A 1153433-nucleotide genomic window follows, 5' to 3' on the forward strand; every position below is an offset into this window, starting at 1 on the left:
TATCAATACCATCACCACAGATAAGTTCTGGTTGAAAATAGGAAAAAGTGGAGTTATCTTTTCTCAAAAAACACAAATCATTGGCCATTAATATCGACCTAGACCAGGGTATGTTGGAGTTGGCCACTACCACTCAGGAGAGTAGGCTGTGTGCATCTCTTTCCAACTCCAACACCATAAATAGTTACGTCAGTTTGGTAGCTTAAAGATCTCAGCAAACACTTGGAATGGGGTCTTAAAGAAAATGTCCCCCAGAGTGGGATTGCCAACATAGCATGGCATGTAGCTTCTGGTCTAACACATGATTCTGAAAGAAAAGAAATGTAAACATAACGTGAAATACGGTGAATAATGCAATGACCTTAGGATTGTCAAGATTAGAAGACAATAGGGAGATTAAGGAGGCCATCTTCTTGTCTAAACAATTAAAATAGATATTGGAAAAACCATAAAGTATGAGATATAAGAAAAAAATACAAAAATAAATGGATCAATCTAAATTGCATTAAACAGTGGCATAATGTTAAACAATGTGTTTTAGTTGTTTGTGGTACTGGTTCAAACACATTTGGTCTCAGGACTCCTTCACAGCCTTAAAATTTTTGAATAACTCAAAGAACATTTATTTATATGATTATTTCCATTGTTTATCATATTCAAAATGAAAAGACACAAATTTTAAACTTGTTTGTGTATTAAGTTGCTTATGAATAACGGCAATAAGCCCATTGCATGTTAATATACTACTTCTGAGGAATAATTATATTTTCCAAGACAAATAAAATGTAATGAGAAGAGTTAGCTCTAGTAACAGTAGGATCCTCCTATTTGGTTCTGCCTGCCTTCTATTGCTATATGTTTTGGTGGAAGTATATGAAGAAAATCAGGCCATACAGAAATAACTACTAGTTGGAAGAGAGAAAAGTATTAACTTTTTCAGATGATTGTGAATATTTTTCTTGATTTTACACCAAAACTTGATAAGTAACCTTTTCAGATGATTATGAATATATTTTTTGATTCTACACAAAAATTGGGATAGTTTTAGTTTCAACCTAGCAACTAATCTTTAATAAACCATATCAATGAACTTTTTGTATTGTTACATTAAAATCTATTAGGTTATATTCTAGGTTAAATGATTCTTTTTGGTCATTTGGAAAAATTGTTTCACTGAGTTATGCAGAGCTTCCAAAGATTGACATGTTTTATGATGCACTATACAAAAACCATTCTTTTTTAATTTAAAAAGACATGAATATTTATTTAATCCCTCTATGCACAGAGTTTCTAAGTTTAAATTTCTTTTGAATTTTTATTTTAGGGTCAGCGGTACATAGGTAGGTTTGTTATATGGGTAAATTGCATGTCATTGGGGTTTGATGTACAGATTATTTTGTCACCCAGGTAACAAGCATAGTACTTGATAGGTAGTTTTTCAATCCTCGCCCTCCTCCCACCCTCCACCGTCAGGTCCCAGTGTCTGTTTTTCCCTTTGATTCTATGTGTACTCAATGTTCAGTTCCCACTTAGTAGTGAGAACATGTGGTATTTGGTTTTCTGTTCCTGTGTTCACTTAGGATACTATCGTCCAGTTCTGTCTATGTTGCTGCAAAGGGCATGATCTCATTCTTTTTTATGCTGCATAGTATTCCATGGTGCATATGTACCACATTTGCTTTATCCAGTCTACAATTTATGGACATTTGGGCTGATTCCATATCTTTGTTATTGTGATAGTGCTGCAAGGAACAATATGAGTGCATGTGTCTTTATGGTAGAATGATTTATTTTGCTGAGGTTGGGGGGTGGTGGCTTACATACTCAAAATGGGATTGCTGGGTCAAATCGTAATTCTGTTTTATGTTCTTTCAGAAATTGCCACACTGGTTTCCATAATGGCTCAACTAATTTACGTTCCCACCAGCAGCATATAAGTATTCCCTTTTCTATACAACCCCTCCAGCACATATTTTTTTTTTTTTACTTTTTAATAACAGCCTTTCTGACTGGTTGAGGTGGTATTTTTTTTTTTTCTGTTTTTGAGATGGAGTTTTGCTCTGTCACTCAGGCTGGAGTGTAGTGCATGATCTCGGCTCACTGCAGCCTCCACCTCCTGGGTTCAAGTGATTCTCCTCCTTATCTTCCCAAGTAGCTGGGACTACAAGGCACATGCCACCACGCCTGGCCAATTTTTGTATTTTTTTGGTGGAGATGGGGTTTTACTATGTTTCCCAGGCTGGTCTGGAACTTCTGGCCTCGAGTGATATGCCTATCATGGCTCCCCAGGTTGCTGGGATTACAGGCGTGAGTCACCATGCCCATCCAAGGTGGTATCTCATTGTGGTTTTGATTTGGATTTCTTTAATGGTTAGTGATAAGCATTTTTTTCATATGCTTGTTGGCCACATGTATGTCTTCTTTTGAAAAGCATCTGTTGTCCTCTTAACTTTTTTCAGTGGGGTTGATTGTTTTTTGCTTGTGAATTTGTTCAAGTTTCTTATAAGTTTTGGTTATTAGACCTTTGTCAGATGTATAGTCTGCAAATATTTTTCCCATTTTGTAGGTTGTCTGTTACTCTGTTGATAATTTCTTCTGCTGTACAGAAGCTCTTTAGTTTAATTAGGTCCCATTTGCCAATTTTTGCTTTTGTTGCAATTGCTTTTGGCATCATTGTCATGAAATCTTTTTCCATTCCTATTTCCAGAATGGTATTTCCTAGGTTATCTTCCATGGTTTTTTAGTTTATTATTTTACATTTAAATCTGTAATCCATCTTGAGTTGATTTTTCATATGGTATAAGGGTGGGGTCCAGTTTCAATCTTCTGCATATGGCAAGCCAGTTAACCCAGCACCATTTATGGAATAGGGAATCCTTTCCCCATTGCTTGTTTTTGTCAGCTTTGTTGAAGACCAGATGGTTGTAGGTGTGCAGCATTATTTCTGGATTCTCTATTCTGTCCCACTAGTCTATGTGTTTGCTTTTGTGGCATACCATGTGGCTTGGGTTACTGTAGCCTTGTAATATAGTTTGAAATTGGGTAACATGATGCATTCTTCTCTGCTCTTTTTGCTTAGGATTGCCTTGGTTACTCAGGCCTTTTTTTTGGTTCCATGTGAATTTTAAATTAGTTTTTTTCTAATTCTATAAAGAATGTCATTATATATCCCATGTGAATGGGATTGCATTTTTGAATTGGCTCCCAACTTGGATGCTGTTGTTGCATGGGAATGCTACTAATTTTTGTACATTGATTTTGTATCCCAAAATTTTACTGAAGTTGTTTATCAGCTCAAGGAGCTTTGGACATTTCTATATTATATAGAAATAGCATTGAATTTATAAATTGCCTTTGGTAAATGGCCATTTTAACAATATTGATTCCTCCTGTCCATGAGCATGGCATATTTTTCTATTTGTTTGTGTCATCCCTGATTTCTTTGAGTAGTGTTTTGTAATTCTAATTGTAGAGATCTTTCAATTCCCTGGATAACTGTATTCCTTGGTGTTATTCTTTTTATGGTTATTGTGAATGGGATTGCATTTTTGATGTGGCTGCCAACTTGGATGCTGTTGGTGCGTGGGAATGCTACTGATTTTTGTACATTGATTTTGTATACTAAAACTTTGCTGAAGTTATTTATCAGCTCAAGGAGCTTTTGGGTGGAGACTATGGGATTTTCCAGGTATAGAATCGTATTGTCTGAAAACAGGGATAGTTTGACTTCCTCTCTTACTGCTTGGATGTGTCTTATTTCTTTCTCTTGCCGGGTTTTCCAGTACTATGTTGACTAGGAGTGGTGAAAATGGGCATCTTGTATTTTTCTGATTTGCAAGGAGAATGCTTTCAACTGCTCCCCATTCAGTATGATGTTGGCTGTGCATTTGTTATATATATGTCTTATTATTTTGAGGCAGATTCCTCCAATGCCTAGTTTTTTGAGGATTTTTTAACATAAAGGGATGTTGAATTTTATCAAAAGCCTTTTCTGCATGTAACAAAATAATCATGTGGTTTTTGTTTTCAATTCTGTTTATGTAATGAATCACATTTGTTCATTTGCATGTGTTGAAACCACCTTGCATCCCAGAGATAAAGCCTACTTGGTCATGGTGGATTAGCTTTTTGATGTGCTGCTCAATTTGGTTTGCTAATATTTTACTGAAGATTTTTGCATCTATGTTCATCAAGGTACTGGCCTGACCTGTTATTATTGTTGTTATTGTGTCTCTGCCAGGGTTTTGGTATCAGGATGATGGTGGCCTCATAGAATGACTTAGGGAGGACTCCCTCTGCTCAGTGTTTGGAATAGCTTTAATAGGAATAATACTTGCTCTTCTTTATACAAGTGGTTGAATTCAACTGTGAGTTCATCTCGTTCTGGGCTTTTTTGGCTAGTAGGCTTTTTATTACTGATTCAAATTCAAATTTTGAACTTATGATTTGTTCAGGGATTCAATTTATTCCTGGTTTACTCTTGGGAGGTTGTATGTGTCCAGGAATCTATCCATTTATCCTACATTTTTTCATTTGTATGTATAGAGGTATTTGTAGCAGTCTCTGAGAGTTTTTTTGTTGTTATGGGGTAAGTGGTAACATCCCGTTTGTCATTTCTGATTGACTTTATTCGTATCTGCCCTCTTTTTTCATTATTAGTCTAGCAAGTAGTCTGTCTATCCTATTAATTTCTTCAGAAAACCAACAACTCCTGGATTCATTCATCATTTGCATGAGTTTTATGTCTCATTTTTCCTTCAGTTCTGCTTTGATTTTGGTTATTTCTTGTCTTCAACTAGCTTTGGGGTTGGTTTGCTCTTGTTTCTCTAGTTCTTCTATTTGTGATGTTAGGTTGCTGATTTGAAATTGTTCCAACTTTTTGATGTTGATGTTTAGTGCTATAAATTTCCCTCTTGTCACCTTAGCTGTGTCCCAGATTCTGGTATGTTATATCTTTGTTCTCATTAGTTTCAAAGAATTTCTTGATTTCTGCCTTGATTTCATTATTTACCAAAAAGTTATTCTGGGTCAGGTTGTTTAATTTCTGTGTAATTGTAGGTTTTCAGGGACTTTCTTAGTACTGATTCCTATTTTTATTGCACTGTGCTCCAAGAGTGTGGTTAGTATGATTTCAAGTTTTTAAGTGTTTGTTTGGAGATTGTTTTATTTCCAATTGTCTGGTCACTTTTAGAGTGTGTGCCATGTGCTGATGCAAAGAATGTATATTCTCTTGTCTGTGGGTGGAATGTTTTGTAGATGTCTATTAGGTCTATTTTGTCAAGCATTGAGTTCATGTCTTGTATATTTATGTTAGCTTTCTGCCTCAATGATCGTCTTATATTGCTATTGGGGTGTTAAAGTCTTCCAATATTATTGCATAGTTATCTAAATCTCTTCATAGGTCACTAGAACTTGCTTTATGAATCTGGGTGCTCCTGTGTTTGGTACATATAATTTAGGATAGTTAGGTCTTCTTGTTGAATTGAGCCCTTAACCATTAAGTAATGCACTTCCTTGTTCCATTTTTTTAAAAATCTTTGTTGGTTTAAAGTCTGTTTTATCTGAAATTAGAATAGCAACCCCTGGTTTTTTTTTTTGGTTTCTCATTTGCTTGGTAAATTTTTCCCCATTCCTTTATTTTGAGTCTTTTGGTATCACCACATGTGAGATGGGTCTCTTGAAGACAACAAACCATTTAGTCTTGCTCCTTTACCTAACTTGCCAATCTACACCTTTCAATTTTAAGGGATATTTAGCCCATTTACATTCAAGGTTAGTATTGACATGTGCAAATTTCTTCCTGTTATCATTTTGTTAGTGGGTTATTATGCAGATATTTTTGTGTGGTTTCTTTATATTGTCATTGACCTATGTACTTGTGTGTTTTTGTCGTGGCTTGTAACTGTCTTTCCTTTCCATGTTTAGCCCTCCCTTCAGGACCTCTTGTAAGGCAAATCTCGTGACAGCGAAATCCGTTCGCATTTACTTGCCTGAAAAACATCTTATTTCTTCTTCACTTATGAAGCTTACTTTGGCTGGATACAAAATTCTTGGTCAGAAATTCTTCTCTTCAAGAATGCTGGATATAGGCTCCTAACCTCTTCTGGCTTATAGAATTTCTGCTGTAAGGCCCACTGTTAGCCTGATGGGGTTCCCTTTGTAGGTGACCTGCCCCTTCTCTCTAGCTGCTTTTAACATTTTTTATTTCATTTTCACCTTGAAGAATCTGATGACTATGTGTCCTGGAGGTGGTCTTCTTGTTTCACAGGGGTTTTTTTTGCACTTCCTGAATTTGAATGTTGGCCTATTTAGTAAGGTTGGGGAAATTTTCATGAATGATATCCTGAAATATGTTTTCCAAGTTGTTTGCTTTCTCTTCCTGTCTTTCAGGAATGCCAATGAGTCATAAATTGGGTCTCTTTAAATAATCCTATATTGTTCAAAAGTTTTGTTCATTCAACTTTATTATTTTTTTTCTTTATTTGATCTTCACTGTGTTATTTCAGAAAACAGGTTTGGAGCTCTGAGATGCTTTCCTCAGCTTGGTCAATTCTGCTGTTAATACTTGCAACCGTATTCTGAAATTCTTGAAGTAAGTTTTTCATCTTTATCAGTTCAGTTTGTTTTTTTCTGAAAATGACCATTTCATCTTTCATCTTCTGTATCGTTTATTGTATTCTTTATAATCCATGGATTGGATTTCAACTGTCTCTTAATTGTTGATGATCTTCATTCCTTTCTATCTTCTGAATTCTATTTCTGTCATTTTAGCTATTTCAGCCTGATTAAGAAAAATTGTTGGGGAACTTGTGTGGTCATTTAGAGGTAAGGAGACACTCTTGCCTTTTGAGTTGCCAGAGTTCTTGCACTGATTCTTTTACATCTGTATAGGCTGATGTTCCTTCAACTCTTGAAGTTGCTGTCCTTTGGACATTTGTTTGTTTGTTTCACTTGCTTTTATCTTCTTTGATGTCCTTAGGGGTTTGATTGTCGCATAAGATGGGTTCAGTTGACTGGCTTCACTTCTGGTAGATTTTTTTTTTGGAGGGCAAGGGTCAGATCAACACTCCTGGGCTATATGCTTTAACTTGGGGGCCTGTTATCTGGCCCCCAGCTTTCTTCTCTGGCCCACTGAGGTTGGGAACCTGCTGTGCTGGAGAGGCCAAGGTTTTCCTGGATCACTCGCCACAACACTCTAAAGGAAAGTGTTAGCCAAAGCAATTCACTGGGCAGTGGCAGTGGGGTTCATGCTCGTTTGCACATGCCAGCAGCAGTGGCAGCGTTACAGGATGAGCTCTTGTCACCTGGGGCCACTGGTGGGCCTAGGGCTGCCTCCATCCATGTGGGCATTGGCAGTGGCAGCAACCAAGGTGCAGGATGGAGGAGGGAGACAGAGCTACTGGGGTCCATGCGCATTCACTCCTGCAGTGGTGGCAGTGCAGGGGCATGGTGCTGGCCACCTTTGTGTGTGCATTAAACCAGCGATGATAGCAGCATCGGGCAGGGGGCAGAGCTACTAGTGGCCATGTGTGCATTCACACTGGTGGCAATGGCAGTGCAGGGGTGGCGGCGGGGGTGCCAATGTCCATGCTAGAAAAATCACATTTTTTTAATCACTCTGGATCTCACCAAAAAATCAATAAGAATGGGAAAGAAGTCAAGCTTATGGTGACAAATAGAAGTTTTTCACAATTCTAATTTTTACTCCAAAATTCAAATACATTCATTGGCAAAGACATTCTAAGTTGTCTTCTTTGAAGTGATAGGCTCACTTCATTCTTCTTGAGAAAATGCCTACCAAATACCCAAGTCTCAAAAACCATAGTTTGTCAGTTTTTCTTTCAGGAAAATATGGAGTTTAGCCAAAAAAGAACCTAATTCAGCTTACAGCACAGTGTTTTTCTTCAAGATGTTCTGGGAACTTTGGTGTCTGGTACAAGTGCTTTAAGCCTTCCTCACCTCCATTTTCTCATACAGAATATTCAAAAGGCATGTACTAAAGGGTCAATATTTAATAAAATTAATGATAGTTACTGATTTATCAAGGACATCCGTAAGTGAAATTGAGATTTTTTTTTTTTTTTTGCTTTACTGAGAGTGCATAGTGGTGAAAAATTCAATGACTACCAATAAAGTTTGCTGCCAACAGCTTTATTTATGCTGAGGTGTTAACAGTTTTATTCATTATAGTTTTGCACCATCAGTGCAAGTTCCAACACAATAAAAAAGGCAAACAATATTGTCATATTATTGTAAAAATACTTTTGTCCTCATGTACCACCTGAAATAGTCTTGGGACCCCAGAGACCTGCAGCTGCAGTTAGGAGTCCACTGCTTCACACTAGTGCACCAGCACAGGATTTTGTTTTAGAATAGGAGCATAATAATATTGCATTATATATGTTTATACTTTTTTATAGTATTTTGTAGTTTAGTAATGCTCTTCACAGATATTTTCTTACATTAATCACAGTATAATAGCATAAAGTTCCCATCCAATTTTTCTAGTAAATAAAAACAATAATGAAGAAAGCGAAATAAAGTGTCCAGAAATACAGATAGAATATATGTAGAGAGTGTCTCTCCTGCCATGTCAGACAGAAGGCTGTAAAACAGCAATAATATTTTCCCTGAATATCTCCATTGTGAATGTTAGGACACTTCTGGAAGCTTTCATTGCCTTTCCTTTCTGTTATTTAATAAAACACTCCTTGCTAGTATTTTGTTGAAAATTTTTGCATCAATGTTCATCAAGATTATTGGCCTGTAGTTTTCTTTTTTTGATGTGTCTTTGTCTGGTTTTGATATCAGGATTATACTAGTAGCCTCACAGAGCGAGTTTGGAAGTATTCTCTTCTCTATTTTTCTTAATAGTGTAAGCAGGATTGATATTAGTTGTTCTTTAACAACAACTGAATTTGGTAAAATTCAGCAGTGAAGCTATTGGGTCCTGGGCTTTCCTTTGCGGAGAGACTTTTTATTACAACTTTGATCTCTTTACTTGTTATTGGTCTGTTCAGGTTTTGCATATCCTCATGGTTCAAACTTGGTAGGTTACATGTGTCTCGGAATTTTTCCATTTCTTCTAGATTTTCCAGTTTATTGTCATACAGTTGCTCCAAGTAATCTCTAATGATCCTTTGATGCTGTATCAGTTGTAATGTCTCCTTTCTAATTTCTGATCTTATATGTTTGGGTCTTTTCTCTTTCTTAGTCTGGCTAAAGGGTTATCAAATTTTTAATCTTTTTTTTAAACAACTTTTTGTTTCATTGACCTTTTGTGTTGTTTCCTGTATTTCAATTTCATTTATTTATGCACTGATCTTTATTATTTATTTTCTTCTTCTGTTTTTGGGTGTGATTTGTTCTTGCTTTTCTAGGTCTTTAAGATGAATCATTATGTTGTTTATTTGAAGTTTTCTTACTTTTTTGATGTAGGCGCTTATAGCTATAAACTTCCTTGGCTGGGTGCAGTGGCTCACACCTGTTATTCCAACACTTTGGGAAGCTGAGGTAGGTGTATTGCTTGAGCCCAGGAGCTTGATACCAGCCTGAGCAACATGGCAAAACCCTGTCTCTAAAAACTACAAAAAATTTAGCTGTACATGGTGGAGCATGCCTATCATTCCAGCCACTTGGGAGATTGAGATAGGAGGATAGCTTGAGCCCAGGATGTTGAGGCTGCAGTGAGCCACGATTAAACCATTGCAGTCCAGCCTAGGTGACAGCAAGAACCTGTCTCAACAAACAAACAAAAATCTGTTTTTGCTATATTTCATAGGTTTTAGTATGTTGTGTTTCTATTATTATTTATTTCAAGAAAGTTTTCAAGTTTCTCCTTAATTTCTTCCTTGACCAACTGGTTATTCAGGAGTATATTTTAAATTTCCATTTGTTTGTATAGTTTCCAAAATTTCTGTTATTGCTGATTTCTCGTATTATTTTGTTTTGGTCAGAGAAGTTACTTGACAGAATTTCATTATTTTTGAATTGTTTAAGGCTTGGTTTTGGGGCCTAACATATGGTCTATCATTGACAATGAGTCATATGCTGAGGAAAGGAATATGTGTTCTGCAGCCATTGGTTGAAACGTTTTGTAAATATCTATTAGGTCCATTTGGTCTTAGTGTAGATTAAGTGTGGTGTTTTTGTTGACTTCCTGTCTGGTGGATCTGTCCAGTGCTGAAAGTGTGGTGCTGAAGTCTCCAGCTCTTTTTATGATGGGGTCTCTCTCTCTCTCTCTCACTAGCTCTAATATTTGTTTTATATATCTGGGTGCTGCAGTGTTGGATGCATATATATTTACAAGCATTATATCCGTTTGCTGAATTGATTTTTTATCATTATATAGTAAACTATTTTGTCTTTTCCTAAAGTTTTTGTCTTGAAATCTATTTTGCCTGATATAAGTATAGAAACTCCTGCTCTTTCTGGGTTTCCATGTCATGGAATATTTTTTCCATCCTTTTCTTACCAGTGTATGCATATTTTTATATGTGAAGTGTGTTTCTTGTAGGCAACAGATTATTGGGTCTGGGTTTTTTTTTCTATTCAGCCAGTCTATGTCTTTTAATTGGAGAGTTCAGTCTATTTACATTCAATGTTATTATTAATAAGGTAGGACCTACACCTACAATTTTGTCATTTGTTTTCTGGTTATTTTGTGGTCTTCTCTTCTTTCTTGTCTTCATTTTAAAGATGGTAATTTTCTCTGATGGTATGTTTTAATTTCTTGCTTGTTACTTCTTGTGTATTCATTGGATGTTTTTTCATTTGAATTAACCATGAAGCTTGCAAATAATATTTTATAACCCACTATTTTAAACTCATGACAACATAACACTGATTGCATAAACAAAGAAACAAGCAAAGAGACAACTTATAAAAACTCTACACTTGAACTCCAACTTTTTAAACTTTTTGTTGTTTCTATTCATATCTGATTGTACTACGTCTTGAAAAGTTGTTGTAGTTATTTTTTTGATTGGTTCATCTTTTAGTCTTTCTGCATAACATATGAGCAGTTTACATACCACAATTTCAATGTTATAACATTCTTTGTTTTTCTGTGTTTACAGTTAACAGTGAATTTTGTATTTTCAGATGATTTCTTATTGCTCATTAACATCCCTTTTTTCAGACTGAATAACTCCATTTAGCATTTCTTGTAGGACATGTGTGGTATTAATAAAATCCCTCAGCTTTTGTTTGGGCAAATCTTTATTTCTCCTTCATGTTTGAAGTATATTTTGATTAAATAGGCTATTTTAGGGTAAGGTTTTCCCTTCAGCATTTTAAATATGTCATGCCACTCTTTCACAGCCTGAAAATTCCCACTGAAAAGTTTTCTGTTAGACATATTGGAGCTCCATTATATGTTATTTGTTTTTTTACTCTTGTTAAAAAATCAACGATCCTTTCTTTAACTTTGACCTTTGGAAGATTAATAATTAAAGGCCTTGAAATAGTCTTCTTTGGGTGTAGTCTGATTGGTGTCCAATCAACTTCCTTGTACTGGAATACTGATATCTTCTTCTAGGTTTGGGAAGTTCTGCTGTTATCCTTTTGAGTAAACTTCCTACCCCTATCTCTCTACCTTCTCCTTAAGTCCAACAACTCTAAGGTTTACTCCTTTGAGGCTATTTTCTATATCTTGTAGGCATACTTCTTTCTTTTTCATTTTTTTAACTTTTATTTCCTCTGACTGTGTTATTTTCAAATATCTTGTTCTTAAGCTCACTAATTATTTCTTCTTTTTAATTCATTCTGCTGTTAAAGGACTCTGATGCATTCTTCAGTATTCCAATTGCATTTTTCAGCTCCAGAAATTCTGCTTGATTCTTTCTTTTTAGTGTTTTCAATCTCTTTGCTACATTTCTCTGATAGAATTCGGAATTCCTTCTCTATGGTATCTCGAATTTCATTACGTTTTCTTAACATAGCTATTTTGAATTCTCTTTCTGAAAGGTCACTTATCTCTGTCTGTCTTGGATTGTCTCTCATGCTTTATTAAGTTCATTTGCTAAGAACATGTTTTCCTGGATGGTGTTGATGCTAATACATGTTCTTCAGTGTCTGGGTATTGAAGAGTTAGGTATTTATTTTAGTCTTTGCAATCTGAGCTTGTTTGTACCCCTCCTTCTTGGGAAAGCTTTTCAGGTATTCACAGTTACTTGGGTGCTGTGATCTAAGTTTTTGGGCACGGCATTCTTATCTGTATTAGGTAGGCACCCCAAACCCAGTACCGATGTGTCTCTTGCAGACTCAAAGAAGTCTCACCATGGCAGCCTTTAATAAGATCTAGAAGAATTCTCTGGATTACCAGTTAGAGACTTGTCTTCTCTTCCCTTACTTTCTTTCAAATAAATGGAGACTCTCTCTCTCTCTCTCTCCTTCTCTGTCTCTGTCTCTCACTCTGTCTCTCTCCTGAGCTGCCTGAAACTTAGGGAGGAATGCCACAAGTACCCCTGTGGCTACCATCACTGTGACTCCACTGAGTCAGACCTGAAGCTATTACAGTACTGAATCTTACCCAAAGCCCACTGTATCTACTACCTGGCTACTGCCTGTGTTCTCTCAAAGCCCTATGGCTTAAAAATCAGTAGGTCCTTCTACGAAGGGCAGTGAGTTTTCCTGGGCCACAGGCAAGTTCAGAGATGCTGTCTGGGAGCCAGGACCTATAGTAAGAAACCTTAGGTACCTACTTGGTGTTCTATTCTACTGCAGCTTAGCTGGTACCCAAACCACAAGATGAATTTCTTCCCACTCTTTCCTTCCCTTTCCACAGGGAGAGGAGCTTCTGCCCATGGTCACCCCCACAACAGACACATGAGAGTATTGCCATGGTATCACTGATGTTCACTTAAGGCCAAAAGACTCTTCAGTCAGCTTGTGGTGAATGCTGCCAGACTTGGTACTTACCCCTCAGGGCAGTGGGCTCCTCTCTGGCCCAGGATGGGTCCAGAAAGACAGAATAGTAGTTTTGAGTCAGTCTACCAATCCACAATTTTGCCTACCACAGATTTGGTCTTCATTTTATGCAAATCTATATCTCTTCCCTCCCCACTCCCAACAGCCTACTCTCTAGCCACTTAGATACCAAGATATTTGCTAGTCACTTCTTTTGCCAAAACAATACTTCCAGTTATTTCTTGGCTGCTTCACATATGTCTTCACAGATAAAATCACAATAAACCAAAAAAATGGCCAAATAACTATGTTTAACCAACTCTAGGAAAATTTTCACACTGTTTACCTCATAATGACATAAAATTCTGACAACATAATTTGACATCATATATTCAGTTAATTTTTCTTGCATATATGTAGGGCAAAAATATCGTAAAAATTCAAAACTTTTCTCAAATCAGCTAGGAAAATCGACAGTAAGTGAAGATGTGACGTTTATCCTAACTTCATGCAAGATCAGAGACTACTCTAGCCTGAGAGGCAAAATCAGGGAGGGAACTCAATGTTATCTAATTTGGACTTTGGTAAGTTATGCAGCCAAGAGTTTCCAAGGGAATATCTCTGTTATGATCCTTTAGGGATCTTCTCACAGGGTGGTTCTCAAGTGTTGGCTGGTTTCATGTATATGCTTCTAGTATAAAGACTAATACATATTAAAAATAAGAGGGTGAATTCTCCCTGTTGAAAAGAAGGGAAGAGGTTTTCCTTTCCCCCTTTTTCTTAGAGTTTTTACTCTTTAAAACTTTGTAAGTACTTTATTCTCTCTTTGAAATGTATATAAATCCTTTAGGAAACCAGATAGGCCTTTTGTCAGTACTATGGCCTAGAAATGTCTTTCTTAGGGACCTCAGAGTCAATTATTTGAAATGCAAACATCAAGGAAGATAGAACCCCCATCTTCCAATCACTGTGGGAGAGCAGAAACCTAACTTTGAGGGTACCTTGGTCCAAAACATGAAACTATCTCCTGTAATGAAAGTATGTGAAGTTTGTTTTTCCTCTGGATAAAGCCAAACAGCTAACACAGATGGTTACTCCAATTATGTGTTAAAGTTTTTATAAATTATTTTTGACAAATGCTGTCAAGTCCTCTTACATGAGGATGAGTTGTTATCTATTTTAAAAACATGTGTATAATGCGTTATATGTGTTTGGCTATTTCAAAGGGAAAGATTTCCTTCTGTTTTTGCATTTTAGTGGATTACCTGTGCAGAACATACTGGCTTAATGCTTATTCAATAATAAGAGTGCTTCCTATCACCACCTTTGTCAAGAAGATTTCCAAGTTAGGAGAAGATATTGTTTTTAATTATATTTCCCCAGCTATCTTCCTCCTCTACCAGTTTCTTCAAGACTTTCTGGTATCAACACTAATAAGTATTTAGTGTTTTCAGGTTTGGTCCAAAATTGCTCAAAATCAAGTCTTAAAAATATCACGTTCTCAACTACATTTTATTGCTTTTGCCATGTCAATTTCCCTGCTACTAGTATGCAAATATGAGGTCCTTGAGAAGTTCTGCTTTCAGTGAGAATGTATTTGGAAAGGCCATCTATGAAATCACATCTTATCTATACTCCTGAGTTAGAAGGTTTTAAACCTCCTTAATTTTAGGTATAAAAAGAATACCTTCTGAAGTTCTCTAATTATTGCCTTACAGAGATTTCTGTTTTAAGAGGTAAACATTAATTCCTAATCTTGGGTTGAATTTTAACTGATTGCTGACCTTTACTCTACTAATGGTAATATTGATAGGAACAATTTAACTTATTAATGAATAGAAACAAGGTACAGGCATTACAAATAAGAGTCACAGTCAATGGAATATGGATTTATAGGAATCAAGGGCAATTTTAGTCACAGCCCTTTTTACCTCCTGAAAGGCATCCTTTTTATCAGTCTTGTAGTTGTACTTGTCATACAAAATGTGTAGTCATTAAGATATATTCTAAAGATATTATTGTTGAGATCTAGTCATAGAAATTACATTATACAGCGACGTTAGAGCCTGAGAGAGGATAAGATAGTTAAACAAAAAAGCTCACTGCAGTGTGTGAAAAAGTGTTTTGAAGGTCATTTGCACTTAAAGTTTGCTTCTCCACTATACAACTTAAAGTTTTAAAACATGCAGCAATAGAGGAATGAGAGTCTGCTTATGACCTTAGACAGTTTATTAGTGCCAGTAGTTCATCTTAGTTTTCATGTAATACTCATCATATTCTGGTCAAGAAGAAGGATTTTGTGTATCTCTGTGATTACTGCCACAAGATCGTCAGTTTGGAGAAAACAAGTAGTTGTCTCTGTTAAATACCTCAGCCGTGCAGAAAACACATTTTTCTCAAAATCTTAAAAAGCACTAATCAGCTACTTCTTCTCTCTAGCTTTAATAAGCATGGCAATTCATTTAAGTTCAATTTAATGGGCATTTTATTAAGCATCTACCACATGCTTTCATGAAGTGTTCTGAATACTATAAAGGTAGTAGAAGGTAATGTTTCTGTCCTTCAAAAACCTTAATATTCAAACAGAATTAGAACAAACTGGACAGAAATCCAGAAATAATTTTTCAACTTTTCTTGGTTTTTAAAATAATGATTTATGTTAGTTCCTCCAGGTGGGGCCAGCTTTATATGGCCCACATTTACATAATAGCTTTCCTTTTGCTTCTTTTGTTGTTGTAAGTCATTGTTTGTCTATAGCATTTTATGGTTCTCTGGTGAGTACCTCCCTCCTTTATATAAAATGAAGGTGATCTGGTATCTTCCAAAGCATAAATGTAAAGTTGAGGATAGTATCAATATCCGAGAGAATGAAAAAACAGAACTACAAGACAGAAGCAAGAAATATCCACTCCTGCCTCTGTTGCTCTGTTTATTAAGGACAGGGGAGGCTGTGGAGCTGGAGATAGGGCATTATTGTGTAAAATATTTCAGTATTGAATAGTGGCTCTCAGTTGGCCCTGACAGTTTTCCTTTCTAGGTCAGGCTTGTCTCTCATAAATATTATGTAGACGAAAAAAAGGTCCCATTCTTAATGGCCAAAGCAATCCTCAGCAAAAGGAACAAAGATGGAAATATCGTATTACCTGACTTCAAATTATACTACAGAGCTTAGTAACCAAAATAGCATGGTGCTGGCATTAAAATAGACATGCAGACCAATGTAACAGAATAAAGAAATAAATTTACACATTTACAGTCAAACCCAGAAATAAATTCACAGATACACAATAAATTCATTTTCAACAAAGGTGCCAAGAACACACATTAAGGGAAGTGACAGTCTTTTCAACAAATGGTGCTAGGAAAACTGGATATCCAAATCCAAAAGAATGAAACTAGACCCCTATGTCTCACCGTATACAAATATAAAATAAAATGGATTAACGACTTAAATGTAAGACCTGAAACCATGAAACTATGAGAAGAAAACATTGGGGAAATGCTTAGGACATTGATGTGGCAAATGATTTCTTGAGTAAGACAGCAAAAGCACAGGCAATCAAAGCAAAAATGGACAAATGGGATTACATCAAGGTATAAAGCTTCTGCACAACAAAGAAAACAATCAACAAACTGGAAAGACAACCTACAAAATGACAGAAAATATTTAGAAAGTATTCAACTGACAAGTGATAAAAACCAGGATATAAAAGGAACTCAAACAACTCAATAGCAAAAAAACAAATAATTTAATTTGTAAATGGGCAAAAGGTCTAAATAGATGCTTTTCAAAAGAAGGCATACAAATAGCCAACAGGAATATGCAAAAATGCTCAACATCACTAATAATCAGAGAAATGCAAATCAATCCACAATGAGATATTATTTTACCCCAGTTAAGATGCCCTTTATCAAAAAATAATGAATGTTGGTGAGGATGTAAAGAAAGGAGAATGCTTGCACCCTGTTGGTTGGAATGTAAATGTGGGAGACTATTTTATAAAATGTTTATACACATTTTTATAACACAGGGAAAACAGTATGAAGATTCAAAGAAAACAGTATGAAGTTTCCTCAGAAAACTAAAAGTAGAACTATTTTATGATTCAGAAATCTCACTGCTGGGTATATACCCAAAAGCAAGGAAATCAGTATATTGAAGCGATATCTACACTCTCATGTTTATTGCAGCGCTATACACAATAGCTAAAATATTTGAAATAAATCTGTGTCCATCAACAGATGTATGGGTAAAGAAAATGTGTTTGTGTGTGTGTGTGTGTGTGTGTGTGCGTGCATGTGTGTGTATGCAACGGAATATTATGCAGCCATAGAAAAAAAATCCAGTCATTCACAATTCCATGGATGGAACTGAAGGATGTTTCATTGTAAAATAAGCCAGACATAGAAAGACAAATATCTCATGTTCTCACTAACATGTGGGAGCTAAAAAACTTGATCTCATGGAGGTGAGAATAGAATGATGGTTACCAGAGGCTGAGAAGTGCAGTGGGGGAGGCAAGGATAAAGAGAGGTTGGCTAATGTGTACAAAAATTACAGTTAGATAGTAGGAGTGAGAACTAGTGTTCTGTAGCACAATAGGAATGATTATAGTTAACAATAATGCATAATGTATTTTAAAATAACTGAAGGAATGCATTTGGAATGTTCCCAACACAAACAAATGATTAATGTTTAAAGTGTTGGATATCCCAATTACCCTGATTTGATCATCACACATTCTTTCTTGTATCAAAATATCACATGTACCCCATAAACATTTGTAATTATTATGTAATCATAATGTAGTCACCACACATAATGAATACCTTCCCAAGGTTAGTTTGACCTACGCCCAGGAATGAAAAAGAAGAGCTTAAAGGTTAGAAGCAAGATGGAATATGTTAGGTCTGATCTCTTTCACTGTCATAATTTCCTCAGTTATAAATTTTGCAAAGGTGGTTTCCATAACTTTTTAAAAAACGTTCTCTTTTTTTTTTTGAGCCAATCAAACTATGTTTCCAATAATTTATTCAGGGATCTCAGGGCCGCAGATCCAAGGGAAGTAAATGGGTGCTGACACTCACTTCTTAGAGTATGCATCAAAGATGTCCTAAACTAAGAGTAATGGCAATGTAAAAGAAAAATTACATCAAACCAGCTCAAACCAAAACAGTCAAGAAAGACTTTCTTTAAGACTAATGCAATAGGGAAGAAAGACTGAACCCAACTCTACTGAAACAAAAGTCAGCAAGATTTTTAAATGCTGGAATGAGCTAATGGGACATTACTAGAGGACTTCAGGGAGAAGGCTGGGGAATGTGGTTTGGCCATCTGTGTTTGCTAGTTACCTCTTATTGAAATTAGATCCTACTCTACCATACAGACTGAGAGACAAGGATGCTATCTCTTTCAATGATTACTTTTCAAAAGGATGGATCCCATGTTCTTGAGAAAGATATTTCTGGGTTGTGGAAGATTTATATCTCAAAGGGGAAAAAAAAAGAATTTACAGCTGCAAGTTTTCTAAAGTAAATGTCCTAAGAAAAGGGAGGCCAAGGGCCTATATTCAAGAAGGTCCTAGATTTAAAGTTTAGTCAAGGTGAGGGGGAACATTAAGGCTGTCTTGGTCACAAAGATAAATGTAAAATACATCTTAGACTGTTTAGGTGGTTGAAGCAGTATTGCTTCAGCCTATTCATTTGAGACCAGCCTCAGCAACAAGGCAAGACCCTGTCTCTACAAAAAAGTAAAAATAAAAAATTAGCCAGGCATGGTGGTGTGCACCTGTGGTCTTAGCTACTCTGGAGGCTGAGGCAGAAGGATCACTTGAGCCTGGGAGTTTGAGCCTGCAATGAGAGGTGTTCGTGCCACTGCACTCTAGCTTGGGCAACAGAGACCTTGTCTTAAAACAAAACAAACAAACAACAAGAAGGATTTTTTTCTTTCTCTCCCTCCTTTCTCCATTCTTCTTCTTCCTCTCTCCCTCCTTCTCTTCCCTGCTCCTCCCTAACACAATACTCTCTCTTTCTCTTTCTCTTTTTCTACCTCTTTCTTTCTTCATCTTTTCTTTTTTAATCTATGAAGCCAAGCCTTAGTACATCTAATACATTAATATAGTAGCCTTTTTGGATGTGAGGGTGATCTAGCTGTGTTCACCAGGGTTGATTCAGAATTCAAATTTTTTTATCTATTCAGAATTTTTTTCCATGTTTTCTTCCATCATTTGGTAGTTTCATGTCTTAAATATAAGTCTTTAACTCATCTTGAGTTAATTTTTGTATATATAGAGAGATACAGGTCCAATGTCATTCTTCTGCATGTGGCTATCCAATTTTCCAAGCACTATTTATTGAATAAAGTGTCCTCTCTTCAGTGTATATTTTTGTTGATTTTATCAAATATGAGTTGGCTGTATATTTGTGGCTTTATTTCTGGGTTCTCTAATCTGTTCCATTGATTTATGTGTCTGTTTTTATGCCAGTACTTTGTTGTTTTGGCTACTATAGCCTTGGATGATAATTTGAAGACAAGTAATGCGATGGCTTCCACTTCGTTCTTTTTGTTTAAGATTTCTTTGGCTGCTCAGGCTCTCTTTAAGTTCCATATGAATTTTAGGATGTTTTTTTCTAACTGTGAATAATGACATTGCTGAGAGGGTGTGTTAAGACAGCAGATAAGAGACAGGGCTAATATGCGGCTCTGACTGGGATGAACAGAACAGCATGTGGAGACTCACAGTATGAACTTTTGTCCAAGAACCACAGTAGGAACATACCAAGAAAACAGAAAAAAATCACAGATCCTTTGAATGCTACTGCAAATTCTACAAGGCAGGTGAAAAACCGTGACTTCCCAAAATGTGAGAGTGGGAAACCTGACTTTGAACATACATCTCAACTGGAGAATCTGAAAATCCACATCACAGGAGGAGGATTTTTACCTTACCTAGATCTTACATGGATTTAGGGAGCTGTGTGAAATATAAAAGTAGAAGCAGCAGTGGGAAGTGCCTTACAGGCACTCCCAGTCTCCAGCTCAAGCCCAGGGAAGTCATCCCTGACTATCTCTCACAGGGGCCCTCAGGGAAGGCAGCAAGGGTAACTAGAAAGGGGATCAGAGGGCAAAAGAATCTTCCAACTGAAATTAGTAACAATTTTGACTGAGCATGAATTTTCTTGAGCAGAATCTGGGAAGAAAATGGGAACTACTGCAGATATAAGCATAGGAGTTGCTGCTGACAGAGTGGGCATATGGGGAAGTGTGAGGTCCAAAAGCCATGCTTGCTTTCTTGGAAGGGAAGCTCATGGCATGGGGCAGGGTCTGAGTGGGGCACTGTGGGAGTGAGACCAGCCTCAACAACTGCATGGGAGCTGGGTGAGGACTCTCGCTACTGGCTATCCCTCACTTCCCTGGCACAGCAAAGGCAGCCAAAATCCCCTCTGGAACATAACTCCATTGGTCTGAGAACCGCCCTCCCATCCCCCACAGTGGCAACAATAAGCCCTGCCCAAGGAGAGTCTGAGCCCAGACCCTCCTAATCTTGACCCCAGCTGATGGTATTTTTCTACCCGCCCTTGTAGCCAAACACAAAAGATAGAATCTCTTAGGGGCTTTATGGCCCTGCCCATCACCTGAGAAGCTAAAATACTTACACTGGAAAAATTAGAGCAAGCTTAGATCCCCCTATTTCTGCTGCAGCTGGTGCTCTCTTTAAAATGCCACCTCCCAACTCAGGCCATTACAGCAACTCATGACAGACTAACCCTGATCCCAGAAAAGAGAAATCAACAGCTAATTCCACTGCCTGCAACATCCTGGCTAACCAGAGGTCCATGCAACAACTTCACAGCTAGTATAACCAGCATTCAAGGAAGCCAGCACACTAAACATATCTACAACCAAAGACTTCCACAGAGTCCACGGCACTCTCCTAGCACCTCCACCAGAGCAGGTGCTGGTATCTACAGCTAGGAGACCTGAAGACAGATCTCATCACAGAACTCTTCACAGACATTCTGCAGATCAGCCCAGAGCCTGGTAGCCTGGCTGGGTGACTAGATTCAAAAGAACAATAACAATCATTGTAGTCTGGCTCCTGGGAAGTCCCATCCCTAGGGGAAAGAAGAGAACACCATGCCAAGGAATTACCCCATGAGACAAAAGAATATGAACAGCAGGCCTTGAGTTCCAGACCTTTCCACTGAAATAGTCTACCAAAATGAAAAGGAACTAGAAAAGTAATTCTGGTAATATGACAAAACAGGGTTTTACAGCACACCCAAAAGATCACACTAGATCTTCAGCAATGATCCCAAACCAAGAAGAAATCTGTGTAGTTCTAGATAAAGAATTCAGAAAGTTGATTAATAAGGTACTCAAGCAGATCCCAGAGAAAGGTGAAATCCAACTTAATGAAATTTAAAAATCAATACAGGATATGGATGAAAATTCTCCAGAAAAATAGAAAAGAAAAACAATAACAACTTCCAGAAATGAAAGACACATTCAGCGAAATACAAATTACAGTGCAAAGTTTTAGCAATAGACTAGAACAAGTAGAAGAAAGAAATTCAGAGCTCAAAGACAAGGTTTTTAAATTAAGCCAGTCAGACAAAAACAGAGAAGAAAGAATTTTAAAAAACAAAGCCTCCAAGAAATTTTGGATTATGTTAAATGGCCAAACCTAAGAATAACTGTTGTTCCTGAAAAAGAAGAGAAATCTTAAAGTTTGAAAAACTTATTTGAGGGAATGATTGAGGAAAACTTCTTTGACCTTGTAAGAAATCTAGACATCATCTAAATACAAGAAGCTCAAAGAACACCTGGCAAATTCATCGGAAAAAGATCATCACCCAGGCACATAGTCATCAAGTTATCTAAAGTCAAGATGAAGGAAATAATTTAAGAGCTGTGAGACAAAAGTATCAGATAACCTATAAAGGAAAACGTATCAGATAAACAGCAGATTTCTCTGCAGAAACCTTACAACTCAGAAGGGATTGGGGTCCCATCTTTAGCTTCCTGAAACAAAATAATTGTCAGCCAAGACTTTTGTATCCAGAAAAACTAAGCTTCATAAACAAAGGAGAGATAAAGTCTTTTTCAGACAAACAAATGCTGAAGAGTTCACCACTACCAAAAGCATACAAGAACTGGTAACAGGAGTTCTATATCTTGATACAAAACCTTAAAATACACCAAAATAGAACCTTCTTAAAGCATATGTCTCACAGGGCCTATAAAATAATAACACAGTGAAAAAAAACAAGGTATTAAGGCAACAACTAGCATGATGAACACAACAGTACCTCACATCTCAATACAAACATTGAATATAAATGGCCTAAATGAGCCACTTAAAAGATACAGAATGGCAGAATAGATAAAAATCCATCAACCAAGTACCTGCTGTCTCCAAGAGACTCACCTAACATATAATGACTCACATAAACTTATGGTAAAGGGGTGGAAAAAGATATTCCCTGCAAATGGAAACCTAAAGCATGCAGAAGTAGCTATTCTTATATCAGACAAAACAGACTTTAAAGCAACAACTGTAAAAAAGATAAAAAGGGACATTATATAATGATAAAAGGATTAGTTCAACAGGAAAATATCACAATCTAAATATATATGCACCTAATACTGGAGGTCTCAGATTAATAAAACAATTACTACTAGACCTAATAAATGAAATAAATGGCAGTGCAATAATAATAGGGGACTTTGATATTCCACTGACAGCCATAGTTCATCTAGACAGAAAGTCAATAAAGAAACAATGAACTGAAACTATACCCTAGAAAAAAATGGACTTAACAGACGTTTACAGAACATTTGACCCTACAACTGCAAAATACACATTCTTTTCTTCAGTACAGGGAACATTCTCCAAGATACACCATATAATAGGTCACAAGACAAGTCTCAATAAATTTAAGAAAATTGAAATTATATCAAGTATCCTCTCAGACCACAGTGGAATAAAACTGGAAATTAACCCCAAAAGGAACTCTCAAAATATACAAATACATGCAAAACCTCTGGGAGACAGCATACATTGTACAAAAGCAGTACTAAGAAGAAAGTTAATAATATTACATTCTTACATCAAAAAGCTGAAAGAGTGTAAATAGATAGTGTAAGGTCACATCTCAAGGAATTAGAGAAACAAAAAGAAACCAAACCCAAATCAGCAGAAGAAAAAATTTAACAAAGATAAATTCAGAATTAAATGACATTGAAACAACAAAAAATACAAAAGATAAATGAAACAAAAAGCTGGTTCTTTGAGAAGATATACCAAATTGATAGATCATCAGAAATATTAACCAAGCAAAGAAGAGAGAAGATCCAAATAAGCTCAATTAGAAATGAAATGGGAGATATTAAAACTGATATCACAGAAATACAAACGGATTGTCCAAGGCTACTACAAACACCTTTATGAGCACAAACTAGAAAATCTAGAAGATGCAGATAAATTCCTGGAAATATCCAACTCTCCTAGATTAAATAAGGAAGAAATAAAAAAATCTGAACAAACCTATAACAAGTAGCGAGATTGAATCAGTAATAAAAACAATTGCCAACAAATAAAAGTTCAGGACCAGATGAATGCACAGCTAAATTCAATGAGACATTCAAAGAAGAATCAGTACCAATCTTACTGAAATTATTTCAAAAGATAAAGAGGGAATCTCCCCTGAATAATTCTATAAAGCCAGTATCACCCAAATACAAAACCAGGAAAAGACATAACAAACAAACAAACAAAACTACATATCAATATCCCTGATGAATAAAGATGCAAAAATCCTCAGAAAAATACTAGCTAACCAAATCCAAAAGCATATCAAAAAGATAATACACCAAGATCAAGTCAGTTTCATAACAGGGATGCAGCGATGGTTTAACATATGCAAGTCAATAAATGTGATAGACCACATAAACAGAATTAAAAGTAAAAGTCATGATCATTTTAATAGATACAGAAAAAGCATATGACAAAATCCAGTATACCTTTATGATTAAAGCCCTCAGCAAAATTGGCACAGAAGGGACATACCTCAAGGTAATAAAAGCCATCTATGAAAAACCCACAGCCAATATTACACTAAACAGGGAAAACTTGAAAGCATTCCCCTTGAAAACTGGAACAAGACAAGGATGCCCACTTTCACCACTTCTATTCAACATAGTACTGGAAGTCCTAGCCAGAGTAATCAGACAAAAAAAAGAAATAAAGGGCATTCAAATTGGTAAAGACAAAGTCAAACTGTCACTGTTTGCTGTTTATATGATTGTATACCTAGAAAACCCTAAAGACTCATCCAAAAAGCTCCTAGATCTGATAAATAAATTCAGTAAAGTTTCAGGATACAAAATCAATGTACACAAGTCAGTAGCACTGCTATACACCAACAATGATGAAGCTGAGAAACAAATCAAGAACTCAATCCCTTTTACAACAGCTGCAAAAAAATAAAATACTTAGGAATATACTTTACTAAGGAAGTAAAAGATCTCTACAAGGAAAACTACGAAACACCCCTGAAAGAAAGCATAAATGACACAAACAAATGGAAACACATTTCATGCTCATGGATGGGTAAAATCAATATTATGAAAATGACCATACTGCCAAAAGCAATACACAGATTCACTGCAATACCATCAAAGTATGCCCATCATCATTCTTCACAGAACTAGAAAAAAAAGAAACAACTTAAAATTGATATGGAACCATAAAAGAGCCAGGCTGGGCATGGTGGCTCACACCTGTAATCCCAACACTTTTGGAGGCCAAGGCAGGCGGATCACCTGAGTTCAGGAGTTTGAGATCAGCCTAACCAACATGGAGAAACCCTGTCTCTACTAAAAATACAAAATTAGCCTGCTGTGGTGATGCGTGCCTGCAATCCCAGCTACTGGGGAAGCTGAGGCAGGAGAATTACTTGAACTCAGGAGGTGGAGGTTGCAGTGAGCTGAGATTGTGCCACTGCACTCCAGCCTGGGCAACAAAAGCGAAACTCTGTCTCAGAAAAAAAAAAGAAAAAGTAAAAGAGCCTGCATAGCCAAAGCAAGACTAAGCAAAAAGAACAAACCTGGAAGTATCACATTACTCAACTTCTAACTATACTACAAGGCTATAGTTTACAAAACAGAACAGTGCTGGTGTTAAAAAAGACACATAGACCAATGGAACACAATAGAGAACCCAGAAATGATGCCAAATACTTACAGCCAACTGATCTTTGACAAAGTAAACAAAAACATAAAGTGGGTAAAGGACACCCTATTCAACAAATGGTGCTGGGATAATTAGCAAGCCATATGTAAAAAAATGAAACTGTATTACTCCTACTGTTAACCCAACACAGGCATGCCCATAAGGAAAGGTTAAAAAAAGTAAAAGGAACTCGGCAAATCTTACCCCGCCTGTTTACCAAAAACATCACCTCTAGCATTACCAGTATTAGAGGCACCTCCTGCCCAGTGACATATGTTTAACGGCCGTGGTACCCTAACCGTGCAAAGGTAGCATGATCACTTGTTCCTTAAATAGGGACTTGTATGAATGGCTTGACGAGGGTTCAGCTGTCTCTTACTTTCAACCAGTGCAACTGACCTGCCCGTGAAGAGGCGGACATAATACAACAAGACGAGAAGACCCTATGGAGCTTCAATTTACTAATGCAAACAACACCCAATAAGCCCACAGGCTCTAACCTACCAAACCTGCATTAAAAATTTCGGCTGGGGCGACCTCGGAGTATAACCCAACCTCCGAGCAACATATGCTGAGACTTCACCAGTCAAAACGAGTTACCGTGTACAATTGATCCAATAATTTGACCAATGGAACAAGTTACCCTAGGGGCGTGGTGGCTCATGCCTGTAATCCCAGTGGTTTGAGAGGCTGAGGCAGGTGGATACCTGAGATCAGGAGTTTGGGACCAGCCTGGCCAACATGGTGGGTGTTGGCCCATCTCTACTAAAAATACAAAAATTAGCTGGGTGTGGTGGCAGGGACCCGTAATCCCAGCTGCTTTGGAGGCTGAGGCGAGATAATTGCTTGAACTCAGAAATGGAGGTTGCAGTGACCAGAGATCATGCCATTGCACTCCAGCCTGGGCAACAAGGGCGATATACCGTCTCAAAAAAAGAGAAAAGAATGAAACTGGATCCTCATCTCTCACCCTATACAAATGTCAACTCAAGATTGATGAAAAACTTTAAGATCTGAAACTATAAAAATTCTAAAAGATAACATTGGAAAAACTCCTCTAGACATTGGCTTATGCAAAGAGTTCATGACCAAGAACCCAAAAGCAATACAACAAAAACAAAAATAGATGGCACCTAATTAAACTAAAAAGCTTCTGCAAAGAAAAAGAAATAATCAGCAGAGTAAACAGACAGCCCACAGAGTGGGAGAAAACATTTGCAAACTATGCATCTGACAAAAGACTAATGTCCAGACTCTACAAGGAACTCAAACAAATCAGCAAGAAAAACACAAATAATCCCATCAAAAAGTGGGCAAAGGACATGAATAGACAATTCTCAAAAGAAGATATACAAATAGCCAAGAAACATATGAAAAAATGCTAAACATCTCTAATTATCAGGGAAATGCAAATCAATGAGATACCACCTTACTCCTGCAAGAATAGCCATAATTTAAAAATCAAAAACTAATAGATGTTGGCACGTAAGTGGTAAAAAGCAAACACTTTTACACTGCTGGTGAGAATGTACACTAGTACAACCACTATGGAAAACAGTATAGAAATTCCTTAAAGAACTAAAAGTAGAACTACCACTTCATCCAGAAGTCTCACTACTGGGTATCTACCCAGAAGAAAAGAAGTCATTATATGAAAAAGGCCTTGCACACATGTTTACAGCAGTACAATTCACAATTGCAAAAATATGGAACCAGCCTAAATGCCCAGCAACCGATGAGTGGATAAATAAAATGTGGTATATATACACCATAGAATACTACTCAGATATAAAAAGGAACAAAATAATGGCATCTGCAGCAACCTGGATGGAGTTGAAGACCATTATTCTAAATGAAGTAACTCAGGTAAAAAAGACGAAATATCGTATGTTCTCACTTATAATTGGGAGCTAAGCTATGAGGACACAAAGGCATAAGAATGATATAATGAACTTTGGCGACTTAGAGGGAAGGGTGGGAGAGGGGTGAGGGATAAAATACTACACATTAGGTACCGTGTACACTGCTCAGGTGATGGGTGCACCAAAATATTGGAAATTACCACTAAAGCCCTTATCCATGTAACCAGAAACCACTTGTTCCCCCAAAACAAAACAAAACAAAAATAAATAAATAAGTGACACTGGTATTTTGATAGGGATTGCATTGAATCTGGAAATTGCCTTGGGCAGTATGATCATTTTAATAATATTGATTCTTCCAATCTATGAGTGTGAAATGTTGGTTCATTTTTTTGTGTTATCTAAAATTTATTTTATCAGTGTTTTGTAGTGTTCCTTGTATAGATCCTTCACCCCCTTGATTAAGTGTATGCCTAGGTATATATATTTTTTGTAGCTACTGTAAATGGGATTGACTTCCTGATTTGTTTCTCAGCTTGATTGTTATTGGTGCATAGAAATGCTACAGATTTTGTATGCTGAAACTTTACTGAATTCATTAATCAAATCTAGGAGCCTTGTGGAGGAGTGTTTAGGCTTTTCTAAGTATAAGATCATATCATCAGCAGAGAATTAACTTCTTTTTCAATTTGGATGCCTTTTATTTCTTTCTTTTGCCTGATGTAATTAAAAGATGTTTTGTTCACAAATTTATTTAGGCATAATTAACACATTTATTCAAAATTTTGAGCTTTTGAGAAATAGCTTTATTGAGATGTAGCTGACACAAAATAAACTGTACATAAACTGTATGCTTCGATAAATTTTAACTCAAGACTATCCCTGTTACACCATTATTTACATCACGATAGGGAACAAAGTCTAAAAATTTCATCATCCTCTTTTGTAATCCCATGAAGTACTTATTTAGCAACCTCCCACATAAAACATAAAAATATGTTTTGTTTTTATTTTCATGCAGTTAAAATACTGTCTAATTTCACCTTTGGAGAAACTTAGCTTGACTACTCTGTTTCCTATTTCTCAGGATCACTGTACATTGTTGCCTGATTCTAGTGTTCAGAAAAGTGTTGATTTATAGATCATGTCTAGTTTTTCAGATGGGAGGATAAGTCCAGTCTCTTTTATTGTATTGTGGGTAGAATCTTATGTAATTAAATTTAACAGTCTTTCCTCTTATGATACCTGGTAGTTGTGTTTTATTTAGCAAGGTCTCTAACACTCAGTTTTTGTTTTTTTGGTTTTTTTTTTAACCATCAAGTTTTCTTTTAGTACTTTTTGGTTTGTCTTTCTGAAATTTATTTGGAGTAAAATATGAAGTGTAGAGCCAGGATCACTACTCTTCACTTTACAAATGCTGCAGGTTGGTGTACCTAGCCCCAGCTACCCCATTCAAACCACCTTCTTCCACGCCTGTGTAAGGTTGCACAAAGTACTTGAGATCTCAGCCTGAACTGAAGGAGGAAACACAGATTCATAGCAGCAATTTTGTGAACATGAGGGAAAGGCCTACACCGTGTCACAGACATTCACAATGCTATTTTAGGGTCACTGATCCAATACCAGCAAATTGCACCCTCTCCAATCTCAGACTTTTGATATGGAAAAAAGAAAATATTAATATGTTGCTTAGAGGACTTTGAACGTTTATATATGATGATATGAATATTTTTGGTAAATCATATATTTTAAGGCTTCTTTTCCAAATTATGACTTTTCAGCAAAAATATACCGTGTGGATTAACAATAGTAAAATAAGAAATATACTAATAACTGAAATGCTCTTTATACAATATATGTTTTTCATAGAATTAGGAACAGAGTATAGAAATAGTATTCTTATAGTAAAATATTTATTTTTAACATTTTATTGTAACTGTTCTGGGGCAGCTAAAATACTACAGTCATTTTGTTTTTATTATCCTAACATGTCGAACATGAGAGCTGTAAACATTTTAGTTACGGAATGAGAGCATTTTCCTCCCAATTTTTAATTCAATGATGATTTCACAAAAGTTAAACTTGACAGCAAAATTAATATCATCAAACATTATAAGTAAATACTTGAGAACTATTTATTTTTAAAAGTCTCTCTTCATTAATAGAACTTCACTCATTATTTTTCTGATACATAAAGAAATCTCATGTCTTGAAGGTAGAAGACACTGGACTGACTCCCAGAAAAAAGGCTGAATGTTAAACGTCCTCAGCTTGGTTAAAGCACTCAGAGCAAGAGAAGGTGGCAGGGCTGAAGGGTTGTGGGATGAATAGTGGGGAGATCAGGTCACTTTAAACAGCAAACACCGCAATTACTTTTGCACCAACCTAATAGCTCATTACTGGCACATTGCATCAACATTTTGTCAGGTGTTTGTGATATTAGGTGCTTATTTTCACTTAAGAATTCAGAGTGATCTTTCCGCAAAACAGTACAGTAGTCAAAAGTGTGTGTGAGAGAGATTTTAGCAACAATTATGTGTCATGATTGCATTTGGAATTGAAAAGACAGTGTAGCTGTAAAATCCTGGACTTTTATAGAATGAATTTTGCAAGTCTCTAGTTTATTAGGTCAGCTGCTTCTATCTCCACAGCAGTAAAGCTTTCAGTCAGGTAAAATGTTCCAGATATCATTGCCCTCGTATTTTACAGTTCATCTTAAAGTGCTTTTATCTGCCAGTAAAAATTTGCCTTATAAAAACCAAATTGGAGTCATCAAATAAGAAGTGTGCCTGCCCCATTGCGTTCGTGTCATAGTCATAGTGATAAGATATTTTTAATGTGATAAAGTTATCTTTTTACAGATTTGTCGGTAGTAAAGTGATTATAGTCGGATGCTTGGACAGTGAAACTATCTTCACCAATTAAATAAAGCAGATTCCAATTTACCGAGGGCAATGAGAAGAGGATTTTCTTTTTCTTTCCTCATTGTCTTCTTTAAAGAAGACAAATGTTAACATTTGGCTAGCACTTTCCTTTCGCCTCTAATATCTTATACTTTCCATGGGATTTACATGTTAGTGGTAATTTCCTCTCTTGGCCCAGGAGGAAGGTTGGTAATAGTTTTATCCCTATTCAAACAAACACAAAGTGTGACAGCTTGTCACAAACTATTAATTGTTTTTAGCCCCTGCAGCAGAAAGAGAGGGAGGTGGGCTCCAGTGTTAAGTTTAAATGCAGAACAAGCACATGCGTAGGCTCAGGATTACCGGTAGTATAGAGAACACATTAGCTATTGATAGAAACCTCCCTCCTTTGCTTTACTGTCCTCAGAACTTCTTTCAGGCTCTTAATTCTGTGCCCAGCTCAGTTCTGCTCACAGAACTCTGACCTCGGCTAAACTTCTCTTTGGTAATGAAGAATAAACTATTTGGACTCCGTGTCTGGAAATGCTGGTATCTTCTTCCTATACAAATTATTAATACCATATTACAACTATCAGTAAATATGTGTGGTTGAAATAGAGATACTGGGGAATCAAAGCAAACTCCTTAGAAAGGTTGCCACAGCCTGAAGCTGAAAGACTGACCTCACAATTCCCATTTTGTTTTGTTTCGAGTCTCTATTTACTTTGTTTTCCACATGCTTTAGGTTGATCATTGTTTACTCAGCAATGCAGAAGAGAGAGAGTGATAGGAAGAAATTACCATGGCAAATCATGATGGACTGATGACAGCTAGTGACCGAATGTTATTTGAAACAAACTGCAAAGTTGGCAGGGTAAAAATTTATATAAGAAAATGCAAAATTTGTGTAATTAATCCCTGAGTTATGAGAATTTGGCTTAACCCTGAGAATTTCTCTTGAATAGGGACATTGGGTGATCTTCTATTAATCCCCTAAGCATGACTCCAAAGATTGAAAATGTGAAAGGCAGGCTGGGTGTGGTGGCTCATGCCTGTAATCCCAGTACTTTGGGACGCCGAGGTGGGTGGATCACCTGAGGTTGGGAGTTTGAGACCACCCTGACCAACATGGAGAAACCCCGTCTCTACTAAAATTAGAAAATTAGCCAGGTGTGGTGGCACATGCCTGTAATCCCAGCTACTTGGGAGGCTGAGGCAGGAGAATCACTTGAACCCGGGAGGTGGAGGTTGAGGTGAGCTCAGAACATGCCATCGCACTCCAGCCTGGGCAACAAGAGCGAAACTCCATCTCAAAGAAAATGAGAAAGCCTTCTTCTTGATGAATGAAAACAGAGATCTTACAGCCACAAAAGAGAAGATCGATGGGTCAAACTTTTCTTAGCTATGATTGAAGTAAACTTTGACAACTAATCACTTTTTATTTTATTTAAGAATTCCCAGCCACCAGTAAAAGTAAGAGGTGAAGCCAGCTGGGCTTCTGGCATGGGTTGGGACTTGGAGAACTTTTGTGTCTAGCTAAAGGATTATAAATGCACCACTCATTGCTCTGTGTCTAGCTAAGGGATTGTAAACGCACCAATCAGCACTCTGTAAAATGGACCAATCAGCACTCTGTAAAATGGACCAATCAGCACTCTGTAAAATAGACCAATCAGCAGGATGAGGGCAGGGCCAAATAAGGGAATACAGGCTGCCCTCAGCGGTTACCAACTGGGGTCCCCTTCCATGCTGTGGAAGTTTTGTTCTTTCACTCTTCACAATAAATCTTGCTACTGCTTACTCTTTGGGTCTGCTGCTCACTCTCTGGGTCTGCTCTATCTTTATGAGCTGTAATACTCAGGGTGAGAGTCTGTGGCTTCATTCCTGAGGTCAGAGAGACCACGAACCCACTGGGAGGAACAAACAACTCCAGACACCAGACCATGAACCCACCGGGAGGAAAAAATAACTCTGGACACACCACCTTTAAGAGCTGTAACACTCGCTGTGAAGGTCTGCGGCTTCACTCCTGAAGTCAGCGAGACCAGGGACCCACCGGTCCGGACACATCTGAACATCTGAAGGAACAAACTCTAGACGCACCATCTTTAAGAGCTGTAACACTCACCACGAGGGTCCATGGCTTCCTTCTTGAAGTCAGCAAGACCAAGAAGCCACCAGCAGGAATTAATTCCGGACACAAAAGTACAAACCTGACTTATAAGGCATATAATAAAAAATATAATACTGTGAACTAATTTAGTACAAATAATGAAACATAATATAGAAGGTAGGCACTTTAAACCTACGTTATCAGGTTGGGTCTTAAAAAGAGGGAGAAGGGACATCAAGCATTTAGAAATCAATAGGAATTCCCCTTTTCTACTCATCCCCAATACAAACTCTCTGCTTCACTCAGGCTGTAGAACATGTTCTTTCCAAACCATAGGTAGATTTTGCCATGCAAATGTGCCATGCAAAAGTGCATTGCCATGCAAATGTGCATTGCCATGCACAATGTGCATCGTGTCCTCAAAATGGGATGCTTGTGTTCTTTTTTTCTGTGATTTGGTGGTTTAATTCTTCTGAGAAACCTCAATATCTACTAACAAATTTTTTCTTTTGAGTTATTTTATTTAATCTGTGTTTCGGACCACAGAAATTAAAAATGTTAAGCAATATATGGCTAAATATATAAAAAACAGCAAAAATGGCAAAATTAATGTCAAATTTGAATTAAAAGCATAAAGCATCCAGGACAAGTAGTGAAGACATAAAACTTGTGAAATAATGTATGAAATAAATATAGTTAAAAATATAAGACAACTATAGTATTATAAGGAAAAATAGAAAGAAATAAATTGACTTCAGAAATCTGAAAACATCACTGTTTTTGAGACAGCCCAAGGAAACCGAAAGGGATATATAGTATTAAAATGGAGAATCTGAATAACACTAAAGAGGCTTGTTAAAGAGATATGCGGATAGCTTTATACCCAAGATCAAAAAGAGTATATGAAATGCTCATGAATCTTCAAAAATTTACCCTTTAAAAACTTACAAGAAAAATTAGAAATTATAGCAACCATGTTCTCTAATTTTAAATCTAGACATAAGTAACAAGGGTGTAAAGGGAAAATGTTTCTAAACTTAGAGATTTTTTAAAAAGAAATAAAAAGGAATCTTAGTTTTCAAAAAAGATAATATCACAACTTCTAATTATTTAAGTAATAAAAAGCAAGTGAACCCCTTTTGGAATAGTAGTAAAGTTATGATCTAAAAAGTTTTTATATTAAAAGTAAAAGTGAAAATAGGGTGGTAATATGTGAGCTAAGCATTTAACTTAAATAATTAGACAAAAGTAATAAACCAAGCATAAGAACAATAAATAGAGGAAAATAAGAAGCAGTAAATAGTTATTTAGACTGAACAATGAAAAATAATTTTGCTTTAGAAAATGATACAAGCAAAAAAGCCTAGCAGGCCCATAGAAGAGAAGAAATTTAAAACAATAATATACAAGTAGATACAGATGTTAAAAATAAAAGTATATACTTCCAGAAAACTATAAAAATTCCTAAATTTTATCAGAATAAAGTATAATGCCAGAATAGACTATTAAGCAGATGACTAAAATAGTGTTCAAAATATCACTAATAAAGTGATTCAGAGAAGAGGTGGTTTTAATAGATAAATTTCTTCAAAGTATAAAGAACAAAATTTCTATATCATACAAAATGTTCCAGAACTTAAAAAAGATGGGAAAACAGCTTCTTTTTACAATTTTATAAAGCTAGCATAACATTCATGACCCAACAAAGATAAATCTTCATATTCCTTATGGTAGTTATTATGTAACTTTTTTTTTACAGCTTTTTGTTTTAGAAGCACAGAGATAAATTTAAAGCTTTAAGATATATATGGTTGCAGATTTGTAATAAAACTTTTCTTGGTCCTGTTTTTCTCTAGACCTCATTTTATATTTTACTGTATAATTTATTTTATGCATTCTTGTATAATTATAATTTTGTATGTATTCTTGCTATGTCTTTTCAAATCTTTTCATAATGAAAATTGGACAAAAGTAATTACTTTCTTCAAAAAACCATTTTATGTAAAACAAATTTTAAGCCCACAGAAAAACACTGGAATAGTAATGTAAACTTCCTATGTTTTTGATCTATATTCACTGATTGTTAACATGTAGCCACATTTTCAGTCTCTTTCGCTCTCATAGGAAAATAGGATGCATATCAAGAATAAGAACTTTTCTACCATTCTACAAAATTCTGTCATGCCCTTTTTCAATGAACTGATATCTCTGAGAAGTATTATCTGATTTGTATCACCACTGGTTAATTTTACTTATTCTGGAATTTCACTGAGCCAAACAGTATCCACCTTTTTTGTTTCTAGCTTATTTCATTCAGCAAAATATTTTTGAGATTCATCTATATTGTTGCATATATAAATTGTTTGTTTCTCTTTATTGCTGAGTAGAACACTATTTTGTAAAATAACACAGCTTATTTATTCTTTGATGGACCTCTGGGATGTTTACAGTTTGGGGCCAATATGAATAAAGCTATTATGAATTCAACAAGATTCTTTTTATATGGATATCATTTATTTAAGAGATCTTTATTTACCTCAATGAATTACTTTGACATCATTGTTAAAGTTATTTGACCATATATGTGTAAGTCTAATTTTCACTCTATTTTGTTCCATTGGCCTATTTGTTCATCCTTTGCCACACTTACTTGACTATTGTAGGTTTATAGCAAATCTGGAGTCAGGTAGAGTAAGTTTTTCAATTTTGTTCTTCTTGTTCTAGATTATTTAGGCTATTCTAGTTCCTTTTTTTAAAAAAAATAAAATTTTAAATTAGCTTTTAAATTTCTAGAAAGAATCTTGCTAATATTTTTATTGAACCTGTACTGAATATATGGATCAATTTGTGGAAAATTAATTCCTTAACAGTATTGAGTCTTCCAACCCATAAACACAGTGTATCTCTCATTTAGTCCTTTTTAAGTGAACTATAAAATGTTTCATAGTTTTTAATGTAGCTATCTTATATATATATATATCTTTTATTATATTTTTGCATAACTGTTTAATGTTTTGAATGCTATTGTAGATGGCATTTTTAAATTTCACGTTCAAATTTTTCATTGCTAGTATACATAAATACAACTGATATTTATATTCTTTGTATCCTGTGTCATTCCTATATTTAGTTATTAGCTTTAGTACTTTTCTCATAGATGTGCTTAGAACTTTCCAAATAACATTATCATGTTGTCTGCATGTCAAAGATAAAGACAGTCTTAGTACTTCTTTTCCAATCTGCATGTCTGTTCCTATCTTTTCTTGTCCCATCGCACCAGCACTAGCTCTAGCACAATGTTAAATAGAAGTGATGAAAGTATACAACCTTGTTTTGTTCCTGATCTTAAAAAGAAAGCGTTTAATATTTCACTGTTAAATATTACATTAGCTCTAAGTTTTTCATGGATGCTCAAATAGCTTGAGGGAGTTTTATTTCTTGTTTGTGGAGTTTTTAATATAAATGGGTAGTTATCAAAAACATCTATTTGTATTATTATATGACCTTTCTTCTTCAATCTGCTAAAGTGATTAACTATATTGGCTGATTTGCATATGGTAAACTAATCTTGCATTTGTAGAATAAACCCCATTTAGTAAAACGTTTATCATTTTTTGTATATTGATGAATTTAATTTGCTACTTTTAAGGATTTAGGCATCTACAATTTTAGGGATATTAAAAGGATGACTTAACAAACTAACAAGAGATTCAAGATCATTAGAATAAAAATATGGTAGCAATGTGAGTGCATACTTCTTGTTTAGTCATCCTACAAAATACCTCCTCTAGGCTTATTTATTGACCCTTAGTGAACAGAATCTGAAGTAGAGATTGGGAATATTCAGTGGTATCAGAAATCACAATATAACAACTTTAGAGTTTTGCATGTTTTTTTCATGAAAATAAACAAAAAAATTTTAAATCATAATTTTTGAAAGCATAAAATTTGCTTTATAGCGGATTTTATAATCCTGTTGATAATTTTCTTTTTCATATTGACACTTGAGATTTTTTCTATGTAGCTGTGTAAATTTATACCAAAATTGTACATTTTCTTTGAAACTATTCTTGTATTCCTTTCATGGAAAAATAGGTAATATGATGTAGAAATTATGTGATTTTGTGGAGCTTAGAAAAGAGCTGCAGCAAAACAACTTGAATGCAATGTTATTTTACACATAACTAATCATTTTTACTGAAAACCCATTGTGGATTTGTGCCTAGGACCATCTTTCATTCAGTGCATGAAAGAGTGATAAAAAAAATGTTCAGTAAAACTAGAGAAACCATCAGACAGAGCTGTGGTTTTTAAAAAGTCCTCAAAAAAAGGACCATAAAATAGAGAAAAATGGTACTTCATCATTTGTAAGCCTTCATCCAGTGATGAAAGCATTTTACAGTGTTCCAAAACTCATGCAATAATAATTCAGTGGTACTGACTACTGTCTCAATCATGACAAGGAAATACAAGGAAAGTTTGACTAAAATTATAATTATAGTACACGCTAACTATAGCTTTTGAGAAGCCATTTCACCTTTCTGAACCTCTTTCCTATTCTCTAAGATAAGAGGCTTAGAAAATATGATTTGCAAGATCTTTTCTGGACATCAGATGTACCACAACACTTTATAATAACTAATAATCATTGTGATGACTCTGAAGCATTATAAAGTCCTGAAATGTGCTTGAGTCATCAAAGAGGTTATGGTAAAAATTTTTATTTTGAACATTTACTGTTTTTGCCCACTCAGCATCTATTCTATCTCTTGGGAACAGCACTTAAATATTTCTTTGATATTCATTCTTACCTCACATAGTTCATTGCTTCAGGTTGATACCAAGGGCTCAAGCTTATAATAATTGGTATAATTCAATTTCTCTGATTTCAATAGTTCACTGGGTATCTAACTGATATCCAATTCATTCAATTAGACTCAACCCCAGATCTCTTATTTAGAAATTAGAGAACAATTAACTTCTGTGCTTATCATGAATGAGAAAACATGGTAATCTGAGAGCTATTGGTAGCCGTCTCCAGGCTATGAAGGGGAAGTTTGTTGATGGTGGAGCCAACACTGAGATAACACTGAAAAACAAAGAACCAGAATTTAGGTCACAGTCACTTTGTTTGAACTTCTAAATCAAGCCTTGCCATAAGACACCAGAACCTTTGGATTTTTTAGTTACTTAAATCCTTTATTTGCTAAGCCAGTTTGCTTTGGGTATTTGTTACTCACAATAAAAAAGATCCTGCTGATATTAATTAGGAAAATGCTTTGATTTAAGATACAGCTACACAAGCTTCAAGGAGCATGTGTCTCCTGATATGTATATTTGTCCCAATATCAGAACATTGCCCCTTTAGTGGTGAGTTCTGTTTCTTTTCAGTGCAATTTCCCACTCTGCTTCTTTATGAAACAGATTGATTTTTGGGAAGAATATCTTCCACGTTTTCCACCTCACTTCTGGGACCAGTTTTCACTTTCTCTAAGGGAACTCCCTAGCTCTCTCTAAGTGGCTCTAATAATGCCTGTAATGACAGTGTCCAAGACTTTTGTGTTAACTCAGGCCAATCAAAGAATCCAACATTCTTGGCAAGGTGACTAGTACAAGACCGGACATAGGACTCTATAGAGGAATTAGAATTTTTCTTGCTATCAATCTATGACATTTGGAAAGAGAAAGGTTTTTTTCTACTTGAGGTTCTAGTCTGGGAGGATTTGAGTTTAGGGATCCAGCGGCCATGTTCCCAGTCACTTGAAAGAAAATATATATGCAAAAAGAAAGAATAAAGCCAGCCCAGAAAAAAAAGAAAGCAGGAATGAGGGAGACGGAGGGCCCTGAAGATAGCATTCAAGACCAATATTCTCTACATGCCTGAAGCCAGCTTCATCCTTGAATTTCTCTGTTCTTCAGTTTGTTACATTCCCTTTTGAGGTTAATCTAATATAAATAGGGTTTTTGCATTTCTCAAGTCCTGACTAATAATACATGAGAAAACTTGTTCAAATTTCTTTGTGCATAAAGATACCTTCTGACTAATTTAGCTGCACACCCGTTCATTTCACTTTCTCCTTGCCATTTTTATTCTCTTTTCAGCATTTGATGCTGTCATGAGTTGGGAAAACTCAGAGCGCTGCCTACTCCCCCACCAACACTCTGTGCTGCTTATCACTCTCCTGATAGCAAGCCTCCTAATGAGGAAGCAGCCACAGCTGGCTTTTTGAATCACAGCTTGGGCCTTATATCAACTAGACTTAGCAGATACTTCTTTCGGAGCTGCCAATTCAAATATACTAGCATGCGTATGAATTGTGTTGTAACTGAAATCTCACCATCATTTTCCTAACCATGTGTCCAGGGACAGTCAGCTGGTGCTAGGGAGACTATGAAGAGACAGCTTTTTTTAATCTCTCTCTCTCTGCAAACAGGTTTCAGGGGGCAGAACCTACTGTGAGAGCACATTTCCAGACCAACAGGAACATCTGCACTCGCCTCGTGTAATACTAGCTTAGTATTGCATTTTACCCTTATTTTTGTGGTATTTCAATAGAAAACCTACATTTTTCACTTTCAGACATTCAGAAATAACACTAAAGTTGGCATGGATGTCCCAGTCTTCCTCCATGTGGAGTCAGTCTAATACAATACTAGCACTGTACTAGTACTAGTTTTGGCCCCAGAGTTGAGGCCAAAAAAAATGATATTTTTGATTTGACAGATTGTGGTTCTTTATGCTATAAGAACAATGGATTGGTTAACTTTCAGAATGTCATTGGTTACAGAACATATCTTTACACTAAACTGTCTCTGTCTTTCTCCGATTTCATCTTTCTCTCAATACCCTTACACTGTCCCATACATACACATCATTTCAAATGACTAGTCTCTCCCTTCCAGAGATTGATGTTACTATCTAATTATAGATGCTTAGAAAACTAACGGTAGACATCTTTCCCATGTATGCATTCAAATCTGTGCTTAAGAAACTGCATTTTCAGGCAATGGACTGCTTCATCTTTTGTCACCAATTTCTAGTTCATTTAATTGACAGATATTTATGAAGTGCATATTCTAAGCCAGACACCGTGGCAAGCAAGAAAAGGCCACATGCTACCATCATCAAACTAGTTGATAAAAGATGAGTTGGGAGCCCTTAGTTCCATTTCCATTTAGTTAAATGTCCATTTATTAGGGTTTTTAATGGATTATCCTAATTATGATTCATATAACTACTGCTTGTTCACTTTGTAAATTTATAAAGCTGCATGCAAATATGAGTGATTAATTGTGTAAATACCTCTAAAAGCAACAGTAAGATAAAGAGGACATTCATTGCAGCTGCTGCTGTCTGTTTTGTATTCATTTCTCTCTCCCTTCCTCTACCTTCTCTTCTTTTGAGGTTGCAGAAATCTAAGAAAAATTAAAGTTTCTTTAACCTCCATTATGGTGACTATGATTATTGTTGCATTGCCTGAGAATGTGAGAGTGATACTTTGTGGATCACATGATTTAAATTGGTAAAATTCACAATTATACTCAGATATAGTATTTTATTAAAAAGTGGAATCCTAGCACTTTGCAAGGCTGAGGTGGGAGGGTTGTTTGAGACTGGGAGTTTGAGATCAACCTGGGCAACATAGTGAGACCCTTGTCTCTACAAAAAAACAAAACCAAAATTAGCTGGACATGGTGGCACATGCCCGCGGTCCCAGTGGCTTGGGAGACTGAGGTGGTAAGATCACTTAAGCTCGGGAGGTCACGGTTGCAGTGAGCCATGACTGTGCCACTGTACTCCAGCATGGCTGACAGGGCAAGACCCTGTCTCAAAAAAAAAGACTTGGAACCAACCCAAATGGTCATCAATAATAGACTCGATAAAGAAAATGTGGCACATATACACCATGGAATACAATGCAGCCATAAAAATAATGAGTTCATGTCCTTCACAGGAACATGGATGAAGCTGGAAACCATCATCCTCAGCAAACTAACGCAGGAACAGAAAACCAAACACTGCATGTTCTCACTCATAAGTGGGAGTTGAACAATGAGAACACATGGACACAAGGAGGGTAACATCACACACTAGGGCCTGCCAGGGGGTGGGGGTAGGGGGGCAAAGGGAAGGAGAGCATTAGAACAAATACCTAATGCATGCAGGGCATAAAATATAGATGATAGGTTGATAGGTGCAGCAAACCACCATGGCACATGTATACCTATGTAACAAACCTGCATGTTCAGCACATGTATCTCAGAACTTAAAGCAAAATAAAATAAAATAGAATAGGTATCAAGATTTTATAGATATCAAGTTAATTTCATGATTGCAGTTAGATGGTTCAGATATTTCTAGCTTTGACCTTTTAGATTCTCAGAAATAATGAAAGTCACTAGGGACACCTTTTGGGAGACAGCTTGCCTATTCAGGACAACACCTAAATGTCTTCCTATAGTTAAGAGTAAGTATGTATTTTAGCAACTAAGTTTAAATAAGGCTTTTTTATTGTTTGAGTAACTTTTTCTAAGTTCAGGTAACATTTTCTTTACTTACTGTACAAGTTTCTCAGGATAATTTGACCTGAAAACATTATGAACTAGCTACATCACTCAAACATATTCAGAAAACCCCTTCTTACTATTTGGATATAATTTGAGCAAACTGTGGGCTGGATAGGAACAAGTTAAGGGTGCAAGGACTCCCAGTCCCACCAGTGGATGATTTTCTGTTTCTATGTCTTCCTTGCCCCAAGTATTTGGTAATAGAAGAAGAGAAATTCATTTCCAAAAAGAGATGTTTGTGGATGTTGGAAAATAATCTTTGTAGTGATATTTCACTTGGAGTTTTATTTCCATTACAGAGGACTATAAGTAATCTCTCCCACATTCCCTATGAGGGTTATAGTCAGTCCCATTCACCAGCAGAGGAAGGAGGCAACCTTATGATATCTTTCCAAATTCCCAAATGTTCAACTGCTCAAAAACAGTCCCCCCACGGTAACAGAAAAACCTACCACTGAATGGGACTCTTGGATGCGGTTAAGTTTCATATATCCAAGAGGCATCTGCTGATAAACAAAATAGCAGCCAAATAGAAACAAATATTAGATGAGGAAGCTCAATAGTTTATCCTATTTAATATGTGTTATTACCCATTTTTTTTTTGCATTCCTGGATTAGTCATTCTGCTCAACAGGCCACGGGGACTGGGATCTTGAAAAATAAGTTGCAATAATGGAAAAAGATGGGGACTATTAAAAGTATGGAGCACTTTTATGATGCAGAATTTCTTGGTATTGAGTTTGCACTCCAGAAAGCTACAAATACTAAAAATTCATTCACTACCAGACACATGGAGATGTCTTGGGTATTGTCTCTTAGATACATAACAGCTCTGCGGTCTCCCAAGAGACCATCAAGGTGACATTGACCTTGGTGCATCCAAAGTCTTATCTGAGAAAATAAATTCTGCAAATTACTCTGAGATAAAATATTTTTGGAGTCAAATAAGTTTATCTATATATCATATACCACTATTAAAGACTCAAACATGATATATATAACATGTTATGGGATCTAAGAAGATATAAATTAAATAATCCTGTTTAACATTTGTTTCTCACAGTAGGACTTCTCTTCTTTGAAACATTTAATATCCTGTGGGTTTACTTTGGGAAATAGGACTCATGTGAATTTACTTTCTGGTCTTTTGTCAATATTTATAAAGTATAGTCTATAAGCCAAACTACGTTTTTATGATGAGGGGACTGAGCTAACAATATGACATAGTTATTCAATGAAAAATCTGGAATTCATACTCTGGATATTTGGTGCCAAAGTCCAGACTTTTGATGATTACATATCCAAGGTCTAATTTTCAACATTAAATTTTAAGAAACTTAATTCTATTCATAGTCATGGGATGCTTCATCTTTAGGCTTAGAGGAACATGAGACAAAATCCACAGATGAATGTTTCAAACCAGAATGAGTACTTTATAATTTACAATAAGAAATTGCCACCATACAGAGTAGGACATTCAAAGAGCATCATTTACATTTTTTCTATAGGTAGAGACATATGGGAAGCCAGAACACATTTAAAATGTTGCAGGATGAGAATGAAATCACAACAATTAGATCACTGTTTCTCATACTGTGCTTCAGGGACTTGCACTTGTGGGGAAATAATGTGCCTTGGAATTCCTTCATCATTGGCAGAGTGTCAAGTTTTCCCATAAAATTATCATCAGTAGCAGGGAGATTGCACCACAGTGAAAAACTGAGAATATGTGCCTACTCACTTTCCCTTCTAAAAGCCAATGAAAATATATAACAGTTAATTTATTCAATTAATAAATCCATAAGTATGGAGAAGCTATATAGAATGTCATTAGAAAACCAAAACCATTATGAAATTTCCAAAATATAAAAAGCAAACATAAATGGATAAATGAAAAGTAAAACCATAGGAAAACAAAATACAAAACATGATCTGAATACTTCTGAGGTAGTGATATTTCCTGTTGGAGAGAACATGGGGCATTGGTCAGGATGATTTCACTGGTGAGCTGCATCTCGTGCACCTAGAGTAACTAAACTCTAGTAACTCCCTCTTTTCCCTTACTTGATCAAGCAGTGGTTTGTGTGTCCCTTGGTCACAAGATGAAGCAGGAAGCCAGATCAGGGTCCACAGAACAGAATTGTAAAATCAAGACAAGATGCCAGGGAGTTATTGATTTCCAAGAAAGACAAAGTTGCCTCTACCCATAAAACAATTTAAGTTACATCCCAAATTTACCACAGCCCTGCTCTTTCTTTTTCAGTAAACATCAGGGGCAAGCAGTAATCATCAAAGCAGGGAAGGGGTCAAGGTAAAACTTTCCCTTTGCCTTCTGAAAGTTTGCTGAAAATCAATTGACAAAGAGCAGATTAAAAGGAGAAAAGGGGCCAGGTGTGGTGGCTGACAGCTATAACCCCAGTGCTTTGGGAAGCCAAGGCAAGAGAGGGTCATGTGAGCCAAGAAATTCAAGAACAGCCTGGGTAACACAGAGAGACCCCCATCTTTACAAACAACAGAAAAAACTAGCCCAGTGTGGTGGCTCAGGTCTGTAGTCCCAGTGACTCTGGAGGCTGAGGTGGGAGGATGGCTTGAGCCCAGGAGATTGAGGCTGCAGCGAGTCATGATTGTGTCACTGCACTCCAGCCTGGGTGACAGAGCAAGATCCTGCCAAAAAAAAAAAAAAAAAGGAGGAAAGAGAAGAAAAGAGCTATAGATTTTTAAAGTGCACAGGTGTGCATGGAAGTCATACAAAATATGAAAATTCAAAGAAAAGGCCAGATGGTTTATCCTTTTATATCATCTTGAGGTTACAGTAAAAATAAGGGCCTGAACCATGGCAAAACAGGTTATGGGAGAGAAAGAGAAACAAAGGTAAGGCCAGCAAAGATAGTCTTGTTATGCAGATGAAGCCTCACAGGTAGCAGACCTCAGAAAGAATAGATGGAAGCCTGTGGTGGAGTTCATCTTTCCTAGATCTCGATAAAGGAGCAGGCCTGAGAGAAACTTGGTAGTTTATTTCACTGAAGTAGATTTTTCTCAACAAATGCAAATATTCTCCATAAAAGGCAGCTTTTCAAGGCTATTCCTGTCTGCAGGCTCTCTGAATAGCTAACTCAAAATATTTCAAAGAAGTATATTTTGGGGTGAAATATTTTTGTTTTTTTTTAGTCCCCCAGCTGAAAGTTTATTTTCAGAAAGTTTCATATATTAAGTTGGGATTGGTGGCTATAGAGAGAATTGGCTTAGAGATTGTGAGATAAGAGATCGGCGAAGAAAAACAAAAGCGTGGATTAGGACCAGCAGCCAAATCTTCTTGAATCAAACTCAGTCTTGAGAACATGAGAATCTGTCAGGTCAGTTAAATAGTTGAGTCTCATTCCAAGAGTTAAACACTTGAGTCCCATTCCAGGAGGTGGCATTGCAGATGAAAACGCAAAGCTAGGCATCTATATATGATTTATGCAAACAGATCTTTAAGGGGAATTTCTATAGAAATAGAAGAAGAAGAAAAAAGATTCATGTCTAGAGTAGTCTATAAAGTAGTTTTTCTAGAGTCTCTGAAGCATCTTTAGTTGGATTGGGCAGGCAGTGGCAAACTGACAGATGTTCTTAGGTTGTAATTTCAGTCAAGTGTTCTAGTAAACTTTCTGCATAATTCATAAGTCAATAGGCGTGAAGGCTGCTTATAAGTTGCTATAATAATTTCTCCCAACATTTATGTCAAGTTGTCTAGTTTCAGTTTGTAGGGCTTTAAGAGAAGCAGTTTTAATCTCTACTGATTTTAAGTCAGAAGGGTAGGAGAAAAGTTGGAAATGTTAATCTGGAGAGTCACAGCCAGATACTGGAGGAAACTAAAAATTTAGGATTTAGTCTAGATTTCAGATAAATAATAAAATCTCATTTAAAAAAGCCACAATGAGCTGGAATCTCATTACAAATGTACTATAGGTTTTTTTTTTTTTTTGACACATAGTTTTTCTCTCCTTAGTCTCTCACTTCTACTTCTACCAAAGATAAATTATAGTAAGACTAATTTATTTGCAAAATAAATTTTAGTCTTATTATACTTGTCCTGATTATTTGTATAAAGTGCAGCAAGAATAGTACTTGTCATATAGATTATTTTTAAGTTAGCTTTACAGGAACTTTTTCATAAGGACTTTTGAATTAGACTTTGGAAAACTTCTAAAGGCTTAGGAGCCAAACCAAAGACAGTGTCTGTAATATCTGTATGAATTGGGTGAATTCTTCTTAAGGTCCTCAAAATATCTTGAGTTTCCTGGGCCTGTCACATCTTTACTTACTGCAAGGTCAGAAACTATGTAAAGGAACTATATAGACAAAGTATCAGGTTAATCTTTCTCCAAGTCTATTGGCTTTATAAAGTCAAGCTGAACACCTCAAAGCAGCCTGGTCACATTTGAAAATATGACATTCCAGTCAAAGCTTTGGTAAAATAACAGTATCTCCAATTGTGACTTGTAATAAAAGAAAAAAGATCTTTATTGAGCTCATACAAATATGTATACTGCCATAAAATAAGAATAATCCCAAACAATTTACAATTCTGGAGGGATTAGGTAGTGAAAAAGGTAAACATTTCAATTTTACTCACAAAAGTATGATTCATCCAATTCCTGTAAGCTACAAATTGCATAAAACAAAAAGGTTTTCTTAACTCTAGAAAAGAAAACATTAAAAAATGAGCAACAGTTTAAACAAAAAAATATATAAAAATCATTTCAATTATTCATCAGTTCAGTCCCACATATTTAATTCTTATTGTGCTTGATGCTGGGTTGGTAATTTTATGAGTCCAGTTTTCTAATTGGAGTTTTCAAAATTCTTACCTAGTCCAATTGTATGATCTTAAAGTTGTCAGAAACCTGTATTTCAGGGTACTTTTTGTAGTCTTTTCCATAAACTTCCTTGAAGACACAATACTTTAGCATTTGCAAAAAGTTTTTAGGAAAAAAAGCATCAGAAGAAAGCAATTTACTGCAGACAAAAGGCTTAAAATGGCCATGGTTAGAGATGCAATTGACAAATTCCTTTAGTTATTTTCTGTGGCCTACAATTTAATATATCAGATTTTTAAGAATCTCATACAATTTTGGAACACATTTATGCAAATATAATGCAAAGAAGATTCAACATTATTACTTTTTGGACAATGCTTCCCATATAACTTAACATATCAAATAAATATATTTACTATCTCTTTTTCAGATGCCTCAGGGGCTGTCTGTAACATCCCAAAGTAAGTTTGAGGTCAAAAAGACTTAATTTTGATTTGTGAAATTTGATTTTGAGAAGCCTGTCAAATATGTCAAAGGCTTAAAATGCTTGACCAAAATAGGATCACAAATCACTGTAAAATAACAGTCATTCATTTAGCCACAGTGATAATGAAAAGGTTTCAGAAAGCAAAAATCTTCACCAAGAGAAGAGACTCAGTTCCCAAATAATCAAAAGACATAACAAAATCAGCATCACACATACAGTCTCTGTTTCCTTTTCTCTCTCCCCACTGTTTTTTGAGTTTACTCAAAGGATGTACCAAAATCTTTTACTATTTCTTTTTAATACTTTATACAATTCTTATTAAAAATCAAATTCTAGTTTTTCATTAGTGACTTTTGCTATTAAGCCTCAACCTAAAAACTCTTACAATAAAGCAATCCCATTGCTAGGTATATATAAAAAGAAAGGAAATTAGTGTCTCAAAGAAATATCTTCAGGCCCATGTTTATCGCAATACTACTCACAACAACCAAGATTTAGAAACAACCTAAGTGTCCATTAAGAGATGAACGAAGATTTAATGTTAATGAATATTTAGTCACACAAAATTTAGAAATTCCCTTTCCCTAACTTTCTGTATCCATTTCCCCAACTTTTCAAAGTAGAAATCTATGTCATTTTTTTCTTCACTGAGAAACAAAACTATTTTTTTAACAAACACACATCTTCATGCCTTTATAACTTTCCTCAACAAAAGCATATCTTGCTTCTCTCATACACTTTGCATATAAAATTATTTCTCTTATTTTAATACTCTTAATTACATATAATAATTTAAATTTTGACTTTTGGTAGCTCTAATTTCTAGTGAAAACCTAGAAAGTAATTTTGAGCTGTTTCATATTTTCAGATGAAATGCATTTCATAATTTTTTATAAAAATGTTTTCTCAATTTTTCATTAACAGATCTAAGTTTAGCTTTATGGTATAAAAAGATGTCAAAGTATATAAACAAACATATTAATAATAATGTTTTAGTATTTAACTTACAAATGACTCAGACATTTTATGATTATTACTTAATTTAACATAACATGACTTTAATATTTTAAATTACTGAAAATAATTTTGAAACTGTGACAGAGGTACCCTCCCAAATATTTTTTCTAGTCATCTTAGGTTTCAAGTACCCACAAGGCATCATCGAGGATGGCTGTGAAAGGCAGGGCCCACCTGGGTTCTGAATTCACACACCAGGTGTGGAGCTCAGAACAGAAGACAGAGCTGTGAAGATGGCAGCTGGTGGCCCAGGTGCTGTAGACACACCTCACCATGGCCACCTGTCCAGATCTCAGAATCCAGAGGCTCAAAAACAAAGACATAAGCTCACAGCAAGATGTGTGCAAGGCTTCAGGAGAGCCCAGCAGCCAGCCCTTACAGCTTCAGCTTATGAAAAAACGAAACAAATATAAAAAACATTACAGAAGCAACAGATTCATGATCTTAAGACTGCTAACAGGGGAAGCCAAAATCTGATCAATAGTCCCATGCAAAAAATTTTAAATTATTTTTAGTACTGAAAATTCTAAAGACATTTTATTTTACCAACAATTTTTAAATTAGCTCTATTTACCAAAGATTATCTCAAATTATATAGAAATATCATGTATATTTAATACATATAGACATGTAGTCGTATAGCTACTCAGACAGAAGCCAATCTTCTAGGTTTGGATAAGATTCTTTACTTGCCAGCTTCCAAAGAGTGTTTCTTTCCTCATCTAGACCATAACTATTCTGATGACCTGTTTTATTGCTCTAAGTAGTTGTTAACTAGGCAACCCTACATTTGTACTTCTTTTTTTTAATTTAATTTAATTTATTTATTTATTTTTCAAATGGAGTCTTGCACTGTCACCAGGCTGGAGTACAGTGGCGCGATGTCGGCTCACTGCAAATTCTACCTCCCAGGTTCAAGTGAGTCTTCTGCCTCAGCCTCCTGAGTAGCTGGGACTACAGGTGCATGCCACCACGCCTGGCTAATTTTTGTATTTTTAGTAGAGACGGAGTTACCCCATGTTGGCCACGACGGTCTCAATCTCTTGACCTCGTGATCCGCCTGTCTCAACCTCCCAAAGTGCTGGAATTACAGGTGTGAGCCACCGTGCCCGGCCACATTTGTACTTCTAAAGGGATGACTCTTAGGTGAAACAAAGTAGAAATTTATATCTCAAAGACACAGAACTTAGATCTAAATATCATTCTTTTGCCAAGAAAAAGAACGGCATAGGTAAAGGCCTAGTTAAGGCATGATAGTCAGGAAAAGTATCTTAAACAAAAGTAAGATAGTTTTTTATGTAAACGTTTAAGTCAATATCTTTCTCATGTAAAAATTTCTGGTGGTTTATGTACAGAGGAGGAAGATGCCATTTCAAATAAAGATTTTCTTTTTAGGTGTAAATTTCTTTTACAAAGAGTTTAAAAATAGCCAAATGCCAGAAAGTTGTACTTTGGGGACCAGTTTAGTTGGGAGGTGACTTTAATTTAGATTCTGTGTCTTAATTGGATATGCAATTTAAGGCGGAGCCCATTAATGAATAAAGCTAAACCAACTCCTGACCCCTAGGGCTCTGTGAGGTGAACAAGGGACCCAAGAAATGGCCAGTGGCACCTTGATTGTGTTCCTCAAGAGGTCTCACAGTCACTGGAAGTCTCTTTTAGACCCTTTATGTGATAACTAGAACTCTCATATTTGTTCTTACTAATTCTTATCCATTAACCATTGAATGGAGAAAATAGGGGTCTGCAGGGTAACTTATCAGTGATTAAAGGAAACTGGATGGGAGATTGAAGGTGGCAGAATGGGGGGTAGAAGTAAATGAAAGAGGAGCCAGTCTGGGGAGATCTTAAGCTTTCCAAAAGGACTAATGGAATTTTGCACCTTTTATATATATATATACCAAAATTATTGCCACCGGGAAAAGAAGTGAACTAAAGGAACTAAACATTTAAGAAGGGGTTTCAGTTGCCAAAAACACACAAACAAAGAAACATGGGGAAATAGGATCTAAAGGAAAACATAGAAGTTTTTTTTGTGTTTTTTTTTAATGGCCTAATACCAGCTTTTAATTAAGCTGACTTTTGACTCTTTTAAAACAAAATTAAATATCTAAGGAGCAAATATTTTGTACTCTGAGCAGCCAGCCTTTCACTGGAGCAGAGGGAATGGGGGTGCTGGCTGTGGGAGCAGTGTCTCCCCCACCTCCACCCACCCCACTCCCTGCCACAAGGCCCTGCTGACTGTGAGGAGTCTGCCTTGCCTGCTCACTAATTCAGTTCCCAGTGGCAGTGGTAGCCATGTCTGTCAGGCTCAATATAGGACACAAGATAAATTGGGGAAAAAGTTGCTATCATACTCTAGATATAAACCAAAGTTTTAAACCAGAGGTATACCTAAACAAATGACTGAAAGCCAAAACAAGCATATGTGAGACTGATAACATAAGGCCCTTTATGGCTTTAACCAATGCCTTTCCCAAGATTCAGACCGTTCCCGATGACAGCTCAAAGAAAGGAAATTTTCATTAGCTAAATGAGGTACATCCCACATTTCTGTCCAGTTGTATTCTATAGGGTCTCAGATTCTCAGATGACTGTCTACTCACATATACTCCATTACCAGTGTGCCCCATAGACAGAAGATTAAAAGAGAAAGTCAGTAAGACAGGAGATCAAAAACTTTTTCCTGGGGGTAGAAAGAACTGCAAATTGGTACCCCAAATAGTCAAGAGTTATACAAATATACATCCAAAGCAAGTAATTCAAACTAACTTTTATAAACGTTTCTCTCCTGACCCAACGGAATCTACTTAAGAATTTATTGTAGAAGTTTACATTTCAAAGTGGTAAACTTTACATCTCTCCCTGGTTCCTTGACCTAGAATCAAAGCTAGGCTGTAGCAGTGAGAGCCAAATTCTAAACTCTAGAATAAAGGGTAGAGTGTCCTTTTTTCTTTTTTCTTTTCTTTTTTTTTTTTTTTTGCACATCAGGGTATTCAAAACAGGCAGTTGAGCATTGAGTGTACAAAGAATTTAAATTGTGTTTTTGTTTTTCTGCTTGTTTTTGTTTCTTTTGAGACAGAGCCTCAAACTGTCACCCAGGCTGAAGTGCAATGGCATGATCTTGGCTCACTGCAACCTCCACCTCCCAGGTTTAAGCAATTCTCCTGTCTCAGCCTCCTGAGTAGCTGGCATTACAGGTGCCTGCCACCACATCCAGCTAATTTTTTGTATTTTTTAGTAGAGATGAGGTTTCACCATGTTGGCCAGGCTGGTCTCGAACTCCTGACCTCGTGATTCACCTGCCTCGGCCTCCCAAAGTGCTGGGATAAACTTTGTTGTAAATCTGATTTATATGCTCTTTTTGATATTGCCAAGGGAGTTTCTGAGGCTGTATTCCAATAAAACAGCTGTTTAAGATGAGAGCTCTCTAAAAAGTATTCTTTCATATATAGTCAGCTTATTTGTTTCATAAGTGATTCAAGCCAATGAGCCTGTTTTCATACAAAGTCCCAGAGGTAACTTTTAAGATTTTGAATACCATGGACATGAGTGGATTTTTAAAAGTGGGTGCAGAAGATGCAGCCCCCCCAAAAAATTTTCTCAAAAATTCACTCCAAGAAATAAGCTAAGATAGTGAGACACTCTTGTTGCCACAGATGGTTAAGGATAGTGTTTGCACATATGGTGCCTTCAGTATTCCATGAATTTATGGAGGGTTGGCAGTCATAGAACCATTAAATCTGACACCCAGTAGGCCCTCCTAGGATTGAACTTTCCCAGGATTAGCCAGGCAACAAGGGTTGAGACAACAAAAACCTTTCATGGATGGGATTTCTTATAAAGACAAACTCCTGTGAGAACTTAGCCCATTCGGAAGACAGAAGGTGCTGCTTAATATCTGATGGCTCTGTTCCCAGTCCTTTCACACTGGCCACTGGAAAGAACCTGAAAATCAGGTCCCCCAAACGGCAGAGACCAGTAAAGAGTGCTGCCACTTGGTCACAAGCCAAGCTATCAGGAATGTAGAACAAGATGAGAATGACTCTACGACAAATGACACAGAAAGAGACAAAGGAAAAAATAAAGACTATTTCTGGAAGGAAAAGATTCAGACAGTATGAAGATTCATATCAAAAAATTACATGACAGTTGCTACACTTAAGGCTAGTCTGCTTAAATGCTTTTCACTTGTTAATCTTAAATTTGGAAAAAGAAAAAGAGACAAATAGTGATTTATTTATTTATTTATTTTGTACCATTCCTTGATGGGATTCCACAGGCTAACACCTGGGAATATGAGTGGTAAGTGTCAGGCCTCTGAACCCAAGCTAAGCCATCATATCCCTTGTGACCTACATGTATACATCCAGATAGCCTGAAGTAACTGAAAAATCACAAAAGAAGTGAAAATGGCCTGTTCCTGCCTTAACTGATGACAGTTCACCACAAAAGAAGTGAAAATGGCCAGTCCCTGCCTTAAGTGATGACACTACCATGTGAAATTCCTTCTCCTGGCTCATCCTGGCTCATCCTGGCTCAAAAGCTTCCCAACTGAGCACCTTGTGAACCCCGCCCCTGACAGCCAGAGAACAACCCCCTTTGACTGTAATTTTCCACTACCCACCCAAATCTTATAAAACAGCCCCACCCCTATCTCCCTTCACTGAGTCTCTTTTTGGACTCAGCCCGCCTGCACCCGGGTGATTAAAAAGCTTTATTGCTCACACAAAGCCTGTTTGGTGGTCTCTTCACATGGACGCAAGTGAAATTTGGTGCCTAACACCCGGGTCAGAGGGACTTCTTCAGGAGATCAGCCCCCTGCCCTCACCCTCACTCCATGAAGAGATCCATCTATGACTTCTGGTCCTTAGACTAACCAGCCCAAGGAACATCTCACCAATTTTAAATAGGATAAGCGGCCTCTCTTTACTCTCTTCTCCAACCTCTCTCACTATCCCACAACCTCTTTCTCCTTTCAATCTTGGCAACATCTTTCGATCTCTCCCTTCTCTTAATTTCAGTTCCTTTCCTTTTCTGGTAGAGACAAAGGAGATGCATTTTATCTGTGGACCCAAAACTCCAGCGCCAGTCATGGACTCAGGAAGACAGTCTTCCCTTGGTGTTTAATCACCGCAGGGACGTCTGCCTGATTATTCACCCACATTTCATTGGTGTTTGATCACTGCAGGGATGCCTGCCTTGGTCATTCACCCACATTCCCTCAGTGGCAAGTCAATTGTGGGGATGCCTGCTTTGGCTGCTCACCCACATTGCAGCCCAGGGCTGCTCACCCAACCCCTTCTCTCCGTTTCTCTACCCTCTCTTCTCTCCACTTTCCTGGGGGGCAAGCATCCCCCAACCCTTTTCCACTTTCCTGGGGGGCAGGCAGCCCCCACCCCTTCTCTCCATGTCTCTACCCTCTCTTTTCTCTGGACTTGCCTCCTTCACTATAGGCAAACTTCCACCCTCCATTCCTCTTTCTTCTCCCTTAGCCTGTGTTCTCAAGAACTTAAAACCTCTTCAACTCACATCTGACTTAAAATCTAAGCATCTTATTTTCTTCTGCAACACCACTTGACCCCAATACAAACTTGACAGTGGTTCCAAATAGCCAGATAATGGCACTTTCAATTTTTCCATACTACAAGAACTTGATAATTCTTGTCATAAAATAGGCAAACGGTCTGAGGTGCCTGACGTCCAGGTATTATTTTACACATCGGTACCTCCCTAGTCTCTGTTCCCAATGCAATTCATCCCAAATTCTCCTTCTTTCCCTCCCACCTGTCCCCTCAGTCCTAACCCCAAGTGTTGCTGAGTCTTTCCAATCTTCCTTTTCTACAGACCCATCTCACCTCTCCCCTCCTCCCCAGGCTGCTCCTAGCCAGGTCCTATTTTTCCTCAACTTCTGCTCCCCCACCCTATAATCCTTTTGTCACCTCCCCTCCTCACACCTGGTCCAGCTTACAGTTTCATTCCGTGACTAGCCCTCCCCCACCTGCCCAGCAATTCCCTCTTAAAAAGGTGGCTGGAGCTAAAGGCATAGTCAAGGTTAATGCTCCTTTTTCTTTATCCGACCTCTCCCAAATCAGTTAGCATTTAGGCTCTTTTTCATCAAATATAAAAACCTAGCCCAGTTCATGGCTCATTTGGCAGCAACCCTGAGATGCTTTACAGCCCTAGACCCTAAAAGGTCAAAAGGCCGTCTTATTCTCAATATGCATTTTATTACCCAGTCTGCTCCCAATATTAAACAAAGCTCCAAAAATTAAATTCTGGCCCTCAAACCCCACAACAGGACTTAATTAACCTAGCCTTCAAGATGTACAGTAATAGAGTAGAGGCACCCAAGTAGCAATGTATTTCTGAGCTGCAGTTCCTTGCCTCCACTGTGAGACAAACCCCAGCCAAATCTCCAGGACACAAGAACTTCCAAAGGCCTGAACCGCAGTGGCCAGGCATTCCTCCAGGACCGCCTACCCCAGGATCTTGCTACGAGTGCCAGAAATCTGGCTGCTGGGCCAAGGAATGCCTGCAGCCCAGGATTCCTCCTAAGCCATGTCCCATCTGTGCAGGATCCCATGGATAATTGGACTGTTCAACTCACCTGGCAGCCACTCCCAGAGCCCCTGGAACTCTGGCCCAAGTCTCTCTGACTGACTCCTTCCCAGATCTTCTCAGTTTAGTGGCTGAACACTGGCACTGCCTGATCGCCTCAGAAGCCCCCTACACCATCACTGACGCCAAGCTTCAGGTAACTCTCACAGTGGAGGGTAAGTCCGTACCCTTCTTAATCAATACAGAGGCTACCCACTCCACATTACCTTCTTTTCAAGGGCCTGTTTCCTTTGCCTCCATAACTGTTGTGGGTATTGACGGCCAGGCTTCTAAGCCTCTTAAAACTCCCCAACTCTGGTGCCAACTTAGACAATACTCTTTTAAGCACTCCTTTTTAGTTATCCCCACCTGCCCAGCTCCCTTATTAGGTCAAGACATTTTAACTAAATTGTCTGCTTCCCTGACTATTCCTAGGCTACAGCCACACGTCGTTGCCACCTTTCCCCCCAGTTCAAAGCCTCCTTCACATCCTTTCCTTGTGTTTCCCCACCTTAATCCACAAGTATAGGACACCTCTACTTCCTCCTTGGCAACAGATGATGCACCCCTTACCATCCCATTAAAACCTAATCACCCTTACCCCGCTCAATGCCAATATCCCATCCCACAGCATGCTTTAAAAGGATTGAAGCCTGTTATCACTTGCCTGTTACAGCATGGCCTTTTAAAGCCTATAAACTCTCCTTACAATTCCATTTTACCTGTCCTAAAACCAGACAGGCCTTACAGGTTAGTTCAGGATCTGTGCTTTATCAACCAAATTGTCTTGCCTATCCACCATGTGGTGCCAAACCCATATACTCTCCTATCCTCAATACCTCCCTCCACAACCCATTATTCTGTTCTGGATCTCAAACATGCTTTCTTTACTATTCCTTTGCATCCTTCATCCCAGCCTCTCTTTGCTTTCACTTGGACTGACCCTGACACCCATCAGGCTCAGCAAATTACCTGGGCTGTACTGCTGCAAGGCTTCACAGACAGCCCCCATTATTTCAGTCAAGCCAGAGTTCTCACACAAGAGCCAGGACCATGACCTGTAGCCTTTTTATCCAAACAACGTGACCTTACTGTTTTAGCCTAGCCTCATGTCTGTCTGCAATGACTGCCGCTGCCTTAATACTTTTAGAGGCCCTCAAAATCACAAACTATGCTCAACTCACTCTCTACAGTTCTCATAACTTCCAAAATCTATTTTCTTCCTCCCACCTGATGAATATACTTTCTGCTCCCCAGCTCCTTCAGCTATACTCACTCTTTGTTGAGCCTCCCACAATTAACATTGTTCCTGGCTGGACTTCAATCCAGCCTCCCACATTATTCCAGATACCACACCTGACCACCATGACTGTATCTCTCTGATCCACCATTTCCCCATATTTCCTTCTTTCCTGTTTCTCACCCTGATCACATTTGGTTTATTGATGGCAGTTCCACCAGGCCTAATCACCACTCACCAGCAAAGGCAGGCTATGCTGTAGTATCTTCCACACCTATCATTGAGGCTACCGCTCTGCCCCCTCCACTACCTCTCAACCAGCCAAACTCCTTTCCTTAACTCAAGCCCTTGCTGTTGCAAAAGGACTATGCATCAATATTTATATGACTCTAAATAAATATGCTTTCCATATCCTGCACAGCCATGCTGTTATAGGGGCTGAAAGAAATTTCCTCACTATACAAGGGTCATCTATCATTAATGCCTCTTTAATAAAAACTCTTCTCAAGGCCGCTTTACTTCCAAAGGAAGCTGGAGTCATTCACTGCAAGGGTCATCAAAAGGCATCAGATCCCATTGCTCAGGACAATGCTTATGCTGATAACGTAGCTAAAAAAAGCAACTAGTATTCCAACTTTTATCCCTCATGGCAGTTTTTCTCCTTCTCATCTGGCCACTCCCACCTACTCCACCACTGAAACTTCCACCTATCAATCTCTTCCCACACAAGGCAAATGGTTCTTGGACCAAAGAAAATATCTTCCAGCCTCACAGGCCCATTCTATTCTGTTGTCATTTCATAACCTCTTCCATGTAGGTTACAAGCCGCTAGCCTGTCTCTTAGAACCTCTCATTTCCTTTCCATTGTGGAAATCTATCCTCAAGGAAATCACTTCTCAGTGTTCCATCTGCTAGTCTACTACTCTTCAGGGATTGTTCAGGCCCCCTCTTTTCCCTACACATCAAGCTTGGGGATTTGCCCCTGCCCAGGACTGGTGAATTGACTTTACTCACATGCCCCGAGTCAGGAAACTAAAATAACTCTTGGTCTGGGTAGACACTTTCACTGGATGTGTAGAGGCCTATCACACAGGGTCTGAAAAGTCCACCATGGTAATTTCTTCCCTTCTGTAAGACATAATTCCTTGGTCTGGCCTGGCCTTCCCACCTCTATACAGTCCAATAATGGACTGACCTTTATTAGTCAAATCACCCAAGCAGTTTCTCAGGCTCTTGGCATTCAGTGGAACCTTCATACTCCTTACCATCCTCAATCTTCAGAAAAGGTAGAATGGACTAATGGTCTTTTAAAAACACACCTCATCAAGCTCAGCCACCAACTTAAAAAGGACTGGACAATACTTTTACCACTTGCCCTTCTGCGAATTCGGGCCTGTCCTCGGGATGCTACAAGGTACGGCCCATTTAAGTTCCTGTATGGATGCTCCTTTTTATTAGGCCCCAGTCTCATTCCAGACACCAGACCAACTTGGACTGCACCCCACAAAACTTGTCATCCCTACTGTCTTCTGTCTAGTCATACTCCTATTCACCATTCTCAACTATTCATAAATGCCCTGCTCTTGTTTACACTGCCGGTTTACACTGCTTCTCCAAGCCATAGCTTAGTACCATACCATAGCTCATATCTCCTGGTGCTATCCCCAAACCGCCACTCTTAACTCCTAAAGTAAATAAATAATCTTTGCTGGCAGGGTATGCTGAACCTCTTTGGGCACTCTCTAATTGGATGTCCTGGGTCCTCCCAATTCTTAGTCCTTTAATACATATTTTTCTCCTTGTCTTATTCCGTTTAGTTTTTTAATTCATACAAAACCATATCCAGGCCATCACCAATAATTCTAAATGACAAATGTTTCTTCTAACAACCCCATAATATCACCCCTTACCACAAAATCTTCCTTCAGCTTAATCTCTCCCACTCTAGGTTCCCACGCTGCCCCAATCCCACTCAAAGCAGCTCTGAGAAACATCACCTATTATCTCTCCATACCATCTGCAAAAATTTTCACCACCCCAACACTTTACCACTATTTCATTTTATTTTTCTTATTAATATAAGAAGACAAGAATGTCAGGCCTCTGAGCCCAAGCTAAGCCATCATATCCCCTGTAACTTCCATGTATACATCCAGATGGCCTGAAGTAACTGAAGAATCACAAAAGAAGTGAAAGTGGCCTGTTCCTGCCTTAACTGATGACATTCCACCACAAAAGAAGTGAAAATGGCCGGTCCCTGCCTTAAATGATGACATTACCTTGTGAAATTCCTTCTCCTGGCTCATCCTTGCTCAAAAGCTCCCTGACTGAGCACCTTGTGAACCCCGCCCCTGACAGCCAGAGAACAACCCCCTTTGACTGTAATTTTCCACTACCCATCCAAATCTTATAAAAAGGCCCCACCCCTATCTCCCTTCGCTGAGTCTCTTTTCGGACTCAGCCTGCCTGCACCCAGGTGATTAAAAAGCTTTATTGCTCACACAAAGCCTGTTTGGTGGTCTGTTCACATGGACACAAGTGAAAGTAAGAAATTCTTACCCTTCTGCTGACTTGTCAGGTCCAGTGTTCCCTTGACTTCGGCTTCCAGAAGAGCAGAGTGGGTTTGGTTACCTTGCTCACAGTGCGAAAAATGAACGGGCCAAGAGAAATCTTCCCCTTTGCCCTTCCCCTTCAAAGTTTTGCTGAAAATTAAAACTGACAAAAGGCAGGAGAAACAGGAGAAAAGGCATAAAAAATTTTTAAATGTGCAGAAGTATGCGTGGAAGTCATAAAAAATATGAAAATTCCAAGAAAGGGCCAGATAATAGATCCTTTTATATCATCTTGAGGTTATGGTAAGAATGGGGGCTTAGAGCGTGGCAAGACAGGTTATAGGAAAGAGAAAGAAAGAAAGGTATGGCTAGCAAAGTAGGTCTTGTTATGCAGATGTAACCTCACAGGTAGCAGCCCTCAGAAAGAATAGTTGGAAGACTGGCTGAGTGATCTTTCCTAGATCTGGATATTGAGGAGGGCTTCAGAGAAGGCCTGGCAGTTTGTTTTTCTCTACAGGTGCAAATATCTTCCACAAAAAGCAGCTTTTCAGGTTTATTTCTATCTGCAGGCCCTCTAAATAGATATCTCAAACATGTCAATAAAGTATATTATGGGGTTTAATATTTTTGGTTTCCTTTAGTGGTCAAGGGTTATCTGATTTAAATGTGATCAAATAGTCAAGAATCACTGAATGCATGGAGGAAATTAAAACCATAAAATAGAGTTATCAAATAAAACATAAGTCAAATAACACCTGACAAAATAGAGTAATATAGAAAATAGGAGAAAACTTCAGGATACGCATGATTAATTTTTTTTTGGAAAAAGTTAGTTACAACAGACTATTATAATCATAAAAAAGGACAAAGTAGAGATTTTGGACATTGAAAGTTTGTTGAAATAAAGAAAAACAGAGGGAAGAGATGTGAAATAATCACAACTAAAGACCGTATCTGTGAGCTGAGAGAATAGCTAACATTTTCCCTAAAATTTCCATTAAAAATTAAAAATAATATAATACATAACATGCTAATACTGCACAATTTAATAAACACACAGAAGAGGGGAGCAAAAATTAGTTCAGATATAAAATAATTAAATATAAACATCAAGAGAAAAAACTAGTTGATTTTAAAAAACAATAAAATAGATAAGCCTCTGAAATAATTTTTTAAAAGAGGAATATAAAAATAAATTACATTAGACTTGAGGTAGAAGCATGCATATGAGTTCCAAGCAAAAAAAAAAAAAAAAAGATGTGTGAGAAATTCCGTACAACTCTTTGCCAAAGATTTAAAAAATCTAGAAAAAATGGATGATTTTTAAAAAAATTAACACTTACTGAAATTAACTCAAGAAGATGTAGAAATTATGAATAGCCCAAAAATCATTAAAGAAATTTCTTTTCTTTTTTTGAGGCAGAGTCTTGCTCTGTTGCCCAGGCTGGAGTGCAGTGGTGTGATCTTGGGTCACTGCAACCTCCACCTCCTGGGCTTAAGCAATTCTCCTGCCTCAGCCTCCCTGGTAGCTGGGATTACAGCTGTGCACCACCACCCCTGGCTATTTTTTGTATTTTTAGTAGAGATGGGGTTTCACCATGTTGGCCAGGCTGGTCTCAAACTCCTGACCTCAAGTGATCCGCCCACCTTGGCCTCCCAAAGTGCTGGGATTACAGGTGTGAGCCACCATGCTCGGCCTAGAAATTTCTTTAATGTAGCTAATGATTTACTTCAAAATTGATCTTTAAACTCAATGCAATTCCTCCCTAAATCCCAACAAGGTGTTTCAATGCAACTTGACAAACTGATTTGAAGTCCACATTGGAAGACAAGAATTCTAAGAATAGCCCAGATACTTTTTATGAAGGACAATGAAGAGAATACTGAATTATGAAATATCAAAGCATATTATAGCTATATCAATCTAACATTTCTGCTTGTTTTATATATATATACATATATACACATATATACACACATACACACATACTCAACTCTCTCCCTTTATATGTGTGTATATATATGTGTATATATATACATATGTGTGTGTGTGTGTACACCTATAAAGGGAGAAGAAGAAGCAATTCTATGGATATGTATGAAAATTTTGTTTAAGATGGTATTTAATTTTTTTTCTTTTTTTCTTTTTTAATTAGGTATAATTAAGTTCTGGGATAAATGTGCAGAATGTGCAGGTTTGTTACACAGGTATACACGTGCCATGGTGGTTTGCTGCACTCATCAACCCATCATCTACATTAAGTATCCCTCCTAATGTTATCCCTCCCCTTATCCCCCAACCCCCAACAGGCCCCAGTGTGTGATGTCCCCCTCTCTGTGTCCATGTGTTCTCATTGTTCAACTCCCACTTATGAGTGAGAACATGCAGTGTTTGGTTTTTTGTTCCTGTGTTAGTTTGCTGAGGATGATGGTTTCCAGTTTCATCCATGTCCCTGAAAAGGACATGAACTCATCCTTATTTATGGCTGCATGGTATTCCATGGTGTATATGTGCCACATTTTCTTTATCCAGTCTATTATTGATGAGCATTTGGGTTGGTTCCAAGTCTTTGCTATTGTGAATAGTGCTGCAGTAAACATATGTGTGCATGTGTCTTTATAGTAGAATGATTTATAATCCTTTGGGTATATACCCAGTAATGGGACTGCTGGGTCAGATGGTATATCTGGTTCTCGATCCTGGAGGAATTGCCACACTGTCTTCCACAATGGCTGAACTAATTTACACTCCCATCAACAGTGTGAAAGTGTTCCTATTTCTCCACATCCTCTCCAGCATCTGTAATCCCAGCACTTTGGGAGGCCAAGGCAGGTGGATCACTTGAGGTCAGGAGTTCGAGACCAGCCTAGCCAGCATGGTGAAACCCCATTTCTACCAAAAATACAAAAAATAAGCTGGGCATGGTGGTGCACACCTGTAATTTCAGCTACTCAGGAGGCTGAGGCAGAGAATCGCTTAAACCCGGGAGGTGGATGTTGCAGTGAGCCGAGATCGCGCCACTGCACTCCAGCTTGGGCAACAACAGCGAAACTCTTGTCTCAAAAACGGCAATGATGACAACAAAAACATTAAAGTTATTTCAAAAAGAGTAACTATAATGATGTATAATCTATTTACCATTTTTATGTAGCTATTTATAATGTTGGTGAATCCCTTTCCAAGATTGCTTCTAGTGGATATAATTTTCACATTGTCACAATTATATTTCATTTCAAGGATTTAACATTTTTACATTATGTAGACTACGGGCTTCATAGCTATAATTTGTAAAATTTGTATGCTATTCTACCATTTTCTAAAATCAGCTAGTCACTGGTTTTTAGGTAAGTTTTAGACCCTGGTCAATGGAACTAGAAAAGGGTTAATGAATTAGCTTCTTTTGAGTTAGCTTTAGCTATTCTAAGTAGAAGTCATATAAATAATCCTTAAAAGCTAGGAGAAAGCTGGTAAATTTCCAAGCAGTCAATTCTAGCAGTGAGAGGAGAGTGAATATGTTTTAAAATAGTTTTTCTCAGAATATATCCTGAGGAATACTAATCTTCCACGATGTTTCAGTTTAAAAATTTTGAAAACAGGCTGGGCGCGGTGGCTCACGCCTAAAATCCCAGCATTTTGGGAGGCCAAGGCGGGAGGATCACGAGGTCAGGAGATAGATACCATCCTGGTTAACACGGTGAAACCCCGTCTCTGCTAAAAATACAAAAAAAAATTAGCTGGGCGTGGTGGTTGGTGCCTGTAGTCCCAGCTACTCGGGAGGCTGAGGCAGGAGAATGGCGTGAACCTAGGAGGTGGAGCTTGCAGTGAGCCAAGATCACGCCAGTCCACTCCAGCATGGGTGGCAGAACGAGACTCTGTCTCAATATATATATTACAAAAAAAAAAAAAATTGAAAACAAAACTTTTGAAAAAACTCTGGCTACTATATTTTCCTATTTGGAAATCACATTCGCAAATTATAATTCAATCTAGGGGAAAAATCATACCTATTTAGCATGGTTTTAAAAGAGATTTGCTTCATATATTTAAAACTTGCATTTGTTTTACATTGCTGTATAACAAATTATCTGAAAATTTAGCAACTTAAAATCATAAAAAATTATAATCTCACTTTTTTTGGGATAAGGAATTTGGGAGCCTTTTATCTGGGTGTTTGTGGGTCAGAATCTCTTATGGCTTTGCAACTAAGACAATGGCTGAGGCTGTAGTCACCTAAAAGCTTAACTGGTCCTATAGGGTCTGCTACCAGGATGGCACACACACTTGTTGGCTGCAGGTCTTAGTTCCTCACCATGTGGACCTCTGCTTAGTGTTACTCAAGTATTCTCATGACACAGTAGTTGTCTCTCCCTATAGCAAGCAATCCAAGAGAGAGAACAAGAAGGAAACCACAATGTCCCTCTTCCTTAATTTCCCCAATGCCTTCTAAGACAGTGTTTTTAAAAGCTAAACATTGTCCAAAACAGGTAGCTACAACCCTTATTCAAAGGAGGGGACTTAGGTCTCACACGTTGAGAAGTACCAAATAATTTGTGAACACATTTTAAATCCACTACTACAGTCACGGAATCCACTCTTATCACTTAATAATACCTATTCACATGCTAAGGACCATTTTGGAAATACTTGGTTGTTGGGTTTTAATACTGAAGAAGGCCTCTATGATATCTTTCTGATGGAGAAAATGGCAGGAATTGGCTGGCTATATATTCATATCTAGATGGAAACTGCATCTTGCATCTCTTTGGGAAAAATATTTTATAAATAATGCATAAGTGGGTTACTTATGACACTTTTTCAAAGACAATGTAGTTAAATACAACTCAAAACAATCAATGACATGTAAACCCTGTATAAAATCAAGCAATTGGGACAGGACATTTGTTAGATATCTTGGACTTCTCTAATATTCACTAATTCTTTCATATATTCATTTACCAATCTGTTCTTGAGAACTTTACATTCACCCGGGCTATTGCATATACTGGTATACAAAGCCTAGTGAAAAAAGTACCCAATCACCTTGTGAAAAGCATCATAGTTTTATAGAAAGAGACACATATGGAGCCATTTGCAAAGAAAAGGCTAAAGTAAATACTCTTACAGGGGTAAGACTAAGAGTTTGTGAGCAAAAGGATAGGATAAGTAAGTATGCCTGGAGAATATCTACAATGAAACCTTAAATTTAAGTTTTATCTCCTCTGCTACCTCTGTTGTAACTTGTAAATCTTAGCATTTTAAGCCTTCATTAGAAGTAGCAATCTAATGTGTGAGTCGTTTATGTACATGGTGGAATTCATCTAGTTAGTGAGTCCTATATACACTCATTTGATTCTTTGTTCAAAATTTCAGCTTTTATTTTAGATACAGGGAGTACTTTCTTAGTGAGTCCTATATACACTCATTTGATTCTTTGTTCAAAATTTCAACTTTTATTTTGAACTTTCGTTACATGGGTATATTGCACCCAGGTACTGAGCATAGTACCCAATAGGTAGTTTTTCAACCCACCTTCCTCTCTATTCCTCCCTCTCTAGTAGTCTGCCATACCCAGTGTTTCCACGTTTATGTCCATGTGAGTTCAGTGTTTAGCTCCCAATTATAAGTGAGAACATGCAGTATTCTAGAAAGCATTATTCAGGAACAATTTACCACATCAACCATATAGGAGAGAGCTAATAGAATCAGGTCATATCAAGTATGTGCTTGTATACATGTGCATATATAAATTATATACTTGAACATATATAACTTCTGTCTTGTCATGGCCATATGCAAAAAGTAAAGTACTAGAAAAAATCTTTAAATATCCTGAAAATTTCCTATGTAATTTTGTTTCAAATTTTGCTACAGTGAAAGCATATATGTTCAGTATCTCTACAAACTCTCTCATTTGTTCTCCTTTATGAGGCTAATGAGGACACTTTTTCTAGATCCTCAGAATTGCATATTATTTGTCACTTTTTAGCACTGAACATGGAAAGCTCAGATAACAGGTCTTTTTATAAAACTGTGGTTGAAAGAAGATCATAAAGTCTAAGATTTATGGCAATCTTTTTGGAAGGGAAAGTGGTTTGTTAGAATAAATATAGACCTTATGGTCATTTCCCAACCAGCTCAATATTGCTGTCTATGTGGCACTGTTATTTAAACTCCTTATGTCACAGTTTTCTTAACTTTAAAATGGTTATAGTCATGTCTACTCTCAGTGTTGTTGCAGAAGGGCAAATAAGACAATGCTTCTAAATGCTTACCATAGTGCCAGGCACAAAAGAGTTAATAAATGATAGTGGCATTATCTATTATTTATTGAGCAACTATTTTGTCCCAGACACTGTGCCAAACACTTTACATATATCATTTCAAAAATTCTATTAATTTATAGACAAGAATATTGAGAAAAGTTTAGAACCTTGCCCAAGTCATCAACCAATAGTAAAGCATTTTTATGGACCTAAATATTACAGCTGCGCACCACCACACCTCTTCTCCATAGACAAAGTAGTCTAAAACTGTTCAAAATGCAGCCTTTTTTTTTTTTTTTCTTTGAGACGGAGTCTGGCTCTGTCACCCAGGCTGGAGTGCAGTGGCGCGATCTCGGCGCCTCCCGGGTTCACGCCATTCTCCTGCCTCAGCCTCCCGAGTAGCTGGGACTACAGGTGCCCGCCAAAACTCCCGGCTAATTTTTTGTATTTTTAGTAGAGACGGGGTTTCACCATATTAGCCAGGATGGTCTCCATCTCCTGACCTCGTGATCCTCCCGCCTTGGCCTCCCAAAGTGCTGGGATTACAGGCGTGAGCCACTGCACCCGGCCAAAATGTGGCTTTTTACGTATTTGTTTATTGTTTCTTTTTACTGTTTCCTCCTATAGAATACAAGGGTCAGGAGACCAAGAACCTTGTGTGGCATATTTCCTGCGATAACTTCTGCTCCTAAAATGGTACCTGGCACTTACTAGTTGCTCAGTAAATATTTCCTGGATGCTTAAGTGAATGAATGTCTACATGTAATACATAATTTAACAATCATTTTTTGTCAAATCTTGATAATATCGTAGAATGCTTGAGGCCTTAGGAATCAACCTAGTCTGTTACCCTTATTTTACACATGTCACCAGCAGCCCCGACAGATGACATTTGTTGTGTAAAATCACATCCTAATTATTATAGGATGGGAAATTAGGTCTCATATCTGTCCGGCTAAGGCATTTCTGCATCCGCATTTCTTTTTTTCTTACGCCCACTCCCTACTATTATCTTTCTGCAGTCATTACAATCTTGCTTTATTTGGCTATAAGAAGCTCTCAGTGACTTTTTTTAGTGTATGTAACTTTAAATAAAGACATTTCTTGATCCAGGGTATTAATTCTACTGAATAATGCAAATTTGTGTCTCAAAGAATTAGAGGAAAGCTGTTACTGTTCATACTAACCAATTGTAAATAGGAGATGTTTGGCATTCTACAGCAATCTGTAGTATAAATTCTTCCCTTGAACCTACAAATAAATAAACAAACAACAGCAACATTGGGACATTTTTACTCAAGTAGTTTCCCAGATGATATTTTCTGACCGTCTCTCTGTTTCCTAGATTAACTGGCCTACTGCATAACTAAATCATCCTCCAGACCAAAAATAATAAAGACAATTTATAGTTCAACTTATTTTGATTCAAGTCAAAATTATTTTAACCCAGAAATGGTGCTTGACACTTTAAAGCACATTATTTTATTCACTCTTTAACAGCACCAGTAGCTTCATTTTGAACTTGAGAGAATGAGGTTCCCAAATAGTGAGAACCTCACTACTTACAGTCACATATTAAGTAATAAAGTCAGGATTTGAAGCTAGTTTGCTGAGGTTGTCTATTAAACATGTTGTGGCCTTACTCTCCTTCCTGCAATCTCCCAAGGTTATGGGTATGATGGGTGGGAATCAGAGAGGTATCATGTGCATTCTGGTAGTAACATAAATAGTCACGCTGACTCAGCTGTCAGTTCACCTGCCATGATGATTATCAGAATGGATCTACAATCTTTTAATATTTTAAAAAAAAATCCTTTGCTAGGGATAATAATACTTCCAAAGATTTCCTAGTGTGACAACCTCAGTTCACTACAAAATAATATAATTTTATCTTTATTTCCTCTGATTAAATTTAATTGTTTTGTCTGTATAACAGTAGTTTCATCTGTTCAGTGATTTTCTATTCAATCTTTTAGAGTGGGACTTAAATTATCTTGACCATTAATGACATTCTGGTCTACATCCAGATAAAAGGAATGGTGAAATGGAGTTCAGTTAGTCCACTGACATTTTTATTCTAGATAGAGGCATCATCATGAACAACAGATTCTTTTACTTTTTTCACAGAGTGTGGGGAAGTTTTTGCTGTATTTTATTTAAAAATTGTGAACTGGGGATTTTTCATCCATATTAAGAGCGCAGGTTCTGAATGCGGTATGACCTTGGTTTGGCTCTTGGCCCTGCAACATAAGAGCTCTATGACTTAAGCAAGTGAACCTCAAGGAACTGCAGTTTTTTGATCTTCAAATAGGAATAAAAATCATCATAATATATTTCACATGTTCAATATCAAGATTAAATGAGTTACTACAGGCTGGGCATGGTGGCTCATGCCTGTAATCCCAGCACGTTGGGAGGCTGAGGTGCGTGGATCATCTGAGGTCAGGAGTTTGAGACCAGCCTGGCCAACAGGTCGAAACCCCTTTCTACTAAAAATACAAAAATTAGCTGGGTGTGGTGGTGCATGACTGTAATCCCAGCTACTCGGGAGGCTGAGGCAGGAGAATCACCTGAATCCAGGAGGCAGATGTTGCGGTGAGCCGAGATCACACCACTGCACTCCAGCCTGGGTGACAGAGCAAGACTCCATCTCCAAAAAAAAAAAAAAAAAAAAGGAAAAAAGAAAAAAAACAAGAAGAAGAAATGAGTTACTACAGATAATGCTCTTAAAATAGTGCCTGGCTGTTTGTAAGCATTAAATAAATATTATTATTTGGTTCAACTCTACTTAGCAAAGTGCTGAAACTTTTCTGTTCTTTGCTCACTTTATTTGAGATGTTGTGAGTGGATATAGTTCAAAATTTAACAATACAAAAAATCAGAACTAAAAATAAATGAAGAAACAAGTAGTAGTGTTATTTCTTTTTTATACTCTGTCCACTCTCATCCCTAAAATCAGCTAACCTCTTCTTTTTCCTTGGAAATACCTGAATTCCTTGATGTTATTGATGAATGGTACAGATTGCATATCCCTAATTTGAAAATGTAAAATCCAAAGTGTTCCAAATTTGAAACATTTTGAGTGCCAACATGACGTTCAAAAGACATGCTCACTGAAACATTTTGGATTTTGAATTTTCAGAGTAGGGATGCTCAAGTGGTAAGTATATATATTGCAAATATTCAAAAATCTGAAAAATAAATTGACATCCAAAACACTTCTAGGCCAAGCATTTTGGATAAGCAATACTCAACCTACATCCTACATGCATTATCTACCAGAAGAAAAATTAGAGATATGGCCCAAGTCTAGCTTAGGCATTTGTAGTATCATTTGGATAAATTCAAAGTTGACCAATCCATAAAAGTCTATGAAAAGGATATTAGGGCTGTTCCAAGTATATTATAAATGATACCAGTCATTTTTTCTTCAAAATGTCACTATTTCTGTTAAAAGACAGAATCCTGAGTTAGACAGATTATAGTTCTGTATCAAAATGGCATTTCCTTTCTGAAAGGAACTAACTATAGACAAACGTTTATGTTCCTGTGTCTCCTGAACTAGCAGCATCATTGAATGGGCTGAGTGAGAATGAGAGTTTAGGTGTAAAATGTTGGTGACTCAAAAGTGTAACCAAACTTCCTATTTCTTTTAAAATACACTATTAGCCTCCCCTATCTGAAGGCTTTCTGGAAGACTAGGACATATAATTACACCGTAATGTTAGTGCAATAGTTATTCTTGTCCTCAATGACTATATGTGTGGAGTTGAGGGTAAAATAATTGGGCAGTGGTTAGCTGGAAAAATGAAATGGGATGACCCTATGCTAAGATGCTAAGAATGTTATAACAAAATTTTAGTTTTACAATGAAAGAATATACATATATATATATATATATAATGCTATTGCTTTCTAAACCATTAATAGCATAAATTTTTTAAATAATATTTGTAGTTGATCAAGTGATTTAATTAATTTGATTGATTGATTAGGGTAGATTCTTGGCATCTGCAAAGGTCAAATATGAATGATAAACTTACATGTATTGCACATGTAGTGTTGCCTGTTACTTTATTTCTTTTTGCTTGACCCCAACAACCCTTTTGAGAGGTGTATTAATGAGAAGACTAAGACTCAAAGGGGTCAAGTGGCTTGCAAAGTCAATTTAGCTGGTTAATACAAAGCATGTAATAGACCCAGCTCCCCGATTCTCCAGTTCAGCATTCCTCCTTGACTTCCCAGTTTAAGTGGAGAAAATTTGAAAATATTCAAGAAAATCCTCATTTGGAATATCATATTTGAACTTGCTAAAACTATCAGTTAAGATGACTACTTTAATTCTCAGGGACAACTTACTTTATTGAGTACTTTTTTTTTCTGTATTCTTTTTTCTGTATGTGAAACATTGGAATGAGATCACAAATAAAACTAAGTTCCAGTTGAGGCCACTTTCAGAACAAGAGAAATGAGGATGTAGATGCAGATGCAAAGCAATTAAGTATTTTCACCAGACATAATTGGACTATTGGGATTTAAAAATATAACTGATCTACTTTGATATATGTAATTGTTGTTTTTTACCTTAAATTTAGAAGCATTAAACTAGTTCCATATCACATTTTAAACTGTTCTGTCGCTATAGGTCTCTACACCTAGAATTTAAAGACTGATTCATAAAAAATCCTTTCATTTTAGACTTCTAAATGATCAGAATGGCTATCTGCATGCACTCTGGGTAACAATTTTGAAGGATAACTATGCTTTGATCTAGATTATCAGTCTCATTGTCCTAGTTATCTATCATCTTATTTTGATTATCTTCTTTCTAAAGTACTATCTATTATTAAAATAATGACGTGATTATTTTGTTGCAGCAGTGCTTTATAACATTTATAACATTCTAATATCTTGTAAACCAGATTTATTTTGACATGTTAGGCAGTGAGGGTATGTGATTAGAATTAAATATTAAAATACAAATTAAGAAGAATGTTAATTTATTTTATTCTGAAAGCTTATTAACTGAACAAGACTCTGATTTTTTTTATCTATTTTGAGTATCTAATGTCAGCAATAGCATGTTCATAGCATACCTCATTAACTAAAGTAATTTAACAAAGAATTGTGTCCAAATGAATGCTAATAGCTTATAGAAGCACAAATAAAATTGAATTTATGTGAAGTATTTGCCTATGTTGAGACACTAGGTAATTAATTTCTACACATTCCCTAGAAATAATTAGAGAATTTCATCAAGTTTTACTTAACCTTTGGATTTTCAAGAATACTATATAACATAAATTTTTTTTTAAAGCAATAAATCCTTTTTTCCCTAAATTGCTATTTTTCCAAGGAAATTTGCACTATTTTAGAATAATTTGCCATTTATTTCTTTAGCCTATCTTTGCATTGTTTTCCACATTGATACAAATTTTTAAAATATAGAAGGAATTTGAACCTAAATAGAAAGTCAAAATAATAAGCAATGTTGTTGTTGTTGTTTTCTAGCAATGATAACACTTTTGAAGGCAAATCAGTCTGAATGCCTGAATCAATTAATCAACAAATAGAGACTCTACCTTTTGTGGGGCACTATTTTGAGTCCAATTCTGTACCAAGCACTGTGTCTTTGGGAAATGGCTGTCTTTTCATGATGATCTAGTTACCTAGAAGTTCCAGAATTCAGTCTACCACTATACATGGAACATTCTTTAGGCCGCATGCATGACATGACCAATTTTAGATTGATTATAAAGGATGGTTTTTACAGACATTTTTAACATATTTTAACTTTCACATTACATTTTCCTGTTAGACAATTACTAGCCTTTACTTATTTATGTATTTGTCTATTTATTTTAACTTTTATTTTAAGTTCAGGGGTACAAGTGTAGGTTTGTTATCTAAGTATAATTGTGTCATGGGGGTTCGTTGTACAGATTATTTCATTTATCTCCCAGGTATTACACCTTGTACCTGTTAGTTATTTTTCTTGTTCCTCTCCCTCTTCACACCCATCACACTCTGATAGGCCCAGTTGTGCATTGTTCCTTTCCGTCTGTACATGTGTTCTCATCATTTAGCTCCCATTTCTAAGTGAGAACATGCAGTATCTGGTTTTCTGTTACTGTGATAGTTTGCTAAGAATAATGGCCTCCAGCTCCATCCATGTGCCTGCAAAGGAAGCTAATTAGCCTTTCAGTTGGAGCTCTTTTACAGGGCATCTGCTGATATCCATAGATCCGATCTTAATTGTTTTCCCATGTATAGCTCTTTCTCAAATGCCTTATTTATTTATATTTATCGTGTCTTGGGTTATTTTCTTATTAGAATGTAAGCGCTATGAGGGCAGAGTTTTTTGTCTATTTTGAGTTATGGTATATTCATTCCTCAGCAGCACATTGAACAAAACATTTTCCCTGTCTTTGTGGAACTAGGCCATTTTAAAAAATAATATTGAAGAGTAAGTGAGCTAAGTTTGGTGAAATTGAATATAAAAAAGTTTAATTAAAAAAATTTTTTTTCAATAGCTTTTGGGATACAAGTGGTTTTTGTTATATGGATGAATTATATAGTGGCGAATTCTGAGATTTTAGTACACCCATCACCCGAGTAGTGTACATCGTACCTAATGTGTAGTTTTTTATCCCTAACTCCCTCCCCACCCTCCCTCTTCTGAGTCTCTAAAGTCCATTGTATCACTCTGTATGCCTCCGTGTACTCATAGCTTAGCTTCCACTTATAGGTGAGAACATACAGTTTTTGATTTTCCATTCCTATGTTATTTCACTTAGAATAATGGCCTCTAGCTCCATCCAAGTTACTGGAAAATACATTATGTTTGTTTGTTTGTTTGTTTGTTTTTTGAGATGAAGTTTCACTCTTGTTGCCCAGGCTGGAGTGCAATGGTGCAATCTCAACTCACTGCAACCTCTACCTCCCGGATTCTAGTGATTCTCCTGCCTCAACCTCCCAAGTAGCTGGGATTATAGGCATGTGCCACCATGCCTGACTAATTTTGTATTTTTAGTAGAGACAGGGTTTCTCCATGTTTGTCAGACTGGTCTCGAACTCCTGACCTCAGGAGATCCACCTGCCTCAGCCTCCCAAAGTGCTGGGATTACAGGCATGAGTCGCTGCGTCCGGCCTATTTTTTTTTAATGGCTGAGTAGTATTCCATGATGTGTATATACCACGCTTTCTTCATCCACTCAGTTGATCGGTACTTAGATTGTTCTCACATATTTGCAATTGTGAATTGTGCTTCTATAAACATATATATGCAAGTATCTTTTTCATATAATGAGAAAATGTCTAAATTTTAATCAAAGTCTGTTATTATGCATTAAGACCTTCAGTCTGTAATCTTTCATTTCGATTACTTGTGTAAGGGTTGTTGTGAGGATAAAAATATAGTTATGGATCAGTTAGAAAAATGCTTACCGCATAATAATTTTTCCATTGCTGTTGGCTATTTCCCCTCAAAACTCCACGTGTAGTTTTTATTTGCCTAAATCAGTTTTAATTAAAAATTATGTTTTAAAAATATGCAATATAAAATGAATCAAAAAATAAAACTATAAGCATTCAGAAGCTTAAATCCACTTTCTTAATTCCTTTTCACTGACTTTGGTAATCATTAAAAAAAAAATTCTTAATCTACCAGTGACCCTTTAAGCAAATAGACTCAAGGAGCCTATTTCACTAGTGGTATTATTGATTCTTTTAATTGAGATTTTACATATTTATATATTATGTACTTAAAGCAGTATCTATTCTTTCCAAAGTTCCTTTGCTGAGCCAGAGAGTATAGTTAGTAATTACAGTGTTTTATTGAAGAGTCAGCATGGCTTCTGGATCCAGACTAACTTGAATTAAAGTTCTATCTCTGCAGCTTACAAGATGTATTGTTCTGTGAAGTTACTCAATGTTGCTAAGTTAAATTTCACCATTGCAAAAGGGAAACAATAACATTTACAGAGATTAAGTGAAATGTGGTAGCCATGGAGTTGTGACCCTTAGATCTTCCTTCAGGAGAAACTGCTGCAAAGAGAGCAGTTGGGAAGAGCCTCCATCTGCTGCTTCTTCCCACTCAGCATTCACCTAGAGGCTACTATTACTCTAGGCTACTCCCAGCTGATAGCTGAAATCAGAAGGGACTTATAGCTGGGCTACTCCTGCCCAATGCAGGAGTTTGCTGATTGGCAATCTTTGCTTTGGGATCTCCACAGTGAAAGCTAAAATTATTATTTAAAGCTCCTGCTACCCATTCTTCCTTCCTTGCCTCACTCCATTCATATATGTTAGATCTGCATTGCAATCTGAAGTCTCCTTCTCTATTCCTACCCCTCTCTTTTATCCCTAATATGTATCTCCAATAATTCTCTTGCACTTCTGCCTCTCCCTTGGAATCTGCTTCTCATAGGACTCAAAGTGACCCCGTTAATATAGAAGCAGTTCGAGAAAGGATGCAATATGATGGGGCTGGGGACTACATTGCTTACTGCCCAGCTGGCATGAAGGACACCGGCCTGAGTAGAATGTAGGGTACAGAAAATCCGTGGCAGAAGATGGAGGCCTAATTACTGAAAAGGCATCCACTGATAACCTAGAAAACCATCCCGGTGGAGGGGAATCCCCTTGCCAGTACAATAATCCAGTCATTTGAAATATATAAGGAAGAACAATGCCTACACAGATGGTGGAGTCATACATTTATTACTAACTTGTATTGACTCCTGTAAAGGGAAAATTAGAAATGAAAACTAATTGTGGATAGCAAGTAGTTAATAGATAGACATGAAACCAGAGAACTTTTTGGTAGCTTAGAAAGAGCCCCTTATCTCATTCAGTGAAAGAGCTGACACAGCTGAGTAGCAGGCTAAAGGTCCCACAGTTAATAGCTCTCAATTAAGAGCTCCGGAGACATGTAAATACACAGCCAAATGAGGTCTGTTCCAATAAGGGAAAATCTGGCCCACTGAAACATTGGATGGGACATCTGGGTGGATGGTCTGAAATATTTTTATACTTGTGGTGAACACACTCTAAAGTAACCCCCAATGATCCACGTTCTTGTATAATTCCTTCTCTTTTAGTGTGGGCAGGACCTCTGACTTGCTTCTAATCATAACAGAACATGGCAAAAGTGGTAAGATGTTACTCCTGTGGGTATGTTTCATTTATGTAAGACTCACATTTTAACAGATTGGAAAGAGAGCTTCTCTTGCTAGCCTTGAAGAAGCAAATAGCCATCAATGAACTGACCACAGAGGGGATCCCATGAGAAGGTATTTAGATATTCTTTAGCACCTGAAAAAAGCTTCACCATAGAGATAGTAAGAAGCTTCGACCTCAGTTATACAGCCAGAAGTATATAATTCATCACAGCCTGAATGAGCTTGGAAGTAGATGTTTTTCCCCAGCAACATTTTAATTGTAGCCTTGTGAGAACCTGGGCAGAGGATCTAGCTAAGCTCTACACTTTTGACCTACAGGAACTTTAAGATAATAAATGTGCATTAAGTTGCTAAGCTTGTTGTAATTTATTACACAGAAATAAAAACTAATGTAGCTTGGTAAATTCCTTTAAACCTTAACTGCTTGCAAAGGTGTTCACATCTCTCTATTAAGGGCTTCCCCTATGTGTGAGGACACTATGAAGTTCTATCCTCTGTAAGGCAACAGACACCCCTTCAGGAGTTGCCTCATCTCCCCTTTTTGGCTATTGGGTCAATAACCGGCATTAAATCTCAGCATAACCTGGCTAGAAACATGCTGAACCTGACAGTGGAGGAAAGAGATTATATCCAAAGGAACTGCAAAAATTCATTAACATGTACCAGATAGATTCAAGAGAGTGCCGATAAGATGGATTTTATGATTGCTTGATCAAGTAAGCCAGAATGTAAGTCTGAATATGCAAAGATGTCTTCATTGACTGGGGTGTCTTTTATTGGAACAAAAGATTTAACACTACAGCAAAGACCATAGGGGATAATGCAAACTCAGCGTTAGAGGGGCAGTTAGAAGCCTGGGGAAAGTGATGGCCCATTCTAAACAAAGTGGAAATGCCTGAGTTTCCCCGGCAGGAAGTGAACATGCTTGAATGGCTGTAAGACCCGAAAACCAAACAGAGGATTGTATTGCATGGAAGAGCCCAGAATACACACCATTCATTGAGGTCAAGAATGAGAATATGATAGGGGCATCTGCATCACCGAGAACGTCAGTGGTAGCTCTCCTCTGCAAGCCAGGGCTGATGGTCAGATAAGTGTTCACAGAACTGGCTTTGTTAATAGCAAAGGGAATAATGGGACCTAAAGAAACAGCCAATTTGGAGGTGTTTGATTGCCTGAAGCTGGGGGAATCACAGTTACTATAATGACTGGCAGGATTGGAAGGGCAGCCACGAGGACTTGACTTGCAAGAAATTATGAGGATGCTTATGGCATCTCTAGGATAAAATTAGATGGACAGCCAATGAGGGGGCTGTTTTACATTTACAAACAGAAGAAGGCAAACATGAAAGAACATGAGTCTAAAGGCAGTTGCCCTTATTAAAAGTCATGATCCCTTGCTCAATTCCTGAATCCGAACAAATTTTCTGGTATAACGCCTATTGAATAAGAGATATGGGTTCCAGGAGGAAGGATGCTGTAACAATGCAGCAAGAACAGACTGTAAAGGTTCCTCTAGTTCTGTGGCAAATCCTACAGTGCTGGAAATGTCAGTGGTGGGTAAGTATGCAGTATGGTATTTATAAGCCTTAGTGGGAACATTATAACACAGGTCTCTGGAGTTCTGGAGCCATCTGTGGCAGAAGAATATATGCCTTCTGAGAAACAGCTCCTGCTGTGTTGCTGAGCCCTGATAGAGACATATTGTTGTCCATGGTGTAATAGGCAGCCTTCCACTCAGTGTTACTTATTATAAACTGGATTCTGTTGGACCCAGAAATCATAAAGTTGAATGGGTCCATTAGCATTCCATTTATTTTAAGATGGAAATAATACATCATGGATTAAGCCTGAGCAGAATCAGAGGGCAGGAGTATGAAACATAAGCAGGTAGCCCTTTTAGGGTTCATGTTACCCATCACAATTGCTTCAGTGCCTGTGCTCCAGCTTGCACACATGGCCTGATAGAGGATGTCCCCTATGACCTACTGAAGAAGGGAAAATAGCCTGTCTAGCTTATGAATAGGTCAGTTTGATATGTGGGAGTGAACTGAAAATTGGTAGTGGTTGCATTACAGTCACATTCAGGGATGGCTTTAAAACACAGTGGAGAGAGAAACTTTTCCTAATGGGTGGAGCTGCAAGTTAGTCACCTGGTTATCTACTTTGTAGGAAAGGAAGAGTGTCATGAGGTGAAAACATATACAAATTCTTGGCCAGAAGCCAATGGCCTAACATTGGAAAAGAAAAAGTTTAGAACACTAAAGACAAGGAGGTCTGGGGTAGAAGTATGTGGAAAGACATATGGGAGATGATACAAAGTTTGAAGAATTTTGTATCATATGTCAACGGCAAGAAATTTCCTACTACAGCAGAAGTCCTGAATAACCAAGCAGACAAAACGATTTGGCCAATGACTTCAGAAAGCCTTTTTCATCGACCCTCCAGAGATGGCATGATGGGCAGATGAACAGCCTAGTCACAGTGGCCTAGATGGGGCTATACACTGGCTCTGTGGCCACTTACTTAACCAAGGCTTATCCAGCTATTGGCACCTCTGAATGGTCAACCTTCCAACAACAAACACCAAGTGGACACTTGTTGACAATTCAAGTACATTGGTGTTGTTCCTTTCTAGAAGAACCAGGAGATCACCCTCACAGGGATAGAAATACTTTTATTAAGAGTAGGGGTAATACTTATGGCTTTGAGTTTTCTTTCCACAGACTTAAATCAGCACCATTTGCCTACTAAAATGTTGATCCACAGACATGGAATCTGTAACATAACATCCAACAAGAGGAACTACTTCATTACAAGTATGGTACAAAATTGGGCTACTGATTGAATTACATACCACAACACCCAGAGGCAGCTGGTGTCCCATAATGCTGGAAGACACTTCTATGGCACCGCTGGAGTGACACCTTGACGGCAATGCTGGGCAAGGGTGGGTTGGTATACTTTAGGACACGATATATACCCTAAGTCAGAGGTCTAAATAGGAAGGCTATATGGACCCAAGAACCAAGGGCTGGAGAAAAAATGGCACCCTAACCATCTGCCATTACTCCTAATGACCCACTTGGAGGTCCTAGTCTGCAAAAGGGGCAAACTCTTGCCAAGGAAAACAGCAGAGATTCTGTTAAACTACAAGATAGAGCTGCTCCTGGGCGTGTTAAACTTTGTATCCAGAAGACAGCAGGAGAGAAGAGAAGTCATCATCCTGGCAGAAGAAATTGAACCTGGTCTCCCGAATGAGGTGTTTGCTTTTACCGTAAGGGGAGAGATGTATGCGTGTGGAATCCAGGTGATCTACTTTGATGCCTTGTGGGATTCTCTTGTTCAATTTTAATGGTTAATTGACATGTGCAGCAATCCTAGTTTGAGAAAAGTATGATTACCTGGGCTGACCTATCAGGAATGAGTATCCAGGTCATGTCACCAGGTAAACGAGCAGGACCTCTGCGACTAACTACAGAGATGGGGTTGTAATTTGTCTTCCTAACTTTCCTCTTTTAGAATTTCTCTCAGGGAGAGTGGCCCACAGGAATGAGGGAATACTTCCTGAAAATGTGTGCAGAGACTCTGAGGCATTCGAGATGGACTGTGGTGGCCATGGAAGTGTACCACGCAGATATCTCCTTCAAGAGAATCTGATGCAAGAATAGTTGGCAAATAGCTTCTAGTTGCTACATTTTTGGATGCATCACAGTGTTCATGTAAAGTTCATGCTCTTCCTGGGCTGTCCCTAGCCCAGGAATACCCTGAGGACAGCAGAGCGACTAGGGCCAGGCAATTCCTGCCTGACACAGCACTAAGCTGAGAGCCCATCTTTGCTTTCAGATTGTACTGTTCACCCTACCCAAGCTCTCCTTTTTTCTTTTCTGCTTTCACAGATGTCAGACTTGCATCAGAAACTGGAGGCTTTTCCTGCTCCTGCTCCTCTTTTTAATTCTCTGCAGTTATTTCTCCCAGTAATCACTTACACATCTAATTCCGTCTTGGAATCTGCTTTTCACAGGATTCAAACTGACACATCAGATAAGCCTATGAAAGTTCTCATTGTGATTAAAACTAAGCACTCTAATATGTGATAGAAATGGTTTATTTCTTAAACAACTTTCTAATAACTCCTAACTATGGAATTGTGAATAATTTGCATGCATATACATTTTGATTATGTGAGCAAATGGATATAATATTGCATTTATTAATTTGAAATAACAGGCATGTTCATCTATATTTGCCACATGTCCATAATCTATTAATGAAGTATAGAGAAGCAAAATTCCAATATAGTGTATTATAATTTGTCATACAGTATATTCCTCTTCTACTTATAGACATACTTTAAAGGAAGTCATATTCCTTCTGGAATCCAGCTCTGATCATTCAAAGGTTGAACAATAAATAGCCTAAATAGCAATATATATTTTATATAGTTTTTAATTGTGCGACTGTTGCAGAAAAAGATAAAAAAACATATTTTTAATTTGGATAAAATCCTCTTCAGAGGTAGATACATGTGAGTATTGTTGCAGGTACAGAGGGTAGGCTGGTTGGTCTTCTGTTGTTTCTTAGCTGAAAACTGCAGTATTCTGTGACATTGAATTAAAATGAGAACATGCCAAATAGGGTAATTACAGCTAAGTTTCCACTGGTATGCAATGCAGAAAATACAGTGAGCATTAATATTTTTGACCTCATTACTTTTGCATTTGTCTAACAAGAAAGAAGTATTTAAGTCACTGCTATGTTAACTTTGGACTTATATATTTTTTGAAATCACTCTTTTTTTAGAGATTGTTTTATTTGCTCATAAAAGATATATATTCTAGACATTTGGTTAAGAAAGGAGATGCAAAAAGAGTTATTTCTATTCAAGATGAAATTTGTGTCAGGCTAAAAGTTGATTTATTTAGAAAAATATGCTGTCTATGTTCGGGTGGCTTTTCCTATGCATACTGTCTTGTCAAGGACTCTGCCCTCAACTGCAGCACTTGCTGAGTAGCTATGAAAAATGAATTATATATCATGTGACCTTTTACTTTGTGGCTGAAGGCACATCTCTAGTCTTCATTTCTCTCTCTCTTCAGTTTGTTTTTGGAGTTTCATCTGCCTGCTGGAGTTTCCACCTGAAAGAGCTAATAGTTACCTCAAATTCATTCTGTTGTGTAGTAAAGAATTTGGCTGGTTTTTGTCTTTGGTCCTTGGGTGGAAGCCTCCAAACCCTTGGATTTCCCACGTGATAGGAGTGTTTGTTATTTATGGTTTATTAGCATAAACACCTGAGTTTATGCTAATGAGATGATTCATGGAGAACCTCTAGATAGTTTATGCTGATTAGATGAGTAAAGATTGGGGCTGGCCATGCCAGAAAGTCCTATCATGTGATTACAGGGTTGGGGCTTTGAGCCATGTGATCTTGGCCTGACTTCTGGCTTAGAAGAAGAAGGAGGCTGAATTTTGAGTTCAACTTTATGGCCAATGAATCAATCAGTCATGCCTATATAATGAAGCCCCAATAAAAACTCGATACAATGAAGCTCAGTTCAGTTTTCTGGTTGGTGATACACATTGATGTGCCAAGTGGGTGATGCATTGTGGGGACATGGATGATTCATGTTTGGAAGCCTCTCAGATCTTGCCCTATGCATTTCTTTATTTGGTTGGTCCTGATTTTCATCCCTTCTAACAAAACTGTAATTCTGAATTTTCTGAAGTATTAATATAATTTCTTGAACTCTGTAAGTTGTTCTAGTGAATTTTCAAACCTGAGGGGTTAGTGAGAACCTCAAAAAACATAGCCGGTTGGTCCCAAGTATGGGTGGCCTGGGAACTCTAGACCTTGTGACTGGAGTCTCAAGTGAGGGCAGTCTTGTGGGGTCTGTGCCCTTAACCTGTGTAATTTGACCTAACTTGGTTTGTTAGTATCTGAAGTGCATTGCATATTCTTTAGATCCTGAAGCATAATCCTTTCCCAGAGCCAACAAGCTTACCTGCTGAACTTTGTTTCTCTTCCCACATTGTCAGCCATTCAGTCTAATTTCTTCCCATAAACCTCTTACGTGCTTTGGCTTCAGTTCATGTCCACTGGTACATGTGTAGCCTTTTTTTTTTTTTTTTTTTTTTACCTGGGCTGTTTCAATACTACTTAAACTGGCTTATCTTCACGGTAATCTATTCTGTATTTCCCAGTGAAGTTCATCTTCCTCACACTCTCTTCAAACTCAAATATCTTTTTCAGAGATGTCTAGCTAGTACCCACTGCAACGTCTCTCAAGTAGCAGGCACACATGTATATGTTGAATAAATGTCTCCCTGTTGTCCAAACTCCGCAGCTGCAGGGGAACCTGCAATTGTCTCCTACGTACCTCTTCAACCTTATCTTCTCTTCCTTCTGTAAATGAATCCTGTGTTCCAAACCAATTACTTTACTCATTACTTTGCTTACTCTCAAACACTATGGATCCATCCCCTCTCCACTGACCAAACAGTGCCTGTCAAAAAGGCTCTGTCTCCCTTTGTAGTAAGTTCCATCTCTGCTGTGTGTCTTTTTACAGTTCTCCATTCCTTAGGGATAGCTCTCACTTCTGAATTTTTGTAGCCCTTATTGTATGCATACTTCCATACTGTATGTGTTGTGTTGTATGTGGTTATCAATTGGCTACTAGTCTAAACCACACAGGATTCGGGTTATTTTCTATTATTGCAGGTTATTTTGTAAAACTATACCATGGACTTATGAAAACAGGCAAATATAACTTTTTGTGATCTCAAGGACATATGTAATAGATGCATACATTTTTCAGTTTTGCTGTAAGAGTTTCTCTTATTTTGTCTAATTAGTACAGTCAAGTCTGATCTGTAAAAACAATGAAGGTGAGAAAAATATTTTAGCTACTAATTCTTAATATATTCTAATCAACCCAATAATTTAAATGTCCTTGAAATTGTAGAGATAGCATTGTCCATATTGTCCTGCTGATAGCCACAATTACAGAGAAATTCATTTGCTGATATTCATTTGCTGTTCTTCATTAGGGCATGTGTGATTTTTCACTTACTTGTTCTAATCTAAACTTTTCTTACTTGAATGCCCAGATAACAAAGGCTCACTTCTCCCACCATAGAACCAAGCAAAATTGCACCTTTAAGTATAATAAGGTGACCCCCTCTCTTTCTCAACATAGAAAGAATCATGTCCCAAACATCATTTAAGCAATATAACATTTTCAGGCAGCTTTGCATCTATAATTTGGCATATATTCTTACACTACCATATGCCCATATATAACTGAAGACTAAATATTAGCATTCAATTTTTTCATTTTGTGGTAAAGAGAAGAAAAATAAGACTTCAGTCTCGCTAGTCAAAAAAGATACACGATTCAGCATTCACTTAATAGAAAGAGCATACCTTGTGCAGAAATGGCCCCGGTTTGAGAAAACACAACTTTTTAAAGAAAGATAAAGTCCTATAAGTGACTGCAGGGAATTCACTAAGCTTTTTGGGCAAATGGGCTCTGCAGCATTAGGTCTATATTTGCTTTAAAGAGGTTTATACATTCTGAACCTGACTGATCAATAATAATACTATTGAAAAACTATAATGTTATAAAGCTGAATTTTAAAGTGTAGAACACCTAATCTGTGAATAGAGATGAATGTGTTTGAAAATAAAGATGAAGTGAATAGTGAAAATTTACTTTTCTGCAAAGCTTTCTCTGATAAATTTCAAATTTCTTTGTAAGAGTCCACATTACTTTTACTTACTGTCAATGAAAATACATTTTTACAGATCTTGCTTTGTCAAATATAATCTTGTAGTTCTTCTATATTCCTACACCTGAGCTAATGATTTCTCTCAAATAGTACTATCAACCATTTACAGGTTTGTGGGTCAATACGCATTTTAAAATGTCCAGTAGGAAATCTTTAAATTAATTTCTATCAATTCAAAGGGATAGCAAAACTATGTGCTGATATAATAGTCTATAAAATGACATGGTGACTGAAAAGTTCAATTATTTTTACTATCTTACTCTTGCCTCTTGAGTTAGTTAAGCTTTATATTGAGCTAATGAGAAATGAGACTAGTAGAAAGAAATACAAAAAAAGTACATATTTTAAACACTTGTTTATTATCTATTTTTACAGATGTGTGATAAGGTTTGGTAACTGAAGACTATCTTTGGATCAAAGTTGACTTCGGGAGTGAGCCAATGAACATTTTTTGTAGGTAGTGCAAAAGCAAAGGTGAATGGCTGCATTTTGGTGAAGGCCCCCAGCAGCAAGGTGAATGGCTGCATTTTGGTGAAGGCCCCCAGCAGCAACCACTGAAGGTTTTAATGTCTTCCATGATGAACAGGATTGTATTTGGAGGAAAGTATCTGCAACCAAACCAGACATACATGGATTCAGAAAGGCTTCCTAGGAAATGTCTCATATGCAATCAAGCATTGTTATGGCAACAGTGAGTTGTATGCTTACAGAACAGAAATTCCCAAATGACGCCTGAAACAAAGAGGTGTAGAATAGCTACCAAAAAAGTGAGGTTTCCTAGGAGTCCTCAGACATTGAGCCAGAGAAGAGACTGGCCTGGAAACAGTGGCAAGAGTATTGAGCAGGGGACAGATTTCATCACATTGCAAGGGAGGGGAGCTTGGGCTCTAAACATGGGGGACATAAACTGTCCCAAAGATGACATTTTGGAGTTTGGTGTATATTTTTAGTGCTGAGTTGAATAGTGAACTCTTATATCAGGATTCTGCATACGCTATTTGTCTCTTTGTATTCTGCGGTTTTTTTAGACTCTTCAGTGAGAGGCAGGATTGCTTTGGAAACAAATTGCTTTGTCTCAGCTTGGGTTCTCAAGTAACACTTCGTCTTTCTTTGAAGAATATCTGATCTTTTCCAAGGAAGTTAAATTTGATCCAAATTTTGGAAGTGGGAAGAAACATAAAGAAAGATAAAAGGGAAAGGCAGCCATTTACTTAGAAGAGACATATCACTAAGTTTTTGGCATCAGGATCAGCAACACGATACTTATTCAGAACATGCCATCATTTTAAACAAACAGTTTATGAGCACTGCTTACATGCTAATATAATGTTAGATATTGGAGCTATAAAGACAAATAGTTTCCTTCTGCCCTAAGGAAACTTATATCTTTATAGGGGACACAGATGAATAAGCCAAAAAAAAAAAAAAAAAGAAGACAATACAGTGTGTTACATTTTCTGGTGGTAAGTTTGCTGGAGGTACTTTGGGAGGGGCATACCTAACCCACTTCAGGAGCAAGGGGGAAGGGTTAGAAAATATTTTCAAGGAAGTAGTGGCTGAATTAAGTCTAAATATCAAATATGTCTTTGTGAGTGTTTGTGTAAAGGGCTATCTGTTGAATTGTGACAAGTAATTATAGCAGTGGTATTCAGAGATGAGTTGGTATTGTGTCTTGAATGTCAACCAGAGAATTCTGACTTGATAGAAATAGGAGATCATTTAAATTTTTAAGCTGGGAGCAACAATAAGGCAGCAATTCTTCTAAAGCTTTCTGTCCATAGATCAATCAGATGGAAAGGGGGTTGGAAATGGAGACGTAAGTTAGTTATTTTGTTAAACAACTTGAGTGTAGGGCAATGGAAACCTGAATCTAGGAGGGTGGTTATGGGGAAAACACAAATCGTCTGAATGTGAGTCTGGATTCTGAGTTTGTCTCCAGTGGCTTTTCCTTAGGAATGGTCATTTCATCAAAACCAGAGGAGAGAAGAAAACTATAAATCAATCCGCAAGAGCATCCAACTGATAACTGGTTCAAAGACTATCTGTGAAACTCTTTTGTGATGTAAATATAGATTTTGAAAGAGACATGAGAATAAACATAAACAGAGAAGAAGGTAAAAGTTGGTTTCTAGATGAAGGTACTAGTGTCCACTTACATGCCCTTTATCCTTTTGTTTAACATTGCTTCTGCTACTGTTTTTTCATCATTATGAAAATTTCTTAAAAGAAGATAGGACTATGTGAAAGGATTGGCACCAAGTATTATGAGTATGGCCAATAGAAACTTGTAGTCAAAATAAATTTTGATATACCTAAATGTTATTTGGATACCAAATGATCTTTAGAAGAAAGTGATATGTGATACTTTAGAAGAAAGTCCTAGTATGAGAATTTAGTAAACTCAAATAATTTATCATGATAAATATCAGTGCAGTAAAGGAGGAAGAAAACACTTAAGGAGACTTTATACTTCATGCATTGTACTAGGCGTTTTACTAGAATAAAAATACTTCATGAATTAGAATGTGCACAGATCATATTTTATTATCTTGGTTGAGAAATTTAGTAGAATACATTAGTTCATCCTAACAAATAAGATTAAAGCATAAACAATTTTGAAAAATAATTTAGAAATCAAAAAGTAAAAGTTCATATGAAATTTAAAACTTTTAGGCAATTGATTGTGAATGGCATATTCTTGATTGCATATATTTTCTACTTTTGTTTATATGTAATTCTGTTGTTACCTATGCTTTAGGTCAATCCCTATGAAGATGGTTAATTTTCATTGCTCTGTTGGTTGAAGCTACTTCTTCTGGCAGGGTCACTGCACATTTTCTCAGGGGTGGTTCACCTCAAATTCATCGCTGCCACACGGAAATTAACAAAGCAGATATCCTACAGATCTCAGGTCACAATAATAGTTTTCCCATACATGAAGGGCAGTGTGCAATTACCCAAATATAAATGAAAATTAATATTCTCTTTGCTTAAAAATTCTAATTTATCTCTCAGTTACCTCTTTTGAAGTATTCATGTTTTGAGGTTGAAAAAAGAACTGAGTAAAAGCCTACTTATAACAAAATAAATTACCCTTTGATATCCAGTGCAGCAACCTAGTATTTGAGAAAAACAGAACTCCACAAAGGCTTACTATATTCAGAATTTGACAAAGTGTGACCCATTTACAGAAGCAGAAAATGCACCACAGGTATTTTAGTGTTTCTTATTTTTCTTCCAAAAGCAGATAAATTGTATTTACCAGCCAAATAAAAGAACTGTTTCCAAACTTACTTGTTTAGAGAAAAATAGAGAAATGGAGGGGGGGGAATACAATAATTTTGACTCAGAAAGATACTCTCAAAATATGCAATGTGGAGGGCTTCAAAAGATCTCATAAGAATGTCAAAATATGGGAAGTATTTGATGAACTTATTTTAAAAATAATTGTTGCTATAGATCCCTACAGGCCCTTTACACACTGTGAGGATATTGAACAATTTACAGATGCCACATGTTCACACTGCCACTTTTATAGGTAATTTCTAAGATTATTGTCAGAATTTTAAATATACTGGAAAAAGAAAAAACAACATTAAAATACAAAATCTGCAATCTGGCTTAGGTATTCTCCTAAGTGCTCATATCTACAGTAGCACTTTTTCTATTTTTCTGCATGTGCCATTTTAATTTTTTCTGCTTTATGAGAACATCAACTCCTTAAAAATGGGGAACTCTGTCTTGCACATCCTCATGTGCCCAGTCCCTTGTACTGCACTTAACACATAATAGATGTATCCACACATGTTTGCCAAATATAAGAATGAGCAAACAAACAATGGAGCCCAAGGGCAATTCTTTATTAAAAGAGTATATATTACTATATAGATTGAGATACCTTTATATTACTCAAGTGTTGAAAATAGTTCCATATGTTCACTGATGTTTAAGTCTTCCAGAAGTCCTCTCAAAAAGGACTTACATAATACTCATTTGTATCATTTAAGTTTTATAAAGTACCAAAATAGCATGCCATTGTAATTAATACTGTAATTAATATTACTTTAAAAATTCTAAGTGGTGAACATTATGTTGATAAACTGGGACAATGACAGAGATGTCATTTATTAACCACATTTTTAGATTTCACACTGAGCTATGTATGCTTTAAGTCTAAGTCAGAGTTGGGACTAAAATTGTTTTTGTTTTTTATTTAGTTCAATATAAACTTAAAATTATATAGAAGGATTTAAAAAGGCTTTCAAATGCAGTTCCTTTATTTGTCAATAATCACTCCCAGTGGCCTGGTCAGACAGATCAGATGTGGCTAGAATGACTTGTGTCCACAATGCTGCAGATCAAATTAAAAAAAAAAAGTTGGAAATGGCTTTTGGGACCCTTGGAAACCACTTCCAATCTAAAGCCACAAGGACAGAAATAATCAATAATGGTAGACATTTGGTTTCATTCATTTCTTTTAATGAACATGCTCACAACTCACTAAAAGCATTCTTACTGGACTGGGATGGATTTCAATTCTCTGGTGACTGACAAAAATAGAGCCTTTGACGAAACCTGTGGTGTTGCATTGCTCTCCATTGTCTTTCCCTGTCCTAATAGACACTGGTGTTGTTTAACTCCGAAAATTACCATCTTGGTAGAGACTGACAAACAGTTGATCTGTAACTATTAGCTAAATTTTCCCCATGATTTTTGATTCAATTTATTTTAGGAAAGCATCTATAAACTGCAGAGCAGTTTCAAATATGTAAAATCTGTAAACGCAGGCATAAAGGTCTCAAGAAAAAATGGGCTCAGAGCTGATTTAATCAGTGTATTAATATTCAATAGGATAATTTCCATTTCTGTAGTCACTGCCCTAGTTCAAGTAAGCATTAATTTGTATCTAATAAAGTGTCATTAATACTGTGGATACTTAAAATTGCTTTTGATAAATGAACAACATCTGGCTTATTGCAGAAGCCTCTTAACTTGTCTTACTTTATTTAAGTTCCTTCCAATTATTACCTATTTTATAGCTAACTGCCAAAAAAAGAAGCTTTCTTGTAATTTTCCACCATGGGTAATTTCTTGCTTATGAAACTAGTTTTCTTTTTTTAACAAAATCAAAATTCCTGTGCTTGAGATGAAATTTTCTCCATCAATTTCCTAGGTTTTCATTTCTTACTATCCAATTAATCTCATTACTTCATTGCATCAGCATTTTTCAAAAAGTACATTTTAATTTTTTGATGACAACTAAATGTAGTCATCATTTTAAAAATGCAGTTTAAGAATTTCTAAAATAAGTATACCAGCCCATTGGTAAACAAAGAATAGAAGGTCTCTATGATTTCAGAAAATGACCTTTTCTCATATCCAAGTCACAATGACTTGGGCAAGAATGGGAGAAGAAGTGAAGATAAAAGGGAAGTGATGACTGGTCTGTCTCTGTCAGTTGCTTCTTTTTCTCCCTAATTTTAAAACCATAATGTCTGCACATGAGAGGATTTAGTGTTCAAAGGGATAATACATCTTTTTAGAGGGAATGAACAGTATAGTTACTGATCAAGTGTAAATTTACTTAAGTGCACATTTAGGTGCTTCTCAGGGGTTCTAGTATTACGGTTGCACATCACCTGAAATTGAATTTTGTCCTGCCCTAATGTTTCATGTTGCAAAGGGGGAAATGAAGATAAACTGAAATGAATGAATAAATCTAGGCTTTTTAATAATTATTTTTCTTCAACAAGATAATTCAACTTAAATCTCAAGGCCTGGAACAGAAAAGGTGTTCCTTACATACCTACTATCCATGTTGAGGTTCCCATCACACAAACAAACTTTCAAATCTTGTCAAATAAAAATCATTATTAAAAAGCCTATATTCATAGTTTCTAGGTCACTGGAGATTTATTATTGAGAATGATATCATCTTTTCCTTTACCATTCTAATTCATCAGTTACAACTTTTCACTTTATGGAGTCGCAGAGAATCTGAGTACATCTCCCAAACAGGTCTAGCATCAGGTATCAACTGTATTACAAGAAATCAAGCTCAACAACAATTTCCAAGATCAAACATAGAAGAAAATTATAGAGTTAACTTTTTCACTTGTCTTCCTTTCTTATCCTATGCTGGGAAATACATATTCCACAATATTCCCTAGTTTCTTTCAAATTATGTTTTTAATGGAATCCCACACCTAAAATGAACTTTTTTGTATGGTCAAATCATTCTTCCCAGAACTGCCATTATAACATTTTGAAAATGATGCTTTATTAATTTCATTTACATGTTCAAATGACATCTGCAAAATGAGAAACATCCTCTTTACTTTACTTTCAAGAACCTCTATAATTTGATTTCTATTTACTGTATCAGGTTTTATTTACTAATCGCCTCTAAAACATTGAATTCTATGACTCCTGAACATAATTTAAACTTATTAATTTGTCTCCCCATCTGGAGTTTAGCCACCTTCTCTGTTCTTGAAATGCTCTCCTCTTCTCAACCTATTCATATTAGTCCTCATACCTTTATGGACTTTCCTTGATTCCTCAAATGGAAATTGTTCTCATTAACAAAATGTATATAGGACTTTCCATCTAATCTTGTGACTCAATACTGCATGTGATTTTGCACTCAGCTCCCAGGGGACATTTGGCAATGTCTGGAGACAGTTTTGGTTGTCACAACTGGGCAGATGCTATTGGCATCTAATGGATAGAGGTCAGAGATGCTGCTAAATATTCCACAATATATACGATGGCTCTCCACCACTAAGAAGTATCTGATTCAAAATGTCAGTAGTGTTGCTGTTGAAAAATCCTAACCTAATTCAATTTTACACCTCTATTTCAAACCTGCCTATAATTTTACTTCTATATGTATGTGCTAATCATCTGTAGTAGAATACAAGCCTTTGAAATACTAGGACCACATCTCATGCACAATTTTATTTCTTCAAAAGGCCTAGCACAAAGGCTGGTATATGCATGGACACTCAAAAATATTAAAAAACCTATGTGACATAGAATATCTAGATCACTATTTGTTGAATAAACATACAAGAAGAAGACACTAACCAATAAAGCTACATTAAGTTCAACATATACTTTTTTCTTTTTTTATTTATTATTATTATACTTTAAGTTGTAGGGTACATGTGCACAATGTGCAGGTTAGTTACATATGTATACATGTGCCATGCTGGTGTGCTGTACCCACTAACTCGTCATCTAGCATTAGGTATATCTCCCAATGCTATCCCACCCCCGTCCCCCCACCCCACAAGAGTACCCAGAGTGTGATGTTCCCCTTCCTGTGGCCGTGTGTTCTCACTGTTCAATTCCCACGTATGAGTGAGAATATGCGGTGTTTGTTTTTTTGTTCTTGCGATAGTTTGCTGAGAATGATGGTTTCCAGTTTCATCCATGTCCCTACAAACGACATGAACTCATCATTTTTTATGGCTGCATAGTATTCCATGGTGCATATGTGCCACATTTTCTTAATCCAGTCTACCATTGTTGGACATTTGGGTTGGTTCCAAGTCTTTGCTATTGTGAATAATGCCACAATAAACATACATGTGCATGTGTCTCTATAGCAGCATGATTTATAGTCCTTTGGGTATATACCCAGTAATGGGATGGCTGGGTCAAATGGTATTTCTAGTTCTAGATCCCTGAGGAATTGCCACACTGACTTCCACAATGCTTGAACTAGTTTACAGTCCCACCAACAGTGTAAAAGTGTTCCTATTTCTCCAAATCCTCTCCAGCACCTGTTGTTTCCTGACTTTTTAATGATCGCCATTCTAACTGGTGTGAGATGGTATCTCATTGTGGTTTTGATTTGCATTTCTCTGATGGCCAGTGATGGTGAGCATTTTTTCATGTGTTTTTTGGCTGCATAAATATCTTCTTTTGAGAAGTGTCTGTTCATGTCCTTCGCCCACTTTTTGATGGGGCTGTTTGTTTTTTTCTTGTAAATTTGTTTGAGTTCATTGTAGATTCTGGATATTAGCCCTTTGTCAGATGAGTAGTTTGCAAAAATTTTCTCCCATTTTGTAGGTTGTCTGTTCACTCTGATGGTAGTTTATTTTGCTGTGCAGAAGCTCTTTAGTTTAATTAGATCCCATTTGTCAGTTTTGGCTTTGGTTGCCATTACTGCCCAAGGTAATTTACAGATTCAATGTCTTCCCCATCAAGCTACCAATGACTTTCTTCACAGAATTGGAGAAAGCTACTTTAAAGTTCATATGGAACCAAAAAAGAGCCCGCATCACCAAGTCAATCCTAAGCCAAAAGAACAAAGCTGGAGGCATCACGCTACCTGACTTCAAACTATACTAAAAGGCTACAGTAACCAAAACAGCATGGTACTGGTATCAAAACAGAGATATAGATCAATGGAACAGAACAGAGCCCTCAGAAATAATGCCACATATCTACAACTATCTGATCTTTGACAAATCTGAGAAAAACAAGCAATGGGGAAAGGATTCCCTATTTCATAAATGGTGCTGGTAAAACTGGCTAGCCATACATAGAAAGCTGAAACTGGATCCCTTCCTTACACCTTATACAAAAATCAATTCAAGATGGATTAAAGACTTAAACGTTAGACCTAAAACCATAAAAACCCTAGAAGAAAACCTAGGCATTACCATTCAGGACATAGGCATGGGCAAGGACTTCATGTCTAAAACACCAAAAGTTCAACATATACTTTCTTTGATGACTTTGGTAATTCAGCTGTCATTTGAAGATCTTTTAACAGTAAAAATCAATTAGCATTATTCTGGTAAAGAGAGAATTTATAGTTCAACATATATAATTATAGCTGAGAAGCAGAAAAATATTATAAACTTCACCATATTTTTATAATAGATGAAAAGTTTGGAGTTTGAGGTTTGCAGAGCTAATGTATCTATCTTTAATAGAGTTATCTTCTGTCTCTCCTATGTTAAACGTGTCGAGTTGTTGTTGTTGTCTTAATGTGCTACAAACAACTAATCCTTGCTTTATGAAGGTCTATCAGCTGCTATACAGTAGGTGCTGGTTAAATCAGCTCCAATTTGTTTGCATTCCTCTAAGTGGAGCATCTAGCTGTTGGGCAAAATAAAACATTAAATTATCTTGCGAATTTGCTGTAAATATTTGAAAATAATTGCTATTGGAATACATAAACAGTTTTTTAAGTTCCCTTATGAAATGAGCTGATGCATTTTGCTTACTAATTAAATATCTATGTTTACATAATGTCCTACAGTCTCCCATATATGGAAAAATGAATATAGCTTAGTGGCTGCCTGCTCTAAAGGACACTGTTCAAGCTTTTTAGCTTGCCATTCAATATCCTGCCAAAGCTGTCCTCTACTTATCTTTTAGGCATATCTCTTTCATAAATATTCTGCTTCTGCTGAATTATTTTACTTATAATTTCTTGAATATATTTCTTACTTTCCTCACCTCTAATATTTATGTCTTTTTCCCTCTTAAAATCTATAGAATGAACATTTTTCTATCACAGATTGAGCTTTCTCTTTTTACCCTTCTCCCAATCCAACCTCCTCTTGAATTGGTGGTCACTGTAACTCATCCATCTCACATGCTAACTCTTCCAAAATGGCCACCCCTCATCTTCCAAACCATACTTCTGCTTTTGAAATGATAGTCCCTATACTACTTAAGTTCTGCTGTCATGTTGTTGTCATTTTATTTGTGCATTTTTATTTTTCCTTTTCCTCAGATGGTAAAGTCTTGGGGGTAGGGACCATGATTTACAGACATCTTTGAATCACACTCAGCACCTAGTAGTACACTGTCCTGTACATAGTAATTGTTCATTATACAGTAGTTAAATAAATGTTGAATGAGTTATGACAGTTATGATATTGCTTTAGAATTAGAAAATGGTGTGACAACCTGGTTATAAAACATAAAATAAAGTGTTTTTCTGATAAATAAAAGTCCAGAAAAAAGAAGAGGGGACTGTTATAGATATAATAACCAAATAATCAAACCATAATATGTACAGACATAGTAACCAAAAGTGATGTGTGGACCTTGTTTGGATTTTGATTTGAGCAAACTTACTGTAAAGGGCATTTTTGGCACAATTGGTGAAATGCGTAATGGATGATACTAACAATCTGTGGTATGAGAAAGGCATGCTCATTATGTCAAAATAATTATCAGTTAGAGATGCATACTGAATAATTTTCAAATAACAAGTTTGATATTTGCTTTAAAATATTAGATAAAAAGTATGAGGAATAATAAAAAAACTTGGCAGCATTTGTCATAATATTGATAATCATTGAAGCAGAGTAAAGGGTACATGGTATACATTATACTATACCTCTGTAGTTTAGTGTAGGTCTAAATATTTCCATAAAAAGTTTAAATATACATAAAGTAAAATGCCGTAGAATAATCTTTCAGTCATTCATATAGTAGGAAAGTAATTATTCAGTTATTTAAGACACTGACTATAAGAGATTCTATGACTTGAATAAATTTTCATTTCACAGTGTGTAACCCAACACCTAAGACCAATTCAAATACAAAAACATTCCACTGGTCGCTTAATATCCTACTCTTTTGTATACCACACAAGGCTATTGAATGCTTAGTGAGTCTGGATTTTCACTGTTCTCTAAGGACCCATCATTGTTACTCACAACTGTCTGGCTTAAGAAGGTTGGAGTCAACACAATAGATAGTTGCTGACCCAAAAGGATTTACTCTCTTATCCTGAGAATGACCAACAGCCCTCTAAAAGGCAGAGCACTTCTTTTTCTTTGCTAGCTGAACTGGATCCATTCATCCTCCATGTCACAGAAGAAAAACGATGTGATGAAAACCTTTCTTGAATAGACATACCAGAGATCAGGTAACAAATTTTGGACGTGGCCAAGTAGCAAACAGTAAAGAAAGATGGCATTCAAAGGCAGAAAACAGATGAATTGGTGATTTCAACTTCAGACTTACAAAGTCTTTCAGTTTTGTTGCCACTTTCTTAGACAAACTCCTCTTTATTACTCCTTCAATTGATCTGAAACCTCTACTTGGTTATCTGTTAGTATGCTCAAAACCACCCCCACAAAAGCATAAAATCTAAGTTATATTCTTGTGTATGCTATGGGAACACTACCTCCAAAGAAGTGCTCTGCCTTCCCAATTTTCAATCACCATTAAGCTCTTCCCTCCATTGTCAGAGATGCACCTCCATTTTCCTATGGATTACTTCAGTAGCTTCTGTATTGGTCTCTTGCTTCCAATATTTTCTCTCTGCAACATACACTAAGGGGTGCTTTTAGGTTAGGCTTCCTAAAATACAGCAGTTAGCATGCCACTCTCGTATTCAAAAGCTTTCACTGGCTCACCATTGCCTATTAAATAAAGCACATTTCTGTTCACTCAGTATTTCAGACCTCACAAATCTGTCTGAAGTCTACACTCTAATCTTGACTTTCTTTAAGCAACTTGAAACTGTAAACCAACTGAACTAATTGCAGGTCCCTGAAAATACTCTGTACTTTTGGGTCTCCATTCTTTCTTCCTATTAAAGCATCTCTTTTTAAACATTTCCACTCAAGTTACCCTCCAATTCTTCATTTCATCATCCCTTAGCATGTAACCTTGTCAGAATTAGCCTCTTACTCTGTAAGAATCTATAGCTTTTCATGTGTATCTTTCTTAGCTATTTCTCTCACTGGTATTATAACATGTTATGAGCTTCATTTCTCTGGTCAACCATAAGCTCTTTGAAAACACAACTGATCTGTTTCATCTTTGTATCCCTAGTCTCTGGCATAGTGGTCTGTACTTACAATATGTTTAGTAGACCTTGGTTAAAGGGCTGATAGAAAGAATATTAAAAGTTCTATGCAAAGATAGAGATAGAGGCCAAGCCATGCTTTCACAAATTGAAACATCATGATATTTAAATTCTAGTTATGAAATAAATTATTATCATTCAATTAGGGCAGTGCTCGAAATTGGATTAAGTACATTCTTTGTTTTGTCACATTTAGTCCTCTCAATTCTACAGTTTTAGAGATGTGGGAACTGAGATTTGGAGAGATGAGGTAGTTTGTTTGTATGCGGCCTGAGATTCCCTTTCTAATTATACTATTAACACGTCTACGGAGCTCTAGAGTTCTGATGACATACCATGAGGGACACCTCAAACTAAAACAGAAAATAATCCCAGTTCCTATTCCCTACTTCTGTAACAAAAAAATTTATGTTTTCTTTGTTTTGTATAGTGAAATTTTTTATTTTTTATTTTTTATTTGTACCTTAAATACCTGGAAGATAGGGCATTCACTTTTTTATTTGCCATTATATCACCTATTACCTTTGTCTTATACCTGATAATTTGACATATTTAAATCATTTACTTGAACGCACTGAAATACATAACTCTTCACTTAATGTTCTAAGAATAACTTTTAGGCCAGGCGCTGTGGCTCACACCTATAATCCCAGCACTTTCGGAGTCCAAGGCAGGCGGATTGCTTGAGCCCAGGAGTTCAAGACAAGCCTGGGCAACAAGCTGAAACTCTGTCTCTATATTAAAAAAAAAAAAAAAAGGTTAGCCGGGCATGGTGGAGTGCGCCTGTGGTCCCAGCTACTGGGGAGGCTGAGGTGGGAGGATGGCTTGAGCCTGGGAGCAGAGGTTGCAGTGAGCTGAGATCATACCAATGTACTCCAGCCTGGGTGACAGAGTGAGACTCCACATCAAAAAAAAAAAAAGAATAATAAATTTTAAATAAAAATTATAAGTTGCATTTGATTCCACAAAGCAGGCATGTCATGAGCCTATGTGCCTACATAAATAATGCCATCATGTTCCAACAAATATGTTCTAATCCACTTTTGGAACTGTTCTAAGAATCAATATACGTCTCATAAGAAAATACATTTTATTACTTTATAGTCTAAATTCCTACTTGTCTCAAATAGTTTTGGTTCTTTAAAGAAATGTTTTCCACCCTGAAAGGATAAAACCATTGTGAAAATACTTAAAATGTGGTTTTTAAATCCAGTGCCAAAAATGACATTTAAAAATTATTTGGGAGATGCATGGCTCACAAAGGTGGCCACTTAAAAGAGAGCTTGAGTGTGTAAATACTGATATGTGTGCATGTATACATATATATTCTGATATGTATGTTCTAATATGTATATACATATACACACACCGTATATTTTTATTTCCCTAGTTATAGCTTATATCAGAAATATCAAGCAAATTCTGTATATAAAAATTTCAAAAAGATTTGAAACGAAAAATTTCTTCTGGGAATGAGAAAGGAAATTTTTTATGATAAAATTTAGCAAGCTTTTATGTTAAAAACTCTCAATAAACTAGGTATTGAATGAATATGCCTCAGAATAACAAGAGCCATCTATGACAAACCCACAGCTGACATCATACAGAATGGGCAAAAGCTGGAAGCATTCCCTTTGAAAACAGGCATAAGACAAGGATGCACTCTCTCACCACTCCTATTCAACACAGTATTGGAAACCCTGGCCAGAGCAATCAGGCAAGAGAAAGAAACAAAGGGCATCCAAATAGGAGAGGAAGTCAAACTATCCCTGTTTGCAGACAACATAATTCTACCTCTAGAAAGCCCTATAACTTCAGCCCCAAATCTCCTTGATCTGAAAAACAACTTCAGCAAAGTTTCAGGATATGAAATCAATGTACAAAAATCAATTCCTATACACCCTAACAGCAGCCATGCCAAAGCCAAATCAAGAACACAATCCCATTCATAATAGCCACAAAAGGAATAAAATACCTAGGAATACAGCCCACTAGGAAGGTGAAAGATCTCTGCAATGAGAATTACAAAACACTGCTCAAAGAAATCAGAAATGACACAAACAAATGAAAAACCATTCCATGCTCACGGATAGGAAGAATCAATATCATTAAAATGGTCATACTGCCAAAAGCAATTTACAGATTCAATGCTATTCCTATCAAACTACCAATGAGATTCTTCACACAACTAGTAACATTATTTTAAAATTTATATGGAACCAAAATAGAGCCCAAATAGTCAAGGCAATCATAAGCAAAAAGAACAAAGCTGGAGGCATCAAGTTACTTGACTTCAAACTATATTATAGGGCTATAGTAACCAAAACAGCATGGTTCTGGTATGAAAGCAGACACATAGACCAATGGCACAGAATAGAGAGACCAGAAATAAGGCCACACACCTACAACCATCTATTCTTTGATAAAGCCAACAAAAACAAGCAATGGGGAAAGGACTCCTGATTCAAAAATGGTGCTGGGATAACTGGCTAGCCATATGCAGATGATTGAAACTGGACCCCTTTCTTACATCATATTAAAAATAATCAACTAACAAGGGATTAAAGACTTAAATGTAAAACCCTGAATTATAAAATCCCTGGAAGACAACTTAGGCAATATCATTGTGGACATAGAAATTGGCAAACATTTCATGAAAAAGACCCTAAAAGCAATAGTAATAAAAGCAAGAATTGACAAATGGAATCTAATTAAACTTAAGAGCTTCTGTACAGCAAAACAAACTATCAACAGAGTAAACACAACCTACAGAATGGGAGAAAGTATTTACAAATTGTGCATCTGACAAAGGTCTAATATCCAGAAATTATAAGGAATTTTAAGCAAATATATAAGAAACAAAAACAACCCCTTTAAAAAGTAGGCAAAAGACATGAACAGACACTTTTCTAAAGAAGACATACATGTGGCCAACAAGCATATGAAGAAAAGCTCAGTATCACTAATCATTAGAGAAGTGCAAATCAAAAAAATAAAGAGATACCATCTTATACTAGTCAGGATGGCTATTATTAAAAAGTCAAAAAATAACAGGTGCTGGCAAGGTTGTGGAGAAAAGGGAATACTTATATACTACTTCTGGGAGTGTAAATTAGTTCAACCACTGTGGAAAGCAGTGAAGCAGTGTGGTGATTCCTTGAAGAGCTAAAAACAGAATTACTATTCAACCCAGCAATATCATTACTGGGTATATACTCAAAAGAATAAAAATTATTCTACCATAAAGACGCATGCATGCCAACATTCTTTGCAGCACTATTCGCAATAGCAAAGACATGGAATCAACCTAAATGCCCATCAATGAAAAACTGAATAAAGAAAATGTGGAACATATACATCATGGAATACTATGCAGCCATAAAAAATGAGATCCTGTCCTATGAAGGAACATGGATGGAACTGGAGGCCACCATACTTAGCAAACTAATGCAGAAACAGAAAATGAAATATCACATGTTCTCACTTATAAGTGGTAGCTAAATAATGACAACATATGGACACATAGAATGGGAAAAGCACACATTGGGGTCTATCAGAGGGTGGGGGTTGGGAGAAGGAAGAGGATCAGAAAACTAACTATTGGGTACTAGGCTTAGCAACTGAGTGATTTAAAAAAAATCTGTACAACAAACTCTTGTGAGATGAATGTACCTACATAAGAAACCTGGACATGTACACTTGAACTTAAAAAAAAAATTTAAAAAATAAAAACATAAAACAACAACAAAATACTTTGGCAGCCAAAAAAAAAAAAGGTATTTGAGTAGTCCTTGGAGCTTTGAAATAGCAGATGGATAACCTATGGATACTTCAGGTTAATATTTTCAAAGTGTTTCCTTGAATGCTATCCCCAAAAGATGTAACTGTGTGTGGAAGTTGGTGGAGAAGAAATTGGTAGTTAAATGTGTTGGTCAGATACATCTCTGAAAGACCTAAGGAGCATAATAACACATTAAAGGCTTAGAGACATTTGTCAAGAAAGAAATCTTTAACATCATGTTTCCAATACCTTTGATAATGAATCACTTTTTAAAAATATAACCTTTAATAACATCCTCAATATCTACCTTAAGTAGAACCATAACAGTTAGGCTGATGATTGTGATGGTGGTATGGATGGTGGTATGGCAGCATCACTCACATTCCTTTTAGTAAACACATATATTTTTGTTTCTTGAACAGTTTCCTGTGCTTGTATCCATCTTATCATTTACCAGTTGTATAACTGTGGCAAGTTATTTAATCTCTGAGTCTCAGTCCTTTAATTTGTAAAATCGAGATAACCTAACACCTATTCATAAGGTTTTAAAGGATTAAACGAGTCAGTCCATATAAAGTACTTAGAACTGTGTTCAATCACTCTATGGTGTGATCTTGGACAACTCCCGTGGCTCAGCTAGAAAACATTAATACTTCCACATAATGGCAATCTTTCCTTCTGGCAGTTTTTAGTTATAGGAATGTTATGTAAATGAGCACACACTGCTATAAACAGAGGTATTGTTTTCTACAATGAACACTGAGCTTCCAGAGTAACAAGTCTCTTAACCCAGTTTATGTCCAGATCCCTTGGCTCCCAGATCCAGAGGAGTAGGCAGATGCTTTCAGGGCCATATTTTATAGTATATGTCTTTTCCTCCAAGGACAACTACTTTCTTTTCTTCTGTGTTGCTTTTTGTCAGTTAAAAAAATACAGAAACATCATTATTTGGGGTATGCAAAAAATAGCATTTGGTAATTATGGAGACACATGTCAATACATGTTATTCATTTGTCCATTATTAAGAAAATGATTATCCTGGTTTCTTGAACTTATAAAGTTGTCAAGAACATAGCCTTTGTAATTTGGCTTTCACATATGTTCAGAAAAGTCCTTGGAGTTCCTCAGTTCCCGTATCATCTTTACCTCCCAGAAAAACATATTTCACTCACCTATGTTTGCAACCAGAAAAGTTTATTATATATTTGAGCTCTTTTGTATCTAACTTTTTATTAGCAAAGAACAAGCAGAAAATGAATACATATGCTACAATTTTATTTATTTATTTATTTTTTGAGACTGAGTCTCGCTCAGTCACCCAGGCTGGAGTGCAGTGGCGTGATCTTGGCTCTTGGCTCACTGCAACTTTCTCCTCCAGGGTTCAAGTAATTCTCCCTTCTCAGCTTCCCAAGTAGCTGGGATTACAGGCACCCACCACCATGCCCGGCTAATTTTTGTATGTTTGTAGAGATGGGGTTTCACCATATTGGCCAGACTGGTCTTGAACTCCTGACCTCAGGTGATCCACCCGCCTCGGCCTCCCAAAGTGCTGGGATGACAGGTGTGAGCCACTGTGCCTGGCCCATATGGTAAAAATTTAAATATGCAATTGATCTTTATCGTCTTTACAACCTTTACTCTTATGAGTCTGAGGATAAAATAAGATCAATGAAAAATGATGGTGAAAGTATTTTATATATGGTAAATCATTCTGAAAATATGTTTACTGAGAGCAATAATAACAACTTAGTGTGTGAGGGTTTTCATACTTAGGTTTATAATACTACTTGTTTTATATTTCAAAGGAGGGACCAACCTTAGTATTTTCAAAAACAGATATCGACAAGTCAATAAAACATGGTGTTTATGTAAGCTAATGTGTAATTATCTATAATTATCTATAATTGTAGATAATTATATAACATGATACAGAACTCCAATGTTTGTTAACCATTCCTCCCTGCCATAGATATGAATCCTCTTCAGTTATTAGTTGTGATGCACAGGATTAAAAAATAGATTATAAGATGCACTTAGTTTCTAAATTCTGAAATCAGGTGCTTCTCATAATCAATATTCAAAAAATTGCTGATTATATTTTATACAAAAAGTTTTCATTTAATGTATGACATGTATTGCAACCAACTTTGTTTCATAGCTAAAGAAGTAGAGGATATTGTACCATCATTTTTCCAGAGATCTTTTGTGGGTATGTTTGTATCACTCAATTAGCCTCCATGATCTTTTATGCATTCCAGCTATTTATTTTTGCTATGAAGTACTTATTAACTCTTATTCTACCTTAATCAGTAAATGCCATGATGTAGAGGTCACAGACTTCACAATATTAGTCAGTTTTGGTTTTCAATGGCCAAATTATGAACTATGAACAAGTATCTTGGTAAAAAATAGGTGGAAACAATGACCTAAGTTGTAACATGCTTGGACCAACCTTGCTCCCTTAAATAAAAGTAAAAAAATAACAGCACTGATATCACAAAGGGGGGTTCTAATTAGGAATAGAAAATCATCTCAGATTCAGATCTTATGTAAGTTGACCTAAAATCCTATTTTTTCTTTTATTTTACATTTAAGAAATCAAAACCAAATTAATATAATAATATTATAAGATTAAATTTAAACTAGCCCTCAATTATGCCATCTTGAGTTTTTATGGAACTAGGTGCCTTGCTAATTGCCTGAGATATTTTTATATTATTTCATTTTCTCCCTATATTATTCCTGTGGTACAATACATGTGAGTTCAATATCCTAATGTCTTTGTTTAGATAAGTCTAGAATCTAACTTCACATTGAGAAGAAAGAATGGATAGTAATACCATCATCATGAAAATGAAAAGTATCCTAACCTTCCCCAGTCATTGGAAGTCCTCTATCACTGCATTATCATCATGAGCCTTTTCCACAGCTATTCTAATATGTTCCGATTGCCCATTCATTCAGAAAATATTTATTTTTCCCTGTGTGTCAGGTGCTGTGCTAGATTCCTGGAATTTAGAGATGAACACACGTTCTGCCTCCAAGGACAGCACCATATGAAGACAGACAATCAGAGACTTTCAATAATATATGGCAAAGCAATTATATAGAAAAGTCATAGAAACAGAAAACAAGGCGGTCATTCTAAGCATCCTGATTGGGGAGGGAAGGAGACAGTTTTATCTCAAAGAAGCCAACGTGTGGCCTGAGTAAAATATAAATAGAAATTGATCAAGTGGTAATATTTGTATATTTTTCCTTTTTACTGGATCTCAAATTTTATAACACGTCAGATTTAGTGGGGCCCTCCTACCTTATTTTTAGGCACTCTTCCTGAAGTAGTATCATTGATTCTTTTGGCCTTAACTTCATCTCTATGCTAAATATTTCCATCCCTATGCTAATTATTTCCATCCAGATAGATATCTTTCTGAGCTTTTGTAGGGCATTTTGTGGTTGATCAAGGGGAAAAAAATAAAGGTGGCAGTAGCTTTACTGGGGGCTGCTTTGACAGTTTCTCACGTGGAGGAAGTCCTTCACAGCAGGAGTCTGTCTAGTAGCTAAGGGTCAGGGTCACCACTCAGAAGGGAAGGAGTGCAAGGGAACTCCTAGGAGAGAGGGGGCTTATGTGTTAAGGCAATGTTGCTCAGTGGCATGGTGGGGAGTCTGTGTCAAAGAGCTCCAAAAGGCGGTAGTGGCTTGGGTCTTTATGACCCATGGGATTTAGCTACTGCTAGCAGATGTGGGGTGAAGTTTTGTGGGATATGCAAAACAGCCAGATTTTAAATGGCTAAAAATATGTTTATGTAGCCTATTTTAAAAATAAATGCATGTGTAAACATTTGATTTAATCCCCTGGTGGGCTTTTGGGCTAGTGGGTGTCAGCCTATATTGAGGAAGTAACAACCTGGGGGCCAATACGCAGAGGCCATCTTTGGCTCATTTATATAACAACTTCATATCAGTATAAATCAGTATAATCAAATGCTTATTTATCATTTCCACTGGGGTGTCACATAAATATCATAAAATTAAACTAATGAAGATAGAACTAGTACTTCAACAATTTTTCCTTCTTAGTAAATAGAACTATCATGTAAGACTTGAGGCAGAAACTTAAGGATCATACATAATTCCTCCATTTACAATCCAAACCATCACAAAATTCTGTCATTTCTACCTCCTAATTGTCTCTCATCTCTAGTTATTGATAGCTACATAACCAACACTCAAGGCTAAGCTACATATATCTCTTGTTTGGATTACTCTAATGTTCTGCTAGATTGTCTTCTTATTTTAGTCATATCTCCTTTCCATAGGTTCTTCATACAGCAACCAGGGTTATCTTTTGAAACATGTAGAGATCATGCTAGCTCTTTGCTTACGTACCTTGTAACAGTGCCCTGTTCCACCCTGAGAATATCCAAATTAGAAAAACCCTGCATCTTCAGACCTGCAATTCTCCCTCCAAGCCCCAGTTGCTCACCAGTGTCCAGCTACAGGCTCAATGACTCATGCATGTTCTTTTCCATAGCAGGGCCTCTGCACTGCTATTCTTTCTGCCTGCATTATGCAGCTCTTCCAGCAATTTGAGTGACTGGTTCCTTTTCTTCCTTCAGGTGTTGCTTAAATGTCACTTCCTCAGAGATGCCTTATGTAATTGGCCTAACACTTCCCTCAACCTCCCCACCTCTCATCCCCATTATTTTCTCTCCTGCTTTCCATTTATTTCTGGCATAACAATGATTTCAGTTTGTAACTTAAATATTATGTGTTTTGTTTATCGCTCCAAACTCTCTCTATACTCTAGGCTTCATGCAAGCAGATTCTTTGTCTGTCATGCCTTGTTCACTGCTTTTTTTAAAAAACATTTTTTTTTCTTTTAATCAGGTGTCTAGTGCAGTGCTGGAACACAGTAGAATCTAACTAAATATTTGTTAATTGAAATGCAAACATAAATTCATAAAAAATAAGTGAATAAGCACAGTCAGATGGGAAAGGTCTCTCTTTTTAAGGGTTAACGATGTTAATATCTTATGCTGTACAGTCCAATACATGAAAAACTTAATGCCTTTTTTTTTAAATTAGGCCAAGGATCTAAACAACTATGGGGACTATGAATAGCCCTTGAATGAACACATTTGAAAATCATAGAGTTAAACCAATTAAAATTCCTTAGCAAGGCTGGGGTACTAAAAAGTACATTGTAATCAGTTGTTCTCCAAATTTTGTAGACCAAAGAAGATAAAATAAGAGTAATTATCATCATTAGGTGTCTAGAAGATGTATGAGGAAAAGTTTTCTATTGGGGGTAAGAATTAAAAAGAAAAACTTTATTAACAGGACATAACAATATCTGAGAATCCTGACTTTCTACCGTGCTGTTTTACATTTCTGAGGCATCTCTGGCTATGTTCCCTTTTCCTTCTTACTATTTCCAATGTGTACATTCTCTCTGTTTTCCTTGCTTAGTCTTAATGGAAATTCAACCATTCTGTATTAGAAGTAAAGCTGTCTTAATGTGGAGATGGTGACAGAAAAAATAATACAAATAATAAGAATATGATTGATAAACATTTATTGAGTGTTTCCTATGTGCTAGACATTATTCTAAGGGCTTTAGGTGCTCTAACTGGTTTAATGCTAAAACAAAGCCTATGACTTAGGGACAGGGTGAGCATTCCTTATTTGAAATGCATGGGAGCAGAGGTGTTTTGGATTTCAATTTTTTTTAGATTTTGGAATATTTGCTATAATAGATACTTGCTACATAATGAGCTATCCTGGGGATGGAACCCAAGTCTAAATATGAAATTTATTTATGTTTTATGTACATCTTATATACATAGCCTGAAAGTAATTTTATTTTCCTCTCGGGGATGCTGAATAAACTATGTGTTTTGCACCTACATTTTGACTGCAACTAGTCACATGAGGTCAGGTGTGAAATTTTCCTCTTGTGGCATTATATGGTGCTCAAAAAGTTTCAGATTTTGTAGAATTTTGGACTTTGGATTAGGTCTGCTTGGCCTGAATTATTATGATGTTCATTTTACAAATGAAAAAACAGAGGCAAAGTAAGATTACATATCTTGTCCACAATCTCACAGCTAGAAAATTGTGGAACCAGGACTTGAAACCAAGCCTTCTGGCTCACAATCCTTGTCATTAATCACCACAGTCAATACTTACTCCTGTAATTATGTTCCACTCTTGTTGTTTAGTCATCAGAATTTTTTATTTAGGAGGAATAAGTGCATATACTATAAGTATGTTCTAAAGATATCCAGATTGTACTGGTAAAGAAGTGCGAGGTTGTAACAGTAGATATAGGAATGCCCAATTAGTTTTTTTGCTATACTACTTGGAAGTCATTAGCTTTTTAATTGTAATATTCATAGATTTTATTTGTGGGTAGCACCAACAGTGGACAGCAGAGATTTTCTTGACTTCCCCTTTCCCTTCTCCAGGTAAAAACAAACTGAGAAATCTGGGAGCCCCTTTCTAGGATAAGACATATTATAAACCTATGAAATTTTGGAGTGGAGAGAAGAAAATTGGCTCTTTTGTTTTTCCCTGTTCCTAGTTCTCTCCTCTCTATGCTTTTTGTTCAGTAAAACTTAAGATCTGATATAATTAATAATTGGAAAGAAATCTTCACTGTCGTAGATACATTCATTCACCTTTTATTTATTTAACAAATATTTATGATACCTACTTCTGTTAGGCTCTGTGTCAGGCTTGGATCTGTAGTGGTGAGGTGAGTTGAGATGAAGAAAATCAGTGGAGAAAAAAAGAGGATGAAAACATGAAACAAACACAGATGTACGCTCATAGGTATGATGTGATTTTTGTATGTATTACTTATACATATACATGCATCTACTTTATATTTACTATATATTTTACATATTTATATATAATTTAAACTTATTCACTTTATGTGCTTATTCTATACATATTTTACATGTGTATATAGTTACAAATTATCACAAATGCTATGAAGGAAATGAACAGGTTATTTGACAGATAACAAATTATTAATGATGGGAACTACTAGAAGGGCAATAGTGAGTCCCTGGAAAGAGCCAGGTTAGGGATATTACTTGATTCAATGAAAAGTGGCAAAGGGGACTTGAACTCCCTGTGCTTCATAGCCTAGCTCCCAGAATCCCTGGTCTGGAATAAAGGAACCACCCAGAGCTGTGTCCTGTGTGGGTGACCAAAATGCCCATGGATGTAGTCACGGGCACAGAGTGAGCACATCAGTGTGCTCATTTTCAAGGAACTAAACATACCAGCACAGATTGGTGAAATCTAGAAGACATTTAGTTTACAAGCCTCTGTTGTGAACATGCTGTGAGGAGATATAAAAGAAAAAGTACCTTCGACTGCAAAGCTCTGAGTCTAATTGGGTAGAATAAACAGATGCATGAGAAATGACACCGGAGGCAATGGACCAAAATGTGCAAAGAGAGCTATTATAAATGGAATAAACAGAGCATGGCTGAGCTCATCCTTTTTGAAGGAAATGAGTTAGAGACATGGCATTTACTTAATTGATGGTGGAGTCAGTGAGAATATATTTAGATGGACACTGAAAATAACAGCTTAAATTTAGGAAGACAAACACAGAGAGAGGATGCAATTTCTAGTGAAAAATAAGGTAAACAAGAGTTTACCTTATTTTCAAGAGTTGAAAAGCTTTGTTCTAAACTTGTTAAAGTGCCTCTGTTCCTCTGAAGTGCCTGTTTACCTTATGTATCAATGATGTTCAACAAAGATATAACTTCTGTGGACAGGGTATAAACACTAGGCATCTTCTGAAATAACAAGTCTGTTACATGTTTGTTAGTAAATATTCCTAGTTCTAAAAATATTTAAAAATAAAAACCTAATACTAAAATTTGTCCAGCATGAGAGGCCTTGGAACTTTCAGTGTTGTTCAGAATGAGCTTAACAAACACTATTTGAATGATTTCTAGGTGCCAAGGAAGTTAGCGGACACTAGGAATGCAAAGATAAAACAGTCCTTCCTTTATGGAACTTCAAGTCTAATGTGAAACTGAGAGACAGAGAGAGAGAGACAGAGAGACGTAAATATACCATTTCATAAAACGCTCTATGGAGGCACAAACTGAGGCTACAAATCAATGCTTCCCAGACAGTGACTGGGAGAGTTCAGAGAATACTACTGCAAGGATAGTTACTTGGCTTAGAATTTATAACACAGCAAAAGAAAGTAAAATAAAAAAGATCATTTGGGGAAGAAGGAGCAGTGTAATAGGATGGGTATACAGAAAAATGGTGAAAAAATTTATAAAATACTATTTTTAGAAACTCAGCAAGATCGCATGTTTCAACATTCAAAGTCCAAAATAAGTTTAACGAATTCATGGAACACACAACCCTAGTTTGGCAGCTTTGGATTAAGAATATATTTACAGGATTAATTTAAGCTTTTAAGATACGAAGTTGCTTTGTGGCCCAAATTTCCTTCCTCAAAAAAAAAGCATAAGGAATAGAATTTTAGAATGATAATAACTAACAGGTCCATACTTCAGTCCTGCTATTCTCATATGTGGAAATAGATCTGGAGACCCTGTCATTCTTTGTGAGTTACTAGAAAGGGCGCTAACATTTGATAGACCAACCACCTATAAATCAGTTCCTTGCAGTGAATTTGAGGGATGTGGCCTGAAGAAGGTTAATAATTGGGTACAATTTTTGAGTGTCTTGTGACACTAATGTTAGCAGAAACATAGAAAAATACTTTCTGCCAACATCTCAGGAATATAGTGCAGACTCAAGGTAGAATCATCATTTAACTAGAGGAGGAGAGCTGTAAAGGGAACCATGATTGCTAGTGTTCATGAACCAGAAATCTCTGGAATCTTCAGGATGGATACGGGAGAGAGAACAGCACTTCTGTTGTTTGCTCAAGAATCCAGTATGGGCAAGTGGCCTGTGTCAGACCTTGGGTCAATCAGGGTTCAATTAGGAAAATAGGGTTCAGTTGAAGTAGTTAAAGGAGTATAATGCAGGGGCTTAGTTAAAGCAAGAAATGGGTAATGAAAGAGACAAAAAACCAATGGAGAAAAGGCTCACTTCTTGTCTCTTTCATTACCCATTTCTTCTCTGAGTTGCTCAACTCAGAAATTAGTAACAGGAGCAAGTCGTAACTAACCCTAAGCTGGAGGGACACAGGACAGGACAAGAAGATGCTTCTATAACTAACACAGGAGCCTTGGATTACCTGCTGGGAACTGGAACTGTGGCAAACTTGAGTCGTGAGAGGCAAAATGGGGAAAAGATACAGCTGCTGCTGGGGAAGGCGCAGGAGGCAAAGTGAATGTTGGGAAAATAACCTGACTTCTACCTTTTTCTCAATCTCATAGGCTCCTGCCAGGGTACTTACCCCCAAATCCTCATTGGCAGAAGCCAGTTGCAAGCTAGCTGAGACAGCTTTCTGGGAAATGAAACCTCAGGGGTCAGATCTCCCTCCTGCTAACTGAGCCAGAGAAAGGGCAAAAAGTGGACTCAAAGGCAAACATGCCCAGAAACAACACAAAACCCAATAAGGAGAGTTTAGGTTATAGAAATCCCAGGACTATCCTGTGGAATAGGAAGGTCTGTATTCCAAAGACTAGGCTCTTAGAACGTTTAAATACACACACACACACACACACACACACACACACACACACATATATTTGTTTGTTTCTTGAGATGGAGTTTTGCACTGTCGCCCAGGCTGGAGTGCAGTGGTGCAATCTTGGCTCCCTGCAACCTCCACCTCCTAGTTTAAGTGATACTCCTGCCTCAGCCTCCCAAGTAGCTGGGGTTACAGGTATGCACCACCACATCCAGCTAATTTTTTGTATTTTTAGTAGAGGCAGGGTTTCACCATGTTGGTCAGGCTGGTCTCGAACTCCTGACCTCAGGTGATCCGTCAGCCTTGGTCTCCCAAAGTGTTGGGATTACAGGCATGAGCCAATGTGCCTTGCCTAAATACGTATTTTTAAGACATATATTTTTTCTGCTTTATGTGACCAGAAGGTCAATGGGAAAAGGGAACGTGTCCATGCACAACCAAAAAATTACTTTTAATTTGGCTAGAAATGCTCATCACAGAAGACAAACTGATTTATTTTTCTCTAAAAGAAATTGCAATGTTAATATCCTATTTTATAAAACTTAGCCAACATGTAAGACTTTTTATTTGTTGAAGTAGTCCATTTCACACATCAGAAAATCCTTGAATTGTCAAAGAAAGGCTTACTTGCCTAAATAACTATGTTGGCCTGACACTGAGATGTGGCGTTCGTTTGAAGTTTTTGTACATTTAGTGGCCGGAGGTATTTTGATAAACGCCATTGCCTCAAAGTATTCAGTAGGAAGTTTGGGCACCATCTGTGTTTGTTTCTGTAGGAGCAGTAACTGCCTAGAGAGAAATCTGATGCTCATTTCAGAGATGCAGTATAAACAAAATTCAAGATGATGCATTTAACATAATTATTCCACCTTTCATTTACACAGTGCTTTATGCATTTCAAAGAGATTTGATGTAATTTCATTTAACGAATCTTTACAAAACTTGTGGAAATTGACTATGGGCTTCTGAGATATAAAAGCTCAACAAGGAAAATAACACTGAATTTAGGCAGTCTTTTAAGAGAAGATTGTAAAAACCATATAGCCTCATCTCTTGTTGCTACTAATAGAATATACTTATTGAGAACCTTCTCTGGCAGGCACTTTTTTGAGTGCATCATAGATATTAACTCATTCATCATCAGAAAAATCCTGTGAAGTTCTCATTTTAAGGATAAGAAGACAAAAGGACAGAGAGGTTAAGTGACAACTAATAAAAGATTTGAGCCTAGGCAGTCTAACAAAATACTGTGTCTCTTAAGCAGTGTCGTCTTTAAATATTTACTCAGCAAGTAACATCCCTAATTACAGAGACATATATTTATATTGCGTCTCTTTTTACTTCTAAAATGTGCATGTAACTCAGTGGTGTGCTGGTAAACTGGCTCTCTGCAAAATAATTAAAAAGTCCAGATTTGTAACATTCCCCAATTTCTATGGTATAAGTAGACACACCAGGGTCTACTTCAAGCTACCAAAATGAAGTCATTGAACTTTAGTTGAGAAGAGATGCACACGTTTGGATCCTATGAGCTTGTATGCACCGGTGCCAGCACATCACTGACTGATTAAAATTACGGTTGTATTCAAGATGACGTATATACCATGCACGTGATGGCCTACTTTTGAAACATTCCTAAACCAGAAATTCATTAGATTTTCAGCTGTTTTATGCCACCCAATATGAATTAAACTGTTTTAGATATGTTCTTATTCAATCACTGCTTATAAAGAATTATGTAATCATGTTTATTTTGGATTTGTTTTCTCCTGAGGAAAAACAGACTTGTCTAGGGTGAAGCAATCACAAGGCACCTGGAGAAAGGAGTGGGGAAGCCGAAAAAGTGCAACTACTCAAAAGATGGCCCATAGAGAGAGTAGATTACAGGAATCCTGTCCTGTAACAACAGCTTCTGCCCAAGCTCCATCCTCTGGATCTTACCTGCCCCTTTCCTAATACCAAAGTAAGTGGCTGTCATCATTATCAAAGTAGTCTCACACTGAAAATGTTTTTACACATGGATGTCCACAGCTAAGCATTGTAAGATGCCCTCGACTTTTACCCTTATTTTCAAAAGTAGAACAATGAAAATCAAAGCTTTCTATCATCAAGTCACCGTACTTTTTTCCCATCTGTGTTTTGTTTTCATTCTTTCTTCTTATTATTTTCACCCTATGAAACTGTTTCCAAAAGTACTGTAAAATTCCACTGGGAACATATGAACATCTGACATCGTTTCCACAACAACAACCAAAAAGCAAAAGAACCCTGGCTTGACTGGTGCTGGAAAGACATATGCAACATAAGCAAAATAGTTTTTGTGATCTTTTTACTGTGCCTTTAAAGCTCCATTAACACCCCAAACCAAAACAGTGACAAAACAAACGTGTCCTACAAAAAAAGTTGGTTAGCAGATAGAGCTTGGGAAAGCTTTGGAAGCCTTTCTCCTGATCATCGGCAGGTTTGGTGACTTCAGTGCTCCCTGTGGAAGGACTGATCTGAGAAGAGTGGTTTACCAGCTGCTGTGGGCATAAACTTAGAACGAGAACTCTCCTGCTGTTAAAAAGGAACTCTCCTGCAACTCTCATATGCCTTTTCCACCTCTCTTTCCTTCCCTTGTCTTTTTCTTTTGGAAAGAAAAAACCTAAAAGCTTTCTCCTATAAGCTAATGATTGTGAGTCTTTGTCAGAACATTGGTTCTGGGTCAAGAAACAAATAGATGAACAAACCAAAACTTTCATAGCAAAAGTTCTTAAGCCTTCAAATGGACACCAGTGAAATTTGCCCCACAAGGTGGAATAAATAAAGCAAATAAGTCCAAATGTCTAATTCATTCAACAAACAAATATATATTTTGCATAGGCTAGTCCACTATGCTAAATATCTAAGAATTCAAATTTGAATAAAACATAAATCCTGCCCTTTGGTAGTTTGCAGCCTAAGTTGCATTTATTAGCTGTGATTAGATTTCCTTATTATTGATATTGATATTAATATAAATACTATAATATACAAGTTTTCAGGCAAGCTTTCAAACCTGATTTTCATATAGCCATATCACAGATATATTAGAAAATAATTGAACATTTCCAGGTATTTATTGTTTTATTTACTATTCCAGCCCAATCCAATTAGGAATCTGAAATGCAGATAAAAACCTTAAAGATTAAATTTTATTTTGGGCTAAATAAGAAAAAGAAATAAATGTTTCTTTTACTTTCTGTCCACATCTGACCTTCCATTCAAATCCTATCTCTTCTATAAAGCCATGTTTTTATATGCCAGCCAAAATTAACTTTTAAAATCTGCATAATTAAATTATCAATATGTTACACATATATTTTAATCCACTGGTTGTTATCCATAGTACACCTCAAAATCACCTGTGGAATTTTAAAAACGCACATTTCCAGGTTCTAACCTCAAAACTTACTTAGTCAATGCAGTAGGGTCCTGACATCTGTAGTTTTAAAACACACCATGCATGATGCTGATATGCATATGCAGTTAAGAACCACTGTTCAAATTACACTATAAAATTTGGCATTTTAAAATGGTACACAATCCACATTTGTGGATTTATATTCTTGTATTCCCAAGTGAATTGCAATCATCTTTTGCATATAGGCACAGATTTACATTAACCTTGTTCTTTGCAGTATACAGAACTTACTCTGCACTAGTAAAAATTTCCACACTTTTTATTTGAAAATATGACAAGGAATTTCAACAATCTCTATACAACACTATTATATCTGTTTTTATATTGATATTCTTTATACAGTCGTGGAACAAATTTGATTATCAGCAAATGTTATTTATTCATGTTTAATACTGCTTTTCAGAAAAGTTCCTAAATTATGGTAATCTATAGAGAGTTTCAGAGATAGATGATCTCTCTAGCATAGTGGAGTTAAACTTACATTGGTTCAAATCCAAATTATCTTCTTTTTTGGCCTATGGTAAGGAGAAAAATAGAAGAAAATATGTTTACAAAAATATGTAAAGTGCATGCCCTTATTAAGCACTCAATGCACAATAGTTAATATAAACATGAGGTGCTGAGTAAGTCCCTTTGTCCCCAAGAATTTTTCCTTGCATCCAGATTCCATGTCTTATATCCTGATAATCAAGTACTCCTAGAGACAGCTAGGGATAAGAATGTCAGAGCTGGAGAGGCCTGCTGAAACGAGTTAATGCCCAAAGCTTCATTTGTAACCTATGAACCAATGTGCGGCTAATAGTTAAAGCAATCATATACATTCATGGGGTTCAAATGTTCTGCCTTGCACTGCTGTTTTTAGGGTCAGTGACATAATAAAGGGAAAGTCCCAATCTTGCATAAACTAGTCACTCAACAAATCACAGTTATTTTTATTAATATAGTAAAATTAATATCCTGAACTAAAACCCAAATGAATTTTAGTTCACTTCGGTGTTCTTTTCTTGCATCTTAAAATCCACAGTCCTTATAAAAATATAGTTATAACATCTAGGAAGAATAGTAAATGAGAACTATTGATAATCTTTGAGTGTATTAAAAAAAACAAAGCTAATTCTATCAGCCAGCAAAGAAGAAGATAGCATAACCATCTTCTGGCACACGATGTTATAAAGTCAGACCTTTGTCTGGATTAAGGTTGGGCCCATTATGTGAGCAGGCCATGCTGTTTAACCTTTTTAACTCTTTGTTTCTTCTAATGTAAAATGGGGGAAATAAAATACTTGCCTCATTGGGTTATTATGAAGAATTCATTATACATGAAAGCACTCAAAGTCTCTGACAAATAGCAAGCTTCCAATAAGGTTATTGGTTATTATTGTTGACATGTTATTATTATTTATAGATAAGACTACCATAATTTCTCATCCCTACTGGGACACATCTGAGAGTAAAATGTAGTGCTAATGATTATGACCCTAAAACAACAGGCGTAAACCAGGACGTATGGTCACTTTATACACAGTGTAGTTCGTAACTGACAGTGAATTCCAAAGAGAGTGTTATATTGTACAGGAGAATTTACGTGGAACTCTGAAAAGAGTTTGGAGAGATGTTAAGTATGGATCAGATTCAAGATGGTCATAAAGATAAGATACTGTTTTCTTCCAAACTCCTCTGAGACAAAATAGGAGGCACAATGTTTCTGTAGTATGCATAACTGTTCTCAACTCTTCCCTAAGGTATTTCTGAATATCAGGTCCTGGGAAATGTACTTTCATTAAAAAAATTACTTAAGTTCTTTTAAGAAAAAATTCCTGAAATATATCTTACACAATTTCCTATCTCATTAAGCAAATGTAAGTGTAATTTATACTCCCCAGATAGTTATTTTAAAATACAAGAATATACAAGGAAGAAAACAGAAATGTATCTTCCAAATCATCTGTATCTCTGATCAGCCATACATTTATTTCTCCTTTTGTTTCAGAACAAATTAGAATTAAAGGAAAGAACAAATAATTATAGTACTATTCTACTGGGTTCTGTTCTACCCTACTCCATTCCATCCCATTACAAAGATTTATTGGAAGTCCCTATATCTTGGCCTTCTCCAGTGAAATTGAACTTCTCCTCTAATAAAAAAAGGTGATACTTGGCAGGATGAGTACAGTAATACTTTAGGCAAAGGCTCGATAAAGAGCCATCATGTATGGTGGATGACATTTCTTCTCCACAGAAACTTTTTGTCCCCCATCCTCCTTATTGTGAAAAACAGTGTGAACATTCATCACATTATCTGAATAAAATATATTTCGTTATTAGGTGATTATTGCTTTTGTTTTTCTTTGTAATACGGGAATTTATAACCTCATGTTCTGATGAATAAGACACACAGAAATTGTGTGCATATGAAAGTCGCCACATTACCACTATGCTGCTACAATGTAGAATAAAACTAAAAGAGTTTCTCACTTGTTTGACATTAATTTAATGTCTCCACTTAGCTTCCATCTGATGCAAACAGCTACTTTATCCATTTAAACATATATGTTTGGGTCCATAATGAAGTGTTCTGTACCTGTCTTATAAGCAGAGTTCATAAATGAAATCACAAATGGATGAAGGGACTCACCTCCATTGTTAAAAACATTAAACCTCCAAACAGCCAATCTTGGGTTTATTCCAGCTTTTCGTTTTTCTATCGTACATCTTCACCTACAGTCCCAGATGAGCAGAACAGCTTTAAGCATTGTGCAATTACACATACAGGCATCTATAAGGCATTCTCATATTGGATGTCAATCAGTCTCATGGCAAATTTAATAACAGTAGCAGTTGTCAAGCATACCCAAAATAAACTAAATTATCCATCCAACCTTTTGTATTTAAGTGCTTTTTATATTATGTGTTTTAGAAAAACACTTTCACTTTCAGCAGCATCCTATCTATGATCAGTCTCTCCTGAGGGGTTTTTTAAAATAAGATTGAATGATTCACAATTGCTTCACAGAGAAAAAAATACCTAGGAATCCAACTTACAAGGGACATGAAGGACCTCTTCAAGGAGAACTACAAACCACTGCTCAATGAAATAAAAGAGGATGCAAACAAATGGAAGAACGTTCCATGCTCATGGGTAGGAAGAATCAATATCGTGAAAATGGCCATACTTCCTAAGGTAATTTGTAGATTCAATGCCACCCCGATCAAGCTACCAATGACTTTCTTCACAGAATTGGGAAAAACTACTTTAAAGTTCATATGGAACCAAGAAAGAGCCTGCATTGCCAAGTCAATCCTAAGCCAAAAGAACAAAGCTGGAGGCATCACGCTACCTGACTTCAAACTATACTACAAGGCTACAGTAACCAAAACAGCATGGTACTGGTACCAAAACAGAGATATATACAAATGGAACAGAATAGAGCCCTCAGAAATAATACTGCATAACTACAATTATCAGATCTTTGACAAACCTGAGAAAAACAAGCAATGGGGAAAGGATTCCCTGTTTAATAAATGGTGCTGGGAAAACTGTCTAGCCATATGTAGAAAGGTGAAACTGGACCCCTTCCTTACACCTTATACAAAAATTAATTCGAGATGGATTAAAGACTTACATGTTAGACCTAAAACCATAAAAACCCTAGAAGAAAACCTAGGCAATACCATTCAGGACATAGGCATGGGCAAGGACTTCATGTCTAAAACACCAAAAGCAATGGCAACAAAAGCCAAAATGGACAAATGGGATCTAATTAAACTAAAGAGCTTCTGCACAGCAACAGAATATACCATCAGAGTGAACAGGCAACCTACAAAATGGGAGAAAATTTTTGCAATCTACTCATCCGACAAAGGGCTAATATCCAGAATCTACAATGAACTCCAACAAATTTACAAGAAAAAAAAAAAGAACCCCATCAAAAAGTGGGCGAAGGATATGAACAGACACTTCTCAAAAGAAGACATTTATGCAGCCAAAAAACACATGAAAAAATGCTCACCATCACTGGCCATCAGAGAAATGCAAATCCAAACCACAATGAGATACCATCTCACACCAGTTAGAATGGCGATCATTAAAAAGTCAGGAATCAACAGGTGCTGGAGAGGATGTGGAGAAATAGGAATACTTTTACACTGTTGATGGGACTGTAAACTAGTTCACCCATTGTGGAAGTCAGTGTGGCGATTCCTCAGGGATCTAGAACTAGAAATACCATTTGACCCAGCCATCCCATTTCTGGGTATATACCCAAAGGATTATAAATCAGGCTGCTATAAAGACACATGCACACGTATGTTTATAGCGGCACTATTCACAATAGCAAAGACTTGGAACGAACCTAAATGTCCAACAATGATAGACTGGATTAAGAAAATATGGCACAAAGACACCATGGAATACTATGCAGCCATAAAAAATGATGAGTTCATGTCGTTTGTAGGGACATGGATGAAACTGGAAACCATCATTCTCAGCAAACTATCGCAAGGACAAAAAACCAAATGCCGCATGTTCTCACTCATAGGTGGGAATTGAACAAGGAGAACAGGTGGACACAGGAAGGGGAACATCACACACCAGGGCCTGTTGTGGGGTGGGGGGAGGGGGGAGGGATAGTATTAGGAGATATACCTAATGCTAAATGACGAGTTAATGGATGCAGCACACCAACATGGCACATGTATACATATGTATCAAACCTGCACATTGTGCACATGTACCCTAAAACTTAAAGTATAATAACAATAAAATTAAATTAAAAAAATAAAAATAAAAATAAAATAAGATTGAAGATAATGACAAACATTAGTCATTACCATTAGCATAAGGCATGAGACACAGTATATATATATATATATGCAGCTGGGACATGGCAGTAGAAATATGACTACCTATGACTTGGGCAAGCTTCTGACTACCGCTGACCATTATTTTGTAAAGTGAAACTGGTTAAGTCTGGTAGCAGTATCCTTATTGGCACGTGTATCATAAGCATAAGACCTTATTGTTTTCCACCACATGGTATGGAGCTTAATGTCCTCTATTAACTGAAAACAAACAGTTATACTGCTTAATGACTGTTCAATTAATGTTTATGTGCTACTTTTACACCCTGAATTATTTGATGAATAAACTTTAAGATGTCACTTCAAAACTAAGTTTAATGAAACCTCAACTACTATTAAAAATTCCTGGGATTCTTATAGTATCTCACATTATCAGTTAGGGAGTAAAGAGCATACATCAATATTCAAAAATCTACACTCGTGTAAAAATGAAAGAAAAATCAAAAGTTTGGAAAGAATTGATGTATGTGGCTTGACTCTTGCTGCCTTGTAATTGAAGATCAAAACAGGGTTAAAATAGAAATAACCAGGTCAAACCAGTCAAAGGTGAAACTTGGTTTATTATACCAGAAAGGCTTAACCTTTGTATTTCAATTGTTTTCTGAACTTGTAACACCACACTTACTGATCTTTCTACTTTTCTTATATAAAAGCTAGCATTTTAAAAGTACAAGCATATTAGATATTTTAAATCAACACCCTTCCTTGGGTAGAAGTTTTATAAAATGACTGAAAATATAGTATCAATGGAAGGTTGACATTTTTGAATTTATGAGAAAAAATGACTTCTGAATTTTGTAGCATTTTGGATATAGCAGTATTATGTTTATCCATTGTTATTCATTCTAATATATCCAAATACTGGGAAAATTAGTTAACAATACCCCTTGTTGTCCCAAATTTAGTTGGGAATCATCTGACATAGGAAAAAAACAACAACAAGAACTGAGGAAAAGACAGTGCCCATTTCCTTTTGGAAAACAGGCATCCTTTAACATCATTCATGGTATTTGCAAATCCTGATGTATACATATTTTAACAGAACTGTAGCCATCTTCTCCTTCCTGTACTGTGGTTTTACAGATCAACATTAGGTTCATAAACACGGACAAATTAGATGCAAGTTTAAGAGATGTCAAACCTTCTTGACAACTTCCTGCTAAGAACACAACTGGAAAATGACAAATTTATCATATACCTGATGGGTAAAAGTTAAAATTGACTGCTTTTGATTACAAGGCAATGAGTTTTTCATTCTTTAGTATATTTTGCATTTCTTAAACACTGTTTCACTGAAATATATTTGGTTAAATTGATTTGAATTTGATTAGTTTAGCACTATAGTTTTAATATCTGTAATAAATAAAGGTGTGTCTATGGTGTTACAGCACATTAAAAATATTTTGGCTGAGCAATTAACTTACTTCTAATTTTTAAATATATACCTATTGGATATTAACACAATTTATTTGTAATTTAACAGATATACTTTTTCTAATTCTACATATTGTTAGCTAATATAATTCTTGCTCTAATTCATGTCTAGTCTATTTCTGATGTTACATAAAAATTTGTGTTTGGTATGCATTTCATAAAGGAGTTAAATTATAAATTCTAATTTTACTTCCAATTAAAAATAAATATAGTATGTTTCTCCAGTTATTTTATAGCTAATTTTCATATGTGAAAAATTAAAATAGAAGAAAATATTTTAGGAAATAGAGTATTGGAAATACGGTTTAGGTATTATCATGTTAATATAGGACATAAATCACTGGTTTTAAATGTTGCCAGAACTATTAGGAAATATTTAAGTGTTTTACTACAATATAAGGGTATATTTTTAAGTGTAAGAGGAGTTGCATCACTTATAAGTAATGCTTGCATTCTCAGAAAAACCAGGGAGAAGAAAGAGTTAACAGGCTGTTGGCTAATTCTGGCAAATGTCCTATTTGAATAGATGATCAGTTCAATAGATAATACTTATTTCTAAACTTTACTGCCTTAATGTAGAAAAAAATAAACTTTCAAAACTGTGTAATCAATAAAATTAGAAGGTGGGTAAGTATATGATATAGAAAATAGAAAAATTACATAAATAATGTTCTATTAAAGTCTGAAATACAATCTTATTCATTTATGTAAGTAAGTGCTGGTAAAATCTGAATATCTTTTGAAGGAAAAAAAATCTAGAATTAAATGTATTACAAAACTGATGTTCTGTGTAATATAAAGAATACTTTATTTTAATTTTTAATTATAAAGATTATTCACAGTTTTTACTCTAATAGTTTAATTTTGAAATTTAATTCCATCATAATGAATAGTTATCAACAAATTAATAGATGGTGCTTAGTTCTGAAATTTCTATTCTCAAGTTATATTTTCACATTTTATACATTGAAAATAATTTTAAAAAACTATTATACTTAGGAACCAATAGTCTGACAAGTTGAATAGTTATATTTTGATGTTGCCTATGATTTTATTAAGATCAAAACTATTAGTCATATATACAAATCACCTGAGAAGTGAGATATGTGTTATTTCTGTTACTTGATAAGTCTATGAATTGACTCAATGCAGCTGTAAAACATTAATGCTATCATAGCATTATTTTGAGAAAGAAGGTATACTTCTATTGCAACAAAATAAATCCTACTTGGAAAATAAATACAATAGAGCACTTATGTCTTCACATTTCTAAAAACATATCCAGAGAATAAAATAATGCCTAAATATTTACCAAATATCATTATCAAATAATTTAGCTTTATAAATAAATACACATTCTGGAAACATTCTCTAGCATGTAAAATATTATTATAGTATTTTTGCTGTGGACATTGTAGACATACTTGAAGTTATTTTTCGTTTACATTGTGTTTCTAGACCCTTCCCTCTATGTTGCAGGATGAGAATAGGTCGTGGGGGAAATTTTATTACAAAATATATATATTTGTTTCACAATTTGCAACTTAGGGGCCACTTCCTAATACAAAAGTGCATTTCCTGATTCTTGCAGTTAACCAGAAATCTGTCTGCTTCTGAGTACACCAGACCCTGAAGTGTACAGCACAGTGGAACTATCTGACCACAGGAATGAAAATTCAGAAACTTGTGTCGAATTTGAAAATAGAGTAAGCCTAAGACTTGGAAATATGTTGCTTTTATATTGAAAAAGCTTTTTTTTCTTCTTAAACAATATAATACAGCAAATTAATTGTAAAACACTAAACTCTCTAATGATTTGCCATGTATTGCTTCAACAGTGGGTTTGTGACAAATAGGTATTTCTGGGTCCTTGCAATGCACTTTAGCAATAAAGGTGGACAGAGATAAATTAGATCAAATAGTAGAATCCTCCAGATGGCTACACTTTCATGGAAGAAGCCCAAGTCTCTGAACTGCTAAATGAAATTGTTTAGTAAATTAAATTAAGATCAACTGCTGACCTGTTTAATTTAGACACAAACCTTCTGGTTTTTTTTTTTTTTTTTCTCAAAAGCAGGATTCTTGGTTGAAAATTAGAAAACTTCTGTGAATGTTCCAGCTTTTGCAAACCAAACAAAAATTAGACCTTTAAACTCATTTAAAAACGTCAATTATCTAATAGCCGCAAAGTACTTTTTTTTTTAAGATGGAAGGACAAATGTAAGGAAGTATATAAAAATAATGACAAAAGTTATGTTAATTTTTATCTAGTGGTAGAATAACAACTATATTCTCTTTTTTTAAATGAAGTTCTTGTAATAGTAGATCCTAAAGAAATGAAATCACAATTCTGATATTTTAAATATAAATTAGAATGTTTCCATTTATTTATTACTGTTTCACATTTTTAATTAATTTCAATTCTATTCTTCCCCAGCTAAAGTTTTATGCAATTTATCAAAAATCATAAACAGTACATAAGAAGTATTTTAAGACCAGAAAAGATGGAAGCATATTGATATTTATTCATTTAATTAAATTTGAAAAATGTCTCTCTTCAATTTGGACCAATATACTAGTTAAGAAAAAAACCATTAAGCCTTTTCCTAAGAGGGCTCCAATTTTTGCATCAGAAAGGTAAAGCCTGGCTGCTTTTCTGCAAAATATTTCTTCGTCATCTTTAAACCAAGATACTGCAGTTGATGTCATTTTTCCTTATGTGACAGCTAGCAATATATTTAGCACAGCAGACTATTTGGCATTCACTGAATATTTTTTAACTAAATTGTCATGAGGCTACTTTATTCTGAACCTACTTCATTTAGTCACAGGCTATCATTACTAGCGTTATTTGCAGGGTGAAGTGTTTTCTTGGGTGATACAATGAAATGGTAGAATTAGTGATGGAAAATTATGTGGATTCAATAAATCATTTGAATATTACTTAAAATATTCAAATATCTTGGAATTAAATCCTGAGAAAATTAGTGGTTATCTCCTACTTCTGAGGAATCAAACAAACTCATCACTAAGTTTTACCTATGAGTAATTAACTTTTTAAAATACTCTATGCTAGATATTTCCTATTAATCTAAATATAACAAATAAAAAATACATTTTTATCGAGAACTTTATATTGTTAAGGCTTGCAAGAGGGTCTATTTTTTACCTCACAATATATAGTATTATATACCAAAATACAGAACTCTTAAAATGTAGGTTCAAAAACACTGTCTCTCAAACATCAATATATTTATAAAATAGTGTGGTAAAATGACTTTGGTATACCTTTGGCATGCATAGATTTAGTACTCTTATTTTTTAATATCTCTGGACAAATCTTAAGGTGCATGATATGCAGTATTTATAATTTTCTAAAAATACAAATTTTATTTAACAGACAAGTGAGAGGCTGGTATAAATTTTTATTCTTTACCTAACACTGGACACAGACATTTTCCAAAATGATAAAAGAAAAATCTGCTGGTGGAAGTAAAAGGAAAGTGTGTAATGGTCTAAGAAAGTAATTATTCTGAGACAGAAAAAAGAAGCTCCAGATGTATTCAGGAGTTGAATGTTCTTTTTTCGCTGTAAAGGGAATGCATATTTTAAATATCTAACGTTATCGCTTTATGTGATAAACAGTACAAGATGGCAATTTATGAGAATTATTAGATCTCAGGACATTACATTCCCTAAAGGATGTAAGGAGAGGTGTATCTTTTGTTTTTCACATTACTATCTGTGTAATCTCAGCACTTCTAATGGATATCAGCTTTTAAGCTACATTCTTTTTCTTTCCAAATCTTTTTCCTTGTTTTTATATTCACCTTCACTTTGGTATCCTATTACTAAGTATAATAAGGTATAAAATATATTTTAGTAGTGGGTATCATCAGATTGGAAAAGAGATAAATGGAAATCTCCATTTTATTTTTGCAGTCACACAGACTGGGACAAATCAATACAATACAGCATGTTGTTAGTAAACAAATAAGTAACCATGACTATTTTTCTAGAGGGACAATTTCCCATTTATTTTCATTTTTCATTGAGATTTTATGTTATTATATTGTTTAGGATATCTCAACCTCCACAAAGGCTAAATTCTATACTTAGATACACATAGCTTCCATTTAATCAATGGTAAGTAGGCAAATATAGACAGGCATAATATACATGATGATTAGGGTTACTGTACAGGACTCAATATCTTGAGCCAATATCAACTTTATACTTAGGGTTGTTGAGAAAATAAATGAAATAATTCTCAAAAACACAACAGTCTTGACACGTAGTATGCACTTAATTATTTAAAATGTCTTTTTCTTCAGATTATTATTATTATTGAAACAATTGTTAGTCTCACTTTCATTTTTACCCCTGACTCTTTCATTGTAAACAATATATATGCAACATCATTGTAAGGATTCTTATATATAAACATACCTTATAGTACCTATTATAAATACATCCAATATATATTTGCTTATAAATATAATGATGATTTCTTAACTGTTCTAAAGGCTACATTAGCTAAATATTTTATAGAGAACATTATAAAAATGTTTAAGGTGTTTAAATGTTAAATATATTTAAACATATTAATATGTTTATAGACTTAATTTTTATTTACACATTTGATATATGTCTTGGATATTTTAAAGTAAAAATGTTAGCCCAAGAAAAAATAAATAACTTGGGGAAGATATTGACTAAACTTGGGAGAATATACACAAACCTGCATGATTTTAATTAACATAGCTCATAATTCTATGAGTATGTACTATTATTATCACCATTTTACCTATAAGAAATTTAAGCTTGAAAAGATAAAGATATTTTGCTCACACTCTAGAGTGTGTACTATGGATTAGTTCCATAATACATGATACAACTTTAATCATCCCCGCATACAGAAATCAACCTATTGGAAATGGGTATTAGCTTATTTTTCACTAAGAAACAAAATTCAGCTCACTTCTGAAAATTGAAATTGCATATATTTACACACCAGAATCCAACTTCAAATAAATAAATAACAAACAGCTGAAGAATGGAGGAGGAAATGAAGGAAAGAAAGACAAAGAAATAGAAAAGAACTATAAACCAATCTATTAACAGCTATCTCTGAGGAGCAGGATTATACATTTCTTATTTTTAAATTACATATTTACTTTACATACTATTTTTGTTTACCTTGAGAATGGACTACTTTGTAATCATAGATGACAATGTAAAAAAAAAAAGAAGCCCTCCAAAAATACTAATTTCCCATTAATTCTGTCAAGTCCTAAGACAATCATTATTTGTACCTGAATTACTCACTAGAAACAAAAAAATCTTTAAAAAGTTATGCCAATTTGTGCTTCATTAAAGGTTATCAGGTGATAAAAGGATTCCAGAGAAGTTTCTCTGATGAAATGTGATATTACTTATTTTACAAATTATTGCCTTACAAGAAAGCATAAAGCAGCATATCTAAATAAATTCCAAATAATTATTTACTGGTCAATAAATTAATTTATACTCATAAACCCCTAACAGGAAAGTTAAAAGACACAGTTTAAAAATTCAACATTAATTTCATTTTAAACAATATCTTTAAGCAACATATAATTATAATTTTCCCTGTTTAAAGACATTTAAAACTGCCTTCATTCCAGTCACAGACTTTATTTAATGATCTTTGTAAATTCCATAAATAAGTGTTCATTTCTAATTTTAAAGTTTATACTTTGAAAAAATTATAGAAGTTGGACAAATCAGAGATGTTTGCTCATCTAGTTCATCCTCTTATACTTTATAGATAAGAAATCAAAATTTTATGAACAGAGATTACATATTAATGCTAACAGTTGTTATTTTTCCATTTTCATTAAATATATTTCTCTTTCCTTTTATAATTTCTGGTTTACAATGGACACGTATTGGTTTCATAATTAACTCAATAAACATTTCTCATTGGAGGAGCTCTGTTGAATAGATTGGACATTGCACTCTCCCACATAGCTGTCAATTGCCTTTCTCTTTGTCTTCTCATTTCCCCATATGGTATTGCGAAAATGACATAAGATACTGAGAAGATAGGAGCATGATGACATTACAGTAGTTGAAAAATTTCATCATGTCTAAAAAAGTAGACTGTGAATTTAGAGGATACGAAATATGGTGTACCATTGTGAGACAGAGGACAATGAGACAGAGGAGAGGGAAAACAGTAGAACGTTTTTCTACTGATGTAAGTCATCCTGAGAGGCATCAAGATGATAGAAAACCTGTGAGATCAAGCATCTCCAATTTTCTCCTGGAAATAGATCCTTCACTATACTCCATGGTGAAGTATGAAGCATCGTGGAACAGGAACTTAAGATTAGTGTTCAGTAACTAGTTGCCAATTTTTAAGTTGGTTCATTCTGTATTTTTTTGGGTTTGGGTATAAAGAAAGATAGGCCAGCTGTTGTTAGGGCAACCGGTAGTATATGAATCAGACAACTATTTCTCCTGTTTTCTCAATTTCTCTCATAATAAAGTGTAAGAGACTGAGAAAACAACATATCAAGTAGAGTGACTTTCTCCAATGCACACTGTAAATATTCTTTTGAATAACAATTAATAATTTCTACATAAAGAGACTAAGAAACTAATTTTAATGATGGTTTTGGAAAACTGGTGTCTGTTACCAAAAACAGCTATCTTATTGTTACCTCAGATATTTAATTGGAAACTAGAATTTGACTAGAATTTTGCCAAATGTTACACATTATATCGACAACAGGAAATGCCTTTTAAAAATATTTAACACTGAATGGTATCTTCACTCGGGTTCTTAACACATGACTGCATGGCTTCTACAAGTATATTTCTAGTTTGAAATTGACCCTTATTCTTTTTTTTAAAATTTATTTATTTATTATTATTATACTTTAAGTTTTAGGGTACCTGTGCACAATGTGCAGGTTAGTTACATATGTAAACATGTGCCATGCTGGTGTGCTGCACCCACTAACTCGTCATCTAGCATTAGGTATATCTCCCAATGCTATCCCTCCCCCCTCCCCCCACCCCACAACAGTCCCCAGAGTGTGATGTTCCCCTTCCTGTGTCCATGTGTTCTCATTGTTCAATTCCCACCTATGAGTGAGAATATGCGGTGTTTGGTTTTTTGTTCTTGCGATAGTTTACTGAGAATGATGATTTCCAATTTCATCCATGTCCCTACAAAGGACATGAACTCATCATTTTTTATGGCTGCATAGTATTCCATGGTGTATATGTGCCACATTTTCTTAATTCAGTCTATCATTGTCAGACATTTTGGTTGGTTCCAAGTCTTTGCTATTGTGAATAATGCCGCAATAAACATACGTGTGCATGTGTCTTTATAGCAGCATGATTTATAGTCCCTTGGGTATATACCCAGAAATGGGATGGCTGGGTCAAATGGTATTTCTAGTTCTAGATCCCTGAGGAATCGCCACACTGACTTCCACAAGTAGTTTACAGTCCCACCAACAGTGTAAAAGTGTTCCTATTTCTCCACATCCTCTCCAGCACCTGTTGTTTCCTGACTTTTTAATGATCGCCATTCTAACTGGTGTGAGATGGTATCTCATTGTGGTTTTGATTTGCATTTCTCTGATGGCCAGTGATGGTGAGCATTTTTTCATGTGTTTTTTGGCTGCATAAGTGTCTTCTTTTGAGAAGTGTCTGTTCATGTCCTTTGCCCACTTTTTGATGGGGTTGTTTGTTTTTTTCTTGTAAATTTGTTTGAGTTCATTGTAGATTCTGGATATTAGCCCTTTGTCAGATGAGTAGGTTGCGAAAATTTTCTCCCATTTTGTAGGTTGCCTGTTCACTCTGATGGTAGTTTCTTTTGCTGTGCAGAAGCTCTTTAGTTTAATTAGATCCCATTTGTCCATTTTGGCTTTTGTTGCCATTGCTTTTGGTGTTTTAGACATGAAGTCCTTGCCCATGCCTATGTCCTGAATGGTAATGCCTAGGTTTTCTTCTAGGGTTTTTATGGTTTTAGGTCTAACGTTTAAGTCTTTAATCCATCTTGAATTGATTTTTGTATAAGGTGTAAGGAAGGGATCCAGTTTCAGCTTTCTACATATGGATAGCCAGTTTTCCCAGCACCATTTATTAAATAGCGAATCCTTTCCCCATTGCTTGTTTTTCTCAGGTTTGTCAAAGATCAGATAGTTGTAGATATGTGGCGTTATTTCTGAGGGCTCTGTTCTGTTCCATTGATCTATATCTCTGTTTTGGTACCAGTACCATGCTGTTTTGGTTACTGTAGCCTTGCAGTATAGTTTGAAGTCAGGTAGTGAGATGCCTCCCACTATGACAAACCCACAGTCAATATCATACTGAATGGGCAAAAACTAGAAGCATTCCCTTTGAAAACTGGCACAAGACAGGGATGTCCTCTCTCACCACTCCTATTCAACATAGTGTTGGAAGTTCTGGCCAGGGCAATTAGGCAGGAGAAGGAAATAAATGGTATTCAATTAGGAAAAGAGGAAGTCAAATTGTCCCTGTTTGCAGATGACATGATTGTATATCCAGAAAACCCCATTGTCTCAGCCCAAAATCTCCTTAAGCTGATAAGCAACTTCAGCAAAGTCTCAGGATACAAAATCAATGTGCAAAAATCAGAAGCATTCTTATACACCAACAACAGACAAACAGAGAGCCAAATCATGAGTGAACTCCCATTCACAATTGCTTCAAAGAGAATAAAATACCTAGGAATCCAACTTACAAGGGATGTGAAGGACCTCTTCAAGGAGAGCTACAAACCACTGCTCAAGGAAATAAAAGAGGATACAAACAAATGGAAGAACATGCCATGCTCATGGGTAGGAAGAATCAATATCGTGAAAACGGCCATACTGCCCAAGGTAATTTACAGATTCAATGCCATCCCCATCAAACTACCAATGACTTTCTTCATAGAATTGGAAAAAACTACTTTAAAGTTCATATGGAACCAAAAAAGAGCCCGCATCGCCAAGTCAATCCCGAGCGAGAAGGCCCTTATTCTTTAAAGCAGAGTTTTGATCTACAGATTGACGAATAAAAGCTTGAAGTTGCTTTCATGCTTATTTAATCATGTGAGTGGTTTTCTTAAATGTGAAAATGGAATTTAGATTATAAATGAATTCATTTGTTCCACCAATGACTGTAGTCATGCTTTGTGGCAAGTGTGGAATACTTTCAACTATGTTTTTCTATGATGAAATCAGAATGATGAATGGGGAAAGATCAAAGTAAAATGACTGACTTCAAGTTAAGATGTTTTGTCATATCATTTTTTACATCAATATTCTTCATATTGCTGCAGAACAGAAATTATGTCAAGGCTACCTGGAATTCTGTCTCCTCTTTTTGATCAAATTTATTCAGAGTTAGAAAACTCCATAGTATTTTGGAAAATGTGTGGGTTATCAAACTTTGTTTTAAATTTTGTCTTTGCTATACATCTTAGCAGTGTGACACTACTTCCTCTTCTGTAAAATGAGTTTAATTATACTTCATTTGCATTCTTGTTCAAAGAATTACAGATGCTTCAAGTAAGTTTTTATGTGAAAATTCTAGTAACTTGCCCAGCATATATGCTCAAAAACCAGAGGATTCCACTATCATTATTGTTATTAATGCTATATACCCTTATATCAATCATAAATCATGTAATCAACTTTAACAACTACTATACAATTCAGTATTTTCAATCATTTACTTACTACATGATTTTTTTGCAGTAAAAGTTAAACATTTTTTTAGCAATAGGCCTTTTGATGCTGAAACTTAATATTTGGTACTCAGCCAGCTCAGATTACTGATCATTGTTCTCTCTTCCCTTTAGAAACAAGACAAAACAACCGTACAAACTTCGGTATTACATGAACGAAAATATAGAGAGAATGATATAAGGAGTAACATTTAAAAATTTTATTTATTGTTATGTAATAGAGTACATATTTTTGGGGTACAGGTGATAATCTAATACGTTCGTATAATTTGTAAAGATCAAATCAGTGTAACTGGGATGTCCACCACCTTAAATATTTGTCTCTATTTATGCAAGAAATGTTTGAATTAATCTCTTCCAGCCATTTTGAAATGTATGATAGATTATTATGAACCACAGAGACCCTACTGATCTATCAAACACTAGGTCTTATTTCTTCTAACTATATATTTTTACTCGTTAGTCAACCTTAAAAAGTTACATTTTAAAAAAGCATTGTAGCTTTTAAAATACTAGTCTATATATTTTCATGTAAAGACCTAAAAGAACAAGAGTAATCTTTTAATAACATAGTTTTAATAATAATTTCCTTTCAAAGAATTCTTGATAACCTTTCATATGTCATTTTGTGACAACTTTATTTAAAAACTGTTAGCGCTTCAACTGTTATTAAGCTAAATGGTCACAGTTCCATTAATACTGTATATTAGAAGTGAAAATTATCTAAATATACACTAAATATTATCTAAATATTACGTAGTGACCTCAGGGCACTATAAGACCTCAGGGAACCACTATTCAGTTTCCTAAATGGCATCAAATTGATTCTGATTTAATCATATTTGAGTTCAGTAATACTTTTTGTTGCCCAGATATTAGTAGGCACAAATAATTTATTCTTAATTTTATTATTACTAAAATACTTTGTTTAGTTAGTCTGATTGTCTAGTTTTTAGCTAATCTGATTTGTTTATTTAATTTGATTTTTCAGTGAGGTTTCCAGTTGTTATGGGATCATCTAACCAAGAGTTAGAGCATTATCTGAAAATATACATAGACCACGCATACAGATAACTTTAAAATATGCTTAGGCTGCACTATTATCTAAAAACCTTAAAATGCCATGCAAGTTTGTATCACTTGCATGAGGTGGATGTCAGACATGATGTTCGACAACTTTGGGAGCCATCACGTTGAAGATCATGAGGGCAGACATGATGCCATGAACCCATATGGGACCAGCATTGTTTTCTGATACTGACAAGAGAAGGCATCCTCTGTTCGTGCATATGTTTGCCAGTTAGGACTACTTGCTGATGGTTTTTGTTCAAGTAAAAGTTGCCACTAAAAGGATACTAACTTAAAGAAATTATCATTCTCTGTCTTTGGAGAAGCCTAGCATATTCATTTATGATTATTTTAAGAGTGAGGCAAGTTATGATTTGCCTATAAATGTCTCTGCTATATATAATTATATTTTTCTAAACCTTAACTTGATTTCAAACTTAAGTCTCCATTCTGCTGAGTGGAGAAAAATCATCCCAGCCAATTCAGATTAATTTTGATCAGAAGTTCCTCTGTCAGGGATTTATTTTTCCCCTTCTCTTTTTCCTGGCTTGGATTTAAGTTCTGGAGGCACTGGTGGCAGGGAGCAGCTGATCTTCTCACCTTTCCATGTTATTGTGTCCACTGACAACATCTGCATCCTGGCCAGCACTGGTCTATGTTGAAGCTACTGCATCCTCTCTGCCTTCCTGTGAAAGCAATTGTGTGTGCAGTTTTCTCTGCCAGACTTGCTTCACTCTTGCCAGTGCAGTGAAACATCCTATAGATACTTCTACAGGATTGCACCTCACACAGAGTGGTGTGGACAACTCTGTGAGGCTTGCTGCCTCCCAGACTCCCCTTTAGTCAGAGGTCCTCTCTGTGTTCCAAACCCATCTGAGGCTTTTATTGGATAAGTGACACAGTGTATAGAACCCATATTAAAGGCCATGCTAATATTTTAGATATTGCTGCCTCTTGAGCTCTCTTCTGAGCCTGAACAACCTTTATCTTGCAGACATATGTAGGTAGGTAGTAGAAGTCTTTTATATCTACTGTTTAATGCGTAAACTTTATGTTCAAAGTAAGTCAGGCTTATGTTACTCAAAATGAAGTTATCTGAAAATCAAAATTCCCTTTCTTGCAAATCATTGTTTTTGTACTTAAAAATAATGTTCTCTTTTCTTGTTCAACACTAATTTTTCTGCTGTGATAACCCTGCCCTGAGTTAATGCATATGAAGATCTAGTCTGAATGGTGAGAGAGTCATAGGTTTATAAGACCACAACAACAATCAAATAATTACAGTGAATAAAAAGTCATATTGATTAATACATCAAAAGAATAACAACCTATAGCTGGTTGTTCTTTCATTGCTTTATCAGATCAAGCCCACTGTTTGAAATGGATAAAAGAGAATAATGAGCAGGATGTCTGGGTGAGAGATTCTTTTTCCTCTTGCTTTACAAAAATAGTGACAATTTTTATACTCAAATATATATGAAATGTTACTGATAAATAAAATTTCAGAATTTAACTGTAATTTTTGATGTGCAATCTTGCAGAGAAAAGAACTTTAGTTGAAGCAATACAGTATTAAATAATCGTTTTAAGAGTTTGAATTTTAGAAAAGCTGTCTCAGGTGAAGAGGCAGTTAGTAATGATAAAATTGACTAAATGTGAGGTTTATCTTGTCTTACGGGGGTAGTTTTCTTAGGAACAGCACTCATTCTTTACTTCATACCTGTAATAGCTTCTTCTTCCTTTTCCTTATAAAATTTGAACAATTCAACACAGCACTTAGTGACAACTGGGACCTGACTTGAACCCACAGTATTTTCAGGCTTTGCCTTTTCTCTGTGTACTTTCGTAAGTCTGCCCCTCAGGGCCCACTGGGCTTCTGCTTTCCTCTCAAACACATTCAATTTTTCCAGCTGCACAAACTGAGACAGCCTATTCCCCTCACCAGGAGGTGTTGCCTTCCTCACAGCAAATGAGCTACTCCTTTCCTTCCACTCCACCTCATATCTCTCTCAGTCTCTGTCACTGCCCCCTTTTCCCCTACCATAAGGAATCTCCAGGCTCTCTCATAGCTCTCCTACAGCCGATCATTAAAGTTAACATATATTATGGATATTTATGTAGTAAAAACAGGACTAGACACAGAAGATTAAAACTTGGGGTTTAAAACCCTGCTTTAAACATCAGACCAAGTCGATCATTAAAGTTAACATATATTATGGATATTTATGTAGTAAAAACAGAACTAGACACAGAAGATTAAAACTTGGGGTTTAAAACCCTGTGTTAAACATCATACTAAGTCATTTCAGTTCTTTGAGCATCAGCTCAGCCTGTGGATTTCATAACTGTCCCTGCACTCTTTTCAGTTGAAGTTTATTGGCTAAAGTTTTCAACTTCTCGTGTACAGAAACCGTCTCAATTTCAAACAGCGATTTTACTCCGTAACTATCTGCTAAATAAAATAGAATGCTGGATGAGAAGCAAAAAGCTTACTGATCAGTCTAATGGGATAACTGGGGAAAATAATGGTAATGTTTAGTTATTTTATTTTATTCTTATTGACAAGGGATAGGTAAGGAGTTGGTCAGGGACTACCCTGTCCCTTCCCTTTATTTTAGCCAATGATTGTGAGTTCCTTCTCCTATAACCAAGCGTTACTGCGCTTTCTTTGTAAAACTAAGGAGAGGTAGAATATAGTAGTTCATAGCAAAGAAAAAGGCAGAAGATTAACTACTAATTCACAATTCACTTGACAAGAAATTCACAAAGTCTTGCCAGGTAAATACTAAATCATGCCACTTTATTTCAAAGAGGATAAAAAATACTTCAATTTCTTGACAACAACCTAAGCCTTTTCAGTAGTTCAACAAGTGGCATTAGGTGTTCTAGCTCATCACTATAGCTTCACGTTTTATCATGTGTTCATGCTGATGAGATTATCTATTTCAAATAAGACAAAAAATAAGCTTACCTCCATCCTTCTTAGCAAATCACATCGGTTATTCAATTATGTGTTCTTTGTTTGTGGGTACCTGAAATAATGAGAAGGAATAGAAAAAGAAAATTAAATATAACTCAACAGCATTTTGTAAAAGGCAAATATTTACAATTTTAATTGATGACAGACACACACTTCATAATACGATTAGCATGCAACTCCAGCTGCAAAAACTCAACAGCAATATGCCTAAGCTGGTTAGCAGCAAAAAAGTAAACCAATCACATCGACAAAAAGCCACCATAAACAAAAAAACTGTATTTAAAAGATTAACAGTTTTGGCATTCATCCCTACCATCAAGTCTTTCACTTTCTTTTTTTCCATCAAAATTTAGCTTACATTTGAAGTTAGCAAGAGTTGCATTACTATTATTGTTAATTTTAGTTCTGTTTATTGCCTTGAGGGTTATATAATGTCAAATAATTTTGGTGCCTCTAGTTAATGTTAATTAGTTGTTTTAATAGCCTATAGACCTATTTGTTATATTTTTGTAGGTTTACTTTTTTAACTATCAGGAACTTAATAACTGAGAATATTTAACATTACTGTTGCATAGGCAAAATTACAGAGTTACTATTAGTGTTACCTGTTTAACGTTTAGTCATCCTTTGAGTCCTGCGACATATTTCCTTAATAATCATCAGCCATCAAGTCTGATAGTCTCAAAAGAAATATCAGCCCTCTAAACTGCCTTCTAGGGCGGTGATATTTAGCACTGAAAATTACAAATAAAGTTTTTGAGGTTGAATAGCAACAACTGGCCAGTGACACTGATGATTTGTTTGTCAAAACAAATTGTTATAAACTACGCAAATGAAGTCCACGCACTCCTTTGAGTGAAAACAATAAAGTGAATCTACGCAATGCTTACATGTTGGATGGGATATTTAATGTGCGGGGAAACTCAAAGGTTGAAGAACTAGGCATTTAGACAGTGGTAAGTGGTAATCTTACCTCTTTATACTCCATTACTCTTTCTCACGAGAGACATGCTAATGCAAACAAGTCAATCAGAATTTGTGTTTAGCAAGATAAAGCTTAGAGGATAGTTTAAAATCCATTTATTATTCTAAATCCATTTTTTTCCATTAACATGTTATACATTAGTGTTTACTAACCATGATTCATGTAACAGTTTAGTTTGTTAACTTTTAAATTATTTAACAACCATAAGTTATTAATACATTTTTAAGTATTACACAAATATCTTAAAACAGACTTGGGTTCATTTTTGTAATTTTTAAATAGAAAACATTTTAGGCATCTCTTGAAGAAGAAATAAAGCAGGCATTTAAAGCTAGAAAACAAGTAATTCCAAATTTAATTTTTACAAAAGTTTTCAGCTTTATTGACAAATTATGGCAAACATATTTGACAAATTGTGGTTTCCTATTTAGAGAAGCTTACACATGGAACTTTATGTGTGTTTTTTTTTCTTTTTTAACAAATACAGGTTAAAACACTGAACAAATTCAGTTAGCTACATACATAACAGTAGCTGCTTGTTTTCAACCCCATTAAAACAGCATTTAAAATTAAATTTACAAACTTAATATCAAACATCTTTGTCTAACTAACAGATATTAAAAGACAGGTTAAAACATCTTATCTACAACTTTATTATCAGCTAGTTCAAAAATCATATTACAGTCTTTTAGCAACCCTAAACAAAGTTTCTGCTAGTTGGTTGAGACTCAAAATCTGTTAACAGATTCATGCGTTTCCTCAAAAAAAAAAAAAAAAAGAAAGAAAAAAAAAGATTACACACAACAATGAAAAACAACCAAGAGAATATCATCTTACTGAAAGGTTTATAGACTATGCTTGCTAATGTCTTTTTCAGTCTGTTTTGTAAAATAATACTAGTGTCAATGTCACGCCAACAGTACAGAGGGAAATACTAGAAATATATGGGAGTAATCATGAGCAGTTATCCCTAGAATAGAAACAAACAAACAAAAAAGGACTATTACTTGTCTTGTTGCTGTTTATGTGGAGACCACAGGCTATGAATTGTCTTTGAGGTGAGGTCACAGGTGGGAAGGACCTTCAATATCTACCATAGGGGTGTTCCCTGTATCCCCCTCTGGCTGACCTCTGCGGTGGTGCCTTCAAGCTAGAGCGGGTTGTGGCCCATTCTTCTGGTGCTGTGAAAAAGAGAAAGATAGTAACACACACATGACTTCACAGTTACCAAAAATAGTCATTTAAGACACAATAGTTGACCGAGAAAAAGAAAACAAAAGATCTCAACACCGAACGCTAAAGCCTATTTTTTTCCACATCGTGAGACCATCAAAAAAGTGTGTGTATATAAATGTGTACTGTGTATTTATTATGTGTTAGATTTAAATGCCACAAAATAGAAAGAGGAGTATCAATGTAAACCCCTGCCCATAAAATCTTTTTACATAGAATTCTTAAAAATAAATAAATAAATCGGATATAGGAAACCAGTAGTCCTTAGCCCTTGAATAACTTGAGAATCACCTGGAAATATTAAACAATCAAAATAAAAGATAACTAACACCTCCTCTCTGTCCCCCAAATCTACTGATTAGAAAACTCTATGGGCTGGGACCTACGGTTTGGTATTTTTCAAATACTCCCCAGATGATAGTTATATGGTCCAGGGTTGAGATCCATTGTGCTAAACTGTATAGAGAAAGTGAGAGACAAGCAGAATATAGAGTAGAAAAAACCGTAAGCAGCAAAATCAGTAAACAAAACAAAACACAAAGATATCAGTTTTTCCAAGTAAACAACTCAGTAAATAAAGAAGTATTAGTACACCAGGAAAACTCCATTTACCTGCTAATTTTGGCTAGGTTCCAAAACATTGAGGGTAGTAGAAATCTATTATTCCAAAAAAAGCAAGAAACAAGTAACCAAGCTTTTGAGTACTGTGGAAAATAGCTATTGTAAAATCTGTGTCCCCAGAAAAGAAATGCAATTCTTCTTTAAAATAACTCAATGTTGGCTTTATGGTGACATTTGATGTGATTCCAGCAACTAGGTTATTTTGGTCTCTCAATCAGAATTTAGTTCCTCACCAAGAGCAGATTTCATGCATGGGTGTGTAAAAGGAGGTGCCGACAAAGGAAAGAAGGTTACTAGAGACACATAGATATTGATAATTGATATATAAAATAATGGAAATATTAACTGGGAAACAATTGCAGATTGAGGGCAACTAATGTACGGCATTTGCCCCTAGATAGTTCCTCTGATCATAAGAATTGCTTGAGAAAGACTACTAGAAAAGCATAAAAAATTTCAATTGTACTCATTATAATATAGAGCAAATGAAAACAATCTACTATGTAGAAAAATGATCAAAAGTTTATCATTGTTGGGAAAAATGGCACTTAAGTGGACAAATATTAGTTTTTTGAGAATATTCTCACCAGGGCATTATTATTACAACTGATACCTGATAATAAGTAAAAAATTATATCTCTTTCACTATTTAGTATTTTATAGGATATAAAATAGGAGTAAGAAAGAAATGAATATAACAAATGTTGCCATTGCTCAAAATACAGGTTTACTTGGATCAGAGATTGGCATACTCTGGCCTGTGAACCAAATTTGGCCAGCTGATTGTTTTATAAATAGTTTTACTGGAACGCAGGCATGCTATTTATTTACATATTGTCTATTGCTGCTTTCACGATACAAAGGAAAAGTTGAGTAACTGTGATAGAGATTATACTGCTTGAAAAGCCTAAAATATTTATACTCTGGGCTTTTACAGAAAAGGTTTACAGATCCATGCTCTAGACCATGTTGTTTTTGGTGGGAAAATGCAGATGTTGGTCTTTCTGATGTAATCTTTTGAGGGCAAGAATTTATCCCCAAACCATTTGACTTTATCAACATAAAAATGAAAAGAATTCCATGTATTTGCTTGATTGGAACTAAATAAAACTGTTTTTGGTGTACTCAAAGGGAAAACACATTCAGTGTGTGCAAGCTTGAAAGTACCTTCTTAGCCTTCTGTAAAATGAATATTTACACCACGTTTATGAGATAATCCAGGCTATATCATTGTTTTTGTCCTCTGATGGTAAAATGTATCCCAATTTATCATGGTTTTTAACAAAAAGAATGTACTACTTTTTGCTCCAATTATTCCAGAGTGTTAGAAATCCCTGGGTTTCACTCTACAGGATTTAAGAGCTGAGATAATAGAGGCTTCAAGTTTTCCCAGGAAATAGAAGTCCCAGGTCCTTTTTTAGATTCTGAATGTTCCTGAAAAACAGCTAAACAATCATGAGCGGAGTGACAGAATACTTGTCACATACACTCCCAGATTTTTTCAGAATTTTAAATTGACATAAACCTAGGGACTTGCTACAGAGGACATAAGTGTTTAATAACTACTCATCAACTTGGCTTCAGTTGACTTTTTCTAAATCTCTAGGGCAGTTAATTGATGAGCTAAAACTCTTCATTTCCTAAATGTTAGCCAACATTAGAATAGGGACTGTTGCTATTCACTGTTGTTTCCCAAGTGCCTGGGAGAAATTCAATGCCTAGTTAGGGCTGAATGCAGTGAAAGGTTACATGAAAGAAAGGATGGATGAATGAACAAGGGAACTATGCAGAAAGTTCCAGTGATAATTCAAAAAACAGAAACAGTTGAGCTAAAGAAATTTAACATTTATTTAAAAAACTCTTTAATTAGAAATCTTATATATTTGTTATAGAGCTAAAAATCAGACTTCTTACTCAAAAGGGTTATCTAAGTATCAAAAATATTTCACGATTGAATTCAATGAAGTAATCGTAGTGCGATCTCATTATTAAAAAGTACAAAAATATCATATTTCATGGCACAAATATGTGCTCTTTTATAACGCTCTGCTTCTATGTGAATTAATACTATGCTCTTTCCTCCTTGCTCAAGGCTAGGAAAATGGAAATTATTGTTAGTTCATGATACTTGTACCTGGAAAAGTAAATTGCCAGCCAAAGTGATTTCCTATCCAAGCAAAAGTAAGTTTCTAATTTTCCAAGATTCCATACCATTAGCAGAGGAAATTAAGGACTTATTTCACTTAATTCAGACCTTGCTTCCATTGTTTACATGTTCTTGGTAACAATAGCAAAGAGAGATCAGGAAAAGTATTATTTTTATTTGTGTCCATCTTTATCTTTCCTAATATCAGAATGTTTATATATAGTTACACATTTACAATTGCCACATGATAATGCACGCCAGTTTTTCTTAGTGAAAATATGTTCTTTGGATTGAGACTGGAGAGTACTGAACCAATGAACGTTTTTCCAGTGCCACCATATAGTGTGTCATTGAACTTTATATGGTTGGCCAAGCCCCTCATTGCTCACCAGTGATATTTAGGCCTCTGGATTTCTTCACTGCAAGTACCACATATAGAAGGGATTCTAACCTGAGTCCCATGGAACCTTGAGCATGGGAGAGGCCCAAACATAGGGAGATACAAATCATGACTGGGTTCCTCATGATGGGAGTTTCTCTGAAATTTGAAGTTATAAAGACCCACGAATGAACTTAGAATTTATCTGTCCTCTTGGGTCTCTTAGTAGACAAGCAGATTCTAAATATTTTAAGCCTTCCTACGAATTTTAGAGTCCTGTTTTTTTCTAGTCCCATGGTGTGGTCTAAGATGTCATTTAAAAAACTCATTGCATCCAGTGAAATTTAGAAATTTCTTTATCCTTTAGGGAAATGATAAAAGAAGTAAGATTCTCTCAATATCAGGATCATTGTCACGTGAGAAGCACTGGCTAGGCTATGAATTAATCCAATAACAAATTCCTCCTCAAAAAAGGTACCAAATAACTATACGCCAAATTGAAATTGTGGAATGGGTTACATAATTGTGAATCTGAAAATAGCAAATCAGGATATGAGAAACAGAAGTTAAGTGACTTGATCCAATTGCCACCCTTTTTTGGCTTCCAATTCAGGCTTTAAAGTATCATATATTATAAGAAATATTAGATAAATTTATATTTATTATATGAATAATAAAGCACCACTAAATACATTTTTTATTTATTGAAGATCTCCTATATGCCAGTCACTATACTATGTCCTGCATATAAGGACAGTTTAAGGGGCCCGTAAAAGACACAGGAAAAAACTAACCTGAAATTTCATAGGTTATAACACAATTTTAATTGATGTTTTAAGAAAATGCTGGGGAAAGCACAGGGAAGGGAGGTCTAACTTTCATCATTCAGTTGAACTTGCATTGAACTCTAACATTTAATCATCTCAAAGAAGAGATTTTCTGAGCAAATATACTTAGTAAGAACACAGGTGCTGTTTAACTTATCTAAGAGAATTCACTTTCTTTAAAGACTTTCCTGTGTTAATTATTTTGTATTATCTGGCCTTGTTTCTAAACTGGACTCTAAGATCTATGAAAGGAGAAATCGTCTGCAGTGGTAGACACTGAATAAGAGCAAATAAGAATATTTGTAAGCTGCATATAAATAAATGGTGCTGCTAAATAAAAAAGGGGTTTCAAACCAATTATGCAAAATAAGTAAAATAGAACTTTTCAGAAAGGCATTATTAGCAATTAGGTTGTCATGTTGCATGTATACAGTATATGTCAATATTTCTTTCAAAAGTTCTATCTGTTTTTTATTAACTTAGGCTGCTATTTTACCCAGCGAATCAGGTTTTACAGACTGCCTAGAGTGCATCTCTATTTCATGGTAGTCAGCGTCACTGAGGAACATTTGACTGTGATAGAAGAATGTAAATTACCTAGGTAACTCCTGTGCATTAAATATTACTGTGACTTCAAAAGTTTCTGTATCTCAAATACTGTGCGAAATGAGGCCTATTAAGTGCTATGCATTTGTCAATGTGTTCTTATTTCTGCAGTGGGACCAGGTACCTTGGGGAGCATTCACAGTGGGAAAGAAAAATCTGGATGATTTTTAAAGTTGCAAAACTGTGTTCTCTGATAGTTCCAGAGATACTGAGGTAGTTGGGGAAAACATGAAGCATAGGAACGAGGGGTCAATTCAGGAAAAGTTGACATTATTTAAGTATCTGGAAAGCAAACTTTTAATGTTTATCTTTCAGGAAGTAGTTTTAAAATGCCACCTAAGAGGAAATTAATTTTAGAGATCAGTTCAGAAAGGATAAAGGAGATCATGGAGCGTACTGAGTGCAGTCATGATACTCTTATTTTGCTATCTTAGATAGCTATTTGTCTGTATATCTGAAATATGGAAAAGAATCTAAAAAGAAGCTTGTTAAACCCACAGCAAAACGAAGGAAGCTCATGCGATTTTTGGTACACTGTAAATCAATATGCAAAAATCACAACTAAAGTAGGAAACCCAAGTTAGTCTCTACCATTACAAACCGCTAGTGTTTTTGCTTTGCAAATCATATAATGGCATTACGACATGGTTGATTAAAATTCATCCTGGCTTTGAGCCACTCAGTTTGTTCATCTCAGCTAAGTTTCTGATGTTTCTAAGGAGTATTATTCTATTTGAAAGCACCTGTCAAATATATGTTTGTTGTTTTGAGGTTATTTAATCCCAAAGAATATGTTAGTTTAGATGTTTTGCTATTGTTGCAACTCACTATTATGATAGCATCCATTTTATTTACTTAATGTTTAAACACCTATCATATTTTAAAAAACTCTATCACAACTTTGAAGGGCCTATCACAGTGCTAGGTGTTTTGTGTATATTATTAGCAAATATCACAATTTTCCTACAAGGTAGCTGTTGACACTACCTTCTTTTTAAAGATGAGGAAACTATGACTCAGAAAGTTTAGTTGTTGGGAAAATACAGAATTTTTGTCTCTAAATGTCTCACTATCTATTCGCCAACCCTTTCTCTTTTTCCTCTTTTTTTCCCCCTATAAAACAAGACTTAATTTATTTTGCTTCCCTTAAATTATATAATTAGTATTAATTATATAATAATTAGTGTTGATTCCAACAACAATTAATTAGCCAAAAAAATGAGATTTACTGTAGTTTTAATTTTGTTAGCAAGAATGTGGGCCACTTCAACTGAATTTGTGAAGGTGCAAATCCAAAGTGGAATACAGAGTTCTCTGCACTGCTCTGAGCATTTTAAAATATTAATGGAAATTTGCAACTCAATGGCTCAACCATTTCAACTGTACAACATGTATTCCCACTATTTGTAATTATATAGTTTATTATTTTAAGATGCAGAGGGTAACAGAAGAGGGAGAAATATGGGTGGCCAGCATCTCTTTTCACAGATGAACACGGTGCATTATGTTCCAAGAAAAAGGGTTGCTAACTTTGAGTTCACCATCATTTATCCTCTCAGAAAATTCAGTCAGCTTCTGGGAAGCATTTACAACTTTTATCACTGTTTCAAATTTTTAATTAGATGTCCTCTGTTAGAAAAAATGTATCACTTGGAATAATCCATTTAGAGAGTAACAAAGGACTTAGCCTTTCTGTGAACTCCATTCTCAACCCTAAAATCTTACCATGCACATGGCAGGCACTCAGTAATAATTTACTGAATAAATTAATTATATTTAAATATTTTGCATCTTCGTTTTAGACCCATAGGCTTCCCTCAGATGGATGCCTTCACTTTTGAACGGTAGTTCCCAGAGTCTTACAGATGATCTGCATTTGCATTACTATTCTGCCTTTTTCTTGTTGAAAGATTCCTTTCTGCAATCTTAAAACCATTTTTTTAACTTTTCTGTATTTTTATATTATTGTGCTTAATATCTCCAATTTACTTTATGTATATACCTAATTTCCATATTATAACCTGGTTTCACAATTTTATCTTCTGTGCCTAAGCTTAGTTGGTTTGAATTACTGCTGTATTCTAATTGTGAACTCAAGGAAGGTTAAAAAAAATTCCTGACAAACTTCAGGCTGTGCCAAGAACAATATTCCAGGTAGTTTTGCATGTAATGCATAATTTTTACCAGCTTCTGTTTTCCCAGGTGAGGCCACTGTGATTTGCAATATTAGAAAGAATCCCCATAATTCAAACTCCTTGGTGGTAGTGGTGGTGTTTTCAAATTGCCTATTCAGTGCTATTCCCTGTCCTCTACATTATTGTATTTAATAAATTGACTCAATCTGTACCATTTTATTTCTAATTATCATCCATTAATAATTGAAAATTATATATGTCATTAAAATTTAAACATATTTTATGCTTGACTCTGCTGTATAGTATCCTGCATCTGTAGAATAATACAGGCCAGTGATTCTTAACATTTTTAAATAAGTGTGTGTCTATCTTATTGCTATGGAGTTAATAACTCATTTAAATAAAAAGGAGACACAGAAGCTAGCTAGAGAAAGGATTTTCAAAATGGAACATACAGAAAAAATGGTGAATGATAATTTGGCACAATGTAGAAGGTTATCTGACTAAAGTCTAAAACGTACTTTCATTATTGTCAAATAAAATGCTGAATCATTCAAAAGACTGCGGAATTCAGCTAGAGGCTTTTTGAAATGCACATCAGGAGTTTGTAATATGAGGAATAACAGAAGGGAGAATAAAAATGGTGATATAAAGTAATATGGTATAATTCTCTTCTCAAAGAATTCCAATACTCCCTTTAACTCAGTGAAGAAGGTAGGCTTGGTGACAGAGCTTCAAAGACAGAGATTAAATTTGTAGCTACCTGATTGTCTTACTTCCCCTACATTCTTCATTTTTCTACCTAAGAGCAGAAATGAGCCATAGTTATAGCAATTAGAGAAAATCAGGTTTTCAGCTCTACAAATGTTAATCTTTCTGTATGACCTACTCTAAGTGCAAGTGCCTGTGTTTATACCACAGTGTGCCTTTCCCTGCTTTTCCAGGTTGATAAATTGGCTCCCACCACTTGTGAAAGACCTTAGATAGTCTTTGTCCCTGGTTACTGGGAGGTAAGCTCTAAATCCTAAAATTTCCCAAGTGTTTGGATTGTCTTTGTTATTCATGGTGAGCCCCTTCAACCACACCTTATGTTTATACTAAGGAGATGATTCAAGATGGCAATGGTCATGCCGGGAAGACTAACCATAATATTAGAGTTTGGGCTTTGGCCTATGTGATATCAGCCCAACCTGAGGAGTGGAGAAGGCTGGATATTGATATGATTTAATCTATCATGTCTATACAATGAAACCATAATAAAATGTCTGGGCATTGAGACTCCTGTGAGCTTCCCTGGTTAGCAATACTTTTATCTATTATTACATAGTGATGTGCCAGGAGGATAATGTGACCCAGCAGCTGTCAGAACCTTCATGTTTGGGATCCTCTCAGACTGTGCTCTTGTCATATGTGTCTCTCTCTTTGACTGGTTTTGATTTCTACCCTTTTGCGATGATAAAACTATAATTGTAAGTATAGCACTTTCCTTTTTCCTTTGAGTTGTTCTGAAAAATTATTAAACTTGATAAGACCGTGGGAACCCCCGAATTTGTAGCCAGCCGGTCAGAAGTAAGAATAGCCTGGAGTCCCCCAAACTTGTGAGTGATGTATGAAGTAGAATTTTGTGAAAATTTTGTGGAAAACTGTGCCCTTAGTTTGTGAAGTTTGGCCTATCTATGGGCATCCCCTTTGTCTCTTTGCTTGCTCTCTCCAATCTTCTCAGAAGTGTAAATCTTAGCTCTTGGCCCGTGATTGAACCTATCTGTGCCAGAACTTCTGGATACCAAAAGCCTCTTGAGTTATCTGCCTATTACCTGCTGCTGCACTCCCCTGAGCATGAGGGAGCTTCTACTGGGATCTTCCTGGACAATCGCAAACTTCAGAGAGACTGATCTAACTATTTTAGTTGTTGTCTTTGTTCGTTTATTTTCTGGCATCTCTTGTTACCCATTGAACTAAAGGTTTGATAAGGTACCAGTATGGTTAAGTCATTTGTTCAATACAAGAAGACGCCGATTGTGAGTCATATATACATGTATATATACAGATATACATAGATACATATATATTTGCAATGTTGGGAAGAATCCCTGTAATTCAAACTCCTTGATGGTGGTGATAGTTTTTTAAAATGCCTATTCTGTTTTAGTCCAGAGCATTTAACAATATTCTAGTCCAAAATACTTAGCAAATATGCCGTCATTCAATAAATTATGATGCTTGATAAATCAAGTGTAGCACATTTATTTTAGACCAACGTATTTTGTCTTTTTTTCTTTTATCCATGCTCTCTTTTAATACACATAAAAATCTCCCAAATTCTGGAAATTCTGTAATGATTTCCTAAGGTGGCATATCCCTGGATATATTTTTTTGCTTAGCTGGCATACTTCCAAGTGGGCAAAATTTTTCACCATGTTCATATTTTGCATTCTGTACTTTGTGCTTTATAAACAATTCATTTTTCATATATTCTAAATATAAATCTATATCCTATTGAATATACTTTCTTGTACATGATCTGTTCATCCCAAGAGTTCGACAATAAGTCACTCAACTCTCCCCTCCCTCTTAGCCAAAATGATTGTGCCATTAACTCAGCAGAAAAGGAAGTGATTAAAAAAATAAAAAACACCTTTCCTATGGCTTATTTTACTGTTTCAACAAGAGAGTTGTTAAACGCATGTGGACTATAATTTTTTGTTGACTCTATCTGTTGGGTAAATTTTTTTAAAAAGTCAAGGTTGAGATTTAACTGTTCAACACACAATTGTTCAAAAAGGTAGTTACTTGTGTTTATTACTACTTAAACTTACAGTTTTTATAAACTGGACTTAAAATATCAGGTTCTCTAACACAATGTTTGATTACAAAATACCCAGTGTTATAAAAGGAGCCTGCATATAAGTTATGTATCACCTTCAAAAATGCAAATGACTGGCACAGTTTGGCCATTCATCCTTTCAGTAGTCATGAGAAGCAGATACTGATAGGAAAAAATAAAAGGGCTTCAAGTACAATTTGGTCTTATTACTGTAAGAGAAATTATAAAGATAATTATCAAAAAATGGATATTACTAATTAAGATCATAGGATCCTTCGAATGTGCCCCCATGCATGTGGCTATCTAAAACTTATTCTCAACCTTAGCTTACAATAGAACCACCTATGAAGCTTTTAGATAATTCTGATGGCTAGTTCTCATCTCCAAAGGTTGTGATAGATCCAGTCTGGTGTGGAAGCTGAACGTTCGTATTTTTTTCAAAGCTCAAAAGGTGATCCTAAAATGTGTAATCATGCTTCATAATCTCTGAAACACTCAATAGCAGATTTCATTCTCACCTAAAACTGTTGGATTAAGGAGTGCATTATTCAAAACAAAATTGAAACTGTAAATACTCTGAACCTAAAATAAGCAATACAAGCATTGATGTAGTGGTGCACTGCTCTTTTTAATTGTTTCTTGCCTAGGCAACATGCTCTGCACTTATTACCAAGGCTAATTGGATTAGATATCAATCTAATGGCAACCCCTGAAATAGCAAAAAGAGAAAGCTAATTTTAAAATTAATTTCACAAATGAATTTTAAAATACTTTAGAAGCATTATTTCACTAGGCCTTCTTCCTTTTAATTACAAATAAAGTTTAAAAATCTATATGAAAAGTAAAGCACAGTCATATTTTCCCCATAACCTATTATGTAACAACTTTAATACAATAAATCTCAGAAAAAATAAATTATTTGCATATATTATTTTTAAATGACTGATAAATTATTGCCAATATTAAGAAATCTCATTTCCATTTGTAAGTCAATTTTCCCAAATATATATTCTATTTACTATTAAAAATAGACAGTCTTTGTTCTTGAATTAAATGGCTGCCACAACTGCCAGTTAACTTCATTTTCCTTCGCTGTTTTCACAGATTAATCAATGCAGGCCTTATTTTCACACAGGGAAAATAATCATTCCAGCTCCTCAACACAAAATGAATACATTTGTGTTCCACAATTGACTTGAAGTGAGGCACTCAAATGCCCTAGAATATGGGACAAAATTTCTTTTTGCTTTCATTCATTTCAAGATAGTGTATTAATATTATCCTCCTTGCTTCCACACAGCTGTCATCTAAAATGCCACTGAAGAATGGATGCATAATTAGCTCTTTAGCTCATACATTAAATACATTTTAATAAATAGCTCTTTTCTCAGAGAAGAGAATATTGCCGTCCATTCTTAGCTATCAGTCTCAGAGAGAACTTAGAGAGTATTTCTTATGTGAAGCATTGCTTAGCCAAGCTAATGTAGGCACTGTATTTAAAATGCAGCCTTAGTGAATTATAAGCCATTCTGACTCATCTGAAACAATTATAGTGATTCTGATAAATTAAGAAATATTTTTGAAATGCAGAAACTGATTTGGAATTCCTGTAAGTCAAATATTCATGCTCCAAAAACAAATTCAAGTGATGAGAAATGTAATATTTAAATGTTAATAGTAACCAATTGAAAATTAATTAAATATTTAATAAATACCAATGCATTAAACATTAATATTTATAAGATAATTATATGTTAATAAAAGTCATTTATAATTTTAATATTTAGATGTTATATTTACATTATAATGAGCAAGATAGTTTAATATTTAATATTAAATTATTTGCAAAGATCCTGAATAATTTAACTGTGATAAAACCTAAAATAATACATTATTTTCTCAAAGTCAATATATTTATTATTTCAGTGATAAAATATAGGCCCCAAGGAGACAAATACAATTTCAGTTTTCATACACAAAACATAATGTATGAAGATTTAGAATGAAGTGTCCCACTGAAGGACTGAATTTTTATTTCTTCTGGCTTATTTCAAATCATTTCTAGAGGAAGTCTAAATGAGAAGCTCCATCTCTGAGTCTTTGGAATGCAGAACCCTGTCATTCGGGAGAGCATTCCTTCTTCCTCTCCCAGTGCCTTCACTTGTCCCCACAGTTCTTCCTGCCAATGTGAGCTGCAGAGGAAGGTGCTTGGGACAACTGACTCTGAGACTCCTCACATAACTCTCCAACTCTAGGGGGTTGCCAGGAAACTAAAAATTGAGGCTATTAGTTTTGTAAAAATACAGACATTCCATTGGAATTTAGTATCAGTGTCTACGATACAACCACAATGTAACACAGGGGAGTTACTGATTCAGCATGAAAGTGAATGAATAACTGGAGATACGAGATTTATATTTTGGAATAACTATTATTGATTTAAAAGATTGTGTACCATTGACTAAAGATAAATTATAAATAGATAATAGTTAATATGTAAAGTATGGACAATTAATAAAAATAATCAATTGATATTTGACTTGTGTGGGTCCTCAAATCACTGCTCTTCATCTGTATTTACATTTTATCATCGGCCTATTTGGATATTTTATTATAAGCAACTTATCACCAACTACCTAATACCTAATATCCTACTACATGATATCTAATACCACAATCTGAGTGCACATAACGCATATTAATTTAATTGGGCTGCAAGGTTATGGTGCTGAGCTCTTACTATTCTCTGTCCTCTTACTTTGTCCTTGCTCTATTGCCTGTGTAGGATATGAGAGCAAGAAGATTCTCAAAATTCAAATCTCATGACCATATGAATCTAGAGCAAGTACTTTAGTTTTTGGTTGTGCAAAAAGAGGAATGAAATTTAGTTAGTAAAATAGGTAAATACAAGTTATTAGGTAAAAATTGCTGCCAAATTAATATCTTCCTAATTCTGTTCAGACAGTCAAATCCCTTTCTACATTTTCCTTATTACTTTATTATGAAGAATTTATTGACTACTTTCTATGTGCAGAAAATTTCTTGTTGGTAAGTGGTAATTTGGCCCAGAATGAAATTTAGTGCTTATGAGCAGTTAGTTCTCCTAAAGTAAAATGCATTACTTCTCTCTAGACTTTGCAACAGCAGGAGAACCAGACTACAAAGAAAGTACAATATATGATTCGGGATTATAGAGGTGAGCCCTGGCCCTCCAGACCTTAGCCCTTGCATCTCCATTAAAAGGCTTGAGAAGCAAGAGTTTGTATTTAAACACGTTTTCCAGTGGCATTACGTGGCATTGACATTTCAAAATGTAAATAATTCCGAAATAGAAATCTCATCTCTTATCACCAGTGATCCTGCCAGATATCATCAAATTTATCCTTTCCATTGATCTCAGTGCATGTAATTCTGTGAAGCTCATGAGCATGATTTTCCTCAAATTGATGTATCAAGTGTAAAAAGTGATTGTATTTTGCAAGTAAAAGTTTGATTTTTCAAAAAATGACTACTTACAAATAATAATATGCCTTCTCATCAGAACATAAGCTTCAAGAGATTGTTCACTACAACATCTCTAAGATTGAGATCAATGGCTTACATGTGTTAGCCATTAAGTAAATACTTGTTAAGTGAGTAATGTTCTCTGAACGTGTATAAAATTATTACTTAAAATGGTTTAAAATCTGGTGCAAACTTTTATATGTAGTTGTAAGTTTCTCAACACTAAATAGCAGAAACCAAGGAGGGACAATGTCCACCCCGTACATCACCATGTTCTCAGAGACTAGTGATACCTATATGCAAATTTTCAATGAATTAAAGAAAGGCCCAGTTTGTGTCTTATTCATTGATCATCCTGTGTAACCAATTGTACAAGGCATGCGGCCTCATTCCTATATGATTAAGAATGTGCTTGGACAATAGAAATATACTTATTTTTGTGTTAAACTCAAAGAGTGCTGCAGGGGCAGGTGTGGATGCTCTAAAATGCTAGGCAATCTTACACCTCAGCCTGGCTGGCCCCTGGTGTGGCTTTGGAGACAGCCTGGGATTTGGATGCTAGTGTTTTTATTAAATACCATCTAATGCCTTTGACCCCTTCCTTCCAGTGAGTGGAAATTATATAAGGAACAAAATTATAGCTGTACTTCCTATGGCAGCTTACCAACTGTGAGCCAGAACTGTGCAGACTTGTTCATCACTTGTATTTCTGTGAAATAATTTCTGAAATTATGTTAATTTGTTTTGGAAAATAGTTCTGTCTCCTATAACAGCAAAATATTAGGTTAATTTGATTAGTGCTAGAGAAACTTAGATTTGGGAGAGAGTAAGCCTGGTGCTCATTTTGGATTAATTATTTACTTTTTTATCCTGAAAAATAGTATAAAATATCTCCTTCCCCTTAAAATAGTGAAATAGCAAGTGATAGCATTTTGAGTAATCCTAATTTAGGAAGGACGATTTAGGATTTAGGAAGGAAGCTGAACGCCTTTCCTTTAAACAAACTCAGGTTTAAAGTACCACATCCTGTTCTTTTTACCAAGTCTACTGAACCCTGCTCCCACCTCCTGACAAAACAAACAAACAAACAAACAAATCCCCAAATAATCAGACACACTTGAATTCACATTCTTGTTCTGTCACTGGCAAATTGTTGAACTGAGGCAAGGTACTTAATGCTCTCAGTCTTAGTTTCTCACCTGAAAAATGCAGATGACAATATAAGTGTGCATCCCAAAGTCTTATCTGTTTCCCATCCTTCTCTAGAGGATTCTAATGGAGGTTAGAGTAAACAAATAGATAGATGTATAATTTCTATAAGGATTACTTCTGCAATTGCTAATCCTCATTATAAAATGCTTAGTACAGAGCCATAATAGGTACTCCATGTGTGGTAGCAGCAATTAATAGTATTTCAACCACCAATGAGAATATAAGAACAGAAATTGAGCTTCATAGCCATACTCTCACATTGACTTCACCTTTGTTGTTCAGTTTCCTCATAAAAATGGAGATAAAAATACTTAATATTTCAATTTACTTTAAAGAAATAAATACAAAATATCTGTAACTAATCAGCCCATGGTTAGCAATAATTGTGGTGGTGGCTTATTTTTCTCCTCCTATTTCTGGGCTTGGCCTTGTGTTAGTCAGTTTATGACTGGTTTTAAGGAAGATACTCTTCTTCCTTTCCCCTCAGCATCAGGACGTGCCCTTCGCCAGCCTGATGCAGCATCATATGAAACCCCAAACACAGCAACAGCCATTGTCTCCTTTTCTCTTCCCCACAGAGAGGAATAAAGTGAACATGGTATTATTTAATTTATTTATTTTTGTTAGAGACTGGGTCTCACTATGTTGCCTAGGCTGGAGTGCAGTGGCTATTCGCAGGCATGATCATTGCACAATCATGGCTTCAAACTTTTGGGCTGAGGCAATCCTCCTGTCTCAGCCTCTGGAGTAGCTAGGACTACAGTCATGCACCAATGCCAACCAGCCTTGGTATCATTTTAATACAAATTCAAGACTATAAATATTTAAATTAGTAACATTTTTCAAGGTGGTCAGCTAGTGATGCCATATATGTATTTTATTTTATTTTATTTTATTATTTATTTATTTATTTATTTATTTATTTATTTATTTTTGAGACTGAGTCTCGCTCTGTTGCCAGGCTGGAGTGTGGTGGCACGATCTCGGCTCACTGCAACCTCCAACTCCCTGGTTCAAGCTATTCTCTTGCCTCAGCCTCCCGAGTAGCTGAGATTACAGGCATGCACCACAATGCCCAGCTAATTTGTTTTGTATTTTTGGTAGAGACGGGGTTTCACCATGTTGGCCAAGATGGTCTCACTCTCCTGATCTCGTGATCCGCCCGCCTCAGCCTCCCAAAGTGCCAGGATTACAGGGGTGAACCACCACGCCCGGCCACATATGTATTTTAAAGAATCGCAAACTATGTCTCAAACATGATGTACTGTATTGATATATCATAGAAATTCAATAGATCTTAACTGAGTAAAATTATGATTAATTTTAAGTGGCATTTTAATTAAGGAATATATTTTTTAAATAAATTGATTTTATAGACTGACATCCTTATTGACTATCAATTTTTATGAGCCAAGCATTATTTGGTTATGCATGCTAGAAAAATAACCTGAGAGTTATTTTATAATAACAATTTCTGCCCTTAAAGTTTGTAAATATTTTAAATGTATGTTACTCTGATGATCTTTTGACAGCAGAAAAGACACAATATTGTTGCCAAATCAATGAGTCAGACAATGAACACAGTTAAACATACAAGACACTATTCAGAATGATCACTGTTGCTGTTGAAAATGATTTATGATTGTGATTAATTGCTTTTAAAATTTTGATCAAAATTGATCTGTCTAATTTTCTGGTACTAGCTGTGTAAGTCAAATCTCACCCTGGAATTACATGAATCAATTTAGTCTAGACTTCTGGAAAAACTAGGGGGAGAAAGATGGAAATAATATTTGAATTGTCGGTGACTGATGGATGTTCCGATTTCACAGTTTTAGTAAAGAAAAGGTCTTACCGTAGCTGTCATAGGCATCCTCACTTACTCCATGACCGTAGTCATAGTATTCAGGCACACTGCAACAAATTTAGACAGCAATCAATGTTTCTATAACCAGGAAATTCAACCCAGAAACTCATATGGAATTTGAAGGCAAAATGTGTGCTGCGGTAATATTCCAGGAACTTCAAGGCATAAAACACAATCCTAAATAAATCTTCAGTAAGAAAAACACAGGTTATTGACAAGGAGTGCTATGATTTTTTTTAATGCCATCTCAGTATTTCTTTCTCTCTATTCACCAATTTGATAAATCAAATTTCCCCTAAAACACAAGTATAACACTTCAAAATCTGTCAAGAGAGTTATAAAAGGCCTATTTCCAAGAAAAAGTGCTCTCTAAGATGACAATCTGGTCAATCATGTATAGCCTTTAATTCTGTTATCTTAAGAAATATGCATCATTTTTTCACTTTGAAACACTAAACTATATTTATAATCCCCTTTATCCCTTTTACATCATGTCTGTGCACTCCCCAAATATATAAGCTATTTTGTTTCACTCGATATTTTGCTAGATGCTTCCATATTTCAATAACTGTCAAAGGTGTTCTTCCTCCATTTCTTACTCAAAGGAAACTCTCTCTCTGACTCACTCTGCTACCCCTTTACAATTGTCCTCACTGTTTCCTGCTGCATCCACTTCCCCCTTTAAGGCATAATGCCTACTAGCATTCCAAAGTCTTACGTGTTTCTTATCCGTAAAAAGCTCTGCCTCATCCACATAATTCCTTCTAGCAACTATCCCATTTCTTGAAAAGAAGTGACTCTACTCACTCTTTTCACTGACTCTTCTCCATAGGCATTTGAAGACACTCAATCAGGCTGTCGTTCCACTGCTCCACTGAAACAGCTCTTGACAAGATCTTAACATTTTCACATTCAATGGTCAAGACTTAGTGTTCATTTTACTTTAGCACCATTTAACACAGTTGATTATTTCATGATTCTGCAAACATTTCACTTGCTTCAGAGATCTCCTCTTTCATGGGTCTTCAAGTGCACTTCATTTCTTCATTTTTCCCTATGGTTACCTTCTCATTTTTCCAATCACTTATTCCTGGAGACCACTAGGGCTCAGTTGAATATTTCTCTTTTCTATTCATACTTACTCCCTAGGCAGTCTCATCTGGTCCTAATGTTCTATCTAATAGCAAATTCACTTCGAATTGCAAAATATATCCAGAATCTGAACATGTCTAAACATATCCACAGCTATCACTGAGTTAAAGTTATTACTATCTCTCATTTAAATGAGTATGCTATCCTTCTAAGTGGTTTCTAGGCCCTGATTGCTCTGTTTCTATTATCTATGTAGCAGTCAAAGTCATTCTTATAGAAGTAAGTTAGATTATATTAGCTCCCTATTCAAATTCATAAATAGCTTCCCCATAGTCTTTAGGAGAAAAATAAAAAATTCTTATTTTCCTACACCATTTGTCCCCCCTTGTATTTCTCAGACCTCATGCTCTAACACTTTCTCCTTGCTCACTCACCCTACTCAGGGGCATGGGCTCCTAGATGTTCTCTGAACATTACAAACACTTTACTGCCTCAGGGCTTTTTCATTTGCTGTTTCTCCTACCTCAAACAGGCTTTCTCTAAATGTCCAATTGTCCCTTTTCTCATTCTTTCAGAGCTCACTCAAATGTCACTTATGAAAGATTTCCCTGATCAATCTATTTAGACCAGGGCCCACCTACCTTGCTTTGCTCACCTTAGCATTCATTGATCATCACCATACATATTATATAAACAAACACACAAACACCCGTTTGCTTATTTATTTATTGGCTGTTCCCCTCTTCTAGAATATAAACTTCTTGGTATACAAAATTGGTCTTTCATTTATTTTATTTATTCATTTGCTGTCGTTGTTCCAAGCAGATTTTCTAGAACAAAGTTTGGCACATAAGAGCTACTCAATGAATATTTATAGGACAATAGAATAAATTACTCATAGGAAGCCCAGACACCATTTAATTGAGAAGCCTAATAAAACCACGTCACAATTTAAAAAAATAACATGCAAAAGAGAAATTTAATTTAATTTAATTATTATTGGGCTAAGTCATGTATTTTTAATCTTACTGAGGGATCTATAAATATTGATGATACATTATATTTTCCTTCAAATACACTTCTTGGCTTAAAGTTAGATGTCAAGCATTGCCCCCCTTTATAAATCTTAATTTATAAGTTACCTCAAGGTCAGTAATTCATTTTAAGTATATAAAAGTGTATCAAGACAATGGCTGAATATGAAAAACCAAATCATATAAGGGCTGAGGGTAGGGGATAGATGCCAAAGGGTTAGGATGGAAGAAACGACAGAAGGGCCTAAAATTAGATGTTCTCTGAATGTGGTTATTATTATCCCACAAAGCAATTCCATAGGTCTCATTATTTTAAGTACTTTTGATTTTATTGATAGTAAAGAAAGAGAAGCAGAAAAAGAAAAGAAAAGTCTATATATCAGAGATAAAAAGAGGGGCAGAGAGAACTTTGGTCATCCTTACCTTCCTTGGAGGCAATTTATAATGCATAAACTTCAACATAAGTGTAAAGAAGCCGAAAAAATGATTGCCTAGCTCAGCCCTCACTGCCCAACATGTTTACATTCAAACTGTCTAAAAAATTATGGTAATGTGTTCTCTCCATCCTTCGAATGACTTGAGATTGTAGAAGGCTAATGGCATTGGCTGGAATCTGGACGCGTATCTCTTCTTTCACATACTTGACATGATAAAAATGATGCAACCCAACTCAGAGTCCTCATATAGGGGTAGCAAATTCCTGAGAGTTGTTAAATTGATTCCTTAAATGATTAAGAGGTGGAGTTCATGAGAAAATAATTTAACAAGCAGCAGTCCCACTTACAGCAGCATAGAGGAAAATGCTGGCATTAAGGGAAGCTTCTCCTTCCCTTGTCATCATCAATACATTTTCTGTGAGTAAGCCCCTGATCATGTTCCCCAAAGTGTGCTATGTAGCACTATAACAGCATCGAGTGGCATTAATATGTTTCTCACTTCTTATTTTAATTGATTAAGATAAGAGAGAGAAAAAGAACAGTAGTGGGAGAGAATATGATAAAGAAGCACAGTTATTGTCTATCATAAGTGACACATACACAGCAAGAGGGAATTTTAACTTTCAGAACTCTAAGCAAGGGAGAACAGAACATACTAGATATTTGTAAAATAATGGAAGATAATGGAAAATGATGTATAATAATCAAAATGGACTCTGTCACAGTCTATACCTTAGATTATTAAAATATAACTTCTCATTTCTTCCATAGATAAATGTTTACTTGGACAAATGGCTGCACTAATAGTGAATACACCCTTTCAGCTAGATGTGCCACCCTTTCAGCAAGATGTGCCCTCGTGACTAAGTTAGGACACATGGGATGTGTGCAGAGATGGGAGTGTAAATCAAGATCCTTTCCCATTTAAGAATAATCTCCTCATCCTGGGCTTGTGCACATTTACCTTCTCAGTTGGTAGAAGGCATTCAAAGTGATGATCTAGTATCTGCAATGCAAATAAAGACAATGCCTTAAGAAGCCATGAGTTGCAACACAGGAGGTACCTCTGCCTCTAAAAGATCACATGGAGCAGACTTATTTTACACTACTGCTTGCCTCAGGGATTGTTGAGAGAAAAATACATTTTAAAAATATTATTTGAGTCACTGAATTTTGAGCCTCTGTTACAACAGAGTAGATGAATACAGAAATAACTATGTAGAAATGTGGAATTACCATTTATATCCCAAACTATAGGGTATTATCTTAGTGGGAGGGTGGTGGGTGCAAACAAAAAAATACTTTAGGGTGAAAAACTGATGACCCTTGTTATGCCATTGCCAGTGACAACTTGGAAAGCAGGCTATGGGCCTGGATATACTTTGCTCGAGAAAAATGTTGAACAAAGCCCAACTATTGGTCATCCTTGCTACTTTTTAGAAAGGTTTACAAATTATAAGAGCTCAAATAAGAATGGTCATTTTACAGGATGAAACAAAAGTGAACAGAACTTTACTAAGAGTGGCTTTTTCTGATTTCTGTGTTAGTCCTATAATTTAAATTGATAGAAGGTTCAAAAATTTGAGGCTTAACATGATACAGTGAAGTTAGTTACTTCTCTATTTCAATAGCAAGAGATAATATACAGTGCTCAAAGATGTCCTCACATCTTTCCATTGGACTTTGCTACCATATATGACCCCTAGAACAATCCTTAGGCTTCCAAACATACACCAGAAGAAAGCATGCTGCAAAAATTGTAAAGTTCCCAAGGAGGGCATACTCTACTTTACTGGATTAAGATACGGCCATGGATAAGTCCATTTATCCACTGGGATAAAGAAGACCCTTCCAGGGTATCTGGCTTAACTCCCAGAAAAGAGAACTGAGGTTGCCAGATGCGCTTATCAAAAAGACAAAACAAAACAAAACAAAACATTTCACTTCTGTTTCTAGGTGCCTTTACCTCTTGGCAGGATTTTGTAACTGTTATTGCCCACTAAGTCTTATGTGTTTTCTTCTGTTTTTCTAATGATAGTTTCTATTGCAGTTATTCTGTTCCCCTTTGACCATTTTACATTGTGTGTTTTGTATGGGTTGGAAGGTTGAGAATAAGAAAGATAATCTAACATTTTTCAGGTTGCCAAATTGTAAAGAACTACATCAATACTTAATGTGGAGATGTGCATATTTTCTAGAGGTCCTGGATTTTGGACTGGTTGCAGTAATTGGAATGAAACTTAGATTTTCTTTGTTGGGAAGAAAGTAGGTATTTTTTTTTTAACAGAAAGAAAGATAATCACTCACTTGTGGATGACTAGCACATTGGGCTATAGAAGACTTCTTGTTGTTCCCCTCTACAACCAATCTGTCCCTTATTCCATAAGAGATACTGATCAGCTCAAGACTACATTTTCTAGTCTCCTTTACCTTTGAGTGTCTATGTGCTGAGTGATGTTACTAATTTTTTATGACTTGTTTATCCTCTATTTCCTTTCAGTTTTCATGTAACTGGCTGGAAATGGCAATGGCTAGAGTCACTTTGGACTCATGTTAATGATGGCTTCTCACTAGCCTGGATCAGTGAATGATGCCATGGAGCAGAGCCCACCTACCTGCCCTAGCCTATTATGTAGGAGAGATAAACTTTTCTCTTGTTTGAGCCACTGAATTGTGAGACATCCTTATTGTGGAAGCTTAGTCCATATCCCAAATAATATAGTTGGCAATTAATACAATCCCCTGAAGACTAACAGACATTCAGTAACATTTGTCGAATGAATGAATAAATGTTTTAATTTTAAAGATTGAAATTAGAGATCATTGTATTTGAACATGAATAATCTTAGAACATTTTAAAGGAAATTTGTTTATAGAACTTTGTGTATGCTTTAGCGGGATGTCCACTTATACTGACAGCAATTGGAACAGTAAAAAAACAACTCATTTCTTTTCTGATAAAAATAAAATTCAAATAAAAAGTAATATATTAATCTGCTATTGGCTCCTGCCTCCTTCACTCCACTTATTTACGTATTAATCTATTTCATTATTTTTAGTGTCTAAGGTCTAGAAGTCAAAAAGCCAAAATCGTGTGTAGAATTTTACTAATAATTAGATATATTTTGAGTCAATGCAGCTAACATTATATATCTTGATTTTAAGTATGTGCCACTTCCTAGAAAAATTATACCTGCTATAACCACCAAAGTAATTAAGTTCCAAATCACTGATAATTGCCGTAATTTTAATTAACACCTCTATAATTGTAACAATGTGTTTAGAAACCTTAATCACTATATTTCTAGAATATAAAATAGAATAATGAATTAAAAATTAAATAACCAGGTTGTATTTATATAAAATCCATTTGTCTACATTTATTCCTATTTCAACATGATTAAAGAACATGATAAATGAAACAAATGTAATAAAAATAGCAGCTTTCTGAAATAATGAAAAGTATAGAGCCAAATTTTGCCAGTCAATGTCACATATTTTAAAAATTCATTTTATTATTTTATTGCATATATTTATGGTTTAAACACGAACTTTTGATATACATGGTGAAATGGTTACTATAATCAAGCCAATTAACTTATATTAAAAATATTATGAAATAACAATATGAAAATCACATGTGAGGGATATATATCTAACTATTTTTAGCATTTAAGGGGGTATTCTTAAATTTTGTTCTCATTAGCATTTACACTGAAACCTTATTATACTGTGCATTTATACTGTATTGATAGAGATATTAGTCAAGCAAAGATAAATCTTCAGCCAGGTCCCCATCCTCAAATTGCAAATTGATAGTGCCTTTATTTTTATATCCACTTATGTGTCTATCAAATCCTTCTATTAAGCTTCCTAAAGCTCCAAGAAAGTGCTATTTAAAAAACATTAAAACTATTGTGTAGATGAATGAGTATAACACACATGTAGATATGTCAACTCTCACCACCAACCAGAACTCCCTCTTAATGTCATTCATGGTATTCACTAAACACTGATAGATTGAAGGAATGGGAAACCTTTCACCAAACAGCTCAAGACTCCACAGCTTCCATCCACATCTCAGTACTGTTGTATTATCTGCTAATTCTGATGGTTATCCTGAATCTTCCCTTGGAGGAGAACATCTATGATTCCCAGTGCTGAAGGTGAAGTTAACCAACAGTTCAACTTTATGCCTATGGTGAGAAACCTATACCTATGGAATGCTTATGTTGGAAAACCTATTTGCAGGTAGGTTTTAAAGATGATTTTCATTTGTCTATTCCTTCTAGACAAAGTCCTACATTCCCATAGAAACTAGCTGCATGTGTCTTTCCCACCTTCACCTATCCCAACACATTCTTTCATTTTCATTATCCCTAACTATACAAAGTAATAATATAACAACCATAAAACAAAAACAAATGCCTAGTAGCTACATACACATACATTCAGTCTGTTTTGTAAAACACTAAACAACAAATAAATGGGGCTGAAAAAGGCTTCATGGAAATTACAGTCTAATAGAAAAACCATTAAACAAGTGTTAAAGAGTCATTCATTCATTCTTTTTGTTGTTGTTGTTTTTCATCGTATATGGAAACCCTAAAAATAAGTAGAAATTTCCTGGGTAAGATGGAATGAAGAAGCCTTATGGTAGGGGGTCAGCACCAACCAAGTCCCAGAGGCAAGAAAATGTGTGCCATTAGCAGCTACTTCGCTGGAGTGACCGCGTATCAGTATTAGGGAGAGAGGGGCTCAATATTCAATCTTGAGACATATACAGGGACCAAATCTTGAAGGACCTTGTCTTAACATGGTAAGCAGTTTGGATTTTATATTAGGAGCCATTGAAGACAATGAAGGATTTAAGAGGGAAGCATGATTATATTTTGGCTTAAACAGGTCACTCTGTGGGCAGTGTCTTTCCTTTTTGATGCCGTATCATCAACACCTGGCACATTATTCAACACATAGTAGGTGCTCTACAAATATTTATTGTGTAAATAAATGTATAAGCAAATCATTGTAGTATGAATAATTTTCACAATTGATCTCTGCTTTGTGTTTTCACACCTATATTTCCTTTATATCCATGAACTTGTGCTTTTTTGTTAAATTAAAACGTGAGAAAATTGACATATTAAGATAAATGATTTGTGAACACAATTTATAATATCTCAGGTCATTAGATGCTACATTTAGGATCCATAATTAAAACTGCTAAATGTAGTTTTTATACAACTTTGCAGGATAATTCTGGGCTAACTTCACTCATCAACTCAAAAGCATTTTGAAAGGTTTGTAAAATCTGATATTTTGGAGGCCCAAACTCAAATGCATAGATTATTAAGAAGCAGGATTTGCTTAATTCTCTTTTTGCCAAAATTTTAATAACATCCGCAGTGAAAGACAGAACCTATATCCATTATATGCTAATTCCTAATTGATTTAAATCTTTCTGACTCCCTACCCCTCTACCAACTGATTTCTGAATTTTAAAATAAGAGGGGGCCTTAAACAACAAATTAAGTACTCTGTATCTTTAACATTCTTCTACTTCTTCTCCCCTCCAAGAAACAAAAATAACCATAAAAATATATATATTTAATGGTTCTCTGGCACTTGGCACACACCAAACACTGCTAAGAGCTTTACATAACCTTTCTTATTTAATTGCCACAATTTTTGAGTGATAGTATTAGCCCAAGACCAGAAAAGAAAATTTATTTTTACCTAATTAAGTTACTTGTCCTAAACTAATCCAGCTTTGCAATTCATCCAGTCCATAATACGCATCCAAAATAGTCACTCTCATTTGTATTTGCATAATACCAGACTCAAAAAATGGGTAACTATTTACAGTATGATCTTGAGCTGATTGAGATTAGGAATATTAGATGAGCTGTGAGCTCCCCTCTACATTTAACTGTCCTGCTCTTCCTTCTCAGAAAAATCTCAGCTACCATTAAGAACAAGGGCCTGCCCCAAGCACACATGCTTCTCAACACCCTCTCAATCCCTTTCAATTTTTTCCTTTTCCTCCTCTGGGAAGCTTTCTCAGATACCCAAAAACCCTACAATGCCTACAATGCTATACACCTCCTATAAATAACATGGTATTGTTGAAAATCCATCTTTATATGTGCTATTATTTGCTTATCTGTCTTCCCTACTAAAATGTGATTTTCATGAGGTCAGGGCTATTTGCATCATCATTGTATTCCCAGGGAGCAACCCAGTGCCTGACACATAGTAAACGGAATATTGGCCAAATGAATAAACTGAAGTATTGGAACTTCTGTGCTTTATATTCATTCCAACTCTAAACAGCTACCTCCTAACCTGCAATCCTCATCCAACAACTCACTGCATCACCATTGATCACCACCCAGCCCTCCCTGGGTACTCTCCCTTTCACTACACTCTCTACTTCGGGACCCTCATGTGATCTTATGCCACTGATCAATCACCTTAGCATTCAGTTCTATCTGGAACAAGCTACATAATTTCCTTTACCACTTTCCTTGACTCTTCCACGACTTCAATAAAAGTCAACTGTCTGACTATATTTAAGAAATGAGTGGGAGAACCTAAAGGTTTTGAGAAGTTTGTATCTAGAAAAGTAGACTTGGTTATTAGACAGCTCCTAAGTGATAAGGAAAAGATGCTACTCAGAGAGGATAAGACATGGGCTGAGAGATTTAGATAAGAAGACTGGAAACTATGCCAGGTAATGAGGCTTGGGTTTAAGGTATGGAAATTTGAGATCATTCTCTTTTACTACTTCTCATGGGATTGAGGACCAAAGCCTTTGCCTTCTATTTACCTAGACAATTGTGATCACATAAAAATCATTACATAATTCAACAAGTATTTAGAGTACCAGTACTATTCTGGGAATACGAAGTGGAAAAGATATATTAACATACCACTTAGATATGTTAGAATAAAATATACAAATGTTGCAAGGTATGCATGAACAGAATAATATTGTGAATGTTTTCAACCTACTTTATCTCAGTTTATGTGACAAAATTTATTTATAACCTATTATGTGCCAGACATTATTCAAAGTGTTAGGAAATACACAGTGAACAAAATAGGCAAAGATTATTTGCCCTCATGGAGTTCACAAGTAAAATGCTACACAAGTAAAAAAAAAAAAAAAAGCAGTTATAAGTGCTAAGGAGAAAAGACTAAATCTGGAAGGGGGAACATTAAGTTTTGGGATAAAGGTAAAATTATAGTTAAAGTAGTTGGGAAAGTCTTTACCAATGACATTACACTGAAAAAAGACCTGAAGGAGTTAAAGGAGTAATCTTTGGAAATTCAGAGGAAGAGCATTCTAGGAAAAAAGAATAGAAAACATAAAGGCATTGAGGGAGAGGTGTACTTAGGATATTCAAGGAATGGCAAGAGCCAGAGTGTCAGGTCAGAGGAAGCAAGAGAGAGTTGCAGATGAGGTGGGGGATCAAGGATTCTACTCCATGTCCACCCCTAAGTGCAGTCTTTCCCAAAGTTGTATCGTGAACTCACTTGGCTGTCTATCTTCTTCATCTTTGCCATCAGGTCCATTCCTAAGCCTTCATTGACCACAAACTCTGTAAGTTCTATAAAGAAATTTCCAATATAAAAATAGCAGTTGTAACATTAACATCAAAGTGGCATGACTGTTTAAAAATATTGGGTTTAATTCTGTTAAGGTTAAAAATATACATTTTCCATTCAAATGCTAAAAGCCAATTATTTTAGTTAAATGCAAAATTACAGTGATTTTGGAAAACATTAGTTTATTTGAAAGTAACAACATTCAAGCAAGCTTGAATTTTGATAACTAAATTAAATAAATGAGTGGTAGTCTCTGAATCCAGTCATGATTAACACTATCAATACTACAAGTTAGTATTAATACTAATACTGTAAGTAGATAGAAGTGAACTTATATACTATTTATCGGCTGCTGTTAATTTCAAGGGATGAGAAATGAAATGCTCTGAGTCATTAAAATAGATAGGTATAACAAACAAGTATGATACATCCAGTCATAATGGAAAACCATGGGAAAGATAATATATTCTATACGTAACTGCTATTATGAGTTAATTCCTATAGAGTTAAAAATTCTTAAACAATCTCTTTTTATAATAAAATCACAGGTGCCAATATCATTGTAATGGACAAGATATTTAAATATAAAAAATGTATAGCTTATTTAGCCAGCATTTGGTGTACATATTTTAGACAGTTAATTTTTCATTCAAGATTTTTTCCATTTAGAAATTGGCCTTTAATCTGAGGACTGCAAGAGAATTAAAACATACAAGTTAATCTCTCTGATATTAGAAATTAGTGCTCACATGTGTGATTATTTGCTTTGCTGAGAATTCAGTTTCCTTACATTCACATTGGTATGAAAATAAACCACATCAACCCTTTAAACTCCCTAAATAACTTTTATTTTACACATTTTAAGTATAGGAATATTAACATATATTCAAAGAAGCAAAAATATCTCAACAATTTTTACTCAAAAATTGAAAAATTGATCATTTTGTGTACTAAAAAATATTAAATAAAATATATTGTCTTTTTGCATGTATATGTTTCAATCCAAATGCAAATACATCTCTCTGTGCTCAAATATCACTGGCTCTCACAGACTAACAAAGCAAAGATCATGGGTTTTATTAGCATATTTCTAAAGTATCTTTGAAATTCCATTAAGATTGAATAACTTTCAAATATTTTTGAAATTTTATTACTATATTATTTACTTATTCAATGCATTCAATGAATAATGTTACATGGAAAGCCTTGTGCTACAGGACAGTCATGTTTGTGTATAAATGTAACATAACTTTTTGTCTTCCAAAATTAACGAGTACACTAAATACATTAAACATAAATAGATATATAGGTATATTGATAGATAGATAGTAAACAGTATAACTTCCTGCAGTTATTTTTCGACTGGTTTGTTTTGAGAAAGTCAAAGATGTAAATCTCCCACTCACAGCCAACTTGTTGTGAGACAAGAAAAGACCATAGTCTCATGATGGAGAATAGTGAAGTCTCCATTCTGGGATCCACTTGGAATACAATCAGTACTTTTTCTAAAAATTATATACAGAATCCAAAAACAGTATTTGAAATTAAAATTGAGAATTGCTGTGTGTCATTTTGGACAAATCATTTAATCTCACCAACTCCCAGTTTCCTGATCTTTAATATGGGCAATAGTGATGTCTACTTGAAGTATCAATGAGATAACCTGTGATAGGGCTGTTTTAAGTGTCTAGTACATATCAGGTGCTCAATAACTATTAATAATTGGTATTTGTCAACTCAGTAAACATATAGAAGCAATGCTTCTCTTTTTAGTATTCATAAAGGTTGCAGCACTGGAGAGATTTCGTCTTCTTGAAATATTCTGAAACATGAAATAACCATATATGCCCTCTTAAGTTTTAGTTGATGGTATTTAATGTTCACAGGATGAAATATAGGCTGATTATTCATGAGGACAGTGACATATTTGCTCTACTCATAGATTAAGAATCAAGATATATGATCTATATAAGGCATCTAGTGTAGAATTATGATCAGCTTTGCAATGATTCCTTTTATAAAAAATGGGTATTTTGCCTCATTTGAGGCAACTTCATACCTCAAATAAGAAGGAAATATATTTATATATGCTTTTGCTTTTTGAATATAACAATGTGCATACAATTCTGCAAATTATCTCCCTTTATAAACACTCTTCAATGTCTTCTTTTCAGTTTAGCTTTTATTTTTTGCTTACTTTGACCCTTTATTACATGAATGAGGGGTGAGCAATTTTATAACAAAACACTAATCTTTTGTTTTATTGTGTAGAATTATTATTAGAACATAGCAAAAATTTTCTATAAATAATGCTTTCCACTGACTAATTAGGCTCAGTGGTACATGACATTATTAAATGAACTGTTACACGCTTTTGGTACAAGTATATAGAAGCTATTGAACCCTAGTTTGAAATGGACATAATTTTAACTATATCACGTATTTCTTTGGCTGTCACAATTCCTGAGTTGTCAGTAGGATTTCAGTGCTGTAAACATCAGTATAATCTCTAGTTACTTCAACACTTTAATCTAGTTGACTTTGCTACTGAATTCATTGGTGCAAGCTGCACTACAGCTGTGTGTTAATAGTGATTTATATTCTTCCTCATTCAAGTCCCAAATGGAATCTCACCTGTGTTTGCATGATGTTCCAAAATCACTTGTTACTTATTAAGTAAAAGGTTATTTTCATGCATCAGACTTTAGAAATTTAAATGACCAGAGTCTGGGGAAAGAATATGTGAGTTGACAACAATGATTTCATGTTGACAGTTTTTCTTTGTGTAAGAAAAAAAAAAAGTCACATTCACCCAGAAACTCTTGGCATGTACGTACCTAAAGTCAGGTGAAGTTTTTACTGTTTTGTGATTAGAAGCATTATAAAGCCTGCTTACTACAAAACATCAGTAATAATGCCAAATTACTGCAAAGAGAAAGGAAATCAGAATTCTATTTGTCTTTGTTTACCATCACTGCGGCATACTTTGAACTCAATTTTAATTATGTATTTTCATGTCTTCCTTTTTTCTCAGACTGTGAGTGATTATTCCTTAGCATCGAGCACAAGTCCATTTTCTATGTTTTAATTCTACCCAGCCTCTCCCCTGTCACTTCCCTCTTAATATACTCCGTATCAAGACATGGTGGAGTGTCTCTTAAAGACCCCAGTTTTTTTATGACTCTATGTCCCTAACTATGGTAATCTTTTTCTACATGGAACTCCTTCTACTTGTTCATCCAGGAAGGTATTCATCATCCTCCTGAGATTCAGCTCAGTGGTCAGCTTTGTGTTATGTATTTACCCACCCTCCTAGGCAAGATTCACCCTTTTTCACTTGTCTTGTGTAAGACTCTGCTCACACTTTCAGGTAGATCAGCTCTCATTGTACCTGAGCTCTTTTTTTTTTTTTTTTAAATCTTGATCTCATTCTTTATCACAGTGGTTTTTAACATCTAGTATGCATAAGCATTATAAGGATGCTGTGCGAAAAATGCAGTCCTCTGAGCCCCATTCTTCAGATTTTGATGCAACTGGACTCAGCAGGGGCTCAGAAATCTGGAGTTTCATTTACAGTGTCCCTGATGCAGAAGCCTGAGATCATACTTTTTAAAAACCTATAGTAACTGTGAATTAATCAAAGCCTGAGCAATACCTTATTTGTTTCTGCATACATAAGTCAAGAATAGTGATATTCAATAAATATTTGTCAAATAAATGAATGAGTAATTTAAAAATACTAAATAATTTCTATGTGAATCATTTGTAAGCTGACTGACAGTACAGACACACAGATTTGTGGCTATGTTTACAACTGTCCTTATGGAACTTTAACTAGTGGTCAATGTCAATTTAAGGGTTGCTACTAAACTTAATTCTTGGTATTCTTTTTTCCTAAAATTTTTCCTGAATAGTACTTGAATAAAAGTGATAAATATAAGATGTGTTAGGAAGTATAACTAGTATCCTGTTTTAAGAATTTATATTCAAAAGATAGTTCAAAACCAGCAATAAGAAGCTTAAACAACAAGGTGAAATGTCACAGAGATAAATGTGCATTTCTAGGTTCAGGTTAAAAAAATCAATTGTGAAAACTCAAGATAATGTTAGAACTCGTTTGACAACAGTTAATTTAGAAATAACCTAAGTTTTCAGCTGGTAACAAGTTTAATAAAACACAATAATATGACATAGCCACTTAAGAAAACCACAACTTCAGATTATGTTGAAGGACTTTTGAAGAAAGAAACACAGGATGTAATAGTGCCATTTCTTTGTGCCAGTCAACTCTCATCTGATATATCTCAAGATCACTGAGCCCAACTTTAAGATGAACACTAGGACCACTGGAATGGTTTCAGAAGAAAACATTTAAGATATTTGGTGAAATGGGAATTATGATATACCAAGAATAGTTGAAGGAAATCAGGTCTATGGGCAATTATTCTTGATACCAGTTTGTTACTGGTATAGTAATGCTGCATAACAAACAACTACAAAATATCAACATCATACAACAATAAGAAATTACTTAGTTCATGTGCTTTTGGTTTCGCTGGAAGTTGGCTGATCTAGGCTGGGCTTCCTGTACTCTGTTCTAGCTATGCACAGAGCTGGGCTTGGCACTCCTGAGGTCTGAGCTCCTCATGTGTTCATTCTGAAGCCAAGACTAAGAGAAAATCAGGCACGTGGGGGAGCTCTCTTCATGGCAATGGCAAGAAGACAAGCAGAAACACATAAACCTCCTAAGACCTAGGTTACCTAGAGGTGACTTTACTGTATCACTTGAGGCAATATACATTACAGCAAAAAGTCAGAAAAACATACTCTGCCACTTTATTGAGAGGTACTGAAAAATCACACAGCAAAGGTCATGAAAGTAGGGAGGGGTGAAGAACTGTAGCCAAGAATACTCTACCACATTCTGGGTTGGATATTGACAGAGGGATATTTTCTTCTTTAAGCAAGGCTGACATGTGGATGCAAAAACAACCTAGATTCATTTATGTGTAGGTTTACATGACACATTAGAGACCAATGTATGCAAATGGAGATTACAAGGAGGTAGATGTTGTTTCAGTTTTAGAGTTTCCCAATAAGCTGAGGTGTTTAAAAAATAGAATGAAGTATTTGGGAAGCAATATGATATTAGGTCAGAGAGTTCATCTTTGGAATTGGACTGAAACCAGTTTAAAGTTTGGACCTTTTACTTATTAAGCTATAAAGTCCTGAACATTGCAAACATTTTGAATCCTAGTTTCTTTATCTGTAACATGAGGATAAAATTATCTACTTCATTAGATAATGTTTACACAGTACTTAATACAGGCATCTGGCACATAGCAAATGCTTAGTATTGTAGCTATTATTATTAGTAGTAGTAACGTTCTACCTTTAGAAATGGTTGTGCCCCCCGCCTAGCCTTTTACACTTCTCTTTTGCTTCTTTCATATGTCTCCTATAATTTAATAGTACTGAATATTATGTAACTCAAGTCCACAATTATTTATCCTCAAATTCCAAATCCAAAAGCTATAAAACCAAAAGTTACTTCTTAAATAGGGTGTCTGAAAGAATTAAGCAACAAAATTCTGACCTAAAGTGATAAAAAGCTATTTATAATGATTTATATCTTGCTTAGTATAGTTCTTCATATATTCAATACAATAATATTAATATATATTTTTGGCCCAGATGTCACAAGTAGTGATATGCAATATACAAAATACACATTGTATTGTCTTTCTAAAATACAAAAAATTCTGAATATGAAACATCTGGTGTACAGCATTGCAACTGGAGGATTGTGAACCTATACTTTAATGTACCATATTTGTTAACCATTCTATTTCTAGCACCTAGCAAAATAGCAAACCCTTAATAAACATGAACTTAATAATACATCAAAAGATGTTGAAGAAATTTGAAATTCTAATTATAAAAAATAAATAATATCTGTATCTTCTTTTGACTCTATCCTATATTTTTCCCAGATAAATTTGATTTTTCTTTTCTGAGGTTCTCCAAAGATATAAAGTGTGTTGTTATTAGTCTTCAAATTCTATGATTTAAGACCACAAAGATCTATCTTTTTCCATGTGGACTGCGGTGTTAGAAGAGAAATATCTTCCTCATCTATATCCTTGTAGTACAATTTGAAGTCAGGTGATCTGATAGCTTTAGCTTTTTGTTTTTTTTTTCCTTAGGATTGCTTTGGCTTTTCAGGCTCTTTTTTTGATTCCATATGAATCTCAAGCATATAGTAAGCAAACAGCATGGTACTTGTATACAATATATACATAGATCAATGAAACAGAATGTAGAACCCAGATATAAAACCACATATTTACAGCCATCTGATCACTGGCAAAACTGACAACAATATAGACTGGGGAAAGAACACACCTTCTTCAATAAAGGATGTTAGAAAAAATGGATGGCCATACACAGAAGAATGAAACTAGATCCCTATCTTTTACCATGTACAAAAGTCAACTCAAGGTGTATTAAAGTCTTAAATGTAAGACCTGAAACTATAAAAGCACTAGAAAAAAACTTAGGAAAAACTCTTCTACGCTTTGGTCTAAGCAAATAATTCATGACTAAGACCACAAAAGCACAGGTAACAAAAACAAAAATAGACAAACGGGGCTACATTAAATTAGAAAGCTTCTGCACAGCAAAATAAATAATTAATAGAGTGAGCAGACAACCTACAGAATGGGAGAAAATATTTTAAAACTATTCATTTAACAAAGGACTAATATCCAGAATCTACAAGGAATCTAAACAACTCAACATAACAACAACAACAACAATAAAAAACCCCAAATAATCCCATTAAAAAGTAAGCAAACACATAGACATTTTTTCAAAAGAAGACATAAAAATGACCAACATCAACATTACCAATCATTAGAGAAATGCAAATTAAAACCACAATAAGATACCATGTCACATCAGTCCAAATGGCTGTTATTAAAAAGTCAAAAATAGCAGATGTTGGCAAGGATGTGGAGAAAAGGAAACGTTTATAAATTGCTGGTGGAAATGTAAATTAGTACAACCTATATGGAAACCAGTATGTAGATTTCTCAAAGAACTAAAAATAGAACTACCATTTGATACAGTGGTCCCGCTACTGAGTAACTACCCAAAGGAAAATAAATCATTTTATATATATGTATAAAAAATACCTGCACTCATATGTTTATCACAGCACTATTCACTATAGCAAAGATATGTAATCAACCTAAGTGTCAATCAGTGATGACTGCATAAAGAAAACACAGTATATGTACACACTGGAATACTACTCATCCATAAAAAAGAATGAAATCATGTATTTTGCAACAACATGGATGGAACTGGAGGCTACTATCTTAAGTTAAATAACTTAAACACAGAAAGACAAATACTGCATTTCTCCTTATAAGTAGAGCTAAATAATATGTACACATGGATGTAGAGTGTGGAATGGCAGACAATGGAGACTCAGAAGAGTGGGGAAACCAGATGGTAAGTGGATGATGAGAAATTACTTAATAGGTCCAATGTACAATATGTGGGTGATGGTTACCCTAAAAGCCCTGACTTCAATCTATGCATAGAACAAATTACAACTATGCATAGAACAAATCTATGCATAGAACAAATTACAACTGTACCCCATAAATTTATACAACAAATATAAAAACATCTCTCTTCTCTCACTACCAATGTGCAAGTGCAAAATAACAAGACCTGGAGGCTGTTTTTTTAACATGCAAATTGACTAAGAAACCAAAGAAAATAACGAAAGCATAGAAATGTTGCTCAAAAAAGGGATGGAATGGCAACCAATGGAGAATTTATTGAGCTCAGATAACTACATTGGCCTGGTGAAGAAAAAAGATGATTTTTTCCAAACATGAATTTGGTCTTGCTAAATTCTAGGTTTGATGATAACCTAAAACTCTATCCCAATACCACTTTTTTTCTTTTTTCTTAGTGGTGTATTTAGGCTTTCTTGTTTCCTTCCTATCGCCTCAGCTATATGCCCCAACACTTTCAAATATCTGATCTGCCTGAAGAAAATGTAATTCTTTAGTAATGAATCATATTCTAATTTCTTTGTCTTTGCAAGTGATGAGGTCCTTGCCTAAGTTTTACTTAACATTACAATCTCAGCCTGGCATCAGCTCTTCTGGGAAACCTTGTAATACTTTCTCTTCACCCTCTATCTATGTGACCTCCCATGCTCCCTCATGTCCTCTAACACATCCTCCCAGCACAGTACTTATCACATGCTATGTGTTTATTTGAGTGTCTCTCTTCTTCTCTAATTGTTTACAAATAGTCCTCTGTATTTTAGTATGTCCTTCCTACTGCGCCTTTGGAAGAATTTCCTGTATACTGAGTTTTTTTTTCTCTATCTTGATTATTTTGTGTTGGACAGAATTTAGAAAATCAGGACCATAGCCATCTATAGATATATTTGAATCCTTAAACTGTTTAATTTCTTTAAATTAGTTGCCAGTATCTAAAAATCAGAGTATTGCACAGAAAAACTGACGTAGCAGGTTATATTTTTTTAAAATGGCTACAACATTTTTTTTTCCATTCTCGAACCATGCTGTCACCCACTGACAGGTAAAGACTATTATCCCTTCTCTTGAATCTGGCTGGACTTGTGAGGTGCTTGTAACTACCAGAATGAGGCTAAGTCATAAAAAGTAATGCAACTTCTCTTTTGCTTTTTGGGATACTCATATCTGGTACCCTGAGCTGCCATGCTATGAGGAAGCCTAAGTGACATGGAGAGGACTGTATGGGTGTTCCATACAGCAGTGCTAATTAAGGGACAAGCTGACAGCCAGCATCAACTGCTATGTATAATATGAGAAGAATCCCCAGGTGATTTCACATCCCAGCCATTGAGTCACCCTTGGCTTCTAAGCCTTTGCAGCTGCGGCCCCAGACATAGTGGAGCAGAAACAAGCCACCCTTGTTGTATTTGTTAAGACTCCAGATGTACAAAAAAATTCCTGAGCATAGTAAAAATGGTTGTTCTATACTATTAGGTTTTGGGGTGGTTTCTTAATGCAGGAATAGTAACTGGAAAACCTAGACTTCCAGCTCTTCTTGGGGAGGAAAAGATAACAAGCATTACTGACCTCCATTTTTTTTTAAAAACCTAGGCTACATGGCCACAATATCCTAATGTTGAAAAAACGATAGTCGCTTTAGATAGGGCACATACATTCCAGTCTGCCACAGTCTCTACCACTCCTTACTGCATACTTTGACAGTCGTATACATTCATAAACATTCCTGATTCCTTAAATATGTTATTCATATGTTAAACTTTTTTTTGTGTGTGTGAAGCTAGGCTTCTCTTCACCTACAATGAAACCAGAATTTCGCCTTAGGTTCTTTCTGTCCTTAATGCTGGGCTTTTTGCAACACATCAGGTTCTTTCAGAATTTAGGATGATCTAATGCTTCCTATTTTTGAAGCACTGATTGTGTATGGTTTACCCAATACCTCCTTGTTTCCTCCTGAGGAGTGTTTCCAATTCTAAATTAACCTGGTGAGGAGAAATGACTGACATGTTGACATGCCTTGATCTCAATAAAAGATTAAGCAGGTTTCAGTTACTATCTAAAACACTTCCTTAGGTTTTCTTGAGAGACTTGTCATTCATGTGAGTAGAGAAAATGGTTTTTCTAACTCTTCTTATTAGAGTTTCATAAAAAGTATTTTAATGGTATATTTTTAAATACAGATTGACTATTTAAACTACTTAGGCAAGTAGTTTAGTTATTATCAAAATTAACCTTAAATTAATTAAAAAATCAACAAATACAATGTATACATACTGATAATTTGAGGAAACACATTGTTTCTTTCCTAAAACTAACAGTGGTTCTCTGAAGTGCCTAAAATAAATACGTCAAATAAGAACTAAAAAAGAGAGAGAGAGAGAAAAAAAAACAGTGTTTATTGAGAGCTGAATTCTCATCCTGTGATGGTAAATTCAAACAATATCAAACCTACTGTTTATGCATGCAGAGGTCTGTAGATGGCAGGAAAATACAATTAAATTGTAGAATAACTGTGGGAAAGTAATTAAATCCAATAACCTTCTGTAAATTCAATCTCATAATAGACTATAGCATTGAGACATTAGAGAATTAAATTACAAAATGAGGGCGAGTGACTTTATAGTGAATAGTGCCACTTAAATGAATAGGACAAGCTTAATATTATAACTTTTATTAAGTTACTGGATAACTGCCGTGTTTCACACTTTAGTTTTCATTAGAGGGATTTCTGTAGACTCAGTATCAAATATAAGGGCTTACATTAAACATATAGCCTAAAAACAGTAAATAATTTCTTCTTTTTTTCTTGCTCAGAAGTATCTTTTGGTCAGAACTTTTTGCAAAGCGTGCAGATAGCTCCCTATTTTCTTATATTAAATGCATATCCTCTCTGGCCTTTTGAGGTACATAACAGACGTCTGAATTGATTTAGGTTTTCAGGTAGTAGTATCTGTTGGTCTTTATGTCTAACGCTGTGGAGTTGGCAGATATGGGTTCAAATCCAACATTTACTATTTAAATATATTATACTTGGAAAAATCACTTAACATTTCTAAAATTTAAATTTTCTCTACATAAAATGAAGAAAAAAAATACCTGCTTCATATGTTGTTGCAGAGATTAAATGAGATAAAACACCTCCAAACACTTAGCGTAGCAGCTAGCACAAAATGATTGTTAGCTATTATAAACTGATAGCTCCAAGTAGCCTTTGAGCAAAAAAAGCAGTGGCTCCCATCCTATAGGCTCTGACCCTTGAGTAGCTAAGAAGTTTGTGAGAGGGGTTTGATAACCTATTTTTCCACCAAATGTAGATATGTATATTCACTGTATATTCTTTCTTTTGCTTTCTCATAAGTAAAATATACATCGTATTTAAAAGAATTACTGTTTCCATAACAATTTCATATCATTATTTATATGTTCAAGCAACTGGCACTAATATGTACAATTACTACTTATTGAAGTGTGATAAAAATTTTAGATGTTGTGCTGGATCTTTTCAATTTGCTGTCCCACTTTCTTTCTTGCCTCCATCCTGTTCTCTCCCTAGAGGATGACTAATGGCAACACCGTCTATTGGATCGGTTTTCCTCTGCTTCCTGATGGGTCCATCCAGTGGGAATAATGGTAGGAGACTGGCAGGAGAAAGGAGAGTGAGATCAGGGTACAAACTCCCTGTACTTTCTCCTGTAGGATGGCCGTGGTTGCCATTCTGAAGTAGAGGTCTCAGTTCCTGTCACGTGGCCTCTCCCACAGCTTTCTCTGTTTCCCTTTCATTTCTATTTTTGGTAGTAGAGCACCTCACCTTATGGATACTATCTTCAGGGGACTAAATTGTCCCTTGTGGTACTCGTCCACTGAAAATAGTTCCCTGGTTAAACTCTCCACAAATTATCCTAATTTAGGAGTCTAATTCCCCGCCCCCACACTGTTTCAGCCCTGATAACTACAAATATTCAAAAAGGGTTTTCATTCTAGAACACTTTATAATAATGCCTTATATTTCCGAGGGAGGTATCTATCTACATCTATATCTATGTCTAATCTACATCTGTATCTATACATCTTTGCTCTCCTAGTACATTCTCCACAGAAGGGAGGCTTCTTTTCCTAGGTTGTGTGAGTTCCTCACCTGATTCATTATTTAAGAAAAGCAAAGACTTCCATTTTAATATTTTGCCTATTATACCAATCTACAGTTAAAATTTTACATTGGAAGATTATAAATTTTTAACATTTCACATCCAAATTAAATTACTGTTAGAATCAAAGATCTGAATTGGTCTTTTGGCTTTTATTTGCAATATTGCCACTTGTATCTAAGTAAATGAAAACCACTTTTTTTCTACTTGTATAATTTGGTTTGGTAGAGCTGTTTTTTTTTTTTTTTTAATTTGGACATTGGGAAATGTTGACAAAATCTTGTGAATTTCCATGATTTCAGAAGGTTGATCTTTGAAAATGTTAATGTCTTTGAGGAGCATGTAAAAAAAAAGTTATCACAACATGAACAGAATTTAAATGTTTGGTCCAACTAAAGGTGTTAATCCCAGGATGTAACTTGTCTTAAGTCAAATCTTCAAGTATGTGAGTTCCCCTGGAAACTGTAACACTAGCCCTGCAATTTGAAGCTTGCATAATCAACTCATCAATTTATTTCTTTACTTTTTCTCCTCATAGACACAGGGTAAGAGAAAAAGATGATGGTCAGAGACCCCTTATATCATTGTCATGTTTACCAGTCATTAATGTCATTCAGTTAAGCTGCCTCCTGAGGACTCTTTTTAATTAATTAATTAATTATTATTATACTTTAAGTTTTAGGGTACATGTGCATAATGTGCAGGTTAGTTACATATGTATACATGTGCCATGTTGGTGCGCTGCACCCACTAACTCGTCATCTCGCATTAGGTACATCTCCCAATGCTATGCCTCCCGCCTCTCCCCACCCCACAACAGTCCCCAGAGTGTGATGTTCCCCTTCCTGTGTCCATGTGTTCTCATTGTTCAATTCCCACCTATGAGTGAGAATATGCGGTGTTTGGTTTTTTGTTCTTGTGATAGTTTACTGAGAATGATGGTTTCCAATTTCATCCATGTCCCTACAAAGGACATGAACTCATCATTTTTATGGCTGCATAGTATTCCATGGTGTATATGTGCCACGTTTTCTTAATCCAGTCTATCATTGTTGGACATTTGGGTTGGTTCCAAGTCTTTGCTATTGTGAATAATGCTGCAATAAACATACGTGTGCATGTGTCTTTATAGCAGCATGATTTAGAGTCCTTTGGGTATATAACCAGTAATGGGATGGCTGGGTCAAATGGTATTTCTAGTTCTAGATCCCTGAGGAATCGCCACACTGACTTCCACAATGGGTGAACTAGTTTACAGTCCCATCAACAATGTAAAAGTGTTCCTATTTCTCCACATCCTCTCCAGCACCTGTTGTTTCCTGACTTTTTAATGATTGCCATTCTAACTGGTGTGAGATGGTATCTCATTGTGGTTTTGATTTGCATTTCTCTGATGGCCAGTGATGGTGAGTATTTTTTCATGTGTTTTTTGGCTGCATAAATGTCTTCTTTTGAGAAGTGTCTGTTCATGTCCTTCGCCCACTTTTTGATGGGGTTGTTTGTCTTTTTCTTGTAAATTTGTTTGAGTTCATTGTAGATTCTGGATATTAGCCCTTTGTCAGATGAGTAGGTTGTGAAAATTTTCTCCCATTTTACAGGTTGCCTGTTCGCTCTGATGGTAGTTTCTTTTGCTGTGCAGAAGCTCTTTAGTTTAATTAGATCCCACTTGTCCATTTTGGCTTTTGTTGCCATTGCTTTTGGTTTTTTAGACATGAAGTCCTTGCCCATGCCTATGTCCTGAATGGTAATGCCTAGGTTTTCTTCTAGGGTTTTTATGGTTTGAGGTCTAACGTTTAAGTCTTTAATCCATCTTGAATTGATTTTTGTATAAGGTGTAAGGAAGGGATCCAGTTTCAGCTTTCTACATATGGCTAGCCAGTTTTCCCAGCACCGTTTATGAAATAGGGAATCCTTTCCCCTTTGCTTGTTTTTCTCAGGTTTGTCAAAGATCAGATAGTTGTAGATATGTGGCGTTATTTCTGAGGGCTCTGTTCTGTTCCATTGATCTATATCTCTGTTTTGGTACCAGTACCATGCTGTTTTGGTTACTGTAGCCTTGTATATAGTTTGAAGTCAGGTAGTGTGATGCCTCCAGCTTTGTTCTTTTGGCTCTGGATTGACTTGGTGACCCGGGCTCTTTTTTGGTTCCAAATGAACTTTAAAGTAGTTTTTTCCAGTTCTGTGAAGAAAGGCATTGGTAGCTTGATGGGGGTGGCATTGAATCTGTAAATTACCTTGGGCAGCATGGCCATTTTCATGATATTGATTCTTCCTACCCACGAGCATGGAATGTTCTTCCATTTCTTTGTATCCTCTTTTATTTCATTGAGCAGTGGTTTGTAGTTCTCCTTGAAGAGGTCCTTCACATCCCTTGTAAGTTGGATTCCTAGGTATTTTATTCTCTTTGAAGCAATTGTGAATGGGAGTTCACTCATGATTTGGCTCTCTGTTTGTCTGTTGTTGGTGTATAAGAATGCTTGTGATTTTTGTACATTGATTTTGTATCCTGAGACTTTGCTGAAGTTGCTTATCAGCTTAAGGAGATTTTGGGCTGAGACAATGGGGTTTTCTACCTATACAATCATGTCATCTGCAAACAGGGACAATTTGACTTCCTCTTTTCCTAATTGAATACCCTTTATTTCCTTCTCCTGCCTAATTGCCCTGGCCAGAACTTCCAACACTATGTTGAATAGGAGTGGTGAGAGAGGACATCCCTGTCTTGTGCCAGTTTTCAAAGGGAATGCTTCCAGTTTTTGCCCATTCAGTATGATATTGGCTGTGGGTTTGTCATAGATAGCTCTTGTTATTTTGAGATACGTCCCATCAATACCTAATTTATTGAGAGTTTTTAGCCTGAAGGGTTGTTGAATTTTGTCAAAGGCCTTTTCTGCATCTATTGAGATAATCATGTTGTTTTTGTCTTTGGTTCTGTTTATATGCTGGATTATGTTTATTGATTTGCATGTGTTGAACCAGCCTTGCATCCCAGGGATGAAGCCCACTTGATCATGGTGGATAAGCTTTTTGATGTGCTGCTGGATTCGGTTTGCTAGTATTTTATTGAGGATTTTTGCATCAATGTTCATCAAGGATATTGGTCTAAAATTCTCTTTTTTGGTTGTGTCTCTGCCCGGCTTTGGTATCAGGATGATGCTGGCTGGTGAAACACCTTTTCTGATTCATTTGAAATTTTCCTGAACTAACAATACCTTGCAAAATAACTGGGGATTAATTAAAATTGTTATAGCTGCTGAACTTCAGGTGAAACTTTGTAGGGTTGTTACCTTGTGAACCTCCTCTAGATTCTCTACTGAGGATGATATAATTATTCCATTTAGGCATCTGCCAGATTCTATTTTATAATCTCACAAATTCTGTGTTCACTTATGCTAACTAATCAGTTAAAGACCATTTTCTCTAAAGATTTTTATCTTTTATCTTAGTTCTACTAAGTCACACATATTCTGCTGTTTTATTTTCACAATTCAAAATCAGTATTTCTTCTGATTTAGACTGTGACAGTGCTCAAATAATATTAATATTGTTTGTAAATGCTGGAGGATGATTCTAATTATATATTTCTATTTTTTTTTTTTTGAGACTGAGTCTCGCTCTGTCACCCAGGCTGGAGTACAGTGGAGCGATCTTGGCTTACTGTAATCTCCGCCTCCCGGGTTCACGCCATTCTCCTGCCTCAGCCTCCTGAGTAGCTGGGACTACAAGCGCCCACCACCATGCCTGGCTAATTTTTTGTACTTTTAGTAGAGACGGGGTTTCACCATGTTAGCCAGGATGGTCTCGATCTCCTCACCTCATGATCTGCTGGCCTTGGCCTCCCAAAGTGCTGGAATTACAGGCATGAGCTACAGCGAGGAAGAAGCAGAGGAAGAAGCAGGCTGCCATCTTTGATGTTTTGCAGCTTTCACTGGTGATACCTTCAGGTATGGGAAAAACTGACGCAACTAGGGTCTGAAGCAGACCCCAAGCAAACCGCAGCAGGACTATACACAAGTGGCCTGACCATAAAAAACAAACAAACAAACCAACAAGCAAACAAACAGAAAACAACAATAACATCAACAAAAAGAACCCACAAGAACCCCATTCAAAGGTTTGCAACCTCAAAGATCAAAGGTAGATAAGGCCACAAAGATGAGAAAGAATCAATGCTAAAATGCTGAAAACTCAAAAAGCCAGAGAGCCTCTTCTCCAAATGACCACAACACCTCCCCAAGGAGGTCAAAGAACTGTGCTGAGGCTGAAATGGCTGAATTGACACAAGTAGACTTCAGAAGGTACGTAATAACAAACTTTGCTAAGCTAAAGGAACAAGCTGTAAACCAATTGCAAAGAAGCTAAGAATTTTAATAAAACAATACACAAGCTGCACTGCACTCCAGCCTGGCAACAGAGAAAGACTCCATCTCAAAAACAAACAAACAAATAAACAAAAAAACAACAATACCGAAGCTGATAGGCAGAATAGCCAGTTTAGAGAGGAACATGACTGACCTGATGGAGCTGAAAAACTCAATACGAGAATGTCACAATGCAATCACAAGTATCAATAGCTGAATAGACTGAGTGGATGAAAGACAGAGCTTGAAGACTATCTTTTGAAATTAGATAGGCATACAAGAATAGAGATAAAAGAATGAAAAAGAATGAACAATACCTCTGATTAATATGGGATTATTTAAAGAGAGCAGACCTATGACTGATTGGGGTACCTGAAAGAGAGGGAGAATGGAACGAATTTGTAAACTGGAATATCATCCAGAAGAACTTCCCCAACCTAGCAACACAGGCCAATATTCAAATTCAGGAAATGTAGAGAACCCCAGTAAGATACTCCACGAGAAGATCAACCCCAAGGCACATAATCATCAGATTTTCCAAGGTTGAAGTGAAAGAAAAGTAATTTAAGGGCAAGCCAGAGAGAAAGACCAGGTCACCTGCAAAGCAAAGCCTATCAGACTGGTGGAGAACCTCTCAGTGGAAACCCTATAAGCCAGGAGAGATTGGGGGCCAATATTCAATATTGTTAAATAAAGGACTTCTAATCCAGAATTTCATATCTGACCAAACTAAGCTTCATAAGTGATGGAGAAATAAGATCATTTTCAGACAAGCAAATGTGGAGGGAATTTGTCACCACCAGGCCTATATCACAAGAGCTCCTTAAAAATAGACCAAATATGGAAAGAAAAAACCATTACCAGCCACTGTAAAAACACACTGAAGTACAGACCAGCGATACTATGAAGCAACCATGTGAACAGTCTGCAAAATAATCAGCTAGCATCATGATGAAAGGATCAAATTTACATATAACAATACTAACTTTAAAGGTAAATGGACTCATTGCCCCAATTAAAAGATACACAATGGCAAGCTGGATAAAGAGCCTAGACCCATAGGTATGTTGTCTTCAAGAGACCTATCTCATGTGCAAAGACACACATAGGCTCAAAATAAAGGGATGGAGGAGAATTTACCAAGCAAATGGAAAACAAAAAAGCGGGGTTTTAATCCTAGTTTGTGACAAAATAGACTTTAAACCAACAAAGATCAAAATGGACAAAGAAAGGCGATACATAATGGTAAAGGGTTAAACTCAACAAGAAGAGCTAACTATCATAAATATATATGCACCCAATACAGGAACATCCAGATTCATAAAACAAGTTCTTAGAGACCTACAAGGAGACTTAGGACTCCCATACAATAGTAGTGGGAGACTTTAACATTGCACTGACAATATTAGACAGATCATCTAAACAGAAAATTAACAAAGTTATTCAGGACCTGAACTCAGCTCTGTATCAAGTGGACCTGATAGACATATACAGAAATCTCCACCCCAAAACAAGCGCATATACATTCTTGTCATCGTGACATGGCACTTATTCTAAAATTGAGCACATAATCAAGTAAAACATTCCTCAGCAAATGCAAAAGAACTGAAATCATAACAGTGTCTCAGACCACAGTGCAATCAAATTTGATCTCAAGACTAAGAAATTCACTAAAAATCACACAACTACATGGAAATTGAACAACTGATCCTGAATGACTTTTGGGTAAATAAGGCAGAAATTAAGAAGTTTTTTGAAACTAATGAGAACAAAGAGACAATGTACCAGAAACTCTGGGACACAGCTAAAGTAGTGTTAAGAGGGAAATTTATAGTAATAAATGCCCATATGTAAAAGCTAGAAATATCTCAAGTTAACAACCTAACATCTCAACTAAAAGAACTAGAGAACCAAGAGCAAACAAACCCCAAAGCTAGTAGGAGACAGGAATAACCCAGATCAAAGTGGAACTAATGGAGATAGAGACATGAAAAGCCTTTCAGAAAACAATGAATCCAGGAACTGGTTTTTTTAAACCATTAAAAAAATAGATCAACTGCTATCTAGCCTAATAAAGAAGAAAAGAGAAAAGAATCAAATAAACACAATCAGAAATGATAAGGGGGATATCACCACTGACCCCACAGAAATACAAACGACAGTCAGAGAATACTATAAACACCTCTATGCACATAAACTAGACAATCTATAAGAAATGCATAAATTCCTGGACACCTATGCCTTCATAAGACTAAGCCAGGAAGAAATTTTATGCCTGAATAGACCAATAACGAGTTCTGAAATTGAGGCAGTAATAAATAGCCCACCAACCAAAAATATCTCAGGACCAGAATCTCAGATAGATTCACAGCTGAATTCTACCAGAGGTACAAAGATGAGCTAGTAGTGTACTGAAAGTATTCCAAAAAACTGAAAAGGAGGGACTCCTTCTAAACTCATTCTATGAGGCTGGCATCATCGTGATGCCAAAACCTGGCAGAGATACAAGAAACAAAGAAAACTTCAGGCCAATATCCCTGCTGAACATCAATGCAACAATCCTCAATAAAATACTGGAAAACTGAATCCAGCAGCACATCAAAAAACTTATTTAACATGATCCAGTTGGCTTCATCCCCAGGATGCAAGGTTGGTTCAACATACAGATATCAATAAATTTGGTTCATCACATAAACAGAACTAATAGATGCAGAAAAGGCCTTCAATAAAATTCAACATCCCTTCATTTTGAAAACTCTCAATAAACGAGATACTAAAGGAACATACCTCAAAATAATATGAGTCAGATATAACAAACTCACAGCTAATATCATACTAAATGGGCAAATGCTGGAAGCATTCCCCTTACAAGACAAGAATGCCGTCTCTCACAACTCTTATTCAACTTGGTACTGGAAGTTCTGGCCAGGGCAATCAGGCAAGAGAAAGAAACAAGGCATATTAAAATAGGGAGAGAAGAAGTCGAACTCTCTTTATTTGCAGATGACATAATCCTATATCCAGAAAACTCACCATCTCAGCCAAAAAGCTTCTTAATCTAATAAGCAACTTCAGCAAAGCCTCAGGATACAAAATCAGTGTGCAAAAATTGCTAGCATTCCTATACACGAACAATAGACAAGCAAAGAGCCAAATCATGAATAAACTCCCATTGATCACTGCCACAAAAAGAATAAAATATCTAGAAATCCAGCTACCAAGGGAAGTGACGGATCTCTTCAAGGAGAACTACAAACCGCTGCTCAAGGAAATCAGAGAGGAAGCAATAAATGGAAAAACATTCCATGCTTATGGATAGGAAGAATCAATATCATGAAAATGACCACAGTGCCCAAAGTAATTTATAGATTCAATGCTATTCCCATTAAACTACCATTGACATTCTTCACAGAATTAGAAAAAATATTTTAAAATTCATATGGAACCAAAAAAGAGCCTGAATAGCCAAGAGAATCCTAAGCAAAGGGAACAAAGCTGGAGACATCACGCTACCTGAATTCAAGCTATACTACAAGTCTACAGTAACCAAAACAGCACAATACTGGTACAAAAACAAACATATAGAACAATGGAACAGAATAAAGAACTCAGAAATAAGACCACACACCTACAACCATCTGATCTTCTGATCTTCAACAAACCTGACAAAAACAAGCAACGGGGAAAGGGTTACCTACTTAATAAATGGTTCTGGTAGAACTATCTAGCCATATGGAGAAAATTGAAACTGGACCCCTTCCTTACACCATATACAAAAATTAACTCAAGATAAATTAAATGCTTAAATGTAAAATCCAAACTATAAAAACTCTAGAAGAAGAGCTAGGCAATACTATTTAGGACATAGACACAGGCAAAGATTTCATGCTGAAAATGCCAAAAGCAATTGCAACAATGGCAAAAATTTACAAATGGAATCTAACTAAAGAGCTTCTTCTGCACAGCAAAAGAAAGTATCATCAGAACGAACAGATAATCTACAGAATGGAAGAAAAATTTTGCAACCTATCCATCTGTCAAAGTTCTAATATCCAGAGTCTACAAGGACCTTAAACAAATTTACAGGAAACAAACAACCCCATTAAACACTGGGCAAAGGACCTGAACAGATACTTCTCGAAAGAATACATATATGTGACTAACAAACATGAAAAAAGCTTAACATTACTGATCATTAGAGAAAAATCAAAACCAAAATGAGATAACATCTCACACCAGTCAAAATTTCTATTATTAAAAAGTCAAAAAACATGCTCGTGAAGTTGCAGGCAAAAAGAAGCACTTTTACACTGTTGGTGGGAGCTTAAATTAGTTAAACTATTGTGGAAGACAGTGGATTGATTTCTCAAATACTGAGAAGCAGAAATACCCTTTGACCCAGCAATCCTATTACTGGGTATATACCCAAAGTAATATAAATCATTTTATTATAAAGATACATGCATACATATGTTCACTGAAGCACTATTCACAATAGCAAAGACATGGAATCAACCTAAACCTAAATACCCAACAATGATAGACTGGATATAGAAAATGTGGTACATATACATCATGGAATACTATGCAGCCATAAAAAGGAATGAGATTCTGTTCTTTGTAGGGACATGGATGAAATTGGAAGCCATTATCCTCAGCAAACTAATGCAGGAACAGAAAACCAAAAACCACATGTTCTCATTTATTAACGGGGAGCTAAATGATGAGAACACAGGGACACACGGGGGAGCAAGACACACTGGGGCCTCTTGGAGGGGGGTTGTGGAGGGAGGGAGGGCATCAGGAAGAATAGCTAATGGATGCTGGGCTTAATACCTAGGTGATGGGATAATCTGTGCAGCAAACCAGCATGGCACTTGTTTACCTATGTAATACACCTGAACATCCTGCACATGGACTCCTGAATTTAAAATAAAAGTTGAAGAAAAAAAAAGATTAGTTACAAAGATATTAATCACATATTTGTTTAGAGTTATGAAAAATTGAAAATAACTTAAACATTTAACTGTACTGGAATGATTAAATTGTGCTCAAATCATACAATGAAACAATGTACAGCCATTAAAGATTATGTTGTAGACATTCATTTATTAACATAGATAGATGTTCTTATGTGCTGGAGAGTTAAAATTAAATTTCAAAACAGTTTGCAGTATATGATTTCAAATGTAGGTAGATGTATTAACACACATGAAAGATAGATAAAAAGATGATACATTGATAAATAGATACTCCAAAAATGTTCACAACAGCTGTTTCTGGGTGCCTGTATTTATCTTCTTCTTTTTTACTATATCTTCTTTTTAAAAAAACTTTTAAGTTCAGGGATACAAGTTAAGGTTTGTTATTAAATTAGTTCAGCCATTGTGGAAGACAATGTAATGATTCTTCAAAGACCTAAAGCCATAAATACCATTCTACCCAACAATCCCATTATTGGGCATATACCAAAAGGAATATAAATCATTCTGTTATAAAGACACATGCACTTGTATGTTTATTGCAGCACTAGTCACAGTAGCAAAGACGTGGAATCAACCTAAATGCCCATCACTGATAGACAGGATAAAGAAAATGTGGTAGATATACACCATGGAATACTAGGCAGCCATAAAAAAGAATGAGATCATGTCCTTTGTAGGCACATGGATGGAGCTGGGGGCCATTATCCTTAGCAAACTAACACAGGAACAGAAAACAAAATACCACATATTCCCACTTATAAGTGGGAGCTAAATGATGAGAACACATGGGCACATAGAGGGGAACAACACACACTGGGGCCTTTTGGCCTTCAGGAGGAGGGAGAGGATCAGGAAAAAGAACTGATGGTATGAGGCTTAATACCTGGGTGATGAAATAATCTGTACAACAAACCGCCATGACAGATGAATGTTTTCATTTCACTTGGGTAAATACCGAAGAGAAGAACTGCTGGGTCATATGGTAAATGTAGGTCAACTTTATAAGCAACTGCCTAATTGTTTTCCAAAGTGGTTTACAGTTTTACATCCCTATCAGCAATATATGAGCATTGCAGTTGCTCCACATCCTCACTAACATTTATTTGATAATTCAATCTGTTTAATATTAGCCATTCCACAATCTGTGTACTAGTATCTAATTGTGGTTTTAATTTCAATTTTCCTAATGAATAATGATGTTGAACATATTTTTAGACTCTTATTTGCAATTTGTATATCTTCTTTGGTGAAATGTCAGTTCAAATTTTTTTGCCCATTTTTAAAAGGCAGGTTATTTATCTGATTCTAAAGTTTTAGCAGTTTTTGCATATTTTGGATACAATCAAAGACATTCTTTAGAAATATATGTTTTGCTAATATTGCTTCACAGTTTGTAGCTTACCATTTTATTTAATAACAGTGTCTTTTAGAGAACAAAATTTAATTTTGATAAAATACAATTGATTAAAAAATAATCTAAAGGCAGGCATTGAACACCTTATCTAATAAGAACTCTAGTGTGTATCTATTTCTATTAGAAATTGGCATGATACTAAAAAATTATTTTTCACAGTTTTCTGAAAAAAATAGTTTACTAATTAGTGCATGTACTCATTTTCATTTATTTTTTCAACAAATCTTTACTGAGAACCTCTAGTGTTTCAGAAACTATACTAGTATTGAGGATAAAATTTTGACCAAAATAGGCATTTTATCATTATTGTAATATAGACATTGGTATCACTGCAACTAATTTCATCACCTACTTTCTTTGTCCCTCTGGCTTAACAGTAAAGTATCAGAGAAGCACATAAATATTCTGTCAGTATTCTCTTTGAGGAATGAGGCTCTTATTTTGTATCCCCATGGTGTAGAACATATTAGGCTCGACATTCACATACTCAACAATTATCCCTTCAGTGCATACCCCATGAAAGACCTTGTACCTAGTATTGTGAGAGAGATGAGGCTGTATTAGAAAAGGATTTGGAACAAATAACGAAAATGACAGGGGACATGTACACAAATAATCCCAACGTAAGGCAGAGAAATAAATGCTATAGAAAAGTAAATATATGGTGCTATTGGAATTCAGGGCAGAAACAGATTATTCCCCAAAACACAATAAAGAAAAGACTTTTTAGAAGAGTTGGCTTTTGAGCTGGGGCTGGAAGGATGGGAAGAATTTAGCTATAAAAATTGAGTGGATAGGAAAGGAGACAGGGAAGGCAGCAGAAGTGTGTAGAAAATGTCCCTTTACATATAAGTTATACTTTATTAAAGCAAGTTTTATTCTAAAATTATTGTATACAGCCATTATATATATGCATGTATGTGTGTGTGTGTTCAACAATTCTAACATTCATTTTTCAGATATTCAAAGCTAAATTATCTTAACCTCATATTTTTCTTCTTGTTTCTTAGGGTCAGTTAAGCCCACTTAAATCTCACCAGAAGAGAGAAAGTCCCTCATTTTCAGAAAATTATTCCAAAATTTCTTCTATTTAATTGTAGCTCTACAGAGCTGCATCAAGGAATTATTTTAGTCTATTCTAATTGTGTTTGTCGAGTGTAGTAACTACACTTTCTATCAAGGGTTTCTGAAACTAGTTATGGAACTTTGTTATCACCATTTTTATGTGCTAATGTATAATGATAAACTAACAATTTGATTGAAAATATTAGCAGACAGTCTAAATATGTAGCCAATTTGCATATAATACTCGGTTCAGTATCTGTAATGTGATGCAAAACTTACCCTAAGCCTAAATAACTGTGTTGTTTTCCAATATGTAATTGGGACAATTAAGATATTACAGCAAAAGCTCTTGGCTCATGATGGCTTCTCTATTTAGCTTACTACAAATTAACCAATTATTCAGTGTCAGCGATGGTCATTTCTACAGTGATAACTTAAGTCATACTTAGTTTTAAAGATATCAGTTCACACTCATCTTATTTCTAATTGCCCACAGTATTCCCTCTAAATAAAATTTATCTTCAATACTTTTACTGTGTTGTCACTCAGGCCACGGAAAATCCAAACTTCCACAATACATGTAGATTTATTCTAATCTATAATGACCTTTAAGTTGTTTTCTTCTTTGCCACTTCTCCTCACTCAAATATTACTTAAGTCCTAAAGGAGGTTTATTGCCAATAAAGTTGGTCAAGAAATGATCAATGCTATAATGATTTTGCAACAGTAAGTTCCATTGGCTTCTGTCAATCACATAAATGGGAAACTCACTTAACTCATAGATCCCCCTGTATTTTCCTGTGAAATTTGTAACACTTTTAAGAAAAAAAAAGTGGGTGATTGAATTTTCTAAAAATGCATTTGTTTTACACCTATTTTCTTCATAGTTAACAAAAATAAAAATCACACTCAAAATGTTACATTATTATATTGCTTCTTCTTACAAGGTGTTCTAGAGAAGGTAAAACTATGGTAACAAAAAACAGATAGTTGGTTTCCAGAGCCTGAGGATGAGGGAGAAGTTAACTACAAAGGGCCATGAAGAAGCATTTTTGGATGGTGAAAATGCTCTATATCTTAATTTCGGTGGTCATTACACAGTAGTTTGCATCTGCCAAACATATACAGCTGTATTCTAAATGGGTAAATTTCATCATATATAAATAACATCTCAATAAATCTGACTTTGAAGACATAAAAAATCATTTATATCACAAATTTTGGGTCAATCTAACGAGATATATTCAACAATCAATATGAGACCTATCAAGAAAGCAAAGGAATTCTTGATTCCCTAAGATGTTTCAGGAATTTCCCTCTTTCCAGAGTACCAATGACATTTTATTATCTTTTACAAATAAATGTGATATTTTAGGGAAAAAAAAAGCTACATTGAACAAGTGCCTTACTTTTATTATTGTCTTTTAAAAAAATCTAAAAATAACATTTAGTTAAATACAAGCTTATTTAACGAGTTGACTGGTTGCCATAATCATCTAGTCTTAGAATGACACACTACTATTTCTTTGCTTGCAGTTGCAAGGTTATTATAGTTTAACTCTCACAGTCTGGTAAGCAACTTTATAATTCAGAGAGATAATGGAGAAAAAACACTACTAGAAATTCTCACATGATATAATTGACATTCAGATTCAAGAAACAAAATTGATTAGAGATAATCCTGAGAAGGCTGCTTTAGATAGCAAATGCCTTACCTTTGTGTTTGGGTCGCATAGCTGTTATCATAAGTCTCATAGGTCTGGTCATCATATTCACCCCCGTAGCCATCATCATAACCCTGAGACAAAAAATGGTAGAAACACCTGTTAGTCAATTTGATTAACTTTGATCTGTTTTCAGTTAGCACAATTTTATACAATGTGATCTTGGTTTAGATTTCATGTTGGGTAAGTAACCATATATCACATTTTACTAGATTAATGATTCTCACATAAACTTAAATAATATTTCATGGATCTGGTATCAATGTTTATTAAACAGCGTATCATTGAAGCAGCAATGCCTACTGTAAGACTTATTTAGAATTTTCATCAATAATAATGACTACTGAAGAAATTCAAAATAAGTTTTTCTATTTGGGTATACAAGAACAACTGTGCTAACCTTATGGTGGTGTTAACATGTTTGTTACTATCCCACTGGGAATTTTTTCTTCTCCTTTTAATAATCATAATAAAGATAGAAACTATAAACTACAGGATCCTTAAATTGTAGTCAACTTTCAGTAAAAATTATGGAGTCATTACTGATTAAATAAATAAATAAAAGAAAAAAAGAGGGAAGAAAAAAGGAAAGAAGGAGTGAAATAAAGACTTTGTGGCCGGGCCTGGCAGCTCATGCCTGTAATCCCAGCACTTTGTGTGGCCAAGGTGGGCAGATCAGCTGAGGTCAGGAGTTCGAGACCAGCCTGGCCAACGTGGCGAAACCCCATCTCTACTAAAAACTACAAAAAAATTTAGCCAGGCATGGTGGTGTGCACCTGTAATCCCAGCTGCTCAAGAGGCTGAGGCAGGGGGAATCACTTGAACCTGGGAGGCAGAGGTTGCAATGAGCTGAGATTGTGCCATTGCACTCCAGCCTGGGCAACAAGCATGAAACTCCATCTCAAAAAAGAAAAAAAGAAAGACTTTGTGTACATTATATGATTTTTAAATCTCATAAGTAAAATAATTATGTGTGATGAGACTTATTACTCAAGTAAATTACACTAACAAAGCTAACGCAGATTTGTCATAGCAGCATGTTCAAACAAGCTAGTAATTATACACTCCAGTTATCAATCACTCTGAATGATTTAGTTTTGTTTCTGTTTGTGGTCATTAATTTTAAACACTAGCCATCCATCTCGATTATTCCCTACTTCTGGAAAAACCTTCAGGTTTTCTGTGCCTGGCGCTGGCACATCTCTTTCCCTGGAATACACTTCCACCCTACCCTAGCACTTCATAAATTCTTTTCAGTCTGGAGGCTTACAAATCTCTCTTTATCTTGTTCAGGAGTTTCAGTAGAAAATACCTACATGTGAAATCTTTGACATTAGTCTTGACTAACACTTTTAAGCCCATTTAATAAAAAGACTAATATATTTATCAACTTAAGAAACTTCTAAAAATTTTATTTCCTTATTTCTTCATTTTCATGTGGTCTTACCATCATATAATGCTATTATTTACATACGAAGCTTTCTGAATCTAACTTCCATCTCTTGTCATTTTTCATTATATTTTTGCTCTGCAGTATGAAATAGTTTCTTTATTTGTTCCTGGAATACCCTAATTAGTTGCTATTGAGTTAAATTTTGTTCAATGTTCTAAAGTTAATTTTAGTATTTATAAAACAATTACATGCAGATTATTTAGAAATAATACAAACAAGCTTATGTCCCCAAAATAGTAGTTCCTTGTCTTGTTCTCCTTTAACCTTCAGCTCTCTTTCAGTATTTTCATCTATTATTTTAGTATTTATTTTTGTGTTATTAAGTAATATAGCTAAGTTATTGTTGTTGGATTTATAAATTTTGTCATTTTCTATTGGCTGTCCATTCAGGTTGTTAAATTTAGTTCTATTATTTCCCTTACTTATCTTCCCAATATAGTTTCATCATAATTTTTCATTAGTCAATATTAATATTATTGAGTGAGAATACATAATTGTATCCTCTTATGACATAAATCATTTAATATAATTCTGTTTTTATTCTCATACACCTTTTCCTTTCTTCCGACGTTAATAATTGTTCATTCATCTTATTATTTTCTTGGTTTTCCAAATATTTAGAAATGTCTTCATCAATTGTCCAAATGGTCATATTAAACTAGCAGTAATATTTCTAAGATTCAAAGACATCAGCTCATCCATAATGTTTTTATGTGTAACATGGAGACTATCACCTGAAGAACTGTGTCATTGTGCTCTGGTCCACATTGATGAATTTCTAGGCCTGAAGGCCAAGGTGTTTTCCTAAGGCCTCTTTCACCATTGTTGGTAGTGAATTTCCTTTGGCCAGATTCCATCTTTTCCTTGCTTTAATTTCTTGCTGAAACATCTCTTTCAATAACCTCTATTAAGAGATATTTTGGAGAAAAATATTTTGATTCTTTCTTGCTTAGCTTTACACTGCCCCCCTACTCACTGTAGCTTTTATTTTCATTTTTTTGGTGATAAATTTAAATTATACAAAAGTTGGAACAAGATGTTACTGGAAACTCATCTACCCTTCACCTAGATTCAACAATTATTGACATTTTGTCTCATTTGTGTTATCTTATATATACATTTTTTAAGAAACCATTTGCAAATTAGTTCCAGAAACATGATATTTTATCCCTAAATACTTCAGCTTCTATCTCCTGAGTGTAGGGACATTCTTCTACATAAATGTATTATTATTACTCCTTAAAAATCACAATAAATTCACATTACTGTAAAGTCCCCAGTTAAATTTCTACAATTGTCCCAAGCATTTATGAATTTTGTAGCTATTTTAATCTTGCATAGCTATTTTTTAAAAATCAGAACCCAATAAAGAATTTTGAATTGCATTTGATGATTATATCTGTTTAGTGTTTTTAGAGCTAGCATAGTTCCCCAACCTTTTATTGCTTCCCAAAATATTAACTTTTTTGAGTGGTCCAAACCAACTGTTTTGTACACCATCCCACATTCTGCATTTGTCTGATTATTCTCATAATTACATTCAGATTTAATATTTTTGAAAGAATGTTACATATGTGATATTGTATTGTACATGTATGTTACTGGAAATTTTTAAATTGTCTCATACTTAATTGGTTGGGTAGAGAAGTCTAGGCTGAAAAAATGACTTTTAATCAGAATTTTGAGAGCTTTGGTACAATATTTTTACTATTCCATGTTAAAGTTGAGAATTCCTATTACTTACATGTGACCTAGATTTGTTTTGTCTCTTTTTTTATTTCTTCTGGATGCTTTTACAGTTTTTATCTCTGCTGTTCTGAAATTACAGAATGCAATGCCTTTGTGTGTGTGTTTCTTTTCATTCATTGTGTTGGGTGCTCAGTGAGCTCTTTCAATCTAGAGGCTTATATTCTTCAGTTGTGGAAAATGTCTCTCCATTTTTTTTCTTTCTTTCTTTCTTTTTTTTTTTTATAACCCTTACTAGTGAGATTGAGTCTTCTCGGTTGGCACAGTAAATTTACTTTTTTGTCCTATATGATATATCTTATTCTTTTTACTTTACTTCACACACACACACACACACACACACACACACGCTAACAACTGTTAGGATGTGGAGTGGATGTTTTGTGTTCTCAGGTATAGTTTAAGCATCCCATTCTTAGCCCAAGGTCTCATCTCCTTTGTGGTGGGACAAGGGTTAATACCATAATTGGAGCTTTCTGGAGCTGCAAGATTCAGGGCAGTCCAGCACTCTATCTTGAGGATCTGCCTGGTCAGTTATGAGGACATCCACAGGTGCTCCAAGGGGTGCAAACTTCTTTTTAGGAATCGGGCTTTTGGTCCTTCACCAAGATTATAAAAATATGGCTTTACTCACCTTTATTTCTTATGCAGGACTCAAGATCTCTAGCTTCCAACAGGAGGCAAGGCAGTTTTAATTTGTTTGTTTTGTTTCACTTTATTTTTGTGTTTCTGTTTCTGAGCAGGGAGGTACAAGAACCAGGGATGGGAGTAGGTACTTGTCTTCAGGGCTCCAGGGCTCCTGAAATCCCTATGTTTCCCCCATTTCCATCTGTTGAAATGCTACTGATTCCTCAAGGTCATTTTACATAATATCATCTTTAGAAATCTTTTCCTCCTTCTAACAACCATATATTAACCCTTAGTTCCCCGAATTCCAATAGCATGTTTTCTCTCATTGTTCTTAAAATACCTAAACATATACTATATTTCTTTTTCTATAATTTTCTCTCTTTTTAGAATTTAAGTTTCCGAAAAGCAAGGACTATATCATAGTTTATCACCTTTTTGATGTATTGTAGTACTTAGCATAGTTTATCCCATAGAATAGTCATTTAACAAATATATATTGAATTGTCTAATTAGCCAAAGAGACTACTCTTATCCACTGTCTAGATATGGATTAACACAAATTAATCACAGCTAAAAGATAAACGTTTCAAATGATAAATATATAGAGCTATTATCTCTATTTATGAAGAATATCTTTACTATTTGGCCCAGGAAGATTGTTTCATTTTACTCCCTCACTTACTCTTTTATTTCTTTAAATGTTACACAGAAAATCCCCAGAGTAGATGGAAATCTGTCCTGCTAACCTAAACTTTCATAAAGCATATAGTGCAATGTTCCCCACATAGCTGTACTTACTGTAAAAGGGACAGTAAATGGGCATATTTTTCCAATACTTGATATATTTTTAAAACCATCTTTTTATTAAGAAATACGTATACACATAAATATTTGTAAATATATATGTATGTATGTAAACGTATAGTACTACAAAACAGTAAACTATCATTAGACAACCGTCACAAAATGAAAAGCATAACAACGTTTAAGATGTCAACACTGCATCCTAAATGTTAAAAACAGAGTGTAAGTTATTCATTGGTATATCCTTATTGCATAAATCAGATCGTTTTCCTAATGCCAGCACTAAGGAAGTAGTAGGTGGATTTCTGAAGAAGTGAGAAAAAAGCAAGAGTGTTCTAGCAGCTAGGGTAGGGAGAGACAACCGCAGAGCCATAAAAGGCATGGACTCCGGCTTTATTCTGTCTGCATTCAAATCCTGAATTCTAATAAGATTCCCAGATGTGGAAACTCATAAGACGTAGGGAAGAGTAAAGGTAGAACATGGAATGTTTTACATAATACAGTTTTTATTAAGACCAATAAAGTTGTAGAAAAAGAAAACCATAGTTCCAGGAAACCATATTTACGTGGTTTTTTTAAGTAAAAATATGCATTATGCTGATGATGGTCTAAGATAAATCACTAAAATAGACATGCTCCCTAAAAAGCCAGTCAGTATCTGCCTGAGATTTAAGGTGAATATGAATATTGAATTAAGAAATCAAAACATAAAAGATCAAAAATTCTGAAATGATACTTTTTCCGTTTTTGCTTCATTGTTTTTGCTGTTTGAAGACATTACTATCTTATCATGTCCTGGCTTATTAGTATATTTCTACTAAAAAATACTACTTTATTACTTAAGTTATCAGAGTCCCAACGCAGAATTTCCTCAAGTACAAAGAGCACATCCGATGTGTCCAGTAAAAGAAAACCTTCTAAATAAATTAACAATTTTAACTTTACTTTCTTCTAGCTGTAGACAGATGATTTGATATCCCCCACAAAAAAGAAAATACTCAAGGAAATATGATTCATTCCTCCCTGGAACATGGTCATGAAAAATATCTCTTCTAAGATGTCTTTCTATCTGTGAAGTTATAAATTCTTTAGTTTTCTATTCTTTGAGTCAAATGAGACAAGTCCTTATAGGATCCTTGTGAAACACAATCTTGGCTTCTTTCTGAGTCTTTGCTAAGTCCTCTACAATATACTTAAGGCACAATGTGAAGTGTGGGTCTAAAATGAAGGCCTGAGCTCTAATGAAAGAAGGCAATTTCTTTGTAGCTTGCTATGAATTATAGACCACTTCACGCATTTGGGTATTGGGCAAAGCAACATACAGGACAAATACATGTGTGTTACCATAAACATATAAATGAGCCCTTTTCAAATCTACCCTGGAAAATGCATTTTTTGTCTTTAATATGCCTACTAATTTCTCAAATTAATGAGGTCATTGACTTAAACGCTTATTATTGAACTATGATTTCTATTCCAATTTTAGGTTGTCAAATCTAACTAATACTGGCTCTGCATATGAGCTTAAAATAATAGTAATTCATCAGATGTTATATTAACCACTGAATTACCTATTATCCAGGCATTAAACACAAGAGAAGATTCAGACATAAGTCCTATCTTTAAGAAGTTCTTATCCAGTGTAGTTCTGGTAAATGCTTAATAATTGCCTCTCCAAAAAATTGTATGCACGTGTTTCTATGCACATATACATACAAATTCATTAAACCTTTTACTGACATAAAGCATATGATTTATAACTAAAATATAGAATTTATTATACATTATATAAACATATAACTTCAGTGTGACTTGCAAAATTTTTTGCAAAATCCACTATAACTTTTTATAATTGCATTGCCACAATAGAATCCCAATAAATCACAGCACAGATAAATGCTTGTTTATTATCTGATTCAGCAATGATGTCAATGTTATTGATAAACATGTATGGCTCTGACATGACTGTTATTTGACATTTTTATTTATGTTGACCAGTAAAATGAAAGTGAAATCTCAAATATGTATGTCAGAATTTTACTTGTTTCTTAATGATAGGAGCAACTTTGCTCTGAATTAGACAATGGTTTTGACATACTGGAAGAATATTTCCTCAATTTCGTGTTCCATTTACAATGTAAAGGTTATAGGAATAATACACTTTTAAATAAATAAAATGCTCTGAATTAGACAATGGTTTTGATATGCTGGAAGAATATTTCCTCAATTTTGTGTTCCATTTACAATGTTAAGGCTATAGGTATAACTAACTTTTAAATAAAATCTGCATTATTAACATTTTCTCCATAGCTTTCTTACATTTAGATAAGGAATAAAACAAAACGTCAAGTCCTGGATTTTAGCATTTGCCAATATCTGTAGTGTAAAAGCTCTTATTACAGCTGATTTTAAGCTATCACCACATTAGCATTGAAAACAGACTTGGGAAGAGGTGAACATTAGCACACCATTATATGTTATTTCCACCAAACAAATACACTAGACATAAATAACCAAAAGAGCACAGATTCTAACATAATACATACTGATGAGTCTGTAAATGTTTATCTTCAATATAATCTATTTCATTTAAAGTTGTGTAATTCAATTTTTAATAATGACTGTGTTTAACAATCAATTTACAAAATTCCTAAAAATTTTACAAATCTTGTGAGCCAGTATGAGTCACCTCTGCTCTTGGTTACTAGAAGATATCAACAAATGTATATGCAATTGAGATACCAAAGAAAGCACTCCAAGAGTATGTAACAGGTGCTATGGAAGCACACTGGAGGAATGGCTAAATAGGTCTGAGGATTTCAAGGAGAATTTCCCCGAAAAGTTGTTGTTTGAGATTGGTATTTCAGGATAAATAAATGTTTTTCAGATGGATAAGCAGGTAAAATGAGAGCATTCCTTTTCCAGGTGCACCAAGTGTGAATGCATGGCATTATGAAACTAAATTGTGTTTTGTGAGCTGCTAGTAGCTAGATCTAACTAAAGCACAAAATGTCTATGAAACAGTAGGGAGTTGGACCAAGGAGCAGAAAGGGTCAGGTCTGAATTGTTTTCTGTAACATGGTAAAGGGTTTATCTATATCTAGTAGGCAAAGAAGCCATTGAAGGGTTCCAGGTGGTAGAATGACAAATTTAGATCAACATTTTATATGTTTTGACTCAAAAATAAAAATTACCAGGGCTTTGTAGAGTAGGCTCCATTTTCCCACTATTTTCTTGAACATGTTATCATAGTTACTGTAAAGTCCCTGAATGATAACTCTAACATCTGAATTACCCATGACTATTTTTTTCCTCTTAGTTTTTATTGTTATTGTTTTTAACATGTCTTATGGGTTTTCATTGAACTATTGATATAGTGTAAGGAAATTTGTGAAAGCGTTGGCTGATGGTATTTTCTTCCAAAAAGCATTAAGTGTTTTCTTGTCAGGTCATTAGGATAGCAACAGGTAACCATGATACGATTAAGAGTTGGTTTCAGGCACCCGGATATATGAGTTTGAAGCTTAGACAGTTTGAGCTAGAGATATGGCTCTAGTAGTCATCAACATATGCATGGCAACCATAATAACCACCATTGTCCACTGAGAAGACAAACTTAATTTACAGAAAGCTCTACGTGAACACAATGTTCCAAGCACTACTTCCCCTCTAGGAAATGAGGGCACAAGGTCAGCTGTAATAAATATATTTTGTACAGAAAGACCCCATTTAAAAAAAATCAGCCTTGAATTTACCCAAAATATATTATTTCTTGAAAGGCCTTATTAAATCCCCATGCCAATGTTTTTTGTTTTTGTTTAACAGAGACCTGTGAAAATTTCTGGCTCTACTCTTACATGCATTACTACCCCATAGACACAGAATCAAAAAGTTCTAAAAAGAAAAAAAAAATGGAATGGTAAACAGAATATGTTAAATTACCTCTAGATAGAGCTTTTCTAATCAGTACTAGTTTATGGAGCCTAAGATATTTGAAGATTGCTTGCAACTCAGAAAAGGGAATCATCACATAAAAATAGTTTAGAAACATCTCACCACATATTTTGGGAAATAAATATGTTTTGAAACTATTTGATTACATCACTGACAGTTCAGATAATTTTAAAAAATAATTTCAACTTTTATTCTAGATTAAGGGGGTACATGTTGACGTTTGTTACATGAGTATACTGCATTTTGCTGCGGTTTGGGGTATAAACAGTCCTATCACCCAGGTAGTGAGTATAGGACTCAATAGGTAGTTTTTCTTTACCTATTTAAAAAGTCAAGTAGGACCACAGGAAATTGCCATTTTTGTAAGTCAAAAATTGTCAGATGTTGGCAATTTCCTAAGTTCAACCTAACATTAATATTAGAAACTGTGAAATTGACATGTTTTTGTCAACTAAAGAGAACAGAAGTGTCTTGTGATACCAGTAAGTTATTGCAGCTTCTAGAAGAAAATCATTTAGAAATTTAAATGATATGAAATGTCATTCTGACTCTGTTATATACCCACATTTTCTGTGAAGACTTTAAAAATTAACAAGTCTTTGTGACAGATTTAGCATCTGTTCATTATTTTCATTTGGATTTTATTTTCTATAAAAGGTCAGCAGGTATTACAATAAAATACATAAATTAAGGGAAATAATGTGGAATATTCTTATGCAATTGAGAGAAAAATAAAGTGAAGAGAGCAATAATAATCAAGAACCATAAAATATTCTATAATTAAGTAATTTAATTATGAGGGTCAAGATAGTAAATTGTCACCAAAAACTAAAATGCTAGGCACAAAAGCGATTTGCAAATGCTGCCCTTTAATATTATTGAATATAATTAACAGGTCAGATAGGAACTTAACATTTAACTTACTTTATGAAGTGTGGTTAATTCTTAAAAACGTGTCCCTGTCTTAGCTTATTTAAACCATAAGATGCATAGAATGTCTACTTCATATATGATCTCTTGTTACTACAAAAGCACTTCATGGTAATAATCAAAAATTTAAAACATAAAATATTACTAAAACAAAAACTAACTGTACAATGCCAATATTTTGATAGTTACAATTTCTTTAGGATATAAATTATTAATGCTTGTGTATTCTCTTGACTATAGGTTACTTATAATTTTCCACATATTTTTTCTTTAAAATGTTACATTTTATCTGTGGTATTGTTACATTCTCTCTCTGATATTGAATAGATGAATTTCTGATAAAATAAGAAATATTTTAATAGTCTCTCCCATCTCCTTTTTCCCACTGAAAGCATGACTAGATTGCTGGCTTGGGATAATATGGCAATGGTTACTCCCCACTATGCAGCTTTTGTTACTGATGCAACATGGGAAGTCATTATGTATTCAAAACCATATGAGATCATAAAGGTACACATCCTCAGTGAGGTCATTAAACCTAACAGTTTAGCTCTGCAATTAGGCAATATACTTAAATCTTTGGAGTTTTCTATAGAAATCAGTAAATCAGTCTCTAATAAAAGGAAGCTATTCTGTACCTTCCTTTCCTATGTAGATTGTAGCTGCTAAACAATTTTCCCTTATATATGTACACTCAATATAAAGGCTGGAACTGCATATTTCTGAAATCTAGATTCTCTGGAAATTAAAAGCTCTCAAGGAACTATAAGACATTCTCTGCCAGCCATGCATATGCAACACAGTATTCTACATTAACAAATTAATCTCTGGGGAGGCTAATGCTAACTTTTCAATCAGCCCAGTAAAATCAAATAACAAACCTCAAGAGACATACGTGGAAGTTGTATATATTTAAAAATAAAATTAATAATATACAATTCAAGTGAACACCATTCATAAACATATATAACAAGCATGCATTGGGAGACCAGTAAAAGCCAGTATGTGACACACTTACATACACAGTTACTTTGTTAAAAACCAAAATCAAGCCTATATGGCATGTTCTGTATCTTTACACTTACTTAACAGATTAGGAAAATGAGAAATAATTTCAGGAGACCACAGCCCACGAGGAAGTGTCTTGGCTACAGTGTAAACTCAGTTATCTGGCACTGTCTAGTATTTACTCTCTAGTTGCTTTACTAAAGGCCTAATATCATTAATGGCAAAATACAATTCTCATGACTTTTTAAATAATTTCGTTAAGTTTACAATAGTAACACAAACACAATTTGGGATTTTACCTGTTAAAACATGTACTGAAGAAAAATGAAAAAAATTGGGGTTAATAATTTTGTATTATATTTGTAAAAATCAGTGTTTTATCCTTATTTTATTTTTTTAATTTTATTATTATTCTACTTTAAGTTTTAGGGTACATGTGCACAACGTGCAGGTTTGTTACATATGTATACATGTGCCATGTTGGTGTGCTGCACCCATTAACTCTTCATTTAGCATTAAGTATATCTCTCAATGCTATCCCTCCCCCTCCCCCCACCCCACAACAGTCCCTGGTGTGTGATGTTCCCCTTCCTGTGTCCATGTGTTCTCATTGTTCAATTCCCACCTATGAGTGAGAACATGCAGTGTTTGGTTTTTTGTCCTTGCGATAGTTTGCTGAGAATGATGGTTTCCAGTTTCATCCATGTCCCTACAAAGGACATGAACTCACCATTTTTTATGGCTGCATAGTATTCCATGGTGTATATGTGCCACATTTTCTTCATCCAGTCTATTGTTGTTGGACATTTAGGTTGGATCCAAGTCTTTGCTATTGTGAATAGTGCCACTATAAGCAGTTTTATGAGAATATAAAATGTAAAGAACTATGCATATCTGAGATTTTAATATACCTTAAGTTAATAAGCTAGTCTATTATTGTGTCATGGATGCTGGCAGAAGACATAACTCTTGGGTCAAAAACAAGGACTTTATTACACACCATAAATTAAAAGCCAGGCCTTCATATTGGCTTGCCCTACATCCCACAGGGCAATGCAAGTGGGTCCAGGTTAGATGCCTGTACACTAAGTGGGTTATATTGCAGGGTAGGAACAGTGAGCTCATGGAATGTAAAGTAAGTGGAAGCAAACCTGTACTCTTACTTTGGGGATAGATGCTATCCATTCTTTATGTTACTAGCTGCAAGCGCAGTCCTGATAAATCATCCAAGTAAAGAGTAATTAGGGCCTTGTATTCTTGGCATAACCAGCCAGAAAGCACAAGGATGCTCAGGATCCATAGCAAATTGTGTCTCCTACCAAGAGATGAGCAAAACACATGAAAACTGGGAGTCCTTCAAAAGTGATTTGCTGTATTGAGGAGGGAAGGGCAGATGGTTATACTGTTTCCTTGTTTATTTGATATCTCCAGCAAATGACAATATGTGCCTTTACTTTTGTCTCTTCAGCTTTATCCTTTTTATCCTTTATCCTTTTTATTCTGGATTCCTTTGTCTTCTAGAGTTCTATATAACATTTTACCCAAGGGGAGTACAAGCCAGTAATCTTTTCTTATTAGGAGAAACAAACCTTGTCAATTGTCAAATATTGTGAGATACTGTCTCCTAACAAACATGGCTATTTTAGTAAGACTACCCAGTTCCTACAGAATATTAACATTTACTACCGAAACTTTCAAATCTGTTTTCCTTTTTTTGGGAAGAATGACTGAACATTAATTTCAATAGTTTTACAAGTTTCAAAGCTCATCTAACTACTTTTGGTGATGAACACTATTTAATGTGATTTAGGTTTCCAAGTAGGTGACTCTTAATTATGAACAGCTGCATTTCCTGTTTAAAAAGGAAGCAATATAGTAAACAAAAGTACATCTTAAACTCTGGATTAAAAAATAATACAACTTGGCGCTTGGTGGGGACAAAAGAAAATTTGGCTATTTAGAGACTGCTTCTAGGCTATAATTAAGAGGAGATATCCTGAAACATTTTAGTAATTTTTCTCTAGTATGATAAGAAAGGATGTTAACTTTGTATTTTTTGAAAATATTCAGTTGTCAGTAGGTTTCCTTCTACTCCCATTTTTTAAAATGCTTTTTAACACCTTAGAAATCAGGTAGCAATCTGTTCAACCCAGTTAATGAACAGAACTATGACTAATGAAACTGGAGTTTAGAGTAATGAAGTGCTAGTTTGCTAATGGATCTATTTTAAATGTGTTAATGCTTTATGTACTTTGTAGGCATCCTTGCTGCTTCAGGATAGAACCCAAAGCAAATGCTGTAAAGTCAGTGGCATAAGTCTCTAACGCCTTCTAATACACTCACCAGAAAGAGACAGATAAAATTGTTAATGCTGTCATGACTAAGAACAAGATCAAGTTTTAGAAGCCAACTTGTGTTTTTCACTTCTAAGTACCAAAAGGTTAAAGATGAATAAAAGGGCATAGATATATCTTACTATATTTCTAATCATAGAAATCCAGCGGACTGGCCACACAAGAGGAGAGTTGTTGTTTCTAAAAGGGTCTTTTTCACGGCCAATTATTTATATAGTGCCTTGACGTTGCTGCTGTGTGTAAAATAAAATAAAATAAAATATTTTATTTTATTTTATTTTATTTTATTTGCTCACACCTTTAAGTGGGGTTAAAAATACTTGATATTTGTGTTCTCCTTAACTATATTGTCCTTAAGAATAAAGAGTGCGTGTCTTACATTTCTTTAGAACTTGCCCCATTTCTGTTGTCCCACTAGTCACTGAGACTTAGTACTTAACGTTTTTTTCCCAAAAAGATTCTATTTTATTTTATTTTATTTTATTTTAGTTTAGTTTAGTTTTATTTCACTTTAAGTTCCGGGATACATGTGCAGTATGTGAAGGTTTGTTACATTGGTATACATGTGCCATGGTGGTTTCCTGTTCCAATCAACCAGAAAGAGACAGATAAAATTGTTAATGCTGTCATGACTAAGAACAGGATCAAGTTTCAGAAGAGAAGTTTAGAAGACGTCATCTAAGGTTTAAGCCTCCCATGCATGCATTAAGTATTTGTCCTAATGCTCTCCCTCCCCTTGCCCCCCATTCCCGACAGGCCACCGTGTGTGATGTTTCCCTCCCTGTGTCCATGTGGTCTCACTGTTCAACTCCCACTAATGAGTGAGAACATGCTGTGTTTGGTTTTCTGTTCCTATGTTAGTTTGCTGAAGATGATGGTTTCCAGCTTCATCCATGTCCCTGCAAAGGACATGAACTCATTCTTTTTTATGGCTGCATAGTATTCTATGGTGTATACGTGTCACATTTTCTTTATCCAGTCTTTCATTGATGGGCATTTGAGTTGTTCCATGATTTTGCTATTGTAAATAGTGCTTCAATAAACATACATGGGTATGTGTCTCTATAGAAGAATTTATATTCCTTTGGGTATATACCCAGTAACGGGATTGCTGGGTCAAATAGTATTTCTCAATGGTATTTCTCAAATGATATTACTCAAGATGGATTAAATACTTAAATGTAAAACCCCAAACCATAAAAACCCTAGAAGAAAACCTAGGCCATGCCATTCAGGACATAGGCATGGGTAAAGACTTCATGACTAAAACACCAAAAGCAATGGCAACAAAATCCAAAACAGACAAATGGGATCCAGTTAAACTAAAGAGCTTCTGCACAGCAAAAGAAACTACCATCAGAGTGAACAGGCAACCTACAGAATGGGAGAAAATTTTTGCAATCTACCCATCTGACAAAAGTTTAATATCCAGAATCTACAAGGAACTTAAACAAATGTAAAAGAAAAAAAAAAGAAAAAAAAACCCATCTAAAAGTGGACGAAGGATATGAACAGACATTTTTAAGAAGAAGACATTTATGTGGCCAACAAACATATGAAAAAAAAGCTCATCATTTCTTTGTGTTTTATATTGCTATTTTAGGACATGAGAAACCAAAGCTTAAAATGTTGTTGGCATCATCATAGCTGATCTGATTCAAATTATCTAATTCAACTGGTGTTAGACAGAGAATGAATCAGGAAAACAAAAACAAAAACAGCATAAGAAATCAACATCCCATAATGATTCCTGCCAAACTTCTTGGTGTTATGTTGGTTGTTCAAAAGGAATTTTGTAGCTTTTAAACAAGAGCATGATGACATGATGCACCTATTTAATATTTTTAAGTTTTTGCCCCCAAAATACTTCAGTTCTGATCTTTAGTAATATTTTTTCAATTAGAAAGAATTTAAGAACCAATCACTTACATTGATAAATGTAAAGCAATTTTTACACATTATTTCACACAATTATCACTTTCTAGTAAATTATGCATGACAAATGCATATCAAAATGAAGTAATTAATTTTCTATAAGCCAGTTAAGTAATCTTCATTTCCATGGTGGCTATTTTTCTATCATATGGTACCAAATGTTACAAAAATTCCTTTGTTATCCTGAAAGGAAGGCATTTTTAATTGTTTTGGTATTCTTATCATTAGAAATATATTAACAATTCCCTTGTAGTCATCTTTAACCTCTGGTATATAAGAGTAAAAAGCATGAGTTACCTTCTAAAATTTAATCCTGTTCTTAGTCATGACAGAATTACCAATTTTATTTTCCCAGAATGTTGTTTTCTATTTAGCAGTGCTGGTTAACAGATAAAATGTAAATGTTCAGGTTGTTATTAATAAAAAAGTATTTTGATATTATTTGAATAGGGAGGGGCCTCACTGCTAACTTAGGTTTAGTTCTGATCCTTAATATTCTTTTTTGAGACAGAGTCTCACACTGTTGCCTGAGCTGCAGTGCAGTGGCATGATCTCAGCTCACTGCAACCTCTGCCTCTCGGGTTCAAGCGATTCTCCTGCTCAGTCTCCCAAGTAGCTGCGATTACAGGCACCTGCCACCATGCCCAGCTAATTATTTGTATTTTTAGTAGAGACGGGGTTTCACTATGTTGGAAAGGCTGGCCTCAAACTCCTGACCTCATGATCCACCTGCCTTGGCCTCACGGAGTGCTAGGATTACAGGCGTGAGCCACCACACCCAGACTTAATATTCAAGTTTTTAAATTACTCTCTCCTACTCTGGTAAGGGTATTTATTTACTTATTCATGTATTTATTTATTTTTGATACCTCAGATTTTGCTTAGGGCTGATGACTTAGGGCTACCCTGGATACCAGCAGTCCTGGAAGCCCACCATGTGAGCAGGAAGAGGCCCTCTATCAATATTGCAAACTCACCAGGTCTATATTAAGTTTCACATAAGATGTCTTTGAATAATTGCATCTGAAAAGGTTTCAAATATGTTGGTATACAACATTCTGCTGTATTAATAAACGTTTTTATATATTCTATTGTAACTACCAAATGTAAGTTATATGGGCTAAACATATCAGTTTGCCATACAGAGACCAAAATTTTCATCAAAGGACAATTCAAATTGCTGTATTATTCTATTAACTATTTATTTTCTGGGTAGTGATTCATTTCTTTCCAAATTTCGCATTGTGTTTGTTTATAATGTTAAAACTCCTGTTATGTATCACACTTGGAGACTTCATATATGCTAGTATAGTGCTGTCCAATAGCTCTTTCTGTGCTAATGGAAATTCTCTATGCCCTGTGCTATCCAATATGATATTCACTAGTCAGTGTGGTTAATGGGCACTTAAATGTAGCTAGTGTGACCAAGGAACTGAATTTTAAATTTTATTTAATTTTAATTTATTTAATTTTCAATATTTCTTTTTCTTTTCTTTCTTTTTTTTTTTTTTTTTTTTTTGAGACGGAGTCTCACTCTGTCGCCCAGGCTGGAGTGCAGTGGCACAATCTCGGCTCACTGCAAAATCCGCCTCCCAGGTTCACACCATTGTCCTGCCTCAGCCTCCCGAGTAGCTGGGACTACAGGCGCCCGCCACCATGCCCGGCTAATTTTTTTTGTATTTTTAGTAGAGATGGGGTTCCGCCGTGTTAGCCAGGATGATCTCGATCTCCTGACCTTGTGATCCACACGCCTCGGCCTCCTAAAGTGCTGGGATTACAGGCGTGAGCCACCGCGCCCCGCCTTTCAATTTAAGTAGGTACAGGTGGCTACATGTGGCTACTGGTAACCATATTGGACATAGAATAACTAGTAAATAGCTGTCTATGAAAATAGCTGATCAGAAATTTTTAAAATATGTTTTCTTCTTTAGTTCAAACTTTACTGTAGAAGCATAAAAAGCCAAAGCACTTAGATTTATAAATGATGTCAGTTTGAGAGCAAAATTATACTTTTTGAATCTGCTCTTCATTTCTCATTCATCTTTTCCTGTCCTGTTGTTTAAATTATCCTTGATTTTCTCTTTTGTGATTTTAAATGATTCAGTTTTTCAATAAATGAGATGAACTAGTAGCTTGGATGACATTTTCTATATGATTCACTTCTTTGGTAACACTGAAAAATAAAACGAAGAAAACATTAATGACATCATAATCTCTGAGAGTTCTGGGGAACGTTTCAATATGCAGACACCGAACAATATCTAAGAGCAATCAGCGTGGGGACATGAAAAATACTTCTTGACTCTGCACATATCCTTCTTATAAACATTTTAAAGAATTAACAAAACGGAAAAATCAGATCCATATGTCCACGTCTTTGATGATTAAAAGACTGTTATTTTAGAGAAGAATCTTGTGTTGTCAGTTAGTCTATATTTGTTATTGTTTTCTTATAAACTAGTAGAATGACCTCTAAATTTTATGCTTAAGGAGGGTTTCAGCACTCATAAAAATAATAATGAGGAGTTATTTTTAAGAATATAAAGGATCACTGTGTGAAAAAGAGTAAAAGATATCAGATATATCTTACATGTTATCTAATTTTTAAAAGCCACAACACCAACAAGATAACATTCTTAACATAAGGAATATCTTAAATATAGAAAGAAGAAAACAGAGATTGACAAAAGCATCAAAAGAGACAAAAGGTCATTCTTTTAAAAGTCTCTGATATACTTAAATCTGAGGAAGGCTCATGAATACAGGCTTCCTTTAACTCCAGTGAAAAATGGAAATTGACATGAAATGAGCAGAATAATTGTGATCGTGCTTATACAAAGACTGGTAAAGTGGGAAACAAGAGGAATAAGCCAGGCCAGCCTATGGGGTTCAGGCTGTTTCTAACTGGATTTCTGTTCAATCTTGATTAAGACTTTTAGCTATGCAGCTTGTAGTGGGTTTCATCTTTCTGAAATTCTGCTGTTCTTATATTTACTGCATTATGTCTGGATTCTTACGTACCAGCACCATCAGTTTCGCCTGTTCAATCTGCTAACCCACCAATGGTGCTTGGCTCACTACTTCTACCACATTTCTTGGGAAAGTAACCAACCAAGTGCCTTTAGACAAAACCGTCTTCTGATTCTAGGTCTCTATATCTTGTTTTCAACTTTCTTTATTTCCCTTTTTCACATTTTGCTTATTTACCAGGGAGTAACTGCCTTTCTTCTTCTCATTTATGACCAGAGAAAAAAGTAAAAAAAAAAAACATCTAGGAGGCAATACATCATCACGGGAGTAGTCAAATTTGACAAACGTTACAGTTCCTTCCAACATGGAATTTCTATGTTTCTAGTTTTATTTTGAGTAGCCTGCATAGAAAGTGTTAATATATCTCTATTAAGAATAAGGTAAATGATGACAAAAATTATCACGATTGCTATTATTATCATATACGACTAAAAATACAAATATATAATTTTATATTACTTTATGTCATAATATAGTAAAAGAACTTTGATTGATATATTTTAAGACCTGTACTAAATACTTGCATAAATTATTCCATTTATTGTTAAGAAGCTGCTACTTATACCCATTTTATAACTGAGGATAACCTTGTATGATTTCTAAAGTAAAATTGTGACAGTCTAAAGGAACAGTGGCTCAATTTCTGATGTTCTTGACTATACCCTACATTTTCCATCATACTTTTTCAAAATTTATACACAGTTTTCTAACTGCTGCAATTACTAATGGCTTCTAAATATTGATTCCTACATAAGGGATAATATCTTCACATTTGTAATCATCTGAGTTCCAGGGGCTACTGATAATCTGCTAATCTGGCAAAGGGGTTCATCCGTGGCAGAAACAGTAAGAATTGTGTATGAGATAAACTTCCTCAGGGGTCACACACAGAACAATGTGCCCTATTGCAGGAGTGCACTTTACAATGTAAAACATAAGAAGAATGTGCAGAGAAAAGGGGACAAGGCCATCTGCTACATGACACAAGTCTGAACTGTCCATGCTGCAATTCATCCTGAGTCCTTCACATTTCCACTTAAAAAAATAACACCTAAATGTTGTGTAGTGCTGTATTTTGTCTGGAAAAGTAGGAAGGAGCTGCTATTTTAATTTTAGGGATTAACCAAATTGGCACAGTCTGATTGAAGGAATGGCCTGTTAGTAGAAAGAAGCTAGAGAAAGTATTAATTTCCTAGAGCTGCCATCAGAAAATACCATAAACTGGGTGTTTTAAACAACATTCATTCATTTTCTCACAGTTCTAGAGGTTACAAGTCCAAGATGAAGGTGTCAAAGGTGTCACACACCTTGTTTGATTTCTTCTGAGACCTCTCTCCTCAGCTTGCAAATGGCTGCCTTCTCATTGTGTCATCACTTGCTCTTTCCTCTGTGTACACACTTCTCTGTGTGTGTGTGTGTGTCATAATCTCCTCTTCTTAGAAGGACACAAATCATATTCAATTAGGGTCCTGCCTAATGACCCCATTTTATATTAATCATCTCTTTAAAGGCCCTGTCTCGAAAACAGTAACATTCTGAGGTACCAGGTATTAAAGCCTCAACATATGAATTTGTGGGAGGAAGACACAATTCCACCCATAAGGAAGTGAGGCATCGTAAATCACAGGAAGGGGTGGAAAGGCACTGAGAATCATAGGCCTGGAGGTGGGGTTTGGGCCAAGTCTAGTCAGATTTCCATGAGTAAGTCCTATGCAACATTTAGATGACATCTGGACTGTTCTGCAAGATAAGGATGACTTTTTCTATTTCAAAGGTGAGAAGAATAAGGCTCACAGAGTTTAGCAACATGCTCAAGATCTCACAGATTCATAAATAGCAGTCACAGGAATTGACCTAGCTTTATCTGACTCTAAACGCTAGTCTCTTTCCATTAAATCATGTTGCTAAATCTGCTTTTCTCTAAGCTCAAACATACAAAATGATTATAGCTAAAATACAATTAGGTATTCTATTCAATCGTATTATTCTTAAATTTGCATTCCATTAGCTTCTTCTAGTATTTTAATTTTCATTATAGACTTTAACAAGCTAAAAACCTAATTATTTCACTTGACATGTATGTTTTGAGTCCCTGAAATGTGCCAGGCACTATTCTAGTGATTGTGGTATACAAAAAAAAAAAAAAAAGAACAAAAATATCCATGCTCATTGAGGTCATATTCTAGTTGGTGGTTTAAGATGAAGACAGAGAATAAACAAAAAGATTAAACTGAATATATATTATACTATATGGAAATAAATACTATAGAAAAAATGAAGCGCATTATTTGAGGTGAGGGGTCGGTATGTAAGTTGTAATTAATGTAGTCAGAGCAGGCTTTCCTGAGAGGCTGAATACACTGTTTGAATGAGAGGATATGTTCTGGATTAATAGAATAATAATAATTTTAAAAGCAGACTTGCAGAATTCTATGGGAACCCAAGCTCTTAGTTACCTTTCATTGGGTATTTTATTCATAAGCATTTTATTCCTCACTCTATTTGTATCACACAACCAGCTAGAATTACACTGGACATAATAATTCACATAATGGAAGGGAAGGCAGCACTAGGAACACAATAAACTCATCATTCGTGTTGCTCTTTCTTTCTCTCTCCCTCTCATTTTCCTCTCTCTCTCCTCATTCTCCATGTATCATCCCTCTTTGTCTTTCAGCCACCTCCACTCAGCAGAAAACACAGCCATCTCTGTAGCTGCTTTGCAGTCACATTATTCAGTGGCCAACCAATGAGAGAAGAAAGCTTCTTCCTCGATCTCAGTTTTCAAACTGACAAAGGAGGACCCTAATTAGCTTACGTCACAGGACTTGACCGGTGGTGGTACCCCCACCCCCCCAAACCATATGAGCATTTCTCAGATAAAAGAGGGTGATATTCTGGACAGATAAAAGTAACTGTTTAGTAGAATGATCATAAACATCTTTCTTTAAGCAGAGAGAGAATTGCAATTCATAGTCAGCTCTGCTGAGTTAATAAATAGGATCTTTTGTGGATCTTTTGCTCATATGTGTGTAGTGTTCGAATTTTTATTTTCTTCCTTGGGGCTATATGGAAAAGGAAGAAAGCATGAGGATAAGAGGAAAAGTGGGGATATGGCAGCCAATCCTATAACCCTTCAACTCTGCTACCCACATCTACAATTAATGTGTGTTGTAAAGTCGTGTGGTAGACTAATAATGGCATGAATGGTTATGTCCACATCTCCAACCCAGGAATCCCTAAATGTTACCTTATTTGTAAAAGGGTTTTTGCAGGTATAATTCAGAATCTTGAGATGAGGAGATTAACCTGTACTATCCAGGTAGGCTTTAACTACCATCAGAAGTGTCTTATAAGAGGGAAGCAGAGGGAGATAAGACATGTGGAAAAAAGATGGAGATAGAAATTGGAGTGTGATGCAGCCACAGCCAAGAAATGCTGACAGCCACCAGAAGCTGGAAGAAACAAGGAAGGATTCTCCCCCAGATCCTCCAGAGGGAACAAGTTCTCATGACACCTTTATTTTGGACTTCTGGCCTCCGGAACTGCGAGAGAATAGATTTTTGTGGTTTTAAGCCATCAAATGTGTGGTAGTTTGTTACAGCAGCATTAGGTAACTAATACAGATTTGGATGAGTAAAAAATACAGCTGGAGTTCTCGGCAAGCTGAGACGTTAAAAGCTGTCTATGTTAAAACAAAACAATTAAGCTAAGGGGTCTAGTGAGGGACCACAAAAAAATGGAGCAATGACCTGACCCATTATTCATGAGTGGGGCCAGAGAACATTACAGGATTGAGAGCTCACCAATCTTCAGTCGTATGTGTGCTGCAGACTTAACACTCAATAAGTGAGCAAGTGAGCCTACTATTACATCCCCAAAGTTCTGTTGTCTCTAAACTGAGGTACAAGTTTGAGAATCAGGGGTTACAAACCTGGACAACAAATCTGTCACACAGAGACAGGATTTCATGAGTTTATAAAAGTGACTGTCTTTAAGGATATGAACTATGTTTTATGCTTTTTTTTTTTGGTTTCAGTCTTTCCCTTGATTCTCCACCTTACATAGGACTTTGCTCATGGTTTTTTACAAATCTTTATAATTGATTATTGTAAAAAGATTCAGTATAGTGTGTGGAGGCTACTTACTTCCTGTGGACTGGATGTAAATCAAGAGATGGATGCAACAGAAAAAGTGAAAAAAAGATAGGAGTGCATAGAGAAATCAATAACCAAGATGCATACATTTAGGGATATCTTTCTTAAATTATAACTTTGAAGGTTAGTGTAAGGTGCTGCTCTGCTAAAATGAAAATAATAGCAATGATTTGCAGCCTTCAGAGTTAGTGGATAGAACACTTTCAACATCAGGTATTTCCTCCAGCAATTTTCATTGCAATTTTGATGTAAATACCAAATTTATAATAGAATCTAGTATAACATAATATTTATTTGAGCTAAAAGTATATACTTATCTATTTTACATCTAATAAATCAATATTTCAAGGGATTTTGCAAAGGTTACTTTCAGGCAGTTTCTTCTCTGAACAGTTTGACATGTATTGGTTTATGTTATCCTCCATGCAGGATATTATTTTTGAGTTCAAGAATGTGTGAAAATAGAGCATCTTTAGGGATTACCTATAAAGTATTTTTAAAAGAATTATTAAATAGAATATCTTGATATTTTATCTGGGCCCCATCCCAACATTATGACTGAATTGATCTGTTTTAGCTACTGAGCATTGGTAAGTTCTTAAAGTTCTTCAAGTTATAGAGATAAATAACTAGTTTGGGGAACCACTGCCTTAGAGCCTTATTAGTCCTGGACTATGAAGGAAACCTCCTAATGAGGCTAAAAGTTCATCAAAACTAGTCTGCAGAAAAACAAAGCTTATCAGAAAATTGAACTGCCATGTTCAGAACCTAAGCAGCTCCTGAGGTCATCAACTTGAATATGTGTATAAAATTCAGGAGATTGGCCAGGCACAGTGGCTCATGCCTATAATCCCAGCACTTTAGGAGGCTGAGATGGGCGGGTCATGGGTTCAGGAGTTCGAGACCAGCCTGGCCAACATGGTGAAACCCCATCTCTACTAAAGATACAAAAAATTAGCTGGGTGTGGTGGTGTGTGCCTGTAATCCCAGCTACTTGGGAGGAAGTAGCTTGAACCTGGGAGGCAGAGGTTGCAGTGAGCTGAGATAAGGCCATTGCACTCCAGCCTGGGCAACAGGGCAAGACTCTGTCTCAAAAAAAAAAAAAAAATCATTAGATTATTTTGAAAAATATACTATAATAATTAATTGAATGGAGTGAGGGTCCAATAAAGACTTACTGGGCCAGTAGGTGGAGTTAGAGTCCACCAGTGCTGTGATTTGAAAACTACTTGTTCTGAGGTCTTTCACTTTTCAGTGATTAAGCAACATCTTCCAGTTCATGTATTGCTTTTAGGGAAAGTAGTGGGTATTGGTAAGAGTGACATATAATATTATTGTGCTCATATATCAACATTATTATTGACTAGCATATTACAGTGGCTTCTGGCAGGGAAAGTTTATGCAGTGACACATTTTCTAAACCAGACATATTGTTTGACAAGTCTAATAGACTCACAGATATAATAATTGAATTAGAAACTAATTTTTTATTCATGCATATTTATGGATGCTTACTATATGTAAAGTTCATTATTAATTTTATTTAATTAATTAATTTTTTTTTGAGATGGAATCCCGCTCTGTTGCCCAGGCTTGAGTACAGTGGCACGATCTTGGCTCACTGCAACCACCAGCTCCCAGGTTCAATCAATCGATTCTCCTGCCTCAGCCTCCCGAGTAGCTGGGTTTCAGGCTTCTGCCACTACACTTGGGTAAGTTTTGCGTGTTTAGTAGAGAGGGGGTTTCGCCATGTTGACCAGGCTGGTCTCGAACTCTTGACCTCAAGTGATCCGCCAGCCTCGGCCTCCCAAAGTGCTGGGATTACAGGCATGAGCCACCATGCCCAGCCTCATTATGAATTTTAGTGTTTCAGAGTTCACATATGAGTAATCTTGGACACCATTCATTCTCAACTTGTGGAACTCTTTAGGAAATAAACAGCAGTGCATTTTGCTAAATGGTTAGACTTGAAAACAAAATAGTTTAACTTAACAGTAATTTCACAGACATTTTTCAAGTGTACAATTTGACATAGGTGCAAACTAGTGTGTAGACACAGGTAAGCACCAGTGAAACTATCACCACAATCAAGATGATGTACATATTAAGCATTCCCAAATGTTTTCTCTTGCTATTTTGTAATTCCTCTCTCCCTTCCCTCTGCACTCTAGCCTCTTTCCTCAGGCAACAAATGATCTGCTTTGCTACTACAGATTAGTTTGATTTTTCTAGAATTTTATGTAAATGCAACAACACAGAATGCACATTTTTTACAGTTACCTGCTTTAACTCAACGTAATTATTTGGAGCTTCCTCTGCATTTTGATTTTTATCCAAGTCTATTTTATATTGCTCAGTAGCAGTTTATGGTATGAGTTTGTTTATCCTTTAATCTGCCCCAAGTCAACTTGAAAAAATATGTATATTGTGCTGCTGCTTGGTGAAGTGTTCTATAATTGTCAATTAGGGCAGAGTTGGTAGTATTGTTCAAGTTTTCCATATCTTTGCTGATTTTCTGTATACCTGCTCTCTGTTATTAAGAGAGGTTTTGAAACTCTTACTATATTTTTTGATTTATCAGTTTCTCACTGCAATTCTATTAGTTTTGCTTAAAGTATTTAAAGATTTTACCTTCTCCCCAGTAATGTGTAGGGGTTCCAGTTTTGTCACATACTCCCCGTCAACTTACTTTTTGATTGGTGTTAGAACAGTAGGTATACTTTTTTGCATCCTTTATAATTAACTTATTATATCTTTAAGTTTAAAATGTGTTTTTTGTAGGCTGCATAAAGTTTGGCCTTTTAAAATTATTCAAAGTGACAATCTATGGGTTTTAACTGGAGTACTTAAAATCATTTTCATTTTGTGTGATTGTTGACAATGGTTTAAAACTATCATCTCGCTATTTGTTCCCGATTTGTCCCATTTGTTTGTTCTTCCCTTTTTCCTCTTTTTCTGACTTCTTTTGGAGTAACTCAATATTTTTGTGATTCAGTTTTATCTTCTTTATTGTCTATTTTTCCTTTTCAGTTTTGCCTCTAATAATTATTAGGTGGAACCAAAGCAGTTCTCAGTTTAGGGCTCATTGTTTCTTACTACTTAGTAAGATCTTTTTATATACTCTACACAATGTCCCATTAATAATGAAAGGTGTTTTCCAGTATGACAATTGAGACATTATTCCCAGTCCTGTGCGAATGCTGGACACAATTACCTCTGATATTTTAGGCAGTCATTTTCCCCCGAACTCAGTTATTTATTCCCATACAGGTACTGATCAATATTCTGCAGATATCTGGAATTCTCTCCTTGTGCATCTCTCTCCTGTCTAGTACTCTTACAATCTTTAGCTGCCTTGGTTTCCTTGAACTCTCACTTCTCTGTTCTCAATTCAGGAAGTTTCCCAAGCTTTACCTGGGTTCCTCCTCACTATGTCATAGACTGGAAACTTCTGCAAAGCATAAACTGGGGAAATTGTAGGGCTTATCTTATTTGTTTCCTGTCTCTCAGAGATCACTGTTCTTCCCTATCAGATGTCCAATATCATGAAACACTTGTTTCATATATTTTGTATGTTTTTTGTTGTTTTAGGTCAAAATGTGAGTCTAGTTCATGTTAACTACATATGACCAAAAGCACGTGCCATCTAACCTTTATTCTGCTTGTAAGTATAGCTTTGTATCCCTATCTTCCACTAGATCATGAATGTTTGACAAATAGGTTCTTTGTCAATTTCCATCTTTATTTCTGTCCCCATGGCTTATACAGTATTTTATATGCATTAAGTACTTAGTAAATGTTTGTGGAATTTGAATAAACAAAACTTCAAGTTGGGATTTGTTCAGTGTTGTACTTGGTAGTTTACATAACTTAAAAACATGAAAAGTTAGACTCTGTCTCCCAACCTCATTTTATAATTGTGCCAAATATGGCCCACAAGAGTACATAACTTTTCCAAAATTAGAGTCCAACATAAAATATACTCATGCTGTATGATTTTAAGCAAAATCCTAATCAACCTATGGTTTGGTTTTCATATCTATAAAACGAAAATAATAATACCAGCTCTAACTAAATGATTGCTGTAATAGCAATTGTTATGTAAATATATATTTAGGGTATAGGAGACATGTACATTATTGAATCAACATACTCTCACAGATGCTTGAAGCCATTCAGTTGGTTCACAAATAATGTGTCATATTTACCACACTGCAAATAAAATTTCTCATTTTTATGGTAAATGGTGGAAATACATGGACAATACTATAATGTGCCATGATACCATAAAATTACAAAGAATTTATGTGGCATAGTGTTCTCTTAGCAGCCATCTAAAATATTAATGGAAACAATGATTTTACATATAGAATGTTTGATGTTCAAAGGACTTCAAGCCTTTTAAAGCATTTAATGGAAAAAAGCATAAATGAACAGTCACTATTTCTTTGTTCAAAAGAGAAAATAAAACATTCTTAACTAGACATCTGCTTGTATATACAGGTTAGCAATATTGGTAACTATGAGAGATACTGATCCATGACTCATCTAACAACGTACACCAAAGGTATTTATATTTCCATATAGTCGTATTTATGGTTTTGCATTTTTTGTCTATTTTTTGTGATCCTTTATGTGCTTCTTAAAAACTTGAAAGTTAAAATGCAATGCCCATTCCCTTTGTACAATACATTTCTAAACGCATTTAAGAAAGCAGTTTTAATAGTAATTTAAACTTTATTACATCTCATAATTTAAAACATTATGAAGATACTATTAAAATAGACTTACTGATTTTAATTATTTTTGAAGGGTTTTTTTTAGATATAGGAATTTTGTTTAATCTGTTAGGTTTCAGGGGTACCCCCAAAGTTAACCAGCTCTCTTTGAAGATGCGGTCAAACTCACTAAGCCATATGCTTCCAATAGGTAACTTATTCCTTAGCTAAACACTAAACTATTTGGGAGAATGTTTGATCTCTTTCATTTCCCTTGTTAGCACGATTCAGCCTCAAGTCATGCTAAACAGGCAGGCCCTCTGATACAATGATGAGCATCATAATAGTAGTAGGATTTGGCTAATCAACAAAAATTAAATGAACACTAGCAGCCTAAAGGAGCCAGAATGTGTGAAAAGGATTGTTTCTTTCAGCTTTAATTAACTTTTGTCTTTGCCCAGAACATGCTGTATTTTAAGCCTGGCCAGACTTTCTTAAAGGTCTGAGCCTTTGGGCAGGCACTAAATGGAAAACTTGACTTACTGTAAACAAATTCAGCTTTCTTGTATTTGTTTGCTTACTCACAAAATAATATTGAAAAAAATAACATGCATTTACATTAAATACTTTTTCCTTAATGTTGAACCTCATCTAAAAAGATGAGTTATTTAAAATGAATGCTGTATTATTTTTAAGGGGTAATTCAATTATACATTGTGCTAAACATCCTGAAGACATTTTAGGGAAGATAAACTCAATAAATTTGTGATTGTTTTTCTAAAAGCATTTGTATTGTTCTCATAGAGAAGGTCTGCAAACAAGTATAGAAACAAAAGAACAAGGCCCCAAATTGTTATTGATACTAGTAAACCAATTAGAGCTTTAGAGAGGATGATTTCTAAAAGAAAAGCCATTACTGGGCTGGATGCAGTGGCTCATGCCTGCAATCCCAGCACTTTGGGAGGCCATGGCAGGTGGATCGCTTGAGCACAGGAGTTCAACTTCAGCCTGGGCAACATGACAAAACCTCAACTCTACAAAAAATACAAAAACTAGCTGGGTGTGGTGGCATGTGCCTGTAGTCCCAGCTACTTGGGAGGCTGGTGAGAGGATCACCCGAACCTAGGGAGGTGGAGGCTGCAGTGAGCCTGGATCATGACAATGCACTCCAGCCTGGGCAACAGAGTGAGAACCTGTCTCAAGCAGAAAAAAGGAAAAAAAGAAAAAAAAAAGAAAAGCCATTAGCAATGGAATAGAAAATTATACATCTTAGAAATATTTTATGACATTCCTGGTTTTAGCTTATTTGAAATGAAAACACCGAATCACAGAAATTGATAGAAAACCAATAATTTGGCAAAGCACCTTCACATTAAGCATACAATTTAAATATGTTGGCAGGCATAATACAAATAGGTTTATTCAATGACACATTTGGAAATGTCATGAAGAAATGCTTGAACAGTTTTGAAACATTCTTCTATAGTTGAGAGGCAAAGATTACTGCTTTTTGTATTACATGTTGTTTATTATTAGTATAAAGCTATTTTTAGTGGTAAGATTCAGGCAAATAGGGTTGAAAGGTATTGAAAATGAAATTTGCAGCAGCTTTGCCTTCCGAATATCTTCCCCAGCTACATTTTCGTGGATGAGCTTCATATGCTATAGGGAATAGCTATTTCTGTTGTCTTTTAGGTAAGGTTTTCCAGAGAAATTGTCTTTAAGCTTAAAATGTGTGGTCAGTGAAGAGATGTAATGCCTGTCTGATGCAAATCAGGATGCAGATCAAAGAAAGGTGTTGTCAGTCATAGAGGCTGGCCTCTTTTGGAATTAATCAGGTGTCTGGGTTTCAATTTAACTGACACTTTTGACTAACATGTAAATGTTTTAGAAAACAAGTACATGTCTGCTAAGGTATTCCTATAAACACCTATTGATTTTGTACCAGCAACACACAGTATTTGTTTATATTTTCTATTATAATAATATGCTGGTGATATCAGCTTATAAAATTCTAGTGGTTCATTTTAATCTAGGAGATTTAGACACACCAACTAATATGTTCCTGAATATTTACAAAATGGAATTGCAGATCATTGCATTAAGGTATCTGGTACTATTTTTTCTGAGGACCAACACCACAAATGTCAAATAAATATCACCTAGCACAGGTTCTTTAAACCTACTAATGGAAATTATTTCAAATATATACATATGTACTAAATGGAACTGCCATTATAATATGATGCAGTAGAGAACTACAGAATTTGAGATCAGATTAACCCTTATTTGAATTTTGGCTTTAACACTATTCCATTTTGTAAAATAGTGATACTAATACAAACATTGTATTTGGGGTGGTGGAGAAGATTTTGAGTTAATTTGCACAACTAAATTAGGATGCCCTGACACCGTAAAATTGCATAGGATCTAATTCATTCTTTTCAGGTTTAAAAAATCATTTTCTGTAATATCTGTTATTACTAACAAAAATATCAGTTCAGCTATAATAAATAATGAAAATATAAATCAAAATATTATGTATTTCCCTTGGTCTAAAGGGTAATAAGAATGAAAATTCTTGGTGTTTTTCATTGCAAATGAGCAATATTTAGATACTAATACAAAATGATTTAAACTAGCAAAAGGGATAATTCTTATTTGGTTATATTTCATACACTTCAATGACCAGTTTAGCATAAGTCAAGGACACAGTATTCTATGAGAATAAAATAAATTGAGAATTTGGGGAAATCCCCTAGAAAGATAAAATCCTGCACAACTTTTCCATAATTGATTCTCAGATATGAGTCTGGATAAACTGGATACTTTTTCCTCCCCAGTTTTTTGACCTGGGAAGAGTCTACTGAGGACTTGCATATCCCAAACAGAACAGGGATGGATTGTAGCCAGTAATATAGTTTGGATATTTGAGCCTTCGAAACACATGTTAAAATTTCATCCACAATGTTGGAGATAGGTTCTAATGGGAGGTGTTTGAGTCATGGGGGCAGATTCCTCATGAATGGCTTGGTGCTGTGCTCGTGGTAATGAGTGAGTTCTTGCTCTATAAGTTCCCACTAGAGCTAGTTGTTTGAATCTGGCACCTCCCTCTCCTCTCTCTTGTCTATCTGTCTTTCCAAGTCATCTCTGCACATGCTGGCTACTCTACACCTTGTACCGTGATTGGAAGCAGCCTGAGGCTTTCACCAGATGCTCAGTTTTCTAGCCAGCAGAATTGTCAACCAAATAACTTTTCCTTTATAAATAACCTTAGCAACACAAATGAGCTAAGACAGTCAGTAACGGCATGGTTTCACACATATAGAAGCTCACATTCAATGTCAATATCCCAGAAAAACAATCAGCATTGAAAGTCTCTCAAACAGGTTGCAACAAAGGCTATTTCACAACCAGAAGGTTCTACTGAAATTTTATTTACCCATCTCTTTCTCAAAGCCGTTGCTTTTTTTTTTGCCTTCCCCCGACTCAATCAAGCCAGCAGCAGGAATGAGGGGTAGAGAGAAGGCAGTTCTTCTGCCTGTTTCTTGGCTTTTACTTTCACTTCCTCACTCCCTGTTCTGCCTTTGGGATCTATTCTGTCTATTCTTCAATGAGCTTCATGACCTTGCTAACCTATGTTAATATAACCTCCTTCCAATTGCCCAATTCCCATCATATGTGATCTCAGTTAGAACAAGGGAAAGCCCAGGAGCTGAGCAGAGAAACCAAAGAAATCTGCCAGACGTGGGGAGTGGAAAAGAGTCTTGGAGACTCCGACAGTAAGGGTGTTTGTTTGATCACTAGAGTGTTCTTCCACCTTGGGGATTTGAAACGGGCTTTATAAATATCATGGAATAAATAAATAATTGGATAAACAAATGTTTATACATTAGGATTCTGATTCCCAATGCTGTTGTAACTCTAACTTGTATACTGTGGAGGCAGTATACGTATGCTTCTCAGATTTTATTGTGAAGAATTTGGAACATCGTCTGAACATAGATGGAAGGGGCAGGGCTAAAATGAGAGGCCAAATGTTCCTGAGACTTTGTGCTGAGCAGCAGTAAATGTGAATTTCCGACCAAGTTCTAAAACGAATGGAGAGCATTAGGAATCAAATAGAGATCATTAGGAGCCCTTTTAGAGTTGAAAATGGGCAAGTGTCCAGAATAAAACCTTTACAGGTATCATATTTTATACAATGAAAGTACATGAGGAATACCAATAATAATAGAGAACTGCAAGTTTTTAAAATTAGAGGCGACACCTTGCCACTTTAGACTTATGTGGAATCCTTAAGTCATTTTATGATTGTCCTTCCACAATGACCAATTGTGAATTTCTCTGCACAACTGGGCTGATAAAAACTATCTTTTTAAAAAATTTTATTTTATTTTATTTTAAGTTCCAGGATCCATGTGCAGGACGTGCAGGTTTGTTACATAGGCAAATGTGTGCCATGGTGGTTTGCTGCACCTACCAACACCCATCACCTAGTTATTAAGCCCCGCATGCATTAGCTGTTTATCCTGATGCTTTCCCACCCCCTACACTCCCCTTGACAGTTTCCAGTGTGTGTTCTTCCCCTCCCTGTGTCCATGTGTTCTCATTGTTCAGTTCCCACTTACAAGTGAGAACATGTGGTGTTTGGTGGTTTTCTGTTCCTGTGTTAATTTGCTGAAGACAATGGCTTCCAGCTCCATCCATGTCCCTGCAAAAACATGAGCTCATTCATTTTTATGAGTGCATAGTATTCTATGGTGTATATGTACCATACAGTCTATCATTGATGGGCATTTGGGTTGATTCCATATCCTTGCTATTGTGAATAGTGTTGCAGTGAACATATGTATATATGCATCTTTATAATAGAACGATTATATTCCTTTGGGTATATACCCAGTAATGGGATTGCTGGGTAAAACGGTATTTTCTAGTTATAGGTATCTGAGGAATCATCACACTCTCTTCCACAATGGTTGAACTATTAGGTTGGTGCAAAATACTGAAGTTTTACCATTACTTTTAATAATTTACATTTCCACCAATAGTGTAAAAGCATTCCTATTTATCCACAACCTTGCCAGCATCTGTTGTTTCTTGACATTTTAATAATTGCCATTCTGACTTGTATGAGATGGTATCTCATTGTGGTTTCGATTTGCATTTCTCTAATGATCAGTGATATCGAGCTTTTTTTTCATATGTTTGTTGGCTGTATATATGTCTTCTTTTGAGAAGTGTGTATTCATGTCCTTTGCACACTTTTCAATAGAGTTGTTTGTTTTTTTTCTTGTAAATTTGTTTAAGTTCCTTGTAGATTCTGGATATTAGACCTTTGGCAGATAGATAGATTGCAAAACTGTTCTTCCTTTCTGTAGGTTGTCTGTTCACTCTGATGATACTTTCTTTTGCTGTGTAGAAGCTGATAAAGACTATCTGTTGGTTCATGTTAGCAGGTCACATTTCAGGTGTTCATTGTTGTACTTTTTAAAAAAAATCAAAAACTTAATAGTCACATTAAATTAAATTTTCTAAAAATTAGATTACATTTACATTGAAATCAAGATTAATAATAATAGAACTATTCTTCAATCGAACTTCAAATTACGAAAGTCACTTCTCAGTTGTCAACAGAAGGGTACAGAGAATTTTAAATGGTGAACTCATTGGTTTTAAAATGTGGTTCAACTTAAAGGGAATTTAGAAGTAACTGGCCAGGCATGGTAGCATTTCTATAATCCCAGCATTTCTATAATCCCAGCATTTTGGAAGGCTGAGGTTGTAGGATTGCTTGAGGCCAGGAGTTTGAGACCAGCCTGGGCAAAATAGGGAGACTAGCTCAACACAAAAAAAGTTAAAATTAGCTGAATGTGGTGATGTATACCTCTAGTACTAGCTACTCAGGAGACAGATGGAAGGATAGCTTGAGCCCAGGAGTTTGAGGTTACAATGAGCTCTGATTGTGTCACTGCACTCCAACGTGGGCAACAAAGCAAGACCTGGTAAAAAATAAATAATAAAACATAAATAAGTAAATAAGCAAATAAATAAAGGATCCTACATTCTTTTTTTGTTTTTAATTTTTATGGGTACATAATAGGCATGTATATTTATGGGATATGGATCTTAGAGAAAAGACTGTTGGTTTTTCCCTGTTCAGAATGATACTAGCTGTGGATCTGTTATATATGGCCTTTATCGTGTTGAGGTATGTTCCTTCTATACCCACTTTTTTTGAGGGTTTTTTTAAATCATAAAGCATTGTTAAATTTTATCAAATGCTTTTTCAGCATCAATTGAAAAGATCATATAGTTTTTGTCCTTCATTCTGTTCACATAATGTATCACATTGATTGATTTGCATATGTTGAATCATCTTTGCAATCCCACTGAGTCATGATGAATGATCTTTTTAGTATGTCTTTGAATTCAGTTTGCTAGTATTTTACTGGGGATATTTGCAGCAATGTTCATCAGGTTTATTGGCCTGTAGTTTTCTTTTTTTTAGATGTTCCTTTGTCTAGTTTTAGTATCAGGGTAATACTTGCCTCATAGGATGAATTTGGAAGTCTTCCGTCCTCTATTTTTCTGAATAATTTGAGAGGATTGGTGTTAGTTCTTCTTTAAATGTTTGGTAAAATTCAGCAGTGAAGCCATTGTGTTCAGGCTTTTTTTTTTGCTGGAAGACTTTTCATTATAGCTTCAATCTCATTACTGGTTATTGGTCTGGTCAGGTTTTAAATTTCTTCATGATTCAATCTCGGTAGGTTTTTATGTCCAGTAATTTATACATTTCTTCTAGGTTTTTCAATTAATTCACATATAGTTGCTCATAGTAGTTTCTAATAATCCTTTGAATTTCTGCTGTGTCAGTTGTAATGTGTCCTTTTTCACCTCTGATTTTATTTATTTGGGTCTTCTCTCTTTTTACTTAGTCTTGGTAAAGGTTTGCCAATTTTATCTTTTCCAAAAAACCACATTTTTGTTTCACTGATACTTTGTATTTTTTTGTTTAAATTTCATTTATTTCTCCTCTGATCTTTATTATTTCTTCTACTAATTTTGGTTTGGTTTGCTCTTGCTTTTTTAGTTCTTTAAGATGCATTGTGAGGGTGCTTATTTGAAGTTTTTCTACTTTTTTGATGTAGGCATATATAGCTATGAACTTCCCTCTTAGTACTTCTTTTGCTGTATCTCATAGGTTTTGGCATGTTATATTTCCATTTTCATTTGTTTTGAGAAATTTTTAAATTTTCTTCCTAATTTCTTCATTGAACCACCGGTCATTTAGAAGTATATTGTTTAATTTCCATGTGGATTTAAAAGTTCCTCTTGTTACCAATTTTGAGTTTTATTACATTGCGGTCAGAGATGATACTAGAATGATTTAATTTTATTTGAAATTTTTAAAACTTGTTTTGTGTCCTAATATATGGCCTGTCTTTAATCAATGTGCTGAGGAGAAGAATGTGTATCCTGCAGCCATTGGACGAAATGTTCTGTAAATACCTATTAGGGCTATTGGGTCTATGGTGCAGATTAAGTCCATTGTTTCTTTACTGATTTTCTGTCTGAATGATCTGTCCAATGCTGAAAATAGGGTGTTGAATTCTGTAGCTATTATTGTTTTGGAGTCTATCACTCACTTTAGTTCTCATAGTATTTGCTTTATATATCTGGGTGCTCCAATGTTGGGTACATATATATTTATAATTGTTATATACTCTTGATGAGTTGACCACTTTATCATTATATAATGATCTCCTTTGTCTTTTATAGTTATTGTCTTGAAATCTATTTCATTTAGCTATTAGTATAGCTAGCTACTCCTCCTCTTTTTTGGATTCCATTTGCATAGAATACTTTTTTCTATCCCTTTATTTTCAGTCTGTGTGTGTCTTCATAGTTAAAGTGTGTTTCATGTAGGCAACATATCATTTGGTCTTGTTTTTATTTAATCCATTCTGCCACTCTGTGTCTTTTGATTAGAGTTTAGTGCATTTACATTCAATATTATTATTGATAAGTAAGGATTTACTCCTAATTTGTTTTTGGTTTTCTTTTTTTGTCATCTTTTCCTCCCTCCCTTTCACCCACCTTCCTATTTTCCCTCCTTCCTTTGTTTTTGTGAAGGTGATTTTCTCTGGTAGTATATTTTAATTTCTTGCTTTTCATTTTTTGTGTATCTGCTATGTGCTTTTCCACTGAGGTTACCATGAGGCTTGTGAATAACATCTTATAACCAATTATTTTAAACTGATGACAACTTAACACTGATTTCATAAACAAACAAGCAAAGAGAAAACTAATAATAACTCTACAGTTTAATTTTATCCCCTACTTTTAAAGTTTTTATTGTTTCTATTTATATCTTATTGTACTGTCTGTGTCTTGAGAAGTTGTTTTTATTTTTTATAGGTTCACCTTTTAATCTTTCTATTCAAGATATGAATTATTTATACACCACACTTATGATGTTATAATATTCTGTGTTTTTCTGTGTACTTACTATTACCCAAGAGTTTTGTATCTTCAGATGGGTTTTTATTGGTAAAGTCCTTTTCTTTCAGATTGAAGAACTTCCTTTAGCATTTCTTACAGGCCAGGTCTGGAAAAGTCTTTATTTTTCCTTCTTGTTTGAAGCATATTTTTACTGGCTATCCTATTCTAGGATAAAAGTATTCTTCCTTCCGTACTTTAAATATGTCATGCTACTTTCTCCTGGCCTGTAAGGTTTCCACTGAAAAGTCCAGTGGAAACCTTATGTCAAAAGCCAGACGTATTGGAGATCCTTTGCATGTTGTGTCTGTATTTTCTCTCAGTGCTTAGGATCTTTCTTTATCCTTGATCTTTGGGAGTTTGATTTTTAAGTGTCTTGAGATAGTCTCCTTTGGGTTATATCTGCCTGGTGTTCTGTCACCTTCTTGTCCTTAAATATTGATATCTTTCTCCAGGTTTAGAAATTCTCTGTTATTATCCCTTTGAATATACTTACTACACCCATCCCTTTCTCAACCTCATTTTAAAGGCCAGTATCTCTTAGATTTGCATTTTTGTGGCTGTTTTCTAGATCTTGTATGTATGCTTCACTCTTTTTTATTCCTTTTTCTCCTGGCTCCTTGATTGTGTATTTTAAAATAGTCTGTCTTCAGGTTCACTAATTCTTTCTTCTGCTTGGTCAGTTATGCTGATAGGAGACTCTGATGCATTTTTCAGTATGTCAATTGCATTTTTAGCTCCTCCACATGGCTGTTGCCAGGGTTTGGGGTAGCTGTGGTGTCAACAATTCAAGACAGTCTTTCCTACCCTTTTCACTGCCCTTGATTTGATGTTGCAACGAGGAACTCTGATCATTTACCTGATTTTTTGGTCTTATAAAAGTGCTTTTTTGTGTAAATGGTTGTTCAATTTGGTGTTCCTGCATAGAGAACAATTGCTGGAGTGTTCTATTCAGTCACTTGGTTTTGTCACCTCTCCCTACCTTCTTATTGATTCAAAGTCTATCTGTATCATTTTCCTCTGCATGTGAAAGAATTATATTGCCAGTCCTTTTTGATTTCCAGCCTTTATTCAATGTCTTTAGTATATTTTATTTATAATGAAATTAAAATGCTCAGATAAAGAGAATGGTCTTTTAAACCATTTTTACAGTTTAATATGTTGCATGTTAGGCTGACGTTAAATGAAAGTCACCTAAAATATTTATGATTAAAAAATTCCACTGGGAGGGAGGAGCCAAGATGGCCAAATAGGAACAGCTCCGGTCTACGGATCCCAGCGTGAGCAACACAGAAGACGGGTGATTTCGGCATTTCCAACTGAGGTACCGGGTTCATCTCACTGGGGAGTGCCAGACAGTAGGTGCAGGACAGTGGGTGCAGCGCACTGTGCACGAGCTGAAGCAGGACGAGGCATCACCTCACCTGGGAAGCACAAGGGGTCAGGGAATTCCCTTTCCTAGTCAAAGAAAGCGGTGACAGATGGCACCTGGAAAATCGGGTCACTCCCACCCTAATACTGCGCTTTTCCAGCGGGCTTAAAAAATGGCACACCAGGAGATTATATCCCGCACATGGCTCAGAGGGTCCTACTGGCTTGGAGGGTCCTACTCCCATGGAGTCTCGCTCATTGCTAGCACAGCAGTCCAAGATCAAACTGCAAGGCAGCAGCGAGGCTGGGGGAGGGGCGCCCACCATTACCGAGTTACTTGTTTGATTAGGTAAACAAAGCGGCCAGGAAGCTGGAACTGGGTGGAGCCCACCACAGCTCAAGGAGGCCTGCCTGCCTCTGTAGGCTCCACCTCTGGGGGCAGGGCACAGACAAACAAAAAGACAGCAGTAACCTCTGCAGACTTAAATGTCCCTCTCTGACAGCTTTGAAGAGAGTAGTGGTTCTCCCAGCACACAGCTTGAGATCTGAGAATGGGCAGACTGACTCCTCAAGTGGGTCCCTGACCCCCGAGTAGCCTAACTGGGAGGCAACCCCCAGTAGGGGTGGACTGACACCTCACACGGCCGTGTACTCCTCTGAGACAAAACTTCCAGAGGAACGATCAGGCAGCAGCATCTGCGGTTCACCAATATCCGCTGTTCTGCAGCCACCGCTGCTGATACCCAGGCAAAAAGGGTCTGGAGTGGACCTCTGGCAAACTCCAACAGAACTGCAGCTGAGGGTCCTGTCTGTTAGAAGGAAAACTAACAAATAGAAAGGACATCCACACCCAAAACCCATTTGTACGTCACTATCATCAAAGACCAAAGGTAGATAAAACCACAAAGATGGGAAAAAAACAGAACAGAAAAACTGGAAACTCTAAAAATCAGAGTGCCTCTCCTCCGCCAAAGGAACGCAGCTCTTCACCAGCAATGGAACAAAGCTGGATGGGGAATGACTTTGCCGAGTTGAGAGAAGAAGGCTTCAGATGATCAAACTACTCCGAGCTACAGGAGGAAATTCAAACCAATGGCAAAGAAGTTAAAAGCTTTGAAAAAAAATTAGACGAATGGATAACTAGAATAACCAATGCAGAGAATTACTTAAAGGACCTGATGGAGCTGAAAACCAAGGCACAAGAGCTACGTGACGAATGCAGAAGCCTTAGTAGACGATGCGATCAACTGGAAGAAAGGGTATCAGTGATGGAAGACGAAATGAATGAAATGAAGTGAGAAGAGAAGTTTAGGGGAAAAAGAATAAAAAGAAATGAACAAAGCCTCCAAGAAATATGGGACTATGTGAAAAGACCAAATCTACATCTTATTGGTGTACCTGAAAGTGACAGGGAGAATGGAACCAAGTTGGAAACCACTCTGCAGGATGTTATCCGGGAGAACTTCCCCAATCTAGCAAGGCAGGCCAACATTCAAATTCAGGAAATACAGAGAACGCCACAAAGATACTCCTCGAGAAGAGCAACTCCAAGACACATAATTCTCAGATTCACCAAAGTTGAAATGAAGGAAAAAATGTTAAGGGCAGCCAGAGAGAAAGGTCGGGTTACCCACAAAGGGAAGCCCATCAGACTAACAGCGGATCTTTTGGCAGAAACTCTACAAGCCAGAAGAGAGTGGGGGCCAATATTCAACATTCTTAAAGAAAAGAATTTTCCACCCAGATTTTCATATCCAGCCAAACTAAGCTTCATAAGTGAAGGAGAAATAAAATACTTTAGACAAGCAAATGCTGAGAGATTTTGTCACCACCAGGCCTGCCCTAAAAGAGCTCCTGAAGGAAGCACTAAACATGGAAAGGAACAACTGGTACCAGCCACTGCAAAAACATGCCAAATCGTAAAGACCACCAAGGCTAGGAAGAAAGTGCATCAATTAATGAGCAAAATAACCAGCTAACATCATAATGACAGGATCAAATTCACACATAACAATATTAACTTTAAATGTAAATGGCTAAATGCTCCAATTAAAAGACACAGACTGGCAAATTGGATAAAGAGTCAAGACCCATCAGTGTGCTGTACTCAGGAAACCCATCTCACATGCAGAGACACACATAGGCTCAAAATAAAGGGATGGAGGGAGATCGACCAAGCAAATGGAAGACAAAAAAAGGCAGGCGTTGCAATCCTAGTCTCTGATAAAGCGGACTTTAAACCACCAAAGATCAAAAGAGACAAAGAAGGCCACTACATAATGGTAAAGGGATCAATTCAACAAGAAGAGCTAACTATCCTAAATATATATGCACCCAATACAGGAGCACCCAGATTCATAAAGCAAGTCTTTAGTGACCTACAAAGAGACTTAGACTCACACACAATAATAATGAGAGACTTTAACACCCCACTGTCAATATTAGACAGATCAACGGAACAGAAAGTTAACAAGGATAACCAGGAATTACACTCAGATCTGCACCGAGCGGACCTAATAGACATCTACAGAACTCTCCACCCCAAATCAATAGAATATACATTCTTTTCAGCACCACACCACACATACTCCAAAATTGACCACATAGTGGGAAGTAAAGCACTCTTCAGCAAATGTAAAAGAAAATAAATTATAACAAACTGTATCTCAGACCACAGTGCAATCAAACTAGAACTCACTCAAAACTGCTCAACCACATGGAAACTGAACAACCTGCTCCTGAATGACTACTGGGTAAATAATGAAATGAAGGCAGAAATAAAGGATGTTCTTTGAAACCGACGAGAACAAAGACACAACACTGAACACCTTGAACACACTGAAAGCATTGTGTAGAGGGAAATTTATAGCACGAAATATCCACAACAGAAAGCAGGAAAGATCTAAAATTGACACTCTAACATCACAATTAAAAGAACTAGAAAAGCAAGAGCAAACACATTCAAAAGCTACCAGAAGGCAAGAAATAACTAAGATCAGAGCAGAACTGAAGGAAATAGAGACACAAAAAACCCTTCAAAAAATTAATGAATCCAGGAGCTGCTTTTTTGAAAAGATCAACAAAATTGATAGACCGCTAGCAAGACCAGTAAAGAAGAAAAGAGAGAAGAATCACATAGACGCAATAAAAAATGACAAAGGGGATATCACCACCGATCCCACAGAAATACAAACTACCATCAGAGAATACTGTAAACACTTATACACAAATAAACGAGAAAATCTAGAAGAAATGGATAAATTCCTTGACACATACATCCTCTCAAGACTAAACCAGGAAGAAGTTGATTCTTTTTTATTTTATTTTATTTTATTATACTTTAAGTTTTAGGGTACATGTGCACAATGTGCAGATTAGTTACATATGTATACATGTGCCACGATGGTGTGCTGCACCCATTAACTCGTCATCTAGCATTAGGTATATCTCCTAAAGCTATCCCTCCCCCCTACCCCAACTCCACAACAGTCCCCAGAGTGTGATGTTCCCCTTCCTGTGTCCATGTGTTCTAATTGTTCAATTCCCACCTATGAGTGAGAATATGCGGTGTTTGGTTTTTTGTTCTTGCAATAGTTTACTGAGAATGATGATTTCCAATTTCATCCATGTCCCTACAAAGGACCTGAACTCATCATTTTTTATGGCTGCATAGTATTCCATGGTGTATATGTGCCATATTTTCTTCATCCAGTCTATCATTGTTGGACATCTGGGTTGGTTCCAAGTCTTTGCTATTGTGAATAGTGCCGCAATAAACATACATGTGCATGTGTCTTTATAGCAGCATGATTTATAGTCCTTTGGGTATATACCCAGTAATGGGATGGCTGGGTCAAATGGTATTTCTAGTTCTAGATCCCTGAGGAATCGCCACACTGACTTCCACAATGGTTGAACTAGTTTACAGTCCCACCAACAGTGTAAAAGTCTTCCTATTTCTCCACATCCTCTCCAGCACCTGTTGTTTCCTGACTTTTTAATGATCGCCATTCTAACTGGTGTGAGATGGTATCTCATTGTGGTTTTGATTTGCATTTCTCTGATGGCCAGTGATGGTGAGCATTTTTTCATGTGTTTTTTGGCTGCATAAGTGTCTTCTTTTGAGAAGTGTCTGTTCATGTCCTTTGCCCACTTTTTGATGGGGTTGTTTGTTTTTTTCTTGTAAATTTGTTTGAGTTCATTGTAGATTCTGGACATTAGCCCTTTGTCAGACGAGTAGGTTGCGAAAATTTTCTCCCATTTTGTAGGTTGCCTGTTCACTCTGATGGTAGTTTCTTTTGCTGTGCAGAAGCTCTTTAGTTTAATTAGATCCCATTTGTCAATTTTGGCTTCTGTTGCCATTGCTTTTGGTGTTGTAGACATGAAGTCCTTGCCCATGCCTATGTCCTGAATGGTAATGCCTAGGTTTTCTTCTAGGGTGTTTATGGTTTTAGGTCTAACATGTAAGTCTCTGATCCATCTTGAATTAATTTTTGTATAAGGTGTAAGGAAGGGATCCAGTTTCAGCTTTCTACATATGGCTAGCCAGTTTTCCCAGCACCATTTATGAAATAGGGAATCCTTTCCCCATTGCTTGTTTTTCTCAGGTTTGTCAAAGATCAGATAGTTGTAGATATGCAGCATTATTTCTGAGGGCTCTGTTCTGTTCCATTGATCTGTATCTCTGTTTTGGTACCAGTACCATGCTGTTTTGGTTACTGTAGCCTTGTAGTATAGTTTGAAGTCAGGTAGCATGATGCCTCCAGCTTTGTTCTTTTGGCTTAGGATTGACTTGGCGATGCAGGCTCTTTTTTGGTTCCATATGAACTTTAAAGTAGTTTTTTTCCAATTCTGTGAAGAAAGTCATTGGTAGCTTGATGGGGATGGCACTGAATCTATAAATTACTTTGGGCAGTATGGCCATTTTCACGATATTGATTCTTCCTACCCATGAGCATGGAATGTTCTTCCATCTGTTTGTATCCTCTTTTATTTCATTGAGCAGTAGTTTGTAGTTCTCCTTGAAGAGGTCCAATCATGTCCCTGTTTGCCGATGACATGACTGTATATCTAGAAAACTGCATTATCTCAGCCCAAAATCTCCTTAAGCTGATAAGCAACTTCAGCAAAGTCTCAGGATACAAAATCAATGTACAAAAATCACAAGCATTCTTATATACCAATAACAGACAAACAGAGAGCCAAATCAGGAGTGAACTCCCATTCACAATTGCTTCAAAGAGAATAAAATACCTAGGAATCCAACTTACAAGGGACGAGAAGTTGAATCTCTGAATAGACCAATAACAGGCTCTGAAATTGAGGCAATAATCAATAGCTTACCAACCAAAAAGTCGAGGACCAGATGGATTCACAGCCGAATTCTCCCAGAGGTACAAAGAGTAGCTGTTAGCATTCCTTCTGAAACTATTCCAATCAATAGAAAAAGAGGGAATCCTCCCTAACTCATTTTATGAAGCCAGCATCATCCTGATACCAAAGCCTGGCAGAGACACAACCAAAAAAGAGAATTTTATACCAATATCCCTGATGAACATCGATGCAAAAATCCTCAATAAAATACTAGCAAACTGAATCCAGCAGCACATCAAAAGGCTCATCCACCATGATCAAGTGGGCTTCAACCCTGGGATGCAAGGCTGGTTCAACATATGCAAATCAATAAATGTAATCCAACATATAAACAGAACCAAAGACAAAAATCACATGATTATCTCAAGAGATGCAGAAAAGACCTTTGACAAAATTCAACAACCCTTCATGCTAAAAGCTCTCAATAAATTAGGTATGGATGGGACGTATCTCAAAATAAGAAGAGCTATCTATGACAAACCCACAGCCAATATCATACTGAATGGGCAAAAACTGGAAGCATTCCCTTTGAAAATGGGCACAAGACAGGGATGCCCTCTCTCACCACTTGTACTGAACATAGTATTGGAATTTCTGGCCAGGGCAATCAAGCAGCAGAAGGAAATAAAGGGTATTCAATTAGGAAAAAAGGAAGTCAAATTGTCCCTGTTTGCAGATGAAATGATTGTATATCTAGAAAACCCCATCGTCTCAGCCCAAAATCTCCTCAAACTGATAAGCAACTTCAGCAAAGTCTCAGGATACAAAAATCAATGTACAAAAATCACAAGCATTCTTATACAGCAATAACAGACAAACAGAGAGCCAAATCATGAGTGAACTCCCATTCACAATTGCTTCAAAGAGAATAAAATAACTAGGAATCCAACTTACAAGGGACGTGAAGGACCTCTTCAAGGAGAACTACAAACCATTGCTCAACGAAATAAAAGAGGATACAAACAAATGGAAGAACATTCCATGCTCATGGGTAGGAAGAATCAATATTGCGAAAATGGCCATACTGCCCAAGGTAATTTACAGATTCAATGCCATCCCCATCAAGCTACCAATGACTTTCTTCACAGAACTGGAAAAAACTACTTTAAATTTCATATGGAACCAAAATGAGCCCGTGTCGGCAAGTCAATCCTGAGTCAAAAGAACAAAGCCGGAGGCAACAGGCTACCTGACTTCAAATATACTACAAGGCCACAGTAACCAAAACAGCATGGTACTGGTACCAAAACAGAGATATAGATCAATGGAACAGAACAGAACCCTCAGAAATAATGCTGCATATCTACAACTATCTGATCTTTGACAAACCTGAGAAAAACAAGTAATGGGGAAAGGATTCCCTATTTAATAAATGGTGCTGGGAAAACTGGCTAGCCATATGTAGAAAGCTGAAACTGGATCCCTTCCTTACACCTTATACAAAAATTAATTCAAGATGGATCAAAGACTTACATGTTAGACCTAAAACCATAAACACCCTAGAAGAAAACCTAGGCATTATCATTCAGGACATAGGCATGGGCAAGGACTTCATGTCTACAACACCAAAAGCAATGGCAACAGAAGCCAAAATTGACAAATGGGATCTAATTAAACTAAAGAGCTTCTGCACAGCAAAAGAAACTACCATCAGAGTGAACAGGCAACCTACAAAATGGGAGAAAATTTTCACAACCTACTCATCTGACAAAGGGCTAATATCCAGAATCTACCATGAACTTCAACAAATTTACAAGAAAAAAACAAACAACCCTATCAAAAAGTGGGCGAAAGACATGAACAGACACTTCTCAAAAGAAGACATTTATGCAGCAAAAGACCACATGAAAAAATGCTCATCATCACTGGCCATCAGAGAAATGCAAATCAAAACCACAATGAGATACCTTCTCACACCAGTTAGAATGGTGATCATTAAAAAGTCAGGAAACAACAGGTGCTGGAGAGGATGTGAAGAAATAGGAACAGTTTTACACTGTTGGTGGGACTGTAAACTACTTCAACCATCGTGGAAGTCAGTGTGGCGATTTCTCAGGGATATAGAACTAGAAATACCATTAAACCCAGCCATCCCATTACTGGGTATATACCCAAAGGACTATAAATCATGCTGCTATAAAGTCACATGCACACGTATGTTTATAGTGGCACTATTCACAATAGGAAAGACTTGGATCCAACCTAAATGTCCAAAAACGATAGAATGGATGAAGAAAATGTGGCACATATACACCATGGAATACTATGCAGCCATAAAAAATGATGAGTTCATGTCCTTTGTAGGGACATGGACGAAACTGGAAACCATCATTCTCAGCAAACTATCAGAAGGACAAAAAACCAAACACCGCATGTTCTCACTCATAGGTGGGAACTGAACAATGAGAACACATGGACACAGGAAGGGGAACATCACACACCAGGGACTGTTGGGGGGTGGGAGAAGGGGGGACGCGTAGCATTAGGAGATACACCTAATGCTAAATGATGAGTTAATGGGTGCAGCACACCAACATGGCACATGTATACATATGTAACAAACCTGCACGTTGTGCACATGTACCCCAAAACTTAAAGTATAATAATAATAAAATTTAAAAAAAATTCCACTGGGTCTAACAAAATACAAATTTACAGTTTTTATTTTTAGAAGAGGGCTTGAATTAAGGAGGAAAACAGTGCAGTTTGCCATGCTGTGCTGTCAACTCATTGATGAAGACTCAGCAATGCTAGAGGAGGTTATCAACACAGAGAAAGAGTAATGAACTTATTTTGCTTCTCCCTTGCAAATAAACATGAAGACAGAGAATGCCAAAACTTCTGGAAAAAAATTTAAAACTCATTCTATTCCTCATTTGGGAAAGTACAGAGTAGAATTTTCAAGTGACACAACAATGGAAGCCTCCAGAGAGTTCCATGATTAGAGAGGAAAAATAATTACATAGGACATTAGGACATTGATGTTCTCTGGTGATAGAAATCTTAAAGGAAATACCCTCCTTAGTTTGGGAAAGAGCATAAAAACACATTCTTGATATCTTTCAAAAATTCCAGCACTCTTATCTTAAGGGTATAAAATAAAAATATCACATAGCTGTAAAAACGAAGATTAAGATTTTATTTATTTATTTGCTTTCTTTTTTAACTTTAATTTTAGGTTCGAGGTACATGTGAAGGTTTGTTGTAAAGGTAAACTTGTGTCACAGGAGTTTGTCCTATGAATTATTTCACTACCCAGGTATTAAGCCTAGTACCCAATAGTAATTTTTTCTGCCCCTCTCCCTCCTCCCACCCTCTACCTTCAAATAGTGTCTGTTGTTCCCTTCATTGTGTTCATGACCACTCCTATTCAACAGAGTATTGGAAGTCCTAGCCAGAGCAATCAGGCAAGAAAAATATTTTAATCTTATATCAGCCTTTGTACCGTGTAATAAAAATAATTTATCAAAGTTATCTTTGAAACAATGAGCAAATACTAAAATAGATTAGAAAAATCTCCAAGAGTCATGAGGATTCGTTTAACTCCGTGGATGAACAGAGCCTCTGTCACTAAGACATTTGGGTCAAGGTGGCACTGCCTTTTATGCCTGGGACTGTGCAAGACACATTCTCTTTCTTGATCTCAGTTATAAATCTTTATCATAACTCATTGAAACAACTATTTTTCATCCAAATTACAGTTGCAGAAACTTATAGAGGTGATAATTTACCCAAAAAACATAAAACTGGCTTATCTCACAAGAAATTCAGGTACCATGTAACCTTCCAAACAGAAAGGCATAGTAAACATGACTTACAGAGTATAATATTAGAAAATAAAATGGGCAGTTAAAAGAAAAAGATAAAAAGACAAATTCTAAGGGTACAGGTGCCACGTGATGCCATAATGGACAGTTTTCTAAAGTTACACAAAGCACAGATGATTCCTCTTTCCTGGGACATAGTGCCACCATGCCGCAAGTTGCTTTTTTGCATCTTCTTTTGCTCTTCCATCAGTCCTAAATGACATATGCCAAACCCTTAATGCCAAGAGGCAGTAGATTATATTTTTAATCTCTTTGCTCCACCAGTTTAAATGATAAAATGCCAGAAAGAATGGACTAGCTATTGACTGGAAGCCTAACCATGTGGTCTTGATTTCAGACGCTTAGCAATTTGATTCTTCTTGCTTCTGTAGCCTTATCTTCCACTGCTTTGCTCACTGACAATTTACTACTCATTGCCTGCCTAACTGGGAAATGGGCATCAGACCTATTTCCACACTGACGTTTCCTTTCTATTTTGCTCATTGCCAAAATGTACTCAAGTTTCTAATTGCTTTAAGGAAAGAACTGGGGGCATTTAGTTTACTTGGTGATTTGGGATATTGGTAGACATTTAAACCAAATATCCTCCCATCATGCCATACATTAACAATAGTAAGATACAACTTCCTCTATTCAGAAATATTACATTAAATATATAAATGTAGTATACCAATTTTTTTTATTTTAATGTCACAAAAAATATTTATATAGTCTTTCTTGGATCCACTTCCTAACATCTGAAGTCCCTTAACTCAGAAATATCCTCCCATTGGGGCCATAAAAAATAACCCATGGAGTTTCTATGGTATGACAGAATATAATAGTGAAAGACAGATTTTTGTTTTAATAAATGTAGTAATAATGTAAGGATGAAAATAGTATGGGAACCACTGGATTAAGAAAGCTGATTTTTAGATGAGGGTGTGGTTCAAAAAAACTTTTAATTAACATCACAAGAAGAAAAAAGTATGGTAACCTGTAGAATATAGTGGCAAATAATATACTTTCCTTAAATAGATTAAATTGGAAAAGAAGTTAAAGAATGACTGAGAACAATATTTGATCAGAAAATGTACAAAATGCTTTATTTTTTGAACCACCCAACCAAAAAATAAACTCAATTAGAAAATATGGCACTGCAGAAATGACGTCTGTTATAATTAAATTTTATATTAATACTACTACCAACTAATATTCAATGAGTGTGACGTTTCAGGCATCGTGCTACATTTTTTACCTTAACAATTTCCATTTGTTCTGCTTATAACCCCAGGAGGTAGGGACTATTCATCCCCATTTTAAAAATGATAAAATAAGGCATAAATTCCAATACCACATAGATAGAATGCATCCAAGCTGGCAATCAAATTCAAGTCTGTCTGACTCTGAAGCTTAGCATTCATGGATGGAACCCAATTTCAAAATACTGAAAAAAGAAAAACTTACTATATTGTAGCAATTTATTTCCTCTCCTGAGCTAAATTTCAGTACACTACTGTTTTGTGCATCTTATAAAAACAGACATGTGAGAAGTATTTTGAAGTACACGGTGTACCCTCAGTATATTTTTCTCCATGAAATTGAGAATTTCTTTTAACCAATAACTTAAGAATAGAGGTCTGAATAATTACATTCAGTTATACTTAAACTATTCTTTTTAATTTAAAAATTTAAAAAAATATACCCTCAGAATCAAACTATAAAACACTTGTTGAAGGCCAGATGCGGTGGCTCATGCCTGTAATCCCAGCACTTTGGGAAACCAAAGCAGGTGGTTCACTTGAGCTCAGGAATTCAGACCAGCCTGGGCAACATGGTGAAACCCCATCTCTACTAAAAACACAAAAAATAGCCAGGTGTGGTGGCGTGTGCCTGTAGTCCCAGCTACTTGGGAGGCTGAGGTGGGAGGACGGCTTGAGCCTTGGAGGCAGAGGTTGCAAATCACACCAGTACACTTCAGCCTGGGAGGGAGAGTTTGCAAATCACACCAGTACACTTCAGCCTGGGCGACAGAGCCAGACTCTTTCTGGAAGAGTCAAAAAATAAAATAAAATATAATAAAATAAGCAAAACAAACAGCAAAAAACACTTGCTGGTTATTTGGGAGAATATTCAACACTGTATTCTACCACATGTGACTAACATTTTACTTACTGAAATCACTGAAGCTATCCATGATCATTTTTACCCCCAAAACAAATCTAGCTGTGGCTTTCTAATAATTTCTTTGTAACACACATTCATTTAAATTTAATTATGGATCTTCTTTCTGAAACCTAGATTGTAGCTGTTTGACAAAATAGTAAACCATTTATAATAAATATAAACCTCTTGCTACCCACTGTTGCCTATGTGAAAAGCAAACTGCCTGTCATCAGGGTGTCTGCCCTTGTGAGTGTTTCTTGGGCAGGCCTATCTGAAACCAGTTTGTGTTTTCTCAGTAGCATCTTTATGCATATGAGGCACCCCATTTAGCAGGTGTACAGGTCTTTCCTTATATATCAGTTTAATTTGTTATAAAAGAAAATGGCCTTATGGCTTTGAGGTGTCTGATAAAGTTCTTAAAGTGACAATCATGTAAGCCACAAGCCAATATTTTAAAACAGAACATCCCAAATATATTTTCTAAATTTGAGGAAAATATGTCTAATCATTTTTACATAATGCAATTACACAAAGGCAGAAATTTCATTTGATTTACATTCTAGTATCCCTTGCATTTTATCTCCAAATGCCACAATTATATTAATCATTTTAAGACAGATGTGATTATAATTTAGCATCCCAATAACTCTCAACTCCATATTTATATGTAATGGTTTTCCAAAATAACTGATAAAGTTAAAACTGGTAAAATGTGAATAATATTCATAATATAAATGAAATTTCCTCTTAAAAAATCAACTTTAAGAAATCTAATCTTAAAAACCCAGGCTAACCCTTTTCTAGAAATTTGTTTTCGAAAATCACATTGTGTAGACAACTCCATGCCATAAATAAGATCTATGATCCAAGAGAAGCAAAAAAGAACAAAATAAATAAATGAGTAAAACTAGCATTTCCCCATTAGAAATCTGCAAGCTTTTGCTTTTCCCAAACCTTCATTTTTTATAACCTTTTCTCCCTGTTTATTTCATTGATGTATTTTATCTTTACAAATTTATGGGATACACATGCAATTTTCTTGCATGCATAGTTTGTGTAGTGGTCAAGTCAGGGCTTTTAGGATATCCATCACCCAAATAGAATAATGTACATTATAACCATTAACTAATTTTTCATCATCCACTCCTTCCCTCCTGAAAATTTTGGAACTGGAGGGTAGACGTTATCGATAAATCTCCAGGGAGATAGAGAAGAAACCTTTTATGATTTGACTTTGTCCCCCTCACTCTGAAAACTTTTGCATGACAGAAAGAGAAATGAATTGTGTCTAGGGAATGGAAACATGATACTGAGCACCTATAATGATGCTTCTATGCCAAATTAAGAATTTTGGACAAACGTTGGGAAGCGGACACCTTTGAGGAACTCCAGGTAGGGAATTTTGGAAGTGTTTTTTGGTTTGTTTCTTGGCTTTTGGGGGGTGGGTTTAGAGATGAAGATCCAGTCTCTGTCATATATTAGCAAATCAGTCTGGCAACTAATTGTGTTGATTGGCTGGGGATATTCGGGCTGTTTCGTTAGGTACTGTGTGGGCAATGATCTGAATTTCCTTTATTTGTTTTTCTTTTTTTCCAGGAGAAGGTTTTAATGAATAGATGAGGCAGCAGTTATTTAAATTCTTGTTTTATCAGGATTCAGATTTGAACCTCTGTCATCAGGTGGGATGCCAAGGCCAAGTTATGTCACTTCATGGGTTTAAGATCAACCAACTCATTCGAGTTGCTAGTTTTATGCTCCTGATAAAGACTATGAAATACCATTTTTGAAGGGCTCAAATATAGCCTTTTGCACCAGGAACTCTTAGTTTATTTTTGCAGTTCGAGTGGAATTACGTGGAAGTTTAATATGATTTATATAAACACAGACAAATCTAAATCTCAATAAACAATCACAGATGAATTAAAGTACTTTCTTCTATTCAAAAGATTTCTATAGATTTCCAGTATGGTCACATTCGTGCTCAAGATTGTGTATTATTCAGCTATTATTGCATAGCAAAGACCATAAAATTTTAATAGCATATAACAATAAGTATGCATTTTTTATACCTGTGTATAAAGGTTGTATATATATATATATATACACACACACACACATATATACATATACATATACATATATATCTGTATGTGTATATATGGTCGGTCTGATCTAGGTTGGGCATGGCTGGACTTACTTCAAACTGACGGTTGGGTCCACATGTCTCTCATTATTCTTGAAATAGATGGCTACTCAGGCCATATTCTTCTTATGGCAATGGCAGAAACAGAGTGGGACACAAGAACATTCCATGTCTTTTCTTAGTTTATACTGCATTACATTGGCCAAAGTGATTTACATGGCCCGGTCCATAGTCAAGGGGTGAGGATGTATACTGCGCACCATGAGGCCATGCCAAGTTATGGATGTGTAACATTATTACAGGGGAATGAATAATTGAGTACAGTACTTGAAACTACCACACTTTCAAGAGAAAATAATTTTTTAATGAAATGCAAATCACTTTCTTAGAAACAATAAAGATATTCAGCTTTCATCTATATATAATTTATTTGTAATCAGTTACTTCCTATCATTCATTTCCTATACATTCTCACAGACCGCTCCTTCTCCTAGAATGTCTTGCTCTTTCTTCTTAGCCTGATACATCTTTACTCATCCTTTAAGCTCAGCATACGTATCACTTTCTATAAGAGGTACAAGTCCTCTAGCCCAGCGCTTTCCATGTTGCATTGTCATGATCTATTTGTCAGTCTCCGCAGAAGGCTGAGAGCTCCTTTGAATATTTTGTTCCTAGCACTGCATCTAGCATGTAGCAAGCACTCATTATATATTTACTGAAGAAAGAAAATACATAAAAGCAAAAGAAGTAAGATAAAAAAGACATAGCTCCTGCCTTCAAAATTCATGCTCTGTGCTCTAAAAATACATTGTCTCAATGGTTTTATACAGTGAATTTGAATTATAAAATCAAATCGATTTTCTTGCTGAAATAAACTTATATAATTAAGAAGATTATCCATGAAAAAATTTAGAACCCCACCATCTCTTTAGAAAAAGGTGAAATGTATTTATTTTCTAAAACTAATTAAATTTTTATTTTATATAAAATTACAATATGTATAGGAGATTAATAATAGTAGTCATTACCTATATGAGCTTGGGCTTTGTTGTTCATCATATGTAAACTACTGACTGTTGTATTAGGAGAAAAATACAGCATTTAATTATGTGAATGGTTGTTAAAGATTACTTGATAATATCAGGCATCATTCTTTTAAATTATAAAGTGTGAATCACTGAAGCAATTGGATTACAGCATTCATTTCTTATTAAAGAAGCATGAAAACAAACCTTAGAATGACTCTGTCAAGTAAGTTTTCTTTAATTCAGTTAAAAAATAAACCCTAAAATTAAATCTAACAATAAGTATAGGCTTCCCAGCTAGAAATATTTTTTAAAATAGTTTTCCAAGCCTGAATTACTTTAATATTTGGATTCAGAGATTTATTAAAATATGTTACTTAATTTGAAAACACATGTATATTCCTAAAAATTTTTAGTATTTTAGGAATCGTAGACTCATGTTCTGAGGTATAGCTTCTCATTAAGCATATGAAAAGTATTTATTACTCTAATTATTATAGTAATTGGATAAGTTTAAAAAATTATCTACTTCATTTAATGACTTTGTCAAGAGGTGCACTTTGTCATTCAATAATTATTCTATGAAGATGATTTCAATTATTTTGAAATGGTAAACTAAAAATTTCTATACAAATGTAATATGAGAAATAACTCACAACATGAGTAAGAGTGCTTTGTTTCAGAATAGAATTTTTCTCATTGCATACCAATTTTGTTTTTGAATCAGTTTAATCTGGAAATTTATATGGTATGAAATACATCTTCCAAATAATAACTGGTGTGAATATCTGATACAATTAAATGTATAAATATAAACTGTTTCACCTTAACACTCTGCATATAATTTCTGGTGAATACATTAGGTGGAACCACACGAATTGACAATATCTACTGAAATTTTTACCTACAAATGATAATTTCACATGGTTCAACTTAATTAAAAATGTTTTCTAAAAAAATTCTAAATCTACATGTATCCATACAGTAATGTTAGTGTTTCATTTTTTATTGTTACCAATATTAGGATTTTTAAGTTGGTACAAATTTTACAAGCTTTTAAAAATATATGTATGCACTGGGCACAATGGCTCACTCCTGTAATACTAGCACTTTGGGAAGCCAAGGTGAGCAGTTTGCTTCAGCCAAGGAGTTTGAAACTAGCCTGGGCAACATGGCAAAACTCTGTCTCTACAAAAAATACAAAAATTTGCAGGGCATGGTGGTGCATGTCTGTAGTCCCTGCTACTCAAGAGGCTGAAATGGGAGGATCACCTGAGCCTGGGAAGATGGAGGCTGCAATGAGTCATAATCGTGACACTATACTCCAGCCTGGGCGAGAGAGTGAGACCTTGTCCTAAAAAAACAAACAAACAAACAAACAACAACAACAACAAAAAACAGGCAATCAAAGAAAACAAAAAAGAGGGAAGAGTGCAAACATGCTACTCAGAATCTAATACTTAGAGAAATGCTAATTTATAAAATAAGATACCACTTTTTTGGCCTGTCATCTCAACAAAAATGGCCAATAACCATTATTATTCACAATGTAGGAAAAGTAATATTCCTATTTTTTGTAAGAGTATAAATTTGTATAAATATTTTGAAGAGTAATTGGACAACAGTTATCAAAATTTAGTATGTACATACCTTATTACCTAGTAATATATTTTTAGGACTTTATTTCACAAATATGCTACTAAGGTGAAGTGCAATTTGACCCTTTTTTGAAAAATAAAATGTGTGTTTGTGTATATGCATATGAAAATTGGAAAGACATAAAAACTGTTAAAAATAACTGTCTATGATGGGATTGGATAGTGAGAGGATTCTCTTTTTTAAATCATATGTTCCAACCACAATAGAAAGATGAAGAAGTATTGGGATTACGTATATTTTACATTTTTTTCTGTATGTTTTAAAAAATTGTCTATACTTAAAATGTATTGCTTTAGAATATATTTTTTAAAAGTTATCCATCTCTCACCTCCAGATGGAAAAAAGAGAAAACAAAAGTATATACATTTTTTGCTTACGTAATAATAGCAATAGTGTGAAATGAGCTTTCATTGTCAAATGTGGTGAAACTATGCTTATTTTTTTCTTCCAATTGTATTCGGTTTAACTTATTCAGGCAAATATAGTCACTAATTACTTATATCTGTTTTTCTGCTGACTATATCCTTGGCTAATATCAAATCAAGACATATAGACACACAGGCACAGAGTCTTTCTCATTCTCTCTCTTTCTCATTCATACACACACACACATAGTTCCCTGATACCTCATGTAATCAGTACCAAGCACTCCTGTAAGGCAGTTTGAAAAGTGTAAACAATGCTAGACTTTAAATTGAACTTTTATTTAGTTTCTATAATCCAATAATGAAAGAGGGAGAGGGAGAGAGAGAGAGAACAGAGGAAAAAGGAAAATGGAGTGCAAAGTGGAAAAATTTGCTATTAAATTAATCAAACCGCATCTTCTGAAAAATATTCCATATCCCCCAAACATATTAGCTTATTTAAGTGAATCTCTTATGAAACAAACAGTCTTTTTCATGATTAGGGGTCATATTTAATCACTGAATATAACATTTTATTTGCTTAATAAGCAATTTGGATGAAATTAACACATGTTCATTGGAGAAATTTGTAAAATACTTTTGAAAATTAAAATATCCATAATTTTGTCAAGAGAGTGCTAGAAAAGCAAAGATCAAACAATCTGCTAAAGGAAACAAAGCTAAATTTATTTATGATTCTAAATAAAAAATTAAAACAAAGTATCTATGGAATCTGAAGTGATGAACTGAGTAATCTTGAGGTGGGTCTTGCAAGCAAGGGAATTAGGTGGGATCAGGCAGATTTTATGACCTAATAATTCTAGATTGGTGGGTAGAAAAAGGTGAAGATCTTAAACTCTGCTTTTATGAGTAAGCAGTTAGTCGTGGTAAGTAAACTTTTTAGTTGGTTCAAGGAGCAGGTGCAGTAGTTTAGATCTTTTTGCTGGTTTTCAGTATTGCCCAGCAAATACTCACACCCATGTACATGAGGAATATGTGCTTTGTCATAGAATTGTTTGGCACAGGGATAGGAAATTATTTTGAGCTTATTTTAATCCCATAATCCAAAAAGAATCCCAATAACAATTTAAAAAATGCTTCATTTCCCATAATTTCCTTCACATAAATATCTTTGTATATTTTATATAATTGTCAGTATTATATTTTATATTTTATAATGTAGTTTATAATATTATTATATAATTATATATAAATATGTATATTAAGCAAGTTATTTTCTTTATTAAATATTCTGAAAAGTATGCTATTTTGGTGCATAGAGTAACGGTGTTGTTAGAAATGTCCAATGATTTATTTTACCAGGTCTCTTTTATTAGATACTTAGTTTGTTTTCAACATTTGGCTATTATAAAAAATGCTGTAATGAACATCTGCGCACATAAATCTTTGACCTTATCGCTTATTATCTCTTTAGTACACATTTTTAGAAATAAAATTAACTGCCAAAGGGTGTCCATCTCTATTTAATATAAAACTGCGTGAAATTATGTATGACTTCACTATGATCACAGTTTCAACTTTCTTGTAATTTTTGAGGATATTATATGACAGATACTATTCTACAATGTGAATAATTTACACATTTTATCTCTTGCGGTTTTTCATCACAAATAAAAACCATGGAGTAATTTTCTTTAGAACCTGATTACTCAGCCTTACCTATGCCTTTTATTAAACAAATGTCAAAGGTTTCATATTAGGCACTTCATCCTTCCTCATTAATTTTTTTGTTGGTTTTGTTTTGGCTTTTTTACTTTGTAAATTGCTCTGACCCATTATGAATCTAAAAAGCCCTGGCATTCTTCACTAATATCAAGGTCTTAACCTGTGTTCCAGCCCAATGACAATTTGAGTAATTGCATATTTCCTGGTTTCTTCCAATCAGATTCATTTGGAAAAGTTATTACCTTCTTTCTTGGAAATGACAGTGTAATGGTCCTTTTATAGATGAGTTTTTATAAGCAGACTGCATTTTAACAGTAAAAGTTTATCATAATCTCAGCTCAGCTCAGGAAACTTACAAAATAAGTCTGTTCCCTAAAACTGTACACCTCTAAAGTTACTTTATGCATAGTTCTGAATAACAACACATAGGTGTGCACCACATAATATATCATTGTTAGAGACATTCTAATGCATTAACTAAGTACTATATTTTAGTGAAATTGAATTCATACATTTGTTGGGAATAATTTTTTAAGTGCATCCTAAATCAGTGTTGGCCAACAATTTGAGTAGTTTTCTATTTACAAATATGGACAAAATAATGGTCTCATATGTTGTTACAAAATAAAATATTGCATTAGATATATTGGCAAAGAAAACCTTAGTCAGTTACTTTCATGATCTGAAATACTATTGTGTTTTAGACTTTGGCCTATTTCCATGACTAATGAAAGAAATATTGGGGAAGAAAAATTATTGAAGACTTTTACCATTTCTAGCTTTTAAATAAGGTTTCAGTGGTGATTATTTCTACACTTAGTGTCATTTCAAACAAATCATTTGCTTAACAACATTGTATTCTAATAAGAGAGAGAGAATAGGTTTTCTTCCAGCTGGGGTTCTAATGTTGCTTTATTTTATCATGCAAAATATGTATCAGAACAATTTGTTGTTATACATTTGACATGTAATTGTGAGATATTTATGTAGTATCTCACACATATTCCTATTTGGTTTTTGAAAAAGAGTTTCACATATTTTATGTGAATGTAATATTCCCCTTATTCTTAAAGATAGATACCACATATCTAATTAAGCAAAACTCTATTACAGAGTAAATTCAGATAGGCTAATTTTATTTAAACGGAAAACTCCCAAGTTTTCTGATTTTCTTTTTTATACTAGAATGCTGATTATAGGAGAATAATTTTCAATTACAAGTTTTACTGAAACCAAATTGAAGTTTATAAAGAATATGCCATTCCTAGGAAGTAAAATGTTCATAGATTATATTTATAAATATTATATATCATGATGCCTGAAAAAAATCTATACAAAATTTTGCATTAAATTTTTAAAATGTATTTAACCCAAGATACATATAAAAATAGTGAAGATAAATTAGAGATACAATAGGCTGAAAGTGTTAATAGTAAGATTTCCAAACTGAAAATTCTAGTGTTTTAATCATCAATTTATCACTTAGTTACTTGGCAAGTTCTTTACCTCTCTATGCCTCAGTTTTCTCATCTGCAAAATCGTCGTAAAAAAACGAGTAGCTATCTTGTAATTTATATAAAATAGAATAGTGGTTGGCATCTAATAATCTTCAAAATATTAATACGACATTAGTACTACCTTACTTTGAAAAGTTATATATCCACTTATTAGTTAATATTTGCAGAAAACCCAATATTAGCAGAGCAGCATTTAATAGACATTAGCAATTTGAAAAGACAAATTGAAAAAGCAAAACTTGAGTATTTAAAATAGAAAGTAAAGTAGTAGGAGAAAAGTATTGGCATAGCAAGAAACTAAATGAAGTTATTAGAATAATTGGTAGTAAAAGCAAAAATCAATATTATGTAATAGATTTAATAAATATGAAAGAATAAAGAAATTTAAAAAGTGAAATTGCTAAGCACACAAGCATGGAAAGAAAAAAACGTATAGTATTAGTGTTTCAAAAAGAATTATTTGTATAGGCAAGTAACATGTTTGGAAGACCTATGTATAGAGATTAGCCTCAAGAAAACGCCACCAAATAAATTGGAGACCTTGTGAGGTATGCGTTTCAACATTTTGTTTTTGACACACAAAAAACAGGCTTTGGGGTGGCTCTTATAGGAAAGGCCCTGGTTTGTCATAATTTATTTACTCCTAAATGACTTGTGAATAGAAGAATAATTTTCAAGTTATTTCTTTGGGTCTAGAGTTTCAGACTTTGGTTAGTAAATAAAATAACTTTAATGGATGCATGGCCACATGTATACTGGTAACCAGTGAAAAGCTGTTGAAGTACATTTATCTCACCTAATCCTCACAAAAATCCAGTGAAGGCACCACTATGCTTACTTTATTGTCAGGGAAATAAAGTAAGGCTCAATCATTAATTAGGAATTGCAAAATTCCATGAGATTATTATTATAATGCTAATTGAAATTCTTGTGAAATAATGTTTTATAAAGATGCAGTATAAATGATTATCTATTATTTATGTTGGTTTTGGTGCTAGTGAATTGACTCAGGCATATAACCCCCTGTAAAATCAAAGACATTTTATATCCAGAGCAAGATTATAGATTGTACTGACCAAAATGAAAAACGTGTTTTCCGTTTAGGGGTGCTTTTCAGAAGATGTCTTTATAAGAAATAAAATACATATCTGTGTAAAAGTAAAATACTAGAAGGATTTCCTCATTGGGTGCTCACCAGAGTGCTCTTCTAATTTTTTCTCTACTTGTTTGGAAGAATTTGTCCTTTTATTTCAACAAGATTTTTAATCTGTTAGATTTGAAAGATGCTTAAGTGAATGCAATTTAAAGCAGAAATTGCTAAAGAAGTTAATCAAAGCTTTCACAGTACACCTTACTTGGGACTTAAAAAAAAAAAAAAAAAACAGCAGAGGCAGACAACAGCAGCCTGAACCAACAAGAATAATTCTTTAATGGCAATTCAACTTAACAAGCTCTTTACCTGGATGGTTTCACACAGTCCTCAGAATAACTAAGTTAAAGAAAAATCACTTACTTTTTTAATCTGTCCTTGGGATGAGGTTATTTATGGATTTTAAAACTAAATTATCTTGTGTTCTTGGGATAAATCTAACTTTTACATGATATATTTTCTTTTTAAAATTATTGTTATTCATTGTTTAGGAATTTTTGCATCTGTGCTTATGCACAGTAGCATTCAGTAATTTACCTTTCATGCACTGCTCCTCAGGTTTTGACATCCAATTTATGTAGCTTCAGTGAAATGAACCCTTGAATGGTTTACCCCTTTTCTATATTCTGGAATAGTTTGTGTAAACATTGGCATTTATTATTTGAATGTATAACATAACACATCAGTGAAGTCATTATGGTCTAGAATTTTCTCAGTAGAAAAGACAGGTTATGATTTGCAACATCTCTTTAATAGCTATAGGGTCACTTGAATTTTTAGTTCTTTAGCCAATTTTGTCATGTTATATTATTCCGGAAATTTGTTCATTTAATCTAAATTTTCATATTTATTGGAATGAAGTTCCTTATAATATATTCATTATTTTAATGTTCATAGTTTGATCTCCTTAGCAAATTTTATTAATCTGTGAGTTTTCCCTTTTTATATTATTTAAATCAGAGGTTTGCGAAATTTATTGCCATTATTTAAATGATCAACTTCCGGCTCTGTTTTTTTCCCCTGCCTCACTCTGGAATGTTTCTATTTCATCGTTTTCATTATTCTTTTTTTCTTCTACTGTTTTCTTTGGGACTGATTTTCTTTTCTTCATCTTTCTTTCAAAAAAAATATTTGTTTGGCTCCTTAAATTTTAGCCTATCTTCTTTACTAATATGTGCTAAGTTTATGTCCAAGTATTGCTTTAACTACATTCTCAAGTTTTAACGTGTAAGATTTTTATTATCATTGAATTATAAATATTTTTACCATAGCCATTTGAATTTCTCCCTCAAAGCATTAGTTATATACAAGCTGTTTCTTATTTCTTTAGAGATTAAATAAATTGAGATCAAAAATTATATTTTAAAGTTTTTTGAAATAAGATGTATTTGTTTTAGAGTCTTTTTATGATAAATTATCCTAAATGAACGCATGCGCTTGAAAAGAATGTGATTCTGCAGTTGCTGGATGCAGATCAAAAATAAAAATGAAAATCATTACAACTTATAGGTGTACTGAAATTTTTATCATTATGAAGTTACCCTCTGTCTCTAGCAGGGCTTTTTTTGGCCTTACTCTCATACTGCTCAGATATTAACATAACTGGTTGTGTTTTCTTTTTAAAAATTTCCCGATATATACATATTTGATATAAATATCTCCTATTACTTTATAATATTTGCCTTTTAATTTAGTCCATTTATAATTATTATAATTGCTGATATATTTGAATTTAATTCCTACCATCTTATCTTGTTTTTTTGATTTGTCCTTCATGGCCTGTGTGTTTCTTTCCTCTTTCTTAAATCTGCCAAATATTTTTTTTCTTCTCTTTTAATGTTTTGCTTCCTGCTAGTTTAGAAATTACACTCTGTTTCTATTCCTTGTCTCTCTAGCTTACTGAAATCTTAATTTGGCAATTAAATTTTAATTAGCATACTTAATTCATCAAAGTCTGAAGTCTAAAGTTGAAATCTGTACCTACTTCGTAAAAAATAAGACATTACAACATTAGAACATTGTAATTCCATCCACCGCTCCTATCCTTTGATGCATATGCTGCTGGTTTATATATTAACTTATATTCATATTTATTTCTATGTTATTTTTAATCACATATTAGTTTTTCCTACACAATCAAATTTATTTGTCTTCTTAAAGCATATGTCAATCCTCTTATTTATTCTTGAAATTCATAATTTCCACTTGATATCACTTTTCTTTTACATCATTTCAAAATTTTCTTTATGAGCATCTGTTGGTAGATATACCAATTAGTTTTTCTTTACTAATTTGGCTCTTATTTTGAAAACACTGAGTTTGAAATTGTATGTGGTATACATAGAGTATATCGTTGTAGAGTGATAGTTTTCTTTTACTTTTGGCACTTTGAAAATATCATTCCTATCACCTTACTTTCATTGTTGCTGCTGAAAAGTCACAATGACAACTGCGAATTAGAAAACACACCAAAAAAACTTTCAAGGGCCTCTTCTTCAAATCTGTAAGTTAGCTAGGAGTTGTAAAAATATACATTAATTTAATATAGTATATTTTGAATGAAGAAATATAGCATGTTCCTGAATAGAAAGACTCGGTATCAGAGAGATGTCAGCCTTTCCCAAATTAATTTGTGAATACAATGCAACTTTAATTAAAATTCTAAAAGGTTTGTGGTTTGTGTGTACCTGTGTGTATCCATACCAAAATTCAGAGACAAGTATGAAGAGCCAAGAGGGGCCAAGAAAACAGTTAAAAAGATTAAGACCAGTAATGCAGGGTTTCCTCCACTCAATATCAAGATATTACAAAGCTTCGATGATTAATATCTTTAATTTTACTTAGAGATAAACACAAAAGAAGAGAATGCTCAGAAACAGATTCATGCCTACATGGGAACTTGCTGTGCAACAGTGTGTAGATATTAGAAACCAGTGGTGAAGCAATGTGCTACTTAGTAAATATGTTGGGACAGTAAACTTATTGCTGAAAAAAAGGAAAATCTGAAACCCACTTCACAATATTTATAAATAGATTTCAGATAAAAATCTAAATCCAAAAAGTAAAATGTACAAACCGAACAAGTAAATGTAGGAATATATATGTCATTGTGTAGGGTCAGTTTTTATCTGTTGATACACAATATGTGTACATGTTTATAGGGTATATGTGATATAAATAAGACACAAATATCTCAATTATTAAGGAATACTATGTTTATGGATGCCTGTAGATGCAGTAAAAGAATAAAAATATAAACAGGAACTTATCAACTTAGGTAAACTAGTTACTTCTAAGGAGGGAAATCAGGATAAAGAGATGTGAAAAAGAAGTTTCAACAAAACTGTAATGTTTTATTGTTTCAAAATAAATCAACTAAATACTGAAAATTTTTAATATTAAGTAAATGTATTTGGGGAGTCTATGGGGGTATGTTATATTATTCTGCATATCTTTCAATATGTTAATAATATTTCATAATTTAAAAAAGTTAATTCAGAAATATAAACCTGCTCTGCAAATTGCACCAGATGCCACAAACCAAATCAAACACTTATTTTTTTAATGGTTATGTGCAGACAGTATTTTTGTTCCTAGTGCACACACACTGATTTCTCCAGATGCTACCTCATAAAAAAAGATGATAATCATCACCAAATGTAGTGTTATCTTTGAATTATAGGGGTGTTAATGCCATATATTATGATAAGGACAGTTCAGATGGCAATGGGCTATGGCAATTTACCTACATGATGACAATTTCAGTACTGTGTTATGATTCAAATTCAGCACACTACCAAGATAGGAACAAACATTTAGTATTTATTTGCACAAAAAGGTGTTAAATATATAGAATGCTAAAACAAGATTATAAAAGAATAATAATTAAGTTCTAGAGAGTTTTGGTACTACTAAGACAAACTGAAATCTTTATAGTACAACATTAATAAAAGCTCAATTTACTGAGCCCTCATTATGATAGACAGTCAAGAATTCTATATACATGATCTCATTTGATTTTCACAACAATCCTGGGAAGTACAATATTACACATTCCACCGATGGGGAAGCCAAGACTTAAGTGTTCTAATACATGTAAGACATCACCATAGGTGGCAGAATCCAGCAAATGCAGCCCAGCCTATCTCCAAATCATTGGCCATGAGGAACAACTTTATTATTATCAAATAACTAGTTTTTGTTTTCTATGGCATGTTAGCCAGCTGTATTTTAAGCTACCGAAGCATTTGTACATTTTAGTGGTGGACAATTTTTACCTAGTGCAAAATTTTAAAAGTAATAGGTTTTTGCCTGACTGGATGAGAATTAACTAATAGATCAAACATTTTCTTAGTTAATATTTTTTCTCTAAAAATATTTGAAATTTCATCAAATGCCATAAAAAACAACATGGAATCAGAATAGTGGAAGCTCTGCAAATTAGGAGACCATTGACAATTTGAAATACGGGCAAGATTACACCATACAGTACCAACCAAAGTGGTTCTTAACAAATTTTAGAAAGTTATAGGCACAAATACATGTTGCTGTGTTTTTTTAACATAGTATATCCCTCAGGAATGCTTACTCAGTGAATTTTGGTAAATCTGACAAATTCTGCTAGAAATTGAGAAAAATATATTCAGGCCGGGCGCGGTGGCTCACTCCTGTAATCTCAGCACTTTGGAAGGCCAAGGCAGGAGGATCACTTGAGGTCAGGGGTTCGAGACCAACCTGGCCAACATGGTGAAACCCTGTGTCTACTAAAAATACAAAAATTAGCTGGGCATGGTGGTGGATACCTGTAATCCTAGATACTTGGGAGGCTGAGGAAAGAGAATCACTTGAACCCGGGAGGTGGAGGTTGCAGTGAGCCGAGATCTTGCCACTGCACTCCAGCCTGGCGACTGGCAACAGAGCGAGACTCCGTCTCAAAAAAAAAAAAAAAAAAAGAAAAACATATTTTAGTTTTTCTACACTACTTTCTAATTATACACATAGGTCTCAACTATATAACAGCAATGTTGAATTCAAAGTACTGAAAGTCACACTATTAAGAAATGTTGACTTAAAGAGAATGAATTATTGCGTATGGCTTACAATTCAGTAAAAACCCAACACAAAAAGCACTAAAAGGGAGGCATGTCAACTTATACACAAGATTAAATCTCCTGCTGTAAAACATTTCTCAGCCAATAACTTGATGGGGACTCTATACACTAAGAGCTGTATTTGTCATACACAAGTGCTTGCACATCTTAAAAAAAAACTGCTTTAGTTGAGGCAGGCATATTGAAGCCACTGATATAAATTATATTTTAAAAAAATCAGTGCTCACTAATGTAAGAAGAAAAGGATGGTTTTGATGCCACTTTTGCTCTAGTTTTATTTCTCTTCCTTTAATTTCATGGCAGGTTTTACTTGCCACAATTTTCTTATGTGTGTATGCCTGCTCCAGATCAATGCAACTTATAATTTGTTCTTCCCCTGAAAATCATTTTTACATTTTGCCTCTTTCTTCTTGTTGCAGAGTATATATTTGAGCAACAGATAATATGCTATATTCATTGGCTTGTTTACTTTGCTCCAGTTCAATAATCTTAATTTTCAGTACACTTGATTACTTTTTTTGCTGAAATAATAAGAGTTATATTTTTACTATCTTAGGATTCTCCAAAGTTAGGGTGTTTAAAAAAAAAGTGAAGAAAAAAAGAACAAAGAACAAGTGATAAAGTCCAGTAGTTAAGATCATGAGGATGGAATAAAACAGAATGGGTGTGAGTCTCAGTTTTGTCGTCACTTTTAACTGAGTAATCTGACCCCAATCAATTGTGTTTCCTCATTTGTAAAATGAAAATATGATTCAATCATTCTCTAAGATTAAATAGGATTTAAATTCCATTTTCTAGATAATAGAAAATAACTAGTCTTTTGTAGTTTCACTTATTGATTGAAATCATCATGATTTGGCTTCATTATTATTTTTATGTAAATGTAAGAAAAATAAATAAGCTTGAAACATGTTATTTAACTCTTTTCTTTCAATGTAAATAATTGGGAGTTGGCTTTCTTGACAGATCCTGAAGATTATATAATAATGAAAGATTATGTAATTAGCATATAATTATAAAAATATGTAATAATTTTAATAAGTGCCCTATAGCATTCAACATATATCTTTCAGTGATGTACTTATTTAAAAATATTAACAGAATATTCATTATCTGCCAAGCATGATTCACATTATGAGAATTTGGTATTAATTTCAGAAGGCATATTCTTACATTTACAAACCTCGCTTTTGAGTCTATTTTTCTTAAAGGGTACATTAAAAACTATTAGTAAATGATTTTATACAAATAAATAAAATATTATGTAATTGGAAAAGTAATATAGTGCATAATGACAAAAGAATCTACACAAATGCTTAAGAAATTTGAAAAAAGTATTTAATACCTAGCATGGGTATAATCTTGGTTATGTACAAAACACCCTTTACACTTAAAATGTATGACTATTTCTGAAAGGGGCTATATACTTGATTCTGACAGACGTTTAAAACATGCGATTTTACCCCACGTTGTATGCCACAGCAATGGTTCGTAGGAAAAGATGGTTGCATTTGAAAATATATCATGTAGTATGAAGACTGCCCAGTAACTAATGAGAGTTATTTATAACTCTGTAAAATCCTGATAGTGCACTTGAATTTCCAAGTTATCTGTATTTTATGTTTCCATTTAAAATATACAGAACAAATATCACTTCAATTTTCTAAATAATATAAGTGATAATACAGAATAAAACGAAGTAGTCTGGTCTTTATAGAAATAAGCTTCTGGTTTAATACAGCATTTTCAGATGTATTCTTAAATAATTTCCTTGCAAATAAAGAAAAAAAATAAAAAAATACTAAATACCCCTGAGGAACCTAGCTGAACATATATTTTTGACCACAAAAAGGAGGAAAGCAGAGGTTCTGTTTCACATAGCAGTTAGGGGCAGTAAAAAAGAAATTGAGTGAAGGGGAAATGCTTGTTGAAGATGATGCCAAAAACAATGCTATGATTTCCCACCTTTGCAATAATGGCATTCTAATGGCATATTTGAGATGTATCTTATTTCAATTAATTTTCATCACAAGCCAGTAAGGTAGGTATTTATATCTCCATCTTTACACCAAAGATCACAGAGAGCCTTTAACTGGCAAGAGGTGAGAGAAGCATAAGTATGTGTGGCTACAAGAAAAAATGATAACTGATTGTCAAGATTCAATCATTTTCATCCCAAAAACATTTTTAAAGCACTTAGCAAGTACCAGGCCTCTGCAAAATATGTAAGTGCTTTTCCCCTTCTACTGCTGGCCTCTGAACTGTCAGAGCCTCCCTGGGAAATGTCACATGCCAAGTTCCACTTTCACTGGTTATACCCCACATGCATTAACCCAACACACCTCACTGTAACATAATGCTCCTAAGAAAGAACAAAACAAAATAACCTGATAACTGATACTGTGTCAGTATGGTGTTGTGTGTGTGTGTGTGTGTGTGTGTGTGTGTGTATGTATATATATCGTATATAATTTATATATTATATTGAATATATTTTTTCAGATAAAAATACATGAATTTGTAGAGGGGACTTCAGTCATTTTATTTTCCTTTTCTCAACTTTTATTTTAGGTCCAGGAGGTATATGTGTAGTTTTGTTAGATGGATAAGTTGCATGTCATTGGGGTTTAGTATACAAATGATTTTGTCACCCAGGTAATGAGCATAGTACCCAATAGGTAGTTTTTCAACCCTCACCCTCCTCCCACCTTCTCCTCTCAAGTCAGCCTGGATATCTATTGTTACCATCTTTGTGTCCATGTATTCTTGTTGTTTAGCACTCACTTATAACTGAGAACATGTGCTATTTGGTTTTCTGTTCTGCGTTAATTTGCAGTCTTTTGATTCACAGGAGAAATATCTCATGCCACAGTTAGTGAAAATATCTTCATGAAGAGTGGTCATTTTGATGCACTCATATCATACTATTAGCCTATGTTTGTAGTCCATTCTGCATATGAGTAGAAACATTAAAATGCAGAATCAAAGAACCTTCTGCAAGGTGAATTATTTCACTTCCATGCTCAAAAGCCTGAAGGTCCCTTAATCTGTGTTCATACTGACAAAGCAGCAAAAAGAATATGAGACCACATTCTTTACCAATAAAATTGTTTAAAGCTATGTACACCATTAGAGAAGAGTAATTAGTCACGGTCAGTTTGGTTAAAGAATACTATGGTCAGTTGATAAGTATGAAACATAAATGTTTTGCAGTACAAATGCATTTTATGCTCTCTACTACAGTAATCTATAAAAGATGATTTTAATGACATCAGAATTATTTCTAAATGTAAATGTTATTCTACTTCGCCACCACAATCATCATAAATGCAAATAATTATCTTTTTCTTCTTATTACACTCATATTTTGGGTAAGAAGGCATTTTAGCTTATTTATTATTTAAAAGATAAAATTGGAAACCACATTTTTTATGTTTTCCAGTGCTTTTACTCTCGAAAGTAGTCTTCCTTTTTAAAAAATGCAACATATTTTTATAGTCATACATACCTTTAGTATATATAAGGCAAAAAAGCTGTTCAATATATTTAATACTTTAAGTAAATAGTTATATATTTATAATGGTAAGTTGTTAAAATTCACTAGAAATGAAAGGAAAATTAAAAGAACTGATGATGATGACAATGATGAAGACAGCCTTGAATTTTGTAGATATTTGATATCCATCTAAAAAGGAGCCAAAGGAACAGGTGAAAAACTAGTCTGGCCTTGAAGCATCTTCCATAAGGCTTGCTATTCTTTTACTGGGCTATGAGGCATCAGTCGTGAATTACAGTACAGTAAGCTTTTAATGCTGCAGTTCTTTGTCCCCAGGTATCTGTTACAAAACATTATGCTTTTTTAAAAAACAAAAAAAGCATTAAATAGGCAGTCAGAGATGTAAGTAGGCAGAGATATAAGCTACATAAGCGCCTTTTTCTTTTCATAATTTTGAATAACTCGAGGGCTTTTCATTGCAGATTCCTACTGCTCTGACCTATAAAAATGTATTCTTATTACTAAGAATAATAGTTTTTTCTTTTTGCATAGTTTTTTCTTTTTTACATAGTTCTTTTTCTTTTTTACATAGTTCATGATTTTGTTAATAATGTATATCTGAAATAAAATAATCAGGAAATATTACCATCATTATGACATCTTAATGAAATAAAGTAATGTCTTAGAGTTTCTAATAGAAATCAAAATATTTTAAAACACATAATCACAGATCTTCCCCTTTTGGAAAATTACTTTTCAGTTGGTTTCCTTCCAACTAGAGTTCCGCAAATAAATCCTTCCCACATAAAACCAAAACCTGCCATCAAAACTACCCTGACCCTTATTCTCTCCATAGTGTTATATATATATAATGTTATATTCATTCAGGGTTAGAATGTATTAAGATAGTGCTTAGAAGACAAAAAAACAGTTGGATAGACAGTAAAGAGGAGATTGAAGGATAATCCTTAATTTATTCATCCTTCTATATCCACATTCTTCCACTGTCAAGACTATACTAATTCCACTGTGGTTCAATAAACCTATGAAAACATTAGTTTTAAGTATTATGTATAAAAGTGATGAAGTAGTAAGTTATGTGTATTCATCAAAACACATGATATCTAAGTTATATATATGCTAGTATTCATATATACACATTATATGTGTGTATAAGTGTATATACACACATTTTTAAGTAACAAGATTTATTCTATAATATGCCTATAAGAATTATTGCTACAGCATTTTGTATACATGGTAAAATTTAATTCTGAATTGTAATACCACCACTTGGACTTGTTCTAGTGTCTAGGAGTTTCCCTAACCTTTAAGCTAAGAATCATAGTTCTTGGTCCCTAATTAATCTGGGTGTAAAACTTTTTCAGAGGGAATGATTAAGAACTAAATTTTATATTTTTGTTATTCAAATCCTATATGGATAAAACTTCACATTGCTACATAGTGTATTGTTAGAATAGAAAGTCAGGTGGTCCAGTCTAAAAATATATTTGAATGGCAGTTCCTGTCATCATTAATATGAGGAGCTTTAGTGAGGTGATCATAAATGCTCCTGTCTGCATTTGTGTCTTGGTTCTCCCAGTTCTTCCACACAAACTGCAAAGCAAAAATATTTCTTGTGTCTCAGAGTTATCATGTCCAAAATTAACCTGGATCTACACTAGGGCATAGTTGTGTAGTACAACAGTTCATTTACTTTCTTTTATATATACTAATGGGGGGAAATCTTAACTCTGATGTCTTGTTTTTAGGATCTTCCCGACTCTGGACTTTTTTCAACTTAACAGCTGAATCTACGTCCTTCTCCAGATATGGGGTCTATTCTACTTGCAGGCAGGGGACATAGCCTTCATGTGTCCACCCTTATTTCTGACCTAAGAATTGCATTCCCATATCCTGCTATGGAAGTTTATTTTTAACTTGTTCTACCTTTGCTGGAATCTATTTGTTAGTTTCCTCTCTTTTTAGGATTGGGACAACATCTTGTTCTTGTCAGTCTCTCGCACCTGGACAGCTTCCAAACACCTATGACTAAGGCCCTCCTTCCTAATGTAGACTGCTTTCATGGGTATCTAAATATTATCAGTTCCTAGATGCTGTGTTGCCATAGCCCAGTCGCCTGCCTGGCAGGACATCCTGGGTGCATATACTGGATTTCTTTTAGGCCAAATACATGCCTGCATTTGCACCTGTCTAAGGATGATAACAGGAGCAATAACAACAGTTATTATAATTTCTACCCAAATTCTAATTCATCAACATATTTTGTATATTACACTACATCAATAGTTTTCATTCTTTGCTTTAGTTTTCGGTAACATAATATATGAAAACATATATTTTCTCACATTTCCACTGATTTTTTTTATTTAACAAATAATTCCAGAGCACTTTTATTTTGCCAGGACATATCCTAGGAATTATAGACATTTATTTCTATCCTTAAGGAGTCTAAATACTACTTGGAGAACAGAATATAGTGAAATAAAATGGTGCTAAAAGCATACAAGAATTCCCTAATTAAGGAAAAAAGAAAAGTAGTATGAGTTAGAGCTTTCTAGAGAAGGTGCTTGCACTTAAGCTGAGCATTAATGATTAAGTAAAATTTAAGAAAATGTGCATTGGATTTGTATCTGCTTCCATATATCTCTACTTAAACTGATAATTTATAGGAATTACATTTGATAAAGAAAGAACACCAATGAATACCTCATTTGTCTTATTCAATTTTGTTGCATTTCAGCCAAAGCAGACTGAAGGTGCCACTGCTCCCTATCTTCTATTGATGATGGTAATTATAATGACATTGGTGATGATGATGATAGCAAACAAAAACTTCCTGAGTGTTTATATATTCCAGGAGGTTTGTTACAATGGCTTTATAGCCTTATGATCTTTGTCCCATTTCATTCTCATAATAGGGATAATATTAAGACAGCCCTCAATATTTCTGGCCATTTCTGGACATAAAACTTCTCTTAGTTATTCAATCAAATACTAATCTTGCTACTGCTGTGAAAGGATTTTACAGATGTAATTAAGACCTCAATTCAGTTGATCTTAAGATAGAGGATTATCTAGGTAGGTCTGAACTAATCATATGAATCCTTTAAATCTGGGTCAGAGACACTGGAGTCAGACAGATCCAGAGCATGGGAAGGATCAATGCATTATTGGTGGCTTTAAAGATGGAAAGGGTCACATGAGAAGAAAATAGGTAGACTGTAGGATTTGAGAGCGACCCCTGGCTGACAACCAGCAAGGAAATGGAAAGTCAGGGGGCCTTAGAATCAACTGAACTGAGAAAATGAATTCATGACCACATGAGCTTGAAAGGGGATGCTGAGCTCCTGCCCACAGCCTGGCTGACACTTTGATTTTAGGCTTGTGAAACCCTAAACAGAAAAATCAGTTAAGTCTGACTGGACTTCTGACTTATAGAAATGTGTGATAATAAGTCAACATTATTTTGATCTACTGACTGTGGTAATTTGTCATGCAACAATAGAAAACTGATGTAATGCTCTCAATCATATAAATTGGTAACATTATTTTAAATAAGGAAAGTGAATCTTAAGGGCTTTTGTTCATATTTACCATATATCAGTAGGGCTGCCAATGCAAAACACAGCACTATTGTGAAGATAATGTTTTCATATTATGGCAGTTTTACTTTTGATGTTAGAACTAAGGACTCTTGCCTCCTAATCTGTACACAATAAGTTATATATTATTTTCTCCTAAATTCTAGTTTCAAACAAAGACACAGAAGCTTGAAATGGCTCCCATGTCCCTAAGTACCTAAGGCAATAGTTAGAAAATGCTCCCAATTTCATTAGGGTTAAGGTAGGGAGTTACAAATTTCTTTTCTTCAGTATTTTCCTTATAATTTTACACATTTCTCTGGGTACAGTTTGCGGCCTCAGGCCTCACAAATGCTTTGTTTTCATCTACTTGTCGGCAAATCTCTCATCTTAGCTAAGGCCTGAAAGGGTCACAGAGGAGAAACTTAAGGAGCACTACATTCATGTCTCCATCCTTCCCATCCCAGAATGAAACAGCCATGAGTAAAAGAGGTAGCACAGTTAATGGCTCTCCACATCCTAATAAAGAGCAGATAGAAAGATTTAAGGCAATTATCTTGAAAATTTATGGGGATAAAAGCAGGAAAATAAGGAAGGTTTATTGGCCTAAGCATTTTGACAACCACATGGATTTAGTTTAAATCTTGACTTTGTTTTCACAGATTCAAAATGTATTTTCTGAGTCACAGACTAAATCATGATGCCTTGCTTCCTCCTACTCCTCATAATCCATTCTTTAGTAGTTGTTTGAGTAACTGTGAATTGGGAACAAAACAATTTGTCAATTGGTTTCAGACTCAAAGACACAATTACTTTGCAGGCAGCACTGTTGCCTATGGAAACAATGATTATTAAGAAGTGTAAGAATCAAGGTGATTCCCAGCACACTTTTCAGAGAGGGACTGAATGGTTATGGGCATCCTTTGAAGAAAAGGTATTAAAAGCCTACTGACCCTGCAGCTGTGTGTTGAAAAAATTACGTATTACTGAGAAGCACATGAACTCTTATATATTTGTATACTTTCAAGCTTCATAATAATACCAGCCAACACTAAATTGTACTTATTATATGTCAGGAATTGTTCATGGCATTTTTACACATATTATCTCATTTAATCTTCAAAATAACACTATTGGGCAGTGTATTAGTCCATTCTCACACCCTGGAGACATTTTCCCCATTGTCTTGGTGATTAACATTTGGATCCTCATTACTTATGCCATGAAGAAATGCTCAAGACTGGGTAATTTATGAAGAAAAAGGTTTAACTCACAGTTCTGCATGACTGTGGAGGCCTCAGGAAACTTACAATCATGGCAAATGGCACTTCTTCACAGGGTGGCAGGAGAGAGAAGTGCAGAGTGAAGTGGTGAAAATCCTCTTATAAAACCAACAGATCTTGTGCGAACTAAGTCACCATCACAAGAACAGCATAGGGGTATCAGGTCCATGATCTAATCACCTCCCATGAGGTCCCTACCCCAACATATGGAGATTACAATTTAAGATGAGATTTGAGTGGGTACAGAGAGCCAGACCATATCATTGTGCCCCTTGCCCCTCCCAAGTCTCATCTTCCTCACATTTCCAAATACAATTATGCCTTCCCAATAGCCCCCCCAAAGTCATAACTCATTTCAAGATTAACCCAAAAGTCCAAGTCTATAGTCTCATTTCAGACAAGGCAAGTCCCTGCCACCTACGAGTCTGCAAAATCAAAAGCAAGTTAGTTACTTCCTAGGGAATGGGGGAAATGGCCAAAACGAAGGGACTACAGGCCCCTTGCAAGTCTGAAATCCAACAAGGCAGTAATTAAATCTTAAAGCTCCAAAATAATCTCTTTTGACTTCATGTCTCACATCCAGATCACGATGATGCAAGAGGTGGGCTCCCATGGCCTTGGACAGCCCCACCCCTGTGGCTTTGCAGGGTACAACCCCCCTCCCAGCTGTGTTCATGGGCTGGCGTTGAATGTCTGTGGATTTTCTAGGCACATGATGCAAGCTATTGGTGGATCTACCATTCTGGGGTCCTGAGGACAGTGGCCTTCTTCTCACGGCACCACTAAGCAATGTACCAGTGGGGGCCCCAACCCCAGCTCTCCCTTCTGCACTGCCTTAGCAGAGGTTCTACATGAGGGCTCTGCCCTGGCAGCAAACTTCTGCCTGGATATCCAAGCATTTCCATACATCCTCTGAAATGTAGGTGGACTTTCCCAAACCTTAATTCTTGATTTCTGTGGACCTGCAGTCCCCACACATGTAAGCTTCCAAAGCTTATGGCTTGCACCTTCTGAAGCAACAGTCTGACCTGTACGTTGGCCCCTTTTAGCCATGGCTGGGATGCAGGGTACCAAGTCCTAAGACTGCACAAAGAAGCAAGACCCTGGGCCTGGCCCACTAAACCATTTGTTTCCTCTTAGGCCTCTGGGCCTGTGATGGGAAGAACTGCCACGAAGGCCTCTGACATGCCCTGGAGACATTTTCCCTATTGTCTTGGTGATTAACATTTGGCTCCTCATCCCGTGTACAAATTTCTGAAGCTGCCTTAAATTTCTCCTCAGAAAATGGATTTTTCTTTTCTATTGCATCATCAGGCTGCACATTTTCCAAACTTTTATGCTTTGCTTCCCTTTTAAACGTTAGTTCCAATTCCAAACCATCTCTTTGTGAATACATAAAACTGAATGCTTTTAACAGCACCCCGGTCACTTCCTGAATGCTTTGCTGCTTAGAAATTTTTTCCACCAGATACCCTAAATCTTCTCTCTAAAGTTCAAAGCTCCATAGATCATTAGGGCAGGGACAAAATGCCACCAATTTCTGCTAAAGCATAGCTAGAATCACGTTTATTCCAGTCCCCAAGTTCCTCATCTCCATCTGAGACCACCTCAGCCTAAATTTCATTGTTCATATCACTATCAGCATTTTTGGTCAAAGCCATTCAATAAGTCACCAGGAAGTTCCAAACTTTCCCACATCTTCCTGTCTTTTTCTGAGACCTACCAACGGTTCCAACCTCTGCCTGTTACTCAGTTCCAAAGTCACTTCCACATTTCCAGATATCTTTATAGCAGCACCCTACTCTATGCGGTACCAATTTACTGTATTAGTCTGTCTTCATGCTGACATGAAGGAACACCTAAGACTGGGTAATTTATATAGAAAGAGACTTAATTGACTCACAGTTCTGCACGATTGGGGAGGCCTCAGGAAATTTATAATCATGGCAGTAGGCACCTCTTCACAGGGGAGCAGGAGAGAGAAGTGCAGAGTGAAGGGGGCTAAAGTTCCTTATAAAACCATCAGATCTCAAGAGAACTCACACACCATCATGAGAACAACATGTGGGAACAACCTCTATGATCTGATCACCTCCTATGAGGTTCCTCGCCCAACATGTGGGGATTACAATTCAGATTACAATTAGAGATGAGATTTGGGTACGGACACAGAGCCATACCATATCAGGTAGTAAACACTATATTGCCGTTTCAGAGAGAAGAACATAGAGGCAGTATGGATAAATAATTTGTACACAGTCACACAAGTAATTAGTGGTAGAGGTGGGATATGAACCCAGGAAGATAGGCTCCAGAGTCTATGGTCTATTCACTGATGCTGTGGCAAATTTTATTTTTCAAAGATATTTACAACAATATTTCATATCCAACTCATTTTTCTTACAATGTGATCAGGACACATTTCCTCAAGAAGTGTGGTCTACATTCTCCTTTTTCTTAAATATGATAAGGTCTGGGATGAAGCTGGAAATGACATTGAAACTTTCAAGCCTAGATCATAAAAGATGATACAGCCTTCACCTGCTTCTCTGTTGGGGTACTCATACTTGCAGCCTGAGCTGCCATAAAAGCAGCCTGATATCCTTGGGACCACCATGGCATGAAAAAGCCCAAAGCAGCCCATAGGAAAGGGCTACGTAGTGAGGTCCTGAGAATACATAAAAATGGAGAGATGCCCAGGAAGCTACCAGTTGCTACAGAATCCCCACTATTTCAGCACCAGTCACAATTTGACTTCAACCACGTGAAGGATTTGAATCAAAATTGCTTTGCCAAGCCATTCCCAAATGCAAATGGATGATTTGAACACCCATTATATAGGAGATAAGTGGACTTCGTTTAAAATGAAGCAATATAATTACTTTTTTAAAATGTGTTTTAATTATGTTATTATATTGGTATATGGGTCTGATTTCCCAAATAGAAATATTCTTATTATGATATTATCACATTTGAATTTTAAATGTTGATGTAATCTAGTTACTAGTTTTGTTTTGCCTTCTATTATTTCAAAAAAAAAAGCCTAATTTCTATAGATACCGGCTAAATTTTACAAGTTCTAACTTATTTTTCAATTTTTAATTTTTATTTTGTAATTAAATAAAAATTGTATATATTAATGATGTACAACATAAAGTTTTGATACATGTATATATACATTGTGTAGTAGCTAAATTAAGCTTATATTTTGCTCACTGTCTTTAATTATGTCAAATCATTTTTTTTTAGGATGAAAAGTCCACATTACTGCAAAATATCCCCTTCTTGTGATGAAACATGTTCTACTTTGTGAGTAAGAAGCCACAGAAGACATACAGATGGCCAATAAGCATAGGAAATAATGCTCAAGATCTCTGATCATTAGCGAAATGCAAATCAAAACCACAGTGAGATACCATCTCACATAAGTCAGAATGGCTATTACTAAAAAGTCAAAAAATAATAGAGGCAGGTGAGGTTGTGGAGAAAGGGAATGCTTATACACTGCTGGTGGGAGTACAAATTAGTTAAGCCATTGTGGAAAGCAGTGTGGCAATTCCTCAAGGAACTTAAGGAATTACCATTTGGCCCAGCAATCTCATTATTGGGTATATACCCAAAGGAATATAAATCATTATACCATAAAGACGTATGCACATGTATGTTCATTGTAGCACTACTCACAATAGCAAAGACATGGACTCAACCTAAATGTCCATTAATGGTGGACTGGATAAGAAAATGTGGTACATATACATCATGGAATACTATGCATCCATAAAAAGAATGAGATCATGTCCTTTGTGGCAACATAGATGGAGCTGGGCGCTATTATCCTAAGCAGAACTAATTCAGAAACAGAAATCCAAATACCACATGTGTCCCACAAGTGGGAGACAAACAACAAAAACACATGGACACTAGGAGGGGAACAACAGACACTAGGGCCTCCTTGAAGGTTGAGGGTGGGAGGAGGGAGAGGATCAGAAAAAATATAGCTATTGGATATTATACTTATTAACTGGGTGACTAAATTATCTGTACACTAAACCCTCATGGCACACAGTTTATCTATGTAACAAAGCTGCACATGTACCCCTGAACCTAAAAGTTAAAGTAAAAATAATAATAATAAAGAAACCATATGGCAGTATGTAACCTGACTCTGTTACATACTCAGTGTGTTACATACGGAGATTGTAACAATCCAGCCATAAGACTCACACTGGATAACAATATTAAATCAAGTGTCATGTTACGGAGAGATCTGAAGAACAAATTAAATACTTTTTCAGTCACTTAAAGCAACTGCTTGGATGTTCACCCAGTAAGCTCCATCTTATTGCTCAATGGGCATCTTATTTGAGAAGTAATGTTTCCACTGGCAAACCTATTTACTTATTTAAGCTTTATTTAAAATGATTTTAAATATATAAAGTCAAGTAATATGTGGGGGTGTAAGCTCAACCACTACTAGTAGTTTAAATCTATGAAACTGATTAATCTTAAATATTTGAAAGTAGAATTCATTTTCAAGGGACAATCACATTCAGTACCCAGTTCCTATGTATGTCCACTAGAGAGATGTAGAAATTGATACTAATCCATTAATATGAAGTTGGAGTATTCAAATGTGCCCTAAAAGAAAACATAAAACTTATGTTTTATATGTTAGGTTATAAACATGAAACTATATCCAGAATTCTAGTTCTAGTTCCATTAAATACATTTATTACTAGAAGTCAGTGTAATTACAATGAAACTGAGTTTTAGCATTAGGTTTCTGAAGAAGTATTGACCAAGGGTAAATGTGATTTCTCAGTGAGATGATCAATTTTCTCCTAAATATAACTCTAAAATGGCTACTGCCAGAGTCATATCTTTGGAGTGTGTGCTCATTAAGGATAAAACATCAAAAAATAGATAAGTGAGAAATGCATGTTTTAGGTTAGATTTGGATTACAGTCTTCATTTCTGTATTTCAATGACTGCAATTGTAACTAAATGAAAAATTGAACATTTTAGGATTTGAAATGAGATAAAGATTATAGGAATGTGAAAAATATATCTGTATTGATATTTCATGTATCTTTACTTTTTTAAAAAATTAAATTCAAATTTTCTTTTTTTCTTTCTTGATTTTTACATGAATTAAAACAAAATACAAATAATTCTATAAAAGGAATAAAGGGAAGAAAAAAGTAGAACGTTAAATGAAATTCAATTAAATTTGGCATAAAATGTGTTTAGAAAATTTGTTAAATGCAGTATCTATTTCTTTATTTCCACGATTGAAATAAAAATTGTCTATAATAATGATTTTCTGAATATGTATTCCTTATCTACGTTTTAGCCAGTGAACTCCACTGGGAAAAAAAAAGAAGGTAAACTGTCATGCAATGGTATCACATCTAAGCACTAGCCTCTTTTTACTATATTTGCAGAAGTCAAATTTACTAACACCAGTCTAATGTTTTGTAGTCCCTTCATGTAGATGGCAGCAGAGCAGGCATAATACATCAATAGAACAAATTGTCAGACCAGTAATGTGGCTTCTGTTGTTCTGCTTCTCATTAAAGGCAATGGCAATAGAAGAAAAGCTATTACTGCAACCAGAATTCTTAATGAGTTTTGCTACCAATTAGTTTACAGCCCAAGTACATGCTTTGACATTTGGTTAGCTAGAAACTTGGGCAACTTTTCATGCAAAAGGATATTACTGCACACAAGCCTGAAATGCTTAGCTATTGTAATATCTGAGCTGTTATTAGAACAGGTCTCTACAAAATACCTTAAGAAAAAAATTGACCTTCATACTCCTGCCTTCTTCTGAGCTGATGTCAAATCAATAAAAGAAAACTAAAGCCAATGTTTTATTGATACTTGAACTAATGTGGTTTGTAAAATCTTTTTATTAAGCTTTGCAAACCAATGTCAGGTTAAACTGCTGTGCCCAGAAAATGTCAACCTCAAAAACTTATCCGACAAATGTGATGGAGCTTCTTAGACACATTCTGATCAAGACCCTACCTGACAACCTCTTCTTTTCAATCACTTCAAGGCTATGAATAAATATTGCAGTTTTCATACTGTAGCAAGGATTTAGCTGTATAAATCATGCGGGAAATTCTACAGCACCAGTCACTGAATATTTTTAGTTTCATCATTGTGAAGATTCATAATGTAAAGACAATTTTTGTAAAGTATAAGAGAAAAATATATCGCTTTTAGCAGTATCTCAAGAAAATTGATGTTGAAAAGAATATTACAGGAGCAAGGATTGAGAAACTGGAGGTCCCACAGGGTCTTAAATAAGGTAGACTATGATAGATAAGATCCAGAATCACTGAATTGGACACTTGTAGGAGGCAAATGGCTTTGAGTTACAGCATTCTCCAGCCGTACCTCGGTTTCTTAGTGTGACTGGGATACCAGCCGGTGGGTCACCAGTGAGTGTCCTGCAATGGCCTCTGTATGGTAATATTGATCACTCCAGAATACTGAGAGCAAGGTCAGGTTACTAACTAGCCCAGCAGCCTTTAAACTATGCCCTGAAGGGACATGATCAAAGTGACATTGCTGAGGTCAGGTCCAAGGTGGATGTGTGGTGTTGAGAGACGACCAATTCAATAGCAGGCCAGAATGGAGTGGCAGAGCAATCATACTTACAGGGCCTTGTTGTATGTATATAAGCCTTGGGCTTCCTACACCTCTTCTCACCTGCCTAGCCAGTGTTAATTTCTCCAGAGCAGCATTTTCCAGCCATCAGGTCACAACATACTTGTATATTCTAATAAATAATAAATGCTTTGTTATTATAATGAAGCATACAAATTTGTAAATAATGTAAAAATTTAATAAAAATGTATATTAGAATAAAAAAAGAATACTAATACTACCATACATAAGAGACTTTGGATAGATTATCAAATACATACTGCTTATTACACATTTAAAAAGAAAATAAAGACAGCAAAAATACTGACTTCAGGTACAAAACTCTTCTAGAATATTTAGAGAGGGACTAATAATTGAATAAAATAAGCTACATCTTTAATAAATAAGAATAGAGTAAAATAATGCACTGTGATCTAAAGATCAATGAATGAGTGGGCTCTTTGGGGGGTACAAAGGAAAGGGAGATTTAGGACTAATGTGTTTTTTAAATGCATTTTTGTTCTTACTCCCTAGTTCTATTCCTCCCCATGGAAAACCATTTTATTTTATTATTATTTTTTAAGTTTGAATTTCCATTTTTATTTTAGATTCAGGGAGGTACATACTCATGTTTGTTACAGGGGTATATTGTATGATACTGAGACTTGGGCTTCTATTTATCCTGTCACTCAAGATAGTGAACATAGTACCCAATAGTAAGTGTTTCAGCCCTTTCCCCCTCCTTCCCTTTTTTGGAGTCTCCAATGTCTATTGTTTCCATCTTTATGCCCTTATATAATCAAGATTTAGCTTTCACTTATAAGTGAGGACATGTGATATTTGGTTTTCTGTTTTTGCATTAATTCGCTTAGGATAATGACCTCCAGATGCATTTATGTTGCTGCAAAAAACATGGTCCTTTTTATGACCACATAGCATTCCATGATGTATGTGTACCACATTTACTTTATCCAGTCCACCACTGATGGGCACCTAGGTTTATTCCATGTCTTTGCTATTGTGAATAGTGCTGCGATGAACATCCAAATCCATGTGTCTTTCCGGTAGAATGATTTATTTTCCTTTGGGTATATATCCAGTAATAGAATTGCTGGGCCCAATGGTACTTCTATTTTTAGTTCTTTGAGAAAACTGCTTTCCACAGTGGCTGAACTAATTTTCATTCTTACCAACAGTATATAAGTGTTCCTTTTGCTCTGCAGCTTTGCCAACATCTGTTATTTTTGACTTTCTAATAGCCAGTCTGACCGTGTGAGTGAACCAACATGTTTCTTGATATCTCAGCTTCAATATCATTTGCTCAATCTTGTTCCTCTCTTCTTGATTTTTTTTATTCCCAAGATTAAACACACTTAACATTTTTATAGTTGGCTTTTATATATTACCAAATCTGATACCTAAATGTCACAAAATTCCTTCTTTTACTCCTTTGAGACTTATAGTCAGCCCACGATAAAATCTGATGTTTCTTCATGTACAATTCGGTTTACACTTATTCCAGTTCCAGTGTGATTTAATCAAAAGTTGTCTAGTTTCTAGAAGAAAATGCCTATAGCACAGACTTTATATCTTTTCCATTAAAATTATCTTCTTTAATTATTATTGTAAAAAGTTAATGAAGTTCATATCTTTATCTTATAGCATATGGAAAAGATCTTTGTATCTTTCAGGATTCTGTATACATTTTCTTTTTATTCTATGTTGATACTATTGGGTGTCCTGCTAATTTTAAAATTTACCTTCCTTTATAACCACAGTGACTAATTTCACTTACCTTCACCATCCTTCTCTTATCTACTTCCAACCATCGAGACAAGACAGCCTTTCAGCACTCTTTAAAATAACCCATATGATTTTGCATTCTCCAGATAATTAAACCTTGAAATGTTCATTAATAAAAAGTGTACTATACCTCTTTAACTTCCCAGTACTGTGAAGAGTGCTTGTCACATGGTAGGTGCTCAATAAATGTGTGATAAATAATAACTCCAAAGACAATGCTTATTAAATGCCAGACCTTTCATGAGGAGCTTTACGTGAATCATCTGATTTAATCTTTCCAACAACCCAGGAGGAAACTAAAACTTATAAATATTAAATAAGTGAACCAAAGTCAAAGGTAAGTAAAATAATTAGTATAAATGCATCATATATTATAATGAAAAATAAGAACCATTAATCAGCTAGTTTATAACTTTTAATGGCTAATACCTTTGAATTTCATACTAAGGAAACTGTAACATCAGAAAGATTCATAATACATTTCACACAGTCAACTTTGGCAATAAAAGGACAAAATATAAAACAAACCACTACTCTGTAAAACAGAATAAATACATATTTAATGTGGTAACATTCCTTACAAGGAAACAAAAACAAAAAATATTGATAATAAACCATAGTCTGAGAGTCGAGATATATTCATTTATATATTTTTCTAATACCTTTGGCCTCAGTACATTTTCACATTTGTACCTTGGCCTCAGCGTATTTTCACATTTATACGTATATAGTTGTCTTTTCACATGTATGTTAAGATCATGATAATTTAAGTTACTTGAAGACACTTATTATTTTATTTTGGAAGCCTCTCAAAATCTAACATAGTTTGCAACAAATAAAAAGATTTTGCTTCTACCATTATATGTAATGTGCAAAGTAAATGTGTATATGTAAATTATATGTATTATCAAAATGTAATGGAAAAGAAAATGAAAGTAACAATTTTAAGAAAATCAAATATAAGAACATATACAGGAATTAGAATGGAAAAAGTATTCTGGTATTATGAAAATGACATACAGGAGGAAAATAAAGATGATCCAAGATGAGAAAGTTAGGGTTGGTTCAGTTAATGAGGCATAGACTACTCTGATGGAAGACCATCTTTTTTGCTGTAATGTGACAATACTGTGTTCAGAATTATTCTTGATATTATACTACTAAAGGCCATTGGAACCCAACTATATAGTTTGTTAAACTAGGTTTAATAGCATGCTACTGCAAGGAGACCACATCACCAGGGAGACCACTGAATTGGTAGGGATCAGGCAGGATTTGCAAACCTAGGAATTTCTGGAACCACATTAATCTGTGAGGAGTTACTATTGTCTGTGGTTTTGAGATGGTGTATATAGATTTAAGTAAGCTAATATTAGAAGAGTATGCGTTTAGATAGTTTTTGCATGTCATTTGCAGGATAGTCATGCATGTCATTACTTGGTATAGTTCATCTGTTTTATAAATTATAGTACAGTCTTGCATAGTGTAGTTTCCATTTGAATTCTCAGCTCCCTGCTCAGTTCTACTAGCAGAATTGCTTTTACTTTATCAATATTAATATAGTGAAATCCCATAAGAGTTAAATGAAATTAACTCATTGTCTGGAATAAACTAGATAGTGGTTAATTATAACAAAGAAAAATTATTTTTCCTCCTTGGTGACCTTCCAGTGCATAGAAGTAGTAGTATGACACACTAGGCACTTTGCCTCCATTATTGCTCCCTGCTTTTACTTACCTCTTATTATTGTTCAGAATCCTGATGAACAACTCAGTCCCACTCCCACCTCCATGCCAGTAAAAAAAGTTTCGTCCTGGGTTAAGTCTGGTTGAACTCCAATTAGATTAATGAAATAAAGCAACAAATTTATTCATTTATTTATGAAGCTGTGACTGAAAATTTATACTAGCTGACTTTTAAGTCCACTCAAATGAGTGATTCTATGATTCTTTGAATCCTGTAGCAAACAGATATCAAGTGAATTCTTCAGGATGGAATGGTGTTTACTTATTGAATAAGCATCAGAACTTTGAGCTGCTGCTCTCTTCTATTTTAGTATTATGTTATAATTCATTATGACTGAAATTAAAATAAACGAACACACCCCAATCTAAGAGCTAATTAGTTACATTAAAAACTATATGTGGCCAGGAGCGGTGGCTCGCGCCTGAATCCCAGTTTGGGAGGCCGAGGAGGGTGGATCATGAGGTCAGGAGATCGAGACCATCCTGGCTAACATGGTGAAATCCTGTTTCTACTAAAAACACAAAAATAAGCTTGGTGTGGTGCTGCGTGCCTGTAATCCCAGCTACTTGGGATGCTGAGGCAGGTGAGTCGCTTGAACCAGGGAGTTGGAGGTTGCAGTAAGCTGAGATCGCACCATGGCACTCCAGCCTGGTGACAGACTGAGACTCCATCTCAAAAAACAAAAACAAACAAACAAAAAACTATACATAGGGTTAATATGGTTTCACTTTACCCAAAGTTTAGAATTGTATGGGTTTTTTGGGGTTCAAATGAGTGTGGTCAGGGGTGGGCATAAATAACACAGTGAAAATACAGTAGTCTCCCCTTATCTGCTGGGGGTATGATCCAAGATCCCCAGCAGATGTCTGAACCTGTGGATAGTACTGAACGCTATTTATACAGTTGTTCCTCAGCATCTTTTGGGGATTGGTTTAAGGACTCTGCAGGTTAACTAAACTTGAGCACAAAAGCTCAAGTTCCTTATATAAAATGGTAAAGTATTTGTATATAACCTACACACATCCTCTTGTAAACTTTAAAACATCTCTGGATTACTTGTAATACCAACTATAATGTAAATGCTAGGTAAATAGTAGTTATACTGCATTGTTTAGGAAATAACGACAATAGTCTGTACACATTTAGTACAGGCACAACCACTCATTTTTTTTTTCAAATATTTTCCACCCCAGGTTGGTTGAATCCATGGATGCAAAACCCATGGATACAGGGGGAAAACCTAACTTTTTTTTTTCCTTTACAGTAGCAAGCATGTGGCATATACAGCATGTATATGCTAGACGAAGGGATGACTCATGTCCCAGGAGGAACAGAGTGGGAAGGAATCACACTACTTGGAATGACATACAATTTAAAACTTAACAAATTTTGTATTTCTGAAATTTTCCATTTAATATTCTCAGACCACGGTTGACAGCAGGAAACTGAAACTGCAGTAAGCAAAACCACAAATAAGAAGGAACTACGATAATATTTTAGCTTTCCAAATGCCATTTTTTACCCACAAGTACAAAGTATGTACTTTATGGTTTTAGGAAAAGTAACGAGTTCTTGCCAAACTATTCACATATTTAAAATGATCTGGTGACTTTGCATTTACAAGAGGTTGGTTGGGATTATCTCTAGGATCAATGGCAATGAACAAGAGGGAAAGTATGTTCCACAGAGCATATAATTCCATGACCTTGGATGTATGGCCTCTGTGAACACTTCTATCCCTGAAGTAATTATTGAGGAAGAAAATATTTTTGTCCTTGCTTTTAATGAAATCTGTAGAATTAATATACTCAACCAAGCAAATGATCCTGGACACTGCTTTCACTTTGAGTGGCTTCTTTATTCTCGATCAGGTTTTATATAACTAGTCTCTGGTACTTACCATAATACCATATGTTGATAATAACCTTTGCATTGAAAAGTCCTGATAAATGTATTTTTAAAATATGTGCTGCTATAATGCATATTTATATTAAAGCTGAATCAATAAACACAATATTTTATTATGGGAAGGATTTTCAACCATGCTGCTTAGCTTAACAGAGCACTCATAAATACCAAAAGTTCCTTAGTAAGCCCAAACTCACTCTACCAAATCTAAAAGCACACTGTTTTGAGATGGAATAGTATCCCTTAGACTTCTAACTATTTGTTAAAACAATAACTAAATTTGAGTTAAATAATTACACATAGTGCTTACAATGTATAAAATACTTCCACAAAAAAGTTGTTATTGGTTAAATTGTGTCCCCAAAAAGATATGTTTTAAATACTAACCCCGGAAAACTGTGAACATGACCTTATTTGAAAATAGGGTCTTTTTAGATATAGTCAAATTTGGAGGCAGATCAAATTTAGATATAATCAAATTTGGATCCATGGGATTAGCATGGATCCTAATCCCATATGGCTGGTGTCTTAATATGAAGAAGGAAGATGCCCGTGTGAAGACAGAGACATACAGAGAGAATACATGTGTAGACAGAGGAAGAAACTGGAGTAATGCAGCTGCAAGCCAAGGAATGCCAAAAACTGATGGCCAACAGTAGAAGTCAGGGAGAGGCAAGGAAAGATTTTACCCTGCGTCTTAAAAGGAGCATGACCCTGCTGACATATTGGACTTCTAGCCTCCAGAACTATGAGAAAAATAAATGTCTTTTGTTTTAACTCACCCAGTTTGTCGTACTTCGTTATCACGATGCTATGAAACAAATGCAAGTGTTATCTGTTTTGAAAATCCAGTTTTGCAAAGACAGACTCATTTATTCTTAAAGAATAAATCTACTAAAATGTAGAATGCCATATTACGTAATGAAACAAAATTAACTCACCATATTCATTCAAGGTGACATTTAGAACTCTCCCACATACATTTTATATTAATATTTTAGTGTGAAAAATATTCCTCTTAAATCTATGAGTGTTGTCCTAATTTAAACCATACACTTTTACAATTTATGCAGTAGCTAGAAGTTAGTCATTTCCATCTTTAGCATTTCTACTTGAGACAACTTACCTGGTGAGATTTTGCTACCGTATTAAAAAACAAGGAAAGTGGTAATGATGGCTGAAACATTAAGGAGAGGTACAGAGGTATGAGTTCTATATTTGTGGATAATATTCAGGTTTTCTAAAAAAACTTTCCACAAAGCAATCACATTTCTCTAGTTTTTCTACAAAGAATGTAAATGCTGCCCCCGAATGATGACTCAATTCCAAAATGATGATTCCATTTCTTGAGAATTACATTTGAAAGTACATTACTGATGATGGTGTTCAAGTTTTTTAAAAAAGCACTTATTGTGGAAAATGGTAAGATGAAAATCACCACTTTATGATTTTCTTGTGTCCGTGTAGGAGCCCAGAACTATCCCAATACATATTAACTTTCTTTATTTAGTCCTCCATTTATCACTTATGGTGTCAAAATATCACATTAATTTCATTGCTGTACCATAGAAGAATGGCAATTATAGAAATACTAAGCACTATATAAAAATACTCACAGTGTGCTACATATCCAATGGTATATTAGACTTTTTTTTTCCTTTGCTATAAGAAAAATCTAAATATCTCTTTCTAAAGAAAGTAAAATGCATTAGATTTGAAAAATACAATGCTATGTTTTACACAGTCTGTTTAAATACCTTCGGTTTTGGAGAGAATTTTTAGTTCATAAACTTTTGTTTTTATGAACCATTATGGCTTTGGATATTTATTAGTTATTAGCCATATTAGTGCCAACTTAAAGCTGTGGTTTTGTACACAATGCCCTGAAATTTCACCCTATTAACCTCTACATAGACTTACAAGTCATTGGTGCATAATAAGTATAGCTTCCACTTAATGAAGCTAGATCTTTATATTTTTAACACTCATTTGGAAAACCAATTAACTCTGGTTCTATTGAACAAATTGAACAGGAAATAAATCAAGTGTTGAAACATTGGTGACAGGCCAGACTTTCTGTAATTAGGGTGCTGATATGCCTAAGGCTGTCCATGTGGAGTTCTGTATTTTGATCGACAACTCCCATAGATTAAAGCCATTAAATATTTTTAGCACATTGTCCACATCTCCCGTCTTAAAACCCAGAGGCTTGAATCACAGGGAAAAATCCCTAAAAGTGCCACAAATTTACATAGGAATTTCACTTATTATTTCATATTCAACTTGCCAAGATAATATCTACTATGATAAGTAAGATGCAACTCTACTGTTCTTCACATCAGTTCCATTCAGAAAGGATATTTTGCTGCCTTCCTTTTTAAAAAAAGACCTTTCAATTGTTAAAATCAGAATATTGGGCAGAGAAAACCTCTCTAAGTAAAAAAAAAAAAAAAAATGGATAGTAGGCAATGCAGAGACAGGGGAAGAGAAAAGGATACAAAAAAGACGTTAGGGACTCAAGAAGTTATTGAAATTTAATATAATATACTAAGATGAATAGAAGAAATAATGATTAAAAAGAGAAGTGGAAGCGCCAATGCTAAAAAATTGGGAGTGTTAATTCTGCACTGTCTCTGACAGACTTAAGGAAGTAGTATCCAGGAAATGAAGGATCCTGGTCTCTGCATACTGGGTTTGGGCTAGAGTGAATTCATATGGTTTTACCAGTACCTAGAAGAAATGCACTTCAAGATCATGTTGTTGTTCCACGTTCACCACACATTTTTGACACTGGACAATGGAATGACAAAAAGGTCATTGAAAATGTGTGCCTCTTTTTGTAAATGGTGAAATTAATATTTTATTATACTCATCCGTTTCCTGTAGGTTTGGTTACTGTAAGCCATTTTCCCAGAATCTGCTAAGTCCTGAAGGATAGTAAAACTGGATTTCCAGATCCCCAAAGTGAATAAAACAAGCATAAAAATTATACCACCCAGTTTTATCTCCCCCTAACAATGTTTTTCCTTGTTACTTTGAGCGATATTTTTCCCTCAGAATAATGTCCTCAAAATCTGATTATTAGGTCAAAGAAAATATACATTCCTATGTATGTTACTAGGAATTGTGTTTTGGAGCCCAAAAGGTTCGGGAAAATCTATAATACCCTCAGTAGTTAGTTTAGTGAATAATTGAATTAACTACTTTCTCTAATTTCTCTTTTTTTCTCTTAATTTTTTCCAATATATTTTTCTTCTAAAAATGCTTATTTTAGCTATAATATCTTAATGCATTTTAACGATCTTGAGGAAATGAATATTCAGATGAGGCCAAATGAAGGGTTAAGAGAATAAGGGATTCAGGAAATAATTTTTACACCAAGTTTTAATTGATAATTTAAATAAAAACATTTCAAATATTAATTTCTCAAAATATTTTCAAATATAATGTAACTTAAGGAAATAAAACAAAATGTTGGAGCTTACTTTGTCCCTACTGTGACTTTCTTCCCCTCTTTCTTTCCTGAGAGACATACACAATTCTCAAGTTGATACATATCTTATCTGTCCATTCTTAATGCTGTATACAGATATATCTATAAACAATATCAATATTGTGTTTTCGGCATTTTGTTGCTTGTTTTATTGATTAGTAACTGAGGGCACTGTTCTTTCTGAGATAAAATGAGGTCCACAAACAATTTTGTTCTTCCCAAATAGGGCCTTACATTAAATTTGATTCGTTTATAAATATTGTTTACCATATTAGAGAAAGCAAAGTTTCCATTTCCTAGCACTTAGGTGAAGACATACAGAAAAATAAACAAATGAACATGATAATTGATGATGTTAAGAGATTTGAAAGAAATAGGCAGGCAGATGAGGCAAGATAAGTCTGAACAGCTGACTTCTAACTGAAACCAACTGATAAGAATAAAATGGCCAAGCCAAGAGCTGGGAACAAGCAGTCTGATTAAAGGAACTAGCAGGTGCCAAAGTCCCAAATAATGAACAACAGTGAAGTTCACAACAATAAAAAGCATTGTCAAACACCCTGTGAAGTGTGTAGCATTTTATCCTTTATTTTCAGGTAAGGTACAGGAAGGTTCATTAACTCATGCAAACTAGAAAGTGGTAAAGCCAAGATGCAAGCCTGGGCAGTCTGTTTCAAGAACCTTGCTCTCAGTATGCACAAAGCCACTTGTCTGAGCCAGAAAGAAAGTTAATGGAGATGCTAGCAAGTAGCTTTGGTCAGTTGTGAAAAGAGTTGTGGTTAACTTTTTCAAATTACCACGTGATGACATTGAAGATCCATTAGATGACACTAGAAGACTTTCATGAGATTCTAGTTGAGGGATGATGATGGCTCAGATCAGACCACACCATGGATGGGGACATTCAGGATGTGTTTTGTAAGTGTAACCAAAATCACTTCCTGATGGATTTGATTTGGGAGGTGAGAAAATAGAGAAACATAGGATGAAATATAAGATTTTGGGCTTGAGCAGTGGGTGAATAGAGATACTATAGAGAAGATGAAGAATTTTCAAGAAAACGTAGGTTTGACAGGGCCTGAGGTTATAGAACCGAAATTATATTTTGGCTATTTTAAGCAGTTAGTCAGATTAACAAATTCAGATCTTAGGGAGAGTTTACTTCTGGAAAATCAATTTAGAATTGATGAAATATAAACTAATTAGAGGGTCAAACCAATCCCTGCTTCCTGTCAGGAATAATTTTTTCTCATAGGTGCTTTCTGGAAGTCACATTTGTATTCCTGTTTTAATGTAAATTTTCAGACTACAGACATACAAAATCCATTTATGCAGAAGGGATCTCATTTGCTGGCAGATTTCTTATGGTCTTCTCCATGCATGTGGGACACATTTAGTCAAACTATTTATTAGGTCTGTGGTTTTTAATAACAGGTTATTTTGGAGATAAATTGAATAGTAGTAAACAACAGATAATAGAGAGAATCAATGTGCTACCTGGATAGCCATATATGTGTGGCACCCTTTCCTTTTATGTTTCTTACATCTACTCTAATGGGGCTGACTAAATTCCTACTGACTGTGTGAGGAGAATTTCACTCAGAATTGGGAAATCTGTATCGAATGACTATGTAAGCTGAATGAATTGAGATTTAAACCTGTTTGTCTATTATTTTTTCCCTTGGTTCCATAAGATTAAGCATTATTAGAGATATCTATGTTTCCTCATCAATTAAACAACTGCACCCCTCAGTAACCTGAATACTTGACTTTCAACTCTCTCTTACTTTAGAGGTTTTCAAAATGTAGCTTGTGGACCACCTCTGTTAGAATCTACTGGGGTGCTATTTAAACAATATAAAAATCTGGGTCCTACTAGCAAGACATCTTAAATCAGGAAGTGTAGATTAGGGTTTGCAACATTGCATTTTAGTAAACTTTCAAGATAATTTTTATATTTGCCAAAATTTAAGGATTGCTTTAATGTCCTCTGTAGAACTTGTTTAATTGCATTGCATCATTAGTGGACACAGGATATGAGTGAGGACTCAGCTGGATCTATGTGGAAACATTTTAATGCTAATGCACAGGTATCAATGACTTAAAATGCTGAGAGCGTATAAAAGGTAAGATGACACTTCTAAGATCAACTATCTGAATTGAAGATGAAAGTTTTGTTGGCAAGCAGACTCTTTCTATCTTTCCTTGGCTATGTTCCCACTATGCATCTGCAGGTTGCTAGAGTGATGAGTGTTGGAGACTCATTTTACTGCTGCAATAAAGTTTTTTTTTCCACTTATAAGCCTTGGAAACTATTAATTTATTTTAGCTCGGTTTTAGATGTCCTATGGATTGCTTCCATTTTTAGTGGGTGTCACATTGCTAAGATTTTTTTTTCCATTAGAGACCAATGACTAGTATTTCTGTTAGAGTAAGAATTCAACATAGTACAGATTATATAGGTGTCTGAAGTTGTTTAAGGCTTGAACCTGCTAGTATGCACACTCCAGATAAAAATGTCTTCATTTATGTAGTCAGAAGACATAGTTGACCCATTGTGTCAAATTTTCTAAAGAATTTTCATAAATTCCCTTGAATGTGTTTATTTGAGATTCTTCCATTTTCTCTTTTCTTAAAATACTCTCAGAAACAAAATTACCTGATTCATTTCAATGACTTCCATAGCCATCTCTAGGGATAAACGCCAGGTGTATGGTTCCAAACCAACTTTTTCTGATGAACTTTAGACCTGTATTGCCCACTGCCAATTAGTTATCTTTTCTAGGCTAACCTATAGCTACCTCCAAATCAGTCTATCCAAAACTAAGTTCATCTTCTTTTCCCAAATTGTTTCTTCATCCTACTGTAGACTATCCCAGCAAATGAAGTCGACATTTACCCAGTTTCCCAGGTCAAGAAGACTGAACACTCTAACCTCCTCCCTTTCTATATCCAGTTAATCACTGAGTCCTGTTAACTTTATTCTCTAAATATTTCATGAATCTCTTGACTTTCCTCAACCCCAGTACCTTCGGCCTTGTATTAGATCGCCATTTTCTGTCATCTTCATCAGTGCTTCAATGTTCTAATGTGGTTTCCTTTTCAATCTTCTACTCTTCTCACTAATTCTCCACAAAACTCAGGTCTCATTCTAGCAAACTTAAAAATCTTCTCATGGTTTTCCATGATTCTTAGGATAAAGTCTAACTTCTTAAATCACCCTGAAATTTTTCTTATTTATTTATGTGGCCCTAGCTTAACTCTCCAGCTAACCTATTTCTATTCCCTACTCTATGCTTTTGTGTTCAGTTCTCTGCACTATGTCAGCAATGTAGTCTTACAAACAAGCTCAATCCTTCTCAGACTCTATCTTCATTCTCTAAGCTGTGACATGGGCTATAACCTCAACTAAATACTCTCTCACATCCCCTCAGAAGAGATCAGTGTCTCTTTTCTCTGTACCCATGATAAGTCATATTATTTCTATTACAATCCTTGAAACAGTGTATCATAATTAGCTCTCTAATTTGTAACTCTATATTCCACCAGTTGGTCATCTCCATAAGGACAGGCACCATTCCTATGTGGGTAGTTTTTATTTTTACTATTAAATCTCCAGTGTCTGACACAATGCCTAGGTTAACATATATATATGCTAAATGATGCATGATGGGGTCATTCTAGCTGATAGGTGTTGGTTGCTGGGTTTTACTGAGTTAAAGTAAATTCTATGTTTCTGACTAGACTCAGTTGCAAAGGGGCCATGAGAATGCTTTAATATTTCACCACAACCAAGGAAGGAGGGTTGGGGAGACATACATAACACATTGCTGACATCTCTTAGTTCTCACTAAAGGTTTTCCTCAGATCATCAGTGAGGAAACATTCAGTTTATATTGGAACCCTATAAAAAGTTGTATATAATTTTTGATATTAAGCTAAAACTAAATACATTTTCTGATAAAGCATGTGCATTCAGTCTTTTGCAGAATATCATTGCTATTCTTTATACAAATTTTATGTAAAGAAGTCCTCTCTTTATATAAAGAGATTGCAGAGATTGGGAAGAATTTATCTGATGGTTAAAGACACAGTCTAATGTGCCAAGTGAGCAAATTCAGAAACAGAATATTTCTTCCAGGATATTGTCTTAGTATGTGATATTTCTCTCAGAACATGATACTCGTTATAACAAATCAGTTCATTTTATGATTATCCTCATCAGTGAGGTAATTTCTTCAAAATGGTTTTCCATTATCTATTGCTTTTCCTGAATGTTGGGATGTATTGACGAATTGTTGCTTCCTTGTAACATACATTTTATCTTCTGAGTATGTCGATTTAAGATGACCTTGTAACCTGAAGTATAGGTTGTTCAAATTTACAGTTTTCAAAAATGTGTGGCTACTCAAAATTTGCAGATTATAAAATTAAAACTGAGAAATCAAAAACCAGTAAAACATGTATGTGAGTCTCTTAATGAAGAAATAATGTCTGAAATAACATGCTCCAAAATGTGAGATCCAAGTTAAATCATGTAGAAATATTAACAATCAATTCTTTTTTAATTTGGTGACACAAAAACCAAACAGAAAATATTTACTTTTATCTTCAGAGTTTTCCCAAAAGAAAATTTTTTAATTTTAATAATACAAGATATGCATGACTTTAAAAGTTCAAAGAGTATTGTCAGAGCACTAAGCAGTTGTGTTTACAATAAACAAAGCTCTGAATCTGGTAAAGCTTATGCTCCAATTTTTATTCATCTTGTCTAGTCAAATGATATGGTTTGGCTCTGTTCCCACCCAAATCTCATGTCAAACTGTGATCCTGAGTGTTGGAGGGCCTGGTGGGAGGTGAATGGATCACGAAGGTGTTTTTCTAATGGTTTTGAACCATCCCCCTTGTGCTGTCTCGTGATAGAGTTCTCACAAAATCGGGTTGTTTGAAAGCGTGTAGCACTCCCCCTTCATGCTCTCTCTCTCTCCTGCTGCCATGTGAAGATGTGCTTGCTTCCCCTCAGCCTTCTGCCATGATTGTAAGTTTCCTAAGGCCTCCCAGCCATGCTTCTTGTTAAGCCTGTGGAACTGTGAGTCAATTAACCCTCTTTTCTTCATAAACTACCGAGTCTCGGGTAGTTGTTTATAGCAGTGTAATGGACTAAGACATCAACATCTGTTGAAAGTGCAGGATTCTACTTTGCCCTAAAATTGGAACACGGAAAAACATGCATTTTAGAATTTCCACTTTCAAATGCCTCAGGAAATTTAAGATACTTTGAAAATTTCATATAACATACATAACTAGGGAGGCTTTAAGTTTTATTAATATGATATTAAATCATTTCTGTTTGTTATAGATAACAGTATAATGTGGTCAAATTCAGTTGTTAAATAGATTGTCTGCAAATACCTGCTTATGTACAATATTTAAATATTTACCAGAAATCTAAGCTTCCTAAAAATCAAATTTACTACACATTTTAAAAATAAGAGTAGTACATTAATCATAGTCATGTCATTCAAATGGCTAATTGTCCACATTGCCAAATATTCACCAGTATTAAAACTGGGAAAATTCCTATGCTATAGGTTATTAAAATCTATCGTTTCACAATTCTTATCTGGAAAATTTTCAGAGATAAAAACCTTTTTATCACAAAGTTAATCTTCATTTTAATATTTATGTTATTTTAGTTGAAATCAAGGAGGAAATTATTTCATTAGACAAAAGCATGTAGAAAAAGAATATATAGTCTGAAAATGAAACTAATTTATGCTAAAACAGTATTTCTATAAAATGTCACTGCAGCCTTTAAAAATTATGTTTTTCAAAGAATTGTCATCTGACGAAGTGCACATTTTCTTTCTTGTGAAATGAAATGAATTATCAATTTAAAATAGTGTTTCCATAGGCAAAACATACTCTGAGTCTTTGGGATTGATGGTGTAAATGCTGAATTTGCTCATATAAATAGCTGCCATAATTCTGCATCTAATCATGCTTAATCCTCTAATATACCTCTAAATTTCTAGCTCTGACAAATACCACACCAACCTATGTGTACTTACACCAAAATTATCCTGAATATTTTTTGTAGTTAGTCTGATTTTGAGTAGAAAATGCATTTCTTCTTTAAAGGTCTTACAAGTAAATGAACGCAGTTAAGAGGGTTGTAAAAATTCATCTAAGAAAAATCATTCCCTTTGATCTGTTGACATAGTGACCGTTTAAAATTTATATGTGCTTGTGGTCATGCAACAAGTCCCCCATAAGGGTGTGGCACATTATAATGGCTAGGAACACAGATACTGCAGCCCAAGAATCTGGGTTCAGATGGTAGCTCCACCACCTATTGTCTATGTAGACTAGGGAAAGTGACTTCACCTCTTTGAGTCTTGTTGTCCTCGTGTACTCAATGGGGATGATGAGAATAGAACCTAGTTCACATCACTGTGAGGATTAAATTAAATAAGTCAATATTTAAAAAATTTTTAGAGCAGTACCTGCCACATACTAAGCACTGTAAAACTGATGGTTAAATAACTTTGTAAGAAGCAGTGCTAGATTCGGATGCCACCACTTGGATGATTTCTCTGTCTTGGAGAGACAGGACATTCTTAACCTGACAACATAGATGTAAAAATACTTCTGGGTTGCAAATAATCAAAGAAGGAGTTTTCCAAATATTTTATTTTTACCCTAAATTATTTTTTGTCCTTGGACCTGGTCTTCTTGTAAAGAACTGTGGCATTTTTTAGGGGTTTTATGGGCATATTTTAGGTTTTGCTTCCCATAGTTAAAATTTGTCTCATCCACTCTTCTCTGTACACCAGGAGACCTCTCTAGACTCCTCTGTTAAGAGACCCAAGCTCTCTTAACACCTGGCTTTCTCCTATGTTAAGCCAGGAGCAGGCACTGGCAAGAAATCAGAGGAAAAAAAAGGAAAAAGATGAAGATGTATATCTCCCACTGCCACATCTGCTCTTTTCTGATGGGCCAAGGTTTGACAGTGGCTCCTGTCTGATAGCCACTCTCTCATGGTGGCTGCTTTTACAGATTTCTTAACATTGCCTCCTGCTTGCCCTTTCAGAGAAGGGGTTTTAAAGCTTCCTGCTGTTACTGGCTTCTGGCTACTTCACCATCCCTAGTTGAAATGGACCCTTTGTTGAGCTCTTTTCATTTACCCCAGTGAGTGTGTCATCTGGTCGATGCTAGCAACCTGCCCCATAAAGGTAGTATTCGTTAATTAGTTATAAATTTGACCTTTTTGGCCTCTAAAGAAACTCACGTTGAGTGTTTAAAATAATAGGATGATTCACTATTTGCTATCTGCCCTTGAAACAATTATTTGTATAAAATGCAGTGGCTCTTTGGGAGACATTTCTACTCACAAACCCTTACCATAAAATTTGGCAAGTTTTTTGAAAGCAGAGTACTTTCATAATTTTTTTAGTGTGAGTTACAGAACCCAAAGCAATATTAAAGGTGAACACATCCTAACACGACATAGCTAGCTAGAAGATGCCAAGGCCTGTGTTCTTTTCCTCAATTATTCGATATCTATCAGAACATAATTTTAGCAAGGAAATAATTGAGACTATATAAAATTATATCAACTGTTTACTTCATTAGAAAATATAGGACAGCCATGTCAATGATTATTTCAATCACCTCGTGCTGGAAGTATATACTTTTTGGGGTTTCAGGGAAGCATATTTAGAACAAACAAATGTAAGTTATAGTTTCACCCATTAGGTAATAAACATCATTAGGTCATTCTTTCAATAGCTCTGCACTAGACGACTTGCAAAGCCCAGGATTCACCGTGGTGCTCAAAATGCACAAAGTCCCTCTCTTCCTCTAGGTTACAGTTGGGAGGAGGATGTTAACACAGGCTGCCTGTGATCCCCCGACTAACTTTGTAGAAGTAGGGATGTGAGTGTTGCTCTTTGGGGAAGGAGAAGAAGTCAGAACTTCATTTATTTTCTTATCCGCTGGACCTCCAGGTAAGCTGACACATGATGCCTGTTAGGAGGAAACAATTTTCTATATTGAAAATGCTAGGCAGGATGTTCCTGCTAAAAGATTCATTATAATCAATAAATCTAGTATCTGTGGATTTTTAAGACATAGTTCCTTGAACAATAAAAGTAACTTGGACAGCTCTCTGGGGTATATATTTGTCCACTCGGATTGCCTTAACAAAACACCACAGACTGGGTGGATTAAACAACAGAAATTAATTTTCTCACAGTTCTGGAGACTGGTAGTCCGAGATCAGAGTACCAGTGTGGTCTGACTCTGGTGAGGACTCTCTTTCTGGCCTGCAGATAATACCCTCTTGCCATGTTCTCACATGGCTAACAGAAAGAGACAGCAGGCTCTCTAGTGTCTCTTCTTATAAAGGCACTAATCCCATCATGAAGACCTCACCCTCACAACCTCATTTAAACCCAGTTATCTTCCACAGGCCTTATTCTCAAATACCATCACATTGGAGGATAGGAGTTCAGCATATGAATTTGTGGATTGTGGGAAGGGCACGATTAGGTCCACAGTAGGTATAAAGTGGAGATATTGCACAATTTAAAACCTCCCTGTTCTGTGAGGTAACCTTGTGGACCTCACCTACAGACATCACTGATCATTCTGGCACTGACATGCATGTCTGATGTGAGAAAGAAGGAGCTGGGAGACATCTATGATGTTCAGACCTCTCTGTCCTTTGCCCAAGCCTTCTGGATTTCCTGAATCCTTTATATTCTTAACAGATATTCATGCTGGGTACAATCTCTGATCAATGGATTCAATGTGACAGTCTGATCCTGCATATTAGCTCAACCATCTCATGAGGCTTCAATGCACAAATAAGCACAGAGATCACATCTGTTTACCAATTTTGATAAAGTCTATAAAGAAAGGGTGCTGGTATCTTAAGAGGGTATAAAAGAAGGATTTCTGAGAAGGTAACTTCAGGAGTAAGGCCTGAAAGGTTCCAATTAGCAAAGAGAGCTACAGGTTACAGCTGCGGGTGAAGGGTTATAAGTGCCCTTTCATTATTCCTTGTATGGTTAATTTTTATCAATTATCTTTCATTTCATTATTAACCCAGCACTTGATAAAACATCAAGAGTTTATCATAACCAGTGAGTAAGTCATTAAAAGATATTATTCTTTAAATCTTAGCTCAAAGGTCCTTTCCTCTGTATACCTTTTGGGTATCCCTCAGACTGCTGAGAGGTAACTATTTCTGCATTTCAGCAAGTCCCCTCATTCTTCTCTGCCCCTTGCCCTGTTCTTTGATGTGCTTCTTAAAATATTTACCACACTAAACATTTATCACAAGATTTTACACTGATCATCATAAGACCTTTGATGGCAGATACAATATTTTATTTATCTTTGTATATTTTTGCTATTTTTCATTTGTCTTTTATTTATCTTTGTATACATGACACATAGTTGATGCTTCACATTAGTTTGTCAAATTAACAAATGAATCTTAAGTTGTGTTGAAAGCATTTCTCTTCATTAGTATACAGTGGGTTAGGATTATTAATTTACTCTGGAAACCACTAAGTACAAGCAAAACGATTCTTTAAAAATTTATGCAGTCTTTAACTCCAGAGAGTTATATAGAGGTATTTTCTATTCAAACTAATTTTCTAATATTTATTAATATAACACAGATGTTCATTTTAGTGTGTATATAGCTGACATTGTGTGCATGTGTGTGTGTAGTTGGGATTGAGAATTTTGTTGTAGTTGTTGTTGTTGAGACGCAGTCTCGCTCTGTCGCCCAGGTTGGAGTTCAGTGGTGCAATCTCGGCTCACTGCAACCTCTGCCTCCCAGGTTAAAGTAATTCTCCTGCCTCAGCTTCCCGAGTAGCTGGGACTACAGGCGCCCACTGCCACGCTCAGCTAAATTTTTTTGTATTTTAGTAGAGACGGGGTTTCACCGTGTTGCCCAGGCTTGTGACTAACTCCTGAACTCAGGCAATCCACCTGCCTTGGCCTCCCAAAGTGCTGGGATTACAAGCATGAGCCACTGTGCCCTATTGGATTGAGAATTTTAAGGAGATTGCTTTGTTATTGGCTTAGAAAAATAAACTGAATTGAGCAAAAGATTAGCCCAAGAAGCTTAGATGGTAAAAAAAAAAACCTAGTAAAAGATAATACAGTAAACTTATTAAAACTATTTATCAGCAGGTCAATTAAGCACTGTGGGAAACACAGATATTTATACAGTCACATTACAGGTAAGGCAAGAAGTAAAGCAGAAAATGGTGTCCATAAACTCATGTGTCAAATCATTTTCATGCAAGCTAATAGTGATATATCAATGTAAAACCGGAGTCATACATAGTATAAATCTTTGGTGCAGTAACAGTAGTCAGGACAAAGACTGGACCCATAGTCTGGGACCCAGAGAGGACACATCAGAGTGAGAGAACAAAAGGTGTCATGGACAGATTACTCCAACTGCAAAGCAACATGCAGATAGGAGACACATTTAAAAACCCACTTTTTCCATCTTCCCCCATATGCCTGCTCATACATGCTTCAGAAAAATTTCAAGGGAATTAACTATTTACTATTCCTATTCAAGTTGTCTACTACTCTGAATCTATTTTAAGTTAAAAAAATAGATAATTGCATGCTGAATATAGATGATAGTCTGAGAGCCTGAAGGAAAAGAAATATAAAATATAATATGAAACCACAATTTCCATGTCCTCTCTAATTAAATTCTCCAAGCAGACAATACTGGAAAGTGGAGGATATATTGATATGGGTAGAGCTTATTCTCAGGGTAAAGGAATGTGGACTCACACTCAGCCTAGCGAAGTTTTGAGTGGTTTGTTTTTGTTGTCTTTTCCTGTTTGGGGTAAGTCTGGAGTGAATTTCAAGAATGATAAATTGACAGCTATACATTCAGGAGTTATTGTTAGAGGTCTTCTCTGATACCTATCTAAGTCTTCTCTAAATGTGTCCTTATACAACTCACTGTGTAAGAAAGAAAATTGGAAAATATAATTGGTAAACCATAGAACATTTTGGAAACCTGTCTTCAACTTTCCCTAATGTGATAAAGAGAGATGAATGTTGAATATTCCACTGATTATTGAATTCTGCAATTCTGCATTCATCATACAGAATTTAGTTTTGAAGCTTTTAATTCCCATTTCTTTCTCTTCTAGTTGACAACGAGGCTGGCAGTCCAACCTTTTCTCATTAGCCTGTCTGCTTTAACTTGGCACTTGTGTCTTTGGTTTCCCATTTGAGGTCTAATGTCATGGCCTGGGTACAGGTTAAGGCTAGCTTACCATTCTACCTTTGAGCCAAATGGTAAAGTGGAAGTTGGAATACATGCTTGAGCTTATTGGTAATAACATACTGTAAAGCTTGCTATTAGTCATGATAATAAAGTAAACATGATATTAGTGATGTAGATAATTTAGACATCTGTAACATTTCATTCTGCGAAATGTAAAATGATGATGATAGACTATTATTTTATATATCATTAGGGGAAAAATGTTCCTAAATAAATTTTTGTTCTAAAAGTGTACTTCTTTTTCAGATATATTAAGACATAAAAAAAGTCCGAAAATTTGAGAGAAACTGTAATTAAATCAGATGTACTTCTCTTAACATACTTAAAAATGCACTGAACATAATAACAGGTCAGAGGATCAGTGCTTTTCTTCTTTTTGAAGTTGGTAAATCTTTGTGATTAGCATTGAGGCTCCTTAAGCCTTTTTAAGACATGTTCAGTAATTTCTATACCAAAGGAACTCAGAGCTTTAAAGGACATTTCAAATGACTGGCTTATTGTTAATGTCTTATTACATTATAGACTAAAAAACCACAAATGATAGAAAGGTTACATATCTATTTACCCCTAAAGCATTACCAGTTGTCCAACTCCTGAAGATAAGAAAAATGTGTGTGTGGTGTGTGTGTGTGTGGCATTTTAGCATTAAGTTTATAATGTACCCTTACTTTTACTTAATAAAATATATTTCTATCAATATTATTATTATTTCTGTGATTCCTTCATCTATACCATGACTTAAAGGGTCGTTTGAAAGGTATTCTGATTGAGTCAATATTTATAACGTTATTTTCCTGAGAAAAATTGAATTCTGAGCAAATGACTAATACATGAACCTTCATAGTATAACCCAATTAAAAACTGAGAGATGTCTGTATCTTTATGAATGTAATTAATATGCTCAGTGCACATAAAATGTACATAATATGATCAATAGATTTATCTAAAATTTCTCAAATATCTTCTTAAATATCATGGTGAAAATACAATTATATTAAGAAAACAATTCCTTTTTGGCAAAGAAAATGAAATTATCTATTCAAAATATGCCAATATAGAATAACTTAAGGAACAATTTAATTATAGAATAATTTTCACAAAAATGTCCAAAGGCAATTTTAACTGTAGTAAACTGTGAGCATATTCTGAGCATAATTAGGGATAAGTCATTATATGAGGTGAAGATATTTGTACACTAATAAAAAAGGAAAGTATTTTTCCTGGTGTGGTGGATCATGCCTGTAATCCCAGAATTTTGGGAGACCAAGGTGGGAGGACTGATTGAGTCCAGGAGTTTGAGACGAGCCTGGGCAACAAAGTGAGACTCCCATCTCTACAATAAGTTTGCCAAGTGTGCTGGCACACATCTGTGGTCCCAGCTACACAGGAGGCTGAGGCAGGAGGATCACCTGAGTCCAGCAGGTTGAGGTTGCAGTGAGGCACGTTTGGCCTACTGCATTCCAGCCTGGGCAATAGAGCAAGACACTACCTCAAAAGAAACAACAAAAAAAGGAAAGTATTGAATGGTCTAAATTATTTTTAAATATCACAATAAATATATGTTTAAGGATTGACTTTAGAAACAAGGCCACCTAATCATGGTTTGGAGTATGGCCTATATACCCTCCTCTTATCTATAGGTCTCTTCTCTCTTGTCTTGTGTGTGTCTGAAAAGCTTCAAGTAACTTCAAAAGTGCGAATAATTTGATAAGGTAAATAAAAGCTGCAACCTGACATCAGGAAATTTGAATTCAGCTGCCATTTCTGCCTTGGGAAAGTGCTGGCTTTATTTTCCTCAAAGGAAATGATGTAAATACTTAACTAAAATGATTGCTGGGAGGGACATGACAAAAAAAAAACTATCTGTAAGATTCTACTTTAAACTGAGAAGTGTCATGTTAGGCAACTAGCACTTTGTTTGTTAGGTCTTAAAGACAACTGGCTGATTACCAAACTCCTTAAGAACAGTCCAAATGGAGAAAGATACAATGATTGAAGACCAGTCATGATATGGCTGCTGATGTCCTGTGGTGTATCTGGAACCTAAGATACCTGTGAGATGGCAGTCTCAAGTCTTTTTGTGTCCAAATGGCTTGTGTGATTGAACCATGACTTTTTTGGTTTTAAGTCTACAGCAAAAAAATATAATTTATAAATGTTTTTGAAGAGTATATTTAGGGTTCATACTTTTATCTTCATAAGCTTAATACCTTGATTAAAATTAATTTTTTATCAAAACCTTAATAGAATACAAATACCTTCTGGACTTGGCATATGTAATTTGTGCTGATCCTTACTTATATGCACAAGTCATAATTTAGCAATTTAGTTGTGTTACAACTTTTCTATAAAACAGCATGACTTTTTTCATATTCCAATGGATTTACCAGAATAGGTGCTTAAAAGACAAAATGGTCAGGCTCTTTACCTTAGCTATCTCAGTGTATCTATGAAATTATAGTTTGTGGAGCTATTATTGGCATTGGTATGAATGATGTCTATAGCACAGAGACATAACAATTTGTTAGTAATGCTTTCTGGCCTGAGTGACATTTTTCACATTACCTACATTCTTTGTCCTGGAGTCTTTTCAAAGCTCTTGCTGTTGATTAAATTCTAGGCCAGACAATTGCTAACATCTCCCAAATGTAATATTTTTGAAATAGCTTTGAAACTGCTATTTCATTCACACATTCTGGAAGAGTTTCTTTTCCTATATAATACCATATGTTCAGCTTCTATCATATATTCCCAGTTCAAAAAACCTTCTGTCTTATGATGTGTCACATCAATCAACAAGGTGTTTATTTGGAAGACATTTGGTCGTGAGCTATAACATTCCTTCCAGATACAAATTAAATGAAACCCCAGCATATAGTTCTCCATCATTCATCATTCGAGGTAGTTAGACAAGACAGGCTTTAATGACTTGAAAAGCTCTTCCAAGGGCAAATGCATTTCCAGATATTTTGGTGTGAAAAATACTATGGTTACACTGAACTTGTGCCCAGATTCTCTTTTGTAAAATATATTTCTGGAATTCTTTAAGAAAACTTATTGAAAGAACATAATATCCCTGAGCAATTCTCACAATTTCTTTAAAATTTCTTTAAAATTTAAAATTTTCTCTCTCTGTTTGCCTCTCTTCTTCCTCTACCCTTCATTTGAATCTTTTTCAAAGGATTGTGCCACAAGTGTTTCTATGCAACAGCCAGAATTAGACTGAAGGCTACATATGGATACAAAAGAGAAATGGACAAACATTTGATAAATACTGATGACTTGATTTATGTCTGTTGGTAGATTTTTCTAAATGGAAAATCATTTTACTTCCACTTTCTGTGCAAACATAGCCTTCACCTATAATTCCATTAATCTCAGGAGTATTTGTTTTACTCTTTAAACCATACATATTATTTCTGTGTATATTACTAAACATTAATATCTCCAAAAAATTCTCTCAGGGTAGAATTAATCAAATAAAGAGAGCTATTTGGAGGTGCCAAATGAATACTTGGCACCTAATTTTTGGAACCCAAAGACACAAAAGGCATTTTCCTTACTTTCTTCAATATTGTTATTTAAAAACAAAAATATGTATTTAATCAGCATATGAAATATAAAATACAATGAAACTACATAATGAAGTCAACATGTAAATGTAATCACTTAGCATTGTAAAACTAATTAACAGCAGATAAGATGAGTTCTTTCACCTTTGATAGCTCTGATTCTGGTTTAATTTTCTTTATCATAATTGAAGTAAAGAATACTCTCAAAAGCTAATTCCTTTTGGTTTAAGGGCATCTATTGTGTTTGCATTTTTTACATTTGTTCCTCTGGAAGCAAATGCAAAGATGTCACTATGCCAAAGTCCTTAGCTGATGGGAATCCCAAAATAGAGACTTGGTTACCTTCTCTGGGTTGTTTGTATGGTTCATCATTTAATTCTTCTCATTACAAAGGGTGCACTAAAAATAAGTCTCCTTTTCTAAGACAGTAACATAAAATCAATAAATCTTAATGCATAGGAGTCTTTTGTAAAATGGATAATTTAATAGAGAAAGTACAAGTCTATGTGTACTTACAATTTTCGGTCAAGCTTACTTAATACAGATTTATTTTAAAATTTGGTGTCGTAAATTTCTTGAATACAAATATATGATTTATGGTTTGTTGATAGAAATGTTATGTTACTTAATTCATGTTTATCCTTTCTTTCAAACATTAAATTCCCACAATGAGAAAAGCAAAGGGATGAAAAGTACATTTGTCAGGGTTTCTAACTGGATATTTTTCTGCCAGAATGATACCTTTACTTATCACAGATTTTACTTTCATCAGGTTTTTAAGTTTGCCAATTTCATTAGGAAAGTGAGAAAAGCTGGGGGTTTATTATTTGAATTTTGGAGCTTTTAACCTTGCAGAGATGCAGCCAAAATCCACCGCTGACATTTTAACTAACGCAGATGGAGATGACAACTTCAGACTAGTATTAGTTGAAGAAAGTTCCTGAAAATCACCCTTCTCGTGCCTATGTGGCAATTCTAAATGAAATGTTTCTTATTAATGTATCTTAACTGCAATGGCAATGAGGCATGAAAAGAGTATATGAGTAAGTGTCAGAGGGTCTTTTACTAATCAGTTGTGTTGTGTGATCCCTGGATACAGCTCATTAATCATAGCGTTTCATTTCTCTCTTCCGTAGTACAGAGATATTGCCATCAGCTACAGCCATTTCACAGTGCCACTGCCAAGATCTACTGAGATAATGGATATGAAATAGCTTTGAACAGTGCAGGGTACTACAGAAAGACAAGGACTTATTATTTTAACACAAATTGTACATGATGCTTTCCCAAACCCTTGAGGAATTTGGCTTATGGCCTTACAATATAATATTTCATTGACATCATTTCCAGATTCAAAAATATAAATATGCTGCATCGGTGCAGCTAATGTTGATGTGTGTGTGTGTGTGTGTGTGTGTGTGTGTGTGTGTGTGCATGAGAGAGAAAGATTGAGAAAGACAGAGAGAGACTTCTAAGACAAATTTCAACAGAAGCAGTTAAGGTACTAAGAAAATTAATAATATGCTGTAATCTTACTAATGAATTACCTAACCAGTGTTGAAAATCTGATGACCATCATTTATTTCCTCAACGCTCATGCACATATAGGACATTTGCTGTTTATGCTACTATTTTTAAACTAGAGGATATTTCCCGGGATAACAAACATTGTGAACAGCTTAATACACTGTCTATGTCAATCTGTTCTCCTTAAATTTTGAAGCGACAAAATGAGGTTCAAGAGAGATTAAGTACTATACTCAAAGTCATCTGACTTAGGAGGAGTAGAGCTGAAGTGGCAATACCCTCTAATTTTAATCTAGTTTTATTTTCACTATCTACCACATGGAATCAGAACTGTCTTGGAGATTTATGCATCTGAACAATAATATTTAGAACATCATCTCATCTTTGCCACCACTTTGTTCAACACAAAATGGCTATTCAAACTACTCTGGAACCCTGTCTTGTCAACCAATGCAGGAATCTTAGTTAATGTATTCCATAAACACACCCAGGTTTCCCTTAAGCACAGACTCCATGTAAGACAAGTTTCATACTTTTTCATTGTGAAAGATGCAGGTACTATTGGATGGATCTGAAGAGTTGGCAAAATGACAGGAAGATCAGGCAGGCTGCCTGTTTTTAACTTTATGAAATTTTTCATGTTTTATTATCTATCTACTCAGATAAAATTAGGTGGGACACATTTTTAATGCTTCCAATAAATAAGAAAAATGTGCCTGCAGCATGAAAAATCCTTTGACTGCCTTGTGTTATTTGCAACAGATGAATCTAATTTGTATTCAGACATCAGTGCTATAACTAACTAGAGAAATAAAATGGATGTCTATGATCTCTCTTCAATTATTTAGTAAGGATGAAGTGTCAATTGGCTAAAAGTAATAACACCATGGCTGTACTTAGTGTTACACCTATTAGGTAGAAATTCAAGATGGGATATACACACATACACGCATATATACAACAGATTAATAACACAGAAGTTTAAGCAATCCAAAGTCATCATATTACTTTTGGAGGCCAAAGTATTTATACTTCAATTAGTTGGTGTTGACAAGAGGCTTACAACTCTATCATATTATGCAGATAGAATGCTATTTTTTAAAACAGTTAAATATTGGAAAATAAATTGGTGGAAATATGAAAATTTATCTATTGTGCAGTACTGGCAGAATTCATTTATCTGTGACAGAGTCCTTCTAAACCAGGGATCTAGGGGGTCATAAAAAGATCTTAAATGTATGATAAGGAAACTATGGAAACCTTAGGTGTGGAGCACCATTTTGGGTTTAACCCTAAATGATGTTAGGCTGATACTCTTGTAACTTCTAAAAAGCAGGAAGAAAATATAATTCACAAATCAGGACGTATCTCATTCTATCTATCTAATACTTAAGACAAAGCATTACTATTTGAGTGTCACATAAGTATTCAAAGTGTTCATTACTGTTTCATGTTTCAGTAGCTACTGAAATAATCCTGAATATGAATGATTTTGCATGCTTTTCTCCATCTGTTATCACACAACTTGGTCTCTGAAGACCATATCTTCCTTAGGCACCAACAGCTAGACATGAGTCAGCTATTGTTTTACTGGAGGAGAGTGTCACAATAAAACTTCAAATTGAAGGTAAGAAGAGATTTACACTATGAAGTAAATAAGCAGCAAGCTTTATTGTAAGACAATATTCAAACATTTACTTCCAGAGGCAATAATGCTGCCTTACTTTCCCTTTCCTCTAATGTCATAATTATGGGTCATAATGGGTGGAAATAGGTGATGAATGACCACACTGGCAAAAGTAGCACCTGACTCAAACACTACAAGCATCAAAAAATGTAGGGCCAGTTACCACTTTTGTTGTCGTCTGGTAGGAACAAACAATTAACAGCATACAGCAGACTACTGCCTTATGTACAGCAATATTCATTCCAACCAACTTCTGTGAACAACCCTCATTTAACAACTCAGGAGACCTATATAACACCTGCATACCATCCAAACCAGAAATATGGTCAAAGAACCTGGACAACTATGAGAGCAAGAACCTGTGCACCTATGACAGCAGTATGGTAGATGCTCTATCAGCTGATCAAAGAAGAAAAATATATAACTGAGAATTATCTTGAATCTTAGCAGTTGACAAAAAGATCCTCTTCTAGTGCTGATATGAGAGTCAGAAAGAATCTAAACACAGCAAACTTTTCTTCAGGACTAATAAAATAGAAAGGAAGACATTCTGGAAAAAGGAAGGGCACTAATTTAATCAAATTCTTTCTACTTTGCTGTGGATTTTTCCATAAGGATTAATCAAAGATTATCTTGGTGCAGTGTTTATATGGAATACTTCTCACATATATAGGTTACAAGTATTGTGAAGTTAAAATTTGGGAATGCAAGTCCATTTTATTTAAAAAGCTTGTGTTGTTAAACATATTTTGTAAATATCAATTTTTGAGATGTTCAAATTAAAACATCATTAATTAAGTTACATTTATATTTGAGTAATGCCTAAGGCCAAAGATATAAGAAAATTAAAGAAAGCATACTATCACATCACTGAGCCATATCAAAATGAAGAACACGCTAATGTTTATATTATACTTATTTCTTGAATCCTGGGAATATTTCTTCCATGTACAATTTATCTCAAAATATTAATATACACTATTGTAATAATACAATAATAAAAACACCTTATTGTCTCTTCTAAGAAATCAAAGCTCCTTAACTTATTTTGCCTTCTTCAACCTATACATAGTCTTGAATTCAGGAATGATATAAAAGAGACACTAGAGCTCAGAAGGAATCTGTGATTTATCCAGGCTTCAGCGAAGGATAATAAATATAAACATACCTGAATCCATCTATTTTGCCCCAGCCCCAATACCACCACAGCAAGCCAACCTGCTATCATCCTTCACATGGACTAAATACAATGGATTTCTAACCGGACTGTATTTCTGTACTCGCTTACCTTCAATTCACTTTCTATGCCAAAATTAGGGTGATCTTCTACAATCCAAATGCATTCATACATTCGCTTGTTTTGCAGGTTTAAAGTTTTTCCCTTGCATGAGATTGAGAAGTTACTCAATATGAGCTAAAAGTTGCTGAATAATCCATCCCTGTCTACCTCTCCAGGGTCATTACTCACCACTCTCCTCCAGTATCACAATGCTCCAGAAACTCTTTGCTCACCTCAGGGATTTCGCAGATACCTTTCCTTTGGCTGGAATGCACTTCCCTCTGCTACAACTGGATAATTTTTCACATCTTCTAGATCTCATTTTATAGAGATGGGGTGGGGGAAACCACAGAAACTTCTTAATCCAAAAGAAGCGTCTGTGTCTCCAATCTTAAATAATTGTTCATCTTATATTATTTCATTGCAATATCTACTTTTCTTACATAGAAAGTTGATTATAATTTGTAATTACGTATTTATTTCTGATTATTTGTATCATTTCTCTGTCTCCCCACCCCTCTCCATTGCTGTTTCTATTACTTTCCATTAAATACTCTGTGCCTTACAAGGATATGACCAGTAGCTAACCAGCAAGTAATAGATATTTGTAACAGGGTGAAAAAACGACTGAGGAAATGGATTGGTAGATAAATGGATAGAGTTAAGGCTAATATCCAAATAGGCAAATGTGTTTAATAGTCAACTGTAAAGGATTCATTGTTGGTTAGGTTCAAACATAACTTGGCTATTTATTTTCTGGGTGACTTTGGACAAGTTAATAAACTCTCTTACTCTTCTAATCTACTTTATGTTTTTGGCTTTACCATAATAGTAAAATTGCAATGATTTGGGGGATAATATCATCAGCAAAAAAAGATACAAAGTGAAGAGAATGTAGGGAAAACTGTGATATTAACAAGTTATCGAAAGTGGGTGAAAGATCAAGAACACAGGTGTTTTGATATCCTTAGAAAGAATGAAGCAGAAACGCTGCCTGAAAAGAGAAAGAATATTGTATGGATATTGAAAGAAAGAAGCAGGAACAGGTAAGAAAGAAATATGAAGGAGAAAATAGCAAGTATTTCCTCTTCTTTTCAGTTCATGACTGATGGCTTCTAGTTTTGTGATTCCCTTCCCCATTAGAATGAATATTTATGTTAGAATGAAAATAGTGCATATTATTTATGCACTAATGATTAAGCAAAGTGTTTTCAGTAAAATAATCTATCCAGTTTTTTGTTACCTTTTATAATAATATTTGTCTTCAATTATTACTAGAACAAAAATGTTTTGCATGAGTAAAAGGAAAGGTCACATTCAAAGCAGTTCTACATCATTTTCAATTCAAATGGGTAGACACTTGAATAAGAATGTACCAGGATTCACACTGTAAACTGATATTAAAATTGCATGCATTAAAATATATAAGTTTGCCAATGTCAAACTAGTAGCAATGGATCTTTTTTGACATCATTATAAATAATAACTTTTGCATCACAAAGCAGGTAATATAAAAATGACTGTGGTTGCTTGCAACATCTCAGTTCATATATTCCAAGATTCAGCATATAACTTAGCACCTTTAGAAAACAGCAATTGTTCTGTTGATAATCAATATAATATAAATAATGACTAAAGCTACTTTAAGTTCTCTGGACAAGTGCTTCCTAAAAACAACACCTCCTTAAATAATCAAATAAAAGTAAGTGGGGGAAATCTGAAGCTTAAAATCCTCCACAACCAAGATGCCACCAGATAATAAGAGTAGCTGATTCTAACTAGCCTATCTAAGCTGACTTTCTAAAGACAAGGGCAACTATTGGTGTCTACTGAGAGAGAGGGACAGTGACATTTCTCATTCAAGTGGCATGTGTGATGGCACATGCTAATGCTGGCATAACTGGTGACTTCTGCTCCAGCTGCATTCTATGGTGAATCCTCAATGTTGCATCCCAACTGAGCTCATTAAGTTCAGAAATTTGAGCCAAGAAGAAACAAAATTCTTATCGTGTTTTTACATGGGAGTAGAAAAAAAAGAGCTCACCAATTCTGTCTAAGCTCTCATGTTTCATTCCCGAAACAAGCAGAAATTAATCTTCATAAATGGAAATGGAGACATGCAGCCCAAGTAACAGGCCTCAGTGACCACTGGAGGCCAACTGTTTCATGTGTTTTTATTATATTCTGGAATTAAATTTGAGAGTTACAGTTTTTATCAAAATTAACCCTAATTTGTAGTCTATAGTGGCCCTTACAACATTTAAGTTTTATAATCAAGGCATTTTAGCTCTGCTAATACTAATAAAAAGAAAATACAGCTTTCTTATTTTTAAGGTAAATTAAGTATCTAACAAGCTGTAACTGGAATCAGTCAGTCTCAGTTTAAATATTCATTTTCAACTTACTCTTCTTTACTGCTACTTAAATACTTTGAAAACAGGTAATAAATGCACTAAGCATTGTTTTGCATGGTCCTAAACTCTTTGAGGGCAGGCTCTATGTCTTTAAATTTACCTCCTTTCCTAGAATTGTGCTTTCCATATGGGAAATTTTGGGTACATACTTCTTGAATACATTTATAATATAAAATAATTCAACTTGAATACATTTATAACATAAAATAATTATTTTAAATAATTATGTTTAAAATAAAGTGATGAAGTAGAAATAGAAAGTAAACAAGATGCAGAAGATTAATTTGGCTTTACAAAGATTAAAGTTACTCTCTGATTTTAATAATGACCTCATTAATAAATATTTATTAGATCCTTACTAATGACATGGTCTTAGTCTTGGTACTGTGCATTAGACTCGTGTTATTTCCATATACTTTGTTAAAACAGGATTGACTACATCTTCCTAAATGAGTCCCACAATTGCATCTTCCTGGGCACAGTATGAATCATTTACAACACTTAGCATTGAAAAGCACAGTTGATGTGGTGGCATTTATTATAAAGCATACCCATTTGAAGCAGTAATTGTTCTGCTACCAGGGCACAACCCTTTATAACATCCCTTAAAGAGGTTTTTTACGAAGATGGAACTTTAATTTTTTCAGTAGCTACCAAATGCAATGCTTGAGTACCTTTCCTCATTTGTGTTTTTTTATCATGAATCACTACCTAGAGGCAATCATTAGCTAATTTGCTGATTTATGGTTGCAGTTTATGAGCTTTAAACAATGCTAAACCACTTTTGTTCCTTCCTCAGTGAACTGACAGATGAAGAATGTCTGTCCTTTATATTCTTAGCTGTGTAAAGTAAATGCACGTCACTCTATGTGTTCTTGGCTTCTATGACATCTGAAATTGCTGCCTTATTACTTTCCTGCTGGATCTTAACTGAAAGCAATGTTTACCTAGCTACCCAATCTGAAAGCTGCTAAGGTTCTTTGTGCTGCCACCTATGACAAAACAAGGTCAGAACATCAGTTTAGTATGGGAATCTAATAGCTATTACTTATGCAGTATTCTAGTGACATACATACTGAAGAGCAAAATTGGTTGCTGCTGTGTAGGCTGACAGGGCCTGGCATCCTGGCTGTGTGAGACATGTTTTCATTATTCAGTGAGCCACAAACATACATTCAAAACTTGTTTTGAATAATGACAGTCTATATTACCTTTGCATGTGTGATCCAAATTTTATACTAAAGAGAGGAAAGATCTTGAATGCTTCCTGGGGCTGACCTGCTAGCTGTGTCATAATTATCTAAAAAGCTGAAAAGGCCACAGTGTGAAATAGCATTAGTATGCTTCTAAATTTTCTGGCCAAATACACACACCAGATAGACAATAACAAGTGCTGGCAAGGATATGGAGTAATTGGAACCTTCATACATTGCTATTGAGAATATGAAATGGTGCAGCTGCTTTATGAAAAACAATCAGGCAGTTTCTCAAATACTTAAGCAATTCCACTCCTAGGCATATACCTAGAGAATTAACAACACATGTCCACGCAAAAACTTGTACACAAATGTTCATAACAGCATTATTCATAGCAGCCAAAAAGTGAAAATAACCCAAATGTCCATTAACTGATGAATGCATAAACAAAATGTGGTATATCTGTAATCTATACAGATAATCTATAACTTATCTCTATAGATACATACAGTCTATACAGATAGATAATCTATCTGTATAGATTACAGATGGATAATCTATCTGTATAGATTACAGATGGATAGATCATCTATCTGTATAGATTACAGATAGATAGATAGATCATCTATCTGTATAGATTACAGATAGATAGATCATCTATCTGTATAGATTACAGATAGATAGATCATCTATCTGTATAGATTACAGATAGATAGATCATCTATCTGTATAGATTACAGATAGATAGATAGATCATCTATCTGTATAGATTACAGATAGATAGATAGATCATCTATCTGTATAGATTACAGATAGATAGATAGATCATCTATCTGTATAGATTACAGATAGATAGATAGATCATCTATCTGTATAGATTACAGATAGATGATAGATCATCTATCTGTATAGATTACAGATAGATAGATAGATCATCTATCTGTATAGATTACAGATAGATAGATAGATCATCTATCTGTATAGATTACAGATAGATAGATAGATCATCTATCTGTATAGATTACAGATAGATAGATAGATCATCTATCTGTATAGATTACAGATAGATAGATAGATCATCTATCTGTATAGATTACAGATAGATAGATAGATCATCTATCTGTATAGATTACAGATAGATAGATAGATCATCTATCTGTATAGATTACAGATAGATAGATAGATCATCTATCTGTATAGATTACAGATAGATAGATAGATCATCTATCTGTATAGATTACAGATAGATAGATAGATCATCTATCTGTATAGATTACAGATAGATAGATAGATCATCTATCTGTATAGATTACAGATAGATAGATAGATCATCTATCTGTATAGATTACAGATAGATAGATAGATCATCTATCTGTATAGATTACAGATAGATAGATAGATCATCTATCTGTATAGATTACAGATAGATAGATAGATCATCTATCTGTATAGATTACAGATAGATAGATAGATCATCTATCTGTATAGATTACAGATAGATAGATAGATCATCTATCTGTATAGATTACAGATAGATAGATAGATCATCTATCTGTATAGATTACAGATAGATAGATCATCTATCTGTATAGATTACAGATAGATAGATCATCTATCTGTATAGATTACAGATAGATAGATCATCTATCTGTATAGATTACAGATAGATAGATCATCTATCTGTATAGATTACAGATAGATAGATCATCTATCTGTATAGATTACAGATAGATAGATCATCTATCTGTATAGATTACAGATAGATAGATCATCTATCTGTATAGATTACAGATAGATAGATCATCTATCTGTATAGATTACAGATAGATAGATCATCTATCTGTATAGATTACAGATAGATCATCTATCTGTATAGATTACAGATAGATCATCTATCTGTACAGATTACAGATATACCACATTTTATATTGTTCAGCCATAAAAAACAACAAAGTTCTGATACATGTTAAAAAATTCATGAGCCTTGAAAAAATTATTCTGAGTGAAAGAAGCCAGATACAGAGCCACAAATTATACAATTCCATTTATATGAAATGTCCAGAATAGGCAGATTCACAAAGACAGAAAGTAGATGGCTAGGGATTGGGGGGGGTGGAGGAGGAATGGGACGTGACTGCTAATGGGTACAGGGTATCTTTTCGAAGTGATAAAAATGCTCTGGAATTAGATTTTGGTGATGGTTGCACAACTTTGTGAATATATTAAAATTTACCAATTTTTTTAGAATGACAATTGGCACGGTATACGAATTATATCTATTTTATTATTATTATTATTATTATTATTATTATTATTATATTTTGAGACAATCTCACTCCCTCACCCAGTAGAGTGCAGTGGGGTGATCTCAGCTCACTGCAACCTCTGCTCCAGGGTTCAAGCCATTCTCCTTGAACTACTCTCAGCCTCCCGAGTAGCTGGGATTACAGCCATGTACCCCCACACCTGGCTAATTTTTGTATATTTTTAGTAGAGATGGGGTTGCCATGTTGGCCAGGCTGGTCTCAAACCCCCGACCTCAAGTGATCCACCCACCTCAGCCTCCCAAAGTGCTGGGATTACAGGCGTGAGCCACTGCACCCAGCCTATTATACTATTATTGATATCTTCATGTGCTATGCATCTTTGTATTAGTAATTGTTAGGCCTTTATTTTTTTTCTTTTCACATGCATATAGAAAACTTATTTGGATTAATTTCTTTTAAGAAGCACTTAAATTATATTAACCGCTATTGTGCATTTTTATCAAACAGCCCAAGATTTAGTTTTTAATATATGTTTCTAATTATCATTTGATCTATTATATTTGATATTTCTCACCTCTTTCTATCGAATGAACCCTTAATTCTCTTTGATTTTCTTTAATATGCTTAAGTGTCAATCTTTTCTGTTTCAGATAATGAGAATTACTCCATTGCTCATATTCACATAGGTTTAAAATCTGAGCTGTTTTAAAATTTATCCTATTGCCTTTAGGGTACAGGGATGAAGGAGAAGGATGTTGTTTCTACTTTCTAATTCTGTTTCTAGAAGACTACTGGAAATAAAGTTCTACCTCCCAGGCAAAAATAAATATACTTTAAAGGCCTCAAATTACCATATTTCTCAAAATCTATCATTACCTTTCCCTGGGACTATAAAAATAAGCTATTAACTGGCATCATCCAACCTCTGTTCTGACCTCTCTAATTTATCCTACACTTTAAATCTTCACTAAAGTACATTGTATTATATTTCTCTCCTCGAAAACTTTCAGCAAATACTGCTTTCCTATTAAAATTAGTATAATTTTCAGCATATTTCAGCTTTTCTGATCTTCCCATCCCATATTTTACTAATTCCTGCATCTATCTTATAAATCAGATGAACAGGTTCTTTATTTTTCCCATTCCCACACATTCTTATAATGATCCTTGTGATAACCTACTGCCTGGAATGACCTCACTTCTAGTACCTTTGTTGATATTTTATGTTTCTTATGGCTCATGAAAAATCACAGGTAATACAAAATCTCATAAAAGCAAAAACTTTGTCTTATTCCCTAGTTAACTCCAATGACCAGAAGAGTGCCTGGCACAAAGTAGAAATTAAATCAATCAATCAATATTAATTTATAGTTAAATGAAGGAGCTAATAGCATTCATATATTCTTGATACTCCTGTTCACTGTCCTTCTTCTGAAATCATGTAAAGCTAGCTTTTTGTTATATTCTGCTGTACATTTTAGTTATTTGACTATCTTTATTTATTTTCCTTGTAATTGTTCATTTCTTATTTCCTGAATTTTGTAATACTGCACCTTAAACTTGATCTCTGTTCAGTTAATATTGGCTGAATTAAATTAATCAACAGATGCCAATATGCTCACTTTGGAAATTCTATCTGCTTTATATTGTTTTTGCTGCAGGCTGATTTACATAAATATTACATGCTTAGAAGGAAAAAAACTACTTGACAAGATAAACTCTAGGTATTTTAATTATTCAGTTTTTACTTAAAATGGTAGATTTCATGACATATTTTGTTTCGGAATTATTGAATCATATAGAATGTGCCTTTTAAAAATAAACATGATTGACATATGAGTTCACACTTGTAAAAATAATTCAAAAACGTGTAGCTTTTGAAGCCAAACATATGTAAGTATTTATCCATTTTGCCAATACTCAGTGATAGCAGAGGTCCTTACTACCCAGTTCTGATTCAAAATGAGGGATAAAGTTCCTTGTTTTTTTTTTTTTTTTTTTTTTTTTTTTGAGATGGAGTCTTGCTCTGTCGCTCAGGCTGGAGTGCAGTGGCATGATCTTGGCTCACTGCAACTTCCGCCTCCCGGGTTCGAGCAATTCTCCTGCCTCAGCCTCCCGAGTAGCTGGGACTACAGGCGCATGCCACTACGCCCACCTAATTTTTGTATTCTTAGTAGAGACGGGGTTTCACCCATGTTGGCCAGGATGGTCTCGATCTCTTGACCTTGTGTCGGCCCGCCTTGGCCTCCCAAAATGCTGGGATTACAGGCGTGAGCCTCTGCACGCCACCCAATGAGGGATACAGTTCTTCATGTCACCTTTGAGATCAGAGTTGATGCCAATGGAATTTTAAAACACTTCTCACTAAACTACTACTGGTTGGTTAAGTCGTTGGTGGTGAACGTAGAGAGAATAAATCTGAGAAAGCCTCTCTATACACCATTCTTTCCAAAGAACGGTAGTGTTTCATAGATGCAGCACACCTCTCGTTTCTTTACTACAATTGTAACTATCATTTCCAGGTGATATTGTTTGGAAACTCGTCCCTACCCAAATCTCATCCTGAATGTTGGAAGTGGTGTTTGGTGGGAGGTGACTGGATCATGGGAGCAGATTTCTCATGAACTGTTCAGCTCCATTCTCTAGGTGCTGTCCTCGTGATAGTGAGTTTTCATGAGATCTGGTCATTTAAAAGTGTGTGGCACCTCTCTCTCTCCTCTTTTGCTCTTGCTTTCACCATGTGAAGTCCCTGCTCCCACTTGGCCTTCCGCCCTGAGTAAAAGCTCCCTGAGGATTCCCCAAGAGCAGATGATCCTATGCTTCACCTGTACAGCCTGCAGAACTGTGAGCCACTTAAACCCCTTTTCTTATACATTTCCCAGTCTCAGGTATTTCTTTATAGCAATGTGAGAATAGACTAATACACTAGGCAAGAGTAAAATAGACTAAATTATAGACTACTGATTAAATTGCATGCTCCATAGGGAATATTCTATATGTAAATGTATAAGTAAATCTATCATATAATAGAAAATCTAACCACAGTTGCTACCTTTACCCCAAAGTGGCTATAAATTCCATAAAATGAGTCACATAGACGTGTTTCATTCATGTATTACTACTTTCCTGATCGGTTACCTAGGGCATGGGTGGTGTCTATGTGTTGAGAATAAGCTCAGAAAAGTCTGCCCTGAGCTGTATTTTGCTATCCAACTCATCCTATTTGAAAATATTTCCATTGAGAAAGAAGAGTTAAAATTTTAAAACTACTACTAATAAATGATTTGCAAATACAAATTTCTCTATCCACTAAGAAATCTTGTAATGATTATATATATTTATAACTCATTTTTCTCAAAAATAGCAGACTTTCCTTGTAACTGTTAAATAATTGCACAAGGTAAGAACTCCAAAAAAGAAATACTGTGGAATTTGGTAGTTCTAAATATGATATAGCCCTTGTAAGTACATACATATATATATATATATATATATATATATATATATATATATATATATACGTATGTATGTATACCTGATAAGCATAGGATATTGTTGATTAATTTGTTGCTTAAAAAGTGTAACACATCTTAAAAATTACATTTACAATAATTTTTCCTTCAATAACTTTTAGAAAAAAAGATGCTATTTTGTTCTAGTAATATGATAGCTATCAAATTTGTGTTAGTGTTGTGGAGAAAGAGTGAAAGTAAATTACAACTGTCATAGTTTTTCTTGAGAAATGTACCTTGATTTCAAACATTTATTAAGAAAAATTTTATTTTATTTAAAGTATATTTGAACACTTTATACAAACCTAGATGAAGAAGTGGTTCTAACTTTATCTTCTATTTTGTAAGTTTTCACCATGTTTTTCCTAACGTTTATTTTTTATAGGGTAAGGACAAATACAATGAAAAATAAGAGACTAAATTCTCACTGTTGAAAATAAGGGAAGAGATTTCTTTCTTCTCCATTTTCTCAGAGACTTTACTTTAGAAAACTTATATTTGTAAATACTTTATCCACTCTTTGAAATGTCCCAAAATCCTTCTGAAGACTAAGTAGGCCTATTGTCAGCTTTATGACCTAGGACTGTCTTTCTCAGGCACTTGGGAGCTAACTTTTGTGGGCATTTCGCTCTAAGTTGCAGAACTGCCTTGTCATAAAGATATGAGAAGTTTGTTTTCATCTGGTTTAGTCAATTAGCTACCACACATAGTCAACCCAATTACCATGTAAAGTTAGGGTGAGCTATGTATGTGTGACAAACAGTCCTCAAGTTCTCTTACTTGAGGACTAGCTATTGTTTATGTTTGAAAACATGTACGTAACAGGATGTATCTGCTTAGCTATATAAAACAGGGAGTGTTCTTTCTGTCTTTGTAATCTCCTAGTGGATTGCCTGTGATCTGCATCATATTTTGGTTTAGTGATCATTCAATAATAAAAGTGTTTTCTTTCTCTACTTCCTTCATGGAGAGGGTTTCCGGATTGGGAGAATATTTTATTTTTAACGATATTTCTTCAATAATCTGTAAGTTACTAACATATATAGGTATGTTACTTCAGAGCAATGAATGTAAATCAATCAATTACATTTTAGAGGTCAGAATATATTTAATAAAGACATTAAAATGATTGTTTCTGCTTAATGTTATGAGCTAATTCTATTGTTACTAAACTGAAAAGTCACTGCCCTTCCATAATTGGTATTTGTTAGATACTTTTGCATTTCTCTTCTACTTGGGTTACTGACTGGCAGCACACTCCTAATAATCACTACCTCTGGCCAATCGTCTGTTACCATACTAGCTCCTGCAGTTCAGTTTAGTAAATAATTGCTTGAGTATCATAATTGCCATGCTATATTCAGGTACTTGGGGTACAAGTCAAGGCAAGATAGTATTTTGGGGAAGTGGTTTCAGGAAACTGTCTTTTTAACAAGTCTTTTAATTCTGATGCAGGTAGCCTGTAGCCCACATTTTATGAAACACCATTTATGAAATTGACTACCTTACCTCTATTTCATTCCACATTCAAAATCCTAGAGCTTGAAATATCTGTAGAAAAGTGCTTATGTAAGTGAACAAGCAGGTCGCAATGTTGCATGTCCAACACTAAGATGTATAACACTCCCCCATCTAGAAATGCAGATAGAAGGAAATGCTCCAAAGGTTACATTGTGAGAGAAATGGAGGTATTTATATATATATATATACTTTTTTTAACTCAATTCCAGGCTTTTTTCATATGTCCTATCTGTTCTTCAATGCACTATATCTCAACTGATCTCTCTGAAGTACTTTCCTGGTCACTGAAACCTTAAATCACTGGCCTACCTCGAAATACTGCAATCACATATTTATATTTCTTTTATGATATTTACCATAATAATTTGTATACTTTTTTATTTCCTTTTTAAACTGTAAGCTATTTAAAGACAGGGTAAATTTTTAATTTATATTTTAACCCATGATAAGTTGAAAAGCAGACAACTTTGAATAGTTAAATAAATGTATCTTTACATAAACTTTACATAAACTTGAATTTAAGCATTTCGTTGCCAGAAAAATTATCCAAATCTTTGAAAGAAAGCAAAAGTATGGGCAACACTATCATTACATATCACACAGGGCAACAACTACCCAAAGTTTTTCTAGAGATGTATGTGGTTCATTTCACTGTTTTCTCCTGAGTTTGCTTGTTAACAGCAGATTTTCTTCAGTAGAGATGCTAATATTTCCTGCCTAGTGGAACAGATAACTACAAAGATTGATAGCTTGTTAGAAATTAACCAGTTTGTATCTTATCCTAATATTTCTTGTTAAATTGACTATAAATAGCCTAGCTTCTTAAATGTTGCTTGAACTGATCATAATATCACTGGTTCTCTAATTAATTAATTAGTTAAATAGAATTCTTGACACAGGTTCCTGTGATATTTGTCTGAGAGTAATGATTTCACCTCTTCAGAAATTATTCCTTCACATGAATATTTTCCTTATTAACAGAACAATTTATATTTCCAAATATCACTTAGAAGTTGCTTACATGTACTAAAAGTCATGCTATTTTGAAACATCTACATTATTAAATAGAAAAAATAAAGTACTTAACTTAAGTCCTATTCCAATCAAAAATCTCTTTAATGAGTTCTAAAATAGGAAATTTAACATTTTTCTTTGGTTTATCAATATGAACCTGTTTTAAATATTAACTTTTCAGTGGCCTGACGAGTAATGTACTTCAGAGAAACAAAGTTTTTTTTTTCCTAAAATAAATCTTTCCCAAAGACCCAGAAGGAGCTTTCAATGAGATTCATAAAAAGCTATTAATATGAATCATAGACCATGATTAAGCCTCTTTCGAATTTTATAGCAGCTAAAGATCTCTTAAGATCCCCTTGTGGTTCAAGGTTCATTAGAACTAATCTTAACCTTATGGTAGAAACAGAAAATAGCACGTTGCCCAGCTGTCCTGTGGATGAATCCTGTGGCTTACTGAATAGGATGGAAGTGCTAGTATCCAAAACTATTTTAATTTAAATTAATTTACTAGCATCTCAATTAACTTAATCTGTCTGAACTTTGATAAACAAAAATATTTTTAGATAATAAGACTGGCACCCACAAATGCTTTCTAAAATCCAAGCTCCTCAGAGTAGTTAATTAGTCCTTGTTACTCAAAGATGTGGGTTAACTCTAAGCCTTTACACTTGTTAACCCTCCATCTTTGGATTACCTTTCAGAGCTTCAATCTCCTACAAGGTAGAATGGAGATTTCAAATCTCTATTTTAATGTTGGGAGGACAGACTGAGAAAACTAATATTATTTATATTAGTTTTTTGGACTAGGTAAATGCCTAGTCCAAGACCTGGTAACACAAATCAGACTTCTAATATATCTCAGCTATCATTGAACAAACTCCTTTGGCATCTGCTTTTTGACTAGCCCTAAGCCAATCCTAACTAATTGTAGATGCCTAGTGCTTGGGAAAAAAAATAGTCATTTTTATTGTACCGTAGGGAAATACATTTGCATTTATTATAAGCAAATAATTAGCAAGGAGAAAGTTACTCTTGGAAAATCAGTGAATCCCAGCCTTAAGGCTACTGCTGATATTTCCAACTTCATCTAATCATGTGATGTTGCTATAGTATCTGAAGAGCCTATTTAAAATAACTCACTTATAACTGTATCAATCACACTTCAGAAAAGGTCAATCATGAAGGTCATTTGACACAAAATTTATGTAAAACACACAGAGAATTTTTTCCAATAAAATTTAGTTATTGTAATTTCAGGCACTAGTTTGATTTCAAACTGTCAGCTACCTAGGATCAAGCTCATGTCAATCCAGCTGAGATAACTGTTGAGGGGAGGCTGAGGCAATACCTTTGAAGGGGACAGTCATGAGATCTAGGGGTGGGGTTGGCCTAAGAGAACCAACAGGGCAACACAGGCCCTTTAGAAGTTCAATCATTCTCCCAAATAATTGCTGTCACAAGTCACTACAACCAAAGGGATTTTGTTATATCCTCCAGGCTTGTTCTAGTTGGGAGAAAGTTGCAGATTACTTGTCTAAGAAATAGAAAACGTTCCCTGAATGACTACCTCACCCGGTACCCTTGCCTCAGCATGGTTGAGGACCTCAGGGTCTTCCTCCTGAACTGTAGCAGCAGCCTCACAGTTGGTCACTCATCTCCATTTTTTCATTATAGACTCTGCCTTCTACAAAGTTGTTAGGATGAACTATCCCCAAATAATTACAATTATTTCACTTTCTTGCCTAAAAGCCTCTGTTGAAAAAATGAGAAAAAAATATATATATACACACACACACATATATATGTATATATGTGTGTGTATATATAGGTGTATATATATGTGTGTGTATATGTGTGTGTATGTGTATATATATGTGTATATATATATCTCCTACTTACTTTAATACAACATAAATTCAGGCTTTTGGCATCTGTATGTTGTTTGGGACTGAACTGTGTACCAAAAAATTCATATGTTGAATTCCTAACCCCCAGTACCTTACAATGTGACTGTATCTGGAGACGCGGCTTTTAAAGAGGTAATTAAGGTAACATGAGGTCATATGGATGGGCCCTACTCCATTACGACTGGTATCATCATAAGAAAAGGAAATCGGGACACAGACAATACATAGACTGAGAGGCAACTAAGCTAAGGACACAGCAGGAAGATGGCCAGCTACAAGTCAAAGAAAAAGGCCTTAAAAGAAATCAAATCTGCTGACAACTTAGTCTTGGACTTCTAGCTTCCACAACTGTAAGAAAATAAATGTCTGTTGTTTATAGCACCCATTCTATAGCGTTTCGTTATGGCAACCTAGTGAACTATAATGCAGATGTGTTAAAAAAGATATTCAATATGTTTTATTATTTATATGCTACTGCATCAGTGACTTAGAATACAGTGAGAGATAGGTGAAGGATATCAATATGCAATTTACAGAATAACTGAAATCACGATATAAGTTTAAGAAAATGTGCATATTCTGAATTAAACAAATGTAAACCAGGCTGGGTGCAGTGGCTCATGGCTGTAATCCCAGCACTTTGGGAGGCCGAGGCAGGCAGATCACCTGAGTTCAGGAGTTCAAGACCAGCCTGGCCAACATGGTGAAACCGCATCTCTACTAAAATTACAAAAATTAGCTGAGCATAGTAGCGGATGCCTGTAATCCCAGCTACTCGGGAGGCTGAGGAAGGAGAATCACTTGAACCTGGGAGGCAAAGGTCACAGTGAGCTGAGATCACGCCACTGTACTCCAGCCTCGGCAATGGAACAAAACTCCGTCCAAAAATAAATAAATAAATAAAATAAAATGAAGTAAACCAGAATAACATTGACTTTATCATTTATCAAATAAAGATTTTTTCACGCCTGTAATCCCAGCACATTGGGAAGCCAAGGCGGGCAGATTACAAGGTCAAGAGATCGAGACAATCCTGGCCAACATGGTGAAACCCCATCTCTACTAAAAATACAAAAATTAGCTGGGTGTGGTGGCTTATGCCTGTAGTCCCAGCTACTCAGGAGGCTGAGGCAGGAGAATCATTTGAACCCGGGAGGCAGAGGCTGCAGTGAGACGAGATCGCACCACTGCACTCCAGCCTGGTGACGGAGCGAGACTCTGTCTCAAAAAAAAAAAAAAAAAAAAAAAAAAGATTTCCCCCCTTTAATTATTCTGCTAATACCCAGTGTGATTAAAGGAGGCCAAATCCATTACTGTTGACAGTCTTATTTGTTACAGCCTTTATGGAAAGGATTTATAAGGCTATCTTTATTTTTAAGAGAATTTTGTAAACAGATTTAACAAAAACATAAACTATACAATGGCTTAGTAATTCCACTTTTCTTAAATAATTTATTAAAATAATCTTAAAAATTGAGTGTGTGTGTGTATATGTGTATGTAGCGAGTTCTGTTTACTTTTCTTTATTGAAATATTATTTACAATGAAAAATCAAAAACCGCCTACATATATAACAATAGTATATTAAAGATCTTAACTCTACCCACCATACCTAACCATTTAAGCTAGAACAATCTTCTAAAAGGCTATGGCCCTGTTTCCTCCATCTTCACACAACCGCACACATATTTTTGGGATACTGATCTGTTGCCATTGGATCTTGCCCCTGAGCTCTGAGCTTCTGGCTATGAACACAGATTCTTTTGTCTTTGGCCTTTACATATTTGGCATCTGGTACCAATATTTTCCTTGACCTTGGATTCAGCCCTACTCTATGGATTCAGCTTTCCTGTTCTCTGCTTCTTGGGCATTATGTGTTTCAGTGAGTTTTTGCTTAAGCTACAACTCTCTAGAGTCTATCTCCAAATCTACTCACTGAGCTGGTTATTAACGCTATTTTCAGTTCCCTATTTCACATTATATAGCTATTAAATGTATTTACCACATAATTTAACAATTTATAGCCATTGAAATTTTTATTAAGCCTGCATCATACTGTAGAAAAATGATTATAATAAAAAGTTGCATAAACATAATTACAGTTATGTGATCAAAAACCTAGGCATAAAAAAAAGACTAGAAGGAAATGTACTAAAATCTTAATGAGGACTTTTGTCTCCTCCAACCTTGCATCCTGCTGACATTGTGGAATCTCCTGAATGTAAAAATGGATTGAAAAGGAAAGGTTGCTTAAGCCAGCATTTGCCATTTGACATGTCATCTGAAGCAAGAATAACAACATTTTATAATTGCTAGATACTGTCTCTGTATCCACTAGGATTAGGTTCAGGGGCAGAAAACATAAATACCCAAATAAAGGTAAGTTGAACAAGATGAAATCGTATTGCTCTTTCACATAAAAAATCAAGGTGGATGGTTTTTGGACTGATGCAGTTTTTCATACATCAGCTCCTTCTATTTGTTGCTCTATCCTGCATGACTTTGATATTAAGGTCTGTGAAAGTAGCATCTGTTTTTCATGCTGGCTGAAGGAAAAGAGAACAAGAGATAACCTTTCATACTGTCTTAAGAATGTTTTTTAGAAACTGCCACAGAATATTTTACATTGGCCAGACCTTGGTCACATGTCTCTATTTACCTAGCTGCAAGGGAGTCTGGGACATCTAGTCTCTATTTGGGATTTCCTTGGCCACAGTTATATATCTGTTTGTATGAAAAATAAAGAACAAAGTTAATAAAGAGAAAACTCACCATTTCTGGAACTCTCTAAAGAATTCTGAAAATTTTGAAAAATAGTTGTAGAATTCAAGTCCTGGAATTTTGTTTGCTCCATGGCAATTTCATCATAATACTTGAAATTTTTTTCTGTCTCTTTGTTTTAACATCTTTGACTTGTATAATCTTGATTTTTAAGTTTCTTATTTCATATTTTTGCTTAGTTCTATCTTTAATGTATGCCTTTTATAACTTAACTATTGCATTTGCTCATAATAGAGCAAAAATTTTTATATATTCAGTTATTAAAATAACTAAATATATATATACTCAGCTTAAAATTGCATGTAGATACTTTTTCTGATAATATTCTAATGATTACCTTGCCAATATTCTTGAACCATTAACTGGCATGATACCTTAATACTCTGAAATCATTACAAAATGTTTTAAAAAGGCACAGTTTGAGCAAACTTGAGCTTTATGAAACAAAATTATAATTTCCTTCTTGTAACTCATCTATATCTCACTCACTATTTTACGCCTACAACTTGTTTTAATCAAAACTTGATCTTTATCATTTTAAGAACTTCAGGCCTAAGATGATTACATAGTGAAATACCAAAGTTATTTACAGAATAGATTGCTTTTGAAGATGAACCAGAATAAAGTGAGGTATGAGAATATTTACAGAGGAAATAAAATTTGTCTTGATAATGAAAAAGGTAAAATACATTCACCAAGTCCTTGAAGACCATAATTATCTTAGAGAAAGTTGAATGAATTGATGCATATGGTGCCTTTTGGATTTAATAGTGCAAGAGACCTTCTTGAAAGACCATATATCTTCTGTGCTGCATATGCCATGCATGGCTCCCCATATTAACTAACCTGTATTCACACGTAGGACTGTCAAAAGTCCCCAAAGCAATGACAATGAATTTAACCTCCCCTAATGTTCAAAGTATATAAGAATAAAAAATATTTTCTATTTATTAACCAGTCTGAATGAACTGAAACCTCAATTTTTCCATACAATGACTGTCTCAATTTTTGGGGGAAGGAGTGTTGTCCTTTTATTGACACCATAGGTAGGCATTACTAGGAGACATGCCATATCCTTTGTAAATAAAGATTAATTCTGTAAGTAGCTCTGTACTCTAAATTTTAAACATCATAATGCTGTTAGGATATGAAGATCATTTGATTTTTGTAAATTTTTAGGAACAATTATTATGTCAAAAATACATAGACTTTTGAAACTGTATTTTAGTACAAATCCCAGCTCTGACCATTACTAGTTGTTTTCTTCTGGTAATTTACTTATGTGCCTTAGCTTTTCCATCTGCAAAATGGTAATGATAATAATAGGTGCCTCCTAGGTTTCTTTGAGAATGAACTAATTTTAGATGTGTGTGTATATGTATATATATATGCATACTAGACCCTCACGATATATTAGAACTACATCTCTTTGGTACATCTTATTTCAACCCAGCTGAAATTCATGATTCTAGGCACACTGCAAGGTTCAACATCAAGTATGTGCCTGGTGTTTTGTTTTGTTTTGTTTTATTTTGTTGTTTTTCCCTGAAGTCTAAGACACTCAAGTCCACATAGACATAACCCAGAGGTTCCAGGGTACTCAATGTCCTGGGGAACAGCATTCTATAGATAAATGTCCCAGTGTCTCTTTCCTTTGGCAGGGCAGTTCTGAAGCGCTTTCAACATGGTTCCTTAGCGAGTGAGAATAAGCTCCTCTTTCCCAAATAGTAGCTGGCTCATTAGCACACCCTCCATTGCATTTTTCCCTTTCTCTCACTCAGCCCACTCCTTCTGTTTTGGTTATTGGGATCTCCTCTTAATAAACTACTTGCACTCAAATCTTTGCTTCAGGCTCTGCTTTTGTCATAATAAAAATGGACAGATATTACCATAATTATGTCCTATTTGAGTCACATCTGTGATTTTCATCCAACACTTCCTAGTCTCACTGTCTTTTCCTTTTTTGTCGTTATGTATAGTTTTCATACAGTGTTTTCCCATCTCCCAGATATTTGATGTTAAAATTTCACTATGTGCTTTCATACTCCATTTAGCATTTTAATTTGTTTATTCCTCCTCTTTCCTGCCCCTTGTATTACACTGTGTCAACACTGGAATCCTTGTCTTGTGGCTTCACACTTTAGTGTCTAAGCTTCACTGCTACTGTAATGGAGAACAAGTAACATTGATTTGCCTGAAACCTGCTGGCTATTGTATTACCCTGATAACAACAGAAACAAAGCCTCCTTTATTTTTACTTCTATGCAATAGTCACTTATGTATTTTTACTCAGAGCAGATGGTGGAGTCTGAAGAAATTTCCCCAAATCTTCATAAACTGTTTAAATGTCTCCTGTTTTTACTTTACTTGAAAATAGAAGAAAACTATTGGATATGATAAAAATAAAAATGCTTGGATTATGATTGCTTCTTTTTTTTTTTTAAAAAAAAGAGAATTGTGAAGTATTTCTTATTTTCAAGATAAGTTTTATTTTGCAGAGTTTCTTTTGCCTTTAGGTTTTGGAAGAAGATTTAGAAAGTAGATGTAGAAGGTCTGTTTCCAGGTTACTGAGTTGGTATGTTGTTTTGTAAAACCGTCATAGCCTGTCCTCTTCTTTCCCCTAGGTGTACAGGTGCATTTTCATGCTAAACTCCAACTGTAGTGGCTTTTAAGACTGGCAGGCACTTAAAGAGGTCAAGGCATATCCCTTGGATTGCTGGAGGTAGAGTGGGGCCAGATATATGCAGTAGTTTTGTTAATCCTTTCATTTTACTTATAGTACTGGTAGAACATATTGGGAAAAAAACAGTTTCTCTGTCCAGAAAATGAGAACAGTTATGAGATTGAAGACTCTGTCTGGCCTTCCTCACATATTGTGCTGAAGTGGATAGCACCAATGTGAAGAATGGATTTTAAAAAAAGGATTCTTGTTTTAGGGCACACTTCATCTGATAATCATATATTAATAGTAATTCCAGTAATGATAATAGTGCCAAATAGACTTTTATTAAGTAACTAGCCTTCCTGGAGGTCCTTTTCTTTTCTTTTTAAGATTCATGGATTTCAGTAATTTTATGAACTACATATTTCATCAGTAAATGAGAAAATTTTTTGTTGAATAAATCCTGGATATAATTGCATATAACTAAAATATTTCAAAATATAACTTTCACTACAAAAGTTGACAGGATGATTAAACATCTCTCTTAAATTTCCATGACTTTCTAATGATGTTCCTTTTTTATATCAATCATCCACTTAACTATAACCATGGCTTAAAAATAGTCTCAAATGATCAACCATATTCATGATAAGAAATGGGCATGTATGGTGGAGGAAATTTTTTTTTTTCAAATCAAGGCTGGCATACAGACATTTTCTTCTCTTGACTCTTCAAAATAATATTCTCTGGGTTCTGATATAACTTATAATCAATGTTTCCATGGATAATGGAAAATGTGATTATTTACTTCATATTTAAAAAATAAAATTTTCATAACACTTTTAAGAAAAAGCCATGTTAGCAACATACGGATTTTGTTGCCAGAGTGAACCCCAGCAAGTTATATACACAGAGCTTCCCCTTGTAGCTTTTGGAATTGATTGAACAGTATGATCTCATAAACCTCAAGCAGGGCAATGCCGATGGGACTATAAATCATTTGTGGCAACTCCTGCTCTCTGCAATACCTTGAAATTACTGGTATCCAATAACCTCCTTTATTAAAACATAGAGTGCAACATGATGGGGATTTTTCAGATATTAAGTGATATGTATGACTTTTATATATAGGACAAATCTATTCAACTTGCCATATGATTTAAAATTTATATTATAATACGTCTATTATGGCACACTGTGTTATATAACACATATGTTATATTTGCATAACATCTAAGAAATGTTATAGGTCAAGTAACATGGACTCACTGTGAAGAATAAAATGCATTCAAGATTGACATCATGGTATAGATTTATATTAGTCAAAGTGTCAAGCAGCTTGACTTATTTGGTTGATTTTTCTACCTTTGATACAACCAAATGAGCACCTCAGAAGCATTTATTCCTGTTACCCATTTTACATTCTCTTTAATGTCTTTTGTATCTAAGAGACTTAATATTTTAATTTTAAGAATCTCTCATGCAATTTAAGAAAAAAAATTACATAACGTAATTCAACATTTTTCTGTATTATGCAAAAAGGGTAAATTTACTCTTGAAGAGATATAATACTAGATATGTAACCTTATTACTCCATTTTCTGTTTTTACCAAGTAAGCAAATTAAAATCTGGCATAAGTTTTTTTATTTCTCAATATTAGTTTTTTTCTGTATAGTACCATTAACACCTCCCCCATAATTTTAAATTTTAACTGAAAATGTTTTTGACCCTTGTAAAGATGTAACATGAAATTTTGTGAAAAGACATGTACTTACACTAATTTATTGCAATATAAGATCATCTCTTACTTTACAAACAACAATAGCTTCCTATTTTACTGTATCAATTTTCCGGCATAGCCAGGGTCATACAAATCCTCCTAAAGGTTGAAATTTTGCTTAACTTTTACTGAAGTCTATAAGTAAATCAAATTTTCCACTATTTATTGCCTGTAACTAAGGAAACCAGTAGGTTTAAAAAATTGAATTAAATTTTTATATTCAAAGATGTATCTTCTCCAAGATACTAACTTTACAATGTAATATATAATAGCTAGTTTGTACATAACAGTCGTATATTGGCCAGATTATCGGGAAACCTATTCAAGTAATATAAATTATTTGATTTAATATTCAACTTATTGTATAGTTGTATATATATTGCAATTCATAAATTTAAAATTACTTCTACACATGGATAAAGACTGGAAAATATGGAACAAACAGAAGTTGTTCTCAACAACACTATTGATGAGAAATTCGGTGAAAGCTCTTTTACATTGTGTTGGACTTTAAAATGAGGAACAAAATACTATATTGAAATACATACATTTAAAACTATATAAGCACTATTTTAAAATATATGTATATTTAAAATTATATAGGTGGGCAGATATAAAGGAATTCCTCAAGAGCTTCAAATGATTACAAGGTGTGATTCTGGAAAGTATGTTAATGACTCCAAGTTTTTCCTCAGAGTCTCTACTTACCCATGCTGCCAACTGTTTAATTTTTAGCAGGCTGCATATACACTTCGGGCAGGAGATGTACACATTAGCACAAGAAAGGTAAAAATCATGTAAAAAATCCCACAAAATGTTAAAATCACTTTTAGGGTGACACATTAGTGGGTAAATAGGAAATATATTGTTTAAGAGATAAACACGATGAAAATAATTTCCTGTAAGTGTCTTATCTCTACGTCAAATTAAAAAAAAGTCTCCCATTTATATGGGGTTTGGGCATATATTCATAATACTAATTGATCCAAATCCCTGCAAATAAAACAGTTGCTTACAGGCTCTTTGGCAATGCTCCCAGAAGCCTGGGAGATATAAGTGTGTATATCTTTGCACTTTAAACCCAGGTCTCAATGGAGTTCCAAGGGTTCTCAGCTGGCACTTCATTAATCACACAAGAGAATACGTCATCATGAATATGAATCAACATAAACATGCAAGTGTGTGTATCAAAATGACAGAAGTGATATATGTATATTTAACATATGTATATAAATAGAAAAGGGCAATTGAGAAAACACGAGGCAATAAAATTTGACCGAACTGGAATATAGAAGTTTTAGAAGCTGAAGATATAATAATTATAACAAGGAATTCAAATATCATATTAAAAGAAGTAAATTGCAAGAAAGATTTGAAAGATTATACAGAAGCCTGAGAATGAGAGGAATATGGGACATTATTTGAGACATAGAGAAGAGTGTATGAAAGTTCAGTGTATCATAACCAATGTTTGAGAATAAAATCAGATGGATTGAGAAAAGGGAATTTTTGAAATTACAAGAGCTCCTAGAATGGATAAAAAATGCTAACCCACAGATCTAGTCAATCTTAAAATCCAAAGTAGAATAAGTAAAAATAAATCCATACTTAGACACCTCATGGTAAAAATAGTAGGACATCAAAGATGAAGTTTAAAAGCAACCAGAGAGACAAAAATTCCCCACAAGAAGAGATAGACTCATGGTTAATGTCTTTTTTTGTGTGTGTGTCATGGGTGTTGGTTGTACAAATTATTTCATCGCCCAGGTATTAAGCCTAGTATTCATTAGTTATTTTTCCTGATCCTATTCCTCCTCCCACCCTCTGCCCCCCGATAGCCTCCAGTGTGTGTTGTTTCCCTCGATGTGTCCATGTGCTCTCATTATTTAGCTCCCACTTATAAGTGAGAACGTGTTGTATTTGTTTTTCTGTTCCTGCATTAGTTTGCCAAGGATAATAGTCTCCAGCTGCATCATGTCCCTGCAAAGGACATGATCTTGTTCTTTTTTATGGCTGCATAATATTCCATGGTGTATATGTACCACATTTTCTTATCCACTCTATCATTGATGGGTATTTAGGTTGATTACATATCTTTGCTATTGTGAATAATGCTGCAGTGGACATATGTATGCACGTGTCTTTAAAATAGAATGGTTTCTCTTCCTTTGGGTATATATCCAGTAATGAAATTGCTGGGTCGAATGGTATTTTATCCCTAAGTCTTTGAGTAATTGCCACACTGTCTTTCACAATGGTTGAACTAATTTACTCTCCCACCAAAAGTGTAAAAGCATTATTTTTTTCTCCACAATCTCGACAGCATCTGTTCTTTTTTGACCTTTTAATAATAGACATTCTGGCTGGTGTGAGATGGTATCTCATTATGGTTTTGATTTGCATTTCTCTAATGATCAGTGATGTTGAGCTCTTTTTCATATGTTTGTTGTCTGCATGTATGTCTTGAGAAGTGCACATATTCAGGTCCTTTGCCCACTTTTTAATGAGGTTGTTTTTTTCTTTTAAATTAGTTTGAGTTCCTTATAGATGCTGGATATTAGACCTTTGCTGGATGCATAGATTGCAAAATTTTTCTCCCATTCTGTAGATTATCTGCTTACTCTATTCATAGCTTCTTTTGCTGTGCAGAAGCTCTTTAGTTTAATTAGATCCCACTGGTCAATTATTTGCTTTTGTTGCAGTTGCTTTTGGTGTCTTTGTTATGAAATCTTTGCCTGTGCCTATGTCCTGAATGGTAATGCCTGGGTTTTCTTCCAGGGTTTTTATAGTTTGGGTTTTACATTGAAGTCCTTAATCCACCTTGAGACAATTTTTGTATATGGTGTAAGAAAGGGGTCCAGTTTCAATTTTCTGCATATGGCTAGCCAGTTTTCCCAATACCATTTATTAAATACGGAGTCCTTTCCCCATTGCTCCTTTTGGTCAGGTTTGTCAAAGATATAATGGTTGTAGATGTACAGTCTTATTTCTGCGTTCTCTATTCTGTTCCATTGGTCTATGTGTCTTTTTTTGTACCAGTACCATGCTGTTTCAATTACTTGTAGCCATGTAGTATAAATCCAGGTAGCACGATGCCTCCAGTTTTTTTTTTTTCTTAGGATTGCCTTGGCTATTCAGGCTCTTTTGGAGTTCCATATGAATTTTAAAATAGACTTTTCTAATTCTGTAAAGGATGTCAATGCTAGTTTAATGGGACTAGCACTGAATCCACAAATTTCTTTGGGAAGTATAATCATTTTCACGATAGTGATCCTTCCTATCCATGAGCTTGGAATCTTTTTCCATTTGTTTGTGTCATCTCTGATTTCTTTGAGCAGTGGTTTGTAGTTCTCCTTGAAGAAGTCCTTCACTTCCCTTGTTTGCTGTATTCCTAGGTATTTTATTCTTTTTGTGGCACCTGTGAATGGGAGTTCATTAATGATTTGGTTCTCTGCTTGTCTATTGTTGGTGTATAGGAATGCTTGTGATTCATGCACATTGATTTTATATACTGAGATTTTGCTAAATTTGCTTATCAACTTAAGAAGTTGTAGGACTCAGATAGCTGGGATGGGATTTTGTAGATAAAGGAAACCTTTGCAACCAAAGGTAGTTTGTAAGCAAAGATAGTTTGACTTCCTCTTTTCCTATTGTCATCTGCAAGCAAAGATAGATCGACTTCCTCTAATCTTATCATCATCTTCCAGGAAAGATAGTTTGACTTCCTCTCTTCCTATTTGTATACCCTCTATTTCTTTCTCTTTCCTCAATTCCCTGGCCAGAACTTCCAATACTATGTAGAATAGGAGTGGTGACAGAGGGCATGCTTGTCTTGTGCAGGTTTTCAAGAGGAATGCTTCCAGCTTTTGCCCATTCAGTATGATATCAGTTGTGGGTTTGTCATATATGGCTCTTCTTACTTTGAGGTATGTTACTTCAATACCTAGTTAATTGAGAACGCTTAACATAAAGTGATGTTTAATTTTACCGAAGGCCTTTTCTATATCTATTGAGACAGTCCTGGGGTTTTTGTCTTTAGTTCTGTTTATGTGATGAATCATGTTTCTTTATTTGCATATGCTTAACCAACCTTGCGTCCTGAAGATGAAGCTTACTTGATCATGGTAAATAAGCTTTTTTGATATACCGCTGAATTCAGTTTGCCAGCATCTTATTGAGCATTTTGGCATTGATGTTCATCAATGATATCGGTCTCAAGTTTTCCTTTTGGTGATATCTCTGCCAGATTTTGGTATCAGGATGATGCTGGCCTCACAGAATGGGTTAGGGAGGAATCTCTCCTCTTCAATTTTTTTGGAATAGTTTTAGTAGGACTTGTACCAGCTCTTCTTTGTCCCTCTGGTAATATTCATCTGGTAAGCTATTTATCACTGCCTCAATTTCAAAACTCATTATTGGTCTATTCAGAGATTCAATTTCTTCCTGATTCAGTCTTGGGAGGGTGTATGTCTCCTATTTATCCATTTTTTTCCTAGATTTTGTTATTTATATGTATAGAGGTGTTACAATATTCTCTGATGGTTGTTTGCATTCCTATGGGGTCAGTGATAATATCCCCCTTATCATTTCTGGTTCTTTTTATTTGAATCTTCTCTCTTTTCTTCTTTATTAGTCCAGCTAGTGGTCTTTTTCCTTATTTTTTCAAAAAACCAACTCCCACATTTGTTGAGCTTTTGAAGGGTTTTTTTTTTTTTTTTTTTGTCTTTCAATCTCCTTCAGTTCAGCTCTGATCTTGGTTATTTCTTTTTTCTGTCAGTGTTAGGGTGCCTTTGCACTTGGTTCTCTAGTTTTTTTAGTTGTGATGTTAGATTATTAACTTGAGATATTTCTTTTTTTTTTTTTTTTTTTTTTTTTTTTGAGACGGAGTCTGGCTCTGTCGCCCAGGCTGGAGTGCAGTGGCGCAATCTCAGCTCACTGCAAGCTCCGCCTCCCAGGTTCACGCCATTCTCCTGCCTCAGCCTCCCGAGTAGCTGGGACTACAGGCGCCCGCCACCACGCCCAGCTATTTTTTTGTATTTTTAGTAGAGACGGGGTTTCACCATGTTAGCCAGGATGGTCTCGATCTCCTGACCTCGTGATCCGCCCGCCTCGGCCTCCCAAAGTGCTGGGATTACAGGCGTGAGCCACCGCGCCCGGCCAACTTGAGATATTTCTAGCTTTTTGATGTGAGCATGTAGTACTATAAATTTCCTTCTTAACACTGCTTTTGCTGTTTCCCAGAGAATCTGGTATGTTGTATCTTTGTTCTCATTAGTTTCAAAGAACTTCTTGATTTCTGCCTTAATTTCATTATTTACCCAAAAGTCATTCAGGAGCAGGTTGTTCATGTAGTTACATGGTTTTGAGTGAATATCTTAATCTTGAGCTATAATTTGATTGTACTGTGATCCAAGAGACTGTTTCTAACTATTTTAGTTCTTCTGCATTTGCTGGGGAGTGTTTTACTTCAGATTATGTGGTCAATTTTAGAGTACGTGCCAATTGGCAATGAGAAGAATATATATTCTGTTGTTTCTGGGTGGAGAATTCTATAGATATCTATCAGATCCACTTGCTCCAGAGCTGAGTTCAGGTCCTGAATATCTTTGCTAATGTTCAGACTCAATGATCTGTCTAACATTGTTAGTGGGATGTTAAAGTCTCCAACTATTATTGTGTGGTAGTCTAAGTCTCTTTGTAGGTCTCTAAGAATTTGCTTTATGAATGTGGGTGCTCCTGTGTTGGGTGAGTGCATATATATTTAAGATAGTTGGGTTTTTTTGTTGAATTGAACTCCTTACTGTTATGTAATTCCCTTCTTTGTCTCCTTTGATCTTTGTTGATTTAAACTTTGTTTTATCAGAAACTGGGATTGCAATCCCTCTTTTTTCCTGTTTGCCATTTTTTCTCCTTCCCTTTATTTTGAGACTATGTGTTTCTTTGAATGTGAGATGGGTCTCTTGAAGACAGCATACTGACAGGTCTTGGTTCTTTATCCAGCTTGCCACTCTGTGTCTTTTAATTGGGGCACTTAGCCCATTTACATTTAAGGTTAGTATTGTTATGTGTGGATTTGATCCTGTCAACATGATGCAAGGTGGTTATTTTTCAGACTTGTTCATATGGTGGCTTCATAGTGTCACTGGTCTGTATACTTCAGCATGTTTTTGTAGTGGCTGGTAATTATTTTTCCATTCCTTTCTTCAGGATCTCTTGTAAGGAAGGTCTTGTGGCAATGGATTCCCTCAGCATTTGCTTATCTGAAAAGGATCTTATTCCTCCTTTACTTATGAGGCTTAATTTGGCTGGATATAAAATTTGGAGCTGAAATTTCTTTTCTTCAAGAATTTTGAACTTTAGCCTCAATCTCTTCTGTCTTTTAGGATTTCCTTGAGACGTCTGCTGTTAGTCTGATAAGCTTCCCTTTGCAGGTGACCTGGCCTTTCTCTCTGGCTGCCCTTAACATTTTTTCTGTCATTTCAACTTTGGAGAATCTGATGATGATGTGTCTTGGGGATGATCTTCTCATGGAGTATCCTACTGGGGTTCTCTGCATTTCCTGAATTTGAATGCTGTCCTGTCTAGCCAGTTTGGGAAAGTTCTTCTGGATGATATTCTGAAGTATGTTTTCCATTCTCCAATTGCTTCCATTCTTGATTGATGTCTCTTTCAGGTACACCAATCAGTTGTAGATTTGGTCTCTTTATATAATCCCTTATTTCTAAGAGGTTTTGTTCATTCCTTTTCATTCTTTTTAACTGTTCTTTTCTGCCTGTCTTATTTCAGACAGTCTTCAAGCTCTGAGATTCTTTCCTCTGCTGGGTCTCTTCTGCTATTAATACTTGTGACTGCATTGTGAAGTTCTTGTAGTGTGTTTTTCAGCTCTGTCAGGTCAGTTATGTTCCTCTTTATACTCACTGTTTTGGCTATCAGTACCTGCATTGTTTTATCATGATTCTTAGCATCCTTGCATTGGGTTACAAGGTGCTCCTTTGGCTCAGCAAAGTACATTTTTATTCACATTCTGAAGCCTACTATATTAGTCTCTTTTCATGCTTCTGAAAAAGATATACTAGAGACTGGAAAGAAAAAGAAGTTTTAATGGACTCACAGTTCCATGTGGCTGGGGAGGCCTCACAATCATGGTGGAAGACAAGGAGGAGTAAGTCATGTCTTACATGGATAGCAGCAGGCAAAAAGGGAAAGCTTGAGCTGGGGAACTCCTCATTATAAAAACCATCAGATCTCATGAAACGTACTCACTGTCACAAAAACAGCATGGGAAAGACCTCCCACCATGATTCAATTACTTCCCACTGGGTTCTTCCCACAACATGTGGGAATTCAAGATGGAGTCTTGGTGAGGCACAGCCAAACCACATCATTCCACCCCTCGTCCCACCCAAATCTCATGTCCTCACATTTCAAAACCAATCATGCCTTCCTAACAGTCCCCCAAAGTCTTAATTCATTTCAGCATTAACTCAAAAGTCCACAGTCCAAAGTCTCATCTGAGACAAGGCAAGTCTCTTCCATCTATGAGCCTGTAAAATCAAAAGCAAGTTAGTTACTTCCTAGATACGATGGGGTACAGCACTGGGTAAATACAGCCATTACAAATGGGATAAATTGGCCAAAACAAAGGGGCTACAGGCCCCATGCAAGTCCAAAATCTGGTGGGGTAGTCTAATCTTAAAGCTCCAAAATGATCTCCTTTGACTCTATGTCTCATATCCAGGTCACACTGATGCAAGAGGTGGGCTCCCACAGCCTTGAGCAGCTCCAACCCTGTGGCTTTGCAAGGTAAAGCCTTCCTCCCAGCTGCTTTCACTACCTGGCGTTGTGTGTCTCCAGTTTCCAGGTGCACATTACAAGCTATTGGTGGATCTACTATTCTGGGCTCTGGAGAATGGTGGCCCTCTTCTCACAGCTCCTGGTGGCCCTCTTCTCACAGCTCCACTAGGCAATGTCCCTGTAGGGACTCTGTGTGGGGGCTCCAACCCCACATTTCCCTTCCACATTGCCTTAGCAGAGGTTCTCATGAGAGTCTGCCCCTAAGGCAAATTTCTACCTGGACATTCAGGAGTTTCCATACATCCTGTGAAATCTAGGTGGAGGCTCCCAAGCCCCAATTCTTGACAAATGTGCACCAGCAGTCTCAACACCACGTGGAAGCTGCCAAAGTTTGAGGCTTGCACACTCTGAGGCCACGGTCCGAGCTCTATGTCGGCCCCTTTCAGCCATGGTTGGAGCAGCTCGGATGCAGGGCACCAAGTCCCTAGGCTGCACACAACATGGGGACACTGGGCCTCTGGGCCTGTGATGGAAGGGGCTGCTATGAAGACCTCTGACATGCTCTGGAGATATTTTTTCACATTGTCTTGGTGATTAACATTTGGCTCCTCACTACTTATGTAAATTTCTGCAGCCAGCTTAAATTTCTCTTCAGAAAACGGGATTTTCTTTTCTATCACATTATCAGGTTGCAACTTTTGTGAATTTCTGTGCTCTGCTTCTCTTATAAATCTGAATGCCTTTAACAGCACCAAAGTCACATCTTGAATGCTTTGCTGCTTAGAAATTTCTTCTGCCAAATGCCCTAAATCATCTCTCTCAAGTTCAAAGTTCCACAAATATTTAGGGCAGGGGCAAAATGCTGCCAGTCTCTTTGCTAAAACATAACAAGAGTCACCTTTGCTCCAGTTTCCAACAAGTTCCTAATTTCCATCTGAGATAATCTCAAACTGGACTTTATTGTTGATATCGCTATCAGCATTTTGGACAAAGCTATTCAACAAGTCTCTAGAAAGTTCCAAACTTTCCCACATTTTCCTATCTTCTTCTGAGCCCTCCAAACTGTTCCAACCACTGCCAGTTACCCAGTTCCAAAGTCACTTCCACATTTTCGGGTATCTTTTCAGCAGTGCCGCACTCTACTGGTACCGATTTACTGTATTAGTCCATTTTCAATGTGCTGATAAAGAGGTACCTAAGACTGGGACGAAAAATAGGTTTAATGGATTCACACTTCCACGTGCCAGGGGAGGCTTCACAATCATGGCCAAACGCAAGGAGGAACAAGTCACGTCTTACATGTATGGCAGCAGGCAAAAAGAGAGAGCTTGTGCAGGTGAACTAAAGCCATGAGATCTCGTGAAACTTACTATGATGAGAACAGCATGAAAAAGCCATGCCCCCATGATTCAATTACCTCCCACCATGTGCCTTCCACAACATGTGGGAATTCAAGATGAGATTTCGGTGGGGACACAGCCAAACCCTATCACTTACTTCTGTCATTTCAGCTGTCTCAGCCTCAGCCCAGTTCTGAACTCTTGCTAGGGAGGTGTGGTCATTTGGAGGGAAGGCGGCACTATGACTTTTTGAGTTTTCAGTGGTTTTTCACTAATCCTTTCTCATCTTTGTGGGCTTATCTGCCTTCCATCTTTGATGTTGCTGATCTTTGGATGGGGTTTTTTGTTTGCTTGTTTGCTTGTTTTTGTGTTGTTTGTTTGGCTTTTAACAGTCTGTCCACTCTTCCATAGGGCTGCTGCCGTTTGCTGGCCATCTGCTCTAGACCTTAGTCACCGCAGCTTTTCCAGTACTTGGAGGTATCACTGGTGAAGGCTGTCAAACAGCCAAGATGGCCGCCTGCCCCATCCTCTGGGAGCTCCATCCCAGGGGGTTACTGACTGGTTGCCAGCCCAAACGTACCTGTAGGAGGTGGCTGGGGACCCCAGTTGGGGTTGGGAGTTCTCCCTAGTCAGGAGAAATGAGATCAGGGACCAGCTTAAAGAAGTAGCCTGGCTGAGTTCTAGCAGAGCAGCTGTGCTATGTTGGGGGATCCCTTCAGCCCTGATCAGCTTGGACTCTCCAAGGCCTGCAGGCTGGACCAGCTGAGATGCCCAAACAGCAAATGTGGCAGCCCACCCCGACCCCCAAGCACTCTAGGGAGAAATTAGAACTCTGTAGGAGGCGTAACTCAAGCAGGGGTGGCTGGGAGGACCCACCCAGGGAGGAAGAATAGAATAGGGTCCCATTTAAAGCAGTCTGGCCACACCTCAATAAAGCAGCCAAGCCATGATGGGGAACTGCCTCCACCTGCATCATCTTGGACTCTAAAGCCCACATGCTGGAATGACCAATTCACCCAAACAGCAAAAGTGGTAGACCTCCCCTCCCTGCCAGGCACTCCATCCCAGGGAGAAATAAGAACTCTGTCAGCCTAGAGTACCAGCGACGGTGGCTGTAGGCTCCAGTTGGGAGATCCCAGCCAGTGAGGAGGAATGAATCAGGGTCCTGCTTAATGTCCCAGGGAGAAATAAGAACTCTGTCCATAGAATACGGGCAAGGGTGGCTGGAGGCCCCAGCTGGGAGGTCCTGCCCAGTGAGGAGGAATGGATCGGGGTCCCACTTAAAGAAGCAGTCTAGCTGCATTTTGGTAAAGCAGCTGCACTTTGCTGGGGGCAGGGGTCGGGGGAAGGTCCCTTTCTCATCCAGGCCATTTGGACTCTCCAAAGCCTGCAGCCTGTTTGGCTGAATCCTTTAAACAGTAAAGGTGGCAGCCCACCCCTCCCCCACCAAGAAGTTGGGTCCAGTCTCAGGTAAGCCACAGGCTGAGGCTGCTCAGACCACTGCATTCAGCCCCCTTCCAAGGGGTATTATGGACCTCCGGGCTTGCCTGAGTTGCAGTTGCCTTTGCCGGGGATCCTCGGACTGGTGCATGTAAAGGTCCTGGGTCTCTGTGCTTGCTGAGCCGCTGCTCTGCTGAGACTCCACATAGCTCTGTATGTTGGACCCAAAGCACTGGTGGAGTGGGTTCAGGAGGGGATCTCCTGATCCAAGGGTTGCAAGAATCCACGGGAGAAGCTTGGTTTCCCCGGGGGAGTTGCACATTCACTCACTGCTTCCCTTGGCTGGGGATGGGGGTTCCCTTGCGTCCACATTACTCCTGGGAAGCCCATCACCCTGCCCTGCTTTTCTTCATACTCCATGGGTCAAGTTGTTTTCCTGATCAATCTCAATGTGAGTACCTGGGCATTTCAGTTGAAGGTGCTGTGTTTACTCAGCCCTTTCATCCCCCTCTGTGTATGCCATGCACTGTAGCTGCTTCTTCACACAATTTTCTATTGTTTTTGTTAATTTCTTAATAGCAATGTTAGAAGCAAGTGGAATATCATCAATATAGTGAGAGAAAATATTTGATGACATAGAATTATATAACCAGTGATAGTATATTTAGCAACAAGGCAAAATAAAAATATTTTACGTAAATAAAAACTGAGAGACTATTAACAGACTGACAAAATGAACTTCTAAATAATGTACGTTAGGCAGAAGAAAATTTATCCAAAGAAGGTTTGCAAGCAAGAAGACATGATGAAATAAGAAAATAGAGAACAGGTTGCTGGCAAGATGGTAAAATAGGAACAGCTCCGGTCTGCAGCTCCCAGCGAGATCGATGCAGAAGACGGTGATTTCTGCATTTCCAACTGAGGTACCTGGTTCATCTCATTGGGCTAGACAGTGGGTGCAGCTCATGGAGGGTGAGCCGAAGTAGGGTGGGGTGTCACCTTACTTGGAAAGCACAAGGGATTGGGGAATTCTCTCCCCTACCCAATGGAAGCCATGAGGACTGAGCCTGAGGAACCGTGGACGCTGGCCCAGATACTGTGCTTTTCCCACGGTCTTCACAACCTGCAGACCAGGAGATTCCCTCCAGTGCCTATGCCACCAGGGCCTTGGGTTTCAAGCAAAAAACTGGGCAGCCATTCGGGTAGACACCGAACTAGCTGCAGGAGTGTTTGTTTTTTCTTGTTTCGTTTTTTTTTTTTTCCCCATACTACAGTGGTGCCCGGAATGCCAGTGAGACAGAAGCGTTCCCTCCCCAGGAAAGGGGTGGGGCTGAAGCCAGGGAGCCAAGTGGTCTGGCTCAGCGGTTCCCACCTCCACGGAGCCCAGCAAGCTAAGATCCACTGGCTTGAAATTCTCGCTGCCAGCACAGAAGCAGTCTGAGATGGACCTGGGATGCTCGAGCTTGGTGGCGGTGGGGAGCGGGGTGGGCATTTGCCATTGCTGAGGCTTGAGGAGGTGGTTTTACTCTCACAGTGTAAACAGCCACTGGGAAGTTCGAACGGGACGGAGCCCACGCAGCTCAGTAAGGCCGCTGTGGCCAGACTGCCTTTCTAGATTTCTCCTCTCTGGTCAGGGCATCTCTGAAAAAAAGGCAGCAGCCTCATTCAGGGACTTATAGATAAAACACCCATCTGCCTGGGACAGAGCATCTGGGGGAAGGAGCGGCTGTGGGTGCAGCTTCAGCAGACTTAAACCTCCCTGCCTGACAGCTCTGAAGAGAGCAGTGGACCTCCCAGCACAGTGTCAGACTGCCTCCTCAAGTGGGTCTCTGACCCCCACGTATCCTGACTAGGAGACACCTCCCAGGAGGGGCTGATAGACACCTCGTACAGGAGATCTCTGGCGGGCATCTGGCAGGTGCCCCTCTGGGACAAAGCTCCCAGAGGAAAGAACAGGCAGCAATCTTTGCTGTTCTGCAGCCTCTGCTGGTGATACCCAGGGAAACAGGGTCTGGAGTGGACCTCCAGCAAACTCCAGCAGACATGCAGCAGAGGGGCCTGACTATTAGAAGAAAAACTAACAAACAGAAAGAAATAGCACATACACTCAGAGACCCCAACCAAAAGTCACCAACATCAAAGACCAAAGGTAGATAAATTCACAAAGATGTGGAGAAACCAGCGCAAAAAGGCTGAAAATTCCAAAAACCAGAATGCCTCTTCTCCTCCAAAGGATCACAACTCCTCTCCAGCAAGAGAACAAAACTGGACGGAGAATGAGTTTGACGCACTAACAGAAGTAGGCTTCAGAAGGTGGGTAATAACAAATTCCTCTGAGCTAAAGGAGCATGTTCTAACCCAATGCAAGGAAGCTAAGAACCTTGAAAAAAGGCTAGATGAATTGCTAACTAGAATAACCAGTTTAGAGAAGAACATAAATGACCTGATGGAGCTGAAAAACCAGCATGAGGACTTCGTCAAGCATACACAAGTATCCATAGCTGGATTGATCAAGTGGAAGAAAGGATATCAGAGATTGAAGATCAACTTAATAAAATAAAGCGTGAAGACAAGATTAGAGAAAAAAACAATGAAAAGGAATAAACAAAGCCTCCAAGAAATATGGGATTATGTGAAAAGACTCAATCTATGTTTGATTGGTGTACCTGAAAGTGATGGGGAGAATGGAACTAAGTTGGAAAACACCCTTCAGGATATTATCCAGGAGAACTTCCCCAACCTAGCAAGACAGAATAACATTCAAATTCAGGAAATACAGAGAACACCACAAAGATACTCCTTAAGAAGAGCAGCCACAAGACACATCATCAGATTCACCAAGGTTGAAATGAAGGAAAAACTGTTAAGGGCAGCCAGAGAGAAAGTTCGAGGTACCTTCAAAGGGAAACTCATCAGACTAACGGCAGATCTCTCGGCAGAATCTCTACAAGCCAGAAGAGAGTGGGGGCCAATATTCAACATTTCTAAAGAAAAGAATTTTCAACCCAGAATTTCATATCCAGCCAAACTAAGCTTCATAAGCGAAGGAGAAATAAAATCCTTTACAGAAAAGCAAATGAGGAGAGATTTTGTCACCACCAGGCCTGCCTTACAAGAGCTACTGAAAGAAGCACCGCATGTTCTCACTCATAATTGGGAACTGAACCGTGAGTACACATGGACACAGGGATGGGAACATCACACACTAGGGCCTGTCAGGGGGTGGGGGGTAGGGGAGAGATAGCATTAGGAGAAATACCTAATGTAGGTGATGGGTTGATGGGTGCAGCAAACCACCATGGTGCGTGTATGCCTGTGTAACAAAACTGCACGTTCTGCACATATACCCCAGAACTTAAAGTATAATAAAAAAAGAAAGAAAATAGAAAACAAATGGGTAAATCTAAAGCCAAAATGTCATATAAAACAATAAATTCAATATCTATATTTAGGAATAAATTGAAAAACTCCTAAATAACAGTATACAATTTGAGAGAGACATTAGAATTAAAGCAATCTTAGTTCCCTGTGTTATTCAGGAAGCAGTTAAAAAAACTGGTAAATTGTATATTTTGTTAAGTATAATGCATGTGAATCCAAATTTGTAAGCCTAAAGAATCTTCGGATCATTAGAAAATATAATAAATTTTAGAAATATTTCTGGATATAATATAAACACATAAGAAAAATAAGAAATATTTCTGGATATGACATGAATATCCAAAATTTAAGTTGCTATACAATACATATAAACAGAATAATGACATTGATAATTTTTAAAAAGTTATAAGGTATTAAAGTAACATAAATATAGGACACCTAGGCCTAAAAGATGTGAAAGGTATGTAGAAATATATTAAACTTTATTGACAGTAATTAAAGAAGAGCTAAGTAAATAGAGATATAGGCCATGAACAAGACAAATAACTCGATATCATAAAGACGTTAATTCTTTCCCAAATAATATATCAATTCTATTTTTATGTGGGAAAACAAGACCAAGGTAAGCTAAGATGGTACCAAAGAGAAAAATGAACCAAGACATGTTGTGTGACCAGTGCCAAGATTCAATTAAAAAGATACGAAAATTAAGTTGGTGTTATATTGGCTTATAGAAAGAAAAACAGAGACCAGACAACTTGGAATCTGATCTGCACATCTATAAAACTGCTCTATATGAGATGGTTTTGCACATTTATAGGTGAAAGAATAGACTAAATACATTGCACTGATAAAACTGGTTATCCATGAAGGGGGAAAAATGAAACCTAAATATCTTCACATACCATGTGTAAAATCTGTTCCTGCTGAATTAACCTGGAGGAGAAACAATATCATTTTAAAAAGATAACATAGGAGAAGATTTTTATGACCTTGGAATAGAAAAGAATTTCTTACATAAGACATAAAAATCATGGTCTATTAAAAGAAAACTTAAATATTCTACCACATTTAAATAATAACCTCTATTCACCAAACATCACAAAAGAGAGTGAAAAGATAGAACCACAAATCAGTGGATGATTTTTTAAAAATATATAAATGGCAAATAGTATCCAGAATATATAAAGAACTCTTACAAATAAATGCAAAAACAATAGAAAAACAGGCATAGTTATGCAAGCATTTCCAAAAAATGGAAGTAGCAACACCCAATAAATTTATGAAAATATAACAAATTTCATTAGTAATAATAAAAATGTTAATTAAAACAATAATAACATTTTATTTCATACTTGATTAGTTGGCAAAACGTGGAGAACTAAGGACAGTAATAACATACTAGGTAATTTAGTATATCTGCCTAGAAGAACAATTTATCTCAAACAGTTGAACATTCTCATTCTTTATGACCTAGCACCAGGAAGCAAGCACAAGAAGCTCATGTTGTTCATAAAAGCAAAAAAAGAAAAAAAAAAAAAAAGAGAAACTATCCAAATGTTTATATACAACAAAGTGGGTTTTTAAAATTCTGATATTTTCATTAGTGAAAATGAATAAGCTATGCTACATGCATCAATATGAATAAACCTTAAAACTTAAAATATGCATAGTATGAGTCTTCTTTTTAAGTTTAGAAAGAAATAAACTAAACAAATTAATCATTAAGAGATACATATGTGCAATAAGAGAAAAGCAAGGTGATAATTAAAATCAATTCAGGTCAATATATCTGAGGAGAATAATGGGGGATATGATTGGACAAAGATGCATGGGGGCATTCAGACTTGTTTTGTTTTCTAATCTGTGTACTTTATGAATATTTTATGAATATTATTTTTAAACTACACATTAATGGTATGAACTCTCTATATATAATTCTTCACATTACTAAAAATAGTGAAAGCTACTGTTTAGCTAATGGGATTAATATATTTTTATTTTTTGATAATTGCCTTTGATTATATAATTTTTTATATGAAATGCTAGAGGAATTTATTCGTTTGAAGACTTTTTTCAAATAAGAAATAGTAACTAACATTTATTACACATATACATAAAAATAGCTTTAATAGTATATGTCTTCACCAAAAATAAATGCTGAGAATTAATTTTTTAATGAAATCTAATATTTGACACCTTTTTCAAAAAGCACCTCACTTAGAACATTTGTCAACATAGTATAAGAATTCACGCTGATTAAACAGAATAGCTAGCAGAACAAGCACAAAACTAGTCTCTAATGTGTATCAGGAATTAATGTTGTTTAGCCCCCTCCTTTCTAAATGTGTCTACTTTTTCCCCCCTTCTTCACCACCAGTAATCACTACTACACATACACTTTATTTTCCCTATCAGTAACTAGTCAGTATTTGCTTGGATGCTTCTTTTCGTATATCCACAGCAATGTTGACCCTGGTAAAGAAAGCTGTTTCTTAAAGAATGCAGAGCTCAACATAGGTAATGAGAAAAGCACCTATCTAAATGTGTCTGAAAGAGCCTCATAATGAGAGTCAAACAAATCTGAACAGCCAAGTCTGAACAACCAAGGAAACTGAGTAGAGGTTAGCTTAGAAGCATGTGGCACAATCCCCTCCTCTATACACCCATCCCGGTGTCAGTACAGGAGTCTAGTCAGAACTGATGCCATGATGTAAAGTCCTCCTGGTATTTCTTAAAACTGTCCAACTCCTGGCAGAGATTCCACATCTCTTTAGAACTGGCTATCTAGCTGATAAAAGTCAGTCATTTAATTGATTTTTTTGATTGAGCACTTATTTGCAAAACAATATAGAAAATAAATGAGAATAAACACTAGCATGTCCTCGGTAAGGCCTACCATCTAGCAGAAGAGACAGGCAAGTATGTAACTACTACATTAAAGGCTGACTGGGCTAAGCATTGCTTTTTAAGGTGTTAGCTAAGGAATGGTAATGTGAATTTTGATTTGGGGACCTGATAGGTTGAATAGATCCCATCACAGGTAAATGTGTGAGTGTGTGTGTGTGGGCATGGTGGGGGCAGGGAGAGAGAGAGTGGTGTTGAAAAGCAGAAAGAATTCCATGCAGAGTAAAATCAGGGAGGTGCGGAAACCCATATAATGCTCTGTGCACAGTAAATAGAACAGGCCGAAGCCAGGCTTATAGAGTCAGGATGTGGTGGAAGATGGAGCAAGAAGCCAAGCTTGTCCATAAAAGTCCAGTTCCAGGGTAAACAAAAAGGCCCTATAAGTATGTCACACATGCCAATAAGTGAAATCCTTTCAATCTGCTTTACTCAGACCCTACTCTTGCCTAAAGATGACACTTTTCAGAAGTTATACAACCTACACTGTCAGGACTGATTCAGGCTTAACTCTGAGAAATAGGTTCCATTACATCTATATAACTGTTTGTCCTTCACAGACCAAAGGAAGCCTTGAAACAAGGAACTTTCCACTTTTCCACAAAGTATTGTATCTATCCTTCTATTGAATTGTGTCATGACTACAACACATGTCATTAAAATCAACCTTCTAACAGGCACCAAATACAAATAAGACTTTTCACCTTTTGCTGCTAATGTGATAATTATTTTATTCTCCATGTCCATAATAGTTAATTTTACAGCTATTTCTGAAGTCAAACTAGCAGATTTGGTTATAACTGTCCAACTTTAAATGTTATAATTATCCTCATATTTACTTATTAAATTATTATTTTATATTCTTTTTTGTCATTTTCTGTATGACTTGGGTTTTTGTTTTCCTGCTGACCTGTGAAGTTGGAGTAATCTTAAAAGATTCAGGTATATTCCTCTCATATTTAAAACAATGTCATAGAAAAAGACATTATTTATTTATTTATTTGTAAATGTGGAGTATCCTGGAGCAGAAATAGTTGACAAATAAATGACCAACTTAAAAGATTAGGTTTTGCAGCATCTTGCAATTTTTCACTTTATGGCCTCCAAACCATTACCTTGAAATTCAGTTGTTCCCTCTATGCCTTACTGATTGCTGAAGTCTCTAAGTGGCCTTAATGTCAAATCTAAGGTGCTAAATTTTATAACAAGATCAATTTCCACAACATTTTTACTGCCAAATACATTTTTAAAGGATGCATTAAATTTGAGTCTGTCAAAAGCATGATGGCTAACAGGTTCTTTCAGAAGAAAACAAGTAGTGCACTTGTGTGAATAATTATCTGACAGTAGCTTACAATACTAGATTATTACAAATGGCAGACACCTAGCACTACCAGTGAGGTGACACAGAAGAATTCATCATCAGAAGTAGGTAGCTTTATAGAATATTGGTACTAGTGTACCTACGTTCTTCTAAAAAAATATGAGGATCCAAGCTCATTTATCATTTAGCAAGACACTCATCTGCCTGGTGCCTTCATCACCTAGACTTCTGAAGCTCTGCTGAAAATGAGATTGTTTTTTCCTTTAATGGCATTCAGTTGTTGCAGTGAGCAATTTGGCAATGTGCTGCATCACTTATGTATCTTTAAATTAAAAGGACGGGAGGAGCTTGAAATCAAAAATAACTATATGCAAACTGCCATCTCTGAGAATTGATAGAGTAAATTTGACATGGTTTTATGTAATGTTTCGTCTCACCTCTGTGTCATGCAGCCCCTATGAGAAAAGGAAATAAGTGGCCTTGGGTAATTTAACCGACTTAAAATTCCAGGGACTTCTTTTTGCCATCATTGCCGAAATCCTTTCCTTGTAAATTTGATTCTGATATCTGTCATGAGACCCAAATACAATAGGTGGTATACATTAGACTGGGAGTTGGCAAACTATGACCCATGGACTAAATCCAGCCTTGCCACCTGTTTTCATAAATAAAGTTTTACTGGAATATAATCACTCTATTCATTTGCATATTGTGTATGGCCACTTTTGTGCCACAATGTCAGAGTTGAGTAGTCATGATAGAGACTACATTGCCCACAGAGCTTAAAATATTTACTATCTGGCCTTTTATTTATAGGCAAAGATTGTTGACCCCTGCATTGGACCTCCAGTCTCACATACACTCTAAATTTTCTTGTTCGGATCTGGCTAAAAGACCCAAAGGAATAGAAAGAAAATTAGGAAGCCAGAGGACATAGAAATGCCTAGAAAATACATTAGAAAAAAGATAATTACACACTTCCTATAGAGTGTCTTTTAAATGCTTTACTGGGAGCAGAAAGAAAATTCAGTGGAGGATTTATGGAAAAGGAAGACGATGTTTCTTAGTAATCAGAAAGTTTTTTTGTTTTGTTTTGTTTTGTTTTATTTTGTTTTTCCCTCTCCCTTTCCCACATTGCTTCCCTCCTTTAACTCTGAGTTTATATTCTCAGGGGGTTACAGCACACACAAACCTACACTGCTCCCCTGAGGAGCTGCAGAGGCTCTGCAAACAAAGAAGTAATTTCTGACAAATAATAAAGATACAAACTACTTTTAAAAAAACTATTATGCAACCGGAGCAAGGGCTAAAATTGCCTTTGACAGATGGGCACCTCTAAAAAAATGGTGTAAAAAACCTCTGTGTTTCAGTGATATTATATTTAAAACATCTCTTTAGAAAATGGTTCAAGCATTTGGCTAAAAAATCTGTAGTCATTACATGATTATCTTACATTATTTTACTTGTAGTGAAAATATAGATATTATTTTTCTTTTCTAAATCTTTTTTAAAAATCTTATGAAGATTGTTTTTTCATAAAAATTATCTAAAATGTTTAATAGTTGAAGATTTTATCATTATGTGGATGAATTAAAAATGATTTATAGTAAAAAGAAATATGATAAAATTAATATTGAATAGCATTCCATTTTTAGATTATCTAAAATGTCTTATGTAATGAGAAAAATTTTGGAATTATTTCCAGAGCTTGGTCCAATTAATTTACTACATGTTCCATAGTGTTTCCCATAGTTCCCTCTTTTCTATTCCATTCTTATTTAGGTCATTACATAACTTCCAATGACGCTTCCTCTCTGCTTGTCTACCTGCTCCAGTCCCTGCTGCCCTGCATAGCCACATTAATCTTCATGAAGTACAGCTTTTCTCAGATATCTCAGAAACATTGAACAACCCTCCACTAATAACCAACTTAATTATTAAGTTTTCTTCTAGGCAATTCTTTTTCACAATTCATTGTACTACTTTTCCCCTAACTTATTTTTCAAGCTTTTTCTCCCAACAAGACTTTGTTTTTATTTGTTCACTTACAGTCCAGGTAGATTGACCAAGTGGTTCCTTGAAGTATTTTGCTTATTTCTTTTCCTTTGGTATTATCTGTAGCTGACTGTCTAAATGACACTTTTGTTGGTTCCCCAGGGATAGCAGAGCAGCATGAACTAGAGCTAGACCGCTGGTTTTGAACTTGCTGTTCTGCTGCTGGTTGCCCAGATGATATTGGTTGAATTATTCAATTTCTCTGGACGTAAGCTTTCATATCTAGCACAGGAATAATACTTACACAGATGCCAAGAAAATAACTTGAGTCTATATGTATACAGCACTTAGACAAGCACCTGCCATGTGTTAAACACTACATTGTTATAGCTTAGAGGCTATGAGCACCACTTTTCAAATCAAACCTATGACCACTGGCTCTGCCACTTACTGGCTAAGCAACTTTGAGCATATTACTTAACCTCTTCAAATCTGTTTGTAAAATGGGCATAATACCAATAAAAATATGGTTGCTGTAAAATTAAGTGCTGAAGGTAAAGAATTTTGCCTAGTTTGTAGATCATAATAACTCCTCAATTATATTAGTTGCTTCTATTATAATTTTCATTATTCCCATTGTTTTGTGTTACTACTATTAATATTCTAGACTTCTAAAGAACTTGACTATACATCTAATTGCCCTAGTCTTTTCTATCCTGACTACTATAAAGTTGAAGATTATTGGTTGCTGCCCTTCTGCCAAATTCCTATGTACTTACTATATCAAATAGAAAGCAGTATATACCTACTTAGTTCTTCAGGCTTTCTGAGTAGAAGCAAGGCTAATAAAAAACCTTACAGATATATTTAGTTTAATGGGATTTCCAGCTGGTAGTACTTCACACCCACTTTATGAGGTAAGTCAAGAAAATATCAGCATATATCTAACAACAAAGTCTGGAGTTCACTCTCACAAATTATATTCTGCCCTGTATCTGTAAGCTTTGTTTTTGTCCAGCTATCTTACCTGTTTCCTTTTTAAAGCCATGGACTCTGCCTTTTACATCTTTACATGCTGTTAGCTTTGAAGACAGACCTGTCTGGCTCTGTTTTCAGGCCTATGTCTGATATATCTATCTAATTATTAGACCCTAAAACTCCTTAATTAAAAAAACAAGAATTATGCCTCTTAACTTTTATTATTGTGATATTAAATACACAAAGCCCTAACATATAATAGACATCTAATAAAGGTGACCACCTTTTTTATCCTTCATTGCCTCTGCCTGTGGAAATTAGCATAATATAGAATGGAGAGTTCATAAACATTAAAGTAAATATAGTCAAATAGCTCAGTATCCTTTAACATACTAACATCTTAAAGTTGCTGCTAACTCTATGTACTATATAAATTTAGGACTTTTGTCTCTTGTTCATCTATTTTAAATTATTTTTGTCGAAATCTTATTTGAAAATGAAAAACATTAGTTAATAGTAAGTTCATCTTTATCTTCTCATAATATTTATCTCATAACATTATATATCTTTATCTTCTCATAGTATTATATATTTATATATGTAAAAATTTGAAATGTTAGCCTTTAGGTAACAGGAAGAGATTGATGTTTTTAAACAAATAAGTGATAAGATAAATTTAGCATTGTAGGAAAATAAATCTGATTTAATATTTGAGACAAAGCAAAGAAAGAATCAAAATATAATTTTTAGATTTTTTGAGGCTCAACTAAGTTGAAGTAGGCAAATCAGGAGGAATTCTAAATTGGGATTGTTTGATGAAATCAGGTTCAGATGCATAGCATAAGAAGAGAGGTACTACGAATGGAAAAGTACACACAAAATTGAAGACTCTCAAACAGATAAGACAATAGAGACAGTCAAGATTTAAGATAGTTTTGGAGATGAAAGCTGAAATTGTGGTGTTATAATAGCTCTGTAAAAACTTATAATAGAAAAAATTACAAAATATAGCTGGAGGAAAATTGTTAATTTGGGAGCAAATTTTAATGGAGGAGATTGCATTCTGGAAGGGAGAGGATTTGGTAGATTTACTTTAGGGGTAATATCTGCTGCCTAAGTGACATATGAAACAATCATATTCTGTCTACATCTTAAGTGTATATTTTATGTAAAAGAAAATCTCAAACAAAATCTAGATAGGAAATGAAATATATTTGTGCTTCATTATATTTACAGATCTATGTGTGTAATTCTGTTCTGTACCAGATATTTTGCTTAAAACATTTTAATTTATTTGGAACAGAAAACAGACCCATTTTTTAAAGATATGGTTTCAAACATATAAGGGATCAGTTCCTGCTTAATGAGTAAGGAGCTACTTTTTAACCAACTAAATCCCCAGAAGTATCTCCTAAAATCTTTTCCTGCCTCCCAGTGTGTTTTCTGTCTTACAGTAAACTATACTCCTGTCTTCTCAACTATAACTTCTTACTTTTGGGTGAAGTCTTAGAAAGAAGTGACAGAATACATGGAGGAAAGAATATTCTTACATGATTTCTATCAATCTTGTTTCCAATAAGAAACTACTCTGATAAATAAAGGAAAACTAGGGGTCCTTCATTTTGTTTATGCTGCTGACAAACATTTGCTTCCTTAGGAGTGTCATTAACTAAAAAATAAAAGGCAGAGGATGTGGCAGGGATTGTGTGCAGCTTCTAGATGGCCATTAAGTTTCAGAGGAGGAAAGATAAGAGGAGAAATTTGGGCCACAGAAACCTCGTGGGTAAATGTACTTGACATAAGGGCTCAAACATTCTCATATATCATGCTCTCAGCTTACTCCCTGTAATTTTAGAAAATCCTGAACCTCAGATCCACATGGGTGCCAGATGACTGACCTGGAAGGCCCATGTTTAAGTGCATTTGTGCCTTTTCTTCTCTCCTTGTAATATCCATTGGAAAAAGAGTTGTAGGGAAAGTCAGCAAATCTATGATTGGCATTGCCGGTGGTGTGACTTTAGTCAGTTACTCTCCTAACCTTAATTTCTCCAACATTAAATTAAAATAATGAACTTGAAAAGACCTTTTTTTAATATTCAAAATGCATGATAGTCTTTTGCATTCAGGAGATTCTATATAAATTCTAGAGAGAGGTAGTGAGGTCCATTAGATTATGTTCAACTCTCTTTACAGATGTGGGACACACTGAAAGACCAAGGAAGAGACAGAAAATTCAACATCTTGACAGGCAGAGTACAGGGATTTCTGAAGTCACAAATGGCATCAGCACTAACTGTGACCACAAGATATTCTGGTGCAGTGCAACCATCTGGCTTAGACATCTGCTTCAAGGACTTCAATAAGGAATCCTCCTAATCTCTAATTTAGTTGACTTAATTTGTCTAGTTGGGAACACCTGTAATGCTGAATTTCTACAATTCACCATTATGGAAGTGTTACAATATTAATAGTCAGTATGGCTCAGGCACCAACAAATTGAATCGGAGGTCTGACAACAACGGGTGCTCTGTACCTGTGCAGAACAGAAAAATATATTGGCTGGGGCACCAGTTACTATTTTGGTTGGTTATTTATTATTCTGCAAAGGCATATATTGTAGCTATATTATTTAATCCAAAAATATTGCAGTATAAATGACCTCCAGAAATTACAACATGGGCTAAATTACAACACAGGGTATCAGCTTTTATTTTCAAATAGTTTACAACATCCAGTACTACTGCACAAGAGGAAGAAAGTGAGAACATTAGAAGCAAAATATCTCTTGTTCTCTTTGATACACAATCTCTGTGATTCTTAACATGTGAGATGTTCTCCCCCCATACCAAGAATAGAAAAAAGTAGGAAAGGTTTCAGGCTTATCTGTAGATGTTGAGAAGAAGAAAGAAAAGATCACTTGAAATAACAAATTACTCATCCCCCAGCAACCTGAACCTTCTATCTGGCACTCACACCAGTTGTATCTGCACCTCTCCAACTCTGTTAGTATCCATGACGGTGTAAAATAAAAACTCACTTTATATGGATGTTTATAAGTCAGAGGTACTGTTAAAGAATGCATGTCAACATGTGAAGAAAGATGAAAAAATAAAAAGCCCATCAGGATATTCTCTATTTGGTTTCTAAGCAATGCAGCCTATTCTCTATTTGGTTTCTAAGAAATACGAGGCAGAAGGAATAAACAAGGGTCCTTTCTGTGTCCTTCCTCTACCAAATTGATCAACAACATGGTTTTATATAAAGGAAAAGTGTGATTTTCCATCTTCAACAATGAAGAGAAATAGTCTTAACTCAAATCTTGAGATTATTACAAGTTATTGCAAAGAACATCTACAGCTTCCCTAGTAAAAGCCTTTGGATCATAAGATATTATAGAAAATAATCACAAAGATCTGTTTCTGATAGAAGGATTTAGCAGCCTCTATTTTCCACTAAATAGGGAATCCATAACAGAAAAGGCCCAAAATGTGGAAAAGATCTCAATCCTCATTAACCATTCCTATAAGGCTTTCTGCAAAGCCAGAGACAATCTTACTAAGTAGGCAATTTGTATTTACATTTTCCTTGCCAGAAAATTATAAGGGTGGTGCTGTCAAAACACAGTAATTAATGATTTTCAACCAACGAAATCCAAAGTGAATTTTAGGATTCTTAGATATGATTTGTAACCCAATATAGGGTGTTAATTTTTCAGTGGGAGTATAATTGTCAAAACTATAATGAACTCAGAAGGAAAAACATGATTTAAAATTATTAATTTGTACCCAGCATAGCTTTTTAGGAATATACCCATAGAAATAAATCAAGGCTCAAATCACTTTCATTTTTAATCCTTAGGCCATGTGTATGATCAAAAGATAGAAAATAATATAGCCTAAAATATACAAATAATGTTTCAAAAAAAAGATAGAACTCCCTGAGGCTGAGATGGCAGTTTGTCATTTTTGGCACTGCTGTCCTCCCCGTGTCTACAGCACAAATTGCATAAAGATCATGGCATTTTTTACTCTAACAGAGCCTAGAGGAAACTTTAAAATACTTTATGATATAATACTTTACAGCAGCTAGAAGCCATCTCAAAATGGCACAGAGAAAAACCTATTTTCATCCTTGTAAGTGTTACAAAAGACATTAGTCATCATGTTAATTATAAAGTACAGGTTTGGATATAATTCTGAGTATGTAGCCAATAGAAGAATCTGCATCTTTTCTAAAATGACTTAAAATTTAAACATAATGCTAGAAGAAGGATGGCTTATTCAAACTTCAACTGCAGAAGAGGAATATACACAATTTTAAAAGGTGACATCTTACATAACTATGGGAAATAAATGTAATATTTTAACAGTATTTACATACCCCTACCTTTTTCCATTCTATGAATAGTTGAACCATAATAGTATTATGTCCGTCCTATAGTTTCACAATACATTTCATTAACCTTGCATGTTTTGGTTATTTTAAATATTAGTTACATTTCAAGAAACAAAACTCTGCAATGCATCCTGGTAAATTAGTCTCTAAAAAATGGGGACTAGAGCATGAAACTCAAACAAGAATGTTTAATGGAATACAAATATCCAGTCTAAAAACTCTAACAAAATCTGCTTTTTTTGGGTGAAGGCTCTTGGCTATTACACAAAAAGCCACACATGGCTCCCCTCAAAATGCATTACAGATCAGGCTAATAATCTTTCCTTGCACAAAAATGGCACAAAAATTGATTTCAATTATCATTTAATACCTGTTTCCCTCTCCTGTCAAAAAATGTTCCATACACATGAAACTGAGGGTTGGCAGCCTGAACTCATTTATGGAACTTTTAAGGACTATTGATTTACCAGTGAATTTTCTAGTTCTCTCATTGTTACTGGAAGGATGCCTCAGAGTCTGAATTAGATGATAGGATAGGCTGGAATGCCGATAGGCTTACTTAAGGCTGATGAAAAGAGAAACTTCTCAAAAATTTGTCAAAATGCTTTTTATACATTAGGTTAGCATGATTGATTATGGAGTCAAAATTTCTCATGTTGTGCTGAACTGAATTTTAATTATATCTCTTCTTGCTTTGTTGTGTCCCGATACACCTCCTTGATGTCTGGGTGTTAACCCTTAGAGAAAATATGAAGTAATTTAAAAATAAATTAAACGTATGTCTTTAGAAACTGGAAACTGTTTTGTCTACCTGAAGTGTCTTTGTTTTTCTTTTTTATCTGCTTTTTTAAAAAGCTACACCAACATATGAGTTACAAGAGAGTGCTTATATAAGCAGATTTTTATGTTGTCAGTGTGTCTCCACAGGGTGAAATGTTCTGACAGACACTTCCAGAAGTTGTGTGCCTTTACCTGCACATAACAGTAACCTTTGTTACGGTTACACTATGTAACCTTTGTTAAAAGGACAGCATTTCCACAAGGAAATTAACAGCACTAACTTGGTTCTAGCTAAGCACAGAACAGACTTTTAGTACCAGCAAGAAACTAAGGTTACACAGTCAGTTTTTTCTTTAAACAATCTCTCCCTGCTCTGTCCCCCCATAGAGATGTGTATTTTCCTATAAATGTTGCCATTATTTTCCTCTTCAGGGTGGGATGCAATGTTTGTGGGGCCTCAAAATTACATAATTTTGCATTCCCTCTTTAAGAAAAGATTTAAAAAATTATGTATCCATAGTTGGCAGTAAAGTGAATATTTATTTTGAATGAGAAAAGCAATAACAAACAACTGTAAATTTTCTAAACCTGAAAACACTATCAACATCACAAAATCCAGAAAACAATATAGAATTTCTGTTTTATTAGTCAACAAATCCCTATGCTTTTTGGAGGTCTACGTTTTGATCAACTTCTAATATGACAATGATTTTGACAATATTTTCTATAGACAGGAAACAAAATTAAGGATTTTTCTCTAGCTGGTTGATAGAAACAAAAAGAGTTGTTATGGATAGTTTTAAAAAGTGCATTTCTGTTTCACAACTCATTGCTGGTTATGTTATAGCCATTTTCATTGTTCTGATATTTGGGGAAACTTCCGTCAAGTCTCTGTCATAGCTGAGCTGAATGATATGAAAGAGTTTTCCACAGAGCATATTCTGGCCCAATACAATTCAAACTTTATTTCTCCTCCATTAACCACATCCTTCCCATATCAGTGTTGTAGTTTACAATGGAATAGCAGTAAAACCTCTATCTGTGAATACTTGTGTCACAACACTATGTGAGATGGTAGGAGTATTCCTGGAAATATTTCTACAACAGAACAGTAGCAATATCTAAATAATGCAAACAAAATATTCCTCTAAACCCAAACTAAATGAATTTCTAACTAACTATTCTTCACAGATAGTCATGCCCACTCTACCACCATTTGACCCAAAGGGCAGTGTGACAGGTGAGGATGTCACCTGGGGATTGCAGATAAAATACCTTACTTTTGCAACAAAGAGAGATGACCATGTAAACACATTTATAATCCCCTCCCACAGCCATGGAGGGAGCTTCTTTAGCATCAAAGTCACTCCTTCACTGTCCACCCCTCCCCACTATGGCCTTCCTTCCTGTGCCTCTTCCTTTACCCATTCCTGTGTACAAACATAACTTTGAGTGAGGCCTGCTTGCTTTTTCTTACTCCTCCCAAATGCATTTGCCATCAAACCCTATTGTTTTTACCTTCAGCTTTACCTTTGGCCTGAATACCTCCAATCCCATCCCTGTTGTCATAGCTAGGGCCACATCTCAGTCAGTCTCACTATTGTTAATTCCCTAAATCTTCTCCTTCCTTCATCCTCTTCTTTAATCCACCCTAGACAACTGAGAATTATAAAATTCCCCAAAACCTCAGGTTGCCTTCTGCTGTGAAATCTTCAGGTGGCATTTTATTATAAGTGAAGTTACAACCTCAGCCTTGAGGGTATATGTAACTCTTCTCTACTTTTCTCTCCATTATTTCCCTGCTATCTTAAACTCTATTTCACCAAATTGTTCTTCCAGATTCTTTAGACTTGCTTTGAAAGTTTCCTTTTCTTGTCTTTGCTTTTACCATCCCTTCTGCATGGAGTTTTCTCCCTCTTCTCTCTGCTTCTAAATGTTATAACTATTATCCTGGTCTCCTTGCAGTCGTTTTTCTTACCCTCTTAGAGGTTTTCTAAAACAGCCATATAGCCATCGGTGATAATTCCCTTTCCTGGAGCATGCATAGTTTCTATTTGGTACTTATTATATGCTGTGTTCTACTGTCATTATATATATATTTATATATATGTTTGTGTGCATATGTATAACCTTTTCCCCCAAATATCATAAGTAAGTTCAATTCAAAGCACTTTACTTAGAACTGAAAAGATAAAGCAAATTTAAGAAACACTGCCTTTAGGATGTATAAAATCTTGTAAGTGAGATAATAGCAAATGACTTCTAATAGAGGGTAGAGTAAGATAAGAGCCCTATATAGCAAATACATATATGTTAATTGTTGGACTAATGCTATCTCTCCCACTAGATGGCATCCTTTTTAGAGAAGAGACAGTTTCTCTTTAACTACAGTTTTTATATTTCCATCACTTAGTTTCTGGAGGTATTGAGTTCTCTGTAGTTGGAGGTCTTCATGCAGGTATAAATACTGGGCGATGTCCTAAGTATTGCTGAGGGGACTAATAAACACTGGCTAGTGGTCTAGATGGGAGTATGAAGTACAAATGATCTGTGTGAAACTGTGTGAGTTCTTTGTGAGATAAGTACTCTACAGGATACCTTATGGTTCTTTACCGAGAGGAAACACAATGTATCAGATAGAGAATCTGTAGGGACAGAAAAGTGGATGCAATTCTCAGTTCCAAGCTTCAGTTTCTTTACCTACTAAAATAGTAAAATCTAAAACTAGTTGATAGTATTATCCTGAGATTAAGTGAGTTAACAGACAGTGACTGGAACCTAGGAGGTATTCAAAAGTGTTAGTTTTAATTTATTCTCTTTTAACATATTATCCACTGGTAGAGCTGATAATGCTTAATATTTTGTCCTATGGGAGTTGTCATTGAAATATTATTTTTGATTCTCCAAATCTACTTCAATCATGAAGATGGATCTGTAAAATGTAAATTTACTCGTCTTAGCAGAAGGTCAATGAAGAAAAGCTTTAAAATATTTAAAGTCTGGGTTACGATGTGTAACAAACTAAAATTCAAAATTTTTTTAAGACTCAGCTAACACTAATGATGGTTTTAAACAGCATTCTCAATTACAGTAAGCTGTTTCTTGTCAGGCCAGCTGCAAGGAGTGGATTTGATTACCTAAATACATTCCATGTGGTCAGAAATTTAATGCTGAGGCTCAGCAGGGGAGAAAGAAGTCTGAAGAGTGAATTGACTCATAGAGTGATTTATAATAAAAGGAAGGTTTTCTAAGAAATTTTATCTGAAAGTTAAGAACTCCTTTGAGATTTTCACCATCAACTCAACATGGTGCTATTATTTTGTTATTGAAACACTTAAACTTTTGTTTTTCTTACCCCTTGCAGAGGAATCAATAGTCTAAAATTAGAGCAGAGAGTAGCAGCTCTTGAGCGCTAATCTGGGTTGGGCACTAAGGATTTCAAAGATTGCAGCCAGCAGCCTATCAGCCACATATTAAACCTTACTCATTAAATTGTTTTTAGAAACAAAAATAATGAAAATATAATACAAGACAGGTTTTCATAAAATATGCTATTAACAGTTTTTCAAAAATATATCTATATACTTTTTACTATTATCAATCGTATGTTCTCCTAGATACGTTTTGGGATGTCTGCCAAGCTCATAATACATTTTCCTCTCTAAAAATTAGTGTCTCCCCATATTGTCCTTGGGGCTGGGTCCCCAATAACTATGTTTATATTGTGCAAACTTCTCCCCTTTCCTACCCTTGCCATTGGTGGCTGATGAGTGGTAGATCCCAGACCTAATTTCAGTTGGCTTCTTCCCTATGGTTAGAGGTGACTGATTAGTGCTAGACACCTGACAACCCTGGCTGAATGCCATTTTCCCACCTGGGGATATGGCACAGAACTGAGAGGCTAGTATCTGTTGGTGACTAGAGCTGAACATAAAAACATGGCAGCCCTGGGTGGAGGTATTTTACTATATGTAAGTCACATTTTCAGAGAAGCCAAAAAAAAATCCAGTATGTAGATAAAACGGAAAGGAAACACATATGCAGAGAAAACAGAGATGAGATAGGAAGAGAGATTCCTTACAGTTTTCTAATTCCCTTTTTTTTTTTTTTTTTTGAGACGAGTCTCTCTCTGTCACCCAGGCTGGAGTGCAGTGGCGCGATCTCGGTTTCCTGCAAGCTCCGCCTCCCGGGTTCAAGTGATTCTCCTGCCTCAGCCTCCCGAGTAGCTGGAACTACAGGCGCCCGCCACCATGCCTGGCTAACTTTTCGTATTTTTAGTAGAGATGGGGTTTCACCGTGTTAACCAGGATGGTCTCGATCTCCTGACTTCGTGATCCACCCACCCCGGCCTCCCAAAGTGCTGGGATTGCAGGCATGAGCCACCGCGCCTGGCTGGTACAGACCTTTCTTAAGCCCAGATAGCATTCCTGGCATTCCTATGGCAGGATTTTATGAACCTATATTCATATGACACTTCCCCCAGAGCCAGCTTTTTAAAAATTTTACTAAATGAAGTTCAAAGCGCTTCTGCTTTTTGCAATCAATAATGCCTAAGTAACTCACAAAAAATAGATTATTAATATCTATGACTTCAAAGCATCCATAACTTATCACAAGCAAAAATTAAGGAATATTATATATGATAAAATTTTATGTAATAGTTACCTTTTATTAACAACAATATTCTAGGTATTTATGCATACTTATAAGTGCTTATGAATATTTATTTTTAATCTTCAATAGAGTCTTGAGAGGCTGAAACGATTATTCCCATTATATATAAGAGATCCAAACCTCAAAGTGTTTGTAAAATTACACAGGTAGTGTCACAGTTAGAATTCAGATCTTGAGATGCTGCTGTCTGTTTTGAAATGCCACATCCTGTCCACCCAGTGACACTCAGGAATCTCAAACTGAACCTTCAACTTCCCTCGTGATATATTCATTTCAACAAACAGTGTCTCAATTTAACCCAGTCGTTCAGTCTAATCACCTTTACTTCATAAACACCTTCCTTTACTCCTCTCTCTTTCACACATCCACATATTTTCCATCATCAAATCTTAACAGATGATTTTTGCAGTACACTTAGAATTGAACCTCCTCTCATCCCCTCCATCATCCTGTCATGGGGTGGGTGGGGGGGCACTGCAACCAGTTAACAGTCTCCTTGTTTCCACTTTTGTGCCTACCTCCACCCACATGTTCTATTATCCATGATGTAGGCAGATTAAACCTTTCAAAACACAAATCTAATCATGCCACTTTCCTCCTCTGCATGCTCCAACAGCACCATGAATTGGCCTGTCCACTGCCCCAATGTTATTTGCTACCTCTCCCTCACACATTCTGCTCCAGCTTTAATGTCCTCCTTGCTGATCCCCAAATATTTCAAACAGGTTCCACTTCAGGGCATTTATGCTTGCAGTTTCCTCTACCAGGGATATTGTTTACAGAAGCAGCCAATTGGCCAAGACCCTCAATTCATTTAAGCATTTGCTCAAACGTCTCCACTTCAGAGAGACCTTCCCTAACTGCCCATTTTCTGGAAGTGGGCTCTCCTCACCTCTCTCCGGAGCACTTATCTCTACCTCACTAATTTTTATTCATTTGTTTACATATGTTTGTTTTCTGTCTCTTCCCACTAAAATATAAGCTTTATGAAAGCAGACATTTGGTTTGATTTGTTCACAGATATGTCTCCAGGACCTTCAGAACACACCTAAAATAAGATGGAGGCTCAGTGAGTGACTGATTGAATAAATAAAAGCAAGTGGGTACTTTAAAATCTAAGTAATAATTTCATATTACCTAATATTTATTATTTTACTATTTTCTGTTATTTTTCTAAGGAACATACTCACCTCTTAAATTTTCCCATTTAGAATATAACCCTTTTCACCCACATTTCCACAAACTCTTTAGGCTTTTGTTGATTACTCTTGACTCATATTCTACTGATGTATTCACTATAAATTGGAACACACATGAGAGGCTAAAATTGTTTTGCCAGTCTTCTCTTTCACAGTCCCAAACATGCTGTGTAAATTCTTCTATTAATAACAATGCTAACTACTATTACCTGAAAAGTTTTTCTCTCTTCTTAATTTTTAAAAACTGATCTGTTTAAGCCTCTATTTGGAGGACAAAAACACCATAGTGCCAACGTACATAAAGATTGTTGAGCTACACAGTTCCCCAAAGATAAAAAGTGATCCTACCACCCTTGTTGTGGATTTTTAATTCATTTAAACAAGTCCTTATTTTTCACATACTATGTCTCTGGCAAGAAATGGCAGAAGCAGGGCTAGTCCCTGAGTTTTTTTGACCCTTGTGGGTTTGTTTGCAGAGTAGAATATGATTTCTGTTTCTGGTTTTGCAATTTTAAGATGGTCTAAGGTTTTAAATATTGATACTTGATGTAGTGAAGATACTTAGATGAACACATTTCATCTGTTCAAGTAGAAGTGGATTTTTACACTTAGTAACACTATTCCTAAAATGAATACATGCTAAAAATTAATATACTCTTAGGAATAGCTATAAACTATGTTCACTTTATAGTTAAATTTTGATTATTAACCAGTCCATATGTTTTGAGTGCCCAGTATGTGACAGTAACTATATTTGAAGAGTTTACGTTTAAATGAGCAATAATTTACATAAGACATTGAAGAGGACAGCATGTTTATGGATAGTTGAATGAAACAAATACCTAGATCAGGAGACGGACATGCTGGAGAGGTTAAAGGCAAAATAAATCTTTTTCATAGTACAATGATCTGGCTTGCATCAGTTAAATTTAATATTTACAGAAGACCATGGTGGATAAGCTTTTTGATGTGCTGCTGGATTCCATTTGCCAGTATTTTATTGAGGATTTTTGCATCGATGTTCGTCAGGGATATTGGTCTAAAATTCTCTTTTTTGTTGTGTCTCTGCCAGGCTTTGGTATCACGATGATGCTGGCCTCATAAAATGAGTTAGGGAGGATTCCCTCTTTTTCTACTGACTGGAATAGTTTCAGAAGGAATGGTACCAGCTCCTCCTTGTACCTCTGGTAAAATTCGGCTGTGAATCTGTCTGGTCCTGGACTTTTTTTGGGATGCAAGACTGGTTCAACATAAGCAAATCAATAAACATAACCCAGCATATAAACAGAACCAACGACAAAAACCACATGATTATCTCAATAGTTGCAGAAAAGGCCTGTGAAAAAATTCAACAACACTTTACGCTAAAAACTCTCAATAAATTAGGTATTGATGGGATATATCTCAAAATAATAAGACCTATCTATGACAAAACCACAGCCAATATCATACTGAATGGGCAAAAACTGGAAGTATTCCCTTTGAAAACTGGCACAAGACAGGGATGCCCTCTCTCACCACTCCTATTCAACATAGTGTTGGAAGTTCTGGCCAGGGCAGTCAGGAAGGAGAAGGAAATAAAGGGTATTCAATTAGGAAAAAAGGAAGTCAAATTGTCCCTGTTTGCAGATGACATGATTATCGAGAAAACCCCATTGTCTCAGCCCAAAATCTCCTTAAGCTAATAAGTAACTTCAGCAAAGTCTCAAGATACAAAATCAATGTGCAAAAATCACAAGCATTCGTATACATGAATAACACAAACAGAGAGCCAAATCATGAGTGAACTCCCATTCACAATTGCTTCAAAGAGAATAAAATACCTAGGAATCCAACTTACAAGGGATGTGAAGGACCTCTTCAAGGAGAACTACAAAACACTGCTCAATGAAATAAAAGAGGATACAAACAAATGGAAGAACATTCCATGCTCATGGGTAGGAAGACTCAATATCGTGAAAATGGCCATACTGTCCAAGGTAATTTATAGATTCAATGCCATCCCCATCAAGCTACCAATGACTTTCTTCACGGAATTGGAAAAAACTACTTTAAAGTTCATATGGAACCAAAAAAGAGCCCGCATTGTCAAGTCAATCCTAAGCCAAAAGAACAAAGCTGGATGCATCATGCTACCTGACTTCAAACTATACTACAAGGCTACAGTAACCCAAACAGCATGGTACTGGTACCAAAACAGAGATACAGACCAATGGAACAGAACAGAGTCCTCAGAAATAATGCCACATATCTACAACTATCTGATCTTTGACAAACCTGACAAAAACAAGCAATGGGTAAAGGATTCCCTATTTAATAAATGGTGCCGGGAAAACTGGCTAGCCATATGTAGAAAGCTGAAACTGGATCCCTTCCTTACACCTTATACAAAAATTAATTCGAGATGGATTAAAGACTTAAATGTTAGACCTAATACCATAAAAACCCTAGAAGAAAACCTAGGCAATACCATTCAGGACATAGGCATGGGCAAGGACTTCATGTCTAAAACACCAAAAGCAATAGCAACAAAAGACAAAATTGACAAATGGGATCTAATTAAACTAAAGAGCTTCTGAACAGCAAAAGAAACTACCATCAGAGTGAACAGGCAACCTACAGAATGGGAGAAAAATTTCACAACCTACTCATCTGACAATGGGCTAATATCCAGAATCTACAATGAACTCAAACAAATTTAGAAGAAAAAAACAACCCCATCAACAAGTGGGCAAAGGATATGAACAGACACTTCTCAAAAGAAGACATTTATGCAGCCAAAAGACACATGAAAAAATGCTCATCATCATTGGCCATCAAGGAAGTGCAAATCAAAACCACAATGAGATACCGTCTCACACCAGTTAGAATGGCGATCATTAAAAAGTCAGGAAACAACAGGTGCTGGAGAGGATGTGGAGAAATAGGAACACTTTTACACTGTTGGTGCGACTGAAAACTAGTTCAACCATTGTGTAAGTCGGTGTGGCCATTCCTCAGGGATCTAGAACTAGAAATACCATTTGACCCAGGCATCCCATTACTGGGTATATACCCAAAGGTTTATAAATTATGCTGCTATAAAGACACATGCACACGTATGTTTATTGCGACACTATTCACAATAGCAAAGACTTGGAACCAACCCAAATGTCCATCAATGATAGACTGGATTAAGAAAATGTGGCCCATATACACCATAGAATACTATGCAGCCATAAAAAATGATGAGTTCATGTCTTTTGTAGGGACATGGATGAAGCTGGAAACCATCATTCTCAGCAAACTATCGCAAAGACAAAAAACCAAACACTGCACGTTCTCACTCATAGGTGGGAATTGAACAATGGGAACACATGGACACAGGAAGGGGAACATCACACACTGGGACCTGTTGTGGGGTGAGGGGAGAGGGGAGGGATAGCATTAGGAGATATACCTAATGTAAATGATGAGTTAATGGGTGCAGCACACCAACATGGCATATGTAAACGTATGTAACAAACCTGCACGTTGTGCACATGTACCCTAAAACTTAAAGTATAATAATAAAAAAAAACATTTACAGAAGACTTCCTATTGTTACACTATTAGTAAATTTTCCCTTTTTACATATTTCACAATCTAGTCGGAGAAATGGACACAAGGACCACAATGTAATTAGTGGAATACTGACAATCAGAACTAAAGGTTAAAAGATGTTTAGATACATAAGATGACCAAAAGATACAGTAGATAGGAAGGGAGGGGGATGCTTGGAAACACTGCATTTTGTCTATTCATTGTATATTTTTTTGAATTTTTTATGCCAATCCACATCTTTAATATGGTGAAAGAAAGAGTCAGGATATATAAATGAAAGACCAGCCACACGGTCTTACAATACTCCCAAAGTTTATAATATAATCATATTATATTTGTTAAATATTTCTGAGTTTTATGCTAATCTTTATGAAGTTCCAGAAATCTCTGAATACATGGCAATTCACCTTTTGTTTATAATTATTTCTCATTTGAAATCTGATCAAACTTCCTAAGGATAAGTTTGGTTCTTAAAATACAAGCTCTTTAACTAGCATCTTTAACTAGCATCACTAACAGTGATGACACCTATAAAATGAAACCTTTTCTCAAAATGCTCTCATTTAAATGCACTGCTTAAATTCTGTTGTAAATGACATTCGTTTCTGCAACAAACATTACCTGCTATATTCACGGTATATGAACGGTTTGAGACGTAGCTTGTTAACTAATCAATTTAACTCATCCTTACAACTTATTTCTTAAGAGTACTTACATATTCTTCATAAGCTTCATGGGCTGGAGGAGGAGGTGCCCTGTATCCTGGCACTGTTGGTGCCCCCCGGGCTCGAGGGGTAGGGACACCTCTTGCTACAGGTGGCACTGGAAGCGCTCCACGGGTTACAGTGCTTCCCCGAGGGGTGAGAACACCTCGTCCAGGTGGTGGGGGAGGAGGAATGGCACCCCCACGGCCCCTAAGAGAAACAAGTCATGTATAGATGAGAAACAGGTGATGAGAGAAAAGGGCCTGTCACAGAAAAAGTTTTCATCTCACAGCCTCCATACAATGAAATAATTCTCTCTCTCTCTCTGTGTGTGTGTGTGTATGCGTTTAATAGAAATTATATAAGATATAAAGTGTGTTGATATCTATAGAAGACAATAATTGTAAACACTGACTATGATTAGTTCTTATAAAAACCATGTAAAATACTTTGTTATTGTCTTTTATATAACTAAAAACCCAAAGCCAGAAAAAAAAAAACCCAAACAAAAACCCACTCTGAATATAACCCCATTAAATTCCAAATTCTCGAAGAACACAAAAATCAGAGCATCGTCTGATATATGACTCACTGGACCATCTCTGAAACTGAGTGGTTTCAGATGTCTGCATCTCCTCTATGCTGGGGATTACAGATAGTGATGGACAATGCTGTCGTTTACCAAAAAAAAAAAAAAAGGTGGCTGCACTTAAATAAAATGTGGAAATCTAACCATAATGATATCATTCTGTTTATTATAGCTGCTTAAGTTTGAGATCACTTGAAATCACAACTCTTTGTCACTGATTTATCATCATGCCTGTAACCCCCTGAACTGGTGCAGTCCCTGACAGAATATATTTTCTTAAGATAACTATGGTGTTAGAGGAATACTTTAGTATCTGTAATAAAAATAATAGACTGAATACTCTGTATTGCAGTTCTTGATACAAAATTAACTTGCACTAAAAGTGTAAGATCAAATGGTTGTGGCCAATTTTTATGGCATTTTGAAGCCTTTAGAATGGTTGAGTGTTTGTCTGAAGTCTTTGGGCAAAAGAACAGTTATTTCACTTTTTATTTTGTCTGAAAGGGTGGCCTCTAGATAGCACTGCTTTCAGTGGGAACACTAAAGCTCTGGGAAAAACAATGATGATCATTGAGATGTCAACAATCACAGCATTTGGCTTTAGGCACATATGGGGACATAGGTTATGCTGTCTGCTATGAATAGCAGTCGGATGGCTCTTTCTTGCTTAAAATAAAAGTGAGCATTTATAAGTGAAGGGTACGAATGCTGGTAAAGCCTTTAAAATTTTTAAATAGATTACAGAGCTGATGAATAGAGAAATGATCAGAGAACTTATTGTGAGTCTAATGTATAAAGAATACTCTCCCAGATTGGGAGAAGGTGAAACACAAAGACCCAGAGGCCCAGTGCTGCCTGCAAGTACAACATGGCTGAGAGTACAGTATTCTGTATTACCACGATAATACATAAAGGGATGTAAAAACCAATTTTGCCTTCACTGCTCCTCCAAGCACATTTCTGTTTCCTCATAAGCAAGATGAGCATATGTCCAGGTTTTATAACTGTTGTCCTAGCTTCCCGTTCAGTTTAGCATTTTAACACTCTCAAAAATATCCATGTGTGGGCAATAAATTTTATGGTCACCCTACTCTATTCACGAGCCTTCGCTATACCCTTGAATAGTCATGGGTAAGTATTATAACTACCTAGGCTTAAGATAGATATTTTTTTCTAATGAGTAAAATGCAGATTTCTAAATTTGTAGTACTTCCTTCTGCTCTAATATTATATGATGCTCATATCAAATCTAATTTTCCATTTTCTTCCTTCATCAACTGACTACTAGACACAGCCCTAGCAAACCCGTCTCCTGAAACTGACTCATTACCTCTTATCCACTATGTTCTTTCCCTGGAATATTAACCTCATTGTTCTCTCCTCCAATTTAATTCAAATCACTTTTTTTAGGATACTGCCCCTGGCTAAAACCACACCACAGTATCCTGTCGTTTATTTGTCTGACTTGCTGAAAGAACATTTTCTGTTTAATTCTTTACTTCCTCTACATTCCTGAACTGAATGTTATCAGTCTAGTTCTTGCTTTCACCCCTCTGTTGAAAATGCTCTTGGCTGAGATCACCAGTAGCCTACTGATTTCCATCCACTAGATTTCTTTACAGTCTCCATGCCACAGCACCTTTCTACTATTTTTAAGATTGTGGACTATTATCTGGAAAATGTTTCTTTGGACTTTTATGACTCTGCTTTTCTCTACTTTTCCTCATTCCTCCTTATTCGTTATCCTCCTTCTCTGGCTTCTATTCCTGGACCCACTTTGGAATCTGGATGTCCCCAGTTTCTATCCTCGATCTCATGGTTGCACCCTGCAATCCCTACCTCTGATGATGGCTATAATCTGTTTTCTTCCTAACATAATGCCATATCTTGGCTTGTGTTCCTTATATCAGCAGTTTCTTAACTTGCCTGCATGTTAAAGTTACTTGAGGATCTTTTGAAAATTCCAAATTCCAGGCCATACCCTAGGCCGATTAAACCACAATCTCTGGAGACAGGGAGCTCCCAGTGATTCCAAAATACAGGCCAATTTGGGAACCACTGCCTTAAATGAATACTCCAATTTAAGCATCTTGACAAGCTTGTCATGTGGGCAGTTCTAAGCTATTTTAAAAATACATTGAGATATTAAGGCATGGAGAACAAGTCACCTGCCCAAGGTCACACCAGCAATCCACAGAGCTCAGATTATTTACAAGAATAATTATATTCTTCATTTAATTTGATCCTTCACCTACTCTTAGTTAATGATATCATCAATTTCTCACCAGGCTAGACACCAAAAATGTGTCTTTCTCTTGGGGAACTCTTCTTCTCCAACATTTAATTGGCATTAATTCATATAAATGTTAATCTCTAATCTGGCCCTATCCCTGTCTACTCCAAATGCTGCTCATTTTTATCTGCCTTGGATGATGGACTTGTTTTCTCATTGGCTCCCCTGCCATAAGACGGTTTCTCTGTCTCTGTCTCTGTCTCTCTCTCTCTCTCTCTCAATCACTGTAAGTCTTCTGCATCAACCACAGTGATAATTGAGTAGTCTTTCGCATAAACAAATATGACTACTCTCCTCTTTAACAAACTCTATTAGTTCTATGTATTCGTTCTCAATGTGGTAAACAAAAGCTTTCAAAATTTACCCCTGATGTTTCGTTTTTCAGTGACTGCACTCACTGAAACATATAGTGGTGATGTGTGTTAGAGATGTCATATATTTTCATTCATCAATTATGCAAAATAAATTATTATTACAATATATAGATGTAATGCTTTGTTCTCTGGTATACATTATTACTGGAAAATTAGAGTTATCATAGATAGGATTATTGAAATGTAAATTGTTTTAATTAAATACATTTTAAACAAATTATAGAACTTAAAAATATTCCAGACATCATCTTTTTGAATATAAGTGTAATTAAATAACTTCATAAAGTAATAATTTCATAACTTAATTCAAATTAGCAACTGTTAACTCATGTTATGCAAAGTTCTCTTATTAGTAAGATTTTCTATTTTGTAAAGCTATTTTCTTATTCATTTTAAATTGTAGATACAGTTCATCATATTGTTTCAAACAGAAGACAACAAAATTCTGTTTCATTTCCTTTCGCTAATGCTAGCACCACTAATGATATCAGTACAGCATTGGAAGTGAAATTTAATTTTTAATGCTAATTTTATTTTCTTTTTATGTATATAGTATCAGATCTGTATGTTATATGGGATTAAATAGTGAAATCTTTCAATCAAATTTTTCTTCTAAGAAGATATATTAAAATCCAGACCATAAAGCACTAGCCTATTTTCAATTATTTAAATGGATTAAAATCTTAGAATAAGGTTTCTCTGAAATTAAAATCTTATATAGTCCACTCAAAAATGCCAGCTGCAAAATTCTACTAAGGGATATCCATAACAAAGCAAAATCTATTACTATGATGATTTCATAAAATCAAATGCAGATAAATTTATTGTTTTAATGCCCCCCCCCATTTTAAGGCATACAAAATAGAAAAGTGTGTGCCCTCTCTAGGCATCCTAAATTTATACTTACGTTGAACCACATAAAGCTGTAAAATTGGCATTTGTTGAACTACAAAAGTTGCAATTTCATATGATTTAACTTATGATTAAATCCATTAAAGATGACTAGCAATGATGTCTTTTTTACCTCATCAAGATGAGATTAGAAATGTACACGGTTTTATAAAACACTCATCCCATAAAAAAGTACAGTATTGTATTATGTCATATTAATTCTTAGCATAAACAAATGATCTTGAACAGCATTAGAGAGCTTATTTTTGATTTTTTAAAGATAAAATATAAATAAGCTCTAGAACACATTCAGAAGTTTTGCTTTTAGTGAAATAGAATTTCCAGAATTACCGCATTTTACCTCTGGTAAATAGTATTCCTTGATATTTTATTTGAGAATTTATCATTCTTAACTTTTTTTTTCTGACCAGTGAGAAACATTTTGAGATATTTTTGATTTAAGTGTTACAAAGATATTTTGATTTAAGTGTTACAAACAATGGCTATGTTGATAGTGGTTGAAAGTATTTGAGGTATAATTTAAGTAAAAAAACTGAACCTGAAAAGTATCTTAGCATATCTTAAGATAATTTTTATGTAATATATGAAATAATATTTAGATCTCTGTCCTTTAGAGATTTAAAAGCCAATTATAACAAGATGAAGAGAATGATTAAATCACATAGTTGTTCTGTGAAGGCTATGAGTATTTTTTACATTAACTCTTTTCAAACCAATGCCTTCTATTAAAAGCTTGAACAATTCAGAATCCTGCAAAACAAATTCTAATACAAAAAGATACCAATTTCTTTGCAAAGTAAGCAAAATCAAATAAAATCCTCTCTGATCACCAAGAAGAGCCATAAATACCCTCTGAACTTTAAATATCCTTACCATCAGCCATGCAAGAAGTGTTCTGGCTTTCTGGGCTGATGGCATATATGTTATCTGTATCTATCTCTGTATCTCTATCTAACTACTTCCTTATCTGGGAAGACTATATCAATTCAAGAACCATTTAAAGCACAGAAAAAGTTTATAGTTTTCTCTTCATACAAGGGTATCTTGGTTTGAAGAGGTGAATAGTTGTATCATGTGTGTGTTCTAATCCTGAGGATAGAACAGTAAAGTAGAAAATCTCCGGTTTGCTGCCTTATTTTCTAGGGGTAGTTGTTAAAAGTATAAAATGTGAATTCTGGAGTCAGACTGTCTACATGACCCCAGGTAAATTTCATACACCTTTCTCTACTTCAATTTCTCACCTGCAGATGCTATTTATCTCCTAGTATGGGGGATTTGGTGACTTAACATGTGTAAAGCTCTTCTGTGCCTGATAAGCTTTCATCGTTATTGCTTTTGCTGTGGTGGCAGTGATTGTGGCTGATGTTGTTGTTTACTGCTAGTGATAATCATGACATAAAGCAGGACAAAAAAAGGCCTGCCATCATCCTTAATTTATTTAAAGTAAGAATGAATGTACCTTGAAGGAGCTGTGGGAGCTATTCTGATCCCTCTGCCTCTAATACCTCTGCCACGACCAGAGTCCTCTGAGCCATTTAAGTAAGATAATTCACGTAGTTGTTCCTGACGAATTTCATCATTGTAGTCCTGGAGAAAAAACATGATGTGATGAGTTAAAAACGGGACATGCCGTTCCCAGAGTTGGAAAAAAAAAAAAGAAACAAAACAAAACGCAATAGGAAATAATTTTTTTCATTTGTTTCCTGGAACCTTATATGCAAAAATATAAAATGATATTAAAAAGTGTATATACTTTAAGTTCCTATTTTTATATAGAGAAATTGAAATTGCTTCTTTTATCAAGAAAGTACTCAGCAGGACATCACATTAGATTTGCTGAGATATCACATGATGTGTTAGCTGGAAAAGGGAAGATAGCAACATAAAACGAGAACTTGGAATGTGATAAAGTTATGATTGTTAATATGACGATTACTACAAAATAACTTCATTTGAATGAATGTGTCTAGACTACGAATGACTACATGATATTCAAATAGCTTCTGATGCATAAACAAAAAAGGGCAATCCCAAGGGCTCAGAGTAGATACTGAGCATGTATTACAACCATAAAGAAGTATGATAGTATGTCCCTGCTTCAGACAACAAGCAGCTGCAGAATCCAACTAAACAGCTTGATGTGAAATATTTATTTATTTTCATTATTTATTTATTTACTTTTTTGAGACACAGTCTCTGTCGCCCACGCTGGAGTACAGTGGCATGATCTTGGCTCACTGCCGCCTCTGCCTCCTGGGTTAAAGCAATTCTCCTGTCTCAGCCTCCGGAGTAGCTGGAATTACAGGCACACCACCATGCCCGGCTAATTTTTGTATTTTTGTTAGAGACAGGGTTTCGCCATGTTGGCTGGTCTCGAACTCCTGGTCTCAAGTGATCCACCCACCCGGGCCTCCCAAAGTGCTGGGATTACAGGCATGAGCCATCCTGTCTGGCCACAGTGTGAAATATTTAAACACAACAAATTTTCTATGAGTTCCAGTATTAGGCTAAGGGAAAGTGAGAGCCAGAGAAAAAGGTAAATTTCACAATAACAACCAGAGATTCAGTCAAAGTCAAAGGGACTTTTTCTTTATCAGGGTGGAAATACACCAGCCAATTCAAGAGGAACCAAGAGTGGAGCTGAATCATTAAAGGTAAATGCTACCTTCAAAAAACAAGTGCCAGTATCACCTGTTTCTCTTTTTGCTAATCAATACACACACACACACACACACTCACACACCCCTGGTTGAATAGCACAAAATTGAGTAATTGGTTATTTGTGCCAAATGGCCAATCTGATCAATTATTATTCTGGAAACATAGTTTAAGTGAAATCAATCTAGTGGCTCTTCTAGTAGTGAAGAGAGGGGTCCAGGAGTTAACACCATATTTGTAGAGGTTTGGCTAACAGATATGATGTTTGAGGCCTAGCAGTGAGACTAAAAATTAAGAGTATCATCTGCACCAAATGATATAAATGTAGCTCTGCATATGTGTGGTATTGATGAAGACTGTGTAGGGTCACCCACACACCTCTGTCTAGAAAATGGCAGGGAAGCATTCAGCCCACAAGGATTTCTTTGGCACAGCTTTACCTCATGCTCTAGAAACTGCCTAGATTACAAGGAAAAAGCCCTAAAGCATTTCACTTAATTTTATTTTTAGCATGTTGCTTTCATGTTTATATTCTTCAGCACCTGATTATAGTGATAATAGCCTCAACACAGCTGACAAAAGAGACATAGAGTAGAAAATTATAGTTTCTAACAAGCCATATATTATTCAATTTCTACCTCCTAATTTTCTCATTCAAACAAGTAAACTTAAGAATAAATATGTCTATTATTTTATTAGAATCAGGAAATATAATGAATTGCCACTACTGAGTGAACTGACCAGGTACTATCAAAATGAAACATTAATCCCATAATTTTGCAATGTAATGTTTACCAGTTTCAAAGGGGATCTTTGCAGCTTCTTCTCTGAGGAAAACACATGGATACTCGGGGTGCTTATGAGTTGTAGGAAGAGATGGACTGTCATTGTTGGCAAGACTGAGGGTTAGAATAAACATTTTTAACAAATTGCAATTGAATTCAACATATATAGAAGTGTACCTTAAAGCATAAATATTTTTTACACCGGAATCAGAAAATATAAGAATGTAGATGTGATCTTATCCATTTTATAATAATAAAGAAGATGAAGAAGAAGAATGAGGAATAGGAGGAAAAGGATGAAGTCAAGGAGGCTGGGGAAGAGAGAGAGGAAGGGCAACATATTAATCAGATGGTGTCACAGACTAAGCCAATTTGTTCAGGATTCCCTGCATCCATATCCTTAGATAGTTTCCACCACACTGACTCTGGGATTTGCCATGTGATTTGCCTTAGCTAAAACATCATGAAAAGAAGCAGAGATTAGAAAAGTGCTTGTGTATTGGAGCTCTCCTTTTCTTCTTACTGGAAACCCTTATGCCACCTGGTGAAGAAGGCTAGGCTAGCTTTCTGAAGGATGAGAGGTAACGTGAAGAAAGGCTCCAGTCATCCCTGCTCTCCCTGCCATCATGTCCGAGCACCCAAACATAACAGTGAGGATTGAATCTCCAGATATCCTAAGTCATCCTGTCCCAGTCAAGCTGGTGCAGTCAGAAAAATCACCTGGCCAACCCCAGAATCTGGAGAAATAGATAATAAATCGCTGCTTTATGCTAGTAAGTATTGCGGTGGTTTGTTTTGTGCAAAAGCTAACAAATACAGAGGGGACCCGTCAGCATGGTACATGAGAGATATACTTCAGGAGCATACTTCAGCAGCCTCTCTCCAACCCTGCCTACAGGGGGAGTTCTTGGGTCCATGTGTGATCTGAATGTTTCTTGGAGCAGGTGTAGCCTTAGTTGGAGGTGAATATATCCGAATGTCATATCTGGTGTCGCTACAGTTTGAATTGCCCATTTAAATCTTTGCTCAGAGTCCATGCTCACCAATTCAACTGCATTGGAGTTCAGCTCCTAGACAGAAATCTACTAACATGGAGGGAATTTCTTATTCTTATTAATATGAATATTTGACACTGCAGGTTAATTAGTAGTGTAAGCAAAGCAACTAATATAATGTAACCAAATTTCTTATGAGCTTAGCTAGAGGGCTATACTTTGAGAAATAAATCACCTGTCAGAGTTGTGGTGGTCAAGAGAATACAGACCAGCAACTACAGATGTAATTGACCAAAGACTTCAGTTGCTGTGCTCTAAAATCCTATTGCTTCCAAGGCTATGCTACCCAAAAGCTTCTCCCAGCTGATAACCAAATGTAGTTAAATGCTAACATAGATCCATTCCTGGCCACACAGGATTCCTCTAACTATGCCTCCAGGGATTCCTTAATAGCACCGCTGAACTTACCTTATAACTTCACTGCACCAGGGCAATCCATAAGGATTCCACTGCTCTTTCCTCGAGGTCAGACATTGTAGGGTGAGGGGTCTCCAGCCTTCCTTGGCTCCTTCTTTTGTTGTCACAAGAAGATTTTCCTAACATAACTCTTATATGTTTAATCCCATTATTACATCTGCTTCTTGGAGGACCCAAACTAATATATGGACTGCTGATAAAATCAAGTTCCTAAGATCACAAGGCTGAGAGCTTTGGTAAATCCATTTATGATAATGATAGTTGAGCCTATCCCATTCAACATACTTTATACTATGTACGATTAAATTGGACTGCTTGTTACTCTTACTTTAAAGTGGTTAGAGAATGGTTAAACATGAAACTGATTACTGACGACCAAAAAGGGTAGTAATGAGTATTTTTAAGAAAATAAATTGTATGTTGCCCAATTTTTTCAATACTTTACTTAATAAGAAAATAACAAAGACTCATGAAGATGGGCAAACACAAACCATATTTTGAGCCAGAGATTGGAACAAATTGGCTGACACAGAGAAATTGTGGCAATAATGAAAAGAATAGTGCGTTCATGTGTGTAGTAGGGTATGAGAGAGAGAGAATATGGGCAATCACAGGCCATGTAAGAGTGCTCTAGTAGAAAATATATGGTATGAATGGGAAAGGTAGAAACAAATGAAGTTTCTAGGTGCAGAAATAGCTAGACGTATAATGACTCATTAGCCAGAGAAAAAGAGGAATGAAAAAAAAATTGAAGGTGGAGCATTCATATTTGATTCGAATAACCTTACATTTAAAATGTCAGAGAGACCTTCAGGCTTATCTTAGAAATTCAGATCTGGGTTAAAGGAGTACATTTGAGTGTCAACTACACATACTTGTGATAACTGAAGGATGAAGACTGTAAGAAAACAGTAAAATTATGTATAGAGACAGAACTTTTCTAATCATAATTTTAATGCAAATTTATATCACAGAAAATAGTTGATTTATCATTTGCAATATCTTTATCATTACATGTTAAATTACCCAGATTTTTAATAAATTCTGGTTTTCCTGATTAGACAATCAAAACATATGTGCCACATTATTTATAGCAATGAGGCACCTAAATGCTTAAAAATATATATGGAACAAAACTTTTCTTTTCTTTTTTTTTTTTTTGAGATGGAGTCTCACTCTATCACCCAGGCTGGAGTGCAGTGGCATGATCTCGGCTCACTGCAACCTCTGCTGCCCGGGTTCAAGCGATTATCCTGCTTCAGCCTCCTGAGTATCTGGGATTACCGGTGCCCACCACCACGCCTGGCTAATTTTTGTATTTTTAGTAGAGACGGGGTTCCACCATCTTGGCCAGGCTGGTCTTGAACTCCTGACCTGGTGATCCACCCGCCTCGGTCTCCCAAAGTGCTGGGAATATAGGCGTGAACCACCGCGCCTGGTGGAAAACATTTTTTAAAATGTCCAAATCTAGGGATAGTTGAACTCTTAAATACTGTCTAGACTGAACATATTCTGTGCATTATAATTTTTGCTATTAAAATTTTTATCTTCAATTATTATGGGTATATAATATGTATATATTTTTATAGAGTAAATGTGATGTTTTGATATAGGTATATGATTTGTAATAATCACATCAGGATAATTGGGGTATCTATCACCTCAAGCATCTGTCATTTCTTTGTGTTAGCAACATTCCAGTTCCACTGTTTTAGTGATTTTAAATTATACAATAAATTATCGTTGACTATATTCACTTCATTGTGCTACCAAATACTAGATCTTACTCATTCTATCTAACTATATTTTTGCACCCATTAACCATCCCAACTTTCCCCCCTCCTTCCCACTATTCTTCCTGGTCTCTGGTAACCATCATTCTACTCTATCTCCATGAGTTCAATTGTTTTAATTTTTAGCTCTCACATATGAGTGAGGACATGTAAAATTTGTATTTCTGTGCCAGGCTTATTTTGCTTAACCTGACGACAGTTTCCATCTACGTTGTTGCAAATGACAGGATTTTATTCTTTTTATGGCAGAATAATATTCCATCCTGTATACCAACCACATTTTCTTTTTTCATTCATCCATTGATGGATGCTTAGGCTGATTCCAAACATTGGCTATTGAGAAGGGTGCTGCGATAAACATGGGCATGCAGATATCTCTTTGATATACTGGTTTGCTTTTTTTTTTTTCTTTTGGATATGTATACCTAACAGTGGAACTGCTAGATCATATGGCAGTTCTATTTTTAGTGTTTTGAGGAACCTCCATACTGTTCTCCATAGTGCTGGTACAAATTTACATTCCCACCAACCAGTGTATGAGGGTTTCCCTTTATCCAATTCCTTGCCAGCATTGCTTGTCTTTTGGAGAAAAGCCATTTTGACTGGGGTGAGTTGATATCTCATTGCAGTTTTGATTTGCATTTCTCTGATGATTAATAATGTTGAGCATTTTTTTCACATACCTGTTGACAATTTGTATGTCTTCTTTTGAGAAATGTTTATTCAGATCTTTTGACCATTTTAAACTCAGATTATCTGCTTTTTTCCTATTGAGTTGTTTGAGCTCCTTATATATTCTGGTTATTAATCCCTTATCAGATAGGTAATTTGCAAATATTTTCTTCCATTCTGTGTATTGTCTCTTCACTTTGTTGATTGTTTCATTTGCTGTGCAGAAGCCTTTTAGCTTTCTGTGATCTCATTTATCCATTTTTGTTTTAGTTGCCTGTGCTTTTTGAAGTATTACTCAAGAAATCTTTCCCCAAACCGATGTCATAGACAGTTTCCTCAATGTTTTCTTTCAGTAGTTTCATAGTTTGAGGTCTTACATTTAAGTCTTCTATCTATTTTGATTTTATTTTTGTATATGGTTAGAGATAGGAGTCCAGATTCATTCTTCCTTATATGGTTATCCAGTTTTCCCAGCAACATTTATTAAAGAGACTGTCTTTTCCCTAATGTATGTTCTTGGTACCTTTGTCCAAAATGAGTTCTTGTGCATTGTTTTTAGAACATATACAATTTTCTAAACCCTCAAAGTTTTATATTATAGTGCTTTTTTCCAGTCCTTTCTTAAGCATTAAGTCTAACTTTGAATTAATCTTCATTCATTAGTACAGGAGTCTAGCTGAAACTAGAACATCCTGTTGATGTTTATTTGTTGCATGTGTTGCTGATGCTTCAGTTATATAAAACTTTACAGACTTGAGTAAACAAATTATTCCAAGTTTAGCTTGGAAACATTATCATCAGAAATATACTACATATTAGTTCACTTGAATAGTATTGAGTTCTAAGATTTGGGAGTCATACAACACATATGAATGAGTGGTTATAGTTTTATAGCATTTATAAATTTTATGCTCAACTTGCTAACATAGATATTCATTAAAAAGTAAAAATATGAGTTCATAAATGGTAATGAGATAATTTATACTTACATAATATTATTTTAGTATTGTTTTATTACTTTAGTATTAAAACATCCTGGAGAGATAAAGAGTTAGAGATAGACAAATAATTACCTAAGTATGTGAATAAGGACAAAAGAGACAAAGGAAGGTAAAGCTATGGCAATTTAGAATGAATGGAAAAATTAATTTTTAGTGGAAAATTTAATTTCCAGTCATTAAAAATCAATACATAGGCTGGGTGTGGTGGCTCACACTTGTAATCCCAGCACTTTGGGAGGCCGAGGCGGGCAGATCACAAGGTCAGGAGATCGAGACCATCCTGGCTAATACGGCGAAACGCAGTCTCTACTAAAAATACAAAAAATTAGCCGGGCATGGTGGTGAGCGCCTGTAGTTCCAGCTACTTGGGAGGCTGAGGCAGGAGAATGGCATGAACCCGGCAGGCAGAGCTTGCGGTGAGCTGAGATAGCGCCACTGCAGTCCGACCTGGGCAAAAGAGTGAGATTCCATCTCAAAAAAAAAAAAAAAAATCAATACATAATAAAAGAAAAATTGACATATGTATTTCATTTTTCTGGAAAACTAGAATAGTACAAAATTTGAATAATCCCTAGGCCTACCCGTATTATGAAGATAATGCTCCACTTGTCAAAAAAATGTAAGTTATATCTAGGGATAAACCTTAATGGTATGTTAGATAGAATTACAAATTACTGGGATTCCACACTTCAAATAGTAAAGAATGCTTTACTGTTTTGGCATATACCTGCAGTAAATAAAATATCCACACTCAAAGAAAATTCCTCTTCCAAGATGAATTATAAAGTAGCTTTAAAAATGATCATTAGTTTAATCTATGGCTTTGATTTCAGACAGAAAAGACTAAAATTAGAGTGAACCTTTAAAGAATCTACTGGGGCTTAAATAGCACATGCGTATCATATATAGATTTTTTTTTTGAGATGGGGTCTCTCTCTGTTGCCCAGGCTGGAGTGCAGGAGCATGATCTCAGCTCACTACAAACTCCACCTCCTAGGCTCAAGAGATTCTCCCACCCTAGTCTCCTGAGTAGCTGGGACCACAGGTGCAGGCCACCATGCCCAGCTAATTTTTTTGTATTTTTGGTACAGACAGGGTTTTGCCATGTTGCCCAGGCTGGTGTCGCACTCCTGAGCTCAAGTGATCCGCCCGTCTCAGCCTCCCAAAATGCTGGGATTACAGGTATGAGCCACCATGCCTGGTCTCATAGATATTTTTTATAATTGATCTGGATTTTATATTTATTTTCCTGTAATGTCCAAATAATTTGCTTTTTTGCTACCAAAATAAATTTTAAAACCTTGTTATTTGAAGTAATAGCAAAGATATTCACAATAATTTTACATGTTCCTTTTGTCCAAGGTAAGGCCAATTCCCCCTATGAAATAATTTCCATGAAATTCATGAGTGCTCCTTTTTGCCTCTCTGACAAGGCCCTCCCACCGTGACACCATATGGTGTAAACAGTATACACAAAAGCTCAGAGCAGACAGATGTTTGGATGTTCCCAGAAAGGACTTATGCTCATAGTCTGCATATTTAATGTATATGCATAATTTCCCAGTTACGTACACTCATGTCCATCTGTTATGATGGCATTTTGCCCAAATACAAATTGGGAAGATTATTTCACTTGCATATGGATGCCAGGTAATGACAGGTGTAGACAGGCTACCTGGTGGTGCAGTGAGGGACCATTTTCCTGCCAAATTCCTTCTTCTGAGGATACAATGGACGCTGGTGCTGCACATTTAAAACTGTGTTTATAGCCACTGGTAACATGTGAACATATACTCAGCTCTGGCAATGCCAAGACTTTCAGAAATCATCGGAAATGATATGTAGGGAAATGATATGTAGTCTTTAGCCTTTCTGGGCCATGACAAAGAGAACTGGAATTTTCTCAGCTCCTACAAATAGATTAGGGCACTTTTACCGGAATAGTAAAGAAGGTGTGGGAAGTGTTGGGTCCTGCCCAATATCAGACTTGCAACTAAGTTGGAATGGGTAGGAAGCTATTTCAGAAAACAACTAGCGCTGTGGTGGATGTTATTTAGCAAAACAGAACACGCTATTAAATAACATCTCTTAGCCAACACAGGGTGAGTTTTAATCAGCCCAGGCTCAGAACCAGAAAAAACGCATTATTAAAATGTAGTCAAAGAGCAGTCAATGAAGATTTATTAAGCATCTGCTTGGTGCATGGCTCTGTATAAGTTTTGTATAAAGGCTTTATAAAACTTATTCATCAAGGAAGATTGGATATCACAAAGTCAAAATGTTGTTGGCTTTGTATCTTAAATGGTGAGTGACTGTAAATGTCTGTACCTAAACAATGTTTTATCTTATTTTCCCATTACTAAGGTCACATTGCCCATTACTCATCATCAGAGAATAAGATAGTATCAATACAGATAGTATGTAGACATTTTGCAGGAAGGTTGGAAAGGCTTATTTTCTATCTTGTTTTATTTGATTTTATTTAACTTTGGCCACACAAGGTTTTAAGGCCTCAGACCTTGTGAATGAGCAACAAAAAACTTATGTATTTGGTGTTATGCTTTTACCCATCCTACCCTAGAAAATCAATCACTCTTCAGGTTAAATTCAGGATAGTAGATAAATGTTTAGATAATATTAAATGACAGACTTGACTTGTAATTCTGAAAGTAACAAGTTCCATTTGTCTAGGTAAAGTCAAAACAACTACTTTTTTCAATAAATGTTCTTGGCAAATTATTGTACACATGATATACGAGCTCTATTTCATTTAAAGTCAAAATAGGTGTTGATTTAATACTTCAGCAAGTTATCCACCTTCATTTAAAAGTATATAAAATGAACTCTTGGTTAACACAGAATTGATAGGTCTCAGTATGATCTCTTGGGCCCAAATTCTTAACCAGGAAACTATAATGATAAAGAAACACTGAGAGAAAAGTGTACGCATTTTATGCATAAAAGAGGTTGATAGGATATAGGTCCTGTGGGTGATATTTTACCAATAACCTAGGAATTCTAGGCCTTCCTCTGGACGTGGAAAATTTATATATTCAAGACAGGGATGCATTTAACCTGTTAGATGTTTTTAAGTTCCTGAAGGAGTTTTGCTAAATAAATCATCCTTTTATGTAGTCAGTGCATTTCTGAGGAGCAAATAAGTAGCAGCCACTAATGTAGGTTCTGGGGAGACAGTGGAGGAAAGTTCTGATCCAGGGGAGTTAAAGTGCATGTAGATGACTAGATCCCTACACTTGTTCATGTAATGTAATGGTAAACAACAATTAAAGAACATTTCAATAAAATAGTATGCAAGGATCGAAGCCTTCTTTAATACTCTCTGAATCAGTGCATGCTCAATTCAACTTTGATCCTTTTTGTTGGTTTAAAATATTTAAATTATTTACAATATTATACCAATTATTTAGTGGCTGCTGCTTTTTGTTTTATTTTTAAAGTGTTAAATTCTACATTTTTGTTTTAGAAAGAAGGACATTTGCTATATTTCTTCATGAGAAAATCCCTCCTAGAAATTCTCCTATATTTTTCCCCAAATTAAAATGCTGTGATTATTCCTTCTAGCTGTATTTTTGACAAGCTACTCTGTCATAGTAACTTTCTTGAAGCTCTTTGTAAAGAGTATACAATATTGCCTTGCATGCCACTTCACAAAAATTGTCCTTTCATTTGGCTTGCAGTTTCTAGCTATCCCAAATTCAATCTTGAAAAAAAAAAACACCCTACATACTATTCATACTATTCTTTCGGAATATTTAATCATATTAGAATAGGATAGTCCTTAAAAACAATTATTGCGCCACTTTTTCTAACCAACATAAAGCAACAACAATTGTCAGATGAGGAAAGTGAATCTAACACAGAAAATTAGCAAAGCCAAGCAAGAGGGAGAGAGAGCAGACAAGGGTTAAGAATGTTAAGTGAAGCACTCTAGCTGATAAATACTTACAAAATAAAGGAGAAAATGATGAAAAACTTTATTTCCATTGTCAGTAACTGAAGAAATGAACTTGTAAAATGTAATACAGTACAATACAGTGAAAAAGTATTTGGAAAAAAAATACATCAAAAAGATGTGTCAAAATATGATGTCAAAGTTCCCCCCAAAAAAGATAAATTAGAATTACATAATGAAAAGAACACAGATTTATATTTAGAAGACCTAGGTATATGTCATTTATTCTTTTCCTTGCTTCCATTGGTTCTGCCTCAATAGGAAACATCTGTTGAATTGTTCAGCTGGGCTTCTTGTCCTCAATTACCTGAGTCCTTTCAATGGTTGTAAATTGTATTTGCCTGTGTTTGAGGTAAATTCACTCAGCTTCCAAATGTGTCTTGCGTTCAAGCCTTTCTAGCAGGGGCAAATCTAAATAGGGAAGACCTGGGTTCTTTGCTCTAGTGGGCCCATGACAGAGCAACTGGTACAACTAGGTTCTCCTCTGAAGGGTGACGTGACATCTCTCTGCTCTCAGGCTTTCCCCAAGATCTGCTAATTCCACAGCCCATCTATATAGCTCTCTGCAAGAGCACTACAGTCAGCTGAATCAGGCAGCCCATTTTCTGTCCTCTGCAAAATAGACATACATAGCAAGTGGTCAGACTCAATCCTATTCTGTATGTTACAGAAAGGATTTACTGCAAAGAAGTTACAAGATATTCTTAGCAATCATGGGAATGATTGTTGTTTTCTAAGGCTCCTTTCAGTTCTTGGATCTCTTCCGTCTCCAACGCCGTATCTCAAAGAGCAACCACAATGCCTGCTCTCTTGGAATCACTCTCAATATGAGGTACTTTAAAACCATTAAGCCAAACTGCTAAGCTGTTTGTGTCTATCAAGTGCCTTCATCACAGACATGGGAGAAGACCATGGTATCAAGAGTCAGAATGCAAGTCATAAATTTTCCCCAACCCCTTTCCTTATTCATTTTTAAAATTCATTCTTCAAACTCTGATTAGGAGAAGGTAACCATTTAGTTGTATAAGGCCATTTATATACTCTATGATTAATGTACACTTTGGTTCTTTTTCATCCAATAAGAGAAATGATAGGATCTCAAGAAGTGGAGATCAGCTAAAGGAAATTCAGTTTCAATCAATATCTGGATACTACCCACAATGCTCCTGTCCTTTGCCTGAGGTGGGATTTTTATATTGTTCTAAGATGTGGAGTACTGGAACAAGCTCATACTGCTCAGCACTGGGGGCAGAAAACTGGGTTTCTGTTGAACTTGTGCAAACATAACCAGGCATGCATTCCAAAGGGCAGGAAGGGAGCATTTGGGATTCCTTTATTGCCTTCCTCAGTGAAGAAATATATTATTATTAAATATATGAATATTATATATAGTAAATAAAACAAATATGCTTGCTTATTTATATATACGTTCTAGGTGATAAAAATACAGTAAAAAATCCCACATTGAGCTTACATTCTAATGTGGGGAAAGACTGAAAAAAAGGAATAAGTAATCTTAGTTCAGAGAGTAATACTGTGAAAAAAAGAAACAGAGCAACAGGATTGAGAGACTGGGGAGGCTGGTTTAGATGGGAAGTCAGCAGTGCCCTACTCAAAGAGGTAATATATGAACTGAGACCCAAATGAAAAGGAGTCTGTCATGTGTGGATCTGGTTCACTAGTCTTCCAGGTAAATGGAATGCAAAGGACAGGAAGGAGCTGAGCATCTTTGAGGAACAGGGAGAATGCCAGTGCATATGTATCAAAGATTTAGTGAGCAAGGGTGTAAATGATATTAGGTCAGACAAGTAGGTAGGCTCTGTATCATGGTGGTGCTTCTGGACTTTATTGTAAGTATAACAGAAGGCCTAAGGAATATTTAAGATGGACAGTGAAATAACCAGTTTTTATCTCAAAGAGAGTATTCTGGCTGCCATGAGGCAAATGGATTAAAGTAGGACTAGACTGGAAACAAGGAGAGAGGGGCTAAGACACCATTATAAGCAATACACGCATTAGGCACTGCAGTCGTCTTTACCAGTACCATTATAAGTGGTGGAGAGAAAGAGCCATTAGATCATTGCTGATGGATTAGATATGGCAAATAATGAAAAAAAAATGAACTTAAATCTGTCTTCCAAATTTTTGGTTTGTGCAACTGATTGAATTGTAGTGCCATCATTGAGACGGAAAAGTTACTGAATGTGGGCTTCCCTCTTCTCTATCTCTAATTTTAGATAGGGAAGCAAATCATTCTTAGCAAACTATTGCAAGGACAAAAAACCAAACACTGCATGTTCTCACTCATAGGTGGGAATTGAACAATGAGAACACATGGACGCAGGAAGGGGAACATCACACACCGGGGTCTGTCGTGGGGTAGGGGGAGGGGGGAGGGATAGCATTAGGAGATATACCTAATGTAAATGACGAGTTAATGGGTGCAGCACACCAACATGGCACATGTATACATATGTAAGAAACCTGCACGTTGTGCACATGTACCCTAAAATTTAAAGTATAATAATAATAATTTTTAAAAAGCATTTCTAAACAAAGAGACTTCTTAAATTGGGAATATTTCAGTGTGATGTGATTTCTGTCTTCTGTAGATAGCCTGTCTTCTGAGTAGACTGGAAAATCATAAATAATCTTGCTTAGGAAAAAATTAAAAAGACAAAATACATAGTCTGTTAATCATAAAAAGGAAATAAATATGTTTACATGAAGACATCCAATGATCAAAAATAGAGTTGAGAACTTGTCAGTTAAGAGATGAAAAAGAGCAATCCAGGTAGATGTCCATGTGTGAAGTCACGAAGCCATGACAGAAAAGTAATGGAGTTAGAAGATAGTTGTGACAATAGTCACAATAATAATAATCCAATTCAAAATAATAACCCAGTTTTCCTAAGCATTATGTCAGGAGTGGACAGTAGAAGGGTGTGTAGATGGAAGCCAGGCTGGAAGATTGGAGCCTTGTGTTCTTAAGGTAATGACTCCTCACAAGAAGGCATATCACCACAATGGCCTTTGGAAGGATCACTCTTAGGAACGTGGATGAGGAACTGGAGTTGGAGGGATGTCAAACAGTTCTACAGAAACCCAATTACTACAGAAGACTCTTATAACAATCCAGACAAAAGGCAATGGAAGTTGGAATAAGGGCAGAATTCAAGTTTTGCTATTAACTAGTTTTGTCCCTGTGAACAAGTCATATCTGTCCTGATTTCTGTATGTGGAAAATAGGAAGGTGGTCATAATGACTCAACTAAGTATTTCTCAAGGTGTCTCCATAAGATCTTCTCATGAAGGAGCTTTTTGTGATAGCAAGAGGAAGGCAGGCTACTGAATTTTTATTGTCCTATAGTAGAATCAAAATACAAATGATTAGGGTGCTATGTACACCTGGAAATGTGGCCAAATGCCTATTTATATAATAATTTATTCATAAAACTCCTACTCAAATAACAATTTGCTTTCCACACCATCTCATTTTATGCACTTCTTTGCTACAAAGTCAGTGAGGGAAACAGAAAAGAATATTTTTAAAAACGAGATTTAAAAACACTATCAACAAACCCTCTCGAGGAGAAAGATAATGTTACAAAAAGAGTTTTATGCTTTGGTTTGTTGTATCAGCTTTAATGTTGATATAGACTATGAATTGAGATTGAAGTCTTAGGACTTTAGTGGTAGCAAAGGGCTTTTGTGGTATTAAACACCTCAATTTTACTCAGGCATTTAGCAAACCACAAAAGCCATTAATTGGCTGTCTTCTGCACTGTCGTGGATATTGCTTCCAAAGCATCAGTAAGTACAGAGCAGATCTGTGATCTCTTCCCTTTCTCACCATACAGATACTTTATAAATTAAATATACATACCCCGATTCTTATTTTGTAATGGTCAAAGACATTTTCCAAGAGATTTGATTTCCATAGGTTTCCGAAACACTTAATTCTAAACTTAATTCTCCAGATGCCTGCAAATCAGCCATCTGAGGCTTAGAATTCAGTTTGACAGGTTTTCATATGGCCTTGCTCTGAAAAGCTAAAAGATATTTGTAAAATGTTGTTGGTCTACAGACCTGTATTGTTTTAAGTTATTGAATTTTATACAGGCAAAGCTGTACATGTAAAGACAGAGAATTCTATTCTCAAAAAATTACTCTTGCTATTCCTTTGAATTATTTGCAACACAACTGGAGTTTTGGGACTCCACCCAAACTTTCCAGATATCTCAACCTTTGTTTTATCCATATTTAGAATGTAACTGTGGTATATTTTTATATATATATAAGTCAATATTAGAAAAATTGTCAAGTTCTGCCTCAGTATTACAAAGGAACTTTTATATTTATCATTGCTATCAATGCAAACACTAACTTAGTTAAAAAAGTGAAAAATGATGCAGGATGAATTTTTATCTGGATTTCAAGAGAATGAGAAGACAAGCCACAGACTTGGAAAAATATATCTGCAGAAGACATATCTGATCAAGGACTGTCATCCCAAATATACAAAAAACTCATTACAAATCAACAAGAAGAAAACAAACAACTTAAAAGTGAGCAGATCTAAACGTACACTTCATCAAAGATGTACAGATGTACAGAATTTAGTGAGCAAGGGTGAAAGTGGTATTAGGTCAGACAAGTAGGTCAGGCAAGTAAGTGTATGAAAAGATGCTCAAAATCATATGTCATTAGGGAATTTCAAATTAAAACAGTGAGATACCACTATGTACTTATTAGAATATGGAAAATCCAGAACACTGACACCACCAAATGCTGGTGAGGATGTGGAGAAACAGGATTTTTTTTTTTTTTTTTTTTGCTGGTGGGGATTCAAAATGATATTGAAACTTAGAACCACAGTTTGACAGTTTCTTAGAGAACTAAACATATTCTTACCATGTGATCCAGCAATTGTGCTCCTTGTTATCTATCCAAACGAGTTGAAAACTTACATGCGCACAGTAACCTGCACACAAATGTTTATAGGCAGCTTGATTCATAATTGCCAAAACTTGGAAGCAACCAAGATGTCCTTCAGTAGGTGAATGGACAAGTAAACTGTGTGCATCTAGAAAATGAAATGTTAATTCAGCAATAAAAATAAATGAGTTTGTATGAAGCCATGGAAAAAATGGAAAAAGTTTAAATGTATATTTAAAGCTTAAATGTACTTAAATGTATATTAAAAGCTTAAATGTATATATCAAGTGAAAGAATTCCATCTGAAAGGTTACATACCATATGATTCAAAATATATGACATTCTAGAAAAAGCAAAATTATGGAGACAATAATGCATCAGTGATTGACAGGGGTTAGGGGAAGGATGGAACGAATAGGTGGAGCACAGAAAATTTCAGGTAATGAAACTATTCTATATGATACTATAATTGCAGATAGATGTCATGCCTTTGCCCAAACCCAAAGAATGTACAACATTCACAGTAAGCCCTAATGTAAACTATGAACTTTGAGAGACAATGATGTGTCAATGTATTTCACTGATATTGTAACAACTATACCACTGTGGTGCAGGTTGTTGATGGTAGGGAAGACTGAGGGAAAAGGGGTATGTAAGAGATCTCTTTACCTTCCTGTCAATTTTGCTGTGAGTGTGAAACTACTCTAAAAATAAAAGATCAATTAATTTGTTTTGATTGATAAGAATATGATTTCAATAGCATGATGTTATGAAATATCGACCATTTCATCAAGTTGAAACAGCCTATTCAAGATTTAAAAAGTCATATTGCTAAATAAGTACTTTTTCCCTCTTCTTTAGGGATAGGAAGATACTGAAGCCTCCTCCATATACATTTCTGATCTCCAAAGAGCCCTAAGTGCATCTAAACAGACCAAAGTCATCTTTATGGCGCCCCAGCGAATGATGAAGCATTGGAGGATTATTACCGCATTTATGGACTCAGAGGTTAAATGATAAATGTGAGTCAAATCACAAGCAGGGATTATGTGGTAGAAAACACTTTCAATGCCTGGCATTTCTCATCTTTATACCATTTAAGTTACTCCTTTTTTAATTTTCTTCTTGTTCTGACATTTTGCCAGCTGAGACCTATTCAAAATGAAGAACGCCGAAATCAAGAGCTCATAGATGCCTAAATCAGAGTTTTAAGTCCATTACTCTGCATACATTATAAGGGACTATGCTATTGGCTGAATTATGTCCCCCTCCCAAATTCAAATGTTAACTAACCACTCATGTGATATTATTTGGAGGTGGGGCCTTTGAGAGGAAACCAGGTTTGGATGTTGTTAGGAAGGGGACCCTCATGATGGGATTATTGCCCTTATAAGGAGATACACCAAAACATACTCTCTCTTTCCCTCTCTCTCTCCACCATGTAAAATCACAGTGAAAAGGTGGCCATCTGCAAGCTAGGAAGAGATCCCTCACCAGAACCCAACTATCTTGGACCTCCAACCTTCAGAACTGTGTGTTGTTTAAGCCACCCAGTCTATAGTGTTCCGTTAGGACAGCCTGAGCTAAGGCAGGCTGTATGGGTGCTATTCTGAATCAATGTGCTCTTTCTGAGAAAAGAAGAGGTAATCAAAGAATATAATATTGCCTTTGCTGTGAAACTGGTATTATTGCTGCTACTGTTGGTGCTGGTGGTGGTGTATGTGTGTGTTTGACAGGCATGTAAAATGTGTGCATTTTAGTTGTCTAATGAATTGAGACTAAGTAAGCAAATTACATAGATAAATTAGATAAGCTGCTTTTTAGGCCTGAACACAGGAATTCTGAGCTCTAGTTTAGAGTCTATGTGGCATTATGGAAATCAGGTTTCTTCTCTCTACAACCTGTTTTTTAAATTTCTAAATAGAGTTAAATAAAACTTGACCCCACTTCTGGAGATTTGAAGACAATTCAACTATATGGCGAGCATCTAGGTAACCACATACCATCCTCATACATGTTCATTTACATTTATGTGTGTCTATTTAGAACACACTTATGGGAACAAGACTGTATGAAATTAGAAAGGAAATAAAAACTGAGGGTAAGGATTAGATGAATAGATATGTCAAATACACAGCAGAATGGGTTTATATAAAATATGTGATTGTATATGTGAGTAAAATTTTTTAAAGAAATACAAAAGGAAGACATCTGAAGAATCCAAAAAAGGGTTAGCAAAGCAGTAGAAATATGGCTAAGGGCATGAGAAAAATGGGGTTGAGTAGCTCACATTATAGCAAAATGGGCAATAAATAACAGCATAGTCATTTGTAGGCACATTGGAAATCGACTGTGCAGAGCTTGATGAGGTCTAAATTCTACAGTGTGATTAGATAAAACCGTAATGTCACAATCATTTTTGTAAACCAGCTAGCTCAGAAGACCATTTTTTTCCTCAATTCTAATATATTGACTACTTTTTTGTATAACTTCTATTTGTAGAAACATGACTACAACATGATCTTTCATTTAGTGTCTTCCTTCTAACAGGTATTATTTTCTTTAATTTCTTCATTTTAAATTATTTCTGGCCATGTTCACTGTGATGTAAAATCTTAAAAAACCTGAAGAACAACAACAACAACAACAAAAAACCCACCAAACCATCACAGCTTTCAAATTTTGAAAACCATTGGTTGGTATACATAAGCAATAATAAAAGAAGATCTGCTCTGTCTTTTTGGGAAGATGTAGTATCTACTATTCTACACATGGTACTCTTAACACTAAATGTTTCAAAGGCACATGGGGTAAAAATATCACTTTAGTACTCTTTTTTCCTCTTTTATGATTCTACGAATGGTTTGAGAAAATCTATTTTTATGGATTTTGAGTTGGAACCAAAATCAATTGAAGATATATGACCCCAAGAGCTTAAAGTAGATAAAACGCATGACTATAGCATTACTATACAGTGGTAAAATTTACATTGCTTAATTTCATGATAAAATTTATTTGTGTCATGCCAATTTTCAGAAATTAAATTTTAAAACTGTGAGCTAAAATTATGTATATTAGATTCTGGAGAGGCTGTTTCATGCAGCAATTATGAATATCACTGTGTGGCCCCATTGCCTGGGTGAGAGACATTGACACTTTGTGGCTTACCGTGAAATGCTAGTCATTCTGGGGCCTAAATTTACATATCATAAAATAGATCAATAATAGTAATAAGCAATATAATATGGATGTTAGAAGGATTAAACATGTAAATTGCTCAAAATGGTATCTAGCACATACTGAGCACCTGATAAATGTTAGTTCTTATGCTCCCCAGGGGGATTATAGAATTGCCTACTCTCCTATACCACCTATTTGAAACAATAAGGTAAGTCTGTTACATCTACCTTACCTTATTTCTTTAAAGAATTTTAGTTAAAAAATAAATCATGAAGTGCTAAGTATATGTGAATGCACTTTTTAAGTTGTAGAGAATCTTTGGACTACAACAAATTATGAAATGTAAAAAATGTTTTTTGGCTATTTATCCTTGGAAGATTAAGGCCTAGGGTGAGAATATTTTTACAGGCAAATAGTTGAGTCAGAAGCTATTCTTGACTGAGTAGTTGGAAAGGATTCAGTCCTAAAAAAGTGCAGTCAGAGTACATTTAGACATAGTGATTTTAGTATCACTGGTATGAAATGAAGGTCTAAGGAAGACCAATAAAACAAAATACTGACTCAAGTGAAGATTTTGTAGAAATATAGATGGAAAGAGGGCAAAGTAAAAGGCTTATAATAAATTAGGAGACTCAAGCAAGTCCCTCCATAAAGGCAAAAATTAATAAAATGGCAACGTAAGTGAAAATAGCTATTCAGGGAAAGGAGGCAGGTGGGTTACATATTTCAAAACCAGTTTAAATGAAAAAGAAAACTAAAAGGTAAAGAAAAGTTTGAAAGAACAGAAATGCTCAAGAAAAAACTTTTAAATTCAATTCACTTAGGAGAGATGTATAAACAAAGATAATGTAAATTATGAATTTATTAGTGAAAACTGGTAATCTCATCTTAAATTGCATGGTAATATCCTCGGGCAATGAGCCATACAAGTCAAAGATACAGGACATGTCAAAACATTTTAAATGCTCCTGTCATTTCCACTGTCTTGTTTTCAGAATAAATGCTAAATTGTACCAATCAGCAAGTGTTCTTATATTATTCATCTATTGAGTAAATTTCTCTTGCTATTCTAGATGAACAGGAGATTATATTAACTCCCAAATTTCATTATGCACACGTTAAAGCAGCCCTCTTTATTGATATTTTTTCAATATGAGGGTGAATATTTTAGCAAATTATATTGGACTCTGGTTGGCAACTTTCCTGGAATTTTTAAATTGTTATTACATTTTTTAAAAAAATTGTGAAAGCAATACCTGCTCAGTATAGGAAGTAATGTGAGTCAAATATAAATTCTTTTAGAAGTTAATATTATCTTTTCATGACACATCTCCAACACACTCTTTTACTGAACAATACATCATGACCATTGCTCCGAGCCAATGAGACAGAACTCATTCTTTTTAGTAGCTAATTAGTTTTCCACAGCATACCTGTAGTTCACTAATACATTCAATTATTTATTTATGGATGTTTTAGAGTTTTCCACCGTTTTGCCACTATAATTCTATGATTATCATTCTATTACATGGTTCCTTTATATCCTGAGATTAGATTCTCTAAAAAGGAATTATTGTGTTGAATGATGTGTTACTACTTTTAAATTTTAATGCACATTGCCAGACTTTCTATAATGATCATATTATACGACTATCAACAGAATATTAAGGTGCTTCTTTCCTCAAACATAAAGATGCTTTCTTTAGAATGGCAAGCCATCATTTTTTTCTTTGACATCCATATCATTAAAAAAGTATATCTCATAGTAAATATCATTTTATATGTATTAGCCATTTGGATTTTCTCCTTTTTGAATTGCTTATCTATATTGAAATATTTATAATTTCTAAAAATCTATTTGTAGAGACTTATGCTTCCAGTCAAGATGGAGTAACTTGGACCACATTTATCTTCCCCTCTGAGTCAAGCAAAAAAGTGGGCAAAATATATTTTTAAAAAATTTCAAAGCAATGGACATCAGGCAACTAAGGCTAGTGATCCCTGAAGTATGGGGAACAACTGTGGTAAGCCCTATGTCTTACTGCCTTGAAAAAGTCTCCAAATTATGGCACAGAGAGGAATAATCTAGGCAGAGTCCAGCAGACTCCCTGAGTTGTAGAGACACTGTTGACAGTCAAGGGAGACCAGGGTGATTAGACTTCCAGAAAGAACAACAAAGAGCTGCAAAAACAGACAACACTGGAGATCTGAAGAGGATCTTTTTTGGAGTATTCAACAATTCAGTGCCTGTGTAGGAGGAAGCTATGTAGGGCTAGGAAAAGAACCACCAGAAAAGACTAGAAGGAACAGTTCACTGCACTCACAGGGAACCAGGAGTGGAGGAGGACCAACTAGACTAGAAATGCCATAATTCACATGGATATCAGGTAGGCTGCTCAGAAAGATCTTGCATCAGTGATAGGGAATAATTATCTCTATGAGGGTGAATAATTATCTCTATATTAAACAGCTCTTCAGTCTTGCCTTTAAAAAGTTATAAAAGCAAGACCTAATAGAGCCCAACAATTTGCAAGTAACTTAATGGCATTCCAGAATAAAGTTTGAGAATATTTATAGAAATAAATATGTTTAGCACTTAATATGGCAAGATGCACAAGGTGGTAATCAATTCAGAATCACCAGGCATGCGAAGAAGCAGTAAAATATGATACATAACGAGGATAAAAATCAGCACATGTAAATTGACCCAGAATTGATACAAATGTTAAAATTAGCTGTCAAAGACATTAAAACAGTTATGATAAAATGTATTTCACATAATGAAACCGTTAAGTAGACACTGATGACAAGCAGTCTAAATTGAATTTCTGAAGATAAAAGCCATAAGGTTGAGATAAAAAATAAACTAGGTGAGATTATGACAGTTTAGACACTGCAGAAAAGATTAATAAATGTAAAGATGTAGCAACAGAAACTATCCAAAATGAACACTAGAGATAAATAAGAATTACTAAAAAAAATAAAAAGAGAAGACACAAACTACTAGCATTAGAAATGTGAGAGGTAATATCACCGCAGATTATGCAGATATTAAAAGTATAGTAATGGACTATTATAACTATGCCAATAAATTCAACAATTTAAAGGAATTAGAAAAATTTTTGGAAGGCAAAAACTTCCAAAGTGCACTTAAGAAGATATATGTAGTGGATACTTCAAATAATACTTTGTCTATTAAAGATATGTAAGGCCATATGGGCTTTATCCCAGGAATGCAAGATTGGTTTAATATTTAAAAATCAATCAGCGTAATTTATCATAATGACAAATTAAAAATGAAAAACCATATAATAATCTCAATAGATGTGGGAAAAACATTTAACAAAATCCAATATTCATTCCTGACCACAAAAACTCAGCTAAACAGAAGTATACGAGATCTTGCTCAATTCAATAACAATCATTATGAAAAACCAACAAATATCATAGCAGTGTGAAAGACTGAATCATTCCTCTGAGATTAGGGAAAAGGCAAGTCTGCTCTCACCACTTCTAGTCAACATTGCACTGGAGGTTCTGGCTAATTGAACAAGGCAAGAAAAGGATAAAAGCCATTCAAATTAGAAAGAAGTTAAACTGCATTGGGATATGGCATTGGTTTATGTAAATCATTTAATGGAATCTTTAAAAAGTAAATAGAAGCCATTACTAAATAAATTCATCAATGAAAAATAATACAAAAAAGATACAGAAAAAACTGTATTTTATTTACTAGCAATGAACAATTAGGAGTTGAAATTACAAAATCATACCCTTTGTAGTAAAAAATTACATAAATTAGATATAATCTGGCAACAACATTAAAGACTTCTACACTGAAAATTAGAAAATCTTGCTGAGAAAAATTCAAGAAGACTAAATAAAAAGAGACGTACACTATGTTCATGGGATGAAGGAAGGATTCAATATTGATAAATTATCAATTCTCCTGAAATTGATTTACCCATTTAATTCAACCTAATCTATGGGGCCTTCCTGCAACAGTAAGTGGGCCATGGTAATAGCTAGGAGGAAGACATTTTTTTACCAAGGGCCATAAGAAAATTTTAGGGGGGATGGAGAGATTCATTATTTTGACAGTAGTGACTGTTTCACAGATGCATACATCAAAACATTAAATTATCTCTTTTAAAGGCTAAAATTTCTAATCAGGTTACAATAAGTCAAATTAAAAAATTAATTTTAGGTACTTCTTTTTATCATGAATATTAATCTTTAAACTGTGATGAACACTATAATTTTTAAAAGTCTAACAGTAGTCTTTTGATTTTATTCATTGTATCTTTTATTGTTTATTTTTATCATTGTATAGATAATATGTCTCATCAGATACATTTATCTAGTACTTTACTTATATAATCTGCAATTCCTTGATTACATTACAATACTGGCAAAAACTAAGGTCATATAAATATTTTCTTATATTCTATTTAATATTTAGTATTTTAAACTTCATTCAATTTAGAATTTATTCATTTATTAATTTATTATTTCCAAATAAATATGTTTTAATTGTTATACATGGATTGTTATTGCTAGTAGTTGTACAAAATACATGATAAGCTAACACTTGTAACTTCATAGTTAAGAGAGCCCACTCTCTTTGGCTCTACGTTTGTAATTGGGTAGGGTGGTCGGACATTCATAGGTTGAATTAATTAAAGCCAAAGGCATAATATGGGCTTGCATTTAAAACTGCTAATACTAATGTTAAGCCATTTAATTATTTCACATTAATGACCATCTTTTTTATACTGTGGTGCCTCAAATAGCATGTAATCTTGTAATTGAATTGGTTCATATTAATACTTGCAAAATTAGCTTTCTAGAAGAGTGATCACTAAGATTTCCAACAAAAGGTAGAAGAGTTAAATGGATGCTCTATTTCAAGGTATGTACTGTCTGCTGCAGTTGGAAAAATGTGTTCAATCCCTACTCAGTAGTGATTATATTATCCAATTTACATTGCTATATGTACAATCCTCACTTTCTGAAATAAAAAAGTAAGATTCAGATTTACCAACATAGAGATGTAGAGATGTTAAGGAATAAATAACTAATCCACTGGATCTCTCACAGTTCCAAAGGTAAATAAGGTGTTATATTTTCATCAAGCAATTTATACTTTGGTCAGGCACAGTGGCTCACACCTCTAATTCCAGCACTTTGGGAGGCCAAGGTGGGAGAATTGCTTGAGACCAGGAGTTCAAGGCCAGCCTCGGCAACGTAGTGAGACCTTGTCTCTAACAAAATTTTTAAAAAGCCAGGCATAGTGGTGTGCACCTGTACACCTGTAGTCCCAGCTTCTAGGGAGGCTGAAGTGGGAGGATCAATTAAGCCTGGGAGGTTGAGGCGGCAGTGAGCCTTGATTGGACCACTGCACTCTAGCCTGGGCAACAGAGTAAGGCCCTCTCTCTCAAAAAACAAAAAAAAAAAAAAAGAAAGAAATTTGTAGTTTTGTGGGGCAATGAAAAAATTTCTAATAAAGATTAACATGTAAGTATTACATAGAACTTTTATTGAAGGTAGTTCCCAGTGTTGTGCTGTAATAGTAAAAGATGGTTAGCACACTGCATTATGGAACATTTATTGAGTACTTATTAGGTACTAAGCATTTTGTTTTGCATGTTTTAAATCTCCAGTGTCCATATGTCTATAATGTAGGTAGTAATATTATTGACATTTTAATAATGAGGAAGCCGACATTGAGATAAAATGTATGTCTATCAAGTAGTATTATTATGAAAACTTAAGTATTTATACAGAAATAATTATAGTGTTTTAATGTTATATAAAAGTACTGTGGGTTTATAGAAGAAAGTCCGAGGGCATGGAGGAGCCATAGTAGAGAAAACGTAGGTAGAATCTGGGTGACAGAAAAGAGGCAAATCATGATAGGAGAAACCATATGTGTAAAGGGACAATGTATTTTTTAAATAACTGTGCAGGAAGTATTACTTTTAGATGAGTGGTGTATAGGACTGGGTGAGCTTAGAAGGGAAACGGAATTAGCTTGGAAAGGTAGTTTGGAAGCTGACTGTGAAAGTAAGATTCTTTGGAGTTTGAAATGAAACCTATGCAGGCAAATGGATTACAAAGGCTTTTTATCTAGAGTGCTTTTGAAAGACACGAATTGAAAAGGAGTAGAATTGTCTCCTAAACTACTGACTTTATATAACATGCTAGAAGATGGAAAACAAAAACGGACCAATTCAGAGTGCAATTTTGGAGATATTAAACAAGGAAAGAATGGCACTCCTAGGCAGGTGTTCAAGTCCAAATCATAGCACTCAAGGGACTGCAGCAAACTGGAATAGGTTGGGCCAGTAATCATCTTTAAGGGTGTTAGTGAGCAGCAGGGATTTAGGATTATTGGTAACATATATTCTTGGTATCAAGTAGCACTGGGTTAGGTATTGAGTCTGTAGGTTTGAAACTCAGGAGATAATTTGAAACAAGAGTTATTGGTGTCATTCGCAAGTTGGTGAGAGTGACAGCCAGTAGAGCAGAGGATATCATCCAGAAACGAAAACTTCAAAGAGAAAGAGACAGATGAGCCACAGACTAAACACCGTTTTCCTGGATTTCTTAGTTAGGTTTTTTTTTTCAAGCTGTTCTCTTATATGTGTGCAAAATGAAAAACTTTGGGGAAGATTTCAAATAAATCTCTAGCATCCTGATGTTATTCACCACTTCCATTATCCTTAACGATCATCTAGTGCTTATCCAGGAGCAGGGTCTGATTGACCCTATGTCACTCAGAAGAAACTGCCTAAGATTAGGATTATGGACAGTTTTAGGTTACTAACTTTGTCAAGGAATAGCTGGGTAAATAGGAAAATTTCCTTAACTTTTCAGAGGCAAGAGTAACAACAACAACAATAATAATATAATATTATTCAGCTTTTAAGGTCCTTAGGAGAATAAATGATAATAAATGGAAAGTACAACTTTGGCACATAATAGATTTACAGATTTATTTTCAAAAAACATATGGTATAAATATTATAAGCTAAATATTGGTAATATTATTATGAACAAGTAACTATTTTTACTCTCAAGCAGCATAAAATCTAAATGACAAATTATCCTATAAGACATATAGTCATGTCAATGTTAGTCATCAAAATTTCAGAAGTACTCTCAATTAGGTACTGACAAATTCAAAAAAGTGGTGCTTGGTACCCAAAGTGTTGTTATAGAAACCTTTTACATAGTCTGCAAGTCAACTATCTTGAGGCTATCGCTCATTTAAATATATATAAAACAACATTCTGCAATCTTGAAAATACAATTTCCTTAACTGTATAAAGTAAAGAACTGATTGCCCAAACTCCCCAATCTATCGCTTGAACACCCTAAAAATTTAGTAGCCCAAGGGAGTCTTGTAATCACATTCATAATCAATCACTTGGAAAACACAGGTTGACTCAATTCACAATATATCGATGAAAGTATGCTGTAATGCATAATACCATATAATGCCCGTCTGTTGCATAGAAAATGGGAAAACACAAAGATGACAAATTTATTTTAATTCTTACAGCTGAGATTTTCAATCAGCTATAAAATTGAGGCATGTGATAGTTATCTATCTACAAATTAAGTAGGCTATGAAAGCAGATAATTATTGGAATCTGTTATGCAGATACAGAGATTGATACAGTGACCTCACTGAGCTCTGCCCAATCTTGGATACTGCTTACACAGTATCTTTGAAAGATATGAAGTATCTTTGAAAGATATGAAGTATTTTTCTGGTGGTCAGAGGAAATACCCGCTGGGTTCTACTTACTGCTTGCATTGACAAGTCATACAAATCATGTTCTTGTGTTTACCTTATTATGTAAAATGCTGAGAATTTTCACAGGAGAAATGAAGTTTCCTACAGAAAACAATGTGATTGTTATCAACTCACATTTTGATTGCCTATTCAAATGCAGCATATAATGCAACAATTCTTGTTGACTTCTGTATTCAAATTTATGCTTGCTTAGTAATTGTAGTCCCTGGAACTTATTTGGTGTAAACTGCTAAGCAAAGCTGAATGAATTCAAGAGGAAATAATTCCTTATTCCTTCTTCTTATTTACAACTTTCCAATCCTCAGAGGAGAAAAACACTATTTTCATGATAAAATTATAAAATCACTGTGTGGAAATAGGTTAGTAAAGAGGAATTATGAGTCTATTATTGGTATAATTCTCATTCTATTGATGCATGAGTATTTTAAGTACTAAATTATTCATATTGTTATTCACAATGATCAAATATCATACAATTACTTCATTTTATTTACTCTGACTCTACTCACAATACATTTTTTCTGCATATTTTAAGATGATATAATCATAACAAATATTCATTTTAACAGAGTGGCACTGTATGCAATGGATTTAAAAAAGGATTACATGCAAGCCATTACATTTTAGCAATATAGATAGAACAATTATATAGGACATATATGTTTTCTTAGGTTTTATCACGCTTGCGTTTTCTACCTATATGTTTAAAGAAAAGATAATTTATGATATATCCCATATTTATGGCTGAAAATTAGATTTTATGATGCTTTAGAAACATATTATAAAACTAGGATTGTTTGTCATACTATAAAATTTATTTTCTTTCTGATTCCCTTTTCCATTGTTATCATTATTTTTTAAGACTACTGGCAGCTCTTTGGTAGCGAAATTTGAAAGCGAAGAGTAATACTTATTACGCAATATCATATTTTAACAGTTACATAAAAATTACAAGTCTGCTACAAGCAAATTTCCTTCCTCTAAAGATGGCTGCCAAAAAACATCCAAATTGGGCAAGGAAGTACAATACCAATCTATGGGAAAGTGGAATGTAATGTAGGTTTGCTCCTGTGTGGTTGTAAAAGTCACCAGAAAACAATGGGAAGAAGTGCTGAAGTGGGAAGCCATAAAGCAAATATGGGGTTGTGTAATCTTTTAATTTCAAGTAATTACCAGAAAAAATAACTTTGGAAAAATATTCTAATTTTACTGATAGTTGTACTATAGTAGTAAACTCTTCATACTGATTTTTCATAGTTGTCTTTTAACAGGTGTGATAGAGGCCAAAATTAAAAGTGAACATCAGTTTTTCAACCTGCACGAATTTGGCTTAAGGAACATTTTATTACAGTAACTAATTTTCATTACTTAGTCATCGTAATAGCAATGTAATGTGAGTCTGCCCAAAGCCCATTCCACCACCTGTATACCTGTTATTTAGTAAGACCCCCCTCAGTCATTCACATTAAACTTGCTGGGAAATAGGAGGAAAATCCAGAGATATTAAGAAGATTCTGGCAGTTTGAAACATATCACAAAGAGAGATAAAATTGCTTACTCAAAATGCACTAGTTTTTTCACTAGTTTAGTATGACCCGCTGATGTTATTAAGTTCCTGAATAGTATCCTGCAATATAACAAAAAACACACTGCAAATCTGGATTCCATTATAAGCAGAAAACTAAAAAGCTAAAAAGAGATATTATTTTCCTTCAACAAATGTTAATCTACATTTCCTACAGATATATATTATATTCAAAATTGTTAGATGAAGTTGTTTGATTTAACATAAACGTGTCATCTCTGGGTTGCCTCAGTCTCCTCATCCATTAAATACATAATCACAACTATTTTATTTCTTAACCTCCCTCCTTCCTATGGTCTGAATGTGCCTGCCAAAATTCATATGTTAAAACTCCATTGCCAATGTGATAGTATTAAGATGTAAGGCCTTAAAGAGGTGATTAAGTCATGAGGGCAGAGCCTTCATGGATAAAATTAGGGCCCTCATAAAAGGGCTGAGGGAGTGGGTTCATTGCCTTCCACCCTTTCTGCCAGTTAAGGACACAGTATTCAGACCCTGCAGAGGATGATGGAACAAGATGCCATGTTGGAAGCAGAGAGCTGACTCTACCAGACAACAAACCTGCAGGCACCTTGATATTAAACTCCCCAGACTCCAGGACAATGAGAAATAAATTTTTCTTCTTTATAAATTACTGAGTCTGTGGTATTTTGTTATAGCAGCACAAATGGAGTAAATTAACACCTTCTTCAAATCAAACATCTTATGACTTACGATTTCTATTTGTAAAGACAATGAAACAGAAGTGTTAAGAAAGAACTAGTTCTCATAATTGGCAATTCTTATATGAAATGCTCAAGGGGAATAACTTCTAGTTATCACTGTGTGCCAAGTGTGGACTTTCTGAATGTATTGGGAAGTGATAACGGACTCTATACCGCCCCTAAAAAAAAAAAAAAAAGGCTAGTCTAGTTACTCGGGAGGCTGAGGCAGGAGAATTGCTTGAACCCGGGAGGTGGAGGCTGCAGTGAGCCAAGATGGCGCCACTGCACTCCAGCCTGGGTGACAGAGTGAGACCCCATCTCAAAAAAAAGAAAAAGAAAGAAAGACGGCTAATCAATGTAAGTCAACATAAGTCAAATGAAAATTAATAAAGAGACTCATAATAAATACAAATAAAAGATGAGTTTACTTAAGCAACTTAGTTCATGAGTTGCCTGGAGGAAGCTAAGTATCAGGCTTTAGTAGAGTTCTGTTTCATTTAAATGTTAAACCTAATACCACATTTTTTACTCAAAGAAGGATTATTCAAATTTAACACACTGCAATTTTTCTACTCAGGTGGATAGAAATATTCTGCTGACAATTTTTGTTTCAAATAAGCAACTCTTCTGCATATGTAATAAAATACCACCTAATTTTATATAATAATGTGAATCAACAAAAAATTCAATCATATTACACATATACAATAAAATATTTTTATATTCATCCTTATAATGAAAAAAATACTTATATTTTGTTAAAAATATAAGAAGTTTCATCCAAAATACTACTTACGCATCTTCACTGAAAATCACTATAAGAAAATAGGGCTTGATTCCTTACATACTACATGAAAGGAGCTAAATAAAATTGATTTAGAGTATATGTTCATAAATCCGTAACCCTCTGAAGGTCATTTACTGAAATATTCAGGTAGCTAAACTTTTTATAAAGGTTGGAAATTTTATAAAAGATGAAAGTATAATATTACCCAAAAGAAACTAAAGAAACCTGAAATGTTGGACTTAAAAACTATATAAAATATTAAAGATGTTAAGAATATATACATACACACATATATATGTGCTAAAGATATATATATACATAATCCTTAACACTTGATAACATATCACATATATAAAAATATACAATATTCAAAGAAGAATTTAAGTGGTTTTATATGCTCATTTATTAGTAATAAAGCTTTAAATATAATTTTTATGCTTTTGAGAGTATTGCAAACTAGCCAATTTTTAAAAATTGACAGATTAAAATTGCATGCTTTTACTGTGTACAACATGATGTTTTGAAGTACAGTTACCCTTGAACAACACAGGTTTGAACTGCTCAGGTCTACTTATATGCAGATTTTTTTTAAAGAAAAGTTGCACTGAGTGTGTCTGCCTATCCTGCCTCCTCTTCCACCTCCTCCACCTCTTCTGCCTCTGCCATCCCTGAAACAGCAAGACCAACCCATCCTTTCCTCCTCCTCCTCCTCCTCAGCTTACTCAACATGAAGACAACAAGGATAAAGATTTTTATAATGATCCACTTCCACTTAATAGTAAATACATTTTCTCTTTCCTCTGATTTTCTTAATAACGTTTTGTTTTCACTAGCTTACTTTATTGTAAGAATACAATATATAATATGTATAAAATTTTAAAAATGTGTTAATTGACATTTTTGTGTTTATGTTATTGGTAAGGCTTCCAGCTAATAGTAGGCTATTTGTAGTTAAGTTTTTGGAGAGTCAAAGTTATACATTGATTTTCGACTGTGCAGGAGGTCAGCACCCCTAAGCCTCTATGTTGTTTAAGGGTCAACTATACATATACATTGTGGAATGGTTAAATCTAGCTAATTAACTAATATGTTATTTTACATAGTTATAATTTTTGTAATGAAAGAATGTAACATTCATGTTATATGTTTTTCAAGAATACATCATCATTATAGTCACCTGGCGGTACAACACATCTCTTGAAATTTATTCCTCCTATCTAATTGTAATTATGTATTTTTTGACCAACATCTCTCTCTCCACTAACCACTCCAGCCTCTCGTAACCATCATTCTACTCTCTATTTCCGTGAGATCAACATTTTTAGATTCCACGTAAGAGTGAAGTCATACAGGCCGGGCACAGTGCCTCACGCCTGTAATCCCAGCACTTGAGGAGGCCGAGGCAGGCGGATCACGAGGTCAGGAGATCCAGACCATCCTGGCTAATACGGTGAAACCCCATCTCTCTAAAAATACAAAAAAAGTAGCCGGGCGTGGTGGTGGGCACCTGTATTCCCAGCTACTCGGGAGGCAGGAGAATGGTGTGAACCCGGCAGGCGGAGTTTGCAGTGAGCCAAGATCATGCCACTGCACTCCAGCCTGGGCGACAGAGCAAGACTCTGTCTCAAGAAAAAAATAAAAAATAAGAGTGAAGTCATACAGTATTTGTCTTTCTGTACTTGGCTTCTTTCCATTAAAATACTGTCCTACAGGTTCATCCATGTTGTTGCAAATGGTAGGATTTCATTCTTTTTATGTATGAATTGTATTTCATTGTGTATATAGATCACATTTTTTAACCCATTCATCTATTGACAGACACTGTATTAATCTGTTCTTGCAGCACTATAAAGAAATACCGGAAACTGGGCAATTTATAAAGAAAAGAGATTTAATTGGCTCACGTTTTCACAGGCTGTACAGAAAGCATGGGTGGGGAGGCCTCAGGAAATTTCAGTCATGGCAGAAGGCAAAGGGGAAGCAGGCACATCCTACACGGCTGGAGGAGGAGGAAGAGACAGAAGGAAGGTGGTGCTACACACTTTTAAACAACCAGAACTCCTGAGAACTCACTGTCACGAGAACAGTCAGGGGGATATCTGCCCCTTTGTTCCAATCACCTCCCATGAAGTCCCTCCTCCAACACTGAGGATTACAATTCGACACGAGATTTCAGTGAGAAAACAAATCCAAGTCATATGAGACACATAGGTTGATTCTATATCTTGGCAATTGTGACTAGTGCTGCAAAAAACATAGGAGTGCAGACATCTCTTTGACATACTGATTTCAATTCCTCTGAATATACGTTATGCACTGCTTAACCATGGGGATACATTCTGAGAACTATGTCATTAGGTGGTTTCATCACTATCCAAACATTATGGAAGGGATTTACACAAACCTAGATGGTATAGCCTACCACACACATAGGCTTATATGGTATAGCCTATTGCTCATAGGCTCTAAACCTGTTCAGCATGTCATTGTATTGAAAACGGTAGGCAACTGCAACACAATGGTAAGTATTTGTGTATCTAATCAGAAAGGCATAGTAAAAATACAGTATTATAATTTTATGAGACCACCGTGTATATGCAATCTATAATTGAATGAAATATTGTTATGCAGTATATTGCCATATAACCAATAATATGGATTGCTGGATCATTTGGTAGTTCTATTTTTAAGTTTTTAAGGACCTTCCATATTATTTGCCATAAGGACTGTACTAATTTACATTTCTACCAACAGTGTATAAGGGTTCCATTTTCTCCATATCCTCATCAAAACTGGCTTTCTTTCATAATTTTTTGATAATGCACACATGGACATTCTAACTGGGGCGATGTGATTTGTGGTTTTGATTTGCATTAGTGATGTTGAACCTTTCTTTCATGTACTTGTTTGCCATTTGTATATCTTCTTTTGAGAAATGTCTGTTCAGGTCTTTTGCCCATTTTTTAATGTGAGTTATTTGTCGGGTTTTTTTTTTTTTTTTTGCAGTTGAATTGTGGTTTCTTGTATATTTTGGATATTAACCCCTTGTCAGATATATACTTTGCAAATGTTTTCTTTTTCTTCTGTAGCTTGTCTCTTTACTCTGTTGTTTCCCTTGCTGTGCAGAAACTTTTTGGTTAGATGTAATTCCATTTGTCTGTTTTTGCTTTTATTGCTTGTGCTTTTGAGGTCTTATCCAAAAAATCCTTGCCCAGACTAATGTCATGAAGCATTTCCCCTAGGAGACTAGCTAATTTTTAAATCTAACAGAAAAGTGAGATATCACACTGATACAAGCTGTAATAGAGTATATGCATTGTCAGTCTAGGATACTTATAAACATATCCAATAAATAACATCTATTCAAAGAAGTAGATTATCTTTTCACTATGAATTGTACAATCCAGTGCAACATAAACTTGTATTTATTTAATTTAGTTTTGATATTAATAGGTCAATTTTCTTGACTAACAGAAAAATAGTTAAGAATGTCATAATTTACTATATTAGAAACTAAAAGAAATAAACTTCATGTTGTGATTGTATTATTATTACTTTAGTGGAAGGAAGAATGCACTCAGAATCCCAAATTGGGGTAACAGGAACTTGCAGTTTAAGAATTCTTGCAGAGGCTGGGCGCGGTGGCTCACCCCTGTAATCCCAGCACTTTGGGAGGCCGAGGCGGGTGGATCACGAGGTCAGGAGATCGAGACCATCCTGGCTAACACGGTGAAACCCCGTGTCTACTAAAAATACAAAAAAAAATTAGCCGGGCGTGGTAGTGGGCGCCTGTAGTCCCAGCTACTCGGGAGGCTGAGGCAGGAGAATGGCGTGAACCCGGGAGGTGGAACTTGCAGTGAGCCGAGATCGTGCCACTGCACTCCAGCCTGGGTGACAAAGCAAGACTCTGTCTCAAAAAAAAAAAAAAAAAAAAAAAAGGATTCTTGCAGAGTTACTGGAAAAACAATTCAGGAGATTGAGGATTTACAGGGATGTAAAAACAGACACCTAGACAATTAGGAAAAGCATAGAAGACTGAGTAAACCCATGGGATTTCTTTAGAGAAACTGGAGTGATCTCAAGAGCTTCATCATTGCTACTAAGTATTGCTTCTAACAACTTTGTCTCTCACAATAAGTTTCTTCCATTCTCTCTCACAATTGCCTTGCCATTTGAGGTGCTCTGAATTTTTAGAGTTCTAGCAAGAAAGGAAGAAGAATTGGGGGTGAAGGGGAGTCAAACTTGTATGAACCCTCTTTCTATTTCTAAAACCTCTAATTTTTTGCTAAGGAAATTTAGGTAGATTCTTGAGGGTTGGAATTTCTATACCGACATTTAAAAGAGGGAGTAGAGGGCATGAGGTAGTAAATGTTCCCTAAGAGATAGCATCCCTGGAATGTAGGAAAGTATCAGTGAATTTTGAATGAAAGATGTTTAAAGCTCATTTATCCTTCTTTTTCCCCTGACCATTGCCAGTATCACCTCTGTCAAGTCTGTCCTGGACTAACAACAGGACAAGAGAAAGAGAAATAATGGCTAAGGGACATCCAGCTAGCAAAGGGATGAATCAGTGGAACTCAGCATGACTGGTGGTGAAAGAAAGCCCACGTTATTCTTCAGGGATCATCCATGAACAATACTTTGCATTGCAGAGGTCAGAACACGCATGAATGCTTAACATTTTATTACCTAAACAATTACAGTCACAGTTAATTATCTGAGGTTTTACAATACTATCAGAGAAATTATGCACATTACTCTTCAAATGGGAAACAAATTACCCTAAGTGACATTGCTTTGCTCAGTGCTGCTAAATCTTCAGTATTATTTATATTCTGCACAGTGTATTAGGATTGAATGAGGGTTGTGAGACAATTTAGTGCTATCTACTCATTTTAAAGTTAGTCAAATATGAGAAACAGTAAGATAAAACCCACTTATTTAAGGTCAAAGATGGAGATAAATTGCATGGTTCTGCACCACATCTTTATTTTGGGAAACAAAATTTAACTTCAGAGACCATCAGAGAATGACAATCTCATCATATTGATTTCATCATAGTTTATACAATAATAATGTTAAAATGGAAATTTCTAGTTCTTCAATATCATTTTATGTCCTCCTTTTCCAGATGTAAATTGAATGTCCATCTTTCTAATTCATGATTTTAAATTTTAAATCTATCTCTATTCTATCATCTGTCTATGTACCCAGAAACAAGAAACCATGTATACTCTGAAATCTTTTTGCAATGTGCCTTTTCAGTTTTTAGTCAAAACTGTTCTTAAAGCTCTATCTATATTGACACATATAAATATGGTATGTACATACATTTTACCTTTTATTCTTTGCTTCCTCTCCAGTTCTATTTTGTACCTTCCACTAGATTGATCACATTTTCTTTCTTCTTTTATTCCATGTAATAATTTGGGAAATACATGTTTTGTTTTATACTTTAAACAGGCAAACTGGCTTCAAAATATTCCAACAATATATTACATTAATATTTTTATTCTGCCCCATAGGGGACTGCTCCACATTCTCTCTCCTCCTGAATAGGCTTGTACTTTACTTAGAACTGTCATCCATTTTTATTTTTCATTTAGTGTTATCCTGTATGTCCCTCTACATTGCTTTAACCATACTCCTATATATTCTCATTATTCTTTTTAAGTTAGATTTTTTTTATATTTGAATATTGTGTTTTCTCAATTTGGGACTCATCTTTATTTTACATTACATTATTTTATCTTATGTTGGTTTCCTTCGGGCTTCAGCTTATCTTGTCCAGTTCTTTCAGTGAAGTTTTGTAGTTGATAAACTCTTGTTTATAGGTTTGAAAAATATAATTATTGTTCTCTAACTTGAATGACAATTTAGTTTGATATTGAACTGAAAGTCAATAATTATTTCCTGTCAGTGCTTTGGAAATAGTATTCGTCTATCTTCTTCACTAAGTTTTGCTGATGAGAAATTCACTGGTGAGAAATTTGTCAGTAATTTATATTTATTTGTAAATCTTTTTTCTCTAAAAGGTTAAAAAACTTCATTTTTTTGTTGTTCTACAGTATAATACACATGTATCTAATTTATCCATTTGAAGACTGTAAATTATTTTTAGGACTTACTGTGTTTATAGTTTTGAAAATTTTTTATAAAATATGTTTTCAAACAATACATTTGCCCCATTTTCTTGATTCTCTCCCTGACTTCCTACTGGACATGTATAGGACCATCTTATTCCTTCCTTCATGATTTTCTCTTCATCTCATGGTGTTGCATTCTGGTCATCTTCTCAGATCCATTTTTTGGCATATGAATATTATTCTAAATTGTGTCTGGTTCACCTTTACCCATCCCATTGAGTTTTTTATTTCAATTAGTTTTTTATTTTCTAAAATTTACATTTGGGTTTTCTGCAAAGCATCCTTTTTCTTTTTCTCTTATACTGTCCTGTCTTGTCTTGCAAATCTTATTTCTTCTTTCATTTATTCAACCATATCAGATATTATTTTAAAATTTATTTAAATTCTTCTTGTACATAGAAGATACTTCTACTACTCTTCTAGTTGTTATTTCTAACTACTACACAACGTCACTAGGCTTCCTATTTCCTCATGTGTTTTGTAATATTTTATTGTTGACTTATCTTTGGTCTGATGTGTCTTATGTTTATTGAACTTCTTGGGGGATTTTGTTAATTTCTTCTTTGAAAACTTCTACTATATGAGTATCGGGCAGGAATTTAGGTAACACACCTATTTGTGTTATAAGGCTGAAAATCACAGTCATTTCATTTGATTCTGTACTTACAGCCTTGCGCCAGCAGGCTGAAGTTTTTCATTAGGACCTCCTTTATCCTATAATTAGATTTATAAAGGAAGATCAGGATTAGTAACTCTTAGATACAAGAAGCCTATGGTCTTTATTCTGACCTCTAAACAGAATTAAACTCTATCCTTTAAGGCTTATATAGGGACAGCTTTATACCCATGAGTTACATGGGTCCACTCCTAGGCACTGCTGTAAATTTCCTCTTAATTTCTGGCACGTGAAGATTTCATTGTCTTACTTTCCATTTTTATTACCTCAAATTTTTCAGTCTAGTATTTGTATGTGAATTGGGTAATAGGAGTTGTTTCTTAGGTCCATGTCAGCTAATTTCACCATCTTAACCAGAAGCTCCAGGACACCTTCTACAGCCCCAAGCAATCAATACAAACCACTAATCATTTATTGTCTACCTTTTGGGTTTACAGCACTGGAGTCTAGGCATAAATATAAATATAAATATAAGTCTCAATATCACTCTTCAAGGGGTTTACAATCTGTTGGTGGTCTAAATGAGATAAAACAGTTTTCAAAAATATAAAATGTGCTAACATAAGATCAGTGTGTATTCAGGAGAGCTGCAAATGACAACAACAACATAAAAAGGTTTCATGGAATAGTTAGAAATCTTAACTTGCTAGAAAAACGTATAGATTTAGGAAAGTCATAGAGTTAGGAAGTGTTTCCAGTTAAAAGAAACAGGATATGCTATAAAAATGAGGATGAGCGAAGTATTTTGAGACAATCATGATTATATCACTGGCCTTGAGCAGGTCAACCACATTGGAGAGTAAATTCTAAAGTACTTTATTTTTCAGATTTTTGAACTTTGTTTATTGAGAATATTTTATGTAAGAATGTTATAGGGTGAAATAATTGCTCTGAGAAGGGTACTCTCGTAGTGTTCTACATCATGGCATGAGAGAACTGTGAAAGGAAGGCATGGCAGTAACTCAGTTCTAAAAGGATGAAGGATCAGACTAGTAGATTGCTAAGGGGAGTGGAAAACAAAGGAAAACCAACAGAGGCAGTTTAATGTATTTACATCCCCTTTTGTCCACAAAAGGTTTGGTGTCTCTTTGAGAAAATACGGAAGGAAAAAAATGGAAATAGTAAGAGGGGATTCTATAAAGAGAAAAAAGCAAAATTGTTGATCTCATGGTTCTATGGTTTCTGGCTGGCAGTGCAAATATAAAGATGTTGCACCAAGTGTCCTCCTCAAGGGCAGTACATTTTTTTTTCTAGAAAAACATTCTGAAAAGAGCTCTCCTATTCATATTCATCAGTGGTTCTTCAGTGGAGGCTATTTGCCTCTTTAGAGATATTTATCATCATTCAGAGACATTTTTGATTGTCACACTGGTAGGAGGAGGGTGTGCTACTGGTACCTAATGGCTAGAGGTAAAAGATGCTGCTAACATAGCCTACAGTGCACTGGGTGGACCCCACAACAAAGAATTATCTGGCCTGAAATGTTAATTATGCCGAAGTTGTGAAATCTAATACACATCAATGTAATGGACTTTGCTCTCACAGCTGTTTTCTTAAGGAAATAAAATACATGCTTAACGTAGTTATTATGTATAGACACATTCATGTATTAGTCGATTTGGGACATTAAACAATCCACTGTAACCTGCTCTATTTTTACCATTGTACTTATCAACATCACAATTTCTTACTCTTATTTCAAATTAGAAATTAATTATTTTTATGCTTATTTTTAATTTTCTGCTTACCCCCTGTAATTCCTCAAATGTAGGCTCCATTGGCCCAAGGATCTTTGAAAGTTTTTTTCACAGCTATTTTGCATCACTAGTGCTTGTCAGCAGTAGAATTTTAGTGAATACTTTTTCTATAAATGAACAATGGGTTAAAAAAAACAGATTTATTGTTACCTAATGTCATAGAACTTTGGAAATTAAGGAACTTGGATGAAGAAGAAGTAGGTATGACTGTAAATTATCCTCCTTACACATTATTTCCTGCTTTTACATTTATAAATGAAGCTGAATTTTAGACTCCAAGAACAGCCTTTCTTTGAAGAATCAGCATGATAGAATTATTCAATGTGGATTATAAAAATCTGGAAAGAAACCAAAGGAATACTGGTTCATTAGACATTGAAAGGAAGACAACAGCGGTTGAAGACTATGGAGATGTAAAATTATAGATTTCCTATCAATCAATTCAGAAGTATTCTAATACTTTTCCTAGTATACACATTACAGCAGAATGTTTTGTTCTTCTGATATTCAATTCATAAAATAAATCTACTCTTTTTTTCTTGTTACTTTTTCTAAACCCATATTATTAGCCATAAATGATGCTGCTCATGATGATATTAAGTAAAAAGAGAAACATAAGAATTCATTATTGGGAAAACTCCATTCACATATTCAAATGTATAAGCTTTTAAGATAAATAATGTTAATTTTATTATTTATCAAAGATAAAGATAACTACTAATTAAAATATATTTAATGGAACAACAAAATGTTTGATATCAGAAATATATAAATTGCAGTTGAAAGGTCTTTGAAAATAGTGTAGTGGTAAATAAAAGTTCAAAAAAAAAATGAATATATTGCCCACATGAAAAACCTATATGGAACAAGGAGATCAGCTGGAAGCCAAGAGACACTTCCCAATATGTGGAAAAGGTAAGTCAGTTGTCCATATTCCCACCATGGACTCCTGCAATCCTAGCCATGGAAGAGCACTGCGATCCTCAATCCTCGCCGGCCCTACAACTAACATAGGGAACTTCCAGGAGATTGTGCAATGGAACTGCTCCAGGGAGTGGAGGGTGGTTGTGCTGGGTCCCACATGCTCCATGAGACTTGGCCTCAAGCTATCTTCCCAACTTGACCTCTCAAAGTGCTTAAATTACAGGTGTGAGTCACCACTCCTGGTCAGAATTCAAATTATTGATTCTAAAGAAGCTCAATCAGCTATAGCAAGGTACCATTTTAGAGCCCCGCACCCAATGGACTGCACACTGTCCTGGAGCCCAGTGATGCCAGGTCTGAGATGCAAGATAAGAGTGGCTTCTACTTCCAAGGTAGCAACCTGAAGCTTAGGTACAAGTGATCATGGGCTAACATACCAGGGGCTGAGATGTGATCCAAGCATGGACTACTGCTGTTGAGGCTTAGGCATGAGCAAACTGCCAGTTGCTGCAGCAGGGCCTGAGGCTTGAGCACTGCCAGGGCTGAGTCGTGAGTATGGGGCATCTCCTCACCTGCTGGCCTAGGATGTTCAACACCGAAAACAGCACTGCCTTTCCCATTTGCAGGGAAGCAGTTAGGCTGTTGCCACCCTCTCCCAAACATTTCACCAGTGGCTGGGGGTTGTCCTCCTGCCTACCATGGCTGGCATCTTCATTTACAATTGGGGGCCTGAGAACAAGTCCGCCCAGCTTGGCTTTGCCATAGCCCTGTGCCAGGGCATGCAGCCTGGGGACAAGGGGATTGCCGAGACGAGTCAATAATCATTGGCATCTGAACCTTCTCCAGGGGGACCTGAGGTTGGGCATACACACCATAGCTGGCACCTACCTTCATGTGCTACCTGTTGGCATGGAGACTGGCCTGCACATCACATTACAGTCACCACCAACACCAGCACACAGCACTCAGAATTCAGAGGGCTATCCTGCCACTGACAATGACATTGCTAATTCCATGTCACTTGGCTGGGGCCCCAAGAACCTGCTCACCCACCCGCTATATTACTGCCATTATTAGCATCTGAGTAAGCCACCCAGAGGCCTAAGAATAGGCCAAACTGGACCCATTAACACCAGTGCCAGCATATACTACCCTGCAGCCCAAAGACAGACATGCTTAACCCACCACCTCCACCACTAGGGCCTGAAGACTGATCTAACCTGGTGCTGCAGTCCGCAGGAAAACTTTACCACAGCCTCCACCAATAACTGCTCCCTAAGCCACCAAGAAAATCAGAGACCGTGGATGCTGTTCACAGCTGAAGGAATGATACAGAGACTACATTACTGCATGGACACAGAATCAAAGCCAAAGTGTCCTACATAACCAACACCGTAGATACATCTTTAGGAAAAAGTGTTCTGCTATTAAAGCAAATTTAAAAACTGGAAGAAGCAACTGTTACACCAGATGTGCAGATGTCAACATAAGCATAAAGAAAACATAAAAAAGCAAGGGAACATGGCACCTCCAACGAACATAATAATACTCCAGCAAAAGATCCTAATGAAAAAGAAATTCAAAAAATTCCAGAAAAAGAATCCAAATTATTATTATTATTGTATTATTATTATTATTGGGACTTGTTCTGTGACCCAGGCTGGAGTGCAGTTGGTATGTAATAGCATGCTGTTGCCTTGAACTCCTGGGCTCAATCCTTCCACCTCAGCCTCCTGAGTAGCTAGGACTATAAGCACACCACTACAGCTACCTAATTAAAAAAAAAAAAAAATGTAGAGACAGAGTCTTGGTATGTTGCCCAGACATGTCTTGAACTCTTGGCCTCAAGTGATCCTCTCCTGCCTCAGCCTCCCAAAGTGCTGATAATATAGGTGTGAGCCATCACACTTGGCCAGAATTAAAATTACAGATTCTAGATATGCTCAATTATATATAAGACAATCTTGAGAATTAATACAAAGAAATCAGAAAAATAACTTTAGATATGAATGAGAAATTTACCAAAAAGATAAATATCATAAAAAGAACAAAACAAAAATTCTGCAACTGAAGAATGAAATGAATGAAAAAAAATACTTTCAAAAACTTCAATAATACACTAGATCAAGCAGAAAATGAATGCAAACTTGAAGACAGATCTTTTGAAATAACCCAACGAGGCAAAAATAAAGAATAAAAAAGAAAAAGCAAAGGCTTCATAACATATGGGACACCATGAAGCAACCCAATATTTGAATTATCAAAGTCCCAGAATGCAACGAGAGAACAAAAGGGAAAGAAAACCTATTTAACAAAATAATACATGAAGCATTTCCAAGTCTAGCGAGAAATTTAGAAATCCATATACAGGAGGCTCTGAGATCCCCAGAAATGTATAAAGAGGTCCTCTCTACAGCATCTTGAAGTCAAACTGCTTAAAGTCAAAAACAAAGAGAGAATTATAAAAACAGAAGGATAAAAGCATTTAGTTACCTATAAGGAAACCCCAATCAGACTAACTGGATTTCTCAGCAGAAACCTTATAGGCCATGAGAGAATGGGAAGATATGTTGGAAAGAAGGAAAGAAAAAGAGAAAGAAAGAGGAGAGAGAGAGAGAGGGAGGGAGGGGGAGGAAGGGAAGAAAGAAAGAAAGAGAGAGAGAGAGAGAAAGGAAGGAAGGAAGGAAGGAAAGAAGGAAGGGAGGGAAAGGAAGGAAGGAAAGAAAAGAAAAAAGGAAAGAAAGAAAGGAAGAAAGAAAGAAAAGAAAAAAGAAAGAAAGAAAACCTGATAGCCAAGGATAATATATCCAGCAAAATTATCCTCCATAAATTAATGAGAAATAATCTTTCCCAGGGAATTCTTCATCATAAAGCAGACCTAGCAAAAATGCTTAAGGGAGTCCTACACGTGGAGGAAAACAAACAATGTTTACCATCATGGAAGCATATGAAAGTATGGTAAAGCAAACAGACAAATGCCAAAGAGAATGGACTCAAATGACACCACTAAAAAAACCACCAAACCAAAGTGATAGACAATGAAAAGAAAAAAAGGAACAAAGACTATATGAAACAGCCAGAAAACAATGAGCAATATGACAGAAACCTCACATATCAATAACCTTGAATGTAAATGAATTAAATTCTCCACTTAAAAGATACAGACTGGCATTATAAAGTTATAAAACTACTGAAGAAAACACAGGGAAAGCACCTCAGAACACTGATCTAAGTAAAGATTTTATGGCTAAGAGCTCAATAGCACAGATAACCGAAACAAAAATAGGCAAATAGGACTATGTTATACAAAACATCTTCTGCACAGAAAAGGAAACAATAAATAGTGAAGAGAAAACTTATTGAATGGTAGAAAATATTTGCAAACTATGCATCCAATAAGGGACTAATATCCAGACTATGCAAGGAATGCAAACAACTCAACTATTAAAAAGAACCACACAAATAATCTTACAAAAAATGGGCTAAGGACAAGCATAGATATTTCTCAAAAGAAGATATAGTGATGACAAAGAGGTATATAAAAAATGCTCAGTATCAGTAATCATCAGGGAAATGCAAATGAAAACCACAATGAGGTATCAACTCATCCCTGTTAGAATGGCTATTATGAAAAAGACAAAAAACAAACAAACCCACGAATGCTGGTGAGGTTGTGGAGAAGAGGAAACACTTATACACTACTGGTAGGAATGTAAATTAGTACAACCACTACGGAAAACACTGTGGAGATTTCTCAAAACAAAAATTAGAACTACCATACAATCAAGCAATCCCACTATTGGGTATCCAAAGGAAAAGGAATCATTATATCAAAGGGATATCTGAACTTGAACGTTTATTGTAGCACTATTCACAATAGCAAAGATGAAATCAACCTAAGTGTCCATCAGTGAACAGACGGATAAAGAAAATGTACACACACAATGGAATACTATTAGTCCATATAAAAGAATGAAATCATTTCATTTGTAGCAACATATATTGAACTGGAGGTTATTATGTTAAGTGAAGTAATCAGGGCACAGAAGGATAAATACTACATTTGCATGCATATGTGCAAGGTAAAAAAAAAAAAAGATCTCTCAGAGACAATAGAATGATAGATACCACACGTGGGGAAGGGTGTGAAGGTCAGAGGGGGAAGTGAAGAGATGGTAGTGAATAGGTACAAACTTACAGTTAGAAGAAATGCGTTCTAATATTTGATAGCAGATCAGGGTGAGTAGCAGTAAGCAACAATATATTAACATATTACAAAGTACCTAGAAGAGAGGACTTGAAATGTTGCCAACACATAGAAATGATTAATAGCTAATATGATGGATACCCCAATTACCCTGACTTGATCATTACACAGTCTTGTATGTAAAAAATACTCACATGGACCCTATAAATATGTAAAATATTATGTATCAGTAAAAAACATATGAGGCTGGGAGCAGTGGCTCACGCCTGTAATCCCAGCACTTTGGGAGGCAGAGGCAGGCGGATCACCTGAGATCAGGAGCTCAAGACCAGCCTGGCCAACATGAGGAAACCCCATCTCTACTAAAAATGCAAAAATAAGCCGGGTGTGGTGACACTTGCCTGTAATCCCAGCTACTCGAGAGGCTGAGGTAGGAGAATGTCTCCAATCTGGGAGGCGGAGGTTGCAGTAAGCCAAGATCGTGCCACTGCACTCCAGTACGGGAGACAGAGTGAGACTCTGTCTCAAAAAAAAAAAACAAACATATATATATACACACACACACACGTGTGTATATATATATATACGTTTTATATATATACATGTATATATATATACGTTTTATATACATACATGTATATATATACGTTTTATATATACATGTATATATATATGTTATATATATATACGTATATATACACACAGACTTGTCTTGATAAAGTTTATTTTTAATAGTAAGATTTTATTAATGATTAAACATTTAAAAAACTCTCATTTAACATCTCAATAATTTAACACCATATTTTTAAGATGAGTAAGTTTCACGAAAATAAAACAGGATTACCTTATTTAGATCATTTGTGAAAATTTTCATAAACAGTATTTTTAAAAAGATATAATTATGCCCTAATATTTATTGTACTAAACATTTTGCTAAGCATAGCCAGAGGCAGAATTTATTACTTCTCCATCTGTATCAGTTTCTCCATTACTACAAGCTTTATTTATATTTCATAGCAAGATACAAACGGCACAACTTAAACCACATCTGTATTTTTTACTGAATTTAATATTCAAACACATATAGGAATATTTTAATATAACATTTTATTTAGAAACTTTTTTGCAATGTTTTCTACTCCATTCCCTGAAAATCAGATTTTTATGGATTTAATTTTATACATCTTTCCTCGATTTCAATTTTTTTCTACTATTTTTATACAAAACTAAGCCAAAAACACCTTTCAAAGTAAATAGAAATGTCTTAGATATAAATAAATATAATTGAGACCGTCAAGCAAAAACCCATGAAAAAAAAATGACAGGATTCCTAAAATAGTAACATCGATACATAAAGTCCATTTATGTCCATTAATAGCAAATACTTATTCATACAAGAATGATTTTCCACTTAGAAAAAAACACTAAAATTGCACACAAAATGCCACAGTCCAGGTAAATAAAGAACTAGTAAGTCTTGCATTATGAATCACATAAATATTTTATCATTGTGTTTGCTTATGTGTGTGTGCACACTCAAACTCAGAGAAAGAGATTGAAAGAGAGAGTAATGAGAGATAATGCAGGCATCATCTCTTTTACACAAGTACATCATCCTCCTACACAAGAACTGGGAAATAAACTGCATAGGCATAAGATGCAATTCAGAAATCTTAAAGACCAGATAATCAATGCCCTCCTCTACATCTGAAACAACTGGACATTATAAACATATTTGTGTACTACTCTCTCCTCTTATTACTTCTTAGGTACACAATGAATTAATCACTCAGGTTAGATTCTTTTAGCAATATCATAATGAAAGAATAGCATGTATTTAACAATGCACCAAAACCACCTCTTAAAAATTACATTTTGCCCTCTTTCAAGTTTAAAGATAGAATGGCATAAAGCCTTAGGTCATCCATGCTGCTGTCTTGCTTGGCACTAGACCTGTGTACAGGAGAGTGCTCTTTTACAATTGTTTTTAAATAGTGCAGAATATTGTCCTAAAGTCAAGCCTCACCTAAAATGTTTCAAACCTACTTTTTAAGTTAAAAAGTGTCCTGTATCAGTCAAATCCGGGCAAGAACAAAAACTTACCTCAGATGACTCATATGAACATATTTTAATGGAGGGGCTATTTGAAGAAGTGTGGGCTAGAGAGGATAAGCCATCCTGAATCTAACAAAATGGCAAGCTATGACCATCGCTGGTACTGAGGAGATGAGGGTAGGAAATAGCTGTTAGAGCGCTAGCATTATGGAGGAGGAAGTGCCAATGGAAGTTAGTCCTAAGGAGATGTTGTAGCTACTGCCAAGGATGTTGATCTGAAGCAAAGAGAACAAATGCATGAAATATCCAGATCTCTCTCTTTCTTCTGACTATCTGCTATTGCCTTTCACTGGCCCAACTCAGGTACTCCACCTAAATCAGCAGGCTAGGAAATAAAGGCGTACAAGATTCAGCGGTCGTCCTCCCTTGTTTTATAGAAGAAAAGAAAGAAAAGGATCTTGGGTGGGCAAATGGATAAAAATCCAACAGAAATATCATCTTTTAAAATTGTATTCTTGTTTCACTCTAGAATCATATATTCAACCAATTAAAGAGATCAAGAATTAAGAAGATCTTAAGCATCTATCTAAAACTATATGTCAATTTTGTCTTTTACATCTTATCCATTGACATTAGACAGCTGACAATCATCCATTTCCTACCTATAACCACTATTATAAGACATCTGCAAAATGGAGGTTAGTGCTCATCAGTCAGTTAATGTGAATTGGCAATGGAGAAGCTCAACAGAACACAACAGTCCATAATAATAATTTGGAAAAGACTGCACAAGATGATCCAATTTCACTATTAAAGATGCTGCCCAATTCATTACTCAACTCCAGGGCACAGAAAATGACAAGCATTTTCATAGATCCAGTTCCTGACACAGTATGAACAAATATTAAAAGCCCACTAAATATTTGTAGGATTAAGTTCTGTAGTATGAAGTAGAGATATTGTTAATGAAGAAGTGAGTTGTTTAGTGAAGAGGAGAAAAACAGAAGTGGAAAGGCTAAGGGAAAATGCAGTATCAGGTTTTGCAGCCAAGAATCCTTGACAGAGGAATTGAAAATTTTATTCTAGGACAGTGTGGGTCCTAGTGGATCACAAAATAAACTTAGTGGGTTTTGAAAAGGGTTTTAAATAAAGACATACAAGAAAAAAAAGTAGTGTGAATTTTCAGCACACAATGCAAGTAGTAGGAATATGCATAGTGAAACGTTTGCTTCATATTTACATGCATGAATATACTGAGTCATAATGTGAAATGCATGTCTTATTATGCTCTCATTTCAAAATCTTTGAAAACCACTGGCACATGGAAGTTAGGCACCTCCTTGATTTCAGTTAGGAACAAAAACCAGAGGCATGACAAAACACACACACACAAAATAATAATCATAATCATAATCATAATCATAATAAAACAGAGGAATGACAAATCATGAGAACATGAAGTTCAGGAGAGCTGAAGAAAGATAACATAAATATCATAAGAGTACATAAAGGGAAGGCAATTTGCTAATAATTCACCTAAGGAAAATATATGAGAAAGCAAAGCCTATGAAGCCTGGCATTTTAAATTTTATACTGCAAAGCAGATACTTGGAAAGAAACCATTCCGAGAAAGCAAATGACAATAAGAAATACAAATTATAGAAAATTCAAGCAACTATGAAGCAAAATCAGAACATTTGTACAGATAAATCATGAATGTAGCTAAGTAAGTGGCTTTTTAGTCTAACTTTTCATTTGCTTTAATATTTGTTCATTATTTTATCTGTGTGATTTATGTAATTGCATTTTTAAGCTATAATAATTGCATTGAAAATGATTTAAAATCCACAGTTTTCTTTTTTAGCTGAAGAAAAACTTAGTCAATGTTTAAAATACATACTTTTGCCATTGGGTAGTCATTTCTTTAAATTACAGCAATGATACCCTGATAATTTAAGAATCGAAAGAATGAGTTTGGCATATCCAACCATCTATGCACCTCTGAGCAAGTTACCTAAATTCTCTGTCACCCAATTTCCTTTCTTATAAAATGAGATTGTAATTCTTGCCATAAAGCAACATTGTGAGGGTTAAGTTAAAAATAATTGTGTTGATAAGCAGTATATTCTCACATTATTATTATTATTGTTATTATTTTAGAGATGAGGTCTTGCCATGTTGCCCAGGCTGGTCTTGAACTCCTGGCCTCAAGTGATCCTCCACCTCAGCCTCCCATGTAGCTGGAACTATACGCACATGCCTCTTCACCTAGCTTATACCTCATATATTCCAAACCCTTACAAATCAGTGGCTTTGGTGATAGTGTTGACGGTGAGAATAACAATGTAATAAAGGCTTTATGCCCCACTTTTCAGATTTCCACGTGTGAGTATTTATGTGAGCGGAATACTTCAGTTCTCTCCATCCACCCATGGGAGCTACCTGCAACTTAGCCGATATACAAGAAGAAACTCAACTATTCAGCTCAATCTCTTCTTCCTTCCCTCTTTTGGGAGCTAACCTTCCTCCAAAAGATGGTTCTCATCTTCCCCATGCTATAAACATCCAGGACCAGGCGCCTTGGAAGAGGCTGTGATTGTCATCCTGCCCCACTGAATAGAGGTAATTCTGTTTAAGTGGGGGTGAGAATAATTAACCTCTTTTGACTGAATATTTAAAGCTACTCAATTTATCTTAAATGAACCTGGTATTATTTTGACTTGTGACTTGATTCTCAATCTGCTTTGAACTCAGAAGGAAAAGATAGGGAGGTTTATTAGCCTCCTGCATTCTAAAGTCATGGTGACTAATACTTCTATACTTGTTTTACTACATGTTGCATGCTTTTTATGGTGAACAAACAGAATGACCTTCCCTTATTAGAGACATTGTCTCAAGAGAGATGAAATCAGTCTTATCTTCAGCTATAGGACATATTTCACAATTATATGGTTTTACATATATGCTATAACTTAAAGGATATCCATCTCTGTTTACAGGAACAATATACTATTTTTTCAAAAAGTTTTGCCCCCAAATTCCTGTTACCTCTTACACTGGAAAATACGTCAGTAATGTCTTTTTATACATGACATACTAGAAATTTTATCTAAATCCATTAAATTTACTATCCATTGTAATTTTATTTATAGATTTATGTTTATAGATAGTATTGTTTTTGTGTATTTGTATAAAAGTATCTGGACAAAATTTTTAAAGAATAATGCATATCAACAGCAATTTATTTATATTATCAGGAATAAATATTTTATAGATCTAAATATATCTTCCTAAATACAAAAACACCCATAAATTATTTTATCTCCCATTCTTTTACCTCATGTTTTAAACTGGAAATAGAAATTGGCAATATTAGCTATCACTAGTTCAATTGTTGAAAATGAAATTTTTTACTGAGTCAGTAAAAAGTTTATTAGCACAATATTCAAAATCAAAATGTGGTGTTTCATTACAGCTGATAGTTCTGAAAGCTGGTTGTTGTTATTTCTTTCAAAAAAGCCTAATAACAGAATCAACAGGAAGGTGGGGGATTGCATGACTAAAAATTCCTGTATGTTTGGGAATAGCACTCTTTGGCAAGTTTATTGGGTGACAGCTGATATACTGTAGGAAAAGACTCTCTGTGTGAAAATGCTATTTTGTTGCATCTTAATTTTCTTTCCTTGGATACAGTACAGCTCCAAGACTTGAATGGCTTGCTATTTAACAGTAAGTGCTGATGTTGAAAATTCAATATATTACTTTGGTGTAAATGATCATAGAGTAATCACTACTGATATCACCAACTTCCTTCTGAACAGATGCTAGGAAATGAATTTCCTCAATTAAGATAGTAGAATGTTGAAATGCTCACTAAAAGTTAACATTCCAGATGTTCCAAGACTTTTAATTCCAGATTTTTTTTTTCAAATAGATAGAGCTTCCTTATGTTTCCCTGATCAATCAATGATGTTGATATGCTTCTGGATTCTGTGTTAATATACTTCATTTTGAGGGCTATGAAAATGTATATTTTCCATGTAATTCTCTTATCTTGATGTATTTATTTCAACTATGCTAGTTTTGAAGTTATTGTCTTCCCTGGAGTTGGATTATTTGTCTTTACAAGACTTACAATGTGTAAAATGAGGTATCTCCTGAGGACTTTAAGTGATATTTTCTTGAAGCTGATTTTCCTTAAGGTGAGGCTGAATGCCAAGTCAGAGAAGGAGAAGAATCTGAGTTCCACTGCCATATCTTTTGTGTGGTTGTATTTCTTTATGTATACATATTAATAAACTTAAATATGAAATTTACTAAATTCTGTGATGTTTAGAGTAAATGAGAATCTCACTACTAGTATTTTCACAATTAGGAAATGTATGTAGAAATTTGGGATGATGGAAGTAACAAATATCTCAGGCATACATAAATGCTGAGAGCTAAGCTGTATGACTTTTATATTTTTCCTTCCAGAGAAGCATGAGGCATGAGATGGAATGGAGATTGGCTGCAAATTTCATGTTATATCTGTTCTGTTCTATGCAGAAATAGATAGAACATTCTATGATTCTATAAATACTTTCAATATTTCAAAAATGGGTAAGAATGAGTAAGAAAGAAACTTTGTGTGATGTCAATGAACCTGTATAAGGGGCAGATTTGTCACACCAAGACAATTACTAGAGAAAAGGTGTCTTTGCTGCTCTAAAAAGGCAGACTTGAGATTGACAAATGGCTCCATGTGCAAACAGGAAGTAAATTCTCTTTGGAGAAGAAATTCTTCATGTGACTGTAAAGTGGTGCTAAAATATATTGGGCATGGGAAAGTAACTGGACAATTTATACTTATCAATCTACCAATCATTTTAAATTGACATTCAACAAGTACATTTTAATTTTTAAAAACTTTATCTACTAGAATTGTACCAGAAATTCTAGTATCATTGCTACCTTCATTATCATAAACATTTCTTAAGATGCTTAAGATTATGCCTCCTAACATACGGTCAATAATTTAAGGCATTTGTATAACACCTTGGCATGCTAACATGTGTGATTGCTTATGCAGTTCCTTTAAATCTATTAGCCACACAGTAAAGGTACTTTAACGAATTCAAAGACAGAATTAGAAAAATCAGTGTACAGTGTAAATTACTGAAAACTTATAGGAGCCACTGATCTTGGGTTAGTGGCCATAAAGTGACCTTGACGGAGCCATTTATGGCCATGGTTAAGGTGCATAATTTAACCTCAAGTGACATCAGTGTCTCCATAAGCAATCCCTCATTCTCTTGTTGAGATTTTTTTTTTAGTTGGCATGCTGTCAGACAAGTTCAAAGGACACATTAGAGAGGTTCTGTAGTTACAATTTTTTCAGTTTAAATTCAGTTAAACATTATCTGTACAATCAAAGAAAGCCACTCCTTAGACCAAGAGCTAAACTGTTGATCAGAATTCTGAAATTATACTAAAAAGTTTGCACTGGAGAATAATGATGTAACCTCCATCAGTGACACTGTATTTATTTGATGATAATGACTAAGGCAAAATTTGTAAGATTGCATAAATATTTTCCAATTCATTTTTATTTACAACTAAGCATAAGCATACATAGCAGAACACTTTGTTCCATTTTTTACTTTCAAGAAATTATATAAAACTAATTGTTTTTAAAGGGTGGGTTAGGAGAACTTTTCAGTTAAAAAATACATTGAAAAGGCAGACTTGGAGCTACACAGGTCAGAAGCATCACAATAAGGACAATTTAGCTAGGGACAATGGCTTTAGTGTCAATACACCACTGACACATTGAACACTGGAATCACAAAACATTTTTGGATCTTCCACCTAATCTTTTTTCTATAATCTTGTCATGATAATTTTTTAGTTTCCCAGTTTGGACATTTAGAACTTTTCACTGAGTGCACTGAACATAAATTCAAAACTAATAAGTACCATATAGATGTGTTTTTATTAGGTTAGTGCAAAAGTAATTGTTGGTTTTTTGCAATCATTTTCAATGGCCAAAACTGCAATTACATTTGCCCAAACCTAATATAAGCTCATGGATTATCCTATGACTCACATCCATCTTCCCTTACTCCACTCACGGTAGCTTCAAGCCAAGTACAATTTTCCACCTGGATATCATTACATACTTGAAATAGAACTATGAAGATTGTATGATTATCATAGCCTAATGTGTCAAGTGCATTACACATGATCTCAAAATGTTGCCATGACTTGCAACTGCCATTAATAAAGTTAAACAAAATAAATGGGTAAAACGGTTTAGTATTCCTACTAATCATTTTACCACACTTCAACTCACAACACACATTATCTGTGTGTATATTCTATTGTCTTCTCCATTCACATTCTGTCTTGGGGAGCTCTGTTGCTGTAATATGGTTTCTTTGTATATTCTGAATCATATGCCTTAGAACTTACTCTTTTTGTTATATTTGTAAAAATTTTAAATATATTAATTATACTTATTCAAAGTTAAAATAACTCAGAGTTAAAAAAAAACTGTTCATATTTGACCCAACTTAGAGAATTCCCCAAAATGTTACGTACTTTATTTATAATGAAATCCTATATTTATCTAGTATTTTCAAATCACTTTCTTATATATTAGGTAACTGGAGATTTATAATGACCCAGTGAAAAGTAGAGAAGCAATTATCATTTCCGTTTTAAATATGAAGAAATTCTGTCTTAAATGATGCCATCCAAGACTTTATACATTCTAACCCCAAACGATCTTGTGTGAGTTTTCAAAAACTTACAAGAGTTGTAAAAATTATAGTTAGTCCTTGATAAGCACTAGATAAATAAGGATTGGAATGGCCAGTATTTTTGAAAATTCCCCCATCTCTGCTTGTTACATGCAGTGATATACGTGCTGACTCAGAACCATCTAAACTGAAAAAGATAAATTGAAATTTAGGAAAATCGCTACATTTTTTTAAATTGTGTAAGAAAAACTCTTATTATGCCATCTCCACTTTGACAGAAAGTGCAGAATTTTACTTTATATTGCTAGCATTTTGACATAGCTGCTCCCTTCAGCCACAGACTGAAAAAGCAGGCTACTAGAACAATTAAGTATAGCTCTCTGAAACAAAGTTGTAAAAATATAAAAACTGAAGATCTCTTTTCATGTTCATGAAATTCATTTTTCTGCACGAAAATAAAAAGCACATGACCCCCCCATGCTCTAGAAATCAAAACAATTTGCTGACACTGTTAGAGAGAGATAGTGCCACGAACTCTCTGCCTACTTAGACGATACAAGTGCAGCTTGAGAGAGAACAAATTTAAAGGCTGACTCAGAAAGAGTGAGGGGAAGGGCATGGGCCCCAGGCAAATAAACCTAAGCAAGATATCACAGTTAACTTTGCAGCTAGCAGAGAGAAGAGAAAGCTGTAAGTAACTTAAAGAAGACCTATGACAAGTTTCTAGACTGAAAAAAAGAGACCAGGAAAGGAAACAGATGGTGATACAAACATGACAAGTGAATAAACAAGATATCAGGACAATGTTGCCACAAAATCAAGGTCTGTCAAATAGTAACAGAGAAATATTCTGGCAGAGGGAGGCTCCACAGGCATCTCAGAGTGCCACAAGGCATAACACTGAGAAATATGCTTCAGTAGTATGTCATTGTTTCCAGAAGCACCTGCCAAGGTCTGGGACTGTCTTGGTTTTTTCTACAGTCTGATAACTCAGTCAGTAGGGATGTGTGTGAATCTGTGTGTCTCTGTGTGTATGCCTGCATAGAAATGTGTGTGTCTATATATAAACATACATATACATATACATACATATATATACATATATGTATAGATAGATATACATATGTATGTATACATATATACTTACGTATGTATGTATACGTATGTGTATATACACATACGTATGTATGTATGCATAATATATGTATATATACAAACACGTATGTATGCATAATATATATGTATATATACACATACGTAGGTATGCATAATATATATGTATATATACACATACGTATGTATGTGTGCATTATATATGTATATATACACATACGTATGTATGCATAATATATATGTATACATACACATACGTATGTATGTATGCACAATATATATGTATATATACACATACGTATGTATATATATGTATATATACACATACGTATGTGTATATATGTATATATACACATACGTATGTGTATATATGTATATATACACATACGTATGTATACATATATGTAAGTATACACATACGTATGTATACATATATGTAAGTATACACATACGTATGTATACATATATGTAAGTATACACATACGTATGTGTATACATATATATGTAAGTATACACATACGTATGTGTATACATATATATGTGAGTATACACATACGTATGTGTATACATATATATGTGAGTATACACATACGTATGTCTATACATATATGTGTATGCATACATACGTATGTATACATATATGTGTATGCATACACACACGTATGTATACATATGTGTATGCATACACACGTATGTATACATATGTGTATGCATACACACACGTATGTATACATATGTGTATGCATACACACACGTATGTATACATATATGTATACACATACGTATGTATACATATATGTATACACATACGTATATATGTATGTATACACATGTGTATGTATACATATATATGTATGTATACACATGCGTATGTATGTATACATGTATATGTATATATACACATGCGTATGTATGCATACACATACGTGTATGTATGTATACATATGTGTATATACACATACGTATGTATGTATACATATATGTATACATATATACACATACGTATGTATGTATACATACATGTATACATATATACACATACGTATGTATGTATACATACATGTATACATATATACACATACGTATGTATGTATACATATGTATACATATATACACATACGTATGTATGTATACATACATGTATACATATATACACATACGTATGTATACATACATGTATACATATATACACATACGCATGTATGTATACATACATGTATACATATATACACATACGTATGTATACATACATGTATACATATATACACATACGTATGTATGTATACATACATGTATACATATATACACATACGCATGCATGTATACATACATGTATACATATATACACATACGTATGTATACATACATGTATACATATATACACATACGCATGTATGTATACATACATGTATACATATATACACATACGCATGCATGTATACATACATGTATACATATATACACATACGTATGCATGTATACATACATGTATACATATATACACATACGTATGCATGTATACATACATGTATACATATATACACATACGTATGTATGTATACATACATGTATACATATATACACACACAGGGAGAGAGGCAGACAGAGAGAATATAACCACTGGCATTTACTAAGTATTTTTAAGTGCCAATCATGTATTTCAATGCTCAGAAAGATCCTATGAGGTCAGCACTATAATTATCTCATTTTCTTCTTATTCAATTATAGATTATGAAGCTGAGACACAAAAAAGTTAACTTTGCCCATAGCTACATCTAGTAAGCAAAGGAGCAAGAATTTGAATGCAAGAAGTCTAGCTATAGATTTCATACGTATTGAGATCATCCTGGCCAACATGGTGAAACCCCATCTCTACTAAAAATACAAAAATTAGCTGGGCATGGTGGTGTGCGTCTGTAATCCCAGCTTTTCGGGGAGGCTGAGGCAGGAGAATCACTTGAACCCGGGAGGCAGAGGTTACAGTAAGCCGAGATTGCACCACTGCACTCCAGCCTGGCAACAGAGCAAGACTCCTTGTCAAAAAAATACAAAAACAAAAAAACAGACCCTCTTAATTTATGTTCAAAGCATAGCACACCAGTATATGTAATTATTTTCCAGCATATTTAATTCTGATTCTTGTGAACCAATGTTATTGACTTGGTTTTACTGTGCACCATCAACTAGTACACTTAAAAGACATCATAGGGGGTAAAACTGATAAACATCTCATGATTCACTGACAAAATTGAAGACAAAACATTTTTTTCTCTTTGATTTCATGAGACACAGTTGTAGTGCTTCATTAGGTCATCTCAAACACCTTCAGCCAGTACATCTTTTTTTACTTCTCCAGGATACTAACCATTACAGCCACTGTCAGAGCCACAGTGAGCACTCAGGAAACAAATCACAGAACATCACCAATCTCCCTTCCCTCCCTCTTCACCTATACACAGAGAAAAGCCCACCAGGGGTTAATCAGTCTAGTGTTTAAAAAATGAGACCAGGTAAATTCTCCATTCTCTGCACACCCCTATATTCTTGGCCACTGAACAAAGTTAAACTCGACCAATCTTTCTGGCTTCTCCACATACCAAGTTATGTGACCCAGACCCAAAACACAAAAAGTATCTGTGCCTTAAACACATTTTAAAATGCAAAGAAATAATATCTCATTTGATTTTTTTAAGGTCTGAGTTAAGTCGCTTAGAATAGCACCTTATGCATAGCAAACATTCCATAGTTATTGGTTTTCATCATCATCATCATCATCATCATCATCATCATCATCATCATCATCATCTGTTGTGGGAAGTCAGGGACCCCGAATGGAGGAACCAGCTGAAGCCATGGCAGAAGAACATAAATTGTGAAGATTTCATGAACATTTATTAGTTCCCCAAATTAATACTTTTATAATTGCTTACACCTGTCTTTACTGCAATCTCTGAACATAAATTGTGAAGATTTCATGGACACTTATCACTTCCCCAATCAATACCCTTGTGATTTCCTATGCCTGTCTCTACTTTAATCTCTTAATCCTGTCATCTTCGTAAGCTGAGGAGGATGTATGTCGCCTCAAGACCCTGTGATGATTGTGTTAACTGCACAAATTCTAGAGCATGTGTGTTTGAACAATATGAAATCTGGGCACCTTGATAAAAGAACAGGATAACAGCAATGTTCAGGGAACAAGGGAGATAACCTTAAACTCTTGACTGCTGGTGAGCCGGGTGGAACAGAGCCATATTTCTCTTCTTTCAAAAGTAAATGGGACAAATATTGCTGATTTCTTTTTCTCAGCAAGGAACATCCCTGAGAAAGAGAATGCGTACCTGAGGGGAGGTCTCTAAAATGGCCGCTTTGGGGGCAGCTGTCTTTTACGGTCATAGCTGTGGGATGAAATAAGCCCTGGTCTCCTGTAGTGCTCCCAGGCTTATTAGGACGAGGAAATTCCTGCCTAATAATTTTTGGTCAGACTGGTTGTCTGCTCTCAAACCCTGTCTCCTGATAAGATGTTATCAATGACAATGTGTGCCTGAAACTTCATTAGCAATTCTAATTTTGCCCCAGTCCTATGGTCCTGTGATCTCACCCTGCCTCCATTTACCTTGTGATATCTTATTACCTTGTGAGACATGTGATCTCTGTGACCCACACCCTATTCATACACTCCCTCCCCTTTTGAAAATCACTAATAAAAACTTGCTGGTTTTACTGCTCAGGGAGCATCATGGAACCTGCTGACATGTGATGTTTCCCCCGGACAACCAGCTTTAAAATTTCTCTCTTTTGTACTCTGTCCCTTTATTTCTCAGACTGGCCAACACTTAGGGAAAATAGAAAAGAACCGACATGAAATATCAGGGGTGAATTTTGCCCAATAATAATCATTATTATAATTCACTTTTATCCCCTATTCTCAATCATAAAGTTCTGATTGACCTAGTCTCTAATCCAGCAACTGATTTCTCTATTGACATCAAAACCATTTCCCTCTGTTCTCTGTACTCCCATTCTATCGTTTAACAGAAGACACACAGAACAATATCCCTTCTATTCTTAATTTCTTTGTGGACACAATTTCCATTTTCTTAACTGAAGCCTGGCTTCTTTGCAGTCCGGTTAGTACATGCTGTTTCTGCATATCCTGTATCCGTCAGGGTCAAGAAGAAGAAGAGTAGGTTCCCCTCTCCTCATCAATGTTGCTTCCACATAATTACTTTCCTGTTTTGGGGATAAAAATGCCCACACCCTTGAAGAGAAAGCCATTTGGCCACCCTTCATGCTGTTGTCTGTAAGCTGCCTGGATGTAATTTCATTCATTTGTGATTGTAAAATTTGGTTTATTCTAACAAACTATTCATTGATATAATAATTTTCCTCTCACCAACAGTGATATTTCTCTGTATTCCACTTCAGTGATCCATTGTAATCATCATACCCTTGAATTTGCATCACTCGGAATTGTTTCAATTCTTAAATATTTACTTTTGAACACCAGGAGCCTTGTTTACAGAATTGTGCCAACTCTGTCTTAAATATTCTTACTTTACAGAACCTGATCTTACATAAAATACTCTATTTCACCTAATGTCTTATTTTTTGCTGTAGCCCTCCTGTCTTCTGTCTTTATTCTCTGCTCTGTTGAGCTTTGACCCTTCGATCTATAACTCAGTCTATGCCCTTGACAATGCCTTCAGTTCTCTGGGCTCCTCATTCCTACATCAAACCAGCCTGACATAAACCCACTCTGAGTCAATCCAAATCTCTGTTGCTTAGTATCCATACTTACATTGCTGTGGGCAGTGAGAGGGACAGACAATGCTGCAGAACAATGCACTTCAGTATCAGTGGTGCCACTACAACCTCAACTGGTGTCACTTCAACAATGTCTGTTCTTCAAATGTTTTCGTGTTTGCCTAGTTTCTTCTATTGTCCACAATGTTTAAACGTTTTACACATCTTTCCCGGTTTCCAGCCCAGTTTCTCTGCCTTCACAGTCAGCAGATAACACTGCCTTCTACTTCACAGGGAGTTATTGGATGAGATTGTTAAGAATAGAAAATACTGATTTAGGTTAAAAATATAAGGGCATACTCTTAGTTACCACATCACTTGCCACCTGTATTTTCAGACTGCCTATTGAGAAGAATATTTAAAGCTATCAGTAGTTTCTTTGAAGTTTGAATCTTAGATGTCATGAAATTTCATTTAAGGCAAATGGGAAACATTGACTTGTGAAACTTCTTGAATTTAAATTTTATGGATACATCAGACACAAGTAAATCAAGTCTGGTAGCTCTTAATAAAGTCAGAGAAGAAATTAAATGGAACAACACACATGTTTCAGCCAGATTTCTTTTGGCATTAACAGGCAGTAAAATGATCCACCACACACTGCCAAGCTGCAGAATTTTGCAGACCAGTTCTGAAATGTAGTATGCAGTTTGTGGCAACCATCTGCTGAAATCTCTTTACTTCCTGTCATTCGGCTCACATGAAATTAAAATATTGATAGAAACAATTTCTGCAGGGAAATTGGAAAAGTTAATAGGTAAGTCAATTAAGGGTTTCATGAGATTATATAGTCTTGTTTCTTGATACTTCTACTATTCTTAATTATATAACAAGACTAAGAATAGAATATAAAATGCAATAGAAAGTAGACTCTGCCAAGTACAAGCAAAATATGTACTTTTGGGTTAAGTTATGGGTTACGTAAAATGCAATACAATATTAGATTCACAACAAAGTTAAGTCTGCATTCAATGGCAGCCATATTCATAGAAAATGTCTAATAACAAAGTAAATCTTAGCTCTACAATAAGATATTAAATATGCTTAAATGCTTCTGTTAGAAATTCTTGGCTCCCTGCCTCTGTGCTCCTAAATTCTAGCTAGGTATATGTTTTTCCTTTTCAATGGACTCAAGGCTTGGTTCTGATTTCATTTAGAAAAATAAATAATTAAGAATCTTCTGTTTCAGAAAACATTGCATCACTATCAAGACTAGTCCATGAAATGTAAAGTTTAGAATTTGTGCTTAATATCTTGTCCCTTCTCGCCAAATATTTCCCTGTACTTTTCAGGCACTTTGCTTGGCTTCACGGCTCTCTGTGATGATCCCCAGGGCTCAGAAAGTACTCACCTTAAAACCCCCTATTAATGTATTTTCTGTTTGAGCTAATCTGCACCATACAACCTGCTTCTCGACCTGGGCTTATAGTACCTATTCTCTTGTCCTTAATCTAGTAATCGGTCTCTTTCTACTGATATTGAGACAAGTAGCAAAAACTGCCCAATTCTAAGAAAGATTTATTTTAAAAAAATCATGAGCCCTGAACCTTTTGGAGCAGTTACAAATAAGAGTGTTAAATATTTTTCTAATGTATATTTTTAAAGCAACATAGGAAAAAATTGCATCTAACTGGTGCAAGGGGAATTTTACACTCAACTAACCAATTATTAACTATCACAATTATGTATGACCGCAATACTGTGGTGAAATAAAGTGAAATATTTCAGAAGCAATAAACATATTGATCCTTAGATCAATAAAAACATGACTAGCTTATAGGGACGGGTTTTATAACACAAGCACAAAAGTCCATATTTGTAACATTTCAACGAAAAGCAGAATGCCTCCATTAACAAAGCTCGAAATTCAGTAACAGATAAATTATTCTAAGCATTTTAACAAATTTCCTGCATGAAAATGACCAATTTTTCTTCCTATACATAAATTTATTTTTGATAGACATTATGTACATTTGAGAGCAAATTTTGAGATTAAAGGCTTAATCTTCATGAGGTAAAGAGTAGAAGAATTCCAATAAGGTATCTCGTTCTGGGTAAGATGAAATGAGCACACTCTGCAATGTTTTACCCACTGAGTGCATGAAGCAGTTATTTGAAGATACTAAAAAGTAAAGAGCATCATGAAGACTGGGGAGTAGAAATCAGAATTTATAATACAATTGAAGTAGTGTTCAGTTTATCACTTTCTTCCCTGCCTTTTTTCCCTGGCCCAGACTGAAGTCAGTCCACAGCTTAGAAGTGAGACTTGTATGGACAAAGAGAAACTTGAGAGAAATTTTCCTTATGAGATCCCAAGAAAGTGAGCATTATATATACTATGTTGCAACAATAGCCTTACAATAAACTTTCATTCATTGATTAAGCCAACAATTATTCACTGAGTGCTTACTATGGCCAGGGATTTTTCTTATCTCTAATGATAGTCAATGAATAAAACATCCAATAAAAAAATGGATTGTACATTCTAGTAGGGGAGAATGTAATAGATAATAAACAACAGCAATAATTAAGCTTCTTGTAAGGTGGTTTAGAAGGTGATGAGTGTGAAAGAAGGAAAGAAGGGAAGAAAGAAAAAGAAAAGAGAAAGAAGAAAGAAACAGAGAAAGAAAGAAAGAGATGAAGAAAGGAAGGAAGGAAGGAAAGAAGGAAGGAAGGAAAGAGACAGTACTACAGGGCAAGGGGAATGAGGAGTGCTGGCAGGGGGAGCAAGATGTTTTAAGTAGGGTTGTTGGAAAGGCCTTATTGGAAAGAATGACATTTGAACAAAGATTTGAAAAGGCTGAAGTGCTGAAATGGAGACTTGTGGGGAGGCTTTCACACTGAGGGTTCGCTCAAAGACCCTAAGGAGAGAGCAAGCCTGACTTGCGCATGGGTACAGTGAAAAGGTTAGAGTGACCAGAGGGAAAAAAGGGAAGACCATGGCACATGAGGTCAAAGAGAAGTTGCTGGGTGGGCAAAATCATACAGGGCCTTGAAGGCCATTATAAATTCTATAGCTTTCACTCAGCATGAAGCAGAGAGCCAGTGTGGGGCTTTAAGAACAGGACTGACATGATCTGGATTACAGTTTAAATGGGATCATTCTGGCAGCTGTGTTTAAAATAGACTATGTAGGTACCATATAATAAATACAATAGCATATTTTATGTGGAGGGAGATATATATATATATAATAGAGAACCAACCAGAACCTGTGTTCCATGAAAAATACTCTAGGAAAGGTAATGCATGAATGAATTCATGCTCTAAAGGCAAGTATATCTTACAGGCAATCTTCAATAAACACTATTTCTCACAAGTAAGCTTTGATAGAAATTGGGCAGCTGAGTGGGTTTATAATCTCTGGCAGAAGCTGAATGGAAGTTCTATTGTGTTGCTAATCAAAAGTATAATGATACGCTTTGAAAGTTCATGGATAGGTTCTAAAAAGCTGGTCTCCCTAGGCTCCTGCTTCAGTAGAAAGAAACATGACTTCTCCTCTTGATCGGCTTGTGATGAAGCAATAACTGTGGGCACAACCAATAATATTCTCAAAAACGTGCTGCTCTAACACACGAACAAAATAGTATGTGTGGCCTGTAGATCTGTGCTCCATTTCAGTAGTTACGAATCTATGGGCTGCACACTCTAAGTGATTGTATTTTTTGTGTGTGGGAGGGGTCAAAGTTTTGCAAAGGTATTTTTTTAATACTAAATTTGGATGTGACCTTTCAACTAATACAAAGTACAACTACTACACTGTAGAAGATCCACTAACTTTTTCAACATTAAACTTGTAAAATTTGGGGAGTTCTTTTTATAGTTAGAAGATGCTTACGATCAATAAATTAGGATAAATAAATCTGGAGGATAACTGTCAAAAATGATCATTTTCATTATCAATTTTCATCTTCGCTTTCTGACAAAAATTAGATAGTCATGACTATAGTCTAGGCCAGGCCACTCCTAGGGGTGACAATAAAATATCATGTGAATTTTATACAAATCAGATTTAGAACCTTTGTTCCATCAACTGTCAATGTGGGATTTTGGCTCTGGAAGCTCAGATTTTCAGTTAATAAAAAGGGAAACACATTTACACTTTATGTGATAGCAAATGTGTGAATAGGTCTTTGTTGGTGAGCATGTATGATTAAAAGGAAATGAGTCTCAATGCTAAATATTTGTGCTGGCCATTCTGTTTTTATTTCTCACACTGACAGCAGCAGACTTATTCACTACCAAACACCACATAAGCTGGTTGCTATTTAATAGTGAAATAAAACATGGCAGTAAACATGATTGCAGGGAGTTAAGGGTACCATCACAAATATATGCAAAGCAAATAATATTCCAATATCAGTTTTGTTACCTGCGGCTATGTTCTAGACATGAGATAAACTCCTGGTTTAATGTAATTATAAATTATGGTATTTAGTGATATGGAATATGATACAAAAACATGAACAATTACATTTTAGCAGTCTAAGAAAATATCTGAGGATCCAGAAATTTCAGAATGAGGGAAATGCTACTGTTTTAAGAACTAACTCACTTTACAAAAGCTGAAATATTGCTCTAATATAACAATCTCTAAAGTATGTTGAGATGAAATTAGATAACTTCCTGAACAAGGACTACTTGGCCAAATAAATATGCAAACATTGGATTGAAAAAGTTTAGCTTCTTCACTGCAGCACTCCTCAGAGTCTTTAAATGGTAATTAGGGATGTGACTCTATGAAAGGGGAACACTGAAGAAAGCATTTTGTAAACTTAATTGAGTACAGGGGCCCTCTCACTCTTTCTTTTCCAATAGACCACTCTGTGAAATAAGTGTTCCACGTAATATTTTGGGAAATGATGTCCTAACCCAATCTAAATTAAGGAAAGTTCCCTAATACAATCTAATTGGGACACATAGCCTGCAGGATTTTACAAGGGTTTCTCCTCATCCCTCACATTTTGATGTGCAATCCTGTATGTGGGCCTGATAAATCCAAGTGAAAGGTTTCTTCTCGATAACTAAAGGAGATAACTTCTGTGATCTATAAATTAGAATAATTTCTTACCAAATATTAAAACGTAAGCTGAGGAAAATATTGTTTCTTCCTTTACACCTAAAGTTTAAAGGAGCTTTTCCATAACAAAAAGACAACTTTTAAGATTCTCATCTTGTGCCCAAAGGAATAACCAGTTTTAATTCTGTTTTCCAGTTGACTTTATGAAGGGTAATGTCATCTAAAGACATGTACTTCTTTTCCTCTGAATATATCACAGTACAAAATATCAGACCTCCTTGCACTGAGGCTTGTTACCACAAGTTCACTTACAGAAAAAAATCGAGCATGAAGCCAAGATTTATCACTTACAGTTTGTTGTATCAATTGGTGCTATAGAGGAATAATGCTGCTTTTTAGGGGCCCACACATATATATGTTGTAGAAGAATTTCTGGCTAATGAAAAAATTCAGTTAAACATTTTTAGCCTGTTCACATTGTAAGAGGTTATGTTCATCAATCAATATTTATTGAGAATGACGGCACAAGCAATCGCATCAGGTAGCATGGGGCTTATAAAGTATAATCCAGCTTTGATTTCTGACTTCAGGGAGCTGAATTTCATTAGGGAGAGAAGAGAGACACATTTGCAAATAGCATATTCACTGTCAACTTATATGCCTACCCAGCATATTAGATGTCCACTAGTGTATTTACACATCGAATTTTTAATTTATGAAAGCAAATTGACTATTTCTAAAAAATAAGCTTTTTTCTCCTTGAAATTAAAAGCCTGTTATTGCTTGTGATTTGATTTTTGAATTATTTTAAAGTAACACTTGATGAATTTAATTAGCTAATGTGATTTACAGATACTGAGTTATCTAAAAAAATAAATTGAGGAATCATTGTCTTGGTCTGGATTTCAAGTGATTCTGACATTTGAGTTGTAACATAAATAACAGATGAAGGAGCCAAACAGCAGTGGCAGAAATGTGCTTCAAAGGAAAAGCACTTAAACAGATTTCCACACAGGTGTTTAGGCAAAAATACAGTCTGCCAACAGGATAAAAAATACTTTAGTCAGATATCTGTACATTTTGTTCTACACATGGGTAAACATCTGTATACCCAGAAATATTTAGATATTTTAATGTTTCACTTTATATTTCAGTATACTTGTATATTCATGAATATTCATGTATGTTACACAGAATTTGTTAATCTTTGCACTTGGGTGAATGTAAACGAAGTTCTGTTGCTTTTTGGAAAAGAGGAGTTTGATGTTGGCTTTCTAGGGCTGAGATGTAAAAATTAAAAGGGAAATGCTAAATTCCAGTGACAAGAGTCCAGAGAGTTTCCACTCTGCTCTGGGAGGGCTTATGGTTTGCCACGTGCCAGGGGCCAATTTCAGGGCACTTGAAACATCTGCTCCTCCTACTTACAAATCAATCATAGCCTTTATGGGTCTGGAAGCTTCAAAGTCTTGGAAAGAGGCAAGAGGTCCCAGTCTAGACTGCTGTAGGTATGGCCAACCGCTAGGACTGGGAAGGAGACCAGATATTAGGCATCCTGCTCATTCCTGATCTCTAAGTATTTACCAGATGACAAAAGTCAAGTGGGGTTTGGAGAAATGTGTAGTTTTTGGGTTAACATTATTCCCTACAGTTTCTTCTTTTTATCTCTAAAAACTGCATGATCAGTGGAGGCAAATGGGGATTAAAAAGCAAGAGAGGGTAGATATTTTCCAGATTGGTTGAGGGTCAGGTAGTGAAAAATCTGATATTCTAAGAAGAGTCACTCTGGTTACCAATATATGTTAGTATTTCTTTTGTTATAATATTGTACAGTTATTTTTAATTTCCAAAGAATCAGAAATAAATAATATATATGATGTATAAATATGGAGATTCTGGACTATGGTAAAGTTGTCCTACTTTAGAGGATAAGTTAAGGCATTTTCTTGCAGAGGAGAGTAGAGAGCAATGGGAGTACTGATATTTTGATGAATAATGTTTAGAAAGTCACTTAAATTGGAAGGAGACGTTTGAGTGACTGCAATCAGTTAATTTAAAATATAATAGACATTCCACAGTCAAGTTTCCTCACCTTTGTGCATATTCTTTATAATGAGCTACATTTCCTGATTTTATTACTTGGATAAGAAGTTTAGGGTCAGTCAGCAATAGACAGAAAAGCCTCCTATTATTCACAGTGTACCTCCTCTCATTCTTGCTCCTGCAGACCAACTGTTATGATTGATATCAGGGGAAAATAAATCTCTGGATGCAATACATTCTAACTGTACTATAATTGACATAGAATTTGTTTCACGCTTAAAATGAAATCTGAAAATGAGAATTACACTGAAAGGTAATGAATTACAGTTTGGTAGTAAAATTATCTCATCGCAAGATAAAACATTCATTTAAGAAGATAACTGTAAGAAAATGTACTTTTCTATTACAACTATCTTCGGGTAGTTTGAGGCAAAATGATCTGTACTTTTCAATATAGATCATATAATTTTCTAATATGAAATAAATTTAGCATTTTAATGCAATTTTAGTTATGCATTTTAATATTTCTTTCTCCCATACTATGACTGTGATGCTTCTAGTGTACGTCTCCTTCATCTTTGATCCATGAATGTGAATTCCCTGGACCTCTGTTGTCCAGGGGACATGAAAATTTGCATGTGCATTTTTCTGGGCAGAGAATCCAGAGGTTTCTTCTCATTTTGAAAGTGATCTCTAAGTGATCAGTGATCTACTTGACCACGGAAAATACAAATTACACAATATCTTAAGAAGCCAAAATCCAGCAGCCCAATTCTTCATGCTGTCACTAGTCACATGGCATTCCACAGCACCCCAAAACTATTCTAACTTCTGACTGTAACTTTATTGTTGTTATTATTATTTTTTGGAATACAGGTTTTGAGAGTCTTAAGCTTCCATAAAACCACTAGGATCAGGTTAGCTTCCTGGCTCCGACATTTCTTTTTATTTTCCTTCTTTTTTTCTGCCTCTCCCTATCATGCACTTAAAGAAAACCTCTCCTTAAACAGTACAATAGTCAGAAATGCTCATTCATTCATATATTTATAATCCTAAAAATGAAGCTAATTTAAACTAAAAACATTTAGTCGATTTATTTTAAAATTCCTAATTATGTTTAATAAATGAATGGGATAGTTTTATACACTGAGATCTACAAAAATTATGTATATTTTTAACTCAGATAAATTTAAAAAAATAGAATTATGGCAGTTTCCTTTATAATTTTAAAATTATCTTGTTCATTTAAAGTCATACAAATATAACAAGACACATGAAATTACAATTGTGTGTCATGTTTAAATGATTAGATTGGAGTAGGATTTCTTTCCACTATGTTTACAAAAAAAAAAAAAAGGATAAATGAGCCCACTGAAATTTCAGACTTAAAAGAAAGGAAATAAAACAAAGTAAAAAAGTGAAATACTTTATAACAGTAAATCATAGTATATCTGTGAAATTTGAGAGAAAAGACAGTAATTTATTTGAAAGTGCTTTGAAATGTAAGCCATTTTACAAGCTGTATGCTGTGAAGATAGATAGACAGATAGATAGACAGATAGATGGATAGATTGATAGATTGATATAGATATAGATAGATATGAATGAAAATAAGAAGCAGCAGGGTGGGCTGTAGCTGAAAGGAGAGTTATAAAGGGTCAGTGGGGAAAGGGGAGGGCAAGAGCTATTATAGCAAACCCAGATTCAGAGGAGTCCCAAACCACGAGTGAGTAGAAGCTCTGAAGTCAAGAAAGCAGAGTGGAGGTAAGCAAGTCGGTTGGGAAGAGGCTGAAAGTGAATAAGCACACAGAGAGAGGTGGATTATTTTAATGTTGAAGTTATTTATTAGATTTCCTACACTGTCTAGGACTCACAGTTCTCTGTGAGGCTCTACATTATTATTTTGCCTGCTCTTAAAATTTCCATGAGAATCTCCCTTCTCTCTCTCTCTCTCTGGCCTTTTCTCTCTCTCTCAATACATACATACATACATACACACACATACACACAAACATACACACACATACACACATATATATATACACATGCATACACACACACACATATATATATATATACACACACACATGCACACACACAAATACTGAAAATATACCCCCTCTCTCTGCACTCCTCACAGTGCATGGCATAGTAGTTAAATCTATAACTTTATTACTCAGAGAAGAGGATCTTTAAGCTTTAGAATGTTACTGTAATTTAAATAGTATTTTCTTTTATTCCTGAGAATAACCAATGATATATACACATTACCATGCCAGTCCCTCTTTTGCTGCTGAAGTCTAGTTTCTAAATATATTTCAGTACATTGCACTATTAGCCATTCTTACTAACTGTGAGAATGACCACATTATAATGTAAAAAGGCATCATCTTGCTTCTAGATGTCAGAGAGTATTCCTGAAAATGTTTGGCAATGCATAATTCCAACATATGATATGTTCATGCCCCTACACCTACCACAGTTCTGTCACATACTCCTTGCCTATGTTTAAAACAACCGTGAAGTGATTTCACGAATGGGTGTAATATGTTTCTGCCATGAAAATAAGAAAGTGAAAACAAGAGGTCCCCAAATAGAACAGCCTTATGAATATATTATTGAATTAATGAGTATCTAAGAATGTGCAGGAAAAATTGCACCTGTGTTACCACTAAAAGCAATATTGGCAAGTGCTTGCTGAATGGTAATAAGTCCAGAGTTGTCTATGTAACCATAAATAGGCATTATATGATTCTCTAAATACAGAGAAGCCTAATACTAATTACACAAACCATGCCACCTGCAAGTTACTTATTTCGTGCCCTTCAATACAGCATGAGAAAACTTACAGCATCTGGGCCTGCATATTTTGATAATATCCTTGATGAGGAGGCATCTGATCAGGCCCTTTTTTGTTGCCTGACCTCGGGTAGTTTAAGTAACCATGCTGGCCTTTAGTATCCTCACTGGTAAAATGAGGCTTAGATTCCACCTGTGGTTTTCAAATAACCCTCTTTGGAGCTCTATGGCTTCTGAGAATTCTTTAGAGGACTGATAAAAATAAAAGAAAGAAAAAAATAATGAATTTCAAGTATTTTCTTCCAAACGTTAATATTTATATTGCCTTAGAAACCTGTTAATTGTTTTGAGCTTAAGTATCCCTTCCAGTTCTATAATTATAGAAACGAATCCACATAGGTATTGAGATAAAAGCTTTTAAATATAAGATCTTTTCTGTAATAAAGTGAACTGGGCTTAATGCAAGGGTAGCAAGTTTATCTAAATAAAGAATTTTTGGATAACAGATTATTGTTGCTCATAGAACTTAAGGTTGATAATGTAATTCTTATAAGAAGTGACCTGTGTTTTGCCACATTTTGGTGAGGACATCATCTAGGTTCTAGAGAAAAGATTACTCTCCTTGTATCACTAACATGCACAGTTACTAGCAAACTGTTAATCATAACAATCCAGTACACTCTCTAAACAAAGAATATTATAAAATATGTTTTATGCAGTGGGTTTCTTTTGTTGTAAAAATGTGTCTGGTCTAAAAAGATGTCCGTACTTTGCATGAGGACTAGTTTTAACTGAAATCTTATCCTAACTATAACTTGTCTATGTATGGGTTTAAGGAGAGTAGTCATATACCCTTTATTTGTAAAACGTTTCTTTTTTCACTTATAAAATCATTTTCCTCTGATTCTGAAACCTATCCTGGCTTATAAAGTGTCTTTCTAAAGCTTCAAATTCTTCAAATAAGAAGTAGATTAGGAATAAAAAGAAAAGAACAGAAGAGGATTAAAATGTAATTTATGTTGGAAAAATGCAATAATTTCATCAGATGGCATTTTCAATCCCTTCAGTATGCTATGGGTAACAGAAAAGACCAGTGAAATTGGGTGAAATTATTATATGAATTTGTGTATTCAAATTTTATTCTGACTTAAATCAAGATAAATACTAGTTGGAGGCCGTAGAATTCTAAATGAGAGGTGTGTTTCAAAAAAAAACATATAAAATCTCTTAAAATTTTAAGATGTTATTATTCTTGGTATAACAGAGCAACTAAAGTTTCCATATTATAGAAGCCAAGCCCTAAAATTCTAAAGTTCAGAACAGGGAAAACGAAGAAAGGGAATGAAAGACATCTGAGAAATAGTAGCAATATAAAAGGAAACAGGTTTTGGAAAGTTACAATTGACTCATTTATGTAGATAGAAATAGCATAAGTGATTGTCTTCTCTCTATATATGTGTGTATCTATATATAATATCATGCAATCTTGGTGATTAATTAAAAATGGTGCTCTTACCACCATCATCATATATCAATAATTCATTATTGAACTCCCATGTTACTTGATTGGGTCATTTAAAGAAAAGTTTCTTGTTTGCATGAATAAAGTAAAGAGCTGATTAGTTAAAAAAAACTGCATATTTTCAGACTCTTTCAAATGCATTTAAAAAAAATCCCATCATTTTATTTCAAGCATGGGCTGATGAGAAAAGAGCAACACCCGAGCATATCTTGGTAAAATGCTTGAATTCTAAGTATAAGGTGAAATACAGCTCTCATTCAAAAAGACCAAGTTAAGTACATAGAAGAAAGCTCACATGCAACACTGGATGCAGGAAGATGGTAACCTAGCATTTAGAGATTACTGAGAGAGAACACTTCACTGTGAGAACTCTGAACACATCGAAGAGTCCACTGAGCTAAAAGGAAGAAAGTCATTTGAGGATTTGCAACAATTCTACTGGTCTATCATTCACATATCCCATCAGGGGAAAATATTTGAAATTAAGACTCAAACCAACAAGGCCAACCAGATTATTACAGGACCAGTGTTAACGCCTCTCTTGCTCTATGTTCACATCACCTACCAGTCTCATTCTCCATGACCTTTTCACAAAGCTCTAGGAGCACTAAAAGCTGGAGACTGTACAAGGAGATGAATGAGTATAACATGCCCTCTTCCCACTGCTACTCCCCAAGCTGTAAATTTGTTCTAAACCTGTGGGAAGAGAAGAGTTTTGTATTAGATTTGAAATGGCAATTATAAATTGGAAATAAGTGGGCTTCTTAAAACCTCAAATGCCTAAATTGAGACTGTTCTTATAGAAGAAGGAGTAGAAAACTATGTTATTTGTTCAAGCTGAAATTAAGAATAAGAAGGGGAGAATGACAGTTGTTAAGAAAAATAAAGCCAAGTCCTATTTGTATCACATTGAGTACAGACCATCCAGTAAGCCATTTGTACTTGTATTTTAAGGCATTGTTACATATGCATCCTTACATACACTATGTAGAAAGACTGGCGTGGAATGAATGGAAAAGGGAACAACAATAACAACAAAAATATTAAAGATGAGATAGAAGTTATATTTTTGGTACAATAGGGATTCTCTGAAGTTTCCTGGCTATCTAGTTTAAATACCATCTGGAAGAATCAATACATTTTTCACTGTAGCTTGCTGAGTTTCAAAGTAGTAAAATGAGATCAGTTAATCAAGGAAGGGCAATTCAAAAAAAATGTTTTACGTTATTTAGCTCTTTAAAAAGTAAGAATTAGTTGCTAGAAGTTGAAGATACATTTCAGAAATACACAATTTTGTGAAAAAATCAGTTTTAAAATATGCTATACTCTGGAGGTGTTTCTTGGTGTATTTTAAAATGTTCACTGTGAAATAGAATCTTTGGCTGTGGGTCATCAATATTTTCAAGAGGCTAATCGAACTCTCTTTCTCTCTCTCTTCCTCTCCCCCTTCCACTTTCTCTCTTTTTCTCTGTCTCAGTAGATAAATTACCCTTGTTTGTACGGTGGTGGTCTTTGTCAGCAATTGATTTTCGTTGACCCTAGGAATATCACTTTCTGTTTGATCAGTGTTTCCTGCTCTATTGTTGCCACCATCCTTCCTTAAACACATTACTATCCAATCTGGTTTCCCATTTCCAGTAGCTCTCAAATAAGTCTTTATAATCTTTATCTTTTACATTTTAGAAATAGTTTTCTGGTTCTTAAATTCTACTAGGTCAGTGGCTCATGTACCATACATTGCTAGAATTGTGCCTGGCATATATTTGGTGTCCAGAAATATTTGTTGTGTTAATTAGTATGATCTATTCACCTATTTCCAATTCTTTTCTCAGATAAAAATCATAAACCTTATTTAACAGATTCTGATTACTGAGCACCTTTTCTGCTCAATCTCCAGTAATCATGAGTCTTTTTGAGTCGCATTCATCTAAAAGCTATTTGCAGGTCAGTGTTGACATATGATTATTATGCCAACTGCTTCTTTTATCTGTCTTCCAAGTTATGTCAATCAATTAGCAATGATACAGTAGTCCTGGATTTCAATAATAATAATCATGATTCTTACTATTATTCTATTCTAAGAACTAATACGAATTTTAGTTTTGTTCTAAGTTGAAAGCCTGTATTATCGATTACAACTTATCAGATAAGAAGAAATACTCCATAGATGATTACAGATGTCTTCCAAGAAAATCAGACTATTATCATAGTGCTATAGCACTATAGCAATACAGGAAATATTTCTGAGCAAGTAATAATTACATAAATACATGTGGCTTTGTGCTTACTGCCATTAGCTACCACACTATTAGAATATGGTTAGTTACAAGAAAGAAAAGGGAATTAATTGGTTTTGAGATAGCAATATGAGGGAACTCTTGACAACATTTGAACCACCACAACAATGAAGGAATGAAATCTGGTTATGGATTCTGCTTCCCTCTCTGCATTGAACTTTGTTTTTAAATTCTGTAACCAATCATTCTCTTGCTTGTAGGATATTATTGCTATAAATGTTGAACTCCTGCCTCAGCCAGTCAAAATGTATCTGCCATCTCTCACCTTTTAGGTCTTGCCATTTATCAGTTACTTTTGCTGGCTGGTGGGGTTTAGTTGAATACATTGTTTTCCCTATATATTCACCTGCATAAAAGACTGATCAGCTGGGTGTGGTGGCTGATACCTGTCATCTCAGCATTTTGGGAGGCTGAGGCTGGTGGGTCATCTGAGGTCAGGAGTTCAAGACCAGACTAGCCCACATAGCAAAAGCCCACCTCTACTAAAAATACAGAAATTAGCTGTGCGTGGTGGCATGCACCTGTAATCCCAGCTAAGGCAGGAGAATCACTTGAACCTGGGAGGAGGAGGTTGCAGTGAGCTGAGATCGCGCCACTGCATTCCAGCCTGGGTGAGAGAGTGAGACTCTGTCTCAAAAAGAAAAATAAAAAATAGACTGATCAAATTTTCACTTTTTCTCAAATTATAGCATCAATTTCAGGGACACATTTTTGTATTTATCATCTTCTAAAACTTTATAACTTTTTTTTAGTGTACGAAAGTTTAGATGTATCTACTGGACTGAAAATCCTGCTTCCCTTTTCTATTTTTCCTTACATTTACTTACTTCCCAGTATGGCTGCTGTTAGTAATCAGTGGCATTTTCCAATTTCAGAACTAGGATTACAGTGTTTGAAGAAGGGAGGCAAGAATATCCTCCATTTGCTTTTGCCATAAAGAAGAAAAAGGTTTTACTTTTCCTCCATAGTCAGGCTCTTGGTAGGTTTCCCAGATGTGTTACCAGTATCTCAAACTTGAAATGAGATAACACACCCTAATTCCCCCATTTCAAGAATCACAGCTGTCACTAAGACACACATCCAACTAATGCAGGAAAGAAAGAACCTGGAATGATCTATATTTTTTCTCTCTTAAATTGACTTAAACTCTTATATATGAGTCTAGTAACAGATACACACACACACACACGTTTACATAAGTATAAAAGTTATATATATATTTCCTTTAAATTATATAGACCTCTAGTGATACTCATTAAAGACTTAAGCCTGGCATGGCAAAATTTTTCAAGTTCTGTCAACTCTGCTAATATTGTAACACTGTGTAGCATGCTGTGATGGGAAGATTCTGGGCCATGATGGGCCAAGGTAGAAAAGAGAATCACAATCTCTTAACTATGTCAATAGGATAGTTATCGGAAGACGTAAAAAAGCAATCTATTTGTTATCCATGACCTAATCAAATTATCTGTGCAAAAACTCCTCCTTTCATCTTTTTAATGAAAGAATATATAAACACACAATGAGCAGAATTTCATGGAACACTTCATAATTTCTAATTATGAGACAATGTACTATGTTTCAGTCATGAGTTAATAATTAAGCATTAGTAAAACTTATTAATTCAATTGAATTGAAGGTGAGAATAAGCCAATTTAGGAAAATAAAACAGTGTTATCATTTTGAAGTAACATACTGAGAAGGATTAGAAATAGGAAAGTTGTATTCATGGTCCTAGGTAGTACTATTCACAAACTATGGTGTAAATGTTACCCCCTAGAGTTGCACAAGACACAACTCTCACAACCGTATGTGGCAATCCTGGTGGCTGAACTATGAAAGAAAGAAATAGTATAAAATACAATAGTGGCAATACTTGCTTACCTCTTTATAGAATATAAAGAGAGGAGTGCATCAACATTATTGAAGCATATATTAGTTTAGGATTTTATATCCTGTTTCTCGTTACTCATCAAATAATTTATTTTACAATTCTAACCTGTATTTTTAAGATAAATAATCAAATATAATGAAAACTTTAATACTTCACATCCCAAAAGTACTAGAGATTTAAAATTAGCCATGTTCAAATTAAAGGTGTTTTATTGACCCTTGACACTCCACTTGTTTTGAAAAGACTATAGTGTGTCTGGGCGTGGTGGCTCACATCTGTAATCCCAGCACTTTGGGAGGCTGAGGTGGGTGGATCATGAGGTCAGGATTTCGAGACCAGCCTGACCAATGTGGTGAAACCCCATCTCTACTAAAAATACAAAAATTAGCTGGGCATGGTGACATGTGCCTGTAATCTCAGCTACTCGGGAGGCTGAGGCAGGAGAACCGCTTGAACCCAGGAGGTGGAGGTTGCAGTGAGCCGAGATCGTTCCATTGCACTCCAGCCTGGGCGACAGAGCAAGATTCCATCTTAAAAAATAAATAAATAAATAAATAAATAAATAAATAAATAAAAGACTACAGTGTGTGAATGGAGACCAACAGGATGGAAATTTTCCCCAGGGCAATAATAATTCTTTTGTCTTCAGCAATCCACTTAAAATGCTGAAAGTGGGTTGTTAACAAACATCCTAAAGCGTTCAGACAGCTCACAAGGAGTTCTATGTTCTAAAGTTGGTTATCTTAGACAATTACAACCCTTGGACATATAGCAGGTTGAGTAAATTCTGGATAACATACAAGAGGTAGAAGAAGGTAAAAAGTCCTACCATGGAAAATTAATCCCTTTCGCAGAAGAACAAGATGTCAGTGGAATTCCAGAGTCTTGCCCTATATAAGCCTTCTTTGTTGTTCTAGCATGCCTCTTACTGCCTAGAATTCTTCATCTACAATGTTTGCAAATGTTAATGTATAGAAACTTTAGCATTTCTGTGGGCTTTAATATCAAATATCAAAAGAACCTTAGATCACCAAGTCATTTCATAGAATAAAAAAAATTGGCAGTTCATTTTTGCCCCTTGCGGTTCTCCCATTCTTTGCTTTCTGCTGATGCAAGCAAGGCAAATGGGATAAATTTATGACTTTCATTGATGGGAAAATTTACTAATAAAACATTGAGATACATATCAGAATAGCCCTCATGACATTCATATTCTAGCATAGAAATCAAAGATAAGCAAGATGCACACACACACACACACACACACACACACAGATATAAAACATCTGAAGGTGATAGGAGCTATGCGGAAAATAAATAAGTGAAAAGGACTAGGATATAATGGAACAATGAATTATAATGTTAAATAGAGTGGTTAGTGATACTATGTTCAAAATATAGTAAGACTGCATGATAGAAGGTAAAGGGGGCAGCTACTTTAGATTGTGTGGTTGGGGAAGAGTTTTCTACAAAGCTAACATTTAAGCTGACAGCTGGATGCTAAGGAAACAGCCATGTCAACACTTTGGAGAATAATCTTCAAAGGTGCTTAATGAGCAGTGAGCCTGGACCGTTGAATGAACAAAAAGCAGCATGTCTGAAGTGCCATGAATAAGAAGTTAGACATACAAGATGAAATCATAGAGGTAGGCATGGCCAGGTCACACCAGCCATGGTAATATTTTCAATCTTCATCTGAGTCTGTATATATGGTGCATCTTGACTGTGGGGTATTAGTCCCCGAATTTTACCTGGATAGCTATTTTATCCCCTGCATCACTCCTCATGCCTATAGGCAGCCATTCCATCATTCCATCAGTCAAACTATCAAGTAAATATTTATTGTGCTAGGCACGATGCTAAGATGGGGCTACAGTGTTGGCCAAAAGAGATACTGCCAGCCAGCCCTATCCTCACACAGTATATATTTCAGTGGAGAGTATATAAATGAAATAATTACAAGAATCATTATGTCTAGGAAGTGAGCAAGCGAGATGTATTACTGACATTTCTAATAAAGGAGTGTTAACTTAGCCTACAGAGTAGGATATATATATATATATATATATATATACATACATACATATGTGTGTATATACATATCAATTAATAACTATGCAGAAAATCATCCCTAGATATTTCTATTTTCTACAATATATTTAAACCATCCATTAATATTCTGCGTTATAATTTTCTAAGTCCTTTCATATGCATTACCCCATTTAATATTCATCATAACTGTGATAGAGGCTGGTCAATGATAATTATCTTCATTTTAAAGATGAATAAACTGAAGCTTTGAGAATTTAAATGACTTGAAGTCATGTAGTATGTTAGTAATGTACAGTCCTAGTCTCATTTCTATACTATGTATGCTACCAGAGGTCTGGTCTGAACTAAATACAGTAAAATTCCTTACTCAATACAGCACTAGGCATTTAGTTTGGAGGCAAAAGGAAAATAAAACATAGCATCCTCATTCTTAATAAATATGAGATCTAGTTAGGGAGATGTTCAGATGAGCATCAGATGATAAATTGTGCAGAAATTCAGTGTGCATATGAAGTTAAGGAATAATCAGAATGGTCTGCAATTATTCTATAACCTTGCCTTGACAGAAATTAATTTTTAAACTGGACATATAAATAGATTATGTGACTAGATCTTGATGCTTTTAAATTCTTGAAATTCTCTGGTTTTTTCTTTTCCCATTCTTAAAATCACTGCCAATCAATGAACCTTACCCACCATTTCCTCTTAGTTTATTGCTTATTTAGAAATGTGCAGTTTCTTCATTGTGCAGATCTATCTTAGCTGTGTGCTTTCTCTGTTGAAGACTCTGCCAGACACTCCAGAAAACTGTACTCAGCATTCTCTTCTAATTATCTTATTCCCAGCTCCAAGCCTGATGCCAAGATTTCTATTTGAATGACTTCTTCCTAGAACGCTAAATTGTCAATCTTTAGGAAAGCTTCATTCATTTAACCTGCCTCTATTTCTTAGAAAATCGGTAGAGAATTCTACTCAGTATGCCACCCTGAATTTGTTGCCCTACTAAATAAACATTCTCTGTTGCCCTCACATGGTAGAGTGAGTTTATTTTTCCAATTTTTGTTTAAAGTCAACAGATGTCTGGCTTTACTAATATTGATTATTTTATATTATGTTTTATTATGAGGCAACACCTGGCATGCCATCACATGAAAATACATTGGATATGTTTAAATGATATCATTGTCTTATTTCAAATTATTACATATCTGATCTCTTTCCCTTTCCACTATACCAGGAAATAATTTCCCTATTAATTGTAAATTGAAAATGATAAACTTTCAAGTGATTAAGATGCAATAAAAAAGTATACAACTTCAATTATATATTTCTGTTTATAAACATGTCTTTTTCTTCATGACTATGAACCGATGCATGGCATGACACCAGCATGACAAACATTGCTGTGAAACCATCACTATATGGCAACATGCCAGGTCCTGTGTTAAGTGGTTTTTGTATCCTATTTTATTTTAGCTTTGTATCGACCTGTGGATAGATCATTGGTTTGCAATATGAGTTTCCTTTTAAAAAGTCAGTGAAGATCAAAGGTGCATTTTAAAATAGAAGCTGATAAGAAACATCTTTGTAAAAAATGAAAGACACTTACAGGAACCAGGAATTTTTTAATCTCTTCCAATGCATGACTCATACGTGAATAAGCTTCCCCAGGTGGAGCAAACACTTCAATTAGTACATGAAGCTCATCACTCAAGTGGGCATATTTGGCTTCCCCACTCTTCCTTAGTTCTTCTTCCTGTGAAAAAGGTTATTTTTAAAAATACAAATCCACTCATTTTACATTGATTTAACATTTACTGAGAATATGACAAAGGGGTATAATTTAAGCAAATTTTCCATAAGTAGAAAGAAACCCTTTGAGAAATAAAAATCTGCTACAAGCCATTTAAATATTTTAAAATCATTTTTGAGTGTTCGAATGATTTTAAAAACTGGCATAATTATCATCTACAACAGATTTTAATCAGCTAAATGAAAATGCTAAACCCCTGAAAATAAGTCACAGAATTGCCATTAACACTGTAGTCTACATGACTACATTCTGGAAGGGAAGAATTGTTTTGTGCTTGATGTTTAGCATTTTGCAGATAGTAAGTGGAAGATTATCACTGTGTTCTTTAAGAAAACTAGAACTTTCTAGCCACTTTTTGAGAAGTTAGGAAGGTTACTTGATTGTGATAAAAAGTAGGGTAACTATACAAGTCAAGGCTTATTTCCAAGTCTATGTTCTCACCAGCCCAGATTATCAGCAAGCCTCATACCCACAGCTTTTCTATCGCTTGCTGCCTTTATTTATTTATTTTGTCAACAGGGGAATATTAAAGGGTGGTTGTGTAACATTTTGCTGGCATTGATTCTGCATGGGCTACGTAACTTCTGGTTAACCAATAATACTAGGTTGGTGCAAAAGCAATTGCCATTAATTGCTTTTAATGGCATTATTTTTAATGGCAAAAACCATAATTGCTTTTGCACCAACCTAATACATTTCTATTGGAAGAGACTTTTCCTAGTATTGTGCCCAAGCCATTATTGAAACCTGGTTAATTCAGTGCAGGTGTACAGCAAATCAATATGTGATCCATATATTTTGTTAATGTATACTAAGTATTTTATACATATCATCTCTAATCAAAATCATTTTGTACATATTCACATGTTTCAGATTATGAAACTGTGGTTAGAATACTTAAATAGCTTCAGCCAATTCGGATCCAGACCCAGTTCATTTTGCAAGCAGATTTGCATTTTTTAGAATTTCAAGATGTAAAATGTGGTGGAAAAGTTAACAGAAATAACATTAATTATGTCTTATCTTTCTTGTCCCTCACAGAAACAACCGGCAGTTACTTCACTAAATTTCAAAAAATAAAACTAAACATGTAATTCTTGGTTTTATGTAGAGATTAGAGACATGACATGAATAGACCTTACCTGGATTTAAAAAAGAACAAATTTGCTGTTGATGTCATGTGAGTTAACTGTATAACCCATGTTAATGTGAGTGTTTACTTGATTAGAAATGCTCATTGTTTTAAAAGATGAAGGATCCATGAAAGAGATGGGAAGGCATCCCCGTGTTCCTGTATATATACCCTTCACCTACTCAAATCCTTCTGATAATAGCACCTTGCAGCCTGGAAATCCACTCTTCACTTCTCTAAGGATACTTTCAAACTCTACCTAGGACTTTTCAACTTGAGAGCTTTTCTTAGTGCCCAATTATCAGTTTGGGGAGGAGAGGCAACACTAGACTGAATGAAAATACACTCATGAGGTATAGTAAAGATTTCTTTTGTCTTTGGGTCCTGCTAAGGTGCAAGCTGCTTGTTCATTCTGGGGCCAGCTGGTTCGGGCATACATGCTGAAATAATTAAATCAGAGATTTCTTGACACTGTCCCTTTCTATTACTTCCTATGTTGATTCCCATTCAGTTATTTTTGTGTTACCCTCTCCTTACACCTAGAATTTCCTAGGGAACTGAAATAATTTTCAACTCTATTAAGGAAAATAATATGGTCATTGAGTGACATTTCCTAGAGTGACATGACTAGCTCATTATGGAGCTCAATAAAATAAAGAAAACAGCAGTTAATTGACCCTACTCTCCTTGGAAGATACAGTGGTGATCATCATTTGCTACTTGGGATGACCCTTCGGAATCACATCTTCCATAAGCAGTGTATCCAATAATTTTATAAACCCATACTGCTCTTTGTAGGAAGATTATTGTGCAGGAAAGTGTTCAAAGTTGTCAAGTTAAGAATAGTAGATACCTGCTTTTTGTATTTTTATGAAGAATATATCATAAATTGTTCATAATCTAATGTGGAACACATATTCCTCCTTTGTTCTACTCCAGGTGCTGGTATTTTGCCCTTCTAGATCCTCCTGTGAGGCATCACACCATCACCACCACCCCCAGAAATAACTCCTGAAAGTTTAGAATGTTAGTGGGAAATAACTCTTATATTGCATTGATATGAAAAATTGTAGAAGTTTTATAGAAAATAAGTCTTATGTTGCCTGGTCAAAGCTGGCTACATTTGAATGGGTTTCTTTATAAAAGTTTGTTTTAATAGACTTGTGATCTGAGGGATCAAAATTGATGCCCATTTATCAAACAAGATGGGCCTAAGGCTAAGGAAACAAAAGTTACTTAGGAGTCCAGTGTTCAGGACCCAGATGGCATGGCAAATTTCCAAATTCCTACCACTATAAGGAAAACTACACCTTAGCTAAACTTCTTAACAATAGAGCTCTCAGGCTGATTTACAACCCAAACCACCACAACTCTGCAGGACAGAGGACTGACCTTACAAATATTCTTTTCTGATTAGCTATTGCAGAACTTAAGCCAGTTTCAGCCAGCTTATAGGGACTGCACACAAACTGTCTTTGTGTACTACAGTTCACCTTTTGACATAAAGAGCTGAATTCCATGTCATTTCAATGCTAAAACCTCACCTCAGAGTGAACATGGGATGTATGTTATACACATGTTTACCCACTGGGCATGCCCTCTCATAAATATGGATAGCTTTTCCCCCAAAATATGCTGAATATGTATAATACAGGCCCTGTGAGGCATAAGACCTAACCTGTCATTCCCTTTAAATAAAGAGCACCTTAGATCCACACTGGAGAGTTTCTCTTCTCAATTTGCAAGTTAATGCCAATAAAGCTCTCCTTTCTACTATTTAGCCATCCTGGTGGTCTTTCAAATGACAAAATATATATCAAAAGATTACTGATTCAAAACTAGAGTTTGGTTTTTCTCTGTTAAAACAACAGTTTTCTTGGATTACTGGTCTGCCCTTAATAAGAAATTATAAAACCTTTTCTTTACCTGTTAAGTAATCTGCCTAGAAAACATTCTGTGTCTTATCAGAATAATTTCCTATGCTTTATGTTAACATTTATCACATCTTTAATTATTTATGAGAACCAAGTCCTCTCACTTAAAAAAAAACCTGAGATTTTTTTTTTAATTTGTTTGTTTGTTGTTGCTGTTTTCCTCTCTGCAAATATGTTACCTCGTATATTTACTTTTGAAATCTTGTATTGTCACTTAAGTAAGTGGATAACTAAAGTATTGTTTCACCGTGACCTGTGATCCTATTTAATGCAGTGTTCAATCTTTTGATATTTTTGACAATTTGCAAAAATCAAATTCTAAATGAAGTCTGCTTGACCCCAAACCAACTTAGATTTTTCAGAGAGCCCTGGAAAATCTCTAAGGATTCATGTTCTCTCACTTTGTAAAAAGAGAGATGTTAAACTAATTAGGTTCATTTGATATGTTAAAATGTATGGGAAGCATTGTCAAACAAGAAGAGATACTTAAATTTCCTTATATTTCTATGGGTAGATTTTATTGTTTCAGAAATTTTAGGAAGTTCCTAGGAATTGGTCAATAACCTTGATCTCCCTGATATGTCCTGGTATAATGTAGTCAGTCATAATTCTATGATTTAAATTTCATAAATTAAATATTGTATTCCACAGAAACCACCAAAATCCTTTGTCAACTGTGTTATAATGAATTCACATCAGATATTTAACATAGCCATTTTAAGCTTTTTGTCATTCATAGGTAGTTACTATTAATACCAAACTAAGAAGCAAATGCTCCACTCAGATGTGGCTGATGACAACAGTGTCAAATTCTTGTGAATCATGTAATTTACCCTAGGTAATGTGATGAAGAAATAAAGTCACTGCAAATATATATATATATATCTTACTCTGATGCTTTCCTGAAAGCTCTTGGAAGCAGCTACTGGATAGCATGCTTTGTCTTTACAAAAAGGGATTCCCTCTGAGACCCACGGAAATGACTATAACAGGTACTCTGGGATGCAACCTTCTGATGTCATTATTTAAATACTTTGAAGAAAAGGGGCCCGGGCGCGGTGGCTCACGCCTGTAATCCCAGCACTTTGGGAGGCCAAGGCGGGCGGATCACGAGGTCAGGAGATCAAGACCATCCTGGCTAACACAGTGAAACCCCGTCTCTACTAAAAATACAAAAATTAGCCGGGCGTGGTGGCGCATGCCTGTAATCCCAGCTACGCCGGAGGCTGAGGCGAGAGAATGGCATGAACCCAGAAGGTGGAGCTTGCAGTGAGCCGAGATGGTGCCACTGCACTCCAGCCTGGGCGACGAGCCAAACTCTGTCTCAAAAAAAAAAAAAAGAACATACCACAAGACTGATTAAGGATTTTCAGAACTATAGTGGAGACACTGAGGAGTTCATAAGACCCCTCATAAAGTTAAGTAGCACAAGAAGTAATTATATTGGCCTCAGTAGACTAAGAAAGGGTGATTATAATTTGTTATGGCCTTTGTTTGAAACAGTACTGGTTCTTTAATGTCCTGTTTTCTGAATTTAAGGAACTCTTTTCTCTTTTCTCAAGCTATTTATACTTCATACCATTTGAATTGATGATACTTTTATAAACAGAAATGAAATATTTATCTTTTTCTCTTTGTGTAATTCCTTCAGAATTGGGAAACTCTTATTGAGTATTCTTATTTTCATGGCAATTCAGTTGCATAAGTCCAATAGGAATGGGAATCTGTTCTCAAAAAAAAAAATTGGAAACTCATTATATAACCATAGTTTGGACTGGAATGTCATATTTGAGAATTATGTGCATCAAAACAGATGTGGTCAGGCAATTTTGAGTAAATAAAGTTTTTTTCCCTTTTTTTTTCCTTTTTTTTTTTTTTTTTTTTTTTTTTTTTTTTTTTTTTATAGTGACTAAGTCTCACTATGTTGCCCAGGCTGGTCTCAGACTCCTGGGCTCAAGTGATCCCCTAACTTTGGCCTCCCAGAGTGCTGGGATTATAAGCCTGAGCTACCACACATGGCCGTAACTAAGACTGACTTTATGGAGCCACTGCTTACAAAGGCCTCTTGGGAAAACTGGCCTGATACCTAGATTACAGGGTTTCTAGCCTTTAAGATAAGTAACAAAGGTCACTTCTGGGTGGGCTTAGGATACTTGGGATAGTCTGGGGACCTCGAGAAGAGAGGAATTCACCAAAATTTATAGGTACTGCAGGTGAAGTCGGGTGGTTGGTTCTTGGCTTGGTTTCATAGCATTGAGAAGGCTTTTAAAAGTCCAATCTGAGATTGCTTATGTTAATAAAAAACTCCAGCAGAGGAAACTTAAAAAGATCCATGTGGTCAGTTATCATTATTGCTTCACTTAGGTTATAATCAAGCCAAATCAAATGTAATCAGGACTTGTTTTGCAAACAAGAATAATTTTCCTTTGATTATCATTGATTAAAAATGAGGTGTACTGTAAAGACAAGGTTTATGTTTCAATGGAAAACCATAAACCACTCTTACGGGTTATTAGATTCTAATCTTTATTGTTTTTTAGCTACTTGCATCTCTTTGTAAACTGGGTCCTACCATCTTCTTAATTTTGTCATCAATTAACAGTTCCACTTTTTCTACCACCCTCCTCACTTGGAATCACTGAGAACTAAAACTGCTACTTTCCCAAAATCCTGTAACAAAAGCTTTCTGACTTCACATAAACACCAAAAGATTTATTGCTGAAACAGTTTGGGCGACTCAAAAATTTCACCAGAACACTTGCACCTTCCATGCTGTGCTCCAGAAAATAACCATGACTACAGCCATACCACTTCTGTTCTCACTTAAGATACTTAGAGCTCAACATCAAGAACTCTTCTCAGTGGGCTACACTATAAAGTTAAAAACTGGATTTATCCTGTGCTTCAATCATTAATCTGTTTCTGTTTCCCTTTTACAGATATCATATTTTATAATTTTTAACCTGAAATTTCTCCCCAGAGCAATCAACCTAGCTTTTTTTGTGAAATTTCTAGGGAAGTTTCAGATGGGAAAAATGTGGAGACCCATTTGGAGCCCCAGGGTTCACACAAATGTTATTTTAAAGTGAAAACAGTTGAGCTAAAGAAGCAGAAAAAAAATACGTTATTTAATCCATAATCTTACTAAAACAGAGATTTACCAAAGTCAGCTACCACAACCCCTGACTCTGGAGTGGTCTCCAGTCAGGGAGGCTCTGGCCTTAGGCACTAGGACATTCCAAAATATTGTGTAAACAAGGCTTATCAGAACCATCCATTCATTAAAATCTGAAAACTTCCCTTCCCTAAAGTTTGGTATATAAACTTTATCTCTGGCTATTCAGTGAACTACTCAGTACTGAGCAACTGCCACATGCCTGTGTAAGTAAATTTTGTCTTTTCCTCTGTTAATCTATTGTCTGTTAACTTGCAAGCCTCCAACTGGACCCAAGTTAGAATAGGAAGTGTTTCTGCCAACATTAAATATGCATATTCAGTTATAATTCATTTTAAGATAAATTACGCAATTAAAGTATGTACCACATTACATATTTGTTCTGCAATTATAAGCACAAACACAGGCTATGTAAATAAACAAACAATAGAAGGTTGTAATCCAAAAGACTATTGTGGTGCTCATAAGAAAATCAGGATAAGTAACCTTTTTGACAATAGCCTCTCCCACCTAGTCCCTCCTGTGGCTTGTTACCTTACTGGATAATGGTATGGGCAGTTGCATAGGTTCTAATTAGGATATTTCAACTTTAGGAGAATCAATAGCTGTATAAATATAATGCTTACTCTTTTTTGCCCTGAAATCAACCTTATGAATCTTTACAGTCTAAAGAGAAAGGTCCTAAAGACTGGAAACTTTTTAGTAATATGGGTTAGCCTCAACTGCCATGATTTTAAAGACCGAAATATTTTATTTATTTATTTATTTTACTTCTCTCTGTGTATTAAAACAAATATTTCAAAACTCAAATTTCAATATTTCAAATATCAACCTTTTCTGTAGAGATTCTTATATAGCCCAGGGTCCAGCAAGAGCCTTGACCAGAAGTTAAAAGCTGCCTTAGAACTACTAACTGTGGGAAACTGCAGCAAGTAGTTTGCTCTTGTGGCTCCCAGTTACTTCGTACGCAAAAGAAGAGGAGGTAACCCAAGAAGAAATTTTCAAATGTTGTTATAGGGAGTCACAGGGTTTCCAGAAGACACTTCAGGGACCACCTTGGATCAAAATGATGATCCTCTCCTATGCATTCAATGACATCAGCTCAAGTTGGACCTCGTTATATGTAAAAATTTCAGGTGAGACGATAATGTTCTGCAAGTCCAATAAACCAAAAACAACAGGCAACATTAGACATGATGATGTCTCAGGTTTCTCACAGCTTCAGTAGTTTATGACTTAGCATGTGACTTCCCTTCACGGGCATCCTGATACTGAGAACTTCAGTATTAGAAAATACTACGATCCAAATACAGTGTCTTCTATGATACATGACCAGCAAAATTAAAAATAAATGACCGCTTTTATGTTATTATTTAAGCATCTACAATAAAGACTTTCCTGCATATTTTATGTACATATGTAAATTTAATGTTTATAGAACCATAGAAACATTGGGTGGATTTTGGAAGCACTAGAGTATAGTGGTTTAAAAAAAAATGAATTTTGGAGTCAGATAAATCTAGATTTGAATTAATAGCTCTGATATTTATTATCTGTGATGTTTGAAGAAAGTTGTTTAATTTTTAAGCTTTAGCTTCTTAATCTGTAAAACAGGGAGACTGCGGACCTCTCATGAAAAGATGAAATGAGGTAACATACATAAATTGCAAGTACAGTGCCTGGCATACTATAAACACTCAAATAAGGTTAAAGTTTTTCTCTCAGAGAAGCTAAGTAACTTGGTTGTGGTTATTCAGTTAGTAAGGGGTTTGAAAATGGTCTGCCCTATGCCAAAGCCACACTTTTATGTTAATGAATGTTTATTCTGTACATTAAATTCACTTGAAATAATATAATTACAAAAGTTTCCAAATTAAATTTAAATAAAATTAAATGTTACTTTGGTATAAGGAAGAGTGTATCAGTTTGATATTGGTTTAGTTAAGTTAATTTAAATGTATAACTTTAAGGAAATATATACTTGAAAATTATTCTAAACCAAAAAGCTCAAGTGTTTTAGAAAGATAAGGAAAAATAAACATCACTATATTTCTTAGTCTGGTCAGGCTGCTACTGCAAAATACCATAAACTGAGTGGCTTAATCAACAGACATTTATTTTTCATAGTTCTGAAGGCTGGGAAATCAAAATCAACATGCCGGCAGATTCCGTTCCTGGTGAGAGCTCTTTTCCTGGCTTGCAGAAAGGTCACCTTATTTTTGTATCCTCCCACACATGGCAGAAGAGAGAGGGCTCTGGCACCTCTTCTTACAAGGGTACTAATCCCACCATGGGGGACTCCACCCTTATGATCTCATCTAAACTTAATTACCCCCAAAGGCCCCACTTACAAATACCATCACATCAGGGATCAAGGATTCAACATATGAATTTTGAGGGACACAAACATTTAGTCCACAGAATCATGTGTACTTTCTTGAATTTGTACCTTTCAAATAAACTGCAAGGTTATTATCCACAATATGTTACATGGATCACATAACATGGACCACATATCATGGCAATTAACAGTACAGTTTCTATTTCATGATGGCCAGAATTAAAAATTCCAGCTTTTCCACTTAACACTGTGTAAACTTGGGCAAGTGACTCCACTATTTCAGCCTTCGAATTCCTCACCTATAAAATGTGGGTAGTTATAACAGTAGTAACACAAGACCAAATCCAATATTACTCTTACTAAACAGTATTATAGGAAGTATCTTAGTTTTAATACAATATGCTAAAATATATATGAACCAAAAGAGTTAAACTTCTAAAATCCCAATTAATTTCACAGGAGTAGCTCTTCCAATGACAGGAATAAACCAAATAATAAAAAAGTTGAAAACACATGATATACTGTATAACCAAGTTTTATACTTTTATTTTTGCTTCAGCAATTATTATTGTCATATTTTACCTCAGAGTTATAATTTACTAAAGTGCTTTTTGCAGGCTTTTTCTTCTTGATGCCCCAGGGAACTTTCTTTTAACATAAATCTTCTTCAAAATAAATAAATCTATTGTCTGCACAGCTTTTACCATCAAGAAATTCAAATAAACACATATTTATTATTTATACCTTAGCCTGAATGGGATTGTTCTGAATCCCCAATTTAAAGACATTTTTAAATGGGCATATGTGGAAATTCTTTCATGACAGAACAAATTAGTTGCCCCAAATTTACACACACAAAGGGTTTTTGTACAAATGGATGCATATAAGTGCATGATAGAGAAGCAATAGCTAGATCCTAAAGAGCACCTCAAACTCTTGTCACTTCACTTCCAAATGTCTGCTCTCTTTGAATTAAATGTGGCAAGAATTCTTCCAGGATCAGGCCATCCATACTCCAAATGGTCATCTATGAGAAGGGAAATCTTTTCACAATCGCACATCCATACAATACTCACTAGATTCATGAAGGGCACAGAAAGTACTACAAGCATCAAAAGAACCAAGGGTGATATTTTAAAAAGTAGCCCAGGATTCTGAACACAGAGATGTGGTTAGTGCCAAACACAAGTGATTAGTGCCAAACCCAAGTTTACTTATGTTGAGTTTGTAGTCTGTGGGTTTACTAGAGAATAGGAACCTTAAATCATATACTCTAGTCTATATCAAGGATGGTTAATTCCTCAAATAATAAAAGGGTGTTGTCCAAACAGTGAAAGAGTGTCTTGATATAGTAAGAACAGCTGTTTAATCAAGGAAAAGAAGGCAATTAATCTTGACCAAATGGAATCTACAGAAAAGTTGATAGGTTTTCACTCTGAATTAACATATGAGAGACTTGTTTTCCTACGTTTCAGTTGCCTATTAATTAGTGTACTCACAAATACTTGTTTCATGGAACAGGGCAATATGGGACTACACTTATCTCAATGAGCTTCTCTTATCTTTTCTTTCTCAATTCCAACTGGATACAAATGGGCTTCCTTAGGGTTCAGTAGAAGAAACTGGTCTAAGACTACAGAGGTGCTTGGAAAACAGTGTTGGAATCTAATGACAAGACATAGAAAATGGGGAGTAGGTGCTGGGAAGAAACTGGCACTCAGAGATCTCTGGACTCGCAGAGGAAGTGCATGTAAGTGTACTAGTTCTCCCTGACCTCAAAAGCTGAGAAGAAACCAAGAAACGGGTTGAGTACCCTTCGCCTTTGAGATTGGGAAAAATCAGAAAAACCGAAGAGCAAAGGTACCAGGGCATCACAGGCCCACAAGGGTGAGAATCACTTTGGTTTCCACTATTTGAAGGATTCTAACACTACTGCATTTCAACAACCATATCTACACTAACAAATAAAAACAGCAACCAATACTAGCAGTCATAAAGAGGAAAATCGGAAAGAACATTTGAACACATGCCATTTGAACACATGTCAATTGAATTGCTGGAAAAAAGATGAACGCTTGAATAAAAACATTTTTAAAAGAAGTTGAGGAGATGAAATTCAGACACATAATGTATGGTGTTAAAAGACATGATTTACCATGTACAGACAAACACAAATTAAAAATCAGAGGCTAGATTCTCCCTGTTGAAAATAGATTTCCCCACTCTCCTTTTTCTCAGAGCATTTATGTTAGAAAACTTGTAATTACAAGTGCTTTCTCCTCCCTTTGAAATGTATATAAATCCTTTTGGAGACTAAATAGGCCTTTTGTCAGGTTTATGACCTAGTAATATCTTTCCCAAGGGCTCAGGAAATCATCTCTTTAAAATGTAAACATCATTGGAGATAGCATCCCTGTCTCCCAGTTTCTGTCAAAGGATAGGAGCCTAACTTTGTGGATGTCTTGTTCCAAGTTGCAAAACTACTTCCTGTCATAAAGACACAAGAAGTTTGTTTGTTTTTCCTTTGGATAAAGCCTATTAGCGAATTCAGATGCTCACCCCAATTGCCAGGTAAGGTTAGGATGAATTATGTTTGACAAATGATGCTGTCACATTCTCTTACTTGGGCCTACTTATTGTTTTCCTTGAAAACACATATGTAATGGGTTGTATCTGCTTGGCTATAAAAAAGTGTGAGATTTCTTTCTGTCTTTGCAATCTCTTAGTAGATTGCCTGTGATGTGCATCACATTCAGGTTTAATGCTCATTCACTAATAAAAGTGTTCACTTTCTCTGGAAAGAGGAGAGTTTTTCTGGGTTGGGAGAAGATTTTTGTTTTTAATTGTATTTCCTCATCACCCATTGAAACAAATGGTAACAGATGCTGTTGATACTCTGCTCATATCCCTCTGCCTTACTATCTCCATGCAATCAGCATTGATTTGTCTTTTTGCCTGAGGGCTTGCTCTGGCCTGTGGATAGCTCCACCCTAGCATAGAACAGGGAAGAAATCTGCTTTCCAAGTCTCAACTAGTGACTGGGGTGGGGTTGGGGAGGAATTGGTGTATAAATAGGCAAGGTTGTTCAACCCTTGCATGTGCTAACTTGTATGTTCTTTCTCAGAGTTCTGTGGTGGAATAAGCACCAGTTGCCCACAGTTTTAACTTGCTTGAGAATGCACCCTCTCTGGGTTCCATTCATTTTCTTATTTTACTTCCTCGTGCCTCTACCTGGACCACCAGAGATCTTCCAAACGCACCTCACATAAGTAAATTTTGCCACAGCCCCTCTGCTGGGGGAACTCAATCCAAGGTAATTCAGTAGATTAAATTAAGAAGAAGATAGCTGAAATCAGATTTTTTGTCCAGAAAGTTTAAATGCAAAATAAAGCCATGAATTAACAAAGATGATGAAGGAAACATTAGGGAAGTGGAGGGTAGACCCAGGAAAGTTAATATGGCAATAATAATTTTTTAAAAATCTACTTATATAAATTCTACAAAGAGAGATAAGAAATAACAAAAATGAATAATGAATGTGCTGATTACAATGGCTTATTTAATTCCACACTTAATTGGAAAGACTTACAGGGTATATCACACTAAAATCTCTGAACATGAAGTAAAACAAAAACAAACAAGAGCTCATACAAGCTTCTAGAAGTAGAACTACAAAGAAAAAATTCAATTGGCAATGAACTTCTCATCTATGAAAATTTGAATTTAGAAATAAGAAGAATAACATCTTCTGAACAGCAAGCTCTGTGCTGAGTACTTCACACACATAATTTTATTTTGTACTTCAGAAACAGTACCTAGCATTGGATAATCTTTCTTTTTTTTCTTTTTGAGACTTGGTCTGTCACCCTGTCACCAGGCTGGAGTGCGGTGGTGCGATCTCGGCTCACTGCAATCTCTGCCTCCTGGGTTCATGTGATTCTCCTGCCTCAACCTCCTGGGTAGCTGGGACTACAGGCACGCACCACCATGCCCAGTTAATTTTTTGTATTTTAGTACAGACAGGGTTTCACCATGTTGGCCAGGATGGTCTCAATCTCCTGACCTTGTGATCCATCCGCCTTGGCCTCCCAAAATGCTGGGATTACAGGCATGAGCCACCGCACCCAGCCTGATAATCCTTTTTTAGCATGGAGAACTACATGACTCCTGAGTTCCCAGGGCCGTGGATGATTATAGTATAATAAGGCGATGTGTCATCATTTTGACTTTTCCACTATAAAATATGATATTCTTCCAGGAAATACAATGTTTAGACCACCTGGAATTAAGTCCATTAAAAAATTTTCACTAATGCAAACAGAAAAAGCCTATTTCTAAGAAGTCTCAATAGCCTAAAATTAGTGAGAAATTAAAACGCTCTGAGTATATGCCAAATAAAGTAATAAGCAAATCAAAAGCTGTTTGTCAAGAACATCTTTGTAGATAGTATTTTGAAATCACTTTATGTAGCACGCTGAGTCTTAGGGTAGTTGGGTCCTGTTTTCTATTTCAAGAAGAGGAATCCTCATGAAGAAAAGGGTTAATGAAGTCTGAGACAGGCATGCTTTGAGTTTGGAATAGGGCCCAGGAAGAAAGATGCATTGAAAAGAAACCTACGAAACCAATTAAGAAATGAAGTGAGCTGGGCAAGAGGATCTCAATAAAGTAATCTTCCCCCAGTAGATATTGCCAGAATCACTTCTGAGCCTTATGATGTTGAAAGGGTGAGTCGTCACTGCCAACCAATAATGGAAAAGCAAACACAAGTGAGTCTCAGTTGGCAGGGAGCAATAGGCCAAATGCCTCTTTTTGAAATAAATTTTCAAGGTGGAATATCAGTTTCCTGGAGGACATCTTGTTTGTGGAGGAGCCAGCAGCAGGATGCCAAGACAGCTCTGACCCCAGGGCTCTGAATGGAGTGACTAAGCCAGAGAGGGGAAAACAAGAACAACACAATGAAAGACTACAAAGGCTGCTGAAGAAGGTCTTGCAGAATTGTACAGATGTTGCCCACTGGGAAGGCAGTGGTTGCAGACTGATCAATATGGCCCTACACAATGTCATATGGAATGTTTTACTTTGGACAGATGCATTATGCTGTTTATCAGGCAAACGGACTGAGAAGTAAGCACCATTAGGACCTATAAAGTGGCTAACCACTTACTAGAATATAGCTGGTATCAGTGTGAAAGGGCATCCAAATTTACAGCATGTACTCAAAGTCAATGAATGCCAGGGGCAGAAAATATATACTGTTGCTACTTTTAGCTTTTGAAAATCAAACTTGATCATATTAGTTCCTGCTTACAAGTCTTGGCTAACATCTTGTTTACCTAAACTTCAACAACTTTATCCTGGCATTTCAGACTTTTTAAATTTGACACTGGTTTAGCTTACCTGTTCCATCTTCTGCCATCTCCTTTGTGAACACTATTTTTCAATCATAATAAAATACGTTTCTTTGAAATTATCAACCTCTTTTAAACCTCTATGCACATTTCTTCTTCTTGCAAGGTTCAGATTGAATATATTTAGCTAGACTCCACAGACTCAGCAATGCAGAAGTGATTGCTCCATAGTATCTTCCATGTAATATCTTCTAAATGATATTAGTTCTTAAATATTTGGTATTATGTTACTAATATCAATTGTATCCTGCCTCAGAATATTTGGCTCCATGGGTCCATGGAGTATGTTTTTCTGTAGGGGTCTGACGTGTGTGTGTGTGTGTGTGTGTGTGCGCGCGCACGCGCGCGCTTATATGTGTAACCAGAGTGGGAACAGTATAGTTAACTGAGGCTTTTAAAATCATATATAAATGGTTAAGAACATGTATAATCTCTATACATATTTGTATTAATCATTTTAATCAAAGAAACAGCTTTCTGTTACCTGGAAAACAAGTATTTTCCAGGGGGAATGAAGGACACAGAAATTTGACCTCTTAAATATTGCAATGTCTTATCAAATGATCTTTTTCCCTTTCTATCCTTTATTTTTGTAAACTTAATGAATGCTTTACCAATACTGGAAAGTACACTCCTAGCACCAGAGATGCCTGCGAACCTGTAAGAGACAGCGTATATGGGAGGAAAGGTGTACTGGTGCCCTTCTGTAACTAAGCTTCAAGCGCAGTGGCTTACCAGGAAACTGATATGATATTGAGGCTGCTACAAAATTTCTCTTGGGCCCCGAAAAGCCCCTTTGCAGAATGTCTTCTCAAAGTCTGCAAAATTGATGTTTTTGGGAAAAATGTAAAGGCAGAGTATGGGAGGAAGAGCAAAGGCCTGGATATAGGCTCCCCATAATACTTCATACTTGTTGGCACACATCTTATTTCATGTGGCCCAGAAAATATGTTTGCCAGGAGAGAAACTTTTCCCTACTAGCCGTGACAGATGTTTTCTTCATAGTATCACCGAAAACCTTTCATCACCACCTACCTATATTTACATAGGGCTTGGACTCGCTCTTTCTTTACTCCAGGGCAGCAAGCATATTGAGATGCTACATAAACAGAAAGAAAAATAATAGCTTAAAATAAAAAGTATTTGTCCTATAGAACTGATAATTATAGAAGAGATGCAAAAATATTAATAGAGTCTGCAAAGTTTTAATCCAATGTCTTCTGAGCATATCCCCCTCCCCACCACTGCTAGCCTCAAAAGCCAGCTTGCCTACAGCTATGGCAGTCAACAGTAATGAACATATCTGGAGAAATAAGATCATGGACAGGAGGGCTACAACTGCCCTCTACTCCTTCAGCCCCATAAAATCATATATAGTTTTTTTTGATGTGAGCTTATATATTTAGCTGCTTGCTCCTGGTGCTAACATTGCTATAGCTCTGAAAAGAAAAACGAATGTATATTGGCTATCCACAATGTCCTACAACAACACTAGGGATTTTCTCACCTACGAAGTTATTTAAACCTTGTAATAGGTTAATGTTATCTGCATTTTGATTCTTAAGGAAACAAAAGATTTTTTGACTATACCAGACTAAACTTTAGGAAATTGACTGACTCAAATGTTCAGCTCAATGATAACTGTCAAACTCACACGTGATAATCATATTTTACCTCATATAACAAAATAGAAAGTAAAGTCAAGCCTGAGGCTGGATTCTGATCTACAGGGTATTTTGCTGTTTACCTTGCTGCCTGCTGCTCAAGGAACTGACTGGCAGGAATGCAGCTGTTATTGGTACACAGGAAACTCCCCTTAGTGAGCTAAATTTAAGGTGCCAAATAAATTACAATTTTCCTAATCTCAATGGTCTCAGGAATTCTAATAAAGCCTTAATTCTCAGGGAGGATTTCTGCAAGGAGGCATAATCCAAGGATATGGTCACTTCAGTCTTATAGATTCAAAGACTCCCTTTGACCAGAATAGGCATTGGGATAGAACTCACCTCTAAAAGAATGTCTTTCAAGACCAGCATGAATTGACAGCAGATTACTTTTATTCCAGAGTCAGCCTGGTAAGAAGAAACTAATCATTTTCTTAAGAATCCTCTACCATTCCCCTTTTGAGACTGCCTACATCTGCCTGAAAAATAAGGATCTGGAAAGATGGCCTTGATGGTTTTGCTCTAAACAGTCACTAACATAATGTTAATGTATTAATGTAATAAATATTTAAAATTCACCTTCTTGTGAAGACTCTGTGTTATGAGTTTTGGGGGGTGGTCTCTGACCTGAGAGAGCTCATTGTTTATACATAGAGAGATAAGGCAACTACACATAATAAATTCGGGTATGAGATAAAGGTCAGAAGAAAAGTTATGGGAAGTTTATTCATGGGCTTATATACTCATTCAGCAAAGTTTACTGAGTAAGGATGCAAAATATTTATTGTAAGTGCAATAAAAGAAACAAAAGGAGTGGGAAGATCCTGGTAAAATGGTGTACTATTTGGACAGAGTGCGTGTGGGGTCTTCGTGGTGAGTAATGAGAAGGTGCTCACCTCCAAGGACCCCAGGGGCAAGTGGGTGAAGCAGTATTGCAGGCACAGAGGAGAAGGGAAAATATTCTAAGGGAGGCAGGAAAAAAATGGGCATGTCTGAGGAATAGAAAGAAAGCCCGTGTGGCTTGAGCATAGAGAATAGAATAGAAAATGGAAGCAAATAAGGTTTGAAGTAGAAGATGTAGACAACTATATAGGGCTTTGTAAGGCCACAATAAAGGGTTCATTTTTCCTGCTTTTGAACCCTTTATCATGGCCTACAAAGCACTATATTATGTATAATATATAGGGTATCTATGTGTTGCTTATTAGGGGAGATGGGGACCTTGATCCTGAATTTTGCACACGTAGCTAAGTGTATCACAAAAGGTACAATTAATTGAGAAGAGTTGAATGGTAAGAAGTGTTCAATTGTCAAGTGATAAAATTGCTAATATATCAAAATTTTAGAAAAACAAGACTTTATCCTAGAAGTGACTATTTTTGCTTTACTTTTTAACATATTTAATGTCCACTTTTCTAACATACAAAGTATGATAGAAGAGGTATTGGCTCAGCTAGGCTTTGAAGAATGTCTGGGATTTAAAAATGAGCAGGGAGCAAGGAGCAAGTCAAGAAGAAGGAACATCAAGAATGTAATCTCACCTGCCTGTTTGCTTTGGGAAGGCCAGGGTTATAACACTGTTTTTGTCCAATAATTAATGGTACTTCCTTTCACTCTCAGAAGCCACTCAAAAGGCAGGCATGCAAGGGGTCCACGTGATCTCACGTGCAAAAGTCAGGGTGAGTCTGAATGTGGGGACTCTGTAGTTATAACTGAGGGATTGGACTTTAGTTATTTTAACTGAGAGTGGGGAAGGATATTGAAGATATATGAGGAGGGTAATTAGCACTATGTTTCAGAGAAAAAAAAATCAGCTAGTAGTTTATAAAATGTATCTGTCCACTTTTAAGTTGATTCACCATGCTTCTCCCCACCAATTATCTATGTGTAAATAGATGCCTTAAATTTATGTCTTTTAAGTATTATCTTACAAGGATCTTTACCAGTTACTTAATTTTAAATGAAAAATTACTGTTTGTGAAAAATACATTTGTCTAGACTTCCATCAATGCATGCTAGCTTGAGAAACTTATAGATCATCTAATAACACTGGTGAAATAGGAAAAGAGACAAAGAAATTGAACACAAGTATAACTATTTCTGGATCTATGACCTCATGACTGGCTATGTGAACTGTCCTTCGAAGACAGCTTTTAAAAGCAATATCATCATATTTAATCTGTCTACAGGGCAAGTGTTAAAAATGTTTTAATACTTTATAAAAGGGTATCTGTGACTTGGAATGAAATCTCCAATTAGAGCATCACACAGAGTTTCAAAAAGTATTTACATAAAAATAATTTACATGAAAATGAAAATGATGTGCTAAGGAAAGCTTTTAAATGACTCAGAGATTAGCCAAATGAGATACTGATGTCAAGAGTTTGAAGACATTAAATACAAGAGACAAACAGAAAAATAAAACACTATTTAAATCTCTCTCTATCCAATTTAGTTAATATCGTTAAGTGGATATTTGCTATTATATCTATATTCCTACATGTCTTGATAATTAAGTTTGCTAAATGTTTTTTTCTGGGCCTTTTTATTGGCAAATTGGGTATTCACTTTGCATTTTGGATTATGTTATATCAAGGAATGGTTAGTAGAGGGCAAAATGGAAATGTTCCTCCTCTGAAAAGGCAACTTTCTCCAGTTCAGGCACTCTGATTTATCATCATTTTCTCTAAATTGAATTAAGCCCAATTGAACTTTTTACTTTAACCTATTGCTCTTTTTGAGTCACATATAACTTTAATATATTTTTATTGTGATAGCCTTTTAAATATTAAATAAACATACACACTCTCTTTTACCCCTCCTCCCCCCCACCCCCCCGAGATAGAGTCTTGCTCTGTCACCCAGGCTGGAGTGCAGTGGCATGATCTCGGCTCACTGCAACCTCTGCGCCCGAGTTTAAGCAATTCTCCTGCCTCAGCCTCTGGAGTAGCTGTGATTACAAGCGTCTGCCACTATACCTGGCTAATTTTTGTATTTTTAGGAGAGACGGGGTTTCACCATGTTGGCCAGGCTGGTCTCGAACTCCTGACCTCGTGATCCGCCCACCTTGGCCTCCCAAAGTGCTGGGATTACAGGCATGAGCCGCCATGCCCCGCCCATCCACACATATTTTTAAACTAAAACATTTTCCATTATTTGTTTTCTGTGTTAAAGCATGTTTTGCACTTTTCACCATCCTGGACTCTCTAATTCTGATAAATTCTAGATTGTTAATATTCTTCTTAAAGTGTAGCTTTTAGCTGCCTACAAGTTTAAATATATTATTTTGTCACAGGAAAGAGAAAATAACTATCACCCTATTGATTCTGAGTGTAAAGGTACATAAATACTTGATAAGATAGGATTGCCCCACACTTGACTCCTCTTTGACTTATAGTCAATGGAGACCTCTAGGATTATGTCACATGTATTGCTGGATGCTCGTAAGTAGTACCACTGATATTCTGAAATTAGCTGTTAAAATTTTTAATTGAAATAACTAAATGCAACCCATTATTCAAGTTTATCTATACCAGTTTTTCCCAAACATCCCTCTCCAGGTCCCTTCTCTTGCAAATTTGGTAAGGATGTGATTGTCATTGCCATCTAAGCCTACTGATAAAATGACCTTACCTAAATTTAGGACCTTCTTCTAATTTAACACCAATCCATGTAAATGAGCACTTTTCGGGTTTAACCAGCTATGAATCCTCCTAATCCTCAATAAAGCCCTTGAGGATATAGTGAGCAGCATCATATATACTGACTCTGGAGAATGTTCTCTCAAGGCCTTGTTCCCTACTAACTCCCAGCCCATGTTATTTTCCTAAGCTCCATGACATTCTGTTGCCATTCTCCAAAGATCAATGACACGATTCTATAAGAAATGTACAGTACTACAGAAGAGAGAAATAACTACTGAACATTCAGAAAGAGTTAGATATTCCAAAATATGACTAAGAAAAATACTTAGAACAAAGAAATTGGAGCCTAAAATCAACTGGAATTAATCGGCCTGGTTTACTAATGTTCTCTAAAGTTTGGAGATACAGCAATTGTAATTAATTTTAAACCTGAATTATAGGTATAAATTAACATTACATAATTTACTTATTGTGCACACAGTGGTACTGGAAATGAAATACATTTACTTTTAAACACATTTAGTTAAATTAAGAACCTGAATGAGGGAGACTTACTGAAAACTTCAGAGTAGTCTCAAAAGCCATGAGTAAAATAAAAAATCTTTAATGCAGTTTAATTAAGGCAATTTTAAAGAGTGAGAAGACATTGAATTAATTCACTGAACAACTATTTCAATCAACCATCTTGTAATCATACTTCATTGACAACATTTTACTCATACTATAATAAGTTGCTATTTCTTACACCCCTGAAAAATTCAGTCAAAGGTGTCTGGAAGACATTTGATTCCCTCTAGCAAAATGAGATTTTCATTTTGTCATAATATCTACATTTTGGTTTTAATTAATACTCAATTTCTACCTTATGAACAAAACGAAATGGGCCAAACATGCCAAATTTGATGGGATTTCTTTCCCAGAATGGAAAACATGTTTTCTTCTTTATCTTTATTTTTGGAGGTCACTTTAAACCAAAATACGTAGATACAAGTTCCAGAAAACATTGTTTTATTCTTTCTTTCTGGCATATCTTTTTAGTATATTTTTTGTGTCTGTTTTCTCCTTTGTCCTTCTGCTTTCCAAATTCATGCCAATAATTAAAAAGGTCACCTTGGCTAGAAATAAAAGGAAATAAAAACTTTGATCCATTTGAAGTAATCTGCAAAACTCCACGACAAAATGGCTTTCTGCTTCTCTTGACCTTTCCTGCTTCAAACATTGACCTTGAAGTCATACAAAATACTGCCTGTTCATCTAAGTATAACTTTATCCTGTATATAAACATATACATATCACACATATACACAAATATATGTACACATATATTTCAAACTATATTTAATAAGCTTTAGGCTTAGCCATATTTCTAAAATTTGTGTTTTCTTTGCCTACATTTTCTCATTTATTTTGTTTTGAGACTTGTTATCTTTATGTACTTACAAGCTGACTAAAATTCTTTCTTGCATTAAGGCAAACTATAAGTCAATTTGAAAATATTCAGTAATTGGGAGGAAAGAAACAAAACTACACTTATAAATTGACCTAACAAATGACCTGACTCATTTACATTAGGGTAAAAATCTGTTCACCAATTTCCAACCTCCAACCCAGATAAAAGCATCCTCGAGTGATTTTATTTAAATGCCCAGAGAAATGCTAACTTTTCTTTCTGTATTAGCAAACAAGCATTCCTGTAAATAAAAATTCTAATCAAGGTTTGCATAGTTACTGAAATGGATATTTATTATGTTATGTACGTATGGAAAACAATTTCTATAAATTCGTACCTGATCAAGCATCACTATCATGAGTAATAACGCTGATATAACTTAAAGTTGTTTTCAGTATACTTCTTTCCTTTATATACTGTGGCACATGTTTTTGGGTATACCAAAAACACATCCTTTGGATGTGTTATGGCACATACCTTTGGATTTTGTGGATCCAAAGCTATGATCCTTCTTAAATTTCAAAAATAGTTTCTACAGTGCTTAAAAGCACAAATATTTTTAATATCCAACAATTTGAATAAATTTCACTCTACCAACTTAAATCAGATAAAAAATTATTAGACCAGGTGAGTTTTGGTAATACTAGCACAAAATGAATTTTAAAGCCAGAGAAAAGCTGTTAAATTATGAAAAGGCATCTTTGTCTTTTATAGTTTTTTCTTCCATCAAACTCACTGTAATGAGTTTGAGTTTTTATTTGATAAAAAACATTGTATTAATAACATAAAATACATTAGAGCATCATTATTAAAATCAGAAACAAAATTAAAGTTAGAATATTAGATATCTTATGGTGAAAATCAGTGCACATTAAAGTTATTTTCCCACTACTATAACAGCAAAACAAAAACTATTATACTGTATTCTCATCTTAAGATCCTTAACTTAATTACATCTGCAAGTCTCTGTTATCATATCAGATAATGTCTTTACAGTTTCCAGGATTAGGATGATATGGACATCTTTAGGGGGCCCTCATACAGACTACCACAACTGTGTGTGTGTGTGTGTGTGTGTGTGTGTGTATGCACATGCACACATGTGTTTGCTGGATCATGACATAAAACGTGCTTCCTATAGTGAGTTCTGGTTTAAAAAGATCTGAAATACTCATTTAGATCCAGTGATAGGCAGATATGCAGAAGAACTTATACCATTTCCCAGGTTATACTGCCTGGTAAATGTCATTAATTGATCTCAATTTTTTTTCCTGCTAAACTCAAATGTAACCTCAGAATCCTTCTCAACACAGAGTCTAACAAAATATTAGTTGATTGGATTTGGAATGTAAGTTTTTTCACTTTTTACTGTCTCTCCTAATTGCATTATTGTTGAAAGAATAAGCAACAATGAGATCTACAATTAAACTGAAAATTTGATATTTGTCAAACAAGCGATAGGAAAGTGAGAAAAAAATATCAAATTAAGCACCTTAAAGATTCGTGAGAGTTAAATCAGTGTTCTTGTAAGTGGTCAATGTAGGCTTTACAGATGTCCAGTAAAAGGGTGTAGGGAATCAGAGAAAAAGATGTCGGAGGTTTCAGCTCTGGGAAGACTCACTGCAGAAAGTGGCACTTGGCAAGATTTACACAGGTGGGCAGGAAGGTAGAGCACTTCAGCAGAGAGGCAGTCTCATGAGGTTCTTCCAGAGTAGCTGTGCTGCATGACCTCAGTCAGCATCACATGTTCAAAATATTTTGAATTTTCAAACAATTCAAAATTGGAAAAGTATGGTCCTTCGGTAGCAAAAATAAAAACAAAGTTGGCTATTATGAAAAACTAGTACTATTAAATCAGTCAAAAATTTAGCAGAAATATGTTTAGTTGACATACAAATAGTTCAAAAGAAAAATTAAGAACAGGAAGGTGCTGTTAAAGTAACACAAAGTGACTTTGACAAGAGTCACCATTTGTGCTTGAGTAATAATGTGTGGTGTTTGAGAAGCAGCCCTTCCTGGCCTCATTCAGACATTATTGGAATAGCTTCTTGTGTTCTGGTCACCTTACTTGAGGATAATTTAAATAATTAGTGAAATGTAAAACAGATAAGCAATTTAAGAGCAAAGTCCTTAAAGAATATGCAAATTAGGTTTTAGCCTAATTAGTGGAGTTAATGGGTCAGTAGTCTCAGGGTTAAATTTTAAAAACCATCAACTATACAGAGTTTCATCAAACAAAGAAGGTAACACACTACTATCTATGAATAGAATATTAAGTAAGTTTATTTTGTGGGTGTATGACGTAAAATTGAAATCCTTACATTCATTCTTTTTTTTTTTTTTTACATATTGGTGCTCTTCTTACTGTGATACTACATTAAAACATGGAATATATTGGAAAAATGAAAAATATTTTTCAAAATAACAGATACTTTTAAGAAGAATCGGATAAAATTGCTAACTTGAAACTGCCCAGGGTGGAAAAAAATTACAGAAAACCAAGACAACAAAGTGATACTTACCATGTCCATATTCTTAATTACATTATTATTTTAACAGCTGGTAAATATATTCACTTTTCAATGTTAATGCAAGTCATTCATAGACTCTGCTGGTATTACTTCTAGAATTTGTTGAATATGAACAGACTAATTTGGTCTTTCCATGAAATACCACACAGAGAGTCTGTGCAAACATTAATGATACATACAGAAGTTGAACTAAAATGACACTCAGGTGAACAAATCTCAGAGGTGAAAATTACTGAATTTTTGTTTCAATTTTCTTTGTGCTTACTACTGACACATCTATTTCATCTTTAGGTTAAAAAGAAGAGGATTATCTTGCATGGCTTTTACTGAAAGAAGGTTATTTGAGAAATTATTTTCAAGAAGCAAGTGAACTTGCAAAGTAGATCAAAGGGAAAATTAAATTTTAGCGTTATGACACTGTACTCACTTTAGCTGAAGCATACAAAGTGTAATGTTCCCTGATATCTGTAAAGCTTTTACTGAATAGTTAGAGCACCTTTTTTGATTACCTTGAGTAATCAGAAAGTGCACACATTTGAAACCATTCAATTTTGACATTTTAAGCTTCCTTTATGGGCATTAAGAAGCATACTCACCACAGTGATTAAAAAAAAAAATACACCAAAGGTGTTTGATATTCATGGGTTTCTAAAATTTCCTATTACTAAGAATAAATCATGAATGAAGTAAGATGATAATATTGGATAAGTGCTTTTCTCAGTACATTGCTATTGCTTGAAATAATTAATAAAATAAAAATGAAGGTTTATTTATTTATTATATATCTGTGCATCAGCTAGTATTGGGATACTTTTCTGATAAAAATATATTTTCAAATATGTTCATTAAACATCATAAATAACTGTCTTTTCTATCATTTTTGCTATCTGTAACAATTTCTATATTAATAATAGTTATAAAATTATTGAATTTTCTCTTTTATACACACATCTCTCTAAATAACAGCATTTAACCTTTTAAATACTATATTACTCTTTTTAAAAATAAATTGTTTATCTGAAAATTTCAATCATAATGTAGAATAGAGCAATGTAAAAATCATTATAATTATTTTAAAATGTCAGTGACTCAATAAAAATTACAAAGAAGGTAATATAAATGGCATTATCATAAAAGTCTCATCTATTGCATGTTCTTTTTCTATAATTACATTTTAGTCACAAATGTCATAACACACAGACAAAATATAGTATAGGTTAAATTTCTTATAATTTAATTTTCTTAATTATTTTCATTATTGTTATATCCTGTATGTTAAGTTAAAATATGAGACTCTATAACACAATTTTAAAATAATAACATGCAATTTAGAAAACTGAGACAATTAAAATTTCATAATTCTTCCATTTTATCAAACCATTCTGAGGATTTGGTAATACTATTAATTCATATGTAAAAATTTCATAGTTAAACCTAATGTATATAAAATCTAATCCCTTTTCTTTTTGGCAAAATTATACATTTTTTTCCAACTGATTATCTAACTCATTTTTCTTTGCAGATAAACATACTTCCAATTCAGACAATATTCCTTATCTTTCTTAATAACACTGTCTCCAAGTCATGGGTTTCTATATATGTAAAATATAGAATCGCTTGAGTTCAGGACTTCAAGACCAGCCTGGGTAATACAGTGAGCTCTCATTTCTATAAAAAATTAAAAAATTAGGCAGGCATGGTGGCACTAGCCTATAGTCCCAGCTGAGGTGGGAGGATGACTTGAGCCTGGGAGGTCAAGGCTGCAGTGAGCTACTATTACACCACTGTACTTCAGCCTGGGTGACAAAGTGAGACCCTGTCTTTCAAAAAAGTAAAGTAAAATAAAATAAAATAACATTTGTACCCACATAGATGGATATTATATTTTAGGACAAAATCATTTATTCAACTAAAATGTAATTCTTGTTAGCTAAACTCTCAAGTTATTTCTTGAGAGGAGAACATCTTTCAACTTCATGATTGAGCAACAAGAAGAGCTAACTATCCTAAATATGTATGCACCCAATATAGGAGCACCCAGATTCATAAAGCAAGTCCTTAGAGACCCACAAAGAGACTTAGACTCCACACAATAATAATGAGAGACTTTAAAACTCCACTGTCAATATTAGACAGATCAAAGAGACAGAAGGTTAAAAAGGATATCCAGGACTTGAACTCAGCTCTGCACCAAGCAGACCTAATAGACATCTACAGAACTCTCTACCCAAAATCAACAGAATATACATTCTTCTCAGCACCACATCACACTTATTCCAAAATGGACCACACAGTTGGAAGTAAAGCACTCCTCAGCAAATGTAAAAGATCAGAAATCACAACAAACTCTCTCTCAGACCACAGTGCAATCAAATTAGAACTCAGGATTAAAACCGCACAACTACATGGAAACCAAACAACTTGCTCCTGAATGACTACTGGGTAAATAATGAAATGAAGGCAGAAATAAAGATGTTCTTTGAAACCAATGAGAACAAAGACACAACGTACCAGAATCTCTGGGACACATTTAAAGCAGTATGTAGAGGGAAATTTATAGCACTAAATGCCCACAAGGTAAAGCAGGAAAGATCTAAAATTGACACCCTAACATCAGAATTAAAGGAACTAGAGAAGCAAGAGCAAACGAATTCAAAAGCCAGCATAAGGCAAGAAATAATTAAGATTAGAGCAGAACTGAAGGAAATAGAGACACGAAAAACCCTTCAAAAAATCCACGAATCCAGGAGCTGTTTTTTTTTTTGAAAGATCAACAAAATAGACCGCTAGCAAGACTAGTAAAGAAGAAAAGAGAGAGGAATCAAATAGACGCAACAAAAAATGATAAAAGGGATATCACCACCCATCCCACAGAAATACAAACTACCATCAGATAATACTATAAACACCTCTTCGCAAATAAGCTAGAAAATCTAGAAGAAATGGATAAATTCCTGGACACATACACCCTCCTAATACACCTTCCTAAACCAGGAAGACATTGAATCCCTGAATAGACCAATAACAGACTTTAAAATTGAGGCAATAATTAATAGTCTTCCAACCAAAAAAACTCCAGGACCAGACAGATTCACAGCCGAATTCTACCAGAGGTACAAAGAGGAGCTGGTACCATTCCTTTTGAAACTGTTCCAATCAATAGAAAAAGAGAGAATCCTCCCTAACTCATTTTATGAGGCCAGCATCATACTGATACCAAAGCCTGGCAGAGACACAACAACAAAAAAAGAGAATTTTAGACCAATATCCCTGATGAACATTGATGCAAAAATCCTCAATAAAATACTGGCAAACCGAATCTGGCAACACATCAAAAAGCTTATCCACCAAGATCAAGTTGGCCTCATCCCTGGGATGAAAGGCTGGTTCAACATACACAAATCAATAAACGTAATCCATCACATAAACAGAACCAAAGACAAAAACCACATGATTTTCTCAACAGATGCAGAAAAGGCCTTCGACAAAATTCAACAGCTGTTCATGCTAAAAAGTCTCAATAAAGTAGGTATTGATGGAACTTCATGATTGAGAATCCTAGTTGTCTTTTCCTTTAATTTAAACAAAGGCTAAACACTTCATTTTTAAAGTTCATTTAAGAGATCTGAAGTTCTGATTACAATCTCTTGATGTTCTTGGTGTATATATCATATTAATGGTCATTAATCAGTAGAGTTATGTCTGCCACAACAGTAAGTGATTTTTCAATCCACTCCTCTTCCTCATCAGCAAAATAACACTTGCAAACTACTTACTTCAAAGGAAAAATTCAGATACATAACTGATTTTATTTATAACTAAAATATAACTGACATGAAAAGATGTTATTATTAACCTTGTTATTTTTTGTTGTTTGCTATTTCTATTCCTGTCATCATTATCTTGAAGCCACTGCAATACTCTCCAATTAAAAAAAATTATTTGTACTATAAGAAAATCAAATCAAATTATTTAAATATGCTTTAATAATAGAAAAGATTAGGTATTTCAGAGAGCTATCTCCTAGAATATGAATTTCCCTTGTAGAAATTACAACAAGCACAACTTTCAGTACATTTATAGACTTACAAAAGAGAAAGGAAAGTCTTTAGGGACCAAAAATCAAATTCATTTAAATAATAGTAACACTAAAAAAATAAGCTTTTGCAAGTGAGTATGAAAAAAAAATCAAATAGTATAAAAACTGAAGTCTTTAGAACTTGAAATTGTCAATAAAGAATATAAAATAACAATATATTTATAAAGTTCTAACTGTAAATCATGCAAATAAAAAACCTATAGTTATGAAATAAAAAATAAAAAATGATAAAGCAGATATCAAAACCACTAAATAGAGCTTGCTGAAATGAAAATAGCAAAACCAGTAAAATATATAAAATTCAATAGATTAACCAATCTTGAGATAATACACAGTTAAGCGATTACTAACATTGAAGAAATTATACCAAATGCAACACAGATACAAGGAGATGAAAAATTTGAAAGCAATATTAAGAAATGGAATATGCAATAAGACTGTTTAACATATTTTCCATAGCAGCCTCCAATGTAGAAAACAGAATTGAGAAAACAAAATATTCTATGGGCTGAGAATCTCTAAAAAATGAGTCAAGAATCAGAATAAATCTCGTGCAGGATAAATTTGTAATATTTCACTCTAGACAATACAGTAATGCAACTGTAAAACAGCAAAGAAAACCTCTAAAAAGGATAGACTATGCATGAACTACAGAGACTGACACAGACTTCTTAAAGGCAACAATGGAAGACAAAAAGAAATGTAGTAATAAATTTGAAATTCTGAGAGTAAAACACTGCCAATCTAAAGTTATATATGCAAAAATGAATCTTGTAAGACAAAGAGCAAGACAAACATTTTCAGGTAAATAAAACTAAATGTCATTTTCTCCAAAGAAATTGCTAAAAAAGTATTTCAAGAAGGAATAAATCAAATAAAAATGAAGGTCAGAGCTGAAGGTAGAATGAGCAAAGAAATTCATAAGCACAGTGATACATCTAATCAAAGACTATATAAAAATAACAATAACAACTAAACATGGCTTAGAACACACACACAGCTAAAATACTGAAAATCATAACATTTAGATTCAGCTAACAATAATAAAGTATCTTCAATTCTTCTATTGCTCATGGGTGAAATAAAAATACTGATCCGCTTTATCCTATACAAGGCCATAGTAAACGTTTTAAAGGTAACTAATAAAGTATAATATAGAATGTATAACTTTCAAACATATATACAGAAAAATTAAACAGTAAATTTCCATTAATTTAAAAGAAGACAAAACAAGAAAAAATAATAAAGCAAATTATAGATATCAAAGGATGATAGTGGAATCATCAAAATATATCAATAAATATAAATAAAATAAAGCCCCAAAGTATAAGGCAGGAGTTATTAGATAAATTTTTTAAAATTCAGCTTACTGTTCTGAAATTCAAATGTACTGAAAGTTAAAAAAATTTCAGGTCATGACAGGCAATATTAACCAAAATAAAACTTGTACGTATGTGTTTGTGTACATACATCTACGTATAAGACAAACTGGACATTGCTTCTGTGATCAGACAGGCTACCTTTCATGTTTCTGCTCCCATTATAACCACAAGGGTTGGGAAGGCTCATCAAACAAAAAGCTAAAGAAAAACAAATATTTCCCAATCCAGTTGTACTTTTTCAAAAATTAAGCCTCTTCCATTTCTCCAGAGTCTTCCATTAAGCAGAAGTTCCATCTTCTGCTTAACCTTTATTACTTTTCAACACCTTTAAATATGTCTTCTGTTTAAACAGTTTGTTGTCCAGTAAAGGTCCAGTTCTGAGGACCTTTACTCTGCCATGATTATTCAAAGTGGCTGTGAGAGATTACTTTGTTGGTTACAGCTCTTTTACATTTTGATGTTTTGGTTTTTTTTTGTCATACATAAGCTTTAACTGTTTTTTATAAAATGCATGAATTTACTTCTCTGCCTAATTGGGTATATGAAAACTGATGTCACAGACCACATTTTTATTTATGCTTAATTATCATGCAAACTTTAATCTGTTGAATTAATTATTGCTTCTTAAAAAAGTAAGTGAAACTAAATGTATAATTAATATTCTGAAGAAAACCATTAAAACACACAGCTTTGAAGGTAAGGAATAAATATATACCACACATACGCCTCTTTAGGGAATATCAACTAAAATTCACAAGAAGAAATTTAGTGGCTGAAAAATAGATGTATAGTCAACGAGGAGGCTTTTCACAAAGTCAATTCTTCAGTACCATAAGTCAAAAAAACCCCAAACCTGCTGCTTTATGTCTTCATATCTATGATATATTTATAAAGGCATATTTGATGCTGTAGAAACAATAAACTAGAACACATACGTTGTGCATCTCTACTGTAAAATGGCAAAATATGGTAGAGAGAACCTGCAAAAGTATAGAAAATACCAAGTACAAATTGATTTCTGAGTATACAAGATGAAGATACAAAATGATATACAAAATGAATTTCATATGTTAAAAAATGCCAAGCATTGACTGTATGTAGAAATGGAGCTTCACAAATTAAAAAGCAGAAAAGGTAACATATTCCTGATTAAAACACCACACAATTTTACTGTTGGCTGAATCACAAAAGTTCTCATTAAGGAAGAAATAATGCTTGCATTCAGGGTCAGTTAAGCAAATAAAATGCAGATTTGCAGCTGGATATAACCTGCCTCAGTACGGTATTTTTAAAAAGTACCAAGTGCTTAGGGTTTTGTCACATGAGAGGAATTTTTTTTTAAACCTAAACAAAAGACTCTCTTCTCCTAGTCATGTGACAGTCAGTAATTTATCTTATATGTTTTATTCTAATGTCCTTATGAAAATGAGGACAGTAATAATAAACGTCTCATTGAAATTTTGTGAGGAATAAAATATATATGTACATAACTTTTAGAATAATGCTCAATAGTTAACTATGATGGCTATGATTATCCTTATTACAAGTCTACAGATTTGAAGTATAATCAATACAGGATTTCACTCCTAAGTGGTATATACAAGCTAATTTTGGGGATGGAATTATGAAACAGTGATCCCCTTGATATGATTTGGCTCTGTGTCCCCATGCACATCTCATCTTTTAGCTCCCATAATTCCCACGTGTTGTGGGAGGAACCCCATGGGAGATGATCGAACTATGGGGGCGGGTCTTTCCCATGCTGTTCTCATGATATTGAATGGGCCTCACAAGATCTGGTGGTTTTAAAAAGAGAAGTTGCTCTGCACAAGTTCTCTCTTTGCCTGCTGCCATCTGTGTAAGATGTGACTTGCTCCTCCTTGCCTTCCAACATGATTGTGAGGCCTCCCCAGCCATGTGGAACTGTAAGTCCAATAAACTTCTCTTTTTTGTAAATTGCCCAGTCTCAGGTATGTCTTTATCAGTAGTGTGAAAATGGGCTAATAGAGTAAATTGGTGCCAGTAGAGTGGGGTACAGCTGAAAAGATACCTGAAAATGTGGAAGTGACTTTGGAAATGGGTAACAGGCAGAGGCTGGAACAGGTTGAAGGGTTCAGAGGAAGAAAGGAAAATGTGGGAGAGTTTGGAACTCCCTAGAGACTTGTTGAATGGCTTTGACCAAAATGCTGATAAAAATATGGACAATGAAATCCAGTCTGAGGTGGTCTCAGATGGAGATGAGGAACTTGTTGGGAACTGGAGTAAAGGTGACTCTCGTTATGTTTTAGCAAAGAGACTGGTGGCATTTTGCCCCTGCCCTAGAGATCTGTGGAACTTTGAACTTGAGAGAAATGATTTAGGGTATCAGTTGGAAGAAATTTCTAATCAGCAAAGCATTCAAGAGGTGAGTTGGGTACTGTTAAAGGCATTCAATTTCAAAAGAGAAACAGAGCATAAAAGTTTGGAATAGTTGGAGCTTGGCAATGTGATAGAAAAGAAAATCCCATTTTCTGAGGAGAAATCCAAGCCCACTGCAGAAATTGCACAAGTAATGAGGAGCCGAATGTTAATCACCAAGACAATGAGGAAAATGTCTCCAGGGCATGTCTGAGATCTTCATGGCAGCCGCTCCCATCACAGGCCCAGAGGCCTAGGAGGAAAAGTGGTTTTGTGGGCCAGGCCCAGGGTCCCCATGCTGTGTGCAGTCAAGGGACTTGTTGCCCTGTGTCCCTGCCACTCCAGCTGTGGCTGAAAGGGGTCAACGTAGAGCTCAGGTCATGGCTTCAAAAGGTGCAACCCTCAAGCTTTGGCAGCTTCCATGTGGTGTTGGGCCTGCAAGTGCACGGAAGTCAAGGAATGAGATTTGGGAACCTCCACCATTTCAGGAGATGTATGAAAACGCAGGATATCCAGGCAGGAGTTTGCTGTAGGGGCAGGGTCCTTATGTAGAAGTTCTACTAGGGCACTGCAGAAGGGAAGCAGGGTGTTGGAGCCCTCATACAGAGTCCTCACTGGGGTACTGCCTAGTGGAGCTATGAGAACAGGGCCACCGTCCTCCAGATCCCAGAATGGTAGGTCCATTGACAGCTTGTACCATGAGCCTGGAAAAGTGGTAGACACTCAATGCCAGCCCAAGAAGGCAGCCTGGAGGGAGGTTGTACCCTGCAAAGCCACAAGGACGGAGCTGACCAAGACTACAGGAACCTATCTCTTGCAACAGCGTGACCTGGATGTGAGACATGAAGTGAGTCAAAGGAAATCATTTAGGAGCTTAAAGATTTGACTACCCTGCTGGATTTTAGACTTGCATGAAGCCTGTAGCGCCTTTGTTTTGGCCAATTTCTCCCATTTGGAATGCCTGCTCCCCCATTGTATCTATTAAGTAACTAACTTGCTTTTGATTTTACAGGCTCATAGGTGGAAGGGACTTGCTTTGTCTTGGATGAGACTTTGGACTGTGGAATTTTGAGTTAATGCTGAAAAGAGTTGAGACTGTGGGGGACTGTTGGGAAGGCATGATTGGTTTTCAAATGTGAGGACATGAGATTTGGAAGGGACCAGGGGTGGAATAATATGGTCTGGCTCTGTGTCCCCACCCAAATCTCATCTTATAGCTCCCATAATTGCGATGTGTTGTGGGAGGGACCCAGTGGGAGATGACTGAATTATGGGAGTGGGTCTTTCCCAGGCTGTTCTTGTGATAATAAATGGGTCTGATGGTTTTAAAAATGGGAGTTGCCATGCACAAACTCTCTTTGCCTGCTGCCATCCACATAAGATGTGATTTGCTCCTCCTTGCCTTCCACCATGATTGCAATAGTTTAAAAAAACCTCATCTGTTAAATACTTTAATGAAAACTGCCTTTTTAAACTGTTAATTACCCAATTCCTATCCAAAATGTTTACTTTTTAAAAATTCACCTTTCTAAAAATAATGAAGAAAAACCTATCAGCAAATAAAATTAGGGCCTAAACATTCCACCTCCTGTATTAAAAAAATAAACATTTGTCCCTCTTATTTCAGAGATCTTTACTTTAAAGTGTTCTGTTTTGTTTTTTTATTCCTGCACAGATCTTCACTTTGTGGTTTCTAACCAAGAGGTTATTATTAAATAATAGTGAGGCTTATAATGTCAGGAACATTTTGATGACTTATATATATGTCTAAAAATGTACAATCAGGTTGATGTGAAAGAAATTATTAGAATCCATCTTAAGGTTTTGCCTTCCATTCAGAATTACACATGCTAAAACTCAAGGAGCACCTAGAATTTGGAATGAATGAGGTAGAAATGAGTTCTATCATTTCTCTGATAGTGTTGACAAAACCTGTCATGAAAAAGTCAAGTAAAAGTATTTACAAATGTAAATTATACTGTGAATCAACATTAGAAAGCAATAACACATTGCACACGAAAATAAAAACCGAAAGTAAACAATGATGTAGAAGTGTGAAAAATATTCACATTACAATGAATGAAATATGGCAATACAGGTAAATTCCATAACTCAATACTGCCTAAATAACATGATTTGTGGAAAATCATTTCATTAATAGTACTAGGACAATATTTGTCTCCTTTGAAAAACTAGTATGTTTTCTCCATATTAAACTCAAGATTTATGTCAAATGCATTAGACGGTATCTACTTTCACACTGGGATCAATGACAGTGATACCATTAATACTCTTGGCTAGCCCATTTGCTCCTTCCTTATTTCTAAGGTCTTGATTTCTTATTTTTATTGGTAGTTTTTTTATGATTTTTGTGATTAATTTTGGTAACAGACCTCTGAAAGCATTTGTAGGAATTCTTGACACATACTAAGTGCTCAATGTAAGCTATGTATCATTATTACTATTTTAGTTTTTTACTCACGTTCACTTTATTATAAATTTTCTCAAATGTACTATAGGAAAACAAGTTCAACAAACAGGTTAAAGGTGTTAAAACTGTTTTTAAGAGTAGCACAGATTTTAAGGGATTTAGGAACAGATTTAGGGGCATATTTACATACACAAGAAAAAAGTGGTAGGGTTATTTACACAAAGTAAGCAAATAAAAAATGACATCTTACAAATATTTCTTGATTTGAACCCAGGTACTGACTTCTCCTCAGATCTTTACTCATATAACAATCCCCTTCTTGACGAGTCCATGTGGATGTCAGCAAGACAGCTAAAACTAAACTTTACCAGTACAAACCTACCTGACAGCAATTGTTCATGTTTCCTCCAGAGTCCAAGAGTAATCTTGATTATTCACTCTTCCTCATTAACTATACCACAGCTATCAGTAAGCCCTGCAGATTCTGATCTCAAAACACATTCCAAAATCATGCACTTCTCTCTTTTTTAGAGTTCTAGGCTTCTACTCCAAGTCACTAGCACATCTTCCTTGTCCACTGTAGCAATTTCCTAACAAGTTACCCTGTATCCGCTCTTATTCATCCACAATCCTTTTCCACTAAACAGGAGAAAGCTGTGTTTTTAAAATATAAATAGAATTCACTTCAAGTCCTTTCTATTTCACTTGGAGTAAAATCCAAACGCTTCTTTCTGGCTTAAATGCCCTATTTTATCTAGATATCACTGACCTCATCTTGTGACACTTTTCTACTTATCCTTTATATTCAAGGAAACTTAGTTAAAGTCCTCCAAACACACCAAGCAAGTGCCTTCCTTTTGGTCTTTGCATTCACTCTTCCCACCACCTAGAGTGTACTTCTGACCCTCACATGGCTGGCTTTTTGTGATTCAGCTTAGTACCTCAGCTTCATTGCCACTATCTCAGAGAGGTCTTTCTTGACTACTCTAACTACATCAGCCAACCAGGCATTCCTATCACACGGAAGCATTTTAGTTACATACATAGCACTACTCACAACCTGAGGCATTTTCCTGTTTGCTTGCTTATCTATTTTCTTTCACTTCCACTGTACTCCCAAATAGAATTTAAGTTTAGTGAAAGCAGAGATGTTTGTCTTGTTCAGGCAATATCTCCAGCAACTAGGAAATGAACATATGGTGTTGTGGAAGAAGGATTGGGAACTGCAGTGACACTGAGAGGAGGATCACGTCATGCATTGTGCTCCTAGAAATTGAATAACTTCTTCACTGTAAAAATATAGTCTGGTTGCAAAATTAAAAGGAGGACTTTGATTTCTTTGGAATTCAAATGAGATCCTATGGAGCCCATGTTAATTGACAAGATTTCTAAGAAACTTTAATCAGTTGGAAAGTTATGAGCATTTTATTCATACTTCTAGATAGCAGTATGGAAAGCTATAAGGCACAAACCAAAGCTAGAAAATATGATGTGTACCTATTTATAAACATGAATAGAATTTATTGAAAAATTATTCCTAAATTTGAGTCCATTTGAAAAATAATAAATGATAAGGTACTTAAATTATTTCAAATAGACCTTAAATGTATCAATTAAAATTTACTGATATAAGTTGATCAAACTGAAATGGAAACAAAATTTTATTTTACATCTTCAACATTTTGGCCTCTTTCATTTAAAATAATAGAATTTTATTATTTGATAATAATTTTAGCAAAATTTTAATAATTATAATATCAAAAATGTGTTTAGTACAATGTAAAATCATAGCAAAATCAATTTTATTTAAATTACTACTATTACATTATTATTATAAAAATGAGTCAAGTTGAGGATTATTATGAACTAACAGTCAGACACTGTTCTATGTGCTTTTGGAAACGCTATGTTAGCCATGCCTTTAAAGGCATCCGTCCTTACAGTAACTCAGTGAGGTTATTGCTATCCTTTGGCAGTGCGTTGCCTCACACCAGACACCATTCCCACAGTATCACCATAATGTTAATACCTCTGTGTTTCTGGAACCCGATGACATAAACACTTCAGTAAAGATCACTGATGTGGCAAATCGCAGAACGGTTTAAATAGCAGAATTAAGTCAAAGAGGTGCTAGCAACCACAGGAAGGAAAGAGATGTTCCCTACTCCACAGTTCTGTACCATGTTCGTTTCCTAGGTTACAAAGCAGTTATGTGTGACGAGAGTGTCACTACAGAGTTTTGATTGACAGGTCTGAAAACTAAGTGGATTGTTGCAGAGAGTATGAATGACACTGATTAATATTTCTAAGAAAATACTGTTAAAACATGAGATTAAATGTGTGGTGTATGTACTAATTGCAAACATATTTTAATAAAATAAGTATTAGTTATTCTCCAACTAATTCTTAGGTGGTATATCTACTCTCAATGAGTTCTTCTAAATTTTTTCAGTCTACAATATATTAGTTTCAAATGTCTTTGATAAGAATCAATTACATTTAAATTTTCTTTCTTATAGTTTCTCATAAATAAAGGATAAATGTTCTGGAAGATCTTGCTTTATGTCCTCTTAGGGATAAAAAAGTGTTTTCTTTCTGGTTTTTAAAACCCAATCTTTTGATTGAGGATTTAGTTTATCAAAGGACTCCCACAATTTGTCAAAATGCTGGTTCAAAATTGTTTATGAATAAGTAAGTAACAGGTAAGTTTCCTGAAAGTATAAACATAACAAATTGCTGTCTCTGATTTCTTTTGAACACTGTATGACCCTACTGGCTAGCTACAGTACAAGTGTCAGAATAAATGAGAAAAAATAATTCAATTCATATAGTAATGAAAGACCTAAAATTATTATTTAAGCAACATGAAATCCAAATAATTTTACCAACAAAATAAAGATTAACTGAATAATTTCTCTTAAATAATATTCAACACTTAATTTAGATTCTAGAGTTATATCTTTCCTAAATGGAACATCCTGTATCTTACTTCTGTCTAGTCATACAGCACGTGCAATATTTTCATGGGAATGTTACTATTTTTGACAACTTGTCATATATTTGATAAATTACATTACATAAGAAAATAATTACATGATATAAGAAAATAATAAGAATGTGGTTTCTTTTAGGAAGATTCTTAATACACAAAGATATATCTGCAAATATATTTTCCTAGCTTTGGTTTTCTTATGTGGATTTTTTTACCTTGGCAAACCATACATAGAAGGTATTCAAGGAAAGGCTAGAAACATTTATGAGGACAAATCATAATCAGTAAATGAGATTAGGGTTGGTTGTCTGAATGTTAATGCAACAAGGGACACACTGCAAAGTAACTGTTATCTCTTTTTTCACCTTTGAAATTTACATAATTGAATCATCATTATATCACTGGTTCAATGATATTTTAAGGTAGTATACTCATAGATTAATACACACATAAAGTACATATGACATTACAGAGTTAGAGGAATTTTCTATTTATAAATTTGATTTTCACAGATAAAGACACTGAAGTCTAATAATGTTAAAAGTTTTATTAAAGGTCATATTGTTTGAAAGAGCTAGAGCCCAGCCCAGAACCCATGTCCTGCTGCACTTGGCTTTATAAGATGTAAGGGAAAAGTGGTGGAGATGCAGGTGCATGGTTTCTGACTGCTGCAGTATTTTCACACCCTGCCACTCTTTACCTTAGGCAGTACTATGTAGTCTATATTCCTCTAGTAAAAACATCTTAACCAAAAATGGTCTAGTTCATGATCAGCCCTCCATCTAAAAGTCCCCTGATCCTTCTTTTAGCACACTGACAATTTCCAGAGCTCCAGACAAAAACCGAAAAGCTTTGTTTCTACTCACTAACTCCACCTCTAGTTTCATGGTTAGATACTCAGAGATACACAAAGCAGTCTGCAGAGATGGCAAAAACAACAGTTCCATATAGATATAAAATGTTTGAAAAGACAAAGGGTTTACATTTTCCAGTCCTACTGATGAAAGCCAGAATTATTATCCACAGATCAGAAAATTAGATGGATTTCATGTTATTTCTGCATTTCTCTTACGAAAGTACAATTAGTATTCCCTCTTGAATGACAAAGGTTAAATTGTTTGAAGATTTTCCTTCCTGCTCTGATAATTTCAATAATTTTATTCCAGTGTCAGCAAAGAGAGATGGTACCATTTATACTTATAGTCATTAGCCTTCCTTCTGAACCCTCAAGCTGGTTCATTCAGGTTTAGACTTTCAAGTATGTTTCTAAATCAATCATTAATTAGACCCAGAAAAAAAGAACACAAATTATGAAAACTAAATAGTCCTTCTCAAAAAGGCTCTTTCCTTTTTCTTTCACTTTTTTTGCCATGGATATTTTAGTTTTTAGTGGTTCTATAAGCTTATACTTGGGAATTTCACCTTTAGACCCCAGGATATATTTAATAGTAGAATGAGGTAGGATCCAAATAAACCAATCTCAAAAGTTTCATCACATGTAATAATTTTTAGAAATAATTTGTGAGACTGAATTGCTTGTATCCTTATCTAGTGTAGAAAATTTACTTCTAGTCATACTAGCAGAAATACAAGAACATTCAGTATATAACTGACTATACAACAAGTGTTCCAAAAGTACTTGATAACTGTTGACTTTGATAAAAGTTTAGTAAAATATTTGGGTGAGAAGGAAATAAGGAAACATATACATATATGTATATATATATAGTGTGGATATACACATATATACTATAAATATCTATTTATACATTTAGATGTATAAGTATATTTATAAAAATATAAGAATATTTGTATATAAATACATTTATATAATATGTAGTACACATAGGTATAGTATATATACTTGGATATGAATATTATATATAATCTTATTTTATATATAGTCTGATCGAGAGTGACATTTAAAGTATTTAAGATCTGGTACAGATGGGTAATAATCAATTAGCATTGTGTACAGACCTAACATCCCTGGATACTGAGCAATCCAAAGAGATGCTGGTCATAAACAGTGGCCATAACTGAGCTTCCATTAAATGTCAGCCATGCTATAACATTACTTCTTCAAAGGTAGGCTGTCCCATCTCAGTATTATATAAAGTCAGTAAACCCTTTGTTTCTCTTATTTAAATTTTACCATTTAAAAGAATGCAATACACACTAAAAAAATATTCAGCAAATCAAAACGAAATAATCAAGTGAAAAGAAATGCCCTGTATTGGTAGAATCAATCTGTTTTTCTTTTTTTATTAAATAAATTTTTTCTCTCATCTCTTCTCACTTCCTCATCGCTGGTTTTGTTTTATAAGGTATATCAAATGAACCAAACAAACACAAAAACACAAAACTCAATAATATATACTACGTTCTTTCTTCCTAATCTTCAGATTGATGGACCACACCTATAGGAGGCTGTGCCTAGGGTCACATGACATGGTGTTTTCAGTAGCACTCTGGTATCATTGTAGGAAGGTAAAAATTGCTTTAGACAGGAATTGATTAAATGACATGATGGAATATTTAGACTTGCCACCAGAACATGATAAAATCCTATAAGAGGAGTAATAAAAGAAACATGTATCATAAAATAGTAATGACAAACACAAAACTTCATCAGTGGAATATGATCTGAAATAATTATTATCTTTTTAAAAATCAATCCTCAAATTGCAAACTAATAGGGTTGTTATATGAGAAAAAAAAATAATGCTACCCATTTATTGTCTTTGAACTGACTCTTCAAAACTCTGAAAAAGAAACTTATCCTATGAAAAACTCTTAAAAAATGTTGTATTCTGATGAGATGACACCTACTACTATCTTCATGAGTGGCATAAATTCAAGAACAAAATGAGATGATCTTTTTTCCCCATTTTACCAAAAGAAAAACCCATAGAAATTAGTATTCAAATTTTCAATACTGTAGTGTTCAGAGATCTAGAGCTAAACTGCTCTAAACTTAATTTAGAACTGTAATTTTGGATAACAATTTAGATTGTAATATTTTTCATTCTAAAGTATAAGTAAGTGGCAAAATAGCACACACATCCCAAGTGTAAGGATGTTCAATTATTTTTTTTTTTTTTTTTTTTTTTTTTTTTTTTTTTGAGACGGAGTCTCGCTCTGTCGCCCAGGCTGGAGTGCAGTGGCGCGATCTCGGCTCACTGCAAGCTCCGCCTCCTGGGTTCACGCCATTCTCCTGCCTCAGCCTCCCGCGTAGCTGGGACTACAGGCGCCCGCCACCACGCCCGGCTAATTTTTTGTATTTTTTTAGTAGAGACGGGGTTTCACTGTGTTAGCCAGGATGGTCTCGATCTCCTGACCTCGTGATCCGCCCGCCTCGGCCTCCCAAAGTGCTGGGATTACAGTTCAATTATTACTTTGATTTGAATTACATAATTGTGGAGAACAAAGAGCAATTTTTAATACATCAATTTGCTTCTGATAAATGTGATATAAAAAATTTATTCTCCACTGCAAGTTACCGAAGACACATGATTCCATTAATCATGTGCCATTAGAACTTATTAGGATTTACATTTTTAGAATTAATAAGTATTAGTAGTATAAATAAGTACTACTAAAATTAGTACTTATAATGGTAATAAAACAACAATAGCTAACATTTAACATACATATTACCATTACCATTTCTGCTATAAATATTACTACCTTTTTTTTGAGACGGAGTCTTGCTCCGTCTCAAAATATACAAATATAAAAATATACAAATATTCTTATATTTACGTAAATATACATCTAAATGTATAAATAGGTATTTATAGTATATATGTGTATATCCACACTATATATATATATATATATATATATGTGTGTGTGTGTGTGTGTATATGTTTCCTTATTTCCTTCTAACCCAAATATTTTTTATCAAAGTCATCAGTTATCAAAACCAGGCTGGATTGTAGTGGCGCGAACTCACCGCAAGCTCCGCCTCCCAGTTTCACGCCATTCTCCTGTCTCAGCCTCCGGAGTAGCTGGGACTACAGGCGCCTGCCACCACGCCCGGCTAATTTTTGTATTTTTAGTAGAGACGGGGTTTCACCGTATTAGCCAGGATGATCTCGATCTCCTGACCTCGTGATCCGCCCGCCTTGGCCTCCCAAAGTGCTGGGATTACAGGCGTGAGCCACCGCGCCCGGCCCAATATTACTAAAAAGGAGCAAGCCGAACTATCCCAGGATACCAACAGAAGACTCATGGACATAAGACTGAGTAGACAAGAGAAAAATCTGTTATTAATTTGAGATTACTTTAAGACTTTCTCATTACAAAAATATTTTTATATCATTTACCGATTTTCCCATTAAATAGTACAGATTTTAAAAAGATTGAAATTCACTCACTTTGCTATTATCTAATAATTGTTTTAATAATATACTTTGTTAGGCTGCTGAGTTATATTCTGACCATGTGCACATAATTTTTCTAATGTTATTAGTTATACATATATTCTTTTTTAAAATTGAAAAGAATTTTATCTCTGACACTAGTGAACTTTAAAATGAAGACACAATAAGCTAATTTATGTTAAATAGATAGTAACAAATAATCCATTATAAGGTGAATCACATTTTAGTCGTTGAAGGCACTGATCTGAAATAGCATCTATTTTCATTGTAATAACTCTGATGTTTCTGGTGGAACTGAGCACTAGAATTTTAGTTAGGTTTATTTTTAGAATAAGTACTAATAAAATTAGTATTAGTAGTATTAGTAAGTACTAATAAAATTAAGTATAATGTTAACTGCAGGTTTTGCATAAATGCTCTTACAAGTTTGCAGAAGCTTACATCTATTCCAATTCTACTGAGAATATTTTTATTAAAAATGGTTTTTGGATTTTACCAAGTACTTTTCATGAATCAATTGAGATTATCATATAGTTTTTATTTTTCTTTTTCTATGTTTTTTATAATGTCCTTTTCTGATTTTGGTATCAGGGCAATGCTGGCATCATAGAATGAACTGGGAAATAATTCCTTCCTCTTTAATATTCTGGTATATCTTGTGTAGAATTGGTATTATATCTTCCTTAATTGGCTGGTAGAATTCATCACTGAAGACATTTGGCATGGAGTTTTTTTGCGGAAGGCTTCTTAGTACAAAATATAATTTTTTGGTAAAGGGATGTCAGACTATTTCTTCTTAAATAAACTTTGATAGTTCAAATATTTTTTTAAACATTTTTTATTTCATATAATCTGTAGAAGGTACTGACATAAAGCTGCTCATAAATTTACTTGCTTTTCTTTTTATATCTGTTAAATCCATGGTAATGTCATCTTTCTCATTCTTGATATTGAGAATTTATTTTTCTCTTTTTTTTCCTTGATTAATCTAGCTGCAGGTTTATCAATTTTGTTAATTTTCTCCAAGAACAAGAATTTTTATTCACCATTATTTTTGTTTTGTATTTTATTTATGTTCAATCTGATCTTTATTATTTATTTTCTTTTATTTATTTTATACTTAATTTGGTCTTCTTTTCCTAATTTTAAGGTGGAAGTTGAGGTCATCGATTTTACATTTCTTCTTACATAAAGTATATGTTTAATGCTATGAAGTTCCACCTAAATTTGATTTAGTGGCATTTCTTGTATTCTGATATATGTTCATATTCATTCAGTTAAAATAATGCCTATAGTCCTTTTCTTCTTAAACTTATGGATTATTTAGAAGTGTACTATTTAATTGCCAAATATTTGGGAATTTTTCCAGAGGTATTATTTTTCCAGAGGTATTATTTCCAGAGGTAATGTATTTATTTGCTTATTGATTCCTAATTTATGTGGTCAAACAATATCCTTTTAACACTTCCATCCTTATTAATTTATTGATAGCTGTTTTATCACCCAGAATGTGGTATATTAAATGTTCTATGTGCACTTGAGAAAAGAAAGTATATTCTGCTATTGTTTGGAGTGTGGGGTATTGTCTATAAATGTCAATTAACTCAGTTTGGTTGAAAATATTGTTCAACTCTTCTCTATCCTTAATGATTGTCTACATGATCTATAATTTGCTGATGGCAGGCATTTCTCAACTATAACTGTGGATATGTCTATTTCTTAATGCACTTCTGACAGTTTTTGCTTTACGTACTTTGTGGCTGTCTTTATGTGCATAAACTTTACAATTTTTATATTTTATTTATCAACTGACCCCTTAACATTTAAAAGACCACCTTTAACCTTGATACTATTCTTTTATCTGAAATCTAAGTTATCTGATATAAATATGGTCACCTCAGCTTCCTGTTGATTGGTGTTATCAAATCTTTTCCCATGTTTTCACTTTTAACTATTTGTTAAATTTCAAGTGTGCATCTCAGAGGCTTAAAACAGAACTTGATCCAGCTATCCCATTACTGGATATACACCCAAAATAATACAAACCGTTGTATCATAAAGACAAATGCATGCGTATGTGCATTGCAGCACTATTCACAATAGCAAAGACATGGAATCAACCTAAATGTTCATCAATGGTAGACTGTATAAAGAAACTATGGTACATATAAACCATGAAATATTATGCACCCATGGAAAAGAATGAGATCATGTCCTTTTCAGGAAAATGGATGGAGCTGGAGGCCATTATCCTTAGCAAAACGACAAGAACAGAAATCCAAATACTGCCTATTCCCACTTATTATTAAATCCAAATATCACATATTCCCACTTAGTGGCAGCTAAATGATGAGAACACATGGACACATAGAGGAGAACAAAAGACATTGGGGTCTAAAAGAGGATGGAGGGTGGGAGGAGGGAGAGATTCTGAATTTTTCTGAAAAATAACGAATGGGTAATAGGCTTAATACCTGAGTGACAAAACAATATGTACAACAAATTCCCATGACACAGGTTTACCTATATAACAAACCTGAACATGTACCCTTGGACTTAAAAGTTAAAAAAATAGAAATAAAAATGTGTGTTTCTTGCAGTATCATACAGTTAGATCTTGTGTGTGTTTTTATCCATTCTGACAGTCCTCTTTTTACACTTGTAAGTTCTTCTGATCATTTTACATATATAAGTTCTTTTGGCCATACTGTCAGAGTCTATGTCCTGGTGACATAGTAGAATCTCATTTCTGGAAGGTAATGAAACCCATGGACCAGTGTTTATGTTATCTAGTTATTCTTAATTATATTCTTAAGATAAAGTGTGTCACTATGTTTTGCCCAGGAAAATCAAAGATCTTTTGATACCATTTTGAAATTTGGATTTCTGAATAAAATGATATAAATATTAAAGGATAATCTTTCACTTTTGCAAACTAATTCTTTAAAAGGACAAATTGCCTCACACATTTTTCTCCTAACTTTAGAGACTAATTAATTGTAAGAAAATTTGATGTCTTTTTTCAAAATTTAAAGAGAATCTACGGGTAAATATGCTTTGTGAAAAAAGGTTTTTTTGTGTATATATATATATATATATACACACACACACTATATACATATACACAATATATATACACACACTATATATATTATATATACACACACTATATATATATACACACACAAACACTATATATATATATATATTCTATAGGGGAGAACAAAGTTTTCCATATGCTAGATCAAGTATTAGGAAAGCTCTTGATAATTGTTAGGATTTAACCTTGAAAGTAGATTATCCCTCGGGGTTGGAAAACAAATTTTTCCTTATGAAGTAAAAATGTTTAATTAAAAGTAAAAAATGTTTCCTTATGAATTAAAAATGTTTAAATAAAGTAAAAATGTTAAAAGTAAAAATGTTTAATGTTATGAAGTAAAAATGTAATTTATGAAGTAAAAATGTGTAGCCAATTGCATTGGGAATTTATCATATCATGAAGCATCCTGAGGTTTCCCAAAGGCTGTAGGCCTGTATGAGTTAACCAACCTGTCTGTGTATCAAAATGGTAAAACTGGAGAATGTGTTTTCTGTGTTTCAATTTCTCAGTAACCACAGGTTAACATACTGTATTGGCCATCTTACTAGGAGAAGAAATTCTGGGCAAATTATTTGTGTGCTATATCCTAAAAAGACAACTAAGTTTATAATGACAATTGAGATAATTGTTTATATGTTGCTTAATTTTTATTTCCAACTTTTCATTAGAATTCTTTTCTATTGTTCATTTCATCCTGATGAAATTCATGAGCTCCCTCTTTGGGCTATTATCTCAGTTTTTAGTTTCAAACTTACCATAAAAAACATTCAAAGTCCAATAGAATTTCAACTTCAAGAAATTTCTGAATTCTCATTTCATCAATGTAATCATCCCATATCATGTGCATAGTATATATTTTTCTCTTACGAGTTAATATTTTGTTTATTGCAATAGTCAAATTCTTTAATTTTTGTTGTTTTCCTGTTAATTTGCCGTGTCACAAAGCAGTAAAAACATGTTAAGAGCTCTCAGGAAACTGGCAGCAGCTTTCAAATTGAAGTAGCAAGAAGCTATCATGTTCAAAATTAAGATAAAAGAAAGACATTAAACTTTTAAAAGCTTGAACAAAAGGGCAGGCTTGTATGACCTTGGAAATATTGAAAGATGTTTAGCTTAAAACGTGAAAAAGAAAAAACGCAATACCTTAAAAAACAAGTGTTTTAATCTCATCAAAACCTAGGAGGTCAAAGTAAGATTAAGATAATTTACTTTTAAAATTATATACTAATCCATATGTAAGAATGATCCATAAAAACAGCTTATTAAAATGTGTGTCAGATTTTTAAACAATATTAATTTACCAAGGAGATCTGTCTACCTCAAGAAACAACCTGAGTATGTGCTTATATATCTTTGTGATTCATTACAAAATAACAAGGCCAGATGCTGGGCACTTACAGTAGGTTCCATGGTCAAATGGACTTCATTAATGTTGGTTTTCATCATAGATATTCTCTAAAGCATTGTAATTCATCATACAGACAATTTTGCTTTCTAGCCCTCATTTTTCATACTAAATTAACATTTTCTCTTTTCTAGTTTCTTGTTTAGCTAAGAGAAAATAACCCCAAACAATAATTTATGTGGAAAGAAATATTTTTATCAAAAATAATTTTGTGACTATTGTTTTTTAAATGCCTAAATAAGTAATATCCAACGTTCTTAGAGATTAAAGATAAATTGTATTTAATGTAATACATTAATTTCTAATATAAAAAACAAAAACATAAAAGAAAACAAAGTTATGGTTTTCATAACACTTTGCATCCTCATGTGAACTAAATTTTCAGTCAGCAAATTATATGTAATATGAAAGAATTTAGAGTAAGACTGTAACCATAAATTTGAGAATATTTACAGAATCATTATTCCTAAAATTACTTAGATATGCAAATAATTTACTATGTAAAATATAAATATTGCTAAAAAAACAAAGCAAGAGGCTTTTTTCACCTAGTAATACATATTATTTAAAACTATACCATTTTTTAAACATCTATAGTTATTTGCATCATCATGGAATTATATCATTGTTTTCTAAGATTTTTGACCAAGAGTCTCTACCAAAATAATTTGTTAAACATTCAATCCCAATATAAAAAAAATATGTTAAATATGTATACAATAGGAGTTAATATATTATTATAAGATATCTTAATATCTTTCTCATAAAAATTACCAATAGAATTTATAATATTTTTTCTTCTCCACTCATTCATCATCTTGAATAAATCTAAGGCCTGTATACCTAACTGAATATTACTGTAATAACTAAATAATGATTTGTGACTGTAATATTCAAAATAATTTAATCGAAATTTAGAGATAAAAAGAGAATGAGAATGATAAAATGAATATGATTTAATCATTTATTCACACTATTTTTAAAACATTCACTTGGAAAACATGCATTTCAAAATTTTTTTGTAACATTATTTTCCATTCTATTGTCAGGCATGTGCATAGTAACTGAAGCACACACTACAAAATTTTCTTTAAACATATATATTTTTGAAAACCATAAATTACTAAAGTTTTGTCATATCTCACCCTATTTAAAGTGATAACTTTTAAATTAAAATAATTCACCATGGATACATTTAAAAGCAAAATATTGTGATAGTAATTTATGAAAATAAAATAATTTTATTGACTTATCAAACTTTCTAAAAGAGATCATTAATCTTTTATGGTGTTATTACAAACAAAATAATTTTGTTTAGTTATCTAAATTCTGTTTATCATTGTCTTGAATTGTTTGTCAAGGAATCTAATTTATCTGGGCTCTAAAAAGTTGCTGCTTTGACCTTTTATTTTTTCATCATTCTATTTCATTGTAATCTGTAATTTAATGAAAATTCTGTCTCTATTATAGCATTACAGGATTTCTTGTAACAGTAACCTATTAAAGTATATTAAAAGTATTTATCATGGTCCTCATGAGTAACAATAATACAACAAATAGAAATCTGGGATATACAATCAGTACAAATAATTTAGAAGAATCTGCCTCCATTTATCAACATATAAAACAGTCAAAACAATAACCATTAAACTGAAGAGTAAAATTAAAACTTATTTTTATAAAAATCAATGAAGTATTGAAATTACTAAATATGTCTATATCTAGAAATCACAAAAAATCACTCTAACGAATAGCAAATTTCTTTAAATTCTCAAATTAGTATACTTAATGAAACTGAAATTTAATTTTGATAGATTTTTATCCCTTTTCCAGCCAAAGAGACAGTCTGAATTTGTCATATTATTTTTGTAAAAATATTATGTTAATGGTGATTTACATTGTATTGTCTTAGAACATAAATTTGCAATTTTTCATGTTTCCTTCATCACTATTTTTTCAAAATTTATACCATCACTTCCTTACTACATTCTTTTTCCTAATTTTTTAAGGGGAAAAACTTTAAAGATACTGGTGTCTTTCTACCTCTGAAAGAAATATCTTATTTTTTAAATTAGAATATACACTATTAACGTATTTTCATATAAAAATATTCTTCTACATATGTACATTTTAAAAAAGTGTATCTCTATTTCAGTATGTATTTATAAAGGATAAAATTTTTTTAAATAATACAAGACCTCAATACCATTATCACACATAATAATTTACAATAATCTTTTTGCTTCAACAAATAACAAGTTTGTATTGATTTTTCCAATTTTTTTTATACTTTTTTTGGTAGTATCAGGGTTGAAATTTGGTGCACGCACTGGGGATGGTTTATAAGTTTCTTAAGACTCTTAATTTTTATGTTGGTCCTCCATACCATTTATTTTCTCACATATCTTTTCCTCGTAGAAGACACCCAGACATTTTTTCCTGTGGTGTCATGACAGTCCAGCTTTTGCTTATTATTTCACTGTTGCATTGTTAACATATTCCTTCTCCTTTAGATATAAACTTTAATTATATCTAAAGGCTCGATTAAAATCAGATTCAACTTTTTAAAAAGTATTTCTCATAAGTGGCATTGTATGTTTCTCTCATAGAATGAAAAATATTTGTGTTTCAATTCAATGAATTTATTAATTCATTTACATGGATTATTATTAGTATTCAAATTATTGATATTCAAATTGTCCAGTCTTTTTTAACAGAAGGAGTTACTTCAAGTTGTTTCCTGAGAACTATAGGGTTAATTCTATTCTTAACTTCTATTATGATGAGGTATTTCAAGCTGTAAGTGTCCATTTACTTACTTATATTAATATTTATACTTCTCTTTTCTTATATAAATGACAGAATTCTATAACACTTTCCCCACTTGGCAATATGCAATGGAGGTGACTCAGTAAGCCTATTACACTCGATCTCTGTAGTGAATTGCTCATAAAAAAACCATGAGAACAGTATACAATATTCCCTTAGTTCTTGCATGTTACTGATCATATGAGGATTTTCTTTTCTTTCTTCCTTCCTTAATTAATTAATTATTTTATTTTATTTTTTATTATTATTTATTTATTTATTTATTTTGGAGAAAAGGTCTCATTCTGTTGTCAAGGCTGGATTGCAGAGGCACAATAATGGCACACGTTAGCCTCAACCTCCCGGGCTCAAGCAGTCCTCCTACCTCAGCCTCCCAAGTAACTGGGACCACAGGCATGCACCACCATGCTTGGCTAACTTTTTTTTTTTCAGAGATCAGATCTCATTATGATTATGTTGCCCCAGCTGGTCTTGAAATCCACCTGCCTCAGCCTTTTAAATTACTGGGATTACAGGTGTGAGCCCCCATGCCCAGTGTTTTTCTGCATAAAAGTTAGTATGATTGAATAAAAAGTTACTGGTTCACATTATCTTTTCTTAAGCATATTTTAAAAGCTATTTGCATAACTCTGGCAAAAGCCATTGGTGAGGTAGCCCGATTTTGCCTGCATGCATACATCCTCTTTTTTCAGCCTAATTTTTTTTATTAGTGTGTCTAATACTTTTTGGCCAGTATACCTAGATACATGGTGAATACTTTGGATGTAGTTTCAAGTTTTGAATTTTGTCCAGGAAAATTTTATTCCGATTATGGCTTTTAATTCTTATTCCTTTTTTTTTTTCATTTTGAGAACTCTTATTGTACATGTGGAGAATGTCTTTGCTTTATTTTAGACTCATCTCTGGAACTTAAGAAATAACTATTCACTTGAGAAATAAGCAGCCCACTAACTACCTTTGTTTCGACTGTAGTTTGAAGGAAGTGAGGGAATAAAGCTGGACTGTAGTGGTCTTTGTGGGGAGAATGTGTTGAGAAACATTATCATTATAAAGTTCATAAAACCATAGCAAAAAATGTAACCTTTATTTTCTTAGTGCCAATTGCATTTAATATTTAAAAATTAAGTAATCAGGAAAATATAAAGACAAATATGTAGGACTGTGATATAGTAAAAAATATATATTTGATCTTCTTCCCTGTCCCTGGTTTCTAGCATGGAGCTCTTAGAAACCTCAGAATTTTTTAAGTGGTAAAAGCAATAAAGGTGAAAGGAATATCTTTTGTTATTCATAAGACATCCCATCTCTTTTCTTCACACCTGAGTTTATGTTAATGAGGTGACTTTTGGAAAGCCCCTAAGGATGAGGGGCTGATTGCCAGGGTAATTTATCATGTGATTAGAGGGTTGGCTCTTCCAGCCTTACTCCCCTAACCTCCTAGGAGTGGGAGGGGCAAGGGTTTAAAGAATGACTTAATCATACATTGTCAATGATTTAATAAATCACACTTACAAAATGCAGCCGCCATAATAACCCCAAAGGACAAAGTTTGGAGAGCATTCATGCTGTTGAACACATAGAGGTGGTGGGAGGGTGCCGTGCCTAGAGAGGGCATGGAAGCTCTATGCCTCTTCCCCATAACTTGCCCTATTCATTTCTTCCATCTTGCTGTTCCTGAGATTTACCCTTTTATAGCAAACCAATAATCTAGTTAAGTAAATTGTTTTCCTGAGTTCTGTGAGCCAGTCTAGCAAATTAACAAACCTGAGGAAGTCGTTGTAGGAATCTCCAGTTTGTAGCTAAGTCAGTCACAAATTGTAGGTAACACGGGGACTTAGGGGACTTACCACTTCTGACTAGCCTCTGAAGTGAGGGGGGCACTTCTGTGGGATTGAGCCCTTAACCTGTGAGATCTATACTAACTTCAGGCAGTTAGTATCAGAACTGAGTTGAATTGCAGGACATCCTGCCAGTGTCAGAGAATCAGCTGGTACTGGGAAAAAAATCCACACATCTGCAGTCAGAAATGAAGTCTTGAGAATAGTAGCAGAGTATAGAAGAAATGAGTGTTTTTTTCTTTTAAAATGCAATGTATATTTTATTTGTAAAAACACTATAGAAAACTATAGATTTCATAAAATATTGAGCTTAGCAGGATAAAATCTGGATAAGACTTAAGATTCCTATTAATTCTTTTTGTTCACTGTGTTTTGATGAAAATACTTGAGAATTCAATATATTAAAACATCATCTGTATGTATTTTGGCAGATTTAATCCTGTGTTGATCGTCTGGTTAACCTGAAAATGAGCTACTTGTTTCATATGGATTTTTGTGATTATACATGGTAAATGTAATATTCTTATGGCCAGTATATAATTAGATATGAAACGTGAAATCTATATTTACTCTAAAGACACTGGTTTCCATATATACTTACATTCTCCATATATCTTTAGAAAAACTTTACAGTCTTGTGTTTTTTAAATCATATTTGCTTTTTATACAGGAACATGTTTGTGTGCATGTGGATATGTGTGTGAACTATCACGACTAGCAAAACTCATTGGCAATTTGTTTTCTTAAAGACATTAGCAAATAACCTGATTAAATAAAGTTATGCTCAACTTTCAACTAGTCAATTTCACAGAAAGTGAAAATTTACTTGTCAACCCATGTGAGAATTCACAGGACCTCTTTGTCTTACTGTATGAAAAACATGTCTTCAAAATAACTAAAATTAAGAAGTGATAATTTTTTTTTCTTCTGCCTTGAAGTAACTGTCTCCATCGTACAACTGGAATTCAGTTCAATTATTCAGGGAAACAATAACAATAGTAATATGTTTATGAGCACATGTATCTGGCAAATTACATTCTTCAAACCGAGTTAGAAAAGACTTGGAAAAGTTAACTGTAGTTATGAATTACATTATAATTTACCTAAGTATAGGTAATGGTATTTATATTTTAAATTTTTATATAACAATTATCTAAACATAATTTTTAATAGCATATACTTTAACAATGTTAAATTAACAAAAATTCATGGCAAAATGTTAGTAACAGTTGCAAGAAAATGTTAGGAATACAGTAACAAAATTTATTTTTCAACATTAATAGGACATGTACTGCTTGACATTTGGATGGGGACTTTTTTTAACATGAATTATGTATAGTTGAACAAAACCTTCAAACAGCTTTTAAGATATGCTCAATTTATCTAACATTCTTCTTATGAAACTGTTTCATAAAATGTATCAAATATTTTTTAACAGAATAAGCTAAATCTAGCATCTATTATAATGTGCAAGATATTTATGAATAAGTAACATTATCAGGAAACATAGCTAGGTTTACGAATTCATTTTTAATTCCTATGCAATAGGCCACGGAGACAAACATTCTCCAGATTAATAATCCAAGCATATCTATTCTCCATTACATAAAATAGCTGAGTGATTCATCTGCATTCAGTACCGGAAATACAGCACAAAGGAGAAACAGATCAGAAATATAAGCTTCAAAGATAAAAAAACAGAAAGGAGTGCGGCATGTTAGAAGACCTGTAGATTTTCCTAATGAATCCATCTCCAAGATTTCTACAAGTGAAGCACTTATATAAGACATTCAATGAATGGATTTTAATGCCTTAGATAAAATTCTATTAATATTATATATAGATATTGCATTTTTGTTTATATTAAGTGAATGTGCACATGTAGATATAAGTTCCTTTACTAAGAAATAAAATTCTAAGTGAGAAAAAAACAGATCATCTGAAATAAGCCCTTGATTTTCTATTAGAGGAAAAGACCATTGAGAGTTCCAACAAAAGACAATACACTGAACTTAATGACTAGAATTTAATTTTACAGTACAGTAGAAAATGTAAGCGAAAGCAGAACTTTTCTGGAACAGCCACAAGAGATTCACCAATAAAATGTCAGAGATGAGAAATAGGAAATCTGCTTTAACATCAGATGTGAGGGAGGAGATGAAGATTTCTAATATCACCACTCTGGTGTACTAGTAATAAGACAAGAATCTTGCAGCATCTGTTCAAAGTCTGATATAATTCTTTGGTGAGTACTCCCTTAGAACAATATAATTTTCTAAAGTATCAGCCCTAGAGGGTGCAATTCTACAGAGAAGGTTAAATTTTCCTCTTGGTTATAGAGTTTGAAAATGCCACAGCTAATTACATGAAAATATTAGACATTTCATGAATCAATTTGGTAAAACTGTCTAAATTGATGCAGATGACTTCATTTTTCTAACAAATCTAGTCTCTCTTACTAGGGAATGAGAATCTCAAGTTAATTTCTGAATATTGGTACCTTCACTTAGGGTACTCCTGAAAAAAATATTTTCCAAACCTTAATTTAGAAATGATTATTTGCAGAATGAAAAATGAATAATTAAGAAGAGTCTTTCCTAGAACTAATAGATGTTACTAACGTCAAGCAAACCAAACCAAAAATCAGAGTAAATATTTAGCTGAAACATTAGTACTTTCTAACTTTCTAAAAAATTCATAGTCTTGTGATAAATACATTAAAATAATAAAGATTATATAAATGTCCTTGTTCTTTAACTTTTGATGAATAATTCCCAAATACTCTACTGTGAAAACATATGTCCACACAAAGACATATATAAATCGTCATAGTAGCCTTATTTATAATAGCCCAAATTGGAAACAACCTAAATTACCATCAATAGGAGAATGAGTAAATAAATGGTGGTATAGGCACATGAAGGAGAAATTCTCAGTGACATAAAACAATGAACTACTGACATACACAACAACAGGGATGACCCTCAAAAGCATTATGTTAAATGAAAAAAGCATAGACAAGTCAATATATGCCTACTTATGCAATACTAGAAAAAGGATAGAAGATGGCAACAGAAAGCAGATTAGAGCTCACCAGGGACCAGGGGTGGAGGGAGGCTCAAATAATTTTTTTTGGCCAGACAGGGACCTGCTGCCTTAAAGGGAAGGTGCCAGTCTTGGCATGATTAATCACCCGCTAACTAAAGAGCCCCTGAGCCCGGAATAACCAGCAATGATACTCAGACACAATGTCAAGAAAATTGGGTAGGATTCTGAGAATTGCTGGTTTCAGGAGAGACTCAGTACATTCCCAGTTGTGGCAGCTATGGGGCAATTCTTCCACTTAAAAAAAGTGCAGTGAAAAGTAAGGTAGAATTTGTCCTGTACCTTAGGTGGGCCACAGTGAAATACAGCACCAAGTGAATTCCTGAGATCCCCAATTCCAGGACTTGAATCTTAACATGGCATTTCTCAACCTTCCCTGGGCCAGAAAAAAAAGCCTAAGTGTGAGTCCCAGGCCAGGAAGCATTCACCACAAGCTGAATGAATGCCTTGGGCCTTAAGGAAATATATCAATGGTAGTCTGACAGTACACACCATGAGCCAGTGGTGGCAGTGGCCATGGGTAAGGGTCCTCTGCCTTTGGAAAGAAGGGAGAAGAGTAAGAAGAAATGTGTCTTGTGGGTTGAGTGTCAGCTCAGCCACAGTACAAGAGAACACCAGGTAGACTTATAAGGTTTTTGACTCTAGTGCCAGGCTACCAGTTGATACTTCTGCACCCACTTGGGGCCTGGGGGTCATCACCACCCAGAAGGGAAGGACACAGACCTGGTGAGCTTTGCCACCTGCTGATTATAGAACCCCAGAGCCTTGAACAAACATAGGCAGTAGCCAAAAAGTGGTTATAGAAGGCCATAGGCAAGATCTAGCACCTTGCTGGCTTCAGGTTTGACCCAAAATAGTCATAGTGGTGGTAGCCACAGGAGTGCTTGCGTTACTCCAACCCCAGCTTTAGGTGGCTTAGAAGAGAGACAGAGATTCTGCATGTTTGGGAGAAAGTAAAGGAAGAGAACAAGAGTCTCTGCCAGGTAATCCAGAGAATTCCCCTGGATCTGGTCCAAGACCCTTGTGATGGTTAATACTGAGTGTCAACTTGATTGGATTGAAGGATAAAAAGTATTAATCCTCTAGGTGTGACTGTTAGGGTGCTGCCAAAGGAGATTAACATTTGAGTCGGGGGGGGAAAGGCAGACACACTGTTAATCTGGGTAGGCAAAATCTAATCAGCTGCCAGCACAGCTAGACTATAAGCAGGCAGAAAAATGTGAAAAGAGAGATTGGCCTAGTCTCCTAGACTGTATCTTTCTCCCATGCTGGATGCTTCCTGCCCTCGTACATTGGACTTGAAGTTCTTCAGTTTCAGAACTCGGACTGGCTCTCCTTGCTCCTCAGCCTGCTGATGGCCTATTGAGGGACCCTGTGATCGTGTGAGTTAATACTTAATAAACTCCCATATATATTCATATATATATATATATATATATATATATTTCATTAATTCTGTTCGTCTAGAGAACCCTGACAAATAAAACCGTCAAGATGGTACCTCTATGAGTCTGCAAGAACCACAGTATTATAGGGCTTGGGGTACCCACAAAAGCAGAAACAACTTATATCACAAAGTCCAAGTCTTTTCAAATATCTGGAAAGCATTCTCAAGAAGGACAGGTACAAACCACCCCATACAGTTAAGACTATAATATATACCTAACTCTTCAATTCCCAGACACCAAAGAATATCTACTATCATTAACACCATCTAGGAAATGTGACCTCACCAAATGAACTAAATAAGGAACCAAAGATCAATCCTGGAGAAATAGAGATATGTGACCTTTCAGACAGAGAATTCAAAATAGCAGTGTGGAGGAAACTCAATGAAATTCAGGATAACACAGAAAAGGAATTCAGAATTCTATTAGACTAATTTAACAAGAGATTGAAATAATGAAAATGAATCAAGCAGAATTCTGGAGTTGAAAAATGCAACTGGCATACTAAAGAATACGTCAGTCTTCTAATAGCAAAATAGATCAAGCAGAAGAAATAATTAGTGAGCTTGAGCACAGGTTATTTGAAAATACCCAAACAGAGGAGACAAAAGAAAAGAGAATAAAAACAAACAACCACAACCATAGGTTCTAGAAAATATCTTCAAAAAGGCAAAATGTTATTGGTCTTAAGAGGAGGTAGAGAAAGCGATAAGGGTATAGTTTATTCAAAAGCCTTATAACAGAGAATTTTCCAAACCTAGAGAAAGATATCAATACTCAAGTACAAGAAGCTTATATAACACCAAACAGATTTAACCAAAAGAAGACTACCTGAAGGCATTTAATAATTAAACTCCCAAAGATCAAGAATAAAGTAAAGCTACTAAAGCAGCAAGATAAAAGAAACAACGTACAATGGAGCTCAAATACATCTGGCAGCAGACTTTTCAGTGGGAATCATACAGGCCAGAAGAGACTAGCTTAACATATTTGAAGTGCTGAAGAGAAAACACTTTTACCCTATAATAGTATATCTGGATATATATATATATGTATAAAAAATTTGGACATTTATATATGCAATATATATATGCATATATATATATATATATATATATATATGCAAACATGAAGGAGAAATAACAACTTTCCAACACAAACAAAAGTAAGGCTGACACAGGAGAACTGCTTGAACCCATCATCAAGAGAGCAGAAATAATTTAAATTGAAATGAAGAAAATTATATGAAATATCCATGAAATAAGTTGGTTTTTCGAAAAGTTAAAAAAATTGACAAACCTTTAGCCAGAATAATTAAGGAAATATATATATGTATATATTTAGAAAGAGAGAGAGAGAGAGAGGGTCCAAATAAATAAAATCAGAGATGAAAAAGGAGACATTACAACTGATACCACAGAAATTCAAAGGATCATTTGTGGCTATTAAGAGCAACTATATGCTAATATACTGGAAAATCTAGAAGAAATGAACAAATTCCTAGACACAAATAACCTACCAACAATGAACCAGGAAGAAATCCCAAACCTAAAAAGACCAACAACAAGTAATGAGATCAAAGCCATAATAAAAAGTCTCTCCATAAAAATTAAATAAATAAAAAAGACCAGAACCCGATGGCTTTTACTGCTGAATTCTGCCAAACTCTTAAAGAACTAGCAGCAATCCTATTGAAAGTATTCCAACAAATAGAGGAGAAAGGAATACTAACAGACTCATTCTATAAGCCCAGTACCCTGATACCAAAACCAAAGACGCACCAAAAGAAGAAAACCACAGGATAATATCTCTGATGAATATTGATACAAAAATCCTCAACAAAATACTAGCAAACCAAATTCAACAACACATTAAAAAGATCATTCATCATGCAAGGATGGTTCAACACATGCAAATCAATCAACATGATGCATCACTTCAACAGAATGAAGGACAAAAACCATATAATCATTTCATTTGATGCTTAAAATGCATTTGATAATATTCAACATTCCTTCATGATAAAAACACTCAAAAATTGTGTATAGAAGAAACATATCTCAACATAATATAAGCCATGACAGACCCATGGCTGGTATCATTCTGAACAGAAAAAAAAAAAAAAAAAAAACCTTTCCCCTCAAATCAGGAAGATGACAAGAATGCCCACTTTCACCATTGTTACTGAACATAGTACTGCAGGAAAAAAAATCTAATAATCTGATTAAAACTGTCCAAAAGATCAGAATATGTATTTCTCAAAAGAACATATGTAAATAGCAAACAAATATATGAAAAGGTGTCCACATCATTGATCATCAGAGTAATGCAAATTAAAACTACAATGAGATATCATTTGACCCCAATTAAAATGGCTTATATTCAGTAGTTGGGCAATAATTAATAAATAATAGCAAGGATGTGGAGAAAAGGGAAGCTTTGTACACCTTTGGTAGAAATGTAAATCAGTACAACCATTATGTATAACAGTTTGGAGGTTCTTCAAACAAGTAAAAATAGAGCTACTACATGATTCAGCAATCCCACTGCTGGGTACATACCCTAACAAAAAGGAATCAGTATATCAAAGACATATCTGCACTTCTATGTTAGATACAGCATGGCTCACAATAGCCAAGAATTCAAAGCAACCTAAGTGTCCACCACCAGAGGAATGGATAAAGAAAATGTGGTACTTATACACAATGGAGTACTATTCAGCCACAAAAAAATGAATGAGATTCTGTCACTTGTAACAACATGGATGGAAATTGAGGTGATTATGCCAAGTGAAATAAGCCAGTATAGAAAGACAAATATTGTATGTTGTCACTTATTTGTGGGGTCTAAAAATGAAAACAACTGAACTCATGGAGACAGAAAGTAGAATGATGGTCATCAGAAGCTGGGAAGGGGTTAGTGGCTGTGGGGAAAGGTAGGCATGGTTAATGGGTACAAAGCAAATAGAAAGAATGAATAAGACCTAGTATTTGATAGCACAACAGGGTGAATATAGTCAATAATAAACTAATTGTACATTTAAACATAACTAAAAGAGTATTATTGGATTGTTTGTAATACAAAGGATAAATGCCTTAGGGGATGGATACCCCATTTTACATGATGTGATTATTACACATTGCATCCCTGTATCAAAACATCTTATGTACCCCATAAATATATACACCTATGTGCCCAGAACAATTAAAGTAAAAACATTTCTAAAAATGTAACAGTGTGGCTCTGGTCATTTTAATAAAACTAATGGTCAAAGAGGGAACATTTGCACTAAGTTGGCACTTTTGGTTTACAACTTAATAATTTATAGCAATGTGACAAAAATTCTTCATTAGATGTGCAGTTAAATATACTTTGATCAACTTTCTAACCTACAAAACTATATAGGGAAACTCTCTCCTCCTAAAAAGAATATTCCAGGCTCTAGACATGAAGATTTCCCAGAAGAGCGCATGTTGCTCCAAGTCGTCTCCTAAGGGTGGGGCTAGAGTTGCAGAGAAGTGGTGATCTAGTTTCTCTGCTTGTACCTCACTATTTGCAGAGAGCTGTCAAATCAAAGTATGTAAACTGTTGACTTAGGCACCCTGAGTACAGGGTGCACATCATCTGTGGCAAACAGAAGAGAGGACGGATAGCAACATTTTGTAAATAAGTCATATCTAAACCACTCAACTTTATAGAGACCATATTATAATGAACCAGTCAACTCAATCTTCTATGTCCTATAAGTAATTTTACAATACTTAAAGTAATTTAGAAAGGGAACAATAGATACAGGGCCTATTTGAGGGTGGAGGGTTGGAGGATGGTGAAGATCAAAAAACTACTTATCGGACACTATGTTCATTACCTGTCTAACAAAATAATCTGTACACCAGACTCCCATAACACGCACGATTTACCCATGTAGCAAATCTGCACTTTTATTCTCTAAGCCTAAAATTATAAGAAAAAAAAAGTAATTTGGATCCGTTTTCTACTTATTTAACTTAGGCTGCAATGGTTAAAGAAACATCAAGAGAAGGCTTGGAAAAGTGTATTTCTTCCAATGTTTTGGGTTAATCTACTAGTGAAAGCAAGCTGATTTCATAAAATGACCTTCATGTTTATGTTTTGGAGTTTTTCACACCCAATAGTTAAATATGTCCTAGTAATTGCCCAGTAATCTCAGGCAAATTACTGTTTCATGGGCAACAATATATTACAGCTATACAAATGAAAGAATTAAACTAGTATCTTTGGGTTTTCTGCCAGCTTTAAGATTGCATAAACTAATTTACTATGAGTATTATGACATAAAAGTACAGAGGTTATTCCTCAGACCAGATGAAGGAAACTTAACACAACCCCACAGTTATCCTCATAATATTCTGAAACTAAATGTTGCCCAAGTTTAATTCTTATGCCCCAGATTATTATGTTAAAGCTATAGAGTTGCCAACAAAGCATACTCTTGCCTTACTCATATTATAAAATCTTTCTTAAATGATAATAATAATCATCATAATACAAGTTTCTACAAAGTTTCTTTAGATTATTAGTATTAAATAAAATGTGGATAAGACTTTGAAACCTAAAAACTGTAATCCTGAAAATATTAACTCAGCAAAGGTAGGATATGTCTGTTTTTTAATGGCTTGCCATCTTATACTGCATCATTTATATTCCTGTATAGGTAGGAGTGACTGTTGTCTTAAAGGACTCGATTTGAGTGAATCTGATATTGATGGTGTTGCTGAGAAAACAAAAATCTCTCACGCATTCAAGAAAATAAAAATGAGAGTCATTTGGTGTTTCAAATTCTGAAAAAAAATTATTCTGATAATTATTTAGCTTAAAATTTTTAGGTGAAAAAAAAGAAAATGAAGACTGGGAAAAAATATTCCATAAGAGTTTAATGATAGAAATAAAATACTGCAAAACACCCAAAAACGAAGAGAAAACAGTAAGCCCACTATTGAGGAATAGGAAGCAGCAAATAGAGGGCATTACAAGCTTGGAAATGTAAACATCACAGCTTCTGGAAATGTTCCAAATTCTTTAAATTAAGGCTCACATTTTGTTTGCCTTTTTTTAAAACCCTATAGTGATGCTAAAATTGTAGATGCTAGCAATTACATACCTATAGCTAAAGGATTCCTTATCTGGAAAAAAACATATGCAAGAATACTGGCATAACACATTACTGTCCATCTCAAAACTCTGACCTCAAAAAGCAAAGAAATTTAATGTTAGTATTTTCAAAATTAAAACAAGATGCTAAGTTTGCACAAAAATATGCAAAGAGTAAACTACTTTGCATATAATATTTTAAAAGGAAATCTATTCATAATGGGTGTTAGTGATTTCTAATATTTAGATATTAAGCAAAAATACATAAATGTGTTTCCTTTATTGGCATTTGGTATGCTTGTTTCTATGACTGGCTTAACTGCCACAATGGAACAACTCAGAGGCACTATTCACATGAAATGTCTCGTGATCAGCATCCCTGGAAGTGCATAAAACACTGTCCTGCTGCAAAAAAAATCAAGTGGTGCAATCGCTGTGCTTACATCAAAATATGTAAATTTTTATTTGTATCCCTGGCATTTCATTTTCCTCAGTGTTTTTGACTTCACTCTTGGTGAACCCATACACCCAGAAAACAATTAAAAGTAAACTCTGCAGTGTTGTTATTCATTAGATTGAGAAGCTGCTGATTTTTTTTTTTTTTCTTTTTTGGTCTTTCTTTGAGCTCCGTTTAGTGTCATTAACTAAAGCCAGAAAACAGTTTTCTACTGTTTAACAATGATTGTGAAGAGCCCAAATAAATTTTCAAGCATTCATGACAACTCTATTCAACTAAGGAATGATTCAGATATTTATGACTGATAAAAATAGATTACTATTCAACTTTTGAATGACTTGTGAATTTAAAAAACTGGTAAGAAAATAGATCACTGTCAAATAAACATCACTGCAACTAATGAAATTCAGAATCTAAATTAGTGCTGATGATGCACTTGAGTTAAGTGCAGAATTTTTCTCCTTAACATTCCCACTCTGGGCCCATTATCCTCTTAACTGTACCTCCAAATTCCCCAAGCTATGCTAGAACAAGTTGTCTAAGTTTCTCTTTAAAAAACATGGCTTATATTGGGGTCATTTCAACTATTAAAATAAACACTTAACAGGATCTTTCTAAAACCATACAAATAATAACAACAACAACCTTTGCATCAAAGATTTTTCTAAGAGATTAAATATCCTTATTATTTTGCTTTTTCAATAACCATTCCCACAGGGCTTGACATTAAAATTACCCATTAATTAATAATGTATTATATGTTACAACAAGCAAAATAAAGCTATTTAAGTAAATTTTCTAATATTCAATTATATTAGAACAGTAACTTATTAATATGGGTCTTTGCTTTGGTTACTGAATTTGTAGGCAAAGCAAAGATAGAATCCAGTATAAAAAAAATTAAGCAAATCTTTATATTTTAAAAAGTAAAATACGCAACACAGAACTTGAGAAATTATACACGCTCTAGATTTGTTTGCTATACAACTATGGGTGTTTTATGTGTTGATCAGTGCTTTCTATTAAATAAAATAACATGTACATATCTATATAGATACACAGGCAAACACACACACACACGCAAACACACACACCCTTCTAGAAATTATCAGTCTGTATTAATCGCCATTAGAGGACAGCAGAAATACATACATATAGAATTTCATACAATTTTGAATTTCATTCTAAATTCATATATATGTATGTATGGAGAGAGAGATTATCCGCTAAATAATATGTATGTGGTACTAAATATATATTAATAGTATACAAATATATATTTCTAAACTTAATTGCCTTTGGATTCTCTCATTTTTCTCTAATATAACAATCTGGTTAAAATAAATCATGTAATGGGCACATATATTCCCAGTAATCTTGGTCTAGGTATTGCACAGACTGATCTCATATCTAAATTCTTCCTTTAATAAAATGTAAGAAACGACTAATGATGTAACAAACTCAGTTAATAGTCTCCCCACAAAAATACCATATTGAACATTTTGTTGATCAAGATAAATCTTCAACAATCTAAAATGTTCAAAAGGAGGAACTAAGAAATAAAAACTCTTCCAGTCTTGGTCTGAGGCAGTACTTTCTGTGTAGTGCCATTTACTTTCCCTTTTGGGATCCATCTAGCATCCCTAGTAAAATGCTAGAACACTTGCTTTGTCAAGTTGTAGTAAAATTAAGAAGACTTACAGAGAAACTGGAATCACCTGCCCAATTAACCTTGAGTCTTGTGACATTAAATCAGATATTCAAAGGCAGAAAGACTTTAAACAAGCTTTATGACTAACCTAATGCTTTTTAAACTCGAGCTTTCTATTTTTGATGTCTAGTATCTCATAAAACGTCTCTACCAAGAAGAAATGTTTGAATTGCCTCTCTTGGCAGCCTTTTCTTTGACAAGTTTTAAATAAAATGTTGACATGTGCTTCAATTATTTGACGGTGGGAGAGGCAAATTCAAAATAAGTTGTAAATACAATACAATACAAAACAGAACAAAACTAAACTAAAAACAAACACCCAACACACACACGCATGCACGCACATGCACACACACCCGTCTAGAAATGATCAATCTGCGCTTATCGCCATGAGAAGGCAGCAGAAATGCAAAAAGAGAATATAATTTTACATATAAAGTAGTAATAATGTGTTCCAGTTATTTATTGTTGCATAACTAACCATGGTACATTTAGTGGTCTAAAATAATGATTTTAATATTATTATCATATACATGGTTTCTGTGGGTCAGAAATTTAGGTAGTGTACCATGAATACAGCTTGCATCTCTGCTCCAGGATTTTTTGGGCCATAGATAGGAAGACTTGAGCAGCTGATCACTCAAATGGCTAAGGACTGGAATAATTTGGTGAATTCTTTACTCGCATGTGTAAAGCCTGCACTAAGATGACTCAAAGGCTGGACTAAAGTAGGACTGGCCACTGGCACTTATACATGGCCTTTCGATGTAATTTTGGCTTTCTTCACAGTAAGCAGCACCAGGATTTTCAGAATCCTTTCAAGGCAGCTTTAAACTCCAAGACATAGCGTTTCTGCAAATGAGAAAGAAGGTACACAGCTTCTTCCAATGTAGCCCCCAAAATCACGAACCAACATTACTCTGCATTCTATTGGTTACAAGCAAGTCACTGAAACTATCCAGATTCAAGGGGAAGAGAATTGGACCCTATTCATCTCTCTCTAAAATAAATGTCAAATAATTTGCAGCCATTTTCAAAAGTTCCACAGAATGTGAAATTTAAAATATTGTCCAGATATATAACCTGGCCCCTTTCCATATTGGTTATATTGCATTTGTACTTTTACTATAATATTTTTAGGCCAAGCACGGTGGCTCACACTTGTAATCCCAGCACTTTCCGAGGCTGAAGCGGGCAGATCACCCGAGGTCAGGAGTTCAAAACCAGTCTGGCCAACATGGTGAAACTCTGTCTCTATTAAATATACAAAAATTAGCAGGGCATGGTGGCGGGCGCCTGTAATCCCAGCTACTTGGAAGTCTGAGGCAGGAGAATCACTTGAACCCAGGAGGTGAAGGTTGTAGTGAGCCGAGACTGCACCACTGCACTCTAGCCTGGGCAGCAAGAATGAGACTCCTTCTCAATAAAAAAAGAAAAAAAAAATTTCAGATCAGCAGAAAAGCTTATGACCTAAAATAATAGACCATCCTCAGTGGTAGAAAAGAACTACATCATTATAATTCTGGCTTATAAATTGTAAAATGTCTAAAAATTTCTATTTTCATACATTCTTTTTTAATAGCTTAGTAAACAAAAATGTCTTACAATATGGTGGGAGAGACCCTGATTCTGTGATTCTCTCATTTCACTCTTCTAGGGAAATAAGGGTACAGTACAAATAATGAGTCACAAGTGATATTGAGGACAAGTTACTATACAAGTAGCATTAATAAAACGTTTTCTGTATATAAAACTTGGTTTATGGCTGTGTCATTAGGTCCCTGAAAGTTTCCAAGGAGCAGGTCTTAATTACAAAAATTAAAAGGAATTTGTCTAGATGTGAATAAAATCAGATGAGAGGAAATCAATGATTTAAGATAATATATAACTTTGATTCAAAATTCATAAAACATTACTACCCCATATCCTGTCATTGAAGCTTATGAAGAAATTGAGCCCAGATAACTTTATGGCTTTTTTTCTTTCTAAGGTCACAAGCACACTACACTGAATGATAAATTATTCATACAGCAAAAGATGAAGATGCTAATTTGAGAAATTGTCTCACAAATATGATGATATACTTCACTCTTCAAATCAAACCTAATTAATTATTTGGTCATGTATATTCCAAATATAACACATACTGAAATAATCTATTGGTTAAACATTGCAACATAAGTTTCATTGTATTCCCACAAATATATATATTTTAACACAATGTTTCTTATCACAAGAGCTATGGTTCAGGCAGGACCTTTCAGTCTGTTACTCCTACTCTAAAATTCAAATCAGAGAAACAGGAAAGTTGAATGAATCAAACATAAATAAAATTCCACTTATCTATATTTTATAATACTCTGCTTATGTTTCACAAACACAAATGATATTTAAAAGCAAGTTATTATGCTGATTCCTTTAACTCTGCTGGAAGTCAAAATGAGTTAGGCATTCTTTCCTTCAGAAGGCCAGTCGAGAAAGAAATGTTGTTGATCTACTGTGCAGTTCATTAGAGGCACAGCTAAAATGAAAGTCAGGGTGTCTGGGCTCTTGATTTTGTAGGATTATAAACTGCTTTGGTGTTCAAGATATTAAGGAGTTGAAACAGGAGTCTATGTAACCAGTCACAGCCTGACTGACAAGCAATGAGCATGACTTCACCCCTTCAGGATTTGAGAGACTATCATGCTGTTTGATGTTAGGCAGAGCCCAGAAGCCAGATGAGAGATGGCTGGTGCTAAGTTCACACCCATATTGCCCACTAGGCAGCCACATCTCTTTGAAGGTTTTTTGTTGATTTTACTGTTGATGAAAATCAATTTGCCATGAAATCAGAAAGAATTTACTAAAGTAGTCATCACCAAATGCAGAAGAAATATTCTAGAATAGAAACTGCACATTATTACTGCATCAAAGACAGAAAGGCTTGCCTTGAGAAGTATTACACATTTTTCAAATAAAAATCCACCAAACAGCACTGTGCTTTTAACATATAATCATGAGACTGCTTTAATACCCCATTTCGTAATTTCAGCCAAGCTTATTAACAGAAATGCCAAAATACCTTTCATTACAACATAATTTGTTCACATGTCCATTTGTGATTTCCATTTAAGGACAATAGGTGAGTCTAAGAAATTTGCTTTCAAGCTCTCCTATTTTCCTCACTCTTGTCTGGATGTGTTCAGCTATTGTCTGATTTTCTCTAACCCCTCTAACCTTTTTTCTTAGAGACAATATGTTTATTTGTCACAGTTTTCAGAAATAAGCTTGTAGAACCACTGCTTCCTCTGTTCTCCCTCACCAGTCTTTGCCATCAACACCCCCCAAAATAGCAACACTCTATCTGAAGCTACAGTAAGTTACCCTGAACATTGCTCAGAAGCAACTACCAGTGAAACCAGCAGCTGTGTGGTTGTTTAGAACCAGCTGGCCATATGGTATATGAAGGACTTAGACTTTAAACAACTTTCTAAACTGCTAGTTAATTTCCTGAGGTATTTTGAAATATTGCATACATGCTGTATATTTTCCTTTCTAGATTTCTCTAAGAATACTTTTTCTTCTCACAATTTAAAATGTAGCTTCTGTGCAAGCATTCCTGGCTGGTCTTAAGTAAGATGTGAGTTCACATATTGTGGGATCTGACCAATATGAGAAAGAAATCATGACTATATGGTAGGATTTGGCTACTGGTATTACCTTGAATATTATTATATTTTACTTTGTTTTCGTTTTCTTTTTCTGCTTACAGAGTTATCGGCTACGTATAACTAAACAAAAAGTAATGTTTCCCCAACACGAGATAACACAAAGAAAAACATTAAACTTGAATCTTCTTATTAGATACCACTAGAATTATTTTATATATGATGCAGTTAACTTTATAATGGTCTAGAAACATATCTTAATACTTCGTATTTTCTTATGTAAGGATTAAGAAGTATTATTAGATCCACAAAAACAAAACGAAATGAGTTTGTCATTCTATCTACCTACTAATCCGAATGACTTGTTATTTTCTTAACTTTTTAAAAAAAATATTACACTGGTCAATATGTTTAATTAAGTATCAAGCTTTGTGACTCATATCTAATACTTTTTATATAGCATAATATTGAATCTATTCTTGAAGTAATAGTAGATATGGAATAAATATTTTTGATTTTTTTCCCTGACTTACACAACCAAATATCTTCTTTTATCATGAAGTAAAGATCAAGTTTAAGACATACTTTGTATGTCTTATGTCCAGCCTCCAGTCTCCCCCTTAAGTGCTCACCGTGGCTCACATCTATAATCCCAGCACTTTGGCAGGCTGAGGCAGGAGGATCACTTGAATCCAGGAGTTCAGGACCAGCCTGGACAACAAAAGGAGACTCCATCTCTACAAAAATTTTTAAAATTAACCAGGTGTGGTGGCGTTCACCTGTAGTCCCAGATACTTGGGAGGCTGAGGTGGAAATATCACTCGAGCCCTGAGCCCAACGGTGGGTCAAAGCTGCAGTGAGCTGTGATCGCACCACAATAGTACCACTGCAGTCCAGCCTGGGCAACAGAATGAGACACTGTCAGAAAAAAAAAAGAAAAAGAAAAAAGACATACATTTTGTAGTACCTTAGCAGCATACCCAACATAGAAAAGCAATCTGCATTATCATGTCTTATAAAGGTGAAGCAAACATGTTTATTAAACAATATATCCTGCAAAGTCACCTATCTATGAAACCACAGAGAAGAGTGCCGACCCAGGCTTTGTAAAGCACACAAGGAGCCCCTCATGTGGCTTCAGTTATTTAGTTTTTCTGTTGGATAAAAAGATTGGCAGTTGCATGTTGAACTTCTTAATACTTGCTGATCTAAATTTTAAACATGGCTAATCTTGGTAAAGTCAGGCAAAGTTGAGAAGAGGATTCTGAGAGGCCTGCCTAAGTTTGGTCAAGGAGAGTCTTTGTCAACATACATACCCATACATACTTATGTGTATGTATGTATGTGTCCTTGGACATATTACATTTCAATGCCTGTTACATCCACATTGACATGTTGAGTTGGTAAATATATAAATTTAGCATCTAGCACTTAAGGGGGAGACTGGAGGCTGGACATAAATTTGAGGTTCAGAGCACATTGGTGCTATAAGAACATGAAGGAAAAAAAGAAATCTGAAGACTAAGTCTGGGCTTGGAGGTCTGGAACAAGAGGATCCAGTCACAGAGACTGAGGAGGGGAACAATAAAGAATGAAGGTGAGCCAGTAATTGCGAATTACTTTCCAGGAGTTTTACTATAAAGAAATCATATGGTAGCCAAAGGGGAATAAGTATATTTATTAAATAAATATATGGCTATAGTTGTCATAATAGTTTTAGATATAGCTATGGTTATACATAAAGTACAGATTCTCCCTCAGGGCCTTCACACTTGGCATTCTCTCTCCTTTCTGATATTTCTATGTTTGGCTCCTTCTCCTCTTCCAGTGTTCTTTCTACTTGATCACTGTATCAAAATTTGCTCCCAACACCACTAACCTCTTTTCCCTGCTTCTGTTTCATTTAAATCCATAAAAATTATCAAGTCCTAAAAGTATAAAATGTATTCATGTATTTATTATCTGTCTTTTCCATTGGAATGTAAACTCTAAGAGAGGAAGACCTTGTATTCATTACCATAAACTAGAACTGTGAATTACATAAAATGTGTTCAATAAATAATTAATTCATGAACATACGCCGGTTTGTATGGATGCACACATATACACTTTTATTGCACAATCCCATGTGATTTATTTAATAATTAGAAAAAACAAAATTATGTAAACTTTTCTTTCCTGTTTATGTCGTGATGCAGAGGCAAAATAACAGCATCATAATCAATAATTTACCAAGGATTTATCTTTTATTTTAATCAAGTGTTTACTAAGGTAGATTTTTCATATCCATGCCTGTGATTTTATTTCAGCTAGGTGTCCAATACTTGAGAAAGTTAAGACCTTATCATTCAAAAGCAAGCAAGTGGAACAAAAAAAAAGAAAAAGAAAGAAAAAAAGGCCTTATTTTAATTCTAAAAAATATTTTGCAGTGCAATGTATTATTATTATTTAATATGTTATTTTATTTAATTTGGTAAAAAGTGAAAACACTCAAATCATAGTCAAACATGATGGATCACACAAAGAGTAATAATAAACTGAATTGTAAGTAACAGGTAATATTAGTAAATTAAACCTCATGGAAACTTAATAGAAGCAAATCTGTTTCCTATTGGATTTTCCAATACTTTTGCTGGTACCTAACATGCTCACAGGGAAAAACAAATTTAGTTTAAAACTTTATGAACAGGAAAAAATGTCCAAATATATGAGAATTAAAAATATGTATCCATCTGTTTTAAAAGATATAGAAATACTACATGTAGATTCTGCATGTGCAAAGCTAACTAGAACAGTTCTCCATCCTGGAGATAAAAACAGATACAGTAAAATACGTTAAGGGATAAAAGAGTACTTAGCCTATTATAGGAGTTCAGGGAAGCCATGCTGGGGAGATGATGACAAGCTGAAATCTTAAAGAATGTGTGAGACCATAAAAACACACAATATGAAATTTATAATATAACAGTATGAAGTATTTGGGAAATTCATAACAAAAACAATATTAAAGAATACATGAAAGTACAGGCATAGGTAATTATGTGTCATTTTCTCCTCCTATATAAAGAAAATCTAAACTTGTGGCAGGGACAAAAGCTTATCTCATGTCTAGATGCTGGTGTGCTCACCTCTTAAATATTTGTAATATTTATTTTAAGTGTAGTCAGAGAATCTAGAGGCAGGAGGACTGGCAAGAATATAGTCGTTGCTGAAATTGTACACAGTATAGAGTAATCAAAAGTTATCCCAAAGAAAGGGCTAGTAAAAATCATTCCGTCTGTGACTTTCTACAGTTGATTATTGAACCATTCTAAGAAAGCACGCAAATGGAGAGTTTTGCTAAAACTCCTAATGTAGTCTTATTACAGTAAAGATACTTTATGTATGATATATTCACCAGTTCAGTGACATTTCACACTATAAATTTCCTCATTTAATATGTCTCATTAACACAGATGCAGGACTCCTGAGCAATTTTCTAAGGATTCTCGTACTCAAAAATAAATATTTGAACATTTCATTCTCCATAATAACATTATCAAGTCATAAAAGTGTGGCCTGGTCAAATGATACTACCAAATACATCCAGCCTTTTGCAGTGAATCCTCAAAGATCCTTTTGGAATAAATCTCTACAAATTGTCATTTCTCCCAAACACTGAATTCTAACACTGAGAAAATTGCTAACACTTTATAAAATAAGAAATAATGTAGTACAGATGTGAAATAAATCATTTCAAACATCAAACTTGATAGATCTCTTAACTTATTTTTCTTTTGGGGGTCAGGTGAGTTGTTTAATATCATTGAAGCATTTCAAGAAATAAGCAGGATTCTCTTAGATTTGCAGATAAGTATTTGAAATTGCTTCAGGTAAGAGGATCAAGGTGAAATAGAGCAGAGAGATAAAATGAGAGAATGATACAATGGATGTTATTAGGTGATATGATTGAAGAAAGAAAAAGGAACCAGCGAGGGAATTAAAGAAAATGAACACAGACATATAGAAACATTCTACAGAGGACACAGAAAAAGTGAAAAGATGTGACAGCAACATACACAAAGGACTAAAGAAAATGAAAATATAGAATATACATTCTGGAAAGAAAAAGAAGGGAGGCCAGTAATTGATTTTTAGGAAGACAGAAGAGATAGCAGAAAGTGACACAGGGTGATCCCAGGAAATGGAAATCATAGGAAATGGTGAAAGAGCAGTTCAGGTATGCTTGTAAATTTGGCCATCAGTGTTATAGGTAACCTCCTGAATGTGTTAAATATTAGATTCAAAGTTCAGTACCTTAGCTTTATCTCTCATTGATCCTTTGCCCAGGATAGACATTTTAGCACCTGTTTCTTCCTGTAGCCTCTTCAAGGAGTTTCCTCTTGGTCCAAGCAATTTCCCCACAAAATTGAACTAGGAAACAAAATCAATAGAATGTCTGTTTTAAGGTACAATAAAGTGATTATTTGCACCAAGAGTAATTGATAGGTTATAGGTTTTTCAAACTTTACCACTGAGAAGAGAGTCATGCCATAAACACACACACACACACACACGCACACACCCCAAACCATTTCTGATATCTAATCTAACACTCATTTTAAAAGCTATATCTCTTCTTAAAAGAATGCCAAAGTGAAAAGTATGTTGAAAATATCATTTACATATATAATCAAATGAATCATTTATTAAGGAAAGAAATTAAGGATAATCATGCTGGTTTACAGAATTTCTAAAGGCTTTTTCTCTCAAACTATATTATTGAAATAAGAGATGATTTTAACATAAGTCTATAAACCTTCAAAATTGTAAAAGTTTGCAATCAATATTTTAAAATCGATGCTTTAAATCAGTATCTAAAATAAAATTTGATATTCAAGTTTGTTAAGCATTGTCTGGTGACCATAACTTCTATTACAACTTTCATAATCAGGAATAAAGGGACTCAATTATTGTTCAATCTTACATTGTCTATATTAAAGAGTTGTTTTAGTAAATAAAAGATATGAGCACATAAAAGTTAAAAAAACAGTACTTATAAAGCATATATACAAAACACTTTGTCTAAATAAAAAATTCTGGGGTTCCACATAATTTGCTTAATCATCTTGAAACATAAATAAGAACAAGTGAACTAAGAGCAGTTATGGAAGCATTTATGTTAGCTACTAAAAGGAACATTACCAAACCAAATGACCGAGGTAATAATTTGTGCCATAATTCGTCGATTAAACTAAAAATACAAAGAACATAGAATGTACCAAAAACTATCTTGGGAACATAAAGAACAATGATAAGTAAGACTAAGTAAAATTGCTTTCTATATCAGAGATTTTCTTTCCTTCTCTTCTTTTCTTTTCTCTTCTTTTCTCTTCTTTTCCTCTTCTCTTCTCTTCTCTTTTTTCTTTCTGCCATAATCCCTCAGTAAGAAATACACCATAGTTAATGGTACAAAACTCAGTTTTTTTCCCAAGTCCAGAATAAAAAGAAAGATGTCTGCTCTTACCCCTTTTATTCAATTTTTTTACTGGAGTATGGATTGTTGTATGTATAGGTAAATAGATATGGTATGGTATAATGCCCAAAAAGACTATACATAGGTGGTCGATTTATTGTCAGCAAAAGTGCCAAACCAAATTTGAAAAGTAAAGTGTTTTCAACAAATGGTAATGAAACAATTGAATATCAGTATGAAAAAGAACAAAACAAAACAAAACAAAACAAAAAAGGAAACAAAAAAAAAAAACTTTCATGACCTCTTTCACACGTAGGCAAACCTTATTTTGAGATCGATCATAGAACTATATGTGACAACTAAAATTATAAAGATTCTAAGAAAAAAGCATTAGAAAAACCTCTGTGAACCTAGGCTAGGAAGAGATTACTTAATTAGAAAGCAAAGAGCACTAAAAAAAAAATCCCTAATGATCAGTGATGATAAGCTTTTATTCATATGTTGTTGGCCACATTAATGTCATCTTTTGGGAAGTGTCTGCTCATATACTTCACCCACTTTGTGATGATATTTCTTTTTTCTTGTAAATTTGTCTTTTCTGTTCCTTGAAGATTCTAGATATCAGACCTTTGTCAGATAGGTAGATTGCAAAAATGTTCTCCTGTTCTGTAGGTTGCCTGTTCATTCTGATGATAGTACCATCTTATGCCAGTTAGAATGGCAATTATTAAAAAGTCAGGAAACAACACATGTTGGTGAGGCTGTGAAGAAATAAGAATGCTTTTATACTGTTGGTGGGAGAGTAAATTAGATCAAACATTGTGGAAGACACTGTGGTGATTCCTCAAGGATCTAGAACCAGATATACCACTTGACTCAGCAATCCCATTACTGGGTATATACCCAAAGGACTACAAAGCATTCTACTATAAAGACACATGCACACATATGTTTATTGCAGCACTATTTACGATAGCAAAGACTTGGAACCAACCCAAATGCCCATCAATAACAGACTAGATAAAGAAAATGTGGCAGCACATATACACCATGGAATGCTATGCAGCCATAAAAAAGGATGAGTTCATGCCCTTTTCAGGGACATGGTTGAAGCTGGAAACCATCATTCTCAGCAAAGTGACATAGGAACAGAAAACCAAACACTGCATGTTCTCACTCATAACTGGGAGTTGAACAATGAGAATACATGGACGCAGGGAGGGGAACATCACACACCAGGGCCTGTGAGGGTAAGGGGAGGGATATTAGGAGAAATACCTAATGCAGATGACGTGTTGACGGGTGCAGCAAACCACCATGGCATGTGTATGTGTATACCTATGTAACAAACCTGCACATTCTGCACATGTATCCCAGAACTTAAAGTAAAAAAAAAAAAAAAAAAAAAAAGGGTGAGAAAAAAAAGCCCTACTGATGCAAACACTCATTAAAAAATTGAATAGATAAGCCACAGGCTGAGAGAAAATACTCCTTACTTCTGAAAAATGACTAATATCTATAATCTATAAAGAACTCCATCAAATCAATGGTAAATCTCACACACACACACATACATACATACCCCAGAATGGCTAAAACTAAAAGAAAACTCATGGTAAATGCTGATGAAGATGTGTAATTACTACTGCAATTGCTGTTGGCAGTTTAAAATGATACAATAGTATCATTTTAAGACTGGCAGTTATTTATAAAGTTAAACTTACAGTTCCACTATGATCCAGTAATTCAACTGCTAAGTATTTATCCCAGGGAATTAAAAACATATGTTCATAAAACAACTTGCACGTGAATGCTCATGACACTTTATTCACAATCACCACTAAGCCAGATGTAAACAAGTGCTCATCCTAGAAGTACGGACAAACAAGTTTATATGTAAACAGAAAGAAACTAGCCACTGATTGACACAACAACCTGGATGTATCTAACAGACATTTGAGAAGCCAGATATAAAAGAATACATTATGTTAGGTTCCACTATTACAAAATTCTAGCAGCAAAAATAATATATGGTGTTAGACTTCATAAGAGTTGTTGTCTGTTGAGAACAGAGCCTGGAGTTGAACTGGCTGGAAAGCGGCATGAAGGAAATATCTGGGGTGACAGAAATGCTCTATATTTGTTGGAGGTATAGGTATACTTTTATCAAAATTTATCAAGCTGCACTCTTAGGAACTATTATTTCATTGTATGCAAATAGCATTTTAATTGAGAATGTGCAAAACAAAATGAAAGAATAAAAACTCATGTAAAATATTTTTGAAATAACATCATAGTTTCTGTTCTTACATTTAGGTCTCATCCGTTTTGGGTTATTTTTTGCATATGATATATGATAAAGGTCCAATTTCATTCTTTTGCATATAGAAATCCAGTGTTGTTTTTTTTTTTTTAGCACAATTTATTGCAAAGATTATCCTTTCCTCATTGTGTTCTATTGGTGCCCTTGTAAAAAAAAATCAGTTGGCTGTATATGTTTAGATTTATTTCTGAGAAAACATAGGTTCAAAACCTCTGAAGGTTGGCCTTGGTAAAGAATTTTTGGATGTCATACCAAAAGCTCAAGCCACAAAAGCAAAAACAAATAAACGGGACTACATTAAACTAAAAAACTCCTTCACAGCAAAGGGAACAATCGCCAAACTGAAACAACAGCCTCTGGATTAGGAACAAAAGATATTTGCAAAGCACACATCTACTAAGGGTTATTATTCAAAATTTATAATGAATTAAGACAATTCAATGGCAGAAAAACCGATTTAAAAATGGGCAAAAGATCTAAATAGACACTTATTAAAAGAAATAAAAATAAACAACGGGTATATGAAAAGATGCTCAACATCATTAATCATCAAGAAAATGCAAATCAAAACCACTATGAGATACCACCTCAACCTCATACTTATAAGGATAGCTATTTCCAAAAAGTCAAAAGATACCAAATTTTTACTTGAGTGAGCAGAAAAGGGTATTTTTTGTAGACTGCCCATGGGAATGTAGATTGGTATATCCAGTACAGAAAATCCTATGAAGGTTTCTAAATAAATTAAAAATAGAACTACTATATGACCCAACAATCCCTCTCCTGGGCATATACCCAAAGGAAATAAAAATCACCTTGTAAAGATACCTGCACTTTAATGTTTATTGTAGCATTATTCATGATACTAAAGATATGGAAACAATCTAAGTGTCCACTGACAGACAAATGGATAAAGAAACAATATAGTGGAATATTATTCAGCCTGAAAAACAATGAGATCTTGCCATTTTTGCCACAATGTGGAGGAGTTTGGAGGACAATATGTTAAGTGAAATAAGCCAGACACAAAAAGAAAAATATGGATGATCTCATTTATATATGGAATCTGAAAAAAAAATACCAAGAAAATGAAACTGTTTACCATGGTTGGGGTGGAAATAAGGAAACGTAAGTCAGAGGATAAAATGTAGGAGATATGTAGGATGAACAAGTCTAGAGACAGAGTGTACACTGGCAATCCTCAACCTTTTTGGCACCAGGGACCAGTTGCATGGAAGACAATTTTTCCACTGGTGGGGGTGGGGGTGGAGGAGGGTGGGGGTTGGGGTGGAGGAGGGTGGGGGTTGGGGTGGAGGAGGGTGGGGGTTGGGGTGGAGGAGGGTGGGGGTGTTTTGAAATAAAACTGTCCACCTCAGATCATCTGGCATTAAGATTCTCATAAAGAATGCAAAACCCAGATCGCTTGCATGCGCAGTTCACGATAGGGTTCCACTCCTTTGAGAATCTAACGCCAGGGTTGATCTGACAGGAGGTGGAGCTCAGGCGGTAATGTTGGCTTGCTAGCTGCTGACCTCCTGCTATGCGGCCCGGTTCCTAACAGGTCACAGACCAGTATAGGTCTGCAGCCCAGGGACTGGGGACCCCTGGTGTACACAATGTAGACTATAGGTAATAAAATTGTTCTGTATTTGGATTTCATCCTAAGTAGATTTTGGCTGCACTTGCCACAAAACCTAAAATAATATGGGTAACTGCGAGATGATGGATATGTCAGTTTGCTTCACTACAGTAAACATTTTGCTCTCTATATTATCCCATTACATCATGTTGTATACCTTAAATATATACAATAAAATGTATTAAAAAATAAAATCAGCATAAAATCATAATGAAATGTACTATAAAGAAATACCAGTCCCATTAGTTGCACAAAGGGATCTCTCTAGACTTATAGGAAATGTATCATTCCAATCTATGCACCAGAGAAAAAAATGGAGAAATAACCAAGAACTCAGAAGGAGAATATAACCTTCATACCAAAACCAAATCAGAAAAGAAAATGTATAGACCAGAGCCACTCATAAAAGAAAAAAAAAATGACATGAAAAAAACCCACTTGGCAAAATAGTATCATAGCTAAGTCCTGTTGCATGTACATCATGATTGAGTTTTATTTATCATAGGTATATAAGTATTTTAAGATTTATAACCTCTAATTGTAATTTACCCATTAACAAATTAATGGATAAAAAGGATAGCATTTTATTTGTTTGGAAAAATGATTTGATAGAATTTAAACTTAATCATTATACAAACTCACATCATCTGAAAAACAAAGGAAACATCATCAGTCAATAGAAGACTTCTATTCAAAATTCATAGGAACAGTAGATTTACTGATTTAAAAAATCTTAAACAAGGTAAAGATGCACATTCTTGACACTTTATTCAGCCCCAATGACTCAAACAATCTACTAAGACAAGATAAATATTATAAATATCAGAAAGTAAAAAAATGCCATTTATATAATTATATACATAGAAAACAAAGTGTTTTCATAAAAATATTAGAATTAGTAAGAGAGCTTAGCAAGGTGCTGTTATACAAAAAAGGTTAATTGTATTTTTGTATGCCAGCAGCATATAATTAGAGAAATTTTTTTAAAGGAGATACCATTTATATAGGAATTTTAAAAACTAGATTTTCTAGAAATAAATTTAGCCACAGATGTTCAAACCTTTACAGAACATGTATAAAATACATTTTGTTGAGAGATACATTGTGTTAATAAATAGGAACTCCCAATGGCATATAGATTTCTAGTCTTCTAAATTCCATCTGCAGATCCAATGTAATTCTAATTACAATCACCATAGGGTTTGGATCAACTTATTAGTTGGTCCTAAAATTTGTTTAAAAAAGTGAAAGTCCAAGAAGAGCCAAAACCATTCAGAAGCAAAAGAACAAGTCAAGAATTATTCCTTCCACATATCAAGATTCATCATAAACCTGTGTTAATTATGACAGTATGAAGCATCCAGTCCTGGGGCACAGAGAGACAAATAGAGCAATGGAATCCAGAATCCATTAACAGACTCCTGTGTATGTTAAAATGACATTTGACAGAGGTAGTGTTACAGATCACTGACTGAATAATGGTCCCCTAAAGATGTCCATGTTCTAATACCAAGAATCTGTAAATATGTTACTCTACATAAGAAACTATATGGGTGTGATTAAATTAGAGATCTTGAGATGAGGGATTATCCTGGATTACCCAGCTGTGCCCAATGTCTTTTTAAAAGAAAGGAGGCAGCAGGGTCAGAGAAGAAGATGTGATGGCAATAGCATGGGCTCGAGTGATGCAATTGCTGGCTTTGAAGATGGAAGGAGGCCATGAGCCAGAGAATGAAGGCAGCTTCTATTAGGTGGAAAAGTCAGGGAGCAGATTCTCCCCTAGAGCCTCTTAAAGGAATGCAACCCTGCAGACACCTGGATTTCGGCTTCAAACAAATCATTTCAGACTTCTGAACTCCACAACTGTAAAATAATGAATTTGATTTGTTTTAAGCCATGAAGTTTAAGTTTGTGGTGATTGTTATAGAAGCGATAGGAAACTAAAATACTAAGGAAAGAAGGAACTACGTAATATATAGCATAATAGGCTATCCATAGTAAGAGAAATAAAATTAATTCCTACATCATAACAGAAAAACTAAATTCTAGATGGTTTATAGACTTAGATGTGAAATATAAAACTTTAGAACTTCTAGAAGAAAATTTTCTAATATTTTTTAAATGATGAAAATACAATAACTGTAAGACAAAATTTGATTAAAATTAAGAATATCTGCTTGTGAAAATACATCACAAAGTAGGTGAAAACATAAATCACAAATCTGAAGATGGTTGACATTACATGTTACCATTAAAGCAGTAGTTTACAAAAACAAATATAGAACTAAGGAAAAGAAGACTTAATAGATAAAGGATAAAGTCATAAATGTGTCATTGAAGGAGGAATGGGAATGGAAAAATCTTATGAGAAATTCAATCGCATTATAATTTAAACAAATCAAATTTAAGACCATGATGACATAATTTTACACACACTATATAAGAGGTCTATGACTATGAAGAGGTCAGACATCAAGCATTGGCCAGAGTGTGGAGAAACATGTACTTATATACGTACCTGTGGGAGTGTAAATGAATACAACAACCATAGTGGCAGTGTCTTGTCAATCTGTAAATCCATTTACCTTATGCCTCAGCAATCTCATTCCTAGATATATCATCCAGAGAAATCTTGGCACATGTACAAGAGTATTCAGTCTCAATCCTTGCAAGAGCAAAAATAGTGGGGAAAAATGATGATAAATTCAAGAATAGTGTGTTGTCAACTCCACACCATAACCAACATTTTTATGTCTCAAAACAACTTTTCAGATCCCTTTCCATGTAGGTTCACTTTTGTGGTGGGTTTTGTCAATATCAAGAAGTTGCATCAAATTTGGAAGGTAGACATGAATTGGAGTCCATTATTCCTCGCAAGTCATAGAGATCAGACGTGGTGCTCTGCTGACTTCTATGTGAGTGCTCACTCCGTGGATGCGGCAGCCTCACAGACCTGTCCACAAATTCCCAGTTCTTGGTCTTGGCAAGTTTTGCAAATCTTTCCCCAAACTTCCACTCTGTGATCATGACAGGCTTCATAGAATATCCTGGAGCTCTGGTTTCTCCCCTGTGCTCTGAGGCTTTAGGCTCCAATCTTTACGGCCTGTTGGTGGAACTTTCCCGAAGACCCTTCCTTCATCTCTTCCCACAGTTATATTAGCCTTGAATTGTGGGTTATAACTATTAAATATAGAGTGGCTTTTGTTTGCCTGTCAGAATCATGACTGGTACAAATGAATAAATAAATTGTGACATATTACTATGAAATATTACAGATCAGTAAATATGAATTACTCATAACTATATAAAATTTCATTAATCCTAGAAATAAATTTTTGATTGAAAATTCATCTACACATATAACACTTTATATAAAACTCATAAACAAGTAAAATTAAATAATATTCTACTATGAACACATGCCTATGTAGCAAATACATTTCTTAAATAACAGGGATAATAATAAACACAAAATCCATGGTCTTGGTAATCTCTGGGAATGGGGAAGAGGGGACATGATCAAAGAAAGACATAAGGTATTATAAAGCAAAGGGTGATATTTTAGACTTTGGTTTAACTTATGGGTTCGAGAGTGTTCATTTTATTTTGTTTTATACTCCACACATGAAAGTTAAACATATTCTTTTGTATGTATTAAATATTATGTAACTTTTTAAAAATTAAGAACAATTCAAGTTGAGTTAAATGTCACTGAACTTCTCTTTCATATTCTGTTACAAAACCTTCTTTCCCCTTTATTGATGACAGTAAAACATCAAACTCAGAAATACCAAGTCATCCAAAGTGATGTCTCCACCAGGAATGCTTAAGACTATGAAAAGAGAAAATTTCACACAATCCTGGCTGAGGACAGATTATTGACAGAATATTTACTTTCAGAATACCTACTTTCAGAATTTTCTATTCTCTGCCTTGATTCTTGTGACCCATTTCCCAACACTTCTATTTCAATAGTTATTTTATTTTTAACCAATAATCAAATTGAAACCAAACTGTGAAGGGCAAAAGAGTCATGCCCTTAAATTCTTTTACACACTGTTAAAATAGAACACGAAGAGCCAGTAGAATGAAAATGTTGTATAATCAGAGACTGAGTTTCACAAAGTGAGAGAAAGTTGGCTTTTATGAGCAACATTAACTATATAAAAGTATTTTAAGTAAGCAACTTCTAATGTGCATGTTTTAAAATTTATAAAAGTACAATCTACCATTTGCTCTTGCTCAAAAGTATTTACCTGTCACAGTTTAAGTCTATTTATGTGATTCTATCCCTTCCACAATTTCTGAAGTTTTTGGAGACAACACTCTGGAAAGGCTCAGAAGGCTTTTCCATGAAAGATCAGATACCATTTCTATTTGAGATTTAAAGTATTAGAAAAAAAAGTAATCACTAAGCTGGTTACGTATATCTGATGCTGTTCTTAGTTCTTGGAAATTTATTTTAAGATAAACTGAAACTAGTCAATACAAAAGTTGTTCTAATAAGATTTTTTTCCACTTACTTTCAACCTATATTCAGTTCCCCTTCAAACAAAGCCAACTGACATAATCATGACAGGTGAATTATCAGTTCACAGTCAGCAATTGGTTCTAACCTTTTCTTTAAACCTCTTTTGAAGACAGAAAATAAATCAAACACTACACACCAGTGTCTTCAATATTTAACCATAATTTAGTAACTTAGGAATGTCTAAGATTCTTAAGGCTTATCAGAGTGAACACAGCTGTGTTTTCAGTGGATTAAATATCTTCAAATAATTTCAAGGTATTTTATTCACACGTGTTTAAGACAATTAAATTTGTATAAGTCAAATTCATTTATGCTTGTCATTAAACAGTTGTTTTGTAATAACATGTCTATTAAAAAAGCCTTTTGGGCAATTTTAATCATTTTTGACTTTTTTTCTAAAAGCAAATATTTAAATCGTGTTACAAGCAAAATAAACCAAAATAATATATTTCAATGGATTTGAAAAGCAACAAAACATGATTGGTGGCAAATCGAGTGCTTACCGTAAGTGTCAGGCCATTTTAAGAAAAATATTTTAGGGACATTTTTAACATAGTTTACCCAAGAACAGTTTAAAATTAAGTCACATCAATAATATTGGGCATATATATTTTTAAATTCTTCATGATTAACATTATTTCATTAAGACATTAAAACATCTTTTCTTTTTTTACACGTGGCATTTTTCTGGTCACATGTTGATAAACTAATTCCATCAAGTCTGTCCTTTCTCAAATAAGATAGGCAATACAACTACTCTTTCACTTTTTATGGGCACTGAAACTGTACCTGCTATGTGATGCAAGGCCAGTGTTGCTCACTGGCATCACCTGTGAAGAATTCCTGAACAGCCAATCTCTCCTGCAGAGAGAAGTCTTCATTTTTCATTTGATACAGCTGGTCTTGAATTCCGTCATTCGTTGATACTCAAATTCCTTTTGTCCTAACACTTGAAAATATTGGAATGCTACTTTCACGTCCATCATATTCCTGATTTGGGAATGAATCTCCTTTTTCATCAGTGGGAATTCACACAGTGACTGTTCTGTGCTTTGGCAACTCAACATTAAACCATACTTTAGTGCTCTATCCTTGTGTTTGTTGCCATTAAAACAAATTAAAGCAATCTGGGGCAGATTGCACTAAGTGGGACCATAGACACAGATCAAAAATATTCTTCTTGTATAAATAGAGAGGAAATGACAACATTTCAGGTATTCATAGTACCAATCATCAAAAAACATTTGTGAGCAAGAGAATAGCTTTATTAGAATAGAGTAGAACATTATTTTATTCTATTGCAAAAATATCAAGCTATGCCTGCAAAATTAATTTCATTTGGAATTTACAGAGGTTTCTACCAAAGAAAACCAATCCCAATGTAGCAAAATAGACAATGATGAGTACTGAAGAAAACAGAGAAGAAAAGCAGAATGATTTAGAATTAACCATTAAAGCGAATATCAATATATTACCACAAATATAATTTTATTAAATGGACATATTTGTATAAAATAAAATATGTAAAATTAATATAAAATAAAATCAATTCAGTCACTCACAAGTAACCACATTTGCTTAGCACCTGAAACTTAGGAAACATATGAAAGAACCAAATATAAATACCTCTTTCAGAAAACTTAGAACTCCACTGAGGGGAAAGGGGCTGTACATAAACAATTATATTGTAGTTTAAACAAAAAACTAATAGTGCCATAGAAGAAGTACAGATTAAGTGCTATAGAATTCAAAGGAAGAAAAAATTATTTCCACATAGAAAAGTTAGGAAGTTTTTTTTTTGTTTTTGTTTTTGTTTTTGTTTTTTTGTGCTGAGCACTGAGCACTGAATAGGGAGCTTGAAGCTGGGTATGGAAAAAGGCAGTGACAGAAACAAGTTCCAAAAAAGAAAAAACATATGGGACAGATGTAGTGGAGCAGGAAAAAGCTAAAGATGGCAGAGCCCATGAGAAGTTGTTTGGTGTAAGCTCGATAAATGATAATGGGAACATGAAGCAGAATGATGACCACAGAAGAAAGGAAAGGAGATGAGACTGAAGCAATATCCTCAATAAGGCATGGCAATTTATTATATTAAGTTGGAGGGAATATGAAGAGAGTAGTGTGAAGTAGTAATCAAAATAAATTCTAATCACAGATAATTGGAAAGATAGTGTACCATTAATAAAATTACGGAATACAGGAACAAAAACGTTGGAGAAAAAATTGGAGTATATTCAATTTGAGATGCCTTCCAAATGGAGAAACCTAGCAATCATGTATGGGTAGACCTTGAGAGATAAATCCAAGATGAAAATATATACGTTGTAATTTTCTATACAGTGGTACTATTTCAAGTCATGAAATTGCTAAGGAAGAAGGATAGCATAGGAAAGAAACTTGAGGAACATGTATATTCAGAAGAAAAAATAAGGAAGAAGGGTAAATAATTTCTGGAAGAATACAAAATTAAAAAAACAAGGGGAAACTTTTTATAAATCAGTTAATCAGCAAATATGTATCATATGACAATTATGTGCCTAGCTATGTGCAAGGTAAAGTCTAGAATTCTACAGGAATGTATAACCAGAATCAGCAGGAAACCTTCCCTGGAAAGGAAGCATTTCTCTAGCTTTAAGCTAAGATGTATGAGAAGTTGGGGCGGGGACAGGAGAGAAGGGCGCTGATGGGGACTTTCCTGGCAGAAGGAATAACATGTGAGAAAACCCCAAGAGCACAACAAATTTGATAAACAGAAAGTAATTCGTTTTGAAAGGGTGATATAGAAAAAAATATTCAGGCACTTATTGACCCTGTTGAAAATTCTGATCTTTAGGTAAAAGCAATGTAGTTCAATTGAAGGGTTTGAATTGAGGGATGGGCTGGGGGTGAGTGGGAAGTAGGCTGTGGTATGATTAACATTTACATTTAAAGCTGACTTTAAATGTAAATTTAAAGTCTGACTGCAGTTTGAGGATTGGAAGACTACACAAAGAGCTATAGAAATCTGGAAACCATCATGACAGCAAAGGCTATAGATGGGAGTAATTTAGAGTTTGAGAAAAAGTGAAATAATTCACTGGATTTGGCAATTAGGAAAAATGATGATTCTAGGCCAAGATACCAACGTTACAATATACTTAATCTCATAATTTGTATAACATTACAAAATGAAATAGAAAAGGTCTCTCTCTCTATATATATATATACATATATATATATGAACTAAAATAAATTTAAAAGAGAAATATCTACCACAAGTATTAAAAACAATTGCTCTTGTCTTCTATAAGACCCAAAAATCCCACTTGGCATTGCTCTATTGAAGAAAACACTTGAATTTGAAGAAAGTACACACAGTTGGAGAATATAATTCATTTATACTAAGTATAAAAATGTGGGTCCTTTCAAATCTGTTGATTACATATATTGTGTGCTTAATCAATATATGCCCCAGATGTTTCAAAATAACATGGTCTATGTTAAAATCATATTATACTTTACAGAATGATCCATGTTTTACTGAAATAACAAAGAAACTAGAATATGCTGATAAAAATGATTCAACATGAATTTTAATAATGTCAACACATGCACAATTCATGTACCATTCATTCTGCTATAAATAATTATTTACTATGCTTCTGCATTGTTTTTTGTGCTAATCATATTTTTCTTTCATAGAGACATCTAAAGAGTCTTTGGTCATGTTTTAAATGTTGTTCATCCTGTGTGGAGAGTCCTTTAACGTGTTCAATGACACGTCTTTGCCATATTTATACAACTGTATTAGGGGTACATTCTCCAAGCTCAAGTTTTTACTCAAAAAGATTCATTAAAAATATCATTATTAAGTGAAAACTATTACATTAACAAACAGTCCTAATCTTAATTATAACTACAGCTCAAAAGCAAACCCTATTTTTTCAGACTATTCAATTGTCTGAATACAAATGTTTCTAGAGTTCTATACAGTTCATAAAATCATCTGTAGAGGTACATGACTGAATGTACACTCAGTGTGTGTGTGGCTGCACAATTCCATTTTTATCTAAATCTTTGCCCTTTTAATACTTAACAGATATTTCTTTAGCCTTTCAAGTAGTCATAAAAGTAACATCTTAATGACAACTGCACTCTTATATTTTAGAATTTTGACTTTCTTTAAATGAGCCATAATGGAGCTATCAGATTTTTCATTATTGCATGAGATGAAATATTGGCTTTCCAAGTAAATCTTTTGTTTAAATGTCACATAACATAAGTCTCTTGTATGTTGTGCTTACATGTGCAAATTAGAGATGTTTGTTCTTTAAAGAAGTTTTCCATCTCTATACAATTTCATGAAATAAATATGTATGCTTATGTTTGATAAGGACAAATTAATCCATTAAGAGGGGCTTATTGAGCATACATTATGTGACAGGCAGTTTTCTAGGTGACATAGAAACAAATGAAACAATAATCTTTGGCTCTATGTAATTTACATTCTAAATATAAATTCATTTCCAAGTGAAACATTTTAAAATAAGTAATTGCTTTTTTTGTCCTGGATGGTATCTAGATTATTCAAGGTTTGGGCTGCTCAAAAATTAACTGTAGTATTGTTTATTATTTTATTGCATACCATACAGATAGTTCTAACCATTATAAAAAAGATATGCCTTTAGTTTCTTAAGGTTAAATATTAATTCAGCAGTAGGAGTAAATTAAAAAGTTAATTTTGTAACTTAAGTTTTAAATTTTAACTTAACTAATATTTTAGGGAACAACAGCAAATTGTTTAGTATCTCATTTAAATATTGTCAATCTGTTCAATTAGATAGAGAATTGGTGACTGAGCAGATTACTTAGGTTACTTTTTACCCAATTCCAGTTAGTATTCCTATCCGCTTTTCTGAAATCCTTAACTAAAAATGATATGGATCTGTTAGAAAACGAAACAGGAAATTGAAATTTCTTAATACCCATTAAGTTTTTCTTAATACCCACTTAGCAGTATTAGAAAATAGTAAAGGTACTACATATTTTAAAGGAAGTTTTTTACACCAGTAACAGAAATGTTCTATATTAAACTCAATGTGTCTCATGCTTGTACATGATTCTAGTAAGACAATAGGCTCTGTCCAAACTAATTAAGAGCTCTGCTGATAAATTTAAATTGTCATGGCTGCTAACTCATCATTGTACTGAGTGTACATTCAGTCATGTACCTCTACAGATGATTTTATGAACAGTATAGAACCCTCCAGAAAGTCTCAGACTATTGGTTTGAATATTTTAAACATATTTATTGATATATAGTTTACAAACCATAAAATTAGTTCATTAAAAGTGTACAATTCAATTTTTTACGTATGTTCACAGGGTTATACAACCATTGCCAAAATCTAAGTTTAGAATGTTTAAGTCCTCTGTAAAAAAATCCCATACTTAATACTAGTTACTACCCATTGGACCCCTACACTTAAACATCCATTAATCTACTTCCATCTCTATACATTTGCTTAGTTTTACCCAGACTGCACATTTTATTTAAATACAGTCATACAACATGTGGTTTTTCCTTTAGCTTACTGTCTTTTAGGTTAATACATGTGTTGGAACTTTATTTATTTATTGCTAAAAATATTCAATTATGTGGATATATTTTGTCTATTTATTTAACAGCGGACACGAGTTGTGTCCACATTGTGGCTATTATAATAATGTTGTTAGAAAATTTTGTGTACAGCTTTTTGTGTGAGTTGAATACTTTTATCTCTTATGTTTAGAAGTGAAATTGCTGGATTATATGGGAATTCTAAGTTTAACATTTTGAAGAAGCATCCAATTGTTTTCCAAAGTGGCTGCAAGATTTAACAATCCCACCTGTAATGCATGTGGGATTGTTTTTCCACTTCTTGGTCAACACTTGTAATTGTTTGTTTTTGGATTGTAATCATCCTAGTGGGTGTGAAGTTGTTATGATTTGAAGTTGACTGATGGAAAATGATATTGAACATCTTTTTGTATGTTTATTGACCTTTATATACCTTCCTTGGATAAATGTCTATGCAGATTATATATCCAGTTTTAATTTATTTTTCTTATTGAGATATGAGTTATTTACACGTTCTGGCTATAAGACCCTTATCAGATACATGATTTGCTAATATTTTCTTCCATTCTTTGGGCTGTGTTTTCATTTTCTTGATGGCGGTCATTTATAGCACAAACTTTTAAAAAAATTGAAATAGTCTAACTTTTTTTTTATTTTGTTGCTTGTGATTTTGATGTCATATCTAAAATACCACTGCCTAAGCTAGATTTACTCCTATGATTTCCTACAAGAATCATATAGTTTTAACTCATATATTAAGATCTATGATCCATTTTGAGTTAGTTTTGGCGCATGGTGTGAGGTAGTGCTCCAACTTCATTGCTTTACATGTGACTAACCAGTTTTCCCAGTACCATTTGTTGAAAACACTATTCTTTACCTATTGAATGATATTGGCATTATTATAAAAAATCAATTGACCACAGATTTATGGATTTATTTCTGGAATCTCAATTCTATTCCATTAGTCTTTGTTTTAATCTTTATGCTAATACTAAACCATCTTGAATATTGTAGCTTTGTAGTATATTTTGAAATTAACTGTTTGAGTTCTTTAAATGTCTTTTTCATTTTCATGATTGTTTTGGCTATTTATATTTCCATCTTAAAATTTTATGATTGGCTTGTAAATTTCTGGAAAAAAGATACTAGGGGTTTTGATACAGATTGGATTGAAATTGTCATCTTAGCAATAGAATTGACCCTTGAACAACATGGGGGTTAGGGAAACTGACCTCTTGTGTAGTTAAAAATCTACATATAACTTTGGAGTCCTCAATGACTTAACCACTAAGCCTACTGTTGACTGGAAGCCTTACCAATAACTAGACAGTTGATTAACTCATACTTTGTATGTTATATGTGTTATATTCTGTATTCTTATAAAAAATAAGCTGAAGAAAAGAAAATGTTACTATGAAAATCATAAGGAACAGAAAATATATTTGTAGTATTTACTATGTTTATCCAACCGTAAGTTTATGTCACCTGTTTAGAAGACGCATAGTCTGTGTGAAATGGCAGGCAACTGCAGCTACAGGCCTCAATCCACTGTACATATCAAGTTATTATTTTTTTCTTGTAATATCATGACTTTGCTTTGCTTTCTGAGAGGACTTACAGGATCACTAGTGGCACTTCATATAGGTCTCATGGTGTTATTCAAGGTTTATGATACTACATTTAACAAAATGAAAAATACACCAGAACTGTGAGAGATCACTTTCCACTGGAATATGCAATTTAGTTGAGAGACAAATTGCTCATGCAAAGACGATTAACATTATACAATATGTAAAATGGATGCCTTCAACCCTTGAGTTCACTGCAATAGCAACAAGGAGATGGCTATAAATTATTACAATAGGATAGTTTGTACTGCCATTAATTTTATGCACTTAGGATTTTATGTTTGTTTATATTTCTCTCAATTGAGAATGGTATCATGGTCTGTGTTTATGTGAGTAAATTTTAACTTTTTATAATAAATTTGAGTATATTTTATGGTAGTAAATAATAAAGTAGACTAGTATCTACATACATTTTATGCATTGATGGATACCCTTTCTCTGGATAAGGTCATTCCTTTCTATTCCTAGGATTTTTAGTTTGTTTTGTTTTTGTGTCTTACCATGAAACGGTGTTAACTTTTGTCAGACACTTTTTCTCCATCTATTAAGATTCATATGGTTTTTGCTCCTTATTTAATTACTATGGTATATTACATTAATTGATCTACAGATGTTAAACCAATTTGCATCCCTGAGAGGTCCCTCTTTGCAACAGTGCACCATCCATTTTATAGGTGCTGGATTTGGTTTATAGTATTTTGATGAAGACTTACACATATATTCATAAGGGATATTGATATATAGTTTTCTTTTTCTGTCTCTGTTTGGTTTTGGCATTAGAAAAATACTGGCCTTGTAAAATAAGTTGGAAAGTGTTCACTTCTTTTTTTTTTCTTTTATTATACTTTAAGTTTTAGGGTACATGTGCACAATGTGCAGGTTGGTTACATATATATACATGTGCCATGTTGGTGTGCTGCACCCATTAACTCGTCATTTAACATTAGGTATATCTCCTAATGCTATCCCTCCCCCCTCCTCCCACCCTACAACAGGCCCCGGTGTGTGATGTTCCCCTTCCTGTGTCCATGTGTTCTCATTGTTCAATTCCCACCTATGAGTGAGAACACGCGGTGTTTGGTTTTTGTCCTTGCGATAGTTTGCTGAGAATGATGGTTTCCAGCTTCATCCATGCCCCTACAAAGGACATGAACTCATCATTTTTATGGGTGTATAGTATTCCATGGTGTATATGTGCCACATTTTCTTAATCCAGTCTATCATTGTTGGACATTTGGGTTGGTTCCAAGTCTTTGCTATTGTGAATAGTGTCGCAATAAACATACGTGTGCATGTGTCTTTATAGCAGCACGATTTATAATCCTCTGGGTATATACCCAGTAACGGGATGGCTGGGTCAAATGGTATTTCTAGTTCTAGATCCCTGAGGAATCGCCACACTGACTTCCACAATGGTTGAACTAGTTTACAGTCCCACCAACAGTGTAAAAGTCTTCCTATTTCTCCACATCCTCTCCAGCACCTGTTGTTTCCTGACTTTTTAATGATCGCCATTCTAACTGGTGTGAGATGGTATCTCATTGTGGTTTTGATTTGCACTTCTCTGATGGCAAGTGATGATGAGCATTTTTTTCATGTGTCTTTTGGTTGCATAAATGTCTTCTTTTGAGAAGTTTCTGTTCATGTCCTTCGCCCACTTGTTGATGGGGTTGTTTGTTTTTTCCTTGTAAATTTATTGGAGTTCATTGTAGATTCTGGATATTAGCCCTTTGTCAGATGAGTAGATTGCAAAAATTTTCTCCCATTCTGTAGGTTGCCTATTCACTCTGATGGTAGTTTCTTTTGCTGTGCAGAAGCTCTTTAGTTTAATTAGATCCCATTTGTCAATTTTGGCTTTTGTTGCCATTGCTTTTCGTGTCTTAGACATGAAATCCTTGCCCATACCTATGTCCTGAATGGTATTGCTTAAGTTTTCTTCTAGGATTTTTATGGTTTTAGGTCTAACATGTAAGTCTTTAATCCATCTTGAATTAATTTTTGTATAACTTGTAAGGAAGAGATCTAGTTTCAGCTTTCTACATATGGCTAGCCAGTTTTCCCAACACCATTTATTAAATAGGGAATCCTTTCCCCATTGCTTGCTTTTGTCAGGTTTGTCAAAGATCAGATAGTTGTAGATATGTGGCATTATTTCTGAGAGCTCTGTTCTGTTCCATTGGTCTATATCTCTGTTTTGGTACCAGTACCATGCTGTTTTGGTTACTGTAGCCTTGTAGTATAGTTTGAAGTCAGGTAGCGTGATGCCTCCAGCTTTGTTCTTTTGGCTTAGGATTGACTTGGCAATGCGGGCTCTTTTTTGGTTCCATATGAACTTTAAAGTAGTTTTTTCCAATTCTGTGAAGAAAGTCATCGGTAGCTTGATGGGGATGGCATTGAATCTACAAATTACCTTGGACAGTATGGCCATTTTCACGATATTGAGTCTTCCTACCCATGAGCATGGAATGGTCTTCCATTTGTTTGTATCCTCTTTTATTTCATTGAGCAGTGGTTTGTAGTTCTCCTTGAAGAGGTCTTTCACGTCCCTTGTAAGTTGGATTCCTAGGTATTTTACTCTCTTTGAAGCCATTGTGAATGGGAGTTCACTCATGATTTTGCTCCCTGTTTGTCTGTTATTGGTGTATAAGAGTGCTCTTGATTTTTGCACATTGATTTTGTATCCTGAGACTTGGCTGAAGTTGCTTATCAGCTTAAGGAGATTTTGGGCTGAAATGATGGGTTTTCTAGATATACAATCATGTCATCTGCAAACAGGGACAATTTGGCTTCCTCTTTTCCTAATTGAATATCCTTTATTTCCTTCTCCTGCCTGATTACCCTGGCCAGAACTTCCAACACTATGTTGAATAGGAGTGGTGAGAGGGCATCCCTGTCTTGTGCCAGTTTTCAAAGGGAATGCTTCCAGTTTTTGCCCATTCAGTATGATATTGGCTGTGGGTTTGTAATAGATAGCTCTTATTATTTTGAGATACATCTCATTAATACCTATTTATTGCGAGTTTTTAGCATGAAGGGTTGTTGAATTTTGTCAAAGGCCTTTTCTGCATCTATTGAGATAATCATGTGGTTTTTGTCTTTGGTTCTGTTTATATGCTGGATTACATTTATTGATTTGCATATGTTGAACCAGACTTGCAACCCAGGCATGAAGTCCACTTGATCATGGTGGATAAGCTTTTTGATGTGCTGCTGGATTCGGTTTGCCATTATTTTATTGAGGATTTTTGCATCGATGTTCATCAGGGATATTGATCTAAAATTCTCTTTTTTTGTTGTGTCTCTGCCAGGCTTTGGTATCAGGATGATGCTGGCCTCATAAAATGAGTTAGGGAGGATTCCCTCTTTTTCTATTGATTGGAATAGTTTCAGAAGGAATGGTACCAGCTTCCCCTTGTACCTCTGGTAGAATTCGGCTGTGAATCCATCTGGTCCTGGAGTTTTATTGGTTGGTAAGCTATTAATTATTGCCTCAATTTCAGAGCCTGCTATTGGTCTATTCAGAGATTCAACTTCTTCCTGGTTTAGTCTTGGGAGGGTGTATGTGTTGAGGAATTTATCCGGAAAGTGTTCACTTCTAATCTTTGAAAAGATTATGAACATTTATGTTTAATTCTTTCTTTGAATGGTAAAACTCATTAGTGAAGATATCTGAACCTGGAATATTCATTGTGGGAGTTTTAAAATTATTAATTTTATCTGTACATCTCATAGTTCTATACAGATTTTCTATTTTTCTTCAGTCAGTTTTGATAATTTGTATATTTTTAACAACTTTTCATCTCATCTATATTATTTAATATGTTGGCATGCTGTTGTTTGTAATATTCTTTCATAAACCTTTTTACTTCTCAAAGGTTACTACTAATGTCCCAGTTTCATTTTTTATTTTAGTAGTTTTGTTTTGTCTCTTTTTCCTTTCAGTCTATTTAGTTGTTTGCCAATTTTGCTCATCTTTACAAAGAGCCAGATTATGGTTTGGTGATTTTTTTTTCTTTTTTTTGTTTTGTTTTATTCTCTATTTCCCTTCTATTCTAATGTTATTTCCTTCCGTTTGTTTGCTTTGGTTCTAGTTTATTTTTTCGAGTTTACTAAGGTGGAAGTTTAGTTCATTGATGTGAGAACTTTCCTCTTTTTAATATAGGCATTTATTGTGATCCCAGAAGGGCATTTCTTGGCTACTATTTCCTGTTTATGAAATTTCTGATTGCTATCCCATGTTGTTTTTATCATGCAGCTCTCAGCCTCCTCCTAATAGCTCTTCACCAAGATCGACATTAGTTGTCAACAATCTAAATCATGTATTTCTCCACTCTCTATTCCAAATAATGTCTATCCTCAAAAGAAGAACGGCAGATCACTTTGGATTTATGCCCTGCTTTTCCCCTAAGTGGTACTCCTGCACTACTGCACCAGAACTGAGTGGGGATCCACTTTTTCTACAGTAACATATCTGCTCTGTAATATGGATCACAATCAACTCAGAGAGTTGATAAGGCTGTGAAAATGTGCTAAGCTGCGCCCATTTAGGAGCCATCAGAGCAGAAAATGTGGCAGACTTGAGAGCATTCCCCAAACCACACATAAACCTATCAGCATGAAGCTGTAACTTCACTGACACAAGGTTCTTAAACACAATCTCTAATCAAACACAAACTAAATAAGCTAGGATCCAGTTAAGCCATGCCTGGACTTCTGAACCATAGAAATTGTGAGATAATAAATGTGTGCTGTGTTAAGCCACTACATTCGTGGCAATTTTTTGAACACAGAGATCCTGCACCCAGCACCATTCCTGCATGTCTCCCATAACAAGTTTCCCTTTAAACACTCTATGCAAATGTTAAAATTTAAGATGGTCTTTGTGACTATAGTCCACCGTCTTCTTGGTTTTGATGGCTTTACAAATAAACATAATTTTTCTCCCGCCAACCCTCACCTCTCATGTCTGGCTTTTGAGTGGCAAGCAGCCAAACCTAGGATCAGTAACAATTTCTGGTCACAAATTCATTTTGTACCTTCTACATATTTATACTAACTTTTATTTTCTATCTTCTTGAGATGAACGTTTAACTAGATCAACGTTTCAAGAACTTTAAAGTTTTTAAAAAATATATATGTTATCATGGCTAAACATGTCCATCTAGAGCTTTATCACACATTCTTAGTCATGTATTCAAACATGCTCTTTTACCTCCTTCTATAACTGCTAATAGACCTGAGCTAAATGTTCTCATCATATCCTCTAGGACCTTAAATATTTTATTATAGTTTCAACATTTTTACTTCTCTGAACTACATCCTAGAAAATTTTCTCAGATTACTCAGTAAATGTATTATGCAAACTATGACAATTTTCCTGTTTAATGTCCCTCCAATTTTTGAATTTCATCTTTAGAATCACTTTTCTGATACTTTTAAAATTATGATTTTGATTAGTTATTCTCTTTAATTAGTTAAAATGAACTTGTACGTGTGTACATGTGAAAGACAGAGATACTGAGACAAAGTGAGAGTAACACTTACATTTTGTAAATACAGAGTAGTTTAATGTTTGCTTATGTTTTAGCTCTTGTGCTATGGTCTGAATGTTTGTGTCCTCCCAAAATTCGTATGTTGAAACCTAACCTCCAAGGTGATGGTATTAAGAAGTGAGGCCTTTGGGAGGTGATCAGGTCACGAGGGACACATTGTCATAAATGGATTCCCTTATAAAAGAGGCCTGAGGAAGCTTGTTCACCCCCTCCACCATGTGAGGACACAGAAAGAAAATGCCACTTATGAAGCAGAGAGCAAGCTAGACAAAGAATTTGCTGGTGCTTTGATTTTGGACCCCACAACCAACAGAACTGTGAGCAATAAATTTTGTTGTTTATAAATAACCGAATCCTAGGTATTTTGTTAAAGCAGGCTGAAAAGACTAAAACATCCTGGTATACCAATGGTCCTGGTTCAATTTTATACGAATTTTAATGGCTTTAGTTTAAAAAACCACGTGGGAAGATGTACACAGATTACAATTTGCCTTTGGCACAGGATTGGGGTTTCAATTTATAAGTTACTTATTTTCCCATTCCTGTTCCTATCAGCATTAAATTTTTTCCTCCTGCTTTCTTTGTGTAGCTGGCATAAGCTTTTTGGTCCCATTTTCATAGATGAGTAACTCTATCATCCCAGGCTTTATGCCATGAGCACAATTTCACTTTGACATTGTGGGCATATTATGAAAATCTTAATTAAGGTAACGCTCTGCCTCTGTAGCCTCTGTTTTCAGTCTCCAGACTCCAAAGCCTCTCTGTGGTCTAATCTCTGTGTATACCCTGCTGGTGGCCTGGAAATCCCTATCTCTCTCTCTCTCTTTCTCTTCTATTTTTAATGGCACCAAGGAATTTTTTGGTCAATTTGTATGTAGATTTTTTTTGCTGTTATGCTTTTACTCTAATTTCTATGTGCATGTGGTATGGATGTGTTTGAATATGGGGCAGGAGAGTGGGTCTCATCCACATATCTCAATATTGCTTATTAATCAAATTAACTCAAATATCTATGCTTATTTCTCCCCAACCCCATATATTTCTGTCAGCCCTAGCGTAGTGCAAACTGATTTTTTGATTAAAGAGTTTTTTCATAGATGATAAAAATGGATTAAAACACTATATTGCATTAAATTACACAAAGTCATATTGAGTTATCACTCAGGTTGTGCCAGCAAATGTGCTATTGTGGATTACACAAAAGGAGAACTCATCTCATCTTAACAGAGCTATGATTTCATATGGTGACATAGTTAAATTATAATTCATACAAAGCACATGATAATAAGTGCTAAAAGAATTGTGTGAAGATGAAGAGATTGTGATGTTGGGAATTAGGTAGATGTTCATAAAAGGTTCAAAGAAGTCAAGGTTCATTAAGTGGCTCTGTAAATTGTGGAAATCAGTAGATAATGTCGGTTGTAGTGAAATGTGGGGAAAGGATTCACTTCCAGGAATTCACTGTGAAGCCATTTTGACTAGAAAGTTAGTTGGGGTCATAAAATTAAATTATTCAAATGCCAGATTAAACGGTTTTGATGTCATTTAGCAAATAATAGGGACTTTAAAAGTGTTTGCCTAGGAGGCAAGTCTATTAGTTCATCCTCATGTCTCCATGTCCTGACACTGACGAGAATGGAAGGGATGCTCAATAGTATTTGCTGAAAGACCAAATAAATCATAAAAATAGCTCACACCTGTAATCCCAACACTTTGGGAGGCCACTGAGTTGGTAGGATTGCTTGAAATTAGGAGTTTGAGACCAGCTTGTGCAACATAGTGAGACCTCATCTCTATAAAAAATTTAAAAATTAGCCAGGTGTGGTGGTGGTACACCTGTAGTCCTAGCTACTCAGGAGGCTGCGGTGGGAGAATCACATGAGCCCAGGAATTGAAGACTGCAATGAACTATGATTCCATCACTCTGCTCCACCCTGGGCAACACAGCAAGATCCTACATCTAAAACAATATAAAAAATAAATAATAAATTTACTCCAAGATCTTGCAGAACCTGTAGAAATATTTGTTGAATTTATCATTGCAGAATACATTTTTTATTTTGAAGAAAAATGCTGCATTTGACAAAACTTAATTTACTGAAGAGCAAGGACCATATTAAGTTCATTCTTTTATTCTTACTAGTGTACAGCACATTTTAAGAAGGCTGACTCCAGGCCAAGATCCTATGTATGATCTTTCAGACTTACCAGAAGCAATTATGAAATTGCCTGCCAGGCCTTATGGGGATGGGAGGGAAGCTGCCCTTCCCACATCAGCCTTGTTGTACAGCTAATGCACTGCAGTCTTCTGAAAAGTGTTGCAGTCAAGGACTCAGGCCTTCAGGCTAGCCATACTCATATGCATGTCTGCATTCCTAGTTCCAGGGACCTCTGTGATGACTTCTTTATCTGGGATCTTGAATGAGGCAATTTTCCAAGGTCTGATTCAACACTCAGTCCAGTAAGATAGGAACCTTTTGTTGGGGGCTTCTTGTCAGTGAGACAGTTTGCCTCATCTGTGCTGCATCCATCTGATACTCACCTGGTGCCACCCCTTGGAGAAAAATGGCCCACACCACCTTTCTGCCTTTTGATTGCGCTACCGCAGCAACTGAATGAGGGCTTGATTATACCTTTGGTTATGCTCATTGTCCTAATAGACAACCTTGACACCTGTCAGCTGGACACATAGTAGTTACTCTGTTAATTAAACTGAAGGAAAGAATTAATTGATAAATGAATAAGAAAGATATATCACAAGGCAATATGAGACTGAGGAGCAAATAAATACATCAGAAATGTACAGTGCCAATGGCCATAGCGTCTCCTCTGATTTAAAAAATCTCATTAAGAAATACAATGTTTGTCTTTCTAAGTACGTTTACAACATAAGGGAAAAGGCATCATACCATACATTTGAAAATGCACACGTAGCATCATTACAATGGCATTTTTTTGTTGTTTTCAGCAAAGTGATTTAATAAATGTTGCTGGCTAAGAGTATCTGCATAACACCTTGCTTGTAAAATCACCTAGTCTCCACAGTTTTGCGATTCACTCTAATCATGTAACACCTTGACATAATTTAACAATATAAAACTGTCCAAATGTAAATTCTAAGTCATTGAGAAATTCAGAAATGTCTGGCTATGCTTTAGGATCTTATGATCAATATCATAAAATAATATACAAGTAATAGATGATGCTATAAAATAATTGTGGGTTTTTTGGTGTGTATGTGTCTCATCTCATTTTATCAAAGTTCTCACAAATTTATCAGTTACATGGCTTTACTAGAGAGGATAACATGTGTATTAATAAATGTGTAAAGTATTTTAGATTATTTAAATTATCAAATTTTATAGTACAAAAATGTTATGATTTTACCTCTAGGAAGGCAATAATTTTTATGACTATTTTCCCCAAAACAAAGATAAAAATACTGATTACTTGACTTCTAAGAGAAAAATATTTTAATTTATAATTTCATCTGTATTAGAGGAAGTGAGAAAAAGACTACTCTTTGTAATTATTTATACCATTGAAGTCATGACAGAAATTGAAAGGAAAATTTAGTAAATTCATGAAAGTGTGCATGAAACATAATAATTATTCTATAGCTAAGATCTAATATTCTGAAGAAAATTATACCACATAAAGTACATTTAATGTACTTTAGTTTCTACTTCCATGATGTTAAAAGGCTTTAAAGTGCTTTGATGCAAAATGGCAAATGACATATTTCAGAGACAATCAATATGTTTTGCATTTGCTACTAAAAGGGAACATTTTTTGTGTGTCACTGTTGGAAGACTTGCTCTTAGAGAAGTCAGCTATATTTTTAAGCTATTTCTTCACAATATTTTTATCATAATACCTAACTTCTCCAAAGGCAAACTGCATTCCTAACTGACTTGCAAAGGGATGATAATCAAGGTAGCAAAGCCCACTAGAAAAATTCAGCGACATATCTAAAAAAATTGCTTTAAATCATGAACTAAGCACAAACAATAATTCACCATGATCCATAACTGTCTGCCCACTGTGAACAAAGTCATCTTGGGTTTCTCTGTGTAAGGAAATGCTTTTCATTATATTTTTATTTATCATGCTGTTTTGTCTCTTATTTTAAATGGAAAGTGTTTTTTCTATTAATCTAATACACAATTATTTACAGATTTACATGTTAATCATTCTTGTGAAATATAACAGAAAGATGGCTGTGTTTAACATAATGGTCACCAGAACACAAGTTAGAAATCCTGTAGGCAGCTACTATGTATGTAGCATTATTGGACAGCCTGGAATCAGGTTTCAGCATTTAACAATAATTAAAAAATTAAAATATATTTTACATTTGTCACTGCAGAAAATTCTAAGACAAATCCAATGCTGCATAGGTAGTTTTAGAAAAACACTATACAATATTTCAGCATCTTCGTAATGGCACTGGATTCAGTTGTTGAATTTCAAACAACAAAAAGGAATTTCACTGACAAAGCAAAATTGAAAATTTAATCCAACCTGTTTCAAATATTTGTTTTGAATTACTTAATCCCATGAAACTTTGAAAATACAGAATTATTCTCACAGAGTGATATCTAATATAATTAGAGAAATATTAATTGTATTCCTAATGCCTCTGCTAAGAGGGAGGATGAAAGGACAGACATATCCTAAGTTTCCACATAATTAAATCCAAGTCTCAGAAAGACGTATTTATTTATGTTTATAGTTCTCTTACTTTCACAATAGGAACTCTTCCAAATAAAATCATACAATATAACAGTTTAAAAATTAATGCCTACAGACATTCAAGCATGGAGGTACTGCAAGGCAGCACATTTGACCATGAGTTTTCTATGGCCAAAACAAAATAAAAGATGATGAGTTATAAAATGTACAATGTTTCTGATGAATAATATATATATTTATAAATAAAATGCAAATTTAAAGTGTAATTATAAAATACATAAAACATGTGAAATAAGTGTTTTATGACTCTATAAATAGATTCTCAATTACATAAAGTAATTTATTCAGAGACATGTTACCTAAGGCAGTTTCTTGTTGCATTCCAAAAGTAAGCTAAAAACATAACAATACTTATTAAATGTTTGTGATGTGACAAAGCACCATATTAAATGGTATATATACATTATTTTACTTAGTTCTTAAGACAGCCTATGAAGCACAAACCACTATAGACAAATCTATTTTACAGAGTGCCAACATGGAGGTATTGACTTATGTACCCAAGTTTTCAAGGATAATATCAAAAACAGTTCAAAGTCATTTTTTTCCATTAGAAATGACAATTTAGAAAAAATGTAGCCCCTTTAATTATGGGGATTGATTCAGAGATAACATATGGACTTTATCAACGCATAAATGATCCCAAAGTCCTATAATATAGAATCCATTCTATTCTTCCTTCTCAACGAAGCATGTGATAAAATCTGAGCAGTGATGTGAATGTTTGTGGTTATATTTTGTGGCAACATACTGGATTGAAGACTTTATATGTTAATTATTGTTCTAGATAGTCTCAATTTGTCCATTTAGACCCACTGACTACCCTTCAGTATCTTGCTCTGTGTCCTGAGCTTCTCTGTGAAGTCTGTGAAACCTGACTTGTCCATGCTCCTTCCCTTTGGGTTATTGATGAGCTTGGCCAACTGGAGACAATTCAAGCACCTGGAGAGTAGGACAGAGTAACTGGAGTGCTTATAACCCTGGCTCCCACCTTGCTGCATCTTGGTTTGGCAATATTAGGTTACTCTATTAGAGTATACAGCTCCCTTATGGCAGCCTTCTTCTATAGCTTATGGTCTCTCTTCCTTTGTCCCTCTAGGCCTAGGAACAGTAAGGCTCCCCACTGTTACTATCCTGGAAGCACATCATCATTTCTTATTAGCTTCCTTTAATACTGACCATACTTTATAGATATCCTCTTCATTAAACTCTTGTAAATCACCACCTTTGAATGTGTCCTATTTTCTTTTGGCATTCTGAATATATCTAGGAAGAACAAAGGTAATGTTGATGCATTTTTAACAATTAAGATACCTTAAAAAGGCTTATATATGTAATAGATGAAAATGTCACATTTATACAGAAATGTGCTAAAAGATACAGTAAAATAATTGGAAAATGAATATAATAATTAAGTTTCCTGGGGTTAAATGACTTCTTAAGTGAGATCAAATGTAGCTGGAGGGTCTTGGAAAGACTTCTAAAGAAATAAAGTGTTATACTTGAAGGAGAGAGAGGATTTAAGTGTTTCCCTAATATTTTTCAATGGGAAAATTAAATTTCTTGAGTATTAAAGTTGTGTCTAAATAGAGAGTGAGTTTGAAAATTGTGAATGACATATGCTGTCAAAGACATAAATTTGGGGCAACAATAATTTACTGAAGTTGCTTAAATGGAATCATGCAAAATTAGAACTCAGTAAGACAAAAGAATAAAATCAAGTTCTCTGTTAAAGCAGATCAAGGAAAAGAAAGATCTTCCAAAATCAACAAAATGTACTGAATGGTAGCACATTTCAAAGAGTTATTCAAACCAGAACATATTTTTATGTAAATATATTCACTACTAGAGTATAAAACTATGCAATTAAATTGTTCCTTTGTATTGTTTTTTTCATTTATCATCTCATATTTGCAGTTATCAGCATGGTTTGTTATTGCTAAAATTTTTTAGATGTTCATACATTTTCAGACACTTCTTGGGAGAAAAAAGAGAAATATATATATATATATATAATATTATATACACAAAGTCACCTACTCTTCTTCCTGTAACCTCTGAAAAGTCAGATTTAAGTATTTAGTATATGCATAATATTGTTGCCAGTGTTGGATGGAAATAACTAAATGAATTAATTGCAATATTGAAATACATCAAAAACACAATAGGGTATTGATCTGAGAATTTAGAATGAAGAAAATAGTTGTATGCCCAATGGGAATTGATAATTTGCCATTAAAACAGCTACTTTAGGAGGTGACAAAGCCAAAATTTAAGACTCATCTCTTAAAAGGGAGCTAATGGAAGTGTAGGAATGGGGCTTGATTACTGCCCAGTTAATCTGACTTCCAGACTAAGAAAAATTAGGAAACAAAATGATTAAAGATTATTAAAACCCATCTTCTGACAAGAAAAAGGGCCAAAATGAAATTCTTAGTTTAAAGAGAGAGCAAATACACACTGGTGTGTGTGTGTATGTGTGTGTGTGTGAACAACCCAACTTTATTACATATCACAGAAGAATTCCTAGGAATATTTTGAATATTTATGATAAAGTGTTTTTTTTTTTGTCCTGATTTGAGTTGAAGATGAGGGAAAATGATGGATAAATCTTAAGGCTGTCCAGTGGATACTCTTCTCCCTCCATATTATGTGCTAGACTTCTCCTTTCAGGGAAATGATTTCATACTTTTATTACTACATCTGTCTTCTAACATTTGAATGGTACAAAGATAGATATGTGACCTGATCAACAAGGACATTTTCTTGGGATGTTTAAAAATTGGAATTGGGACAGAGAACCTCTCTTCTGATTTGAGATTTAAATATGAAATTCAGAGCTAAGTGTAGCCATATTTCGTGTCCTGTGTAGGAAACAGGTATAAAATAGAAGACAATAAAGCTGAAATCTAGATTAAAACAGAGATTGGCAATGAAGAAAAGCTTTCATGCTTTTGGAATCCTGCTTACTAGTTGCTCCTGAGGCTCAGCTGAAGTCCTCCATGTTCCAGAATTTAAATACTCAATCCTTCCTTCAAGTATGTGAGATACCCCCAGAATCCACTTATTAATTCCTCCTATGATAAAGGTACTCTAAGTTGAATTCCCATCATTTATAATCAAAATGATATGGATAGGAGGCAGAAAAATACTAGGTAGAAAAGGGCAGGGTCCCTGGTGAGGATTCCACCCTCAAGCCTGGACCTGTGGTCTAAAGTAAGAACATGCATTCCCGTTTTCCCACCCAAATGTTGCCTTTTCCACAATGACCCTGGCCTGCCCTGCCCCCCATTCTGTAGCCATAAAAACCCCAGGCTTCACTGGGAGAGGGCAGAGCATCACAGCAGAGAAGGAGAGAAGAGAAGAACCAGCTTAACATCGGTGAGAAGCAGCTTGACTCCAGAGGGATGGCTTCATGGTGGGAACTCAGAGAAGAGTTCAGCCAGGGACAGCCATACTCCAGGGGAAAACCACCATCCTACTCCATCCCCTTTCCCCATCCTATTGAGGGCCACTTTCACTGGCAATAAAATCCTCTGCATTTACCATCTTCAATTCATTTGTGCAACCTGATTCCTCCTGGATGCCAGACAAGGACCCAGGTGTGGGTGCAGGAGGCTGTAACACTGACCCTCCACTGAGCTGTTTACCACTTAAGCCATCCACGGACGGCAAAACTAAAGGAGCACATTGTAACACATGCCCTCTGGGGTCCAGGGGTTTTAGGCAACCCCTAGACCCCGTTGCAGGCCCACATGGAGTTCTGCTCCTGCCGGTTGCTCAGAAGTGCTCATCCCTGCCTCTGCACCCACTCACCTGCATGCTCCACCTCCCGTGAGGGGTTGAGAGCTGTGGGCTGAGTAAATGAGCTAACTCCTTTGCAAGTCCTGCAAAGGGGTCAAGGGAACTATCCCGTTTCAAAAAGTATCCTGAAAAATGCAGCTTCAGTAGCAAACTATTTATTATACATACTTTGGTATTTCATAGGCTTGTGACAAGCTGTTTATCACCACAGTGCTTCATTACACTAGTTGTTTTCCAAATTTATTATTGTCCTATTAGAAACAATTAAGTAGATCATAATGGATACCATCAAGGATGTAGAAATGCTAAATGTAATTATGAACCAAATTCCTTGATAAATAAAATGCATTTCTAATTTTCATATGTTAGAGAATGATATAACCAGATATTTTGTTATTCCTTTCTTGTACTCCTCCAACTAGTACAAATTTTTGTGTGGCCATATAGTCCTGTGAGGTATAATCCCTAACGAGATATTGAATAATGGAGATTGCAGATGCTTCCTGTCTACCTTTGGTATCTTTGTATAATATTGGACTGAAGGAGGGGGGATGAATTTTGTAAAAGAGAATAAAAATAAAGGAGATGGTTTAATGTCTTCCGTCTTCATCTTCATGGACAGGCTTTTAGCTTCTGAAAAATAAGAGACTACATACAAAAGCCAAATAAATTTTTAAAGATTTAACATTATCCAATGATGTTGGGGAGCTCTGGTGATGAAACTCCACCAAAGTTGGTAACAGATATTTTCCCCATTTCTGAGTGGAATAAAGAAGAGCTCCCATGAAAAAATCAGTAAAGAAAAAAGTTATGACACTCTGCTGTGTGTACCCTGGAGACAGACTCTTTCGGAGATTAGCATTTTCCCAGAGGAACAATAGATAGCCAGAGAATTCAGAGTTTGAGTCTGGAAATATGAAAATTGTTCATGGGGTTATCTCAAGGCATGAATAAAATGACAAGGTTTTCTCTGAAATCAACACAATTATTCTGAACTAATAAAGATATTTTAGGGTATGAAATTATTAATGTTATATCATTAAAAACGACAAATGTGTTTTCTGTAAATAGACTTAATGAAGTATTATGTGGATTTATAATCATGGCTTCTCACATTTCTCAAAATATGCTTCAGCTGAGAAAAGTACCCCCATTAAATAGTTCATTAAATGTATTTCACCCATTACAGAAATACGATTTTCATGACAAATTAACTTATGACTCTTTTCCTTTGCTTTCAAGAAAGATAAGTGATTTAGTGAATTCTGAATTCTTATGGCACATGTAAATGAATATTAGTGTCCACAAAAATAATTCTAACAAAACACTTAAATGTGTGCAGGCAAAACTGAAACACCTAACAATAAAATAGCACCATAAAATTATCTGCACAATAGTAAATTTCCAAGAAATCTCATTTTAAATATTACTCTATTAGAATTCTAAAGGAGTGCTATTTAGCAACTACTCATTCTGATATTAAGAACTCATTATATTTGAGATATTGAGAATATTAGGATGCTTAAGAAATATTTACATTATTTATTTGAGACACAAAACGTGGTGAAGCTAGCTAGATGAAACTGTTGGCAAGGTTAGATGAAATTCTGAATTAAGGCAATGGAGAATGTGGATTGAAAAGAAGGCATAAATTCAATGGCTAAACCATGAAAAATATGTGGAGTGAGATATAAAAAGCATATGAAATAAGGCTGAGAATCATTAAAATATGGAGGGTGGTGAAAGCAGTGGAAAATTATCATCAAAGGTAACTGAGAAGAATAGGAAAGATTAGTGTTAAAGAAGCAAAGTGAGTTTCAGAAAAAAAAGGAAAAGGCAACAGGAAAACATGTTACAGAAAATCCAAGGTCTTTAGTATGCCACAAAAATGACTGCATCTCTAGAAGTCAAGAGTTTAATGTATAAATGACGTGTTATATTAAGCACAAACAAAATTCTGCTGAGAAACCAAGTCCATGAATCTTAGCTCTTAGGAAATTAGCGGAAGTACTGAGGAATGTATTTTTACCAGAATAATGAAAGGCAAAGGTCTTTAGCAACGTATCGACAAATAAATATAAAATAAGCATTAAGGTTAGAGTTAGGGTTAGGGTTAATTAGAAGACTGCAGAATCATAGAATGTTGTTACATGTTGAAAATTCATGAAAAAGGGGCACTGAAAGACAGGGATGGGTGGGAAAAATAATTTACTTGAATAAAGTTAGGGTTAAGATTGGGAAAAAGAGTACCTGACGAAGTGGATTTCCTTTGGGAATTAGCAAAATATGTGATCTGCTAATAGTTAAGAGGAGTGGCTGAAGGGCTTCTGAAGACTGGTGATGATTGAGAATTTGCTATGGAGAATCTGAAAGGGTGCTAAGTGGAAACAAACAAAAGAATTACCAATGTACATCAACAATTCAACTGGATGTTTGAAAGAGTTTGGAAATTATGTATAATTGCGTCTGGCAATTCCATTTGCCAATTTTCAGTGATGCTTGATAGATATATATAAGGGTAAAGAAGCATGAAATTTAGCTTAAAATATAATGGGACTTTGACAGGAATTGTTTTGAAAAAGGAAAAGAAGACTAGGGAAATGACAGCATTACTGAGTACTTCAAAGTGACTGATTAATCCCAGGATTCTGTCTGAATAGCAAATGACTCAAAGGCTGAAAAAACAGGAAGGGGTAGAAAGACTTGAAGCTTTGGTATAGCTATAAAAAATATTTAATTAAGCAAGACAGTGAGAGATCCAAAATTATAGAGAATGTATAGTGGAAATTTAGAAATTTGGTTTTTAGATATAAGAAATCTGAGAATATTGTGAAAGTGGAGGCAGTGGTGGTGGCATAGTGTTGAAATCTCCTGGAATGCTCTCATAAATACAAACTGAGCAACTGGATAGCAAATCCATAACAAAACGAGGTGACAAGGATTCCCCTTGGACCACACAACATAAATGATGGTAATCTGTCTTTTATTAGCATCTGTTCAGGATAAAGGAGAGAGAAGCAAGTTGTCTGACAAACCTGAGAATAGGAGAATCCCAAAATCATTAAATTGTATTCACTGGAAAATGTAGTGGGCCAATTTGAGATCAGCAGTTGAACATGAGAGGAGTTTTTCTGAACACAGTAGCAGGTGGGTACAAGGCATCCACTGTAAGTTCTAAAGAGCAATGCAGCCACTATAGCCTTTCCAAATTGACAGGCAGGGATCCATTTCATCATACTGAGCAAAAATTACCAAGAGTAAAGTCAAAATTGGAGCAGAACAGTGCAATAACTAAAAAAAAAAAAAAAAGGAAAAGATATAGGTGAGAAAAGGGATGAGAGCCAGGAAATGAAAAAAGAAATCCACTATATTGTTTAACTCAATACAAAAACAACAAAAGAAGGAACTATGTAAATTTATAAGACATGTATGAACCTTGTCTCTTTCTAGAAGATTCAGAAAAATATAAGTTCACATGAAAATGAGCAAAAGAAAAGAATCAAATCCAGTCTCATGCAGTTATTATAACTTAAAAAGAGAATATTAATCCATGTAACATTCCACAAACAATGAAAGCATACCAGAAGGATATGGTCATAGAATACAAGAAAATTGTTTTTCACAATTCTAAACAACCTAAAAGACATTAAGAAAATTATATTGGAGTTAAAGATAAATCAGAATTAGGAAGAATAATGTTTTAGGATCTAAAAAATTAGATTTTAAAACTAAGGCAAAGATTAGAAATAAAAAGACAATTTCATAAATTTAGACTAATTTAGAAGACACAAAAATAAAAATTATGAAAAATAAAAGAAATGAAAATTTAAAGGCCAAAAAGAAATAAAAAAAGATATTAAATAAAATTTAACAGAAAGTGAAATACTGAAGGTGAGTAAAATAGTTCCAAATAGGATGAGATGGTTCCCTGAGAAGAAAACAAACCTGACCTTTCTCTCTAGTTGCCCTTAACATTTTTTCCTTTATTTCAACCTTGGTGAATCTGATCATTATGTGTCTTGAGGTTGCACTTTTTGAGAGGTATCTTTGTGGTGTTCTCTGTATTTCCTGAATTTTAATGTTGGCCTGTCTTGCTAGGTTGGGGAAGTTCTCCTGGATAATATCCTGAAGAGCGTTTTCCAACTTGGTTCCATTCTCCGTGTCACCTTCAGGTACACCAATCAAATGTAGGTTTAGTTTTTTCACGTAGTCCCATATTTCTTGGAGGCTTTGTTCATTCCTTTTCATTCTTTTTTCTCTAATCTTGTCTTCACACATTATTTCATTAAGTTGATCTTCAATCTCTGATATCCTTTCTTCTGCTTTATCGATTTGGCTATTAATACTTGTGTATGCTTCACGAAGTTCTCATGCTGTGTTTTTCAGCTCCATCAGGTTATTTATGTTCTTCTCTAAACTGGTTATTCTAGTTAGCAATTCCTCTAACCTCTTATCAAAGTTCTTAGCTTCCTTGGATTGGGTTAGAACATGCTCCTTTTGCTTGGAGGAATTTGTTATTAGCCACCTTCTGAAGTCTACTACTGTCAATTCGTCAAACTCATTCTCCATCATCCAGTTTTGTTCCCTTGCTGGTGAGGAGTTGTGATCCTTTGGAGGAGAAGAGGCATTCTGGCTTTTGGAATTTTCAGCTTTTTTTGGGCTGTTTTTTCCTCCTCTTCATGGATTTATCCACCTTTTGTCTTTGCTGTTGGTGATCTTCTGATGGAGTTTTTGCATGGTCATTCTTTTCGTTGATGGTGATGCTATTGCTTTCTGTTTCTTAGTTTTCCTTCTAACAGTCAGGCCCCTCTTCTGCAGATCTGCTGGAGTTTGCTGGGGGTCCACTCCAGAACCTGTTTGCCTGGGTATCACCAGCGGAGGCTGCAGAACAGCAAAGATTGGTGCCTGTTCCTTCCTCTGGAAGCTTTGTCCCAGAGGGGCACCTGCCAGATGCCAGCCAGAGCTCTCCTGTATGAGCTTTCTGTAGACCACTCCTGGGAGGTGTCTTCCAGTTAGAAGGCATGGGGCACAGGGACCCACTTGGGGGGACAGGGACCCACTTGAGAAGGCAGTCTGCACCTTAGCAGAGCTCGAGCGCTGTGCTTGGAGATCCATTCTCTCTTCAGAGCCGGCAGGCAGAAATTTAAATCTGCTGAAGCTGCGACCGTAGCCACCCCTTCCCCCAGGTGCTCTGTCCCGGGGAGATGGGAGTTTTATCTATAAGGCCCTGACTGGGGCTGCTGCCTTTCTTTCAGAGATGCTCTGACCAGAGAGGAGGAATCTAGAGAGGCAGTCTGGCTACAGTGGCTTTGCCCAGTGGCGGTGGGCTCCACCCAGTGGGAACTTCCAGGCAGCTTTGTTTACACTGTGAGGGGAAAACCACCTACTCAAGCCTCAGTAATGGTGGACTCTCCTCCCCTCACCAAGCTGGAGCATCCCAGGTCGACTTCAGACTGCTGTGCTGGCAGCAATAATTTCAAACCAGTGTATCTCAGCATGCTAGGCTCTGTGGGGGTGGGATCCCCTGAGCTAGATCACTTGGCTCCCTGGCTTCAGTCCCCTTTCCAGGGGAGTGAACAGTTCTGTCTGGCTGGCATTTCAGGTGCCACTGGGTTATGAAAAAAAAAAAAAAAAAAAGACTCCTGCAGCTAGCTCTGTGTCTGCCCAAATGGCCACCCAGTTTTGTGCTTGAAACACAGGGCCCTTGTGGTGTAGGCACCTGAGGGAATCTCCTGGTCTGTGGGTTGTGAAGACTCTGGGAAAAGTGTAGTATCTGGGCAGGATAGCACCATCCCCCATGGCATGATCCAGCTTCCCTTGGCTAGGAGAAGGAGTTCCCCGACCCTCTGCACTTTTCAGGTGAGGTGATGCCCCACCCTCCTTCTGCTCGCCCTCCTTGGGCTGCACCCACTGCCTAACCAGTCCCAATGAGATGAACCGTGTACCTCAGTTGGAAATGCAGAAATCACCCACCTTCTGCATTGGTCTCACTGGGAGCTGCAGACTGGAGCTGCTCCTATTCTGCTATCTTGCCCAGGAATCCTGGAAAGTTCTGTCTTTAAACTGATAGTAAGCATAAATTTTCTGTCTTATAATTATTCATTAAGACACATATTTGTTTTGTGTTGTTTTCTGTATCTATATTTTAATTCACTCTGAAGTAATTATGTTTTTTGAAGACTATTGTTTGTGTAATGTGTGTGTAAAGGCTGAATAAAGATGTAGAGCCACTCTAGGTCTAAGAAAAACTTAGAATAAAGCCACAGATAAGGGCTCTGAAGTAGAGTAAATAGCGAAGGCCAAGGAACTGCAACGTCTGCATGTTGACTGGGGCGTCCACACAGGCGAAAATGATTCTCACATGACAGTGGTGGAATAAAACTGCTCAAGGTAGAAAAAGCATTAGTAAATGTGTGGAAGTTGCCCAGGCTTGGTATATGATGGTGAGAGAGGTGAAGAAATGACAGTAGAACAAAGATAACAAAAACAAAAGAAACAAAGAAATTATTTCAAAAATAATCTGAGGCTTGAGTGGGTATTAACAAGAACTATTTAAGGAAATGGCTCCTTCACCATACTAAAGGAATTGGTCCTTGAAAAGGTTAGAAATTTTTAATGGGATTTATATTTTCATTCACAGTTGCTAGTTTTAAGGGCCCAAGAATAGTTGCCTCTAAAGACAGACAAGTTTGTCTCAAGAAAACAGAATAAATTAATACTCATTATCAACTAGTATGTATTAATCAATAATTCTGTGCTTGGCATTGTAAGTGCATTACATTGTCAGATAATTCAGTGTCAAAGCAAATTCCCATTTTGTGCACAAATCGTATAAGAGCAGGGCTATATCTGTTAATACCAATGCAATTCTCTACCTCCCAATAACACCTAGTGGTTATAGGAAAGGTGTTTTTTTTTAAATTTTACTTATTTAATTTTTCTTAACATTTACTGAGCACCAGTCATGCATGATGCTCTAAAGAGAACTGAAAGTGTTTATGTGCCAGAGAGAAGAGGGGTACCGTTTTTATTATCCAAGAGTCTGATTTAAAAAGAAACAGAAGTTGCTAAAATGAAGTATATATGACAAATGTTACCCTTCATTTAAGTGCAATTTTTTTCCAATGAACTCAATGTTCTGTTATTGATTTAAATTTTGTTTCAAAGTCTCCTAAATGGAGGAGGAAACATCATTATATTCCTGAGGTATATTTAGGTACCCTATTTTTGCAAGTGTCACAGGGAATATGGACCAACAAGCAGTTTAAGTACCACTCAGCAGGGTTAGAATGGCAGAGCCTTTTATGAAAAATAGTTACTACGGGCATAATCTCATTTCCACAACCTATGGGTGACACTGTAATTGGGAATGTCAGGGCCTGTCATACTGTTCATTGCAACCTAGCTGTTGCTCTGCCATCTGGAACAGAGGAAGAATGCTATCTGGGTGCCTGATAGGATGACTGTGGAGCACAACACCTCTGTAAAAGGACAAGAACTGCCACGTTCTTGATCCCACTGGACAGTACTCTTAAATTATCCCATCAGGGTCAAATCTTAGCACTAGAATGAAGCCCAAAGGTCACTGAGTCCGTACATGTAGCTGCTAATATAATTGTACCACAGTATTTTTTTATTTTTTCATTAGATTATGTAACATACATACAGATTTCTAATTTTCTAATAATTCTTAGTATAAAATATCAACCTGTATTTAATTACTCTGTTGCTATTCATAAGGAAATCTGAGGTAATAGTAATGTGTTTGAAGCTACAAATCCCTTGGCATTTAATAGAAAGCTACCAAATTAAGTTAGTTAAATGGGGCAGTCATTCCACAGTGATTGTAGTTGTTGACAAGTTTCATTTTCCTTTAATAAACTGTATTTTTCTACAGTTTCTTAAAAGTCCATATGAGTGCAACTTGTTGTTGCAAGTTGGCTGACAGAATTACCAACAAATAATAGATTTCAAATTTTCACAAAATTTGAAAAGATACCACTTTTTCAAATTTTCACTTTGAAAAAGTATCAAAATTTACAGATCATCAAAAAGGAGAGTACAGGAGAAAAAAGTTACACATGCTGGAGCCAGATGACCTGGGCCATCCTCGATCTGCTCCATGAGTCCTTGGGCAAATTACTTAATGGAATACTGTTGTTTCTTGAACTATAAAGCATGGTTGATAGTAACACTATGGTTTGTTATGTAAAGCATTCAGAACAGTGACTAACAATTCTCATTACATATTAATTATTAATTATTAACTACAATTATTATCCAGGTTTTGGATTAAAGAGACTTCAGTAAATCAAGGAGCCTCTAAGTGGATGCACCAAGTTGGGTTTTTGTAGTGAGCATGCTGCAAAGATAATATAAAATTACCCTTACTTGGTAAGTAGGACTCTTGTTACTATTCTCTATTATATCCAATTACACATTTCCTAAAGTTTTGCTTGATGTCTCCAGTTTTTTTTTTTTTTTTAATCTTCTGCTCAGCTTCCACTAGCTCTCTACCATTTCCAGCAACCTGAGACTCTTGTTCATTCCCCTTCATGTCAGACAGTGAATTTGGGGTTTGACACCTGCAACCCCACTGCATAACTCACCCAAATGGCATTTACCAGGCTACAGTACCACAAAGAGACCTATCAAATCATACTCTTGAGAGTAGAAATACCTGAAAATACATAATATCTTTATTGAAATATCTTCATAGAGGTAATCAGATTCAAATGTTTTCTCTTAGCTCTCATTCACATCAGAAAGTATAAGCACAACCAAATCAAAATGTTACAAATAACCATTTTGCCAGATTCTTTAAAAGTTTCCTCTAAAGTTGGAATGGTAAGAAGTAATATGTAAGTAATTTTATTGCCCCTCTGGTTTCTGCCCGTGGGCAAAATGGATATTTCATGTTAATCATAATTGCCTACCTGACTTAAGTAAAAATAATATTTCATTGTAACTCTGCCTCTTCTATTACATTGTTTCCTAAAATATTTCTCCCTGGAATAGGTATGAATTTATAAATGACCTTTATTTTCATCACTCTTCTGTGACTTTAATTTACAGGCAAAGTGTAAAAAGCATTTAACAATGAAAGGGCAAGGTAATCATTTAATTTTCATTACAGAAAAAGAAATTCTACATTTAGGTTAAATTAGCAATGAATATGTAAGCCATGTGAATCCTGGCTAAGGAAGAAATAAGGAACATCCACCCATTAGCCCCTCCTCTAGCTTTCATTGAGATATTTAGATAAAACCATCAAGAATCATCAGACAGGTTAATTTTTAAAGGGCTGATAGCAAGATTAAATGAGTTTTATATTATGGTTTTATTTAATTCTGGGAAATCAATGGAAAGATAAGCATTTTATGTTACTTATTTTGTGTATCTTTATTAATACATATTTGTATGTCTTATTCAACTATAATCTTTTGGCAAATAAAATCCTCTACTTTTAATTAATTAGGCATAAACTCATTAAAAATCCTAAAGAAACTTTCAACAATATGTACAATAAAACAGGATAAAACTAAGAAAATGGAGAAATTATCCTGACCTTAGATAAAGTAAAAAAAAAAAAAAATTAAAAGAAGGAATATGCAAAACGCAAGTCTCAGATGGCTTTACTAAATCCAAGAATAAAATTTATAGCTTCAACTTAATGGATAAGCTGCAGGCAATTTTCCCAACTAAGCTTTATTTTATAATGGACACATAATAATTATACATATTTGTGGAGTAGAATGTGATATATTCATACATGTATAAGTTATGTAATGATCACATCAGGGTAATTAGCATGTCCATCACCTTAAACATTTATCATTTATTTGTAATGAGAACATTAAAAAACCTCTCTTCTTGGTACTTTGAAATATACACTGTATTTAACAATACATTATTGTTAACTCTAATCATCCTACTATGCAATGGAACACCAGAATTTATTCTTATCTAAATATAGCTTGGGGCTTGTTGACCAATCTCTCATCCCTCATTTACACCCTCCAGATCCTAATGATAACCACTATTCCACTCTCTACTTCTGGAAAAACAATGTTTTAGATTCTCATTTAATAAATTCATGTGGCATTTGTCTTTCTGTGCTTTCCTTATTTAATTTAAAATAATGCCATTCAGATTCCTCCATGTTGCTGCAAATGACAAGATTTCATTCTTTGTTATGGTGAATAGTATTCCATTGTTTTGTGTGTGTGTGTGTCACATTTTCTTTATTAATTCATCCATTGATAGACATTTATGTTTGTTCATTCCATATCTTGGTTATTGTCAATAGTGCTGCAATAAACATGAGAGTGCAGATATCTTTTTGACATACTGATTTCATTTCTTTTGGATATAATACCCAGTAGCGGGATTGCTAGACCTTATGATAATACTATTTTTAATATTTTGAGAAACCTTTATACCATACTGTTTTCCATAATCGCTGTATTAATTTACAACTCCAATTCCACCAGTAGTGTGTAGGGTTCCCTTGTCTTCACCTTCTCCCCAACATTTGTTATATTTGGATTTTGTAATAGTACCCATTCTAACAGAAGGGGTATCTCATTTTAATTTTGATTTGAATTTTTCTGGTGATTAATAATGTTGAGCATTTTTTCATATGTCTCCTGTTCATTTGTATGTCTTCATTTGAGAAATCTCTATTCAGCTCTTTTGATCATTTCTTAATAAGGTTATTTTTGTTGTTCTTGAATTATTTAAATTCCTTATATATTTTGGATATTAATCCCTTATCAAACATATAGTTTGCATATATATTCTCTCATTTTGTAGGTTATCTCTTTGCTCTGTTGATTATTTCCTTTTCTGTGCAGAGGCTTTTAAGTTTGATGTAAACCCATTTGTTTGTATTTGCTGCCTATGTTTTTGTATATATTTTGTTGCTTTTCAGGATACTTTCGAGTTTTTATCCAAAAAATCCTTGCCTAGGCCAATGTCATGGAGCTTTCCCCCTACTTTCTCCTAGTACTTTTGTAGTTTCAGTTCTTATATTTAAGTCTTTCATCCATTCAGAGTTCATTTTTGTATATGGTGAGAGTTAAGAATCTAGTTTGATTCTTCTGCATGTCAATATCCAGTTTCCTCATCACCATTTATCGAGGGGTCTCTCCTTTCTCCTTTATGCATACTTGGCATTTTTTGCCCAAAATTAGTGGACTGTAGATGTGTGGGTTTATTTATAAACTTTCTATTCTGTTCCATTGGTCTATGTTTCTGTTTTTATGCCAGTACCATGCTGTTTTGGTTACTATAGCATTGTAGTATGTCTCACAATAAGGTAGTGTGCTACCACCAGCTTTGCTGTTTTTGCTCAGAATTGCTTTGGCTATTTGGGGTCTTTTTTGGTCCATACAAATTATATGATTGTTTTTTTCTCTGTTTCTATGAAGAATGCCATTGGTATTTTGATGGAGATTGCATTGAATCTGAAAATATTCTATATGTTTTCTACATCTGAAAAAGAAATAAAGAAAGCAATCCCTTTCACAATAGCTATGAAATAAATAAAATACCTAGGAAGAAATTTAACCAAGAAAGTAAAAGGAGCTCTACAATGAACAATATAAAACACCGATGAAAGATATATAATGAAATTCTCATCAATGAAAGACTGAACATACAAAGGTGGTCCCATAAGCTTATAATGGAGCCGTCCTATGCAGGTATATAATTTTTAATCTTTTATATCATATTTTTCCTGTACCTTTTCTATGTTTAGATATACAAATACTATTGTGTTACAACTGTCTACAGTATTAAGTACAGTAACATGTTCTATGGTTGTGTAGCCTATTAACAAATATAGTCTACATACTTAGAAGACTATATCAACTAAGTTTATGTAAGTATTCTTTATGATGTTTTCACAATGAAGAAATCACCTAACAATGCACTTCTTAACTTATCCCCATCATTAAGGGACATATAACTGTATATGATCATGTTGTCTTCAAACAGGGACAATCTAACTTTCTCATTTCTAATTTGTATACCTTTTATTTCTTTTTCTTGCCTGATTGCTCTGGCTAGGACATCCAGTACTATGCTGAATGAAAGTAATACAAGTGGACATCCTTGTCTTGTTCCTGATCTGAGAGAGAAAGTTTTCAGCTTTTCCCTGTTGGCTATGATGTTAGCTGTGGGTCTATTTTATACAGAATTTATTACATTGAGGTGCATTCCTTCTATTACTAACTTGTTGAAAGCTTCTATCATAAAGGGATGTGGAATTTTATCAAATGTTTTTTATTCATCTATTCAGATGATCATATAACTTATGTTCTTCATTCTCGTCATGTGATGTATCACATTTATTGATTTGCGTATATTGAACCATATGTATCCCTGGGATGAATCCCATTGGATCATGATGAATAATCTTTTTGACGTGTGTTTGGATTTGGTTTGCTAATATTTTGGTGGGGATTTTTCGCATCTATGTTCATCATGAATACTGGTCTGAAGTTCTGTTTTGTATCCTTGTCTCATTTTGAAACCAGGGCAAAGCTGGTCTAATAGAATCAATTTAGAAGAATTCCCTTTCAGTTTTTTGTTGTTGTTAAAACAATTTGAGAATAATTGATATCAGTTCTTCTTTAAAAGTTTGGTAGCATTCAGCAGTGAAGGCTTCTGGTCCTAGATTTTTCTTTGATGGGAGACTTTTTATTTCTTATTAATTTTCATTCATTTTTGGTCTTATAAGATTATCTATTTATTCATGATTCAATCTTGGTCAGCTGTATGTGTCCAGGAACTTATGCATTTCTTCTAGATTTTCCAATTTGTGGGGGTATAATTGTTCACAATAGTCTCTAGTGATTCTTTGTATTTCTAAGGTGTCAGCTTTAATGATTTATTTTTTATCTCTGATTTTATTTATCGGAGTCTTCTCATTTTCTTAGGCTTGCTAAAGGTTAGTCAATTTTGTTTATCTTTTCAGAAAACCGGGTTTTCATTTAATTGATTTTTTGTATAGATTTAAAAATCTCTATTTCACTTATCTCTGCTCTTATCTTTATTATTTCTTTCTGTTTATTTGGGTTTGGTACATTCTTGTTTTTCTAGTTCCTTGAGCTGCAACATTAGGTTGTTTATTTTATTTTTTTCTGATGTAGGCATTACAACAAAAGTAGTTTCAAGAGGGAAGTTTATAACACCTAAGTGAATGCTATAATTTTGGGAATACGATAGATTTGGGAAGGATGTGTTTCCATTTTCATTTATCTCAGTAAATATTTTAATTTCTTCTTTAATTTCTTCATTTACCTATTGGTTGGTCAGAAGCATGTTTTTAAATTTCCATGTATTGGTATAGTTTCCTAAGTTCTTATTGATTTCTAGTTTTATTGCATTGTGGTTAGAAAAGATACCTGATATGTTTGTTTTTTTTTTTTAATTGTTGAGACTTACTTTATGGTTTTCCATATGACCTAACCCGGAGACTATTTCATGTGCTGTTGAGAAGAATGCGTATTCTGAAGCTGTTGAGTAGAATGTTCTGTATAGGTCTGTTAGGTTCACTTGGTCTAGGGTACAATTTAACTCCACTGTGTCTCTGTTGATTTCCTATTTGGATGATCTGTCCATTGCTGAAAGTGGGGTATTAAAGTCCCCTACTATTATTGCATTTGAGTATTTCTCTCTCTTTAAGTCTAATAATATTTGTTATATATATTTAGGTGCTTTTATGTTGGGTACATATATATTTACAACTGTTAACATCCTTTTAGTAAATTGACCCCTTTAACTTTGTAGAATGACCTTGTCTCTTTTTACAGCTTTATATTTAGAGTATATTTTATCTAATATAAGCATAGCTAATCCAGCTCTTTTTCAGTTTCCATTTCCATGTGTATCTTCTTTATCATTTCACTTTTAGTTTATGTGTGTCCTTACAGGTGAAGTGAGTTTCTTGTATATATTTGGATCTTGTTTATTCAATCTATTCACTAACTACATCTTTTAATTGGGAAATTTAATACATTTATATTTAAGGTAATTACTGCTAAGTAAGGCCTTACTACTGCTATTTTGTTATTTGTTTTCTCATGTGTTTGTGTATTGCACACGTTTATACGCAGTTCTTTGTTCCTTTCTGTCCTCCTTTGTTGTTAGGTGATTTTCTCCAGCGATGTGTTTGCTTTTTATTTTTAGTGTATCTGTTATAGGTTTTTGCTTTGTGGTTATCATAAGTCTTACCAAAACATCTTGGATTTATAACAAGTTATTTTACACTGATAACAACTTAACTTTGATCATAAAGATAGGAAATGAAACAAACAAAAAAACTCTACACTATAATTCTATTCCCCCCACATTTGGAATTTTAGTGTTCAACTTTACATCTTTTTAAATTGTCTATCTTTTCACCATTAATATAGTCATTTTTAACAATGTTGTCCCTTATCTTCATTCTAAAGATATGTCTAGTTTACACACTATGTCTACAGTATAGGAGTATTATGAATTTGTTCATATACTTACTCTTACCAGTGAGTTTTATAGCTTCAAACTTTTTTTATTACAAGTTATAACCTCTTTCTTTCAGTATAAAGAACTCTTTTTAGAATTTCTTATAAGACAGATCTGGTGGTGATATACTCTCTCAGCTTTTTGTCTGGGAAAGTATTTCTCTTGCTTCTGAAGGATAACTTTGCTGGCTCCAGCATTTTCTGTTGACAGTTTGTTTTGTTTTGTTTTTCCTTGAGCACTTTGACTATATCATCACACTCCCTCCTGGCCTGTAAGATTTCTGCTGATAAGTCAGCTGCCAGGCAATTTGGAACTTCCGTATTAAATATTTGCTTCTTTTCTCTTGTGGCTTTCAGAATCCTATCTTTGTCTTCGACCTTTGAGAGATCAATTATGATATGTCTTGGGGAACACTCATTTGAGTTTAATCTAAGCGGCTTTTGGTCTTCCTGTATCTGGATTTTGTATATTTCTCTGGGTTTGAGAAGTTGTCTGTTACAATTTTTTGAATATTCTTTCTACCCCTTTGACATTCTGAAATCCCACTTAAACCCAGAAAACATGAAAAGTTGCTATTTTGATGCTACCCAATAGTTCCTGTAGGCTTTCTTCATTCCTTTACATTCTTTTTTCCCCTCCATGTATTTCAAATAGTCTGCCTTTGGGCTCACTATTTTTTTCTTCTAATTGATGTAGTCTGCTGTTGATGCTCTCTATTATATTTTTTATTTAGTTCATTGTGTTTTTCACCTACAGGATTTCTGTTGGATTTTTAAAAAAATTATTTTAACCTCTTTGTTCAGGTTTTTCTGACAAATTATTCAATTGTTTCTCTACATATTCTTAAGGTTCATTGAGTTTCCTTGAACAGCTATTTTAAATTATCCGTTTCTAAGAAATTACATCTTCATTACTTTAGGGTCAGTATCCGGTACCTTATTAGGTCTGTGGGGTGAGGTCATGGTTCCCCAAATGTTCTTAATGCTTATGAGTATATAATGATGTCTGCACATTCAAGGATTTGGTATTTATTTCAGTCTTCAGAACACAGCTTTGTTTATGCCAGTCCTTCTAGAGATTCTAAACAGGCAGAGCCTGTGATCACTACCAGTTTCACCTCTAAATAGTGCCCCAAATCCAGGTTTGCCAAGAGTCTGCAGTTAGTATGTTGCCACTTTTTCAGCAGTAGGAGGTGTCCTAAGCCGAGGTTTATCCCATATCCTCGGTTGGTGTGTTGTTCCCTAGAGGAGGGCCAAAGATGGCAATATATTCTGCTGGGTCTGTGAGTTTCTACCTGTTGCTAGGAAAGGTCCAGATGCCCTGTCCATGAAAACCCACTTGGGTCAGGCACCGTGGGGCTGTGACCCATGCTGGACCTCCCTGGTGAAGGGCCAGCACTGGGCTCCAAGGTAACATCTTGTGTCCACTTCTCTCTCCTTCACTCAAGCAAATGATGTCTCTCTTCATGCTTGCTTCACAGTCACAGAGACCAGCGCAGCAGTGTGGTACATCCAAGGACCACATGCAGTAGACCTACCTGCTGCTGAGGTAGGTCTCAGGACCACCACTCATTGACAACACACCTAATCACCCAAGAACTCTGATGGAGATGTGCGGGGATATTAATGTTGTTGTCATGCCTGCTAACACAATATACATTCTGCAGTTCATGGATCAAGGAATAATTTCAATTTTCAAGTCCTATTAATTAAGAGATAAATTTTATTAGGATATAGCTGTCACAGATAGTGATTTCTCTGATGAATCTGAGCAAAGTAAATTGAAAACCTTCTGGAAAGGATTAACCATTCTAGATGCCATCAAGAACATTTATGATTTGTGGGAAAGGTCAAAATATCAACATCAACAGGAGTTTCAAAAGTTGATTCCAACCATCATGGATGGCCTTGAGGGTTTCATGACTTCAGTGGAGGATTTAACTGTAGATGTAATGGAAATAGCAAGAGAATTAGAATTAGAAGTGAAGCTTGAAGATGTGACTGAATTGTCACAATTTTATGATAAAACTTAAATGGATGAGGAATTGCTTTTTATAAATTAGCAAAGAAAGTCATTTCTTGAGTTGAAATCTATTCCTGATGAAGATTCTGTGAACATTGTTGAAATGACAACAAAGGATTCATAATATTACATAAATTTAGTTGATAAAGACATAGTAGGTTGGAGGGAACTTCCTCCAATTTCAAAAGAAGTTTTACTGTGGGTAAAATGCTATCAAACAGCATCACATGCTACAGAGAAACATTTCATAAGAGGAAGAGGCAAGCGATGTGGCAAACATTATTGTGTTGTCTTTTACAAAATTACCACAACCACTCTAACCTTCAGCAACCACTACCGTTTTCAGTCAGCAGCCATCAAGATCAAGTCAAGACCCTAACCAGCAAAAAGACTGACTCACTGAAGGTTCAGGAAATCATTGGCATTTTTATCAATAATTATTTTATAATTAACATATGTACATTTTTTAGAAATAATACTTTATACTTAATAGACTATAGTGTAGTGTAAACCTAACTTTTATATGCACTGGGAAACCAGATAATTTGTGTGATTTTAGTACAATATTCATTTTATTGTGGTGGTCTGTAACCAAGCCCATAACACCTCTGAGGTATGCCTATACTTGCAGACTAAAGAAAGAGATGAAAGCTATTGTATTACAGCTATAGATTTTTACAAAAAAATAGCAAATTGATGAGAATAAACATTCAACACTCAGAGCAGTCCTCCAATAGTTTTACAGGCAGAAAATCTATCTCTAGTATCTGCAAGAGCATGAATTTTAAACTCTTTTTTACAGCAAGACAAGCACTATAGCTCATTCATAATGTGGCCTTGAGTTTAAAATGTTCAGGCAGTTGTTTTTTATTTATAATATGAAGAGAATAAAACAGGCAAGGTATGAAAATCTAGGCTTGCACAATCAAAATTTCCAAGTTTACACCTATGATAAACTTGTCCTAAAATATTTTTTTTCCTACCTAGATGCTATGGTCAATCTCAGGTTATATTACAAGATATCAACATCCACAGTTTTGCAGCAGTGGCCTCAAAGGAGTTGACTGAGCTTAAAACAGATTATGTAGGACTTTCTAAGTAACTGCAAGGTCTTGGATTTCATGGGGTAAAATGGAGACCTCCACAGGATTTACGTAGAGGTAGGAAAAACTCCAGCTTAACAGATCACTTTGACTGCTGTGTTGTGAATATATGTCAAGGTACAAGGAGGAAAGCAAAGAGATGGTTTAGGTCACTGCAATAATCTTGGCAAGAGATGACAGAGGCTCAGACAAGAGTGTCAGCCAGGGAAGAATAGTAGGATTCTGGATATGTACTGTAGGTAGAGCTAGCTGGATATACTGAGTGATGGATATGGAGCATGAGGGAAACAGGTATCAAAGATGTTTTGGTCTAAACAAATAAAAGAAACATAAGTAAAGGAAATTAGAGAATGGATAGATGATCAGTAATTCAGTTTTGGAGATAGATATCGGAATGTTAATTTTAGTATATGAACATTTATTCTTAAGGACCTAAAATTCAATGCAAACACCACATGACTTTCTTCTTTATTTCTGCATCATTCTTTTATTGTACACATCTTCAAAAATTCAAAGAAACAATTATATTAACATAACATGGTCTTCTCATAGTCTTTAAAATGCACAAACAAGTATTACAACTCTACCATGAAGTTTACTCATATCTGTGGATCTTTTTCCTTAAGTCTATAAGACTTTAAATGTAAGCAAATACACTAGTTATGTCATTGTTTCAGGTAATAAGCAACATTCTTTGATTACAATAACTAAATCATTTTTTCTATGTTTATTTTTCCATTTATAAAACAATAATAATGAACTATATTCTAATGGTAATTATTTAATAGGTCTTGAAAATTCAGGATCCTTTAACTTTATGAATAAACCCACAGATTTTAAATATAATTAGAGGATTTAATACGATAGTTGAGTTGTTAATGCATTACATATTGTATTAGTCTGTTCTCACATTGCTATGAAGAAATACCCAAGACTGGGTAATTTATAAAGGAAACAGGGTCAACTGACTTATAGTTCCAGCTATGGCTGGACCAGGAGTACTGCAAGTGGCTTCCACTGCAGGCACCAGGCAATTCAATGGCACCCAAAACCTCAGAGACACCAGGGATTGCAGAGCCCCAAAGAGGGTGTTACAGCATGTCACAGTCCAGACATGGGGAGCCCCGAGGTCTCGGCCCCCAGAGGGCTGAAGCTCTTCTCTCCTTGCTGCCACAGAATGATGAGTGGGGTGGCAGGAAATGTGTGTTTTGGCCCGTTTCTGTTACACTCTTTCAGTCCTGCTGCCTGACTCTGGCCCACAGCTCCTGGGCTGGCCTGGCCCTGACAACACTAATTCCTGTCACATGGGGTGGCTGCCAGGCACCAGCAGAGGGTGGGAAGACTATAGTGTTACAGCAACTATGGCTTGGGAAACCCCAGGATATGGGCCCCCAGAAGGGTCACCACTCTTCACTCCTGCAATCTGGGAGTGTGTCACTGCTTGCAGCTCAGCCACCCAGTAAGGAATGTGTTAACAGCTCCTTTTGCTCACAATGTTTGGTGGGTCCCAAATTTTTTGTGCCACATCCAGGAAGAATGAGGTTACATGGACAACTGGAGGGTGAGCATGGCAGAGAGGAACTTTATTGAGTGACACAGCTCTCAAGAGATCCGAAGTGTGTACCTCCCTTCCACAGGCAGTTGTCCCAATGAGTACCTGATTCTGACTGAGTCTGGGGTTTTTATGAGCTCAAAATGGAGAAAATGCATGCTGATTGGTCCATGGACAGCCATGGGAAGGCCTGGAAAAAGTACCATCCAATCAGCCAAAAGGAATCAGTGAAGTTCTCACTCCTGGTTGCAGACTTCACCCAGAACTTGCAGCCCAGCTTCCAGGCTTCCAGCCATCCCTGGCTTGAAGGCGGGGTTTCACCAAGGACCTGTCTCCTCCCACCTAGAAACCTGTCTGCCTCTTGCTGAGATCAACATGTAGTCTGCCGGGCCCCGGTTGTCCACACGAAGGGGAACAGCCTTCAGCCCCCTGGCCTGTCGCTCATGCTCATCAGCACCCAAAGTCCAGAGGGCAGTGAGGGTATGACGTGTCAGAACTGTCCCCAGCGTGCACACCGGCTGGGCTGCCACAGTGCCTGGGCTTGGTCACAACGTTGTTCTGCATGGAGTGGGCACTGGGAGCAGAGAGAGGACAGGGAATGGCAACAGGCACTTCTTAGCCTGCGAAAGCAGGGAGCTTCCCGCCCCCCACCACCACCTCTGAGAGCACGAGGATGTCTGGTCTGGGTCCACAACCAGGCAGAAGCAGCTGCGCCCAGGAGCGCAGGCTTCCACCCCAACAATGGGGCTCCCTCTGGAATCACCTGTTCCTGGCTCCCTGTGGCTCTGCAGAGAGTACGAGCCCCAGCCATGTCTCTCCCACTACAGCTAGCGACCTTGCAGTGGCCCCTCCAGGCAGGCCGCTGCTGCCATCAACAGCAGTTTTCTCATCAGAAACAATGAAACAAGACTGATACCAGTATTGAAAGAAATAAAATTGTCAGCCTATAATTCTATTAAAAGTGAAATAGCACTAAAAATATATGTGAAATAAAGTCATTTTAGACACAAAAGCAGAAAATATTAATCAACAACAGATCTTTACTATAAGAAACATAAGGTCATAAAGGATGACCATGGAAAAGAAAAATGATACCAGAGGGAAATACAGATATACATAAGGGGCTGAAGAACACGGAAATAATGATAACGTTATAGAAAAATATATAGGATTTTTATTGCTTAAATTACTTTAAATGATTGTCGTTTAGACAAAAGCACTAACAATTTAGAATATCAGTAAGGTATAAAAGACTTAAACAAAACTTTCAATTATGTTGACCTTATTGACATCTTTAGAACATTCTATTCAAAAACAGCATATACACATTCTCTCCAGTGTACCTAGAACATTTACACAAACTAGACCATCTTTTTATCATTAAATAAGTCTTTTTTTAAATTATACTTTAAGTTTTAGGGTACATGTGCACATTGTGCAGGTTAGTTACATATGTATACATGTGCCATGCTGGTGCGCTGCACCCACTAACTCGTCATCTAGCATTAGGTATATTTGAAATCATTCAAGTCATGCATCGTTATGTTCTATTACCATAATGGAATAAAGTTGGGTATCAGTAATTAAAAAAATCTTGATTATTCCCAAATATATAATATATTTATATATAATAATGAAAAGTATATAATACATTTCTAAGTAACATATGAGTAAAAACATAATCAAAAGAGAAATAAAAATGTATTCTAAACTGAAGGAAAATCAAAACTCAAAAAATCAGAATTTGTGGCATATCACCAAAACAATCCATAAGGATAAGGGATGGCACTACATGCCTATAATAAAACAGAAAGTTCTCAAATCAATGACCTCAGGTTACAAATTAAGAAGTTGAAAAAAAAAGAACAAATTAATTATTATCACTTTAAAAATTCGTAGTTACAATAAATGAAATAAATAATAAGTTACAATAAACGAATAAATAGATAGCATAATAATAGAGTAAAATTAACAAAACAATAGTTCTTAGAGAAGATCAATAAAATTTATAAGCCTTCTGTGAGACTTGTAATGAAAGAAAAGGAAAGATAAAAACTACCAGTAACAGAAGTGAAAGAAATGACATCCTTATAGATTCTAGAGACATTTAAAGGAAAATAAGAGAATATCATAAACAATGCTGTGTCTGTAAATTGAAAACAGAAAAGGTGGACAAATTCATTGAAAAACAAACTACCATTCTCAACAGGAAGAAAATGATCATTTGTACAGTCTTATATCATTAAAAAATCGATCTTTTAGTTAAACATTTTCTCAAAAAATAAGTCAAGATGGCTTCAATAGTGAATTCTATCAAACACTTAAAATAGAAATAATGCTAATTCTACACCAATTCTTCCAAAAAGTTGAAGTAGGGCAAGAAATACCCATCTCATTCAAACAGGCTGGCATTACTCTGGTATCATAAACAGGAAAAGAAAATTCAGACAAATATCCCTTATGAACATAAATTCAACATTTCTAAACAAAATTTTAGTTAATGGAAACCAACAGTTGTGAATCCATCTGCTCCTGGACTCTTTTTGGTTGGTAAGCTATTGATTATTGCCACAATTTCAGAGCCTGTTATTGGTCTATTCAGAGATTCAACTTCTTCCTGGTTTAGTCTTGGGAGGGTGTATGTGTCGAGGAATTTATCCATTTCTTCTAGATTTTCTAGTTTATTTGCGTAGAGGTGTTTGTCGTATTCTCTGATGGTAGTTTGTATTTCTGTGGGATTGGTGGTGATATCCCCTTTATCATTTTTTATTGTGTCTATTTGATTCTTCTCTCTTTTCTTCTTTATTAGTCTTGCTAGTGGTCTATCAATTTTGTTGATCCTTTCAAAAAACCAGCTCCTGGATTCATTAATTTTTTGAAGGGTTTTTTCTGTCTCTATTTCCTTCAGTTCTGCTCTGATTTTAGTTATTTTTTGCCTTCTGCTAGCTTTTGAATGTGTTTGCTCTTGCTTTTCGAGTTCTTTTAGTTGTGATGTTAAGGTGTCAATTTTGGATCTTTCCTGTTTTTTCTTGTGGGCATTGGTGCTATAAATTTCCCTCTACACACTGCTTTGAATGTGTCCCAGAGACTCTGGTATGTTGTGTCTTTGTTCCCGTTGGTTTCAAAGAACATCTTTATTTCTGCCTTCATTTCATTATGTACCCAGTAGTCATTCAGGAGCAGGTTGTTCAGCTTCCATGTAGTTGAGTGGTTTTGAGTGAGTTTCTTAATCCTGAGTTCTAGTTTGATTGCACTGTGGTCTGAGAGACAGTTTGTTATAATTTATGTTCTTTTACATTTGCTGAGGAGAGCTTTACTTCCAACTATGTGGTCAATTTTGGAATAGGTGTGGTGTCGTGCTGAAAAAAAAATGTATATTCTGTTGATTTGGGGTGGAGAGTTCTGTAGATGTCTATTAGGTCTGCTTGGTGCAGAGCTGAGTTCAATTCCAGGGGATCCTTGTTAACTTTCTGTCTCGCTGATCTGTCTAATGTGGACAGTGGGGTGTTAAAGTCTCCCATTATCATTGTGTGGGAGTCTAAGTCTCTTTGTAGGTCACTCAGGACTTTCTTTATGAATCTGGGTGCTCCTGTATTGGGTGCATACATATTTAGGATAGTTAGCTATTCTTGTTGAACTGATCCCTTTACCAGGTACAAGGAGGAACTGGTACCTTTCCTTCTGAAACTATTCCAATCAATGGAAAAAGAGGGAATCCTCCCTAACTCATTTTATGAGGCCAGCATCATCCTGATACCAAAGCCGGGCAGAGACACAACCAAAAAAGAGAATTTTAGACCAATATCCTTGATGAACATTGATGCAAAAACCCTCAATAAAATACTGGCAAACCGAATCCAGCAGCACATCAAAAAGCTTATCCACCATGATCAAGTGGGCTTCATCCCTGGGATGCAAGGCTGGTTCAATATACACAAATCAATAAATGTAATCCAGCATATAAACAGAACCAAAGACAAAAACAACATGATTATCTCAATAGATGCAGAAAAGGCCTTTGACAAAATTCAACAACACTTCATACTAAAAACTCTCAATAAATTAGGTATTGATGGGACATATCTCAAAATAATAAGAGCTATCTATGACAAAACCACAGCCAATATCATACTGAATGGGCAAAAACTGGAAGCACTCCTTTTGAAAACTGGCACAAGACAGGGATGCCCTCTCTCACCACTCCTATTCAACATAGTGTTGGAAGTTCTGGCCAGGGTAATTAGGCAGGAGAAGGAAATAAAGGGTATTCAATTAGGAAAAGAGGAAGTCAAATTGTCCCTGTTTGCAGATGACATGATTGTATATCTAGAAAACCCCATCGTCTCAGCCCAAAATCTCCTTAAGCTGATAAGCAACTTCAGCAAAGTCTCAGGATACAAAATCAATGTGCAAAAATCACAAGCATTCTTATACACCAATAACAGACAGAGAGCCAAATCATTAGTGAACTCACTTTCACAATTGCTTCAAAGAGAATAAAATATCTAGGAATCCAACTTACAAGGGATGTGAAGGACCTCTTCAAGGAGAACTACAAACCACTGCTCAATGAAATAAAAGAGGATACAAACAAATGAAGAACATTCCATGCTCATGGGTAGGAAGAATCAATATCGTGAAAATGGCCATACTGCCCAAGGAAATTTATAGATTCAATGCCATCCCCATCAAGCTACCAATGACTTTCTTCACAGAACTGGAAAAAACTACTTTAAAGTTCATATGGAACCAAAAAAAGAGCCAATCCTAAGACAAAAGAACAAAGCTGGAGGCATCACACTACCTGACTTCAAACTATAGTACAAGGCTACAGTAACCAAAACAGCATCGTACTGGTACCAAAACAGAGATATAAATCAAGGGAACAGAACAGGGCCCTCAGAAATAACGCCGCATATCTACCACTATCTGGTCTTTGACAAACATGAGAAAAACAAACAATGGGGAAAGGATTCCCTATTTAATAAATGGTGCTGGAAAAACTGGCTAGCCATATGTAGAAAATGGATCCCTTCCTTACACCTTATACAAAAATTAATTCAAGATGGATTAAAGACTTAAACGTTAGACCTAAAACCATATAAACACTAGAAGAAAACCTAGGCATTAGCATTCAGGACATAGGCATGGGCAAGGACTTCATGTCTAAAACACCAAAAGCAATGGCAACAAAAGCCAAAATTGACAAATGGGATCTAATTAAACTAAAGAGCTTCTGCACAGCAAAAGAAACTACCATCAGAGTGAACAGGCAACCTACAAAATGGGAGAAAATTTTCGCAACCTACTCATCTGACAAACGGCTAATATCCAGAATCTACAATGAACTCAAACAAATTTACCAGAAAAAAACAAACAACCCCATCAAAAAGTGGGCGAAGGACATGAACAGACACTTCTCAAAAGAAGACATTTATGCAGCCAAAAAACACACGAAAAAATGCTCACCATCACTGGCCATCAGAGACATGCCAATCAAAACCACAACGAGATACCATCTCACACCAGTTAGAATGGCGATCATTAAAAAGTCAGGAAACAACAGGTGCTGGAGAGGATGTGGAGAAATAGGAAGACTTTTACACTGTTGGTGGGACTGTAAACTAGTTCAACCATTGTGGAAGTCAGTGTGGCATTTCCTCAGGGATCTAGAACTAGAAATACCATTTGACCAAGCCATCCCATTACTGGGTATATACCCAAAGGACTATAAATCATGCTGCTATAGACACATGCACACGTATGTTTATCGCGGCACTATTCACAATAGCAAAGACTTGGAACCAACCCAAATGTCCAACAATGATAGACTGGATTAAGAAAATGTGGCACATATACACCATGGAATACTATGCACCCATAAAAAATGATGAGTTCATGTCCTTTGTAGAGACATGGATGAAATTAGAAATCATCAGTCTCAGCAAACTATCGCAAGGACAAAAAACCAAACACCGCATGTTCTCACTCATAGGTGGGAATTGAACAATGAGAACACATGGACACACGAAGGGGAACATCACACTTTGGGGACTGTTGTGGGGTGGGGGGACGAGGGGAGGGATAGCATTAGGAGATATACCTAATGCTAAATGACGAGTTAATGGGTGCAGCACACCAGCATGGCACATGTATACATATGTAACCAACCTGCACATTGTGCACATGTACCCTAAAACTTAAAGTATAATAAAAAAAAAAGAAACCAACAGTTGTATAAAAAGGTTGAACAAGGATTGGTTGTCCTAGAAATGCAAAGGTGTTTACAATTTGAAAAATAGGCCATGTAACTCACCATATTAATAATCTAAACAAGAGAAACCATATGAACATTCTGATCATCTCAAGATGCTGATGAAACATTTGACAATATCCAATATCCATTCCTAATTTTTAAAAAAGTACTTACCAAACTAGAAAAAAAAGAAAATTCCTTTTTTTTTTCAAGAGCATCTTCAAAAATTCTATAGCTAATATCATACTTAGTGGGACAAGAGATTATATAAAGATTTTTGGTTTTAACACTTCTAATCAACACTGCCAGGGAAATCAAGCAAGAAAAAGAAAAAAGCCATTCAGGTTAGAAAATAAGTCTTTATTCACAGATGACTCTCAACTGTGTAGAAAAAAAAAATAGTCTTTATTCACAGATGACTCTCAACTGTGTAGAAAATCCAATGGAATCTATATAAAAGCTACCAATAGATAAGTTTGGCAAGGGTACAGGATAAAAGATCAATATATAAAAGATCATATAGTGGCAATGAACAATTGAAAAATACAATTAAAATACCAGTTACAATAGCATCTAAAAATGTTAAGAATAGTCTTTTTAAAAGGTTTTAGAAATATTTCATATGTATATGCAAAAGAGGGAGAAGAAGAAGGAGAAGGAATTAAAGGAAGATAACAAGGAAGAAAGAAAGGAAGGGAGAGAGAAAAAGAGGGAGAGAAGGAAAGGAAAAATAAAAATAATTTCAATCTATATCACAGCATATATAAAAAGTAACTAAAAATAGATTCCATACTTTAATTTAAAATCTAAAACTATAAAACTTCTAAAAGAAGACATAGGAGGAAACTTTCATGACTTTGGGTTAGGAAAATATTTCTTAGATATGAAATGAAAAGCAAGGTCATAAAAGGAAACTCTAATACAGAGATAAATTGATCTTCATCAAAATTAAAATTTCTGCTCTTCTCAAGTGGATAAAACGACAAGCCCCAGGAAGGAAGAAAATATTTCCAAAGCATGTATCTCATAAAATGATACTGCTACCTATCTAATAGAATTGTTTACATTAAAAAGAATGACTATATCAAATACTGGTGCTAATATGAAAGAACTTCGATACATTGTTGATGGAAATATAAAATGATACAACTACTTTGGAAAACAATCTCACAATTTCTAAAGAATCCAACATATAGCTGTCATATGATTCAGCCATTCGAATCATAGTTAATTACCCAAGAGAAAGAAATATCTGTACCCATACAAAGACTTCTGCACTAACATTTGCGGCAGTTTTATTTGTAAGAGCCAAACTTGGAAAGAAACCAAACCTGGAAACAACCTAAATTTGTTCATCACATCAATGAACAAAGAACCTGTAATACAGCCATACAATGGAATACTATTCTGCAATAAAAAGAAGCGACCTATTTACACATACAGAACATGGATAAATATTCAAATAATTATGTTGAGTGAAAGAAGTCAGACTCCTCCAGAGTCCTATCTCCCAAAAAACCCAATACATACTGCATGATTCTATTTATACAGATTTTGAGGATACACAAATTTATGTATAGTACTGAAAAGCGAAACAGTGTCCTGGGGACTAGGTCAGGTAGAGGAGGCAAGGAGTGAGGGATTACAAAGCAATCTTTTCAACACGAAAAACTGGGTGTTGAAGGATTTCATCATTATTTTGATTGTAGTAATGATTTCACTGATGTGCAAATATGTAAAATCTTTCCAAGCTGTGCACATTTTATATGTGTAATTTCAGCTCAATAAAGCTGTTAAATTAAAAAAAAAAGTAAAGTGGTAATTTAATGGCCCAGTGAACTAGCACTCATGTGTTAAAATTTAGAATTTGTTTTTAAGTATAACAGACCTTTATAATAACTCCATTAAATATATAAAGTAAGTATTTTTATTTTTCTGGATTATCTAAGGATCTAGGGAAACTGCTTACAACTTGTAACAACCAAGTTCAGAACTAGATCAATTGCTGCAATTTAATTGTATTTTTCACACTATATGCTTTGTAGATATTTTATGTGTCTTTTATAAGCTAAGGTGTCCACATACCTTGAATTCACAGATAGATTTAAATTTATGAACATTTTAAAATAAATTTGCAATGTATTAACACTTCCCTTAGACACAGATAACAATATTCAAATATGCTGAATTTTGGATCATTTTTAGAATACTGAAATTATACTACCACTGTAAAGCCTAAATGAACTAAATGAACTGCACAGAATTCATTCATTCACTCAACAAGTATTTTTGAATACCTATTCTGTGTGTTGCCTCTGTCATGGTATAGTATCTTATATTAAATTATTTGATGGTGATGTCTAACAAGTATTCTGTGGAATTGAACAGTACATTTAGGCAATTTAATCATGTCAAGTCTCATACCCAATTTTTCCTTGGTAAGTTAGATGATTTATTAAAGTGATTCTCAAACTCTAGTAGCATCAAAGTTAACTAGACAGTTTAAAAAACAGACTGCAGGATAGATACAGCAGCTCACACATGTAATCCTAGCTCCTTGGAGGATCACTTGAGGCCAGGAGTTAGAGACCAACCTGGGAAATACAGTAAGACCCTATCTCTACAAAAAATTAGAAAATTAGCCAAGTATGGTGGCACACTTCTGTAGTCCCAGCTATATATGAGGCTGAGGCGAAAGGATCACTGGAGGCCAGCAGTTTGAGGCTGCGATGAGCTGTGATCATACCACTGAACACCCGCCTAGGTGACAGATTGAGACCCTGTCTCTATAAAAGACAAGAAAACAAAAGTCAGATTGCTGGGCCCCAATCACGAAGTTTCTGATTAGGATGTCTGAGCTGGGTCCAAGAAATTTGGATTTCTAAGTTTCCTGGTGAAGCTGATGCTACTAGTCCATGAACCATACTTTGAGAACTAATCATTTACTGGAAATTATTTTTAACTGACACGTGAAAAATTAAGACCACAGTTCATATTTCTAAGTATAAAGGCAAGGTGCTTCAATGGAAAATAAATAAACATTACCTAGGAAGCACCTATAATTCATCTTAAATCTCACCTCTCATAATGTATATAAATCACAAATGTGAAACTCTATAGTTAAACTAAGCCAGTGCTACTAAAGTTGGCATTTATACTTGCAAAATTTCTTTTACAAGATTGGAATAAAATTTCTATAATCCTCAAATATTATTTCCCCAGTTAATGGAAGAGCCAAATTAAAGCGGCTTTGATGGGGGAAATGATTACTGTATGTTTGAGCACCCTTGTGGCTTGAGCCATCTCTGTCTCTACTCTAAGAATATTAAAATATCACAGTAGAGCAACAAGACTAGATGAAACCCTTTTGGCATAAAACATTCAGGCAACACTCAATAAATAGGGCATCTCCACTAGGATTTACACACCAGCAAATATGTTCACTAAGTTCCCATGAGGAGAATAAAATAGATGACTGGAACTCAGAGAAAGGCAATAAAGTCAACTACATAATATGAGAATCCTTTTCATAAATGAAAACAGTTACATAATGAAAGAGTGGTAGCAAAATCTAACAAAGATGGTGAATTATTTGGTAACCTTCCTCTGATTTTTATGTCACTGAAATGAACCACTTTGTGGTGACAAACAGGAATACTGTCCAACAAAGTGTTCAGTGGATTCTGTACCTTTAGCAAAATGGTGCGATATAACATTGTTAGAATAACAGAGCAGTTGGTGCATCAAAATTATCTTTAGCTAGTGATCTTCCCTGGAATTATCATGTAGGCGAAAAGATTTCACTGAAAAACTAAAATACACGCCAAAGTTGTGTTGGCTCTCTCTTCATCAATCCGTTCACCTATCCATCTTCTCACCCACATACCTATATAGCTACCTATCATTTTTTTAAAAGTACCATTTATGTATAATACATTACATCCAAAATGATTTGATGTTATTTGGTTAAAGCCAATGAAGCTGCCCAGTGAATGGATTGCCTCAAATATCTCACTTGAAATTTAAGCCAAGGGAACTGTGTCATTATAAGAGCCATATATTAAATACTGAAGCCTAGAAGAACCCTCCTATTAAGAATGGACATTCTTTAAGCACATATTATGTCCCATATTCAGGCTCTGGCTGAACATATGATTCATTGAATATACTGACTTCTACCTAAACTCAGGCAACCAAGATCTAAAAATAGGAGAGGAGGAAAAACAGTGTCACAGTATATTTGAATTGCTACTGACAGTTGAGAACATAATTTTAATGTGGTTAAAATATATTATAAATTCCTGAAAACCCAGAATTACCAAGTGTTAATTTGGAGATATCATTTTAGAGCCAGGTATTTAGGCTTAATATATGAGGTACAGAAAAATAAAAAATATTGCTTTGTTTTGATCTAAACTCCGTCAGAGAAACATGGCAAGTGATGTGTATGTGGAAATAACAAACCTTATCATCTTTTCATATTATTCCAAATGCTATTTTTAACACAATCGCATGGCCTCTGTGTTCTTAATTGAGTAATATTGTGAACATCTGTCTCTCTCTAGAGCCTTTTTTAAATGTGTAAAATATCTTGAATATTTGCTATTTATCAGAAGAGGAAAATTACCTGACAAATCAGCAGGAAGGGTGAGAGTCTTGACAAAATATATTTACTAACAGGGAATTTACAAATCTCAAACTCTAACATTACAACAATTGACACACTTGGGAATGAATCTCAGGAGCTGACAAGATGGCAACATTACTGTATTATTCCCTTCTCACACTGCTATGAAGAAATACCCGAGACTGGTTAATTTATAACAGAAGGAGTTTTAACTGACTCACAGTTCCGCATGGCTGGAAGACCTCAGGTAACTTACAGTCATGGCAGAGGGGAAGCAAACACGTTCTTCTTCACAAGGCGGCAGGAGAGATAAGCGCCAAGCAAAGGGGGAAAAGCCCCTTATAAAACCATCAGATCTCATGAGATCTCACTCACTATCATGAGAACAACATGAGGGTCACTGCCCCCATGATTCACTTACCTCCTACTAGGTCCCTCTCATGACACTTGAGAATTATGGGAACTACAATTCAAGATGAGATTTGGGTGGGACACAGCCAAAACATATCAATTCCTATCCTGTGGAATTAAACAAGGTGCATAAGATGCTTCAGTAACAAAATCCAGTATCTCTTGCATAAAACATTTATTTGTATAAAGGAAAATAAATAGCAGTTAATAGGGCTGTGAGTTGTGAGCTGAGTAAAAGAAGAAACAACATCTTTTAAGGAACTGCTTCTGAAATGTAATAATTTTGTGACATTGATCAGTTCACTAAACTTTTCTGAGCCTATATTTTTCTTATTTGAGAAATGGAATGGAATGATATCAATTATAAGGAGTATTAAATAGAATAAAACAGGTAAAATTATTTTAAAAGATTCCTCTGTACAAATAATATTCATCATCCAATTATATCATGATCTAAGTGATGGGAGGCAGAAATCTTGGTATTATAAACAATGACAAAAATATCTTACATTCAATATGCATTATCTTTCACTAAGTATTGTTCCAAGTACTTTACATATACTAAATACATTAACATAGTAACGGTTATATTATGCCCATTTTACAGACAAGGAATCAAAGGCATTAGTAAATGTTGGCTCCAGAGTCTGAACTCTCAACCACCCCAATTTTATTATCCTAATTTAATAAACAAACAAAGCCACACAATAAATGCATGTTGATTACAATATGTAATAATAATAAACTTTTTAGAAATTTATGTTAAAAATGGAAAAAAACTCTCACTATTGAGAAAACATGGTATTTAATATTTAGTAAGTAATTTTCAAATCTATGAATATTTTTGTTGGCATAAATATTTAACACAAGAAATTCTTATCTGACTTTTGAAACTATTTATCAGTTGTCAACCTATTTGCGATCATTCGTTTTAGGAGTGACTAAGTTGGAGTATTAAAATGATTCTGAATTTTCTTGAAAAATATACACAAAGAAATGTAAATTCTCATTTCAAAATTAATGTTTTCATAGCTGTCTGATTTCTTTCAAAAGTCAGTTTTACCCCAAAAGAGAACTGGTTTGAGTATGAAGCACAATTAAGTTTTATAGTAACAGTATTCACATGAGGCCATAAATAAGAGTCAAAAAATAACATGCTTATATTCTGCTCAGGACCTTATATACCAATGGACCAGCTCACCCCAGGCTGACTACTTTGATATCAGCATAGGCTGCTGGATGTGTGTGCTACCATTATCCAGTTTTACAGAAAAAATATTTATTGACTTCAGAGAGATAAAGTTAATTTTTCCAAGGTCACAAAATCAAATAGCAAAGCTAGGATGAAATCCAAATGCCAAGCTCTTAATCACCTTGATGAACTTAGTTAATCCTACAGTTATGAGATGATCTTTCATAAAAATATAATAATGGCAAAGTAAATCACAGGGGGAAATATCTGTTTATGTACGTATTGGCTTGCTTTCTGCAAATGATTGCTAAAGGCAGAACAACTTTGGAAAATCCAGAGACTATTCTTTTTCTAATTAACAGAGATCAAATTTTGTGAGGCTAATTAACAGAGATCAAATTTTGTGAGGCTATTTCTACACATATAGTGAATCTCTCTGTACTCGCTTTTTTGATAGATACAAATTTACTTTTTTAATGTTAATTATATATTGAGTTAAAGAGATATGAGAAATCATATAAAACAAAAATTACTAATCTGAGATAGAAAAAGAAAGGCCCAATATTAAGAAGCTAATGAATATTCTCTTAAATAAAACATGGAGACAGAAAATAAACACAAAATACATTAACAACACTTTGAAAGTAATTGATATGAAAACAGTATCCCCAAGATGGGCTACTGCTAAAACAGAAATTATGTTTATAGGTAAATTCATGACTTCAGATATTTCATCATCAAAATAAGAAAAGAAAAAATAAGCACTGTGCTTATAATTAATTGTAAATTGACAAATTATATTGTATGCATACAAACTGGAAGGATTAAATCAAGCTAACTAATAGATCCATTACCTCAAATATGTATTATTTTTGTGGTAAGAACATTTGAAATCTATCCTCTTAGCAATTTTGAAATATAAAATACATTATTATTAACTATAGTCACCGTGCTGTGGAATAGCTTTCCAAAAACATATTTCTCCTGTCTAACTGCAACTTGGTCCTCTTTGACCAACATCTCATTTCCAACATCCCCCAGCCCTCCTACTCTTTGTTTCTGGTTTCTGAGTTTGTTTTAAATTCTGCATATAAATGAGTCTATATGGTATTTGTCTTTTTGTGCCTGGCATATTTTTAAATGTTTTGTCAATTTGTAACTGATACATAACAATTGTACATATTTATGGGGTACATGTGATATTTTGATATATATATATAATGTGTAATGATCAATTCAAGGCAATTAGAATATCCATCACACCAAATATTTATGTCTTTGTGTTGGGAACATTCTAAATCTTATGTTTTAGTTATTTTGAAGTATACAATAAATTATTTTTAACTATCATCTCCCTACTGTGCTATCAAACACTAGAACTTGTTTCTTCTATCTAACCATATATATGTATAAATGCCAGTCTCTCTTCATTTTCTTTCCTGAGCCCTCCCACCCCTCTCAGCCTCTGGTAACTATCACTCTACTCCCTATGTCTGTGAGATCAATATTTTTTGGCTCATGCGTATGAGGAAGAACAAACCATATTAGTCTTTCCATGCCTGGCTTTTTTCACTTAATATAATGACCTCCAGTGATGGGATTTCACTCTTTTCTTTATGGCTGAATAACAATTTATTGTGCATATATACCATGTTTCTTTATCCATTCATCTATTAATGAACAATTATGAAGTCAACCAATTACATAACTTGGCTATTGTGAACAGTGCTGCAATAAATATGGGAGTGCAGATATCTCTTCAATATACCGATCTCCTTTTAGATATATACTCAGTGGTGAGATTTCTAGATCATATGGTAAATCTAGTTTTATGTTTTTTGAGGATCCTCCGCTCTGTTTTCCATAGTGGCTGTACTAATTTACATTCCAACCCACAGTGTACTACCAGTCTTTTCATTTTTCTACATCCTTGCCAGCATATGTTGTTTTTTGTCTTTTTGATAGTGGCTATCTTAACTGGGGTGAGATGATATTTCATTGTGGTTTTGATTTGCATTTCCCTTATGATTAATGATGCTGAGTAATTGTCACATACCTGTTGACCATTTGGATATCTTTTTTTTTGAGAGATGTCTATTCAATCATTTCAAATTTTTAAAATCAAATTATTTGTGACTTTTTGCTATTAATGTCGTTTGAGTTCCTTAAGTATTTTGGTTGTTATTTGCTTGCTGGATGAATAATCTTCAAATATTTTTTCCTATTCTGTGTATTGTCTCTTCACTCTGTTGTTTCCTTTGTTCTTCAGAAGCTCTTTAGCTTGATGTAATCCCATTTCTATATTTTTACTCCTGTTACCTGTGCTTTTGAGGTCTAAACCCAAAATGTGCTTTCCCAGACCAATGTCCTGAGGTGTTTTTCCAATATTTTCTTCTAGTATTTTCATAGTTTCAGGTCTTAGATTTAAATATTTAAGCCATTTTGACTCAAATATTTTATTTTTTTTTGAGATGGAGTCTCGCTCTGTCACCCAGGCTGGAGTGCAGTGGCGTGATCTCAGCTCACTGAAACCTCTGCCTCCTCGGTTTAAGTGATTTTCCTGTTTCATCCTCCCGAGTAGCTTGGATTACAGGTGCCCACCACTACACCTGGCTAATTTTTGTATTTTTAGTAGAGATGGGGTTTCCCAATGTTGGCCACGCTGGTCTTGAACTCCTTACCACAAGTGATCTGCCCGCCTTGGCCTCCCAAAGTGTTGAGATTACAGGCGTGAGCCACCGCATCTGGCCTTGACTCAATTTTTGTATGTGGTGAGAGATAGGTGTCTAGTTTCTTTCTTCTGCATACAATTATCCAGTTTTCCAAGTACCAATTATTGAAGAGAAAGTCCTTTACCCAAAGTATGTTAATGGTGTCTTTGTCAAAATGACTTGACAATCAATTTGTGGACTTATTTCTAGGTTCTCTATTCTGTTCCATTGTTCTATGTGTCTGATTTTATGCAAATGCCATGCTGTTTTAGTTACTATAAGTTTGCAGTATATTTTGAAGCCAGGTAGTGTGATGTCTACATGTTTGTTCTATTTGCTCAAGATTGCTTTGGCCATTTGGGGTCTTTGTGTCGTCATACAAATTTGGGGACTTTTTTCTTTTTTTATTGCTGAGGAGAATGTCATTGATGTTTTGTTAGGAATTTCACTGAATCTGTAGATTACTTTAGGTAACATTTTCCTTACTCTTTATTTTCAATGTTTCTTAAAATACCAGTGTGATGGTTAATGGACTGAAGGATACAAAATATTGTTTCCGGGGGTGTCACCAAAGGAGATTAATATTTGAGTCAGTGGAGTAGGAGAGGAAGACCTACCCTCAATCTGGGTGGGCACCATCTAATCAGCTGCCAGCATGGCTAGGATACAAGCAGGCAGAAGAATGAAGAAAGCAGATTGGCAGAGTCTTCCAGCCTTCATCTTTCTTCTATGCTGGAAGCTTCCTGTCACTAAAGGTCAGACTCTAAGTTCTTCAGCTTTTGGACTCTTTGGCTTACCCCAGTAATTTTCCAGGGGCTATGAGGCCTTCAGCCACAGACTGAAGGCTGAACTGTCAGTTTCCCTACTTTTGAGGTTTTGGGACTCAGACTGGCTTCCGGCTTGCAGACAGATGGCCTATTAGGGAATTTCACCTTGTGGTCATGTGAGTGAATACTCAATAAACTTCCCTTCATAGATGCATCTATCCTACTGGTTTTGTACCTCTAGAGAATCCTAATACAGATTTTGGTACCAGAAGTGGTTCTAGAGGAACAGAATTTAAAGATAGATTTCTTTAGTTGGTTTGGGGGTTACTGGAGTTGGGTGCTAAATATGATTGGACCCCAAAATGCTAAGGACTCTACTTCTAATATTATGGAGAACACTGATAGAACTTGGCATAAACTGTTTAGAGGGATATGCAAAATTAATGCACTTGATATTCCTCATTCACTGCTCTTGAGAGTCAAGAAGTTTAGTGACTCTATACATAATACCTTCAACCATATGTGGGTAACCAAGGAATATAATGAAGTTGGTTGGTTGCTCTTAAGTTCGCTGGACAAAGTGATGAAAGAACTCAGGGATTCTAACTCATGGTTCCAGAAGCACAAACTAAGCCTCACATCTAAGATTGTCCTGAGTAAGAGTTTTACCTCCTGTAGACAAAGGGCTGAAAATGTGGGAAATCAGACACAAGCTCTTATCATGCGAGTGGCTGACCTGCAACAAAAGGTGTATGCTCAGCCTCACCACCTGTCTACTGATAAAGTAAGGGCAATGATTGGAAAAGAATGGGACCCTGCAACTTGGAATGGGGAAATGTGGGAGGACCCTGATGAAGCTGGGGATGCTAAGCTTGTAAACTCTGATAAGCCTTTCTTGCCAGAGGAAACAGCCTCCCTGCCCCCAGTGGTGGCAACACTCCCTCCTCCACTCACACTGCCATCAGTCTTGCCACCTTTGACTGAGGTGATTAACCATACACTGCCTGAGGCAACAGTGATGGCCTCTCTTGAGGCAGTTGCCAGACAAGATAATGCTGGTTCTCCTCAGGAACTACCCCCAACACCCCTGTTTGCTTCTAGACCTGTAACCAAAGTCCTGGAAGGCCTCAAGAGGTGAGGTTCAGAGTGTGACCCACAAGGCAGTGCACTACTCCCCAAAGGAACTGCTTGAGTTTTCTAATTTATATAAGCAGAAATCAGGAAACAGGCATGGGAATGGATATTAAGGGTGTGGAATAATGGTGAAAGAAATGAAAAGTTGTATCAGGCAGAATTTGTTGATTTGGGCCCAGTATGCAGGGATTCTGCATTTAATGTTGCAACTCATGGAGTTAAAAAAGGTTCTAATAGTTTATTTGCTTGGTTAGCTGAAATAGGAATAAAAAGGTGGCCCACTGTGAATGAGCTGAAAATGCCTGATCTCCCTTGGTTTAATGTAGAGGAAGAGATCCAAAGGCTTAGGAACATAGGGATGCTAGAGTGAATTAGTCACTTTAGATCTACTCATCCCAGCTGGAAAGGTCTAGAACACATACCTTTCACCAATGCTTCGTGAAATAGATTTGTGAAGGGAGCATCTGCATCCTTGAAGAGCTCTGTGATTGCTCTTCTCTGTATGCCAGATCTTACAGTGGAACCACAGTCACTCAATTAGAAAATTTAAAAGCAATGGGAATAATTGGATCCCGAGGTGGCATGGGCCAAGTGGCAGCACTCAACTGTCAAAGGCAAGGTGGGCATAGCTACCATAATGAACAGAAGAGGCAAAGCAGCAATCAGAATAGTCTGATTCATGTAGAGCTCTGGCATTGGCTAATTAATCATGGTATTCCTAGAAGCGAAAATGACAGGAAGCCTACTGCATTCTTACTTAATTTGTAGAAGTAGAAAACTTCCAGGTTGAGTGGACAAATGAATAATTTAAATTATAAAAATAGAGAATCATGGCCCTTCAATCAATTTAGGACTTGAACCAGTTTACAGAATAAAGGGGAGGCCAGGTCTACTCGAGGAAGGACCCCACTACATTACCAACAAATTATGATGTTAATCTTTTTCCTATCCTTCCCCAACAAGACCTCCAACCTTTTACCAGAGTAACTGTGCAATGGGGAAAGAGGAATGTTCAGACTTTTTGGGGATTGCTGTACACTGGATCTGAGTTGATGTTCATTCCAGGGGACCAAAATGTCATTGTGGTCCTCCAGTTAAAGCGGGGGCTTACAGAGGTCAGGTAATTAATGGAGTTTTAGCTCAGGTCCTACTTAGTGGGTCCAGTTGGTCCCTGGGCTCATCCTGTGGTCATTTCCCCAGTGCCAGAATGTGTAATTGGCATAGACATACTTAGCAGCTGGCAGAATCCCCACATTGGCTCCCTGACTGGTAGGGTGAGAGCCATTATGGTGGGAAAGGCCAAATGGAAGCTTTAGACCTACATCTACTTAGAAAAAATAGTAAATCAAAAACAATATTGCATCCCTGGAGCAATTGCAAAGATTAGTGCCACCATCAAGGACTTGAGAGACTCAGGGGTAGTGATTCCCACCACATCCCTGTTCGACTCTCCTATCTGTCCTGTTCATAAGACAGCTAGATCTTGGATAATGACAGTACATTATAACAAGCTTAACCAAGTGGTGACTCCAAGTGAAGCTGCTATACCAGATGTGGTTTCATTACTTGAGCAAATTAACACATCTCCTGGTACCTAGCATGCAGCCACTGATTTGGCAAATGCTTTTTTCTCCATTCCTGTCGATAACACCAACCAGAAGTAATCTGCCTTCAGCTGGCAAGGCTAGCAATATACCTTCACTGTCCTGCCTCAGGGGTATATCATCTCTCCGGCTTTGTGACAGAATCTTGTTTGCAGAGATCTTGATCACTTTTCCCTTCTACAAGACATCACATGGGTCCGTTACATTGATTACACTATGCTGATTGGATCTAGTGAGCAAGAAGTAGCAAACACACTGGAGTTATTAAAGAGATATTTGTGTGCCAAGGGATGGGAAATCAATCTGACTAAAATTCAGGGGCCTTCTACCTCAGTAAAATTTCTAGGGGTCCAGTGATGAGAGGCCTGTCAAGATATTCCTTCTAAGGTGAAGGATAAGTTGCTGCATTTGGCCCCTACTACCACCAAGAAAGAGGCACAACACCTAGTGTGCCTATTTGGATTTTGGAGGCAACATATTCTTCATTTGGGTGTGTTACTCCAGCCCATGTATCTAGTGACCCGAAATGTTGCCAGTTTTGAGTGGGGTCCAGAACAGGAGAAGGCTCTGCAACAGGTCTAGGCTGCTGTACAAGCTGCTCTGCCACTTGGGCCATATTACCCAGCAGATCCAATGGTGCTTGAGGTGTCAGTGGCAGATAGGGATGCTATTTGGAGCCTTTGGCAGGCCCCCATGGATGAATTACAGCAAAGGTCTCTAGGATTTTGGAGCAGGGCCCTGCCATCTTCTGCAGATAACCACCCTCCTTTTGACAGGTACCTCTTGGCTTGTTATCGGGCTTTGATAGAAACTGAATGTTTGACTATGGGTCACCAAGTCACCATGTGACTTGAACTGCCTATCATGAACTGGGTGCTTTCTGACCTATCTAACCATAAAGTTGGGCTTGTGCAGCAGCATTCTATTCCGTCATCAAATGGAAGTGGTAAATATGTGATCGGGCTCCAGCAGGTCCTGAGGAAACAAGTGGGTTTCATGAGGAAGTGGTTCAAATGCCCATGGTCCCCACTCCTGCTATCCTGCTTTTTCCCCTCCAGCCTGCACTGATAGCCTCATGAGGAGTTCCCTGTGATCAGCTGACGGAGGAAGAGAAGACTAGGTCCTGGTTTATGAGTGGAGTCTGCATACGTGGCTCTGCACAATATGAAGACACCACCTGAAAGTGGACAGCTGCCGCAGCACTACAGCCCCCTTTTAGCCAGTGTCCACTCAGGTGAGTGGAGGCCAGTTTTAAACAAGGCCAGTTTCATAAACATCATCAGAGTACTTGGAATAAACTGTAATTTTCTTTTAAAAAGGTTTTATTTTTACAATTTATTTTATTTATGTATTTATTTACTTTCTGACCTTTTTTAATAAATTATACTTTAAGTTCTAGGGTACATGTGAACAACGTGCAGGTTTGTTACATAGGTATACGTGTGCCATGTTGGTTTGCTGCACCCATCAACTTGCCATTTACATTAAGTATTTCTCCTAATGCTATTCCTCCCCTAGACCCCCAACCCCCAACTGGCCCCAGAGTGTGACGTTCCCTGCCCTGTGTCCATGTTCTCATTGTTCAACTCTCACCTATGAGTGAGAATATGCGGTGTTTGGTTTTCTGTCCTTGTGATAGTTTGCTAAGAATGATGGTTTCCAGCTTCATTCACATCCCTGTAAAGGACATGAACTCATCCTTTTTTATGGCTGCATGGTATTCCATGGTGTATTTGTGCCACATTTTCTTAATCCAGTCTATCATTGATGGACATTTGGGTTGGTTCCAAGTCTTTGCTATTGTGAATAGTGCCGTAATAAACATATGTGTGCATGTGTCTTTATCACAGAATGATTTCTAATCTTTTGGGTATATGCCCAGTAATGGGATGGCTGGGTCAAACAGTATTTCTAGTTCTAGATCCTTGAGAAATCGCCACACTGTCTTCTACAATGGTTGAACTGAAAAGGTTTTATAAAACATGCCACAAAATGTATCCTGCACCCTTTAATCCTGCCTACTGTTTTGTAAATGGTATAGCCAGCCTCTTAATATCTTAGATATATTGAGATGCATAATTTTTTAAATAATTTACACCACTCAGCAAACTACATTTGTTCAAAGTTGTGTTTAATTTTTCAGAGAGCATTAGGCCATAAATATGAAAACATTTGAATCTTATCACTGATAGTGCCACTCGATGAGATGCATTTTATATGATTATGTTCAGGTATGGAAATCCTACAGTACTATTTGACATCAGGCAGTCTGGGACCTGTGGACACTTATGAATATTGCTCCTTTTGTTGTTATGTACTGTTTTGTTGACACATTTGCATTTATCAATTAAAATATAAACTAATGAGATATATTCCTTGTAAAACAACTGCTCTTTTGAAAGTTGGTAACATGAAGAATAGATAAAATACTATTACACTGATTCATTGATTTTTCCCCCCTTGTACTTGCCCTTTTCATTGTATATGTTTAAACTGCTTTGGCAAAGGTTACAAGTAACTTCAAAATTGCTAAATTTGATGGACACTTTTCTGCTCTCATCTTACTTGACTGCTTTGTAAAGACACGGGAAATCTAAATATCAGTACCCCAGGGATGTGAGTATAGCTTCCTATTCTTGCCTGAGAGTGACCTTGTTCATCTCCTTGGCTTCAAGTGTCATACAGTAAATGTGTACTTAGAACCTCAATCCTGAGTACCAATTTCAAGCAATTTATAACTTCCTACAAGAGAGAAGTTGCTCATAGTTCTGTCATGTCTGCAAAATAAAGTCCAAGGTTTTTTGAGATGGATATATGGTCCTTGTGTGATCCTATTTCCAAAAACCACTCTCTGGAGAGCTCCCATCAACAGACACCACTTTAAACCAGGTGCTGTGGGCTCACAAAAACATGCAGAGATTCTTATCATGCAAACCTGTTTTGTGTCTTATTAACATATTTCACTTTTCCTGGAATGTCCTCTACTTAATTCAATAGGAACTTGCTCAATTTAAGAATCAGCTCTATCATGAAACCTTTTCTGAACTATACTACACACACACACACACACACACACACACACACACCCCACCTTTATCCAATCATCTGTTGATGGACACTTAGGTTGATTCCATTTCTTTGCTATTGTAAATAATAATAAGATAAATACACAAGTGCAGGTATCTATTTTATATGATTTCTTTTCCTTTAGGTAGATACTTAGTACTGGGATTGCTGAATTGAATGGTAGTTCAATTTTTAATTTTTTTTATAAATCTCCATACTGTCTTCCATAGAGGTTGTACAAATTTACATTCATACCAGCCACATATAACTGTTCCTTTTTCCTTGAATTGTTGCCAACATTTGTTATGATTTTGAGTTGTTAATAATAGCTATTCTGACTGGTGTAAGGTTATATCATATTGTGGTTTTAATTTGCATTTCTCTGATAATTAGGGATATTGAACATTTTTTTTCATGTTTCTTGGCCACTTGTTTGTCTTTTGAAAAATGTTCATGTCCTTTACCCACTTATTAATAAGGTTTTAACTTCATATCATTGAAAGAGGCACTGAAGAGGGTAAGAAAGACAGTCTTGAATTGCCCATGCCATGCCTCCCAAAACCCTAGCAGCAGCAGTAGCTGTGTGGCAGGGAAAGAAAATCTGTGTGCTTGAGAGAGGAAGAGGGCAGTGATTATGAGACTCTGCATTGTCACAGTAGAAAGCAACAATGAGAACTCAGCTGGCTTCCATAGTGGGAGGATTTAGACCTACCCAGAGGGGAAATGCCCATTCCAGTTGTCAGAACCTGAGTTTCAGTAAGCCTTGCCATCCTCGGCTTAAGTGCTCTAGGGTCCTCAGTGAACCTGAAAAGTAGTCTATGCCACCAGCCCTGAAATTTCTGGGCAAGTCTCGATGCTATGTTGGGCTCAGAGCCAGTGGACTTGGGGGGCAAACAACTTAGTGAGATACTAGCCGGGGCAGCCAAGGTAGTGCTTGCACCACCCATCCCCAGCCCCAGGCAGCACAGCTTCAAAAAAAACTCCTTCTTTCCACTTGAAGAGAAGAGAGGGAAGAGTAAAGAGGACTTTGTCTTATGACTTGGTTGCCAGCTCACCCACAGTAGGATATAGCACTGGACACAATCCTGAGGTCCTCATTCCAGGCACCAGCTCTTGGATGTCATTTCTAGACATACCCCGGGCCAGGAGGGAACCTGCTACCTTGAGAGGAAGGACCCAGTCCTGGAAGAATTCTTCACCTGCTGACTAAAGAGCCTCTGATCCTAAATAAGCAGCACGGGTAGCCAGGAAGTATTCACCTTGGGCCTTGGGTGAGACTCAGAGATGTGCTGGCTTCAGATATGATCCAGAATATTCCAAGCTGTGGTGGCTACAGAGAGGGATTCCTGCTTGAGTAAAGGAGCGGGAAGAGTAAAGGGGACTTTGTCTTGAAGCTTCGATACCAGCTCAGCCACAGCGGGGTAGAGCATTAAGCAGTCTCTTGGGGTCCCCAATTCCAAGCCTTGGCTATTGGATGGCATTTCTGAACCTGCCCTGGGCCAGCAGGGCATCTACTGCCCTGAAAGGAGAGTCCTAGGCCTGGCAGCATTTACCACAAGCTGACTGAAGAGGCCGTAGGCCTTGAGTGAACATTAGCAGTAGCTTGGCAGTATTTGCCGTGGGCCTAGGGCAGTGGTGGCCATGGGGAGAGATTCCATTTCTTATATGAAAAAAGGAGGGAAATGTGGGCAGAACTTTATCTTGTGTCTTGGGTACCAATACAGTTGCAGTAGAATAGAGCACCAGGTAGATTTCTAAGGTTTCCAATTCTAGGCCCTGGCTCCCGGACAGCATCTCTGGACCTGCCTAGGGCTAGGGAAAGTACTTTGCTAAAGAATGGTTGGGTTCACCAACTGCTGATTGTAGAACCCTAGGGTCTTAAGCAAAGATAGGCAGTAGCCAGACAGTGCTTACCAAGAGCCTTAGATGAAACCCAGTGCTAGGCTGGCTTCAGAGACAACCTAGCACACTCCCAGTGGTGATGGCCACAAAAGTACTTGGGCCACCCCTCCCTCAGCTCTAGGCAGCTCACCACAGACAGACTTCATTTGATTGGGGAAAAGTAAGGGAAGGACTGGTATATTTTGCCTCCTTCCTAAGAAGAATATATTTTCTATGAAAGGCTTGTTCCTCATTTGAAAGTTTTCCAATCTTCATAAAGCTAGACAGATCTCTTCTTTTCTTATTTTATTTGTGATCCCTGAGAGACTACTGATGTAATAGTTATTTATTTAGAAAGAAACTTCCCAACTTCAGTTTAGCTTTAGAACCATGATTTATTTAACTTTATATATAGGTTTCCCTGGCTGATCAACAATGAAACATGTACACCTTTTAGTAGCTTGAGTTATTTAGTTCTATCTTTTCCATGTATCAAATCAGGCTTCCTATGGCTGAATAAGTTATTAAATAATGCTGCACCATCTTTCACAATAAAGTAAGTAAATAGAGGGTAATTAGGGAGCTATTGTCTTACTCTCACCAACTCCTAAATACAAGAATTTAATTTGGCGTGGTTTAAACTAGGAGGACATGGTGGCAAGTGAGTCTCCTTACTTTAAATTCAACTTCAGATTCAAAACCTACAGTATTGAAATACAATCACATACATAATTGTCATGTATATATTGAAAGTGTTTTGAAGATAGAGATATTCATAATTCTATGTGTTACCAATGTTGCTTCAATTTACGTATCAAGCCCTATTAGGAGTATGGGCTTTCAAAAGGAATAAAAAAAACAAACTTTGGCCACTATTAAACTCCCTCTTAAACATAAGAGTGAAAAATATATATATTGTCAAGCACTTGCGAGGCAAATGAAGATTAAAACATAAAACTGGTCAGTTTTATCTCTGAGTTGGTCAAATAAAATAATCCTTACTTTAAAATCTCAATAATATATTAATAGGTTAATACTGATAGTCTAAAATACATCTAATTTGAATAATGGTTTTTACTACACTAAGTTTTTTTTTTACATTTTATAAATTAAAATTCAAATTGAAACAACTCTTATCTAATACTTTCTTATTTTCTGTTAGAATCTGCTAGGTTGTAATTTCTACTAATTTGTCTTAATTTTTCTCTCTGGAGCCACACAGAACAAATCTACTGTCTTCAATTATTTGAAGGATTTTTACTTGTAAGAAGGCTATATTTGTCTTTCAAGTCTAACATTTATAGTTTCCACATAACACTTCAAGATTCCTTCAACATTCTGGTTATGATTTTCTGTAAAGTCTCTCATTCACTGATTGATCAATTCATTGATCATCTAATTGGTTCATTTATTCAATCATGCAATTATCAATTAGTTAACATCTGCCAGGGACCATGGGTTGTGCTGAGAAGCTACTGACAGTAGTCAATCACTAAGGCTAAAACAAGAGTACCTGTCTTATATTTTTCCCATCTTTTATAGAATTAGCAACTTTTATTCTTTTATGTCCCTTTACATGATTCTAATGCAGAAACAGTTACTTCCTTGCATCTAAATGTTTACAAATCTTTCTCATCGTATTAGTGTCTCACAAGGCAGAGACTATTAGGTGATAATATAATTATAGTTAAGAGCATGAAATAGTGAGCAGGACTAGGTTCAAATCTTGACTCTTCCCCTTACTCCCTATAGAATTATGGGCCTATGACTCCGGGCTCATTTTCCCACTGTAAAATGGGGATATAATCAGTAGCTACCTTATAAGGTTGTTGTCAGAGTTCCTGTGATTGGATATTTCAGTCTACTTTTATTGGCCATGCAGGTGGTGAAAAGATCTTTGTGTTCCTGTAAACAGGTAGACTGACAGTCCAAGTATTCATCATGTAAGCTTTTTCTCTTTAAGAATGTGTTTTAATAGATATTTTACTGGAAATACAGGAAAGGTAACTTTTAGGAATGAGACACCATTTAAATCAAACATTTAATGATCTCTAAATTTCTTTTAATGATCTCTCTCTCTCTCTCTCTCTTCCTTGAATATTCTCTTTTTATGGCGAATGTAGAAGTAACACTGTCTCTTAAAATAAAAATCTCCTTTCATATCTGTTAGATAAGTCAACTGCTTTAATTTTGTTTTTTTGTTCAGCTTGATAAATTGAAGTCATATATTTCTAAATATATTTTTAGTGTAGATATTTATAAGCAGCACAGAATTAATCTTTCCTTCTTCCAGATGTAAAAAATTACAACAACACAATAAAAAATCAACAAATTAAAATCATGTCCCAGCCAACATATAGATTAATATAAAATTAAAGGCAAATTTGAAGTAGTTACATTCTGCTTATATACTTAACATGATTATAATTACTTTGTTTTAGATAATTCCTATGCAGTAACATAACAAAGTTTCAGAAAATAACTTATTCCATATAGACATGATAAATATAATGTGTGTGACTATCACTGCATGATAAATAGGACCTTTTATATTCATGAAGTTGGATGTCAGACTCAACTGACAAATGTGTATCATATTCAATGTATTTATTCCAAGGCTTGTTAAAATTACTCCATCTTGCTGCAGACGGAGAAAATAACAACTACTTTTCTATGTTTTATGGATTAAAACAGTGTGAAATGGTGGCTTTAAATTTCCTATGTTTACAAGTTTATTAAAACCCCACAACAAGTTATATACTTGATTAAAGATTTATAGAGGACACAATGCACTGCATTCTTACAGGTAAATTTCATTCATGAGGGAACTGTCTAAACATTGTAAGTACTCTGATAACATCCATCACAGGTACAGAGAGGTAAGTTCCAAGGTGAAAAAAAGTGCAGTCATGAAAAATATAACACAGGAACAAAAAGAATATGTCATTAGATTCAAAATACATAAATGCAACTATATTTTTGGTAGAGTGGGTTAAATTAAAATAGCAATAAAACGGAACTTAAGAAGAGCAAAATCTTTTTAATGGCTTAAATATCTTAACAACTTCCAAGTTTAAAAAGAACACAGTTTTAAAATATTCTTAAAATATGTCAAATAAAGAAGCAGTGACAAAAGAATGTTCTTTAAGGTGCTTTACTGAACTGTGCTGTCCAATAAGATGGCCACTACTCAAGAGACTATTTAAATTTAAATTAATTGAATTAAAATAGCATTAAAAATTTTTTTTTCACTTTTACTAGCCATATTTGACATGCTCTATAGCCATATGTGGCCAGTGACTACTGTATTAGGTAGTGCAGATAGATCGTTTTCATCAGCACAGTTTTATTGGAGAATGGTATTCTAGAATTTTAAGAAAATACCATATAATAAAATTGCAATTATCACCTGTAGGCAATGTTCTAGATGTTTAATATGATATTTAAAAACTGAGGAAAATTAGCTGAGATTATTTGTATATAATTAGTTGAAAGAACACCTGTGCATCTTCTACTGGACACACATTTGTGCATAACTACTAATTCCAGATAATTTTTTAAAAACTAGCTTGCTTATGGTTATCATTTTTAATTCCAAAATGCTCAGAAGGGACACAGCTATGTCTATGAAAACTAATTTATAAAGAAATAAAAGCAGGTGAAATCATTCATTTCACAGCCCTTCACATGAGAAGATAAATTTAAAATTAGGGCCATAATTGTGGTAGAATCATCCCCTTTAATGAGTAAGTAGAGATGTAAGGTAAGGTGAGAAAATTGAGGCAGTAAATTCGGGACCAAGTGATAGTTTGCTGCACCTCACCAATAATCATCCAGAGGTCCGCTGCATAGTGCAGGATTCAAGAGCATGGGCTCTGTAATCAGATACCTATGCCGCTGAACTAAAGTATACAATCTTAGTTAAGTTACTTAAATTCTTGATTCATTAGTTTCTTCATCTGTAAAAGGAGAATAAAAATACTACGTTTTTCATTACAATTGTTATGAATATAACTAATAGGGAAGATAAAAATTGTTAATGAGCAATGGTATTTATAAAGAAACTTTTATTAACATAATTGTTTTTACTATATTAATATATTGATGATTTATATGTTAATATATAATGAATAATATACAGATGCTCCTCAGCTTACAGTGAGGTTGTGTCCCAATAAACCCATTGTAAGTTGAAAATATTAAGTAGAAAGTGTTTAAAACACCTAACATGCAGAACATCATAGCTTAGTCTAACCTATATTAAACATACTCAGAACACTTACATTAGACTACAGTTGGTCAAAAATGATCTAAAAAAGCCTATTTTATAATAGTGTCAAATATCTCATGCAATGTATTGAATACTGTACTGAAAGTATAAAACACAATGATTGTATAAGTACTGGAAGTACAGTTTCTACAGAATGTACATCATTTTCATACCATGGTAAAGTTGAAAAATTATAAGTCAAACCATTGCAAGTTAAGGAAGACCTGTACTAGTATGATTACATAATTATTATAATAATGTTATAAGAATTAATATTATTAACATTATTTTAAGAAAAACCTGGGCTATTTTTAAAATACAGATTTTTAAAACTTGTAATATATCTTGTAATCAGAATTTATGAGGATGAAGCTTACTAATCGACGTTTTACAAAGTCCCCTAGTAATCTTATGTGTTTGCCCACACTTGAGAACCTTTGATAGTAGAAAAACTGTACTTTTGAGAATTGAGACTGATTTTGAATCTAGACACTGCCACATCTCTTGGAGTCTTAGTTTTCTCATTTGTTAAGTGAAGAAATATTTCCTTAATTAAATCATTACAAGGATGCTTTTATTAGCAAGGATCTCAACAAATTCCACTGAACTTGCAATAACTTAAAGAGAGCTTATTTACAGAAGGGCTACTTATGAAGATCAGAGTAGTGCATAGGGGCAGTACAAGTGAATCCCCATGTGAAGCTAGCAGCATCAAGCTGTACCTTCACCAAGTCTGAAGGAAGGAGGGAGCCAAGGTTAGCGGAAGGAGTGGGAGTTGTGTAGAGCAGGCTACTATGAGAGGAACAGTGACACTGATGAAACATAGACATTCTAAGCGAATTTCACAGGGAAGTACCAGGGAAATAGATATCCTCCCCTTACTTTCCATTCTCTTCTCATCCTCTGGTTTCCTATTGGGGTCCTAATTGGCTGAACCCAACAGTAGGCCAGAGGTCATAGAAGCCTGTTGATGCAACACATGTATATCAGTCTCCCATAGCAGAAAACAGGGAGAAGACAAGTAAAGAGTAGATATGGAGAGAAGTAAATGAGAAATATATGTTATACATTTAAGGTGTCTAGTACATTGTCTCATTTTCAATGAATGGTTTATACTTTTTTTGTTGGGATGTGTTCTGAATGAGTATGTGAAAGGTTCTAACAATATAAATAACATCTGTTCATTCAAAATGCATTGAGGATAAGATGAAGTAGACATCCTGGATAGAAATCAGTGAAATCACCCAGTATATTTTGATGAACTACATCTCTATAAACTTGCTAATCTTAACATTTTTGTAAATATCTTACACTTTAATAGTAATTTTTTCACATTACTAAGTAATCAAAAATACTTCCAAATAACCTTGTAAGGAAGGTAAAAGTTCATCTCCATCCTCTATTTAATTATGATAATTCTGAGATTTTCATTGATTTGATGAATACATGGAAGAGTATATTTAAACCTTATTTTGTTTAAATGATTAATCTGTCAGCTAAGTCATTCTTATAACAAAATGTATACACGAAGATGTCATGTAGGACACCACTTGTTTTTTCATCATTGAGTAAATACCTTAAGGTTGTGGTCCTCAAAGTCTGGTTCCTTGACCAAGCACCCAAATCATTACCTCCTGGGAACTTATTAGAAATGCATATTCTTGCCTCTCCCAGCCCCACTGAATCAGAAATTCTAAGGATGGAGACCAGTAACTTGTCTCGTTACAAGCCCTCTGGTGACTCAGATGCAGCTGAAGTTTGAAAATCATTCCTTTAATGGATTACATTTAATCACCTGCAGGCAGCTACCATGGTTGAAGCCTGCGTATCTGGAACGAAACAAAATATACTGATGAGGGTTTTTCTATGGTTTTAGGCTGATTTAAAAATAAATCTGTCTCCATAAAAACCTATCAACCATTATGTTGCTGTTTCCTGAAAGATGCTTAGTAGAGACATAAAACATGGCATTATTATTATTTTCATTACACCATTGAGTGTAATATGTTTAAAAACTATCAGGTTTCTTATTCTCTTCCCTTCTAACGGATTTTATGAAAATCCCATAAATTCCAGCATCAAGCCCAGAAATCATATATCATAATACAGATCCAAATAGTTTTAAATCAGATGAACATGGCTTGCTTTGATCTAATTTGCTCATAAAAATTAGTTGAGGATATAAGGTATGAGTCAACAGCGTTTTTCCATAAAGGGCCACATAGTAAAATATTTTGGTCTTTTCAGACCATGTGGTCTCTTGAAACTATTCAACTCTGTCATAACACAAAGCAGCCATAGACAATACATATACAAATGGGCTTTTTTAAAAAATAAGGATGACTGTTATTAAAAAGACAAGAGATAACAAATGTTAGGGTGTGGAGAATGGAAGCATTTCTAGATTTTTAGTGGGAATGTAGATTGGTGATATGGTTTGGTTGTGTCCCCACCCAAATCTCATCTTGAATTGTAGCTCCTATAATTCCCACGTGATGTGGGAGAGACCCAGTGGGAGATAACTGAATCATGGGGCAGCTTTCCCCACACTGTTCTCGTGGTAGTAAGTCTCATGAGATCTGATAGCTTTATAAGGGGAATCCCCTTTTGCTTGGCTCTCATTCTCTCTTTGCCTGTTGTCATGTAAAATGTGTCTTTTGCCTTCCACCATGATTGTGAGGCCTCTCCAGTAAGTGGAACTGCGAGTCCATTAAACCTCTTTTCCTTTATAAATTACCCAGTCTCAGGTATGTATTTATCAGCATCATGAAAATGGTCCAAGACAGTAAGTTTGTACCAGTAGAGTGGGGCACTGCCATAAAGATATTTGAAAATGTGGAAGTGACTTTGGAACTGGGTAATAGAGGCTGGAATATTTTGGAGGGTTCAGAAGAAGATAGGACAATGTGGGAAAGTTTGGAGCTTCCTAGAGATTTGTTAAATGGCTTTGACCAAAATGTTGATAGTGATATGGATAATGAAATGCAGACTGAGGTAGTCTCAGAGGGAGATGAGAAACTTGTTTGGAACTGGAGTAAAGGTGACTCTTGCTATGTTTTAGCAAAGAGACTGGCAGCATTTTGCCTCTGGCCTAGAGATCTGAACTTGAGGGAGATGATTTAGGGTATCCGGTGGAAGAAATTTCTAAAAAGCAAAGCATTCAAGAGGTGACTTGGGCGCTGTTAAAAGCATTCAGTTTTAAAAGGGAAACAGAACATAAAAGTTTGGAAAATCTGCAGCCTGATGATGCAACAGAAAAGAAAAATCCCATTTTCTGAGAAGAAATTCAAGCTGGCTGCATAAATTTGCATAAGTAATGAGGAGCCAAATGTTAATCGCTAAGACAATCCAGGGCTTGTCAGAGACCTTTCCGGCAGCATCTCTTATTACAGACCCAGAGACCTAGGAGGAAAAAATGGTTTTGTGAGCTGGGCCCAGGGACGTCTTGCTGTGTGCAGCCTAGGGACTTGGTGCCCTGGGTCTCCGCTGCTCTAGCCATAGCTAAAAGAGGCCAAGGTACAGCTAGGACCGTGGCTTCAGAGGGTGCAAGCCCCAAGTCTTGGCAGCTTCCATGTGGTGTTCAGCCTGTAGGTGCATAGAAGTCAAGAACTGAGGTTTGGGAACCTCTGCCTAGATTTCAGAGGATGTATGGAAATGCCTGGGTATCCAAGCAGAAGATTTCTGCAGGGCTGAGGTCCTCATGGAGAACTTCTGCTTAGGGCATTGTGGAAGAGAAATGTGGTGTTAGGTCCCCACACAGAGTCCCCACTGGGGCACTTCCTAGTGGAGCTGTGAGAAGAGGGCCACCGTCCAACAGATCCTAGAATGATAGATCCACCAACAGCTTGCACTGTGTACCTGGAAAAGCCACAGACACTCAATGCCAGCCTGTGAAAGCAGCCAGGAAGAAGACTGTACCCTGCAAAGCTACAGAGGCAGAGCTTCCCACGACCATAGGAACCCACCTCTTGCATCAGCATGCCTGGATGTGAGACATGTAGTCAAAGGAGATAATTGCTTTAAGATTTGACTCCCCCACTGTATTCCAGACTTGCACGGGGCCTTTAGCCTCTTCATTTTGGCCAATTTCTCCCATTTGAAATGGGTATATTTATACAATGCCTGTACTCCCATTGTATCTAGGAAGTAACTAACTTGCTTTTGAATTTACAGGCTCAGGCAGAAGGGACTTGCCTTGTCTCAGATGAGACTTTGGACTGTGGGCTTTTGAGTTAATACTGAAATGAGTTGAGACTTTGAGGACTGTTGGGAAGGCATGACTGATTTTGGAAAATGAGGACATGAGATTTGGGAGGGACCAGGTGCAGAATGATATGGTTTGGCTGTGTACCAACCCAAATCTCATCTTGAACTGTAGCTCCCATAATTCCCACCTGTTGTGGGAGGGACCCGGTGGGAGATAATTGAATCATGGGGGCGATTTTCCCCATACTGTTCTCGTGGTAGTAAGTCTCATGAGATCTGATAGTTTTATAAGGGGAATCCCCTTTTGCTTGGCTCTCATTCTCTCTTTGCCTGCTGTCATGTAAGACATGCCTTTTGCCTTCTGCCATGTGAGGCCTCTCCAGCCATGTGGAACTGTGAGTCCATTAAACCTCTTTTCCTTTATGAATTACCCAGTCTCAGGTATGTCTTTATCAGCAGCGTGAAAATAGACTAATGCAGCTGGTGCAGCCATTGTGGAAAACAGTATGGAGATTCTTAAAAAGTATTAAAAATAGAGCTACTGTATGACCCACGTATACCTCTTCTGTGTACAGACCCAAAGCAAATAAAATCATCACCTCCAAAACATATCTGCACTCTTGTTTATTACAATATTACTCAGTATGGCTAAGATATGGAAACAACCTCAGTGTCCATGGATAAATGAATGGGTAAAGAAATAGTGATATATATAAATATATATATGTACATATGTGCAAATATACACACACACATACAATGGAACATTATACAGCCTTAAAAAGGAAAGAGATCCTGCCACTTACCACAGAGTGGATGACCTAGAGGATATTATGCTAAGTAAGCCAGACAAAGGAAAATACAGCATAGTCTCTTTCACATATGGAAAGTAAAAAAACAAAAAAAGGACTGTAAGAAACAGAGTAGAAAGGTGGGGTGGGGGAGAATGGGAAATATAGATCAAAGGGCATGAAGATGTAGTTATCTCAGATGAATAAATTTAGAGATCTAAGGTATAGCAAGAGGACTATAGTTAATATTTTACTATGCACTGGAAATTTGCTAAGAAAATAGATTTTAGGTATTCTCACCACAAAAAAAAAAAAAGGAAAAGAAAGGTAACTATGTGAGATGATAGATAGTGAGATGATAGATTTACTTGACTGTAGTAACCACTTCATTGTGCATATGTATATCAAAACATCATGTTGGATACCTTAAATACATACAATAAAAATTTTTAAATGTGTACATTAGAAAAACTTTATTTATTGAAACAACTCATGGAATTTGGTCCACAGGCCACAGTTTGTCCACTCTTGGTCTAAGGAATCTTGTGTTCTAATGATAACACTTTACATAAGAAAAGCGGAACTAAGGCAGGTGAAGAATTTTGTTCAAATCATATAGCTGAACACGAGGCAGTTTCACTAATTGATTCTCAATCAGGTGATATGCTCCTTTAAATATGAAAAACGCATTATAGCTAAAGTTTCAGCATCATTCATTACCATTAATACATTTTATTCTCTATATTTTATTCTAGATTATCTTAATTTTGTATGACGGTCACAAAATAAAAGGCGTTTGCTTTTGCTTTAGATGATAGGTTTCGTTTTTGAAAGTATTTTTTATAATGTTATGGCTTGTATTTTTCTCTTCTATGAAAATAACACTAGAAAATCAATTACAATGTAAGAATATCACTAATGCTAAAATGTCAGTGAGAAGTTGGCCCCCTACCACAATGAACAGCCACTATCACATGAGATTCTTGGCTTCTGCCTGGCAAACACTTATCAACCATTTTAAAAGCACAGCCATTTAGACACACAGCCATCCATACTTTTCCCTGAAGCAAAGAGCCTTGCTCTTTGTTGATATAAGTAAGAACTTGCTTAAGGTGATAACATTCGCAAAGTTGGCTTTGTTTCTCTATTTGAAATGTATTCCTCCTCTTTCCCTTCTATTTGGTCTGACCATTGGATGCTAAACCTCCTGTGACTGACTTTCAGCTTTCTTTCTTTTCTTTTTTTTTTTTTTTTTGAGACGGAGTCTCCCTCTTTTGCCCAGGCTGGAGTGCAGTGGCGCGATCTCGGCTCACTGCAAGCTCCGCCTCCTGGGTTCATGCCATTCTCCTGCCTCAGCCTCCTGAGTAGCTGGGACTACAGGCACCCGCCACCACGCCCAGCTAATTTTTTTGTATTTTTAGTAGAGACGGGGTTTCACCGTGTTAGCCAGGATAGTCTTGATCTCCTGACCTCAGGATCCGCCCGCCTTGGCCTCCCAAAGTGCTGGGATTACAGGCGTGAGCCACCGCGCCCAGCTCAGCTTTTTTTCTTAAATCAATATAATTCTCAGATCTTGTGCCTAATTGTTCTTTTAGATTTCTGGCATGTAAGTAGACATGCCAGACATCTGGGATAACTCATTTTAGACATTTAATTTCAAATTAGTTTTATTTAGAGCAGAATTATAAACACAAGGTCTTCAGAGCCAATGCAATGAAGAATGATAATTATAAATGGTACTTATAAATCAAAAAGCATTGCAAGATTTACATTAAGTGACAACTGATAGTTGGTCTTAGTATTAGTGAACAATAGGGAGTGGTGGATATTGGGCAAACTGGAGAAGGCATGTTCTGTATAAAGGAAAGAGCCACTGTTTTCTACCTACCTGAGACTATAAAATCCCAGGGTACTCTCTTTTCCAGTTTTTTTCATACTCAAGTCTTAAATGTTGTCTACTAATTTCCCCCAAGGCAACATATAAAGTTTTTTTTTTAATGTAAAACACTGTGAGGACTGACTGCTCATAGACTACCACTTTACAAACTTTGAGTTTTCATACATTATTTAAAATATCCCAGTTCATATTCTGGTGTCCCAAAGTTACATGAACAAAGTTTAAGTGGTTTAATTATTATGCAGTGAGATTTAGCTATGATCTTGATATCACATCAAAATTTCACAATGTGCTGTCTTTCCATGTTTACTGTTCTGCGTGGTTGTTTTGCTGTAAAGTTCACTTAAGGCATTTCCTATTCTCTCACTGCCTAGGTCCCCAGCTGAAGGATTTTAACTGTCGTGTGGGCTGACTCTGCCACAGGAGCACAACCACAATTGATCACTATATTCTGAATAAGACTTGGAGTTCAAGCAACCATATGAAAAGGCACTCAATAACCTTCTGTCTTCCTTGATTCCAAATACGGTATACATAAAGGTTATCATATACTCCTCTTCAGCTAGCTAGGTTATCTTGACATGCTTCAATTATTTTGTAACTGCCACTGTTTTTTCAACAGTTGTGCCCTTGAAATGCATTTGCTCTTTTGACTAATCAGATAATTTGAAGATGCAGTGCCACTTCTGCAATAAAGCCAATATTGTTAAGAGCCATTGGTATTTTAAAGGATCCATATTTCAGGAGAAAATTATACCATCAACTGTAATTTATGTGAAATTGTGTTATATGTAAAGCAAGTGTGTCTCTAAATTTCTACTCGTGAAAAATTTAACTCAAAATGTTGTCTTTTATTTCTGTGACCAACTCAAAGTCTGATATTTAAAAGTGATTCTACAGCGAGTCGCTAATATTGCATTTTCACTTAATCCTAAAATAGCAGTCTGTTGCCAAACAATAGAAATAACAGAATAACTGAAGCTTGTCAAGACCATCTAGGAGGTTGATTAAACCTAGAGATGGTTCCCTGTGAAATTGACTATGAACTAGAATTTATGAACCCATTATACTTTGCAGATATGACTTATATAGATTAATCCTCAAGAAAAATTTAAGGAAAATAAAGATATGTTACCAAAAACTATATGTGTTGCTATTATAACAAAATATAAGGTTAAATATAAACAAACCTGCATCTTCAGTGTTTTATCTTATCAAAGTGCCTGCATGTTTTTAAAGTAAGAGTGTAAAATTGGTTATTTTAAATTATTCCCCCAAGGCAGTGTATAAAAACGGCCATGGGCAAGTCATAAGTAATTGTTTGCAATCCACTTTTCCTTTAGCAAATACAATGCTGTTCTTTTTATCATGAAATGGGTAGTGCTGAAAACAAATTGCTTGTTTTTTTTAGATGGAAAACAATTTGAAAACATAGGATTTTTGAAACCTTTAGATTCAGATTTTATTACTTTTCAAGAAGCCATTCACAAAAATTTTCAGAAAAAAAATTCTTCCCTAGATGCCAATGGAAAGACAAGAGAATAAATATATATATTACTTTGCAAAAAGAACTATTAATTTGAGTTAAAATTTTTAAAAAATATTCATATGGGCCAGGCGCAGTGGCTCACACCTGTAATCCCAGCACTTTGGGATGCCGAGGTAGGTGGATCACGAGGTCAGGAGATCGAGACCATCCTGGTGCAACCCCGTCTCTACTAAAAATACAAAAAAATTAGCCGGGCGTGGTGGCGGGCGCCTGTAGTTCCAGTTACTCGGGAGGCTGAGGCAGAAGAATGGCGTGAACCCAGGAGGCAGAGCTTGCAGCAAGCCGAGATCGCGCCACTACACTCCAGCCTGGCGACAGAGTGAGACTCCGCCTCAAAAAAAAAAAACAAAAAAAACGAAATTTATATGTAATGACAAATTTGGAGGAAATACAAATATATCTTTTGACTACTGTTTACTGCCCCATCTCCTAAATATTGATTCAATATACATATTTCACATTATATAACACCCTCTCCAGGACAATATACACTTAATCTGAGCTATGCAATACTGATGAGAAGAATAAGTTCATTGACTTTTAACCATTATGCTAACTTGAGGTAAGTCAAACCATTTATTAAATGACAATCACGTAAGGGCTGCTTTAGTTGTGGGTAATTAACCCAGATTCTCTACACATGAAGTATGCTTTGCTACTGCCACCCCCCGCCAATGCCAATTCCACCTTTCACTTTTGTCCTGAGACCTTACAATCACTATTCCTTTACTCAGCCCATTTTATTTACTTTCAAATATTCAGTTAAAATATCGTAAATGTCTGAGTATAAATTAAAAAATAACCTAAACCCTATGGTTTATTAATCTTATTCCATGATTCCCAGGAAATCTTTTCCTTCACTATTACTTTCCTTCCATATTTTGTTTAAGCTCCTAGACTACTGTAGCTTCCAATAAAAATTCCAAATTTCTTAGCAATATCTTTTAAAAGATTCAATATTTCTGAAACAAGCAAGGTAAAAATCATTAATACAATGTTTGGTTCATTGTAAGCACCCCATGAAAAGTATTTCTGTGTAGGAGATAACAAGAGATGAGGCAGAAGAGCTAGGTACAGACGGATAGTGGGAAGCAGTTAATGTGGATCTTAGGTTTAGCAATCAGATTTCCACATTAGATAAATAATTCTGACAGCTAAATAGAGGATGCATTTGTCGGGGCAAGACTAGAGGCAGGGACAGTTGGGAGACTTTTGTAGTGAACATGGAGATAAATTATATAAATTTGAGGGTTATCAAAATGAACCCAGTTAAAGAGAATAGATGATTAGGGGTTATTAATCAAAATCCATTAATGAGTCTCAAATAATTCATAAGCTTTCTGAAATGTACATATAATTGTCTATGCTTGTATGATACACATATTACCATCCACACTTTCCGTTTTGGGACAGATTCTAAAAGAGATGTTCAAAAAAACCCAGAAGTATTAAGAACCTCTGTTATTGAGTGTTACATGCATGCCATGGATTGAAAATGTAACTCTGAGTAACACTGATATTTAAGTGGCAGATCAATGAAAAAAGGCAAAGAGAAAAATCACAGAAGTATAAAGAGAAATTGGTGAATTCACTGCTTTAGAATCAAAGGAAATATAAGCTTTCAAAAAGGAGAATGAGTCTAATTGTGTGCAATGCAACATGGAAGTCTTGCATGCAAAGAAACTTCTACTGGTGTTCACAATTAGAGTGTCACTGAGGACCTTAAAAGTCACAGTTTTGAAAGAACAATAATTTATAATCAGGATAATTCCATCTCATTAAGGGGTGTTTGGAAATATATGACGTGTTTTCATATTGTTATAACTACTGAAATTTAATTCACAGGATTAAGAGATGCTAAACATTTTCAAAATATATGCAACTATCTTGAACAATGAAGACATAAGCATGAAAGTCAGAATAAACTTGACAACTAATGGCAGTGTAAAAGTGAAGATGTTGAGAGTAGAATGCATATTGTAAAGCTAAAATGAGAAAGAGAAAAGATATTAGACAGCAGCTAGATGTATGCTTTCTTCGTACAATGGGGAGGATTTAAACATATATATTGACTGAAGAGTAAACAATATGTAGATAAAGTGATATAGAAAAATAATATAAGAGACCAAGGCTCTGGAGAAGTTCACTGCATGATAGAAGAATTGGCAAAATATAAATCATTTGACCTTAGATAGGACAGAAAAAACTTCATCCTATGTGACAGAGGAAGGAGATGCCCTTGGGTATTATGACTTTTCTCCATAAAATACATTTCAGTGTTAGTGAAGCAGATGATTTCTGATTTTTCATCTGTTTACTGCAGTACATTGAAGAAAATCTTTTCCCTGTGCCTAATGAATAAGATGCTGCATTTTTAGTTCTTTGAAAAAATGTATCATAGGCTCATGATTATATTTTTATAGTCGGTCTTGATATATACATGCAATCCCTCTATATAGCAAACATTTCTTCTTTTTCTGAGCATTTACTCTATCCTAAGTATTACTCAGGCCCTTACTAATGTAAAGGGTAAGTGGATTTCCTTCGATAATTTTCATGTACATGAGTGCTAATACAATTTTACCCTCAGATCTTAAGTTAGAAGTTGATCTGCAGAGCTTTCAGTCAAATGTATTATATCTAAAACATATTTTCTTGTGTGATTTTCCTGGGCTTAAAAATATGCCTTTCCTAAGCTTCATCAAACCCTATATGAAGGCAAAAATATCACTGAGTAATTTTAAGTTGTCCTTACAAAAACTCACCAAAAGTAGAGGAACAAAATTTAACTACCGGTCCTAGAGCTCTTTGCATACTAGACGACCTCTTCTCCAGTAGCACCTCTATGCTTTTCTTCTGAATATACTGAATTTGTGGGAAATAGAGAGAGAAGAGTACTGATGAGGGCAAGCAACTGGGGTTGATCTGCCAAGATACTCTAAAATAACAGTGGGTAAACTGTAGCGAGGTTCCTTGTTGCCAAAGGCCCAGGTCTAGGTGAAGAGGATATAAAATTGAAGCAGGATGAAAAACTTCTGCCTTCGTCCTTTTAAATTGTCTTGTTTTAGATCTCTGTTTGTGTTTTGATGGGTAGAAATGTGTCTTGTAGCCTGAAAATTTGCTGATTAATATTCCTGGAGTGTACAACTGTACAACCTTCCATCTCTCGGATAAATTTACATATAGATTTCAATGAGAACCTTTAGGTGTCATCCATAACATGATTAGCTCTTCTAAGTACCAAACCATTGTGTTCGTTTTACGTGCAAATGTGGGTTTACTTTCCATCTAAAACTGTTATCAATGTAATTATTCTTAAGTAAACATCAGTAGCACTGTTCCTAGCTCTAGAACACCACAATGAAATAATCAGCATGAACGTTTGAAAAAATTTCATGATAAAGAGGATATAGGACTACTTTAAGTCCCGATGAATATGTCTATAAATTGGGAAGGCCTGGATAACTGCTGAAGCATCTATCAGCTATATGTGTATACTTTTTATAAAAAATGTATTTTGAAGTCCTAAAAATGATCTTCATATTTCAAACAAGCAGGTGGCAAAATATATCCAGAAAACATTATTATTATATATAATATTGAGAAAGAAAAAATATATATGGTTTATAACAATATTATATATCATCACATTATTGAATGACTGAATTGACTTGATTTGTGTTTCAATGATTCGTAACAAAGAATTTATTTTAATTAATCAATATCCCCATAACAAAGATATCATATATACTGGAAAACATAGGTTTTAAGTTTGTATAAAATACTGAATTTTAAAATCACTTTCATTTCTGCATCTGTGAAATCTTAAGCTCAATAACAGAGTTACCTTAAAGCTAATTATAACACAATTGACTTATTCTGGTTTAAAAACGATGGGAAAATACATCAAAAACTACAGTAACGTTTCTGCATATACTTGATGTTTCAGTCTTCTGACAATAACATTTATGCAATACCAGTATGACATAAATTTATTGTGACTAAGCTGATGGGTATAATTCCTAACTCATCTATACACCTCCCACAAAAGCTTTCTTTTCATTAATGATTACACATATTTTGTATTGTACTGAACTCAGAAATGAATATAGGCTTTGCCTTTTATATTATAGTAGATAAACTATTTTAACATGGATAGAATTAATTTTAATGTATATATTTAATAGACAAAGACAGCAATCTATTTCATTCATATAACTTTGCATTGGGCTGCAATATGTCTGTTATTTACCATCCATTAATATTAGGGACTTCATAGTCTACAACTAGTCTATGGCCAGGTATCACCCTTAAGTGTTTGAACACTGCCTCATTTATTCTCCTCTGGAGTCTTCTCTTTTCTGTGGTAAATTTCCAGTTCCATGCACTTTCTTCTATAGGAGATGATTTTGCAACACTCCAAACGTAATGGCTATTCTCTCCTGGCTAAGTCTCAGATTATTATTTTTTTTCTCTATTTTAGAATGTTAGACTTAGAACAGATTGTAGTATTTAAGAGTCTGAGTAGTGCAGAGTAGGATTACTGACTCACTTATTCTGAATGGTATGCTGCTCTTGAAGTTGTCCTATATTATGGATTCATGTTGACAGTACTTCTGACATAAGTGTTGGGAAAAATTACATGGTCTTGTATTTATCCTTTTGAAATGTATGCTTTTTTAAGAAACAAAACTTAACACTTAATTCAGATATTCAACATAACAGCCATCCTTTGACAGTTGAAAAAACAAAATATGATAAGCCCACTCTCTATCTCATCTAAGCCAGTGATAAACTAGTAAACATAGCTCTGTAGCACACCAAAAACATCTCTCAAAATTGACTATTAAAATCAAGCACATTATTTCAACCAGTTACCATCTTCTTAATTTTACCTGTGTTTCATATTTCTCTATTTACTATATATTTAATAAATTAGTGAAAACCTCTTAATAAAGACAAGAAATGCTATCTATTCTATTTTCTTACCTAAAAAACTAGTTTGACAGGGTTTGCATTTAGAAACCCCAACTACTTACTTATAATCACACATTTTTACTGTTTTAGATGTTAACAAAATATTTATTTTTAAAATTGCATTCAGCATTGATAGCAAGTCATCCAGTTAATAATCTGTAAACTTGACTAATATAGTTTTGAAATTAATAGGCAGTTTCCCACATTTAGTCCTTCATAACTCATCCTAATCTCATGTTTTTTTTCCTCAACAAACATTGACAGTAGCTCAATAATCTTGTCTGCAATCTCCTTTAATACCTGTATACGTAAATTCTAAGTTCTAGAAATTTGGAGTTCACGTGAAACAGCTACCTGCTCTTTACAAATATATTCAATGATTTGGATCTCATTTTCATCTTACTAATCGATACTTACTGTAGTATTTTAAATAATATGCACCATCTAATTTAGTTTTTTAAGAAAGTCTCCTTAGCAAAAATAACATCTAACCTAACAGCTCAAAGAAAAGCAGTTTTTAGTTAACAATAAGTAAGTGGAAAGAATATCCCAGCATGAAGGTGCAAGGTACGTGAAAGATCTGAGATAAGATTATGCATGACAGGTGGTGCCATGGATGAAGAATAATAATGAGTAATGAAGACAGTAGCATGCCTACAAATTTAGGAAAGAAGGTCATGTAATAGACCTTGTTAAACATTAAAGGTAAGTCCTTAGTGCATTAGGGAGCTACCGAATTGTTTTGAACAGGATTCATAATTGAATTTATATCTTTAAAAGATCCCCCACTGCTGGTTCCCTTTCAATTCTGCCATGAGCAGAAGTATGAAGGTCTCACCAGAAGCATATTCTAGCACCCTGATTTTTGTACAGCTTGCAGAGCCATGAGCCAAATAAAACTCTTTTCTTTATAAATTATCTAGGTTCAGGTATTCCTTTACAGTAATGCAAAAAGACTAAGACAGTTGTATATATTTCTTTATAATTTTTATGTTTTCAGTTCTCAAAATAATGGTTACATCCAATATATCATTCCTAATGCTTTCTCTTTTTTGTTTTTTTTGGTAGGCTTGATATTTTCACAGTATCAGTTCATGAATTAATAAATTTATTTTATAGTTTTCTTTCTAATTTATCATTTTACTTCATTATATTCAATTAAAGCTTACATCGCTTTTTCACTTTTTAATGCATTTCTAATAATTTCCATTCTTAATAGAAGTAATTTATGATAATGACTTTTGTATGAGAAAAATTTTGCCAGTATCATATCTTTTTCTAGGTACAGTGTTTTCTAGCCAATAATTTCAGTTTTAATTTGCTCTTGGACCAATGTGATGTTAAAGTAATTCTTTTTCTTTCTTTTATTTTTAGGTTTACTTCCAAGTGTTTAGGAGTTGGAGTTCACCCTAGCTATTAATTCTAGTTTAATCATATTTTAACACATCAATGTTAACTGTATCATGTCTACTGTAGAGGCTTAATCAAACTTTTCATTGTAATCTAACACAGATGGAGCATCTGTGAATCTGAAAATCTGAAATCTGAAATGCTCTAAAATCTGAAACTTTTTGAGTGCTGACGTGACAACACAAATGGAAAATTCTACACATAAGCACCTAACACAAGTTTTGTTTCATGCATAAAATTATCTAAAATATTGTACAAAATTACCTTTAAGCTAGATGTGTAAGGTATATATGAAACATAAATGAATTTTGTGATTAGACTTGAGTCCCACCCCCAAGATATTTCATTATGTATATGCAAATATTTCAAAATATATCTTCCTTTCAGTTTCCCTACTCATAGGTCAGCTAAGAATCCTAGAAGATTTGGCAATTATGTTAATAAAATAGTGAGAGCACTGTCTGTTTTGATTAAGTCTCTTCCATATCTCTGTCTTCAGAGATTTCATTTACATACATCTCCCCTTGAGAATTACATTTCTTCTCTATTCTACTGAAAGGGCAAAACTGGCTACTACCCTCAGAGTATCATTGATTATTGTAAATTAATACCTCCCAAAAACAAAACAAAACAAAATCTGCTTTAGCTTTTAAACTTTCCTCGCTACCTGTTTCCATAATCTCTCTCCAAGGTGGCATACGATCCAAGGTTGTATCTTGGATGACCAGTTTCCCAAATCACCTAAACAAAGAAAAATATTTTAAAACCCACTAGTTGTTGTCTCTTCTCTCTACTATTCCTTACCTCATTAAATCTTATTTTTAAGTAGCTACTTTATACATGGATTTTTAAAAGAAAAAAAAAAACGGTTTAAAAATTCCCTTACATACTTGTCAATTTGGAAGGATAGCTTTTACATAAGCTTCTACAGATATGATTTCTGTAAAATATGTTCTCTACTACAATGTTTTTAATCTTACTGCCAAGGTCTCTTATCCACAGAGTAATACATTTATTTTTTTAAATAAAAATAAAGGAAGCCATACGCACATAAACTCCATTTATGTGCCAAAATGTGTAAAGAGACCAAAAGAAAGCTGTCCCTTAAATAGCAGGGCAAGATTTTTCTCTTCCTCTCCAACCCCAATTCAAGGGTTGAGAAAAAATGGTAAGTCTATACATCCATGGCAATGCTAACTTTTGATATGTCACCAGACACACTCAAAAAAATATTTTTGCATAATGATGTGAGCATAGGCTTCTCCATGGGTAAAGGAGCCCAATCTGTGATCCAGTGAATGTGGATATGAGCAGCTCCCACTGTAAAAGGCTATATTTTTATGCCCAAATCCACGCCCCCAGCAGTTATATTTACACTCAGTTGTTTAGATTCCTTAGTATTAAAAATGCTTATAAGATATACAAAAGGATAGTCACATGACTATATGCACATTTTTTTCAGCCCTACAATTGGTTTCTGTTCAGAAACTGCACTTTGACTTTCTATTAGTCATTCTTATGCATCCTAGTTCCAGTTTCCTAGTTCCAGTTTAGAAGTTTGCACTGTGTTGCCTCAATTTTCTAGGATGATCAATCTTAGGGCTTCAAGGACTTTGGAGATGGCCCAAACTGAAGTCAGCAAAAGTCTTTTTTTCTAACCCTTCCCAGAAAATGCTCTACTAAGCAGAAGAGCTTCCTTAAATCTGCCAAATAATAGCAATATGTTTAGTAAGCTAGTGTTCTCCAATTTTATAAATTACATTATTAATATCTTTTAAAGAGACAGAGAAAGAGAAAACATACCACTTCCCACAAGTCACTGGGCATTGCTTAGTTTCCCTTGTTCAGTTTCCTCAGTATTTTTTTTTTTTTCTGTGCAGAGAGGTTGCAGCTGTAACTTCTTGGATACCACATCAGAAGCTGTTACTCAAAGGTCCTTTAGAGTAATTATGTTACAAGAGGAATGTGATGTAACAAAGAATTAAAGTAATTGTTAAATTCCTAGAAACTGCCAACATTTTTGAAAATGTGCCCTTGAATAATCTGGAAAGTCCAGTGGCTGGAGGAGATAATGAATGTAATCATTAAACCACTTACAGTGCCTTGTTAAGAAGGGCTGTGTATGTATGTGGTAATAGTGACAGCAGTATCTTTTTCTCTTTACACGAAAGTTTCTTTGCTCTTCTCTATACCTGGCACTGTTGCCTGAGAAGGTCAGATAGCCTATGATTAAGTAATTCATTTCAGCACTAAAACGTTTGCATATGCAAGGATAACACAAAGCTCTTAGAAGTTTTATCCATTTTGGAACTACGAATAAATAAACATAGATACATTCCACAGGATGTAGAAAAAATGTTAAATATTCTGAAGCAAGCAAGCTGAAAAAAATATTATTCATGGCAAATGTGTTAAGAAATATTTTTACGTTAACATTTACAGAGCAGACTGACTTCGTGAATTGACTTTGGAAATTAATACAAAGTTGGTGTAACTGGATTATCTTTGGTGATATTTTTAAATTGATTAGAGCAAAAGGACAAAACAAAAATCTTGGTGTCCTCTTTTTAAACAAAGTCTATTCTCTGACCATAGACCAAACCTCGAGTTCTTAGTACTTACAAATAAAAATAACAAGGCCCATAATACAGGCATAAATTAGCTAAACTATCTAAACACTTGTTAACTTCACTTTATGAGCTGGACACTCTACTCAACAGTAAGAATACCATGATTAAAGATAGTCCTTAACCTTAAGAAGCTCTTGAGTCCTAGAGACAAGGACAATTGAATGAACAGATAGAGTACAATATGGTAAGCAGTATATAGCTAAACACAGAGTCCATCATAACCACTGTGAAAGGAAAATAAATCTCACGATCCCAGAATCACTTAGCCAAAGGAAAAAGTCAAGCTGAGAACTGGGTCACACAAACCTGCCTCCAATTTTGTTCCTAAATAAGATAGCTATAAATATTAAAAACAACAACAACAACAAATGAAAAACAAGCCTCAGACCTCTCTCACCATTTGCTCACGAAAAAAATCCAAGGGCCTCAAGAACTTTACCCTAAAAAAGCTCTATTAAGTTTCACCCTGACAATGTAAATTGATAGCCTGTCTTCACAGGTACTGGACAAAGGACAGAACTCAAAGTCAATCTTCTGCTCACCTGAGACAAATATATCTGATTGTTTCCTCTGCCCTATATTTATTTTATCTTAAGTAAAAATTCAGATTCACTGAGCTAGGTGAATGCATAAGTAACTATTCCTCTACCCCCTTCAAGTGTGAATGGCTAATCAAAGACTCAAAAGAACGCAACCACTTGCCTCTTATCTACCCATATCCTTTTAAAAATTTATCCCTCTTTCCCCAATAACTGCCCTATTTCCTTTAAATATTGAGGTCCTTAGATTTCCTTTGAAAAAAGAAAGGACCACAATTTTTCCTGTGGATCTGTGTTCTTTCCCAGACACAGCCTTAAACTTGACAAATAAACATAAAACGATTGAGACTCACTGCAGTCATTTTTTAAAAATTTACACCATTAAAGGAAGACCTCCTCCCTTAAAAAATACCCACAATTCTTTCAATTGCACTCAAAGTTGCTTATAACATCACAGCCACAACACACGGGCTTTTACGTACTCACTTTTAACACACTGAATAATCCTATCCCTTCACCCTTTCTCTTTTCCTTTCTTGCCTCCTTTATGTGTTAATTCCTAAACATCTCAAATGTCTTTGAGATCGTATGAGGAGCCTTTCCTTATTCTGAAGTCTAGAGCAACAGCTATCTTACATGCTACCAAATCACCCTGCAGTTCACCTCTCAGGGTCCATCCATACTGTACTGTAGTGGTCTGCTTCTTTGTCCATTCCCCAAAGTAAAAGGTCTTTCAAGAAAAAGTGAACATTTAAAAAACAAGTATTAACCCACTGGTGTTTGTTGTTCCACTGCCTAGCATAATTTTCTTAACAAATATTCATTAAATAAGTCAACTTCTGAATAAATATGAGAATTAACTGATATAGGAAAAGCACTTTGAAAGAATTTGACAGTCATTTTATAGCTAAGTTAAATAGGGTGCAGTGATTTAAGAACTTAAGTCACAGACAAAGAAGGAAAGATTGTTTGAAAATCAGCTTTAGTTAAAGGTATACCAGAAGCATGGTGATGCACTCTATCTTTCACCAGCATTTCATCAGCATAGGCCTAAATTAGACAAAGTTGTGTTCCAATCTTTTACATTTAAAATGTATTAGCAGTGGATCGTAAGAAGCTATCTAATTCAACTGAACTCCTTTTTTTTCATGTGTGAAGTTTTAATGTCTAGATCACAAACTATTAAAACAATGAAATGAGATAATTGTAAAACATACAGCTCTGTGGCTGGTACAGAGTACATCCTGAATTCAGGCTAATCTACCTTTCTTCATTTTAATTCATGGTAAAAGCCAATCAGTATAAGGGAGTCTTAGAGAGTCATCCAGCCAACGGGAATTACTAGATTCAATCCAGCTGTTTTGGGTTGGTTCATCCATTGCCACATTCAGTTTCATCATGTAAAGGAATAATGTCTCTTTTCAGTAATGGCCCTGACAGTATTTTTGCTGCCACCATGTGGCTGGTGACAGTTGATGCAGGGATCATGCTTAAGAGATTGTGAAAAAAAAAAAAAAAAAGTCTAGAAATTGTAGCATACATGGTCTTGCTTACCATGTTCAAAAGATGTGTTAAGTGTTTGACATATACTATCTAATTTAATTAAAAAATGCTAAGTTGGTGTTATTTATATCTTCATTTTGTAAGCGGCCACTGATCACTGAGGTTAGGAGGAGACAGTACCTTCCCTGTCTATGCAACTAGTAAGTGATAGAGTTGTACAATATTTGAATTCAGAGAAGTCCCATTTCAGGGCATAAATACCAAACCATAATGTTTTCTTTTCTTTCTAAATGGTGTTCCACTAAAGATTGGAATCTGAATTATTTAGAAAAATACTTGAACCAACTGTACAACTTTCGAAGCACCCAAATAAAAAATGCCGATTCCTTTCCCTTCACTTATTTGGGTGTGTTCTCTCAGTGTATATGTTGTTTTTCTAAAAGTAGTTTGTCCTTTGTTATCTCAGCTTTGTGTCACAGAAGACTTTACATTCCCACAACCCAGTGAATATTTATAAAGGAGACATCAAATCAATGTGTTAACAATTTTAATTTATACTTCTGTAAGCAACCGACAGATCTCTGTCTTGTTCTTACATCCATTTAAGAGCCAAAGGTAATCCTTATTTATAATTCATGTTTGATCTTAATCTCAATTCTCCTAGGACAATCTTTAAGCTTTACTTCGTAAGTTTTCCCCCCTTCTCACCCCATCACCTCACCCGTCCCTACCCCATACTTCTCTCTGCGCCTTTTGCTACAGGGTAGCAGGGTCAGGGGTGGGAGCATATATGAACTCTGGACTCAGAACCGTCAAATTCTGGCTTAGCCATGTACTATCGATCACATACTACTGATGAATTGCCGAGATATTTAATGAATTTCCCTTAGCTTCAGTTTCCTCATCTCTAAATTGAACATAAGAACACAAGGCTAAAACTTGCCCCTGATTAAGTGGCCAATAGATAGTTGCTGATAGTTGCTCTCCCTTCCTCTAGCACAAAAACCCAAGTTGGATTCACATAGGGTCACACACAATCCATCTGTTTCTACACTTCACAATCACAGTCCCAGAATTAATCTCTTTCTGTCTGGGAATATTCCTGATACCCACTTTTTGAAAATATATTAAACAATAGTGCTGGCTCTACATTTAAGATATTCCTCTTTAGTGATGAATAGGGCATCTTTAAAATGTATCTTAAGTAAAAGAAGAAACATTTCAAAAGTTACCCAAAAAAACCCCACCACAATTTAATCTTCTCCAGGCCTATATAATCTGAAACAGACAATGGCACACATCTTGGAGATACAGATTAACTCAACAACCTCTGAAGGAAGTGGCAGTGGCATACTCAACCTGTTAGGTGGTGAACTGAAGTCCTTATTAGCACAATAAGAAGAATATGGTATGTACACACACACACACACAACTTCAAGTAATGCAACAAAACTGAAAACTGTCAGTAGATTGTCCTAGCAAAGAAGTAGCACTGGTGAATAATTTCAAATAAAGATAGAGTGTAATGCAGCAAATATCAATCACATGGATAAAAAATGATAACGGGTAACATCTGCCCATCTACTTTATAGCACAGCTAATATAAGTATGTGGTCTGGAGTCAGATTGCCTGGGTTTAAGAACCACACCCATATATTAATAGCTATGTGATGGGCAATATTTTATTTCTCCATGCCTTAGTGTTTTCATCTGCTATACGGAAATAATAGTGCTTACTGGCTGGGCACAGTGGCTCACACCTGTAACCCCAGCACTTTGGGAGTCTGAAGCGGGAGGATCACCTGAGGTTGGGAGTTCGAGACCAGTCTGACCAACATGGAGAAACACCGACTCTACTAAAAATACAAAATTAGCCGGGTGTGGTGGTACATGCCTGTAATCCCAGCTTCTCGGGAGGCTGAGGTAGGAGAATGGCTTGAACCCGGGAGGCAGAGGTTGAGGTGAGCTGAGATCGTGCCACTGCACTCCAGCCTGGGCAACAAGAGTGAAACTCTGTCTCAAACAAAAACAAAAAACAAACAAAAAAATACTTACCACATGGGGTTTGTGTAAGGCTTGAGATAATACAAATAAGTCAGCTAGCACAGTGCCTAACACTTAATAAGAATTCACTAAATGTTAGTTCTTATGCACATTAAGACAAATGGGATTGATAATCACGTTTTAGAGAAGGCATTGTTTTATTTACTTAATAATCACTGACTCTCAAGAAAGAATATAAATGACAAAAAATTCTTCTTAGTGTGATATACACTACTCATTTAATCTATCAGATTATTTTAAAAGTTGCAGAAGTAGAATTTGCATAGGAGACTGACTAAAATATTATTAAACATGATGATGAGAAATACATATTCAAATCTTGACCTGACTAAATCCTCTTTGAGGTTCATTTATCCCTTTGCCACCTGCTTGCTCCACAGAGATGGCTGGTATAAATTGGTGCAGGCTGCTCTGTGGCTGTCATTCACATACACACACTATCCTCAGGAATGACTGAGAAGTAACTTGTGCATGACAAGCAACCTCAGGGACTATAACTTAGATCTGAAATAAACAAATTAATATCTTCAGCCTGTTACAGGCTCTTTAAATTGCATATTTAGATTCTATGAACACAGCAGGGTAAAGATACAGCATCCCGGATCCACCTGATAGCATCGGGACTTTGGCCCACATGTGGCTCACTGGTGATTACGTATGTGAATGAACAGCTTGGAGGGGAAACCCTGGATTTTGAAACATTATTTCACAGTTTATAGCTTGCTCAATGGGAAAAACATTAAATTGCACATTTTAAGGTCATATCTGAAGGATTAGTTTCACTCTCTTCCAAGATTTAAATTAATTACCATAAACTATGAATGAATTGAACATTAGGGAATAGCCTACTTAGTATTTTAAACAGAACATGCTGCAGAGTCAAATTCCAAATCCAAATTTGCTTGTACAACTCTAATGCTGAGCAAATGATGAAATTCCTTAATGTCTGTTTATTGTAAAATAAAATCCAGTTAGTAATAAAGAAAAAAAATATGAGTAGAGAATCAAATTCTTGGAGTCCAAGCATATTTCATCTCAAATAGCAAATGGACACCTTCTTTTTGCATTGTACTGCGATTCATATTATGACAAAATAGTCAATACTTGGCTCTTAAAAAACGTTTCAGCCTTTATATTGTTTTTTTAAGCACGAAAAAGTAACTAAGCACAATGCTTCCCCCCTTTAAAAGAGTATGCATTTAAAACTAAATTAAATAAATATGAATTCTGATATTTATTTTTGTTGATTTTAAAGCATGGGGAGAAAAATGGCCGAATATGATCACTGCTACCTACTAGGGCCATGCTTACTTACATCACGGTGAGTTGCTCAGGGTGGTAGGGACCTAGGAGCAGCTACTGTCAGACTCACTCAATCCTACTGCCTTTAAAAAAATGCCTGACATAAAGTATACTTAGTTCTCCTGAACCACGTATATAGTCTAAGGGAGATTCTTTTGCTACCCTCAGAAACTCTCCATCCAGGCTTTGCCTAAAGCATTCACATTATGATTTTAATGGGAACAGTCTCAGGCATTTCTCACACAGCATCCACTATGTTATCCACCACCTGCCTATCCTGGAGTCACAAAATAGGCCTCTCTGACGGAGTTTGAGGTACTAGAGTCCTGGGTGTTTGGTTTCTTTGTTTCACTAGTAGAAGCATTTCTTTCTTTTATTATTGAGTTAATCATCTTGGTAGTAAATGATCACAGCCCTTCCCAGACAAGACAAAATGGGGTAAGCCAAGGAGAGTACCAAGTGAGAGGCTGTATGAAAAGGTATCAGAGAAGACTTTGTTGAAGACATTGGAAAAAGCAAGTGTCAGGTTAGGAAAGGTGGGCATAGCAGTGAAATAACATGACCAGGCTCCAGGGACACACCACCACTCAGGTGTCACGGAGATTCTGTCTGTGTCCTTTCTTGATAGCTCCCTTTCCCATCCCTATTTTATTTTGCCTTATTTTACCTGCTGTATTACTTCCTAGTCTGTATTTGAGTAGAAGAAAAAGGAAACAAAATTCCCTAAAATTACTTCACCAAAGTGATTTTATAGGACTTCTAGTCAGATTACTTCTTGAAGATATCAAATTTTAATTTATAAAAATAGTAAGTAATATAAGACCTGGTTTTTATCTATTGAAAAAAAGTAGGGTTCTGATTTATAAGCCGTCTCAATCTCTGCTCATTTTCTCTGTATGAAAGAAGATCACTTCTTAAAATTTCCTTAGTTTCTCCTATTCATCTTAGAGTTAAGACAAAAAGGAAAAAATTAAAAAGGGAATGAATGATTCATGGATAAAGGAGTTAAAAAATCAAGGGAGCAAAAATGATAAAACAATGAGGATGTCACAAATGATATTGAGGAGAATGCCAGCTGAAGGAACACCATATTAAAAATACTACCACGTAGCTTTATCTTATTTAGTTTCTGGTTACACAATGACACCAAAAGCTTTTAGTTTTGAGAATTACTCATGCCACAATTAAACCAAAACAGGTAAGTGACTAATGGCACAATTCAAAGGAAGAAGGGACCACGCAAGTCATACAAAAATTGTCATGAAGACTGAATTCAGGCAGTGGAGAAATATTGAAGGGTCTTCCACCAGAAAATGACATTATTTTAAAATCCTCACTAAGACTTTTGTGAAAAATAAATCAGAAAGAGAAAGACTGAATTCTGCAAAACCAGTCAGAAGGCTGTAGCAGAAATGTATACAATATTTATAATGGGAGTCTGGGAGATGGTAGTCTGGAAGACAGGGGTGGCAGTGGGGCTGAAGAAATGTAATTGGATTTGAGCTGGGTTTAGAGGAAAAAAATGGACAGGATTTAGTAAATGCAGAGTCAAAGCAAGAGTTAAAGATGACACCCAATTCTGACTATATAACAAAGGGAATAAATTGATTGGAATAGGGATAAAAAAGTACCAGCAGAAATTCTAAGGAAAATAAAATCAATTGGGTTTGAATGTGCTGAGTTTGAGCCATCTTACAGACATTCAGGTGGAGATATCAACTAAGTTACTGAATATATAAATCTGGAGGTCAAGAAAAGGTATCTGCTTTTGGGAAAAGATACAAGTTTAGGAGTCATTAGCAAATACATGGATCGGAAAATCATGACAGAAGATGAGATTGCCTGGGATTGGTATAGACTAACATAAGGGACCTAGGTCAAGATCTATGCATATGCCTTCTGCCTTGCATGCTGTCTTTAAGACCACTAAGGTTTGGCTCTGGCCCCAACACTGTCCAAGACATAGTAAAGTATGCATGCATCATTTTATTCAACTTCATTGCTAAGCTATTGTTTCTGTAACTCATGAATACTATTTATATAATCAAAAACAATTCCCCCATATAGTTGTTTTTAAAATGAACAGTAGAAGCTATTCCCATATCCGTTTTCCACAGTTTACAAAAATACAAGAGTACACATAAGTCATCTACAAGAAGGGTGAAAATAGAGTAAAAAATTAAAAAGTGAGTGTTTCTGCATAATCTTTCCATTTTTGTGAAGATTGGAGTGTTCTGTCCTGCTGGTGTATTTTAGGGGAAAAATCCCATCATAATTTCAGAGTGCATAATGGGCTCATTCTTTTTGCTCACACATGTGAAATAGGTTTGCAGCAATTTCTCTGTCTAGTTATACAATACATTGTTTGGCAGCCAAATTTTGTATGTTAATTTAAGGCATTTCCCCATACATTTTCCAGGGTGTAGTCAGAAAAGATTCTTTATATACTAAAAAATAAAAGGATCTTAGCAATGCCATCAATCCAATTACACTTCATAGCTCAGGTACCGAATCACTGTGTGTAAAAAACTTTTAATAATTTCAAAGGATCTGTGGCAAATATAAAAATAATAAACATGTGAAAAATGTTTCCCAAGTTCTACTAAAGTATGTACTTTTTAATGTATTTTGTACTACCTATTTTTTATTAACCAAAAACTTTTATGTTAATACACAATTTCAGAGAGAATTTTTGAAGACTACATTAAATCTTACAATAAAGCATTTATTTGGCCAGTTCGGTAGACTGAGATTGAACTAAAAGCAAGATGAAGTAATGGCATACATGGTCATATGTTGGTAATTAAGTCAACCACCATATTAGTATAAAACTGTAAAATAAAAACTATTTTAAGACTGAAATAAAAACTGTACAATGGGGAATATTTTTCACATTTTGTTAGATTTCATTTGCTGATAAAGTCATAAAAATATGTTACTAGATTTTTTGTTGTTGTTACCATTTAGAGGTACTCTTCTAAAAAGTTAATTTTGTAGCTTTTGTTTGTTTGTTTGTTTTTGTTTTTTTTGACGGAGTCTCGCTCTGTCGCTCAGGCTGGAGTGCAGTGCAGTGGCGTGATCTCGGCTCACTGCAAGCTCCGCCTCCCGGGTTCACTCCATTCTCCTGCCTCAGCCTCCTGAGTAGCTGGGACTACAGGTGCCCGCCACCACGCCCGGCTAATTTTGTTTTTGTATTTTTAGTAGAGACGGGGTTTCACCGTGTTAGCCAGGATGGTCTTGATCTCCGGACCTCGTGATCCGCCCGCCTCGGCCTCCCAAAGTGCTTGGATTACAGGCGTGAGCCACTGCGCCAGGCCAATTTTGTAGCTTTTTATGACAACATGAAATTAATACTTTTTCCATTAGGTTAAATATAATAACTTACCCTTAAAAGAAGAAAATAAGAATGAGGGCCGGGTGCGGTGGCTCATACCTGTAATCCCGACACTTTGGGAGGCCAAAGTGGGCGGATCACGAGGTCAAGTGATCGAGACCATCCTGGCCATCATGGTGAAACCCCGTCTCTACTAAAAATAGGTAGTCCCAGCTACTCGGGAGGCTGTGGCAGAAGAATCCCTTGAGCCCAGGAGTGGGAGGTTGCAGTCAGTGAGCCAAGACAGCGCCACTGCACTGCAGCCTGAGGACAGAACGAGACTCCTTTAAAAAAAAAAAAAAAAAAAGAGGTAAGTTAAGCCCAATATGGGTATAATTTAATGCATGTTTGTGAAGGTTCAATATTTGTTTCATAGTTCTGGAACTACTCGACATATATCCAACTAACTGAAATGCAGAACATCTTGCTCTCCTTTAGTTAGCACGTGGAATTAAAATTAAACCAGTTTTGGGGGTAATAAGCAACAGCATCAATTTTATCTCTGAGATGTGTCTTCAGATGGGAACACAGGAAATGTAGTATTGAAGTACGTCCTCATTTATTTTAATTCCAAGTGGCATATAACTATGAGTCAGAGGTCTAAGACATAAAATACAATAATAATAGCATGTTTATATAATTTTTATCATTTCATTATTTAATATTATATGTAGATTATTCATTTTCCAATTTATGACATTTCACAAATATCAATTACCACTTCCAAACATTTGAACAAAGAAGCAGCATAAAGAGAAATAATGTTTTAAAATTGTATTTAAATGAATATGGCTAAAAATTCAGTTTGTAAATAAGCAATGCAGATATCAAAGTAAGATTTATGCATAGCTTCCCCCTTTTCTTCAATCTTGATGCATTTTCAAATGTCTATGTGAGTTTCAACAATTGAATTATATGTGCCTCAATCTTCTCTTCTGTACAGTATTTATTCCACAGATATTAAATGGATTTAATCAGGTAATAATATAAATCACAAAGAAAAGTGATTGATACATAGTAAGCAGTCAGCAAATCACAACTTTTATTACCTGTAATGTAATCATTATCTCCTTTCATCCATTTCATCACTATTCTTATTAGTGTCTTAATCATTCTCTCATTCAGGAATGGCATTACAGAACTCTTAGATAAATAATTCCAACTATCTGTTTTATTACACACACACAGAATCTGGCACAGAGTAGGTGATCCCTCCAAAAAGACTGTCATTAAATGAAAAAACAGAAGAAGCTAATATTTACTTGATGATTATACTTGTGTCAGCTTACACCATGTGCTGACACTATGCCGGGTATGTACATAAATGTTCATGTATTCCTGATGAAACCTCATGGTATGTCATTATATTCATGTTGAAGCTGAAAAACAGTTAAGATGAAGGTGTTTATGAAACTTCCCACTGGTCATAGTTAAACGATAGTGCAGCTGTGGTTGAAACTCAGGTCTATCTAGTTCAAAATTTTATTTTCCCATTATATTACATTATCTTTCCACAGATCTCATTAGCATCTCAAAAACTCTATATCTTAATATATTCTTACAGATTTCTTTCCAGAGAGAAACTTTACAGGCAAGGAAAGAGGCCAGACATAAAAATTACCATGTTACAAAACATCCATATAAATTAAGGTTTCTCTTATTGAGAAAACTTGAGAGTAGGAAGATAAATCTTACCCTGATCTTACTTCTCTGTTCCTCTCAACACTACATTCTAAACAATACCTTCTCTTTCTTTGCTCCATGTTTTAAAAATAATGATCTATTTTTTTCATATTCTTGCTTTTTTTTTAAACCTTAGCCTCTAAATAATCAAAAACAATCTGACTTCAAGCTTCTATGCAAACTAATACAGTCTCAAAGTTTCTCAATCCAGCCTACTGTGAGATAAAATTAGGAAAACTGTTCAAATGTACTATAGCACTTATTAAGACCAGTGATAGCAGCTTTTTCATTTTCACATTTATTAGTTAAATGCCATGTGACCGTCATACAGATCCAAAAAATATATCTTGAATGATTTAATGAATTAATTGGAATTAATATTTAAAATGATGACGTGGAGGATGTGTAGGCTCATTTATAAAAGGTCAAATAATGTTCAATATGCTGCACTTAGTAAAAATGGATAGTTAAATAATGAAACCATAATATTCAGTAATGACTTGAAAGTGATTCCTGAGTTAACCTTTTAACTTCATTTTAACAAGAAAATTTGGTTAAGCAAAGTAACTGATTAGCTAGGCATTAGAGTTGAGTAAAATTTGCACTGCAATTGCTTTATTCTTATACTTTAACTCTCTCTGCCAAGATTAGAGTAGGATTGAGGCAACTGTCATCAATGAAAACAGCAATATTGAGCCTCTTTCAGAGTACTCATGATGTCACTGCTGCAACTGTGACAGGTCCCTGGAAATTCTGTAAGATGAGGAAAAGGATTATCAGGTGATCCTTGTTCTGAATCCATTATACAGTAACTGTGCTTCCATAAGTGGGAGTATCTTAGAGAAGAGACTACATAATTAAAGTTGATCCCTAAATGACAAGGGGGTTGGGACATCTACTCCTCACAAAGCTGAAAATCCACATATAACTTTTGACTCCCCTAAAACTTAAATACTAATAGCCTACTGTTGACCACAAGACTTACTGATAACATAAAGTCAATTAACACATATTTTGTATGTTATATGTATTATATACTGTATTACTACAAAAAAGTAAGCTAGATAAACAAAATAAAATGCTATTAAGAAAATCATAAGGAAGAGAAAATATATTTACTACTCCTTGAGTGGAAGTGAATCATCACAAAAGTCTTCATCCTCATTGTCTTCATATCAAGTAGGCTGAGGAAAAGGTTGAAGAGGTGGAGTTGATCTTGCAGTCTTAGGGGTGGCAGAGGTGAAAGAAAATCCATGCAGTAGTTCCAACTTCTATTGTTCAACTGTCATTTGTATTCTATATCCTTTCATAAAGTATTTATTGACCACCTACTATGTGCTAGACATTGTTCTAAGTGAGTGGGATACACGAGTAATCAAGAAAGATGAACTTGCCATTTTGCAACTTTACATTCTGACATGAGGAGACCATAATGTAACAAACAAACAAGCCATTCTGCACCTTTACATTCTGACATGAAGAGACCATAATAAAACAAACAAGCAAATTACAAACTACATTAAAAGATAATATATGCTATGGGAAAAAAGAAAATCTAGAAAAAGATAAGGGGATTGTGAGTACTTGGGTAGCGATGGATGAAGGCTGCTATATTAAATAGGTTGTCTAAGTTAGACCTCGTTAAGAAAGTGTTATCCAAAGAGTGGCTTTACATGAGGTAGGTCATTTTGTAAATATATGAGGGCCAAGTGTTAGGAATGCTAGCCAGCCAGGGTTGCTGCACAAAATGAATAAACAAGGCAACTTAGAGATGGTAATGGGCAGTTAGCTCTTGTAGGTAATTGCAAACCCCTGTGTCTTTTACTTTGAGTAAAATGGAGGACCACTGGAACTTTTTGAGGAGTCACATGATCTGTATGACCTATATGTTTAAAGATGACCACGGCTACTCTGTTAAGGATTGTAAAGATACTCGTATAGGAGCAGAGAGCTGGGTTGAAAGAAGATGACGACCTAGGCCAGGTAATAGCCCAGCTGAGAGAAAAGGATGACTTAGGCCAGCATAAGAGCCCAGTTGAGAGAAGGTGATGACTTAGCCCAGGGTAACAAGAGTTCTTTGTTCCAATTTTTAAAAAATTTTGGGGAAATACATATAAAATATTACTATATTTACCATTTTTAAGTATACAGTGCAGTGGTGTTAAACACATTCATAATGTTGTACAATCATCACTATCATTCATCTCCATAACTCTTTTTATCCTTGAAACTGAAACTCTACATCCACTGAACAATAACTCTCCATTCATCCCGCTGCCAAGACTCTGGAGGTTACCATTCTACGTTCTGTCTTTATGATTTTGACTACTTAAGTACCTCATATATAAGTGTAATCACACAGTATTTCTCCTTTTATGAATGGCATAATGTCCTCTTGGTTCATCCATGTTGCAGCATGTGCCAGGATTTCCTTTTTTTCACCTTCGATCTACTTGTGTCTTTGGATATAATGTGAGTCTCTTATAAATAGCATATATTTGAATCACTTTTAAAAATCTATTCTGTCAATCACTTTTGATTGGAGAGTTTAAACTGTTTAAATTTAAAGTAATTACAGTTGGCCCTGCATATTGACAATTCCACATCTATTAATTCAGTAAACCATAAATTTAAAAAAATTGAAAAAATAAAATATAATAATATAAAATAACACAAATAATATCCAATAAAGTATAACAATAATTTACATAGTATTAGATATTATAAATTATATACATGGTATAAGTTATTATGAGTAACCTAGAGATCATTTAAAGTATATGTGAGAATTGCATAGGTTGTATGCAAATACTAGGCCATTTTAAATAAGGAACTTGAGCATCCGAGAATTTTCGTATTTGCAGGCAGGGGGGTCCTAGAACAAATCCTCTGAAGATTTCAATGAAAAACTTTACTGATAAGGAAAAATTTACTTCTGTCATTTTGCTACTTGTTTTCTACATGTTTTGTAGCATTTTTGTCCCTCATTTCTGGCATTATTGTCTTCTTTTATGTTTAGTTCATTTTTTTGTAGTGAAGTATTTAAATTCCTTTCACATTTCCTTTTGTATATATTCTATAGCTATTTTCTTTGTGACTACCATGGGCATTACATTTAATATCTCAAAAGTATAACACTCTAATTTGAATTTATACCAACTTAATTTCAGTGACACACAAAACTCTGTACCTTTACAGCTTTATACCTGTTTCCATTGTTGATGTCACAAAATTACATCTTTATATATTATATGCCCCAAAACACAAACTAATAATTATTTAAGTACATTAATCTCTTTAATTATATAGTAAAAAGTGAAGGTACAATTTTACCAGCTTTTAAACCATTTAAAAATGTATTAGTCTCTTAAATCTGTAGAAAATAAAAAAATGGAGCTACAAACCATTGTTAAGATAATACTAGCTTTTATAATTGCTCTTTATTTACCTTTATTAAGATCTTTATGTCTTCATCTGGCTTCAAGTTACTGTCTAGTGTCTTTTAATTTCACCCTGAAGGACCCCCTGAAGCATTTCTTGCAAGGAAGGTCTAGTGGCAATGAACTCTCTCTGAACTGTTGTGTGTGTGGGAATGTGTCAATGTATTACTTTTAAAGAACAGTTTTGCTAGATATAAGATTCTTGATTGACAGTATTTTCATTTTAGCACTTGAGATATATTTTCCCACTGCCTTCTGGTCTCTATAGTTTCTGATGAGAAATCTGCTGATCGTCCTATTAAGTATACCTGTGTGTAACAAGTTGCTTCTCTCTTGCTGCTTTCAAGATTCTCTTTGCCAGGGGATAATGGTTGGGAGATGGATAGCTACTACTGTGCTAACAGTTGAAACGGATTAAAATTAATGGCAATTTACTACTCATGGCTTCCCCTAGAATTTGCAATACTTCAATAGGCTTCAGTAGTTACAGAATAGTTACATCAGACAGATTCTGCAACTGCAATTGTTGTCTAGGTAGGAAGACAGATTTCTGGTGCCTCCTACTTCATCATCCTCCCACAGTCCCTTCTTAAATTCATGGTATATTTTGAACATAAAACGACTAAGTTTGCCTGGCACATTGGATAGAATGTGCAGGAGAAAGAGAGGAGTGAAGGGGGTGTCCATGGTTTTTGACATGACCAAGTAAAAGGATCAGGTGCTGTCACCAGCTGAGACAGTGTAGATGACAGGTAGAGTAGAAATGGGGTAAGAAGAATACTGGTTGAATCTGAGATATCTAGATATCCATATGTTGATGTCAAGTGGGCAGTTTCAAGTAAGTAAGTCTTGGAGAGAGGTCTTGGCTGGATCAGAAACTTATGTAAGGGCATGGCATGAGTGATGTCATAAATTTGTAGATAGAGAAGAGCACCATAGATAATCCCTGGGGAACTTCAATACTATTAAGTTGTGTGAAGAGTAGAAACCAGCAAACCAGGCTGACAAATACAAGCAGTTTTGCAACAGGAGATAAAAATAGTCTTGTCCTGGAAGCCAATGAAGACAATGATCAATAATAGTTAAAGACAGACTTTAATTCCCATGGTTTCTTTATTGCTGCAGAGGCAAAACCAGCACCAGTGGAAACTTACAGGAATAAGGATCATATTTCAATGAGGAAATGGAAAAACTGAACAGCGATGTCTACACAATATACTCAATATTAGATCCAACTGGTTTATGAGGCATTGAACTTTCTTTTCAATCCTAGAATTATTCATATACAGACTGATGAGTAGCACAAATACTGTAGAAATGATTCCTAAATTGGGTAGAACATTCAGCCGTATGACCTATGAGACACACTCCCAACTAATGAGTAGTTTATTTCTGCCTCACTTAACACCAGAGGAGAAATACATCTGCTTTTCCATCTGTGGGCCTTTGAAATCTTAGCAGTCTGTGTCCACAATTATCTCAATGCCTCCTCAGATAAAAGAAAGTGAATTATACAATGGTTTAATGCAAAGAGGATCTTTGGTGCAGACAGACCCAGGTTCAAATGTTAACACGATCATTAATATATTGGGGGGCTTTAGGAAAACCACTTACATATTTTTAAACCTTACTCTCTTCTTTAGAACACTCACAATGTACTTCAGAAAAGAAAATAGCAGTTCATTCTGCTTTTCTCAGTGTCTGATATATACAGGGTAGTCATAAAAACTGTAATTCTCTTAAGTGTGAGGTCCCAGGTTTAAGGACTATTTTACAATGTTTTAAAGTTAAGTCATTCCTCTAAGCTTGAGTTTTAGACTATGCTCTTAATTTAAGCACCATATCTACTCATAAAACAGAAATAAAACGTGCATTGTTTTTTCATAAAGACAAAATCTGAATATGGTTTTTACATTCATAATAGATTTTGATGGGTTTTGGAGTCATGTTTGGGGTTAAATTTTCTACTGCACGTTTTAAGATATGATATGCTTAAATTATAATAATGAACTATATGATGTAATGAGATAAAGGCAACAGGCTGTAAACTTACTAATGTTATTATTTTAGCAAGTCAGTTCCTATGAGAGTTTATATAAAATGGGAAGGATAGTATTATTAGAATTTTTGTGACAATCAAATAAGTCATATGTAAAAACTATAAGGTATTTGGCATATAGACAATACATAATAATTCTTAGTTTTAATTATTTGTTCCTCCATTCTAGGAAAAAAAGCTTCTACATAGAACCAATTTTTCGGAAATTTGGGGGGGGGGAGGAGACAAGATGGCCGAATAGGAACACCTCCGGTCTACAGCTCCCAGCGTGAGCGACACAGAAGACGGGTGATTTCTGCATTTCCATCTGAGGTACCGGGTTCATCTCACTAGGGAGTGCCAGACAGTGGGTGCAGGCCAGTGGGTGGGCGCACCGTGCACGAGCCGAAGCAGGGCGAGGCATTGCCTCACCTGGGAAGCACAAGGGGTCAGGGAGTTCCCTTTCCGAGTCAAAGAAAGGGGTGACGGACGCACCTGGAAAATCGGGTCACTCCCACCCGGATATTGCGCTTTTCAGACCGGCTTAAAAAACGGCGCACCACGAGACTATATCCCACACCTGGCTCGGAGGGTCCTACGCCCACGGAATCTCACTGATTGCTAGCTCAGCAGTCTGAGATCAAACTGCAAGGCGGCAGCGAGGCTGGGGGAGGGGCGCCCGCCATTGCCCAGGCTTGCTTACTTAAACAAAGCAGCCGGGAAGCTCGATCTGGGTGGAGCCCACCACAGCTCAAGGAGGCTTGCCTGCCTCTGTAGGCTCCACCTCTGGGGGCAGGGCACAGACAAACAAAAAGACAGCAGTAACCTCTGCAGACTTAAATGTCCCTGTCTGACAGCTTTGAAGAGAGCAGTGGTTCTCCCAGCACGCAGCTGGAGATCTGAGAACGGGCAGACTGCCTCCTCAAGTGGGTCCCTGACCCCTGACCCCCGAGCAGCCTAACTGGGAGGCACCCCCCAGCAGGGGCACACTGACACCTCACACCGCAGGGTATTCCAACAGACCTGCAGCTGAGGGTCCTGTCTGTTAGAAGGAAAACTAACAAACAGAAAGGACATCCACACCGAAAACCCATCTCTACATCACCATCATCAAAGACCAAAAGTAGATAAAACCACAAAGATGGGGAAAAAACAGAACAGAAAAACTGGAAACTCTAAAACGCAGAGCACCTCTCCTCCTCCAAAGGAACGCAGTTCCTCACCAGCAACGGAACAAAGCTGGATGGAGAATGATTTTGACGAGCTGAGAGAAGAAGGCTTCAGACGATCAAATTACTCTGAGCTATGGGAGGACATTCAAACCAAAGGCAAACAAGTTGAAAACTTTGAAAAAAATTTAGAAGAATGTATAACTAGAATAACCAATACAGAGAAGTGCTTAAAGGAGCTGATGGAGCTGAAAACCAAGGCTCGAGAACTACGTGAAGAATGCAGAAGCCTCAGGAGCCGATGCGATCAACTGGAAGAAAGGGTATCAGCAATGGAAGATGAAATGAATGAAATGAATCGAGAAGGGAAGTCTAGAGAAAAAAGAATAAAAAGAAATGAGCAAAGCCTCCAAGAAATATGGGACTATGTGAAAAGACCAAATCTATGTCTGATTGGTGTACCTGAAAGTGATGCGGAGAATGGAACCAAGTTGGAAAACACTCTGCAGGATACTATCCAGGAGAACTTCCCCAATCTAGCAAGGCAGGCCAACATTCAGATTCAGGAAATACAGAGAACGCCACAAAGATACTCCTCGAGAAGAGCAACTCCAAGACACATAATTGTCAGATTCACCAAAGTTGAAATGAAGGAAAAAATGTTAAGGGCAGCCAGAGAGAAAGGTCGGGTTACCCTCAAAGGGAAGCCCATCAGACTAACAGCGGATTTCTCGGCAGAAACCCTACAAGCCAGAAGAGAGTGGGGGCCAATATTCAACATTCTTAAAGAAAAGAATTTTCAACCCAGAATTTCATATCCAGCCAAACTAAGCTTCATAAGTGACGGAGGAATAAAATACTTTACAGACAAGCAAATGCTGAGAGATTTTGTCACCACCAGGCCTGCCTTACAAGAGCTCCTGAAGGAAGCGCTAAACATGGAAAGGAACAACCGGTACCAGCCGCTGCAAAATCATGCCAAAATGTAAAGACCATCGAGACTAGGAAGAAACTGCATCAACTAATGAGCAAAATCACCAGCTAACATCATAATGACAGGATCAAATTCACACATAACAATATTAACTTTAAATGTAAATGGACTAAATTCTCCAATTAAAAGACACAGACTGGCAAGTTGGATAAAGAGTCAAGACCCATCAGAGTGCTGTATTCAGGAAACCCATCTCACGTGCAGAGACACACATAGGCTCAAAATAAAAAGATGGAGGAAGATCTACCAAGCAAATGGAAAACAAAAAAAGGCAGGGGTTGCAATCCTAGTCTCTGATAAAACAGACTTTAAACCAACAAAGATCAAAAGAGACAAAGAAGGCCATTACATAATGGTAAAGGGATCAATTCAAAAAGAGGAGCTAACTATCCTAAATATATATGCACCCAATACAGGAGCACCCAGATTCATAAAGCAAGTCCTGAGTGACCTACAAAGAGACTTAGACTCCCACACATTAATAATGGGAGACTTTAACACCCCACTGTCAACATTACACAGATCAACGAGACAGAAAGTCAACAAGGATACCCAGGAATTGAACTCAGCTCTGCACCAAGCGGACCTAATAGACATCTACAGAACTCTCCACCCCAAATCAACAGAATATACATTTGTTTCAGCACCACAGCACACCTATTCCAAAATTGACCACATAGTTGGAAGTAAAGCTCTCCTCAGCAAATGTAAAAGAACAGAAATTATAACAAACTATCTCTCAGACCACAGTGCAATCAAACTAGAACTCAGGATTAAAAATCTCACTCAAAGCCGCTCAACTACATGGAAACTGAACAACCTGCTCCTGAATGACTACTGGGTACATAACGAAATGAAGGCAGAAATAAAGATGTTCTTTGAAACCAACAAGAACAAAGACACAACATACCAGAATCTCTGGGATGCATTCAAAGCAGTGTGTAGAGGGAAATTTATAGCACTAAATGCCCACAAGAGAAAGCAGGAAAGATCCAAAATTGACACCCTAACATCACAATTAAAAGAACTAGAAAAGCAAGAGCAAACACATTCAAAAGCTAGCAGAAGGCAAGAAATAACTAAAATCAGAGCAGAACTGAAGGAAATAGAGACACAAAAAACCCTTCAAAAAATCAATGAATCCAGGAGCTGGTTTTTTGAAAGGATCAACAAAATTGATAGACTGCTAGCAAGACTAATAAAGAAAAAAAGAGAGAAGAATCAAATAGACACAATAAAAAATGATAAAGGGGATATCACCACCGATCCCACAGAAATACAAACTACCGTCAGAGAATACTACAAACACCTCTACGCAAATAAACTAGAAAATCTAGAAGAAATGGATACATTCCTCGACATATACACTCTCCCAAGACTAAACCAGGAAGAAGTTGAATCTCTGAATAGACCAATAACAGGAGCTGAAATTGTGGCAATAATCAATAGTTTACCAACCAAAAAGAGTCCAGGACCAGATGGATTCACAGCCGAATTCTACCAGAGGTACAAGGAGGAACTGGTACCATTCCTTCTGAAACTATTCCAATCAATAGAAAAAGAGGGAATCCTCCCTAACTCATTTTATGAGGCCAGCATCATTCTGATACCAAAGCCTGGCAGAGACACAACCAAAAAAGAGAATTTTAGACCAATATCCTTGATGAACATTGATGCAAAAATCCTCAATAAAATACTGGCAAACAGAATCCAGCAGCACATCAAAAAGCTTATCCACCATGATCAAGTGGGCTTCATCCCTGGGATGCAAGGCTGGTTCAATATACGCAAATCAATAAATGTAATCCAGCATATAAACAGAGCCAAAGACAAAAACCACATGATTATCTCAATAGATGCAGAAAAAGCCTTTGACAAAATTCAACAACACTTCATGCTAAAAACTCTCAATAAATTAGGTATTCATGGGATGTATCTCAAAATAATAAGAGCTATCTATGACAAACCCACAGCCAATATCATACTGAATGGGCAAAAACTGGAAGCATTCCCTTTGAAAACTGGCACAAGACAGGGATGCCCTCTCTCACTGCTCCTATTCAACATAGTGTTGGAAGTTCTGGCCAGGGCAATCAGGCAGGAGAAGGAAATAAAGGGTATTCAATTAGGAAAAGAGGAAGCCAAATTGTCCCTGTTTGCAGACGACATGATTGTTTATCTAGAAAACCCCATTGTCTCAGCCCAAAATCTCCTTAAACTGGTAAGCAACTTCAGCAAAGTCTCAGGATACAAAATCAATGTACAAAAATCACAAGCATTCTTATACACCAACAACAGACAAACAGAGAGCCAAATCATGAGTGAACTCCCATTCACAATTGCTTCAAAGAGAATAAAATACCTAGGAATCCAACTTACAAGGGATGTGAAGGACCTCTTCAAGGAGAACTACAAACCACTGCTCAAGGAAATAAAAGAGGATACAAACAAATGGAAGAACATTCCATGCTCATGGGTAGGAAGAATCAATATCGTGAAAATGGCCATACTGCCCAAGGTCATTTACAGATTCAATGCCATCCCCATCAAGCTACCAATGACTTTCTTCACAGAATTGGAAAAAACTACTTTAAAGTTCATATGGAACCAAAAAAGAGCCCGCATTGCCAAGTCAATCCTAAGCCAAAAGAACAAAGCTGGAGGCATCACACTACCGGACTTCAAACTATACTACAAGGCTACAGTAACCAAAACAGCATGGTACTGGTACCAAAACAGAGATATAGATCAATGGAACAGAACAGAGCCCTCAGAAATAACGCCGCATACCTACAACTATCTGATCTTTGACAAACCTGAGAAAAACAAGCAATGGGGAAAGGATTCCCTATTTAATAAATGGTGCTGGGAAAACTGGCTAGCCATATGTAGAAAGCTGAAACTGGATCCCTTCCTTACACCTTATACAAAAATCAATTCAAGATGGATTAAAGATTTAAACGTTAGACCTAAAACCATAAAAACCCTAGAAGAAAACCTAGGCATTACCATTCAGGACATAGGCATGGGCAAGGACTTCATGTCCAAAACACCAAAAGCAATGGCAACAAAAGCCAAAATTGACAAATGGGATCTAATTAAACTAAAGAGCTTCTGCACAGCAAAAGAAACTACCATCAGAGTGAACAGGCAACCTACAACATGGGAGAAAATTTTCGCAACCTACTCATCTGACAAAGGGCTAATATCCAGAATCTACAATGAACTCAAACAAATTTACAAGAAAAAAACAAACAACCCCATCAAAAAGTGGGCGAAGGACATGAACAGACACTTCTCAAAAGAAGACATTTATGCAGCCAAAAAACACATGAAAAAATGCTCATCATCACTGGCCATCAGAGAAATGCAAATCAAAACCACTATGAGATATCATCTCACACCAGTTAGAATGGCAATCATTAAAAAGTCAGGAAACAACAGGTGCTGGAGAGGATGTGGAGAAATAGGAACACTTTTACACTGTTGGTGGGACTGTAAACTAGTTCAACCATTGTGGAAGTCAGTGTGGCGATTCCTCAGGGATGTAGAACTAGAAATACCATTTGACCCAGCCATCCCATTACTGGGTATATATCCAAAGGACTATAAATCATGCTGCTATAAAGACACATGCACACGTATGTTTATTGCGGCATTATTCACAATAGCAAAGACTTGGAACCAACCCAAATGTCCAACAATGACAGACTGGATTAAGAAAATGTGGCACATATACACCATGGAATACTATGCAGCCATCAAAAATGATGAGTTCATATCCTTTGTAGGGACATGGATGAAATTGGAAACCATCATTCTCAGTAAACTATCACAAGAACAAAAAACCAAACACCGCATATTCTCACTCATAGGTGGGAATTGAACAATGAGATCACATGGACACAGGAAGGGGAATATCACACTCTGGGGACTGTTGTGGGGTGGGGGGAGGGGGGAGGGATAGCATTGGGAGATATACCTAATGCTAGATGACGAGTTAGTGGGTGCAGCGCACCAGAATGGCACATGTATACATATGTAACTAACCTGCACAATGTGCACATGTACCCTAAAACTTAAAGTATAATAAAAAAAAAAGAACCAATTTTTCTACATTAATTGCTTTACATTAGCCCAAACTATTTTTAAAATGTCTTTATCATTAGGAAAGTAACATTAATAATAACTAATTCAAACAGCACTAAAATGCCTGCAATCAAAAGGGAACCCCCTTTTACTTCAAATTATCTGTCTTACATTTATTTATATGTAAATGTATGCACGTGTATACACATGCATGTATACCTTTTATACTCAAGGGGAACAAACTCATTTGTTTCATGTAACAATATGTATTTTTACAAATATATAATTCTAACATAAATTGCTAGATATGCAACTGCTTTCAAAAGTCTGTGCCTTTGTGATATTAATTAATTTTGCAAAATTGCCCTCTAAAATACTTGAGTCTATACTCTGACCAAGAGACTATGAAGTGAAATTTTCCGCATGCCCTAAAATCATTATTGATTATCAAACTTGTCAGTCTGATAAAGAACAGAAACATCTCAAATTAATCATAACTTGTATTTTTCTAAGAAGTGAGGTTCACATTTCTTTGAAATTTCCCTTACACTATACATGTGTGATAGGAACATTAGCTTCTTGTTCAATTAGAAATATGAATTCCTCTGTATAGAAAGGCATGGATTTTCTGTCACATGTTTCAAATATTCATATACATTTAGAATTTTCTTTTTGATTTTAGTAATTAATTATCAACATGACTTTCCTTGTACAGAAGTTTTAAATTTATGTTTTAAAATAATTTATTCATTTACTTATGGCTTCAGTAATTTCAATCTTTTTTTGGAAACACTTTCCCCCGATTAAACTTTATGAAATAAAATTGCCAATAACTCATTCTAGTACATTTATTTATTTATTTATTTATTTATTTATTTATTCATTGGCACTTAATTTTAATTAGACACAGAATTTATTTTGGTGTATGAGATAAGATAGGGATCTGGTCTTCCTTTTTTTTTTTCTCCAATTTTATTACTGGTTATCTCTCTAACACTTATTCAATAAATTATTTATTCATATTGTTGTTAATATATACTAATTACATGCGTCCATGTTTATTTAATAAGAAATAGAAACTTGGTTTTATTAAATGCATTTTCTGATCTAAAAATTAGTGAATTTGTTTAAATATTTTTAAAAACTAAATCAATCTTGCATTCCTGAAATGAACTACATTTGAGTGTAATTCACTATGCTGATAGATGTGTGCTACTGAAATACATTTGGTAATATTTTTGAAATATTTCTTATTATTGTAAAATAGCATAAAATTTACCATTTTAACTATAACAAATATATATCACTGTCATTATTATTTTTAGAGACAGGGTCTATATTACCTAGGTTGGACTTGAACTTCTGTGTTTAAGTGATCCTCCAGCCTTAGCCTACCCAGTAGCTGGGAAGTAGCTGCATGCCACTATACCTAGCCCATTTTAACTAATTTTAATTGCACAAATACGTGGCATTAAGTACATTCACAATGTTATGCAACTATCCATTTCTAGAAGTTTTCATCATTCCAAACAAAAACTCGGTACCCATTAATGAATAATTTATCATTCCTTCCTCCCCACAATCCCCTATAACCTCTATTCCACTTTCTGTCTCTATAAATTCGCCTGTTCTAGGAACCTCATGAAAGTACAATCGTATATTTGTTCTTTTTGACTGGTTTATTTTATTTAGCATAATGTGTTCAATGTTCATCTATGTCGTAGAATGTAATAGAATTTCATTACTCTTTAAGGCTGAATAACATTCCATTATATGTGTATACCACATTTTATTTATCTACTAGTTTGTTGAGGATATTTGGGCTGTTTTTATCTTTCGGCTATTGTGAATAATACCTCTATGAACAAACATTAATGCTCAACACTTGGTAATATTTTACAGTTTTCCGATTGGTATTCACAAGTGAGGTTGTTCTACAGTTTTATTTTTTGTGACATCCTTGTGAAACCCATATATTTTTAAGAAGGTTCTTTATAAAATGGCATAAATCTAAAATTGTGTATTACATAAATTTATGTTCACAATGGTTTACCTTAAAAATGAAAATAAAAGTTACTCCTAATTTCTCTACATGGATCCAAATGTCTTTCAACAAGTTGGCTGCAGTCAGGTCCTAACTTAATAAAAGTATTAATAATCCCTTATCTACATGTTTCTGGGTAAAAAGCATTAATTTTTACTTCCTTATTGCTCATAGAAAGTTTTATTTTTCTCCGAATCCCCCAAAATACAGTATTTAAGTTGATATCAAATTCACTTGCTTCCACTTTTCAAAATCAATAATAAAATGTAAATCCATTCCATTGATAATGCAATGTCTCTTGATTATAATGGTGACATTTCTTTTCTGATCTCTTAAACATCTGTCTACATAAAAAGCCACTCCTACTGCAACAACAAAAGAAATAGCAGAAGATCCATCTGTGCGCTAATGAGTGTAGAGAAGCTTACTGAAGGCTCACTGAGTTAAACAAACAAACAAATGAACAAACAAGCAAATGAAGAATGGCAGGATTGTAGAGAGGGCCATGAGATGAAAGATTTTTTGGCTGTCATGGGGCCCTAAAGAAAGAATACGGGTTTGGACATTTTTCAAAAAGCACCTGCATTTTAATGGTCCTTTTGAAGCAGTCTTCAGTTTTCCAGTTGAGGGTAAACGTGAAAATAAGAAGCAACCCTCCCAAATAAGGTAGAAAATATTGGCCTGAGGTATGAGCAGGAAAGGGCTAGGGGTTTTGTTGCAGAATGAAAACAACTAGTTAAAACAGGCTGAATATTCACTAGATGTAGAAAAGAAGGAGAGACTGGTATGATTTCAGGAAAATCAAGGACATATTCGTAAGGGGTCATAAAAAATGATGTGAGTAGAAGCACAACTAATTCGGAATTAGAAATGCATGACTCAATGTGGGATGAAAACATAAAAATTAAACAAATACAAAATGGAAAAATAACATTTGAAGTACATGGGTTGGGCATTAATTAAAAGGATGGGTAATCAGAAAAGACAAATTCTAGACATAATACCACTGAAAATTTCTAAATTTTTCTAGAAAACAGGATTATTTCACATGCCATTCTATTGGAGAGAATATGGTCTACAGCAATTTGAAATTTTTTTCCTCATAAAAATGTGAATCAGTGTCATATCATTTTCTCAATTAAAATTTAAATTCACAAACGAGGAGTTGGGAAACTGATATGAATGAAACGGAAATCACAAAGCCCATCAAATCCTCTCTTCCATTTACTTTAGAAAAATAAAAAGCAATGCTGTGCAGTGGTCTGTGGTAAAGATAAAACAGGTTTAAGCTGTAAGCTACAGAGTGGCTTCTGAAAAACCATATTGCTTACAAAATAGACATGTTTCCAAGATTATAAGTGGCTATATTTGGCTTTGAGTCGTAGTTTCCATAGGAGTCGTAGTTTCCACATTTAGGAACTATTCTTAAATGATCTGATAACTACTTTAAAAGTCAGAAAAATCACACTCATCAAGTACTTGGACTTGGGTATTTCATCTTTTGATGTATAAAGAAGGAAACGCACACTCTGTGGGAAGACATGGCAAGTTGCAACCAAGGATGAGACTTCTTCCAACCAGTCACAGAAGGCTGCCCCTTTTTCTGGGACTAAACAGAATAAGAAGAAGTATAGAGCAAGTGAGATAGTTTTAAACACATTTTGGAACTTCAGTTTTCTGCATTAATCTACATAAGAAATTTATCTGAAAACCAGCACAGGGGAATGTGGCTGCGTTTGATCTTAAAAAAGGCCAAATTTGGGGCAGATTTACACTCCTGGCAATATATTGCTTTAAAAAGTTGGCAGTAACTCAAGTCAAGAAATATAAAGTGGACCTTGGGGCAAATTTAATTGAAGAAAAGGTCTGATGTATTTCACAGAATTCTAAAAGTACATCAAAGAAGATACTTTTAAAGGCACTGAGAGGCTGAATTGCCTAGGTGAACAAACAGGTACACCAGCAAGCAACAAGTAGATACCCTCTTACAAGAGGAAGCCGCACATTCCAGTCCTCTAATGGTCTCTCGGTTTACCCAGACATGTGCCAAGCATTCCTTTTGCATGTCTAGTAGTAACAAAATATAGCACAGCTTGTGCCATTTAAGTATATCTTGGTTTATTAGATCCTACAAGGCACTTGTTTGTTGTGGCACAAGAAAATATGGAATTTTAATCATTTCTCCAAGGATAATAATTGTCTCCATTAATATCAAATTTATACCCTAAGCTATGTTTTTATTCTTTTGGTATCTGTAACAGCTTTGCATTTTACCACTAACTCATGATGTAATTGTATTGAAAACATTTAAAACTGTAATTAAACTCAATACACATAGTTCCTATGCTACAAACAACTTACTATAAGAAGCCAGTACCACGTTTACACATGTACAGTCAAAAACAGTGAGCTATGATCACTGAATGCCTGAAAGACATTGTATTATGATGCTGACTGTAATATGCACTATAGATGGAGATGTTAAAATTTGAAAGAAATGGTATATTCAACAATGAAACATAGTATGTGTGGAGGAGAAATAGTTAATGTTAAGAACAGTGTTTGTTTTCCAGTCATATATATATATATACATATATATATACATGAATATAAATATATACACATTTATATTTATATATACATATATATTTGTGTATATATATATATGTGTGTGTGTATATATATTTCTTTTTAACTGCTCCTTGCAAAGCCGGGCTAACTTATAGGCAGTGCCCCTAGAATCAGCCTCCAGAGTCTTTTACATGAATGTCTTAGGAATATGGAGGAACATATTGACAAATGTTGCCTTTGTAGAGGCTTAACTATCAATAAATAATTGGAAATTGGGTCAAACTGATGGACTAGAAGCAAGAAGCTCATGTGTACTGCTCTCATGGAGAGGAAAGAAAAGGGCTAGTGAACACTGACCCAACGAGCTGATCACTTAAGAAATCGCTTTGGGATCCAAGGCAGGAAGAGGACACAGCAGAGAAGAACAAAGCTGGGCAGTAGCCCATATGGAATCAATGTGTAGACAGGAGAAGCTCCCCATATGGGAAAGGGTAAGTGACTAGGAGTCCCATGGGAGATTCACACTCTCTTGACAGGGACCTGTGCAAGACTAGGGATGGGAAAATGCCCCAGCCCCACTGGATTACACCACACACTTCTAAACTGAGGCAGAGAGCTACCAGTAGTTTTGGCAAAGGTAAGTCTCAAGTCCACAGAGGCCTCTGAAGCCTTAGACCCTGGAACAGACTAGCACCAGTGCCATAGCCCTGACGGAAGCCACAGTTGCAATGTGTGGGAGCAGTAAGATTGATCCATCCACCCTCACCAGACAAAGCTTGAGGCCAGCTTCTGTCCCAGTGGTCCCTCTTCTGCTTGAACTCAGCTAGCAGGTACAGCCTTCTTACAGTCTTAGAAAATACCCAGATAGCAGGGCAGGTGACTTCACCTACCCCAAACACTGGTAGCAATGTGCGCCACGCCTGCTAGATCTTTTAGCCCACTCTTACTTCTGTCCAAAATCTGCGGGAAGGCACAATCGTGTTCCCTGGGGAAGCACCCAGACAGTCATCTGACCCCACCCACTCCCACAGCACCTAGCTGAGTGGGACCTGCCGGCTTGGTTGGTGACTAAGCAGGGAGGAGCCTTCACTGAAAGAAGTGAGACACCTGTGTTCACAGGCTGGTGGAGGATCAGGGCATGTCTCCCTCCACAGGGCCAACTACAGCCTGTCTATGGACCACTGCCGCTACCTGAGAAAGCCCCATGGACCAAAACATCCAGCAAAAGAAACGCAGGGATGGAGCTTGATTGAAGGGGGCTCCTCCAAGGCCTGGGAGCAGACTGTGTGAGTGGGCCATCCCTCTCCAAAGCATCACAGAGTACTGCCAACTGTGCCAAAAAACAGAAGAACCACGCAGGACAGTAAGAGCCTATCCACTGGCTAACACTCTTAAGTGCCACCTACTGGACTGTGGCCAAAAAATACAGGACTGAAATATTTTGCCAGGATATCCCAGCCAACACATGTGCACCCTGCTATACCACCATGGCTGCTGGCACATGAGAAAAACCATGGATCCCACTGCCACCACCCTGATGAAGTACTTTGGCTGGCACTCCCCATCAAACAGTTGTGGCCACAAACCAGGATCACGTTATCCTCCCCAGCAGAGCAGGTTCCTAAACCTCAAGGGGCCAGAGAACAAAGATGGGGACCTGGGTACCAGGCCACTCAAGGTAAGAGCATGTAGCCCAGGAGTGAAGAACTGAGCCGTGGCCCCCTGAAATATTCCAGAATCAAAGCCAGTTGACTGAACCCGCCTTATACCAAAGTCAAAATGCCAAGGGCATCAAAGAAGATAAACGCAAAAAAAAAAAAACCCAACCAAAGGACAGTGACTTCAAATATTAAAGGACCATTTACCCACATAGAGAGAAAGAACCAGTGTAAGAACCCTGGCAACTCAAAAAACCAGAGTGTCTTCCTACCTCCAAACAACTTAATTAGTTCCCCAACAATGGTTCTTAACCAGGCTGAACTGGGTGAAATGGCAGATATAGAATTCAGGGTATGGATAGGAATGAAGATCATACAGATTCAGGAGAAAGTCAAAATCCATTCCAAGGAATCTAAGGAATACAAAGAAAGAACCAAGTAATCTGATAGAGCTGAAAAATGGACTACAAAAATTTAATAATACAATCACAAGTATTAACAACAGAATAGACCAAGCTGAGGAAAGAATCTTAGAGCTCAAACACTGGTTGTCCAAATCCACCCAGTCAGACAAAAATAAAAAAAAAAAGAATAAACAAATATGAACAAAACCTCTTATAATATGGGATTATGTAAAGAGATCAAAACTACAACTCACTGGCATCCCTGAGAGAGAGAGAGAAAGCAAGCAACTTGGAAAATGTATTTGAGGATATTGTCCACAACAATGTCCCCAACCTTGCGAGAGGCCAACATCCAAATTCAGGAAATGCAGAGAACCACTGTAAGATACTATAGAAGATGACCATCCCCAAGACACATAGTCATCAGATTTTCAGTCAAAATAAAATAAAAGATATTAAAGGCAGCTAGAGAGAAGGGGCAGGCTACCTACAAAGGAAACCCGATCTGGCTAACAAGAGTCCTATCAGCAGTAACCCTGTAAGCCAGAAGAGATTGAGGGCCTATATTCATCACTCCTAAAGAAAATAAACTACAACCAATAATTTCATATCCTACCAAAATGAGCTTCATAAGCAAAGGAGAAATAAGATTCTTCTGAGACAAGCAAATGCTAAGGAAATTCATTAATACCAGACCTGCCTTACAAGAGGACCTTAATAGAATACTAAATATGGAAACAAACGACCATTATGCACCACCACAAAAACACAATTAAGTACATAGACCATTTACACTATCAAGCAACTACACAATCAAGTCTGCATAATAACTACCTAATAACATGATGACAGGATCAAATCACACATATCCAAACTAACCTTGAATATAAATGGGTGAAATGCCCCAACTAAAAGGCACAGAACGGCAGATTGGATAAAAAAGCAAGACCCAACTGTATGTTCCTTGAAGAGACCCATCTCACATGCAATGATATCCATAGGCTCAAAGTAATGGGATGGAGAAAAATCTACCAAGCAAATGGAAAGCAAACAAACAAACCAAAAATCAGGGGTTGCTACTCTAATTTCAGACAAACAAACTTTAAGCAAACAAAAATCAAAAGAAAAAAAGAAGTACATTACATAATAGAAGGGTTCAATTCAATAAGAAGACTTAATTATCCTAAGCATATACGCATGCAACATAGGAGTACCCAGATAAATAAAGCAAATTCTTAGAGGCCTACAAAGAAACCTAGATAACCACACAACAATAGTGGGAGACTTCAACACACCACTGACAGTACTAGACAGATCATCTTGGTAGAAACTAACAAAGATATTCAGAACTTGAACTCAACACTTGGCTAAATGAACCTAATAGACATCTAAAGAACTCTCTACTCCAAAATTTCAAAATATATATTTCTCTCTGCACATGGCACTTTAAAATCGACCACACAATTGGCCATAAAACAATCCCCAGCAAACTGAAAAAAAAAAAAAAAAAACCTGGAATCATACCAAGCACGCTCTTGGACCACAGCACAATAAAAATACATATCAATGCTAAGAAGATTGCTCAAAATCACAGAATTACGTGGAAATTAACCTGCTCCTGAATGACTTTTGAGTGAACAATGAAATTAAGGCAGAAATCAAGAATTTCTTTGAAACTACTGAGAACAAAGATATAACATACAAGAGTCACTGGGACACAACTAAAGCCTTATTAATAAGAAAGTTTATAGTGCAAAATGCCCATATCACATAAGTAGGAAGATCTCAAATTAGCAACCTAACATGACACCTAGAGGAAGTAGAGAAACAAGAGCAAACCAACATCAAAGCTAGCAGAAGACAAGGAATAAACAAAACCAGGCCTGAACTGAAGGAAGTTGTAACATGCAAAAAACACAAATGTTCGCGGCCAGGAGTTGGTTCGCTGAAAGAGTAAATAAGATAAACCACTAGCTAGACTAATAAAGAAAAAAAAAAAGAGATGATCCAAGTAAACATAAACAAATAACAAAGGGGACATTACCACTTTAGGGATCCCACAGAAATACAAAAACCTTCAGAGACTATTAAAAACACCTCTATACACACATATGCTAGAAAACTTGGAAGAAACTGGTAAATTCCTGGACACATACAACCTCCCAAGATAGAACAAGGGAGAGAATGAATCCCTAAACAGACCAATAATGAGGTCCAAAATTGAATCAGTAATAAACAGACTACCAATCAGAAAAAGCCCAGGACCAGTTGGATTCACATCCAGATTTTACCAGATGTATAAAGAAGAGCTGGTCCCACTCCTACTGAAACTATTCCAAACTCTAACTCAGTCTATGAGTCCAGCATCATCCTGATACCAAAACCTGGAAGAGACACAAAGAAAAATATTAAAACTTCAGGCCTATATCCTTGATGCATGTAGATGCAACAGTCCTCAACAAAATACTAGCAAACCAAATCCAGCAGCAGATTAAAAAGCTAATATTCCACAATCAGGTAGGCTTTATCCCTGAGAACAAGGTTGGCTTAACATATGCAAATCAATAAATGCGATTATTCACACAAATTAAACTAAAATCAAAAACCATATGATCATTTAAATAGACACACAAAATTATTTCAATAAAATTCAACATCCCTTCATGTTAAAAACCCTGAACAGACTAAGCATTGAGGGAATATACTTCAAAATAATAAGAGCCATCTATGAAAAACCCACAGCCAACATACTGAATGGGCAAAAGCTGGAAGCACTCACCTTCAAAACCAGAACAGACAATGACACCCTCTCTCACTACTCATATTCAACATAATACTGGAAACTCTGGCCAGAGAAATCAGGCAGTAAGAATAAATAAAAGACACGCAAATAGAAAGGGAGAAAGCCGGCCGGGCGCGGTGGCTCACGCCTGTAATCCCAGCACTTTGGGAGGCCGAGGCGGGCGGATCACGAGGTCAGGAGATCGAGACCATCCTGGCTAACATGGTGAAACCCCGTCTCTACTAAAAATACAAAAAATTAGCCGGGCGTGGTGGCGGGCGCCTGTAGTCCCAGCTACTCAGGAGGCTGAGGCAGGAGAATGGCGTGAATCCGGGAGGCGGAGCTTGCAGTGAGCTGAGATTGGGCCACTGCACTCCAGCCTGGGCGACAGAGCCAGACTCCGTCTCAAAAAAAAAAAAAAAAAAAGAAAGAAAGGGAGAAAGCCAAACTATCCTTATTTTCAGATGATATGATACTGTACCTATAAAGCCCCATAGTCTATTCTCAAAAGCTCCTAGATCTGATAAGGAACTTAAGCTAAGTTTCAGGATACAAAATCAAGGTACAAAAATCAGTAGTAGCATTTCTATACACCAACATCAAAGCTGAGAATCATATCAATAATGCAATCCCATTCACAATGGCCACAAAAAAACTAGAAATACAGTTAAACAAAAAGGTGAAAGATCTCTATAATGAGAATTATATATTTATATTATAAAAATATAAAGCCAAATATGAAAAACTGCTCAAAATAATTTAATATTATAATATGACATATTTCCCCAAGTTAAATTATTAAACGTAAAGCACCAGGGCTAGATAAATCATTCTTAAAGAGCATTTTTATAATTTTTATAAATTAAATTTTAAACTTCATTCAATTTCTTGTAGCATTCAACTAAGTCAGCAGATTAACTTGAATTTGGAGAGTAACTGAAACACAATCTATCCAAAAAAAGTCATGTAGTAAAGTCTTGAGAGGGCCATTTCACCAAGAACTCCCATAGTCATTTATTGCTCTTTGAGAGGACTGTGTCATCATCACATTAATTATTGGTACAGACAGCAGTTGTCAAGGGGAGAAATGGTTCTGAGAGAAAGCTGTATAAAGGAAGTCTTTCACCAGTGTGGCCCCCTGAAGGATAAATCACTTTTTTATTATAAAAGATTAAATTTTAAATCCATAAATACTGTTGTGTTCTGCTTAACAGCTCATAGTATTACACCACATCACACATTTTACAGCTCATAAATGTACATCAAATACAGATGAAGTTTAGTGATCATAATCTTAACTATCTCACTGATATTTTTCTAAGAAGTGGAAAATGAACAGCAGGAAATAAATCACAACTTTTGTAATAAAATATGGTTTGTTTTCAAAAGATTATTAAATATAATAAGACAGTTTGTTTTCAAAATATTGTGATTTATTGTTGTACTATAAAAACCAGAACAAGGTAGGTCAACTTTGATAAGTGAGTATAAATCTGCCTCTCAGAATTTCACTCTTTTTCTATAAAAAAGCTCTAAAGTTCTCTTATGTGTGATAATTAGGTGAAATGAATATTCCTTTAAAAATAAAGGAGTTTGGCAGGCTATTCATAAGTTAAAGAAATGGTAAATTTTCTCAAGCATGAATTGTTATTTGAGACTATCCCATAAAACTATTATATTAACCATCAGGTGTTATCATTTTTCACATTCTTCCACACTTAACATGAAAAAGTAATGCAAATATGTGGGCATGATCGGTCAAGTTAAAAATGTAATGGTTCACCAAAAATGAAGAATCTAAAATTATAGTAACTGCACTAAAGATTTCCATCTATAACAGAAGCATGACCTTGAGCAATTCATACTTTTTCAGTTGCCTCATCTATAAAATAAAAGTTTTATATATTCTGTGATTTCCAAGATTAGTCCCAGCCTAAGCATTCCATGATTTTAAAAATTATAAGAGAGACAATAGTTTGCTGGTGATCCGTGGTCCACGGCAGTTAAGAATAAGCAGTTTTATTGTTGGAGCATTTTCTTATACATTACAAAATAAAACTTCACACAAAAATTTGACATCATAGAATATTCTTATTTCGGTATTCATCATTCTGAATCTGGTACATACATAGATCTGGTAATAATCAGCATAAAACCACTCATATGGGAACTTAAAGAGCCATCAAGACTTTAAATGCCTTACATACCTTGCCAGCTTAATTTGATCAGAGACTATAGAACTACATTTTTATTTAGAGGCAGGTATTAAGTCTGTCATTGACTTTCCCATATCCAGAGATAAAAATATGTTATTCCAAGAAACATCATCAAGTTATACCATATTTAAATGTATGATTTATGAAAAGAAACTTCTATTCAAGACTGTAACTGGTTAATTGATCCAGTGAAAAAGGACACATTATTCTTTATACTCCAACATATTTCTACCTTATTTCACTACTATGCAAATTTTTCATGTACATATCTAAGACTGCCCAATTTAATATTCAAGAGAACATGATTATAAAGCAAATCTAATAAAGTTTATTTTAAAAACATATACCTATGTAACACAGCTTTCATGCAATAGAGTCTAGCTCAAAAAAATTCCATGCCCAAAATACTTCATCTCAAAGATAAATTTTATGGTTTGCTGGGCTTTAACAATTTTATCCCTGTTTGAAATAATTGTAGACAAAGCATCTAGTTAATTATATTTACTAAAGTTTATCATATTAGAAGACAATTGGTAAACCAGAGCATTTATTTCTGTAATCGTTACTATTAGGATAATTACATGGTCCTTGCTTCACATTCACTCTTCAGAAAGTAAATTATCAGCTTGAATCTTTGAGTTTACATTTTAGTTTCCTTCATTCATTTGACCAAAAAAAATCCCTCTGTTTACCCATCGAAATGTATGAATATAATTGATAAAACCATGCCACTGAATGCTATCTTTTATAATCAATGATCTATTGGTGAAAAAATAGTTTAAAGAAAGATGTAACATTAAGAACGATATCATAATTATTTTATGATAGAAGACTATAGGTTATAATCTAAGAGTCTAATAACCACCATGTGACTTTCTTAGATATATTAGTAATAATTCCCTGCTGATCTTCTAATGTTACATATTTATATCATTAACTCTACTCCGTTTTATAGTAAGGATATACATTTTAACATGAACCAAAGATAATCAAGTGGGTGTATATATTTGGAAAAATTGATATATCATTTATATTTTGAATAAATGATTAAAATATCTGATTATGCCTCCTACATTCACAGAACAAAAATGCTGTAGCCTTCAGGTGAAAATTACCCTCATCATTGCACTTTCAAAAGTTTTCCTTCCCCATGTCAGTATCATGTGCTTCCATATACTTCCATTATGAAGCTTCAAATATTTATTTTATAAAAGTGAATAAGTAAAATATCGTCTTATTTTATCATTTCTAAATCAATTCTATGAGAACAAAGTATATATGGTAGTACCTTTGGATATTGCTTGACAGGAATCAGTACTCTTTCTGAGAGCTTTATGTTTTTGTTGCTGATGACATCAAGATACTTCTTTTCTTCGTCTTCCTTTTTTCCATCAGAACCTTGAAACTTTTCAATTTCTGGAAGAAAATCACAAGAAGAAAACAAGTGAAATGAGGAATAATGTTATCATAAATATGCTGAAAAATGTTATCATAAATAATATTCATATTACTCCTCTTCTCAAATAAGATTTTGATGAATATTGATAAAAGGCCTGAAACAGCATCTCGCCAACAGTTATGTGAATGCTGCTACTGTATATAAGAGAACCTCTGTCAACTCAAACTAAAAAGCGATAATTGAAGATGTGACTGTGTCTTCTGTGAAAAAATTGATGAATTTAATTAATTTTTAATATCTTCAAACACAATAAAAAGGTAATATATGCCCTTTGACTATTTAAACTATTTTAGCAAACTTAATTTTTTCCAGGAGCAATAAATAGAACAAAATACATTTTAAGGATATATGCTTTATTTTTACTCAGAATTATTCCTAAGAAAATAAAAATAATTAAAATGGTAATTAGTTAGCTAAAATAGGTAGTAAAGAGAAATTGCATGATATTTCACAAGGAATTATAGAAAAGTCATATAAATGATTAAATCTATAAATGCTAACATTCGTATTCATCAATAAGACTATCTATATAGGTGTTTAAGAAAAATATTAGAATATTACCAAATTTGATATTTTGGAGCATACTTATCCACTCCTTCATTTTTGAATCAATTTATTCCATAAAAAATGTTAAATCTCTACTAGGTACCAGAAATACAACAGAAAACAATAAAATGTCTCTGTTTTTATAAACTCTATATTCTAATGTGGAAAAGGAACAGTGAGAAAATGAATATATGGGCACACATACAGTTATGGCTGGGGGCAAATAATAAACACAATATGCTGTTAAGAATACAAAGGAGACTCAAGCAGTGGCTATTACTTCAGATTTGAAGGATGATATTTGATCAAAGCCCTGAATGACAGAGAAGAGTAAGCCATGAGAAGACTAAGAAGAGCTTAACAGTCTGATGAAAAACAAGCTTTACTTGCTCTTGGAATAGAAGACTCAAGAAAGCCTGTGTGGCTGAAGAATAGTGAATGTGGAAAAAAGGCTTGATAAGTGATTATAGGACAGATCATGTCAGAACTTGTAGAATACATGATGTTTTCTGCTTTATATTGTGACTGCAATGGTAAGCCTCTGGATCACTTTGAAGAATAAAGGAAGGCAGCCACATTGTATTTTTATTTTTAAAGATAACATAGTATGTAATATGCAAAATCCATCACAGTAGAAGGCAAGCAAACAAGGAAACCAACTTACATTTGTCTAGTTGAGAAACGAGGCTGACAAAGTAGGAATGAGATGTTAAAAGACTGTGTAGTTACAACTACAGTCATCTCATGCAATGCACTATGTAAAATAAATGTTTTGGAGAATTGTTAAAAATTCATTTTAAAAATTACCTCTTTATGTTTTTATATAGTTATTATGATCATAACATAATCAGTAAATATTTCTTTTTGTTCTTTGCTCTTAGTCAATGTACTAAAATACTAACTAAGATAAGAATGTGACAGTGTTTTACTTTTGCTATGGATAGAACAAAACATTCTACTTTTGTTATTTTGGAGTAGAGAAAAGGTGATGATAGTTATTAAGTATGAACATGTTTCATATAAATTTATTTATATTGCATTTTACAACAATTATCTTTTAAAGGTCTGACTACTTCCAAAGGTAAGGGGAATATATATTTTATCTAATAGTTTTGTTTTTTGTTATTGTATCTTTAACTAACATTTTTCCCCCAAATGTTTTCAAATGGCTTAAAGAAAAATTCCTAAAACATTTCAATTAGTAATCTTTGCGCATACTATTTATTTGGGCTGTGTGGAATTTAAAACAATTATTTTGGAGTAATATTACATTACTTACCCAGGTAATACCTGAGTGAAATCTACACTGCATAATTTTTACGAAGTCATTTATAATCATCTTATCAGTTACATGGTACAATTTCCCTAAAGACAAGTATCTTGAACTAAACTGAATTGTTTGAAAATAAGTTATATGTCTATAATTTCTACTTAGTGTGATAACATCAGATTCCTATATTCTACATGGAAGTATTAACAAGCCACTTTAACTAACTGACTTGTTAAACTGAAAATCACTTTATTCCAAACTTTCCACCCCTTATATAATTAATACAACCAGAATTATTATAATTGCAAAGAAAATCCATTCATCATGTCATCTCATACTAAGAATAAACTTTTGATCACTGCCCTATGGGTGTATACACCTATATAATGTCATACTTTGTAGCTTGCTGAGGTAATTGTAATGTGGAACACAGTGAAGAAGCTGACTCAATTCCTGATCTACAATACATATGGCTTCTCCCTTGTTACTTCTTCATAAAAATAAATTGAATTTGTCTGAAATTATTTGTTAACCACAAAACTACTATCTTAGGCTTTTTTAGACATCTGCAATTTGATCAGGCCAGGATTAATTCTAATAACCTTTCCATCAAGAAATGGAGTTAAATGAAATATCATTTCCACTGCTATGTCTGTTCAATTCTACAATTTTCTTCTGAAGTTTTTTGGTATTATTTTGCCCTCCTAATACTTTCAGGGAGTTATCTTGTCTTCTTTGGCATATCTCCACGACTAATAGATCAATACTTGTATTTGTCAAATGCATAGTAACAAAATGGTATATGCCAAACTTGCCTGAGTTTAAAACCAAAGAAAGCTTCATCCATGTCTCTGCGAAGGACATGAACTTATCATTTTTTTATGACTGCATAGTAAACCATCATCCTCAGCAAACTAACACAAGAACAAGAAACCAAACACCACATGTTCCAGAGATCCAGAACAATGTGGGGATGCCCCGTCTTACAACTTCTATTCAACGTACTACTGGAAGACCTAACCAGAGCAATTATGCAAGGGGAAAAAAAGGCATCCAAATAAGAAAAGTAAAAATAAAGATATCTGTTTGCAGTTGACATGATCTGATATGTAGGAAACCCCTAAAGACTTCACGTAAAAACTATTAGAACTAATAAGTGAATTCAGGAAAGTTGCAAAATATAAAATCAACATCCAAAAATCAGTTCCATTTCTATATACTAGCAACAAACTATCCAAAAAAGAAATTAAGAAAAGAATCTTATTTATAATAGCATCAGAAAGAATAAAACACTTGGGAGTAAACTTAGTTAAGCTGGTTAAAGACTTGTACGCTGAAAACCAAAAGCATTGATGAAATAAATCAAAGAAGACAAAAATAAATTAAAAGACACTTTATGTTTATAGATTGGAAGAATTAATATTGTTAAAATGTCCATAATACCCCAATAACCTAAAGATTCAGTTCAATCTCTGTCAAAATCTCAAAGACATTTTTTACAAAAATAGAAAAAATAATCCCCAAATTTATATAAAATGATAAAAGAACTTCAAATGGCCAAAGTAATTTTGAGAAAATACACAACTGGAGACATCACACTTCCCAATTTCAAAATATATTATAAAGTCATAGTAATCAAAACAGTACTATACTGGCATAAAAACAGAAATATAGACTAGTGGAACATAATATGGAGTCCAGACATGAATCTATACATGTATGTTCAATTGTTCTTTGACACAGGTGCCAAGAATGTACAAGGTAGAAAAAAAGTCTCTTCAATAAATAGTGTTGAGAAAACTGGATGTCCACATGTACAACAATAATATTGGACCCTTCTCTTACACTGCACAAAAAAAAATCAACTCAAAGTGAATTAAAGACTTAAACATAAGACCAGAAATTGTAAAACTCCTAGAAGAAAAAGGGGTAAATGCTTCTTGACATTGGTGTGGGGAATAATTTCTTAGCTATGACCACAAAAACATAAGCAACAAAAGCAAAAATAGACAAGTGGGATTATATCAAACAAACAGTTTCTACACAGCAAAAGAAACAGTCAACAAAATGAAAATGTGACCTACAGAATGGAACGAAATATTTGAAAACCATATATCTGATAATAGATCTGATATCCAAAATACATAAGGAACTCCTACAACTTAATAGCAAGAAACCAAATAATGAATTCAAAATTGGCAAAGAACCTGAATAGGCATAGGCATTTCTCCAAAGATGATATGCAAATGGACAATGGCAATATGAAGAGATGCTGGACATCACTAATCATCAGAGAAATGCAAATCAAAGCAACAGTAAATTATTACTTACACATGTTAGGATGGCTATTATTGAAAAAAAAAGTTGGCAAGGATGTGGATAAAAGGGAATCCTTGTACATTATTGATGAAAATGTAAACTGGTGAATCCACTAACTATGAAAAACAGTATAGAGATTCCTTAAAAAAAAATTAACCTACCATATGACCTAGTTGTTATGGTCTGAAAGTTTGTGCCCCCACCAAATTCATATGTTCAAATCCTGACTCCAAGACGACAGTATTAAAAGGTTAGGCCTTTGGGAGGTGATTATTTCATGAGAATGGAACCCTCACGAATGAGATTCATGCTCTTAAAAAAGAGGCCTGAGGGAGAGCCCCCAACACAACTTCCACCATGGGAACACAGCTAGAAGGTAAGGAGACAGCTACATGGCAGCATCCACAAAACAGAAAGTGGGCCCCTACCCAGATACTGAATCTGCCAGCACCAAGATCTTGGACTTTCTAAACTTCAGAGCTATGATAAATAAATGAGTAAGTTAAGGGAGCTCATTCACCCCTTCAACAATGTGAAGACACAAGAAAAAAGCATCATCTATGAAGCAGGAAATAAGCCCCCACCAGAAACCAAACCTACTGGATCTTGGAATTTTCCAAGATTTTGGATTTTCTTGGATTTTCCAGCTTCTAGAATTGTGAGAAATAAATGTTTATTGTTTGTAAGGCACTCCATTTATGGTATTTTATTATAGCAGTCCTAACAGATTAAGAGACCATAAATTTATATATGAGGAATCTAAAATAGTCAAACTCATAGAAGCAAGAAGTATGGTGATGACAGGGACTGAGAGAAGGAGAAAACAGGGAAGTGTTGGTTAAGAGATACAAAGTTTCAGCTGTAAACAATGAACAAGTCCTAGAGAACCACTGTACAACATAGTGCCTATAGTTAACATTACTGTATTGTTGGCTTAAAAATTTGCTAAGAGGGTAGATCTTGTATTAAGTGTTTTTACCACAAAAATAAATAAATGTAGTGGGAGGAAACTTTTTGAGGTGATAGATATGACTATGGTATTGGTTGTGTTAATGGTTTCATAGGGGTATACTTCTCTCCAAATTCATCAAGCTGTATATATTACATATGTACAGCTTTTTGCATGTCAGCCATATCTCAATAAAGTGGATGAATTTTTTGAAGGTTTTCTTTTTTGTTATTTTGTTTTGTTTTGTTTTACAATAAAGGATTATAGAAAAATAGGAAATGCAATTGCCTGGACTGGCAAGTCATACTATATAATTCTTTTATATTAAGAATGTTTCTTCATTTTGCTGAAGCTTTTTCAAAAATATTTTTAATACCTCCCCTATATGTATAGTTTAGTATAGTCTATAATTTCAAAACTCAATGTCAATGTAAAGATTATTTAATACTTATTCTGAAAATATGAGTAATATTTCAGTGAAAGGAGCTATTTGAATATGTGAATCTTTACCTTGTCAAGTTACTTTCTTAACCCATGTGATTTTTTTCCTGCAACAAAATTCATACTTCCTGAACTAGCTACACTAAATGTTTAACACTGGCTTCACACACACTTCTAGTATTTATCTGACCTCAAAATAGAATTTGCTTAAGATTTTAGAATGCTTAATAGCTATAAAATTAACATGTTAAGATTGTGTCTGTATTTTGATGCTTAACACAAGTTATTTTGTTGTGATTATATTTCTTTTTACAATTGGCACATTGTTGAGGCTCATATTTTTAAATATATATGACATAATTACACATGTACAAACACAGAAATCACAATTATCTGTTTATATTTTAAGTTGGTTATTTAAGATGGATTTTAAAATTATATATTTTCCTCTGAAGTCAAAATTTATGTAAATTTAAATAAATGAATTGTTTCCCAGTCATTTCAAACACAACACAGAGCTATATAGAACTAAATATTAAATAGTACTAAATATGTACATCAAGGACCAATTACGTAGAACTATTTATGCCTAATTTCTTTATAGAGGGTGAATTACATGGTCTTCCAGATATTTATATTCCTAAAATTAAAAATAAAGAGAAGAGACAAATTTACAATATGTGCAAAAAGAAGTTTCTAGTTCTATGGAAATTTTCAGAATCCAGATACATTTAATTATCGAGAAGACTTCAAAAATAATCTTTTGATACTATATAAAAGAACATTTACATGCAAGATATAATTTTAGAATGTATTTAATGAAGAACATGGAATTCGTCTGTGAAGAAAATATTTTTTGTTAATGAAATGAAAATGACCTTGAAATATAACAATAGGGTAGAATGCCAGTATTCAATGTTTTTGAATTTTTGCTCATCTATAATCAAAATTCAATGAGAGCTTGTAAAACACCTAACTTCTCTTGGAATATTTTTGGAAGGAACTTTAACTATTTTACAAATGATACTTAACTACCTGGTAATTAAAACTCATTATAAATGGAACACGGACAACTTATATTTAAATAATATCACCAAGAAAAGTTTATACTACTTTTTTCCACTCTGAAATTATACTTTTTTAGTTTCCAAGTAAAAATGCATTTTGCTTTTTGTATTTGAATACAGAACCAAACTTTTAATAATTAGTGTTAATAGAATAGAATAATGCAACACAGAAGAATAATTTTCATCTTCCTTTTACAAATTTTCACATGAAAATTTAGAGATTATGTACACTGTATTATAATAAGCTTCCATCACTTCAAAATCTAAGTCCAGAATAAAAGGGCAAATAGACTACAATTGTCATGAAATAAAAACTTAACATGAATCACAGAATATAAGGAAACGACTTTGCACAAATTTTACCTCTTTGATACTCATGAGAAAGATAGAAAATTTCAAATTTCAGTATCAAAAAATGGGTGAAGAAACATCAATGGTACTTTGCCATGAATATCTGCATTATAACCCTGTAGAGTCTGTAACAATTATCCCACTTTCCAAATAAAGAAACAGGAGTTCAAAGAGCATATATAATACATATTATAAATACATAAAAGAAAAGAGAGAAAAAGAATGTGAAAATTGAGGAGTCCTTAATGTAGCTTTTCATTTAATAATGTAAACAAAAGGGATTAAACAGAAGCCAATCTTTGCTTAAAAATACCATTTAGAAATTTGTCTTCATATAAAACATTTTCCAGGGAGTGGGCAATTAAAGTTCATGTTTTGTCTTAACTACTTCTAGGAAGCTCAAGGCTAAGTCTGTCTTCAAATAGCTCTAACTTTCCTCAGATAAGGATTTCTTGCATAATTCTTTTTCTTTTCATCATATTTACAACTTTTTATTTGTTTTATTCTGCAGGAATATTTTATTTTTATCTTGTACTTGCTTTTATATAAGGTGCCTCAAATTTACCTCAGAAATAGGTATGTGATTAAATGCCACTTTAAAATTATTATGCTGCATTAATAATATTAATCCAACAGTCCTCACTAATGCAAAATTTCTTTGAGCTCCCTTTGCGGTTTTTGGAGTTAAATCTGGGTGCTAAAATACCTTTGTCACCTGCTGGCTACATGATCTTAAGCAAGTTAGTTAGCCTCTGTTTACTTATCTTTTTAAAATAAAGTAAATCTTTCAAATGATGTTATTATAACGATTAGCATTTTGTGCATTGTTGTCTGGCAATAATTATTGCATTGTTTTGATATTATTACACCTCACATTCGTCTCCCTGTATTTTGTAACCTCTTAGCAGGAAGTTTATTTTACCCATCGTTATAGCCTCGGTTATTAGGCCAAAGCAGAATAGGAAATTATACCCTAAACCTGTGTTTTATATCATAGAAAAATAAAATGGGTAATTTCTCACAGAACAAACCTTAAATGATAGCATGCTAACCTTAAATCTGAACTATGTTGCTAGCAAAACAGATGTCTTAAGTCATGGATCTCCCAGGCTAAAGGTCAGCAGGTCATAGTTTAGTGAATACTGGTCTAATTCCACAACAATCTAAGGGATGGAAAGTTGTTCTTGAATATAGAATCATATTTTCCTTTTTATTGAAGGCATAAGAGACTGTCAGATCCATTAATGACAAATCAGTGCTAAATAATATTAAGTATCTTCACAAGTAATTATTTTTGATTATTGAAGTAGAAATAGAGACATTAACTGCTAGACAATTTAAATAGGATCCAGGCATTTATTTTCAATGATAATTAATCATAAGATAGTTAACTGTTTTAATCACTACTCATTTATTTTAATGCCCTAAATCTACTAAAATTCTGAAACTATCTGATACTCCAGTCCCCATTTCCTGTCTGCTTATCCAAATTATAACCACTTCAAGGCTTGGCTTACAGTTCCTCTCCCTCATGGAGTTGTACAGAGTAACTCAGAAATTTCACTCTTTATAAACTCCTATCACCTAATTCGTATGTTAAATATTCAGGTTGTACTATTTTTCTTATAAGATAAGACCACAACCTAACACAGTGGCCTTGAACAAGTCACTTAAGCTTTCTGGACTTCTATTGTTCCTTCCCACCCATTCACCCTAATGTAGGAATCGAATCTTATGAGGGGCATCCTAGTATATTCTTAAGAATGCAGGCTTCTGGATACAGTATTGTATCTGCCACTGGTTAACTGTGTGACACTTGCCAACAAGTGATGATGACAGTTATTGCTTTCTAAGCCTTTTCTATGAATTAGGCAATGAGCAATTTCTGCACATATTCTAGTTCATTTACTTAGTTTACTCAAGTTTTCTGCGTCACATTGCTTAGTTTAAAATGGGAATAATATACTCCTAAAACTGCTGTAAGGATTAAGTGAGTCAAATTTTCAAAAGTACTTAGAATAGCATTTGGTACACAATAAGAGCATAACGAATACTAGCTATTATCATTTTATTTACTTGCATTTGGGGGCTGGACATGAGACTTCACTGAAGTTTTCTATCATTAAAACCAAACATCGTGACAGTCAATGTCATGTATTTCATAAGCTTACACCTTGTCTTTAAGTAGATTGTTAATTATTGATGATATACCCATGACTTACATTTGAATGTGTCCTTTATCAGACTAACATCATTATATAAATGCTAGGAATATCATACATATTCATTTAAATATGAAATAGGACAAAATGAAGGAGAAAAATGCAGCTATGGTGATGATAAGAATAGGGTGTGGTATAAATTTGCTGAAACTATCATCAAAAAAATGTTGGAATCTTTTGGATAGTATTGTCATCTAACACTAAGCAGTGGTACCTCACAAAAGGCAAGAATTAAAGATTTATTTATTTTTAACTGTGTTGAGACTCAGACACAAATTCTTAAATTTTAATGTTAAGAACTTTAATGGGTTTCTTAAAAGAATAAAATATTTTATTGATACTCATTCCATATATATCTACATGTAGTCGTCCCATTTGGGTCCCTTTCTTTGAATGTATTCAGTGTTTTGAATTAGTTCTTGCTAAGTTAAATACACATAGATTTCAATACAACAAAAAAAAATTCAGGACACATATTTCTCCTTGCTGAGCAACCATAATCATATTACATAAGAAAAGTAGCAGATCTTACATTGATATTCCACTTTGTGTGTCAGAGTTCCACAGTCTATCATGCTGGCAAAGACAACGTCAAGTTTCCTTAAACTTGCACCTGGTGCAAAGAATTGCTCAAGTGATTTTTATGCATTATATCATTCCATCTTCATATTAACTCACGACGATATAAACAAATATTACCTACATTATACAAAAGGAAAACCTGAATATTAATTTTTCCAATTGTACAGCAAGGAAAGTAAGAGATTTGAATAATAAAGCCCAGGTTCTGAACCATTACATCAATCATTCATATTCTTACTCATGCACTCTTTCATTTAATAATTATTTATTGAAGGCCTACTATTGTCCCAGGCACCATCCCAGAAACTGAACACTGTGGTGAAGCAAAATCTGTGCCTTCTTCAATCTTACAGTCTAGGGAGGTAGAAAGTAAATGAATAGGTAAATTATAATGTAATTCAGAAAGATATTTTTTAAAAGTTTTACTAATGTAAGTTTATCTACAAAATATTGAACATATTATTATTATTATATTTTGATGACTTTTAACATATGCATACAGCCATGACTCCATCACTGCAATTAGTATATTAAATATATTTGTCATTTCCAAAAATTTCCCTGTGTTCTTTTGTGTGTGTGCTATGGTTTGGTTTAATTTTTTTGCGGGGGAGGGGACGTTGTTTGCTCTTTGTGTTAAGAATACTCAAGGTGAAATCTATCCTCTTAACTTATTTTAAAGTACACAATACTGTATTGTTAATTGTAAGTACTATGTTGCACAGCAGTATATTTGTCCATTTGCATTGCTATAAAAGAATACCTGAGGCTGGGTAATTTATAAAGAAAAGAGGTTTACTTGGCTCATGATTGTCAGCAGTAGGAACATGGTGCCAGCATCTGCTTGGCTTTTGGTGAGACCCAGAAAGCTTTTGGTCATGGCGAAAAGGAAGGGGAGCCAGCATGTCACACGGTGAGACAAGGAGCAAGAGAGAGAGGAGGAGGGACCAGGCTGCTTTAAACAACCAGCCCTCAGGTGAACTACCAGAGCAAGAACTCACTCATTACCATGGGGACAGCACCAATCCATTCATGAGGGATCTGCCCTCATGACCCAAACATCTCCCACTAGCCTCCACCTTCAACACTGGGGATTCTATTTCGTCATGAGATTTGGAGAGGACAAATATTCAAACCATATCAAGCAGGTCTCTAGAACTTATCATCTTGTATAATAAATATTATATCCATTGAGCAACAATTCCTACTTCTCCCTTGCTCCAGCCCCTGGTAATCACAATTCTATTCTTTGCTTCCATGCATTTGACTATTTTAGATATCAGATGTAAGTGGAATCATGTAGTGATTGTCCTTCTGTGACACGTAGCATAATGTCCTCCAGGTCCATCCATGTTGTCGCAAATGGAAATAAATGTTGTGAAAAATGTAAAAGAGGGTAATGGCATATAAAATGGTGAGAAGTGAGTGATGTTTAGATAAGCGTGATTAAAAATGGCCTCTGAAAAAGTCATCCTTGATCAAAGACATTAATTAAGTATGGGAAATAAATGCATGAAGATCTGGGGTAGAGTTTTCAAGGCAAATGAAACAGAACGTGCAAGACATCTCAGGCTGGAAAGAATTTGGCACATTTAAGAAATTGCTAGAAGGGTGATGTGTTTAGTGTGGCATGAATGTGGGAGAAAGGGACAGAAAGTCTACCACTTCTGAAAATAGGTCATTAGAAACACTGTGGTTCCCTTTTCACTCTTTCTCTTAGAAAACGTGTCAGTAGGCTGGGTGCGGCGGCTCACGCCTGTAATCCTAGCACTTTGAGAGGCAGAGGCAGGTGGATCACTTGAGGTCAGGAGTTCAAAGCCTGCCTGACCAACATGGTGAAACCCCACCTCTACTAAAAATTCAAAAGATTAGCCACATGTGGTGGCATGTGCCTGTAATCCCATCTACTCAGGGGGCTGAGGCAGGAGAATTGCTTGAACACGGGAGGCGGAGGTTGCCGTGAGCCAAGATTGTGCCACTGACCACTCCAGCCTGAGCGACAGAGCAAGAGTCTGTCTCCAAAAAACAAAAAACAAAAAAAAGAAGAAGAAAGAAAAAGAACATGCGTCAGAGGGAAGTCAGGTACCATGTCCTGAGAACATTCAATCAGCCCTATGTAGAGGTCCATGTTGTGAGGAACTGAAGCCTTTTGCTAACAGCAGTGTGAGAGAGCCACCTTAGAAATAAGTGCTCTCTCAACATTAAGGCTTTCAAATGACCACCACTTCTTTTTTTTTAATTTTTTATTTTATTTTATTATTATTATACTTTCACTTCTTAAGAGACCCTGGGCCAGAACTGTGCATCCAGGTTTTTCCAAAATTCCTTAACTATGGAAACAGCCAGATAGTAAGTCTTTGCCATTTTAAGCGCTTAGGTTTTGAGGTAATTTGTTATGCAACAATAAGTAACATCATGAGACGGAACTTTTATTTTCTTCTAAGTGCAATGCTAAAATTTTGAAGAATTTTAGCACAGTTTTAATCTGATTTGAGCAGAGGCTGGAAGACCAGTTGTGAGGCAGTTGCACTAGACCAGGTGAGATATGATGAAGGATAAAGTGTTAGAGGTAAAGGTCTACAAATTGGTTGGATTATTTGGAAGGTAGAGGTTTGCTGTAGATAGAATGGAAGTCTAAGAAAAAGGGGAGAAATCAACAGTGACTCTCAGGTTTTTGGCTTGAGTAAGTAGGTGAGGAGTAGCAACATTTACAGATATAAAAATGACTGGCAGAAGAACAGGCTTGGCTGGGAAAAATATAAGTTGTACTTTGGCTACATTTAGGTGAGACCTAATAAGAGATGTAGAATCAGGTGTTGGATAAGGAATTCTGGAGCCTAAGGAAAAGGTTGGGGGTTGACATGTAAATGTTTGTGTCATTAGCATATGATTGATGCTTGAATTTATAGGAGTGGGAGAGAGGAAGGAAGGTCGCCAAGGACTGAGCCCAGTGATACTCTAATATGCAAAGTTCAGGAAGAGAATGAGAATCCAGCAAATGAAGTAAGAAGGGGCAATGAATGCAAGAGGAAGAAAATCAGGAAAATGTAGATCACAAGATTCAAGTGCAGAAAGTATCTTAAGAAAAAGAAAGAAATCAACTGACTCATCCTACTGAGAAGTATAGTTAAATGGAAGCTGAGTTTTGACTACTGGCATTGGCAAGGTGAAAGATGCTGCGTATCTTTATAAGAACAATTTTAGACACTCTTTAGAGTGGATTTATGAGAGAACAGGTGAAGAGGATGTGGCCACAGTATGAAGCTTCCCCCTACACCTCAGTACGGTTACCCTGGTTCATTGCCTTCCTGAACCTTTTTCTAAATTCTTGAGACCATCAGTACTGCAGTTCCTTCAACCAAATAACATTTTCCCCTTTCCTTTCATATTTGGAACGAAATCCTTTTGTTGAGGTCGTCTGCGCTAAGGACACTTCCAGTTGATTTCACCCATTGTGATAATACATATCTACCATCTTTCATCTTTTTAGACACCAAGCCCAAACTACTGGGTGAAACTTCCTGGGTTTCATACTTTTTTCAATATTTTACTCTATATTTATATTCTAAAATTTTTAATACAAATAAAACTCAGCACATCTCAAACTGTACTTTAAAAGCTATTAGCTCTAAAACCTATTCTTTCACTATCTTCTCTTTTACCACAATCTTCCTAAGTCACCCAAGAACAACAAAACCAGAAATCTCAGCCATGTGAACAAGAGTTACTCCCTGGTACTCCCCATTCTATATGCAGTAGTCAAGGAATCCTGTTGATTCCATCTCTGGAGCTTCTCTCATATGGAGCTTCTCCACTCAGATACTCTCTCACTGCCTCAATTCACTTTCCCATCATTCTCACCTGAATAGGCAGGACCCCTTCAACCAGTTTCCCTGAAAATCCATATAAAACTTGTCTTCCACATCCAAGCTGTCTTTCTAAAACACAGACCTGAGCATTCCACTTTTCTCTCTTCTGTTGGAGTATGGTATCTGAACTGTGTTTATTCCCTGGTTGTACTAAGCATTTAAATCTTTGTTGAACGAATGAGTGTCACTACCCTGACATGTACCTGCTTCTCACTGTTGAAGGTTAAATTCTAATTTTTATCCGGTCACTAAAAATTGATCAACCATTCTAGTCTTACTGCTCACCACTTTCTAGTCTTCTTTCTTGCCATCCTGAAACAGGCACGTTGTAGTCTATCCTCATACATACTCTGAGCAAACGACACTCTCAAAGTCCTTAGGCTTTTGCTGATGATCTTCCCTCCTTCCTCTGACCAGTGGAGAATTACTCCATCTTTAAGGCAGGCCCAGTTTTAATACTCATTTTGCATGACTGCCCCATCCCAGGTCTCCCTTAGCACTTTGTACTCTAAATGCAACACTTTTGTCACTTTTTAATGTGCTATTTGCAAGTGTTTTCCTCATTAGACTACGACTTCCTTGAAGCCAAGGACCATATCACATTTATTATTTTTCACTCCCAGCACTCACTACAATAGATAACTTAGAATTTAAACTCAGTCAGGCCCACCCATCAGCCTGTCCCTCTGAATAAATCTTTCTAGAAGAATATCACTTGGTTTTTAATGTGAAAATTTCATAAAACATATGCAGCTCTCAACACAATGATTTTGACACTGCTGTTTACACCAGAAAACTTACATTTATTTCCACAAAACATGGTACTAAACTTTAAAATTCATATTTATTTCCACAAAATGCAATACATTTTTAAAATCTGGATTTTTTTATTTTTATTTTATTTTATTTTATTTTATTTATTTTTATTTTTTTAATTAAAGTTTTAGGGTACATGTGCACATTGTGTAGGTTAGTTACATATGTATACATGTGATTTTTTTTAATATCATGTACGCATCTTGGAAACCACAACAAAAGAGTGACATCTAAGAGAGGTGACACAAATTTAAAAAAACTTTTTTTAACAACCTTATTGATCAGTGATTAGAAAGTGATATTTTATGCATTTTAAAACCTAGCATAATCTCTTGTTACTTATATGTTAATGATTAAGTATAATTTGGGTTATATTTTAGAAAGCTGTTTGAAAGTTTTGGATTGACATGCAATGCATTATAATTTTTTTGTGTAAAATATTAGAAAATAAGCTCTCAGCGAGCTTATTTTATTCAATATATCTGATCAATCAGTAGATCTGATATTGATATAAAAAAGCAATAAATCTGATTTTTTAAATGAATTATTAATTGGGAACAACCTGTACTCATTACTAAGTTATTTCTGATTTTCTCACATTCAAATTCAATTGCATTTATTTCCAGAGCATGAGTAGAACATATGTCCTATGTGTGTGTAAAAAAATAACAGGCTTTACCGTTGCCAAAGATATCTTGAGATTTACTGTCTTAATGAAAAGAAAACAACACATTTAAAATCAGCAACTCAAGTTGCATTGGTTTGGTTCAAATGAAAAGACTTTTTTCCTGATCCTACTTCTACTGTGATGATTATATAAAATGCCATTCACCATTTAGACTCAATTTACAGAAATGCTACAAGCAGATGTGCTTGAATTTGTGTTAATTTATTTTCAAGATGTTCAGAAATCTAATTATATTAGGCATTCCTTGTGTTTAAAACTCAATTTTCCTGAATATATAGAGGTGGGCCATTATTCATTAGAGTTAAAAATTCCAACTCTGTCAATAGCATCAGGTATTTAAATATAACTGAATGTGACCTCCTTCACATACATCTTGCCCCACGGCACAGTTTCTTCATCAAATAATTTTATTCACTCAGCACATGTTATAGAGAGCATCTTACTATGTATAAATTATTGGGAAGTAGAAGGTGATGCAACACTGTTTTAAACTGCTGGTTATCCAGTGACCATTCATTGCAAGTGTCACAATGAAACAGTCATTACGTTTGTTGCTCATACTACTCCTAATTTCTTACCTGTATATTTCAAGAAGCCAAACTTACATAAGGCAAATTGAGAAGTTTATTAAATACATTTCTAGTATTTACAAATGGCTTAAATATAAATTGGAAAGCCATCTCCCTTAGCATCAATATTTTGGCTGAATATAATAAATACTAATACTATCATAATTGAAGAAATCAAGAGATTCCCTTAAATATATTTAAAATGAATATATATGTATATAGGTATCTGTATATCTCTATATGTATAGATATACATGGTATACACATTTATATTTATATATGTTTTCCAGGGATAAACACTTCACCAAAGATTGTTCCTTTGTTAAATTTAAGGTGTACCTGAAATCTTATATGGTCCCTTTGTTTTAGGTATATAGGCCACCATTTTGTAAACTGATTCTGTGCTTGGAGACAGTAAATGTAGGATAAAACAGCCACAATTTTTCAAGTCAGACTAATCAAATATGTGTTCTAATTTTTATGGGCCTCAGAAATGTAAATAGATCTCATATAAAACGATGAAACCACTTCCTAACTTGTTGGGTGGTTTTTGAAAATTAAGCCTAATATATGTAATTTAAGGGCTTGATATTTGTGGTGATTTTTAATCTCTAGGAAAAGATTATACATCCTTTCCCTTTAAACATGTCCCCTTCACCCAACTCTAAAGGAGAAAGCTCCTCTAATGCATTATCTTGGGTAGATTCCTGCAGGTGGAATAAGTCATATGGTAGCTATACGCTTAACATTTTGAAAAACTGCTAAAATGTTTTCCAAAGTTACTGTGCCATTTTACAATCACATCAGCAATGTATGAGGATTCCAGGATCTCTGCATCTTCACTGACACTTGCTATTGTCTGTCTTTATTTTAGCCATCCTAGCATGTATGCAATGTTATTTCATTGAGGATTTGATTTGCATTTCTTTAATAACCAATAAAGTTGAGCACATATTAACATTATCACTGTAAATTTGCTACCTTCTATAAATAAATGTCTACTCAAGTCAGCTGTCAATTTTTAAGTGAATTATTTGTCATTTTATTACTGAGTCATAAAAGTTCTTTACATTCTTGGATAAAAGCCCCTTATCAGAAAAATAATTTGCAAATATTTGTTCCTATTCTGCATGTTTTCTTTTCACTTCCTTGATATCATTTGCACCCACAAAAGTTGTAATTTTGATGTAGTTCAATTTATTAAGTTGTTTTCTTTGCCATTTAACTTTCGTGTCATATCTAAGAAACCACTGCCTAACCCATAGTGGCAAACATACTTCTATGTTTTTTTCCAGGAGTTTTATAACTTCAGCTCTTACATTTATTTCTTTTATCCATATTGAGCTAAATTTTTATAAACAGGATAAGAGTCCAACTTCATTTTTTTTGCATTTGGATAAACAGCTGTCCTACCACCACTTGTTGAAATGACTATTTTTTTCCGCACTGAATGCTCTTGAAACCCTTGTAAAAAAAACCAATTAACCTTGAATGTGTGAGGGTCTATTTCTGGACTTTCTAAGCAATTATATTGATCTACATGTCTGTCCTTATGTCCACACTACACTTTCTTTTCTTCCTTTTTTTTTTTTTTTTTTTTTTTTTTGAGACGGAGTCTCTCTCTGTTGCCCAGGCTGGAGTAGACAGGCACAATCTCAGCTCACTGCAACCTCTGCCTCCCATTTCAAGGGATCCTCCTGCCTCAGGCTCCCAAGAAATTGGGATTAAAGTTGCACCCGCCACTTCACCAAAGTGAAGCTAACTTTTGTATTTTTAGTAGAGACAGGGTTTCACCATGTTGCCCAGGATGCTCTCAAACTCCTGATCTCAAGTGATTCACTCATGGTGGTCTCCCAAAGTGCTGGAATTACAGGTGTGAGTCACTGCACCCGGCCTACAATTTCTTTATTATTGTATTTTTGTAGTAAATTTTTAAATTTACTACACAAAATATGAGTACTCAAAATATGTTCATCCTTTTCACAATCGTTTTTGTGATTTTAGGTCCCTTGGATTTCCGTATGAATTTTTAGATTATTTTGTCAGTTATATAAGAAACTACCTGAAATGTTGATAGAGATTTCACTGAATCTGTAGATCAGTAAGGGATATTATCATCTTAACAATATTTAGTCTTTCAAATGATGAACATGGGATACATTTACATTTAATTAGGCCTCCATTAATGTCTTTCAACAAAGTTTTATAATTTTCAGCATACAAGCCATGCCCTTATTTGTTAAATCCATTTCTAAGTATTTTCTCCTATTATGCTATTGTAAATGGAATTTTAAAAATTCATTTTCAAACCCTTTTGTTGATGTATAGAAAAACAATTTATTTTTGTATGCACTTGCATCCTGCAACCTTGCTAAACTCACTTATTAGTTCTAATATTTTTGTGTGAGCACCAAAGGATTTTCTACATCAATTATATTTTGATATTTATATCCTCTTAGCATTCTATATTCCTTGTCTCCCACAACATATTTTTGAAAGAAGTGTCATTTCATTTTTCTTCCATATCAGCAAAAATTTTTAATAAAATAAACTTAAGGAAGAAGCAATGGCTGAATGAGAAATTTCTTAGTCATCAAACAAAAGTTCTCCCTTAGAGAAATAAACACATTTGTTATAAAGCATGGCTCACTATTTTTTTATTCTAGTAAAATTAAAATTAATACTGTGAAATAATGGCAGCACTCAGAGACTCTTTTCTGAGCTAAGGAATGAATAAAAATCCCTTGGCCATTGGGTACTTGATAAATCTTCAGTGAATGAATGTAAAAGTGAATGACATATATAAAAATACACAAAGTGTGCATAGTCCAGCTAAAAAAAGTCAGTGAATTCTCATCCCCAAATAAAGGTGTCAGTGTGGAAAAACAGCCTGCCACTAATTTTTGGCTTAGGCTGGCCAGTGAGAACACTGAGCCCTGTTCACATGAAGAAATGAAGAAAAAAAGAACAGAACTAAACATTAGAAATAATGTTTTAAAATGTAAATTAATTAAACAATTAGAAACATTGCTTTTAATGTTGTTGAGCTGCCTGTTTCTAAAAATATTAAAACAGAAACAGAATAAGCATCTGTTATGGATTCTAGAAAGTGATTTCCCATTCTGGGTGAGTGAGTGGAGCCAATGACCTCAAGGTTTCCTTTAGGATCAATAACTTTATAAAAAGAGTCAAATTTTCTAATAAATAGTTAATACTGATTTTAGAAAACAGAATTTGAAATCCCTGTATAGACTAACTTCTAACATTTGTAGAGCCTAGGGTAGTAGTGCAAATGAAATCTCCTATAGAATAAGTTGAAATATTTGGAGTTATAAGCCAAGTTAACAAACTGTCAAATAAAATAAATTCTATACTTCTACTATGACAAATAGACCTTCTTATTCATATTGGCTTTATATTCATTACTTCCCAATAAGTATACTTCCAATTAGGCAAAGAGCCTTATAGAATTTAGATTTCTAGAACTCCACCTGTGCCAGAACAGATCGGTATGGGAAGACCTAGACTCACTCTCAGTTCTGTACAGTACTACAAAAGGTTATGCTCACATTTGTGTGGGCATCCATTCCCAAACCACCAAGCTCCCTGTACAGACTCATGTCTTGGAATTCTTTAGGTCTGAGGTATGTACATCTGTGGTATGGTCTATCCTTGGGAAGATGGACACTCAACCCACATTGCCAGTTTCAGTCACACATCCCCTGCATATATCCACTTCTTGGAAACTCTTCAGACTTAGACGTTCATTCACTAGCAATGAGGTCTGCTCACAGGTAGATAAGCTTGAGGAACAAACTTAAATAGGCCCTGGAGGTGGTTTGGGGGCCAAACAGGCAAGGAATTGGGGGATTTCAGGTGCTCAGAATATGTACTAGAGAATGACGAGGGGGATGCTGGCTCGACATGCTCCCACCTGGGCCATATGAAACTCCTTGCCTTATGGGGTGGGTACAGCCAGAAGAGAACCATAGGAAGCGCCCATAAAGCACAGATGTCCTCTCTAGCCCAGGTCTAATAGGGCCAGTACTATGTCGTTCATTCTATAATCTACTTTGCCCTCTAGCACTGCATTATAAAAATCACACTGTAGTATAAAAATGAGTATATCATGCAAAAAATCACACTGACAAAAGAAGTTTCACAGTAAGTAGAGCAACAATTTAATCTTTAAATCTTCTGGAAAAATTTCAGAACAAGGATGTAGAATATGAAGACTTCCCTTCAAAAATGGGTATTAAATTGTAGTAAATGAATTTGTCATATATAGTAAATTTAACAGTCTTATGTAGTCCCTAAAATTCCATCACAAGCTGATGCAAATGGGATAAAGATAGGTACTGTGATATCAAGTTAAAACTTGCAAACCCAATTTTGAACACAGATCAAACAATATTTGTGAAAACCTGTATTTTACTGAGGAAAACCGACGGTTACAATCAAATCAGCATGAATGTTAACTGGTATTATATACAATACATCACTAATCATCTACAGAAACTATTCTTTAAGATTACTCTAAGAACACTGCTTCTAGGGATAATGGATCTTGAAGGAGTTTACCCTTCTTATAAGACATGCTATTTGCCAATTCAAGTATTTAGCACACTAAGCATTAACAATGAGCTTTCCTGAACCCAGTTTTTCAGACTAATAAACATGAAATCTCTCTAGTGTGTCTAGTGGAGAAAAAGTCCACGAATTTATAAATATACACCCCACTGTCAACATCAGACAGATCGACCAGATAGAAAGTTAACAAGGATATCCAGGAACTGAACTCAGCTCTGCACCAAGCGGACCTAATAGACATCTACAGAACTCTCCACCCCAAATCAACAGAATATACATTCTTTTCAGCACCACACCAAATCTATTCCAAAATTGACCACATAGTTGGAAGTAAAGCACTCCCCTCAGCAAATGTAAAAGAACAGAAATTATAACAAACTGTCTCTCAGACCACAGTGCAATCAAACTACAACTCAGAATTAAGAAACTCACTCCAAACCACTCAATTACATGGAAATTGAACAACCTGCTCCTGAATGACTACTAGGTAAAAAACGAAATAAAGGCAGAAATAAAGATGTTCTTTGAAACCAACGAGAACAAAGACACAACATATCAGAATCTCTGGGACACATCTAAAGCAGTGTGCAGAGGGAAATTTACAGCACTAAATGCCCACAAGAGAAAGCAGGAAAGATCTAAAATTGACACCCTAACATCACAATTAAAAGAACTAGAGAAGCAAGAGCAAACACATTCAAAAGCCAGCCGAAGGCAATAAATAACTAAGATCAGAGCAGAACTGAAGGAAATAGAGACACAAAAACCCTTCCAAAAATCAATGAATCCAAGAGCTGGTATTTTGAAACGATCAACAAAATTGATACACCACTAGCAAGACTAATAAAGAAGAAAAGAGAGAAGAATCAAATAGACACAATAAAAAATGATAAAGAGGATATCACCACCGATCCCACAGAAATGCAAACTACCATCAGAGAATACTATAAACACCTTTATGCAAATAAACTAGAAAATCTAGAAGAAATGGATAAATTCCTCGACACATACACCCTCCCAAGACTAAACCAGGAAGAAGTTGAATCTCTTGAATAGACCAATAACAGGCTCTGAAATTGAGGCAATAATTAATAGCTTACCAACCAAAAAAAGTCCAGGACCAGATGGATTCACAGCCGAATTCTACCAGAGGTACAAGGAGGAGCTGGTAGCATTCCTTCTGAAACTATTCCAATCAACAGAAAAAGAGGGAATCCTCCCTAACTCATTTTATGAGGCCAGCAACATCCTGATACCAAAGCCTGGCAGAGACACAACAAAAAAAAGAGAATTTTAGACCAATATCCCTGATGAACATCGATGCAAAAATCCTCAATAAAATACTGGCAAACCGAATCCAGCAGCACATCAAAAAGCTTATCCACCATGATCAAGTGGGCTTCATCCCTGGGAAGCGAGGCTGGTTCAACACTCACAAACCAATAAACGTAATTGAGCATATAAACAAAACCAAAGACAAAAACCACATGATTATTTCAATAGATGCAGAAAAGGCGTTAGACAAAATTCAACAGCTCTTCATGCTAAAAACTCTCAATAAATTATGTATTAATGGGATGTATTTCAAAATAATAACAGCTGTCTATGACAGACCCACAGTCATTTTCATACTGAATGGGCAAAAACTGGAAGCATTCCCTTTGAAAACTGGCACAAGACATGGAGGCCCTCTCTCACCACTCCTATTCAACACAGTGTTGGAAGTTCTGGCCAGGGCAATCAGGCAGGAGAAGGAAATAAAGGTCATTCAATTAGGAAAAAAGGAAGTCAAGTTGTCCCTGTTTGCAGATGACATGATTGTATATCTAGAAAACCCCATTGTCTCAGCCCAAAATCTCCTTAAGCTGATAGGCAACTTCAACAAAGTCTCAGGATACAAAATCAATGTGCAAAAATCACAAGCATTCTTATACACCAATAACAAACAGAGAGCCAAATCGTGAGTCAACTCCCATTCACAATTGCTTCAAAGAGAATAAAATACCTAGGAATCCAACTTACAAGGGATGTGAAAGACCTCTTCAAGGAGAACTACAAACCACTGCTCAATGAAATAAAAGAGGATACAAACAAATGGAAGAAAATTCCATGCTCATGGGTAGGAAGAATCAATATCATGAAAATGGCCATACTGCCCAAGGTAATTTAGAGATTCAATGCCATCCTCATCAAGCTACCAATGACTTTCTTCACAGAATTCGAAAAAACTACTTTAAAGTTCACATGGAACCAAAATAGAGCCTGCATTGCCAAGTCAATCCTAAGCCAAAAGAAGAAAGATGCAGGCATCAGGCTACCTGACTTCAAACTATACTACAAGGCTACAGTAACCAAAACAGCATGGTACTGGTACTAAAAAAGAGATATAGATCAATGGAACAGAACAGAGCCCTCAGAAATAATGCCACATATCTACAACTATCTGATCTTTGACAAACCTGAGAAAAACAAGAAATGGAGAAAGAATTCCCTATTTAATAAATAGTGCTGGGAAAACTGGCTAGCCATATGTAGAAAGCTGAAACTGGATCCCTTCCTTACACCTTATACAAAAATCAATTCAAGATGGATTAAAGATTTAAACGTTAGACCTAAAACCATAAAAACCCTAGAAGAAAACCTAGGCAATACCATTCAGGACATAGGCATGGGCAAGGACTTCATGTCTAAAATATCAAAAGCAATGGCAACAGAAGCCAAAATTGACAAATGGGATCTAATTAAACTAAAGAGCTTCTGCACAGCAAAAGAAACTACCGTCAGAGTGAACAGGCAACTGACAGAACGGGAGAAAATTTCTGCAATCTACTCATCTGACAAAGGGCTAATATCCAGAATCTACAATGAACTCAAACAAATTTACAAGAAAAAAACAAACAACCCCATCAACAAGTGGGTGAAGGACATGAACAGACACTTCTCAAAGGAAGACATTTATGCAGCCAAAAGACACATGAAAAATGCTCAACATCACTGGCCATCAGAGAAATGCAAATCAAAACCACAATGAGATACCATCTCACACCAGTTAGAATGGTGATCATTAAAAAGTCAGGAAACAACAGGTGCTGGAGAGGATGTGGACAAATAGGAACACTTTTACACTGTTGGTGGGACTGTAAACTAGCTCAACCATTGTGGAAATCAGTGTGGCGATTCCTCAGGGATCTAGAACTAGAAATACCATTTGACCCAGCCATCCCATTACTGGGTATATACCCAAAGGATTATAAATCATGCTGCTATAAAGACACATGCACATGTATGTTTATTGTGGCACTATTCACAATAGCAAAGACTTGGAACCAACCCAAATGTCCAACAATGATAGACTGGATTAAGAAAATGTGGCACATATACACCATGGAATACTATGCAGCCATAAAAATGATGAGTTCATGTTCTTTGTAGGGGCATGGATGAAGCTGGAATCCATCATTCTCAGCAAACTATCGCAAGGACAAAAAACCAAACACCGCGTGTTCTCACTCATAGGTGGGACTTGAACAATGAAAACACATGGACACAGGAAGGTGAACATCACACACTGGGGCCTGTTTGGGGTGAGGGGAGTGGGGAGAGATAGCATTAGGAGATATACCTAATATTAAATGGCGAGTTAATGGGTGCAGTACACCAGCATGGCACATGTATACATATATAACAAACCTGCACGTTGTGCACATGTACCCTAAAACTTAAAGTATTATTAAAAAAAATTTTAGAGTAGGGACAATAATTCTAATGCTGATATAAACAGAAGAAAGAAAGCTTATACTAAAATAGAACAGAAAAGGTATAGTTAGAATGTAACAGATGTGGCAGACATTTGAAAGGCATTTTGAAAGTTGTAAGAAGTGGCTGTGAATCATTTAACATGCTTAGAATATTAGTGTGTAGTTTTTATTAAAATATCCAAAGTATTTTATGACTGTGCATAAATGAAATTTGCCTAGCGTATAAATAGGAGACAATGAGGTACACATAGAAAATACACGCTTCTAACAAATTTCACAAATGAAATCTACCAAGTATATAAACAATAGAAGACAGTGAGCTACAGGTAGAAAAATACATGCTTCTTACAAAACTAATTTGCAAATTCAAAGTTTCACTATCGCTTTGTAAAAAAATTGGTTAGAAAAATAAAATAATTTGTTCCATGACTTTAAAAGACCAGAAATTATTATATAGTCATTTGTGCCTAATACCTTAAGCTAGTGGGGCAAGTAAGTCATTTTTATTAAAAATAGATAATATTCATTTTTATTTAAAGTAGATCATCATCAATAGACTATTGACATGACAATAGACATGTCAATGTTTACACAATTCAAAGTTACGCACGTTCGTAAGATTAAAGACATAAATATTTAGAGCATATGAAATATATCTCCTGGATTTCAGAAATATTTATTCTTATGGATATGTAAAAATTATCTATAAATAACCTTTAGGGTTGAAAACTCTAAGTAATTACTTAAATGAAGAAACAATAAATATTCATTTTTTAAAAGGTAGTTTTCAAGCACATAATACGTGAAAATAATCTTACAGAGAAATTGTAATTGGGTATAGGACTTGTATTTATTCTGACTATGCACTTCAAACAAGTATACAAATTCTATTTTAATTGAAAATAGCAGTTTAAAACACATTATACCATTCTCAAATATGTGTAATCAGTAAATAAGAATTTTGAAACGAATTCTTTAGAGACTGTTCTTAGAGACTCCCACACCAACTGTGACTAATATTTGACCTTGCAATCCAATCCAACTCATCATCTGTTGGTAACCTAAAAACATAGAAACTGTGTAACATCCTTAATCTCAAAAGTTTTTATCTTTATATATCTAAGACATTGCCCAATTTTCCCAGTTTCCTTTTAAAATATTTTCAGTATACTCACACAATACATCATATGCAATCATAAGACAAAAGTGTTATGCTGTATAATACAGAAAGAGAGAAACAGAGATTCTTTTTCTCCCTACTGATTAGCTGATTGGAACACATCAGTGAATAAAATAGAACAAAGTCTCTAGCCTTGAGTAGTCTACTGTTATGTGGTATTCATCCTAGACCCAAGATATGTTATGGAAAAGGAAAACCAAAGTAGTTCCTTATGGTCTGCTTGGTAAGACAAATATAAATCTATCAATACATAACTGAATACAAAGTCATGATCATGATAAGTGCCACTAAAGAAAAGTACATGGTTCTGTGAGAGTTTACAGTGAATGGGTTCAGTCTATGATTTCAAAGGAGGCGATCTCAAGCAAGGGATCCCTGTTCTGAGAAATGAGGGATGAGACAACTGTGTGAAAAGGGTATGAAAATTTATTCCAGGAAGTAAAAACAGCATGTGTGATCAGCTTATGGCAGAAAAGGTCATAGCAACAATAATTGATTGTATTTTATTATTTCCTGTCTGTCTTTCCTCAAAAGAATGCAATCTCTGAGGACATGAATGTTTGCTGTCTGTTTACTGCTATAACCCCAGCTCTTGGAATACAATTATTGTTCAGTAATATTTATTGAAGGAACAGTGAAGTGAATCTGCAGTAGAAGGAGCCAGGGGAAGCAAGCGTGGGAGGAGAGTGGAGAGGTATCCAGGAAAAATATCTTGCAGGTAATTTTAGGATATGGTAAGGAGTTTTGTCTTCATCCTCATGGCAATGGGATGTTAGGGAATATTTTAAAGAAGTTAACATGAGCATATTTACCTAGAAAAACTGAAATACATGTGGGGGCAGTGGGAGGGCAGGGCTACAGATAGGATGCCAGTGCAATGTTTCAGGAAAGAGAGGAGCTAATGATGGTTTGGACTAGGGTGGTAATGGAGAGAAGTGAAATAACTTGATATTTATTTAGAAGATAAATTTCAAAATACTAATGGGCAGAAAAGAGGAATATATAATAAAAGACTTCTGTGTTTTTGTTTTGCACCACTGGTAGTTGCATAAAATTCACTCAGAACAGGAGCACTGTGAAAGAATTAGTGTGCATCTTGTGGGTGAGGGAAAGGAGGGAGGAGAACCAGGAGATTTGTGTAAGATGTTACGAGCTTGAGATGTTTGAAGCATCCATATGAGGCTATCCAATGCAGGTCAGGAGTGCACAAGTGGTAGCTATAGCTGAATCATAAAAGACTTTATATAAAAGTTAAGTTTAAGACGGAATACTGGAGGGAATTGGCAAAATCAGACTATTAACTGAGAAACAGCTATAACTAGCATTTATTTGGCACTTCCTACATACCAAGTGCTATACTTTTGATGTTTGTCCCCCCCGAACATTATGTTGAAATTCAGTGCCAAATTTTGGAAGGCCTAATGGCACATGTTTGGATTATGGGGGCAGAGGTCCCAAGAATGGCTTGGTGCCTTCCTTGTGGTAACAAATAAGTTCTCACTCTATTAATTCACATGAGAGCTGGTTGTTAAAAAGTGCCTGCCTTCCCCTCTGCTCCACTTGCTTCTCTCATGTGATCTGCACATCCCAGCTCCCCATCCCCTTCCACCATGAGTGGAAGCAGCTTGAGGCCCTCACCAGAAGCAGTTGCTGGTGTCATGTTCCTTGTACAGCCTGCGGAACTGTGAGCCAAATAAACCTCTTTTGTTTACAAATATCATGCCTCAGGCATTCCTTTGTAGCAACACAAATGGATTATGACATGAGGCAATATAAAATTATTGGAAACTTACTAAAAGAGGATGAAGTGATATCAAAGATCTGTTGGAATGCACCGTAATATGTCAGTGCTAAAACTAAAACTGCAACGAGTTTGCTTAGCAAAGAACTGATTCATGAAATCCATGGAAAGTAGCTTTATGCAGTGAGGTAAACTGGATATTACAAGTTGAGTATCCCTTGTCCAAAACTGGTTGGGACCAGAAGAGTTTTGGATTTGGGACTTTTTTGGTTTAGAAATATTTGCATTATACTTAAAGATGAGCATCCAAAATCTAAACATCTGCAAAATGTTTCAGTGAGCGTTCTCTTTAAGCACCATGTCAGCACTCAAAAAGTAACCTATTTTGGAGCATTTCAGATTTTGGATTTTCAGATTTGGGATGCCCAACCGGTATTAGAATGCTAGATATCCTCTCATGTTTCTGTACTTTTTAGGAGAAAAGGTATTGACTGCTTTTATTCCAGACTAATTTTTTGAAGATGTTTACTGTGGTCTTTTGGTACAAATTACGGGTTGGTACCAGAACTCCAGTGTATACTCAACCCATGACTGTGAGGAATCAGCATATACAAAAAGTTGGTCCTCACTATATGCAGGTTTCACATCCTGTGATTATTGTATTTTCCATGTGTATTTTGTTAAAAAAATGTATAAATGGCCCTATATAATTCAAGCCCATGTTATTCAAGGGTCAACAGTATGTAGGAAACAGCCTCAGAGGACAGAAATAGTGTCTTCCTCTGGAGCAAAGGGAATGTTTGTTAATTAATTAATATAACGAAGATCATATCTTCTTTTGGGGCAAAGTCAATCAGCTTACTGCCAATTTTAAAACATTCAGATTGCCTAAACTTAAGGTTCATCTTGTGTAACATAACCCACTGCATGGTCAGGAATCATGTGGTCCATTTCAAAATACCTTGTGGGACCTGGAATTTAGGGAATTGGCACAAATGCTAATACTCTGGCTACTGCTACTACTATGAGTAATAAAGTCTTTCATTAATGACCCAGGAGCTTTATGTATTCTGACAATGTCCATAAAAATGTGGCAGGCTAACTTGTTAGTACACAAGTGAGGCAAAATGAAAGATATTTATAGTTCTTGACAGTACTATGGTTAAGGGACCCAGAAATATTTGAATCTAGCCTTACTCAGCCACCATATCTTCCTACTAGATCCCCAAATTTATAAGATTCAATGACAACACAAAGTATGGTCTTCTTTATTATTGGCTGTGTTTGTGCCCCAAATAACAATAAAGCATTCTGTCGAACTAGGCAGAAATCACAGGTTAAAACCTACTACGGGTCTCCTTCCCTTTGGATAAGCCCGGATTTAATTTCAGGACCAGCTGACGGTCAGGACACAGGAAAGATAGAATCTGTGCATTAGAGAGAAAAGAAAAGAGTAGAGATGCAGGGTGAGGCAAAAATTAATGAAAAATAAAGAAGACAGGATGAAGACAGGTTTCCTTTCTCAGCAAGTTTCCTCCTCCCATGCCTCAAATAAAATCTGCACATCTTAGAATATAGGGAATAGTAGACAAGATTGTGTGTAGGATCATATCAAACTGTCTATCCTGGATTACTGAATACTTTGTGATTATATTAACTGTGACAGGAAATGAAAGCGAAAGAGCAGGTTTGGTGGGATGGAGAATTTGGCTTTGGGAACTTGAGCATCCAAGAAGTATGGCAAAAGCAAAAAAGGATCAATAGCAAAAAATTGGGAAATGATGAATTTTAGTTGAAGAGAAGAGAAGCCAGCTTGCTGAAGGAGCTTAAGAGGAAATGGTCAACTGCTTAACAGTGAATAATAGTATGGTTTACATATTAGAAATAAACTTCCATTCATGCTATTTAAAATACTTGTTGAAGACCGAAGAGTCCGTATACAACAGAGAACCTCACTAAAAGTACCTTCAATAGAATATCCATTTAATTTTCAAAACTATGCATAAATTTAGAAAATCATTAACATGATAAGTAGAGTTCATTCAGCAAGTCTACTTAGGTTTCATTTTTCAACCTAAATGTTTATGCACAAACAGGTCATAAATCTAGAAAATGCTCACAAAGGACATCTCTAACTGTGTAGCTTTTCTCAAAACGTTCTTTGGTAAAAAGAAACTGAAACATATATTGATTGAATCCATTGATTTTAAATAAATGGCACTCTCAGATGCCTTGTTATTAATAAGGCCACCTGTGTTTAGAAAATTCTAAACACTAATATTATGTTGAGTTCTATTTTTGCTGAATATTCTAATATATTTCACTATTCTTTCATTTGTTTAAATGTTTAAGTACCTTCAATAAAATAGGAAGAGTGATGCTTTCGGATATTCCTTATAAATATAGAAATAAAAACTATAATAAGATTTTCAAGTCAGGAATAATTTTGATAATACTTACATAATTAATTACTCTTCCCAGTAAGTTTCAATTCTTTATGATTCTATATCTGTTTTTCTGTCCCAAATTTGTGCTTTAGTTTGTTCCTTTATAAGTCACGTATATGTGTGGCAATAATGACTCTTACATGGACAGTATATGAAGACAAGAACTGGGGACAGAAGCTAAAGAATATTTTGTTTTTCAGTGCTTGTGATGAAGAATAAAGTTTGACTTCAGTAAAAATTCCTTAATTTGTTTTAACTTGAAATTTCAATCCTAAGATTCATTCCCAAGAATAAAAAGAGTCCGTATCTTCTCTCTTCAAACTTACATGTACAGGTACATATACATGCCTGCAGATGTGTGTGTGCATAAAAACATCACAAAGTAATGTATGAAAAAAGCAATGGACTTTAATCCTGTAAGACTTTAATTTTGTAGGGTTAAGTAGCTATCCTAGCTGTGATACTTCCTATCTGTGAGTTGCATTTTTCTTTTAAACTTGTTCAACATCTAATTTTCTAAATTATAAAACAGAATCATGTCTATGTTAAGAAAATCAGAGGAAAAAAGTGTAAAGATTCTGTAAATGATCAAGCATTATATAAAAATTAGAAAATCACATATGTACATATAAATACACTAATAATGTCAAAATTAATGATTTTAAAGGGTCTGCTATACTTCAGTATGTATTATCAATGTCTACTTTATCCACAAATGCAAAGGCTGATGTGGTTTATACGATAAACAAGACTCCTGGACCTACCAGTTTAAGCTTATAAACTGTAAAAGAAACCAGAGCCATTACATTACAAAACCTGATACCTACTTAGCCCTGAAGGTGAGTATGTAAAACCTGTACCAATTTATCTTACAAACTGCCTAAAGCCAAAGTAAAAATCCATGTGAATTTTAAGTTCAAAAAACTTGCAACTAATAAAAGATACACATAATAAAACAAGAACATTTAATAGGAATCCCCAAAGCTCTTTACTGTTAGCGAAGTGATATTACAACAGGATAAGCTGCCTTTGACATCTGTCAACTCCATTGATTGTCATATGGCTAAACCTAATGTCATCTCTATATTTTGAGCATTCCATACAAAGATTAAAATGATACTGGATTTTTAAAAAAATAATTATATTATCTATATTTGATGTTTACAATATGATGTTATGGAATACATATAGATACTAAGACGGTTCCTATAGTGAGGCAAAATAACATACACATCATCTCACATAGTTACTTATTTTTTTGACAAGAGCAACTAAAATCTTATTTGACAAAAATCTCTAATACAATTTTATTAGCCTTTTGTTGTACATTAGATCTCTAAATGTGTTCATCCTACACATCTGCTATTTTATAGACTTTGACCCACATCTCCTCATTTTCTCTGCCCCCTCTCGAGAACCCATGGTAAATGCTGCTTCATTCTCTATATCTGTATAGTTGAACTATATTCTATATAGAAGTGAGATCAGGTAATATTTTTATTTCTGTATCTGGCTTATTTCACTTAGCATGATGTCCTCCATGTTCATCCATGTAGTAACAAATGGCAATATCTACAAATTTTTTTCTTGTTTTTTATAGACAAGGTCTCCCTTTGTTGCACAGGCTTGAGTGCAGTGCTATTCACAAGCACAATCATAGTGCACTACAGTCCTGAACTCCTGGTCTCAAATGGTCCTCATGCTTCAGCCTCCCAAGTAGCTGCGACAAGAGGGCACACCATCTTGTCAGATAGGATCTCCTTTTTAAAGGTGAAAAACAACAGTAAAATATTATTGTATATGTACACATATTACCACATTTTCTTTATCTATTTGTGCACTGATGGACACTGAGGTAGTTTCAGTATCTAGCCTGGTGTGAATAATGCTGCAATGAACATGGGAATGCAGATACCTTTATGAGGTGGTTATTTCACCTCTTTTGGGTATATATTCAGAAGGGGGCTTGCTGGTTAGTATAATGGCTCTATTTTTAATTTATTTAAAAACCTCCATACTGTTTTCCATAATGGCTGTGCCAGTTTACATTCCTACCAAGAGTATACTAGGATTCACTTTTATCCACACCCTTGCCAACATTTGTTATCTCGTCATTTTTATAATAGCCATCCTAATGAGTGTTAGGTGGTATCTGATAGTAGTTTCAATTTGCGTTTCTCTGATGATTAGTGACGTTGAGAACCGTTTCATAGATATTGGCCATCTGCATGTCTTATTTGGAGAAATATCTATTCAGGTCTTTGTCCATAGGGGAAAAGCCCCTTGACATGGACCTTGGCAATGATTTTTTGTATATCACACCACAAGCTCAGGCTACAAAAGCAAAAATAAATACATGGGACTACATCAAACTAAAAAGCTTCTGCACAACAAAGGAAACAATCAATGAAATAAAAAGACAACTTACAGACGGGGAAACATACTTCTTAGCCACATATCTGATAAAGGTTAATATTCAAAATTTATAAAGAGCTCCAACAACTCAGTCACAGAAAGCCAAATAACCTGATTAAAGGGAACTGTAGTTTTGACAGCATAAAGCAGTAAATAATTCCTTAGAAAAGGAAAAACAGAAACATACTTTTCAATATCTCTTTCCCCTACCACTCCTCTTTTGGTGGTGGAAATAACAAAGTCAAAAGAGAAAAAGATTTGAAGAGAACAATTAAAGACAGAAAAAACAGAGGCAGAACATATTTTGTTAAAGGAAATGAGCTTCATTTTTGTGATTTACAGCCCATTTCTCAATGAATTGTGTAAGCTCTTCATGTTCCATATGTATATAGATGTGTTTGCGTGCATACACACATACACACACACATACCCGTCACTACCGTATTACCATTATAAACTGAGAATGCTACACAGATTGCCATGTAGAACTAATATGCCCTATGTGATGGTTAATATTGCCAACTTGTTTATATTGAAGGTTGCAAAGTATTGTTCCTGGGTGTGTTTATGAAGGTGTTGCCAAGGGAGATTACATTTGAGTCGGTGGACTGGGAGAGGCAGACCCACCCTCAATCTGGATTGGCACTCTCTAATCAGCTGCCAGCATGGTTACAATAAAGTAGGCAGAAGAAGTTGGAAGAACTAGACTTGCTGAGTCTTCCAGCCTTCATCTTTCTCCTGTGCATGATGCTTCCTGCCCTCGAACATCATACTCCAAGTTCTTTAGCTTTTGGACTCTTGAATTCACACCAGTGATTTGCCAGGAGCTCTCAAGCCTTTGACCACACACTGAAGGCTGCACTATTGGCTTCCCTACTTTTGTAGTTTTGGGACTCGGACTAGCTTCCTTGATCCTCAGCTTGCGGACGGCCTATTGAGGTACTTCATCTTGTGATTCTGTGAGTCAACACTTCTTAATAAACTCCCCTTCATATATACATCTATCCTATTTGTTCTGTCCCCCTAGAAAACCCTAATACATCCTAAGTAAGAAAAATTGAAAATATTTGTGCTTTTGTTAATCTGCTAAAAAAGTATATTATCAAAGAATCTCACAACCACCTATTTTATTAGGTAGAAGAATATAAAATAAAGAAGATGTTCCTCAGAACTCTCAGATTTACTTCTGATAAGCAAACTAATATATTTCTGACACTTAACACATACTAGCTGCTAAAGGAAAATAAAAGGCACATTATTCTAGCATTCTTTTTTTTTTTTTTTTTTTCAAGACGAAGTCTCGCTCTTGTCCCCTAGGCTGGAGTTTGATGGCACAATCTTGGCTCATTGCAAACTCCGCCTCCTAGGTTCAAGCAATTATCCTGCCTCGGCCCCCAGAGTCGCTGGGATTACAGGCACACACCCACACCCGGCTAATTTTTGTATTTTTAGTAGAGATGGGGTTTCACCAATGTTGGCCAGGCTGGTCTAGAACTCCTGACCTCAGGTGATCTGCCCTCCTCGGCCTCCCAAAGTGCTGGGATTACAGGCTATTCTAGCATTCTTAAACTCACCAGTAAACAGATTATTCCTTTTCTATAAATATATTATTTATTCACATTTTTCCAATTAAGAATTATTCACAGAACACATTATTTTAACAGAGAAACCTGAACATGAATAGTTAAATTAACACTCTGATTCAATAAATAACATAATCATTAATTTAATTCATTGATATTAAAGATGAGGTTAGGCAATTCTCAGAGAGTTACCCTCTAAAATAAAGATAAGAAAGTGAGGCTGAGTACAGACCGGAAAGCCAGTGAAGTTTTCTTAATAATAGTTTAATGGACTATAAGGTTTCATTTATAATAAATACTAAAAAATGAAATAAAGCTATCCAAATGTCAAAGCCAGCCTAAATTCTTTTTCTTTTTTCCTTCCTAAATATACATATGTTCAAACACCCATACACAGTTCCAAATGATCCCTTTTAGTTTATGCCTTACAGTGGGATACAATACACCAGAAAAAACAAGGCTACACCATAAATAAAGCATTTAAATTCCTGTAATTATAAGTTAGTCTCTACCAAAACAGATAATGTGTACTCCTTAATTTATAACATCATCTGGGATCATTAAATTATTTTACAAGCAGGATATTATATAAACAAAATGATCAAATCTAAGGTTTAGAAGTTTGCCTAAATTTAGTTAGTTTCCAGAGTTATGCAGAAATAGTTGAAGTGGAAATATTATTGTTATATAGACTAATAATGCATTAGTTAATATATATAAATTCACAATTTTTTGGAAAATAAACATTGTGACATCATGTGGAACCACATTTTATTTGATAACATGATTTCTAGTTGATAAGAGATGAAATGTTTTCCTTTACAAAAATAAAAATTAGTTGTATATCTATATTGTCAGTTGGGTCACATTAACATTATACGAGGATTAATGGCTGACAGAGATACTAAACTCTAGACTAATTACTTGTGATGATGATATTTTTGAATACTGGTTCAAATGACTTTTTAAAAAAACATTTATTTTAAGCTCAGGAATACATGTGCAGGTTTGTTTCACGGCACTTGCAAGATTGTGGAAGAAAAGGAACTCTTATACACTGTTGGTGGGAATGTAAATTAGTTCAACCATTGTGGAAGACAGTGGGGCGATACCTGAAAGACCTCAAGAGAGAAACATCATTTAACCCAGCAATTCTATTTCTGGGTATATACCCAAAGGAATATAAATCATTCTATTATAAAGGTACATGCACACGTATGTTCATCACAACACTACTCACAATAGTAAAGACATGGAATCAACCTAAATGTTCATCAGTGGTAGACTGGATAAAGAAAATGTAGTACATACACACAATGGAATACTATGCAGCCATAAAAAAGAATGAGATCATGTCCTTTGCAGGTACATGGATGGAGCTGGAGGTCATTATCCTTAGCAAACTAATGCAGGAACAGAAAAGCAAATACCACATGTTCTTATTCATAGGGAACTAAATGGTGAGAACAAATAACTCTAAACTCTGTGCTCTGTGTGCTGATTTGCTCTAGAGAAAGGCTAAGTCAAATTCAATGTAGAACTTTCATCTCCTATATATGTTACATATATAGGTAGGTAAATGCTATACATAATATATGTAAAACACAAACTAAAAAGTGTTCAATCACACACATATGAAATACATAAAATATTATATCATATATGTATATACATACAGAGGGAGAGAGTGAGAGAGAGAGATAAATGAATAATAGAGAGATATAAGATTTAAGTATATGAGAGATAATGAGGAAAGGGGAGAGGGGGAGATGTTATGGGTTGAATTGTGTTCCCCCTGAAATATATTAATACGTTAAAGTTCTAACCCTCTAAGTACCTCAGAATATGACCTTTTTGGAAATAGTATTATTGCAGATGTAGTTAGTAAAGTTAAAAGGATAAGGCCATATGGGAATAGGGTGGACCTTTAATCCAACATGACTAGTGTCCTTATAAAAAGAGGACAGACAAGCAAAGAGAGAATGCCATGTGAAGACAGAGGATTAGAATGATGCAAATACATGTCAAAGAATACCTGAGACTACCAAAAGCTAGGAGAGAGGCACAGAGCAACAGATTCTTCCCTAGTGCCTTCAGAGAGAGCATAGCCCTGCCAGCACCTTAGTTTCAGACTTCTGGCCTCCAGAACTGTAATACAATAAATCTTTGTCATTTTAAACTATACAGTTTTTGGTAGTTAGTTAAGGCAGCCCTAGCAAACTAATACAGGAAGACTGGATGGGGGAGAGGGGGAAGGGGGTGCATAATATGTACCAGGATCTGTACTAGAAAATCACCTACCAGAAGATTTAGATATATGAATAAAGTGATTAAATACTTCAGTAGAATATGGAAGACTTAAAGACAGGGGAGAGTGTAAAAAAAGCTATTCAGAGATTAGTTCAGAAAAAAGAAATATTGCTACCTGGCTCATCCAAGGCAGCAGAAGTAGCAAGTGAAGGATTCCAGAAAAACAGAAGGGGAAATTTTAATCCGTTCATAATAGCTATCAAAATAATGCTGGGGCATTGATAATGTGATTATAAGATAAGTACCTTCTCAGTTTCAATATTTTTTTGCCTTTCATTGAGATGTTTATTTGAGAGAGAAAACTCAAGAGTAGAAGCAAGTTTGGGGGAGAAGATGCCAAAGTGTTTTTTATGTCCCGAGATTGAGGTTGCAGTTGCATAGCGCAGAATATGAAAAAAAAAATTCTGAGAATAGGGGTCTGTGGATCCCCACCTCTTTTAGGGAGCCAGCAGAGGAGGGGGGATCATGAAGGTTAATGAAAAGATAAAAGTCTTAAAAATCAAACGAAAATCAGAAAAGTGAAAGTAAGAAAGGCTTTCAGCAGGGATAGAATGTTGGAAGAGCTAACCTTGACAGAAAATACTTAGCAGCATCATGGGGAAAGAAGAAACCAAACTGTAGTCATATTTCAGAGATGAATCAAGTCTGGGGCATGGTATCCTCATTAAAATAAAGAATGGGAGGCTGAGATGGACGGATCACAAGGTCAGGAGATCGAGACCATCCTAGCTAACACGGTGCAACCCCGTCTCTACTAAAAATGCAAAAAATTAGCCAGGCATGGTGGTGGACACCCGTAGTCCCAGCTACTCCGGAGGCTGAGGCAGGAGGATGGCATGAACCCGGGAGGCGGAGCTTGCAGTGAGCCGAGATCGCGCCACTGCACTCCAGCCTGGGTGACAGAGCGAGACTCCATCTCAAAAAAAAAAAAAAAAAAGAATGAAGTATCTTAGCCAACTTCTAATACATGTGTGTTTGTTTTCTCAAATAGATTTTCTAGCAAGAGAAATACATGATGATAAAATATTTAGCCATTTAAGTATAAAATTTATTTAGAAAATAGCTAACAAACTAATATTTTATCCATGGCAAATTGAACAGCTTTATCTTCTATCTCTTGCAGGTCTCTCTGTATGTTCAAATCTTTTTGATGCTTCACTTGTTTACTCTTGAGATTTGATTTATATTTCTGAAAATGCATCCATGGCAAAATTTCTTTGTGCAAAGTATATTGATGTTGTGACTGCTGATATACCCTTTACTTTTTCAACCACAGTACAGACATTTTATATCATTCTTCCATATGCAGGAAAGGATTATATATCAAATTAGAACAGCCATTAATGATTACAACAATGCAGGTAAGTATGAAATTAATGTATTATTAGTTTTTTAAATACTAAGAATCACGACCCTAGAAAACTGTAATAATAGGAAATTTCAGAGGATAAAATTTCCTAGAAATAGTAACTTACAAAAATTATACACCCATTTAAAAGTTGACTGTTTTTAATGGCTAAGACCTCACCAGACCAATCCTCCCACAGATAACAAAAGTAAGCCCAAGACATAATCAAGAAAAACAGCCACTTGAGGGCACTGAAAAAGAAACAGAAGCAGGACTGGAAGTGGACAAACAATATTTTTACCCACATTTCTCTGACCAGAACTCATTCACATGACTGCAATTTATCTGAAAGGGAGACCTAGGAAGGTAGATTTTTCTCAGTGCTCAAAAGAGGAAACTGGATGAGCATCATCCAACAAGTCTCTGTCACATACAGATTTTACCCAGAGCAGCAAAACTAGCTGCATGCTAAGTACGTCTCACATATGCTTTTCTTCTTTCTGTAACATATCACAATAATCAATTTCCCTTTATTTCTTCCAAAGCTGAAGAGCTGAAAGCTTTTGTCTCTTCTATCAACAATTCCAACCATACGTTCTTCTTCATTTGACATTCACATTTTTATTCATTCAGTTACTTAAGGACAGAAGTATACATACAAATCAAGACATAAGATAAAAAAAATTTAAAAATCCATCCAAAATCTCAACAGTTTTGTTGAATTTTCCATTGTTTCCTTAGAAAGCTAACAGAGGTCTGTCTAACAGCTAGCATACCTTTTCTCTATGGGAAGTCAGAAGCAGTTGAAAAATAACAGTGAAGCAGCAGAAAGATAAAAATATCACATTATTACTGTAAAAGAAACTAAAAAAATATAACTTATATACACAAGAGAGTTTTCCAATTCTGAGCTCTAGAATTAGACATATGTCCCCCCCACCTACCCACATGCAGTGCAATATATCCTCACTTGCATGGAGAGTGTTGCCCATTACAATCCAGAGCATGAAGGTGCAGAGCAAAATACACCTTTCCTATGGGAGAGTGGCTTACTGTAGACGGAAGGAGATAGAGACTGGTTATGATTACTCAGCTCCTTCCTCCAACTCAACCATATAAGCCACTCCTCCCTGCAGATAGAAGGAACTGAGAAACTGGAGAGCACTCTGGAGCTTTAAGTCATTGGAGGATCTTTCACATGAAAAGAAATAGAAGACATTGTGAAGATGCCAGCCCCAACCACAATAAAAAAATACGCCTTTTAAAAATAATACATATAATATTTAAATTAGAAAATAATTACTTCCTTAGGTTATTTAAATTATTCTGTTTATATATCTTCCCATAATCTTCTCAACCCACCAGAATAAACAATGTTTTTATAATTTTGGTTTCATAACTCCAGAATATCAGTGATCAGCCCGATTATGAAATACAATCTTTAATAAATCATAGATTTTCAGAATCATAGGTTTTATAATCATGAGGACTTATGTTGAAGAAGCCAAAGTTGCAAACAGGTATTACCTTCACTAAATTGGGATCTTACTTAAATGAGAGATAATCAATGTAAATATTAATACAGTACAGGAAAAGATTAAAATGATACTCTATGATTGTTTATATGTCATAAACTATATTTCCGTGAAGTTGGTATCACATTCAGAAATAACACCTATAAAAAGAAATATTTCTCATAATATATAGTTTTTAATTTTAAAGATTTTGTACTTTATAAAGATGTTCATGCATGTTGGATTGATCATAACCCAACTAGATTCAACATTTTAGTCCTTACTTAGCCAAAAGGTACATGAGTTGTGCCTGATTTGTAAAAATTTTGATTTGACTCCTTTTAGATTTTACATTTAAAGTCCCAATAAACCCAAGAAAACTCGCTTTCAAGGATTAGAATCACTGTATGAAAAAATTTACATTGCCACAGAAGATACTCAATGACAATTTAGAATCATTTAACAAAAGTTTGAATAATATGATCAAGAATAGGTTGATTGACACTTTTACATAAAACTAATAGTACAATGATTTCTTTTGTGGACCTCTAAAAGCTCTCAGCAGAGCATATCTAATATGTTTGTTTTAAACATGGAATCTAAAAGTTCTTATGCAACACACAGAAATGTTTACTATGCCATAATACCAATAGCTACCTAAAGGTTAGGGAACTAAGAGGGCAAAATAAGACATCATCAGTATTTAATATATATTCATTCTAAATGTCTCTGTGAAAGTGAAGTTCCACAGGAGTCTTTATAATGATGCACTGAGATGGTGGTGGTCTTGGGAAGTAAAGAAAAGAAAGCCACATGACTAAGGTTTGATCCACCTGCTTCAAAGAATCTAAACATATTTCTTTCTCCTCTTTTTTTTTTTTTGTTTTATTAAGCACTTAACGTTTTTCTCCCAATGGGAGAAGAACCAGTTTCAAGTAGACCATGGTAGACTTTAGATGACTAAAAGCCTAGATCACTTCGGTGAGATACAGGAAAACTGAAGTTTGCACCTCGCAAAATTAGACCATATTTACTCATTTTTAGGCCTCTGGGGAGCCAAATACTATTATTAAAATCAGGGACTCAACACATTTAGCAGGAGTTATAGGGTTTGGTATCAGAAAGATGTGAACTAACAGACTATAGAAATTTCCTGGCCTGAGAGTCTTTATATCTTCTCAGAAAGAGATGATCTGATTTAAAAAAAAAAAAAAAAAAAAAAAAAAAGCTGCCAAAGAACAAACCCTGACACTATGTTATTTTCATCTACAACATCTGTGTTACATTATTATTTATTTCAAACACTAAATCAATTCAGAGAATAATGCAAGTGCTTAATGCAGAAGGAGCAATGTCTCATCACCATTTTCAATAAGAGCTAAGTCTTTTTCATGAACCTAAAATCATACTGTCACTAATCCAGATCTTTAACAATCAATCAATCCTATATTCAAATGACCAGAAAAAAAAGCTAAATTCATATATAGAAGCCTTTCACAACTGGGTTGTGACTTTTTTATTTAAGGAGTATATATTCAATGTCATGTAATTGATTGTTCTCAGTCAAGATTTCTGACTTAGAAGTAAACATATATAATTTATTTAGCAATTACTGTGGACTTAACTAAATTCCAAATGCTGTCTTAGACTCAATCTTTATAATTGAAGAGTTGCTTTTCAAACACATAGTTGGTAATACAATATGGTAAATGTGATTTATAAATTAGCAAAATACTAAAGCAGCAGCAGAGATTGAAAAATAATTAGGTAGAGTACTTGGAGATAGGCTTACAAAAATGATATTTAGGCTACATTTTCTTGAAAAATGACCAACTGATGTCTTGATTAGAACAGTCTGAGTCTAATAAAAGTGTCAAATTGTCTTACATATGTAACAATAAAACATAAGTTGTTTTTTATAATCATGAGGACTTATGTTGAAGAAGCCAAAGATAAAGCTACAGTATCATAGAATCCATAAAGCATCAAAATATAGAATCCTGAAAGTTTATATAAGTGAAGTTTTTAAATTAATGATTGATTGACACTAGGGCAGAGATTCTGTTTTCAAAACTGTACAACTGGATAATTTGAACCAATCCTTCAAATTGATTTAATACTTAAAAATCTTATTAAAAGCAACAAAAGACTAATGAAGAGGAGGAATCACTCGGCCAAGGTCCCAGAGAAGAGTGACTCTGGAGAGATAAGTCTGGCATTTGGGTTTGCTTTCACCCTTGGGGCATCTTGCCAACACGGAAGAGACAACAAAGGGACCGCACAGCATGTTCATTATCTCTCATGCTACAGGGATGAAATGTGGAGTCAAGAGTAGTCAAATGGAAAAAGAGTAAGGATATACCAAAAGAAAGCAGCCCTCAATGGATGGTAGCCAGGCTGCTAGTCATCTAAGTAGACGAGAACAATCCCAAGCCTTAAAACAGGATTAAAGTGATTTTTAAAATCTCCAATGTTCTGGGTATCTAAAAGAGCAAAAGAATATCCCCTTTAGAATCAGATATTATCATCTTAGACATATAATTATTTCCTCAAGCATTTTTAATAACAATGTGCAGCACACAATGGCAGGTATACAAGCAAAGATAACATGCCATGAACAGAACCAACACAAACAAAAGAAAATGGGCAAAGGCCCAGAAAGAGTACAGAAGTGAAAATTATCAGAAAAAGACAGATATCAAATATGTATAAAGATAAAATTTGAAACTAAAAAATTTAGCCAGGAATTGGTAACATTTAAAGAGGTATGTTATAAATTTAAAATAGAATCAAACAGAATTTCCAGAAAATAAATATTTAATAAATAAAAGTAAAAACTAGCAATCTCAACATGGGGTATCTATCTGAAGGAAGTCATTTTACCAAAATAGGTATCTCCACTCACGTGTTTATCACAACACTGTTCACAGTAGCAAAGACATAGAATCAACTTAAGTATCCGTCAACAGATAACTGGATAAAGAAAATGAAGTATATATCCACAATGAAATACTGTTAAGCCATAAGAAAATAAAATCATGTCTTTTGCAGTAACATAAATGGAATTGGATGCCATTATCTTAAGTGAAACAACTCAAAACGGAAAGTTAAACACTGTGTATAATTGGGAGCCAAATAATACGTATGTGGACATACAGTGTAGATTTACAGACACTAGAGATTCAGAAGCACAGGGGGGAAGAAGTGGGCAGGGTAATGAGAAATTACTTAATAGGTTCAACGTGTATTATTTGGTTGATGAACACACTAACAGCCAAGACTTCAACACTATGCAGTATAAGGATGTAACAAAAGTGCACTTGTATTCCTTAAATTTATACAAATAAAAAACTAGGCAGATTTAACTGCAGATGAAACACAGCTAACTTGAGAATTAATGAACTTGGAGATTTTGTAGAAGGAAGTGTAGAGACCAAAAAAGAGAAAAATATATATGATTATAAGAGATACAGAAAGCAGAGGGAAAGGAACTAATATAAATTTAATCAGAGTGCCAGAAGAACAGAACAGAGAAAATAAATGGAAAAAAAACATAAATAAATAATAGCTTAGAGTTTCCAAAACTGATTAAAGACATCAATCCACAAATTCAATATTACAATCAATTCTAAAAATGATAAACAAAAACAAATTCTCATGTGTGATTATATCAACATGAAATAGCGAAAAATAAATACAAAGATAAATAATAAAATAAAATTGAAAAACCCATTACCAACCTAAAAGATGCATATTAGAAGAAAATTCACTATAGAAAACATTTTTGAAATAATTTGGGATTTTAAAATATGGAATGGATATTAGATAATATAGGTTTATTTTTCTTAAGAGTAATAATGCACTATAGTTACATAAGAGAATGTCCTTATTCTTAGGAGACACACACTGAAGTATCTAGGGCTGAAGTTGCATATCTTTAATTTATTTTCAAGTTTTATATATATATTTTTATTTACTATATGATATATAGTTACTATATATGATAGTGTATATAATTGTATATATATAACTTGAAATTATGTGTATAGTTTTATATATATAACTGTATATACATTTTATATAGATCTATACTTGAAATTATATATATCTTAATAGTATATATATAACTATATATACTATCTGAATATATAGTACATATGTATATATTCTGTATGTTTGAAATTTTTAAAAATAAAAAAGACAAAGAACATATTATAAGTAGGGAAAAAAGAAATTTCTAGGGAGGAGCATGAGATGGACTGACATAATTTCTCAGTAACAGCAATGTAAGCCAGAAGCAATTGAATGATGTTCTCAAATATTCCGAAAAAAAGTACAATCTAGAATTCTATACAAAATAAAAATCTTTCAAAAATGAAGGTGAACTAAAGACCAATTCAGTCAAACCAGAGAATTTGCCACCAACAAACTTGTACAATTTAAATAGTAACATATTTCTTCTTCAGCAATAAATGATCTCAGATGAGAGTGCATAGATGAAAGGACAAAGCACAGCAATGAAATAGTAGCTACATGAGGAAACCTAAATAACAATTTTCTTTAGTAAAACAGTAACAATATTTTGGTGGAAATTATACATTGTACACATATACACAAATATGCATAAGTGTATGTATGTATGCAAGTATGTATAGCAAATGCACACACAAGTACACAGTTAAAATATACAGTAAAAGTGGCATATAATCTTAAGAGGGTAAATAAGAGCAAATGGAAATAGAGTGTTCTAAGGTACTTATATTGATCAGGAGGAAGGTAGAATTAGCAATTAACATTAGACTATTATCATTCAACATTAGAAATTACATATTGTAATTTCTAGGGCAATGAATGAAAGAATACCATAAGAACATAGAGATTTATAACACATAAAAATAAAATAATGAAATAATCAACAGAAGGGAATCCAAGAAAAAATATGGTAACATCAAACAGGTAAGACAAATAAAAACACTTAGAATATGATAGATTTAAAAGCAAGTATGTCAGAGACCATTTCAATGGAAATGAAATTAAAGCTCCAATTTAAAGAAAAAATTTGTTAGATTACAAATAAATGCTTAATAATTTACTGTTTATAAAAGACATAAATTAATCATATGATGCTGAAATCTCTATTCTGAGTATATACCCCAAAGAAATTAAATCACCGCCTTGTAAAGATATCTGCATTTCCATGTTCATTGCACATTATTCACAATTCCCAAGATATGAAAACAATACGTGTCCACTGACAGATAAAGGAACTGTGATACATATATACAATGAAACATTACCCAGCCATACAAAAAAAAAAAAAAAAGATTTTGCCATTTGCCACAACATGAATGAAACTGGAGGACATTATGCTATGTGACATAAGCCAGACATAAAAATAAAAGTATTGCATTATATCACTTATATAAGGAATCTAAAAATTAAAAGGTTGAATATACAGAGATAGAGAATGAAACAGTGGTTACTAGGATTAAGGTAGAGGGTATGGGGAGATATAAGTCAAAGGATATAAAGCAGCAGATAGATGGGCTAAACAAACCTAGAAATATAATGTACCACATTAGGACTATAGTTATTAATATTGTATTCAAGATTTTTGCCAATTGAGTAGGTATTAGCTGCTCTTGCCACAAAGGAGAAAAAATGGGTAACTATGTGAGATGCGGGATATGTTCATTTGCTTCATTCTATTAACCATTTTGTTATCTACATGTATCTGATAACACCAACTTACATGCAAACAAATTTTTAAAAAGAACATAAAACTGTAAAAATAAGTTAATAAACAATCGCATTGGCTCACCATACAAGAAGTAAAAACTGATGGTGCTATATGTAAGAGAAAATAGAAAAATCCACCATCACTGTTGGAGTCAAATTTCATCCTCTCAACAATTGATAAGTCAATCAGAAAAAAAAGGACTCAATACTTTGAGAAAACTACTACAAACTTGACTTCATGGACATATCAACCGTTGATTTTTAATGATATCACTGCCAACATTTTATATAAGCACACCCTGAGAATTCACAAATTTAAAAAAACTGACCCTAAACTAAAAACTAATTTTTACAAATTTTAGTAACTAAAAAACATATCAATCATCCACAGCATGCAATCTGTTACTATAATACAATTAAGTCCTAAACAAGTAGCAAAAATAAATCAAATCACTGGAAACCTCTGCATATTTGGAAGTTAAGACACGTAATTCTCCACACACCATTGACCAAAGATATGATATTGAAAATTAGAAAATATTTTAAGCTGAATAATAAAAAAGTTAACACTTCTAATTGTGTGATATACAGTAGAAAGGGATTAGTGTGCCTCTCACACCTTAGTATTTTGCATGAATACAGCATGAGATGGAAAAAGAGAGTGAGGGAGGGAGAGAGAGAGACAGAGAGAATGAGAGAGAGAGAGAGTGGGGGTCTTGGGGAGAATGTATTACTCCACTTTCACACTGCTGATAAAGACATACCCAAGACTGGTGAGAAAAAGAGGTTTAATTGGACTTGCAGTTCCACATGGCTGGAGAGGCCTCAAAATCATGGCGGGAGGTGAAAAGCACTTCTTACATGGCAGTGGCAAGAGAAAATGAGAGAGATGCAAAAGCAGAAACCCCTGATAAAACCATCAAATCTCATGAGACTCATTCACTGCCACGAGAACAGTATGAGGGGAACTGCCCTCACGATTCAAATTTTCTCCCACCAGGTCCCTCCAACAACATGTAGGAATTATGGGAGTACAATTCAATATGAGATTTCAATGGGGACACAGCCAAACCATATCATACCTCCCCTGGCCCCTCCCAAATCTCATGTCCTTACATTTCAAAATCAATTGGCCTTGGGTAAATATTGCTGTTCTAAATGAGAGAAATTAGCCAAAACAAAGGGGTTACAGGCCCCATGCAAGTCTGAAATACAGTAGGGCAGCCAAATCTTAAAACTCCAAAATAATCTCCTTTGACTCCATGTCTCACATCCAGGTCATGCTGAAGCAAGAGGTGAGTTCCTATGGTCTTAGGCAGCTCCACCCCTGTGGCTTTGCAGGGTACAACCTCCCTCCCGGCTGCTTTCATGGTCTGGCGTTGAGTGTCTGTGGCTTTTCCAGGCACACGGTGCAAGCTGTCAGTGGATCTACCATTCTGGGGTCTGGAGGACAGTGACCCTCTTCTCACAGCTCCACTAGGTGGTGCCCCAGTAGGGACTCTTTGAGTGGGAGTGCCAACTCCACATTTCCCTTCTGCACAGTCCTAGCAAAGGTTCTCCATGACAGCCCACCCATGCAGCAAACTTCTGCCTGGACATCCAGGTGTTTCTATACATCCTCTGAAATTTAGGTAGAGTTTCCCAAACCTCAATTCTAGACTTCTGTGCACTTGCAGGCTCAACATCACGTGGAGGCTGCCAGCGCTTGGGGCTTGCGCCTTCTGAAGCTATGGTGCGAGCTCTGCATTAGCCCCTTTCAGCCACAGCTGGAGCGGCTGGGAAGCAGGGCACTAAGTACCTAGGCTGCACACAGGTTGGGGACCCTGGGTCAGGCCAACAAAATCGTTTTCTCCTAGGCCTCTGGGCCTGTGATGGGAGGGGCTGCCGTGAAGACCTAGACTTGCCCTAAGGACATTTTCCCCATTGTCTTGGGGATTAACATTTGGCTCCTTGTTACTTATGCAAATTTCTGCAGCCAGCTTGAATTTTTCCTCAGAAAATGGGTTTTACTTTTCTATCACATTGTCAGGATGCAAATTTTCTGAACTTTTATGCTCTGCTTCCCTTATAAAAATGAATGCTTTTAACAGCACCCAAGTCACATCTTGAATGCTCTGCTGCTTAGAAGTTTCTTCCACCAGATACCCTACATCATCTCTCCCAAGTTCAAAGTTCCACAAATCTCTAGGGCAAGGGGAAAATGCCACCAGTCTCTTTGCTAAAACCTAAGAAGAATCACCTTTGTTCCAGTTCCCAACAAATTCCTCATCTCCATCTGAGACCACCTCAGCCTGGACCTTATTGTCCATATCACTATCAGGCTTTTGGTGAAAGCTATTCAACAAGTCTCTAGGAAGTTCCAAACTCTCCCACATTTTCCTGTCTTCTGAACCCTCCAAACTGTTCAAAACCTCTTCCTGTTACCCAGTTCCAAAGCTGCTTCCACATATTTGGGTATATTTTCAGCAACTCCTCATTCGCAGTACCAATTTACTGTATTAGTCTATTTTCATGCTGCTGATAAAGACATACTGGAGACTGGGAAGAAAAAGAGGTTTAATTTGACTTCAGTTCCATATGGCTGGGGAGGCCTCAGAATCATGGCAGGAGGTGAAAGGCACTTCTTACATGACAGCAGCAAGAGAAAATGAGAGAGATGCAACCCCTCATAAACTGATAAAGGAGAAACCCCTGATAAAGCCATCAGATCTTGTGAGACGTATTCACTACTACAAGAACAGTATGGAGGAAACTGCCCCCATGATTCAAATTATCTCCCACCAGATCCCTCCCAAAACATGTGGGAGTAATTCAAGATAAGATTTGGGTGGGGACACAGCCAAACCATATCAGTGGGTGTGTGTGTGTAAAGTGTAGGTTTGAATGGGATTACGACTCCCTAAACACAACTCTTTCATCTGGTATTAAGATGAACAAATGGCTAAACTTTCCTAATATTGTTGGAAACACTGGTTATGTAGGACTTAACTGAGAAATTTAATATCATTTTTCACATTGGCACCATCCTACGGATTTCAAGAATTATTTTGGCATACACAATTTTCTCCCTATATACTTTAGAATTTCTCCTATGTAATATTTAAAAAGGTATCAGTCCAATCTATCTGAGAAATTTTGTATGAAGTGTTAAAGAGCACAGTGTTTAAGAATGGAAACATGGCTTAAGTTTCCACCATTACTAACTAAAAATTAGCTAAAAGCAAAAGCCTTTTATATGCTACTTGGTGAATATCTGAGTCATACTACCATATAATAAAGTGATAGCTCACTATCCAAATATTAGTAGAAAGAAAAGTTTCATGCTCAAAGATATCCCTACCTGACATATCATATAAAAACATACTTCCTGTGGCTTAACCATGATCCCCAAGTTGGGCTAGTGTTAGTTTTGACATTCCCTGTAATACTGGTTAACCCAGTGACTCTTGATTGAAGGAGATTTTACCCCTAGGGAGCACTTGGCACTGTCTGAATACATTTTTATTTTTCATAACTGAGGAAGGTGCTACCAGGATCTAGTGGGTAGAAGCCAGGCATGCTTCTAAACATCCTACAGTGCACAGAGCACCTCCCCATATAAATAAATGATCTAGCTCAACATGTCAATAGCACTGCACTGAGAAACTCTGGTCTAATCCGATCAATCCAGGAGGGTTTACTTATCACACTGATCTTTGTGTGACAGTAATGTTGCATCACTTTCTGTCAGGTTTTCTAGATTAGATGAAGAGTATCTTTAAAATTAAAAATTAAAGATAGTCAAAACCTTAAGGTATAAAATTAGGATATACTTATTCTCATCAATTGTGGACTTAATCTATTAATCAACTATTCAGATTTCCTGGAAAGACTTTTTAAATTATAAATCTGACAAATGGAAGAAACATGATTATGATATCAATTTGGGATGTTTGTTTAAATAGGAATCTAAACTTAAAATTAATTTATATATTTTATTTTACTTTAAGTCCCAGGAGGAGACAAGTGCAGAACATGTAGGGTTGTTACATAGGTATACATGTGCCATGGTGGCTTGCTGCACCTACCAACTCATCATGTAGGTTTTAAGCCCTGCATGCATTAGCTATTTGTTGTAATGCCTTCCTTACCCTCGGCCCCCACCCCCAACTGGCCCCCATGTGTGTTTTTCCTCTCCCTTTGTCCATGTGTTCTCATTGTTCAACTGCCACTTATGAGTGAGAACATGCAGTGTTTGTTTTTCTGTTCCTGTGTTAGTTTACTTAGGATGATGGCTTCCTGCTTCATACATGTCCCTGCAAAAACCATGATCTCATTGCTTTTTATGGCTGCATAATATTCCATGGTGTATATGTACAACACTTTCTTTATTCAGTTTATCATTGAAGGGCATTTGGTTTGGTTCCAGGTCTTTGCTATTGTAAATAGTGTTGCAATAAACATACATGTGCATGTGTCTTTACAGTAGAATGACTTATAATCCTTTGGGTATATACCCAGTAATGGGATGGTTGGGTCAAATGGTATTTCTGGTTCTAGATCCTTGAGGAATTGCCACAATGTCTTCCACAATGGTTGAACTAATTTACATTCCCATCAATAGTGTAAAAGCACTCTTATTTCTCCACAGCCTCGACAGCATGTATAGTTTCTTGAGTTTTTAATAATCGCCATTCTGACTGGCATGAGATGGTATCTCATTGTAATTTTGATTTGCATTTCTCTAATTATCAGTGATGTTGAGCTTTTTATCATATGTTTGTTGGCCACATGAATGTCTTCTTTTGAGAAGTGACTGTTCATATCCTTTGCCCAATTTTTGATGGGGTTGTTTGTTTTTTTCTTGTAAATTTGTTTAAGGTCCTTGTAGATTCTGGACATTTGACCTTTGTCAGATGGGTAGATTGCAAAATTTTTCTCCCATTCTGTAGGCTGCCTGTTCACTCTGATGATAGTTTCTTTTGTTGTGCAGAAGCTCTTTAGTTTAATTAGATCCCATTTGTCAATTTTGGCTTTTGTTACCATTACTTTTGGTGTTTTCCTCATGAAGGCTTTGCCCATGACTACGTCTCAATGATATTGCTTAAGTTTTCTTCTAGGTTTTCGATTTTACTTTTAAGTCTTTAATCCATCTTCAGTTAATTTTTAGATATGGTGTAAGGTAGGGGTCCAGTTTCAGTTTTCTGCATATGTCTAGCCAGTTTTCCCAGCACCATCTATTGAATAGGAGATCCCTTCCCCATTGCTTGTTTTTTTCCAGTTTGTCAAAGATCAGATGGTTGTAGATATGTGGTGTTACTTTTGAGGTATCCGTTCTGTTCAATTGGTCTGTATGTCAGTTTTGGTTCTAGTACCACGCTATTTTGGTTACTGTACCATTGTAGTATAGTTTGAAATCAGATAGCATGATGACTCCAGCTTTGTTCTTTTTGCTTAGGATTATCTTGGCTTTATGGGCCCTTTTCCGTTTCATATGAAATTTAAAGTATTCTTTTCTAATTCTGTGAAAAATGCCAATGTTAGTTTGATGGGAATAGCATTGAATTTATAAATTACTTTGTGCAGTATAGCCATTTTCACATTATTGATTCTTCCTATCCATAAGGATGGAATGTTTTTCCATTTGTTTGTGTCCTCTCTTATTTCCCTTGAGAAGCGGTTTGTAGTTCTCTTTTAACAGGTCCTTCACATCCCTGGTTAGCTGTATTCCTACGTATTCTATTCTCTTTGTAGCAATTGTGAATGGGAGTTGATTCATGATTTGGCTCTCTGCTTATCTTCTGTTGGTATATAGGAATGCTTGTGATTTTTGTACAGTGATTTTTTTATCCTGAGACTTTGCTGAATGAAGTTGCTTAGCAGCTTAAGGAGTTTTTGGGCTGAGACGATGGGGTTTTCTAAATATGTAATCATATCATCAGCAAACAGAGACAATTTGACTTCTTCTCTTCCTATTTGAATACCAATTATTTCTTTCTCTTACCTAACTGCCCTGCCCAGAACTTCCAATACTATATTGAATAGGAGCGGTAAGAGACAGCATCCTTGTCTTGTGCCAGTTTTCAAAGGGAATGCTTCCAGCTTTTGCCCATTGAGTATGATATTGGCTGTGTGTTTGTCATAAATAGTTGTTTTTATTTTGAGATATGTTCTATCAATACCTAGTTTATTGAGAGTTTTTAACAAGAAGCGATGTTGAATTGTATTGAAGGCCTTTTCTGCATCTGTTGAGATGATCATGTGGTTTTTGTCATTGGTTCTGTTTATGTGATGGATTACATTTATTGATTTTCATATGCTGAAGCAGCGTTGACCCTAGGGATGAAGCCAATTTGATCAGGGTGGATAAGCTTTTTGATGTGCTGCTGGATTTGGTTTCCCAGTATTTTGTTGAGGATATTTGCATTGATGTTCCTCACGGATATTGGCCTGAAATTTTTTGTTGTTGTTGTTTCTCTGCCACGTTTTGGTATCAGAATAATGCTGGCCTCATGAATGAATCAGGGTGGAGTCCCTCCTTTTCTATTGTTTGTAATAATTTCAGAAAAAAATGGTACCAGCTCCTCTTTGTACCCCTGGTAGAATTCGGCTGTGAATCCCTCTGGTCCTGGGCTTTATTTGGTTGGTAGGCTATGAATTACTGCCTCAATTTCAGAACTTTTTATTGGTCTATTCAGGGATTCAACTTACTCCTAATTTAGTCTTGGGAGGGTATATGTGTCCAGGAATGTATCTATTTCTTCTTGACTTTCTAGTTGATTTGCCAGAGGTGTTTATAGTACTCTCTGATGGTAGTTTGTATTTCTGTGGGGTCGGTGGTGATATCCCCTTTATCATTTTTTATTGTGTCTATTTGATCCTTTTCTCTTTTCTTCTTTACTAGTCTAGCTAGGAGTCTATCTGTTTTGTTATTTTATTTTTTCAAAAAGCCAGCCCCTGGATTCATCGATTTTTTGGAGGGTTTTTCGTGTCTCTGTCTCCTTCAGTTCTACTCTGCTCTGATCTTAGTTATTTCTTGTCTTCTGCTAGCTTTTGGATTTGTTTGTTCTTGCTTCTTTAGTTCTTTTAATTGTGATATTATGCTGTTGATTTGAGGTCTTTCTACCTTTCTTATGTGGGCATTTACTGCTATAAATTTCCCTCCTAACACTGTGTTAGCTGTGTCCCAAAGACTCTGGTATGTTGTCTCTTTGTTCTCATTGGTTTCAAAGAACTTCTTGATTTCTGGCTTAATTCCATTATTTACCTAGGAGTCATTCAGGAGCTGATTTGCTCCTGTGCCTGGAGATGTCACTCGAGGAAGCTGGAGAACAGCAAAGAGGTGTGCCGCTCCTTCCTCTGGGATCTCTGACCTTGAGGGGCACCGAACTGATTGCCAGTAGGAACGTTCCTCTACATGGTATCTGACAACCCCGTTGGAGGATCTCACCCAGTCGGGTGGCACGAGGAGCAGGATCTGTTTAACAAAGCACTCTGACTGTCCCTTGGTGGAGGGGTGTGCTTCGTTTCGGGGGGAAACCCAATCATCTGGGCTGCCCAAATTCCTCAGAACTAGCAGGAGGAAAGTCTAAGTCTGCTGGTTTGCGGAGACTATGGTCACCCCCTTCCCTAGGGGCTTATGCCCAGGGAGATCAGAGTTGGGTCCCTAAGCCCCTGGATGGAGTTGTCAGAGTTCCTTCAGGGAGGCCCTGCCCAGTGAGGAGGGATGGGCCAAGGTCAGGCCTGAAGGGGCACTCTGTCCACAGTCTGCCATGGCTCCTGCGTTGAGCTGTGGGGTATAGATACCTCTTGGGACCAAGCCATCTAGCCTCCCAGGCTTCAGTAGGGGAAAAGTGTGGCCTGGAGCTATAGAGATGGCTGCCGCCCTTCCCCCGCTCTGGGAGATTAGTGTGTTAGGCAGCTACCAGTCCCACTGTTGGACATTGCCCCTCTCCCAAGTAGCTCAGATGGTTTAGACAGCAGGCCTCTGCAGCTGTGGTGCTTGCTGCCCCTCCCCACTGGAGCTCGGCAGGCTTATACAGATTCTAGCTTAGTGGCTATTGAGAATCTGTGCAGCTCCATGGTTGGGACCCTGGGCCCCGGTGGCGTGGGCTCACAAGTGGGATCTTTCAATTCGTGGGTTTCACAATTCCGTGGAAAAAGCATGTTTCCCCAAGCTGGGTAGCACGCTCACTCACAATCTCACTTGGCTGGGGGGTAGGGGCTCCCCTGCCCCTTGTGGCTCTCAGGTGGGCCGCCATACCACACTGCTCTTCCTTTCTCTTCCTGGGTCACACCAGCCATCCAGTCAGTCCTGATGACAGAATCTGGATACCTCGGTTGCTGGTGCAGGATTTGCACACTGTGATGGTTCTTTTTGATGGGAGCCTCCAATCTCTGCTGCTTCTAATGGGCCATCTTGGCCCCAGCTCCCAGTTTATTTATATTTTATAAATTGGCATTAGAAACATAATGGTCCTTCTGAAACCTGGACATTCTGTTTTTGTGTCTAGAGATCACGATTCTAAAATTGCTGTAGCGGTGGTGGGCAAGCACCTTCCTTGCTGAAAATCTGAATGTAGTATGTCCTTTAATATGTAGTACACACATCTGTAAAAGCCTTCCTGTATATAATGTATTTCAACTCCTTTTCTTCTTTATTACTTTAGGTTTATAAAACACTAAAGCAAGAAATGTTTCATAAAATGTTACAAAATAGTTTCAGGTTAATTTTGAGTTATATTTAGCAGGAAATTAAATGACAAATATGACAGAAATAGCTAAAAAATGAAACTTCTGCAGTGTTCTTCCACCATTAAGTGACTCATAGGCTCTCTAAATTGATAGAAAATTGGTAGAATTTAAATGTACGTAAATTGTTAAAAAATTAAAACTCCAAGATTCATCTTGGACATCCATTTTATAATAGGGCAATGAACTTCCATCTTTTTAAACATTGTTTTGAACAGACTATAGCAATATAAATAATGGTGGCTATCACAGAAGTTAGAGCCCCACTCCCATTGATCAATTTCTGGCTTTGCTTCTTTAGAGGAAGTTGCGGAAAGTGATTACAACAGCTCCTAGCACTTAGAAGCAAATTTCTAATTACTATTATATATTTTACTTAATGTTTAATTATTACTATCTCCAATTTGCTACCCTCTAAAACCTTTTGAAAGTTAGGGGGAATGATCAATTAAGATTCACAGGGCAATTAAAAATCCCAACTGTGATATTTCAGCTTGATTAAATCAGACTATGCTGCTACTATCAGGAATTTAACAATCATAAATGTTAGAAGCTTTATTACTTTATTTTTTACTTAATAACCTATGATGACCCCATGATCAGAATTGACTAAGAGTTGTATCAAAACAAATTCAAAATGCTATCCTAGGTAATTTAAAAAATATATTATAACACTACATGAGTAAGGGCTATATTTATTTGGTTAAGTACTAAGTTTGAACTTTAAGTACACATTTGAGTTATTAAACACATGAGTTATTATACCTTCAAACTTGCTTTAAGCTCATTTAGGGAAGATTAACAAAAAGGCAGATTTTCATTTAATATTAGAAATACCTTGTTTTTATCTGTAACTGTCTCATAGCCAATCACTTTTTGAGAGATCCAAATGTACACACAAACGTACATTGTCCCAGTGTATTAGTCTGTTTTCACACTTCGATAAAGAAAGACCCACGGCTGGGTAATTTATAGAAAGAAGAGGTTTAATTGACTAACAGTTCTGCATGGTTGGGAGACTTACAATCATGGCAGAAGGTGAAGGAGAAGCAAGGACCTTCTTCACATGGCAGCAGGAGAGAGAAGTTCGAGCAGGGAAATGCCAGACACTTATAAAATCATCAGATCTCATGAGAACTTACTCACTATCAGCAGAACAGTATAAGGAAACCACCCCCATAACCCAATCATCTCCCTCCCTCTACCCTTGGGGATTAGAGGTCCTTTCCTTGACACACGGGGATTACAATTTGAGATGAGATTTGGGTGGGGACACACAAGAGCCAAACCATATTACCCCCCAATATAAAACATGCCAAGATTATTCAACAGTGAGAACAATAAAATCATCAAGAGTACATCAAGCCTAATAAATTATGCATATCAGGTGCAGCTGAAAATAAATGGGTAAAATTTATAAAATATTGTTTGCACTACAGTTTAATTTCCAAAGAAGATCTTTAATACCTTTCATTTTTCCATTTGTTTATTCTTTGTGAAGAATTTTCTTTCTCTGGAAGCATTTACTCTCAGTACTTATTTAAGATAAAGTAGAATAAATACTGTAACTATTTATGATGCACTACTCAAGACACCAATCTGTCTTGATTGCCTCCTGATGAATTCTTACGAAGCACTGTTAAAATATTTCTTATAAACATCAATTTGCAATATTTCATTGAAATGAATCTAAACAGGGTTTCCTGGTTTAATATGTTTTGAAATAATTTGCCTGTCTAATGTTACTCATTTGCTGTATTCTTTGAGGGCAGTATTAAACCTGAGTTACACTGTCATTTTTAGTCATGAAAAAATAAGTTATTGGGAAAAATAATATTCTTAAAAAGGAGAGACCTTTTTGCTTCTTATTTACACCAACTTTCAAACTTACATGAACAGTACAGATACAATAACACTGTAATATGATATTATGTTAGGTATCTAGACTTATAAGCCCCATGAAGGAAAGAACTCTGTTTTGCTGAGATCTGTATTCTCATTGCTCAAAATATTGCCTGGTAAATAATAGTCACTTAATCAATAATTATTGAATAAATGTCAGAAAATAAGTCTAATTGTCCTCTCCTTATGTAATTGAGAATGATTTTTATCCTACCTAATCCTATTGTGTATAGAATGGAGATTATATTTTTGACCAGACCATTGCTCAATTATGGAATAATTCTAAGGAAGTAAGTTCAAAACAGGAAGAGATACCAGTCACTTCCCCAATGGAAAAAAACCAACAACAACAACAAAATATACACCTGAAATACACACCTACACACCTGAAATACACACACATGCTTATTTAAAATATGCAAATGTACCTGAAATACACACACCTGAAACCCTGTGACTGTGTTGTGCCTAATACCTTATTAAACATATCCCTACGTATAGCCAGGTAAACAGATTATTATCTTCTTTTGTCCAGTTTTTCTATTGTAAAATTCTGCCAAAATGTCTTCAAAGGGGTCAGTTAAGTTGGTTTTAACTGCAAGTAACAAAAAACAGACTCAAAATGGCTTCAAATGGTAATTATTTGACATTTCAAGAAGCCTAGAATTAAGGTAAGCCACCACGGAACTAGAAGTCACCAACAAAGTACAACAAGGTCAAAGAGACCTTGATTCTCCTTGCTCTGATACCCAACCAAAGAGTAGCAGTTACAGTCACAGCTCTTTGTCACCTCTTACACAAAGAGAAAGAAATCCATCTTTGAACCATAGCCATAAATCCTTTCATTTAGCCTCACTGGACGATATTTAGTTTCTCACAGTTGCTTGGAAAATGTCACATAAAGATTAACTTAGGCTAATTGGGACTAATTCCCTTGAAGCTAGGAAGAGGGTAGCTTCCTCAGAACTACAGAGCTGTGTGAAGGAGGCTCAGATGCCAGAGGAAAATCTAGCTTCCACTGAAAAGAAGGAAGGCGTAATGAGTAAGTGGGTAAAATACACATCCAACAATAATCTCCTTCTCCTCCACCCCACACCATGATTGTCTCAATGTTTCTCACTCTTGAAGGTGTAAAATGGAAACTTAATGGTTCTCATTAAAAGCTGTCAATATCACATTCATTTCAAAGAAACTGAAGATTTAACTTCTCATGTCTAACCAATACAGTTAAATGTTAAGCTTTTAACATTTAAAGGAGATTTAATCTAAGTTGTCTTTAGTAACAGCACAGTTAACAAAAACTGGTCTTTTCAAAATTTAACTTTTGAGTTCAGGATACATGTGCAGGTTGGCTATATTGATAAACTTGTGTCATAGGGGTTTGTTGTACAGATTATTTCATCACCCAGATATTCAGCCTGGTACACATTGGTTGTTTTTCCTGATCCTCTCCCTTCTCCCACCCTCCACCCTCTGATTGACCCAGTGTATGTTGTTCCCCTCTATGTGTTCATGTGTTCTCATCATTTAGCACCCATTTCTAAGTGAGAACATCTGGTATTTGATTTTCTGTACCTGGGTTAGTTTTCTAAGCATAATGGCCTCTAGCTCCATCAATGTTCCTGCAAAGAACATGATCTCATTTTTTATGGCTGCATAGTATTCCACAGTGTATATGTACCACATTTCCTTCATCCAGTCTACCATTGATGGGGATTAAGGTTGATTCCATGTCTCTGCTATTGTGAATAGTGCTACAAGGAACATATGTGTGCATGTGTCTTGGTGATACAATGATTTATATTTTTTGAGTGTATACCCAGTAATGGTGTTGCTGTGTGAAATGGTATTTCTGTTTAAAAAAAAACAACTGGTCAATAAAAGCAATATGTTCAGAAAACTAAATTCCAGATTGATAACTGCCTATAATAATCATGAAATAAAATCCTTTTGGGATCTCTCCAGGATCCTCAAAAAAATAGCACCCTTCTATGCTTTGGAATGTTCAAGGTAAAAACATCTCCCAAACTAGCACCTACGGTTGAAAGAAAATAGATTCGAGTTCTAGTTTACTACATACTAGTTAAGGTGACTTTGGAAAAGTAATCTGATCTTTCTCTCCCTTTGTGCAATATAGGTTTATTACTAATTACAGCACAATTTTGTTATAAAGATTAAGCAACCTGCATATGAAAAGTCAATTTGAATGAAAGTAATTTTTTCAATCAGTTGGAAATACTTAGAGAACTTTTTATATGCCAGGTATTGCATACACAGTGATGAAAATGACAAATACCATTTCATTATATCCAATATTCTTCATCATACCTCAACTTGGAGCTTAAAAAATAAACAATGGGTTTAAAAATACGGTTTTAAAAACATAAAAATGTTGTAATAAAGTGAAGAATGCTAGTTTGAAAAGTTTCTAACTTAATAGCCTCAGAGTAGTCTGAGCAAGTTTGAGAGAATAGGCCTTAATTTCATCAAATATCTAATGTCCATTTAGCACTGACTACCTCATTACTTGACTTGGGAAGTGAATGGTGACCATAGGAGTACTTGAAAAAAAATCATCCAGAAGAACTTCTGACACCACCACACAATCATTATCTATAATATTACAGTGCTATCTGTAATGGCTAAAGTAGATTTGACAAAGATTAAAACTGAGCTTCTAGGTCAGAGTAAGTCCCATGAGGTTCCTATTCTGCACCAAAACTCAAATAAAACAAAATTTTGAACTATAAAAATTATAACATTTAAAATGCTAGTATATCTAATTTTAAGTGGTTTTATTCATGATAAAAAAATGAATAAAAATTCCCAAAATTTATTCTATTAAATGATAGAACACATTATTTTACAAACTGAGATTTTCCATTTACTTTAGGCTTTTTTTTTTTTTTTTTTTTTGAGCCAGCTCAAAATAAGGAAACATTGGCCTAATGCTTACGTGATCCATTTCTATTTTAGGTTTTCAGTTTAAAGTTGACCAAACACTTAACACACAGGATGGGAAATTGTTCAAGAAATGCCATTTTATTTATACTTTGAACTCTGTTTTATATTTATCTCGCCATTGCCTCTAGAGATTTTTATACTGTTAGATCTTAATCTTCAATTGACTGGTACCACAACCTTCCAAATGCTCCTAGATAGACACTTTCTTCTGCCATGTGTTAGTTTTGTAACCCACCTATTTACCAGTCTGCATTCTGTATCTATTTTAGCAAACATGAAACTGAAAGTCACATTATCTTCTCATACCTTTCTGAGTTTAATTATTACAGAGAATTTTGTTTCCTTTTAATTTTATCTTCTGGACCCAGAATTTTATTTATTTCCTCTGGGATCAGATATTATGTACATTTATCTTGTGCTTTCTCACTGAATATTTTTAAAGTCTATCCCAGGAAGGCAGTGGAAAACCAAAATTTCCCTGACAATTTGATGTAATAATACAATATTTTCAGTGACACTTATTTAAAAGATGAAAATAGAAAAACATTCTGAGTCCATTTAGAATTTAATAAAATAAATGGTGATATCAGCAAAGTGTTTCTCTTCCTCATTACCATTTACTTCTCCAAAATAAACAATATATCACAACTCTTCCATGGTACAATTTCGAGATTTCTAAAACATAAAGACCATGTTAATTACATTGAAAATAATTTATGAACCCACAGAAGTGACAGATTAAACATTTTTATTTAACATTAACTAGCATTATAATCTCAGGTAAATCACATTATTTGTCTCAAATACCATTTTTTATTCTGGAGGAGGAAAATTAGATCAACTTTAATGTCTTTCTTTAGTCTATTTCTGTTTATAGAATTTGCTTGATGAAAGTAAAAATCAAAATCGTTCATGGTCTTGGCACAGGCCACCAATTCATTTTCAAAATAATTTTATTGACTGCTAATTATTTTTGACACACCATAAATATACCACATAATATAATGTATTAGAGTTCTTTATAAACTACTTGTTATTTAGCACTCTCTATACCTTAACAATAAAAGAGGGATTTTTTTTTCTTTTGAAAGCTTCATTGATATCATGTTCTATGCACATAGCTTTAGTGGAGAAAAACTCTTCAGATTAATCAATAAATATTAATAGTTTAATCTCAAAGTGTTATCTAGCAGTATAATAAAACAAGAGAAATGAAAAGTATTAATGAAAAAGTTCTCTATTTCTGATTTTCAGGATTTACAACATAATTCTACCAGACAATTAGAGGGTTTTAGGTATGTATACATATAATATTAAAGTATTAAAAATAATCTATTAGCAGAATAATTTTATATATTTTTGAGAATGGGGAGCATCAAGACCTCCATGTAACTTCACCAACAAGTATTTAAAAGGATAAGGCAATTTCATACAAAAAATACTGTAAATATGAGTTCTAACACTAGCCTTATCACATTAGCTTTTGTTCTCTGTGCCTCAATTTCTTCATCAATAATATGGGGAGGCTAATAGTACATTTTTTCGAATGCTTATTCTAATAATTAAAAAAAGCAAATACATGTAAAATACTTAAAAGTTGCCAAAGAAAGAGTATCCAATAAATTGTTAGGTATATTACTATATTGATAACATCGCATGATGCTAAACATGTGCTTGGCATAACTTACAGTACCAAAAGATTTATAGAAATGTAAATTAACAAATAACTTATTGGTAAATACACAATAAATTCATCATTTGGAATTATCTTCATTTTTTTCATACAAAAGAACAATTTTAGAAGTTTCACACTATCAAAAGAGATTATTTGATGACTCAGGATCTATTTTTGAGCTTCAATAACTATCTTGTCCTGAATTACAGCATTATACTTGGAGCCTATGACTTGCATATGATGGCTTACTTCCTCACTAAATGACGCAAGGTGGCTTACTTTGTTTGTTTTCCAGATTGCCATTGCGTCACACGTGCTGTTTTATATGGAAGAGACTCTAAAATCACATAAGCATAATTCTTTTTAAAGAACGTGTTAAGAAGATAGAGACTCTAAAAGTTGTATTTCTTTGAATTTTGCAATCTGTACCTAATAAAAAAATTCATAATGGCTGTGCGGTGGACTTACTACATAACAATTATAGGTTGTGTTATATAAATATAAGTATGCTGTAAGTGGTCTATTATTTTGCATAGTTAAAGTCAGGGAAAAAGTAAGTCCAACAACTACTCTCTAAACTCAAAAACAATTAATTTTAATAAATCACCTACTCAAGGTCCTAATCCTTATCAGGATCCAAATGCATAATTGGATATAGAGGTGTCTAAAAGAGTTCTGGTTTGGATTTATTGTTTGCATAATGCTATCAAAAAGCAGAAACATGATGGGTGAAAGAGAATAAATGTCTGAACACTTTAGAAGTTAGGTGTTTTGCCTAAGAATGAAAGTATTAGCGTGAGAAGATTATAAAAGTATTTTATAATATGCACAGGGCAATGAAAAGGAGTGAGAAAATATACCAGTCATTCCCACTAGAGGGAAAATGTACAACACATCTGGACATCAAGCTTGTTCCATCATTGCACTGTCTCATATCAAGAAAAATATTGAGGCCCGGCGCAGTGGCTCACGCCTCTAATCCCAGCACTCTGGGAGGCCGAGGTGGGCAGATCACGAGGTTAGGAGTTTCAGGCCAGCTTGGCCAATATGGTAAAAGCCCTTCTCTACTAAAGATAAAAAAATTAGCTGGGCGTGGTGGTGCATGCCTGTAATCCCAGTTACTTGGGAGGCTAAGGCAGGAGAATCACTTGAACCCGGGAGTCGGAGGTTGCAGTGAGCAGTGAGCAGTGATCGCACCATTGCACTCCAGCCTAGGCAACAGGGCAAGACTCCGTCTCAAAAAAAAAAAAAAAATTGATATAGTTTCTTGGTAAAAACAATGATAGCGCTTAAAAATTGTCAAATTAATTAGATGTAAGTTTCACTTGGTATATTTTAATTTATACACCCACATGGTCTAGCAAACATTATTTTGCACAGTAGTTTATTAATACTATGTATGAAAAAATATGCATCTTTGTGTACTGGGTTGTCATTTAGTGCTTCCCATTATTATTCTCCCACAAGAAGCCTGGGAAGGAGACAGAGTGGGATTCGAGTTTGATGACTGTGTCTTATATGAGTATATTTTTAACTTTATAAGAAACTCCCAAACTGTTTCCAGAAAAGTTTTTTGTAATTCAAACACTTTATTCCTTTTTTCCTTTCTTAGGGGGTGACCTAAACATACTATATTTAAAAGGATACTTATTTATAGAATAAAACTATATAAAAAATACATAACATCTAAAATTAGTTCTGGAGAGAAGAAAAAATTCTTATTTACAGAAGAATTCAAGTTGCTTAATGTGAAAACATGTAATTATTAAATTACCATATTCAACCCTTAAAATAATAAATAATTCAGGCAATCAGCATTGATAGATGCTAAGACGACTGGATGAAAGGCTTTTAAGTTTTATATATACATATATATATATACACACACACATGTATTTGAGTACAGACTCAAAACAGTCCACAGATTATTTCTTACAGTGGGAAAATTTTTATTTTTTTTAATTTATATATCTGTACCATCTTAATCAAGTAAACAAACTTAGCAGGAGCAATAATGTGCTTTCTCATGTGATATCATGGGAGATTTATGGCTTATCTACAATACTTTACCCAAAAATGTTTAACCTGGATCTAATAATGAGAAAACAATCTAAGCAATGTAATGATGCTATGATATAACTAGATGGAACTGTTAAAAAGAATTCAATGTTATGAAAGACAACGATGTTAGGGATTAAAGAGACATGACAACCCAATGTAATATGTGAATCTTGTTTCAAACCTGATTTTTAAAAATGGACTATGTAAATTAAGTATTATTGAATCAATGTTGAATTTCTTGGTTATCATAGTGGTACTGTTGTATATGAGAATGTCTTTGTTCTCAGGAATACATACTGAAATGCTTAGGGTAGAGGTGAAATTGTCTTGATGTCTGTAACTTACTTTCAAGTGGTTTGCAAAAACATTTACACACATTGAAAGCACAAGTATGGCTGAGCACGGTGGCTGACACCTGTAATCCTAGCAATCTGGGAGGCCGAGGAGGGTGGATCATTTGAGGTCAGGAGCCCAAGACCAGCTTTGCCAACATGGTGAAACTCTGTCTCTGCTAAAAATACAAAAATTAACTGGGAGTGGTGACACACACCTGTAATCCCAGCTACTCGGGAGGCTGAGGCAGAAGAATCACCTGAACCCTGGAGGCAGACGTTGCCTGAGCCAAGATCACGCTGCTGCACTACAGCCTGCATGAAAGAGTTAGACCCCATCTCAATTAAATAAATAAATGAATAAATAAATAAAGTACAAGTGTGCTTTTGGGGAAAGAAAAGGGGCATACTGTCAATTTAGATGACAGGTGTATATTTCTTAAACTATTTATGTATTTATTTTTGAGATGGAGTCTTGCTCTGTCACCTAGGCTGGAGTGCAGTGGCGGGATCTCAGATGACTGCAACTTCCACCTCCCAGGTTCAAGCAATTCTCTTGTCTCAGCCTCCTGAGTAGCTGGGATTACAGGTGCCCACCATCATGCCCGACCAATTTTTGTATATTTATTAGAGGTAGGTTTCACCATGTTGGCCAGGCTGGTCTCAAACTCCTGACCTCAGGTGGTCCACCTACCTTGGCCTCCCAAAGTGCTGGGATTACAGGTATGAGCCACAGTACCAGGCCTTAAACTTTTTTTTTAATACAAAATTTTATTTCAGAATACATAGTACAGAGTACAGAAAAGCTGTGAAGATGGTACAGAGAGTTCCCATATATCACACACCAGTTGCTCCTATTATTAACATATAACATTAGTATGGTACATTTGTCACAATTAATGAACCATCATTGATACATTATATTTTGGGTTATAATCCAATATTGGTTTATTTATCTATTTACTCAAGTTGCTCCAGATTTGCCACTGGGAGTTCTCTCAGTAGGCTCCCTTGTGCTTCTAATATATCCCCATCACTGTGGGTGTTTTATTTTGAGAAATTCTTTACTTTCTAGTACTAAAAAATGTTTGGGCTCATCTTGTATACATTCTACCCAGTCCTACCATCAGCCATTTCTCCAAATATCCTGGTTTCCTTTACTAGAGAAGTTTAGCAAAAATTAAGTTGTGGGTACTGGGTATGTTTTTTGCTCTTGAGCTGTCATTGCTTGCAGGCTAGTTGAGCTGAAAGAACAAGGAAATAAGTAGGTGTACACTAATTTCATACACACAATTAGATATATAATATTTATAAGCATCTGTCACTATATATACATATACATATATACATAATACATATACATACATATATCTACATATACACATATGTACACACATATATGTGTGTGTGTATGTGTGTATGTGTGTGTATATATATATGTATATATATATATATCTAAACATGAGTTCATACTAATGTCTTTAACTCAAAACCTTTACCATGGAAATTATTCTAGTCTTCTCCCCTTTCTTGTCTGTAACTTCTCTTTCCAACTCTGTCATCCATCATAGATTTAATTCATTTTACAACTTCAGTATACATATAGAGTGGTCTTACAACTGTTGACCTATATCTCCATAGGACACAACTTTATCAATAGAGCACAATATTTATGTGCAGTTCCTTTTGCATTTAATCTTACAGACTTCACTCATTTCCAAAGATAATTAGATCAGCACCTCTTCCCTTAATATGGGTGTTTTGTTATTACCTCTTTGTCAGTTTGAAGTGTTTCAAAATTTTTTAAGTATGGAAAGAATAAAGTAAAACACATTTTGAAAAATTTATAAAATTATAAAACTGTGCAAACACATCGCTAGGGGCTCTCCTAGTGTCTCTGAAGAAAGCATGCAAAAGAGACTCTGAACCTTAAGCTTTATTAGTTCCTTAGTATATTTTTGGTAACTTAATGAGGAAAAACTATAATGACAGTGAAACTACATATTGTATAAGGATGCAGAATAAGGTGCTCTGCAAGAATTAACTTTAAAAACACCAATAACTGTCTTTTTACTCTTTTTTATATGATAAAAGTTACAAGGTCATTCAAAAGTAAGAATCCCAAGATAAACTTGAAGAAAGTGCTGAAAGCACTAAATAGTTCATTTAAATAGAAGGAAATAATAAAATAAATTGATTACTAAGAAAACCAGCTGAGGTGAAAAAAATACATTTACAACTGCACTGTCCCACATAGTTTTATGTGATTTTTTTTTCCCAGCAATGCTCAGTTATCCTGGATAAGTGTGTTGACGGCATAGCACACCATCGTGGATAAGAGTTCAGGTCTAGAGCCAGATGGTTTGACTCTCGGTTTCACCATTAACTAAAAGAGTAACTTTAAATAAATTACTGAAATACTTTATGTCTAAGTTTTTATTTGACCACAGGGATAATAAAGCAGTTGGCATGATGCCTGGGACACAGTTATTGCTCAAAAAATGTTAGCAATAATTATCATAATTATCCAGGATTCAAGATTTGTGAGCCAAGTACAGTAGAAGGGCAAATAGGTATTATACATATGCATATAGTCTGGCTCTGAAAATAATGTTTTGCTGCATTGGTCTTCTGTTCTCCAGGAGTGGTGTTCTTTTTTTGGAAGTTGGTCAGGAAAGATCTCCCAAATGTCAACTTGTAGCATTTCAACATCAGGAAGTTTAGATTGTCCTAACTCACAGATTTTTGACATGACAACTGAAAACTACTTTGTAGTCTGTATCAAATGACTTTACACACTTTTCACTTTACTTTGAAAAAGAAAAACAGGTATTTAGCATCATATTATTAAAATTTGCACTGGAACTGGCAATCCAAGAGAAAGATCACTAAGGGTACAGAGGATAAAACCATGTTTACAGACTTAAGAACCCAGTTCACACATGTCAGCCATTCTGCAGGAGTTTTAACTTACAGAACATTCTATCTATAGCAGCCTAAAGCAGCCCGGACTATCAAAATCTTAAAATCAGGTTATTCATTTTACTTGATGACACCTTTTCTTCCACTTACTGAAAATAAAAGATACATTTTTGAGCAAGGTTTCTCAGCTACTGACATTTCAGGACAGGTAATTTTTGTTGTGGTGGTTACTCTGCACATTACAGGATATTTAGCAGCATCCCCGGCATCCACTCACTGGCATCAGAATCCTTCCCCTGTTGTGACAAGCAAAATAGTCTTTACGCATGGCCAAATGCCCCCTGGGGGTAATATTATCCAGGATGACAACCAATACTTTAGATGAATGGTATTTATTGAATTTAAAAAGGAGAACCATTGGTAATACAGCAAACAAGAAAATCTTAATTTTTTTAAAAAAAGATTTTTCCCCTAGGAGTTAACTAAATTTTATTCCAAAATACAGTCTTCAGTAGCACTGAGGAAAAAAGAAAAATATATTTCCCTTAAAAATTACATCCTTACAAGTGGAGAACTGAACAAGGTAATCTCTTTCAGAACTGATGCTTTTCTTGTTTCTTTAAAGACATCTGCCCTTATGGCAGTGACACAATTTAAAATCCAATCCAAATCTGGCCCACATGTTTTGCCTGCAGGACATGCCTTTTTGCTATCATATACTTTGTCAGGTGCCACAACCATAACACTCACAGAATGACAAAAGATATGAAAGTAACAGTGTGTGTACTCAGATCATTTTTTGCAGAAACACTTTTCCATTTGGTAAGCTTTGCATCAGTTTACCTCTGTGTCTGAAGCTAAAAGGAAGCCACACAGTAGCCTAACTACAGGGCTCAGTGTTACCTGTTTGAGCACAATGCAAGTTGTTCTAGAAATACAATACATACAATATATGCTCTAGAAATACAATATAATATATATATACACACACACTATATATATATATCTATATATCATATCTATGTATGTATGTATCTATCTATCTATGGGAATATTTGTTGTGAAAATGTTAATGTTTTCCAGACAGTAAACACTGAGTTTCTATATGCTTCTATAACGGTCAGTGAACTTCTTGATAGTGACTGACATGGTGCAGTTATATGTGCTCATGGTTCAATTTCAAATTTACAATGCAAATATTATTCCTATACAGCAGATACCCGAAGATTCAGTAATCTCAACATAGAAATCTAAAATCAAAATGATCACACTGCTAGTCAGGCTTGTAAGCCAATTACAGACACATGATGTGTTAAGATGCCCACCCTCAAAGATTATTATTTTATGTGACACTTTTACTCTGAAGTGTAAAGAAAAAGCACAGTATTCCATAGACTCAAACATAATACATCATACCTATACAAAAAAAAAAACTCATTATACTAAGAAGAAAGGTAAATAACTGCTAGAAAACAGAATTGCTGTAATAAGGAACTACTAGAAAAAGCATGGGTTTCAGTCACATTCTGAGTGTTCAAAAACCAATTCTCAGTTTATAAGCATTTGGGGCTTCATCTACGAAGTGAAGATGTCATCACCAACACTGCAGAGCTGCTGAGAGGATGGGTTAGGTGGTATGCCAAATGCCAAGCTGAGAGCCTGACACAGTAGATATTCACTAAATGGTGGCTGTGAATCTTTAACAGATTAAGGAAGTATCCTATACACAGTGTACTAAAAATCGATTAGATTTTAATGTCTTTTTTTGAATTTTCTAGAGTATATCAAGTATTATTTTCCCCTTTAATCAATTAGTGTGATAAATTCTATGAATCGTATTTCTAATGTTGAGTCATTCTGTCAGTCTTAGAACAAAACGAAAACAAAACAAAACATTGCCTGCTCCTGTCATCTGCTACTTTAAAAAAGATTGCTGAGTTTGCCAACAGTTTATGTAGGGTTTTTGTATCTAAATGTACACGTGAAACTATTATATTTTTGCTTTGTTTGCTTTATCAATTTGTGTTAGGTTTTGCTATCATAAATAAAAGCTGAGATATTTCTGTATTTTTCTATACTTAAAAAAGTATTTATATATCATAAATATCACAAGTTCCATGAAAATTGGATGGAACTTGCCTGTTTTTAAATGACTCTTCCCACTGTTAAATGATTATTCTTTTAAAAAAGGATTTAAAGGAAGTTTAAATTCATCTGCCCATGCTCCTAGTTCTGCTTTAAAAAATAAAGGGAATAGAGAGAAGTGAGAGAAGAGTAACAAGTGTCAACATTATGACATAATAAAGAAAGCACATGGCTATTGTCAAGTATTAATTAAAATAATATCTTGAGAATAAATTAAGGACAATTGGCTAGATCTTTGGAGAAGCATAGCTCAGATATTTACACAATTTTTTTTTCATTTTTCAACATCTTCTTTTTAGGCAGGTGAATTGAGTCACCATAGTACCAATCCAGGGTCCCATTGTAGGCTTATAAATAGAAATAGATTAAGCAATAGATTTAATCTGTTTCAATAAATCTTTATCACAGATCTCCAAAGTCAGCCTTTTTGTATCTACTGTCAGGTCTTTAGAATGTCACCTCTAAGGAACAGAGCAGTTTACATTTGGCCGGCCATGTTTTCACATTGTATCTGCAGACGTTTGTGATTTTGAATAAAATAATGGGCAGGACCAGCCAAATAAACATCTGGACTTCACAACCTCAGTGCTGTGGTACCCTGGGCCATGCAGCAGCAAGTGCAAACCTTGATCGCACCAAGAAGGTAAAGGTGACTTTCTGCTGAGGAGGAGAATATAATATTTTACAAGTTCTACAGCATATTCCCAAGATCCCCACATACTAGAAAACTGAAAACAGAGCCAACATTCTCATGCGACTAGAAGGGTTTTTGGAGACTCATTACTGAATACTTGAACACAACGTGGAAAGTGCAAATCAAAAATGTTCTTCATCATGTTAATGCTTCCTACAAGATTTGCTGCATTCTCTTTGTTTCTGCTATTCTCCCTGTTACTTTTCAACATATTTTTGGTTGTCTTTCCAGTATTTTAATCTCATAAATGTCATCTCTGTTGCCCAGAGACATTAAAAAGAAAATTTTAATTGAATGTTTTAACCCTACGTAGTCCATGCAAAGAAAATCCTGGCTCCACTACTCAAAAAAAACCTTTGTGGATTATGTGGCTAATTCAAAACAGTGGCTGAAATCCTTTGAAAACCTGACATCAAATAATTATGTTTGATTTTCTTTCTGTTTCTACTTCAAGCAATTTTAGTTGGCCATAAAGTTCAGGCCTAAATAAATGCAATTATTGAAATAACTATTGGCCAGGATCATCCCAAACAATGTTTATTTATATCTTTAAAAGATTCAATATATTTTAATATAAAATAGGATAAATTATGTGCCAATGCCAGTCTGTTGAAGACAGTTTATAGGAATATGAGTGTCATACAATTTACAGACACATCATATATGAACTTATGTGGCAAATAATAATATGTTCTAATTGAAGATTAGATAAATAGAAATAGATTTAGAAACAGATTTAATCTGTTTCAATAAATCTTTATTACAGATCTCTGAAGTCAGCCTTTTTGGATCTACTCTCACGTCTTTAGAATGTCACCTCTAGGGAATAGAGCAGTTTGCATTTGCCGGTCTATGTTTTCATATTGTATCTGCAGAGGTTTGTGACTTTGAATACAAGAATGGGCAGGGCCAGTCAAATAAACATCTGGACCTCACAACCTCAGGGCTGTGGTACCCTGGGCCACGCAGCAGGAACTGCAAACCTTGCTCACACCAAGAAGGTAAAGGTGACTTTCTGCTGAGGAGAATATAGTATTTTATGAGTTGTACAGCATAGAAACATTAATTTAATCAATTATATATATATATAATCAATGTTAAATCTACTCAGATAAGCTAGTGCTAACCTTGTTTTATCTGTAAAAGAGTGCACAAAGAAGAGAAATGTATATTAAAATAGGAAGTTCTTATCATAGTGAAGTATCTACAAAAGAGGATACAGGCAAGTTCTTTTTAAAGTAGTCAGCAAATTATATAGGCTAGCTGGACTTACATAATTTTGTATGTCACAAAACATATTTTCTCTGCCAACATATATCTGAGATACTCTATAAGAAAAACATTCACTCCTCCTTTCTTTTCTACTGCTAATAGTTCATTTTTCACGTGTGGTTTCTTAGATTTACTTATCATTTAGACAGGGAGGCTATATAACCCAATTCTGTTCTTGTTCTTTGCGGTGTACAGCTCACAAACTTTAAAAATCCTGCTTTGCAAGATAAAAGAAATAAGAACCTTTCAGTGCATAGTACATAGGACATTTAATCAAAGTCAACTTTAGGAAGAAAGACATAGAGCCATTTTCAAATGCTGACAAAGTAGGAATAGAAAAATCAACCCCCATGTATCTTTAATGAAGCTTTCAGGGAAATATATCTATACATATTTTAGTGATTTCTGATATTAAGATATTTTTTCCTAATTTGGTAAGTCAAGATATTACTCAGTTGTGAGTAATGATTTCAATTTCAATGAAATAAGCCAATTATATATAAATATAATTTTTAAAAGAAACTAAAATTTAGCAAGTAAATCATAAAAAGTAGTAACATTGAATAATTACCTGACAGCAAATTACTTTAAGTATTATTTATAAAACGTGTTGACTGCCAAATCCTAGGCCAAAAGATATGTTTGAAAGAATTTTATCAACAATTCATTATCAAGATCAAGGCTATTTGTTCAATTTCCAAACATATTCACACAAACTGTCTCATGGGAGAGAAGGGAAGGAGATTTCATCTTAAAGTATAGAGAAATAGTAACTCTTTGGTCTCACACCTGTGGATACCAGCAGTATTAAAGTTAACATTTCTGGGCATTTAAAAATCTACCTACTAGGGCCACAGCTCTAGTATAAAGTTTAAGTTCTATTTCCAGAGATATTATAATACAAATTATTAGGATGGTGCAAACGTAATTGTGTTTTTTGCCATTAAAAGTAAATAACATGAGATATAGTGTAAGTATATACTCTTTTTGGTGTTAGGTTGATGCAAAAGTAATTGTGGTTTTTGCCATTGAACCACATTACTTCTGCACCAACCTAACACCAAAGAGAGTATATACTTATACTGTATCTCATATTATTTAACACAAACAAGAAATTTCTAGCTTTTGAAGAGAAAGAGGAGATTTTTCAGAATTGTACTAAAGTAACAATGGTATATCTTAAATAGAGAAACCAACTACACTAAATATTTCACAAATCTCTTATACTTATCAAAGTTATTTAAAATGTAGGCTTTTGAGGCCCAGCAAACTTGGATTCCACACCTTCCTGCTCCACTTACTCACTGTGTTGTCTTAGGTTCTCTAAGCATCACATCTTTCATTTGTAAAAGAGAGCAAATGATGGCTCCTACTTCCCAGAGCAATCATCGCTATGAAGAGATAAAACCTATAAGCCTTTTGCACAATAACAATTAAATTTCAATTAATTCTACCAATAATTGTAAAAGATTAGAATACCAAGGAACTAATACTTTCACTCCTCATGTCAAAGAAAAGGCCATAGGTAGGTATTAATTTTCTATTCAAGGAACTCCCCAGAGAATATCTCCATTTTTTAAAATCCATAAAGTTTCAGTAGAGATTAAAAAGTTTTCCTAGAATGCTATGACTTTTTCTTTCTTTTTCCTTAAATGGAATAGTAGTCTAAAACAAGTAGAGCATTTCAAATCTCAGCCTCTAAATTATTTTTAGATAAGTTTGCTAAACAGGAAATGTTACCCATTAATTAATAATTATCAGTTATTAGCCTAGAGTTGTTAGCTCCACTTTACACCTAGTTGTAGTCACAAGATCAATTTAATTAAATTAGCATAAATAAAGGTTGTGAGTATTCTAGCTTTCAATACCTCTATAATTCCAAAAATAAAAATAAAAGGAAAGAAAGAGACAGTTACTAACACAAGAGAATGGGTAATTAAATGAATTAGGACAATAAAGGACAGCTTGTGGTATTTTTTTTAAAAAACTGGGGCCCAGCAAAACATCTAATCCAGTTTCAATATTATTTTACTTTTATTATTTTTTATTTTTTCATTTTTTTTTAGCAGAGTCTTGTTCTGTCATCCAGGCTGATGTACAGTGGTGCAATCTCAGCTCACTGCAACCTCTACCTCCTGGGTTCAAGCGATTCTCCCACCTCAGCCTCCCGAGTAATTGGGATTACAGGTACACACCACCACGCCCAGCTAATTTTTAAATTTTTAGTAGAGACGGGGTTTCACCACGTTGGCCAGGCTGGTCTCGAACTCCTGAACTCAAGTAATCTCTTGCCTCAGCCTCCCAAAGTGCTGGGATTACAGGCATGAGTCACCTTGAATTATTGAAGATATTAGTGTCTTCAATATTAATGAGGGCATTGTATCTTCATCTTCAAAAGACTCATGGGGAGCTCAATTGAATTGTCTGATTTTACTTTGAGGAAAACTCTAAATGGCAAAAGGTATATTACAAAATAATTACGAAGTAAACATGCTGTACCATTGCCACTGCAAACACAGCAAGACAACTACAGGGTAAGCGAAGTCGACAAACATAGATAGTAAAAACTGTGCTCGAAAGACAATGAGAGCATTTAAATTTAAGAACCTGGGATAGAGAGAGAAGAGAAACAAAACTAGCATAGATGCTATCATATTAAATGTAATATTTTGGATAAATAATTCTTTACATTTTGACCATGTACGTTCAGGAAAATGTCTGTGGAAAAGTAATGAGGCTAATCAATTTTTTTACAACTCAGTGCTGAAGAATCTGTTTCATAAGATGCTTTAAAGATGTCCATTCAGTCATTTCTATATAAATTCTTTGAAGTAATTTATAGGTCAAATGTGTAAAAATTCTCAGTAAAGCTGCTCCACTGTTCCTTAAATGCCATAATTATGGATATAGGTACATGTCATTTCACCGTATTTATAGTCACACTGATTAAAAGTACAGAAAATCAATAAGTCCTTAATGAATATCTCACCCTATAAGCTTCCCTCAGTAGATTTTGTAAAGTACAGTATAAGGCACACTTTACAAAATAATAAGAGAATATTTTAACCTAAAAGTTATTTTCAAATATCAGTTTCCAAGGAAAATTATTGAACACTAAAGGATATTCGTCATAAATCACATATATTAATGTACCAAAATCTTGTCTAGATAATTATATAGTTAAAGCCTACTTTAATTTTTCAAAAGAAAATATACAATATTGGGCAAACATTAATTTGTATATTTTTCTCTTCCCTTAACTCATAAATATTAAGTAACTTAGGAAATATATAAAATACAACAAAAAAATTAACTTTCACATTTACCTCCTATAGTTTGTGGAATGCAGGTGGCCATTTAACTGTAATTGAAAACCGCCTGCTTGCTGTCCATATGAAAACCAATGCATGACATGTGTTCTATTTCTCTATAAAAGGACTCTTTTCTATGTGGAATTATTCAGAAAAGTAGCTTTCATATTTAGGAAAAGAACATGCTCTTCCACTCTCAGCAAATGATTAAAGTCATGATGAGCACTGCCATAAAAAACCTTGCTTTAAATAACTAATATAAATTTATATAATTAAAGTTCACATTTTAAAAGGCAGCTTCCTAAGATGTTCTGAAGATCCACTAAGGCACCAATTTTATCCCCATGTTGTCTCTTAATTATCTTCTTTATTAACTGTAGCACTCTGTTCTTGCATTGAGTACTAGAATTAAATTACAGAAAAATACTTTCGTATGCTTTAAGATGATAAATGGGAACAGTTCTAGGGGCAATAGTCTGCTATCCAGAAAACTTTCAAAAGTCAATCCTAAGGAATACAAAGTGCATGCTGACTCTCCTGACAAATGAAGAAAAGTTCACTTATAAAAGAGGACAAACGATCAGCTATTGTTAATGAAATACTGTAATTATAAATTATTGTTTAGACATGCTTATCCACATATATAACATTATCTCTTGCTATTTCTTGTAAATAATACCACAAAATGACAAACTTTAGTACACAACTCGCTTTGACTGATCTAAGTTAAAATGTAATTAGACAAGTGTCTTGTAATTCTAATAAAACTGCTTCTAACCATTTGTTTTGTGTACTTAAATAGTTAACTTCTATGACGAATTCTATAATGTAATTTAGGAAACATTTCAGATATAGAAAATTAGAGCTCATATCAAAAGAAAGAAAGGCAGGAAGTAAAGAAGGAAGGAAGAAGGGAGGGAGGGAGGGAGGAAGGCAGGAAGGCAGGAAAAGGGAGAGCCCTTGCTTTTAGCAAAATGTTGAAGGCTGGCTGGTATATGTGGAGGGAGTGCTGTAGTTGGAAAACCAACATTTTTTTTAATCTTCTTAGTAAAGACTAGACAAGATATGAATTATCAATGGATGCTAAATCTAGGAGAAACTAGATATTTTCACGGTATTGAAGCATCTCATCACAGACACACAAGTTGCAAGGGAGAAAAAAATATTAATTACAAAATAAATAAGGAAGGTTATTTCTATTTAAAAAGGGGGGATAAAATGTATTCTTCAAAAATATCAGTCATCAAATACAAAGACAAGTTATAGAAATGTTTTAGATAAAGGAGGCTAAAGAGACTCCTCAATAGATCATTTGGTCCCAAGCTGGATGCTGTACTGAAGGAAGAAATACTACAAAGAATATTACTGTGTTAATGATACAATCTTATTAAGATTGGTAGATTAAAGTATTGCATCAAAGTTAAATCACTGAGGTTGATAACTAAACTGTAGCTATGTAAGTGAATATCTCTGCTTTTAGATAATACACACCGACCTACTTACGGGCAAAGAATCATGATGTTTATAACTTATCTTCAAATGGCTAATTAAAAAACCACAAATATGTAAAAATATGTAAATTTGGGTAAAGGGTATATTGGTGTTTATGAACTATTTTTATTCTTGCAATTTCCATCTAAGTTTGCAATTATTTTAGAATAAAATATTTGAATGTGGAACAGAGAGGTTAACAACTGGATCCATATCACATAGACTGTAAATGGAAGAGGTGAGATTAAACCTAAGCAGTCCGAATCCAAAGTCCCTGCACTTACAACAATTCTGTTTTGTTAAATAATACAATATTAGCTTGTTATACATAGCAAAGGAATCTGAGGAATTTCAATAAATAACATTGAAGTAGTACAATTATCCCCAAAGATAGGTTAGAGGATGCCTACTTAATAACAATTACAGGTATTAAAACTCTTGCCTGCATATATACCTAACACTACATTTGATGTAATCACACAATATGGAAATAATTTTGAAAATCAACCAAAAATAGGTTGTTTCCTGCAGATATGCAAAGCCTCACATTTTTACTTAAAATTTGCTATTATTAAAAAATAGTAAATGTAGTATTAAAGATAAAGCACAAATAATATTAAAAGTTGTGAGGATAATAAAAATCCTACTAAATGTTAAAATATTTAAAAATACAATTCCACAACCATTTATAATACCTCAAAGTGGGGCATTTGTGAACATGAATGAATAGCTCCCCTAGGAGGAGGAGAAGATTCTTGGCATAGCATTTCACATAAAAATATTTATTGACAAAATTTATGAGGAGAGGTATAATAAATTTTTTAGAAATGTGTTCCTTCCTTCAGGTTTTGATATTTTTAATAGGCTTTGACAAAAAAATAAATATTCATTGCTTGATGATACCACTCAATATTATCAGTACTAGATTTACTCGAGAAGAACATTTCATGGTAGACTTGTTTGCAGCAATACTTCATACTTTTGGGGTCTTTATGCTTTCATTCTTATCAACATGCCAGCCAGCATCATATCACTGCTGGTCTTCATTCATCCGTTAAGATCAATTTTATCTTACCTATTTGAATAACACCTTTCCTGACTATTTCAGACTCAAATGTTTTCATGTGTTTAGCAATAAGTATCATTTTCTATTATGTCTTCTAATTATTACCTTGAACAGCTATTCAAATCTTATTATAGATATTGGATTTTTTTTACCAGTTCTATCATTTCCAACCAAACAGATTATGTACTCCTTGAGCTAAGGACTGTATCAGATTTCTTTTCATTAATCATAATGCCTACTAGCCTCTGGATGAGTCAGCTCAATACTTATGTACTGATTTTATTTTTACCTGTCTCAAAGTTTCACAGAGAAAGTTAAAATAACTTTCAATCTTTTATGACAGCACTTTTGATTATTTAAAAGAATAGAAAACAAATAGCACAAATGCCCTTCTTTTTCTCTGCTCAAAAATTCTATTTCTAAAACTCCTATTCAAATGAAGATATTTTCACAGAATTTTCCAGTTTCTCTTCTTCTTCAGGTCAGTCTATTGATAATTTGAATCTGAATCATAGATCTGTAAAATCTTAAGTGAAATATTAAGTAAAACCCACAAAATAGAAACTGCATGTAAATTATGATCATAACTATAAAAAACCCAAGTTATACTATAAAGCAACTGAAGCAACTAGAATGGCATATATAAACATATGATCAGGAATAGCCTCAGAGTGTAACACTAGGTGGCTTTTCTCTTGTTCCATGGATCACCTACCCCAGAGATTTCTATAAACAGCATATACAACATTATATTGTTACAAAAAACAGAGCGGGCTTTATAATTATTGTTTGTTTAACCTATCCCAAATGTCATTATGAGGTTTTTGAAGCCAGTGAGTATCTTTTATTTCTGCAACATCATTTCCAGGAATGTTTGGTATACAGTAATGCTATCAAGTATCAAGATTGTCTTACATTTTAATCAAGGGAGGTTTTTTGCTTTGTATATGTTTATATATGAATTACACATAATTTATCCATATTCACACAAAATTACAGACTGTCTTCTATATGGTCCTCCCCTGAAAAGGGCTAGTTGAGCCAAAGCTGGGTCAATGAGACTCATCCCTAGGGTTTTTGTATTTAGGATCAGAAAATTAATTAAGGCAATCTCTCTCTGTCTCTATTCCCCCTGCAACCCTGCCTCCTCCTCTTTGGCCTTTTCTTCCCTCCCTCTCTTTATCTTAGCTAAAATGCAAGTTGTACAGTTTGAAAGCTGTTTGTTTGAAATCCAGGTTTCCTTCCCTCTAAAAAAAAAAATCTATGAATGAATAAAACTGACACACAGAAGAAGAAGGGGGAGGAAGAGGAAAAACAAATTCCTATTATATTTGCAATATATTTGTAATGATTTTTACTGTAATAATTATTACAATAACAGCCTGTGTCCCTGGAGTCCATATTTCCATCTGACCCTGAGGCCCAAATGCATTCTCACCTTTCCTTAAATGATCTTAAATTACTTGAATGTTGAATTTACACTGCAATTAGCATTATTATTGCAAAGTCATAAAATTTTGCTATTTCTGGTATAACAGTGGAGAATATTTTTTCTGCATTTACATAGCCCTGAGGACTGGATGTCAGAGTTCTTCTTTTATTTGAGGAATTATCCCATTAGCAGCATGGGGAATAACACAAGCAAGAATCCTAACTTTTAACAAAGACTGAAATGACTGATCCACAACATCACTGTTGACAGAAACTCATTCACATGGGAAGTAAAGGTGCAACAGGCAGTAAAGCAGGAAGAGTGTTGAAAAAATAAATGTCAAAAAACAATTACATGATAACATTTGTTTTATAGTTTTGTTTCAGTTGCTGTTCCTGCATTTTATATGCCTATCACCTCAGAGCACAGAAGACTATAGATTAAAGTGCTATAGAGTCCTGCCACTTTACTATGCTCAAGATAAAGGAGACATTTGTAACCTTGCTAAACTGTACCCACTATTTCATTCAACAAATATTTGAATCACTGACATATTCCAAGTACACTTCTAGGTACAGTGAACCACAAGGAGACAGGCAATAAGATATGCATAATTTAAGACATTAAGTTAGTGACAAATGTTTTCAATAAAAGAAAATATGATTATGAGACAGAGGGGAGTGAGGAGGTTACTTGATTTATACCATCCACAGAAAACGACTCTGTGCTGAGGCAAGAATGATAAGATGGAATCAGTCATGCAAAGATCTGGGACTGATCTTTGAAAAGTAAGCAGATCTTTATCAGAAAAGTAAGCAGCCACTACAATGGCCCTAAGACAGGAGAAAGCCAGTATCTAGTCAAGCGAGAAAGGAAACCCACAATGCTGGCATAAAATGAGCAGTGGAATGAACGTGGTATGAAATCAGGTCATAAAATAGACAGCAGCCAGACGCGGGAGTAGAATAGGACACTGGATTTCATTCTAGCTTGGAGAAGACTGGCAATATGCTCTAACTTCTGAAACTTCTGAAAGCAATTGAAGCAATGGATTACGGAGGGATTATAAAAGGATAAGAATAATACATCATGAAACAATTGTTCAACTAAATTGATAATGCATGTAAAGTATTAATAAAGTACACAGCACATTGTATATCCAAAATAAATGTTAGTGATAAAAATATTTTGCTGTTGTTTCTCCCATGAGTTCTTAAATATGTGCTGTGAGTCAAGACCATACCTGAGAGTTATGCTAAGATAAACTCTGCTCAAGATCATGCAAATGTAATCACTGTAGACAGTGGCACTATTTAATATGAGAAAAATAAACAGGCAGATTTCAGTTTACAAATAGATCATCTTCCCAAAGTCTCCTTAACATCCATCCTTGGAAATTCAGAATACATTTTCTCATAGAAACAAAAAATGTAGCTATTTTTTTAGGGTAGCCTGGAGAATTCTATCTAATCTATAATGTGTTACCAACACTAGTTTTGATTTTGGAGTCAGAAGTCCACATGACATATCAGAGGAAAATAACAACTTTTGTTATTTTGATTGGATGCTAAATAAGTGCCAACATTATTCTAAGCACTAATTAATTGAAGCTTGTTGTAATTTCATGAGGTAGATACTATTGCTATCTCCATCTTATGGATGAAACACTAAGAAACACAGAGGTGAACAACTAGCCCATGCACTAGCTGCAGAGCAGGGAGTCGAACTCTCACAGTTCAAAGGAAGTAACCATTTCTGTAAATACTATTAACAACCATGCGGTGCTGTATTTACCCTCATTCCTCATGCTTTAAAACACACACACACACACACACACACACACACACAATGTAGAAATAGTTGTTGTTTGCCTGTGAGTCCTTACCAAACCCTTTTGGAATTTACTGTTATATCCTGGTACTCCATCTCAGAAAACTAGGTATACTACTATAGTACCCCAGGTAAAACCATCCTATACACTTTTACATAAACTAAGTTGGTAAACTATATTGACACAAATTTTCTTACAAACTCAAAACAAGGCCAGTTGTGGTGGCTCACACCTGTAATCCCAGCACTTTGGGAGGCCGGGGTGGGCAGATCACTTGAGGTCAGGAGTTCCACACCAGCCTGGCCAACATGATGAAACCCCGTCTTTACTTTAAAAAAAAGATAACAATTAGCCAGGCGAAGTGATGAGCACCTATAATCTCAGCTACTCAGGAGGCTGAGGCTGGAGAATTGCTTGAACCTGGGACGCAGAGGTTGCAGTGAGCCAAGATCACACCACTGCACTCCAACCTAGGGGACAGAGTGAGACTCCAACTCCGAAAGAAAAAAAAAAAACCCTCAAAACAATAATCTTCATCTCAGCATTAGGGAAATATTTTAGATTTTGAGTCCCAGCTACAGGGTCCACCTCTGCCCCGACATTAGATTCCAAGCTGAATAAACCCAGGGAACCTTGTAAACTGTTAGCATTTTTCCCAGCTTCTTACTTTGATATAGTTTGGCTGTGTCCCCACCCAAATCTGATCTTGAATTGTAGCTCCCACAATTCCCACGTGTTGTTGTGGGAGGGACCCAGTAGGAGGTAATTAAATCATGGGGGGCGAGTCTTTCCCTTGCTATTCTCATGATAGTGAATAAGTCTCACTATCTGATGGTTTTATAAGGGGGAGCTTCCCTGCACAAACTCTCTTCTCTTGTCTGCCACTACATGAGACATGCATTTCACCTTCCACCATGATTGTGAGACTTCCCCAGACACGTGGAACTGAGTCCATTAAACCTCTCCTGTAAATTGCCCAGTCTTGGGTATGCCTTTATCAGCAACATGAAAACGGACTAATACATACTTGTATCTACTTTAGAAGAATTTAAATTATTCCTCTCAAAAACTGCCAGAGGGGCAGCATTGTTGCTCCAGTAGTCAGGGGAAGGAGATTGCAGTAGTTATTTCTGTAAATGCAGGTTACACTGAAGAGAAACTATATGGAATATGGGAACAGAAACTCTTGGATCCATATAAACCGTGTGACTCTGAGCTAGTTACCTATATTCCTTAATCCTGTCTCCCCATATAGGGTTTAACCAGTGTGTGCACCATTAGTTGGTTGTGCAGATGCTTAACAAGGTAGTGGTGGAGGAAAACCAGCCTCGGCTATCTCACTAAGCACATCCTATGTCATGTGCTTTATTAAGACTTCATATAGATCAATCCTCAAACTGCTAAACATATTAGGTCAAATGTAATTTCCATTTTACAAAAGAGGAAACTGAGGTTTGCAGAATGATAAGAACTTTTTCCAAGGTAAACTAAGGTGTAAGTATTAATACTGGGATTTGAACATTGGCAATGTAGATCTTCTGTCCCAATCTTAATCACTGAAGTGCAGCATTCTTCTAGACACAGTTTGCAATAAAATGCACTGTTATGATTTTTGTTGTCATCCCTATTATCAACTCTATTACTGGGTTGTTAAATGGATTTAAGGAAATGTAAAACACTGCAATATTGACTAGCACATAACCAATGCTATACACACTGATTCCTTCTTTTGTATAAGGTTGCGTATTATCTGTTTGGCTCTATTAAAACTATCAAAATCAAAAATATTTGAAATAACAGAGCAGATTATTCTTTATAGCTGCATGAAGCAATTAAGCCTCCTACAACAGGCATTCATTTATTGCTAATTTTTACTTTCCCTCGAATAGCTCATATATATTTTCAAAAGTTAGTGTGAATATTAAGTTAGTGCCTGAAAGTCTTCAAGCAGTTTGTTTTCCTCTGATATCTGGGCAGAGGTGGCCCCTGTAGCTGGGGGCTATTTCCCCTGCTCCATGAGAAAAGTCCATATTTTGCTTGCTTATGAGTTGCACCACTACCTTCAGCCACATATTTCCCTCTTTTCCTGACCTACTATAAGAGTTTTAAACCTATCACTCAACCTGCTTCCCAATAAGATTTTTTTTGTGAAACACTAAAACTACGGAGCAAGTACCCTGCTTTTTTTCCCCAGAAGCATAAACTCACATCCATCTTCTGGTCTTTACCCAATTACAGAAAATTTTTTTCTCCTTTTGCTCTCTACGACGACCCAGCTTGTGTTCAATCCTGAAGCATGTTTAACTAGTTACCAATAGAGGTTGAGTATCCCTAATCCAAAAATCCAAAATCTGAAATGCTCCAAAATCTGAAGCTTTTTGAGTGCCGACATGATGCCACAGACCAGAATACCTATGTCAGCAGTTAAACAGCAGTGGGACAAACAACAGCAGGTTTTCAGTCTCCATCTTTAATGCTGTGTTTTGATTAAAGGGTTACTGTGCACTTATTTTACTGTTCTAGGTGAGAAGAAACATCAGATGCAGTTGAGGGACCAGGAAGTGGATCCCCGAAGGATAAAGAGGCACTCTGCTAGATGGGTTTTTTAAACGTTTCCTCCAGTCTATAGTAACACAGTGTCATAGATAGACTGAAAGCCTGGCACTGCTTGTTGTTGCCGTGGTTTAATGGTTAATACGGATATTCTGGTGATGCTACTGTGTTGCTTAGTTACCCTCAACAGATGAATGACGTTTTTCATTGTATTAATGGTATGTCATACTTCTTACTGTTAAGTGCTTACGTATGAACAGGTGTAAGAAAATGGCTGAGGATCACTGGCATGTAAATTTAGAGTCAGAAATGACAGTGATGCCAGACAATCACACATTGTCCACATGTGTGGCTGAGAGAGTGACACCTTTGCTTTCTGATGTTCAATGTACATAAACTTTGTCTCATTCATAAAATTATTAAAACATATAAAATAACATTCAGGCTATGTGTATAAGGTACATATGAAATATAAATGAATTTCATGATTAGAGTTGAGTTTTAGCCCTAAGATATCCCATTATGTATATATAAATATTCCAAAATCTGAAGAAAAAATCAGAAATCCAAAACTCTTCTATATTTTAGATACGGGATACTCAACCTGTACATGAAAATAAGTAATGTTCCTATTGGTGACCCTTGGGAGGCAGTTCAAGCTCGGCACATGTCCCCATCAGGGTGACCTCTCAGGCATGACAGCATTCTGGAGAATACCCAGTGATGGTACAGAAATAGACCTCAGGTGCAATGACTTCACTTCAAAGAGAAGGAAATTAGGAAAAGGGAAATTGTTCTTCTCCCAAGTTTTCACTTACCAAGGCACAGCCCAGGAGAGAAACCAGTCTTGTGCTCTAATAGATAAGGAAGGAAAAGAGGATGTATTTCAAAAGACAAAGAATTATGCCTATTAGAGGCAACAGGCCAGAATAGCAAGAGTTTGTTTTTAATAATACTTTTCTGATTCTAAATGAAATGTATGGCCATTGTAAGAAAACTGGAAATTACCAAAACTATAATGAAAATAATCATGGATAATTTCAGAATTCAGAACTTTAGGTATATATATTCCAATATTTATGTCAGGATCATATTGCATATATAATTTTTGTTCTATGATTTTTCTTATCATTTAGTCCTTAAATTTTCTTCAAATACTATATTTTCTTTATATAGTATTTCATGCAAAGGTACATCACATGACAACTGACTGGGAATTCAGTTTTGTAACTTTTTCTTTTATCACTCCATTGCCTCATTCCATCATTCAATTTACAATTTCATTATTCATTACTTCATTATATATTACTATGATGAATAAACACCCTTGTACATAAATAATAGTAGTTTCTCAATGTTTTATTTTGTTAATATAGTCAGGAAAATAGAGGAGAATGGTTTAGATTCACTAAAATAAAAATCAGATGACAGAAAACATTTCTCGATTGAAAATAATAAATCTTGCTCTGATCACCTGATTAAATAATCAGCTTCATATTTTATGATAATTTTCATGATAGTAAATCCTGGACCACAGAAAGGTAAAAGCCACTCCAAGGCAATTTTTTACCCACCATATTCATTGCCACTTAGCCCTAAAAATATTATTATTTGCATCAATAAAGCACAAATAAAAAGTTTTAATCAGAATTAGTTTTTAAAAATGTGTTTTTACCTGTACTCTGATATGGAAAATACGTTCAAATACATTGTACAGTTCTATAAGTCTAATTTTCAAGGCAGTTTTATGTGGTCAACGTTATACAGGGTAGAATCTGTTACATGTAGGTGTGGCTATATGACGAGGATCTTCCACTGCTGTCAGAAGGCCATGTAGTGCTATACATAGAACCTAGGCTTTGCTGCCAGTCAGAGCTGGGGTCCAAGCTGAGCTGGGACACTCCCTAGTTGCATGGACCTTGGCTCTGTCATTAATGAGAAGGTAATACTAATATTTATCTCAAAAAGCTTTGAGGCTCAAAGGAAGTAATAAGCACCAGTTACCTGCCTTTTATAAGATCTTATAGATTAATGTAGATTGTGCTTATCAATAAAAGGGCAGATGAGTCTCAAATAAAGTATTAAGTGCCAGGTACCTTCCTTTTACAAAATCTTACAAATTAATGTAGATTGTGGTTCTTGATGGAAGGGTAGAATGACCTTTTGTCAATATAATTCTTAGTTCTATTACCAAAATCTGATTGTCAGAGAGGTCCAAGCTAAGCTGTGTGTTTAGACTAAATGGAACACAGTGGCAGCCACCCATGGATTTAACAATTCCACACTATTTCCAAGCAGTTACCAACAAGCCTTTGATCTCCACTTCTCTTTTGTCCAAGAAAAAGCCATCTTAGATACAGATGTGATCTCTACAATGAACTGGTATTCGGAATTTTTTTTAAAAAAAGAAAACTTGATTAATCTTGCTTTTTTACCTGGAATTCCTGGTGATCTCTTTCAAGAACTATATTTGTAGATAAATATATCTAACTCCGAAGCTACATTTTACAGGAAAATCACTTTAGGAACAGTCTCAATCTCCCTGTAGCAAGTTTAACCAAAGCTGATTGTGGGGAATTTTAGGTCTGAGTATTTCCATTCCTGTTGTTTTTAAGTATAATGAGTATGCACAATACCTAAATAAAAATATAAGAACCAGGCAAAATTAAGACATACTTGTTAATAACAAAATCATAATTTAATAACAATTCATAATAGTGTTAGTGTAGCTTTTGTTTCCCAGTATCCTTTTTCATGGATATCTGAGATATTTTCATTTCTCAGAGCCAGAATTCTCTCCTCCTAAAATCTAGTCACTGGCAATATATTTCTTTTAGACTACCAAACAGACATATTCACTTGTATTCCATAATGACAGCTTTTAATGTGAAAACCTGAAGGGATCCCAAATGAATGTGCTAAAGTTGCTTATTTAAGTAGCATTAAGCAAATATAGTAATTTTACTCCTTACTTAAGATCTATAATTGCTCCTTATTACCAAAAAGATAAGTACTCAACTCATTAGGGCATAAATTTCTTCATGATTTTGTCCTTGTCAATTTCTCCAGTCTCCTCTTTCTACATGTGCCTATGCTCCAGCTCCATGGAACTACTTAAGAGTTCTGCACTGGAAGATTATAATTATCAGTATCATTAGCAGTGTTTTTAATTTTGACAGAAGCCCACCTGTCTCAATGAGTTGTAACTAATTAGTCCCATTTTATAACATGAGCCATGCATTACTATCTGCTAAAATAATACCAAAAGGCATTACATAAAGTGTCCTATGACTAAAGAGATGTGTATATGCTCTTTCCAATACTATTTATGTAGTATAAAAGTAAATAAGCCTCTAAATAAGAGACAGATGAACCATTTCCCATTAGTGGCAGCATTAGCCAGCAAGTGCTACAGCAGCAAGAAGCAATGTCTTTGGTTACCACTTTAGGTAAATCAAATTAGACCCTAGGCTAGAAATTAGCTTTCTAAATTGTATATTACCTATCTGCTTCAGAGGCATTTGGCTGATCATCTAAGACATTTTTGGAATTCATTAATTTTAACACAGTAAAGATTAACTATAAAGCTCATGATCACTGTCTTGTATTTAGTATACTAAACAGCTCATGAATTGTATAATAATTCTGACAACACTTAGGTAACACTGAGATTTTTCTCACTCCAAAGTCTCCATAAATATCAGTTGTGGAAATACATGAGCATATACCTGGTAGTTTTCATTTGTGGCATTAGATATATTTATTTTAAGAACTGACAACTTTGGCCAAAGTTCTAGATTACCCTTAAAAGTGTAAGATAATAATTTCCAGTGAGTTTTTTTTTGGATTTAGGTTTATGTAGAATGTAAAGTGCATCAGAATTTCATTAAGGTCACCTATCCTGTGGTGTGAATTTAGTGCAACAAAATTTCACATTCTGTACCTTCTCTCAGTTCATTATTTTCCACTTATCTTTGAACTTCTATAGATTTACTTTCTTTATTTTATCAAGATGTGGCAGGACACATACCACAGTATTTGGATACAAATATCTGGATAACCCTGGAAATACAACATTCTCTTAGTACAAAACCACTGAAATGAGGACTTAGGAATCGTGCATTTCCAGCACTTGACCTCACTGATCGCTTTATAAAAAGATCTCATTTTGTATATTACCAGGTGAAATTAACCCCAATTGAAATTACATTGAAACCCATTTGTCAGCCAAACCATTTGAGGTTATATCACAGAATTAATCATTTCTGTCACTGTCAGCAAAATCAAATACTCATATTAATCCATATCATGAAATAATAAAAGTAGAAATAAAGTTGGAACACTAAAAGAGATTTCTCAAGAATCTGAAATATAGGTTTTAACAAACATTTATTGAAATTAATCAAATCTCAACTGGAATCTAACCTAATACTATCTGAAATTCTGATAAATTTTTTTGGGGGGGTTAGTGGACTTATTTTTAGCAAGTATTGCTTTATTATCTTTGATTCCTACATATAGCACAGTGCTTAAAACGTGGTTACACTCAATTAGTATTGGCTAAATTAAACTATTAGAATATGTTTAATACATGAAAGTATCCACAAGTATGTGTACATTATTGTCAAAAATAAAACAAATTTCATAGAAAAATAAATGACAAATACATAGAAAATATATACTAAAATTTTTCTCTAGAGAGAAACCATTCTCTCTAAAAACAAATACATGTAAAACTGATACCTTGGTCAGCTTTACCTGTGTCATACTGACATTCAATCATGCCTTACAGGCAAGCAAGCAAAAAGCAAGAAATTAAAGCTTGAGTATAAACACTAAAATTATATGAAACAAACCTGATTTTCATACACTGCCATATATTGTGTCTTCCAAGAAAACTCAAAGGAAAGACTCATTAGTAATTTAGAATTTTATATTTGCATTTTCTGTGCCATTTGCCATAAGTGTACTTCGTTCAACCTAATTTTAAAAAACACATTCAGTGCTATGAAATTTTCACAAAAATACCACTTACTTTCTAATTTTATAAATTATTTCTTACAAATATATAATTCACCAAAGAATATGGAATATTGTAATGCTTTTTAAAAAACACAGTGGTATTTTTAGCATGTTTGGAATCTAGCAGCTACTGTAACATCAATTCTTTTTTCCATTACTTCAGTTATCAACTATATTTTTTGAAAATATTTTTAGAAATAAGAGCTGCTGCATATTGTCTCAACCAAATATTACTGATACATGATTAATGTTTACTGTAATGGAAACAACAGACTATTTTTGTTTAGCAGAGTGATAATCTGTTAATTCCAACTAGAATAATTCATATCAATTGTTTTCATATTTTACCATCCAAACATATTACTGCAAATACAACAATATTTTTCTTAACTTTATAACAGGAAAATCTGAGCATCTCTTCACAAAGGTACATAACATAGTGAATGCTTTGTGTTTCTTATAAAATGAAGTTACTTTAAATACTAATGTCTATTTACTAAATTCTCTTAATTACTACTTCATATTCAATAATTTATAAAAATGTGCATCAAGCCTTGAGGTGAAATGGTCTTGACACACTGGTTTTACATCCTTGCCATAGAGTAACATTTATAATTAATTCTTGCACCTAAATGAATATGCGTATTTTGTGCAAATCAGAAAATACTTTAATTTCAGGGATATCATTTTAACCTCCAGGATGAAAGCCATGGGACATCATTGTCCTTATTGTTACCAAATAAATGCTCTAGGGGCAGCTTTGATTTTCAAAACGCAGAGTCAGGTACACGGTTTTGCACAAAACGCAATCTGAAAACATCAACCAGATATTATTTCTCATTTGACATCAACCTGCCTTTATCTGACAAGTAAATTGGGTATACAGCCAGATACACAGAAAAAAGATGTAAACAATATATATTCTTTATAAGCACCTGAAATTATGTCCCAAAGCCAGCAAATATAGGAAATGATTGAGTCACATCATTTTTTGAAAAAATACTAACTGATCACTTTACTATGCTTTATGTTCCTAATGCTAGTTTTAAAAATAATAATTATCAGCATTTCAGGCATCTGCCAAAGGGCTCTCTTTGTTGTGACATGTCAAACCATAAATGCTTATTACCTATTCCTTTAATCAAAAACTCTAAGACCAAAATGAATATATCCATAATCATTTTTTATTCTATGTACTCTAATGTAGCAGTTACATTCCATTTTAAACAGAAAGCCAGTTTGTTTCTTCCCATAGTGATTTTCAAATTCAACTTGGTGACTTTTTGAATCTACAAAGAGCATGGGTTGGCTATTTTCTTTTCCTTTACTGTAGCCTTTATCCTTTCTTATCCCAACAGGCCTCTCTTTTTGCAAGAATTCACAAAAGACCGTAACAGTTTCAAATGATCTTATTATTATTGTGACACGCAATAATTGACTGATTTTACACTTATTGAGACATATAGAGTAGGGATTTATTACGACATCATTCCGACTGCCTTTCTTGTTTTTTTGAAATACATATTTTGAATCATATATATGATAAATATATCTTTATCATCCAATTTATTAGGCCTTTTTCCTATTGCTTATTACAGTCATTGAATCAAAAAGCTGACATGAAGCTCAAAAATTAGGTGGCATTAAAGGTCCTGCTGTCTTCCTAGGAGTCCCACAAATACAACTTCACATGACTAACAACTGAATAGCTAGTATCCTGTTTCACATCCCTGCCCCTACCCACTGAAACTCATCGGATTAACAATTTCAACTATCTAATATGAAGATATGTTCTAAAACACAAATAGATCTAGAGGAGTAATCACAGGAAATTTGCATTTTTGTTAAAAGAGAATGATTAAGTGAGCTTGGGTTCACAAACTATCAGAGAACTATTAAGCTTAAAGTTTTACTTAAAACTTAACTAAAAGATGCAATGGGGACCCTCAGAGTACTGTTGTTGCAATATACACTAAAATATTATTTACCTAGAAAATGAGCTATTTGATCTTGTTCATACAATAAGTGATTAAATGATAGAGGGAAAGGATAACATAGACCACTGAAAAGACTGTCTCCTGCATGCCACCTTTGCTAAAAGAGTAGCTATGTCCTTTAATTACAAACCAAATTTGCTAATTAATTAGCTTCCACTTTGATAGGCAGAAATAACAGGATTACAGTGAAAGGTGTGTGTGTATGTCTGTGTGTGTGTACGTGTATCTGTGTGTATTTGAGACATATCATTAGTAGTGAAATTAAATGAACTCCTCCAGATTTAACACAGAAAGATGAAGTTAAAAAGATGAACATTTTAAAAAATTAAAGCTAATTGAGGAAGGATTAAGAAAATGAATGAGCTAAGTGTTATATTTTCAAATACATTTAGTTTAACCAACCCCAAAGCCTATAAATATTACAATAGTAAAATGAGAGACCATGTGACTATTTCACAAAAATTCTTTTCTTATTTTCTTTCTCAATTAGGAGTATCTTATATTCACCTGTTCATTGCAGGCTTTTAGCTCCCAGCAGCAAATGGAAAGGCGGAACATGGCAATGGGCCTTTTGAAACCAAAAGAAAAGATTGTCACTCCCAAACTACCAGCTATTTCCCTTTTGCATACAAACATACTATTTGAAATAATTCATTTAGCTTTTTCTAAAAGCACCTTGTATAACCTTGCAAGTGGTGATTTGTAATACGGCAGGCTGTTATCAGGCAGCTACAATATTTTACCTCAGCTCAATAAAGAGCAGCATTATTCTAAAGTTCATTCATACAGAAACATTTCAGGGGTGGTATTTTCCAAGCCTAGTTCATGTTTATTCATTTCTTGATTTGGGGGTGGTGTGGGAGGAGGAGATTGGGCTGACAAGTCATCTTCCTCCTCACTTAGGTGACTGACTTTCAACCCACGAAGGACTCTGGCAGGTTTTATCTGTATTATACAGCCAAAAGGGATTAAAATAATCTTACATTATAGCATCCTATGCATTGCAGTGTCTGCATTTGACTACCTTCCCTTGTCCTTTTGGCTTCAGTGCACATCTGTCCAACTTCTACGAGCCAGGGCCTATATATTTCTTGCTTGAGGGCTGGCTCAGGCTGGCAGAGCCTGCTTCTTTGCCCCTACATGACAAGCATGACATATCAGCGAATTAATGCCTCCTAGGAGCTGCTCTCAATCTAAGGCTGATGAAATTGAGGTAAATATCTTAGCTCCCTCACTTCTCCACTTGTGTATGCTTACCTTCTAAAATTTCCCGGTGTGATTAAGCACCAGTTGCGAATAGAAGTAACTTGCTTGAAAATAAATTCTATGTGGGCTCCTTTTTTTGCAGTTCTAGTTTGCTCATTTCCTGAGATCACCTCAAAAATAAATTACCTGCATTTCAAATGATTTGTCTCAAAGTCTACTATTTCTGGGGGAATTTGTAAGACACTGTGCACCTCTTACTAAATAAGTTTGGGCCTAACTTCAGCCAAAATGAATGAAGGGCAAATCTGAGATACATATTTACCCTAACACACAAGCAAAAATAAAGATGTCAACAGGGAATAACTGTATTCTTTCTCCTTATTTTTATCTCCGAGGATTAGCAGAGTTTGAAAAGGAAAAAATTTAAATAATAGTGTACAATATACAGATGTTTTTAATTTATACATAATTACAATTAGACTTACACACATTCAAATAAAAAATATTTTTTCTTTAGAAATTAATAAGGTTTGTTTGGCATCTTAGCTAGTTTCAGTGCTGGGAATTAGTAGTAGTACAAGTAAGTTTCTACACTCAAGTCCTAATTTCAATGTCTGCTTCTGGGGGAACCCAAACTGAAACATTATAAGAGATTGCTGTTATCCTATGACCAGTCCTGTTCTCCTTTGCAACACTTTTGGTTTCAAATAACATAAACTAATTGAAGCCATCTTAAACAATCATCACAAAAGGACATATCTTGCAAAAATTCCGGAGTTTCTCAAGAGACCAAGGTCAGCTGGGCCCCTTGAAATACTTTATTGGAAGGCCACAGGAAACCAAGGAAATTCTCCTTCATCTCTACCTCACTGTTTTCTTCTGTCTGAAGATTAGACCTACAGCTCCAAAGTTTACATGTCCTCTATATTAGGAATTAGCCCAAACTGGTTTGCTTCCTCTCAGTTTTAATGCCACGTTCCCATCAGAAACAGTCTTTTAGCTGCTCTGAGCCATTTGGCTGCAGCCAGGTGAACAAGGGTCCATAATAAAAGTGCTCAGAGAAGGAGACAGGGGTTCTAAAATGGGTCAAAACAAACTTGGACAATCTCCTTAAAAATCTCATAAAACATCAATGATATAATAATAACACATACTAGGGAATAACACATACTAGGGAATAGAAGGTGGAGCACATAAGCAAATTGTATTTCTTTTTGTTTGTAACTGGGAGTAGGCAAAATGAGCTACAGACTAAGTCAAAATGAGCTACAGACTAATGATAAATGTGGAAATGCACCAGAGATTTTATTCTCTCCTATTCCCCCCCATGTGAATCTTAAACTGACTAGTACTGCAAAAATTTGATAAAAGTATAAACAGATGCTTTCAGGGATTCAAATCTATCAACTACTACTTAATATCAAATCATATATTCATACACAAAATATTTTGTGATTAAATTTCAAAATTGTTTTGCTTTAATGATAAGTTAAGAAATTATTGTTCAATACTATGAAATTGTAAAAACATAAGATGAAATAGATATTTATATGTTATCTAGGCAAAAGTTCCATTTTCAAGAAAGTATCAACACATAGCTTTTGAAGAAAACAAAGTATTTTTCTTTTCTCATAAATTTCTATAGAGGGTATTAATCCTATGGGAACACATTTCAGTATTTTATAATTTTATATTGCTTGATAGCATCTAAATTCATTTCTCTTCCTGTCCTAAACGCAAACAAAGATTTTCCACTGCAACACTATCCTAAACCCCATTATACAGGTTCATTTGCTTTTGGGGATAGTAGCTTTCATGCCCATAAAAACATACTTCTTTGAGAATTACCTCACCAAATGCCAGCACTGATATATTCTGTCAGTCTATATCATTGTTAAATCTTCTTTTTGGTTATTAGTGTTGACATGTTGAGTACATACATGCTTACTAAATGATAGTGGTTTAGTACTTGAGGGATAAGCATAAAGCCACCAGTCACTTATGCTGTTGGGCAATTTCAAGAAATTTATGTCACATTTCAGGGTGACAGCAATGCTGGCCGCTAACATGCCCCTGAAGATGACGATATAAAGATGAACTATCATCATGGATGCAGATGTAAGTCTCAGTTGTTAGTCTACAAGTATATCTACTCCACCAAGGGTGCGGATGCCAATTCTGTTTGTATAAAATATATTGTTTTCTTGAAAAAGTGTAAAAACCATACAACATACTGTCTAAGCTTACATGGTCCTTTTTAATGGAAATGTTTAATGTGTTAATAGAGGAAAAAATGTTTCCTCAATGTTTTTTCACACCAGAGCCTACTTTGCTACTCAGGACAGTGCAGTGCTTAGGATTTACTAGATAGGATTACATAGCTATGTATAAATTTAAAGTACAGTATAAACAAATATCATGCTTAATAATCTCAACAGAGTCACTGTCTCCTTCAGAATTAAAACAGTCATGCAGAGGGTCAATATTGAAAAACAATTCATATATTCATAAAACACTATAAAATTTATTTTGCCAGATTTCATATATTTAAACACAAACCTTCATTGTATTTACACTGTATTTTTGAACCACTGAAACACAGCATTGGGCAGAGAAAATTTTTTCAGCAAATGATTCTGGAACAACTGGATATTCCAATTAAAAAATACTTTGACTATCTTGACAACACATACAAAAATTATTTCTAGATGGGACATAAACCTATACTTAAAAGCTAAAACCATAAAGCTTCTAGAAGAAAATATTGAGAATAACTCTGTGACCTTGATATAGGCAAAGATTTCTTAGAGAGGACACACATAGGACTAAGTATGAAAAAATTATAAATTGACTTCAGCAAAATTAATAACTTCTCCTCTTTGAAAGATGAAAATATTAAAAGCTGAGCCACATATTAGGGAAAAATATCACAAAACATATTTGTAACAAATGATGCAAACCCAGAACACAAATAACTGCAACAAGAATAAAAGACCCACAATCCAATTAAAAATTTTTCTCAGCATTCTAGGCACTCATTTCAAATAAGAATACATATAAATGAGCCCCCCAAAAGCACATGAAAGCATGCTCTTCAATATTAATATTCAAGGAGATGCAAATCAAAACCACAGTAAGTTACCACTGCAAACCACTGAAGTGGCTGTTGTTAAAAAGACTGAGAACTTCAAATGTTGGCAAGGAAATGCAACAGCCAGAATTTTCATACATCACTGGTAAGACAGTGAGATAGTATAAGCATTCTAGAAAACTGTTTGGCAATTCCATATATTATAATAAAAGGTTAAGCATATATATGCTCTAAGACCCAGCAATTACACTCCATGCAAAGAAAACATGTCTATAAAAATCCTGTACATGAACTTCTATAACAACTTATCTACAATCAGCTAACACTGAAAGGAGCCCATATGTACAGTCATGATACTGAATAAACAAAATGGGACATATTTGGTCAACGGTGTACTTCTACTTCTCAGCTATAAAAGAAATAAACTATTAATAAATGCAACAACATGGATGACTGTCAAAGATATACTGAACCTAAGAAAAAGGAAGAGTATATACTACATTATTCCACTCTATGAAGCTGAAGAACAAAATTTTCTCTAATAACAGAAATCAGAGTAGGTGGTTCCTAAAGGAAATGGAGGTGATATAGTTTGAATATTTGTCCCCTCCAAAATCTTATGTTAAAATGTGATCCACAATGTTGGAGTTGGAGCCTGCTGGGAGGTGTTTGGATCCATGGGAGTGGATCCCTCATTAATGGCTTGGTGCCTTTCCTACAGTAAAGAGTAAGTTCTCACTCTATTAGTTCACACAAGAGCTGGTTGTTTAAAAGGGTGTGGAACCCCATCTCTCTCTCTCTCTCTCTCTCTCTCTCTCTCTCTGTCTCCCCCACCCATCCCCCACCCACCTTTCTCTCTCTCTTGCCATGTGACACATCAGCTCCTCTTCCATTTCTGCCATGATTGGAAGCTTCCTGAGGTCCTGCCAGAAGCAGATGCTGGTATTATGCTTCCTGTGCAGCCTGCAGAACTGTAAGCCAAATAAACCTATTTTCTTTATAAATTACCCAGCCTTGAGTATTCCTTTATAGCAATACAAAAAAGACTGAGACAGCAGGTTATGGAAAGGGGTCACAAGGGAAGTCTCTGGGCTGATAGAAATGTTCTCTACTTTACCACGGGTATTGTTCACACAAGACTACACAATTACCAAAACTCATTAAGTTTTATACTTAAAAACTGCATTTCACTGTTGATATATTTTACCTCAACTTTTTTAAAGTAAGAAAACCAAAGCAAAGTAGATAAGGAAAAAAATATTTATTAATTTCTGCTATCAGATGAATATGGCATATACACTTGCATAGGATTCACGAGATGACTGGATTACCTATGAGATCGTTGGTAAGAACCTATGTCATAGATGAGGAAAGAAAGGCTCAAAGAGATTTAGAAATTGGCCCACTGTCACAAAGCTACCAGGTTAGCAGATCTGGCACTCAAACAGTAATATTTTGAATTTACCTACCAGGTTTTTTCTACTATAACGGTAGCTTTCAGCATTTTTTACCATATTCCACAGTAAGAAATGCATTTTATATAGTGACCTGGTAAATCCACAAACAAATTCCATATACACACACAAATTATAATAAATGTGTCAGAAAGTTACGTTTAACCTTAAGTATATATATAGTATACATACATACATACACACAGGTATGCGTATGTATGAATAAATATGTATGCGTGTGTGTATATATAGTCATATGCCACATAATGTTGTTTCAATCAACAATAAACCACATATAACATCGTGGTCCCACAGGATTACAATGGAGCTGAAAAACTCCTAAGGTTTAGCCATCCTAATATCTAGTACAATGCATTACTCATGTGTTTGTGGTGATGCCGGTGTTAGCAAACCTACTGTGCTGCCAGTAGTATAAAAGTATAGCACACACAATCATGTATAGTTCATAATACTTGATAATAATAAATGTGTTACTATTTTATGTATGTATTATACAATACTTTTTACTGTTATTTTAGAATATGCTCCTCAACTTACATATTTTAAAAATTACTTGTTAAACAGGCTCAGGCAGGTCCATCAGGAGATATTCCAGAGGGAGATATGATTATCATAGATGATGACAGTTCCCTATGTGTTATCACCCCTGAAGACCTCCCAGTAGGACAAGATGTAGGGTGGTGGATGACTGTGAAATTGATGATCCTGATCTTGTATAGTCCTAGGCTAATGTGTGTAGCTGGGTCTTATATAACAAAAAAGTTTAAAGAGTAAAAAAATAATAATAATAAATTTAAAAATCAGAAAAGCTTACAGAATGAAGATATAAAGATATTGTTTAGCTAATTGCAAAAAAGTCAAAAAGCTTTTAAAAATTAAAAAGCTTATAAAGTAAAAAAGTTATAGTTAGCCATTAATTTATTATTGAATAATTTTAAAAAAATAAATGTAGTGCAGTCTAACTTACAGTGTTTATAAAGTCTACAGTAGTGTACAGTAACGTCCTCGACCTTCACCTTCACTTACCACTATTGACTAACTCACCCAGAGCAACTTCCAGTCCCGCAAGCTCCATTCATGGTAAATGCCCTATATAGGTGTACCACTATTTATCTTTTATACTGTATATTTACTGTACTTTTTCTATGTTTAGGTATACAAATACCATTGTTTTACAATTGCCTGCAGTAATCAATACAGTAACATGCTGTACAGCTTTGTAGCCTAGGAACAATAGCTGTACCATACAGACTGGGTGTGTGGTAGCTATTCCATTTAGGTTTGTGTGAGTACACTTTCTGATGTTCACACAATGATGAAATCGCCTAATGACACATTTCTCAGAATAGATCTTTGGCACTGAGCAACAAATGACTGTATTTGAAATGATACACAAGCACATCCTTTTTCTTAGGTCCAACACAGTCATGATTTCCTCCAATACTGAAACAGACCTATGTAGCAGGCTGCGTTGAAAGATAATACATTTATCTTTTCATACTATATCCTCAGTAAGAGAAATGCTCACATTACGAGAAGCAGTAAGGATCCAACAGCATGCCCACTGAGGCATTCCATCTCATGCTCACCATGGATCATAGCTTCACTGACCCCAATGGAGGCAGTAAATTTCTGTATTGAGTATTGGAGGAAAAATACAAAGGAAAAAAGTATCAAGATGCTGGCAGTGAGTGGTCAGCAAAATCACATATGCCAAAATGTCAGTAAGAATTGTCAAAGGAGAAAGCAGATTCCTACAATGGATTTGAGAGAGGAAAAGATTCAGGATTCCAAGAACAGTCCTATAAAAGGAGTCAGAATTAATTTTACAATTTTATAATATCGTATGTAGTTTTGTAAAAGGATGTTCCACATTACACTGAGCAAGTTAGAAAGGTGGAAGTAGACAGGATGAAGAATGGAGATATAGAGAATAGGAGACTACAGGAGTTCTGTTGTAGTTTACAGTGAGCAAAAGAAACAATATGCAGCTGTCATTACCTTTTCAGTTTAGAACTAAGAGTGTACCCAGTTTGCACATGAGGAAAAAAAAGGGATACATAAGTTAAAGTACCTCACTCAGAATAACATGGGTCTTTAATTCTAGGAAGAAATAATGGACTTAGGGAGTCTAGCTTCAGCATCTGTTTTCAGCCACTACCCTCAAATGCCTCTCTCATTTTACTGTCCCCATTTATAAATTAAATCACACAAAATTGCTATTTTTTCAGGTCAAAATGATGAAATATTATCAATTTCATACAGTTCAACATATTACTTACTCCTAGCTCTCCTCCCCTATGAAGTCAAAGTTCTTCAGCGAGTTCTCCTACCTTCTCTCATAGCCTCACTTCCTATTCATTCTTCAGCTTGCAGAAATAAGGGATTTTGTCCAACCCTTCTCTCAGTCTGTTCTTTGTTGCCAAATCCATTAGAGGCTCTTAATCCTTGTCTTACTTGATCTACTGCAACATTTGAAAATATTGAACAAATCCTTCATTCTTCAAATACCCTATTTACCCGATACTGAAATTACTTGGTCTTTCCTACCTACATTCTAGTAAAGTCCTTTTAGTCAACTTTGAAGATGAGTTTTCTCCTGTCTTTCCCTTAAATACTGTTATTCCTCAGAGCTTTATCCTAAGTCTCCTTTCTATTGCACTTTATATGCTCTCTCAGGGTGATCTCTTCTACTCCAAAGGTCAATTATCACCTAGATGCTAGTAAAACGTAAACCATTGTCTGCAGCACCATCTTTCTCCAGACCCAGCTCTCCACTTGCATTTTTACTTGAACACTTCACAGTCCCTTCAGTGTGTATCCAACTGAACTCAGCATTAACCTTCTTTTAATAAATATCTCAGTAACTGACACTGTCATTAACTAATTACCAATGAGCAACCTAGATAGCCAACTTGACCACCCTTTATTTTTCAGCCCCTCTATCCAACCCAACACTTTACATTTTACTTGAATTTTTTTTTTTTTTGAAATGGAGTCTCTGTCACCCAGGCTGGAGTGCAGTGGCGTGATCTCAGCTCACTCTAACCTCCGCCTTCTGGGTTCAATCAATTCTCCTGCCTCAGTCTCCTGAGTAGCAGGGACTACAGGCGTGCGCCACCACACCTGGCTAATTTTTGTATTTTTAGTAGACACGGGGTTTAACCATATTGGTCAGGCTGGTCTTGAACTCCTGACCTCGTGATCTGCCCGCCTCAGCCTCCCTAGATCTGTCTACTTTTCCCTGTCTATGATATCGTTATTTGAATCCAGGCCACTGTAACTTCTCTCTCGAACTGTTGCTGTAGCTACCTGATGGCCTGCCCATGTGTACCTATCCAATCCAGTCTCCAGCAATGCAGCTAAATCATACTTTAAATAAAACTCCATCACACTTGCCCCTTTTTAATACCTTTCAATGACTTACCATTGCTTGTAGCATAAAATCCAAAAATCTTAACATATTTTACAAGGTATGTGTGATAAGCCTCTACCACTCTCTCTAGACACACTCTTCTTGATTCTTTCTCCTTTACTATGTCTCCAATGATGCTTAACTTCTACCAATTTGAATAAATATTCTCTTTCTTATCAGATTTTAGAGATGTTGTTTACCATATCCATGTATAATTCTCTCCAATTTACAGCTGCTTCATCACTGAATCCTGGTCATATTCTACTTATTTGTAGAATCTCAACTAATATGTCCCTTCCTATGGAAGCCTTTCATCTCCATAGGCTTGTTTAGGTGTCCTGCCCCAAACTCCTAAAGCATCATCTACTTCTCTTATCATTGTATTATGTAGATTTTTATGTATCTCCTTCCCCCTCCTCAAACTAAATGTAAATCTCAGATAGTAATGAAAAACACAAACAATAAGAACCAATTGGGTCAAGTCTGTACTGCTTCTCTTTGATTCCCAATTAACGTATGCTTAACAAACACAATATATACATATATCGCTCATCAAATATATACACATCCCAATTAACGTATGCTTAACAAACACAATATATACATATATCGCTCATCAAATACACACACACACACATATATATATTCCACTCATTTTACTCAAAGGGAAACCATTTGGTTTACTGAAACTCATTCCAAATACTTATCTGACTTAATTAAATTGCTTTTAATTATCACAATGTTTTATTCTAACAGATTTTCCCTATGTAGAGATGACACAATATCCAATCTTTCGGTAATTTCAGAAGACTAGCTTAATACATAACCATTTATCATACTAAAGTCCATTCCAAAGCAATATCATAATAAAATGCCATCTGCCTTAGCATACCAAATGTTCTTTCATCTTCCCACAATTCCTTAAAGGCCCCCTTTTCCACAAGGTCTTGGATGGATAAAAAAGTGGCTTCTACTTTTTGCCAGAAAAAAAACTTAAACTGTCTGGAGACATGGATGATTCTTAATCCAATTTTACACTTACTAATGTCTTTCCGTTTATCATTTTCAGGAATAAACATCATGGTAAATGTATTCTATTATTTAGTCATTCATCTACTGTTTGCATTTTATAATGCTCTTTTATAAAATGAATGTACTGGTGGATGTAAATCAAATTCCAGAAAACAATTCCTTAAATTTCCTGGAGAAAATTATTTTAAAGGAAACAACAATTTCCAAAGTAACCTAGTTAGTTCACTCTTCTAAAAGTTTATCAAAGCAAGATTTTGCTATTCCCTTAAACAAGTTATGTTCTTTAATATTGTTTGATGTTTCAATGTATAATGGCTTCTTTTTGACACTTTCACACTTTCATTGGGCATTTGCCTAACCTCTGACTTACTGCTTTTTAAAAAATCCAAATTGATTGTACTACCTTGTAATCTTCCTTTCTATCTTTTCCTATAAAATAGGGACAATATTAGCTGCCTCTCAGAATATAAAGACCTAAGCCACTGTATATGTTCAAAAAAAGCAGCCATTACTTGAGTCATCCCTTTCTTCTTCTCAAAATTAAACAAATTTCTTCTCATTCAGCCTCTTTATTGTGCTTCTATCACAGAAGCTCCCTCTCCTGAGTTGCAGTCAGTGCTCATCATTATCTAGCATACAACGCTATGAACCTGCTAAAAATATCTACGCTCTAGAGAAAACACACTTATTCTGGTTTTCTGTAAGAAGAGTAAAATCTAATCTTTAATGTTTTAAAGGAAACAGACATCGATCGTGGCATTTCTGATAACAGTATAATAACACCAGCCAATCTGTTTCAAAGTTATTAAATTCTAATACCTCAGAACATACAGATAACATTTAAATCAAGCTATATTGTCTTCTGTTTCTGATCAAATGTAAAATTTGCTCACTTCTAAATGTTAAACAAAACCCTGACTGCCTCAAGACCCAAGAGAGGGCCTACAGTTGTTCTTTGTTTCTAGAAGAATTCAGCAAATGTAAGCAGTTCTCTAAAAAATTTGGGGGAAAAAATGCCTCAGCAAACCACACAAAATTATCCAATCACTTTTTGGGTCCAAAGAAGTCTGAAATGTTCTCTCTGCTCTGCCACCACATCACTAAGCTCTCTAAGAAGCAGTCAATATAAGTCATTCAGAAAATGTAGTAGGCTGTCTTGATGATCCTTAATTCAATTCTATACTAAGGTAAATTCTCCCATTTATAAATTTATTTGACTTTTATAAGCTATACTTATATTTTATGATACCATATAATAATTCATCCAATATTTGTATTCAGAAACATATTTTAGAAGTTAATGGCAACAACAACATTGATCTTCTAGATAAAATGTGCATACTAATAGCTGACATTCTTTCAAAGCCTAACATTGGGTCTCTATCACAGGAGACAATGTGGTGTAATGGTTACACGTGGCGTCTAGGTGAAAAGGCCTGGGTTTCAACTTTACAATTTCTTTGCTGTGAGACCTGATATAAATTAATTTATCTAAGCCTTAATTTGTTTAATTTGTAAAACTAATGCTAATAACTACACAATAAGGTTGGTGGGTAGATTACTTGTGGTAATGCATCGTCTAGTACAGTGTCTGGCAAAGAGTAAACTCACAATAAATGTTGAGATGATGATAATGGTAATAATGATAAATCTCTCATTACCATAAACAACAGAAGTTATGACTTTCTCTGAATTCCTATATCAGTGGTCTCTAAAATTTCTGTAAAATCTATCAGACCTTCCATATACTTATTTATATCATATATGTATATATATAAATATCTGTCTATATATGTAGTTGAATCCCCTATAGATTATAAACCCCATAAATTAAACATTTGATACTTCATTTATTAATAGCACATATCATATGCAGTTTTTTGGGTTTTTCTGTTGTTTTTGTTTTGTTTTGTTTTGTTTTTGAGACGGAGACTCGTTCTGTCACCCAAGCTGGAGTGCAGTGGCGTGATCTCGGCTCACTGCAACCTCCACCTCCCGGGTTCACACCATTCTCCTGCCTCAGCCTCCCGAGTAGCTGGGACTACAGGCGCCCGCCACCACGCCTGGCTAATTTTTTTGTATTTTTAGTAGAGATGGGGTTTCACCATGTTAGGCAGGATGGCCTCGATCTCCTGACCTTGTGATCCACCTGCCTCGGCCTCCCAAAGTGCTGGGATTACAAGCGTGAGCCACTGCGCCCGGCCCATATGCAGTTTTTAACAACACACATTCAAGGGCATATGTGATTGTGTAGTCAAATGCAGTAGAGTACTAGTCTGATGGAATTAATCCTCCAAACTATAACTAAAATATAAGGTAAATAGCCTAATGCTTTTATGATTGTTTATTATCTCTCTATACTGCAAAATCTTTTTGGAAGTACTGTTCATGAGTCAAATGGAGGATGTGCTAAAAATGACTTCTTTCCTCCAAAAAAGTTAATAACAATGGAGCAAGAGGATGCTTGGCCATGACCTCACAAGTATTCGGCAAATAAAAGATGCAATCACTACAGAACTCTGCACTTGAGAAGATGAGGAAGCCATATAATATGGATATTTGCTAACATTAATGTAGAATATCAACTATTAGTGGTTATTCCACCTCTAAAAAAATTTCCAAATTCAGTTTATTTTATTGGAATTCAGCAGTTTGTGGGGAATAGTACCAAATTTTGATGTATGAAATATATTAAATATTACACGGTTTATAGCTTTAAAAAATCAAACTGATGTCAGAATATAATTCCAAGAAGATATATTTCTCATAATATAGCCAAACCAAAAAGAAAGATCAAATTCAGTGCTCAAATAAGTGCAAAAGAAAAGCTGATGATACTACACAGTTATTTCCAGGGGTTTCTAAAAACTACCTCCAAACCTCACTTCCTCCCCTTGTACAGCTGCTGTGGGAACAAACAGCTTCACTATAGACTGTGTACATAAAGAGAAACTGAGAATAATGATCAGTTATGTTCCCATTCTCAGGTATCAGGCCATAAAAAACCTTAAAATTAGATAAATATAGAGAATACTACTGTGTCCATTATCTAGATGAATTTATCGTGGTCATGCTCATTCCTATATAACTAGTTAATGAAATATTAATATTAATGTACAAGGCCTAATAGTCAATCAAAAGACAATTTCATAAAAATATAAATTAAAACACATAAATGAATGGGGATGGGACATTACAGATAAACATAAGAAGACTTTCTTTTCTAGAAAGTGGAAAAAAGGAGGCCAATTGTCTCAGTACCACAAGATTCGGGAATGACATTTCAATGGTTTTCTTAGATTTTCTTTGTGCCGCGTATGTGCCAGACTGAGTGCTAGAAAAGCCAGCAACTCAGAAGTATTAAAAGCAGACACGGCCAGGTGTGGTGGCTCACGTCTGTAATCCCAGCACTTTGGGAGGCCGAGGTGGGCGGATCACGAGGTCAGGAGATCGAGACCATCCTGGTTAACACGGTGAAACCCTGCCTCTACTAAAAATACAAAAAATTAGCCAGGCGTGGTGGCGGGTGCCTGTAGTCCCAGCTACTCAGGAGGCTGAGGCAGGAGAATGGCCTGAACCCGTGAGGCGGAGCTTGCAGCGAGCTGAGATTGTGCCACTGCACTCCAGCCTGGGTGACAGAGCCAGACTCCATCTCAAAAAATAAATAAATAAATAAATAAAAATAAATAAAAAGCAGACACACACAAAGCCTCAATCCAAACAACAAAGAAACAAATGGGCAGATTCTCAGATACCTCACAGAGTAAAGAAGGACTTCCCTGTACTATCTTTCCAACTTCCTGCATATGAATAATTTTTCAAAATTGACTTAAAAACAAATGGAAACTTTCAAAGTGGCCTCCTGAGGTTTTGAATTATGCAAAGATAAAATATGACTGAATTAGTATTATCATTGTAAGTGACAGAATTACTGAAAAATTGTTTCTGGAGATATCTTCTAAACACATGGTAGGAGAAAAAGGAAGATATGAGGTCAGCATCATTCAGTTAAGAAACATTTATTGAGGCCTTCTACATATAAGACTGAAGGCAAGCATTAAAAATTCAAAGACAGAAGTCATAGTATGGCCCTCAAGCTTAGAGGGGAAGACAACCAAGATCAAAAAGAATTGCATGTTGCAATGTAGTAGTGGTGGATAGGTTGAAAATAAAACCAGAAGTGCACTTAATTTATAATGAATTAGATGAGAAGCCATTATGAAAGGCTTACTAGAAGAAGGAATAGCAGTACTCAGTTTTATTGGATGAAGATAAATTATAATCATGGAGAGAAGCTAGAAAGGGCATTCTAAAGTGAGGTCCTAGCATGTGCAACACCTTAGAGATAGGAGAGGACAGAGAGAAGAGCAAGTGTTATTCACATGCGGAAGAGGTAGCAGAGGGGCCAACAGGGGGCTGGTTCTCAAATCTGATGGAGAAAAGCCTGTTTGGCCTCTACCTGGCACCATCACATACCAGGCACTGTGAAAAGTGCTGCTAATATAGTGATGAAAAAGACTTAGTTCTGCTCCTCAAGAGGAGACAGAGAGGAGTTGTTTCTCTAGTGAGAGAGACAGGCACAACCTGATCATTCTAAAATAACAGTTTGAACAGTGATCTAGAGGTGTTCGTTATGGGAATGAGGGGAAAATATCTAGCTTTCTGTGAATAGGTATGGGAATGTCAAGGGAGTGTAGAGGGTGAATTATAAGCAGTTTGGTATACCTGAGAGAAATTAAGCAGAAAGGCTGAAGAGATGCTTCTGGAGAGGTAAGCATATTATAAGAACGTCAAGGGGTATGGACTACGTCTTGCAGGCAATGGAAATTATTAAGAAGTGTGACATGGTGAGACTTTAACTTTAAATGAATTACTGTGACAGCATTGTGTGTGTTGGTGCGGGAAGGAGGGAAATGAAGGATGATGAGGGCAAGAAACGGTCAAAAAAGGAAGTAAAACCAGTAGAATATAGTGCCCAGAAGACAAGGAAGATGGAAAGAAATCAGAAGAAGGTCAACAGTGGAAAGTGCAGCCAAGAGACTTGATAAGGGGTCAGAAAAAATTTACTCGATTTGGCAATATGAGATTATTCTGTCACTAGGGTCATCAGTTTCAGGACAGTGATGAAGACAGAAGCCAAACCGAATAATTCTAAAAAGGTAAATTAAGAAAGTGAGGCAGCTAGTATATACTAGTATTATCAGAAGTTTGAAGGAAACAAGGAAGGACAAATGTCAAGAGAGATTATTTTCTAATATTTGTGGCAAGTGAAAGAAGTATTCTATTTCTTCAAATTATTCACATTGAATCATGTTGACAGCTGCTATAAAGAAAGAGTCGATCGGGAGAAAGAGTAGGAGATACAAATAAAGGATTTAGCTACAGAATGAGTCCAGAGATGAAGAGCATTTGGGTCAAGGATATGGATGGCAAGTCAACCCTGAAGAAAAGAAACATTTGGTCTTCTGGGAATGAAAGACAATGACGATGGCTATGGAAGTTTTTAGGTGGTAGGAGGTTGAGGAATAGCAGAAGAGAGATATCCATTTCCTCCAATAAAACGATGATGAAATCACCTGCTGAGAGTGAAGAACATGTGGGTTTAAGAGGAAGCCTGAATAGGTCTGAAATTACTCTTGAAATAAATAGGACCAGGGCTAATCAAGCTCATGGTTAAAGACTGACAAGTGATCATTTACTAAACATGATATTTTTAAAACCCTCAATGTAATCCTTTTCATAAGGTAATTTATTTCATAATTTGCTTTATGAGTTCAAATGTAACTCAGCAGTAATCTAAAGTAAGGCAGTGTTTATTTTACTTATTTTCTCAAATTGAGGTGCATCATCATGTTATATTTGTTTAATTTCTGCTTATATTTTTGTTATACACATAAAAATTATTGGCCGGGCACAGTGGCTCACGCCTGTAATCCTAGCACTTTGGGAGGATGAGGCAGGTCAATCACAAAGTTAGGAGTTTGAGACCAGCCTGGCCAACATGGTGAAATCCGGTCTCTACTAAAAATACAAAAATTAGCCAGGTGTGGTGGCACGCACCTGTAATCCCAGCTACTTGGGAGGCTGAGGCAGGAGAACTGCTTGAACCCAGGAGGCAGAGGTTGCAGTGAGCCAAAATCACACCACTTCACTCTAACCTGGGCAACAGCGCAAGGTTCTGTCTCAAAAATAAAATAAAATAAATTTTTAAAATACGGCTTATGTTATCACAAGCATCACAAGCAGAAGTTGTTTTTTGTTTGTTTGTTTGTTTTTGTTTTTGTTTTTTCATCTTAAAAGAACCCTGCCTGGTAGGTATTACTTTTCCTGTTATATAGATGAAGAAACTGAGTATCAGAGAGGTGGAAAAAAAATGACACATCCTTTAGTTCCCAGTAGGTAGAAGTGTCAATAATCACTCCCAAGTGTTTTTCTTGTCAAAGTAGAAATTTTCCACTATATCATAAATTGTCTTAATTGAAGATCAAAGATAACTTGAATTTAATTTTTTGCCCATGTTTGTTTTGTATTTAAGAAACATAAGATTATCCCAAGTCTATTGGGAGAAAAAGGTGATTACACTAATCAAAAGAAAAGTCACTTTAAAGAGTCACAGGAACACTATTTTTTAACCAGAAGCTGTTTTAGACATGACACTAATAACTTTCCTTAATTAAAAAACTTATCAAGCTTTATGAAAAATATTTAAGAAACACGATCTAACTAAAAAATGGTTCTTATTGATAATCTAAATGTAGTTAACTCACAAGTTTGCATTTGTGGTAAGTATTAATCCCTCTTTTCTTAATATTTTTAAGATCTCATTTATATCTGCAGAAATAAAGGCCAAGTCTAGATGGCAGGTCAAACTTTTCACTAAAGTTTGAAAATAGCGCCTACAGTTTTTTGAAAACCATTCGAACTGCTGGAGTATTTGGCAATATTTGACATTGTCATATAATGAGTCAACCAAAATGGTTATGATTCTTTCAGTGCTTGCAAAGATTTCAGGCTAGAAAATCTTCCCCAAACCTCTCTTAATTGGACAAAAATTTATAATGCTCCTAGGAGTATGGAATCACCATAATTGAATATATAAATCTGAACAGATCTATGTCTGTCAGCAGACACAGAATGTTTCCAGATAATATTTTCATGTATATACATTTTTGGCCTCAAACATTAATAGTAGTTCAATAGACTTAAGAACATAAATCTGTCCCCAGTACCCAAAATAAAGTATATGCCTCAAATTACATTTTAGTGCCATAAATATATTATTAATCATTAAACTAGGAAAGAATGAAAAAAGTTTCAAAAATGTGCAGCCATTGAATTTTTGTTCCGAATATACAAACATCACTTCGTTGTATCATCAGTAGTCTGAGACTTAATTAGAATTGCAAAAAAACATATACATCACTTAGTCCAACTCCTTAATTTGAGAGACAAGGAAACTGGGCCCAGGGAAAGAAAGCTTACCCAGATTCAGTTGAGGTTAAAGTGGAATTCAAATCTAGGTATCTAGATTCACAGTTTAATGCACTTCCCAGAAGCAGAAAAGATATAAATAAACTTATGTAATTTCATCTGGCAACCAAATTCAGAAACTGAGTAGAACTTTAAGGATAGTCCTGAGTTTGCTGTTTTATCATATTCAAAAGCACCTACCATAACAAGTGGATAACTAAACAACATTATAATCACAGGATGAACATTATTTTAATTATTTAAGCATATTATAATCAAACTTCAAACTACATTATTCAAGATCTCTTCTGAGTAACAATCAACTGAAATCATTCTCATTGAAAACACACAGCAGAAACAAGTGAAATAAAACAAACTACAATGGACCCCCCCCAAAACCCCAAATAAACATCCAACTAGTACTTTCAACCCCACAGCCTTCAATTCTACATGAAGCACTGTCAGTTGAGCACTGATTTGCCTGTATCACCAATCAAAATGCAAAATAAATCATTGTGAAATCTCATTGGTTTATATTACTGCCTTTATATATATTAGCTTCCGGAAAATCATTCTGAAGAACTGAATCATCTGTATCATTTTTACTACTCACTCAGGCTTGACACTGTCTGCACAGTACTGACTGAAATGTACTTTGCACCTTCTTTCCAAACGAATATCTATGTCAGGTTTATTTATAGCCACTCCCTTCAATCAGTGCATTCTCAGGTATGAGAAATAAAATAATCTCAACCATACTCTTCTATAGAGATCTGACACTAAGCGTGGACATCTTGGCAACTGGCCTTTGGAAAGATAATGAAAGATCTATACCATAAAATATACACTAAGATTATTGAGATTCCAAGAACAATCATCTTACACTCTTTAATCAGCACACGTAAAGAGCCCCAGGTACAGAGAGCTAATCTAAAACCTATGCATCCTTTTGCATAACTCTTTATATACTCCAAGATTATTATAACCTCCTCCATTCTCTTTTCCTCATTCTGATTTCTCTGAAATTTGGGTACCCTCTTTGTTTCTTACTTAGATGCTTTTCTCTATTTAGGAGCTTTTCCAATCTAATTCTTTACAAAAGCAGGGCATGGTTCCCCCTGCTGGGAAAAAATCAAATTACATCAAGGTACATCAGAACATGTTCCTAAGTATTATATCAAGAAATCAAGTTCCTAAGAAAGATAAAATGTTAAGGAACCAAGTACATTCTCTGACTGTTTTACCAGCCACAGAAATACTTATGCAGTCTGTTAAGAGTTTCTTGTATGCATTTATTTAGCTTGGCCATCTTCAAGTACAATAACTCATATTAATAACTGATGAATTAATCTTTGAGCCACTTGTCTCAAATAGAACTCCAATTAGCGGGTCAGAGAGAATGATCAATTTGTAACTTTTTTTTCACTTTAAAGACATATTATAAGCTACATAAAGAAACTTCTGGAAAATATATTGAAGACTATTCAAAATATATTAAAGATACTGAAGACTGGTAAGACTTGCCTTTTAAATCATTTCAAACAATCTTAAACATCTATTAACACATTATTTTGTTATTATTTTTATGTAGTTGTCTTTTTTGGGAAAGTAAAAAAGAGTTCATTTTTATTGACTTTACTTTTCCACTTTAATTTCTATTTTTTTCATTCAGTAACCAAGAAAGTAGTAGGCATAATTGTATTTCACCTTCCCACTTATCTATAAAACTAGCTTTTTCCCTGAAAACAGTTTAGTTATTTCACATGTTTCATGTTTTGAATATAAATCTTTTCCTGTTTAGTATTTAAATACAGAAAAATACCTTACACTTCATTGTTAATATAAATAATAATTCATAAATTTAAAAATATAGCTAATGCCTATTTAAATCATATATTGAGGAGCAGAATTTATTCTTCCTTGGTACAACTAAGTCTCGAAAAAAATCTTTTAATACTGAGGAGCTTGGGTAGAGGAAGTTATCCGTTTTAGTTTTTTGCTGTATGTAAGTCCATAACAACCTTAGCTACAAAACTGCATTGTAACCAATTTGATGATGAAGCAATTCATTATTAATGAGGCATTCATCTAAAAAAATCTGCAGATGTTTTAAAAAGGCATGGGTAAGTAACTACAGATACCATAGGTGTCTTTAGTATTTAGATGGCATTATTATAACATAAATGGAGTAATTCGGTTAATAAAGTTCATGTGTCTTTTTTCAAAAAAAAACCTTTCAAAGCAATGCAAAAAACAAGACATAAATGTTCCTCTAGGAATGAAATCTCCTTTAACATTACAGGTACACAAAAGAAAATGCACACTTGGTAAAACGGCTGATCAATTATAGTGTTCCCAGGGACCAATATCTCACAGAGTACCCAATCATCACACTTCAAATAAATGTATAAGCACTTTAGCCTCTACTTACCACATTAACATACATATAAGAACATGCATAGTTTAATGCATAGGTTACTTCTAACACTTTCCATAGGATAGACTTCGATTAAAGGGTATCAAAAATCACTTCCTAAATGCAGCAAAAAATAAAAATAAAAATAAAAATACCGATCTGTAGCTACGAAGCTCTTAGAACACTACATTGATCACCATTTACTTCCAAAATGCTTTCCCTTCCCTCTGCGAAGTGAAAATGTCCCTGTAGACCGCGTTACACTTTATGGTTTCTCTATCAATGATCCTAACAGGTCACATCGCCACTGCCATTAGATCTCCGTAGCTTTGGTCTTCTCCAAATTAAGACGTGGAGAAGGAGCACTGCTGTCCGCCCCAAGAACGGGGTCTGTCCGCCCGAGCTCTAAGGCGAGCATCTTCAGGGGGACAGTTTCTGCGAAGGCGGGGAGAGGAGTCCCTCCCCAACTTCACTCCCCTAATCAAGCCGCGGGTGAGATAGACAGCCGGCGGTTTGTGCCCATCTGTGGGGGCAAGTCCTACCTTCTGCCAAAAGGCGCGACGCATGCACAAAAGATGGATCCAGGCTATCTTTCTCTGCCATCAGCTCAGGCAAATATTTCTCCTCTTCCATAGCGCGGACTTCGGACTGTCCCCGGGCGAAGCGCGAGGTTCCGCTCGCTCGGACGCAGGGTCGTGGGGCAGCGCCTGGCTCCCGCGCTGCTCCTCCTCCGCGCGGCGAGGGATCTCTGTGCGTCCTCACTGGCCCATGCACCCAGCACCTGCGACTCCCGCCGTCGGACTGCGTGGCCCCGCGCCCACACCTGCCCGTCCCTTCCGTCGTCCGTCGCTCGCGCCGAGCCCCGGCTCACACCAGCGGCCTTAACTGGAGAGGCGGGAACAGGGCGCGGCCCACCTCCGCCAACCACTCATTGGTGGTGGTGCCAGGAGAGGCGGGGCGCTGGCGAAGGCCGCGGGCTCTCATTGGGCGGTAGCCAAGTCGGGTCGCCTGACTGGCAGGAGGCAGCTGCAGAGGGGAAGGGAGCTCGGAAGGTGCAAACGCTTTCTTCTTGCAGCCCAAGCCTTCCCTGGCTATTAGGCATGCCCAGTTTTGTGGAGCTCTCTGTGTCTTCAGCTAAGGCGCAGAGGAGAGAGAGCGCGGGAAAAGCGCAGGTTAAAGAGAGAGAGGTCTGAGTCCAAGTGGACAGGGGAGATGGAGATGAGAAGTGAGCCACCCGAGAGGGTGGAAAAGCGCCAGGGAAAGTCTCAGGAAGGTAGATGGGACTTCACCTGAGTCCCTAAGGCACAGGTGTCTCCTTTCCCTCACACAGCTCAGGCGCACTCCAGTTGTGCAGGAATCAGCAGCGCAGCTGGGTCTGGAAATACAATGAAGACTGCATGTGATCGGCAGCTGGTATTTCCCATGACCTACATCTCAGGGACGCAGTAGGATGTTCATTGATAAACAAATAAAGCGGCTCGAAGAAATATTGTGCAGAGACATGCTTCAGGTGTACAATCATTAGGATATTGAATTAGTTCTGGTAACCTATCCGTGCCTCCTTTCCCCAGACCCTATCTGTGGAAGGGAGGTTGGGAGGGGCTGAATTTAAAAACCAAAAACAATATGATTCATTAGTCACAGTTTGTGAAGGAATTGGGAAGACATGTAGAAGAAAGAAGAGACTAGAAAATAGGTAACCACGTTTGCTCTAATTTTCCCCTTTCTCCTAGTTTTAGATGTGCCAGTCTCTTTCACCAGGTACTGTTGCTGAGCTAATTTGTATTATCCCACCTCTATTTAAAGGAAAGTTAAACCCTCATGATATCACCAAGCGTGGAGGCAAAGCCCATCCTTCTTTTACCAATGCGGCTATAAAATGTAACTTGCATGCCTCAATCGCTAGGAAACAATCTTTCCCCAAGTCTTGGGTTCTCGTTTCATAAGCAGTCATTTCCTGATTCTTCTCTCCCCCATTATTTTTGGTGTGGAAGAATGAGGGCCAACTTTGCTACAAATAAAATGTGCTGAAATTTTTCCAACTTATCTTACTGTATTTAAATATTTTCCTTTTAATTTTTAGATAAATTCGGGACTTTTATTTGTATAATGTTTAAATAACATAACGTGCCTCACATTGATTATTTCAATACGTCCTCACAGAAGCACTCTGAAAAATGCCAGCCAAGTATTACTTTCTCTGTTTGTATAAATATGGAAACTGAGGCAAAACAGAGAAATCGTCTCATGTCTAGTTAATGCTGAAGTTGAGATTAAAATTCAATTCTATATTAGCACCATTTATATCCAGATTATACTGCTTCAACCTACCTTTCTCTGTGTTAAATATTTAATTTATTTGTGCATGTGTGCATTCAACAAATGTTTATTGGATACTGAAAAGAGTCTAGGGACAGTACTTAAAATTGGAGAAACATTGGTGAACAAGATACATACACATTCATTCCTTGTCATCACAAAGATGTCTTCTAATGGGAGAAGATAAATAAAACCAAGTATACAAGAGGAATGGTAATTGTTGACTGCAATAAAGGTCAAGAATGAACCAAGGAGTTAAGAAAGAGAATACAAGGGAAGACATTAGTTTCTTTATTTTTGACTAGGGTAAACATACAATCTCGATAAGCAGCTGATATTTACGGTGAAAACTCATGGAAAAGAATGAACCAAGTGAGTACAATGTGCAAAGAAAGACATTCTAAGCAGGGGAACTTGCCCCTGAAAAAGCCCTGTGGTGGAAAGAACTGTGCTGTCTTTTGGAATTGACTGAGGTCAATGTGACTACTGTAATATGGGAAAGAATGGAATCAATAAGGGAGGGGGGATTGATGTGTACAAACACCCAAGATTTGATGAATGAAAATTATTTGGATTTTATTCTAAGTGTAATAGGGGACCATAAAGTATTGGTATCTTTCTGGATGTGCTTCTTAATCTCTTTCTGATTCTTATGTTACTTTCAAAGGAGCTATTATTTAGAATTGAGTATATATACAAAAAGTTCTTGCTATTTTATCTGTGTGCAGAATGTTTAGTAGTTGAAGGGTCATGCATCCTGCACCTGGTCTGCAACAGGGATATAAAGGGAAAATATGCTTCAAACTTCAAAGAGGTGGCTACGATTTGCTATAGTAGTAAAGGGTGAATACGATGCCAACCACAGGCAAAAAACTGTAAATGTTTTCGAATAAATGTAAATTAGAACAAAATATTTTACAATTACAATAACATTTTGCTTTGCAGCATATCAAGACATTAAAAGCATATGGTGAGGATGGGGACGTGCAGAAACCCAGTTTCATGAATGAAGAAGGTGTAGTAACTCTTATAATGTCCAGCAACAACAATTACTTTATTATTCACAGCCATCTTTTCCATGATTACAGGATTAATAAGAAGATACCACAGCGAGCTGTCCAAGTGCTGACTTTATTATATAATGTCTTCAAGTCATTGTTAATACAGTCAAGTTAATATTTTCTAGTTATTATCAAAACTAAAGATTTATTATTTGTAGTTCTTCAGGTAATCCCTCATCAAATGCCTAAAATGTATTCTAACAAAGCAATATATTTATGCAACTTAAAAAATCAAAAGAAAATAAACTCTAACCTAATCTTTAGAAAAGTTTGTGTACTTACTACATGATGGACATTTGTAAAATAAAGATATATAAGTATATTGACCCTTAAAAATCAATATGCTTCAGAATTATCTCACAAAATGTTGCCTATTTTTAAACAGAATATGACTAAATAAAGGCAAACACCAAGGGCCCTACATATACACTCATCCAGCATCAGATCCACGTGTTTTCAATAGATGGCTCTGTGTTACTGCATGTTCTCCATTTATTTCACATGCAAATATTTTACAGGTACAACATTATCCTTTAATATTCTCAGAGAAACCTTGAAAATGCAAACATTTTATAAACATAAATGTAAACAGAAAAACTTTAAAAAATGATTGTTGAATATAGAATATTTTGTGTCTACCCTTGAATAAATTATAACTGCTGGTTAACCCACCTCTTCTAATGATATAAATAACCTAAATCACCACTGAATTGATTTACCTAACTTAAGTAAAGATTTATCTTATTTTAAACATGACTTCTAGCCCCAAAACATTTTTAATGGAGTTCTAGTGACTTTAACATTATTTTTAAAATGGGATATTATAGAAAATTTTGCCCCAACCACATTTGGTTTTGAAGGATGAATAAGTCATGCACCATAGAATATGTTCTGTGGTTAAAGCACAAACTGTATATTCAATATTTTCACACACCCTTGTAAGAAAGGTCAGGCTAAAGGGCATTTAATCAGACTAATCCTTGCAAACTAATAAAAAATACCCAACCTGCATTATCAAATAGAGCACAGTTTCTGTTGCTTCCAGAGTTCTTATTAACTTTATGGATACCACATTAGCTACTCTTGACAAGTTACTCCAAGGATTAACTAACTCTTGACTAGTTACTCAAAGGATTCAGTAAAACCAACTCACAATAAGAACCCTATGTTTCCAAAATTGTCCTGGCCCAATAATTTACATAATGATAATGGAGAATGATGGTGTTACTTTTAGCAATCTAATGCCTTGGTGCCTAGAACAGAGTATAATAAACTATAATAAAGGACTGGCCCACTTATATTTACTGTGGAGCCCAACAGAACTTATTATATAAAAGATGCTATTTTAATATCTTAATTTCTTTGAATTTCACTAACTACACAAGTGAAATCAGTTCCAGTTTCTTTTAGAACTTCTATGTTATACTTTAGGATTGTAAGAAAAGACAAGGAAATGAGGACTTGGCTCTGTTGATGACCATTAGTGGTAATTGCATGTGTAGTAAGAAATTTCTAATATGTAATATGCTCAAAGATAAAATTTATGCTATATGATAATATATCATAGTACCACATAAATATTCACCACTTAAAGTTGGTGTGTGTGTGTGTGTTTTCTAATTAGAAAGCATTCTAGTTATTTAATAGCGTATTATATTTAAACTGATACAAATATATAATAAAGAACAACAGAATAGAGACAGAAGGAAAATAATTGACATTTGTTGAGGGTCTGCTACTGTGTTAGAACACGGCTGTTCTGAATCCTCCCAAGTGGGAGGAAGGAAGGAAGGCCAAGGAAGAAACTGTTCTTAATTCTAATGTGGCTTAGCCCAGAGAAACTATTTCTGATGTTTAAATTATCCGTGTTTGAAAAACTAACAGAGTTGATGTCCTTGTATCTCCATGAACAATTGTTGCACTGCCACATTTTGGGTGGCACTCATAGCAGCTGAGGAGCAGTACTTCATTATAGGAAATGGGAATGGAGCTGTTGTTCCAAGGTGAAAGTTATTTACTGTATTCTTAAAATTAAATCCTTGAATTGTAGCTCAAGTATGGATTATTTCTGGAGATCAATATGTTAAGGTAAAAATCACATCAGTAAAATATATTTTTCTTACACATCAAATGAAGATCTAATCTCTGTTGTATTCAGTATGAAATAAAAATATGAAGGCTAGGAGATGATTTAATAAAAATGATGATAAAGTACGTTAAAACTTTTGCCAGAGAGGCAGATGTATAAGCAATTGTTTTATATCATGAATAATACAAAAAAGGAAGCATGGATTAAATTTCAATTTAATTTGGAGGTTAATTAAAAAATTGAAAAAGTTATTAATATTGAAATAGTATTTTAAGAGAATACCATCCCATTCAAGTTTTTATATTACAACAGACACTTGCTTGGTATAAGTTTTTGTCATTCTGGTCTCTCACATTTAAAGACATTACCACGCATATAACAATCATTATGAAATCTACTGTATAAAATAGTTCATACAAAGCAATTGCCAGGCATTTTAAGAGAATGATAATAAAATTAGAATATACAGTTCCAAATTTAAGAGTTTATCAGTTTCAAGAGAAGAAAACAAAATAATAAAATCAAAGACACAGACATTGTATGTGATGCTTGGTGATAGACTGTTGTGACCATCCAACCAGCATAGAACTAATAAATATCATAAAAATTATCCCAGTACATTGAAAACAAATACAAGTGTAATATTGGATTAGATTCTAGATCAGATTTTGTTTTTATTTTTATTTTTCATGAGAAAATTAGTGAGATAATTTGTTAAATGTAAAAATGGTCTGTTGTTTAAATTTACTGATTTTGCTGATGTATTGTGATTATATAAATGAATGTATGAGTTTTTAGAAATACACGATAAAGCATTCAATGGGTAAATGGGCATCAGATCAGCCACTTACTTTCAAATAATTAAGAAAAAAAATAAATGTTTATGAATACACGTAAAGGAGGTGGGAGGGAGAGAGACATAAAAAGACAGAAAAAATGGCAACTTACAGTAAGTATGGTAAAATATTAACACTTGAAGAAGTTTGATAAGGGGTATATTTAAACTTTCTGTATTATTTTTTGCAACATTTTTGTAAATCTGAAGTTGTTGCAGAATATAAACATAATTTTAAAATTAGCTAGTTATTAACAAAAATAACTTCAAAGTATTTTATCCACACTTCAGTTTAAGTATCATATTTTACTAGCCAGCCATGGAGTTCAAAAGTCCATATTTATATTATACAACCTTTGTTATAGTGTGAATTGAGTTAAAAAATTTGGCCACAAAATGACAAATTTTGTTTAAAAAACATAACTTTACATATCTTATTGAAAATACCAACCACACGTGTGTAAATTACCTATTTATCTTTTTTCCAAATAAAGGATAATACAAATAATTGTGTTGGCTCAATTATTTCTTTTAAAAATCCCAATGGCATCGATTTGTCAAACAATAAACCATTTATTTTGAAGAGATATAAGAAGTAACTACAGTTCTGACTGGGCGCGGTGGCTCATGCCTCTAATCTCGGCACTTTGGGAGGCCGAGGCAGGTGGATCACCTGAAGTCAGGAGTTCAAGACCAGCCTAGCCAACATGGTGAAACCCTGTCTCTTCTAAAAATACAAAAATTAGCTGGGCGTGGTCGTGGGTGCCTGTGATCCCAGCTACACGGGAGGCTGAGGCAGGAGAATCACTAGAACCCGGGATGTGGGGGTTGCAGTGAGCCAAGATCACATCACTGCACTCTAGCCTGGGCGACAAGAGCAAACCACCATCTCAAAAAAACAAACAAACAAAAAAAAAACAAATTAGAAATAACTACAGTTACATTTTAATTATAGATGTAAACATGGGACAAAAGCTATAGTTTACATGCTTCTTGTATATGATCTTGGGCTTTGAGTGTTATGATATCCCTGCATTTCTGATTTTACCCTGTATCTTCTAAATGCTTTCATTCAGTTTGTTAGCTGCCATAGACAAAGTGTATTTTTTTTCTTCTATCATAATGTGCTCTACATGTCCTTGAATGCATTCAGTTGGCTAGTTCAGAACCTAAGTGGAGGAATGGAAGTAATAGAGCAAAGTAACAAAAGTTATTCCTGTCTTATTGTGACAAAAGTTTATCATTGTGGCAAATGTTTAGAAGCAGTAAACACTGCTGTATTATTGTGACCAAAGTTTGGGAGCAGTCACCCCATATATATATATACATATATATATATATATATATACACATATATATATACACATATATATATATACACACACACATATATATACACACACACACATATATATATATACACACACACATATATATACACACACACACACACACACATAAAACTAGGAATAGATAGCAACTTTCTCAATATGGTAAAGGGCATTTATGGAAAACCCAGTATTATTGTACTCAGCAGAGCAAGATAGTTTTCCCACTAAAATCAGAAATAAGACCAGCCTGCCTACTTTCACCACCTTCATGCAACATAATGTTGGAAGTACTAGGCAGAACACTTAGAAAACAAGAAATTAATGGAATCTAGATTTTAAAGGAAGAAGAAAAACTCTTATCTATTCAGAGACATAATCCTGTAAGTATAAAATCCCAAAGAATCCACAAAAATCTACCAGAGGTAATAAACAAATTCAACAAATTTGCAAACACAAAGTTAACACACATAGAACAGTTGTTACTATGCACCTGCAATGAACAATCTGGAGAGGAAATTAAGAAAAAAATTATATTTACAATAGCATATAAAATACCTAGGAATAAATTTAACCAAGAAGATGAAAGACATACACTGAAAACTACAAAACATGATGAAAGAAATTAAAGACCTAAATACATGGAAAGACATCCCATGTTTATTGATTGAAAGACTTAATATTGTTAAGATGGCAATACTCCCTAAACCAATCTATAGAATCCATGTAATTCCTGTCAATACTCCAATAACACATTTTGTAGAAATGTAAAAGCTGATTCTCAAATTTCTGTGGAGTCATGAGGTGCGCCAAATAGCCAAAACAATATTGAAAATGAAGAGCAAAGTTGGAGGACTCACACTTCTTAAGTACTTACTATAAAGCTACAGTAATCAAAACACTGTGGTAGTGGCATAAGAAATAGAAATTAGAGTCCGGAAGCAAACCCATATCATGGTCAATTAATTTTCAACAGTGATGCCAATGTCATTCAACTGGGAAAGAATAGCCTCTGACAAATGGTGCTGAGGCAACTAGATATCTATGTGCAAAAGAATGAAGCTGGGCCCCTGCTTCATACCATACACAAAAATTACCTCAAAAATGGATCCACAACTTAAGTGTAAGATCTAAAAACATAAAACTATAAAACTCTTAAAAGAAAACGTAGGAGTAAATCTTCATGACCTTGGATTGGCAATGAATACTTGGATATATCACAAGCACATGGATTGAAATAAAAAATAGATAAATTGAGCTTAATCTAAAAATGTTTTGTTCGACATTATCATTAAAATTAAAAGACCTACACAAAGGGAGAAATATTTGTAGATTAAATATATGATAAAGCTCTTGTATCCAGAATAGATGCTCAATATCATTAATCATTAAGGAAATGCAAATTAAAACAATAGTGAGACACCAGTTCATATCCACTGGAATGGCTATAATTTTTATAAAAACAAGGAAAGTAACAATTTTTGACAAGGATATTGAGAAACTGGAATCCTCAATACTTTGCCAATGGGAGTGTACAATGCAGAGGCTAATGGTGCAGAAGCTGTGGAACACAGTTTGGTAGCTCTCCAAAAAGTGTAAAATTACCATATGATCCAGCAATTCCTATCCTATGTATATATATATAAAGGAAAAGAAACTGGTACTCGAATTAATACAGGTACTCACATATTCACAGCAACACAGTGCACTATAGCTAAAATGAGGGAATAGACCAAATGTTCATCATCCATTGGATCAAGAAACAAAATGTGGGATATCCATACAATGAGATATTATTCAGTCATAAAAAGGAATAAGATATCAGTATATGCTATGTCGATGAACCTCAAAAATACTATGCTAAGCAAAAAAAGGCAGATACAAAAAATCACATATTGTATGACTCAATTTACATGAAATATTTAGAATAGGTAAATGTATAGAGACAAAATGTGGATTGATGGTTACCAGGGATTAGGAGAAAAAGAAAATGGGGAGTGACTGCTTAATGGATGCAGGATTTCCTTTTGGAGTGATAAAATGTTTGGGAACTAGATAGAGGTAATGGCTGTGAATGAACTAAATGTGACTGATTTTTTTTCCTTTAAAACTATTAATTTTGTGTTACATGAATTCACATTTCAATAAAATTTATAAAGTGAGGTGAATTTTGTTAAGTGTTTAGGTGCAGAAAATGCTGCAGTAGGATCTCAAGCTTGGGAATGTGCATAATGCGTCTTTGTTTATTCTATTTATTCAAGGGGATTCTAGGGCTAAGGAGTCTCTCACTCTATTCGTTTTGTTTTCCGGTTAAGCTGCCATCCCTTTCTTTTATTCAGATTATTTTCTCAAAGTCACTAACTAATAATATAGCAGAATTGGCTTAGTTGAGAGATATTTATGCTTTTGTGCATGCAAGCAACCCTCACGCAGACACACACACACTGGGAATAAAGACTTCAGCTCTGTCCATACATGATATAAAACCATGTTTGCTAATTGCATGAAAGATCTTGGAAAAATCAGGTATTTCTTGAATTATGTAACATAAAGACAGCAGGATGGCAGCATAAACTTGTTAAACTAACCAGGGATTTTTGAAATTTAAAGGAATAAAATCAATCTCATATTTATCCTGGATTCAATAATTTAAGACTCTTATGAGTTATATTATTTAAATAAAAATAAACATAAATAAAATAAGAAGGCAATCAGTACTTTCAAATTAGTCCTAATTTGCCCTAAGTTGAAAGTAGACAAATAATATACACCCGTAACATTCATTAAACATTACGTCCTTAGAAACCAAACCCATCAAAAGTTATTTATTTGGCAAATCAACAACCAATCATTTCTTATGTAGGCTTCACCACAATTAGACACTATAAGTTTTGTTTGTACATAAACTAGTTTTCCTGTTTTATTAATAGGTTCTCAAAATATTTTGCCCTGAAGGCCAGTTAAATAATACAATTCATTACAAAATGTTGAATCCTTAATGCATTCACTTACCACACACACAGACACACACACACACATGCTTATCCTTCTCACTTATTAATTATGAGTTCTCACATCCAACTCTGTTGGGCTCGTCTGTCCACTTTCTCTCAAACTAAACTTAAATGATCATAATCTAATGCTGAAGGCAGAAGTCATGACTAGGACCGTGATCCTAAGCCTACTAAGAAACAGACATGAGCAGAGCCCCAAAGAAATACCAGAGACACAAACAAGCCTGTGTGAGCAGGAAGACTTACTCTACAGAGTGACTAGGTTGGAATACTCATCTTTTCCCTTTGGAATGGGAACTCCTAAGTTCCCATGGATGGGAAAATATTTTATATATATATTTATATTTTAATTACTGCATTAGTTATCTATTATTCAACAAATAACCACAGCATTTAGCAGCTTTTAATGATAAACATTTAATATATAAGTCAATTTCTGATAGTCAGAAATCTGAATCAACTTAATTGGGTGGTTCTGGTTTAGGGTCTCTCATGAGGTTGCAGTCAAGGTTTTGGCTAGTATTATAGTCATCTGAAGCATTGACTGATATATCGAACTTCTCCAGCATAGTTGTTAGCCAGAACCCTCGGTTTGTCATGACATGGGTCTCTCCGCAGAGAGTTTGAGGATGGCATCCACAAATATAGAAAGGCTACATTGAATTCCTTTTGAGGTACGTACTATTACCATCCTCTTCATTTTACAATGAAAACAATTGATGCATGAGAAAGTTAACTTGGCCAAAGTGTCTAAGCTAACAAGTAACAGAATTAATACTCAAAAACAGGTGGTTGGGCCCAAGGGTCTGTGCACCTAAGAACCACATGTGTTAAAAAATAACATAACTAAATAAGGCTAGTGCTGATAGCACAGAGAGAATTTCCCCAGCACTTCTGGGAAATGCAAACAGTTCTTATATTACCTGTAGTCCATGTTACTTTAAAGGCCATCTCTTTGTGGATATCTATCTTCAAAATAAAACATGTTATCCTCTTCCTAAGACTTGTTGTTAAGTACTAGTATTAGTCACATACCACAAAAGCTATACTTTACAAGAAGAATTTCAAAATGTACAATATAAAATCAAAATATACATTTTCGTGGCTTGCAGTTTATTGTTTTAACTAAATTTAACTCTTTTGGGATAAAATCGAATTATAGAAGCAGAAATTTTCTCTGCTTGCCAGGGATTTGTAGATACTAATTCAAAGATTATGAATTTCTCATTAAATGTATCTGAAAACATATAAAATGTATTACATCTCACAGTAGTCACTGTGATTTCCTTGAATGTTAACAAAAGCAAGGCAGTGATTACACACAAATCAGTCAATAATTTTTTTCAGATGCCAAAGCAACCCAAATGGTCTCAAGAATAGTGAAGAGAAGCCACAAACATAGTTTTACTATGCTCCATGTAAGCACACATTTCCCATGATCTGGATTATTTCACCAGATGTATTATGTATTTAAGACTTTTTTAAGTGAATGAAATTTTTTTAAGTGAAAGAAAAATGTTATGAGATAATTCACTAACCAGTTTGCTGTTTTTTTTAAATGGGTACCCATATTAGTTTTCTGTTGCTGCTGTGACAGATTACCACAAATTTAGCATCTTAAAACAATAAAACATTGTTATTTTTCAGTTCTGTAAGTCAGAAGTTTTAAATGGAAATCCTTGAGTTAAAGTCAATGTGTTGTCAGAGCTGTATTTTGTTCCTGTAATGTGAGATCTGCCTTTTCAGCTTTTGGAGGCTGTCTGCATTCCTTGGCTCGTGGTCCCCTTTCTTCACCTTCAAAGCCAGACACAGTGGGTTATGCCTTTTCCACATTGCATCACACTGACTTCCTCTTTGGCCTCCTTTCATTTCAGAGACGTTTGTGATTTAATTGGGGTCATCTATATAATCCAGAATAATCTCTTTATTTTAAGGTCAGAGGATTAACAATCTAAACTCTATCTGTGACTCCAGTAACCTGAATAATGCCCCAGTGTCCACATTCTAACACACAGAATCTGTGAACAAGTTACCTTAAATGGTAAAAGGGATTTTGCAGAAACCATTAGGTAAAGGACCTTAGAAACAAAAAATATTTCAAGATTATAGAGGTGAGGGTCTAATGTCATCATAAGGATCATATAAAATAGAAGCAGGAGGATCAAGGAGAGAAAGAGAGATAGCAGTGGTGGTGGGGCAGAGAGATTGACTTGAAGGTGTTATTCTGATGGTTTTGAAGAAGGAGAAAGGGACCACCAGCCAAAAAAAATGTATGCAACCCCCAGAAACTCAAAATGGAAAGGAAACAAACTTTCCCCTAGATAATTCAGAAAGGACACAGCTCTGCCAACCCCTTTTACCTTCTGACCTCAAGAACTATAAAATAATACAACAGTAATGTTTTGAGCTACTAAGTGTGTGGTAATCTCTTACGGTAGCCAGAAGAAACTCACAAATACAATGTCTCCATGTTTACAGGTTCCTAGCATTAGGATGTGGATATCTTTGAGGAGGCCATTATTCTGCCTACCACAACATCCATATTTTTAGGTAAAGGAGTGCCTAAGTATGCATGCTTGTTATTGTATTTGTCAATGAAGAATCATCTTCTACTTAGGTGAAAATAATTTTCATATATAATGATGACCACTGCATCATTTGCCAGTGGCAGGGTAATGGCTTTCAAATGCTCTTTTCCTTTTTAAAAATTTTCTGATAAGTTCTACATAAAAAGAAAAATTATTTCTACACAGTAGACAAATGGAAATGTGACTGAGCTCAAAATATATAATATTCTCCCATGAATACTAATACATGCTTTTATTAAAAATAAAATATAGCTCAGCTAAAAGTATTGGCAGTACACTGTTTCACAAATGTTTATGAAGCTTTCTTTGGCATAAGTTTTAAAAAGATACTAAAGTTTCTAAGATGGCCTGTGGAAAGTAAAATGAAGGGAAATTTATATTTCCTACAAAGCCAACCAAAAGAAGAAGTGAAACCAAATCAAAAAAAAAATGGAGAGAGAAAGAAAAATCAAAATGACACACGAACATAGTATAACAGAAGAAAATATTTAAATAAAACTAATTAAAGTACAGATTGCAAGGCTAAGAGCATTGAGAATAGTCTTATGCTAGTCAAGATGAATATTGCTTTAATTTTCTTATATTCATTACTGAAAGTAAAACTGCCATTCAGAGAAAGGCAAAACAAGATACTACTATTGACAGTTGAACACAAACCAAGTTTAAGAGAGATGTTTAAGATTGAAAAACTTTCATAAGGTAGTCAGGAACATTTAATCCAATTGGATTGATTTTTAGAGGAAATAAATGATTGTGTATGTAATAGAACACTTTCATACTCATTACCACACAGGTAAAAGGCCTTTTAAAGTAATTTTACTTTCTTACATACAATTATAGCAGCAGACAATGTACTTCAAATACACAAATTTAATTCCTATATTTTTGTGCTCGTATTTGCAGAGAGGCCTGTTAGCCTTTATTCACATACCTTATTCTAAAATGCATTCAAGCAATTTTCTTAGGAGGCATTGTCTAAATATGATTTAAAACTCTTCATTCACCCTGTTCCATTTTCACTTGGAGAGTTGAATCCTGCGGGTATTGATTTTATAATATTATTTTGAAACAGCAAAACAGAACTGAAAAATCAGTGCTGATTGTTTTTCCATTTAAGATCAAATTATTCACTCAATAAATGTTTGTTGAATTAGATGTATCTTTTTCTGAACTATAACTGTGAGGCAAGGAACATGGAAAGTGTCCAAAAGGCATGTGAAAGCCAAACAATCAGTCTATAAAAGATAACAACATATCTGGGCTTTCAAATAAATTTCTATTTTCTATTTTCCTTTATTTATTTCCATTTTTTCCTCCCTCCCTTACTTCCTTTCTTTTCTTTTTTTTCTTTCTAATACCAGGCTTTGCACACTGAGAAAAAAGAAACACAGTCCTCTCACAGACCTTTTTTTAGACTAGAGAGTAGATAGACTGAAATCAAACAAGAAAATGGACAAACAATGATTTTTATGAAGAATAAAAATGGGCCCCCTGAGCAAGAGAAACAGATCGTTGATGAGAGATAGCAATTTTGATTGGGTTATCTGGGACAATCTATCTGAAAAAGTTGCATTAGAGCAAAACCTGAAAGACAAGTAGTTATCCAGTGGGGGAGGGAGGTGGGAGATGGAGTTGGAACCTCCTAGGCAGAAAACATAGTGTGTGCTAAGATCATAAAGAGGGAGAAACCTTAGTATACACTTAGATGACTGAAGTGTAATAGGAGCATATTGAATCATAATTTAGAGAGGTAGACAAGAAGCAGATAAAAACAGAAGCCCACTTCTTAGTGAGTCACACTGACCTAGAAGCATTTTCCAGGCTCCCTTGCAGCTAATTGAAACATGACTAATTTCTGGCCAATATACTGAAAATTGAAGTGTCGTATGTACTTATAGGTGGTCTCTTTAATGGGAGGAGCAGAGTCTTCTGCTCTACTTCCTCCATACTGCTGCTTGTGATAGCTGGAGTTCTATCAGTCTTCATAGACTATAACATAGGCTTGGGAATCACACCTACCTAGTGAGCTCTAGCTTAATTCTTTCTGACAGCTTCATAGAACTACCATACCAGTTCTGGATTACTTAACTTTTCATTTATTTTATGTTAGAGAGAAAACAACTAACTTTTAAAGTAATAGTTATTTTGGATGTTTCTATGATTGCAGGTAATACTTAATTCAGGAGACTGATGTAGTAGCTCAAATGAAAGGTGGCAATGGCTTGTGCTATAATAATAGTGGGTAAAAGGAGAAGAGGACAAATTAAAGATATATTTTGGAGGTAGAGCGCAAAGGACTTAAACAAAAGATTGGGTATAGAAGAGTGAGGGAAATAAAAATATCAAAAATTAATCCAAGATATGTGGCTTGAGCAATCATTTTGTAGATGGTGCTATCATGAGTAAATAGGGAAAAATTGAAAAGGCACCAATTTGAGGCAAAATAAAGACTTCATTTGTGATATACATTAAAAATACCAAATTCTTCATATTTGTTTTAAATATGTGCTAAGTCCATCAGGCAAAACTGAATACCTTTGCAAAATTTCTTATAACATTCATAGTTAATTATAATTTTACCAGAAGACCTGTAGCCACCTTAGGAAGTCTCACTGAACTTAGTTTATTTTTCCTTTATGTTACTCAGAAGTAGATTTGGTTGCTGTTTGCTTTATGTTACTCATAAGCAGATTAAGTTGCTATGCAAACATGCAATTTACTCTTTTTTGGTTGCTATGTATTCCAGAGCAAAAAACAAAAACAACAACAACAACAAAAACCAACCGCCACCACCTAGATGTAGGCCAGTAGATTCTCTAATTTTTCTTAAGGGGAATACCAATGTTTTTGAAGGCTTTCTACCATGTTGGTGATTTACAATGTTATTTAATTTGGACCTTAGCAATAGGGCTTGTCATCATCATTTTCCAGTCAGAGAAATTAAGTAACATAGCTAGAAAAATGCAGAACAAAAATTCAAAGCTAGGTCTGCCAAATCCCAAGGCCTTTTTTGCTACTACTAAAAATTGCTTCTTTCTTGTATGTTCATCCTGTAAATAAAGCCATAAAAATTCTAAGATATCTTGTTATCATTATGAAAACTACTTTTGAAAAAATATTTACATATTTATCCACACATATTCATGTATATACACTCTAAATATTTTCCAATAAGAATAATATATAAAGAGTTGAACTAGAGTAGAACTTTTTGTGAGCAAACCTGTATCTCTGGGTAGCCTCTGGCATTGATTAAATTGAAGTTTAAAAAATTATAATTCAGTTCCATCTTCAGACAGTCCATTATCAAAGCATAATGCCTTTTAAATGAGTTGAAAAAAAAGCCCATAGGCAGTAAAAAGTAGTAAAATCAAGAATGATCATCTAGTGCATGATATTTAAATGAGAAGTGAAGGGAGTAAATTAAAGGACACTGCCAATTCTAGCCAGGGAAATTACAATGCATCCAATAGGGAAAAGGCTGGAATGCATTTTCATAGAAAATAATAATTTAGCTATATAGAGAGTTCTTTTCCCTAGATTCCTTTTTTAATGTCCTACTTTTCTTTAGCATATCATTGCATAATATCTTAAAATTCTACTATTTGACTATCTATATAGAGTAAACCATCATGCAAATTGCTTGTTCTTAGTATTAGATTCAAATGTAAAGATGTTATATTCAAAAACCAAACCATATCATGCTTACAGTCATTAGATACTCATTATATAAAAGGATTTGTACTAGGTGATGAGTGGATACAAAAGAGAAATGAATAGCTGAATAGCTTCCCGTCTGAAGGAGTTCACATCCCACTGAAATAACATATATGTATACACAAATAACTGTGTTCAAGTGAAGCCTGTCATTATGTTTATGCTATACTTCTAAGTCAACAAAAACAAGCTTAACTGCTCATGAACTTATTTAGTATATCATTCATTGTTAATGGTTATGTCAAAGAAGTAAACAATAATTTGATCCATACATAAATTGTGCCTTTAGAAGTAACCTTACCTTTACAATTAGTTTGCATATTTAAACATTGTATATTGCCAACCCAGTGATTTTTAACTCCAAATTAAGGCTTTTAAGCTGACTGTTGAACAATTAGGACGACAGCAATTATTTACACACCACTCCCTCACTCATTTCCTTCCCATTGATGTTTCCTAATGTATTTGGGGTTTTCATAAGGCTATCCACCTCCTACTTCATCTTCTCTTTTGAATCAGGAAGCTACACCCTCTCAGTGATGTACAGATATCTTTTCACCTACAGCTTTCCTTGTTGTGCCCATATAACATAAAAGGTGAGTACCTGGCTGGACTTCCTTCCTGTGGCGTTGAGGAAATATATGTAGCTGGCCAATGGCTCATACCCTGAGGTTGCTACATTTCCTTCTTGAACATAAGTTAGCATCCTTGCCCTCTCCCAAATTTTATCCTTGCCTTGTGCAATCTTAACCCCCAATCTTCCAGGTAAATATTATTTTTTTTGTATATTTGACATTACTTACATTTCTATTTGATGATATTCTCACATGAAAAAATGTGTGGTCCTTGTGGTTCCCCACCCCCGCCTTGGGACAAAACTTTTCTCCATGTTTCGTTTTTTGTTTTTTTTTTAATTTACTTTGATACTTTTTTAAAAAGAAGTATATCTTACTGGAACTTATCATTTTCATCAAATCAGAAATTATATTTATCAATTAGGATAAGTTTCACTGGTATCTTCTAGCATATTTTATTACATTGAGAAATGAAACAATCTTTAGATTATTTTGAATTTTCTTCATACATGTGGTATTACTGCAATAGGACAATTATATTACTTATTTTTAGTCCTTTTGATTTTTTTTTTTAAGCAGGGGAGACGGTTTTTCTCTGTCACCTAGGCTGAAGTGCAATGGTGCAATCTTAGCTCACTGTAACCTCTGTAACCTCGAATTCCTTAACCGAAGATATCGAAGGGTAGGATCAGCCTCCAAGGTAGCTGGGACTACAGGCATATACCACCACACTCCACTAATTTTTAAAAATTTTGTGTAGAGATGGGTGTCCAGCTTTGTTGCCTCCACTGATCTTGAACTCCTGGCCTTAATCCTCTTGCCCTGGCCTCCCAAACTGTTGGGATAACAGGAGTGAGCCACTTAACTTGACCTTTAAAATTATCTTTCTTGTTTTCTTTTTTTTTCCCCCACTGGTTAGTTTTTCTAGTACATTATTGAATAGAAGTGGTGCTGCACTATCTTATTTTTCTCTTCTCAGGAGGAAATGTCTCAATTTTTCATGATTATTTATATTTGTTAGAGTGATTCTGTTGAATGTTTTTTGATTAAAGATACTTCACTCTATCTTTGTTTGCTACAAGTTTTTACCGTGAATTGGTGTTTATTATTATCAAATGCTTTTTCTACAGTTTATTTAAAGATCATCTATATATTTTCATTTTAATATTAGTATAGTGAATTAAATTAAATAATTGTCAAATAGTAAAACCTTTTACATTTCTGAAATAAAACCTATTTGGTTGTGACTGGGATTTATTGACCAACAATACTGTGTTTGTCATTTTAAATAGCTATTTTGAAGGACCATCATTTGGCTTTGTTGATTTTCTCTTTCATATACTTTTTCTATTTAGTTAATTTCTATTTTTATTACCATCTATGTTTTAATGTTTAGTTTGCAGGTATTTTTTCTAGCATTTGAAATGAGAAGTTAGATCAATGATTTTCAGATTTTTTTTTTTTTTTTTTTTTTTTGAGACTGAGTCTTGCTCTGTCGCCCAAGCTGGAGTGCAGCGGCGCGATCTCGGCTCACTGTATCCTCCGCCTCCTGTGTTCAAGCAATTCTCCCTGCCTTAGCCTCCTGAGTAGCTGGGATTACAGGTGCCCGCCACCACTCCAGGCTAATTTTTGTGTGTGTGCTTTTTGTTTTTGTTTTTGTTTTTGTTTTAGTAGAGATAGGGTTTCACCATGTTGACTAGGCTGGTCTTGAACTCCTGACCTCAGGTGATTTGTCCGCTTCAGCCTCCCAAAGTGCTGGGATTTCAGGCGCCTGCCACCACTCCAGGCTAATTTGTGTGTGTGTGTTTGTAGAGATAGGGTTTCACCATGTTGACTAGGCTGGTCTTGAACTCCTGACCTCAGGTGATTCGTCCACTTCAGCCTCCCAAAGTGCTGGGATTTCAGGCGCCTGCCACCACTCCAGGCTAATGTGTGTGTGTGTGTGTGTGTGTGTGTGTGTGTGTGTGTGTGTGTGTAGAGATAGGGTTTCACCATGTTGACTAGGCTGGTCTTGAACTCCTGACCTCAGGTGATTCATCTGCTTCAGCCACCCAAAGTGCTGGGATTACAGGTGTGAGCCACTGCACCCGGCCCAGATGTTCTTTTATTGTACTTGCGTTTAAGATTACAATTCCCCTCTGATCACGTATGATCTGCATCCTACAAGTTATGTTTTTGTTGTCATTCAGTATAAAATATTTTCTAATTTACCTTTTATTTGTATTTGAATCATATATGATGCATATGAGTATTACTTAATTTCCAGCCTGTTTGGGATGTCCTAGTTATTGACCTTTAATTTAATTCCACTGAGGTCAGAAGGCACACTCTGAATCAATTTAATCATGTGAAATTTGTTTAGGCTTTCTTTATCCCATCACTTATAGTTTTGGTAAAATTCCTTATGCTGTTAGAAAGTTTGTGAATTGTCACTGTTAGCTTCAGTATACAATAGGTATTAATATGTCAAAGTTGTTTAAGTCATTTGTATACTTACTAGTTTTTAAGCAATTTGTTCTATCAGCTCTTGAGAGAGTTATGTTAAAAATTTTCACCGTGATTGTAGACAACTATGTTTATCTTTTTAGTTATGTCCATTTTTGCTCTGTAAGTTTGAATCTATTTTATTATCTAAATAAAGATTTAGGACTATATCTTCCTGCTCAATTGACTCCTTTATCAAATCCCACATTTTCTTTTGATATTTCTGTTTGAAACAATTTTTCTTAGTTGAAAATTCTGTCAGTATTTCTTTTAATGCAGGTCTTTGATATGTGTTTATTTGACAGCGTATTTATTGCCTTTATTCTTGAAAGGCATTTTCAGTAAACATGGTACTCTATAGTGACAGAATTTTTTCACAGCACTTCAAATATGTCATTTCAATGTGTTTATTCTTGTTTTAAGTCAACTTTGTTAAGGTGTAACTTACATATAATAAATTTACCCATTTTGAATGTACAGTTTAATGAATTTTGAGAAACTTACATACACCCATGTAACCACTACTCCAATCAAGATGTATAATATAGGCCGGGCGCGGTGGCTCACTCCTGTAATCCCAGCACTTTGGGAGGCCGAGACGGGTGGATCACGAGGTCAGGAGATCGAGACCATCCTGGCTAACACGGTGAAACCCCGTCTCTACTAAAAATACAAAAATTAGCCGGGCATGGTGGCACGCGCCTGTAGTCCCAGCTACGCGGGAGGCTGAGGCAGGAGAATGGCGTGAACCCGGGAGGCGGAGCTTGCAGTGAGTCGAGATCGCACCACTGCACTCCAGCCTGGGCGACAGAGCGAAACTCCGTCTCAAAAAAAAAAAAAAAAAAAAAAAAAAAAAGATGTATAATATATCCAACACCACAGAAGTTTCCATTATGGTCCTTCACAGTTACTCACTCCCAAGTCCTTGGCTTCAGATACCACAGAACACATTTCTGTAATCGTAAATTGGTTTTTGTTTTTTCTAAAATTTTGTATAATTAAAATCACACATTACACAATCCATTGTATTTGGCTTCTCTTGGTTAACATATAATTTCTGAGGTTCTTCTGTAATACATGGTAGGATGTTTCAGCAATTTTTAAATTTATTACTCTTATTATATCACAAATTGATCATCCATTTATTTGTGTGGACACTTGGATTACCCAGTTTTCTTTTTATTATTTATAAAGCTAGTATGAGATTCATGTACAGGTCTTTGTGTAGATATATATTTTCATTTCTATAGAGAAAATTCTTAGGAATATAATTTCTTCATGTAATCATAAGTAAATATTTAATATTATAAGAAGCGGCAAACTTTCCAAAGGGTATTTTGCTTGTTTGTTTGTTTTATAATTCTTACTAGCTAAGTATGAGTGTTCTGGTTACTCCTAACCTCATCAATATTTGATACTATCATGCTTTTTTCATTTAATTCCAATGATATCTAATTTGCTTTAAAAGTCTTCTACCTGTGCATTATATGAAGAATATTGTTTACATTATAAATACTTGAAGATTATCTGGATATTTTTCTGTTAATAATTTCTTATTTAATTTTGTTTTGGTAGAGAACATACTCTGATGTGAATAACCTTAAATTTACTGAGACACATTTTAATTTTCAGTACAAGGCCCATCTCTGTTAATCTTCCATGGATTGTTGTTGTGTAGAACGTGATTATCTATCTATCTATCTATCAATCATTTATCTATGCAACTATTAATTAATCAGAGAAATCTCCAACATACTTAACTGATTTTCTATTTCTTCTATCAATTTTTGATGGACGTTATTGAATTCAAATTATGATTTTTTTTTCTATTTATTCTTTCAGTTCTATAAATTTTTCTTCAGGCATGTTGAAGCTCAGTTAAGTGCATGTACCTTTAGGATTTTTATGACCCTCAGATAAGTTGACTCCTTTGTCATTATGAAATGACTGAGGTTACCTCTAATATTCTGGGATATTACGCAATTATTGCCACTATATATTTCTATGGTTAAGGGGTTCATACTTTATAATTTTCCAGTCTTTGAATTTTACCCTTTACTTTTATGCATATAAAGTTAGTGTATTGTTTTTTTTTTGAGACGGAGTCTCGCTCTGTCGCCCAGGCTGGAGTGCAGTGGCGCGATCTCGGCTCACTGCAAGCTCCGCCTCCCGGGTTCACGCCATTCTCCTGCCTCAGCCTCCCGAATAGCTGGGACTACAGGCGCCCGCCACCTTGCCCTGGTATTTTTTTTTTTTTTTTTTTTTTTGTATTTTTAGTAGAGACGGGGCTTCACCGTGTTAGCCAGGATGGTCTCGATCTCCTGACCACGTGATCTGCCCGCCTCAGCCTCCCAAAGTGCTGGGATTACAGGCATGAGCCACCGCGCCCGGCCCTAAAGTTAGTGTACTTATAAACAGCATAAAATTGGGTCATAAGTTTTTAGTCTCTCTGATAATATCTTTAATTGGAATGAGTACACCATTTACATATTTTTAAAACGTATTGATATGTAAGACTTGTACATATTTTGCAGCTACATGTGATATTTCGCTACATGTATAAAATGTGTTACAGTCAAATCAGGGTAACTGGGATCACCAGATATGTTTGGATTTAAATCTACCTTCTTGAACTATCAACTTTTCTATTCGTCCATGTTCTTTTTTTCCCTATTTCCTGCTATTTAATAAAATAATTTGTTAGGTAAGTCTGAAGCAGTTTTAAGTCTAGGACTGCTTTTTATCCACTATTTGAGTAAGCCTCCCTGAATATTCTACCTAATATTCTGTAGATTGTGAGTTTTTCTCAGGCTGGTTGGTTGGAACAGGTACTATTCCTGGCTTTCTTGAGTGTTGGGCACTGTTTCCTTTAATCCTTCCAGATGGTTCTTTCTCCCAGCTCTGGATATTTTCCTCACACTCATTAGCTCATCAGCTTTTTCTTAAATAATTGATGGGGACCTTCTGTAGATGTCTGGAATTCTCTCTGTATGCAGCTCTCTTTGTGAACAGTAACTTCCTTGGTATCTCTGCACTGTCACCTCTATCTCCGTATGGATGCTCCTTATTGTATCTTGGCTTAAAATTTTTCTCATGACATTCAAAGACATATAGTAATCATAGAGCTTATCTTTTTTGTTTTCTATTTGTCCAGATTCATTGTCCATTATTAACTTATATCCACTATTTTTTATTGTTTCAGGCAAGAGAGGACATTCAGTACCTGTTTCTTCATCTAGATGGAAAGCTGAAGTCTACAAATGCATTTTAGAATAAAAACTGAACATACTTATTTTAGTCAGAGTCCCAACAGGAAGTAGATGGCAAAATCAAATCTGAAAAATGTGAAGACTGTTTCTATCCAGGGTGGGGGGGAGATATTTACAGAGGTTTAGTGGTTTATAGGGGAAACCAAAAGAAACAGTATAAAACTCCCAGGTTTTTTTGTTTTTTTTTTTTTTTTTTTTAGCAGAGCTGTTATTAACCCTAGTCTTTTGGGGTGTAGGACCAAAAGTCCTTAATAAAACTCTAAAAAAGAGGGTCAAGGGAGCTCCCTCTAAAGAATTCACAAGCTGAGGTGACTCTGAGGAGGGGGCCAGGCAACAACACTCACCTTACTTGGTTCCTTCTCTATTTTCTTTTACCTATAAGCTAAATCCAAACCAGAAGCCAAAGGACAAGAAGACACCTGCAATAGTTGATAGAGGCCACCTTTCTAGAGCACAGAGCAGGGGGATTTGCAAAGAAAATGGAAGATATCCAACATAATAAGCTCCTCAGCATTCCTCTACCCTCTCAGTTGCACAAACCAGTGACCTGGTAGTATTTGATTCCTTCTTGTTCCTCACCTCCCCACATTCAACTGGCCAACAATTCTGTAGGCTCTACTTCTTAATATGTTACATATTTATCACTTCTTCTCCAACTGTACTCCTACCACTGTCTGCTTTTATGTCATTACCATTGTTCCATATACTTTGCTATAACTTCTTAAATGCTTTCTTGGCCTCCCAGGTTTACTCCATCCTCTTCAGTTCATACATTGTTTAAAGATAGTGTGATTTTTTAAAAATTCAATTCTGATCACACTATTTCCCACCTTGGTGTTTTTGAATTGTTCAAAAACTTCTTAACGTGGACTTCAGGACTATCTATTTTCTGGCTTCTACCATTGTTACAACCTTAAACAAGAGGCAGTCATAAAATATGACATACACAGCTGGCTGTTTTCAATAAATACCTCTTGATACCTTCTGATTCCCTAGTGTTCAAATGTCATCAATCTTCGTATTGTTAATTCTAGGTTAACTTTTCTACACATCGTTGTACTAGCTTACTACATCAACCAAGTAATGCCTCTTTAATGCTCATTAAACTAAGAATTACTTATGTTAATCTTTATATGATTTATCTTAAGAGAATAGCTTGAACCCAGGAGATGGAGGTTGCAGTGAGGTGAGATCACGCCACTGCACTCCAGCCTGGGCAACAAGAATGAAACTTGAGCTAAGGACATGCATAGACAATTCTCAAAAGAAGATATACAAGTGTTCAACAAACATATAAAAAGTGCTCAACATCACTAATGATCAGGGAAATGCAAATCAATACCACAATGCAATACTACTTTACTCCTGTAAGAATGGCCATAATAAAAAAATAATAAAAAATTAAAAAACAGTAGATGTTGGCATGGATGTGGCAATCAGGGAACACTTCTACACTGCTGCTGGGAATGTAAACTACTAGAGCCACTATGGAAAACAGTGTGGAGATTCCTTAAAGAACTAAAAGTAGAACTACCATTTGATCCAGCAATCCCACTACTGGGTATCTACCCAGAGGAAAAGAGGTCATTATTTGAAAAAGATTGTTGCATACCCATGTTTATAGTAGCACAATTTACAACCGCAAAATCATGGAACCAACCCACATGCCCATCAATCAATAAGTGGATGAAGAAACTGTGATATATATATATATGATGGAATATATATATATATATGATGGAATATATATATATATGATGGAATATATATATATATGATGGAATATATAAACCAAATGTCGTATGTTCTCACTGACATGTGGGAGTTAAGCTATGAGGATGCAAAGGGATAAGAATAATACAATGGATTTTGGGGACTTGGGGGGAAGAGTGGGAGGGGTGAAGGATAAAAGACAACCAATATGGTGCAGTGTATACTGCTAGGGTGATGGGTGCTCCAGGATCTCACAAATCACCACTAAAGAACTTATTCATGTAATCAAATACCACCTGTACCTCAATAACTTATAGAAAAAAAGAACAGAGTAGAAAACGGGTGATGTTTTGCTTATTTACTTGTTTGCTCTCTCTCTTTTTCCATTCCAAATAAATCCCATGATGACAAGTTCTTATGACAATGTTTTTAAATTCTATCCCTATGCCTGGAGTAGAAAAACAATAATTACAAAACTTGGCATTTACTCAGAAAGCCCGGATTCTTGTCACCCTTTTCCATTCTATTTCCCTTTTAACTGACATCTAACCCCTCACAACACTACTCTCATCTTTTCATTACTTTTTTCAAAAGTTTAATCATTTCTAGAATGTCTGGGTATTCACATAATTCCACCACTTATTAGCTTGTGACCTGTGGCATATTAGCTTGTGACCTGTGGCAAATTCCTCTTTGAACCTCAGTTTCCTGATCGGTAAAATAGGAATAACTACTACCTAAGGGTGTTGTTATGAGGAATAAATGAGTAAGTATATTAAATATTTAGATCAGTGTTTGGACTATTGGAAGCAATCCACAAGAGTTACTTGTTATTATAATGAAATCAAATCTAAGTTTTTATTCTGTCCCTTCTCCTTTCTAAGGCCAGTCAGTCCATCTGATTAGCGTTATATTTCCCCATTAATTTTCACCTCATCTGGCACCTTGCTCTCAATTATTTTACTTTTCTGGATCTTCTACTTCTCTCTTGGTACTGGCTCTCTTTCATCAGCATTTAAACATCTGAATATTTCTTCAGCTGGAAACATGCTTCCCTTTGATCTCAATATGACTTATGCCCTCACTTCATTTAAGCCTTTGCTTGAAAGTCACTTCATCAGAGAAGCTGTCTCTGATCACTTCACTGAAAATTGCACCATCCCTCCCTACGTCCTTTTCTACTTTCTTACTTTATTTTTCTCCATGGCATTTATGACCATCTAACATTTTGCCTACTTGTTTATTCTGTCTCGTCTTCCACTCTGACTAAATTCCATGAAGGCAAGTCCATATGCCATTCTGTTACATTCACCACAGTATTCCAGTATCTGATATGTAGTAGAAATTCAATGAATATTGATTAAATTAAGGAATGTAAGAAAAAAATTAACAAACTTATCCATAGAAGGCCCAAATGCTCCAGCTACTAACATCATTTGCTTCACAGAGCAGCATCTACAAAGAATTCTCTGTTCCGAACTCTTTTTATTTCCCATTCATTTCTCATTCCTCAGGAAGTTGACCTCCATTCCCTCTATTTCACTTAAGTGGCTCTTGGAAATTAAGTTTATATGTTGCATCTTACTAATGTTATAGAAACATCTATGAATTTTTTTTCTGTTAACTTCAACTTTAAACAAGGCAGGCTCATCCTTTTTAAGAAATTAAGTTCTAAAGTATCAAAAAGTTTTCTACATAAAGCAGATATCACATAAAATAACTAGTACTGTATTTCAGACATTAACAGCAAATAGAATTTTATGCTTAGATAGCTTGATGCTTAGATCCTACCTTGGGTAGGATGGGGAATGACAGCGTGAGAGGAACAAAACAGTAGAAAACGTCAATGTACAGGTAAGACATAGGTTTATTGGAGAAAAAAAATTCCAGATAATATTCAGCATCAAAGGATCTGGCAATAGGCAATAGGCATAGATCCAGGTAGTTAGCATAAGAACAGGCTGCCTATTATGGACTGAATGGTGTCCTCCCAAATTCATAGGTTGAATCTCTATCCACTAGTACCTCAGAATGTGACTCTATTTGGAGATAGGGCCTTTAAAGTGGTGATTAAGTTAAAATGAAGTTGTCCAGGGCAGGTCTTAATCCAATATGACTGACATCCTTATAAGAAGATTGGTGGAGCCAAGATGGCCGAATAGGAACAGCTCCAGTCTACAGCTCCCAGCATGAGCGACGCAGAAGACCAGATGATTTCTGCATTTCCAACTGAGGTACCGGGTTCATCTCACTGGGGAGTGCCAGACAGTGGGTGCAGGAAAGTGGGTGCAGCGCACCGTGTGTGAGCAGAAGTAGGGTGAGGCATCGCCTCACTCAGCAAGCGCAAGGGGTCAGGGAATTCCCTTTCCTAGTCAAAGAAAGGGGTGACAGACGGCACATGGAAAATCGGGTCACTCCCACCCTAATACTGCACTTTTCCAATGGGCTTACCAAACGGCACACAAGGAGATTATATCCTGCACATGGCTCAGAGGATCCTATGCCCACGGAGCCTCACTCATTGCTAGCACAGCAGTCTGAGATCAAACTGCAAGGTGGCAGCGAGGCTGGCGGAGGGGCACCTGCCAGTGCCCAGGATTGAGTAGGTAAACAAAGCAGCCAGGAAGCTCGAACTGGGTGGAGCCCACCACAGCTCAAGGAGGCCTGCCTGCCTCTGTAGGCTCCACCTCTGGGGGCAGGGCACAGACAAACAAAAGGCAGCAGTAACCTCTGCAGACTTAAATGTCCCTCTCTGACAGCTTTGAAGAGAGTAGTGGTTCTCCCAGCATGCAGCTTGAGATCTGAGAACGGCAGACTGCCTCCTCCAGTGGGTCCCTGACCCCCAAGTAGCCTAACTGGGAGACATCCCCCAGTGGGGGCGGTCTGACACCTCACATGGCCGGGTACTCCTCTGAGACAAGACTTCCAGAGGAACAATCAGGCAGCAGCATTTGCCGTTCACCAATATATGCTGTTCTGCAGCCACCGCTGCTGATACCCAGGCAAACAGTGTCTGGAGTGGACCTTCAGCAAACTCCAACAGACCTGCAGCTGAAGGTCCTGACTGTTAGAAGGAAAACTAACAAACAGAAAGGACATCCACAACAAAAACCCATCTGTACGTCACCATCATCAAAGACCAAAGGTAGATAAAATCACAATGGTAGATAAAATCACAATCTACCTTCCCCAAAGGTAGATAAAATCTGGGGAAAAAAACAGAGCAGAAAAACTGGAAACTAAAAATCAGAGTGCCTCTCCTCCTCCAAAGGAACACAGCTCCTCACCAGCAATGGAACAAAGCTGGACGGAGAATGACTTTGACGAGTCAAGAGAAGAAGGCTTCAGAAGATCAAACTACTCTGAGCTAAAGGAGGAAGTTCAAACCAATGGCAAAGAAGTTAAAAACCTTGAAAAAAAATTAGATGAATGGCTAACTAGAATAATCAATGCAGAGAAGTCTTTAAAGGAACTGATGGAGCTGAAAACCACAGCACAAGAACTACGTGATGAATGCACAAGCCTCAGAAGCCGATGCAATCAACTGGAGGAAAGGGTATCAGTGATGGAAGATGAAATGAATGAAATGAAGTGAGAAGTTTAGAGAAAAAAGAATAAAAAGAAATGAACAAAGCCTCCAAGAAATATGGGACTATGTGAAAAGACCAAATCTACATCTTATTGGTGTACCTGAAAGTGACGGGAGAATGGAACCAAGTTGGAAAACACTCTGCAGGATATTATCCAGGAGAACTTCCCCAATCTACCAAGGCAGGCCAACATTCAAATTCTGGAAATACAGAGAACGCCACAGAGATACTCCTCGAGAAGAGCAACTCCAAGACACATAATTGTCAGATTCACCAAAGTTGAAATGAAGGAAAAAATGTTAAGGGCAACCAGAGAGAAAGGTTGGGTTACCCACAAAGGGAAGCCCATCAGACTAACAGCGGATCTCTTGGCAGAAACTCTACAAGCCAGAAGAGAGTGGGGACCAATATTAAACATTCTTAAAGAAAAGAATTTTCAACCCAGAATTTCATATCCAGCCAAACTAAGCTTCATAAGTAAAGGAGAAATAAAATCCTTTACAGACAAGCAAATGCTGAGAGATTCTGTCACCACCAGGCCTGCCCTAAAAGAGCTCCTGAAGGAAGCACTAAACATGGAAAGGAACAACTGGTACCAGCCACTGCAAAAACATGCCAAATTGTAAAGACCACCAAGGCTAGGAAGAAAGTGCATCAACTAATGAGCAAAATAACCAGCTAACATCATAATGACAGGATCAAATTCACACATAGCAATATTAACCTTAATTGTAAACGGGCTAAATGCTCCAATTAAAAGACACAGACTGGCAAATTGGATAAAGAGTCAAGACCCATCAGCGTGCTGTATTCAGGAAACCCATCTCACATGCAGAGACACACATTTGCTCAAAATAAAGGGATGGAGGAAGATCTACCAAGCAAATGGAAAACAAAAAAAGGCAGGGGTTGCAATCCTAGTCTCAGATTAAATGGACGTTAAACCAACAAAGATCAAAAGAGACAAAGAAGGCCATTACATAATGGTAAAGGGATCAATTCCACAAGAAGAGCTAACTATCCTAAATATATATGCACCCAATACAGGAGCACCCAGATTCATAAAGCAAGTCCTAGTGACCTAAAAAGAGACTTAGACTCCCACACAATAATAATGGGAGACTTTAACACCCCACTGTCAACATTAGACAGATCAATGAGACAGAAAGTTAACAAGGATACCCAGGAATTGAACTCAGCTCTGCACCAAGCGGACCTAATAGACATCTACAGAACTCTCCACCCCAAATCAACAGAATATACATTCTTTTCAGCACCACACCACACCTATTCCAAAATTGACCACATAGTTGGAAGTAAAGCACTCCTCAGCAAATATAAAAGAACAGAAATTATAACAAACTCTCAGACCACAGTGCAATCAAACTAGAACTCAGGATTAAGAAACTCACTCAAAACTGCTCAACTACATGGAAACTGAACAACCTGCTCCTGAATGACTACTAGGTACACAACAAAATGAAGGCAGAAATAAAGATGTTTCTTGAAACCAATGAGAACAAAGACACAACATACCAGCATCTCTGAGACACATTCAAAGCAGTGTGTAGAGGGAAATTTATAGCACTAAATGCCCACAAGAGAAACTCGCAGGAAAGATCTAAAATTGAGAACCTAACATCACAATTAAAAGAACTAGAGAAGAAAGAGCAAACACATTCAAAAGCTAGTAGAAGGCAAGAAATAACTAAGATCAGAGCAGAACTGAAGGAAATAGAGACACAAAAAACCCTTCAAAAAAATCAACGTATCCAGCAGCTGGTTTTTTGAAAAGATCAACAAAATTGATAGACCACTAGAAAGACTAATAAAGAAGAAAAGAGAGAAGAATCAAATAGACACAATAAAAAATGATAAAGGGGATATCACCACCGATCCCACAGAAATACAAACTACCATCAGAGAATGCTATAAACACCTCTACGCAAATAAACTAGAAAATCTAGAATAAATGGATAAATTCCTGGACACATACACCCTCCAAAGACTAAACCAGGAAGTTGAATCTCTGAATAGACCAATAACAGGCTCTGAAATTGAGGCAATAATTAATAGCTTACCAACCAAAAAGAGTCCAGGACCAGATAGATTCACAGCCGAATTTTACCAGAGGTACAAGGAGGAGTTGATACCATTCCTTCTGAAACTATTCCAATCAATAGAAAAAGAGGGAATCCTCCCTAACTCATTTTATAAGGCCAGCAACATCCTGATACCAAAGCCTGGCAGAGACACAACAAAAAAAAGAGAATTTTAGACCAATATATTTGATGAACATTGATGCAAAAATCCTCAATAAAATACTGGCAAACCAAATCAATCAGCACATCAAAAAGCTTATCCACCATAATCAAGTGGGCTTCATCCCTGGGATTCAAGGCTGGTTCAACACACACAAATCAATAAATGTAATCCAGCACATAAACAGAACCAAAGACAAAAACTAGATGATTATCTCAATAGATGCAGAAAAGGCCTTTGACAAAATTCAACAACCCTTCATGCTAAAAACTCTCAATAAATTAGGCATTGCTGGGACGTATCTCAAAATAATAAGAGCTATCTATGACAAACCCACAGCCAATATCATACTGAATGGACAAAAACTGGAAGCATTCCTTTTGAAAACTGGCACAAGACAGGGATGCCCTCTCTAACCACTGCCATTCAACATAGTGTTGGAAGTTCTGGCCAGGGCAATCAGGCAGGAGAAGGAAATAAAGGGCATTCAATTAGGAAAAGAGGAAGTCAAATTGTCCTTGTTTGCAGATGACATGATTGTATACCTAGAAAACCCCATCATCTCAGCCCAAAATCTCCTTAAGCTGATAAGCAACTTCAGCAAAGTCTCAGGATACAAAATCAATGTGCAAAAATCACAAGCATTCTTATACACCAATAACAGACAGAGAGCCAAATCATTAGTGAACTCCCATTCACAATTGCTTCAAAGAGAATAAAATATCTAGGAATCCAACCTACAAGGGATGTGAAGGACCTCTTCAAGGAGAACTACAAACCACTGCTCAATGAAATAAAAGAGGATACAAACAAATGGAAGAACACTCCATGCTCATGGGTAGGAAGAATCGATATCATGAAAATGGCCATACTGCCCAAGGTAATTTATAGATTCAATGCCATCCCCATCAAGCTACCAATGACTTTCTTCACAGAATTGGAAAAAAACTACTTTAAAGTTCATATGGAACCAAAAAAGAGCCCACATTGCCAAGTCAATCCTAAGACAAAAGAACAAAGCTGGAGGCATCACGCTACCTGACTTCAAACTATACTACAAGGCTACAGTAACCAAATCAGCATGGTACTGGTACCAAAACAGAGATATAGACCAATGGAACAGAACAGAGCCCTCAGAAATAATGCCGCCTATCTACAACTATCTGATCTTTGACAAATCTGACAAAAACAAGCCATGGGGGAAAGGATTCCCTATTTAATAAATGGTGCTGGGAAAACTGGCTAGCTATATGTAGAAAGCTGAAACTGGATCCCTTCCTTACACCTTATACAAAAATTAATTCAAGATGGATTAAAGACTTACATGTTAGACCTAAAACCATAAAAACCCTAGAAGAAAACCTAGGCAATACCATTCAGGACGTATGCATGGGCAAGGACTTCATGTCTAAAACACCAAAAGCAATGGCAACAAAAGCCAAAATTGACAAATGGGATCTAATTAAACTAAAGAGCTTCTGCACAGCAAAATAAATTACCATCAGAGTAAACAGGCAATCTACAGAATGGGAGAAAATTTTTGCAACCTACTCATCTGACAAACGGCTAATATCCAGAATCTACAATGAACTCGAACAAATTTACAAGAAAAAAACAAACAACTCCATCAAAAAGTGGGTGAAGGATATAAACAGACACTTTTCAAAAGAAGACATTTATGCAGCCAAGAAACACATGAAAAAATGCTCATCATCACTGGCCATCAGAGAAATGCAAATCAAAACCACAATGAGATACCATCTCACACCAGTTAGAATGGCGATCATTAAAAAGTCAGGAAACAACAGGTGCTGGAGAGGATGTGGAGAAATAGGAACACTTTTACACTGTTGGTGGGACTGTAAACTAGTTCAACCATTGTGGAAGTTGGTGAGGCCATTCCTCAGGGATCTAGAACTAGAAATACCATTTGACCCAGCCATCCCATTACTGGGTATATACGCAAAGGATTATAAATCATGCTCCTATAAAGACACATGCACGCGTACGTGTATTGCGGCACTATTCACAATAGCAAAGTCTTGGAACCAACCCAAATGCCCAACAATGATAGACTGGATTAAGAAAATGTGGCACATATACACCATGGAATACTATGCAGCCATAAAAAATGATGAGTTCATGTCCTTTGCAGGGACATGGATGAAGCTGGAGACCATCATTCTCAGCAAACTATCACAAGGACAAAAAACCAAACACCGCATGTTCTCACTCATAGGTGGGAATTGAACAATGAGAACACATGGACACAGGAAGGGGAACATCACACACCAGGGCCTGTTGTGGGGTTGGGGGAGGGGGGAGGGATAGCATTAGGAGATATACCTAATGCTGAATGACGAGGTAATGGGTGCAGCACACCAACATGGCACATGTATACATATGTAACAAACCTGCACATGTACCCTAAAACTTAAAGTATAATAATAATAAAATTTTTAAAAAAACACTAAAAAAATTAAAAATAAATAAATAAATAAAAAGAAGATTAATTTTAAGCATACAAAGGAACACCAGGGTCATGTATGCACAGAGAAATGGCCATGTGAGGACACAGCAGGAAAATGGCTATCTGCAAGCCAAGGAGAGAAATCTCAGAAGAAGCCAAATTTGCCAACACTTTCCCCTTGGACTTCCAGACTCCAGAACTATGAGAACATAAATTTCTGTTGCTTAAGCCACTCAGTCTCTGGTATTTTGTTAGGGGAGCCCTAGAACACTAATGCACTGCCTTGGTACTTAGTATGGAACAGAGGGTTAGGAATCCTTGTAGGTACTAAAATAGATGAGCTTGACACAAGCCCTGAGAAAAACAGAGAAACACTTCTATTTATTGCCATAACAGGTCTGCTGGTATTGGAACCCTTCCATGTTAAATAATTATTCAAGCTACATATTTTATATTGTATAATAACTGTTTAAAATAGTTATACAATGACAAATATAGGGTTATAAGCCTTGACAGAAAGGAGGAAACCAAGTTAAGCAGGTTTCTTTGTGAGAACTTTTCCAAATGCAACTAACATTCGAATGTTAAGTCATCAATATTTCTTCGTTACATCATCTCAAATATGATTTTTCTTTTATCTACTCTCAGCCTTATAGAGTTTATTTTCCACACAATAAATAGGGTTAAAAAACAAAATCGAACACCTTTAGTGGCATCCCATCACCTTTAAACAAATTTAAATTCTTTACATGGCTATAAGACCATATAAGAATTTGCTTTCATAAATATCTGCGACCTCTTTCCCTTGTCCCAGCTACATAGGCCTATGTTCTCCTCCTTAAATAAAGCAAATTTGTTATCTCCTTGAGCATTTGTTTAGTGTTTTCTGCATGAAAGACCCTGTTCCATAACTTGTTTCTTTGCCATTATATCCTAGTCAAAGATATTACACATTTAGGCATTTTTAGTCCACCTGATCTCAATTAGCCCCCCTTCCCAGAAATAACCTAAAACTATCTGAAATTTTTAATTTTAAAAAATTGTATTTTTGTCTTTTACTACATTTGAAAAAAAAAAGTTTGTCTTACAATCGTACACCTATAGGCTAGATTGCAAAAGCTGAGCACTCAAAAGTGTAAAATTTCAAGTTAAAGAAAAGGACAAGAAGAAAGAAGAGGCAGATGGGGCAACATAGAAGCAAGGGGATGGCATGAAAATGATTTAACCAAAAAGGAAAAGGTTTGGCAGGATTTTGCTTGATATTGCACCCTTGCCTGCATCACCTTTTTTATTCTGCTTCCACCATTCACTTAGTGTTTAATAACTTGCACATTATTTCTTGTTAATGTACTGCTCCTGAATAGCTTAACCTAAGATAAATCCTAATATTTAATCCAGTTTTATTTATCATTTAAAAGGAAAAGTGAAAATCAAAACCAATTGCTAAGTTAAATATTTAATAATGTCTATGTGTTCTTGCATAAATACTGTCAGAGTAAAATCCGGGAACCTCATAATTTTCTGAGCAAATCAGACTTGGAGAGATGAGTCTCAAATATGCTAGGATTGGAGAGGTACTGGGATTCTAAGCCAGTGTTGGATAGAGAGGCAAGGCTATGAAATGATTTGGTGGTCAAAAAAAGAAAAATGTTTGTCTTGCAATTGTATCCCTATAAGCTAGATTGCAAAATCTGAATGCTCAAAAATGTAAAGTTAAAGAGAAAGACAAGGAATAATAAGAGGCAGATTGGGAGATACAGAAGTAAGAGGATGGAATAGAAATGATTTAACCCAAAAGGAAAAGGCTTGGCAGGATTTTGCTTAAAATTGCACCCTTGCCTGCCTCACCTTTTTTATTCTGCTTCCACCATTCACTTAGTATTTAATAACTTCCACATTAATTCTTGTTAAGGTGCTGCTTCTGAGTAGCTTAACCTAAGATAAATCCTAATATTTAATCCAGTTATATCCAATTAGAGCCATGATAAAGAAGAGAACAAGAGCTTAGAGCCTGAGAGATCATTTCAAATATAGATGACCATTTACAGATGTATATTTGCTGATGATTAGACTTTAATAGCACCCTCTGAATGGTATTTTTTATATGCTTGGGTGAGCATTATTTAGGAAAACAGATAACCATGTAATACAGAAAAATAATTTTTTAAAAAGTAAGGTAAAACAAATATTTATAGTGTTATGAAAATAAAATAAAGAAAGCAAACAAGGGAAACCATATTAAGGTGGAAATTGTCATCATTAATTTAGCTGATATTCTGGAAAAATTATAACATTTTAATTGATTTGAAGTTATCTCCTTAGTCAAATATATTTAGTTTTATTAAAATTAGCTGCAGTTGAATATTAACGTATGACTTTTTAAAGAAAAGGTATCACTTTATTCATTACTTTCTCCTGTCATCTGTTTTATATTTAATTAATATATGTAGAGTATAGGCATATATTATGTTCAATTAAACATATAAATTATATATTTAATTAATATATATCTATAATACACATGCCTCAACTCTATAAAATATTGCTCTTTTTTAGAATTAAGAACTATATTGTGCCAAAATTGACTGTGCATATACATATATATCCACATGCACACAAGATTATGTGTTAAAAATTTATATTCAAACATCACATGTCATTAGAAAAATGCAAATTAAAACAGCAATAAGATATCACTGCACAACTATTAGAATGGGGAAAATCTAAGGTACTGACAACATCAGATGCTAGCAAGGATGTGGAGTGATGGGAACTACCATCCATTGTTAGTGGAATGCAAAATAACACAGCTGCTTTAGAAGACAGTTTCTTAAAGCCTAAGCATTGTCTTACCACATGATCCAGCAATTGTTCTCTTTGGTATTTACCCAAATGATTTGAATGACTTATATCTACACAAAAACCTGCATATGGAGTTTTAGAGTAGCTTTATTCATAATTGCCGAAACTTGAAAGCAGCCAAGATGTCCCTCAGTAAAATAGGTAAATAAACTGTGGTATATTCATAAAATGAAATATTACTAAGCACTATAAATCAATGAGCTAGCAAGCCATGAAAAGGCATGGAAGAACCTTCGCAGCACATTAATGGATGAAATAAACCAATCCGAAAAGGCTATACATTATATGATTCAAACCATTATATGACATTCTGGAAAAGGCAAAACTGCGGAGGTAGTAAATAGATCACTGGTTGCCTGGGGATTGGGAGGAAGGCGGAAGGGATGAGTAAGTGGAATACAGATGATTTTTAGGGCAGTGAAACTATTCTGTATGGTACTATAATGGTGGATACATTTCATTATACATTTGTCAAAACCCATAGAATGTAAACACCAAGAATTCACCTAATGTAAACTATGGTCTTTAGTGATAATAATGTGTCAATACATAGGTTCATTGGTTGTAACAAATGTACCACTCAGATACAGGATATTGACCATGGATGAGGCCACGCATAGGTATATGGGAACTTTGCGTATTTGCCACTGTTTTGCAGCGAACCTAAAACTGCTGGAAAAGTCTTTTCTAACAAAAAGAATGAAAAAAATCTATATTTAATTTTAATTGTTTCTATGCAATGTTTTTGATAGTGCTATATGAGAACTTACTGTTTCTTAATTACCTAGACATCTGCCTAAGCTTTGTGGATAAAAGTAAGAAAGTCATGGTCACTATGCTCATTAGAATTCATACTACCTCCCTCTCACTGGAGTCTCAATGATGCAGATAAATATTTTTATTTATTTGTGTTGGATTCTTTTCTTCTTCCCCATAGGAGACATTGTTGTTCTTCAAGTATCAGCTTGCTCTTTCTTCTTTAGTTCCAGATGATGGCTTTGTTGCTAATTTATGAAATTTGGCTATCCAGTGTGAGTCTCACGTACATGGTTGTTTTTCCCCTCTTTAAAATATCTCTGTCCTAACACTTTCTGTACTTCCACAAAACATCCTAGAAATTCTACTTATTTCCAGTTTTCTTGCAGACTACATTCGACATTGCCCATAACCCTTCCAGGATAGGACTGAGTCTGTGGTCTCCTCATGCCTGAATTTGGAGTTCATATGTCACTTAGGACTCCTCATTCCTTTAAACTTTACCATTTCCTTCAGCCCTCCTGCTCTTCCCTCTGCTTAGTTATTTTCCACATTGAACACTTTTCCTTAACCCTTCTGTCCCTACTTCAGTCCAATTCAATACACAGTTAATTAGCCAATTAATTAATCATTGTGGGAAAAAATGAGTAGCATTAGTGGGACTAAGTTCCAATGTTAGGGTAATTTAGTCTCTGATAAATTTAATTGTACCCATATGCAATTAGCGATCATGAGAGTAAGATAAGGGTTTTTAGTGATTTACAGACCAAGTACAATGGGGGACCAAGAGACCTGATGCCCCACTACAAAGATTTGCTCAGAAATATATTAATCATGAAGACACTATTTCAAATAATTTTTAAAGGCAAAGTAGTAAATCAGTAGGATGGCAATCAAGGTGGAAAGAACTGCAGAAGATAAACTATGGTATAAGACAAACAACAGAAATTGCTCAGGAATTATTAAATAGAAAAGAATACAAGGAAATAGAGTGATAGGAAATAGGTAGATAGTGTCTAAAAAATGAAAGGTCTGAAAGTGTAAAGGGAGGCAGTTTTACTTAATTGTGAAGGCGATGGACAGCTATTAAAAGTTTACTCTGAAGCTGATATAATTGAGGTTTCACATTTTCACAAAATATTTCTTACAGCAATGTTTAGAATAAATTAGTGTTGTGAGTGACTGTCAGTTGTAGGGCAGGATTCAGGCAGGAGTCTAATAAATTGTTCTTCTGTGAAGTAACGAATATCTCTGTGGAAGTTAGATAAGTGCATGTGTAAGACTTTGGACTCTGGGGCTACACTGTTGTTGGTCAACTCCTGGCTTGATTGTTTATTGTCTTAGTGATTTCAAGCAGATAATTAATTCTTTTTAAGTGCTATTTCCTAATATTTTGGAAAACAGTGACTAAAATTTTACCTCTTTTTCATATTTGTTATGAGGATTACCTAAGAGTAGTCATGAAAGGCCCTTCATGCTTTAGTGAGCACCTAGTAAGCACTCACCAAACATGAACAGCTATTGTCATTATCAATAGTGCTAACTAAAAAATGGTTGTAGATGAAAACTAGAAAGCAGAATATGGCAGGTAAAGGTAATTGAGGATTTTTCAACTTATAGGATAAATGTGAAAAAAAGTCAAAGATGCCTCAAAGGTTTCATTCTGGATAAGTCAGAGACTGCAAGTGCCATTAATCCAAACATGCAAGTCAACAAGAGTTGCTGATTTTGGAGCCAAAGCAATAAATTTGGGTTTGCTCAAGGTCCATGTATGTCATCCAAGTAGAGTAGTTATTATGCAATTGAAAATGCATTTTACAAATCAGGGGTAGAACTATAAATCCTAGAGTTGCATGGACAGATTGCACTGCTGAAGGGGGAACGACACCTCTTACAAAATAAATTATAGTTCCAGAAATGAAGGAATTCCCACACCTCAACTGCCCCTAAGTCTTTCTTTTGAATGGTACTTCTCACATAGGTTTTGTAAGTGAATCCTCTTGGTTTTCCTGTAGTGGCGTCACCATTTTCTGCCACATCTACTTTAGTTTATTCGCTCATAGCTCATTTTTCTCTTTAGGCCAAAAAACCAGCCACCTGCCCCTGCGTGACTGTGTTTACACAAAGCAATCGAAGGAATTGCAGACAGCATTCTTTTTCGCACCCCTTCATGTGTCAATGAAGTGGCTCTTTTGTGGTGTGCTTACTCTCACTCTGACACACAGACCAAATCCAAAAGAGATAGACAGGAAAATAATTCATGATGCTGTCACTATGCTATATTTAGAAACTTTTGTAGAATGACAAATTTTCTCCCAGGGGATTTTTTAGTCCATGTTCGAATTCTTAATCTATCATTTCAAACAGCCCTCCAGGGACAAAGTGAACTTTTCCAGTATTTTCTGTTTCCTATCACTTTATCTTCATTCGAAGAATGAGCAGCTAGACAACTTCCACAGATGCATTTCTATATTTTAGCTGCTCATGCCTTTTCTTTTCGTATCCTCAAAGATGTATCCTCAGAACTTCAGGCTGTCCAGTACTACATCAATTCTCCTCTCACTATCCTAGAAGTGGCCACTAGGACAAATGTTTTTTCTTAAATTTGATGTTGAAGAAAAATATTCTGTGAGCTTGGTAATTGAGAAACTAGCAACATGCAGACCAGCTGGGAAACTATCTTAGTAACTTGAGTGAGAGGCTAAAACAGCATTATAAGACTAAAAATCCTAAACAACAACAAAAATAACTTAGAAATATTTTGAGATTTTGTCAAAGAGATTTATTTCGCTATTTTAAGTCAAAATTACCAAAACTCTACAGATTTTACAAATCTTGGTGTCTGTTTCAGATAACTGCATAAGAATTATGGTTAAGAATTTTTCTTATATTTAGTAAATTTGTTACTTTTCTTCTGTAAAATTCTAGAGAGCATTGTGTGATATAGGGATGTTAGTATATTGACCATCATAGATTTATTTTTCTATCTCTAAATACCAATTTAATTTATTTTCTTCCTAGCTTTCAAATGAGACATTTAATCAATGGATTACATAGGGTCAACTCTCACATTGGACATTGTTGATATGCCTGAGGTAGGGGTCATGACCAACATAAGGAGGAGACCCTAATGAACTTCTCTTCCTTGGGTTTACAAAGAGCCTGAAGCTCCAATCAAACTACAAAAAGGAAGATATGACTCATCCATTGCCAGTATTTTGCTCACTTTCCTTTCAAAAGTGAAACTCTGTGCCTCAATATAAGTTTTTTTCTTGTTCATTGTTTGCTTGTCTTGCGATTTGAGGGGAAGCAAAAAGGAATTAGAAGAACAAGGAAGAAGTATTTTCAGATTCTGACTAAAGAATGCCCCAGGAATAACTGAGTGAATCACAGCATGTAACTGGTTATAAACAGAAATACAGCTCTAGAAGCTGAAAATAATTTATTCGAGACATATTTTTTCTCTTGCCAGTTCTGTTGAAAGTGGGTTAAAAAATATATTTACACTATGTTTAGCAGATGCCAAAACATCTGGTAAAATAAATCTTTTAAGTAATTTAATATGCTTTATTTTAACTGCATTTTAAAATATTTTTTGTCTCCAACTATATGATTTAATTTTCTACATAGAATAATGGTTCAATAAATAAGTTACTGTAAGGTACTGATTTATCTTTGGTATTTACTATTTATGAGATTATATAAACTGCAAAATGTTCTGTATTTATATTTTTATAATTTTGATAATAAACAAATATTTATTAAGTGTGTATTATGTGCAGGATATATACAAGACCTTGGGTAGACAATAGTGACAAGTCAATTGTCAGCACCTGTCTTCTTGGAATTGTAGTCCAATGTGCAATTCATATGTGCATTTAGTCTATAGAGTAATCTCTGGAGGAAAGTTAGTTTTGCTGTGGGAGTATAGTGCAGGGAAGGCCAATCTGAACCCACAGATAAATCACAGTTCTCTGTATTAAGAAACTCAATGTCCACTGGAAAACAATATATAATGAAAATCAAACACAACCTAGATTTTCAATAGGATTTTATCATGTAGAGGATTTTCAATTTGAGACTTTTAAGGAAAAGATGTTTACAAATATATAGCTATATATTGCTACCCCTTAATGATTACGTAGTCTCTGGTATTGTTTTTGAATTTATTTTTATCTGGAATATTATAATGCTTATAATCTAAAATCATGCCTTTAACTTCTTGAATTTCATAATTTATGGTCTTCTATTCAATTAACTAAATGTTTATTCAATGCTTACTAAGTGCCAGGCATTGTATTCTGTGCTGAGACTAAAAATATACGAAAGACAAGGATTCCACTTGTAAAAAACTATCGTCTAATACACACATGGCCTTGTAAATGTCTCCAAGTATTCTTGGTTTCAAAAATAAATATTTGACCAATCCTAAAATATAATGCTAAAATAAAAGATGTGATATCTAATGACTCAGTGAAAATAGTAAATTCATATTATATTTGTTACAATTAAATTTGTGAGCAAGGTAAAAGGACCCATATTGGTAAATTATAAAAAATTAATTTAATTTAAATATTTCAATAACAGATTTATAAAATTACTCTAGCAGAACAGCTGTGGCATGGTGGATGGAGCACTGGACTTGTACTCAGCAAGTTCTTGTTGATTTACTTTGTAAACTTTGATCTGTAAATTAGATGGACTTGCAAAAAGTTGAAATAGTATAATATTTATTTTACCTAGATTAAACGGCTATTGTGAAGATTAAATGCGATCTGTGATAATTTATCAAGTGTAATACACATGCAAGATATAATTATTATTTCATTTCTCATGGAAACCTCATCATAGTCTTGTAGCTAATGCTGACTCAATATTTTATTATCTATATTCTCAGTACACGCTCCGAATAAATAAATGCAGATCTTTTACAAAACAAAATAACATTACACTTATTTTCACTGCTAATACAATGCACACTATACATTGAGTATAGGGGCCTGGCAATACAGTAAAATCTTCCAACCTGTATGCTGAGTCATACTTCGCACCTAAGATGTAGGCCAGAAACATCAGGGCTGAGACAGATGTACTTTTAAAATGCCCTGACCACATTCTCATCTCCACACCCTCTACAGGGCCAGCCATTGCAAAAGACTGTGTGATGATTTGCCTTTGAATCCCTTCTATTCTCTTGGTATGACCAATTATCAATCCAAAAGTATATGACAGAAGAAAATTCACTCTAGGTATGCCTGTGTATCATCCCTCTCTTGGAATTAGAGGATGAGGAGTTAGGATTGCAAGGTAACTTTGATTCTAGTTACTTCATATAATACTACTTAAGTTACTCAAATTTCAGTTTCAGTAAGCCCCTTAGGACTCATTTTACCTCTCTACTCTTAGCTTGAGAAACAAAGGGCTATCTCATATTCCTTTTACTTTTGTCCACCAGGCAGTGGCTACTCAATAACGTATGCTATCCCTGCCATCCCAAATTTAGCCAGTGAGTCAGTGTGTATTATGCCTCTCTGTCTCTCTCTCCCTCCATCCCTCCTTCCCTTTCTGCTTTCCTTTCTTTTTTGATAGTCTACTTCTCTCTCTGAAGAAAAGTTGGCAGAACATTCTCATCTTTACATCTTTATTTTCCGTATCAACAAACAACACAGAAGGAGTCTATCATATTTTTCTTAAGGGGTAGAGTCACTACAGAAAATTTCTTTGTATAAGGAGATAGAGAAATTTCAGTCACTGCTCTAAATATGACTTTCCCAGAGCACAAGAGAAAAGCACCCCAAAGTTAAACTCCATTTAGATATCCCATTATCTGTTCTTGCTACCCTGTTCTCAATATACAACTCTCTGGTACCTCCTTTTTCTCATCAGCCTGGGAGGAAACCTTATTACTGTAGAGGTTGCCTCACTGTGAAATCCAGCTTTCTTTCTAATATGTGTAGTAATCAGCTCAGGCTGTCATAACAAAATACCATAGACTGAGTAACTTAAACAGACAGTTTTTTCTTTTTCTTACAGTTCTGGGAGCTGGAATTCTGATTAGAATTCCAGCAGGGTTTGGTTTCTGGTGATGGCTCTCTTCTTGACTTGCAGATGGCCTCCTTGCTGTGTCCTCACATGGCCTGTCCTTAGTGCATCCACATGAATAGAGATCGCCCTCTCTCTGTCTCTTGATGAGGCCACCAATCCTGTCGAATTAGGACCTCACCCTTATGACCTCATTTACCTTAATTACTTACTAAAACCGTTCTCCAAATATAGTCACATAGGAGCATAAGGTTTCAACATAAGAATGGGGGGAAATACAATTCAATCTTTAGCAGTTTGTTTCTACTGATGTGTTTGATCCAGTGGGTCCCAAACTCCTAGAGGTGTCAGGGAAATGATAGACATCCAATGCCAAGGCCACTGAGAGGCCACCATATCAGTGTATGCAGCAGCTAATGGCTGCATACATTTATCTGATGTTTTCTGCTCAGTACCTGCCTTCTGTTGTTGCTTCCCTGTCCTGTCATTCTTTTCTCTCTATGTCTCTCTCTCTGCCTCTCTTTTCACTTTCTCTCTCTCTCTCTCTCACACCACACACACACACACACACACACACACACACACACTCACACACACCTTCCAAGGATAAGTATTAATTTTCAGAGACAACATGTTCTAAGCTCCAGGACACAAACTAGAATGCCGCCAGAGCCAGCAAGGTAATGTAAATATAAAATAGGATGAATTCAGCCTCTTTATCCTGTCTATATTCCTTTGTAACCCTTGATCTAAGTACATTAGAAGGAAGAGAAATATCTTTCTAACTAATCCATGATTGGTAAAACCACCTTATTCCCAGTGGATTTTGTATCTACCATAATAATGAAGAACTAACAGGGTTATTTCTCTTCCTTTATCTGTCACCCTGCACTCCTTTCAACTGCACCCACTCCGGTCTGTGGAAAGAATAAGTGAGAATTCTTGTTTCACTGGGTGCACCCTGAAACCCTCAAAGTGGAAGTGAGTGTTTTTAAGTGTTTGGTTATATTCTCAACCAACTACCATTCTCTCTACTCTGTTTCACTCAGGGGTGGGGTTGGGTTGCTTTTCTTATTCCCACGGAATCCCTACTGCTTCCAAAAAAAAAAAGAAAGCACAATGGAAGTTGATCAAAGTCTTGTTCTGCTGAGAATTGTTTCAACAGTAAAGGGCTGAGATGACATTGGGGAGTTTCTCCTTCTGATCAGCAATAAACACCCTCTCAGCTGCGCCCCTGGCTCTCAGCCAGATGTAGCTTCATAAGAGCTCTCATCTTTAGATTGTCATGCAAATCTATTCTTTCTTCTTTTCTAGAGAGTAACCTAGGAAAAGCATCCTTCATGGAGTCAAAGAGTTTCTTTCAGACTCTGTGCCCAGTAAATATTAGGTCTTCATGTATCATGTTATTTTGCCTTCATGTATCAAGTTCTGTAAATTATTTGGTCTTCATGTATCATATTCTGTAAACACAATGTCAGTTTCTTAATCTACCCTGCACTGTGCCTACCACATGTCTACATTGCAACCCCTGCATGTTCACATACATTGACGTGAGCCTATCTCCAACATTGAAGGGCCTGAGACAAAAGGACAAAGGGAGGCCACATACCATAGGTTTAAATGTACTTATAAATTAAACTAATAATATTCAACCAATATGTTCCATTCTCCTACTCTCAAAACATTCTGGAAGCTCGTGTTTGAATTTAGAATTCTTGGACTTTTCAGAATTCATTGTGGTGGAGTGGGGAGCATCACCCTGTCCACGCTGCACTGCAACCCACCTTCTTGTCACCTCCTAACTCTGTTTCAAATGTGAGAACCGCATCCCCCGCCCGCGAACACGCACAGGTGTTTGTCCATTTTGGAAGAGAATGATAAATTTGAACCTCAGTTTATTTAGGTATAATATTAAACCCATGATATGTATAACATAGAGCTGTCCAGAGACTTAAATTATATAAAGTGTTTTGAGCATTGGGTTTTGTACACAGCAGGCTCTCAATAAATGGTTGTTTTCCTCATTTCTTGTAATTTTCCCTTCTCACGTACTATTATTCTATGTCACAGTTGAAGAAATGGAAACATGGACAAAGAATGGGTTTCAATCCACATGTGATATCCCGCCCCTTTTGTGTTAGGCATGCTACAATGAAAATGCTACATGTCCAAGTACAGAAAACCTTTTAACATTAATTAAAAACTTCAAGTGCAGATCCATATGGAAACCCATACCTTTCTCCCCTAATCTTCCAGACACTAATCTACTTTTTCTGAAAAGTAAACAAGAGAGAAAATACAAAAAGGAACAGGAATAATAACCAAGTCTCAGGGTGTGTATGTGGATAACTTCTTAATTAGGAGAAGGAAACAGTTAAATTTAGCCTGAGATGTGGGACTCCTATTTTTATCACTCACTTTTCTAGGAAAGCTGAGATTTGGTTTTGCCAATAGAGAAAAGTCACATGTTATGAAGATGGCTGTGAAGGTAAATTTCAACAGCTATTCAGTACCTGCTGGTAATCCCAGATGTCAGGCAGAAGATACTGAGGTGAGAGTTAGTAGAAAAGGAGGGGAAGCCCACAGGTTAGCTTCCAGAGGACGTCCTGGGCTTTCTTTTTTTTTTTTTTTTCTGTTTGCTCTTTCTTTTTTATTATTATTATTATTATTATACTTTAAGTTTTAGGATACACGTGCACAACGTGCAGGTTTGTTACATATGTATACGTGTGCCATGTTGGTGTGCTGCACCCATTACCTCGTCATTCAGCATTAGGTATATCTCCTAATGCTATCCCTCCCCCCTCCCCCAACCCCACAACAGTCCCCAGTGTGTGATGTTCCCCTTCCTGTGTCCATGTGTTCTCATTGTTCAATTCCCACCTATGAGTGAGAACATGCGGTGTTTGGTTTTTTGTCCTTGTGATAGTTTGCTGAGAATGATGGTTTCCAGCTTCATCCATGTCCCTGCAAAGGACATGAACTCATCATTTTTTATGGCTGCATAGTATTCCATGGTGTATATGTGCCACATTTTCTTAATCCAGTCTATCATTGTTGGGCATTTGGGTTGGTTCCAAGACTTTGCTATTGTGAATGGTGCCGCAATACACGTACGTGTGCATGTGTCTTTATAGGAGCATGATTTATAATCCTTTGCGTATATACCCAGTAATGGGATGGCTGGGTCAAATGGTATTTCTAGTTCTAGATCCCTGAGGAATGGCCTCACCAACTTCCACAATGGTTGAACTAGTTTACAGTCCCACCAACAGTGTAAAAGTGTTCCTATTTCTCCACATCCTCTCCAGCACCTGTTGTTTCCTGACTTTTTAACGATCACCATTCTAACTGGTGTGAGATGGTATCTCATTGTGGTTTTGATTTGCATTTCTCTGATGGCCAGTGATGAGCATTTTTTCATGTGCTTTTTGGCTGCATAAATGTCTTCTTTTGAGAAGTGTCTGTTCATATCCTTTGCCCACTTTTTGATGGGGTTGTTTGTTTTTTTCTTGTAGATTTGTTGGAGTTCATTGTAGATTCTGGATATTAGCCGTTTGTCAGATGAGTAGGTTGCAAACATTTTCTCCCATTCTGTAGGTTGCCTGTTCACTCTGATGGTGGTTTCTTTTGCTGTGCAGAAGCTCTTTAGTTTAATTAGATCCCATTTGTCAGTTTTGGCTTTTGTTGCCGTTGCTTTTTTGTGTTTTCGACACGAAGTCCTTGCCCATACCTATGTCCTGAATGGTAATGCCTGGGTTTTCTTCTAGGGTTTTTATGGTTTTACATCTAACATGTAAGTCTCTAATCCATCTTGAATTAATTTTACCTTGTTATGTCTCCAACCTCAATTTATATCATTCTAATTCAGCCATGCAGGCTTGTGTTCTAATGGAGCTTTTTATAAAACAAACAAAAAAACCCCGACTTTATTGAGATATAATTCACATACCATATAATTCATTCATTTAATATGTATAATTTCATGATTTGTAGTATATTCTCAGATATGCATAGCCATACCACAGTCTATTTTAGAATATTTTTATCACCTCAAAAAGAGTATACCCATTAGCTACTATCAGTTCCCTATCCTGCTATCCCCCACCTCCATCACTAAGCAACCACTAATCTACTTTATGTTTCTTTATTTTCGTATTCTAGATTTTCACATGAATGAAGTAAAGTAATAAGTTTTCTTTTGTGACTGTCTTCTTTCACCATAATGTTTTCAAGTTTTATTTATATTATAGCATGTATCAGTCAGTACTTCCTTTCTTTTTATGGTCAAATAATATTCCATTGTATTGATATACCATACATTGTTTATAAATCTATTAATGTACATTTGGGTTGTTTCTACCTTTTGGCTATCATGAATAATGCTGTTATAAACATTCATGTCCAAGTTTTTATGTGGACATATATTTCCACATCTCTTTAATATACTTCTATTAGTAGAATTGCTGGGTCATATGGTATCTATATGCTTAATTGTTTTAGAAACTATCTATCTGTTTTCCAAAGAAGTTGTACCATTTTACATTCCTACCCACAGTGTATGACAATTCTAATCTCTCCATATCCTCGCCAACACTTGTTGTTATCTGACTTTTTAAGTATAGCATCTGCAATGAACTGAATGTTTATGTTCCCCCAAAATTTATATGTCTAAATCTTAGATCCCAAGGTGATAGCACTAGGAAGTGAGGCCTTTGGGATGCAATTAGATTGTGAGAACAGAGCCATCATGAATGGGATTAGCACCCTTATAAAAGAGATCCCAGAGAGCTAGCTCACCCTCTCCACCATATGAGGATGCAGAGAGGAGGTGCTGTCTATGAGGAAGCATGGCCTCACCATACTTCAAATATGTTCATGCCTTGATCTTGGACCTCTCAGCCTCCAGAACTGAGGGACATAAATTTATATTGTTTGCAAGCCACTCATCTTAAGGCACTTTCGTTGGAGCATCTTAAATGGACTAAAATATCCTACTGGATGTGAAATGTTATCTCATTGATGTTTTCATTTACATTTCCTTGATTACTCAAGACAAAAAGCATAATTTTATGTACTTATTGGCCATTTTTATATTTTCTTTGGAGAAGTGCCTGTTCAAATTATTTCTCCATTTTTAATTGGGTTGCCTTTTCAATATTGATTTCTTAGAATTGTTTATACGTTCTAGACAGATTATGATTTGCAAGTATTTGCCCTCATTCTATATATTGTCTTTTCACTTGTTTGATGGTGTCCTTTAAGCACAATAGCTTTTAATTTGAAGAAGACCAATTTATCTATTTTTATCTTTTGTTGATCTTGATTGTGCTTCTGAAATTGTCTAGGACTTTTTTTGCTAAATACAAGTTCATAAAAATTTATCTCACTGTTTTCCTCTAAGAGTTTACAGTCTTAGCCTTTAACTGTTATTTTCTCTGCCTCAGATACTTTTCATCTGGCACTTACCATGGTTAGTGTTTTCACTTTTCAGATCTTTTCTCAAAAGTCATGTATTCAGAAAGAACTTTGTTGAACATTCTATCTAATTTTGACTTTTCTTTCCGTATATTTATCACAATACCATAATTATTTCCTTTAAAGCAGTTTCCACAATCACAAATATACCATCTATTTATTTACTTACTTATTGTCAGTTTCTACCTACTAAAATATAATCTCCGAAAGTGCTGGGTTACGGTTGGCTTCCTAGCACTAGCACTTCTTAGATGCCCAATAAATAATACATTAATGAATGGAGAGTGACAAAAAGAAAACTCATGCAGGGTCAGAGACAGGGGCAAGTTCCTGATGAGCCTAATAGTAGGTGAATCTATGGCTTGTGTTAATATATTCATCTATTAAGCAGATATTTAAAAGATGTGTTCTGCCTATATTTGAAGATCAAGGTAAGACACTGGGATCAGCATCCAAACAGAAGTTTAGAAAAAAATAAAAGAGATAATTAAGCAGCAGAAATCAGGATACAGAAAATGAGGCTGATATTTAAAGATCACCTTGAAATTATTGATCTAGTCACAAAAGGTCAATTCTGTGAATACAGAAGTAATTTACACAAAGTAAATGCATTACAACTTGAAATAATTTCCACATGATAATGCATATTCCACTAAAAATTTAATTAAAAATAAATGATTATGAAACTCTGTTCTTTGAATATAAAATTCTTTTTTTCTGAGAACTTGTAAAATTTTCTAGCTTTCAACAACATGAGTAAAAATGCCTTTCTTACATCTTCTCACACAAAATTATGCTATACCATAGGAGCTATCAGTCTCTAGGTCCATGATTCTTAAAATTTTGATATTATCTTGTATTACCTTCTGAGTGTACACCATTCCCTTTACTATCAATTTAGACATTATTGTTTCCTGATGTTTCTGCCACAATATTTTTCAGGGTCATCTACAATTACCAGCCTAGGTCATGACATCAGTAGGATTACTACATCTTTCAACCAATATTTCTGCTTCTAGATATTTTCCACTGCAGTCTCTTTTTCTCATTCTCACCTGAAATATCTTTCAGAAACACTAGTTCATTTCTTTACTTCCTCATTAAGGAAGCTCTTCCAGGTATTTTAATTGAAATCTACCTCCAGGCTAGAATTTCAAGCTCTTGGTGAACTACGCCAAATTTCTGTCTCTCTGCTAGTTATGGTTAATTCTTCGCTATCTGTTGGACTTGCCAGGATTATTCTTCCTTTGCCCATTCTTTCTTATCAATCTAGAACACCTCTCTGCTTCCCTCTGTTTATCTAAATTTTATTTTGTTTTATGGCATTTGACAATTTAGGTCTTATTTTCCCTGTCCCTGCTCTTACCCACTCTGCACAGCTAGAACCACAGATATCTTAATGTAAAGGTTCAGTCTCTTTCCAACCAACAATCCAGTCTTAACAGGAGTCCAAAAATTTTCAAAGGAATATTATCAGTTTTTAAATGGCTTTAAAAAAGGAAGACATTTAAGCATGTTTTTACATAGAAGAGGGGGAACTAGAGGCGAGAGAGCAAATAAACTTACAGTCAAGATAGAGAAGGATTCCATGCAAAAGGTATAGAGGAGACAGAAGCAACAAAGAAATGGCAGAGTGATAGTGACTGTATATTTAATAGTGATAAAAAGGAAAAAAATACATTTTCCCACTGTAGTAAAAAGAAGAAAGACTGCGTTTAAATTAAGAGAGAAATTGAGGTTGTGAGGAAGAAAATTAGAGAAACTCTTGTTAAAGCTGTACCGCTTAGAAGATCTTATATGAGAGCTGCACAAAGGATTAAAGTGGAGTCAATGATGTATATCAAGCAGAAATTAAAAATATTTTAGTGTAGTGCCAGCTTCTGCAGGGTCTCTAAAATTAGGTTTGTCACACTGATTATGGAGACAGACTGACCTGCATTTTACTCTTATAATTGACTCTGCAGTCCTTGACAAACTAGGTCACTGAAAATGCTTCAGTGTCCTCATCTGTTGATTGGGTCTTTGTGAGAACTGAATGAAGTAATGTATGTGAAGTACTTAGCACAATGTTTGGCACATGGTAGGAACACGATGGATTTTGCTGTCATTATTCATCAATCAGTTATCTGAAATGCTGACAATTTTCTGAAACATTGCAGTTTTTTTTTATGAGACCCAGAGGAATCCCGTACCCCTAATTAAAAATGTATCAGGGAGAAGACTTCCCCTACAACAAGAGATGAACGACTAAGAAAGGTACATGCTTCAGTTTACATTTTTGCAGTAATGACTAAACATGACTAAATGATGTTTGTCCTCATTAACATTACATGATAATTATATGTATAGGATCCTTTCATTCACAGTATTCTTTGTCAGAGAAAATATTTATTAGTGAAATTCTAAACTTCATGAATTAAAAAGAAAAAATACATGCAAGCTATATTTGTGACCAATGGCTCATGTGCAGAGCAACAAGGGAAGAAGAGTTAATTTTTAAAGGAAAAAGTTTTAAAATTGGATCATATTGAGGAACTGTAATTCAACAGACCATGGGATTTACCAAGAAAAATATCAAGAAATAAAATAATAGTTTCTGTCTCAGAGAGAGGAATACTACAAGTTGATGAATAAATTCTGGGAATTATTCAAATGCTGAAAGCAGCTTTTAAAGTTCAAAATTCGTTCTAATGTTATCAAAAACACTGCAGTAAGATGCCTCAATTTGTTCAAAAAGAATAGAATAAAAAGATTTGTCAGACAGAAGAATGCAGGAGATATTGGATGGGAGAGTCCCTGGAAGGCCCTTGAGCCTCAATCAAGAGCCATATTCCATGTTGAAATAATGAATCCTTAAATGTCTAAGAGAAAATTACTTCATTTTTCTAACATTTGAAAAATGCATCTCTTCAGCCATTCAGTGTCTATTCTAGCCCTTTGGGTGTACCAAGGTAATAAAGAAATGGCTGTGTTTGCTTGTGAGAAGTTAAAGAGAATATTTTTAATGACATGGACATTCTAGTGACAGTGAAATAGACAGACATGGAGGATGGTTTTATTGAACATCATTGTACATACTAGGAGCATGTCTGGGCACCTCTCTTATGCATCTCTTCTATCCTCATAATCCCACCTCTTACCCTGGCCCACCTTTTACCCCAACCATCCCTCCAGATGCTAGTTTCCCAAGGCATGACTAGCTTCTCACAGGTGCAATCTAACAGGCCCTCCCTTGCGCCTGCACACTTTCTGCCCCAGTGTCTTAGAAATCTATTTGGCACTCATGCAGAAGTGTGGGGTTTTGGCCAGGGTGGGTACATTAGACCAATAGGAAATGGAAGCCAATTCTGAAGTGCATTTTATAAGATTCCTCAGCAGTGAAGTACTCATACTCTCTACTCACAGAATTGGCCCCCATGATAGACACCTGTTTTTGTTCCTACTTTTTCTCTGTGTACTCAAGTGTCCCTCACTCTTGCGTCCTAGGCTTACATTCCCAAATAAATTAAACCCAAGTCTCCATCTCAGCCTCTACTTCAAGAGAACCCAGGCAAAGACAGAGCAGTTACTTCTGCCTTTTACATAATAGTTTTTCTTTTTTATTCCTTTTCAGAAAATAATCAAAGTTAGTTTTTGCTCCAGTAACCATATAGCTCTACATACTTTATTTAATTGGTTATTCTGTGTGTTTATTTTAAAACGCAAATGACAGACAATAAAGTTGAATTTACATTAGATAGAAAAAAAGTTCTCAAAACTAGCACCATTGTCTTTCTTTGTGTCAAGACAGATTTAATCCATAGCCCATGTGTAAATGTCAGTTTTATGTGTCCACTTGGCTAGGCTATAATACCCAGTAATACAACCGAACACCAACCTAGGTGTTGCTGTGAATGTTATTTTGTAGATATGGTTAACATCTATGATCTGCTTTCTTCAAGTAAAAGAGATTACCCTGGATAATGTGGGTGGGGGTCATCTAATCAGTTGAAAGACTTTAAAAGCAGAAACTAGATGGCTGGCTAGAAGCACTGGTGGCGAGGCTCTCACAGAGAGGAAACGGAGTGGTGAGTAAACACTAGCTTTTTAAGTGCATCATCCAGGGGGCCACATTGGGATTCATTAAGGAAGCAATGTCAATCCATGGATAGCAGAGAGGAGTGAGGCAGGACAGCTGCCTCTCTGGGATTGATGTGGAGCGAGGGGAGATGCCCTACGGAGGGGAAGGGTGAGTGAGTGAAAACCCTCAGAAGCCATACTTCTGCCACTGATCTTTGTAATCCCAGGCACAGGAGGTCCCCCTGACCCACTCAAGCCCTCCAGACCAACATGGAGAGCAGCTCAGGGCAAAGCCACTGCTCAGGCCCACATGGAGCCCCATGAACCTTGGGTCCATGAGCAACCTGGAGCCAGCTGCTGTAGACCTGCCAACAAGAGAGGCTACACTCTTGCATACCCCCAGCATAGGGGCCACATCCACGGTGCTGAGGAGCAGATAACCTTCAGGCTTCATCTCTGCTGCACCTCGCCAGGTGTATTAGTCTATTTTCACACTGCTGATAAAGACATATCCAAGACTGGGCAATTTACAAAAGAAAGAGGTTTAATTGGACTCACAGTTCCACATGGCTGTGGAAGCCTCACCATCATGGCAGAAGACAAGGAGGAGCAAGTCATGTCTTACATGGATGGCAGCAGGCAAAGAGAGAGAACTTGTGCAGGGCAACTCCTCTTTTCAAAACCATCAGATCTTGTGAGACTTGTTCACTCTCATGAGAACAGCATGGAAAAGACTTGCCCCTATGATTCAATTACCTCTCACCAGGTCCCTCCCACAACACATGGGAATTCAAGATGAGATTTGGGTGGGGACACAGAAGATGAGATTTGGGTGGGTGATATGGTGGGGACCATATCACCAGGCAAACCCCCCCTGGGCAACCACCCCAAACCTGCCTGAGTACTCCATCTGGTTCTCCATTTCCCTGGGAGGGAGTAACCAGAAGTAACCAACAGGCCCACTAGGATAGTTTGCTGCCACCACTTGACCCCTACTGCTCTCAGGCTGGGGAGGGAGCAAAGAGCCTGAGAACTGTCCCAGGCCTCTGTACAGAAAAGCCTCAGGGCTGTTTTCCACTTGGGTCCTTGTCCCTGCTACTCCTAACTTGACAGGAGGGATGGCCTACTCCTGCCTGCCCTACCCCTGCCTGATGACTTCAGTGGTGGTGGCCTTGCATTTCTTTGGGGTGGAACTCCTACAGCCAACCAACAGGCTCTCTAGCATTGCTGCCACAGCAGTACCTGCCCTTGCTGCCATCAGGCTAGTGAGGAAACAAAGACCCTGATTCTCTGATTGCTTTGCTGGCACCCCCAGTAGCCACAGCCACCCTATGGGGAGAAGGCCAGCCTGTCCTCCCCACAAACTGCTGCCGCCCTGCTCCTCACCAAGCAAGCCTTGCCAACCTCCGCCATGGGCCCACAACCTAGCTGTTCCACCCTCAGCTGAATATTCCTATTGGCAATGGCTTTGTGCATCTCTTGCATGGTGCTTTCAGAGGCAACTAATAGCCCTTCTGCCGCTGTCTGGTGCTGTGCCTGCTCTTGTTCACCTCAGGCTGGGAAAGGAGCAAAAAGTCTCTGCTTTACTTACACCTACAGCACGCAACAGCCACCCTATAGAGAGGAGGCCAGATTGTCTTTCCTGAGAGCCCCTCCACTCTTCCCCCTGCTCTTTTTCAGACAGAGCCAGTTCAGCTTGGGCCAGCAGGTAGCCACCCCGCCTCCAGCTGATCATTCCAATTGGGAGCAGCTCTGTGTTCCTCTAGGGTGCAGCTCCCAAAGACAAGTGAAAGGCACTCTGTAATTGTTACTGCCAAGGCCCTTGCCTCTGCTTCCCCCAAGCTGGGGAGGGAATAAAAAGCCCCAGGGCTACAGTGCACAACTCAGGAGTGTCAAGGTAAGATCTGTGGTCAGCACGCAACTAAGAGAAGCCTACACTCTTAGAGGGGTAGATTGCTTGGGTTTGGGTGTGTGCTATGGGAGTGGGGTGTGCCTCCCTCTCCAGGGTTGGCCTGGAAAAGGTGAGACCTATTTCCTTGATGTGGTGTCTGCCCCAGAGAACCCCACATCCTGGAACACCTAACAAAAGAAACATGGGTGCAGTGCTAGTGATAGAAGTGGGCTCCCCTGAAGTGCAAGAGTGGATCTTGTAAGGGGGTCACCACTCTCTGCCTGTCACCACAGAGCACGGCTGCAAACATGAGGAAATACAGAGGAGCAGTGTGGATGAGTAAGAGCCTATCCACCAACCATTACTCTTAAGCACCATATAATGGATCACAGCCCAAATGACAACACTGAAAATATTTTGCTGATATACAGTCTTGTGAAACCAAGGGCAAGAAGTCGGCCACAAATAAAGACACTGCACAGATCCTTGGTCCTCTGAAAACATCCAGAAATAAAGCCAACTGACTATACCCATATTACACCACAGTTAAATGAACACCATTCTTCGCATATGAGAAAGAGCCAGTACAACTGTGGCAATGAAAAATTTCAGTGTCCTCTTATTTTCAAATGAGTCCACTAACTTCTCAGTAATGCTTCTTAAACAGTCAGAAATGACCAAACTGAGAGACATTGAATTCATAATCTGGATGGCAGGGAAAACCATCGAGGCTCAGGAGAAAGTTGAAATCCCAAATCTAGGAAAATTGTTCAAGAGCTGAAAGATGAAATACTCATCTTAAGAAAGAACCAAGCTGATCTTCCAGAGCTAAAAAAGTCACCACAAGAATGTCATAATGCAATCAGAAGTATTTACAACATAATAGACCAAGTGCGAGGAAATAATCTCTGAGCTTGAAGACCAATAATTCAAATCAACTCAAAAAAAAAGAAAAAATTATTTTAAAAAATTATCAAAAAACTCTGAGAAATATGGGATTATGTAAAGAGACCAAATCTACAACTCATTACATTCCTGATAGAGGAGAGAGAATAAATAACATGGAAAATATATTTGAAGATATTGTCCATGAAAATTTCTCTAATGTCACAAGAGATGTTGACATATAAATTCAAGAAATACCAAAAACCCTGGTGAGATACTATGAAAGACAACTATCCTCAAGGCACATAGTCATTAGATTAATCGAGGTCAACACAAAAGAAAAACACCTTAAAGGCAGCTAGAGTTAAGGGTCAAGTCATGTACAGAGGGAACACTATCAGGTTAGCAGCACACCTCTCAGCAGATACACTGCAAGCCAGAAGAAACCGGGGGCTGATTTTCAGCACCATTAAAGAAAAGAAATTCCAACCAATAATTCGTATCCTGCCAAACTAAACTTAGTTTAGTTTAGTTTAGTTTAGTTTAGTTTAGTTTAGTAAGTGAAGGAGAAACAAAATTGACAAGCAAATCCTGAGGGAATATATTTCAACTATGCCAGCTTTAAAAGAGATCTTTAAGGAAGTGCTAAACGTGGAACTAAAACAATGACACTTGCTACCATAATGACACATTTAAGCACATAGCCCACAGGCACTATAAAGCAATCACAAAATTGTCTATTTAACAACCAGCTAACAACATAACACGGTCAGAATCTCACATATAAATGTGAATCCTAAATGTAATGGGTTAACACCCCATTTAAAAAACAAAGTGGCAATTTGGATAAAAATCCATGATCCAACCCGCTGGTGTCTTCAAGAGACCCATCTCACTGTAAGGAGACCTTCAGGCTTAAAGTAAGGGGATGGAGTAAGATCTACAATGCAAATGGAAAACTTAAAAAGAGGAGTTGCTACTCTCATACAAGATAAAATGGACTTTAAATCAATATTAAGAAGGATATTACATAATGATAAATGATACAATCAAAAAAGAAGACTTAACTATTTTAAATATATAGGCACCAAACATTGGAGCACTCGGATTCATAAAACAAGTTCTTCTTGGCATACAAAATGACTTTGATAACCACAAAATAATAGTGGGAGACCTCAGCACCTCACTACGGTGTTAGATCAATCATTGAGGAAGAAAACTGATAAATAAATTCTGAATTTAAACTCGACACTTAACCAATTGAACCTAATAGGCATATATGGAAAATCCCACCCAACAACTAGAGAATATTCATTATTGTAAACTATGCATATAACATATGCTAAAATTGACCAGATTCTCAGTCATAAAGCAAGTCTCAATGAATCCAAAAAAATTTGAAATCATGCCAAGCATACTCTTGGACCACAGTGCAATAAAAATAGAAATTACTATCAAGAGGATCTCTCAAACTGCACAAATTCATGGAAATTAAACAACTTGCTCCTGAATAACTCGTGGCTGAACATCTAAATTAAGGCAGAAATTAAAAATATATATTTGAAATTAATGAAAATAGGGATACAAGCAACCAAAATCTCTGGGATACAGATAAAGCAGTGTTAAGAGGAAAGTTTATAATGCTAAATGCCTTCATCGAAAAATTAGAAAGATCTCAAGTTAATAATCTAACTTTGCACCTAAAGGAACCAGAAAAAAAATCCTAAGCTAGCAGAAGAAGAAAAGAAATAACTAAAAGTAGAAAAGAGCTTAATGAAATTGATATGTGAACAGTCATACTAAGGATTAATGAAACCAAGAGTTTCTTTTTTGGAAAAATAAATAAGATCAAAGACTGTTAGCTATATTAACAAAGAAAAAAATAGGAGAAGATCCAGGTAAGTACAACCAAAAATGACAAATATGACATTACAACCAGTCTCACAGAAATACAAAAGATCCTCAGAGAATACTATGAACAACTGGATGCACACAAATTAGAAAATCTAGGAAAAAAAAGGATAAATTTTTGGAAACACACAATCTCACAATGAATCAGGAAGGGACTGAAACCCCGAACAGACCAATATCAAGCTCTGAAATTAAATCAGTAAGAAAAACCTACCAACCAAAAAATTCCCTAGACCAGATGGATTATCAGCTGAATTCTACTAGACATGCAAAGAAAAACTAGTATCAATCCTACTGAAACTATTCCAAAAAACTGAGGAGGTGGGCTCCTGCCCAGCTCATTCTATAAAGCCAGTATCAGCCTAATGCCAAGATCTGGCAGAGGCACAACAACAATGAAAAAGAAAAAGAAAAAGAAAACTTCAGGCCAATAGCCCTGATAAACATAGACACAAAAATTTTTAAGAAAACACTATCAAACTGAATTCAGTACCACATCAAAAACTTAATACACGATGATCAAGTGGGCTTTATTTCTGGGATGGGTATGTAAGGCTGGTTCAACATACACAAATCAATAATGTGATTAACCACATAAGCAGAATTAAGAACAACAACTATATAATCATCTCAGTAGATGCAAAGAAAGGTTTCAATACAATCCAGCATTCCTTATGATAAAAACCTCAGATGAGGCATTGAAGGAACACATCTCAAAATAATAAGAGTCATCTACGAAAAACCCATAGCCAACATAATACTGAATTGAATGGGCAACAATTGGAAACTTTCCCCTGAGAACCAGCACAAAACAAGGATGCTGACTCTCACCACTCTTTTTCAATGTATTATGGGAAGGCTTAGCCAGAGAAATTAGGGAAGAGAAATAAATAAAAGGCATTCAGACAGGAACATAAGAAGTCAAACTATCTCTCTTCACTGATAATATGATCCTATACCTAAAAAGTCCTAAAGACTCTACAAACGGCTACTAGAAGTATAACATCCAGGCTTATAATAAAATCAAGAACACAATATCACTTTAAATAGCCACAAATAAATGAAATATCTAGGAATACAGCTAATCAGGGAGGTGATAGATCTCTATGGAGTACTACAAAACACTGCTGAAAGAAATCAGAGATGACACAAATAAATGAAAAAACATCCCATGCTCATGGATTGGAAGAATCAATATCATTAAAACAGCCATACTGCCCAAAGTTATTTACACATTCAATGCAATTTCTACAAAACTATCAATGCCATTTTTCACAGAATTAGAAAAAGCTATTGTAAAATTCATATGGAACCAAAAGAGAACCCAAATAGCCAAAGCAATCCCAAGCAAAAAGAGCAAAGCCAGGGGCATCACACTACCCAACTTCAAACTATACTGTAAGGCCACAGTAACCGAAACAGTTTGTACAAAAACAAACTCACAGATCAATGGGACAAAATAGAAAACTCAGAAATAAAGCCTCACAATTATAATCATCTGAAATTCAACAAGGCTGACAGAAACAGGCAATGAGGACAGATTCCCTATTCAATAAGTGGTGCTAGGATAACTGGGTAGCCATGTGCAGGTGAATGAAACTAGATCAGTACCATTCACCATATGAAAAAATTAACCAACTGGATTAAATATTTTATTTATTTATTTATTTATTTATTTATTTTGAGATGAAGTCTTGCTCTGCCATCCAGGCTGGAGTGCAGTGGTGCAATCTTGGCTCACTGAAAGTTCCACGTCCCAGGTTCAAGTGATTCTCCTGTCTCAGCCTCCTGAATAGCTGGGATTACAGGCATCTACCACCAAACCCAGTTAATTTTTGATATTTTTTTAGTAGAGACAGGGTTTCATCATGTTGACCAGGCTGGTCTCCAACTCCTGACCTCAGTTGATACACCCTGCTCGGCCTCCAAAACTGTTGGGATTACAGGCGTGAGGTGCCATGCCCGGCCACAAGTGGAATAAATATTTAAATGTAAGACCTAAAATTACAAAAATCCTTGAAGACAATCTTGAAATATACTTTTGGTTTGACCTTGGCAAAGATTTTTTGGCTAAGTTCCCAAAAGCAATTGCAACAAAAACAAAAATTGGACCTAATCTAATTAAAGAGCTTCTGCACAGCAAAAGAAAATATCAATAGAATAAACAAACAACTTATAGAATGGGAGAAAATTTTCACAAACTATGTATCTGACAAAGATTTAATATCCAGAATCTATAAGAAACTTAAGCAAATCAACAAGCCAAAAACAAATACGCCTATTAAGAAATGGGTAAAAGACATGAAGAGATGCTTCTCAAAAGAAAACATACAAGAGGCCAATAAATATAAAAAATGCTCAGCATCAATAATCATCAGAGAAATGAAAATCAAAACCACACTGAGATACCACCTCACACTAGTCAAATGGCTGTCATTAAAAAAATATATAAAAACAACACATACTGGTGAGGCTGAGGAGAAAAGGGAATACTTACACGTTCTTTGTGGGAATGTAAATTAATTCAGCCACTCTGGAAATCAGTTTGGAGATTTCTCAAACAACCTAAAACAGAGCTACTATAACATTCAACCCAGCAATCCCATTATTGGGTAGACTTTCAAAGGAAAATATATCAATATGCGAGAAAAGATACATGCGGTGGGGTGTGGTTGGGGTGGGGTTGGGGGAGACAGGGGTGACCAAGAGAGCCAACTAGAAGCAACTAGTATGTTCAACTCTCACAGAGAGGGTGTGAGTAAATATAGCACTTTCAACTAAAGTGGAACAGAACTGTGAGTAAATATAGCACTTTCAACTAAAGTGGAACAGAACTGTGAGTAAATATAGCACTTTCAACTAAAACATCCAGGTACATGCATGGGGACTAATCAAGGAAACAACTCAACCTATGGAGAATGGAGAAAAGCAAGGCAAGACAATGGTCCATCTGGGAGTGGCATGAAGCCAGGGGAACCTCCTCCATCCAAGTAAGTGGCGAGTGAATCTGTGACCTGAGAACCCGTGCTTCTTCCACAGATCTTTGCAATCCTCAGGTCAGGAGATCTGCTCATGAACCCTCTCCACCAGGAACTTCAGTCTGACACACAGAGCTACGTGGAGTTTTGGCAGAGCAGACACTTAGGCACATGAGGAGACGGGAGAGCCTTTGATACACAGGCTTTCCAGGCTTCCTGGCAAAAGCAGCTGCAACTCTGGCAAAACAGGAGTTCAGACCCTTGTACATACCCCTAAGAAAGGGGATCAATCCAGAGGGCTGAGCAGCGATAGTCTGCATGCCCCACTTTGATGGCACCTCACAGGATAAGACCCAGTAGCTTAGAATTCCAGCCAGCCACCTGTATCTGGCATTGTACCTCCCTGAGATGGAGCTTCCAGGGGAAGAGGTGAGCCATCATCTTTGCTGTTTGGGTGACTTAGCTGTTACAGGCTTAGGACTTTGGAGAGTCCAAGCCAACTAGGGGCAGAAGCAGTCCCCCAGTACAGCTGCTCTACAAACGTGGCCAGATTTCTTTTTTAAGCAGGCCTCCAATACAATTCCTCCTCACTGGCCAGACCCAACCAGGGTCTCCGGCCACCTCCACTGGTGTTGTTCGGCTGATAGAGATTTGAAACCTCCCTGGGACAGAGCTCCCAGAGGGAGGGGAGGACCGCCACCTTTGCTGTTTGGGCAACTTAGCCATTTCAGCCTCTGTGCTTTGGAGAGTCCAAGCTGAGCAGGGGTGAAAGTGGTCTCCAGCACAGCACAGCTGCTCTATGATAACACGACCAGCCTGCTTTTTAAAGTGGGTCCCTAATGCCATTCTTCCTCACCTGGTGGGACCTCCCAACTGGGGTCTTCACTCATCTCCTACAGGTGTGTTTGGGCCAGCAACAAATTTGTATCCCCAGACAGAGCTCCCAGAGGGAAAGGCAGGCCACCAGGTTTGCAACTTTGCAGCCTCATTGTTGATACCTGCAGGAACTGGAAAATCTGAGGTGAGTAGAGACTAGAGCAGGCTCCCAGCATACCACAGCAGCCCTATGGAAAAGTGACCAGATGGTTACATGGTGCCTGTTCCCATATCTCTTCACTGGGCAGTTCCTCCAGGCTTGGACCATCAGCTATCTCCTGCCAGAGCTATAGAGCCAAGAACAGCTTGTCAACTTCCTGGACAGGGCCGCCAGGTGCAACCGAAAGCCTCTCTGCCACTGCCTCTGCAGTGAAATTTCTGCCTCTGCATTTGCTATCCTCAGACTAACAAAGAAGCAAAGATCCTAAGGGTCTTCTCCACACCTATAATAAGCTGCAGTCAACCGAAGGAGAGGATGCCAGTCTATCTCCCGTGGGTCCCAACCCTACCCCACTGCTTGTCACCAGACAGAGAACTCCTGGCTTAGGCCCACAGCACGAACCCTCCATCCTGGGCTCATTGCACTGAGCAATTGCTGACCTGCATCTCTCTAAGGGGGAGACCCTAGGTGACAAGCAAAAGACCTTGGCCACAACCACCACGAAGGTCCTTTCTTCTGCTGCTGCCACACTGGGGAAGGGACATAATACTGAGATTACCCCAGAGCTGCAGTGGACAGCCCAGGCATGCCAAGCTGTGGTCTACAACCAGTAATCAAGGGGGAGAAACCCACCCTTTCAGATAATTGAGAGGAAACATGACTGCAACTTTTAAGAAACACAGGGGAGTCACACAACCAAGCAAGGGTCTACCAACTGGCCAATACACCTAAGTGTCACCTATTGGCTCATTCCCCAAAGGTTCAACATCAAAAACACCTTGCTAATATGCCCCCTCTGAAACCAAAGACAAGAAGTCAGCTTCAAATAAAGACCTGCACAAAGCCTCAGCCCTGTGAAAACAACCAGAAAATAAATTTATTGACTGTACTCAATCTATGCTGCAGTTAAAGAAACACCCATATGCAGAGATGAGAAAGAATGAATGCAGGAACACCAGTAACTCAAGTGGCCAGTGTCGTATGTCCTTCAAACAACCACAGCAGTTCTTAACAAGAGTTCTTAATCAGGCTGAGGTTGCTGAAATGACAGAAATATAATTCAGAATGTACATAGGAATGATCATCAAGATACATCAGGATGGCAAAACCCAAGCCAAGGAAATTAAGTCACAATAAAACAATACAGGAGTTGAATGATGAAATAGCTAGTATAAGAAACAACCTACTCACACCAGTTAGAATGGCGATCATTAAAAAGTCAGGAAACAACAGGTACTGGAGAGGATGCGGAGAAATAGGAACACTTTTACACTGTTGGTGGGACTGTAAACTAGTTCAACCATTGTGGAAGTCAGTGTGGCGATGCCTCAGGGATCTAGAACTAGAAATACGATTTGACCCAGCCATCCCATTACTGGGTATATACCCAAAGGATTATAAAACACGCTGCTATAAAGACACATGCACACGTATGTTTATTGTGGCACTATTCACAATAGCAAAGACCTGGAACCAAGCCAATGCCCGACAATGATAGACTGGATTAAGAAAATGTGGCACATATACACCATGGAATACTATGCAGCCATAAAAATGATGAGTTCATGTCCTTTGTAGGGACATGGATGAAGCTGGAAACCATCATTCTCAGCAAACTATCGCAGGACAAAAAACCAAACACCACATGTTCTCACTCATAGGTGGGACTTGAACAATGAGAACACATGGACACAGGAAGGGGAACATCACACACCGGGCCTGTAGTGGGGTGGGGGGAGGGATAGCATTAGGAGATATACCTAATGTTAAATGACGAGTTAATGGGTGCAGCACACCAACATGGCACATGTATACATATGTAACTAACCTGCACATTGTGCACATGTACCCTAAAACTTAAAGTATAATAAAAAAACATTTTTTTCAAAATTACCACCTACATATTAACACCATTTATTTATTAGTGTATATGACTATATTTTATCTATCTCTAGAATGTTATTTTTTATTCTTTTTTATATTTAACTTTTACATAACATTCTTACATTTGGATGGCTGTTCTTTAATTATATAATTTTATGCAATCATAACAGCTTCATGTCTTCTCATAAAGCATAGCTTTTTAATATGAATTGTGCTTTATTCTTAAATATTTAATGTACTGTTAGGAAGAAGTTATACAGAGTATATTCTATTCTCTGTGTTACCTGTGTTAAACAGTCCCATGTTGGTTGTTTAGGGAAAATGGTAGGATAGAGTTTGGTTGTGCATAGCCAAAAAAAAAAAAAATCTGCTTCCCAAAAATGTAAATAACATTAAAATAACTCATATTTGCCTGGGCCCAGTGGCTCACGCCTGTAATCCCAGCACTTTGGGATGCCGAGGTGGGAGGATTACCTGAGGTCAGGAGTTCAAGGCCTGCCTGGCCAACATGGTGAAATCCCATGTCTACCAAAAATACAAAAATTAGCTGGGCATGGTAGCACACGCCTGTAATCCCAGCTACTCGGGAGGCTGAGGTAGGAGAATTGCTTGAGCCTTGGAGACGGAGGTTGCAGTGAGCCGAGATTGTGCCACTGCACTCTAGCCTGGCCAACAGGGTGAGACGCTGTCTCAAAAAAAAAAAAAAAAGAATCACTCATATTTATTAAGAAAGCCTGGAGCTAGACAGTTCAGGTATGTTATTATTGCTTCCTGGTGTCATCAGAGATTGTGTAGTAAATAGTTTAACCTTACTCAAAGAGAGGTCTATTCTTTTTCCTTGGTTCCTAGGCAGAAATCCCTAAACCCTTAGAATATCCTGCCTGATGAAAGTCTGTTTCCCTGGGGAGTTTGGGCCAGCTATATATAACAGCGTGGTTTACAGTGAGTTATATATACAGGTTGAGGACCTTAGGCTGGACCAGATAGTAACAAGACGATTTAGGATGCCGGCTTTGGGTCACATTATCAGTCGACTTCCAGAAGAGCTGGAGACGGAGGTCAGAAACATGGGTGATCACCAAGATTCACATGATAGACTCTAGACACCAAGGCTCTGCTGAGCTTCCCTGGTTAGGCATAATCTGTGCATATTGTTACACTTTGTTGGTAGGAAATTAACATTGTCCACAACTCCAAGGGGAGATGACAACTGTAAGTTGGAAGCTAGACTCTCTGTGTTTGGAACTTACTTGGGCTTTCTCTTATGTGCCTCTTCCCTTGACTTTATTTAGTCTTTTAACTGTAGTATTACCATAACCATAAGTAAAAGAGCTTTAGTGAAGTCTGAGAGTTCTAGCAAATTATCAAACCTAAGGGTGGTCTTGGGCAATCCTGAGATTTGCAGTTGGTGTCAGAAGTAAGAGTGTTCTTGTGGATTATTCCTCTAATTTGGCAGGGACCCAGTTTCTATTTTTTGTTCTTCCCAAGGAATGGCTTCTATCCTCTAGTTTACTTTATGATCCAAGGTGGATGCTAGAATCCCAGACATTGTATCATCGTTTAAGCCTGAAAGAAGTAGCAAAGGTATTGTGGCAAGGAACAAATATTGTTCCTTTTTCTATACTTACTTTCTATATAACAAAAAATATTACCATCTGTATAACAAAACTATTTATATGAACTTTTTCATTGTTGTATTCATGGACAAATGACATCAAGACATATTACCCTTGCTTTAAAATAAAACAAAGCCATTCATCTCGTTACTTGTTACCAAAACATGACATACAAAATCATTCTTTAAAAAATTGTTTTTGTAGTTGTCATCTGCATACATCTGAGAGAGACTCTACCATGTTTTGCTCATTTCAAACAACTCTGTCTAGCATTTCTTTGATATAAAGATCTATTTTTAACTTTATTCACCCCTAACACAGAGGGGAAGTACCTATCTTCACCGACCCAAAGCTTGGTAAACTTGCTCTATGCAGCCCTCCTAGAAATTCTAAACATATTTAGTTACAACTCTGGCTGAGACTTAGTCACATGGCCACACTTAGCTACAAAGGAACTTGGGAAGTATTTTCATTCAGGTGACAACATATCAAGTAAATGTCAAAATTATGTTCCTTAAAGAGAAAGGGCACATAAAGCTTGGGTTAGATAGCTAGTGATCTCTGACACATGGTCTACAAATAGTCTCTTTAATGTAACATAAGGAATATATGTAAATAAACTGAGAAATAAAAAGTATTTTTATAATACCATTTTGATTATGGAAATAAAATATTTCAATATTGGACACATGGTTTTAAGAATCAATTATATAAAGTTACCCAATAAAAATATAAACAAAAAGACTCGTACACAAATCTGCAGTATTATTCATAATAGACAAAAACTGGAAACCATCCAAATGTCTGTCAGCTAGTGAGATGTTTTAAAAATATGGTAAATTCAACAATGGAATACTATTCATCAATGAAAGGGAATGAACCACTGATTTTAAAATAACATGGATTTATCGCAAATCACTATGCTAAGTGAAAAAGCCATACAAAATACCGTTGTGCATGATTTCATTTACATGGAATCTCCAGAAAAGGCAAATGTGTAATGACAGAAAGCAAAATGAAGGTAACAAAATGGCATAAGTAAATTTTTTGGAATAATGGGCATATTCCTAAAATTTGATTGTGATAATGATTACATGATCCAATAAATGTTCTAAAAGTCTTGAATTATATTCTTACAAGTGAATTTTACAGTATATAAATTTTGCTTCAATAAAATTATTTTTAAATAAATTAATTATGTGAGCTTTCAATGAATATGTATCTAGGAACTTCCCAACCAAAAGGACAGCCCTGTAAAAGTGAGTGTTCTATAGCAGTCATATGCAGTGATTCTTAAGTCTACTTGAGGACCCCTCTCTATTATAATTCTATAATGAAGTTTATTACAGACAAAAATTCTTGTATCTTATCCTGGCATCCTATGTTGGAGCCAGATAATCTTCATTTTAATGAGCTATTGAAGCAATTATTTTTCACACTAACATTTGAGAACAGCTGGTCAAAAGAGATAGGTAATGTGGGTTAATAATGTAGTACACTGAGGATTTGGGTTAGGAATAAATGGAAAGTTGAATATTTTTAAGCTCAACTAGGATTTCAGTTTTACAGCATGATGCTATTATTAGTGTCAAATATAAAGAAAATAATAAATCTCTTCATATAAATAGAAATGAATTACTTTCAAGTTTCAGAACCAAAATGTCTTATAAAATAATATAAATCTATAAAATAAGGTAAAGGCCTAGAACAAAATAAATACTTTGATTCAATGAAGGAAATATCAAGAAAAGGAAGAAAGGAATTTTGGGTGGGGCTGAATGAGATTTAATTATAATATGCCAAATGGAATTTGTTTAAGTTGTTGACATAGTTCCTTTTTTAAATGTCAGAAATGTAATAAAAATATTCTAAATACAGAAAAACAAGTTAATGACAATATAAAGAAATACTAATTTTTGTCTGAGCTCTAGGGAGAAATATGATACTGGGTGGTTTCAAAATAGGAAATTAGTTTAATCAAGATTAAGAGGTCACAGTAGCGACGTTGTTGTAATACTAGATACATCATCTGCTTCAAAAGGCAGGGACAGTACATCCATTTTTGCAGAGAAACTTGTCAGTTCAAAGAAGGTAAAGAGAACAGATATTAAAATATAATAACCATGATTTAATCCTGAATGACTGAATAAATGATGGTAATTTAGAAAGTGATTAAAAATGAGGTATGGAGTTAAAGAGCTTTGGGGAGCAAAAATAATTATTTCTCAAATAAAATCAGTGACAAAGAGGGTTGCTATTTTTCATAGAAAATTCTACATTATTCCGGAGAACAGAGAAAATAACAAGCAATTTCTTAGCACCAAAAAACATCACTTAAAAAGTTCTTTGCTTGAAATAGCAATTAGTAAGACTAATTATTACCTCAAAATGATACAGAGAAACCTAAAGTGCTCAGAGAAGGCATCTCAAATTATTTGGATTCTTATACTTGGAAAAAATTAGAACTTAAATGGGTAAGTTTACTTGCTTATTTCCTCATTCTGTAAAATGTAGCTGGGAATATAACCTTCTTCAAACTATTTTGTGAGGATAAAGTTACATGACATGCAAAGTACTTAGCACAACTAGCTACCCTTAAACAAAGGATAGTCATTATTATTCTTCTTATGATGACTATTCTAAGGTAATCCAAGGACATCTAAATAAAAAGAAAAGACAACTCAATAAAGTTTTATTCACCAAATTTGAAGACATTACAAATAGCAGTCATTCCCTAAATGTCGTTTTGAGAGGTTTATCTCCCAGCAACTTTCAGCTGTCTTTAGTTTCCAGCACCACTGATTCATGCTTCTCTCTGATTTTAATCACATTTTTTTCCTCTGCTTGGAATTTCCATTTCTTCCTTTATCTTCCCCTACTTCTAACTGCCTAGCTTCACCTCGAGTTTTCTGACTGGCTTGAAAACCTGTGGCCCCACTAGTACTAGTTAAGTGTTCCTCTTAAAGGGATCCTATAATACTTTTTGTGTAATTTTACCAGTTTTATCACTCTTTCATAACAATGTTTATGTTAGCCAACTGTCTTAAAAACAGAAGATGCTGTTTTATTTTTGTATCTCTTTGTCAGAATAGAGGCTGGGTTTATCATAAGCGCTTGGCAAATATTATTTGGATTTAATTGGCTTAAATCAGTATATTAAAGCTGTGATACACATTAAAACTATTAATAGGTTCAAGAAGTATTTGAAAAATACATAAATGGAGGACTTATAAGAAGTGGATAAAGCAATACAGATATACTTAAAGATTATTATCATGGAGAACATTGCCCTCTAGGCAAATGCCCCATCATCAGTGGGTTGGTAATATTTAATTAAATAAACCATTGGCCACTTTCATTCTGGTAATTCTTAAGTTCTGGTTTATACTTATTCTTCTTTCTTTACTCTCTACTAATTTCTCATTCATTAGCCAAAGGCAGTAATATTTAAATAAATGTACTTAGAATTAAATAATCCCTTGATTTGTAAAATAAACCTTTTCATTGACAATCTTTAATTGTATAAGAAATTATTCTTGTTCTTACAACTTTCAATCCTTAATTTTAAATGTAAATTGTGTCCAACAAAATGTGAAACTTACAAAGTGACTTACTACTCAAATAATTTGCATTTTTAGTACAAATTTGAATAGCAAACTGCAGGTTTCCTTCTTTCTTTACAAAAATTATTTTGAAAATATTTTCCATTTATTTGGTGTTGAAAGCAACACCAAATTTATACTACTTTTCAACTCAACAGGTACATACCTGTTTGCTGAAGATACAAGCAAAGCAATGTATCTTCAGCACTTCTTAGAAAAAAAAATGGAATGGATCTTTCCTAAGCTGAAATATTACTCTAATAAATAAGGCTCAATTGTTTTGGCATCGTTAACTGAAAACCATCATTACAATCTAAGTTTGTCTTGCATCAAAGAAAAATGTTACATTATTTTGAGAAATAAATTTTCTCAATCAAAAGGTTCTTGGGAACTCTAAAAGTTAAGTCTGACTTTTGTTGGTCTGTAATTGTATCTGCTCTGTCCTCATGAAATCTGTAGTCTCAAGACTGATAGAGAGGATGTATATCCTATTACATGTAATTACAATATGATCTCTGAATTTATGTAATGTTCAACCTAGAGGGGAAGACCTTCATTCATTGACATGTTATTTTTGTCCCTGAAAAACAAATTTGCAGGGGTCTTCAATGGAAGACATTTATACTGAAAAAAAAAAACGAAATAGATTCAAAACAAGAACTCAGGTGGCTTTAAAGGGAAAAGCTGGATGAAGAAAAACCAGTTAGATAATTATTGTAACAAAGTAAGAAAATATAGAATTCAGAAATAGGTTAGTGGCTATATTCTTTAAGAATAGGAGCTTCATTTTTTAACATTACATAGCACCTAATAAACTGCCTTGCATAAAATCAGTGCTTAAAAAGTATTTGTTGATAGAATATAATTTTAAGGAATTTCCTCATATCCTAGTTTTATATTCTCTTTTCAGTATATGATAGGACTTAAGATGCTATGAATTCAATTTTAATCTCTTCATATTTTTTAGGTATTAAGAATAGATTCCTTGAAAGTATGAGTATATTAACTCATGTACATTATTGAAAGAATGTGGATTCTCAGTATAAATTTAAATACAAAGCTGAGATTGCAAACTCAAAAAGCTTAAAGTATCATGGAGAAATAATTTGCTACAGCTGCTATATATTTAGAACTCAAAACTATCCATGAGAATAGCAACAATGATATTTAAAATATTTTAGAAAATGAAGAATATTTTCCTCACTTTTGCTGTTGTAAGAAATATTGACATCGCACTACTGAATAACCGATTGCAAAAATTCTTTTCTGTGTGTATATACTGTCTTTTCTCTATCTTTTCTGGGTTTTTTTCCTATTTTATTCATTATTTTAAAACAATCTTTGTAGGATGCAAAACCATAAGTCTTTATTTTAGGCTTCATGTTAGAGGCTGAGTTAATTTTTCTCTTTGATGTTTGAATTGAAAGATTATTCCCTGGAATTCCAAAAAAAAAAAAAAAAAGTTGGAGCAGCTATGCAGACCTCACCTCATGGTGGTTTGAATGATTTCCTTTATCTGTCTCCTTACTGCCAATATCTCATACGTGTCCATTGTAGATAAGAGCAAGTGGGATTTCAGTTTGGATATTATTGAATAGAAGCTGTCAGAAAGAATTTGAACAGTTCAGCACTCCTGAAATGTTGTATTACCCTCTTTCTAGTCCTCATTATCTACACTTCCCACATCTACACATTGGCATCTGTGGCCCAATTCTAAAGTAGGCTGTTTCTGCTTCCTGTGAAGTTTATAGCAGCAGAAATATCATCTACAATTCTGTTACTACTCCCAGCATAATTTTTTTTTCAACCAAGAACTCCTGAGAGTTTATTATCTAAGGAAAGTATATCATTCTACCTTTTATTTATTTTCACCCTTTTAACTTCTCTTTTAATTTTGTTTTCCTCTTGATTTTTGTCAAGGTTGTGACATTAAATCATTAAGCTTCAGCTACAAGGAGATCTTTAAGATAAAGATCAAAGGCAAATATGAAAAATCCCAACAGTGAAGTGTCTCTTCAGTAGGGAACACAAAATGTTGTATTATTAACACCATACACATGGTAATAATTAATTACATCTAAAACGAAAAGTGGGAAATCCCTTGTCAATGGAAATCTGAACTTGCATATTAATTTCCTAGAGAATCCATGGAGGTTTTTAAGCAAAGCAATGTATCTTCAGCACTTCTTAGAAAAAAAAATGGAATGGATCTTTCCTAAGCTGAAATATTACTCTAATAAATAAGGCTCAATTGTTTTGGCATCGTTAACTGAAAACCATCATTACAATCTAAGTTTGTCTTGCATCAAAGAAAAATGTTACATTATTTTGAGAAATAAATTTTCTCAATCAAAAGGTTCTTGGGAACTCTAAAAGTTAAGTCTGACTCTTGTTGGTCTGTAATTGTATCTGCTCTGTCCTCATGAAATCTGTAGTCTCAAGACTGATAGAGAGGATGTATATCCTATTACATTTTAAAACTCCAACATCATCAAAGTTATAAAAGATTTAAAATAGTTATTTTATATTCAAGGACTTGATATAAAGACATATTCAGTAATACATACAGTACATTTTATTTTCAAACACAATTATAAAAAGATGAAATGTTTGTATGATGAATAGATTAATGCACTTTGATTATTATTATATTATTATTATTATTATTATTGGAGACAGGGTCTTGTTCTGCTGCCTAGGCTAGAGTGCAGCGATGTGACCATGTCGCACTGCAACCTCAACCACCTGGGCTTAAGTGATCCTCCTGCCTCAGCCTCCCGAGAAGCTGGGGCTACAGGTGTGCACTACAATGCCTAGATAACTTAACTTTTTTTGTAGAGACAAGGTCTTGGTATATTGGCCAGGCTGGTCTCGAACTCCTGGGATCAAGCAACTCTCCTGCCTTGGCCTCTCAAAGTGCTGGAATTACATACATGAGTCACCACACCTGGCCTTTTATGGTATTTTAAAAGGAGATTTATAAACTATAACCAGAGTCAAATGGTCTTCAAAGATAGAGAATTTTCTAAATTAAAAAAAAAATTAAATTTTTTAAAAATTGGTGAAAGTAGCATACATTTATGATGTACAATATAAACATATACAGTATATTTTATGTTGATTTATAGAAAATGGAAAACTACATTAGCTTTCTTTCAGAAAACTGCTTAAATTCATGGTAAGCATTATCATATGTAGAGAATAATGCTATCAAGTTCTTCATAGTTGTGTTTTCTACTTTGTCTAATTAAATGGCAGTAGGATTTTAGAAAAAATAATTCTTAAAACATGTGGCCCTTTATCTTGTTACATTTACCTTTTACATTGACTTTTTCCTCTTTTTTAAGCATGAATGAAATTATTTAAGTTATTACAGATCAAGGAATTACTGCTAAAATATGTTTGTTCAGTTGGATTCTGAAAATTACTATGAAATATTCAGAAAATAGAGCATTAAAATCAGCTTTCAATTCAAAGCCTCACTAAAATAAAGCTCACCTAACACAAAATATAGGGAAATTTAAATTATTTATCAAAAGGTTGAAAAGAAAGAAAGAAACCTTTATTTAGAATTGTTTTGCCATGATTAGCTGAAAGCCACCATTAATATTTAGGTGTTGTTTGGAAAAGATGAATGCTGATACATTTTCCGTAAGACCTTTTTGGGACATATTCCTGATGGAATTTTATTTCTCTCTCTCTCTCTTACTCTCTCTCTGTGTGTCTCTCTCTCTTTGTCTCTCTCTCTCTTTCACACAAACACACACACACACACACACACAAGGAAGAAATAAAGGCTAGTAGTGTCACAAAGAATACAGAAATGTCCTGAACAGACACTTCTCAAAAGAAGACATACAAGTGGCCAAAAAATTATGAAAAAATGGTCAGTATCACTAAACATCAGAGAGAAGCAATTCAACACTACAATGGAATACCATCTCACACCAGTCAGAATGGCTTTTGTTAAAAAGTCAAAAGACAGCAGGTTCTGGTGAAACTGTGGAGAAAAAGAATGCTTATACACTGTTAGTGGGAATATGGTTTCAGCCACTGTGGAAGCAGTTTGGAGATTTCTCGAAGAACTTAAAACAGAGTTACTATTTGACCCAGTATTCCCATTAGTGGGTATATACCCAGAGAAGAATAGATCATTACACAAAAAAGGTACATGCACTCCTATGTTCATCACTGCACTATTCACAACAGCAAAGATATGTAATCAACATAGGAGCCCATCAATGGTGGATTAAAGAAAATGTAGTACATATACATCATGGAATACTACACAGCCATAAGAAAGCAGGAAATCATGTACTCTGTAGCAACATGGATGGAGCTGGAGGTCATAATCCTAAGTGAATTAATACAGGAACAGAAAATCAAATACCACATGCTCTAACTTATAAGTGGGAGCTAAACATTGAGGACACATGGAGACAAACATGAGAACAATAGACAATGTGGACCACCACAGGAGGGAGAGGGGAGCGTGAGCATTGAAAAACTACCTATTGGGTACTATGCTCACTACCTATGCTCACTACCTGAGTGCAGTATACCTAGGTAACAAACCTGCACACGTACCTCTGCATCTAAAATAAAAGTTGAATCTTTTTTTTTAAAGAAATGTTCCGACAGGCGTAGGTACCTGAATATATTTACTGATAAAAAATTTTTTATAAAAATCTATGATCTATCAGCCTATACATATATGGCAGATACCGAACAGGTAAACTCAGTGCCTTTAATGTTTTTCATTTTATATTTTAAAAATCTGAGCTTTGAATAAGAGTTTTATATACATAGGTTTAGGTTAATCAAAACTTTCTTCCATGTAACTACAACATCCATATGTTTAAACTTTGCCCTTAATTTTGCCTAAATCCCTATTTACAATATTACACATTTTTTTCTTAACTTCTGCATTATTTTTTCCTGAAATTTATAGATAATTGCTAAGTATTATTGACGTATTTTGGATTATAATGAACATTTATTTAAATTTGTACTAGAACCAGCTTAAATATCATTCAGCTAATTATCACATTAGTTATTGAAGACTCCAAATGCCTAGTTTTTCCCCTGTGGAATAGGAGAACATGTTTTCAGTTTGGCATTCTGGCCTTCGCTTACCCCTATTTTCCTCAAATTCCTAGTAATACCACATTTCTGGTTCCTCTGACTTCTCAAGGACTATACTGTTGCTCTCTTCTGGCTCTCAGATGTTCTCATTCCCTCACTGCCTTCTTTTCTCTCTTCTTCTGGCTCCTGTTTGACTACAAAATTGTATAAATCTCGATCTCGGCTAAAAACATCTTTCCTTGACTTGAAGGTGGTTTTCACTGTTTTGCCTCTTTTCTTTTCATCTTGAACTTTTAGAAGGCATATAAACTCAGACATCATTACTCACACCATTCCCTCCTTGATCTTCTGTAATGTTGATTTTGTGCATGTGACTGAATCCAAATTGTTTTTCTTGTCTCAGTTTCTGCTTTCTCAAGTTCTCTGACTTATGCCACAGTATACTCTCACTCAGAGAATTTGCTATGCTTATTTCCTATACCTTAATTATAATTAGTTATTTTGACAAAAAAGAGCCCAATATATAAAAGGAATATATTATGTTTGTGTGTATATTTTGCACATATAATGACATATCTTATGTTCCTTAATATATAAAAAAATTCCAGTAACATTTCTTATACTATTATAATTTGGGCATAAGTTTGGCTTAAGACTGTTTATCTATTGATGTGTGTCTGGTTAGCTTATCTTTGGCTTCTCTTGCCTTTATTCCTTCTATTTTTCTTCCACATTCACGGCCTCAATTCTCACGCCTATTAATCTATTTTCTGGCCCATACATTTCCTTGTACACTTCTTTCTAGGAATTATTTCAGCACTTCAAATTCAATTAGAGAACATTAGGGCATTTCCTTCCCTCCCAAACCTGTCAATGCTCCCTTCTTTCGTATTTTGTTAAGAGCACCACCGAATTAGGGGGACACTCAGATACAAAGACAAATACTCAGAGTAAATCCTGCTTGCCCCTGTTTCTCAAGTATAATCATCTATGAACTCTGTTGGATTTAGTCCTAATTTTCAGATAAATCTCTACTTCTCCATTGTCACCTCTTTCGTTTAGGGCTTAATTCTCAATTAAAATATTTTTTCAGAGCCTTAACTGATATTTTTACTTCCATTCTCTTTTCCTCATTAGTCTCTCATATGTAAAATTATCTCGATAAAAATATAGTGTTATATATTCTGATACAAATCTTGAAATATGTAAACCAGTATATTCTCTTTGTACTTTTGCAGCACTTGAACTCCTCTCTGTGGGAGGAAATACATATTCTGAAATATCAGAAAATTTGAAATGTGTCTGCATTTTTATGTGGACAGCAACAGAATAACTGATATGGGGACTGTCTTTAAATATCTGAAAAAAAATAATGTCTGACAGCTAGCCAGTTCTTACTCAGTGTCCCACATCTATTTAGAGTAAGGGCTAGATGGGTTCTATTGCTATCCCTGTTTATGTGAGTAAACTTCAGCTTGAAGAAGTTAATGACTTTCCCACAGCCCTCATCCTATTAGGCTGTGAAACAAGGATTATAAATAAATGACTCTAATTTTACAGCCCTCACTTATGTTTGATATTTTATAGGCATGTCACTCAGTAAGTCTCTGTTGAAGGAATTCAAATGCTACATGGAAGAAGATTGTAGGAGCATCAGACTTAATAGGAAAGATAAGAAGATGTTCAGATTTAGATTCATTAAGCTTATGAATGAATGTGCTGTAGATAGTCTTTTGGAAAGAAACCCTATCAGTAAAAATAGATACTTTAATGTTATTCCATTAATATTACCATCTTAATTTATCATAGAATAAAACCTCTAAACATCAGAAAATCTGAAATAATCAAATATGAACTATAGCAAACTCTGAAATAATAGAGTGCTCACTATAAGCAATGAAGAAATGAGGAAGTAATAAGAGGGCATAGTACCTATGAATGAAAAAAAGAATTAAACACAGAACTGAAGTCAACATGTATGCCAGGTGGACCTCTCTAGAAGTATCAAAACTGTGGAAGAAAAAAAAGGAGCTTAACTATCTAGTAGGTCCTCATTAAATGATGCTCAACATTACTAATCACTAAGGAAATGCAAACAAGGAGAGTGAGATACCACTTCATACCCATTAGGATGACTAGTATCAAGTCAGAAAATAACACATATTGGCAAGCAGTGTCAATATATTGGAACTCTTGTGCTCAACTGATGATAATATAAAATGGTGCAGCCACTGTGGAAAACAGTATTTCAGTTTCATAAAATATTGAAAACAGAATTACTATATTATCCAGAAATTCCACTTCCGGATATATACTCAAAAGAATTGAAAATAGAGTCTTGAAGAGACATCTGCATTTCAGCATTTATACCAGCATTATTCACAATAGCTAAAAGGTAGAAGATACCCAAATATTCATCAATGGATAAATAAATAAGAAGAATGTACTATGTACATACTGTGCAATGGAATATTATTCAACCTTAAAAGAGATAGAAATTTTGACACATGCTGCAATATTGAGGACACAATGCTAAGTGAAATAAGCCAGTCACAAAAAAAAAAAAAACCCGCAAATACTGTATGATTCCATTTACATAAGGTATCTAGAGTAGTCAAATTCAAAGAGATAGAAAGTAAAACAAGGACTACCCGGGGCTGAGGGAAGGAAGGAATGGGGAGTCGTTTAATGGCTACAGGGTTTTAGTGTCATAAGATGAAAAGAGTTCTTGAGATGAATGGTGGTGATGTTTTTGTAACAATATTAATGTACTTGATGCCATTGAATTGTACACTTAAAAAGGGTTAAATGTAAATTGTATATTTATTTTATCACAATAAACAAAATTGAAAAAAATAGTGGGCCTTAAGCAAAGGAAGCAGAAATTGTCAGCCACAAAACACTTCCTGCTATATCAAATTATTCCTTATGAGTCTATTTTTTGGTTACTAATCTGACAAAACAACCAGAGCAATTAGTATGTACAGACTCAGACCTAGCTTGTCAATAAAAACTAGATTATACTTTATTTTCCTATAAAATGAAAAATTGATACATTAAAAGATGATTTTTATCTTGATAGATTTTTCCCTTTTTTAAGGAAGCAGGCAAAATGGTAATAGTAATGCTAAACAGACATTACTTAAAGTTATAAACAACTTTCTGTAACTCCTTTTATGACCAATTATAGTTACATTTGTAGAAATTTTTTAATGAGTGTCATAGCTAATAATTGTAGTCCCCCTCATCTGATCTGTTATTTTTTCTTGAGCTCCACTGAAATATAGTTGTGAGAGAGTATTAAGACACATATGCATGTACTTCTGGAAAAAAAAAAGTGGCTATTATATGCAAAGACAGAAAACTGGAGCTACTCCTATTCCTTTCCAGGAACATTATATGTTATCTGATGGCTCATCACTTCTGAAAAACCCAGGGGTAAAAGCACCAGACACTTTAAAAGATCTCTGGTATATTCTCCAGACACCAAAAGGATTTATTACATGCAAATTTCCATTAGTGCTAATGGGAGCTATTATAAGTGATTCATACTTTACATATATAAACTAAAAGGTCTTTTCTATTTTGCTCACATTGAATGAATCTTTTGATTTACAAAATTATAGAAAAGGTGAGGAATAAGCATCAATATTTTAAATATTTAAAAAGTAACTATGGGTGAAATGGTGCTCTTTATAGTCAAATAATTTCAAATGTTAATTTTTAAATTCCCAATAGTATGGCCTTAGCATTGCTTTCTCACTCCTCCTAGTGTGTAGTTAGGTAGCGCAGACCAATATTAATATTAGATTGATATACTGCTGTTATTAGTCATATAATACATGACAAAGCCAAATAAAAAGAAGGTTTTCTTGGTACCTTAACTTTGAGTATAATTGAAAGCAAATTATCATATCTTGCAATCACACCATTATTTATTGGGAAACTTCAAGGTACTGAACTATATTATCTAGGATAAAAGCTTTGATGTCTTATTGGAGAAGCATATGATTTGGTAGAAAAATATGTTAGTTGAAATATGAATGCAAGTTTCCTTTGCTTCTATCCCCAATATTGTCATAATCCTAAGGCCTTGCTTCTTTGAATCAGATAAGGCACTATGCATGATCCGCTCCAGGAAAAAATGATGCAAGAGAATACAGAATAGAAAAAGTTATTTCTTCTATTTCTGAATTTCAAAAGCCTGGAACTCCAAGGAATCATATAAAGGGCTCATAAGCAGGGTCAGGTGGTATTGAAAAAAGATGATGCATCAAAACAAGATTTTCCACTCCTGAGACTAGATAACAGGCTCCAGGGGCAGGAAAAATGAAGGCAACTGAGGAGAGTTAAATAATCACCTGTCACTGAGCATAGGGTTATTACTCTGTCAGGTCTCTGTCAAGGATTGAGTGAATATAAGGAGAATCCTCACTTAGGTTTAGAAATTAGACAATGGATGGAATCTGTACCTACTTTCCCTATAGAGTCTGGGTAGCCTGGCAGGTCTCCAGAACAGAAATATTGGCAGGTGTACCTAGAAGAGTAAGAATTAGCTCATGGGATCTCCTTGGCTCAATACGACGCAATTTTAGAATGTTCTCTAAGTTTCTAAAAGGAGGTCCAAAAGTATTCAAGAGATAATACATTAAAGGAAAGCTGAAATAGCAATGGATTGAACTGACTTAAAGCCAAAGATTAAGTAAAAAATAAAATTCATCAAAGGGTGTGCAGAAAAGTAGAAGTGACAGAATTTGACAGGAAGAGGCAGATTATTCCACCTCAAAGTCTTGAGGCCCCCAAAAGCCCTGTAGTGTTTATGTTGCAACTAAAAGGTAAGGAGAGGACAATTAAAACTTAGCCCAAATTAAGTTTCCTCCTAATGCTGAGTGAGAGATCCCTAAACTGATAGTGAGTTGTGTTATAGAAAAGTGAAGCTATACATCTCTGCTATCTGAGAAGTCTATCTGCTTCCTATTCATACTACAAAACAAAACATGATCACTCCATAGTAGGAGTAAAATATAAGCCTTATGGAAATTTGGAACCATTATACAAGAAGTGTGTAGAGAAATATAAGTATTTCCACTTTAACTATTTATGGCATTATTATAGCAAAGCAAAGCAACACAAAACAAAAATTTACAAATGTTTTCGATGTGCCAGAAACTGTGCTAAACATTGTAGTTGAAATACAAATAAAGTTTTTCTTCTAAAAGAGCTCAAAATCTACCAATAGAGATAAATATATTATTAGCTCTGGTGCCTTTAAATATACCTTTTAAAATAGGTTGTTGTGGATAGAATACAATTCTCATTATTGGATATCTCTATAGAATCTGAATAATTACTAGCTGGAGATTTTAGAGGATATTCTTGCATGCTGCAGAAGTTTGGACAAGTGACCACTAAGATTCCTCTTTATGATGATATTCTGTGGTTTTATGGTGATAGAATCCTGAAAAATAAGGTTGAAATGCTAGACAATTTATTGCATGTAGATTCATGTTTAAAGCCAGTTAAACCACAAATTATTTTGGATTATGCTTACTGATTTTGAAGACTCATTCCCAACCTGTTTTTTTTTTAAATTTTTCTTTTCCAATATACATTGGGCTATATTATTCTATTTTTAGTAGTGTTAGCTCATAGAATGAAACTCACTCCCATTTACATTATGTCAATAAATATTTCAATCCCAGAAATAAACAAATCTCTAGAAATTTGGCTCATATAATGGCCTAATGCCAAGTTTATAGTTTTGTTGAGGAGCTTACACATGGCCTTTGTCTAGGTGCAAATAAGCAAAAAAGTTTTTCAGAAAACCAATCATTTTCACAGACTGCAACTTCCAAAATTAATAAAAAATTTTAAGTAATGGTTCAAAATGTATACCGATCTTGATCACATATGCAAAGATGAGTAAAATCAATTTAGCATTAAAGGTACAGGCTGCAGTTTCAGATTAGTAGCTGGCGTAGCAGGCAGACATGGTTTTCTGCAAATTTTCTGCTCTGAGATGAGCATTTGTGATTCAACTATATGGCTTTGAAAGATTTTCATAAAAATTCAAAAAGGAAACTTTAGAGAAAAAATAATACATGTTCAATCAAAAAAGCAATACATGGTTTTAAGTTAGATTAAAATGTCTGGTAAGGATTGAAATATACTCTTGTTTTTCGCTTGAATATATAAGATATACCTACATTTTTCATAAATATTGATATTTGCATCATGATGGTGTCTGAGCCAAAGTTCTTATAGAAATAATCTGATTCAATTCAATAAATATTTCAGAGATCTTTGTATTTTTATATATTCTGCTGGGCATGTAAAGGTAAATGACAGAGTGCCTGTCATTAAAGAGTTAATGGTTGAACATGAAGTAGAATACTGACATAATCATATAACACACATACACACTCACATTGTGTGTGTGTGTATGTGTAAGACAAAGCACAGAAATTATGAGTAATAAAGTGAAGTGAAAACCTTAAAAATAAATAAAAGGGAGATGGGGGGTCAAGTGAGATAGCCTGAATGAAGCTCTTTTATTGGATATAGATGACAATTCTACCCTCTTTGTAACTTTCTTTTGTCGTTTTTTTAGTGGCGGTGTATCTCATCAGCTATTCCTTTTAGATTCCTTTCTTCGATGTGTTATTAATATCTCTACACACAATCTAAATGTTGGAGAACCTTAGGAATGAATACTGGTGCTTCTTTCTTTACCTCTTATCCTTAGTTTTAAGTTCCATCCATATTCTGACGACTACTTGAATTTTACCTCCACACTATTCCTCCCCCGTTAGGCTGGTATATTCTACTGTCTATAACATTTGGCATCTTCACATGATTTTTTTTTTTAGCATCTCAAGTATATTCAAATATTTATTAGAAACTTCTCCCCCGATCAGCAAACCCGTTTTCACCACGTTTCCCCATGTCAGTGGATGATGCCAGTGTTCACCATGACTTCAAACCCAAAACTGCAGGAGTAATCATTGAACTCTTTCTACCTCCCATCCTTCAAAACCAAAGCAACATCAAACCATATTGTCTTCCCAAAATATCATATCAACTCAGTTCACTCTATTTCCATTTCTATTATTAGAGTGCAAGCCCAAAGCAGGCCAATATATTGATTTCGATTCACAAAAATCAATCTACTTATAGCCAACATGTTAAAATTCAATTGAAGTATTTCTTTAAGAAAATCAAATAACTATTAGCAAAATAAATTTGTTAAGTAATCAGTTCACTCACTGGCCAGTTTACTAAATTTCCAAATGATTAATTTACCAAAACTTTGTTTTTCTAAATAAACAAATCTGCTTAAAATCAATTATTTAAAAGCCAAATAATCAGAATCCAATTACCAAAAATTACCAAAAATGCAAATTCACTCAAACTTTTTTTTTTTTTTTGAGGTGGAGTCTCACTCTGTCACCCAGGCTGGAGTGCAGTGGTGCGATCTCAGGTTACCGCAACCTCCGCCTCCTGGGTTCAAGCAGTTCCCTGCCTCAGTCTCCCGAGTAGCTGGGTTTACAGGCGCCTGTCACCACGCCCAGCTAATTTTTGTATTTTTAGTAGAGACGGGGTTTCACCATATTATCCAGGCTGGTGTTGAACTCCAGACCTCGTGATCCATCCACCTCGGACTCCCAAAGTGCTGGAATTACAGGCTCAAACATTTTTATATTGAATATTTATATAGTTTCTAGCATATTGTTTTACATACATGGTTTCTAGAGGATTTTTGAATTGTAAGATGAGTTGATTCATAATAGTTTTGAGACTGCTGAATTTTACTTACTCCAGTTGTTTGTACTGAATTCGTTGTACTAGTTTACTCAAATGTCTACTTTAAGAGGGGTTCACATTTCAGACTTCAAGAAATCCTCAAACATTAAGCTAATTGAACCCACAAATGATTATGTGACTGAAAATTTATTGAAAAACAGAAACTTATTCTTTCACTTTAAAGTCCCAATATTGAATATATGCCCCATAACTGTCATTAAAAATGCAGAAGGTATTCTTATTCTCAAATCAGGGAATAGTAGAACAAGCAGGCATACACTAAATTTTGGCTTGCTAGAGTAAAATGGATCATAATAAATAAAAATAAACTGGATATAAAAATAGACAAATAAAAACAAATTGACTAAAACATCTCAGAAGTTTTTAAAATTTAAATCATTCATTTCAATCAAAATATCTCTAAACTTCATGAATAAATAACATTTTCTAGTAAATTGATAAATTTGACAAATTAATCATTCAGTATATTTATGAGTTATTTTTTAAGGATTTGGTCATTTTATAATTGATGTATGTTTTCCCTTGGGCAAATTGAACTTAAATGATTCATTCACTATATCTTCTTTGGATTATTACAATTCTTCCTAACTAGTTTCCATTCTTATTTTGTTCTTGGGCATTCTAACAATCCTATCTCTACCAAGCTGTCAGAAATATCATTTTTAAATTCTATGATGACGATGTTGCTACTCATTTAGAGTCTATTCATGGAGCCCCAATTTACAAAGTAAAATCTAAACTTCTTACGAGAAGCCTTCAGGTATTTTGGTGATTTCACCCCAACTATATCATCAACTTCATCTCACGCCACTCTCCTCTTTTTTACCATCATGTAGTCACCTGGCTTTTAGTCCCACTCCAGAAAAAATTAAATATTTTTGTCTAAGGTCGTGGCATTGTTCTCTGCACCTGAAATGTTCTTTCTCTGGTTCTTCCCTTAGTTGGCCCCTTTTAGTCTAAAATATCACTCCCTTAGATAATCATTGCCATTTATCTATTTAAACTGCCTCTATTATTCTTTACCATAGCAATCTGTTCTTTTCCTTCCAAATTATACTCCCTTCTAGGTTTCTTTTATGTATGTATTAGGTGATATATTAATTTTGTATGTAACTCCTTGTTATATAAATTTTATGAGAAAGCGAACTTGTCTATATAGTTTAATATTGCACTATTGTTGGGTTTAGCACATGGTAGGTGGTCTATATGTATTTATTATTTTATAGAATAAAAGCAATATTATGATATTTGGGACAACAAAAATAATCAGATGGAAATAAGGGAAATTGACTTTTAATATAAAAAAATGGATTCTAGAATCTATCATATCAAACCAACATGTTTGATATCAACATAAAAATTCCACAATGGATTATCACATAAATTTGCTAAGATATGCAAAAGTAATATCAGTAGTGATCATCCTGGCTAGAACATATGTAAAATTAAGTTGACTTGCTAAATCCTGATTAGATCTTTAGACCTAGAAAGTGACTGCTGCATAAACAGTGTGTTTTTATTTTAGTCTACACACAGCATAATATAAATAATTTTACATATAAGGTGTAAAGAATAAACATTAATTTATATTATAGGCATTTAGATTCATGGCTACTTGTGCAATCTTCTCAAAAAAAACAGTATTGATTAATGAAATGTCATTGTAGAGAAACTGCTCTAGTGAAGTATGTCATAGGATTATATTTTGGCTGTTTTTTAATTTTAAAATATCAACAATATTTCTGGAAATGCATAAAGCAAGCAGATTAATGTTATAAAGCAGTAAGAATTGTTAAATATTGTATGACAGAATTAGGCTAAAACTATGTGAAAACAGGAGAGAATAATGAGCGAAAATAAGCAGATAAATTTTGTTAAGAATAAATATAAAATTTTATATTAATGTGTGCAATTAATATAGATATTTGGTGAGGGAAGATTGTTTAGCAGCTCTTTGAGGAGTGGCAGACAGAATGTTTCAGTGGAACTCAAGCTTAACCGGAAGCCACATTATTATGTTTGCAATGGGGAAAGGGGAAGTTAGAAAGGTTCTATTAATAGAATATTATTCAGACAAAGAGAGAGCTTAGTCTTATTTCAACATTCAGGAGTCCGACCACTTTAAACATAGTATATCTAATTCAGACGTTTACATTTTAAATATGAGATTAAGACACAAAAGCTTATCCAAAAGGTAAAAATGCTTGGGAATTGTTATTTAAGCTCCAGGTATATAAATTGTAAGCCAGAAAACAAAGCAGCCATATGATATGAGAAGAAGTTTAGACAGATAATTTAAAAATTTTTAAGGGGTTAAATGTTTTGATTTTATTATAGTTAAAAAGTAATTTTTAAATGTTAAACAAAGAAATAAGAATATGAACAATAGTTCCATGGGAAATGGTAGCATTATAATGACAAAAGCTGTCATTTATTAAGCATTTAGGTGGCATGTTTTATAGAATGTAGTTTACAAGCATTATTTCATGTCACTCATACAGAATATCTTGGAAAAATCGATATTATTTCTCATGTTATGTAATTAGAAGCACAAAATAATTTCATAATGTTTTCCAAAGTTCAGAGTAAGAACGTAGCAGCATTGAAATTTAAACCTAAATGTGTCGGACTATCTAGTTTGTTCTTAATATGATAGGTTATTTTTTCCAGCTTCTTTACATTTATTTATATTTTATGTCTTTGCAATGAATATGGATTATTTTGATGAAATGTGTTTAAGCTAAAATAATAAAAATTCAAAAAGTATGGAGTTGGCAACCTGAAAGTAAAAGCAGAAAATGATTTGCAAATGGAGAGAGAAACATTTCTGAAGACGAAAAGTGTATTTTTCTCTTAAAATGTTTATATTCATTAATCTTGATTTCATACATTTTTTGAAGTGACTAAGAGAATATTTTTAATATCCAGCATAAAATAAATATTGTCTTATGTTCTCATAGAAAACAGTTTCAACCTCTGATTATTTAATACATGCCATCCTCAGAAACCTGTCAAGGCCCATAAATTAACAATTAACATTTGTGTTAATACTTTGAAGTTTATTTATTTTTGTTGGCTAAGCATAGTGGCACATGTCTGTAGTCCCAGCTACTTGGGAGGCTGAAGCAAGAAGATTGCTTGAGCACAGGAGTTTGAGGCTGCAGTGAGCTATGATACTGCCACTGTACTTCAGCCTGAGTTAAAAAAAAAAAAAAAAGTCAAAACTTTTTCCCATTTGATTCTCATACAATGCCTCCTCATTTTACAGAAAAGAAAACAGAATATCAGAAAATCAGAAAATTTAGAGGCCGCAGAGGACACAACTGGTATAATAAGACTACAATTCACTACTTCTGACTCCAAATTTTGTTTTCTTCATCATGTAGACTCAAAATAGCAAACGCAGGAAAATGCTCGTAGAATAATACAAAAAGCCGTATGTCATAAAAAGCAGCATTATTGGTAAGTTTTCAACGTTAACATCTTCAATGCTGAGACTTTGAGACTAACTCTTAGAGAGTGCCCTTGTCCAGTTGAACATTCTTAAATGTCATGTGATGACAAATTGAATAACTGTATCATAATCAAACCCATCTTTATTTTACTTATCTTTTTAAACTAGTAATTATATTCTAGGAGGGGAAATAGAACACTAGCCATACCCACTTGAAATAAATTCTGTATTGTCCTTTTATACAGATTGGTTTTGTTAAGAGTTAAATTGAGCCAATGTGTTACCAAGTTTGTGGCATAAAATTAACTCCATATAGAAAGATGGTTTCAACTTTGAGTTAACATGGTTTTGAGAGATGAAGCCAGCTGGGCTTCTGGGTTGGGTGGGGACTTGGAGAACTTTTCTGTCTAGCTAAGGGATTGTAAACACACCAATCAGTGCTCTGTGTCTAGCTAAAAGTTTGTAAACACACCAATCGGCACTCTGTAAAAATGCACCAGTCAGTGCTCTGTGTCTAGCTAAAGGTTTGTAAACACACCAATCAGCACTCTGTAAAAATGCAACAATCAGCACTCTGTAAAAATGCACCAGTCAGTGCTCTGTGTCTAGCTAAAGGTTTGTAAACACACCAATCAGCACTCTGTAAAAATGCACCAATCAGCACTCTGTGTCTAGCTAAAGGTTTGTAAACGCACCAATCAGCACTCTGTAAAAACGGACCAATCAGCAGGATGTGGGCAGGGCCAAATAAGGGAATAAAAGCTGGCCACGAGCCAGCAGCAGCAACGTGCTTGGGTCCCCTTCCACCCTGTGGAAGCTTTGTTCTTTAGCTGTTCCCGATAAATCTTGCTGCTGCTCACTCTTTGGGTCCGCACTACCTTTATGAGCTGTAACACTCACCACGAAGGTCTGCAGCTTCACTCCTGAAACCAGTGAGATCACGAACCCACCGGGAGGAACAAACAACTCCAGACACGTCACCTTGAAGAGCTGTAACACTCACTGCGAAGGTCTGCGGCTTCACTCCTGAAATCAGCTAGACCACAAACCCACCAGAAGAAAGAAATTCCAGACACATCTGAACATCTGAAGGAACAAACTTTGGACACACCATCTTTAAGAACTGTAACACTCACCACAAGGGTCCGCGACTTCATTCTTGAAGTCAGAGAGACCAAGAACCCACCGGAAGGAACCAATTCCGGACACATTTTGGCGACCCAGATGGGACACAGTTGTACATAACAAATATCATAATAAATTTTTCTTATAACTAATACCCTCTAGCTATTACAATATAGAGGGTATGAGTCAATAATCCTTGACAATATTAATAACAACTTTTTCAATATTTTAGGAAAGCTCTTTACTGTAACAAAAGGATCTAGATAGAACTTCAGATTTATGTTGCTAAAATACATTATATTTAGATTTAATTTACATTTTAAGGTAATGGTTAAAAAATTTGCTAATTTATTTCTTAACTGTTTTTCAACAAGATGGACTATCCAGCACATGGGTTGTACTCTCAAATTACCCATGTTAAATGTCTACCATTCTTCTAAGATTTTTTAAATTAACCAGTAATGAAGTTATACTTTCTAGTCATGGCTAAATTAAAGAAAATAGAGATTATAATTTTGTTTCTCCTGATCTAAACTTAGCCTTGTAAATTTAAATGTAGGATACTCCAGGGAATGGCTGAATATAAATTAGAAGTATCTGAGAGAAAGGGAAAATTCTTAGCAGATCATATTTTTGTCGTTAACATGAATACATGAATGTACATGTGTAAAGTATGTGAGTATACAACATCATATAATATTTAATTATCACATACAGATTAATCTTGCATGTTTTGTCCTGAATTAATTTGACCTATGTTCTCGTTTTGTTTTTCCCTTTATTGTCTTCTATTGACAAGAGTATTACGTAAAAATTAACTTTGAGTAGAAAACAAATAATCAAAAACAAATTAAATTATCTGGTTCAAAACTCAAAATAAGATTCACCTCTTTCTTTTTGATTCAGTATTTCTGTTTCAAAGTATATTACTTTAATAAATGTTTAGTAATTATTATGCAATGGTGTTTATAACGATAATGAGTCTAAAGTCCACTAACGTGAGAGACAGCATCATAGCATAAAACCTAAGATCTTTATTGGAGATGGAAAAAGAAAACTTGATTATTGAATTTTACTATTTTGGCTAAATATCATTAAACAGCATGCATTCCAGGAAATAGAGAACAAAATAAAGAAAGACAGCATGTTCCCAGGGGGACTAGCTAACAAAATATGACACTAACAGAGCAAAATGCTCTTAGCCAAGCTAATAGCTCACAGAATGGTGTTAGTATGCAATTTATAATTTGACTGTGAGGCCTAGATGTTCACAGATGCCACTTTAAATGTCAGTACTTACACCATGTCACAATGAACAAAAGGTAAGCCATTAGATGAAACCAACAGCTGTGTCACTATTGAAACTCATCTTAAGTAAATAATATATTGTAGATTTATGATGACATTGAAACAGATTCAGGGATGATGCCATTTGTTCAACTTAATTGCTCAGTAGAGATATTACACGTTTCGGGTCCACCATTAACAAGACAAACCCCCATAAATCCTGTGCCAACCAAATCGTTGGGACACATTCAGTTACAATGAAGTCAAATAAACTCAATCTAAAATTGAATTACAAAGAGTTGTTGAATAACTGCTTTATGCAAAACCGAGAACAACCAAAATCACGGTAGAAACAAGAAATTCTATGAGGACATGCCTAAGCATAATTTTTAGCAACAGGGCATAGCCAATGACTGAGAAACCATAGCAACAGGAAGAACAAGTTGGCATGTTAGTAATCTGAGATAGGATGATTCTTATAAAGGGAGGAAGCTGAGCTGTAAGCAGGATCAAGCGTGTAAACATAAAACAAGCATGCTTCCTCACCTACGGAGAGGAATGCAGCTAATAGATGTCAGTAAAAAGAGCACCATCATTAAATCCTGGAGCCCATACCTTTAGAATACATGTATCAGGACTATTTTATAAGGAAATAATTTTGACAATTCAGTAATTTAGCCCCCTTGGATGCCATTTGAGAAAAAATTATACTTACGTCAAAAATAATAAAGGATACTATAAAAAGGATTTAACATATACTAAGTTAAATGCCAAAGCATGTTATTTGGCAATCCAAATTTGGAAATTGATGATGTACAAAAATCCTATAAGTGACAGCTTTGTCATACACTGGAACAAGAAAATTCAACATATTTGAAGAAGTCCTGTTTGGCAAAAATGGAAAATTTCATTTCCTCAAGGTAAATTGTGAGACGATGAGGAACATGTAAGTATGTAGAAATTGAAACAATAGGATTATTTTTATATTTCTACAAAGGAAAATACTTTCTTCTTTTTCATGTCTACTATAAGTTGTTTAATCTGCAGTATAATGTAAAAAGAACCAGTGAGGTATTCTCTGTATTTCTTCCCATTTTTACTGTCCTGAATATTTATAAAGCTGGACTACACATTTTCCTGTATGAATTAGCTGTAAATCTCAAGTCATATTTTAGCCAAGTAAATACATCTTCAAGGAAAGACCTTTAAGGAAAGGAAAAATGGGATTTTAAAGCCAAATCTTAAGTACAACTTCCTGGATAGTATTTTATTTGAGATACTCTGCTGCATATCAGTAAAGACAGAAAATGACAGTGAGGTTGAGCCTTTTTTTATGAATTGCGATTGAAAGCAATTAGGTTTATAATTGTTTCCCAGCAGATAAATAAATATAAAAGTCTACATATTGTGTTGCATTTATAATCAGATTAGTCTAAGAAAATCAGAATTGTAAAAATCATTCTTTGTTTTTGTTTTTTTGTTTTTTTTTGAGACGGAGTCTCGCTTTGTCACCCAGGCTGGAGTGCAGTGGCGCAATCTCGGCTCACTGCAAGCTCCGCCTCCCAGGTTCACGCCATTCTCCTGCCTCAGCCTCCCGAGCAGCTGGGACTATAGGCGCCCGCCACCACGCCCGGCTAATTTTTTGTATTTTTAGTAGAGACGGGGTTTCACCGTGTTAGCCAGGATGGTCTCGATCTCTTGACCTCGTGATCCTCCCGCCTCGGCCTCCCAAAGTGCTGGGATTACAGGCGTGAGCCACCGCGCCCGGCCCAAAAATCATTCTTAATAAATAGTACTAATAGTTAAAAATGGGTTTAATTCTGACAAAGTGAGATAGTTTAAATTTTCTTTACTTTTGTTAAATCTTATAAAATACAACAAAATGAACAAAAAATAGAAGAGCCCCTTCTTTAATGCAGGCGTTTCATGCTTCTTTAATGAAGCAGAAAAAAATAAAAGACTATAACGGCAATTCATACATTATACTGAAAAGCTGTCAAGTACTCTAAAATTTGAACCAAAATGCAGAGACAACAGTTCACCTGTACGTCCTTAGACATGGGGAGGTGGGAAAGTGTTAAGTTACCCCTAAAAGTAGGAATTAGGTTCCTAAATGGTATGTTTAATGGTTGTCAAAAATATTGACACGGGTGGTCATAGAAAAAATACGGGTGTTGCCTCAGTTTGGCACGTTATAAATGTAGGAGAAATTAGAACGGAAAGATTATAGCAATTATCAGTTTTTGCAATTTAAGGCAGACATTTAGCTAAGAAGAGATCCCAAATAAATTGCAAGAAAGGAAGGAAGAAAAACAGTTTTTATAACTTAAAGACTTCATGAATTAAGGGGCTTTATTATAAGTCATATCGACCAACTTGTATTTGTCCGTTTTCATACTGCTATAAAGAACTTCCTGAGACTGAGTTATTTATAAAGGAACGAGTTTTAATTGACTCACAGTTCAGTTTGTCTGGGAGGCCTCAGGAAATTTACAATCACGTCAGAAGGTGAAGGAGAAGCAAGGCACCTTCTTCTCATGGTGGCAGGAAGGAGAAATGCCCAGTGAAGGGAAAATGGCCCCTTATAAAACCATCAGATCTCGTGAGAACTCACTATCACGGGAACAGCACAGGGGAATCACCCCCATGATTCGATTACTTCCACTTGGTCTTTCCCTTGACACATGGGGATTATCGTGATTACAATTCAAGACCAGATTTTGGGTGAGTACCCAGCCAAACCATATCACATCTGAATGTAAACAACTGAGGGAGGTCATGTCCTGGAGGATAATAGACTTAAGAAATTTTGGATTCCAGGCAACAGTCATAATTTAAAGCTGTGGTTGTCCCAGATGTCGTTCACACAATCCTTACACTATTATTCAGCAAGTGATTGGCTTGAGTCAAAAATAATAAAGGAAGAGAAAGATAAATAAGGAACTACCCTGGCATTAATGTATGGATATGACCAAAACTCAAGGGACAGAGAATAAGAAACCTACAAAATTAAGGTGAAAAATATGGTAAATATGATCGGAAAGAGGAATAATTTATATAATAGCTCTCCTTAGTGTTTTTGTTTGTTTGTTTTTTGAGACGGAGTATCACTCTGTCACCCAGGCTGGAGTGAAGTGGCGCGATCTCGACTCACTGCAAGCTCCGCCTCCCAGGTTCACGCCATTCTCCTGCCTCAGCCTCCCGAGTAGGTGGGACTACAGGCGCCTGCCACCACTCCCCGGTAATTTTTTGTATTTTTTAGTAGAGACGGGGTTTCACCGTGTTAGCCAGGATGGTCTCGATCTCCTCATCTGCCCACCTTGGCCTCCCAAAGTGCTGGGGTTACAGGCGTGAGCCACCCCGCCAGCCTCTCCTTAGTGTTTAACAACACACATGTTTTTCACAAAGAATGGACCCGATACAGCAACACACACACACACACACACACAAATTTGTATCAAAATACACAAAAAAGAAAATCGATTATAGCTACTTGAGATAAAAGATAAGGAATTGTAATTTAGGAAAGGCAAGGGCTGATGGTGGATAATAGATCAATGGTGGTTAGCATAAAAAGTACTTAGATTTGAGATACATACTGGGGGAGAATGGGGTAGAATTTTAATGGATCCAAAATGGAGGTAAAATGAGTAAAGTGAATCCTTTTGATAACTCATAGCATTCACTTCACCAGACCTCGTGAAATTATAATGCTGCTTTGATTTATATATTTATCTCTTTCACAACCAGCCCATCTGATTCCTTCAAAGCTGGCTCTATTTTCACTTTTAGGACTGATACTAATTAGTCTTAATCAGTCAGGATAATCTCATCCTCCTCACCAGATACAGAATTCCAATCACTATTTGCGATTCTTTTTTTTTTTTTTTTTTTTTTTTTTTTGGTTCATGGTGTTGGTCCAGAAGCAGAAATATGCCAACATTTTGTCGAATCATACTTGAAAATAAGACCTTTTTCAGATGAATTAAAAAGTTTATTTTTCACAGGATGTGAATGTCTTGGATATGTTGATTAGACAATTAAATAGATAAACCTATTTTAATATCCTTGGCAAATATGTTAAATTGAAAATCAATTGATTATATGTAACTGTTATGTTGAATAAGAACTCATGGAAATTATTTATAAAAGAAACTTTATTTTACTTCTCAGTATCTCTTTACTTGCATACTATGACTTTTATAATCAATGTAAGGCAATAGAAAAACCTATGGTTGTGTAAGAGTTAACACAGTCTCAAAGCAGTTATTGAAAATGTGCCATCTCAATGATAATAAAAACCGAATTTGATTTAACAAAAAATATGCTCCTCTTCTCTTACTCCCTGGATAAATGACTGCTTGATGTGGGAAATAGGAGTGTAATCCTACTTCTTTTTTTCTCTCTAAGCCTACTAAGTGTGGTTTCAAAGGAGGTCTAATCAAAAAGAGGGAGTTAAGTGGGGAGGAAAGTTCTTACACAGATTAATAACTTGTTAAGATGGATTTGTGTTCTCTGGGTTTAGTGTAGAGTTTTAAATATGGCTTTTTATCTCTCGGACACTTTCAAAGGTTCTTTAGGGACTCCCCACTGGTGATACCTGACTGTACTTAATGAAATATGGAACATGCGTTTTCCTTGAATCCTCCCTTTTAACAATTTGACTCCACTCCTTCTTAGTTTCCCATTCCCCCTCAGACAATCTTCTGAGAAGATTTAAACTGGCTTCAGGTTATCTTTCTCTGATGAATCACTCCCCTCTGACCCATGGAAAACTTTCAGGTATTTTTTACCTGTCAATTTCCAAAAGTCAGGCCAATTCTATTGTAATAGTAAAGCTCCTTATTACTTTACTCAAGTTGTTAACCAAATAGTCTTATTCTTGAAAAGCAGTCCCTGGATGGGAATCAGGCACCAGTCCATTCAGCCTCTACAATTTTATCAAGCATATATTAAACTCCTAAACAGAATTAATAAAAAGTACTAGTTCTCAGATTCAGAAAACCCAGCAAATGTCAATCAATAGAAATAAATGACATAGCTAGATACTGTATGTTGAAATTGTTGATTTTCTCTTTCACGTCTTTCCCTTTGTCTCAAATATCCTACATTCTGTATAATTTCTTCATATACAACTTCCGAACAGCTATCTTTCAATGGTGCTTAAAGAAAGCAGAATAGCATAGGAGTGATGGGTATTTTCTGGATCCGGAATGCATGAGTTAAATCCTAAAACTAATTTATAAACAATGAGTGTGGGGCAAAACACTTACATTTTCTGGTTTTACTCTTTCCCTTTATGACTTCATAAATATTTTCTTTGATTTTCTACCAGTACATCTTTGCAGAGAGAGAGAAACAATAATTTGGAGATTAATATGCGAGTTTAGATAGTAGGAAAAACCTAAAGATACATAAGTAAATGAATAATATCATTAGAGTCATAGGGAAGAAACGTTAACCCACAGCCAGTGTGCTTTCTGTATTGGTAGGCTAAATATTGCATCTGGTGACCTCAATTAGAATGTATCCTATATCCCATATTAGAATATATAGCCTATGTTTAGGAATACCTAAAAATTCAGACAGGAGGTATTAAGAACTTGTTCTAGATTAGAAAGGATAAGATTGTATGCGATGAGTCAACCAAAGAATGTTGTAGAAGCTATTGCATGTAAGGAGTGAGGTGCAAAACACTAAGAAATTGGAAAAAGGAACCTAAGAAAGAAAATGTGCTTAATTTATGCACATTATATCTGAAGTCTCAAGGGTACACTCGGGTTGGTGTATCCAGTATACCAATATTTATGTAGATCTATAGTTCAGAATCAGATGAAATACACAAAAATAATAGCTAACACTGCTAAGAAAGAGAATGTGAAGAGAGAAGAGTAAGGGACTAAGGGTACCAACATATGCTAAGAAATTAATGAAGCTTAAGCTTCTTGACCTCTCACTTGCATGGATTCCTTCTGAAGCCATGGGAGGATCCCTAGGAAGGTGTTCACATGGTGATATATTTTTGTAAAATTTGCAACACTGGATTTTTAAAATTCTTGTTACTTTTTTTGTAAAAGCCTCACATATATATATATATATATATACTCACAGACACACATATGCATATGTATAATTATCTATACAGTTGACTGTTGAAAATATGAGGGTTGAGATGCCACCCACCAGCACATTAAAAAAATCCATGTATAATTTTGACCCCCATAAAACTTAACTAATAAAATATTGCTAACCAGAAGCCTTACCAATAACATAAACTCTTGATTAACACATACTTTGTATGATGTATGTCTTACATATGATATTCTTACAATAAAGTAAGCTGGAAAAAAGAAAATGTTATTTTAAAAATTAGAAGATAAATATTCAGTATTCATTAAGTCAGAGCAGATCATCATAAAAATCTTCATCCTTGTCATTTTCATGTTGAGTAGGCTGAAAAGGAGGAAAATTTGGTCTCGTCTCAGGGGTGACAGAGGCCGAAGAGGTGGAGTAAGTAGAAGGAGAGGCAGGAGAGAGAGATGAATTCAGAGTAACTTTATGGAAATACAATCGTACTTTCTGTCTTTTTTTTTTTTCATTTTTTCTTTTTTTTTTTTTTGCTTTTTCATTTTTCTAAAAATGCTTCTACATAGTGCCAATCCCTCTTCCACCATTTGCTTTAGTTTCAGTGCCCATATCATAGAAAAGATCATGTCATAAAACAAGTCAGAAACAGTCTTGTATAATCAAAACGTTTCTGCCAGATTGTCTAATGTCAATTTGTTTTCTGGCAATGCTTCTTCTATGTCTTTATCTCATCATCTGGTACTGGATCAGAAGCACTCATCTTTATCAAATAATCTTCTGTTAATTTTTCTGGCGTGGTGTCTATTAGCTTTTGATTTCCTCTAAGATCCATATCTTGAAATGCTTCATCCTCCACCGTTTTTTTTTTTTTATTTTTTTGCCATATCCGCAATCTCTTATATTTTCTTGATTGGCTGTGTCATAAATCCTGTGAAGTTATACACAACATCTGGACAGCATTTTCCCCAGCAGGCATTTATTGTTTGGGGTTTGATGGCTTCCATGGCTTTTTCTACAATAACGATGGCATCTTCAATCGTAAAATCCACCCAGATGTTTACAATGTTCAATCAGGATTCTCTTCCATAATTTTGACAATCCTTTTCATAGAGTACCATATGTAATGAGTTTTAAAGTTTATTATGACCCTCTGATCTAGAAGCTGAATTAAAGACATGTTTGGGGGCAAGTAGACCATTTTGATGCCGTTGGTGTTGAACTCACAGGGTTCTGGTTGCCCAGGGGCATTGTCCAATATCAAAAACAAAAAACAAACAACAAAAAAACTTTAAGACAGTCCCTTACTGATGAGGTACTTCCTGACTTCGGGGACAAAGGCAAAGTGTCAATTAACTCATCCAGAAAAAATTGTTCTCATTGCTTAGGCCGTCTTGTTGTACAATCACAAGACTGACAGCAGGTGTTTATCTTTTTCCTTCAATGCTTGGCAGTTAGCAGTTTCAAAGGTAAGGACAGTCCTGACTATAAACCTGAGTGTGTTTTACAAAACAGAATAGTTGGCCTATTCTTCCCTGCCTTAAAACCTTATTCGTGCATCTCTCCGTTACTAATAAATGTCGATTGTGTCATTTTTGTTCAGAATGGACATTTTTTCTCTGCATTACAAACCTGTTCGGACAGATATCCTTTTTCCTGAATGATTTTCTTACTGACATTTGGAAACTCATTTGCTGCCTCTTCACTGGCAGAAGTTGCTTTTCTTTTTATGTTCACTTTTTTTTTTTTTAAGGCAAATCTCTTTCTAAAATTATCAAATCATCCTTTGCTGGCTTTAAATTATCCAGCTTCAGATCCTTCACTTTTCTTGTGCTTTAAGTTATCATATAATGATTTCACTTTTTCTCAAATCATAATATAGTCTATAGGCATGCCTTTTCTTATAGCAATCCTGCACCCACATAAAAGCTGCATTTTCAATATGAGATAAAAAGATATTTCAACAAAAGAGCAAGGTTTTCAAGCCTGCTGGTGTAGATGCAATAATGACGTCATGAATTTCCTTTTCTTTCTTTACAGTGATACTTACACTGAATTCATTTATCTTCAAATGGAAAAACTGAGAACATAGGACACATTTACAAGAGACATCTGCTTCAGTCCTGTGGGTCTCAATGTAAACTTTAAAAGAATACCCATAATTAGAGTAAGAAAGAAGGGGAATAGTAAGAAAATGAGAAAAGCTTAAGTAGTATAAGTATCTGAAGAGAAATAAATGAAAGCAATATTAGCAAAACAAAGAAAAAAAGACTGTCACAATGAGCCTGGTCAAATCTTCAACCTCAGAAGTGCTCAAAAATGAGATGCTCTAAGAATGCTGTCAAACTGGGTTTATGAGAGATGATAGTTGACTATATAAATACAAATTTAATTGTATAAGTGGATCAGAAAGGCACCCTAAAAGCTATAAATACTTTCTCCTGCATTTTTTTTTTTTTTTCTGAGACAAGTCTCACTCTGTCACCTAGACTAGAGTGTAGTGGCATCTTCTCGGCTCACTGCAAGCTCAGCCTCCCGGGTTCACGCCATCCTCCTGCCTCAGCCTCCCAAGTAGCTGGGACTACAGGCGCCCGCCACCACGCCTGGCTAATTTTTTGTATTTGACGGGGTTTCGCCGTGTTAACCAGGATGGTCTCAACCTCCTGACCTTGTGATCCTCCCACCTCGGCCTCCCAAAGTGCTGGGATTACAGGCGTGAGCCACCGCACCTGGCCACTCCTCCTGCATTTCTAAGCTAATCATTTTCTGAAAATCTTCCTGCCCAAACACCTGTATGTTTCTGTGATATTAAATGAGTTAATAAAATTCTTAGAAAATCTGGTACATTGTAGGCACTTTTGAACAATTATCTACTATTATAATAATTATCAAGAAGATTCTAAAGACATTGTGAACAAAGCAATAGGAAGAACAATAGATATCAGTTTAAGATTGCTAAGAAAATAGCAAGTCTTCTCAAATCAGAGAAGACTATGTTGCAGTGATCTCTAGAGTATTGGGAGCTCAAGACACAAACAGGAAAGAGGGATGGCGGGGGGAATCCAGGTTCTAGGAACAGGAGAAACTGGGAAGATCAAGAAGAATATCAGAGATGGGAACAACAAGAAGAGTATGGGCTGCCTATAGCTGGTCAAAAAACCAGATAGGCAAAAAGTTAAGAATTGAAGATATGGAGACTGTTATTAGAGAAGAATTTTAGAATTGAAAATATTGGAAGCAGAGCAATACTAATCTCCATAGGCATAGGTGACAGTAGACCTGAGATATCCAAAGTAGAGTGAACATTTCATAATCAATATAATGATAACACAAAATTATACTGTACAGCTCACAGAGCTTCACACTTCTCAAAGTAATGCATACATACAAATTCACACACACACATAGTGCATGCACTTATACACATACAACACACTATACGCATGAGGATATCTATTATCCTAAATTAGCAGAAAGCTGAAAGTTTGGAAAGATAATAAGATAGTTTTAGCTTATTCTACCAGCAATTATAGTAATGATTGTTCCTTCAATCCTTTATTCTAATTAACAGAACATGACTAGTTTACAGATATCATTTTCTTATTAAGAGTATTTTACAGAAATATTTTTCATAGTCTCTTATAAAATATGAAAGTACAATGTATCTCAATGTCCATGACTAATAGGCTCTAGCAGATACTCTTAAAAAATTAACTTGATAATTTTCTTCTCCTTCATTCGTGTGTATTGATGACTTTTTTAGTTTTAAATCCTTCAAAGAGACCTCAAGTTTCTCTTTCATATACCTATATTGCTTTGTACTTTGAAATAAAGAATTCTTGGCCGGGCGAGGTGGCTCATGCCTGTAATACCAGCACTTTCAGAGGTTGAGGGGAGTGGACTGCCTGATGTCAGGAGTTCGAGACCAGCCTGGCCAACATGGCTAAACCCTGTTTCTACTAAAAATGCAAATATTAGCTGAGAGAGGTGGCGCGTGCCTGTAATCCCAGCAACTCGGGAGGCTGAAGCAGGAGAATTGCTTGAACCCGGGAGGTGGAGGTTTCAGTGAGCTGAGATTGTGCCACTGCACTCCAGCCTGGGCGACAGAGTGAGACTCCGTCTCCAATAAATAAATAAATAAATAATTTTCACTTGTTGCAACCTAATCCCCTTTGATTTTTATAGCAGTTTTATGCACTCTCAGTGTCTGCTTAAGAATAACGTTACCTTTTTTGACCAGTAAGCAAATATTAGAATGTTGAAGATGCCTCTAATTTTAGTACACAGAATTTTTTCAGATTATAAGCACTGGCTACTTTTTTCATTAACACAGAACATTATACTCAAAGACACATTCACCTCAATGCCTTCCAGTTTTCTCAAAGGTTTATTTCAAAGTATAATTGTTTTATACAAAAAAAACCACTCATATGTTACCATGGTATTGACTGTTACAAATCAATATGAATATGCTCTAACTATCCAAGCAGAAATATTGAGAAAGGCACATTATGCTCTTACATGGGTAACAATTCCAGGATGAATCTTCACTGTGGAAGACTAATTTCATGTCATGAGCAGCCTTCGATGAATTAGTATGTGAATCAACTAGTTACTATCTCTATTAATGCAGAATATTTTGTGGAAACATCTTTTACATGAACTTTGAACATAAATTACTGCAATGAAAATTGGAAAAACATCCATATCACATCACTAGAAAAAGAACAAAATGAATTTTTCTAGTCATTTAGGAAATTTTTAACCAAATGTTTTAAAGCTTTTTTTTTGGAAATTTATTAAATTTACTCTATTTGTCTTATCAAATAAGTAGCAAGATAAGAAACTACTGATAAAATATACCTTTCAACTTACACATGCAATGAGATGATCATTGTTTAATGACCTTGTAACAAAGGAATTCAGCATTCACATTCTAATAGGGTTTTAATTTGAATTCAGTGAAATTTCCATTAGTAAAAGATCCTCATCTAATTAAACATAAACAAATACGTCTTAATTCATACCCTCAACAGAAGTAATCCCTTTATATCACAGCCAACTTCAATGCTTTCAAAGGATTTATTTATTTATTTATTTTTATTTTATTATTATTATACTTTAAGTTTTAAGGTACATGTGCATAATGTGCAGGTTAGTTACATATGTATACATGTGCCATGCTGGTGCGCTGCACCCACTAACTCGTCATCTAGCATTAGGTATATCTCCCAATGCTATCCCTCCCCCCTCCCCCCACCCCACAACAGTCCCCAGAGTGTGATGTTCCCCTTCCTGTATCCATGTGTTCTCATTGTTCAATTCCCACCCATGAGTGAGACTATGCGGTGTTTGGTTTTTCGTTCCTGCGATAGTTTACTGAGAATGATGATTTCCAGTTTCATCCATGTCCCTACAAAGGACATGAACTCATCATTTTTTTCTGGCTGCATAGTATTCCATGCTGTATATGTGCCACATTTTCTTAATTCAGTCTACAGTCTATCACTGTTGGACATTTGGGTTGGTTCCAAGTCTTTGCTATTGTGAATAGTGCCACTATAAACATATGTGTGCATGTGTCTTTATAGCAGCATGATTTATAGTCCTTTGGGTATATACCCAGTAATGGGATGGTTGGGTCAAATGGTATTTCTAGTTCTAGATCCCTGAGGAATCGCCACACTGACTTCCACAATGGTTGAACTAGTCTACAATCCCACCAACAGTGTAAAAGTGTTCCTATTTCTCCACATCTTCTCCAGCACCTGTTGTTTCCTGACTTTTTAATGATTGCCATTCTAACTGGTGTGAGATGGTATCTCATTGTGGTTTTGATTTGCATTTCTCTGATGGCCAGTGATGGTGAGCATTTTTTCATGTGTTTTTTGGCTGCATAAATGTCTTCCTTTAAGAAGTGTCTGTTCATGTCCTTTGCCCACTTTTTGATGGGGTTGTTTGTTTTTTTCTTGTCAATTTGTTTGAGTTCATTGTAGATTCTGGATATTAGCCCTTTGTCAGATGAGCAGCTTGCAAAAATTCTCTCCCATTCTGTAGGTTGCCGGTTCACTCTGATGGTAGTTTCTTTTGCTGTGCAGAAGGTCTTTAGTTTAATTAGATCCCATTTGTCAATTTTGGCTTTTGTTGCCATTGTTTTTGGTGTTTTAGACATGAAGTCCTTGCCCATGCCAATGTCCTCAATGGTAATGCATAGGTTTGCTTCTAGGATTTTTATGGTTTTAGGTCTAACATTTAAGTCTTTAATCCATCTTGAATTAATTTTTGTATAAGGTGTAAGGAAGGGATCCAGTTTCAGCTTTCTACATATGGCTAGCCAGTTTTCCCAACACCATTTATTAATAGGGAATCCTTTCCCCATTGCTTGTTTTTCTCAGGTTTGTCAAAGATCAGATAGTTGTAGGTATGCGGCGTTATTTCTGAGGGCTCTGTTCTGTTCCATTGATCTATATCTCTGTTTTGGTACCAGTGCCATGCTGATTTGGTTACTGTAGCCTTGTAGTATAGTTTGAAGTCAGGTAGCATGATGCCTCCAGCTTTGTTCTTTTGTCTTAGGATTGACTTGGCAATGTGGGCTCTTTTTTGGTTCCATATGAACTTTAAAGTAGTTTTTTCCAACTCTGTGAACAAAGTCATTGGTGGCTTGATGGGGATGGCATTGAATCTATAAATTACCTTGGGCAGTATGGCCATATTCACGATATTGATTCTTCCTACCCATGAGCATGGAATGTTCTTCCATTTGTTTGTATCCTCTTTTATTTCATTGAGCAGTGGTTTGTAGTTCTCCTTGAAGAGGTCCTTCATGTCCCTCGTAAGTTGGATTCCTAGGTATTTTATTCTCTTTGAAGCAATTGTGAATGGGAGTTCACTCATGATTTGGCTCTCTGTTTGTCTGTTATTGGTGTATAAGAATGCTTGTGATTTTTGCACATTGATTTTGTATCCTGAGACTTTGCTGAAGTTGCTTATCAGCTTAAGGAGATTTTGGGTTGAGACAATGGGGTTTTCTAGATATACAATCATGTCATCTGCAAACAGGGACAATTTGACTTCCTCTTTTCCTAATTGAATACCCTTTATTTCCTTCTCCAGACTAATTGCCCTGGCCAGAACTTCCAACACTATGTTGAATAGGAGTGGTGACAGAGGGCATCCCTGTCTTGTGCCCATTTTCAAAGGGAATGCTTCCAGTTTTTGTCCATTCAGTGTGATATTGGCTGTGGGTTTGTCATAGATAGCTCTTATTATTTTGAGATACGTCCCATCAATACCGAATTTATTGAGAGGTTTTAGCATGAAGAGTTGTTGAATTTTGTCAAAGGCCTTTTCTGCATCTATTGAGATAATCATGTTGTTTTTGTCTTTGGTTCTGTTTATATGCTGGATTACATTTATTGATTTTCATATATTGAACCACCCTTGCATCACAGGTATGAAGCCCACTTGATCATGGTGGATAAGCTTTTTGATGTGCTGCTTGATTTGGTTTGCCAGTATTTTATTGAGGATTTTTGCATCAATGTTCATCAAGGATATTGGTCTAAAATTCTCTTTTTTGATTGTGTCTCTGCCCGGCTTTGGTATCAGGATGATGCTGGTCTCATAAAATGAGTTAGGGAGGATTCCCTCTTTTTCTATTGATTGGAATACTTTCAGAAGGAATGGTACCAGTTCCTCCTTGTACCTCTGGTAGAATTTGGCTGTGAATCCATCTGTTCCTGGACTCTTTGGTTGGTAAGCTATTGATTATTGCCACAATTTCAGCTCTTGTTATTGGTCTATTCAGAGATTCAACTTCTTCCTGGTTTAGTCTTGGGAGGGTGTATGTGTCGAGAAATTTATCCATTTCTTCTAGATTTTCTAGTTTATTTGCGTAGAGGTGTTTGTAGTATTCTCCGATGGTAGTTTGTATTTCTGTGGGATCGGTGGTAAGTGCTTAATCAAAAACAGCTAGTTATTTCAATTAACTTTCTGTTTAACATGAATGACGCATCATTTCCAATGTCCTGTGCTATAAATGGTGACACATTATTCGTTAATTTGCTGATCAGCCAATAAATATGGAATAACCACTACATCAGTTCCAGGCGACTGCCAGGTTCCTAGAATTTCCTTTATCAGGACAACATTGGCCCTTAAATTGAATTTTTTTACAAATTGGCATTTTTTTTTTTGTTAAGATCATGCATAGAACCACTCAAAACTTTGGGAGTTAAAAACCAGAACCTTCCAGGAATCAAAGAATATAAACTCAAATAGAAAATAAAAATCATGCACATAATTAACTATAACAAAAAATGTAAATGTTAAATTGATAACTTTTCAAAATTTAAAATATCTTAATTTCATGTTGTTCTTCTCTCTATAATCATTATAATACACTTTAACATACCTTTAATTTTGAAATTTTATTTGACCTGTTGTATGATAATATCTTACCAATGATGATGGTGGTGGTGATGATGGTGATGATGATGGTGGGGATGCTAACTACCAGTTGTTGGACATTATGTGCCAGTCACAGCTCTAAGTATTTGATATGTATTGACTTGGTAAATTCTCACATCTGTATGAAGTAGATGCTATTATATTTAGAATTTAAAAGCAGGAGACCTGAAAGACACAGAGGCTAAATAATCTGCCCAAGTTCCCACAGCCAGTATGGGCAGAGCCAGGAAGAAATCTAGGCTATCTGGTTTTAAAAGTTACATTGTCAACCACCACACAATATTGTCCCTTAAATCATCATTGCAAATGTCATAAAATATCATGAAATATGTTCTGTATCAAAGAACTCATACAAAGAAATATTTCTCTATAGTAGGATTTAACAAACTTCCTAGTAATGGTCTAGATAACAAATAGGCTTTGTAAACCACATAATCTCTGTTTTAAATATTTTTAAAATATATATAAATAAATGGATGTGTCTGTCCTTCAAGAAAACTTTATTTATAGAACAGGTAATAGGTTGAATTTGTTCCATAAGCTAGTTTGCTCACAGCATACAAGTATTAGAATATGTTAATGTTTTGATTAATTAAATACCATTATTTATTTCAAAGTTGAATTGCTGTTGAAATGTTTTCTTAAATGAAGGTGATTAATAAGACTAAAAGTAGCAATACTTTAATTGAGCTGGATATCCCCAGATAAATATTAGAAAATTATTTTTAAAAATGTTCTAGTCTTTCACACCTTCAATTAGCTCCTTAAAATTCTTCCCAGTGAATTCTATAGTTTGGATTAATTATTTCTGCCCACCTGCTATGGGACCTTAAAAAATTAACGTTTATAGAAATTTACAACTTTAACAGTCTGTAAAATGAATCTAATAATATAATTGTTCTATTTTATCTGAGATTTCCAGGAAACTTCCAGGTTTCTAGAATTTCCTTTATCAGGAAAATATTATCCCTTAAATTGAATTTTTTCACAAATTGGCATTCTTTTCTTAAAATCAATTTTATAAAGCATAATTTCATTATAATGCAATGTGTTTATATGAAGTATATATTTTGATGCATTTTGACAATTTATACATCAATGTAAGTAGTATCACAGTCAAGATATAGAACATTTCCATCACCACACAATGTTATTTTGTGCTCCCAAAAGGTAACTACACCAACCCCCAGCACTAGACAGCTACTGGCCTGCTTAATTTCACTCTAGATTATATTTTTCTTTCCTGTAACCAGTACTTCTTTAATGTTTGTTGGTAGAAATTCGGTTACTTCCAGTTTGGGACTTTTATGAATAAAACTGTTATAAATATTCATACATACATCTTTATATGAGCATATATTTCTCTATATTATTAAAATTTGGGATCACATGAAATGCATGATTTTAACTTTAAAAAAAATGTCCCAACTGTATTTAAAGTGAAAAACATTCCCGTCATCTATATGTGAGAGTTCCACCACATACTTCATCACCAAAACTTGATATCGTGTCTTTTTATTTTTAGGCATTTTAATGATTGTGTAGTGACATTTCATTGTGGCTTTCACTATTTTGAATTACCTTAGTGGCTAATTAATCTTGAGCATCTTTTCATTGTACTTATTTGCTCTCCATACATCTGTCTGAATGCCTGTTCAAATATTTGTGTAGTTTTAAAATTTGCCTTTTATTTTATTGAGTTGTTAGAGGTTTCTGTATCTATTCTGGACCATCTCCATAGATGTTCATTTTTGTAGATTCAAATTTCTGTCTCATATCATATTTATTCTGCCTGCAGAACTTCCTTTAACATTTCTTGTAATGCAAGTGTGCTGGCAATAAAGTCCTTCAATTTCTTATATTTTGAAATGTCTTGTCTCCTTTATTTTTTAAAGACACTGTCCCTGAGTATATTATTCTAGGTTGATATTTGTTTTTCTTTCTCCATTTTAAAATATGCCAGTTTACTGTCTTTCTGCCTGTGTAGTTTCTGATAGAATGTTTGCTGTATTTTTTTTTTATCTAAATTACCCTGCATGTGATATGTCTCCTGCCTCCCTGCCCTGCCCTGCCCCACGGTGCCTTCAAAACTTGGTTGTTACCTTTTATTTTAGCTGTTCGAATATAATGTATCTAGGTGTGTGTGTGTGTGTGCGCGTGTGTGTGTGTGTTTGTACTCACCCTGTTTGAAATTATCTGAGGTTATATCTGTACTTGGTGTCTTATAATTTTTGTATAATTCTTGACCATTATCACTTCAACTATTGACCGCTATCACTTCAAATGTTTGTTTTCTGCTCTCTTTCAGCTAGCCATCCTAAATAAACGTAAAATAGGCCACTTGATATAATCTTACATATTTGGTTTACATTTTCTCTCTCTCTTCTCTTTGTGCTTCAGGTTGAATAATTTCTACAGACCTTCTTTCAAGTTCACCTGCTCTATCCAAGTTTGTGTCACATTTACTGATGAACCTATTCAAGATATTCTTCATTTGTGTTAGCATTGTTTTTCTAGCAATTCAAATGGAGTCTTTCTTTTAGCTCTCGTCTCTCCCCTGGCATTATCCGTCTGCTCTTCCATGTTCTATACCTGGTCTACCAGAGTCTTTACCACATTAATCTAAGTTGTATGAAAATTTTTGTCTAATGGTTCCAACATATAAATGATCTCTGAATCTTATTTTATTCATTGCTTTGTATTTTTACAATGGCTTCTTTATGTTTGCATTTTGTATGTCTTCAGTTTTTCATTATATTTCACATATTATGTGTATGACAATACTAACATTGGTAAATTATTTTTTACCTGGAAACAGGCATATATCTCTTTTTCTACTTGGCACTAAATGTGAGGAGGAGAGTCACTCTAGTCACATGTTGAGATGGGTTTGGATTTTTATTATAGGTACCCTCAGTGCACTTCCAGTTTCAAATTTGCCTACCTTTACCTTGTAAAGCGAGAACTTGATTGCCCAGTAATTTTGCTCCATCTTTCTATTCCACCCTAAGTACCTCATTACGTCTCTCAAGTCTTTTGCTCTTCCCTAGCAGTAGACAGAGGCTGCTGGTTTCTTTGTGTTTGCCAGTCTGGTTGTGGAAAATAGGTTGGATGCTCTACTGTATCTAGCTTTAGTCTTAAATTGGCCCTCCATCTCCGTGTCTTGGTGGTGGAGGCTTTTGAAATAATTCTGTTCATTCTCCAGCTGTAAAATAAAAACAAATTCTAATGGCCTAGGTTTAGGACTATGTCTTGTCTCTCTTCCAAGGATAAAGGGAGTTTTACTATTTATTTTTTTCTAAAAAAAGAAAAGGAAAATAGATGAAATAATATGCTACCGTAATCCAGGAAGTCACCTGGTGGTTTGCAACTTTGTGAAGTATCAAAAAGTAATTATGTCAGGTATATATACAACTAGTACTGTATAATTGCATTTATATAAAGTTCAAGAATAGGAAAACTAAACTGTAATAATATAAATAAGAACTGTTAGTCTCTGACAGGGAGAAGTGGGTGGAGATTGTCTAAAAATAGTTGAAAGGGAACTTTATTATATGATGATAATTTCCTTTATATTTATTTTCATAATGGTTAAATGGTGTACATTTTCAAAACTCATGATACTGTGGTCTTAAAATCTGTTTGATTTATTACATGTAAATTATACTTCAATTAATGTCAGCTATAACCAGACAAAAAAGAGGTAGAATTAAATTCAGAGACTAATTACCTTAGAAATATTGAGGTCAATAGAAAGTTTTACTTCTACAATTTTAAGTAATACTTATAATTTAAAACAGTTTAATGTGCATTATTTTATTTAATCTTTACTATACTGGTCATGTGTATTATTATCTGCACTTTATATATGAGCTGTTCTGACTTTGAATATGGTTCTGTTGAAACAGTTGGCTACATCATGAATCAGAAATATTATAAAATGTAAAGTAAATACAATAATATCTTACTGTAATCTACAAAGTCACCTGGGAGGTTTGCAACTTCACCTGGTAGAAAAAAGAGAATGTATCCTCTTTTTTCCTATATTGCACAGATGAAAATGAGGTTCCCTATTTTATCACAAGAACCTCCACAGTCTAAATAGATATGAAAATGTTATTCTTTAGTAAATGTCTGCAGTGAAATACATTATTATCATTTCCCTCTTCAAGTTAATTGACATGAGCATTTTTGGACAATGCAATTAATTCAGTGTTTCTAGAACACCTATCAAACAATGGGCCCATCCTGTTATTAAGCTAGTTAAAAACATTTATTTGATAGTAGATTTGTTCATTTGCCTACCAGTGTGTTTGGGATATTTTAATGGGACTATTTTCTCACAAATTATAACAAGAAGGACTAAACCTATAATTATCTAACTAAAACATTGCATCAGGAAAATATATCCCATTATCAGATAAATGACACTAGTCAGGCAGTCCTTAACATACCAAAAGGATTTATTCAGTGTATGCTATAATCACAGTTTATAATACGGTTCTTAATTCCATAATTAATAAGATAGGTGTTATTGCTTATTTATGTTCACTTTGATTTAATGTTCATAAGAAGCACTTGCTTTTAAAAATGACCTGAAGTTCGAGTATGGTAATGGCTGTCCATTTGCAATTTCAAAGGTACAGAGACCATATCCAAATAGCCACTAACTTATTGAAACATGCATTTAATAATCCAAAAGCCATCACCATCATTAAGTATGTCATAAGTCTTATACTTTTCCCTGTGTTTACTCAGAGCTACACCTGCACACAGAGGTGGACCACAATGATGGAAATAACTGACTCATATGATTACTTACAGGTTGGACTCAGAAAGTGACTCATAATATGCCGCATGGATGGCCAGATAATTTAGCTCAGATTGAGCTTTCTCATCTCTAGTTGCTATACATACTAGTCCTGGCTTCCTACTGTTGTTATTTCCTAGTTGTTATTTCCTCAAAACATACTTCCTTCTGGCATTTGCTCTTGTTTCTTCCTGCTGGGCTTCTGGTTGGCTCTAGTGAAGCAAAGATGTGAGCATTTGTTTAGTGTCAGAATATTGACCACCTCCCAGGACATAATTATCATAGGATTTTTTGTTTCGTTTAGTACTGATTATAGTACCCAAAGCCCCTGGCAAATTATTTTCAAAAGAACCATATCATTTTATTGTGAAAGTAAGGTTTTATACCATAGTTGGAAGATACTCTTAAAAAACGCAACACTAAAAGGAAATGGCTAAGTAGCTGACAATTTCCTCTCATACACTATTGCTTATGTTTTATTAACTTAAAAAAGACTTTCTTCTAATCTGGTTCCACATTATAAATGAGACAAAATTAAGAAGTGGTTGTGACTCTCAAGGTCACAAAGTTTGTATTTCCTCCTTAGTCACATGGCAGATAGCTAATGGCCATTCAAACACCAAAGCCACTCTCTTCTTTCTTCTGATATGAGGTTAACAGCATGCTAAAACAGAATTATCTTCCTCTGTCTTAGTTTCTTGATTCCTATTTTTGTCACCTCACTAATCAATAGAGTGGTGAGAGAGCCACTGAGATAGTAAATCAAATGCTAATGTCCCTTTTTGATTTGCCAGGTTAGATTGTTTATCACTTCTAAGTGGTTGGTTTTTGGCATTCTATATAAACTTTGAATTACTTACTGAAAAAAAAAAACTGTAAGATGCTGCAAGCATCAGGTATTTCCTCTTACTTTTTTTCTGAGACATAACAATTGCATACTCTAGACTGTAAGTACCAATGATAGAACAGAAACAGAGTTGTCCTAAGAGAGACAACCACACACCTGAAATCCGACTTTAGAACATGTTTCAGTCTCAGTTCCTGCTCTTTTCAATGAATAATTAAAGCGCATCAAGCAACAAATTGTATGTCTTTGTTTTTGATGGTAAGTAGTTCAGATGAGTTCCTCCGTAATGAAATCAACACATGATTTTCAATGTTCTCAAAAACATTTATTCACAAACCAATATATTATATGTTTTCCAAAATCCAAGTCCCATATCTGAGTTTGCTTGAAACCTTTAGAGGTAGGTCCTCCCACCATCTCACCAATTGCACTTTCATGTGATGGACACAACCATGATATATATTAGGAAAGGCATTGATCTTGAAGTGGACTCAGCTTCAAGTTCCATTACTAAAATGTACTACCTATGTGGTTTGAAAAAAATGTGAGTATTATTTGCAAGTCTCAATTCCTTCTTTGTAGAATAGTAAAATCATTTACCTTACAAGGTTATTTGGGAGATGGAATGATGTGAGACAGTGTGCTCTGTAATTAGTTTTATATTTGAGAAAGTTAAGGTCTGTTAGAATTCAATGTACAAATAATCTCATTACAGTGGAGTTTTAGCTACAAATGTAGGGATGAATTGATAATTAGCATATATTATTTGATGATTACAGTTTTCTAAGAAAAACAAACCTTCTTTAGTACTAAAATGTCTCTGTTTGCTTTTGCGTTTTTTTTTTTTTTTGGTATATAGTGATAATCAGAGCATTGCTGAAAACTAACAACTCCCAATACTGACAAAGATCCCATGCAGTCATCAGGAGAGAATTTCATCTCCAGCTTTGCCTCTCTCAGCAGTAAGCCATTAGCTCTGGGAATAGAGCCGACAGTAATTTAAGATGGTGTCATATCACTGGGGCCACTTTTTGGAAAATTATAGGATGTTGTGTTCCATTTGTGTCAAATTTGGTGTGAAGGGATGTCAGAAATGTGACTGTTGTTACCAGAAAACCGCTTTTCTGCTCTTTGACAATGAGAAAACCAGCCATGTTTCTTAGAGACATAGGTATGGTGATGACAATCTGTCAATCTGAGGAGCTCAGAAAGTACTACAAAACCAAAAATAGTATATTTTTCTTCACTTTGATTTACACTTCCGAAGACTTTTCCTTTGCTTAACCACTGGTGTGATTTATTCAAGAGTTACAATAAACGTAATACACTTTTTAATTTACTATGCCTAAGTCTTTCTAATTAGATAGTTACAACTACTAAAATATTCACATGGAGAGTAATCATTTAAAGAGCTTTCACAGGAAGCAATTGTAAGATGCCTATATTTTGTGTAATTACATAGCTCATTCTTTGTCTTTCGCAAGAGAATTTTGTATGGGATAATAACTTCAGAATATGATATTAATATAACTGATGCCAGAGTTATTACCAATCTTAATTTGCACCTTTCATGCTACTTTGAATATTTTATTTATGCTGAAATGTCAACTATGCATCTGAAAATGGCCCAAAAGAAACCTTACCTATCCAACTCTTCAGATAGAATATCCCCATATCATCCCCGATAATATTAAATCCTCTAAGATACAGTTTTGTATACCTTTGTGCTTATAGATGATTGAAGAAGATCAAATGTCTCATGGATAATTTATTCCTATTTTTGTAAATCTCCAACACAAACTCTTTTAAAAGTAATTGCGAGATACCGATTGAGGGCTAACTCAAATAATGCAGTGATTTAAGTGGAGATACAAAGAAGTTGCTAAATGCTCTAGAATTAGAACAATACCTGTTTCTTCATATAAGATTCTTATGCTCTCTGGTATTAAAAAGGAAGGTTAACCTTTTTTGGTAAACTTTACTATCAACATACATACATACATACACACACACACACACACACATGCTACACCAGAAACGAAAAAGTGTGGTCTTTAAAAAAAATGTGATTTTTATAGCAGTAACCATCTCATCTCTTTTCCTTTCATTTTCTCCTGTAGAAAGTGCCTGAAACATGCATTTGCTAAGCTTTTATAAATGATGTCCTCTTATCAGGAAATTGCTGAAACACTAAAACAGCTCAGTCTTTTCCACGGTGAGGGCACAAAAGAGGCAAAGAAGAGGAGGTAGAGTGGAAATTAAAGCCTAGATTCTCTCTAATTAACATATCAATGGTAAGTCCTTCCTCATGGGTCTCATAGACACTTTGGATGGTTCCAGGGGCTTAAGCATTCTTGCCAATTCCTCCAAATGGGCCACCTACTGGGAGAATATCCCAACTGCACAAGGCTGTAAGGTAGATAGCTAGAGGCAAGGTTTGGCATGAGGAAGAAAAGAAGAAGTTGCACTTCAAATGGTTCGTCTATGCCAGGAGATCATACAGGGAGAGAAGCCAGTTCATTAACAAGCCAGAAAATGCATCACCAAGAGTGAGATGGCATTAGGACACACGAAATACAGAAGAAGAAACAAAGACCTAAACAGCGCAAGGCAAAGAAATAATGAAAACTAGCAACACTAGAGCTTCCTCACAATCATTTATATGTAGGGTATCGGGCTACTCACATTGTCCTAGCCCACAAGGCTAAGTGCATAAAGAAATGTCATTGCCCTCTTTACCTGCTGCACCAAGATGAGAGTAAGAGTGTTGGAAAGAGCCTACTGTGAAAGGAGAGACCACTGCCCTCTCCAACCCTCACAACTGAAGCTCTTAGCCTAACATCTCTGGGATAGAGAAAATGAATGTTTTGAATGAAATGTAAAATTGAAGAATTTAAATAAACAAGACCAAGTTTTAATTACTGAAATAAGACGTTTTGAATAACCAAAACAACAAACACTTTATGGGCTCAGGCAAAGTTATTGTTAAAGGACATGTCAAACACAGAAAAGGAGCACTTACAGAAAACTCAGCAATAGCAGTTCCTAGAAAAAGTAAAAGATAATTTTTTCATCAGTAAGTTAAGATTCCTAAATTAATCTGGTTTAGAATTTTAATATTGCAGTTATAAATTTTGAAAGATTTTACAAACACAAAATTATCAATGTATCTTTGTGTATAAACCTAAAACTTTAAAAATAAATTCTTTTATTTTATTTTATTTTTTACATTTCTGCCCAGAAGGCTTTTTTAATTTTTAATTTTTGGGGGGGTACATATTAAGTGCATATATTTATGGGGTACATGAGATCTATTGAAACAGGCATAAATGCATAAAAGTCACAATAAAGTCAATTAGGTATCCATCACCTCAAGAGTTTATCCTTTCTTTGAGTTACAAACAATCTAATTATATTCTTTCAGTTATTTTTAAAGGTACAATAAATTATTGTTGATTGTAGTCACACTGTTGTGCTATCAAATACTAGATCTGAATTACTCTAATTATATTTTTGCACCAACTAAACATCACCCCTAGCCACACTCTTCTACCCTTCCCAGCCTCTGGTAACCATTCTGCTACTATCTTCATGAGTTAATTTTCTTTTTTTTTAATTTTTAGCACCCACAAATAGATGAGATATATGAAATTTGTCTTTCTGTGCCTGGCTTATTTCACTTAACATAATAACCTCTAGTTCCATCTATGTTTTTGCAAATGACAGGATCTCACTCTTTTTTATGGCTGAATAGTACTCCATTGTGTATATGTACTATATTTTCTTTATACATCTTTTGATGGACACTTGGTTTACTTCCAAATCTTGTCTATTGTGAATAGGGCTGCAATAAACACCAGAGTGCAGATATCTCTTTCATATACTGATTTCCTTTCTTCTGAGTATATAGCTAGCAGTGGGATTGCTGGATCATATGGCAGCTCAGTGTTTCGTTTTTGAGGAACCTCCAAACTTCTCTTCTCCAGTGTGGCTGTATTAATTTGCATTCCTACCAGCAGTGTACGAGTGTTCCCCTTTCTCCATATTTTTGCCAGCATTCATTATTTCCTGTCTATTGAAGAAAAGCCATTTAAACTGGGGTGACATGATATTTTGTTGTAGTTTTGATTTGTAGTTCTCTCATAATGATGTTGAGCACCTTTTCATATACCTGTTTGCCATTTGTATGTCTTCTTTCAAGAAATGTCTATTCAGATATTTTGCTCATTTTTAATTGGATTGTGAGATTTTTTTCCTATATAGCTGTTTGAGCTTCTTATATATTTTGATTATCAGTCCCTTGTCAGTTGGGTAGTTTGCAATTTTTCCCCATTCTGTGGATTGTCTCTTCACTTTGTTGATTGTAACCTTTGCTGTACAGAAGTTTTTAACTTGATGTGACCCCATTTGTTCATTTTTGCTTTAGTTGCTTGTGCTTGTGGGGTATTGCTCAAGAAATTGTTGCCCAGTCCAATGTCCTGGAGAATTTTCCAAATGTTTTCTTTCAGTAGTTTCATAGTTTTGAGTCTTAGATTTAAGTCTTTAATCCATTTTGATCTGATTTTTGTACATGGCAAGAGATAACGGTCTAGTTTCATTCTTCTACATGGATCTCCATTTTTTCCCAGCACCATTTATTGAAGAGATTGTTTTTTCTCTGGTATATGTTCTTGGCACCTTTGTCAAAAATGATTTCACTGTAGATGTATGAATTTGATTCTAGGCTCAACATTCTGCTTTGTTGGTCTATGTGTTGGTTTTTACGCTGGTACTATGGTATTTTGGTTACTATAGCTCTGTGGTATAATTTGAAATCAAGTAATGTGATTCCTCTAGTTTTGTTCCTTTTGCTTAGGATAGCTTTGACTATTCTGAGTCTTTTGTGGTTCCACATAAATTCTAGGATTTTTTTTTCTATCTCTGTCAATAATGTTATTAGTATTTTGATAGGGATTGCATAGAATCTGCAGATTGCTTTAGGTAGTATGAGCATTTTAACAATATTCATTATTTCAATTCATGAACATGGAATAGCTTTTCAGTTTTTTTGTGGCCTCTTCAGTTCCTTACACCAATGTCTTTGAGTTTTCATCATAGAGATCTTTTGGTTCTTTGGTTAGATTAATTCGTAGGTATTTTACTTTATTTGTAGCTATTTTAAATGGGATTATTTTATGATTTATTTTTCAAATTGTTTGCTTTTGGCATGTAGAAATGCTACTATTTTTGTACGTTGATTTTGTATCCTCCAACTTTACTGAATTTGTTTAGTAATTCTAATAATTTTTGCTGGAGTCTTTAGGTTTTTCCAAATATAAGCTCAAATCATATGCAAACAAGGATAATTTGACTTATTCCTTTCCAATTTGGAAGCCCTTTATTTCTTTCTCTTGTATGATTGCTCTAGCTAGGACTTCCAGTACTATATTGAATAACAGTAGTGAAAGTGGGCATCCTTGTTGTGTTCCAGATGTTAGAAAAAAGGCTTTCAGATTTTCCACTTTCAGTATGATACTATCTGTGGTTCTGTTATATATGGCTTTTATTGTGTTGAGGTATGTACCTTCCATAAACAGTTTTTTGATCATAAATAAAGGTTGAATTTTGTCAAGTGTTTTTTCAGTAAAATTGAAATGATCATATGATTTTTTTGTCCTTCATTCTGTTGCAATGATGTATCACATTGACTTGTATATGTTGAACCAACCTTGCATATGTTGAACCAACCTTGCATCCCTGGAATAAATCCCACTTGGTCATGATGAATGATTTTTTTAATGTGTTGTTGAATTTGGTTTTCTAGTATTTTACTGAGGACTTTTGCATCAATTTTCGTCAGGGATATTGGCCTGTAGTTTTCTTTATTTGAGTAGCTTTGTCTGGTTTTGGTATCAGGGTAATGCTGGACTCATTCACTGGTTTCCTAGAATGAGTTTGGAAGTATTCCCTCTTTCTCTATTTTTTGGAATAGTTTGAGTATTACTGGTATTAGTTCTTCTTTATATGTTTGGTAGAATTCGGCAGTGAAGCTTAGGGTCATGGGCTTTCCTTTCCTGGGAGATTGTTATTACGGGCTTCAGTCTCATTACTTGTTATATGTCTGTTCAGGTTTTGGATTTCTTTGTGGTTCAATCTTAGCAGGTTGTATGTGTCTAGGAATTTATCCATTTTTTTTGGATTTTCCAATTTATTGACATGTAGTTGCTCACAGTGGTCTTAAATGATCCCTTGAATTTCATTTTTTTTTTTTTTTTTTTTTTGACGGAGTGTTGCACTGTCTCCCAGGCTGGAGTGCAGTGGCGCAATCTAGGCTCACTTCAAGCTCCACCTCCCAGGTTCACTCCATTCTCCTGCCTCAGCCTCCTGAGTAGCTGGGACTACAGGCGCCCACCACCACTCCCAGGTAATTTTTTGTATTTTTAGTAGAGACGGGGTTTCACCGTGTTAGCCAGGATAGTCTCGATTTCCTGACCTCGAGATCCGCCCACTTCGGCCTCCCTAAATGCTGGGATTACAGGCATGAGCCACTGCGCCCGGCCCGGTATTGGGTTTAATGTCTTCTTTTCCATCTCTGATTTTATTTGTTTATGTCTTCTCTCTTTTTTTTTCTTATTTAGTCTAGCAAAAGAGTTGCCAATTTTATTTATCTTTTCAAAAAACCAACTTTTCATTTTGTTTATTTTTAATATTTTTTTCATTTCAACTTTATTTCTGTTCTGATATTTATTATTTATTTTCTAATATCAATTTAGGTTCAGGTTTGCTTTTGTTTTTCTATTTATATAAGATGCATTGCTAGGTTGTTTATTTGAAGTTTTTCTACTTTTTTGATGTAGGTGCTTATAGCTATAAATATTTATTTTTGTACTGCTTTTGCTGTATCCCATGGGTATTGGTATGTTGTGTTTCCATTATCATTTGTTTCAAAAAATTTTTTTATTTTTCTTTTTCATTTATTCATTGACCCACTGGTCATTCAGAAGCATATGGTTTAATTTCTATGTGTTTGCATAGTGTTCAAAATTTCTTTTGTTATTGATTTCTAGTTTATTCCATTGTAGTCAAAGAAGATACTTGATATAATTTAAATTTTTTGAATGTTTAAGACTTGTTTTGTGGCCTAAAATGTGATCTATCTTTGACAGTGATCCATAAGCTCAAGGACACAATGTGGGTAGACATTGGATAAAATGTTCTGTAAATATATGTTAGGTCCATTTGGTTTATAGTGCAGAGTAAGTCTGATGTTTCTTTGTTGATTTTATGTCTGAAAGATCTGTCCAATGCCGAAATTGGGGGTGTTGAATTATCCAGCTATTATTGTATTGGGGTCTATAGCTTTCTGTAGCTCTAATAATATTTGCTTTATATATCTGGGTGCTCCAGTGTTAGGTATATATATGTTTATAATTGTTATATCCTCTTGCTGTATTGACCCTTTTATCATTATATAAAAACCTTCTTCTTCTCTTTTTATGGTTTTTTTCTTTTGCTTGCAATCTGTTTTGTCTGATATAAGCATAGCTACTCCTGCTCGTCTTTGTTTTCTATTTGTTGAAATATCTTTTTCCATCCCTTTATTTTCAGTTTATGAGTGTCTTTTAAAGTAAAGTGTATTTCTTGTAGCTAACAAATCATTGGGTCTTTAAAAAAAATTGTTTAACCACTCTATGTCTTTTTGATTGGAGAGCTTACTCTATTTGCATTCATGTTGTTATTGATAAGTAAGGACTTACTCATGCCATTTTGTTATTTGTTTCATGATTGCTTTTTGGTCTTCTCTTCCTTCTTGTTATCGTGAGGCTTGCATATAATATCTTATAACCCATTACTTTAAACTGATATCAACTTAACACTGATTGCATAAACAATGAATGACAACACCAACACAATTTCTACACTTTAACTTTGTCCTCCACTTTATAACTCTTTGTTGTTTCTGTTTATATCTAATTGTATTTGCTATATCTTGAAAAGTTGTTGAGTTATTGTTTTTGTTCAATTCTTTTAATCTTTCTACTTAGGAGTAGTTTATACACTACAATTACAGTATTATAATATTATATTTTTCTGTGTACTTACTCTTCCCAGTAAGTTTTGCACCTTCAGTTGCTTTCTTATTGCTTATTAACATCCTTTTCTTTCAGATTCAATAACTCTCTTTAACATTTCTTGTAAGACAGATCTGGTGTTGATGGAATCCCTCAGCTTTTGTTTGTCTGGAAATGTCTTTATTTCGCCTTCATATTTGAAGGATATTTTCACTGGATATACTATTCTAAATAAATGTTTTTTTTTCCTTCAACTATTTAAATATGTCATGCCAATGTCTCCTGGGCTTTAAGGTTTCCACTGAGAAGTCTGCTACCAGATATAATGAAGCTCCATTGCACATGGTTTGTTTCTTTCTCTTAGCGCTTTCAGGATCCTTTCTTTATCCTTGACCATTGGGAGTTTGATTATTAAATATCTTGAGATACTCTTCTTTGTGTTAAATATACTTAGTATTTTATAATCTTCTTTTACTTGAATATTGATATTTTTTCTAGGTTTGAGAAGTACTCTATTAATTATCCCTTTGAATAAAGTTTCTACCCCATCTCTCTCTCTCCCTTTCCCTTAAGGCCCAAAACTCCTAAATTTGCCCTTTTGAGGTTATTTTCTAGATCTTGTAGGCATGTTACAATTTTTAAATTCTTTTATCTTTTATACATAATCCTTTGATTACATATAATCACAGTCCTTTGTGTATTTTCAAATAGCCTGTTTTCAAGATTACTAATTATTTCTTATGCTTGATCACGTCTGCTGATAAGAGGTTCTGATGCATTCTTTAGTATGTCAATTGTATTTTCATCTCCAGAATTTCTGCTTTATTCTTTTAAATTATATCAATCTCTGTAAAATTTATCTGATAAAATTCTAAATTCCTTCTCTGTGTTATCCTGGATTTTGTTGAGTTTCCTCAAAACAGCTAATCTGAATTCATTTTCTAAAAAAAAAAAAGGTCACCTATATCTATCTGTCTCTCCAGGATTGGTCCCTCATGCCTTATTTAGTTTGTTTGGTCGAGGTCATGTTTTCCTGGGTGGTCTGAATGCTTGTGGATGTTTGTCAGTGTGTTGGCATTGAAGAGTTAAGTATTTATTGTAGTCTTTGCAGTTTCAGCTTGTTTGTACGCATCCTCCTCAGAAAAGCTTTCCAAGTATTCGAAAGGACTTGAGTGTTGTAATCTGTTTTTGGTCTCTGCAGCTGTGTCTACATTAGGGAGCACCCCATGCCTCATAACACTGTGGCTCTTCCAGACTTGTAGGGATATGATCTTCATGGTCTCAGATAAAATCTGGAAGAATTCTCTGAATGACCAGGCAGAGATCCTTGCTCTCATCTTTTAATTTCTCCCAGACAAATGGAGCCTGTCTGTCTGTGCTGAGCTGCCTGGGGGAGAGATTATACAAACACCACAGTGGACACCATGACTAGGATTGTCAGACCTGAAGCCAGCATGGTATTTGGTCTCACCCAAGGCCTGCAGTAACCACTGCCTGGCTACCATCTATGTTCACTCAAGGCCCTAGGGTCCTACAATCAGTAGGAAGCAAAGCCAGCTAGGATTATGTCCTTTCCTTCAGGGTGACAAGTTCTGCCTTGTTCCAGGCAGGTCCGGAGATACCATCGAGGAGTCAGAGCCTCGAGTTGGAAACCTTGGGAATCTTCCTAGTGCTGTGGCTGAGCTGGTACCAAAGCCACAAGACAAATTCCTTCTCACTCTTTCCTCCGCAAACAGAGGAGTCTCTCCCCATGGCCACCACTACCTCAGGCCTGTGATGTGTATTGGCTGGCTATTGTTCAGAGCCAAATTATATACCTAATGCTAAGGTATATAGCATAAGTTGTATAAGAATGCTTGTGATTTTTGCACATTGATTCTCAGCAAACTATCACAAGGACAAAAAACCAAACACCACATGTTCTCACTCATAGGTGGGAATTGAACAATGAGAACACATGGACACAGGAAGGGGAACATCACACACCGGGGACTGTTGTGGGGTGGGGGGAGGGGGGAGGGATGGCATTAGGAGATATACCTAATGCTAAATGACGAGGTAATGGGTGCAGCACACCAACATGGCACATGTATACATATGTAACAAACCTGCACATTGTGCACATGTATCCTAAAACTTAAAGTATAATAATAATAAAATTAAAAAAAATTGAGATTATAGTACTATTAATTCTCACAGTTATATTTTTATACTTTCTTTTTCTGGCTTTAAAGATTATTTTATACTTATTTCAAAAAATCATAGTTTTTAATGTTTTGTATGTTCTTGAAAATGCTTTGTATTATTAACTTTTTGAGTAGATTTTTACATATAGTCCATTAGATCAAGCTTGTAGTGTTAGATAATTCCTTTAAATTTAACTTTTTGCACACTTAATCTACCACTTATAAAACATGTAAAAACTTCATACTACATATCTATTTCTTAGCACAATTATATTAATTTTTGACTTCTGTGTTATATAATTTGATGCTATGCTAATGAATCATACATGATTGATTTGTTATAATTTTCTGCTAAATTAAAATTTTAAGAAATCTTTTTGGTGATCACTTTATCTCTAGTTATAACTTTTGTTCACAGTCATATTAGGAATTATAGTTAAGTTCTACAACTTATTTTTTGTTTCTATTTGCGTGCTAAATTTTAATTTTGGATTGTTTTAATATGACTCCTTGGAAGTTTTTGCTGAAAATCTTTGCTTTGGGCTGAAAATATTGTCAGTGTTTTCCTGTCTTATGCTTTCTTTTGGACTTATGTTCTTCCTTTTCTGGACAAGTCTGAAATCAATTCAGTAGATATTCACATTCTATTTCTCTTCTCAGCACTTAGAAATAATAGTCTGAGTTTTAACATTTTTTATATGCTAGATAAACACACATAACTTACCACATTCTAAAGTTAATAAATGTATTTTTTCTCCAGAAAAATATAATCACTATATAATATTTAATTCTAAATATTCTATTCAAAATTTCATAGTAATATTTTCCAGTATTTGTATCTATCTCTTTTTTTGTTGTTTAAATCTCATAGGCCTATAAGACATTATTATCATTGTTTTACTCAGTCAATACTTACTTGATTTGGCAACAAATGTACATCTTTGTGCTCATCTTAATACTTGTATCACAATGCTTCCATCTGGGACTATTTTCTTTCTGACCATAGAATTCATTTAAAATTTCTTTTACTGGAAATCAGCTAGTCACATACTTTCTCAGTTTTTTTTTTAATGCAATTAAGTGTATTTAATTTTAAAATCTTGGTGTTTTGTTAATTTCTCGTGGGTAATTATTTTCCTGATGTCACATTGAATATTTTTTTCTGGTCTCTAAAATGGTCACCCAGTGAATGATGCCTTCTAGTATTTATACCCTTTTGTAGACAATTTTCATTGAACTGGTACTAGCAGTATGACTAGCTTTTTACTAATAGAATGCAGAGCAATTGATACTTGGTGACAATTAAGGCCATATCTTAAGAATCCTTGCAAGTTATCATGTGGTGTTAGAATGTTTACTCCAGGGGAATGTCAGCCCTATGTAAAATATCTCCATCGCTTGAGCTTACTATTCTGTGAATAAACCCAAGATAGCCTTATGGAGAGAGAAAGGGATAACACATTGTTTCAAGCCACAGATTTTTGAGCTGGTTTATTATGAGCAACAAATAACCAGTATAAAATCAGTCCATTCCCTTTTTGTGTTTATTTGTTTATGAACATTTTTTTTTCCTTAACTAATCTAATTGACATTCCATTAGAGTAAAACAGGATTGAAGTGGGTGAGAGTTAACCAACTGCAAAGTTTGAAGGAACAGACTACACAAAACCATCCTCAATTGCAGGTTTAGAGAGCTCTCAAAACTTCCCTCAGTTTTGATAATTTGCTAGCACTCACAGAATTTACTGAGAACAATTATACTCATGGTTACAATTTATAACAGGGAGATCGGGGTACAGATAAAAATCATCCAAAAGATGAAATGCATAGGGCAGAGTTCAGGAGGGTTCCAAACTTCTAAATGTCCTTTCCCGTTGAGTGATAGGCAGTGGTAATGCTATTTGGAAATGATGTGTGACAATACACATGGAATATTTTGAACCAGTGAAGCTCTTGGTGTCCAGTTTTTACTGGGGTTCTATCACATAAGCCTAGTTGACTCCCCAAGTGGCTGACCTCAGTCTCTAACCTCTCAGGAGGTTAAGGTGACCCAATGTCCGGATGCTAATTACATTGTTGGTGTGGCTCAATTCTCTCACCCAAATCACAGTATTACTATCTAGCTGCCCCAAGGCCCTTGAACAAACAAAGATAGTGCTATTAGGCATGACACTCTAATGGCTCAGAGATTACCTCCTAGCAGTAAAGGACAAAAGCCAGATGCATTTGGGATTCACTAACTGTATTCTACTAAGTCTTCTTTAAATGGTATTCTAGCTTTATCATTATAGCATTTTTTCACCATGTTTCATAAAATGCTGCCACAAACAAAAACAAATTGCACTATCTTTGCATAAATCTAACTCCAGCTATCAGTTTTCTTCTTTTCTTTTCTCTTTTTGCCTAATAGGCCTTAATCATTTCCAAATATTCTGAAGGCCATGAGACAGCATATCATGGAGTAAATCTCAGGCAATAGTAACAGAATTGTTGTGCTTAATGCTCATAGTTTCAAAAGAGTAGAGCACTTAGAAGGGGTAAAATATTTAATTATCGTAATCTACTCTAGGAGTACTCTTACAGTTAGGCTTCCCAAGTTTACCTATTAAAAATACAAGAAAATATTTAAATTTGAAATTCAGATAACCAATATTTTTAGGCTAAGACTGTGTGAAGTATTACATACATATACACTATAAAAATTACTAATTGTGTATCTAAAAATCAAATTGAAATGAATATTTTTCTGGAAATCCTACTTCAGCTATTCTTTCAATCTAGTGATAGTATGAACTAAGAAAAAATGTGATCATTGATTTGGACTTGTAAAACATTCTTGAAGGTATACAAAAATGTTAAACTAAATATATACCTATATAGAGTATTATCATTTATTACAACAATTTTGAAAAGAATAAGCTAACTCTAGAGTTGCTTATTCCCCAAAGATTTATATCAACTATTTAATAAGGCTAATTTCAACATTGATTTCTGCTTTTCTATAATTTCTCAATGCCAAAATAAATAAGAAAATGTTAACATATGGTGAGTTAAAACGTTATTGATACTTTTAACATCTCACAAATGTTATTTTTAGGGTATTTCCCTAAAAGCACCCAAGCGATTAAAGCTTTAGGTGACCTACCTGATGATTTAGTGCATTAATGTTGGACAATATTCATGGCTGTGTCATGAGCTAAACTCTAGTTACTCTTAGCATTTGATTTAAAATAATGCATAATTAACCTTAGCTTCTTTAATAACATTATGCTGTGTTTTTACAACCAAATAGTGAAACCTTACCGTGTAACTTGTATTTTACTGGGATTGACATACATACCAAAAATAATTGTTACATGCCTTCTGATAGTTCCAATTAGTTAGCATCATAAAGAAATAGCTGTAAAAAAGAACAATATTCCAGCCTGAATCATGAATTATAAATTTACAAATTGATTTTCTTACGCTTCTCCATTGACTTGAACCTTAAAAACATGGCATTGACTGAGTAGGTTCTCTGTTGTGTATGATGATGAGAAAGAAGCTTGAAAGGACTGACATGACAAAAAATATTGCAATGCATTTATCTTAACAAGAACTATTGATGGGGGAATCTACTTATTCTCCATTTTTCTAGCCGATCCAATTATTGGAACCCTTTCATTATACTAAGCCATAATATATGGTATGTTCTAAGAGATTTTGTGAAGGCAAGAAAAAAAACTGTAAGAAGTAAGAATAAGCCAAAAATTTATCTATTTTTGTCTTTGCAAAAATTATAGACACAAGTAGTGCTTAAAAATTGTCTTTCTAATGTTTCCTGTAAGAAATGTGGCTTTCCATTATTTTGTCCCTTTATAGTCATGTCATTTACTCACCCCTTCATTTTTTTACTATTTCAAGTATGGATTGAATTCTTAGTACAAAACCACATAGAATGCTATGTTCTGACTATTCAATGATGAATAAGTAACAATAGCTTCTTTCAATACATTTATAAACTAGTGGAGAAAAATAGACGAGAAAATCAATTATTGCAGCAAAAAGTAAAAACTGCTAACATCAGAGAAATGTATAGTGAGAAGAGAGGAGAATTTTTTTTTCAGACTGTGTGTTAGTGAAAGGAAAGTATGTCATAAAACATTTCCACAAGGACATCCATAAGCTAAGAAATTATTCTACATTATTTTTGAAAATTATTTTCCTAAATATCTATTGTGGAAGAGAATATTGGTGTGTAGAGTTCAGTCATGGGGTGGGATAAAGTTGAGGGAAAGAAAAAAAATTGTATGTGTGTTAGGAATTTCACCCCAGGTCTCAAAAAATATAATACGGGGAAAAACTCAAACTTTAAAAGTAGGCTAAAATATAGGTCATGAAGTAAAATGAGCAAAGCAGTGTTTTGCCTGTGAGTTGTCAGCTATCCAGTCCTGAGATAAAAACATTTAAAATCCATACATATTAAATTACTGTTTTAACTTACATCTAGCAATTTTTATTTATTGATTTAGACATTTGAATCAAAGCAAAAATTTTAAACTTTTGTTCATAAAACCATCTCACACTCCCAGGTGTTGACTTTTATTCTCGAAAACTCTTCTCCTTCAAATTAATTCCAAGATATAATCTCAACTGAGAGACACAAAATATATAGGCAATGTCATTTTAAAGATCTGTTGAGTGTTTTTGTTCTGATATTTTGTGGTAGGGCTTACTTAATGACATTTGTTTTATGCCATTAATAAATTATAAGTCTAGGCTTTGCAATCCAATATTACACATAGAGGAACAAGTGGATTTCAGACATGTTTATTCCTTTCTTAATCTCTTTCCTCATTCTTTTTTGTTGTTTGAAGAGTGACAAAGATTGTGAACAATAAATTGGCATCTTTCAAGCTTTAGAATATAGAAAAGTGTGGTTGTGTACTAGATACCCTGCTAAGCATTTTTAAAGCTATATATTTATCACAAAGGAGGTGGTAACATTATTTTTTCCTGTATTACATATGATGAAACTGAAATTTTGAATTGTTGAGTAACTTAACCAAGGTCATATAGTTAATAAATTGCAGAATTTAAATTACTTTTTGGTTCTATCTGACTCTAGGGCCCATACTCTAAAATATCGTGCATTAGTGCATGCTGCAACTGCAACTTACCAAGACCTTATGCCCAGGGGAGGGAGGGAATATCTCTTTGTATAGATGTACATTCTGAGAAAAAAATTATAAAATTAGTGAATCTTCTTATTTTTCTTATTTTCTTGTTTCTGTGTCTTTGTGTGTGTGCTTTTTGGTCTTTCTATTTCATTGTTTTTGCATCTTTTCCTGAGTATCTTTTTCTTTTCCCTCCCTCCTTCGCTCCCTCCCTTCCTTCCTTCCTTCCTTCCATTTCTTTCTTTGTCATTCTGTCTAATGTTCTTTCTTTCTCTCTCGCTCTGTCTTTTGTGCATGCACACGTCATGATGTTTGGATCATGCCACTTTATATTTAATAAAATCACATAAAGGAAAATAAATGAAGGAAAAAATGCATCATTCAATTCTCCAGTTTTCCAAACTAAGCAATTCATGAAAACTTATGATAGCAAAGAATGTTTGTTTAATCATATGTATTTCTTTCCCTGTCAAAAGAATTTGAAATGATATCACCATTAGACAAAGTCAATTTAAAACGCAAAGGAGGAAAAGTAAAATTATAAGATCCAATTAATTCATTTCCAATGAAGTTTCAAATAAATATAGTTTGTATTTAAGCAAATTCGCTACTTATTTGAATTGTACAACTGTAATATCCACTGGTTTATTAAAAGGAGACATGGGATAATCTACACATAAAAAATGTTTCTGAAACCCATAGACCTTTAGAAAAAAATATTTCAAACACTGACTAGAAATCATTGCAAAGCCCTGGTGTTCTGCATCACTGTAGGGTAAACATGATTAACTACACTTTATTTTATATTTTGAAAAACTAGAAGGGAGTATTTTGAATGTTTACAACACAAAGTAATGATAAATGTAAGAGGTGATGAATATACTAATTATTCTGATTTGATGGTTACACATGGAATACATGTATTGCAATATTGCTCTGTATCCTATAAATATGTACAATTATTACATGACAACTGAAAATGAAAGGAAAACATACAACTAAACAAAGAGAAATTATTCTAAAGTTAAAATGTAGCAGATATAAATCATTTTGAGAAAAAAATCTTTATCTATAAAAGCTGTGTAGTGAATAGTTGCTTGTTTCATGTGAATTAAAAAGTCCTGTTCTAGGAAAACTCAATTAATGATTGAACCATTGTGGAGGTCCATTTCGGAAGTTCTGATAAATAAAATAACATCACTTTCTTTAAGTGACTGCTAGTAAGAAGAGCCTTGCCAGTGGGAGCAAATGCCTATTTTCTTCTCATTGTTCACAAGGAGAATGGATGTTTTAGAAAAGATCAATGGATTACTTTGCACATAACCATAATGTAGCTGCTCCAACAAGAATTTTGGGAAATCAGAGTTCTGTTTCTTTCTTTTTTATTATTATGTTTTCAGATCACAGTTTTAATAAGAACATGTCAGAATATGTACTACATATAATTGTATGTTATATGAACAAATTAAAAAGCATTTGGAATAATTACTCAACACAGAACAATTTTGTATTATAAAAATAAAAATTTAGATTCCACTCAAAATAGAAAAATACAATCCAAAGAAATCAAAATTGTTTAAATGCTGTCTCACTTTTAATAGTGTTTATTCTTTGTAAAATATTTTATAAAATACCTTAAAATTCAAAAAGTTCAGCATATACACTATCGAATACTATGCAGCCATAAAAAAAGAATGAGTTCATGTTCCTTGTAGGGACATGGACGGAGCTGGAGGCCATTATCCTTAGCAAACTAATGCAGGAACACAACACCAAATACCGCATGTTCTCACATAGTGAGAGCTAAAAGATGAGAACACATGAACACATAGAAGGGAACAACACACACTGGGGACTTTCAGAGGATGGAGGGGAGGAGGAGGGAAAAATAATCTGTACAACGAACCCCATGACACAAGTTTACCTATGTAACAAACCTGCACTTGTACCCTTGAACTTAAAATAAAAGTTAAAAAAACTTCAACTTTTAATATTTATGTTGAACAAAAGCCATGATAATCATGAACAATATATATTTTGGAAAGCTTATAATGAATCCCCTGGAAATAGAATTAGGACAATCATATGGATTTTTTTCCTAAAGCCATTTTTTAACTGAATATTCATTATTTTGGGCAGTGAAAATAAGACCCTGAAAGTAGAAATAAAATTGCAGTAATTTATGCACACTATTTTCATTTTCTCATTTAACAAGTCATGTAGATTTGGTGATATGGTGAGATTTGAGCTTATTCCCTCTGCTTAAACATAAAGTTTATCATTATTCATGTTTTTATAACTGCCAAAAGGCAAGTAAACAAGATTTAAGCAAAATTCATAAACAAAATTTATAAAAAGGTACACTAAACGCTCACTGTCATGACTAACAATAGAATTTGGAACATACAAGGTGGGCACGGTGCCTCATGCCTGTAATCCCAGCACTTTGGGAAGGCCCAGGTAGGTGGATCACTTGAGGCCAGGGATTCGAGACCAGCCTGGCCAACATGGGGCAAAACCCCATCTCTACTAAAAATACAAAGATTAGCTGGGTGTACTGGTGCATGCCCGTAGTCCCAGCTACTTGGGAGGCTGAGGCATATGAATGGCTTGAACCTGGGAAGTGGAGGTTGCAGTGAGCCAATATAATGCCACTGCACTCCAGCTTAGGTGACAGAGCGAGACCTTGACTCAAAAAAAAAAAAAAAAGAATTTTTGTCTTCGTGTTATACATGTATATCCTCAAACTTTGCTTTTTATAAAAATTTATACTCAAATAAATTATAAGTTCAGTTTAATTACCTATTATAGTAAAACAAAAGAAGTCAGAAATTCCTTAACATGTAATAAACTGACTTATCTTTTAAATATTTTCATGTGTGTGTAATTAAACTGACTTAAATCTTGTTAGGTAAAGAGCTCATTCATTTGAAAACCACAGACCTGGGATTTCCACTTGTTGCCCAGCTGCATTTGCCGCTAATTAATGACTCAGACCATAGACTGAGAATGAAGACCTCCTAGACCCTCCTTAGTGCACACCAGTGACTTATAATATTATTTCTCCTGCCTACAAGGCAGCTCTGCTGTACTTTTGTTTTGTTTTGTTTTTTGAGATGGAGTCTTGCTCTGTTGCCCAGGCTGGAGTGCAATGGCACAGTCTTGGCTCACTGCAACCTCTGCCTTCCAGGTTCAAGCGATTCTCCTGCCTCAGCTTCCTAAGCAGCTGGGATTACAGGCGCCCACCGCACGCCTGGCTAATTTTTGTATTTTTAGTTGAGACGGGGTTTCACCATGTTGGCCAGGCTGATCTTGAACTCCTGACTTCAGGTGATCCACCCTCCTTGGGCTCCCAAATTGCTGAGATTACAGGCATGAGCCACAGCGCCTGGCCTGCTGTACTTTTTTCTCCTACCTTTCTGACTGCCTCTGTTACTGGTGCTCCAAATGTGTAGGAGTATTTACTCCCTTCATGATTACACCTGTTTTTAAGATTCACAAATGGAAGGGTGGCACTTCTCGAAATTAGAACATGTTTACTGGGGACCAGATTGGGCAGTAATTTAAGTTTACAACTCTTATCGCAGGAAGGGTTATTCCTTGATGCTCATGACAAACTTTGGTCTCAAGTTAAGTTTTCTGTTTGGTTCCATGTCACTTAAGATAAAAAATTTCCTACCTGTCTGAAATCTTTATGTTCTAGAAGTTGGCACATCTTTCATCAACTTTCTTTTATGAGTGTTTATGATCATGAAGAAAACCTAAAAATTAGTCCAAAAACTTCTTCATTAATATGCAAGGTGTATATGTTTTGACATCTCAGCCCCCTGACTCAATGGTTTAAATTTCTTTTATGGACAAACAATTTTTTATCTCTCCACTCTGAACACCCACTGTACTTACTTGTATATGGCTTTCTTCTTTATATGTCTTATGACATTTGCTGGATAAAAAAATTCTTTCCTATCTTTCTGTCAAAAACTGCAACCTATTAAATATCACCTTAGTAGTAGAAGGTGAATTGCACTTTTCCATTAGTATGATAATAGGAAATAGAATGGGTATTGAAAGTCCTAGATTGTGATCTAGATTCCTCGATTAATTATCTATGTGAGTGGACAAATTGTTTGTCATATTTGATCCTCATTGAGTAATAAAAATTTTGAAATGGTTTTGTTTATAGATTTTATCAAATATATGTATTAACACTCTTTATTCAGCTTTACTTTCATAATTCTGTGACAGGCCCGGATCTAAAAAAGAATGAAATATCTAGTATCTTTAGCATTAACAGTAAGAGAAAAGTGAGGAACTCTGGGGGTGTATTAGGGCTTTCCACAGAATTAGGACCAAAAGGCTATATAAAGATAGCTAGACATAGATGTATATATAAATATAAATATAGACACAGGCATATCTCAGAGATACTGGGGGTTCAGTTCCAGATGGTCACAATAAAAGTGAATATAACAACAAAGCATGTAAAACAATGTTTTAGTTTGCCAGTCATATAAAAGTTATGCTTACACTATACTGCAGTGTATTATGTGTGCGATAGCATTGTCTACACAAATTTGTATACCTGCAGAAATACTTCACTACATTCTTCTCATTGCCACATAGCATGTACTCTAAAATTGATCACAGAATTGGACACAAAACAATCCTCAGCAAATGCAAAAAATAAAATAAAATAAAATCATACCAACCACTCCCTCCAACCACAGCAGAATTAAAATATAAGCCAATGCTAAGTTTTTTTGTAACCACAGAATTACGTGAAAATTAAACAGCCTATTCCTGAATGACTTTTGGGTAAACAATGAAATTAAGACAAAAGTCAAGAAATTCCTTGAAAATAATGGGAACAAAGATACAACATACCAAAATCTTTGGGATACAGATAAATCAGTGTTAAGCAGGAAGTTTATAGCACTAAATGCCTATAACAAAAAGCTGCAAAGATGTCAAATTAATAACTTAACATCACATGTAGAGGAACGCGGAAACAAGAGCAAACCAACCTCAAAGCTAGAAGAACAAGAAATAACCAAAATCAGAGCTGAACTAAAGGAGGTTGAGACATTAAAAACCATTCAAAAGATCAGTAAATCCAGGAGCTAATTTTTTGAAATAAAATAATAGACCATTAACTAGACTAATAAAAAGGAATAGAGAAGACACAAATAAACACAATTAGAAATGACAACGGGGTTATTACTACTGACCCCACAGAAATACAAATAGCCATAAGAGACTGCTTTAAACACTTCCATGCACACAAACTAGAAAATCTAGAATAAATGGATAAATTCCTGGATAGACACACTCTCCGAAGATTGAATCAGGAAGAAACTGAATCCCTGAACAGATGAATAATGAGCTCCAAAATTGAATCGGTAACAAACAGCCTACCAACCAAAAAAAAAAAGCCCAAGACCAGATAGATTGATTCACAGCCAGATTTTATCAGATGTACTAAGAAGAGCTGGTACCATTCCTAATAAAGCTATTCCAAAAAATTGAGGAGTGTCTCCTCCCAACCTCATTCTATGAGGGTAGCATCATCCTGATAGCAAAATCTGGCAGAGACCCAACCAAAAAAAAAGAAACGTTCAGGCCAATAACCTTGATGAACATTGATGGAAAAAATACTCCATAAAATACTAGCAAACCAAATCCAGTAACACATCAAAAAATTAATACACCACGACCAAGCAGACTTTATTCCTGGGATGCAAGCTTGGTTTAACGTATATGAGTCAATAAATGTGATTCAACACATAAACAGAACTAAAGACAAAAACCACATGATCATCTCAATAGATTTAGAAAAGTCTTTTGATACAATTCGACATCCCTTAATGTTAAAAACTCCTAACAAACTAGGTATAGAAGGAAAATACCTCAAAATAATAAGACACATCTATGACAAACCCACAGCCAACATCATACTGAATGGGCAAAACCTGGAAGCATTCCCATTGAAAACTGGCACAAGACAAGGATGACCTTTCTCACCACTCCTGTTCAACATAATATTGGAAGTCCTAGACAGAGCAATCAGGCATGAGAAAGAAATAAAGGGCATCCAAACAAGAATAGAGAAAGAAACTATCCCTGTTTGCAGCCAATATGATTCTATATCTAGAAAATCCTATAGTCTTGGCTCAAAAGCTGCTTCAGCTGATAAACAACTTCAGCAAAATTTCAGGATACAAAATCAACATACAAAAATCAGTAACTTTCCTATACATCCTAATAACAACCAAGCTAAGAGCCAAATAAGAAACATAATTTCATTCATAATAGCCACAAAAAGAATAAAATACCTAGGAATACAGATAACAAGGGAGGTGGAATATCTCTACAATGAGAATTACAAAACACTGCTCAAAGAAATTAGGGATGCAGCAAGCAAATGGAAAAAGATCTCATGCTCATCGATAGGAAGAATCAATGTTACTAAAATGGTCATACTGCCCAAAGCAATTTACAGATTCAATGTTATTTCTATCAAATGTCCAGTGACATTCATTACAGAACTAAAAAAAAAAATTTTTAAATTTAAATGAAACCAAAAAAGAGCCCAAATATCCAAAGCAATTCTAAGAAATAGGAACAAAGCTGGAGTCATCATGCTAGCTGTCTTCAAACTATACCACAGGGCAACAGTAATAAAAACAGCATGGTACTGGTACAAAGACAGACACACAGACCAAAGGAACAGAATACAGAGCCCAGAAATGAGGTTGCAAACTTACAACCATCTGATTTTTGACCAAGCCTGCAAAAACAAACAATGCAGGAAGACTCTCCATTCAATAAACGGTGCTCCGATAACTAGCTAGCAAAATGAAGAAGACTGAAACTGGACACCTTCCTTATACCATATACAAAAAAAAAAAAACCTCAAAATGGATTGAAGATTTATATGTAAAACTCAAAACTATAAAAACCCTGGAAGACAACCTAGGTGATACCACTCTGGACATAGGACTAGGCAAAAATTTCATTAAAAAGACTCCAAAAGCTATTGCAACAAAAGCAATAATTGAGAGACAGGATCTAATTAAACTTTAGAACTTCTACACATCAAAAAAAAAAAGCTACCAATGAAGTAATCAGACAGCCTACAAAATGGGAGAAAATATTTCCAAATTATGTGTCTGACAGAAGTCTAATATTCTACATCTATAAGGAACTTAAAATGGCTATTATTAAAATATCAAAAAATAATAGGTGCTGATGAGGTTGCAGAGAAAAGAGAACATTTATACATTGTTGGTGGGAGTGTAAATTAGTTCAGCCATTATGAAAAGCAGTGTGGCAATTCCTCAAAGAACTAAAAACGGAAATACCATTTGATCAAAAAATCGCATTACTGGGCATATACCCAAAATAATAAAAACTGTTCTACTCTAAAGACACATGCACACATATGTTCATTGCAGCACTACTCAAAATAACAAAGACATGGAATCAACCTAAATACCCTTCATTGGTAGACTGGATTAAAAAATGTGATAGTATATATGGTGGAATATTATGCAGTCATAAAAAAATAAGATCGTGTCCTTTGCAGGAAAATGGATAGACCTAGAGGCCATTATCCTTAGCAAACTAATGCAGGAACCAAAAACCAAATACAACATGTTCTCACTTATAAGTGGGAGCTAAATGATGAGAACACATGACTAAATAGAGGGGAACAAAGACACTGGGGCCTATCAAAGGGTAGACGGTGAGAGGAGGGAGAGAATCAGAAAAAAATAACTATTAGGTACTTGGCTTAGTACCTGAGTGATGAAATAATCTGTACAGAAAACATCTGTGACAGTTTACCTAAATAACAAACATGAACATGTACTACCAAACCTAAAATAAAAGTTTAAAAAAAGAAATTTTAAAAACATTCTGTAAAATTTCATACTATAATAAAAACATACTATAAAATAAGAGAATAAAGGATGCAATTTTGAGTGTTGTTCTTGAGATATTTCAAATTAAATATTCAATTAAAGATTTTGAAGAAAAATTCCAGAATGCCTCTCCAAAAATATCCCCAAGAGAAATATTTTAGTAGTAGAAATGAAAAGAAGGAAAATTAGTAACCAGTAAAAAAGAGGTTCAATATTAAAATGTTTTTAAAAGACAAATAAGAAAGTAGTCAGAGGAAAATATCAGAAAATAAAATCACAAGAACATTTATCACAACTGAAAGTGCCTATGAAATAACTATGAAATAAGGGAAAATAACGCCCATCAAAGTCACATCATTATGACATGTACAACACCAGTAGTAAAGGAAAACCTAAACATTTCCAATAGGAAAAAAGTTGAAGTAATATGAAAAGAAGTGGGAATAAGAATAGTACCCAAATAGTCAACAGATACTACAGTTGAAAAGTTGCGATATACATGCCTTCAAAAATATGGAAAAAAATAATTTTCAGTCTAGAAATCTATAGCCTGTCAGATCATCATTCAAATATTATTCTTGTAGAATTAAGATATTTCTCAGGTTCAAGGACTCAGAAAACATGTCTTCCATTTACTGTTTACTAGAGACAGAAGCATGCAAATGATAAACAAAACCAAAAAGTTGAAAGGGAAAAAAATTAAAAATTTTGTTATAGTATTGGGCTTAACAATGAAAGATCTATATAGTCAAAATAAAATAAATACTGACTATTTAAACAAAACTATAATATAAACATCAGGTATATTGGGAAGTAAAGAGGAGTGGTGTATGAAATCTAAATTCTTAATAATTATCACATACACCCTCCCAAGACGAAACCGGGAAGAAGTTGAATCCATGAATAGACCAATAACAGGCTCTGAAATTGAGGCAATAATTAATAGCCTCCAACCAAAAAAAGTACAGGACCAGACGGATTCACAGCCCAATTCTACCAGAGGTACAAGGAGGATCTGGTAGCATTCCTTCTGAAACTATTCCAATCAATAGAAAAAGAGGAAATCCTCCCTAACTCATTTTATGAGGCCAGCATCATCCTGATACCAAAGCCTGGCAGAGACACAACAGAAAAAGAGAATTTTAGACCAATATCCCTGATGAACATTGATGCAAAAACCCTCAATAAAATACTGGCAAACTGATTCCAGCAGCACATGAAAAAGTGTATCCACCATGATCAAGGGGGCTTCATCCCTGGGATGCAATGCTGGTTCAACATACCCAAATCAATAAATATAATCCAGCATATAAACAGAACCAAAGACAAAAACCACATGATTATCTCAATAGATGTAGAAAAGGCCTTTGACAAAATTCAACAGCCCTTCATGCTAAAAACTCTCAATAAATTAGGTATTGGTGGGACGTATCTCAAAATAATAAGAGCTATTTATGACAAACCCAAAGCCAATATCATACTGAATGGGCAAAAAACTGGAAGCATTCCCTTTGAAAACTGGCACAAGACAGGGATGCCCTCTCTCACCACTCCTATTCAACATAGTGTTGGAAGTTCTGGCTGGGGCAATCTGGCAGGAGAAAGAAACAAAGGGTATTCAATTAGGAAAAGAAGAAGTCAAGTTGTCCCTGTTTGCAGATGACATGATTGTATATTTACAAAACCCCATCGTCTCAGCCCAAAATTTCCTTAAGGTGATAAGCAACTTCAGCAAAGTCTCAGGATGCAAAACCAATGTGCAAAAATCACAAGCATTCTTATACACCAATAACAGACAAACAGAGAGCCAAATCATGAGTGAACTCCCATTCACAATTGCTTCAAAGAGAATAAAATACCTAGGAATCCTACTTACAAGGGATGTGAAGGACCTCTTCAAGGAGAACTATAAACCACTGCTCAATGAAATAAAAGAGGATACAAACAAATGGAAGAACATTCCATGCTCATGGATAGAAAGAATCAATATTGTGAAAATGGCCATACTGCCCAAGGTAATTTATAGATTCAATGCCATCTCCATCAAGCTACCAACGACTTTCTTCACAGAATTGGAAAAAACTATTTTAAAGTCCATATGGAACCAAAAAAGAGCCTGCATTGCCAAGACAATCCTAAGACAAAAGGACAAAGCTGGAGGCATCATGCTACCTGACTTCAAACTATACTACAAGGCTACAGTAACCAAAACAGCATGGTACTAGTACCAAAACAGAGATATAGACCAATGGAACAGAACAGAGCCCTCAGAAATAATACCACACATCTACAACCATCTGATCTTTGACAAACCTGAGAAAAACAGGCAATGGGGAAAGGATTCCCTATTTAATAAATGGTGCTGGAAAAACTGGCTAGCCATATGTAGAAAGCTGAAACTGGATCCCTTCCTTACACCTTATACAAAAATTAATTCAAGATGGATTAAAGACTTAAATGTTAGACCTAAAACCCAAAAAAACCTCGGCAATACCATTCAGGACATAGGCATGGGCAAGGACTTCACGTCTAAAACACCAAAAGCAATGGCAACAAAAGCCAAAATTGACAAATGGGATCTAATTAAACTAAAGAGCTTCTGCACAGCGAAAGAAACTACCATCAGAGTGAACAGGAAACCTACAGAATGGGAGAAAATTTTGCAATCTACTCATCTGACAAAGGGCTAATATCCAGAATCTACAAAGAAGTCAAACAAATTTACAAGAAAAAAGCAACCCCATCAACAAATGGGCAAAGGATATGAACAGACACTTCTCAAAAAAAGACATTTATGCAGCCAACAGACACATAAAAAAATGCTCATCATCACTGGCCATCAGAGAAATGCACATCAAAACCACAATGAGATACCATCTCACACCAGTTAGAATGGCGATCATTAAAAAGTCAGGAAACAACAGGTGCTGGAGAGGATGTGGACAAATAAGAACACTTTTAGACTGTTGGTGGGACTGTAAACTGGTTCAACCATTGTGGAAGACAGTGTGGTGATTCCTCAAGGATCTAGAACTAGAAATACCATTTGACCCAGCCATCCCATTACTGGGTATATAACCAAAGGATTATAAATCATGCTGCCATAAAGACACATGCACACGTATGTTTATTGCAGCACTATTCACAATAGCAAAGACTTGGAACCAACCCAAATGTCTATCAATGATAGCCTGGATTAAGAAAATGTGTCATACATACACAATGGAATACTATGCAGCCATGAACAATGATGAGTTCATGTCCTTTGTAGGGACATGGATGAAGCTGGAAACCATCTTTCTCAACAAACTATCGCTAGAACAAAAAGCCAAACACTACATGTTCTCACTCACAGGTAAGAACTGAACAATGAGAACACTTGGACACAGGAAGGGGAATATCACACACCGGGGCCTGTCATGGGGTGGGGGCAGGGGGGAGGGATAGCATTAGGAGATATACCTAATGTAAATGACGAGTTAATGGGTACAGCACACCAACATGGCACATGTACACATATGTAACAAACTTGCACTTTGTGCACTTGTGCCCTGGAACTTAAAGTATGATTTAAAAAAAAGTTATTATTATTACATAATGACATCTATAGATTTTATCTAAAAGTTAATAGGAACTATTGTTATTCAAGTTATTTAGATAAACCTTTCTTTTTCTTTTTCTTTTTATTTTTTTTCTGGAGACAGAGTCTTGTTTTGTTGCCCAGGCTGAAGTGCAGTAGCACAATCTCGGCTCACTGCAGCCTTCGCCTCCTGGCTTCAAGTGATTCTTCTGCCTCAGCCTGCTGAGGAGCTGGGATTACAGGCGTGTGCCACCATGCGCTGCTATTTTTTTGTATTTTTAGTAGAGACAAGGTTTCACCATTTTAACCAGGCTGGTCTCAAACTGAGCTCAGGCAATCTGCCCACTTCAGCCTCCCAAAGTGCTAAGATTACAGGTGTGAGTGACCGTGCCCAGTTTAGATAAACTTTTTAGTAGTAATTGGCTTTAAAAATATTTTTATAATTTCGATGAAATTGAGAAATTATTTAAATATAAAAGAATAACAAAATTAGTACCTTTGTGCATTTGTATTGAGCTTGTTAGCTATTAAAATTTGCTTAGAGTAAGCTGTCAATAAGGTATCCTTAGGATTGTTAAGAGATCTAAATGGTCAACAGTGAAGACTGAGTTGGTAAAACCTTGGCTGGTCCTCTACAGTGATGTAAGTGAAACACTTACATCTGGCACAGAATTTAGGATGGTGACAAAAACTCAGGAATCAAGATAATTGGAAAGCATAATTTTTTTAAAAAAATTGAAATTAATGCAAAAATCCATAGTGGAAAAATATCAGTAATTTATATAAAGATAGGATCTAAATCTCTACTTGGCTCACTTGACTATACTCAACTCACCCTAATTCCTTCCCTGAGTAAACCTAAACTTAACTGTCCTATTTCTTCCAGAGAATCAGTTTAATTTCCAAAGACAATAGCACTTTCTTTTCCTTTCAAGGTAGTAGACTGCAGAATGGAGTGTTGGGAAGAGTGATATTATTGGAATGAAGTTGTGGGTGGGGGTGTTCTATTTACAAATTTCAAACTAATACTTTCCTTTAGCTCAATCTCTTATTCTCATTCTTAACTGTAATCTCCTTCTTATGGTTTGGAGCCTCTCTGTGATTTTTGTCAGGAAAAATATTATATTAGATAAGATAAAGTCTAAGCTGCTTTAACAAAGACACTCCAAAATACAATTCTTTAAATAAACAGAAACTAATTTATTTCTGACATAGAAGATAAGAAGTTTGTGTACAGTTCATGGCTGATAGGTGACTCCACTCCTTGACATTCATAGACCCAAGCTGGTAGATTGATTTTGCTATACTTGGCATAAAATTTCTGTCTTGGAGACCAAGGCAACTCCTTTTTCCTGACAAAGTAAAGCAGAAAGAGGATAGAAAACAATAAACTTTCACTTTAAGATTGTAGTTGAGACATTTTACATGAAATTCTGCTTACATTTTATTGATCTGAACTTAGGCACATGGATGTATTTAGCCATAGGAAGGCTAAAATATGTAATTCCTAGCTGAGCCATATTTCTTGCTAAAAATGAGAGGCTAGATGTCGAAGTGCTTTAATTATCAAAAAGGAAGAAAAGCAGAAATACCAAGGGAAATTAGCAGTCTCTGCACAGATAGTTCCTTCCTCAGGTATATCAACTTTTGCATATTATTCTAAGTAAGATTTATTTTCTTCTACTCCATCAGTCAACACTCTTTCATCAGATTTTCTTCTTCCAAAAGTTTGTAGAACTGTCGTCCAACAATATTATGTCTTTCATTTACTCATTGTTAGTATACTATTAAAAAGTATCCCTTCTTGTCATTATATTGGATTATCATCATAAGGAAGAAAGAAATTTATATTCATAGTCTTTAAGCTTAAATTAGTTTGTAAAATCTATAATTCTTCCTTAAATCTCATTTTATGAAAAAATATTTATTCCATATTATTCAAATAAAATGGCTTTAATATAAGTAACAATGAATGAAATTAAAAGTGTGGGATTAATATTGACATCTTTATAAGCTCATTATAGTAAAAGGCAACATTGTTTGCACACTTTTGTGTATGTGCCTCAATGTTTATGAATGGGGAAGAATTGAATGGGATAAGGTCAGAAAATTCAGGAAGGTGATTTTGACCAGATGTGCTATTGCTGAAATTTTTCCCTGTCTAAAATTTATTCTATCTGCAGTTAAATCTGGAATCTTAGAATACAAAAATTGAACTATTTTAGAACTTGAAATTTTGTACATTAGCGATACTGTGAAATAGTTATAAATGGCAATCATTTTTTACCTGATGAACTAAGATGTGCCATTAGGAAGCTTTCTCAATAAAATTTTCCTAGAGAGCTGGAAATTTCTACTAGCTTATTCATAAAACCTCTCATCATGATTATAAGTGTTAATAATAGTACTTATAATTAATATGCATAATATGCTAATTTTGTATAAATTAACTCATGATTCTTACCAAATAAATTGCAACATATTTTCATACTATTATTGTTTTAGTTTCAAAGACATAAGAAAACAGGCACAGATATGTTAAATACATTACAGAAGATTATAAGGAAAGTCAGAATAAGGAATAATACCAAGGTCTTCTGCAAGCAGAGAAATGGTAAATTCACTTGTTAGAACAGAACCTATGTCCCATCGATCCATCCATGTCTCTCTACCTGTAGGGTAATGTCTGCAATTGCTTGTTTTATATACATCCCAGCTAGTAAATTTTTCATTTAAGTTGTTGTACTTTTCAGGTCTATAATTTCCAATTGGTTGTTAGTATAGCTTTCATTTCTCTCTTATTTTTAGCATATCGTTATTTAATTCTTTGAGCACATTTATCATAGCTGTCTTAATTTTTTTTATTTATTTATTTTTAGCTAAAACCAATGTCAAAAACCAATCAGAGTCAGTTTATACTGAATGCCTCTTATTTTTCCTGGATTTTGTTCACACTTTTTAATTAATTATATTCCTACCGATTTTTGAAAACTGTTCATCGTAGATAAGACATTTCAATATTTCTAAATTTTGTGTTATTCTTCCAAAGGATTTTGATTTACTTACTTGCATGGACTTAAACTGCATAACTATCTCCTTTACAGTATACAATCGTGTGTGTGTATGTGTGTATGTGTGTGTGTGGGTGTGTATGTGTGTGGGTGTGTATGTATCCCCATTTCGGGCTGTCCCCTGTATAGTTTTGTTTACTAGTCAGCCAATAATTTGAGCTGGGGCTAAGAGTCTATGATCACATATTTGGGACCTGTAAACCTTCCATTTTCTGCCACCTGAGTTGTATGTGGGTTGCATAATGCATTGCATAGTGCAGCATTAAAGGTGTGGCAAGTTATAAAGTCTAATTTGAATTTGAATTTTCTGTCTAGTGCTTTGAGGTCTCTTCCTTGTACAGGTAGTTTAATAGAAAGCCAGGATTTTGGTGGAGGGTTTATTATGTCAGTGCTTCTACCTCTCCCTCAATTCCAGGATCTGTCTGCTAAATTTATGCCTAATCTGCCATTGGTCTAAGCTGAAAGCAAAGTTTATACCTATTAACTTGGAATGTATTTATTTATTTAATTATTTATTGTGTGTGTGTATGTGTGTTTGGCATGTGTGTGTTTCTGCCTGTTTTGAATCCACCACTTGTAGATAGTGGACACCACATGCCTCTGATAAAGCTGATTTTTTGCATCCTGAATTAGAGCTGAATAGAAATCAAGATAGCTGGAGACTTACAACCATTACTACCTGATAGTGAACCAATTTGTAAGAATATGCTTCTCTCAGGTTTTTGTCACTGTATTCTTCTTAATGCCTTGAAATGGTTGTTTTTGACATTGTTATCCACTTTTATACATTTCTTCTACAGAAGGAAATTTCTCAACTTTTTCAGGATGCCATTACCAAAAACATGTTACCCAGATTGCACTGATATGAAGTTCAGTAAAGCTAATATAACATGAAAGAAATAAAAAATAAAGGGTCTCAGTATACAAAATCAATGTGCAAAAATCACAAGCATTCCTATATATCAATAATAGACAAATGGAGAGCCAAATCATGAGTGAACTCCCATTCACAATTGCTACAAAGAGAATAAAATACCTGGTAATACAACTTACAAGGGATGTTAAAGAACTCTTCAAGGAGAAGTACAAATCACTGCTCAAGGAAATCAGAGAGGACACAAACAAATGGATAAACATTGCATGCTCATAGATAGAAAGAATTAATTTTGTGAAAATGGCCATACTGCCCAAAGTAATTTATAGATTCAATGCTATTCCCATCAAGCTACCATGGACCTTCTTCACAGAATTAGAGAAAAATTACTTTAAATTTCATATGGAACCAAAAAAGAGCCCGCATAGCCAATGCAATCCTAAGCAAAAAGAATAGAGCTGGAGGCATCATACTACCTGACTTCAAACTACACTATAAGGCTACAGTAACCAAAACAGCATGGTGCTGGTACCAAAACAGATATATAGGCCAATGGAACAGAATGGACACCTCAGAAATAATGCCACACATCTACAACCATCTGATCTTTGACAAACCTGACAAAAACAAGCAATGGGGAAAGGAGTACCTGTTTAATTAATGGTGTTGGGAAAACTGTCTAGCCATATGCAGAAAACTGAAATTGGACCCCTTCCTTACACCTTATACAAAAATGAACTCAACATGAATTAAAGACTTAAACATAAGACCTAAAACCATAAAAAACCCTAGAAGAAAACCTAGGCCATACCATTCAGGACATAGGCATGGGCAAAGACTTCATGACTAAAACACCAAAAGCAATGGCAGCAAAAGCCAAAATTGACACAAGCAATCTAATTAAACTAAAGAGCTTCAGCACAGCAAAAGAAACTATCAGCAGAGTGAACAGGCAACCTACAGAAGAGGAGAAAATTTTTGCAATGTATCCATCTGATGAAGGGCTAATATCCAGAATCTACAAGGAACTTACATTCACAAAAAACAAAACAAAACAAAACAAAAACAACCCCATCAAAAAGTAGGCGAAGGATATGAATAGACACTTCTCAAAAGAAGACATTTATGTGGCCAACAAACATATGAAAAAAAAGCTTATCATCACTGGTCAGTAGAGAAATGGAAATCAAAACCGCAATGAGATACCATCTCACGCCAGTTAGAATGGCGATCATCAAAAAGTCAGGAAAAAACAGATGCTGGAGAGGATGTGGAGAAATAGGAACACCTTTACACTGTTGGTGGGAGCGTAAATTAGTTCAACCATTATTGAGGACAATGTGGTGATTCCTCAAGGATCTAGAACCAGAAATACCATTTGACCCAGCAATCCCGTTACTGGGTATATACCCAAATATTTGTAAATCATTCTCCTATAAAGATACTTGCACATTTATGTTTATTGTAGCACTGTTCACAATAGCAAAGACTTGGAACTAACCCAAATGTCCATCGGTGATAGAATGGATAAAGAAAATGTGGCACATATACACCACGGAATACTATGCAGCCATAAAAAAATGAGTTCATGTCCTCTGCAGGGACATGGATGAAGCTGGAAACCATCATTCTCAGTAAACTAACACAGGAACAGAAAACCAAACACTGCATGTTCTTAGTCATAAGTGGGAGTTGAACAATGAGAACACATGGACACAGGGTGGAGAACATCACACACTGGGGCCTGTCGGGGAGTAGGGGGCTAGGGGAGAAATAGCATTAGGAGAAATACCTAATGTAGATGATGGATTGATGGGTACAGCATACCACCATGGCACATTTATACCTATGTAACAAACCTGCACGTTCTGCCCATGTATCCCCAGAACTTAAAGAAAAAAATACTGGTAGCCAAAATGGGGATTGATCTGAATAGAAAAGAAATCAAGAAAATTTCCTAGAAAGATGAAAAATTTGTTTATTGTGATAGATATATGAGTTACAAAATTGAATAGCTAAGGTTTATACATCATAATACATGCATGCAGAATTTATCCTTTCTTAAAGAGAGATCTCATCTTTGTCCTTAATTCCTAGGAGGTCACCTCTTAAACTCTTGGAATTTTTAAAGTTGTGGAAATGTTTTGATATCCATGATGAGTCCCTTTCACTACACCTGATAGTTTCAGCTAATGAGGTGACTCGCTGTGGACACTTTGGGTCACACCTTATCAGCCAGACCACCAAGGATGGAGGTGAGGTCTAGACACTGAGTTCAACCATGTGGAAAATTAGCCAATCATGCCTCCATAATGAAGGGCCAATCAAATCTTCAGACTTGTTAGCTTGAGTGAGTTCCCTAGGTTGGCAATACTTTTTCCTAATGTCGCACATCAAAGCCAGACTGTAATGTCTCCCTGACAACAATGGAAGTTTTGCATTTGGAATCTTTCCAGACTCTTCCCTTGGCTGATTTTAGTCTATCCTTTTGTTGTAATAAACCATAACTTTGAATATAATTGCTCAGTGAGTTCTGTCATTTCTTCTGGCAAATTATTGAGCTTGAGAGTGGTTTTAGAACTTATCCTTACCCTCTCAAAACTTGCAAAATGCCTCTGAAATTTATCTTAAAAAGTAATAAACATAACAATCTCGTGGAAGGATGAAGTGTGTATGAAACTAGATAATACAAAAATGACAGATTGTTGAAGCTACGTAAGGAAAATGAAGATAAGTGCTATTGGTTTTACTTCTATTTTTGTAATTTTACATATGAAAAAGTTAAAAAGTCTCAGTCTTCATAGTTTTCTCCTTTAGATTAGAAAGATCCAAATGAATACAAGATTTAATTGCACAATAATTTACTTACTCATTCTATGACTTTAAATATAGCAATCAGCATTTTGATAGGTAATGACAATAAAGAAAACACTATAAAATTATCATTAGTTGTTTTTTAACTAATTTGTATAAGCTTTATTTTATTATCTAAATCATATATGATATTAGAGTTTTGGTCAATTCACTTCACGTACTTACTCTGTAGTATTTCTCTGAGCATCTCTAATCAATAAAATCGATTTAAACTTCTTTGAAATAGTCAGTTTACCATGAATGAACACAAAGGAGCAACTAGATTCTTTAAAACGCAAAATAGAGGTAGAGATAAAAATTCATTCAACAGAAAAATCCTCTGTCCTTGTGAATAATCATGCCCTATATCACTCACCACCTGGAGATGTCAGTGTACAGGCATCAGCAGTTGTCAAGTGACTGATAATGAGTGAATGGTGCCTGAAATCTCTTTCCCATTGATTAGATCAACATAGCATATCAATAATATTGTATTTAGGGACCAAATTCTAACAAGAGTAGGGCATTAGGATCACCTGGGGAACATTTTCAGAACAGGAATTCTTCAACTTCACTCCATAGGTATTTGGAGGCAAGAGGTCTAGGATGGGAGCCAGGTACATGTTCTTTATAAACCTTCCCAGGTAATATTGATGTGCATTGCAATTTAAGAACATCTGACTTATGGGTTTTGTCTGCATTTGTTGGCTGAGAATTACCTGTGTTCCCATTTTAAAAAATGTAAAATTAGATCGTTTCTTTCTAATTGCTATATCTGTTTTAAAATAGCATGATTTTCAACTTGTTGATTATATTTTGATGTGTATTAATTGACAATATGGTTAAATACCTGTTGTTTTTACCATAATTTTCATTTATTATCTTGCATAAATCATCACAAATACATTGTAACTTGGAATCAATAAATCATTCTGCTCTGTCACACACACACAAAATCTTTGCACTTCATTTCTTAAAAAAACCTGCAGTTTCAATTATATCTTTCAAATCTTCATGTATACATATGTAACTAACCTGTACGTTGTGCACATGTACCCTAAAACATAAAGTATAACAAAAATAAAAGTAAAAAATAAAAATAAATTTAAAAAAAATCTTCCCTTCTACCATTTCTCAAGTTTCACTATCCATAGGACTTGCTAGACTAATTGTCTATCTCATCTGAAGAGAATAGGTATTATAAGCTCTGGGATCGAAATGGGAGCTTGTCATACTTCTCAACAGCTTCAAGGGAAGTTTATCTCTTTGTACCTCAGTCAGAAGATAGTCTGCTTTTTTTTTTTTAACTCTGGCATTTTCACGGAGAAAAATATGCCTTTTGGGATTAGACACTACAGAGTAGAAAGCATGTTGGACAACAAATTCAAAGATCTGCATTCTAGCTCTGGTGTTGTCAGCAACTCTGGCAACAGGGAAGTCTTTTTTTTTATTATTCTTTGTTGTCCTCATATGAATGATGAGAAATGAATTATCGGCTATATGAATTTAGATATTTGGTCATGCATGCCAAGACCAAAGTCTGCTTTTTCATTAATTACTTTGCATCAGCAGATTTCGTCCTAAATAATTCTGATGTAACTTTTGGTGAAGCTGACCAATAATTGTTCTTTTATACACAGCAAGTTAGGGTAATCAGATACCTAACTCTTTTATAATCAGAAGGATTTAGACAAGCAAAGGTTCTGAAGTCATGCTCCCAACAGCCATGTACAAAAAAACCAAAGTTATATGATCTTCATTTTATATTCAAAAGAAACAAGATAAATAAAACGCTATCAACCATGACATATTTTAGGGAGGATATTAGGTTTGTTATTAATAATTATTTGCAAGTCCCCTTGGATAGCATGTAAGTCCCCAGGGACTGAATGTAGAAAAAAATATTTCACAATAGAAAAAACTAGAAGGCAAAGATATCGGGGGCGGTGGGGGTAAGGTGTAAGATGTGGAATATGAAGCCAGTAATATGGTAGAAGATGATTTAATTTTCATTATTTAAAAATCTTCAGAAAATTTAATAAGAGTAAATTTAGTGAGAGGATATGTTTGTGAAACCCGGAAAAGGAGCTAACTTCCCAAGCAGAATGATAGTAAAATCAAGAGAATCCCATGTAGATCCAGAAGCAGAGAGAGAATGTGAGTAAAATTGAAAAAATTATGTAAAACCATAAAAAGTGTGAGCAGAACTTTATATTCTCTTGGATAATGGAATTGAGATTTAGGCCTAGTTTAACCAGATCTCCAAGAGACAAGATTAATGATATGTAGGTTATGCAAAATAAACACTTTAAGGGTCTCTATTCTCAGGTTTCGTTATCATGACCCCTCAGAATTCAAATTATTAGTCATCACCACCTGTGAAAAAGGTGGAATCTTGAGTCATAGGATCTATTCCATCCAGAGATTTGTACAGATATTTACTTATTACTATCTTTTAAGCCCCTCTGATCTGTGAACTTGTCAGATTCTGTTAGCCTACCCTCATCTAACCTTCTTCCTTCCATCTTTATGTAACCAATATATGCAGAAACTTTGAGAAATCAACTGATGATGCAGTAGGGAGTGGATTGAGTGGTGACTTCACACAATGGCCTATTATTGGGATGGCTGATATAAATTTATCTGTCTCAAATATTTTTAATCTATAATTTTTAATTTGTAACCTGTATTTGTTTCTTCTTGTTTAATCACACTGGCTAACATCTTCCACTAAATGTTAAATATTATGACAAAAGTCTATGTCTTTATCTTTTCCTTGACTTTATCAGAAAAGTCTCTGTTATTTCCCCAAGTGACATGCTGGAAACTGCACTAAGTTATGTAAATTTTATTATATTAAAGGAAGATCTATAAATTCCTCTTCTATACATGCTTTAACATAAAGGAGAATTGAATTTTGTCAGATGCTTTTTCTGATATTCATGAAGATAATCATATGATTTAGTTCCCCTAAATAGTTTTTTAAATTCCAAATAATTTTAATTGAAGCACTAAGATTATTATGAAACTTGACCAATAATATAAATTTATATAAACAAAAATACCTTATGAAAAGGGTCATATAGATGCTACAAAAGAATAATAATGAACTGAAACAAATAGGCTCTAGATGATGTTGAAATAGATTAAAAGACAGTGTAATTAAAGAGATTTCTTAATGAAAAGACTAGGCAAGTCAATGGAATTGAACGTGAAAGTACAAAAACAAATTTGAGTCAATTTTTGAATTTGCTATATGATAAAGTTAGTATTTTATCAGTTAATGAAAGATAAATTTTAAAAAAATGATGTTGGGGCAACTGGTAAATGTTTAGAAGAGTATAATTATTTGGTAATGTACTTTTAATAATACTCATACTAATTGTTAATATTTTATACTAATTAATATTTTGCATGCAAATTCTTTGAAAATAATGTGATTTTTTTTCAGTAAATTCAGGGAACGGTGGGGGAAAAATCTAGAAAGATAAATAATTAGAGACTAAAAAAATGCTTCCAGTTTTAGAGCATCAAAGAGTAAAGTAAGGAAAGTTAACAAAATCTGACATGATATTTAAATTAACACTAAAGTATACAGCTACCTCTGAAAGCTGCCTAGGTGATTAGATTCTGCTCCTTATGAGATTAATACAGTAATAGAGAAAAGTATTAGGTTGAGAATGAAGGAGGAAATGAAATGGAGGCAGAACTAAGGTGAATTTTGAAAAAATATTGTGCAGTAAAATATAAATGAAGTGATGAAGAAATGCAAGTGGAATCTAAACAAATAGCTGAAATGAACAGGAAATCTTTAGGACTTATTGGTTAAGGCAGATATATTTTATTGCACCATAATTTAGCTGAAGTCAATGTAAATAAGGTAAATGTTCCTGTACTCATACTGCTTCTCTTGTTCTGCTTGGGAATTACGACAGACAGAAATAGAGCCATTTGGGTTTGTGTCACAGTTGTGCCTTTGCTATGGAACAAACTGCTCTAGAAACCTATTTGTTTAAAGTAAGAACCGTTTATTTAACTCATGATTCTGTGTATTAGCAATTTGGAATGGGCTCGGCTGAACAGTTCTTTTTGTCTAAGATGCTATCGTTTATATTTCTGTGTCAGCTACCAGTCTGTTAGGTTCACATTCGTAAAACATTTTTGAGAGAATATGAGGAGCAGTGTCTATCAGTCTGTCAAGCTGTTATCAGTTATCTCCTGTTCTTCCTCCTCATTCAGTTTTCTTCCTATAGAGACTTCATTTTGTTTGTTTTGCTTTGTCTTCATTGGTTAATTTTAATTTTCATATTGTCTTAGATAACTTAGGCTGCTATAAAAAGGCCATAGACTTGGTGGCTTAGACAACAAACAATTACTTCTTACAGTTCTGAAGGCTGGTAAATCCAAGGCACTGTTTCTGTAGAGGGCCTTCTTCCTCGTTTGTACAGGGATACTTTCTTGTGTATCATCACATGTTAAAGAGAAAGTATGAAAACTCTCTCATGTCTCTTTGTATAAGGGCACTAATCCCAGCACGAGGACTGCACTTCAAGCCCTAATTACTTCCCAAAGGCTTCATCTCCAAATACCATCACATTGGGAATTACGATTTCAAAATAAGTTTTCGGGGGCATATTCTGTCCATAGTGTGTGTGTTTACTTATTTACTGGGAAGGAGAGTGTGCTTGTTCAGTGTGTCACACTTGAAATTAATTTAAGAAATAAAATTTGATTGGTTTCTGTAGTATCTCAGACATCTCTTTGATAATACTACCTTTTAATCAGAGTAACATGAAATAAATATAGCTTTAAAAAGACATTTAGCTTCTGATACTGAACTTCATTCATTTTTCTTAAATGTTTAAGTAATTTCAATGTTTGCTTTTTATACAGGGAATACATGTACAGATTTGCTACATGATATTATGTGATGCTGAGGTATACCCTCTAGTAGTCCACAGTGTCTATTGTTCCCACATTTATGTTTTTGTGTGCTCACTGTACAGCTTCCCCTTGTAAGTGAAAATGTGGTATTTTGTTTTCTGTTCTGGCAATAATTTGCTTAGGATTGTGGCCTCTAGCTCCATCAATATTGTTTTAAAGGACATGATTTTACATATTTTTGTGGCTGCATAGTATTCCATGGTGTACTACATTTTCTTTTTCTAATCCACCATCCAAGGACGTCTAGGTTGATTCTTTGTCTTTGCTATTGTGAATACTGCAGCGATGAACATACGAGTGTATGTATCCTTTGGTAGAATGATTTATTGTCTTTTAGATATATACTCAGTAATGGGATTGCTGGGTCAAATGGTAGGTCTGTTGTAAGTTGTTTAAGAAATCTCCAACTGCTTTCCACAGTGGCTGGACTAATTTACATTCCCATCAACTGTGCGTAAGTGTTCCTTTTTCTCTGCAGACTCACCAGGACCTATTGTTTTTTGACTTTTTTAATAATGGCCATTAACTGATGTGAGATGATATTTCAGTGCAGTTTAGATTTGCATTTCTCAGATGACTAATGATACTGAGCATTTTTTTGTGTGTTTTTTGGCCACTTGTATGTCTTCTTCTATGTCAAATGCCTGTTCATGTTCTTTTTCTTAATGGGGTTATTTGTTTTTATCTTGTTGATTTGTTTAAACTTCCTATAAATTCTAAATTCTAGATCTTTGTCAGATGCATACTTTGATTCTATAGGTTGTCTATTTAATCTGTTGATAGTTTCATTTGCTGTGCAGAGGCTCTTTAGGTTAGTTAGGTCCTATTTGTCTATTTTTGTTTTTGTTGCAATTGCTTTTGGGGACTTAGCCAAAAATTATTTGGCGAGACTGATATTGAGAAGAGTTATTTCCTAGGTTGTTTTCTAGGATTTGTATAGTTTGAGGTCTTACATTTAAATGTTTAATCCATTTTTAGTTAAGTTTTGTATATGGTGAAAGTTAGAGATCCAGCCTCAGTCTTTTACATATGGCTACCCATTTATCCCAGCACAATTTATTGAATAGAGAGTCCTTTCCTCATTGCTTGTTTTTGTCAGCCTTGTTGAAAGTCAGATGATTTTAGATGTGCAGCTTTATTTCTGAGTTTATTATTCTGTTTCATTGGTCTATATGTCTGTTTTGTATCAGCACCAATCTGTTTTGGTCACCGTGGCTTTATAGCATAGTTTGAGGTTGGGTAGTGTGATGCCTGCAGCTTTGTTCTTTTGGCTTATGATTGTTGTAGCTAGTTGAGCTCATTTTTGGTTCCATACATATTTTAGAATACTTCTGTGTAGAATGATATTGGTAGTTTTGTAGGAATAGCATTGAATTTATAAATTGTTTTGGGCAGTATGGCCACTTTAACAATATTGATTTTTCCAATCCATAAGCATGAAGTGATCTTCCCATGTATTTGTGATGTCAAACTGAACTTCTTGAGCTGAAAATTTCACTATGATAACTGCATAATACAACTAGAATTATTAACTGCAGAACAGACTAAGCTGAGGAAAGAATCTCAGATCTCAAAAATCAGTTATCCAACTGAGTCAGATAAAAATAAAGAAAAAAAGAATTAAGAAAAATGAACAAGGCCAGGTGTGGTGGCTCACACCTGTAATTCCAGCACTTTGGGAGGCTGAGGCAGGCAGAACACAAGGTCAGGAGTTTGAGACCAGCCGGCCCAACATGGTGAAACCCCATCTCTATTAAAAATACAAAAATTAGCCGGGTGCAGTGGTGGGTGCCTGTAATCTCAGCTACTTGGGAGGCTGAAGCAGGGGAATTGCTTGAACCCGGGAGGCTGAAGCAGGGGAATTGCTTGAACCCAGGAGGCAGAGGTTGCAGTGAGCCAAGATTGTGCCACTGCACTCCAGCCTGGGTGACAGAGCAAGACTCTGTCTCAGAAAAAAAAATAATAATAATAAAGAAAAAAAAGAAAAAGAAAAATTAACAAAACCTCTGACAAATATGGGATCATGTAAAGAGAGCAAATATATGACTCATTGGCATTCTTGAGAAAGAAGGAGAGGAAATAGGCAACCTAGTAAATATAGCTGAGGCTACAATCTATAAAAATTTCCTTAATCTCACTAGAGAGGTCAATGTCGCAATTCAAGAAGCACAGAGAATCCCAGGCAGTTACTATACAAGATGATCATCCCCAAGGCACATAGTTATTCACCAAGGGCAGTGCAAAAATAAAATAAAAAGAAATTTAAAAAGTCATAAATGCAGCTAGAGAGAAAGGGCAAGTTATCCACAGAGGGATCTGCATCTGGGCAGCAGCAGATTTCTCAGCAGAAACCTTACAAGCCAGAAGAGATTGGGGCATATTTGCAGCATTCTTAAATAAAAGAAATTCAAACTAAGAATATTATATCCAGCCAAATTCAGCTTCATAAGTGACAGAGAAATCCTTCTCTGACAAGCAAATGCTGAAAGGAATACATTTCAACTGGACAAGACTTATATGAAGTCTTTTTAAGGGCGTGCTAAACACATATTTGAAAGAGTAACACGTACTGCCACAAAGCGCACTTAAACACATAGTCCACAGCCACTATAAGAAACTACACAATCAAGTCTACATAACGACCAGCTAGCAACATGATGACAGGATCAAAATCACACATAGCAATACTAAGCTAGAATGTAAACAGACTAAACACCCCACTTAGAAGACACAGAGTGGCAGCATCGTTAAAGTACAAGACCCAATCATCTCTCTTCTTCAAGGGACCTATCTTAGATGTTACTACACCCACATGACTTAAAGTAAAAGAGTGTCATAAGATCTACCATGCAAATGGAAAACAAAGAAGAGCAGGAGTCACTCTTCTTACATCAAATAAAACAAGCTTTACATCAATAAGAATTAAAAGGATAATAAAGGGCTTTATACAATAATAAAAGGTACAATGCAAAACGAAGATTTAATAATCCTAAATATAGATGCACCCAAGGATGGAGCACCCAGATTCATAAAACAAGTTCTTGCTACGAAATGACTTTGACAATCACACAATAACAGTAAGAGATTTCAACACCCCACTAACGTGTTAGACAGATCATCGAGGCAGAAAAGGAACAAAGAAATTCTGGACTTAAGCTTGACACTTGACCAATTGGGCCTAATAGACACCTACAGAACACTCGACCTAACAACCACGGAATATAATCCTTCTCATGTATGCATGGAACATATTGTATAATTGACCACACAGTCATCAAGCAAGCCTCAACAAATTTAAAAAAAAATTGAAATCATACCAAGTATACTCTTGGAACACAACACAATAAAAATAGAAATCAATAACAAGAAGATATCTCAAAAGTACACAAATACATGAAAATTAAACAACTTAATTCTGAATAACTCCTGTATAAAAAGGCATAAATCAAGAAATTATTTGAAATTAATGAAAATAAGGACACAGCATACCAAAATCTCCAAGATTCTGCCAAAGGAGTGTTTGGAGGGAAGTTTTAGTACTAAAAACCTTCATTAAGAAGTTAGAAAAATCTCAAATTAACAATCAGATTTTGTATCTAAAGAGACTAGAAAATAAAATCAACCTTAAAGTTAGCCAAAGAAAATAAATAACTAAAATTTGAGAACTTAATGAAATTGAGATACAAAAATTCATACAAAAAAATCAATGAAACCAAGAGCTGGTTTTTTGAAGAAATAAATAAGACTGATAGACTCCAGCTGGATTAACAAATAAAAATAAAGCAAATTTCCAAGCAAGTACAATAAGAAATGACAAATATGATATTATAACCAATCCCACAGAAAATGGAAAAGACCCTTACAGACTACTATGCACAACTCTGTATACACAAATCAAGAGGAAATCGATAAATTCCTGGAAGCAGTTTCCCAAGATTGAATCAGGAAGATACTGAAACACTGAATAGACCAATATCAACTTCTGAAATTGAATTACTAATAAGCAATCTACCAACAAAAAGAAGTCTTGGACCAGATGGACTCGCAGCTGAATTCTACCAGATGTAAAAAGAAGAACTGGTACCAATCCTAAAGACCTATTCCAAAAAAAAAAAAAAAATCAAGGAGGAGAAGCTCCTCCCTGTATCATTCTATGAAGCCAGCATCAGCCTAATACCAAAATCTGGCAGAGACACAATGAGAAAAGAAAATTTCAGACCACTATTCGTCATGAACGTAGACACAAAAATTCTTAAGAAAATACTAGCAAATTGAATTCAGCAGCACATTAAAAAGTTAATACTGCATGATCAAAAAGGCTTTATCCCTTGGATGCAAGGCACTTCAAAATGCACCAATCAATACTTTTGATTTATCACATAAACAGAATCAAAAGCATACAAACATCTCAATAGACATTGAGAAAGCTTCCAATAAAATCAAACATCCTTTCAGGATAGAAGTCCTCAACAGACCAGACATCAAAGGAACATACTTCAAAATGATAAGAACCATCTATGACAAACCCACAGCCAACATTATACTGAGTTGGCCACAAACACTGTATAAGTGTTTCCTTTTCTCTGCAGCCTCACCAGCATTCATTGTTTTTTGACATTTTAATAATAGCCATTCTGAATGATATGAGATGGTATCTCCTTTTGGCTTTGATTTGCATTTTTCTAACAATTAGGGAAGTTCAGTATTTTTTCCTATGCTTGTTGGCTGCATGTATGTCTTCTTTTGAGAAGTGTCTGTCCATGTCCTTTGCTCACTTTTTTTATGGGGTTGTTTGTTTTTGATCATTAATTTGTTTTTGTTTTATAGATTCCGGATCTTAGACCTTTGTCAGATGCATGGGTTGCAAATATTCTCTCCCATTCTGTGGGTTCTCTGTATGCTCTTGATAGTTTCTTTTGCTGTGCAGAAGGTCTTCAGTTTAATTAGGTCTTATTTGATAATGTTTGGTTTTGTTGCAATTGCTTTTGGCACCTTTATCATGAAATCTTTGATCCATCCTATGTCCATAATGATTTCCCCTAGGTTATTTTTCAGGGATTTTTATAGTTTTAGGTTTGAACCTTAGGTCTTTAATCCATCTCGAGTTGAGTTTTGTAGATGGTGTAAGGAAGGGGTCTTCTGCATATAGATAACCAGTTATCAAAGCACCATTTATTGAACAGGAAATTATTTCCTCATTGCTTGCTTTTGTTGACTTTGTCAAAGATAAGATGGTTGATGGTTGATGGTGCAGCATTATTTCAACGTTCTCTATTCTGTTGCATTGTTCTATGTGTCTATTTTTGTACTAGCACCATGCTGTTCTCATTACTGTAGCTTTGTAGTGGCATTTGAAGTCATATAAGATGATGCCTCTAGCTTTGTTTTCTTTTCTTAGGATGGCCTTGGCTTGCCAGGCTCTTTTTTTTTTTTGCTGTTCCATGTGAATTTTAAGACAGCTTTTTTTGTTTGTTTTCAGATTCCGTGAAGAATTTCCTTTACAGTTTAATAGGAATAGCATTGAATCTGTAAATTGCTTTGGGCAGTATGGCCATTTTAACAATATTGAATTTTCCTATCCGTAGCATGTAATATTTTTCCATTTCTGTGTTATCTCTGATTTTTTTTTCTTTTTTTTAAATTTCAGTAGGTTTTGGAGGAACAGGTGGTGTTTGGTTATATGAATTAGTTCTTTAGTGATGATTTCTGAGATTTTGGTGCACTCATCACCTGAGTAGTATACATGGTACCCAATGTCTAGTCTTTTATCCCTCAGCCCCCTCTCTTCCACATGTGGCTTGCCAATTATACTAGCACCATTCGTTGAATACGGTGTCCTTTCCTCAGTTTATGCTTTTGTTTGCTTTGTGAAAGATCAGTTGGCTGTAAGTATCTGGCTTTATTTCTGGGTTCTCTATTCTGTTGCATTGGTCTATATGCCTGTATTTATACTGATACCATGCTGTTTGGGTGACTACAGCCTTATAGTATAGTTTGAAGTCGGGTAATGAAATGCCTCCAGATTTGTTCTTTTTGTTTAGTCTTGCTTTGGCTATGTGGACTCTTTTTTGGTTCCATATGAATTTTAGGATTGCTTTTTTCAAATTCTGTAATGAATAATGGTGGTATTCTGATGGAATTACATTGAATCTGTAGATTGTTTTGGCAGTATGATCATTTTCACAATATCGATTCTACCCATTCATGACCAGGGGATGTGTTTCCATTTGTTTGTGTCATCTATGATTTCATTTAGCAATGTTTTGTAGTTTTTCTTCTGGAGACCTTTCACCTTCTTGACTAAGTATATCCCTAACTTTGTTTGATTTATCTATTTATTTATTTATTCTTTTATTAATTTTTCAGCTATCATAAAGCAGTTGAGTTCTTGATTCTCAGCTTGGTCACTGTTGGCGTACAGCATAGCTAATGATTTGTGTACATTAATATTGTATCCTGAAACTTTGCTGAATTCATATACCAGTTAGAAGCCTTTTGGATGAGTCATTAGGGTTTTCTAGATACACAATCATGTCCTCAGCAAACAGTGACAGTTTAACTTCCTCTTTACTGACTTGGATGACATTTATTTCTTTTTCTTGTCTGATTGCTTTGGCTAGGACTACCAGTATTATGTCAAATGGAAGTGGTGAAAGTGGGCATCCTTGTCTTGTTCCAGTTCTCAGGGGAAATGCTTTCAACTTTTCCCACACTTAGTATTATGTTGGCTGTGGGTTTGTCATATATGGCTTTTATTACATTGAGGTATGTCCCTTGTACGCCAATTTGGCTGAGGATTTTAATCATGAAAAGATGTGAATTTTGTCAATTTTTTTCTGCATCTATTGAGATGATCATGTGATTTTTGTTTTTAATTCTGTTTATTTGGTGTATAATGTACATTGATTTGTGGATGCTAAACCGTCTCTGCATCCCTGGTATTAAACCCACTTGATCATGGTGGATCACCTTTCTGATATGCTGTTGTATTCAGTTAGCTAGTATTTTGTTGATGAATTTTCCATCTTATGTTCACCAGTGATATTGGTGTGTAGTTTTTTGTTGTTGTTGTTATGCCCTTTCCTGGTTTTGGTATTATGGTGATTCTGGCTTCATAGAATGATTTAGGGAGGATTTCCTCTTTCTCTATATTTTGGAATAGTGTAAATAGAATTGGAAACAATTCTTATTTGAACATCTGATAGAATCCATATGGTTCTGGACTTTTTTTTGTAACTTTTTAATTACCGTTATAATCTCACTGCTTGCTATTGTTCTGTTCTGAGTTTCTGCTTCTTTCTGTTTTAATCTAGGAGGGTTGCATATTCCCAGAAATTTATCCATATCTCTAGGTTTTCTACTTTATGTGTGTAAAGTTTTCATAGTAGCTTTGAAAGATCTTTTGTATTTCTGTGATAGCAGTTGTGATATCTCCTGTTTTATTTCTAATTGAGCTTATTTGGATCTTCCCTCCTCTTTTCTTGGTTAATCTTGCTAATGGTCCATCAATTTTATTTATCTTTTCAAAGAACTGGATTTTTGTTTGTTTGTTTCAAATTCATTTATTTCTGCTCTGATTTTGGTTATTTCTTTCCTTCTGCTGGGTCTGGGTTTGTTCTTGTTTCTCTAGCTTCTTCAGGTGTGCCCTTAGATTGTCTATTTGTGCTCTTTCAGGCTTTCTGATGTAGGCATTTAATGGTATGAACTTTCTTCTTAACATGACCTTTGCTGTATCCCAGAGATTTTGATAGATTGTGCCACTATTATTGTTCAGTTCAAAGATTTTTTTTAATTTCCATCTTCATTTTATTGTTGATCCAATGATCATTCAGGAGCACATTATTTAATTTCCATGTATTTTCATGGTTTGGAGCGTTCACCTTGGAGTTGATTTCCAATTGTATTCCATTGCAGTCTGAGAAAGTATTTGTTATAATTTTGATTTCCTTAAATTTGTTGAGACTTGTTTTGTGGCCTATCATATGGTCTATCTTCGAGAATGTTCCATATGCTGATGAATAGAATGTATATTCTTCCCTTGTTGGGTAGAACGTTCTGTAAATATCCATTAAGTCCATTTGTTCTAGGATATAGATTAAGTCCAATATTTCTTTGTTGACTTTCTGTCTTGATTAGCTGTCTAGTGCTGTCAGGGGAGTATTAAAGTCCTCCAATACTGTATTGCTGTCTATCTCATTTCTTAGGTCTGTAGTAATTGTTTTATAAATTTGGGAGCTTTAGTGTTTGGTACCAATATATTTACTATTGTAATATTTTCCTGTTGGACTAGTCCTTTTATCATTATATAATGTTTCAGTTTGTCTTTTTAACTATTGTTTCTTTAAAGTTTGATTTGTCTGATGTAAGAACAGCTACAATGCTCACTTTTGGTGTCCATTTGCATGGATTATCTTTTTCCACCCCTTCACCTTAAGTTTATGTGAGTCCTTATGTAAGGTGAGTCTCAGGAAGACAGCAGATACTTGGTTAGTAAATTCCATTTTTCCTTTCTGTATATTTTAAGTGGAACATTTAGGCCATTTACGTTAAATGTTGGTATTGAGATGTGAAGTAGTCTTATATTCATCATGCTATTTGTTTCCTGAATACCTTTTTTTTTCCATTGTGTTGTTGTTTTATACGTCCTATGAAATTTGTGCTTTAAGGAGATCCTATTTTGGTGTATTTTGGTAATTTGTTTTAAGATTTAGAGCTCCTTTTAGCAGTTCTTGTAGTGCTGGCTTGGTAGTGGTGAATTCTCTCAGCATTTGTTTGTCTGGAAAAAACTTTATATTTCCTTCATTTATGAAGCTTAGTTTCACTGGACACAATGCTTGACTGATAGATGTTTTGTTTAAAGAGGCTAAAACTAGGACCCCAATTCTTTCTAGCTTGTGGGATTTCTGCTGAGGAATCTGCTGTTAAACTAATAAGTTTTCCTTTATAGTTTACCTAATGCTTTTGCCTCACAGCTCTTAAGATTCTTTCCTTCGTCTTGTCTTTAGATAAGCTGATGACTATTTGCCTAGGTGATGATCTTAAGATTCTTTCATTCATCTTGTCTTTAGATAACCTTATGACTATGCGCCCAGGTGATGAATTTCCCAGGTATTCTTTGAGCTTCTTGTATTTGGATATCTGGATCTCTAACAAGGCCAGGGAAGTTTTCCTTGATTATTCCCTCAGATATGTTTTTCAAATTTTTAGATTGCTCTTTTTCCTCAGGAACTCCAATTATTCTTAGGTTTGGTCATTTAATATAATCCCGAACTTCTTAGAGGCTTTGTTCATTTTTTAAAAACTATTTTTTCTTTCTCTTTGTCAGATTCGGTTAATTTGAAAGTTGTGTCTTCGAGCTCTGAAGTTCTTTCTTCTGCTTGTTTGATTCTATTGCCAAAACTTTCCAGTGCATTTTGCAATTTTCTAAGTGTGTCCTTCATTTCCAGAAGTTGTGGTTGTTTTTTCTTTATGCTATTTATTTCACTGAAGAATTTTCCTTTCATATCCTGCATTTTTTTTTTTTAATTTCTTTAAGTTGGACTTCACCTTTCTCTGGTGCATCCTTGATTGGCTTAATAGTCAAACTTCTGAATTCTTTTTCTGGTAATTCAGAGATTTCATCTTGGTTTGGATCCATTGCTGGAGAGCTAGTGTGATCTTTTGGGGGTGTTAAAGAAGCTCGTTTTGCCATATTATGAGGATTGTTTTTCTGGTTCCTTCTCATTTATGTAGACTAATGTCAGAGGGAAGACCTTGGGCTCAAGGGCTGCTGTTGAGATTCTGTTGTCCCATAGGGTGCTCCCCTGATGTGGTGGTCACCCCTGTCCCCTAAAGATGGGGCTTTCTGAGAGCCAAACTGCAGTTATTGGTATTCCTCTTCTGGGTCTAGCCACCCAGTGGAGCTACCAGGCTCTGGGCTGATACTGGGGAGTGTCTGCAAAGAGTCCTGTGATGTGATTAATCTTCAGTTTTCTCAGCTGCAGATACCTGTGTCTGCTCTGGTAGAGGTAGCAGAGTCAAGTGGTCTCTGTGAGGGTCCTTGGTTGTATTTTTAAGTGTGCTTTTTTTTTATTGTTGTTGTTTGGCCTCTAACCGAAAGGTGGTGCTTTCAAGAGTGCCTCCAGTCAGGAGGTGGTGCTTTCAGGCAGTGGGCAGGGCCGTTAGGCACCCAAGATATATGTCTTTCATCTTCAGCTACCAGGGCAGGTAGAGAAAGATCATCAGGTGGAAACAGGGTTAGACGTGTCTGAGCTCAGATTCTCCTTGGGTGAGGCATTCTGTGGCTGCTGTGATGGATGGGTGTGTGATTTTCAGGCCAATGGACTTATGTTCCCAGGGGGATTATGGCTGTCTCTGCTGCATCACACAGATCGCCAGGAAAGCAGGGGAAAGCTGGCAGCCACAGGCCTTACCCAGCTCCCATGCAGCCCACAGCCCGAAAGGCTAGTCTCACTCCAACTGTGTCCTTCCAACAGCACCAAGTTAATTTCCTTGCAGCTGGTGAGCAGAGATGAGGACTTGCCCAAGGGTACAAGCCTCCCAGCTGAGAAAGCAAGCAGACTCACAGTTCCTAGCTGTCACATGGAGCCTGCAGGGGCAATACACCTCCTTCAAAGGTTCTGTGGATTCTCTAGACTTTCTTGAAATGTTCCTGCAGTAGTTCTTCAAGCAAAAGTTCACTGTGTGAGTCTCCATACACTACTTTCTGTTCGAGTGGAAGCTGCAAGTTAGTCCTCCACCCATCTGCTATTTTTCCCTCCTATATTTCATCTCTGATTTCTTTGAGCAGTGCTTTGTAATTCTTGTAGAGATTGTTAACCTATCTGGTTAACAGTATTCCTAGATATTTTATTCTTTTTGTGGCTATTGTGAATTGGTGTTCTTGATTTGTGCTCAGGAAAAATGATGTTGGGTATAGAAATGCTACTGATTACTGATTTTTATACATTGATCTTCTATCCTAAAACTTTGCTGAAGTTGCTTATCAATTTTAGGTGATTTTGGACAGACAGTGTGGGTTTTTTAGGTACAGAATAATATCATCTGCAAACAGGGATAGTTTAGCTTCCTCTTTTCCTATTTGTATGCCCTTTATTTGTTTCTCTTGCCTGATTGCTCTGGCCAGGACTTCCAGTACTATGTTGAATAGAAATGGTGGAGAGAGCATCTTTGTCTTGTGCCAGTTTTCAAGGGGAATGCTCAGGTTTTGCCCCTTCAGTATGATGTTGGCTGTGTAATCTTTATAGATAGCTTTTATTATTTTGAGGTATGTTCCTTTAATACCCAGTTTGTTGAGGGTTTTTAGCACAAAGATGTGTTTAATTTTATCAAAAGCCTTTATTCCTTCTATTGAGATAATCACGTGCTTTTTTACTTTAATTATGTATATTTGTTGAATCACATTTATTTATTTCCACGTGTTGAACCAACCTTATATCCCAGGTATAAAGCCTACTTAATCATGATGGATTAGCTTTTTGATGTATTGCTGGATTCAATGTGCTAGTATTTTGTTGAGAATTTTTACATCTATATTCATCAAAGATATTGGCCAGAAGGTTGGGGGGTGTGTGCGTGTGTGTGCGCGCGTGCCAGGTTTTGGTATGGGGATGCTGCTGGCTTGATGGAATGAGTTAAGGAGGAGTTTCTCCTCAATTTTTTGGAACAGTTTCTGTAGAAATGATACTGGTTCTTCTTTATACATCTGATAGAATTCAGGAGTGAAGTCATCTGGTCCTGGGCATTTTCTGGTTGGTAAGCCTTTTATAACTGACTTAATTTTGGAACTCATTAATGTTCTGTTCAGTGATTCAGTCTGTTCCTGGTTCAGTCTTGGGAGGTTGTATGTTTCCAGGTATTTATCAATATCTTCTAGGTTTTCTAGCATAAGTAAATAGAGGTGTTGTAGTAGCCTCTGATGATTTTTGTATCTCTGTGGCATCAGTGTTAATGTCCTCTGTCATTTTGTATTGTGTTTATTTTGATCTTTTTTTCTTTGTTATTCTAGCTAGTGGTATATCTGTCTTACTTATTTTTTTCAAGAAAGTAACTCATGAACTCAAGTTTTGTATGGATTTTTGTGTCTCAACATCCTTTAGTTTAGCTCTAATTTTGGTTATTTATTGTCTCCTGCTAGCTCTGGGATTGGTTTGTTCTTTCTTCTCTAATTCCTGTAGGGTATGATATTAGGTTGTTATTTTGAGATCTTTGTAGCTTTTTGATGTGGGCATTTAGTGCTATAAACTTCCATCTCAACAATGCTTTAGCTGTGTCCCAGAGATTCTCATATGTTGTATCTTCATTTTTATTAGTTTCAAATAACTTCTTGATTTCTGCCTTAATCTCGTTCACCCAAAAGTCATTCAGGAGCAGGTTGTTTAATTTTCATGTAATTCTGTGGTTTGAACAATCTTAGCATTGACTTATATTTTTATTGTATTGTGGTCTGAGAGTGTGTTTGCTAGTATCTCTTTTTTTTGCATTTAATGAGGTTTTCTTTGTTATTGTTGTTTTAATGGCCAATTGTGTGGTCAATTTAGAGTATGTGCCATGTGCTGATGAAAGGACTGTATAATTTTCATTTTTGAGTAGGCAATTCTGTATATATCTATCAGGTATATTTGATCCAGTGCTGAGGTCAGGTCCTGAATATCTTAGTTTTCTGCCTTGATGATCTGTCTGATACTTTCAGTGGGGTACTGAAGCCCCCCTTTATTTTCGCATGGTAATAGAAGTTTCTTTGTTGGTCACTAAGGACTTGCTTTATGAATCTGGGTGCTCCTGTGTTGGGGGGCATATATTTAGGATAGTTAGGTCTTCTTCTTGTTGAATTGAACTGTTTAGCATTATGCAATGCCCTTCTTTATCTTTTTAAATCTTTCTTGGTTTAAAGGCTGTTTTGTCTGAAAGAGGATTATTATCCCCTTCTTTCTTCTGTTTTCCATTTTACTGGTAGATTTTTTCCAACCTTTTACTTTGAGCCTATGGGCATTATTGCATTTGAGATGCGTATCTTAAAGACAGTACACAGTTGGATCTTGCTTCTTTATCCAACTTGCTACTCTGTGTCCTTTAATTGGAGCAATTAGCTTGTTCACATTCAAGGCCAATATTAATATGTGTGGACTTGATCATTCTGTCATCATGTTGTTAGCTGTTTATTGTATGCACATGTTTGTATGGTTGCTTAATAGTGTCAATGGTCTATGTACATCAGTATTTTTGTAATGGCTGGTAATGTTCTTCTATTTTCATATACAGCATTCCCTTCAGGACCTGTTGAAAGGCAAGCCCAGTGGTAATGAATTCCCTTGGCATTTATTTGCCTGAAATGGATCTTATTTCTCCTTAGCTTATGAAGCTTAATTTGGCTGGATATGAAATGTTGGAGTTTGTTTTATTTAAGAATGCCGAATATATGCCCCCAATCTCTTCTTACTTGTAGCATTTCTGCTGAATGGTCTTCTTTTAGCCTAATGGGGATCCCTTGTATGTATCATGCTTCTTCTCTCTAGCTGCCTTTAACATTTTTTCTTTCATTTTGACCTTGGAGAATCTGATGACTATGTGTCTTGGGTATAGTTTTCTTATGTACTATCTTCTGGGGGTTCTCTGCATTTCCTGAATTTGAATGTCAGCCTCTTTAATGACGGTAGGGCTATTTTCATGGGTGATATTCTCAAATATGTTTTTCAAGTTGCTTGCTTTCTCTCATTCTCTTCAGGGATGCCAACGAGTCATATATTTTATCTCTTTACATAATCGTGTATTTCTCAGAGTTTTGTTCATTCTTCTTTAATTTTTTTTCTTAATTTTTGTCTGAGTTATTTCAGAGAACTGATTTTTGAGCTCCAAATTGTTTTCTCAGACTGGACAATTCTGCTTTTAATACTTGCAATTGCATTGTGAAATTCTTGAAGTGAGTTTTGCAGCTGTATCAGCTCCGTTTGATTCTTTCTTATAATGACCATTTCATCTTTTATTTTCTGCACCATTTTATTGTATTCCTTAGAATTTTTGTGTTAGGTTTCATCTTTCTCTAGGATCTTGATTATCTTTTTTTCTATCCATACTCTTAATTCTATGTCTGTCATTTCAGACATTTCAGCCTGGCTAAGAACCATTGCTGGGGAAGTACTATGGGCATTTGGAGGTAAGAATACACTCTGGTTTTTTGAGTTGCCAGAGTTTCTTGTTCTGGTTCTTTCTCGACTATGTGGGCTGATGTTTCTTTAATCTTTAAAATTGCTGTTCTTTGGATAGTTTTTTTTAATTTTATCTTCTTTGATGCCATTGAGGGTTTCATTGTAGTATAATGTGGGTTCAGTCAGTTGACTTTGTTTATGGAAGATTATAGAGGTCCAAGTCTGAGTTAACGCTCCTGGGCTGCATGCCATACCTTTTTGGGGCTGATATTGGGCCAGTAGCTTTGTTCTCTTGTCTGTTTAGGTTAGAAAGCTGTTGTGCTGGAAAGGCCATGGTGGTCCTAGACTACGGGCCACAGTGCTTTAATGTGTGACACCAACCAATGTGCTTTGTTTGTGCAATGGCACTGAGATCTCCGCTTATTTGCACATTCCAGCAGGAGCAACAGCATGACGGGGTACATACAGGTTGACTGGGATGGGGAGCTAGTGGGCGTGGGGCTGCCAGCCTCCCTGTGCATGTTTGCAGTGGCAGTGGTGGCACCACGGGGCCAGGGGCAGGGCTGCTGGCATTTATGTGCTTGTCCATACTGGCAGCAGTGTCAGCACGGTGGTTGGGCACTGGTAGGCTGCAGGGCTGCTGGACTCCATGCACACGTTTGCTCCCACGGCAGTGAAAGTGCAGGCTGGGGAGCAAGGCCTCTGGCATCTGTGCACATGCACATCAGCAATGGCCGCTCAACCAGGGTACACAAGGATGTGCTCACTTGAGCAGCAGTGAGATGGGGTCCAAAACAGGTTGGGGGTGGCCGTAGCTGAGTGCAAAACAGGAGATTTTTAAAGATGAGAACTGGTAAAGGGAGACTAGGATACCAAAGAAAGCAAAATATGCCAATTCACAGAGATATAAAAGAACAGGTTATGTTTTCCAGGGTATGAAGGCACAAAGGAACACAAAGGAAGAGTGGAAACACAAGGGAGGATGCTAGTAGAAATAAGATGGATAAAAATTTATTCCTAAACTCATAATTAATTAGTCTATATTACTTTTTCAGGGCATATGCTGCAAGTAAATATATTAAAAAGTAAAATTATTCTATTTATTTTATTATTCTCTAGTAAAGCCATCCCAAGCCTCTCAAGCATATTAAGTATGCTTCTAGCTCTCGGGCTCTCATCAAAGAAGTAAATGAAGACACTGCTTCAATTCACATTTAAAATCACCAGTATTTTCTACCAATATATGTAAGAAGACTGGTAGGAAGTCTGTAAGTGCAGGACATGAGTACTATCTGAAGATTATTCTATCTCAAAGAGAACAATAGATAATTCTGGCGGGACTGATAGCATTTGTATAGTCTTCCAGAATTTGAGAAAAAACATTTTCACTACTGACCCTGATTTTTACCTACACATTGAAAATAGAAGAGAATCACTATAACTATTTCTTATCTCAAAATGCTTTTTATCATAGACATAAACTGATTGGCAAAATTTGATGTTCATCAGCTGGTGGTTTACATCATTTGAATGAGATTTTTTTCAGTTGTCTTATCTAGAAAGAAAGTGGAAAAAGTCAACCTCAGAACTTAATGCAGAACAATTTAAACAGGGAATGCTAAAGTTCAGGTAGATGAGCCTAGTTCAAGAACTTTGTTCTTTGGAGCAAAACAGTGCTCTGTTGGAACTGATTTTCAATGCAGAAAGACTTTGAATTCTCTAAGGCGTTTTACCAGTTCTATTAAGTCAACAAGCTTGTCATTAAACAAATAGGTCAAGGTCATTAAACAAATAAAGAGATAAACTTCAATTCAAACCCAGATTTTGCTTACCTCAAAATCACAACGTTGTATTACTATTGAGTACATACTCTGTGTAAAATCTTGTGTACTAAATGTGGTATGAAATACAAGAAACCAAGGGAAGATTAAGCATGGTGATAAAATATAATTTTCCACTCTCTGAACTTTTCTTCTTTCATTTCCCCTTTGCTAATCTCTATGTTCTCTATCTTGCCAAATTTACTCTATCTCTATTCTTTGCACTTGCTACTTCCTCTCTTTCAATCACTCCTTCCTTAGACAGTGAATGTCTTGCCTCCTTTAGGCAGTCAGATCTCAACTTTTCTTTCTCCACAAAGAGGAAACTTGTAATCGCTCTTGATTTTCTTAGCCTGCTTTACTTTTTCTATAGTATTTATTTCCTGCAATTATAGTACATATTCATGTTTGTACTTATTTATAACCTGACTTAGCTACATTCTGGAAACTCTGTGAAGGCAGGAATTTTTGTCATGTTCACTATTTTATTCTCAGGGCCTATAACAATTCTGAGCTCACAATAGGTGCTCATTGACCACTTGTAGTAGATAATCATTGATGTATACTTGCAGGTATTCATCAAATGAATGAATAAGTGATTCAATTAGTCGGTTTTCAGAGAGAAATACATTTGTAAAAATAGACTAATTGTAAGACAGAGAGAAATACATATGATAATATTAAAATTAGATCTGTAAACAAAATCCTGTGGGATTCTAAATAAGAAAGCAATTATTTCCAATTTGGGATTCATAGAAGGCATTACGAATGAACTGAAATTTGAGCTGACTTGGGAAATAAGTATTTCAGAAAAAGAGAGCATGATGCATACAGAGGCAGGGCAGAAAATGATTTAAGTGATTGCATTTATGAAGGATTTTTGTGGGAAGTGAGCCTGGAGTTACAGTTTTGCCTCCAGTGTCATGCAAAACCAAGTGAATACTTGCATACATTGGGAAGCTGTGGAGTTTTACGGAAGAGATGAATATACCTGTCTCACCAACTGGCTCTATCTGGCAACAACGGGCAATCATGCACGTGCAGTCATATAAATATAAGTGCATCCATTAATCCTTGAGACAAATCAACAGAAGTAGGAACTTAATGACTCTGATCTCTTGTTTACTCATTTGACTTTGGTGAAAATACAAGTTCTTGGCCTTATTTGAGAAATGCTTACGTTAATTAACTTGAAGTTAACTGTTTATACTTCATTAGTGTGTAGTGACATGTTTGCAATTAAAATATAGCACATTTTCCTGAGCTATAAACTGATCAGACATGGAGATTCTGGCAAATTCTAGGCAGTATAATAAAAAAAATCATTTAAATAGTTCTCTTCTAAGGAGATCTGAATTCCAGTGTAGTATTTATCAATAATATATAGAACAAACTGTTTCTCAATTTATATTTAAAATGAAAACATCACTACCCTATACTTCTAATTCTAACAGAAGAAATAAGTTATTTCATGTAAACTAATACTAAAGGTAAGTAACAGTAAACAATACAGAAAATAAAATATATACATGCTAGGGCAAGTGCTTTTCTTGATGCTTGCTAGTAAATGCATTGTATTCATCCATCTATTCTTAAATGATGAATATTCACATTTTAATTGTTAAAATACATAGTATACACTGCAGCTATAAAGAGAAATAAAATATTGCCTGATCTTAAAAAAAAACTCATTTCTAAGGACAAGAAATATGCATTACAGGTGTTAAGTTGAACTTTAAAATTAAAACCAGTAAAACATTAAAAAGGAGCACCTTTTTCAAAAATATTTTCATTGATATAGTGAATAGATATATAAGCTAAACAATATATCTTAGAAATTTAATCAAAGTTCATCTCCAGCATTACCTATATTCTTTGTAAATAAAAATTAAGAAATTATTTGTAAACAATGATTCTATGGATACTTGTCTATATATATATGTTTAATAATACATATATATTATTAAAATGAAGTGAGTTGTAAAAGTGCTGATAGCAAGATGGTAAAACTAATTTTTATTAACCGAGAGATTGACTTTATTTCAATTATATCTATATACTTTCTGCATCTAACCTAATAAAGGGTTTTCAGCATAAATGTACAACAGATGAAACTATGCATAGTTTAAATGAATCTTGGTGTTTCTTCACTGATTGTGGCCCGTAAGTTCTAAAGATGTATCAGCCTTATTGTTTTTATCATTAATAGAATGTCTGTGCAGAACAGTGACTGACTTGAATGAGTACTTGCAGCACTCTAGTGGACATTCTGCTTAAGTGCGAAGACACCTTGTAGTATAATAAATCATAGTACATGACACAAGATGTTCTTGAAAAAACAATCTATATCTAAATACTGATATTTCACTTAAATCTATTCTTCTTGCACTGTATGTAATTAAATTTAAAATTAGTGTATTTATCCTGTTAATTCTTTTTAAATTCCACATTTTTGGAAATAACACTTGAGAAATATGGAAGTGCAACGTGATCAAGGAGGTGAGGAATTCTAAAGGTTAAGGAGTTCATTGAAGTTAAAGATGTTAGACCAGTCTGAAAGGCATTTTGAGGTCAATATTGTGTTGAATTATAAACGAAGGCAGATGAATAGCTTTATATTTCTGAAGTTCAATTAATTTTGCGCCTGTAATTTTGTTTGGCTGAGGTAGAGTCCTCAAACTTAGAAGAGAAAAAGTCAATTGAAGGAATGCCATCTATAGAATATGTCAAATTGTTTACCAGAGGTTTTATTTTACAAGATGTTTGATCATTGAGGAATGAGGAAGAAGTAGTGGTTTTGCGGTGGGGGGTGGTAATATAAATTGCTCAAGAAATAGATGAGGGAGAAAATATATTAAACATAAAATATATTAAATAGAAAAAAATAGATAGAGAAACATGAATAAAAATCCAGTGACAAATTCATATTCTGATAAAAATCTACATATATCTATTAAATTATATGTTTGTCTATGTAGTGAATACTTTTGATTAACTTGCAAATGTTTTCTTTCATTTTACCATTGATTGACTTTAAACTTTCTGAAAGATGATAATTGTTGAAAAATGTTTTAAATAATTCATCAACTGAGAGTTAAAATATCATTCTTGCCATTTGGTAATGAAATACATTTGGTGATAAAATGAAAGCTGACAATTGGGCAGATAAAATTATGTTTAGATAAGCTTATCTGTTTTCTTTAGCAGACATGTATGCATTAAAGTTGTACTTTACCTCACAAATAACATACACATTTTTAAAAATATTTATTCAGGTTAAAAAAAGAGCTTTATAGAATAGCAGAAAAAATAAAAGATAGTATTTTGTTGTAAACAATCTTATTTTCTAACCATAGATTTAAATACAAAATAAAAGGTTAAAAAAATTTTTTAACCATAGTAATATTTTTCTTTTATTATTATTATTATACTTTAAGTTTTAGGGTACATGTGCACAACATGCAGGTTTGTATATATGTATACATGTGCCATGTTTGGTGTGCTGCACCCATTAACTCGTCATTTAGCATTAGGTATATCTCCTAATGCTATCCCTCCACCCTCCCTCCACCCCACAACATTCCCCGGTGTGTAGTGTCTACGCTCACAGTCACGCACACCCACTCAGGTGGGCATACATGCACAAGTCAAATGTTAAAACAATATTTCTAATCCTAAAGCATTTAAACCATTGAATCAAAGAGTGTTCATCTGACATATGCAAACACAGTTCTGATGAGATACACATTGAAATGATTCCATACCTAAACAGTTTCTGAAGTATCTTTTTAAATGACAAGAGAAAAATGCATATTGTGAAATTCTTTCCATATAGTTTCCAACATGCAAATAAATAATTAAGGGGGTGAAATGTTGAAATGAATGTGTCTTTATCAAGCTCAGTAATAATATTAATTATTATTGACAATATTTATGTAAGCTCTGTCTACATATGATCACAGAAAAGTAAAACTAGTGAGAATATGTTTTAAAAATAAATAAATAATGCTCAGTTTGCTTTCCACTCTTAAAGACATGGAATTGGCTTGCCTCAGTGGTACATGCTTTTTCTGCTGCGAATTGTTGAATTTAGATGAAATATGCACACACAAATCATAATGACATATTTCAAAGTCATCTCTACAAGATATTTACCTCATATTAAATTCCTTTTTCATAGTAGATAAGAACTATGTTATTTAAAACAAATGCCAAAATTTAATAATTTCAAGTCTCGTGGTTTAGATTATTAGATTCTTTTCAAGAGAGAGAGTGGGAAAGTAGCAGTAAAAAAGGAAAAAAGATTGCATAAAGGCAATCACCAGTAACAAAGAAATATTATTCTGACACTAGTTAAAACATGAGGAAGACTTTATTCAGAATTATTAGCAACAGATGTCATGATTTTTGCAATAGATGTCATGATTTTTGCAATAGGGTAAAAAGAACAGACTCAACTCCAAATACAGGAACAACAGCTGAGGATTTGTAGACAATGAGCAAAGTGAAGGCATCAGTAGATGGAAAATTAATCAGAGAAGGATTCTTGCTAAACTGACTTAATGGGATTCTTGTTGAAGGCAAGCCAGATGATCAGATATCAAGGGTGGGGAATTCTTGCTAAACTGACTTAGCAAGATTCTTTGTTTTAATTTTTAATTTTTATGGCTACATAATAGTTGTACATATTTATGGGATACATGTAATATTTTGATACAAGCATACAGTGTGTAATGATCAAATTTGGTAAGCCAGGAATCCATCACCTCAAGCATTTATCATTTATTTGTGTTATGAACATTCCAATTTTACCATTTTAGTTATGCTGAAATATAGAATAAACTATTTAACTATAGTCATCTTATTGTGCTACCAAACATCGAATCTTATTCCTTCTATACATGACTGTATTTTTGTTCCCATTAACAAACTCCCTTCCCATGACCCTTCCCAGTAGCCATCATTCTACTCTCTATCCCTAGTTCTCTTTTCCTTTTTTTTTTTGGTTCCCACCTATTAGTGATAGCATATGATGTTTGTCTTTTGTCTTTCTGTGCCTGGTTTATTTCACTTATCATTGTCCTTCAGTCCCATCCATGTTGCAAATGAAGGATCTCATTATTTTTATGTCTGAATAGTACTCCATTATATATAGATGGAGTACTATGTATATTCTTACATTATATTATATTATATTTTATATATATAAATATATATATTATATATATATAAAGAAGATATGGAATTCACCTAAATGTTCATCAATGGATAAATAGGTTTTATTTAATGTGGTACACACACACACACACACACACACACTGTGTATACCACCTTAAAAAAAATTATCCATTGATGGTTGATTACCTTAGGTTCAGCCTTAGGTTTATTCCGTATCTTCATTATTGTGAATTGTGCTGTGATAAACATGAGAGTATAGATATCATTTTGATACATTGATTTTCTTTCGAGTATATACCAACCAGATTTGCTGCATTATATGGTAGTTATATTTTTAGCTTATCGATAAAGGGCTATAATGTTCTTCATAGAGGCTGTATACTAGTTAGCTGGATTCTTTTTTTCTTTTTTAGAAAGACTACTTGTTGAGAGCAGTTTTATGTTCACAGCAAAATTGAGAGAAAGATACAGAGATTTTCTATATACCCCTGCCTCCACACATGCATAGCCTCCCTCATAATGCATATTGCTCACCATGGTGGTACAGTTGCTTTGATGGATGATCCTACATTGACATTTAATCACTCAAAGTCCATAGTTTACATTAGGGTTCACTCTTGTTGTTGTACATTGCATGGCTTTACACAAAGGTATAATGACATGTGTTTATCATTAGAGTAACATATAAGGTATTTTCACTTCCCTAAAAACCCTCTGCTTTGCCAATGTATTCTTTTCTTCTCTTGCCAATCCTTTGATAACCACTGATCTTTTTACCATATTCATAATTTTGCTTTTTCCAGAATGTTGCATAGTTGGAACAATGCAGTAAGAAGCCTTTTCAGATTGACTTCTTTTACTTCATAATATGCAGTTAAGTTCCTCCATATCTTTTCATAGCTTGATAGTTCATTTATTTTTATCACTGAGTAATATGCTATTATATGGCTGTAACACATTTTACTCATTCACCTATTGGAGGATATCTTGCTTGCTTCAAAAATTGGTTGAATTTATACATCCATGCTCATGAGGAAGTTTTCTTATTTGTAAAATCCTAGTCTGGTTTTGGTTGAGGGTAATGCTAACATTATTGAATGGGTTGGTATGTACTCCTTTTTATTTCTGGGGGAGAGTTTGTGTAGAATTATATTATTTCTTCCTAAAATAGTTGGTAAAACTTAGCAGTATAGCTATCTGGGTCTGGAGCTTTTTGTAGGAAGGTTTTCAACTGTGGCTAAATTTTCTTTTATAGATATAGGGCAATACAGATTATCCTCTGTTGACTGAGATTCAGTAATTTTTATTTCTCAAGGAATTTTTCAATTTTGGCTAAATTGCCATATTTATTCACATAAATTTTGTAATATTGCCTTGTTTTTAAAAAGTATCTATAGAATCTATAATATTATCACATTACTCATTTCCAAAGTTATTAATTTGTATCTTCTTGTTTTCCTGAACAGTCTGACTAGATAAAGCTTTATTACTTTTCTTGAACTCCTCAAATTCTTTGGTGGTATTAATATTTCCCACAGTTTTTCTGTTTTATTGGCTTCAGCTTTGACATCTTAGTCTTTTCATCCTGTTGTAACAAAATACCATAGACTGAGTAACTCACAAACAAAAGAAATTGATTTCTCACAGTTCTGGAAACTGCAAAGTCCAAGATCGAGGTGCTGTCAGATTTGATGTCTGGTGAGGGATCACTTCATGGTTCATACATGCATTATTTTCCCCGTGACCCTACATGGCAGAAGAGGTTAAGGGGATCTCTTGGGTCACCTGTTTAAGAACATTGATCAACTTATGAGGGCTTGGCCCCCATGACGTAATCATGTCCACAAAGCCCCACCTCCTAATAATATCACCTCTGTGATGTGGCTTTATCATATAAATTTTGGAGGAACATAAAAACTCAGACCATAACATGTATTTATCATTTCCTTTCCTCTGCTCCCTTTGGGTTTAATTTTCTCTTCTTTTTTTCTAGTTTCTTAAGGTAGAAGTCAAAGTCATTGATTTGAGACTCTTCTATTACAGATATCAGTGTTGAAAATTTTTATTTAAATGCTGTTGTAGCTGCGTTCCACAATTTATGATATGTTGTATTTTCATTTTCACTTAGTTAAAAATACTTTCTAACTTCTATTTTTATTACCTCTGACCCCGGGTTATTTGGATCTGTGTTACTTGGTTTCCAAATGGTTGAGTTTTTCCTGATATAATTTTGTTATTGATTTCTAATTTCATTGCTTTTTAGTCAAGGAATATGTTTCATATGACTTAAATCCTTTTGACTTAATCATTTTATTAAGATATATTGTATGAGCTAGAGTAAGCTCTATTTTGGTAAGTGTTCCATGGGTACTTGAGGAGAATGTATTCAAGTCTCCTCTATTCTTGCTGATTTTCTGTCTCCTTGTTCTATCAATTGAGTAAAGGGATACAGAAATCTCAGATTATACTTTTTAATTTGTCTATTTCTTTTGAAGTTCTGTCCATTTTCTTTGTATCATGTATTTGGAAACTTTTATGTTATTATGTACATAAATGTATAGGACTGTCATATCTTCTTGATTAATTAAAACTTTTATCATTATGAAATGACCTTGCTTATTGCTGGTAATATTTTTACTATGAAATCTACTATAGTATTAAATAGCCACTCCCCATCAGCCTTCTTTTGTCAAGTGTTAATCTGGTATATCCTGTTCTATCCTTTAACCAATGTGTGTCTTTTTATTTAAAATATACTTCCTGTAGGCAGCATTTAGATGGGCCTTGCTTTTTTATACATTCTGACAATCTGCCTTTGTTTTTTTTTTTTTAGTTTTTGTTTTCTTAATTTTATTTTAGGTTCAGGGGTACATGTGCAGGTTTATTATATAGGTAAATTGCATGTTGTGGGGGTGTGGGGGTTTGGTGTACAGAGTGTTTCATCAGCCACGTAATAAGTATAGTACCTGACAAAAAGTTTTTGATTCACACCCTGCTCCCAACCTCCATCCTCAAGTAGGCCCTGGATCTTTGGTTCCCTTATTTGTGTCCATATGTATTTAATGTTTAGCCTCCACTTAAAAGTGAGAACATGTGGTATTTGTTTTTCTGTTCCTGTGTTGGTCCGCTCAGGATAATGGCCTCCAGCTCTATCCTTGTTGCTGCATAGGACATAATTTCATTCTTTTTTATGGCTGTGTAGTATTCCATGGTGTCTATGTTCCACATTTTCTTTATCCAGTTTACCATTGACGGGCATTAAGTTCATTCCATGTCTTTGCTATTGTAAATAGTACAGTGAACAGGATTCTTGTTACAATTGGGATGGGCTTGGGGACAAGGCCCAAGGATGAGGCCAAGTTGAAAAGAGGGCTCAGAGAAGCCCATCTACGGTTTGGTCAAGGAGAGACTCTGTCACTTGCAAAATAATTTTGAAGGAGACTTAATTGCTATCATTCATTTATATAATGCTGGGTACTCGAAGTATGAGAACGCAATAGTCCATGCCTTTTTCATATTCATTTTCATGAGGTACATGAAATATATAACACTTTTGGATATTTGTTACCGTACTCAAAAGTTTTGCATCTTCTATATTCTCTACTAATGAATTTACATTTATGCATGGTATGCTTGATTAGTATTTGCATTGTGCTTTGAATTTCTAAGCATGTTGAAATAATTGATTAGTTATTTCTCTCACAGCCCCATATGAGATAAGACTAATGCTTAGTTCTTATGTAATGTTTCCAACATCAGCGCTTTTAATAAATATCACCTAGTTAGTTTTTATATCACTCTTGAAGGCTATTATCTCCACTTTATTTTATTAAAAAAAACAGAAACAGGATGAATAAGCCACTTTTCTGAACTGATAAAGGGAATAATTATGAGGAATAGGAAAATTGGGTCTCAAATAGAATAAAAAATAAGGGAGAATCTATAAGCACTGTAAAGATCTTATGAGCTTTTTTGTATAATAGCCCTCAATGCAATCTAAATAGAAAAGAAATAATTTAGGAATCATATAACGTCAGCTAACTTTTATGAAAATTTAGGATAGTCACTTCAACTTACTTTGCTACATTTTCTTTACCTGTAAAATTACAATGCTTATGCCTTACTGACCTTTTTCAAAAAATTGTAAAGAAATATCAATTAATGCGTGTGAAAAAAATCTTCAAAGAACAGTATGATTTACAGTGTCACAGTTTTAGAATGCAAAGGTATATCTGTATCTTGCTTTTGAATAAATTTGTTGATTCACAAAAGCCTGAATATATCCCCAAATTCCACCCACAAGATGAGGTCCTAACTTTTTTGCATGGCTAGCCAGTCCTTTCAAGTACCATCTATCTAGCCCCTGCATGATCTGTTCCCTGAATACCTTTCAAGCCTCATTTCTTGCCAGTCTCTGTTCTTTTCATTATGCTCTGGGCAATCTGACCTCACTAACCCTGCAAAAAGCCTACTTCAGTTCCTTCATATGTACATTTTTCCTCTTTCTGAATCCCTGTTTTCAATTGCCTTCACCTAGTTACTCCTACACATTCATTAAAAAGCAATCACTCAGCAAAGCTTTCTGATCTCCCACACCAGCCAATTCTTTTCCCTGTATAAATAGAAATTATTATATACTTTTTCTTTATATCATTTATCAGAGTTGTAGTTAAATACATATATAGTCATATATATATTTGATTTGTTTAAAATCTACTATCTCCCACTAAACTGCGACCTCCATGAAGGTGTAGTGTAGTGCAGTGTCTGGTGTGCTCAGGGCTTTAATTCCCAGTCTCTGGCTCAGTATCTCATGTCTAAAGGTATTACCTGAATATTGTTGAATATTCTTGTTATGTTGTACCTCTTTTTTTTGGAGAGGAATTTTTTTATTTTAATTTTTTTATTTGACTTTAAGTTCTGGGATACATGTGCTGAATGTGCAGGTTTGTTACATTGGTATACATGTGCCATGGTGGTTTGCTGCACCTATCAACCCATCATCTAGGTTTTAATATCTGTGTGTATTAGGTATTTGTCCTAATCCTCTCCCTCCCCTTTTCCCACATGCCCCAGAAGGCCCCAGTGTGTGATGTTCCCTTCCCTGTGTCCATGTATTCTCATTGTTCAGCTCCCACTTATGAGTGAGAACATAGGGTGTTTTTCTGTTCCTGTGTTAGTTTGCTGAGGATGGGTTCCAGCTTCATCCATGTCCCTGCAAAGGACATTAACTCATTCTTTTTTATGGCTGCATAGTATTCCATGGTGTATATGTGACACATTTTCTTTATCCAGTCTATCATTGATGGACATTTGGGTTGGTTCCAAGTCTTTGCTATTGTAAACGGTGCTGCAGTGAACACATGTATGCGTGTGTCTTTATAGTAGAATGATTTATAATCCTTTGGGTGTATACCCAGTAATGAGATTGCTGGACCAAATGGTATTTCTGGTTCCAGATCCTCGAGGAATCACCACACTGTCTTCCCCAATGGTTGAACTAATTTACACTCCTACCAACAGTGTAAAAGCGTTCCTATTTCTCCACATCCTCTCCAGCATTGGTTGTTTCCTGACTTTTTCATGATCGACTTTCTAACTGGCGTGAGATGGTATCTCATTGTGGTTTTGATTTGCATTTGTCTAATGACCAGTGATGATGAGCTTTTTTTCATATGTTTGTTGGCTGCATAAATGTCTTCTTTTGAGAATTGTCTGTTCATATCCTTAGCCCACTTTTTGATGGGGTCTTTTTTTTAATATATATATCACACCTCTTAGCTCCCTTTCTCTTCTAGATCACAAATATGCTATCAGAGGACATAGAAAAACCAAGTATATTTGGGAGCAACAATTTAGCTAATGTTAGAAAGAAAAGTAGGAAAACTGCTGCTTTTAGTCCCTACTTATCCCAAAATGCTGAATTCCTGGACTTTTGATGTCAGTTTACCTTAGTTATGAAGATTGCTTAAGGTGTAAACAGGGGATCCTAAATTCACGCACAAGGAGTGTCTGAATTCAAGAAAACTCTAATATCATAGTTGGGGGTATGGTGTTTGAGGGAATAATCAGGATAAATAGACATTTCATCATTCGTATCATGGGCAACAGAAAAGAATGTTTACTGGGAATAAACATTAATTTTATGAAGAACACATTAAAAGATAGGGTAATAATTTTTTACTGAGATGAGATTTTTAAAAAGGTAAATAAAGTTAGAAATATTACAAGGAACCACAAATTATAATGACACAATGCAAAAAAAAAAAAAAACAAAAAAACTCCTTTTGTACTAGTAAAGGTAGAAATGGACTATAGAAAGCCAAATAATTTGTATGGGAATAAATATGGTCAAGAGATTTAGAGAAATATCAAATAGATGAAAACAGTTAAAGGTGATAGTTATGAAGACAAGGAAAAAATCTAATAGAGTTATGTTGGTTTTTCTGTTTGTTTGTTTTGTTTTGTTTGAGACGGAATCTCACTCTGTTGCCAGGGCTGGAGTGCAGTAGGCCCGATCTTGGCTCACTGCAACCTCCGCCTCCCAGGTTCCAGCGATTCTCCCACCCCAGCCTCCCGAGTAGCTGGGATTACAGGTGCCTGCCACTACGCCCAGATAATTTTTTGTAATTTTATTACAGACGGAGTTTCACTGGCCAGGCTGGTCTCCAACTCCTGACCTCATGATTCACCCACCTCAGCCTGCCAAAGTGCTGGGATTACAGAAGTAAGCCACCGCACCTGGCCCCAATAGAGTTTTCGTACGTATTCTTGAGGACAATGTGTAAACAAATAGAATAAAAATAATAAGTATATTTGGTAGAAAACTAACTTTCTCTGCTAAAGAGAAAATTCTGTACATCTAAAAGAGTCCTTCACATATTACAAAATACAGAAAAGATAAATTCTCAAGTAAATTCTATTAAAATTATTTAACTATAAGTTAAAAATTATATACTGTGTAAGCCCAGAGAGCAAACTTGTTTTTTCATTAAGAAAACTGTTGCTTGTTCTTAGGTTTCCTTTCTGCTTTGTTAAACAAGAGAAGATAATGGAGAGGTTGGGGGGAAAACAGCCAAGATGACCTCTCCCCAACTACCTCGTAATGCCAGAGGGCTTAGGATGAATAGCATTCACTTCATTCAATTAAAAAATAAATGTAAAAAAATCACCACAAAACTCCAGAATGAAAATTTGCGGTCTGAAAAGACAGGTAATGCAATCATTATTTAAATAATTGTTGAAAATATGGTTACACATTTTATGAAAGCAATTCTGTTTGAAAGTAAAGATATATAGCAAAAAAATGAAAGTAAACAATAAAATTTGTTCTAAAATCCCAAATTACACAGCACAAATCCAATAGTATTAATTCCAATTACTAATCATTTAAAAATAACCAAAGACTTGGATGCAAAAAAAAAATTTTGTTAAAATGTTTCTTGCAAATCTGCATAGTAAAGTAAGATGGAAAACAAATAAAATGCTCCATTAAATAGGATTGGATAAATAAATTGTGATATATCCTTAAAAACAAAAGGCTCTTCCTCTTCTAAAACTCATGTTTTATCAAAGTATTTAATGAAATGTAAAGACAGGTTACAACAGTGAGTACTATAACTATTTCAAATCATTGTGTAATTCACTGTAATAAGTTTTTTTGTTTGTCTTTTTTTTTTTTTTTTTTTTTTTTTTTTGAGACGGAGTCTTGCTCTGTCGCCAGGCTGGAGTGCAGTGGCGCGTTCTCGACTCACTGCAACCTCCACCTCCCGGGTTCAAGCGATTCCCCTCCCTCAGCCTCCAGAGGAGGTAGGACTACAAGAGCGCGCCACCACGCCGGGCTAATTTTTTTTGTATTTCAGTAGAGATGGAGTTTCACCGTGTTAGCCAGGATGGTCTCGATTTCCTGACCTCGTGATCCACCCGCCTCGGCCTCCCAAAGTGCTGGGATTACAGGCGTGAGCCACCACGCCAGGCCAATAAGTTTTAATAAGAAAAGTTAAATAACTTTTTTTATAAATTGTTTTAACCATTTAGATATGCCTGAAGTATGTCTAGAGTTTAAAATGGGTTAGATCAAATTTGAATATGTAGAAAAGCTTGGGGGCTAAAATCCCATATCTATCCATTTCAACTATGTTGATTATTAAAAACCAAAAAAAAAAAAACAGAAAAATATGTCTATAATATTAAGATAAAATGAGTTGCAAATCTAAGTCACAAAAAGATACTTATTTGTACATCTTCAAATGTAAAATTAAAATCAGGAAGTCATCTGAGGTGTACCATGTTTCAGTAACTGGCAAACTTCACATAGAATTCATAAGTGTCTTTTGATGGATAACCTGGGAAAATTTTATAATTAATAATTAAGATTTTTCTTCAAAATTTTAAAACATATTTTCCAAAAGGAGGTGAAAAAGTAATGATGACAAACAGGTGCAAGTATATATAGCAGGAGTCAGAAAACAAGCTTACGTAATCTAACTCTTTTTTTTAAGGGTATGTGCATCTTCACCTTTGATAAATACTGCGAACATTTAAAAACCTGACAACGTCAAGGACTGGTGAACGTGTCACATGTGATGGGTGTGAAATGGCATCTCTCCACAGCAGGTGCTGGAGACAGTTTGGCCTTAGAGAGGCACTTAGACAGTTATAGCAAGAATGTTTTATAAATGGTATTTGATATAGTCTAATTAAGATTAATGGGGAATAAAAAATGCTGCTTAGAAATAATAATTCATAGATCTAAAGTCAACAAAATCTTTTTTTAATGTAACAATATATAAGATTTTACAGAAAGGGAGAACAACTTGAAATAAATCAGGAAACGCTTTTATATTAATCATTCTTTTCATATACTTCAAATTTGTACTTAATGCCTTTCTCCTCCTCCACATCAGAGACAACACCTTGTGGATATTCTGGGAAAAGTTTATATTTCTCTAAATCATCTTCTAGGGGAAAAAAGTGTCACTTTGAAAGTCCTGCATGATCCATGTCACAAATAGTTTAAAATGGTCTCTTAATTCATGGATTCCTTATAAACAGAACTGCCTCCCACTGTAAAAAACACGTCTTGTTTATTTGCTAATTTTAGTTGCTCAATACGTTTTAAGGCATCACCCAGACTTTAGTCAAGAAAAGGAGGTCTTTGCAGTGGTTCCTTGGATTCTCTACTGACAACTAAATTAATTATATACTTTAAAGGTTGATTCTTCTCAGTAATCGAGAACCAGTTCTTCCTAATCAAAAATACTAAATGTTGTTTACCCTCTGCTGAAGAGGGTGTGGTCATTCTTTGGAATCGAATTTATTTTTGAGCTGGGGTCAGGGCAGATCCCCATTCCTGATGATGCCCATCTTCTGGGAAACAGTGACAATGCGGTTTAGCGGATGAACCATGACAACAGCAGTGAACACCTATGAGCTGGGTCACAACACCAGGATGCAAGACCAAGAATCATGCGAAATTCTAACTCTTGTTTTTATATTGCCAATCATTATTTCCATTTCTTCCTTGGATTTGGGTTACTGTTGATGATTAAGATTATTGCTAATATTTATAATATTTTATCAGAATTACATTTTGTGATTAATAAGAAATATTTTAAATCCATAAATTAGATAATGGGTTCACCTACAAATATTTTTAACCAAATAAGAAATTTAAAAATTTACAGGATTAAGTATAGTTATAATATTTGCTGTTTTCAGTTGCATGAATGTTATATGGGGAGAAGAGTTAACCTGTAAATAAATAACTATTCAACCTTGATTTTTACCTTTGTTTACTTAAATTTATATTTTCAGTCTTTTGGCAAATTTATTTTTGATCGTGACTTTTTTGTTTTTTTTGTTTTGATTTTGCTTTTTGAGTCATGAAAATGATTTATAAAGAGAAATACAACATGACTGTCTTTCTTCCAAAAGAAATATAAGACTTGCATAGAAAAGTTTCAACTGTGAGGCAATATCTACCACAATCATTAAGGCAGATGGTTTACCTTCATGTAATATTCAATTATCTCTTAGCTACCTATACTTTAAGTATATAATGTGAAGTGTTGAGTGCCTTATATTTATTCCATACAAGCTTAACAGTATTATAATTGCTTCACCTTTTTGATTCATATCATTTTAGTTTTGATGATGTTAGTATTCTACTGAATTAAAAAAAACACTTTTGTTTGTACCACATATTCCTCAGATAGAACAAACAAACTATCGATGGAGGCTGCTGGCTGTCTTCGGTTTCTTGGGGTTTTCTGTGTGAGTTCATGTGTATCTACCTATATACACCAAATTAAACTGTAATTCTCAACGAATCTTAGAATTCCCTCCAAGTAAGAGAGATGAGGAGGGGCTTACACCCTCCATGATACTAACTAAAAAGAACACCTCATTTATACTCAATCTTAATCTTTTTCTGGCCTTTATTTAATCTCAATTTGCAACTAATTTATTTCTTTGATTATTTGATAAATGTCTATCTTCCCCACTGTGTTTTAAGCACTGTCAGAGCAAAGATCACATCTCTTTTGTTCACCATTGTACCCTAACACTTAGGGCAGGGTTTAGCTGAAGAAAATTCAAAGAAGAGAGCTACAAAGAGAATATAGGCTGCAGAATTATTGGCCTAACTCTTCAGGGTCCTGTCAGGGGACAAATTAACTTTTTCCTTATCTGTGTTTTTATGCTCTTTGACTCAAAATGCCCAGGAAAAAAAAAGTGCTCAAATTGTTCTGGCCTGCGTCTCTTGCCTGCTTCTTGGCAAAAAGAACACAGGGCACCTGAACTGATAGACACACAAACTGTGTACAATAAAAGAATAATAATTCCTCACAGAAAATCCAGGTGTTGTTACCAGGCCATAGCAGGGATGGATACCAGGAAAGCAAAACTGAGAGATGCTCATTACAGAGAATAAACAAATGGTTCTGTATTTCCAATAAGTTCTTCACAATAGCAATACCAGAAGATGTGCAAAAAAAGCTGTCACATTTCCTTTAATGTCAGTTACCCCTTACAATAACCAACAGCAAGTTAATTCATTTTTTATTAAAATGTTTGTGCCAGCAGATATTTTGGAAGGATTTTCTAGACTGTATACCAAGATGGCTCACATCCTTAAAGCATTTTTTAAATATTATGAAGTGTTTTTCCCTTACATTGCTACTCCATGAAGGCAGAGACCATGCCTGTTTTGTGTACCTCTGTATTCCTAGTACATGCTCAGAGCCTGGCACAAAATACACACCCAGATATTATTGAATGACTAAATCAAGGAAGGACTACAGAGGGTTTCTAACTGTATACGGGCCTGTTTGATCTGTTTCCCTTGTGGGAACTAAAAATAAGTTAAGACTGGAATTATTTTAAGATGTTTTTAATACAAATTTGAAATACAAGTTAGATACAAATACTGAAAATTTGCATTTAAAAACATCTTAAAATAATTTCGGTCTTAATTTCTGTTTAGTTCTGATAAGGGAAACAAACAAAGCCAAACCTATAGTTTCAAAAGGAAAATATCGGTGTCACTTCTGGATTATGTTCAACTTAAGATTCTCATGAAACTTTTTAGGCGGATAGAAAATCATGTAAGATGATCTTGTGCTAGTTTGTCTCTGCTCTGAGGCAGAAAATAAGATCTTCATAGACAGGTTTGAGAGCTTAAATTCCTACAAAATAGTTCTAAAAGTATGAGGGGCTAAATCTTGACACTAATTCACCTAGTGTGGTATTGTTTTCCTGAAATAATCCTCCCTGGCAACTTGTCATGAAAATCTATCAGGTGGACACATTTCTTCATCTATTGAATTTTTTCCGTTGACATCTCCATTAAGTGATATTATTAATTCTGTTCAAAATGTAATTCTTTTTCAGTTGTACTATCTACTGGGGCCTGAAATATTCATACTGACTGTTCCTCACATTTTAATTTATTTTTTGCTAACTGTAGAATATGATTTCCTTGAAAGCAAATAAGCTTTCATGTGCTTATTCCTGGTTTCATTGGTTTACTACCCTACAGCCACATCTCTAGCAAGAAATTATTTGACTTTGCTGTGTCTTTGGTCAGATGAAGGCCCATTCAAACCAGTGCTGTTGATCATATAGCAACTAGGTAATAGGAAGTGTATTATGCTGAATTAAAATCTTATTAATAACTCTGACATGTATTATATATTTGCCTTTGGGAATGCCTTTTCCGTAATATTTGAATCATTATTCATGGAATGAGAGTAAGAGTATAAATAGTAGATCTGTTATATCAAACGGAATACCAGATAAGAATGGCTAGCACACGGACAGAATCATGACAAGTATTCGAAAATGGTTATTTTCTTCCTTCACTTCCAAACAGAAAATGGCTACACTTTTTCTGACCCAGTAGACTACTAATAACTGAAAAGTGTTCCTCAGCTATAAGGTGGATATGCATTGCCTAATAAAGACTCTAATCTGCTAATAATCCATATAGAGACTACATGAAAGCTTATGCAGAAATCTAATGGAAATTTTTCTTCTAGCATCATTCAAGGCTGGACATGAATTTGTCGTTGTCTACCTTATACCTGCAAATAATTATATTAGATCAGAAGCATTTATTTTCTCCTTATTTGATATGTGATATTGTTGTCACTTTGTATTTGAAACTGAAATGGTAAGATTAAAGACTGTGTCAAACAGCTAGATACAACTACAGTATTTAGCCAGCATACAACCATGAACTAACACAGTGCCTAGAATCTATTGGATACTCAATAAATATATATTGCAGAAATAAAATATACAAATGAATAAAGTTGTACTATCTACTGGGACCTGAGATAAAATATGAATGATGAAGATTTTTCTGTGTTTATATCCATATATCTAAACATAATCTTCGAACCTTCCTTTAGGGAGGCTCTCACTGCCCACTACATACCAATAAATCATAGACACTTCAATCCAGTTCCTTATGCCCAGAATTAGACTGACAGTACTAAGTACTTTGTTCAATAATACCTACTGCTTAATAAAATATACAAATCATGCCAAGTAAATGTGACATAATATGTGCTAAACAGTGCTATTCATTTTACCCACAGTGTTAAAGACAGAGTATACAACTTTAGCATTTTAAAATATTATATGTTAAAGCGAAACCAGAAGAAAATAAGTGGGATCATTTGATGGTTTGCAGCAAGCTAATTTTGGGAGAAAAGCCCTTTGTAAAAAAGCTAATGTGATCTTGGGTAAATGAAGCTATCTGCACCTCCACTGCAGAGATAACTGCGAAAGAAAGCAGGCACAATGCCACGGAGCACAAAGAAGAGTGTGAAACCCAAACTGGTGGATAAGGGCGTTGGAAGATGAACTGTCTGGTTGAATATTGTAGAACAGGCAAACTTTAAGTTACATATGGGAATATTCACAGGAAAGATTGGGAAAAGGCATTCCAGGAAGAAGAAGCAACATATACTAAGATACAAAATAAAAGATAATATGTGGTATATAAGAAATGTGAGGTATGTGGTTTGAGGGCAGCTGAATGATAAGCTAGACTCATGATAGGCCTGATTAGTGTGGCTAAGACATTTGGGTTATAAACAAAGTTAAAGAGAAGACATTGAGAATTTTGAGCAAACGATAATGTATCAAATCTATGTATACAGTTGTTTCTCTTGGTGTTTGTGGGGGACTGATTCCAGGACCTTTTGGGAATACCAAAACCCAAGATGCTCAAGTACCTTATATAAAATGGAACAATATTTTCATGCTCTGTATACTTTAAATAATCTCTAGATTACTTAATAACACTTAATGCAATGTGAACATTATGTAAATAATTGTTATACTGTATTGTTCTTGTGTTTTTCTTATATTTTTATTATTTTTAAAAAATATTTTTCATCTGCACTTGGTTGAATAGAAACTGCAAAAACTGACAAGATTAGAAATATAACTCTGAACGGCAATATAGATAACAAATTTGTTCATGAGTGGAGAGAGGACTGGTCAGACTTTAGGTATAAAAAAATCATGTAGAATGTTAAAAATAATGAAGTAGTAGAGAAGAAGATCTAGTAGATGAGAAGGATTACAGTGATTTTAAAGAAGCCATTATCTGGACATGAACTGGTTGAATTGAAGAGGAAATGGAGTATCTTTTTCGCTTGGACTAAATGAAATGAAAGAATATCATAGCAAACCTGTTTACTTTGTTATCAGCATCTTGAATTTGAAGGAGTTCATGAAATAAATTCAATTTAACCCATCCATTTAGAATCAGAGAAAAAAGGAAAAAGTCTATTGAAAGTGACTGTGGTGGATGTTGTGAAAGGGGCTTAAGAAAAATGCAAAGGCTGGAGAGATTGTTGAAGATTAAAAAAATGATAGAGTTAGCTAGGTAAGACACAAAAGGATTCTCTATGCACACTGAAGTTTCAAATGAGGCTGAAGGCTAGATTTGCAATGGCACTGATCTACATAGCTACATAATTTTTGCCCTAGAAGATATCAATTTGTTAGATATTATGTATATACATAAGACAATTATTGGGTTAGTCAAAGGAGTTTTTATCAGATCAGTGCAGCAAGGTACTTGTGTAAGGTGGGGCATGAAAGTGTGTTGTGAAAGTGATACGGTCAATAAGGGTGTAAAGTGAATAAGGTGGATAACTAGGGAAAAATAAACAGGTTCTACAAATGTAGATGATGTCATAGACTAGAGATGATATAGGAAAGCTAAAATAGGGGAAATGGTAATTACAGTGCAAAATATTTGAGTGTACTCTTTCAGACATGGAGAAATGTGAAGCCATAAGGAATTTTAAAGATTAATTTGTAACGAGTGGTTAAAAAGTTTCAGAGGTTCAGAAAGGGAAAAGAGATTAAAGTGAGCTGAAATGTTTTTGGAAGTATTAATGGAGGAAGAGAAACCTGAGCTTGAAGGAAAGACAGTAGAAGCATATATTTATGGAGTATATGGGGTATTTTGGTATAGACATACAATGTGTAATAACTACATCAGGGTAAATGGGTATTCATCACTTCAAGCATTTATTCTTTGTGTTATAAACAACCCAATTATACTCTTTTAGTTATTTTAAAATGTAAAATTAAATTATTGTTGACTGTGGTCAACCTGTTGTGCCATAAAATACTAGATGTTATTTATGCTTTAACTGTTTTTGTACTTGTTTAACCATCCCCACTTCTCCTTCATCCCATTATTATTCTTCCCAGCCTCTGGTAACTACTCAGCCATGGAAGGAAGGAAGGAAGGAAGGAAGGAAGGAAGGAAGGAAGGAAGGAAGGAAGGAAGGAAGGAAGGGGAGACAGAGAAAAAGAGAGAGAGAGAGTGAGAAAGCAAGCAAGCAAGAAAGAGAGAGAGAGAGAGTGAGAAAGCAAGCAAGAAAGAGAAAGAGAGAGAGAAAGAGAGAAAGAGAGAGAGTAAGAAAGAAAAAGGAGGAAGGAAGGAAATTTGATAATCAGGAAAAGGATTTGCACTTTGTTGTTTAGGCAGTGTTAACTGTTCAGTTACAAATGTTTAAATTAATTAATAAAATGCTTAACAAAAGCTGTTCAAATACATTTTCTGCCCTTTATTCAATTCCAAATAATTTCTGAAAATATACAATAGAAATATCAATGCAAAGGATCATCTGAGTCACTTTCAACTGAACTCCTTTGTGCTATTTATAATGCTATTTATCAAGGTGATTAAGGGCCAATTGATTGTCTGTTAGTACAAATAGTAAAAATTTATGGTCATTATGTCATTTCAATTGGGAGATTATCTTAAGACATCAGTCTAATTGACTTATTTATTTGGCAAATGTGCCACTAAAGTAGTAATATGCTATAGAAATATCACATTATATTTTCAGTATCTAATATAACTGTTGTTTTAAAGTTAAATATTTTTAATTTTCTTATTAAATATGTTATACTGCTTTTTTCAATATTTTATCAAGACTATAACTAAATTTGTTTGTGTAAATTATATTTAAAGAGTTAAATATTATAAAAACATCATTTCTCATGGTAAAATTTGTGGCAGAAAGGTAGTGGATTATATATTATAATGTTCCCTATCTTATTTTTTAAAAAAAGTCTCCACATATTTTATAACTTTAAATAACCAAATAACTAAAAAATAAAAATGTCAAATCCTTAAAAATAAAAGACAGATTCCAAACTAGAATATTCAAGTTATAAAAGATATATAATTCAATAAAACAAATCAATATTTTCTCTAATCAAATGTAAATATGTAATCAGCTGTAGGTAGCCAAAAATTAATTACTACATTACTCTGGATATGACTACACAATAAAGAGCAACAATGAAATTGTACTGATATTTTAATAAATATTTCTGAACTCATTATTTGCAAAAAATTAAGATGTCTTTTCTGTCCTCAATTAGTTTATACACTTATTGACAAATTTAGTCAGTTTGATTTGTAACTAAAATCTAAGACAGAAAGCCATATGTAATATGAGAAGCACACAAGTAATTTCTATGAGCACTGACTTCATTATTTTTTTACTGGAAGGAAGTAGGGCACACTGAAAAAGGGAAAAAGTGAATTTTCCCAAGAAGGATTTCAAAACATCCTCATTTTTCTAAAAATTTAATTTTAAGTAAATGCAAACATATAGTCTTAAATTGCTTTTGCTTGATGATATGGTTAGGCTGTGTCCTCACCCAAATCTCATCTTGAATTGTAGCTCCCATAATTCCCACATGTCCTGGGAAGGACCCAGTGGGAGGTAATTGAATCATGGGGGAGGGTCTTTCCCATGTTGTTCTTATGATAGTGAATAAGTCTCATGAGATCTGATGGTTTTATAAAAGGGAGTTCTCATACACAAGCTCTCTTGCCTGCTGCCACGTAAGACATGACTTTGCTCCTCCGTTCACCTTATGACATGATTGTGAGGCCTCTCCAGCCATGTGAAACTGTGAATCCATTAAACCTCTTTTTCTTTATAAATTACCCAGTCTCAGGTATACCTTTATTAGCAGTGTGAGAACAGACTAATACACTTAAGAAATGAAACATTGACAATCCACTGTGAAGTGACTTTTAAAATAGCTAGAGTAATTAAGGGAAGGTGTAAGGGGTTAATTTAAACATTTCTTAATGTATCTGTATAATTTAAGCTCAATTCTAGGCATCTACAATGGAAAGAACTAGTATTTTGGATGGGGTAAGATTTGATAGTGAAGATAAGGATAACACCAAATATCTACCTCAGTGAATCGTATATCCCTGGTCCCAGAGAAAAACAATTTGTAATCTGAACATTTTCCTGTTAATGGATTGCAGGAGAGTTGATGGATTTTTTTGGATTTAAGATTAACTTCATACTAATCCTAGGTCTTCTGGGAGTGTTGGCAATAGGGTGGTAGGATTTGGTCACAGAAAGATTAGAGCAAAAAATATCATGGAAGACAGTAAGGAAGCAGCAGATCTGGGTTTTGTGAAACATGAAGCTCACACAATTTCCAATATCCTACAAAAGCAAAAGAACATAGACTAAGCACAACATTGAATATTTATTTAGAAAGAGAAAATATTTCCCATTTTTTTGAAATTCCAAATTTTAAAAAGCTGACAAATATCAAAGTTATCACAAAACATGAAAAAACAACACATTTTTATTTAATTGCCTCATCTATCCCCATAATAATATCTCATTTTTTTAATATTTTGCAGCTGCAGCCTTTGATAGCTTTTTCATAACAATAAATTGAAAGAATGAAAAATATTTTTTCCTTAGCATAATCAAAAATTGTTTCCTATTGGTAGTTGAGAAAGTTACTTTCAGCTTTATAGCTCATTTTTTGGTAATATCAGGTAAATATTTAGAATTGTTATAATTTACTTCCATATATGAGCTCTTATATTTAGACCTTCTGAAGATCAGCTTGGAGTTGTAAGCATTTCAAACCCTATTTCTCCTGCACTACCTATTTACTTGTGCTTGGAAAGGTAGGATTTGATGATATTTCTTTCACCTGCTGGGCAGGAGTCCCTGTGTCAGAATATTGAGGTTATGGAATATTGTAACCATTCTTAGACTAAGACAGCCAGCAACAATTTAATTAAAGACAGAAGTGATCACGAATTGCAAAACTGTACCTGTTAAACTGTAACTGAATATATCTGAACTCAACGTCCCTATTGTTGGATCCCAAAATTGCCTATACCTAAGCCAATGCCACCCAAGAAAACTGTAGATTGGCGCTATTTTAACCAACGACTTACTTTTGCAATGTTACAAAAACACATGACTTGTTTGAACACATTAATAGGATATCTACCAAGAAAGAATCTTTGAAAATGAGGGGCTGTAAACCATGAAATTTATCAGTTTCATGGTAAATATGCTTCTAAATAGTGGTCCTAATTTATGGTTTGTTATCTATGATCAGAGTTTTCTGGGGTTAAAACCTTTCTTCATGTTTCCCACTTCGTTCCATCAGATGAGGACCAACCACTTTAACTCTCATTCAGAGCAGCACTTATCCCTTCTCTTTCCCCAGCAAGGATGCCAACTTGGAAATTAGGGCTTAGTATATTTTGGACAATTTACTGCCAAGATCTATTCAGATAAATGGAGACCTGCTTCTTGTTGGGAAAACTATGTTACAATACTTACAGAAGAAAATAGTTTCCTAACACAAAGAATCAAAATATTCTTATGGCTAGGTATCATTGACTAGATAAAGTTACATCCCATTTTCATTGTGTGTATCAAATAAAATTATATTCAATGTCACTTTTAATTCTCCTGTTTTCGAGACACTCTTTAGGAAATTCTCTTGACAGAGCATGAAATGTTCTCATTTAACCTTCTGTTTCAAATACACATATAACACTGCCAGGATGCAAAAATCACAGAAAGCTAAATTAGAAAGTTAAAATTAGAGATATTCAATCTTAAGAAAAATTCCATAAGTAGCATTTTTCTTAACCCCCAAACTAAATTATAATCCCAATGAGAAGCTGCAACTCCCTTGAAAATCTAGTCATAAGTATGCGCTTGGGCTTCTGTTGCTTGTAGACATGGGTTTTGTAAGATGGATTGCAGAATCACAAACCTACCAGAATTGCACTGTAATTTGTCATGTTTCACTGACCTTCCCAGACATTTTCCAATCACACACTGTCTAAAATACTTGATCGATTATTTAAAAATTTCAAAAAGCCCAGAGTAGGTGATCTCTTGCAATCATAATTGTTGAATGTGTCCCCCATTATTCTGAGGATGGATTCCAATTCCTGTAAATACATTAGATGCCCTTCTCTTGAAAGGGGTACAGATCATAACCAATTAGGCCTTTAGGAAAGGAAAAAAAAATGTCAATTCCATAGTAGGATATTAAATATGTTTTACAATATAATGTTAAATTTTAAATTAATGTCAGGACTAAGCTTTCAAACTAACATTTTTGCATTAAGAATATGTAGATTTTAAGTAATTTTTATTTGTTTTTCATGGGAAAATAATTGAGAATGCTGAAGGCAATATAAGTTAATCTTTGATTTAATTGACAAAAGTATCTGTGGTCCAAACTACGTATTCTTGATATATGTTAAAGACTTCACAGTGTTTAACACACTGCTACTGCTAAAATTGAGTGAATGAAATTTCATGTCATATACCCATTCAGTATTAAAATGTATCTAATTATACCTTAAGTCGTACTCCTTTCAATCATACTCAAATTATTTTCAGGTACCCAATAAACTGAGTGAAGTTCCTCCTTCTATAAAAAAAAAGTAAGTGTTCTTCTCCAAGTTTATAAATATATATAATATGATTTTATTCTATCAGATAAAAAATAATTTAAAACATTGAGTTCTCTTAGATTACTATGTTTTTAAAAAAGAAGACATTTTTATCAACTTTACCAAAATTAAATTATTACCTTTATGGTAAGTCTTTCTTCAACATATAAACTCAAGTCACACTTCATCTTCTGCCTTCAGGCACATTTTGTAGCTAGCTCATCCTTAGATATAATTAAAATTGATACTTAGCAAAGGCCATGCCAATGTATAGGAAGTAAGGCCTTTTAGAGACCCTTTAGCAAGCTGGTGGGGATGCTGAGGGCCAGAAATTAAAACTGGAGGAATAAGTTCTACAGAGTCCAAAAGGCAAAAAGTTTAAATAATCGTATGTAAAGCTGATTGTCAGTCTCAGCCTGGATGCACAGTTGTGAAAATATCTAAAGGAGTCAGATGTAGTAGTTAACATAATGCCATAGGCTGTGATAATCTTTAATATCTAGAATGTTTGAGTAATCATGTTTGTAGTAGGGCTGATTAGTCTCTATTTGCCTGCTCCAAATCCATTCTCACCTATTCCTGGTATGGTCCACTGCACAACAGAAAGAACCAACAAAAGATTCAACTGTGGAAGGAGGAGAAAGAGTTTGTAGTTTCCTTGTTACACTCCACTTCTTCCCTGCACCTGAATTATTTTGGCTGATAAGAAGAAACCAGTAGAGATTGAGTGGTTAAAAACTCACAACAAAGCAGGAAACTAATTAATAAGAGTGGGATCCACGGATACAGCCCATTGGGGTTCCCATTCTCATGGCTTTTACCTCCCTACAAACTCAGTTAAAACAATTTCTTCTGTTGCCCCTTTAATTCCTGTAATAATGCGTCCTAATATTCCCATACCCTGGATACTTCACTAAAACTGGTTGTTTCTTAAACGTGTCCATACTTTTAATAAACTAGTCTCAGTTAATGTCAGAATGTGCCTCTGTTCCCTGCCAAAACTCTGATGGACACTGAGCTATCTTCCTGGTTTGAAGAAGAGCCTAGATACCCTCAGGAGTGAATGAGCAGGGACAGGCTTCTGAAATAGAGGAGTGGGGAATGAAGTAGATATGCTTTCTGCCAAAACAGTCACTTAACTTGAGAAAATTATCAAAAAAAAAAAAAACAACCATTTAAATTTCTGGACATTGTTCTAAAGATATACAGCTTATTGAGAATCATTCCTTCAAGAAAATTGACTAAATCTTGGTAAGAACTGAGAGTCTAAGGCATTTGAGCAGTAAATCAGCTCCATTGGTAATGCAGCAGGCTGATACTGTGCCTGATTACCCTGCCTCAGATTGTTTGTAGGGAAAAAGTTTCCCCATTAGAAGGGGCAAAACAAGAAGTTTAGAAGCTGCTACCACCTCCAGCACCCACTTGTGGAGCAGGAGTGTCACTCCAAAAAAAGTGGGCCATTTTCTCTGCTCCCAGATTCTATGTAATAATGCAGAAGTTCTGTCAGAGTAAGCAAGCCATAAGGACTAACAGTTCTTCAGCATGTCTGAGGGGACTCATGTTATTTAGAACAGAGGGTGAAGAATTCAACACCTAAAAGTATTGTTGAAAACGATGGAGATTTTGGTAGAAAATAATGAAGAGGGCACTCATAATACTATGATACTTATAGAAATAAGGAAAATGGCAGAGCAATAAAAACTTTGAGGAAAAAAAAAGGTAAACAGCCAAAAAGAACTCTCCTGAAATCATAATCAATTCTGGGGATTGGGAAGGCTTTGCACAAGCACTAATTTGCACCTAATCTGGAACATTCTGAATAGACTCAATGACATTCTCCAAGCCACATGCAGATGTATCAGTAAAAGTCAGAAATCTAGTTGATACGAAGAAGGGGTTTGAGTACAACCCCAAACCAAACATTGGCTGAATGACAAGCTACCCTGAACCAGGAACAACTCCCAGGACAGAAGCCTTAAAAACAAAATTGCAGTCATCTCTGGCAGTCTGGAAGATTGTGTGGGTGTCCAAGGCTGTGCCTTTTTAGGAGAGATCAGAGAGGAAAAATTTAAGCTACTAGTACCTGGCAGAATGTGGGGAAAAAATGTAAACTTACTGAATTGTGAAAGCCACTTTTAAGCCACTTACATATCCAAAGGTAAAGGGTAAACACCTAACTGTCTAAGAGAGCTTAAACACAACATTTAACAAATAAGTCTGCATCATTCTGATGCAGAGAAGACCCCAATGTATCCAGGCTAACTGATAGAAACAATAACAAAAATGTTCTAAGCAGGAATATCAGAGGCTGTACACAAAGGAAATCAGCTTCACAGTTAGTTTATTCAAATCACTTACGAAATAAAAACATGACCAAGCAAACAACAATATTACCTCAGAGGCTTGGGCAAATTAATATTCAGAGTTGCTATGCTGTATTATCTAAAATGACCAGTTTTAAATAATAAGAATTATAAGGAAACAGGACAGTATGACACATATGCAGGGGAAAAAAGGTGATAATAGAAATTTTGTTTGATGTAACCCAGGTGTCAAATATAGTAGATAAGACTTAAAAACATTGTGGCTATATTCAAGGAACTAACTAAACAGAAGTAAATAATTAAAGTGGAGTGTGAGGATAGTGTCTCATCAAATAGAAGAAAAAAATCAAATAAAGAAAGTATAAAAACAATAAAATGAAAATTATGGGCCAGGCACGGGGGCTCATGCCTGTAATCTCAGCAATTTGGGAGGCTAAGGCAGGCAGATCACCTGAGGTCAGGAGTTCAAGACCAGCCTGGCCAACATAGTGAAACCCTGTCTCTACAAAAATACAAAAATTAGCCAGACATTATGGCGGGTGCCTGTAATCCCAGCCACCGAGGAGGCTAAGGTGGGAGAATTGCTTGAACTTGGGAGGCAGAGGTTGCCGTGAGCCAAGATCACGCCACTGCATCCCAGCCTGGGCGACAGAAAATGAGACTCCATCTCAAAAAATTATGGAGTTGACAAATAAAAAAAAAATTAACTAGATTAACTGAAAGTACAATTGAACTGGCAGAAGGAAGAATCTGTAAAGTAGAAGATAGTTCAATAGAGATTATGCAATCTGTAGAACAGAGAAAAAGGGAAATTAAGTAAACAGAGACTCATGGAAATGCATGAAACAATTAAGTGCACCAACATATGCAAAATGGGATTACTAGAAAAAAGGAGAAAGGAGCCAAAAAAATTAAAAAATTAGTTCCTGAAATCTCCCTCAATTTGATAAAAAGCATTAATCTACACATATAAGAGGCTCAATAAGGTCCAAGTAGGATAAACATAAAAGATCTACACCCAGGCACATTAAAATGAAAATGCTGTTAGCCAAAAACAAAAAAATTTTGAAAACAGCAGGAGAAAAAAATGACTCATCACATACATGGGTACTTCAACAAGATGAACATCTGACGTTATATTAGAAGCAATGGAGACTAGAATGCAGTGGGATGACTTTTTCAAAGTGTAGGAAGTAAAAATGATCCACAAAAAAAGTCATATATATAGCAAAACTATCTCTTAAAAATAAAGGAAAAGGAAAGAATTTCCTAGAAAAGCAAAATCTGAATCAGTTGATACCAAAATCAGAAAGATGTCACAAGAAAGAAAAACTATAAACAAATACTTCTTAGGAATTTAGATGAAAAAAATCCTCAACCAAATATTAGAAAACTAAATTTAGGAACATCTTAAAAGATTAAATGCCATAACCAAGTGGGATTTGTCCCAGGAATGCAGAGTTGGTCTTGAATCTGAAACATCAATTGGTGTAATATGCCATATTAAAGAATAAAGGAAAAAATTCACATGATCATCTTAATGGATGCAGAAAAAAGATTTGCCAAAATCAATTACCCCTTTCTTGATAAAATCACACACAATCTGACCAACGACATTTACGAAAAATCAGTAGTTAACATCATTCTTAATGGCAAGGTTGTCTGCTCTCACCATACCACTCAACATTTTACTGGAGGTTCTAGCCAGGGCTATTTGGTCTTGTTCCCCACCCCCCAAAAAAATTCCAGATTGTAAAGAAAGAACTAAAACAATTTGTATATGCAGGTGATATGATCTTGTATATAGAAAATTCTAAGGTATTCATAAAAAAACTGTTAGTCTTGATAAATGAGTCAAGTCAATTTGGCAGGATAAAAGACCAATATACAAAATCAATTGTACTTATATGCATAGAAATCAACATCATGAAAATAAATTCTAAAAATTTCTGTAACAATATTATGAAAAAGAATTACTTATCAAGAAATTTAACAAAATAAATGTAAAATGTTCACACTGAAAATTATAAGCATCATTGTTGAAATAAAGAAGATTTAAAAACAGAAAGATATTTCAAGCTCATGGATCAAAAAATTGTGAAGATGACAATATTCCCCAAATTAATTTACAAATTTAATATAATTTCTATGAACATGTTAGCTCCATTATTTCTTCAGAAATTGACAAGCAGTTTCTAAAACATATGTGGAAATTCAAGGGCTCCAGAATATACAAAACAACTTTGATTACAAAAAGACAAACAACAAAGTTGGAGTACTAACACCTCCTGACTTTAAAATTTAATACAAAGCTATAGTAATCAATAGAGCATGGGACTAGCATATGGATAGACCTATAGATCAATGGAATGAAATTGAGAGCCCAGATATTTGTGGCCAATTGATTTTTGAAAAGGGTGTCAAGACAATTTAATGGGGTCAGGCAGGGAACAAAGTACAAATGGTACTTAGAAACTAGATATCCACTGGCAATAAATGAAGTGGAATCCATACCTCACATCATACACAAAGTAACTCAAAATGAATCATAGACCCAAATATAAGTGCTAGAAATTTTAAAAGTCTTAGAATAAAACCTGAGAGTAAATATTACTGACCAACAGTAGGCAACGGTATCTTAGATATGATATTAAAAGCACAAGTGACAAAAATCATTACATTGGATTTCATAAAAATTAAAATATTTTTGTGCAGTAAATGATAAATCAGGAAAATAAAGAAATAACCCCTAAAATGGGAGAAAACATTGCAACCCATATATCTGATAAAAGATTATATCTAGAATACATTACAAAAACACTGTTACATCTCAGTAATAAAAATACAAATAATCCCATTAAAATGGACAAAGAATTTGAATAGACAATTCTCCAACAATATATACAAATAGTAATCACATAAAAGGATGCTCAACATCTTTAGCCAGTTGAGTAATTCAAATCAAAACTATGATGAAATATCACTTCATACCCATTCAGATGACTAAAATAAAAAGATAGGCAATAAAATATCTTGGTAAGGTTGCAAAGGAACTGCAAATCTCATTCATTGTTAATGGTAATGTAAAACTGGGCAGCCACTTTTCAGAAACGTTTGATAGTTCCTCAAATTTTAAAATCAACTTTATCATATCATCCAGTAGTTCTACTCCTAGGTCTTTATCCAAGAGAAATAAAAACATATGTCCATACAAAGATGTGTACATGAATATTTATAGCAGCATCATCCATAAACAAAATGTGGAAATAGTCCAAATGACCATCATTTCATGAGTGGATAAATGATCATATACAAAGAAATATTATTTGGCAAGAAAAAGGAATAATGTTCTAATACATGCTAAAACATGGATAAAGCTTGAAAATATTATTTTAAGTGAACCACATTGATGACAGAAAATATTTTCAAGAAGTTAGGTTGGAAAGGGTTAAGTGGCATAAAAGGGTAGCAGGTGGAGAGGAGTCTTTTCTGCCCAATACAGAGGCAATAAGACTGGATTATCTATAGAGAATTTTAAAACAATAATACAGTTGACTAAAGTCTGTCTGTTTTTATTATAACTGTGCATAGGCAATTCGATGACAAAATATTATTCTCAGTCAGAGAAGACCACTCATCTCTACCATTTTCTCCCAACACCACTGAGTAAAATAAAAAGGAGGGCAAGAAGTTAAAGGAAGATTTGTGATTTGTTTTGTTTGTTGTTATAAGAAGGGAAATACTTGTGTATGTTTAGATACTGATATGACCAAGACAGCCATAACATTTCCTTCAGCTTTGCTAAGCTTTAAACAAACTTTTATTTATTTATTTGTTTATTTATTTGCTTGCTTGCTTGCCTTTACACCCCTGACCTTGCTTGCTCTCATCCTGGCAGTTAGAGAATCTAAATATCCTAACCACAGAAGTCTCTCCCTTCCCTTTTCTTACAGCATTTACTTTAGAAACATTGTATTTGCAAATTCTTTCTCTGCCACTTTGAGATGTGAATATTTTTAAAATCCTCTTGTTAGCTTTATGACCGCAGACTGTCTTTCTCAAGGACATGGGAACAATTCCTTTGAAATGTGATCATTAAGGAAAATAGAGTCTCTATCTCCCAGTCTCCCTGGGACGGTAGAAACCTAACTTTGATGGGCCTTGCTTCAAGTTGTAAAATTACCTCCATTTTGAAGACATCAGAAAATTGACTTCTTTTTGACGGCCTGTTAGCAAACACAGATGGCCTATGATCCCCCAACTCAAACTACTAGGAACTCTCATGCCTTCACTTCAGTGGAGTTAATACTGTGTTCTAGTCCCTCTTGTCCATTGTTAAAGGCTGCAATAAAGTTTTCCTTACTTATTTAACTTCACTGGTACAAATTTTACTTTGACAGGAAGGAATGAGTAACAGTTGTAGATACAGGAGAGTGAAATGATAATCAATAGAACAGAGTTTCTAAAAAAGACAGGATAAAAACATATGTAGAGAGATTTACATTAGCCTAGAGGACAGCCATCCCTTGGTTTGTAATCTACTGGATATTCTTACAAATGACACCAGACTGGAGTATTTTGGCTTTATGTTTGGGAGTAGGTAAAAACACTCTTATTTTTTGACAGGAAAGTGACTACTTTGACACCTTTATGTTAGATATCTAACTTAACCACAGCACAGATGGGCATTTTTTAATTTCATCGTCACAATTTTTAGTGTTATTCTAATTACCTTCAAAGTTTGTTTAAAGAAGACAGTATTTTAGGGGAAACACCAATTTTTTTCTATTCTTAGCATTCATTTAATAATTATGTATATTTCACAGCACATTTTAAATAGTGTGTATTTTATTGCAGAGAATCCCTAGTTTTAGTTGAAACATCATGAACTGAATTACTAACACCACTGCATCTCAGACCAGCAAAGAAAATCGTTAATTGAATTCAGATTTAATGTTAGGTTCTTTACACTTTAATAAAAAAGACTTACTTATTTACGCATTTTCCCTCAATAAAAGGAGAAATTTTCTAAGAATTAAATTTTCCAGCATGGAATTATTTGCTTTTCAGTGGAATAAAATATCTACTGGATATTCTTGGAAACTGAATTTAAGTGAAATGACTTACAGTAGGTGCCCAAATAATGCCATTTCCTTCAATATCATTTCATTATAACATAGATAAGAAAAAAAATGGTTTGTTATATGTTGTTTCACTTAAAGATGCAGTTTCCAAGAACCCATGGGTGATGTTAAGTGAGGACTTACTTTAATTGAGAGACCATTACATTGGTTCTGTACTTTCTAAGTGTGTGAATTGAACATATTACCTAAATGTACTGGGCTTCAGTTTGTTCATAATTAATTTACTGGAATGTTGTAAAGTTCAAATAAACTAACGTATAACTTGTTTTAAAAATTACAAATGAATATATGCACCATTAATGTTTTATCAAGTCATCATTATACATTTCTTATTTGCAAATGGACTATTTTATATAATGTTATGCAATACCCAATCATGATATCTAGCTTTCAAAAGATGCACTATTCTTATTTCTGACTATAATTGACGTCAGATGCTTAGTATGGAGAAGTGCTATCAAGCACTCACCCCCAACTTCTTTTTCTAGTGTTTTCTGAAAGTCAGGCTTTCAAAGTTGCTGGGATCTCTCATTAGCTGGCATTTCAACAATCCTAAGTATGCCCTTCAGGGTTGATTCATGTTGATCCAGGTACAAGAGGTGGTCATGTTTCAGGAGCAAGTTTCACATTTCTAATAGTGAAAATGCTCACAAAAGGCAATAAGAGCTTATAAAAACAATGACGGGTTCATGCACTCCAATAATTATACTCAGTTTTTACTTTGAAAGAAACCACAATGTCTAATTAATTGAATTTGCCAGCAATGTCTTTGAATCTGGAGTAGACAATTCTGGTAGGAGAACGTAAATGATGATTTAACTCTACTAGTGTTAAAAGCACCGCATTCTTAAATTACTTCTACTGAAACTGTATATCCTCTTCACAAAACATGCTAGGACATTCACTTGAAAACAAAAACTGAGAGATTTTAGACTAACGAAAAACCAGGTGTTTAGTTTTATACAGAAAAAAGTGTTTAAAGAGATAATCTAGTACAATAAGGGGTGCGGAAAATAACTTGCTGAAGGAGAGCGTCCAAGCAGCTATTTTGTCCTTCAAGAAAGAGGATGGTAAACATATAAATTAATTACACTTTGGCGATCCATGGGCATTAAATAACATATTTTAAATCTGCTTGCAACTACATTTAAAGCCTCCAAATGAGGACCAATTGTCTCAGCTTTTCTCCTTCTCTTCTTAGCTCTAGATTTGTCTGGAATTTGTGTGCTTGGATGGTTCAGGTATTAATTAGAACTATAAAATGAAGTTTGACTATTATCTGTGTTAAGGTAAATTCAGCCACATATCTCTAATGTTACCATTTATTGGTTATGTATGGCTAAGACTTTTTATAGATACTCTATTCTTTCTGGCAAATTAGTCACCAGGTGTGACCATGCACATGCTTCAGTAATAACATTGTCCTCAGATTCCTCTCATATATTTCAGAGGTGTTGTTAGGAGAGGTGTAATGTCAGGTGATAAAAGTTAATGTTAACCTTGGAAGATAAGAAATTCTGAAGTAGTTTTCCAAAGAAAGGAATAAGAATCTGAATACTGATGGACTTTGTGAAAAAAAGTTAAATAAATATTAGAGTATTAGATTTGAGTTACCAGATCTTGCATTTGATATCAGTTATCCACGTTTTGAATTTATTTTTCGTATAGATGGCATATATACCTAAATATGCTTTAATTTTTGTAAGATATAATTGCATATATAGCTGATATCATCTCATAAGTTGTAACAAACGTTCTTTTGTTATTACCAATCATTAATTCTTATTTATTCAAAAAAATCCTCAAAATTAGAGAGTGTTGAACTTAAGAAACATTAATATTGATATCAAATAAAGATTTTATATTCCAACGATATAACTATTTTAATCCTTTTTCTGCTGTGTTATGAATCTATTCTGCTAGGTAATTGTATGACCTATTGGCAAAAATGTATTCTAGGCTTACTTTCTGCTGTATTTAAATGCAGGGTTTAATCATTTTATGAGTAGACAATCACTTCTAAAACTTTTTATTGGCTAATTTAAGACATTACTTTTTATTTAAATTGTGTAATTTGATACAAAACAGTTCCTGTCTTCTGTTCACTAGGGAGGAAAACTAGTAAGGAATACAAGATAGAACTCAAACTGAGATATGGAACTTAAAAAGAAAAAATTCAAACATTCTTAAATGAAGGCACAAATTTCAATCCAATTCACTAAATGGCCTTATGAGCTTTGAAAGAGTCATCTCATATTAGTTAAGAGAGTGAAGGAGTACTATGGGAAGACTCTTGAATACGCAAATTAACCAGTATTGATTAGCTCCAGCAGCCATATATTTTAAGTGTTAGAAGTTAGCTAAGGCAGTAAGATCAAATTAGGTCTCAGTAATTTACATTTTTATAGTTCTTCCTAAAGCAATCTAGGATTGACTGTTATTGCCAAGAGAGGGCATCAACTACTAGGTAAAATGCACTGTACTCTAGGCAGATCGTATGATCCCATGTCGATTCTCAAGATTTCTGCTTAAACTGGTAATATTTTAATAAGACATACTCTTCTATGTTGTTAAACTATGGTAAATAGGATCTCTGAAATCAAGTGACATTTAGGAGATGACAATAGTAATTCCTGTTCTTTGGAATTTGTTCACTTTCTCTGTTTTCATTTTCATCCTTGCTGTCCTCATAAGGTACAAACCACAATCTCCTTACAAGCATTTTGCTCAGCCTCAACATTAAAGCAAACAGTCAGGACTGAAACAGGCTAACATGTTTCCTTTTATTTACTTTTTAGCCATGTTGCTCAAAAGTTCATAGCAAGTCACACTCAGTCATCTCTGATGTAATTTTATCCTATACATAGAATGTTTAAAATCACTGAAAATGGTATTTTACTGAGGAAGGTGAGAAATTCTGCCTGGCTCAGTCCAGCTGCATGATTGTAGACTGCTCATTTTCCCCTACAGAATCCTGCCCATTCTACAGGGGCAATTATCAGCAATTACCTATCTTAAAAAGATAATGTTAAGAGGTTGCACTGCTCTGTTCTAGATAGACAGTTTCCAGGAAGGTAAGTTCCGGGTGGAGATTTCAAAGAGTGGAGGTTCTTAAGCTGTGTATTGAGAAGGTTTATTTCATTTCACATATTTTCACTGTATACTATAAAGTGGACTTCTTACTTCCAAAGCCCCTAAAGTGTAGCATCATTTCCCCCACATTCGGTCTAATTTACTACTGATGGGATAAGGATAAGCAACTAGATTTTGTAGCAGAGGACTGCACAGGATAAATATCCGTTGTCAAAAAGGTAATGGGGTCACCAGAACCACAATTTAAAAGTGATATGGAAGAAGAATTAGCAATGAGCTGTGACTTCAAGGCATTCTTTACGCAGATTGGGGATTATTCTATCCCAGGTAATGTATTTTCAACAAGCACATCTGAAGCCATAAGACAGAGACCTTTGCTCCTCCTTCATGGCAAATAAGAGTTTTCAACATTGGATTACTGTTATTTTCCAAGAAGGAAGTGTTTTTAACGGTCCAGATTACCATTTCATGTAGGTCTGTCCTAACGAATACTGCTATCCTCCAACCTACAAAGGTAGGAAAGACTCTTGTAAACCTTCTAAGGGGTATCACAAAATTCACAGAGAACAGAGAGGATACAAATGAGGAAATCCATTATGTTGGTGAAATGCAAGGAGTGAAAACTTTGCTTCTGTTGTCTGTTTTGGTAATCAGGAGTAGAAGGCATCATTGCCTAAATACAATCAGATTAAAATTAGTCATTTATTGGCTACTCTAAAGCCAGTTGCAGTAGTCTATTCCCAGTTATTAACTCTAAATTAAAATAAGCTAATGGTTTTTGCTTAATCATAATGAGAATCTTCTCGACATTTTACTGTGAAAGGTAATCCAATAATGTCTCTTAAGAACTATTTTTGTGCAAGTATTATATCTGAATGTTAGCAAGTTATTGAATTATGAAAGAAACATTGACTATGATTTAGGAGATGTGACTCTGAGTACCAGACTCATAATTCAGTTATACCATTAAGTCCTAAATATGCATTACTTTTTGGAGCAAATATCTGCATATTGTACTCCAAAAAGCAGAAGCTTTTGGATAGGAACAATCACTCTTTATGTAAGCAAAGAATGTCTTAAGAATTTTAATTATTAACTTGCATTTAACATAGTTTGCCTGTCAATAGACAGAACTGTTTATAAAGCAGGTGGAAATTTTCTAAAATAAAATAAACAGGAAGATAATCCATCTGTCAGAACCCAGTTACTTCATTTATTAAAAAAAAATGAGTCAATTCCTAAATATTTTCCCTTTGCTAATATAAGACTCTAAGACATAGGTGTGTCTTTTAAAAAAACCAGGCTCTTTTAAATTTGAGTAATAAACACTACCACCACTAGTGTGGGTGCCTATCATATTCCTACAGAAGTGACTAAATTCAAGGATATGAAAGTAAACTCCTGGTCAAAATTTTCCAGAACTCATCATTATTATTAATGTTGGGTAGCAAATAAATATTGAATTTCTTTTTTTATTCAGCATTAACATCACATGTCATGAGTTCCACTATTGATTTTAAAAGTTAATCTAACTGGAGACTCAACTGAAACTAAAGGCAATTCTTAAAAATATATAAGAACAAAGTTAACAATGTGGCATAAAAATGATCTAAAAATAAAAACAAAAAAGTTCAGGAAAGAAAAAATGGATAAAAATAATCATAGGAAAATGGCAATTAATTCCATACAACATTATTGTTTTGATCTTTTGGGATAGTGAACAGGTCTATAATATTTAGTGTTGTAAAGCCTATCACAAACAATACCACATATTCCATAAATTATAAATCAATTATTGTTTGAAGTCAATTTTCAATATCCATCAAAGCCTTTGATCCCATAATTAACCTGTACTCAAAGATACATGACCACCAGATTAATTATATCCAAGTTTGTAACAGTAAAAATTGTGTATAAATCAAATTTCCCTCAATAAGGAATAACATAAATATGGTATCTATACAAGGGAATACTGAACAATAATTTTAAAGGCATGTATACAGACAAGAAATGTCATAAATATTAGAATATGTATGACACAAATATATTATTAAGAACGAAAGTTTACAACTATAGTAATTTTTAATAACAGGTAAATATATGAATATAAAACAATATAAAAATATATAAACATATACATGTAATTGAAAATCCATAATTGAAACTTTATAATAAAAACAAACAGGTTAACAATGTTTATATATGAAAAAGAAAGTAAAGTAGATGCACGGCTATAGTGAAGGCTGACCTGGTTTTATATTTTCTATACAGTTTGGCGTTTTCAACAAATATGTACTTAGTTATAATTTGTGAAATCCAAAACACATTAAAAGTTAAAAAATGAACACCATTTTTTAGATTATAAATTATTTTTTGCATTGTTCATATGTACTCTTGTTTAACCTATTAACATTAATGCTATGCAATATTACTACTGCAGATTTCATGCCATTATCTTAAATTTACAAATTACTTATAGTTTTAAATATACTTTATATATTGATAGGAAAATATCTTTTTGAAAACATGGCTACTTAAATTAGAAGACAGTATTATTTTTAACACTTTAAATGTCTTGATTTTATTTCATATGCTCTCAGAGAAAATAAATACACTAACTTCAAGAAAATCACTTTTCTGTATCAGAACAACTTAACCTTTCTGTTCAATGACCCTGCAGTTGTGTGTTTATGTGTATATGTAAGAGGGCATGACTCTGTGTGTGCATAAAGAATAAAACTCAAGAAAAGCGAAGGACCCTGTTCTATAATATCCTTGAGCAACGTGACCCAAATTCAGACTCTCAACTCTCTTTAAAATTAGCCAGACTCTCAAGAGTAGGTTTGTCTAAATCTGGACAAATGAAGGCTTTAGGCCATTGACACACTGAAAATGTACTTATTTAATACCACTCAATGGAAGGTTTTTCTGCATTACAAATTAATTAGCAAATGCAGTTAATTTTTCGGAATCTATTTTTAAAACTCAATTAAGTCTGTCTTTGTTTTCAGTATTGCTGTGTCTTTGGAAATAAAGTCATGGAAAGATTAGTCTCTTGCGAAGATTATTATGAATATGAATAATTAGCTCCTCCATCATGCATTATACACGTTAAACTTTTCCATAATTGAATTTTTAACCATTACTGTAAATACTCTAATTTAATCTGCTATAAAGTGTCTTACTAAATAGCCCAAAGGTGTTGACTTTTATAGAGGTGAATCAGATGATTAAACTATGTTTTAGTTTAAAAGAAGAAACAAAAACATCATGATTTTTTTTTCTTTTTTTTGCTTTTTGATGCTTTTTATTTGTATGTCAATTCAAACTTTTGGAAAAATTGTAAGATTACAATACGAAAACCCTAAATAATACTCTCTTTTCCTCTCTCATATTTTGGGATTAAAATTGCACATACTTTTGATGGCTTGATGTTGCATCATAGGTCACTGAGGCTCTGTTCACTTTTAAAAAACTTTTTTTTTCTCTGTTTTTCAAGTAGGTTAATTTCTATTGCCCTATCTCAAAGATCACTTACCAGTTTGTGTTGCCATTGCCAATCTGCTTTTAAGGCGATGGAGTTGTCTTTTCATTTAACATACTTTACTCTTTAGTTTTACTTTTTAAAAAAATAGTTTACATTTCTCTGCTGAGATATCCCAATCTTTTCATTCTTTATAATAATATTTACCTTTAAGTTCAAACCTTTTTATAATATTTGCTTTGAAGTCTCATTTCCTAATTTCAACACTTGGGTAATGTCAGGTTTGATTATCATTGACCACTTATTCTCTTATCTAAGGATCACATTTCCCTTCTATTTATGTATTTAATTTGTTTGTGTTTTACTTTCTTGTGAGGTGGGTATACTAGGCACTGTGAATACGGCACTATTTACTCTGAGGTCTGTTAGCTTCTTTTAAAGAATGATGAGTTTTTTGGTTTTTGTTTGTTTGTTGTTTGTTTGTTTTTGAGATGGAGTCTCAGTCTGTTGCCCAGGCTGGAGTGCAGTGGCACATCTCGGCTCACTTCAACCTCCGCCTCCTGGGTTCAAGCAATTCTCCTGCCTCTGCCTCCTGAGTAGCTGGGATTACAGGCGCACACCACCACGCCCAGCTAATTTTTGTATTTTTAGTAGAGACGGGGTTTCACCATGTTGGCCAGGATGGTCTCGAACTCCTGACCTCGTGATCCACCCACCTCGGTCTCCCAAAGTGCTGGGATTACAGGCGTGAGCCACTGAGCCCAGCTGAATGATGAGTTTTGTAGTATCAAATAGTTAACTTGGCTGGACTTTAAACTCTGCCTCTACTGCAGTGAGAAAGCAGTTAAAATCTCTGTTCGGTTCTTTCAACCTTCTATCCACTGCTATCTGCAAGACACTTTGATAATCCTTTGTATGTGCACAGTTCATGAGAGAACCAAGGATGTAGGCAAAGTTTATGTGCAGATTTGGGGGCTATTCTCTCTGTTGTTGCCTTTCCTTAATTTCCCCGTGAAGTTGTAATTCTACTGGAAGACCTGAACTCTGGTCTAACTTCTCAATACAGCTGGATTTGGACTTTCTGTTTGAGCTCAGGCTACTCCCTACCGTATGGACAGAAAAGCCACAAAAACTCAGATATTACCCAATGATAATCCCTCTTTCAAGAATCATTTATCCTTCAGTTCTGCCTGCTTTAAGTGTATTCTGGTTCTATCAGTGGTTGTTTTTTTTGTTTGTTTTTGTTTTGTTTTGTTTTGGTTTTCAGATTTTTCCAGAGTTTTTAATTGCTATCTATAAGAGGATTCGTTTCATATAAGCTTTTGATAATTGATATACCATTCTCAAGAGTAAAGTGAATTGTTATTAATTAATAGAAGTTGCTTTCAATTTATTTTGTGCAGGTATTGCAATTTGAGGCATTGAATACTTACTCTGTAAATATTTTGCAAAGTATTTTATCTCTGCATTTAAATTATAAATAATTAGACTTTAAACCCTTTCACTTCACAAAAGTAATAAAATAGAAGTGCAACATAGGAGTCATTTATTACAGTATTTAGCTTCAGAACATCAACATGAACTGTATGAGGTAAGCATTATTATTTCGATAACGAGTAATGGAGGGTCAAGAGTTTGGTACTTTGCCCAGGGTCAAAAACATGCTGGATTCTACCCTAAAATGATTAATTCAGGAATCCAGAGTAACTTAAACATGCTAAATTTTCTATTAAAAGAACAGATATTTCTTTTAGAAATATGACTATATTCATTTTGATGAAACTATACCACAAAACTGAAATCTGATGGGAATTCCAACAAAAAGTTTTTATTGGCTAATAAAGAAGCAATACAGTTTTTTAAATTTAAAATACTATGGAAATCATATGAAATACTATTTGGCATTAAAATGAAAGACCAAAAATAAATTATCTCATTGGGCACAGCTTTTATTCTTCTAAATTTGTCTAAAGCAGCCTGCAATTTAAGCCATCCCTTTTAATGCTTATCATATTCACATGAAATTTATTCATTTTCATATGAAAATGAAGAAATTAATGAGATAACTCATTATCAGCCAGTTTTTATCAAAATTTTCAAAATTAATCGTGACATTGAAAAAATTTCTGTCGGACTTTTAGACTGAATTCCTCTGTATTAGCAAATAGGAGGCTGGTTGCAAACAATCTCTAGATTTCCACACTTGCTTATGACAGGAAAATTTTAATCTAGTAATAATCATAGTCACACACTCAATGATAAGCTTTTAGGAGGTCAGATTATTATCTGTATCATATAAACTATCTGAGCAAATAAAATTCTTCATAAATTGGTTACATTTAATTTAGAGTGTCCACTTCCAAACTCTTTTATTATATTAGAGACCAGGGCTCAATAGAATAATCATTTACTAATTTTATCATTGGTTTTCTCTCCTGCATTCTCTCTCTCTCTCTTTTCTATACACACACACACACACACACACACACACACATCACAGTATCATACAAAATATGTGAATTTAATTCTAGTATTATAAAGGAAATCAGAAGAGTGAGTGATTAATTTTACCTGTAAATACTGCTAAAGTAACATTTAAATGAACTTTTACAAAGGAGGGGCTTTTTGATAGTCAGGGAAAGTATATATATTCTATAAAAAGGAACAATATGAAAAATGACATGGATTTATCAATGAACTATAAAAATTTGGAGCCACAAATCTTTGCCTAAATACAGAGTGTATGAAGCTGTCAAGGCAGGAACTAGTGCTGGGATACAACCTGGGATAGCATTGTAAAGAGCTTTGAAAGCTACATTAAAGTGGGCAGAAATTTTTTCCGGAGACTATGGGAAACCATCTCAGTATAGTTTTATTATTTTTTTCCAAAATGAAAAAAAGGATCATAGCTGGTTTTTCCAATTGCATAGATGATATTTACTTTTGGTTAATAAGTAAAATAATACCATAAAATATAAATGAGAAATAAATGTTGTGTATGCTCTCACTAGACAGAGGTAACAAATGCCAATAATTTGGTGAGTGCCTTCTATGTATGTTCCCACTTACAGAGTTTCTATATACCATAAAACAGTTTTTACAAACCTGTTTAAAACTCGTTAAATATGTAATAGATTTTACAGGCATGTTGTAAAAACAATTGAAGAAAAATATAAGTCCCGAGGTATTATTCTGCCATTTTTCTTACTTCACCATCCAAAAATTACAAATATGATTCATACTCTCAGAAAAAGCTATGCATATACAAGGATATTTATATAATTATGCTCCCCTTTTAAAATATATTATTGTAGCATATTATAAACATTGCAACATGTAACATTACACTACACTTTGTTTTTCCATTTAATAATTTACCTTGAAAAGTATTAGATATTAAAACACATGTTCCAAAGTACATAGAGAGAGAAGGTGAGAAGTAATATAAGCATATGAATTATTCATTTCTGCTTCTATTACTAATTTTCTCATTGATTTGTTGTTTCATTACATTATAAACAAAACATAATATTCTATTTTTACTGTTGAATTAGCTGAGCACTTTTTGTCAAATACTGTGACAAAACTATGGGTGTTGGGAAAGTGCAAATTTTTTGCTCAATTGAGCTGTATCAATTAGATCAAAATAAGCAAGAAGGTAATTTAGGTCTTACTTATTTTTTTCCCCAATTCTAGGCTTAGAGTAGCCCATACTGATAAATTTTCTTTATAATTTTAATGTAATTTTTTTTTTTTTTTTGAGGCGGAGTCTCGCTCTGTCGCCCAGGCTGGAGTGCAGTGGCGCGATCTCGGCTCACTGCAAGCTCCGCCTCCTGGGTTCACGCCATTCTCCTGCCTCAGCCTCCCGAGTAGCTGGGACTACAGGCGCCCGCCACCACGCCCGGCTAATTTTTAGTATTTTTAGTAGAGACGGGGTTTCACCGTTTTAGCCAGGATGGTCTCGATCTCCTGACCTCGTGATCCACCCGCCTCGGCCTCCCAAAGTGCTGGGATTACAGGCTTAATGTAATTTTTTGTATGTAGATCATGACTATAAAATTTTCAGTGTGGATCCAGTATTTACTTTACATAAAGTCCTTATTTTGTGTTTAACCAAAGTTATGTATTATGTTATATGAATAACTGACCCCCTAGAAAAACTTTTAATATTCAGTTTCCTTCCATGTCTTTGTCTACCCTTTTACTTTCAACCTTTCTGACTTCGTGTTTCCAGTCTGTAACGAAGAGTAGGATTTTGCTTGATTATCCCATGTGAGCATGTGTTTTTCTTTCAGTACATAAACAGGCCAGGCACAGTAACTCATGCCTGTAATTCCAGCACTTTGGGAGGCCGAGGCGGGAGGATAACTTGAACCCAGCAGTTCAAGACCAGCCTGGGCAACATAGCAAAACCTTTTCTCTACAAAAATTTTTTTCACAGAAATAGTTGGGTGTGGTGACATGCACCTATAGTCCCAGCAACCCAGGAGGCTAATGCCAGAGGATTACTTAAGCCCAGGATGTTGAGCTTATAGTGAGCCATGATCACGCCACTGCACTCCTGGGTGAGAGAGCAAGACCCTGTCTTAAAAAAAATAGACAAGCAAATCTCATTTATGGAGATGAAGTGAATGCTTGGTCTTAGTTTTTCCATCTTAATTTATGTTATTCTTTTCTAGCATTCATGTTTTATTTATTTCTCAATAAGGTCTGTGCTTCCTTTATTGTTTATGTTTACTTGTGATAATTTTAAAACTTTATACTCTTTTAAAGTCATTATGGTGGTTTATAACTATGATTTATTTAGTGAAATGAATTTATTTCTCTACCATTGCTTATTCATTTACCTCTGCAAGGTTTACTGAGTTTATTATACATCTATCTTCTTCCACTTTTGTAACCTCCATTATTCCACATTATGTTGTTGATTGCATAATTCTTGTTTCTCTTCGAGGGTACCTTCTTATATTTATACACAGACATACCATTTGCTTGCTTTTCAAGATGTAAACAACACACATCTTTTCCCCAACACCCACATTTACTTACGTGAAAACTACATCTTACCTGTAGATTTTCTTCCACTCTGCCACACAGTTGCAAAGATGGAAAATTTCATGTCACTTCTGCTTCCTTTACAATGTTTTCTATGAAATAAATGAGGAAAATTATAGCAGCAGTTGTCATCATTGAAATAAATCTGCTTTTCCAAGTAAGGGATCTTTGATTTTGCCCTTCAGGATGGCCCTATGTCTTTGAGAAGCCACTATCCCAAGATTTCTGCCTGAAATCACCAGCAGCAGGCATTCATCTCATCCTTGCTTTATCTTTTATTACAAAGTGAAGTATATCTATATCTGGATATGTTTTTTTTCTTGCCATCAAGATAGATTTCTATTTATCATTCCTGTCATTCATTAGAGTCAGACAGGAAAAGAAGAAATAGGTATCTTTATTACATCTTAAAGCCGCCAGAAATCCATTTAAGGGTTTAAGGTTGTGGGTTATCACAATCATGATTGTATTTTAGAAAGATAACCACAAATATAAACCATTGCCATATGTCAGGAGTGGTGGCTCACACCTAGAATCCCAGCACTTTGGGAGGCTAAGGAGGCTGGATTACATGAGCTTAGGAGTTTGAGACCAGCATGAGCAACATGGCAAAACCCTGTGTCTACAAAAAATACAAAAATTAGCCGGATATGATGGTGTGCATCTATGGTCTCAGCTACTGGGCAGGCTGAGGTGGGAGGATCACCTGAGTCTGGGAGACTGAGGCTACAGTGAGTTGAGATCATGCTACTGCACTGCAGCCTGTGTGACAGAGTGAGACCCTGACTCAAAAAGTAAACAAACAAACCAAACCCAAAAAACCCATTGCCTATATACTAATTCGGTTGTGATTTTTACAACATCTACAAATATTTCAGATATCATTGACTTTATCTAAAGACTATTCTGTTATGAGATGCCTGATGAATCACAATATAATTTGTATATTTTATACAGTAAGTGATTTAAGTAATCCAAGCATGGCAGGAGTCTAAAAGCCCATAAAATTGATTCCTGGGCAAGATGGCTGAATAGGAACAACTCCGGTCTGCAGCTCCCAGGGAGACCAATGCAGAAGGCAGGTGATTTCTGCATTTCCAACTGAGGTACCTGGTTCATCTCACTGGAACTGGTTAGACAGTGGGTGCAGCACACAGAGTGCAAGCAGAAGCAGGGTGGGGTGTCGCCTCACCCGGGAAGTGCAAGGGGTCAGGAAACTCCTTCCCCTAGGTAAGGGAAGCCCTGAGGGACTTTGTCATGAGGGATGGTGCTATCCAGCCCAGATACTATGCTTTTCCCATGGTATTCACAACCCACAGACCAGGAGATTCCCTTGGGTGCCTACACCAAGGGCCCTGGGTTTCAAGCACAAAACTGGGCCGTTGTTTGGGCAGACACTGAGCTAGCTACAGGAGTTTTTTTTTCATATCCCAGTGGCACCTGGAATGCCAGCAAGACAGAACTGTTCACTCCCCTGGAAAGGGGGCTGAAGCCAGGGAGCCAGGTGATCTTGCTTACTGGATCTCACCCCCACAGAGCCCAGCAAGCTAAAATCCACCGGCTTGAAATTCTTGCTGGCAGCACAGCAGTCTGAAGTCAACCTGGGACACTCCAGCTTGGTAGGGGGAGGCGCGTCCGCCATTACTGAGGCTTGAGTAGGTGGTTTTCCGCTCACAGTGTAAACAAAGCCACCAGGAAGTTTGGACTGGGTAGAGGCCACCTGCAGCTCTGCAAAGGTGTTGTAGCCAGACTGCCTCTCTAGATTCCTCCTCTATTAGCAGGGCATCTCTGAAAGTAAGGTAGCAGCCCCAGTCAGGAGCTTATAGACAAAACTCCCATCTCTCTGGGACAGAGCACTGGGGGGAAAGGACAGCTGTGGGCACAGCTTCAGCAGACTGAAACGTTCCTGCCTGTCAGCTCTGAAGAGAGCAGTTGATCTCCCAGAATAGCGCTCCAGGTCTGCCAAGAGACACGCTGCCTCCTCAAGTGGGCCCCTGACCCCAGTGCCTCCTGAAGGGGAGACACCTCCAAGCAGGGGTTGACCGACACCTCATACAGGAGAGCTCCAGCTGGCATCTGGTGGGTGCCCCTCAGGGATGAAGCTTCCAGAGGAAGGAGCAGGCAGCAATCTTTGTTCTTCTGCAGCCTCCACTGGTGATACACAGCCAAACACAGTCTGGAGTGGACCCCCAGCAAACTCCAGCAGACCTGCGGAAGACGGGCCTGACTGTTAGAAGGAAAACTAACAAACAGAAAGTAATAGCATGAACATCCACAAAAAGGATGACCACACAAAAACTCCATCTGAAGGTCACAGCAAAGACCAAGGGTAGATAAATCCATGAAGATAAGGAAAAACCAGGGCATAAAGGCTGAAAATTCCAAAACCAGAATGCTTCTTCTACTCCAAAGGATCACAACTCCTTGCCACCAAGGGAACAAAACTGGACAGAGAATGAGTTTGATGAATTGACAGAAGTAGGCTTCAGAAGGTGAGTAATAACAAACTCCTCTGAGCTAAAGGAGTATTTTCTAACCCAATGAAAGGAATTTAAGAACCTTGATAAAAGGTTAGAGGAATTGCTAACCAGAATAATCCGTTTAGAGAAGAACATAAATGACCTGATGGAGCTGAAAACCACAGCACAAGAACTTCGTGAAGCATACACAAGTATCAATAGCTGAATCAATCAAGCTGAAGAAAGGACATCAGAGATTGAAGATCAACTTAATGAAATAAAGCATGAAGACAAGATTAGAGAAAAAAGACGAAAAGGAATGAACAAAGCCTCCAAGAAATATGGGACTATGTGAAAAGACCAAATGTATGTTTGATTGGTGTACCTGAAAGTGATGGGGAGAATGGAACCAAGTTAGAAAACACTCTTCAGTTTATTATCCAGGAGAACTTCCCCAACCTAGAAATACAGGCCAACATTCAAATTCAGGAAATACAGAGAACACTACAAAGATACTCGTCGAGAAGAGCAACCCCAAGACACATAATTGTCAGATTCACCAAGGTTGAAATGAAGGAAAAAATGTTAAAGGCAACCAGAGAGAAACGTGGGGGCTACCCACAAAGGGAAGCCCATGAGACTAACAGCAGATCTCTCTGCAGAAACCCTACAAGCCAGAAGAGAGTGGGGGGTCAATATTCAACATTCTTAAAGAAAAGAATTCTCAACCCAGAATTCCAGCCAAACTAAGCTTCATAAGTGAATGAGAAATAAAATCCTTTACAGACAAGCAAATGGTGAGGGATTTTGTCACAACCAGGCCTGCCTTACAAAAGCTCCTGAAAGAAGCACTAAATATGGAAAGGAAAAACCGGTACCAGCCACTGCAAAAACAACCCAAATTGTAAAGGCCATTGACACTATGAAGAAACTGCATCAACTAATGGGCAAAATAACCAGTTAGAATCATAATGACATGATCAAATTCACACATAATGATATTAACCTTAAATGTAAATGGGCTAAGTGTTCCAATTAAAAGAGACAGACTGGCAAATTCGATAAAGAGTCAAGACCCATCAGTGTGCTGCAATCAGGAGGCACATCTCATGTGCAAAGAAAGATACACATAGGGTCAAAATAAAGGGATGGAGGAAGATTTAACAAGCAAATAGAAAGCAAAAAAAAAAAAAAAAAAAAAAAAGCAGGGGTAACAATCCTAGTCTCTTATAAAATAGACTTCCAACCAACAAAGATCAAAAAAGACAAAGAATGGCATTACATAACAGTAAAGGGATCAATGCAACAAGAAGATCTAACTATTGTAAATATATATGCACCCAACACAGGAACACCCGGATTCATAAAGCAACTTCTTAGAGACCTACAAAGAGACTCAGACTCCCACACAACAATAGTAGGAGGCGTTAACACCCCACTGTCAATATTAGATCAACGAGACAAAAAATTAACAAGAATACTCAGGACTTGAACTCAGCTCTGGACCAAGCAGACTTAATAGACGTCTACAGAACTCTCCACCCCAAATCAACATAATATACATTCTTCTCAGCCCCACATAGCACTTGTTCTAAAATCGACCACATAATTTGAACTAAAACACTCATCAGCAAAGGCAAAAGAAGGGAAATCATAACAAACAGTCTCTCAGACCAAAGTGCCAATAAATGAGAACTCAGGATTAAGGAACTCACTCAAAACCTTACAACTCCATGGAAACTGAACAACCTTCTCCTGAATGACTACTGGGTAAATAATGAAATTAAAGGAGAAATAAATAAGTTATTTGAAGCTGATGAGAACAAAGACACAATATACCAGAATCTCTGGGACACAGCTAATGCAGTGTTGAGAGGGAAATTTATAGCACTAAATGCCCACAGGAGAAAGAAAGACAGATCTAAAATGGACACCATAACATCACAATTAAAAGAACTAGAGAAGCAAGAGGAAACAAATTCAAAAGCTAGCAGAAGACAAGAAATAACTAAGATCAGAGGAGAACTGAAGGAGATAGAAACACGAAAAACTCTTCAAAAAAATCAATGAATCCAGGAGCTGGGTTTTTTTTTGAAAAGATTAACAAAATAGATAGACCACTAGCCAGACTAATAAAGAAGAAAAGAGAGAAGAATCAAATAGACACAATTAAAAATGATAAAGGGAGATCACCACTGATCCCAGAGAAATCAGAGAATACAATAAACATCTCCACACAAATAAACTAGAAAATCTAGAAGAAATTGATACATTCCTGGACACATATACCCTCCCAAGACTAAACCAGGAAGAAGTCGAATCCCTGAATAGACCAATAACAAGTTCTGAAATTGAGGCAGTAATTAATAGCCTACCAACCAAAAAAGAAGCCCAGGACCAGATGGATTCACAGCCAAATTTTACCAGATGCCCAAAAAGGAACTGGTATCATTTCTTCTGAAATTATTCTAAACAATAGAAAAGGAGGGACTTCTCCTTGACTCATTTTATGAGGCCAGCATCATCCTGATACCAAAACCTGCCAGAGACACAACAAAAAAAGAAAATTTCAATCCAATATCCCTGATGAACATTGATGCGAAAATCCTCAGTAAAATATTGGCAAACTGAATTCAGCAGCACATTAAAAGCTTATCCACCATGATCAAGTCAGCTTCAACCCTGGGATGCAAGGCTGGTTCAACATATGCAAATAAATAAACGTAATCCATCACATGAACAGAACCAAAGACAAAAACCACATGATTATCTCAATAGATGTAGAAATGGCCTTCAATAAAGTTCAACACCATTTCATGCTGAAAGCACTCAATAAACTAGCTATTGAAGGAACATATCGCAAAATAATAAGAGCTATTTGTGACAAACCCGCAGCCAATATCATACTGAATGGGCAAAGCTGGAAGCATTTTCTTTGAAAACTGGCAGAAGACAAGGATGTCCTCTCTCACCACTCCTATTCAACATAGTATTGGAAGTTCTGGCCAGGGCCATGAGGCAAGAGAAAAAAATAAAGAGTATTCAAATAGAAAGAGAGGAAGTCAAATTATCTCTGTTTGCAGATGACATAATTGTATACTTAGAAAACCTGATCATCTCAGCCCAAAAACTCCTTAAACTGATGAGTCACTTCAGCAAAGTCTCAGGATACAAAATCAATGTGCAAAAATCACAAGCATTCCTATACATCAATAATAGACAAACGGAGAGCCAAATCATGAGAAAAAATCCCATTCACAATTGCTACAAAGAGAATAAAATACCTAGGAATACAACTTACAAGGGATGTGAAGGACCTCTTCAAGGAGAAATACAAACCACTGCTCAAAGAAATAAGAGACGACACAAACAAATGGAAAACATTCCTTGCCCATGGATAGAAAGAATCAATGTCATGAAAATGGCCATACTACCCAAAGTAATTTATACATTCCTACCATTCCCATCAACCACCATTGACTTTCTTCAAAGAATTAGAAAAAAACTACATTAAATTTCATATGGAACCAAAAAATAGCCCACACAGCCAAGACAACCCTAAGCAAAAAGAACAAAGCTGGAGGCATCACGCTACCTGACTTCAAACTATACTACAAGGCTACAGTAACCAAAACAGCATAGTACTGGTAACAAAACAGATATATAAACCAATGGAACAGAACAGAGGCCTCAGAAATAACACCACACACCCACAACCATCTGATCTTTCACAAACCTGACTAAAACAAGAAATAGGGTAAGGATTCCCTACTTAATAGATGGTGTTGGGAAAACTGGCTAGCCATATGCAGAAAACTGAAACTCGACCCCTTCCTTATACCTTGTACAAAAATTATTTCAAGATGGATTAAAGATTTAAATGTAAGACCTAAAATCATGAAAACCCTAGAAGAAAACCTAGGCAATACCATTCAGGATATACGCATGGGCAAAGACTTCATGACTAAAACACCAAAAGCAATGGCAACAAAAACCAAAATTGACGAATGAGATATAATTAAACTAAAGAGCTTCTGCACAGCAAAAGAAACTATCATCAGAGTGAACAGACAGCCTACAGAATGGGAGAAAATTTTTGCAATCTATCCATCTGACAAAGGGCTAATCCAGAATCTACAAGGAACTTTTAAACAAATCTACCAAAAAAAAAAAAAAAAAAAAAAAAAAAACCAACAACTTAATCAAAAAGTGGGAGAAGGAGATGAACTGACACTTCTCAAAAGAAGACATTTATGCAGCCAAAAAAACATATGAAAGAAAGCTCATCATCACTGGTCATTAGAAAAATGCAAATCAAAACCACAAAGCGATACCATCTCATGCCAGTTAGAATGGTGATCATTAAAAAGTCAGGAAATAACAGATGCTGGAGAGGATATGGAGAAATAGGAACCGATTTTACACTGTTGGTGGGAGTGTAAATTAGTTCACCCATTGTGGAAGATAGTGTGGCGATTCCTCAAGAATCTAGAACTATAAATACCATTTGACCCAGCAATCCCATTACTGGGTATATACCCAAAGGATTATAAATCATTCTGCTATAAAGATACATGCACACCTATGTTCACTGCAGCACTATTCATAATAGCAAAGACTTGGAACCAACACAAATGCCCATCAATAATAGACTGGATAAAGAAAATGTGGCACATATATACCATGAAATACTATGCAGCCATAAAAAAATAATGAGTTCATGTCCTTTGCAGGGACATGGATGAAGCTGGATACCATCATTCTCAGAAAACTAACACAGGAACAGAAAACCAAACAACGCATGTTCCCCCTCATAAGTGGGAGTTGTACAATGAGAACATATGGGCACAGGGAGGGGAACATCACACACTGGGGCCTGTTGGGGGGTGGGGAGAAACAGGAGGGATAGCATTAGGAGAAATACCTAATGTAGATGATGGGTTGATGGGTGCAGCAAACCACCATGGCACATGTATATCTATGTAACAAACATGCATATTCTGCACATGTATCCCAGAACTTAAAGTATCATAATAAAAAAAGCCCATAAAGTCACCTCCATTTTTTGGTTAATATATAAATTTCTACTCATAGATCTTAACAGCCTATGCATATAAGCTGGATTTTTTTACATTAAAAAAATTTTAACATTGAGATAATTGTTTATGTGTTTATGTCATACAATGTGATGTTTCAATATACACATACATTATATAAAGTTCAAATCAGGGTAGTTAGTCTATCCATCACCTCATGCATTTATCATTTTTTTGAGGTGAGAACATTCAGAAACCTCTCTTCTAGCTATTTTATAATATACAATTCCTTACTGTTAACCAGTCATCCTGCTGTGCAAGAGAATACCAAAATTTATTCCTCTTATCCAATTGTAACTTTCTACCTGTTGGTCCACCTGTCTCCATCATCTCCCACCCCACTGGATCGCTTTTAATCTAAGAACACCACTGTTGTAACAACACTATATCTGAGAATCAGTTTTGTCATACCTTAACATTTAAAAAAATGTTGAGAAGCATTTTTGAGAGAGAATTGAATAAAAGTGAAAAAGATATGGTTTCTGGGGGTGGTATGAGAAATTAAGATGAGGAATGAAGTATGTTCTAGTTTGAAAGAAATGGGCAGCTATAAGAACATGGAGAAATTACTTTGGAAGTAGGAGAATCAGAAATAAAACTTCATTTTAAATTTACTATTTTGATACCAAAATTGTATCTTAAAGTATCTTTCGATGCTTTAAGGCAAATGGAAGGTATTTTCAAAAAGTGAATTCTAGATGAAAGGAGTGATATGCTCCAAGTCTCAGATGTTAGAAATATGAAGTAATTAATCTGAGTAGACAATTTAAAAATGAGTGGATAGAAAGACACGTGTTAGTAGTTTTATTTTTCAGAAATCTTAAGTAACAGTGATAGAAATTCAATTTCAATGAGATAAGGCTTAATGGAGAATGTATCATCTCTTGGATTCAAAGCACAGGCAAGTGAAAAAGCTGGCCTCAAGGTTAGCAAGAAGAGCCCTGCAGAAGTAGCAGGACTTTTTCTATCTTGTATCCTTGCACAAGTAGCCGGATTTTTTCTATATTGTATTTCAGTTCATCATAATTCTTCAAATATGGCCTAAGACATTCAATTAAGAGCAACTTAAACCAGGGACTCGAATGCAATTAGGATTTTCCTGATCTCTTCTGTTTGTTCCTTTCTGTAGTTTCATTCCATGCTCTAGCTTTAGTTTCTCTATGAAGCAGGGATAATGGTCAGAGACAACAATAATTGCAAACATTTTTGCAACAACAAAAAAATAGATATCTCTTCCACCAAATATACTGTGGAAATCCCTAGGGAAGACTGACCTACTGTCCAAACTCTGCACCTCACATAAGCATCGTGTCTAGAGGATGGCCAGAGTCTGAAAGCAGTAGTGATGGCCTGACCATGTGTTCAGGGTAGGAGGGGTTAGTTAGTAAGGAATGAGCTAAAAGGAGTATTGAGCAAATGATAGTAACTCCTGTGAAATACATTAGGGAATTGGAAAATGGAGACAACTCCTGTCTATTGTAATTTGTTTGTCCTCTGAATTAGACAGAATAATTTGCCTATTTTTGTAGAGTGCTTGAGAAACTGATAGAGTTGAGAAAGATTTGCAGAAAGGAATGAAAGATATGTCTCATTGGTAAGAGTTTCTCTTCTGCAAATCCGAGATGCTAGAAAGAATTCAAATTTGTTTATTTTGTCTTACAAATTCTGTGTTGCAATACTTTGATCTTCTCTTCAAACTTCTTTTCAAAGTTAAATAAACATGTGAAATACAATCTAAGATAAAGCAATAAAAATTCAAGATAGTTCAGTTGTTTTATCAATTTACGATTGTGTGGACTCAGTGGACATTCTCATCCCATCAGCAAATTATCTCCCTGTTACAAACATTCCTAATAATCTGAAACCTCCCATCCAAGCACATTTTTGATACCATTTTGGTTTCACAATCTGTCACTTGAAGTAGCTTCATAAGACTATCGTAACAAAATGAATCTTGCTTTCTTCAGAGACATGAGTTGTTAGTAATAGAAACAACTGAAAAATATCTAATGTTCCCATTTTCTTCAGGGAAATAAAGATATTCAATCTTATTTATGACCAAAAACAAAAACAAATATTAGAGTTTTAAAAAAAATAAAATAAATGATAAAAACAATGCAAAGAATGCCATTATTTTTCACATATTCATAAAAAGCAAGGGTAAATATATTTAAAAAGAAAGAAACTATTCTTCTGCAGAAAAAACATTAAAAATTTTAATATAATAAAACCACCCTAGAATTACATTTATAAAATACTACACCCAGAGAACTACAGAAAAATGACAGGATGGTCAACGCTAAATGTGTTTGTATTTAAGACACTTTCATTTCTCTAATGTTGGCATGGTATACTTTTGCAGTTAAAATTTGTCATCACCCATTTGGTCTTGAATTATCTGATAGAAAGTTATAATTTGAGAGTTATTTATAACAAGATTTGGGAAAACACATAAGATAACTTTTAGAATTTATTGTTGCAAAGACTACAGGCATGTACCGTTCCCCATTTTATACTGAACTTAAATCCAATGAATAAGCAAAAAACCTGAAAATCTCTGACAAATTGACAACACCAATTTCCATGATGATACTTCTCTTGGAAATAACTGCTAGTGCAAACTATTAATACCAGTGACAAGCAAGATGTCAATTGATTTGCGTAAAGCATATCCAAGGTTACCTAAGCAATTTGTTTCAAATTGAAACTAAGAGATATTACTTACAACAGGAGAATAAATTCAGAATCTATAACTAGAGTGAAAGAGACTAACATTTCCTGAATACCTGTATTGTAGTGGACACCTAAGTACTCTGAGAGACGAAGGGGTGGTACTAAAAAATGCTGATGGAATGTTTATTGGAGAAAAAGAAGATGATTAAAAAGTCTTTGTGCGACTAGCATTATACCAGATAGTTTTATGCGTAACATCATATTTTTACTCACTACCATTCCTTTTTATTTCTTCCAAGTTCTACAGTGTTTGTTTAATGAATATCTAGACTTAATTCCCATTGGTAGGTGTTTTCTATATCCACCCTAGTAATTCATTTTTATTACACAGACTTTCTGTCCCTCAGCACTCATTTTCTTTCCTGAAACATTCTAATACAATAGAAATAATTTTCGCCTAATATAATAGTTGCCTATTGCTGCCGTAACAAATTACCACAGACTTAATGGCATAAAGCAACACAATTTTATTGTCTAACAGTTATGGAAGTAGGAAGCCTGAAATAGGTTTTACCAAGACAAGACTCTGGTGTCAGAATGGTCACACTCCCTCCATCTGGAGACCATAGGGGAGAATAAGCCTTTATGCCTTTTTCAGCTTTTAGAGCTGGATTCCTTGCATTCGTTGGACTATGGCACCTTCCTTCCTCTTCAAAGCTAGCAGTGCAGTGTCTCAAATCTCCTTCTGTTTCTTCCTTCAAATCACCTTCTGTCCCTTTGATTCCATGCTTTCCTCTTATAAGGGTCCCTGTGATTACATCACGTCCGCCTAGATATTCCAAGCTAATATCCCTATCTTAAGATCTTTGTTTTAACTATATCTGCCAAATCTCTGTTGCTGTATAAGGTAATATTCATAGGTCCCAGGAATTCAGACCTGGATATCTTGGTGGGCTATTATTCAGCCTATTAAACCTAGGTTATGCTTTTATGCCATGCGTAGTACTATAACAAATAAAGTCTGAATCATCTCATTTCAAAAAAATGTACTTTGTAATGAGTAGCCATTGAAAGCCTAATGCAGCTTTGCCATTGCCAAGAACATGACACAATTATTTGGTTTCTTCAGAAACCAATTCTTCAGGTAACCAACATGATAGAAACATCAGAAATATTAGTGCTATGCCACGAATATTTTCAGTTACTGGAGATTTTATTGACTGTCTTTAGAGGAGTTGGCACTGTAATTGCTATTGTCTAAATATTGATGCTCCTCCTAAAATTCATATGTTGACATCCTCATGCCCAAGGTGATAATGTTAAGAGAGGGGACCTTTGGGAAATTATTAGGTCATGGTGGTTGAGTTCTTATGAATGATATTACTGCCTTTAAAAAAGGCCTAAGAGATCCCTCACCCCTTCTACCATGTGAGGACATACAGAGAAGGCACTATTCACGAGCCAGGAGACCAGCCTTCAGCAGGCACCAAATCTGCTGGAGCCTTGATTTTGGATTTCCCAGTCTCTAGAAGGGTGAAAAGTAAATTTCCATTGTTTATAAGCTACCCAATCTATGGTATTTTGTTACAGCAGCTGAAAGGACTAAGACACCATATACTTTTAAGAAAAATCTAAAAGTTAATTACACTATTTTAAGCTATTAACCAAATTATAATTTTTTAAAGAAAATTATTGGTTAGAATGAAAGTTAACTGGCTATGCTAGATTTATAATTTTTTACTCTTCTTCCCTCAATGCACAATAGGGTGCAAAGCCTGCAACACTAGAAAAATGTTCCGATTTCTAGAAGGAGTTTCCATTCACTAAAACATAGATGCATAATTTATCAGCAAACAATTAATGACTAGAAGACAATTGCATCAAGTGTTCCAATAATAAGAATTTCAGGTTTTAAATAGTATTACCTAGTAGCTCCTGAGACAGTTTCTTGTGAGTTGCTATGAAAATTGAGAGATGACATGAAAAATGGTGAGCTATAAAAAAATTACAATACCAAAAACCATGACTGATGGCCTATTCTCAGAACCCAGGAAGAATTTTCATCGCTTTTAATAGCAAAGATACTGGATTGAGAAAATTACCGGAGACCACATATGCATTACTTTATGTCAACAAACTATCCTAACTCTCTGAATGAAGATAGCAAGATACATAATGAATTACCTATTTTCTGATCCTTAACCCAAGCCCAGAAAATACTGCATTCATCTCTCTGCTATATATCATAATATTTTTGAAGAACTTAAAGTATGTTAGTAACTCCAACAACTTTCTACACTTTGCCCCATCTTGGAAAATAATTGGCAGATGGGTAGTTGAGTTGTATAGTAAGCAAATCAGTGCTTCCTGAACATAAAGTCTGTGCTTGAAATGTAATTGCTGAAAGAAAGAATGTATGAGGAATGTATTTATTATCATTACAAGTAAAGCAGCCTCGGTATAGAAAGAGTCTCCAAGCATAATGTAGCTATTAGGACTGCATAAAATTTAAAATATAAGAAAACCCAGCTTTCAGTAGTTTGACTAAATAGGAGTTTTTTTGTTTTGTAAAAGAAAAAATTCAAGCATTAGGCTATAGTGCCACTGATGTCAGAGACCTGGCTTCAGGTAGCTTACAGTCTACCCACTCATTTTGTAGTTTTGATTCTAATGCTTGTGGTGGTAACATTCATCAAGAGATAGCTGCTGAGCCTTCATGCACTGCATCCACATTCAATAGGAATGGGCAAAAGGTAGGACTATTTCTTTCTGATCTTTTTCTTAGGAAAGCAAAAGTCTTCCTAGAAATCCTTGCAACAGACTTTCTACCAGATATCATTGGCCAGAACTAGGCTAGGATCACATCAGGTTTTGCAAATACTAAACAACCTACCTTTTACTCTCCCATAGAAATTATGGAATTCAACTAACTTTGAGGTAGGGGAGATCTCTCTTAAAAAAAAGTATAATGGTTCAATATATTAAAAAATAACTATAAAAAAAGAAAGAGAAATAAACTGGTAAGCATTTTCCCACAAATAAAACAGGAAAAGAGTTGATATCCTTACTTTCTAAAAATTTCTGCAAAGTAATAATTTAAAGTGTCACTACTATCCCCGAAAATATGAGCAAACGTTATGGATGTTCATAGAAAAAAAATGCATGTGACTAACAATGTGTTTAGAAAATATCCCACAACTTGGTAATGAAAAAATCAAGTAAGTTAAATGTCATTTTTCACCTATCATATTTTCAATCCATGATAGCAAAGTATTTTCTTAGATGAAAAAACCTTATATACTAACTGTAGTGGCAAAGTTGGTGCAACATCCCTGGAAAACAATTTGAAATATGTAGGAAATAATTAAAGAGCATGCTCATTGAATAAGTAATTCTGAATCCAGGAATCACTTCTTAGCAAACAATCATTTGGTGGACAAATAATTCTTCAGAAACCTCATTTCTTAATTTGAAACAATAAAAAAACTTTAAGATAAAACAATAAGAAAACATCTAATATAAAACAATCAGAAAACATTTAAGATAAAAATACGTTTCCAGAATACCTATGGCAAAACTACACGGATAGAGAACAGATTTGCGGCTACCAGAAATTAGAGGGAGGAAGTGGATGTGACTACAAGGGTTTAAATGAGGGAATTTGGGGGGATGTTGGAATTAGTCTGTATTCTTTTGGTGAAGGTGGTTACCAGATTCTATGAATGTGTTAAAATTCATAAAATGCTATACCAAAAAAAAAAGAGGAAGAAGAAGAAAAAGGAAAAGAAGGAGGAAGAGGAAAGGGAGGAAAGAAGAGAAAATAATTATCTCTACATAAATTTTAAAAAATTGTGACCAATATGCATAATATATGTGTGTTGGGAGAAAGCTGGAAAAGAAAACCAAACAAAAATGGAAAATATCACTCACTTCTTAGTATTCTCTTCCCAAGATAATACAATTAAGAGCTAGTAATAGCTAGAAATCTTTGTATAGCCTTTACTGTATACATATGCACTCATATCTATAGATAAAATATATATTTGAATCATACTGTATTTAGTACATCCTGCTTTATCATATATAAAATAGATATTGTTATATAATTACATTTTATATACACACTATATAATGATTAAATATCATAGCTTATGAATGTAATTTATTTAACCATTTTGCATACTTAATGATATAATTATGATCTCTATTTTATTACATATTCATATATAACTATTTTAATCATAAAGAGATATAAATATTTTCTAACAAAATACCTGACAATATTCTTGAAGAATGGTTGCTACGGTGATTTTGGTTTAGCTATAAACAATCTTAGGTGCTTGTTATATTCCTTTTTCACACCTGTCAAGGTGCTGCCAGGACAGCCTGTCTGGCATAATATACTGCCCTTTTCTTTCTTTTGCTGTGAACTACAAATGTAGTGATTGCAAAATGGCCACCTTATATACTTTTTTCACACTCAGTGAATTAAAAAGAACAACAAAATATTTATTAAGGAAGATTGTTAGTCTTTGAACATTATCAAAATATATAATTTTAAAGCTCTAGTATTTACAAATATGATATACTTTTATATAATTTAAGCTCTGTGGTAAATTTGTAAATTTCCCATGTTGCAACAATTGTAAAGATATATAAGAACTACTATGCTGTTTGAAGGGGCAGACCTTTGAAAATTATAGTGCATTTCATTATGATTCCAAAGCAAGAGAAACTAAATTATCAATGATTTATATGTACACAAAACCCAATAGCAGTCAAATTTATTAAATTCAAGAAGAGACTGATGGAAAATAATATAAATTATCTCCATGCATATATGCACCACTATTCCAGGCAGTAACTCTGATATCAAAGAAAGATTGTTTTTTTGCAACGAGCTTTCCTACCTTTTCTCTAAGGTGTAGCACAAGGTCAGAGGGCCATCTTGTAATATCCAGGTGGGAAGGGGGTGCATCAGGGGTGTGTATTGCATATTGGAGCATCCAGTTATCCAGTTCAATTTTCACAACATTCAAAAAGTGTACAGTTCAGAGCCTGGTTATCAAGTCCAAGCAGCCATAAGGGAAAGGGGCTGGAGCCCCTTTTTTTTACACTCTTGCTGAGTGTAAAATATCAAGCAATGAAGTAGGCATGAGGCAGCTGCATGGTGACTACCAGGGGCTCATGGACTACAGCTGCTGGATTGCCTTCCCACACTTCCATCAATCCAGCCAGTAGGAGAAAATACAACCAAATGAATTCAGACAGTTTATTACTTTCACAGACAGCAACAGCAAAATCAGTGTGCTGTCACTTCCCTTCATCCTAGTCCCACATGAACACACCAAGTTACAGAGGTTGCATGACAGGCAGCATGGGTGCTGGGTAGCTCTAACACCAGAGAGTCAATGTTAACCTACAGCCAGATAGTTTAAAGCCTGCAGTTGTACCCTAACAGAGGGTAAGGTAGAAAGTCTGTTGCTCAACTGAAAGTAGTAAGATGGACTAGAAACAGCCTAGTGGTAGTTTCCCCAAGATAGGAGAAGTAGCATGGTTTTGTGACAACTCCTCATCAGGTGGCTTGTTTTTCTGTGCTCAAGAGAAATTATAAGGCAATCTGCAAAGACTGGGTTACAATGCTGTCAAGCCTTTCCCACACAATCTATGTGGACATGTTCAAAATTACCAGGACTCTGGGAGCTGTTCCCTACATAGAATGACTTATGAGATGTTAAGCACTAAAACTATGACTAGCAAGATGTTGCAAGATCCTTGCCTATGGATTCTGAAGCCAAAGATACGAGCATGTACTAAGTTGGTGAGTTTTTAATCATGACACTGGTGTATCTTTCATACTAGTAAGCAATACATGAAAAGAATGAATTTGTGAATAACATATGTTTTTTAATTAATTTGTGCACTGAGCTGCTATGTATTAACCAGGCCCGGTTGGCCCTAAGCCACAATTAATTTGCAAATAGATTAATAGGCTAATCTGCCTTTTGTCACTCACCCCCAACCTGTGAACACACTATAGCTCAGGTGCAGCCCGGACTCTCTGACTGGAGAAAAGTCCCTGTCCACATGCCAGATGTCTCATTTCTGCTTGAATACCTATGAATCACGACTTCATAGAAGCTTCCTTACATTATTAAACAGTTGATTGAGACCAATGCTGCAACTTTTAAGTTACTTCTAAGTGCAAAGTTTGTTTTTTGTTTTTCTTTTTTTTTCCCCCTACTGGCAAATACCAGATTAACATGCTACCTCTTATACGCGGTTGTTCTCAACAAACTAAGACATGCTTATCTTCATTTTCTGGTTATCTGCTCCCAGAAACTGTAGGGGCCAGAGAAAAGAGTGTTCCAGCATTGATTGTTTCCTCCAGCACAGAAATATAATTCACTGCTCTGACTTTCAAGACATAAGTCATAGGCAAAATCAGAGAATCTAAATAGGTAGCAAAAGAATGCATAGCTTTTAAATCTCTTACACTGCAGTTATAGAAGGCAGCCATAATAATAACATTTTAGTGATAAGTACCTGACAGGGGACATGGCATCTCCTGTTCCTATGCTGACTTCTGACATTGTCTCCTTTCTCTTTTTAAAATTGTCTACTTAAGTTTATGTCCTGGACCTGTGAATCCATCTAGTTGGTCAACACATAATTATTGTACTAGGTTGAGAACTGTTGTAAATTTCTGCCTTGGTTAAGTGTGATTTTGTAGGAGACAAACAATCAACAACTCAAGAGAACTTCAGTTCATAATTGTAATGAAGACAATGAAATTGGCGATATGGCCAATAGTTGGTGGAGTGTTTCTTTAGAGGTCTTCTAGATCTGGATCATCAAGCTCTTCACCATCAGTTTCTAAATCTCACAGTGGAAAAGCAACCAAAATAGAGACACTTTTATGAAAATAGAACTTTATATGCTGCAATTTTCTACTTAGCGTTATTAATTCAATTTATCCAAGATTATCTTCTGGAAATATTGCGAGCCTATGGCATATAAGAAAACTTATAGAATATACTAATTCTCCCTATTGGATCAAAACCAAACCATTTGAATGTAGATGCTTTCAATGTGTAATATCGTTACCTTCATTTTATAATCTTATAGCATAAAAATGACCTTTGCCCATTTTTTTGCCTGGTACGATTTTTACTAATTCTTTTAAGTTCAGTTACAATCAATCCCATTTAGCAAGCAAAATCTTCCAGTTCTGTTAGAACTCCAACCTCCCTGTAAGTGCCTCTCAGGCCTGAATTATCCTTGGGGTCTCTGTGTCTCTTACTAGCCTATGAGCTCTCTGAGGCTGGGCAGTTCCTAGCCCCCGGGAGAGATAAACAAAAACAAGAAAGAATAAATGACTAGGCAATGTGAGAGATCATGTGCGGTCCAAAGGAAACAATAAACTTTTAAAACTAATATTGGAGACAACTGCATGTGTGACAAATGACTTGTTTCCCATTTACAATTTTAAGTTGCAAGTCAAAAATCAGGTGTTGCTTACTTATGTAAGAAATAGGTTTAAATACATAGTCTAGGAATACCTTTGCTTCTCTAAAGACCTGGAATGTTTACTCCTCATAGATAATGAGAACTGCATTAACTAACATTTCCCTTTTTCTTTGACTTCTAGGGATATCAGACACAAATTTATGTCTCAATTATAGCATCCTCTTTGGACCTTATGTTTGCTTATCTGTGTTCTCTTTTCCCCTTGGTCTGTTCCTCTTCTTCTGATTTATATTTTCCCTGGTCCTGATATTTTATTTATGTTTTACTATATTGTTGGTTGTGTTTTTATAAGCCATTCTAAATCCTTTGTGAATTAACTTGGGATATAAATACGCTACTTGCTTAAAACTGTTCTGAGTGCATTACCTGTACCATCTCTAAGGCACATGAATTCTCCAAAAAACAAAACAAAACAAAATTCCAGGTTTTAAAGTTCTTTTTCTTGTAAGTTTTTTTAAAGAAACAGTAACACTTTTTAAAACAACATTGTAGGTCATTTCACTTGTAAAATATGAACTAAATTTTAATTACTATGAAATTTTATTCCCTTAATTCTAAGCCCCTCTCAAAGAAAAAAGGGGTTATTTTAAATATAAGCAGAAATAGTTCTTCCAAGTTCTTATAACTCTCATTTTATTTTCATTTTAATTTGTACATCTTCACTTTCATGTTTATTATTTCTGGGTATGATTATGGACTTGTTCATAATCTACATGTATCATTCCTATAAGATAATTTCAGGACCTAGTTTGACTCTCGTGAAATAATTTAAGACAAACAAGAGAAAATGTATAATAACATAGAAGGTATTGATAGCTTTGTGTACATAAATTTTAATCACCTGTATGGAATTATAAGAAATTTTCAAATGCAAAAGAAAATCTAGAAAAATTAATTAATTCACATGGCTAACTAAGGGAGAATTTCTTTAATGGACAAATAGCTCTTTCAAATTACTAAGAAAAAGAGTAATAACTCAAAAGAGAAATAGTCAAAGTATATAAATATGTAGGTCACAAAAACCGAATAAAAATATGAAAAGATGTGTAGCTTCATCATAATAAATGCAATGAAGATATAAAAATCAATGAGCTATCACTTTTTATTTATCAGACAGGCAAAAATTAAGTCATTTGATGACCATACATTTTAACCAGGATACCAAGGAATAACCCCTCTTACCTTCTATTGATAGCATATATAGCTGCGAATTTCAGAAGGCAATGTTATTAAAATTTTCAAATGTACATAATCTTTAATCCAGTCAATTGACTCCTGGGGATTTTTACATACATATTTGAAATATAAATATTTTAAAGGAATTTTAATTCCATATTACTTGTAATCCTGAGTTAACTAGAAAAAGTATTTACCAAAAAGTGACTAATTACATTTGATTGTTTGCTTAATAAGTAATTATTGATCACTATGTGCCAGGCTTAGTTCTAGGTTTGGTAACCCACTGTAAACAAGATAAAAGCTTATATTCTATTGGGGTCATACATGTGAATGAGCAACAAATATACATATTTATATACATATTCATATACAAATTCAGATTGTAGCCCATACCATAAAAGAAAGCAAAACTAAGAAAAGTGCTGAAGGAAGTGGGTGGCTTATATTAGCATGGTCAAGGATAAATTTTGAGGAGGTGGCATTTGAAGTATGACTACAGGAGGAAGGCACAAGCCACATGAAAACTAGAGGAAGAGTGTCATGGCACATTCATACAAGGCTGCTCTTAAAAAAAATTAACAGGTCAATCTAATTGGGATTACTATAGAATGCGTTCTATAATTCTTTCTTGTTAAGCAATTGTTAACTGTCAACGACTGTTACATAAAAGTATGTATTATATAATTATTTTTGGTTAGATGAATCTGTGCATGCGTGCCTGTGTTTCTGTGTGTGTGTGTGTGTGTGTGTGTGTGCATGCACTTCTGTGTTTGTGCGTGCATATCCATAGAAAATCCCTGAGAATTACGAAAGAAACTATCAACAGTGGTTATCTCCAAGGTGCAGAAAGCAAATATCAGAGGGTTTTAAAAATTTATCTTATGCTTATTTTTTTGGCATTTTCATTATAAGCATGTGTTACTTTTAAATAGTAATTTCAGTGTCAGTATGTCATATATACGTATATATTTATTTATATATACACAAAATAAATAAATAATAGGACTAGGAAGAAACAATCTTTAAACAGCTCCTTTTGAATGCCATTCCAAGTTTTCAGGTCTTTTTAGTCCTGATTTTATTAATAAAATTTCTATCAACCTATTTGTACTGTCACCTTACACCTATATGAATGTATTCTAGAATAAACTTGACACATATCACCATTTTAATTTGCTGAAGTAATATTACATTTTTTGTTTCAAATAGCATGTTATTATTGCTTGACAATTCATCTTTGCATTTAAATATAATATTAATGTGGGCGCTGTAAATTTACTAATGAATTACAGCACTAAACTTGAATAAGATTGGTTATTTTAAATACTTATTAATTATCTGTGTCTTGTTCAGAAGAGGACCACCAGAAGGATCTTTCTTCAGAATGGAATATATTAAAAACTTTGTTTAAATATATTTAAATAAATATATTAACTTTTGCAAAGCACATCTGTATTTATTTCAATTTGAATGTCACTTCCTAGGTGAATCTATTTCTGACCCACCTGTCTTCTCTGGAAGAGCACATTATCTTGATTGTGTTGTTTCCCTTGCCCTATTATTATAATATATATTTATTATTTGTCAGATTTCCCTACAATGTTGTGAGTTCTTAGAGGAAAATTGATATATTGCTTAAAGCAAAAACAAGCGATAAAAGAGAGCTTATTTCTTTAAGCCAAAAGTTCTTTGAGTCTAAGTAAGAAAAAAAAACCATATAATCTCACAATTAAAAGTGTGCTATTTCCCACATATTAAGATTTTTACACAATTATATGTTATATGTACAAAAATATTACATTATGTTGACTCTTAACCTGCATTTTTGATGAAAGAATATATCATGGATACGTTTTTGTCATTACGTATTATTCTACAAGGACATCTGATAGCTACACAAGTCTACTGCATACACATGAACATTGTTTTAATCTTCTAACAGCAGAATATATGATTATTTCTAGTGTGTTTTTTTCTTTTAGAAGTAAATAGCTATTAGATAAAATAAAATATAAATCTAGAGAATAAAGTAAAACATGTGTGGCAACAGCTAAGATTGGTCTTATCTGCATTGGATATTTTATATTTTCCGTGCTCCATCACCTACTCCCAACTCACCTAACATGCCCAGTCCCTAGCTGCTGTCAGCTCCGGAATCTTTTCTGATGTGTGGAAGCTGGACCTACTTTACTTCTATTCCTTGTCCCAGCATTGAAGACTCCAGCTGACTCCTTTCTAGAACATGATCAGAAGAATATGGCTTGTTACGGTTTGTTATGGCTATTTAAGCCATACACAGGCCAGTGTTTAATGGGGCTGTTCTGTAGCTAGAGTAAAATCCTGGGGGAAATCTTTCTCATCTCGGCTTTTCCTGGGCTTGAAGTAGCAGGCAAGTACTGTTGCTCTTTTCAGATGGTCAGCAGATTCCTTATTAGTAAAGCTCCATGGCCAATGTGTAAACAATTTTGTTCCAAGGATGCAAATGTGGATGAAATTAGAAAGCTTTAAGATAATTGAGTACTGAGGTAGCATGCTCAGGTGCCTGAACTTTAATAAAAGCCTAGACCATTTTGCCTAAATAATGCCTTTCAGCCCTCTCCTCACAGAGGCAGATGTAGCATGAACAGGTGCATTGGCTTTGCTGATACTAAATACCCATTGGGATCTGATAACTTAAAAGACCAGATGAGAAGGTTCTCATACCTTGGGACCCACTGATTTTCGAGATTCACTTTATACTTCTCTGTAGTTAGCTGCACCATCATGCTGTGCCCTTCTGGTAGTGGCAATAAAGTAACCATGAATATGTGTTTGTAATTATATAAAATCTAAAAGCAAAGTAAACTACAAGCAAATGGCTTCTGATTACAAATTCAATTTGTACAAGTGCCAACCTGTAATTTAGAATGGTGGCTTGAGTGCCTCTTCATGCAGAAATTTGCAATTGATGGGGACATATACAGAATCAAATAAGGAAACAATGTATTCTTATTGCACCCCATTGTCAGAGGTGATGAACAGATTTGAAAAGCGGCAAAGGAGCAGAGCAAAATTCTGCACCACCTGGAATGTTCAAGGAGAGAGAGAAGAGAACAGGCATTCTTGACGGGTCAAGTTGACCTTAGGCAGGCTCCAGATGTAGCTATAAAATATCCTCATATCCTTGATACTTGAACACCCACTATTTTAGCTTTATCTTCAAAACAACTGAAACTGATCCCCAGGCTAGAGAAGGATTTTCTAATTATGGGGCTGAATATCAAAGATTAGCATTTGACTAGGTTGTCAGAGTGAGAGGTCATGGAGAGAGGCTACATCATTTTGAGTTTTTATGTCAGGTTTAAAGCACACATTTCCTCAAATGAGAACCCCTGCTTAACATTATACAGCTAAATAATGGCAGAGCTGATTTTTTTTTCAACTAGGAAACATAAAATTGTATTTGCCACTTCCCATGTGGTAATTCCAAAACGATGTGATTTATATATAGTTACTTATGTAGACCTCACAGTGAGCATATATAGAAGGTATTTATTTCGATTTAAACTTACTGATTCTTAATTTTAAATTCAAGGATACATGTGCAGGATGTGCAGGCTTGTTACACAGGCAAACGTGTGCCATGGTGGTTTGCTGAACAGATCATCCCATCATCCAGGTATTAAGCCCAGCACCTATTAGCTATTCTTCCTGATCCTCTTCCTCCTCCTACCCCGCTGCCCTGTGACTGGCCCCAGTGTGTGTTGTTCCCCGCCATGTGTCTATGTGTTCTCATCATTCAGCTCCCACTTATAAGTGAGAACACATGGAATTTGGTTTTCTGTTCCTGAATTAGTTTGCTAAAGATAATGGCCTCCTCTGTTTAGAATAGTAATCATTTACTGTACTTCTCAACATTTCCAAAGTGGGACAAATTCTATATTCTACATCTCCACCTCAAATTCTTCTGTTGGTGAGGTTTTTGTTTTATCAACTTGGTCATCACAAGTTTCAGCTTCTTTTTAGAGGTTACTGTACTACTTTTATTTGTGGCGATGTTACTAATTTTACAGATTGGAAAAGCATAGGAACGTATTCATTTAAAGTAAGGAGGAGTGTTTCAAAAAGCCTGGCAATGTTACAGCAAAGGATCTCCTGAAATCCTTTATCTCCTGAAATCCTTTATCGCCTGAAATCATATTGGGATGAGATCTATTATCTCAGAAATACTGTTATAGCAAAAGACTTTTAAGTAGTGAGGAAAATGCTTAAAGTGTAGATCTTTTTATGTTTCTATTTTTACTATTTTTAATCTGCCCACATATATTTATATGCTTTATTTCCTTTTTACAATGCCTTTCCTTGGGATGAAATATAGCTGTTTTAATTTTAAAGTCAATACATTTTAATTAAATTAATATATTTGCATATCTCATATTCAAATCACATATTCAGAATGCAATCTGACTTCTGCTTAATCCTAGAACAAACCAAAATTAAAAAAAAAATGAAGAAAACTTTCTTTACCCCAAGCAAAACTGATCTCTGATAAATAAACATGTCCTCAGAAAATGGGATTAATACCTTTTAGATGTCTTCTTCTTGTTCATCTTATTTTAAACATATCATCCTTCTCTTTTTAGACACTGTTTACTCCTTTGCAGGCATAATAGTTTCATTCTGTCTCTTTCAAGAACTCTTTCACCCACAAGTCTGTACTAGCTTTCTATCTACCCATTGAATTCATTGTTTGTATAGAGACCTTTTCGTTTCCAAGAAAGGCTACCAAGGCCAAAGCCAAGTTTAACTCAAAGAACAGGGCACATCATTTTGAAATACCAGATGCTTAGATGACTGAATATATGATGTTTGGAGGCAGGAAGCCTATTCGCTTGACAATCTATACCACATTACACTGGTTTATTTGAAGGTTACTTCTTTGTTAAAGCACACATACTTCCCAGATGATAAGATTTGCTTAAGGTTACACAGCTAGCTAATGAGAGAATTGAGCTTTTCCTTTGATTAGACCATACTACCTCCTGTACATAAAATTGTATTAAAATAATTATTTTATTTCTAATTTTAATCACCTGTTTTACTTCTGTACCAATTTGTCTACAGATTTTCATTAAAATAAATATCCAAGGATGGTGCTTTGACATCATGTGTACTATTGTCAAAATTATATGTTATTTGCTGGTCTCTGAATTAAGCACTCTATGCATATTTTCATATTTAGTCTGCCTATTAGCAATACTGAATGGATAGGCCTAAATCTAGGTTCAAAGCACTTGAAGAATAATAAGGATTTTCGTTTCAGTGTTAATATTTCTGCTATAAAATTGTTAACTGATTTAAACAAGAATTATAGCCTTGTGCAGAAAACTTACTTATTTGCAGCATCCTTATTTACAACAACAATTTTAATATGATAATCTTAGAGTAGATTAACATTTGTTAATGTCTCATGTGTTGATTGTTTTTCTGCCAAATATTTTTAATATCAATATTAATGTCTGAATATAATTTGACGTTGGTGATATGATTCTGTGTAGTAGTAAGTTGTGTCATAAGAGAAGTCTCACTATAGTAGCATTTTTCCTGACATAGTTTTTAAAAATTAATTCATTATTTTATGGTATTTCTTTCAATTTTGGGGGGTTTTCATAAAAAGAGAGTTCTAATTTGAATACTAGTAAAATCCAAATTTAAATTGTGCTATCCCCATTGGTTCCCTAGGTCTGGGTTTATTTTTATTTTATGTTGTCTTTTATTTCAGATCTATTACATCCCTAGTTTTTGCTAAATTTATCTAGCCAATTATCAGCTAGAGTATCATTACATTCCGGGGTAAATTATTTAGTAGCATGAAACAATGTATTCTGAAAATGAGGACTGTGTATCAGGGAGCTCACAAGTTCAGTGTAGTTTGTCAAACTTCTAAAGAAAACATCTCAGTGAGTCATTAAAAATGAGAAAGGAAGGGTTTGGTAAAACATTGCTTCTCATTAGTATGGCAAGTCAGTAAGTATTTGGGGTTGGAGGAGGGGCCCTGCTGATGGATGAATGTGCTTTTTGGGATATTCCTGATTAGTTAGTAAGTGGTGTTTGTTACTATTTTTTCTGAGAGTTGCATCAGACTATAATAAAAGTGGCCTATGTTTTTGTTTTTAACAATTGCAGGTAAACGATGAAGGCCAAGGCTCTAAGAAGTATTTAACCCAGGAAACCAACCACCATCATGGGAGTTAGAAAAAGGAGATCTGAATTCTCAACTGAGTTCTACCACTATCAAGTTTGTTACCTTTGACAAATTATTGATTACTCTGACCTTCAATGTATTTTTTTGAAAATGAAGGGAACAGACTACGTGGTATCCCTACTTCAACTTTTTTTTTAAACAAGGTTCCTGAATTGACTGTATGTAAAAAGACACCAAGAAAGACCAATTAATATGAAAATCTAATTTTAGAAACAAAGGCCAGGCAGGAAGAAGGTTTTCTTTAAATTACCCACAACCAAGATAGCCCTCAAACCTAGTGGGCTTCCTCTTGTCAGTTCCAGCAGCGTCACAGTTGCTGGCAGGAAACAGGGCTCCTGAGAAAAGTATTTGCATTACAGAAGCAGCTACTGTGGCAGTAGCAGAAGGAATAACAGTTCCCTAATGAAGGTCAGCACAGACTGAACAATCAGCCCGTGTTTTCCAAAGAAGTACCTATCAGGATTTTTCAGGCTGCATTTTAAAATCACACAGAGAGTTCTGAAATATAGTGATACTCAGGCCACACCTAAAAACAAGGAAATCAGAACTCTGTGATGGGGCACAGGCAGAGATGATTTTTAGGTAATTGTCAGGTGCCTCCAGCACACAGACTAGACTGAGAACCACTCATCTCAAGCAAGATTGGAAAATTCACTTCCATTTTAATTATTTATTCAACTCAATTGTTAGTGGGAAAAGATAATAGATGTCTGAATCAAGACGAATTCTGAGATCACAGCTCTGTTCAGCATAAGAAAGAGCTGTGATCAGCTGATGAGGAATATCACAGGCAGAGAGAGCAGAATGAGGGCATCCTGCTACACATTTGCCATCTCTGCATTAGAAGGTGTTTTTTGTTTTCGTTGTTTGGCTCGTGGTTTTTTTTTTTTTTTTTCCTACACTAAAATTCTTCATGCAACAAATAGCGTCTGATCACTGAGGGTTTTTTGGAACAGCCATAAGTTGTTCAGAACCTGCTGAAGGTTCTTTGGAACAACCAAATAGTTAAGAATGCAAGGAAATAAGACAAATTCACAGGGGGAAAAAAAACACAACTTTTTAGTTTTATAGAGTCTTTGTAGATATTGGTGCATTGATTCTCACAAAAGACTTTAAAAATATGAGTTATGCTCATTGTGAAAGGCTAAAAAATCAATGACCACGATATAAGTGACTTTTACAGTTATGTTAAAAATCACCTTCTCTTTTGTCTTCAAACCTACAGCATACACATATCTTTCCATGTTAAAACAAAAAGTAATTTGAACTTGCTACGTTTCTTTCTTCAATATTTATGTCTTCTTTATACTTTCATAATTATTTTTCAGAAAGAGAAAAGTAGCCTAACCTATTGCCTCTATATTTTTATTATTGAGTCCTTTAGACCCTTGCAGCTGACTACTAGTTACTGCATCGTGTAAACTATTAATTTAGGACTTCGATGTCCAGAGAGTAGAGTGATGCCAGATCAAATCATCTTCCTACTCCAATGCATAACAACAAGTAAATTTAATATTCTAAGACAAAAATTCACTAGTATTAAAACACAGGAAGTTTAACTTAATACCATAAACCTCAAAATGTGACAGCGAAGAAAAGAACTAGAAAATTCTGGAGTAACATTATTTCTAACATACCTGTATCCCGACCTCTGAGTAAACAAAATTGTCACAGTTCTGACTTCGTTTATCAAATGTGTACATAATTAGGCCTAAGGGCATCATTTTTTCCCCTTCTTGACTCAGGGATGAGAATTTTTAAAAATGAAAGGTTACAAGAAAGGTACAAGGTGGAACCTTTGTACGTTTTTGTACCACCACACAAGATGGTGGTGAAAGTACAAATAGCTGTCACAGAGTCTTGTTAAGTGATGGAAATGAAAAATGGTACTGACTCTGACAGAAATAGAGCCTCTAGGGTCTTTTGGAAAGTTAGGGAGCCATCAGAATTCATGTACCTCCTCATAATGACTGGCTGCATTCCCTGCTAGATTGAAGTATAGGTGGCACAGGATAGTTAAAACAGTCTCAGAAAATAGTACAGAGGTATATGTAATTCCAGCTGAACTCATCTTAATCAGGACAAAACTGCTTAAGTTAAACATGAATAAGATGTAAAGAAGAGGCAGGATGGCTCCTGAAAAACCTACTGCTGTAAGAAGGTGATAAAATAAAGAAACATGACTCGTAAGAGAAAGATGAAGTACTCACATAGGGAAAGACACTCAAATGTGAACATTTCTCCTGAATATTTTAAGTTTTAGTAAACTTTACAAGAGCCCAAAGACCAATGATAAAACCATGTAACAAGGTAACTCCATGTTTCGGCCAGGCGCGGTGACTCACGCCTGTAATCACAACACTTTGGGAGGCCAAGGTGAGTGGATCACCAGAGGTCAGGAGTTCGAGACCAGCCTAACCAACATGGTGAAACCCCGTCTCTACTAAAAATATAAAAATTTGCCAGTTGTTGTAGTGGGCACCTATAATCCCAGCTACTCAGAAGGAAGGGGCAGGAGAATCACTTGAACCTGGGAGACGGAGGTTGCAGTGAGCTGAGATCACACCATTGCACTCCAGTCTGGGCAACAAGAAAGAAGCTTCGTCCCCCAAAAAACAAGAAAACACAAACAGAAAACTCCATGTTTAATCCTGTCCTAGAATTTCAGAATAAGAAAACCAATAGTCAAACTTACATCTCCAAATGGATACATACTAAACATCTCAGAGTTAACGGAATCATAACTGAATTCTTCAATCCTAAAATGTACTTCTCCTTCAGTCTTCCTCATTACAATAAAAACCAGCCCAACCATCAATTTGCTAAAGCCAGAAGTATACTCTTTTCTTCCACCTTCCCTTCATTCTGACGGCCAGTTGATCATCAAATCTTATTGAGAGTTATTCCTCCAAAATTGAGCAAGAAAACCCCAAAAACCTCAACTCTTCAAAGTTTTCCTGATGTGACAACTGAAAAGCAGAAGAAAATGTAAGGCAATACTCCAGATTGAATAGATGTATTTATAAAAGTATTGATCAACGGGAAAAACTATATTGAATACAAAATTTTAAAACTAGAAACAGAAATGGCAAATAAAAATGAAAAATACAAAAAATTGGCCAGGCATGGTGGCTCATGCCTGTAATCCCAGCACTTTGGGAGGCTGAAGCTAGAGAATCACTTGAACCCGTGAATTTGATATCAGCCTAGGCAACATAGTGAGACCTAGTCTCTAAAAAAAAAATAATAATAACTTAAAAGAAAAAGATTGTTAGAAATAATATATATATCAGAAAAGATGAAATTTCAAAATGCATATGAAAGACTAAACTCAAATGATAATTAAGTAAGGGCCATTGAGAAAAGTAAAGCATGTGCTAAGGATGAAAAAGAAAGAACCATTGAGACAGAAGAAATTTTAAAAATCATAAGAGACTACTCACATTCACTCCATGTAAATACATTTGAAAATATAATTGAAGCAGATAATTTCCTGTGGAAATACAGATTTTCAAAATTAATCCCATTGGAAAGCATAAACAGACTGATTTTCTTAGATGAGACAGAGAAAGTAATTAAGTAACTTCACCCTCTTTCACCAGGAAAATGCTGACCCAGATATTTCCAAAGTAAAATTCTACCAAACCTACAAAAACCAGATAGAGCTAATATTTTATAAATGGTTCAAGATAATTGTTAATAAATCAGACTATTTTTATCAAGTGAGTTAACATTGATAACAAAATTTGATATAGACACATTTGTGAATATTAATACAAAATACTAGCTAAAATATTAAAAGGCTGAGTCCAATAGAACATTAAGAAAATAAAATAATACGCGTGATCAGATAGAATTTATTTCAGTGATGTAAATTTTGTTAACTTAGGAAATAATGAACTGTGATAATATATTAAAGTATAAAATCGTAAATATCTCTGTAGATGCTAAAAAGACTGACAAATTTAACACTTCTTCATGAAAACTCAAGAAAATAAATAATATTTTAGCTCTAAGGCAAGTATGTTATGGAATAAAAACATTAGGAGTATTTTGCTAAGATGAAGAGCAAAGCAAGGATGCCCACTATCTTCACTATTCAATATTCTACCATATATATTAGCCCCCCCCAAAAAATAAACCAGAAAAGATAAATCAGCTAGAGGCAAAACATTTAGTAAAGAAGAAAAAAAAATCTCTACTTGCAGATGATATGATAGTGAACTTTGGAAACCCAAAAGAAATGATAAAACTGATCATTCAACACTAAAAACATAATAATATAAAACAATAAAACAATTCAGTAAGGAACAAAATTAACAACAAACATCAATAGTTTTCATCTACATAGACAAAAACCAGCTAGAGGACATACTATTAGAGAAAACTCCATTGCAACAGCAACAAAGATTAAATACTTAAAAAATTTAGGCCAACCGCGGTGGCTCACGCCTGTAATCTCTGCACTTTGAGAGGCCGAGGCAGGTAGATCACCTGAGGTCACGAGTTCAAGACAAGCCTGGCCAACACAGCGAAACCCCATCTCTAGTAAAAATATAAAAATTAACCGGGAATGGTGGTGGGCACCTGTAATCCCAGATACTCGGGGGATTGAAGCAGGAGAATTGCTTGAACCCAGGAGGCAGAGGTTGCAGTGAGCTGAGATCACGCCATTGTACTCTAGCCTGGGCAACAAGAGCAAAATTCCTTCTCAAAAAAAAAAAAAAAAAAAAAAAAAGACATATGCAAAATTCATATGAGAAAACTTTGAAACACTTCTGAAAGACACAGAAGTATACTAAAAATTTGATGTCATCTGCTCTTGAATAGGATGACTCAACATCATAATCATGCCACTTCTCCCAAAGGTAATTTATAAAGTCAATGTAATTCTAATAAAAATACCAGCAAGCTTTTACATAAAGTTAGACAATTTAATACTAATGTTCATATGGTACAACTAAATATGCAAGAATAGCCAGGAAAACACTAATAAAAAGAAAAACTACATGGAGTAGTAGCCCTACTAAAACTTCAGATATATTTTTAAGCTCTTAATTATAACAGTGTTGCACTGGCATATGACAAATAGAACAGCGGAATAGAATAGAAAGCCCTGAATTAGAATCAAATACACGTGGAAAATGAGTACACAATAAAGGTAGCATCCCAAATCACTAATCTTATGGTAAGACTAAACAGGCAAGAATAACTTAAAAAATAACTTAAAAATAGATTTGAACAAATGGTGCTGTGACAACTTAGTAGCTATCAGGAAAACTATAAAATTACATTTGTACTTCATACTGTACACAAGAATAAACTTCAAATGAATCAGGATCTAAATGTTAAAAAGGAAACAATATAAATATTAGAAGAAAACACCCTAACGCCTATGTCGGAAATGTTTATGCGGATATAGCCATATTTCTATAAGTGAATACAGCAGATTGTAAACACTATCTGTGCTGTTATCTTTCATGTAAGAAAGAAGGAGATAGAAGAAAAAAAAGGTATCTGTGCAAAAGAATACTAGAAGAATAAACTAGAAACTAATGAGACTGGTTACTCATTAGAGATTGGGTGGCTGGGAGTAAGGTAAAAAAAATGCAGGAAATGTGAACAGGAGAGAAATAAAAGAAGAAAATGGCACTTCTGTGAGCCTGACATACATAATAACATATGTACATATGCATATATACATAAAAGTGTGTGATTTATATGTATATAAACACATATATACGTACACACAGGTATATTTAGAAATAGATACAGATACGTTTGTACACCAGTATTTTCTAGTTGTGAGTACTCAGAGGGCAATGTCACTCCAGTAATAAAGAACATACTTAGCATCTAGATCTTGAATTTTAAATAAGATTTATCACTAAAAGTAAACTAAAGTTTCTTGGAGATAGGGTTTATTCCAGCATTGAGGTGGGGAAAATACAGGAAAACCTCAGGATATTTTGTAGTGCTAGAGAATGGGAAAAGATCATGGAAATATGCCAAAAGGAATAAGGAGCCTCCTTGAAAGAGCTCCCAGTAGCTAAATCTGGGAAAAATTAAACATCAAAACCAATAATAATAGTAATATATTGTAACCATAAAATTAAATAATTACCCATGAGTACCTACTCAGGTAAATAAATGAGTAAATAGTTAAACAGGAAGACTGACAACTCTTATAGAAAATTTCAATTAATAAATGTAGAGAAGATTATGGAAATATTAAATTAACATTTAGAAAATAGCACAGTAATAAATTATTCAGACAAAAATGATTAATAAAAGCTAAAATCTGTAGGTGCATATTTGTGTAATCTCATCATATCTTTCCTCAATATATTTATTAATAACAAGGAGAAAAATAGTGACTATAATGAAGAAATCATTATCAGATCCAATCTACCCTTTATTGATTTCTCTGTAAATATCTCTCCTCGGCCAGTTGGCACAATGTTAAGTTTTCTTCTTACTTCTGGTTCTGGTGTGCTTCCTTTGGTGAATTCTTGCGAAGTGCATAGCATCTGCTGAAGTGCATACTCCTGCAGCATGAAGATGTCAGCAGCATCTGTACCCCCTCAAGCGGTTGCTCAACAAGTGTCATTGCCTGGCATACCCCCACGTACAGAGTCCCTCAAAATACTCTCATGTGGCTTTGCAGCAGGTTCCCCCATGTATCATCTCCTAATGGACAGCTTCCCTTGAAACCCCAAAAGGTATATTTCTAGTCCCACCAGTGCAGACCTCAGTGAATTTTCCCACCATGCAGGAAGCTATGACTCTACCCTCTCCAAAGAGATCTGGATCTCAGCCCTGTAGAAGGCTCTCTTCCAGACTTGTTCGTCCTCTGAGGGCTCTGTATCAACCCTAAGTGTACTGGCTCATTTTTTTTTACATCTACTATTCCTGTATTCTTCAGCATTCTCTTTATCTCTTACTAGCAATCTCCAATTACTTCAAACCATGGTTATACTTAATATTCTTTATAAAAAAATTTCCCTGATCAGATTATTAATGTATTTTCTGTTTCCTGGTTGGACCCTGACTGATACACTACACTAAACAAGTAATCAAAGTTCATATCATCAGCAATAAGACATATTGACCTCATGTGCCTCCTGATATGTGGCCTCTCCCTCTTCAGAGCATCATACCACATTTTAGAATTCTTGCAAAAGATGAATAACCTGAATTCAAGCAGGAGGAAACATCAAATAGGCCCAAATCAGGACACTATTAAAAAATAATTAGCCAATATTTCTCAAAAATAAAAGACAAACATTTAAATGAAAAATAGTATTTTAAGCCTACTAATGATCTATTATCGCACTTATGAATACCCCCAATTCTTGTAGAGCCCTGTATTATCTTGCCTCTGTTTCTTATCTCTGAACTCATTTCATAGCACCCTTCCCTTTCTTCAGTATGCTGAAGCTATCTGGCTTGATACCGGTTAATGCAGTTTATCTATTCCTTTACCCTGCTGTGTTTACTTCTTTCATACTCGGTAACTCCACAATCAAATTGAATCTGTCTCAAATAAGCTCTCATTAGGAGCCACTCTTCTATAATGCAAACTCTATGAAAGAATCTTGTCTCCCTTGTTCCTTGTTATCTCTCTGGCTAGTACACTGCCCAGCATATTCTAAGTACTAAATAAATATTTTCTGACATTTATTGGCATTTGTGACCTCAACTGGTAAATTCAAGTTTGTTTTTCTTCTTACTAGTTGATTACACTGTGGCATTTGACTCTGTGGTCAAGCTGAGCTTCTTTAAATTCCACTCCTCCTTAGCTTTCGTGCCACTGTTTCTACTTCCCTTCTTACCTCTCATATCCTTTCTCTTCTTCATAGCCTTGCCTTCTCCTGCCTTCCACTAAATAACTTCTGCAGAATTCTGCTGGGCTAGAACACAGACCATAAGGAAAGGAACAATGCCTCAAAGTGGAAATATAATACATGACAAAAATTCACACCTCTTATAATATGACATTTTCAACCTTATTAAAAATATCATCTGCCTTCTTGCATTACAGTAACAGTAGCTGTTGTAACAAGCAATCCCCAATATTTCATTAGCTTAACTGTGTAAGAGTGTGTTTTTCTTGTTCATGTTGCTGTCAACATGTATATGCTGTTCTAACATCCTTTAGGATTTTGAAATCATTTATGTACAGAGTAGATGGAGAAAGAGCATGAAGGGAGATTACACACTAGGGAGACATTTATAGGCTAGGCCTGTAAATGTTACATCATGTATTCTTATATGACGTTGATTAGTACTTGGTCACATTGTCAAACTCAACAGCAAAGACTCTGGGAAGTTTAGTGTAGCTGTGGACTCCGGGGGGGTTCAGGAGGAAGAAGACACAGGCTTCATGAACAGATAGTAGTCTCTGTCGTACTCTATTTGGAAAAATGGTGGAAGCCTCCAGGGCAAACATGATACTAGTTGGTAGTTAACCTGATATATGAGGAAGCAATAAAATATAAATTTTATGAGCATGCTTCAGTCCTCAGTGAAACTGTTTGATAGGATATGAATGACCTGGATAGAAGTTGTTGGGTTTTTTAATTTTATTTTTAGTGTTACCCAACAGATCATCAAGCAGTATATATAACCTCCCTCTGAATTTGGGATTTGAGAGCTACATTCATGGAGAATGTTAGCCTACCACCTCACGTGGTTTCCTTGGTTTAGAAATTATAGTGTGAGATTTCCCAAATCTAGAGTGTTCCTCTGATTCCTTTCCCAGCTTTGAAAGGCAAGTGGTTCCTACCTGTTCCATCAGCCTTTTCTTCATTCGTGCACACAGGGGAGCTGTGGTCTATGGCCCAGGACCAATTCACTCATCTTAATGTCTTTGGTCTTTGTATTGCCCTCCCTTAGCAAGCTCAGAAACAGGCCTACCGTCAAACATTCTCTATGCTCTCATGGCATGAAAACTCATTTTTAGAGTTTCCCTTATATGACTACATCTGTTTCTTGATCTAAGTAGGATGCTGTACCTGTAGTTAAAGCTGTGAATGCTGAAATTAAATAGACATATCTTGGATTCCTCACCTGTCACTTAATAGGTGTATGACCTTAAGAAATTTACATAACCTCTCACAGTCTTAGGTTCCTCATCTGAAATAGAAGTGCAGAAGTGATGGGAACCTGCTGCTGTTAACATTATCCAATCATAATAAAACCTGTAGATGATATTTCCTTTCTGTATTTCTTATTCTAATTAAATGATGAGTACCCACTAAATTGCCCACGAGAAATCTGCTTGTCATACTGAACATCTTCCCTGTCACACTTCTCCCATCTAATTCGTTTTCAAAATCTATTAATTTTACCCTTGTGACAGATACTGCAGGTTGTTCAGGAGAATTATTTTCTTTTATTTCTGGACACATGGCTAGATTCCATTTTTCAGACTGTGTTACAGTGAGGTGTGGTCCTAAGACTGATTTCTAACCAGGGAAATGTGGGTTGAAGTGATATATGGACACTTTCAAACTTGGCCTGTAAAGAATTGAAGATTCGATTCACTATGCTCTTCTCCTTCTGTCTGCGGGGTTTGGACTCCCAGGGTGACCTTGGACATAACTGGTGAAGACAGCAGAGTGTGCCTCACTCTGGGGCTGTGACTGATGGTATAGAGTAGAGCACTGTCACACTTCCATCTTTCCAACTCAAGTTAATTTAGATCTGTCTCAGACGTTTTGGATTTTTTAATTGAGAAAGAAATATACTTGCATTGTGTTTGGAACTGTCAAATACTTAGGGGACTATTAGTTACCTTGGTGTGACTATTTTTAAAGTTTTTTAAAAGTTCTCTACTACAATACAGGACACTATATATGACCAACAAGGACCTACATTATCACTAATTTTGCTGTTCCTTCAAACTTAACTCCCACCACCCCTCTGTGCACAGTGTATTATATATCTATACCAAATCATTTCACTGACATGATGGAGCACATGTCATTTCCCTTTATAGGTTTTCCCTGTATCTACAATGTCCCTGAACTTTTGAACTTTTGATTATTTAAAACAACAATTTTATTTTGCTTACAATTTCAAGGGTCTGAGGTTTGTGAAGAGATTGACAGTTTATCTTTCATCCTTGAAGAAATCTTCTGGGGTGGCAGGTTGCTGCTGGGTCCTCTTCCAGGATGGCTGCTTCATTTGCATTTCTGAGCCTCAGAACTCCTTGGTCCATGTCTGTCTGCCTGTCTCTTTTTCTTTTTCTCTCTTTATGTGGTGTCTGACCCTCTAGCGAAGGTCCACAGAGATGCTTCTCACATCATGGTAGTCTCAGGATCATGGCACTTCTTCATGGCAGCTGGATTTGTGAAGTACCCAAAAGCACATGTTCCAAAAACTCTGAGTAAAATTTACAAAGCTCGATATGGTGGAGCCTCAAATTCCCAAGATGTCACTTTTTATATATCTTATTAGACAAGCAAGTTATAAGACAAGCATAGTTTCAAAGGAAAGGAAATTAGACTCTATCTCTCGGTAAAGGAGTAGCAAAGAATTTATAGCCACAATAAAAACTGGATGTACTAGGTATGCTATGGGTCTGAATGTTTGTGTCCCTCCAAAATTTATATGTTGAAATTCTCATCCCCAAGCTGACGGTATTAGAAAGTGAGACTTTTGGGAGGTGATTAGGTCATGAAGACAGAGCCCTCATGATGAGATTACTGCCACTGTGAAATAGGCCCCAGAGAGCTACCTTGCCCCTTCCACCATATGAGGAAACAGTAAAAAGACAGCCATCTATAAACCAGGAAATGGGGCTTTCTTCAGATCCTGAATCTGCTGGTTCTTCCTCTTGGACTTCTCAGCCTCAAGAACTGTGAAAAATAAATATCTGTTGTTTCTAAGCCACCTAATCTAAGGTATTTTGTTACAGAAGCCTGAACAGACTAAAATAAGGTATATTCTAACTAAGTTATCACAATCTGAGAAATGAATATATCCATAACTAAAAATAAAATCTCAAAAAATTTTCATTATAAAGTTAAAAAATTAAACACTCATGTGTCCAAGGTATAACCTTAGTCAGGCAAACTAAATAATCTGTGGGTTTTGGGAGTCAAAATCTGAAAGTGGATATATATGTGTATTAGTCTGCTTTCATGCTGCTGGTAAAGACATACTTGAGACTGGGAAGAAAGAGGTTTAATGGACTTACAGTTCTACACGGCTGAGGAGGCATCACAATCATGGTGGAAGTCAAGGAGGAGCAAAATTACATCTTACATGAATGGCAGCAGGCAAAAAGAGAGAGGTTGTGCAGGGGTACTCCTCTTTATAAAACCATCAGATCTCATGAGACTTATTTGCTATCACGAGAACAGCACCAGAAAGACCTGCCTCGATTCAATTACCTCCCACTGGGTTTCTCCCACCACACGCGGAAATTGCGGGAGCTACAAGTCAAGATGAGATTTGGGTGGGGACAGAGCCAAGCCATATCAATATGTAAGTGAATCATAGTTACATTCAATGTACAAAGACAGTACATAATTTTATCTGAAATGAATTCAGTAAAAGACTAAAGTGAAAATATTCACAGAACAAAAAATTGATTTTAACATTAGCTAGTAAGTCTAGGTCCTTAAGAAAATAGATAGCTTTTTAAAACATGGAACAGACAGAAATACCATTCAACCCAGCAATCCCATTACTGGGTATATACCCAAAGGAATATAAATCATTCTACGATAAAGACACATGCATACATGTTGTTCATTGCAGCACCATTCACAATAGCAAAGACATGGAATCAACCTAAATGCCCATCAATAATAGACTGGATAAAGAAAATGTGGTACATATACACCATGGAATACTATGCAGCCATAAAAAAATGAGATCATGTCCTTTGCAGGGACATGGATGCAGCTGGAGGCCATTATCCTTAGCAAACTAACACTGGAACAGAAAACCAGCACAGCATGTTCTCACTAATAAGTGGGAGTTATGTGATGAGAACATATGGACACATAGAGGGAAAAACACAGTGGGGCTTTTTGGAGAGTGGAGGGTGGGAGGAGAGAGAAGATCAGGAAAAATAACTAATGGGTACTAGGCTTAATACCTGGGTAATGAGATAATCTGTACAACAAACCCTCATGACACAATATTACCTAAGTAACAGAGCTTGACTTATACCCCTAAACTTAAGATAAAACTTATAAAAGAAAGAAGTTGGCCACACTATGAATAAAAATAATAAAATAAATAAAATAAAAACATGGAGACCACAGAAGAATAAGTGTGTGTATAAGAAATGTCCACTTTTGTTGTATTGGTAAAAACTAAAATTTTTCTGACTTAGTATTCTGCAGACAGGTATAATGATACAATTCCAGCTTGCTCTGATATAATAATTACTAGTATTATAAAGAAAACAAAGACAACATAAAAGGGATAATTTTTATTTAGGAATTATGTACATGTCAGTTTATATTATGACTATTTTGGAGACACAAAAAAACTTGACTGTGTAGGGAGGTATCAACTGAAAAGAACTGATGTCATTGTCAACTATCGGCATGGGGTCACTTCTAGAATAATAAATGAATTAGGTTTCTGGAATAGCAAAGTAGATGAATTCCTTGTTTTTCTATAATTTGATACTAACAGTTCTCTGATTATAAGACAGTATGTGTTCCATAACTATTTCAGGAATGACATTTAAGTATTTTTTTTTTACCATGTGAAAGCAGTTTGAGACTAAGATTACTAAAGTAGACGTAGTGTTCATCAGTGATAGCAACAGCTGCAAATGCAATGAAATGATGTAGAAAAAGTCTCTGAAGCAAGCTAGGTTTGAGCAGCCATGAGTAATACTCAAAATGAGTATCTGTCTTAGTTCAGTTGCAGGAAACAGCAGTCGCTCTAGGTCACTCTAGCTATTTTAGGAGAAAACGATTTAAAAGAGGAAGTTGTTGTGAGGACTGTAGACTGAACATTCAGGAATGAAGCCCTCAAAATACATTATTTAACTGGCCTGCCAGAAGAACATCTACCTCTGTCACAATGGGAATGGAGGGGGCGTTGGGAGACTGCTCCTTAGATAGTCAGGCTCAGGTACATACGGCTGCAGCAGTGACCCAGGGACCAAGGAACTGCCACCAGCGTACTTACCTCTTAACAACCCCAAAGCTAGTGAATGGAGCATGGCCCTGGGAACATTCCACACAGCCATGGCCAGTTTGCCAGCAGCAACAGCAGAAGCAACCTACTTCTTCCCTCTCTTGGGAATGTATTTAATTGGCAGATTAATTTGCATCCATGACTCTGGCTATCAGATAGACTGTGAAAAGTATTCAGTTTTCCAGGCTGTTGCAGTTCAGATAGGCAATTAGAGGGGGCTGCAATGGCTGATGGTTGCCACTTCAATTCAACCACTACAAGGTGGTCCTGAGCTCCTAGGAGTGAGCATCCTGGAGTCACACTTTATGTGGAAGAAAGGCACTGTCCTCTGCCCAAGACTGTATTGTGGTCACCAGCAATTATCACACAAGAAGCCAACTCTCTGGGCCAGGCAGCTGTAGGAAGAGAAGCCCCATAGTAAGGATGCAAATGCTGGAGAATAGAAGGACTGAGGAAATTCTTTCCAGGGATAGCTGGAAAACACACCTGGGTTAGTTTTCTTTAATTAGGCTACTGTAAGTCTTTTTCTCTGATAGCTTGTTTATGTAAGGGAAATATAATTTGATTTTGTTGTCATACATTGGTGAGGCCAGGGATGTGGGACTGAGTACAGTTCCTACACTTACAAAAACATTCAAAAGCAAACTTTGAACTCAAACTTCCACAACTCCCAAGCAAAATGGCAATAGAACCTATTCTGCTCTAACTAAAGCCACAGCCAAAACAAGTCATAAAATGTATGCTCAGAAGCATTTTAAAACTTATTTCCAAATATTAAGGACATTATGTATCTTTATTGAAAGGATAATAAACTTTCTTTTTGTTGTTTTATAAAAACAAATTGTATGTCAAGCCAATATTGAAATAAAATGGCACAATTTTTCTGACTTATGAGAACACACAACACCTAGTTTTTAAACTGGGCAACACTGTATTACCTTTTAAGGGTAGCATTTGGAGTAAATTAGATGATGAAGCTGCACTGGGATTGATCTCATCGGTACTGGCTGAATGAATCACATCTACAACCAAACGTATGAGCCTACAAATTGCACTGCTTTGTGTTGGGATTAAAAACAAATTGATAAATAAATATGTTATTGAAATAAGAATGTACTCTCACTCTAGCTATGTTATTAGTCATTCTTTCCAGGAGAAAACTCTTGCTTAAAAGAACTCTAATTATCTTCAACTGTGTCATTCTATTTAGTATGAATGCAGCCTTAAAATGAAAAAATTATTAACATTGGTAAAATAGTGTACATAAATGAGAATTATTATCAGTGAACTAGGGATTGTTTTCACAAAAATAAAGGTAATTATTTAAAACCTATAAAACTAACGTTCAGATTCTAGCCTCATAAGTTCTGTGAAGTTCTTACTAACACTACCCTTCACATAGTCTCCCCCTAGTTTCCATCACATCTTATGTATTCCTCTATTGCAGTATGAAGTGCCTTGAATTTTACAGCCAATATTTCTGCCTATAATTGTGTTGGAGACAAAAAGTTGACATACCAATAGGAAATTTATGTAAGATATTAACGGTGGTGTACAATCTAATCTATTTGACGGATTTAGGGATTCAGTATAACACTTAATAATCCAGAGAAAGGAGAAGTATCAGATATGTTTGCAGATAAGTGATAAAATCTTTCCTGAATAAAGAGATCAAACTAATGTTACCATCTGACTGGATATTTCTCAAATTTTTACATTAGTGAATATTTGTTAGGCACCCACTGGGTAAATATTTGTTAGGCACCCACTGGGGAAGACAACACTTTTGGTTCCATAACCAGTGCCAAAATATGAGATAAAAACAATGGTTCTCAACTTACAGGTGGTAACCTTCTAGAATTCACAGGGATAAAAATAGGAAAGGAAATGGAAACGTAGGTATTCCTGAAATACTGTTGCTTTGTTTGTTTTTAGTAAAGACTTGCCTCGTGAGTTATGTATTGTTCATGAGTAATATCTAGAAGAATACTAAGGTTATTACCAACACAAACAACTCTTATCCTGACCCCTAAGAAAAAAAAGCATTAGTCCCGGGTTAAAAGCAGATACCTGAAAAGCAAATAATAGACTACAAAACATGAGGTAGGACACACAGTGGAAAAAGGGCTGGATATAAATAATACCAAAATTACCAAACTGGGTCATAAGAAATTAATTTCATTATATAAATTAAATATTTTTTTCTTTTTCTTTTTTTTGAGATGCAGTCTCGCTCTGTCGCCCAGGCTGGAGTGCAATGGCTCGATCTTGGCTCACTGCAACCTCCGCCTCTTGGGTTCAAGCTATTCTCATATCTCAGTCTCCCAAGTAGGTGGGATTACAGGTACCTGCCACTACGCCCTGCTAATTTTTGTATTTTCAGTAGAGATGGGGTTTTGCCATTTTGGTCAGGTTGGGCTTAAACTCCAGACCTCAGGCGGTCTCCCCACCTTGGCCTCCGAAAGTGCTGGATTACAGGCATGAGCCACCACACCCGGCCTGAATTAAATATTTTTAATTTGAATTTTAGATACTTGACTCAAGTTAAGGTTATTATAAATTGGCACAGACTAAATTTTAGTGTGATTATTCTTCACTTCATCTTCCTTCTTAACTCCCGAAATAACTTATAAGCCATATTGAGGAACAACCAATGCAATTAACTTATAAAAACTGCATATTAAATTAAATAAATAACATGAAATTATTTTTTCTCTGGGTACTTGCTTTGATGCAGTTACTTTCCTCTTAATTTGGTATCACAGATTATTCTTAAGTAACATCAATAAAATTATTCTTAAGTAACATCAATCTTGAATTATATACAATATTTGTGAGTTTGAACACATTTATGGAGCATAGTTGAAGAAATACTGGGAAGATACATAGCTCTCAACTTACCCACATAATCTGAAAAAGGTACAACCGTTGGACAGAAAAACTGGCAAAAATGCTCAATCTGCATTTTTAAAGAAAATCAAAACTATATACATAAATTAGATGTTAATCTCTAAAATTTTATTATACACGAGAATTTTTTTTTCATTTTTTCTACACCACAGTCTCCATGTATTTGCTGGTTTGTAATGCAAAAGTATTTCCCAAATGATTTAGCTTGAAAATTAACCCAAAGCATAACATCTTTGTGGAAGATATTTTAGTTTATAGCTACAAAATATTTTGGATAAACAATGTAACTTTATTTTTATATTATCTATGAGGTAAAATTTGTAATATTACAAAGATTGCATAACATTCATGAACACAATCCTATGTCCTTTGAAACTGCTGAACACAACTGATTATCTACTCATTTTAAAAACATTTGTTTTTGATATAGTAGGCATTTCAATTTTAGATTTTGTTTTTTTCATTTCTTAGGAATATAGAAAATTTCCCAATTACCAGATAGGCCGCTTTCCCTTTTTTTCTTAGAGAATCTTACTTCATTTTCTCTTGTATAAAAATAATAAATGATCATTGACGGAAGTGAGTTGATGGACCTTCATTCTAAGTGAACCTTCTGAAACCATGTGAGAAATACTGCAGGTGTCTGCCTATGTGTACTTTTCTGGTTTTGGTGCATATTCTTACAGATTCTCTAATTTGTGGCGTACAAACATATTCAGTGCCTCTTAAGCCACTTATTAGTAAATGTCTCTTATTATTTAAATATTTATGCTTTCTGGTCTTCATCTTTGCATCTATCTCCATTTTTCTTTCTCTCTCTCTCACTCTTTCACATTCTCTCTCTATCTTTTGCTCCGTTCCCCCACCTATCTACATATATATGTATAGTTACTAATTTCAAATATAGCTAGGTAGCCATTTGTAGAAAAAGGATAGTAGTAGCTACACGTATTTTCTCATTTATATATTTGTAGTTTTAATGTATATTTTATGTATACTTTTGAGTATATTCATTAACCATTTTATTTCTAATTTTAATTTTTCCTTTCATCTATTCTTTTCTATTAGAAATGTTAGTAATAGTTAACGTTGTGATTAGTCTGTAGTTCATTGAGTACAAACTACTGGATGTTTAATTAAAGTCTATCAATAGCTGTCGATAGTTGAATATTGAACTAAAAAATAAAATAACATTATACAAATATGAATATGGAAACTCATGGGTCCTAGTTTTTCCCTATTTTCTGAGAGAAACTTAATTCATACAAAGAATAGTTGCCTTATTAGGTGAAAACATGAAGTAGTTTTGTACATTGTGTGTGAAAGATTTATATAAATACACTAGTAAAAGTAGATTCTCAAGAGCCAGTCAGGTAAAACATCAGGTTTGTTGGCTCTCAGATTCATCTTCATCCTTCTTTGCTTTTTGCTGAAACACAGGCTGGAAGCCAGCAAACTATACATACCCAAGTCCTTTGACAATTGAGTTTTAGCTGGTCTCTGCTAATGGAAAGTCCTAATATGAGTATAAAAGATATGAAGGGAAGAAATTTTTTTTCTTGCTTCTGTAGTTCTTCCAGCAGTAATGGGCAAATCTGAGTGTCTGGGGCAATTTCAAGCAGTGGAGTTCTCTTCACAGCTGTGGCAGGAGAGAAAGAGTAGCAACTGCAGCAGTACAGAGTTCATGGGCTCTGATTCTGGCCAAGGCAGTAACAATTGTGAACAATGTCAAATACTCTGGTTTGTTATATAAATGTATGGGCACACTAATGGCTTTTATGTAGGCTGTAGGTAGAAACATGCTCCTCATAGAACTGTGAAAAGAAAAAGGATAGAAAAACAAACCAAGAACAGCCAGCTTACACATAAAATTGTAACCCTGAAATATTTGATGAAAATATTTTGCTAGTTTTTAATGTTTTTAAATCATTATAAAAGAAACCTCACATGAATGATACAGTAACACAGAGTCAGATTAACAGATCTTATAATTGTGGGACTCTGATGTGAAAAATGAAGCACTATTGTACACTAATTAAGTTGAGAATTGAGTTCAGCAGAATGCTTCAAGAGGCAGAAACAGTTTGTGGTTTGCCAGGTAAGCCACTCCAGAACAGAAGAGAATTACATGATGATTTTTTTTTTTTTTTTTTTTAGAATCAAAAGAGCCTTAGAAATGGCTAGCCCAATACTATTGCTTTCTAAATAAACAAAATGACAATTCTGATAGTAATTCATTAAAATGTACAAGAATAGTTTGTGAAAAACCTGAGACATACACTCAGATTTCTTTCTGTGTATGTTTCTGTGAGCAGAGTGGTCAGAATGAAAGGATTCTGCACTTACATTGCTTTTTTTAAAAAATTCTTCCAATAGTACACTTACCTTGAAATCTTGCAAGATCACCAGGCCAGTAAAGAGAAAAAGGCTGATGCCTTGGGAAATCTATGTTTTTGGCATTTTTTTCGAGTCCCCATGAATTAAGGCAAATTATAGACATTTGCTAATTCTTTATTTTATAAATGGCACTAGATAACTTCACACATATGTGAAGTTTCCTATGCTCAATATTTGCTCTTAGGTGATTTTTGCTTCAGCTTTTAAGACCCTAATTATTATGTTGAACTTTATGAGTTTGCTATTTTTTGGTCAAAAATGGTTGAAATAAACCATTTCATATTATTTACCCCAATAAAAAGAAGTTGGTATTCTCGTTAAGTTTTTCTGATTTGAGAAAAATTCAAGGTTTTGGAACTCATCATAAATCAAAAAAACTTTGTTAATATGACTTTATAGGAAGAAATTTTTCTCTGAAATCTCCGAAGACCTCTCCTTTTGGCTTGGGATGCCTTATGCTTACTATCTTATTTCGGTATCAGTTGACGACCAGTCAGTTCATTGATTGTATAAAGCAATTTTGAACTGGATTATTTTAATAGAAAATTCATTAAGGGCATAAATGAAAAAAACACCCTAATTAGATTGCCATTGGGGCATATACAGTACTCTCTATAATCCACGGGGAAACTTAAATGACTAGGCCATGGCATAGGTTCAGGCCTGGCCAAAAATGACTAGTAGAGTAGTCCCTAAGGTGGATGTCAATGTCCTGGAGCCAAGATTTCAGAATTATGGTAATTAGCAAAAATCAGCAACTTATAAAACTTTTTATGTATTAAATAATTAGGTTGACAAAATAGATCTACAAATAAAATGCTTTTTTTCCACTGAACTTTACTTTCTTCTCCCTGCCTTTTTTTTTTTTTTCATTGAAAGAATAACTCTTCATCATAGATGATTTTAGACTTTTCAAATCTTGGTAATGCTCAAAATGCAGACTGATCAGAAACACTGAGAAAGGTTACATGTCTAGTCAAACGTATCAGTGGAGATCAAGATACAGATAAATATTCATTCCAGTTCAGTCTAAATGGTGAACATGAATCTATGTGGTAGATAAATCTGTATTTGGACAGTCCATTAAAAAAAGCATTAACAATTTTAAATGCATCATTGAGCATTTTATTACTGTTACCTATTGGCTTGAAAACTCAATAAGTAGGGAAGAAAAATATCCAAATTAATATACATTTCTATTTTGCAATGCATGTATACTGATTTACTTTTCTACCAATTAATAAAAGTTTTAAATGTCAGGATGAGCATAGAGTTAGAATTATATGCCTCCAAGTATAAATATTGTATATCTTTAACAATTAAACATTTTTTCTAGAATGTAATTTCTTCTTCCTTCTTAACTCATTTTTGTTATGATTTTTAAAACAAGTTAATTAGAACTATAAGCTACAGAGAAAAGAATATTCCTAAAGTCAGTAATAATTTTGATGTTCATTTAGAAAGTGTTATAAGAAAATTATACAATTTGTATAATATTTTCTAAAAACTAAATATTAAGAAAAAATAGATTATTTTATAAAAGTGACCTGGGTTTTTATTTTATAGTAATCCTATCAGTTAGGGTCCAAGCAGGCAAATAAAAACCACTTTAACTCTTCAAAACGTAATAAATCAGATAAAAGAAACTTATTATTCAGATGACGGAAAAACTGAGAAGCAAAAGAGGGTGGGGTGATTGAATCCTGAGATTAATACAGCAGGAAACTGCAATCATCTCTAGGGCAAAAGGAACAGTGGGAGAATGTGAATTGAGAGCATAGAAGCCATACCTCCTAATGCAGCCTGGAACCACAGCAAGGGCTGCCCAGAAATTACTGGGACCACAGTCAGAGGCTCTCATGGGATATTTACCCACAAAAAGCTGCAATGCTGTTAGGTAGTCAGCCAAAAGAAAATGAGAGGGAGAGTAATCCCTGGCTTCTTCTTTGTCTCCTACCAAAATCCTACCAGTGCTTTCTATGGGCTTTACAAGAAGCCAGTTGGAAAGGGGGCCTGGGAAATGAATTATCATGGCCTTGGAAGTATGGAACTGGATCTCCTGATGGAAAAAGTGTAAGACTGATGGCTTCAGCTGCTTCCCTTCTGGATGTATCCCATGTAAACACAACATTTCTAGACAACAGCACTCCACAAATTAGCACAGCAGAGTTACTAATACAGACCTATTCTGCAAGATGTGGTACTTATTGGTCTAGGCAAAACTTTCTTCATACTGTACTGCGGTTTGACATTTTTTTCTACCCTATCTTTCTTCCTTCCTCATCTGCTTACAGGGAGTCAGCAGAGGAGCTAGGGCTGCTGTTGCACAATGAAGCTTGGGGAGAGTATGTGTGGATCCCAGGTGGTCCACTGGAGAGCGAACCTTCTGGTCCACCCTTGCCAAAATGTAACTGTGATTAATAAAAGCAGAAACCCTAGTCTTCAAAGTTTATTATTGCTAAGGTCTCAGACTTTGCAGATATGACAGTTTTAGTCGCATCACCAGGTAACTCTTCAAGACCTGCTAAAGTAGTAGCAGGGTTTGAGAGGAATTTAGAATGCACAGTGAAGGAGGGAGAGGATGAGTACCACATGTTCTCTGTGGCCAACCCCAGTGATGAGAGTGATCATTCAACCAACTTCCCTCTTCTAGGTCTCTCCTCAGGAAGAAAAGCCCACTTAAAATATGGAGGAGCTCTTCTTGAAGAACTATATGTGGAAGTAGATGTGTGGAGCTCTAGAATTGGACTGTGGCAGCCATTAAAATGCTTCATTCAGATCTCCTGCTGTGGAAGTGTAATTGACTGGTGGTCCTAGCTGCTGCCATTTCTTACCTACGGGTTCACCATTTACACTACATTTCGAGTAGCTGCTTTCACAGGGATACTAAAGCAGACCCACTCTTGCAAACCTAGAATGCCTTGAACAACGTAGGCTCAGGGACTCCCCATTATCCTGCCAAAGGTGTCTTGCATTGTACAGCCCTTCCTAGTCAATTCTCCTTCTTGCTCCTTTTTATTCTCAGAGGTCAGATATGTAGTTTGGTCTGAAGGCTCTCCTTACCTTCTGTGGCTCCTTCTCCTTTCTCCTTCACAGGTATTTTCCCCAATAAATCTCCTGCGTGTCTAATCTTTTATTAACAACTGTTTCTCAAACGCTCAAACTAAAATGTTGTTTTTCTACAGTATGGATCACAGACTGGAGGGGCAGTAAATGGATCAAATAGGCAAACCTCAAAGTTTTTAGAAAAAACTTGAAAAGTTTCAGAATTTTTGAAACCTAACATTATTTGTCAACTATATATACTGTAATTAAACTTTTTACTTCTCCATTTTCTGCAAGAAATATAATTAAGAGATCTTTATCATAATTATATATGAATCACCAAAATATAAAATTGGACATATGATTTAAACATTGTTAATTAAGTGCCTCATTTGCAAAATTATAAATTTTGTTTCCTTTCATATTTCAATTGTTTCCATTAATAAGAAATGCCTTAATTTTCTATTCTTCTCCAGTGTCCTTAAAATATTATGAATCTGTTAAATGCTGTGGTTAATAAATCAATTTATTTCTGTTTATGGCTTAAATTGTTTTTTTTAATAAAAGATTGCACACATGAACCTGCAACACGAAAATAGTGGCGTAAATGCTCACATTCCATGCTTTAAAGTGGATAGAAACAACACTAATATCCATCAAGAGTAAAACTGATAAATCAGTAAATATCCACACAATAAGAAAACAATAATGACAATGAATAAACACCTGCTAATATGCAATAACATGGATAAATCACAAACATAATATTGAGCGAAAGAAGGCATATGCAAAAGAATACATAAGAATTCAAAAGAAGCAAGAGGATAAAAATTCAAAGAAGCAAATGTTAGACTTCACGACAGAAGTGAAGATAGTGGCCCCACGTTGGGAGATGGGAAGGTGAAGTGATCAGGAAAGAGCCTGAAAGGGGCTCCTGGGGTATGATTGATGTTCTAATTCTTCACTTGTGATGCTGTATAGGCATGTAGCTATTGGGACTATTCTTTTGTGATTTGTATACTTTTCTGTGTATATGATATGTTTGGATAAAAATGTTTAAAAATAAAGGTTAGCATTGAGATTGTGAGTTATACACCACAAGTCTTTATGCATGTGAACTGACAGGATTGGTGTGTCATGCAAATGTGTTCAGTTCCCTAGTAAAGAGGATACATGTATTTCCCTAAGGTTAACTAATTACCATATAATATGAAGATCATCTTAGATGCTTTCAGAGGCCTTGCTTTGCTACTGGGACAAAGTTAAAAGTCCATCATATCCTACAAGTCCTACATTATCTAGTGCGTCAGTCAATCTGGCATTCTTTCCCATTTTGCTTCATACTCTGGATAAACTTGGACTCTTTATGCCCCTTGCACACTACAACATATTGACATCTGCTGTTCCACCTGTCTGTGATGCTCTTCCTCCTCCATCTTAGTTAATTCTCACTCAGCATTTTGATTTCCACAAGGAAGGCTTTCCTGATTTTCTAACTAGTGTAAGTCTCCATAAAACTCTTGTGTTTCAGTGTTTTGCTTCATAGGACTTGTTACAGTTAAGATTTTTCATATAACTTGTGATTGTTTGCTTAAGTCCTGTCCAAGTTTGCATATTGTAACATTTGTGAGAATAGCCACCATGTCTGTTTTTGTTTGCTTGTTCATATTACTTTTTCATAGTTTGACTCACAAGCAGTTGTTAACATAACTACAGAGTTTCCCTGTACCCTTCATGCAGCTTTCTTCAATTACAGAAGCTTAGATAACCATAATACATTGTCAAAAACAGAAAATTAACATTGGTACAATATTATTAACCTAAATAAAATGCATGACTTTTAAAATTATCACTGTACATCATTAATTTCTTGTATAGTGCCTTATACATAATTGGCTCCACACAAATATTTTTAAATCAGTATTGGCTAGATGAGAATATGGAAAAATCCTAACCTAAATTTCCTCACCTATGAGAGCATAAGATTCCCTTACAAAACACCTTCACTTCCAGATTCCATGACTCATAAGATAGTGCCACTATCGTCCCTGAAGGTAATGTCTATTTATATTTTTCCAAAATTGTGAGGTTTTCTTAATTTCTCTGCTCAATTTTTCCTAATGCCAATTCTCTGAAGTCAGAGTTAAAATATTGGATTTCAAGAAACTTCTACACTAAAGAAACAAACAGCATTCATTAACATTCTATTGTATAGAGTTAAGTAGCTCTGTAGGTGAGGTGGAATTATTCCCAGAAAAAGGAAATATTTGAAAGACCTCATTATATGAAAAAAAAATCATATGAGGCAATTTAATTCTAAATTTACTTGAGACACAGAACAGACCTGGGCACCATTAGATGGTGTTATAGGAATGTAGAGAAGACTTTCATCTTTCACCTTGATCCCCTAATATTATTTTTCTCCACATTGCTTACCTATAATAACATCCATTGATGCCCCAGCCTGCTCTTTTTCCAAGAAAACTCAGAATTAAATAATCCAGATTTAAATGTCTGATGGTTGTTTAGTCATGGCCACTAAACTCTGGATTGATACTTGTATATACTTATTACCAGTAAGACCATGTACCTAATTGCCCAAGGAACACATTTTAGGGTTTATTTTATTATATTCACATTTATGCGTCAGCACCACCAATTCCCTAAGCCTTCCCCTACCAAGTCCAACCTCCAAATAAACATCTTCTTAATAGATGAGTTTAAAGAACAAACGTATTAGATACCTTCTTACTTCCTCTTCTTTATTTTCACCCGTTCTTACCTAGATATATCTAAATACCAATCTGCAGTTTGAGTAGGCTTTTCTAAGCCCTGACTTTTCCAGTCTTCTTTAAGGGAATACAACCTAGCCCTATGCCCTAACTCAGGGTTGAAGGCTAGCAGTAATATCTAGTTCTACTTGATGAATTCCTGTGCATTAACTATTGTAGGGATTCTCTAGTTCTACCCTTCTTCATAATATTAAATTGTCTTGTCTTGAACAAGCCTGGAATTAAGACTGAGATAGTTCTGCCTCTTTGTAGATGGTGTTCAGCCTATGAAGCTTCTCTGAAAGCAGTTTTTGAAGGGCATTAATTCCCTGTCTCTCTACCATCATGATGTGCAAGTCTGGAGTCACATAATTCTGTCATAGACTCTCTACACCTGTTCAGTTTGTTCCTACTTTATAATCATAAATGATGAAAATAAGAAACTTAATAAATTTTTTTTCTAAAATGAAAAATATGCTATTTATTGTTTTCCATTAAGAAAATATCAATTTCTCCCAAGTGCTAAATATAAATAGCGATTTCAATAGCTGGGAGAGAGAAAAGTATATTCACTACTAAATTCTATTTAATTACCTTTTTGTATTTCACAGCATGAATATACTCATTACTGACTGTTTAAAAGTGACTGAAGTAATTATCAGGAAAAGTTATTTCATTTTGATTACTAGAAAAGCCTCTTTTAAGTTATTAAAATCTTCAGGCAAATGCAAAACCTATAATTATGCATTTGAAAACAAGGCAGCATTTCACAGCCATTAAAACACCTCTTTCCTGAAGGAAGGAGGGCAATGTTACTGTTATTTACGTTGTAAAGCACAGTCCAAAGACAGGACCCAGAGAGCTTCAAGAATTAAATACTCACCAAAGGATTTTAGCATGTGCCATCAGAGTGTAGTCTAAATGGTTGATCCAGAGTCCCACATGGCTAATTGAATTAAAATACATTCAGTTATTAAAAAGGTAAAACATTCCAAATTATCCATGCCAAAGAGATATCAAAATGGAATAATTTAAATCAATTCTTTCTGAAGTTAAGTCAGGAGACCAGAAGGCATTCAATATGTGAAATATTCTAAGAATTACACATATATTTACTTTTAACACAGAGTAACGGAAGTGCAAATAAGGTTTAAGTACGTATAACCTAATTTTAGTTTAAAAAATTGTGTGTACTCTTCCTGATAGTGGCCATTCTTGTATTTTTATCTAAGTGAAAGCAATATAAAAAGATTTTTTCCATGTCTTGGTTTAATGGCCATAATCTAAATACAATCTTCACAATGAGTATAATTCTACTACATTTTATTTCTTGTTGAAATTTTAGCAGCTACCCTCCCAAAAAAATATATATATTTTAGCCATTGTAGCATATGAAAGGCCAGTGGAAACTTTATTGCATAGACATAAACATTTTGACCAGAGAGGATGTTTTCATCTTTTTATACATATACCTGGAATCTGCTTAATTTTTCTGATCTATACTGGCCCATTTACTTGTGTTTTCTTATTAAAAATCCCTTTGAAGAATCACATACAGGCCGGACGCAGTGGTTCACGCCTGTAATCCCAGCACTTTGGGAGGCCAAAGCGGGCGGATCATGAGGTCAGGAGATCGAGACCATCCTGGCTAATGCGGTGAAATCCCGTCTCTACTAAAAATACAAAAAAAAAAAAAAAAAAAGCCGGGCGTGGTGGCGGGCGCCTGTAGTCCCAGCTACTTGGAAGCTGAGACAGGAGAATGGCGTGAACCCGGGAGGCGGAGCTTGCCGTGAGCCAAGATCGCGCCACTGCACTCCAGCCTAGGCAACAGAGCAAGACTCCGTCTCAAAAAAAAAAAAAAAAAAAAAAAAAAAAAAAAAATCACATGTAGTGTAGCATAAGATACTAAAACAAAACAAAACAAAACAAAACAAAACAAAACATGGAATTAACAGCAGGCACTAGGCAATAGGGTTTGAGTTACTTTGCCTGATTCACAGCTCTGCAAGGGGCTGCTGCATAAACCTTTCCGGGACTGAGAAAAGAGGTCAGAGACAATTGGGAACTAAAAGTAGAATCTATAAGGAGTTTGGTAATGATCTAATTCTATACAGAAGATGTGAAAAAATATGTAAACAGATAAACCATATAAATTAGGGGGAAAAAAACCTATGTTTTCAGAATCAAAAGCATTTGAATCTTGCTCCTTGTAAGTGGCACTATAATGAGCAAGATGACAGTTTTTATTTTATAATGAGAAGTTAGGTGTTTGTAATTTGAAATCTATGAGAGAAAAAGGTTGTCTTTTTTATTAGAAAACCTTACTGAATAAGTTTCAATTATGTGTAAGAAAAAAATATGAAAATATTCTTCTCATTTCTCCACCGGATATTTTATTGAGTCATGATCTGGAAGAACAAGTTAATAGTAAGTTAATAACAGTTTTACGTGAGCTAATTGGGAATCTTTCTTATTTAAAATAATATTGGTAAAATAGAAATTGGTTATAGAATCTACTAACACAGAATAACATAAAAATAGTCAAACATAAAGAAATTGTGACATGATAAGTACATACACAGAGTAATATGTGGACATACACATTACTCTGAGTTAAAAGACAGCCTGAGAGAGCTGTTACATAAGAATGCAATAGTTTTGATAAAATAAATCAATATCTCAATGCCATGTTTGTTACATGAGAAGATGTGTAATGTTACAGTCTCTAGGAATATATAAAGTGAGTGTTTGAGTCAATTTTTAATTGCTATTAGCTAAGTTATTTCTGAACATATTAGCCTTATAGGTTAGCAAAGTGAATGTCAATTCTTGGATTCATGAAGTTGAAAGCACAGGGACTTCGGTCAGATACATTTATATTTAAAACCTAACTCCACTGCAGCCGAGTTGTGTGACCATGGAGAAAATACTGTATTTTCCTGTGCCTGCATTGCCTTATCTACAAAGTTTCTTTCAAAAATTGTTTTAAGAATTAGGTAAAATAATGTTTGAAAAGGTTCATTATTTATATCTCTGTTACCTCCTGTATTGTGAATAATGATATATAATTAAAAAGTATTTGTTTTTTGAGAGCATATATAAGGAATTAAAAATAAAAGTATTGGAATGTTTATCAATCAAGAAGCTTGTTTTGGGAGTTAAAACAAGATTTGCTTAAGTTTTAATCTTAAAACTCAGAGTTGCTGAGGAAGAAGTACTAAACATCATTATGGTTAACTCTACTGACTAAATTTATTTCCTCAACACTTTTCTTTAATGGCATACATGCATTTTTTTCTGATTTCCCAAGGCTACTGGGCAATGAAGGAACTGCAGCTGTGCCTGGGGCAGCATTGGAAGAAGAGGTTGAGAGTTGGGTTTTGAGCCTGTTGGTTCTCAAGCAACTTGAAGATGTTAAAGTCAAGATGTCAGATAGACAGTTATGTATGTGGATCCGCATCTCAGAAAAAAAGATTTGGATTGATGAGCTGAACTTGGAAATCATTACCATATGGTTACAATTACAACCACAATTACAGATAAGTTGCCTATAAAGAAGAGTACGCAGAGAAAAGAAGAGTATGCAGAGAAGAGAAGAGAAAATTGATCAATATTCATTCTTGTCAGACCCACAATCTAAGGGAAAATAGAGCAGAGGACATGCAGTGGAGTCTAGACTGAGAAAGAGTAACAGGAAAAAATGAGGGAAATCAGGAGAGAACAGGGTCAAAGACTCCACCACTACATAAAGACATCTGAAACTAAAGTTATTGTGGACCTCAGGCATCCTCTTTTACAAGTTAATAAAAACACATCTCCTACACAATCCTTGATTTCATTCCCTGGTGCTGCAGTCCACAAGCTAAATTTCTTCCTCAGAGTGCTTTCAACTGGTTGGAAGAGACCCCCCCAATTTATTAAGGGTAATCTTTATTTAAAGTCAACTGATTGAGGAGGGGCTTCAAGATAACCAACTAGAGGCATCTGGTGCTCCTTTTGTCTAAAAAGGAGAAACAAAATAGTGATGAGATAATCATATTTCAAATAGATTAGATAGATATAACACTGGAATTCAACAGAGGAGTGACAGGAAACACCTAATGCAAAGAAGATGAGGGAAGTGAGGCAGCCTGCTTGGCCTGAATTGGCTGGGAATTTGGAGATGCTCCCCAGTGTGGGGAAAAGGTAAGTGAGACATCCCCAGTTGTCCACAATCCTATTGCAGACTCCTGCAGTCTTAGCCACAAGACAACCCCTTGACCCTTTTGGGCCCTGAGATTAACAGAGAGAGCTACCTGGAATCCACATGAAGGCATTGCCCCAAAGAAGATCATGATGGGTCCCCACATATTCCAAGTCCTAAGCAGCTACAGCAAGGTGCCATATTGAAAGCCCAGCCCCGACCAGACTGCATCTTGCCTAGGGGCCCCACAGTCCATATATCTTCACATCTCTAGAGCCCTATTGACATTTCCCACCTGTGGTTACCACCACTGCTGGTTGCTGTGGCCAAGCCCAAAATATGAGCCACTGGCTTTGATCCTGCCATTCCCAGCAGTGGACTGCCATGCATTACAAGCACCCTTGAGACAGGGTAGCTACTCTACCTGAAACTACCACCTGGGGCCAAAGCACATGCTCTCCGCCACCTGCCTAGAGACAAAGCCACTGAAAGTAACCCTGCCCTCCTAGCACTAGGGCCAAAACTCACCTCCTTCTGCCTTGAACATTCCAATGCAGGCCCGGGTATAACCAACCTATGCCTATCATGGCCAGCACCCACTAGTGGGACTGAAGACATGCCTGCATGTCCCAGCTCTGTAATCCCCAGTGTACAAGCATGCTGTCCATGGGCTGGGAGAGTTCTCAGCCCCATCCGCCACTATTGGCACCTGAGCGCTCCTCCTGGGGGCCTGAGATTGGGCCCACCCAACCTGCAGCTACCATTACATCGTGCACCCACCCACATGTGTCACATCTGGGCCTGGGGACTGGCCTTCTCAGACTGTTGCAGTCAACACCAACATCAGCAGAAACTGCCTGAGATCCAGAAGGTTGTTCCTCCACTACTACTGCCATCACCCATGCCACATCCACCACCTAGGGTCCCAAGAACCCACTCACCTGGTTGGCCCACCACCTTCATTGCTAGAACCAAGGAAGCTGTTCTAAAAATAATTCTTACTGGTTACTAGTGTAACAATTTCCTACTGACAGATTAAGACAATTCACATGAGTAACTAGCTGCAAAACACCAGAAATAAACTACCCCATTCCTCCCACATCCCTTGAAACTCAATACAAAAGGCAAAACAACTATATTTTAGACTGAACACTGCTTTCTGAAAAATCTCACCATGTAATAATTTTAATATATTATAGGAAAACATAATAATCGTTTGTAGAATTTAAAATCATAAATTCCTATTAACAGTACCTATCATGTTCACTAATACACAGAGGTAATGTAGCCTAGTGGTTAAAAGGGCAAGATTACCTGTGACTCCTCTGAGATATCATGATATAAATACTAACTGGATATTAAATTCTGTAGTGTTATTTCTTACTATCAGATATTGTGAAAAACAAAGTAGGAACCAAAAGAGGATCTAAGGTATGTAATTACAATGCTATAGGCACACAAACATCTTGTCATAACCTTAACTGTCAGGCCACTGGCAATGAAATGAATTTACAGTTTCTTTCTCAGTGTTTATTTTGCTTTCCCAAATATCTTATCTTCAACATCAGTAAAAAAAAAAATTCACCTTGAGGGTATGCTATTATTCCAGAGCTGTACATAAAGGATATTACAGCATTTGTTCTTTTGTTCCCAACCACATAACACACCTCACCTTTATGACTGCAGGATAATAATGCAAGTCCCAGACAAGGAGCCTGATGCTTTTATAGGTGATTATATGGAAACCAGGTAATATCTAGCTATGTACTTTTTTACAGGACATTTTACATTGTTTAGTCATGAAATTTCAGCATAATGTGATATTATAGTATATTTCTGTGTTCCAAAATCTACTAGAAAGAACTTCAATAAAGTTTAGAAGACTACAAATGTAAAACTACATGATCAACACAATGATCTGTAAAACCTTTGTGTTTGGAGGGGAGCACTTGTAAGAATCAGATCAGTGACAATAAAGAAAGATTCTGTGTTGACTGCATCAGAGTCGTCAAAATGCAAAACAATAAAATTGCTTTAAGTGTTTAAGAATAGCCAGATCATAGTTCATAGTTTCAGAAAAAGTGAGTTATGTGTCTGAGCTTAGATGCTATGAGATATACTGCCAAATTTCAATACATATCTTTATACACTTATTACAAAAAATATATTTACAAAAGCATCCTCTCCAAGATTTATGGGACAGATAAATCAAAGCAATAGTTAATAGATTTTCAGGGAGAAAAGTACTGCAGTAAATAATTTTTACCTATATTCCAGGCTTGTGATAATCATTGTCATAATTTCTGGCATGCTCTAAATTCCGTACAATAATTCCATTTAAAGAAAAAGAGAATTCTTATGATTATAAGCAAATGTCCTAATCCTGATTTTTAAATGTAGACATTTGAAATTTTCTTTTGCCAATAATCTATGTAGTGTTTATTATATGTGAGAAGATATGAATAGCAGTTTAAAAAACGTGTTAGAAAAAAATAGCGATATAGCTGATAGAGTAATTTAAAATTCTGACATTTACATAGAGTTGGCACATTTCAGATCTATCCATATCTTTTTGGTACTTGTGAAATTTGTAAAGCCAGCTAAGAACTTTATTTTATAAGAAATATCTCACACTATAAGCTTATCTAGTGGTTGCTACACTCTCCAATCAGTGAGTTGTATTTTCCTTTTTTTCTCAGGGCATATTCCAATAAAATATATAATAAAACATATAGCCAAAAACTTTTAAATGCAAACTGAATTATTATAGCTTTTGACAAACGGAGAGCTATCCCTTATTTTCATTATGACACTCTAAATAAAACTCTGAGGGTGATCACCAGAAAAAATAACAAGCTTTGAGATTGTTTCCCAGGGTGGAAAGTTGTCATAAGCACCCAGGTTAAGAACACAAACCCAGGTTAGGTGATGCCATGGGGGTGAATATTCCTGAGGATATATTCTTATTTAGGGGGCCTCTGATCTGCATGCTCTCACCTTTGTAATTCTTAAAGACATCAGACGTAAATTTACCTGTCAATTTATGAAGAGAAGCACCCTGACGAGATGCACAATGTTCTGGATCAAGGGTTAGAAGATCTATCTTCGGACTGGGCGCGGTGTCTCAGGCCTGTAATCTCAGCACTTTGGGAGGCCGAGGAGGGTGGATTGCCTGACGTCAACAGGGAGAAACCCCGTCTCTACTAAAAATACAAAAATTAGCTGGGTGTGGTAGCCCATGCCTGTAATCCCAGCTACTCAGGAGACTGAGGTAGGAGAATTGCTTGAACCCGGGAGGTGGAGGTTGCAGTGAGCTGAGATCGTGCCACTGCTCTCCAGCCTGGGTGGCAGAGTGAAACTCCATCTCAAAACAACAGCAACAACAACAACAAAAGATCTAACTTCTTGTTTGAATTCTGCCATTGTGTAATTTTGGCATGGCGTTGTATATCAAATATAATCTGAATACTGTACAGTAGCTATAAAACAAGGCATTTGCCAAGATAATGTCTCTTCTATCTCTAATATTCTGTAATTTAAAACGTTAATGTATATTTAGCAGACTCTGATCATGCTTGGAATTGTGCCAGTTACCAGAGGTTAAAGAATGACAGTACTAAAGAAATAATGATACTGCCTTCAAGAAACTTAATTTAGCAAAGACATACTTGGAATAATTATGGACTGTCAGAGAAACATTGTAGAATGTTTCTAAATGTTTAGAAGTAGAATGTACAGAAATAAGTTAGTTAGACAATCGTTGCAAAAAGAGAAAAGAAAGAGAGGGAGAGAGACTCAAAGGCCCTCTAGAATGGGTAAAATCCAAAAGACTGAGAGCACAAAATGCTGGCAAGGATGTACAACCACTAAAGTAATTTTACGTGGCTGAGAGAAGAATAAGGGAGACATTTTCGATAACTCTTTGGTTTTTCTTTAAAATAATTTTATAACAGTTCCTCTTGCTTGGAGTTCCAATTTACATGAATGAATTCCATTCACTCAAAATAAATAAAAATATATGTCAAAAAAAGGGCTCATACAAAAATATTCATAGCTTTCATTTATTTATTTATTTACCTTTCTTTCTTCTTTCCTTTTTTTTTTTTTTTTTTTTTTAGACAGGGCCTTGGTCTGTCACCCAGGCTGGAGTGCAGTGGTGCTATCACTGCTCATTGCAGCTTCGGCCTCCCCACCTCAAGCACTCTTTCTACCTCAGCTTCCCAACTAGCTAGGAAAACAGTTGTGTGTCACCTCTCCTGGTTAATATTTTTAAAAACTGTTTTATGGTAGAAATGAGGTCTCACCATGTTTCCTCGGCTGGTCTCAAAATCCTGGGCTCAAGCAATTCTCCCATCTTGGCCTCCCCATTACAGCTTTCTTATATTTTAAAATATAAATTTTTCTTCAACTTCTTTATCAATACATACAATACATATATCTCATAATATACATAATAATATAATTATATATTATGTAATATATATTATAATATATATAATTTAAAAAGATATAGGCCAGACATAGTGACTCATGTCTGTAACCCCAGCACTTTGGGAGGCCAAGGCAGGTGGATGACTTGAGGTCATGGGTTCAAGACCAGCCTGGCCAACATGACAAAACACTGTTTCTACTGAAAATATAAAAATTAGCTGGGCATGGTAGCATGTGCCTGTAATCCCAGCTACTCGGGACGCTGAGGCAGGAGAATTGCTTGGGCCTAGGAGGCAGAGGTTGCAGTGAGCCGAGACTGCACCACTGCACTCCCAACTGGGCAACAGAGCAAGACTCTGCCTCAAAAAATAAAAGATACATACATATATATAATTTATTATAAATATCATAATATATAATATATAATGATATATATTCTTATAAGTATAAACTTATAAGAAAGTATATTATATGATTATAATATATAATATATAAAGATATAATATATAAAATACATATATCTTATGTTAATGAAATTTTTTATTTGTAGTATTTATATATTATATATTTATATTAACAAAATTATATATATGTTATATATAACAACTTATGCTTTATAATTATATGTAATTGTATAATTATAGTTATATATTATATAAAATATAGTATATAAATATACTTATGTATAATATAAATATTATATCTTTGTAATTATATTAAATCATTATAAATATATATCATTATAATATAAATAATGTTACATTATATATTATACATTTTATTATATATTATATGTTTATATTCATTATATATTATACATTTATTATATAGTATACATTTTATTATAAATAATATAATTATATATAATAACTCATGACAAGATACTTTAAAGCAAGTAAGTTTAGGAATAACTTCCTTTTAATCCTTAAATATGAGGCAAAATATGAGCAATCAAATTAGCCTTTCATAGTATTATGAATTAACATTTGTGTTTTTCAATGAGCAATCAAATTAGCCTTTCATAGTATTATGAATTAACATTTGTGTTTTTCAGGTTGTGTGGAACTCATATCCAAATCTAGTAGGCTCAACCATAACTGACACCAACAATAGTTTTAAAAATGTGAAACTTCTTTGATTTAAACACTGCACCCCTGATAAACTCATGAAAACAATGAAATTGAGCCACTCCCTTTATAGAAGCACTGCAGCTGTGAGAAATATTTACTTTTTTCAAGCATTAATTATGGCTTTTCTATTAAATATTCCTTGAAATCATTAACAAAAAGAATAAGTTAGAGCTGGTGGGCCACCACACCCTGCTAATTTTATAATTATGTATAAATATATATAATACATATATTTTAATCCTTAAATATGAGGCAAAATACGAGCAATCAAATTAACCTTTCATAGTATAACCAATTATCAATGTTAACATTTGTGTTTTTCAGGTTGTGCAGAACTCATATCCAAATCTAGTAGGTTCAGCCATAACTGACACCAATAGTAGGTTTAAAAACGTGAAACTTGTTTGATTTAAACAAACACTGAACCTCAGACAAACCCATGAAAACAATGAAATTGAGCCACTTCCTTTATAGGAGTACTGCAGCTGTGAGAAATATTTAGTCTGCTCAAGCATTAATTATGGCTTTTCTATTAAATATTCCTTGAAATCATTAACAAAAAGCATGAGTTAGATCAAGGACCTGCCAACATGGGCCGCAATCGCACCAAAAACCGTGAAGAAGGTGGCCCGGGTCATCATGTGGGTAGCAACTTCCACAGGAACAAGAACGTGTGTAAGGAGATAGCCATTATCCCCAGCAAGAAGCTCTGCAACAAGAAAGCAGGTTTATTGCGGCACTATTCACGATAGTGAAGACTTGGAACCAACCCAAATGTCCAACAATGATAGACTGGATTAAGAAAATGTGGCACATATACACCATGGAATACTATGCAGCCATAAAAAATGATGAGTTCATGTCCTTTGCAGGGACATGGATGAAGCTGGAAACCATCATTCTCAGCAAATTATGGCAAGGACAAAAAACCAAACACCGCATGTTCTCACTCATAGGTGGGAATTGAACAATGAGAACACATGGACACAGGAAGGGGAACATCACACACTGGGGCCTGTTGTGGGGTGGGAGAATGGGGGAGGGATAGCATTAGGAGATATACCTAATGCTAAATGATGAGGTAATGGGTGAAGCACACCAACACGACCCATGTATATATATGTAACAAACCTGCACATTGTGCATATGTACCCTAAAACTTAAAGTATAATTAAAAAAAAAAAAAAAGAAGGCAGGCTATGTCACACATCTCATGAGGCAGATTCAGAGGGGCCCAGTGAGATGTATCTCCATCAGGCTACAGGAGGAGGAGAGAGAAAGGAGAGATAATTACGATCCTGGGGTCTCAGCCCTGGATCTGGAGATCACTGAAGTGGATCCTGACACTAAGGAAATGCTGAAGCTTTTGGAGTTAGGCAGTCTATCCAAACTGCAGGTCACTCAGTCTATGTTAGGATTAATTTCAAAATGCCTCCTGGAGCTGGCTGAATCTTTCTGCAATGCTGTAACATTTTCAATAAACCTGGGGCAACACCAAAAAAAAATGAGTTAAACCAAGATATGTCAATGTAAATGAATTGTTCAAAAATATTATATATGAATAAATACATGAGGGAGCTCTCAGCATGCATTAGGAGGCCCATAGTTTGTACATGGCACACTCAGTGATATCAATGGTTTGGCATGATTAGGACCTAATTCTACTGTAAATAGCTGCATTACTATCAGCTCTCTCTTCTCTCTTTTTCTTGCCTTCCATTTCCATCCCCAGTGAACTAATTCACTCAGGCCTCCCTGTGCTAAGAAGCTAGAATATTTTGTTTTTCTGTATTCAAACAACTAAAAACTGCACATAAAACTAAATCATATCAGCATATGATTTTTTGGCATATATACGTGTAAGTTAATGCAAACAATTAGCACATAATATATTGCTGGACTAAAACTGTATCTTCCCTTAATGTGTGTATTGTGGGGCAGAGACCCCAGGACGTTGACTACATTGTATTCCTCTAGGATATCCTTATTCCATATCATCTGAAAATAGTAATACTTTATTTCTAGTTTGCTGTAAACTAAATATACTTGCTCTTCCCAGCTTCCTTCTGTTACTAATAAGTGCTTACATAAGCCCTCTTGACACAATTACACAAGTTCTGCTTATTATGGTAAATCCAGTGAAAGCCCCCCCAGAGATCCTTCTCCCCTTTATCCCAGGCATCGGTTAGGCAGTTTTATTTGTGTCCTCATTTTCCAGGTAAGCTTTCAGAGCCATCTCAGCTTGTTCTTTTCTAAATGCCTGAGTGTCATCTAAATGTCAAGTGTAATTTCAATGGCTTCAATGTGGGGATTCTTTATTTCTTCTTTTTCATACTGGGTTCAGCCCAGTCATTATTCATCCTTTTTTCTGCAACTAAAAAGGACAGCCCCATGACATTCTTCAATATAAATTTAGAAAGAATTTTTATGAAATGCCATATAATCAATAAAAGTAGTTTCAACTATTGAATAATAAGAGTTAATAGCTAAGTAGTCTTAATTTTCATCCAAATTGACTGAGACACTTAGGTTCCAGTTATTTAATATTTTGTATTTTCATGTTTCACTCATATCCTGGGAAAAATTAATGTCATTTTTAAATGATCTACTCTACATTGTCTGTGACAGTAATTCATACCAGATTAGACTTTCTGCTATAAACACTATAAAATGGAAAAAAATATTTTAAAACAACTTTTTGCAGATACAAGATAACAGACATTTTAGAAACATGATACTTGAGAGATGAGAAATAAGCAAATGATCCCTATGATCACCCCAACTCTGTGCCTTGAGGCACTTTTGACTCTGACACAGCAAGGGGTAATGCAAGAGTGTGAAAGTCTTAGTAAGCTGCAAGTAAATTAAATTAAATACCTACCAAAACAAATTCAGCTATCTACAAGGAAAACAAAAAAATCTAGACCCTCAACATCATAATATTCACTTCAACCTCCAATAATAAAAGACCTAGACATGAGAAGTAAAATGTGACCAAAAACTATGAGAAATTTGAATAGATAGAAACAGACACAGAACTGAGAGGTGATGTAAGTAGCCAGCAAAGACTTTAAACATCATTACAAATGTGCATGAGAAACAAATAAAAAAACACACATAATGGGTAGATGAATGAAACATGTTAAAAAAAACTGAATAGAAATTTTAAACCCCAAAAATGGAAGCTCTATATTAAAAAAAATACTAGATGGACTTAATAGCAGATTCAATTCTCTAGATGAAAGCCTTGGTAAACTTGAAGACAGCAATAAAACTATCCAAACGGAATGACAGAGGAAAAACTGTTGAGAAAATGTATAACATAAACAGATTCCCATGATCTGTGGGAAAAGATTAGCAGTATAACACGCATGTGACTGAAGTCCTGGAAAGGAAAAAGGAAGTAAGAGAAGGGAAGACAAAATATTTAAAGAAATACTGACTGAAAATGTTCCAAATTGTATGCCAATCATGAAGAAGCCCAACAAACTCCAAGCTATAGCATACAAAGAATACTATATCAAGACTCATTACAATCAAACTTCTGCGACCATTGACAAACAGACAATGTAAAAATAACAATAGTAGGAAGAAAACACATTGCATAGAATGAACCTCAAAATAAAAATTATCATTTACTTTGCATCAGAAAAAAGGCAAGCCATAAGAAACTAGAAGAGTACTTTTATAATTCTTTAAAAATGGAAAGCTGTTAACCTAGAGTTATTTTTTAATTTTATTACTATTATACTTTAAGTTTTAGGGTACATGTGCACAACGTGCAGGTTTGTTTCATATATATACATGTGCCATGTTGGCGTGCTGCACCCATTAACTCGTCATTTAGCATTAGGTATATCTCCTAATGCTATCCCTCCCCACTCCCCACACCCTACAGCAGTCGCCGGTGTGTGATGTTCCCCTTCCTGTGTCCATGTGTTCTCATTGTTCAATTCCCACCTATGAGTGAGAATATGTGCTGTTTGGTTTTTTGTCCTTGCGATAGTTTGCTGAGAATGATGGTTTCCAGCTTCATCCATGTCCCTGCAAAGGACATGAACTCATCATTTTTTATGGCTGCATAGTATTCCATGGTGTATATGTGCCACATTTTCTTAATCCAGTCTATCATTGTTGGACATTTGGGTTGGTTCCAAGTCTTTGCTATTGCAAATAGTGCCACAATAAACAAACGTGTGCATGTGTCTTTATAGTAGCATGATTTATAATCCTTTGGGTATATAACCAGTAATGGGATGGCTGGTCCAAATGGTATTTCTAGTACTAGATCCCTGAGGAATCGCCACACTGACTTCCACAAGGGATGAACTAGTTTACAGTCCCACCAACAGTGTAAAAGTGTTCCTATTTCTCCACATCCTCTCCAGCACCTGTTGTTTCCTGACTTTTTAATGATTGCCATTCTAACTGGTGTGAGATGGTATCTCATTGTGGTTTTGATTTGCATTTCTCTGATAGCCAGTGATGGTGAGCATTTTTTCATGTGTTTTACGGCTGCATAAATGTCTTCTTTTGAGAAGTGTCTGATCATATCCTTTGCCCACTTTTTGATGGGGTTGTTTGTTTTTTTCTTGTAAATTTGTTTGAGTTCATTGTAGATTCTGGATATTAGCCCTTTGTCAGAAGAGTAGGTTGCAAAAATTCTCTCCCATTCTGTAGGTTTCCTGTTCACTCTGATGGTAGTTTCTTTTGCTGTGCAGAAGGTCTTTAGTTTAATTAGATCCCATTTGTCAATTTTGGCTTTTGTTGCCATTGCTTTTGGTGTTTTAGACATGAAGTCCTTGCCCATGCCTATGTCCTGAATGGTATTGCCTAGGTTTTCTTCTAGGGTTTTTATAGTCTTAGGTCTAACATGTAAGTCTTTCATCCATCTTGATTTAATTTTTGTATAAGGTGTAAGGAAGGGATCCAGTTTCGGCTTTCTACATATGGCTAGCCAGTTTTCCCAACACCATTAATTAAAGAGGGAATCCTTTCCCCATTGCTGTTTTTCTCAGGTTTGTCAAAGATCAGACAGTTGTAGATGTGTGGCATTATTTCTGAGGGCTCTGTTCTGTTCCATTGGTCTATATCTCTGTTTTGGTACCAGTGCCATGCTGTTTTGGTTATTGTAGCCTTGTACTATAGTTTGAAGTCAGGTAATGTGATGCCTCCAGCTTTGTTCTTCTGGCTCAGGATTGACTTGGCAATGTGGGCTCTTTTTTGGTTCCATATGAACTTTAAAGTAGTTTTTTCCAATTCTTTGAAGAAAGTCATTGGTAGTTTGATGGGGATGGCATTGAATCTATAAATTACCTTGGGCAGTATGGCCATTTTCATGATATTGATTCTTCCTACCCATGAGCATGGCATGTTCTTCCATTTGTTTGTATCCTCTTTTATTTCATTGAGCAGTGGTTTGTAGTTCTCCTTGAAGAGGTCCTTCACGTCCCTTGTAAATTGGATCCCTAGGTATTTTATTCTCTTTGAAGCAATTGTGAATGGGAGTTCACTCATGATTTGGCTCTCTGTTTGTCTGTTATTGGTGTATAAGAATGCTTGTGATTTTTGCACATTGGTTTTGTATCCTGAGACTTTGCTGAAGTTGCTTATCAGCTTAAGGAGATTTTGGGCTGAGATGATGGGGTTTTCTAGATATAAAATCACGTCATCTGCAAACAGGAACAATTTGACTTCCTCTTTTCCTAATTGAATACCCTTTATTTCCTTCTCCTGCCTGATTGCCCTGGCCAGAACTTCCAACACTATGTTGAATAGGAGTGGTGAGAGAGGGCATCCCTGTCTTGTGCCAGTTTTCAAAGGGAATGCTTCCAGTTTTTGTCCATTCAGTATGATATTGGCTGTGGGTTTGTCATAGATAGCTCTTATTACTTTGAGATACATCACATTAATACCTAATTTATTGAGAGTTTTTAGCATGAAGGGTTGTTGAATTTTGTCAAAGGCCTTTTCTGCATCTATTGAGATAATCATGTGGTTTTTGTCTTTGGTTCTGTTTATATGCTGGATTACGATTACTGATTTTCATATGTTGAACCAGCCTTGCATCCCAGGGATGAAGCCCACTTGATCATGGTGGATAAGCTTTTTGATGTGCTGCTGGATTCAGTTTGCCAATATTTGGTTTTTTGAAAAGATCAACAAAATTGATAGACTGCTAGAAAGACTAATAAAGAAGAAAAGAGAGAAGAATCAAATAGACACAATAAAAAATGACAAATGGGATATCACCACCGATCCCACAGAAATACAAACTACCATCAGAGAATACTATAAACACCTATACGCAAATAAACTAGAAAATCTAGAAGAAATGGATAAATTCCTCGACACATACACCTTCCCAAGACTTAACCAGGAAGAAGTTGAATCTCTGAATAGACCAATAACAGGCTCTGAAATTGAGGCAATAATTAAGAGCTTACCAACCAAAAGAAGTCCAGGACCAAATGGATTCACAGCCGAATTCTACCAGAGGTACAAGGAGGAGCTGGTACCATTCCTTCTGAAACTATTCCAATCAATAGAAAAAGAGGGAATCCTCCCTAACTCATTTTATGAGGCCAGCATCATCCTGATACCGAAGCCTGGAAGAGACACAACAAAAAAAGAATTTTAGGGCAATATCCGTGATGAACATTGATGCAAAAATCCTCAATAACCTACAGTTTTATAACAAAACAAAAAAATAAAAAATAATAGTGAATATGAGATAATATATTTATTTGTTTCACTATAGTAACCATTTTACTATATATATACATACATATATATGAGATACACATATATATGTATCTCATAACACTATGTTGTATACCTTAAAATTCACATATTTATTAAGATAAAAAAATTGAAAAAAAAATTTAAAAAGTGTAATAAAGACACAAGCAAAAGCCAAGACTTAATTTTAGGCAAAACTGCACTTACGGAAATGTTACATTCTTTAGACTGAAGGAAAATGATACCAAATGAAACTCATATCTACACTAAGGGAGCACAAGAATGGTAACCATTACCCTGCTAGATGATTGGTTAGCCTAAGGAAAGTAACAGAAACTGGTGAAAGGCAAACTAGAATAGGACCAAGAAAGATGCAATAAGACCACACAGGAACCCGAGAATTTACATGCAGGGTTAAGATGAGCTCTCATCATGCTAAATTATGTTATGGCCCAAATAAAACAACCTGAAACAAAAGTAATGACAAACTGCATATAAAACTAGTCCACAATATAAACAACTTACATACATGTAAATATCCTTGTTTCCAAATATGACTTCTAAAGGTACTTACCTACCCAGCATAGTAAAATACAATCATAGATACATTAATCCCACAAATAACCTCCTGTGCCTATTGTGACATCTGATGGGACAGGCTCCTGTCAACGGTGAAGCACTGAAGACAACGGAATGTAATCTAACCCAATTATAACCGTATAACAAATAAAACTATAACTGTATAACTATAACAATTGTATAACTATCTATATGACTCTCAGGGAGAGTCAGCTCTGATGGCACATCATTCTTGTTTGGATGATACCCTAAATCCCTATCTCTCCCATCTGTGTGTTTTTTTTTTTTTCCTGGATAAAAACAACATTTGAAAGAATCGAGTAGAATCAAGCCATAAACCAATATTGTAAAAATGGCCATACTGCCCAAAGCAATTTACAAGTTTCAGTGCTATTCCTTTTAGACTACCATTGAGATTCTTAACAGAACTAGAAAAAAACTATTTTAAAATTCATATGGAACCAAGAGCCCAAATAGCCAAGGCTGTCCTAAGCAAAAAGAACAAAGCAGGGGGCATCATGCTACCCAATTTCAAACTATACTGCAGAGCTACAGTAACCCAAGCAACCGTACAACTTGTACAGTGGTACTCGTACAAAAACAAACACATAGACCAATGGAACAAAATAGTGAACCCAGAAATAAAGCCACACACCTACAACTATCTGATCTTTGATAAACCTGACAAAAACAAGCAATGGGGAAAGGACACCCTATTCAATAAATGGTGCTGGGGTAACTGGCTAGCCAAATGCAGAAGATTAAAAGTGGACCCCTTCCTTACACCATATACAAAAGTTAACCCAAGATGAAATAAAGAGTTAAATATAAAACCCAAAGCTATTAAAAAAACCTGAAAAACAACCTAGAAAAGTTAACTCAAGATGAAATAAAGAGTTATATATAAAACCCAAAGCTATAAAAAACCCTGAAAAACAATACCATTCTGGACATAGGAATGGGCAAAGATTTCATGATGGAAATGCCAAAATCAATTGCAACAAAAGCAAAAATTGATAAATGGGATCTAATTAAACTAAAGAACTTCTGCAAAGCAAAAGAAACTATCAATAGAGTGAACAAACAACCTACAGAATGGGAAAAAAGAAGAGTTTTCAAACTATGCATCCCACAAAGCTCTAATATCCAGCATCTATAAGAAACTTAAACAAATTTACTAGAAAACAAACAACCCCATTAAAAAGTGGGTATAAAACATGAACACTTTTCAAAAGACATATATGTGGCCAAGAAGTATATGGAAAAAAAAGCTCCATATCACCGATCATCAAAGAAATGCAAATCAAAACCACAATGAGATACCATCTCACACCAGTCAGAATGACTAATATTAACATGTCAAAAAATGACAGATGCTGGCGAGGTTGCAGAGAAAAAGAAATGCTCACACACAGTTGGTGGGAGTGTAAATTAGTTCAACCATTGTGAAAGACAGTGTGGTGATTACTCGAAGACCTAAAAACAGAAACACCGTTTGACCCAGTAATCTCATTACTGGGAATAGACCCAAAGGCATATAAATTGCTGGGTATATACCCAAAGGCATATAAATCATTCTGCTATAAAGACACATGTACACATATGTTCATTGCAGCACTATTAGCAATAGCAAAAACAAAGAATCAACCTAAATGCCCATCAGTGATAGACTAGATAAAGAAAATATGGTACATATATACCATGGAGCCATAAAAAGAATGAGATCATGTCCTTTGCAGGAACGTGAATGGAGCTAGAGGCCATTATCCTTAGCAAACTAACACAGGAAAGGAAAACCAAACACTGCATGTTCTCACTTATTATAAGTGGGAACTAAATGATGAGAACACATGGATGCATAGAGGGGAAAAACACATTGAGGGCTTTTGGAGGGTGCAGGGTGGGAGGAGCAAGAGGATCAGAAAAAATAACCAATGGGTACTCGCCTTAATAACTGAGTGACGAAATAATATCTACAACAAACTCCCATGAGACAAGGTTACCTATGCAACAAACTTGCACATGTATTCCTGAGCTTAAAATAAAAGTTAAAAAAGAAGAAATTAATTATCAACAAAATGCATCCCTGAGGGAAAATTCCTTGAAAATACTCTGCTCAGCTGGAGCCAAGATGGCCAAATAGGAACAGCTCAGGCCTACAGCTCCCAGCACGAGCAATGCAGAAGATGGGTGATTTCTGCATTTCGATCTGAGGTACTGGGTTCATCTCACTAGGCAGTGCCAGACAGTGGGCGCAGGACAGTGGGTGCAGCGCACCATATGCGAGCTGAAGCAGGGCGAGGCATTGCCTCACTTGGGAAGCGCAAGGGGTCAGGGAGTTCCCTTTCCGAGTCAAAGAAAGGGGTGACAGATGGCACCTGGAAAATCGGGTCACTCCCACCCCAATACTGAGCTTTTCCGACTGGCTTAAAAAACGGCGCACCAGGAGATTATATCCTGCACATGGCTCGGAGGGTCCTATGCCCACGGAGTCTCACTGATTGCTAGCACAGCAGTCTGAGATCAAACTGCAAGGCGACAGTGAGGCTGGGGGAGGGGCACCCGCCATTGCCCAGGCTTGCTTAGGTAAACAAAGCAGCCAGGAAGCTCGAACTGGGTGGAGCCCACCACAGCTCAATGAGGCCTACCTGCCTCTGTAGGCTCCACCTCTGGGGGCAGGGCACAGACAAACAAAAGACAGCAGTAACCTCTGCAGACTTAAATGTCCCTGTCTGACAGCTTTGAAGAGAGCAGTGGTTCTCCCAGCACACAGCTTGAGATCTGAGAACAGGCAGACTGCCTCCTCAAGTGGGTCCCTGACCCCTGACCCCTGAGCAGCCTAACTGGGAGGCACCCCCCAGTAGGGGCAGACTGACACCTCACACGGCCAGGTACTCCTCTGAGACTAAACTTCCAGAGGAACGATCAGAGAGCAGCATTTGTGGTTCATGAAAATCCACTGTTCTGCAGCCACCGTTGCTGGTACCCAGGCAAACAGGGTCTGGAGTGGACCTCTAGCAAACTCCAACAGACGTGCAGCTGAGGGTCCTGTCTGTTAGAAGGAAAACTAACAAACAGAAAGGACATCCACATCAAAAACCCATCTGTACATCACCATCATCAAAGACCAAAAGTAGATAAAACCACAAAGATGGGGAAAAGACAGAACAGAAAAACTGGAAACTCTAAAAAGCAGAGCACCTCTCCTCCTCCAAAAGAACACAGCTCCTCACCAGCAATGGAACAAAGCTGGACTGAGAATGACTTTGACGAGTTGAGAGAAGAAGCCTTCAGACGATCAAACTATTCTGAGCTAGAGGAGGAAATTCAAACCAAAGGCAAAGAAGTTGAAAACTTTGAAAAAAATTTAGATGAATGTATAACTAGAATAACCAATACAGAGAAGTGCTTAAAGGAGCTGATGGAGCTGAAAGCCAAGGCTCGAGAAATACGTGAAGAACTCAGAAGCCTCAGGAGCCGATGCGATCAACTGGAAGAAAGGGTATCAGTGATGGAAGATGAAATGAATGATATGAAGCGAGAAGGGAAGATGGGACTATGTGAAAAGACCAAATCCACATCTGATTGGTGTACCTGAAAGTGACGGGGAGAATGGAACCAAGTTGGAAAATACTCTGCAGGATATTATCCAGGAGAACTTCCCCAATCTAGCAAGGCAGGCCAACATTCAGATTCAGGAAATACAGAGAACACCACAAAGATACTCCTCGAGGAGAGCAACCCCAAGACACATAATTATCAGATTCACCAAAGTTGAAATGGAGGAAAAAATGTTAAGGGCAGCCAGAGAGAAAGGTCGGGTTACCCACAAAGGGAAGCCCATCAGACTAACAGCAGATCTCTCAGCAGAAACTCTACAAGCCAGAAGAGAGTGGGGACCAATATTCAACATTCTTAAAGAAAAGAATTTTCAACCCAGAATTTCATATCAAGCCAAACTAAGCTTCATAAGTGAAGGAGAAATAAAATCCTATACAGACAAGTGAATGCTGAGAGATTCTGTCACCACCAGGCCTGCCCTGAAAGAGCTCCTGAAGGAAGCACTAAACATGGAAGGCAAAAACCAGTATCAGCCACTGCAAAATCATGCCAAATTGTAAAGACTATCGAGGCTAGGAAGAAACTGCATCAACTAACGAGCAAAATAACCAGCTAACATCATAATGACAGGATCAAATTCACACATAACAATATTAACTTTAAATGTAAATGGACTAAATGCTCCAATTAAAAGACACAGACTGGCAAATTGGATAAAGAGTCAAGACCCATCAGCGTGCTGTATTCAGGAAACCCATCTCACATGCACAGACACACATTGGCTCAAAATAAAGGGATGGAGGAAGATCTACCAAGCAAATGGAAAACAAAAAAAGGCAGGGGTTGCAATCCTAGTCTCTGATAAAACAGACTTTAAACCAACAAAGATCAAAAGAGACAAAGAAGGCCATTATATAACGGTAAAGGGATCAATTCCACAAGAAGAGCTAACTATCCTAAATATATATGCACCCAATACAAGAGCACCCAGATTCATAAAGCAAGTACTGAGTGACCTACAAAGAGACTTAGACTCCCACACGATAATAAAGGGAGACTTTAACACCCCACTGTCAACATTAGACAGATCAACGAAACAGAAAGTTAACAAGGATACCCAGGAATTGAACTCAGCTCTGCACCAAGCGGACCTAATAGACATCTACAGAACTCTCCACCCCAAATCAACAGAATATACATTTTTTTCAGCACCACACCACACCTATTCCAAAATTGACCACATAGTTGGAAGTAAAGCTCTCCTCAGCAAATGTAAAATATCAGAAATTATAACAAACTGTCTCTCAGACAACAGTGCAATCAAACTAGAACTCAGGACTAAGAAACTCACTCAAAACTGCTAAACTACATGGAAACTGAACAATCTGCTCCTGAATGACTACTGGGTACATAACAAAATGAAGGCAAAAATAAAGAAATTCTTTGAAACCAACAAGAACAAAGACACAACATATCAGAATCTCTGGGACACTTTCAAAGCAGCGTGTAGAGGGAAATTTATAGCACTAAATGCCCACAAGAGAAAACAGGAAAGATCCAAAATTGACACCCTAACATCACAATTAAAAGAACTAGAAAAGCAAGAGCAAACACATCCAAAAGCTAGCAGAAGGCAAGAAATAACTAAAATCAGAGCAGAACTGAAGGAAATAGAGACACAAAAAAACCCTTCAAAAAATTAATGAATCCAGGAGCTGGTTTTTTGAAAGGATCAACAAAATTGATAGACTGCTAGCAAGACTAATAAAGAAGAAAAGAGAGAAGAATCAAATAGACGCAATAAAAAATGATAAAGGGGACATCACCACCGATCCCACAGAAATACAAACTACCATCAGAGAATACTACAAACACTTCTACGCAAATAAACTGGAAAATCTAGAAGAAATGGATACATTCCTCAACACATACACCCTCCCAAGACTAAACCAGGAAGAAGTTGAATCTCTGAATAGACCAATAACAGGCTCTGAAATTGTGGCAATAATCAATAGCTTACCAACCAAAAAGAGTCCAGGACCAGATGGATTCACAGCTGAATTCTACCAGAGGTACAAGGAGGAACTGGTACCATTCCTTCTGAAACTATTCCAATCAATAGAAAAAGAGGGAATCCTCCCTAACTCATTTTATGAGACCAGCATCATCCTGATACCAAAGCCGGGCAGAGACACAACCAAAAAAGGGAATTTTAGACCAATATACTTGATGAACATTGATGCAAAAATCCTCAGTAAAATACTGGCAAACTGAATCCAGCAGCACATCAAAAAGCTTCTCCACCATGATGAAGTGGGCTTCATCCCTGGGATACAAGGCTGGTTCAATATACGCAAATCAATAAATGTAATCCAGCATATAAACAGAACCAAAGACAAAAACCACATGATTATATTAATAGATGCTGAAAAGGCCTTTCACAAAATTCAACAACCCTTCATGCTAAAAACTCTCAATAAATTAGGTACTGATGGGACATATCTCAAAATAATAAGAGCTATCTATGACAAACCCACAGCCAATATCATACTGAATGGACAAAAACTGGAAGCATTCCCTTTGAAAACTGGCACGAGACAGGGATGCCCTCTCTCACCACTTCTAATCAACTTAGTGTTGGAAGTTCTGGCCAGGGCAATTAGGCAGGAGAAGGAAATAAAGGGTATTCAATTAGGAAAAGAGGAAGCCAAATTGTCCCTGTTTGCAGATGACATGATTGTATACCTAGAAAATCCCATTGTCTCAGCCCAAAATCTCCTTAAGCTGATAAGCAACTTCAGCAAAGTCTCAGGATACAAAATCAATGTACAAATATCACAAGCATTCTTATACACCAATAACAGACAGAGAGCCAAATCATGAGTGAACTCCCATTCACAATTGCTTCAAAGAGAATAAAATACCTAGGGATCCAACTTACAAGGGACGTGAAGGACCTCTTCAAGGAGAACTACAAACCACTGCTCAATGAAATAAAAGAGGATACAAAGAAATGGAAGAACATTCCATGCTCATGGGTAGGAAGAATCAATATCATGAAAATGGCCATACTGCCCAAGGTAATTTGTAGATTCAATGCCATCCCCATCAAGCTACCAATGACTTTCTTCACAGAATTGGAAAAAACTACTTTGAAGTTCATATGGAGCCAAAAAAGAGCCCGCATCGCCAAGTCAATCCTAAGCCAAAAGAACAAAGCTGGAGGCATCATATTACCTGACTTCAAACTATAGTACAAGGCTACAGTAACCAAAACATCATGGTACTGGTACCAAAACAGAGATATAGATCAATGGAACAGTACAGAGCCCTCAGAAATAACACCGCACATCTACAAGTATCTGATCTTTGACAAACCTGAGAAAAACAAGCAATGGGGAAAGGATTCCCTATTTAATAAATGGTGCTGGGAAAACTGGCTAGCCATATGTAGAAAGCTGAAACTGGATCCCTTCCTTACACCTTATACAAAAATTAATTCAAGATGGATTAAAGACTTACATGTTAGACCTAAAACCGTAAAAACCCTAGAAGAAAACCTATGCATTACCATTCAGGACATAGGCATGGGCAAGGACTTCATGTCTAAAACACCAAAAGCAATGGCAACAAAAGCCAAAATTGACAAATGGGATCTAATTAAACTAAAGAGCTTCTGCACAGCAAAAGAAACTACCATCAGAGTGAACAGGCAAACCACAAAATGGGAGAAAATTTTTGCAACCTACTCTTCTGACAAAGGGCTAATATCCAGAATCTACAATGAACTCAAACAAATTTACAAGAAAAAACCAAACAACCCCATCAAAAAGTGGGCAAAGGACATGAACAGACATTTCTCAAAAAAAGACATCTATGCAGCCAAAAAACACATGAAAAAATGCTCACCATCACTGGCCATCAGAGAAATGCAAATCAAAACCACAATGAGATATCATCTCACACCAGTTAGAATGGCAATCATTAAAAAGTCAGGAAACAACAGGTGCTGGAGAGGATGTGGAGAAATAGGAACACTTTTACACTGTTGGTGGGACTGTAAACTAGTTCATCCCTTGTGGAAGTCAGTGTGGCGATTCCTCAGGGATCTAGAACTAGAAATACCATTTGACCCAGCCATCCCATTGCTGGGTATATACCCAAAGGACTATAAATCATGCTGCTATAAAGACACATGCACACGTATGTTTATTGCGGCACTATTCACAATAGCAAAGACTTGGAACCAACCCAAATGTCCAACAATGATAGACTGGATTAAGAAAATGTGGCACATATTCACCATGGAATACTATGCAGCCATAAAAAATGATGAGTTCATGTCCTTTGTAGGGACATGGATGAAATTGGAAATCATCATTCTCAGTAAACTATCGCAAGAACAAAAAACCAAACACCACATATTCTCACTCATAGGTGGGAATTGAACAATGAGAACACATGGGCACAGGAAGGGTAACATCACACTCTGGAGACTGTTGTGGGGTGGGGGGAGTGGGGAGGGATAGCATTAGGAGATACATCTAATGCTAAATGATGAGTTAATGGGTGCACCACACCAGCATGGCACCTGTATACATATGCAACTAACCTGCACGTTGTGCACATGTACCCTAAAACTTAAAGTATAAAAAAAAAAAAATTAGAAAAAAAAAGAAAATACTCTGCTCAGGAAAACTGAAATAGGAAAATAGGAGGTGGTAAATTGTGCTGATTTCTTCTTTGCTATTCTACTAAATACATGTTTCTATTTTCTTTCTGAAGATTCAGGAATTGAGTGCTCAATATATTAAATATTATGGATGGGTTGTAGAAAATTAGAAAGAGCTAAAATATAGAATATTTGCAATGACCTGCAACCTCAATTTTGCTTATACCATATCTCCTACTCCCTTATGGAGAAATTAGAATTTTAGAATTGGGAGGATTTATCTAGTCAAGCCAGTTAATATACAATCAAGAAAAAGGGCATCTCCCCTGCAATGCTAAATATGCAAGATCCTCTGAATTGACTTCTGCATGAAGGAGTTGACAATAATTAGCTTAAATAACTGTTTTATGAATCTCTCCTTTTAATCAGTAGTGCCGTTTAAAAGGAAAATGCATTAACTCACCGCTTTGTATAAAGTTTTCTTCTGAACTAAAATATCAACTTTCACTCAATTACATTTAATATTCTTCATTTTCCCCCCTTGGGGGGGAAATGAAGCATTTTGAAATAACTCACATATTCTTTTTGATTAAAAAGAGACAAGAATATTTTTTCTTGTTTCTTGGAAAACCTGATCTAAATTAAGTCTCACACTTTCATAAAATACAAATCTTCCTCCCATGTTACATCCTCCTCTACAATTTCACACCTCCTCTTTGCCAGTTGCTAAGCCATTGTCTCCTAGCTTTAAATCTCCCTTCCCATTTCTACACTCAGGTTTGTAATATGGCTGTTAGTAGTCTACAAATCATATTTTGGCTTTTCTATTAGATTCTACCCAAAGGGATTGCTAGATGAAACTGGAATACTGAGGAAGAAAGAAGGGACCATATTATTTGCTATCTCTTTGCTTCCTGTTCCTCTCAGTATCACTTGAGCATTACTTCTTCATTAAGCGTTAAGAGTTGATTCCTGTTTGCAGTTTTTTTGGCACTTACAGATTCAGACTTATTGTATACTCCTTTGGGACCTCTGACACCAGCTGGCCAGTGTTTCTTCCTCAAAAACCTGAGTCCAGTCCCACAGGAATCATCCTTCAAGTTTTTAAATTGTAATAATTCCAACATCTTCCCTTTTTTCTCCTTGGTCCTAGGGTTTGCAGCTGCTTTCTCCACTGTTGTTTTTGTGAGACTTTATTATTTCCTTTTCCGCTTTTAATTTTTTCAATTCTGAGAAATACTTTATATTAAAGAAGTTCAACATATTAAAAAATTATTCTCTATTGTTAGAATAAATGGGTATTTTCAAGTCTCTTGACCAGACCCTAACTAAATTCACACCTCTTATAACTACTGCTATTTAAGTTCTACCATGTTTCTAGGACTCAGACGTGTCAGAATACTGTGGTAGAGTCATGGCTTCTTTCAGGGGGCATAAGTAAAATTACACTTAAAGTGGCAGCATTTTCTATCTCTGGATCCTGGTATTTCAGTGTTCACAATTGTGAGCCAAAATGATATATCTGTAAAATAAAAGGGTGTAAGGAAATTAGAAAGAAGAAAATGAGTGCTTCATTGTTCTCTATTCCAGGTTCATGTAAAGCTAGTACCTCCCCATGCCAGCTTACTATTTGATCTTCAGAGATACACTGGCTCTCTGGCTCTTACTTTATGTTTCTCCTACAACATGAAGGTTTAGACAAACCTACATTTTGTATATTTAGTTAATCCAATCTTCTCATTTTGAAATTGAGTCATCTGCTCCCAAGAGGGGTTAAAATAACCTGTTTATAGACACACAGCTAGTAAATGAATTGCTGAAAGTCTATCTGCCTCTCACAAGTCGATTTCCACTATATTCTTTTACAAATATACAAATAGCTGATAATCCACAAATTATTTTTTGTTACATAAATGTAAGTTTAACTAAAATCTGACCGCAGATTAGATTGACTGTCCCAGCATTAAAACCAAAAGTAGTTGTATCTTCATGGTTAAGTTTGGCTTCGAAATCAATATCCCCTGTTAAGGTTTGAATGTTTGTACCCTTGAAAATTCATGTTGAAATGTAACTGCCATTGCAACAGTATTAAGAGGTGGAACATTTAAGAGGCGATCAGGCTATGACAGCTCCACCCTTACCAGTGGGATAAGTACCACTATGAAAGAAGAAATCTGGCCCTCTCATGTGCTTTCCCCCACCTCCACCCTTGCCTTCTCCCATATGAATGTTTTCTAAATAGGGTCCTTCTTCCTCTGTTGTAAAGGACAAAGCAGCATTTTTCAATATGGTTGTTTATGTTTTTGATATTTGCTCAAAATTTAAAAATTAAGTATTTATACATAGATTCATGGCAAACTCCTTGCCAGATTTTTAAAATCTTGTTATTGGCAACAGAAATTAAAGGTGTTGTAATAAGTATATTCTTTTTGCTTGGAATCCTCAGATTAACCTATTTTGTGGTAAGAAATCAAGCTTGATGTGAAGAGTAAACAAGTAGGCAGTATATCAGATAATTAGTGGATACGAGTCTCCATTCAATGCCAAGTTTGTGAGTCGAGTCTAAAGTTAGTCATTTTAATGACTATAATACATTAGTAATAGAACAAATGATCAAAGTTGTGAAAAATGTATAGGAAAAAACACAGAAATGATGTTTCTGTATTGTAATCTTGTGAACAATAAAAAGTAAAAAATACATTATGTGAGAAAGGGGCTCAAAGTATCATTCTAGTCTTTACTCTGCTGTAGCATAAAGTTATTCTGGGTAGAGAAGAAGCTCTCTAGAAGCCTTATGCATTAGATGGGAAGCTGAAGAATGCCTCTAGTCTGGCTTAAGTAAAGTTTTTATATTAAATTATGTCAAGCTATGAATAAATTAGTAAAAAGATAATTAGTGTGTCAGCTTTAAGGAGAATTCCTATATCCACTTGATCATTTCAGAGATGCCATAAATATGTAGAAATGGGTCTGGGGTATTAATATAATCCTAATGTTAATACCAAATTTGGGAATAATTAAAGGCTATTCAGAAAGCATATTAGGGTTATATAATTATGTTAAAAGTGAACACATTATTTTGGAGTAGCGGGGAGTTTTTATTTCAATATATTCTCTTAATTCTTTGGATACTCAATTCAATAAAAAATTGAAAGTTAGAAAGTCCTCTGATACTTTCCTTTTACTTGATATACTAATCCTCTGACTGTCCTCACTGTTTCCATGTGGATAGAGAATTTAAAACATATAAAAAATAAAAATATTTCCATTTTCCTAAGAATGATTTAAATCAACCAAGCTAATAATGAATGACAGAGTATTAGCAATCTTCAAGTCATTTTTTAGGCATTGCAAAAGCTACAAAAGTGAGTACAAAATCCCTCCCTTCAAAGAAATTATTTTTTAATAAGAGAGATTAGATTGAAAAGCAACTATAACCAAAAGAAAGGATGGACATAATAGGGGTAGAGATGGATTACTGGAAGAAAGACAGGGTATCTGGTTTTGCAAGCAAGATAGGATTTTTTTTAAATGAAATGATATTTGATGTGTGCATGGTGAGTTTACTGATATTTCAAAAGAACATAAAAGTATTAGAAGAGAGATGGCATTCAAAATAGATATATAAGTGTAAGCAAACAAGATGATAGAAACTTGAGATGTTTGACCTCTTAGGTTCAATTTAATTAAAGAAAGATTTATGATTGTATGTATCTTTATAGTAATCTGGCACTTTTAAATGAGTAATAAAAATTTTTATGCGAATAAATTATTACTCCCATCCTGATAGGAGTGAAGTCACATATCCACTATGGATTGAATAAGAATAAAAATATGGTGTTCATCAGTTATTTGGTAACCTAAAATAAAGATTAAATATTTTTTAAAAAATAATTGATTGTTTTATATTACTGAAGCATCCAAGTATATGGCTGGATTCAAGAGCTCAAGAAGTATCACTGGATTCTTTCCCTCTCTCTCCCTCAGTCTTCTTCTGTGTCAGACATAATTAGACCGTATTCTCTAGCCTGTCAGCCATAAAAGAAAGAACACATCTTCTCTGACAAGAAGGAATAGAGCATTCACAGAGTTATCTGGTCGGCCAGTTTGCATCACAGGCACACCTTTACTGAGGCAATACTAACTGGTAGGAATAGTTCAACACATCTTCATAAATTACTAAAATTTGTTATTTAATTTTGCATATTTTAGTCCAACAATTTTGTGAGTAAAGCTGGCTATTATTATCACACATGTCTCACTTGGGGAAGAAACTGAGGCTCAAGAAGGTGATGGATATGGGAATTTATCTGAGATTTTCAAATTCCATCAGTGAGCAGAATTGATCATTTTAAAATCCTATATATGAGAACTTGGAAGATGCTAAGGAACTAGTAAAATAGACCAGACAGATAAGAAGAACATTCTAGAGCCATGGAACAGAAGAAACAAGGACAATTTTAAGACATAGAAAGACGGAAGAAACTACATAATGATTAAAGAATAACACTGAGACAAGACCACCAGATTTTAAATATGTATGTGAAAGAGGGAAAGTACACTGTAATAAGATTATGTTGAGGAAGGCTTGGCATCTCAGATATTGACATTTGTGTGGCTTAAGAATGGTAACAAGGAAAGCAATAGGATTGTATCCCAAAAGAATGAGATGCAGCAAGAATTTAAAATTTTTATTTATTTATTTATTTAGTTAGTTAATTTTTTTGTTGTTGTGTTTTGAGATGGAGTCTCACTCTGTCACCAGGCTGGAGTGCAGTGGCGCAATCTCGGCTCACTGCAAACTCCATCTCCCAGATTCAAGGGATTCTCCTGCCTCAGCCTCCTGAGCAGCTGGGACTACAGGTGCGCACCACCATGCCCGGCTAATTTTTGTATTTTTAGTAGAGACTGGGCTTCACCATATTGGCCAAGCTGGTCTCAAACTCCTGACCTCGTAATCTGCCAGCCTCAGCCTCCCAAAGTGCTGGGATTACAGGCGTGAGCCACCGCACCAGGCCAAAAATTTTTTTTAAAGATTTGTTTTGCTTTCAAGATAGCAGAAATCAACTTTTATAACATATGAGCAAATAGAAATAAACATATTAAAAATATTTTAGAAATACAGTTTTAAAGTATTGAAAACATTTTAGAAATAAAATTTAAAATTATTGAAAATAATTTAGAAATAAAATCTTCATTAAAAAGTATGTGTTCATTCAAACTGGTTTTAAATAACTGTGTTAAATTGAATGTAAAATTTCTGATAAGCTGTCAAAAATCGATTTCATTTCCTTGTAGGTGACTACTCCCATCCCATGACAAACCACTGACTAGAAACAGATTCAGTCTCCTGTGCTCTGAGGTCTAAACAGCAGTGACCATGCCTTCATCTATTATCATTTCTTGATTGTAACAGAACAAGTAACTGCTAGAGTTTATCAAGGGTAAATTTTTTACCTTTACTAAACTGTCACAAGCTTGGCGATTTTAGTGATTTTGGTCAATAAGCTGTCTTCTCTTGAGTTGCCCAGCAGTATTTCTGGTGTCAGTTTGGGGCATTCTCTTAAGATTTCTAGACTCCAACATTCTAACTAGACCTTTTACTTTTTTTTTTTTTTAAAGTCTCTGGCAGGTGCTAAACCCTCTTAATTAATTTGAGTCATTAGAAAGAATAAAAGCACAGTGAAACAACTTGATGCCTGGATTTACGTGTCTTTTTTGCTTGCCTGGGTTCTGATTTGGGGCTTGTAATAGGGGTATATTTGACTTCATACTGAATTTTTGTATTTTTTTTATTGCATATCCAATGAGATTGTGTCTTAATGGAAGCATTTTATTCTGGGATAATCCTGAAAGTCAGCACAAGGTTAAAACTGTTAACCTCTAAGGAAAGAGAAATCTGATTTTTGACAAAATTTTATATTTCTATGCTTGTAACATTTTTGTCTGTATCACATTTTGAATGCACTGACTACCAGTAACAACTCATCTTGGGCCAAGTGAAAATTTAATGAATGAGTAGAAAGAGCAACTACTGATGCTACAGGTAACAAAGTGCCTCTTTTCTGAATTTGGAAAAATATCTTAATCTTAGTTTCAGTTCTTTCATTCATTTAAACAAATAATAATATAGTAAAGTAAGTTAATAAGTTTATATTTTTATGGAGCTCAGAACATTTATTTCCAACAAAAGCTTATATAGATCACCAGCCAGATATTAATCAAGTATGAATCCTTTTTGAAAAAGGAAGATTGAGCCCACAGTCCTGTCTGACTAAATCCAGTGTGAAAAATCACTGAACTGGACAGATGGCATTCAAAATAATTTTTACTTCTGAATCTTATGGGCAATGTACTAACAATGGTCATCTTGGATTTTAGGCAGGTGTTGAGGGTGGCTGGGAAGAGGTGAAATATATGGTTTGCGTATATACAATATAGTTAATGTTTAATTTTGTTGAGCAGAGTGGCAATTGACATTATTGGAAATACCAAAAATTTAAGGAGTATTCATTTGGAAAAATAGTCTTTACTCTGGTTTTTAGAAGTACTGAAAAAAAACCATTTTGTCTGGGTTGAGGCAAAGGTTATTCTATTTGAGTACAGAGGCAATGATACTGTAAACTCAAGGTTGGGAAAAAATGCATTATTCTGTGAGATAATAAAGTTCACTCTGATGGTAGTCTATATTTTTTCCTTCAGGAATCCCTCTTTTGTCCTGATATGGATACTCTTTCCTCTAAAAAGGAAAACAGCTAGCATAGCAATATAGTAACAAGTTGGGCAATCTTTGAAAGTGCAATGTCCTCATTTAGCACTTAGAGAAAACATGTTTGTATTCAATGAAAATAACTGCTTCTAAGCTATTAACAGGGACATTTTTAGGGTTACATCAGATAGAAGCTTGTCAAAATCATACGATCTATAGCATAACTCTATTATTATTTTATCTCCTATTACTACAGGTTTTCATTCAAGGAACATATCACAATTCTTCGTATGCATTTTCAAAAAATTCCTAAATTTAATACCTTATTACTTCACTCTTTTGTTCACCCAGTATCAAGCATTTGGAGGTGCTCAATAATTTTTTGAGTGAATGAATAATAAAAGAGTTCCTATGAAGAGCTATAAACCTGTAGAAACTGTGAAGGAAATTGAAGGGAAATGAATAGGTAGTCAAATGGACCTACCCATAGAGATCAAAGGTTAATATATTTACCTACTTTCCCAATTTCAAATTGATGACCTCATTTAATTCAAACTTTCCTCTGGAGCGGGAATTTTTTCATGTCAACTTATTACAATAGACTTGATATTTCATGGCATGTAATTAACTTTCACTTCTGCTGAGTCACAAATTTGAGGCATGGAGAGGGGCTGGAGAGAAGGATCAATAATTTTTTTTAATCTTTCTGAATTAGACTAGGCAGTGGCAACTTGTACTTTCTACACTGCAATGAAGGTTTGCTTTTCTGTACTCATTGGTACAAAAACTCTAGCTTTCATAATTTTTTGCCAATTTTATGAAAATAAACACAGAGAAGAACTCTATAAAAATAGAACTCAAGTAGAGTGTATTTAAATATGTTTTTAGTGACTTTCTGCTTAGAATCATTAAAGATTTAATGGGAACCCACAAATACTTTTCAAGTATGGTTTACCTTGTGGAAAAAAAAGTATTTACTATAGTGTTATTAAGGAATTTGAGAATTCCAAAGCAATTAATACATATCCTTCATAATGTCAGTGATCTACTGAGCAATTTTACAATTCAAGTTAATCAAGATTCACTGAAGTTATATTCAAGTAAGTCTCATTAGGAGAGCATATAAGTGCATATGAGAGGGTTCTTTCATCACAAATGAATCCCAGATGATTTCTTTCTTTGTTTAAAAACCTGGAAATTCTACTTGCTTTTGTAACTTCTATACTTAATACTAAGTTTCCATAGCAATTTAGGAAATGTTTATGTTGGAAAAATACTTAACAGGGAAAGAAAAGTTTTGAGGACAGAAAAATGCATCTAGCAATGTGCCCTGCAGCCTAGAGTATAATTGCTTTAAAAGCCAGGGAATGGAAAACAGTTAAAGTGTTATACTGCCATACATCTTACAGGGATTAAAAGTTATCATTTTTCAGACTTGCGCAGGGCAGTTTGTTTCGGCATGGTACTCTGCCACATGGTGATATATTTGCCTGCAGAGATCACACTGAGGTAGTATAATACCCAGTCCTGCTTTGGATTTTCCCTAAAGGCAGACACAATCACTACAATAATCGTGATAAATTGTGTGGCATTTTGCTGAACAGCAAGAGACTCCCCCCAGTTTTGCAACAGTTTGAGGCAGTTTGTGTTTTTTTTTTGTTTTTTTTTTTTTAGTTATTCAATTATGTTTTCCAAAGAAAATACTCGTACCAGGATTTCACTGTAAATGCCAATAACATAAACATTTTGTTCCATGACCTGTAAAAGTTTTTGCCAAAACTTTTTGCATTCCAAATCATGGTTTGGTTAAGGCAAAAGATAATGTATTTTCATATTTTAGTAGAAATTGGACTTTGAATTATATCTATTTCTTAGTGAGATATAATGCATTTGACTAAATCAGTTCATTTCAGACAACCAAAAATGCTGAGTCCCTTCAGTGTGCCAGATAACGGACTAATTGTAGAAGAAACTAAAATGAATATCCTAACCATCAAAAATTTTTCAATTTTAGGTCCAGCACAGTGGCTCATGCCTATAGTCTCAGCACTTTGGGAGGCAAAGGCAGTAGGATTACTTGAGCTTAGGAGTTCGAGACCAGCCTGGGCAACAAAGTGAGATCCCTATCTCTACGAAAAATAAAAGTGAATTTAAAAAATTATCCGGTCAAGGTGGTGTGAATCTATAGTCCCAGCTACTCAGGAGGCTGAGGTGGGAGAATCCCTTGAGCCCAGGAATTCAAGGCTGCAGCTAGCTATGACTTCACCACTGTAGTGCAGCCTGGGCAACAGAGAAAGACACTGTCTCAATTTAAAAAAAAAAAATCAGTTTTAGAGCATCTTGTTGTGAACTCAACATGATCACACTGTCTTCTCAATCTTTCAATGGCAATGCTCATGAATGAATACAGACTTCATCATTTGTTCTACCCTCTATTTATAACAATCACTTATATCTGCAGCAAAGGGAATGTTAAAATCTTATGACACTCAAGAATTATTTCTGCATCTGAATATGGATCAAAGTAGAAAAATGTGTGAGAATGACCAGTATATATATTCAAGTAAGGACGACATGCATTTCAATAATCCAGCTTTATTAGACTAAACTTTCATTTCAAAAACTCAGAAAAATCATATGAAATTCATATGTCTATAATAACAATCATAGTTGACCATATAAGGGAGAATAATGTGACAGCACAGAGATTTCCTCTTCCAATGTAGGCAATGAGAGCAGGGTAGTTGAAATCCATAGTCAAAGGAGATTTGTAGGGCCATTGAAGTCAGAAGTGATAAAAGGAGTTTTTCATAAAATGGCCAGTAGGACACTTTAGGAAAAACTAGGCAATGTGACTTTTACTGAGCCCATGTGAAGAGACTAGAAGCATCAGAAAGAAATCTCAGAAAGGTTCTCTTTTTCTCTCTCAATATTTCCTTTGTTGGCATTTTTACCATATATTGGGGTTCCAACTGTCTCTTTTAAAATGTATCTCTACAATCATTCCTCCAAATAACCTTTTGAAATCCTCATCTGTTTAGGTTGGTGCAAAAGTTTTGCCATTAATGGCAAAAACCACAATACCTTTTGCACCAACCTATAGATTTTCAGCGTCTTAAACTCATTCTGTCAAAACCTAAATTAATTATCTCCCCTTTTGTTTTACCGCACCAATCTTCTCCCAATGTCTTGAATTCAAAATTATATGTTTTTTTTTTTTAGATTTGCATTACAAAATGAATTTCTACACTCTTCTCCACCTCTCTCTTCCTCCTGCCACTGTCTTCTTTCAGATTACATCCAGGAATAGACAACACAATATTGTGGAAAGACCACAGGTTTGCAGACCGGTTTTGTTTTGAATCTTTTCACTTCTCTCAGCTATATAATCCTGTGAAATAATTTCATCTCTCCAGCTTTAGTTTTATCACTTTAATAAGTACGAAGTGTAGCTTAGTATTAAAGGAAGGAGTCTCCTTGATAGATGTCATCATTTGATTAATCCATTAAATAATTTATTTATTATTTAAAAAATATGTGTTAAGTGCCTACTGTGAAGTAGAAACTATGTTAGGCAGTGGAATTATTCAACCTGGGAGCATATTGTTGCCATTAACAGGGATGAGGAGCATTGGAAGATGCCTAGGTTTTGGTGGCATAAATCAGTGGAGTAAAGAGGAGAAATATATAAGACATTTGATTACAGGTTGTGTTTGAAACCAGAGATATAATGAGGTTTTATGAAGGTAGAATACGGTGAAAAAAAAAAAGAGAATGGTCTAGCATTACCATAACGAACTCTGATGCTTCATAGACAGAAGAAAATGAATCTGCAAAGTATATGATGGATAAATCAGAGGAAATGTGGAGACTTAGCTCATAGAAGTTGAACTAAAAGATATTTTAAGAAGGAAATAAACTGCCAATTTTTGTTGAGAGATTCTACAAGGGGAGGATGAAGAAACTACCCATTTGATTTAGATTTATGGACTTAATCACTTACCCCAGTAAAAGTTATTTTGTAGGAGTGATGGAAATATAAAACTGGAGTATTTGGCAGATTCTGCTACATGTCTTCCATATGCTATTTTCTCTTGCAGGATAATAAAACTTCCTATTTTTCTCTGTGCACCTACAAAATTAAGCAAACATTTCCCAACCACATGTTATCATGTTATCATGTTGTTAATTTATAGATAACATAACAGAACTTCCTGATAATGCTTTTCCTTTTTCCTTTTTCCTTTTCCCTTGTCCAGTGACTGGGATGTGAACATAATAGTATGCTACCTTTGACCATGCAGATAAAGGCAAAACTTTATAAACATCAGAATAAGAGAGAATAAACATGAGTTTTGAAGTTTTATCAGAAGGATGATGTCAAACCAGGTTTTTTTTTTTTTTTTTTTTTGAGATGGAGTTTTGCTCTTGTTGCCCAGGCTGGAGTGCAGTGGCACAACCTGGGCTCACTGTGCAATCTCCGCCTCCTGGGTTCAAGAGATTCTCCTGCCTCAGCCACCCAAGTAGCTGGGATTACAGGCATGCGTCGCCACGCCTAGCTAATTTTTTTTTTTTTTTTTTTTTTTTGTATTTTTTAGTAGAGATAGGGTTTCTCTATGTTGGTCAGGCTGGTCTCCAACTCCCAACCTCGGGTGATCCACCCTTCTTGGCCTCCCAAAGTGCTGGGATTACAGGCGTGGGCCACCTCGCCTGGCCATCAGCTTCGATTTTTATAAGCAAAATATAATTCACTTTTTTTAAACCTTTGTCAATTTTGGATCTCTACTGTAGTAACCAGACTTACACTCTTACCAGTACATAGATAATATCGTAATGAGAGTATGTTGAAAAACATGGAGACAGCATTTTAGAAAACTTCCTACAATTTGAGCTAAGAGGCAGAATAGAAAGCTAGCAAAGTAGCTGGAGGAGAATGAGGGGAAAAGTGACTATAACAAGGTGTATCTGTTTTCAATGGTAAAGATTTGAGTATGTCTAGAAGCCACTGGGAAGAATCCAGGCGACAGGTAGAGGTTAAGAGTGTTATTCACCTGGTATACTGTTTCCAGGCTCAGATATTATGACTCTCTTGTTCTAGTAGGTGATGCTGCAAAGCCTCCGTGAATCTGGCATGGTTAAAATGCAGATATCTAAGAGGTTGATCAAAAGTCTGATACTGCTTCCTTTCTTTTCATATCCCCTTTTTCTCTGCATAGGATGCAAGGTACATTGCTTTTTTGCTAATTCAATGAATTCAAGAAAATTATGTATAACATAGTAAGAACTCAATGTCTATTTTTTTAATGAATGAATGTAAACCCATTCTATCTAAACTTCACTCTTTTGGGATTTCTATACCTAGAGTTGAGTGCTAAATACCACAAAATTGCAACCTATGCAGTGGAACCACAAGCAGATCTAAATAGGCAACAAAAGCATTCCACATTATAATTTCTCAGGGGGAAACACACGTATTCCTTATCTATTTCATTATACTGTTTTCAGAATTGTCATTGAGATTTTTAACCTGTCTGTATGTAGTACAGGCTGATGAAATTATATTTAATGATTGTATTTTCTATGCTTCACTCATTAGAATTATATTCAGATAGTTTAAATACACTATTGTTTCTTCCTCCCTCATAATTAAAGTCAGGATTCCACTTGATCATGATCAGTTAGACATTCCTGAAGATCTCTGTCAACTTGCATTTAAATATCTGCTCCAGTCTTTCCTTTGGGAACAACCTACTCACTGGCTTGTCTATCAGCTGTGGCATTTCTTTGCAATGAGTCTCTGGTGTAACTTGGCTGCATATGTTTCTTCATGTTTTCCTAGTAACTGACACAAAAGAAATACATCTTGAATGCAGCCTGTAATGGTCATTCAATCCTTTTTTTCTATTTTTAGGTGTTTTTCACTCAAAGAAAATACATTTTTTTAGTTAACCTGAATTTTGTGACTTTTTTTTAATTCCAAGGGATTAGAGCATTTGTATAAAAATAAAACTGAAACATATAAATATGTCAGACAAAACTTTGTATTTTGAAAATGTCTCCACAGAGCTCTATAGATATCCATGGGTGTAAGCACTTGACAGAATAATAAATTAATAAACAATCCTCTGTGAGCACTAAAAACCATGTTCACTTTTTCTATACCAGGCTTTAGGAGGTCCAACTTTTTTCTATTTTTTTTTTTTTTAGACGGACTCTCACTCTGTCGCCCAGGCTGGAGTGCAGTGGCACCATCTCAGCTCACTGCAACATCTGCCTCCAGGGTTCAAGTAATTCTCCTGCCTCAGCCTCCTGAGTACCAGGGACTACAAGCATGCACCACCACTCCCAGCTAATTTTTGTATTTTCAGTAAAGAGGGGGCTTCACCATGTTGGCCAGGCTGGTCTCAAACTCTTGACCTCAAGCGATCCACCCACCTTAGCCTCCCAAAGTTCTGGGATTACAGGTATGTGCCACCACACTCAGCCTAGAAGGCCCAACTTTTAAGTGCCAAAGCCATTACAGAATTTAACCTCTGACCCCCCGGAGATTCTAGATCCTGTAAACAATTTTGAGAAGCAACAATCAGAAAACAATGCCATCAAATGCTTATAATATGTTTGTGTGCTTAAGAGGAAGACCAAAAGGATCAAAAGTAAGAACATGTAATCCCAGCACTTTGGGAGGCCGAGGCAGGAGGATCACGAGGTCAGGAGATCAAGACCATCCTGGCTAACACAATGAAACCCCGTCTACTAAAAACACAAAAAATTAGCCGGGTGTGGTGGCGGGCGCCTGTAGTCCCAGCTACTCTGGACGCTGAGGCAGGAGAATGGCACGAACGTGGGAGCCAGAGCTTGCAGTGAGCCAAGATCGCACCACTGCACTCCAGCCTGCGCTACAGAGTGAGACTCCGTCTCAAAAAAAAAAAAAGTAAGAACAAAAAGGGGAGGAAGATACAAACCTATTACCATTTCCGAAATAAACGCTCTTTTGTTGTACAGACTTCTTGTCACTTTGGATTTCAGGTCTCTTTGGTCTTCTCTGAGTAGCTCACTTATACGAACATTTTATATTACAGTAGTGACCCCTCATCTTTGGTTTTGCTTACCGTGGTTTCAGTTACCTGCAGTCACGTGAGGTCTAATAATACACACAATGCAGTACAATAAGGTATTTTTGTGAGAGACCACTTTTACATAACTTTTATTACAGTTTGTTGTTATAATTGCTCTACTTTATTATTAGTTATTATTGTTCATCTCTTACTGTGCCTAATTTATAAATTAAACTTTATCATAGGTATGTATATATAGGAAAAAACAAAGTGTATATTGGGTTTGCTACTATCTGCAGTTTCAGGCATGCACTGGGGGTCTTGGAATGCAAGTCTAAACTTGCATATTCGAGGCACCTAAAATGATTACCTTACTCTAATAATACACTCAAGTGGAACCAAAGGGAAATTGAAAGGGTAAAAGGAGGATAAAGACAAAGGAAAAAAGAAAAAAAAAATAGGATGGAATGCAGAAAAGTGGAATAAATGGAAAAATTGCGTGAAAAACAATATGGAAAGTGATAATTGAAGGCACAAATTATTGGGCACCTAATGCAATGAATAGATGAATGGACATTTCCACATGCTTAATTATTCTTTAGTTGTGATGAACCTTTACTGAAAGCAGTTTTCTTACCTCGAAGCTGTACTTTCCTTTACTTATAGCTACTGTAATGGTCTAAGAAATGTCTAAGTGTTGGAATAATATCAGAAATGCCTAAATATTTATATGAAACCAGTAATTACAAGAAATAGGAACAATGGAATTTGCATGGTTTGGAAAATTGTAATATATCACCCTTATGATTATCAAATGATCTCCCTCAAATTCATTTCCATTCCCGTTTTTCAGTTGCACGATTCTAGGAATAAAGTGTAATCATGGTCAAACCTAGATATACTTGGTCTGAGAAGCTTAGAAATGAAATGTTTATAGTTTGGATGAAGGAGTAGAGTATAATTTTCACATACGCATACATATATGTACATACACAAAGACACACACATAAATTGAGGTGTGTAAATTCAGTGCATAAACAAATTTAATGAAATTGTACATCTAACAAATAAAAACCATCTTTATGTGCATATTACCTTCCATAAAATATATGCTAAATATTTTAAACAAAAATTGTATTCATAGATAGCTTTATTTTTGGCCCATTTTCATTATATTTAGTCTAGGTTTCCATATTATTTGATGTGACTTACCTTTACTAACATGTGAAAACCTTCTGCCAGATGTCTCTGTAATAAAATATTAGAAAGATAGCTGCTAATAAATGCTCATTACTCTTATTTTTCTGGGATTTCAGATAACATGGCAGGTCACTGGCTTTTAGTTTCTCAAAAACTGTACTATTGTTCATTGGTTAGAATGTTTTAAAAATGCATATTTTATGTGACTAACATTGTATGTATAGCTTATTCTCTGTCGAAAAGTGAATCTTGAAAAAATAATGAAGGAAAAAAGGATTTTTAAAAGAAAATGTAAATTAAAATGTTTCATTGATTCATGACTATTTTCATTTTTATTTTAAACAATGTAAATCTAGGAAGTCCTCTATTTGCACAGTATTGTATCACAATAAAAATGACTGTGCAAGCTGAATGATCTTAAAAGTGATCTTAATAGCCAATGAGAAATTTATGATTGTTCCATTACCTTTAACAATTTTTGCCAAAATATTAAAATATGCCAATTATAAATGTACACAGAAATGAAAAATAGTAAATTTGTAATATTTATGCTGTAATTTAAAATAATGAGAACATTTAAATTAAAGTGTTTTATGTCTTATAAAAATACATGTCAATAGTAGTTTGCACACACAGTGAATAGTCTTCAGCTCCTTTTTTTGCATAATTTGCAATATGGAATGAGCATCTGTTCTATACTTTGTGAATTGTCATACTTTTTTCTAATCTGGATCCACTTCCAATACTTTATCCTTTGTTTCTTCAATGTCATGAAATACCTCTGAGAAACCTCCAGAAGTGCCTATGTCAATTATGGGACATCTTCATCTTTTTCATCACAATCACATTTTTCCTCACTTATGTTTATAAGTTGGCCTTCACTAAGTTCTTCTGGATGCGTATCTAGTGTCCCTCAAATAGCTGCAGTGTTAACATTCCAACAGTTACCTGTTTCTGCTATAACCCCATTTACATTTGACTCATATCCTTTAAAGTTATTTGCATGGTACAGTAAAATTATGCCATACTGCATGCATCTTACTTCCTATCACTATCTGCCAATACTTGGATGTTTTCCATTGCTTTATGCTTTATGTCATATTTTCTCCAAAATTCAGCAAAAAAAAAAAAAAACTCCACGATCTTCCTTCATAGCATTAATAGCCTTTCCAAAAGTCAATTTGTAATAATGGGCAAAGTTGAAATAAATTCCAGGCCCGTTGATTGGATTGATGAAGTTGCATTTGGGGTAAAAATTAAATGTTCACATTTTCATTCATGCTACAAAGAGAATCAAGGTGACCTGGAACATTTTCCATTGGTAGTAGTACTTGAAAGTTAAATTATTTTGCTTAGACTCTTTCTACATCTAAGAGATAAAGAAACACAACTATACACTTTGCTCTCTGTATGTGAGCTGAATAACAGATGTGCAGTATATCGCCAAAAGTTTTTGAAGGAAATAATAGCCATGTATCACTTAATGATGGGGATACTTCCTGAGAAATATGTCATTAAGTGATTTTGTTTTTGTACAATCATCATAGAGGATACTTACAAACACCTAGGTGGTATAGGCTATCACACATCTAGGCTATATGCTATAGCCTATTGCTCCTAGGCTATAAACCTGTACAACATGTTACTGTACTGAATACTGTAGGCAATTGTAACACAATGCTAAGTATGTATGCATCTAGACATTTAAACATAAAAAGGTACAGTAAAAATACTGTATAAAAAGACTTAAAAATGGTTTATCTGTATAGGGAGCTTACCGTGAATGGAGCTTAGAGAACTGGAAGCTGCTCTTGGTGAGTTGGTGCGTGAGTGCTGAGTGAATGTGAAGGCCTAGGACATTACTATATACTACTGTAGACTTTATAAACACTGTACTCTTAGGCTACACTGAATGAAAAAAACATTTTTTTTTTACTAATAAGTTAACCTTAGGTTACTGTAACATTTTTTGTTTATGATCTTTAATTTTTTTCAACTCTTTGACTCTTTTGTTATAACACAGCTTAAAGCACAAACATTGTGCAGCTGTACAAAAATATTCTCTTTATATCCTTACTCTATAAGCTTTTTTCTATTTTAAAATTTGAAAAAAAAATGAACTTTTTTGTTAAAACCTAAGACAGAAACGCACACATTAGCTGAGGTCTGCACAGGGTCAGAAGCATCAATATCACTGTCATTCACCTTCACATCTTGTCCCACTGGAAGGTTTTCAGAGGCAATAACACATGCGGAGTTACCTCCCATGACAACAGTGTCTTCTTCTGGAATATCTTCTGAAGGAAATGCCAGAGGCTGCTAATTTACAGTTAACTTTTTTTTTTATGTGAAGGAGTACACAAAATAAAATGATAAAAATATTGTGTAGTAAATGCATAAGCCACTAACAGTCATTTATTATAATGTATTGTGTACTGTATCTAATTGTATGTGCTATACTTTTATATGCCCAGCAACACAGTAGGTTTGTTTACATCAGCATCACCACAAACATGTGAGTAATGCATTGCACTATGACATTATAAGGGCTACCATGTCACTAGGTGATGAAAATTTTTCAGCTCTATTATAATCTTATGAGACCATTGTTGCATATGTTACTCTTCATTGACCAAACCCCATGTGTCACATGAGCGTATGTGATTGGGTCACTGATTAGAATGCACTTTTGTTATTTATATAATGGTTTGTATACCAAAGGGCCAGAAGGAAAGTTTATACTCTATGTAATTACTCACAGTTAACATATGTTAGTAGCTGAAATTCGAATTGTGTTACTGGGGAACTGGTGTTATTTAACTAAATAGTGTTAACTGAAACACATATATTGAATCATGCAAAGTGAAGGTCATCTATATTTTAAATGATACTGTTTCTAAAATTAAATAACATCACTAAGTTTTGAAGCTAATTTTCCTAATATCTTTGAAATAAGAAAAATTTGATTGTGTTTTCAAACGGAAACACTTAGAATGACAAATAGTTTGCTAAGCAATGAACAAATTTTGAGTTGCTGAAGGATAGTAACCATAACTCAATTATCAGTTCTCACCAGAACCTAATTGTGCTTGTGTGGTAGATGGTTTGAATGAATTAATTAATTTAAAGGAAAAAATACTTACTCTCAATATGTATAATGTATCTGATAAAAATATGTTTTATTTAGTGAAGTTAAGAAATATATCTCATTTTTGTATAAAATTATGGACATAATTACATTAATGTTATGAAATGTGCATAATGTTATAGGATCGTAACAGACATAGTGAAACTATTTTTCCCTTTGAATGTTCCCAATAAAAAAATAGAAGACATATTTATATGTCATGTTTGATGTATGAATAAATTTGGGGTTGGCAGCTATCCTTCTCATATTCTTTCTTTCTTAGGCATTTTTTTTCTAGAATACGAATGCCTCCTTGGTCTGAGAAAAGATATTTGTATCTATAACCCCATTTTTGCTTCCTGCAAGCTCAGTAAAGCTTTTATGTTTTTCCTCTCTAATCAATTGTGTAAGTTGATAGTGGTCTGGATGTATTTCTTTTACCATTACAATGTTTTTGGGCTAGTGATTGATGTGTTTCTTGCCTCTCTAAAAATAAGAAACCCATATTAGATTTTACTGTCCTTATGCATCTCACTTTGAAAATTACAGATGACTATATGTGTCCAATATAATCAGACAAATAAAAAGTAATGAAGCATAAATTCGGGAAACCAAAATACTATGGTGAATATAATGTTATTTCTTTTTTTTAAGATAATTTATTACTTTTATTGTAATATTCAGTAAGGTCTAATTAGAATCTTTTTTTGTTTGTTTGTTTTATTGTTATACTTTAAGTTTTAGGGTACATGTGCACAATGTGCAGGTTAGTTACATATGTATACATGTGCCATGCTGGTGCACTGTACCCACTAACTCGTCCTCTAGCATTAGGTATATTTCCCAATGCTATCCCTGCCCCCTCCCCCCACCCCACAACAGTCCCCAGAGTGTGATGTTCCCTTTCCTGTGTCCATGTGTTCTCATTGTTCAATTCCCACCTATGAGTGAGAATATGCGGTGTTTGGTTTTTCGTTCTTGTGATAGTTTACTGAGAATGATGATTTCCAATTTCATCCATGTCCCTACAAAGGACATGAACTCATCATTTTTTATGACTGCATACTATTCCATGGTGTATATGTGCCACATTTTCTTAATCCAGTCTATCATTGTTGGACATTTGGTTTGGTTCCAAGTCTTCGCTATTGTGAATAATGCCACAATAAACATACGTGTGCATGTGTCTTTATAGCAGCATGATTTATAGTCCTTTGGGTATATACCCAGTAATGGGATGGCTGGGTCAAATGGTATTTCTAGTTCTAGATCCCTGAGGAATCGCCACACTGACTTCCACAAGGGATGAACTAGTTTACAGTCCCACCAACAGTGTAAAAGTGTTCCTATTTCTCCACATCGTCTCCAGCACCTGTTGTTTCCTGACTTTTTAATGATTGCCATTCTAACTGGTGTGAGATGATATCTCATTGTGGTTTTGATTTGCATTTCTCTGATGGCCAGTGATGGTGAGCATTTCTTCATGTGTTTTTTGGCTACATAAATGTCTTCTTTTGAGAAGTGTCTGTTCATGTCCTTTGCCCACTTTTTGATGGGGTTGTTTGTTTTTTTCTTGTAAATTTGTTTGAGTTCATTGTAGATTCTGGATATTAGCCCTTTGTCAGATGAGTAGGTTGCGAAAATTTTCTCCCATTTTGTGGGTTGCCTGTTCACTCTGATGGTAGTTTCTTTTGCTGTGCAGAAGCTCTTTAGTTTAATTAGATCCCATTTGTCAATTTTAGCTTTCGTTGCCATTAATAGTGCTGGGAAAACTGGCTAGCCATATGTAGAAAGCTGAAACTGGATCCCTTCCTTACACCTTATACAAAAATCAATTCAAGATGGATTAAAGACTTAAACGTTAGACCTAAAACCGTAAAAACCCTAGGAGAAAACCTAGGCATTACCATTCAGGACATAGGCACAGGCAAGGACTTCATGTCTAAAACATATAATGTTATTTCTATGGAGAATGTGAATTATACTCCATTTTGGGTACAATAGAAAGGTGTGTGGAAATAGCATTTCACATTAAATAAAGAGCAGTATGATTAATTCCACAGCAATGAGGTAAACTTTGTCTTCAATGTTTGTGGCTAATTAGCAAGCAGACATACTTTTGAAAATGAGCCTTACTCCCTTGGTACTACATAATATGAATTTGTGTCCTATTCATAGTAAATTCTTTGAGGTATACATACACATTTGAAGTGTCTCTCTGCATAACTAATCATAATTATGTTGAAAATATTTTTTCAAATCAAATATTTAATATTGGTCAAATAAAATGAATTAATATTTGTTTAGAATAGAAGATAAAATCTTTTTTTAAAACCTTATATTTATTTGTTCACTCTTTCTGTTTATTTATTAGACAACAAAACTAGTGAAAATGGGTTTAATCACCCCTTCTGGTTTTCTAACATCTATTTTCCTTCAAATTGGTAAAAGAAATCAAAACAAAACTTAACACAAACAAAAAATTTTATGATTCCACAGGCAATGAATAAATTAAAGAAAATTAGAAAACAACTACTAAAACTCTAATAGTGGAATAAACTTTTTAAATTATTTCATTTATCGATCTGTTTCTGAATTAAACCTGACTAAATTTCAATATTCCACATGGCAAAATGTTTTTATATTCAAGGATTATTTTAAAGACAAAATCTTGAATTAATTCTTAATGAATTGGGAATTTTCCGTCTATTGCTGAAATTTTAATATCTCTGAATTCTCTTGTTTGAACTAAGTTGTGGATAAAATTTATTGAGTTTGAAGTGATGGAAAGAAGAGAAGTAAAAGCACTAGTTGTAATTATATCTGCTAAAGCAAGGCCATGACCACAATATTTTCAATATCCAAGGTGGACATACCACTTATCCTCCCATTGGGACATTTTTGAGAATCAAAGGAAGTGCTATCATAGTTACATTTGGAAAACAGGAACAAATTAGTACTGTCCTTAGAAACCTGAATGTAAGATTATTCCTCTGGACAGCAAACATTTATGCATTATGGACAGAGATAATGAATTTAATTTATTTATCTTTAATGCACACATCTTTAAATTTTTGAATCCTACTATGTTTCACATTGATATGGTTTGGCTGTGTCCCTACCCAAATCTCATCTTGAAATATAGCTCCCGTAATTCCCACGTGTTATGGGAGAGACATGGTGGGAGATAATTGAAACATGGGGGTGGTTTCCCCCTTACTGTTCTCATTGTAGTGATAAGTCTCATGAGATCTGATGATTTTATAAGGGGAAACCCCTTTTGCTTGGCCTTCATTCTCTCTTTTCTGCCGCCATATAAGACATGGCTTTTGCCTTCCACCATGATTGTGAGGCCTCCCAACTACGTGGAACTGTGAGTCCATTAAACCTCTTTTTCTTTATAAAACATCTTGGCTATGTCTTTATCGGCAGCATAAAAATGGACTATAAACAAGCATTCTGTGTTTTTTTTTTAAAAATGAAATAGAATAGTGGAGAAAATCATAACATTGTAAAGAAAGAGAAAAGAGAGGAGAGACAATGAGAGGAGAGGAGAAAGAAAAGGAAAGAGGAAAGTTTAATAGAAGACCCCACGTACCACTGACTCAAAAGAAGAGACCCATAATATATGTATTTAAAAAAGAAGGAAAGGAAATTTGAAGAAATTTTTATTTCTAGATAACTCATGTTTTCCTTTAGGAAAGAAACTGAGATATTTTAAGTATGTGTGTAATGAGAGGCAGAAGAAAAATGAAACCTACAATTTGCAGAACACATGATTTGCTGGTACAACGTACCATTAATCTGTTGATAGTTTCCATCCTAATTTTATCTACATCAAACACTGTTTATGAATGAACTATCTTTTTTCAAAATCATGTGTTCAATCATACGGTAATGCTTATCACGGGGGACCTTATAAAATGCTTTTCCTAAAGTTTAATGTGAATCAAAATTAGTTTCTTTTTTAATTTTATGAACTTCTGTTAACATAGCAAAGCTTATGCAAGAACATCTATATCAGATAGATGGAAGCAAAAAGACAAAATTTTCCTTCATAGAAAAACTAAAGATAGGTATTGAATGTAAAATATTATAAAATAGCCTTTGTGAATACAAATACTTTGTATACTGAGTTACTTTTTCTCTGCAGTCATAGATCTATTTAGTTATTGCAACTAAGTGTTTTTCATTCATTAATATTTCATATTCAGTTACAGTGACACTCATTTCACCATAGGCTTTTAAAATTATAGTCATGAAATTGCATCCTACTCCAAAAAAGATAAGATAGTTCTCCCATTAAGTGAAACCTGTTAAGTGTCATTTCCACAGCCTGTAAACCTCATAATTCTCATTGCATATCTAGCAGTCTTCCTCCATTTCTCGGCAGCACATCATTAGCTGAGAACTGGACTGAGAACTAATTATCATTCACACTAACCTATTTTCACAAAATGTGTTAGAAGAAATTTACTGGTCTACCTGAAGCATTATTAAAGAATTGTTACCAAACTACATTTGTCAAGGTAAATGAACACAGTACATTTTGTGATATGATCTTCATTTTCAATCATGTTTGCTGGCTTGTTCACTAATTCATACAAATCAGTAATTGGCAATAGATTTCTGTCATTTATGTAAATTTGGCCTGGCCTTCTGTAGCTTTAGTATACCAACAAGCCTAGAATTTTGTAGCTATTTTTAACACTTAAAACATAAATGTAAACACCTGTTTGTCAAATACACTTTTGTTATTTTTGACATAATGTAATACAGTGTACATTAGCGGAGAACATGTTTATAATACTTAAGAGAAAGGAAGATATTTCTAAAAAGGAGCTACTATCTTTCAAATTTGATAGAATAAAATTAAAAGGTCCTAAATAAAATAATTACCAAAAATCAAAGGCAAATGAGAACCTGAGAAAAATATGAAAGCTAACTAGCTAAATTTATGGATATGCAAAAACACAAATGCACCAATAAGGTAAGGATTGACAGCTCAACGTACAAAACAGCAAAATAAAACAAAATATAAATGGAAAAAGAACTTGAAAAAATGATGACTTTTATTATTATTAAACAATGCAAAATAAAATAACAATGAAGTATTATTCACATAAACAAAATCTTAAAATATATTTAGATTTGATATGAATGAACAAAGGCAGTCTCTCAGACACTGTTAACAAAAGTATAAAATTATATACTATTTTTTGATAAATGCTTGGAAAAGTACAAAGGAAAAAACCCTAAATATGCTTTCTCATCAATCAAGCAAGTTTGTGTACATGTAATACATGTAATATAAATTTGTGATTTGTGCATGTTTTCATGCATAGAATGTCACTACATATTTATATTGACCTACTCTGGAGTGTCGGATTCACATAGACTTTTAGTTTTTGAAGAAAATGGCAAGACTAGAAATTTTACTTTTACCTTAAGTTCTTTTGTTCTTTAGTATAGCTTAAATATAAAAGATGAAAAGGTACTAAAGGTAATGATGATTTTTAAATTGTTACTATACTTTCCCTAAATGATGATAAGTTTTTGTTCCTCTCTTACCATTCGTATTTAATAAGAAAAATATATTTTAATCTGTGTTGTTCTAGTTCAAAGTTAAAGTAGCAAGATATAAATAGGCTATGTTTTTTCATCTACAATGCCCAGAATCATCTCATGTTTACACGATCTCTATTTTAACCTTTTAAAAAAATGTATACCATGGGCATACAAGACATTTACTGAGAAGTCAAAATTCTGTCAATTCCTAGCCACAGAGAGAGAACTAATACTGAGAATACTCTCTATCAAATAAGACAATCCATTGCAGGGATTTCCTTAAAGCAAGGAATGAAAAATGGGTAAACCACATCCTTATTACCTCAAATAATAAATGTAAAATTACCACCGGACAATCAGACTTATTATCAGGGAATGTAATTAGACCTAATTACATTCCAGACTTATTTTCCCTAATATTTTATTCTCCTGGTACTCATGCATATTGATTATAACACATAATCACAGGCGTACTGACTTGTTGCCTTTTAATTGGTCTCTAGTGTTTCACTGATACATAGTTCTCAACACTGTAGGGCTGTTTTGTTTTTTTTAATGCCTTTCCCACATTCCTTAGTAAAATTGACAATCAGGAAATGTTTCTGTAATGAAAACATAATGAAGGAGAAGCAGGTCAGCATAGCCTATTAAATCACTTAACTATACAGAAAGAAATCCAACATGGAAGGTAAGATTCTGGTGGTCAATTGGATAACAATAAGAGAAGATTAAGTGATAGTTGTATAGGGAAGGATAAACCAAGGAATCTAGGTCCAACGAATTAAATAGAAAGTGAGGAATGGTCACATCAAAACAATTTTGAATAAATGCCATATCTAGTCATAGGAAGAGGGGGAAAATAATGCCAGGTGTTCACATGGCTTATTTTTCAGGACTAAGTATACACATTTTTAATGACCTATAATAAAATACAAAAATATCATGAGTTCCTCTTATTGAAAGGACAACTTTGTCAGATTCAGTGTTTTTCTGTTGATTCTATGCATACTTTTTACAATCTTTTTTAAAAATTTCAAACAACAATAGGGATACATTTTCTGAATCACTTCTTTATGCTTTGATCATTGTAACAGCATATATACTGATCGATGTCATATTGTAGGATTGAACAGAAATTTAAAAATAATGAAATTAAGTGTCAGATAAAATCACATGTATACGAAAAGACTTGAAAATTGCAATAGAAAGTGTTACTCCATAGGAAATATATGTGATATGCAACTTTCAAATGTCTGGGAAAATTATAATCTTACTATACCCAATTTATTCAATCTTATCCACTGAGGGATAGTTCCATGCCAAGATTAAAATTTTAATGGCTATTCTATGCATCAGCTAAAATGCATTATGAAAAGCTTCTAGGAATTCAATGACTAGGAATTCTAGGAATTCAATGTCTAGCACTCAGTGACAAATCATATATGTATATTTTTTTACTTTTAGTTATTGAACAGTCACTTTTATTTATTGAACAATTTGACCTACACTATATTTGTTTCTATGTGTAATCAATAACAACCATAATGTTTTCCTGAAGTTGTTTAAATTGCAAATACCTTTCCTTTTCCCTATGAAAGCGGAATGTGATTCTTTTCAAATACAGAAAAATGTAAATGTAAGAAAGTGTGAGTTGAGATTGTTATCTTTGTGAGGACAGGAACTCATCTTTGTATGAGTATGGATATAAATCCAGGTTGAATCTCAAAGTGGTAGTTTTGTTACATATGCTTCACATAACTTGCTGATTCATATAACTTCCTAATTCAGGACTAGAGTTCAGTAAAATGTATTTCTCTCTTTCTCTACACACACACACACACACACACACACACACCTGTATATATGTGTATATGTTTGTGTATACACATACATATATGTATATATGTATGTTTGTGTGTATAGATTTTATGTACATATGCACATATGTAAATGTAAAATAAAATTCAATTTTCCTATACTTACACAGAATTATTTTTTCATAAGTGAGGAATTATAATTATCTGATCAATGATTCCCTATGTTTTTCCTCATGATAGAGAATATGATTTAATAAAAACATTCACTCTGTTCAGATGCACCCTCAGAATCCTTTTCAACACAAAATTTCAGTTACCATTACCAATATACTGAAAATGCTATTATAAGAAAAACATTCATAATGTAATAACTACAATAATAATTTGTTTCCAATATTTTTAAAGTTGTGTTATCAACTATTATACTCATTTCATAGAAAGCATTTGTAAGTTTCCTTTGTTTTTACATGTTTCTGAACATATCAGTGAACCTTGATATCAACTATTGAGATCATTTAGTCTTTAAAGGTTTCATGTTATTTGGTGCAAATACATACACAGACTGTTACGACCATTGTGAATTGTAATGAATAAGGGTATGTTTACTTCATTCAATATTTTCTCACCAAAATCTAACATTTCTGATAATAGAAAATTCCACTTTCATTTTGTTTGCAGTCACCTGTAGGCTTTTGCTCACCTGTTTATTTTAATGTTTAAGAATCAACTTTCATAGGTATATGTCTATAGCACAAAATTTGCGAGCCAATGTAGAAATAATTTTAATAGGTGAGCCATTCTCATTTACATTATTGATACAACCAGTATATATGTAAATTTTACTTTCACTTTATCTAAGTCTTTAAATAATATGTGTTTGTTTTTGTGTGATGATTTAGTTCTAATATTTAATACAGTTCACATTTTTATTCTAGAGGTTACATTAATACTATTTGCATATAATTTATTTTGTTTCTTGTTTTTAGACACTGTCTACTGATTTCTTACTCTGGCAAAGGAAATTTATTTGTTACCTCTATGTCTACCTCTGTTCTTTTTCCTGTACCACCCAATTTTATTTAATGACATTATATTACTTAATATTTATCATTTAATATACTTAACATATTCCTATTTATTGGATTTAAGTGACATTTTATCTGCCACCAATTACCTAGATGAAAATCACTTGGATTATTCTTTTTTATTGTTAGAACATTTTATTTTCTTTATATAAGTATTTTTATTATACTTTAAGTTCTAGGGTACATGTGCACAATGTGCAGGTTTGTGACAAATGTATACATGTGCCATGTTGGTGTGCTGCACCCATTAACTTGTCATTTACATTAGGTATATCTCCTAATGCTATCCTTCCCCCCACCCCCCACCCCACAACAGACCCTGGTGTGTGATGTTCCCCTTTCTGTGTCCAAGTGTTCTCATTGTTCAATTCCCACCTAAGAGTGAGAACATGCAGTGTTTGGTTTTTTGGCCTTGTAATGGTTTGCTGAGAATGATGGCTTCCAGTTTCATCCGTGTCCCTACAAAGGACATGAACTCATCATTTTTTATGGCTGCATATTATTCCATGGTGTATATATGCCACATTTTCTTAATCCAGTCTATCATTGTTGGACATTTGGGTTGGTTCCAAGTCCTTGCTCTTGTGAGCTCTATCATCCTTCTCTCTTTTCTACCTATATAGTTCATCAAAGTATATGCTGTATACATAGAAATATTTATACCTATATTTGTCCAATTTTATTTCCAAATATCAATTTCATTTCCAAATATGAATGTTTTCCACCTATTAAATATATTCGATGTTCGTCCACAGTGCCAGTGTTGAGGTTTCCTAATCACATTAGTGTCAGTCCTCTGAGCCCAAGCTAAGCCATCATATCCCCTGACCTGCACGTACACATCCAGATGGTGGGTTCCTGCCTTAACTGATGACATTCCACCACAAAAGAAGTGAAAATGGCCTGTTCCTGCCTTAACTGATGACATTGTCTTGTGAAATTCCTTCTCCTGGCTCATCCTGGCTCAAAAGCTGCCCCACTGAGTACCTTGTCACCCCCATTCCTGCCTGCCAGAGAACAACCCCCCTTTTTCCTTTACCTACCCAAATCCTACAAAACGGCCCCACACCTATCTCTCTTCACTGACTCTCTTTTCGGACTCAGCCCGCCTGCACCCAGGTGATTAAAAGCTTTGTTGCTCACACAAAGCCTGTTTGGTGGTCTCTTCACACAGATGCGCATGAAATTTGGTACCGTGACTCAGATCTGGACACCTCCCTTGGGAGATCAATCCCCTGTCCTCCTGCTCTTTGCTTCATGAGAAAGATTCACCTATGACCTCAGGTCCTCAGACTAACCAGCCCAAGAAACATCTCACCAATTTCAAATCCAGTAAGTGGCCTCTTTTTACTCTCTTCTCTAACCTCCCTCACTATCCCTCAACCTCTTTCTCCTTTCAATCTTGGCGCCACACTTCAATCTCTCCCTTCTCTTAATTTCAATTCCTTTCATTTTCTGGTAGAGACAAAGGAGACACGTTTTATCCGTGGACCCAAAACTCCGGCGCCAGTCATGGACTAGGAAGGCAGCCTTCCCTTGGTGCTTAATCATTGCAGAGATGCCTCTCTGATTATTCACCCATGTTTCAGAGGTGTCAGACCATGCAGGGATGCCTGCCTTGGTCCTTCACCCTTAGCGGCAAGTCCTGCTTTTCTGTGGGAGGGGCAAGTACCCCAACCCCTTCTCTCCGTGTCTCTACCCCTTCTCCACCTTTCTGGGGGGCAAGAAACCCCAACCCCTTCTCCTTCACCCTTAGCAGAAAGTCCCGCTTTTCTAGGGGAGGGGCAAGTACCCCAACCCCTTATATCTCTGCACCCCAATCCCTTATTTCCATGCCCCATCCTCTTATATCTCTGTGCCCTGATCCCTTATTTCTGTGCCCCAACCTCTTATATCTCTGCACGCCAATCCTTATTTCCGTGCCCTGACCTCATATCTCTGTGCCCCGACCCCTTTCCCGCTTTTCTGGAGGGTAAGAACCCCTGAACCCCTTCTCTCCATGTCTCTACTCTCTCTTTTCTCTGGGCTTGCTGCCTTCACTATGGGCAAACTTCCACCCTCCATTCCTCCTTCTTCTCCCATAGCCGGTGTTCTTAAGAACTTAAAACCTCTTCAACTCTCACCTGACCTAAAATCTAAGAATCTTATTTTCTTCTGCAATGCTGCTTGACCCCAATACAAACTTGACAGTAGTTCCAAATAGCCAGAAAATGGCACTTTCAATTTTTCCATCCTGCAAGATCTAAATAATTCTTGTCATAAAATGGGCAAACGGTCTGAGGTGCCTGACGTCCAGGCATTCTTTTACACATTGGTCCCTCCCTGGTCTCTGTGCCCAGTGCAACTTGTCCCCAATCTTCCTTCTTTCCCTCCCACCTGTCCTCTCAGTCCCAACCCCAAGCATCACTGAGTTTTTCTAATCTTCCTTTTCTACAGACACATCCGACCTCTCCCCTCCTCCCCAGGCTGCTCCTTGCCAGGCCAAGCTAGGTCCCAATTCTTCCTCAGCCTCTGCTCCTCCACCCTATAATCTTTTTACCACCTCCCCCCCTCACACCCGGTCTGGCTTACAGTTTCATTCCCTGAGTAGCCCTCCCCAACCTGCTCAGAAATTTCCTCTTAAAAAGGTGGCTGAAGCTAAAGGCATAGTCAAGGTTAATGCTCCTTTTTCTTTACCAGACCTCTCCCAAATCAGTGAGCATTTAGGCTCTTTCATCAAATATAAAAACCTAGCCCAGTTCATGGCTCATTCAGCAGCAACCCTGAGACGCTTTACAGACCTAGACCCTAAAAGGTCAAAAGGCCGTCTTATTCTCAATATACATTTTATTACCCAATCTGCTCCTGACATTAAATAAAACTCCAAAAATTAAATTCTGGCCTTCAAACCCCACAACAGGATTTAATTAACCTCACCTTCAAGGTGTACAATAATAGAAAAAAGTTGCAATTCCTTGCCTCCACTGTGAGACAACCCCCAGCCACATCTCCAGCACACAAGAACTTCCAAATGCCTAAACCACAGTGGCAGACATTCCTCCAGAACCACCTTCCCCAGGGGCTTGATTGGGCCTCCTCCCTTTCCTACACATCGAGCTCGGGGATTTGCCCCTGCCCAGGACTGGCAAATTGACTTTACTCACATGCCTCAAGTCAGAAAACTAAAATATCTCTTAGTCTGGGTAGACACTTTCACTGGATGGGTAGAGGACTTTCCCACAGGGTCTGAGAAGGCCACCGTGGTCATTTCTTCCCTTCTGTCAGACATAATTCCTCAGTTTGGCCTTCCCACCTCTATACAGTCTAACGGACCAGCCTTTACTAGTCAAATCACCCAAGCAGTTTCTCAGGCTCTTGGTATTCAGTGGAACCTTCATATCCATTACCATCCTCAATCTTCAGGAAAGGTAGAATGCACTAATGGTCTTTTAAAGACACACCTCACCAAGCTCAGCCTCCAACTTAAAAAGGCTTGGACAATACTTTTACCTCTTGCCCTTCTCAGAATTAGAGCCTGTCCTCGAGATGCTACAGGGTACAGTCCTTTTGAACTTTTATATGGATGCACTTTCTTGCTTGGCCCCAACTTCATCCCAGACACCAGCCCTCTAGGTGACTATCTTCCAGTCATCCAACAGGCTAGATAGGAAATTCATCAGACTGCTAATCTTCTCTTGCCTATTCCAGATCCCCAGCCATATGAAGACACCCTAGCTGGACGATCAGTTCTTGTTAAGAATCTGACCCCTCAAACTCTACAACCTCGATGGACCGGACCCTACTTAGTCATCTATAGTACCCCGACTGCCATCGGCCTGCAGGATCCTCCCCACTGGGTTCACCATTCCAGAATAAAGCTGTGTCCATCGGACTGCCAGCCTAATCCCTCCTCTTCCTCCTGGAAGTCGCAAGTACTCTCCCCTACTTCCCTTAAACTCACTCATATTTCTGAAGAACAGTAATAACCCTTATGAGCCTAATACATCCCTTCATTCTGTTAGATCTGTTCATCCTTACCCTACTTTTTGCAACAGGGCTTTACGAAGTCACTCCCACCACTTGGGCCGAGCACGAAAAAACTTGTCATCCCTACTATTTTCTGTCTAGTCATACTCCTGTTCTCCATTCTCAACTACTTATAAATGCCCTACTCTTGTTTACACTGCCGGTTTACACTGTTTCTTCAAGCCATCACAGCTGATATCTCTTGGTGCTATCCCCAAACCGCCACTCTTAATTCCCTCTTGGAGTGGGTAGATGATCTTTGCTGGCAGGGCACTCTCCAATACTTCCACCCTGATGAAGTTCTATTCTTTACTTTTATACTCACTCTTATTCTCATTCCCATTCTTATGCCACCCTTTACCTCTGCCCAGCTATCTCCACCACACTATCAACCTTACCCATTCTCTCCTAGCCACTTCTAATCCCTCCTTAGTGAACAACTGCTGGCTTTGTGCTTCCCTTTCTTCCTGTGCCTACACAGCTGTCCCCGCCTTACAGACAGACTGGGCAACATCTCCTGTCTCCTTACACCTCTGAACTTCCTTTAACAGCCCTCACCTTTACCCTCCTGAAGAACTCATTTACTTTCCAGACAGGTCCAGCAAGACTTCCCCAGACATTTCACATCAGCAAGCTGCCGCCCTCCTCCGCACTTATTTAAAAAACCTTTCTCCTTATATTAACTCTACTCCCCCCATATTTGGACCTCTCACAACACAAACTACTATTCCTGTGGCTGCTCCTTTATGTATCTCTCAGCAAAGACCCACTGGAATTCCCCTAGGTAACCTTTCACCTTCTTGATGTTCCTTTACTCTTCGTGTCCGAAGCCCAACTACACACATCACTGAAACAATTGGAGCCTTCCAGCTCCATATTGCAGACAAGACTTCTATCAATACTGACAAACTCAAAAACGTTAGCAGTAATTATTGTTTAAGAAGACACTTACCCTGCATTTCATTCCATCCTTGGCTACCTTCCCCTTGCTCATCAGACTCTCCTCCCAGGCCCTCTTCTTGTTTACTTATACCCAGCCCCGAAAATAACAGTGAAAGTTTGCTCATAGATACTTAACGTTTTCTCATACACCATGAAAATCGAACCTCCTCCTCTATGCAGTTACTCCATCAGTCCGCATTACAACCTCTGACAGCTGCCGCCCTAGCTGGATCCCTAGGAGTCTGGGTACAAGACACCCCTTTCAGCACTCCTTCTCACCTTTTTACTTTACATCTCCAGTTTTGCCTCACACAAGGTCTCTTCTTCCTCTGTGGATCCCCTACCTACATGTGTCTGCCTGCTAATTGGACAGGCACATGCACACTAGTTTTCCTTACCCCCAAAATTCAATTTGCGAATGGGACCGAAGAGCTCCTTGTTCCTCGCATGACACCGACATGATAAAAAAGAGTTATTCCACTAATTCCCTTGATGATCCGTTTAGGACTTTCTGCCTCCACTATTGCTCTCGGTACTGGAATAGCAGGCATTTCAACCTCTGTCACAACCTTCCGTAGCCTGTCTAATGACTTCTCTACTAGCATCACAGACATATCACAAACTTTATCAGTCCTCCAGGCCCAAGTTGACTCTTTAGCTGCAGTTGTCCTCCAAAACCGCCGAGGCCTTGACTTACTCACTGCTGAAAAAGGAGGACTGTGTATATTCTTAAGTGAAGAGTGTTGTTTTTATCTAAATCAATCTGGCCTGGTGTATGACAACATAAAAAAACTCGAGGATAGAGCCCCAAAACTTGCCAATCAAACAAGTAATTATGCTGAATCCCCTTGGGCACTCTCCAATTGGATGTCCTGGGTCCTCCCAATTCTTAGTCCTTTAATAACCATTTTTCTCCTTCTTTTATTTGGACCTTGTATCTTCCGTTTAGTTTCTCAGTTCATCCAAAACCGTATCCAGGCCATCACCAATCATTCTATACTACAAATGTTTCTTCTAACAACCCCACAATTTCACCCCTTACCACAAGATCTCCCTTCAGCTTAATCTCTCCCACTCTAGGTTCCCACGCTGCCCCTAATCCCGCTCAAAGCAGCCCTGAGAAACATCGCCCATTATCTCTCCATACCACCCCCAAAAAATTTAACCGTCCCAACACTTTACCACTATTTCATTTTATTTTTCTTGTTAATATAAGAAGACAGGAATGTCAGGCCTCTGAGCCCAAGCTAAGCCATCATATCCCCTGTGACCTGCATGTACACATCCAGGTGGCCTGTTCCCGCCTTAACTGATGACATTCCACCACAAAAGAAGTGAAAATGGCCTGTTCCTGCCTTAACTGATGACATTGTCTTGTGAAATTCTTCTCCTGGCTCATCCTGGCTCAAAAGCTCCCCCACTGAGTACCTTGTGACCCCCACTCCTGCCCGCCAGAAAACAACCCCCCTTTTTCCTTTACCTACCCAAATCCTATAAAACAGCCCCACCCTATCTCCCTTCCCTGACTCTCTTTTCGGACTCAGCCCGCCTGCACTCAGGTGATTAAAAGCTTTATTGCTCACACAAAGCCTGTTTGGTGGTCTTTTCACACAGACACGCATGAAAGTTAATTTAATAAAGCTGATCCTTCAGCACGGTGCTGTTCTGTATAGCTTCCTCCAATGATGGAAATGTGGTGGTGTCAAATATGGTAGGATCTAGTGGATGTTATCTATTGAGTACTTGAAATCTGGCTAATGTAATGAGGAGCTGAATTTTTAATATAATTTTATTTTTGTTAATTAAAATTAAAATTCATTTTGGCTACATAGAGCTGGTAGCTACTGTATTTCACAGTAGTACAGCTCATAATATCCTACAAAAATAGCTCATGGGAATAATATGAATTGTTTTCTTGCATATTCAATATTGTTTATCATTAACTGTGTACTTGATAGGTTGCTCAGTTGAACACAAAATTGTCTAATCACACTTTGTTTTACTGAAAGTATTGCCAAAATCCCAACAAAATTGTAAAGGATTCAGGGTGGGTAGAATTCGTAGTATCCCTATCTAAGCCCTCTGTAAAAATCAACATGTCATAGTAGATGAGAGTGAAGTACCAAAACATTAACCAAGCAGTAGCTCCAATTGCAGCTACTGTGCTGTATGGTACATCTACATTGGAGCGGATCAGCACAACTTCTTTTGCTTCAAGGGTGACTGTGGTGACTGTAAATATGTTCTTCTCAGTACCTGTAATAAGTATTTCACTTCCTTGGTTAGGTTTATTCCTATGTATTTTATTCTTTTTTACATTATGGTAAATGGGATTGTTTTCTTAATTTCCTTTTTGGATTTTTGTGTCCTGAAACTTTACTGAATTCATTGTGTTCTAACAGTTCTTTCGTGGAATCTTTAGAGTTTTCTACATATGAAATCATGTCACTTGTATACAGAAATAGCTTCTTTCTTTCTGGTTTGGATTCCTTTGATTTCTTTTTGTTGTCTAATTTCTTTGGCTAGGAAGTCTAGTCCTTTCAGGAGTACAAGTGATGAGAGTGGTTATTCTTATCTTGTTCCTGATCTTACAGAAGATTCTTTATCTTAGAGAAGATTCTATTCTTGTCTTGTTCCTGATCTTAGAGAAAAAGCTTTCACATTTTCACTGTTGATTATGATGTTAGCTGTGGCATAATCACATTTTGTCTTTATTATATTGATGTATATTTTTTCTGTACCTAGTTTATTGAGCATTTTCATTACAGAAAGGTATAAAATATTCCCAACTTTTATCCTTCATTCTGTTTAATATTGTTAAAATGTCTATACCACGCAAAGTGATCTACAGATTGTGTGCTATCCCCATCAAAATCCCAATGGCATTTCTTTTTACAGAAATAGAAAAAAAAAATTCTTTTTTTTTTCTATTTCTGTAAAGATAATATGGAAGCATGGAAGCACAAAAGACCCAGAAGAGCCAAAGAAATTTTGAGAAAGCAGAATAAAACTGTGGCATCACACATTCTGGTTTTAAAATATATTACAAAGCTACAGTAACCATAACAGTATGGTACTGGCATTGAGACAAACATATAGACCAATGGAGCAGAATGGAGAGCCCAGAAACAAGCCCACACATATATAATAAACTTGTGTTCCACAAAGATGCCAAAAGCAAGCAATGGGGAAAAATGGTTTTTAAAAAGTGAATGGTATCAGAAAAACTGGATATCCACACACACAAAAATAGAAATTAAATACCCTATCTTCCATGAAACACACACACACAAAGGCAAAATGGTTAAAGACTTAAATGTAAGACTTGAAACTACACAATTCCTAGAAGAAAGCATAAGAGTAAAGCTTCTTGGCATTAATTTATTGGATATGGCCCCAAAATCACAAGCAACAAAAGCAAAAATATTTATGTGATGTTGTGGAAATATATCACATAAGAAAGCTTCTGCACAGCAAAAGAAATAATAGAATGAAAAAGCAACCTTGGGAATTGGAGAAAATATTTGCAAACCATGTATTTGATAAGGGATTAGTTTCCAAAATATATAAGGAACTCCTATAACTCAACAGCAAGAAAACAAATAACCCAATTTAAAAATAGGCAAAATAGGCAAAGAACTTGAATAGGCATTTCCCCAAAAACATAAAAATGATCAACAACTATTGAAACGCTCCTCAACATTAACTAACAGGAAAATGCAAACCAAAACTGCAATGAAATATCACCTAATACTTGGTAGGTTGGCTATCATCAAAAAAAGAAAAGATACTAAGTGTGAAGATATGGAGAAATTGGAACCTGTGTATTATTGTACACTGTTCTGGAAATGTAATATGACACAGCAGTTATGGAAAACAGTATGGTGGCTCCTCAAAAAATTTAAAAAATAGAACTATTTGCCGGGCGCGGTGGCTCACACCTGTAATCCCAGCACTTTGGGAGGCTGAGGCAGGTGGATCATGAGGTCAAGAGATGGAGACCATTCTGACCAACATGTTGAAACCCTGTCTCCACTAAAAAATACAAAATTTAGCTGGGCGTAGTGGTGCGTGCCTGTAGTCCCAGGTACTTGGGAGGCTGAGGCAGGAGAATCGCTTGAACAGGGAGATGGAGGTTGCAGTGGGCCGAGATCACGCCACTGCACTCCAGACTGGTGACAGAGCTAGACTCAGTCTCCCAGAAAACAAACAAACAAACAAACAAACAAACAAACAAACAAACAAAAAACCTATCATATAATCCAGCAATTCCACTTCTGAGTATATTTCCGAAGTATAGAAATAAGAATCTAGAAGAGAAAACTGCATTCTCAGGTCAATTGCAGAATTATTCACAGTGTCTAAGACATGGAGATAACCGAAAAGTATATTGACAGATACACAGATAAAGAAAATGTGGTATATACAGGCAATGGTGTATTATTCAGCCTTAAAAATAAGAAAATCATTCTGTTATTGGTTCCACATGTAAAAAAATTGAAAGTTAATTATAAAGATTAAAAAATAAATAGAGAGAGGTATATTATGCTAATCCTAATCAAAGGAGACTAGGAATAGCTATATTAATTTCAAACAAAGCAGACTTTAAAGCAAGGAAAGTGATCAGGGATAAAGATGGTCATAACATAATGTTATGGGTCAATTCTCCAAAAAGATATAAAAATTATTTTCATTTATATGCCCAACAATAGAGCATTAAAATATGTGAGGCAAAAACTGGTGGAAGTGCAAAGAGAAATAGATAAATATAACATTATAGGTGGAGACTTCAACAATCCTTTTTCAGAAATGGACACATCCAGTAGACAGATAATTAGGAAGAATATAGCTGAACTCAAGAATATCTTCACAATCTGTGTACTTTAAATTTCCTTTATTTTTTGTCTCATTACATTAGTTGGGACTTGTAGTACAATGTTGAAATGAAGGGGTATAAGGGGGAATCCTTGCCTTGTTCCTGATACTAGTGGAAAATTTTGAGTTTCTCACCATTAAGTGTGATGTTAGCAGTAGGTTTTTATACATATTCTTAATCAAGTTTGTGGAAGTTTCTCTCTGTTTCTATTTTAATGAGAGTTTGTTATTATGAATGGGTGGTGGATTTTGTCAAATGCTTTTTCTGCCTCTGTTGATATGATCATGTAATTTTTCTTCAGAGATTTGGGAACCTTCACCTAGATTTCGGAAGATGTATGGAAATGCCTAGATGTCCAGGTAAAAGTTTGCTACAGGGGCAGCGCCCTCATCAAGAACCTCTGCTAGGCCAGTGCAGAGGGGAAATGTGGGGTTGGAGTCCCCACATAGAGTCCCTACTGGGGCACCACCTGGTGGAACTGTGTGAAGAGGTCCATCGTCCTCCAGACCCCAGAATAGTAGATCCACCGACAGCTTGCACCATGCACTGGGAAAAGCTGGAGACACTCGATACTAGCCCATGAAAGCAGCCGGGAATGGTGTTACACCCAGGGGCAGAGCTGCCCAAGACTATGGGAACCTACCTCTTGCATCAGCATGACCTGGATGTGAGACCTGGAGTCAAAGGAGATCATTTTGGAGTTTTAAAATTTGACTGCCCCGCTGGATTCTGGACCTGCATGGGTCCTGTAACCCCTTTGTTTTGGCCAATTTATCCCATTTGGAATGGTTGTATTTACCCAATACCTGTATCCCCATTGTATCTAGGAAGTATTTAGCTTGCTTTTGATTTTACAGAGTCATAGGTGGAAGGGACTTGACTTGTCTCAGATGAGACCTTGGACTGTGGACTTTTGGGTTAATGCTAAAATGAGTTAAGACTTCAGGGGACTATTGGGAAGGCATGATTGGTTTTGAAATGTGAGGACATGAGATTTGGAGGGGCAAAGGGTGGAAAGATATGCTTTGGTTCTGTTTCCCCACCTAAATCTCATCTTGAATTGTACTCCCATAATTCCCACATACTTGTGGGAGGGACCCTGTAGGAGATAGTTTGAACCATGGGGGCGGTTTCTCCCATACCTTTCTTGTGGTAGTGAATGAGTCTCACAATATCTGATGGTTTTGTCAGGGGTTTCCGCTTTTGCATCTTTCTCATTTTTCTCTTGCCACCACCACGTAAGAAGTGCCTTTCACCTCCTGCCGTGATTCTGAGGCCTCTCCAGCCATGTGGAACTGTAAGTTCAAATAAACCTCTTTTTCTTCCCAGTCTCAGGTATGTTTTTATCAGCAGCATGAAAATGGACTAATACAAGTGAAGAGGCAAAAGGCCAGTAGAGCTTTGTATATCCCTCCAGAGGGTGTCTACTACAGAGAAACCTCTGCAACTAGGTAGAAAGTATGACTTGTCCTGTGAAATTCAACCAGTCTCTTTCCTTACTCACATCATTGTTTTCACAAGGGGCTCATGAACAAAGTTACCATAATGGTGGAGATGGATGCTCTTTGTGATCCAGACAGTATGGGCTTCTCGTTAAGGCTGATTTATTTACTGAAAATCCTAAATAATTACCTGTTGAGGAAAGAGACATCTTGCCCTCAGTTTGACACTATTTCTAAAGGAGATCACTCAGTAAGTTGGTGGGGAGGGCTTATATATATACACACACATATATGATTTCTATCCTGGGGAAGGTAGCAATTCACTCCTTGCTGGAATATATAGCTATTACAAATATGAGTGTGACTTCCCTAATTACAATGCTTGGTCTATTCAATTTACAGGATACCTGATCTATGAGCTTGATATCCCCTACAATATTGTCTCAGATCAACTGGCTCATTTCGGAGGGAGTCTACAGTGAAAATGAGGACAGAAGAAAACGTGATCCATTGTCTTACCATGTACTTTATTGCACAGATGCATCTAACTAAATCCTAAAATAATGTTGAAATGCCCAATTATGATGCAGTAGATGCACTGAGTAAACAACTAACATATTACAGTGTTGTGTTTCTAATAGAATGCACAGGTCCAGAAACAAACAACTGGTTACTTTCATAGAGCTGTATGTACTAATGCTCTCATCCCACCCCCAAACTTGGGGTCTTTCAGGTTAGTGGTCCTAGTTCCCAGGGCCATGAGACTCCTATGAGGGTAAAGAGAAAAATCTTCCACTACACTTGAAACTGTAATTTCCTCTTGATAATTATGGGTTACTCATGACTATGGACCAACATTTTAAAATTTCTGTGTGGTGGGGAAGGGGAAATCTACTCAGATCATTACGACAAACTAGCATTGCTTTTATATGTTGGATTTGTGAAACAGTATGCATGAGACCCATAGAATTTACTAGGCACTTCTGTACCCAGTAATAATGGTGACTGGGCAGTTAACACAGCCTAACAAGGGCATGGTGACTTAGGGTCCAAAGTAGTTGAAGTGCCAACTGAGGATGAAGGAAACCTAGAATAAGTGGAGAAGTGAAATTTTTGAGAACGATTTGTGCCCCTGAGAAGAGGTGAGAATTGTAGCTTATTTCAATAACTACACTATATTAAGTCTTTGCAGAGACTGCAGCTACTTACTTCCCTGAAAGAGACTAGAATTACATGAGAAATTCTGAGTGGTGCAAAGAGTGGATTATTAATATCTCGTATGCACATTAAAGATTCTATTGGCATAACTAATTATTTTTTCCACTTCTGTGGAAATCAGTTTCATGCAAATTCTCACCAAGATCACAGTTACAACCTGACCTGACCATGGTCACACTTAAGTCTTGTTTTTCCACTCTTCTTGCTTGCTCCCCCAGAAATTAATAGTTGACATCAGAGGGGAGGACACCTTGGGAATGAGTTAAGAACTCAAGCATGTGCAACCTAGAAGTTTCAGGGACTTAATGCCCTGTGGAGTAAACCTGTGACTAATAAGGAAGAAGAGTTAATGGTTAAATACTTCCTCCTTTTTTTTTCTGGGACAGAGGATCATACAGTTCCTCAAATGGCCGCAAGTCACTGAGCAAATAGATACCCCAGCAGTGGCCAACTAAATAACCTGTCTTTGTATTGGCTCTCAGTTCTTCCTATTTTATTCTCCTGTCCCATTCATGCTCTTTGAGCAATAAGTCTTAGTAAAACCCTTACATTTAACCATGTGTTTTAGGCTCTGATTTCTGGGAACTCAGGTACAGACATATATTAACAAGGATGTTAATTATATCAGTGTTCTTAACAGTGGAAAAAGTTAGAAACAAGTAGCAATAGAGGCAAAATTGAATGAAATTCAGAGTGCCTTAATTATGAAATGTTATTCAACACATCAAAAGACTAAGTTAAATCTTCATGAATCAGAAGACAAATAGAAATGATAGAAAAACAGGTTAGTGTGGTTCAATTGTCATTTTAATACCAAACCAAAGTGTATATATGTGCATATGTTATTGTACACAATTTTATAATGGGAAAACACAAGGAAAGTAAACCAACAGATTATTTTTGGAGAATTTTTAAATTATATATTGACAAATTATAGTTGTATACATTTATGGGATACAGAGTGGTATTATTATTTTTAATACAATGTGGAATAATTAAATTAGTCTAATTAACATATCAATCACCTCAGATACTTAACGTTACTTGTGATGAGAACATTACAAATTTACTTTGAATGATATTGAAATGTACAGTATTATCTGTGATCAGCATATTGTGCTATTGGTTTATAAACATCAGATGTATTCCTCCTATCTAACTAAGGCTTGATATTTTTGACTATTATTTGCCCATTTCTCCCATTCCCAGCCTCTGGTAACCACCATTTTACTCTCTGCTTCTGTAATTTCCGTTGTTTTAGATTTTACATGTAAGTGAGAACATGCGGTATTTGTCTTTCTGTGTTTGGCTTATTTCACTTAGCATAATATTTTCCAATTCCATCTATCTTGATGCAAATGACAGAATCTCTTCATTTTCAAAACTGAATAGTATTTCATTATGCATATATACCACATTTTCTTTATCCATTTACCCTTGGATAGACATTTGGTTTGATGTCATTACTTGGTTATTGTGAGTAGTGCTGCAATGACTATGGGAGTGCTGATATCTCTTTGACATACTGATTTTAACTCTTTTGAGTAAATACCCGGAAGCAGAATTGCTGGATCATATGGTAATTCTATTTTTAGTTTTTTTGAGGAATCTCCATACTATTTACCATAATGGTTGTAGTAATTTACATTCCCATCAACAAGATACAAAGATCCCCATTTCTTCACATCCTTGCCAACACTTGTTTACTGTCTTCTTGGTAATAGCCATTCTAACAGGTGTAAAGTGATGTCTTCTGGTGGTTTAAATTTGCATCTCCCCAATAATTAGTGACATTGAGCATTTTATGTATCTGTTAACCATTGACATGTCTTTTTTTTTAGAAAAGACAATAGGTTTTTGACATTTATTATTTCAGGAGATGAAATGGAGAATCATTAACTTTCTTTATATTCATTCTCAAATTTATTTGTTGTAAAAATAAATAAAGTAATAATTTAGAATTTGAATGTAAAACAGAAGAAATAGTTGTGCCATTCTCCCGATCATTTTTATAAGAATGAACTTATCACTGAAGTTTGCAAGACAGTCATTGGCAGAAATGTATCACATGGGAACAAAAGCATAATTAAAATTGTCTGAAGAGAAAATGAGAGGTGGGGATTTTTTTAAAAACTAATGTAGTCTATGCTTTTGAGGAATTTCTGCTATAAAGAACAGTTCACATGTAGCGCAATTAAAGTGAGAAGAAGATAAATTCAAGGAAAAGAATCATTAAACTATTAAAATAAGAATTAATTTGCATTTTCACAGGTAGATTCTTGGTGAGGTAAGAAACTGATGATATAAGAGAGAGGGGAAAATTCCTTGAGGAAATCATTGAGCATCTAGTGCAAGAAAAGTGCTGCTAACCTTCAGCAGGTGTGTGGTCAGGAGGGAAGGGAGACTGTCAAAGCACAGATGCAGATGGATTCATACAGTTAGCATTGCTTATGTTGGTCACTTTACTAGTGAAATAGAAAATAAAGACATCATTCAAAAGTTGGGAGAGTGGAAATGGAGATGGAATTTTGAGGAAAGATGAAGAAATGTGGAATTTATAAAAGTAAGAGACAATTGACTAGGAGGAAAAGAAAGGCTTGCTAAGCAGTGCTTAGCTTGAAGAATTTGGTTGTAATTTAATATCAGTCCTTAGAATCCACTTAGGTTTATTTTTCCAGCATGGTCATCTATCTGTGTGGATCTAGATCAAAAAATAGTGCTATGGTTGGATGTTTATCCCCTCAAAATCTCATGTTGAAATTGCATCCCCAACGTTGGTGGTGGGGCCTATTGGAAGGGGCTTGGGTCATGGGAGTGGATTCCTCATGAACACATTAATGCCCTCCCTGGAGGTGAGTGAATTCTCACTTTATTAGTTCCTGAAAGAACTGGTTGAAAATTATTCTTCATCTCCTCTTCCTCCTTCTTCTCCTTTTCCTCCACCTCAGCCTCCTCCTTCTCCTCCCCTTCCTCCTCCAACTTCTTCATCTCCTTTTTCTCCTGTAGTTTTTCTTTCTTCTCTCCTTCTTCTCCTCCTCCTCTCCTTCACTAAATAACTGAAATAAAATTTAGACCAGATTCTATTAAAAAAAAAAAAGCCTGTGATAACTCGGTTGAATAGTAGTTGAACTCTTAGTTCTTGGAGAAATCTTCCAACTGCTTTCCACAACGGCTGACCTGGGCAATATATTTATTTGTACTCAGTACTTCAGCATCATGCAATACACCTTTGTATTAAACTTGCATATATATCCCTGATTCTAAAATAAATGTTGAAAAAAAAGAGCCTGGCACCTCCCCACCCCCATTTGCTTCCTTTCTCACTATGTGGCTTCTGCACATTCTATTCCCCTTCACCTTCTGCCATGAGGGGAAACAGCCTGAAGTCCTCACCAGATACAGACGCCCAATCTCAAACTTTCCAGTAATCAGAATTATAAGCCAAACAAACCATTTTAATTTATAAATCACCTATTCCAGGTGTTTTTTAGAACAACACAAAATGGACTACGACAGGTGCAGTTTGGTTATGCAAATAAAATAAATAATAAGCTAAAATATGAGTTTTAGCACTCAATTACATAGTTGAGCCACTTTCTTTCTATTGTATTGTTATTAATAGTTTCCTTTACTTTCTACTATAATAATCTTTGTGTAGCAGAAATGATGAGAGGTGCTACTTGTTGGTGCAATGGCTTCTAAGTGTCTGTCAGGTTCCTCTGCCCAGGAATGCCTTCCATGATGCTAGGAGATATTGCATGATCTTTGCAGATTTGATTTAATGATAAATATCTTTGAGGCTAAGTCCTGCCTGGTAGGCCTAACTTCATAATGTGAGAATGCCACCATGATTTTTCACTGCTCATTACCAATTTCCTGTAGTCAAGGAACCTTTTATCTTTAGGCTCCTGTAGCTCAGCAAGATGGAATAAAACAGTTTATTTTCTCCTCACTATATGTGGTTTATATTAATTAATTAAGCATTTTCCTAACACAGTGTTTGAGAATTCACCATGGCATTAGTAGAAACAAATTTTTTTAATATAAAATGGTATCATGTATGATGAATATTCTTTTTTATTAATTGCTTAACTCCAGGAGAAAACCATTTTTTTCATAAACAGTAGGATAAGGGTTTACTACAATTGTTAGAATTTTACATCCATCTTAAGTTGTGATGAAATACATAATGTTGCATCCAATAAATTAGATTTATTTGACGTATATGTTCACAGTAGTTTCTATTTTTGGCTGTTTCTGTAAGATAGTATATATGTAAATATATACACACACTAAATAATGTCTAACTACAACATAACTTAAAAATAATTTATTCTGCTACTGTTCATCATTTATAATAAATTCGAGGAAAAATTTGCCTGCTGACTTTTTTACCTCTTGTTATAACAAATTTCAGAAAGAAACGATTTTTGGTTTAATAAGATACAGTCCTAGAGATCTTGAAATATTGAATATGATCAAAGCAACAAAAAGTACATTTTAAATTTCTTTACTGGGAATTTCATATTAAGTACAGTCGTTCTATAATGTAACCTAGGGAACACACATCACCACGATAATTAAATACATTCTTTTCTTTTCTTAAATTCTGGTAAAATATATACATAAAAAGAAATTTACTATTTTAGTGATGTTTCAAGTGTACAATTCAGTGGCATTAAATACATTCACATTCTTGTTCGATCATAATCACCATCCATCTCCAGAACATTTTCATCTTCAAAAATCAAAACTCTACCTGTTAAACAATAACTCCCCACTCTAACTTTTCCTCAGCTCCCGGTAGCTACCATTCTATTTTCCAACTCTATGAATTTGACTATTATAGTGATCTCATGTAAGTAGAATTATACAGTACTTTTCCTTTAGTTACTAGCTTGTTGCACTTAGCTTAATGTCTTCAAGTTTCGCCCATGTTATAACTTTTGTCAGAATTTCTATTATTTTTAAGGTTGAATAATATTTCATTGTATGTATATACCACATTTTGCTTATTAAATCTTCTGTCTTTGTGATCTTCTGAAGACAGTAACATCATTTAATTTTTGTCATTGAAATAAAAATATTTGCAAACTTAAATCTGAATTATATTGTTTGTAGTTTCTTTAGCGGAATTGTACTGAAATAAGAATAGAGAAATAAATAGCCCAAGAGTCCAGTAGATGAGAAAATTTATAAATTTACATGTCTGTAACATTAACTTTATGCTTTCTCTTCAATATGAACATGAACAGTAGCCAAAGTTTGCAGCCAAAATATTAAATAACACTTTGGAACCTGTTTTTTATCCCAGGACCTTTACACTTGATATTAAACCAGAAACACTCTTCTTCCACAGCCTTACATATTTGATTCTTATTCAGCCTTCATAACTCAGCTCCAACATCACGTTTTAGGGAGGTCTATGTTGATCTACCTGTATAAAACGCTTCTCACTCTGCCATTCATTACCCAAATCAGATTCCAATTGGCTTTATTCTATATCACGGAATTTACAATTGAATAAAATGATATGTGTGTCTACTTGGGTATTGGATTTTTTTAACATTCCCAACTAAATGTGTACTCCAGGAAGGACTTTGTTTGTCTTTTATATCTGAATCTCTAGTTCCTAGAAGAGTAGCTAGGGTATAGTAGGTAATGAATGAAGCATTTACAGAATAAATGAAGTGAAATGAAATAATGTTTAGGCTAAAACTTCTAATAAAATCACACCATTTTTCAAATTATTGAAGTCAAATACTTTTTTTTACTAATTACACAATCAAATATAAGACTTTTACACATGGACCATTTTTAACTTGTTTTATGAGAGTCATGTATGGGCCTGTTTATTGGTCCTGATGGAAAATACACTGTCCACATTTTATTTTTCATGGTGAATAGAATCTTGTAATTAGTTGTATCTCAGTGTCTATGATAAATGCTTACTTTCTGTCCTATCTTTTAGACCTCTTGGCCACAGAAAATATATATTTCTCTCTGATATTGGAAGAAAATATTTTGCAATTTCTTTTAAGCTTTTGAGATTAATTTAATTTTCTCAATCCTTAGTTCCTTAACTCAGAAACACTCAGTAGTAAATCATTTTCTATTTCTAAGGACTGTGTATGAAACAAATGAGACATTTAATAGTATGGTACCATTTTTCAAAATCTATGCAACATTATTTTTACCGTTACTAGGGAATCTTATAATTTAAGAAAAATTTAGAAACTAATTTCAATTGTATTTTTCCAAGTCTGTTAAAAGAGCTACACTTACATTAAATAATTAGCTTTTTTAATATCATGGTTATAGAGAACTGCTGCTTTAAATATGTCTCATAACATATCATTTTAAGGAAAAACTGGCCATTGGTGCTTCATCTGTTTAGACAATATTAAGATCTTTTTCAATTTCTTGTTAAGAAATAGCTCAAGCTCTTCTTTTCTCAAAAGCACTCTTTCATTTGAGCAGAATGACACATTGGAAACAATCTTTCCCAACTTGAAATACTAAATACCAGAGTGATTACTGAGTGATGGAGTGTTTCCAATACTTTTTGTCTTGCAGACAGTTTTTTGTATCATTAATTTTTTAGTGCAGACAGAGTATTGCAATATTCTGAAGTGCAACCCCTTTCCCAATGAATCTCATAAATCTCATGCCCATTGTGGGCATGAATTATAATTGCAGATATTTCTGGTCCAAAGACAAGTACTTTTATAAGATTTGTTTTCCTTGTTGTGATTACATAAAAGGAGGCATTTCAGGAAGAATTGTATGGCATAGCATGACCGGCTCTGGTTAAGCGGTCTGCAAGCATTGTTTCTGATTGAAGTTGAACTTGGACATAACAATTTCTTCCAGGAGAGATTCACATTTAAAAAGGAATAATTCTGCTAATAATGGTGTTCTAACTTGTACTGATGAAAGTAAATACACTGATACATTGTTTTACAAAAATAATAAGGAAAATGTTTTCTATAAGAGAAAATCATGACTTTCTAGAAAGCCTCTGCCTGAATAGTTTTTTGACATTTCTGACTCAAATTAGGAGGACAATCTCATCTACTTTACTAGAATATTTTTTTTTTTTTGGAGAAGATAATAATTACCAGGTTGGCATTCTAATCTGGGGTCCTCAAAATTAGGTCTCTTCAGTTGGTAACACTTTGGATATTTAACGTGGGAACCAGTAGTTTGAGGCACCCAAAATACAGATGACTAAAGATTGAAAAAAATATTTTCAGCTTCCAACAAAAGCTTCTGTAAATGAACATGACTTTGAAAGTATCTCAAGAAAGTGGCCTCAGAAAGATCTACTTGTAAATGGCTAATAATAACTAATAATATTGCAAACTTACTATGTGCTCATTTCTAGGTAAAGGAGATAAGAACTACTGGCAGTGTCATTTTCAGCACAAATATGTGCCCTCTAACATTTCCAAGAATCTAAGAATGTAGGTTGCAGGTTGTGTGTAAACATACGATATTCAGTAAGGTCCTGAATAAGAAGACAAGAAGCAAATAATTTACTAGATAATCTTTTCAAAATGTGACATAATTTAACTTACAAACACATTTAGTTTTTCCTCCTCTTAATTCAAGCTTTAATCGAAGATACATATTAAATACATGTATTTAATATAAGTAAACATCATTTGATAACTGCTTTGCTAAAAATAACTGCTTTGCTACTGAAATCTCTTGGAAAATATGTATTTTTAAAAGCTCCAATTTTGTTTAAGAAAATTACCATGCTAGCAATTTTCTGGGACTATTTTTTTACATTTTGAATTGAGTGAAATTTGGGATACTCATTTTAATTCTATACATTAACTCTTGATGGTGTATTTTTGCTAATTATTTTAACCCAGATGTTTTTTATCATTCCATAATTTTATTTACTATATTGACTATACATGTTAGTAATGCTTAAATGATTTATTATTTCTTATTTTTTTCCAGGAAGCTATAGAATAATAGTCATTTGTGTTGAAAATGGGTAAAATACTCTAAGACATCTTTTATAATGATTTAAATTTTCTTTAATAATAGCATCTATGAGGAAAGTAAGCACAACAGGCTGTTTTGGAGGTGCAGGTTTTTAATTATAAAATATTATTAACTGTTTATGAATACATAGAACAGTGCTTTAACTACAGAAAAAGTAACACAAAATTGGCATAAAACTGACATAACTCAGAAATTATAATTTATTAATAGTGCATTGTTATTCACCTTAGGTAGGTAGATGTTATGTAACTGCTAATTTTCTCTTTTAAAACTATTTTTACACTACTAAATAAATTAAAACTTTAAAATAATGTCACTATATTAAACACATACAATTACTGGAGTTAAATTGAATCCTTGCACTTCTTGGGTATATTCTTTTCTCAACAAATTAAATCCTTGTTTTCATATTGTGCCAACCTGAAGGATTAGCAATAATTATTTTTTAGAATCCCTAGCTAAAATGTATCTTTTTACATAGATTTATTAATGTTCCTGCTGTGAAAGGCAATCAATACTATATAACTTTTAAAGTTTCTAACATTTTAAATGTATTTATTTATTTTACATTTGCTGGTTTATTGAAAGGACATTACAAAGGATATGGATGAAGAGATGTTCAGGGTGAGGTATGAGGGAAAGGGTGCAGAGTGGAGCTTCCATGTCCTCCTTGCGCATGCCACCCTCCAGGATCTTCCACGTGTTCAACTATCTGGAAGCCCTTCAAACTCTGTCCTCTGGGTTTTTGTGGAGGTTTAATTATGTATGCATGATTGATAAAATCATTGGTCATTGGTGATCAACTTGACCTTCGGCCCCTCTCCCCTCCCCAAAGGTTGTGGGTTGGAGCTGAAAGTCCCAACACTCTAATCTGGCTTTTGCTTTCTGGTAACCAGCCCCACACTGAACCTATCAGACAAAGGACACACAAAATTCCGACATAAGGTTTTAAAATATTGACTGGACATGGTGCCTTACACCTGTAATCTCAGCACTTTGGGAGCCAGGGTGGGCAGACTGCTTGAGTGCAGGAGTTAGAGATCTGTCTGGGCAATGTGGCAAAACCCCGTCTCTATGAAAAGTACAAAACTTAGCTGGCTGAGGTGGTGTGTGCTGTAGTCTCAGCTACTCAAGAGGCTGAGGTGGAAGGATCAATTGAGCCCAGGAGGTCAAGGCTACAATGAGCCATGATTGTGACATTGCACTTCAGCCTGGGTGACAGAAGAAGACCTCAATTCAAAAATAAATAAATAAATAAAATAAAAACATAGTTACAGCTTCATGCTTAGAAATCATCCCTGCTTCCAGTACTTGTTCTAGGACCATTGCATCAGAAAGGAGAAAGAGAAAAAAAATTATCTTTGAGGTGATCTGGGGAAAAAAGAAAAATATGTAGTCTTTAAATCAGTGTACTCTTTCCTTAGCAAAAATTGCGTAGTCATTCCACCATACTCCCCATGCCGTCTTCCCCAGATAAACCAGAAAAATAGAAAAATCTAGTGCAGACACTCCTTTAGTCCTACTCATGTTGAATGAACACACACTTGCAAAGGCGTGTAAGCTAGCCTTTCATGCCTTTGTCTCCCTCTCCCTCTGTTTCAAACAACAATGTTTTAATTGCCAGTTCCACTTTTCTATAAAACTATTACTGGGAGAAGGATATCTCTCTGCCCATTGTTGTGGCCATTCAGCATCTTTCTTAGTCTGAAGAAATGACACAGGCAATCCAAATCCACGCAATATCTTCTGCTATTTTGTTTGTTTATTTTTATTTTTGTTTTATGACATGCTGGGCATTTTCATCTTCCACAAGGGAAGCAATGCCCACTCTAGAGTTAGTGTCTATTCCTGTCAAGATCTATTTGTAGCCCCCAGGGCTATCAGCAACAATCTCACTTTCCAGCTGTGTTCAGGGCTTTCCCACCAAGGAATCTCCCATATAGCCATCGGCAGTCTCTGTCCCTTTTCTGACAAATAGAAGTCTCATTAGCATTATGTGCCTGAGATGGTACAAAAGGAACATGTTTAGGTTCAGTCCATCTCCACACTGCTTCAGCTTCCCTGAATCCACTGATTTTATGGGCACAGGAGGCCACATCAGGGGAGCATATGGGGTCAATTCCAGTCACCTTCTGAATCTGGAAGGGATTCAGAATGGGCATTGGGATTCTGGAATGGGCATTGACTTATTCTACTTTAATGCACCCCTCAATTTTCCATAGGACCATTCTCCTTACAGGCATCTCTTTAATCATCTAGGTTTCCATTGTCCTCTCACCTGAATGTATAGCCAGGCCATTAGTAACTACATATAAGTCAGTAAAAACCCAAACACAGGGGCTTCTACAATTGTTCAATTCTTCCATTACTGTTAGGAAAACAGCAGGCAATTCAGCCCACTGGGCGGATCTGTTTTTACCTTGTTTGATCAAAATAGCAGCCTTCCAAACATTTACCTTGGAATTGCCATCCATGAACCAAGTAGCTTTCTGTCACTCAGTTGAGAGCTGTTTATCAAGCTCTGTTGAATCCAGCAGTTTCTTACACAGTTCCACAGTCCATTGTAGTAGAAAAGATACTCCTTGCTTGGGGTATCTCCTCATTGCATTCCCCAGGTAGCACGATTCTTTATAAATGATTTCCATTTTATTATAGACTACTTCTGGGAACTGCCATTCCCATCAAAATGTTTCTCTGACATCACCCAAGACACTATGAGTAGTTCAAGTGTCATAGGATAGCTTCAGCTAACATTTCACAGTAAAACAGTAAATGCCCCTCATGTTGAAACTGTCTAGTGCAAAGTATCAGTAGTTGTTTTTTGGAGGTGCTCATAGGCCTTTGCCATAATTTTAAAAATGCTTCATAAAGGACTGTTAAATGGAGAATTTGTCCCTATCAGTAACCTAGTTTCTACTCTGCACTGTGCAGACTTGGGCAACCTTACTGGTTACCATTTAGCGTGTCCAGTTAATACTGCTTGAAGGGCAAATTGACATGCCTTCTATTTTATGGCACTAGGTAGAGAAAACATTTCCCAGTTAGATACAGTGTTCATACCCAGGATACAATCAAGTAAAAGAGATGCAACCACTTCATATGAGGTGTGTTCAAATATGCCAGCTTTCATAATCCTATCAGCTCTTGCATTTTTATGTTCTAGTTCCAAGAATGTCTGTTCTTCACCCCTAGACCATTTTATACTTCCTTGTGCAAAAGGCTTCGGTCCCCAGCCAGAGGTTGGACCAAAGGACTCTGACTCTTTTGTAAATCTTTATCTTGATTAATTTGTTGGACTATTACCCCGGGCAATTTCGGATCAGATTTCTCATTATAATCTATGCCTTCTAGTTTTTAAAAATTTCTCCAAACTGAGGGAAATACAGCAACCTGGTTTGGGGTCCTTTAATGTTGGGGGACTAGGAGGGGCTCCTTTGAGTTCACCAAATCTTTGATAATGTTTTAGTAAGAGCTTTGTTTTAATGCCATCAATTTACATTTTATTCACTGATTTTCTTAATAACCATCTAAAGATTTCTATCTTGCTGGGATTAGTCCAATGAGTCTTCCCTTTCTTTTTCTTCTTGGTTTCACCCCTGTCAATGTTTCCTTTATTTGCCTCATTTCTTAATGACCTCTTAAAAATTTCCACTTTCCTGGGATGAGTCCTTTGACTCTTCCTTATGCCTTTTCCCTTCTCTTGTTAATTAACCTAATGTTTTAATTAACATCTGCAAGACCCTTTGGGAAAGCTGAGAACGCAGCAAATTTGATGAGGCTTCTCAAACTATTGTTCCATTCTGCAGGAGTAATGTCACATGGGGTGCCCAGGTAGAAGGGGTACACTTAACCACAGCATTTACCATAACCTAGGTAACAGGCATATTCAGTGAGTGGATGTCCCTGTCATCATAATGCCAGTCCTACATGGCTTGTATATGAAGCATTTTAGCTGTTCATCTGGGGTGCTCCACCAGGCAATTATAGGGGGAGGTGGGCAGTCACCTTTCTCATGGTAAACAGACCTTGAAGTAGCTTTCATTCAGTCCTCAAGGCTGGCTGTTCCCTCAGGAATAACCCCCTCTGTGTCTGGATCATAGATAGCCATCTGCACTTGTTCAATAGTGAGCTGTGGGTCCTGCATCAACCTAAACATGCTTTTCCACTCTGCAGCATTTAAAACCAAAGACACTGCCCCAAATTAATTATTTTTATAATCCATTTTAGAAAACGTGTTCAGGAAGTTGATTATGCCCATCTACAAATTGAAGCAATTCCTTCCTACTATACCCTCTGCTTTTAATCGATTCTGAAGCCATGGCCTGAGCTATACCTTGACATCTTCCAGCCACAGCTGGAGCTGGAGCAACTGGGTGCAGGGTGCTGTGTCCCAAGATCGCACAGAGCATCTGGGCTCTGGGCCTGGCCCATGAATCCATTTTTCCCTCCTCGGCATCCAGGCCTGTGATGGGAAGGGCTGCCAAGTAGGTCTCTGAAATGCCCTGGAGCCATTGTTCACACTGTCTTTGCTATTAATATTCAGCTTCTCTTTATGCACATTTCTGCAGGATGCTTGAATTCATACCCAGAAGATAGGTTTTTCTTTTCTACCACATAATCAGTCTTCAAATTTTCGAAACTTTTATGCTCTGCTTCCTTTTTAAACATAAGGTCCAATTTCATACCGTCTCTTTATGAACATATATGACTATATTCTGTTAGGAGCAGCCAGGCTACATCTTGAATGCTTTCCTGCTTAGAAATTTCTTCTGCCAGATACCCTAAATAATCTCTCTCAAGTTCAGAGTCCCACAGATCCCTAGAGCAGGGGCACAATGCCACCAGTGTCTTTGGTAAAGTATAGCAAGTGTGACCCATGTTCCAGTTCCCAATAAGTTCCTCATCTCCATCTGAGACCACCTCAGTCTGGACTTCATTTTCCATATAACTATCAGCATTTTGATCACAACATTCAACAAGTCACTAGGAAGTTCCAAACTTTCCACATCTTCCCATCTTCTCTGAGCCCTCCAAACTGTTTCAACCTCTGCCCAATTCCAAAGTCCCTTCCACATTTTCAGGCATCTTTATAGCAATTCTCTGCTCTCCTGGTTCCAATTTTCTCTTTTAGTTCATTCTCATACTGCTATAAAGAACTACCTGAGACTAGATAATTTATGAAAAGAGGTTTAATTGACTCACAGTTTCACAGACTTAACAGAATCACGACAGGGAGGCCTCAGGAAACTTAAAATCATGGTGGAAGGCAAAGGGGAAGCAAGCACGTCTTACCATGAGCAGCAGGAGAGAGAGAGTGAAGGGGGAAGTGTCACACACTTTCAAACAACCAGATCTCATGAGAATTCACTCACTATCACAAGAACAGCAAAGGGGAAGTCTGTCCCCATGATTTAATCACCTCCCACCAGACCCCTCCCCTAATACACGGGGATTACAATTTGTGATGAAGTTTGGGTGAACACACAGACCAAAACCATACCAGTCCAACAGAACCCATTTTACTGTAGAGCTGAGATTGGCAATCTGCAGATGTTAAATGTAATTAGCAGGCGAGAGCCAAAAATTTTGAGTACTTCATGCCTTTGGGTATTCTTGACAAAACTGGGTGGATTTATTGTGCAATGTTCCTTGAGGATAGGTCATATTTGGAGGTTTAGGGATTAAACATTTCCCAGTTCTTGAGGATGCTTTTATTTGAGGAACATGTTCTCTGGTATGGGAACATGATTAACTATGTGCAAAGAGAGAACAGAGAAGGGAAAAAGTGTCCCTCCTGGTTTACTTACCTTTTCCTCTGCTTATGGCAGACTGGAGTGAGCAGTGCCTTTCTGGTGTATTATAGGAGTTCCTGCACTTATGGCAGACTGGAGTGAAACGGATCACTCATCCTAAGGGTCCCAGAGTGAATCAGTGCTTGCCAGGTCCTAACCTTGGTCCCATCTTGTTTTATGGAAGTGTGGTTACTCCTCCGCAAAGAGATAAAAGAGGAGAGAAGGAAAGAAGATGGCATCCCTGTCTTTTTCCCTTAAACCTGTGCCTATGGCAAACCAGAGAGAGCAAGGTGCCCCCATGCATTAATTCTTGGAGTTCTGAAATGAACTGCTGTTTACCAGGTACCCCATCCCTGGTTCCATCCCATTTGGGGGACCAGCCTTTATCTCTGTTCTGGTGATAATCAGTTTTGTGCTTTTAGCCTGAGACCAGTCTTTATCTCTGTTCTATGAGTAATTTGGTCTCCTGTGCTTGCGGCCTTGGGCCAGCCTATATCCCTGTCTCCAGGACCTTGTAGTGACCTGCATCCAGAGCATCCTAGCAATGACATGGCTTCCCATTCTCTTGCATTTCCATTTCCCAGGTTCTTTAGGTAAATGAGGGCCCTGTTCCTAGCCAGTAGCCATAAAGAGGCCAGATTTCTTTTTCCCCGTATGTACATTTGGCGATCTTTGGGCATGTTGAGAAGGAAGTTAGAAGAAGATAGGAAAATTTCATCATCCATAGGCAATATGCAAAAGATAGTTTAAACAGGCATGGCAATCCCTCTGTAATGGCTGGGAAGGGAAGGAAGCATGAGAGATGCTTGTGGGAAGCCTTTTTTTTTTCACAGAAGAAAACAGCCTCTAGTGCCTAGGGGACAGTGCTTGTCTGCCTTCTTGAAATAAAGGAGAAGCCTCTGGAGAAACAGGGAATTTGGAATAAGGGCTCTTACTAGGCAGAGGAAAGATTGTCCCATTTCCCAAAAAGGAGCTATCCCCAGTATTGAGGTAAGAGGTGCTTTTAGTGGACTATAAATGGAGGCCCTGTAAAGGTGGAGAAACCTCCTCAAGAGCCACTAGAAAATTAATCTCAGGGTGTGGTAGAGATAAAAGATGAAGAGTAAGTAACAAAGAGTGGGTGGAGTCAGGGCTGTGGCTAGTGTTTTTCCTGACAGCGGGCCAAGAGACGGGGAATGGGCTGGAGATCATCTATCATCCAGATGGGAGGGCTGAAATAGAGTGTAAATCTCTGGGGACACCCATAAATGTGCCTGTCTGTTGGCTGCCAGGCAGACACAACAAGAGCCTGAGTGTTCAAACAGCTAATGGGGAGTGTATGTCAAGTAGGAAAGGAATTCGTGTGGCACACAAAGTGAGAGCAGAGAAGAGGTTGATTTACCTCTGAGGTGAATGGTCCAGTGAGTATGCAAAGCCATTCCGAAATATACAGAAGAGAACTCAGGAGAATAGATAGTACAGGTGTGGGTTTTGAAAAAAAGCTAATTTTAGTTGAAGAAGAAGAAGAATTCTCCAGATATTACAGAATCCAGGCTTAGCTCTACCATACTCGCAAGCCTCCTGTCTAGGAGGAGCACAGTAACTCAGATCTACTTTTTGGGGTGTGTACCACACGGTCCTCCCACCACTGCAGGTCACCTGTCAGCATGAACTGAGAAATTAAGCAAAAGAAGCAGAGTCACTGTAGTAAAGGGGAATCATTCAGGAGAGTGATTAGTAGGGAGGTGATATGGTTTGGCTGTATCCCTACCCAAATCTCATCTTGAATTTCCATGTGTCACAGGAGGAACCTACTTGGGGGTAATTGAATCATGGGGGTGGGTCTTTCCTGTGCTGTTCTTGTGATAGTGAATAAGTCTCATGAGGATCTAATGGTTTTACAAACAGGAGTCTCTCTGCCATCATGTGAGACATGTCTTTGACCTTCTGCTATGATTATGTGGCCTCCCCAGCCACAAGAAACTGTAAGTCCAATAACCTCTTTCCTTTTTAAATTGCCCAGTCCCAGGTATGTCTTCATCAGCAGGATGAAAATGGACTAATCCAGTAAATTGGTACTAGTAGAGTGGACTGCTGCTGAAAAGATATCCAAAAATATGGAAGCGACTTTGGAACTGGGTAACGGGCAGAGGTTGAGACAGTTTGGAAGGCTCAGAAGAACGCAGGAAAATGTGGGAAACTTTGGAACTCTCTAGAGACTTCTTGAATGGCTTTGCCCAAAATGTTGAAAACAATATGGACAATAAACTCCAGGCTGAGGTGATCTCAGATGGAGACAAGGAACTTACTGGGAACTGAAGCAAAGGTGACTCTTGTTATGTTTTAGCAAAAAGACTGGCAGCATTTTGTCTCTGCCCTAGAGATTTATGGAACTTTGAACTTGAGAGAGATGATTTAGAGTATCTGGCGGAAGAAATTTCTAAGAAGCAAAGCATTCAAGAGGTGATTTGGGTGCTGTTAAAGGTATTCAGTTTTATAAGGGGAGCAGAGCATAGAAGTTCAAAAAATTTGCAGTCTGACAATGCAATAAAATAGAAAATTCCATTTTCTGATGAGAAATCCAAGCCGGCTGCAGAAATTTGCATAAGTAATGAGGACCTGAATATTAATCTCAAAGACAATGGAGAAAATGCCTCCAAGGTATGTCAGAGGTTTTTCACCCCAGCCCCTCCCATCACAGGCCTGGAGGCAGAGGAGAAAAAAGTGGTTTCAGGGATGGGCCTAGGGTCCCTGTGCTGTGTGCAGCCTAGGGAAATGGTGCCCTGCATCCCAGTTGCTCCATTCATTGCTGAATGGAGCAAACATAGAGCTAGGGCCATGGCTTCAGAGAGTTTAAGCTCCAAGCCTAGGCTGCTTCCATGTGGTGTTGAGCCTGCCAGTGCACAGAAGTCAAGAATTGGGGTTTGGGAACCTCTGCCTAGATTTCAGAGGATGTATGGATATGCCTGGCTGTACAGGGAGAAGTTTGCATTGGGGCAGGGCTCTCATGGAGAACCTCTGCTAGGGCAGTGCAGAAGGGAATTGTGTGGTTGGGGCCCCCACAAAGAGTCCCTACTGGGGCACCACCTAGTGGAGCTGTGAGAAGAGGGCCACCATCCTCCAGACTCCAGAATGGTAGATCCACTGAGAGCTTGCACCGTGAACCTGGAAAAGCAACAGACACTCAACACTAGCCCATGAAAGCAGCCAGGAGGGAGGCTATACTCTGCAAAGCCACAGGGTGGAGCTGCCCAAGACTTTGGGAACCCACCTCTTGTGTTAGCATAAACTGGATGTGAGACACGGAGTCAAAGGACATCATTTTGGAGCTTTAAGATTTGACTGCCTTGCTGGATTTTGGACTTGCATGGGACTTGTAACCCCTTTTTTGGCCAATTTCTCCCATTTGGAATGGCTATATTTACCCAAAGCCTGTACCTCCATTGTATCCAGGAAGTAACTAACTTGCTTTTGATTTTACAGGCTCATAGGCAGAAGGGACTTGACTTGTTTCAGATGAGACTTTGGACTGTTGACTTTTGAATTAATATTGAAATGAGTTAAGACTTTGGGGGACTGTTGGGAAGGCATGATTGGTTTTGAAATGTGAGGACATGAGATTGGGGAGAGTCAGGGATGGAATGATATGGTTTGGCTGTGTCCCCACCCAAATCTCATCTTTAATTTCCAAATGTCACTGGAAGAACCTGCTGGGAGGTAACTGAATCATCAGGTTGGTCTTTCCCATGCTGTTCTCATGAAAGTGAATAAGTCTCATGAGATGTGATGGTTTTATAAAACAGGAGTCTCTCTGCACAAACTCTCTTCTCTCATCTGCCACCATCTGAGATGTGCCTTTCACCTTCCACCATTATTGTGAGCCCTCCCCAGCCACGTGGAACTGTGACACCAATAAACCTCTTTCATTTGTAAGTTGCCCAGTCTCAGTTATCTCTTTATCAGCAGTGTGAAAATGAACCAAAACAGTAGGAGAGTGAAAAGGAGAAGAAATCGTGTATGGGGGTTGAATGCTTACAGCTGAAGACAGCAAGGTATAGCAGTGACTTACCACTAGATAGTGGATCCAAGTTAGGTGGCACCAAAGAAAGTTACTCATGGCAAGTCCACAGTGATCTTGGCCCTTGTCTCTCAGAGGAAATATTTCAACTGAGATACCAGGCAAGTTTTAAAGTGGAGGCAAACTTTTAGTGAAAGAAGCAAAGTACACTTGGAAGATAGCTAAGAGGGCGACTTGAGAAATCAAGTGCCCTGTTCAGCCCTTGGCTTGGGACTTTTTTACATTGGCTTGGTTCCAGAGTTTTCTTTTCTCTCCCTTTGGGCAGGCTGTTGCTCAATTGATGCATGCACAGTGGCCTGCCAGCACTTTGGAAGGGCCATAGGCACAGTGTATTTACTGAGGTTGTGCATATGCTCACTTTGGGGGTGATTTTCCCTTACTGATCAAGCACTCCCAGACAAAGTTCACATACCAGTCAAACTCCAGTATTTCGCCCCCTACTGCACGTGGTTGAGACCTTATCAGAGAATTGTGGTTTGCTGGCTCCTGATATTTTCTATCTGTTGGAGAACTTCTGTCCCTTGTGCCATCAGTCATAGCCCCTTATCATTTCAGAGAGACAGTTTTATGATCACCTGACCATCACCTAATGAGTGCCTGCCATTGCTTAGGGCCCTCTCCTACTTTGCTCATATCTGCCTGACTACCTACTTTAACACCGTCAAAGTATACCAGTGTTATTGATGATAAAAATTTAAAATTCGTATTATAGCTCTGTCATTTGTTTCTTTTGTGTTTCTGTAAACAGAAGTAAAATATAAATACTGCAAGGGTAGTCATTGTGCAAGACGATAGAGCTGAAAAGAAATACTTTCAACTTTGCCTAACATAGCACTCAGTAGGTAAATGTTACTGGGAATCATTTTTTTTCCCTTAAGAATTGGGCTGCCAAATTAATTACTGAGTCAGAAATATCACTGGATTAAAATGAAAAAACAAAAAGCCAAAGAAGTAAGCCATTCATGTAGAATAGAATATGCATTTTGCCTGTCTCTAAGCACATACATATGAATTAGAAGAAATTTGCCTCTAGCAGACCTAGCCTTGCCACTCTGCCCATGAACATTAAGTTTTCTTATAATGACATCATAGCCCTATACCTTTGTCTATCAAATCTATTCTGAAAACTTGCTTTCAATCCCAGGAGCAGCCTTCATCTTGCCAAAGTCAACAGTCACTACTTTGCCTTCATATCATTCAATCTCTCATCAACACAGATGGCCACTGCTTTTTCCCAAAACACCTTCCAGTCTTAGATTTCACAACACAACATGTCTCTGACTGTTCTTAAATACCACAGGCACTTCTGCGACAATTCCCTTTCTGAAATCCTTCTGCTATGACTGACCTTTAAATGTTAAGTTAAGCCATAGTTTCAGTTTTAGTTTCTTTAATATCTATATCATTTCTCTGTGATCATAGCTTTAAATATTATTTATATTTAGCTGAATCATAATTATTTACCTCCATACTTATGTTTACCTTGAGGCTAAGATTTAAATTTTCAGTTGTCTATGGAAAACAAAAATAAAATGCTGAGCCCCTGCAAATGATTGATGAACAGCAAGGGTACTCCAAAGTAAACCTGAAAAGCTAGTTCAGGCCGTGATGGGAAGGGAGGGGTGGGTGGGGCACACTCATTATATCCTCCCCCTTTGGAATTCAGGCACAATTGAACAACATTAATGTTAAAACAGAGATCTCAAGACTGACAAATCAGATACTTGTAGCAATGAGATACCAAATTCCAATCTGACTCTAGTATAGTATCACATGACAGATAGCAGGCCCTGAAGGAAACTTATTTTTATTTTACGCCAAAATATGTTTATTTAACATATTTTGAAATGGCCCTGAAAAGCTATCACTTGTGGGGAAAATCTACATTCTGTAAAGAATCCCCTTCCCTTTTCCCTGATGCAGGAGAGAGTTAACTAAACGACTCGCACATCATTAGGTCTGATAAGGGCTCTGAAGCCTACTACCTGGAGGCTTTATCTGCATAAGGAACCCCTTATCTTAACCCAGACACTCCCTTCTATTGATCCCTGGTCTTTAGATAACAACTTAAGTCTTTTGATCAATTGCCAATCAGAAAAGCTTTGAATTCATCTATTAAGTGGAAGCCCCTGATTCAAGTTGTCTCACCTTTCAGGACTGAACCAAAGTACACCTCTTACATGTATTGATTGATGTCTGCTTGTAACTTTTGTCCCCTTAGAATGTATAAAGTCAAACTGTAAACCAACCACCTTGGGTACATGTTCTCAGGACCTCCTGAAGCCGTGTCATGGGCCATGGTCCTTACATTTGGCTCAGAATAAATCTCTTCAAGTATTTTACAGAGTTTGACTCTTTTTATCAATTCTTACTACACATTTCATTTAGCTGAATATTAGTCACCTCAGATTTGACATGTTGACTACAGGGCATTTTATGCATCCCATTTAATATCCCAAACCTATAAGTATACCCTTTTCTGGCTTCCTTGTATAGTAAATGGAACTGACTGAAAGATGTGGTAAAACATCTGAGAGCGGTCTTTAATTAATCTCTTCTTCCTTTCCTAAATCTAACTAATCTATAAATACTATTGACTTGATTTCCAAAATATATCTTAAATATATATGTTTCTCTTCATCTCTCTACTGTCAATCGCCTGTTTCATCTCACTGTGAAATGCTGAAGTTCCTACTTTATACTTATGCATCTCCATACTTGATACCTACCATCTATTCTTCAAAGAATGAACAGAATAGTCTCAAAAAGTAAGTTGAATCAAATCACTCCCTTGCTTAAAAACTTTCTCAAATTTAGAATCAAATTCAGACTCCCTTGGCTCACAAAATCCTATATATTTTGTTTGGATATCAATTTAATATTATCTTCCAAATCTCTCCCCATTCTCTTCGTCTTCCAGTCACACTGGCTTTCTTCCTGTTCCTTAAATGTGCTAAGAAGGTTTCTGTCTCAGTGTCCTTGCACTCATGGTTCCTTCAACCTGGAATTCTTTTATTCAGACTCTCCATGTTCAATTTTCAGTCCTAATTTCACCTCCCCAGAGAGTCTCTCTCTGCCTTACCTACCTATGTTAGCCAGACCCTCACAATATACCTGCCATGGAAGAAGGAGCCCTGCCTGTGTAGACTGTTGCTTAGGATTGTGTTGGGCATCTAACTTTTACTTAATAAACAGTGGTTGATTCAATAAAGATGTTAAATGAAAGCTTTCAGAAAGTATTCAGAATGTATTCACACTGATTTAAGAAACATTTTAAATTTGTTATTAAATTTTTAACATTAAGAAATAGAAATTATTTTTAAAAATTTGCTACTAAGAATTTGAAGTGCCCTTCATCAGATGGTGGCAGGATTTGAGGGGTATGCCGTAAGCTATACTGGGTCCTTAAATAATATTCATAAGTAATTCCTTCTAAGGTTCGTGACAAAAATATCCAAGGAAATTGCACTTGCATTTTCAATCATTTTCATTTTCCAATTTGCTTCCATTTTTAATGGTATTTTATTTGTTCATAAGTGATTCACATTTAATTTATCAAATTGGGATTAAAAAATCACACCAAAGGAAACAGCCTATAATATTAAAACAAAAATGAATTTAGAAGTATTTGTATCTCCATGCTTTTAAACATATTTTAAATACATTCTATTAAGTATGGGAGTTACAGTTAATCTGAATTACAGAGTTATAATTCCACTGATGAATTCTTAAGGTACAAAATCATGGGTCATATCGTATAGATTTTAATATGAAACTCTTTTCACAGTTAGAGGAGTTCCACTTGAAAATTGTGAAGACAGGTTGTGAATTAATAGACATAAAATGCATTGTTCTATGAACCCCATATTGAATTAATAAAAGAAATATGAGTCAGGCTAGTGAGAGACGAAGGTATATTTTTTGGTTTAATGAAAGAATATACTAGCACCATATTTTAGAATTAGAAATGAATGCTATAATTTTCTTTAAGCTATAATAGTCATATTTAAAGAAAATATTTTTACTCAAATAAGTAGGACCTGAGGCAGATAAAATATTTTGGTGTTACAAATTCTAGGAAGTGAGCAGCTACCAGAGACAGATGGACAGTCTATTTTAGTTTTACTCATTGTACCAATGTCACATACAAGTAATTTTAAACTAAACTTTTGGTATTCCCTTGGTAGAATCTGCAAAGAGACATGAATTGAAGGATTATTTGATTCAGTCTCTCAATTTTTTTATGTGAGGATATTTAGTCTGAAATAAGTCAAATGACAAATAGCATTGGATCGGTGAATAGGCTACTTAAGACTGAATGTGACCTTTTGCAAATTGCTTAACCTCCCTCCTTAAACTTGTTTCCTCATCTGTAAAGGGGGAACATTTTGTTGCAGATCATTTTGTAAGTAAATAAAGTTTTATATATATGTATATACATATATATATATAAAACTAGATATATATAACTAGTTTTTCTATATAACTAATATATATTCATTCTACATTATAGCAATACCTTTCTGCCCATTTAGTTTTTAAATCTTCATTTTTTATTTTGTTGGCAGGCTTATTTTCTATTTTCTTTTAGTTCTCTAACTTTAGAAAAGACAAACTAAGACTTATCTAGAAAAAGTGGACATCAAATTATTAAACAGCATCAAAACAAAAGCCACAATACTATAAAAAGAATTGGGCTAAATACATATATTTTTAATTTTCTTTTACTTGTGTTTAATTCTTATTTTTATATTTTTATAATTACATAATTTCACAGAGAAAAATATTTTAATATTGTTTCAAAGCAATAAAGAGTTTCTGTATACTGAGTAGAGATGAGAGGTGTTATGCATGAAAGTCATGATTTTTTCATGGGTTACTGTCTTGACTTTGTTCTTGGACAATATGTCCATATATACAGGAGATTTGATGAAATCTACCAGAAAGAGTACAGGGTATAAAATCAATATACAGTCATATTTCTTTATCCTATTCTTTATCCTATATATCTTTATCCTATATTTCTTTATCCTAACAAAATGTAGAATTGAAATGAACAAAAAGTACTATTTATGACACACAAAATATAAAATAATTAATGATAAATATGATAAAACATGTGCAAGACCCTTACATTTAAAACTCCAAAGCACTCCTGAAAAAAAAAAATGACATAAAACATGGAGAGCTATAAAGTCTTCCTAGGTCAAAAGCTTCAGTATTGTTAAGATGACAATTTTTCCCAAATTGATCTCACCCAACTACAATTTCACCCAATATCCAAGTAGGATATTTAATAAAAATTGAAAAGATGATTCTACAATTCATATGAAAATGCAAAGGACTTAGAATAATCAAAACTACTTTGAACAAGAAAAAAATATTGGAAGACTAACAATACTTGGTTTGAAAACTTACTATAAAGCTACTTATATGAGCTATAATCACGCCACTGCGCTCCAGCCTGGGAAACAGAGTGAGACCCTGTCTTTAAAAATGAAAAAGAAAAAAAGCTACATATAATGACTGTTGTGTAAAGTCATTTAAGTAGAGAAGGAATAGTCCTTTCAATAAATAGCGTTAGAACCATTACTTATCCCTATGTAAAAAAACATGAATTTTGGACCCATACTGTGTACCATATGTAAAAAATTACCTAATAAGGATCACAGTCCTAAATGTAAAATCTAAAACTATAAAGTTTTCAAAATAAGATAAAATCTTTATGAATATTTAGTTAGATAAATATTTCTTAGCACAGTCTATAAAACATAATTCCTAAAAAGGAATTGATAAATTGATGTTATTTAAATGAAAAACTCTGCTTTTTGAAAAACAGTATTAAGAGAAGGCAAAGACAAGCAAGAGATGGGGAAAAGATATTTGCAAATAATAAATCTGAAAAAGGACTTGTTTCAACAACATAAAATAATAGAAAATCAAACTAATTTTTAAAAATAGTCAAAGATTTAGACTGCCACTTCAAAAAAGGCAAATGATTGGACAATAAGCCCATGGAAAAATGTTTAACATCATTAACAATTGGGGGAATGCAAATTAAAACCACAGTGTGATACCATTACATTTCCATTAGAATGTCTTAAGATTGAATAGACTGATCAGAATGTGAAGATATTAGAACACTTACACACTTCTGGTGGAAATGTGAAATGGTACAACCCATTGGAGAAAATGTTGGCAATTTCTTAAAGTGTTAAACATTCATCTATCATATAGTTCAGCCAATATTCTCTTAGATATTTACATGGAAAACATGAAAGCACATGTCTATACCAAAACTTGTAACAGCCTCTAACTGAAAATAACCCAAATGTTCATCAGTAGGTGAATGGATGAACAAATTATGAGATATCTACACGGTACTCAGATATAAAATGATTGAACTATTGATGCATATCAACATGGAGAAACTACAATGTAATTTATGCTGGATAAAAGGAGCCAGATAAAAGAAAACATGCTGTAATATTACATTCATATAAAATTCTAAAACATGCAAATAAATCAATGTTAGTAGAAAACAGATCAGCATTTGCCTAGGTATGCAGATAGTGGAAATAGGGAAAGTTTTGGAAAGGAAGAAATCCAGAAAAACATATGAAAACTTTTAGGGGTTATTGATATATTCACTTTATTGATTGTGATGGTGGTTTCACAGATATATATATGTCAAAACATCAATTATACACTTTATGTGTGGTTTATCATATGTCAATTACACCTCAATAAACTTGTTAAAAATCAAATTGAAAAAGTAGATATAAAGGCAGCATGCAGTAAAATTGCAGAAGGAAAATAAAATTTAGAATATATTTGAAAAATTTATTTTAAATATCTTAACTATTTTAAACAGGGTTTCAATAGGGACCATTGTTTAGTACTTTATACTTATTCATACCTTTATTAATATTTTTCCTCTCTCACCCAACCATACTAATTTATTATTTAAATTAACATCTTTAATAAAGACACACACAATTTTGAAATGCAGTAATTTCACAGTTAAAGATGTCATCCTCCTCATGGATGGAAATGGAAGCCATTATCCTCAGCAAACTAACGCAGGAACAGAAAACCAAACACTATATGTTTTCACTTAAAAGTGAGGAGCTGAACAATGTGAACACCTAGACACAGGTAAGGGAACAACACATTGTGGTGGGGTGAAGGAGAACATCAGGATTCATAGCTAATGCATGTTATGCTTAATACCAAGGTGATGGGTTGATAGGTGCAGCAAACCATCATGGCACATGTTTACCTATGTAACAAACCTGCACATCCTGCACATGTGTTCTGGAAGTTAACATTTAGAAAAAAATTAAAAATGAAAATAATTTTAAAAGAGTGATTTGTGAATACAGAGTAACCACAAAGTCCCTATGTTTCAGATTGTGTCCTCTGCTAATAATTAACAATGAAATCTATCAGAGACTGATTTAATGTCAGTCTCTGATAGACCTACATTAAAAAGAAAGTCATCCTCCTAATAAGCCAGATTCCTTTTATTTTGACTTGTATCAATTAACATATTCATGTTCTTCTGGACACCAGAATTAATGTTCTTCCTTTTCTATAGATACATCTGAAAATAGTTGAAGGAGGCTATTAAATATCCCTGATAACATCCCTTTTATGATAAAAATTAAACCCAGTTTATTCTGTCATTTTTGAGACATATTATTCTACCCTCTTCATCTGATTCAGGATTCCCTTGAGTTTATTAGTGTCACTCTTAAAATGTGGAACCCCAAACTGGAAGCAATGATCTGGATTTAATATGATCAACAGAGAACACACAGAGACTATAATCTCCTTTGTTCTGAACCATACAACAGCCAAAGATTGGATTATCTTTTTTAGCAACAGAGTCATGCTGTCAGCAACTATTGAACTTGAAGTTAAGTAAAACTTCAAGTTTTTCTTATTTCAGTAGCACAGCTATAAATTCTATTTTCTACTTTTTTATTTATATAAAGCCAACTGTTTGAACCAAAGTGTAAGAATTTGTATTTGCTCCTGTGAAATCACATCTTGTTTTATTCTCCTTGTTTCTGCCTATTCAGATCATTTTGAATCCAATCTTTTCATCAACTATATTTGTAGTTCATCTTAGCTTTGGGTAATTCACAAATCTCATACACAACATTTTATTTTATGTGCTTTCCTTCAGCCTTATATTCCCCTGTAGCTACCAATTTACCTTTCGCCTTCACTTCACAATTACAGTAGACCTATGTTATTTACCGCCCAAGGTACATTTCCTTAAGAAATCGTTTATTCTGTTCTGTGGAACTGGAAATTTCAGCACACCACTCTTCCTTCACTAAAGAAAACGTGATCTGTACTGGTCAATTTGAATCTTCTATTTCCAAGGCTGCTGTGATTTGTTCATGAATTGGAATATTATCTGCACTGGGTCAATCAGTATCCTCTGCAAGACTTATACACTAAATTAAATATAAAAGACACATTTAAGTCACAATACTGGGAGAATGTGATTATCCTATTAAGAAAAAATGATGGAAAACTGTTGAGATTAGGATAGCAAAAAACCAACTCACAGTCATAGGCAGTTGAAGGGAAGACAAGAATTGTAACAAATTGTATTAACCTCTGAATCCAACCATAACTAAAGCCACTATCATGCCTCAACCTCCTGAAAATATTAGCTAATTAATTATGTTTTTGTATAAACTACTTTGGGTTGAATGTTATATAACCTCACTTTTCACTCTTGTTAATTCTTAATAATAACAGTGCTGTATTTTTATTGTAGGAAAATTACAAAGTATAGCAAAGCAAAATTTACCTATATGAAGATATCTAACACTATATTATAGATATAGCCTGTATATGAACAATTACTTTTTATTCATTAACTCCACTCTATGGAGAGTCAAATGTATGTTGGATGTAGCATATAATGTCAGTAGTATAATTCTGCTCTTCTGAAATCTAAGATTCCAGGCACGCTTTGCACAGATTGAATTCATATTTTTGTAATTCATTACACAAGTAATCTCTTCATTCCTTTCTTTCCATCTAAAAACTAAGTAACAAATACTTGAAATCCATCACATTCTAATTATTATACCATCGTCTATGCTCTTGAGGTTATTGGTGTTTGTATTATATAATGGAAATATTATATGGTTGCATGCTTTTGTGCATGTCCTCTGAACTCTCATTCAGTTACTTCATGATAAATGACATCAACCATGTTGGGAATATTTACACCACAGACACTGGAAACCACTACAATTCAAGCCTTTCTCCACACACCTGGTTATCAGTAATTTATCAGCACACCAAGCAGTTGAGCAATAGAAATAGAAAGCAAAACATGCCACCATTTGGTCCTTATATGTTAAGTATATTAACTCATTTAAATCTCACAATGACACTATGAGCTAAGAACTATTTTTATCCTCATTTAACAGGTGAAAAAACTAAGCAAAAAGAGGCTAAATAACTCCTCTGATATCACACAAGTAGAAAGTTGCAAACATGTCACATAAAAAGTCTCATCTCTGTCATTCCTTAGCATATACAAGGACATTTATGACCCATACTAAGGGTGAGTCACAAGAATGATATTTTATGTTAGTAAAGGGCTGGGCAATGATTTCTCCAGTTTAAATATTTGAAAGGACTTGCCAGACTCCATAGAGCATACTCATGAAAGGTTTTCATTTTCTTCCTTTTCTAGCTTGAACATTCTTAAAGTGAAAAACAACAAGCAAAAAATCCTTTAGAAATTATCTCTGGCTTCTAAAATCACAATCCTAGAAAATTTAAGGTTTCCATGTCACTGAAATTTTCTTTTTGTTTGACAGGTGTCACAATGTCACCCAAGCTGGAGTGCATTGTCCTGATCCTCCCGCCTTATCCTTCGGAGTAGCTGGGACTACAGGCATGCACCAGTATACTGAGCTAGTTTTTATTATTATTATTGTTATTTTTGGTAGAGACAGGGTCTTGCCACGTTGCCCAGCTGGTCTTGAACTCCTGGGTTCAAGAAATCTGCCCATCTAGTCCTCCTAAAATGCTGGGATTACAGGTGTGAGCCAAGGCGTGCCTGAAATTTTCAGTATATTTTCATGCCACTTCTTGGTAAGCGGTGTCTTTGTTATTCAATACCCACTTCACTTTAAATTTATATTTTGTTCCTTTTTTTTTTTCACAGTATAATTACTCCATGGAGCTAATTGTTCATTATTACTTTGGATATATTCCATTTCCTATTTTTCTTCTTCATTGAAATTATCCAGAATTAAACAGTCAGAGGTGGGCGCAGTGGCTCACGCCTATGATCCCAGCACTTTGGGAGATCAAAGCAGGCAGATCACCTGAGATCAGGATTTCGAGACCAGCCTGGCCAACATGGAGAAACCCCATCTCTATTAAAAATACAAAATTAGCCAGGCATGGTGACACATGTATATAATCCCAGCTATTCAGGAGGCTGAATCAGGAGAATCGCTTGAACCTGGGAGGTGGGGGTTGTAGTGAGCCAAGATCATGCCACTGCACTCCAGCCTGGGTGATGGAGCAAGACTCCATCTCAAAAAGATAAATAAATAAAAATTAAAAAATAAAAATAAACGGTCAGATTTAGTTTTGTTTATGGTGGCTTTTTTGGTGGAATTAGCTTGATGCTTGTGTCATAGTCCTTCTTACCTCTGCCATAAGACCATGGTTTCCTTTTCTTGAAATATTTAAAAACTCTTTCCTAAAGTCTTTGGTTCTTATGGTATTGTAGCCCAGTATTTTTTCTTTGATTTTGTAAATATTAAGGTAGCAGTATTCTTTCTTTCTGTGGGTAACTGTTGTTTCTATAAACAGTTTTCTATTTATATTTCTATAAGCCTATATTTTCTTTCTTAGTAAAACTAAACTTCAAAGTAATAATTTTAATTATTGCTTTTATATGCTCGAAAATTATCAAGTCAAATTATTAAATCCTTTATTACATATCTTACATTTTGCCTATGTTTTTACTTCATGTAGATACCACCTCATAGGTGCATAAATATAAAATATAGTCAGATAATGATGAAAGAGTCAATCAGTCATGAACTTGAGTACTGGATCTATCTTTTACTAGGTTTAAAAACTTCAGCTGAAGTTTTATTATGTAAAAAATTAATAAAGTTGCATTAGGGACTACATTACTTTGTAGCAACAGTACTCCTGAATAACATTGTAATAATGAAGCTCCTGACATGCCTGACACATATTAGGTACTCAAAAGTATTGGTTTATATACTTATAAAAATGTTTCTTAGCGTTAACTTGAAACATTTTTTGAACTCAAAAAGAAAGTAATTTAATTTAAATAAAAATTCAGTTTATTTTTTTCATGGCAATAACAGGGAGAGATCTAGCCTTTAAAGATAACCAATAACCATGATTGTAATGTTGATCATGATGGTAACATGCATACTCCCTAAATTATATAGCAAATGCTACTCATATCACGTAAACATGCTACTCATATCTGCAAATTTGGAGTGCGTAAACTAGTCTCCTCATTTTACAAATGCAAAATGAGGCTCAGACTTCACATGTACGAATTGAATATTTCACATGTATTAATTCAGTTCATTCTCACCACAACAATGTGAGGTAGGTACTATTAGTACTTCCATTTTACAAATATGGCCCAGAAAATTATAACTTCCTTGAAATAGCACACCTGCTAAGTGACAGAACAACTGGCCCTGGAGGCTTCACTCTTAAGCACTACAACAAGCAGTTCCTCATCTGTGCCTTATTGCTAGAAAATGATAATGTCAGAATAAAAATGGGCAGGCTACTCTGTCTGATGTTCTTAACCACGACACCACCTTTATCTATGAATGCCCCAAAATTACCAGGCTTTCAGCAGAGATGCGTACTTTCTCTCTGGGAAATCACAGAAAATCACTGATCTGCTGCACACATTTTATTTAGCCTCAAAGTTTTAAGACTTTTGCATCATATGTCTCATTTAAGTCATTTGGTCCTTTGCTATCTGAGATTTTACTTAAGTGATTCCCAAATTCCTACAAGTATCTATCTTCACTGTCTTCTTTATCATTGTGATCATAACAAGTATTTATTTAATTATCCTATATGGGACGTGCCATATGTGCACGGTGGACAGGCATTTTATTCAGTTCTCTACACAAAACAATAAAGTACAGGTGTGTAGAAAGAGGAATAGAGAGGACCTAGGCCCTCAGTGACCCTGTGTGGGACATGAAAAACATACAGTTTTTGTGGGTTCTAATCCAGTGGGAATAGACTGCAGGCAGAGAGGTTACAGGCACTGTATAGTGCCCTGGTGCTAGGGGTTGTTTACCTACCTGGGCCACTGGTGAAGCAGATCATATTTTCTCTGTCATTTTATAGATAAGCTTCATAGGGCTCAGTGAGGTTAAGCAACTTGGCCGAGTTAAGCTAAGACATAATAAACCCAGGAATAAACCTGTTGTACTCCCTGCAATCTACCAGGATCCATTGTCGCTCACTTAAAGTAGACCAATTTAGGCTTAGCAGTTTGCTAAAGACTATGTCTGTATCTTCCACGTCAAAGCAAATGCAGAAAGGTATTTTGTAGCATATTTGATTGCATAGAACTTTTGTGAATTTTGTTTCGCTTGGGAAAGTTATGGTAGCTTTTAAAATTTTTTAAATGCTGTCTTTATCGGTACTTGTTGGCATGCAATGCTGGTCACTATTAAGGATCTCAGTAAATTTGCACAGGAAGAAAAGAATCTGTTGGAAGCAATAAGTTCTAGACTTTAATTCTTCATTTTTTTAGTTCAATATTAATAGAAATTATTTGATAAATTACTATCCATTGACAGGAAAGGGAACCAAGGGCAGCTAAAGAAAACTCACCAGGAAGAAAGGCAGTGTTAGTCTAGACTGGTTTCCTGTACTCCATAGAAGTCTTCTAAAGGTTTGTGGGGTTTGGGAGTTGATTGACTTTCTGCATAACGACTCATCCAAAAACTTAATGGCTTAAAGTAACAATCATTTGTTATTGCTCATAAATCTATGGTTTAGCTGGGTGGTTCTGCTGATCTGGGCCAGGCTTGACTGATCATGCTTGGGCCTGCTCACGTTTCTCTAATGGGTTGGCTGGAAACTGGCTCATCTTAAAGTCCTCACTTACTGTGAGGTATAGTGATGAGGGTGACATGTCTCTTTTCATTCTGGTGGCTAGTAGGGTGTGTTTAAATGGCAATCTCAGGGTTCTAAGAAACTGAAAAGAAGAATGAAAGGCTTTCTAAGGCCAAAGTTTGAAACTGGTACCAGCATTACATGTACCATATTCTATTAATCAAGCAAGAGACAAGACCAAGGAAGATTCAAGGGGTAGAAAAATAAACTCGTTTCTTGACGGAATAAGCTGTAAAGTCATACAGCAAAGGGGAGTAGATAGAAAGAAAGATGAAAATCTGTGCCTTTTATGGATCTATCTTGTCCTAGTGTGTGGGCATTGGAAACAACAGCTGAGCAGGTCAGTCTCGTTTAAAAAGCTGTAACTTTAGGAGCTGAAATGTGTGAAATACACTAAAATCTGTGAAAACTGACCTTACAGGGAGAGTTTTCATCAGTGCCCCAACGAAGCTTTGGCAGAAGCAATGACAGTGAAACTGACCCTCCAGTTACCTCTTCACCTGATATTTGGCAGTGGAACTGACCTTTATTGACTGAAGAGTTCTCTGAGTTTGTAACTCAAGCCCCAGGCAGACTTCTTGAGAGAGATCTAAATAGATTGATATAATTTGATACATAGATGCTACAGCAATTTATTTGAAAACTAAAATGGATTAGCAATATTCATATCTCATGGTTGTTAACAGCTGCTTATATCAGAGATACGTGTTTTGACATTTTGTGTCAGTGATTTCCCCTTAAAATTACATCTGAGTCTCATTCTCTCATTTTGTCTCATTATATCCCCTGCCCTACTACATAGTTTATTATCTTTTGATTCCTGCTTTAATGGTTTGTTTTTATGATTTTAACATAAACTTAAAAATATTATACTACAAATTTGACAAAATGCATTTAACTGTATGTAAGCTGATCAAACTTAAAATATAATTATCTACAGTCTTTTATCCAATCACAAAATGTGCGCTAAAAGAATACAATTGTTTTTAACTGAGGCCCAAAGGGATTTAAAAAAATAAGTGAATTAACAGTTTCTAACACAGATAAAAAGCTAAAGTAATTTGCATGACTTCAGTACTTTATAGTTTGAATACTTTATAAATTATTTTATGAAAGTAGTAAATATTATGGAATATTTGGGAAAGGACAGAAAAATACAAAGAAGAAAATTAAAATTAACCAAACAAACAGAAAGCTGATGTTAATATTTTGATGTGTTTCCTTAATATATTAGATAAAAAATATTTTATGATTTTTAAAAGAATTTGTATATGACAGAGAGAGTTAATGCTTATCCAGTGCTCCATGTACTCCCTCTTGCATGCTCCTAGGACCACTTGCATGAGTGTGTGGAACACGCATCTGTTTCTGGATGAAAGACTGCATCACAAAGAACACGTAGCACATTTTGGTGCAGGTTTTTTGCTTCTCCTTTCTCAACCACTATGACCTTGGATACTATGGGCACCAGTGAGTGTAGCTCTAAGATGAAGGACTCTGACCTGTATCAAACTTATGTGCATGAGTACTCAAAGATTTCAGCTCTATCTGTGACTGAAATATAGCCAGTCCAACCCTAACAAAGATCATTTAATGAAAATGTGATCATTCTACATATTAATCTTGCATTCTTGCTTTTCTCACTGAACATTACATATGTGTGACATGTATAATATAACTCATGTTAGTAAATAATTTAAAGTGATAAATAGCCATAAATAGTAAGTCATTCCAATCTACTGTTTTTTCAAACACATTCATGTAATTCTATTACTGATCATATAAATGGATGTTTTTCAAGTGCCACACAGCTTATATATTGATAGACTATGCAGTCACACTCTCTGAACATGGAAATTCATGCTTATTTTCTCCATTTTGCAGAATGACTATATTTTTAAATGCCACCCAAGGATGGTCAAAGTGAGTTTCACATGTACCACATAGACTTTTTTTATTAAGACAAACTATCCCAAGCATGATCTTCAGAATTTAGTTGAAAGATTTTTATCATTTTTGAGTAATGCTATAACAGATGGACAAAAATAACTCTTTGTCTGGATTATTAGGTTAAGTTACAATCTTTTATATTCAGAGTGTAAAACATTACATTTTAATTTACACACTAATGACAAATATTTCAATATCTTTTAAATTAAGATTTAAAATATAACATCTTTCATCAAAAAGGAACTATGAAGCAAAGAAGTGTGAGTAGTTAATATTTAAGATGGATAATAAAAACAAATGCTTTTTCTTACTTTAAAGACTGTGTTTTCAGTTATATATGCCAGTATCTATATTTTACATAGTGTTTGTATATATTGGCATTTTAGCCAGTATTCAAGAAAATACGGTAATTTTAAATGTTCTTCTTTTTTCCTTTGTAGCAGTGATCCATGAGTCTCCTAGCTATATTCATATATATAGCTATATACATATATATAGATATATATAATATATTATATAATATACATAATATATATAATATATATATAACTATTATGAAATCTATAAAAGACTCATTTTAGATATTAGGACATTTATTTGCCGAAAGTAAAAAGATGAAGAAAGATATGCCATGCAAATGATAATCAAAAGAGAGGGATAGCCATAAGTATAACAGAAAAAATTATATATTATTATATATATAATTATTATTATATAATATACATATTATATAATGTATATTATATATATATCTTTGTAAACTAAGGAGTGCAAATAACTACATTTTATAGCCCAAAAGGACACAGAGGTTGGTGATGTACTCTTTCAGATAGAATAATTTCTTGCAAGTAACCTCCTCACAGTATCTGTGTCAGTATTTATGACTCAGTTAGTTTATGAAAAGGCTTAATCTTTTCTCAGAAGGAGATCACCAAAAGGGTAAAGATTACCTGAACAGATTATGCAGATTATTTCTTCATTAAAGCAAACATACATACATTTGGTGGAGTCATATTTTTCAAAAGACAGGTTTATTTTGTTTTATTTTATCATGAGGCAGTTCAGAGATTTACTAATTACCACAGCATATATCCAGCTATGTATTACAATCAATAAGCATGAAGTCAAAATTGCCATAGAAATTACTATTTTGTCTTTTTAAAGTGAAGAATTTCCAAAAACAAGCACACCCATTAGCAGTGCATAGATATGCAATAGTCCATGATTCATTATGCTGCCTGACAAAATTACTGAGACATAAAGAGTTAGGTGATATTTAACAATAAGCTAGAAGAGTTTGAGCTTTCAAGATATTCACCAGAATGCTGGACATTTTAGTTAAACAAAGTTCTCATTGATTTGATGTCATTTCAATCACTGAAAGATGTCATGTGCTATCATTTTGCAATGTAGCTATTATGGCATTTGATACTGATGGTGGTCCTGTGATATTTCACATAGATGAATGAAGAAGCAATAAGATTAAAAGGATTGGTGGAGATTAATAATGTAGTGTATGGGCAGGAAAGGGAAAAATCAAACAACAAAAGCCAACCCAACAATTTTAGGAAGATGGTTATCAGGCTGACTCTGCAGATATTACACAGAGTAGGTGAAAACATGAATATTTGGTGAACTTAATTGGGGATAGTTGAAGAATGGGAGATTTATTTGTGTCTTAAATTTGTCCTACCACTTTTGTCAAGGGTTAAAGCAGAATGACAAGTAATTTTAACTCTTCTTTTAAATGTTTTAATAATTAATATTATTAGTATACCTTAGCTGAGTCAGCCCAATAACTATGATATATGCAAATTTATATTAGTCCACCAGCCAGGTGGAAAGGCAGGATGAAGAAATGGGTCATTTTGAAGGCTTTTTTGAATTTTTTGCTTTATTATAAAATTTTCACCCTTGATTAAGTCACATAATCTTATATATAAAATATTAATTATTAAAAGATTAAAATGACAGTAGTAATTCTTGTCCATCAGTTGTTACTTTAAATGTGAATAAATTAAATTATCCAGTTGAAAGACATAGATTGGCTGAATAGCTAGAAAACCCAAAACAAACAAGAAACAAGATTCAACTATTATGAAGTCTATAAAAGACTCACTTTAGATACTAGGACATTTATTTGACGAAAGTAAAAAGATGAAGAAAGATATGCCATGCAAATGATAACCAAAAGAGAGGAGGGGTAGCCATAATTATAACAGAAAAAATATCATCAAATCAAAAACTGTAATAAGAGACAAAGGGCATTTAAAAATTACAAAAGGGTAAACAAACCAGAAAATACAACAATTATAAATATATATACACCTAACACCATAGGTGTATTGGTATATATGCAGCTACCAAATATGCAAAGCAAACCTTGACAAAATGGAAGGAAGAAATAAACCACAACACAACAACAGTAAGAGACTTCAAAACCTCACTTTCCATAAGGAATAGAACAACCAGACAAAAAATCAATAAGGAAACAGAGGACTTGAACAGTATAGACTAACTGAACTTAAAAGAAATATACACAACACTCCTTACATCAAAAGCAGAATACGCATTCTTCTGAAGTGCACATGAAACAGCCTCCAGGATAAACCACATGTTAGACCACAAAATAAGTCTTAACAAATTAAAGAAAATTGAAATCAGACAAAATATGTTCTGACCACAATGGAGTAAAACTAGAAATCAGTAACAGAGAAAAACTGGAAAATACACAAACATATAGAAATTAAACAACATACTTTTAAATGATAAATGGCACAAAGAAGAATGAAAAATAAAAGCTTAAAAATATCTTGAGAAAAATGACAATGAAAACACAACATACCAAAACTTACAGGATGCAGAGAAAGCAGGACTAAGAGAGAAGCTTATAGTGGTAAGCATTTACATTAAAAAAGAAAAAGGATCTCAGATAAACAACCTAACATTACACCTCAAGGAACAGAAAAAAAGAAGGAACTAAACTTAAAGTTAGCAGAAGGAAGGATATAATATAGATAATAGTGGAAATAAATGAAATAATAATAGAAAAATAACGGAAATGCTAAACAAAACTGAGAGTTGTTTTTTGGAAAATATTTTAAAATTGACAAACCCTTAGCTAGATCAACTAAGAAAATAAGAGAGAAGACAAATAAATTAAGTTATGAATGAAAGAGAAGGTATTATAACTAATGATACAGAAATCAAAAGGTACATGAGATTATTGTGAACATTTATGTGCAAACTGGAACACCTAAAAAGAGATACATTTTTAAATATTCAACTTATTAACTGAATTATGAAGAAATAAAACAATTTAACAGACCTATAACTAATAAAGAGATTGAATCAATAATGAAAAACATTCCAACAAAGAAAATCCCAGGACCAGATGGCTTCAGTAGAAAAATCTACCTAACATTTAAAAAAGTATTAACATTAATCTTCTTCAGTCTCTTCCAAACAATTGAAAAAATTGAAACATTTCCAAATATGTTTGTGAGGCAATCATTACATTGATATCAAAGCCTGAAAAAGACACCAACAGAAAATTGCAAATCAATATCCCTGATAAGTGTTTATGCAAAATTCCTCAACTAGTTTTTACAGTACATTAAAAGGATGTTCTACCTTGACCAAGTGGTATTCATTCCTGGAATGAAAGAATAGTTGAAAGTACAAAAATCTATCAATGTAGTACACTGTATCAATAGCATGACATACAAAATTTGCATGTTTATCTCAATTGATGAAAAAGCATTTGACAAAATTCATCACCTATTCTTAATGAAGACACTCAATAAACTAGGTATAAAAAGAATGTACCTCAACATAATAAAAACTATCTATGAAAAAATCACAGACAACAACATATCCAATAATAAAAAATTGAAAACTTTTCCTCTGAGATCAAGATTTAGGAGCGTATACCCACTCTCACAACTTCTGTTCAACATAGTACTGGAAGTCCTAGGCAATGAAATTAGGTAAGAAAAAGCAAAGACATCCAAATTGGAAAAGAAAAAGTAAGGTTATCTTCATTTACAAATGACATGATTTTATATGTAGAAAACCCCAAGGATTACACACACACACACACAACTGCTATGAGTAAAAAAAAATTCAGCTAAATTGCAGGATATAAAATCAGCATACAAAAGTAATTTATGTATCTCTACACTAACAATGAACAATATGAAAAGGAAATTAAGAAAATAATTTATTTACAGCAGCATCAAAAAGAATAAAATACTTAGGAATAAACTTGACCGAGGAGGCAAAATACTCATACACTTTAAACTATAAATATTGCTTAAACAAAATAAATATGACAGAAATATATTGAAAGTCATCCAATGTTCACTGGAAGATATCAGTAATACTCAAAGTGATCTACAGACTCAATGCAATCCCTATAAAAATCTCAATGGCATTTTTGGAGAAATAGAAATAAATCATTTTAATTCACATGGGATCTTAAGGGACCCTAAAAAGCCAAAACAATTCTTGAAAATAAAAAAGTTGGAGGTGGTGTCACACTCCTTGATTTTAAAACATGTTACAAAGGTAAAGTAATCAAAACAATGTGGTACTGGCCTAAAGACAGACAGGTATAATACAAACAGGAGGACGGAAAATACCTGGTAGAAGAGGGTGGGGTCCCTGGTGAGGGCTCCACCCTCAAGCCTGGACCTGTCACCCTAAATAAGAACATGCATTCCTGTTTTCCCACTTGAATGTGGCCTTTTCCAAAACCACCCTGACCCACCACGTAATATATCTGACCGGATGTGATGGCTCGTGCCTGTAATCCCAGCATTTTGGAAGGCCGAGGCGGGCAGATCACTTGAGGTCAGGCATTTGTGACCAGCTTGACCAACATGACGAAACCCCGTCTCTACTAAAAATACAAAAGTTAGCTGGGTGTGGTGATGGGTGCCTGTAAACCCAGCTACTTGGGGGGCTGAGGCAAGAGAATCGCTCGAACCAAGGAGGCTGAGGTTGCAGTGAGCCGAGATTGCATTACTGCACCCCAGTCTGAGTGACAGAGTGAGACTCCATTTCAAAAAAAAAAAAAAAACTATTGGGAAGATGTGGAGAAATCTGAACTCTTCCATATTCTAGGTGGGAACGTAAAGTAGTACAACTACTATAGAAAATAGTATAGAGTTTCCTCAAAAAATAAAAAATGGAATTACATATGATCCAGCAATCCCATTTCTGGGTATATATCCAAATAATTGAAAGCAGAATCATGAAGATATATTTGCCCTCCAATGTTCATTGCAGCATTATTCAATAGCCAAGAGGTAGAAGCAACCCAAATGTTCATTGAGGGATGAGTAGATAGGCAAAACGCATACATATACATTATGGAACAGTATTTAGCCTTAAAAAGAAAAAGAAATTCTGACACACGCAAAAGCATGGATGAACCTGGAGGACATTATATTAAGTGAAATAAGCCAGTCACCAAAAGACAAATACTTTATGATTGCATTTATATGAGGTATCAAATGTGGCCAAACTCATGGGAAGTAGAATGGTGGTTGCCAGGAGTAAGAGAAGGGGAAATGGGAGTTGTTGTTCAATGGGTATAGAGTTTCAGTTTTGCAAGATAAAAAAGTTTGAAAGATTTGTCACAGAACAACTTAAATATAGTTAATACAATTAAACTCTACACTTAAAAATGGTTAAGATGGTAACATTTATGTTATATGCTTTTTATCAAAATTAAAAATGTTCTAAAAATATTTTAAAAGTAACTTTTTTTCTGATAACTCCAATATTTGGATTGTATCCTTGGCCACTATGAATTGAAATGCTGTACCCAAGACCAGTGGTTCTTAATGTATTATCCAAGGACTCATGGTTGGGGGGGGGGCGGGGTGGGCTGTGAAGTCAAAATTATTTTCAAGTACACTAAGATGTTATTTACCTCTTTATGTTCATACTTTTTTTAAGTGCACAGTGTAGGCTACATGACAAATCCACAATCATCTGGAAAGGCTACTACAATACTGTTCTTTCTGTCAACTATATATCTAAGTAAACCTGCAACTTATTTATATACTTCAATCAAAACAACCTATTTGTGCCATAACGAGTGCAGAACTAGATGTGAGATTCCAATTGTCTTATATTAAGTCAGACATTAAAAAGGTGTACAAAATGTAAAACAATTCCACTTTTACCTTTACAGAATTTGAGGGGCAAGGGAATCTTTCTATTTTTATTTTTAAAATAAATAAATAAACATTTATTGGCATTAAAATATATCACCACGTATAGTGTTTATTATGGTTTATTCTAGTCATAATGTTATTAGTTATCATGTGTAGTATTTATTATTGTCATTTAAAAATGACATGCAATGTGGATATACTGAATTACACACCTAAAAAGGGGTAAGACATTAAATTTTATGTATATATGCCATATTTAGAAATACATATGAATTAGTAAATATTTTTAAAGTTCATCATTTTTCATTTCTAATATTATAAATATCAATAGATAAACATAAAGAAAATTTCCTTGAACTCTTTACTAATTTTTGAGTATGTGAAAGTATTCTGAGACCAAAAAGTTTGAAAAATGCTACTCCAGACATCCCTACCATTTCAGACTATTATTAAATTAGAATTAAAGCCTATTGAAAAAGTAGAAAGAAGCACAGTTCCTTCAGAATTCAAGAATAATTGTCTTGTAACAAATGAAAATTGACTTTTTATTTATCAATTCAGTTTTGTAAACAAAGACTGCAACAGCTGTGTCAGCAGCAACAAAAATAGCTGTCATGGTTAGTATTTGAAATTAGTTTCCATTGTTCTATTGCAGATTTCAAGGTTTTTTTCATGTGTTCATAAAGTGCATTGTCTGTTAAGTTTTCATGGATGAGATAGAAGAGATAAATCTATTCTTTAAGAGAGAAAAAATGGAATGTTCCACTCAATAAATACAAAAAAATTCAGTCTTTAAATAAATAGTAGTATACATGGTGTGTAATAGATCTGAATTTCTCATTTATTTTACCTTTACATTGTGATCTCAGCAAGTAGCAATTTTCTTTCTTATAGCTTCAGAACAACACCATTGCTATTATAATAAAAGTACTTGAGAATGAGAAAATGACAAGAGCCTAATTCTCAATGCCTTGGTAAAGAAACGTACATGTTAACAATTGTTAATTATATTTCATACTAGTTGTATTTGTGTTTGATGAATGAAAATAAATATCTCATCCTAAAGCAATCTAAAAGAATTACGATTATAGAACTTGGAAAATAAACTCTTATTTTATTAAAAATAAATAAATATTTAAAAATTATTTTTAAAATAGAAATATATACTATAAATATAAATATATAAAATATAAATATATAAAATTATTTTAAAAATATAAATATATAATATAAATATAAATATATAAAAATATTTAAAAATTATTAAAAAATAAAACATGGATGATGTGGTTATTCAAAGCCGTACATAGGTGGTAGTACTCAAAAAAAAAAAAGCTGTTTCATAATCCCCGTGAATTCTTTCTTTTTCTTTTTTTGAGACGGAGTCTCGCTCTGTCGCCCAGGTTGGAGTGCAGTGGCGCGATCTCTGCTCACTGCAAGCTCCGCCTCCCGAGTTCGAGCCATTCTCCTGCCTCAGTCTCCAGAGTAGCTGGGACTACAGGCGCCCGCCACTACGCCCAGCTAATTTTTTTGTATTTTTAGTAGAGACGGGGTTTTGCTGTGTTAGCCAGGATGGTCTCAATCTCCTGACCTTGCGATCAGCCTGCCTCGGCCTCCCAAAGTGCTGGGATTATAGGCGTGAGCCACCGCGCCTGGCCCCCGTGAATTATTTTACTGGGTTATCTCTGCCACTCACTTCTTCTTCTCTAGTTTCCTTTGTCCTACATTAAGAGAATGTCTGTGTTACCTAATAGCAGTGTGGTTCTGGTAGAGGGTGTTTCTCTTACAATAGGGATTTACAGATTTTTTTCTACTAAAGACTGCATAGTAAATATATGTAGCTTTGTAGGCCAGGCAATCTCTATGGCAACTATTCAACTTTGCTACTGTATGGTGAAAACACCCATAGGTAATGCATAAATGAGTGTGGCTGTGTTTCAGTACAACTTGATTTACAACAACAACAACAACAACAACAACAACAACAACAACAAAGGCTGAGGAGGAACGCAGGCAGATATGGCCCATGGGCCGTAGTTTGAGGACCCTGGTCTTACAACACTGCTTCCTGCTCCCTTCCCATTAGTAATTCTTGTGTGAGATAATTAAGCCACTGTATGTGTGTTTCCATGGCAGGGTTGTCTCATTTAAGACATGAACAGCCGGGTATGGTGGCTCACGCCTGTAATCCCAACACTTTGGGAGGCCGAGGCAGGCAGATCACGAGGTCAGGAGATGGAGACCATCCTGGCTAACACGACAAAACCCCGTCTCTACTAAAAATACAAAATATTAGCCAGGTGTGGTGGCAGGCGCCTGTAGTCCCAGCTACTCGGGAGGCTGAGGCAGGAGAATGGTGTGAATCCAGGAGGCGGAGCTTGCAGTGAGCCGAGATCGAGCCACTGCACTAAGACATGAACAACAACTAACCCCTGTTCACATGCATAAATCACTAAAACTCTGAGAAACATCGAAAATTGTATGGCTCTTTTTTTTACAAAACTCTCTGCTACTCCCTTTTGATTTTTGGCCCAGAAACATGAATCGTTTCAGCTCACATATTTAAAGATCCCATAGAAAATGGAATTTCACAGATCCCAACACACCTTAAAGTATACCCTCTAGTAAGCAAGTCCCCCACAGTCATAAACAGTGTTGCCATTTAGAAATTTACTGCATTTTGCAGTCCAATGGCTCAGTGAAAGCAATTTTTATTTTTACCTAATGTATCAACCTGTGTGAAAATCTTTCCATGTCAGAGAGGCAGTAGGAGGCAAACATTAAAGTCCTTTTTTATGTTACTATTGGAAAACCAGGCTTCAAAACACTGTCTGTCTCAAAATGTTGACAGCTGAATAGCCAGTTGGAGGTAACCTCAAGAACAGTTTACTACACAGCAATAAATGTGAACACATGAAACTTTCTTAACAAATTAATAACAATTATTAACAAAATTCTGGCTTGTCTTGCATACTCAGATATTTTTTATTTTTCTATTTCTACCTAATCTTTCTTAAACTTCTTCACTTCCTGTTCTTCTCTACCATCTCAAACTACATTTCCTACATTATCATTATCAATTATTCTGTAAGTGTATGCAAAATTACCCCAGTTAATAAACTGTGGGAAAAAAATTCAAAGTCCACTAAAGGCTAGGAATAGGAGTTTGATTTTTGAAAATGTTATAGCAAATAATTTTTTTCTCTGTTTTCCTTCTATCTATGGTCTTTCTCTGGTCTTTCTTTAGTTTATTCAACTCTGATAGTCAAAAGCTTCCAAAATTCCCTATCTTTCTATTTTATCACATATAAGCTACTATTTATGCCTTTAATGGTTATGCAAAATTTACTTCCACCATAATTAGCCAATCCAAGAATATTTCTTCTATTCAAGGCACACAAGACACCTTATCCTCAAAGACTGTAAAGTACTTCCTACTGCGTCTTTGCTCTTATTGAGCTATTTATCAGTAATAAGGCATCATTTCAGTCTGTCCACCTGTCAAAACCCAGTGCAAATCTCAAATCCTGAATGTATCCTTTCTTTCCACCTACTTTGTGATTGCTGTCCTTTCTCATCTTAAATTCTCTCATGGTGAGTTATAGCCAAAGTTCTTACAATGAGCTGCAGATCCCTACACGGTCTGAGTCTCCATTATATTTCTGACTTCATTATCTACCATTCTCTCTTCATTGACTCTACTCCCACTATTGTGCCCCCTTCATCCTGGAACATTCTCCTGCCATGGGACCATTGTATTTTACTTTTCCCCTGCCTAGAATGTGTTCTCCCAGTTATCTGCATGACCAATTCAGCATTCTCACTTCTTCAGATTTCTACTCAGTGAATCTTTCACTGGACACTCTATCAAGTTCCTTATTATCAATTATCAAATTATCAAATTCCTTGTGGGCATTTCGTATACTCTTTTCCTACTTATTGTTTCTATTTAGCATTTTTTTTGCTGTTTAATGTATTACTTATTTGTTTTGATCCTTATCTGCTCGACTATACTATAAGACATATGAGAGCAGGTATTTTCATCAGTTTTATGGGTATTATATGCCCAACGGCTAGCAAAGCTTTTGAAACTTGAAGTGCTTCATAAATATTTGCTAAAAAATGACTATCAGGAGCATATCACTCAGCACTTCATATTTCACCTCGTTTCACTGGCCCTTATTATTTACTGCATGATGCTAATCTGCCCCAATTAGATTGTAGGGACTTGAGGTCATGACTGAAGTTCCATTTTTGTCTGTTTCCAAAACACCTTGAACAGTGCTGAGTATTTTGAAGGAAATCTGTATATACATATATATCTTTTTCCCAATATCTTTATATATTGATCTGAAAAAGAATGTATGTTTACCACAAACAAGGTATGCTCACTGTTTAGCTTTGAGAGTTTCTGGTAAATATATTTTTGGTTACCAAGAAAAAATAACAAAGCAAGTTATACTTACTATAATATCTCCTCAGTAGTGCTCTATCCTTAATTAGACAATCTGGGAAGTTAAGGGTATCTTAAAATGCAAGAAAGACAAAAGTAAGCAGGCTGATAGGAAAATCGATGGATGGCCAAGGGGAGCTTTCAACAGCCTTTAACACAAATGTATGTCAATATTTGATCCAGAATGAAATAATGTTATGCAACATTAAAGTTTTCTCTTACCAGTTTCAGAGCCTATAGGTATCACTCTTTTCTTGTACCCAAATATACATTTTATTTGTGCAAAACCCCTCAAATTGTACAGTGAAATCTAGCAGTTAGAAGAATCTATGGTTTAAAGCATGTACAATAGCTTATGCAATAACAAATCAATTCAAGTTAATGCAGTGGTGACTAGCAAACAGCCTCCAGAAGTTAGAAATCTGTAGGTCCACACTCACAAAGATCCTGCTAAGAATGTTGACTTGTCTACAATTTACCTGCTAAAATCATTTTGTCTTCATATACCTACATTGTGGATGAGATGCTACTCTCATTACTTGAGCTGAATGAGCTATTCAAAAAAACTTGGCTGTCTGCCAAGCAGGCCTTCCAAAATCGGTTCAGAGGTGGAGGCACTGATGCTGCAATATGATTGTCTTGTTTTTTGTTTTTTTAAAGAGGAAAGCTCTGAACTATAAATGACATTAAATAATACAACATGAATTTTGACAACAATTAGAATTACGACATAAAAAAGTGAGATTCAGAACTGAAGAAAAGCAGCTCTGATAAGAGAAGCATGCACATGGGTGCGCACACACATGCACTTCACCTACCCTTTTTTTTATGATTTTAAGTTGTTAAAAATCAGATGTCTCAATTTAATCTCATTATCGAACCACAACCTCCAGTCCTCTGACCTCTTAGACATCACTTCCTTTGTAATTTCTTTTCAATTTCATAACTCCAATTCTTCTATCCCTCCACTTTAACTCAATATGTTAAATGATTCTGATCTCACTTTTCTGGGCTTAGCCTACTCGTCTGAAATTGTACTCACAAACACTTTCAACCATCTTGTACTCCTGTCATTTTGCTGAAATTGCCTAGCAAAATTGCAGTTGTGACTCAAACCCACAGTCCTTTTCCTCATACAGATGCAGCTTCCTAAGTTCTTCTAAAACTATTTTTAAAATAAAAAAGGGCAACCATGTAGATTGATGACACCAAAAAATAATGATTTTCAGACAGAGATGGAGCCTCAAATCTATTAGTGATACATTCATTTGTCCTTAGATTCATCTTTCATTCCCTTCGCTGACTATTCCACTTTTCAAATCTTATCCTGTCTCACAATCTTCTAGTAACTCTATTTCAAGTAGAAAACTGGAGCAAGTAAAAATGAATATTCTCAATTTCTGTTCACTTTTACTTACCCGTACTACATAACCAAACATCCATACAAAACCTTACCCATATATTTTATTTTTCTTCCAGTCTTAGATGATAAAGAGTCCCTCCTTCTACTCAGGGCAAGTTACCTCATTTTCTCTGGGTCAGAGATTCAGTCTCATCCAAGGCAATGACTCATTTAGTATGTCTTCTCTTACAACTGTCTTTACTGGCTCTTTTTTCTCAGCCCTTTAAGTTTGCTCTTTGAGACTCTGCTACTCAACTAAGCATCTTCATCCCACAGCTCTTTATAAAGAAGTGTTACTCCACCCACCTCACATCTTCTGTCTTTTTTCTTCCATTCATTCTTTACTCCATTGACATTACTTTCTTCTTCCACCAGTTTCTACTTCTTGGAAACTGAACTGGGAATGAAACAATTATCTCTATGTGCCAGAGACAATGAATACTTTAAATATCTGAATTCACTGGAGACTCTTTTTCCTCTGGCCTCCCATGGCTTCTAAGTTCCCACTGTGTCTTTAGATCTCTAGTTCTCAGTCTTCTTGACAAGATCCTTTTATGCTGGCCTCATCAAGCCATCCCCAAACTCAAACCTCTCTCAAAGCATGTTTTTCTTAGTTACCCCTTCCACCGTTTTGACTTATTGTCCGTTCCTTATCGTAATTCTATATGATGTCTATACTGTATCATCTTCCCAGTGAAGAATTTTCTTTTTTCTCCTTGTCTTTCACTTTATATTTTATATACTATTTATTGTAATATTTAAAAAATCTCTGTGTGTATCATCACTAAATAAATTATAAATGTTTTGATGGCAGATACCTGGTTGTGCTTATCTCTATCTATCCTTTAACATTTTCGATATAAACAGTCTTTAATAAATTAAATTAAATGGAAATTTTATATACTCCTTGTGGTTTAGTTTACATTATTCAAAAGCCAGGCATCACCTAAAACTGCCAAGGAACAGTCATTAATTTACATGTATTTCTATTTTTGGTTAGGATACCAACAAGGAAACTCCCCTGGTGTTCCCAGGCAGTAAATTTTCCTACTCTCAGAAAGTTTTCTTTCTGCATACTCAAATTATCCAGCTATCTGTACTGAAAGAGTTTAACATCCATAAAATCACTTGCTTTAAAGATTTTGCTTTAGAACCTACTTGAATTTTACTTGCTTATGAAAAACTTTGGAAAAAGTTTTTCACCTTCTCTTCACATATCACAGAAGAGAAAAGGAATTTGTGATTGAATGTCAATAAGAGGCCACATTGTCTACCCTAGGATACGCACTGAAGGGATCAGAACACTTCACCACCACCACCACCACTAAGGAAAATTACCCAGGTGATCAGGATACATTTTCACTATGTCCACCCCCATAATTCAGTGATTCACCTCCATTCTGGCTAAAGGAATTCCTTAAAAATTCTTCTCATGATATGAGGAATCCATAATTTGGAATCTGAATACTGCTGATCAAATTTCAATTATAGCTCTTTTTAGCCCTCTGTCTTCAAGTAAAATATCATGTGATTCATGATAAAAATAATTCCATTGGACAGAGTATTTTTAGGAGTAAACGAAGTATTCCTTAAAGTATTTTGAAAATGTAATGCATTATTCAACTATTGGTTATTATTTTAATTTTTAGATCTTCTTCTACTTTGGATAACCTTCACATTTACCCCTCTAAGACATTCTGTTGGATACAATTAGCATTTTTTGTCATTACACAGTGTTCAAGATGACTATGCTAACGTTGTATGTATCATAACATTTCTCCATAAAGACAGCTTCATGGATATTAAGTTTTCACTATTTGAAATCTACCATGTGGTTCAAACTCTAACAGATTTATTTTTAGGATTGATTCTTTGTATCTTCTTTATGTTTTAGACCTCATCACTGAAAAATCACTTGGAGAACATTCTTATAAATTTACTAATGGCACCTCAGTGACTAAGGCTCAATGTAACTAATTGAGGAAAGTAAACATTCAGTGATGTAATGTAATTTGAAGCCTTTGCCTTATTGCAATGACTCAGGGGCGTAAAAGTATTACATGATCAAAGATTTGGACGAATAACGTTTCGTTCATTATAATTCGGGCTTTCAGGTGATTTATCTGGCTTTAATGCTCAATGTCCAGTAGTGTAAAATGGACTTCATTATTTCTATTGTTAATTACTTCTGCTACAGTCTAGCCAATGCACCACAGTGTAGCAGTCTCTTGTTGTGAGGTGTCACCTGGAGTTCTTTGTCTCAAGACCAAGTGAATTAAAGAGTGTGGACACAAAGGGTGAAGTTGGAGTGAAAGTTTAATAAGCAAAAGAAGAAAGCTCTCCACTGTGGAGAAGGGACCTGGTTGAGGGTTGCTGTTTTTACAGTTGAATGCAAAGGCTTTTATAAGAGACTGATGAGGGCTGGACATCTCATTTGCATAAGGCACAAATTTCTGATAGCTCCACCCAGTCTTCCTAATCAGCATGTTGGCTTTTAGCTTGAGTTACTCCATATTGCTTTGTTTCCCTTACTGCACATATGTCAGGGGATGGAATTTTCCATTGAGGGGACCTATCTGGGCAAGTCACCTGTGCAGCCTTTCTTATATTGTTGGCTGTGGGCATGTCTTAGGCAAGCTCCCGTGTGCATGTTCCCTTATCTGTGCCTGCAGGCTGTTCTTCTGTTTGAGAGAATTCAACCTAGGACCCAGCCTAACTGCCTGCCTGATTGATTTCTTCCTTTCTCCTCTCTCACTTATTTTCATACAACCAATAGTCAAGACAATCTATTATTTAAATTACCATTGTGTGCAAAGACAGTTAAAGTACCTCTGGAAATCTTCAAAAAGCATCTAGTGCAATTTGGACATGCTCTATGCATTTGAGTATTCAAATTCATTTTGGGTAACGTTTAAAGAACTTATTATTTATTCAACTAATGTCTAATAATTCACTTTTATATGCCGAGCACAAAATAGATTTTCTTTCACACATGCAAAAACATAATTGAGCAAGTATACCTGTGGATATAGATATCAGATCCCCTAAAAATAAAATCAACGTGGAAAATGTTGCCTTTCTTCCTAAAATGCCTTTGCAAAAATTATGGCAGTAAGAGAAATCTGACATGGCTGACTCCATCTCGCTTCTAGCCTCAAGGCTGGCTGTTTTTGTTCATTCCTGGGCAGGAGCCAAGCTAACTTTGGGTGAAATTTGGTTTATGATTTAAATTATAATAGCCCTTTCTCAAAACTAAACTTCCCTTATGCAAACTAATGAGAGGCCACCAAGTTAGAAGGATAAGCAGGGCCTGAATTCTAAATAATTACTAGCTATTATTCCTGAGGTCACAAAATGATATGGTTTGGCTGTGTTCTCATTCAACTCTCATCTTGAATTCCCATGTGTTGAGGGAGGGGCCCAGTGGGAGATAATTAAATCATGGGGGCAAGTCTTTCCCATGCTGTTCTCATGAAAGTGAATAAGTCTTGCAAGATCTGATGGTTTTAAAAAGATGAGTTCCCCTGCACAAACTCTTTCTCTTTTTGCCTGTTGCCATCCATGTAAGATGGGACTTGTTCTTCCTTGCCTTCCACCATGATTGTGAGGCTTCCCCAGCCATGTGGAGCGGTAAGTCTAATAAACCTCTTTCTTTTTTAAATTGGCCAGTCTCGAGTATGTCTTTATCAACAGTGTGAAAATGGACTAATACAGTTAATTGGTACTAGGAGTGGGGTGTTGCTTAAAAGATACTTGAAAATGTGGAAGCAACTTTGGACCTGGGTAACAGGCAGAAGTTGAAACAGTTTGGAGGGCTCAGAAGAACACAGGGAAGTGTGGGAAAGTTTGGAACTTCCTAGAGACCTGTTGAATGGTTTTGCCCAAAGTGCTAATAGTGGTATGGACAATAGACTCCAGACAGAGGTGGTCTCAGATGGAAATGTGAAACTTGTTGGGAACTGGAGCAAAGATGAATCTTGTTATGTTTTAGCAAAGAGACTAGTGGCATTTTGCCCCTGCCCTAGAGATCTGTGAAACTTTGAACTTGAGAGAGATGGTTTAGGGTATCTGGCAAAGGAAATCCATCCAAGCAGCAAAGCATTCAAGATGTGACTTGGGTGCTGTTAAAGGCATTCAGTTTTATAAAGGAAGCAGATAATAAAAGTTGAAAAATTTGTACCCTGACAATGCAATAGAAAAGAAAATTCCATTTTTTTTAGGAGAAATTCAAGCCAGCTGTAGAAATAAGTAATGAGGAGTCTAATGTTAATTCCCAGGAAAATGGGAAACATGTCTCCAGGGCATGTCAGAGGTATCCATGGCAGTCCCTCCCATCACAGGCCCAAAGGTGTAGGAGGAAAAAAACTGTTTTGTGGGCCCAGCCCAGGGTCCTTGTGCTATGTGTAGTCTAGGAACTTCATGCCCTGTGTCCCAGTAACTCCAGCTGTGACTAAAAGGGGCCAAGGTGCAGCTTGGGTTGTTGTTTCAGAGGGTGGAAGTCCCAAGCCTTGGCATCTTCCAAGTAGTGTTGAGCCTGCAGGTGCACAGAAGTAAAGAACTGCAGTTTGGGAACCTCTGCCTAGATTTCAGAGGATGTATGGAAATGCCTGGAAGCCCAGGCAAAAGTTTGCTTAAGGGGCAGGGCTCTCATGGAGAACCTCTGCTAGTGCAGAAGGGAAATGTGAGGTTGAAGCTCTCACACAGAGTCCCTACTGGGGCACTGCCTAGTGGAGCTGTGAGAAGAGGGCCACAATCCTCCAGACCCCAGAATGGCAGATCCACCTATAGCTTGCACTGTGCACCTGGAAAAGCTGCAGAGACTCAATGCCAGACCATGAAAGTAGCCAGGAGGGTGGCTGTACCCTGTAGAGCCAAAGGAGAAGAACTGCCCAAGTCCATGGGAACCCACCTTTTGCATCAGCATGGCCAAGATGTGAGACATGAAGGCAACGGAGATCATTTCGAAGCTTTAAGATTTCATTGCCCCACTGAATTTTGTACTTGCGTGGGGCCTCTATCCCCTTTGTTTTGGCCAATTTCTTCAATTTAGAATTTCTCTATTTTCCCAATGCCTGTACCCCCAAAAGTAATTAATCTGCTTTTGATTTTATAGGCTCATAGGCAGAAGAGACTTGCGTTGTCTCAGATAACACTTTGGACTATGGACTTTGGAGTTAATGCTGAAATAAGCTAAGACTTGGGGGGACTGTCAGAAAGGCATGATTGGTTTTGAAATCTGAGGACATGAGATTTGGGAGGGGCCAAGGGTGGAATAATATGGTTTGGCTCTGTCCCCACCCACATCTCAACTTGAATTCCCATGTGTTGTGGGAGGGAGCCAATGGGAGGTAATTGAATCATGGGGGCAAGTCTTTCCCATGCTGTTCTCATGATTGTGAATAAGTCTCATGAGATATGATGGTTTTAAAAAGAGGAGCTCCCCTGCACAAGCTCTCTCTCTTTATGCATGCTGCCATCCATGTAGGACGTGACTTTCTCCTCCTTGCCTTCCACCAAGACCATGAGGCCTCCCCAGCCATGTGGAATTGTAAGTCCAATTAACGTCTTTGTTTTGTAAATTGCCCAGTCTTCTGTATATCTTTATCAGCAGCATGAAAATGGGCTAATACACAAGATTTCCAAATTCTTCAATTATTCCCGCAGATAACATCACTTTTGTAGAACCTAAGATTGGCCTTTTGAGATGTTTTCTCAGGCTTTGGCATTTCTGACAACCTGATGGTCTTACCCAGATCTGCCAACCAGTCCTGTGGCCCCACCCAGGAACTGACTCAGCACAAGAGGACACCTTTTATTCCCTACGATTTCATCTCTGACCTATTCAATTAGCATCCCCCCACCAAACTATCTTTAAAAAACCCTTAACCTCTGAGCCTTCAGGGGGATTGATTTGAGTAATAACTCCTTCTTCTGCATGGGGTGGCTGGCCTCACATCAATTATAATCTTGCTTTACTGCAATGCTATAGTCTCCATGAATTCATTTTGTTTGTGCAGAGGGCAGGAAGAACCCATCAGACTACACTATCATCTCTGAATCTGAGAACATATCAAATTCTCTTTGACAATTTGAACACAGGAAACATCATGATAATATAATGATAGATGTATATAGCTAGATCCAGAGGGAGTAGAGAGATGTCTGCTTTATTAGAGGGAAGGATGTTTTTGTTGTTATGGATTTAAATATCTAATATTTTGTTGTTATAGATTCAAATATCTGATATTGTTACAGTCTCACCAATGCAACACAATGTGGCGGTCTGTCATTGTGTGAGGTGTCACCTGAAATTATTTGTCTCATATCCAGGAAAATTAAGAAACATGGACACAGAGGGTGAGGTTGGATCAAAAATTTAATAAGTGAAAGAAGAAAGCTCTCCAGAGCAGAGAGGGGACGTGAATGGGTTGCCCTTTTTAGAGTTGAATGCAAAGTCTTTTATAACAAACTGTTGTGAACTGGGTGTCTCATTTGCATAAGGTGTGAATTTCTGGTAGCTCCATCCCATCCTACTAATGTGCATGCAGGCACTTAGCTTGAGTTACTCCATATTGCTTTGTTCCCCTTATTGCGCATGTGTCAGAAGATGGAATTTTTCCTTGCAGGTACATCTGGGCAAGTCACCTGTGTAGCCTTTCTTATCTGTGTGTCTGTGGGCATGTCTTAGGCAAGCCCCCATGTGCAAGTTCCCTTCTATGTGTCTGCAGGCTGCTTTTTTGTTTGAAAGAAATCAATTGATGACCCACCCTAACTGCCATCCTGACCAGTTTCTTCCTTTTTCCTCTCTCATTTCCCTCATTAGGGGTAGACACCCTAACTGCTGTTAGGGGTAATGGGGCAATGATTCTTCTAACTACTTCCTGGTGGAGAGGGACGTTGTCTAGGGGACCAGCATCTAGGGTTTATCTATGGATCCTTGGAAGAAAGACATCTCCATCTTGAGCTCCATTTGTAGTACCATCTAGAGTTTTATAGCTTCTAAGCGAGAAGAAACAATTTGGGTTATTAGAGGACATGCACTAAAATGAAACAAGGGTGAGGTAAGAAAAGCTCAAAAAACCCAAGGCTGCTGACACACCCAGATAACTAGTGGCTATATTATGCCTGCTAAGATTTGAATACACGGGGCTTGGCTTTGGTTAATGTCCTTGGTTTTATTTTCCCCCACAAAGAAACCTCTAGGTTATGGGCACCCTATATACAGACATCCCATATGATTTTGGGGACATATACTAATATTATTTACTAAAATATAGCCTGAAAAAGATTAAACATCAATTTGACAATCCCGTGTATCTAAATATGTTAAATGATTCTGTTTACCTCTCTTCTGGATATTTCAGGGGCCCTCTGTAGCACACAAAAGCCAGGAGCCAGTAGAGACAATTTTCAAACTGAAATCAGTCTACTACTCCATTACAGAGATAAGAAAGAGTATGCATGGAATACAGAAGATCCTTGAGGGCATCTGTTAGTATTACCACGTCCTGTGATTAAGGTCAATGGGAAACTACAACAGCCCATTCCAGGCAGGACTACAAATTGTACACACCCTTCAGGAATGAAGGTTTGGGTCACTCCACCAGGAAAAAAAACATGACCTGCTGACGTGCTTGCTGAAGGAAAAAGGAATACAGAATGGGTAGTGAAGAAGGTAGTTACCAATACCAGCTATGACCACATGACCAGCTGCAGAAACAAGGACTGTAATTGTCAAATATTTTCTCCTTCTTTTGTTAAAAACATGTTTGTGCATGTATACACTTGTACTAAGAAAACATCTTCTTTCTGTTTCTTCTTCCTTTGTCATGTGACATAAGATTTATTGACTTCATATCAGCATTTAAGTATTGTTAACTTTATGTAATAGTATTTGGGTAGGGGATTGGTTTATTTCTGGTTCTATGAAGAATAGTTGTATTATGCTAGGTGTAACTATGACCTCATTATTGTCTTTATTTGAAGATTATGTATGATCCCAGGAAATGTGTATGGGTTCAAGTTGACAAGGGGTGGGCTTGTTATTGTTAATACTGAGTGACAACTTGATTGGATTGAAGGATACAAAGTATTAATCTTGGGTATGTCTCTGTGGGTGTTACCAAAAGAGATTAATGTTTGAGTCAGTGGATTGGGGAAGGCAGATCCACTGTTAATCTGGTGGGCACAATCTAATCAGCTTTCAGTGAATATAAAGCAGCAGAAAAACGTGAAAAGGCGAGATGGGCCTAGCATCTCAGTCTACATCTTTCTCCCAGGCTGGATGCTTCCTGCCCTTGAACATCAAGCTCCAAGTTCCTCAGTTTTGGAATTCAGACTAGCTCTTTTTGCTCCGCAGCTTGCAGATGGCCTATTGTGGGACCTTGTGATCATGTAATTTAATACTTAATAAACTCCACTTTATATATATATATAAAGGTGATATATATATATATACGTATATATATATACACAAAAATATATGTGTGTGTGTGTGTGTATATATATATAGTATTAGATCTGTCCCTCTAAGAGAACCCTGACTAATACAATATCCCTTTGAATTTAGTCAATATGTTCACACAAAATTTCCTTTTTAGGATTAATTTTTACAATCTTTCCACAACTTGCTTAAAGCCTTCAGTTTTATTTAATCAAATTTAATACAATCCTTTATCCCTAGGCAGGATTTACATTTCCATGCCTATTAATATACCATTATCACAAAAAACATTTCACTGTTCTTACACACCTTGCATGTAAATCTCTTTTATAGTCTAATTTATATGTTATAATGGTAAGCATCAGCAATTTTAACTTTAATGTAAAACCTGGTAAGTTGTTTTAATTATATACTAGGTGCAGATAAAGTCTGAAATTTTAAGCTTAGTTAGCAGTGTGGTCAATTTCGTATGTCTCTAGGCCTTACCAAGTTGTAAAGCTGGCAGTTTACAACTTTGAAAACTTTAGCAAACCTAGTGTCTGACTTACATGATTTAGATCACCTATTTACATTTTGAGGGCATTTGCATTTTACCAATTATCTTTAAAAATATTTTTATTTCTTAAAGATTAAAGTCACATGAACTGTAAGCCATTATAGCTTTTATTTTTTCTTTAAAATATTTGATTTAAGCTCTCATTTTTCTCTAAGCCAATCAATTACAGCTTTTTAAATAAACATCACACACAACACATATATAACTACACAGACAAGCAGAAGAAGATCCAGTAGTTATAAGATTTTTCATTTGTCAATTGTCTAATTGGATTATTGGCCTCTGGGTGGGGCCGTTTAAGAGCAACAGTAGGAAAACATGTAGTATCTAGGGCCTAATAAACAGGTATAGCTTGAAGACAAAAAACAGATTTTGAGAGGGAGCTATCCACCTCCAATTCCTGGGGTTCCATGAGGAAAATATATGTTTCTCCCAAAATGGAATTTGTGTCACCTTTTCTGCTTTTCCCAAGGAGCCCCAGGCCATCAGAATTATCTTAGGCCTCTCATACATGCATTAAGTGTGGCAAAACAAAATGGAGAAAAATAATTCAGTCAACCATGAAGAAACCTTTTCCAGAAAAACAAGATCCAAGAAGAGAAAAACATAAAGGCCCTTTAAATATACCTATAACTTGGATATCCACTTTCAATTAAGCTGAGCACTCTTTAAGAAAATTCTTTTAAATATCTTGTTACCTGCTTTTAGCTACACCAAGCGGTTAATATTTCTGGCTTTTGAACTTTACCAACAGTAACCTCACAGGTGAAACCAATAAGCCTCAATTAGGTTATGACTTAACTGTGAGTGTGCAAGGTATTTTCAAAGGGGTGGCAAGCAGCTTTTACAAAATCTATAACCTTTAAAGACAACTTAGAGAAAGGAAGATTTAAGAAAGGAAGTTAGAAGTTGTTCATGAAGGGGGAAGAGAATTAGCTGTGTAAAAGTTACACAGCTATTAACTTGAAAGTATTAATTCCCCAAGCCAGGATTGAACCCAAGCTGCCATTGTAAAATGGCAGAGGCTAAAACAAAGTGTTATCATGGGGTTACAGGTCATGCTAAAGGGCATAAAACATGATGGAGGCCTGTAGCAAAGTTTGCTACTGACCAGTTTATTGGGCTGGCTTGAACAGTGGGCTTATGGAGTCCCAGACCTTCATTCCATTCCAAGGTATCCCTCTTCTCTCTGCTTTTTCTTGTATTTCTTCTCATTTTCCTGGACCTCCTCCTTGTCCCTATTATAAAAGACCAAGATGGTTATTCTTAGGAGATTTTCTAAGGTGCCATCTGGTCCTATAGCCTGTTTCTGCAGCTTCTTTCTGATATCAGAGGCCACCTGAGTAAACTTGTCTTTCCAGATTTGCTGTTCCTCAATTGAATTAGGAGATAAGTGTGTTTTACCAAAGCCTCTTTAGCCTTCTTAAAAGGCTGAGAGATTTTTATCTAACTTTTGATTTATCATGGATAGCTTAGAATAGTTAAGAGGTTTGGCTCTGGGCCTCTGTAAGCCCTCTAATATACACATCAGAAAGTGTTTTCCACTAATCTATGGGATTACTAGGGTTCTAATTAGGGTTTTCAAGGGTCAATGCCTCTCTTTATACTGGGAATAAGGATCCTACCTCTTTCTCACCTTCTTTCCCATTTTGACTGGCTTTTTTTTTACTGGCTATAGGAGACATGCTGTTCATCTCTGAATTTCTCTGCTATATGTAGGGCTGCCTGTTTCTCAACTGCTGTTAAGGCTTGATTTAAGAATAACATAACATCCTTCGAGGAGAGTTTAAATACTTGGGTTAAATCCTGGAAGGTCTCTATACTTGAGTGAAGATGAGGCTTGTTGAGAGCAAACTTCAGGGTCTGAAGGTTAAAAGAGATCTGGGCTACACTTGAGTGGACTGCAGGCTTGAAGATGGGTTGTTACCCATCTAGAAAAGAGGGGATATGAAGGTGTCTTTTTCCTCCTTTATAGTGATCCAGGGTGGAGAGAAAGATAGAAAGGGCACCCCCCTTTTCCTCTTTTCTCCTGTCTCCTCTAGGTCCCGGCAACCATCATAGGTGCCATCCATGAATGAAAGCATGACCTTCACCCATGATCCCGGAGGGAGCTAGTCTACAGTAATAGTCATGCTTACCTATGCAATACTCTAGATTTCTGCCCTGCTTGTTTCCTAGCCACTTGGCCCATAAGGCTCCTAGGGTACCCCAGGGGTCCGGAAGAGATTGTACAATAGTTGGATTTGGGTGAGACCCTCTGATGGAGGGAGCGTTTCTAAACTATCTCTGGCTTCCCTTGCTATTGTTGTAGTGAAACATTGAAATCGCAGAGAATAGGACTGATTGACTTCCAAAAATAAAATTCCCTTTTTGTTTAAATGCCAATTTAGTTGGATAAAGAACAGGGACCTCAAAAGAACATAGGGATTTAATGGCTGTCCTTCCTTTAATGGAGACAGCACTGAGGTTAGAATTTGTTTCTCAAGGGGAGCTTCCTCCCAACTGTTGAAAGTGGAGTTTTTCTGCTTACAAATAGGGTATGGGGCCTGATCACTAAGAAGGGAACATAAGAGGGAAAGGAATTGGGGAACTAGAGGTTTGGGGTGAAGGGCCAACAGGCTCTTCATGGGGAAAAAATCCCACCTCACTAGGTGGCACTATAGGATTTGAATTGTTAGGTAAAAATTCAGACTCTAAATTATTGCCAGGCTGAGGTTAGAAAGAAAGATGTGGGCTTGGTGGGCTGTTCTAACAATATGCCTCCTAGTAGGAAAAAATTAACTTGTCTCGTAGAGGAACTGCTTAAATTCACTGGGCAGTGATGAACTCTTACATGAAAAAAAAAATCAAGTGGAGAAGAGGGTATTCACGCAAAGTGAAACATCCTTTTACACTGTGCAATGAATGTCTATCACTGGGGGACAAAAAGGCCCTTACTAGGTGAAAGTATAGACTGAAATCTTGAAATCCCCCTATTTCAAGGAAATCACGGAAGCAGCAATTTTTTGAGTTACATTTCTGGTTTCTAAGGCACTTGCTAACTTTACCCAACAAGATTATCTCCCTGGGCTGTAAAAACACCCACAACGTTGCATGCAAAGAAGGGGTATAAAACATGGTAGCCATGAAAAGAAAGAAAGAAAATGTGATAGAAAAGTCTAGAAGTCCTGGTGTCAACATATTGATGAGCTGTTGGGGGCTGGAGTTAGTCCAGTGGCCTTCAGGTAACATTGAGGTGTAGCCTTCAGCTAGATGCCTTCAGTTGCCCCAGGACCTCCTTCCAGCCCCACATGATGGCTAGGTCCTCCATGAAAGGAAACTGGTTTAGAATAGAACTGACATTCCCTCCACATGAGGGCCATGGGGGATTCACAAAGTCCTCTCATGGAAAGGCTGGGAGCCATGCTATTTGTCTTTAACTGGCTGACAGTGGTCCAGTGTTTCAATTTAAAAAATTGAGGGCAAGAAGCCTCAGAGAGAAAAGTAAAGGGTTGGAGGTCTGCTCCTACTCACACTTCTGATGTTTCCTTTCCTGGCCAAAGCATCAATATTAAACTTAAAATTTTAAGTGACAAGATTTACTTTTTTGTTACTAATTTAACAAACAGTATTTTTGCTAGTATCTACATTCCAAGAAGCTTTATTCAGCAGTTAGATGCCACCTCCTATAGGAGTCCACCATATACCCATTACACTGTTCCTGGTTTCTCTTATTTGATGTTTCTACAATATCACATGCACTTCTCTGCACTTGTATTTAACACATATTCTGTTTATGTGTTTTTCCTTTAGGTGTGATCTCCTTAAGTGCAAGGCCTTTCTCATTTATCTTCAAAACTCTTTCACCAAGCCATAGTGTTTGGTACACATTACATACAAGACAAAACAAGAAATGATTAATTGAATGAATTAATAATACATAGATAGTCTACCGTCTAAAGTAAAGGCAGTATTATTGCTATCAATTTTTACTCATTCTTCTCCTTTCCTTATTTAATCCACTCATGACAATTCTAAGTGAGAATATTTTTAAACCTAAATAAAATATATTTGAATCCTTATCAAAAACTTGTTCATCATAATTTGTTTCCAATGGTGTGCTCATAAATCTTTATGAGCCAGCTCTCCCGAGTAACAAAAATAAAATAAAATATAAAAGACTTGCTGTGTAGCATTTGTCTGATTTCTGTGATGTAATGCTCCCAATATGGCTGAATTCATGCTACCAACACAATGTCACTGACAGAGTTGGGAAGAGATATGCACAATTAGGCTTCCTGAGTTAAGAAAAACAGTCTCCAGGACACCCCTTGCTGCTTCTTTGCCATGTCCTGCATTACTCATTTCAGTTGGCTTTGCTGAATTGCCTTCCACTACAGATTTTCAGTTGCTCCTTTTAAGGACTGACTTGTACATGGAGAGGTAATAAATCAAAGACATTAGAGCAGTAGACTTTCAGGTTTTTTTAAAATGTTATTCTTAAATACATTTCTTAAATCCTTAAGATCACCAATAAACCACAAGGAAAATTATATGAGCTTTTTCAGAAAGCATATTTAAAACTCATATAAAAGCATGAGAAATACAAGATGGATACATTTGAATCTATTTTGATTTGTGTTGAGGAAGGTTGTATTATAATTAATAATTTCATCATTTTAGGAGGGGGAAAATAGTAGACCATCATCCTTTAAAAATTCTTTATTATTTTATGTTAACAACTTCCTTCTTCATTTTTCAATTAATTTAAGTCTGGCTTGTCTCTGATAGTAAAACCCAGAACTTTAAACATTTGAGGTAAACCACATGTTTACATATTAATGCATTTTAGGTATCTTGGTTTCTGGCTTACAGTTATTAGAATCAAATGTGAAAAGACCAGCTCAGCTTATCGTTAAACACCCTACCAACTGAAGCTTGGAAAAAAATCAAGAGTAATGAGAGTTATTTAACCCATATACTGAGTTCTGGAGATTCACTTGGTTTTTTTTTTACCATAATTTACAAATTCTAAAATAATTTATTAGTAATCAAGTCCTCTGATTAGTTTAAATCATGATAGTGGCAAAAGTACAAGAGAGAAAAGAGAGTTCAGACAGACACTTGAAGATGTTTTCCATATTCTCAAAAAGTTTTTGAAGATATTCTTTAAAACCTTGAAACATAGAAAAGTTTTAATAGTCAAAATTAAGCTCATTAGTGGCAATGGGCTTCTAATTTCATGTGTACAAGTAACTGATAGAGTTCATTGAAAAGAATCATTTTCTTCCAAGAGTTCAAAATTGGATATTTTCAGAAACAGAGTATTTCATTAAATTCTGGTATACATGTGAAGTTCAGAAGTCAAACCTCCTCTATCAAAGGAGTAAACAGAAACAAAGATCCTCGAGCATATGTTTCAGTCTATTCACGCTGCTACTAAAAAATACCTTAGTGAACCCGGGAGGCGGAGCTTGCAGTGAGCCGAGATCGTGCCACTGCACTCCAGCCTGGGCGACAGAGAGAGAATCCGTCTCAAAAAAAAAAAAAAGAAAAAAGAAAAAAGAAAAAAATACCTTAGACAGGTTGGTTATAAACAATAGAAATGTATTGCTGACAGTTCTGGAGACAGGAACATCCAAGACCAAATTGTCAGCCGATTTGTTATCTGGTGAGGGCCTTCTGCTTAAAAGATGGTGCCTTCTAGCTGCATCTTCACATGGGAGAAGAGATAAATAAGTTTCCTCAGGCCTCTTTATGGGGGTACTAATCCTATTCATAAGGGCAGAGCTCTCATGAACCAATCATCTCCTAAAGGTTCCAATTCTTAACACTATTGTATTGAAGATTATATTCCAAAATATAAATTGTGGGGAATACACAAACATTCAGACCATAGCGGCATGGAATATCACAGTTCTAATTCCAAAGACAGGCTGCTATGGTTTTCAAATTGTGCATACATTAAAATGAAACATTATGTTTTTTAATCGATTTGTATCAGATTATACAACATAATAAGTTTTTAATATCAAGTGAAATGTAAACAATAATCAGAACATCCTGAGGCCCTTAAATGCAAGCCAACAGCCATGTTTACTTTTGTAGGATGACAAATCATCAGGAGAGATTAATTATATCAATACATCTGTTTATCAAACTTTATTAAAGCAGAACATTGTGTAACATATTTATGCAATTGTATAGCCATATATAAATTTATATGAATATGTATATATAAATGATGTAAGGAAAAATTTGCTGGAAATTATTTTTTATCACATGATAAATATCACTCATCTTTATTTTATTTATTAAAATATATTTAAACAGTTCTAGGGTTTGCCAATTTGCGCCAGTTGAAATACTAAAAGCATATATTTCATTTGCCTCACTTTCAAGACCAAAATTATTTCTTCATAATGTTGCTGTGCCATATAAGTGGTGGTGAACATGTGGAAACCTTTTGAATCACTTGTTTTAATGTGAATCTGGTTTTTAATTAATTGTAAAAGATTATCTGGCTTTTTTTTTAATCCTAATGTGTCTAGACTTTAGACTTTAGTATTCCTTATTAAGCATTCCCAAACTTGTACATGTAATTGGTTAACTAAATGAAAGTGTGTTCAGTTAAAATGATACAGAGCTGCTTTAATACATTTTAGGTAATAAACATAACAGAACTAAGGGGAAAAGTTGCTGAAAGTTATTGGGCAAAAATTTACCAATCAAATTTTTTCCTAAATAAATAATGTGTGTATTGCTGCTTTGCAAAACTAATGCACCTTCTGAATTATGAAATATATAATTTTACTGAGAGAAAAATGAATAGCTGATAACACTGCTAAGGATTATTGACTGATTTTCATATGTCAAGATGCACTTTGCTAAGCACTTTACATGAATTATAATATCTTGGGTAGTTCTCTCAAAAACTTTTACAAAATAGGTATTGATATTATTTATAATTACATTTTAAGAATTTGAAGCACCAGAGGAGTTAAGTAACTTGTCAAAAGTCATAAAGCTGGAAAAGTCTTGGGTGATGAATAAAACCCAGGTCTGAGATTTCAAAAATCTAGGTTCCAGAACAACACTGCTCCCCAGTGATATTTTAGTCACAATTTAAGCATACATCTTTAAATGCTAAAGTTTAGGGGTCAGCAAACTGGCCTGTGCTTCAAATACAGCCTGTTGCTTGTTTTGGAAGTTAACAATTCATGGAAACACAGTTCCACCTATTGGTTTACATGTGCCTATGGTTGTTTCATTACAACATAGTTGAGTAATTGTACCTGAGACCACATGGCTCACAAAGCCTAAATATTCACTATTTGATCCTTTACAAGAAAAGTTTGCTGATCTGTGCTTTAGACTTTTAATTTGAAATTTGAAATCCATGTCATGTTCTCAGATATTTACTACACTTTCTGTTTCTATCAATTTGGAAATATTTAATATGGTTGGAGTAATAATTATATATTTAACAAATACATCAAAATTATATGATAGAAGCCTAAGTCCTAAATCTTGCTCTAAAGAGAAACAAATGACAAATGTAAGTTGTCATCACTTATCACAAAATTAGGATCTTTTTCTATAAATTCTATTGTAAAAATTGCAGTTTCATATAAATGAATTATGTATTGTTATTATGGTTCAACCTAAGAATTTTTCTAGCCTAAAAGTATGCATATTAGGACCAAAACATAGTTAGTAAATGCCATAAAATAACATATAACTCTAATGAAATCAAAATATAAAATAAGATATCATTAGCTTTGTTAAAAGAGTATAAAATAAACTGTTAACATGGACAAATTATATTAACTTAGTTACTTAATTATTAGAAATAATATGAGAAATAACATTAGTTACTTGAGAAATAGTGGGCCATCTATTATGTTTATTACAAAGGATGCAGCTTTCCAATCATTTTGCGTATTTATATATTCAAAATTAAATATATGTTTCTCAGCAGATTCCTTTGCAATAGGTGTCATAGAGACATTTAAACACAATGCAATCTAAAGGACTATGTCCCAGAAAGTAGCTGGGGGCCTGGTCCCATTTTATACCATGGCTTTTTTTGGTGAATTCATCATAATCTAAGTACCTGGTCATTCCATTTCTAAAGCTGATTTGATATTCCACTGGTATGTGCCTTCCTTACGATTAGCACATATTCATAGAAATGTATGCATGAAATTATATTGTTATTTTATTTATGCTTAGTAAAGAAATAATTGCTGAATGGATGAGGTTCTGATTCATCTTCTCTAATAGTTTACAAAACTATACTGTGGCATTACAATCTCCTGTAGCAGATCTTCATAGTACAGACCATGGTGTTTTCCATTCCTGTTGGACCTGTGGTATCCTTTCATTCATTTTTTTCAAGGGCTTATACAAATATTAAAGTTACTTGAGGGCACATTTGAGGTGGCTCGATTCCTCCAAGCAAGTATATTAGAAGGTTAGACCTTTAACAGATCTCCTCTCATAACACAGTTCCACATAATTCTTCACATTATGTAAGAGAGGGAAGGAAAATACTTGTTAGCATGTTTCCTTTAAGATGACTGACTAGAAGAATGTATTTTAAAAGATTAATAAATAATAGAGTCTTCCTAGGTTCTACCACACTCTGACCAGTGGAGTGATTTTGAAGTGTTAAGCAAACAGGGACACGGTTTACCCTTCCCTTTAACCAAACTTATCTGATGGTATCCATCTCTTCTTACCACTTGAAGATATCCCCCTACTCAAATGGTAAAATAGGTTGGCTAAACAGAACCAAGAACCATTATTATTATTATTATTATTTTCTGAGACGAAGTCTTGCTCTGTTGCCCAGGCTGGAGTGCAATGATGTGACCTCGGCTCACTGCAACCTCCACCTCCCAGGTTCCAGCTATTCTCCTGCCTCAGCCTCCTGAGTAGCTGGGACTACAGGCACCCGCCACTATGCCTGGATAACTTTTGTATTTTTAGTAGAGATGGGGTTTCGCCATGTTGGTCAGCCTGGTCTTGAAATCCTGACCTCAAGCAATCCTACCCCCCTCGGCCTCCCAAAGTGCTGGGATTACAGGCGTGAGCCACTACACCCGACCCCGAGAACCATTTTAATTTAGGAAGAATAAGTTTTCCTCTAGACAGACTGAATTTTAGATCCCATTATCATTTAATTTAAGTTTCTTAGGTGCAATTCTGTGATTTCTGCATTTAGTACCTTAATATTCACACCATCAATCACTTATGAACCCTATACACTCTGCTTCTACCTCACTATTTTACTGATTTAAGATATCACTGTCATCCAGGTGCGTTGGCTCATGCCTGTAATTCCAGCACTTTGAGACGCCACGGCAGGTGGATCACGTTCAGGCGTTTGAGACCAGCCTGGCCAACATGGCAAAACTCCACTTCTACTAAAAATACAAAAATTAGTTGGGTGTGGTGGTGGGCGCCTATAGTCCCAGCTACTCGGGAGGCTGAGGCAGGAGAATCACTTGAACCTGGGAGGCAGAGATTGCAGTGAGCAGAGATGGGGTCATTGCACTCTAGCCAGGGTGACAAGAGAGAGACTCCATCTCAAAAAAAAAAAAAAAAAAAAAAGAAAAAATCACTGTCAAATCTAAAAGCTACTTCTTAGTCATCATTCAACTTGATTTATCAGTATTTAATATTTTAATCATTTTTTGAAAACTTTGATTTTTCCTGGTTTCCCTGACTGTTTTCCTAATTTTACTAATTCTTATCTCTTTCTTCATTCTTATTTCTTTGTCTTTCTAAGTAAAATTTGTATATTAATTCTACATTTCTCTTAAATAGTCATCCTCCCTGTTATGCATATATCAGAGAATTGAACTTTTTTGTCCTGCGTGTTGGGTTTTTGTGTTGAGCTTGTGAAATATAGGAATCAGATGAGGAACTTACTCATCTCACTCTTCCTGGCAATTAACAGGTAAGGTGCTGAAGGCAAACAAAGTAAAATCCTCTGGATCCCAACTGAACACCCACATTATAGCACCTTTGGCACAAGCAATAGACTAGTCTTGCTTTCGTGAATGGTGGGTATGTAACATAATATGACTCAGCTCCAAAGACCTCCTAATCACTCACGGTGATCCTTCACTATATCTACTTACCCAAATATTCTAAGAAAATGGTCTTCTTTACTGTGGCCCAACTTCCCTAAGGTTGTCTGGTTTCTCATCTCCCTAGTCATCTGTAGATAGCATTGAAATGAGAGTTGCATGACCCCTCGCAGGACCTGCAACAGGGGTGTGGCTCATCCGCTGGGCCACTGCACCTTCTCACACCCCTTACCGGAGGGGAAGCATCCAGACGGGCAGGTACAGGAGCCAGGGCCAGTACCTTGGGGCTCTGGCCCCATGGTAGTGTCTAGGGGTGGGTGCTGTAACTTACAAAGCCCAAGTAGGTGTGCATTACAGTGCACTCTTTTAGCTTTGCCATCTGCAGATGGCTTAAGTGTTAACCAGCTCAGTGTCCTCTTGGTACCCAAATCCTCGTCTTGCATCCAAGAAGAATCGGATTGCACATGGACTTCAAGGATGAAAGCAGGGTTTTTATTAAGTGGTGGAGGTGGCTCTCAACAGGATGGATGGAGAGCTGGAAGTGGGATGGAGTGTGAAGATGATCTTTCCCTGGAATTTGGCCGTCCAGTGTCTGATCTCCTTTCCAATTGCCCCAGCTGAACTCTCTGAGTTCAGACATTCCTCTTCTCTCCTCTGCTGCACCATTCTGCCATTCTTCTGCTCCTCTGGTCATTTCCTGGTCTGCCTCTGGAGCCTGGGGTCTGGGGCCTACATGGGTACAGGTTAGAGGGGCATAGCAGGCCAAAAGAGTGTGAAAACAGGCATGCCTGTTCCCATATAGGGCTGTGGTTTCCAGGCTTGAGGATGGGGCCTTTGCCAGGGAACCGCCCTCTTCTACCCAGTATTTCCATGTCTCCTGTCTGTATCAGCATCTCCTGATTTCTTCCCATATTCAGGAACACAAGCTCTCCTTTCTATAAAAGCAGAAAATACTCATATCATCTTCCTAGAATTTTGTTCTACTCTTTCTGAAGTAAAAGAAGGGAAAAATAAAACAAAATTGTGTTTTCCTATCCAAATATTTTAGATGTTTATACTTCTTACCAGATCACATTTACTTTTATATCAAACTAGTGAAGTAGGTATTTTTTCCCTACTTTACATCATACGACATCTAAGTAACTTGTTTAATGTTACACAGCTATTAAAGATTGAGCAAATGAAGTTCAGATGTGACTTATTGCTAATTATATACTTGTAGACATTACTGATTGTAACCATATATTTTGACAAATAAACAGTATGGAGGCGTAAGACATGAAATATTAAATGTTACAGGAAAGATTGTTTTTGTTTTGTTTTTTAATATACAGAATTGACTTCTCTAGCATGATGAGACCACGCTTGTGCTCTCGATGAGGAAAAAAAAATAGGCACAATGCAGTGTCACTTGGGTAGCTGCTACTTATATGGATGTGGTGGACGCTTCATAGAAATGATTTTGAGTCAGTGTTGACTCACAGCATTAAAAAAAATGTATGCAATACCTAATTATTTTAATCTGATCCTTTAAAATAGCTTGAAGGATGTTATTTCCATACAGCGAAATTCACTTTTAAACTGACAATAAGCATGAATCATTTCATTTCACCTGTTAGTTTAGTAACAAGCTACTGAAAATAGAAGCTTTGAAGTAGTCTTTCAATCATTTCTGTCTGAGTAGATGTTTTCTTTTTTTTTTTTGAGACAAGAGTCTCCCACTGTTGCCCAGGCTGGAGTGCAGTGGCACGACCTTGGCTCACTGCAATCTCCACCTCCCAGGTTCAAGCGATTCTCCTGCCTCAGCTTCCCAAGTAGATGGGACTACAGGTGTGTGCTACCACGCCCGGCTAATTTTTTGTATTTTTAGTAGAGACGGGGTTTCATTGTATTAGCCAGGATGGTCTTGATCTCCTGACCTCCTGATCTGCCCGCCTCGGCCTCCCAAAGTGCTGGGATTACAGGCGTGAGTCACTGTGCCTGGCTGATGCATTCTAAAACGAATGAGCAATCATAAGTCCTAGTGTAAATTGCTGCAAAATGAACAAATGAGTAAACAGCAAATGCAGAATCACGCTTTTTTTTCTGTGAGATCCTTTTCAATAAGACAGTGACTCAAGAATCTGCCTGCTTAAAAATTCAGCAGAACTACTTGAGGAAATAAGTAGCAATTTTCCTCCCTTAATCTAATCAACAGGATTTTTATCTGTGGTTTGCAAGCCATAGTTTCAAATGCATGGTCTTTGTACTACATTTTTAAAAAGTTATCTGGAAGCCTTCTAACCAATTATGATACATTCTTTTTTTCTTTAAGGATGTAGCTATGAATAAAACATTTTAGTTTTTTCCTTTGGCTGATGTCAGAAAAGCATTCACAAAAGAGATGACAGCAAAGCAGAATTTTGAAAGATGAATTGCAGTCAAATACAATTTTCACTGTAAGGTGGGTGTGACTTGGGAAATAGATGTTTTCTGGAATAACATAATCAGTTAACCCAAGATCCTCCCCACAGCCACCATTCAAAAGGACTTGCTGGCAGTGTGCAAGCCTGATTCTACATCAGCCACTAGACAGAGCTAATCAATATCTCCTAACCTCTATTTACAGAGTAGCTGAGTGTTTAATAGGCTTTGGAGGGAAAGAGAGAATATGAGAGAAGGAATCAGGAGTTTTTGAGTTAAGTATCAAAACACAGTAAAACTGATTTTATATGCTATTTTTCTCATCAAGAATCTCTATTAATTAGCTTTTTAATGTTTTTCAAAGAATCAATTTATGTTCCTATCAACCTGGAGGCACTTTAAAATACATGTAATGTCAGAGTCATTAAAAAGAAACTAAACAATGTTCTGTAGAGATTTAACATTAATATGTCTCATTAAATTTTAATACCCTAAGAACAACTAATCTACTTTTGATAAAATCTATTTTAGTGTACACAGGGAGAAAACTTCAGTTGTGAGTCTGAGGACTGCTCAAGACCACTTGTCACTCACTGAACAAGTCACAGTTCTTCTGATCCTCAAGTTACTTATTTGTAACATAAAGGGCTTACTTTACCTATTTGTTAAGTAACTGCTCCATCTTAAAAGAAAAAAAACAAAAAACAAAAAACAAAAAAAACCCCTACAAGTTTCTAAAATTACTTTACAGCAATAAAATTTTGCAAAATTACTCCATAAAGTACTGTTTATCAGGACTAGTATTCTCTCTATCATAACTTACTGTTAGGAATTAATGCTGCCCAAACAAAGCTGATCTGTAGAATTAACTAGAGTATATAAACTACTCTATAAATTGAGTGTGATTTCAGTAAAAATTTGTGTAAGGTTTATGGAATTATGCGAAATGCTGATCATAAAATTCATAAAGAGTAAAAGACCAAGAAAAGTGAAGACAATTTTGAGTAATAGCTAATTATTGAGTACTATTTGTTAGCCATAATGCTTTACACAAATGAGCACATTTAACTTTTGAATGAACACTATGATATAAAAATCATTAAAACCTTCATTGTGCACAAGAAGAAACTGAGAGTTTAAGTAACTTGCCACTGTCATACTGTGAACAGAGGATAGAATTGGGATTTGAATTTGGCTATGCTAGCTGTAAATATTATATATACACCAATATGTTATACTGCCCGTATACTACAGAAAAGCAGACTTTACTTACCAAATAAGTTGAAATTAATATATTATAATTTTGGCACAGGAAAAGGCAAATAGAGAAATGGATGTAAAGAGATAGCTCAGAAGCAGATCTGTATTGATATAGCAGTTCAGAATATACCAAAGGTGATGGTCTTACAACCACTTACTGAAGAAGTGACAGATTATTCAATATATAATCCCCTAAACATTGCCTATTCAAATGAAAAAAAAAACATAAATGAGTAATTTACCTTATATGTAAAAATATAACTCAGAATAAATATCTAATTTAAAAGAATAGCTATAGACCTCAGAGCAAAAAGCATTTCTTCAGTAATACACCCACGCCAACAACAACAAATAAAAAGTATGATTCATTTTACCACATTGATGTTTAATATAGCTGTATAACAAACTGTATATATATATACTATATATAGTTAAACCATAAATGATACGCTACAAAATTATATTTGCATTGCCTATAACTAACCAAGATTTAGTGTCTGAATGCATAAAATGTTGCTATGTCATAACAAAAAAAAATTAATAAAATAAATCAAGAATTTGGAGAAATCACAGAAGGAAAATCTTAATTGCTAATAAACATTTTATAAACTCAATATTACTAGAAATTAAGGAAGTGTTTATTAAAGCAATGAGATATAATTTCATATCTATAAAATTGACAAAAATGCAAATAAACATGTATATAATAGTATTTAATGGGCATGGACTTGGAGAAGCAGAACCTTGCCAACACTACCAATAGGCATGTGTACAAGAATAACCACTTTCAAGAACAATTTAGCAGTGTTGCCAGAGATAGGCAACCACATATGCTAAGAATTAGCAATTCTTTGTGCATAAATAGCAAGTGAATAATTATTTTAATATTAAAAAATGAAACAACTTACATTTTGAGTAATAGAGAAATGAATTAATAGTCAATTACACGATATTTTTCTAATATCCAGAAAATTACATAATATGAAGTTATTAAAACACTATATCTATAGTATTAACATAGATAAATCTTGAAAAAATAACAGAGTAAAAGCAAATTAAAAAGGAATATGTATAGCATAATGTCATTAACATAAATATGAGAAACATACTAATTAATGCTGTGTTTATGAATATGAGATTACAGATATAAATTTGGACATACATGATAAAAAGAGGGCCTTCAATTTTATTCTAATATTTTAGTTCTTTTTAGAATAATTTACTTTCTTTATAAAAATTAATATTGTAAAAGACCAAACCATGTGTTAAATGTGGGTGGTGGATACAGAGTGTCTACTATGGTATACCTTTGCTGTATCTTTTAAATATTTCACAATTTAAGCAAATTAAAATTTAAATAACTTTAAGCTAAATGGAAGTAATGTAAATTTTACAGTTTTTGCTTTTCTCTGGTCTATGTGGAAGACTGAAAACAAACTTTTTTTTAATAGCACCATCATTACCTAGAGCATAAGATTTGATTTTCACAAAGATATTTTGAAATTTACACATCAAAAATTGAAAAATTCAATGTGACTTCAAAATCTGTAGAATAGAGTATTATGTCTAAGTACATTTCTTGACTTGGAAATGCAATGTAAAATAAAAGGGTAAAGACATATAATTATCAAGTAGATTTTAACATTTTTTAAAATGCCACATTCTTATTTATATATTTTAATTATAAGTATATACACTTTGATTTTTTTACTTAAAAATGCAATGCCAATATGTTGGCTTAAAAATTGCAACCTCAGAGATGTGATCTTATTTGGCAAAAATTGCAGTGAGTGGGACCTCAGAGATGTGATCTTATTTGGCCAAAGGGCCTTTACAGATGTTATTGTTAAGACGAGGTCACACTCATCTTATGATTAATTTAATCCATTTATGGATTAAAGTTGGCCATAAATCCAATGAGTGGTATCCTTGTAAGAACAAGAGAAGGCCTGGTGCGGTGGCTCACACCTGTAATCCCAGCACTTTAGGAGGCGGAGGTGGGCTGATCACAAAGTCAGAAGATCAAGAATATCTTGGCCAACATGGTGAAACCCCATCTCTACTAAAAATACAAAAAAATTAGCCGAGCGTGGTGGCATGCACCGGTAGTCCCAGCTACCCTGGAGGTTGAAGCAGCAGAATCGCTTGAACCTGGGAGGTGTAGATTGCAGTGAGCCGAGATCGCTCCACTGCCCTCCAGCCTGGGCGACAAGAGCGAAACTACGTCTCATTTAAAAAAAAAAAAAAAAGAAAATTAGAACAGGATTAGACACAGAGAGACACAGAAAGAAGAAGGCCCATGTGATGACACAGGTAGAGAATGGAGTGATGCAGTTATAAACCAACAAATTCCAAGGATTTCCAGGAACCACCAAAAGCTAGGAGGGTGGTGTGGAAAAGATTCTCCTCAGAGCCTCCTGAAGAAATCAACTCTGCTGACATCTTGATTTTGGACTTTTGGCCTCTTGAACTGTGAAAGAATAAATTTCCATTGTTTTTAAGCCATAACTAATACAAATATCATTGCCTAATAAAATAAACCGGAGTTGCATGGAAAAATAACTTATTCCAGGACTGACGCACAGACAACATAAGCCTAGAGTATCATCTTGTAGTGAAACACACACACACACACACACACACACACACACACACGAAGCAGAGATGGGGTCATGTCAAAGTGACTCAGAAGCCAATATGAGGAGGTTCCTAATAGCAAAAGTTGGAATAACTTAAATAATAAATAATGATAATATTAGATTAAAATGCAAAAACAAATCTCCATGAAGCCATACTAATATAAATTATAAAAAAATTGTGAATAAATTAAAAATAGGAGAGAAGAAAGAAATCTTTCTCATGAAGAATTTCAGTTAATCTATGTAGAATTAATTGCATTAGCTAAGTTCCACTGATGAATGCTAAAATTAGTAGGTAAAGATTAAAGAGAACGAGATCTTTGCATAGCCCCAAAGTTCCTCCCACAAATTTATTAAGTATAGTGTGGTTTTACTGTATGTCCACAAGGTATTTGATATCGTTTCTTCCAGGAAGTATAGCTGAATTCTCATTTACTTTAGTTCGGGCTGGACTTAGTGACTTATTTCTAGTACATGGAGCACAAAAATAGAAAAATAGAAACTTTAGAGTAGGAAAATCTGACAAACACCCACCTTAACCAGTGGCCAATGTAAACCTCACCATTGATAAGTCTTGTTGATATCACATTATCCCAATATGATGCAATGAGAAGGGTACATAACAACTGAGATATTCCTCCCCCAAATTCAAAACCTTCATCGATTTATTAGAAAATATCAGACATATCCAAACTGAGGGACATTTAACTAGTATCTGTAAAAGTGTCAAGGTCATGAAAGGCAAAGACTAAAAAATTGTCATACATTGAAAGAGACTAAAGAGAGATGGCAACTAAATGCAACGTGGTATCCTGGATTAGATACTGAAATGGAAAAACGGCATTAGTTAAAATGGTGAAATCCAATCCAAGTTGAAGTTTGAATTAATAATATTATAATTACATTAATTTCTCAGTTTTGATAAATATATTATAGCAATGTAGGATATTAAAATTAAAGGAATTTGAGTGAAGAGTATGTAGAAATTCTCTACTATTTTTGTAACTCTCCTATAGATTTAAAATTACTTCAAAATAAGAAGTTTAAAATGTGTTTCACTGAAACTTTGATATATAATTAATTTCAGACTTTAAAAAGCTCAAACATCATCTTAATTAGCTGTGTGGTTAATTGAAAACTTAGTCAAGTAAATAATTTGTTCAAGGTTATAGAGCATATTATCAATAGAGAAAAAATTTTACTAAATATTACAGGCTTATTTCTAAAAAAGTAAAGAATATTTTCTTTGAAAAATAAACTAGAGTGTCTAAAAATGCATATGTGGTAACACTTCAGAAAGTCTCATCCAAAATGAGTTTGCAAGTTTTTAATAGTTTCCAAAGGATCCTGGATGTCATATTCAACCTAAAGTGCTATTAAAAATTCAGGATAGTTTAATTCGAGACTTTAAAAAGTGTTGTTAAATTTTATATTTCTCTACAATAGGGCATAGAAGATTTATTAATAATTTCAAAGGATATGGCCCTTAGAATTGAGTGAATGAATTCATACTGAAATGTTTGATCAAAGTGAGAGAAAGGACTAACTACTCATTCAGTTGCTAAAGTTCTCAAAAAGGTTTAGAATGGTCTGTAAATTATTCAAAATGTATTTAGGTAGCCCAGTGCTTATGGAATACTTTGAAAAAATATTTCATTTAGAAATAATTCTACCTCTATATCATAATATTTTTTTCTTTTTAAAACATTTTTACAATAAAGTTTCTCAGAGTCTTAATGTCTAGTTACTGTATTTTGGACGAAAGAAACAACCAAATTAGAAATTTAGTGATTGATTTTCAATAAGGAAACTGAACTCTAACAATATGAATATGTCAAATAATAGCTGGGATTATCAAAACTTATTCTGCACACAGAAATGACTGAAAATGTTTATTTGCAAATTATCTTTTCTACAATTTGGGAAAAAATCGTCAAAAGTTACAATTCTGTTTCAGTGAACAAGGAATAATTCTAGGCTATGACCAATTTTAGCTCCATACTCATTCACAGAATTTTATGATTTCTTCTAACTCTTGGCTCTCTATATATTTTGATAGGTGATTTTTTTCTATCTGTGATTTGTGGCTGAAAGTGACTGTTTGTGATATAAAGTATGCTGCTAACTTACCAGTTTTCACTTTTCCTTCTCATCCCCTCCAAATACACCCAATCAAGTACTTTTATAATGGAGTCCTCAAGTGGTTTCCAACACACAGTATCTAACTTGTAAGAGCTGTGTAAAAATGCCTATTAAATGAAGAAAAATGAGCATGAGTTTTTATCCTACTTTCTGAAAAACTTATGTGGACATAAAGAGAATATTTCTTTACTTTAAAGTGCTGCTAGTTTTTCCTTACAATGCTCTGATAGTCTTTTTATATATACTTTGTTTTGATTGATTGAAATGGGCATCTTAGTTTTTTACTCTGAGATGTTTTTAATACTGTTCATTTTCTAGTAAGATGGAACTCTCTGTGTTATTATTGATTTATCTCTACAGAGGCTATAAGCTTTAGTTTTGTATATTTTCTGTTTAAATCATTTCCATTTATTGAGAAAGGACTAAGGCCAATTACTATACAATTAGAGATTGTAAACTAAAATGCCTACAAGAGCCAGGCTGAAAACATAAGTGCAACAGCAGGAGTTTCTTCTGGTATGTCCCCTCCTACATGCAGCAACACTGCTTAGCTATAGCTGAGTGTTGCCATGAAGGAAGGCGTTCCTAACATTGGTAGATGTTCCAGTTTATCAGGTTGTGCCAGAAATCAGTATTTTTCTTCAAAATCTCCTGATTCTTCAGTGCTAACTTAATGTTTCTTTTAAGTGACTCAAGCCAAACTATAGCACATTTGTAGTTTAAAATTGGCTGATCAGCAATTTGGGCCCATCAATAATTTATAATTATATTTATAGCAATTCTTTACTAATACATACGGAGTTGAAGCTGAGGACTTCCCCTCCCTTTCAAGTCTTTTAAAAAAGTCAAATAAAAATAAATTTGTTAAGGACTAATACATGTTGGAGGAAACATTTCTAAAAATCTAAGGATAGATGAAACCTACTGCAATATTTTTCAATTCTGTTTTGAGAACCTTAGAGTTCTGAGAGATGTTAATAGATGTTAAACAATGTAGATTCTGAAGCATAGGTGTGTGGAAATTTTTTAGTTAAACATGGCTTTTTACTGTATATTTAGAACCTTCTAGAATCTTTAATATTCCAATATTAGAATATTTTTCCTGAATTCGCAAGGGTCATTTGAATTAAAATATCATCTAAAATATGTTTCATTTCACTTTATATAAGTACAACCAATTATAGTGAGAATAACAGATAAAGGAGAAAATTTTCTCATATACCTGTCAGAAAACAGAATTTTAAAAACAAGGCCAATAATATTGCAAAAAGAAAAATCACACAAGTTTTCCCACACTAATTTTATGTTTTCTATATAATTGATTCTTGTTTGGTTGATCTTAGGTTAGTAGTATACTGTTTTGAAGACATCATCTGGACTAAGAGTGATGAAAATGCTGACTCAGTGCCTCAGAACAGACTAACAGGTGGGTGCTCATGGTAGTGCCATCTTCCACTGGGAATCCTGTTCTTATAAGATGGTATGTGAAGTATCAATTGTCAAGAGCACATGGCACAGTCCTTTACTGTGGGTATCATTCTTCAAAACTAAATAGTTCTGGTTAATTTATTATAGTAATGAACAATATAAGAATGGAGGATTATAAAATCCTGTTTGGGGATATTATAATAATAAACTATTTAACATATTTTTAGTTAGTGATTACCCTGAAGGCAATAACATATTACGGATAGTGATGACATCAACAAATTTTTAATGCCTTCTGACTCATCCAGTAAACTGTATTTCACAAATGCCATCAATCAATAAAGGTATTGTTAAACCATGAAACAATATATTCTATAATATCAACTTAATGACAATTATTATGCCAATCTTTGCACATGAACGTGTGTATGCATCCATTCATCCTGAAAAATACATTGAAACATATTCATTTGAATAACATTTTATATTTACAAAATAGACCTAGGGAACGTTTAGCTCTTTTATTTGATTTGACAGATGTATCAGTCAGGGTTCTTGAAACAAACAGAACCAATAAGATAGACAGATAGATAGGAAAGAAGACATTTATTATGAGGGATTGTGACATGATAACAGAGGAGAGGCTGAAAAGTCCCACAATCTACCATCTGCAAGGTGAATACCCAAGAATGCAGGTGGTATAGAGCCAATCCAAGCCCAGAGGCCTGAGAACAAGGGTAGCCATTGGTGTAAGTTCCAGTCCAAGTCCGAAGGCCCAAGAACCAGAAGCACTGATGTCTGAAGGCAAAAGAAGTTGGATGTCTCAGCTCCACAAGAGAGCAATTTCACCCTTCCTCCACTTGTTTTTCTATTCAGGACCTCAATGGATTGAACAATGCCCATCGACATTTGGGGAGAGTGATCATCTTTACTCAGTCTACCAGTTCAAATACTGATCTCTTCCAGAAATCCCCTCACAGACAAGCACCCAGAAATAATGATGTTTTACTAGCTATCTGGGCATCCTTGGGGAAAGAGATGCCCATCTGGTTAAATCAAATAACCATTACAGCAGACTTTCCCATATTGTGGTTAAATGAAAAGACAGCTCATAACAGTAGTGAACTAATAAAAATGGGAAATACCAAACATATCTTGTTACATATAGCCTCCATTACTTTCAAAGCTGAGAGAGTAAAACTTGGTGCTATCCGATGGCCAAAAGATAATCTCCGAAAAATTGTATGTAAAAAAAAATCAGTCAGATTATTCTGAATTTGAGGCCTGACAGCCCATGTTATGTACAGCTATGAATGTAAGTCATAAATATCCACAGCACAAATGACTCCAGTCCTTGTTTAGCATGAGAATATTCAAAATAAACACAGTAGCAAGTAATAATGTTTAAGAATTCTAGCTATTTTCAAAAGCATGAAACTTTTGTTAACAATAACAAAACCAAAAATGTTAATAGTCTGTTGGGAAGTAAGAGCGCCCTGATGATAAAAAGAATATGTACTATCCGGATAAATAAGTAGGCCTGGGGTGCCTTTCTGCCACTGCCTGCTAACACCAGACAGAGACCAGTTGTCTTCCAAACTATTGGGTTTTTGTTTTTATCATTCATAAACTTTGTTGAATAATAATAGCCTATATTTATGTTTGTGTTTAAATGTACATGCAACACATAAGTGCAAATATGCAAATCTTGTCAGCATAAATATTTCTACTACATTAAAGCTAGTGTTTTCTTAGTTGACAATAGTTTTACAAATAGCAAAAATATTTTATAAAACATGGATATATGAGTCATAACCATGCTTGGTGACCTAGATTGTTCTCAATCTCTTTTTTTTCTTTCCTAATTTAAGTGTCTTAATTCTCATGCATTAACTCAGTCTTTTATTAGTCCAAGGTCTTAAAGTTAATTAATTATATTAACATTATAAGTTAAAACTATCAAACAAGAAAATTACTGTATAGATCAAAAATTTTTTGAAAAAATGACATTTAAATTTTTACCCAGTTAGTGAAAGCAGAAAAAGACTTGAGGTGAACATTGTCTGAGATTTACAAGAACAAATACTTTTTAAAAAATCTTATCGTAATTCAATTTATTTAAACAAATATGTGTACATTCCCATGAATTTAAGTAATTTGATCATTTACAGGATTTATAAAAGCAGTGAGGAAAATTTAGGAAGTTCAAGGAAATGAAAAACAAAAAAAGAGAAACACAAACCAAACATAAAAGAAGATGTGACATTTGCATAATATTTTAAACAGTGGTAAGATCAAAGATCACAGAGAAAACATACAGCTATTTTTACAAAAAATTATTAAACTGATTCATATTGTTTAAGGATTTTCCTTAATTGGGAATGGTATATGAACTTGAATTTGTATAATTATTTTTTCATTTATTTTACAATATATTAAAATGTTTATTTATTTTATTTGTGGTATTTTATGACTATTAGTTGCTATATTTTTTATTTTTTCTTGTTTGTTTCTTAAGTAATAATCAGCCACTGTTATCACAGTTCAGTTTTTCTAAGCTAGCAGCTTCTGTGACAGAATTTTTTCTTTTTAAAAAGCAGATATTTTTCTTCTGTCTCTAAGACATTCTCTAAAATATATTTCTTTTGCTCCCTTATCTTAGATATATATGAATACCTATTTTTACAATAGAGCTTTTTAAAATATGAATGATTACATTAATATATTAATCTATTGCAGAAATAGACAAGTGTATATAAATCTTTTTTGCTCAATGAATACTTCATATTCTACAACAGAAGAATAATATCAAACTCTTTGGCAGGTTAGAGGCAGCCTTTTTCTGAAGATTATAACTCCTCTTCTCAAGGGCTGAGAACTGGGGAAGGAATCTTAGTCCGCTTAAATGGCTGAAGGAAAGAGTTGATGGACAAAACATACTTATCTTTGTTTCATATACGCTGTTTTCTGTAGCCCTGTCAGACCATGTGTCAAACTATGGCTTCAAATCTAAAATGTAATACTGTGTTACCAAAACATAAAGCTTTTAATCATATCTTGACTTGACCCATTTGTATATTTCTGTGGAAGTCACCTACTTTCTATTTTAAAAATGAGAATAAAAGCACTCTTTGACTCTTTCAATGTTTCATATAGCTCAGTGACAATAATGAAAGGTAATAAAGTTGCTGGACAAAGCAGATGTGAAAGGACAGGTACCTGTGTGATATCTGAGTAGTCAAGATTCAAAACATACATTGAGGCTGATTCCAAATGTTATACAAGCCGGACATTGCTTAGTTTTATAGCAGAAATCTTTCACGTTCAAGTTCTGCAAACCCAGTTTTAAATCTTTAAACATTTGTACACGTGTATTTCTTTTTGATAGTGCATCTGTCTGTTTTTTAATTATTTATTTTCAATTGCATATCCCTACATTGTACACATATGAGAGATTTGTATGCCCAAAAAATCCCTAAGAGAGACTCCCTGGGAAAATTGTACATACATTCAAAGGCACAATGATAACAAATAAGTCATTTATTGTATTTAATAATGTTTCTTTTATGAAGTGCAGGGAGAGATCCGGTATCATCTGGCAATTCAGCCATGAGTCAAAAGTTAATACAGCTACAAACACATATGCAAACAACTTCAGCAGGCAAAGCGAAACCAGACAAGTTGAGAATTACTTTTACAGTCAAATAAAAATAATATCAGGGATGCTGGACATGATATGAGCAACTTTTTCACTTATGCAATTGAGACTGGACCATGATCTTTATAAAATGTCTGCCCTCATGATGCAGTTTTGAAGATGTATTTTGGTTACAGGAAATACATCAGAATCTTATGAACACCAAAACAGCATAGGTGGGCACCAACTTCTCTGCCCTTCCCATTACCAGAGAGGAACAGGCATCCACTAAGGCAGAAATCACTCGGATTGGTCTGAAACCAAATCTATCCTAGACACCAAATGACCATGAATCTGGCTCAATGGGAGTAAAAATTGTTTTGCTGCATGGTGACACTAACTCTTATCACACTTGGAACCAAGGGAGGCAGGACTGGCATAAGAGGTTTATAAAATATACTCCTTTACTTAACTATGTTGTGTGTTTTTTGTAAATATTGCACTGGGACACCCACAATGTAAATTGCCAAAATATAAATCTCATAGACAATATTTTAAAAAGTGAGTGAAGTTTTACTTGCAATAATAAAATATGTAAAAATGCAAAGGAGTTCAGCTTTTAGAACAATTAAAATTCCAGAATAAAGAAGGCTTTACGTATTGTTCAAATTATTGTAAGACAGTAGAAAATTCTGATGTAATGTTGTGTGGATAAATCTGAATAAAAAGCAGAAGTTTTAGCCTTAGGTTAAGACAAAACAGAAACCTGGCTTATTTTAGGATGTAAAGCTTTTCAAATGATCCTGAAATTCATGTTATCTTTCATAATACAGGGCTTTTCTGAATAGGAGATCTTTTTCCACATCATGATAATTGACGTGTTTTAGAGCACAAAGGGAGAAAGGCAAAAGCAAAATGTTCAGTTCTATTATTACAACTTGAAAATATATTTAAGTTTAAAATTTTGGAGCTTGTGCAATTGCTAAGTCTCATATCTTAGCTTAGTGGAAAACACAATAGATGTATACACATGTTGATAGCAACATTGCTCAAAAGAGGCACAAGGTGGAAGCAACCCCAGTGCCCACCAATAGATGAATGGATACACAAATTGTGGTATACACATTCAATAGAATATTATTCAGTTTTTCAAAAGAAAGGTAATTCTGATGCATGCTACAACATAGATGAACCTTTGAGACATTATACTAAGTGAAATAAACCAGTCACAAATAATGTATGATTCCACTGACAAAAAGTATGTAAAGTAGTCAAACTCATAGAAAGTAAAATAGTTGTTGCTGGGGGTATGGAGAAGAGAAAATGGGAATTCTTTAGCGGGTATAGAGTTTCAATTTTGCATGATAAAACAGTTAAAATTGGTTGCATAACAGTTTGAACTATACTTAACACTTTTTAACTGTACACTTAAAATGGTTAAGACAATAAACTTTATGTTATATGTATTTTATCATAATTGAAAAAGATGCAATATTCTTACCACAAAAATGGAGCATCTTGTTATGGCTTTTAATATTATGCATATACTATCCAAGGTAAGTTAATATAATTATAATGGTAAATTAAGTTATGATATAATTAACTTACCCTGCATAGTATATGCATAACATTAAAAAGATCGTTCTTTTCTAATTTGAACAAAATTATATTTTTTAAGCATAAGAAATAATTTTTCAAGTGTAACACTATTAGATGAGTAGATGCACATTTATAGACAGAGGCCTTTTTCAACCAAAGAAAATTCACTCTTTGTCACTTATCACTAGACAACAAAAGTGGAATACAGTAGTTCTATCTTGTGCACAGTGAAACTTAAATAGTAGTTCTTTATGGAGTTAAAAAGAAAACCAAAAGTGTATTTTGAATATTGATGGTCACTGTAAACTAAATTAGATGTTACAAAATCAGTTGGAAATTAAAGCATGAGAAATCCTGCTAATAGAAAATTAACATCTGGCTTTTTGTCATTCCTTTCTATCTTCCTTCCTTTTTAAGTTGTCTTAGTGTCTAATATCAAAATAAGAAAATAAAATGAATAAGATAATGTATTGTCATTGGAATAAGAGTGAGAAGGTGAAATAAGATTTATTGAAGTTTACAAGGCTTTTATTTTTATAGATTAATATCTATTAAATCTTATCAAGGTTTCTAAACTTAAGCATTCTTTTTATGCCCCATCATAACCCCTGTTAGCATCACTTCTACATACACATAATCACTTTCTGAACTCCACCTTCTTTTTTAAAAGGTAGTAAAGTAAATTCTATTTAAAGAAAGAACAAATCACCACTATAGAAATTTGCCCAGCGTAGAAATTTGCTCTTTCCCCTTTCACCCACTCAAACTTTGATAAGAAATGAATTGAAAGACATACTAGTTGTAGATTTTCACTCATACAGACACATGTGCACAGCATTACTCTCCAAAGAGAGACCAGGGGAAGCAAAAACTCATTTGATTGATGCCAGGAATCTCTCTCATAAACTCTCAAGATGACAGTTTTGTGACAGCATCTCAAAGAACTTAGGCCAAATTAGTACTCCTAAAATTTGTAGAACAGAAAAGGGATATTGTGTGGTTTTATTTTTTATAATGATAACATATAACATTTACTTTGCCAGGTGTAGCACTCTTGGTTGACAGCTTATTTTTTCTTTCTGCACGTTGAATATATTACTCCACTCCCTCCTTTCATGAAAAGTTTCTGCTGAGAAGTTTGCTGATAGCCTTACTGAGCTTCCTTTGTATGTGATGAGTCTTTTTTCTCTTGCTGCTTTCAAGATTATTTGTCTTTGATTTTTGACAGTTTAATGTCTGAGAGACAGTAATGTCTCTCAGAGTGTTTCTCTTTGAATTGATCTTCTTTGGGATCTTTTGAGCTTCATGAATCTAGATGTCCTAGTTTTTTCCAAGATTTGGGAAATTTTCAGGCATTATTTCCTTAAATAAACTTTCTGCTCTCCTTTCTTCTTCTGAGACTTCCATAATTTATATATTTGTGTGCTTGGTCATGTCCAATAGGTCTCTTATGTTTTTTTCACCTTTTTCTTTTTGTTCCTCTAACTGACTACTTTAAAATGGTCTGTCTTCAAATTCACTAATTCTTTCTTCTACATAGTTTAGTCTACTGTGTAAGCTTTCCACTTAATTTTGCAGTTCTCTCACCGTACTCTTCAGCTCCAGGATTTCTATTTTTTATGTTTCTATTACTTTATTAAAATTTTAATTTGGTCCATGTATTGTTTTCCTAATTTCATTTAGTTGTCTATCTGTTTTAATGCATCTCATTAATCTTAGATCTTCATTTCTTTCATTTTGGCTACTAGAGCTTTATTAGTTTCCTTTCATGATATCATGCTTGCCTGATTCATTGTTATCCATGCAGCTTTATATTAGTCTGTGTATATGAAGAAGTAAACACCTGCCCTAATCTTTACAGATTAGTTTTGGCAGGTAAACCCTTCTATACAGTGTCTAGACTGGTTTTCTCCAGAGTTCTATCAAGCAAGGTTGGAGTCAGGACACATTAGTCCCGCCATTAAATCCACTGTTGGCTGGCCTGTTATTAGAAGCATGAATGAGCATGGATCTTATTTGATCCCTGATAGTATGGGACTGCCTCCAGGGTCCACAAATAGCAAGCCTGTTACCAGGTATGTGGCTTGGTGTAGCTCCCTCTGGGTTCTAGACTGGGGCTCTTAGTGGATCACTGGGTGGGTCCATGGGCAAGCAGGTCTGGCCCTGGACCATGGATTAGAGTGGCTGGAGCCAATTCATAAGGATGCTTCAGGATCCACAGCCAAGATTGAGGTTTGCAGGCCAGACTCTGGAGGCATGGATGAGAGTGTCTCATGGTGGATCCCTGGGCGGACAGTAGTGGTCCTGGACAATGACTGGAAGGAGACAAAGGTGGGTTGTAAGAGATCCTTTTAAGAGCCACAGCCAGGACTGAGGTTAGTGGGCCTGTCACCAGAGGCATGAATAGATGTGACTCCTCCAGGTACCTTGGCAGATGGTTCTTGTAGCACGACCAAGACCAAATGGGGCTGTAGCTGAGTCCACTGGGGATTGGGCCATTTCTGAGACTGAAACTAAGACCATCCTCAGTGAGTCTGCAACCTGGGCATGGGTCTGTACTCTTAAAACAGCCCTCCCTGGTCTTGAGCTCCAGTAGGATTTTGCGCCCTCCTATGTGAATCCCAAATTCCCTCAAAGACATGCTTGCCTATGGCTGGCTGTCAAATTATTGCTGCTATGAGGAGATAGGAGTGAGGGATCTCCTGTACTGCCAAATTGATGATGTCACTCCAAAAAGTAATTGATCTTAAACTTCTTCCTAAACACTCTTGCATGAGTAATAGAATGTCTGCCAATTGCATTTTGTATATTTTCTCTACATGGCTAATGCCCAAAAACAGAAATAATAACTTCTGAATATATAACGCTAGGGGTTTTTCCTATTCACAACCTTATATAGGGTTTTCAATTTTTTTTAGTTATTATTAGTACTATTAATAAATTAGTATTATTTGTACTTCCTTTATTTTCTCTACATTTATTTTTTATTTACATTATTTTTTCTTCTTCCTTTCTCTTTTTCATTCAAGTTACGTCTTGCTTTTGCTTGAGCATACTATGAATCTGCTTCTATAGATTATAATATTCCCCCGTAATGTCTGCTTTCTTCTTTCAAGGCCTGATAACCATGATTGATTCATTTCTCTACCAGCTCAGGGAAACACTGTCACATATTCAGCTGTCTTTTTCTAGAGAAACTAATAAAAATAATTAATAATAAAAATAATGTTATATAATCTAAAAAGTTTAAGACAAAATCTTTTGTTTTACCCCCCAGTTTATCTTTAGGTATGTCATTATAATCACCCTCATAATGTTGGCAAACATCTCTTTGAACTGTTACCTTTTTAAAATTCTCAGCGTGGATGTTTGAAACTTTGAATTCTCTCATCTCACATTCTTATATAACTGAATTTACTGTTGTCTATTGTAATTGACAGCAAATTTATTTCCAGTAAGGTAGACAAAAAACAACTGAATTATGTTAATGGATTGAAATTATAGGTTCTAATAATATTCCAGGCTAAAGAATTTACAAATGTTGGACAAACTGTGGTATATACACACTATGTAATACTACTTAGCAATTAAATAGAATAAACTACTGATAAATATAACATGAGTGAATTAAAAAAGCATTATGCTAAGTGAAAGAAGCCAACCAAATAGACCTCACACTGCATGATTTTATTTACATGAAATTCTATTAAAAGCAAAAGTATATTGACAGCAAAAAGATTAGTAGTTGACTGTGGCTGTTTTGGGGAGGTGGCTGGGGGTAACTGCAAATGGACATGAGAAAAAGTTTTTGGGGTGATAAAAATTTCTCTATCACAGTAGTATTGGTTATATGACTGTTTAGATCAGTCAAAACTCATAAAATCAGAAATAAAATTGGTGAATTTTATTACATGTCAATTAGATTTCAATAAAGCTGATTTTTAAAAATTCCACCAGCCAAACTGTTTTACATGATTTTAATTAATACAATGAAAGAAATGAAAATTTGGCTGGGCGCCGTGGCTCACGCTTGTAATCCCAGCACTTTGGGAGGCTGAGGCAGGCGGATCACGACATCAGGAGATGAGACTACAGTGAAACCCCGTCTCTACTAGAAGTACAAAAAAATTAGCTGGGTGTGGTGGTGGGCACCTGTAGTCCCAGCTACTCGCAGAGGCTGAGGCAGGAGAATGGCGTGAACACGGGAGGTGGAGCTTGCAGTGAGCCGAGATGGTGCCATTGCACTGCATTCTGGGCAGCAGAGGAAGACTCCGTCTCAAGAAAAACAAAAAAGAAATGAAACTTTTTAAAGTTAGTAGGATAAATTTTATAAGGCAACTAACATCATGCTTGATATAAAATAAAAACTTAGTAGAGACAAGTTACTCCTTCATTTCTGTAAAGCAAAAGCTACATATTGGTGAAATTAAGCCAAATGTTGCCATTTTGTTTGGCTGGCACGATCTTTTAAAATTTAATACTTGTATCACCAATTTTCAACCAAGCAAAAAATGCAACTAAATGAGGGAAAAGAGAGTTTTATCAACAAATGGTACTGGTAACATGGAAAGAATGGAAAGATATATGGGGAAACAAAATGTACTTTGGCTATTTCCACTTCATACACTTAAAAAATATTGAGATGGGGCCGGGCGCGGTGACTCACTCCTGTAATCTCAGCACTTTGGGAGGCCAAGGCGGGCAGATCACCTGAGGTCAGGAGTTTGAGACCAGACTGACCAACATGGAGAGACCCCATCTCTACTGAAAAAAAAAAAAAAAAAAAAAATTGAGCTGGGTCATAATCCTAAACATAGAAAGTTAAAACTTTAGAGCTTCTAAAAAGAAGCATAGAAGAATATCTAAAGTCATTTAAAATATGTATTTTAGGCAGAACAATAAAAATACTAACTGTAAAAGAAAAACTGAGAAGTTGGATTTTATCAAAATTCAAAAAATTAAAACTTTTGCTCATCAAAAGACATAATTGAGAAATGAACAGGGAAGTCACATACTGGGAGAAAACACTTGTAGTATGTATAACTAGCAAGTGACTTAGATCTAGAATATATAAAAGACTACTAGCTCAATAATAAAAACAGAAACAACTGAACTAAAAATGGACAAAAAAATTGTGTGAAAGGCCCCCATGAGCACATGAAAAACTGTTCAACATAATTAATCATCACAAAATATAATTTAAGCTATACTTCATACCAATTAGAATGGCTACAATGTCTGGCAGTTCAAATATGGGCAAGAATTTGCTTCTTGTGTAAAATGTTTCAACCACTTTGGAGAAGAGGCTTTTCCTCTGACTCAGCAATTTATTCATATTTATTTAAGAAAAATAAAAACATACACCCATAAGATAATAATGTTTACAGTATTTTTATTTATAATAATCAAATACTGGAAACAATGTAAATGTCCATTTAAAAAGACAATGAGTAAATTCTAATAGGTTTACACAATGAAATAATACTCATCAGTAAAAAGAAACATTACTGATGCACACAACTACATGCTCAAATCTAAAGCACATATAGATGACAGAAAGCCAGCCATATAAAGTCACATGCCCTATGATTCCATTTATATGAATTTAAGCAAAGAAAACTAATCTATAGAGATCAGAATAGTAGTTATCTAACTGTGGAAGGAATTGATCTGGAAATTGCACAAGAATACTTGTTGGGGTGACAGAAAAATTCTGTATCTAGGTAGGCATATGAGATAAGTGGATGTACATGTTTAAGTTCTGTGAACTTTTAAGTTTCTGTGAATTTTTAAACTTTTACTTTAATTTAAAAAGTAGGAACTAACATACAAGTTAGCATAGATAGGCAGCTGTTGAGATTAGTTACAGCACGGGAGATATTTTTCTTTTATATATATATATGTCCGGGTCTCCTCCATGACTTTATGTTCTCCGTTTGACCTCCTAAGTATATACGTTTGTGTCTCCAAAGTTTAAATTATATGAACTTAACTCCTTTTCTTCCTAGTTTTTCACTGATTCAATCATATAAATGAGACTACAACTCAAAAGTGTAAATGTTGTCACTGAAATACATATTTGTTTAATTCAATGAATAAGTGAATGAATAAAACCAAGAGGCCAAATGTGGGAAAACATACGTTGAGTAAATAATATTAACAATGTAAAGAAATCATACAAATTTGCTTTTATATTTACAGATAACTTTAGCCAAAATGATTAAACTTTTTTCTTTTGATTTTTGGCACAAAGATGTTTTCTACATCTGCTTGTCTGATGGGTTTGCTCGTGGTTGTAATCATATCTACTTAGACTGAGGATCCATAATACATTTAATAAGTAATGCACATTGCTACAGAGTATTGTAGAAGAAAGAGCCTAGGCCCATTCTACTACTTAATGACTCCATGGCCCATTAGGGTTGGTGGCCTAGGCCCGTTCTACTACTTAATGACTCCATGGTCCTAGGGAAATAAGTTGTTAACGCTCTTGTCTTAGTTTCTTTGTTTGCAAAATTAATTAATTAGTCAGTAGCCTTCTAAATTTGATATTCAGGGATTATATGAAGATTTTATTTCCTTAGCAATTACATACAGTTTTTTCCCTCAAAGGAAATTTCACAAAAATTAAAATGGCAGGAAATTTGAGGAAAATGAGAACACTAGTAATTAATAACAACAATAATAAACAATTTACTGAGTCATGCTTGGCTACTTACTTCCATATACACATAAGACCATTCATTGTTTACAGATAGACAAAAATAGTCATGTTCAAGCTAGCTTAGTGGAATAGAAATTGGTGCTAATGCAGCCAAGGCACAGATTGTCTTATATTTTGGTCATAATCTGAATAAATAAACAGTCGTTGCATAACTATATTCGATTGTAATTAGGTAAGTGAAGTAAGTCACTACCATACAAGGAGATTCAATTTGATTAAACTAATATTTTGTATGTGCTAGATACTATTGTAGTATTTAGAATACAACCATGAATAAAAAGCATACATACACAAACATACATTTAAAAATTTCTGTTCTCGAAGATCTTACATTTTATTAGGGAGAAGCAGAAAATAAACGACACAAATTATATGGTATGTTAGAAGGTGATAAATGCTAAGGCAAAAAATAAAGCATGAAAAGTTGAATCAGGAATGCGGTGGGTATGAGGGAAACTGATTTTATTAGGTTGATGCAAAAGTAATTGTGGTTTTTCCCATTACTTTTAATTGCAAAAACTGCAATTACTTTTGCACCAACCTAATAGCTTTTATTGGGAGTTCAAATGAGGCCTCACAGAAAAGGAAATATTTGTGAAAACACTTTAAGGAAATTTGGGAGTTAGGCTTTTTCTGGGGGTCAGGGGTAGTCAGGCTGTTGAGTATCTGAAATGAAAATAATACAGGGAGAGAAAATAGGCAGTGTATTAACCCTAATAGGGATTACACTGGGAATGTTAAAAGAATAACAAAAATATTAGTGTGGTCATAACCAACTGAGAACAGAAGTAATAAGTCTAAAGAGTAAAGAGGGAAAGGAAAAGATCTTGTAGAAACTTGCAGGAAGTGCTCCAAGTCAGAAGGTTTTCAGAAGGCAAATGAAACAACTGGATTTTTTTGTTTTAACAGAATCACTTTGGTTTCTGGTAGGAGAAGCAAGGAGTCACATTAAAAAGTGTTATCAATACCCTAGTCAATAGACAGTGATAGTAAGGATTAAGGTGTTAGCAGTGGAGAGGTGAGACGTAGTTGGATTCTGTATATATCTATATCTACGTATATTTTTAAGATAGAGTGGATAGGTAGTTCTCATGTATTACATATGGAGGATACGAGAGAGTGTGTGGTAGGTAGAATAGTGCCTCTTCCCCAAGATGTCTACATCCTACTCCACTATTGTTACTGGAGGGTCTTTGTTTTTAGAGCTCCCTAGTTGGTGGCGGGCTGCTCCCAAGATTGTGACAAGCATTTTGTTCTCTGACCTGGGGTTCTTGGCCTCATGGATTCCAAAGAATGGAACCTTGAGCCGTGCGGTGAGTGTTATAGCTCTATTAGAAGCCATGGGTCATGGAAGAGGACCATGGAACCCAGCAACTAGTATAAGAGCTCGATTAGAACAAACCTGGGCACTTAGCCGCGCAGGAACAATGGTGAGCCTCTAGTCTGATCAGGAGCGCAATGGGTGCCTTGATGGATCAGAAGCACAGTGGACACCCTGCCAGATCCAAAGTGGAAGTCAGTGGTGGGTCGGCAATGGCAGTGATCAGCAGTGGTGGACGGTGAGTGAAAGCTCAGCTCAAGCCGGAACAAACAGGGACCAGAAGAGTGTGCAGTTGCAAGATTTAATAGAGCGAAAACAGAGCTCCCATACAACAGGAGGGACCCAAAGGGGGTTGCCACTGCTGGCTCCAGTGCCTAGGTTTATATCCCAATCATTGTCCCTCCCCCTGTGCTCTCAGGCGATAGATGATTGACTATTTCTTTACCTCCTGCTTTTAGCCTAATTGGTATTTTAGTGAGCTCTCTTTACTATCTGATTGATTGGGTGTGAGCTGAGTTACAAGCCCTGTATTTAAAGGTGGGTGCAGTCACTTTCCCCAGCTAGGCTTAGGAATTCTTCGTCAGCCTAGGAAATCCAGCTAGTCCTGTCTCTCACTATGAATATGTTGCTTTACATGGCAAAAGGGACATTCCAGATGCATTTAATTAAGGATCTCTAGATGATGAGACTATCTGGATTATTCTGGAAGACCCAGTTTAATCACAAGGACTCACATAAGAGGGAGGAAAAAGGGTCAGTTGGATATGGAGATGTAACAATAGAAGCAAAGATTAGAAAGAGGGGGAAATTTGAAGATGCTAACTGTTGGTTTTGAAGATGGAAGAAGGGGCCATTAGCCAAAGAATGCAGGCAACCTCTACAAGTTAGAAAATGAAAGGAAATTGATTGTCCTCCAGATTTTTCCGAAAGAAACAAAGAAAGCCTTGCCAACACTGTTATTTGTTCAGTGAAGGCCATTTCAGACCTCTGACTTGCAGGACTGTAAGAGAATATATCTGTGCTATTTTAAGCCAGTAAATTTGTAGTAATATGTGAAATTTTGTGTGTGGGGTATAAAGAGAGTGAGTAAGGAGCTAAGCCTGAAATGAAAGAATAATATTTACTATTAATTTGAAATGTGGAAGGTTAGAGATCAAATTTTAGAGGGAAAAACAATAGTTTAATTTTGAACATGTTAAGTTAATAATATCTCTAATTTATCAAAGTAGTGGCATCCAACTACCAGTTGAACAAGTAAGTCCAATGCTTTAGGATAAAAGTCTAGACTAGATCCATAATTTGGGAGTTAAAAACATGGAGATTGTATTCTCCGGGTTCCTGACAAAAAATGCATAACCTGAATCTAATCATGAAGAAACATCATATACACCGAAGTTGTGGGAAAATCCACTACAAATTAATTGACATGTACTCAACCAAAATTTCAAAGTCGCAAAATACAAAACACACCCAAGAAACTGTTCCAGATGGAGCAATATGAAATATTTCTTGTGTTTTGTTAAACAAAAAAATAGGCTTTTGTTTTGTTTTATGACTGTAAAGAACATTATTAAAATTCACTATATGAATAATATCTCTGGGTTTTGGTAGTGCTATAGTAATGTTAATTTCCTGAAAGTCATGATTGTTTCAGTGGTGTTCTGGCAAACCACATTTACAGAGGTGGTGGTGACAGGGAAGCCCTGATTTCTAACATCTACTGATTTTCATATTGTAAATACTCTTACAGTGGCTGATTCCAAGATACTAATGTGGAATCAGTGAGCAAAAATTAGGAAGAAATGTGCACATTTGGCTCTTGTAAGCCCATTCAACTAGTTGCAGCACATCAATTAAATGTGAAAGCATATGAAAGTGTACTTGTCTTTTAGTTAAATGGGTATCATGTGTGAAACTTATTATCAATTGGTAGAAAAAGTAATTATATATTATATATAAATATAAAAGGTTTTTACACATATATGCTATATAATACATACCATATGAATATAAAATAAATACATACCTAGATACAAATATAGTAATATTCAGAGAAATGATGCAGCTAATAAGACAAAATGGCATATGGGAATCTTTTCTAATATTTCAATTTTTCTGCAAGTTTGAGTTATTTCAATATAAAAATTTAAGAAAAAATGAATAGGAAAAAAGTAACAACAAAAGAATACAGATAATAAAATAGTTCACTATTTTACATAATAAAGTAGATAAAAACAAATATGATTATATATACCAGGTCCAATTTAAATATAGTATCCCTAGTAGATATTATAACTTTTGTACCATAGAAAAACAAATGATCTCTAAGGCACTGTGCTGTAATAACAACTAGAGGTAATATTTATTACAGTTCAAAATATTTTAATATTACTATAGTCCATGAGCACTTTAAAACAATGAATACTCAGTCAATATCATATGCTTAAATTATTTATTAAACGCACAAAGATAGATCAGAAATTTGATAGTACCAGAAATTCAGCAGTGAGTAAAAATTGATTGAATGTACTTTGTGCATGAATAAAGGAATTTTTGATTTTTTGACACTCTGTAGATTAATCTGAGGCCACACTGAGTGGTGAAGCAGGGTAGCAAATCTGATTTGTGGAAATTTGAAAGAACAGGAGGAGAAGTTAAAAAAAATGATCATTCTTATTTAATTTTTTGTGGGGCCTCAGAAGTACACAAGAAAAGTGTACAATAATTTTCCAAATTTTCTTAAAAAGTAATGACTTAAAAATATAATTTAAATAAAATATTTTATAATGTAGATTAAAATTTTAGATGTTCAATTTTCTGTCCATATAAGTAAAAGGATTTAAGATTAATTTTTAGTGACGTAGATTTTTATAATTTTTATTATTCTATGAGCATTAAGACAACCAACTACTGAAAGATATCATCCATTTTAACATAGATTTCCATTTTGTGGACTTTCTGTGACAATGAAGCAAATGATGAAGGTGCAAAAAACTATAAAATCAATATGGTTTCCATGATCAAATATCAACTCATCCAATTACATCCTTCCATGAGTAAGGAAGGGCTTTAAAATCTGTTTTATGTAGTGTATTTTTCTGTTTGCTATGCAGAGGTTCTGTACTCCCAATTATTTTTTCTTCTGTCATATATATTAGAGTGATACAGTCAAGATGTTTCTCTATAGCAGCTAGAAAATTATCCAGCTCTCATCATATACCAAGGTTTAACACTAAAATACATCATTTAGTTTTTTTCTTTATGCAATATTCTTAAAAATATGACTATAATAAGAATAAAAAATGACACTTCCATGAAAAAAACCATAATAGAGAATCATAAATTAGCCAGCATCTCTTTCCTATTTTTTCTCCATGTTTAATTTTAGAGGTAAGAGTTCAATCACAAGACCCACAAGCAAATACATTTCTAGGTTTTGCCAGATAATTAGAATAGATTCATCCAATATTTTATTACTTCATATAAAATACTGCCCAGAGTTCATTGATATTCAGAAAGATGATCCTAAAACTGGACAGGTCTTTTAATCATCAACAAAAGATTTAATTGAGATAAGTACAATGCATTTTCTACCAAATATCTAATTTTCGGAGCCAAAAATATTTTAAAATTTTTATTGACAATGCTAACTTAGCCACAAACCCATTTATTAAATATTTTAGTTACATTACTACAAACGTAGCAATAGTAGGCACTTTCTGCATTCAGTGGATAAATCAAACCAATGACATTGGAATTCCTAAAACTTTACAGTTTCTAACATCAACATTATTAATAACAGACAACAATATTCAAATAAAGTCACAAAATATATCAAACAAAATAAGAATTACTAAAATTATTAGTATATAATTTTTTAGATTATTAACTATATAAACTATATAAAGGTAAAAGCTATCAAAGGATGGACAGTCATTTGTATTATAAATAATTTTATTCAAACATAAGTACTATAATTTTTATATCTAGGACTAGCTATATCTAGCTAGTCCTAGATATAGTTTTATATCTAGGACTAGCATAAAAAAATACAAAATACAAAATGGAAAAACTTAGCTTCCCTCTAACAAAATAAACCCTTATTTCTTGATATCTGTGATTCTTGTTAATATTTCTAATTTTATTAGTATAATTATGTTATTGATAATAATTTGAAAAACATTTTACAAATGGCAAAAATGACAAAGCAGACAGGTATAAGTCATTTTTCAATCTTTTTGCATTCTGGTTTAGATGATGCTTCTGAGTTAATTAAAAAAATGGTACAACCTTAGTGTCTGACAATGACCTGTTATTTAAGGCAATTCTTTCTGAATAAGTGTCAGAACAATGCTTCTTTGTAATTTTAAAAATATTGGCAAACGACATATTTTACAACATGTATTACTTAAACATGTATAAACAATAACAAAAAAATTCACAGTCAAATAAATTTGGAAAGTATTAAATATAAAATTCTTGGCCAGGTGCAGTGGCTCACACGTGTAATTCCAGCACATTGGGAGGTCAAGGCTGGCAGATCTCTTGAGGTCAGGAGTTTGACACTAGCCTGGCCAACATGGCAAAACTTGTCTCTACTAAAAATACAAAAATTAACCAGGCATGGTGTTGCACACCTGTAATCCTAGCACTTTGGGAGGTTGAGATGGGTGGATCACTTGAGGTCAGGAATTCAAGACCAGCCTGGACAACTTGGTGAAACCCCGTATCTACTAAAAATACAAAGAAATTAGCCAGGCATGGTGGTGCATGCCTCTAATCCCAGCTACTAGAAAGGAAGGGAGGCATCACGCTACCTGACTTCAAACTATACTGCAAGGCTACAGTAACCAGAACAGCATGGTACTGGTACCAAAACAGAGATATAGATCAATGGAAGAGGACAGAGCCCTCAGAAATAATACCACACACATCTACAACCATCTGATCTTTGACAAACATGACAAAAACAAGAAATGAGGAAAGGATTCCCTATTTAATAAATGGTGCTGGGAAAACTGGCTAGCCATATGTAGAAAGCTGAAACTGGATCCCTTCCTTACACCTTATACAAAAATTAATTCAAGATGGATTAAAGACTTACATGTTAGATCTAAAACCATAAAAACTCTAGAAGAAAACCTAGGCAATACCATTCAGGACATAGGCTTGGGCAAGGACTTCTTGTCTAAAACACCAAAAGCAATGGCAATAAAAGCCAAAATTGACAAATGGGATCTAATTAAACTAAAGAGCTCTGCACAGTCAAAGAAACTACCATCAGAGTGAACAGGCAACCTACAGAATGGGAGAAAATTTTTGCAATCTACTCATCTGACAAAGGGCTAATATCCAGAATCTACAAAGAACTCAAACAAATTTACAAGAAAAAAACAAACAACCCCATCAAAAAGTGGGCAAAGGATATGACCAGACACTTCTCAAGTGAAGACACTTATGCAGCCAACAGACACATGAAAAACTGCTCATCATCACTGGCCATCAGAGAAATGCAAATCCAAACCACAATGAGATACCATCTCACACCAGTTAGAATGGCAATCATTAAAAAGTCAGGAAACAATGGGTGCTGGAGAGGATATGGAGAAATAGGAACACTTTTACACTGTTGGTGGGAGTGTAAATTAGTTCAACCATTGTGGAAGACAGTGTGGCAATTCCTCAAGGATCTAGAACTAGAAATACCATTTGACCCAGCCATCACATTACTGGGTGTATACCCAAAGGATTATAAGTCATGCTGCTATAAAGACACATCCACATGTATGTTTATTGTGGCACTATTCTCACTAGCAAAGACTTGGAACCAACCCAAATGTCCAACAATGATAGACTGGATTAAGAAAATGTGGCACATATACACCATGGAATACTATGCAGCCATAAAAAATGATGAGTTCATGTCCTTTGTAGGGACATGGATGAAACTGGAAACCATCATTCTCAGCAAACTGTCACGAGGACAAAAAACCGAACACCGCATATTCTCACTCATAGGTGGGAACTGAACAATGAGAACACTTGGACACAGGAAGGGAAACATCACACACTAGGGCCTGTCATGGGGTGGGGGGAGGGGGGGATGGATAGCATTAGGAGATACACCTAATGTAAATGACGAGTTAATGGGTGCAGCACACCAACATGGCACATGTATACATATGTAGCAAACCTGCACGTTGTGCACATGTACCCTAGAACTTAAAGTATAATTTAAAAAAAAGAAAGAAAATATCTTGAATCTGGGAGGTGGAGGTTGCAGTGAGCTTAGATTGCACCATTGCACTCCATCCTAGGTGACAGATTGAAACCATGTCTCTCTCTCTCTATATATATATATATATAATTCTTTATTGGAAAAGTACACATTTAAGGCTCCAAGGAGTCACAAGACAAATAAATAGTCCTATCTAAAAAAATATTTAGGCATACTTTAGCATTTTCTTGCATATAATTTAAAAAATTAAAACAAAAAATAGGTCAAGAGGTGAAAATGCAAACAAATAACATGGGCAGTTTGTGCGATGTGCAAAGAACATCTGAATTATGGACATAATTCCATCTATAAAGATTGCATTAAATAAAATCACATGTGTGGAATGGCCGAACTGTGGATCTGACTCATAATCTCTAAACCTTTTCTCAGTTCATAAAATTTTTAAGAAAAATGACTCTGACAAAAGTGGTCATATTTCTAACTCCACACCATTAAAAACTATATAAAATTTTTCTTACTCTAGTTAATAAGAAAGAGATTGGACAAAAATGAAGTATTTTAAGAAGGAAAGGAAATCAGGAAAATATATGAAGTCAAGGTGACTCAGTGAGTCTTACTGAGTCCAAACCATTACAATGAATAAAAACAGCCATAATCTTCCCGACAAGATAGAAAAATAGAGACTCTATTTACCCATCTGACTGGAGAAAAAGACAGACAAAATACATGAAAAAATGTCTCAAGTCATTGGACGGAGACAATAAAGGATAGTGCTTCCTGAAATGTGGGAAATGAGGTGAACTCTAAGATTTCCTCAGTGTAATTCCTGGATAAAGTTTCCAGGCAGCAATGCAGAAAGGGAAGATCAAGGTGAGCTGGATAGTCTACCTGAGTTGAGTAAACTAACCTGGGTCTCCCAGCAGGCCCAATATCCAGTTTCCGGAGTAAAAAGAGCATTGGAAAGAGACAATTCCAGGAGCCAGCAAAGTTCCTACTGTAGTATTTAGCTGAATATTGATCAGTGCACCTTTGTGAGGAAACTACCCAAAGCCAAGTAAAGAATCATCTAAACAGATTAGAAGAAATGATACCTGAAAGTTCAATAACTGTTTAATGACTACTCCCATGGGGCAGAAGGCCATTGGATGAGTACTTAGAAAGGTTTCACCTCAAAGTGGGGAATACTTAACCTGCTCTTGAACTGCCTAACTTACTAAAGCAAAACTCTAAAGGAGCAGGTTATTTAAAAGTAACTTAACCATGTACAGAACAACATTTAAAAATCTTTATAGGGGCTGGGCGTGGTGGCTCACGCCTGTAATC

At 35.2% G+C, this 1153433-nt stretch overlaps 1 protein-coding gene and 1 pseudogene across 5 annotated transcripts; both read right to left on the minus strand.

Annotated features, from left to right (window-relative positions):
- Window positions 1–80856: 80856 nt before the first annotated feature.
- KHDRBS2 (KH RNA binding domain containing, signal transduction associated 2) lies at window positions 80857–740145 on the minus strand. 5 transcript variants are annotated; one of them, XR_008681200.2, is made up of 13 exons: window positions 739320–740145; window positions 630788–630915; window positions 500068–500184; window positions 429927–430073; window positions 352353–352480; window positions 346737–346935; window positions 183136–183218; window positions 147679–147737; window positions 131344–131517; window positions 129343–129403; window positions 111888–111970; window positions 109734–109767; window positions 80857–81128 (listed from the first exon to the last, which is right to left on the minus strand). XR_008681200.2 is itself a non-coding variant. In XM_019028692.4 (9 exons), the coding sequence occupies exons 1-9, from the start codon at window positions 739408–739410 to the stop codon at window positions 131420–131422; spliced, it is 1050 nt and encodes a 349-aa protein (XP_018884237.1). In that variant the 5' UTR covers window positions 739411–739688; the 3' UTR covers window positions 130417–131419. The 5 variants fall into 5 exon arrangements, 2 of the variants coding, with proteins under 2 accessions (XP_018884237.1, XP_055248041.1); XR_010134273.1 differs by lacking the exon at window positions 429927–430073 and having other exon boundaries at window positions 739320–739659; XR_008681201.1 differs by lacking the exon at window positions 80857–81128 and having other exon boundaries at window positions 109019–109767; window positions 739320–739659.
- A 174554-nt stretch (window positions 740146–914699) lies between these two features.
- LOC101147834 (dihydrofolate reductase-like) lies at window positions 914700–915263 on the minus strand (annotated as a pseudogene).
- Between the last annotated feature and the right edge of the window lie 238170 nt (window positions 915264–1153433).

This window comes from Gorilla gorilla, chromosome 5, assembly GCF_029281585.2.
Source record: "Gorilla gorilla gorilla isolate KB3781 chromosome 5, NHGRI_mGorGor1-v2.1_pri, whole genome shotgun sequence".
Taxonomy (NCBI): domain Eukaryota; kingdom Metazoa; phylum Chordata; class Mammalia; order Primates; family Hominidae; genus Gorilla; species Gorilla gorilla.

Bases quoted from the DNA above. Each gene is read 5' to 3' on its own strand.
- KHDRBS2 (XM_019028692.4), bottom strand. From the start codon at position 739,410: ATGGAAGAGGAGAAATATTTGCCTGAGCTGATGGCAGAGAAAGATAGC. The intron at 352,481-429,926 runs GTAAGTGTCTTT...TTTTTTCTCCAG, and splicing joins TTAAAAAATTCCTGGTTCCT to GACTACAATGATGAAATTCG. The intron at 346,936-352,352 runs GTACATTCATTC...TGTTTCTCTTAG, and splicing joins GCTCCCACAGCTCCTTCAAG to GGGCCGTGGGGGTGCCATTC.